Here is a 964,402-nt window from a genome sequence, read left to right on the forward strand (position 1 = left end):
ACTAGCTATGTACCCAAGAGGAAAGAGAAATGCTTTCAGGGAACAGTTCCTCAGTTTCTGCTGTCCTTTTTCATTTCACTCAAGCCCTCTATGGTCAGAAACAAACCAGTTCCCAACTAGATACTGCATCTGGCTCAAAATCAAGACGTGCACATTATTATCTACCAGAATCTAATGTGCCTCCTCATTAACTATAAACTAAAAGACAAGTTATCTGACATGAATACTCAATGAACAATGGAATATAAAGTAACAATTGAAAACTATCTTTTTAGAAATGGGAATAATGGGATATACTAAGGAGATACTGGTGCATAGCAGTCAAGAAAACTTTATTGTGGACCTTGTGAAATTCCTGATACTGGGTGAGGGGAAGTTCCTTAATGAGGCCCTGGTTCTACTTTCTGGGAGGAACTCTCTTGTGCATATTTCTCTATGGCCCTGCTTCCACCTGCAGGAAGTTCTTCCTTGTAAATTATTCTCTATGATCCCATTTGAAGCTGGTGATGCTGCATATGTCTGTCCTGTTTTTGCAGCCTGCTTCTTGCTGGTGCAGGTTTGGGAGCTTGATGGTTGTTTAAAAACTAAAGCCTCAAAGTTTTGTTGTTGTTGTAGTTGTTTCAGAAGTGTGAGCTTCTGATTTCTTTGACGATACCACTGATCAAAATTGTGATAGGCTTTTGTGCTGTTGTTTCCAGACAGTTGTGTGTGTTAGTATTCACACTTGAAGTTTTCTTCTTAGACATAATCCTCAAGCCTTATTTATGTGTTTTTATCCTTACCCTTCTGCCCTTAGCTTTTAACCCAATGGAAGGTTCCTTGAGGTCAACATAAATGGGTGGGGTAAACACATTTAAACTAATTTAGTGGACCAAGTTGCTCATTCTATTTTTAAATTGTAATCCCTGATATGTGAAGACTAGAACCAGTATGATTTTTTTTTAACACTTTTACCTCCCATTTTTTGGACTTTCACTATTCTCTTTCATTCCTGCTTGTAAACTGACCAATTCTTAGACCTCCTCTCTCTCTTTACAAATACCTTCCTAAATTTAGCTATTAATAAATAATGTACAGTATTATGATTGTGTTTTTCAACTTTTTCTCCTAATTCTAAGTGCTCAGTGGGCACCTAAATTTTATTGCAGACAGTTTTCCAATTATTTTGCCTGTGCGTGGTATTATTATTCTACATTTTTTCAGCTCATAAGATTAATTTGCTTGCAGCCTGCTGCCCATTTTCTAAGCAGTGCTACCTAGGTTTTTGTTTTGTAGCACCCCAATTCTGGTACCAATTTATGTGTTAGTCAAAAGAATACTAGCTGATTGTGACAGATAAACTTAGAAATAGCATTAATTCAGTATAATGGACTTTATTTTTAAAGTCCATTTCTTTATTTCTTGAACTCATAAAATCTAATTGAGAATAGGTAGTTGTTATCATACTCAATCATTCAAGGATACAGGCTGATAGAAGCACATCTATCAGCTCATATTATAAGATTATAAAGATTATACAGGTGATTCTTATGGGCCAGGCCTGGAAATGACATATAGTAATGACCAGAATAACTAGAAAGTATGCTGAAAAATGAACTCTGGCTGTCCAGAAGGAAAGGGAAGTTGACTTGTTGATCAGCTTACTAGTTCTGTCTCACCAATTTATTTCAGTTCTTACTGATCTCTCATTACACTCATTATCATACCATATGAGATTATTTTTCATCACATACCAGGCACTATATTTGTGTCTATTCTGCCTTATCTTCCACCCAAATGAGAAGTGTTTGTGTCAAATATATGACACACTTGGTTTGCATGATAATTATTTGTGTATGAGTAGCTGAGAAAGCTCCAGCTCTTGAATCAGTCAGTCCTTGGTTAAAAACCCAGCTCCATCACCTATTAGCTGTATGATGTTGGATTACTTAACTTGTCAGAGCATTAGTCTTCTCATTTGTAAAATTAGGTTAATAATAGTTCCTTTGAAGGGAAACTGAGAAGATTAAAGAGATAATAGCATAAGGCAAGGTATCTTTTTTGTTGGGTGCATATTACATACTAATTTACTTGATTAACATTACTGAAAATGAAGGACAGTTTGTATACAAATTCTAGAACAGAACACTAAATGCAACCTTTTTAATAGTAATAAGCCCCCATGTCTTGATTATTATCAATCAAGGGTATCCAAAGGACTAAAACAACCCAGAGTCTTGAACTTGCTTTTAAATTTTATCTTTAAATTCAGGGATTCTGTGATTCAAATTCACGTCCACACTGCGCATTTTCTATCTAGAGTCCATTCTTAGGTTTTAAAGCTTTTTATTTTATATTACAAAGAACTAGGCTATACTTTAAGTAGCATAACCAAAGACATGTTGACATTCTGATCAGTTTTCAACATTCACCTTGACGTTGCAATAGTGATAGCAGAACAGAAATTAAATTAAAAAGAGATAATCAAAAATATAGAGAGTATAATATAGGTTGAATTTTAAATAACACATTTATTCACTCATAAACTAAAAAATTGTTTTTGTACTTTCATGCTTAATAAACTTAGAAAACATTTCTTTCTCCCTTGTTTTTCTCTGTCTGAAAGTATTTTTTCTGCTTTTTGATACTATAAATGTATATTTACTAGCAAGAAATATGTTTAAAACCTTGTTAAGTGGAAACAGCAAGTTAAAAACAAACTTGTTCCATGGCAGTGAAAAATTGATAAGTTGAACTTTATTGAAATTAAAAACCCTGCTTTGTGAAACACCCAGTTAAAAAGAATTTAAAAACATGGCATAAACAGGGAGAAAATACATTCCAAACACATATCTAATAAAGGCGTTGTATCCCAACTATGCAGAACTCTTAAAACTCAACAATTAAAAACAATTTAAAATGAACAAAAGATCTGAAGAAACAAAAGATCTCACCAAAGAAGATATACAGGTAGCAAACAAGCAGGTGAAAATATGTTCAATGTCATACATCATTAGGGAATTCAAATTAACACAACAGCGAGATGCCATGACATACATATTAAATCCAAATTACTGACAATAGTTACTGCTGGTGAAGGTGCAGGGCAACAGGAACTCTCATTCATTACTGGTGGGAATCAGAACAGTACAGTCACATTGGAAGGCAGTTTGGCAGTTTCTTACAAAGTTAAACAGTCTCACCATGTGATTTAACAGTTATGCTCCTCAGTATCATCCGCCCAATTGATTTGAAAGGTTATGTTTGCCCAAAATGTTAGAAGACATGGCTTTGTTTTAGATCTGGTATTCACTAGCCTTGCAACTTTGGGTAAGTCACTAAATTCTTATAAACACATGTGTAAACATCTAGAAAATGGATATATCTTTTCTCTCTTTCACAGGGTTAAGACTCAAGTATGATTATGAGTATGAAAATCTTAGCATGAACCTCTTCTTATAAAGGATGGGTTTTAAATGTACAAGAGTCTCTCCAATGCTAAATGAATGAATTAATGAAATTTAGATATTTGTCTAATTTTTATTACCTTTTGACTCTCTGTGGGAGACAGAATCATGCCCTTCCCAAAGATATATATCACCTGCAGAATCTGTGAATATACAATTAATACTTGCATGGCTGAAGGAACTTTGCAGATGTGATTAAGATAAATATGGTGGGCCGGGCGCGGTGGCTCAAGCCTGTAATCCCAGCACTTTGGGAGGCCGAGACGGGTGGATCACGAGGTCAGGAGATCGAGACCATCCTTGCTAACACGGTGAAACCCCGTCTCCACTAAAAAATACAAAAAACTAGCCGGGCGAAGTGGCGGGCGCCTGTAGTCCCAGCTACTCGGGAGGGTGAGGCGGGAGAATGGCGTAAACCCGGGAGGCGGAGCTTGCAGTGAGCTGAGATCCGGCCACGGCACTCCAGCCTGGGCGACAGAGCAAGACTCCGTCTCAAAAAAAAAAAAAAAAAAAAAAAAAAAAAAAAAAAAAAAGATAAATATGGTGAAATAGTGTGACTATCTTGGATTGCTACTTTGCTAGCAAACATAAGCCGAGGATTGCAGGAGACATCAAGAAGCTGGAAAAGGCAAGGACACTGATTATCTCCCAGGGGCACCACAAGGAACACAGTCCTGTGGAGATCTGGATTTAAGGAGTTTTTCTCTCAGAAATGTAAGATTACAAATTTGTGTTGTTTTAAGCCACTAAGTTTGTGGTAAGTTGTTACAGCAGCAATAGGATACTGATACATCCTCATAACTCATTCAGAGTCTAAACATTAAAGATAAAAAGGAAGTATGCCACTGGCAATATCTTTTCTTTCTTATTCAGACATTTGTTTCTTCCAGTCTTAATCCCCATCCCACATGCCTCTGGCACATCTACTTGAGCACATTTATTCTTTATCTGATTATCCTACTTCAATTTCCATAAGCACAATCCTATTCTTGGCATTACACCTCCTCTCCAATATTTTACCCAGTTCTTTTTTGTTGTTGATATTTAAATAGTTCCTCAAATTCTGCTGCTTATTTTGTCAGTGTGAAACTAGAGTAGCAATCTCTGAAAGCCTCTTGGGCTGCTCTTACCTTTTTGACTTATGTTACTTATTGAGCAAGTATTTTCCTGCTTCTCTTTCGTTCGTTGTGTTGTTCATTAGTTTATCAGCATCCAATGTTTTCTGTCTTAAATCCAAACCTCATTGGTACCACATAAAAAGTTCAATATTCTGCAAACCTAACATATTATCATGCTCATGTACAATTCTGTTGCTTTCAATTCATCAGTCCATATATATTCTGTCTAGAAAACTTCATTCACATCCACATCCATTTGCATGACTGAATCCCAAGTCCACACCTCTAGCTTTCTATCCTTGTCTTTCTCTATTCCTGTAAATGAGGATATAGACATGATAACACATTTTGCAACCTCAACATGTTTTACAATTTGTTGGGAAGTGTAAAGGATAGGCACCTAAGTCAGTCTAGGGTGGTGAGAAAATATGCTTAAATTGATGTTGAGAGACACATATGAGATATGAGTTAATCTTGTCAAAGCAAAAGACAAAGCCTCTAGGGAGAAAGGACAGAGAGAGAGAAAGAGAGAGAGAGAGAGAATAACACACCATAACATGCAGATACACACACACACACACACACACACACAAGATGAATGTTTGTGGAGAACCCTTCAACATACTCTGAGGTTTTGTGTGTGTGTATGTCTGTGTTTGGAAGAGTTAAACAATTGGAAAACAGCCAGAGTTCAAGAGTCCAGCCCTGAGAGTCAGTTATATGATAATAGGATTTCTTTATACAAAGTGAGTATGCATGTAGATGAAATTGCCCAGGTAGAATGTGTAATGACTGAATGAGAGACGGTTGAAAAGAAACGTCTGGGGAATAGACATTTCAGGGAGGGACAGAGGAGAAGCAGCACATGGGAAAGGCAAAGAATGAGCAACTAGAAAATGGGAAGAGAACCAAGAGAGGCATGTATCATAGAAACCAAGGCAGAAGATGGTTTCACAGTGGTAGTATCAATGATGTCAGACATGGCACAAAATAGAATTGAAATGAACCAGTCCTCCCATTTCTGGGGCTACTTCCAGGTGACCAACTTTAAAAAGAGTCTCCACAGTTTGAGGGATTCCAGCATGCAGGAAGATGCCCAAGATCCCCTAGACAAAAGGGGAGGTACTGTTAAGGACCACAAAAAACACAGAAGTTCCAAATGCCAAGAGGAGAATGAGAAAGATCATCAAGTCTGGGGAGGTCAGTAGAGTATATGAAAATACAATTTAGAGTCACGAGAACAAGGGAAAATACTCATGGGACCTGGAAACAGAGTGGTATTGAAGGAAACTTAAAGGGCCAGAGACAAATAGATTGAAAAGTGATTGCTGGGTTCAGTAATTAGGATGCCACTGGTAAAGGTTGGGCTATTCCAGTTTGTAGTTGGTGGAGTTGTGTACGAAAAAATGAGGAGGAATCAGTTGCAACAAAAAATATGTTTTCAGGCTGCTTCCTTGGGAAGGAGAGCAGACACAGTGTAGCTAAAGGAGGATACTTTATCTGGAGATTATTGTTTTCCTTTAAAATAAAAGTGATGGAACCAGAAAGACAAAAGGAATGGGTGGAAGTTCCGGGAGACAAGAAGCGTAATTGATGAACAAGTTCCCTAAACAGGCAGGAGGATGGAAATCAGAAAAGATGAGGCAAATTTAACCACAACTTAGCTTCTGAGACCCCTGTATTTTGCCCAGAATAATGATAAAATGAAGTAAAATTTAAAAGCATAGTAGGAGACCCTTGTGATACTATTTAGAGGGGTTTATGCACAACACGTTTATACCTCTAGATATAGTCTAACAAAATGTTCAAAAGTATAAGCTCATTTTGTATAACAGACCAACAGTGTATTTTTAAAATTAATACTGAAAAAGTCAACTCTAATAAGGTGACACCAGAATCTATTAATTATGTTCCTGGTTAGTGTACAATAAATCATGTACTTGATAGGGAAAATAAACAAACCTCTAGTTTCTCTTCCACAGCCAGAAACAATTCCTCTGTTTTCCCTAATCATTCAACATACTATTCACTGTAGGTACTAGTAATGTTATATCTAATATAATTGAATTAACTTATTAGTTAATATGTTTGAAGTGTATTTCAACAATTAGAATTCAAACAGACTTTAGAAAACATCTGTGTCTGATTAGACATCAAAGCTAGGTATCTCTAAAAATTGCATTTCAAAACTTGAAAGAAAAAATATATACCCATTTGTATAGTAACAATATCTACATTCTACTCCATGCATCCAAGCCCTAAAGACCACTTTTCTGTTCTCTTAACAAGAACACAATATGCATCTTTTGATAATACAAAGACATGGATTGAAAGTAAAGACCACAACTGCCAAAGTATTCCCAAATTTTTGCATCTCTAAAGCTTAAATAGGCACTCAATTTGAATAATTGCCAGGAAGAACATAAGAGAATATGCAAAATACTGAGAAAACTGCAGGGCTAAATTGTCTTAGATGGCCACACACCAAGAGTTGTCCCTGCAGAGGGAGAAGAGGCAGCATAGTAGTAGCGGTGGTAGCAATGGCAGCTATAATGTTATGTAATCCATGGGTCTGTCGCATGCCATCGCCTGGCTCCAAAAACGTGAAATTTCCCATCTTCTGCTCCAGCAAAGAGACAGAGTTCACAGATAATGCAAAGCAGAAAATGCCAATGCTAAATCCATTTGTGTTTGAATTTAGAATGCTTTTCCCCCAGCACATTTATCTGAAAACACTAATTATCGACTTTGCAACTTATCCTTTCTCCCCTTAGAATTTGAGGCTGGAGCCATATTTTTGCCAACCCATTAATAATTTCTATTCTCATCATTTTTCTGCTTTCCTCATTCTTGTAGGTTTAGAAGGAATTCTCTAGTCTCTGGTAGGGTGTTTTGATAAACTCCTGAATATAAGGCTGAGAAGAGTAACTAAGTCAGTCATATCCTCGGGTCTCACACCTGGGATTCTCACTTGTTCCAAAGGAGCAATACTGTGCTTTGGATCTTTGCTCGCATAACTGTGTAACTGAGTCCTTATTGGAGCCTCTCTCTTGCCGTGTGTATCCTATTGAGCAGCTCCCAACCCTTCTACAGCTGGGGGCTGCTTTGAACTCCTAGGTCTTCTACAGATTTAGGTTTGATTGAAACTCCCCTGCCTGATCTCCTACTTTCAGTTCTGTAATATAAAGTACCTGCCTGCCTGGTTTTGACTCCACCTGTTGCTAACTCCTGAAACTCCTGAAGCTGCGTACGGCTGCTCTTCTAGAATATCCTTCTGGTGCATATTGCTCAACCTTGCAGTTGTTATCCGCATGTTTGCTTTCACTTAGATTCATTCATACATATAAAAGTATCTATGAAGGCTTACTAAAAGACTATAAGCCAGACAATTACAAATTTTAAAGAATAATAAATATTCAGTTAAAAGATACCAAACCTTGCCTTCCTTTTGTCTCTTTGTAGCAGAGGTTCACTTATATGGATGTTTTTGTTTTCTTCCTGGGCCTGAGATTGACTGCCTTGCCCAGGCTCCCTTACAGGTGGGTGTGGTCACATCACTGAGTTCTGGCCAATGAAATGCAGGCAAAAGTGATGTACGCTACTTCCAGGCCTGGCCCACAGAAGCTTCCCGCACGTGAGCCTCATTCATTTTACCCTCTGCCTATCAATTGAGAAGACTCCAGGGCCCCAGAGGATGACAGAATTTCCACTATTTGGAACAACTGGTTCCTGAAGGAGTTTATGAAGCAGAGCCTCTTCCTCACCAACCCTTGTTAAATTGGGATATGAACAAGAATTAAAATAGTCTCGTCTTAAGTTATTGAGCTTTCAGGGTTTATTTGTTACAACTGAGGCTACTGAATCTAACCTGTATGTTCTTTACCATCTTTGTTTCTGGGGTTTCAATCCCAGAATCTGAACCCATCTGTTTTTACCTGTTGTCAGTAACGGAGCCCCGTATTTATGTTGCTACTCAATTTACTTTTCCTCCATCTATTCATTACCACCTTCATTTAAATGAAAACAAAAAACAACCTACTTTTATGCTGGATAATTTTCTCTTTTACCATTTTCCACACATCTCTACTTCCCAGATCCCCCAGATTGGGTCAAGGTATACTAATTTTTAGCTAGTTTCCCAGTGGTCTTGTATCTTACTGTGCTCACCACTTCCTAGGTGGGTGACCTTGGTAAAGTAGTTTAACCTCTTCAAGACAAGTTTTTTTTTGCATTGAGATAAAAACACCTTATCTCAGAAGTATCTTGTCAAAAGTAAATGAACATCAGTTACCTCAATTACAAAATGATAATACTAAAATAGATCCCATATGTTTTAACGTAAGTACATATCAAGTGGTTATTAATACATCACTATTTTCAAAAACATGAACTTTGGCAAAATGTAGGCATTCCATAAATATTTCTTCCCTCTCCCTGTCTTCCTTATCCCATTACCTTCTATTAGTACCTTCTATTAGTAGCTATATTTGGGCACAAGGATTGAAGAATCTTCTGCATAGTGCTATTTGCTGCCCATGGAAACCTATGACATTCATTCATTCAGTACTCGTCACATGCTAGTGTTAAGGTGGACGAAGGCAAGATGATGTAACTAATGAAACAAGCTGGCATGGGAGTAGGTGGTTGCAGGCCCTGAGGGCAGGAGAAAGCTGAAAAGGAGGACTATAGAGGAAACCTTTAACTGGGTCTCAGTAAAAACTGCAATTGACTGCAGGAGCAGCAGAAACACACAGTGTGCCGGATATACTTGCTGGCACAAGCATACTCTTTTCCTTCTTCCTTGGAATAAAAATATCAGTGAAAATTATTCTATAAATGTGGCCATTATGTTTTACTTCCGCTGATACTGAAGTTCACTATTCCCTGAGGACACAGGTGAAGGTGGAAAGGAGGCAGTGGTCTGGGTAGGTTGGAGACGCCGGCCTGGAATTGAACATTTTCTGTAGGCAGTCTCTCTCTCGGTAATTGAAAATGGGTTCTTTGAAATGCTAGTGATTTAATAATTTTCTTATGAATTAAAAAATAGGCACTCACTCTTTTTTTCTTTATAAAGTAACCATTTAAACCTCATCCAGTGTTGGAAGTATTTCTAGTTTAAATATTTCAAGACTTTTAAAATGAAAAGGTTTAGTATTTAGGGCAAATAGTTCCTCCCTGTTTCACATAACCAGGGCTGAACCTTTGAAGTTCTGGCATTTCCTGGCACAGGGACAACCGCTGCCATGTTTTATAGCTTCATGGAGAGTGAGGTCATCACTAGCAGCAGAGACATTGATGTCTTTCTCTAAGTTATTCACACTCTTCTGTTCTCACATATGCTGATTCTTACCTGACATCTTCTCTTTGCCACGTTCAATTGCTTTTGTTAATTTCATCGATTTGAAAAGAGCAGTTCTACTTTCTGCTTGCCTTTAAGGTTAGGAGGATTGATGTATTTCTTTCATTCCATTCCAGGCAGTTGATGACATTTTCAATAAGTGATCTTACTTTTTTTGTCTCTACTTTTCGTTATAAATACATCTTTGGAATGTATAGGCATAGACACCTGGTTATACTCACGGTACAATATATATGTGTGTGTGTATATACAAAAACACTTATGTACACACATACCCTTTCACACACATGCAAACACACAAAATGCAATGTGTATATACAGCATATATATATATGGGTCTTTAGAATAATATATAAATATATATATTCATAGGTATGCTACTGCTGCAAACATATTTAATATATGTGAACATTTTTAATATATAATCCATTTTCACACATGGTAAAGTATTGAGAAGACAGATGTATATTGAAAATCCCATATATAATGGAATTTATTGGTCAGCTATGACTAATTTCAGTCTGTATCTCAGCACTTAGAAGGTAGGTAAACTTAGTCAAGTAACTCAATCTCTCTAATCCACAGACTCTTCACCAGAAATAATAAAACCTTATCTCATACCATACTTGTGCGATATTTGTGAGGATTAAGTGAGATCAAGGCCCATATTGTTTGTCCTTGCTGTGAGCTTGGAACACAGCAAAGATGAATACATACTACTAATTTATGGACATGTATCCAGGCCTGTTTTTTCCCCATTTTTAATTGTTGTTGAGAGTATTATCAAACTTATGGACTTCATGGGTTTTCTAAAATCATTAAAGTTATCAATATGCTACATTTCTAAATATATTGCTTTTACGTGTCCAAAAACATATAAATTATGACATTTTTCAGCCAAATTATGAATAAGACTTTGATTAAGCATTGGATGTTTCATACAGTTCTAGAACATTCATGTAAATACATTTACATGTCTACACACATATATATACACACATATATCCATAAGTGAAATATATGCATATGTATATAGCACAATTATATGCAATTATAAATGCAAGAGCATACAAATAAAGCCTGTGAATAAAAATTAAATGCATGACAGAAAATTACACTATTTTCCACAACGGTTGCTTAATTGGAGGAAAGACTATGGAACTTCACACGATAGCTGTTTTTCAGGTCTTGTTGTGTCTCAGTACTTACTATACATTTGATCTTAGACAACTCAATATCTCTGAATCTTGTTTTTCTTGAATATAAACTAGAGATAGTAACATCTCTTCTATGTATAATTTACTGGGTTATCTTGGGTTAAATACTTAAACTATCTGAGCCTCAGTCTTCTCATATTTTAACTGAGGTAAAGATTTACCTACAATGTAGGGTTGTTGTGAAGATTAAGGGACATAAGTCATGTTACCATGAGATATAAACTATAATTATTTAAACTTCTGTAGCCACTAAAAATACAGTTGTTACCATATAGGTTCTTATATTTTAAAAAATTCGAAGAAGTTCTTATACTTTAAAATTCTATCTATAATACCATTATATTTATATACAGGTATGTCTTTTGAAATGTGATGTCTAAATAAAAACTTACCATCATTACAACCTTCCACTATCCATCCTAAATGTGCTGTATATACAAGTTAATGTTCAGAAAGTCTTAACTTCCAATATGTGGGGAAATGTACACTTCAAAGGGTATTGTAATGAATATTAATACAAATTTCATAAATGTGTGTATATGTGTATATTATATATATATGAATTTGTCTATTCTTAGTTAATAATTTATTTTGGCAATTTTATGATAATAAACATTTTTTCTGTAAAATCTGCCTATCCTTATTTGTAATAATGAAATCTACCCATTCAGCTTTTCTTCTAGAAATCAGCCCAAGGATGCCATTGGCATCTAGATATGCAATCTGGGAGTAGAACTGCAGTTAGTTCTCTTGGAGTTATTGTTTAGACATATTGGCATGGTCTGTGTGCCACTTTGCATATACAGTAATCTAAAAAAAAATCCAGAAGATATTCTTACCCATTTCCATATGTTACTCTAAGACAGTGTGTATTGTGTTTCAAGTTTTAGATTTATATGTTGATTGACTCTTCCAACAAAATATATCAAATGCCTACCACCTGCCAAACTTTTTGCTAATAATTGGGGAAATTTGGAGAGTAAAATCAGACCCAGTCCATGTCTTTGTAAATCTTCAAGTTAGTATGGGGGTTTATTAATCTGTTTTCATGCTGCCGATAAAGACATACCCGAGACTGGGCAATGTACAAAAGAAAGGTTTATTGTACTTGCAGTTCCACATTGCTGGGAGGCTTCACAATCATGGCAAAAGGAGAAAGGCACATCTCACATGGTGGCAGACAAGAGAAGAGTGCATGGTCAGGGAAACTCCCCTTTTAAAAACCAACAGATATCGTGAGACTTATTCACAGTCACAAGAACAGCACATGAAATACCCACCCACATGATTCAGTCATCTCCCACCAGGTCCCATCCACAACAAGTGGGAATTATGGGAGCTACAAGATGAGATTTCAGTGAGGACACAGAACCAAACAGTATCATTCCACTCCTTGCCTCTCCCAAATCTCATGTCTTCACATTTCAAAACCTTCCCAACAGTCCCCCAAAGTCTTAACTCCAGCATTAACTCAAAAGTCCACAGTCCAATGTCTCATCTGAGACAAGGCAAATCCCTTCCACCTATAAGCCTGTAAAATCAAAAGCAAGTTAGTTACTTCCTCAATACAAAGGGGGAACAGACATTGGGTAAATACAGCCATTCTATGGGAGAAATTGGCCAAAATACAGGGGCTGCAAGCCCCATGCAAGTCCAAAATCCAGCAGAGCAGTCAAATCTTAAAGCTCCAGAATGATCTCCTTTGACTCTATGTCTTGCATCTGGGTCACGCTGATGCAAGAGGTGGGTTCCCTTGGTCTTGGGCAGCTCTGCCCTATGGCTCAGCAGAGAACAGCCTCCCTCCCGGCTGCATTCATGGGCTGATGTAGAGTGTCTGTGGCTTTTCCAAGAACACAGTGCAAGCTGTCAGTGGATCTACCCTTCTGCGGTCTGAAGAATGGTGGCCCTCTTCCCACAGCTTCACTAGGTGGTGCTCCAGTAGGGACTCTGTGAGGGGGCTTCCACCCACATTTCCCTTCCACATTGCTCTAGCAGAGGTTCTCCATGAGAGCCCTGCCCCTTCGACAAACTTCTGCCTGGACATCCAGGCATTTCCATACATCCTCTGAAATCTAGGTGGAGGTTCCCAAACCCAAATTCATGACTTCTGTGCACTCTCTGGCTCAACACCACGTGGAAGCTGCCAAGGCTTGGGGCTTGCACCCTCTGGAGCCACAGCCTGAGCTGTACTTTGTCCCCTTTCAGTCAGGGCTGGAGCAGTTGGGATGCAGGATACCAAGTCCCTTGGCTGCATTAAACAGGGGGACCCTGGCCCCTGCCCATGAAATGACTTTTTCCTCCTAGGCCTCTGGGCCTGTAATGGGAGGGGCTGCTGTAAAGCCCTCTGACATACCTAGAGACATTATGCCCATTGTCTTGGGGATTAACATTTGGCTCCTCATTACTTATGCAAATTTCTGCAGCCAGCTTGAATTTCTCCTCAGAAAATGGGATTTTCTTTTCTATTGCATTGTCAGGCTGCAAATTTTCTGAACTTTTATGCTCTGCTTCCCTTTTAAACATAAGTTTCAATTCTGAACCACATCTTTGTAAATGAATATAACTGAATGCTTTTAAGAGCACCCAAGTCAAATCTCAAACACTTTGCTGCTTAGAAATGTCTTCCACCAGATGCCCTAAATCATCTCTCCCAAGTTCAAAGTTCCACAAATCTCTCAGGTAGGGGTAAAATGCCATCAGTTTCTTTGCTAAAAAGGTGATGGTGACTGATAGCAAGAGTTACCTTTGCTCTAGTTCCCAACAAGTTCCTCATCTCCATCTGAGACTACCTCAGCCTAGATTTCATTGCCCATATCATTATCAGCATTTTGGTCAAAGTCATTCAACAAGTCTCTAGGAAGTTCCAAACTTTCCCACATTTTCCTGTCTTCTTCTGAGCCCTCCAAACTGTTCCAACCTCTTCCTGGTACCCAGTTCCAAAGTTGCTTCCACCTTTTCAGGTATCTTTTCAGCAGTGCCCCACTCTACTGGTACCAATTTACTGTATTAGTCCATTTGCACACTGCCAATAAAGACATACACGAGACTGGGCAATTTACAAAATAAAGAGGTTTATTGGACTTACATTTCCATGTGGCTGGGGAGGCCTCACATTCATGGCAAGAGGGGAAAGGCACCTCTCACATGGATGGCAGACAAGAGAAGAGTGCTTGTGCAGGGAAACTCCCCTTTTTAAAACCATCAGATTTCGTGAGACTTATTCACTATCATGAGAGTAGCACAGGAAAGACCCACCCCCATGATTCAATTATCTCCCACTGCATCCCTCCCACAACATGTGGGAATTATGGGAGCTACAAGATGAGATTTGGGTGGGGACACAGAGCCAAACCATATCAGGGGTAAGGGGATGTCACTGATATTAATCAAATAATTTGCAAGACCATATGTAATTACAAATGTACTATGTGCTAGGAAGGAAAAGTGAGAGTCAGAGATGTTTAAGTAGTAAAAATCAACTGGGTTTGCTACAAGATTTAAGTTGCAAATAAATGAAAGAAATTAGGGTATAAAATATGACTTTTGGTTTTCTGGTTTTAGCAACTAGATGGAGAATATTGTCTGAGAAAATCTCACAGAGAACCAAATTTGAGGTTAGAGGTGGGTGACACTCTGATCAGGACATGTTGGATTTAAGGTTCCTTGGAAATAGCCATAAGAAACTATCAAGTAGGCAGTTGTCTGAAAACCTTTCTCAGAACTGCTTAGTTGTGTGTTCATCAGTGTCCCTTTGGCATATTCCTCCTCTTCCCCAAATCCTGTATTTCAGACACAACAGGAAAAGGGTTTGGATCCATCTACTGCAGCAAGAAGTGGGTGCATGCAGCCAAAGGGCCACTGTCATCTTCAAAATGGACCTGCTGGCCTTAACATTGCAAGGGCTTGAATCTTGTGTACTTTCTCTTGCTGTAAGTAAATACTCTAGCACCCGAACTTGGAGTGCATGTTATCTGTTTTCAGGAACTTTGAATCATTTACTGATCTCTTCCTAGTTGGGCTTTATCTGCCTTTTAACATGGGCTGCACCTATGTGAAATTCTATCCTGCAGCACAACCTGGCCACCTTGTGAAACAGACAAAAAGTTAACTGCATATTGAACTAATATTTGTAATAAAACATGATTTTAAATAATTACGATGTATATTGCCCTGATGGCCTCAATTCTTTACCACTCCCTGCATTCACACACATTGGCAGTGCTGTCTTACTTTGCTTCTTTGAGTATAAGACTTGCTTTGGCCATTAGAATGAGGCAGCAGTAAACTGTGTGCCAGTTCTGAGCCTAGTGTGTCACCCCTCTTCTCCTTTACTTCTTCTATTGCCATGAAAAGAGCATGCTCAGAATAGCTCACAGGTCACAAGAGGATGATGAAATTACCTAGGGTAGAGCTGTCTCAGGTAAGGTCCCCCAACCAAGCAGAGCCTAGAACACAGTTCCCAGCAGACATGCTGATGCTTGTGTGAGGCCCACAAAGACCAGCAGAACTACCCAGTTGATTTGGGGAGATGCATCTTTAGCGTCTTTAAGTAAAAGTGTAGGTGATAATGCTGCAGTACAACACCACCAACAATAATAATAATAAAGAGAGGAATAGGCCACTTCTGTAGGTTCAGAGGAATCCGCTGTTTTAATATTTTTGGTTGTATCAGCCAACATATAACCATCCACATTCAAAATCCCATTTTTTCCCAAAAAAGTCCCTGACTGTTAGGGAGTTTAACTTTCCATGGAGCTCAGCCACTCTTACTTTTAATTGTTGATTTAATTACTCGTCTTTTTGTTAATTTTTTTCTCAGCATTTAGCAATGACTTCCGAGTTCCACTTTCTTCGTAATCACTATTTTCCCTACATGTCTCAGATATTTGATACATGGTACCAGCCAGGCATTTGCTTCACCCAGTAAAGTCATGCTAGTGTACCACTGCTGAGAATTTTAACAATTGCACTGCCACCTTGTGCCCATTGCCAGCCAGGCAGAAAAGAATTCAGCTCCAAGATACCATTCCTGTCTCTGCTTTTTGGGTCACTCCTAATACCAGTTGATCCAGGTTGGGTTATCCAAGAAGGAGATTCTGAGCCAGAGATTAATGTGTCGGAGGTTTATCAGAGCATGCTGTTGGTCCCAAGGGAAAGAAAGGGAAGGGAAAGAAGCATGACTGGACAGAAGCTGACCTGAGATGCACTCTCAAGGGAGGCCTCAGTCAATTCTACAGGGAGTTTTGAGCTGGAGCGAGAGTGAGCCTTAAGAGTTGTGCTGAGTTGTCCTTCCATTGATAAAAAACAAAAACAGTCCACTTTGGAAAGTCAGTGATTTTAGCTAAAGCAATCTTGGCAGAGAGCTGACAGTTAATGCCCTTCTGGGGCCAGCACTTCGATCATTTGTGGAAGTAAATCATTCCTGAAGAGGAATCTTGATTGTGTATCATAGAATCCGCAATCACTTAATTGCAACTAAGTAAATTATGATAAAGTGAAGACTGATTATTTAAACCTAAAACACTTTTCCACCTGTTTACTATTATTCTGCTGTCTTCCAATGTAACAAGACTCGGTGGCTATCCATTTTCTTGGGTTTCCTACATTCATAAGCATTAACCATACTGGGTTATTTCGTTTTATGTTTTGAATGCCTCTTTCTTGTCTGAGAGGTTTACACAAAAAATACCATAATTTATCTATTGTTTTCTTAATCACTCTTCCAATGCATTCAAATGGTCCCATAAATGTTTGTGGAATGGCTGTTGACTGGGTGATGCCATAGTATTTATTTGTCAGCCTTTCTATCCATTTTCCATCCATTTTATTTTCTATAAATTGGTACTATGTTGAGGAAAATGACCACTTTGTAGATATTCTAGGTTATCTTCCCTCTGCCACTTCATTTGCATACAAACATATAAAGTTTTAAAATTTCTCATAGTATCTTTTGGGAAAAACATCCACAGTAAATGTCAGATAGCTTAAATTAGACTTTTAAAGGACTCCATCATTGTTAAGGTTAAATTATTTTTAGACTATATTTACCAAAAAATATTTCATGTCTTCTATTAATTTCTAGAGGGTTGAAGCTTAGTACTCTTCAGCACTTCTCATATGTTCTCATGGCTCTTATTTTGAATATAAATATTGTATCTGTTGCCTGTTTCTGATCTCCATTACAATTGATGTTTTTAACCTAAGATTTCATATTATCGTTAATACCTTCAGAATTCAAAACTTTTACATTAGACTTAGAAATCACTCTCAGTTCTCAGTAACATTTCCAAGAAGAACAAAATGTATTGCACTTCTCTTTTACTTTAACATCTGTGATTATCTCTCTATAAGTTCATTTTCTTGGCAATGAAAAAATTTTCCATTTCCCAATTGGATAGTAACCAGTAGTCAGTAACTATCAAAACACAGCAGAGAAAGTATTGTTTTTCTATTTTTCAGTTTCTTGAAAAATTAATGTGTCTTTAGAAATTATTCTAGAGATGTTTATAGAAAATTGTTAGTTTGGGAGAAAATATTCCCAATGCATAAAATGGTTGTGCATTAGGGAATGTGTGGTAACTTTGCATTTGTTAGTTTTATTGTAATTTGAGAAAACCATTGTCCCAATCCAAAGAACACATTGCTGTGAGAAAACCATTGTCCCAATCCAAAGAATGTATTGCCCAGAGCCCCAAATCTGTTGGAAGGATTGATTGTGTGGAAGCTGCAAAAAGGACAATTCAGCACAATTTTCTGGGAAATAGAACATTTTTACAAGATTCATTGGAAGGTCCAGTTTTGATTAAATAATGCAAAACCCCTTACATGCTATGCTCTGACGGCACACAGCCTCCGGTGGAACAGCTTTTGGTCAATCACGGATCCATCTTCATTCCTTTATAACAGAATTTTGTTTATGGAAATATTAGTTTTTACAACATAAATTTATGTATTACATAGTTCTGTGATGTAAATCCCAAGTAAAGATTATGGGAAGTTGTTAAAAAACATTAATAGCCAAGTATTTTTTTAAAAACCCTAAAGATTAAACCTGGTTACTACCAGTTACGGGCTGAATTGCGTTCCCCACAAATTCATATGGTGAAATCCTAAGCCACTGCACTTCAGAATGCAGCTGTTTATGGAGATAGGGTCTTTCAAGAAGTAATTAAAGTAAAATGAGGTCATGAGGCTAGGCCCTACTCCAATATGAGTTGGAACGTTGTAAGAAGAAACTGGAACATAGACACATATAGAGGAAGACCATGTGAAGACACAGAAAGAAGATGACCATCTACAAGTCAAGTAGAGAGGCCTCAGAAGAAACCAAGCTGGCTGACACCTTGATATCAGACTTTTCTAACTTCCAGAATTGTGAGAAAATAAATTTCTGTTTAGTCACTCAGTCTGTGGTACTTAGTTATGGAAACTGTAGAAAAACAATACACTGATTGCAACAATAAGAAAACTTCACTGAATTTTTGATTTGTGTGTTTAGCTACATTTTAGTTCTTAAAGCTTGCTATTTAGCTGCAAGATTTTGTTATAATTAGAGCGAAATCATTACTAAATAAAATTGTGTTTGCATATTTGAATTTGTAAACACCTACATGTTATTCAAGAAAGGTGATGCAGCCAATAATTATAATACAATGCCCCTTTCTGATGAAAAATTTTTAAAAAAAGTTTTCTGGAAAGAAAATATGGTACATATACACAATGGAGTAATATTTAGCCATAAAAAAGCATGATATCCAGTCATTTGCAACAACATGGATGGAACTGGAGGTCATGATGTTAAGTGAAATAAGCCAGGCACAGAAAGACAAATATCACACGTTCTCACTTATTTGTGGGATCTAAAAATCAAACAATTGAACTTACTGATAAAGAGAGTAGAAGATAGTTACCAGAGGCTGGGAAGGGTAGTGGGGGGAAAGGAGGATGATTAATGGGTATGAAAAATTAGAAAAAATGAATAAGACCTATTATTTGATAGTACAATGGGGTGACTATAGTCAATAATAACTTAACTGTACATTTTAAAATAATTTAAGGAGTATAATTGGATTATTTGAAACTCTATGGATAAATACTTAAGGGGATGGATATGCCATTTTTCGTGATGTGTTTATTTCACGTTGCATGCCAATATCAAAACATCTCATGTACCGCATAAATATATACAGACCTACTATGTACCCACACAATTTTTTTTTAAAGATGAGGGCACAAAATTGCTTCTTGATTAAATGAAAAATCAGAACAATCGTTATTTTCATTGTTTTCCCTGGTGTGCACATCAGCTACTTTTAATCTTAAATTTTACCATAACTGAACAGAGAACTAGGCTACCAAGATTAAGAGGCAAGAATCCAACAAGAGGAATTTTGTAAAGCAAGAGTACATTCTTTATAAGGATCACTGACACTAAGAAACTATACTATACAGTAAGATACTATCTCATGAGTTTTCACGAATTATTTCTTTCTCCATGGAAACTATTGTGTTATCTCAGCATAAATGATTATAGAAATAATGCTGTGTCATGCAGAATATTTGAAGGGTAGTGTAAAGTGCAATAATTCATTTTAAACAAAAAATTTGCTGTTGTAGCTCTGGCCATTTCCTTGCCAGACTTTCATAGTATTTCATTTAATTGGGTAAAAGTATATGTTATGAACTGAATTGTGTTCCCACAAAGCTCATATGTTGAAGCCCTGAGCCCCAATGTGACTGTATTTGGAAACATATTCATTAAAAAGGCAAGTAAGGTTAAATGAAGTCCAATGAGTGGTTCCTAGTCCAAAAGGACTGGTACTCTTATAAGAAGAGAAAGAGACACCAGGAGCATGAGTGCACAGAGGAAAGACCATGTGTGGACCTCAACAAGGTGACCATTGGCAAACCAAGGAGAGAGGTCTCAGGAGAAACCAACCCTGCCTTCAACTTGACCCTGTACTTCCAGCTTTCTGAACTGTGAGAAAATATATTTTTGTTACTTAAGCTACCCAGTCTGTGATATTTAATTATGGAAGCCCTAGGGAACTAATGCAATGTAGGTCTTAGATATCTATTAAGAACATGCTAGCAAGAGGGAATTTGTAAGTCTTTCTAAAAAGAAATAGTTTTCAACACTGCATTTTGGTTTTATACTTATAGAATGTCAATGGTTTGTGTTTATGTAGGAGAATATGGGATAAGGCCCGTTTCATATATGTACACTCCAAATTTATGCAAAGCCACTTATTTATGCTCATTTTTTTTCAGAATCATAAAATTTATTTGAGGAAGAACAAAGGCAGTAGAAAATTTAGAAGCCAAATTTTAAAGGAATATGTTTTCATGACAGAAAAACTTAATATTCATCAAATATGATAAGAAGAAAACCTGACAAACTGTAGTGATACGATTGTTATACTTATCAATTACACAGAGTAAGCAATACAAATGTAATGTGCATAATTTAAGTAATGTCTATAACCTTTCTAGTTAATTTCTGAGTATGGACTTCACATTATTATGGAGGAAAATCAGCATTGTTCATTAAATGTTTATAGATACATTCTGTGATAATTTAATATAGGTAATTATTTCAAGAACAATAACCCTCATATCTTTAAAATGTAGATATGAGGGTTATGCTTTCTAATAATACTGTGCCTTCAGTTTACTATTTTATTTTTTCCAGCATTATTTTAGTGTGTGTGGTAAATACTTGCCTCAAGACAAATACTTCCCAAGTCATAAAGAATATATGTACTTAGAATGACAGTATATATCGAAAAAAGTTACAGAAGTATTTTGGTTTGCACCTCAGGTCATTCAATTTTATTTCAGAGGAAATTACAGAGAAGGTATAATAATTGTGACAAGTATCAGCAGTATAAAAATCACACCCATGATGTTTTATAGGAAAACAGAACAATATGCTAAAGTGCCATTTGAATGGAAAACATATCCATAGTGTTTCACCTCTTCATTCCATTTAAAACAAAAGTAGATGTAAATAAATTATGAAAAAAATGACAAGGTGTAATACAAGAAATATCCCATTGAGACAGACATGAGATTTCTGAACATGTTTACATCAAGTTCCTCAAAAGGGTATCCAAATTCATAAAATCTTATTTCAGAACATCAAAATCTCTCAGTGCCTAAGTGTGGACGGTCAGTGGCCGAGATATTTTACTCAGTGTCACTGTAGCACCTATTTCTTTTAATCTGCTCTTCCACCGTGAGTTGTTCTGACTGCACCTCCACTCTGGGAAACAAAGGCTTAGCTGGACATTCATGGCTCAGGGCATCAAAACCTGTGTTTCCATTATTGTGGGCAGCTTCTTTTGTTTCACCATGCCAATGTTTAACATCCTTTCCAAATTCCCTTAAATCCAAGCATGGCATATTTTTAATTTGATCTACAGAATCTATTAAATCACAATCGAAAATGTTCTCATTTTTCTTGGTAAATGCAGTGATTTTCACAGTGTTAGAAAAGATAAAGTGTAAATTTTTGTTCTTTGAACGGCTTCCTTTAATGTTTAAGAGATTTGTATCAGGAAAGATGATTGAATTTCCCCCCTTTACCATAAGGCCCCTGCTGAGGCTTGGTTTTGGAGCAGGCTGCACAGGACTGCCAGCAGCTGCTCTGTCAGTCTGTTTCTTCAGAGCCATTCCTAGTACATTCCTCGAGTAAGTCTTCTCAGATTCAAATATATCAAGTAACTCTGAGATTCTAGATGTATTTTCTAACTTCTTGATTTGATATTCATTTGCAGTGTCATTTGCTTCACTCGACAAGGGTAATAGATCAGGAAATTCTAAAATAGATGTCTTCTGCCTGCAATTATTCAGATATGAGACTGCTACATAATTGTTATTATTATTCTTATTCAAATTCTCTTTATGATTTTCTGGCATCACCTCATCATCAGTGTTAGTAACCTGTAAAACTTCTGCACCATTAGTTTGGTTAGTTTTTTCATTTTTCTCCTTTTCAGCACTCTGCACAACCACATTATTGTTGTCATTAAGATCCATTTCACTTTTCCTGTTACTCTTTGTATCTTCAGCTTCACTCAGCCTATCTTGCACATTCTTCCTTCCTTCCTTCTTTTCATCTTTTCTTACTTCATGCATTTTCATTTCTTTGATTCCTATAACATCTTCTTTCTGACAAACATGGGTGGACTGTAGATAAGGCTGCAAAAAAGGAAGGTGATCTTCTCCTTGTCCTTTATTTTCTGGAGTTCTAACATCTTCTAGCAGAGATTCACTTTTAAATTCAGGGGATAGAGGGGTTGTCATTTCAGGGGGCCATTTAGGTTTACTCATTCTGAGCTCTTCCTCAAAGGGAAAGGTTTTCTTAGGGATCTCCTTGGAAGGAGGCCAAATGACTTTTAATTTTCCCCTTTCCCCTAATTTTCTCAAATCATTCCTTTGCCCTTCACTGTCACCAGCATCTAAATGTTCATTACGATCTCCAGGTACAAGGGTGTTTTCTGCAGTATTTTTACACACATTTGGTTCTTCATTAGGAATAAAGTCCACTGATCTGCTTTGGTTTTTGCAGTTCCATCTATCTTTATGCTGCTTGTGTCCAAAACCTTCATCATAATTTCCTTTAGATTTGAAAAGTTGTTTAAAGTGAGGTTTGCAGTATATTTGTCCATGAAGTGATGCATAATTTCCCAAACTGCCAAAAAGAAAAGAACACTTAGCACTTTGTATTTATTGTAAATTCATAGGGAATTGGGGATTATTTCAATAAGTTACAGACTAGTACACTTAAGTTACTAGCAATGGGAATGATGCTATTAGTTGAACATTTCTGTTAGATAATATTACCACCAATACTTTGTATGGTGTATGTCTTGCAGTGTTTAAAATTTTACTTTGTGTGTCAGGTAATGGCATAATAGGTATTATAGGGTAATGCACATATAGTTATAGACGGTGCAGAATGATAGGACTGAACTCATGCTAATTCAATGATTTATGTGAGGGGTTGTAATTTCCAATAAATCCTGAGTAGCAAACACATACAAATCAACTATATGAGCTTCTTTGTTAACTGGATTTTGAATGAGCTGGAAGGCGTGCCTAACAATTGCTTATGTGGCTTCTTTAAGGCAATTAACAAATCGAGTGATTTACAATTAAAATGAACTCTAGTCAGAGGCAGGAGCATAGTTTTGAATATCTATGAATCTACACATAAAAACAGATACATCAACAAAATAGCAAAACTTAAAACCCATGAGTAACATTTACAACACAATGAAGTGACAAGGTAGCCCCCTCAGCTTCAATATACAAAGAACTAAGGAGAAAACACCAACAGACACAAGACTGGCATGATGGTCTCATCTGTATTGGTGATAGCAGAGGGAGCAAGGAAGATGTCTGATGGACCTGAAAATATGAGATCACAAAATAACCAACTAATATTTCCTGGAAAGTATCACATGCCAATCAGAGAACAGCAGCTGAAACTGCAAGGAGGTTTGTCCTCTCCAATAGACAATGAGGCTAGTGAGGTTGAACTCTCAAGGCTGGGCTCCCCTTTTAAACAGAATCCCAAAGTGAGAAAAAATAGGAGAGTGGAATCAAGATTGAGCAGGATAATGATTACAGAAATGAAAGAGAAGGTTCTGATAAATATGGAGAAGAGCAGCCAAGCCAGGGAATTCTAGAAATCAAGCTGCCTTATTTTCATGGTCAGTATATGAAAACTAAAAGAGGTAGCTCTGTGAAGTTAGAAAAACCATCCTGATTTTCATCCTTCTAAGGTTTTGGAAAACTAATTTTACATAAAAATGAGCAACAGAAATGTAACAAGGTAAATAATATACGAAGTTACTAAAAGAAAATAAAAGTGCAAAGGGCATTATAATATCCCTGTAGATAATGAAAACATGCCAGAAAAACATGCTCTAAAAATATATCAAGAATGTAACCTATGACTTCAAAATGAGTTAAAAGACATTAAGAACATGATAAAAGACCTGAAAGAACATCATGAATCAGAATTTAAAATCTCATAAGTCAGGTGCCAGAAATCAGGAAAAAATAGAAATGAAAGATAAAAATATCAGCAACAAAACTAAACTAAAAGAAATACAAGAGCAAATAAACACAATAAAAAGTGACTTAAGAGAAACAGAATGAAAACATAACCTTTTCAACAATCAGAAAGAAAGAAAGAAATATAAGAAGAATTTGAGAGAAAGAGACAGATATTAAAAATAGGCAAAAAACATTCAAGGTATAGATAATAGGAATTCCTGAAGAAAAAAATTATACAATGAAACAGATTAAATATTAAATAGTTATAATTAAAACAAACTCTTGCATACAAAAAGTATGCAACAACATATGGAAAGAGCACACTGGGTAACTGACACTAGTGAAGAATAACCAATGCCAAGAACTAGTCTAGTAAAATTGCTAGATTTTAAATAATAAAAAGAAAAAAGGCTGGGCACGGTGGCTCATGCCTGTAATCCTAGCACTTTGGGAGGCTGAGGCGGGTGGATCATGATGTTAGGAGATTGAGACCATCCTTGCCAACACGGTGAAACCGCGTCTCTACTAAAAATACAAAAAATTAGCTGGGTGTGGTGGCGGGCGCCTGTAGTCCCAGCTACTCGGGAGGCTGAGGCAGGAGAATGGCATGAACCCGGGAGGTGGAGCTTGCAGTAAGCCGAGATCGCACTACTGCACTCCAGCCTCGGCGACAGAGCGAGACTCCGTCTCAAAAAAAAAAAAGAAAAAAATCCATGGGTATCTTTAAGAAAAAATATAGGTCTTATAAGGAACAGAAAATTAGATTGTTATCAGGCTATTCCAATACTTTATTCCAGAAGAAAATAAAATAATGTATCAAATAATACAATGAAAAAAAGTGTAAGCCAAAGATTTTAATTTCAGCAAAACTGACTTTTTGTTATAAAGGTCACAGACAAATTGTTATCAGCATGTAAGAATTCAGTGAATACTGTTTCCATGAGAGCTTTTTTTGAAGAGTCCACTAGAAACCAAGCTTTAATATCAGAACAACTGCAGAAACATCAAGGTAAGCATTGGTTGGTGGGCATTAATATCTTGCAACCAGAAAACTCAGATGAAATTAGAGCAAAAAGGGACATAACATGGTATGTAGTGGCTATATGATCTGAAATTGAAGATGTGGTACAATAATTTATAAAATGAGGAGGGAAAATGTAATTTTTAAATGTTTTGATAATGAAATTAGTGGTGCTAACAGATGTATCATCGAGAAAAGTATATAGCTTAAGAGGTATTTATGGGGCAGAAATTGCAGGACTTGGTGATGGCTTGAATGTAGGGAATGAAGGAGAGGAAGGAGTCAAAGATAACTTCATGCTTTGGTCACTGAGTTAATGTTAATGTCATTCACTGATACAGTAGCATAAAGACTGTACAATTAAAGAAGGAATTTAGATAGAAGAAAATGGGGCATATTGAGTTTGCTGTACTTATGAGAAATCTCGTTGGAGAAGTGTATCAGTCATTGAGACATACGCATCTGATGCATGGAGAGATTTGGCCTAGCAGTACAGACTTCAGAGTCATTACCACATAGATTATTTAAATAATGGCAGTGGATGTGATTCACTAGAAAGAAGAGAAACATTGAGAAGAATAAATTCCCATAACATAATTGTGAGGACCTCTTACATCTCAGTAATGGACAGAGAGTCCCCCACACAGGTGCCTGAGAAGGAGCACCCAAAGAGTAGGGGGAAAGCCATTATACTCTGTTGTCATGGAAACCAAAGGAAAAGAATGTTGCCATGAGGGTGTTAGACATTGTCAATTAAAGTCAGAAAAAATATAGTCTGAGAGATGCATATTAGATTTAGCAAAAAAAAAAAAAAAATCAATTTTAGCATCTCAGACTAGAGTCACACCAAATGTCACATTCAGTTAAATGCATTTACTTCAAGAGTTTTGGAAAATGAATGCATTTTAACTGTGTGGATAGGGTGTTTCTGTTTGCTCCAGAGAAAAAACAGAGTTTTTCTCTTACCTGTCACTGATATTTTTTCTAAATTTCAATTTCATTTTTAAAAATTTAGTCTAGCTCAAAGACAGGTAAATTCAAACCTACCCACCACTTGTTTTGGTATATGAAGTTTTATTGAAACACAGCCAAGCCATTTATTTACAACCACACCCATTTGTTTAGTTATCTGTGGCTGCTCTTGCACGCTAATAGAAAGTGAGTAGTGACAGAAGCAGTATGGCCTACAAAGCCAAAATTACTTATGATCTAGCTCTTAACAGAAAATGTTTGCTACCTCCTGATCTAGAGTCTAGACTTTAGACTAACACACTAACTTAAAAATCTTGATTTGCAGAGTAACTCTTAATTTTATTCATCTGTGTGATTTTTGTGTTCGGACAAAAGGGATCCTTTAGATTTGATTAGAAAAGTAAAATTCCTAAGGAAAAAGGTCACAGAAATACCTAACAGAACATGAGCAAATCCCTCTGTGTGGTTGTGTTAACCGATGCAGCAGCAAGATCTGGAAAAATGTGCATCTTCCTAGAGATACGAGGTTATACGTATACTGCAGTCTCCTAGAATATCTGTGGCAAAGACAATTAAACATTTTACCTCAGTTTACTGTTGCAATGGTGGCATCGGAAGCAGGCCTTATGAAAATTCTGCTTGTCTGCCACTAGGCACTCCATTGGATAAACTGTCTTTTGACAAAGTATACATATTTCCTTGTCTTGGAGCAGCAGTTTCTAAAATTAAAATTTAAAAAGGCTTCTGTAGTGTTATCTTCAATCATATCGTAAAAACATAATAAAACAAAACAACATATTAACTGGCCATGCAGTTAAAGTGGAAAGCTCTAAGACTATTGTCCTTATGGTGCTTCTCTGCACAGAGACTAACCTATCATCAGGTTTAAGGGTCTGGTAGGATAGTCTACATTACTCCAGTGCCTCTACCATTTATAGATTGTATGAGTAGACATTTATAATTTAAAAAGCATACATGAGTAAAATATGTTCATTAGATACATAAGCACATTAAAAAGATATATATGTGCATATATGTGAGTATATAATGTAAGTCTATATATAATACTCAGCAATGGGTAACTCTGAGAGAACTTATCATTCTAGATAATTGAGTTTTCCCTATATATAAAGGCTTGTACCTAACCTGGTCAAAAGTTTTTACTTCTTAAAACATTTTAGATAGATCTTTCTAAAATATATACATACATTTTTTAAGCCAAGGACATTGTATTTGCTTCAATATTTTCTTGATGACTTACAGTTGACTGTAAGATACCAACTCTTAACTGTAATGCAATGAGACTCCTGAATACATTAAAATGCTCAGAGTCATTTGTCCTCAATCTAACTGGCTTTAGATTGTGGAGCTTTCTGGATTCTCGCATCTGCTTATATAGTTTTCCTACATCTTTTCTTGCTCCTCTAAAGCACCTATGCTCACTTCTTATGCCTTTCATGTAAATGTTAACCCCTATGAATAACAGTGGTTCTATTACTAACCAGTGTTTGTATAGTGGTTTAAAACTAACACAGAACTTTCACTTCACAATTGCTTTTTGTCCTCGCAGTGAACCTGTCAGAATGACTAAGCTTTGGTATTAGTTATTTATAAGAGCAAATATGCTCAGGGTCCATTATACAAATAATTATATCTACTTTAGTGCCTAGATGGTCAATCTGGGCCACTGAGAGAACTCCTTTGCTTATTTGGTTCTAGTAGAGGACACATTTTTATGTTTATCACAAGTTTCTTTGTATGTTCTATGTGTTTTTGAGCTATCTTAACAGAAGCTGAGCATTTGAAATTAATTAGACAGCTTTGCTTAATTATGCCAGAAGCAAGCACATTAAGAACGATATTAATGTGATAAACTAGACACATATGTTGCAAATATGATGGATGCATAATTATTAGTTTCAGTAGTTTTTATTTTTAAGCTTGCTATTTCTTTCAATCTGTCTAAAAGAATGGACTAAACTAATGATGCACATTAATTATATAAAATTCTTTTATCATGAAGCCTCATTAATTGCAAGAAGTAGGGAAATGAGCTGTTCTTTGATGTTCAAAATTATGTACTAAGTTCATGTGATTTAAACCTCCCTCTTTCCAAATAAAATCAAATTTTTAAAATGTATTGTTTATGCTCATTTGTGAATGAGGTTGATTGAGTGTGATTTAGAGTTTATTTTTTAGAAAAGTGAAAAAATCAGTTAAAAAATATGGTATCAGAGAAAACTAACTCTATTAAATTCAGTAACAATAGTTGGGTATATAAAAGGTCTAATTCCACACTTACACTTTTTTCAGAGATACAGACCAATAAAAATACTAAAGCACACATGAAGAATGTAAATTGTGTCTTGGACTTCTACCAGTCTGTACTGGACTCAATGCAAATATCATTTAAACCTGGCAGTTAAAAATAGGTCAATATTAGGTCAAGGGATATTATTTTTGTCTAGTATAATTGCATGAAATAAAATTATTGCTATACCTGTTGCTTTATCCAAAGCCTTATTTACCTTGACAAATATGTCTCAGTAATCTCTATAATAGTATTTGTTATTCTCACACAGTGCAAGTAAATCATAATATATGCTTTTGTGAAAATAAAGTTGTAAAAGCAAGCATGTAAAGAGTATACAAGCATACATGGGAAGCTGTTAGTTTCAGGTTATATTGTTTGGTTGTTTCCACACTTTAACTGCATATCATTTTGGCTATGGAACACATGGCTTTAAATGGTTAATCTTCTTTAACACGTTGCAAGCTCATTTACCACTTATAAATGCAGATTCCTCTTGGAAGGCAGTTCTCATCTCAGTTGCAGAAGAATCTGAAGTTGCATATCCCAGGCTTTTAAAAACTCTTCCACTCTCCTGCCACGTCTTTTGAAAATTTTTTCTGACTTCTTTGGGTGAATCAGAGATATCTAAAATATGTCCAGCAATGACATCCTCGTAGGTTGGTGGGGCATGCTTGAAGTCACAGCCAGATTTGCCAGCTTCTGAGCTATGTGATGAAGAGGTTTTCATTTTTGACTCAACAATTTGACTCTCAAATGCATCCATGCCTGAGAAATGTTCACTTAGGGACCTTGTTTCAGAGCAGATCCTGGGCTGTTTAACAGGAATCTTTTCTTGCAGCTCTCTAGGATGTGTGCAAGAAAAATTTGTAAAACTCGTGTTTCCTAAAGACGTTAATCCAAATTCCTCCTGACAAAACGTATGACTTTCTTGTTGTATATTATGGTTTGTTTCTCCATTTGCATAAACTCTTCTGTTTGACTTTGCTTCAGAAACTGGGCCATGCTCAAATTCCCTGAACCATCTGTTTATTTCATTTTCACGGTCATTCACGAAATTTTCAGCCATTTGAACAGTGCGGTTGGCTGCTTCATATCTCTGTGTGTGCTCTGAGAGGCGAGGAGGCACTTCAACCTTGCGGATGATTTCAACTGCATCATAGCTTTCAGTGTCGGGCACTATGGGATCAGTGGAATTGAGTCCAGCATTGTGAACGTAAGTAGCCCTTTTCTCCACTTTCCTGATTTTCTCTTGAGCTTCCGTAGATTCTCTGGAGGAACCACTAGGAGTATGATGTATATTTACTGGTATTGTGATTGTAGGTGGAGAGTCCCTACCACGAGTTTCTATCTTAATTTGACGACGAAGTGTTGCAGGAGACATGATGATTTCAGACCTCTTCTCTACAACTGGAACCGGGGTGACCGCTGGACATGGGATGGCCCCTTTGGATAACTTTGCAGTGGTGTCTTTGAGTCTGACGAGTTGTTCAGAGCGACTCCTAGGTGGAGAAGGGGAAGTGTTTGCTCTGTGAATTTCAGATGTTTGCGACATGGGTCTTCTTGGCGGGGGTTCAACATAACTGTCCTTTTTGGGGGACTGAGAAAGCTCGTCCTTAGTAGGCGTTTCCGTTCGTCGGACAGTAGACTCTATTGTGATAAAAGTTGGTGACGGTGGGCGTGTTTTTAAAGAGGGAGGAGGAATGTTGCTCTCATCGAGTTTAATTTCCTGATGGGTTTTCACGTGACTGTGAACAGCTGCTTCACGATGAGCTGCTACTTGGTGCTGTCCTGTTTTCTCTTTGGCAATTTTATTTTCTTTCTGTTCACTATTTTTATTATTGCTGACATGAACATTAGATACTTTGGATGATGTTTCATCAAGACTAGTGGGTTTATTGCCCGATTTTCCTGTTTTGGAGGACATCATGGCTGTCTGAATTATATTTTCATAGGACACAAGCATATCTTCCGCTTGAGTTTTAATATGTGTTATTTCTTCTTTTACTTTTTCTAAATTATTCTCCATGGCAATGTGAACTGCATATTCTCTCTTTTCTTCACTTATCAGCCATCCTGGGATAGTATTTAACAGTGTCTGAAATGTTTTAAGGCCACTTTTATTTGGCTCTGCTTCAAACTGTTTTACTCTAGACAAAATCTGTTGTAGTTCTTCACGTTTTCTCAAGAATTCCACTATATTTACGGCACATTTTCCATCATCCTGCTGGGATTCTTTCACAGCGGAAAAGAAAGATTTGTTCTGTGTAATCTCTTGCTTTGAATCTTTAGTATTAGAGAAGACTTGTTTCTGTTGTATGCCCTTGACTTGGAGACATTTTTCTTCCTGCAGACTATTATATGGCTGGGGCCATTTTTTATGTTCAGCTTTACTTTCAGAGGTCTGTATTTGTGTTTGCTGAAAATTTTGAGTCTGTGAATCAAGATGTGCATCAATAACCTTTTGCTTAACGACCTTTGGTGCTGATTTATTCTTCAAAACTTCTTGTTTTCTTTCAGTTATTAATCTCTCTTCTTTTCGACTAATCATTGATGGTCCCTTATTTTTTTCTTCACTTCCTGGAAGTTTCCCTCTGTCAGATCCCGCAAATTCTTCTTGCTTCCCAGGAACTATCTGGAGCTTATCTTCATGGTTCTTCTGTATGGATTCTGTAGGCAATTTTATTGTCACTCTTTTCTCCTTCTTAGGTAGCTGGTAATGTCTTTCAGCCAGAGATTGCTTATGACTACATTCAGTGCTTGCTTCAGTTTTCTTGGTTTCCAGATATTGTTGTTTGGCAAAGGTTTGAACATCAACCTCAGATTGCTGTTTATGACTTTCATAGCTGTGGTCTGTTTCATTTAATGTATGATCTAGAGTTGGAAGCTTGATGGTTTTAACTTTGAAATTTGGGGAAATTGGTTTGCTTTGGGGCAAGTGCAACTGCTCCAAATACTGATTCTGTTGTGTTTGTTGGGTACTACATTCTTGGTGACTTTGTTTAATTTCACAAGCTGATTTGGATTGCATAATGTCCCTTGCGCTTTGTAAAACTTCCTTTTTCATCTTATCTTTGTCTTCTGAGGCTGCTAAAACATGGTGGAGCCTCTTGGCAGTGACTGTCACTGGCGATGTTGTGGAGAGCTGGTTATCAGAACACACTCCTAGTACCCGAGCATTACTTTGAGAGCCTGGGTTGGGTTGAACCACGGTGCGCTCTGAATCGATTCCAGATACGGAAACCTCCTCATTGGTTTTTCGTAATGGCATTTCCTTTTCCACCTCTGATATGTGTTGATTTTGGCTTTCAGTTTTAACAATGTTGTAGTAAGAACTCTCCTGTTTCTGTTTTTCAAGTTCTTCTTTTTGTTGTCTATATTTTTCTTCAGCAATCATTAAAGGTGTCTTAAATTTTCTCATATAAGGTTTTGGACTTTGTTGTCCTGAACTCTCTGGAAATGAATGAGATTTTATAAGAGGTGCAATCTGTTTTTTCTTGGGTGCTGAAGTTCCTGGAACTGTGTGTGAGAGACAGTTTGCAGAGTCAACAAATAATTGTTTTCTTTCATCAAGACTCTTACTAATAACGTTCTGCTTTGTCTCTATGTGTTCACTGCTGGTCATCATCATTACTTTTTTTTGATCCTTTGAGGTAGTAATTTTACATTCCATATCTGACAGGGAGTTTGTCAATTCAACTTTGGGGGAGAAATGGTTCTTATTATCTTTTATATGCTTGGGAAGTTTGGGTTTGGGCAATGTGGGAGGTGGCAACACACCTGATTTTCCTGTTATGATTTTAGCCTGAGAATTCTGAGAGTTTGAGGCTTCTTTTTGGGAATATTGTTGCATGAAGGCTCCACTGTGCTTTTCTGGAGCAGAGGAGGAAAGGAGATATGCTGGGTTTTGAGATGGAGTTGGAGGAGGAGGAGGCGGCAGAAACATCGATGGACTTTCTCTTTCAGATTTCTCATCTACTGAAGGTGGAGGAAGAGGGAGGCCTGGAAAGCTTTCAAATTCAGCCTTTATCTTCTCTGTGGACAGTGAAGGAAGAAACCCATTTTTTTCAGGAAACATCATTAAAGGAGGTGGAGGAGGAAGAGGAAATTCAATTTCAGATGATGCATTAGAAGGTGGTGGAGGAGGTGGAGATGGAGGTGGAAGGGGGCACTCACTTTCTTTTACATTATTCTCAGGGTTAAAGTTGATTGGATTCAAGGACCTTTCCATTGCCGTTTTTAAGTCTGTGGAAGTATTTGTCTTCATTAGAAAGTCCTGGCTTTTCAAGTGAACATCAGTCTCCTGCTTTTTGTTGGTTGTCTTAAATGTATTGTGATTTTTTTCAGAGACTTTCACTTCTGTTACACTGGTTGTGTCTTGCTCTACAGGCAAAGGCTGCCACATTGGTTGAAAGTTTATATTCTTTTGTTTTATATTCTTATTAGAATATTTTGTTTCTTGCTTTAACAAAGTTTGCTTCTGAAAGTCCCCTGAAATCTTGTAAGTTCCTCCAACTGGCATGCTGACTGGATGCTGGGTGGGACTGGGCTTGGAGTTTTGTGTATCAGTTAATATTTTAATATTTTCGGTCTTTTTAGGACTCTTTATATGAAAAGCCTCCGTTTTCTGGTGGTCATTTCTCCGTTCATATGTCTGTTGCTTTCCAACGGTTTTATCAGCAGATTGGACGGAATTAAAGTCATCATCCTTCTTCAGCTCTCTCACTTCCCTGTCTGATTCTTTAGTTTTTAGATTATTCTTAACTGATACAGTTGAAGTTAATTGTCTGCTCATATATTCATCTCTAAGATGCTGTTCTCCTGTGATATCAGTCCAGACACCCATTTTGTCTCCTGATTCCAAAACATTTTTAATAGATTTATGATGTGAATTAGATAGTCTTCTAAGGCTTTTCTCCAGAGCATCATTGTTTTGTTCACGATCTATGACAATCTTTACACTGCCTTTGGGGGCTTTTGGAAGATTAACCTCAGTTCTTTCTTCTACTAAATTGCCATGACAAGATTTTCCCATAGTTTGACTGAGAGTATCTGCTCCCCCTTGCCACTCGGCTGCTGGCTTAAAGGGTCCTGACTTTGGCTGAAGAAGACTATTTTTGTTCCTCTGGACAGCAACCTGATGAATATCTGTTTTCTGCTCTCCTGAGGATCCTGCCATCACAACGTGAGCATCTTTTTTGATTACACCTTCTTTATCTACCTCTTTGAAACTTCTTTGTGCTTCTTTCAAAGACCTTAATGATGTTTCCAGGTCATCTTTCAGAAGCTCCTTTTTCAGAATTTCTGTCCTTGTATTTGTAGCTTTTTCAAGGCATTCAATAGCTTTCTCAATATCACCAGGGATGGCATCAGGCTGTTTAGATTCTTTCCATCGACGGGTTGATTCTTTAAGTGACTTGAGTGTGGCTAGCATGTCACCTTTTATAATTTCTTCTGTTTTTGTCACTGTTTTCTGATTTACAGCCTGGCTGAGGGAATTTAGGGTTGATGCCAAATCACCTTTTATAATCTCTTCTTTGGGTATCTTACCAAGTGTACTCTGAGGCTCAGTCATAAAAACCTTAACTGTATTATGCACATCTCCAGGGATGATGTCAGTTTCACTAACAGTACGTTCAACCAGAGACTGCCTTTTCTTCAGTAACAGTTTTGTGCCTTCAACATCACCACCAATGATTTCTTTCTCTCCTTCTTGTTTCTTAGCTGTCAATGTTTCATTTGACTCTGTATGGAGTTGTTTGAGATAATCCAAAGCTCCAGCTTCTATGCAGGTTGTGAAAAACTGAACATTTCCCCTCTCAGAGGCATCAATTTTAGCCCTTTCAGATATTTTATTGTTTGATGTGGAAGATAATAAATTATGAATGGTACGCCTGACATCACCCCCTATTACTTCTTCACGCTCAATTGTGTCACCATCATTTTCATGAAGAAGACAATAGATAGTCATGTTAATATCTCCTCTTTCATCTTCCTGAATTAAGATGCCTTTCTTTACAGATCTTTCCTCAGAGAACAGGTTTTTTATTGCATGTTGTACATCACCTTTCACTATCTCTTCTTTTTCAGCATGAAATTCAGTTGATTTGTTTAATAATTGAGTTTTAGTCAAATTAACATTTCCCTTCTCTTCTTCACTAACCAAAATCTCTCTCTTAGTATAGTCCCTTTTGGAAAGTAGGTTCACCATTATATTTCTGAGATCAGCCCTGATAATTTCTTCTTTCTGTATCTCAGGAGATGCTTGGTTCATTAGCTTGTATTTTGCCATTCGAACATCCCCAACTTCATCAGCTTCAATGATGATTCCAGGAGCCTGGATAACTTTTTGAGAGTAGAGATCTTCTAAAGTTTTTTTAATGCTCTTGCCAATAATTTCTATCTTTTCTATTCTATTTTCATTAAATTCATGAAGTGGTGTTGTTTCAAAGAGCCACGTAGTTGTTTTGACATCAGAAGGAGGGATTTCTTCCTTGGTCACTTTTGTGACACCTTTATGTGCTTCCATAATAGAATCAAAAGTTTGATTTTCAAAAAGCCACACAGCCTGCTTAACATCACCTTTCTGCACATCTTCCTGGGTGACTGTCTTGATATTTTCATATTCTAACCCTTCTCCTCTCAGTTCATCTATAGTGTGGGTTTCAAACAGCCAAGTAGATGTTTTGACATTGCCCTTTTGTATTTCATTGACACTTACTGTTCGTATATAGTTATTCTTATCAAAATTTTCAGACTCAAAGAATTGTTTACTTGTCTTTACATTGCCACCTTGTATATGGTCAACAGTGGGCACAATATTATGTGATTCTTCAGAAATCTGATCCAGTGGCTGAGTTTCAAACCTGTATCTAACAGAACTAACATCTCCCTTCTGAATGTCTTCTTGTGTGACAGCTTTAATAACATACACAGTTTCTGATTTATTAATAGAGTCTAATGGCTTTGTTTCAAAAAGCCACCTTGTTCCTCGTACATCTCCATGAATTACTTCTTCTTTTTTAACTGTGGTTACTTCGTGATAGGACCCTTCTCGGTCTTGAATTGCATAGAGTGGCTGGGTTTCAAAGAGCATTCTGTAGCTTTTTACATCACCCTGCATTACTTCTTCAGTAATTGTTTTCTTGGTGCTGATATAGTCAGATTCTTCTTTAATCTCATCCAAAGAAAAAGTCTCAAAAATAAAGCACCCCTTTCTTACATCGCCACCTTGTATGTCTGTCACCGTCTTAACACATTCATCACCTTCTTGGCTTTCTTTTATCTTATCAATTGGTTGGTTTTCAAAAAGCCACCTACAATTTAAAACATTGCCTTTCTGAATATCTTCAGTTTTTAAGGTTTTGATCTTTTTCAAAACTTCCTCTGAACTGGAACTTATGGAATCTAAGGACTGATTTTCAAATTTATACCTCATGCTAGAAACATCTCCAGCTTGTATATCCATTTCAACAGGCTTGATTTCCTTCACTTCTTCTCCTTGTATGCTGTCCAAATTTTCTGTCTCAAAAAGAAAACATGTTGTACGAACATCCCCACCTTGGATCTCCTCCTGTTTTACAGTTTGCAATTTGACTTTTGTTTCAGAGTCATCTTTTATGGCATCAAGTGGCTGAGTTTCAAAGAGCCAAGTACAGGTTTTGACATCTCCCTTATGAATTTCTTCACTGCTGGTCATTAATGAAACTTTTTCATAAAGAGACTCCATTGGCTGGGTCTCAAAAAGCCATTTACAGGTTTTGACATCCCCTTTAATAATATCTCTAGCTTGTTCAGTTTTACTTTCTGTTTCTTCCACATCACTAAAATATTTAATTGAATCAAGAGGTTGGGTTTCAAACAACCATTTGGCAGATTTCACATTTCCAGTCTGTATTTCTTGAGCAGATATTCCTCTAATTATTTGAAATTTATGAATGCTTTCATCAAACTGGTCAATGGGCCTTGTTTCAAAAAGCCACCTACAGCTCCTTACATCACCTCTTATGATTTCTTCTTGCTGGACTGTCTTTACTTGATGGTATTTTCCAAGGGGATCTTGAATGGCATACAGTGGTGTTGTCTCGAAGAGAGATTTATTTAACTCTACAGCACCTCTTGTGACTCCTTCCACCTCTATTTTATGTGATGCATCAAATTTAATTAAATTGTTTGATTCAAATATATGTGTGTAGTTCTTCACATCTCCTCTGTCAACTTCTTCAAGTTTCACTGTTCGTGTGTACTCTTTTTTATCTTTTCTAATGTCTTCCAGAGGTTGGGTTTCAAATATCCATTTTTGATGCCTAACATCCCCTTTTTCTTCTTCAGAGGCAGTGATTTTTTGAAGCTTTCCTATATCAGGACTGTCTTTTAATGCCTCAATTGGAAGTGTTTCAAATAGATGCTTAGTAGTTTGTACATCACCCCCTATTATCTCCTCATGTTGTAGAGGATCTGCATCAGGAACTTCTTTTAGAATGTCTAATGGCTGTGTTTCAAACATCCAACACTTTCTGGAGACATCTGTACCTATTATTGTTTCCTTTTCAATGATGACCTCTTCTGACTCTTTGATTTTCTCCAAAGGTTGGGTTTCAAATAACCACTTTGCCTTACTCACCCCACCTTTGACATTTTCTTCCATAGATATTCCTCGGACAATTTTAATTTCTGTAATATCTTTGTTAATTGTGTCCAACGGCTGTGTTTCAAACATCCACCGTGCTGTTCTTACATCTCCCTTTTCAACATCTTCCCTGTGAACAGTTTTAATTTCCAGCATTTGACCCGAACCATCTCTAATAACATATAATGGTTGAGTTTCAAAACATTTTATACTTCTCTTAACATTTCCCTTAATTTCTTTGAGCTCAGACCTAAGCTGCAGTAAGTGAACCTCATCCACTGAATGAAGCTGTCCAAGTTGATCTAGATGTTGAGTTTCAAACATGTATCTCACAGTCTTGACATTCCCCCCAGTTATGTCCTTACTGATAGTTACCGCTGATTCTTCTTGACTTTGATGCATTTTATTCATTGAGTCCAATGGCCTTGTTTCAAACATCCACCGAGCTGTGCAGACATCTCCTCTGGCTAGCTCAGGAATTTTCTCTGCATTTTCTACAGTGTCAGAAGAATGAGCCCCAAGTGTGTCAATGGGTTGGGTTTCAAACATCCATGTAGTATATTTCACATCGCCACCAGCAATGATTTCTTGATCAGCAACACCCCTGGAAATGTCACCTTCATCAGGAGAGCCATTGTTAATGGAATCCAATGGTTGATTCTCGAAGATCCATCTAATGGACTGCACCTCTCCCTTCAGAATTTCATCCCATTCCAAGTATTCTCTTTCTGAGTTCAGATCTTTTTGAGAAGTGTCATTTGTGTTTTCAAAAACATAACGGGCTTGTTGCACATCTGCTGAGACTGAACTCCCTGAGTTCATTTGACTAGAAACAATCTCAGAAACCTCACTGATATAATCTTTTTCTAAGTTTTTTCTTAACTCAGGATGGATGTGTTTATATAAACGGTTTAATTCATACAAATTTCTTTGCTTGGAATATACATCTTTGGGGACTGGTAGTCTTCTAGGAGGACTGGGTAGTTCAGGGGACTGGGAAAATGCTGTCGCATCTACTGAAGTTTGAAGTACATCAGGTGGGGGAGGAGGAAATTCTTCCGTCATTCCTGAAGAAGTAGCATTAATTTGTGCCAGAGTTGAGGAAGTGACACTGTGATCACTATATCTTGTGGTTGATGTTTCCTTCCTCTGGCTGGTTGAAATGCAAGAAGTGGAAGAGGTACTCACAACTGATGATGGCTTTAAAGTCTCTTCACATTCACTTTCAATCTTTAGGGGAGAGAAAATCAAATCTTATAAAGGTGAGTGTAGTGGCAGAGGCTTCCTAGGCACTGCCCTTCATTGGTCTGTAACCTGGACCCTCCTGTGATATCTCCATTGGGAACAATATGTGATGTACTCATTTAGAGACCTACTTAGGAATAATAGTCAATATTTGTCACTGTCTTTCCTATAATCTATTTTTTCTTGTAAAGTTATATTTCCATTTAATGCATCAAGGACTCAATATTTTAAAATTTACTCATAATTGTGATTTTTTTCCCTTTACTTAGTGTGGTATGCAGAGTAATCTAGAGGGAAACAGTAAAAGTCTTAAAGTACTTTTGAGGGTTGTTTTGTTTTCCTTGGAATTTAAAACAGAACAGAGTAAGCATCTGGCATTTAAAATTGATTTAATTACTTTAATCTTAATTATTAGACTTTAGAACATATATAATTTTTTCTTCCCTTATTTTCCTCTAGTGAGAAAAGTTTTTACTCTACCTCCTTTTGCATACAGGTCAATATTCTCCTTATAGAACTGAATAAATGCTAGTTCAGAATTTTTTTTTTGTTGAAAAGCCACTTCAAATTTCAGTAATTTGAAAATGTTATACATTTAAGTTTGGTCTTACACTTAATATGTTTCTGTGTAAAGAAATGACTTTACCTTAATCTGCTTTGCTGGGGTTGTCATCTCTTTGTCAGAGTAAAGGATCTTTTCCTGGGCAGACTTTTCAAACTGCTCTTTTAACAACTTAGTCGAAACCTTTGGAATTTCTTCATCCTCAGGTGTATCAATGACTATAAACAGAAAAACACACCAGGGATACTATGTAATTACTAAAAATTATGTTTAAAAAGAAATTATGGCTGGGCATGGTGGCTCATGCCTGTAATCCCAATACTTTGGGAGGCTGAGGTGCAAAGACTACTTGAGCCCAAGAGTGTGAGACCAGCCTGGACATCAGAGCCAGACCCTGTCTCTACAAAAATTAAAAAAGATAAAATTATAATGCTATGGAAAACTTCTCACAATGTACATTAAGTAAAAAGATTCAAAGTACAAGCATACATATGGCATTATTTCATCATGTAATTTAGGAATATAGGAAGAACTATAGTAAGACAATACAGGAAGAAAAATGTTGGTTATCTCTGGATTTTCCAAATTTTCTACAAGCATGTTCTACTTTTATGCTCAGGAAAAAATAATAAAATGTATCAAATAAGAAAAAGAATTGCAGAAGACCTACTTTCTTAAGCAATAAAACCAAAATAAAGATATAGTCATGTAATCAAGTAAAGTTTTGGTCACAGTTGGCTTAATTTTTTTTTTTTTTTTTTTTTTTTTTTTTTTTTTTTTTTTTTTTTTTTAGCTCTTCAGGGTAGCAAAGCTCATTCCATTTTTATAGACAAGACAAACTATGTCCAGTCTTGTGCAAACTTGCACAAATTTGGCTGTAGTCTAATCTCATATCTACAGATTGGAGAGCTGGACTTAATAGTGCTTAAATCTGTTATTAAAATTAATTCAGTCTAGATAACAACTCTATTCTCATGGAGCTTGATAAACATCAAGTTTTACTGTAGGTCCCTGAGGCAAAAAGGAATTCAGAGGTGGTTAGCTTTAAGGTTTAGAATGGATATATCATAGGATTGATGGCCAATAAACTAATTTAGAAACTTATTGCACCTATGCCCACAGGCAAAATCTAATTATTTGTAGAAATCCTATTCGGCATTCCCTGGAACCATGAGTCATAGTTACTAAAGTTACTCAGAGGGGAGGATTGTGCTTTGGAAGTCATCCGTTCAAACTCAAACACATCAATAGGAGAAAGGAGTATTGGAGCCAATAATGCCAGACTCTTACCTGTTTCCTGAACATATTGATGAAACTGAGATGCTTGGTTTATTTCCTTGGTGTGCTTTTCAAGATGAGAGACCTGTATTTAAAGATAATTGAAAATAAATTGTTTTTAAGAAGTCAATTATCTTAAGAAGTATTATCATTTACAAATAATACTCTTCATTTTACAGTGATTTTCACCCAATACTTTAGTGTACATTGAAAGATGCTAATTAAGCCTCTATCATTTATTTTAATACATAGAGTCACTTATAATAAAATATATTTGAATTGATGTCTAAAGTGCAATCATACTTTTATAGGGTGCCTATTTAACATTTACTTATTTATTTATTTTCTGAGATGGAGTCTCGCACTGTCTCGCACCTGGGCTGGAGTGCAATGGCATGAACTCGGCTCACTGCAACCTTCGCCTCCTGGGTTCATGTGATTCTCATGCCTCAGCCTCCTGAGTAGCTGGGATTACAGGCACATACCAGCACATCTGGCTAAGTTTTTTTGTATTTTTAGTAGAGACGGGGTTTCACTACGTTGGCCAGACTGTTCTCGAACACCTGACCTCATGATCTGCCTGCCTCGGCCTCCCAAAGTGTTGGGATTGCAGGTGTGAGCCACCGCACCCAGCCCTATTTTACCTTTAAAAGAATTCCAACTTGAAAGTGGAAAAAGAAACACTGATAGGTATTGATGCTAGATACATAAGTAACAATAAATACAAACACTTACAACAAAGTCATAATTTCCATACAGTACTGGAAAGTGTTTGAAAGTACTGCCTTTCTAAATAGTTACCATTTCTGTTCCATGAACATCAATTTTCTGTACTTTGGACCCTTCTTGTTCATTTCTTGCCAATTCCTGGCTGCTTTTTGAAGTGCCAACCTGGCTGCTATGAATTGCCTCCTGAAAGCAAACAGACAATGCCTTAAGAAAAGTAAAAATTTTAACTTTATTTGTGCAATTTCAGTGACAATTTCTGGAAAAAAATTGAGATTCTTTAGTATATTAGTTTTCTTGGCTGCTATAACAAATTACCACAAGTTTAGTGGCTTAAAACGGCATAATCTTAGGATCTTATACTTCTATAGGTCAGAAGCCCTGAATGAGTCTTCCTGGGTGTTGGTCGGTATCAGAAAGTATGCATTCTCTTCTGCAAGCTGGAGGGGACAATCCATTCCCTTGCCTTTTGCAGCTTCTAGAGGCTGCCCACTTTCCTGGGCTAACGGCCCTTGCCTCTATCAGACTGAGAACTTCTCATACTGCCATCTATCTGATACTGTCTTCCACTTTTAAGGACCCTTATGATTACATTGGACCAACCCAGATAAGTGAATATTATCTCATCGTCATAAAATCATCTAATTAGCAGCCTTAATTCCATCTGCATCTTAATTCTCCTTTGCCATGTAATTTAATGTATTCATGAATTCTGGGGATTGGGACATAGTTATATCTGGAGACCATTATTCTGCCTGCTACCCTTAGCAAGCAAAAATATTAATGATGCATTACCAAGTATGAGAAAGATGAGCCTGAACAAATATATATGTATTTTTGTTGTTGTTTACAAGTCACATTTTTATGTTAAAAAAAGACATACTAGTCTTCAAATTGGCCATCCAGTATGATGACATATCCAGGGTTCAGTTGAAGAATATAACCATTAAATGTATCCAATATAGATTATTATGCTAGTTTATGTCTCCCTATCTTCACATGTGGAACTACTCTTGATTTTGGTTAAGTTAGAATGGTTGACCCTGAATGAATTGCAAACTCGGAGCTCCTATTAATTTTGGTGATCCAGTCCTGCTTTTACTACAGAATGTGATTCTGACACAAGTATATGATTGATTGATTGATTGATTGATATGATGAAGCAGTTAGCATACTGCTAAAAATCTTAACATCCGAAAATAAGGATACAGACAGATGACTCTTTACAATAACATGTTTTTGAATGTGCCTGAAGGTGGGACTTCACTTTTATCTTGATATCCAAATGAATAATAAATACTATTTTTGAGATTTGACTTTTAAAAATTTGTCTTAGTACAGAATAGTCAAGTGAGCAAGGGTATATTATCATTATTAATTAAAATAGTATTACTAAAATGTTTTTTGCAGTAAGTTAAAAAACTTTATACTATCAAATCCCAATCTCTTAAACTAATAATAAGTATAAAATTAATGCCAGTAGATGTATGAGACTTTTCCCCTCAAGGGTATTTGTTATATAGGGTTTAAAGTCTCATCAACCAAGGAGCAGTTAGTCATGTAGTTAGAGATGTTATAGTATAATCTGATCTTATTATGCTTTTCTAGGAAGGAGAATTAAGAAAAAAAAGTTGAGGGCTTCCTAGAAGTCCTACATAAAACCAAAGACAAAATATGGACTTACACTTTTAAAGGTAGATTGTATCTCATTAAATTGAAGACCACTGTAATTTCTTTTCCAAGCAGAATGCTTCCTAGGCCTAGTTAATAATCCACATATTTCAAATGATATTTGGTAACATGTTTAACACACAGTTTGTGCTAAGGAAAAGTTCACATAATGAATAAGTGAGGAGAGTACACATGAATAAGATAGCAAACTTTCAGTAATACAGTAATTCTATTCAAACACCTACTTGCGAGGAATTTTCTCAAAATTGAGGATAGAACAATGAACAAAATGCTTTAGTTTCTTGAGAAGGAGCATAGAAAATGAATAATCCATATTCATTCCTTCAAGTTCAAAGAATCAGAATTCCATATAACAAGATGCCTTGCATAATCAAGTTTTATTTGAGGCTACCAATAGCATTGTGCTAGAGAGGGCAATAACAATCACTGACCACTGCAGATATAAAAAAAAATGCATGGGCACTAATGACAGCTCTTTACATCTGTGACAAGTCTTTCCATCTATTAGGCATATAATGGGAATATTCTATGGCTTTCTCATGCACACGCTGAGAAATAGGAAGTACTAATTAAACAGACAGTGAAGTAGCAAAGGAGAATGCGCACCTGATCAGAACCAAGGTCCCTCTGAGGGGCACCGTGATCATTTCTATAGAATCATGTCTCTGCCTAGAGGCCTACATGCCCGCTGTGGCCTAGAGACATGCTTTTTTTGGCCCACACAGTGATTTTAAAGTTTTGAATTAGGTAACATCTACAAAAACAAAAAATTCTTTCTGCTTTTAAAAACTCTGAAGACATGGTAACACTGTGTTCATATTCCAACATGGCAGAGTCTGGCTTTTAGTTGGGCATATACCTTTTAGTTGGCCACCATCACTATTATTTGCTAATATTTAAGAGCAAGTTGACATTTAAAAAAAAAAAGCAACAAAACTTGTCTGGTACCCATGGAAATTTGAGTTTCAGATACCTGTCACCAATCTGAAAGAGTAGAGTTAGTGACATAAATCTCTGTATTGAGAAAAATGCAAAATATTTGGAATAGAAAAACTATAAATACGTGTAATTTTGACACATATTTTGAAAGTTATTTTCTGGGACAAACACTTTACAGTTAAGGTGTATCTACTTGAGTAAAAACAATCTATGCCTATCATCTATAAATATATTTTCTTGTAGGAAATGACACAAAATAAACAGTACAAATGTAATAAATTTTGTTTAAAGTTGTAAGTTTCTACTTCAGCATTTATGTGCTATTTCCAAATAGAACTGTAATTGCCACACTAGTTTGGTATGTTAGCATCAATGCATCAATTTTACTGCCCCCTGGTTGCTGTAACTTACATAAAATACTCCTTAAAATATCCCAAGCTTTTGTTTCTACCATTTACTGTTTCAAATTTTGCAACTAGTTTAGTTTGGATTTAAAACCGACTTTCTTTCTAATTGTTGGTATCTATAGAGTATAGGGTTAGGTAAAAAGTTGGATCATCATAATGCTCAGGCAGAAATCAAATTAAATAAAATGTTATAAACAACTCTGGTCAGATCACCATGCATAAATTTACACCAATAATTCATAAAATTTGTTGCTGAAAATTAAATTTAAATATAGACCAGTCTGCAAGAGACAAATGCTATTTTCTTCACAGGTCAGTTAACCAGTAGTCAGGAATGGGAGATTAGTCCTAACCCTCTCCTTTACTAGGTATGTTGTATTCTTGGGAAAATCATGAAATCATACTTAAACTCAGGTCTTTCATCTCATGAGGCATTAAAGGAAAGGAAAAGAGATAATATATGTGCTCTAACTTTGAAATCTAAAAAAGAAAATGCAGTACAACAGCAAAACAATATTATGGTGTTTGCATAGCTCACATCAGACTGATTAACCAACTATGTCACAAAAATCTATTGTTGATATGCACATCTTCCAAGGAGATTTATCTTGCACAGGAAAGAGTTCTTATCCTGCCTATTCAACTTTTCATTTTTATATCACTATAGGGAAAGACATTGTAAATTTCCCAATAAAATTGCAAAGTCATTCTAGTGCAATGAGTAAGGAAAAAGGACAGGCTTTTTTAAATTTTTTTTTTTTTTTTTTATGGCGACTCACTATTATTGTGACTCTTGGAAGTATATCCAATAGAAAAACACATGGGGAAAGACTGGCAGAATAGTAGATGGTAACTGCTTCACTAGTGTGGAAAAAACAGAAGTTCATATTCAATGCCAGTAATATAGCATTTTCACTAATCTCATTTTTAATAAAACTAGAAAAAGTTATGATACATTCATGTTATTTACGTCTTTGTCAAACAGACATAAACAATACCAAAAACGGCTGTTCATCTGAGCAAAAATGTCAGTGGATTCAAGCTTTGAAAGAATAATCAGTTTATTTTTCTTTTAAGTGATGAGCATAACAATTTGTGGGTTACCATTGTATTTGTCGGGATTTAGATATATTAAAATTCAAACATTGAATTTTTTCCTTTTTCTCTGAGGTTTCTCTTTTTATTTTTATTAATTTTCCCTTAAAAATTACAATATACAACTTGACATCTCTAAGGTGTGAGCTTTATATAAAGGCTTTTCCACATTTATTATACCCTCTTAAAGACTAAGCTCAAAAATTACTTTCTTTTTGAAACCTTTCCTGACTTCTACACAGGATGCACTATTCTTGCTTTTTCTATTCCTGTGATATTAGCATACATCTGTATTATCTACCTATCACATTTCACAGTCATCTTTTGCTAATATGATCCTCTCCTTTAACTGAACTGTGTCTGTCACATACATCCTCAAATCCCAATGATTAGCTTCCAGGTACACAGTAGGTATCCAGTAAAACATCAAGGAGTAAACACATGGGCAAATACAGTAGTCACTTTTTTTAGTAGTGTGAAAATTTTATAATTTTTAATCTGCTTTGAAAATTGAGATTCCCAATTCTTCCACATAACCCTATGATTTCGTTTTGTTGTCGTTTGGTTGCTCATCCCTTTGACACTAGCAATAATATGTCAGTCACTTTACAAAGTGCACTCAGAAAGAGGAGTCTCTTCACAGATGTTCATAGATGTGATCAGAACATCTATGGAAAAATATGTGCAATGATGTGATACTGTAAAGGGTAGCTGACACCATCAGAGAGAGGAGAAGTCTGTACCAAGACAGCAATAAATACACTAGAAGCCCAGATCCCACCATTATGCAATATATTCATGTAACAAAACATGTACATGTACCCTCCTGAATCTAAAATAAAAAATATGTATACAAAGAGAGCAAACACACACAAAGAGGTAAGGATTCTTTCAACATAGGAAAATAAAAAGATATTCATAATGCTAAACAAACTAGTTTGTATGTTTTTTTGTGAATTGTTATTCACTGAGTTAATGGATCTGACATGTTGTCAAAGATCATGTAGAAACTGCAGTGGGATGCATTGGGCAGAATTACTATGACGTTGAATAACTATGCTGAGATATTTATGATGACACTGAAAGACAATGATTTATCCTCATTTTTTAATTTATAAAAATAAGAAAATAACATTAAGGGAAAAGAAGAGTTAATGCAATTCCAAGTCCTAATTCTTTATGTGACTCAATATACTCAGCAAAGAAGGCTCCAGTTTTACTTAATTCAACAGTAGCTCTGCTAAAGTTATAGGAGTATGCTAGTTGGATTATTAGCTCTAAACATTCAAAACATTTTAATGTAGTGATTTTTTTCTTTGAAAGCGCTAAATTTTTAAACACGAGTGACCTTGTAGAGCTTCACTCATGCATTTCTTTATTCAAACAACAGTTATTGAACATTGGCTATCTCAATGGCATTGGGCTAGGCATTGTCAGTATTGTTTAATACATTTCTGTGATCGTATCTCTTATCTATGCAATATATGTAAATATATATATATTTAATGATACAAAAAGGCTCAGTTAGCTTGAAATTCCCTTGAAACAAGAATGCTAAATATATACCAAAGCATGAATTATGCAGATTTATTGCATAAATTTCTGAGAGAAGTGTTGTTCCATTAATTTTAACTCTTCTTTGACTAAAAGCAATTATGCTTTGGTAATATTTAGCTAGAAAGAGCAAAGAATAATTTTTAATAAAGAAAATAATTGGTTTAAAAGTACAAAATTTTGCTGTCATGAAAGGGAGGATTCTGAATAAGCAATGCTAGTTTTAGCGGCTAGAACTCTGACTGTCTTCTCCTGCTCTAAAAGTATTATTTATAGGGCCGTATTCCAGAGGCCCAAAACGCTGAAGATTCATAAAAAGAACATATAAAAGATGCACTCTCAACTGAGTCGTCAAACATATTAGTCATATAAATAACAATATTTATTTGACAAACTAAAAATGCAGCTTACATAAAGACATTCAATTCACAATAAAGAATGCATTTCAGAAGTTTTATGAAGATGTATATTAAAGATATATATGTATATAATATTTCAATCCAACATAGACACAAAGAATCTTAAAACCAGAGACACTAGGATATAAATAAACATAAATGTCCAACAAGAGGCTGAAACTTAGAGTCTTACAGGGAAGTGAAATTACAGATAAAAAGTTTACAAAAAGAATAAAATATTCTAAAGAAAAAAAAATAGAGGTAACATGTGTCCTATGCTAACTAATACCAACCAAAATTGAGAAACAGAACTCTACCTCTTGATTACCATCCCTTCCTCACCAATATCCAACTGATTTCTATGCCCTACCAATGCTGTCTATTGCGATTTAAATGACCCTTGAGTCTGTGCCCTCTTTACCCTAGAATTTCTAACCCATTTAAGTCCTCACATATTTAATCTGGACTATTTCAGTAGTCTCCTAATTTATCTTCTTCCATCTCACCTAAACCTGTTTGTATCAATCTTATACAGCCAGAATAATCTTTGTTAAAGACATATCTAGTCATCTTACTCTCCTGTTTAAATTGCTTCAATGGCTCTTGATTGCCTTAGAAGAAAGTAAAAGTTCTTTAAGATAACATAAAATTTTGTTTATTATCTGGCCTTTGCCAAAATCTCCAGCTTTATGCCTCAGTTATTCCTCACTACACTCACAAATATATCATGCTGTTTTACCTTTTACACAAATTGTCCCTTTGCCTAGAATGCATTCTATATGCATGAAAAATTATTTCAAGTCTCAGCTGAAGGATTCTCCCTTCTCAGATGTCTTTCTTGACCCTCTTTCACCTGAACTAAAGTTTATTACAACTTTCTGGGGTTCCAATGAGCCTCATTTATATTTTCTGTCATAGAATTGGACACATTGCACTTGTAATTATTTGTTCTCGATCTGTCTCTCTAATAGAGTCAGTTCCTTGAGTGCAAAATAATGTCATAGACATAACTGAATCTTTTGTGCCTAACATATGGTAGGTGCCTAATGATTATCAGCTACTTAGAAAAGTACATAAATATAAGGCCCAGCCTTTAGAGTCAGCCTTCCTGGGTTAGTATCACATTTGCTCACTTTTCTTGGAAAAGTTACTTAGGCCTCCCATGCATCCATTTCTTGTTCAAATAACCAAATAATAATACTGCCTATCTCAGAAGGTTGTTGTGAAGAAGAAATAAGTTAATATATTTTTTAAAACCTGGCTCACAAGTGCTACAAATACCAAAGTGTTTGGTATCTTTACTTAACAAATATTTATTGCACACTTGTTTCAGACATTTTCCTAGTAATTCAGGATTTAGTAGTAAGCAAGGCCCTCCAAAAGACTGAGTAAAACTGGAGTTCAGCTACATTAATGAATTTTACCGGAGAATTTCACTGTAGAATTAAGTCCAGAAACTAAACAAGAAGCAAATCTTCCAATAGGTACATTTTTTGTCTCCACCAGAGAAGGAGTAGATTTAGGGGGGTTACTCAAAGGGAGAAGGAAAAAGGAGCCTGTATGTATTGTGACACTTCCAAACCATTCTGGCTCCTGACACATGGAAATATTCTGTAGAGACATAGCCAGAGGTTATTGTGTAGAGACATAGCCAGAGGTTTGTGATCCCCTATCCAATTTATTTACACTTCATCTTTCGTGAACTCATACCTAGTGAACAGTCAGTTCATAATGATTTAATCTATTATTACACAATTCTTTCCAGGATTCTTCTTTGCCTAAAAGGTAGTGTTATGTGATTCCCATTTTGACAGTAAAAAGCATTAAGATTTGTAGATAATGTATCTTTATATCAGTCACAGCTCCCAAATTCAAGCATTGGAGTCTGACTGATTTAAACAGAAAAGGGAATTTATTGAAGAGGCATTGGGTGGTAGGGGTGGAGAGTGTATCTCAAGAAATCTCCAGGAAACTGGAGAATAAGACTTGGAGGGTTTGTACCCAGTAACAGTACAGAATATAGTTGCAGAGACATCTGGTAAATGTACCCTGGTTGCTGCCACCGGCCTCAGACTCATTCACTGACAATGCCACCAAGAGTGTGTACTGGATGTTGTTTCTGAAATACTTACAAACTTATTGAAATTGCAGTAATCTCCTGCCAACAGCCATCACCAAAATTGATTATCTATGGTCCCTGCTTCTCATGTCACTAACTCTTACGCAAAACCTGAGATGGAGGTGATCAGTACAGTCTTGTTCGCACACCTGGGTCCTAGACATTAGCAAAGCTAGGAGAGTGAGTGTATGGTATTTGCAATTTCTCTTAGTGGTGGCTGGTTCTACCTCATTGGGTGGTAGAATAGAAAATAGTTTTGATGTAAAAAAAAGAAAACTGTCCATTAGCCTTCCTAAGAAATATTCTTTATGAACACTGAGATCTTCTTAACCAAATAGAAACCAGTTAAAAGCACAAGAAAAGGGGTGCCACTCATTTCTGACAATAGATAACATAGTAGAAAGCACTATCCAAATCTTACTAAAAAAACTGATTTGGGCTTATTTTTTGGTAACGTATGTTTCATGAGACGTTACAAGGACATGTAGGAAGACTTTGAGACAGTGTAGTTTTCCTGTTAAGGGTATCATAAAGAGTTGCTGTTATACTGAATTATACAGACCTCCCTCTCTCTTTCACTGTCCCTCTGAGTCTTTATGGCCACCAGTCCTTTTCACTGGGAGAGATGACATTTTAAATCCTTATATAAAATCCAAACAAGAAGGAAGAAAATTAATAAAACAGATCTGGCTTGGATCCAAGCATTGCAAGGTTATCTGCACAAACATGGTATCACAGGGCAATTATTAATTATGACAAAAATGATAACTTGTGTTTTCTTTAAAATAAAGACAATGAGGAAAACTGAAAAGGTAATAATTTGTAATTGCACTAATGATTGTATCTACGAGCAACTAGGGGAGTGAAAAGAGATTGGAGTGGTAGGACTGTTGGGTTATGGCCAAAATTCATCATCGGTTCAAGTAAGAAATCATGTAAATAAGTCATAACTAATTTCAGTCTCAGTATCTTCGCTAGTAAACTGCTGGGACAAAGGCTGGGGGAGCACTGAAGGAGACAAGAAGGGCTACCATTGATCAAGTGTTGTTTAGTCTCAGGAAAAGTAAAGTACAAGGCCCTTTACAGTTGAATAACGTCAAATTTCTTTAAGGCTCTTCCATGCTAGCATTCTACATGTTGATTTCAAATGAATTTAACCAGTAAAAGTGGTTTAGGGAAGAATGCTATGTAAGTTTTTAAAATATCAAAGATACATGGTGAATATGGTGTACTAGAATCCCATCAACAAGATATTTTGAATTAATATTCTTAACACCTAAAGTCAATAAGTGATGCATTCAACATGCATTTGTGAGGTACTTAGCATATAGACTTGATGGTACTATTTCTTATTATCATAACTCTTTATGTAGAAATGAAAGGCCTACGTTTTGAGGAAAGGAAGGAAAAGGAGTTCAGGGAAGAAATGAAAACTTCTTTCTTGTTCTCAAAAATGAAAAAAGAAAAAGAAACTATGATGGGGGGCGGTATTTGTTTACAGCGTTAGAATGCTGATACAAAGTGTTTATGGTAAAAAGATTCACAAAATGAACCCCAGCCTAAAGTACTGACTTCATTGAAGTCCCAACAATCTCTCTCAATGTTTTTAAGGACTGTTATATGTTGAATTGTTATTAGATTATTTTAATTTGTACTCTGAGGAAAAGGAATAAATTTCAAATGCTACAGAAGGGTGTACCAATATCTCTAGAGGGCACTGATATTCACCCAAGGGTAAGCAAGTTTGACTGAGCTCTTGGCTCCCCATCTGGTATCCATCTAGTGGTAGGTACATAATGTGTACTGTCCTTCTCAAAGAGTGAGAAACGAAGTGGCTTCCACTCATTCCTGAAGAGGTGAACAATTTCCTCCTTTCCATGCCTAAGTAGATACCCAGGAGCGAAGGATAAAGAACAAGTCCAAGAAAAAGCTCCTAGAAGAAGATGTAACCTCATTCCTTATTCTGTGTTGTTAAGATCTATGATGAAGCTAGGTAAAAATGAAGTTACCCAAACATATGTCTACAATAGCATGGCTCTAAGGACAGAACTTCTTAATGCCTCTTACTTTTCCCAAGTCTTGTGTTCTTCCAGTTTTTTTTAGCATGATAATTTGTTTGTAATTATGCAAATTAATAATTAAATGAACATCAGAAAGAATAGAGAAGCTTGATTCAAACCAATCGTTTTCAAAGACCCACGAAGATGGGTTTATTTTGAGAAATACAGACCCAGAAGAAGCAGAAAGAGCTAATAATATCTTCTATCAAGTACTAACAAAAAGCACCCATTTTCATAAAAGTAACTATGTGGCAAAAGCATTTTGCAGATTTCACTAAGTTCTACAAGCATAATGAGTCTATAACATTAATGATTTCTTTTGTTGTTATATCTTTCCTTGATACTGACAAACTAGCAAACTCTAAGAAGTTAAAATTTTGTGGCTTGCCATTTCATTATAGCAATTTGAAAATAGAGTAAATTTAATTAGTATATTAGAATATATTGTCTAAACACTTGAGAATTCTATTTAATATAGTTATACAAAAATATCTGCTTTTATATGGTTAAGCTAATATGAGCCTTCAGATAGAAGGGGCAATAGAAAAATGTCTCTTCTGTTTCAACTTTCCCTAGATGTACACTCCCTCTGATCAAAGAAAATATAAAATTCCATTATGTCAAAAGATCTCTATTTTACATCTTTATTAACATCAAATACTTCTTGAGATCACCTAATTAAGTTTGGAAGAAACTCTTGCTGTGACCTTTTGTCTTTGGGGAAAAGGGTCTAGGTGCCATTTCCTTAACAACTCAGGGCCTTATGATGAGAACAGCAGCACTCCTTTTTCCCCAAAGCAACCCCAATTTATTTTACTTTAAAGGAGTGAAGGATATATCTGTAAGTGTACATTTCTTTTCTAAATGAAATTGAAAATAGGTTCTATAGGAACAAACAGGATTATAGAAACAGAAGGCCCATGATACTATTACGAAGAAAAGCTGTGGTATTGGTACTTGAATAATTGGGGTAAATGCTGTTTCTACAAATCCTATTTTGGAAAATGAGTAAAATGAATCATAGAAAGAAAAGAAACCAATGATGATTTTTTAAAAGCAATTGGATCTGTGCTTGCAACTCAGTCTTACTAATGGATATCTGTGCTATCCACTGAGGCCCTGACTTCCTGAGAAAAAGGGCCAGGGCACCCTCTACATGTTAATGTTTCTAACCACCTGCCAAGTCACCAGGAAGATTAGTGCACTTGGCTTTTTTCAGCAAAGTAAAAGAACCCAGCTGAATGGACACACTATACAGACTGCAGCATTTCCCCAAGAAGATGTTCCGCAAAAGACACAGACAGACATTCTACCTGTGTCTTCACAGTGTGGACTGGGAATGAGTTTCCCTTTATGATGCTGTACTGGAATGGCTGCCATGCTCCCACAGGGGAGGGAGGAGTGAATCCCTCTACGTATTAGCAGTGTAACTCATATACCAATAGGTTCTGCAGAAGGAAGCTGAAATGGCTTCTTTCAACTTGCAAAGGGACTGTGACTGAAACTTTATGGTCATGCCTCAGCAGACAGTTAGCAATTACCATCGGCTTCATTTGGGACTAGCAGAGGTTGAGAGTTATAGTGTGTGGCTATAACGTAATGTGATTCATGTTAGTAGAACACAGAAGACAGTCTGATTATATTTTATGGGCACACCTTCAATCCTAGGAAAAGTCCACACAGCGGTTTAGTTATGTTAAGATCTAAAAAACTATAGGCAGTTTCACTACATAATTTAATAAGGTTTTTCACTTTATAATTAAGTAAAGCTCTGTCTTTCACAAAACAGTATTTATTGGTACAGAAATATCAAAGATACAAACCCAAGACACATTAGATGTATAGGTTGCATCATCCTTTGAAAATAAATTTTAATGAAAGATTGCAAAAAAAATTATAATGAAGTAAAGTTTCAGTCTTAATTAATTATTGGTGTATCAATCTAATAAATTTTAAAAATTCCTTAATTTATTTTTGTTCTGATTGTTTTGTTTACTTTTAATGTTTTAATATATTTTCCTTCAGTTAATTTATATCATTCTATCATTTATTATCTGTCTCCCAGGCTGGATTGCAGTGGTGTGATCATGGCTTACTGTGGCTTTGAACTCCTGGGCTCAAGCCATCCTTTCACCTCAGCCTCTTGAGTAGCTTGGACTACAAGCACATGCCACCATGCTTGGCTAATTAAAAAATATTTTTTCTTTTGTAGAGATGGGGTTTTGCTATGTTGCCCAGGCTGGTCTCTAACTCCTGACCTCAAACGATCCTCCCACCTTGGCCTCCCACTTTGGCCTCCCAAAGTGCTGGGATTACAGGGCTAGTTTATTTTTAATATTCTAATATATCATACATATGCAGAAATTACTATTTCAATATAGTCTACCACCAACAAAGGAATTACCTGGGATTAGGGTATCAGTAAATTGGTTATTTGGCTGGCTAATATTTATTATTTTCACCATGATTTCTTTAAGCCTTTGCTTTCTCTGGATTCTTCAGTCTCCTATTCTATTTTTTGACTGCAATAGTTATCTCAAGAGAAATGTCAACATAAGAAGAAGGCCCCTGCTACCAGAGTGTGAACAGAATGACATGGGCAGGCAATAAGCCTCAGATCAGAAATCAAGAAGGGAGAGGTCAACCCTGGGATAGCAAATCTTGCCTTACGTTTGCACTGTCATAGTCATCGCTGCACATTAGAATCACCTAGAGAGCTATCAAATCCCCCTGCTCCTTGAGCATTCTCCAGAACAATTAAATCAATTACCTGGGCTGCCCGGGGAATTCCAGTGTACAACCCAGCATAAAGAGGGCTTAAATGCTCAGAGTTCCCACTGGGATTCCACGCCCAAGCTGAACAAGGAGGATGGTTTGATTCCAGATCTTTGTAGAGTCATGGTAGGGGTAGGAGGTGATGTTTCAGAAGCTTGGAAAAGATGCCCTGGTTCAGGCCCAGAGAGATTTGGGAACCTACAGATGGAGGACTCATCGAAACTTGCTACCACTACATCCCTGCAGCATAACCCAAAGAAGCCTGGGTAGAGTGGGGAGTAGGGCTTTGTGAAGGAGTGTGGGGTGCATGTTCGAGAGATCAGTCTCATGCAGGCCTTTATGAGGGCAAGGGAAAAAGTAATTGTTTGTTGGGGCTTGAAGAAAAGGCTTTTCTATCTTTCATCTTGAGAAATGCAAGTCTTCATGTGGTTGCTTTGTGTTTTTGCTTTTGTTTTCCTCATAGTTGGTCTAGGCAGTTCTAAATGCAGTTAATTTACTTCACAACTTGAGCAAGAATCTTCTTCACAGAATATAATTCTGTTGATTCAGTTTCTATAAAAAAGAGCATGGGATCCTGACACAATTTACAGAGCTATAGGAAGGTGGATGCGGGTAGGAAGAGAAGAGACACAGATTGAGTAGTAGGAGAAAACCAGCGCAAAATGGCAAGGAAGCAGCACCATGGACACAGTTTTGAAAAGTGGTAATAAAATGGGCAATCATGAGCATGGCAAAGAAAATTTTCAATGCAAGAGTAGAGAAAAAAAGTCAATTCATGAAATATGCATCTCCAAACTCCTAACTGGATCTGCGTTTGCATTTCCACTTCTTACAGAATTGAAAGGAAAACCGAATTACTAGTATAGAGCAAAGTTGATTTGTTGTATGGCATAGTCAGGAACTGAGACGTCCCATTAATAGATAATTTCAGTCAACTGAATTCTGCATCAACCAGCTTGTGCAGATCTGGCCGCATGAATATTCCTGATGATAACTGGTTGAGGCTATTTTGTTCTATTTAGCAAACTCTTGGTCTTCCAATTCTGCTTCAGCATTAAAAAGTTAATCTTATTGTGTTATTTTCATCATCAAAGCCCACTCAGCCACAGGCATGAAGAAAGAGCTGTAGAGGATAAACAGATTAAAGGGCCTGGATTTGGAAGGAAAAATCAGTGAAAGATTTGTTATGAGAGTTTTAATTTTTAACAGAGTAAGACTGCTGAATCTAATCTGTCTATGAACCTTATTTATGTGACTCTTGAGAACAATGTTTGTGCTGTTTTTGTTCTTTGTTTTCTTGAGATCAAGTTGAGACCCTGCTATGATCACTCAGCCTGTGGAAGGTTCATGAGTATTCGCTGGCCTGTGTGCAGAAAGGTCTATGTGATTCCATCACCTGTGCCGAATAAAAAGCAACAGTTCTCTGGCAAATACGGGTCCTTATTTCTGAGCATGTTGATCAGACACTGGCTTCATTCTATTAACACTGTTATAGAAACATACTTACCTTCATTTTTCCAATTGCACAAACCAGAAAATGTTACAAGGTAGATTTTTCCTCTACCTTTTCTTTCCCTTCCATACATCAACTAAAATGTGCTGAGAAACCACATACACAACACTCACACTTGTAAACTTGAGGAAATCAACATCCCTTCAACTCTTCCTCTTTTTCTCTTCTATTAAAACAGCATAGCCTTTCCTCTCCTACCTAATTGAATTTGTATATTAATTATATTGTTTTCCTCTCAGTAGTACCTTGCCACTATACTACAAATAAAGCAGTCTTCAAAAGCAATGCTGTGCTATTTATTTGTTCCCACTTAAAAACCAAATTTTTATTTATTGTGAGGCTCCAACGTACCTATAGAGTGTGTTTGAAGCATATTTCTTTCTTGGTCCACCTTATCTTGTCATTTATTACAGTTGGGGTTAAATACTTTTTCTTCAAAAGAAGACTTGCTATTATAATTTTTAAAACATGCACTAGAGTTACTGATTACTCCAAAACGATGTATGCTCAAAACATGTACAGGTATGCTCATTTCAAGTTAATCTTTGGATAATGGAGCTCCTAAAAAACTATTATCTCCCAGGGCTAAAGAATTGGAAAGAAAGCCAAGGTGTGAAGCACAGAACATGATAGTCCTTCTTTGTCTTTTTACATATACATAAATTGTTTGTGAATCATATGCTATTTTGAGAATAATTGCCACTTGATTATGTCCCCTTTTGGCTTATGGGTCAATATTTCTAATGATAATAGCTGGGGTTTAGTAATCAACTAATATATGCTAGGCAATATACTAAAAGATTTACATGAACATTTTATTCTTAAAATGAGCTGTTATTATTTTAGAAGAAATTAAGTGGTGCTATGGTTTGAAGGTTTATCCCCTTCAAAATTCATGTTGAAATGTAATTGCCAGCTGGGCACAGTGCCTCATGACTGTAATTCCAGCACTTTGGGAGGCCAAGTGGGTGAATCACTTGAGCTTAGGAGTTTGAGACCAGTCTGAGAAAAATGGGGAAACCCCATCTCTTTAAAAAAACAAAAACAAAAACAAAAACAAAAATTAGCTGGGCGTGGTGGCATATGCCTGTGGTCCCAACTACTCAGGAGGCTGAAGTGGAGGTATTACTTGAGCCTGGGAGGTGGGGGTTGCATTAAGCTGAGATTGCACCACTGCACTACCACCTGGGTGACGGAGCAAGACCTTGTCTCAAAAAATGTATTTGCCTTTGTGATAGTATTAGGAGGTGAGAACTCTAAGAGGTAGTTAGTCATGAGGGCACCACCTGGTGAGTGAACTAGTGTCATTATCATAGGAGTGAGAGTGAGTTCCCCCTTCTTGTTCTTGCTCCTTCTTACCCTCTCACTTTCTGCCACATTATGACATAGCAAGAAGGTCCTTAACAAGATGCCAGCACCTTGACATTGGGCTGTTCATCCTCCAGGAATGAAAGCCAACAAATTTCTTTTCATAACAAATTAACCAGTCTGTGGTATTCTGTCATAGCAGCACAAAGTGGACTAAGATAGATGGGTAACTTGGGGGATTATAACCCAGTCTATCTGACTCTAGAGCCCGCAGCCCCAATTACTACTCCAGATTGCCTCATTTTGAGTGCTGGTACTTTAAGTTATAATAGTCACTTTAAAATAGTGCTCATAATTAAAAGACAATACAAGATACATTCTTGGTCACAACCTTGTATGTTGATAGAGATCTAGTTTAGATTGGGGCTGTTAATAGCAATCTATGACCTTGAAAAATTACGTATGTGGCAGGGAGCTAAAGGCAGGTTTAAAGCGCTTAGATGAGAAATGCTTTGCAATGTGGACATTTAGCTGATAAAAATATATTTAGTTTGCTGGAAAATAATTATAGGTCACCTTTAAAGAGTGTAAAACACACAGTAGTCAGATTATATCTGTCACAAGCTGTCAAAAATGTTTTTTATTGACCTAAAATTGTCTAGAGATTGTTCTAAATCCATATAATCTTACAGAATCCTAACGTTTACATTTTAATTTTTGCCATAGCAGATACATGAGGAAAGATATATACTGTCACTCAGCGCATCAGAGTTAGTGGCAAGGCAAAGGTCAGGAATGCTTTTTCATCTTGATATAGATTCAGTGCAGCAATTTCACATGAAAGCAAATACCTTAGCACTGGATTGCACTGATTACTTCCAAAATTTTTGGAGCTCCATCTGCTCTTTCCTACTTATGCTACTTAGGAAAAAGAAAAAGCAACTTGAGGAAAGCAGCAGCTTCTGGGGCTTCACAAAATAATACACAAAGAGCTCCTCAGTACTGCATAAATATGGAGGAAAGAAAATGAAAAAGAAATTCACTTAAGAAGATGAAAGTCAAACCCTAAGTGTGAGAATGTGGCACAAAGAAAGTCCTAGACTGCTAATAGGTACAAGGTTTCTTTCTGGAAGGATGGGAATGTTTTAAAATTAGGTTGTGGTGACACTGCACAACTCTGTAAATATTCTAAACAGTCATTGAGCTGTATTCATAAAATGGGTGAAAGTTATGGTATGCAAATTATATCTTAACAAAGCTGATAAATAAGGAAAAAGAAAAATAAAAGAAGAAGAAAGTCGTAAGAATAACCACACAGAAACCATAGAATGGGCAAGTGAAAATTAACTCAGGAGAGAGGCAATGGCAATTTTACATCAATAGCACATTTGTTCTAACATTTGTTCCAGCATATCTAGAGATACTCTTTTAAAGTTGAGTAGACGGATTATTTGGAATGTTCTTCCCAAATGGAGACCGTTGTAGTGAGTGGATAAAAAGACACCCCTCTCAACTTGTCCTTTTCATTCTAGCATTAAGGGCCTACTGATTTTCACTAGCATGAAAAGCAGGAGATATGCTGCGTGACTTATAATCCCTTAAAGAGGGTTGGGTTTAATTTATATCTACTGGAAGCATTAATGGTTGTTATGAAAAACAAAAGCCAAATGGGTAATGTTAAAAATGGTTAGTATTTACTGCAAAGGCAAGCTAATAAAGGTTCCCCAACCTATTCTTTGAAGAAGCTCAACCCTTCCCACCACTTAACTCTCTCCTTCAGAGACCCAGAGTGGCTCCTTTTCCTAATTTTCATAGGCATACTCTGCAGGCTAGCAGGAATATGGCTAACTGTTTAACAGGCAGAACTATAAAAGCATGGCAAGTCTAGAATACCTAAATGGGACATCATCCTAAGTTTAAAATGTCTGGCATAAATAAATGTTATTATATTGTGCAACCCTTTTTTTCTATTTCAGAATTGCCCTTCCATTAGATATAAAACATCCATCAGCAAAAGAAGGGATCTAGGGATCTTTAATCTCAGAGATAGATAAATTATCAAAATTTGTTTAGGCCAATTGCTGATCTCCCAGACAAACTGTTACCAAATAGTCAGCTAATTACCCTGAAACATCTGACTTCAATACATTAGGAAGCAAACAGGCAGATTGGACTTCATTATTATACCTTATTAAGTTATTACTAATTGTGGCATTAAATATTGTCAGAAATCCAGAACAAATGTTCTTACTTTTAACTCTAATTAAACTTGATTTCCAAATTAGTATTAATTACTATATGTCAAAAAAATAAATATTTTTTGGCCAGGGGAAAATAGCAGGGAAATAAATCTCAAGCACTTTCAACAGCAAAGAGATTGAAATCACTATCAGAGTTGACAACATCTTAGGTAAAGACAGAATTAACTACCTGCGTTTACCAGAAAACATCTTGTCCACAATCCCTGCTGATAAAAGAAGTGATATTTAGAATGCATTTAGATAGCATTAAAAGTTTGACTATCTAAGACACAGTTTTTCTACATTTTCCCTGCTATAGCCAAATTTAACATTTATCTCAATTTTCCAGTAAGGATTACAAATTAAGGCCATTTAAAATAAGACACAAATGACTTTTTCCTTTTTTTTTTTTTTTTTTTTTTTTTTTTTTTTTGAGACAGAGTTTCACTCTTGTTGCCCAGGCTGGAGTGCAATGGTGCCATCTTGACTCACCGCAACCTTCAACTCCTGGGCTCAAGCTATTCTCCTGCCTCAGCCTCCCAGTAGCTGGGATTACAGGCATGCACCACCACACCCGGCTAATTTTGTATTTTTAGTAGAGATGGGGTTTTTCAATGTTGGCCAGGCTGGTATCGAACTCCCGATCTCAGGTGATCCGCCCACCTCGGCCTCCCAAAGTGCTGGGATTACAGGCATGAGCCACCATGCCCCGCCACAAATGACTTTTTCTTTCACGTTCCTACAGACTTCTGCATACGGTCTTCATTCCACAAATGGTGTTTACTAGTTTATTCTTACCTGTGTTTCTTTTATATTGTATTTATATTGCCTTGAATTATGGCTTAGGCTTATTCATTCCTCATGGAATTATTGAATATTATTAACATTATCTAAAAGTAGATAATGAAACTGAAGTTTAGAGAAGTCACTATAGTTCCAGACTCATGCAAATATTCAGAATTCTAGTGCATGATTTTTATTACTTTCATACACATTCACAGAGCAGGGACTACATATATTATAATAATAAACTATATTTGCAAGGAGTGTATAGTAGATATATATTTTTGTTTGATTTTGTTTTTACCCACAATATATATTCTTCATTGAAAACCATATGCTGAGAACTTCCACTTAGGTAAACAAGGTACACAGGTCTAAGCCAATCAGCATCCTCTTGCTACAGCAATTAGATGTGTAAGGAGCATGTATATTCCATTCAGAACCAACAAGATGCTATAAGCCTTTTTCTTGGGACTTCTGGGAAAACGATTCTTACTTTCTCTGCACTCCTTTTGCTACAACCTGGGGAAAACGTGGATGAGAATGGGGCCAAACCAGTGGAAGTGATGCTGAGAGGTTAAGAAGAAGAAATCAGATAAAGGTGATACTTTGTTTATTGTTTGAACAAATGTTTGTATGGAGCTTACAATCGACCAGGCAATGTTTTAAGCACTTTACAAATACTAACTCATTTATTCTTCTAAACAAACCCATGGGTGGGTACTGGCATAATACTGACTTTATAATTAGGGAAACTGAGAGACAAAGATGTTAAGAAACTTGTCTAATGTAAAAGAGTTAATACACAAAGGAGCAGGAATTTGAACCCAAATGACCTGGCTCCAATATCTGTGCTCTTAGCCACTTTGCTAGGATCATACTTCAAGCCCCTACATCAATGGTAAGGTGATATATATTTGACAGTGTTATTGAAATCAGGAAAAAAAAGGAAGGAAGGAAGGATTTGTTGCATTTGCCAATTTCCCTGGTGTAAATATTCTCACTGTGGCTGATTTCAAGCTGTTGGCAAGATGGTGTCTGGTTTCCAAAACTCCCCCAAATTTAATAATTGGAGAGTTGATACAAGCCAGCTCTGGTACTCCACTGGGGCTTACATCAAATCTCCCTTCCACAAGACTATTTTTTGTAAACCTGTAATGTTTCTTTTGGTTTAAGTCACTTTTTTGGGGTTTTCTGTCTTTTGCAGTATTAAAGAGTCTTAACCAATATCAAGCTTCACAGATATGGAAATAGTTTCACATCAGTTGCTCCTTGTCACATTAAACCTCCATAGTAACCTAATGAGATAGGCAAATCACTCAACAGTTTTCCCATCTTACTCATCAGAAATTGAAGATTGAGGGGCTTACGAATTTGGTCTGTGCAGTACTGGTTACATAGTATGCCAGACCCAGTGCAAAATGAAAACGTAGGGTCCCTTGTTCAAAAGTTGCTGAGAATTTTAAAATGGAGACAGAAGAGTGTTAAATGAAGTGCATGGAGTACGGGACCCTGTGCAACTGCACAAGTCACACATCCATGAAGGTGGCCCTGGGTCTCTGTAACCCTGAAAAGTAGCAGAGGTGGCGTGTAAATCCAGATCCACAAGTTTCATAGCCCATAGTCTCCACTGCTTCCCTTCAAAGTGAAGGATCTGTAAATTAATTACTGATATTTCTATGTAGAATTTGTTATTTAAACCATTAATGATAGTAATATTTTGTATTGTTGACCAGTTTAAACACACACATCTACACTCAAAGACTCCTACATTGCAACAGTTATATATTAGATCACAAGTATGCTTAATCTTAATTTCTTATTTATATTAAATTTCCTTGACAACATTAAAAATAAATCTTGCCATAAATTTATTGAGCTACCTATATTGTACATTTTTAACTTTTCAACCAGAGCCAGAAAAACAAAACAAATAATATTTCACATATGAGATTTTTAATCATTCTACCTGATATGCCATCTTATTCCCTGCCACACATAGCACGCAATTGCTTCATTTAAAAAAATTTAGGTGGCCTTTTTTTTTTTTGCAGAGCAAGATGGCTGAATAGGAACAGCTCCAGTCTCCAGCTCCCAGGGCGAGTGACACAGAAGATGGGTGATTTCTGCATTTTCAACTGAGGTACCGGGTTCATCTCACTAGGGTGTGCTGGACAATCGGTGCTGGTCAGCTGCTGCAGCCCGACCAGAGAGAGCTGAAGCAGGGCGAGGCATCGCCTCACCTGGGAAGTGAAAGGGGGAAGGGAATCCCTTTTCCTAGCCAGGGGAACTGAGACACACAACACCTGGAAAATCGGGTAACTCCCACCCCAATACTGCGCTTTACCAAGGGTCTTAGCAAACGGCACAGCAGGAGATTATATCCCACACCTGGCCAGGAGGGTCTCACGCCTGGGGAGCCTCCCTCATTGCTAGCACAGCAGTCTGCAATCTAACGGCAAGGCAGCAGCGTGCCTGGGGGAGGGCTGCCTGCCATTGCTGAGGCTTAAGTAGGTAAACAAAACCTCTGGGAAGCTTGAACTGGGTGGAGCCCACAGCAGCTCAAGAAGGCCTGCCTGTCTCTGTAGACTCCACCTCTGGGGACAGGGCACAGCTAAACAAAACAAAAAAAAGCAGCAGAAACCTCTGCAGATGCAAATGACCCAGTCTGACAGCTTTGAAGAGAGCAGTGGATCTCCTAACATGGAGGTTGAGATCTGAGAATGACAGACTGCCTGCTCAAGTGGGTCCCTGACCCCTGAGTAGCCTAACTGGGAGACATCCCCCACTAGGGGCAGATCGACACCCCACACCTCACACGGCGGGTTACACCCCTGAGAGGAAGCTTCCAAAGCAAGAATCAGACAGGTACACTCGCTATTCAGCAATATTCTATCTTCTGCAGCCTCTGCTGCTGATACCCAGGCAAACAGGGTCTGGAGTGGACCTCAAGCAATCTTCAACAGCCCTACAGCTGAGGGTCCTGACTGTTAGAAGGAAAACTAACAAACAGGAAGGACACCCACACCAAAACCCCATCAGTACGTCACCATCATCAAAGACCAAAGGCAGATAAAACCACAAAGATGGGAAAAAGGCAGGGCAGAAAAGCTGGAAATTCAAAAAATAAGAGCGCATCTCCCCCTCCAAAGGAACGCAGCTCATCGCCAGCAACAGATCAAAGCTGGATGGAGAATGACTTTGACGAGGTGAGAGAAGAAGGTTTCAGTCCATCAAACTTCTCAGAGCTAAAGGAGGAATTACATACCCAGCACAAAGAAACTAAAAATCTTGAAAAAAGAATGGAAGAATGGATAACTAGAATAATCAATGCAGACAAGGCCATAAACGAACTGACAGAGATAAAAACCATGACACGAGAAATACATGACAAACGCAGAAGCTTCAGTAACTGACTCAATCAACTGGAAGAAAGAGTATCAGCGATTGAGGATCAAATGAATGAAATGAAGCGAGAAGAGAAGTCTAAAGAAAAAAGAGGAAAAAGAAATGAACAAAGCCTTCAAGAAGTATGGGATTATGTGAAAAGACCAAATCTACGTCTGATTGAGGTGCCTGAAAGTGAGGGGGAAAATGGAACCAAGTTGGAAAACACTCTTCAGGATATCATCCAGGAGAAGTTCCCCAACCTAGTAAGGCAGGCCAACATTCAAATTCAGAAAATACACAGAACGCCACAAAGATACTCCTCGAAATGAGCAACTCCAAAACACATAATTGTCAGATTCACCAAAGTTGAAATGAAGGAAAAACTGTTAAGGGCAGCCAGAGAGAAAGGTTGGGTTACACACAAAGGGAAGCCCATCAGACTAACAGCAGATCTCTTGGCAGAAACTCTCCAAGCCAGAAGAGAGTGGGGGCCAATATTCAACATTCTTAAAGAAAAGAATTTTAAACCCAGAATTTCATATCTAGCCAAACTATGTTTCATAAGTGAAGGAGAAATAAAATCCTTTATAGATAAGCAAATGCTTAGAGATTTTGTCACCACCAGGCCTGCTTTACAAGAGACCCTGAAGGAAGCACAAAACATGGAAAGGAACAACCAGTACCAACCATTGCAAAAACATGCCAAAATGTAAAGACCATCAAGGCTAGGAAGAAACTGCATCAACTAATGAGCAAAATAACCAGTTAATATCATAATGACAGGATCAAGTTCACACATAACAATATTAACCTTAAATGTAAATGGACTAAATGCTCCAATTAAAAGACACAGACTGGCAAACTGGATAAAGAGTCAAGACCCATCAGTTTGCTGTATTCGGGAGACCCATCTCACATGCAGAGACATACTTAGGCTCAAAATAAAGGGATGGAGGAAGATCTACCAAGCAAATGGAGAACAAAAAAAGCAGGGGTTGCAATAATAGTCTCTGATAAAACAGACTTTAAACCATCAAAGATCAAAAGAGACAAAGAAGGCCATTACATAATGGTAAAGAGATCAATTCAACGGGAAGAGCTAACTATCCTAAATATATATGCACCCAATACAGGAGCACCCAGATTCATAAAGCAAGTCCTTAGAGACTTACGAAGAGACTTAGACTCCCATACAATAATAATGGGAGACTTCAACACCCCACTGTCAACATTAGACAGATCAACGAGACAGAAAGTTAACAAGGATATCCAGGAATTGAACTCAACTTTGCACCAAGCAGACCTAATAGACATCTACAGAACTCTCCACCCCAAATTAACAGAATATACATTCTTCTCAGCACCACATCACACTTATTCCAAAATTGACCACATAATTGGAAGTAAAGCACTCCTCAGCAAATATAAAAGAACAGAAATTATAACAAACTGTCTCTCAGACCACAGTGCAATAAAACTAGAACTCAGGACTAAGAAACTCAATCAAAACTGCTCAACTACATGGAAACTGAACAACCTGCTCCTGAATGACTACTGGGTACATAACGAAATGAAGGCAGAAACAAAGATGTTCTTTGAAACCAATGAGAACAAAGATACAACATACCAGAATCTCTGGGATACATTTAAAGCAGTGTATAGAGGGAAATTTATAGCACTAAATGCCCACAAGAGAAAGCTGGAAAGATCTAAAATTGACACTCTAACATCACAATTAAAAGAACTAGAGAAGCAAGAGCAAACACATTCAAAAGCTAAGGCAAGGCAAGAAATAACTAAGATCAGAGCAGAACTGAAGGAGATAGAGACACAAAAAACCCTCCAAAAAATCAATGAATCCAGGAGTTGGTTTTTTGAAAAGACCAACAAAATTGATAGACCACTAGCAAGACTAATAAAGAAAAAAAGAAGAATCAAATAGACGCAATAAAAAATGATAGAGGGGATATCACCCCTGACCCCACAGAAATACAAACTACCATCAGAGAATACTATAAACACCTCTACGCAAATAAACTGGAAAATCTAGAAGAAATGGATAATTTCCTGGACACTTACACTCTCCCAAGACTAAACCAGGAAGAAGTTGAATCCCTGAATAGACCAATAGCAGGCTCTGAAATTGAGGCAATAATTAATAGCTTACCAACCAAAAAAACTCCAGGACCAGATGGATTCACAGCTGAATTATACCAGAGGTACAAGGAGAAGCTGGTACCATTCCTTCTGAAACTATTCCAATCAATAGAAAAAGAGGGAATCCTCCCTAACTCATTTTATGAGGCCAACATCATCCTGATACCAAAGCCTGGCAGAGACACAACAAAAAAAGAGAATTTTAGACCAATATCCCTGATGAACATCGATGCAAAAATCCTCAATAAAATACTGGCAAACCGATCCAGCAGCACATCAAAAAGCTTATCCACCATAATCAAGTGGGCTTCATCCCTGGGATGCAAGGCTGGTTCAACATATGCAAATCAATAAACGTAATCCAGCATATAAACAGAACCAAAGACAAAAACCACATGATTATCTCAATAGACGCAGAAAAGGTCTTTGACAAATTCAACAGCCCTTCATGCTAAAAACTCTCAATAAATTCGGTATTGACGGAACGTATCTCAAAATAATAAGAGCTATTTATGACAAACCCACAGCCAATATCATACTGAATGGGCAAAAACTGGAAGCATTCCCTTTGAAAACTGGCACAAGATAGTGATGCTCTCTCTCTCACTACTCCTATTCAACATAGTGTTGGAAGTTCTGGCTAGGGCAATCAGGCAAGAGAAAGAAATCAAGGGTATTCAGTTAGGAAAAGAAGAAGTCAAACTGTCCCTGTTTGCAGATGACATGATTGTCTATTTACAAAACCCCATCATCTCAGCCCAAAATCTCCTTAAGCTGATAAGCAACTTCAGCAAAGTCTAAGGAAACAAAATTAATGTGCAAAAATCACAAGCATTCTTATACACCAGTAACAGACAAACAGAGAGCCAAATCACGAATGAACTTCCATTCACAATTGCTTCAAAGAGAATAAAATACCTAGGAATCCAATTTACAAGGGATGTAAAGGACCTCTTCAAGGAGAACTACAAACCACTGCTCAGTGAAATAAAAGAGGACACAAACAAATGAAAGAACATACCATGCTCATGGATAGGAAGAATCAATATTGTGAAAATGGCCATAATGCCCAAGGTAATTTATAGGTTCAATGCCATCCCCATCAAGCTACCAATGACTTTCTTCACAGCATTGGAAAAAAACTGCTTTAAAGTTCATATGGAACCAAAAAAGAGCCCGCATCGCGAAGACAATCCTAAGTCAAAAGAACAAAGCTAGAGGCATCATGCTACCTGACTTCAAACTATACTACAAGGCTACAGTAACCAAAAAGCATGGTACTGGTACCAAAACAGACATATAGACCAATGGAACAGAACAGAGTCCTCAGAAATAATACCACACATCTACAGCCATCTGATCTTTGACAAACCTGAGAAAAACAAGAAATGGGGGAAGGATTCCCTATTTAATAAATGGTGCTGGGAAAATTGGCTAGCCATAAGTAGAAAGCTGAAACTGGATCCTTTCCTTACTTCTTATACGAAAATTAATTCAAGATGGATTAGAGACTTAAATGTTAGACCTAATACCATAAAAACCCTAGAAGAATACCTAGGTAGTACCATTCAGGACATAGGCATGGGCAAGTACTTCATGTCTAAAACACCAAAAGCAATGGCAACAAAAGCCAAGATTGACAAATGGGATCTAATTAAACGAAAGAGCTTCTGCACAGCAAAAGAAACTACCATCAGAGTGAACAGGCAACCTACAGAATAGGAGAAAATTTTTGCAATCTACTCATCTGACAAAGGGCTAATATCCAGAACCTACAAAGAACTCAATCAGATTTACAAGAAAAAAACAAACAAATCCATCAAAAAGTGGGCAAAGTATATGAACAGATATTTCTCAAAAGAAGACATGCATACAGCCTACAGACACATGAAAAAATGCTCGTCATCACTGGCCATCAGAGAAATGCAAATCAAAACACAATGAGATACCATCTCACACCAGTTAGAATGGCAATCATTAAAAAAATCAGGAAACAACAGGTGCTGGAGAGGATGTGGAGAAATAGGAACACTTTTACACTGTTGGTGGGATTGTAAACTAGTTCAACCATTATGGAAAACAGTATGGCGATTCCTCAAGGATCTAGAACTAGAAATACCATATGACCCAGCCATCCCATTACTGGGTATATACCCAAAGGATTATAAATCATGCTGCTATAAAGACACATGCACACATATGTTCATTGCAGCACTATTCACAATAGCAAAGACTTGGAATCAACCCAAATGTCCATCAGTGACAGACTGGATTAAGAAAATGTGGCACATATACACCATGGAATACTATGCAGCCATAAAAAATGATGAGTTTTTTTCCTTTGTAGGGACATGGATGCAGCTGGAAATCATCATTCTCAGCAAACTATCACAAGAACAGAAAACCAAACACCATATGTTCTCACTCATAGGTGGGAACTGAACAATGAGATCACTTGGACTCGGGAAGGGGAACATCACACACCGCGGCCTATTATGGGGAGGGGGTAGGGGGGGGGGATTGCACTGGGAGTTATACCTGATGTAAATGATGAGTTGATGGGTGCTGACGAGTTGATGGGTGCAGCACACCAACATGGCACAAGTATACATATGTAACAAACCTGCACGTTATGCACATGTACCCTACAACTTAAAGTATAAAAACAAACAAACAAACAAACAAACCAGTAGAATGACAAAAACAAACAAACAAAACAAAAGAAAACAAAAAATTTAGGCAACTCTATATGTCCTGCGGATTAAAAAAATATACATCCACTTCATTTCTCACTACAATATTTAAGAATTACCTCAGTTGTCTCCCTCCTCATGGAAAACATGGGCCTACGTACAGCTGTTTACAGTGTAATTACTATTAAAAATTTTCAAGTCTGATGAGGTTTATTACTAAGATTCTCACATTCAAAAATCATTAAATCTCATGACAGTATTTTGTAATATATAATAATGAAATAATGAAATCAATGAAATGGGAAAAAAAATTATATAAGATAACATTTAGAGGTCAGATTATGTGGTTTTATGTAACATCTGAGCTCTACTATTCAGTGTTTGAGGATTTTAAAGAAAACAGAAAACTCCCCACCACAATAAACAGCTGAATAATGCTTCCAACTTAATCTATGCAAGCAACCAGAAGCTAGTTTATTATGAATTATAACCTAGAAGCAGGGACTCAGTATAAACATTGCTCTTAACTGTTCGATTTACCTGTTGATTAACCTAGACTATTTAATTTTCATTAATGTCTGAAACATTAGAAGATGAGAGGTAGAATATTCCAGCATGATCTCTAGAAATTTGGCAAAAATGCTTCAAGTAAGTAAATAAATACATATGTATGTCTTAAAGATGATTTTCTAAAACATTTCAAAGTTACAGTGTTTGTTAATGAGCAATGAAAATAAATGTATCACTAAAGAAAGGAGATTTCTACATTGGCACCAAAATGAGAGCATTTCAACCATGGCTGATTTACCCATCACCTGTAGTAGTATTACCTGCTCAGATCTGTTCTGATGTTGATATTGGTATTGAGCAAAGGTATTACGGGAAGAAGTAATTTCATCCTCAAATTGTTTCTTCACCTTGGCCAAACCACCAGGCACTGTGCACATTTCTGATTCTTCCATCATCTAGGATGATTTAAGAAAAAGGAAAATTCAGCTTTACAGCTGTGCAGGATGGGATTCTCAAGCTATTTTTAAAATAGTTGACATTTATTGATAGGCAGTATCTTAAAAAGATATTCACATACACCATTATTTCAGTATGCCTTTAACAAAAGCTTAATAAAGATATTCTTTCTGGGTTGTTTTCTCATTTTTCAGTCTTTTGATATAAAGTCAGAAGAATCTTCAAAGTATTGAGTTAATTCTCCTAATCTCAGATAAATTTTGATGTCTGCAGATAAGACCTATTAGATTGCACAGTATTTCTCCTGTAATATACAGACTAGTGGATATTAGAATAATGGACTCAATTTGAACCCACAATAAAGTTGTCATTAAAATCCCAAACATCTATATAGGGAACACATTATTAAGAATAATTTTAAAATCATTTTTACTCCAAATTTTTTAAATTATTAACAAAATAGCCTCAGAATATTCCTTATGTAAAAATATTAATATGAGTAATGAGACTACTTAAGTGATTTTGTATGTATTAAATGACATATTTTGTCATTTAATGCTTCTCCATATTCTGTGAGATATGGACACCTATTACCCACATTTTAAAATAAGGAAATTGAGACTTAGAGAAGTAAGACAGCTTATTACGTTCTCACAGCTAGAACAGAAGTGCTGGCACTGGAATTTCAATCCGCATCTGTCTGTCTTCATCACTGGCCTCAAAGAATAGGCAGAAAACCAGCAGTTATACTACTCCAGGATTAGCACATCCCAGGCATCAGCTCTGAGCACTGGCATGTCAGAATCAGGGGACTTTCACATTAGAAGCGTTCTAGTCTATCACTGTCATTTCACAAATGAAAAAACTAATTTCGATAGGTATCATTGGAAGCAATTTGAAAAGCACCTTAGTAGTCCTGTAAGACCTATGCCTCTTCAGGAAGTGCAGAAGTAGCTCAGGCGCATTGGTTTTGATGATTCAGCAGACTCCAGAGCCCAGCAGGCAGTCAAGCCCAGATGGGATAACTCTCAAGCAAACAGGCCCCATGCCAGCCTTCCCTCCTCCAGGAATATTCTAGGTCTCCTTGCAACTGGAAGACTTGGCAACACTTCAAGTAAGAGCAGGTCTCCTTAGGTCTGACCCAGTCCTGACATAACCCTCAATGCCTTAAGATGTCGAAAGTAACTGAGGGCCCAGGAGCTGAGAGGTTTCTATACCGAGGACTGGGGACTTTGGGGTCCTGGATATTTACCCAAATAAGTAGGTTTTCAAATAGATATTAAAAATGTAGTGCCTATCTAGAGGTTTGGGTTTCCCATACTCCAGAATATTATAAACGAATATTCAGGATTATCTAAATTACTAGCAAATACTCAAGTGGTTGCTTTACTAAGTTAATAATGTCTCCTCATTTATGTGGACTATCAGATATTTCAGAATATGCCTGCTGGCCCTTTGAGAAGAGATGATTGTACTCTTCTATGAACTAGGTATATATTGTATCAAATTTTCCAACAAACTTCAAATGTAAATCCTAATCAATTACTTCTAGTTGATGTATGTTAAGGTCATAAAAATGTACAGCAGCCCTTTTGAAATTTAAGATAGAGAGAAAAACGGGAAGGGTGAATTAAGGCCACAATATTTATTTTACCCCTTCTGCCATTTAATTTATATAAGTGGCTTTCCTGGATAAATTATATATAGATAATATATAAGTATTAAATTATAGACATTAAGGTAATTATTAAGAAGAACCTTGCTGCTTCAAACAACTATTATGATGTCCCAATCATGTGCAAATTAATCTGGCAAGCCTTAGTATTATGCTTACAACTGGATGCTCTCCTGGTAAGTGCATTTTCACAAAAAGATCAATTATTATGCTGGACAGGTTGCCTCTCATCTATAAAATGGATTAAAAAACAGATATACCAGCCTGGTGCGGTGTCTCACACCTGTGATCCTAGTACTTTGGGAGGCCAAGGTGGGCGGATCACAAGGTCAGGAGTTTGAGACAAGCCTGGTCAACATGTGGGAAACTCCATCTCTACTAAAAAAGTACAAAAATTAGCCGGGCATGGTGGCACATGCCTGTAATTCCAGCTACTTGGGAGGCTGAGGCAGGAGAATTGCCTGAACCTAGGAGGCAGAGGTTGCAATGAGCCGAGATTGTGCCACTGCACTCCAGCCTGGGCAACAGAGCAAGACTCTGTCTCAAAAAAACAAAACAAAACAAATACACCCATTACTTTCCTTTAGCACTGCACTTTAGAAACAGACTATATTACACAAGGAAAAATTCATACAGTTGATTTTTCTTTCTTTTTTTTTTTTTTTGGAGATGGAGTCTTCTCACTCAGCAGTCCAGGCTGGAATCCAGTGGCACAATCTCAGCTAACTGCAACCACCCTCTCCTGGGTTCAAGCGATTCTCCCGTCTCAGCCTCCCTAGTAGCTGGGATTACTGGCACCCGCCACCATGCTTGGCTATTTTTTTTTTTTTTTTTGTATTTTAGTAGAGATGGGGTTTCTTCATGTTGGCCAGGCTGGTCTTGAACTGCTGATCTCAGGTGATCCACCCACCTTGGCCTCCCAAAATGCTAGGATTACAGGCGAGAGCCACTACAGATTATTTTTAATAGTAGTACTAATACCACCCCTACTACCCCTGGTACTATCATTACGCTACTGCAGCTGCTCATTCACCCAAGTGAGACAAATCTTCTGAAATACGGTTCAGTGGTGATGCTAAGCCTTCCTTGTTCCACTCAGCGTTTAGATGAAAGTTTACACACGACAGATGGCAGGACTTGCCCAAGAAGCAGTCTGTGGCCATAACCTGGAGTAATGCTTCCTTGCTCAGTTGGGGACCTTTCCTGTGAAATTTATTTCTTGCATTATTTCCTTGCATTATTTAGTGTCATGCTCTAAATGTCCCAACTAATGAATGTCATCATTGACCACATAACTGAAATTGCTTTGTGTTGAAACTTTTTATGTTTATTATTATTCTGTGTTTCTTATTATTTGGCTCAGCAATAAGGTTTGGAATCTAATGGGTATGCTGATAATAATATGTTAATTTGAACACTTAACAGTTAAATCTAGGTAAATACATTACACCGTCCTCAAGTTCTTTTTACAAAAACGGTTATTGGTTTATAGGGCATAAAAGAAATAATATAATTTTGGGAGTTGGACAGATAGTGCTTCTAATTCCAGCCCTGACAATTAAAATCTTGGGCTACAGCTCTTGAACTCGGGTTTCCTTCTTATAAACTGGGCCTAGAAATATTTTTCTCACAGATTTATTGTGAGTATTAAAAAAGGTAAAGGGAATAAAATTGCACAGACTTGAAAATGTATCTGGCATTTTAATTCATTGTACGACAAGTGTTACTTTTCCCTCTCTTTTAGGGGGCTTCTACAGACCACCACTGTTTCACAGGCATAACTTTCATTTAGATACAACCAAATGCCATCTGATTGAGTCTAAGACAAGGAAAAATAGATTGTCTTTACATGTGTAAATATGATTGAAATATAGTAGATTCAGTTTGGGTCTGATTCTGTGACTTCCAGATTTTGCACTTAAAATTTTGGGCTAATTGTGGAGATACAGATGTAGTCACAGGCAGTTTCCATGATATTTTTGGTGTGTTGGGGGTGGCTTGAACAAGCATTTCATGCACATGATTAAATAAATAATGATTTTGCTTTGCTTTAGATATTTACCAGGATTCCGCTGAGATAATGTATGTGCTCTTCTTTCTCACAGTATTCGCTTAGGGCCAAACCATATAGTATAATATTTATTTAGGGGGCCAAAAATACTTTCTCATTTAGGAAAGAGGAGGAAGTTGAATTCAGTTAGAAGTGTACAAGAGTCAAGAGACTAGGAATCTAGCTTGGCCTCCTCACTACCTAATTTTATAATCTCCTATAAGTAACTTTCTCTTGGTTTTCTTGTCTATAAAGTATGCAGGGAAGAGAGCATTACTAAATTCTTTATATGTAGACGTTTTCAGATTAGCCCTAAAGTTTTTGCTTTTGTATTAAATAATGGGATCATTTAGTTTCCTTATGCATCCAATATAAACAGTCCCTTTTTAAACACATTATAAATATATATCATGCCCTGATACCACTTTTTAAATGTATATTCTCATAGTAACTGGCAAGATCAATCTTCCTAAATCAAATATTGTTTACTAAATAACCAGTCTTTAACTAGGCATTTTCAAAATCAACTGTTTCCTCATGAATCATTTCTCTAATTTAGAACACGAATAAGTTCCTCAATGATCCAGCAGGGGGTGCCATCGAAGAAGACTGGCAGGAGGTACTGTAGTGCCACTGTTTATTTTGGAAGTGATCTAGATACTTCTGTCACTTCTGCACATTCATTCCAAATTTAAGCTGTGTCTAAAATGTATTTTAATGACTATGTGAAAACTTAAATGTCATCTAGAATTGCATTTTTTAAATGAATTTGGCACAATCAGCCTTGTCTCTAAATAATTTGTAAAGAAGCATGTTAAGTGTAGCTATTTTAATACACTACCTTTTTTTTGGCTTCTCTCTCTCTCTCTCTCTCTCTCTCTCTCTCTCTCATATACAACTAGGCTAATTTGGAGATTATAATTATAAAAGAACTTTCTTATATTCCATTAAGTTGAAAGCCACAGAATACAGAACCCAAAAATTCTTTTGAATATGACTTTATAATGCGTTGGCTCTAAATATTGGTGATCTTACTGAATCCTGCAGTTTCCTATAATCATAATTGGTTTAGCAGAGTGTCTACATTGCTAATCTCTCTCATTTTTATGTTGATTAAACCTTTCCTAATGGATTTAGTACATACAGAGACACGAGAAAAGCCAAAGAAATTATACTGCCAGTGAATTTCAATGAACCATATATGAGACCAAGGAAGGTGACATGCAAACCCACATTATTAAAATTTGAAATTAATTCCCAACCTTCCTGAGGAGAATATCTACAGGTTAAGTGATAATGATGATAATAATAACAGATGTATACAGTGCCTTATGGCTTTCACGTAAATTGTCTCTCTGATTCCTCACCAAGACTCTGTGTGGTAAATGATGATCCCCATTTTTCAGCCAAGGAAACTGAAGCTCAGAGAGAAGTTAAGACAGTAGTTCAAGGCCGGGTGCAGTGGCTCACGCCTGTAATCCCAGCACTTTGGGAGGCTGATGCGGGAGGATCATGAGGTCAAGAGATCAAGACCATCCTGGCTAACATCGTGAAACCCCGTCTCTACTAAAAATAGAAAGCTGAGTACGGTGGCATGCTCCTGCAATCCCAGTTACTCGGGAGGCTGAGGCAAGAGAACCACTTGAATCCAGAAGGTGGAGGGTGCAGTGAGCTGAGCCATTGCACTCCAGTCTGGATGACAGAGCAAGACTCCATCTCAAAAAAATTAAAAAAAGGTCAAATTCACGCAAGTAATAAGTAGCACAGTTGAAACTTAAATTCAGATAGTCTGGATTGATTTCACACACTATTTTTGTACTCTTTCTACTTTAGCTCCCTGTCCAGTAGTATTCTTACATTTCAAATATAAAGAGGGAATTGGGACAGACAGTAAGCACATTGCCTAATGCAAAACCATTAGAAGCAGCTTACATTAGCAGAGAAGCTGCGGCAGTCACCCCTGGAAACGGCTGCCTGGTACCTTGCCATCCGCTCCTTCAGGGAGACCACTTCGTGGAGGTCTGACACAACCTCGCCCAGAGCAGCACTGTCTTCTGCAAATCCACTCTCAGGCTTATTAGGGCCAGCAATCGCTGAAAGCAAATGGAGCGTGCTTAGATATGTGTGTTAAGCTTTAAGAAGAAAACAGCATCACCTTGTAAATGGTGAAACATTTAAAACATTTGAGCTCATAAAATGGACTGTAGCATTTCACAATATTTTCAATGTCTCATGGTCATCTCCTTCAAGCTTTCAAGCAAAGTTACGAAATGTGTGTATAACAGCATAAAGTTAGGTAAACAGCAAAAATTTATCCCCCCTCCTACTCTTGCAATTATTGTGATGAGAAATATTTAGTAACAGATATATAACAACAATTAACATTCCTCAAGAGCTATGTTTTGAATTTATGCTAAATTCTATGTGCATTTTCAAATTTACTTTGCTAACAATCTTGTGAGGTAGGTAATATTATTTTCTAAAAATTTTTATAAGAAAATGGAGAGTCACGGCTATTAAAAAACTTTCCAAGGATCACACCTTTAATAAGTGGCAGATTTGAATATGGTTTGACAAAATCTTTAACAAGTCTGACAGTTGCTCCTTTCTTCTCTCCTCACGCCTCAACCTTTAAGGAGATATGTCCAGCTAAAATATGCAAATACTGTTAATATTATAGGCTGTGGATTTTTTTTTTCTTTTCTTCATATGGGTAATGTATTACATAAGAAAGAAGAAATAGTATCATTAGAAACAGCTTTGTCAGGCACCCATTTCAGACAGCCTGATATTTACCCATGAAGCCATCTACTTGGCAAAAAGGCAGGGTAGGAGGAATTATTTATCTGGAAATGGTGTGAAAGACTGATTGCACAATCACAGAATAGCAGTTGTTAGAAACAGAATGATCTTAGAGATCATCCAACTTAACCCAATCTAATCAACTCCTTTTAGGCAGAAGAAAACATATGCCTGACTGTTTCCTTATGTGAAAGGAACATAAGGACCCTCCATTGTTCTGTGATTCTCCAAGGCTATTTAGCTTATGTATGCCAGAACTGATCTGAAAACTAGTTTTTCTTATTTAATCTAGTGATTTCTGTTGTCATACCTCTGCTTGATGGTTTACTATTCACTCTTAGATGGTTTGGATTCCAAAATCATTTCAAGGGTATGACATAGGTATGTATATATGTGCTTTTGTATATGAGTTTATGTATATGCATCACTCATTTATGCATCTCCTGCCTTCACTCTTAGGGCTGGTAGTTTCTGGGGCTTACGGAGTAGGGCTCTTTGTAGTACTTTTTATTTGGGTTGTTATAATTTAATCCCTATCAACTAAGGCCCAAATAACCTCTAGTAAAAGACAGCCAAGCTGTTCCCTCCCTGCCCCGTTCTTCCTCTCTCCTCCCTCAACTCTCAGTCCTCACGTTGAACCATCTTATTGAATTGCTTGCTTTTTCTATTAGCGTCTTTAAGATTTATGTACACAACAGCAGTTGAGAACAATTTCTGTGGCCTAGAAAAAATTAAAAATCATTTTCATTTTGACACCTTCCTAGAGTATTTGGTTTTCCATAGAGAATTCTTATTCAGTAAACACTTTCATATATTGTAATTAAAATAGTAAAAATACTTAACATGTATTTTTTTCATGCTACCAAAAAGATACAAAGCATAAAGGAATAAGACATTGTATTATATGAATGCTGATTGTACAACACTGATATATTTACAACAAATGCCAGTTATCTTTGAAATTCACCTGTCATCCAAAACCTCATAGCCATACAAAAGACTCCTCCACTTGATTCTGATGAAAAGAGATTCCAACAAATCACTGAAAGTCTTTCACATGCCGAGGAAAAGCTCTTTATTTTTTTCTGTGGATTATCTATCTGCACAGATGAATTCAGTTTACTTTCAACTGTGCTGTTCTTACTTTGATGTGAATGAATGTCATATAGATTTTATTGAACATAACACCCTAAAGTTCTTCCACATTAAAATATAAATTTTATTTTGTGTGTTATCCATAAAAGATGCCATTCTTTTGATAATCTTAATAGAAGTTCAGGCTTTTTTTTGGCTAAAATTTACAAATAGTATTTAGCTTTCAAATATTTGATTTTTATCATTTTTTTAATGACAAAATGCCCAACATTATTTGTCAAAAAGAAATCAGTGGGCTGAGTATTGAGATATTTGGATTCCATTGCTCATGGCCTTTTTGGATGATCATAGAAAAGACTTTCATTCTTTTTTTCTCTCTCTCTGTCACTACTCCCACCGCCGCCCTGCTTTTCCCTTATCAGCCTATCAGTGACTGCATACTCAAGTAGGGTCTCGGATTAGAAAAATTACCTTGAACCAATAGGCTGTATTCACATTATTTCCTAACCTTCTAAGTCAATATCTATCAATTTCTTCATATGAAAAATGAGGTGATACTTCCTGCCCAGTCTACTATAATGCAGTGCGCCTGCAGCTGATAACACCTGATGTAAATGTTTAGGGTACGTAAGTCAGCCCCTTCTTTAGGGATGTGGGGGATAGAAGAGAGGAACATGAGGTGCCTGGCCTCATAGTACTCAATTCCACATGTCTTAGAAGCAATTGAGTTTGGAGAGCAGTATAAATGAGCTGACGGTATTATTTAAAGAAAAAAGAAAGTTAGAGGAACAAATAAAGATGCTTATTGTCATACAACACTTGTGGAAAAATAGGGAATGATAAAACCATTAAGCATGCAAGTCGGACAAGAAAGGAACAAAATAAAAGGCTAAAGTACTCTGTGTAAAGGAGGAAGGGAAAAACTAAATTTTCAAATGACTATTTCTGTTAGAAAGCATTATAAATATTAATATCACAAAATCATTTTGTTGGAGTTTCTGTCTCTGGGGATTAGAGGTAATTTATTGTACAGATGAGTAATCCAAAATCCGAAGAAGTTCAGTGAATTCTCCCAGATCTCGAGTTAATGGTATAGTTGGGCTTAGAATTCATTGCACACTAAACATAGAAAGCATGCATTTATTCACATATAAGAAAATAATTTATAATCTATTCAAAACATTCATTCTTTGTGTAATAAAACACATCCCACAAAGCAGAAAAAACATATAGAGAAGCACTTTGAAAGAAAATAAAACAAAATAAATACAATCTATTATCATGGCAACTATTAGATAACAAGGATAATAATGTCTTTTATAAGGGTTTTGAGGTTCTTAGAAAAAAGATTTACATTTTAATTTTGATATAATATAAAAAGTCATATACTATAGATAGATCCAACTTATGCCCATTTCTACATTCTTAAATCATGAGAAATTGTGTGACTAGAGATATTTTTTCTCAACCACCAAACATATGCTTTTCTTCTGCAGTTTTTAAAAACAAACTAAATCTATTAATAAAATTTGACCAGGTTACAGAAATTCATTATGCCTTTCTGAATTTTACTTTCAATGGAGAGTCTATGTTTAAAACATTTTAAAAAACTCGCAATGGTACAATATTTATAAGGCAGAACACTCTTCCTTTCTTGAACGATTATTCACATGTCTGCAGTCCGTAACAGAAAGGATTGAATAGCGACCCCTCTGTGTTTCCTTGAAGTTGGTAAGATGTCAGAGACAGAAAACAGTGAGGAATAGTCAATGTAATATAAATTCTAGAATTTTCTCCTACTTTTATAATTTATATAGTCAGAGAAAGAATTCTTATGGATATGCACAGATTAATATGTAGAATTATTTCAAAAGGATCATTGATAGATTTGTTATGAACCATCCTAAACTAGCTGTACAGGAAATTTCAAATTTGGAATTCAGTGATTTATAAAAATGATATGTTCTTACAACATTAAGAAGTGAAAAATCTAACCTCATTTCCTATTAAGCAATCATCCAACAATCTGAAATAAGTTATAAATATGATCCTAAAATTTTCGTAGAGTTACAATTTGGAAATAAAGGTCAATGGTTTGATACATAGAGCTAGGGTCAATGTGTTGCTCAAAAATACTGTCAGATCCTGAAAAAAACTATGCAGAAGACACCTACTGTGTCCGGGTTCACAATCTTATTTTGTGATTGTCACAATCTTATTTGACACAATCTTCGTCACAATCTTATTTCTAAAGCCAGATAAATGTAAATATTTCCTATTACTTTCAAAATATGGGAGATACATTCTTAAATTGTAGTTGTGGATAGTCGTATGGAAAGGATGACTGTGTAACAATACAATTGACAATATGGATGAGAGATATATTAATATTAGGTGCTTTAAAAGTAGCTTACACATTGCTTAAATTTGTGCGAGTCATCTCATTTATTTTCCATTCTGCCTCCCCATTGCGGACAATGCAAAAGTCTGCAGAATAAAATGGAAAGCACTTTGAACTCCTTATTTCTTTCAGAGACTACTTGATAGTGTCTAGGTTGTGAGGCTGATGTGATATGAGCCATGTCTGATTTTTAGCAGAGACTTGGCCAACGTGAAATCAGAAGACAAGACATTTGCCAAAGATGAGAAAAGAACTAAAGATATTCAAGCATTTTGAAAAATTAAAATACACATTGAAGGCAGTAAATAGGATAATATATGCTACAGAAAAGAAAATCAATAGCATATTAGCAGCAATATGAAATATGGCAAAGATGGAAAACAGAGGAAAATCCATACTACAGGCATTTCAACGTGAGGATGGGGAAGTAGGTAGAAGAAATAAGATATACTAGAAGAAAAAAAATTGCCAAAAGTGAAATTTGGGCATAGATTGAAAATATTTACCACAAGCCAGGAATAAAGTTAATTTAAACATACCAACATATTGGCAAATCCTGGTAAACATTTTAAGTTCATGGAAAAAGAAAAATTCTATAGTTATCCAGATACGTGAAGAGTATCTGTAATAAAGAAACAAAATTCAGATATCCTTAGATATTTCCTTTACAATGCCGAACACTAAAGGGAATTACAGAACCAGTTACTGGTTACTGAAATTTTAGTTTTGTGAACCAGGGTCTACATGGGTCCAAGTTGATAACCATGTGAGAAGGCAACAAAAAGTCAAAAACAGACCATATAATAACAAAGGCAGCCCAAAGGAAAATGAAGGCCCTCAAAATATAATAAGGTAGACATAAAAATAGTTGTATTTATTTATTTATAACTAAAAGTATTAATCATAGAAATATTCAGAGGTCAAATTTCACATCGAAGGATGAAAACAAACAACCTAATGATGTACCATGTGCAATAAATAGATGCAAAACAAACCATACAATTTTAAAAATATATTGAACAATAAATTACCAGGCAAATATAAATGAAGAAAAGTCATCATTACTATGCTATCTTCATACAAAGTATCCTTAAAAACAAATTATTCATATATTAAATGAGATAAAGGACCATTCCACAGCTAAAAGATACCATCCCACTATGAAGCTGGAATAACTGTGGACCACTACGTGCTAATTAGCACAGTACAGCAACAGTAAAAGGCCATTAGTAACAAGGAAAAGGAAACCTTTATGGGAAAATAATAGCTGCGGGTGACTTTACCATATCTTTCTACATATTGCCAGATGAAAGCTCAGAAATAAATGATTTTGAATTATATAATTAGTTACATAATTATATAATTGACAAGGTTTATATAATTAATTATATAATTGATAAGGTTTATTTATATTCATTCTCACTAAACAAATATTGATACTCTACAAAAAGCATGAGATACTTTCACTATCTTTCAGGGCTTTCAGTATAGTTGGAGAGATAGGGTATTATAGCCAGTGTGTAATGGGTTTGTTCCAGCTGAGTTGGAAGCCTACAGCAGGGACATAATCCACCTGGGTATGTTAGTGAGGCAGGTGTCAGGGAAGGCATCTGAAAAGTAGAACATCTGTACTGAATCCTGAGGGAGTTGGCCATGTGAGTATGTGTTAGAGAGAAAGATGCAGAAAGGGGATGAAACTGCAGCACTCTCAACAAATTGTGCTGGGAAAAACTGGGTAATGATTTGAGGAAAATATTAAGAGATCCCCACCTCACAGCATATTGCAAGTGAAATACCAGATGGCTAAAGAGTTAAATATTTTTTAAAATTATGAATCTTTAGAGAAATACAAGTAGTTCATAAAATGGTTTCAACTGGACTTTATAAGCATAAAAATTCAAAGTAAAAAATATTTTCAGCAAAATTTATAAGAGAAAATAAAAATTAGAAAAGGATAATTTTAATAAATACACATTTATTTTCATTAAAGAACACTGATGGGCCAGAAAAAAATGCTAACATTGGATAATGGATAAAGAACTTCAAAGAATGATTTACAAGTGAAAACTTCATAGCAAATATTTATAAAGTGCTTTCTATGTGTCAGAATACGAATCCATTTAATACTCTCAATCATACTAGGAGATAGAGGCTATTTTATTTTTTATCTCTATTTTACAGATAAGGAAACAGTTTCTAAAACCTGCGCCAGTTCAGATAGCTGGTGAGTTTCGGAGCTGGGAAGGGAAGCTCAGCAATCCGGCCCCAGGCTCTGTGACAACTCCAATTCTGATGCTACCTATGCTACCTATTAAGAAGGACAGGTGTTCAACAACAAACAAAATCACCACGCTCAGTAAGCAAATGAAGGAAAAGACAAACAACAAAGAGATGCCTTTTTCTGTTAGGAACTGACTCATATCACACATACAATAAAAATATCCATAATATTGCCAGATGGCTAGTCCAGTGTATTATTGTGACACAAAAGAAATTCTAAGGTTAACAATAATCCAAACTGTTTAGCAGAAAAAAACAGAATTTATTATTTTTTCTTTGAAATATGCTAAAATCAATGTAATCCCACCTAAGAACCAGGCAAAGTTTGCTGGTGAGCCCCATGGAAGCCTGCAAAGCTGAAGTGATCATAGATACCAGCTTCAAGAAAGCAAGCACATTTCAGGTGACACATCAATAGCTTTGCTACTTTATTCTGGATGCTCATTATAAAGAAGTCAACTGTTTAGTTCTTGAAAACAAATTGATTTAGAACTACATTGGGAGAGTGATAAATTCTGTCAAACCTAAATACATGATCTATAACCCTGCTTGAATTTGTGTGCAGGGTATCATACCAATACACATATCATAGGCTCAGAGCCATTAGCATGAATAAATTTTTCTATAATTCTTAATATTTGCAAATCCCTCAGCTAATAATAAAATTCATCTCTTTTAAGCATTCAGAATGCTACTGCCAAGTAAAATTTGTAATCAATTTGAGTTTTATATATTCTTATCCTCATTTGAATATTATAAAACCAAGAAATAGATGGAGAATAAAATGAAAGCAAGTGTACAGCACAGTCCTGTATTAATTCAGAGTTCTTAAAAAAACATGGAGAAGAAGGGTGAGGGAATAAAAATGAGTGGAAGTAAGCACAAAAACCATCTTGTAGCATTTTTTTCCAGCAAATAAACACAGTGACTCAGATTCCATTTCTCAAACTAACCTCCCTGTGATCCTATTCCCCCAAAATGCATTGTGTTATTGTATGTGTACTTGTCACCTTCCCAAAAATCCATACATTTATGTGATTATTTGGGCTTTATACCTTAACAAAAGAAGATCTCTCATGGTAATAAAAAGGATTAGTTCTTGCTTTCTTACTAAGTCTGTCCTAGCTAGTATTCTCCTGGTTCACCAGATACTGGAAGTGATTCTTTAAATCCAGTTGCCTGTTAGAGGAAGAAGACAAAATTTAGCATTGTAGTAGACAGAACATTGGTCCCCCAAAGATGTTCACATCCTAATCTCCAGGATCTATGAATATGTAACCTTACATGGCAAAAGATATTTTGCAGATATAATGAAGTTAAGGATTTTGAGATGGGAAGATTATCCCAGGTTAACCAAGTGGGTTCAATGTAATCACAAGGGTCCTCATAAGTGAAAGAGGGAGTCAGGAGCATTAAGACAGGAGATGTGATGACAGAAATGGGAGAGAAAAGAGATTGAAGATTCTACACTGCTGCCTTTGAAGATGGGAATAAGGTCCACAAATCAAGGAATACAGGCAGCTTCTGGAAGTTGGGAAAGGCAAAGAAGCAGATTCTCCCCTACAGCTTCTGGAGGAAAGTTGGCACAGCCAACACTTTCCTTTTCTCCCAGTGAAACCCACTTTGGACTTCAGACCTCCAGAACTGTAAGAAAATAGATGAGTGCTATTGGAATCTGTTGCATTTTTTTTGGTAATTTCTTGCAGCAGCAACAGGAAACTGACACAAGCATTCACTGTACACATACATATGTCTGTCCAAGTCACAAATTGCTACATACTGGATACTTTTAAGTGCATATTTCAGTTCCTGCTCCCCAAATTGCACAGACACATAAATATACAAACCACTATGTGATGGAGCCATCTCTGAAGTTACTCTTCATGTTTCAAAAAATAAGTGTCCGCCTTCCTGATAAGACTCAGTTTAAGTGTCCATTTAGATTCTAATCTCTCTGAATAATAGGACTGTTATTTATAACTGCTGTCACTTCTTTTTCTATAGACATGTCCTGTGTCTTTTGCAGCTCATATCATCTCATGGGAAGTACTTCCGGTACTACAGCAGTTATGAACTAAGAAAATTTAATCAGAAGTTAGGTAATCATTAGTATAAAAATGTTGCTAGTTTGGGCATATATGAAAATCTAATCATACTGCTATTAAACATTTTTAAATTAATCGTTTAGCTTAGAGATTTGGCCAATTAAAAAAATCAATAATTGAATAAAATGACTTAAATTTCATTGAAATAGTCTAATAAAATAGAATCATTAAAAATGCCTGTAGAGGGTACATATTTTTACAGCATAAGTCTCTTGTTGGACATTTCTCTCAGACTTATATTACATTATAATAATGATAGCTATCAGTTAATGAATATAATGTGTTAATTATTTTACATGTATTATCCCATTAATTCTCATAAAAACCACATATGATGGGTGGTTTATTCCCATTTTAGTGATGAGGAAGTAACACTCAGAAGATATCGTATGGTAAGTAGCTGAGCCTGGAGTTGATTTCAAGTATTTCTTTAAACTTTAAACTCTACACAGTCTCTTATGTAAATATATTTTCATTAAAATATAACATTTTTATTTCAAGGTAAATTTTTAATTAAGGGAATGAAACTTGTTTTCTGCTTCTTAAATATATGCACATAAATCCTTTCTAGACATTGACTTCAGCATAATCTAAGGATAAATCAAAGGGAAGCAAATAAGCTGAATATCCACAGCTATCAGTGACTTTTTTTCATTCTTAGAAGCTTGAGTTTAGAATTAGAAATCAAAGCAAACCCCTCAGCTATATTGTTTTGGTCACTATAGACATCAAACTTGAGAAGGGGTTAGGGATAGGTCCAACTGAACAGAGAAGAGAATAAACTTGACTTAAGGAAGGGAAAATGCAAAGCAGGGGCCACTGGTCTCATTTTCGAGAGATCTACTATTCTCCAGAGGATGGGAGGTGGTGTCGCACTTTAATCCAAATGTCCCCTTGTCTCAATCTTCATCACAGCTGTATACTGAAGGTATATGGTACCATTCCTGCCCTTCCTTCCTTCCTTCCTTCCTTCCTTCCTTCCTTCCTTCCTTCCTTCCTTCCTTCCTTCCTTCCCTCCTTCCTTCCTTCCCTCCTTCCTTCCTTCCCCCCTTCCTTCCTCCTTGCTTCCTTCCCTCCCTGCCTCCCTCCCCCCTCCCTCCCTCTTTTTCTCTCTTTCTTTCTTGACAAAGCCTCACTCTGTCACCTAGGTTGGAGTGCAGTGGCATGATCTCAGCTCAATCCCATCCTGGATTCAAGCGATTCTCCTGCCTCAGCCTTCGGAGTAGCTGGGATTACAGGCACCTGCCACCACACCCGGCTAATTTTTGTAGTTTTAGTAGACACAGAGTTTCACCATGTTGGCCAGGCTGGTCTCAAACTCCTGGCCTCAAGTAATCTGGCTGTCTTGGCCTCCCCAAGTGCTGAGATTCCAGGCATGAGCCACCACACCTGGCAGGTATATGGTACATTTTCCTCTTAGGGCTTTAGTCATGCATTCTCTAAACATCTACTTCCCATCCACCGTCGGCTAGGCACGGTTGTCAGAGCTGGAGACAAATTAATCACCATTATAGTCAGTCATGCTCCACTTGAAGAGATAAAAAAAGAATGACACTAGAAAGATTCTCAAGAAATACAGTATTGATCTGACCTTATTTCTAAAGAGATAAATAGAATAGGTTTTATGAATGTATATGACATGTAAAGTGTTAGTTTATCTGTGGTTTTGGCACTAGGCCAAGAACCACCAATTTTTCACCAATAAGCAACGTGAAAGTCCACTGAAAATGTAAAGTTCATGAAAATCACCCTAGCACGTCACACTGTAGAGACAGATCTGCTCTTTCCACCCCGCCCCCTTAATGGTTCCTCATGTTTTTTTCCTGCTCTGTGTTTTTTAGGTAAAATCATGAAATCGTCATTCAAAGTTACTCACTTTTAAAATTTCCTACGGGGCCTTTGAGAAATGGGCTTGGCACGGTGAACACTGGCCATGACCCAGACCAGCCCAGGTGATTACTAGGCCAGTCTTTCAGTCCCTGCTGCTTGGTGGTTACCTACCAAAGGTAAAGAGAAGGAAACTGTATCCTTCATTGATGGTTCATTCTACTGTTACTGTGCTAAGTACCCATGTGTTGAAAAACTCAACATTGTGAGGAAAACCCCTAAAAATATTGTTGTTTGGTCAGTTTGAATATGCATCTCCTTTCTATTTAATTTCAGCATTCATTCTATTTAAACTAGTTACTATCCTATTATTTCTAAAGTCTCTGTTTTAGAAAATCCTAAAATTTCATACATAATTATCTTTCTTACAGAATTGCTACCTCTGTGACATAACTTTTTTTTCTGACCCTGATTTTCTAATGTATCCCCTTTTCATTGCTACTGCTTCATTTGTGCTTTTCCTTTTCCCAAACTTCCCTGTGATTCTCAGCTTTCCAGATCCTCCTCTATGTGTGGTTTAGTTACTAGGGGTCTGTGCCCTTGTGGGGAGAATTTCATCTTCTTTCTGGTTGTCTTAGCTAGAAAGAGAACTTGAGAAATAGCAAGCAAATGTGCTCACCCCTCAGCCATGTAGAGACAGTAGGCAGGCTCCGTCTATGATTAATAGCAAGCGTGCGTGTCTCTAAGGGACTGGTTAAAATATCCACTAATGCCCCTAAAACCATCATGGCCTCCAGAATACACAGAAAGTGATTTAATTCTGGGTCAAAGCAGTGCATTGGTAGATGGGGATGACACGTGCATACGAGCTTAAAATCTTTTTCCTAAAACAATCAACTTCTTTCTTTCACAGATTTTGTAAAATTCCATATGAAGCTAGGTCATGTGTAGTGAACTGTTTTGTTTAATTTCAAGTATGCTGTTGGCATTCAACAGAACAAAAGTATGCCAAGGTAATGTAATGGAGATGGAGCTTTAATAATTTGTGGCTTTGAAAATATCTTCCTGGCAGGCTTATCTTTAAGTTGTTTGAATGTATGCAGAGGTAGGAATGTTAATCATTTACCGATTATTGCCTTAAATCATTTTTGTGCTAAAAGCATTCTGTAGGATCTAGAGGTATCTGAATGTGTTTTAGGAATTTCCTCTCTTCACCTTCATCCAAACTTTCACCCCTCTCTTAAGGTTAGCATCTGAAATTTATTTTGACAAAGGATGTTAAAAGAAAGCCCAGATCATCACATCCAGCTCTCACCAACTTATACATGACACTCTGGTAGCTTTTCTCCTATTAATCACACTTTTTGTCTGAATAACAAAATGTATTTAATTCAATCCAATTTTTGTCTTAGAAAAATCAATCCCTGAATTTACACAAACTGTTTTCAATGATCTTAAGTCTTCGTTTAAAATGCTTTTTCTGCCTAAGTCCACGAACAACAGCATACTTTGATATTTTTTCTTTTGAACTTAATGACTGATAGAATTGATCAAAGAAAGGAAGCCACACTAATTCAACACACTTTCTTTACTGAACATTATTTGGGAAAATGAAGCAATCAAGGAGAAAAGTGAAAATGCTTAAATAATGCAGCATGGCTTGGTGAATAATCTACTCTTCTGGAAGTAAATTCACTCTTTCAGAGCAGTGATGCGCTTTGAAAAATAGTATCTCAAACCTTGAAAACTTTCAAAATAATGTGGCTTTTAATTACTTCATCTTGGATAGGAATATAAAATTTCTACTTAACTGGCGAATGTTAAGCAGAAATGTTAAGAATCCATGTAGGACACCATTATTCTTACCAAAGCTTTATGTTTTTCTAATGTGCTTTAAATGAAAAGGTAATGGGCATCTTGTTCATATATTTGTACTTTCACAACTGCATTTTGATTCCTCTCTTTCATAATTTTAAGGGACACTGAATAATGTTGTATACATTTTAAACAGGTTTTTAAAAACAGTTTAGAACAGGAATGTTTACATATTAAAATTATAATAATTTTAATGTATCAAAACTCTGATGCAATCAGATGCTGGGTTACTCTCCTCTGTAACCAGTAACATGACCCAAATACCCTTTGCCTATGAATGCAGCACGTAATTTCAAAAGAAAGAGATGATGTCAGATTCCTAATGATATGCTGGTACTAGGAACAGTCCAAAGGGTGGAAGTAATTCAATCGTCTTCCCTGCTTATGATACACATGGAGTGTATAATTAGTCAGTATCGTCATCCCTTAATTTATTTACAGTTATTTATCTTTAAAAATTTGACATAGGCATTTGTTTCTTTTCCCTCAGATTCAAAACCTAATCCTATAAATGCACCATACGTGGAAGAACTCATTTATGCTGTTTTACTCCTGTTTTTAAAGGGCAAAGTTATTTTTATTAAATGTTATTCGAATCGAAACCTGCTTTTTCCCGTGCATGTTAAGACAGATACATCAGTGATGAATTTAACAACAAAGAATTTAACACTTGCAAACAGAAGTCTTCCTACACCAATGGTATTTAAACTCAAGTAAAGTAGACAATAAGGGGGAGGAAAGTTGGGACGGGATGTAAAAAGCAATTGGGTTGCTTTGTAACATTCCATATGAAACTAAGTTTTCAAGGTGTTAAAGAAGTTGTGAATATGGAGGACTGGCCACCACACAGTGGCCAGAAATGCTCGTTTCATTCTCCTTACATGCAATGGTGGGAAAAATAGAAAATATTTTCAAAAATTAGTATGCTTGAATGTTCTCTAATAGTGAGTGGCAGAGCCTTCCCTAATATTTTTGCAGAACTGGTTATTAAATTTCTGTTTTTATCTAGAACTAAAATTTCTAGATCACCAAGAAGTAAACTGGTGGTTGAGATTAAAATAGTCAACTTCACAAGTATTTAATATTTAACATATTGACATATAAACAGTGGGTGCCCATTAAGCATTTGTTGAATGAATTTGTCTTGAAATAATATTACAAAAGTTAATGTCTGTTTTTTCATGGTTCTCATTGGCAGATTTTGTTACTTTCTCTCTCCTACTTTTTTTGAAGTGTAGAAAACAAGTTGTAAATTCTGCAATAGAAGTTATTAAGCAACATTGAGAAGTTATGTGAAACTTGGGATTACAGCTTCCAGGAAGGAGCAAAAATAAGCATCTTGCATGTAAACCTGTGAGTCTCCCACAATGAAATTCAGCTCTTCACCCAAAAGTCTCAGCAGGGCACCACATGAGCAGGTGAAAATTAGAACTGTGTAAAAATGTTTGCTTGGAAAGTGAAACCAGTCAATTTTGGGCTTTCTGCCAAATGTAATTTCTGCCAAAATCTCTTGTTATTATATAGCTGCACAAAGCATTTAGAAACGTTATGGCTAAAAAATTCCAAATACATTCATGTCTCCATCATATTTCAGTCCAGAAGAAAAGAACTAGCCTCCCCAGCCCAGTGAGCTAAGTACACACAGGACATGAAAACACCCACCCCACTCCACACACATACCTACACACAACCAACCCACCCCCAGCCACATTTTTCTTTGGAGGACCACTGAATCAGAAGCAGTATCCTCCTAGTAGTTTTGTGGGATCTAGGAAGAAGACTTCAGTAGACTTTCAAGATGTCCCAGGGTACTCTTGAGTTGGAAGCCTGCCAAGGAAAGCAGACGTGGCATGAAGCCCTCGGTCCCATTCACCAGCATTGCAGGGTCACAGGAAATGTCAGAAACCTCTCTAAGCCTGACACTATGTTGCCATTAAAGAAAGCCTCACAGGAGGAACACAAAATGCTGATGCTTTGCAAGCACTCTGTGCTGTTCTTTATAGTGTCAAACCTGAGCATCGACTTGGTAAGTGACTAGACACACAAATAGCACTCATCTATCGTGGTCAGTCTATACACACACACACACACACACACACGTACACACACACACGATTCCTGATACCCAACCATGTATAGTCTCCAGGGTTCCATCCCCAGTCTTCCTTTTTTTGTCTTACCACACACACTCCATCAGATCTCAGCTTCATCCGTATTACATCCAATGCACATCTCTAGTAACTATTTAATCTCTAATCTTATGTTGCCCAAACTTTTAAAATTTAACATGGCTTAAAAATATTACCCACAAACTTACTTCCAGTCTTAAATTTTCCAGTTGTATATTATCATAGAGAATATTTGGGATTGTCAGGAAAAATGACAAATGATGTTGAGTATTAGATTATGTGCAGAACTATGAATCTTTGTCCCTCTCTCTCTCACACACACACACAGATACACACACACACACACGGCAGCCTGGGAATGGGAGCAAAAGTAGCACATTATGGGAAAATGTTGAATTGGTTTTCAGTTTGATGGATTTAGCTGGAATTGGGGGCAGAGTGATATGAGGCGTCAATGGAAGCTCTGCTGCTAACGCAGGGCCCAGGCTGAGTGGGCGTTAGGTCTAGCCTCCCCACGTTAAGCTCTCAAACCTACTCCTGCAGCCTGGAGTCAGATGCTTTCAACATATCTGAATTGTTTCTGGCCTTTGTTTTGAAATGTGTGCCCTCATCCATTGCAGGCTCCAACTTTCCTTGTCCCTATACCCACTAATTTCTGATTTTGTGATTTTCCTGATGCATTGCACCATTTCACTGTCTTGTGATTTTTTTGCTTCCTCTTCAACTATTGAGTTCTCTTTGCCTTCTCTCCTTTAGATTCCCATGATAAACAGTCTGGTCTCCACAGACCCATCTTTCAGTGCCTCGCTCCTGAGTGAGAGTTCTTCCATCTTTTCACAGATGCTGTGAGTGGATTCAAGACATGGAGAGATGATGTAAATAAAGGTGGAAGGGGCTGCTGTGCAGGACATGCTAAGCATGTGGAGACTATGCTGAAGATCAAGCTCAGTTGCAGTTTAAAAGAGTGATAGACACATTAAAAAATGCTCATCATCACTCGCCATCAGAGAAATGCAAATCAAAGTCACAATGAGATACCATCTCACACCAGTTAGAATGGCAATCATTAAAAAAATCAGGAAACAACAGGTGCTGGAGAGGATGTGGAGAAATAGGAACACTTTTACACCGTTGGTGGGACTGTAAACTAGTTCAACCATTGTGGAAGACAGTGTGGCGATTCCTCAAGGATCTAGAACTAGAAATACTATTTGACCCAGCCATCCCATTACTGGGGATATACCCAAAGGATTATAAATCATGCTGCTATAAAGACACATGCCCACATACGTTTATTGCAGCACTATTCCCAATAGCAAAGACTTGGAATCAACCCAAATGTCCATCAGTGACAGACTGGATTAAGAAAATATGGCACATATACACCATGGAACACTATGCAGCCATAAAAAAGGATGAGTTTGTGTCCTTTGTAGGGACATGGATGCAGCTGGAAACTATCATTCTCAGCAAAGTATCGCAAGAACAGAAAATCAAACACCGCATGTTCTCACTCATAGGTGGGAATTGAACAATGAGATCACTTGGATACAGGAAGGGGAGCATCACACACCGGGTCCTATTGTGGGAAGGGGGTAGGGGTGAGGGACTAGCATTAGGAGATATACCTAATGTAAATGATGAGTTAATTGGTGCAGCACACCAACATGGCACATGTACACATAGGTAACAAACCTGCACGTTGTGCACATGTACCCTAGAACTTAAAGTATAATAAAAGAAAAGAAAAGAAAAGAAAGAGTGGAAGAAATGTAAGAAAGAAAACTGTGATCAGAGGGAGTATTTTGAGTCTACGAACTAGGTCAAATTACTGACAAGGTTTAAAAGGTGGCTGTGAGTAGCCTTGTCAGAAAAGAAACTGGAGTCATTAGGGTTGAGATGGTTGAAGAATTCAGTTTTTTGAAGTAATATGATGTTGACATCACCAAGGATAACAGAAAGTTTATTTGTTTCAAGTGTCGGAAGGATTATAATAAGAAGGGGCACTTAATAGCTTTCTACAACTCCAGAAAAGGACAGTAATCTAATTTGAGCTGAAGAGTGCATCTGTGAAAGATAAGGGTGTTTTTAACAACAGAAAAACCTATTAAATCAGGTAGACAAGTTTCTCTCTTAAATGGTTTTTAGTGTGTTGCAGTTTTCAGTGTTCAGCATATAGGGTCACACGGTATTTTATATTCTTATCTTGATCCCTGGAATATACTGATGATAGTTATTATGCTACATTATACTCATATAATAAATAATAATAGTAGTAATATTAATAACAAAAGCTTATACAGTACTTACTATGTGCCAGGGACTGATGCGTTAGAACTTTACACAGATAAATTCATTTAATTCTCGAAATAAGACTATGAGATAGATACTACTGGTATCTCTGATTTCAGATGAAGAAATGAGGCAGAGAGTTGTTAATTTGCCCAAGGTCAATCAGTAGGTAAGTGTAAGACATGGAATTCAAACCCAGGCAGTCTGGTGCCAAAGTCTGCGTTCAACCAGTTAGGGTTAACCTGACAGTATTTTCTGTTTTCCTGTAAAGTGTTATGTGGAGTTCATTTGGAAACTCTTCTGGCTCTGGGAGATGATGTTTCTGTGATTCTGGTAAACTGAGAACACTTCAAACATTTCAAGGCTGGTTATAATGCTGGGGTTACAGAAAATAATTCAGAGGTCTTTAATAGAAATGAAATAAAAAAGAAGGAAGGGGAAAGGGAGAAAGAGAAAAATAGCACATTATTTGTGAAATTTTTCTAATTTTAAGGATTGATCAAAATGTAAAGATGGGCCGGGTGTGGTGGCTCACGCCTGTAATCCCAGCACTTTGGGAGGCCGAGGCAGGTGGATCACCTGAGGTGAGGAGTTTGAGACTAGCCTGCCCAACATGGTGAAACCTCGTCTCTACTAAAAATACAAAAATTAGCTGGTGTGGTGGTTCATGCCTGTAATCCCAGCTACTAGGGAGGCTGAGGCAGGAGAATCATTTGAACCCAGGAGATGGAGGTTGCAGTGACCCAAGTTCGTGCCATTGCCTGGGCAACAGAATGAGACTCCATCTCAAAAAAAAAAAAAAGAAAGAAAATGGAAAGATGGTACCAACAATGAAAATTTATATATCAACCCCTGAAACTCCTTTTATATATCCACCCCTGGAAGAATAAAATTGTGCTATTACTATGATAATTTAGTTTGACACTTCCTCAATATGAATAGTTACAAGATAGTGTGTCAGTATCTCACTCAATTTTTTTTTTTTTTTTTTTTTTTTTTTTTTTTTTTTTTTTTTGAGACAGAGTCTCATACTCTGTCACCCAGGCTGGAGTGCAGTGGCATGATCTCGGCTCACTGCAACCTCCACCTCCCCGGCTCAAGCGATTCTCCTGCCTCAGCCTCCCAAGTAGCTGGGATTACAGGCACGCACCACCACGGCTGGCCAATTTTTGTATTTTTAGTAGAGATAGGGTTTCACCATGTTGGCCAGGCTGGTGTTGAACTCCTAGCCTCAAGGGATCCAACTGCCTCAGCCTCCCAAAGTGCTGGGATTTCAGGTGTGAGGCACCATGCCTAGCCTCTCTACTCAAGGTTAACAAAGAGTAAAAAGAGATGTTATTATGGATGATATTGTGGTTATTCGTTGTTATTTGAGGGTTATTCATCATTCTTTTAACATCTGAATGGACTTCAAGAATAAGAAAGAAATGGAGAACAATATAAAAGCACAAGCAGCACTATACTTTACAGAAACGAATATATATGTATACACATACACATTCACATACATACACATTGGTGTATACATGAGGATAATTGAAAGAAATGGCAATAACATAACATAAGGACAAAGTCAATAAGCTGTGACTGGTTGGATTGAAATTGTGAAGTAAATGAAAGAGGTGAAAATTGAAGTTTGAGGCAACTTATTGCTTCTATTTAAAGGGTGGAGTGTTAGGAACTATAAATAGTAATTTAGACTTGACAACTGCTATAGCTGAACTAGATCTTTTGTGAAACAAAAGGGTGTAACTTAAACGCAAACTCATGCCTTCCAAATTTCATTTCTCTGAAATTTTGCAGAGTAAAAGTTGTGGCTGTTGTCCAGATCTGGATGATGAAGGGATGATGAATCTTGAAATAATTTCCATTCCAGAATGAGTCAGTGACTGAAAGCGGGCATGCACTAGTACAGTTCCATTCCTAAAAATAAACGTTTTTGAGTCCTCCAGGACTCAGAGGACTAGCATATTTTCTACTAGCGACGTCAAGGCTCTAATGAAGTTCTGTGCCTGCTCTGAGCAAACTGAGATGCTACAGAGGAAAACTGGAAGGGATCAAGCTGTTGATCGCTGCCAGTTGCTTTTCCTCGGTGCCTCCCTTTTCCTATTCCCTGTGTTCCAGTTGGAAACTGCAGCTGGACCCCACACTGGTAGCTGACTTCTATCCTATGCAGTGCCCAGGAAAATAGCTCTAGATGCTGCGGAAGCAGAAGTGGTGGATTTTAAATCAAACTTGTCATTGGAATGGACAGAACTGTAACAACATGAACATGATTATTTACGTCCTTTTCGAAGAATATACCAATTTGATAATAGGACCCTTGAGTCCAGATTTAAAAACTCCAACTTACAAGACGCAAACCAAAGAGTAATCTTTAGCTTTACAAAAAGGTAGTTCACTGTTTCCCAGGAGCACTTAGTTCTATTGTTGTTTACAAACTGCTAATTATTTGTCACAATGGCTTACTGGTTAGATAATATAAAGATGACTTATTAGGGCAGTGCTGACTCAAAGCCAACAAACACAAAATCAACAACAGAGATATTGATAAATTACCCATGAAGTTACAATGCAATTAAATGGGGGGAAATGTGACTCTACTTATGAAAATTTAATGTTTATTGTTTTCAAAAACCCAGTAACTTTATAATGTGAGATATATTTACAATTTATTTCAATGCAATTAAGTTCCTATGAATTAAAAATAATATAACATAATATAGTATTGCTATTCAAAAATTATTTGATATTCAGTCCACATTAAACTTGAAATGGAAAACACCAAGAAAATGTTTTGAAACTATATTGACAGACTGTGCTTTAAAAATTAATGCTAATATGTGGTTTTTAAAAAAGCTTTTCTATGTTGATAACTACCAAATTAACTCATTTAGAAATATACATGCAGATATATTCAGATGTTAGGGGAAGATGCATTGGATCTTTGAATAACAGAGAAACTTCCCACAATAAACTCTTTCAGTATTACATTTATTTTAAGTCATATGTACGTCTGGAGCAATTTGGCAATTACTTACTTTTGAACAGTGAGACATATGTAAGGCATTAGGTTCACCAGGCAACAAGGATATAATCTGCATACAATTCAAAAAATGTAAAAGACAAAGATCTACTTGAAGGCCTGCCAAAAAGAGTAGTGAAAAGTGATGTGTCCAGTGATGAGAGTGGGAGTTTGGGGCAGAATCTCAGCTAACAAAGATGAACAAATTTACATGCTTTGTAAAATTTAAAAATAAACCAGTCATCATCTTTCAAGTTTTAACAGAATATGCAGACAGGTCTCCTTTTCCACTATTTGTCCTAATTGCAAGAGAAACATGAAATGCAAAATGAAAAGCAACAAAAAACTACTGTGAGAAAAATAAGGCCTTACAAGATATACTTGGAAATGTATCCGGAGTCATGGGGGTGGACTGGGGTTGGGTTGATGTCTTTTGGCACAAAGATTTGCAAAATGACATGAATGACATGAAGTACAGAAACAAATCAAGAGAGTTAGTTTCTAGTTCTCTGTGCTTAAACCTTGTACGAGTTACTAGTTAGTCTTCCTGTGCCTCAGTTTTCTTAATCTAGAATTTGAAGGCATTAAATGAACTAGTCACTGAGGTCTTTGTGTTATCAGTGTAATGAATTTCTTTTCATTGCCTTCTTTTTTATTTATTTATTTATTTATTTTAGACAGGGTCTCACTGTGTCACCCGGGCTGGAGTGTAGTGGCACAATCATGGTTTATCGCAGCCTCAACCTCCTGAATTCAGGTGATCCTTCTACCTCAGCCTCCCAAGTAGCTGAGACTGCAGGCATGCATGTCACCATGCTCAGCTAATGTTTTGTAGAGATGGGGTTGGTCTCGAACTCCTGGGCTCAAGAGATCTGCCTGCCTCAACCTTCTAAAGTGCTGGGGTTACAGGCGTGAGTCACCATGTCTGGCCAATACATTTCTTTTATCTTTGGAACATTTGAAGAAGTAAAACTATTCTACCAAGAATGTGGATTATCTACTGTGCTGCTCACTGGGAGGTTATTTTTATGCCATTATTTAGGCTTACAAAGCCCCAAGAGTCATTAAATATGGCCACATTATCATTGTTGTGAAAAACACATACAAGTAATTGATTGCACTTGCTGACTTTCAACTTTTTAAAGAAACCTAAACCTGCTCTTTTCATTGCCTAATTGTCATTGTTTTTTGTGCTCTTACTGATTATATTATACAAATGGAAAAATAATTTGGTTAAATTTGTAAGAGGTGGATTCCAGTGGCTAGGAAAATAAATAGTAAGAAATGTTTACTCTGGAGTTCATAGGTAGCATGTCAAAGGAGAAGACCATATTGTGGACATAATAATATATGTTATATAAGAAATACATATTTTGGTCTTAGTCCCCAGTCCCTGGCATAGAAACCCTGTAGTCTCCTGAGAATGACTTTTTTTATGCTAATGGGATGACTCTTGGCAGCTAGGAGTGGGGGGTAGGGGTGGGGAGTAGCTTCAGGATAGGGGCTTGTTGCCAGAAAAAGCAATAAGTGATTAGAGAGTTAGAACATTCAACCCCATCTTTGGCCTCTGAAAAGAAGAGAGAGGTGGAGATTGACTTCAATCAGCAATTGTCAATGATTTAATCACTCATGCCTTTTGTAATGAATCTGCCATAACAACTCCTAAAGGACAGGGTTTGGTGAGCTGCCAGATTGGCGAACACATCCAAGTGCTGGGGATGACTTGTTAGAAGAAAGCAAGGTAGCTGTGTGCTTCTGCCCTTCAATGCCATACCTTGCCCTATGCATCTGTTCCATTTGTCTGTTCCTGAAGTGTAGCCTCTGTAATATACCAGTAATAACAAATGGAACATTTTTCTGAGTTCTGTGGGCCATTCTAGCCAATCATCTGAGGAGGGGGTTGTGGGGATCCCTTAATCTCTAGTCAGGTGGGCAGAAAGATTGGTGGCCTGGGCACTCCATTAGTGGCTGTCTTCTGAAGTGGGCAGCCTCGTGGGATTGAGCCTTCAACCTGTGAGTCTTTGCCGAATCCTAGATCTAGTGTCAGAACTGAATTGAACTGTAGGACAGCCAGTTGGTGTCAGAGAATTGGAGAACTGGTTGGTGTTGGAAAAGACACAACACTTAATATCAGAATTAGTGTCAGAAAACAGATAATACAACATGCCACACACTCATATAAACAACATGCACCTATATGGAATAAATCAGTGTTCTAAAAAAGTCATTAATTAATTAGAAAAGGTGAAGTAACCGTTCTGTGAGGGATGAACCTGTGATGTGAATGAGCAAGTGTTTGTTTCAGAAACAGGAAGAAACACATTATAATTTAATTAAATTTCAAAGTGTAACTTCAATAAGAGGAGGTGGGAAGCAAATAAAAAAGACAATATAATGTCCGTTAAGTTCTGTCTTCACAGATTGTTCAATCAAAAATCTTGGAATTACACTGCTGGGCACTTATTATCCGCCCTGCTCTATAAATTAATACATCTAGACACGACTCCTAGCTATCAAATAAGTCTTACAAAAAATGGTCTCTTTTAATACCCAGAGTTTTGTTTATGTGTGTGAGAGAGTGAGAGACAGAGAGAGAGAGAGAGAGAGAGAGAGAGAGAGAGAGAGAGAGATATCAGTTCCCAGTATTGAAGTTACCAGGAGTGTCCAACTCCACATTGCCTCATCATAAGCAGTATTTTACCAAGTAAGTAAAAACAATACTAAGGTGGAGAAGTTTTTCAAACATGGTAAAGGTAAAGCGAGAGGCTGGAACTCATAGAATAGTGGGAAGCTATCAACTGTGAACAACAGTACATTATCCATGAACTTTGTGGGCTTTTAACCTCAAATTAAAGCTGAAGAAAGGCAACACTCTTCTCTTCCCCTGTAATCACAGAAGAAATGATGCCCGAACTGACATTTTTCCATGAACATTTTCCCCAGTAAAGCCCTCTGAGATCATTAAAGAATGTCTCATTTTATTTTTCAGTGGTTGAGGGAAGCTAAATCTTAAAGATGCCCAGCACTAGATGAAAGCAGAAACATTTAGTCCAAACTCCAGACTGCATTTTTCCCAAACAGCTGACACTTGGCCATAGTGCAGGTATCTGAAATGCGGACTGACTTTTAGAAATGGATCTAGTTGTTAGTTTACATGTTGCTAGCAAGAAGAAAAAATACTCAAAGATTAGGCAGAGGAGAAGAGAAATACTTAGGCATAGAATTCAGGGTTTTCTCATTTCGGATCCAATAGTTTTGCCACTCAATACTTTTATCTTCTAAAACTCAAAACAGGTGCTCTTTCATATTAACATTCATGGATCTGAATGTCACCAAGGTAAATATTTTGCCTGTCCTTTGGCACACTGCACATAAAATTTTAAATAATTCAAACAACCTACAGCTTGTCAGTGACCAAATAGAGCACTGGTAAAAATAAAATATCTTTTGGTTCAGCACCAGCTGGCTAAATTTAAACCCTGTATTATGTAATCTTAAAGTGTCCTTGCGTTTAGTTGGTGTCTTAAGAGATTCTGTTATCACATCTCTTCCAAATCACTTCAGTCTCTAACATCTAAACATTTAACGCACAACAGGACCAAATTAAAGTGTTCACAGGCAATTGAAGACAGAAGAAAAATCCATTTAAAACAGTATATAGGGCATGATATCTTTAAAGTAAAAATCTCAGTCTTCTCTGTTTAAGGTTGTAGTTACTATAATTAGGACTGGCAGATCCAACTGGCAGTGCTTTTCTTAATTCTGCAAAACATGTAAGAACCTGATTCTTTAATCTTACTCCAGTAATACTCCCAGAGGAGATGAGACTCTGGCTGGAGCAAGAACTACAAAAGCAAAGTAAGACTGAAAAAGAATAATTTTCATGCATTTCTTTGAACAAGCTGTAACAGTTGACAATGTTGTAAACTCTTCCTTTCAACAAATTCCAAGAAATATAATTTATATTTTTAATATATTAATTACATTTCTGCTCATAAATGACAAACTAATTTTTTCTCTGCTTTCCCTCTTATTTGTAAGTTGAAGTATAATTTTAACTCATGACTGTTTATCAGGTTTGACTCATTATTCTTCAATATTAAGTATGAAAATTGCTATTCTGCAAGCAGATTAACATATGAAGCTCTAAATTTTATCCTATTAAATCAATGCTAAATATTATCATAAAAGCAAAATTCAACTGGATATTTTCTTTTACAGTGATTACAATTTGACCTATGGTCTTCATTGACCTTAAGTAACCAGTGAGAGCATTTTAAAATTCAGGAAGCAGACATATAGTCAATGACTATTTTACACTTACCTTTTATGATATTTAGGTTTAACCCCAAGTTTGTGGAAATATCATATATCTTTATAGCTCTTCACAGACTAGCTTCCTCCTTTGTTTCATGCACAGCAAATTTCCCAGTCCCCTGAAAGCAATAGGTGCAGTGGAGGCCCGCTCCACTGAAGGGTCTATCAAGCAAATAGATGGGACGGCTGAATTTATTTTAGCAGAGCGTCTAAAGGATGCGACTTGGCACCTATTTTTAGGAACTGAGCTCTGTAAAGGTGGGGCCTGAGTCAACCACTCTTTTAAGAAGAGTGTCTCTGAGGCCACTCTGCTTCATAGTGTCCTCAGTAATGTATGCATGGCTCTAACACATGTGCAGTCAATCAAACTCCCTTCCACAGCCACGACCACCAGCCAGCTCTGAATTTCTGTATAAAGTCTACCAATGAACCAGTGTCGATGAGGAAAAGGAGGGACTAAAGTTCTGGAATTACTTGCATTTGTTTTAATACTTTCAATCTTTTAAGACTCAAGAATATGAAAATAAAGCAGGTGGGAAAAGTTTCCATTCATTCTAGTGGAATAATTAACATGGATTCTCGGGAAGAGGAGACATTGCCTTTCTTTGACAAAATGTTCTTAGATATGTAAAACATTTGTTTGTTTCTTGAGGGTTCACACATAAAGCAAAACACTACTCTAGTGTTGACTTAAGTAAAGGCTGTGCTGGTTTAGTTAAAAAAAAAAAAAAAGAGCAAAGGAAGAATGGTGGAAAGGAATTCTAGAGCGAATAGAGAGCACCCTTGCCATGTAAGTCCTGCTCATCAATATTAGCTTTGAATCATTCGGCATGAGGAAGAGCAGGCAGGGAAAAGGAGTCACCTCACGTGCTCCTGAAAGAATCATATTAAATGTCCTTTGCTGCCAGGACTTACCAAACACATGCCGCCAATCTGACCCAGAACCCAACGAGCACTGCTATTTAGCTCAAAAATGCCAACATCTCATACATTCTTAGTACATAGAAAATAACCAGCTTCCTTTATCTTTCCTCCCTTCTATGACTTTCCTAATGTGGTGTGGCCTAACAACAAACTCAAATAAAGAAAGCAAATTGCCCTTTGGCTTAAAGAAACAACTGACATATATACTCTATTTCATATATATGCCTATTCATAAGCTGTTTACTATAATATTAACTAATAAAATTAGAATATATATTACATTTTTCCATATACAATATTGGTTTCTGTAAAAAGTAGGTCAAGGAGTGATATTCCAGCATATTAACTCTAAGAACAACTTTCTGAAATAGTGCTCTATATACTCCGTAAGAGTGTTCAGGGCCAGGAGCCAGTATAGACTAATAACTTAGAGTTGTGCTTCCAAATATGATAGCTATTAGGCACATGTAGCCATTTAAGTTTTAATTGATCAAAATTAGGTAAAATTAAAAATTCAGTTCTTCAGCTACATTTGAAGTAAATCAGTCTCCACATGTGGACAGAAGCTATGTATTGGTGCAGATATAAAATGTTTCCAACATTGCAGAAAGGTCTATTGGACAATACTGATTTAAATCACAGGATTTCAACATAGCTTTGACAATAATATACTCTGTGATCTGGGCAAGTTTCGTAAGTTGTCTAAGCTTTACTTTATTCAACTGTGACTAAATGGGACTAAGTTGACCAACTTTCCATTGGTGTTGTGAAGATGAAATGAAATAATATATATAAATTAATAATTATACTTACATTATTACTCCAACATAATATTTACATAATAAATAATTATTACTTTGCTATATGCAAAAGAAAATGGTACTGGATCTGAAATCACAATAATTAAATTTAAATTATGAGGAGATGGATCCTATAATGTAAACATAGTCAATTTTATTCTTATATTTGCAGATAGTTGCTAATGATGCTTATGGTGATTTTACTCTTTTTAAAGGTTGTTAATTACTCAAAGATCTGACTTCTACCTTCCTCACCTTCTCTCCTTATTAAAAACTCACTGCTTTCTCTTTCCATTTTATTGATATGTTTCTTTAAGTTTCACTCATGATAACTTTTCTTCAAGCTTGCTGTTTTTGATTTTTCAGGACAAAAGTGTATTTGATAAAAATACATATACATTAAATAGTATTTTTTCACTTTTTTCTCATAATAAATTTTCTAATGTATATATTAGTACAAAAACCCAATGATTATACATTAAGATAAACAAACAATGGTCAGGAAAAGAAACCTTGGTGGAACACTGTAAAATAATTGGTAATAATTAAGGGCAATAAGCGTTAAATCTACGGGAGCACACATAAATTAAATGACCTAAGTTTAAGCAAAAATGTTCAGTCATAAAATTAATTAGTGATCACATAATTTGGTTCATTCATTTTAGTCATGAAGACAATGAAAACATCAGGACCTAGATTCTGACCATTCATTATTACAGTGGCCTTAGACACTGAATTTCATTCTTCATTTAATAACAGTTTAATCAATTACTATGAAACTACTATGAAAGCAAGATAGATGAATGATGGGTAGATGGATGGATGGGTGATAAATAGACAGGTATAAAGGCAGAAAGATTAATAAGGTGATCCCTTGTATCACAAAACTTATACATTCAAATGGAAAATTTTACTCCCTGTCTAATCTGATATTGATAGTGCCTAGATACCTCTACCTATTAAAACCTGTATTGTACTTGACTGAAGCTTACTTAAGTTCTTGTAGTGGGATGATGCTAATAATTAGCATCAGGCCAATGCTGTCATGGAAGACAATTAGAAAGTGGCATCAATTACAGAGATCATATATGTTAGGCATCAGAGACAGCCAAAACAATGAGACCCAGAAGCAGTACAGTTCAAGAAAGACAAGAACTTTACAAATATAAGTTGAGGATCTGAGGCTGTCCTGGGGGTCTTTGTCAATTTTGGATGCAGGTAGAGCCTGAGAATCTGGGCTTGGTCCAAGGAGAACACTGCTGCTGGAAACAGAAAAACAGCAGAACCTTGGGCAATTCCATGGGACTGCAGTGACAAAACTGGACAGGCGAAGGATCTCAAATTCTATTTTCTTTCTAAGATGTTTCCTAAATTCCAAAATTTCACAGGATAGCAGGATACAACTGTAAGCCCAAACACAGAAAAGTAAAGTGAGATAGCCTACATTTTCATGATACTTAAACAAGTATCTCTGAGGAGGGCTGGTAACAGTTGAAAGCCTTCAAATAACAGGGATACTGACTCTAAAATAATGTGCAACAACTGCCTGTCTTTAGAAATGACTTGATAATCTGGGTTTAGCTGGAGGCTGAGAATTCTGTCTTGGCCCTAGCAGATGGGAGACAGATGAACCAGCAAAGGTTTGGGCATTTGATCAGGCTTGGAGTGATAAAATTGGTGATTCGAGTATATTCAAACACAGCCAATCTCCTCAAGACATTTGCCAAATTTGGAAGCTTCACATGGTGTGAGGCTAAATAGCCAAGCTGAAAAACCTCAGAAAATAGAGCAGAGATTCCTGCAGACTACATGTTGAGGAGAAAAGGATCTCACAGATTCTCAAAAAAAGAAAAGAAAAAAACAAAATTAAGGTGGTCAGTGCCTCTCTGCTCTCCATTTAGCTGCTCAGCAGTGGAAAGATTTAATCTCTCTGATGAAGGTCACAATCTGCAGCTTTGTTTTTGAATACACACTGCTTACCTTTCAATTACAAAAGTACTAGGCATGCAAAGAGACAATATTGTCATTGATACTAAAAAAAAACTTTTCAAGGAAGCAGGTGTTGTAGATACTTAAATTGTCAGATAAGGACTTTAATCACAATTGATATATTTAAGAAAATATAAGAAATAACACACAAAATATAAGAAAAGATAGAGAATTTCATGAGAAAATTAAAACGACAAAATAACAACGAAATAGACATTCAAAAATTGAGAAATACAATACCAGAAATTAAGAAATCAATGGTAGATTTAACAGCAGATTGGAGATGGCAAAATATAAAATGTTTAATCTGGAAGACAAATGGATAAACAACAGAAAGGTTGGGTATGGATATTTTTTATTAAATATCAATGAGTACTCATTAGATTTTCAGCAGCAGTATGACATTATTGAATCATCTAACTACACTCCATTAAAACCTTTGTTGCATTTGTTCTTGACAAGCTACATCTACATTCTCTCATGTTTGTTCATTTTGTGCTAAGTGAATGAAAACAGTGCCACCCCATTACTACAGCTTGTTTTTGCCATCTAGTATAGTTGCTTTTTTCACAACTTGCAATCTATATCTTATCCTAGTCTACAATGGACAATATTTAACAGAACAGAGCCCCTAATATATACAAAGCCTTTCTACTGCTAAAGACTTCCATCTTAGGTTAAGTTGATATATGACGTTAGGTCCACTTAGGAATCCATATTTGTAGGTGTTCTTGATAACCTGAAATAAAATTGATCTGGTTAGGGTATTTCAGAATTCTATGTGCTTCTTTTCTAGGTTATGAGACATTTTGAATTCACTCCCTTTTCTATTTTTGCTGGTGCTACCATTTGTTAGGTGAAGACTATTCTCTTTGACATAAAAGACCGACATTGATTTGGCTCACATTTATTTTCTTGTTTCTTAATATAAAAACTTTCCAAAAAAGTAGTAAATGTTTTTTTTTTCTTTAATTTTCCTGTAAGAGAACCATCTACATTTTATAAAGAAATTCTGCCAGGAATTTAATTAGGTGATTTACCTTTATTATTTTCTTTTATTCTGTCAGCAACCCCTAGATATTAGTGTTTTCACCATTTTATAGAAAGAAAATAAGGATAAGTGAAGTTAAATAACTTCTCCATGGACAAAAGTTAACAATCAGCAAAAGTGGGAATTGGATTCATTTCTGCTGACTCTATATGTTTGGATTATTTGGGATATTATTTATCCTGACCTTAATCTAAAAGTTCTATCCAAGCACTATGTTGGGTGATATGTTTTGAGAGGGATCAACTCTTCCCCATAATAAATTCTTAGTGTAGGCCTGCAATAGGTAGGCTCTGGCAAGGCCCTGTCTACATGGTAGCAAAGTGAACTAGTATGGGAGGTATGGGAACTTTAAAGCAGGGACAACTGTAGTTCAGTCATCTGATATGTAATCCTGACCCAATGGGACCCATCTAAGGTTTGTAGAATTAAAGAGCAAACATATAAATATGAAAGTTTCATATTATTAGCTAGTATACACAAAATACTAGCCCACCAATGAGGATTTGGCAATCTGCTTAGACCCTTGCAGGTAGCATGACCCATTGACCCATTCAGGTGTCATGTAAGCATAATTAGAGTATTAGTAATTGAATTGCATCTAAATGTAATCAACTATACAAGTAATCAACTATACACTTGTCCAAGTTTAATTCCATTAAAATTACATCATGGTATTAATAACATATGAATAAGGTCTTTGGGCATATGACTCATATTTAAATCATATCTCATAGCGTTAAACAGAGTGACCATGATAAGTTTATCATGCAAGCCAGGGGGCTTTTGGGAGTGAAGAAAGCACCATTAATAACTATGCAAACGTAATGGCATAAGCTGGGATGGTCCAGGGGAAACAGGGATGCATAAACACCTAACCAATGAGCCAAATGTGGACCCTCTTGACTCACCATTGGAGCACACAATGAGTAGGATTTCTAATGATCTGGCTCCCAATATAAAAAATAAAAGTAAAAATGTTCTTTACTAGTTATGTCAGTGTTTAAAGGATCATCTCTGTCCTCTAAATATAATTTGGATTGACATATCCCTTATAATAAAGACATGAATGAATGAAAGAACTAGAGAGAATCAATGATATTTGTTCCAGAGGAAAAAAGGTAAGGTATAATTAGGAAGCTTCCTGGTTAAAAAATGGTGGAGGTCTAGATGTTCTTGATAGGTTTCTTGTCAACCTTCAATTAAAATAATTTAAAAAATAAAAAATAACATTAATTACTAATAATGAGAGAGTGAGAAGTTGAAGAGAAACAAGAATTTGAAGAAGACAAAGAGAAAGAGAAGTTGGAGGAGATATGCTGAAATTTGTACAGAATTTTCAATTGTGGTTATCTTTGTGAGCAACAAACATGAATCACAATTTTGGATGACATACTGCATAGTGCAAACTCTGAGTCAGAAGGGAACAAATAGTTTTCCCAAATAAAAGAGAGAGGCTTGGACTCACTCCACAGTCTCATTTTGCTTTGACCGAAACTAGGTGGGCTCAACAATTCCATGTAAACATCTTCGGGACCAGCCCAAGCCACAGCCCTGCCTCTGCTACACCCCTACCCCGTCATTATGTACTTTGCACACACCATGTCTTTCAGGAAAAAAGGAAAAGACAGTGATGGGTTGTTAAGTTTTTAAGGTAACAATGCTTTAGAGAAGGGATGGTGGAAATCTGTAATATTTCATGGTCTGTGCCATACAAAAGGAAGTTTACACATTCTATCTGAAAACACAAGTTAGGATTATAAGATATAGGATGGAAGTCATAATTCTATTCAGCAACTTTGCACAGTATCAGTAATTCAATATTTTAGATATAATTCAGAAGGAAAAGAAAAATTGATGGGAGAAATTAATGATAGGATCCAAGTATTTAGTGATGGCAGAATAAGAAAAATGTACTTTTTGAAAGGAAATAGCAGACCTCAGTCAATGAAGACCCAATACAACTGAAGTAAGTAGACAAGGTAGAATAAAGAGGCAATGCTAAACAATGGTAACGGACAGTGACTGGATGAGGCACAGAACTGATAAAGTTTGTTAGTTTATTCCAAAATATCTGAAAAAGTCACAAAACACAAGCTATGTTCTTGATGTGCTCAAAAAGATTCAGGGAGAGAAGCTTCTATGAAAGTAGATTAGCTGTTACTAAGGAGACAATAAAATGAAATAAAATAATGAAAACAGTGAAGAATAAAACAGACTGCAAAAAATGCAAAATTCAACACAAAAATTAAAATGGCACTTGATACAGAGAAGAGCACATATAAAAATGAAATTCAATCAATGTAATGGGGAAAATTTTGAGAAATTTTTCCATAACACAGGAGCAAAATCAAAGAGATGAAAATGAAGACCTAGATAAGGATTAATATGAAGGAAGAGGTATGATCAAAGAAACATAACTGTTTCAGAGGAGGAAAGAGCAAAATAGCACAGAAATAAATATTAAATTTAAAAGGAAAGAAAAAGTTTTTGAGGTGAAGTAAGATCTGAGATGACAAAACCAAAGGCTTAAGACATCTGGATATGCCCTTATAAATTTTTGAATTTTAAAGATTAAAAAATAATGAATAAAGAAAAAAGACAACTGATCTCAGAGTTCTTCAGTAACATATGCACTATGAAACAGTGGAATATTAAGTGAAAGGTGTTTCAAGTTTGTTTGTTTTTGTAATGGACATAGATTTGAATAGATAACTATTTATAGACCACTTTCTGTTATTTATGTACGAAGAATATAGAGGCATACTTTAGAATATATAAACAATTTCTGATCAGGTGCAATGGGCAATGCTTGTAGTCCAGTACTTCGGGTGTGTGGGGCGAAAGGATGACATAAGCCCAGGAGTTTGAGAAGGGCCTAGACAACATAGGGAGACCCTGTCTCCACAAAAACATTAAAAAAAAATCTAGCCCAGTGAAGTGGCATGTGCCTATAGTCCTAGCTACTCCAGAGGCTTAGGTTAGAGGATCCTTTGAGCTCTGAAGTCAAGGCTGTAGTGAGTAGTGATCATGCCACTGCACTCCAGCTTGGGCAACAGAGCAAGACCCTGTCTCAAAAAAAAAAAAAAAAAAAAAAAAAAAAAAAAAGAAAAGAAAAGAAAATTCTCAGATAAAGAAAATTATTAGGCCGGGCACGGTGGCTCACACTGGTAATCCCAGCACTTTGGGAGGCCAAGGCAGGCAGATCATGAGGTCAGGAGTTCGATAGCAGCCTGGCTAATACTGTGAAACCCTGTCACTACTAAAGATACAAAAAAATTAGCTGGGTGTGGTGGTGCTCCCATGTAATCCCAGCTACTCAGAGGCTGAGGCAGAAGAATTGCTTGAGCCCGGGAGGCAGAGGTTGCAGTGAGCCAAGATGGTGCCTTTGCACTCCAGACAGGGAGAGACTTTGTCTCAGAAAAACAAACAACAACAAAAATGAAAAGAAAAAGAAAATGATTAATGTGTCCTCACTGGGGAAGTGAGTAAAATATATCTGCAAGCTCACAAAAGAAGATTCCAAGTTAAGAGTAAAAGAATGGGAAGCTTATTGTATAAAAAGACATTTGCATTAAAACCAAACAAATATTGTAATTGCAGTTATAAAATTGGATGTAAAATTATAATATTCTTTGAAAATGTATATAAAAAGAACACAGCTTTAATATATATAACATTATATTATGTTAATAATGTAATGATTCAGGGATCTAGTCTTAGATTAAAATATATTCTGTTTCATTTAATATGAGAGTGGAGAAAAGCAGGAGAAATAAAATTTAGTTGAATTTTTTTGGAGCTTGATGAATTTACTCAATCATTCAGTCATACATTCTTTCACTGAGAAAGTTTTCAAATGTTTATTGAACACCTCTGTGTGAAGTGCTGTGCTAGATATGATGTTTACAGATAAATAAAACATCCATAGTCCCTAGTAACACACAAATACATATGTATAAAACAGGATAAGTTTATGAAGGAGAAGAAATTAGTGGTGTGAGGAAAAAAAAGCAAAAAGTTTAATTTGAGTGGTCCAAAAAAAGATCTGAAGGTGGTCATCAAATTTTAAATTTCATCAGGAGAATAAATACAAAAAGAAAAGAGTGAAGTAAAAAAACTTATGAACAAATACGGCTCACTAGCCCCCACAAAAATTACTATTTACAAAGCTGTATTAATTAAATGCTGTGGAACTAGCGGAAAAATGAGCATTATTTTTTAGTGGAATAAAAATAACCATCCTGAATCAAACAATACTGTTTAGTAAAGGTAACAAAATGGAAGAAATTTGTCAAACAGCCTTTGGAAACCCAACTAAGTAAATAGAAACAAATTATTTTAAAAGCTCACATTGTACTTTATTTCAAAATATATTCCAAACTAATTAAATACTTCAGTTTCAATGCAATTAGTAAGTATAAGAAATAGAAATGTGTTTTTCATAGCTATATGTTGAGTCAACATTTCATACAGTACAAGAAATTATGCATAAGACATCCTTTCTACAAAAGCACCCAATCCTTTTTAACGTAGGTAACTGATTGCTGTTAAGTTTTTCATGTCTCCTGAAATGTTCTCTGTATATAAGCACATATATGTGTTCATATTTGCATAAAATGCAAGTATAAATAATATGTACATAGATGAAACGATACTTTTCACTTTTCTACAAATGGGAGAATTATATACTCAATGCTCCACATTAGCTTTTTTTGTTGTTTTTACTGAATAACGTTGCAAATCAATTTCTGTTAGCATAAGAAAATCTTACTAATCTTCATGGCCATTGTATGGACATACCATATTCCATTTAGTTAGTCTCCTATTCGTGGTTGTTTAGGTTGCTTCCAGAATTCTTCTATTAGAAAAAATGATACAATCAATAATCTCAAACATGTGTGTGCTTGATATATTAAGGGCTACATGCTTTTAATAAATGTGAGAGATATTGACAAATGTCAAATGTCAAAGGGCTAAATTACAGTTATTGCCAATTTAATCTTCTACCACTGGTATGAGAGTACTGTCAAACACTTGGATATTTGCATATCTGATAGATAAGTGTAGTGTTTCATTATTTAAATTTATATGAATATATTAATTTGGAGTGAGGCAAAGCAGCACATGAATATTTAACTGATTTTTAAAATATAAACTCATCTTTCTCATAAGGGCAAAAACCTAAACAATCTAAATGCCTACAAATTGAGAATTTGTTAAGCAAATTAATATACATTATAGAATGATTATAAGCAGACTTTTTTTACAAAACGTTTTTGAAGAATATTTAATAACATGGAAAAATGTTCACATTAGATGTCAATGCGACTTCAGATTTCCCTTAGGATGCAGGAAATTGCAAGAGAACACATTCTTAAAATAACAATGAGCTGAATACTCTACATTCATAAATATAATATAAAATTATAGTATTGTTTTAAGCTCATTTGAAAACCAAGGTTATAGGAGAAACCTAATGAACTGAAATGAAAAAGAAATGATAAGCTCTATCTATGAGATTAGAGACAACTATCGTTTTCAACTTTAGCACATCACTGGGAGGAGGAAGCTACCATAGATGTAGATAAAACAAAAACAGCTGAGCTATTAATTATTCTTAAAAGTAGATGTGGGCTAGTGTGACATTTAAAAATTCTTTTAAGTCCCAGGCACAAAGAGGATCTATGCCTGCCCACCAACTGTCTCCCATAGAAGTTCGCTCAGCTGCAATGAGATCTACTGGGGGCAGGATTGAAGAGAGAAACCTCACAGTCAACCTGGTCCCTTATGCTGAGTGCAAGGCAGTGACCATCTACAAATGAATTATGGACAGAGGAGCAGACAGACACATCCCTCCCTCATACAGGTGACTGGGTTCTCCGGAAGTCTGAAAGGAGTGCAGGGCAGCTGAGACAAACCATTCAGAAACTCAACTACCAGGACTTGCTAAACAATGATTTCAATTCCACTCACTAATATAAATCCTCTGGTGAACTAATTATAACAAAGACAATCATAGAACTGATACATAGCTAATCTATAGACTAAATTGACTTACCCCACACTAACAACCTTACAAAATAAATGTGCCCTTTTCTGAGAGGGCATAATATTTATTTCAGCTTGTTCTGTTCTTTACACAAAATGTCCAAGTACTCAATTAAAAAATCATGAAGCCCCAAAGGAAGCAAGAACATGTGATCCACCACTAAAAGAAAACACAGTCAATAGCACTGGAGGCAAAGATGGCTTAGATGTTAAAATTATTCAATAGAAACTTTAGAGTAGAGAGGGGGCTGGCAAGATGGTTGAATAGGAACAGCTCCAGTCTGCAGCTCCCAGCGAGATCAATGCAGAAGGCAGGTGATTTCTGCATTTCCAACTGAGGTACCTGGCTCATCTCATTGGGACTGGTTAGACAGTGGGTGCAGCCCATGGAGGGCGAGCAGAAGCAGGGTGTGGCACAGCCTCACCTGGGAAGTGTAAGGGGTCAAGGAACTCCCTCCCCTACCCAAGGGAAGGCCCTGGGTTTCAAGCATAAAACTGGGCAGCTGTTTGGGCAGACACCAAGCTAGCTGCAGGAGTTTTATTTTCATACCCCAGTTGGCACTTGGAATGCCAACGAGACAGAACTGTTCACTCCCCTGGAAAGGGGGCTGAAGCCAGGGAGCCAAGTGGTCTAGCTCAGCGGAACCCCCTCCCACAGAGCCCAGCAAGCTAAGATCCACTGGCTTGAAATTCTCGCTGCCAGCACAGCAGTCTGAAGTCAACTTGGGATGCTCAAGCTTGGTAAGGGGAGGGACATCCACCATTACTGAGGCTTGAGTAGGTGGTTTTCCCCTCACAGGGTAAACAAAGCTGCTGGGTACCACAACTAGGCAAAGCTGCTGTAGCCAGACTGCCTCTCTAGATTCCTCCTCTCTGGGCAGGGCATTTCTGAAAGAAAGGCAGCAGCCCCAGTCAGGGGCTTACAGATAAAACCCCCAACTCCCTGGGACAGAACACCTGGGGGGGAAGGAGCGCAGCTTCAGCAGACTTAAACACTCCTGACTGCTGGCTCTGAAGAGAGTAGCAGATCTCCCAGGAGAGCGTTCGAGCTCTGCTAAGGGAAAGACTGCCTCTTCAAGTGGTTCCCTGAACCCCCTGCCTACTGACTGGGAGATACCTCCCAGCAGGGGTCGAGAGACGCCTCATACAGGATAGCTCCAGCTGGCATCTGGCAGGTGCACCTTTGGGATGAAGCAGCTTTGCTGTTCTGCACCCTCCACTGGTGATACCTAGGCAAACAGGGGCTGGAGTGGACCTCCAGCAAACTCCAGCACACCTGCAGCAGAAGGTCCTGACTGTTAGAAGGAAAACTAACAAACAGAAAGAAATAGCATCAACATCAACAAAAAGGACATCCACTACATAATGATAAAGGGATCAATTCAACAAGAAGAGCTAACTATCCTAAATAAGTATGAATGTAATACAGGAGCACCCAGATTCATAAAGCAAGTTCTTTTTTTTTTTTTTTTTGAGATGGAGTCTCGCTCTGTCACCCAGGCTGGTGTGCAGTGGCCGGATCTCAGCTCACTGCAAGCTCTGCCTCCTGGGTTTATGCCATTCTCCTGCCTCAGCCTCCTGAGTAGCTGGGACTACAGGCGCCCACCACCTCACCCGGCTAGTTTTTTGTATTTTTTAGTAGAGACGGGGTTTCACCGGGTTAGCCAGGATGGTCTCAATCTCCTGACCTTGTGATCCGCCCGTCTTGGCCTCCCAAAGTGCTGGGATTACAGGCTTCAGTCACCGTGCCTGGCCTCATAAAGCAAGTTCTAAAGAGTCTTAGACTCCCACACAATAATAGTGGGAGAATTTAGCACCCACTGTCAATAGTAGACAGATCAACGAGACAGAAAGTTAACAAGGATATTCAGGACTTGAACTCAGCTCTGGACAAAGCAGACCTAATAGTCATCTACAGAACTCTCCACCCCAAATCAACAGTATATACATTCTCAGCACCACATCACCCTTATTCTGTAATTGACCACATAATTGGAAGCAAAACACTCCTCAGCAAATGCAAAAGAATGGAAATCATAACAAACAGTCTCTCAGACCACAGTGCAATCAAATTAGAACTCAAGATTAAAAAACTTACTCAAAACCACACAACTACATGGAAACAGAGCAACCCGCTCCTGAATGACTACTGGGTATATAACAAAATTAAGGCAGAAATAAATAAGCTCTTTGAAACCAATGAGAACAATGACACAATGTACCAGAATCTCTGGGGCACAGATAAAGCAGTCTTTAGAGGGAAATTTATAGCACTAAAAGTCGACACCCTAACATCACAATTAAAAGAACTAGAGAAGCAAGAGCAAACAAATTCAAAAGCTAGCAGAAGACAAGAAATAACCAAGATCAGAGCAGAACTGAAGGAGATAGAGACACGAAAAACCCCTCAAAAAATCAATGAATCCAACAGCTTGTTTTTTGAAAAGATTAACAAAATAGATAGATTGCTAGCCAGCCTAATACAGAAGAAAAGAGAGAAGAATCAAATAGACACAATAAAAAATGATAAAGGGAATATCACCACTGATCCCACAGAAATACAAGCTACCATCAGAGAATGCTATAAACATCTCTCGGCAAATAAAATAAAAACATCTAGAAGAAATGGATAAATTGCTGGACACATACACCCTCCCAAGACTAAACCAGGAAGAAGTTGAATCCGTGAACAGACCAAAAGCAAATTCTGAAATCGAGGCAATAACTAATAGCCTATCAACCAAAGCAAGCCCAGGACCAGACAGATTCACAGCCGAATTCTACCAAAGGTACAAATAGGAGCTGGTACCATTCCTTCTGAAACTATTCCAAACAATATAAAAAAGGGACTCCTCCCTAACTCATTTTATGATGCCAGAATCATCCTGATACTGAAACCTGGCAGAGAAACAATCAAAAAAGAAAATTTCAGGCCCATATTCCTGATGAACATCGACATGAAAATCCTCAACAAAATACTGGCGAACAGAATCCAGCGGCACATCAAAAAGCTTATCCACTATGATCAAGTTGGCTTATCCCTGGGATGCAAGGCTGGTTCAACATATGGTTGACACAGCCAAACCGTATCAAATGGCAAACAGGCATATGAAAAAGTGCTCAACGTCACTGATCATCAGAGAAATGCAAATCAGAACCGCAATGAGATATCATGTCACCCAAGTTAATATGGCTTTTATCCAAAAGCCCGGCATTAATAAATGCTGGTGAGGTTGTGGAGAAAAGAGAACCCTAGTACACTGTAAGTAAATATGCAAATTAGTATATTTACTATGGAGAACAGTTTGGGGTTCCTTGAAAAACTAAAAATAGAGCTACCATACTATCCAACAATCCCACTGCTGGGTATATTTCCTCAAAAAAGGGAAATCAATGTATTGGAGACATATCTACACTCTCATGTTTATTGCAGCCCTCTTCACAATAGCCAAGATTTGGAAGCAACCTAAGTGTCCATCAACAGATAAATGGATAAAGAAAATGTGGTACTTATACACAATGGAGTAGTATTCAGCCATGAAAATGAATGAGATTCTGTCATTTGCAACAACATGGATGAAAATGGAGGTCACTACGTGAAGTGAAATAAGCCAGGTACAGAAAGACAAACTCATGTTCTCACTTGTTTGTGGGATCTAAACACCAAAGCATTGAATTCATGGACATAGACAGTAGAAGGATGGTTATCAGAGGCTAAGAGGCATAGTGTGGTGTTGTGGGAGAGGGAAGTGAAGATGGTTAATGGGTCCAGAAAAAGTTAGAAAGAATGAATAAGAACTATTTGATAGCACAATAGGGGGACTGTAGTCAATAATAATTTAATTGTACATTTGAAAATAAAAGAGCATAATTGGGTTGTTTGTAACACAAAGGATAAATGCTTGAGGGAATGGATACGCAATTTTCCATGATGTGATTACTACGCATTGCATGCCTGTACCAAAATATCTCATGTACCCCATAAATATATACACCTATTTTATGCCCACAACAATTAAAAATAAAAAGTACATTTAAAACGTGTGTCGTGAAGACACTAAGAATGGGAAAAGTAACGTGGCTATATTGATGTCAGAAAAAGTAGACTTTGAGGTTAAGAGTGTGTAGGATGTAAAATGGGGCATGCCACAATGATTAAAAAGAACCAATTTATAAAGAAGACATAGGATTCTTAAATCCATATATACCCAATAACAAAACCCCTAAACACTTGAATTAAAAAATTCAGAACTAAGGAAGAAATAAATTCACAATCATAGTTGGAAGCTTTAACATCTCTTTCCATACTTGACAGAATAAGTAGACTAATGTGAGTGAATATGTCGAAAACTCAAAAACACTATCATCTGTTTGACTAGGCTGACATGTATAAAACACCAACCTAATAACAGAATGCATATTCTTCTCAAGTGAACATAAAATAATTATTTAAAAAACCATCTCTCTATATAGCAAACTAGTAATTCCTACACAGTATGTTCCTTGAGCACAATTGCATTAAAGTAGAAATCAATAACAATAAGATACCTAAAAATGTTCCAAATATTTCTAAATAAAACAAACCATTTCATAGTACCCCATGAGTAGAAGAATAAATCAGAAAAACAATTAAAATAAAATTTTAAGTGAATGATAATGCTAACAACATGTTAAAATTATAGAATGCAGTTGTAGCAGTAACTAGTCAGACATTTATAGCGCTGAATGCATTTATTAAAATAAAGAGGGTGGGTGCAGTGACTCAGGCCTGTAATCCCAGCACTTTGGGAGGCTGAGGTGGACAGATCACCTGAGGTCAGGAGTTCGAGACCAGCCTGGTCAACATGGCAAAACTACCTCTCTACTAAAAATACAAAAATTAGCTGGGCGTGGTGGTGTGCACTTGTAATCTCAGCTACTTAGGAGGCTGAGGCAGGAGAATCACTTGAACCCTGGAGGCAGAGGGTGCAGTGAGCTGAGATTGTGCCACTGCACTCCAGCTTGGGCAACAGAACAAGACTCTTTTCAAAAAAAAAAAAAAGATGAAAGGCAAAAAGAGAAGTTTTACCTTAGCAGCTGGAAAAAGAAGAGTAAAATAAACTGAAAAGAAGTTGAAGAATGCAAATAGGAAAAATAAGATTAGACATCCATATAATAGAAACATACCATAAAGATAAAGCAAAACTAATTGCATTATTAATAAAATTGATAACATCTAGCAAGGTTGCTTAAAATAGAGGAGAAAATAGAAATTATCAGTCGTAGGATTGAAATATTGAATGTCACTACAGATATTGCAGATTTTAAAAGGAAAAATAAGAGAGTATTGATAAACAATTTTTGTCAGTAAATAGACAACTCAGATGATGTGAATAAATTCTTTGAAAAGATACCACTTATCAAAAGCAACACAAGAAATAAAATATACAAATAACTCTATATTCAGTAAATGAATTGTAATTTTGATTTAAATTATCTCTGCACTTAAAACATTTCAAGTATACATGACTTCATTGGTAAATTCTATCAAAGATGTAATAAAGAAATAATACCAATATTACCTAAAATTTTTCAAAAAAACAGAGGGAAGAAACACTTCCTGACATACTTTTTTAAAGCCTACCTAACCCTGATACTAACATCAGGCAAGGGAATTAAAAGAAAGAGAAGTTAAAGACTAATATTTTTCCTGAGCATAAACTAAAAAATCTCAACATATTAGAAACTTAAATATAAAATTTTTAAAAACAGTTCTTTATCATTGCAATATCTGAAGAAACATACTTGACAGCATTCAATAGTCACTTATGATTAAAACTCTCAACAAAGACTAATATGAAACTCTTTAAACTCAACAAAGAGCATGTACAAAATTCCTTAAAGCTAATGTCACACAATCAAATGAATGCTTTTTCTACATTAAGAATGAGAGGATGACGTCTACTCTCACCTCTTCCACTTGGTATATTAGAGTACCTTACAAGTATAATAGGGCAAGAAAAATAAATATAAGACAAAATGATCAGCAACGAAGAAGTACAGCTCTCATTATTCAGTCATAACCATATATTCAACAATGTCCAAAAATTACCACAACTAATAAAACCACAAACACAGCTATACACCCAGTAGATATGGCAAGCTCACAAGGTGTCCAACATACCCAAATTAATACTGTTTCTAAATACTAGCTGCAAAGAATCAGAAAATAAAATTAAAGAAACTTTACCACTTAAAAGCATTTAAAAGGAGACTACCAGTTTCTGGTCCAGCATGTAAGAAGCTTGGTGTTTACCACTCACTCAGTCTTAAGAAGTCAAAAGCTGCACTAATTGAAAAATCAACTCTTTTTAGATCCATCAGAAAAGTGAGGTCACAGGGCAAACTGCTGTCAAGACTGGAGATACTAATAGGTAAATACAGAGAATCAAAACTTACCAGAGCAGAAACTCTAAACAGTAACCTCTACGAGAACCAGTGCTAGGGAAGGAAAAAGTGAGCTGTACTTGAAGAGTTATTGGAGGCTCAGTGTGGACTACTCTGAGACTTAAAAACCCCAGGGCAACCCAGTCATAGGAGAGCACCTACATTTTTGTAAGTTTTGCCTTCAGGAGCACTACCTGGTCTTCACAACAAATATAATAAAAAGTCACCTCATGTTTTTGGTGTCAGAGAGGGAAAAAAGAATCATTTTGAAATAAACTAGAGAATTATGTTCTGAACAGTCTGCCGTCAAGGAGAAACTGTTTAACCAGAGCCTAATCATAGGACTATAAAAGGCTTCCTCTCCCCCGACACCTTGCCATTATACTACTAAAGGCTCATTTACAGCAGTTCCTTTTACCTAGTATATCATGTCTCACTATGAATAAAAGGCAAACAATATAGTTTGAATAGACAAACTCAAAGTCAGACTCAGATATGGCAGGGATGTTGGAATTATCGACCGGAAATTTAAAATAACTGTGATTAATAGGCTAAGGGTCCTAATGGATAAAAAAGAGAGCATACAAGATCAGATGGGTAATGCACTTTGGGAGGCCGAAGTGGGCAGATCACGAGGTCAGGAGTTCGAGATCATCCTGGCCAACACGGTGAAACCCCATCTCTATTAAAAACACAAAAAATTAGCCAGGAGTGGTGGCGGCGCGTGTAGTCCCAGCTACTCGGGAGGCTGAGGCAAGAGAACAGCGTGAACCCGGGAGGCGGAGCTTGCAGTGAGCGGAGATCGTACCACTGCACTCCAGCTTGGGCGACAGAGTGCGACTCCGTCTCAAAAAAACAAAAACAAAAACAAACAAACAAAAAATAAGAAAGAACCAAAAAGGAATGCTAGAGATTCAAAAACTATAACAGAATTGAAGAATGTATTTGATGGGCTTATTAAGAGACTGAATACAGCTGAGGAAAGAATATAGTTCTTTAAAGAATACAGAATACTGAATACAGTTGAGAATATCTCAATAGAAATGTCCCAAATTAAAAAACAAACAAACAAAAAACAAACAAAAACCAGGACAGAGTATCCCAGAACCGTAAGACAACTTACAAAAAAAAAAGAAAAAAAAAAAAAGTAATGGGACTCTCAGAAGGAGAAGACAGAGAAAGAAACAGAAAAAATAATTTGAAACAATAATGACCGAGAATTTCCCCCAAAGTAATGTTAGATACCAAATCACAAACCCAGAAAGCGCAGAGAACACCGAACAAGATAAATGTCAGAAAGTCTACATGTAGTCATATTATTTTTAAACTACAGAAAATCAAGATTAAAGAAAAAATCCTGAAAGAAGCTGCAATTAAAAACAGAAACAGACAAGCTCACCTAGTGAGTAGCATAGATAAGAATTATATTTGACTTGTCTTCAGAAACCCTGCAAGCAAGAAGAGAGTGAAGTGAAATATACAAATGTTGAGAGAAAAATACCACCAAATAGAATTATGTATCCTGTCCTTCAAAAGTCAGGAGGAAATACTTTCTCTGATTTTTTTTAAAAATGAGGAAATTTGTTGCCAGTAGAATTGTGTTGGAAGAAATGTTAAAATAAGTCCTTTAGAAAGAAGAAAAATGATGTAGGTCAAAAAGTTGGATCTACATAAGAAAGAATAAGCATCAAGGAAGGAATGAATGAAGATTAAATAAAAATCTTTATTTTTCTTATTCTTAATTGATCTAACATAATTATTCAAAATAATAATAGCAATAATGTATTTGATTATATATATGTTTATGTATGTACCTATATGTTTATGTATGTTTATATGCAAGTGAAATGACAGCAATGATACAAGGGACAGGAGGGAGGAATTAGGATTATAAGGCACTTGCACTACCTGCACTACCCATGCAGTGGTCCAGAGCTATTAGAAAATGGATTTGGATTAGTTGTAACTATATATTGCAAATTTGAGAACAACAAATAAAAAAAGTTTTAAAAAAGTACAATATGCTAAGACTGGAGAGAAAATAAAATCACACTAAATGCTCAATTGATATAACAAAAAGCATAAAAGGAATGGTGGAAGACAAAAACAAAGAACAGGAGCAACTGATATAAAAAGTAACAAATAAGAAAAATATTAATCTAACTATATTAGTAATCACTTTGAATGTCAGTGGTCTAAATATACCAATTAAATACAGAGATTGTCAGAGTAGATCAAAAAAATAAGACCTGCTATACATTATCTACAAGAAACCCACTTTAAATACAAAGAGATATATAGAATAAAAGTAAATGGGTAAAGAAAGGTATGCCATGTTAACACTAATTAAAAGAAAGCAGGAATAGCTATATTATTTTCAAATGGAGCAAACTTGAGAGCAAAGAGATTTATTAGGGATAAGAGGGGTACTGCATATTAACAAAGCATGCAATTATCCAATACAACAATATTTAATGTGTATATACTTAAAAATAGAGCATCAAACTATGAGAGCCACAAACTGATAAAAGTCTTAGGAGAAATAGATACATGTATTTTTATGGTTGGAAACTTCAACACTCCCGTAACAAATGGACAGACCCAGCAGGCAGAAAATCAGTAAGAACATAGTTGAATCCAACAACACCATTGATATAATTTGGATGTTTGTCCCTCCAAATCTCATGTTGAGACATAATCCTCAATGTTGGTGTTGAGGCCTTATGGGAGGTGTTTGGATTATTGGGGCAGATCCCTCATGAATGGCTTAGTGACATCCTGTTGGTGATGAGTGAGTTCTTGCTGTGAGTTCACATGAGATCTGATTGTTTAAAACAGTGCCGCACCTCCCTGCCTTGCTATCTCTTGCCATGTGACTTGCCTGATCCCTCTTTGCCTTCTGCCATGATTGTAAGTGTCCTGAGGCCTCATCAGAAGCAGGTGCAAGCCCAAATAACCACTTTTCTTTATAAATTATCCAGGGTCAGGAACTTCTTCATAGCAATGCAAAAACAGATGAACACAACCATCAATCAACTGTATATAATGGATATCTATAGACTACTCTATGCAAAAATAGCACAATACACATTCTTTTCAAGTTCACATGGAACACTCAGTAAGATAGAACACATTCTAGACCATGAAATAGACATTTCTAAATTTAAAAGAATAGAAATCATACAATGTCTATCCTTAGACTGCAATGGAATTAAGCTAGAAATTAATAACAGAACAAAATGAGAAAATTCTCAAATATATGGATATTAAGCAACATACTACTAGAAAGTGTGACAGGCATCAAAGAAAAAAACCTCAAAATATTTAAAATATTTTGAGCTAAATGAAAATAGAAACACAACTTATCAAAATTTGTAGCCAACTGATTTTAGACAAACAGGCATAGGCAATACAATGGAGAGTGACTTTTCAACAAATGGTACCAGAACAAGTGGACATCCATATACAAAAATTAAGTTAGACATAAACCTAACATGTTTTATAAAAAGATTCTAATGGATCACATACCTAAATGTAAAGTGCAAAACTACAAAACTCCTAGAAGATAAGATAAAACAAAATCTAGATGACCTAGGGTTTAGTGATGACTTTTTAGATACAACATCAATAACATAATCCATGAAAGAACAAATAAGCTGGAATTCATTAAAATTAGAAATTTGTGCTCCATGAAAGACAGCATCAAGATAATAAAAAGGCAAGCCATGGCCTGGGAGAAAATAATTTGCAAAAGACATATCTGATAAGGGACTGTTATCCAAAATATACAAAGAATGCCTACAATTCAACAATAAGAAAACAAATAACCCAACTAAATAATAGGCCAAACATTTTAACAGACACCTCACCAAAAAGGATATGCAGATAGCAAATAAGCACTTGAAAAGATGCTCCACATCATCGTCAAGTTAAAACAACAATGAGAGACCACTATACACCCAATAGAATGGTCAAACTCCAGCAACTCACAACATCAAATGCTGGTGGAGATGTGGATCAATAGGAACTGTCATTCATTGCTGGTGGAAATGCAAAATTGTACAGCCACTGTGGAAGGCTGCTTAGTGGTTTCTTATAAAACCAAACACACTTTTATCATATGATTGAGCAATCACTATCCTTGGTATTTACCCCAAAAAGTTAAAAACTAATGTCTACATAAATACCTACATACAGATGTTCATAGCAGGTTTACATATGATTGCCAAAACTTGAAAGCAACCAAAATGTTCTTCAGTAGGTGAATGGACAAAAAGCTGTGGAATATCCAGACAATGAAATTTATTCAATGTAAAAGAAAATGAGCTATCAATGCATGAAAATACATGGGGGAAACCTAAATGCATATTACTAAATGAAAGAAGCTAGTCTGAAAAGGCTACCTTTTGTATGATTCTAATTATATGACATTCTAGAAAAGGCAAAGTTATGGAGGCAATAAAAACATCAGTGGTTGATAGGAGTTATTGGGAGGAAGGAAGGAAGGAAGAATAAACAGGCAGGACACAAAGAATTTTTAGGGCAGTGTTGCTCCAATTGTGGATATTGTTTTATATTTGACCAAACACATAAAATGTGCAATACTCTCACTCTATTAGGGTTTACAAAGAGTATCTATGGACTTAGGTAACAAATGTACCACTATGGTGGGAAATATCGTTAATGGGGAAGCTATGAATTGGTAGGGCAAGGGGTGTGTATGGCAAATCTTCATAACTACTGCTTAATTTTTCTGTGAACCTAAAACTGATTAAAAATATTGTCTATTAAAAATCTAAACGCATAATATACTGGAGATGAATATACTAAAATGTGTGCATGAACTCTACACTGAAAACTATAAAATATTCATGGAGTAAATTTGAGGTATCTCCAATAAAAGAGAAGATATACCATGTTAAAATATTGGAGGACTTAATGTTGCTATGATGTCAATTCTCCTCAAATTGATCTATAGAATTTGTAATATTATAATAAAAACTCTAGTAAGATTTCTTGTTTTCCTAAAAAATTCACAAGTTAATTCTAAAGGAATATGGAAAACAATATATTCTTTTGGCACTGTAGCCAAGAGGACTTTGGTAAAGGAGATCGCACTTGGAAGACATACTCTAAATGACTTTAATGTTTACTATAAAGCTATAGTAACCAAGACAATGTGATACTGGTGAAAGAATAAAACATAGGTAATAAAACAGAATACAGGGTCCAGAAATATGCCCATATGTTTATGCTGAAATTATTTTGACAACAGCACCAAAGCAGTGCTTTAAGAAAAAGTCCTTTCAAAAAATGTTACTGGAACAACTGGTCATCCACATGGAAATAAAAAAAACCTTGACTTTTACATTACACTATACATACAAATGAATTCAACATAGATCATAGATTTACACGTAAAACCTAAAACTGTAACACTTCAAGAGGAAAGCATAGAAATATCTTTGCAATTCTAGAGTAGAAAGAGGTTCAGAGAACACAGAAAGCCTTAACCATAAAAAAAATGATAAATTAGATTTGATAAAAATTAACAACTTCTGCTCATTAAACAAGACTAATAAAAATAAATGGGCAAAACTTACACTGGGAAGAAATATTTGCAACACGTAAACTGACAAAGGATTTTTATGCCTTTGATATGTAAAGAACACCTACAACAAGATAATAAAAAGACAAGCATCTAATTAAAAAATGGGCAAGTAGTTGAATAGACACTTCATAAGATACATATGCCCCAAAACACATGAAAAATGCTCAATATCATCAATCATCAGGAAAATGCTAATTAAAACTACAAGCGAATACAACTCATATCCACTTGAATGGCTGAAATTAAAATAAGGATGATCATAAATTGTGGGGAAGACACAGAAAAGCTGAAATTCTCACACATTGCTGATTAGAGTGTAAAATGGTCAAAACGCTATGGAAAACAGTTTGATGGTTTCTTTAAAATTTAATTAATGACTTAACATATGTCCACTCCCAGGTATTCATCCAGTAAAGTGAAACTATATGTCCACAATTAGCCTGTGCAAGATGGTTTACAGCAATTTTAGTCTTAATAGCCCCAAGCTAGAAATAGCCTAGCTGTCTGTAAAGAAGATAATGAATATATCAATTGCAATGGTTCACATAATGGAATAGTAATCATCCATAAAAAAGGGGAGAAAAACCTGATATAAACAATATTTATCAACATGGAAGAATTGCAAAAAATATGCTGAGTAAAAGGAGAAGAAAGCAAAAGAGTACAGATTGTATGATTGAATTTTAGAAAGTTCTAGAATAAGCAAAACTAAGATATATGGTTACAATCAGATTGTGGTTACTTCTAGACTTCTGGGCTGGGAGTGACTAACTGGGATGGCAACAAGGGAGCACTCTGTGGTGATGAATATGGTTGGATGTTAACACAGATGGGAATGTATACTTAAGAGTTGTGTATTTTATTCTGTGTAAATTATACCTCAATAAAAATATATGAAAATATCAATACTTTCAAAAAGCAGAATATTAAACTGGTTGATATGGTTTGGCTGTGTCCCCACCCAAATCTCATCTTGAATTCTTATGTTCTGTGGGAGGGACCCAGTGGGAGATAATTGAATCATGTAGGTAGGCCTTTCCCATGCTGTTCTCATGATAGTGAATAGGTCTCATGAGATCTGATGTTTTTAAAAAGGGGAGTTTCCCTGCACAAGCTCTCTTCTCTTGCCTCTCACCGTGTGATATATGTTTTCTACCTTCTGCCATGATTGTGAGTCTTCCCCAACCATGTGGAACTATAAGTCCATTAAACAACTTTCTTTTGTAAATTGCCCAATCTCAGGTATGTCTTTATCAGCAGCATGAGAATAGACTAATACAGCAAATTGGTACCAGTAGAGTGGGGTACTGCTGTAGATACCTGAAAATGTGGAAGCGACTCTGGAACTGGGTAACAGGCAGAGGTTGGAACAGTTTGGAGGGTTCAGAAGAAGACAGGAAAATGTGGGAAAGTTTGGAACTCCCTAGAGACTTGTTGAATGGCTTTGACTGAAATGCTGATAATGATATAGACAATGAAATCCAGGCTGAGGTGGTCTCAGATGTAGATGAGAAACTTGTTGGGAACTGCAGCAAAGGTGACTCTTGTTATCATTTAACAGAGACACTGGAGCATTTTGCCCCCGCCCTAGAGATTTGTGAAACTTTGAACTTGAGAGAGATGATTTAGGGTATCTGGTGGAAGAAATTTCTAAGCAGCAAACCATTCAAGAGGTGACATGGGTGCTGTTAAAGGCATTCCATTTTATAAGGAAAGTAGAGCATAAGAGTTTGGAAAATTTGCATCCTGACAATGCAATAGAAAAGAAAATCCCATTTTCTCAGAAGAAGTTCAATCTGGCAGAAGAAATTTGCATAAGTAATGAGGAACTAAATGTTAATCCCCAAACAATGGGGCAAATGTCTCCAAGATATGTCAGAGGTCTTCCAGGCAGCTCTTCCCTTTACAGCCCCAGAGGTGCAGGAGGAAAAAGTGGTTTCCTGGGCCTGGGTCAGAGTTCCCCGGCTGTGTGCAGCCTAGGGGCTTAGTGCCCTGTGTCCCAGCTACTCCAGCTGTGGGGCTGGAAGGGGCCAACATGCCTGGGCCATGGCTTCAGAGAGTGCAAGTCCCAAGCCTTAGCAGCTTCCATGTGGTTTTGAGCCTGCCAGTGCACAGAAATCAAGAATTGGGTTTGGGAACCTTTGCCTAGATTTCAGAGGATGTATGAAAACACCTGGATGTCCAGGCAGAAGTCTGCTGCAGGGGCAGGGCTCTCATGCAGAACCTCTGCTAGGGCAGTGCAGAAGGGAAATGTGGGATCAGAGCACCCACATAGAGCCCCTACTGGAGCACCACCTAGTGGAGCTGTGAGAAGAAGGCCACCATCCTCCAGACTCGAGAATGGTATATCCACTGACAGCTTGCATTGTTCGCCTAGAAAACCCACACACACTTGATCCCAACCTGTGAAAGCAGGTGGGAGGGAGGCTGTACCCTGCAAAGCCACAGATGTGGAGCCGCCCAAGACCAAGGGAACCCACCTCCTGCACCAGCATGACCTGGATGTGAGACAGGGAGTCAAAGGAGATCATTTTGGAGCTTTAAGACTTGACGGCCCTGCTGGATTTTGGACTTGCCTGAGGCTGGTGGCCTCTTTGTTTTGGCCAATTTCTCCTATTTGGAATGGTGATATTTACCCAATACCTGTATACCCATTGTATCTAGGAAGTAACTCTCTTGCTTTCAATTTTACAGGCTCACAGGTAGAAGGAAGTGGCCTTGTCTCAGATGAGACTTTGTACTGTGGACTTTTGAGTTAATGCTGAAATAGTTAAGACTTTGGGGGAGTGTTGGGAAGGCATGATTGGTTTTGAAATGTGAGGACATGAGATTTGGGTGGGGCCAAGGAAGGAATGATATGGTTTCGCTGTGTCCCCACCCAAATCTCATCTTGAATTCTCATGTGTTTTGAGAGGAAACCGGTGGGAGGCAATTGAATCATGGGAGCAAATCTTTCCCATGCTGTTCTCATGATAGTGAGTCTCACGAGATCTGATGGTTTTAAAAAGGGGAGGAATTTCCCTGCACAAGCTCCATTCTCTTGTCTGTTGCCATGTAAGATGTGCCTTTCACCGTCTGCCATGATTTTGAGACCTCCCCCACCACGTGGAACTGTAAGTTTTACACCTGTTTCTTTTGTAAATTGGCCAGTCTCGGGTATGTCTTTATTAGCAGCATGAAAGCGGACTAATAAACTGGTTAATCAGTATAACGCCAGTTTTCAACAATGTATATTTCTATATGCTTACGTGCATGTACATCCATAGAACAAAAAACGAGGAGGGAACACCCATCTTTCTCTCTGGGTAGAATTATCAGTGCTTTTTAAACTTTTCTTTAAGCTTTTCTCTATTTTCCAATAGAAAATCACATATTAGATTTATAATGAGAACAACACAATAAAGCTCATTAAATATTTTTTTGTGAGGAGACACATAGTTATTTGTTATCAGACAGTATCCATTTAGTAGTAGATGAACTTTTCAGGGCCAGGCGTTTTCAATATTTTATTTTTCTTTGCCTATATATATGAATAAGAAGTACCTAGCTTGTTTGTACAATTACTTATTTTAATAATCTCCTACCAAACCTGCACATGTAATTCTATGTGTTTTCTAGCATTGCATATGTTGGAAAAGTACTCTGACTGCAGCTTGACTATTCTTGCTTTGTATATGACTGATTTTCTTCCCTGAATGCCCATAGCCTTTTTATACTTTGGATATTTAAGATTTCTTAATGAAAGATACAACTCAATAATATATGATAATAAAACAATAACCTAGAAATGAGTATTATGAGTGTCATATCTGTACCATTTACATTCCAAGCATATTGAAAAGCATCATCCAATATAATCTTCATAAGAAATAGATGGGGTTATATGAGTAAGTTCCTTTTATTGTTTGTTCATTTTAATGAAGAAATATAGATACAGGCATGTTAAATATTTTTCCCAACATATTTTGCCCAATGTCTCATGGTCAGAAAATGGACTCAAACAGTCTGGTGCCAAATTCAGTGTTTTCAATGACCAGATCGTAAGTTTTACGCTTCACAATAATGGGCAAATAATTTATTCTTAAATCATTAAAAAATTGCATAAAAATATTTTAAATGACTTTATCCATGATATAAGATTAAAAAATGTATCCTTGTAGTGTAGTTGTGACAAACAAAGGATATACTGCATCTAAATGTTATTGATATGCCAACGTACTAATTATCATTCTGTTCCTCTTAGCTTCAAAGCCACTCTCTGTGGCTGTATTTGTCGTAATAGAATATTTCTCCCTTGCTAACCAGCCAAATGATTAGCCTGATGGCAGAGGACTCCAGAGAGATCCTGGAGGAGAAACAGTTCTTGGTTTCTGTGTACCGTCTCTCCTGACAGGCTTCTGCAGTGCACTGCCGCCAGCGGCATGTGGTACCACTCCATGGTACCCCTCCTCCCCAGGTATCCCGAGGAAGAGATTCTCAGTTAGTTTTCCAGTGCAGCCCCTCGATGAACGTTTCCACCTTCCGGTGGGCCATCGTAATGCCCTCCCACTGAGGCCTGAATCCTAGCCTTGGAGGAAGGGGCCAATGTCCAGATTCATTTCTTTTTTGGGTACTCTTTCCCCTCCTATCCTCCAGAGGCAGTGTCTGCTTCTTATATCTGCTATTTCTGTATTCCTTAGAGTTTTCTTTACCCCTTTGTAGCCAATACTCTATTACTCCAATCTCCTATTATAGTTAGTAATTATTTTAAAAATACTTTCCCTGTTCAAATAACTGTGTGGTTCCTGTCTACAGATTGGAATCTTACTGATAAAACTATTAAGTGCAATGAAATCTAAATGGTTATTTTCATGGTTAAATATCATGTGTATGTATTTGAAATTGTTATTTAACATCTCAATCTTAAAATTTACAAGTTTCATTAATTTCATTTGCTAGGAGTAATAAGATGTATCTCAAACAATAAGCCAGAGGCAACACCATGTTTGTAAACATGCTTTCTATACCGTGAAAGCACAGCAGAAATGTAAGTTACATGGTAAACTCTGTGAAGATGGAGCAATTTCTATCCCAATATTCCCGGGAGGCCAGTGTCTCCCACAGGAGCTTGGTTTTTTGAGGGGCTTGATAAATGTTGGTTTGATTAACTGATGCATAAACATATCTACATTACCTCTTTTGTATTTAAGTCCATGTGAATTAAATTTTGAAATGTTGCATTAAAAATCTAGCGTTTTCAAATTTGCAAAATGTAAATATTATGTGATAAAAATACACTGAATATCTTTCAATTGCACCCCCAAATTTTCTAGAATCTTCCCTCAAACACATTTTTAGTTGTAAATGAGAAATAATAGAAAATATGTATAAAACCATATAGTCTCAGAAACTAAAACTTTGGTATGATATTCAAATTAGCTATTTTCAGTTGGATTTTGTAAGGATACGTACTCTTTGTAATCTGAGAAGACACATGTAATTTACTTCAATTCTTCTTTTGTTATCTTTAAGTGCAAAATGTAAGTTCTGATGGCAAGCTCTGTTAATGTTACGGCACAACTAGAACGCTGTTTTAAAGCATTTTTAAAGTGGATAAATAACTTCATATTTAATGCCTTTTATTTTCAGTGGAGAAGAGGAACAGCTGTCATAGACTTTTTTTTCACTCTTAATAGTCTCTCCTACAATATTTTCTCCAAAAATTCTAGATAGTTATCAAGCTAAAATGTGTTGCTATGGCCAAGATGAAGCTATAAAATCTTTTCTTCTTGTATCAGTGCATGGGCTTGTATCCTGATACACTGTTTTTTCCTCCTATTGCAACATTTTTCATAATGATCTCCAGCATCATTGTCAAGGAACTTCACTGTTTTCTTTGTAAGTGCATAAAATTGATAACACCTCACAAGCTGCTTTGATTGTAGGAGGAAGGAAGGCAAGCATTCTGGATTCCTCATACTTTTGCTAAAAGTAAGTGAAAAATCACTTATTTTTAGTGAATTTCATGTGTGTGTGCACGTGTGTGTGTGATGTGTATATCTATTTGGTGGTTCTAGAATAAATGGAGACAAAGGGTAGCCTCCAAGCTATTATACATGCATACTTATACAGTGTAAGTACACATGCTTCTCCCCTCTGGTTCATATAAATAAAGAACAACATCTGTATAAAGCAGATAATGACTTTGAGATCTAGGAACATCCCTAAAACATATTAGGATCAAATGTTATCCCAAGCAAGAATAGTGAATTTTGTCAAAAGCACTTTGTTTTATGAAACACTGCATAAACAGATAGATAGATCAATTAGTAAATAAATAAGTGAATGCTTGAATGAATGAATTCCTGAAAATTGAGAGGATGTGAGGGACAAATCAGCAGTGTACGACTAAAAACATTGAGCTCTCTCATGACAATCACTTCTTTCAAGAACATTATTTGAATGTCATAAACTGTGTTGAGTATCTATTGACGATGATTGTTTCCATGATTTTAGTGCACTCAATGCATTTTGTTGTTGTAAGTTTAAAAAGCATAGTACGTATTTCTAAGCAACATTTCATTAGTTTGTAGTGGGAACTGGAAAAGTGTATGAGGATGATTTAAGATGGGTATTTTGAAATTGATTTAAAAAAAAGAAATGAAAGAAATATATCAAAGTTCAATGGGGCTTGGAAGAGGGAAACCCAGAAGAGGCAACTGAACTATCCTTGCAGTTTGACTGGGAAGTGTCTACTGCCTCATCCATTTTTTTAACTGACTAAAAAGCCATTCATACTTTGCTTCAATTATCATTTCAGTTTGATAGGTCAACTTCTCATCCTCTTCAAGTCTCAATCATTTTAAAAAAGTATTCTGTCAACAAGTCATAAAAATAAGGATATAGCAAACTCTATTTGATACAATGTTTTGCAGAGCTTATCATTTAAATTTATGCCTGTGAAGCATAATCTATATCCAATTATATTGTTGTTAAAATGGGAAATCATATATTCACTCAAATGGTAATCATTGAATATCTACTAGGCACTGAGTGTGCAAGTACAATTTGCCTTGCATCTAATAATTTGAAAAACTTGGAAACATTATAAATACTTTAAAATAATTCACCTTAATTATAGATATATCTTACAGAAGTGTTCTAAGAATGCACTTTCCCTAGCTGGCAAATTAAACCTGTGTTTTAGATTGCTGTTAAAACTAGTGCCATTTTGAATGCTATGCAGTGTGGTAAGTTATTTTCATGCAGTATTCCAGGTAATGCCCACAACATGCCTAAGTGGTTGCTATCATTAACTTTACTATTTTAAAGAGTGAGACACTGAAGCTTAAAGTGTTTAAGTAACGTTTTCAGTGTTGCATAACTTGTACATGCTCAATACAGGATTTAATTTTGGGTTAGCCTATCACCACAATTCATGCTCAACTGTAGTATCATATTGAGTCTCTATATGAAAGTGCGTACTCTCCTATATTCACAAATTAAAACCATGCTTAATGATTCTTAGTATTTTTCTTGGTTGTGGTAAAATGAATCAATTAATTGAATCATTCAACAAATATTTTGAAGCACATTCCACAGAGGGCACATATGGCTATGTAATTATGAATAAGGCAAACAAATAAATCATAATACAGAGTGAAACATACCAAAATAATCACATAGATACACGCAGAAGTTGCCTGCGAAATAGGGGGAAAGTTTGCATTTGGGGGAGCAGCCAAAGAGGAAAATGTGGGGTCATTTTATCTGTGACTTTCATACCAGTGGTAGAGAATACCCACCTTTTAAAAAAGACACCTAAGAATTTTCTATTTTGTAGAATCCTGTGCTTCTCACACTGATTACTTGGAGTGGTGGAGTCGCGGGGTTAAAGTGGAGAACAATTCTCGATGGACTTCTGTTCTCTTATTGTAATGACTGCTCACCTGTCTAGCATTGAGGTTTTTGTTATACTGTTTTTCTGGTCCTGATTAATTATTATTTGGTCTATCTTCTTGTTCTTCAAGTCTGGGTTATATTGAGTATAAAAGCCATCAAATCTATTGTCTTGAGGAAATAAGAGATAGTAAATATTTTTTTTCTTTTTATCTATCCCAGGTTCATGCCTGGGACCTCTGTAACAAAAGACATATTAACATGAGCAAAGCATACAAATGGATTTAATATAAGTTTTATGTGACACAGGAGACTTTATAAGGAAACGAAGACTCAAAGAATTGGTTGAATGTGAGTGTTTTTATGTGTTTTTATGCTTGGTTTGAGGAGAATGAAAAATTGTAGAGAACTAACAGCACAAAGGTATGAGTTGAGTGCAGTAAACTGGGGGAGGGGTGGGGACAGCAAAATCTGTTCTAGATTCCTCTCTGTGTCCCTGTATCTTTGGAGACTCCAAAGGATGCTCTTCTCCTTTTGGTATGGGGAGCACACATCTCATGTGGAGTTTTCATGACCTATTTCAGAACAGAAGGTCAGACAATACTTGCTGCACATGCTGTTTCTCAAATTCCTTCAGCTTAAAATATTCAATATGCTGGGGTGTCATATGTTAGGGTAGCATGTCCTGAATCCATCTGAAACCCAAGCACACAGTTGGGACATTTCTCTCACAGAGAGAACTGCCAGTCACATGTAACTTACTTCAAGAATTATTGAAGTTGAGTTACAAATTTGACAACAGAAAAAGTGAATTGATATTACCTCTGCAATCACTTGACACCTTACTAACACACAAATAGCTTAGAAAATATCTTGCCAGGCTCAAGAGCTAATTCCTTTGAAATCTGATAAGAAATAGAATTTTTTTAAAAAAATAGTGAAATGGTTCCTTTGTCCCTAATAATCCCATAGCAACATCCATGCACCCAGTTTTTTTCCTTCAGTGCCACAATTTGCAATTGCCTATTTCATTAAGATTTATGTAATTATTGTCTGCATTCTTAGCCAGAACGTAAGCCCCATATGGGCAGAAACCACATTTTGAAGCAAGCTTCTTTTCGTTTTGAACTGCAGCTTGCACTAAGAAATCTGCATTTTAACATTTGTACTAAGAGGATGATTTGAGAAACTCTGGGCCAGACCATAAAAGTTGGGAATTTATCGAGGATGTTTATGCATGGTTGCATTGTCAGTGCCAATGCCATACATATAATTGGTGTTAACATCCTCCCTTAGAATTGAGATGACTATGCTCCTTAGAGAATGTTTTCCTATCATCTTTCTTTTTTTGTGTTTTTAAAAATAGATCTAGGGGTAAAAGTACAGTTTTGTTATACGGATATGTTGTGTAGTGGGATATCTGGGCTTTTAGTTAGCCTTTTTGTGCCCCAGAATTTATTTCCTGTTATTTCTTATTCTATTCTATGGCCTGGCCTCCATAGGAATTCAGCCCATTAATACTTAATAAAAGCCTTCTTTTTGCCATTAACAACTTCCAACATCACTTAAGATATCTGAATTGCATCCTATAAGCCTAATGGAATGCAAACAATTCAGGCAAAATCTATGGTAACTGGGACCCAATACAGATTGCTCAGTAGTACTATGAACATTGAATTCATTTCTTGGCAAACCTGTAGAAGAATCTAGACTTTGCTCTTCAGGTGGTGAAATATGCTAAATTGAGCTAAATCCCAAAACAGGATTTTTGAAGTTGTAGGATTTTATGTTAACCTTTCTGTAAATACTCTATTCACTAATATTTTTAAACTTGCAAGTCTCTTGCAAATTTCCACTAAATTAAAAGGAAATTGAGATAACAATAATTTCTAAAATATATGGAATTAAATATCCAACAAAAGGCTAGTTTCACTGCCCAAATCACTATATTTTAATATGATAGTTTATATTGCAATACTAAATTTAAACCTGACTTTTTATAGCTTAACAATTCTTAAGAATATAGGTGTGCCAATCATAATACTATAAATACTTTAATATATTTACTTAATCAAAAAGTTGCCCAATGTCTTAAGGATTTTTCTCTATTTTAAACAATAATACAAATAATACATCAACAATGCTTTCTTCCTTTAAATTTTAAATAAAACACAACAACATATCAATGCATCTCAGACACTTCCTATGTCATACCAACCTCACTATCTAATTCCTCTCAATTTTACCTTATATTTAGGTAATGGATAAATCATAATTTATTTAATCATTCACTTATATAATTGGCATTTAAATTGTATCCATTTTTTTCTAATAAAATCAATACTGCAATAAATATCCTCCATCATTGATAATTGTACCCATATATAGTATTTCTTTTGAATAAAGAGATGTAGAACTGGTTGACATTTTAAATTTTAATTAACCCTGTTAAAATGTCTCCTCATGTGATCATACTATTTTTATACTACCACCAACAACATATGAGAGGGTCTGTTTCTTTATACACTCCACAACTACAAATGGTTACACAAATTTTTTGGCCATTCTGATGGAAAAAATTACACTTAATTATCATGTTAATTTTTATTTCCTCAATTATTAGTAGTGCTACTGATTTTCTTTAAGGAAGAAACCATTTTCTCTTCTTATTTATTTCTTTATGTCATTATTTTAGATCCGGGGGTACTGGTGCAGATTTGTTACATAAGTATATTGTATAATGCTGAGATTTGAGCTTCTGTTGAACCCATCACTCAAATAGTGAATATAGTGCCCCATGTTTTCATATAATTCATGTCCACTTCTAGTTTTTTTGTTGTTTGTATACTTTGCCCAATTTTAAATTTGGTTGTCTCTTTCTTGGCAGATGCTTCCTATATATCCTGGATATTAATATGTTGTTGGTTATATGCACTGTAAATATTTTATTTCTGTTTTTCTAGTACTTGAACATTAGCTAATATATTATTGCAACAGAACAAAGTTTAAATATTTTGATGATATTGAATCTTATATTTTATTTCTGTTTTTCATTTCAAGTGTTTCTTATAAATTCCTTTCTTCCTCTGAAGTCATATATATTTCCCATATATTTTCTAATATTTCTTGTAGTTTTGAGTTTGGGATTTTTATACTTAGCTTTTAAACCATTTGGAATAAATTGTGTACATAATGAAAGACAAGATTGAATTTTTCTTCTAATGACAGACTATTGCCTAAGTACTAATTCAATGACTAGTCTATCCATTTCCAACTCACCTGAATTGCCACATATTTCATAAACTAAATACCCAGAGTATGCAGAGTTCACTTTCTAATTCATTCTTGATGTTTATGTGGACATAATTCTGCCTTCCTACACTTGTTGATTTTTATATAGCCTTTTTCTTATGTTTATTGTGATTTTTGATTGTGAGCACATGCTCACTGAAACTTTTTATCTATGGGACTTTTTTGAGACCCCAGCTGAAAGCATATGCTTCCAGAAAGCATTTGTATTTTGCTTTCGCTATCTGCATAGTGAATCCATTATAAATTAAGTTACAGGTTTGAAGCTTTCAGGATCTCACAAATATGTGAATTTGGGCCTCAATCTTGAATTAGGTTGGGGTGAGAGTCCCTAATTCTTGAGTTAGGAATTCCTGGGAGATAAAATTATTTTCCACCCATTCAGACCAAAGACTGAGGTAAGCATATTTTTAGTTTATCCTTTCACTGCTATATGTACAGTCCATTGTGTTATTCAGCTTCCTAAAGCATTAGTGATCCAACTTCCCATCCTAGATGAGCCCAGGGCCTAGTATCCTGAGTCAATTGCATGCTTTCATCTATTTGATTTATCAAAGTCCTTACCATCCCAGATTAATATGGAAACTAACAGTTTCTGGGTTGCTCACCTCCCTAAAATTGTACTTTCACTTTGTTCCCAGTCTCAGTGGATTTCCTTTACTTTCTTAAAAGATTATTCTTTATTTTTATTGTTACATGGTATTTTTTTCCATTTAAGTCTATTTCCTTTCTGAGAATAAAATAGCCATATTGACTTTCTTTTGGTTAATATTTCAATATTTTACAAGTCCATTTTGTGTTGTATATGCCTAACTTTTTCTAATATTCCAATCTCACAATCTTGTCTTTCCACTGAAGAGTTGGGGCATTTACATTTATGAAGACTACTAAAATATTTAGAATTATTTCAGCTATATAATTTTGCAGTTTTAGATACTCTAATTATTCTATGCCTTTCCTTTCCTCCCTCCCTTCCTCTCTCTCTCCCTCCCTCCCTCCCTCCGTTCCTTCTTTCCTTCCCTCCTTCTCTTCTTTTCTTTCTTTCTCTCTCTTTCTTTTCTTTCTTCTTTCTTTCCTTTCTTTCCTTTCCCTTCCCTTCCCTTTCCTTCCTTCCTTCCTTCCTTCCTTCCTTCCTTCCTTCCTTCCTTCCTTCCTTCCTTCCTTCCTTCCTTCCTTCCTTCCTCCCTCCCTCCCTCCCTCCCTTCCCTTCCTTCCTCTCTTTCTTTTTCTTTTCACTTTTGTCACCCACATTAGAGTGCAATTGTATGATCTCGACTCACTGCAACCTCCACCTCCCGGGTTCAAGCAGTTCTCCTGCCTCAGTCTCCCAAGTAGCTGGGATTACAGGTGCATGACACCACACCCAGCCAATATTTGTATTTTTAATAAAGATTGGGTTTCGCTATGTTGGCCAGGCTGGTCTTGAACTCCTGACTTCAGGTGATCGCCTGCCTCAACCTCCCAAAGTGCTGAGATTATAGTTGTGAGCCACCGTCCGTGCCCAGCCTCTTTTCCTTCTTTCTTTTGAAGTGTTCAGGGTTTCTATTTTTTCTCTAGTCATTAAAAAGTTAATCACTGTATTTGTATTTTTTAATTTTTTACTCCTAAAACTTTAAAGTAAATACTTAAACTGATGAAAGTGTAAAGTTGATCCTTTAATTTTTGCTCTTGAAGAATACTTGAGAATGGTTTGATTGATCATCTACTTTCTGCGTTATGTTATTATTATTTGATATTTTAGTTCCAATTTGTTTTAAATCCCTGTGTCCAGCCTTAGGTCACTTATTCACTAGACCTCACAGAACTCAGAAGAGCCATTATTCTCACCATTACAATTTATTACAGCCAATGCATACAGATTAATTAGCAAATGACAAATAAGGCATAGGGCAGAGTCTGCGAGAAACAAGACACAAACTTCTAATTGTTCTCTCCCAGGAAAGTTCTACAAATGGTCCTACTTTAATTCTTTCACCAACAACGTGAGACAAAATGCATGAAGTATTACCAACCAGGGAAGCTCATTCTAGCCTTGTTGTCCATAACTTTTGCTGGAGGTTGTTCACACAAATATGGAGCATCTATGTGGCTGACCTTAGTTACTCATTCTCCATTCGCTCTCCCAGAGACCAAACTGACACAGCATGGTTCAAGGCCCCCATCATAAATCACATGTTCCGCATAAACAATCTGACCTGGATAAGTGCCCCAGGTTCACAAAGACACCCTTATCAGGCCTGATATTCCAGAGCTTGGAGGTTGTTTCCCAGGAGCTGGTTCAGAGACCAGTCTTTTCTTTGGAGATACAGGGTTTGCACATCCCAAGCCTGCTAAGTTAACCCTTTCCTCCACGCTGCCTACATTATTACTATTTTATATAGGCAGTTGGTTTGTTCAGATTTACCCATATATTCAGCAATTTCACTGGCCAATATGTTTTCTTCTATCTCAAACTACTTTTCCTGTGATATTGTTTGTTTCTGCTTAAGCATATTTCTAACGATTTCCTTTAATGAGGGTTTATTGATAAAAACCTCTTTTTTTTTTTTTTTTTTGAGATGGAGTCTCACTTTGTCCCCCAGGCTGGAGTGCAGTGGCGCGATTTCGGCTCCCTGCAAGCTCCGCCTCCCGGGTTCACGCCATTCTCCTGCCTCAGCCTCACAGTAGCTGGGACTACAGGCGCCCGCCACCACGCCCGGCTAATTTTTTGTATTTTTAGTAGAGACGGGGTTTCACCGTGTTAGCCAGGATGGTCTCGATCTCCTGCCCTCGTGATCCGCCCGCCTCGGCCTCTCAAAGTGCTGGGATTACAGGCGTGAGCCACCGCGCCCGGCCTGGTTTGTTTTAACATGTGTGTATTTTGTCCTCATTCTTAAATTAAAATTTATTTGGATATAAAATTGGAAGTCAAAAATTATCTCACTATATTAAAAATATAGCTTCATACCCTTTCAGATTCGATTTTTACTATTGAGCAGTTAGTTACCAGTTTGTCAATTTTCAAACTTAAATTCTTTTCTCTCTTTTAATTCTGTTTCTCTTTTCCTATAATTCTGTCGTACTGTGTTCTTTCACTCTCTTTTGTCTAGAGGTATAGACTCTTCATTTACCATGACAGGTCTTCATTATGCATCCTGCATCTGAGAGTTAGGTCCTTTAAAATTCAATTCTATAAACTGTTTAGTCATGTCTCTTTGAATATTTCCTTTCTTCCATTCTTTAACTTTGGGTTTTCAAGTAAATATACATTAGAATCTTTATTGTGTCCTTCCTGCCTTTTAATCTTGCTTTCATATTTGCATAAATTTATTACTCTGCTTTATATTCTCTATAATTAATTTCTTTTTCTTTCTTTTTTTTTTTTTTTTTGAGACAGAGTCTTCCTTTGTTACTGAGGCTAGAGTACAGTGGCACAATCTCAGCTCACTGCAACCTCCTGGATTCAAGCAATTCTCCTGCCTCAGCATCCCAAGTAGCTGGGACTACAGGCATGCGCCACCATGCCCAGCTAATTTTTGTATTTTTTAGTAGAGACGGGGTTTCACCATGTTGGCCAGGCTGGTCTTGAACTCCTGACCTCAAGTGATCCACCTGCCTCGGCCTCCCAAAGTGCTGGGATTACAGGCGTGAGCCACTGTGCCTGGTTCTCTATAATTAATTTCTTTGAATTTATCTTCTAGGTCATTAATTCTCTCTTCAGCAATATACAATTAGTTATATAACACATCTGCTGTGTTAAAAAAAACTTAATATTTTTTAAATTGTCTTCGTTTCTTTCTCAAATCTGACTGGCTCTTGGTTTTTATAATATGTTGTTTCAATCTTTTCTTTTTCATGATATACTTTTAAAAAATATTTTAATCCAACTCAATATATTTTGAATTCATTTACAGTTTAATTCTGTGTTCGCATTTTCTATTGACTCTTGTTCATGGTGAATTATTTTCCTGTGTGTTTGTAAATTTTGGAATTTGTGTTAATGGTCCACCATTACAGATTGTGGTCCTTCACAGTGGCAATCGGAGAGGTGTGAAGGTGATTCCACTTTATTCCTGTCATATACTCTGCAGCATAAAGAATCTACAACAACCTTAAGTTAATTTCTCAGTTTGGGGCTCCCTGAATATTTCCGGCAGTACATTTTGTGTGTAATTCTGCATGCATGCAGCCTTATAGAAGACTTTTTGCTCTGCTTCCTTCTAACATCCTGAGTTGCCAGTAAAAAGGTTGACTCCAATTTGACATTTGACATTCATTTCTTTTTTTGGAAACATGCCCTTTTCCCATATCTGGACATTTCTGGGATTTCATATTAATAAAGGATCAATGAAAAATTTTATTCTATAATCTCAATGCATATGTTGCTACTTAATTCATTGGAACACTCTGGTCCATTTTATTTGATGGCTCCTACTATATATTTTTTCAGCTCTGAAAAGTAAAATTTTTCCCAATGACTTCTTTAATAATTCCCCTTCCTCTTTTCTTTCAATTCTGCTAATTGCACTCTTTCGTGAAATCAACAATTATTTCCCCTTCCATTTGGTGGGGAACATTTTTGAACTTCCATTTTAATTAGTGCTGTCTTTAATTAGCTTAAAAAAGATGAGAATTTACAGTAGGAGTGGGAATTGTAGATAACAAGAGTATGGAAATGAAGGGCTATAGTGGATTTAATGTTTAATACACGTATATAGAATATTATTGCATATAGTGTTATTCATTATTTTCCATTAGGAATTCTAATTGTTTTAAAAACTATAGATAGAATAAATTATTCTTTGGCATGGCATAAGCAAAAAACACCAGGAATGAGCAAAGATAAGGTTGTCTTTTGATGCAGTACAAGGATAGCAATTCAAATATCCACAGCAAACTGTCAAGAAAAACAGTTTCCAATTTCCAATGCAGCAGTTATTTAAACTCACCAGAATTCTTAATTCATTAAAAAGTATGGTCATCTGAACTTCCACTCATTGTCTAAGTTTTAATCTGAATTATTCTATGCAAAGTCTAGGGACATTAAAATTTCTTAATAGTTTCCCACATACAATGTAACTATGAAGCAATAGGCTTCATATTCTGATGCCATATCCCAAAAGGCAATATGTCATTATTAGGGATGAAGAGTGAAGATATTTAAGCAATGAGTCAGAAGTATTGTGAAGTGATGACCTAAAAAAGATTTGGAGGTGATATATCAAGTTCTTCCCTGATGTGTATGGAAAGCAATGGTCTTACCACGTCACTAGAGAATGATTACATATCTCATAATAAATCAGAAACTATCTAGAATGTTAAGTGCTGAAATATTAAACAAAACAAACTATTAACAGAGTGAGTTTCCTATTGCGTTTGGCAAAATCTGATTTTTTTTAAAAGATGATCTTCAAAAAATAGAACAACTGGCTGTTTGTTTTAGCCAATACAAAGTTATGTGGTATTCTTCAAGAATTCCTGAGACCCTCTGGCTAGGACTATGTGTACTCTTATGAGTCCTCATATACTATTTCATCAGTTAGGAAGTTGTAAATAAAGAATCATAACAGTGACATGCAGAATTTATTCATAGAACATTATTTTAGCCCTATCTCCATATTTATGGCTGTAGAAAAAGAGCCAAAAATAGAAACACATGGCTCTTTGTAAATGTAACTTCTCAAAGACAAAAGTTTATGTGTTATTATTATTTGTGTTTTCACATTTATTAGTAATAAGTTATTCTTATATTGCTTTATGGATATTATGTACTTTAAAGGGCATGTGAAACTACATTAAAAAGAAATGTTATGTTTAAAAGTTAAAAATTTATAGTTAAATTTTATTTCATATAATGAAGTATTTCTAATATTAAATGTCTATAATGAATAATGTAGAGAAAACAGACATTTTAAATAAAAGTATTTGGCTTAACTCTTGAAAATAAAAATACATTAAAAACTTTAAATATTTTGAAAATTGAATTTTATAAAGTAACATTGTTAATTAGCTAATTTATGTAGTGTCTTTTTTTTTTCTATTCCCCATGTCTGAAATATCTGGAAACATATAGGGTTTCTCTAGAATATTGTGTGCTTTTTTTTTTTTTTTTTTTTTTTTTTTTACCATGGTGAAAAATCACCAAATATTTCACTCCTTTAATTGGCAAAAATTGTTAAAATATGTCAACGAGCATATTTTTCAGAAGGAACAAGTTTTCCTTTTCATGCAAACCTGTCTTCCCAACCTGGCAGCTGAGTTTAATTAACCTCAGCTGGAATTATTTCACTCAAAGCTTAGAATCTAGCACCAATTCTGGCCCCAGCTCAAGGGGCTATGAAGACATTAATTGAAATGAGCTGTTAAGCACCAAACATATGGAAGTGCCCCTATTTTCTTCCAAATTGCTTACTTTCCATATCCCTTCATGGTTTTGCTGGATCTACTTGGAATTTCCACCCTTTCTCCTATCCCTCCTTCTCACACATGCCTTCTTTCTCTTCTTGGTCAACTCCCAGTCATGCTTCACAAACACTTTAAAAACTCAGCATTTCTATGAAGCATCTGTGGGCCCACGGACATATGTAGTTGCTTCCTGTATCTTTTACTGTAGCACTGTTCATCTCTTAGTGTTGACATTTGTTTATGAACCTGCCACCTTTCTTAAACTATAAGCCACTCAGGGTCAGGGTCTGTGTCTTCACATACCTATATCCCCAGTGCCAAGCACAGGGCCAGGTCCATAGTTCCTGTTCAGTAAATATTTGCTGAATTTATAGATTTTACTACTGCTCCCATTCTGTGTTTGTCTCTGGTACCAAAAAGAATTCATTAGTAACTGAATTCTAGCTACTTATCAAAAGCTTCATAAAACTGCTTTATTTTTCCCACTTCTCTTCCTGCCTTTGTTTCTCCATTCCTCCTCTCCATCTTTTTCTCTCTCCCTTCATCCTTCCCTCCCTCCCTTCCTCTCTCCTTTCCTTCTTTCCATTTTTTCAAAACCACTGCCCCAGAACACTGAGTTTTTTTAGCCATGCCCTCATCCTTAGTGACTGGGCTTTTTATTCTTAAACTCAGTCTTGCTAGGATTGTATCACCAATACCTGTCATCAAACTTCTCTGGCATAGCACCTTCTGCACTTGTGAACTTCTAACGTCTTTATTTTGGAACACTGACAGTCACATGAGCTATGCCAACCTGAATAGATGCATGGAGTCATGAACTCAGTTTAAGAAGTGGGATTCTTGTATTTCACCTTTGTACTGACATTCTAATTTCAAACCCATTAGGTAACACAAGTTCCATGTACCTTTCTTTCTTCCTTTTTTTTTTTGTGTGTGACGGAGCCTTGCTCTGTCGCCAGGCTGGAGTGCAGTGGCACAATCTCGGCTCACTGCAACCTCCACCTCCCGGGTTCAAACCATTCTCCTGCCTCAGCCTCCTGAGTAGCTGGGACAAGAGGTGCATGCCCAGCTAATTTTTGTAGTTTTAGTAGAGACGCGGTTTCACCATGTTGGCCAGGCTGGTCTCAAACTCCTGACCTCATGATCCGCCTACCTCAGCCTCCCAAAGTTTTGGGATTACAGGCGTGAGCCATCACGCCCGCCCTGTACCTTTCTTAGAATAACAAATTCCTGGTTTGGCTCTCATGTGTGGGTTCCAATCCTTCAGTCAGCCCTGTGGTTCTACCTGAACTTTTTGCCCTCTGCTCTTCTTTCTTGGCCTATTCCCTGTAGAACAGAATAGAACAGTACCAGAAATCCACAAGGTGCAGACTGATAAACCAGGGTAGCAGTGGTTCCACACACTTCCCATTGGTGAGAGTGGCAAGATATGAGGATTTTACTGCTATATGTTTCCTCTATCTTCAAGTGACTGCAAAAACCCAGCAGTATAGTTGCTCCAATTAGAGGGCCTGGGATCAGAGAACATTCTGCCTCAAATCTTAGGCGATACATTTGCCTTTAACAAAATATAACTATGTATATTTTCTTTTTTATATTTTATTTTTGAGACAGGGTCTCACTCTGTCACTTAGGCTGGAGTGCAGTGGCATGATCTTAGCTAACTGTAACCTTGAACTCCAGGGCTCCAAGGATCCTCCTGCCTTAGCCTCCCTGGTAGCTGGGTCTACAGATGTGTGCCGCAAGCCCAGCTAATTTTTTATTTTTTTGTAGAGATGGGAGAGTTGCTATGTTGCCCAAGCTGGTCTTGAACACTTGACCTCAAACACTCCTCCTTCCTCGGCCTCCCAAAGCACTGAGAATATTTACTTATTTAAGTCTTTGTTTAAATGTCACCTTCCCATGTGGTTGATTCTCACCATCCTAATTAAAATTACAAATTTCCGTCACGCACCATTCTCTCTATCCTGGCCTATGTTTTCTATAGCACTTGCTGTCTTCTGATATATCATTTACTTCTTCATTATTTTATCATCCAATGTATGTATCTCCTGTTACAAAATATGCTCCATGGGCAGAATTTTTTCTTTTTCTTTTTGTCTTTTATTCATTGATGTCTCCAAACACTTAGAGTAGTACCTGGCACAAATAGGCACTCAATACATATTTGCTTGATGAATGAACAGATGAATGGGCAAATGAAAACAGCACATCAAAAATATTTGGTAGAAATACGTACACATTTCTGACATTCTACAATCAGAATATTAAAAATAATATATTTAGTTTTTTCCAATTTCAGGGTGAATGAATGATTTTTTAAAGGTATACTTAAATTTCTTGCTATCTTTCTTTGATGGCCTCATGTTTTAAAATTAAATATGACCAAGTGCAAGCTCAAAATGAGTTCCTGGGATTTTGGAAATTTTCCAGCATTCCAAGGTGCTGATTTATAGTTACCACGTGAACGACCTCATGAATAGACCTTTCATTACATATTCCTCAGAATAGCAAACTCCCAGCTGCCCCTTCCTACTGGGCCATGACTTAACTCTGGAATGTGTTTTGACTCACTGACTATAATAGTGACTAAAAGGAACATGTGGGAGTCATCAAAAATCTGCAGGTGGACCTGACTTTAAGAAAAAGAAACACTTAATTGGGTAAGCAGATTAATTAGAGATGATTACTGATATAAAAATTAGATTATTTTACAAAGGCCATCACCACAGAATTGTTTTAGATGGTGATCCACTGACGATATTTTTCCTAATGAAATGTCTCCTATATGAACTAAAATAACATTATTTGGGGCATGAAATAAGGTAGAGTAGGTAGGGAAGCAAGTCTGCAAGCAGAAGCGAGTGCTGGTAATCCTGGGTCCACCATCGTGTGTCCGGAGACCAGGTGTCGATGGTGTTAGCTGGAACTACTCTGTGATTAAATATCTGATTTACTTATAAGTTTCCAAAGAAGCCCTCCCTGTTTCATTAAAGAAATGGTGCTGTTAATTTTAAAGTCGCCTGTTGCTCCATTTCATTTAACTTTGTTAATCTTAGGTATTCAGAAAAAGGTTTGCTTCTGACCTGAGGGGATTCATATTTCCAAGACAATGAAGCCCTAGAAAAGATGTTATGGGGGAAAAAAAAAAAAAAGTAAAGCCTCACAGTAGTATTTCTGTTTCTATGATAAAACTATTGCTTTATCAGCACATTGAAAAGGGAACACAGTTGAAATTATATTTTTCTTAATTTTATCACTAGAAAATACTAAAGAGAGGAGATCATCCCCAGCTCTCGAAGGCAACTTTTTAATATGTGAATTATTGCTATTTACCTTTTATCTGTTTTGCCAACATGAATTCTCTTTCTGCTTATACACATACATTTCAATAAAGGTAAATTAGCAGGTAGAGGATCACTTAAAATGAATAGTTAACATCTGGATCAACTCTCATGAAAGGTTGGACAGTTAGCTCATGGGACGAATGTCAGCTTCCAATATCATGACAATTTACATGTACATTACTTAAAATTCAATGAAATTAGCAATTATGTTGGTCAGCTGCACTAGCTACTTTTTAATTGCGTAATAGCCACACGTGGCTAGTCGTTACCATGTTGGATCGCACAGATATAGGACACTTCTATTATCATTATCACAGAAGTTTCTTTTGGACATCATTACTCTAAAATGTCTGATTTTAAACAAAAAAATAAGATATGTAAATGTCAGTCACACAAATACATATATTATACATACTTCAGTATTTTAGAAACATTAATGACTGGAAGGATCCCCTCATGTAAAGAGCAGTAGAAAACTGAAAGAACAGATGTTCAGTTTGTTTTGTGAAACCTGCCAGAGGAGATGAATGGCCATTATAAGAATAAAGAATGAATTTAGTTTTAATCGAGCAGAATAAAAAGAGAAAGACAGTAGGTAATTTCCAAGGTTTATTGCAAAAGCCTTGGAAAAGCGACTTTGAATATATATTTTATCTTTTGGCATTTTACATGTTGATGACTTAGAAGATTAAAATTAAAATTATGAGTTAGAGAATAAAAGTGAAGAGCAGACAATTGTCATATTAAAAAATCCCAAGTCATATAAATTTGATGCACATGACCCATTCAATTCTATACTATTTGAAGTATTCCTTGATCCAGAGTTTTTCAGCAGAAAGAGTAGATTTTTCAATTCTACATACATGTACGTCAAACGCCAGTACCTAAGACTTCCAGTATTCACTTTCCAACTTACTGGTCTTAAAATATCTAAAAGAAATTCAACAAATCATATATATATATATATATATATATATATATATATATTTTTTTTTTTTTGTTGTTGTTGTTGTTGTTGAGATGGAGTCTCGCTCTGTTGCCCAGGCTGGAGTGCAGTGGTGCCATCTCGGCTCACTGCAGCCTCCACCAGCCAGGTTCAAGCAATTCTCCTGCCTCAGTCTCCCGAGTAGCTGGGATTACAGGCATTCACTATCATGCCCAGCTAATTTTTGTAATTTTAGTAGAGATGGGGTGTCACCATGTTGGTCAGGGCTGGTCTCAAACTCCTGACCCTAGGTGATTTACCCACCTTGGCCTCCCAAAACGCTGGGATTACAGGCGTGAGTGACTACGCCCGACCCAACAAATCAGATTTTTATATTAGTATAATACAATTAATCAAATCATTTACACTGATTGATTTCTTTTCTTTCATATCCCATCATTATCAAATTACCCACATTTGTCAAATTATGGATTTACTATGCTCGACATTTAATGTCATATGATCTAAGTCTTCCTGGAATCATTTTAACAAATGTTAGAGTATATTTCCAAGAAAATGTGAATGGAATGCACCAACATGCACACGGGAGCACTATGGTTTACTTGACACCAATACATAAGTGAGGAAATGGAGTAAATGAAACAGAAGTGGTGAGAGTAATTGTCCACAAACTGGAAACCTGGGAGTGGCTCATCGGGCATAAAAAGAAAGGCTGGGGAAAATCATAGCACCTTTCTGTGCTGTTCTGGTCCTGCAGTTGAGGATATTGGAGTGGAAATAATCTGACAGGCATTGCTAGTTCTGTCCTGGAATGGAGTTATCAATTCACACTGTTTACTAAATTTTAAATATGCAGGATATTAGGTAGTTGCACTTAAATTATCTATTATAAGTGTAATTTTAAAAATCTACTGTTTTTCATATTACTACAAATAAATACTGCCTCAATATGAAACTCTTACGGCTAGTTAAGATGTTTAACTAATATATAAGGCTGTCGTAGTCACTCATATAATTGTATAAACTCTGAAATCTTTCAGTTATCACACTTTATTTAGAAACAAGTGTTTATCTTTTTGGAATAAAATAAATCTTTATAGCAAAACAGCAATATCAAAATGCTCTTGTTTTGTAGGTTTCGTCCAGTTTAATTTGCATGCTGTCCAAGTTAACTAAATTAAGTATTAAAATAGTTTATTATTGTTCCAACAGAGATAGAAATTTGGGGACCTGTGAAAGAATGAAAAGGATCCCATAATGAAATAATTTTGTTTCTTTTAAATGTATTGATACATAGGAATTAGAGTTATTGTGCAATATACAGATAAAATGAAATTAAAATTGCTGCTATGTTCATCCATCTTGCAGATGCAATTTTCCCACCTTGTGTTTGCAAGTTTACTTCTTGTTATTGTCAGTGTAACTGGAAATGTGTATTTGAGGTTACTTTTAAATTTAAGTCATATCTTGACAGTAAATAGTGGTTACACTCCAGAATACTTTTTCTAAGCTTTTAAAATAAAGAGGCCTTTGAAAACCTTTGCATGGAAATCAAAGAAAACACAGACGAGGAGAAGTAAGATGTGATGAGTGGAGTTAATTATCTCGTGTAAGTTCGATCAGTTTGCCAAACTCATTTTTGCCTCCCTATGCTAAGCTCTCCACAGGAAAGAATCATCAGAATATAAATCATTCCTTGAAGCTTCTCTTTTCTTGGCCTCTGCTAATCTAATTCTTTTGCATTCAGCCAAGTGCCCATAAAGTTTAATCACAGGCCAGAAATATGTGGAGTAAATTCCTCAAGACTGATACTAATCATATTAGGATATTAATTGGGCATACCAAAATGAATTGAAAGTGAAAAAGAGATTGAAATCTCAATTTACATGTATTTAGAAATCCATGCCCAGGCCATCATTAGCAAACTCCCCTTCACTGTTTCTACACCTGCCTCCCACTCCAAATTACATCCTTATACCAAACGGAATCGGAATGGGCTGAACCACATGTAAATTCCCCTGAAAATCAGTCTGTTCTGTCACAGTGTACAGCTTCTCAAACTTTAATGTGCACATGAATCATTTGAGGATCCTGTTACAAGCAGATTTTGATTTAGTAGAACTGATGTGAGGCTGAAGGGTCTGCATTTCTAATAAGCCTCCAGGTGATGCTGATGTGCTGATTCGCAAACAGCTTTTTTAAAGTTTTAAAGCAGAGTACTATTTGCTTTTCCACATTGTGAACTGTAATATTCCAAAGACTTTCCACATTGCTCACGTGGACTGGTGACTTAACAGTTTGCTACAAATATTCCAAATGATATCTTAAAATTTGTACTAATTATGATCTCTAACAAACACCACAAATACTACAATAGACATTAGTTGGTTAAAGAGGAAAAATCCAGAATGTGTCTAATCAGAAATGATAAATACGATCTGTATTTTCCAATAAATTATTTATATTTTTCATGTCTGTCATTGTTGAAAATGATATTACTAGTGTGATTTCTAACATATGAGCTATTAACTTTTTAATATGTTTTTTTGTTTTTTTTTTTAAATTTATTTATTATTATTATACTTTAAGTTGTAGGGTACATTTAATGATATTTGTAAAGCATTAATCAAATTTATAAGATTCTGTCTAAAATGTAACACTCTTATGTCGCTTTGTATTCCAAATTCATTATGCAAGTTTAGTTTAATTGTCTGAAAAGGAGATGCTTAAGGCATCTTATTATTTTTTTATTTTGCTACTGATAGTTACACCTAGCTCATTCTTTTGGTACCCACAGACAGAAAGACAAGTATGTTTTTCTTTTATTTTCACAAAAGGAAAAGTAAGATTATGGTCAGGTACATTGTTTCAAACTTCTAATACTGAAAATGCTTGTTGTACTGGTTTATAGTCAATTAAAATATATTCTATTTAGTTATAAAAAACTAATTAAAATATAATAAAGATAGAAGTATTTATAAATACCTCTATTTTTCCTAAATTATATTTCCTAAACTATATGCAGTCATTATTTTCCTTACTAATTTTTAAACAAACCCCTCATATATTTTATTTATTAACCACTCATGTTGTACGAGGTATGATCTCAAGAAAGTGTATCAAAATGCTACGCTAACCTTCAAAGATGTGGCTGTGACCACTTTCAGGTGACATCTTGTCACAAGATGTTTCCTCGCCTTTCTCGTCTGAGTCTTTCACAGAATCCTCCAGCTGGCTCCCAGGGTGACTCTTAAAAGCTGGCGAGCACAAACTTCGCTCAATTTCCACTTCCTGTTAGAAGACATTAAAGGGTTGTATGTTAAAAGCTATCAGTAGGAAACAGATGTGTTTTTTAGGGGGGATAGAAGGCAGGAGTGAGAGAGGGAGGGAGTTTCTATCGTGAGTGATGTTTTCCAATATGCTTCGGGTAAAATTTTGATAACTTCGCCAAGAACTGCAAACATATATCTGAACGCTTAGTTTACTTTTCTGCCACTGGTTCCACTTCTGAATTAGCCTTCCTTTCATGTGTGTGTGTTTTTTACTCTCATAAAAGAGAAAGAGTGGAAATAAGGGTCACAATACAACATAATATATGTTAATGGATGCAACTTTCTAGGCCTGAGAAATGTTGATGAGGGAATTTCAAAAAATAGCAATGTATCAACATTATATGCTGAAGACAGAAGGAAATGAGTTTTTTTAATGTCATGCTCACCCTATAATAATAACCTGAGCAATTATAGAGTTCCCCAATTACAAATCCATTCAGCCAGCATACAGTGAGTACAGTTTTTCAATTCATAAAGATTAGGAAATTACTTCTTGAGATAGTAATTTAAAGGTGAAGAGATAAAAGATTCCCAAAGAAAGGAAGTATAAAGGATATTTCCAACATAGAAAGTCTAGCATTCCTTATTGTATAGGCCAAGTAATGTAATCAAATAAAACAAACCAAGCCAAGTAGACTAAATATTTTGAATAAAAAGTTGCAAAAAGTAAATGACCCAAGACAGTTCAAGAAGCAAAAGTCTAATTTTTACTATGTCAAGTAATATGTTGAAAATGTTTTCAACAGCTACACCTAAGTTAAAGATTTTCATACAGGAGGTCACACAGTAGTCTCCCTGTAACTGCAGTTTTGGTTTCTGCAGTTTCATTTATCTGCGGTCCACAATATGAAATGAAAAATTCCAGAAATAAACCATTTATAAATTTTAAATTGCATGCTCTCTGAGGATCACTCCATCTGCCCAGGACATGAATCATCAGTTTGTTTGTCCATACTACCAACCATGATTCACTTAGAAGCTGTCTTGGTTATCAGATGGACTATCATAGTATTGCAGTGCTTGTGGTCAAATCACTCTTATTTAACCTTTATTACAGCATAGTGTTTTAGTTAGTCTATTTTATTATTAGTGATTGTTGTGAATCTCTTACTGTGCTAAATTTAAAAGTTAAACTTTATTATAGGTATATATGTGTGGGATAAGACATAGTATACACAGGGTTTGGTACTAGCTGTGGTTTTAGGCATCCACCAGGGGCCTTGTAACATGACCTCCGTGGATAAGGGGAGACTACCGTATTTTTCTAAACAGCGATTCAGATGATGATGTCAGTAATTGTTTTTCACTTTTGTTACCTCTTAAGTACACAGACATGAGTGAGTCAAGTTTGAGAGACAGCTAAAAGCTTTGAAACATTTCTTAGAGTAGACACATTTTCTATGTCTTTGCTATGGTTAGAAAAGTTTTTCAATTTATATATAATATATACACACCTGCAAATATATATATACATATATGACATGTACATAACAAGTATATATGAAGATATATATTCACACAAATATATAATATACACATACACATGAATATACATGAGTATGAATATATTCACTATGTATATGTGTGTACATACATTTATTACAAATGTTTGTATATACACATATACACACATACATATAAAATCACTAGAAATATTGGTAACTGGTAATCATATCATCTTTAGATACTCCCCAAAAATATTTGATGTATGCTGTCTTCATTAGAGTGAACTTTAACTGAAACTAAAAACAATTGCAGGAGAAAAATAGGGAAAAAGAACTTGTCGTTTTTTTCAGGGCATTGCCTTTAACATATGTGTTTCCAACTATTACAAAAAATCCATATGTTCATAATTTGTAGTGAGGTATAATGCTGTTGAGACACAGTGTCAGTCATGCCACGACATGTGGCACGAGTATAACATCCTTCTCTGAGTTCATTCTGGTGTCCTCTCCACTGTCCTGGAAGGTGACTGCTATGACATGAACACATTATGTTTGCTTGTTTTGTTTCAGCAATTTTATCCAACTGCTAGCATTGCAAAACAAGATGAGATAAATAGAAGGTGCAGATGCCTACAAAGTTGTGATTTTTGTTAGGAAAATTTATGTTTTGGTAAAAGGTGGAACACTGAACATGGTCCATGGACTGAGACTGATGATATTAAGGAATAATTTCTGTTTCATATACCTACATGGAAATGTGATTTGATTAAATTTTAGCTGGTGATGACATTAACTTATACTATATTGGTATTCTCATTCTGGAATTCACAAGTATCAAGAATGCATCTTGTATGGAGGCAGTAAGGAACAATCCACATGTGGTGGACCTATTTTCAAGCCCTAGTCATCACATCAAAGTCATTCTGAGGCAAGTTCTTCAGGGCCTGGGAAGGGGTAAGGAGGCAGCTGTGTAGAGATATAAAAGAGCTTCTTGGATGAGGTTGAATTGAGCTCTCTCCAATCAAAGCAGTGATCCGCTTTAATCTCTCGTAATCTGTTTTATACACTGTGCTTCCACAAAAGATTTACTTTGAGTAAAAATCTATAGGCTTAAACAAATGTGTAAAACACCAGTTTAGAAGGAACAAATGCAGCATTTCACAATGAGAAAGTTGGATTCAAGCCCTCCCTTGGCTACTAATTAGCTTTGTGGCCTTGATTAAGTCACTTGCCATTTCTAGGACTAAGTTTTCTCAAATGTTCTTGGAAGAGATTTGGTTATTGGATGCCTAATGTTCAACAACCAACTACTGGTGGTATAATTTTGTTTAAAATAAAATAAAGAAATATGTTTCACCTTTGGTGGCTTCCAGTCTAGTGAAGGAGGTAAATGGTAACGAAGCCCAGGAGTCAGTATTAAACATGCAACTCTAATGCTGAGTATCTCAATGGGGGAATTAACTCAGTGAGAAAGAGAGAGCCGCGCACAGGGCTCTCCTGGGGAAATGACTTTCAGCTGATATTTGAAGAATGAATGGGGCTTAACTATGTGAAGAGCTTTCCAGGTGAAGACAATATGTGCAAATGTCCTGGACTGGGAGGGAGGACAGAGCATAGAGTAGGTGGGAGCAGGGAGGCTGAAAGAAAACACATGGTGCTGGATGGCCTGCAAAGGCAGGCCGGGGCCAGATCACAAGGCCTGCAGCACTGTATTTACTTTTTTGGTCTTAGCTCAATGGGAAGTTACTGAATGTTTTTAAGTGTGTGTGTGTATGTGTGTGTGTGTACACATGTGCACGCATGACATAATTAGATCTGCCATGTGAAAAGTGCAGTCTAACTCCAGAACATGATTTCTCAATCTTGTCACTGTTATCTGAACCAGATAATTCTTTGTTGTTAGGGCCTTATTCTGTGCATGGTAGGCTGTTTGACAGCCTTCCTGGTCTCTACCCACTAGATGCCAGGAGCATTTGTCCCTAGCTCTGGAGTCATAACTATTAAAAGTGGGTTCACACATTGCAAAATCTCCTGTGGGGAGCAAAGTCACTGCTGGTGAAGAGCCACTACTCCAGACTGGGTTAGAGTAGAAGGTTACAATACATGTGGAAAGAGCAGTTACTATAGCAGTGCTGCAGGCAAGTGATGATGATCTTAAAGAAAGAATGGTGATGGAGATGGCCAGAAGTGAACCAAGTTGAAAGCTACTTAGGAGGTAAAACTTTCAAAGCTTGGTAATGGATTGAATCAGAAGTCTGAGAAAGATAGAGAGGGGAGGGGAGAGAGAGAATGAGAGAGAGAGAGAGAGAATGGGAGAGAATTTAATTTTTCTCTATGGCATGCACAACAAAATGGATTGTGATGCTATTAAATGATGTCAAAATATCAGATAAAGGCTGGTTTGAGGGAGATGATAGATCATGAGTTGGGTAGCAAGATGTCCAAAAGGCAGTTGGATGTGTAGCCCTGGAGCTTAGAGGAGAGGTCCAAACTGAACAACTAATTTAAGTCATCTGCCTTCCGTGGTAATTGAAACAACAGGCTTGAATGAACTTGCTTAGGGGCAAAGTATATAAAGTGTGATGGAGAGTGAGTCCAGAACCAAGCCTTGAAAAATGCCAAGATTAAATGTATGGCAGAGGAGAAAAATCAGAAGGAAAGAATATCTTTAACGATATTGAACTTGCACTGAAAGTATTAATTTGAAGAGGACTAAAATATATCTTGAGTTGAGCAACATGGATGTCAACAGTTGAGCAAAATTGCTTCATTGAAAGTACAAAGGTTCGAAGGCAATTTGAAGTGGTTGAGAGAGTGGCTGGGAGATGGTGAATGGAACTCACTTATTGAAAATTTCAATGTTAATGTGGATGGGAGCAATAAAGCAGTAACTTGAGAGAGATGTGTTTTGTTTGTTTTAAAGGAAGAGTTTTGCATACTTTGAAAAGCTAACTCAAATGATTTAATGAGATGGAGATGCTGACTGTATAGAAGACAGCAGGAACAATCAGTGAAGGAAAATTCCCGAGAAGGGCAAGAGGATGGAACCCAAAGCATGGATAGAAATATAGCCCGAAGGCAGCATAACAGAAAACATTCCTGTTCTCACTGAGGGGAAGGAGGGTCAAATTAATGCAGATATAGGTGATTTGCATGCTTGGTTGCTTGAAGATAAGAACCCAGGCAGAAAGTTATCTATTTTCTCTGTTACAATGCAAAGTCTAATGAACATAGGAGTATTTGAAGAGAATGAAGAAAGTTTAACTTAATTGCTGGGGAGAACAGGGGAAGAGACATGACTAGACAAAGATGACTGTGGCAGTGCAGCACTGGGGGCCCATTTGAGATTGGGAATATTAACTCTGCAGGGCTACCAATTGGGCCTGTTAAGTTACTTAGTTACTTACTAAGTCAGAAAATTCTCCATAGTTCTAGTTTGGGCAATGAGAAAGTATATAGGTGACTTCAGCCAGGGAGCGGTTTCCTGAGGAAAAGTATAAATAAAATGTGTATCACAGAGTGGGGTTAGGGCAGGCAGAGACCAAGTACAGGAAATTTAGGTTGCCACCAAGAGATCTAACAGAGCGATTGAAATGATACACTGTGCAATGTAAGTTGGATTAAAAGGAAAGAAAGGGTACATTGGAAGACAGACAAAGGGTCCGCAGACTGGAGATCTTGGTGAAACTAAAGAACCCTTTTAGTGTCAATATTTGGCAAAGCAAATCGGAGAGAGTCGTGACTGGGGCAACTGAGATGTTTGCTTTAGTTTGTAGAGAGAAGGGTAACTTGTTAGGATCCAGCTGTGACCAAAAAATGAAAGCTAGAGTAGAGGGAAAGTTATCACATAGGAGGAAACCTAGGAACTCAGGGGCCATGATGGTGTCCCAGGAAAATGGAAGGACTTGAAAGGCAGAGAAAAGTTGTGTAGCAATGTCCTTGTAAATGAGGGAAACCATTGAATGTAATAAATAACAGTCATGATGGTTGGTGGTTGGTGGGGAAGGTGCACCTGACTGAATGAGTTTCAGATGTGCAGGGATTTTTTTTGTTTGTTTGTTTTTGTTCTGTTTTTTTTTTTTTTTTTTTTTTTTTTTTTTTTTTTTTTTTTTAGACGGAGTCTCGCTCTGTCGCCCAGGCTGGAGTGCAGTGGCCGGATCTCACCTCACTGCAAGCTCCGCCTCCCAGGTTCACGCATTCTCCTGTCTCAGCCTCCCGAGTAGCTGGGACTACAGACGTCCGCCACCTCGCCCGGCTAGTTTTTTGTATTTTTTTTTTTTTTTTTTTTGAGACGGAGTCTCGCTTTGTCGCCCAGGCTGGAGTGCAGTGGCCGGATCTCAGCTCACTGCAAGCTCCGCCTCCCAGATTTACGCCATTCTCCTGCCTCAGCCTCCCGAGTAGCTGGGACTACAGGCGCCCACACCTCGCCCGGCTAGTTTTTTGTATTTTTAGTAGAGACTGGGTTTCACCATATTAGCCAGGATGGTCTCGATCTCCTGACCTCGTGATCCGCCCGTCTCGGCCTCCCAAAGTGCTGGGATTACAGGCTTGAGCAACCGCGCCCGGCCGTTTTTTGTATTTTTTAGTAGAGACGGGGTTTCACCGGGTTAGCCAGGATGGTCTTGATCTCCTGACCTCGTGATCCGCCCGTCTCAGCCTCCCAAAGTGCTGGGATTACAGGCTTGAGCCACCGCGCCCGGCCGGGGTTTTTTTTAAAAAAAAAAAAAAAAAAAAAAAAAAAAAAAAAAAAGCAGGAGAGGAGTGATTAGGAAGAATGGTCTCCAGGTACATGGAGACAATTCAGGGACACTGATGATTTCAGGGGAGAACCATGTTTCTGTTAAAGCGAGAAGGTGACAGAAGTATTTGGAGAAGAGGTTGAGGGTACAGAAGTCATTGCGGATTATGGAGAGACAGTTCCAGAGGCACTAGTGGAGGCTCTGGCTTAAATAATATGTAAATAAGTAAAAGCTCTCGATAAGGTCTATTATCTTTACTAGTTTTATGACTCTTCAAAACGAGGAAAGCAATTGAAAATAGGGGAAACAAACTTGAAAGAGATTAAGGTAATATTTCTTTTCTTTTCTTCTTTTTTTTTTGAGACCGAGTTTCACTCTTGTTGCTCAGGCTGGAGTGCAGTGGTGCATGGTGTGATCTCAGCTCCCCACAACCTCTGCCTCCCGGGTTCAAGTGATTCTCCTGCCTCAGCTTCCTGAGTAGCTGGGATTACAGGCATGCACCACCATGCCCGGCTAATTTTGTATTTTCAGTAGAGACAGGATTTCTCCATGTTGCTCAGGCTGTTCTCGAACTCCCAACCTCAGGTGATCCACTTGCCTCAGCCTCCCAAAGTGCTGAGATTACAAGATAATTTTTCTTGCATATTTATATACATGTATTACTTTAACATATGTATAATTATGATCTTAGAAGATAAAATATTTTTTAAGATATGAGAATGAAAAATGTCAAGTCTTTAATACAACCCAATGTCTATTTCACAAGAGACATAGAGCTGTAGAGTCCCCTAAAATAATCAGAACATCTTACCAGGCATTTGAAAACAAAGCGGGTGGCTGTACTGCTTTATATATTTTCTTCTCAGTGTGGATCCCTGAATGAAGAGGTCACCAGGAAAAAATAAGATGATAAAAAGAAAATATTTAGATTTGTCTACATTTAAACTGCTGCGCTAGCTCGTGTACACTCCCAAACTCAGTAAGTTCTTTAGAGAAATAAAAATATTAACAGAAGCATAAAGAAGTTTTACACAGACATGAAGAGAAGAACAAAAATAAAAGAAAATTACCAAAATATAAAAGACAAGAGAAGAAACTTTATATGAATTCTGCCATGTTACTGTCCCACCTGGTCTTTGAACTTTTATTTTATTTTTTCAGAAGTCCTTTCCTGGAAGACTGTACCTCCTCCCACTATGTATTAAAAATATTTCTTCCCTCATGACCTAGCTCAGTGCAGTCTCCTCCAGGAAGCCCCTTCAATCATTATATTCTATACTCATCTTTCATTCATTCAAAATATTTTTGATTAATCTATCTCAAGAATTGTTTTAGGCACCATAACTACAAAAATGATTAAGGTGCAAGTTGGGTCCTCAAGAAGCTCATAGTCTAATGGCAGGGCAAGAGACGTTAAGTGAGTATTGTAACAAAAAGGGGTGTGTGATAATAAAGAAATGTAGGTGTCCTGGACACACAGGTGGAAGATTCTGGGGAGATGTGGTCAGAGAAAGCTTCCTGAATTTGATCCTGTAGGTAACAAGAATTCTTGCAAGTGAATTAAGTGGGGGCGATGGGATTAGATTTTACTTTAGATAGATATATCTGTCAGCTGTGTGAAAAACGGATCATACAGTTGCCTCTCAATATCCAAGGGGGTATTGGCTCCAGGACCACCTTGGATACCAAAACCCATACACATTTAAGTCTCACAGAGAGCCCTGTGGAATGTGTAGATATGAAGTCAGATGAAGTCAACTTTCCATATTCATCGGTTTCCCAGCCAGCCAACACTGTATTTTCCATGCGTGTTTGGTTGCAGATGCGGAACCAGTGAATATGGAGGGTTGACTACTTATTGAAAACATCCTGCACGTAAGTGGACCCACACAATTCAGACCTGTGTTGCACAAGGGTCAACTGCAATGGAATAAGACGGTAACATCTTCTGTAGTAAGTGTATTAAGCAATTTATTAAAATTTCCAATTGAGAGATAGGAAAAGCCTACATTAGGAGAGTGAGAAGGGGACTAGAGGGAAGAGAACCCATTACAAATATTTAGGCATCAAAGTAGTAGTTTTTAGGATAAAGGTAGTGAGGGAGTGCAAGAAGTCTAGCATAATTTCTAGATATTCTAATTGAGATGGCTTTATGAAATTGATAAAACAGAGTGAATGTCTTCCCCAAATGCATGTGTGCCTCAGAGAAGTGAAGGCTGATCGTGGGCTTCCTTCTGGACTGACCACAAAGAATGAGTTGATCTAGAAGGAAAACTGGGGGAATCCAGCACATGCCACACCCTCAGTTTTGGGGCAGCACTCCTCTGGATGGACCCTCAGGGGGACCCCAAAAAGCATATACTTCTCTGTACCTCCCTATGTTAATTTCATACATAAAAGTAAAACTGAACTTTTCCATGAAAATACTGATGCAGAACAACAGGGTTATCTGGCTTTAAAAAGATGCTGGAGTTTCATTCTTGAGGGCCATCAAGTGAATTAAGTTTTTGACATGTTGAGTTTGAGCTTTCCCTAAAGACATCCAGGTGAATATGTCCAGCAGGCAGCGAGAAATCTGAAATTCAAAGAAGTCACAGCTGGAGTGAAAGATTTAGGGCTCAGCAGCAATAAGGTGGTAGTCTCAACAGTAAGACTCAATTATTATTGAATTAGAACATGCAGAATAAGTCTAGACAGCTGTGAAACAAACCTCTCAGGCATTTAGGGGACAAGCAAAGATTATCTGGTGAAGGCAGTAGAGGAGAAACAGTCAGAAGTTCAGTCACCACCAGTCCACATGGAGCATTTCTGTAAGCTGGAAAAAGGTGCCTCCTCAAAACACTTTTCTGTGTCTGTCAGAAGGCTGTCACAATATACTGATTTCATTAGACTAGATCATGTTATTGCCATCTGCTGGAAAGTTATCATGATAGATGCACAAGTCTACCTCATGTTTCATGTGAATCTCCTTCCCTCATATGTGTTTCTTTGAGATGCTTTAGACCTGTACAACTATTTGTGGCTGACACAGGAAATCAGGGAAGAGTGCAAAGTCTTGAATACCAAGGAAGTAGGGCATTTCAAATGCAGCAGGGAATTTAGGAAAAAAATGCAATAAAAATATCTCCAATATGCCCAAATTTGGGCAATTAGGAGGTAGCCCAGGTAAAAACCATTCCTGTAGAAGAGAGTTGGCTTAGGAAAGACTGATAATGAAGAGAAAGAGATGGCAATGTAAATTCCTATTCTAAAAAATTTGAATAGTAATAATAATAACAACAACAATAATAAGTAGGAAGTATTGAACACTCATTATATTTCAGGCATGGTGTTAAGCACTTTACATGTATTATACTCATAGAATTTTCATTTCAACCCTATGGGAAGGTGCTATTCTCATTTTATGATGCTGACAGGGAGGCTCACAGTAGGACATGCAATCAAGGGCACAGGCACAGGAGATGAGGGTGTAGGTGTGGATGTGTAGATGGATGGGGGTTGGGGGAAGATCACTGCTGTCAGCCCCCATGGTTTTTCCCATCCAGAAGAAAGCAAATGACAAGTTATTTGAGGAGATGTAGAGGGTAGTTTTCCCAGAAAATCTCATTCGGAGCCAGAGTTTAATGTGAAGCTCTTCCATTTAATAGAAGTTACTTTGGCTACCTCATAACATCCTTAGCCTTAGGCTTTTCATCAGAAAAACAAGGACAAATCATGTCTCCCCTACTAATTTTTACAATACTTTCATAGGACAGTTTCCTCATCTGTATGCTCACGTGCAATATACCTTCCACTCCCCCATCAAGAAGCAAAGCTATTTCTCCTCCATGAATCAACATTCATCTTGTAGGAACTTTTCTGAGAGAGCACAGCAGAAATGGCGCTTGACCAACCTTTCCAGTCTTGGCTTAGCCCTTCACTAGCATGGCAGGTTTTGTTTCCTGCCTCTTGGAAGCCAGCTGCCATGTTAGAAGTGTGATTATATCTGAGACTACCGTGGCCTCAAAAAACAAGGTGGCAGAGAAAGAGAGAGTGAGAGAGAGAGCACAAGGAGCACAAGCTACCCAGATATGCAAGTGAAGAAAGAAGCCTCACAGCTTCTGCCAGAGTGTCCTGTCTCTCAGGACGCTCATTTTTGGGAGACTCCATCTCAGAAGCCATCAGCATGCATTGAGAAGCTCACGCCACTTGGAGAGATCATTTGTAGGTGCTCCATTCTACAGCCCCAGCTGATGTCCCAGGCAACAGAAGCATCAACTGCCTGGAGGATATTGGATGTTCAGTCCTATAACTTCATATAACTCTAACCCTGGCCCACGTTAGATGAAAACATCATGAGCTATTCCACGTAAGGCTCCCCAGCTGAGTTAAGTCAATCCATAGAACCATGTGTGATTAAAACAAACTGCATTAAATAACCAAATTTTGGAGGTAGTTTGTTATGCAACAATAAGTAACCAGAAAATATTATGCTCACCACATCTCCTATTGTTCAGCTTCTGTGACTCTAACTTTTCTACTCACAAATACGAAAAATGAAGAAATGTAGTCCTTAAAGAAGTCATAAAGGCTGACATTCCTTGAATATTACTTTGTGCCAAGTACTCTGCTTTAAATACATCCTTTTTATTAAACAGATTTAACAATACTAATGAGGTAGCTACCTCTATTTTACATGAAGAAACTAATGTTAGAGAGCTTAAGTAACTTGCCCAAGGCCACACACTTAAGACAGTGGTGGACCTATTTCAGTCTGATGCTAAGCTGATATTTTTAACTTCTGCATCATCCGGTTTCCCTACTGTAATTTATTTGTCAGTTCCAGAAACTGAAATAATGTAGGCTAAAATGGCATGAGAGGTAAAATATCAACTCCTTTATAGCTACGTATCTTATTCTTCTCTAAAATCCTTGTAGCATTGTGCCTTTTACATGGTAGGCACTTGATAAATGATGAGCTGACTTTTAAAAGTCTCATGACATTTTATATTGAAATAGTATCAAGGAACAGCAGCAAGAAAAATAGACAAATACAATAACTAGATGGAGAAATAATAATGATCATCACAACATTATCACATTCTACTGCACACATCACTTTAGAAGGGTCAAGAGAAACAATGTGGCTTGCCCCCTCATTTAACAATGCTTGATGAAGTATTGAGAAATTAAAGTTAGCAGCTGAGTTAACTGGGCTTCCTGGTTTCCCAGTGACTTTTCAGTAACTTGGCACTTAGAACCTCTCAACATGGCTCCGCTGGGTTCCACCACCCTGATCTGGGCCATCCTTCTGGCTACTCCCAAAGGGACAGCAGCATTTAATGAATACACTTTCTGCTTCTCCACCAGTGTTTACACGTTTGTCTAAAGAAAGCTCCTCTGAATGCCCCACTTTGCCACTGTTTTCTATAGAAATTCCCAAACTGCTTTCACATGAGGTCCAAGTGACACTTGGTTTAGGAAGCTTTTCCCAAATGCCCCAGCTAAAAACAATCACTCCATGTCAGAGCTCCTCCAGTATTTACATCTTTTTCATTCCGCTTCGTACTCTAGTCACTTTTGACACATCTTGTTTCCCCTACTGCACTGTCAGCTCATTAAGAACATACTTTATCCATCTTTGTAGCCACACTGAGTCTCACATACTGCTTTCTTTGAACACTGCAGGTACTTACTAAATGTTTGTCGAATGGATTTGAATACTTTGTGAATTTTATATTCACACAAAGCATTCAGAAGAAAATGCAACTGAGAAATGTCCAAATATGGTGAAGACACATCTTCTAGAGTGAAAGACATAAAGAAAATAGGCTAATTCCCCGGGGAGAGGAGGAAAAACGTAATTTATATCTCTATGTATAATGAACTAAAACTTTATTGCCAAAACTTTAAAAATGTTTGTCTAGATGGAACTCAGCATCTAAAATTTTCTAAAAACAAGTGATACATGAGAGAAACAAAAGGAGTACTAAAATTATGGTCTGTAAACAAGGAGACTTTTTTTTCTAGAATACTATGAAACAATTTTTTTAATGGATCATCTGTTCTCATGATATTTCCATTACTCCCTGCAGAATGGGTTTACATATTAAATAACAAAACAGAAATTACCATTTCCAGGGAACAGAATGCATCAAATTATTTATAGATTTTATCAATCCTTATTAACTGCACAGCCACAAAATCAACACCATCCTTGTCACTCCTATAGGTGCTTGTTGCCTGAGTTCTACATTTCCTGTTTTACTCCTGTACACTCAGCACACCTATCCACTTTAGTTAATTGATTTCATTGAATACCGTTATAGGTTGAATTGTGTACCCCCAAAATTCTAATACCCAGTACCTCAGAATATTCTTGTATTTGGAGACAGGGCCCTTAAAGAGATAATTCAGTTAAAATGAGGCCATTAGGATGGCCAGTCTGACTAGCTTCCTCATAAAAAGAAAGCAGTCTGGGCCGGGCACGGTGGCTCAGGCCTATAATCCCAGCACTTTGGGAGGCCGAGGTGGGTGGATCACGAGGTCAGGAGATCGAGACCATCCTGGCTAACACGGTGAAACCCTGTCTCTACTAAAAATACAAAAAATTAGCCGAGCATGGTGGTGGGTGCCTGTAGTCCCAGCTACTCGGGAGGCTGAGGCAGGAGAATGGTGTGAAACTGGGAGGTGGAGCTTTCAGAGAGCTGAGATTGTGCCACTGCACTCCAGCCTGGGCGACAGAGCGAGACACCATCTCAAACAAAACAAAACAAAACAACAACAACAACAACAACAACAAAACAAGAAGAAAGCAGTCTGACTGGTCTCCTTATCAGAAGAAATTTGGACCCATAAAGAGACAGGAGGGGTGCATGCTCAAAGAGGAATGAGCATGTGAAGAGGCAGCAAGAGGAAGGCCATCTGCAAGCCACAGAGAGAGGCCTGGAATATATTCTTCCCTTATGGCCTTCAGAGAAAACAAACTCTGCAAGCAACTTGATCTTGACTTCTAACCTCTAAAACTGCAAAAATAAATAAATAAATAAATAAATAAATAAATAAATAATTTCTCTGGTTTAAGCTACTCAATCTCTGGCATTTTGTTAAGGCACCCCTAGCAAACCAGTACTCTACATTTATCCTTACAGGTGTAAGACTAAAATTGGGCATTAAATGTATATATTAAAGTAAGTTTCTTAGTAGTTTTAAAAATAATAGATTTATTTAGCTAATTGTGTGTCTACAGCCAGATAAAGAACTTCTTAATAATGGTGACTGACTCTGCACCACCCCCAATGGATGAATTAAACAGAACAACTGTCAAAATAGTTGTGTACTTATAGTTTTGAACGCATATTTGCCTCACTATGTTTACTGTCATTGGGTGTAAAGCTAACATGTGATACAAGGTGTGCAGACCTTTGATCCTGAGACAAGCCACAGGCAAACATTTTCACAGCTATTTTATAATCCCCGATCAAAATGAGATACATTCTTGAAATGCTGAATTTTTCAGATATGTTCCTACCACAACACTGCCTGCATTCCAGTCAATTTTATTAACATCTGACAGATTTTTAGGTTCACAGTTGAAATAAATGCAAGCCCTATCTGGCCCTTGAAAAGTGAGCACAAATTAAGGTACACAGTCCCACAGAAGTCCCTGGCACGAAGACCCAAAAAAAAAAAAAAAAAACTGTAAACGCAAATTGGTCATCAAGGTCCTTCCTTCCCTAATTTAATGCTACATTAAATTTTTAAAAATTAATTCTAGATATACATTTTAAGACTCTTCTTCACCTTGACTTTAGTTCCATGATGATATTAAGATACCTTGATATTATATCACTCTGGCATATTTCCCTAAACCTGAGATTTACAGTAAGATTTTGTCTTCGGAATTCCTGAAGTGGATGCTAAGGTCCTTAGGGGCAAGGCTAAGTCTCTCTGGCCTCCAATTTCTCCCTCTTAGTGCTCTGTGTAGGGCTAGGAGTGGAAAACACACGCAGTAAGACATGTTCTCAAAATGGAAGACAGTCACTTGAATTTCTGTAGATTGTTCAATGTGATGTACCTATTGATTCATACTGTATTATCAATTTGATAGATGTGTTATGAATTTGATAACAGAATATTTACTCAAAAAGGGGCCTTCTGCTCACAAGTACACTGAGTAGGCAGCCATGTACCTGCAGTCTTCAGAAATGCTCAGTTAAGGGACCTTGGGTCTTCCAGAAGGAAGAATCAGCTTCCCGTGATGATACCATCTACAGACAGTATCCTGCCAGAGAGGCCAGATTGCCTGGACATTCAAGTGAACACTACTACACATTTTTCATTCTGGTGCTGGAAATGACGTCACTATTCACCATGGGTAGGACTTCAACCTTTCTGATGACTGTTATTTCTCTGCAGAATAAGCCTTTTCATCTTTGCTTCTCCTAGGATGTGCAAATGAATAGAAAACAATTTGGCATATATGCACCTTTTGGGTGAAAAATCTTGTACTGTGCTCTCATTTTATAGCTGGAGGTAAATAAGCACAGAAAAGTTACAATTCTAGTCCTGGTTCTTACCCCATTTTTGGTTGGGTCCAATATTAAAACTCATATGTCCAACATTTTAAAGAAAGATTATTGCCTATGTGCAGGTGTACAATTATTTAATATTCTCTGAAGAAAGACTCTTCAGGGAGGGGAAGAGCTGATTCAGGGATTGTGGGCATGTTACCTAATTTCTTTAGATTAACTGATCTCATTTAGAAGCTAGGCATGTACATGATTATTTTGGTATTTACTACTGCCCTAACAGAAAGAATGCTGTGAAATTGAAAATGGTATGTTTCATAGTTCACTGAGGTTCTCCCATGTGCAAAAATACAACATGCTGCTATCTGAGCTTTGAGAGGCAGAGTATATCATTATGTCTCTTTGCTTCTCACCTCTTTAGAGGTCATGTTCATTTGACTTGCTGTGTGCCTAAGAAAACCTGTGGAAAATTACGCTGAAGGAGTACTAAACATAAATTCCCCATGAGATGCAGATTTTAATGCTATGTAACCTTATTTTCATTCTGGCTTCACATTTAGGCAGTTAATTTTCCATATAAAGCAGAAATACTGCCTTCTTTCCCTTCTCAGTCAAGAATAAAATTCTGCAACTTGCCGCAGTCACTCTCATTTTCTTAAATAGGGCCCTAAAGTATTTTATGATTATCTTTATTAGTTGGAGACCATATCCACTCTTAAAGGAATTCTAATGAAAAGAAAACTTCTATTAAAATATTTTAACTAGTTTCAAGTGACCATATTACTAGCAATGGAAAAATCTCTAATGGCTAAACCTTTTAAAGCTAATCTGCTTTAACACATTTTAAAACTCATGTGCCATTTAAGATTTAGGTGTTAGCATGCAAAGTGTTTTCTTTCTCTGTTTTTACATCCATTTTTTATTTCATTTTCTTTGACCTTTTGAAAATGAAATAACCCAATGATATCCCCTGTAGTTGCATGAATGAGCTATAAATGAATTACTGTATTCAAACTATCATACTAAAATATGCAAAATAATAAAGGGAAAAATACGTGCATTTGTGTGAACAGTGATTCAATAATGCTTAGATGGAATGGATTATGTCTATTTGAGGAGCATAAAGTTCTTGTTAGATCGAATATCCACATAGTTATATTGAGTTGCAATGACAAGGTGGAAAATGGTTGGAAGATGGCAGACCTATGTTTATATCCCAACTTCGAATACTTCCCAGCTTAGGGAACACAACATAGTTATTTCATCTCTGTAGGTTTCCATTTCTTCATCTGTAAAGTCACAATAATATATCTCACTTTTGAGTGAATACCAAATACCACATTTTGTAGGGTAGACATTCAATACATGGTAGCTACCCCAAGGATATTTCAACATACAATTGTAATAATCAATGAAATCATAAGACAGGAATGGTTTTCTACATTCAAAGAGAGACTTCAGAGATTTCTCAAGTAGTGTATTTGATTTATGGTTGGGAACCCTCTTTTATATGCTAAATTAAATATCTGGGCAAAATATTAACCTAATAGGGTCTGAATATTTATATTCATGAGCTAATTATGGTGTGCTGAGATTTTGTTAAGATAAAAGCGTGAGATACACGATCTCATGAAGCTTCTGACTGTCCACATTTATAGAAGACAGAGCCTTGTAATTATCCAAAAAAGATGAGTCTTTATCTTCTTTCGTCTCTCATGAGCTATGGGAACTTGGATATATCATATACTCCCTGTAACTCTTTTCCTTGACCACAAATAGAAGGTAATGGTAATTCACACATACTGTAGTGATAATTCAAATAATTATTTAAAACAATACCCTTACAATGCCTCAAATGCCTTAGAGACTGTGCTGTCAGTCAAAGTTAGGATTGTGAATCACAAGGTGGAAATACGGAGATTTGTGAAGACACTGCATGCTATAATACAGTTATTTGCTGTTTCTAGATGATGTAACACTCAGTGCCATGGAGGAACAGATGCCAAAGAAAGCTTACTCAAGTCCTTTCCTCCTTGGCGACGATGCTCTCTGCTAGAAATAGTACAGAGCTCTAGGAAGCTAGATACAGCCCCCAAAAGACAAAGTTCATGGAATGGCACTAAAGAAGTGCAGACAGGGCCTCACCTTTTCTAAAGCTTTTGCTGAGAGAATCCTCGTTTCTGTACTACTGGACTACAGCTGGTCAAAAAACATCGACGGAAACCAGCCCTATCCTGACTGAGGTAAAATCGTTTAAAGACTCGGCGCAAAGCGGAAGTACTAGCACCCTATGATTTCTTTTTTAGAAACTCATTGTATAAATCCCCATGAACAACACAACAGATATTTTTAATATAGTAGCACAGAAGGGAAGCCTCTAAGTGGATTATCCATATAACATCTTTATGATGCTGAAAGGGAGAAAGAGTGCTCTTATAGACCAATTAGATCAGCACTTTGCATGCGTGACAGACTGATGTTTAACATTTGCAGCAATGAGGGAGAAAAGCAGAAACAAAATCTTTCTATAAATAAACTGCTGAACTTTAGCATGTGCCATATTAAGAAATTTTCAATCTTCTTAACTGTGAAACTGTGTGCTTTGAATTGAAATGATCTCTGTAGTCTTTAGAGCAATTGTGGGCATCATGCATAATCTATTTGTTTATTTAACAAACATTGGGCACTTATAAAATGCCAGAAACTTTGTCAACTCCTGAAATTTGACAAAGCAGCACAATCAAGAGCTTGTCCTTCAAGCACTCAGAGTCTGGTATAATCACTTATAGGCTAGTTCTAGTGCAATGGTTCTCAGAGGCTGGTGAGTCATGAGGTTGTATTCAAATGTTGAACTTGCAAATGAATCACATATTTGCTCTGTTTCATGGTGATCCCTATAGTATTTTGCCTTTGCTCCCCTCATTAATTAATGAGTTAAATAAAATCTTTGACTTTACATTTGTATTTGTCTGAGAGATATTGTATCTTTTAAAAAATTATATTTCAAATACTTTGATAATTCTTCTAAGTTTCTGGAGTCTCCTCAAAATGCATTCCAAGATGCCAGTGTTTATCTAATGTGAAAAAGAAGGGGAAAAAATCTAGTTTCCTTTCAAGAGCTTCCTATTTTTCTTCTTTTCATAAACTATTGAAATAATCATCTACTACCACTGTCTCCATTTCATTACTTCTCACTTGCTCTTCAACCCATCCCAATCCAGTTTTTGCCTCCACTGAATCTCTGACATTGATCTTGCCACAGGGACAATCTCATCAATACCCTCCTTGCTGCTTAAATCAATGAATATATCTCAGTTTCCAACTCATTTAACACTCTAGGCTGTTCTTCCTCTTGAATTTATCTCCTTTCCTGGGCTTCTGTGACGCTGCTTTCTCCTGGTTTTCCTCCTATCTCTTTGGCAATTATTTGGCTTTCTTCTTATTTCTTGGTCTTAGTCCTTTTTTGGTATGGATATATAATTTGTATACATAATTACCTTCATGACATCCATCTACATATTGATAACCTCTTAGTTTGTCTGTGGTGCTGTAATAGGCTATCTGAAACTAGGTAATTCATAAAGATCAGAAATTTATTTACCACAGTTCTGAAGGCTGGAGAATCCAAGATCAAGGTGCTAGCAGGTGGACTATCTGATGATGGTCTGGTCTCTGTCCACTATGGTGTCTTGAATGCGGCATCCTCCAGAGGGAAGTAAGGAATGCTGTGTACTCAAACAGCAAAAGGAAGAAGGGCAAAAAGGAACTAACCTTCCTCCATCAATCCCTTTTATTTTAATTTATTTTATTTTTTTGAGACAAAGTCTCCCAGTGTCGCCCAGGCTGTAGTGCCCTGGCCCGATCTTGGCTCACTGCAACCTCCACCTCCCTGGTTTAAGCAATTCCCCTGCCTCAGCCTCCGGAGTAGCTGGGATTACAGGCGCATGCCACCACATCCTGCTAATATTTATGTATTTTTAGGAGAGATGGGGTTACACATGTTGGCCAGACTGGTCTCAAACTCCTGAGCTCAGGCAATCTGCCCATCACAGCCTTACAAAGTGCTGGGATTACAGGCATGAGTCACTGTGCCCAGCCCATCAAGCCGTTTTATAATTAATTTATTCATAAAGGTGGGGGCCTCATGACCTAAACACCTCTCAAAAGGCCACACCTCTCAAGATTATTGCATTGGGGGTTAAATTTCAACATTAATTTTTCATGGGAAAAAACATAGAAACTTATAAATATGAATGCCAAAGCCAGACATTGATTTCTAAACTTTATGTATACATGGAATAGAATGCCAAGTGGGGTTTTTCTGTTGTCTCAGCATTTTGGTCAGATCTCAAAGCTGAGAACAAAGGGTATGAGAGACAACTTACCACAAAGTAAAGTGCCAGATCATTCATTGCAAAACTTAATAAAGAGTAACACAAAAAATAATTTCTAAATGTTAGCTCATGACAAACCTAGAGTAAAATGGGAAAAAATTCAACATCTTAATAATAAAAATTTAAAATGCAGAAATTCTTTGGAGAGGTTTGCTTGCGTACTATATTGCAAACCCACATTCATGAGGATGAGCTAAGTGTTTCTCTCATCACCTCAAGCTGTATGAGAAAGTCTACAGTAGACTCAGCTCAGCTGGGTGTGGGTTAGACTGCAAAAGTCTCCAATCACATGTGATGTTAAGGCACCAGGACAAAGTTTAGTGAGATTTTCTGGAGAAGCTGACATTATCTCCTTGGATTTGCAAGACACAGGGAACTGGCGACTGAGGCTTGCTTGAAGAAATCTGAAAACAAGAGATTTTACAGTCACTCCCTGATGGGAAAATGTGAATGGATGATTTTTTTTTCTTGTAGACTAAACAAAGGTTGCATTTGAGTCATCTTTAAATGGATTTCTACAAAGAGTAAGTTGATTCAAGAAAAAAGAGGCTGATACATTGTGTGTATGTGCACCATATGTGTATGGCAGGGAGTGGGGAGGTGGAGCAGAGGAGTCAAAAGTATCCAGCTAGAGATTTTAATGCCAGTACTAGAGAATGAGGAAGTAGGACATGTCCAAGAAACAGGCAAAGTTACTCCATAAAACAAAGCATTTAGTTATCTGCCATTTCCAGAGATCACTGACATCAGATTATAATTCTATTAATCAAGTAATAAATTTTATGCCCCTTACTATTGTTCAGTTCTCCTCAGTTCCAACCCAAATCATATTAAGAGGCATTCTCTAACTCTAAATAAATCAGAGCCCAGGATGAGAAGAGATAGAACTATTATTATTTTGATAAGGTAATCATATGTTTTTGTTGTATATGAAACCATATTTCTCATAAGCAAAGGACATTTATCCATTTTCTCAGATTAATACTCATAAACTCTCTCATGCTTACTTATGGCTATGGCACAGTGAATCTTCACTGTTAGTTGGCTATTCTTTAGTACATCTAACTCTTCTGCTGACAGAAATCAAATTGTACTCCCTCTTGAAGGATAGTATTTTTTTCCAAACTATATATGTCACTTATCTTTTTAAATGTAATTACATAATTCAGTTAAACATTACATTAACTAATACAAGAGGAAAGACAGAACAAACATAAAAAATAACAAAAAGTCTAACATATCAATAATCACACAAAATATAAGTGATCTAATCACACCAATTAGAAGAGTATAGGAATGTGGAAAAGTTGACAACATAACTGTATGCTATTTTCTTTGACTGACTTCAAACATAATAACATAGGTAGGTTGAAAGCAGAAGTCAAAAAAAGACATAGACTATAAACTTTTATCAAAAGAAAGTAGAAGTATCTATATTAATATCAGATGAAATAGACTTTAGATCATATAAATTTACCAGAGACAGAAAGGAACATTACGAATTATAAAAATGGTTAAAAGACTAAAAGGCATTTCAATCCTAATTCTGTATGTATGAATCAACAGAGCTACAAAACATGTAAAGCAACAACTGATAGAACTGAATAGAGAAATAGACAAATTCACAATGATATTTCAATATTTTTAACACCTCTCTCTCAACATTTAATAGAATAACTTGATTGAAATCCATTAATGATATAGAAAAACTCATCGACACCATAAATTAACAGTACCTAATTAATATTTATGGAACATCTCACCCAAGAAAGGCAAAATAAACATTCTTTTCAAGTGTCCTTGGAATGTATACCAAGATAGACCATATTCCAGGCCATAAAACAAACCTCAACAAATTTAAAATAATTAAAATCATACACAGTGTGTTTTTCCAACCAAAGTGGAATCAATCTAGAGATCAGAAACAGAAAGATAACATGAAAATCATCAAACTGTTGGAAACTAAACAATACACTTCTAAACAATCCATGGATCAAAAAGGAAGTCTCAAAGAAAATTTTAAAAAGTATATTGAACATTTGCTAGAGCTTCCAAACTAGTAGTTCTGCTTCTGTCTGAACTCTACAGACAGGCACAACCCTGTATTTCCTCAGGAAGCACATGGAAATCAGATTAGGGCCAACCTGGCAAGGATACAGTTTGACTGCCAACTATGGCCCCTACCTGAGGAAGCCCCATGGACAAGAGCATCCAGCAAAAGCAATGTGAGAACAGAGACAACAATAAGAGGAGGCCCCTCCAAGACCCATGAGTAGACTAGAATTGAAGCCAGTCAACTGAAATCACTTTATGCTCTAATCAAACCCCCCAAGGGCATCAAAGAAGAAAAAAGCCAAACAATTCATCCAAAGGACAGCAACTTCAAAGATTGAAGGAATATCAGCCCACAAAAATGAGAAAGAACTAGCACAAGGACTCTGGCAGCTCAAAAAGCCAGAGTGCCTTCTTTCCTCTAAATGAATGCACTGGTTCCCCAGCAAAGGTACTTAGATGGGTTGAAATGACAAAAACATAATTCAGAATATGGATAGGAATAAAAATCATTGAGATTCAGAAGGAGATTCATCAAAACCTAATCCAAGGGAGCTAAGAATCACAGTAAAATGATATAGGAGCTGACAGGCAAAATAGCCATTATAAAAAAGAACCAAACAGATCTGACAGAGCTGAAAAATACACTATAAGAATTGTATAATGGAACCACAAGTATTAACATCAGGATAGACCAATCTAAGGAAGAATCTCAGAGCTTGAAAACTGACTTTCTGAAATAACTCAGTCAGGCAAAAACAAATAAAAAAGAATAAAGAAAACCTCAGAGAAATATGAGATTATGTAAAGAGACCACATCTATGAGTCATTGGCATCTCTGAAAGAGAAAGAAAGAAAACAAACAACTCAGAAAATGATTTCAGGATATCAACAATGAAAACTTCCCCAAGCTTACTAGAGAGGTCAACATTCAAATCAAGGAAATGAAGAAAACCCCTGCAAGATGTTGCACAAAAAGACCATCCCCCAGGCACTTAATCATGAAATTCTTCAAGATTGAAATGAAACATAAAATGTTAAAGGCAGTTAAAAAGAAGAGGCAAGTCACCTACAAGAGGAAACAAATCAGGCTAAAAGCAGAAACCCCACAAGCCAGAAAAATTTGGGGGCCTATGTTCGGCATTCTTAAAGAAAAATATTCCAATCAAGAATTTCATACCCAGCCAAACTAAGCTTCATAAATGAAGGAGAAATTAGCTTTCAGATAAGCAAATGCTGTTGGGAATTTCTTATCACCAGACCTGCCTAATAAGAGGTCCTGAAAGAATCACTAACTATGGAAAGGAAAGACACTACAAAAGCACTACAAAAACATGTCACACATGTCAATACTAACCTTAAATGTAAACAGGTTAAATGCCCCAATTAAAAGGCATGGAATAGAAAGATGGATAAAGAAGCAGGGCCAAATGGTATGCTATCTTCAAGAGACCATCTCACGTACAATGACATCCATAGGCTCAAAATAAAGGGATGGAGAAAAATCTACCAAGCAAACAGAAAACAAAAAAAGCAGTGGCTACAATCCTAATTTCAGGAAAAAACGGATTGAACCAATAGCGATCAAGCAAGATAAAGCAAGGCATTATATAACGGTAGATAGTTCAACTTACCAAGAAGACCTCACTATCTTAGATATATAGATACATAACACAGGAGCACCCAGATTCATAAAGCAAGTTCTTAGAGACCTATGAAGAGATCTAGATTCCCACACAATAAGAGGAAGAGACTTTAACACCCCACTGACAATATTGGACAAGTCAACAAGGCAGAAAATCAACAAAGATAGTCAGGACTTGAACTCAGCATTTGATCAAATGGATGTACTAGACATTTACAGATGTCTCCACATAAAAACAACAGAATATACATTCTTCTCATCGCCACATGGCACGTACTCCAAAATCAACCACACAATTGGACATAAAACAATGCTCAGCAAATTAAAAAAAGAACCAAAATCATACCAACCATACTCTTGGACCACAGCACAATAAAAATAGAAATCAAAGACCAGGCATGGTGGCTCGTGCCTGTAATCCCATCACTTTGAGAGGCTGAGGCAGGCAGATCACTTGAGGTCAGGAGTTTGAGATCAGCCTCGACAACATGATGGAACCCCATGTCTACTAAAACTATAAAAATTAGCTGGGTGTGGTGGCATGCACCTGTAATCCCAGCTACTTAGGAGACTGAGGTACAAGAATCACTTGAATCCAGGAGGTGGAGGTTGCAGTAAGCCAAGATTATGCCATTGCACTCCAGCCTGGGCTACAGAGTGAAAGTCTGTCTCTCTCTATACATATAATATAATATAATATAATATAATATAATATAACATTAAAAATAAAAATAAATAAAAAATAGAAATAAATATTAATAACTCAAAACAGTAATATTACATGGAAAGTAACCTGTTCCTGAATGACTTTTGGGTAAATAATAAAATTAAGGCAGAAATCAAGATATTCATTAGAAACTGATGAGAACAAATACATATCAGACTCCCTGGGACACAGCTAAGAAAGTGTTAAGAGGGAAGTTTATAACATTAATGCCCATATTAAAAAGTTAGAAAGATCTCAAATTAGCCTAATATTACAACAAGAAGAGCTAGAGAAGCAAGAGCAAACTAAACCCAAGACTAGCAGAAGAGAAGAAATAACCAAAATCAGAGCTGAAATGAATGAAACTGAGACACAAAAAACTATACAAAAGATAAATGAATCCAGGAGTTGGTTTTCTGAAAAAATTAATAAGATAGATAAAACAGTAGTCAGACTAGCAAAGCAAAAAAGAGAGAAGGTCCAAATAAACACAATTAGAAATAACAAAGGGGATGTTATCACTACCACACAGAAGTACAAACAACCATCAAAGACTACTGCTATGAACACCTCTGTGAACACAAGCTAGAAAATCCAGGACAAATGGATGAATTCCTGGATGCATACAATTGCCCAAGGCTGAACCAGGAAGAAAGTGCATAGACCAATAATGAGTTCCAACACCGAATTAGTAATAAAAAGCCTACCAACCAAAAAAGCCCAGGACCAGAAGGATTCATACCTGAATTCTACCAGATGTATAAAGAACAGCAGGTACCATTCCTGCTGAAATTATTCCAAAAAATTGAGAAGGAGATTCCTCCCAGACTCCTTCTATGAGGCCAGCATCATCATGATACCAAAAACTGGCAGAGAAATAAGGAAAAAAGAAAACATTCAGTCCGTATCCTTGAGGAACATGGTTGCAAAAGTCAACAAAATACTAGCAAACCAAATCCAGCAGCACATTAGAAAGCTAATCCAACATGATCAAGTACAGTTTATACCTGGTAGGTAAGGTTGGTTCCACATATGCAAATCAGTAAATGTGACTCATCACACCAACAAAACTAAAAGCAGAAACCACAGGATTATCTCAATAGGTGCAGAAAAGACTTTTGATAAAATTCAACACCGCTTCATGTTAAAGACCTCTACAAACTTGGCATGAAAGAATCATACTTCAAAATAATAAGAGCCATCTATGACAAACCTATGGCCCACATTACACTGAATGGGAGAAAGCTAGAAGCAGTCTCTGAAAACCAGCATAAGGTAAGGATGCACTCTCTTACCACTCCTATTCATAATAGTATTGGAAGGCCTGGCTAGAGCAATCAGGCAAGAGAAAGAAATAAAAGGCATCCAAATAGGAAGAGACAAAATCAAACTATCCCTCTTTGCAGTTGACATGATTCTGTATGTAGAAAACCCCATAGTCTGGGTACAAAAGCTCCTTGATCTGATAAACAAATTTAATAAAGTTTCAGGATACAAAATCAATGTATAAGAATCACTAGTATTCCTATACACCAACAACATCCAAGCCTAGAATCAAATCAGGAATGCAATCCTATTCACAGTTGCCACAAGAAGAAAATACTGAGGAACATAGCTAATGAGGGTAATGAAAGATCTTTACAAGGATAATTTTAAAATACTGCTCAAAGAAAACAGAAATGATATAAACAAATGGAAAAATATTTCATGCTCATGGATAGGAAGAATAATATCATTAAAATGGCTATACTGCCCAAAGCAATGTACAGATTCAATGCTATTCCTATCAAACTGCCAATGGCATTCTTCATAGAATCACGAAAAGCTCTTTTAAAATATATATGGAATAAAAAACGTCCATGTAGCCAAGGCAATCCCAAGCAAAAAGAACAAAGCTGGAGGCATCACATTACCAGACTTCAAACTAAACTAAAGGGCTACAGTAACAAAAACATGCTACTGGTACAAAAAGAGACAGACACATAGACCAATGGAACAGAATAGAGAGCATAGAAATAAGGTTGCACACCTACAACCATTTGATCTTTGACAAAGCTGACAAAACAAGCAATGAAGAAAGGATTCCCTATTCAATAAATTGTGTTGGGACAACTGGCTAGCCATACGCAGATGAATGAAACCGGACCCTACCTTATACTACATACAAAAATCAACTCAAGATAGATTAAAGACTTCAATGTAAAACTTAAAACTATGAAAACTTTGGGAGATAACCTTGGAAATACCATTGTGGGCACAGGATTTGGCAAGATTTCATGATGAAGAGTCCAAAAGCAATTGCAAGGAAAAAAAATAACAAATAGGATCTAATTAAATGAAAGAATTTCTGCACAACAAAAAAAACTATCAACAGAGTAAACAGAGAACCTATGGAATAGAAGAAAATATTTACAAACTACGCATCCAACAAAGGTCTAATATGCAGAATCTATAAGGAACTTAAACAAATTTACAAGTAAAAACCAAACAACCCCTGAAGAAGTGGGCAAAGGACATGAACAGACATGTCTTAAAAGAAGACATACATGTGGCCAACAAGCACATGAAAAAAAGCTCAACATCACTAACTATTAGAGTCATGCAAATTAAAACCACAAAGAGATACCATCTCACACTAGTCAGAATGGCTATTACTAAAAAGAAAAAAATAAGAGATGCTGACCAGTTTGTGAAGAAAAGGGAATGCTTACACACTGCTGGTGGGATGGTAAATTAGTTCAACCATTGTGGAAAGCAACGGCTTTCCCAGCAATCCCATTATAAGGTATATACCCAAAGGAATATACATTGTTCTACCATAAAGACACATGCACATACATGTTCATTGCAGCACTATTTACAATAGGAAAGACATGAAATCAACATAAATGCCCATCGACATTAGACTAGTTAAAGAAAATGTGGCTGGCCAGGGTGCAGTGGTTCATGCCTGTAATCCCAGCACATTGGTAGGCCAAAGTGGGCAGATCACCTGAGGTCAGGAGTTCCAGATCAGCTTGGCCAACATGGTGAAACCTGTCTCTACTAAAAATACAAAAATTAACTGGGCATGGTGGCATGTGCCTGTGGTCCCAGCTACTTGGGAGGCTGAGGCAGGAGGATCACTTGAACTCTGGAGGTGGAGGTTGCAGTTAGCTGAGATTCCATCACTACAGTCCAGCTTGGGTGACAAGAGTGAGACTCCGTGGAAGAAGAAGAGGGAGAAGGAGAAGAAAATGTGGTGCAAATACATCATGAATACTATGCAGCCACAAAAAATATTAAGATTATGTCCTTAATCTCAATATTTTTAAGATTAATCTTAAACATCATCTTAAGCAAACTAACACAGGAACAGAAAACCAAATACTACATGTTCTCACTTATAAATGAGTACTAAACAATGAGAACACATGGCTATTGGGAGGAGAACAACAGACACTGGGGCCTATTTGAGGGTAGAGGATGGGAGCAAGGACAGTATCAGAAAAAGTACCTATTGGGTACCAAGTTTGTTACTCATGTAATAAAGTTATCTGTACACCAAACCCCCGTCACACAGAGTTTACCTTTTTAACAAAGTTATGCATGTGCCTCTGAACCTAAAACAAAAGATAAAAAAGGAGCTAAGACTTATTCAAAGCAAAAAACAAACAAAAAAACAAATCAAAACAAAACAAAACAAAAAACCCTCTAAAGAAACATGTCATCACACTATAGACTTTGGATTTTTAAAGAGTATACATTTAAAGAGAGTACATTTTAAAGAGTGTACATTTACTCAAAGGTACGTGTAGTGTTGGATAAGCAGTGTTCTGTTGGCTAAGCAGAACATCTACTCTTAAGTTTTATCTTGTCCTCTGATCTTTATAAATGATTGACCTTTCTACTTGATTTGAAAAGGATTTATATTTAAAACTATTAATAAACATCAAAAAATCTTTAAAAAACACATTGAACTGAATGAACAAACTGAATAAAAATGGAAAAAATCAGAATTTCTGAAATAACAGCTAAAGCAGTCTCAAGATGGAAGTTTAAAACATTAAATACTTACTTAGAAAAGAGAAAAACTCTCAATAACTTAAGGTCCTATTTTAAGACCCTAGGAAAAACAAGAGCAAAATAAATCCAGTACAAACAGAACTGTAATAATAAATACAGGAGAAGACATCAAGGAAATTAAAACAGATTAACAATGAAACAAAAAAGCTAGTTCAATGTAAAGATCAGTAAAATTGACAGAACTTTAGCAGGGTAAAGAAAAAAGAGAGATGACACAAAATTACTAAGAACGGGAGTGAAACAGAGACTATTAATACATAACTTGTGGATATTGAAAGAATAAGAAAGGAATACGATGAACAATTCTCTACACACATTATTATAGCTTAGATAAAAGAAAATAATTCCTTGAAATGCACTAAATATCAAAACACATTCAATATGAAATAGTTTGTATAACTCCACAATTATTAAGAAAATCACATTTATAATTTTAAAATTCAAAAAAGAAATATACAAACTAATTCTTTGAAATGCACTAAATATCAAAACTCATTCAATAGGAAATAATTTATATAACTTCATAATTATTAAGGAAGTCACATTTATAACTTAAATATTCCAAAAAAGAAATACACAAACACAATTTTTTTTTTTCAAGAAAATTTTGTGACATTTTAATAGAATTTCTGGAAGCAAAATATTCAGAGAACACAAACATGATGAAAAATTAATGCTTGTTAACTTTAAATTTTAAAATTAATCAATACTTAGCAGTACAAGAATTCACTGAAATTGCTCATGATTTCTAAATATTCTACATTTTATGAGTAAATTTTCTTTTATCATTTAAATTATTATTATTATTTTTTTTAAATTTATTTATTATTATTATACTTTAAGTTGTAGGGTACATGTGCATAACGTGCAGGTTTGTTACATATGTATACTTGTGCCATGTTGGTGTGCTGCACCCATCAACTCGTCATTCACATCAGGTATAACTCCCAATGCAATCCCTCCCCCCTCCCCCCTCCCCATGATAGGCCCCTGTGTGTGATGTTCCCCTTCCTGAGTCCAAGTGATCTTATTGTTCAGTTCCCACCTATGAGTGAGAACATGCGGTGTTTGGTTTTCTGTTCTTGTGATAGTTTGCTAAGAATGATGGTTTCCAGCTGCATCCATGTCCCTACAAAGGACACAAACTCATCCTTTTTGATGGCTGCATAGTATTCCATGGTGTATATGTGCCACATTTTCTTAATCCAATCTGTCACTGATGGACATTTGGGTTGATTCCAAGTCTTTGCTATTGTGAATAGTGCTGCAATAAACATACGTGTGCATGTGTCTTTATAGCAGCATAATTTATAATCCTTTGGGTATATACCCAGTAATGGGATGGCTGGGTCATATGGTACATCTAGTTCTAGATCCTTGAGGAATCGCCATACTGTTTTCCATAATGGTTGAACTAGTTTACAATCCCACCAACAGTGTAAAAGTGTTCCTATTTCTCCACATCCTCTCCAGCACCTGTTGTTTCCTGACTTTTTAATGATTGCCATTCTAACTGATGTGAGATGGTATCTCATTGTGGTTTTGATTTGCATTTCTCTGATGGCCAGTGATGATGAGCATTTTTTCATGTGTCTGTTGGCTGTATGAATGTCTTCTTTTGAGAAATGTCTGTTCATATCCTTTGCCCACTTTTTGATGGGGTCGTTTGTTTTTTTCTTGTAAATTTGTTTGAGTTCTTTGTAGGTTCTGGATATTAGCCCTTTGTCAGATGAGTAGATTGCAAAAATTTTCTCCTATTCTGTAGGTTGCCTGTTCACTCTGATGGTAGTTTCTTTTGCTGTGCAGAAGCTCTTTAGTTTAATGAGATCCCATTTGTCAATTTTGGCTTTTGCTGCCGTTGCTTTTGGTGTTAAACACAATTTTTTTACTAGAGAATTCTACCAACTCTTTAAATAAAAATCAGCACTAAATTTACATAATAAATTTCAGAAAATAGGAGAGGAGGTAATACTTCTTAAATCATTTTATGAAGCTAGTATTCCATTGATACCAAAATCAGACAAAAACAGTAAAACAAAACAAAACAAAACAAACAAAAAATATCAAATCCAAAGACCAAATACTATACACCAATATACCTCATACAGATACAAAGATTCTTAACAAAATATAAAGAAATATAATTTTTAATATACAAAATAGGTGTATACTATAACTGATTAAGACTTATAGAGAAATAAGGCTGGTTCAATATTATAAAAATGATCAATGAAAGTCATCATATTAATAGATGAAAGAAGAAAAATTATAGGATTATATGATTTGGTACAGAAAATTGTCAAGAAAATTCAGCACTAATCCATGATTAAAATTATTTGAAGAGTAGAATTGAGGAAGACTTCCACAATTTGACAAAAGCATCTCTGAAAAACCTATGGGTAACATTATGCTTACTGGTGAAGACTGAATGCTTTTCCCCTTAGATTGTGAACAAAGCAAAGATGTTCATTCATATCTGTCTTAACCAATATTGGAATAACTTTCAGTATTGGAAGTTATGGCCAATGCAGTAAAGCAAGAAATGGAAATAAATTATAAATATTGGAAAAGGTAAAATAAATTGTGCCTATTTGCAGATGACATGGTTGCAAAAGAATAAAACTCTTCCAATTTGCAGCTGACATGGAAAATTTCAAATAATCTATAAAAAACATTCTAAAACTAAATAATGAGTTTGGCAAGATCACGCAATATAAACTATGCATACAAAATTATTGTATTTTTTACACTAACAATAAACATGTGAATACTGAAATTAATAGTACAATATCATTTATTATTATTTTAACAACGAAATAGTTACATGTAAATATAAAAATGTTTAGGACTTCTATGCTAAAACTACAGAACGCTGATTAATCCAAAGAAGATCTCAATAAATGGAGAGAAATACTGTGTTCAGGGATTAACTCAACAAAGTAAAAATGCCAATTCTACTCAAATTAATATACAGATGTGACAAATTCCTATAAAAGTAAGAGCAAGATTTTTTGTAGATATGGACAAGACTTTTATAGCATTCTTATGGAAAGCAAAGAAAGTACAATAGCTAAATTTTTTTGTAAAAAATAAATTGGGAGGAAGTCATTAACTTGATTTTAAGAATTATTATATAGCTACAGTAATCAAGACTGCAGGGGAATTGGCAGATAGACATATATTATAGATTAATGAAAGAGTATACAGAACCTGGAAAAAGATCACAAAAATATGCCCAACTGATTTTTGAAAAAGGTACAAAAAGCAGTTCAATGAAGGAGGGATTGTCTTTTAGCCTTTTCAGTAATTGCTGGAACAACTGGATATCAATAGGCAAAAACAATCAAACTCAAGGTAAAACTTCCCCCAAAATAAACTCAGAATTGATCACAGACTTAAATGTAACATGTAAAAATATAAAACTTTTAGGAATAAACATATAAGAATCCTTCAGAATCCAGGGTGAAGAGAAGAGTTCTTAGCCTTGACATCAAAATCATGACCCATAAAATGAACATTGATACATTTGACTCCATCAGTATTAAAAATTTTTAGTCTGGTAAATACCTTAATAAGATGACAAAAAGAGAAGCGGCAAAGTGGGAGAAAATATTTGCAAATCACATATATGTCAACTGACTAGTATCTGGAACATATAAATAACTCTCAAAACTCAATAGCAAAATCAAAACAAAAACAATCCAAGCAGAAAGTGGGCAAAAGTCCTAAGAGCCATTTAACCTCAGAGAATACACAGATGGTAATGATGACATGAAAAGATGTTCAACATCATTAGCTATGAGGGAAATACAAACTAAAACCTAATCAGATATTACAATATACTTATCTGAATGGCTAAAATACAAAGAATGTAACAATACCAAATGCTAGCAAGGATGTGGGGAAACTGGATCACTTATGTGTTGTTAGTAATGTAAAATGGTACATCTACTCTGGAAAACAGTTTGGGAGTGTTTTAAAAAGCTGAAGCTGAAACTACCATACGCTCCCCCTAATGGCACTTTTCAACATTTATTTCAGAAAAATTAAAATTCACATTCATACAAGAACCTGTATATGAATATTCATATTCATATAGTAGCTTTATTTGTAATAGGCAAAGATTACAACCAACACACATACTCTTCAATGAATAGTTAAACAATCTGGTATGTCTATATCATGGAATACTATACAACAATAAAAAAGAACAAATTATTTGTACATATACTCAGACACTTAGATGGATCACAAGCTGAATGAAGAAAGCCAATTCTAAAAGACTTATAATAATTATATTTATAATTCCATTTACAGAACATTCTTAAAATAATAAAATTATGCAAATGAAGAACAGATCAACATTAGTCAGGGTTAAGGAGGTGGTGGTGCTGGAACAGAAGTGGTTGTGACTAGGAAATGGAACAAGAAGGATCTATGTGGTGAGAGAAATATGCATCTTGACTGTATCGATGCAAATGCTCTGGTTGTAATATGTATTGTAGTTCTGCAGATGTTATCATTGAGGGAAATTGAGTAAAGGGTGCATGGGATCTCTTTTATTTCTTACAACTCTGTGCATCTACAATTATCTAAAAATAAAAAGTTTGATTAAAAAAACATACTAATCCATTTGATAATTATTAATCACCAGTAGGTTTTGCTATTCAATATATAAATTCAACTCTTAATTCACATATCAAATTAGCAGAAATGCAATTTTGTTTATGAACTTGCTTTTACTTTTAGTAAATGTTTATATTGGATGGTTTGATCATCTGCACTGGTGACTCAAGGTAAAAGATATGCACAGAATGAGGATAATTGAATGTTACTATAAACAGATACTGTGAATAATCAAGAAAGTAGATTGAAAGAAGCTCTGGTGATAAAAATCTCATCATGACTATGGTTATGGGTCAACTGATTTGGTTCATCCATGTCTAACACTCCTAATGATGGCAAAAGGAAAAGATCAAACACAACTATTTCACGTGAGGAGAAATAAAATAAGCAACAGTAAAATACAGCTATGAAACCACAATATTTAACTAGATTTTACTTATTTGGCAAGTACTGCTATTAAGAAACTATAATCTTGTAATAACAAGTTAATATTCTATTCCTAAGAAACAAAGAAATGCCACTAAGTTCATACCACAAAGTACAACCATTAAGTTCAGGCCATTATTTTATTTTAGATAAAAATTTAAATACCTCAGTTATCTGATGTGTTAGAAGTGGAAAATTAAAACATGTGGTGTATGTGATGTAAATTGAGAATATTATGCAACAATAATGTTTATTTTGAGGGATGGGATAAAATTGTTATGATGGGTTGGTGGAAGTACTAAGGCAGACTTATAATTTTTATTCTACATGCATCAGCATTTTTGAACTTTTTATCAGTATGCGCTTCTTTTATGCTTATTTTAAAAAGAACAAGATGGAAAAATAAAAAATGAAACACAAAAAGTACTCAGATAAACTTAATTGCAAAAAAATATGATCATTCCAACCAAGTAAAAATACTAAAATCCTTCATGAGAAAAACCAAGAGAGTAGAAGACAATAATTTCTTCTTAAGGAGAATTAATCATAGAAGAGCATTACCTCATATCGCACGGGTGTGCTGGAGCTTAGTTTTTGTTCTCATACAAAACCTGAGAGAATACTTCGTAAGAAAAATTCTAAAGAAGCCTTAGCAATAATTACAGTGTATGAGACCTCACTAGGAGTGATGCTGACTCCTATTTCCAACAGAGGAAGTACAGATTAGAGCAGAAAAACAAATCACTGGTGCTGGTAATAATGCAGTAACTTAATAGAGTCTAGTGATAAGAGTAGCTACATTTAAAATTAGCTGCAGTTTCACCTTGATATTTTACTTTTTTTTTTTCCTATAAAGAGAAGCCATAAGCATGAGTTTTTACAAATCTGGGCAAGGATATACCAGCTAGTGTTTGATTCCATTTAGCAAAAGTGTTTTCTGACAGTCAGATTTCTGTATTTCCTTAGGTATAACTACTTTATGAAAGGTTTCTGTAGAACCAAAATATAAAGACAAATCTGTTTTTCTACTCTGTAATAACATCTGGTCAAATAACCACTTTCCTGTAGACTAGAGCATTGCCGTATATTGGTTAAGTCTGTTTGCTGAGTTTGGGCAACATAAATTCCTGGAACAACGGTGACTCTCTTAACTTCAAGGTTTGTAGGGAAAGCGGTTTTGGGCAAGAAAGAAAGAAAGGTTACCGTGCACATTCAGAAAAAGCCAAACCCAAAGAGCAGCGATAAGAGCAACAACAATAAAACTAAAGCAAGCGTTTTTCTCTGATAGGCCTTTATGCACTTCAGATATCATAGCTAACTATTTTCACTTTGGAAAGAAGAAAGCCAATTCTCCAAGAACTGTGCCAAAATAGAGGAAACAATTTGTTCTTTATAAGTAATAATAATAATAAAAAATAACCTGGTAGATTACAGTAGGTAAAATCCCAGAGTTTCTATATTCTCCCCTCCCCACCTTCTCTCCTTCCTGTCTTTCTTCCTTCCTTTCTCTTTTTGAGACAAGATCTTGCTCTGTAGCCCAGGCTGGAGTACAGTGGCATGATCTGCGCTGACTGTAGTCTCAACTTCCCAGGCTCAAGTGATCCTCCCATCTCAGCTTCCCAAGTAGCTGGGACTACAGGCATGAGCCATCATGCTCAACTATTTTTTTTTCTTATTTGAAGTTTCTATTCTTTTTATTTACAACAATTAATCTTTTGTCTGACAGGTAAGTTATAGTAAAATTGTATTTTTATAAAACTGTGACAAAGACATAAATCTCTCTTTTTTTTTTAAATTTATTTATTATTATTATACTTTAAGTTGTAGGGTACATGTGCATAACGTGCAGGTTTGTTACATATGTATACTTGTGCCATGTTGGTGTGCTGCACCCATCAACTCATCATTTACATCAGGTATAACTCCCAATGCAATCCCTCCCCTCTCCCCCCTCCCCATGATAGGCCCCTGTGTGTGATGTTCCCCTTCCTGAGTCCAAGTGATCTTATTGTTCAGTTCCCACCTATGAGTGAGAACATGCGGTGTTTGGTTTTCTGTTCTTGTGATAGTTTGCTAAGAATGATGGTTTCCAGCTGCATCCATGTCCCTACAAAGGATGCAAACTCATCCTTTTTGATGGCTGCATAGTATTCCATGGTGTATATGTGCCACATTTTCTTAATCCAATCTGTCACTGATGGACATTTGGGTTGATTCCAAGTCTTTGCTATTGTGAATAGTGCTGCAATAAACATACGTGTGCATGTGTCTTTATAGCAGCATAATTTATAATCCTATGGGTATATACCCAGTAATGGGATGGCTGGGTCATATGGTACATCTAGTTCTAGATCCTTGAGGAGTCGCCATACTGTTTTCCATAATGGTTGAACTAGTTTACAATCCCACCAACAGTGTAAAAGTGTTCCTATTTCTCCACATCCTCTCCAGCACCTGTTGTTTCCTGACTTTTTAATGATCGCCATTCTAACTGGTGTGAGATGGTATCTCATTGTGGTTTTGATTTGCATTTCTCTGATGGCCAGTGATGATGAGCATTTTTTCATGTGGACAAAGACATAAATCTCAAAGGGAAAAAAAAATCATTCATTTAGAAACCAAAATGGCTGCTACCAACAAGAAGTCGCTATACCATGTAGGGAGACAGGAAGTTGGGGGAATAAATGTGACACTATAAACTGATAAATCCATGTGCAAACGTAGGGATGTGTGCAATGAAAATTAAGTTGATGGTCCCTACAGCTGTTTGATCTTTCTGAAGACAGATCTTTTATGAAGATTAAATGAGAGCATATGTTACATTTTTTATTCTATCTAAAAACAATGGTATAGTTACTAGTTTAAATGGTACATTTACAGTGAGACTTCATAGCACTATATATTACATCTAGGGTAAGATATAGTGTCTTTTTCTCCCAGACGGTTTTCTAACTGTAACTGTAATTCTTTGTCTTGAAGTGAATTGCCTGTCTATAAGGTTTACTTGTATGTCAAGTTGCTTATATGCATGCTGACATGCATATTTTTGCAGTTCTTTTGACAGAAAGTGGCTGGCACATGGCCATGTTAAGAGATATGAAGATGGCCAGTGAGAAAGGATGAGGTGTGAAAGCCACAATCCCAAAGTAGTTCTTGTGCAGGCTTTGCTTTAGGACTTTGATCATTTCATGCTTGCATCTACACTTTGAAATGTGCCTCCTGGTCTCTGATTCTAACAATGCTGTTTCTACAATCTCTAGTTTGTTCCCAGTGAATTCATGTTCCAGCTAATTCACATCAAGCAGCTATCACCAATGTTCAAACAAGCTGTCTAGGGCAACCACTTACCTTCTTACATTGGCAATTAAACCCTTCAGCTGAGACCACTAATTTGCACTTGAGAAACCTTGAATTTATCTTGCTCAAATGAGTTCTCATTTTTAGGTTTCAGGAATGTTGACACCACCTCCTCTATCACTTCTCTACTCCTCACCCCTTTCCTTGACAATAACTGAAGTTTAATAGGTGCCACATTATGGAAGCTTAATAAATCATTCTTGGATGAATGAATGAATGCAAACATCCTATATATTAATATTTTGAGAATTCTTGAATTGTATTGCTGCAACTTTTTTGATTGAAATTACCTTAAGAATATCATAAACATTTAAAATGTTGCAAAACATATATAAATTAAAAGTAAGTCTTCCAAGACAACTCAGAAACTATTCTCTTATATATTTTGCACTCATAGCCAAAACATATAAAAGTATATATGTACATATTCAGCCATAAAAAGACATGAAACAATGGCATTTGCAGCAATCTGGATGGAATAGGAGACCATTATTCAAAGTGAAGTAACTCAGGAATGGAAAACTAAACATCGTGTGTTCTCACTCATAACTGAGAGCTAAGCTATGAGGATGCAAAGACATAAGGATGATACAATGGACATGGGAGACTTGGGAGAAATGGTGGGAAGTGGGTGAGGGATGAAAGGCTACAAATTGGGTACAGTGTATACTGCTTGGGTGATGGGTGCATCAAAATCTTGCAAATCACCACTAAAGCACTGACTCATGCAACCAAATACCACCTGTTGCCCAAAACCTATGGAAGTAAAAAAAAATATGTACATATTCAAAGTCTTTTACCATTTTTTATCCAGGAGATTATATTCTACACATAGTTTTATACCTTAATTTTTATTTAAAAATAAATCTTATAAATTGTTTATATCATCACATATAATGAATGAGCACCTTACTCATTCTTTTATACAACTGGATAGTATTTTAATGATGAAATGTGTAATAGTACTTGAATTATACTTTTACAATTAGAATACAGGGAGAAAATGAGTAAGGTAAATCTCAGGCTTGCGAAATTACAAACTCCAAATGTTCAAAAGATTTTTTTTGTTGTTGTTGTCAAGTGACCTTGAGAATCTGGATAAAAGATACCAGAAAAAAAGAATAAAAAAGAACAACACTAAAAGCAAAAGAAAGTCAGACAAAAAGATTCTTTTTATATCTAAATCTCTAGAAAATAAACTTCTGCTTTATCTTTTCCATAACTTATTCTTCTGGCAATTAATGAGATGTGTTAAAATATGACTTCATCTAGAGATTGGGAGCAGGGAATTACTAATGATGGAAGAAGAAGGGAGAGGCAGAGGTTGAAGGTCACAGTGACACACACAGACCTAACAAGAGGGAGCAGTTTCATTTCATGTCAACCAGCATTTCGCAAGCAATTACTCAGGCAAGATGCTTATTGCTTTTAATCTAGAAAGACAAATGACAATTCTACACAACATATGCTTCATCCCAGGTGAGTAATTATAGACTGTAATTGTTAAAGGAGTGTGCTGAAAATATTAACACTTTAGGTAACTTCCTTCTTAGGCCAAAGGGAAGTACTAGATAGCTTTTAGTGGTCTGCTTCTATCAAGGAGGATTTGGTGGTGCCAGATAGGAGAATATCTCTTTAGGATAATAATCCTAGACAGACTAATATATCACATATGCCTCAGCAATCTCTAAGCAACAGTTACATTATTTATTATTCATATTAATCCTGAGCGTTAGTGATTTATGCACCTTGACAAAATGAGAGATTTTAAAGAATTCTAAAGAAGTAAACCTTTTTCAAAGAATGTTTTACTAATGAACCATTCTAGACACAACCAGACAGTACTTTATAAATTATATATGTTTCTAATTTCTAGCATCATGTGTGATTTTGTAAGTTTTTTTTTTTTTTTTTTTTTAAGACTATGGTATAGTGGGAGAGCATGGTTTGGGATGTAAGATAAACTTGCTCCATATCTCAATTTTACCAGTGGTTAAACCATTTCTGTGAAATTCCTTTTGTCTTCAGTTTTTCTCAGCATTGTTGTAATAAAAGAGGTAATTTGGATCAGAGGTTTTTTTAGATAAAAAAATAAATAAATAAAATAACTGTTTTCCAGGCTAGGTGGCTGAATAGGAGTGGCTCCAGTCTGCAGCTCCCAGAGAGATCAGTGCAGAAGGCAGGTGATCTCTGCATTTCCAACTGAGGTACCTGGTTCATTTCACTGGGACTGGTTAGACAGGGGGTGCAGCCCACAGAAGGTGAGCAGAAGCAGGGTGAGGCGTTGTCTCACCCAGGAATCACAAGGGTTCAGGGAACTCCCTCCCATAGCCAAGGGAAGCCGTGAGGGACCTGCCGTGAGGGATGGTGCTATCCAGCAGAGATACTATGCTTTTCCCATGGTCTTTGCAACCCACAGACCAGGAGATTCCCTCGGTGCCTACACCACAAGGGCCTTGGGTTTCAAGGACAAAATTGGGCAGCTGTTTGGGCAGACACTGAGCTAGCTGCAGGAGTTTTTTTTCGTACCCCAGTGGTGCCTTGAATGCCAGCGAGATAAAACTGTTCACTCCCCTGGAAAGGGAGCTGAAGTCAGGGATTCAAGTGGTTTTGCTCAGCATATCCCACCACGACAGAGCCCAACAAACTAAGATGCACTGTCTTGAAATTCTCACTGCCAGCACAGCAGTCTGAAGTTGACCTGGTATGCTCGAGCTTTGTGGGTGGAGGGGCATCTGCCATTACTGAGGCTTGAGTAGGCAGTTTTCCCCTCACAAGGTAAAAAAAGCCACTGGGAAGTTTGAACTGGGGGGGGGCCTACTGCAAGTAGGCAAAGCTGCTGTAGCCAGACTGTCTCTCTAGATTCTTCCTCTCTGGGCAGGGCATCTCTGAAAGAAAGGCAGCAGCCCCAGTCAGGAGCTTATAGATAAAAGTCCCATCTCCCTGGACAGAGCACCTGGGAGAAGGGGTGGCTGTAGACACAGCTTCAGCAAACTTAAACGTTCCTGCCTGCTGGCTCTGAAGAGAGTATCAGATCTCCCAGCACAGTGCTCGAGCTCTGCTAAGAAACAGACTGGGAGACAACTCCTAGCAGGGGTCGACAGACACCTCATACAGGAGAGCTCTGGCTGGTGTCTGGTGGGTGCCTCTCTGGGATGTAGCTTCCAGAAGGAACAGGCAGCATTCTTTGCTGTTCTGCATCCTCCATTGGTGATACCCAGCCACACAGGGTCTGGAGTGGACCCACAGCAAACTCCAGCAGACCTGCAGAAGGGGGACCTGACTGTTAGAAGGAAAACTAACAAACAGAGAGCAATAGCATCAACATCAACAAAAAGGATGACTACGCAAAACCTCTATCTGAAGGCCTCCAACAGCAAAGAGCAAAGGTACATAAATCCACGAAGATTAGAAAAAACCCATGCAAAAAGGGTGAAAATTCCAAAAACCAGAATGCTTATTCTCCTCCAAAGGATCACAACTCCTCACCAGCAGGGGAACAAAATTGGATGGAAAATGAGTTTCATGAATTGACAGAAGTAGGCTTCAGAAGGTGGGTAATAACAAACTCCTCCAAGGTAAAGGAGCATGTTCTAACCCAATGTAAGGAAGCTAACTCCTTGATAAAAGGTTAGAGGAAATGCTAACTAGAATAACCAGTTTAGAGAAGAACATAAATGACCTGATGGAGCTGAAAACCATGGCACGAGAACTACGTGATGAATGCACAAGAATCAATAGCTGAACTGATCAAGTGGAAGAAAGGATATCAGAGATTGAAGATCAACTTAATGAAATAAAGCATCAAGACAAGACAGAGAAAAAAGAATAAAAAGGAACAAAAAAAGCATCCAAGAAATATGGGAATATGTGAAAAGAGTGAACTACATTTGCTTGGTGTACATGAAAGTGATGGGGAGAATGGAACCAGCTGGAAAACACACTTCAGGATATTATCCAGGAGAACCTCCACAACCTAGCAAGATAGGCCAACATTCAAACTCAGAACATACAGAGAACACCATAAAGATACTCCTCGTGAAGAGCAACCCCAAGACACATAATCATCAGATTCATGAAGGTTGAAATGAAGGAAAAAATGTTAAGGGCAACCAAGAAAGAGGCCAGGTTACGAAGAAAGGGAGGCCCATCAGACTAACAGCAGATCTCTCAGCAGAAACCCTACAAGCCAGAAGAAAGTGGGGGCCAATATTCAGCATTATTAAAGAAAAGAATTTTCAACCCAGAATTTCATATCCAGCCAAACTAAGCTTCATAAATGAAGGAGAAATAAAATCCTTTACACTCAAGCAAATACTGAGGGATTTTGTCACAGCAGGCCTGCCTTATAAGAACTCCTGAAGGAAGCAGTAAATATGGAAAGGAAAAACTGGTACCAACCACAGCAAAAGCAAACCAAAATGTAAAGACCATCGACACTATGAAGAAGCTTCATCAACTAATGGGCAAAATAACCAGCTAGCATCATAATGACAGGATTAAATTCACACATAATAAAACTAACCTTAAATGTAAATGGGTTAAATGCCCCAGTTAAAAGCACAGACTAGCAAATTGGATAAAGAGTCAAGACCCATTGGTGTACTGTATGCAGGAGACCCATCTCATCTGCAAAGACACACACAGGCTCAAAAAAAGGGATGGAGGAAGATTAACCAAGCAAATGGAAAACAAAACAAAAAATGCAGGGGTTGCAATCCTAGTCTCTGATAAAACAGACTTTAAACCAACAAAAATCAAAAAAGACAAAGAAGGTCATTATACAATGATAAAGGGATCAATGCAACAAGAAAAGCTAACTATCCTAAATATATATGCACCTAATACAGGAGCACCCAGATTTGTAAAGCAAGTTCTTAGAGACCTACAAAGAGACTTAGTCTCCCACTCCATAACAGTGGGAGACTTTAACACCCCACTGTCAATATTAGACAGATCAAAGAGACAGAAAATTAACAAGGCTATTCAGGACTTGAACTCAGCCCTGGACCTAGTGAACCTACTAGACATATAAAGAACTCTCCACCCAAAATCAACAGAATATGCATTATTTTCAGCACCACATCACACTTATTCTATAATTGACCACATAATTGGAAGTAAAACTCTCCTCAGCAAATGCAAAAGAATGGAAATCATAACAAACAGTCTCTCAGACCACAGTACAATCAAATGAGAACTCAATATTAAGAAACTCACTCAAAACCACACAACTACATGGAAACTCAAAAATCTGCTCCTGAGTGACTACTGGGTAAATAAAAAAATTAAGGCAGAAATAAGTAAGTTCTTTGAAATTAATGAAAACAAAGACACAACATATCAGAATCTCTGGGACACAGCTAAAGCAGTGTTTACAGGGAAATTTATAGCACTAAATGCCCACAGGAGAAAGCGGGAGAGATCTAAAATCGACATTCTAACATCAAAATTAAAAGAACTAGAAATGCAAGAGCAACCAAATTCAAAAACTAGCAGAAAACAAGAAATAACTAAGATCAAAACAGAATTGAAGGAGATAGAGACATGAAAAACCCTTCAAAAATTCAATGAATTCAGGGGCTGGTTTTTTGAAAAGATTGGCAAAATAGGTAGACTGCTAGCCAGACTAATAAAGAATAAAGAGGGAGGAATCAAATAGATACCTTAAAAATGATAAAGGGGAGATCACCACTGATCCCACAGAAATACAAACTACCATCAGAGAATACTAGAAACACCTCTATGCAAATAAACTAGAAAATCTAGAAGAAATGGATAAATTCCTGGACACATACACTTTCCCAAGATTAAACCAAGAAGTAGTCAAATCCCTAAATAGACCAATAACAAGTTCTGAAATTGAGGCAGTAATTAGTAGCCTAGCAACCAATAAAAGCCCAGGAGTAGACAGATTCACAGCCAAATTATACCAGAGGTACAAAGAGGAGCTGGCACAATTCCTTCTGAAACTATTCCCAATAATAAAAAAAGAGGGACTCCTCCCTAACTCATTTTTATGTGGCGAGCATCATCCTGAAAGAAAAACCTGGCAGAAACACAACAAAAAAGGAAATTTCAGGTCAATATGCTGATGAACATCAATGCGAAAATCCTCAATAAAATACTAGCAAAACGAATCCAGTAGCACATTAAAAAGCTTATCCACCATGATCAAGTTGGCTTCATCTGTGGGATGCAAGGCTCGTTCAACATATGCAAATCAAAAACATAATCCATCACATAAACAGAAACAAAGACAAAAACCACATGATTATCTCAATAGATGCAGAAAATGCTTTCAATAAAATTCAACACCGCCTTCATGCTAAAAACTCTCAATAAACTAGGTATTGATGAAACGTATCTCAAAATAATAAGAGCTATTTATGACAAACCCACAGTCAATGTCATACTGAATGGGCAAAAACTGGAAGCATTCCCTTTGAAAACCATCACAAGAAAAGAATGCCCTCTCTCACTACTCCTATGCAACATAGTATTGGAAGTTATGGCCAGGGCAATCAGGTAAGAGAAATAAAAAAAGGTTATTCAAATAGGAAGAGAGGAAATCAAATTATCTCTGTTTGCAGATGACATGATTGTATATTTAGAAAACCCCATTGTCTCAGCCCAAAACTTCTTAAGCTGATAAACAACTTCAGCAAAGTCTCAGGATACAAAATCAATGTGCAAAAATCACAAGCATTCCTATATATCAATAATAGACAAACAAAGGCAAATCATGAGAAAGTTCCCATTCACAATTGCTACAAAGAGAATAAAATACCTAGGAATACAACTTACAAGGGATGTGAAGGACCTCTTCTAGGGGAATTACAAACCATCACTCAAGGAAATAAGAGAGGACATAAACAAATGGAAAAACATTCCATGGTCATGGATAGGAAGAATTAATATCGTGAAAATGGCCATACTGCCCAAAGTAATTTGCAGATTCAATGCTATATTCATCAAGCTACCATTGACTTCCTTCACAAAATTAGAAAAAACTACTTTAAAATTCATATGGAACCAAAAAAGAGCCCATATTCTCAAGACAATCCTAAGCAAAAAGAACAAAGCTGGAGGCATCGCGCTACCTGACTTCAAACTATACTACAAAGGCTGCAGTAGCCAAAACAGCATGGTACTGGTACCAAAACAGATATGTAGACCAATGGAACAGAACAGAGGCCTCAGAAATAACGCCACACATCTACCACAATCTGATCTTCAACAAACCTGACAAAAAACAAGCAATGGGGAAAGGATTCCCTAATTTAATAAATGGTGTTTGGAAAACTGGCTAGCCATATGCAGAAAACTGAAATAAGACCCCTTCCTTACACCTTATACAAAAATTAACTCAAGATGGATTAAATATTTAAAGGTAAGACCTAAATCTGTAAAAACCCTAGAGGAAAACATAGGCAATACCATTCAGGTCCTAGGAATGGGCAAAGACTTCATGACTGAAACACCAAAAGCAACTGCAACAAAAGCCAAAATTGACAAATGGGATGTAATTAAATTAGAGAGCTTCTGCACAGCAAAACAAACTATCATCAGTGAATAGGCAACCTACAGAATGGGAGAAAATTTTTGCAATCTATTCATCTGACAAACGGCAAATATCCGGAATCTACAAGGAACTTAAACAAATTTACAAGAAAAGAACAACTAATCCCATCAAGTAGTGAGCATAGCATATGAAGAGACACTTTTCAAAAGAAGACATTTATGTGGCCAACACACATATGAAAAACAGCTCATCATCACTGGTCATTAGAGAAATGCAAATTAAAATGAGATATCATCTCATGCCAGTTAGAATGGTGATCATTAAAATGTTAAGAAACAACGATGCTGGAGAGGATGTGGAGAAATAGGAACGCTTTTACACTGTTGGTGGGAATGTAAATTAGTTCAACCATTGTGGAAGACAGAGTGGTGATTCCTCAAGAATCTAGAACCAGAAATACCATTTGGCCCAGCAATCCCATTACTGGGTATATACCCAAAGGATTATAAATCATTCTGCTATGAAGACACTTGCATACATATGTTTATTGCAGCACTATTCACAATAACAAAGACTTGGAACCAACCCAAATGCCCATCAATGTTAGACAGGATAAAGAAAATGTGGCACATATACACCATGGAATACTATGCAGCCATAAAAAAGACTGAGTTCATTTATTTGCAGGAACATGGATCAAGTTGGAAAGCATCATTCTCAGCAAACCAACACAGGAACAGAAAACCAAACACCACATGTTCTCACTCCTAAGTGGGAGTTGAACAATGAGAACATGTGGGCACAGGGAGGGAAACATCACACATTGGGGTCTGTTGGGGAGTTGGGGGCAAAGGGAGGGAGAGCATTAGGAGAAATACCTAACGTTGATGATGGGTTGATGGGTGCAGCAAACCACCATGGCACATGTATACCTATGTAACAAACCTGCACATTCTGCACATGTATCCCAGAACTTAAAGTATAGTAAAAACAAAAACAAAACACAAACTTATGTACATCTTTAAAAATAAATATATAATCAAACATACACTTGATAATAATACTAACCAATTATTTAATATTAATATTATTAATATCTATTCAATATTATAGACCTCAATTATATTCTATCATTATATTAATTAATAGCATTGATTACTCTCATCTATTATGTGTAACATCAAAAATATATTTGACATTATTTCTAAAATTTTAAATTGAAACTTTGGGCACAAGTTAAAGATGGTATAGTAGATAGTAAGAAAACTAATTTCACTTTCACACTTATTTCCATGAATATGGTTGACTTCAACATCTGTACACTCATGATATTAGACAATATTAATAAATAATTTATTCCTGGTTACAATTTTAGGTACCATATATAAGCAGATGTTGTTTAAATAATTTGTTCCTGCAGTCTTTTAATATTTCAGTTAGAGTCACTATTCTTCAGCAGTGGGCTGTCTTTTTCTGGATCAGTATCTGGCATGTAATTTGCTTAAATCACTCTCTATAACTCACAAATATCCATCAGTTTTGACCACGATGTACCTTTTTTAGAGCCCATCTCTGAATAAAACACGATGAAGTCATGGCTTTGGTAGATTTGATTTACACATGTAATCCATAAATGATGCAGCTAAGAAGCCAAGAAAGTTTTTAAAAATGATTAGCAAGAATCATTATAGTGTTCAAGAAATGATGCCCGGTTGGAAATGGGTATGTGTTTTATTTTCCACATTGAAACTGAAGTCAGCATGCAGTCCAAAGACAGATCACAGTTAACTATTGTGCCACCCAGAAAAAAGAAAACAAAAAACTTTTACCCTGAAAAGTGTATTACTTGTTGGGATGACTTTTACAAACTGTTTTGTTTGCAGTGTTGCTGTTGTGTAGCTCTGTTTAATGAAGATCAGGGTGTGCCGGAGACATAGAAGTTCATTGGTAAAGACTTTCTTCCTCGAGCATGAAAATACCACTTGCAGATGGAAAAATTAAGAAGCCTTTGCAATTGTTAATGAAAGCCACAAATAAAAATTAATATGGCAAAATATAGGATACAAATTATGTGATACTCTAAGGCAAAATATTTATAAAGTGAGAAAAATAATTGTGATATACAGAATGGGCTATGACAAAGATGAACTGGTTCAGAATTTACTTCCAGGAATCTCAACTAGGTAACTTGGTGCAAAATCCCCCAACCAACATGATTTTAAAAACTTGACAAGAGTTTTAAAAGTTACTTAAAGCATTAGAAAGTTTTAAAAGTTATGCTGAACTCTTGGTTCCCTTCTTCACCTGGATCTTGGTCCAATAAGTCAACACAATCACATCTGGTGTTACTTTCATCCTCGAGTTAGCTGCTGATATCATCAAAAGTCGCAATATCCTAGACTTTGGGATTGGACCCGGAAGTGCTACAAACTAAAGGAAAGGTGACCTGATAATTGACCAGCCCTGAAAAGGAAGGAGAACCATTTTCAAATGATCTCAATCCTTGATTGGGTTGTGAAATTTTGAGATGTTTAGTACCTATAGCAGCCTTCCAGAAATAACGACCAATTCCATATTGAAGTAGAAAACATTATTATAGTTCTGTAATTATGTAATGTCCAATACTAGTCAGAAATCACCAGGAACATGAAGCTATAGGGCCGCAAGATAAAGAGAGCAACAGACAATAGAAGCCATAAAAAACTTAGAGTTATCAGATACAGAATTCAAACTATGATTCAATATGTTCAAGAAAATAAGAAGACAAGGCTAATAATTTTGGAAGGAACTTGAAATATTTATAAAAGAGCCAATGGAAATTATAGAGGGAGAAAAGGGCAGTCCCTATAATTAAGAATTTAATATGATGGTTTAAATGAGATTAGACATAGTTGAAGAGGAAATTAGTGATGATAAGTCAGAAATATATACAAATAAATACAGTAAAAACTAGGATGCAAAATACAAATAAGTACATAAGAGACGTAGAGGACACTGTGAACAGGGCTATTATAATTGGAGTCTCAGAAGTAGCAGGGGAGAAAGAATAAGACAAAAGCAAATTTCACAGAAGAATTAAGTTTCCCAAAACCGACATAGACATCAAGTCACAGGTACAAACATCCTATGAAGCCAAGAATGATAAACATAAGGAAGATGACACTTGGGAACAGAAACATGACTAAAAGTCAATGACAAAGAAGTAACATTCCAGCTCACATTCAAAGAAGTAACAATAAGAAGACTGACAGTTAACTTCTCATTAGAAACCATGTTAGAAAACCAGCAATAGAATGCCATCTAGGGAATTACATTTTATTTTCTTTCTGTATATTGAAGATATCATTCCTTAACTGGCAAGATATTGTTGTGCTTTGAATACGGTCTGTTTGTCCTCACCAAAGCTCATGTTAAAATTTCATCCCCAGTAGGGTGGTGTTGGCAGGTTTGGCCTAGTGGACGGTGTTTGGGTTATGGGGGCAGATGCCTCATGAATATCTTGCTGCTTGAGTCACTGAGTGAGTTCTTGTTCATGAGATACCACATTGGTTCTTGCAGGAATGGACTGGTCCCCTGAGTGTGGGTTGTTATAAAGCCAGGACACCCCTAAGGCTTCTTTCTCTTTGAATGTGTTCACTTTCCCTTTGACCTTCTCCACTATGTTGTGATGCAGTGCCAAAGCCCAGAGCCATGCTCCTAGGCTTCCCAGCCTGCAAAACGTGAGCTAAATAAATCTCTTTTAAACTGAAATCACCTAGCCTCAAGTATTCTTTCATAGAAACACAAAATGGACCAAGACAAATATCTTTCCGACTTGCAAGTGAAATAAAAATATTTTCAAACAAATAAAAAGAGAAAGCATATATCACCATCAGACACAGATAAAACAAAAGACCATAAAGTGTTTTTCAGGTGGATGGCAAAAGATCCCTGGCAGAAGTCTGGAGATGCAGAAAGCAATATTTGAAGAGACTGCTTAAAATAAAAATAATAATATCTTATAGGGCATAAATATAGAGAGAATCTACATTACTCAATCACATATCAGTTGTGAGCTGGGTATATGGAGTTAAAGTATCCTAATATCTTTGCGTTATCTGAATGAGGTAAAACTAATTTATATTATTAACACATTTTGGGAGAATGCATGTTGTAATCTGGCCAGTTGTTATTAAAGTGTGGTTCTCAAGTCTAAGGGGCCCCCAAGATGCCTTCAGTGAGTTCACAAAGACACAATTATTTTAATTATAGCAATAAGAGATTATTTTCCCTCTTCACTGAGTTGGCATTTGATCTGATTTATAGAATACATGATAAGTAAAACTTTTAGTCTCTTAGCCCAAATCAACTAAACTGTACTAGTTTTACCTCTACTTTTCTATGCCAGATGTCTGCAATTCTTTTTCTCATAAAGGTCCAGATAGGAAATGTTTTAGGCTTTGTAGGCCATAAAGCCTCTGTCTCTACTACTAAACTCTGCATTTGAAGAGCAAAAACGTTTTAGATAATACGTAAATAAATGGGCATAGCTGTGTTTCAATAGAACTTTATCTTTAAAAAATGTAGCTGTGGACTAACTCTGGTAAGTCAAAAGTTTGCTAAGTTCTTTTCTGTGTCACATAAATGCAGCAAAAACAAGTAAAAACACACACACACATACATGTTTACTTAAGTAATACACATGCACATGTACTTAAGTAATACACCCACACACCCACGTTTACTACACACACACACACACACACACACACACACACACAAACGCATTAAGAACACCCTTGCTGAAAGCAGTAGAAATTATGGATTTTATTAAATTTTGACCCTCACGCGCACAACATTTTGATATTCCTTGTGACATAATGGGAAGTAAGCATAAAGTATTTTGCCTGGCTGCTGAAGTGTGATGACTGTCTGGAGGCAATGCACTTATATGATTGTATCAGTTGAGAGCTGAGCTAATTGCTTTTTCATGGAACAACATTACTACTTGAAAGAACAATTAACTGATGAACTATGGTTATTCAGATTTGAAATTAGGTAGACTAGCCAATGAGACATAACAAAAAAACTCTAATAATGAGTTTTAGAAAAAGTTATCTTTGCTGTTGGAAAAATGATACCCTAATAGTTGCTTTTCTTCCTCTGGACATTGTCCCCTCTGCATGTGATGCTGGAACTGTGACAACCATCTCTTAAGGCAGAATGTAACTTACTTGAGGATGAAACTGACATCATCCTAAGTAGTACACTGCTGGTGTACTGAGTTGACAGGATTGTGGTAGCAGGGTAACTATTCCACTATTATCAGGTCATTAATTTATCCATTTATTTACCAAACATTTATTGAGTGCTAATTGCATGCCAGGTACAGGGGAAAATGGCAGAGTTCCTCACCTCCTGGAGAGTACATTCTAATAGGGAAGACAGAGAATGAAATTGTAGTTAGATTCATGAGAATTCCGAGTGCTATGAAAATGTGATCTATCTTGGGGCATCGTGAATGCTTTTCTGAGAAAATGCGAAGTATAAGCTAAACATGAAAGATGAGTAAGAGTTGCCTGGGATAAAGTATAGGGAAGGGTTTGCAGAAAGGAAAATGTGTTTGAAGTTGAGAAAGCAAGGAGCATGTGCTAGGGATTTGGAGGAATTGAGGAAGGCCAGTATGCCTAGGGGCATAATGGACAAGGAATGGCAGACGCAGAGGTTGGAAAAGCCATTGGCCCTGTGACTGTAGAGTGTTGTGGGCCAAATTAAGAATTTTGAACTTTATCCTAGAAGATATGCAAGTGTATTGAGGTTTTAAATCCGGGGCTTGACATGTTCAGATTAGCATTTTTGAAAGATCATCCTGGCTGTAATGCAGAGAATAGGTTGTATTAAGACTGAGTTAGAAGCCAGGACCTCAGTGAAGTGTCACACAGCTGTCCAGGAGAGAGATGAAGTGGCTTTAAGTGGGTCAGTGGCAGTGGTGTGGAAACATATGGAAATGTCACCTAGTCAGAAATGCAGGGAATGGAGAATGTGAGATTCGAGCGGAGTCCTGAAGAGCACCTAAGAGGTGGCTAGAATAAAAGATAATGAAAAATTGCTGACAAACTTCCTGCTTTGGGGGATGGTGCAGGGAAAGGAGCATATATAAGATGCTGCAGACCAAGTCCCAAATGAAAATTTCTGAACTTTTCATCATATTTTATAATTTTTGATACTTTTATACATCCGTGATTTTGTTCAACTGTATTTCCTGTTCTTTCCAAAGGAAATATTTTAAGACAGCTGTTGCCAGAAATTAATAGTGGCCACTGAAATATTTTCAGATGACAAATGGCTTACAAACTTATAATCCTTTATGTGATTAAATTTAATTCATGAAAATACATGGTTAAGTTGATATCACTGTATGCTTCCACTACTTCTAGCCTTCTATGCTTTCTCATGTAAGGTACCACAATTGATTAAACAAGAATCATTTAAGAGCTCTCTGACATGCTAAGATATCCCTTGAATATTCTTAAGAAATTCAAAGGAAATCATACATCAAAGCCAGTTACACAGTTTTGTGTGCTTATTTCTGTTAACTCCTGAATAGCTTCAGTTTAACTGTAAGTTACAGGATCTATATTTAAATACTTTCTGATTTCTGGACCAGTAATTAAAGATCTCTTATTTTATACATCTTAGATAAATAATAACAAATTGCACTTGAATTCTCAGAAACTAAAATCACTTTATCATGAGAATAGTATTTAATTAATCTGAATATTTTACTAATAGAAGACAATTACTTAATGAAAGTAATCATGTGATATGTATTCCTTTTTTATTTTTCATTTAAAAATTTTTTTTGGAGGCAGTTTTACTCTGTCACCCTGGCTGGAGTACAGTGGTGCAATCACTGCTCACCGTAGCCTTGAACTCCTGGATTCAGGTAATCTTCTCACCTCCACTTCCTGCGTAGCTCAGACTACAGGCCCAGCTAAGTTTTTTTATTTTTATTTTTTGCAGACGTGAGGGTCTTGCTATGTTGCTCAGGCTGGTCTCAAAATCCTGGTCTCAAGTGATTCTCCTGCCTTTCCCTCCCAATATGCTGGGATTACAGGCATGAGCCACTGTGCCTGCCCTTGTATTTCAATTCCTTTCCATTGGAAGGAATGAAGATCTCTGGTTTCTCTCTGAAGCTTTAATAGTATTAAGAGATCCAAGTTAGATATAGCTATTTTATTTAGAAATTTAAATATTACCCCTTGCATAAATTTTAAAAGTTGACTTTAAAGCAAATCTTACATTATTTCTTGAATAAATTACCACATTTAAAAATAATAATTATGTGGAACATTGTATACTCAGATCAGAAAGTTGTTACATATTGTTGTCTCAAAACTTGCAAAATTTTTACATCTAATATTTTAGAAATTATGAAACATTTTTTCAATGCAATCTTAAACATGATTTGTTAAAATTTTAAATAAGTCAAGGTTAAATAAAAATTGCACCCATTAGAATGGCTACATTTCTCACCATAAATGATTCTTTCTTATAGGGAAAGGTTCCATTGGAATTCTAACTTAGAGAAAGATATTTTATTCTAGAACTCCAAAGCATAAACTAATATTCATAGAGTAAACAGAATCATGAGTTAATCCATTTAATAAAAATATATTTTTGTTTTTCAAACTTTCAAATGAGATTGAGATGTTTCCACCTTCCTTCCTTCCATCTCTTTGCTTTGCTTAATCTCCTAGGGATGAGAGGAATTGAATATACTTCATGCCCATCTTTACAATAATAAGGCTCCTTTTCTTCTGAGTTCTACCTTATTATGTATGTTATCCTATTAGATTCCGGCCCTTTGGTGGCCCTGGCATTGGTGTTTGCTTTCTGTCCCTGAAGGTGCATCACAATATCAATTAGTCTAGCAGTATCCTCATGTTGTGCAATTTAAGCATCCTGTTTTTTTCTCTCTGGGATTTTTGTCTTCTCTGAGAATTTATTCTAAAATTTCTCACTATCTGATCAATTCTTAGAATGTTTTGTGCAATAACTTTTACTTTTTTACCCCACATCTTTCCTTCAGAAATTGGCCTAATTAACCAACATCACCATTATAGCAAACAACACAATAGCTAAATACCACCTTTTGCCATTTATTTTCAATGCTGCAACTTTTGCCCAAGCTTCCATCATATCTTGCCTGGATTATTGCAATAGTCTCCTAACCTCTTTTTTTTGGACACCAACAGTCTTATTTTATTTTATTTTATTTTATTTTATGTTTGGATAAATGCCCACCTTAACAAATCAGATCTCAAATTAAAAATCTAACATCACAACTAGTGGAACAACAATAATAACAACAAAAACAAAAAAAACAAAAAACAAAAAACAAAAACAAAAACAAAAAAGAGCAAACTAATCCCAAAGCTAGCGGAAGAAAAGATATAACCAAAATCAGAGCAGAATGGAATGAAATTGAGACTCAAAAATCCTATGAAGAATCAACAAAACCAAAAGCTGGTTTTTAGAAGGATAAGCAACATAGATAGACCACCAGCTAGATTAACAGAGAAAAAAAGAGAGAAAATCCAAAGACACACAATCAGAAACGACAAAGGTGACATTACAATTGATCCACTAGAAATAAAAAAGATCCTCAGAGAGTATTTTGAACGCTTCTATGCACATAAACTAGGAAGTTGAGAGGAAATGGATAAATCCCTGGAAACATACAGCCTCCATGATTGAGTCAGGAAGAAATCGAAACCCTGAATAGATCAATCTTAAGTTCTAAAATTGAATCAGTAATAATAAAACAAAACCCACCAAGCAATAAAAGGCCCCAATCAAAGGAATTCACAGCTGAATTCTTCTACTAGATATACAAAGAAGAGCTGGTACCAATTCTACTTGAACTATTCTAAAAACTGAGGGGAGGGATTCCTCCCTAACTCATTTTATGAAGTCAGTATCACTCTGATACCAAAATATGGAAAAAACACAATGAAAAAGAAAAACAAATGCCAACATTCCCCAACAAAATATTGTAAACCAAATTCAGCAGCACATCAAAAAGTTAATTCACTACAATCATGTAGGTTTCATTTATTGGATGCAAGGTTGGTTCAACATATGCAAATCAATAGGTGTGATTCATCACAAAAAAGAATTAGAAACAAAAACCTTACGTTTATCTCAATAGATATGTGAAAAGCCTTCAATAAAATCCAACATCTTTTCATGATAAAAACCCTCAAGAAACTCTGCGTTGAAAAAAAAGTTCAAAATAATCAGAACCATGTATGACAAACCCACAGCCAACATCGTACTGAACAGGCAAAAGCTGGAGGCAGTCCCCTTGAGAACTGGAACAAGACAAGGATTCCTACTCTTACCACTGCTATTCAATATATTGTTGGTGCAAAAGTCATTGTGATTTTTGCTATTACTTTTTTTTTTTTTGAGACAGAGTCTTGCTCTGTCGCCCAGGCTGGAGTGCAGTGGCGTGATCTCGGCTCACTGCAAGTTCCACCCCCGCGGGTTCACGGCATTCTCCTGCCTCAGCCTCCCAAATAGCTGGGACCACAGGCGCCCACCACCATTTTTGTATTTTTAGTAGAGATGGGGTTTCACCGTGTTAGCCAGGATGATCTCCATCTCCTGACCTCGTGATCCACCTGCCTCGACCTCCCAAAGTGCTGGGATTACAGGCGTGAGCCACCGTGCCTGGCCATTACTTTTAAAGGCAAAAACTGCAATTACTTTTGCACCAACCTAATAGTACTGGAAGTCCCATCCAAAGCAAGCAGGAAAGAGAAAGAAATAAAAGGCATACAAATAGGAAAAGGAAAAATCCAACGATCTCTTCTCATTGACAATATGACTCTAACTTAGAAAACCCTAAAGACTGTGAAAAGGGTCCTTGAGCTGATAAGCTTCAGATAAATTTCAGGATACAAAATCAATGTGCAAAAATCCGCAGCATTTATATACAGCAAAAAAATACAAGCTGAGAGCTAAATCAAGAATGCACTCCCATTTACAATAGCCACACACACACAAATAAAATACCTAGGAATACATCTAACTGCGGAGGTGAAAGAGCTCTAGAAGAACAACAAAATATTGCTGAAAGAAATTATAGATGACACAGACAAATGGAGAACATTCCATGCTCATGGATTGGAAGAATCAACATTATTGAAATGGCCACACTGCCCAAAGCAATCTATAGATTCAATGCTATTTCTAGAAAACTACTAATGTCATTTTTCAAAGAAACAGAAACAAACTATTCTAAAATTCATATGCAATCAAAAACAAAAGCCCAAATAGCCAAAGCAATCCTAAGCAAAAAGAAAAAAGCCAGAGGTATCATATTACCCAACTTTGAACCATACTGTACACCAATAGTCTATTTTCAACAGCACAGTCATGTATCCTATAAAACCCTAAAACTAGTTATGTTTCGTGTCTGCTCCAAATCTTTCACAGCTTCCCATGTCACTCTGGGCAAAAGCGAAACCTTTAACATGGCCCATAGGTCTATTTCTCTGACACCTGAGACATAATCCTGCCTTCAGGCCTTAGCACTTGCTATTCTGTGTGGCAGAACCACACTTTCCCCAGGTGTCCATATGTTGGGAGCAAGCCCCCCAAAATCTGGCCATAAACTGGTTCCAAAACTGGCCATAAACAAAATCTCTGCAGCACTGTGACATGTTCATAATGGCCCTAATGCCCAAGCTGGAAGGTTGTGGGTTTACAGGAATGAGAGCAAGGAACACCTGGCCCGCCCAGGACGGAAAACAGCTTAAAGGCATTCTTAAGCCAAAAACAATAGCACCAGCGATCTATGCCTTAAGGACATGCTCCTGCTGCAGTTAACTAGCCCAACCTATTCCTTTAATTCAGCCCATCCCTTCATTTCCCATAAGGGATACTTTTTGTTAATTTAGCATCTATAGAAACAATGCTAATGACTGGTTCACTGTTAATAAATACCTGGGTAAATCTCTGTTCGGGGCTCTCAGCTCTGAAGGCTGTGAGATCCCTGATTTCCCACTTCACACCTCTATATTTCTGTGGTGTGTCTTTAATTCCTCTAGCACCGCTGGTTTAGGGTCACCCCGACCCAGCTGGTCTCGCAAGTGGCCCCATTCGTGGGGGTTCGAATCCAGGTAGAAGTGTTGCCGGAGCAACAGCTGGAACGGAAAACTAGCTGGAGGACACCCGAGTACTCTTAAAGGAATCCCTGAGGTGAGTAAGAAGGGGAGCTCGGAAGCATCAGGGTAACAATGGGACAGGTGTGGGGTCTGGTTCATTCCACCTTGGAACTTTTTCACACTGATGAGGAGGAGGAACGAGGGTATAAGGAAGTAACAGAAGAGGTTACAGAGCATGTTTATTTACCAGCTAAAGCTAAAGCGGCAAAGGAAGGACAGGTTCATCCCTACCCTTCTGCACTCCCTCCTTATTCTTTTGAAGAAAATGACCCTCTGGATCTTTCTTTTCCAGAGGACACTGGGCAAAAAGTAGTTGCCCCAGTGACTGTTCGAGTAGTGCCTCAAGCGACCGCTCTTAGTTCTATTCAGGCAGGAATTCAGCAAGCTAGACAAGAGGGTGATCTATAGGCTTGACAGTTCCCTCTAAGAATACATCCACCAGATCAACAGGGAAATATTATAGCTATATTTGAGCCTTTTCCTTTTAAATTACTCAAATAAGTTAAACAAGCTATAAATGAGTATGGACCAGGTTCTCCTTTTGTAATGGGACTGTTAAAGAATGTTGCTGTTTCCAGTCGAATGATACCTACTGACTGGGACACTCTTATTCAGCTTGTCTAACTCCTGCTCAGTTCTTACAGTTTAAAAATTGGTGGGCAGATGAAGCTTCCATTCAGACTGCTCACAAGGCTCAGGCCCAACCTCAAATTAATAAAACTGCAGACCAACTTTTTGTGGGCTGGTGGCTGTGCTGGTTTAGATGCACAACTGGTCATGCAGGATGATGCCACTGAACAGCTTAGAGGAGTGTGCATTAGAGCTTGGGAAAAAATCACTTCAGATGGAGAACAATACCCTTCCTTTAGGGCCCATCTGTTCTAAACTGGGGCATTTCCAGCTCAGGCCATTCCCTCACCCCTGTACAATGTCTGTCCCCTGCCACGGCCGGTAGTGCCACAGTAGATTTATGCTGCACAAAAGCTGTGAGCCTTCCGCCTGGGGAACCCCTACAAAAGGTCCCAACAGGAGTGTGCGGACCCTTGCCAGCAGGGACTATAGGATTACTTTTAGGAAGGGCTAGTGTAAGTTTAAAAGGGGTACAAATACATATAGGAGTCACTGATTCAGATTACAATGGGGAAATTTAGATTGTTATATCTATTTCTGTCCCCTGGAAAGCAGAGCCAGGAGAGCACATAGCACAGTTCCTGATTGTGCCATATGTGGGAATGAGAAAAAGTGAAATTAAATGAACAGGAGGATTTGGAAGCACAAATAAACAAGGCAAAGCAGCTTATTGGGTAAATCAAATGACTGATAAACGTCCTATCTGTGAAATAACTATTAAGGGAAAGAAATTTAAAGGTTTGGTAGATACAGGAGCGGACATTTCAGTCATTTCTCTACAGCACTGGCCATCCGCATGGCCAATTCTACCCGCTCAATTTAACATAGTTGGAGTTGGTAAAGCCCCTGAAGTATATCAAACTAGTTATATTTTGCATTGTGAAGGGCCCGATGGACAACCTGGGATTATTCAACCAATTATAACTTCTGTACCTATAAATTTATGGGGAAGAGATTTATCACAACAGTGGGGAGCAAAAGTTCTAATTCCAGAACAATTATATAGCCCTCAAAGTCAACATATGATGCATGAAATGGGGTATGTCCCTGGTATGGGACTAGGAAAAAATTTGCAAGGTTTGAAAAAACCACTTCAAGCGGTAAAACATAGTTCCCGCCAAAGATTAGGAAATAATTTTTGATGGCGGCCATTGTTAAGCCTCCAGAACCTATACCTTTAAAATGGTTAACAGATAAGCCAATTTGGATAGAACAATGGCTGCTAAGTAAAGAGAAACTAGAGGCTTTAGAGAAATTAGTTACTGAACAATTAAAAAATGGGCACATAGCTCCAACATTTTCCCCTTGGAATTCTCCAGTTTTCGTAATTAAGAAAAAATCAGGTAAATGGAGAATGTTAACTGACTTAAGAGCCATCAATTCAGTGATACAACCTATGTGATCATTACAGCCAGGATTGCCTTCTCGTGCTTTAATTCCAAAAAACTGGCTTTTAATAGTCATAGATTTAAAAGACTTACTATCCCCTTAGCTGAGCAAGACTGTGAATGGTTTGTATTTACAATTCCTGCAGTAAACAACCTGCAGCCTGCTAAGCGTTTTCACTGTTTTACAGATGGGTCTAGTAATGATAAAGCTTCTTATTTTGGATCAAAAGGTAAAGTTTTCCAGATGCCCTATACTTCAGCTCAAAAAGTGGAGCTTGTAGCTGTAATTGAGGTATTGACTCCTTATGATATGCCTATTAATGTGATTTCTGATTCTTCATGCGTGGTTCATTCCACACAGTTAATTGAAAATGCTCAGTTACGATTTCATACAGATGAACAACTGATGACTTTATTTACCCAATTGCAAACAGCAGTTAGAAGTAGAATGCACCCTTTTTACATCACTCACATTAGGGCCCATTCACCTCTTCCAGACCTTTGACTGAAGGGAATCAACTGGCTGATCACCTAGTTGCTAATGCAATATCTAATACTAGACACTTTCACAATCTAACCCATGTTAATGCCTCTGGTCTCAAACGCAGATACAGCATTACCTGGCAAGAAGATAACACTATTATTCAGCGATGCCCAACTTGCCAAATGGTACATTCCTCATCTTTTACAGAAGGAGTTAATCCTCGAGGACTGGAACCTAACTCTCTTTGGCAAATGGATGTCACACATGTTCCCTTGTTTGGGAGACTAGCTTATGTACATGTATGTGTGGACACCTTTTCTCACTTTGTCTGGGCTACATGCCAAACAGGAGAGTCTTCTGCCTGTGTTAAACATCATCTTTTGCAGTGTTTTGTGGTGATGGGCATTCCAGCTTCTATGAAAACACATAATGCCCCAGGCTATACTAGCCAAGCTCTAGCTAAATTTTTCTCTATGTGGAATATTAAACACATTACTGGTATCCCATACAATTCTTAAGGACAAGCCATAGTGGAAAGAATGAATCTTTCCCTAAAACAGCAGTTGCAAAAGCAGAAAGGTGGGTACAGAGAATATCTAACACCAGAGATGCAACTGAATCTAGCATTATTAACTTTAAATTTCTTGAGCCTTCCCAAAGGCCAGATATTATCAGCAGCTGAACAGCATTTACAGGAACCAGCTGCAAAGACAGAAGTAGAACAACTGGTGTGGTGGAGAGATCCAATAACAAAAACTTGGGTAATAGGTAAAATAATAACTTGAGGTAGAGGTTATGCTTGTATTTCTCCAGGCAAAAATCAACAGCCGATTTGGATACCATCAAGACACCTGAAACCTTATCATGAGCCAGATGCCGAGGAAGAGACTCTGGGAGGATCCCGAGGACCCCCCGGTTGCAGCCATGTTGAGGCTGACGCTGAGGAGGACCCCAACTGTCACGAGCAACACCCGTCGAACACAGCCACCCACCTGGGGACGGATCAAGAAGCTGTCACAGATGGTGGAAGAAAACCTGAGGAAAGCGGGACAGCCAGTCACAGTGAATAATTTAATGGTAGCTATGATAGCGGTTATCACCACTGCCATGAGTATTCCTTCAACAAAGGCTGACACAGAGAACAATTATACTTACTAGGCATATTTATCAATCTGAGCTGGTAACAATGCCCGGATATAGTCACTCTATGACACAGTTACACATGCTTTCTGATCTCAGTATTTACCATAATAAATCTGCTCCTATTATTGAGGCATATCACCCTCAAAATCCTATTTGTAAACAGGATTGGACCTGACCAGAAATAATGAACGTACTTGTTTAGGAAGATTGCTTTGCAGAACAGGCAGAGATGCTGCACAACAATTCCTATGGAATCATTATTGATTGGTCCCCTAAGGGGATGTGTAGCTTGAATTGCACCTTTCAGTCTGTGAGCCATGGCCACACTATGTTCAGATGATCTGAACAAAATGGTCAGATGGTAGACATAAAAAGAAGTACGGCAAGAGTTCCTATTACCTGGAACCATGGTGGTATAGTGGCACCTCAACCTCATGATATGGCTCGCTCTAGGAGCTAAACACAAGGATTTGTGGAAACTATTAATAACTCTTAATAAGATCAAAATTTGGGAAAGAATAAAAAGGCATCTAGAAAGACACTCTATAGACTTGTCATTGCATATTGCAAAATTAGATAACAAATATTTAAAGCATCCCAGGCACATCTGACCTTAATGCCAGGAACTGGGGTGCTTAAAGGTGCTGCACACAAATTAGCAGCTAGTAACCCATTTAAATGGATAAAAACACTAGGAAGCTCTGTAATTTCAATGATGATCATGCTTTTAATCTGTGTTGTTTTTCTTTGTATAACCTGCAGATGTGGATCCTGACTCCTGCAAGAAGTAGCTCACCGTGACAAAGCTGCCTTTGCTTTTATCAATTTGCAAATCAGAAAAGGGGGACATGTTAGGGGGAAGCCCCCCAAAATTTGGCCATAAACTGGCCATAAACAAAATCTCTGCAGCACTGTAACATGTTCATAATGGCCCTAATGCCCAAGCTGGAAGGTTGTGGGTTTCCGGGAATGAGGGCAAGGAACACCTGGCCCGCCCAGGGTAGAAAACTGCTTAAAGGCATTCTTAAGCCACAAACAATAGCATAAGCGATCTGTGCCTTAAGGACATGCTCCCGCTGCAGCTAACTAGTCCAATCTATTCCTTTAATTCAGCCCATCTCTTCATTTCCAATAAGGGATACTTTTAGTTAATTTAACATCTATAGAAACAATGCTAATGACTGGTTTGCTGTTAATAAATACGTGGGTAAATCTCTGTTCGGGGCTCTCAGCTCTGAAGGCTGTGAGACCCCTGATTTCCCACTTCACACCTCTATACTTCTGTGGTGTGCCTTTAATTCCTCTAGCACTGCTGGGTTAGGGTCTTCCTGACTGAGCTGGTCTTGGCATCCGTATTTACTTCTTTAAGACTTTCAGGTCTTTACTCAGATGTTTCAGTGACCTTCCTGGGTTATGCACTTTAAAACTGCCATCTTCCACCCATCTCTGCAGTTGCTATGCCCTTCCATTCATTATTCTTTCTTCATAGAACTTACGAAATTCCATTCATTCATTCTTCCACTTGAAAATCAGCTGTAAAATGGAGGGAATTTTGCCTTTTTTTTTAACTGCTCCATCTTCAGTGCTTAAACTAACGGCTGCCACAAATAGGTTCTTAAAAATTATTTGTTGAATAAATGATACAATATAGACACCAAGAAAGACTTACAATTAGGGTAATATCTCAGATTACAGGTACATGCTCCCCCAGATAAGTACATACTTCCATTAAAATGATTGTAATACTAGCTTCAAAATGTAATCTGACAAAGCTCACCTGAATACCCATTCATGTCACCAAAATTTTCCTTCACTGAATAATAATCTTTTTCTCCCCCAAATAATTTATGAAGACAAAATAAAAATAAACACATTGCCAGGCATGGTGGCTCATGCCTGTAATCCCAGCACCTTGGGAGGCTGAGGTGGGTGGATTGCTTTGAGCTCAGGAGTTCAAGGGCAGCCTGGGCAACATGGCGAGACCCTGTCTCTACAAAAACAAACAAACAAACAAACAAAAAAGGAAAACCACAAAAATGAGCCAAGCTGGGGGGGGCATGTGCCTGTAATCTGAGGTATTCAGGTGGCTGAGGCAGAAGAATCACTTGAACCTGGAGGCAGAGGTTGCAGTGAGCCGAGATTGCACCGCTGCACTCCAACCTGAGAGACAGAGTGAGACCTTGTCTCAAAACCCGCCAAAACCAAATAAATAAATACATAAATAACTATCCATAGTAGCTGCTACCTTAACTAAAAATACATTTTCTTAGCATCCTTTTTCCCTGCAATAGTAGATATTCAATTCTTATGAACACAGGGATCTTCCACTTCAAAAATAATTTTCACAATTTGAAGATGCAATTAATTCACATAGAACAGTCAATCTGAAGTCTAACAAATGACTGCCAAAAAAATCTAAGAAAGAATGTCTCTAAAGCTTATAACTATAATTAAGGAAGAATATATGGACCTTCTTCATCTTTAATAAAATCTCTTCCCTCTCCACTTTGCGTTTATTTTTCTGTGTATCAGCTGTCTATTATTTCTTGAATCATTTTGCAAGTTCATTTTCTTATACTCTATGAGTTTTCTCTTACAAATAATGGACAATATTTTCTGAAAGTTCATTATGTGTTTTATGACAATTTATTCACCTCCCTCCGTGGTGTTATTTTACCTTCAACAGTAAGTGAAAGATTTTCAGCTTGACATATTAGCACTGAAATAAAAGACTGAGTATAGTGTAAAACAGAAATTGCCTGGATGCCATATAAATTGCTTATACATTTCTTTGGAAATGCTACCTTAACTTTTATTTATCATTTGAACACCTAACAATTTAAGATCATTTACATTTTAGAAAAAAAATAGAAGCTAGAGAAGGAAACACTGTCTTTTTTTTTTTTTTTATCATAATCAGTAAACATCTGTTGCCTACACTCATGATACCATCCTCTGCATATTATGAAGTTTGCACTCCAGGAACCCATTTCTCTTTGAAGAAAACTCCTGTAAAAAACTGCCTGTTCTGCAAACTGAGTGCTCATTAGGGCTTGTTGAAAGACAAGTCTTGGCTGGGAGAGGTGGCTCACGCTTGTAATCCCAGCACTTTGGGAGGCCAAGGCGAGTGGATCACTTGAGGCCAGAAGTTCGAGACCAGCCTGGTCAACATGGCGAAACCCCATCTTTACTAAAAATACAAACAAAAAATTAGCCAGGCATGGTGGCAGGTGCCTCTTATCCCAGCTATTCATGAGGCTGAGGCAGGAGAATCGCTTGAACCCGGGAGGCAGAGGTTGCAGTGAGCGGAGATCATGCCATTGCCCTCCAGCCTGGGTGACAAAAGTGAAACTAAAAAAGACAACTTGTACTGAAAGAGACAATAGAATTCTTAAATCTCTTAAAAATATTGGTCCTGGATGTAAATTATAATGCTTTAAAAAGAATGGACAGAAGAAATAAAATCCAAAGAGACAAAGAAGCAAAATCTTTAGCAATCTAATACAATTCGCTATTGCTGAGAAATGATGACAATACCTTGATCAAGCAGCTGTGAAACTCTTGGAAATGATGTGCCTTGATGTGAGTGAAGTGTTCCAGAAGTGAGGAAAGAGGCCGAATTGTAAAGAGCAAATGGTGACCCCGTTTTCCTTTGATATGGTTTTCCCAGGGTAAAACTTCTACTAAATAGGCAATAGCCTTTTATGCCACATTTCGAAATACCTCTTCCTCTCTCCCTCTCTTCTTTACCTCCCTCTGTCTCTGGCATGCTTTTTCCCTGCCTGTTTGCTTTTTCCTTCTTTTTGAAAAACAAAAACAAAACAAAACAAAACAAAAAACAAATATGTAATACCACTAGGGACCAGGCAGTGTTCTAGGTGCTAGGGATACAAAAATGATTAAGGAGATTTATGTTGAGTAAATCCATACATACACATATAAATAAACTATAGATGCTAAAGCTGGGAGCAAGCTTGAAGATAATTCTCATTGAATTTCAATATTATAGCTGATGATTTTGAGCCTCTTAAAATTAAATGTCTAAGATCACTTTTTGAATTAAACGGTGAAAATGTGGTACTGGAAACTAGGACTTCTGGCCGGACATGGTGGTTCACGCCTGTAATCCCAGCACTTTGAGAGGCCAGTGCAGGTGGATCATCTGAGCTCAGGAGTTTGAGACCAGCTTGGGCAACATAGTGAAACCCTGTCTCTGCGAAAAATACAAAAAATTGCCTGACTACAGGTCGTGCCTGTAGTCCCAGCTACTCGGGAGGCTGAGGTGGGAGGATCACTTGAGCCTGGGAGGTGGAAGTTGCAGTGAGCCGGGATTGTGTCACTGCACTCCAGTCTGGGAAACAGTGAGATTCTGCCTGGTCCAAAGCATTGTCTCCTAAACCATGCTGACTTTCAATAATATGTTCCATTGTTTTTAAAAATATGCATGAATGCAGCGAATAATTTGTGATTATTTTAAAAATATAATGCTTTTTCCATAAAACAGTGAGCTAATAATATTTTGTATTGAAAATTACTTTATTATTCATTCCTGAATATTACAGATAAGAGGATTCTGGTTTTCAAGTATTTTAAAAAGTCAGTGAAATGACTAGCCATGGAAAAGTAAAATGATTGAATCAATGTTTGAAGATAGACACAATAATAATTAGCACTAATTGAATATATGTGTGTGTGTGTATATATATATGTACTGAACATATTTATCCTTAAACCTTGAAACATTATAAGTATTGCTAAGTCAGATTTATGAATAAGGAAGCTGAAACTGAGAAATATCAATGACTTGCCACAAAGTTCATCTTTCTAGGGAATGATGAAACCAGTGTGGAAATTCAGATTTACACGATCTAAAGTTTTTTCTCCCATACTACATAACACTATCTCAAATTTATGCAGTGGGTATAATAGTGTCTCATGGAGTATCAAATAAATATTCCTGAGAAAAGAGAGTGATGTTGTTAACTAAATGGCTACATGCAAGCTTGAAGTGAAGAAAATATTTTAAAAATTCTAAGCTGAACTATGCAATTAAAAACTTAGACTTGCTTTGACAATCAAAGATGAGGTTCTAAATCTCAGATACTTACTGCTTAAGCTTTTATGTTTTTTTCGGCTTACCATGAAAGACATTATTTAGTTTTGGAAATATAAAAGAGAAAACTGGCCCCTCTAGTTAGGGCCCCATATACATCAGAGTATTTCATATTTATGAGAAATGGGATATTTCTACTGATACATACAAAGGAAATCCTTTCTAAATTTAATGTATCTATTTGTTCCTTATTGAAGCCTCTAATTACACCAGTAGGTTTAGACAGGTAGACATTTGCTAGAAAGGAAGGACTGAATCTTAATGAGGAATTAAATAATGAATATAATGACACCGATATCTAGTTGCCAGGACTTCAAAGCTCAAGACAAAGGCTGAAGTAAAGTTAAGTGACAGATCCACTAAAATAGATTGAATAGATGAGTACCAATAAGTGTACTGCAGGATTTTCTTACAAAACAGAAACAAGGATGATATAAGAATAAACTTTATTTGTTTAATAGTATTTTTACTATTTAAAAGAGTACAAAATAAGTCATTGTTATTTATATTACAAAGAAACTTTTCTTAAACTTAAAAAACTGATACCTTCTTTAGGACTTGTAAATATTGCTTTACCAAGTAATTACTTGCTAGAGAAATTATAGGATAGAAAAAACTTAAGGATTAAAAGTCGAGTATAAAAGATAATTAAAGATGATCCAGAGAAAAAGATAAACCATTTTTGAAATAGTAATTCAAATCTGTAAAGTTCACATTAATGATCTTTTGAAATGTGTTTAAAATAAAATGTTGTAACAGTCTTTAATTCATTTTCAATGAATATTTAATAATTAATGTATAATAATTATTTTAGCTCACTAAACCTATCATGGTTGTTTCAAAGTTTTACTTTTATTGTTTTCTTTTTGGTTAATCAGTAGGATAAACTGGAATATGCAGAATGTTTCAAAGAATTTGTGTTTAAAGTTATAGTGTGAAATGTTTTATACACTTTATGCAAAATATGCGGCCTTCTGTATGGTTTGATTTTGGAGGCTAGGGAATGGTCTCTTCAGTCCTGCAAATGTTTCCTATCAGCTCTGTATGATAGAAAAATTTAATGTAAACTTAAACATATTTATATAAACAGTAAAGTTCCCATAGTAAATACTGATTGGAAAGGTGACTCAGTAGCCAGGTTAGTGTACAAATCATTGTTGAATATTTCTCTAAGGGAAGCTTTCAATTTGGGAGAACATGGAGCTCAAATGAAGTATTTATTGAGTGCCTGATACACTGCTGGGGTTGAGGATATAGAGGTATATATAATTACTCTATATGTGTTGAATAATATGATACAGATCTTGCCATATAAGGGAAGTGTAATCATTGCTATGACAAAGAAAATCAGAACACCAGAGGATCAAGGGGTTTGACCTAGTAGATAGGGTGGAGAAGGCCACATTATCACATGAAAAAGTCCAGTCAATCAGGCAGAAGGTGGAGAAAGGACAATCCAGTCAAGAATTCCATAGTTATTATACTAACTTGATGTTGTTAAAATTTTTGCTTGGTATTAAACATATAGTGAATAAATGACTGTTTTCTATATATACCCTCCCATAAAATATTCCATATAGAAAACAATTTCCAGAGAGGCAAAATGTTACTTTATGCAGGACGACATGTATGTATGTTTGTATTCACACATACACAGACACAATCATACCACACACACTCTATTACATATACATACAAACAACTCCATATGGTATATGATCATATTATATATTTTAAAATATTTACTCCTTTGTGCTGCTGTATTAAGTGACCATTATTTTTAACACTGTGCTTTATGTGCGGCATACTGGAGTCTGCTGATAAGTTCCTGTTAGTTATTTCTGAGTACAGTGGCTCACAAGTATTTCTGAGCAAGGTATCTTCCCACCTGTATGGTGATGCTAGCTGCTGGGTGTTTCCCCTCTACGGTCTTGATTCCTCCATCTGTGGACCTTATGTTCTCTGAGAATGGCAAATGGTCATCTTCTCGTGAGAGCCACCACTGTTACCAGAGCCTGGCAACAGCCATGTGCTGCATTCTCAACAGCTGCCCTGGCACAGAAGGGGCACAGAAGGTCTGCTGGCTTCCAGAAGAAGTGGAGTCCATGATATTTTCCCTATTTTCATATTTCTCATGCTTTGGTTTGCTGCCATACATAGTTTAATAGCTATTAAAATTTTTACTAACAAACAGGAAGAGGTGAGGAACTGGCCAAGGAGTTAAATCTGTGTGACAGACCCCACCCTACATTCTGAATTGTCTTTACCTTCAGAAAATAAAGGCATTAACATGAGACCAACCTTCTCCTACGAGTTTGCTCCCATAAGGTAAGTTTAGTTTTCGAGGAAAATAGACATCTGACAACAGTCCTCCGCAGGTGTCTTGGCAGGCTTGTTCCAGTGTGTTGGAACCATAACAGTATATACATCTTAGGTTTTTTTATATTTGAAACTCATATTACTTTTTAATAATGCATTTTCTGTTGTAGATGTTTGCAGGAAAATGTTTTAACTTTGTTAATTCATTAACTTTTCTGTGTAAAATGCTGTCATTCACATCAGTTTTATAGTCAAGATTAATTTATATTCTGTTTACCCGATCCAGTTTAAAACTTTAAGTCACATACGTTCACACTATATTATTTCAGTTTGACTCTGACTCCTACCTAGGAAGTAATTTTGTTTACTTTCCAGGTCTTAGGAGAGTGCTAATAACACTGAACGTTATGTATACGGGCTTTGGGATTGAGATAAATTTTGGTAAAACTGTTGTCCTGACACTTGCTAGAGGTTTGCTGTTGGGAAAACTACCTAATCTTAGCCTGAGTTATAAAAGAACAATGATAATAGTATGTAAATGATATTGCTGTGAATTTTAAATGAAATATAATGTGGACAAATTCTTAGTATAAGGATGTCAACAGATAAACTCTCAAGAAGCAATAGTTGTTATTATTATATATTGTTTCCTTAAGATTTTTTTCCTTCTAAGTTAACAAAAAGGTGTCAAGATGAATTTCTTTCTTTAAAAAATGCCAAAGTCATGGTATGGATAAAACAACCTTCCTTGAGCCTGGTATGCTGCAACTCAAATCTTGAAAAAGTCTTATGGCCAACTTTCCTCCGACATATTGTCTGCCTCTATAATAAAAACGCATAAAGAAAAGAACAAATAAAAATGAAAAGAAAGTCTATTTTTATCACCTGATAAGAAACAGCCATTTGGGTTGCTATGGCCATTTTAGATAACAATGTATCTCAATGTTAAATTCCAAACTATTTTCAGATGTTAGATTTAGAATACGTGAAAGATAAAGATTTCAATTTCACTAGCCTGTTCAGCATATAGATACAGGATTTTCTGTTTATCTGGTTCCACGTGGCTGACCTGGAGTTCGGGGAGCTCAGAATTTGATGCTGTCACTAAGAAAAAACTTAACTAATGAAATACTTACCTGGAACTGGACATTGTTAGATTAGGAAGTCATAGAAAGAAAGGACAAAGATTGCCAAAATACGAAATATAGGCTATTGAATGAAGATCAAGTATTTATTGGTTTCTTGGTATGTGTTAAGCCCTCACCTAAGAGACATTGGAGGGATCCAAATATGAGCAAGACTTGGGCCCTAACTTCAAGGAGCACATGACTATGGATAAGAGTTAAGTAGATTTTACTTCTACAAGCAGAGGTTCAGATAGGTAGAATGAGGGAATTCTAGCAAGAACCTTGAGAGAGTATTTGTAGCATTCAGCAAGTTGGGACTGGGTCACTGAGGACAGTTCAGGCATGTAGATAGTTGAGACATGATTGGAATGTAGGCTGAGGTCAAACTGTGCAAGGTTAAGTGTATGATTTCTTAAAAAAAATTATACCATTTTTCAAAAGTCTGAGTTCAGTGGGATAGGGTAACTCATGGGAGCGCAGCACTCCTTCTCAGAAAAACTAACAAACCCAAGTAAAATATAGAAATTATCTGTTTGAAGGAAGTGGAGCATTAAACAGGTAATGAAAAATAAAAGTAGAAAGGCTAAAATGACAAAAATGAAATAAATCTAGAGAGGTTAGCTGGCTTTTGTCTGCTTATCCAACGGGTATATGCCAATTCTGTGCATGGGCAAGAAACAGAATCTAGGTTAAAGCTTGGTGAGAATCCGTGTGTGTGTGTGTGTGTGTGTGTGTGTGTGTGTGTGTGTGTGTGTGGTGTGAGAGGGTCAGGGTGGGGACAACACAGGCTTGGGAGACCTCATGCACACAGTCAGTTTTCTTCTCAATTTTTCCAGACACTGGAGCTGCATGGGGTGGAAGACTAAATAAGACTGGAGGGTCATGCTTAAAGCAGAGCCAGAGCCTTATAGGGGTTCAACTCAGCACAGTCCCTGCTCATATTAAGGTGACCAACCACCACTCTGCACATGGCCCTCTGTATCTGTGGATTCTGCATTAATGAATTAAACCATCTGCAGATCAAAAATATTCAGAAAAAGAAGTTCCACAGTGTTCCAAAAAGCAAAACTTAAAAGGTTGAAGCAAAACTTCAGTAGTACACTGAATCCATGCAAATGAAGTAATGTGTAGGCACTGTATTAGGTATTATAAGTAATCTAGAGGTGATTTAAAGTACACAAAAGGATGTACATAGGTTATACGCAAAGACTACACCATTTTATATAAAGGACTTGAGCACCCACAAACGTTGATATCCGTGGTATCCCTGGATATCGAGGGACAATTATATCTGCCAATTAGAAGGAAGGGCAAATCCTTTATAATAGAAGATAAGACTCTCTAGGCAGGGTTGTCCAATCTTTTGGCTTCCCTAGGCCACACTGGTAGAAGAATTGTCTTGGACCACACATAAAATACACTAATGCTAATGATAGCTGATGAGCTAAAAAAAATTGCAAAACACATCTTATAACATTTAAAGACAGTTTATGATTTGTGCTGAGCCACATTCAAAGCTGTCCTGGGCTGCATGTGACCCATGGGCCATGGGTTGGACAAGCTTGCCCCAGAGCAAGGCTTGAAAAACTATGGCCTCTGGGCCAAATGAGCCATGACCTGCTTTTATACACTATTCGAGCTAAAACATTTTTTACATGTTAAAAGGTGGTTTAAAAAAGGAAAAAAAAAGCAAAGAAAAATATGAGAAAGGGACTATGTGGCCTACAAAGCCTAAGGTATTTAATTAATTCACAAAATAAGGTTTTCTGACCCTGTTCTAGAGCTTTTATAATTATTTGTACACAGTATTTGTTATTCAATTAAAAAATGAAACAAAACTTATTCTTGTAAAAGAAAGGGCCACATGACTGAAAATCAAGAGAGAAAACAAACAATTGTAACAGATACACAGATGACTCAGATATTGGTGTTGGCTGAGGAAGATTTTAAAATCACTTCATTTAATATGTTCAAGAATTAGAGAAAAAGCTGGAAACACAGAAGGAAAAATAAATTTTTTTTTCTTTTTACCAGAGAAAATAATCAAATGGAAATTCTAGAGAAGAATATCTCTATTAAGAAATTTTTAAGTAATTTAATACATATTATGGCAACATTGGTGAAGTGTAATACAAGACATTAGAAAATATGCAAATTCAATTGCAAATAAAAGAGGTGGAAAATGTAGAAAAGTGTTTAAGACATATAGAGTAGAACTGAAAAGACTAATATAACTTAAATTGGAGTTCCAACGGAGTTCTTTGTGAAAGGAGCAAAGCTCTGGAAGGTAGACAAAAAGAGAATTTTGAAGATGTATAGAAAAACTTTCCGAGTATTTGGCTGAGTTATAATCTGCATGTGAATATGGAAAACGGAAAACTACATAAGGCCTGAGAAATTTCCTAAAAAGGAGTAGGAAAAGCAACTCCAAGATATTGAAAAAATTATTATAATGTCTTCATAGTTTCAAGACATTTACAGGTATACCTTGGTTTATTGTACCATGCTTTACGGCACATCACAGATAGTGCATTTTTCACAAATTGAAGGTTTGAGGCAACCCTGCATCGAGCTCTTATCAGCTCCATTTTCCCAAGAGCATGTGGTCACTTTGGATCTTTGTGTCAGCATTTTTTAGCAATAGATACTTTTAAATTAAGGTATGTTTGTTTCTAGCATAATTGCATAATAAATAGCTGACAGTATAGTATAAAGGTAACTTTTATATGAACTGGGAAACCATCAAATTATGTGACTTGCAACATTCACTTTATTGCAGTGGTCTTGAATTGAACCTGCAATATCTCAGAGGTATGCCTATATTATAAATATATCTTAATTTTTAAGGTGGCAGAGGAAAACCATAAGCACAAGAGAGAGAGTAATGGGAGAAAAAATGGAAAATTCTGGAGATAAAACTACAACAGACGACATGAAAAATACACTGGATGGGATTGACAGCAAATTAAATATTGCATATTAAAAATATTAGTGAACTTGAAGACATAGCAATGGAAAATATTGAAAATAAATTATGGAGAGGCTAAAACAATACAAAAATAAATAAACAGGCCATCAAGTAACTGGGTACTGTCAATTAGTCATAGATGTATGTAACTGAAGTCTCGGGAAAGGAATAGAAAAGAGGTAGGCAGAACACATTTGAAGAACGAATGGCTAAAAAGTACCTAAACTTTCAAAAACTATAAACTCACAGATTCAAGAAGCTCAATGACCTCTGACAAAAGAAAAATAATAAAACTACCCCAAAGTATATCTTAATCAAATGGTTGAAGACCAGCAATAAAGAAAAAATATGCCAAAGGAAAAAAGATGTGTTATCTACAGAGGGCAAATACAAGAATTATCACAGATTTCTTATCATAAACAATGCATATAACTAGCTTATTTTACTTGGCATAATGTCCTCCAGGTTCAGCCATGCTGTCAAATATAACAGGGTTACCTTTGCTTTTAATGCTAAATCATATTCCATAGTATATATGCCACATTTTCTTTATCCATTTATCCACTGATGGATATTTAGGTTGTTTCCGTATCTTGACTTTTGTGAATAATGATGCAATAAACATGGGAGTGCAGATACTCCTTTGACATCCTGATTTCAATAATTTTGGATATGCATGTAGGAGTGGGGTTGCTAGTTCATATGGTAACTCTACATTTACTTTTTTGAGTAACTGCTATTCTGTTTTTCATAACAGCTGTACCATTTTGCATTTCCACCAGCAGTGTATAGGGCTTTCAGTTTCTATACATCTTTGCAAACATTTATCTTTTGTTTTTTGATAATAGACATTCTAGCAGGTATGAGATAATATTTCATCATTGTTTTGATGTGCATTTTCCTGATAGTGATGCTGAGCACCCTTTTGTACACCCATTGGCTATTTGAAAGTCTTCTTTAGAGAAATGTCTATGATCCCACTTACAATACATGAGGTATATAAAATAGTCAAACATATAGAAGCAGCAACTAGAATGGTGGTTGAGAGCAACAAGGATGGAAAATTGAGGTGTTATTCAATGTGTATAAGGTTTCAGAAAATCCACATAAATAAATTATAGAGATCAGCTGTACAACATAGTGTCTATACTTTACAATACTGTCTTGTGCATTTACAGATTTGTTAAGAGGGTAAATCTCATGTTAAGAGTTCTACACACACACATACATACACACACACACACACACACACACACACATACCCTAACACTTCTGGAAGTGATGGATATGTTTATTAATTATGGTGATGGTTTTATGGTGTCCAAACTCATCAAATTGCATACATTAAGTGTGTGTGTACTGCTTTTAAATTTCCAATAAAGCTATTTTTTAAAAGAAACTATGCATATGAGAAGTAACAGAGAGGTATCAATAATGTACTGAAAGAAAACAATCAAACCTGTTGGCCCTAAATTCTTTAACCAGTGAAAATACCTTTCAAAATAAGAAGAAATAAAAGCTGATAAAATGTATCACCTGGAAACATGCATGACAAAAATTGCTACAGAAAGTTCTTTAGGCAGAAGAAAACAGCTGATGGAAATTTGGATGTCATAAAGAAATAAAATGAGCCAGAAATTATGACAGTGTAGAGGAACACAAAAACACTTTTTCAATGGAAAATCTTTTTAAAGGATATTTCACATGATAATGGATTTAGCAATAACTTGTTGGATATGACACCAAGAACACAAGCAACAATAGCAACAATGAAAATAGATAAGTTGGGCTATATTGGAATAAAAAAAAGTTTGTGTTTCAAAGGACACAGTCAACTGACTGAAAAGCCATCACCTAGAATGGGAGAAAATATTTACAATTCATGTTTCTGATAAAGGGTTAATATCTAGTATATATAAAGAACTCTTAAAACTCAAAACAACATCAACAAAACACTACACAACCCAATTAAAAAAATGGGCAAAGAAGTTGAATAGACATTTCTCTAAATGAGTATACAAATGGCCAATGAACCATGGAAAAATGCTTAATATCATGATTTATTAAGAAAATAAAAATTTTAAAACACAATTAGATAGTACCTCACACCCATTAGATTGGCTACTATCAAAATAAAAGAAAATAACAAGTATTGACAAGGATTTGGAGAAGTTGAAACTTCTGTGCAGTCTTGGTAGGAGTGTAAAATAGTGTAGCCTCTATGGAACACAGCATATCAGTTCCTCAAAACTGTAAATGTAGAATTACCACACGATTCAGCAATTCCACTTCTGGGTATATACTCCCCAAATTAAAAGTAGGGTCTTGAACATATTTTTGTACAGCCATGTTCACGGCAGCATTAGTCACGATAGCCAAAAGGTAGAAGCAATCCAAGCATCCACTGGTAAATGAATGGGTAAATAAAATGTGGTATATACCTGTGGTGGAAGATTACTCAGCCTTAAAAGAGGAAAAACTTCCGACATGCTACAACATGAATGAACCTGGGAGAAAACTGTACTAAGTGAATTAAGTCAGTAATAAAAAGACAAATGCTGTATGACCTCAATTCTATGAGGTACCTAGGACAATCAAATTTACAGGAAGTAGATTGGTGGTTGTCAAGAGGCACAAGGAGGAGGGAAAGGGGAGTTGCTGTTTAATGGACATAGAGATTTCATTTGAAAGATGAGAAAAGTTCTGGAGATTGGTTGCAAAGCAGTGTGAATACCCTTAACTGTATTTAACTGTACACTTAAAAGATAGCTAAGATGGCACATTTTATGTTATATGCATTTTACCACAGTGAAAAATAAAATTAAACGATAATTTATAGTTTAAAGCATGTATTTGGAATATGGATGACAGGCAGAAATCATTTGCATGACAGCAATCATATAAAGAAAAGAGTAAATAAACAGAAGTATGTGCTGTAAGATTCTTATGTGGCATATAATATGGATTACTATTTGAAAGCAAAGTGTAGGTTAAAGACGTATATTGTAAACCTCAGAGCAACCACTGTAAAATGAAACAAAGATGAATAGCCAATAAACCAACAGTAGAACTAAAATTGGATCATTAAAATTAATTATGAGGTGATGGGTATGTTTGACTGTGGTAATCATTTCACAATGTATGTGACTATTAAAATATTACATGGTAGATCATAAATATATAAAATTTTAATTTGTTAATTATATCTTAAAGCTGGGAGAAAAATACAACAGACTTTAGAAAACTGGTTGTAACATAAAGGTATCTTAAATGTTTGATTAACTTTAACAAAGAAACAGAGCAAGTATGAAAATTTGAAAGTAATTGTAATCATTGATAGTACACTAAATGTAGATATTACACTAATATAGATATTTAGATTGTGTGAATATTCTACTTAAAAGTAGAAAGTCAGATTGAATTTAAAAAGTAAAACCCAACTACACACTGTTTATAAGAAACTCACTTAAAATATAAAGGGACCAAGATTTACTGCATAATGATAGAAAAATATAAACCTAAAAAATACAAATAAAAAGAAATTAAAGTACCTATATTAATATGAGACAATGTCAATTTTAAAACAAAGTATTACTAAGGGTAAAGTGAAACATCATATAATGAAAAGGTGTCAATTTATCAGAAGACATAATAATCTTAAATGTGTATATACCTGATAACAGAGCTTCAAAATACATGAAGTGAAAACCTGTCACTGCAAGGAAAAATAAGCAAATTACATCCCATGCAAACAGAAATAATCCTACAATTATAGCTGGGAATTTCAACACTTCTCATTAATTGATAGAATAAGTACAAAGAAAACCAATAAGGATACAAAGGACTTGGATAATAATATTAATCCACTTACTAAATTGACATTTACAGTGCATTCCTTCCCAAACCAGAAGAATACACATTCTTTTCAAATGCACACAAAACTTTCTGCAAAATAGACCATATTCTGGGTCATAAAACAAGTCTCAATAACTATAAAATGATTGAATTTATACAAAGTATATTGTCTGAACACAAAAACGTTATTCTAGAAATCAGTTACAAAAAGATTTCTGGGAAATGCTCACATGAAAAAGCAACTTCTAGTTAAAGGAGAACACAAGAAAAATTAGAAAATACTTTAAAGACCAAAAATAAAAATAATAGTTTAAGAAGGCAGCTAAAGCAGTTCTTAGAGGGAAATTTAAAGCAATAAAGGCTTATGTTAGAGAATAAGAATAGTCTCAAATCAATGTTAGAAGTGTTTACCTACAAACTAGAAAAACAAAGACAAAATTAAGCTCAAAAAAAGAAAAATAAAAAAATGCAAGTAAGAACAGAAATTAATAAAATGAAAAAGAAAATATCAATTGGAAAAAAATCAATCAACCCAAAAGTTGGTTTTTTGAAAAGATCAGTGAAATTAATACTACACTTCTGGTCAGACTGATTAAGAGAAAAAAAAGAGAAGACCAATTTTGAATATCACAATGAAAGAGAAGTATTACTCCTTTAGGCACAAATTCAAGTTAGATGTAATGCAGAGGTTCCATGAATGCCACCAGATACCGAAACTCACTCAAGAGGAAAAAATAACTTTAATAACCTTACATCTATTAAAGGTATAGACATCATAGTAAAAACTTTTCCACAAAGAAAACTCAAGGCCCAGATGTCTTCCTTGGTGAATTCCATTAAACATTACAGGTAGAAATAATATCAACTTTATGTAATTTTACCCAGAAACAGAAGAGGGGAGAATAATTCCCAAATCATTTGATAATATCTGTATGACCTGTTGTCAAAACCAGACAACAAAATAACAGGGATACTGTAGCATAAAAGCCCTGGAGGACAGAGGAAACAAACAAAACTTTTAAACACAATTTTAGCACAACAATTGAGGAAGGTATAAAAACTATAATACATCATGACTGAAGTCAATCACAGATGCTAAGTGAATTTAATAGAGTGGTGTACCATTAAATGTTTAACAACGAGATCCAGTGCGGTATATCAGGAAGAAAACTAATTTGCAACATTTGCCAGTTTCCCTGGTGTAGGTATTCCCACCATGACAGAATTCTATCCAGCTATCGTTGTTCAGGTCACTGAACGCAGAGTTGGAAAAGATGCACACAATTGACATACCACAGGCTTAATGTTTAAAAGTCAATTCAAGTAATCCATCACATTGCCAGACTATAAAATAAAAATAAAAATAAATAATCCTCCCAATAGAGGCAAGACGGGTGCCAGGATGGCCAAGCGATCCAGGGTGCTGGACTCAGTAGATGCCAAAAAATCCTTTGAACATATTCAATACATGTTTATCAAAAAACTGAGTGCATTAGTTTTGTAGGACTTCCATAACAAATGATTACAGACTTGGATGCCTAAAAACAACAGACATTTATTTCTTCACAGTTTTGGACACTAGAAATACAAAATCAAGTTGTTATCAGGCTCATGCTTTCTCTGTAAGCTCAAAGGGAAACTCTTCCTTGCCTTTTCCTAGCTTTTGGTGGTTGCCGGCAATCCTTTGCATTACTTGCGTTATAGATGCATCACCACACTCTCTGCTTCCATCTCCAAATGGCTTTCTCTTTCTCTATGTTTGTCTATGTAACTCCTTTCTTCTTATAAAGATATCAGTAATTTTGTAATAAGGTCTACTCTAATCCAGTATGACTTCATCTTTGCTTGATTACAACTGTAAAGACCGTATTTTCAAATAAAGTCACATCCATGGATACTGGAGGTTAGAATTTAAACATATCTTTTTAGGGCACACAATTCAATCTAGAACATTAAGCAACCTAGGGTAAATGGCATCTACAAAAACTTACCACTAATGGTAAAAGACCAGATGCTTTCTCTCTAAGATGTGGGAAAAAGGCAAATATTTCTGGTCCCACCACTTTTATTCAATATTATACTGGAGATCTAAACATAAGCAATAAGGCAAAGCAAAGAAATAAAAGAAATATACGTAGAAAAACAAGAATAAAATTGTGTTGATCTATAGATAACATGTTTGTTCATGTAGAAATTCTTAAGTAATCTACAAAATAGCTACTAGAGCTAATTTATGAGTTTAGTATGATCACAGATAAAAAGATCGGTATCCAAAAGTCAATTGTATTTTTATATCCTTGCAACAAACAATTGGAAATTGAAATGAATAATTGCTTCTTCTATTACATAAAGTGAGAAATAATTGGGGATAAACGTAGCAATATACATTCAACACCATATGTTTTAATACTATAAAATATTGCTGTGATAAGTGAAAAACTCAACAAATGGAGAGATATATATAAGCATAAATAGGAAGGTACAGTAGAGTTCAGATGCAAATTCTCAAAGTGATCTGAAAATTCAATGCAACCTCATGAAAATCTTTTCAAGTTTTCTACAGGAATTCAAAAAGTAATTCTAACAAGTATATGAAAATGGGAATAATGTAGATAGCCAAGGCAAAATTGAAAAAGCAGAATAAATTTTGAAAATGAATGACTTACAGTATCTGAATTCAAGAATTATCATAAGTCTCTAGTAATTAAGACAGTATTATATTGGCATGGAGATAAATATAAATCAATGTACCAATACAAATTCCGGTAATGGATCCACACACAGATGATCAATAGATTTTTGAAAAGTTCCAAGAAAATTAGTTGGGAAATTTCAATAGATGTTAATGAGTCAATTGGATATTTACACTCAAAAGAATGAACCTCAGTTATTATTTCACGCTATATATACAAAAAAACTCAAAATTAATCATAAACATAGGAAATAAAAAGATAAAACTTCCAATAGAAAACAGGGGGAAAACACCTTCCCTTTTTTTAGGCTTGTCAGTTGGCAGGAGAGTTACAGAAAACATTCTCTTTGGTTGTGAAATGAAGAGGCATGTAAATACTCCTCCCACCAAATAACCAACCTAACAAGGGGGTAATAGAGATTTTAGTGTTTTTCCCTGATAGATGTAAGTTGCTTTTGCTTCTTTTTTCTTTATAGCCTATCTCATGTAACCCTATATCATACATATAGGTTTACATAAATTTCTGGTCCTTTTTTTTTTCTCCTGTTATCTTTTTTGAAAACTTATTATTTCATAACAAGTAATCTGATGTTTTAGTGATTTATGAAACAAGCATATATTTTCTGAAGTTCTGGAATTTGGGCAGAATTTGGTGGATGTTCTTGTTTCAACTTCCTGTGACATTAGCTAGGATCACTCATTCAGGTACATTCAGCTGGCAGCTCAGCCAGGATGGAAATATCTAAGATGTCTACCAGTTCTCCAAAGCTTCTCTCCATGTGTTCTCTTATCATTCAGTACTTACAACCAGAGCTTATAAGGCAGCCGGATCCTAAGAGAAGCATTCATGTGGATACACCTCACTGTGTAAGCTGTTGTAAATCCTCTGCTAGCATCATGCTTGCTGATGTCTTATTGACCAAGGCAAGGCACACAGCCAAGACCAGATTCAGTGCTGGGCAGGATGATACAAGGTATTCATTCCTGGAGATGTGTGACATTGGATGTCTCCAATGTAACAATCTGCGACACAGTAAGAGCCCCAAGTAGGTAGTTTTCTTTGACCAGAATGCCACTGCTGTTTATTGCTCATTATGTTTGGGTTCTCTCTGGAGGTGGGAGGAAAGACATTCTCTGACTATTTCCCCATAAGTTGATTTTGCCAATACTATTTGATTTCTCTTGGATTCTAGTTCTTATGGAATGATTGTTTCCTTTGCAGAGATATCTACCAAACTTCTTTTAAGAACAGGTTTTGTTTTATTTTATTTTATTTTATTTTTTTCCACGTTAATCTAACCCTATTTAAAGTTAAATCCAGCCGGGCACGGTGGTTCAGCCATGTAATCCCAGCACTTCAGCGAGATGGGTGGATCACCTAAGGTCAGGAGTTCGAGATCAGCCTGCCCAACGTGGCAAAACCTCGTCTCTACTAAAAATACACACACACACACACACACACACAAAATTAGCCGGGCATGGTGGTAGACGCCTATAATCCCAGCTACTCGGGAGGCTGAGGCAGGAGAATGGCTTGAATTTGGTAGTCGGAGGTTGCAGTGAGCCCAGATGACACCACAGCACTCCAGCCTGGGCAACAGAGCAGGACTCTTCTCAAAAAAAAAAAAAAAAAAAAAAAAAAAAGTGAATCCTCTAACCAATGCTTGGCAACTTTAAAAATCACAATTATTTTCTTTTCTGTGATGAATTTACTGCTACTATTTTTTTTCTAAATATTCTTTCCATCTTTTTCTGAGATTTGTGGTTGAAATAAGGTAAATATAAGTAAGTTCGGTCAAACATAAGTTGCTATAATGAGGAAATAAATTACTCTAGTTGGGTTCCATCTTTTAATTTTTCCTATTAGAACTAACAACTTCCCCTATTTTTAAAATTCCCACAAGTCACACCTGTTGAAATTTATGCCCTTCTGTATTTCTCACCTGGATTCCAGACTTGACTACTTGCTTGCCTTGGTTAATGGGGTATTAGCAACCATTATTCTAACAGAAGCATATTACGTGTTATCACACTGGGACTTGTGCTCTTGTAGTGCTTCTTCTTGAAATCAAGCAGCCATGCTATAAAGTGGCCCAGGCTATTCTGCTGGAGGCAGGTAACATGGAGAGGCACCAGTGATGACATACCAACTGAGAGGAAGGACGTGTCAAGGAAATCTGCCAGGATTTCAATGAAATTCAGACACAGGAGTGACCCTAGCCAAGAGCACGTGGATCAGAAGATCTCGCCAAACTACAAAATCATAAGAAACTACAAATTATGGTTTTAACCTGCTAAGTTTTGGAGGGTTTTGTTATGCAACAATAAATAACTAGAATATGCACAAAGAGGCCAGTCACCTTGGCTCATGCCTGTAAACCCAGCACTGTAGGAAGCTGAGGTAGGTGGATCACCTAGGAGTTCAAGACCAGCCTGGGGATCAGGGCAAAACCCCGTCTAAAACAACAACAAACAAACAAACAAACAGAATACACACACACACAAATTAGCCAAGCATGGTGGTGCCTCTCTGTAGTCCCAGCTACTCAGGAGGCAGAGGTGGGAGGATCACTTGAGCTGGGAGGTGGAGGTTGCAGTGAGCCACGATCATGCCACTACGCTCCAGCCTGGGCAACAGAGCAAGACTCTGTCTCAAAAAATAAAATAAAATAAAATATTATAAAATAAAATAAAATAAAACATGAATAACGGGAAGCCCTACCCCCAGACAAACTAGACTACTCAAAGTTCTTAGAAATTCTTTTTCATTTTTTTGTCTCTTCTGTGATTTACTCATGTTTTTACTTCCTTCTAAAGTGTAAAAGCCCTTCTGCCTATTGAAATCTTATACTTCCTTCAAGATATTGAGATATTAAATATTGAGCAAAGTGATAAAGGTATCCTGTATTTCTAGTATGTTTTTGGCTTATAGTTCTTTACTTCTGACCAAGCAGAAAATTCCTGCAGGATTTATGGTTGTCTCTATTTTCATTAACCAGTCAGAGCTACAACACTGTATTTATTATTTGAAGCCCAAGTGATTGTAAACTGTCGACATGCCAAGAAAATGGCTATTGTAGATAATTGAAACTGTTTCAGGAGTCCATTTTCTTCTTCAGCTGCCTAAGCCTTACAGTAAGTCAAAAATGGACCCAGTGATAATAATTTTAGCAACTGTTTATTGAATGCTTGCTATCCTGTGTTAAGGTGCATGTGTAACCTAAGTGTTTCCAGACCTCAGCATTCTATGTCTACCAAAGATGGTTATTATCTAGAAGTCACAATGTTATCCTTCTCCTATCCTGGTTCCACTTTTTTATACCTCTACTCACAAATTCACTTGGTGAAACAAATCACCTGGTGTGATTTCCGCCCATGAAAATGCCAATCTACACTAGGAATGTGGTTTCCTGGTGATCCGAAAGCTTGCAACTCCTTGGTTTGGAATATCAGAGCATTGCTGAGAAAAACAGCTTCTTGCCTAATTCATTCCCATGCTTTATTATCTGGGTCCTGAAACATACTGGCTTGTACAGAGATTTTCATAGATGATGATGATGATGATCACGTTGATAATGGTAATAAATAATAAATACTTAGTGATCCTTGGACCATGCACTTTACTTTTTATCCACAGTTTTCATTAAATATACCAAGCCGCCTCTGTGAGAGAAAACTATTATCATCACCAGTTCACGTATGGAAACAGAAAGAAAAGTTAAACTGCCCAAGATTAAGCAAGTTTTCAATGTCATCAATTTTTGTTTGTCACTCCCAAAGAAGCACAGGAGGCACTTTCAACGTATCCCCAATTCCACCTTCCTTATTATATAACCAAAACTCCCCCCTTTATAAGAGAATATGATATGGAGGGAAGATACGGATATGGAGGGAAGGAGGATACGGAGGAGACATCTGCATTAAGAACATATGCTTCTAAGCTCAGACAAAAAATGACTCATCGTACCTGTATTATCTTCCCATTCTAAACAAATAAAATATGTATGATTATATTGTTAGCATTGTTCTTATTTTATAACCAAGGAAACTAACACTCAGCAATGTTAAACAACCTGTCCAAGCTCACAAAAGTATCATGTGATTATGAGTGGAGTAATTAGGAATGGAGACTGAGCTCATAATCAGTCTGTCATAACTCCTGGAGGACCCAAAGAAGTGAAATACAGAGAACACAGAGTTTGCATAAACTGGAAACTTCGAATATTTATTTAGAAGGAAATTTTATATCTCGTGCAACCAATTTGAAAAGACAGACTTACAGTATCTAAAGGTGTATGTGGAGACTTTCAATATATAGAAAGATAACCTGCAGAAATGAATGATTAACCTCTAAAATCAACCAGCTGAAATGTATCTGTAAAAAAGTAATTTTGCATTTACGTTCCAGCGTTGATTTTATAACTTCAGTCTTTCAGCAGGAAATAAGACAAATGCCCTCTTTTATTTTCCACCCAGTTACTTTTAAGTCCCTGCCCAGAAATAAATGCTGTCCTCATTTTCTTCAGTAAATGCCATCTTAGCTGTCGCTTACTTTTCGCATTAAAATACTTCTAATCCAGGTAATATTTGTGCTGTAAGAGGAACTGGCCTGCTTTTTATTGTATGTATCTTTAACAAATCTTAACTTTTCAAAATAAAAATTAGTGAAGAAGGAAATAAGATGAAAAAGAAGGTATTTACTGAATTTGATGTATTTATGAAGAAAGGCAAATAGGCACATCTCATAATTATAAAATTAGGTTTTGTTTGAATTTGCAAATGTTTGCTATGTTAATGCGTTTTATATAACATTGAATCCTAGAGCATATAGTCTAAGGGAAAAGAGAAAATTTTATGCTATCCCTCTACAAAATGCATAATGGAGAGCAAAAAGATGAACACAGTTTAGTCTGAGATTAAGCTGTATTTTTATTATCAATTAACTACTCTTTTGGAGTTTGTTTTTACTTCAATTATACTTTCTTATTCTAATACATTTATTTCATATACTAGGCTCATACTGCAAATCTTTTTATTTAACTGAGTTTCTTAATATTAGGTAAACTATGCATATTCAGAAATGAGAATACACCACTGTTTCATGTTTTTAGCCAGGAGGATGTTGTGGTCATTGACAAGAATGGCCTACACATCTGATAATCTCCAGCAATAAGATGTAAATTTTCCCACATTTATACCTATAGCAGAGGATTGCAGCTTATAATTTTATTAAATGAAATGACCTATATGATATCCTTGATGAAAAGCATCTTCTTATAAGGAATTTTCTTCCTCATTAAAATAAACATGTAAAGGCTTCACTGTTTTACCCCTGGTAGGAAAATCACTAGGTAGAGAGAAGCAGTTAGGCTGAGTTACTCCATCTCAGTTACTCTTGATTTGTGATTCCTCTACCTTCACCTACTCTCCACTAACTTTTTTTTCCCCTACAGTTCTCATTTGAGCATGGACTCAACAGAGCCTTTTTTCTTTGTGGCCTTTAGCACCGTGAAGAGAAAGGAGTTTTCAAAGGTTTTACAAAATAGTAAGTTATGATAAAAAGGACATAAGCATACAAACTATCTGAGGCTTAAATAGGTTTCTGATTCTACCACAACTAGTTTACTTCAAGACCACAGATGCATGAGTGAGTCTAGCTGAGCTCAAACATCAGAAGAACCCTACAGCTAGCTTTGATCAAAACTCTAATCCATAGAATTGTGAGCTAAACAAATGGTTGTTATTTTAAGAACTAAGTTTTGGAGTGGTTTGTTATGCAACAAAAACTAGGTCATAGAACATGGTTCATAATAATCTACTGTAACTGGGAAAGATACTGTTACCCAGGGGTTCTTGCTCCCAGAGCTTCCAAAATGGTAGCTGGCGACTTCCAAGATGATGGCAAGTCTGGTGTTCTCTGACCTGGGGTTCTTGGCCTCACAGATTCCAAGGAATGGAATCTTGGGCCATGCGGTGAGTGTTATAGCTCTATTAGAAGCCGTGGGTCACAGAAGAGAACCGTGGCACCCAGTGACTAGTGTTCAGCTCTATTAGGACAAACCCAGGCACTTAGCCGTGCAGGAACAATGGCAAGGCTTTAGCCCAATTGGGAGTGGCAATGGGCACCTCACTGGATCGGGAGCACAGTGGCCACCCCGCCGGATCCAGAGGGATGGCAGTCAGCCGCGTGTCTGCCATGGTGGCAAACAGCAGTGGTGGACGACCAGTGAAAGCTCAGCTCCAGCCCTAACAAACACAGACCAGAGCGTGCAGTTGCAAGATTTAATAGAGTGAACTGGCGTGGAAACAGAGCTCCCATAGAAAGCGAGGGGACCCAAAGAGGGTAGCCTTGCCCGCTGGAATGCCTGGGTTTATATCCTGATCATTGTCCCTCCTGCTGTGCTCTCAGGCAACAGATGATTGGCTATTTCTTTACCTCTTGTGTTTGCCTAATTAGCATTTTAGTGAGCTCTCCTTACTATCTGAATGGTCGGGTATGGGCTAAGTTGTAAGCCCCGTGTTTAAAGGTGGAAGCGGTCACCTTCCCAGCTAGGCTTAGGGATTCTTAGTCAGCCTAGGAAACCAAGCTAATCCTGTCTCTCAATACATTCAAATATCAGTATTATCTTTGAGCTTCCGTGAGTACATGAATATGAGAGAGGAGAATTTTCAATTGGCTCTAGTATATCGTGTGCCTGTCTCCCCAGTGAAAGTTAACTTTAGTATTGCAAAGTAAATCAACACTTGACTAGAAACTGGCTCTGTTTCCTTTTCCTTTTTTATTTTTATTTTTTTGGAGACTGAGTCTCACTCTGTTGCCCAAGCTGGAGTGCAGTGGTGTGATCTCAGCTTACTGCAACCTCAGCCTCCCAGCCTCAGATGATTCTCTTGCCCCAGCCTGCAGAGCAGCTGGGATTACAAGCGAACACCACCAAGCCCAGCTAATTTTTGTATTTTTAGTAGAGATGGGGTTTCACCATGTTGGCCAGGCTGGTCTCGAACTCCTGACCTCAAGTGATCCACCGGCCTCGGTCTCCCAAAATGCTGGGATTACAGGTGTGAGCCACCTCGCTCAGCCTCTGTTTCCTTTTGACCTCAGAACACGTGAACCACTAGTGGGTCAATTTCATTATCTAATAGTTGTTTTGATAAAGTGTTCAGCAAAGATGCTTTCTATCAAGGAACAGAATGCCAATAATAAAAATCTTCACAGCATCTGTTATTGTTTGCATGAAAAAACAACTATGTTGAAAATAGAGATACAGTAAAGATAGTTCAATGTGCATTTTGCATTTTTAAGTCGAAATTGTGATTTAAAAATATGCTTGTGCATTTTGAAGGTTGTCAATACAAAACGTTTTGCTGGCTATCTAATCAAATATTAAAAGGTTTCACCGTGATAGAATTTCAGTCTCTCAACTTTAACTGTGTTAAAGTTCCCCAATATATTAAAGTTTCCTAATATGTTTAAGAACATTTCCAAATAAAAATGTAACACAGTTCTTGAACCATAATATAGATCATTTCACTGAAGTATGATTTCAGGGAACTATTCAAAATGTCACAATTTTTTTGCGTCTTCTTACTCAGCCTACTCCTTGCCAAGAACATTCGATTCTCTCAAATTTTTAATTATCACGAACATGTCTTGAGCAATGCAATTTTGCTGATTGATATTTTGAGAACTAAGAGAAAAGTAAGATGTCAAAGGGCAGTAATTGGAAGTTACAAATTAAATGTTTAATGATACTATTATCATACAGAATTACTTTGACTAAAACATGACAAATTATTAAAACTGGTATGAAGTACTACTACATAATGAAATAAGGAAGTAGATTGGGTACAAAACTTTTTTACTACATTGCATATAAAAATGAGATAATTATATCTATGGACAGAATGTACACTTAGTTTTCTGACACAGAGAAGTCATCATCCCATTTTCATTAGACATTTATGTCATAGTAAGCTCTGTGCAAGATGCTGACATACAGAGATTAATAAAAACAACCCATTGCATCCTGTCCTTATAAGGATGAGATTTTTTAAAAACATATTAAGAAGGGAAGAAACAATGTCAAATGACGGATTGAAAGACAAGATAACATTATATTTTTTCAAAGAAGAACTAAGTTATATATCAAATATACAACATATCTCTACAAATAAACACATATGTAAACATAGGCATAGAAGAAAATATTCAAGCAAGTTTTAAATATTTCAATATATCCATGTCCCATTTAAGATATGGATTTGTCTAAATTACAGCTGTAGAGTAGGAGACATAATGTAGAAAACATTTGGAAACTTCAAAAGATAATTATATGGGCATTAGCATGATAATATTAACAAAATAATAACTGATGGAGATGGGAGGTAGAGACATGAGGGAGGGAGAACGCCATCAGGGTAGAAACATCATGAGCAGCCTCTGTGTCTGAGCCATGCATTAACTACACTGCTTAAACTGGGTGTTCCACATAGAATCTCAGTGTTTAACTACATAGGCCAAGGCATTACCAACAGAAAGTGTGGTTTTATTTTTGGATATCTACATCTACATATAACTTAATAAGCTTGAATTTAACAGAGACATTTTATATCAGTTCTTTTAAGAAGACTAAGTCCTTCAAATACTTTTTTATCGCTGATAATCAGGTCATCTAGGTGTCAGACTAGAAACAATGATTTTGTCTTTTGGGCCTCACAAAACAATGATCTTAATGTTTCCACTATCAATTATTTTTAAATGGCTTTTGGATCAGGGTTTACTTTGTTTCATAGTTGTGTATGTGCCTTCTCTGCATCAGTATAAATTTATTACAGTCTATCTGGACCTGCTATCCATAAGCAAATAAATCATCATTTTACAAATTTAAAAGTATCGTTATGTAGATCAATGGAAGAAAATTTGGGCTGTTTTAGTATCAAAAGTTATCTTGTGGATTAACTGATTCAAGTTAATCCCTTTGGATATTTGAATAGGACCTGATGTTGAGTAAACCGCTTACATAACACAGTGTATTAATGGTACAATAGCTGTCTTCATTTTGCACCCATCATGTCTACTATGCTATCAGGGCAATGCATTAAGTAAATGAAACATGAAAAATGAAGAGATTGTAATTGGATTAGATAGAATTTAGTTACCATCTTTCCCCTATTTAAAAAATTGCCAAGATTAAATTTCTACATCATAACAAAAATTTAATATAAAATGACCTCTAAATATTAGTAATTTTATTGTAGAATGCCAATAACAATGACGTTGGGCTTGCATTTTCTTGGTTATGTAAAAAAGAGAATAAGAATATTTAGTCTCCAAGGCTGTTTTGGGGATGAACTGTGGTATCACATTGTACTGTAATTTATTTTTTCCCTACCAGAAACTAACGTCCTTTTGGATAGGGTCTTGCTTATCTTTTTGTCTGAAGTGACTTTATCTCCTTAGCTTGTATAGTCACTCTAGTTTTCATTTCTTAGCAATAAAATAATAACCCCAAAATGTGCTTAAACACTTGAAATGAAAAGAAATTTCATACCAAGTTCATATCAAATTGATGAGATTTCCTTATAGTAATAAGGTGCTATAGGAACTTTTCAAGAAATGGATTTTAACTTGAAAGTTTAGTTTCATATTTAATGTCACCATTTGCTTCTTAAAGGCAAATTTACAGTTACACAAATACTGTATAACTTACTGAATCATTCGGAGGGTTATCACTAAAAATTTCTTCAAATGTGCTTCACAAAATTTCCCCAAATAGCATATCTTTGTCTGCATATATTTAAAAAATATTTTATTATAACATGCTTAGACCGAAAAGGTAAATATAGATCATAATATGACATACGCATGTACTACACTAATTTATCTACATGGTAACATTTTGCATATTGTCTTAAGGTTTCCTTTCAAAATGAATGAATTTCAAAAACATTGAGTGAAAGAAGCAAGTTGTAGGAGAGAATGTAGAGTATAATGCGTTATCATAATTCTTATTACATTACCTTTGTCACAATCATTACACATACCATTATATCAAAATTATACATAAATATTTGAAACTACAATAAAATAATTTATCTTTCTGATTGCGTTAACTGTCCATTTATTTGTTGAACACTATTATTTAAGTTACTTTTATAAGTACCACGCACAATGCAAAATGCATAATATATGGTATCTATTATCGAAGACTTTACCATGAGTTAAAAGAGGTGACACACACTATAAATGGTAAGGCAGTTTAGAAGAATAGCTGCACAAAGACACAAACAAGTGTCTTACATGTTCTAAGACATGACGGATTGTTTCTGTCTAGTGTGAAGACACTACAGATGGCTTCATGAAATTCTCACAGTAGCGGGTAGAAGAAGCGATATTTGGATTGGGATTTAAAGGAGTGCTAGGGGAAGATGAAGGGGAATGAACAGTATGGAATACGGCTACAAAAGGGGTGAGCACTAGATATTTTCCATGAACAGACAGTAGTGCAGTTTTGTTCATGGATAGGGTGCATGAGAGGAATTTTGAGAATTTAGTGGGGATAAAAGCTTTGCGTATATATTGGGGAGGTTTGAATTCCAGGTAAATGATTTAAAGGCATTATGATAAACAATACAAAGTCACTTCAGTAGGCTCTGTGCATCTTCAATGAGCTTCTTCCTCTCTGCCCAACATGGCAGCAAGGGCAATTATTAAAAACAAAACAAAACAAAACAAAACAAAACAAAAAATGTGCTGGCAGTGCTCAATATTCATAGTGTTAGTCCTGTTCCACTTACCTCTGATTGTTGCTATTTTTCCCATTTTCTGTTTCCTCCTCTGCTTATCCCTTCTCATTCTATTAATAACTGGCTTTTACCTGATCCTTGTCTTTGGTTCAATTCTCCCAGCTTTCCCTCCTTTTTTTCCCTCCCTCTGGGGTGAAATTATCTATAGGGTGTGATCCTAGGACTTCTCTGCCCTTAGAATGCCATCCCTTGCCATGCCATCAGGTCTTGTGTATCTCCCATTCTAACAATTCTATGCCAAAACAGCCCTGATTTCCCATGAATGCAGTTTTCATACTCTGGACTTGTGTATCACTTGGCTTTCATTTGGATAATGCAATGGATAAGCAATAGTGCTAACTGTATTTATATCACTTAAAATCCTTAAGTGTATTAATTAGAACCTCTGCGTTCAAAGATTTCATATCATTTAAATCCGATACAACCAAAGTAGTCTGGGAGACACTAGTGAATTTAGATTAAATCACTGTTAAAATTTTACCTAAATCATTGGATTATTCAGAGCTATATGTAACAGCTGAAAGGTAACAGCTTCTTTAAAACAGTTGTCCAGGTTTGTGGCAATTACACTATCAGCAGACACCTTAAGAACTATAAGAAAGCAAAAGAATCAAGTAAATTGGCAACTGGCTTTCAAAGTGAATAGTATACTCTTCCACATGGGTAAGACAGATGCTGTTAAAATTTCAAGTGTTGAAGGGGAAGAAAAGTTCCATATAATCATAATGTATGGCAACTCAGTGAGCATTCAAAACTCATTGCTGAGATAGTTTTCCCCAAATCAAAGCCTGAGGGAATGAGAAATCTTAAATTCTTTATCTTGTAAATAGCAGCCGTAGCTAAAGCAAAACTAAACTAAAACAACGATATTTGTTAGGGGCCCCCAGAAGGGAACTTTCTACCATATAGTTTTTATTACTACTTTTACTTTATTTCATACTACCATTTTTCATTCGTTTTCTCATTGCAGTTCTCTCTTCCTTTAGAATGAATTGGTACTTTGAAAGAATTGGCATTGCCAAAAAAGATTTCCAGTAAAAATACTAGATAAAAAGACAAAAGTTAATTCAAACATTCTGCTTTTCTGGATTGTGGATGTGAAAAGGTAGTTTCTGTGCTGAGAATTTTCAATAGATGGACAAAAAGGTTATAAGCTCAGGATCCATGAAAATATTTCAATAGATTGTGAACTGAGGAAACAGTAAATTAATGTATGCTTTTCTTAATTATGTTTTGTTTTCTGGAGAATGTCTCCATTATTTGTAAGTATAGACCCGTGAAACAAACAGACAAATAAAGCCACCAAGAAATACAAACTATTGTATTCTGTTTTGTTAAGACCTTATTTTTATAACACATAAATGAAGGATAGCTAATATTTTTCATCAGTTATATATAGTACTGGCTTTCAATTATTAGCAAACTAAATATGGACAAAATTTTAAAATAAAAGCAAATTTAAAAATCAAAAGGCATGTCACTTGCTGGCCTTAATGGTAGGGCTTGCACCAGACGAAAGCAGACACTGAGAACAAGTAATGAACCCTGATTTAAAAAAAAAAAAAAAAAGGCTTTTTGAACACTTCCTAGAGCTTCCACAATCCAGAAGTAGAGAAGAAAAATGCCAGAGAGAAAAATATCTCATTGAAATAAGCTCCAAAGTTTGTATACCACTTTCCCCCTCCAGTTATTTGCCTACTCTTAGGTTGGGACGAGAAGCCAAGAAGCTGGAAAGTGGGAGGAGCTAAAAGGGTGAAAGACTAGCAGGGCTTTCATCAATTTTACAGTGCTGGGCAGGAAAGAAACGAAATCCAGAAACACCAAAACAGCCAGAATTTCACACCAAGATTCTGGGAAAAAGAACATAAACAGAAATGGGACTAGCACCCTTTTTCCGTTTTTGCATCATGGATTTTTCTTATTCTCAAGCTTTTGCTAGAAAGAAAAGTCTAAGAAGGTACTTAGAAAGGACTCAAAAGGAAGGCAAAGTTTGCTGAGGTCTTACAGTACTGAGGAGACAGCAATTAGATTTCAGGATCCACCAAGAAAGAGAAAACTGAAATCCCCCTTATGACAAGTTTATTCAATGATCTGACTGAGGCAATCTGCTGTCTTCTCCTGTGTCCTAAAGGATAAGGTGAATCTTCTTTGAATGAACATAGCATTATCCAGAAACTATGATTTCTTTAATAGAATGTCCAACATTCAATAAAATATAGAAGGCATACCAAGCAAAAGGACCAAAAGAAGGGGGAAAAAAAAGAGAAATTAAAAATAGAAACAAAAGTGACCTTGATATTGGATTATTAGAATCATCAGATTGAAATTTAAAATAACTATTTTAATTGAAAATTAAAAAGAGAGCTGTGATCTCTACAAAGTAATCAAAGGGAAATTCAAGAACAGAACCACACATCAACTGAATTTCAGAACCAGCTAAGAGATTGTATAGTACTGAAGTTTTGCAGAACAAGCTTTGCAGAACAACTAAAAAATAGATCAGTATAAAACAATCTAAATGAAGTAGAGAATAAAAATAATGGATATGCAGAAGAATGGAATATGCATAAGAGATATATTGACCACAGTAGATGCATCTATTGCTTGTATAACTGATGCCCACTGTTACAGACTGAATGTTTCTGTCTTTTCAAAATTTATATTTTAAAAACTAATTCCCAATGTGACGGTATTTGGAGGTAATTAGTTAATGTCTTTCAGAAATTTTGGCGTGGATAGTTGTAATATTAAGTAGTACTGTAGTTTTGACTCTATCATTGTGGTAAAACAATATTGAGGTGAGTTTGGTTTGGTTGTCTAGGATTAAGAAAGTTTAATTAATCTTCAAATATATTAAACAAAAGAGTACTTTTAATCATGATAAATTTTTAAGTTTATACCTATGCACCCCTCCAAATTCGCTTTCTTCAACTGCCTTTGTTAGTGTGCTTTGAGGGAGTAATTATATTCACAATAGTTCAAAGCCATCTTGGCATAGCCATAAACAAACCAAAATAAATGCCTGGCAAACAAGAACTGACAAGTTTTTTTTGTTTTTTTTTTTAAATATGAGATCTGTCTTGTAATAAATATTATTGTCTAATAGGACAGATCTCATCTTTAAAAAAAAAAAAGCTTCGTTACTTAGGAACTTTTTATCCTCCATATTTCTGAATAATTTTATTGGCCCTCAAAATTATATCTGAAAATTTTATTTAGGTTGCATTAAATTTATAAATTAATTGCAGATAATTCACATTCGTGCCATTCCAGAGCTGAAAATATGTCTCCATTTGTTCAGATTATCTTTCCACCCTTTATTAGGATTTTACAGTTTTTCCCATAGAAATCTTGTGTAATGTTATCTCAGTGAAGCTCATTATGCCTAACAGAGGCTTTATAGATTTCTCTTTATAATGTGAACATCTTTTTAATCACATATTTTGTTATTGTTTATAGCTATCATAAAGCAACGCTACTAATTTTTGTAAGTTGATACTGTATGTAAAAATTTTCTTGAACTTTTAAATTAGTTGTATTAGTTTATTTGTTGATTCTCTGAAATTATGAGATTTTTTTCATTTCCTTTCCAAATCTTACACTTCTGATTTACTTCCCTTTTCCCATAAGACCATTGACCTAAAACTCTAATACTATGTTAAACAGTAATTAAGGCAGCGGATGTCCTTATTTTGTTTATAATCTAAGATGAATTTCATTTAATATTCATCATTAAGTAGAGTATTTGCCTTAGTTTTTGGTGAGTAGTGTCTTTAAAATTTATGAAATTTCTTTTTTTTTTCCTTTCAACTTTTATTTCATGTTCGAGGGGTACATAGGCAAGTTTATTACATGAATAAATTCCATGTTGCTGGGGTTTGGTGTACAAATGATTTTGTCACCCAGGTAGTGAGCTCAGTGCTAATAGGTAGTTTCTGGATCATAACCTCCTCCTTTTGGATCATAACCTCCTGGAGCCTAACTCCAGCCTAACACTGGAGTTAGGCTCCAGTGTCTATTTAGTTTCCCTCTTTGTGTCCATGTGTACTCCATGTTCAGCTGCCACTTTGAAATGAGAACATGCAGTATTTGGTTTGCTGTTCCCATGTTAATTCATTTAGAATAATGGCCTTAAGTTGCACACATGGTTCTGTAAAGGACATTATTTCATTCCTTTTTTATGGCTGCACAGTATTCCAGGGTGTATATGAACTACATTTTATTTATCCAGTCCACCACTGATGGGCATCTAGGTTGATTCCATGTCTTTGCTATTGTGAATAGTGCTGTGATGAGCATACGCATACATATTCTCTATAGTAGAATAATTTATATTCCTTTGGGTATATATCCAACATCCCTTCATATTAAAAATTCTTCACACCTTAGGCATCAAAGTGATATATCTCAAAATAATAACAGCCATCTATGACAAACACACAGTCAACATCATAGTGAATGGGCAATACCTTGAGACCTGGGGCCTGTTGAAACACTAGAAAATCCCACATTCTCTGCCCAAAGGCTCCTAGAACTGATAAACAAGTTCAGCAAACTTTCAGGATACAAAACCAATGTACAAAAAATTAGTAGTATTTCTGTACACCAATAATGTCGAAACTGAGAGCTACATCATGAATGTAATTCCACGCATAATGGCCACCAAACGAATGAAATACCTAGGAATACAGGTAACCAGGGAGGTGAAATATCTCTACGACAAACACTGCTCAAAGAAATCAGAGATGACATATGCCTTTGGGTATATACCCAACACCCTTTCATGTTAAAAACTCTCCACAAACTATGCATCAAAGTAACATACTTCAAAACAATAACAGCTATCTATGACAAACCCACAGTCAACATCATACTGAATGTGCAATGGCCGGGATTTCTGTAATGGGATTGTTGGGTTGAATGATAATTCTGTTTAAAGTTCTTTGAGAAATGTCCAAACTGCTTTCCACCTTTCCACAGTGGTTGAACTAATTTACCTTCTACCAGCAGTGTATAAGTCTTGCATTGTCTCCACAACCTCGCCAACATGTATTTTGTGACTTTTTAATTACAGCCATTCTTACTGGTGTGGGATGGCATCTCATTGTGGTTTTGATTTGCATTTCTCTAATGATTAATGGTGTTGAGCAGTTTTTCATATGCTTGTTAGCCACATGTATGTTTTCTTTTGAAAATTGTTCACGTCCTTTGACCTTTTTTTTACTGTTCCTGTTTGGTTTTTGTTTGTTGCTTTAAGTTCCTTATAGATTCTGAATATTAGGCCTTTGTCAGATGCATAGGTTGCAGATATTCTCTCCCATTCGATAAGTTGTCTGTTTACTCTGTCATAATAGTTTCTTCTGCTGTGCAGAACTCTTTAGTTTAATTAGTCCTATTTGTCAGTTTTTTGTTTTCGTTGCAATTGATTTTGGAGTCTTTGTCATAAAATGTTTGCTTAGGCCAATATCCAGAATGATATTTTCCAGGGTTTCTTCTAAGACTTTATAGTTTTAGGTTTTATGTTTAAGTCTTTAAGTCATCTTGAGTTAATGTTTCTGTACGGTGAAAGGAGGAGATCAAGTTTCAATCTTGCATATGGCTAGCCAACTATCCCAGCACCATTGATTGTCCAGGAAATCCTTTTCCCATTGCTTATTTTTGTCAGCTTTGTCCACGATCACATGGTTGTAGGTGTGCAGCTATATTTCTAGCTTATCTAACATGTTCCATTGGTCCACCTGCCTGGTTTTGTGTGTGTGTGTGTGTGTGTTTTATTTTTATTTTATTTTATTTATTTATTTATTTACTTATTTATTTATTTATTTATTTATTTATTTTTACCAATACTATGCTGTTTTGGTTACTGTAGCCATTCAGTATAGTTTGAAATCAGGAATTGCGATGCCTCTGGCTTTTTTTTTTCTTAGAAATTTATTTGGGCATTTGGGTTCTTTTTGGATTTCATATGAATTTTGTAGTAGGCTTTTCTAATCCTGTGAAAAATGACATTGGTGATTTGATAGGAATAGCATTGAATCTGTATATCACTTTAGGCCATATGGCTATTTTGATGATATTGATTCTTCCCATCCATGAGCATGGAATATTTTTCCATTTGCTTGTGTAATCTCTGATTTTTTTGAGCAATGTTCATTGTAGAGATCTTTCACCTCCCTGATTAGCTATGTTCTAAGATATTTTATTCTTTTTGTGGTTATTTTATTTTATTTTTTTGAGACAGTCTCGCTCTGTTGCCCAGCCTGGAGTGCAGTGGCGCAATCTCGGCTCACTGCAAGCTCCGCCTCCCGGGTTCACGCCATTCTCCTGCCTCAGCCTCCCGAGCAGCTGGGACCACAGGCGCCCACCACCGCGCCCGGCTAATTTTTTGTATTTTTAGTAGAGACGGTGTTTCACCGTGGTCTCGATCTCCTGACCTTGTGATCCGCCCGCCTCGGCCTCCCAAAGTGCTGGGATTACAGGCGTGAGCCACCGTGCCCGGCCTCTTTTTGTGGTTATTATAAATAGAATTGCATTCTTGATATAGCTCTCAGCTTGGCGATTAGTGGTGTACAGAAATGCTACTAATTTTTGTACATTGATTTTGTATCCTGAAAGTTTACTGAAGTTTATCAGTTCTAAGAGCCTTTGGGCTGAGACTATGTGATTTTTCTGGACATAGAATCATATCATCTGTGATGAGAGATAGTTTGACTTCCTCTTTTCCTATTTAGATATCTTTAATCTATTTCTCTTGCCTGATTGCTCTAGGGAGGTCTGCCAATGATATGTTGAATAGTAGTGGTGAGGGTAGGTATCCTTGTTTTGCTCCACTTCTCAAGGGGAATGCTTCCAGCTATTACCCATTCAGTAGGATGTTGACTGTTGGTTTGTATAGATGGCTCTTATTATTTTGAGGTAAGTTACTTTGATGTCTAGTTTGTGGAGAGTTTTTAACATGAAGCGTTGTTGAATTTTATCAAAAGCGTTTCCTGCATCTATTGAGATGATCATGTGGTTTTGTTTTAATTCTGTTTGTGTGATGAATCACATTTATAGATTTGTGTATGTTGAATCAGCCTGGCATCCCAGGGATAAAGACTACTTGATAGTGGTGGATCAGCTTTTCGATGTGCTGCTGAATTTATTTTCATAGTACTTTGTTGAGGATTTTTGCATCTATGTTCATCAGGAATACTGGCCTGATGTTTTCTATTTTTTGTTATCTCTCTTCCTGTTTTTCATATCAGAATGATGATAGCATGATCAATGATGATAACGTTTGGAATAATATTCAGTATCATAATACTGAATATTAACAGTATAAACATAATCGAGGAGCCCTTCCTTCTTGATTATTTGAAATAATTTCAGTGAACTTGCTACCAGTTCTCCTTTATATATCTGGTAGAATTTCGCTGTGAATCCAGGGATATTTTTGGTAGGTTTCCTTTATTAAGGATTCAGTTTCAGAACACATTATTCATCTGTTCAGGCATTCGCTTTCTTCCTGGTTCAATCTTGGGAGGTTGTATGTTTCCAAGACTTTATCTATTTATTCTAGGTTTTCTAGTTTGTGTGCACAGAAGTGTTCATAATTGTCTGTGAGGGTTTTCTGTAGTTCTATGGGGTTGCTGGTAATGTCATCTTTGTTATTTATGATTGTGTTTATTTGAATCATCTATTTTTTCTTTATTAGTCTAGCTACTAGTCTATCAATCTTATTTACTCTTTCAAGGAACCAAATTTTGGTTGCACTGATCTTTTGTATGATCTTTTGTAAGATCTTTTCTTCGTGTTCTCAATTTCATTCACTTCGGCTCTGATTTTGGTTCTTTCCTCCTGTCACCTTTGAGGTTGGTTTGCTCTTGTTTTCCTAGTTCTTCTATGTGTGACTTCAGGTTTTTAATTTGAGATCTTTTTTACTTTTTGATGTAGGAATTTAGCACTATAAACTTTCCTCTTGACACTGCTTTAGGTGTATCTGAGAAATTCTGGTACATTATACCTTTGTTTTCATTAGTTTCAAGGAATTTCTTGATTTCTGCCTTCATTTCATACTTTACCTAAACATCATTCAGAAGCAGGTTGTTTAACTTCCATGTAATTGTACAATTTTGAGAAATTTTCTTGGTATTGATTTCTATGTTTATTGCACTGTGTTCAGAGAATGTGGGTCATATGATTTTGGTTGTTTTGAATTTGTTGAGAATTGCTTTATGGGCAAGCATGTGGTCAGTCTTAGAATATGTGCCACGTTTAGAGGAGAAGAATGTATGCTCTGTTGTCATTGGATGGAATATTCTGTAGATGTCTGATAGGTCTATTTGGTCAAGTGTCAGGCTTAGGTACTGGATGTGTTTGTTAGTTTTCTGCCCTAATAATCTGCCTAACACTGTCAGTGGGGTGTTGAAATATCCAATTATTATTGTATGTTTATCTAACTCTCTTCATAGGTCTCTACAAACTTGTTTTACAAATCTGGGTGCTCCAGTGTTGGGTGCACATATATTTAGGACAGTTAAGTCTTCTTGTTGAATTGAACTCTTCATTATTGTATAATGCCCTTCTTTGTCCTTTTTGACCATTGTTGGTTTGAAGTCTGTTTCTCTGAGATAAGAATGGCAACCCCTGTTCGTTTTTTGTTTATTTGTTTGTTTGTTTTGTTTTCTATTTTCTTGATAGATCTTTCTCCATCCCTTAACTTTGAGCCTACGGGTGTCATTGTATTTATATGGGTCTTTTTAAGGCAGCATACAGTTTAATCTTGCTTGTTTATTCATCTTGTCACTCTGTGCCTTTTAAGTTGGGCATTTAGTCCATTTATGTTCAAGGATAATATCAGTATATGAGGATTTGATCCTGTCATCATGTTTGTTAGCTGCTTGTTATGTAGACTTGATTATAAAGTTGCTTAATAGTATCAGTAGGCTATGTACTTAAGTGTGTTTTTGTGGTGACAGGTAATGGTCTTTGGTTTCCATGTTTAGCACTCCCTTAAGGAACTGTTGTGAGGCAGGTCTGGTGGTAATGAATTCCCTTATCACTTGTTTGTCTGTAAAGGATTTTATTTCTCCTTTGCTTATGAAGCTTAGTTTGGCTGGATATGAAATTCTTAGTTAGAATTTCTTTTCTATAAAGATGCTGAAGATAGACCCTCAATATTTTCCAGCTTGTTAAGTTTCTGCTGAAAGTTCCACTGTTAGCCTGATAGGGTTCCCTTTATATGTGACCTGCCCCTTCCCTCTCTAGTTTCTAGCTGTCTTTTATATTGCTGCTTTTGTATTGACTTTGGATAATCTGATGACCATGTGCCTTTGTGATGGTATCTCATAGGGTTCCTTTTAATTTCCTGAATTTGCGTGTCACCCCCTAATGTGGTTAGGGAAATTTTTGTGGACAATATTCTCACATATGTTTTCCAAGTTGCACATGTGCTGTCTCTCTCTCTCTGTTTCTCTCTCTCTCTGCCTCTGTCTTTCTGAGATTCCAAAGAATCATAGGTTTGGTCTCTTTATATCATTCCTCATTTCTTGGAGATTTTGTTCATTTTTTAAAAGTTATTTTTTCTTTATTTTTGTCTGACTGAGTAGAATTAAAGAACTGGTCTTTAAGCTCTGAGATTCTTACTTCAGCATGGTCTATTCTGCTGTTAATACTTCTGATTATATAATGAAATTCTTGTAATTGGTTTTTCAACTCTAGGTCAGTTCACTTCTTAAAATGGCTATTTTGTCTTTCAGCTCTTGTATCATTTCATTAGATTCCTTAGGTTTCATGGATTGGGTTTCAACTCTCTCCTGAATCTTGATGAGCTTCATTGTCATCCAGATTCTGGATTCTATGTCTGTCATTTCAGCCATTTCAATCTGGTTAAGAACCATTGCTGGGGAGTTAGTGTGGCCATTTGGAGGAAGAAGATACTCTAGCTTTTACTATTTCCAGAGTTCTTGAACTGGTTCTTTCTCATATGTGTGAGTTGATATTCCTTTAATGTTTGAAGTTGCTGTCTGGATGATTTCAGGGGGCCAACGCTTAGCTCAGTGCTCCTAGCCTGCATGCTCTAACCCTGGAGGTCTGGGCCCAGGTTTATGGGTTTTTTCCTCTGGTTCCTTGAGGTTAAGCTCTTACTGCAATGGAGGGGCTGAAATGTTCCTGATCTGCTGGCAACAACACTGTGATGGAGGATGCTGGCAAATGCACTTTGTTGGGGCAGCAGCAGGACAGTGGGCTGTCCCACACATGTGTGGGCATGGACTGCAGGGTGGCAATGGAGTCTGTGCATGCACCTCACAATTTGGCAGGGGGAGGCTGCAGGTGGGTGCATGTTAGTGGGGGATGGTTGTGGGCAGGCATGTGCTGGTGGGACCCACCCTGCAAAAGCTATCTGGCTATTTACCTAGGTCTGCAGGTAAAAGAGCTATGGTGGTGGCACTTGCTGGTGGCCACAGCCAGACAGGGACCCTGGTTGAGGGGTGCTCAGATCCGCCTGGCCTTGTTCCACTGGCAAGATAGCCCTGCCCTGACCAACAAAGGCTAAAACCACTTAGAGAAGCATGCAAGCCTTGGGGATGTGTTCCCGTGGCTGTGCTCCATTACAACCATTCCCTGGCCAACCCCCCTGGACTCTGTGCAGGCTGGATTTCTATCTCTGCCAACACTCTGGGCAATTTTTCCTGCCAGCTCAAATGTCCCTGGGCATTGTGGGGTCTCCTGCAGCTGGGGTTCCTAAGATTTGTGGTAAGAGTGGACCATTTCCTGCCTATTTCACTCACCCCTTCCCCAGGATCTACTTGGGGTAAGGAAAGAGTCCTTGTGCTCAGCAATTCCAGGCAGAGTGCCTAGTTTCAGAGTTCCTAGTTTCCTTCCCTTTCAGCCTGGGGTGTGCATTCTCCTGTTTATACTCAATGCCTTCTTTCTGAAGATCTGTTTGAAATGTGCTGGTCTTCCTGATGATCTGGTCTCATGGTGGGGGAAGCTCTTCCTGGCTGTATCTAGTTGGCCATCTTGGCTCCCTCAAGTATTCCTTTCTATTTTGCTAAACTTTTGAAATATTAAATGGTTGTTGAACATTACACAATGCTTCTAATATTATTGATAGAATCATGATAATCTCCTTTTAGTTTATTTTGTTGCAATACATAGCAATCCATATTATAGAGCAAACTGTACTTTGTATTTTTTGTTCACTTACTGATAGATAATTGTTTCTGACATGACTATTACAAAGAATGCTGCAGTTAGCATGTATGTATATTGATTTTTTTTGGCTCATTAGTGTCTAGTTCATATTTACTTATATGTGAAATTATTTGGTTAAAAGTTATAAATGTTCTCAATTAGAATACATGTTACTAAACTGCCCTTCAATATGTTGGTTACAATTTAAAATTAGCATATATGCAAACTTATAAATTCCAATATATTATAAATATTTATCCTTTTTTCACCAACAGAGAAAAGGGTACAAATAGGGTGACATTGTATAACACCTGCCAGAGTCTACTCTTGTCTATCAGCCTTGACTTTCACCACTTCAACTCCTATTTCCCACATTCTCTCCATACCACACTGTGTGTATGTGTGAGAGATTGTGTATGTGTTTGTGTGTGTGTACTCTTTCATACTGCTCTATCTTCTCCTTCAACCACTTAGCTACAAGAATGACAAGGTATCCTTGACTCCCTCTAGACAGAAATGATCGTTCCTTTCTCTGTAACTTACTCTTGACCTGCCTCAAAATTATTGTTTCCTTGATCTTCTTTTCTCTTAACTCTGCATTCTTAGGTTCTCCATCTTTTTAACGTTTATGTTCACAGCAATGCCTAGCAGAGGGTCTGGCATGTAACAACTACTGCTGAATAAATGAGTGAGTAATTGAATAAATGAATAGATTAATAAAGGAAAATTAGCAGGCTTTATAGAGAAGAAAAATTGAATTAGTGAGAAAAATATTTCTTTTTCACAATTTAACAGTAAGGTTGTTTCTTGCTACAGTTAAACTCATTGTGGTTCTTTAGAGTTGTCCCTATTTTACGACAAGTTCCTGTTCTACAGAGGGAAGGTGGCTATGTGTATGTATATATCTTCTAAATTGGAATTTTGTTAAGATCAAATCAAATAATACACCAAATTGTTCTTGGGAAAGTAGTAAATAGAACTGGTTCAAAGAATTAACATTCTTATGCTGAAAAAAATGTAGAAAAACAGTTTGTGGGTTCAGCTATTTTGCTTGTCAGTTATGAATAGGAATTTGATCACACAAATTAGTACATTTGATTTTTTTGTTTTTTAGTGATTTGACTAAAATAGTTTATTAAGTGGCCTCCCATGAACTCATTCTGTGTCTACAAACAACTGTAAACACAGTTCTCAAGCCCTAATCATTTCTTTACTCCTCTGAATTTCACAGAGTAGTCAAAGTTAAGACATTTATACTCATGAGGATCCTGACACTAACAGTTATCTTTAAGTCACTGAGATTACATTTCAGTATAAATATAGATAGGACTCTCTATTTAAAAATCAAATAATAAATATTTCTATTTATTATTTTAGGTTTACTATTTGTATAAGGGAAGATACAAGAAAAGCAACATGGGGAATTTTCTCATTATTATATGTTATATCACTACTGGAAAAAAAAAATCCCAGAACTAAGCTTTCTCTGGATAGAATTTCTACATGTCAATATGTAGGATAATGTTTGCATCCATACTTCACGGATTGTAATAGTTACTTAATATATTACAATCTTTATGTATATTAAAGAGAGCAAAATACAGAGAAAGCATATACTAAAAAATTTGTATTTAAATTTAAACAAAATGTATTTTACTGGTTTTCATGGCCTCTTTGAGCTTCATTTACAATTGGAGAAACTAATAGATTGGTGCGAAAGTAATATATAAATCAGAAAGTAACTTACATATAATCGCAAGTCAAGAAATTTGTTTTAAAAATAGCAACTTCAAGCTATGTGTATAGCAAAGCAGTAAATTAAAATTTTTTATTCAAAAATGCACATAACTCCAAAGAAAAATATTCAAACATTATGTAGCTGACATCAATTATTTTAGATTTATTAAATAAAGATATTACTATTGAAAATATTTCTATATGAAAATTGAAACAGTTTAGCAAACTGTTTTTTCCTAATGTTGCAACTTTAGCTTTCATTTAGTACTATTTGAATTTAAGTTTTCTTGCCTTTTTTCTGACATAAAAAAGATAAAGCTCACTGAAGGAAATTCTAAAATATAAAAAAATTATTAGAAAAAAGGAATTATCAATAATCCCAACATTTCAATATTAAAATGCTTAATATTTTAGTATAATTGCAAGTTTAGCCTATTGTAGTTGTTACTGATTTTCCTATATTTTCATAGAATTAAGATAATTCTTTACATACAATCTTATATTCTGATTACTTATTGATGTTTGTGATGTTTTCCTGTGTCCCTAATGTTTTATTTATATATTTATATATTTTAGTACAAAGCTTTGATTTTATCTGTTTGATTTATTAAAAATATACCCTAGCCTGAGGGTCTCAGGGTATACATACAAAATACTTCAATTAGATTCAAATCAGCAACAAAAATTTCCTGCTAAGAAGTTGAAATATCTTTTAAAACACACACACACACACACACACACACACACACCCCACACATGAAAAAACCTCAAGCCAAAAAACCCACTCGATTTGAAATGCAGCAAAACTACAAAGATAGGCCTAATGCCATTTCTTCAAGAATAGCAAGTTGACAGCTTGGTGACCCAGGAATGTGAGGGAGTTGCTAAACAGGACTGGCCTTATGTGAGTTGAATATTTGTTCTGTGAACTTGTAATTTAAATATTTTAAGACTTGTTCTGTGGCTTAAAACATGATCCATCATTGAGAATGATCCATGTGTTGAGGAGAAGAATGTGTCCTCTGCAGCCATTGTATGAAATTCTCTGTAAATATCTATAAGCTGCATTTGGTCTATAGTGCAGATTAAGTCCAATGTTTCTTTGTTGGTTTTCTGTCTGGGAGATCTGTCCAATGACAGATCTGAAAGTGGGCTGCTGAAGTCTCCAGCAATTATTGTATTGGGGTCTTGTATTAGTCTGTTTTCACATTTCTGATAAAGACATACCTGAGACTGGGAAGAAAAAAATAGGTTTAATTGGGCTTAAAGTTCCACTTAAAGCCTGGGGAGGCCTCAGAATCATGGCGGAGGGTGAAAGGCCCTTCTTACATGGTGGTGGCAAGAGAGAATGAGGAAGAAGCAAAAGCAGAAACCCCTGATAAACCCATCAGATCTCATAAGACTTATTCACTATCATGAGAATATCACTGGAAAGACCAGCCCCATGATTCAATTACCTCCCCCTGGGGCCCTTCCACAACATGTGGGAATTCTGGGAGATACAATTTAAATTGAGATTTGGATGGGGACACAGCCAAACCATATTATTCCATCCCTGGCCCCTCTAAATCTCATATCCTCACATTTCAAAACCAATCATGCCTTCCCAACACTCCCCTGAAGTCTTAACTCATTTCAGCATTAACCCGAAAGTACTCAGTCCAAAATCTTATCTGAGACAAGGCAAGTCCCTTCTGCCTATGAGTCTGTAAAATCAAAGCAAGCTAGTTACTCCCTAGATACAATGGGGGTACAAGTATTGGGTAAATACAGCCATTCCAAATGGGAGAAAGGGCCAAAAAAGGGGTTACAGGGCCCATGCAAGTCTGAAATCCAGTGGGGCAGTTAAATTTTAAAGCTCCAAAATGATCTCCTTTGATTCCAGGTCTCATATTCAGGTCATGCTGATACAAGAGGTGGATTCCCATGGTCTTGGGGAGCTCTATCCCTGTGCTTTTGCAGGGTACAGCCTTCCCCCTGGCTGCTTTCATGGGCTTGTGTTGAATGACTGCAGCTTTTCCAGGCAGACGGTGCAAGCTGTAAGTGGATCTAACATTCTGGGGTCTGCAGGACAGTGCCCCTCTTCTCACAGCTACACTAAGCAGTGCCTCAGTAGGGACTCTGTGAGGGGGCTCCAACCTCGTATTTCCCTTCCACACTGCCCTAGCAGAGGTTCTCCATGAAGGCATTGCCCCTGCAGCAAAGTTTTGCCTGGGCATCCAGGTGCTTCCATACATTTTCTGAAATCTAGGCAGAGGTTGCCAAAACTCAATTCTTGACTTCTGTGCACCCACAGGGTCAACACCATTTGGAAGCTGCCAAGCTTGGGGCTTCCACCCTCTGAAGCCACAGCCCAAGCTGTACGTTGGGCCCTTTCAGCCATGATTGGAGCAGCTGGGACACAGGGCATCAAGTCCATAGGCTGCACAAAGCACAGGGACCCTGGGTTAAACCCACAAAACCACTTTTTCTTCTTGGGCCTCCAGACCTGTGATGAGAGAGGCCACCATGAAGGTCCCTGACATGGCCTGGAGACATTTTCTCCATGGTCTTGGGGATTAACATTAGGCTCCTTGCTACTTATGCAAATTTCTGCAGCCAGCTTGAATTTCTCCACAGAAAATGGGTTTTTCTTTTCTATTACATTGTCAGGTTGCACATTTTCCTGTTTTTAAGGCTCTGCTTCCATTATAAAACTTAATGTCTTTACAGTACACAAGTCACCTCCTGAATGCTTTGCTGCTTAGAAATTTCTTCCACCAGATACCCTAAATCATCTCTCTCAAGTTCAAAGTTTCACAAATCCCTAGGGCAGGGGAAAATGCCACCAGTCTCTTTGCTAAAACGTAACAAGAGTCACCTTTGCTCCAGTTCCCAACAAGTTCCTTATCTCCATCTGAGACTGATTCAGCCTGGACCTTTTTGTCCAGATTGCTATCAGCATTTTTGACAAAGGCATTCAACAAGTCTCTAGGAAGTTCCAAAGTTTCCCACATTTTCCTGTCATCTTCTGAGCCCTCCAAACTGTTCCAACTTCTACCCGTTACCTAGGTCCAAAGTCACTTCCACATTTTGGGGTATCTACAGTAGCACCCCACTCCTGGTACCAATTTACTGTATTGATCCGTTTTCATGCCACTGATCAAGACATACTAGAGACTGGAAAGAAAAGATATGTTTAATTGGATTTACTGTTCCACATGGCTGGGAAAGCCTCAGAATCATGGCAGAGGGCAAAAGACACTTCTTGCATGGTGGTGGCAAGACAGAATGAGGAAGAAGTAAAAGCGGAAATCCTTGATAAACCCATCGGATCTCATAAGACTTATTCACTATCACGAGAATAGCACAACAAAGACTGGCTCCCATGATTTAATTTCCTCCCCATGGCACCCTCCCACAACATGGGGGAATTCTAGGAACTACAATTCAAGTTGAGATTTGGGTGGGGACACAGCCAAACCATATCAGGTCAAGCTCTCTCTTTATTTCAAATAATATTTGCTTTATTATCTGGGTGATCCAGCATTGGGTGCATATATGTTTAAAATTGTTACATCCTCTTGCTGAATTGACTCCTTTATCAGTATATAATGCCCTTATTTGTCTCTTAAACAGTTGTTGTATTGAAATTTATTTTGTATAAGTATAGCTGCTCCTGCTTTTATTGGTTTCCGTTGGCATGGGATATCATTTTCCATTCCTTTATTATCAGTCTATGTGTATTTTTACAGGTGAAGTGTGTCTCTTGAAGGCAACAAATCATTGGGTCTTTTTTTCCTTTTTTCTGTTCAGTCACTCTATATCTTTTGATTGGAGTGTTTACTCCATCTACATTCATGTTATTATTGATAAGTAAGGACTTACTACTGCCATTTTGTGATTTTTTTTGGGGGGGGGGGTTATTCCGTGCTGTTCCCTTCTTTCCTTCTTTCCTGTCTTCCTTTATGGCAAGGTAATTTTCTCTGGTGGTATGTTTTAATATCTTCTTTTTTATTTTTTTGTGTATCTGTTGTAAGTTTTTTTATTTAACGTTATCATGCAGCTTGCAAATAACATCTTATAACCCATTTTTTAGAAACTGATGACAACACTGATTGCAAAAACAAGCTAATGAACAAACAAGCCAAGAGAAAACTAATAATTCCCCTACATTTTAACATCACCATTCTTTTTAACTTTTTATGATTTCTATTTATATCTTATTATATTGTTTATGTCTTGCAACGTTGTTGTTGTTATTATTTCTGACAGTTTCTTCTTGTATTCTTTCAACTCAAGATATAAGTAGTTTATATTACACAATTACACTGTTATAATATTCTGTGTTTGTCTGTGTACTTGCTATTACCAGTGTGTTTTGAAACTTCAGATGATTTCTTTTTGCCCATTAACATCCTTTTCTTTCAGATTGAAGAATTTCTTTTAACATTTCCTGTAGGCAGGTCTAGTATTGATGAACTACCTCAGCTTTTGTTTGTCTGAGAAAATCTATTTCTTTTTCATGTTTGAATGATATTTTCCCAGGGTATAGTATTATAAGGTATTTTTTCCTTCATTACTTTATATGTGTCACGCCACTCTCTCTTGACCTGTAAGGTTTCCACTGAGAAGTCTGCTGTCAGATGTATTGGAGCTCCTTTGTATGTTATTTGTTTTGCTTTGTTTTTCTCTTACTGCACTTAAGATCCTGTTGCTACACTAGACTTTGGAAGTTTGATTTTTAAATGCTGTGGAGTAGTCTTATTTGGGTCAAATCTGCTTGGTGTTCTATAACCTTCTTGTACTTGAATATTGATATATTTGTCCATATTTGGAAAGTTCTGTTTTTATTCCATTGAATAAACTTTTTAAAAAAATTATTAAAGTTCTGGAATACAGGCACAGAATGTGCAGGTTTGTTTCACAGGTATACACGTGCCATGGTGGTTTGTTGCACCCATCAACCCATCATCTACATTAGGTATTTCTTCTAATGCTATCCTTTCTCTAGTCCCTGAACCCCTGACAGGCCCCAGTGTGTGATGTCCCCCTCCATGTGTTCTCATTGTTCAACTTGCACTTATGAGTGAGACTATGCAGTGTTTGGTTTTCTGTTCCTGTGTTAGTTTGCTGAGAATGATGCTTTCCAGCTTCATCCATGTCCCTGCAAAGAAAATGAACTCATCATTTTTTTATAGCTGCATAGTATTCCATGGTGTATACGTGTTACAATTCTTTATCCAGACTAATACTGATGGGCATTTGGGTTGGTTCCAAGTCTTTGCTACTGTGAATAGTGCTGCAATAAACACATGTGTGCATGTGTCTTTATGGTAGAATGATTTATAATCATCTGGGTATATACCCAGTAATGGGATTGCTGGGTCAAATAGTACTACTGGTTCTAGATCCTTGAGGAATTGCCACACTGTCTTCTACAATGTTTGAACTAATTTACACTCCAACCAACAGTGTAAAAGCATTCCTATTTCTCCACATCTTCTCAGCATCTGTTGCTTCCTGACTTTTTAATGATTGCCATTCTAACTGATGTGAGATGGTATCTCATTGTGATTTTGATTTGCATTTCTCTAATATCAGTGATGATGAGCTTTTTTTCATATGTTTTTTGGCTGCATAAATGTCTTAATTTAAGAAGTGTCTATTCATATCATTCACCCACAATTTGATGGGGTTGTTTTTTCTTATAAATTTGTTTAAGTTCCTTGTAGATTCTGGATATTAGCCCTTTGTCAGATGGATAGATTGCCAAAATGTTCTCCCATTCTGAAAGTTGACTGTTCACTCTGATGATAGTTTCCTTTGCTGTGCAGAAGCTCTTTAGTTTAATTAGATCCAATATGTCAATTTTGACGTTTGCTGCAGTTGTTTTTTGTGTTTTAGTCATGAAGTCTTTGTCCATGCTTATGTCCTGAATGTTATTGCCTAGGTTTCCTTCTAGAGTTTTTATGGTTTAAGGTCTTATGTTTAAGTAATTAATTCATCTTGAGTTAATTTTTGTGTAAGATGTAAGGAAGGGGTCCAGTTTCTGTTTTCTGCATATGGCTAGCCAGTTTTCCCAACACCATTTATTAAATAGGGAATCCCTTTCCCATTGCTTGTTTTTGTCAGGTTTGTCAAAGATCAGATGGTCGTAGATGTGTAGCATTATTTCTGAGGTCTTTGTTCTGTTTCATTTGTCTATATGTCTGTTTTGGTACCAGTACCATACTGTGTTGGTTACTATAGACTTGTAATATAGTTTGAAGTCAGGTAGCATAATGCTTCCAGGTTTGTTCTTATTGCTTAGCATTGTCTTTGCTATGTGGGCTCTTTTTTGTGTCCATATGAAATTTAAAGTAGTTTTTTTCCAATTTGGTGAAGAAAGTCAGTAGTAGCTTGATGGGGGTAGCACTGAATCTATAAATTACTTTGGAGAGTATGGCCATTTTCATGATATTGACTCTTCCTATCCATGAGCATGGAATGTTTTTCCATTTGTTTGTGTCCTCTCTTATTTCCTTGGGAAGTGGTATGTAGTTCTCCTTGAAGAGGTCCTTCACATCCCTTTTACGTTGTACTCCTAGGTATTTTATTATCTTTATAGCAATTGTGAATGGGAGTTCACTCATGATTTGGCTCTGTTTGTCTGTTATTGGTGTATAGGAATGCTTGTGATTTTTGCACATTGATTTCGTTTCCTGAAACTTTCTGAAGTTGCTTATCAGCGTAAGGAGTTTTTGTGTTGAGACCATGGAGTTTTCTAAATATGCAGTTGTCATCTGCAAACAGAGAAAATTCAACATTCTTAAAGAAAAGAATTTTCAACCCAGAATTTCATATCCAGAACAAAGCTTCATAAGTGAAGGAGAAATAAAATCCTTTACAGACAAGGAAATGCTGAAAGATTTTGTAACAACTAGCCCTGCCTTACAAGAGCTCCTGAAGGAAGCACTAAATATGGAAAGGAAAAACTGGTATCAGCCACTGCAAAAATATAACAAATTGTAAAGACTGTCGACACTATGAAGAAGCTGCATCAACTAATGGGAAAAATAACCAGCTAGCATCATAATGACAGAATCAAATTCCCACATAACAGTATTAACTTTAACTGTAAATGGGCTAAATGCCCCAATTAAAAGTCAAAAACTAGTGAATTGGATAAAGAGTCAAGACTCGTTGGTGTGCTGTATTCAGGAGACCCATCTCACTTGCAAAGACACACATTGGCTCAAAATAAAGGGATGGAGGAAGGTTTACCCAGCAAATAGAGAGAAAAAAAAAATTATTCTAAAATTGATCACATAATTGTAAGTAAAACACTCCTTAGCCAACAAAAGAATGGAAATCATAACAAACAACCTCTCAGACCACAGTGAAATCAAATGAGAACTCAGGATTAAGAAACTCACTTAAAACTGTACAACTACATGGAAACTGAATAACCTGCTCATGAATGACTACTGGGTACATAACAAAATGAAGACAGAAATAAATAAGTTCTTTGAACCCAATGAGAACAAAGACACAATATACCAGAATATCAGGGACCCAGATAAAGCAGTGTTAAGAGAGAAATTTATAGCACTAAATGCCCACAGGAAAAAGCAGGAAAGATCTAAAATCAACACCCTAACATCACAATTAAAAGAACTAGAGAAGCAAGAGCAAACACATTCAAAAGCTGGTGGAAGACAAGAAATAACTATGATCAGAGCAGAACTGAATGAGATAGAGACATGAAAAACCCTTCAAAAAGTCAATGAATCCAGGAGCTTGTTTTTTGAAAAGATTAACAAAATAGATAGACTGCTAGCCAGACTAATAAAGAATAAAAGAGGGAAGAATCAAATAGACGCAATAAAAAATGATGAAGGGGAGATCACAACTGATCCCACCAAAATACAAACTACCATTAAAGAATACTATAAACACCTCTAAGCTAATAAACTAGAAGATCTAGAAGAAATGGATAAATTCCTGGACACATACACCCTCCCAGGACTAAACCAGGAAGAAGTCCAATCCCTGAATAGACTAATAATAAGTCCTGAAATTGAGGCAGTAATTAATAGCCTACCAACCAAAAAATGCCCAGGATCAGACAGATTCACAGCTGAATTCTACCAGAGGTACAAAGAGGAGCTCGTACCATTCCCTCTGAAACTGTTCCAAACAATAGAAAAAGAGGAACTCATCCCTAACTCATTTTATGAGGCCAGCATCATCCTGACACCAAAACCTCGTAGAGACACAACAAAAGAAAATTTCAGGCCAATATACCTGATGAACATCGATGCAAAAATTCTCAATAAAACACTGGCAAACTGAATCCAGCAGCACATCAAAAAGCTTATCCACCACAATGAAGTCAGCTTCATCCCTGGGATGCAAGGCTGGTTCAACATATGCAAATCAATAAATGTAATCCATCACATAAACAGAACCAATGACAAAAACCACATGATCTATCTCAATAGATGCAGAAAGGCCTTTGATAAAATTTAACACTGCTTCATGCTAAAAACTCTCATTAAACTAGATATTGATGGAACGTATCTGAAAATAATAAGAGCTATTTATGACAAGCTCACAGCCAATATCATACTGAATGGGCAAAAGCTGAAAGCATTCCCTTTGAAAACTGGCACAAGACAAGGATGCCCTCTCTCACCACACCTATTCAACATAGATTTCTGGGATTTCTGGCCCAGGCAATCAGGCAGGAGAAAGAAATAAAGGGTATTCAAATAGGAAGAGAGGAAGTCAAATTGTTCTTGAATAAACTTTCTACTCCAGTATTTTTCTCTACTTCATCTTTAAGACCATTCACTCCTAGAATTGCCTTTTTGAGACTACTTTGTAGTTCTTGAGGGTGTGTTTCATCGTTTTTTATTTTTTTCTTTTGTCTCCTCTGACTGTGTATTTTCAAATAGTCTGTCTTTAAGTTCATTAATTCTTCTGCTTGATCAATTCTGCTGTTGAGAGACTCTGATGTATTTTTCAGCATGTCAATTAAATTTTTCAGCTTCAGAATGCCTGCTTGACTTGCAAAAATTATTTCACTTTTAAAAATTTATCTTATGGGATTCTGAATTCCTTCTTGGTGTTACCTTGAATTTCATTGCAGGGCCTCAAAACAGCTATTTTGAATTTTTTGTCTGAAAGGTCAAATATCTCTGTCATTCTTGGTTTGGTCACTGGTGCCTTATTTAGCTCATTTGGTGATGTCATGTTTTCCTGGATGTTCTTGATGCTTCTGTAGGCTCATCTGTGTCTAGGCATTGAAGAGTTAGGTATTTATTGTAGTCTTTGCAGTCTGGACTTGTTTGTACCTGTCCGTCTTGGAAAGGCTTCCCAAATATTTAAATGGAATTGAGTGTTTTGATCTAAGTTTTGGTCACTGCAGTTCTGCATTAAGGGGCACCCCAAGCCCAGTAACACTGTACTCTTACATAGAGGTATTGCCTTGGTGGTCTTGGGTAAGATCTCAGAGAATTCCTTGGATTGCCAGGCAGACACTTTTGCTCTCTTTTCTTAGTTTCTCCTCAACAAATGGAGTCTCTTGGTATGTCCTGAGCTACCTGAATCAGGGGTAGGTGTGCCATGTCACTAACATTTTAGTGGTTATAATCATACATATCACCTTGAGTTTTAATTTTTTCACACAAAATTTTGGTTAATAGTCATAGGATTATTGTGAGAAATAAAAGAAATATTTCAAATAAACTGCTTAATACAATGCCTGGCATAGAGTAAATATTTTCTTATGTTAGATATTTGCATTTTTTAAAGAAAAGTTTAATATTTTAAATAAGATTACTTGGAATAGTTTTTAATCATAATGTTAAATATGCTTATAGAAGTAGAGGTAATGTAAGGAAGAATAAAATTTTTTATAATATCAAATGGCCTTCCAGAGATGTTGTACTCGTTTATTTTCCTGCTTGCCATGTGTGATACCTCTTCTCACTGCACATTTATGGGCATTGACTATTTTCTTTAAAATATTTGCTCAGCAACTTTGTTATTTCGCAAAAGAGATCTTGAAGTTTTAACTTGCAATTATTTGACTACTAATGAAATTTGAATTTTTTCCCTATTTAGTAGTAATTGTTTCTTCTCTGTTTAAGATTTACCTGTTTATAACTTTTTCATATGTATGTCTTTGGATAATTAGCTGTGATCCTTGAGTGGTGGGAATGTGTTGTGATTAATAACCTATGACTCTGGCCAATACATGTTATTGTTTTAACATTTTCTTTTTTTTTTTTTTTTTTTTTTTGAGACGGGGAGTCTCGCTCTGTCACCCAGGCTGGAGTGCAGTGGCGCGATCTCGGCTCACTGCAAGCTCCGCCTCCCGGGTTCACGCCATTCTCCTGCCTCAGCCTCCCTAGTAGCTGGGACTACAGGCGCCCACAACCGCGCCCGGCTAGTTTTTTGTATTTTTAGTAGAGACGGGGTTTCACCGTGGTCTCGATCTCCTGACCTTGTGATCCGCCTGCCTCGGCCTCCCAAAGCGCTGGGATTACAGGCGTGAGCCACCGCGCCCGGCTGTTTTAACATTTTCAAGTCTCATTTTTTGTATTTATAAGAATGAATACATAACATTATGCATTTGATATGTTCTAAGAAAATTAAATGTGTTAATACTTAAAATAATATCCAACAACATTTAGAAAATCATTATGTCTTTAGCATGTATCACAAAAATGATTCTCAATTTACATGCTTTTTACTTTTTTATGATTTTGAATTACTCATTCCACATTAAAAAATTTGGTGTTTCACAGGTATTGATGTGGTCTTAGGAATCCAAAATATTGCTCCCCATATAATTTCATATGTTACTATTATATAGTCTATAAAGATATTCTACCTTAACATGTTTTAGGAGAAAAAAAGGAGATATATTAAAACTGTGACTGTGGGATTTTAGAGCTGCTTTGAACAGTTCTTCAAGCATTGCAAACTACTGTAGTCATCATTAATATATTACATGAAATTAAATTAACATTTTATGTTTACCTTATAATCTTTACTTTTGTAGGGTTAATAACTTTCAAAATTGAAAGGTATTAATATGGTGAAATACAGAAAATAAATCTGAATACAATGAAGATAGTTAACACTAATTTATACAGATTTATTCATATAAAAAGTATCAAATTATTTTTACAATGGCAATTTTTAAAAAAAATTTTTCTTTTTGAGACAGGGACTCTCTCTGTCACCCAGGCTGGAGTACAGTGGCACAATCACGGCTCACCATGGCCTCAATCTCTTGGGCTCATGAGATCCTCCCACCTCTGCCTCCTGAGTAGCTGGGACTACAGGTGTGCTCCATCACACTGGCCTAATTTTTCATTATTTGTAGAGACTAGGTCTTGAACTCCTGGGCTCAAACCATCCTCCTGACTCAGCCTCCCAAAGTTCTGGTATTCTAGGCATCAGTCACTGCACATAGCTGTAAATCTTTTAAAGAAAAATTTCCAACAAACTTTAAAAATCATCCATATGTTTAAAAAAGGTAATGGACCTTGAAAGTAGTATACCAAAAGTAAGAGCTTTAATGAAAGTTCAATATTACTAAAAATAGTTTTTGAAAGTGTAGTGCTATAATTAAAATAATACACTGCTTTGCGAGCTGACATATCAGGAAACAACTAGTAAATAGTTGTATCACCATACAATTTTTCTGCCAAATTATATTTGTTTGTAGAAGTTATTGACAAAGGAACTACATTTCAAATAGAGCAATAAAGAATAACTTTCAACTATCTTTGTAGTGGGACAATTTATTCAAACAAAATCTTATAAGTAATTACACTATAAAACACACCTGACGGTACAGCTTTTCTAGAAGGATAGGTGCCAAAATGATTATACATAAGAATCAGCTAAGAAGTTTTAGAAGCATACAAATTAGAGCTCATCACAATTAAAAATAATAATCCTCCCAGTTTATTCTAACATGCAGCCAGGGGTGAGAAGCAAGGCTCTAGAAGAATTAGATGTAGACCTAGACAGCCATTTATGTGGAACACCCTGGCCAACATGAAGATCCAAGAAATAAATTTTTAAGACCACTGGAATAGCAGATTATTTCTAATTAACAATTAATAAATTATATTTTGAAATAAGACTTTAATAACAGTAAATTAAGGTGTAGAAATAATAAAAAATGTTACTCCTTTGATCAGAGGAGGGAATGATCACATTAAGTATCAGATGGGGATATAACAAATAATTATAAGATAAGAAAGAAAGTCATCTGATATAGAAAAATTTCTTTCATTTAAGACATTTAGAAAGAGATAAAATAAATCATCAGCCAGCAAATTAGCCATTTGTATTTGTCCAGTATAGATATTTGAAACCATACATTTCAGAACATACTTGATCCCTATCCTCAAGAAATCACAGTCAAAAAAGAATCATAGTCAAAAACTCATAATCAAAAAAGAATTCAAAGATTAAGTAACGATCTGTGGTGTTTGTTGACAGTGGAAGAATATGGACTTAGAATAACAGAATTTTTAATCTACTAATTAGTCATTATTTGTTTCACTATTATTTGAATGTTTAATCATATATTAACATATTATTTGTTACTATTTAAGCAACTACAAAATTCATTCATAAACTTTGTCCTGAAAGATCCAGATAGATGAGATAAAAGTGAAGATCTTAGTATTATTTTTTAGGATCACTTACATGTTCTTTAATCCTGGTTTCTCTTTTCATTTTGAATTTTGGCTGTAAACAACCGTCATGAAACTATTTGGATTGAAACAAATGTTCTAATTTAGATTGAAACAAGTTGATTAGTGTACAGTTTTTGATTATGGTCTTGATTATGCTGGAAAGAATGAGTGACATTAACATCCATCTCCTAAAAGCTAATACTGCATTAGTGAACCATACTATAAGCTTGTTGGAAATCAGAAAATAAAAATAAAATCTTTTAAAGAATCATCTTGCTACAATTAGAAGCACTTAGAATGGCAGTACAAATGACTGCTATAAAAATGTATGTAAGTTTTAATGCAGTCATTAAAATGTGACAATTTTTCAGATGGGGTAAGTGTAATAACTTGAGGAATTTATAACCCCTGAAGAGTGTATCTCATTTACCAATATTTTTGCCAAATGTCTTATTTATAAAAATGCAGGATTATGAAAATATATTTTAAATTAACCTTGATTTAATCAATGAGAAAATCTTTTTACCACATCGCCACTTCTCAGTAAAACAATGAATGCAAACACTGCAAATCTGACTTGAATTTCAAGACTGAAGGTCTTAACCCTAGCTAGCTAATTGAGAGTGTTTGACATTTACTTTATTGCCTTGTTCTTTTTCACTTTGATTTTCTTCTTTAATAAAGACAAAATTCTTGACAACCACAGTGCCACAGAGATTAGATTTGTAGCAAAGAGGTCAAGTCCTTCTATATTCATATTTCTCCCGGATTTTCAACCTTTTAAATAACCTTATCTATCCCTTACTCTCCATGGTAACTTACCTGCTAACCTTTCTTATTCATGGTATTATTATTGGGGTCACTATTCTTTGTAATCAGAGTGTACGTCTTGTTTTTAGTTTAAAGTACAACTGTTTTTCTTTTTACAACTGACTCTTAGATTTTTATAACAGCAGGGACTGAATGAGACCTTGAGAGGTCATCTACCCCTTAAATCACTTTGAAGTCTTAAATCTCCTAACCATCCCAGAAAGCAGAAAATATCTCATATTCACAGAGAAATTTCAGAGTTTCTTTGGCACTTTATTTTCATCTCTGTGGTGTATAGATTTCTCAGCATCTAACCTAACTAGACCTCCTTTGGTCTCTTGTGCATGCAGTTATTCACTCAGCAAACTCTTGCTCAGCAATAACTACATTCTTATAACTGTGGCAGGCAGAAAGAACTCAAAGATTGAAAAAGGAAAAAAAAATCCCTGCCTTCCAGGTGCTCACATCAAAGATGAAAGGAAACAGACATTTGTTGTACACTGTGATCCTGGGGGACAGATTAAAGTTTTGCATGCTCTACGGATACTGAGAAAGGGAAGGTAAGAGGGAAGTGATGTGTATTCAGTGGAAATGAACACTAAGCTAAATTTTAAATTACGTAAATGTTAGTAAGTGGTAGGAAATGGTTCTTCAGGTTTCTGCTGTCTAAGAAAAGACATCACTTAGATTTGCAGCAAGGAGCAGAATGGACTGACAGCCCTGGTAACCATGGCCCCATGCCAAAAATGAGTAAAATGCCCTGGGGGTACTTATATGTGCCCATTCTTGTGGGATGTGGGACTCTTCTATGTTTGCAGATTATGCCTGATTTCTCATTAGCCTTACTGAATCATTCTTAGATTTTGCTGCTTTCTGAAAATCTTCCTTCCATGTGGTCTTCTTGTCTCCTTTCTTTTCTTAGATGTCAGATTTCTTATCACGGAAAAACAGTATGTCTCTCTGTTCTTTATCCCCCTTTATCCTTTATATTTGTTTTCCCCAGAATGCCTTTTTCATAACCAATCCTGTTTTGATGTCTGCTTCTGAAGAACCTGAACTAACACAAATAGTATTAAGAGTGGTGCAAGGCAAGGACAAAAAAAACAAACACACATGTTCTCACTCATAAGTGGGAGTTGAACATGGACACGGGGAGGGGAACATCACAATGGGGCCTGTTGAGGAATGGAGGCCTGTGGGAGGGATAGCGTTAGGAGAACTACCTAATGTAAATGATGAGTTCATGGGTGCAGCAAACCAACATGGCACATGTATACCTACGTAACAAACCTGCACATTGTGTACATGTACCCTAGAACTTAAAGTATAATAATAAAAAATTCAAATCTTAGAAAAAAGAGTGGTGCAAGGAAAATAGGGTCTGAAGACTATCTCACTTCCTGCCCCTGGCAAAGGTAGAGGACCAGTGCCAGAAATTTCACTAAGGTGATCTGGGAAAAGGCTATGTTACTGAGAAACTTCCATGTGGGTGTAAAGATTCAGAAATTTAAAAAATACAGGGGCAACAATGCCTAGAAGGCTGTGAGGTTGGCTGGTTATTGCTATGTTGAATCAACATATTGCAGAGAGATGATGAGAAATTGAAGAATGTTATTAAGCAGTAAAAGGCTAGTAAAAGGCTAGGTAAGCTGCCAGAGGTTCTCTTGGCAGCTTACAAAGAGGGTTTTGTCTCCTGCAGTGGAAGACTGCAAGAGTGGAAGAGTAGACCCAGATGTTTACATTCATTGAGCTCAAGAGATGTCCAAATGCACTGAAAAACGGTCTTTTCTGTTAAGGTCATAGCTCTGCTTGGGAAAACTAGAGACTCTAAAATATGGGCTGGGACATCTGGATTAATGTTCCTGAAGATGTTGGTACTGGGGAACCTCTTTAACTGTCAGAGCTTGTAGGGATGGCTCTCCTTTTCCTAGTAAGATGCATATCATCATTAGTATGTGGCACATGAATTTAATCAGAGGCTTCTATGTGCTTTTTATCCCCAATAAGACTTCTGCATGAGTCTAGGAACCAAGAGGTGGAAGCAGGAATGGTCTCACTTAACATTGACTTTCAATGATGGATGATGGAGTCCTTTGCGCCTTTCCTACTCATACTCCTAGCTCTTCTGCATTGGAGAACTTGGTTTCCAGCAAGTTTCCCATTGAACTACAAAAATATGGATGCTACAAAAGCACAATGGACTCTGAATCTAAAGACCATCAGGTGAGAAGAAAAACTGTCTTGGCAAGGGTGACTGACTGACGAGTGTGAGGAGAGAGGGCTTTTTTAATACAACATTGACAGAGAGGAATACATGGTGAATCCATGTGATCTACTCGGACCTTCTTGGTTCAGACTCTCAGAAATAAAAATTTTTAGCTATGCAACAACATAAATCACCAAGACTTGCTCAAGTGATAGGAATTGAAGGTTAGGGGAAATTAGAATAGATTACAGAGGAAGTGGGAGATTAGTACCAGTTGTAGTCATGAGAACAACTTCAGGAATGGGAGCTGTAGCTTATCTAACTCACCTCCTACTTCTAGGTTATTTTCATGAAGGTCCACAGAAATAATGGAGGAGGAACTAATCCCTTAATTATTTCGTGAAGGAGACCTGTGCAGTGTAAGACGTGAACTATGGCAGCTGTGAGAATGTATGCTCAGATCTCCCACTGTGAAGAGTCTAGTAAACTGACACCCAGACCAAGCTACTACCCTGCAGGATCCATCACCGTGTTTACGTTAAGGCCATACTTCACCTGCCTTACTTCAAGCCAGTGAAAAAGCATGATATAATAACTAAGTTCTTTTTTGCATTTTTTCCCTAAGTCACTGAACTACTTTAATGGTGACTTTGTCTTAATAACCCTCCATCAGCTTGGTAAAATTTTGCTTGAATTGTGATGCAGGGTGAGAATCTTCACACTCCATCCTCCTTCCTTACCTCTTTTCTTCCTCAGGGTTCAAATCTGAGTACTCTCCCTGCCTACAGTTCCTACTTCCTCCCTTTTATGTTTCATAGGCATTTCCTCCAATAAGTATCTTTTTGTTTGATTCTACCTTAGCAACTACTTCCCAGAGGACCTAAACTAAAAAAGGGACCAAGGAAGTAAAAGCACAGACTGTTTGAATAAGTAAATCTTTTGTGTTACATTGAGTACAACTGTCTGTGCAGGAGTTCATGAATTGTAAAGAGATGTAGCACATGTGGCTGAATTATGAAGTTTTGTTTTGCTTTGTTTTCCCCCCTGAGGAGTTAAGTCTTTGTTCAGGAGACTGAGGAGGCATCAAATGAGACTTCTGTGTAAGATTTGTATTTTAGAAGAACCACCCTTTCAACTTTGTCAAGAAAGAAACATCAGTGAATTAGCTTCAGGACAGAGAATAGTCTTTACCTAATGAAACTGACTTTTAGGATGAAGAGAAATGGGTAATTTAAGAGATATGCAATAATCAACAGAGATTGTTATTGTATCGATTGCAGAATATGAGGAGGAGGAAAGAGAAAAAGGAGGGGAAGATGAAGGAGGAAAAAAGAGGAGGAAAAGGAGATAGAGGAGAAGGAGAGGGAATTTACAAGGACAATTCTGAATTTATTTGAACAAAGGATATTGTTTTACATGAATACAGTGAACTTGGAGGCTTGGAAGGGGAGAAAAAAAGGACACCAGATATAACGAGTTTGTGAACATGGGGAAAATGCAAGTCATGTTATGGAAGAGAGAGTTGGATAGGGTTGAAAGTCAAGGTAGAGAGAGTTGGTAGAGACAAAGATACGGTAACTTAATTTATATATAATATAAATTGTATATAATATTATAAGTGATCCAGGAGTGGTCCTGAATACCTAGGGAGGACATACTGAGAGACAGAAGAAGACAGCTTAGGAAAGATACAAGTTATACCAACATCTGTACTTAAAAATTGTTACAAATGGGCATCTGTCTTCTCCAGGGTACTTAACCTTTCCTACAGCCTCTCTTCAAAGTTTCTCTTTCTGGCTTTCCATTTCATGTTGATATATTTACATAGCCCTCAATAAGAAACACAATCTTATTAGAGCAATATAAATTAGTGCTTAAAGAGTAGGATTTGGAGTAGTAATATTGCAATTCTAGTTTTGCAACTTGGGTGACTTTAAGAAATTTACTTAAGCTATCAAACTCAATTCCTTCATCTGTAAAATAGGCATGAAAGGAAATCTACATCCCATAGTATGATAATGAGTTTAATATGATAGATGATTGATAGATAGACAGATAGATAGGTAAAAGATAAATCAACATCGTGTTTGGGATAAGTACTCAGTAGATATTAACTATTACTTTTATGATACAAAGTAAAGGCTGACTTTAGAATATTGAAGACACCTCAAAGTAGAGAAGATGATATTTTTTACTGTTTATGTTGACTAGCAGTAATATGAACTTCTAAATTTTCTACAAATATTTTAACACTATGTTTAATAAATTGCCATGGTATCAATTATAAGAAAAAGAGAAAAATTATTCAAATTTAAATCTATGTTAAATTTAATTTATGTGGTGATGCCAGGTGGGCTGTTTATGACCAACTTGCCTGTGGTCCAAGGTGAGTCTTGGGAAAGAACTCATTTTCTCAGAAATAGGAGCCAGGCATATTGTTCTTGAACCACTACAAATGTTTTAGTTTGCAAAAGAGACTCGTGGATGTGTAAAATTATGGTTGATTGCATGACCTGCACAAGGAGGTGAGATTAGAGGCAATAAAATATAACCTATTACCGTAATGTTAAAGACCACGGGGTTTAGAGAGATGCAGGAATCTCAGCCCCATTACTTATTAGCCATGGAACCTTAAGCAAGTGATTTTACCTTTGTACCTCAGTTTTCTTAACTGTAAAATCGAACTTAATATTTTGCACAGGAAATGGCACACAATAAATAGCTAATGAATGTTAACTATCATTGCTACTGGTACATCATGCATTCTGCTCAACATTTCATGAGCCCTTTCATTTTGAAGACATTTCACAGCTTTAACTCTGAAGAAATAACTTTTATAATGTTCTTCCTTTATTTTCCACTGTCTGATGTCCTATTGGATTGCTGAGTTTCATCTTTCCTATTTTCCAGTTCTTTGCATTTTTGTTCTTTGCTCTGAAAAATTTCTTCAAATTTTAATCCCACAATCTTTTTACAGATTTTTTAAATACACAATAATTTCAAATTTCTAACAACTTTTACTTTCTATAATTTTTCCTGTTTATTGAATTGTATTCTTTGGTGGAAGCAATATATTATTGATTTTCTCTGTTGTTATACCTCAATCTTTTTATATCTATTGTTGAGCTTGCTAGTTATTGTCATATTTCCTGAAACATCTGCTTCTTCTCAGTTTAGGCTTTCTGTTTGTTTATTCTGGCCTTTTATTTTTGTTTATAGGTGTTCCCTGTGTATCTAATAATTTTTGACTGTACCTTTTAATTTGTTTTTCCTAATGTGCATTGGCCTGCTTTCTGTTTCCTTAAATGGGAAGTCTGACTGGACTAGCAGTGAACAAGAAATGGTAAACCAATAAAAAGAGGGTGAAAAGAGCATCATTATTTCTATGCAAATAGCAATAACATAAAATTACCAAAAATTGTTACTGCTAGATTAGTCATGAGCAAGATTAATTATAATAGTGATCAAATGCTGAATATCCAGAACAATTTGCATTCAGTTTGTTCCACAAGTCTCTTTAAGTCCTCACTCCCCTGTAAAGAAACAGATATTAGATGCTGAGCTGATATATCAGAGTGTGGTAGAACGAGAAAGAGGAAGAGGAATCTAATTACCTAATGCATTCTCAGAAGAAAAACCTTGGACCTACATGAAAAGATTGACTGCATGTATATTCATAAATTCAAAGCTAAAATAAAATATTTAAGATATCCTTATATCATTTCTAGGATTTCTGTCTATAAGTTACTTTTTGATCCATTGCCCAAATAAATACTAATGCTATCACATTAGAAATGTGTTTTTAAATGGTAACAAATATGTCCTTGACAAATAGAAAATCCAATGTTATAATTAGTACATTCATTTATATTTCAGATATATATAGTCTTTATATTATTTTAGCACTTCTAAATATATTCTCGATGCATTTAGCATACATTTTCTAATATGAGGAAGAACTTGCTAACCAGAAAGATCATTATCACTTGGGATCTTATTAAAAATGTAGTATCTCAGCTTCTCCCAGATCTAATGAGTCAGAATTTGCAGCTGATTCTTGTGTTTACTTTAGACAGCATCAGTATATAAGAAAGAGGATCAACTTTTGATTCTAGAATTGTTTTTTTCTTATTTGTTTTACATTAAAAATAACATGCCAAAATTTTAGAAGCATTGTTGTAATATATTCAGAAAGAAACAGCATAGGGAACAACATCAAGTAGCATTTGATATCATATATTTGCATGAAAGTCCTTGTACACGGGAACAGAAATATATTGATAAACTGATTAAAATAAGGGCAAAGAGAAAATAACTGGCATGAGTCATACTGGGAATGACCAAACTGTATCAGAGCTATGATATAGTTTGGGTAGACAATTTAACTGGTCAGTTAGTTACCACATGATTCAGTGCAAAAGGAGGATGGCTGGTGAATTTTCAATTTATGTCCTAATGTCAATTTTACCACCAAGAAGGAAGAACAAGTGACAAAAAATTTTACTATTACATCCTAATTTTTATCATCATGAAAGAATCAATTGATGAATTGGAAATAACGGAACGCTGGAGAATTGCAGCTAGCTATTTTGGAGTCTATGATATTGAAGGAAATCAAGGCATAGCCAGACTGACAGGCTAGATTACGGGAAGTTAGATTTCAAAACATAGGAAGAATGTTGTGTATCATCTTTTAGTCTGAGTCTCTAAAAGAAAAGCACTAAAAGGAGAAGCACATGATTTCAACGAAGAAAGAAGGAATCTGTGGCTAAAATAACCATTGATGCTGACCAGGACATTTTATAAGGACATGGAAAAGCAGAGACGAGAATACATAAAGAAAGGTGAATATATGGCCTACCTATGTCATAATGATGGGAAACTTTAAATCTAGAAATACAGACTCTTAAGTGTAGATGATTATATGGACCACATAGTGTAATGTTAACAGCTATCAGAAAGAAGCTGGATTATTCAAGTTTTACTTTGTTTCTTTCTTTTTAGGTGTATTATAGTCATTTGCTTACATCTGTTTCCTTTACAGAATTGAGGACAGAAATCTTATCTGATTCATTCTGATATTACTAGAGCATAGTAGAAAGTAGAATCTTATTAAACTTCTGTTGATTTGATTAAAAATAAATATTGGTAATAGGAAGTTGCAGCAGTTGCTATTATAAAAGAAATTAATCTCTTATAATATTAATATATATTGAAAAATGTTATTGTGATTATTAGATATTTGAAAAATTGAATAAAATTCTAAATTAGGTGAAAAGAATGTTGTGTTCAACTCAGAAAGGAGACATTATACAATACATTGATCTTCGTTGAATGTATCCAAAGTGACTAACAAAGTATAAAAAATAAAATTTTTAATTTCCATTTTTTCTTTGTATATTTGAATGGATATTACATTAACACAGCTAAAAAGTTAGGATGCACAAACGTCCATCATTATGTACTTATTTAGTTTCAGGTTTGTGATTTTTTTTAAACTAGTTTATGTTTTCACAACTGTATATGTCAACAATGTTGTCTATTTTTGCTTATTTCTGTGATGTAAGTAAAAATTCATATATTATTTTTAAAAAACAAAATCTTCAAACCACTGTTGCCTCCAATTTCAATCTCCCACTTTATTCACTTCCATAGCTACCCTCTGTTACTAAGTCCTTAAGTAACTTCCTGTAACATTAGTAAATAGTATATAAAATGGGGGAGCAGAAAGACTATTTTGTTATGACAGAATTTTATGGTTTTATTATAACTTCATCACATTATACCTTCTTTATTACAGTTCTAGTCAACACACTTTAGAGTAACGTGAAACATAATCTGAAAAGAGAGACTAGCTTAGTATTCTCATATAAAAACCAACTGAAGAAACTGGTAACACTTTCCAGTAAAAATAAGACAGAAGAATGAGAGATCTCTCTTAGCAGAAAAAAAAAATTGTTTGATCTCTGAAGATAGAGCTTGGGTCTATAAATAAAAGATATATGTTGACAAATTAGAGTTAATCATAAAGAAAAAAATTCTGACCACATGTCCTGTACTGAAATGAGATAAAAGTAAATTCAATCAAGGATGGCTCCTGGCTTCATGGAACCTGACGCTTTTACAATTTGGACATCCTCTTTAAGAAGACAAACAGAAATACATAACTGGAATACAAAAGAAGGCATAAAGTGAATATTTACTTACAATGAGAAAATATTCTACAAAGCATACATTTTTAAAAGATGCCAAATACCACAAATATTATAAAATCCAAATAATAACCTAATTATTCTAATTAAAGTGCCCAATAGACTTGTCAATACTTCCCCTTCCACATTTTAAAAATGTACACAGTTTGATCATGTGTTTTTTGGATAATAATTTTGTTGTATCTTCTTTTGGATTCTGAAAAGATAATTCAATATTTTCTCTGCCAAGCTTCATTAATGTGTGTGTGTGTGTTAGAGAGAGTGTACATGTGGGTAATATATATGTATATTAAAAATTTATAATAGATTTTAAGACATGTAGCACACATTACTGACCCATTCCCCCCAATACATACAACTTACCTAACTATCAACGTCCCACACCACAGGGATAGATTTGCTACAATCAATGAATCTTCATTGGTACATCAATATTACCCAAATTCCATAATCATAATTTGAAAAATTATAAATTATTACTTATTAACTTATTACTAGTAATGTTATTTTTTTTCTGAGATATCCTAAATTAATGACTACACTTCATAATCTAATTTCAGCTCTAACATTTTGTTATATACAAAGAACAATTTTTAGTGATTTAGAAAATGTATTGTGGAACCCTAACTTTTAAAATATTTTGTTCTTTTCCACTTCTGTAATTTATATGATGTCCCATCATTGGTGACTGTAACCCCAATTCAAACATTTTCATGTAGAAAAATATGACCCAGTCTCAAGTGTGGTTTTCAGATAGGTTTAATTTGTTTTAAAAATGAGCCTTTCTTATATGTAATTAGGTACTTCTTTTAGACACATAGACATTATTTCAATGTCTATAAAGAATCAAAAGATTTGTGAATAAGAGAAATAAGCTGTACTTTGTGTAGTGAAACATTGTTTCTATTATAACACCGTGCCAGGTGCTTTTCCTTTAGTATAGTATATCCGAGAGTTTTAATTCTGAATCCATTGAAGTCTTCTTCATTGTTCCTATAGATTTTCTTATTACTTTTCTAGATTAGTGAAAGGTGAATAGGTTTAAAGCTAGTATTAAAGAATAGGAAAGATGAGGTCCTGAGAAGGATAAGAAAGGTAAAACAGACTTAAATCTTCAGGAGTGTCAGAATATTATTCAAAGAAGAAAAAATATTATAAGCAGAAGAAAATTTATTGGTATGCTGGAATTTTAACAATGTTTTCAATTCACCCTAAGGATTTTTTATTCCGCTACTGACAAGAAAACGATGTGCCTGTTGCTGGGATGCTTGGTCTACTTAGCTCCGTAAGGATTTTATATATTCTTCTCTGGCTGTGAATAACCTGGTGCCATTTACTGCCTCAGAAGGAACTGTCTTGCCCATCAGGTAGCTGAACACCCCCATGGCAATATCACGCAGTGCAGCTTAGAAACAGAAATCACACAAACACATTCAATTTCCAGAGAAGAATATTTCTCATCATGAATAGGCAACAAGGATCTTAAAAAAAAAAAAAAAGATAATACCACAGTTCTATATATACAAGTTTTTACTTTTCCCACCCAGGTAGTACCAGACTTTTCTCCCCACCTTTTTGTCAAAGACTTTGGATCCTCTACACTTTACATTCCTCCTGCCCCCATGGAACTGTGGGCTCTTTTGCCATCTACACAGTCTTTTATAACTCCTAGGGAGGATACAAAATCCTTGGTAGCTTCAAACATCATTCATAGTTTGGGTAAAACGATCGTGATAAGCTATTCAACATTTCATATCCAAGTATCTTACCCAAAGCTCCTCAAAATGTCTTGTAACTCCCACTTCAGCCTCATTTCAATCCATGTATTCTCAAAAATAACACTGAAAACCTAAAACTTGCCAGGCACCATGGTAGGTTCTGGAATAAAGTAATCAGTAAAATCAACGTAGTACCTAGCCGCATGAATTTTACATTCTAAAAGTAAATGATCTTAAATGACTTATCACATAAATACTTCCAAAGTTATGATTATGACAAGAGTTATGATTCTGATGTGGACACGCATCAGAACAAACAGATTTGGAGCAGTGCTGCTGTCCTCATGTACACACTGATTCTGATCCAGAAGGATGTCAAGAGTTTTTAAGCCCTTTGCAGTCTTGGCTCAGCAAACAGCCAGTTGTGTAAATGTTTTTTTTTTTCTTTTTTTTCTTTTTTTGATTAATAAAGAGATTCTACATGCCATATATAAAACTTGGCCAGTACTTTCCAGATGTTCATTCTTTGTGTTTTGTTTCAAATAATTTAAGATCATCCTGCTCCATAATAACCCCTGGGTAAATTGATAACAGTTACATAACTTCTTCTAATGTGTAATCCCCATAACTAGAAGTTATTTATGAGGTAATTCATTCTAAAGCCTTCTCTATTTTTACATTGAATAATCTCCTAATCTTTATAATTGTTATAAAGTTTTTCAGTTATTCTAAATAATTCTCAGTTGTTTTAAATAATTCTCAACATTTTCAGCACCCACTGACTCACTGGGTGAGTTTAATTAATCCCTTTACATCTTAGTTTCTTCATCTGTACATGTTGGACTTGAACTACAGTGTTGTCTAGAAGGTTCCCTCTAGCTGGTACAGCCCATGATTCACCACCTGCAGTGACTTCATTGGCAAACAAAACAGATAAAAAATGCCCTAGGCTAATATAGCCTCTAAAGAATATGACAAAATATATTCTTGTTTCTTCTAAAGAGTAAGTGGGAAGAGTATGTGTACTTAGGACAGAAAGTGATTCACTTCTTTGTTATATGCAGTGAGACTCAGAAAAATTGGAAAAACTATGAAATTTGTTTTAACTTGTTATCTGCAAATGCATCATGCCACAGGTATGATAGCCCCCACCATGGAACTTTTTATTTTACATTACATTAGTTACTTTCTTTTTTGAATTTATTATTTCTTGCCAATAGTGGCCTGATCTGTCTGCTACATAAAAATCCCATCAATGGCAAGTAATAACAAAGGTCACTTCAATTCACCTGGGAAACGTATTGTTACACTGCACCATTTCAGTTAAAAATGGAAATTTTATAAGGAAACAGTATCAGGACCTTCAATAGAGGCCTCGTATCTATGAGAATCTATCTACACTGTTTTAGATAGGTGGATTGGCCTTAGTTTCTATATTTCATCATTTTGTTGCTCCTTTGTTGTCTTTGATTACTGATTTGACTGTGGACATTGAATCATTGAACTAGATTTCAAATTGGTGCCCTAGATTCTGCTAAACCACAATCTCACCTTGTCCATGACCTGAATTCTGTTTCTGCTATACATTGTACTTGAAATAGCTTCTGGTCCTCTAATGCCTTTGTCTTGTCCTCCTTTTTTTACTTGATTAACTGACAGTTCAGAGGCCTTACCTTGCTACACAGCCGAGATATGACATCTTCTTTCTTTTACAAATTGTCACGTGTTCCTACTCAATGTATGGTCTGGTACCTTCTGATTCTAAAGTTCTTAACTGCATTTTAGTGGCATTAAATGTTTTAGTCGCATTTACACATTAAACCAATTAAGAATGTCTGGCAAATAGTTTTTATTAAAAACTGCTTTATTAACTTGGTTTGAAGTCAAATGGTTCTGCCATTTAATATAGTGATGAACCTCGGGAAAGTACAAAATTCCTTTTGGTCTCAGATTTCATGTCTACGTATCTCCCAGGGTTACAAGAGAATTAATGAGATCATATGCATACATGCAGCTAAAATATGACTGGCACCTAATGGGCACTTAATAAATAATCATGGTCGTTGCCTTCTTATATTGCTGACAATATTCTCATAGAAAAAAAGGCATTTGGGCTTCTATTATAATACTCTAGAAATACAAATATTCCATGGACTTTCTTTCTCTTTCTTATATAATCTTTGAAATGGAGGAATTTAACATCTTTATTAAAATGAAATGACATTGAAATTATTTCCTGCCTTAACTAGATATATTTTAACTTGATAATTTAAAATCTTCCAATAATTTATGTTCTGTTATCCTAACAATTAAATGTTTTACAACTGTTTTGCAATATATTTGATAGCAGTATTCCAGATGGAAAAAGATGTTATCAAAAACACCGTTTATTAAGAAAAGCCAAAATATGTGATTAAGTAGATTCTTGTATTTTGATTTTCATTTGCAGCATCAGCTGGAGTTATTGGTATGAATACAAATTTCATTATGTCATTTACCACCTGAAATCCTCCAGCAGCTTTCCATTGCTTCAAGAATAAAGTATAACATTTAAAATCTCTTTAAAGTCTTCTTTCTACCATTCTATGTCACTTTCTTTAGAAGCAAATTCTCCAATTACTCAAAAATATTTTCACGCATAATAAATACCCCAACCATACTGAGTTACATGCTGTTCCCTAAATCATTCATGCTTCTTCAAACTTGCATAAATTTGTACTCTTATTTCTGTGTCTGGACTATCACTCAGCACCTCTCTCCACACACAGATACTTGATGATAAAATGTATTGGAACATTAATAATCAGCTCTAATGTTACCTCTTCTTTGAAGGTTTCTGACCCCACAACTGTTTTTAGTGTTCTCTATTCTTCTCAGTATTCCCTTTGCACTTTTCAGGCATCTCTTACAGAGTTTATTTAATCCATCCTATTATAATTAGGTTTTTATATTTCTATCTTCTAATGTGATAGTAAAAATTCTTCAAGGGAAGTTTTCCCATTTTTTATCTTTTTTTTTTTTTTTATCTTATCTATCCCAGTCCTACACAAGTGTTTGTGGACCAAATAAATAGGACTTTTTTTGTATATAAGGTTCACCTGCAATTAATGAGTATTACATATGTTTTTGATTGTCACATTATATCGCTATTTCCTTCTCTCTAATGTAGAAGTATTTTATTCTCTCTTGGTATTTCTACTTCAAAACTGTTTATTTTATAAATTATTCAATAAGAGAAACATAAGAAATGATGTTTTGGAGAAATATGCAAATATGCTAGTGACTTTTCTTTTTCAAATTTCGTAAACTATAGGGTTAATGAGCCATGAGCATCTGACAATCCAAGCATCAAATAGGGTGCATAATATGTCCTGAAATACATTAACACCATATTTACCCTATTTGAATATTTAAAGAACTATTTACCAAAGATAACATTATCATCTTTCTTTTTACTGACATAATGCCATTAATTTTTCTTTTATTCAACAAATACTCATTGAAAATTACTATGTTTAAGACATTAAACCGGATGTCCTGAAAAATATTTCTTCCTTTCAAAGAATTTATCTATAGGGTGAGATAAGACATGCTTATGAATAAGCCAGACATTGATAAATGAATAAAGTAATAACAAAATACAAGTTCAACATAAGGAAAGATAATTCTATTTTAGAAATAGAGAAGAAAACTTGAGTTGTATCTTAAGACATTAACAATGTCTGGCCATGTGATGATGGAAAATTACCAAGCTTTCAACTTTTCAGTATTTGTCCTCTTCATATTCTTGGTGAAACAAAGAGTATAGATATTAAATATCCACCATAATCACATTAGACACTTAAATTACAATAAAAACATTATGACTGACATCCTGATGACAATGACTATTTGAGTATGACATTGACCACAGGCAGACTGATTTGTCTACATGATGAATTTGTAAAACTAGATTTTTTAAACAGATTTATCTAGGGCATGACTGGCTCTGCTCTCTGGTTGGGGTTATTCATTATTTTAATCTGGATGTTTTAGGTAATAAATCTGATTTTTTAATTGCAGGAAAACAATATTATTGTATAGTTATACAATTATATTTTGGCCACATTTAACCTGAAACAGCCATGTAAACTTAGATACTTTCAGTTTAGAATTAGTCGTATAGCTGTCTAAGAAATCATGTAATTTTGCAAAGAATTAAAATACTGCTTTAGTGAACAGCATGGGAATATTTTTCCAAATAATTATTTCAAGTGAAAATGAAATATTTTAAATAAGTTTTCAGAATTAAAGAGTAATTTTTCCTATATTTGTTGAAATAAAAAGCTAAATGAGGAAAATAAGAATGTCAACGTGCTATACAACATTTTTGAAGCATCGGAAAGAATGGTTCACTTATCTCTTAATTGTTTATGATTCTTTAACTATAGTTACATTTAGAGAATTTTAAAGTCACAGGAAGAAGATATTATTGCAAATATAATAAATCAAATCAAGTAAGTAGAGAGATATTCGAAAAATCAAAAGATATGTTTCTGTACTAGGGGCACTTACAAAATCCTAAGTTTTACAGGATGTATTGCATTTTAATTTAACAGTTAACTAATAATGCAGATTATTTACAATAGGAAAACTTTATAAGAATTTCATTGATTGATAGTAATGATTAGGTGACCACTGAGTGATGGTGTGATTTCTGGTACCATATTTTTTCTGGTTTCACAGTTTATTTTACACAAATAACAATAGTTTTATGTTCAGAGCTTAAGATTTACTGTGTATAGAAAATAGTAAGAAAACATATTGAAACTGTTGTTTATTATAGATATCATTTGAAGTGAAACAAACTATCTGCTTATTCAGTATGATCCCTAGCATTTAGCCTAATTCAGAATCTGAATCAGTGAATTTCTTTTTATTGTGGCCTTTCAGAAATTACCCAGAAAGATGAGGTGCATGTGTATGTGTTCTTGGGGGAGGTAGGCTAATATATAGGCAGATGGGATGCAGACACAGCTATTTATGATACTTTTAGTGCTTAGTGTTAGAATTATTTATCCAACAGGCATAGTAAGCACCTGTTTAGGGTATCTGCAACACGAACTCATCCACCCTACTAATATATTTTCTAAAGAACTTACTATATAATTGTTAAGAAAATATTTAAGGAATCATTATAGAAAATGATCAAAATTTCTCCATACTTATTTTTTAAAAAATGGAGGTTGGAGTGAAGGGGCTATTCACAGGCACAATATTAATACACTATCGCCTCGAACTCCTGGTCTCAAGCTATCCTGCTGCCTCAGCCTCCCAAGTAGCTGGGACTACATGTCTGCACCACTGCACCTGGTCAGACTTTCTTATATCCATTGTATTCTTTGCTATGTCCATTATTTGAATAAGATATGGAAAGGAAATTTAATTTTTTGAGGACTGGACTATCAAACACCTTACAATTGTATCAGAAGTGCACAGGAATGTCCCAATGTCCAAATTTGAGACAATTGGAATATAGATCCTGAAAATAACTGTGAATGATTGAAACATAAAACGTTTACCTCTGGGTAAACAAGTAGTAGATGCAGGAATAGATCCTTTATAACCAACTTTTCAAACCCTAATGAATTCATGGATCTGAACATTCATGGCCACTAACATAACAAAAGAGACATGCGTTTCTTTTCTTGGAAGAATCCATACCACTTCTCAAGCCATCTTGATCATAAAACAAAACAAACAAACAAAAAAAAACCCCAAAAATGAAAACGATCAAACTTGACCAAACTAACCCTAGATCTAACTACTAATTTAAAAGACATTCAGAGATCAGAGAAATGTAGTGATGCAATTAGAAAAGGTAACAATTAAGGAAACTCTACAGGAAAATTGTCTAGGTTTCTTCAACAAATAAATCAAAATGAAATTAAAAGTATCTTATGAAACCCATGAAACAATCATTGTGTGGGCCTTTTTGTATCTTGAATCAAGAGGAAACTCATAATTTCATTTTTCTGAGAAAGACAACATAAAGTAGCTAAGGCACAAGAGCAATACTTTCAATTTCACCAGTGGTATGTTCTCTAATATTCCCTAGCAAATGTTATTTTTACATTTTCAAAACTGAAACACTTTCATATTTATGACAGAAAATTCAATAGGCAATTTGTTGTACACTATTATCAGGGTTGGGTTTTTTTGCAATCACACATTTCAAATGGAAATTTATTTTGCAACATATTTGCCTACTTTATGCCAAATATCTTTTGTAAATTAATGTAAAATCTTTTTTTACCTCTACTTGAGTTCTCTACAGGATAAATTTTTTTCTTATAATATTTTTCTTCTAGCTACAAGGAAAGAAATAATTTTGAAAATAGCCCTAAATTCTGAGAAAATATTCCCCTTTCTATAGAAAATTACACCAGAATGACTTGAAATGCTCTTGAATTTTTAGTTTTCTATGTCAGGAAGAAAAAATAGTGTTGACAAGTTAATTATCTCTTGCTTAAGTTTGTCAGATGCTCTATGTTTCCTTCTAAGACTGTAGATTTGAAATTACATCATTTATTTTAAGCGAGAATTAAAATGGGTGAATGACTGACATTCCAAGACATGGTGTAAAATAGAAACTGAACTGGCCCTTGAATGAATTGTAAAAGGGTATAAAAATGTATCCTGACTTGACCATTCAACACTAAATTTATCGGTCAAGTTTAGGAACTTGGATGTACGTTGCATGTACATTGCCAATGGTTTCTTTGTCATTTGGCACAAAGAAAAGAAACCAGCACCGAAACAGCAGTACCTGGGCTACTGCTCTTCTTTCAATTTCCTTTTAAAAATATTTTCCTTACTATTAAAATTACAATAGTAATACATATTCAAATAGAAATAAGACATAGGGAAAAATAAACAGAATAAAATAAAATCCACTAGTTGTTTTACTTAGACTGCCATGGTTTAGATATATTTTCAAGTTTTTCATATTTCACAAGATATGTGCATATACTAAATGGTATCAAAATAAAGCTATTTCTTAAACTGCTCTTTCTTGGCATATAAATATATTAAGCATCCTTCAACCTAAGCAAATATTTTTATGTATTTATTTTATTTATCTTCCACTTAAAAATAAATATATGATTTTAAATCTAGAATAGATGGATATTTTCTCAAAAATTCACTGAAAGGCAAAAGATAATTTTAAAATCAATTTTGAATTTAAGAAATTTGGATATTTTAAGTTCATTGTCTAGGATTTAATTACCTTCATATTTTAAGTTTTCAGTTGTTAAAATAAACATAGATACATCAAAATTGTAATGAGTTTCTATAAGCATTCAGCAATTCACCAATCAGGCAGCATCAGACCCCAGGTGGTTCAGGGATCCACCAAGGGGGCACCAGGAGAAAACTTTTATAAGGCATGTGAAGAAGCAAGACAAAGAAAATATTTGATTGGTTAAAGTGGAAAGTCACTAGTTAAAGGTTAGTTGGCAGTTTCTGACTGGTTAAGCTTAATCTTTCTTTTCATAGTTTATGACCATTCACTCTGAGTTGACTTTTGGTTTTCTTAATAGGAACTTAACATCCTGGAGTCATCTTAACCTAATGATTTGTCAATTAATGTTTTAAATTAATTTTGTTTTATTTTAAATTCCGGGATACATGTGCAGTACATGCAGGTTTGCTACATAGGTAAACATGTGCTATGGTGATTTACTGCACCTATCAACCCATCACCCAGGTATTAAGTCCCACATGCATTAGCTACGTATTTTGATGCTCTCCTTCCCCTGCCCCCTCCACAGGCCCTAGTGTGTATCTCTGCATCCATGTGCTTTCATTCTCCTGCATCCTCTCTGCATCCATGTGCTTTCACTCTCCACCTCCCACTTATAAGAGAGAACATGTGATTCCTCAGAGACCTAGAACCAGAAATACCATTTGACCCAGCAATCCCATTACTGGGTATTTACCCAAAGGAATATAAATCATTCTACCATTAAGATACATGCACGCATATGTTCATTGCAGCACTATTCACAATAGCAAAGACATGGAATCAACCCAAAATAATTTTTAAACATAATGAAATCTAGAGGATAGAGTTGAGAATCACATGCATTTTATGTGTATTCTGAAGAAATTATAAGGAGTGTAAATTTACTTAGAAATTTCATCTCTCTCCCTACTTCTTAAATTGTAACTCTGTGTGATGTGCAGAAATCAACATCTAAACCAAAATGGCTCTCAATAAGCATTAGCCAACTGAACTTCCTCCTTTTATTTTTTTTCTTGTTTTTGTTTTTTTTTTTTTTTTTTTTTTTTTTTTTTTTTTTTTGAGATGGAGACTTGCTCTGTTGCCAGACTGGAGTGGAGTGGTGCAATCTTGGCTCACTGCAGCTCCGCCTCCTGCGTTCAACTGATTCTCCTGCCTCAGCCTCCCAAGTAGCTGGGACTATGGGTACCTGCCACCATTCCCGGCTAATTTTTGTATTTTTAGTAGAGATGGGGTTTCACCATGTTGGCCAGGATTGTCTTCATCTCTTGGCCACATGATCCACCTGCCTCGGCCTCCCAAAGTGCTGGGATTACAGGCATGAGCCACTGCTCCAGGCCCCTAAGTCAACTGAACTTCTTAGCAAAATTCATTTTATGCAAAGTCAAAGCATGCATTTTCTGCAAAATTCATCTCAAATAATGTCATTTTTGTGTAATTTACATTTAGTGAGGAGATAAGGACTGGAAAAAAAAATTTAAATGGAACCTATTCTCTATGTGAATGATACACTGAATCAGATTTTGTTAGCAACTAATCTACTTCCTCATTTAAACATTTTTTTTGTGTGGCTGTTTTAGGTTATGCAAGTTATTAATTTGATCATAAAGTATAATTTGGGACTTGAAAAACACAGAATTATAAGATGAGGATTTTTGTGTAAACCAAAAATAAAAATGCCTATAAGGTTCATGACAGTCTCAAGAGTTACGAAACAAATAGGGTTAATAATGTGGTAAAGAATAAAAGGTAGTTTGGAGAAAGATTAATAAAAATCCTGTGAAAATGAGATTTCATATTTTTGAAATATATCAGTGCTAAATGTGTCCTGTACCAAAATGAAGGTATGATCATACCAAATGTAGGTATGACCTTACATTTAGGTCCAGTAGATGTCCTCCTTCATAATATAAGCAACACAAAGCAAACTTACTTTTATTCATTTTTCTGTCATATCTAGGACTGTTCATTTTAGGTATATTTTGATTTAACTTCTCTTTATTAAGGTGTAAATGTTATCTAGAAAAGACAAATATTATTCTTTCCTTTAAGTAACTTAATCAATCTTTTGGGAATGGAAACAGGTAAGGTTAATTTCGAAACAGAGATGGGATCTGGGCAGAAGTGAAGATTGAGTGAGTTCCTAAATTTGAGAGGTGAGTTTATGTGTGTATGTTGTGCACTGGGGTGGTGGTAAGAAGGGGTGCTCAACCCAGCACAGCAATGCATAATCTTGGTTCAGGCCAACTATAGTTTTATTGTATTGTAAAAGATACATAGAATTCTGAAACATACTGAAAAAATGCCAACTAGGTATTTTATTTATTTATTTTTATTTTTTGAGAAAGAGTCTTGCTCTGTTGCCCAGACTGGAGTGCAGTAGCATGATTTTGGCTCACTGAAACCTCTGCCTCCTGGGGTCAAGCAATTCTCCTGCTTCAACCTCCTGAGTAACTGAGATTACAGGCGTGCATCACCACGCCTAGCTAATTTTTGCACCTTTATTACAGATGGGGTTTCACCACATTGGCAAGCCTGGTCTCGAACTGCTGGCCTCAAGTGAGCTGCCTGCCTTGGCTTCCCAAAGTGCTGGGATTACAGGTGTGAGCCACTGTGCCCAGCCTAACTAGATATTTTAGAATTTTGCTTATGTTGGCAAATAACTTTGCCAACTTATAGATAAGTTTATAAATTTGTACTCTGGGCTTGTTTTACATTTCACCAAATTTGAATCATCTTTCTATTTACTACTTCACTCACTCACTTCTCTGTCAAATAATTACTGTGTATTTACTATGTACCAGGAACTCTCCTAACACTAAAAATAAGAAAGGAAAAAGATTCAACCCTTGCCTTCAAGGAGCCTATAACTTGGAGTGGGATCCTGAGACATTAAGTATTCATTTATAAAGCAGTGATTGGTCCCTCGGTCATGCTATTGAAGACTCATGTAAACGGAGGGGTGGAAGAAAAAGAGAGGAGAGGAGCTGTCAGGTAGAGTTAATTTAGGTGCTGAATCTTGAAAAGTAAAGGATGATTCAAATGAGGCTGGTAAAAGCTGAGGAAAATAGGCCTCAGGACAGTGTAAGCATAGGCTCTGTGATAAGAAGTGGCACTTGATGACTCGGAATGAGGGCTAACACAATTCTCTTCAAGGAAACAGCCAAGGGCAAGGAATTTTCCTATAATCTCCACCTACTACAAATTTCATAACAGCTTAAAAGGTCAGTAATGCTCTACACCTGCTAAGAAATTTGTGTTTGAAAATTACTTTCACAACAAAAGTGTTATATAGCAATTGTTTTTATTGCTTCTTTTATCTTCATATTGTAGGAGATGGAGACATTTAATAGTCTAATTTTATAGTAGATACAGAAGGGTCATTTTCTCAATCTCTTTAAAGTTAATTGCAATAGAACAAATATTATCAAGAACCTTGTAGATGATGTGACAAATTTTGCAGAAAAAGGTTCTTATGGCTTCTGCATCTTTAAAACTGCCTCATAACTGATTATCAGCCCTAATTGATCCTGGCCAAGAATTCTCCACAGAACCTTCAGTAATTTAGAGAGGCAGTACTTGTGGTAAAGTACCACTTAAAGCATCACTTAGAGAAAAGAGGTCACTAATGTTTTTGCCTTAAAGATGAAATTCAGTAGAGCTCAGCCAGGCAACAATCCATATATCCAAATGCCAGACGGCTATTTCTACATTGTACATACACTAGCAATTTCTTAGAACCCACCAATAAATGGTGCTTTTGCTAAAATGAAGAAGTTAGGCCAGGCGTGGCTGCTCACACCTGTAATCCGAGCACTTTGGGAGGCTGAGGCGGGGGGATCACAAGGTCAAGAAATTGGGACCACCCTGGCCAACATGGTAAAACCTGGTCTCTACTAAAAATACAAAAATTAGCTGGGCAAGGTGGTGCGCACCTGTAGTCCCAGCTACTTGAGAGGCTGAGGCAGGAGAATCACTTGAACCTGGAAGGCGGAGGTTGCAGTGAGCCGAGATCAAGACTCAGTCAAAAAAAAAAAAGAAGTCAAAACCCACATTTTTCTCATTTTTACTTTTTATTGTATAATATTTATAGGTTTAAAAAATGTGTAAATGTAGTACACAATTCCTGTAAATCCTTAAACTAGTTTCCCCTAATGACAGCATCATTTACATAACCATAGTACAGTTATTGAAATGAGGAAATTAACACTGACATAATACTATTAACTCGCCTTTAGATATTATTCAAATATTCAAAGTTTTCCCATGAATGTTTTCTTTTCTGGCCCAGGATCAAATTCAGAATTCCACATTGCACTCAGTTGTCATGCCTCCTGTGTCTCCACTAATCTGAAAGTTCCTCAGTCTTTTCTTGTGTTTCAGGCCTTGATACTTTTAAAGGATACTGACAGGCAGTTAGTAGAATGTCCCTTAGTTTGGCTTCATCTGCGGTTTTCTTCTTAATACATTGAGTTTACAGGTATTTGGCAATAATACAACAGTGGTAATGTTAGATGCTTTCAAATGCATTAGAGCAGGTGGTGCATGATATCCATATGTCTTACTACTGCTCTCGCAAAAGTTGGATTTCCTTCTTTGAAATTAAGGCATATCTGTGGGAAGATACTTTGAGACTATGCAAATGTCCTATTTGTCATATATGTTAAATGCATCAATGTCTCTTTCCTGCCACAATGGCTCTGAAGTTTGCTTCATGGTTATTTTATATTTCCATTGTGCATTCTATAGAAATTACTTGGAATTGTACTTTATGGAAGAACGCATGCTTCCTATTTGTTACGCATTCAATTTCTTATTCGTGTTAATATTGATCATGCGTGGATACTTACCTTATTCTATTGGCTACAATCTGTTACTATTGTTACTTAATTTGTTGTTTAAATTGACCCATACTAGAACATTGAGAACTCCTTCAAGTAGACCCCTGAGTCCTTTATATATCCATGATTTTTTGAGCACTTCCAAACCATCTGGCACATCCAAATCTTTTAAGCATGTTAAACTCTGATTCCTTTGACTGAAAAATGAGTTTTAGAAATCAAGATCTGGATGCTACTCAAATGCCAATTTTTAAAATCTTTTATAGAATAAAGATTTATTATTTCTAAGTTCATAATGTTATTCATCTAGTAAGGTTTTTATTTTCTAATGCTATGAATGGCCTGACAGTGAAAATATTATTATTCATAATATTTTCATAACATTTGGGGTAAATATAAATGAAAATATTTTCATTTATATTTACCCCAAATGTTATGAAATAATATGAAATAATATGAAAATATTATTATTCATAATATTTTCATTTATATTTACCCCAAATGTCTCCACTGTTTGCAATGGAGGTTGGCAATCCAAGACTTTCATGCAGACATGTCCAATAGCCTGGATGCTGTTGTCTTGTTCTCCCTATTACAGGATAGACAATTATCCTGTTACTGCCTTCTCCAAGTCTTTTCATTAAGATCAGTTTTTATTTCTTAGTTTACTCCATATCTAGTCCCATCCCTTATGTAGGCAATGTCTTCATGTTGCCTTCTGACTACTCAGAACTGACAAAGGTGATTCAGGTAGTCTTCCCTTCCCTTGCAGGACCCATGTTAAAATTTTTTCTTCTCCTCATCCCATCTAAAACTTCTGAATCCTCAGTATTGCTGACATGAGGTAGACGTGAGGAGGAAAGCAATGGATTTAAACATGTTTATACTAGATTAAATGTCAGTAACATCTACCCTCTATTTAGATTTCCAGGTTTTATTGAATGTCTAAATGAGACAGACTATTAATTCAGTGATTTCTATGCCTGAAAATAAAGTGAAATAAATAATATTGGGAAGCATAAGAAAGTATTTTGGATAATATATTTCTTGGAAAAAACCCAAACTGCATAAAACTAAGCCTAGATAATTCTACTTCTTCCTCAATATGTGCAAACAAAGAAGGTCAGAATCTTAGGACAACATATTTATGCTGTGCATCCTCTGGTATAACCTCATTTATCTAAACGTTTGCTTTATGACAGCATTTCACAGCACAAAAAAGTTAAATTAATTCAATACAAAGATCCCTGATAAACATTTAACAGGACCATTTCTCATGACCAGTGTTATACATTCACATTCAGTATTTCCTAAACTGCCCTTCTATTGATTAGTTGCAAAATAAGCAGGTCCCTGACATTTAAGAAATATTTGGCGACACAAACATCTTGAGAGAAAGCAGATGCTAAAGGTGGATAATAACTGGTTTGGTGCCCTTTATACTATGATGTGTTCTTCACTTTTGACATATACCTAACTATCATAGCTATGTGGCTATCAACACAGTGAATGTCACACAATGTGTAAATATTCCACATTGAAAGTTTCAGTTGAAATGACCATGATATTTTATGCAACGCTGAAGGAACTCAAAACACTTTGTAAAAATCCTCTCTCCAGTGGCTACATTACATCAGTTACATAGAGATTTTGAGATAATAGTTATGATGAGTCTCACTCTATATTGAAGAAGGTCTAAGGACACTGGGAAAATATTTTCAGAATCATAGGGTCTATTAGAATGTTCCACTACTCTGCTAGGGAAAGAATTCCAAAGCCATCTTCTAACCATTCCAGAATGTACCACAAAAGAACCTAGTCAGTTTAAATGTATGAAGTGGTGTCCTTATTTCCAAACCTCCTCTATCAGAGGTAGAGAATACCAATGCAGCTAGGTGGTCTTGCAAAGCAAGGTGCTTACTCTCTCTGGTACAACCTGGTGCAACCCTTTCCTTCTGCTGTTATAGGAAATATGGGTTATGGCTTCCTAGTTCCATCAGTATGCTTCTCTCAATTTAGACCACTGCTCTGCCAATTTAGAGGCCTGCTCTGTCAGCCTTGGACTTGTATATTTTCTTCTCAGATGACTAGATCACTTGATTTTAGGAATATGATACTTTCCTATTTGGGAGACTGACCCCTAAGAGTGTTATTATGGTTTTTTTTTTTTTGTGTGTGTGTGTGTGTGTGTGTGTGTGTTTCAGAGCTGGGTGATCAGAAATTCCTAACATCACTTCACACCCAGACCAACACTAAGAGTAATTGTTAGAAAAGATTTTTAGGCTGGGCGTGGTGGCTCATGCCTGTAATCCCAGCACTTTGGGAGGCCAAGGTGGGCGGATCACAAGTCCGGAGATCAAGACCATCCTGGCTAATACGGTGAAACCCCGTCTCTACTAAAAATACAAAAAATTAGCTGGGTGTGGTGGCATGTGCCTGCAGTCCCAGCTACTCAGGAGACTGAGGCAGGGGAATCCCTTGAACCCGGGAGGCGGAGGTAGCAGTGAGTGGAGATCGCGCCACACCACTTCAGCCTGCGTGACAGAAACTCCGTCTCAAAACAAAAACAAACAAACAAAAAAGCATTAATCCTAAATAAAACATTTTGACAATGTTAGTGAGTAAAAAATCAATGGCATGTTTGAGCAGATGCACATGATTGCAAGTTATTTTGACTGTATAGATTACTTTTTCTTTTCTTATCTCTCTCTCCAACCTGTCTGTTAGCTAGGGTCACTAAGCTGTGCTTGCAATGGCTTTAATTGCCATTCTAATTGATTTCCATTTTTAACGACGATAAAGGGGAAAAAAGGAATTGTAGTATGTGTTTAGCATTACCCTAACCACCATTTTTATTATGGACTAAGCTTTGTGCAGGATATTGTGAAAACAAAGAATGATGTGACACATCTGGCAATAAGAGTTCCAAAGAGTACATGACACATAAGCAAATAACTATACTCAATGAAATAAGCAGTGAATCAGAATAAGTAAGACTATATGTAAACACTTGGTTTGTGGGTAAAGGTAAGATCACAAAAGTTGGAACTGATTTGAAAAAAGTAAAATTCAAACTGACTCTTATAAAGCCAAAAGCTCACCAGCCTGTAAACACATGAATTCCCTGGTCTCTGCCTAATTCTCTAACCTCAATATCAGGACTCCACTTTGAGTGACAGAAGCCCAGCTCTGATATTTCATGAAACCATTTTATTCAAATACTTTACATTCACTTTTGATACCAGTGTTTTTATAATCATTGGAACCACATTTTGCTTCATTTAACAAGAGTTCCCTAATATATCATCCTTAGTACCTTCCAAATTCTTATAGATATAGCACTCCTAAAAAATGTTTCTGATGCTCAAGTGTTCATTCAAAAACCTTAAGATGGTATCTTAAATAAAAATTTACTTTTTTCCTGCAGATATGTATTTGTGACCTTCATATTTTGTCTTATAATATTATTTTATAGTAATCTTTAAAAGACTTATTTTTAAATATCCAAAAATTAAGAAAATATCTTCAGAAAACTTTAATTCATTTTTTAACTGATTTTATCACGTGACTTCTGTAAGCCTCCTAAGCCTCCAAAACTAGTATTGATTGAAGTTATTTTAGGCTACTGTGTCTTCTTCCAAGGAAACATTTTGTTTAAATAAATCAGAGAATCCCACAAAATATGACACCTTGTTAAAAAAAACTCAAATATGAGAGTAAAATCGCTCTTTTTTAAGACTTGGTAGAATAATTTCCCTGTCATTTAGTGACAAGAAACCAATTGATAAATTGTCCTCTCGCAGCCTTCTAGTGGAGTTGTAAGTCATATTACAGTATAATAATGAATGAATGGGAACTGAAATAGTTGAGATGGCCATTTTGAACAATACTTTAATAAGGTTAGCTATTAAGGAAAGTGGAGAAATTGGGTGGGAGATAGAGAGAAATAAGAGGTCTTAAAGGCTGTGTTTCTTTGCTTTTTTTGGTGAGAAACATGACAATATTTAAATACTGGTTGAAGGAACTAGTAAAGAAAGAGAGTTTCAAGATAACCAATAGGGACTTCCTCATTTGGTCATGTGGCATAATTAGCACCAGACTGTCATTGTGGCATATATGATTAAAAGCATGTACAAAATATATAATGATAAATCAGTCATTCTATATTTGGCAAAACACTGTACTATTTGTAAAAAGAGAACTCATGAGATGAGTCCCATGTCTCCCCTGGCTCTTTGTCTTGGGACAATTACCAAACTTCCCCATAGAAAAGAGAATTTAGAGTGTGATCCTTGTCAAATTTAGAAGGGTTAGTACATACTTTGGCCTTCCACAAAGCATGAAGTCAAGACTACAAAAACTCAAAGAGATCAGCCATCAACTGACTAACTGCTAGAATAAAAATGAACACTTTTCAGAAGAAGAAAACAGAATTAAGTGTCTATAGCATACCAACAAAAATGTCTAATTAGATAGTAAAAAGTTTCTAGAGATACCAAATAATAGTCAATAGAAACAGTCCTAGAGATAACATGGATGTTGGATTTAAAAGGCCAAAAATCTAAAGCAACTATTAAAACTCTAATTAAAATTTTAATGTGAAAGAAATCTTAATGAATGATAAGAAACAAAAACTTGGGAAAGAAATATAATCTATCAAAACAGTCACATGTAAATTTTTGAATGGAAAATTATAATAAATGATATAAAATTTCTCCAGGTAGAATTAAAAATTATATTGGAAATGTCAGAGAAAAGGTTAGTAAACTTAAAGATAGATCAATAGGATTATACAATACAAAAAATAGATGAAAAAACATTTTTAAATACCAACCCTGGAGTATAGCCAAGGAGCTCCTATTGAATCACACTTCCCACAGATCAAAAACATAGCTCTGGAAAAATACAATATAAAATGATAGCAACAACAAAAGCCACCTAACTGAAGGTACCAGAAAGTGAATCAAACAGCCAGCACTAGTATATTAGCACCTGGTAGAAGGGGATGGTTCTGGGTGTGTTTCACATTTTAACAGCATTTAGTAAGAGGGAGAGTCCTAATCTGTGTCATGCAGGGAGAGTAAAGCTCTAATAGAAAATTCTACCATCTTGTTGGCTTGAAGAGTTATAGGATAGCCAGTAGAAAGGGAAATGATACAGATGTTGGAATTCGCATGCGTGAATTTTAAAGTAATTTATGTTCAGGAACAAGAAGAAAATGTGCTTTTAAATAGCAAAGGATGAGGGAATGACAGAAAAGAAACAGTGGAAAAGAACAAAATAGAAATTATAGAACCAAAATATTTATTATCTAAATTAGAAGTAAACTCACGGAGGGGCTGTGAGCGAAATAGAGATAAGGGAGGAAGAACCCACTGAACTGGAAAATAGATGAATGAGAATTTTTAAATCTGAAAAACAGAATTAAAAATTTAATAAAAAGACCTAATAGAGGTCTAGTCTTCCCTGGAACTATATCAAAAGTGGTAAAATACATATGTCTTCTAGAAGTTGAAAAAAAGGGACAGAAAATAATATTTGAAGAAATTGGTACCATAAATTTAAAAATTGGAAGAAAAATAAAATTTTACAGATTCAAGAAGTTCAGCAAATATTAACTCAGACTATTAAAGAAAAAACTGTACCTAAACATATTACAATTTGCTGAAAACCAAAGATAAATTAAAAATTTGATGCACTTAGAAAAAATTGACAAATTGCATAAAGAACAATTGAAGTTATGAATATCTTTTTATCAGAAATAATGGAAATTTAAAGAATGAAAAAAAACCTTTAAAATATTTAAAGAAAAAGAAAAAGGTATCCAAAATTCTATGTTCAGTGAAAATATCCTTCAAGAAAAATGTTAAAGACATTTTCAAGTAAAAGAAAACTAGGACAATGTGATGCCCAGCAGATCTACATGAAAATGCTAAAGAAAGTTGTTAAGGCTGAGTTAAATGAAACTATGAGTTAAATGAGTTAATGAATACTTTGAACTTTAGGAAAGAAAGAAGAGCATGAGAAAATACATCTAAGTGTTTGTATTATGTTGAGTAGTATCCCTTCAAAATTGATGTCCACTCAGAATCTCAGAATGTGACTTTATTTGGAAATAGGGTCTTCGTACATGTCCTCACTTTAAGATGACTTCATACTGAATTGGGGTGAACCCTAATCCATCACGACTGATGTCCTTATAAGAAGAGGAGAGGGAAGTGGGTACGGTGGCTCATGCCTGTAAGCCCAGCACTTTGGGAGGCTAAGGCCAGCGGATTGCCTGAACTCAAGAGTTCACGATCAGCCTGGGCAACATGGTGAAAAAAAATTAGCCAGGCATGGCAGTGAGCACCTGTAGTCCTAGTTACTGAGGAGGCTGAGGCAGGAGAATTGCTTGAACCCGGGAGGTGGAGGTTGTAGCGAGCTGAGATCATGCCACTGCACTCCAGCCTGGGTGACAGAGAAAGACTCCATCTCAAAGAAAAAAAAAAAAAGAAGAAGAAGAGGAGAGGACACACAGATGCACAGAGACATAGAGGAGACAGGCACTCAGAGGAAATAAAACATGTGAAGACAGGTAGACTGAAATGATGTATCTGTAAAATAAGGATTACTAGCAACCACTAGAAGCTAGGAAGAGAAAAAGGATTCTTCTCCAAAGTCTTAGAAAGAGCATAGCCCTGAGAAAACCTTAATTCAGACTTGTAGCCTCCAGAACTGGGAAAAATGTCTGTTAAGACTTCCAGGTTATGATGCCTGTTATGGAATCCCCAATAAATTAATACACTAATTAAAGCAAATATTTCTATACTACATTATAATATTTAAAATATACATAAATATAACATATACTGCAAATATAGGGTAAGTGTTCAAGTTGGAGGGCAGTAAACATACTAATACTCTTGCTAAGAGTATATATTTTACATGAATTTGTATAATATTAACCATATGTGGGTTGTGAAGAAGTTAAGGATGTACTGTGAGATCACTAGAGAGAGTTCTAAACATTTGAAAAAAATGTATGACCAAAAAGCCAATAAGTAAATTAAAATTTTATTCTAAAAATTTTCAATTAATCCTAAAGATGGGAGAATAGAATAGGAAAAAGAAAAAACAATGAGACAAATAGAAAACCAATAATCAAATGATGGATGTTATTCCAGTCATACTAATAACTACATTAGTATTACTAATATCAATAGTATAGTTGTGACCAGGTGTGGTGGCTCACACCTGTAATCCCAGCATTTTGGGAGGCTAAGGTGGGTGGATAAACTGAGGTCGGGAGTTCAAGACCAGCCTGGCCAACATGGTGAAACCCCATCTCTACTAAAAGTACAAAAAATTAGCTGGACATGGTGGCGGGTGCCTGTAATCACAGTTACTTGGGAGGCTGAAGCAGGAGAATCGCTTGAACCCAGGAGGCGAAGGTTGCAGGGAGCTGAGATGGTGCCATTGCACTCCAGCCTGGGCAACAAAAATGAAACTCCATCTCCAAAACAAAACAAATACTATATTAGCAACTGCATTAAAATGTATAACTACAATAAATATTAATGGACTAGATTATCCAATTAAAAGATAGAGATGGTCAGAATGGATTTAAAAAGCATGACCCAACTCTACTCTGTCTGTAAGAAACAAGGTTTAAAATATCAACAAAACTTATTTACAAAAACACTTAGACTAATCAAGAAAAAAAGAATGTTACCAATACGAGGTTCAGAAGTGAGCTTCTTTATTGAAAAAGAAGCTATGTATATTAAAAATAAAATGTGGAAATTCAAGAAAAACTCTAAGGCATTTGTAGCAGATAAAATGACTAAATTTCTTGGAGGCGGTTCTAAGATGGCCGAATAGAAACAGCTCCAGTCTACAGCTCCCAGCATGAGCAATACAGAAGATGGGTGATTTCTGCATTTCCAACTGAGGCACTGGGTTCATCTCACTGGTGCTTGTCAGACAGTGGGTGCAGGACAGTGGATGCAGCCCACTGAGTGTGAGCCAAAGCAGGGTGAGGCATTGCCTCACCCAGGAAGCGCAAGGGGTCAGTAATTCCCTTTCCTAGCCAAGAGAAGCTGTGACAGACGACACCTGGAAAATTGGGTCACTCCCACCCTAATACTGCGCTTTTCCAATGGTCTTAGCAAATGGCACACCAGGAGATTATATCCTGCGCCTGCCTCAGAGGTTCCCATGCCCATGGAGTCTCACTCATTGCAAGCACAGCAGTCTGAGATCGAACTGCAACGCTGCAGCAAGGCTTGGGGAGGGGCGCCCACCACTGCTGAGACTTGAGTAGGTAAACGAAGCAGTTGGGAAGCTCGAACTGGGTGGAGCCCACTGCAGCTCAAGGAGGCCTGCCTGCCTCTGTAGACTTCATCTCTGGGGGCAGGGCATAGCTGAACAAAAGGCACCAGAAACCTCTGCAGACTTAAGTGTCCCTGCCTGACAGCTTTGAAGAGAGTAGCGGTTCTCCCAGCACAGAGTTTGAGATCGGAGAACGGACAGACTGCCTCTTCAAGTGGGTCCCTGGCCCCTGAGCAGCCTAACTGGGAGGCATCCCCTAGTAGGGGCAGACTGACACCTCACACAGCCAGGTACCCCTCTGAGACAAAGCGTCCAGAGGAACGATCAGGCAGCAACATTTGCTGTTCAGTAATATTCGCTGTTCTGCAGCCTCTGCTCCTGATACCAAGGCAAACAGGGTCTCAAGTGGACCTCCAGCAAGCTCAAACAGACTTGCAGCTGAGGGTCCTGACTGGTAGAAGCGAAACTAACAAACAGAAAGGACATCCATACCAAAACACCATCTGTACGTCACCATTATCAAAGACCAAAGGTAGATAAAACCACAAAGATGGGGAAAAAAAGAGCAGAAAAGCTGAAAATTCTAAATATCAGAGCAACTCTTCCCCTCCAAAGGAATGCAGCTCCTCGCCAGCAATGGAGCAAAGCTGGATGGAGAATGACTTTCATGAGTTGAGACAAGAAGGCTTCAGACGATCAAACTTCTCCGAGCTACAGAAGGAAGCTTGAACCCAACGCAAAGAAGCTAAAAACCTTGAAAAAAGATTGGACAAACGGCTAACTAGAATAATCAGTGTAGAGAAGTCCTTAAATGACCTGATGGAGCTGAAAACCATGGCATGAGAACTACGTGACAAATGCACAAGCTTCAGTACCCGATTTGCTCAAGTGGAAGAAAGGGTATCAGTGATTGAAGATCAAATGAATTAAATGAAGCAGGAAGAGAAGTTTAGAGAAAAAAAAGTAAAAAGAAAAGAACTAAGCCTCCAAGAAATATGAGACTCTGTGAAAAGACCAAATCTACATCTGATTGGTGTACCTGAAAGTGACAGGGAGTACGGAACCAAGTTGGAAAACACTCTGCAGGATATTATCCAGGAGAATTTCCCCAACCTAGCAAGACATGCCAACATTCAAATTCAGGAAATACCGAGAATGCCACAAAGATACTCCTCGAGAAGAGCAACTCCAAGACACATAATTGTCACATTCACAAATGCTGAAGTGAAGGAAAAAATGTTAAGGGCACCCAGAGAGAAAGGTCGGGTTACACACAGAGGGAAGCCCATCAGACTAACAGCAGATCTCTTGGCAGAAACTCTGCAAGCCAGAAGAAATAGGAGCCAATATTCAACATTCTTAAAGAAAAGAATTTTCAACCCAGAATTTCATATCCAGCCAAACTAAGCTTCATAAATGAAGGAGAAATAAAATCTTTTACAGACAAGCAAATGCTAAGAGATATTGTCACCACTGGGCCTGCCTTACAAGAGCTCCTGAAGGAAGCACTAAACATGGAAAGGAACAATCAGTACCAGCCACTGCAAAAACATGCCAAATTGTAAAGACCATCGATGCTAGGAAGAAACTGCATCAACTAATGAGCAAAATAACCAGCTAACATTATAATGACAGGATCAAATTCACACATAACAATAGTACCCTTAAATGTAAATGGGCTAAATGCTCCAATTGAAATACACAGACTGGGAAATTGGATAAACAGTCAAGACCCATTAGTGTGCTGTATTAAGGAGACCCATCTCATGTGCAGAGACACACATAGGCTCAAAATAAAGGGATAGAAGAAGATCTACCAAGCAAATGGAAAACAATATAAGTCAGGGGTTGCAATCCTAGTCTCTGATAAAACAGACTTTAAACCATCAAAGATCAAAAGACACAAAGAAGACCATTACATAATGGTAAAGGGATCAATTCAACAAGAAGAGCTAACTATCCTAAATATATATGCACCCAATATAGGAGCACCCAGATTCATAAAGCAAGTCCTTAGAGACTTACAAAGAGACTTAGACTCCAACACAATAATAATGGGAGACTTTAACACTCCACTGTCAACATTAGACAGATCAATAAGACAGAAAGTTAACAAGGATATCTAGGAATTGAACTCAGCTCTGCACCAAGCAGACCTAATAGACATCTACAGAACTCTCCACCCCAAATTAACAGAATATACATTCTTCTCAGCACCACATCACACTTATTCCAAAATTGACCACATAGTTGGAAGTAAAGCACTCCTCAGCAAATGTAAAAGAACAGAAATTATAACAAACTATCTCTCAGACCAGAGTGCAACCAAGCTAGAACTCAGGATTAAGAAACTCACTCAAAACCCCTCAACTACATGGAAACTGAACAACCTGCTCCTGAATGACTACTGGGTACATAACGAAATGAAGGCAGAAATAAAGACGTTCTTTGAAACCAGTGAGAACGAAGACACAACATACCAGAATCTCTGGGACACATTTAAAGCAATGTGTAAAGGGAAATTTATAGCACCAAATGCCCACAAAAGAAAGCAGGAAAGATCTAAATTTGATACCCTAACATCACAATTAAAAGAACTAGAGAAGCAAGAGCAAACACATTCAAAAGCTAGTAGAAGGCAAGAAATAACGAAGATCAGAGCAGAACTGAAGGAGATAGAGACACAAAATCCCTTCAAAAAATCAATGAATGCAAGAGCTGGTTTTTTGAAAAGATCAACAAAATCGATAGACTGCTAGCAAGACTAATAAAGAAGAAAAGACAGAAGAATCAAACAGACGCAATAAAAATTGATAAAGGGGATATCACCACCAATACCACAGAAATACAAACTACCATCAGAGAATACTATAAACACCTCTACACAAATAAACTACAAAATCTAGAAGAAATGGATAAATTCCTGGACACATACACCCTCCCAAGACTAAATCAGGAAGAAGTTGAATCCCTGAATAGACCAATAACAGGCTCTGAAATTGAGGCAATACTTAATAGCCTACCAACCAAAAAAAGTCCAGGACCAGACGGATTCACAGCCGAATTCTACCAGAGGTACAAGGAGGAGCTGGTACCGTTCCTTCTGAAACTATTCCAATCAACAGAAAAAGAGGGAAACCTCCCTAACTCATTTTATGAGGCAAGCATCATCCTGATACCAAAGCCTGGCAGAGACACAACCAAAAAAGAGAATTTTAGACCAATATCCCTGATGAACATTGATGCAAAAATCCTCAATAAAATACTGGCAAACCAAATTCAGCAGCACATTAAAAAGCTTATCCAACATGATTAAGTGGGCTTCATCCTGGGATGCAAGACTGGTTCAACATATGCAAATCAATAAACATAATCCAGCATATAAACAGAACCAAAGACAAAAACCACATGATTGTCTCAACAGATGCAGAAAAGCCCTTTGACAAAATTCAACAGCCCTTCATGCTAAAAACTCAATAAACTAGGTATTGATGGGATGTATCTCAAAATAATAAGAGCTATTTATGACAAACCCACAGCCAATATCATACTGAATGGGCAAAAACTGGAAGCACTCTGTTTGAAAACTGGCACAAGACTGGGATGCCCTCTCTCACCACTCCTATTCAACGTAGTGTTGGAAGTTCTGGCCAGGGCAATCAGGCAAGAGAAAGAAATAAAGAGTATTTAATTAGGAAAAGAAGAAGTCAAATTGTCCCTGTTTGCAGATGACATGATTGTATATTTAGAAAACCCCATTGTCTCAGCCCAAAATCTTCTTAAGCTGATAAGCAACTCAGCAAAGTCTCAGGATACAAAATCAAAGTGCAAAAATCACAAGCATTCTTATACACCCATAACAGACAGAGAGCCAAATCATGAGTGAACTCCCATTCACAACTGCTTCAAAGAGAATAAAATGCCTAGGAATCCGACTTACAAGGTATGTGAAGGACCTCTTCAAGGAGAACTACAAACCACTGCTCAACGAAATAAAAGAGGACACAAACAAATGGAAGAACATACCATGCTCATGGATAGGAAGAATCAATATCATGAAAATGACCATACTACCCAAAGTAATTTGTAGATTCAATGCCATCCCCATCAAGCTACCAATAATTTCTTCACAGAATTGGAAAAAAACTACTTTAAAGTTCATATGGAACCAAAAAAGAGCCTGCATTGCCAAGACAATCCTAAGCCAAAGGAACAAAGCAGGAGGCATCATGCTACCTGACTTCAAAGTATACTACAAGACTACAGTAACAAAAACAGCATGGTATTGTTACCAAAACAGAGAAATAGACCTATGGAAGAGAACAGAGCCCTCATAAATAGTATCACACATCTACAACCATCTGATCTTTGACAAACCTGACAAAAATAAGAAATGGGGAAAGGATTCCCTATGTAATAAATGGTGCTGGGAAAACTGGCTAGCCATATGTAGAAAGCTGAAACCTGATCCCTTCCTTACACTTTATACAAAAATTAATTCAAGATGGATTAAAAACTTAAATATTAGACCTAAAACCATAAAAACCCTAGAAGAAAATCTAGGCAATACCATTCATGACATAGGCATGGGCAGGGACTTCATGTCTAAACCACCAAAAGCAATGGCAACAAAAGCCAAAATTGACAAATTGCATCTAATTAAATGAAAGAGCTTCTGCACAACAAAAGAAACTACCATCAAAATGAACAGGCAACCTGCAGAGAAAAAAACAACCAACCCCATCAAGTAGTGAGCATAGCATATGGACACTTTTCAAAAGAAGACATTTATGTGGCCAACACACATATGAAAAAAAGCTCATCATCACTGGTCATTAGAGAAATGCAAATTAAAATGAGATACCATCTCATGCCAGTTAGAATGGTGATCATTAAAAAGTCAGGAAAAAACAGATGCTGGAGAGGATGTGGAGAAATAGGAACACTTTTACAGTGTTGGTGGGACTGTAAATTAGTTCAACCATTGTGGAAGACAGTGTGGTGATTCCTCAAGGATCTAGAACTAGAAATACCATTTCACCCTGCCATCACATTACTGGGTACATACCCAAAGGATTATAAATCATGCTGCTATAAAGACACATGCACATGTATGTTTATTGTGGCACTATTCACAATAGCAAAGACTTGGAACCAACCCAAATGTCCATCAATGATAAACTGGATTAAGAAAATGTGGCACATATACACCATGGAATATTATGCAGCCATAAAAAAAGGATATGTTCATGTCCTTTGTAGGGACATGGATGCAGCTGGAAACCATCATTCTCAGCAAACTATTGCTAGGGCAAAAAACGAAACACTGCATGTTCTCACTCATAGGTGGGAATTGAACAATGAGAACACTTGGACATAGGAAGGGGAACATCACATGGGGCCTGTCTTTGGGTTGGGGGGAGTAATGTAAATGATGAGTTAATGGGTGCAGCACACCAACAAAGCACATGTATACATATGTAACAAACCTGCACGTTGTGCACATGTACCCTAGAACTTAAAGTATAAAAAAAAATAAACAAACAAATAAATATATTTCTTGAAAGACACAAATTGCCAAGCTTATTGAAAAGAAATAGGTAACTTGAACAATATTATATTTCTTAAAAACATGAATTTGAAATTAACTACATTACTACAAGGAAAATTCCAGTCTTTCCTGAAAAAAATTTAGGATTACATAATCTCAATTTGAACCAACTCTTCAGGAGATAGAAGAGAAAGAAAAAATTTCTAATTCATTTTTTAGGCCAACATTATCCTAATAACAAAACAAATAAAGATTTTACAGGAAAACCATTTGCCAATATGCTTTGTAAACATAGTGTAAAAATGCTTTACAATATTGGCAATTTAAATCAATATATAAAATTAATCAATATATAAAAAGGCCAATGCATCATAACCAGGTAGAATTTATCTTTAAAATGCAAGGTTTGCTTAAGACTAAAAAAGCCATCAATACAATTCATCAGAATACAAAAATATAGAAGATAAACTACATTATCTCAATGAATGCAGAAAAATATTTGACTAAATTTTAATACTATTCATGGTAAAAACAATCATTACAGAAACACAGAATAAAAAAGAACTTTTTTAGTCTGATAAATAGTATGTCTAAAAAAAAAATCCCTACTCTTAGCATTTTACTTAATGGTGATATATGGAATGCTTTCTCCCAAGATTTGGGACCAGGCAAGAATGCTTACTTTTACCAGGTCCCATAACCATTATACTTGAGGCCTTAGCTATAAAGATTAACTGTGCAAAATAAAAACTGACAGTAGGTAAGAAAATTTGTCATGTAGAAATTTCTATGATATCAACAAAACAAGCCCTAGAGTAATACGCTAATTTAGCAAGGTCACGGGATAGAAGAATAATATGCAAAAGCTTTTATTCTTTTTTTTAAAGATGATAGGTCATTTATTTAGTTGCCCAGGCTGGAATGCAGTGGCATGATCTCAGATCACTGCAGTCTCAGGGATCCTCCTACCTTAGCCACCTGAGTAGCTGGGACTACAGGTGTTTGCCACTACACTTCGCTAATTTTTAATTTTTTGTGGAGACAGGGTCTCTCTCTGTTTCCCAGGCTGGTCTCAAACTTCTGGGCTCAAGTGATCCTTATCTTGGCCTCCCAAAGTGCTGGGATTAGCATGAGCCACTGTGTCTGGCCAGAAAAATTATTTTCTATATACAAACAGAAAATAAGTGAATAATAACATTACAAAGCAATTTCTTTCACAAAATATCATAAAAGAATAAAATATTCGTAAACATATTTAACAAATATGTGCAAGACTTCACACAAACTACTAAACATTGCTGAAAGTTAAAAATAAGTAAATAAATAAATAGAAAGATATGCTATGTTCATGGTTTGGAAGTCTCAATATTATTAAGTTTTCAATTCTCCCCAAACTAATCTATAAATTTTATGCAACCCTAGTCTCAGTCTCCCCAAGCTCTTCTAAAATTATAAGCTAATTCTAAAATTACATGGGAATTCTAAGGAATTATAATATTCAAACCAATTTTGAAAAAAAAGAATAAAAATGTCTGAGGCCTTATAATGCCTGATTGATTACTTATTTTGATCTATAATAAAAATAGACAGTGGTACTGACATAAATATTTAAAAAATAGATTAATGAAACAGAATAGAATGCAAATAAACAAATACACACTTTCACGTCATTTAATTTAATTTCAACAAAAGCACCAATGCAACATGATGAGATAAAGAATATTTTTGAACAATAATATTGGAAAAACTAAATATCTGTATAGAAAGAAAGAAATTTTGACTACTTTCATGAACATATAAACACAGTCACACACATGCAAACACACACATGTTAATTAGAGTTGAATTATAAATGTAAATGGAAAATTGATACTTGTAAATTTGTATTGAAAAGTGGAAATATCTTTATGACTTAGACATAGAGAAAGCTTTCTTTTATGGAATATGTAAGTTTGAAGCTAGTAATAGTTTGAGGCTAATTTTGCCCCATTCTTGAGGCAATGCATTTATGAGTATATTACTTGATACCCTGTGAATTATGAAAATTGCTATCCTCTGTATCAGGGCCTGGTAATTTTCTGCAGGCAGTAAGCTGGAAAAACTGCAAGGCTTAGCTCACTTATTCCCCTCTCCATCTTTGTGATTACTTCCCTTTGTTGCCTGAAATCTAATGCCTCAGAATCATTTTTTCATACCTTTTCCCAGTTTTTGTTGTTTGCAGTAGAAGGTTAAATCTCCTAATTGTTACTCTTTTTGGTTTAGATTCAATGGAAAAAAATACCAAAAAATAAAGTGTACTGAAGAGTGGATAGAGGGTTGGAGAGCTATATGGTAATACAAATATAGCAAAATGTTAATAGCACAATTGATATGGTAGATATTTAATGGTTCTCTATAAATATCTTCCAAATTTTTTACTGAAAATTTTCATTAAAAAGTGTCGGGGAAAATATAAGCCGTCTCCCTATAAGATAATGTCAAGTAGTCCAAAGTATTTGTAATTGGAATAAACTAGAAAATGCTGACTATGAGAATGGGTTAGAAAAAAAAATTGAAGAACTAATAATTGAAAATTTTCTAAATGTGAAAAACATTGACAAGAAATTTTATTTCAAGCTCAGCAAAGTTCAAGCAAGACAAATGCATGCACATATACACATTGACAGCTAAGTACATCATGGCCAAACTTTTTAAAAGAGGATTTTGCAAAAATCTTGAAAGTAGCAAGAGGAAAACAAAAACAAAAACAAAAAAGACAAAAACAAAACCAAAAAAAAAAAAAAAAAAACCACTAACAGAGCAAACACATATTGCATTCAGGAAAACAATCATATGAGCAATGGTTGATTACTGGGGCAAGAGGAAAATAAAAATACATCTTTAAAATGCTGAAAAATACGATCAATCAACAAGTTGTAGCTTTCTAGAATAGACCTGAAAAATGCAGCTGAAGACAAAATATTTTTAGGTAAATGAACACTGAGATAATTAATTGCCATAGACTTTCACTTCAAGAAATGCTAACAATGTTAAGTGAGGGAAATGACAGTACATGGAAACTTAAATCTTGGAGAAATTGGAGAGCCCCAAAAATGGTATATAGTGGGTACGTATAGATTATCCTTTTTAGTCCTTGAGTTTCTTACAACGGGAATGACTAGATTTTTGGTTTTGGATTTGTTTTTTTTTAAGAATAACACTGTAAGATAGGGGCTGTGACATATGCAGAAGCAAAAGGTAAGACAAAGATAGCACAAAGGATGGGTGTTCACATATGAAGTTATACTGTTGTAAGGTTCTTACGTTTGTGAAGTGGGAAATTGGGAGTGTCAGGTATTAAGGAGGAAATGATATAATATTAATTCTAAGTAGACCGAAATAATTTGAAGTTGTATTTTGTGACCACTCCAACAAACATTAAAAACATTAAAAAGAATTACAGCTAAAAAGCTATTAGAAGAAAAAGTGCAATAATAGAAAACATTTATTATACTCCCCCAAAGAAGTAAAAAGCAGCAAAGCAAGAAACAAAACAGACAGAACACATTTCAGCTGATAACACAGAATGGGAGAGTGGAAGAAATGCCACAGCTAGATAAGTTGGTTTTAGATAAAAGAATAGACTTGCCTTCACATATAACAGTAAGTGGGAGAGAGGAAACCAAATAACAAGGAGCTATGAACAATGATAGCATCAGGATATTGATTTGCCTTATGTAACAGAAAAGACCTCACCATTGCAGATCTGGGCCTAGTAGGACTGGGGGTACCTGGATATTTAGATAGAAAGCTTATCTTCCAGTTCTCATATTCCAAATTACTAGGAATAATGTCAAAGAATATCTATCTGGGACAGTCAAGGCTTTGTCTACAACAATAGTTAAAGGATAGTTTTTAGTATACACTAAAATGTATGGATATCAGTGTACAATGAACAGTTTTAAATATTTATACCCATGTAGCCACTAATTAGAATGTAGGACATTTATGTAACTCCAGAAAATCCACTGTTGACCCCTTATAATTTATCTTTGTCCCCCCAATACACCAAAAGTTCTAATTTCTTTTCTTTTCTTTTCTTTTTTTTTTTTTTTTTTGATGGAGTCTCGCTCTGTTGCCAGGCTGGAGTGCAGTGGCGTGATCTAGGCTCACTGCATCTTCTGCCTTCCGGGTTCAAGCGATTCTCATGCCTCAGCCTCGCAAGCAGCTGGGACTACAGGCCCGTGCCACTATGCCCGGCTAATTTTTGTACTTTTAATATAGACAGGGTTTCACCATGTTGTCCAGGATGGTCTCGATCTTTTGACCTTGTGATCAACCCGCCTGGGCCTCCCAAAGTGCTGGTATTACAGACATGAGCCACCATGCCCGGCTCTTTTTTATTGTTGACCAGCATTCAATACTATGAATATACCATAGTTTGTTCATCCATTTTCTTGTTGATAGATATTTGGGTTATTCTCAGTTTGGGACTCTTTTAACAAAAGCTGCCGTTAATATCCTTGTGGACATATGTTGTCATTTATCTCGGGTGAATAACTAGGAGTGGAATTCCTGCTTGATAGGGTAGACAGATGGTTAATTTTGTACATGTAACTGACTAAGTTGCTCTACATCGCCACTAAGTTTTAGTATTATCAATCTTAGTAATTTTAACCATTCTAGAAAGTATTTAGTGGTATTTCGAAATTGTGACATATTGTGGTTTTAATTTGAACTTTCCTGATTAACAATGTTGAGCATATTTTCACATTCTTATTGGCCATTAATATATCTTGTTTTGTAAATATGTGTTCAAATCTTTGAGCATTTTAAATTGGGTTATTTTTGAATTGAAAGTCTTTTTTACATTATTTATGTAAGTCTTATGTCATTTCATGTATTTACATGTATAGTTTGATTTTTCACCTACACCAAAGTAAGAGAAAAAATAATGGTCTTCATCAAAATTGAGAACTTTTACTTTTCAAATAACACAATTAGAGAATGAAAAGGCAAGTCACAGACTGAGAAAACAATTTGCAAATCACTTTGAGAAAAGGCTTATACCTAGAATGTGTAAGGAATTCTCAAAATTCAATAAGAAAACACTCAATTAGAAAATGAACAAAGTGCTTGCACAAACATTTCACTATAGAAGATATACATATAGCAAATAAGCATATGAAAAGATACTCAATATCATGAGTCCTCTGGAAAATGCAAATTAAACACATATGCAATATGCAATGTTGCAATATGTAAGCACAAATGCACCTACCTGAATGGTCTAAAATTTAACTGACTACCCAATCCAAGTGTTTTCAAAGCTGTGAAGGAGCTAGAATTCTCACACAATGCTGCTTGGAATGTAAAATCACTTTGGAAAACAGTTTGGAATTTCCTTAAAACTTAAATAAGGCCGGGTGCAGTGGCTCATGCCTGTAATCCCAGGACATTGGAAGGCCAAGACGGATGCATCACCTGAGGTCAGGAGCTCTAGACCAGCCTGGCCAACATGGTGAAACCCGGTCTCAACTACATATACAAAATAATCCCAGCTGCTTGAGAGGCAGTGTCAGGAGAATCACTTGAATCCAGGACGTGGAGGTTGTAGTGAGCCAAGATTGTGCCACTGCATTCTAGCCTGGGCAACACAGCGAGACTCCATCTCAAAAAACAAAAACAAAAACAAAACCCAAAACTTAAACACCTAATATATAATCTAGATGTTCCACTGCTATTTATTTGCCCAAAAGAAGTGAAAACATTTCCATACAATGACTTCTACATGAATGTTCACAGTAATTTTATTTTTAATAGTCAAAAACTGGAAACAACCCCAATTTCTATCAACAGAGGAAAGAATAAACAAATTGTGGTATATCCATATAATGGAATATTACTCAACAATAAAAAGGCACAAATTACTAAAATTTAAGAGCAACAGCATGAATACATCTCAATATAGTTATGCTGAGTGAAAGTAAAATACTACATTTTGTATCATTCCATTTATAAATAATGCTAGAAAATGAAAATGAACATATAGTGACTAAAAGTTCATAAGTAGTTGCATGGGAAGAGGAGTTTGGCATGGGCAGATAAAAAATAATCCAAAAGGATCAATCTATTTATATACATGGTATATATAAACACACATATATTTCAAAATATATCAAACAATACACTTTAAATATCTATGTTAACTGTATATTAGAAATATGGCAATACATCTCTTTGAAAATAAGAAAGATTATCCTGGCTTCACAAAATTATGTGTTCCCTCTTCTATTTTCTGAAATTGCTTGTGTAAGATTAGTATTATTTCCCCATTAAATGTTTGATGGAATTCACAACTGGGAACATCTCAGTTTGATGTTTCAGTTGTGGAAGGGCTTGTTAATGCAAACAAAATCAATGTGTACAATAGAAATATAGTCATTCATATTATTCGTTTTGAGTCAGTTTTGGTAAGGAATTTGTAATTTCATCAAAATTCTCAAAGCTATAATTATCAAACACATATGTAATGCTACTATGCACCTGTCTAAATGGTCTAAAATTTAACAAACTGGCCAATCCAAGTGTTGTCAAAGTTGTGGAGGAACTGGAAGTCTCACACAATGCTGCTTGAAATGTCAGAGAGTAAAATCACTTTGGAAAACAGTGTGAAATTTCTTTAAAACTTCAACACCTAACGTATGAGGTTTCAAAAGGTTTTTCATAATATACTGATTATTATTTTTAATATTTTAAGATCTGAAATGATATCTACTCTGTCTGTGTTTTGTTTCTTTTTTTCTTGGCTGTCTCCCTAGAGGTTCATTGTTCATCAGCTTTGTTAATTTTTTTTTAAATAAAAACTTTCCTTTCGAATCGTTTCTATTGTTTATATATTTTTGCTTTCTTATATCTATTCTTGCTTTAGAATTTCCTGCCCTCTATGTTCTTTTGTTTATTCTTTTTCTAGCTTTTTAGGGTAGAATATTAGATAATTTAATTAAAATTTTTTCTAGCATATGAATTTAAAGCTATCACATTTTCTAGTGTAACATTTCTACACTACATTATATATATCTCACAATTTTATGTGTATGTTTTCATTTTCATTCTGTTTAAAATAGTTTCTATTTTTCTTTGTGATTTCTTCTTTCATACATCTGTTATTCGGTGGTATGTGGTTTAATGTCTAAATATTTGGTGTTATTTTGGAATTCTAATTTGCATTGTTTCTGAGGTTAAATCTGCTGAGGTCACAGAACATAGTCCATTAGATTTCAATTTTGAGATTTATTTGGATTTACATTATGACCCACTATATGGTATATCTTAGAGAATATACCATATGCACTTGAAAAAATGATTATTCTGTACTTGTTTGAAGTATTATTCCACAAACGTCAATTAGGTTATGTTGTTCAGTGGTGTTGTTTAATCTTTTTGATTCCTGACTGATGTTTTTATCTAGTTTTTCTGTCAATTTTTGAAAGAAAGCTGTTAAAATCATCAACTGTTTTAGATCTATTTATCCATTTAATTCTGTCAGTCTCTACTTCATGTATTTTAAAGTTCTTTTATTGGGTAAATATGTATTTGTAATTTATGTGTCTTATTTGTGTATTGATATTTCGATCAATACAAAATTTTTGATCAGTATGAAATTATACTTCTGATGTCTGGAAACATTTCTTGTCTTGAAGTCTATTTTGTCTTGTATTAATATAGGTATACTAGCTTTCTTGTGTTCTAATATTTGCATAGTGAATCCTTTCAATGCTTTTATTTTCAATATATGTTGTTTATTTTAAAATGGGATTCATTCAGACAGCTCATAGTTGGGGCTTGCTTTTTGCATTTATCTATACTGACTCTCAGCCTTTAAATATTTAGTCCATTTACATATGACATTCTCATTGATATGCTTGGATTTAGGTATATTATACTTGCAATATATTTATATTTGTTCTATCTATTCTTCTCTTCCCTTTTTACTCCTATCCTTATTTATTTTCATACTACTTTAGGTAGTATGTTTTAACTCCTTTTAGCTTTACCTCCTTATCACTTTTTGTTTAGAAGCATTGAAATATTTTTTGTTTGCAACATTTATCATTATCATAGTGTATTTAGAGTGAATATTATATATCTTCATGGAAATTTTAAAAAACTTGGACAGTATAAATCCATATATCAGATATATATGTATATATGTGTGTATGTATAGATATATGCATATAATTTTTAAACTCCACAATACACACTTTTAGTTTTTGCTTAGTTTATCTTTTAAAGATATCTGAAGAAAAAATAGTAGTGTTCTATATTTATCCACATATTATCATTTCTAGTGCTCTTTATTCCTTTCTCTAGAGCATTGTTTCTACTTGGTTTCATCTTTCTTCATACTGAAGGATTTCTTTCATGATTTTTTGCAGTGTGGATCTGTCACAAACCCTTCCTCTGAAACTCCAAGCCAGTGATATTGAAGCTCTTTGCCTCTTTCCAATCAACTCGTGCTGCAGACAGGGGAGTGATCTCAGAACAGAAGTCACAGAAACACAAATCACAACAAGCACATGTTCTTTTTTAAGTTGAAACCTATCACCCAGTGTTTGCCTACAGTTGTTTGTTCAATGGTTCTTTATGTAATTGTCTTTTGTAACTTATCCCAAGTTCATAAATTTTATCTGTGATAGATTTGTCTACTAAGAGGCACTCTGCCGTTGCTGAGACTAGACCACTTAATGAAATTTAAAATTCATTTGATAACATTGTGTGACTTCTCTATGATAAACAAACATTAGCAATAAATATATCCACAACTTAATGGAAAATTAATGGAATCACCTATCTATATGTAGAAATACATTTTCAAGAATATTTATTAAGAAATGAATATATGTCTATATGCTTTGGGCAAAGGTTTTTCTTCAACGACATAAATGACTTAATGCAGTACTTCCCAAACTTTAATGAAATGTTACTAGAATGCAAATTCTAATTCAGTAGATTAAGGTGGGGGACTGAGATTCTGAAATACTTTAAAGCATCCATGTGATGCTGACATTACTGGTGATTGAAATACACTTTGGTGTATTTCACCAGTACGGAGAGGCATTGTTTGGATTTTGGATCTGATAGTCAGATTGACCTGAGTTTGATACCCTGGTCTGTGACTCTGTAACTGTGCAGCTTTGGGCCAATATATTAACTATGTTAGTTTCAGTACACTCATCTGTGAAAAAGGAATAGTTACACCTACACAGAAATAACTAGTGCTACACTTGTATCTAAAATGTTTATAGGGTACGTGGAACAAAAAGCAAAGTTAAAAGATAATGACAGAAGCTCATACTAATTGGACAAGAAATCCTATAATGTTTTCTAGGCAATGATGTAAATGACAAAATATATTTTTGAAACTTTCTGATAACAAAACATCAAATTTCCACATAAGCAGTTATTTCTGACTCAATATTTCTTTCTCAAAATACTATATTTTTTATTAAATTCATTATCATTCTCCCTATTTTGAAAAAAATTCACTTGCCAAACTATAGAAAAACTTATGAAAAGGAGTGAATGGCTGATTAAATGCAAGTGGTATGAAATGAAGCAACTATTCAAGCCAGATTTACTCAACTATTTAATGAATTTGCTAGAAAATGTAAGTTGAAACAAAAAAATGTGTAAAGTATTTTAGAGGCATGAAATGTGCTTTCACAGTTCATATCATGTCAGACAAGTGATGATAAATTTAGAAAGCATTCCTAAGATATCTGGAACACAAAATAATTGATTACAAAAATTGCCATTCTTCTTTTGCCAGACTACTTTTTGGATTTAGCCTTCCCATTTATCACTAGCTATACCTTGAATCTGAATGACAATAGAATGGAATAAATATTAAAACAGCCTCCTGGAGACAACTATTCCTATGCATTCTACTCCCAATAAGGGTGCCAGAATTGTGTGTGAAAACTTCTTCCGACTGTATACATTCCTTATGCTGTCTGTTATGAAATAACTGTTTTACTATTTAAATAAAGTTACTAGATGCCTCCATTTTACTACAATCTATGTAATTCTTAATACAATTTTATGGCTGGAGTTTGCAGAACATGGACTGTACTTTAGTAGATACTATTCAGTGCCTCCCCAGGGTCCATTGTTTTCTCTTCCTTCCTTACAGAATATTTTTTCTCATCAAAGCTGGGAACGTAATCCAGCAACAGAGAGGCATAGTTCCTGTTTAGCTCAAACTAATAAATAGCTAGTAGCTGTTTTCCTTTTGACATCACTGAGCTGCTAAATCTTCATACACTTATGAGGATATTCCTATCTGATATGCCATTACATACCAAAGTAAGTGTTGTGTTTGTCCGTTCTGGCTACGAAAAAACCCCATAGACTGGGTGTCTAAACAACAAACATTTCCCACAGTTCTGGATGGTAGAAATCCAAGATCAAGGTGCAGGAAGGTTCAGTGTCTGTGAGGGTCACTCTTCCTGGTTTGCAGAAGGCTGCCTCCTTGCTGTATGTATTCTCTCACATGACAGAGAGTGAGAGGGCTCTGTTCTCTTCTTCTTCCTTTAAAGGCACTAGCCCCATCATGGGGCAGGGGGTGGGGGCTCATCTAAATCTAATCACCTCCAAATGGTTCTACCTCTAAATATCCTCATTCTGGGGATTAGGACGTCAACATAGGAGTTTGGTGTGAACACAAACATTCAGTCCATAGCAAATGTCCTTTTTATTTACATTCATTCACATTATGTATTTTTCTGTTACTTGTATCTAAAAGTGGCATGAAAATGTTAAACTAATTATGGGCACTACTTTATACAAAATCAATGTCCTTCACCCAAGTTGGTAACTACTCTAGCAAACTGTGATTATCATGTTGTTCAAATATCCCCACCTCAGATAGGAATAATTAAAAATTATTTTCCTATGAAAACCTAAGATACCTACAAAATATTTTTCATTAAATATTCTGACATAGTCCTATCAGTCTTGTAGGTCAATGTCTGATTTTGTAGAATGACTTCGCAAAACCACTGTAAAATATCCACCTTGAAAAAAGTCATGATATCAGTAAAATGCCTGACATTCAAAAGAGAACTAATTATACCTAGCAAGTATTTTTTTCATTTATTAGCTCATAAATCACAAGCTTGTAGAAGAGAGTAGGTGAGTAGAGAGTCCAAAATATCAGAAGTAATTAATTCATGTTGTGCTCTAATGAACCAAAATACTTGAGTTTTAAAATTCTCCCCAAATTAATATCACATAGGCCCAATAAATTAAATTTTCATACTTTTTTCCTTTCTTCAAAGTATCTCCTGAAAAATGGGAACTTTTTAATTAATTTTCATTTATTCAACATTGAGTGAGCTACAATGAATCAGGCACTGTATTAGGTTGTGAAAACAATTAGCAAAATCATCCATAGTTCCTATCCTGATGTAGCATATGTTCTAGGGGAAGAAAGAGAATAATTAATTTTTTAATTAATTTAAACTTACTTAAAGTAAAAATTACAATTGTATTAAATGCTAAGAGATGAGTTTTACCCTTAAGAGAACATCTGATGTGGAAAAAAATAATCTCAATAGAGTTACTCTTCTTCCTAATATTTCCTTGTTCATTTATGCTATTGAATTTTTTAGATAGCCATCATGTTATACCAACATTTATATTAAATTATCGATCTTCATTCCAAAAATCAAGATAGTATCTAGCCATATATTGAGTTCTCATATGTATTGGCTTCTGTTTCTACCTTTGTACATTTCATTCATTTATTTATGTTGTTTTCATTATTAACACCTTTTAATATTTTAATATATGATAGTATATTTATTTGAAAATATCAACTTCAGAATTGGTTTTACAAGATATCAAAGGAAAATATTATTGATATTTTTATGAGAATCACTATAAATTTATATGTTAACTTAGCAAAATTGAAATTTTCCCTATGCTAAATATTTCTACCTAAGATCATGATATATCTTTTCAATTGTCTGTGTCTTCTATGAGTCCTCAAATTACCTATCAATTCACTAAGAATACAACCATTGTGTTCTTCTTGAAGTAAAAGAAAATCTGGAAATGAGAATAGTTCATGATACTATTTGTAAAGAAGCAGCAAGAGAATCAGATACTCTGTCCATTCTGCTGCATTATTTCTGTGTCAATTACTGGTTATGACACAAAGACAATTAAAAGGGAATAGCGCAACAACAAAACTCATTCAACTGGGAAAAACAAAATAAATTAAAAAATATATATAAGAAATCTTGCCAAAAACTCATGTCATTTAAGAAATACATCACAATCAGGTAAATTATAATGATTTTCAATGCTTAGGCAAGAAGGAAGAATAAAAGAAACACTGTATTAAAACCCATTCCTAAGGGGTAAGTCAAATCATTTTAGATTATTCATGCCTCCCTCATCAAGACCTTTTCATATCCTAAAGACGGTTATCAAAAAGTAAGGGTAAATATACTAAGCTGAAGGATATAGAGTAGGCAAAACATTTTAAGTAAAATGTAGATGCTCTTCAAAATAAAAGTTTCTAATAAATTATCTTTACAGGGCTCCAATAAGATTCCAGTTCATGTTGTCCATAAACATTTTACATTATGTGGGCAGATTGGTTCCCTTTCATTCACCCAGACCTGAAAGTGAAAAGCAAAAATGATCCAAATGTCCAAATGCTAATGGTTCATGAAACTGACATACAGAATTTTTTTTTTTTTTTTTTTTTTTTTTTTTTAGTTTGCTCTGCTCTTAAGTTGCTGTCCTAAATGTGTACAAATGTTTCTTAGAAAAGGTTTTAAGGATACAGGGGAGTTGCTGCTTATTCAAACAATTTTAATGAAGGACTAACCTTTTACATTTAACATTTGTTCCCTTCATTTGCTTTCTGGCAGCAGTTTATACATTTTTTTTCCTCCCAAAGGACAGGGCATAATGAACATACACGCGATTATTTAAATGAATGGTTTTAATGAGTTCTTTGAATAGATCCTCTAAAAAGCAAGCATGAAATTGCTTTCCCAGTTGGGATGCTTTAAAATATTTTTAGAAAATTCATATATGAAGCCTTAAAATTCTAACCACTGTTAAAGGAACAATGATTGAAAGGGAGTTTTTTTATTGTAATATGATTTATTCTCACTCATACTGCAGAAGACATTAAAAAACCCAGCAGGATTTTGGAATTATTTTACTAGATTATCATGTTTCATATTAATAAGTAGTTATTTATCAAATTTAAAGGTTTCAGCTCTTCACACTACTTTCACAAATGGAAATCTGGAACTTCATTAACTGGTGAATATTGATTACACATGAATAAATTCACTTTTTATAGTAAACATTGTTGCTGTCCCCCGATCCCTTTGAACATCTATTCAAAGTGTCATAGTCTTGAGGTTAGGTAGAATTGACCTCATCCTCTTGCCACTGTGACTGTTTCAGAAGTTGGCACAGACTTCATTAGTTCTCTTCAGAATGCTGCTCAAGACTTATATTCAATATCTTTTTCACTCCCTGGGGGTGAATGAGGAAACATGTAGACTCAGAAACTTCTGGAAAGCAGTATTTCCCATGAGGAGAAAGTGACTACACGGAGCAAGGTAGAGCTGTGGGATTCACAGGGAAGAGGGGCCAGACCTTGATAAAACTCGTCCTGACATTAACATTGGTCTCAGGCTTTTCTGTTATGTGAAGAAGTAAACTTATTTATTATTTAAGTTCCTTTGGAAATAACGACATGGTATACAAGAGAGATATAAACTGCCTTTGGTAGCTATCATTGTCCTATCATTTAGAACCATTTATCTAAAATCTTCAGAGAGTTCAGACTCTCAAAACTCACATTTGAAAAATTAAGCCACCTTACTAGATGTAACTAAAAGTTGGATGTTTATCAGTCTTGTGAATGTTATTGTTATAGCATCATTGTGTTTTGTTTCTGTCAGTCAAGACACATATTCGTACATGCTATTGTACTAGCTTCTGTTAAAAAATAGGAAAAAAATCAAATTTTTTACTTTTAAAGGTTAACTGTTTAGCATGATTTATACCTTTAAAACAGAGAAGATCTAATATAAAAGAACATTGTGACAAAATGGAGCAGGTTCTGGATATTTCCTCATATGTAAAAAGACTTTGCAACAAATAAGCAGGAAGTTTCCTTCCAGGTTTAATGGCCTATGATTCTATGGCAAATGAAGCATCAAGGATTTGGAGGCACAAAGTGGTTGAGAAACCTGACACATGGAAAGCATCAGGGAATGTCTAATTCTTTAGTTCTTCATAAATCCATTTGCTGTTTCTGTATTTAAAACTTTTAAAGGACAGATTCTGTTTCTGTTCTCCGTATGGGTTTTCAGAAAATACTCTGATGATATTTAAATTTTTCATGATCAGACATTATACAGTAAGTGCCTTTTTGTATAGATAAAAGAACATCAATTCTATGTAAGAAATGTTAGAAACTTGGAATCTAAAAGATTCAGAACTGGAAAGACTGCTTCATGATGTGGGCCCTTCTACCATGCCCTCCAAGTCATCATTGAACCTCTTTGGAATTCCTTTATTGTTGAAGAACTCAATAGCTTCTAGGAAGCTCATTCCATCTTCATACAATTCTAATGGCTGATACTTTCTTCTATATGTTTAGTTAACATATCCTTCTTGAAATTCTAGAAATTCATCTAACATATGCAACTGTAGCTAAATATGTTCTTTTAAAGAAATCTGCAGTGGCCCATCACCAGATTGCCCATATTTCTGTCAGATTTTCTTAAAACGTAAATTTATTTATATAGAAGTTTTATGGTTTATGATTGAACAAGGATTTCACCAGTATAGCCCTCTTAAGAGATTGGCTAAATGTAGAGTGGAACTATAAGATGGAGGAAAATCAAAAAAATTAAAACTAGCAAAAGTGAGGTAGGGAACTAGAATCATCACTGTCATTTTTAGAATAATGTAAATAAAATTTCTTTCAACTCCATGTTATATAGTTAGATGGGCCATGATTGAATAGTAAAACTGTTGACATTCCATGTATTACTGATTGTAGTCAATCTCCTGGTAAGTTTATGTAATGTGATTATAGGTAGAAAATCGCATGTTTATACAAGGTTATGTATGAGCATAATACCTCTGTCTTCTTTGCATAGAATAGATAGGTCTCGCTTTGCCATACATTTCCTTACATCAGCTTTCTGATCATGTAGTGCCCAACATCCTAGAGAAAACAGTAAAAGTATTGCTCCGGAACTTCTCCAGAGGAGCCAAGACAACTTTGTGTTGACAAACAGAATTTGCATATGGTTTAGCAATGTCATTTGTGCCTTGTGAGCTTCCCATGGAGTAAGTGGCTCAATAAGATTGCTTTAAACTGATTTAATATAATTTCAGAAAATTCAGCTTCCCAAGGAGCTTAAGAAGGAGGAGACTTCAAATCTCTTGAAAGCAGTGGGTTTTTCCTTCACCTAGAGAAAGTTTGACTTTTAACAGTGAGTCTATCTTCTGCTAAAACTTGCTCTAGGGTTTCAGCAAACGTTTTATTTATTTTTAGTGTTTTCTTTACTATGGTGGTAGAATGAGTTTTTTTTTTCTTCCCACTACTCTCATTATCAGGATTCTGATAACTATGAAGGGTAAGTCAATGGAGAGTGACATTTTGTCATAGAACTCAAAGCAGGAAGGAAGAGACATATGCACAGTAATACACAGACTAGATGCAGTGCTTCTCAAACATGGGGTGCCAACAAATGTCCTGAGGATATCGTTCAAAAAGCAAAATCAGGTTCAGTAGATCTTAAATGAGCCTGAAATTTCAAAGGGGTTCCAGGTGATGTTGATGTTGCTTGTCCAAGCACTACATTTTGAACAGCAAGGTGCTAGGATATATGCCACTTAGACTCTGTGCAAGCTGTAGTTTGACTTTTGTTTTGCCAGTGGTCTGATTATCTGTAATTTACCCTGCCATCAGAACATTACGAGAGCTTTTGTTTTCTTCTATTAGCCATGTCATGATTCAAAGGTCCACATTTGTCTCTTTATAGCAATACAATTAGATCGAGCAAATAAAAACCAATAGCCCTCTTAAGAGATTGGCTAAAAGGAAAGTGGAACTATAAGATGGAGGAAAATAAAAAATAGAGAAGTAGCAAAAGTGGGGCAGGAAAAGGAAAGAAAAGTAAAAAGGATATTTATGTATGTTTGGCAGAGGCCCCTGAGGAGCATCACAACTTTCGTTGTCTATATAAACATATAAAACAAAGATGTATACTAAAACATATAAAGCAAATATATATAAACATAAAAAATAAAAACATAAGACAAATATAGATATATATAAATAATTTTAGCTCATTTTAAAATTTAGATATATCTGGTTGGCTATTTGTATTTATAAGTTATATGAACAGAAATTAAGTATCATTAGTGATTTGGTTTTCAAACAAGTAATTTAAGAAATTTTTCCAGTTTTCTAGATCAAATTACAAAGTGAAAAATATATTGAGTATGCAAATTAAGTTTTTAAAAAAGTGTTAATATTGACAACTATTTAGCCTGGATCAATAATTCAGCCTAAATTTTTGTTTTTATTTTTCACTTAAAATGTAGCCATTTTGTGGAGGTTTATATAAAACTACAGCTGTAAGAAAATATGGGATTTTATTTAAAAGCCTCAAAGTGTCATTGACTCAAGTTATTGATAGATAAAATACAATTTATTTGTCCTTGAAAAACACGTGCTAATAAATTTTTATTTATCTATTTTATGTAACAGTTTACAACTTTTAATTTGATAAAAAGAGACTTCTGAGTAAAAAAAAAAAAAAAATTAAATTTAGAGGCCAGGCATGGTGTCTCACATCTGTAATCCCAGCACTTTGGGAGGTCAGCAAGGTGGGAGGACGACTTGAGCCCAGGAGTTTGAGACCAAGTTGAGCAAGATAGGGAGACTTTGTCTCTATAAATAATAAAAGACTAGCCTGGCATGGTGGTGCATGCTTGTGTTCCCAGCTACTTGGGAGGCTGAGGTGGAAGGATTGCTTGAGTCTAGATGGTCAAGGCTGCAATGAGCCATGACTAAGCCATTGAACTCCAGCCTGGGCAACAGAGAGAGAGAGAGACTCTGTCTCAAAACAAATAAACAAACGACAAACACAAAAGACAAACAATTTAGAAAACTACCTCTGTATAAGAAGACAATTGAGTATCCATTATAAGCCTCTAAAATGGTGACTCTGTCATATTCTCTGTCCTTCCAGGCTCATTCATGATCACCTATCAATATTTAGTACCTGTGGGACTGAATTCCACCATCATCAAGATATTTTTGTTCTTTAGGCATTTCCTTCTAAAATGTAAGTGCATATTTATATTATATTATCTTATATTATATTATATTACATTAAAACGTCACACTAGAAAGTAAGGATTGATTCAAAGGACTTGCTAAGAGTCAGGACAATAGAAATCCAGCCCTGAATAATGTTGGGAGCTGAGTTCTGGTACAGAATGGTGACCTTGGTAAGTCAGGTCAGAAGGTGTGTTAGTCATTCCTCAAATATTACTGACTCTTCATGTTCTAATCACGTATTAGAAATGCCCCTTATTATTGGGCACATGACTAATTTGTTCACTGAATTGCAAGTTAAGTGACATGCATCACTTTTGCATTGCAGTACTTAATTAATTGCTTATATAGTAGTCTCCCTCTTGCTTTCTCCCTCTGGTGGGCAACTGATGATGTTCAAAGTAGTTATTCCTCTGACACACCATGTCTCTTAAAGATGATGATGAGCAGAACCTCTAAGCTGACCTGTGGTGAATGCATAGTATGAGGACAAACAGAAAAACAAACCTTTGGGTTACAAGCACAAACTGAGACTATCTTAAATGATTTAGGTAGAAAAGCTGTAGATCAGAAAGGGCAACTAGAAGAAGAAAGGCATATTGAGTGGGACCATGAAGGCTGCCTAAGATAAACTTAAGTTACTTCAAAAGATTGTTCAGTTCCCAACATTTCTGAAATGTATATGGAGGCTAAATTTATATACAAATACAACTAAATTCGAGGTAACCAAAGATTCACATTGCCCAGTGGGTTTATGAAGATGAGCATATGTGTATTAGGCTGGGAGTTCCAGAGCCACATGTGGAAGGATGATAAAAGGAGAATCAAGACCAACTGATTCTCAACTGACTTGTCAATGCATTTCAGTAGATAAGCAAGTTTCGCTCCTTGTCAAAAGTCATTTAAAGTCCCCTATTTGTGGTAATGAAACTAAAAATATTTTAAGGTGATAGTATTAATATCAGATATTCATATTTAAGCTTACAGCACTGACATTTCTTAAAAAAATATACAGCTAGATGACCCTAATCTTATGTCAAACATATTTTCAACCTCTTACCTTTTACTGATTGTAACATCCTCCTACATTATGAGGAAACACAATTGCATATACATTAAAGCAATGACAATATGATTAATACAATTAAATATTTGAAAGTATTATCAATATAATTTTAAATGATGTCAATCTGAACCAGCTGCTGGAATGAAAATTCAAGCTCTAGTTAATTTTATCCATATACTCATAATGAGTGTATCTATAGAATCAAATTACAATGTCCAATTCAATGACTATTCCTACCCTAACCTACTTAGTGTCCTCAGAATCATTTTTTACTTTCCCTCTTTCAATTCCCACACTCACTTCATCCCCAAGTCCTTTAAGATCTACTCTAACAACATATCCTGTCTCCGACCACCTCTCTCTGCTCTTCCTCCTTTAACTTTAGAACACACCATGTCTTCACCTGGACAATTGTAATTATCTCCGAACGTTGTCTGATCCTTCTATTTTCCCAAGGTAGCCAGAATCATCACAAACTTCCTCTACTTAAAAGCCCTCAATGGCTTTCCATCGATTTAAAAATAGCATAACAAATTCTTACCATAAATTTCAAGATTTTACATGTTGTCACTCCTGCTTACCACTCTGACTTCATTCCCATGCTATGAATGCTCTTCTTTGCTCTGCTTCAGCTATGCTGGCCTTCTTCCTGTGAGGTTCCTGAATCCATCTCACATCTGCCTTTGTGTCTTTGCCGTAAGTTATCCCTCCAATCCCTGTATGTGGATTTCTCTTACCTAAAATCTGTACATTGATGACCTTGGAACCTCTGCTCAAATATCTTTTCTTAGATGTAACATGACTGACTAGTCCTTATGAAAGAGTCTCTCCTCCTCCACATTTTTACTCTTCATTTACTCTTTCATTTTATTGCCTTCATTAACACTTGTTGCTATCTGAAATTACCCTAGTTATTTACTTGTTTTAGTCCACCTTTCTCTGAACATGTAACTCTATGGGAATGGTCTACTTATCTCTGAATCTCCAGCAGCTAGAATGAATGATTGAATGAATGAATGAATGAATGAGAGGATGAATAAAAGGATTGCTAAATAAAATATAAATAGTCATATATGTATTCACTGCTATTTTGGAGCTATGTTGTTTATAAATTACTCAACAAATTTTATTGTTGATTTTTGTTTTTTACATTTTTATTTTTTAGAATGTATAAATTGTTTTAATGTAATAATTTTTAATTGACAAAGTTATACATATTCAGGAGATGCATTGCAATATTTCAATACATATAATGAATAGTGATCAGATCAAGGTAATTAGCGTATCTGTAATCTCAGACATTTATCTTTTTTTGTGTGTTGGGAACATTCAATCTCCTCCTCCTAGCTATTTGAAACTACATGTTATTGTTAACCATAGTCACCCTGCAGTGCTACAGAACACTAAAACTTATTCCTTCTATCTTACAATGGTTGGCATTTTATTAGGATACTAAAATGTAAGAAAAAAACTGGTTTAAATCTGTTCTGGTACAGAAATTTGGGGGCGGAGGCTATTGTAATTTACAACCTTTTCTAGAAAGTAACTAATATTGCTGATAAAATGTTTGAGCAATTTTTAATGGAATTTAATGAGATTAAGAGCCTCTATTTGGAAAACTAGAATTACCCTCCTGCCATTACTGCCACTGGAGTATCTCCATGATAAATTAATAAACTTCAACAAGGCATTATTTTGTTGTATCATTTATTTCTTTATCTCTTCCAAAAACTTTTTGAGTTGTTTTCTCCTACTTTTTCTTTTTTGCTTATGAAGCAAGTCTGAAATAACTGTGAACATACGCTTATAATAAATTGCTTTAATAATTTGCTGTTATAGATGTATGAGGCATTTTTTTCTGCCTCTCCAAATAATTTAGAGTCCCTATAAACAAATCAATCTTGATGTAAATTTGTCTTTAGTGTATCCTATGACAATACAATATTACCCTCCTGTAAGCTGCTGTATGGGCCATTCACTGTTTCATATGCACAGTTTTTGTGGTTCTGCTTATACAGTTTCTTAGACTTAGATAGAGTTTCTATCTCTTGCATACTCAGAACATTAGTCTTATAGGCATAGCTCAAGATCTGACTATTTCAATGAAATAGTTGATTATCAGCAAAGACTGTTTAGAAGACCTTTGGATATGTGTGGATATTTTTACTTTTTAAGCTGTTACAAGATTGTGGGTGGCCAGGTGCCCAGGATTCTAAACATAATATTATGTTGCTCATGATGCTATTAATAATACCATCTTCATTGAGAAATGGACCAACAAAATATCTCTTCCTCCCTTATATTTTTATGGCCACCCATTGTCTCTTTTTCACCTTCCGATCTTCATTCAGGTACATAATACAATTCTTCTCTTTTACTGAATTTTCCTTAATTCCCAGAAGTATGCTTAATTCATCCTTAGCTTTTTTACAAGACAAATATTCAATATTTTTAAAGTAGATTATTATGTGGATTTTAATGTGTTCCATAACCACATTTACATTTGTTAACAAATCCAAAAAAAGTAAAGTTGAAAGTATATTTTACACATTTCAGGTAAGTTAAATTAGAATTCCACTGCATGCGAGGAAAGTAAAAAATATATTTTTAAGGTGATAGGGATTAAAAATGATCATTTGGTCAATTTATAGATAGAGAAGTTTCTAGGTAGACACACTGTCCTTTTTCAGCCCTGTATTTTTTAGAAGTAAATTTCTCATATCTATCCCTGACAAAATAAGGAAAAGGGAAACGTATTTGATCAAGATTATTGTTATAACTATTGTCACATATAGCACTTTCCATTTCATTTCCTTATATTGCAAATAGAATACAAAGTAAACAAATATATTAGCTGTTTGAAGGCTAATTCAGCCGTCATATTTGAAGTTATTCTTTTTTTACTTTTTTAAAAGTAACTTATAATACAAATTCAGCATTAAGAACAATTTAAAGCAACCCCATGGCCCTGAAATTTACTGAACATCAATTCTGAAGTCTCCAAGAAATGTTCTGAGGCTTCAATTTGATGACATTCTGATGAATTTAGATAGGGCAGGCTTAAATATTCTCTGTCATAGCTCCTTTCGATGCTGGACAGGTCACTTTCTGTCCAAGGGAAGAAAAAACCTCTAAAGGACAATACAAAATGGTTCAATCATCCTTGTTAATGGCTCTGTTCTCTTCACCCAGAAGTGAGGGTTAACTCTGCTCTCTGCAAAAAAATCTCCTAGCCGCAAGTTTGCCAGCAAATCTGTGGTATACAGCCCAGAGCCCAGAGAGGGGGGCTGTGCTGTGGCAATTTACATTAACAATACTCTTCATATTCATGTTATGCTAATTAAGCAAGTACAGCAATCTGAAGCAATGATGATACTTAAACTGAGCTCTCTAATGGCAATAATGTGCCTCAAAGGGCACAAGCCAGTGCCCTGCCAATGAGTTTAATACACGCCTGGACAAGTAAAAGGTCAGGATGGTTACAATGTGCCAATAAGTGCTTCAAAGTAGGAGGCTTGGAATAAGCCCAATTCTACTCTCTTTAATAAAGTCCTTATAAAAAGCTCCTGAGCTGACTTGCATTATCAAGTATTTTGCAAATATTCAATATGCTTACGTTTACTTCCATTGATATAAATGGTATTGATCCACATTTTCTGGCTTATAGCTGTGAACAACCTACCAAGGTATGCTGCGATCCCATACTAAGTTTAGCCCTTATAACATGTATTGCTTTAATATCTGGGATAATTTGGATAATTGAAGTGAACTCCTGAAAAATTTGTCCTTTCAAGAGTAGTGTAGAGACGAAAAACTAAGGCAGCTCATTCCTTTCCAAGGGTCGTTGCATTTATGAAAACATTCAGTAATATGATCACCAAAGCAGAGGGTTGCAAAAAGGAGGTCAAACCTGATCTTGGCAGGAGACTCATTTCTTATTTTTGAAACATTCACATGCCATTTTTATAAGTACAACTGTTCTAACAAATATTTGACCTTTTCTCTCTTCTGTCTTTTTTAACTGTTCTGCTAATTACTCTTTGGGCTTTCAACAGGAAGGATATTGTTACTGGCATTTTCTTTTCCACTTATTTTTTATTTTCCTTCATCATTCAACTAACGTATCCCTTCTCCACCAAGTTTTCAATCCTCCAAGGTTGCGATATTCTTAGTTAAAAAGCAACCTCACTTTTAGCCCAGTATGTTCACAATGAATATATATTCTGCAGAACAAAATGGAGCTTATTGTTAATAACATCATTTTTTAAATAGTAAGTTTAGCTACAGTGAAATATTCTCAAATTACAGTCCATGAGACAAGGAACTGGCAGAGTAAAAATAGATGAAGTGCTACTATAATTGTGATTTAACATTATTTTTAATTTACTCAATTATACTTTCCTATTTTCCAAAACCTCAGCTACCATTCATCTCCATTTCCTTAAAGTGATTGTGTTGATCAGTTCCACTAGGTCAGCCCTGTGTTTAATAGACCTTGTTTGGAATCTCAAAGACAGTCACTGTGATTGTATCCTCTCAAATAGAAGATGTTTAACCTCCGAAACTCGTTCTCTTCAGTGCAATAATTTGTGGTCAAACTCTCAAAAGTACAAGGAGGATTTTAAAGTCTAACTCCAAAGAATGAACAAGAGGAAAAGAAGCCCTGCCATGCTGAGATTTCAGAGTGGTCAGGAGAATTTCCGTATTCAAAAGAATATGTAGTATCATCATAAATGTAGCCTTTAATAAAGTCTGCCAGAATTCCTTCATAATGGTTGCCTATATACTATTTTCTTTGCTTTTTGGTTTCCCATCCAAAATGAAGGAAACACTTCATAGCTTTTCCTTCCCCCTGCATTTCTAAAACCAGACACATACTGTAAGTACACGGCTTCTGAGAAGCAATTAGAGTTAATGGGATTAAAAATCTAATCACAGAACTGCTCTTGGCTTGTATCTGCAGAACTGCATGGTAAAGTCTCACATTCCAAATGCACAAAAATGAGTTATTGCACTCGTCCATGGAAGGTCTCTGTAGCCCTTATTTTATCTGGCTTTCTCCAGGGGCAGCTTTTCAGGGTTTGATCAGAGAAAATGACTGAGATTTATTTCTTACAACAGGGACATTTGCACTTTCTTGCTTTTAAATTGCTTTTGATATATGTTAAAGACGACAGCAAGAAAAGAAACAGGGCTACAACCAGGACAAGAATACATTAAAAAATACATTCTCCCGAGTACACAGTGATGGCAATCACCACAGAGATGCTCTGCTTTCTTCCAGGAATGTTTCTACTTTAAGAAGTTGAGAGAAAGAGAGATGCTTCAGGCAAAGCATTATGGGATGTGGAGCAGTCACTGGAAAAGGCAGAGGGGTCTGTGCTAGAGTTTTCCTGTCCTTCTGTGACAAAGAAGAGGTTGGAATAGATGTTCTCAAAAATCCCCTTTGCCATTGAAATTCCATGAATACATAATGCTGAATGAAAGGCTGATTATTTATTTACGATGTAGATTATTCAAATTGTAAGATACTAGCACAAGATTTTTATTGAAGGAAAAATACATGGAAGAAACAACTCACCACAGTAAGATGACTTACTCCTGATGTTCTTTAGTCCAGTAAAATAAAAATTTATAATAACAACAAGAACAACATTTACTGAGCTATTTCAACTCCCTGGCATCTTTTAAAGAATTTTCTGTGTATTTTCCTTACAACTCTATGAGGCAGGTATTTTATTTTATTTTATTTTATTTTATTTTATTTCATTTCACAGAGAGAAACAAAAGCATAAAATAATTTTGCAATTCATCCAACTTCACACACTGAAGTGCCAAGACCAAGACTGGAATGTGGGTACTAGGGCTCCAAACCCCAGCTATATTTATAAGCAAGAATATTTACTGAAGATCACCAGTCCATGTTGTTCATATGAGGAAAACTCTCAAATGCCCTAAATGCCCTGCACAAACACTTAAAAGTCTATAAGCAAAGAAAAAATAAAAGCTGCCCTCAGCTTGTCTATTAGATTTACTTGCTCTCCCTCTGCAATTGAGTTATCTGAAATATTGCTGCATAAATATCTAATTTCCACTATTTTCCAAGCATTTTAATTGACATCCCCCACAACTGCTGGGCATGCGCCTAGCCCCTCACCCACAGTCAATGGGTCTTGTTTGTCAGTGCATTCCTGGGAAATGTTCAGGCAGCAAGCTAAAATTCAGCATCATCTTAATTTAAGAAAATCATAGTTAGCAAAGTCTCTCACATTTCAAGGGCAAATATAAACCACTCTTAGATTCCAAGATCACCAATCACAGTGGATTCTCGAGCTTTTTCCTCTTCATTAGTTGGCAATTATACTCAACTATCATCAACACTCAGGAAGTAGCTAGCAATCACAGTGAGAGAAGGATGTAAGATACCACAGGAAGTTCCTAACAAAGTTTCAAAAGGAAATCGACTGTATACAATGAAGAATATTTTTACAGTGCAGTCATGTCTTATACAGAGTTAGGGTATAAAGTCAACGATTAATGTGAAAATCAATGACATAAAAAATACGCCTGAAGTGACCCTAAATCACTCATATGGGTCTATCTGCATGGTTTGTTTTAAGCAAATCTCTCCTGATAGGGTGTATATGCTTAATGCTTCCTCTTTGTGGGAATAGGCCACAATTTCTTCTGCTGTGCATACGATGCAACACTTTGCTTCCATTTAGGAAGTATAATTGCTTTAAAAAGTTCAATTGACCCATTCCTGGGCAACTGCATAGGACTAAATTTATGTGTAAAAAATGTTTATTTGAAGTAGCATCCAATACATTCATTAAAAAAATAGAGACAATTATTAGTATTAAGCCCTTATGTTAGTCCATATATTAAACCATAAATGTAAATAATTTTTATTTCCCTAGGAAAAAATAGTAGAAAATGAAACTATCCAAGTTCTCCTAAATAAAAAATAAATAAAACTGGAATAAAATAACGATTTTAAAGCTTAAATGCTAATGCCTGAAGAAAATTATTTTAATCAAAAAAGTAAGAAAAGTTAGATGTAAATCTTGGAGAGTGGCATTTCCTACATTTTTTTCCTTGTATAATTTAATTTTAATAAAGAATGATTCTTCCAAATTGACCTTTTTAAGATCATAAAATATTAATATCCTTTGACTAGTGACTAAGAAAAATCTCCAGATAAAGAGAAAAATCAACAATAAATGGGGCACAACATGGAAACAAAATGAAAATGAATTATATCAATAACAACTACCTTTGATGTAATATTATACAGTATTCCAGGACAAAGGTTTTAAAGAGGGTGTAACACGATATAAAATGCTTATGATATAATAAAGCAAAATTTCAAAGTAATTAATGTGGTATGTATGGTTAGTTATCCAATATCCATTCTAATCTTCCTTTCCTTAACATAACTTCAAACCGATTCAAAATTAAATAAACATTTGCTAGACTGCTGTGAAGCTAGGGTTGGTCTTGTGACACGTTTCCCTCATTGAGATATAAATGAAAGTCAATGGGAGGATCTTCCAGGGAAGCACTTTTTAAAGGGACAGAATCTTTGGGTGTTTATTCTGCCCTTTGCTTTTCCCCTTCTTCCTGCCTAATACTAGTCTCTCAAGGACTAGCCATCTTGAAACTATGAGAGGACGTATGAGAATCAAAGCCATGTGGTTAAGATGGTTAACTGAAATGAAGACTGTGGGACCTGACAACGAGCAACCCTGGACTTTCTTTATGTGAAGAAAAATAAATAAGTAATTATTTAAACCACTCTCTTTCTCAGGATCTGTTGGGTTTGAATGCAATCTACAACCAATATAAGAATTTACATGGAACAATGACCACAAAATACTCACATGCATATGCACTCACATGCACACACAGACAATACAGGTAGTCCCTGCTTTGAACAGTCTCATTATGAACAGATTTTAATGACCACAATTTAGTTAAATGACACCAGTTCCCCTAACATATAGTTCAAATTTTAGTTACCAAAGGATATTAGCAACAAGTTATTTCATTAAGTAACAACTTCACTGCTAGCTATTCAGTCCACAAATCACTACACACAAAAAAAAATGCTCATCATAATCAATGACCAATCACATCACTTATTTCAAAATCTGTCAGTGATTGATCGACACATGCTTGTTATTCCTTTCACACACAAACAGCATATAGTTGTGCCGCTTTCTGTCTCCCAGATATAAACCCCTATGACATTTTACAGAAGATTATGGAAAAAGAGAACTGACCAAGAGAGATGAAAGGAGGTAATGAAATAAATGAAAAGAGAATGCTGGAAGTAAAATTTCAGTCAAACCTAAGGAGATTACTGAAAAAATAGCTGAGCATGAGAATATTGACACTGCAGCCATTTGAGACACTCCAGATATGTGCCCAGTGAAACTTAGTGAAGATAAATTTATTGACATAAGTGAGGAAAGTGGTTGTGATGAAGAGGATGAAGATGTCCCAAAGAACTGATGCTAGCCAAAAAGAAAAAAAAAAAAGCAAGCTAAACAGAAAAACCCATTTCACATTAAACAAATGCTCAGAGGTATTTCAAAATATTCGAAGCACAAAGTATAAAATTCTGGAAGTTGATTCAAACTTAGAAAGGAGAATGACATTTTACAAGGGTACAGAAAAGATGATTACTCTATATCATAAGTTGTATGGATTTTTAAAAGGCAACTATTCAAACTATGCTTGATAATTTTTTAAATATATGTTTAGTGAGACATATTTTATATATCATATAATGCACTTATTTCAAGTGTATGGGTCAATGCTTTTTGTAGTAAATTTTCAAGTTGTACAATCATTGCCATTTGGAGTTTTAAGAATGTTTCCCTCACCCCCCTCAATCCTTCATGTTTATTTACTGTTAATCCTCTTGCCCCTCATACTCACAACCTTTACCCTAAACAACTGACAGTCTTCTTTCTGTCTCTATAGATCTGCCTTTTCTGGACATTTTATGTAAATGGAATTATACAATACGTGGTCTCTTGTGTTTGCCTTTTCTCACTTAGCATAATGGTTTTGAGGTTCATTCACATCATAGCAAGGGTCAGTAATTTATTCTTTCTTATGGCTGCATAGTTTTCCATTGAATAGACATACTGCATTTTTGCCTGTCCATTTTCTAATTGACATTTGTTTCCCACTTTTGACTCTTATGAAAAATGCTACAAATAATATTTCCACATTTTGACATGTTTTACAAAGAAACACTTTAATTATTATTTTTTTAAGTTCCGGGGTACATGTACAGGATGTGCAGGTTTGTTATATAGGTAAATGTGTGCCATGGTGGTTTGCCACACCTTTCAACCCATCACCTAGGTATTAAACCCAGCATGCATTAACTCTCTTTCCTAATGCTCTCCCCACCCTACCCTCCTGCAACAGGCCCCAGTGTGTGTTGTTCCCCTCCCCTGTGTCCATGTGTTCTCATTGTTCAGCTCCCACTTATAAGCGAGAACATGCAGTGTTTAGGTTTTCTGTTCCTCCATTAGTTTGCTGAAGATAATGGCTTCCAGTTTCATGTCCCTGCAAAGGACATGATTTTGTTCCTTTTCATGACTGCATAGTATTCTATGATGTATATGTATGACATTTTCTTTATCCAGTCTATCACTAATGGGCATTTGGGTTGATTCCATGTCTTTGCTATTGTGAACAGTGCTGCAATGAACATATGCATGCACGTGTCTTTATAACAGAATGATTTATGTTCCTTTGGGTATATACCCAGTAATGGGATTGCTGGGTCCAGTGGTATTTCTGGTTCTCAATCTTTGAGGAATCACCATGCTGTCTTCCTCAATGCTTGAACTAATTTACATTCCCACCAACAGTGTAAAAGCGTTCCTATTCCTCCACAACTTCACCAGCATCTGTTGTTTCTTGATGTTTTAATAATTGCCATTCTGACTGGAGTGAGATGGTATCTCACCGTGGTTTTGGTTTGCATTTCTCTAATGATTTAAATACTTTAATTCTTAATATTTCTAATGTTTTAAATTAGTTTACTAAATACATGTTTTATTATTTTAAAATTTCCACATACATTTATAATCGATAGTAGGAGTTTTTAATATTTTGACAAAAATTGTAAAAGTCATGGAACATTCATAAATTTTCCATTGATCAAGATTGCTTTGTATAGTTTAGCTTACATGGTCATTTTTGTGGTCCCTCACTACTTACTGCCCATTCACACACACTCCCAGTAGGGTTATAAAAAAATATATTCAGTTACCTAGAGTGATGGGTTTAATACTTTATTACTTTTAAAATTAAAAAATAAAATGTAACAATAAAATATGTGGGGAAAATTCCTATGATTTCTTTATATCTCAACTTAGAAAAATAATTCATAATACTTTTATACATAGCATGATTAAAATCATGTTTTTTCTTTTAAAAATGAAGACTGTATAAGGGAGGCAGACTAATTGGCTATGCAAGAATTAGAACAGAGGAAGGAAGGAAAGAGGGAAGACAGAGGTTAGAGAGACTATAATAATATCATAAGAATGTCTACAGTAGAATAAAGCTGTTGTGGAAAAAATGGTATTTTAAGGAAGTAGTGGTGCACCAGACGTAGTAGCTCATCCTCAGAGCCTATATTGGTTTCATAGCTGATGGAACATTCTACTTCTTATTCAAAGGCAAGTCCAGACTAACTAATCCAGAGCATGGCCATTTTGATCTGTTGTTTCTACTTCATTTAATCAAATCAAACAATTTAGACTTCTAGATTCATACTGAAATGGAATTGAAGGATTTCTCTTGAAGACACATGTATTAATCTGTTCTCATGCTGCTTATAAAGACATACCCAACCCTGGGTCATTTATAAAGAAAATTGTGTTTAATGGGCTCACAGTTCCCCATGGATGGGGAGGCCTCACAATCATGGCGGAAGGCTGAGGAGAAGCAAATGATGACTTACATGGTGGCAGGCAAGGGCATGTGCAGGGGAACTTCCCTTTATAAAACCATCAGATCTTGTGAGATTTACCATTATCAGGAGAACAGCATGAAAAAGACCCATCCCTGTGATTCAACTACCTTTCACTAGGTCCCTCCCACCACACAAGGGAATTATGGGAGCTACAATTCAAGAGGAGATTTGGGTGGGGACACAGCCAAACCATGTCAACACAATAGTGGTATCCTGGGCTCTACAAGGGGCGGTTACAACGTACACTGAACATTTGCAGTTTGGAAAGCGTGCAACATATGTTACATTTGCATGGTAGGGGAACATTACCAGGTATGCTAGGTACACCATAACTAGCCCCAGAACCAGTAGGATAATTTAAGAAATGAAAAGTTAGTTCCTTTAAAATCATGTTTAGCTTCTTGACATATCTCTGTCTGCAATAATAATTTTGCATATGAAATGCCTAAGCAATTTTTAAACTGAATTTGATGTTGTCCACATCTGTACCATATAACTGAGAGAATCATGACAAAACAGAAGCTTTCTTCATCATTTGTTTTACTACAATCTACACTGGCCAGGAAGATAGTTGAGAATATAAAATCACAGTCCTTCTTTATTTCATTTGTTGAAACACTGCTATTGTGTAAAATTCAAGCTTTATTTGAAATGAGCCTTTTAGAACAAATGTAGTCTGGAAAAAAAAAACCAGAATAAAGATAAGCATAAATTGTTCTTTTCCATTTTTAAATAAGTTGAACCAATGAAAGTTGTTATAGTAAAAAACTAAACCTTTGGAAGACTAATAATTTATTATTTCAGGATTCATGTGGGATTATTAATATTAATCACCACAGATAATTAGAATTCATGGTGATAAAAACCTACTCTCTGGATGCAGAGAGGTGTGAAATTTGTATAATTCTAGACATGTTTGTCTTAATTGCAAAATGCCCAGAAGAATGGATTTTCTCATGTCTCTGCAGGGCGTTTCTTAAATTTATTACCTTATGAAGTTAAATACTGGCATATAAAGACCTCAACAGTTCAGATATTACCTAAATTAAAATGTGTTATGATTTGAATTTTGTTCATTTTAAATTCAGTGAACATTTATGGTTTAAAAGACATTTGGTAAAGAATTTAATAATATAAAAAGATTAGGGATCGCAAGAAAGACTTTGTAAATGGTTTAGTGTTTTAGCCTTTTTGTATAACAGCGAGTTGCAAATTGCAAATGATACTTAGTTATTTTTTTTAATTAGGTTCCCTTAAAAATCAGGTCTCATACTTAAATCTTCTAACTCAGAAAACAAAAACAAAAACGAAAACCTACAAAGTTTAACTTCTAAAATCAGCCCATAAATCCTAAACGTATGTTTCAATTAAAATTTTAGAGAACATAATCACCATTTTTGTTTCTATGGGAAACATGGTCTCAAAAAACCACATTTCCAGGTACAAGTGCCCGTCTCTACCCCTTTCTCTACTAACTGTTAGAAAGATTCCAGACAATGCAGACAATATGTGGCCTGGAGCATTCTGAGGGCTCAGACAGGAAAGGAGTAGAGATGGTTTCTTGTGGCTGCAATGCCCAAAGCCTGGGGATCATCACAGTTGTTGCTGGAATGATTCTGCTGCAGTAGAATCACAGCTGCTACAGCTTCCAAAAGTACACGTTGGAGTGAGAATTTGTACAAGTAGCAATTATTAGTTATAATATTAGTGACAAGAAGTGTGGCGCTTATGTCTTTTTTTTTTTTTCATCAATCTTCACAATCTGAGAGGGTAAAAATATTAACTTCACTGTTAAATAAAAATGATAAATTTTATGACATGCTGTGTGATTTTGCCAGCGTAAGTGACTGCCAACAGTTCCTTCTGTCCTTGTGTGAGCATGACCTTCTCCTAGCAAGAGGTAGAATTGATTCTTCCTCCCCTCAGTGACTTGCATTGATCTGTTCAATGCATTATGGTGTCTGGATGCTTCTGCTTTTCCTCTTAGAATCCAGCTAACATGCTGTTGGGAAGCCTAGCCTATCCTGCTGGAGAGAGAAGTCCTCTGGAGAAGTCTTGAAGGATATGACATCCCATGAAGAGAGAGGCAACGTGGAGAAAAGTTAGGCAAGCCAACTGCCAGTCGGGACCAACACCACAAAACACGTGAGAAAGAAACTCAGGGGCCTTCCTGCTCAGCTCATCCACCAGATGAATGTAGCTGTGTGAGTGACCCTGGGTGACACACATGCCAGCAAACCTCAAAATCATGAAAAGTGACAAATCATTGTATGAAGCCATAAAATTTGGGGTGGGTTGTTACACAGTAGCAGAAAACTGATAAGTGTGCTTATACATTTGAAGCTTCCTTTATTGACTCATTTAATTCACACACTTCAATGGGGCAGGTAATGTTATTATCCTCTTATTATAGATGAAGCAACTGAAGCACACAGGGGCTAAATGGCATATGCAAAGCCACACTGCTGAGTGGTAGAGCATAAAAGTATGAAGCATGATTGCATCCTGCCTGCCTGTCATAGGAGATGCGAAGGCTCAGGGAAGTCAAGTAGCAAGCAATAGGATAGGATCTCAAGTCTGTGCTCTCCAAAGCATGTGCTCGTTAGGAGCATGAAAAGTGTTTCAGTGTAGTTGAAGCTTAGAATTCATGGGTAAAGACTGCAGAAGATGAGAGTAGAAAGGTAGGTTGGGGCTAGATTGTGAAATGCCCATATGACATACTTTGACCTCTGGTCCAGTGATTTCTGAACCTTGCTCAGTAATGAAATTTTGACCAATGTTGACCATGACAAAAGAAAATTTAAAAAAATATGTTCAGTGCATGACACATACAGATAGCCAACTTTTTTTTCTACCTTGGAAAGAATCTCTTTTCATGTTTTTTTCTAAATTTTTTTTTTCACTCTGTTGCCCAGCTTGCTGTGCAGTGGCGCAATCTTGGCTCACTGCAATCTCTGCCTTAAAAGTGCTTAAAGGTGTGTGGAACCTCCTCTCCCCTTCCCCAACTCTCTCTCTCTTTCTCTCTCTTTATCTCTCTGTTTCTCCTGCTCTTGCCATGTGACATGTTTGTTCCCTCTTTGCCTTCCACCATGGTTGGAAGCTTCCTAAGCCTCCCCAGAAGCTGATGCTGCCATGCTTCCTGCATAGCCTGCAGAACCATGAGCCAATTCAACTTCTTTTCTTATAAATTACCCAGTCAAGTTATTTATTTATAGCAGCGCGAGACTGGCCTAATACACAAGCTTAATTACTTATGACATTATGAATGCTTAAATGTTTGGATATTTATGTTTAAAACTGTGCAGTAATAATAACTCACAATTCTTGGTTACCTTCCATTCTCCACTCCTTCGTTTTTATATCCCTGTTTGTTTATGCCTCTCTGGAGACTGTTGGGACCAAAATGCTTAGATATTTTGTCTCCTTTATTTGGTCCCAAATCCGCTCCATGTTTGGCCTCTTCCTTAGCATCCCTCCTTATAGGAAGAGTGATACTGAGTGTCTATTCTGTGCTGTGAATGTATATAATAACTGCTTATTTAATGACCAAATGATTGAACAACTTCTTAATGAGGGAACTTTGTATTATCTATATATTTGAATAATCAGTGATATCCCTGGCCTTGAAAATGATTGGACTGGTTTCACCATAACAACAACAAGAAATCATATTATTGCCCAAAAAAATGCCTTAGAATATCATTCTAAACTGAAAAAACAAAAACAATGAGAGCAACAAGCTCTTATTTTAGCTCTCAGTTTTAATTTATGAAATTCAATGAAGGGCAGTAATTTAGAGAAATTGCTTGTAATGTAAAACATGCCTTTTCCATCTTCAAATCAGTTGAAAAAATATTTTAATACAATTTAGATTTTATTCTACAATAGCTCCATATAATTATGCTTCCACTAATTAAGGCTTTTATAGTGTGGGTTTAATTCTGCCTTCCAACCTATTTTCTATCAATTTTTTTTTTATCTGTGAGCTGTCAAAAGTAACAACTCTACTCTAATTTTTCCCTGTATAAAAGTCAGTAACTACTCCCAAGACCTCACCACAATTAAATACACGAATGGAAAGGCAGATATAATAATGGGAAGCAAATTAGTTTTTGCCTCAGTGACAACAAGTACTTGAGATTCTATGAAGATTCTTCGAATAGCAAAACAACCAGGGAGGGCACTTCAGTTGCTGCATAAACAAATACTACACACAGATATTCTAATCAAGAACATTGCCAAATGCTACCTTTAGCATTTGCTTTGCATTTCTAATTTAAATTCTTCAGTGTAGAGTAATATCTTAGAATTTTAAGGGACTGCTAACCATCACATTTATAAAACTATCTGTATGTAATTAACTACACTAGTACTATTTGTACTGATGACATATCCTTTTATATTCAAATGTTCAGTCTGTTGTCTGTTGTTCAGTTTCTGCTCATTAAAGGCAGCATTTTAGAAAAGGTGGGTAAAATTTTAAAAAGGGAAAAAAGAATATATTTGAGAATGAGTTATCTTGACTTTTAAATCACACATTTCAGGTGAAGTAATTTTACAGTTTTAAGGTCAATAAAATCTACAGAAATATCATAGATATAAACACAATGTATGTCATATTTTATATTAAGTTCAAGGAACTTTATGTTAATGCATTGGTCCTGGAAGTAATCTTATACAATCCTTGACTGATGATCTTGTCCTAGAATCATGAATATGCTCATCCAATTTGCAGTAATATTAAATTAATCACAGTTGCTGATAGATTGTCTGACATGAACACAACTGCATATAAATTTGACCAACTGGAAACATGGTTCATAAAAATAGCATTGGACAAAATGCTATTCACATGGAGAAATAAAAACAAGGCAATGAATGTACATCTAGAAACAAGTGAGGAAGAAAAGGCAAAACCCCTCAAGGAGAAATTTGCTGTAGTCCCACCTTCTAGCAGCAACAAAAAGGACCAAAATGAAGTCAACCTGGAATTATCAATCTTGACTGGTTATTTGCCATGCGCAAGGTTCCATTAACTACTATAACACTTCAAAAGGTAAACTCCACCATTGTTGTTGCATTTTAAGAATTAGGAAATTAAAGCACAGGAGCTAAGTAAGTTGTTTAAGGACACAGAACTAATGGGGGAAAGAGGTCTTATTTGAACCAAAGCAATTTGCTCCAGGGTCCGTACTCTTGAATCACTATACTCTGTAAAATAATAATTTATTTCAAAATTGGAAATATAACAAAATGGTAATTCTTGATTTATTAATATGATGCTGGACCAGTTGCTAATGAACCTATTTGACTCTCATTTGACTCTTTTGGAGTACATAATTCTGTTTTATTAACAAAGGCCCGGGTGTTTTACATGCCTGTACTGTTACAGGTTAATCTTTGGAGAAAAAAAAAAAAACCCTGATGAGATGTGATTTGTGGGGTGGAGTACTGGTAGGAAAAATAACTCAAAAAGCTATTATTTTATTCTCTAGTAGGAAAATAACTAGTTTTATATATAATTTGCCAATCTTATTTTGGTATTTCTTTTCTGACCAACTGAACCAAAACTGTGCTTTTCAAATATTCTTGGAACCAGCTCTCGTCTTTCTGTTGTTTCCCTAATTAATTAAATGAATCTTTGAAATGTGGCCACTAACCATTTTTATGATTTTAAAGCCTTTTTGCAACTTACTCTTGGAAGATTAGCATATGCAAGCTGGAAATACAGAGGCATCATGATGTAGTAGTAAAGTTTTACAGATATTAGAGTTAGATAAACCTGAGAGCAAATACAGACACAGGCAACTGCTTAACCCCTCTGAACCTTAGTACCATTATCTGAGAAATGAGGGTAATAATTCTTAGCCCACAAAGATTATTGAAATGATTATCAAATACAAAATTTATGAGGTACATAAAGTGAGTCTGACACATCTTCTCCAAGGGTCTTAGTTTGTTTCTTCTCATTTTCTTAACCTGAGATAGTCAGATAATTGTGTAACATCCTGTGACCACATAATAGACTTTTTAAAATAGATTTTTTTTAGAGAGAAGTTTTAGGTTCAAAGACAAATTGAAAGGGATTTCCCATAACGTCCTGCCTCCACACATGCACAGCCCTGCCCTTGACCAACATCCCACCCCAGAGGGGATACACTTGTTATAATTGATGAACCTACATTAACATATCATAATCACACAAAGTCCGTGGTTTATAATAGGGTTCATTCGATGTTGTACATTCTATTGGATCAGACATGTGTATAATGGCATGAATCCACCGTTATACCATCATACTAAGTATATTTTACTGCCCCTAAAAATTCCCTGTGCTACTTCTATTCATCCTCTTCTCACCCAGCTCCCAGAAGCTGCTGATCTTTTTACTATCTCCATAATTTTGCTCTTTCCAGAACGTCACACAACTGAAATCAGACTGGCTTCTTTCACTTAGTGATATACCTTTAGAGCTCCTCCATGTCTTTCATAGTTTGACAGCCCATTTCTTTTTTAGTGCTGAGTCATATTCCATCATCTAGATGTACCAGTTTATCCATTCACTTACTGAAGTTACACATGTACTGCCCCCAAGTTTTGGCAAATATGAATAAAGTTTTTATAAACATCTCTGTCCAGATTGTTGTGTGGACATAAGCTTTCAGCGTCTTTGGGTAAATACCAAGGAGCCCAAGTCGTGGATCATATGCTAAGATTATGTTTAGTTTTGTAAGAAACCACCAAACTGCTTTCCAAAGTGGTTGTTCCATTTTATGTTCCCACCAGCAACAAATGAAAGGTTCTATTTCTCACAGTAGAATTTTGAACACCGCACGAAAATGTGTGTGTGGCAAGGGGTGGATTTGCAAAAGCTCAAAATAACAAAATGAACACAAATGTCAAAACTAGATAATATGGGAAAATATTAAAAGAAAAATGCCTTTTTATTTCTTTCTGAAAATAAGATTCTGCTTTCAGGCACATGAAAAATACCAAGGAAGTAGAACTGCTGTACTCTGCATTTGAGGGAATACTTGAATGAGTTCATATCAAAGAATTTTCTTCCAAAGTGCTCCCTAAAGAATTGATTTCCACCCACTGTGTGTCAAACACTGTTTTAGACTTTCATGAAAATAAATGGCTTCTTCCCATGGAAGATTAAAAAATGCTACCCATGTATCCCAGGTTAAGAACTCCTGTTGTAAAGGTACTATAAAAAATCATGTAGTATTCATTGTTAAATGTCAAAAATGTTTTAAATGCCACCATATTTTTGAAAACATAATAATTCAGTATTACAGTTGATATTTTACTTTACAAATTTCAAACTTTTATTTATATCTATGTTTATTGGTAGATTCTATTTTCAGAAAAAAAGTGAAAATATAAAATAAAACAATGGAAACAAAGCATCTATCATACTTTTCACTGTTATCAGATACAATGCGGGTGCTATGCCTTTCATTGTTTTTGAAATATTTCACATCTCTGTAAGTATTAGATAATTGATAACAACGAAAATGATATTTGCCCATAGAGATCTAAATTGTATTCAGTGGAATCTGATTGTTAGCCCTTGGATATTAACCAGTTTTGCATCTATTTGTAAATTAATTTACACACTTTTTGACTATTAATATTAAATTATTTTTTGAACTGATTGTAACATGTTACTGAGCCTCTCAATTAATGAGTAGATAAAATATTTTATCTGTATTTCTTTAATGTTTATATGAGAATCACAATTTTTACCCTCCTGAGAAAATCCTTTCTATCTATGTATGTATCTATCTATCGTTCTTCATGAATATTTATGAGTTTCTATATTTGTTAAAACACCTCTTCAAATCTTTGAGTAAAATGATGTTCTATAAAAAAATAGGCCACATATACCGTGTCACTTTTCTAATTCCCAATATCACTGGTACATATCTGGTTGTTTCTATAGCTCTACTAAGAAGCAGTAATCTAAATTAGAATAAGAGACACCCAGGGCTATGCATAAGAACTCTAACAATCAGAGTAACAAATCATTGAAATAAAAGGAAAAGTAGATTCTCCTTGTCTGGGTGAAATATAAAAAAGGACAAGCAAATGAATAGTTTGTCCAGTTAGTGGCTACGGACACAGTGCTCTTATGACAGAACTTATATCCAACAACTGAAGAACAATTCATCATTTTCAGCATTCGGTTTTACTTAAACAGTGCAGACTATATATAATTCTAAATTTACTCATATAATCAGGATATTCTGCTTTTAGCTCATGACCTTTCATTTTAAAAAGATGGCTATTTTAATAACTCTAGAAATCATAATTGTCATTTTTATATTCTGCGAGCAAACACAGGACAAAGAGCTTCTCATTTGTGAGAGTTTTGACAGAAACCACAGAAAAGATAACCAAAGTTTAAATTGCTCCATTTGTTTTGCAATAATGTGGACCAAGGTGGCAAATGAACTCACTGGATGGTGGCATTATTCAGTTTTTGTCTGATTCTAATCCCTTTGGATACTCTGGTCCTCCAAGCGTTATCTTAGTAGACAGGAGTTCAAGACCAGCCTGATCAACACGGAGAAACCCCATCTCTACATAAAAATAATAATAATAATAATACAAAATTAGCTGGCCGTTGTGGCACATGCCTGTAATCCCAGCTACTTGGGAGGTTGAGGCAGGAGAATCGCTTGAACCCGGGAGTCTGAGGTTGCAGTGAGCTGAGATCGCACTATTGCACTCTAGCCTGGGTAACAAGAGTGAAACAGTCTCAAAAAAAAAAAAAAAAGAGTTATCTTAGTAGAGCAGTGCCATTTAAGGTCTTCCATAGGCTCTAGAGTCTCATACTTTTGAAGAACTTAGTTCTCTTAGACCAAATCTATTAAAAGTACCTATACATGAATTGAGTTACCATTGTCTTTCCGATAGGTTACTTTTATAAAAATTTAATTAGATATTTACTTACTTTGACTTTTTTGAGGTTTTTTTTTTTAATCAATTTACTTTTTACACCTCTCTCATAACTTTTATAGGCTATGAAAATCTTGTAGATCCTAACCACATTCCCAGAATAAGTAATTGTTAAAATGTCCTACAATGGATTTGGAAATTCCTGTAAGACATATAGTCCTATTTTTATGAACATTCACTATATAAAAACAGAGCAAAATCTATCCATTGCATGTATAGGAGACTACAGAGAAATGTGGAGCTATTTGGTTTTGTCTGCCCAGAAGGCTTTCTCATACTCCTTAGTTTGGTAACCTACTGTACTCCAAATCTTGGAAGTGGGCAGATGACCCTGGTCTAGACAATATTCTACCACTTGAGGTAGAGCCTAATGGAGGATGGGTTCTGAGCTAGACTGAAAGGCCTGGTAAGGAGGAGAGAATGTGATCAACAAACCAAGAGAAGCAAACACAAGCAGAGTTGACAAGATGAACCAAAAGAGTCCTGCTGTCAATATTTTGGTTGTACTTCCCACAGGGCTTTCTGGAAGATACCTCAGGAACCAGCCGCACTTGATCTTTAGCCTGAAGATTCAGTACATGATCTCTATAGCCAATCTGCAATCAAACCCCAGCTCTGTCAATAGATGTGGCCCCATTTATTTTGCTTAATGTCTTTATGGTTTGATTTCTTCAACACTAAAAATGGAATAATAATGATTTTAGTAATAACACCTAGATCATAGGGATTTTGTGAAGATAAAATGAGTTAAAACATAAAAAGCACTTAGAAACACGCCTAGCATATATTGAATTATATACCTAAATGTTAATATTATTATTGATCCCAGTTACATGAACACATATATTCTGTTTTTCTTAAGTTAGATTGAGTTTTGATCTTATAACTTGCAATTGATTATTAAAGGCACCTCTTGGGCTCTGATCTCCTATGACATGAATATTAACTTCCAGTATTTCTCCCAAGAGGGATCTATTTCTGAGAAGAAATGTAACATAGTAACTCTCCCAGATTTCACAATGGCTATGGTATTGGCAGCTGTTATCACCGGCTAAGACATGAAGTACATATTTTTAGATTCTCAGGTGTTCATCACAAATTGCTTTCTATGAGGCAACTTATGAACAGGAGGCAGAATGATTTGCTTTGGAGATATGACCAAATACATAACAAACCATAATTGTTTATTTTCTCTTAAGGAAAAACAAAAGGAGTAATGACAGTTTTTAAAAAATACATGTGTTGTAAATAATCATTAACAGTATACATTAATTTGAAGAAAAAATACAACCAGATTACATTCAATGAACTGGAAAAACCTTATAAAGAAAATCAAGGATAAACGTCTGGCTTAGAAAGTAAGTTTCAGGCTATCCTTCATTGTACCAATTATTCACTTTTCTGTTGGAAAACAATTCAGAGGGTCAAAGAGGAAAGGCTGCCACCATCCATATTTCACTTTTCATTATTTGCTATTTTGCTCAATTATATGCATCAGGATATGTATGTGTGAGGATGCCTGCTAAGGAGTATTTTTTAAGTAGAAATAATTGAAGCAGACATGAAATCAAACCCACTATGGAACAGCAGTCTGTACTCTAGAGGAAAATCATCTTGACAAAAAAGTCTAGGCTAAAAATTACATCTATGATCCAGCTCTTCTCTTGGGGGAACAATTGGTGAAAAAGTGAAAAGGAAGAGACTCAATGAAACATTTTCAAAAATTTTAATTTGAATTGATTCCATGCAGGGCATATATCATTCTTACTGGCCTGGCTAAGGCCAATCATATGCCCACCACTGGCCAGTCAGTGTGATGTGAGACAGTCATGCTCTTTTTGCCCAGACTTCAGTCCCATGTCCCTCTGCAGAGGTGGAGTGGCATTCCATGCACACTAACATGAAGTGAAGTAGAAAGGCACTGTTTGCCACATGAAGTCAAATGTATATGAAGACAAGTGGTGATATGATGAACAAAACCTCTAAATGCCAACTACTTTCATACCTTGCTGGATCTTATGAAGGCAATGATATTTTAAAGTGGAGACAAAAGATTCCTCTGCTCAGAACATGGAGAGAGCAAAGAGAGAGCACAGTCATTTCATGAATATCCCCCAAAAGTGTTTCACCTTTCAATGCTTTGGCTATTTTGTATACCTTTATGCTTAGAATTATATTTAAAATTAAAAATGGATTATATATTATCTTTTTTTGCTTTAAAATAAATGAAGAGAAATTAGTACAAGTATATCTATTACATTATTAGGCATATGATAACGATCTATTGTCAGTACCTTTTTCTTACTTTTCTTACGTGAATCCTAAAGAGAAAATGTTTTATTGTGAATAACAAAAGAAACAAAGTTTCTCATAGAAATATTTCAATGGAGGTATTAATTGTCCTACCTGATAGGCATTTGTTTGTATTTAATGGCATTAAATTCATATTTAATGAAAGCAGGATTTAATTTTATTCATCTTTCCTGGAATATAACTCCTGATAATTCATGTATATTTTGATGTTTTCATTACTAACAACAAGAGATGCTGTTTGAGAATTTCAGTTTATTTGATAATATTTTGATGTTGTAGAGTTTAAAATTCATTTTTAACACTTATCCCAGCACTTTGGGAGGCCGAGGCGGGCGGGCGGATCACAAGGTCAGGAGATCGAGACCACGGTGAAACCCCGTTTGCTGGGCGCGGTGTGTGTAGTCCCAGCTACTCGGGAGGCTGAGGCAGGAGAATGGCGTGAACCCGGGAGGCGGAGCTTGCAGAGTTTCCGTCTCAAAAATAAATAAATAAATAAAAAAATAAGTCTCTCTCTTCAAGGCTTTAATTTTTTTAAAAAACCTCACATTGATATTTCTTTTCTAATACAAATATGTGAAAAACAGAACTTTTTGATGAAAATATTGTATTTTAAAAACAACGATTTTAACATTTTCTGCCTAATCTTGGTAATTGTTTATCAGCACAAACTAATGAAATATAGATAATAACAATGGTCTTTAAATAATACATAAAATTCGATGCTGTGGTTTGACTGCACAATATTTTTATGGAAGGAGCATAATGTACAGTCTTGGACTTGGTGGCTAATTTGAGTTCTGTCACTGCCACTAACACTTGTGTGCATGGACTGCCCACAGTTGCAAATGACCTCATTCTGCTTATATATGACATGGAACAAATAACATTAGGCAATGTATTTTGGGGCCTATAGTAGTTTTTCATAAAAGTAAAGAGAAGTAATACCTATGAAAGCATAAGGGCTATACAAAATTAAGACAATATTATTATGATGTCTTTGCTTGACCACAAGGCTAAACTTGTTCTAAGATTTCAAAATGCCCACAGGGTCAATGCTTTTGAAGACTCAACTGAGTCACAGTAGTTACATGTAGAACAGAGGGACGTGGCGAGGTTTTGGGGCTCTCGTGTCTCCATGGGCCTATGGCAACATTAGAAACTTTGTCAGGGCATAGGTGCTTGTGACAGTTTTGTGGGCATATTGGTCATTTCATGTACTGACATAGATACAGAAAGTTGAGGACGGTAGTGCTTACTGACTTTTGAGTAGAATGAATAAATTAGTCTGGAAAGTGGCAGAATAACAGGAAGGAAATTGAGAGGTTAGAATTTTCACAGAGAAGATGGAGAGCAGAACCAGATAAATATGTTTTATTGCTGTTTCTTCATTGTAACTTTATCAATTGGCTTGTGCCATATAATAAGTATCTTCTATTAAAGATTTATATGAAACTGTGAAAATATTTGTTAGAATTCTCTGCTCATAGTAAGATACATAACTTGTCTTCAAGTAATTTAGCACATTTTCAATATTTCTTTTTATAGAACAGTTGTTCTGTTGATCATTTGATTTTCAAATATTTTATAGTTGGATAGAAGAAACACATGTAGAAAATTCTGAAAAAATCATCATTAAGGAATAATATATAGAAATAGTTAAAATATTCTAATATTCAACATTTAGAAATAAAAATTATTAACATTTAAGAATACTTTTTCAAGTCCATCTCTCTTTCTAGCTATCTCTACTTCTATCTCATATTTATCTACTGGCCTATTCGTCTCTTTTATATGGTCAAAAATATATTTTAGATATGGTTTTAAATATTGCATTTTATAACATTAAGTATTCATCATTTTCCCACATCACAGACTCGCTCCCTATATGGAATAGTTCCTGCTACCATCTATTAGACATTTCTTAACATACCATAATAAATTTCAAAAACTTCATTAGTACAATCACAGTTTCAGGATCACCAATGTACCCAATTATAATAGAACCCCTCTGAAAGTATTTAATAAATGCTGACCGTTGAAGCATCTACACACACATTGTACTTTTCTTTTTTTTTTTTTTTGAGACAGAGTCTCCTCCCTCTGTCACCCAGACTGGAATGCACTGGCACGATCTCAGCTCACTGCAAGCTCCACTTCCCAGGTTCAAGTGATTCTCCTCACATAGCCTCCCGACTAGCTGAGACTACAGGTGTGTGCCACCACACCTGGTTAATTTTTTGTTTTTTTGGTATTTTTTAGTAGAGACAGTATTTTACCATCCTGGCCAGGCTGGTCTCAAACTCCTGACCTCAAATGATTCACCCACATCAGCCTCCCAAGGAGTTGGGATTACAGGCGTGAGCCACCACACCTGGTCTCACTGTACATTTTTGAGAGGAAAGTGGCAGGGGTGTGTCCATAGGTGGCAAAGCTAGAGGATCTTATAGAGGACTAAATTAATGTTTATGTTTTATTTGTATGTTCCTTGTGCACATTTTATTTTCATAGGTAACAAATTGCCACAAAATTAGCAGCTTAAAGCAACACACATTTATTACCTCACAGTTTCTATAGGTCAGAAGTCTGGGCATAGCTTAACCAGGTTCTCTGCTCCAGGGTCTCAGGAGGCTGCACTTAGGGTGTCAGCTATGAGTACATTCTTATCAGAGGCTCAGCTGGGGAAAAGAGCCATGTCCAAAGTCCCCTTAGGTTGTTGGCGGGATTCCTTTTCTTGCAGCTGAAGGATTGAAGGTTTCAGTTTATTGTTGGAGATCATCCTCAGCATTTTGAAGCTGCTCCCTTCAGTTCCTTGCTACATTGGCTTCTCCAATGTGGCAACATAATTGTGGTAGCTTGCTTCTTCAAAGCAAGCAAGAGAGAGAGACCCTAGTTGTTTTTTTGTTTGTTTGTTTTTTGTTTGTTTTTTTTGCTGTTGATTTTTCCTAAACAAAATGGACTTTTATGCAATGTAACATGAGCAATGGAATGACGTCGTTCACTTTTACCATATTCTATTGGTTAGAAGCAGGCCCTTACTCAATGGCTTGAATACTAGAAGGTGGGAAATATTGGAAGTCACTTTAAGGTCTATCCTCACAATCCTGTAATTCTCAAATCTTCCACAATTAACCTGCATTTTGTTTGCGATTTTTTTTAATGTAAGTCCTTCCATTTTTAACAAATGGGCTTACATCTTCAAAACAACACCGGAATAGTCAACAACAAGAAACAGCAAAATCAGAGAATAAATTATATATTAGATTTCTACATTAAAAAATATAAAATAGTATTAGGAAAACCTTAAAAGACCTAAATAACTAGAGACATTTTATGTTAAAGAATTAAAAGATTTAATGTTTTGAGATGTAAATTACCCTTAAATTGACATATGTTTATTTCATTCCAATTAAAATTCTAGAAGGTACATGTTTGTGTGTGTGTGTGTGTGTGTGTGTGTGTGTAGATGAACAAAATAATTCTATAAAGTTAAATGCAAACAGGAAGGAATAAATATAACCAAGATAATCCTGAAGAAGAGCTAGGGTTGAGGAAGTTCACCAGATTTTAATATTTATTACAAAGCTACAATAATGAAGATAGTGTGATATTGGTGTACAAATGGACAAATAGACCAAATAAATAGAATAGTTGGTTCAAAAATAGATCCAGATACACAGATAAACTTACTTTTGTCAAACATGTCATGGCAATGCAGTGTATGTCAGGGGCTGTGGTTGGTCTTTTCAAGCAGTGATGTGCAGCAAATAGATACTATACATATGGAAACAAAGTCTGGATCCCTACTTCACACCAGACACACACAAAAGTTTAAATTGAACTACCAGAACTAAATGTGAAAAAGAGTAAAGATTCTAAATGAAAACAAAGAAATACTATTATAACACTGGACTAAGCAAATATTTCTTACACAGAACATTATAGTAACATTTATAAATTGGAATTATTAAAACAAAACACTTCTGATGAGCAAAAAATATATTAAGAGTCATATGGGCTGGATGCAATGGCTCATACCTGAATCCAAGCACTTTTGTTCAGCCGAGGTGGGAGGATTGCTTGAGCCCGGGATTTCACGACCAGCCTGAGCAATATAGTAGGATCTTATCTTTACAAAATAAATAAATAACTGGGTGTGGTGGCTTGCATCTGTAGCCCCAGCTACTTGGGGGACTTTAGGGGGATGACTGCTTGAGCCCTGGAGGTTGAGGCTGCAGTAGCTAGGATTGAGCCACTGCACTCCAGTTTGGGAGACAGAGCAAGACACTGTCTCAATTTAAAAAAAAAAAAAAGAGAGAGTGTGCATACGTATGAGTCACAAATAGGAAGATGATAATCTGGGAAGTGACTCATATCTAGCATCTATATACCCTACAAATGCAGAAAACTACAAAAACCAATTTAAAATGATGGACAAAAGATTTGAACAAGTGATACATAAAAGAAGATATCATATGTGTAGTAAACATTGACAAAGTGGTCAACATCATTAGTTACTAAGGAAATGAAATTAAAACCAAAATAAGAATATTACACATCCACTAGCATGGCTAAAATTAAAAATACAAATATAAATAATATCAGAGATATTTTAACTAGACTTTCACCCACTGATGATGGAAATGTACATTAGTTCAATCACTTTGGAGAGCTACTTGTATTAATCAGTTAAAGCTAAACATAAGCAAGGAATTGTGTCAGTAATTATACTTCTACCCAAGAGAAATAATGCATATGTCCACCAAAGTTCATGTGTAAAAATATTTATAGCAGTTTTATTCAAAAATTGAATAAAGTAGTAAAACAATGAAAACAACTCAAATATACACCCACAAAAGAATGGTTAAGCAAATTATTATATACTTATACAATGCCAAACTACTCAGCAATAAAAGCATACAAACTACTTTTATACACAGCAACACGGAAAAGCTCCCCCAAAATATGTTAAGTGAAAAAACAGACACAAAAGCATATATTTAATAAACTGTATGACTCAAATAAAGTTTAAAAGTGGTGCTGGAAATCTAATCTATTATGATAGAAGACTAGTTGTTACCTATGCGTGAGGTGCTATTGACTGAAAGGAGCTTGAGGGAAGGTTTGACACGAAATTTTCTCTAAGAGATGCTCGGATGGGTCAATTGACATATAAATATGTAAAATTCAGCTGAGCTGCACACATGAAATGTGTACACCTCACTGTATGCAAATTAACCACTGCAAAATAAAAGGCACATCTGGAGCAAAATCTTAAACATTCATGTCTGTTTCCAGGTCTCACTGCATTATAATTGCAAGTACGGGGGCCTTTGTTTAGTGTTCATATTATAATATAATCTTATTGACCTACACTAATCTTATTTCTCTCTTTGTTCCAAAATCTTCTTTTTCAGTCTCCAGCTAGTTTCTGAATTTCAGATCTCTTAATTGAGCTCATGACATGTCCTGCTATTTGCCTTTTTCTCCCTGACAAAAAATTATTGCATTGTATCTGATGCTGGCTATGTCCTACTGCCCAAAACCCACTTGGGATTCTGGAATTAGCAATCATATTTGTACATAAAAACTAAGGAAATTGAGGTCTAAGAGCATAGGCAACAGATAACAAAGTAACACAGCCAACTACTGTCAAAACACACAATTCATTCAAATTTACCTCTTTTTTTCAGTGGGAAAATGTTCTGAAATAATACAACTCTGTTTATAAAGTCTAGAGTGGAAGAAAAGAGAATAATAACAGTAGAGAAAAAGCACAATTTCAACTGCAATTATTTGGGCTCCTCATTTTAGAGATACGGAAACTGACATTTAGAAGTTAAAATGAATTACCAAAATAATCAGATAATTATATTAGCGTCCACCAGGAAATTTATTTTTATATTTCAAATTCAAAACTGATCAATCCAAACCATAGAACAATACACACAAAATTACTGTCATACAATCAAGTTTCTAGATCTCATATTTCAATAGAGGCATATTCAACAATTTATTGAGCACCTATTTTGAGTTTTCCATGAGTCTATTGACTTCCATTCTCACTACTAGATATAATAGGATACTATCAACAACAGTCAAGAAAAAAATACTCATTTGTCATCAACACACTGTTTCCGAAGGGTTGCCTATTAGCAGTCAGGGAGGAGGGGAATCTCGGCCAGCTAATCAGCTTCAAGTCTGGTGGTAAATCGTATGTTGGATGTTGCAGCCAGATGACGGTGACTTCTGACATTTATCCCATGAGAAAACATGGGGTATATTTTTAATGCATCACATTAAAAATAAATGGAGGTGCCTTATGTTAAACATAATCTAGATCTCACTCATACTGCCAATGTCTCACCCAGATATAGAACATTTTCATTGGCAACATATTAAAGAATGGGACAAGAGCTTCGAAACCATATTCTAAAGAATTTGGAGCTGACGGATGATCCAGGTCAGTAATTCTGAATCCTAGCTATACACTGTCATTTAGAAACTGTTAAATTACAATAACTCCGTGTATCCCAAACTCTATTCTGATTTAATCTGATCTTAGGTGAAGATGAAGTCATCTTACGAAGCCAAAAGTAAAAAGAGCAGAGGAAACAAACAGCACATCTCTAAGTATATCCAATTCATATCTTTTCCAGAAAGTAGCAAGAACACTGTAAGAAATTAAAGAACAAAACAGAGTTTTGAAGGTAAGTTTTGATAAAATATTATCAAATATGTAATAAATAAGGAAAAACAAAAAAAGTACTGGCCCTTTAAGAAATAAGTAGCCATAAATACTCCCCAATAATACTACAACAATATTATAATCACTATAATCCAATAAATACTATAATATACCACTGTAAAGATCCACTCACAATACTACAGCATTTGGTACAGACATCTGTCAACCTAAAAGGAGAAACAAGTAGAGGCTAATTAAGGTTTTCCACTAGAGTTCTTCAGAGGTATCTTGGAAGGACAAATTTAAATCCCTGAAATCTTTGCTTTTCAGAATTCTTATCAATGTGACTGAAGGTGGAGACTTTTAGGACAGTAGATAAATAGGGAAGGATCTCCAAGATACTATATTATTAAGGAAAATAGGTCTCATTTCTCAAGGAGATATGTTCAAGTGGAAAACATGTCTGGTCTAAGTTTAGGATTACTAAAGATCAATGGTGCTCAATTTTAGCATGCATTAGAATCATCTGGAGGGCTTGTTCAAACACAGATTGCTCACCTCTCCCCAGAGTTCCCAGTTCAGTGGGTCTTGATGGAAGCCCCAAATTTGTATTTATAAAAAATTCATAGGTGAGGCTGAGGCACTGGTTGGGGATCAGTCTTTGAGTATCAGCGATAGAAAGTATTTACAAAGATTTTATGGTGATCTCCAGGGTTTGAGAAGTGAGGCAACTTTATTCATTCTTTGTTACACCAAATGGTGGCAATTCTAAGGCATTGTAGTAAGATAATGAAGTATCCCAAGAATTATTCCCCCTGGAGTCCTCTGCTACATGCTGACAATCCAAAGCACAGTCTTCCTGTGCCTATCACCCTGATAGGCAATGGGAACACCAAGGTGAGTTTTCAGTCTTTCCTCATGAGAGTAGCGGAGGGGAATCAGACATACATACAAATATTTTCAGTATGAACACTGGAATATGCATTTATTTAAAGATAGCCAGTTGCAACAAGTGATTTGGGCTGATTATGCTGCTTGAAATATTGATTAAATCACAAAAGATAAGAAATTAAGAGATTAAGATAATACATTAAAATTATGCTATAAACTAAAAAGCAATATAAATCTGATGTCCTCTTCGGTCACAGTGCCCAGAATGCATCTAGCAACTGGAAATATAATCTCCTGGAATGCATCATCAGTCATCAGTAATTTAAGGAGGCATGAAGAATTTGTAAAGTGAAACAGTTAATGCAAACTTGGAAGCTGACTTAAACAGTTCAATGAAAACTTTATAAGCCTTTTATACTAAGTGTTAAAAGCCTAATATTGGGACCTCCTTACATAGTGCAACCCAAATTCTTGGCCCTCTCTAAGCTTTTTCAGAGCTCAGTGGTGCTCACTGGCTTACAACACATGACTGTGGCTCCCCATAAACCCACATGTCAGTTCCATGCCACCTTCTCTCCACAGCTTTGCATGCTGTCTTTTCCTCTCTTCTTCCCAACCTCACCTTGGTCTTGGGAATGGCCACATTACCCTTAACTACACTCATTTTACATAATCTGCCCTACAGCAACAAACCTCATGGCTTTTCTGCCATAGGCAAAAGGATTATCTTCTCTGTAAAATGACAGAACTCTTTGAGCTGGTTCTTCTAGCCTTGGACATTGATCTACTGAAGGCAGAGAGAAAAAAAAATTAAATAGTTTCAACAGTTCCATTTTTTGGATGTTAGAAGCTGGATATTGTTTAGCCTTTCTTTAATGTTCTTTAATATTTCTAATTTCCCCCCCAGCTAGATGAATGCTACAGGTCAACTAGAGAAAAGATAACATATGGGAAAAAATAAAAGCATATTCATGGCTTTGAAACATAATCTTTATTGCATTATTGTGGTAGGCAGAATGAGCCTCCATCCCCCAACACACATCCCCACCAAGGATGCCCATGTCCTATTCCTTGGAACTTATGAATATGTGGCCACACATGGCAAAGGGAAATCAAAGTTGCAGATGGAATTAAGGTTGCTAATCAGATGACTCTACAATAAAGAGTTTAGCTGAGATGATCTTGGTTGTCCCACTGCAATAAAAAAAGATATTAACAACGGAAGAGGGAAATAGAAGCGGGGGTCAGAGTAATGTTATGTGAGAACTCAACACATTATTGCTGGCTTTGAAGATGGAATAAGGGGGCTGTGGGCCAGAGAATTTAGGTGGCCTCTAAAGGTTGGTAAACATGAAGAAAACAAATCTCCCTTAGAGAATTTTAACAGTCTTAGAGCCTTAGGGTCTCCAGAAAAGAATGCAGACTTGCCAACACTTTGATTTTAATTCAGTGAGATTCATGTAGGACTTTAGACCTCTAGGAAGTGTAAGATAATCAATTTGTATTATTTAAGCTGCTAGGTTTGATTTATTTTGTTATAGCAGCAATAGGAAATGATTATCATCATTTAAGTTGGTCTAATATACCTAAGGTGGTGCTCATCTTACTCTTCCGTTCCCATTCTCTTTCCCTGGTGTTTTGAATTTGTCCATTTCTTTAATTGTTAATTGTAAGCCCTAGAATGAAAATCTATACCAGTAAATGGGAACACAGACAAAAACTAAAATACTGGCTAGTTTTCCTACTTGAAAATAGTCCCAGAAAAATAATACTATATAGGAAACCATTTCAAACTAATGTTGAGCGTGAGTGTTTTAAAAGTATATTCTCAGCTCAATAAGCCATGCTCATCTTTGTCTCCCATTCCCAGGAATAACTGAGAGTTGACTATTTAAAACAAACAAAGTTCTCAGGGTCTTGAGCTATTGCTGACTGTATCATGACTGATGCACTGTGCCTGCTGGGTCAGTGGACAGTTGCTGGTTTATTTATTTGTAGATTCTGGGGCTGCATTCTAAGGATGAAAAACATTTTTCGGGGCTGATGTTTCCTCTGCTCTCTAGTCTGTTCACTATGTAAGTTCTTAAACAATGAAATTGTATTTCTTTGTCAGGAAGTAATCATTCAAGAACACTCATGTCAGGGAACAATTCTGCACCAAGCATGAACAGAAAGTGATGCCACCTGAAACTGTGACTCAAATCTGTCAGACAGGACACTAGTGTTAATGTCAATCTGGGAGATAAAGAATAACCACTAAGCAGATTTGGTTATGTAAGGCAGATTGATCTGGATATTTGTTATAAAAGCAGAGATTATTGAGGATGACCTCTTGTTTCTTTTGAATGACACAATAAAATAAACATGAGTTACCAAGGATCCTTTTTAATGGCAACAGTGAAATGATAGTTGGCCAGAAATTGTAATGGTCACTATTTTAAATCAAGACCAGTAGCTCTCTATATTTTAGGTGGAAATGGAGGTATAGAATAGTGTTTTGGTCATATTTCAATAAGGATAGATTGTTTACAGTTGGTACAATAATGAAGGAGGGTAGGTAGGACAGGAAAACATTTTTAAAAGAAATGTGAGAGGAGTTGTTTCAACATGAAATGAGTAAATATATAACTCCAAACATAGTAGGATAAGAAAGAATAGTATAGAAAACCAAATAACCTCAAGCAAGACTCTTTTAAATCCTATATATGTGATTGTCAAAGGTACAGGGTTACTACACAACTGATTTTTTTCTTTTTTTCTTTTTGAGATAGGAACTCACTCAAAGGTACAGGGTTGCTACAAAACTGATTTTTTTTCTTTTTGAGATAGGGTCTTACTCACTGAGGCTGCAGTACAGTAGCACCACTGTAGCTTACTATAGCCTCAAACTCCTGGGCTCAAGCAATCTTCCAGCCTCAGCCTCTCAAGTAGATGGGAATACAAGCATACCCTACTATGACTGGCTAAGTTTTTAAATTTTTATTTTGTAGAGATGGGGTCTTCCTCTTTTGCCCAAGCTGGACTAGAACTCCTGGCCTCAAGTGATCTTCCTGCCTAGGCCTCCCGAAGTGCTTAGGTTGGGATTAGAGGGGTAAGCCACCACACTCTGCCAAAAACGGATTTATTTATTGAACAAACATTCATTGCACACTTGCCCCTGTGCTTATCACCCTGATTAGGAGTGGGAACACTAAGATAAATTGTGACATAGTCTTTCCCCATAAGAATAATTGGAGGAGAGAAATATATACACACACAAATATTTTCAGTATGAACATTGGAATATGCATTTATTTAAAGATAGCCATTTGAAGCAAGTGAGTTGAGCTGATTATGCTGTTTGAAGCAACTATTATATCACAGTAGATGGTAAATTAAAATTATGCTATAAACTAAAAAGCAATACAAACCTGGTGTCATTTTTTATCCCAATTCCTGGAACATACCTAGCAACTAGAAATATAATATCTCTGAATGCACCAGTCATCCAGTAATTACAGGGGCTTCAAGAATTTATGATCTGATAATATGAAATGCAAACTTAGAAAATGAATTAAATGGCTCAATGAAAACTTTATATGCCTTTTATACTAAGCGCTAAATGACTAATATTAGACCTCCCTAAGATGTTTCACTGAACAATACTGATTGTAGGCTGACAACTGCCTAACTGCATAGTTGACATGATTTTTGATAAATATAGCTACTACCTATAATTTGTGAATGCATAGCCTGAAATACTTTTAATACAGAGAAAAACACATGTTGGTAGGGCAGGGCTACCACAAGGTATTTGGGGGTAAGAAAGAGGAGAAAAAAGCTTACCCTCTGAAAACTGTACCAATTCTTAACAATAAAAAGGATTCATTTTCTGGTTAAGAGACAAAATACAAACTCTTTTCTTGCTTTTGCATTAAAGAAATTAACATTTAAATGGTAGTTCTATGGAAACCTTAATAATTTCTGAATTTAAATGGTTCATTTAAATTTAACAGCGTTCTTCTTCTCCCATTACTCTTAAACTTGGCATCATAAATCACGATTAAGATAAAGAGGGCTATGAGACTCAACATGTCATAGAGCTAAGTGCTGACAGACAGTTTGGAGGAAAAGGTATGTTCTGTTCTAAGGTATGTTCTGTTATTTGCCATCCTATAAAATATGGTTCTAGGATGCAGAAGAACTTAAGAAGCCTCTTCTCATTCTGTTACAGTCTTTAACGTGTTTGTAATGACAGAAGAGATCATTGTAATGGGAGGAAGACACTCTGCAAGTATAATTATCAGTTCAAAAAAATGAATATACATATATTTGTGATAAGTTATAATTAAAGAAAAAAGTTCAAAAAATTAGTAGTAAGAAAAGAAAAAAAAAATGATACACTTGTTATCAGTTTATACAAATAAAGCCAATCCTCGTCCTTGGTTTGAAGCCTAACCAGAAAAGGCAAAACCTCAAAAGGGATACATCTCAGTACCACAGAGTGCTAACAATTCTGAAAACTGCACTCAAGAAAGAGAGCAAAGCATGCCTGATGGAACTCACACTTGTTAAATCCTCAGACTTCCTAACCCAAGTATTTCTTTCAACACTTGGAAGAAAACCAATGTTTTCTGTCTCTGTGATAGTTGCAAGAACTCCCAAGTGGATCTACTAATGTATTCCTGATAAGCCCACACACAAACAAAGATTTCTGAAACATCTCCAAAGGAAGATACTCAACTATATCCGCCGACCTACCCAGTTCAGACTCCTTAATTAATGTCCAACATTTTTTTTTCAGGGCATATCTGTCTTTGCTTAGTCTGAACCTGCTGAGCCATATCCTGCCCTTGTCACACATAAGCTTGGCCCTGACTTTTCTTAAATCACTCAGGAGTATTCCAACCTCACCTCCCACTGCTAAGCTGTGTCTAAGTCCTCAAGGTTAGACATACCCTGTCATTATCCACAGTGACAAATGGAAGATATTCTGTGTTGCTTTAAAGGCCAAAACTTTAGTGGAAATGTAGATGTTCCCAGGAGACACATTTTACTCAACATGAAGATTAACCTTCAGTGAAAGAGAGCAATCTGACAGTAGAAAAAACTGCTTTGCCAAAGTGTGAACTCCTTGAAACTGCAAGTATTTAAGGCGAAGTTTGGCTACCATCTGTCTGGGATATAACATGGTTTCCACACTTTGGAGGGAGTTTGATTTTATCATATATGAAGGCAATTCTCTTCTTTAAGATTCTTATCTTTCTACTTCAGTCACTTTAATGGTCATACCTTTATGGAAACTGGATAGTCTCTTGTTTTTAATGACTACCTATTTTGGAAATAAATTTGCTTGTTAAAAGTATCATTTCATACTATTAGGACTTACTAGTAATGTCCATATTGAAATTGGAATAATTTTTGGAAGAATTTATAGTTTTGAATTTCTAAGTAGAGAATAATTAATGGAAAATAGCTTGATAGATATATTCTATTCAGGCTCTTTTGAGCAATATACCAGATAATTCCAGTGAGAACTCGAGGCAAAACACATTGCTACGGCGATCTTTATGGTAAACTCATTGTAACTTTGCACTTACTTTTACCGTGCAAACATGGAAAGCTATTTAGTACAGATTTATTTTTGCTTATATAGCATCTATACTCTAGCTACCGTTCCTAAGTTATTATTAATAGCATCACAAGAAAAGAGGATTTGTGCTTCTTAGCCGTTCATTCTTCCTTTATGTCTCAGTCTCTTTGAGATGATAGGAATATGCCACTTACACATTTATTTTATTTTAGTAGCAAAGGAACTCAGATGCTGAACACCCTTGAGACTCATACCTTCTTTTTATCCAGTGATGAAGAATAATAAAGAAGATAGGATAATTCAGCATAAGTATATCTATGAAAGTTTCACTCTGAGTACTAGAAATCATTACACTAAGTAAAATCTGCAATATGCTATACACCCCTGGTTACCTTTCTTTAAAACTAAAAGGAAGGAAAGAAAAGAAGAAAGAAAATAACTAGATTTCTAGCTTGCTTAATTTTAATGTTGTGTGTATATATGTATGCGTGTGCAGCGGTGTATATTACTTATTCTGAATTCTGCATCTGCTGAGTTTATGATCTCTTATTTTATGTGGGTCAAATATTATGCGAAAGAAGAATCTGGACATTAGCAAAAGCTATTTTGCCAGCCAAAAAACAATCTTTTAACTTCATAAGTGGCTCGTACATAAAGGACCTCAATACCAGAGAGTCACTATATGCTCATTGTTGCACCTTTGAGGCACTGCTGCAAAAAAAGATGCATGTTTTATATTTATGGCTGAAACACTTCATAATTTAAAAAGAAATGGGCTATCATTGATTATTATGTAACATTTTCTACAGTAGGACAAACAGATCAAACAACAACAAATCTCAGCACATTACAGAGGAGCTTCTTGAGAGGACAGTGGCCTGTGGCCTGAGTGTAGATGTGCAGTTCATGAGGTAGATTCTACTGGGAGGGTCTATGTAACATGGGAGGAAAGGTGCTTCTGGAGCTAGCTGCATATTCAAGCAACGGTCTAAGAATGCACTAAGGAAACTGGTATCAAGAAGACAGTTTGTCCTTTGGAAGGCTGACAGACATAGCTTGTTACCAAAATAGTATCCAGTCTCAGACTTTCAAAAAAGGTCAATGAAAGGAGCATTAATTCCTTCATATCTGTTTCTTGCACATTTTCACCCATGTCATCTGTAAGGCATACAGAATGGTAAGACAGGTGTGCAAGTCAGAGAAGCTGGCACATAGCCTCTGAAAAGATCACTCAGCCTGCACTGACCATATGCAAGGGACGATCAACATCAAGTTATCAAAGACCTGCTGTCAGATGAGCAGGAGTACAGCTCTCGGCAGAGTGGGCTAAAGAATTGCGTGACCTTGAAGCCCAGCACAAATGATGCAATGCTAATGCACCTAACCTAAGAGTAGACACTGAAAGGAGCCAGTTCATTTCAACAAGTGTTTTCTATTCATCCATTCCCAAAGTACTGAATGATTATATACCCTATGCTTAGCACTCTGTTAAAAACCAGAAGGGAAAGAAAAAAATGAAATGTGATTTCTCCTTTATAATTCAGGTGGATATTCAAGCAGGGTGATGAAATAATTTATCATCCAGAGACACTTTTGAGAATGAAAGGGGTATTTTTAATAATTATGATGGAGCGATGTATGCAAACTAGGGATGTTCCCAGCAGAGGAACAAATGGTTGCCATGTAGATGAGAGAGAAGTCATCCACGCTTAAATAATCATTTGAAATGGAATTTGAAATACTGAGAACACCAAATGATAGCAAAGATATGAAGCCATAGGAACTCTCATTTGTTACTGGGGGGAATGAATAAGAGTACAACGACTTTGGACAACAGTTTGGCAATTTCTTACAAACTAAACATACTCTTACCATACAATTCAGTAATCACTCCTTTTGGTATATACCCAAGTGAGTTAAAGGTGTCAACAGTGGTTGATTTGATATGGAGATTATCAAATCATTCAATTTTTTTGTTAATGCCATTTAATTTTTTTTCTTTCAGGGATTAGGGTGAAAGCAGGGATGCATTTGGTGCAACCTGAGCCCAAAGAAAGACATTCAGAGATATTTGAAAGAAAAGAAAGAGAAAAAGAGAGATTTTTAAAGAAAAAATAAACTTCTTGTTAGCATAAAAATTATTCTGCATAAAGTTACTTGTTTATTAGACTAGACCAATTTAGCTATTCTAAACTCTGTTAGCAAAACAGGCAAAATACAAAAACTAGCCTACTTCAAGAGTAAGGCCTCTGGACTCCACCTGGCTGGATTAGATTTCTTTTTCAACCACCAACTGACCGTGGGACCTAAGACAAAAACAGTTCGCTCAGCCTATATTTCCTCATTTGTATGTGGTGATGTTAACATAGTTTAACTCACAGGTTAGTTATGACAATTAAAAGAGAAAATGTTAGTAAAGTGTTTAGTACATTCCTGGAACACAGCGAATGTTCAATAATTTTTCTTATATGATTCAAAATACTTATTTCTCTTGCCATATTTTATCAAAAGTAAAACAATTATTTTATGAACCTGTAAGAAAAGGAGAAAATCCTGACAAACTATAAAATGGCACTGACTATAAGAAGCATATCAATTTCAAAGATGTTAACACATGAAAACATGTATATCTTAGAATAAGGGTATATGGTAGTTTGAGGGACACTCAATGTGTAAGAATTGCTTTGATTTCTGGCACTTCCAGGATCCATTCATATCAGAAACACAGCTGTGAGATTCTGTTTGAAACAGACATAATAAATTCAGAGATCATCTAGAGAGCAGTATTTTAATATTGTGGCTTCTGGACTGAGATAAACTTGAATTCCAATCCCTGCTCTATTACTTACCAATGGTGTACTCTTGGGCAAATTATTTAACTTCTCTACGTCGTAGCTGTAAAATGGGAATAATTATAGATCTTGCCTTCTATGATGACTGTGACTATTAAATGAGGGGCAATGCTTATGAGGCCTTCAGCTCAGTACCTGGTAGATACGCAGCGTTCCGTCATTACCACTTGCTAGCTATTAGTGGTAGCACAGTGCCTCTTCCTCTAGTCACCTGAGGGCAGACAAATGTTAGCACGAGGAGAGGCATTCAAGGATAAACTCAGAAATTTATGGGCACTATAAAAAAGGCTACAGCTATAAACTAAAGGGCAGACCTGAAACATATGTTGGTGAAAACAAAATTGCTGGTGCTGGATAAATAAATATTTTTTGAGAAATTGGTGCATATGAGCTGCAACCTCTTGATTTTATCTTTAAATGTGAAATTTTAAATGATTTATGTACAGTGTATATGTGTGTCTGTGTGTGCTTCCATGCACACATTGCATGTATATTAAAGAGAAAGAAAATTTCTCTGTGGAGTTCCTGGTTTCTGTTTTTATTTCTTGTTTTTATAACTTGAAATTTCTTTTCTATGAGAACTTCAAATGAACATATTTCAAGATAAAAGGAAAAAGTTGCTCCTAACATTCAAAATAAAGGTAAAATGGAAAAGGGATTAGACTTTAAGTCATAAAATCACTATGATCAGAAATGGTAATACTTTTATATTGTTATATCATTAATAACAAAGAAATCTGACATCTAATCAACAATGAAATCAGAACATGTTCATCAATTTAAATGTATGTTCCTGACAGGGTTCCACAAATCGGGGAAAAAGAGCACTGCATGCATTACATTGCATTACCATGCTTTAGAGTAATTTGTCTCATGGCATCCAATAAATGACTTACATTCCCATAAAACAAGTTAGTACACTATTAAGTACCATATATCATCATATTTGGTAGTTGGTGCAGATGAGAAACATTAATGGAGCTTGACTTTGTTTCAGGTGTTTGGAACTTATTACACTCACTCACCACTACACATTAAACATAAAGAAATCTCTTTCCAAGTAGGAAAATGTGTTAACCATTTGTTTCCCATACATAATACAGTGAGTATAATGTATCATGTATTATGAAATACATAATACACCGTATTATGTAACATAAACAAGGGCATAGTTAGGTGCCTGCAGGTTGCTTGATCTCCAGGAAGAGGGTGGCTGGATGGCTGTACCTGTTGTTTACAGTCACCTCCACTCCAAACTGTCCATACCTGCCCTGCACATTACATTAAGTATCTTGAATTTCAGTGTTGACAAAAGATTACATACTTCTAAGTTCAGAGAAAAGACTTAGTCTGAGGAATAAAAAGGGGGCAACTCCATTAAAGAAAGATTTGCTACATCAACCCTGAGACCTGTTTGGGTGAGGGAGACCAGACAGGGTAGCCCATGGAATTAAGGAAGTTTGTCCTCAGAGGATCATTTCCCCTGCAAAAGGAATAAATGTTCCCTAATCTTAATATCTTATTTAACCATAGTACAATTTTAAAAGTAGGAAATAATTAAACCTTATCTGACTTTCACCACCTTTTCCATTGATGTCCTCTTTTCTGGCCCAGGATTTGGTGGAAGAGTCCACATTCCATTTAGTTGTCATGCCACTTTAGTTTTTTCCAACCTATGGCAATTTCTCAGTCTTTCCAATGATAAATATGTTTTAAAAGATAAATAAGATAAATATGTTTATTCAATACTTCTATTCACTGGATTAATTTAACAAATACCACAAGTGACTATTTTTTCCCTTCCCTGTCATCCTATGACTGATTTTCATACTCTATCATTTTCTTTTCAAGAATCTTCTCACAAGCAGAATAAACTAAAGGGAGAAATAAAGAAAATATTACCTTTAGAAAGATGACTGAATAGGGAAAATTTGGGGGCCTTTGGATCCACCAAGAGTCATGGAGATGACACTTCAAAGACAGTCTCTAAGTCTAATCATGGAAAGTCCACCAGCAAACCAAAGCTCCTGCAAGAAGTTAAGACAGGACATCCAACATTCCTGGTGAATAAACTTCCATTTACTGTGGACAAACCTGGAAGAAATTACCTTATCTAAGTGATCACATAGTATTACCAGTAATCAGACTCATTGATTTACTGTATTTCCTGATACGATGTACTGTGAAGGGCAAAACATCATTACTCCTGTGGTATTCCTGCCAAAAATCTGTAACCATGAAAAAACATCAGATAAGCTCATGTAGGAAGGCATTTTCTACATTATTCTGCTTGTGAGAAGATTCTTGAAAAGAACCTGATAGAGTGTGAAAATCAGTCATAGGAGGACAGGGAAAGGAAAAAAATAGTCACTTATGGTATTTTTTAAATTAATTCAGCCAGTACCTAGAAATGTTGAATAAACATCTGAGAAAGATAGGCTGGGTAAAAGAATCAGGCTCCTAACAGGGGCAGTAGACCAAGTATCAATATTCTTACAAAACAAGGGCAAAAGCCCTCACTAGTCTACTGAGTAAAATGTCAAAGAATGCCAATCCATGAAGTGACAGCAGTTTTCCCAGTGGAAGGCAAGTCAATATTGCTTAACATCCTTGTATGGTTACTGGCCCCATGTTTTTTAACAGTGTCATATTGTGACTGCACATATCACTACCACAAACAAATGGGAAGAGATGGCAGTTCCCTCTGAAAGTCTTAAAGGCCATGCAAATATGTTTAGTTGGGAGTTTTGCCAGCTATTTCTTTTTCCAACTAAAATCAAACACTGGACAGGAAGCAGTAAAATAGCAAACATGTAAGTGGGTGAAAAGAACAGTAACATTATTTTTAAAAACAAATTATACCACAAAGAAAAAGCTGCATAAATTGAAACAAAACATTATGGCCCATCCTCACGGTATTCTTGAGGTCCTCTCTCTGTCTACGGTTTTAATAAAGCTTTGAAAACTATAACTGAACAAACTGCAGCTCTTTGTCTCATCATCTCAAAATGGGATTGTAACTCATGTTAAAAAGTTTCCTCAGCATTTGCTGAATTGATTATTCAGTGAGGGCTCTTCTCAGTGGGACCTTTGCAGGCTGCAAGACGAAGGTGTTGTCAGATGTATAAAATCTTCTTTGCCCAAAGCTTCTTTCCACTTTTAGAAACCATGGAGTGTTAGCCTCTTCTTTTATAGATGAGAAAACAGAAGTCCACTGAGATTAAATATTTTCTCTCAAGGACATATAGTGGGTTACAGAGATAAGAGAGGAACGAAAATAGAACGAATATTCATGTAGTGCTACCTTGGTGCTACTTTTTGTATTTCATTAGGTGCTGCCTCTTAAATGCCTCTTCTCCTTCAGGTGTTGTATCATTTGTCTTCACAAAAATTAGGTGGTGTATTAATTTCCTTATTTTACAGATATGAAAAGTAAGGATTAATGAGTTAAAATACGTTATTTGAGTTTATACAATGAGAAAGTTCCCGAGCCAAGGTTTCCAACTGACCTTTAGTCACCAAATTTTAAGTTCTCATATGCTATGCCGAAAAGAAAATCATTATTCTGTAGAATACATTTTCTAATTAAAATGATCACTTTTATTAAACTGGACATTTCAACTGTATAAAAAACTATTTGCCATTTTTTCAGGCAAAGGAGAAATATTTTATTTCTTCAAAGATCTCTGAAACTCTTCCTATGGGAATAATCCTTATTTTTTATCTTTTTCTATACTAATATTAATCTGCATTTTAATTTTTCTATATATTTTTGAGAGTTTTTTCTCAGTAATCATTTTCAAGATTCTAATAACTTCTGTCCTGTTAAATGTTTTTACAGAAATACATCATGCTTGACAGCAATTACCTCAGAAACACTGATGAGAGGGGAGGGTGGGGAATGCGGAGTCAGAATGCACTGACAGAGGTAACTGCCTGAGAAGAAGTATTGCTTGCTACTCTGAGATTAGAGATAAATTAATCCCCAAGTCCCCACATGCCAGGGTTTAAGCAGCAAAGATAAATTCTAGCATCTAATGAAGTGATTTTGTAGTGGAAGCCAAAATGTAAGCCATGCTTTTAAATGCCTGATATTATGCAGAACTAAAAAGTAGAGGACAGATTGGTCATTAAATGAATAACCAATGACTCTGGTTAGTGGAGTGAATGAAACTCACATATGCTGAAAACTATAGCATCTTTAATTATTTATGCCCTACCTAATCATTGATGCACATGTAGGTTCATGGTCCCTTAGCATTTTTCTTCATGGTTTTCTCCATGCCTCCGATTATGCAATAGATTAAATCAATGTATTCCAAGGAAGCACAACTTGTATATGGTGATGGTGGTTCCTATTTTCTATAAAGTTCAGCTCATGCTTGAATAGTCTTTGTCAAAAGTCTGAGGCCTAAATAAATGATAGAAACAGTATTTATTGAGAATTAGGTAAACTCAACCTGATTATATGAGTGAGTGTGGTTAGGGGAAAGATCAGAAGAGTGCATTGAAAACACAGGAAGTCATTAAGTAATCTACTGTAACAATCAGATGTTTTACCATTTGGAGTCTAAAAGACATGAATAGAATAATTAGATTAATAGATTAATTAATTAATTGAAAAGTGAACCTCCTTATTAATGGTGAGAATATACAGGAGACTGAAAGGATTCTTTAAAGAGGCTTTTTAGTGGCCTCATTCTCTAATCCCTATGGACAGCAACTGGGAGCTTCAAAGAAGAAGGATGAAATTTCACCTTCCTGTTCTGTTCCAAATTAACTTCAACACTGCATCTATTCTGACTTGGGCAACCAGAGTCAAGTTCATTTTATTTAAAAACTATATACATTCTTCACATAATCTATATCACCCAATAGCAGAAAATATGAAGTAAGTGTATTCCAAGTGCTTTTTGAGTTCATAGGTTCCTTTCTAATATTTCTTTTTTTTTTTTTTTTTTTTCGAGATGGAGTCTCACTCTGTCACCCAGGCTGGAGTGCGGTGGCGAGATCTCGGCTCACTGCAAGCTCTGCCTCCCGGGTTCACGCCATTCTTCCGCCTCAGTCTCCTGAGTAGCTGGGACCACAGGCGCCCGCCACCACGTCCGGCTAATTTTTTTGTATTTTTAGTAGACAGGGGGTTTCACCGTGTTAGCCAGGATGGTCTCGATCTCCTGACCTCATGATCCTCCCGCCTCAGCCTCCCAAAGTGCTGGGATTACAGGCATGAGCCACTGTGCCAAGACTAATATGTCTTTTTTTTTTTTTAAAAAAAAAAAAACCACACAAATGAACTTCTCCTGATTAATTCAATCTTTAGGTGACTATATGCTGAAGATCAATACAGATGAGCTAAAACTAAGACATTATGATTTACTGAAGTTTCTTGATTATGTGATATTATATGCATTCATACTACTAACTACAAATAGAAAAAAATCAAAGACCTGACTTTGAAATATGGGAATATGCTCATCAGGGAAGAACAGAGAAAAACTCCACAATCATGTATTACCCAACCATTTTTTAACAATGTTTAAAAGACCTATAATGTAACTGTATTAGTTTCCTGTTGCTTCCATAACAAATTGCCATTAACACTGTGGCTTAAAACAGCACACATTTAGGCCAGGCGTGGTGGCTCACGCCTGTAATCCCAGCACTTTGGGAGGCCGAGGCGGGTGGATCACTTGAGGTCAGGAGATCGAGACCATCCTGGCTAACACAGTGAAACCCCGTCTCTACTAAAAATACAAAAAATTAGCCGGGCTTGGTGTTTGTAGTCCCAGCTACTCGGGAGGCTGAGGCAGGAGAATGGCGTGAACCCAGGAGGCGGAGCTTGCAGTGAGCCGAAATCGAACCACTGCACTCCAGCCTGGGCGACAGAGCGAGATTCCGTCTCAAAAAATAAAATAAAATAAAAAAGCACGCATTTATTATCTTAGAGTTCCAGAAGTCAAATTCAGAAATAAATTTCACAGGTTAAACTCAAGGTGTCCAAAGCCCTTGGGGAACATCCATTTCCTTGCCTTTTCCAGTTCCTATGGGTTGCCTGAATTTTCTGGGTCATGGCCCTGCATCAAGCCAGCCTTTGCTTCTTTCATCATAACTCCTCTGACTCTCTCAATCTGACATACTGTAGTCCTCTGATAAAGACTCAGTTTTTATCTGGGATAATTCATGAAAATCTTTGCATTTCAAGATTATTAATCACATTTGTAATGTCCCTTTTGACATGTTGGATAACATACTTGTATATTCTGGGGATTAGAATGTAAATATCTTTGGGAGGTCTTTATTATTCTGCCTATCAAAATAACTATCACCAGAGTAGTCACTTACTTGAATCTAAGTGAAGAATAAGTCATGAGTTTCATCCATAAATACTTGTCAACACGGATCCTTCTAATGTTTATGGTTAATTCATGATACATTAACTGATCCTGATTTTTGCATGTATTTAGTTAAACCTGTCTGTGGGATAGTGTTTGCAAAATGGCTGCAATTATTTTTCTCCTAGTATCTATTTCCCTTTGCAAATACAAGTTTGCATTTCCTTCTGTCAAGAGGTGGAGTCTATGTCAGTACACTGTTAATCTGGCTTGCTTTGTGGCTACTTTGATCAATAGAACATGGAGAAGTAATGTGCAAATTCTGAATATAGCCTCCACAGGCCTCATGTGTTCCTACTTTCTCTCTTGAAACTTCTATGACCTGTGCATACATCTGTGCTACCTACCTGAGGAGGAGAGATGCAGAGCTGAGTTGTCCCGGCTCTGTCATCATCCTAGAACAGCCAGATTCCCGCTGACTTTGCAGCTGACCATAGACGCATGAGTGACATCAGACAAGATCAGATGCACAGCCAAGCTCATCAGAGACTTCTAAACAATCATGAAACCACTAATGGTCTAACCCCACTAATTCTGGGGTGGTTTGTTACACAGCAAATGCTATTGATAAATTACATAATAGTAATGTATTTCTCAGTGTTACAAATAGATGTGACATTCTCTCAAAGATTTGTAATTTTGCAACATATTTTTGCAAAATGATTCTTAAAAACTCTTAAAATTATGTTCTACATCATGTATTTGAGAGGATGCTGACATCTTTGGATTATAGTCTGCCTCATAAGCATGAAAATACATCATGTATTTGAGAGGATGCTTACATCTTTGGATTATAGTCTGCCTCATAAGCATGAAAATCTTCAGTTTCAATCCTCATTTTGTTGTTTTAACAGGGTGTTTTAGAAATGACAATAGGTTGTGTTCATTTTGGAAAATTATAAGATAAAAAATTATTTTAAGAATTTCTCACTGATTTTCTATTGTAATTATGTTAGAATAAATTGTTTTAACAAAGACTCTGAAATAGTGAATGTTTTAGATATTGATATCTCTTTTTAATGACCTTGCACACTTATAGAAAATAATGTTTGTTTGCTTATTGATGGAGTCTCACTCTGTCACCCAGGATGGAATGCAGTGGTGCAATCAGAGCAACCTCTTGCTCATGGGATCAAGGGATCCTCCTGACTCAGACTCCCAAGCCAGTTAGTTTTTAAATATTTGTAGAGACAGGGTTTTGCTATGTTGCTCGGGCTGTTCTTGAACCTCAGGCAATAAGTGATTCTCCTGCTTCAGTTTTCCAGCGTGCTGGGAATACGGGTGTGAGCCACTGTGCCTGGCCTTTTGAGAAAAATAGTAAGAGTCTTGTAGATCCCTTTTCCTAGTAATAAATGTTTGACGAAACTCACCTTAAACAGACACATTATAATGAATATGTACATTTCCCCTCTGTTTGCTGAAAAATACTTAGATTAAAAACTGTACACATGTATACACATACATCATAATGTCTAATGGTAATCTACATCTACTTACAAGTAAATATATATACACATACACATATATAAGCATACATTAAAATGTATAGTTACATATACATGTATGTGTGTATGTGTATGCATATGTATGTCAACTTACTTGTAAATAGATGTACATATACATGATATTCCATACCTTTAAAAATTCTACAAGCTCTCAATTTACTGCAATTATTTTATAAATTTTATAAACCAAGTGCCTATTACTGAAGGGTTTCCTTCCATAGCAACATTAAAATGTAGTTTATTGTTCCTTATGGTTGAGATGATTTGCTAGTTGCAAAATATTTTCCTTATTTGAAATTATTTTCTGTCCTTGCTTTAAGTTTTATAAATATTGAATACCTTTTTCCACATCCCCAATATCTCAATAGTCTCCAAAAACATAAATGTCAGAGTTATGAAGTAGCCAGAATTTTTTAGATGATTTATGAAAATAAATATATCATGACTTTATAATGAAGCACTGCATAATATAAAGTGGTGACATGAGAAAGAAAAAAGCATCTATAAAAACTAAGAATTAAGTTGTATATAATTAATATGCTATGGGGTGAAATATAGAATTTTAAATTTGATTGAACTAGAATTCTTCTTACATGCCCAACAATATAACAAAATACTTCACTTGGAGAAAACAAGTTAATTCATCATTGACTTCTCTTTGTTCTTTTTCTTCTCGTCCCCTTTGTTCTAGAATAAGTTTGCAAACATTCCTAAAACTTTTTATGTAAACTGATTCTAAAAATTATGTGTCTTCTATGGATAAGAAATTTTTAAATGCATCAACCTTGTTTCATACATTTATGGAAATACTATATTATGACACAGAACCTTAGAATATTTAAAACAGTATGTTACATAAACTAAATTTATCTCATTTTTACAAGGCAAATGGTGGTTTTAATATATCTGGTTCTTTTCATAATTATTTGTATAGTTACTAGATGGCAAACCACCTATCATGCTAAATATTACTAATCTCACATTTAAATCAGAAACGATTATTAATGTTTTATTATATTATTGTTGTATATAAGCAGTTGCATCTCATCCAGATGAGAGAGGTTATATTACATCACTTATATAGATGACTTTTTCTACCTTTGGTCATTTCTTTTGTCAGTTATCTTGGGCAAATGTTCAAAATTATTACAGTAAAGTCAACAGAGATTGAGTGGAAATTATTTTCTGTGGCTTTACTTTTCTTAATTTATAAAGATAAAAAATAAATGACACTGTAACTATCTTTGTTGTATACCCCAATCCCTAAACATTCATCTAAAAGATATAAAAGTATAAACAAAAAGGATTGCACCTGTGAAAAAGAAAAAGAAAATCTTCAAATCAGGGATCAGCAAATCGTTGCATGTTTTAAGAGATCCTCTAGTCTCAACATAACCTCATAAATATAACTTCATATCCCTTATTATCATTAAACAAATTAGAGTTACTTGATGTTCAAAGAAGGGTAGCTTACTACATATTTCCCAATAACACAACTGGAAGCAAAAGTTAGCAAAACAATTGATTTTCAAAAATTTTCTACTTCTGTGATGCCTTCTATGAAGGCTATTTATCCATTAACAAGAATAGGACTGTGTACCTTCCTGATAAAACTGTCATTAGGTGAAAACCAAATAAAACAAGAGACAATCAAGCAAGCAAAGAAACAAACAAACAAACAAAAAAAGCGTGGAGTTTGCTTTCTAAAGGAAAACCTGAAATCATTTATTAATTCTTTGTAAAATTCAGCTATACTCTCTATTATGTGCAGACCCTAATGAGTGTAATAAATTTAAGTAATTCTAGTTGAAATAGTAGTTGCTTTTAATTACCACAAAAGTATAAATGTGGTCTTAGTTAATAATGTTGCTAATCCTGTTTCCTGAATTTGGCTAAATGCCCTCTTTAGCTAATAGACATATTTTATATGTGACATTATAATATACCATAATCACTGAGGAATGATCATCATCTACCACAAAATATTCCAGACTCTACGCTTAGTGTTTAAAATATGTTACCTATAATCTTCCTAAGATCCATGTAAAGTAACAGATTAAGACATTTGTATTTCTAAGGTTAAGTGTCATTCAGCTAGAGAAGTTAATGGCAGGCTTTAGGATTAAAACCTAGATCACTGTGGTTCCAAAGCCTTCATTTATTCCATGTCAGCATCATTACTGATAAATCCTCATAGATCTTTGGCTAAAAGCAACACCATTTGTTAAATGTTTGAGGTACAAAGGGTGGTTAGAAATTGCTCCTGCCTCTAAGGAATTTACAACCTAGTTGAAGAAATTGGGCACATACATACAGAAACATCAACATAAGAGGGCATATCAATATTGTTTTTATGGAAGTAAAAGGAAGTCAAGTCCACATTGAAGCAGACTATAGAGAAAATTAATAGGAGAGGATGTCACATTTCACACTGCATTACATATTGGCTTCAGGACATCTGTCTAGAATCCTGGTGGGGGGAAAGATTACATGCTTAGTAATAAACGGTAGGCTAGGCAAGGAAGTCATATGTAAATATTGACTCTCAATAATGGCTCCTTACCTTTCCTCCATGTTCAGCTGGTTTGTTTCCACTCTTAGGAGCCTCAAACACACTTCTCAGCTCATCGAGGGCAATGGAAAAGCGCTCAATCCTGCGCCGACTGCTCAGGGAATCCTCCTTCAGCACTTCTGGCCGACCATATTCCCTGGTGGTGTTACTCTTGTCCACAGAATCCTTCCCTTCAGGCTTCGAGCTCAACGTCAATTCCCCTGAGCAGGGCAGACTTGTGGGATCCAAAGGTTCAGGTGCTGATACTACTTCTTCTTCAGGCTCAAGCAATTTGCTTTCCTGAGGTTGGAGAATTGTGCAACGGCTGTCCCTGGGATAACACTCACTTCTCTGATAATCACAAGATTCCCATTTCTGCCGCAGGAGGTTGAGGGAGCCCTTCTGCATTGGGAACATGGATGGGTCCAGGTTGTCCTGCAATATCAAAAATCCTTTTATCAAAGATACACTCAAGAGTCTCAGTTATTTTCAGACTCAAAATACTCTAGGAGCACCAGCTCTTGGGGTTTGAGTCTTAGTGAAGAAATCCAGCTTTCCTATACAATTCCATACAATTTCTGGCTCTTCACCCCACAAAGTTATGTAAGTTAAACTAGAATTACACAAATTATGGAGAGGTGTGGTTTGTATAGCAATGGCTATTTGAATATAAAGAAACAAAAGCAAAGAACACGTGACTTTCTTCCATTTTCCTTTTATCTAAAATCAGCCAACAATTATTTAAAATAAAAAATTTGGACAGTGTTACTTCATTGTTTAGTATATTCTAAGAAAAGGGCAATTTAAAAAGTCTAAAAACAAAGTAAAGTGGTTCATTTCCTGCCTGCAACAGTTCAAAATTCCTTTGGAATTACTGGTTTCTGTAAAAGTCTTACTTCAGAAGTAGTAGACTAAGAGCTAATAATTATTAAGTTTTTGTTCTCAGGCAAAACACTTTGATAATGACTTTACATGTATACCTCATTTTAATCCTAATATTATCACAAAGAGTTAATTGCTACTATTATTACTATTTTGCAGGTAAGAAAATTAAATAGTAATTTGCCCAGGATTCTGAGTGACAAAGCCTGGATTTGAAATACATCTGTGGAACTCCAGGATCTGCCCTCTTAACCAGTGGAGTTTATCTTTTGTACTTTGAGTTTTCAATTCTCATCTCAGTGAGACTGACTGGAATTTCACCTTGTTTTAGAGCGTTTTCTGGTACGATAAGGAAGAAAAAAAATGGCAAAGTGTACTCTTACCAGAAACACACACACACACACCCCCCCCCACATACACACACACACCCCCCACATACACACACACACATCATGAGCAGCAAGAATTATATGCTAGCATGAATTTTTGCCACAGAAATAGCTACTTCCTGTTCTAACCCAAAGATTCTGTACTGTACGTTTGGGGCTTTAAAACATAAATTTTGTTTTTGAAGGATCAGACATTTTCCTGGAAAAGTATCAGCACAGTGGGTCTGGTCAACAATATGTCAGATGAAGGCTTAGAAATGTCTCAGAAGGTCACCTAACACAATAGCTCCATATTTCTTTGACGACCAGCCACATTATGAAAAATATCTTATACACGAGGACTCAGTGCACAAATTAGATTAATAAAAGTGAATATAAAAGAAATAAACTTTGTGTTCATTAAACAATAGTTTCCCTAATTATGTGAACTGCCTGGTGATATTTTCTACTCTGAACTCCTTCACTTTTAAAGATAATGTGTGCTGCCCACTAAATTGACGTAACGATATGGTAAAGTTTCATGGACTGCTGGGTAGCTCCATGCTTACAGCAGAAGTTCAGTCCCAGGTTGGGTTTTACTAGCTGTGTGACCTTGAAAAATTTTCACTGGTAGAATATACATCATGGTTTTATTTTGAGAAATAAATTTGATAATGCATATAAAGCTTCTATTGTGTATTCAACACCCCAATAACTGTTAAATCCACACCCAGCTGTATCTCTGGCTAAAGAATCACTTTAATCACTCAAATATTGATGCTATACCTGAAACTCCTAGATAGGAGTGCTTGGAAGAAGAAGTGGGGGTATTTTAAGACACAAAGCCATAGACTGAACAGACTGGAAAATTTGGCCTTAATAATATTGCCAACTAGTAAGTTTGAATTAGTCACTTACTATAGAAAGTCTCAATAAAACAGTATATCAAAGAAGACCTGAATATCTGTTTGGAAAACTGATCAGCATATGTTGAGAATTTAAACAACATATGTTGTTAATGTCTATGTCTCATGTGTGGATGACAGAAAAGACCACATTAACATGGGAATGGTTGAGACACTGTCACAGCTGGTAGGAGTGACCTCACGAGGTTATTTAATGAAAGACTTGTTTTTGAGCCAACTGCACGTAGTTGGAAAGGGAAAGCTGAGAGACAGAAAAACTGGCAAGTTGGGGAGCAAAGTCATTTTCTCCTGTAGAAAAGGAAATCCTAATAATGGAAACTGATTTGGAACATCTGTTTCTGGATCAAGTTGGAATAGACATACTTCTTTCTCTCAATGTCTCCTACTAAATACAGCTAAAACCCCTAGAAATTGGACACATGAAATAAACATAAGAGGACTTTGAAAAGTAGAGAGAAGGCAAACTGCCTAGGAATGTTGGGACCTAAGGAACAATATGGCGGTGAATTCCCAGGGATTTCTTTTTGCTTCATATATACAGAACTGGTGGTGGGAAGAACCAGTAACTCAGAAAATCCTAGTGGGGAAGAAAATGAAATTGCCCTGGGAAAACCTGCTTTCTCTAGCCAAATAAGCTGAAAAGTGTCAGCCTAGAAAGACAGGACACTTCTAGGCCATAAGTACCATATTCCAGGGCAAACAACATGAAAAACCACAACTAAACCCTTACTCCCATCCACAAAGGCTGAGTGGTAAGTCTAAACTTCTGGCTTTTTGCCCCTTGCTGTCTCTCTCTCCAACTACCTTCATATTAGAGAAGACTGAGTCGGGGGCCAGGATTTTTGTTCCCACTTGATGGTAATGGGGCTCCTCTAGAAGATGTCAGTGGAAGCCATGTGAAGATCCTGTACTTCTACCCCACCTAGCAGTATCAAGATCTTCTCCTCTTCCCTTTGTGTGTCAGAGGACAGAGCTGGTAATTAGAACTTTCTCCATCATCCACTGGTATTGAGAGCTTCCTTCTGGCAATTATGTCAGTGGAGGCTACAAGGAGAGCAATAAAGAGGGGCTTCCCAATTTTCCAGCCAGCAGGGGTGATGGCCTTGGAGGAGTAATGGAGAGCCCAATATCCCACCTCCCCAAAACAGTCATTGAACACCCTTCTTCAGGGAGTCAAAGGTCAGAAATATATGAGTAAGATGCAGAGTTTCACAACATAATTGACAAAATATCCAAGATACACTTGAAAATCATTCATATCAAGAGCCACCAAAGACCTAAACCAAAGCAGAAAACAATCAACTGACACCAACACTGACATGATACAGGTGTTTCAATTATCTCGCAAGAATTTTGAAGTAGCCATTACAAGATTGCATTAGTGAATCAAAAACATGATAGAAAAAAAAGTGAAAAAGTGGAAAGCCTTAGCAAAGAAATAGAAGACATAAAGAAGAAACAAATGAACATTTTAGAAGTGAGATAGAAATAACCAATATTTAAAAACTCATTGGATGGACTCAGCAAAATAAAAAGGGCAAAAGGAAAGGATCAGTGAATTTGAAGATACAATGATAGTAAGTATCAAATCTGAACAAAACAGAGAATATAGAGTGAAAGAAGAATAGAAACTAAGAGATAAGTTGGACTATAAAAACAATCTAAAATTCATGTCATTGGATTTCCAGAAAAAGAGAAAGATGGTGGGACTTAAAAAATACTCCAAAAAATTCATGGATAATTTTTTCCAAATTTGGCAAAAGATACAAACCTGTAATTCAAGAAACTGAGGTAACCACCAAGACACATCATAATCTAATTTCAGGAAACAAAATTAAAAAAAAATCATGGTAGTCACTACTCCCAGTTTTATTCCCATTGTAGAAGATGGGAAACAAAGACAGTACCAGCATTCACATTGCACGGTGGCATAGGATGGTAACGCACTGTGCTGCAAAATTCACCATTACGAATAAGCAACATACCAGTGTCAGTTTTCAATCTATTCCCTCTCAGTTCCAAAAAGCAATAAGCAAGAAATGACACCTTGCTTATACAGAGAGAACAATCTGAATGACAGCAAATTTCTCATCAGAAACCACGAAGATCGGAAGGCAAGGGCACAATATTTTTCAAGTGTTAAAATAAAATAACTGCCAACTCCAAATTCTATGTCTAACAAAATGATGTTTCAATAATGGAGAAAAAATAAACACATTCTCAGACAAAGGAAAACTAAGAAGAATTTGTTGCTGGTAAACCTATCCTAAAAAATTGGCTAAGGGGTATTCTTGAATGACAAAGAAATGGAAGAAGGAATCTTGAAATACTTGAAATATCAGGAAGGAAGAAAGAACAGAAAGAGGAAAATCATGAAGAAATAGTATACAATCTTTCTCCTCTTGTATTTTCTAAATTATGATTGAAGGTTGAATCTACGAGTATAATAGTGTCTGATATTCTCAATATGTGTGGAGAAGTTAACCAACACAATTATATTATAAACTAGGGAGGGCAAAAGGATAAAGGAGGTAAAGTTTCTATACTTCATTCGAACTGCAAAATGTTAATACCAATAGACTGTGATAAGCTTTACATGTATAACACGCATTTAGGGGAACTACTAAAACTCCATCATACTTGAGGTGTGTTACAAAACACTGTAGCTAAATATTTAAGTACTCATAGAAAGACATGAAAAATGAAAGAGAGAAACATACAACAGAGGGAACAGAGAAGACAAACTGAAATCTCAGACTTAAGCCCAATAATTTCAAATATTACATAAAATGTAAATGGCCAAACCATAAAAATGAAAAGACCGAGATTGTGGGGTGGATTAAAAACATTATTCAGCTATCCATGTAAGGGTGCTATTCTAAGTGAAAAAAGCCAATCTCAAAAGGTCGTATACTATAAAATACCATTTCGATAACATTCTTGAAATGACAAAATTACAAATGTGCAGAACAGATTAGTGGTTCTCAGGGATTGTGAATGGATGGGACGTGTTGGGGTAGGCTTCACTACAAAGGGGTAACACAGGGAGATCTGTGTGGTAGTAGGAAATTTCTGTGTCTTGATTGCTGTGGTGGTTACAGGAATCTGCATAGGCGATAAGTGGCACAGTACTAGTAGTGTATATAGTGCCAATTTCAATTTCCTGATTTTTATAATGTACTCTAGTTATGTAAGATGGAATTATTGAAGGAAACTAGATAAATCATACAAAAGATCTCTCTCTACTATCTTGCAATGTCCAATGAATCTATAATTATTTCAAAATAAAATGTTAAAAACTAAACAGATAAAAAAGTGATTTGGTAGTCACTACTCCAAGTTTTACTCCAATTGCAGGAGAAGGTGGGAAACAGACAGTAGTACCAGCATTCACACTGTGCAGTGGCATAGGATGGCAATGCATTGTGCTGCAAGATCCACTATTATGAATAAGCAACATAACCTGTGTGAGTTTTCAATCTGTTACCTCTCAGTTCCAATGCACCCTTCAACATATGTTCCTTGATAAATAACTGAATACCTTTAAGCACTTCTCATTTAATGTGAGCACAATGTTTAGCTTTCTTAGCAAACACTGGAGGGACATTGCAAGAGGAAGAGGCTTCCTGCAATTTCCTACCTGGGGGTATCAGCAGTCATGAGCATGAGAACAATGTGGAACCTGCCCAACTGTAGCCATAGAATGATCTTATAGCTTGGGCCAGGAAATAACTTCTCTACAGCTTCCTTCTCATGGAAACAAACCATACAGCTGCCTGTGTCTGGAGGGTCACATAGGGAGCAGCTTTGGATTCTATAAGCCCCTGGGTATCCTGCATGCCCCCTGTATGTGTCCTAAGAGATAAACTCAGATCTGCTTCTCTCTCTGCAAGCCCCCACATAGCCCATGTGCTTTGAAAGCCTATTGCCTAGAGAGGTGCTCCAACCCCCACTGCATGGCCTTGCCACCAGCTGCTGTCTGCTTGGTCTGCCTCTGAAAGGTGGTCTATTGCTTGTCTGGAAACTCCAGGTCAGCTCTAGCCTGGCTAAACCAGCAAGCTTCCTGCTCTCCAGTGGGCTGAACCACACCTTCTCCATGAAAGTCTGGATCCTTTGCCAGTTTGTCTTTCCTTGGTTGCTCTCCCTCAGCCTGAGGCTAGTGAATTGCCTTTCTTTGTAGCTAATACCTATTCTTGTATCATAGTTGTTAATTCTTTCTATTAACTTATCTTGTTTAACATACATGTGGCTTCTTTTTCCTGATTGGACCCCAACTGCTACAATACTCTTGCATAATCCGCTCTCTAATTCTATCAGTAGGTCATGGTGATATGTTTTCAGTATTGTCAATGGTGATACATGCCACCATTCCCTCTATTACTAACAGTTTTGCCATGGGACATGAGATTGGAGAAACTCTTCTTCTCATATTCCCTGATCAGGGAATGACAGCAACAGGGCAGAAGGCACACTACCCAAGGGCCATTGAGTGCTATTCTTGCAGAATGTTTTCCGGAAACAGTGCAGAAAAAATTATTTGGAAAAATTAAGAAGCCGAATAGATATCCCATTCTGGGAGAATTACAACATGTACACCCTCGTTAAATGCTTTGAAAAGTCTTTCAGAAAGAAGTACAAGGACATTCGTGTGTTGCTTAATGTTCTGAGAAATGTATTGTTTGTCAATTTCATCCTTGTGAGAAGATCACAGAGTGTACTTACACAGGCCTAGAGGGTAAAGCTTACTACACATCTAGCCAATATGGCACAGCCTTTGCTCCTAGGCTGAAAGCTCTACAGCATGTTATTGTACTGAATGCTGTAGGCAGTATAACACAATAGTATTTGCATATCTAACCATAGAAAAGGTACAGTAAAAATACAGTATAAAAGATAAAATGTATTATACCTGTATGGGGCACTTATCATTAATGGAGCTTGCAGGACAAAAGTTGCTCTGGGTGAGTCAGTGAGTAAATGCGAAGGCCTAGGAGATTACTGTACACTCCTGCTGTAGACTTTATAAACATTATGTATACATAAGCTACATTAAATTTATGAGATTTTTCTTTCTTCAATAACAAATTAACTTTAACTTACTATAGCTTTGTTACTTTATAAACTTGTTAATTTTAAAAACTTTTTGACTCTTTTGTAGTAACAGCTTAAAATCCTAAACACATTGTACAACTGTAGAAAATTTTTTCTTTATATCTTTATTTTATAAACTTTTTCTAACTTTTTTTTCACTTTTTAAACATTTTTATTAAAAACTAAAACACATACATTATTAGCCTAGGACTACACAGGGTCAGGATCATCAATATCACCGTCTTTCACCTCCAATATCACTATCTTGTCCCACTGGAAGGTTTTCAGGGGCACGAACATGAAACGGAGCTGTCATCTCCAGTGATAATAATGCCTTCTTCTGGAACACCCACTGAAGGCCCTGCCTGAGGCTGTTTTGCAGTCAATCTTTTACATATATCTTTTAAATTTTTAGAAAAAGTATGGTCTAAAATAACAATTATAAAAACGTAGTATAGTAAATACTGGGCAACAGGGATTTTTTTCCTCCATTATAGTCTTGGGGGACCACCACCGTATATGCAGTCTCTCATTAACTGAAACATTATTATATGGCATAGAACTGTAGTTCAAAGTTGTCCTTAACTTATTTGTCAAGGGAGCCTTTTAGCATAAATTGCTCATAACATCCACAGGTGCAGTCTTCCATTAAAGACATTTTGATAAAGGTAGAAATAAAGCAAAATCCACTAATTATAAAAGGCAAGCCTCTGTTTTCTTCTTAGTATAACCATGTAGTAGTCATGACTTTGGCAAGTTTTTTTAAAGTATTTGTTAATCACTATTATATTTAACGAGCAATTTTTTGGTATTTGTATTCTATTAGAAATCAGCTGGCATCTGTTAAAGACCACATGATAAGCTGTAACATTTGTATATAAAATGAGAAGACTTTCCCAGCATTCAGAGAATTGCATGCTGTCAGAATCTGGGTATGAATGAACAGAGGGTGATGGCTGTGTATATTAAAATATAGTTCCAAAAGTCATTTAATTTTAAAAAGATTCAGCTGAAATGAATATCCAAAGGGACTACATAGGTGGCAGGTAGTGATCCTGCTGCAAAGGTTGCCAACAGGATATGGCATCCCTTTCTTTCCAATTGAGGAAAGCAAACTTTGATTTACGCGTAATTTACTTCTGTTCATGGATCCAGAGACCTGTTGCTGGCTATGGTGGGACCCATCTACCACCTTATTTATCCTCCTGGGGGAGCAATCCTCAAGAACAACTTGAGTGCAGGTGGTTGTCTTTGCTAAGTTAAGCATCAGTATGTGGAGTTATTGAGACTGAGATATACCAAGGCAGACCGAGGTAGGATGAAATAAAAAATTGCCGTGGAAGCTGCAATAACCTGAAGGATTAACCAATAACCTGAAATGAAGCATCGGGGCATAATACAACCAATGTGGACATTTTAATAAAAACGTTTTGCAGTATTGCATATGGCACATAACATGTTTTTGCTTCTAACTAAAGTAGTAAACTCTGTATTTTTCCTTGTTAGGAGTTGGCTTGGGTACTTTCAGAGATTTTCATCCATAATTCCCCTCCTTCATCCTCTCTCCAGGATTTAATCCCTGTGTCCTTTTAGTCTCTTGCATTTCTTATTTTCTCTCCTGCCACAGGACCTTTGCAAATACTGTCTTTCTGCATAAATACTCTTCTCTCTCCTGTTCTGTCAGTATCCAGTATTTATCCTTCTGTTCTCACCATAAGGCATGACTGCCTCGGGGAAGCATTCCTGACTTACCAAAGATGTTATAGCTCACTATTTTAGCACCCTCAAAATCTGTTCTTCGTGGTTCACATTGTCAAAACTACAATTTCACATTTGTTTATGTAGCTATTTTACTAATGTCTGTTTCCTAACTTGAAAATTCTATGTTGGCGAGGTGCATCCCAGTTTGTGTTCAGTAGTTTATCCTTCACTTCTAACACACTGCCTGGCGCAAAGCTGGGGCTCAATTAATATTATTAGAATGAAAGGTACAATGCCGAAAATAGTAGGTTTTCACTATAACCCATCTTATGTATAAACATATTTTTTCTTCTCATACTGGAATTAACTAGAATTCATATATGGAGCAATAGTTCCCCTGGGATTCACTCCGACTCAGTAAATATTAAAAGCAACTCAATTAGTGCATTTTTAGTAAGTACCTGAGGTGATTTTAAGGAAGGTGGCCTGAAATATATACTTTGAGAAACACTAATAAAGAGAGTAATAGTTTACATGGACTTAAGAAAGGAAATCTGCCAAGATTTAGTAAATACATGAGCTGACATTCACGTTAGGATTCCAAAGAGTTTATTTCACGTTGCTGCCAGGTGATCTGCTATCTTGTGTAAAAGAGTATCAGGTCTTCAGAGAGAGAATTTGTAAGTAAGGGAAGGAAAGAAACCCTTGGTCAAAGCTAAGTTGTCTATGTATTAAAGACTGCATGTTTACAAAAGTGTTCTAATATTTTGTGATCTTGGTTATTGTAAGAGTTATCTCCTGCCTCTATTATTGTAACATTGAGTTTATGTCTAATTATAATGATAACGTTAGGTTTGTGGCCCATTGTATTAAACAAAAAGAAAGACCACAGTGATTTTGCCTGTCAAGCATACCAATCTGCTCAGAGAAAAATTATCTTTGACTAAGTCTCGGGGAGAAGAAAAATTACCAAATGCTTCCCTGTTCCACTGAAAGTCCCTAAAGTTAAATTTTAAACAAGCTTTGTAAATAGTCTCATATGGTTGATTTACTAAGATTTCCTATAAGTCATAACTCTTGTTTCTTGTATTTGAGAACATGCTTTGGTATACTTCTCTACTAACAGCATTTCAAGTTTAAAGCATAGTTATATATCAATCTGAAACACATTTTCAAATCTAAGAAATCTATGATTATTACAGAATGATAGCAAATGAAGAGTTTTAAACAGTCTGACACATGGCAAGATTGACAATGGCACTGACACTTTTGATCTCTATTTTTAAAAGGGAAAATGTGCCCACAAATAATAATTTAATAGGAGAATATTCTTTAATATAAGCAAATGTGCCTTGCAGGGTTTTAATAGTCATTACAGATAGTAAAAACGGAAATGCTTCAAAGTGAGGGGGATGTTTTACTAAATGGTGGTCTGGCCACACAATGAAATGATGTAGCCATGTGAAATGGTGAATATAAAGACAATGCAGAACCGATGAAAGCAGTATATGATTTAAAATTGAGTAAAAAGATACGCAGAAAGGAATGTATTGCATGACTTCAAAATATATGCATATGTTCAAGAACTGAAAGTATTTTTTTTTAATGCAAATAATTTTTTTGGTATATTGGGATTGAGGCAGTTGGCTTTTCTACATTTTTGAAGAGAAAATAAATGTCATCTTTATCAGCATTGGTTTAAACTGTCTACTTCCTTTCACAGAAGGAAAATAATAGCCTTTTAAAACAATTATGGATTTTTCTGGAATATTTTTAAAGTTTCCATCAATTACTCTAATATTTATAGCATCAAATTCCAATATTCTCACTTTTCACTACCAGAGAATGACCACTGAAGGTAATTTAAACCCAAGAGTCAGTTTACTGCAGTCATCTCTGTTTTAAATTACAGCACACGCAAACCCTCTCTAGAATCAGCATGCGATCCCTCTCTTTTCCCTCTGGTGGTGTTATGTGTGTGTGTGTATGTATATAACTTATATATTATAACATATCATAGAAGTTTTATTTCTATATATGTATATATATGTGTATATGTGTGTGTGTGTGTGTGTGTATATATATCTCTTCTATGAAATGATCTCTGAGCCTGACTGCAAGTGATGTCATTTTTCATTGCTCCAAAATTGTGGCATATTCTATGTCAAGTAACCCATCAAAGGTTATTGCAGAAAAGAACACCAACTTCAGCTCTGGGAACCTGAGAAGCCTCAACATATTTGCTGTGGGGACCTGGATGGAAAGCCTTTCACTAAAATGTACAGGAAGCCTCTCCTCAGATGCAGGCAGCTGAAGTTCTGCAGGAGGGTGTTTAGCCTTGTTTTACTCTGTGCAATAATTTTTAAAGTTGGCTTTGAAATTCTGACAACACAGCAGGCTGCAAAGGGTCTGGGTTGCATGCCAGAGCTGTTTCATAGAATAATTTCGGTCATAAAGCAATTGACATTTTTCATGAAAGATCAACACATGTCTCTTTTCATTCTCATTGTTTCTGTGATTTCTACCTGCTCTCTTTCCCAACACCCATCATCTTCTGGCCCAGTGTGCTTTGGAGATCACAGCATTTTCTGAGGCCCTTTAAACATGACTTTAAATATTTTTTCAGGTATAATTCAACAAGTACAATACCAACTAGAATTCTAAAATATTTTTGTTAATCAGAATGAAGGGTCTGCCAATTTGAGAATAAAAAAACATCAGAATGGAATAAAAAGATATTGTTGGATAGAAATTTTTCTAGTGGGTTTTTCATCTTTGGAAACTACAACATGTGTCTGAAGGGGGAAAATATTTGCAATATAATTCTAGCATACTGCAAAATAGTAGCTAATGATCCCAATAAGATGACAGAGCAGACGAAGATTGTGAGGATTGTGAGGCATAGCAGCATCAGCAAGCTGAAGGTTCAAACTACAAAACAAAGGGTTTCCAAGAACCTGCCAAATTTATGTTGTCACTAAGCCAGATTCTCTGCCAAGGAAATCCTCAGTCTTGCAACTGCAGAAAGCAAGTTAAGGTTAGGTAAATATCTCAAACTAGCACCTTCTGACAAGGGTAAGAATCCCAAGGATTATGTTTATACTGCTAATATTAGTGTAATTTAACTTATTTTCATGCTTTGGTTACATTTTATGTTACCAAGCATTCAGAATTTTTGTTATGATTGGGAAAGATTATCAGACAATTTTTTTCCAAATAAAGCAAGTAATTGATCTTTTCTGGGAGGGAAATTTTAATTAGTTTTGGCGGATAGTTGCTCAATATCTATCTGATAAGAATGTGAAAGAAATGAGTTAAGAGATTTAAAGAAATGGCATTTTCAATATTAAAGAAAAAACTTAACTAAAGCTTTATTATTAGATACTGTCAATTACATTAACTTTTCTGGCTATACTAGGTTTATCAAAACAATTTTTCTGCCAAAAATGTAGCTAACATAGTACATTACTTAATTTCCCACTAATAAGATGCATGCATAATTCATATATGTAAAAAAGCGATAGGAATAATGCATTTGTTTTTCTTTCTTTTATCTCCTCATTCACATTTATTAAGTGAACCAGCTAAGGCACCTTGCTAAGACAAGTTATTAAAAGAATTTATGAAGTTGTATATTTGCAACAAGCTTATCTTACCGCCATGTCCTTTTCTGTCGAGTTTCTGTCCTGTGACTCAGCTACCACAGTCACGTATCCATTAAAGGAAAACACAAATTTAACAGTTCTTTAACTTACTGATCTCATCTAACTAATGAACATCAAGCATGATGGACATACGTCGCCAGATAGCAGTTACCAGACACCAAATCTCTCATAGCTAGCTCTGGCAGCTACATTATTTAGTAAGTCATGGAAGAGAGAAGCGCACCCTCAACCATAACCCCTGTTTGTGCTCGGTACTCAGCTTACAAGTTTACTAGTTAAAGGCTGATTGAAGCAGCTTTTGTTTCCAAATTCTATAGTACATTAAACTCATCCTTGGTAAAAGGACCCATCTCAGAGTCCCAGAAAACTGTCTGGAGGATATGGGTAATTAGTATTTGACAAAAGAAGAAATTTGTTAAATATTTCATGGATTATCCCAAGCAGGCTGAGTACCAGACAATACCTGTTTTTTAGGACAAACCTGATGTTCTGTCATATGAGCTTCTGCTATACTCACATACAGAATACATCTGGAAGAAAAGAAGCATGCAAAATTTGCTCTCGTGAAATTTTAAATATGAATCTCAATGTGAATAATAAAAACAAAAACAAAGTTTTAGAGTTTACTATTGAGAGCTGTCAAACAATTATAAAACATAAATCCAGACTTCAGGGTTTTATACTCTGTTCAGATGCTCTGGTTCTCACCTTTTCTGTGTACCAACATCCCCTGAGACGTCCTTAGCACTGCAGATTCTTCAGGGCCCACTAGGGGAGTTTCGGCTAGTTTCAACAGGTCTGGAATTTCAGCTCGGAACTGGCCTTCTTAGAAAGCATCAAGAGGTGATTCTGATGCCCAAAGCCTATGAACCTACCATTAAAAAATAAAACTTAGGGGCCGGGTGCAGTGGCTCATGCCTGTAATCCCAGCAGTTTGGGAGGCTGACGTGGGAGCATCACGAGGTCACAAGATCGAGACCATCCTGGCTAACAAGATGAAACCCTGTTTCTAATAAAAAACAAAAAATTAGCTGGGTGTGGTGGCACGTGCCTGTAATCCCAGTTACTCAGGAGGCTGAGGCAGGAGAATTGCTTGAACCTGGGAGGTGGAGGTTGCAGTGAGATGAGATTTCACCACTGCACTCCAGTCTGGGTGACAGAGCAAGACTCTGTCTCAAAATAAAATAAAATAAAGTAAAACAAAACTAAAAAGTAAATAAAACTTAGCTACATCAGCAGAAATATTAATAAACTGGAGAAGACACAACACCATTCATTAATTCAATACCTGCTTGAGAATTCCTTATTATGGAGAAGGTGCTGTGCTAAGTACTCATAAAGCCTTCATAAAACAACACATACAAACAGAAAATCACAAATGTTGACAAGGGTGTGTAGAAATTGGAACCCCTGTGCATTGATGTAGGCAATGTAAATGATGCAGCTTTTCTGAAGACACTATAGTGGTTTCTTAAAAAATGAAACATACAACTACCATATGACCCAGTAATTCTATATGTGGATATGTAGCTAAAAGCTTTGAAAGTAGAAACTCAAACAAATATTAGACAGCAATGTCCATGGCAGCATTATTCACAATAGCAAAAACTGGAAACAACCCAAATGCCCCTGTTACAGCAAATGGATAAACAAAATATGGTGTATACATACAATGGAATATTTAGCCTTAAAAAAGGAGGAAATTTTGGCATATAATGCAATGTGGATGAAACTTAAAGATGATATTAACTGAAGTCAGTTACAAATAATAAAATATGTGATTCCACTACTATGTGGTACATAGAAGAGTCAAATTCACAAAGACAGAATATCAAATAGTGGTTACTGGGGACTGAAAGGAGAGGGAAATGGGAAATTTTTCTTATTAATGAGTACATAGTTTCAGTTGGGGATGCCGAAAGAGTTCTGGAGATGGATTGTGGTGATGATTGTACATCAATGTGAAAGTACTTAATGTCTCTGAGTGGTACACAGATGTTCCTCAATTTATGATGAGACTCTGTGCTAATAAACCCATTGTAAATTGAAAATATCATAAATTAAAAATGCATCTAATACACCTTGCCCACAGATCATTACAATTTAGCCTAGCTTACCTTAAACATGTTCGGTATACTTACATTAGCCTGCAGAAGGCAAAATCAGCTAAGCCTATCTTAAAATACAGTGTAGAATACATCATGTCATTTATTGAATACTCTACTGAAAGTGCAATGCAAAATAGTTATATGGTACAAATTCAAAATTTGAAGTACAGTTTCTACTAAATGCATGCCACTTTTACACCACCATAAATTTGAAAAATCATTCAATCAAACCAGTAAGCTGGGGACAGTGTATACTTAAACATGTTTAAAATTGTAAATTCCATGTTATGCATATTTTACCACAAGAAAACAACTGACAAAAACATGTCGTTAAAAATCATGAAAACAGTGATCAGGAAGTGTAGAATGTATACTGATAAATGTCTGTTATGATAAAATAAATTAAAATAGGCTTCCTAATGAAGAGAATTTTTGTACATGTTGAATGCAAATGGATCCAACCTCTGGTGCCTCTCCTCTCCACCCTCCAACACACACAAATTAAAGGGAAATTGCAACTTGGTAATTGGTTATATAACACAAATATCAGCTCATCTGAGACATGACAGTAGATAGAATCAGATATTGCTAAAATTTTCTCAGTAAGGAGAAAACCATTTATAAGATTTTTTCCTTGAGCAATGAAAAACAATAACAGAAATAAAATTAAAATTACATCTTTATTCAATAAAGACATGACATTGAGACTGAGAGGGGTGCAGTTGGATGACATGAAAATATGGATGTCCTGCTTATAGTGTGGCAGCAAAAACTACAAAAGTGGGTCTTACCACGCCAAGACTGTTGTCTCTCATATGGTTTGGCTCTGTGTCCCCACCCAAATCTCATCGCACACTGTAATTCCCATGTATCAAGGAGGGACCTGGAGGGAGGTGATTGGATCACTGAGGTGGCTTCCTTCATGCTGTTCTCCTGACAGTGAGTGAGTTCTCATGAGATCTGGTGGTTTTAGAGTGGCAGTTCCCCCTGTGCTCCTGCTCTCACCTGCCACCGTGTAAGATGTGCCTTGCTTCCCCTTCTCCTTCTGCCATGATTCTAAGTTTCCTTAGGCCTCCCAGCCATGTGTAACTGTGCATCAATTACCTCTTTCTTTATAAATTTCCCAGTCTCAAGTATTGTTTATAGCAGTGTAAAAGTGGACTAATACAGTTTTTTTAAAAAAGAAAACATATATATATATCTCACAGTTTATTCTCTAAGTGTAATGGCCATAGTAGAAAGCGTGAAACAGTCTGACTTTTCCAAAACTTCCACTTCTTTACCCTTATGTGTTCTGGACCCCTGGTCTGAGGGGGTGACATCAAATGTTCTGGGTCCTATTTTGAGACACTGATAAGGATAATGAAGATTGACAATCTACAATCCCTGGTGGATGTCACGAAGATGCTCAGGATGAGACACCATTGTAGTCTCTTGGGGAAAATACACATTAGGTTAGATCCAGGTGGTGCTGCTGCAGTTGCCAGAGCTGCAATGCCTAAAGGAGGGAGGATGGGAGGCCACAAAAGCCAGGAAGTAAAGGAGCGCTTAGGAGGTCGACACACAGCTCCAGGCTGAGAAGCAGAAGGCCATGGAAGAAGAAGAACAAGGAGAAGAAGGTGGAGATGGGGCTTACCCCAAAAAGAAGAAATCCAGACTCAGATGAGAATTAAAATGAAGAAAATGACTACCAGCAAAAGTGCAAAGACATGGAAGGACTCATCAACATGAAGAACCCCAAGCAGGTAGGACAGACAACCAGAAAGGTCAAACGAGTGGATGTGGACAGGTTAAAGGAGCTTTTTAGGAGAAAATGCACTAGCAGGGAAGACAGAGCAAGCCAAGGCAGGCCTCGCCTGGCTACTGATCATCTGGAAACAGTGGGAGAAGGCTGCCAGAAAGAAGTGGAGAGGAAAGCAAAATACGGTGCCACATTGTTGGGAAAAAGAACAAGGTTGTTCTCCTTGTATAAGCAAATGCCACCTGCAGGAGGAGAGAGGCCAGGGACCTAGGCCAGGATCTCTGCTGTGTCTCACCTACCCTGTGCCCCGGTACCACTGCAGCAGCCCTTCAAGGCCAGAAGCCCCCATGGCCCGGGGCATCCTCTTCATCTTGGCACAGAAATTGTTTAGGGGGGTGTCTGGGGGTGAGTGAGGGGAGAGTGGAGGAGGGACAGCTGTTATCTCTGAGACAGAAAGATGCAGGAGAGCATTTCATATGTAACAATGTGAATGTTTTTTGCTGTTTTTAGAATTCAGAACCCTTGTTGGGGTGTCTGAGAAGTGGGGTAAGAAGAGCTTCCATTTGTCTGGTAGATTGCATGTTAGTGGGCAGTTGTGCCAGGAGGCAGCTGCTGAGGGGTTTGCAACAACCAGCCCTGGTCTATGTGCCTGAATGCTCATTCAGAGCGGGGCTGTTATCTGCAGGCTCATGCTCCTGTATCCCCGAGGGTCATGGCTTTGTCCCTGGCCAGTCCTCTCTGACTGGACTCAATGGAAGGAAGGAAGAAAGCAGAATTGCCCAAATGCTTTCTTTGGGTGATGCTGTTTTTGTTAAATTTCTTCCTCAGAAGTCCCCATCTTTCAGTGTCCAGAAATATACTATATAGCCAAACTTATGTGCTTTGAGTCTGAGAGATTAACTATTTTTTCCCCTGGGCACATTGCTGCCCCAGATAAAATTGTTTCTCTTAGTTAGAAAAACAAATGAATAACTAGAGTCTAGCAGCAGTGTCTGTCACTAAGTGCTAGCCCGAATTTGTTGATGATGCTGTGATTCTATGCTAATTTAATGTATATTATTTAAAGGAAATGGGGAGAGAGAAAGAAAAGAGCGTCCTGTCAGAAACTATCTAAAGAGAAGCACGTATGTGTAGAAAAAAATTATGAGAGAAGTGGTTTTTTCAAGGAAAATCTTACCTTTTTTTCTAGATGTCCCAGTCCCTACCAGATGTTCCCTTTTGTCTGCCTAGAGACCTGCCAGGTTTCTCCAAATAATCCTGACTTCCTGGATACACCCACATGGAAACAGGTTGGGTTCTAGAAGAATTTGTCTGCTCTGTTTCCCATCAGAATCAGATTATCTCATTATTTTGGAACAGGTTAATCTGTTGCAGATGAATTAACGAATGCTGCTGAGTTAGCTATTATCACTTTTTCCTACATATTCTTAAAGGTATGTTTTAACCCAAAGACCCATAGTGACCAAGAGGTCACTATATGGCTGAGCTACACTTTAATTATCACTGTGCCTCAGGTTCCACACATATAAACCTAATATTTAATTCAAAGTCATTTGTGAGGGTTTGGGACACTTGACATTTTTGGATAATGATCGTGAACATGGAGTCCAGATTCAAACACAACTGGCTTCAAATTCCTACTCAAACACTAGTATATGACATTAGATGCATTATTTAACATATCTAAACATTAGTTTCTTCACTTGAAAACTGGGATGATAACAGCATGTTCTAACTATACTGTTGTGAGATGAAAAAGTGAATGAAATCATGTACCTGAAGAATTTAGGATAGTGCTTGGTATGAAGCAAGTGATCAGTGGATGTTAGCTTTTATTAGCAGTATTTAAGTATAGTTATTTGCACCCAAAATGTGCTTAGAGATATCAGTTATCATCTTCTACAAATTGTAGGAGACCACAGTTTCTGAGATTATTTTATTTTATTTTACATATAGTAAACTATATACTATTTCAAATGAGTGAAGTCTTTCTCTTCATAGACTATAATTGCAGAGTCTAATTAACCTCTTGATTCTTATTTGGTCATCTAAGAGCTCTGTATTCCAATCTGGGGTTTTTATACATAAGGGGTTCAGTGATATACTACCAAAGAACAATTTTGATTTTTTTGCATAAAGGAATTCAATAGCAGAAATGCATTTTAATATAATAAATTAAATCTTACATCTGTAATCAATGAATTTTCATACATAAAAATGACCATAAATTATATAAATAACTGCAGTGCTTAGCCAGTATTCAAACTGCAGGTTTCAGAAATCTTGTTTGAAAGCTTAAAATATAGGGCAGTTATGATATGGTATTTGGAGAAGATACAGGGTGTGATATAAAGGTTCGCCTGCAAGGCTAATGTTATAAACTGGTCACATTTTGAACTGCAAATTCTGGTGACTTAATTATTTTTTCAAGACTGCCAAAGTCAATAAAGAACAATTAGCTCAACATCTATGAACTTAAAAAGGACTTAGGCATTCTGCTATATTAAAAAGACTAAATGCAGTACTTATCTTAGTGTGTTTCTTGTTTCTACTCTGGGAAGATTTAAAAAAAAGATAACTTTAGAAATTATAGACCTGTCATCACCACTACTTAGTTGAAAACTTACTGAAACATATCATCAAAAAATCAATTTTCAAGCACCTAGAAAATCATGGGTTACTGGGTAAAATCTCCTTGGCATTGTGAAAAATAAATCCTGTCAAATCAACTTAATTTCCTTCCATGACAGAGTGACAAAAACAGTAGACGCAGAAAACTTGATAGACAAAATATATCCTGACCAAAGTCAGGCAAATTCCACATAACACAGAGAGAAAATACAGTTTGGGTGACATTTTGTCTTTGTTCAGTACTCCTATTGAGTAACTATGCTGAATATATCTGGAAGTGATACTCAGCTGGAATATTGGATATGTAAGGTGACTGGTTAGATATAAAGATGATAGCATTCAAGACTAAGTTGTGGCAGGGCTGATTCTCATTATTTTAAACAAAATATTATCAGTAATTATGAAAAAACAAGAATCAGCATCATTTTGCTACTTCTGCTTAAAAAAAAAAGCAATATCCCCAACAGAAAAGGAAGTGTAGAACCATAATGCCCATGTAATGTTGCAATGGCACATATGGGGTTTGGAGGCCCAGGAGAGTGAAGATTAATGGCATGAAACCAGGCATGCCTTTGAGTCAATGCTTCTAACCAGTGAGGGATCCGTTTTTACTTTTGAGCCCAAATGTTTCTTCTCGTAAGAAAAGTTTAATGTATCCCTCCATCTCCACAGACTCATTTAACAAAATGACTCATTTAACAAAATGAAAACAGCATGGACAAATAAGAGAGTGACATTTTTAAGAAACATTGGTAGAGTTCCTAAGCAGAAAACCAGAAATCTGTGTGTGCATTAAAATAATAAATCACTTAGCAAAAACAATAATTGATTTTAAAGTGAATTTTGAGGAATCCCTTTAGCAGATATTCAAAGTATTTGGAAATAATGATAAAGAACCTGATTTCAGTACATTATCATCCCAGCATAGAAGCTTGTAACAGTGGGAGACAGATAAAGACAGCGAGATTTGAAAGAGTAGTAGACACTGTATCAGCAATAGAGTATTTCCTTAGATAAGAGCTTGAAAATAATTTTCATCTCATTGCCAACTCTAATTTTTAGTTGCCACCTGAATAGGCTTGAGAAGTTGCTCTAGGCCCACTCTAAAGAATAAAGAAGTACACCAACTATTCAATTTGATGGGGGTGAGATATTTTGCCCATTCCCATGAAGACACAGACAGCAAGTTTATACTGGAGCCTAACTATAGTATTTATATTTGACTACATAATAAATCCATAGCAAATAGTCATTATTGAATATTTGTTTATTTATTCTCAGCTAGGCTTTGGTATCTTTATTAGGACTTGAATTAAAGACTTTCTCCTGGTGTTGTTATACATATCTGATCTGGGTAAACTTACCTGGTTGCTGAAGTTCAGATTCTAATGCACTCAGTGTCAACCAGGACCTTTTAGGGCATTGCGTTTTAACAACACTTACTTCTGTTGGGCTGTGCTAAATCATCTAGTCTCAACAATTATTAGACGCTTAGACTTCTCCTACAATACATGTATGAATGGGCCCTCCAGACTGGGTTGGCACATTACTGTAAGAAACTCACTTTTATTTATTAATTCATCCACTTGACACACATAAGATCCAAGATCAGCTGGAAAAAAAGTCACTAGTTATTGAATTAAATCCCATGCAGTCTTTTATTCCCCAGGACCTTATATTTTGGTGTGAGATTCCAGTGAATTAATTTCTGACTATAATTCATTGTTGAAAGTGCTTGGCAGAGGAGTTGTGGAAGTCCAGAGCAAGGATTTTGAATAAGCTCTCATTTGAAAAATTATATTTCTTGCATTAAACCCAAAATATCTCGTAATTTTCCCATTAAGCCTGTTCTAAACCCTGGGGCCATACAAAACGAGTCTAATCCTTCTTCCACATGAAAAAACAATCTTTAAATATTTGAATAAAATTCTAACGGGTCTCTTAAATTTTCTTTTTCTATTCAAGCAAACCATCCACAAATGTACCTTAATAGAAACGCTTTTAATTCTTCCAGTCATCATAGGTCTAACCTGTCCACCAGCAACAATCAGAATTAGTCATGCATTCTCTCAGCACTTTATAGATAAATTGCTTATTTCCATTCTTTAATAGACTGAGAAATGTTAAAAGACAGTTAATATTTTGATTCATTTGTGATCTCCTGTATATTTTACATGGGGCCAAAATCAATTGACTTTAACTGAAAATAAGGGAAAAGGTTTTTTTTAAAAACAATTTGGAAAATAAACATTTGATACAAGATTGTTTGGAAGCATATAGCAATTACAGTGGTAAGTCTCGATTCTTAGGAAAATAAGATATATTGAAGTCCTATTGAAGTCTTTATTGTTAATGCCGTGTTTTTACTAGAATTAATTTCTAAATAACTGTGAAGTAGATTGCAATATCCCAGAGTGATATTCTGAATATTTAACAACTACTATCAGATGGACATAATCCTAGTATTAAAGCAGGGTCCTGGAAGCATTGACTATATCTTGGGAAGGTTTAGGAGTCACAAGAAGGACCAGAGGTCATTTACAAAGAATTTCAAAATGATTTTGATATTTTAAAAATCAGTAAGGCAATCATGGTGACTAGTGGCTGAGTAACAGCCTTTGAAACAGAATTTTAGCATTAGTGATTTTAATAGAAGCCCTGAATCAAAAGCTCACGTTGTCCAGGTCATAAAAGGAAAATGACCTGTTCAAGTTCACAGGATTAGTGACAGAGATAGTATTCAAAGTGGCTAAGAATGCCTTAATATTTTCTGCAGCTTGACTATACTTTACACAGACTTCTTACTATTGACCCCTGACTCCCTCAGAATATCTACTTTAGAAAACTCTCAATTGTAAATTATTTATTTGACTCTCTGAATCTTCTCCCAGCTTCTTGCCAGTTTTACAACCCCGAAAAGTTTTCTCAAGGACCTACCCTGATGCGGTCATTAGACACTGAGGCTTGTGTCAAAACATCACATGTAACCCATAAATAACGTACAACTAATATGTAGTCATATTAAAATGTTTTTTTAAAAACATCAAGAAAGATAGCATTCCTGTCTCCCAGTCTCTATGGGAAGGTAGCAGCCCAACTTCGGTAAGTGTCAATTAGTAAACACAAATGGCCTAGTCACACTGACCACCTCCCCACTAATGTCCTCCAGTACTTTTCCACCAGCTCTACCAACTTTTGTTTCAGCAGAGATGCTTTCAATCTGTCTTCCCTAAAGTGATAGTCTTACACAAATCCTTTCTTGCCTGTTCAACTTGTCGAGTGCAATTTTTCTCTGACAGAACCCCCTACATCTTCAAAATCATTTTTTTTGACAGAGTCTCATTCTGTCACTCAGGCTAGAGTGCAATGGTGTGATCTCAGCTCACTAAAACCTCTGCCTTCTGGGTCCAAGGGATTCTTATGCCTCAGCCTCTCCAGTAGCTGGGTTTACAGGTGCCCGCCACCATGCCCAGCTAATTTTTGTATTTTTAGTAGAGATGGGGCTTCACCTTGGTGGCTAGGCTGGTCTCGAACTCCTGATCTCAAGTGATCCTCCCACCTTGGTCTCCCAAAGTGCTGGAATTACAGGCATGAGCCACCATACCCGGTTGAAAATCTTGAACTTTATCTATTATACCATATTTCTTCCTATTGGTAACTGGAGCTATTCCATAAAGGGCAGGGGAAAGAAAGACAGTCATCATTTTCTTTGCCCATTAAAATGCAAATCATATGCCCCCAAAACCCATTTATAAATTGTAGAGTTTTGATTTCAAACTTCAGTGTGGCTAAGAATTTCTCAGGATGTTTTTGAAAATGTAGATTTCCAAGTTCCATTATCAGAGATTCTGATTCAGTAACTGTTATGGACCAAATTGTGTGCCCTAAAATCCACAGGTTGAAGCACTACCCCTCAATATGACTGTACTTGGAGAGACTGCCTTTAAGGAGATAACTGAGGATAAATGAGGTAATCAAAATGGGGCCCTAATTCAACAGGACCAGTGTCTTTGTAAGAACAGGAAGAGACACCGGAAGTGCAAGCACACAGAGGAAAGGCAATGTGAGGACACAGCAAGAAGGCAGTCACTGAAAGCCAGGAAGAGAGACCTTATTAAAAACTGATCCAAGCTGACACTTTGGTCTCAGACTTAAGCCTTCAGAACTGTGAGAAAATAAATTTCTGTTATTTAAGACACCCAGTTTATGGTATTTTCTTATAGCAGCCTGGGCAGGCTAAGACAGATTCTCACAACAATTTTTTCGAGGAAACATATTATCTTCCCATTTTTCAAATGAGAACATTGAGTTTCAGAGAAAATTACGGACTTCCAATTAGAACACAAATAACACATGACAGACAAGAATAGAACACAATTCTATTGGTCCTGATTGCAAAGTCATGAAGACAGTTTGGTAAGGAACTCTTAAATTATATTGTATTAATTTTAGACAGATCCATGAGTGTGAAAGATAAAAAACATATTTTAGATGGTTTATTTGTAGGGTCATGTTTTTATTTGAATCCTTTATTGAATAACATAAATTAAAATCTTCTCTTAAAAACAGCTTTGCCTAAATACAATAAATCTATTTAGTATATTTTCTAGGTATTCCAACATCCTTAGAGTTTTGAGCAATTCCTAGTTATTTAAACTTTATTGATATTTTCTTGTTGTCTTTTAAACCAGACATCAAAGAGAAAAATACTTTTAAAAATCTGTTTTCATTTCCCTGTGTATTGAAAAAGTTGTTATAAGGCTTAAAAAACACATACAGTTGAATCCAACTGATCCTGTAGGTTGAGCGAAGCAAGGATTCTACTTTTCTAATTTTAGAAGTTAAAAGATTTTTGGAAACTCTCAGGCTAAACTTAACTACTCGTTTTATTTCTGTAGGTTCATTAGAGATTTTAATTTTTTTCTAACCAATATAGTTAATTAGAAAGTCATTATCTGATAAGTATCCTGTTGTGTTGTACAAAGTTTTGGGGTTTGGGCATTTAAAGCCAAATTATAAATGCCTCCATATCTTAGTAGGGGGAAGAATATTGAGAGTATACATGACACTTTGATGTTTGTTTATTAAAAATTCTAGAGGATAGTCAAGTACATGTCTAAGATTCTGACAAGAACATTTTTTGGAGCTGGGATATCTTCAGTTTCACTTCGGAATGTAACCACAGTATTTATAAAACATAAAACCACAGTATTTATGAAAAGAATGTAACCACAGTATTTATAAAATGTAGCCACAGTATTTTATAAATTTATAAATAAATGCATTAACATATAGTCCTGATGTAAATTTTATAAATTTTATAAAATGCTGTGTCTACATTCAGAAGTGATACAGAGGAGTTACCAAAACTCACAATTGTTGCACCTAACACAGTTGGCATGTGTGTAAACACAGGCCTCAAGATAAAAATGAAAGTTGTATATGAAGAGGAAAAAATTCCTTCCCCAAGTTGCAACCAAGGAGGGTGTTCTCGGCATCTTAAGCATATCTAAAATAGAGTGACATCTTATTTTACTAATAATCTTCCCTCTTTTTAAAAAAATCTTCCCTCTTTTTTAAAAAAAGATAATCTTCCCTCTCTTAAAAAAAAGATAAGCTTATTGAAAGTGCAATGTAGCTGACTGTCCACAATTACTTGCTTGCATTTTCTCTTTACCCTTCCATAACTTGAATTCCAGCCTTGCTATGTTACTGAATTGACTCTCACAAATTCAAGCTAATCTCCGTATTCTATAAACAATTTGTAGTTCTTGTCTTATCGAAGCTCATAGTCCTTACATTTTTGTGCTGCTCTTAGAACCACAAGAACTATTTTGTGATGCAGCCTAATTGCTTTTGTTTTAAAAATAATTTTGAAGAATGATTTGTAAATTTCCAGGCATTTGAATCACTCATCCTAATTTCTAAGTAATGCAAAGTGTCTACGCTTAAAATAAATGCATTAACTTATAGTCCTAATGTAAAGAGCAGAATGTTCTCTACTGATTCACCTGTGAATTCTTTCCATTGGAAGGGTTAACATCTAGTTGGCATAGTCTCATGAATAGTTCAGTATTCCCCAACAGTTTTTGATAATTTTTTGTTAATATTCATACTGTATATTCTCAATTTGAAAAACCAGCTGTTGGTTGGTTGTGGAGGAAGGTACAACAACTTGCCAAAAATATTTTATAGAATAACTATTAGGCATTCTTCCAGTCTATGTATGTATTGGATGAATCCCGTCAATAAATACATTCTTAATGTGAGAAAATATAATTTTAAAAATATGGTAATAGGGATTAAGCTCCTGCTACCCACAAATCTCTCAAATTCACACAAAATGCTCTCTCATCTTTTCTATATAGCTCACATTTACTTTTAAAACTACTCCACTTTATAATTGTTCTAGCATATAGAGCAAACTTCAGTAGGAATACATGACTCACTCCTCTTTTTTTTTTTTTTTTTTTTTGAGACAAAGTCTGGCTCTGTCACCCAGGCTGGAGTGCAGTGGTGTGATCTCGGCTCACTGCAAGCTCTGCCTCCCGGGTTCACACCATTCTCCTGCCTCAGCCTCCGGAGTAGCTGGGACTACAGGCACCCGCCACCACGCCCGGCTAATTTTTTTGTATTTTTAGTAGAAACGGTGTTTCACCCTGTTTGCCAGGATGGTCTCGATCTCCTGACCTTGTGATCTGCCCGCCTGGGCCTCCCAAAGTGCTGGGATTACAGGCGTGAGCCACCGCGTCTGGCCCTCAATCCTATTTTCTGGGGAACATATTTTCTGCCTAGAGGCTCTCCTTGTCTGTGATAAGTTTATTATAAACCTTGAACTTTCCAAGGTTCTGGCTTCAAAGGACACAGGGTTGTGCCTCTTTAAGGTAAAATTGTAGAGCTGAGGGGCAGTATGCTTATTTGAAACTGATCTTAAACTAAACATATCAATGAAAGAATGATAAAAGAAAACAGATAATCTAAATTATAATATGTTCTGTTTTCCAAAAAAACATTTTTGAAGAATTTTTCTCCTTTGTTAGACATTTAAGTTACTCCATTCCAACTTACTTCATGTCATAACTTGCCAATTCATTAAGCTTCCCTAAATTTATGGCCATCTGTTGTTCTATTTTTGCTCAAGCAGAAGAATACAAGAAATGCACTCAACTTCATGGTGATTCATTTTGCACCTTACTCGACTGGCAGTTTCACAATTAAAATAAAACTTGTATTTTAGTAAATGGAATGATAGTCAATGGAGCATCACTCTGTCTTCTGTTGACTCCAGATCTGAACTCAACCTTTCTGCTGCCTGACTTGACCAATTACAGAGTCTTGACTGAGGAAGTTGGAGATGCCATTTTTTATTCCATTAAGTAGAAAGGAAAAGAGAAAAATGGAAAACAAATAAAGAAAATAGACAATAGAAAGAAGAAATGAAGAAACTGGATTTTTCCCCATAGTCTGCCTGAATTCTAAAATTAAGATCAACAGGTGACTTGCTCCAAACAAAATGCAAAGATATTGGGAGAAGCAACACAGCATTAACAGTAATCTCTGACTAAAAGTTTGCATAAAGGGATCTAAGCAACACGCATAAGCTTTGGGCTCCTAAGGCATAAATGGTAAGACTAAGATTACCAAAGACCAACATTTTAGCTCACAATTTTGACTGAGTCAAGCTAAAATTTATTAGCAGCACAGTAAATAATAGTTCATTGAAGACCCTGCCTGAAGAAGAAAATACTTCATACCAGCAGATGTGGAGTTCTTAAAACTAGGAAGTCTGAAAGTATTTGTGACCTAAATGGAGGGAATCATAAAAATAAAACGCATACGGTTTCTTACCATAAGAAATCTGATGTACATCTAGGCTGTCATACTGAAGTAGAAATCATACAGCAGAAAATCTCTCCACTATAAGATATATTCCCCAAGCTGTTCTTCATTTTTAGTTATTCCTCTCACCTTCTATATCAACTTTGAAACCTCTGTTTGTGCCTTTGGTCTCTCTAAGACAGCTTATCTGTTGTCTGGGCTTCAATCATGCAGACGGATCCATGTGTAGCCTTAATTTATCAGGCTTATTTCAGATATCTGTTTCTGCTGGACTTTTACATGTAGAATGTCAAATGAATTTGTGGTTCCTCTAGTCTTCCCAACAACTGTAGCTTAAAAAAATTTTTTTGATCTTTATGCTCAGTTATTTAATTCAAAAGTAGAAGTTGTCATCATGATAATTCCAACTGTAGAGAATTCCTTTCAGCAATTACTTTACCCCTTTATGTTACTTCTACTATTATCTAAGTCCCTATCGAGCCAAACATGGATTCGTCCTGTTGCTTATCAAGACTTCAATGTTCATTTTCTTTCTCTTTCTGCTACCAGAAAAATATGTACTAGAACATTCTTTGGCCAGTTAACTTCCCATGCAAAAACTACTAATTCTCCCCATGACTCACAGCATAAAACCCAGGCATTTTAAACTATGAAAAGTCTAGAGTACTGGTACTCAAACCTCTGCCACCCCACATAACCAATCAAATCTTGTTCTAAGTCTTCAGGGAGTGAATCCTCTATACCAGGAATGTGGGTGTTTTAGCATTGCTTCTAGAACAAACTTAGTGGCTTAAAACAAAAGAAATTTATTATTTTACAGTTTGGAGGCCAGATGTACAAATGAGTTTTAGGGAGCCAAGAGCAAGGGGTTAGCAGGGCCATTCCCCTTCTAGAGGCTGTTAGGAAGAATCTGTTTCCTCACCTTTCCCAGCTTCTAAAACTTCATTCCTTGTATTCCTTGGCTCAGGGCACCTTCCTTCAAGGCCAGAAGCACAACATTTTCAAATTGCTCTCTGCTCCATCCTCTCTCTGCCTTGTCCTCTCTGGTAAAGTTTCCTTCTGTCTCCCTCTTATAAGGCATTTGTGCTTGCATGTAGGGCTTCTGAGATAATCCAAGAATATCTCTCCATCTCAAAATTCTTAATCACATCAGCAAAGTCCTATATAACGTAACATTCACAGATTCTGGGAATTAGAACATGGATATTTTTAGGGACTATTATTCAGCTTAACACAGCAGGTAATCGTTTCTACAGTTTTCAAACAAACTTTTTTGTATGTTGTATAGGTTCCCCTTGTGCCACCCTTATTCAAACCTTAAAAAACCTTTCTTCTTACCAATTAATAATACTATTCATTTTTGGGTAAAAATCATACAATGATTTATTTACAAATACTAAATAGCACCTAGACTCTTCAAATCAATGTATTAGGAGCTGTGTGGCATTAGAGATGTGGCCTACACATCCTTCTTCCTTGGAGGTCTAGAAGTCTTGAACTGAGTAGACGAAGCTCACTCAAATTATGGAGAATAATCTGCTTTACTCAAAGTCTGCTGATTTAAATGTTAAACATACATAAAATACACCCTTATGGCAACTTCTAGACTGGCGTTTGACCAAAACCTGGGTATGAGGACCTAGTCAAGTCAACACAACAGTAACCTCATAGTCTTATTCTCTTGCTTTCTCAAACACCATACTTGTCTAATTTTCCTATTTTTTCAGTTCCCATTCAGATGCTTTCCGAAATCTTCCTGTATAGCTATTTCTGCTTTAAATTTTTGCAGGCTGTAGCTCAGGTATAGACCTGGTATTATTTTATTTATTTTTTATCAGTACTCTCATGCTGTGAAAGCAAAAAGACACACTGAAGATTTAAAATAAAACTCTGTTTTTACCAAAAACACTGTCTGGACAGCCCAGGGACTTCTGCTTTTGGGCAGGATATATTAACTCACAGAAGGCCAATTTCTGTAACAATTAGACCAGATATTTGATTTTAAAAAATCATAAATATATGTAAAAAATATATATATATAAAGACTGGATAGGCAACCATTCCAGGGAGAGAAGAGCCTTCCCCAGGTGAGCTGACAATCACAAGTTGTTTCTTGGTTGTTGTTTTTTTGTCTGCCAATTCTGGCTGAGGATATGAATTAACCCATGCTTCTGTGCCAGAGCAAAAGGGAGCAAGCAAAATTTTAACAATAATGTGGGGTTGGGGTTAAAAACTGGAAAGTTGAGGGGCCTCATACATGGCCACTCTTCTGCACGGGAATATGCTGGGTTCTGGGAGTAGGTGAGAAGCTAGAGATTTAGGTCAATAGTGTCTAAATCTCAGAGTGAAATCTAGTTTCCTGGTACTTAGGAAGTAAAGATCTCTCATAGGAAATGGAGTTCTTAAGCTCACAGTTGGCTTTCCTCTTTGGACATTTGCTGGATTTTGAAATTGCATGGAGCTAGTTTAGAGATCTGGGACAGAAACTCTTGAAGGCAGTACTTGATCTCTTAGTCTTTCAGAGTTGAGGAGGCAGTTGAGAGAGATTTAAAATGCACAACTCCACTCTAGCTTATATTTGGATTAGGATGGTTAGCCCATTATCTTAATATGATGAACAATGGAGAGGCAGATACATACTGTAAGTCATAAAACAAACAAACAAACAAAAAAGAAATGGAGATTCCACATGATATCTTTTACAGAGTTAATGGGATGGTTGTATTCCTTGGCTGTGCCCCTTTCTCCACACCCAAAGCCAACAGTAGCAACCTCAAATTAATCTCTCTCTCTCTCATTGTTACCTCCCTTTAATTGTCATATCTCCTTCTCTGACTCTGACCTTCCTGAGTCTGTTTTATTACAGTACTATGTTTACATTGAGTGGACTTGGATATTCCAAGATAATCTCCTCAATTCAATATCTTTAACCACCTGTTTCTTGTGTCACGTAAGTTAACATAGTGACAGGTTTGGGGATTAAAATATTAACACCTTTGGCTGACCATCATGGTGTTTACCACAACTATAAACAGCTGACTTAAAAAAAATCAATTTGGCAAACTTCATCTTTAACTCACCTTTTTGTTATTTGCGTTTAGTGCAATTATTGGGTCTTGCATCAATTACTTTATATTTAATCTATTATTGTTCTGCTTTTCCTATTTTTTCTCCCCTCTTGCTTTTCCTGTTTTTTGTTTGCTATTTTCTTATTTCATTTGCCATCTATCATAACAGAGCTTATACATTTTTAAATTTAAATTCCATTTAATTTATTCTTGGGATTTTACCATACATATTGAACTTTCTACTACTAAAATTATTTCTAGACACTTTATTTTAGAAAAATGTATCTGTTAAGCTTTGTGGCTTTGTGTGTTCTCAACTTTGCAATTACATCTATTATTTCTTCAAACATTCTTAGTATATAAAGGACTTTTGCTTACTTTTGCTTACTCTTGCACCTATTGTCTTCTTGTGTATTCAGTATTCTGTGTTTGTATGTCATTTCATCTTAATTGTAGTAGCCCAGTGGCCCTAACGTTTGGGAAACTTTCCTCCAGAAAAAGTACATGCTTCTCCTGCTGAAGCAGGTTTGGACCAGTTCAGCGATCTATGGGGTTTTTTAAATTTAGAATGAAAGGTAAGATAAAATACAATAAATGACTTGATAAAATCAACAGAACTAAATAAGACTCCACAGAAACTTCTTTTATTCAAATATATTTATATTTCTTTATGAACTCATTGACTTTAATATCTTCAATATGTTTCAAACAGTTACAGTTTTATTATGTTGGGTAATGTCCATATTTTCAAAATATTGGCCAACAGTAACCTCTTTATAGGATTCCTATGTCCCCTTGACATAATGCTCTCAATTGTTTAAAACATATTTTCTTTTGGCCACTTTATATTATCCTACCCAGACCTACCTTGCATCTTCATTTACCCAGTCATGATATTTCCATTGCTCACAGCAACTTGAGTTCTGAGAATGGTTCGTATTAGAAATCATAATTTAAGAGCTGAGGTTACATATTAGGTTTATGTTTGTTGGGGTCCTAGGTCACTTCAGTGTACAAAGTTTCAAAATAAACAGTTTTTTTTAAAAAAATGTATGCTTCCTATTAATAGTTCCACTTACTTCTAACACTATGGGGTTTCTGTTTAATTTTGATTCAGTAATTGTTCTACTGTTTACTTATAGTGAAAATATTTCTAACAAAATGAATACATATTCTTTGTATAATAATCCAAAAATAATAATAAAATGATGCTAATACTAAAAATAAAACTACTAAAAATTTAATTAATAAAAATAAAACTACTGAATTTAGTTCAGTGTTTCCTGTATAGATATTTCTGCTTCTAGTATGCATTACAATAGGTATATATACTCAATTTACTTTGGTTTTAGAGTCACTTATAACTCATTCTGTGTGGCTGCGGAAATATTTATTGGATGTATGATTTGTTGCAGTTTATTTCAAATTCAAGGTGTTATCATTCCAACAGACAGTTCTATACTCTTAGAAAGTGTCATTTTTAGGTGTTGCTATTTAGATTCTGATGGAGAATGGTAGAAATCACCTCTATTGGTCTACTTTATGAGATGTGGCAAGAAAAAAAAATCAGCAATTTAATCTCCAAAGCTCTGTATAAGTGTTTTATTTAGCCACTATCTGGTCTATCCGCCATGGTTACATGCTTGGTTATGTGCATAAGACTCATATGTATGAATTCAGGCTGGGCAAAACAACTGTCTTCTACATTCAGTTTCAAACAACATTAAAATCTACACGTTTTCACATATGCAATTACATTTTTACTTTGCAAAATCTGTTTTGATTATTTATTTTTCTTGCTTTAATAACCTGAAAGTTCGTTTTCTTTTTATAAGACATAACATTCCCTCACAGCCTTGATATATCTTGCTGTGCACTATTATGCCAAGGCTTGCAAATTTATCCATTTAATTCCCAGATAGTATTATCATTTAGTATCTTTCAATTCTTTATTTTATTCCAGGGTGGTTTTGAGGAAGATATCTAGTACCTTGAAATGCTATATTATTGCTAAGTCACTCTATACAAAAATGATTTTTGACAATTTGCCTGAAATCCTATTTTGCATTTCATGATTCTGCAAATACATAACTAGAACCCTTTTGAATTAGTCTAATGAAAAATTTCAATGTATCTATTACTAAAATGTTATACAAATTTAATCTTCTAAAAGTCAATTGAAATATTAGATAAACAGAATGTATCAAGAAGAAAGTAATTAAATTGCTAAAGCATTGTTACAAAAATGTATATGACTTATAACTTGAAATTGTCCTATTTGTAGAAAAAACTAGATTTTATAATTGTTAGATACTGATAGCCACATTTTCTCTTTTAATTTGTGTTTTATCCTATATTTATAAAAATGTTTAGCTATTGATTTTGGTACACAAATGAAAAATTAGAAAAAAGAATGAATGACACAAATTAATAATTCTGTGTGTAGTAACTACATTTATCATTATGCAAAAAAAATCATAAAATTATTTTTTAAATTAAACATTACATTCCTGTTTCATTATATATTTTACCTCTAAGACTTTATCCAAAGTTGCCTTTTTAAATCTCTAAAACAAACTTCACATGTTTTGGAAAAAAAATAGAAAAACATTAAAATTATCAAATACTTTTTTAAATACCTCTAGCCTTAGGCAATTATTTATTTCCTGCTTATGTTCTATCATGAAGACAAAGTTGAATTTCTTTATAAGCTTGACACTATTTAGAAAAATAATTATTATTGGCTTTAAAATAGATAATTTGTGGAATTTTTAGCTGCATATATATATATAAGTTCATGGAGTCATTCTGTCCTTCTAGTTAGAAATACACACTCTGGCAAATTATTTAACTACAAGTTTTTTACCTAATTCTTGATACCCTAAGATATCTTAACACATTTGAAGATTCATTAATGTGTATAATGTGTTTTATGAACCGCAGCACCCAAACTTCTTAAGGAAACAGATCCTTTTTCTTTAAAACAAAGATGATCTCATATATAAAAGCAGAGTTGCTTACATATATACAAATTGAAATCTCAGTGTCAACACAGTATCTCTTGCTAGACTAGGGTTCCTAGGTACATGTCCTCTGCCTCCTTGTCTTATGCAGCCTAGGCTTACTCTGAGTACAGAATTACTTCATTTTGATCAATTTTCAATTACTTTAATGTCTTGCCTTTAATAGCTAAATGCTCTCCTGGGTGTTCTGAGACAGCTTATCACAAAGCTCACGGCCTCTCATGATGATGCCTCAAAGCCTCAGCTTTATTTTAAGGCTGTCTGAGGGGTTCCTGGCAATCCCAGAGGCAAAAATTCCAGAAGAGTGTGGAGACTTCACGCATATGTGGGCTTAGGTAACTCCAGGAGCAGAGGAAGAGGAAGAACTCAGCTACCTGTAAGATTATTGTCTCCTGATGAGAAGGAGAGGCCAATGCATCGTTTCAGAAGCTCCTGCTCTGATATGACAGTGATGAATGAATAATCAAGAAAGTTTTTTACACATAAGACTGCTACTTCTCCAGTTTTATTTCATCATGCCTTACGGGGTTTTGTAATTTCTTCGGAGTATATGGGTGGTAAAATTCATTTCCCCACACACCCCATTACCACAGCTGGTTAGGGTGGGTTTCTTCCAGATTTCAGCATCTCTTAGATATTTCAGGATATCATGGTCCCTGAAACGTCAAGAGGAAACTATAATTTTGAATCATGTCTGTTACATCAATACAAAACTTTGCAAATTTGGAACTACACTATCTACTATTTTATAAGTGGGAATATAATGCTGCTTCTCTTCCTGGAACAAGGAAGTACCTGTGGTAGATGGATGTGGATTTGAAACAAAAACAGGGCACCTGATACTTTCAGGGCATCTTACAGAAAAGATTAAAAAGTGCAGAAGTGTGATGCAGAAGCTAAACAGTGATTCAGTAATGATTCCTATCTCAAACAACAAAGTTGTTTTTTGAACTGAAACAGTTCAAAACAGTTCAGTTTTTTGAACTGAAACAGTTTAGGGTTATAACCTACATCAGTCCTAGACAATGGTGGAGAGGCAAAAAAAAAAAAAAAAAAAAAAAAAGAATCGAAAGAAAAAATTTAAGGATTTACCCACAACTGTCCTCATCTTGTTGACTCATTCCACCGTTTTTGTGTTCTATGTGCAGTCAATACTACACTGTAGAAAATAAAACCATAGATTCAGAATTTAAAATGAGACTTTGTCATTAACTACTTTTAAAAATCCTATGCAGAAAGAAAAAAGTTGACTGTGTTAATTATCTATTGTTGCATAGCAATTATTACCACAAATTTAGAAGCTTGAAATAACACACATTTATTATCTCACAGTTTTGGGGATACAGTTTAGCAAAATTCCCTGCATTCAGGTCTCACAAAGCTGCAGTCGGTCAGGGCTAATGGTACTAAGCATTGTGCTAGATACCAGAGATGAAAAAGCCAAACATAAATCAGTTTCTCCATGGATTATATAACATGGCAGAAAAGTATCACTTATGGAAAGGTGATTTCAATATAATGTCATTTAGGGCATAGAAAAGCTGGGATTTGGTGACTGACTGGATGTGTAGAAAAATTTAGGGAACCTGTTAAGAAGGATACCTGGTGTGTTAGTCTAACTGTGTTGCTATAAAGGAATACCTGAGGCTGGGTAATTTATAAAGAAAAGAGGTTTATTTGGTTCACAGTTCTGCAGGCTGTACAAACATGGCACCAGCATCTTCTCAGCTTCTGGTGAGGCCTCAGGAAGCTGACAGTCATGGCAAAGGAGGAGTCAGCATATCATATGGCAAGTGAAGGAACAAAAGAAAGGGGAGATGGTGCCAGGCTCTTTTAAACAACTTGTGTGACATGATAGAGTGAGAACTCATTTATTACTGAAGAATAGCACCAAGTCATTCATGAGGGATCGACTCCCATGACCCAAACACATCCCACCAGGTCCTACCTCCAACAATGGGTATGACATTTCAACATGAAATTTGGAGGGGACAGATATTCAAACTGTATCACCAGGGTTTTGACTTAAGCAATTTTTTGGCTTGTATGCCATTCATTGATGTTGAATACACAGGAGTAAGAACAACAATGTGCTTATAAATATACTGTTTTAGGATAAGGTAATTATATTTTATTAATATCCATGTAGTCTGTTTTATATTATACATTTACATGTAAATAAATATGGACCAGCATCATAAATATCTCTACTAGAGGAATATCTTGTTTCCTGTTGTTTATCCTTAATTAGCAATGTCATTCCCCTGACATGGCTGATTGAGCCAAGAGAAGCTATCCAACCCCAGAGGAACTAATCCATAAACTAATCTGAATTAATCAGATTGCCTTTTGAGAATTTGAACTAAGATATGCAGAAACTTAATAAGTTGCTAGCTGAGGTAATAGCAGATCATTAGAGTAAAAGTCCATGAACTCCAGCAGCTGAACTCCCTAGAACTCTGTTGTTTTCCAGGCTTACTGATATTTAGTTGTTCTGTTTTTCTTTAAAATTTTAAAATACACATTTTTAAAATAATAAATCCTTTTATCTTTGGCTGAGTAGATTTTTATTGCCTGCAAACAATTTTTCCTGCCTAAACTATGTTGAAGACCATTAATGTCTTTTGAAAATCAAAGACCAAGTCTTAGATTCCACCCCAGTATCATGGGATGAGTTGTATCTACCAGAATTTAAAAGCAGAAAAGTGGTGTAGATTAAGAAGCTATCCTTGCTCTATCTGATTTCTTTTTTGTGGGTCTTTTGATTATGGCTTCATGTATATCCTAGTATTTTCATTAACAACACACACACACACACACACACACACACACACACACACACACACACACCCCTTGGTTTTCCCATCATATTACAAAATCCTGAAGGACTAGAAGTCCTTTTGTAGTCCTAGTGCACCAAGCATAAGCACTTAATTAATACTTGTTGGCTTTTTAACATTTTTATTTTTTCGTGTCACATTCCTAGAGAGGAATGTGGACTATTAAACCTAGAAGAAAACCAAATCTTACCTTAGAACATAAAGCAAGCACCATTATTATTATCAGATATCACTCAAGAAGGTGTGTGATTGAATTATGACCATGGTATTTGAAATTATTAAGGGGGTCATGGAAGAGGTCAAGAATATCTATTTTTTAGTCTGCTGTTTCCTCAGGGGTTATACAAAAATTAAGAGATTTTTTTCTCTCCCAAGTATGATGTTTCTGTCACTTGTACTGTACAGAAACTTAGTTTTAGGGAATGCCCTAGAAAAGCCAGTACATTACTGTGCACACTATGTCTTTATAACTTAGTATCGAATTAAGATAATAAAACCTAGAAATTCATGATTTAGAAAATCATACAAGTATTGATCCAAAATTCCTTTTCTCTACAAAGCATATTTATTACTTTATTTAGAAAATATTTATCAATACAGTCTAGCTACCAGGCACTGTGCTAGGAAGGGGTCCACTGTGGGAAATAAAATGCAAAACCTGACTTCAAAGAGTTTACAACCCACTGTAAATTTATGCATACATTTATAATAAATTTAAAATTAAAAAATACAAAAAAATCTATTGTGCAGAGTTTAGAAATATTTTTAATTACTTCACAGATTTCACAGATTTCATTTCTTCTGGAAATTTTATAATGAAGTATGGTGTCCCAGAACAAGCAAGTCCCCACTCGCCACTAAAATAAATGTGTTTTCTTGTTTTGTGTACGTACACTAACAATTAAGAAGCCATTTGACTTAAACATAATATTTGAAAATGTAAGTATTCTGTAGAAGGTTTAAATCCATGGATAACTAATTTTATGATTTAGCATTTGATTACTTTCTTAGTAGTGAAACTCACTTCACCAAGGGAAAAGTGCAGGAGAGAATGCATGAAAAGTGCTTTAGGAGTATGTGAGACTGGATAAGACAGTTTTCAATGTGCTACCTCACCAAGTAATTTTGTCCAGTGAAAGAGCAAGAAAGAGAGCTTGGCTGATTAAACAATTGACTCATTAGATGAACAGAAAAGAGTTACCCTAGCAAATCATATTTGGAATGCAAGTATTACCCGAAACAAAAGTAACCAGTAAATAAATGTTGCTAAGTTCTAACAGAGCGTCTAGTATCAAAGTTTCTCTAAACATATTTTTCCCAGTTTTGCATTCTTTGAGGTCACACTCATCACTATGTTTAAGTTAGTTTTCAGTTTATATTCAAATATTAAAATGTAGGTACTAAATCTATCACAACCACTGTCCTCCCCAATATTCATGGTATCAAGTGCTTTGAGAAGCTTTAAAAATCTCTGAATGTTAGGTCGGCTCTCTGGAAGTTTACTTCTGGGACAGTAAAGTTTACTTTACTTTAATGTGTAGCCTCTTTTTTCCATCTGAACCATCTTCCAAAACAGCAGTTCCCACCTTTTTGACACCAGGGACCGGTTTTGTGGAAGACAATTTTTCCACAAATGGGGTGGGGGTGGGAAGATGGTTTTGGTATGAAACTACTCCACCTCAGATGATCAGGTGTTAGTTACAGTCTCATAAGGAGCATACAATCTAGATCCCTCGCATGTGCAGTTCACAATAGGGCTCACACTCCTATAAGAATCTAATGCCTCGCTGATCTGACAGGAGGCAGAGCTCAGGCGGTAATGTGAGTGAGGGACAGTGGCTGTAAATAACGATGAAGCTTTGCTAGGTCTCCTGCCACTCTCCTGCCGTGCGGCCCAGTTCCTAACAAACCATTGACTGGTACCAGTCTGCGGACCACGGTTTGAGGGCCCCTGTTCCAGAGGATATATTGACACTATGACTTATGCTTTCAGCCCTGCCTAAGTCCTTCAATCTTACCTGTTTCTTTCATACAAAATATTCCTTCCGTATGAAGCACTTTTTCCATAATTAGTTGAATCATCTAAATTACACCTGTTAATCTGATCCACTTCCCCTAGCTTTATAAAGGAATAGCACCTCATTTACTTTAGTCAGTTTCACATAAAAAGAGTTCCCAATTTTAAATAGGTCTGGTTGTTCACAGACAACGAATCTATGCTCAGAAAGTTTCTTTTTACAATGCCAGATATGAAAGAGATTTTCCTGCCTGCTTTTTCATTCAATAAAACAATTTTATAGGACAACTAGAAACATATCGTTCAGAACATATCCTAGAGTTAAAAATGACAAATTTGAAAACCCTAGCTAAATGTCACCCATCCAAAGTGTTTTACATATTTTTTAGTTTACTTTAGTTACATATGTTTTAGTGCATTACGCTGGCCAAAATGGTAAATTATTTCTAAAGAAACAAAGATAATTGTGAATCTGTATTCAAAAAGTATCAATATTCTAAGAAGTTTCTTAGCTCTGAGTGAAACCCAAAACATGAAAACAACAATATATGAAATAGTTTATTTTATCACTATGTTTTGTCCTTTTTACTGAATACCAGGAATTGGAATAATTTCACACCAGAAGAACTAACATCATAAAATCATCCTGAAGGCAGAAACACATTGTATTCCCAGGATCATTGCTCTTTTTTCTAATCTTGCTCACATGAGCTAGCATGCTGGGGTTTGCCTTTTCTCCTTCACGAGAAACAGAAAATTGTTGTTTTTCCATGTCTCCAAATAATTTTCACTGTTTATAATAACTTATGGAAGTGCTGTATCATTCTTTTCCAAATTCTGAATTCATAAAGAAGGATCATACTCCAATTAATTACCAAAGCCACATACAGAATATAAATATACTCTCTGACTGCCAGTTTAGTTTGTAATTTGGTGGCTTAAAAATGCCTGCCATTTAGTCTTAGGCTTAAAACCAAGATAGAAAAAAACAAAGACTATAATTTTCAGTCTGTCTTATACTCCTACTGGCTTTTCTGTTCTCATTTTATAGTGGACACTTCTACGTTAATTAGTTGAATCATCTAAACTACAGTGGCTATCCTGACAACCCTTATGAATGATCAACTTTCAATTACTTATTTTGCTTATTTAATATGCTATGCACACTGATTCCTGCTGTTTGTCTCTTTATCCTAATCCAATGTCAGTTTTTATTTTCCTCTAACGTTTACATCATCTTCTTGTATCAGCTCACAACGATAAACGTGTGCAATTCATCCCAAGTACAGAGACCATGTTGGTATAGTTTTTCAAACACTATACTGGGGATCATAAATGAATTTGGTAATAATTAAATCACTTTTGCTCCTTGGTTATTTCCCAAGGTATAGCATAGGAAAGGTAGGTAAGACCAAATTACAAAACTTGTGAGCTTTAGGACAAATTTTATCCATAGAATTAAATGTGTGTTCTACATATTTTTTCTTGATGCTTATTTTCATTCCTTAAAATAGCAAACTTTTTCTTCAAGTCATCATAGAACCCAACCTGCTCTATTCTCTTATTTCAAGTTCAGTTCACATATTAATAGCCTTCCTGGCCCCTGTAGGCATCTGTTTGCAACTCTCTGAGCTAGAAGAGGTCTAAGGTTCCATAGAGCCACCGGAAGGTAATAAATTTAAGGATTTCTATTTTACAGTATGTTCAATTCCATCACTGATTTGTTATTAAACATTAAATTATGAAACTGAGATATTAGAACATTAAATGTGGACAAACAATAAAAGTCCCATTAGCCTACAGGGGAAGCAATGAATGATCTCATTTAATTTGTGGAAAGTTGAGTAGCAGAAACTCCGCAAATGAAATTAAGTGCTATGCCTCATTGAATGAGCTTAGAGCTCTCTAAGGGGAGAACTGAGTTCCAGTATACAGCAAATAACAGACAGTGCTTTTAATTTAGCTGTAATTTTGAAATGGTTAGCTAGCAAAAAATGTTGAGAAGAAGGATGTAAATGATCTAACCCTGCAGGAAGCCAAGAAGTGTCCATGTCAATGAAGCTCTCAAGGATCAAACTGAAATAAAAATATGCTACATTTTTATTTTTATTTTCCATTAACTGAGTAATTTCCCATTTCTGTCTACCCACCCATATCTCTTCCAAAGAAACTGGATTTATATTTTGTGCGATTCTTAATCAGACCTTTCCTCTCAACAGGTTCAAGGATCACTTTTAAAAACTATTTTCATTATTATTTGACATTTTCTGCTCTAACATCTCTTTGACACATTTCTGTGTTAAATTTCTGTGGATCAGAAAATTGGGGACAGACTGAATTGTAATCCACTTTCACTCAACTTGCTTTCAAAATCTGTCTGAAAATGTTTGCAAGTAAAGGGAAGGCTGTGATGCAAGGATTGCAAATGGGGCAAAGAAAATGTGGCTGATGGTTCTCCAGGTGAAATCAACACTAACCTGCATCCTTGCTTCAGCATAATCTCCCTCTGCCTGCAGCAACCATGATAGAGCTTTCATTTAACAATTCTATTTTATACAGGCCTTTTCTAGAAGAGTCATTTTCAATGTTTTTCAAATATTTTCTAAATCTCATAATTAAAGACATGGTAACTGTTTAACCCTACAGCCAGAGAAATTTTTTCTTATTTCTCTAAAAGTTGTGAGTGTACTTATAGACCAATAACCGACCCTGGGGGAAATATTTTCCCCCATTTTTTTCTACAAGTTGAGAATCCTAAAGGGATGTCATTATTAAAATAACAACAACAAAACTTTGGGGGCTCTCTTAAATCCACAGAGAGAGAATTGTTGGAAAAGGGATAAATGTATACCTTTCATGGATTTTTTTTTTTTTTTTTTTTTTTTTGAGATGGAGTCTCACTCTGTCGCCCAGGCTGGAGTGCAGTGGTATGATCTCGGCTCACTGCAACCTCTGCCTGCAGGGTTCAAGTGATTCTCCTGCCTCAGCCTCCTGAGGAGCTGGGACTACAGGTGCCCGCCACCACGCCTGGCTAATCTTTTTTATTTTTAGTACAGACGGAGTTTCACTGTGTTAGCCAGGAGGGTCTCGATCTCCTGACCTCATGATCCACCTGTCTTGGCCTCCCAAAATGCTCGGATTACAGGCATGAGCCACTGCGCCTGGCCTTCTTTAAATTAAGAGAGAGCCTCGCTGCCTTTGGATATACTCAGAACTGCTTTGGAATCATGCATCACCTCCCCACATTAGGATGCCAATGCTCCATATTTGTACATCAGTGTCTCAGGGAGCATGTGTGTCTCAGAATCAACCAGGTGTTCATGTTCAATAGTTTAGCCCAGTTTCACTTCATTGCTATTTAATAATTCATTTAAAATGGTCGAAGTTGCATAAGATTCAATAATTTTGGAATCTCCTTCTACCATAAGCAGAAGCCACCCCAAAATGTGGATGCACACACACATGCATACACACAAATGTTACACTCGTATGCAGCCTGAGAAAATATAAACTACAACTACCCAGAAGTTAAACATTTATAAAGTTTAGATTGATTACAGTAACATCCAATATTTTTACATCTAAATGTCTGATACTGAGAGTAGACAACAGCTATGTTTTTAACATGTGAGTAGATACTCAATAGTTAGTATTGGCCAGTAATTTCTTTCCTAGTTATCACAGTGTCCACTGAAATAAATATTATCTGTGTTTTATAAACAAGAGAATTGAAGCCAGAGGTATTTAAGTAACTTAGCCAAAAATCATAAAGATAGTAAGTGCCAAATTTGAAAATTATTATTTTAACAAGATTTAATGAAGTAATGAATTATAAAGTACATTTTGTGGGGCTAAGTTTTGTCTAACCACATTACCCTCTCAGAGAGGTTAGCACACCTTATTATTTACCCTATTCAAATTCTGTACTTTACTGGCTCATCACAATTGTAATTAAATAACTAATTTTTATTATCTCCCTTTCTTTCTGGATTATAAATTTCATGAGAGTAGAACTGTTTACATCTTGCTGCTGCTGCTGCCTGCTGCACTCCGGCTTTTAGAATGGTGATCGGCATACAGGAAGTACTGCATATATTTGTTAAAAGAAAGAAATAAATGATTACAAAACAAGTCTCTAATAGCTTGGTGGATTTCCCAGGATGTATCACTATTCTTACAGTTTACATTATGCTAGTTCACCACTGTGGAAATGCTTGATAAAATGAGGTACTGTGACCAGTTTATGATTACACTGTTCAGTTATCACTAACATTTCATATGTATTTCTTGGGAAATTATGACAGTTGTTATTTACTGCTTAGGGTTTGCAGAACACAGATGTATGTCTTTAATAAGCACATTGTCAAGGAAAGGAGTATCTTTGTATGTTTCGAGCATGAATAACCAAATGCTATGTGACATTATGATAATATAATAATTATATTAGATAAATATTTTATATTTATGTCTATGCTGTGCCTGAAACTGTGCTCAACATATCTCATTTAATTATCACAACAAATGCAGTATTATGACAGGCCGTATTGATTTCTCTGTTTTGTAAATAGAGTCATTAAGCATAGAGAGGATATAAACAGGATGTTTAAAGATAAGCTATTCTTTAAACAAGTTGTCTGTCACTAGAGAAAGGCTCCTAGCTGGTATATTGTGCCATTATTAGATAAAATGAATTTTTACCATGTGTTAGATTCCACAAATTATTTATCACTGATAATGTCTAAAGGAATGGAGTTCTTTCCACAAGATAAAATTAATACAAATAAATAAAGTTGCAAGGATAAAAGTTTTCCTCTTGCCTTACAGTAAGAGACTGGACATATCCTGATATATTCTGTATCTTTCCAAAAAGGTAATGTGAATTATTGCAATGAATAAGTTAGATATTTTATCTTGTTTGACCTCTAAAAACTCAGATTGTAATCTTGGCAACTTACTGATATTCAATAAGGAATTAAACTGAGAAATGATGCTTCAGAAAAAAACAAAGCAAACAAACAAACAAAAAAACCTTCTCAGGCACTACCTCAACTTCCCTTATTTTTAACATCTTGAATTTGTGTAGTATATTTGTTACAATAGAAGAATCAATATTGATGCATTATGATTAACTAAAGAGTGAACATTAGAGTTCACTCTTGGTGCTGTACATTCCCTTGGCAAGCGGTAATGACGTGTATCCACCATTATAGTATCATACAGAGTAAGTTTTATTGCCCTAAAATGTTTGGTGTTCCTCTTAGTCATCCTTTTTTAATGCTTTCTTAAAAGAAAAACTGACAGAGAAATATTACAGATGGAAAGATGATACCCTCTCTGTGGAGGAGAAACAAGAGTTGAGCAGGAAGATGGCAGAGGTCAGGGAGCAGTGGGAGTTCCAGGAGCTGCCCCTCACTGACAGTACATACAATTGTGAAGCAAGTGATGGCTCCTTCTGCCTTTTCAGAAGAGATTGGAAAATTGAGGGTTAAGTTACTAAGCATTATGTACACTGCATTGACTCAGCAAAACTCACACACAGAATTTGTTCCTTCTCCTAGGAAATACACTCTCAGGCAAACTGGAAACCAGGGATCATTTTGAAATGAACAATTAGCATTTTAAAAGCCTAGCTTCACCAGAGCGCACTGCTGCAATATAATAATATTTCACAAAGAAATAAATTATCTAAATGGTATTGTTCTAGAATGGAGAGCGCCAGAGTCTGCATTTCACAACCTGAAATTCTATCCTAGGACATTTCCATAGATCAGAATATGAGTAGATAGAATCAGATTTGAATGTATGAATTAGGAGTTCACAGGATGTTTTGAGAGGTGCTAGGAGAACTTCTGCCCCCTTAAATATCTCTCTCCCTGGCTTGTCACACTGCTCTGCTATGATCTCAAAGATTAATGGCTTTGAGTTAATTTGTAGATGTTTGGAATTAATATACGTGTCTTTTTATGTGCACTTTAGTATCATTGAATTTGTTCTGTTGTTTCTTGGTTGAGGCCCTGACAGAATAGGAGATTGAATAGAAGGCAGGAAGGCATGAAGCAATGTAATCTCAGAGCATTGGGAAGTCTGAGATGTTCAGGTCTGTGGAAAAAACTTAATGGCAACCAGAGGACAGTGTAACGGCACTTGGTACCCAGGGTACAGGTAGATAGGGTTTCCAGTGGTAGAAAAAGAAAGCCAAAGGGAAATTGAGAAGGCAATAAACCACACCCTGTGTTTGTCAGAGGATTGCACAGGACCAACACTAGTCATAAGACTCAACTAAATTCAGTTTTAATCTGCTGAGAAGAAAGGCACAAATTGGTAACATGGGTACGTTGGTCAAAAACATTCCAATGTGTACTCTCATTATCATCCATCTCTCTTCCACTCCAACACTGACTCTACCCAAATGTGTCACATGTTTCTAGGAAATTGGAAAGCAGCAGCAGGGACTGACAAAACAGAATATAACTAAGGGGTATTTGAGGTTGATGCTGACTATGTTCTGCCCACACCCCTCAAATCTTTCAAGCTGCTTGACAATCGTCAGTAGCATCATCTGTGCCTGAGGGCTCTTATCATTCTCTGCTGAAACTGAAAGTATCAAGAAATTAATCCTCCTCTCCCTCCTTCTTAGCATTCCCCAAACAATGACTCCTGGCTTCTTGAATTGTGTTAAATTTGACGCACATGTTTGGCACATTTCCAGAATTTTCTCCTGGGTTTTAGCTCCAGTTGCCCGCTGTGATATGTGGCTCCATAGTGACCCTTTATCTACTGCCTTCCCTTCCTAGGATCACCTCCACACTCCCAGCCAGAGTTGCTGCATTTCCCAAACAGGTCATGGTTTACCCCAATCCATGTCTCCAATTCTGTCCTTAGGACAGAAGTCAAATAGTGTACAAGAAAGAAATTACAATATTACTGATATCTGGGTATAATTATTGATAATGTTTTTGAGGGGGTTAAAATCCAGTAATTTGAAACAACTCTTTCAAGAAACATAGACGCTGAAGCTGTAGTTGGATTTAACAAAAATTTCAGAGGGAGATATTACATAGTAGACATTATACTAGGTTTAGTAACATGCTATTTTCTTACATTCTAATTTCATTAATGGCTAGCTATGATTTTCATCCATTCAATTTGTAACCTTTGTCTTGCTAGGTTTCAACAATCATGGGATAAATCACAACATCACATTAACAGCCAAAACATTTCTTTTGCTTATGCCTAGATTATTGGACAGACCTCCAACACTCCCTTTGAAAATCCCTACACCAAAACAAAAACATGAGGGAGGAGGTGTTTTGATTGTTTTAGCACACCCCTGATGGTCCCATAGTCTCCACAGAAATATCTGAATTGTAGTGAGTACAGCTTGTAGTCCATATTAGACTCTTGCTTGCTAAATCTACTATTTTTATTGTTATCTCTATTTTAGGACATAGAACCACTAGCCAACAAGTTTCTCAAGTCAATAATCTTAACTATGTTTGATTTATTCTTATGCTTAGTCTCCCAATTTTTACTATGGCATACAACAGGATGCTTGATATTTTTATATTTTGTGGCCAGATCAAGCTATTTAATGTATACATTACCTCAAGCACATTATTTTTTGTGGTGAGAACATTTAAAGTGTACTGTCTTAGGAATTTCCAAGTTTACAATATATTGTTATTAACTATAATCATCAAGATGTACAATCAATTGCTTGAAATTATTCCTCCTGTCTAACTGAAATTTTGTGTTCTTTGACCAACATCTCCCACCCTGCAACTTCTGGTAACTACCATTTTACTCTTTGTTTCCATTAGTTCTACTTTTTTTTTTGACTCTGCATATAAGTGGGATCAAATGGTATTTGTCTTTCTGTGTCTGGGTTAGTTCACTTAATGTTCTTTAGATTCATTCATGCTATTGAAACTAACAGGACTGTCTTATTTTTTAAGGCTAATTGTATTTCACTGTGTGTGTGTGTGTATAATATACATAATATATATATGTACTGCATTTTTACACCATGTTTTCTTTACACATTTATTCATTTATGAACACTTAGATTGACTCTATATCTTAGCTATTGTGAATAGTGCTGCAGCAAACACAGGAATGCAGACATCCTTTCAATATGCTGATTTTATATCCTTTGGATATATACTAAGTACCATGATTGCTAGATCATACGGTAGTTATATTTTTAATTGTTTGAGGAACCTTAAGTCCATTTTCCATAATGGCTGTATTAACTTGTATTCCCACCAGCAATATTCAAGGTTGCCATTTTCTCCCCATTCTCACCAACATGAATCTTCCATCTTTTGATAAAAGCCATTCTAACTGGTGTGAGCTGATATTTCATTGTGGTTTTAATTTGAATTCTCCTGATGATTAGTGATGTTGAACACTTTTCCATATAGCTGCTGGCCATTCATATTCCTTCTTTTAAGAAACATCTATTCAGTTCCTTTGTTCACTTTTAAATCAGGGTATTTGTCTTCTTACTATTAACTTGCTTGAGTTTCTTATATGCTTTGGACATTGACACCTATCTGCTGTATGGTTTACGAACATATTCTCCCACTCCACAGGTTGTCTCTTTACTGTGCTGATTGTTCCCTTTGCCGAAGCATTTTAATTTGATATAATCTCATTTGTCTATTTTTTTTGCTTTTGTTGACTGTGTGCTTTTGGGATGATATCCAAAAAATCACTTACACAGGCAAATGTAATAAAGTTTTCCCCATGTATTTATTCTAGTTTTTTTTTTTTTTTTTAACAGTTTCAGGTCTTACAATTAAATGTTTAATCCATTTTGAATTGATTCTTGTAGATGGTGAGAAATACGATTTTTTTTCATTCTTCTGTATATGGATATTTAGTTTTCCCCTCACCATTTATGAAGAAGCTGTTCTTTCCCCATTGTGTGTTTTTGGCTTTCTTTTTTATTAATCTTTACTTCTTATTGTCAATTGATAGGTTATAGTTGTACATATATATATATGTATTACAAAGTGATGTTATGATTTATAAGTACTATGTAGAATAATAAAATCAATTTAATTTGAAATTAGAACATTTGAAATTGACTTCCTTTGAAATTTTGAACTGTGCAATACATTATTACTATGATATTCACCATGCTGTGCAATATATAGCAAAGAAAAAATCATATTCCTCTTGAATTAAGGCTTTACACTCTTTAACCATCATCTCCAAACCCATCAGCCTCTGGGTAACCACCATTCTACTCTGCTGCTTTGAATATAATTGTTTTAGATTTCCATATATAAGTGAGAATATGCTCTATTTGTCTTCCTGTCTCTGGCTTATTGCACAGAGTAATGTTGTCCAGTCCCATCCATGTTGTTGCAAAGAACAAAATTGTTTTCTTTTTAAAATCTGAACAGTAGTCCATTGTGTACATACATGACATTTTTATTATCCATTCATCTGTTGATGAACATCTAGATTTTTCCACCTCCTGGCTGTTGTGAGTAGTGCTGCAAAAGACATGAGGGCACAGACATCTCTTTGACAAACTGATTTCAAATCATTTAAGTGAAGATGCAGAAGTGAGATTGGTGAATCATATAGTAATTCTATATTTAGTTTTTCAAGGAATCTTGAATTTTGAGGAATCTTCATACTGCATTCTATAAGGGCTATAATAATTTATATTCTTACCAATAGTGTATAAGGATTCCATTTTCTCCAAATTCTCACCAATACTTGTAATATTTTGTCTTTTTGATATTAGCCACTGTGTCACATGTGAGGCAATATCTCATTGTACTTTTAAGTAACATTTCTCTGATAATTAATGATATTGAACTTTTTTTTCATGTATCTGTTGGCCATCTGTATGTCTTCTTTTGAGACATGTCTATTAAAATCATTGAACCTTTTAAAATCAGATTATCTTTCTACAGAGGTGTTTGAGTTCCTCACACAGTCATGCATCACTTAACGACAAGATAGATTCTGAAAACTGCATTGCTAGGCAATTTTGTTGTTTTGTGAACATCATAGAAGGTACTTACTCAAACCTAGATATTTCAGCCTACTACACACCTAGGCTATATGATATAGACTATTGTTCCTAGACTACAAATACGTACAGCCCATTACTATACTGATTACTGCAGATGATATGGTTTGGCTGTGTCCCCACCCAAATCTCATCATTATAACTCCCACAATTCCCACGTGTCCTGAGAGGAACTAGTGGGAGATAAATGAATCATGTTGGTTGGTGATGGCGGGGGCATGGGTCTTTCCCATGCTGTTCTCCTGATAGTGAAGAAGTCTCATGAGATCTGATGGCTTTAAAAATGAGAATTTCCCTCCACAACCTCTCTCTTTGACTGCCAACATCCATGTAAGACATGACTTGCTCATCCTTGCCTTCTACCATGATTATGAGGCCTCCCCAGCCATGTGGAACTGTGAGTCCACTAAACCTCTTTCTCTTCCCAGTCTCAGGTATGTTCTTTGTCAGCAGCATGAAAACGGACTAATACAATAGACAACTGTAACACAACGTTAAGTATTTGTGTATCTAAACATATCTAAACATTTAAAAGATAGAGTAAAAATATGGTACACTCTTATGGCACCACTGTCCTATATGCAGTTTGTCATTAACTGAAATGTATTATGTGGCACATGATTGTATATGTTAGCTATTGATGCCATATTGGACATATGGTTTGCAAATATTTTCTCCTAATCCATAAGTAGTCTCTTCACTCTGTTACCTGATTTTTTTGTTGTGTAGAAGCATTGACATCTTTCTTAAAAAAAAAACAATGGATTGTAAATGTGTGGATTTGTTTCTGGCTCTCTATTCTGTTCAATTGGTTTATGTCTGTTTTAATGCCAGCTCCAAGTTATTTTGATTTCTATAGTTTTGTAGTATATTTTTCAGTCAGGTAGTATGATGCCTTTAGCTTTGTTCTTTTTGTTCAAGACTGCTTTAGTTACTTAGGATCTATTGTGGTTCCATACAAATTTTAGATTGTTTTTCTATTTCTATGAAAATTGTCAGTGGAATTTTGATAGGAATTGCATTGAATTTTTAGATCACTTTGGGTAGTATACACATTTTAATAATATTAATTCTTCCATTCCATAAACACAGGATATTTTTCTATTTATTTGTGTGTTCTTCAGTGCCTTTCATCAATGTTTTACAGTTTTCAGTGTACAGGTCTTTCATCTCTTTGATTAAATTTATTCCTAAGTATTTTAATATTTTTTATTTTTTGTAATGAATGAAAATGGGTTTTCTCATTTCTTTAGCGGATAGTTTGTTGTTAGTGTACAGAAATGCTACTCATTTTTGTATATTGATTTTGTTTTCTAAAACTTTACTGAATTTGTTTCTTAATTCTAAGAGTCTTTTGATAAATTCCTTAGCATTTTCTATATATAAGATAATGAGTTCTCTTTTTACTTACTGGTTTCAGTAAATGTTTGTTGATTTTGTTTATATTTAAAAAAAACCCAAACCTTAGTTTCACTTAATTTGAAATTAGAACATTTGAAATTGACTTCCTTTGAAATTTTCATTGATGTTTTCTGTAGTTTACAGTGTAGAGTTTTTTTTCCTTGATTAAATTTATTCCTAAATATTTTATTTAGAAAATACTACAAAAAAGGGAAATTTTAGGCCAATATCCCTGATGAACATTGATGTGAAAATTCTCAATAAAATACTGGCCAAGGGAATCCAGCAGCACATTAGAAAGCTTATCCACCACAATCATGTCAGTTTCATACCTGGGATGCGAGGCGGGTTCAGCATATGCAAATCAATAAATGTAATCCATCACATAAACAGAACCAAAGACAAAAACCACATAATTCTCTCAATAGATGCAGAAAAGGCCTTCGATAAAATTCAACACCGCTTCATGCTAAAAACACTCAATAAACTAGGTATTGATATAACATATTTTTTGATGCTATCACATTAATTCTGAAAGTCTTTTTCATTCTTTTTTCTCACTGGCTTTATATTATAAAATAACCTGTCTTTGAGCTCATAGATTGTTTCTTCTGTTTAATCAGCTCTGCTATTGGTGCTTTCTACTGGATTTTTCATTTCATCCTTTTATTATTCAGCTCTAGAATTTCCATTGGATTTTCTTTTATTGTAATTTGAATCTCTGTTACATTTCTCGTTGTAGTCATTTATCATTTTTTTCTGGTTTCATTGAATTGCTTCTTTGTATTTTCTTCAAGTTCTCTGAGCTTCCTTAAAACAATTATTTCAAATCCTTTGTCATGCAGTTCATATATCATTTCTTCAGAGTCACTTACTGAGAAATTATTGTGTTCTTTTGGTTTCATGTCTTCTTGGTTTTTTATGTTTCTTTTTGCCCTACATTGATATCTGTACATTTGATGGAGCTGCAAACATTTTCAGACTTTCTGAGCTACTTTTGTGGTGGAAAGCCCTTCCCCTATTGGAAGTGGGAGATGTGAGGATGGCTGCTTAGTGGGATAAAGTGGTCTAATATCAGTGAGGGTGCAGCTGTGTAGTCTTTGTGCAATTCTATCAGCTGAGGTCAGTGTTGACAAATATTTCCAGTATTCTTAGTGGTCAATGTTTTGGATGTCTTCAGTGGTAGCAAGGGTTGTTAGGGTTTTCAGAAGTGATGACTCCTAAAGTTCTCTCAATCTCTTTTTCTCCCACCAGAGATGTGACTGAGGAAATCCCTCCTGGCATTTGGTCTGGCTTGTGGACCCACTTACAGTGACTTACACTAGAATGTGAAATAGCTCACTATGGTGATGACTCCTGTGTCTGAGATGTGGGCCTGCCCAGGATAACCATGGAGCTTTGGTTTAAAGTATAAGCACTCACAGGGTATTATGGTTCCAGGGTCAGGGCATGCATTGGGTTGGAAAAGGTAGAAGTTCCTTTCCTGAAGCAGTTCAACACTAGCCACTTCCTGAGTGGGCGAGAAGTGTGCAGCCATTTATACCTCTCTGGGGTTCCTTGGTGGGCATGGTTTTTAGTTACCTCAGTGGCAAAACATGCTGGTGTCCTCTGTAGAGTAGGCTGCTGGAAGTCAAGGTGGTTCCCACTGCATAGCTGATACTGACATCCTCCACCTTGTTTCTTTGCCCCTAGTCATCTTCTGGTATCTCAGATATGACAGTCTCAGCAGTAATCTTTTCCAAGTAGATTTTCTTAATTTTTTCTTTTTTTTGCTCCACTGTACTGCTACAGATTTTAATGGGCCTTCAAATGCTCTCTGGGCCATTTTGGGTTGTGGGTAGCTATCTGTATGGCTTTTTGTGTGGGAATGGAAGGTACCCTCTCCTGTTCTATCATCTGTGTGACATCACCTTTTTTGGTCAACCAGGTTGACCAATCAACAACTCCTATCATACTAACTCCTAATTATTTGTTGGTTCTGTCCATTTATTTCCAAACCATAGCAGTATCCTAGTTGAAATCTCTATTTATTCACTTTGAAATTGTTATACTATCTTAAGAGTGATATGATGTTTCCCAATAAGATCTACTCTTATTTTCTTTGCTCCACAATGCAGTCTAAGAGAATTTTCTAAGGCATAATTCTGACTTGCTTGCTTAAAATGATCAATTATTCCCATTACTCAAATCACCAACTGTTGGTATGCTGAACAAGGTTTTTTTTATTACTTGGCCCCTGAATACTTCTTTAGTCTCATCTTACTTCAGAACCCATTCTGATTCCACATTCAAGAAAAACTCAAGATCTTATAAGTTGTTTATGGCTTTGCCTATTTTGCAGGTGTTCTTGCAGAAAGAACTTATAGAATTATAGGTATCAACAGAAATACATTCTGTAATTTCCTTTCCCTTTCCATCTTCCTCCCATTCCCATGTAATATCTACCACGGGTCTTTCATGAGATTTATTTTCTCTGATCTATTCAAGAAAACTTCATCTCTCCTCTTGACCATCACCATAATCAATACATCTCTCTGTTATAGACTTTAATAATATGAGTCTTCCTTTTAGACTACATATTCCTTGGGGGAAAGGACAAGGGAATACGTACCTTAAGATGTCCAGGGAACCGGACAACATTTAGCACAAATAGGACCTCAATAAAATAGTTGTCAAATTGATAAATAAGCATGGATTGTATCTTTTTTCTTTTCTTTTGTTTTTTGGTTTCTTTCCAAATCATTAATGATAAATTTCTATTCCATCTCTCCTGGTTTCACATGCTCAGATTCTCACACTTATTCCAAACAGATTTTGGAGAAAATTACTTTGAAAACAAATCTGTAATCTATTTGAAGAAAAAAAGAAGGACAGGAAGAAAAGAGAAAATGAGAAGCAAAATATTTTCTGGACTTATGTTCTTTATATTTCTACAGAGAAATTGAGCTCACAGAAAGAGCAGCAATATTGCACCCCTTCTTCCTCAGATGTATTATTTTGCTCTGTTTCTCCTCTTCTAGAGCCATATTCATTTTATGCATATGTGGTCTCTTGATCTTCTCCTTTCCCCTTTACTCACATTTCCAAGAGCTCCATCAGTCTCTAATATGTTTTATACCTTGGAGAATCCACACATATTGTGGGGACATTTTTTCTTACTCTTCGGTTTTCACTGATACGACTTTATGTTAAAATACATATACTTTCTAGGAAATGAAAGCTATAAATATGGGCTCATAAACTGGATTCTAAAATGATTATATTAGTAGTAGAAAAGACACCAGTAAACACTTTCATTCCCTGGATTTTATGTTCTACTTGAATAAATAATAAACTGAAAAGAAAGTAGCACTGAAGATTTCTTAATCGTGATTTTTGATACATAGTTCATGTTTCTGTTCCCTGTCTTCCAGATCATTATAGGCCTAATTAAGAGCATGTTGAATCTGTTGGATATAACTGATGCTGGAGCCAGGCAGACAAAGACAGAGTTGTTCCTAAAGAAAGCCAAGACTATCCAAATCCATCTAATATAGATGAAACCAACCAGTGTGTTACTGCATTAGGGCTTGGGAGAGAAATTACTTGTTGAGTTTTGAAGGTTCAAAATCAGAAGTGTATGCCGATGAATAACTCAATGATAAACACTTTTATTAATTAAGGGACAGAACTCAAAATCACTGCCAAAATTTAAGTTGATAAAAGCAATTACAGAGAAGCAGGATGCACAGCTGAGAAATTAAAATTAATATGGTTAAGGACAAAAACAACTGTTATCAAGTTATTTGCAATTTAGTACAATTGTCTGGAAAGGTGTTTGGTGTCTGCAGCTGCCTTGAGCATATCAATTGTGACATTATATGTGGATAAAATATTCATGATTGAAGGCAAGAGATAAGAGAAACAGAGATTTACATTCCATCATTCTTTATTACACTTTGGGCTTCAATCATTTGTTAGCAAACGGTACAAAAATACAGCCAGGTCTGGAAGAAAAGGTCTGTGACAGACAATAATAAAATATAGATGCCTTTACTTTTCAGTCTTCTTAGAGTAGATCTTTTAACAATCTGAGAAACAAAATGCCAAGGTCTTACTTGGTAGAACAATAGTATACCGAGCTCTTTCCTGGAGTCCATATTCTAAGTGACCTCAGCCCAATAATGTCACCTAGTTCCACAGTTGGAGAGGAAAGCTTTAATAATTTTAAATCCTCTCAGGATACTCTGGAACCTTTCATGAGGTCTTTAAAAGTTTTCTTTCTTGTGACCTCTACAATGAAAAACACCAAGCATTATCATTTAAGTGCTGAAGTCTGTTTAAATAGAGAATGCCACTTCATGTGGTGTCTGAAGCTAGAAACACATGGAGACATTAAGAAAATGGATATCAAGTAGAATTACATTTCCTAAAATGACATAGATTTGTTGCTTGGCAAATATTAGATAATAAAGATTTTTGAAGAAAGTTAAAGTCATTGAATTTGTGAAGAAATGAATTTCATAAAACCTGTGAGCTAATTTCATGTACCATTTGGACAACGGGGCAAAGGGGAGTTGGTGGAATTATAAAAATAAGAGACAAGTATAGGATTAGAGTGAACTAATACTAGTATGTCAACAAGGGAATTAGCAGAGTAGAAATGCAATTTCATAGGGTTTGTAGAAAAGATTTACCATTAACAATCGAAGATCTGTTGTAGGAAGAACTTGATCTTTTGCATGATGGCAAGAGCTGCTATGGAAGTAAAGTAAATTTACGGAGTCTTAATTTAGAAATAAAAGAGGAAGAAGCAGGTTCACACACACACACAAAATACAGAAAAAACTATAGCTGAAGATTGGTTTCAAAAGTTAACTCATCTCAGACAATAGCATGTAATTGGACATAACCTGGGCTGCGTGTGCTGACCCCAGACCAGTCACTAATGAACCTTGGACAAGTCTCTTTACTTCTCTGCATCTCAGCATTCATATTTGCAAAAGGAGGAGGTTGTATTACATGACTGACGACATTCTTTCTTGTTCTGTGATTCTGTAAAATGCTGCTACTAAAGGATCTAATAAGAAATTTCACTTTATATATCAAATTGTCCCTAATCTTATACAGATAAACAAAATAAGCCATGGCGTAGGTAATATGATAGAGACAACATTCTATCACTATACTTTTCAGTCTTACCCCTGAGGCTGCATAGAATCGAAGTTAGAATGTGGTTGAAAAGTAACAGTCTACACTTTATGGCAGCAGCCTACATAGGCTGTATATTGGTTGACAGCGAATCTTATTTCTATTTGGAATGAGAAAATTTGACAGTCATAAAATAAATCTATTAGAAGATCAAGGAGAGGCTGAGTAGATTATTACCCTAAATGTAGCTTAAAAGATGGCCATTATGGTACTATTTATAGCAGAATGTTGATGTATGCCTTAAAACATTTCTGAAAGGATATATTCCAAATATTTTTCTTTGGTGACAGAGGGCAGGAAAGAAAATATGGGTGATTTTCAGTATTTCAATGATGCTAACTATTTGAATTTTTAAAATTAGTGGAGATATTTCTATAGTCCCTCATAAATAACATAAATATCCATATTTAAGAGGTTAGTTGTGGCCCTAATGAGTAGCCATAACTTGTGAGTATTGTGAAGGTCATTTTCCATTGGACCAAGAGGTGCAAACACAAAAGGAAAAGGAACCCCTACCTCACTCTAAGTCTATGCTTTTGCTTACTTTTTGGAAAAATCTCTGACTATGGAGAGTTAGTTAAATCTAATCTTTACTGATCCAGTCCCTGACTCTTCAAGATGAAGAGGATAAGATTGGGGCAAGCCGTGACTTCCTGTAAAGCAACTAACTTTTAAGGTCAAGACTATGTTGATGGTACTCCCAGATGTTATGTATGCCACCTCTGCAGATTGATTTACTAATAGGACCTTGTAAAATGTCTCTGTCAAAACCTGGTAAATTGTGCAGTTTCAAGAAGTAACATTCCGGCCGGGCGCGGTGGCTCATGCCTGTAATCCCAGCACTTTGGGAGGCTGAGGTGGGCGGATCACAAGGTCAGGAGATCGAGACCACGGTGAAACCCCGTCTCTACTAAAAGTATAAAAAAAAAATTAGCCGGGCGAGGTTGTGGGCGCCTGTAGTCCCAGCTACTCGGGAGGCTGAGCCAGGAGAATGGCGGGAACCCGGGAGGCGGAGCTTGCAGTGAGCCGAGATTGCGCCACTGCACTCCAGCCTGGGCGACAGAGCAAAAAAAAAAAAAGAAGTAACATTCCTCATGGCCAAACAGCACTGATAGGATATAATTACTTATTATATGTTTTTTTCAAATCTTCCATTTCTTCCAGTAAGCCAGTGTAGGAGATCCACCCCAAAAACATGGAATCTAATATAAAAGGAACTAGTTCACATCTGTTTTGGCTGTCTAGGGAAAAACAAATTCGCTGGCTTCACTAACTCTCTGCAACAGTAAAATTAAGGATGAGAGGCACTATGGGATAAAGGAGAATTTGGGGGTAGTTTTACCTTTGATTATTCAATTTCTAAATATATGACGCCAAAAATGATGATGAGGGAAAGTAGGCTAACAAACTGTGTTCACAAGCATCGGGTGCTACAACAGAAAATAGAAACAATCGTGTAGTGAAATGAGGAATTATATACCTGTAAAAGTCCTCAAGCCTCATTAGCATCATTTATCAAAATAAAACATGATAGCTTCAGTTTGCTAAGAAAAATCGAGTGCTGCTTAGGTGCTTTGTTCTATTTCTTTCCCCTCTTGAAAAATATTAGACTATTTGCAAACAATGTTTCTTTCTGTGAATGCAAAACTGCACAAATCCGCATTCCTAGATAAAATGTTTCATGGTGAGTGGCAAACATTTTCTGATTTAGTATCATAAGGAACACAAACTAACAGCATGCTTTGCAGACAGCAGCAAAAATCTAGTCAACTATGGGAGGCAGCCAAGGGTATCTATTTCCTGTTTTTACTCCTTTTCCTTAAGTTGTCTGATGTAAAAGAGCCAATTACTCAGGTGCTTTATGCAAGCTATGTAAAGGCTCCAACTGTATGGTCCAGTTATCTGAGGGATTTCTGAATCCACAGCTGGCTAGATTTAGACAAAGAAACTGTGGAATCATCAGGTCTTACAGATTAAAACAAACAAACACCACAATTATATGCAGACAAATAATACCTTACCTCTAACTGACTAATTTCAAGTACCTCTGTTTAGTGGGTTACTGAGTCATAAAACAAAACATAGAATTTGCAAAAATTGTAACCATAATATAAATAATATGATCTTATAAGGGTTTCCTCACAGGGGATTCGGGTAGATTTTCCTTTCTAATTCAACATGTTTCAGATAACAGGACTTTGCATTGTATCCCTTAGGGCATGTATCCACTAAGGCAGAGATCTCATTACAGCATCACAAAATGTTTTCTGATATCCAATTCCTTCTCTATTTTTTTAAGCTCCCTGGACTACCTTAAATATACCTGCTCTATCACTTGGCTTCGGGTTTCGGTTTCACCGGGGCCAGGGTAATTCCAAGAGTCACCTGATGCGTTCTTCTGTGCCTTTTGCTCTGTCCTAACCTTAACCCTCCCTGTCCCCTGCTCAGGCTACAGGCAGCCATGTCAGACAGACTTTTGTTTTTCTGGTGTTCTTTCTTGTTTCACTGTCCTTAACTGTCCCCTCCTGCAAGTCTCTTCTCTCATTCCTTTTTGGCTGCCTCAATTTTAGAGCATCCTTTACCTCTCTTTCCCTATGTCTTTCGAGAAAAAATTCTGCTTTTTCATATCATTACTGATTGTATTCTTTCTTGACTATCTGTCAAAGATGAAAAATTAAATTTCCTCTGCAGTTCTGACCATATCAAAATGCAGTTTTAAATTTTAATCTGTTGATCTGTTTATCTTTTCATTTAAGAAAGGCCCTAAGAATTTCAAGTTCGATAATAACAATTCAGCTTCAAAACAGGGGTGGGGTTTGCATGACGGGAAGTTACCTGGTGGGTACAATGTATGCTGCTCCAGTGATGGATGCACTGAAGGCCCTAACATCACCACAACAAAATATATCAATGTAGCAAAATTGCACTTGGACCTCATGCATATATACAAATTTTAAAAATATGCATGGTTAGGCATGAAAGATTAAGAGAAAACAGAAAGACACTGAAGACTTAGGCAGCCACTGTGTTTTTGGTTTTAGGTGCAATTTGTAGGGCCAAATGATATTTGACATAAGTGATTAAAAAAAAAAAAAAAAAAAAAAAAAAAAAAACCTTTATTCTTTGTTTTGCAAGCTTGTTTCCGACCTATCTGCCAAACGATCAATCTAATAGCTACCTACTTCTATAAACACCATGTAAAAGATTTTGTCTGAACACGAAGGTCTAATTCATTCCCTTTCCCTCCAGAAATATACCTATTCACATTTTCTTCATTGGGTACACATTTTCTTCTGGGAATGTAAAATTGTGTTAAGTCCTCCATCATGCAATACCCTCGTGAATGAGCAAGGAAACTTCATGTATTGCATTTTCCTCCATCTTTAGTCTGAGAGTTGCTTGGTTAAAGTTTTCACGTGCTTGATCATGTTTAATCATCCCGTGCCCTATAAGAGAAATGCCATTATCCATATTTTTACAAAGTGAAGGAACTGAAATTGAGAGAGATAAAATTGTTTGCTGAAGATCACAGCAGTAGAATGTGATAGGAGGGTCCTATTATATTTATTAGTTTATTTATGACTAATAAATATTAACCTGAATTAAAGTTTTGTTTTCTACAGATCAAGATAAGTGTTAACAATATGTATTATTAGATTTGAGGAGTATGACCATTATTCAAAAACCTTGTCTAATTCTGCTCTCTTTTTTCCTCTACACCAACCAGGGAACAGTATATTTTTATTCTTCTCCTTTACCAGTCTCTTAATTTATATGGATTCAATAATTTATAAATGTGTCTAAAGATAGTTTGGGAGTCTTGTTGAAGAACCAATATTATGAAAAACACCTCTTATCTAATGATCAAAAAGACAGATTGGATTACATTTTATCTACTGACAATAGCTAAACAGTTTTTTAGAATTATTTCTTTATTTAAATAATACGGAATTCTGAATTGAAGTTTATGCCCCCATTTCATAGAAATGTGTAGTTTTTATTCTTTCACTGATTCTGAAGCTACAACAGTTGAACTAAGAGTTAGTGCAATGCAAGTTAGAAAAGAAATAAAAGGCAAAGTGAGAGGCAATGAAAATTACTATCATTGCATTATGTTCAGCTAAGTGAGGTAATTTAGTTGAAGGTATATATTATCTACCAATCAAAATCCTTTTGGTGACCATAGACTTGCAAATGTTTTGATAGTTCTAAAGCTTGCAGATATTTTTATATGATCACTATGACATAGACTCATTTATCTGAAGCAATTTCAGTCTTTTATCCATATACAAATTAAAAAATAATGTAACAAATTTTGGGCAAACGATATTATATTGTCTGTTGTAGAAATGGGAAGACCTATAGAGGCAGCAAACTATTTCTCCTTCTGTGTCTATATCATTTCACATTTTTCCATAGAATAGCTGAACATCTCCAGTAATTTTTAAAAATATTTAAAACGTTGTTTTGTAAAGACTATAAATATTATATCAATAATTAGAAAAATAGCTTTTTTCTTAGAAGTTTGAAAAAATGCAATTGGATCTGAATTCTTAAAGTAGATATGGTGGAAAATTCAAGAAGCAAAACTCACATTTCCCTTTTTACACAGGCAAGTGGTATTTTTTTACATTGTATTAGAAAATCTGAAATTTGTTTAAAATGTAATTAAAATGTATAACATTCTTTTATCAAAAATATAATGCCCTGAGAAGAACATTAAGTAGTAGTTTGATTTTTAAAGCATTTTTTTTATAAGTGGGACATATAGCTGTGGGAAAATAATGGATAATTTTATAAGACATAATAACTCCTCACACAACTCTTCATTACATTCATTATGGGGTCAACTAGACATTTGAGGACACATAAAACTTCTTTGAATTATGCTTGATTTGTTTTCAAAATATCATATTAAATATACTTGAGTTTTTAGGAAACGATATAATGTGGACATTTTATATGTGCAAATAAAAATACATCTTTAAGTTACTTTGACATTGTGGATGTCTGGCTCAATGAATAAATAATATATTTTATATTTGTCTTTGCTATATTTTTTAAAACTGTATTAATTTTTAACCAGCCACTTTACTGAATCCTTTTTTGTTTTCATAATCTTTTAGGCAATTCTTTTGAATTTTCCGACATAGAGATATATAATTAGGAAAAGTACCAACTTTTCTACTTTTGTATATTTATATCATTTTTTTATTATATTAAAGTAACTAATATTTATAGAGCAATGCTAATTTTCCTGAGATAGCTTGCATTCTTATGTTGTCTTGATTTTAACAAGAATAATCTAGATTTTCAACTGTTAACTATGGAATTGATATCTGTTCAAGGTGGTCTCCTGTCTTATCCCTAATTCTCACTCTAACCCTGTTTTAAATTCTTCCCTCAAACTTTAATTATATCAGATTTTTTCTATCTGATATTTGCAAGAGTTTCTTCTGTTTTAAAATTAGAAATACATCTTAAATGACATCGCCAAAAATGTTTTTAATTTAAAATGTTTTTGTAAAATGTTTAAGTCGCTTGTTTGCAATTCACATTCATCTGTGATAAACAGCTCCATTTGGATCTTCTATTTCTCTAACTGTACAGTGGATTCTTCTCGACACCTTTCTACCTTATATGGGCCCTGTTTCTTTCAATGTGCCATGCTCTTTCCTCCAAAGAAACAACTTTATAAATGTGGATAGGTTCCCAGACTGGCTGTCAGCATTCTAATTTACCAGTGATCAATGATTAAACTAGATTACTAATAGTATGATTTCAAGTATTTAGTTAGAATTCATAGAGTTAAGGCTAGACAGACCCCAGCTGTTCTTCTGGCATAGATAGGTGTTGGCAATGTAGACAGCCAGTATTTCCATTATTTCTTAGACCTCAACATGATGTAAAATTAACTATGTCTTCTGGCCAGTCACTATAGCTGTTGCTGCCCAACCTGCCAGGCAGGCCCATCTCATTCCTGGCCCCATGGGTCTGAAGGCTTTTCTAACGCTTTTAGCAGACTGACATGCCATGGAATCTGTCTATTTACCTCAGTTTCCCATTGACACTATCCTCATCCTTGCCAACATCACTCTAGACATCTGCTACTGCATTTCCCCTCTTGACCTCTAATATCCATCTATTCAGTTTAGAGCAGCCAGAGCAAATCAATAAAACATAAATCAGATCATGGCACTTTCATTTCTAAAACTACACATGATTTTTACTTGCATACAGGATAAAATGTACCATTTTTAAGATAATCTACAAGGTTCTTCCTGGTTGATCTACCTGACTGTTACTCACAATACAAATGCCTCACTGAACTTCTCTTGTTTCTGAAAAGCTTGCAAGCCTTTTCCTGACTCAGTGACTTTGGACCTGTAATTCTCTTTACCTGTAAAACTCTTCTCCCAAAACATTTCATGGACAATTACATCCCTAAATCTCAGTTTCAATGACCCTTCCTCCAAGAAGCCCTCCCTGATACCTTACTCTAAATTTCTATATCCTATTATAGCATCTCATAGCATACAATTATTTTCTTTTCTATTACATACAATAATTGGTAATTACATAGTGGCATATTTCTAATGGTTTTTGTCTGTAAGCTCATATGTGATTGGGTTTTTTCCTCTGTATTTTCAGGATTCATACATAGAAGTTATGGCATTAAACATATATTATTATCAAAATTAATTAAGAGATGAGTAAATTAATAGATGAAATAGACAACTATGGTTCACTAGCCCTTAAACAGATCATTCTATTGAATTTACAATACTAGATTTTATTTATTTGAGAGCTATTTTTCAAAATCCATACTTGACAGTTCTGTGTAGTCATCACCCAAAATGAGTGAGTTCTATCCTGATACACTTTACACTTACTAATTTCCCCATTCTCTCTGCTCATTGTCCTAAACCAAGTCCCAAGAGATACCCACTCTTAGTCTCCTTCTTTGTACTCAGTCATATTCCAGTCATGGTTGACACATCCACCAGCCTTTTAAGTTTATGTCCTATTTAATGTCTCAAACTTGCCTTTACCACTGTTCACCCAAGATCCAGATCCAGGGATTCATACTCAACACTGAGTCTTTTTACTCATGTATATTTTGTATACACTATATCATATCAATCATCTAGGTTTTTCTTTCTTCAGCAATTTTTCATGTCCTTTTCTAGATGCCTTATTGTACATAGAAGTTAAAGAAAGCATTTGATATTTTTTGTGTTGATAAGTTTTTGTGTATGTAATATGGAGTTTAGAAAAGGAAATATGCATTTTTGTCCAGGCTTTCCACCTATAAAAGGTGTGGGAGCTATGCCATTTTGGAGCAGTGACCAGTCTTTTATTTTCAAAATGTTGTACTTTAGTGATCCAATCAGAAGCTCCTAATGGCACCCTAGGACCCTTATATAGGAGACTAATATGCATAAGAGGAACAAAATATGAAAAATTACATTTCACCTGTTCTTCATAAAAATTAATAATAATTAAATCTAGCAAATAAGTAGATTTGGAATGAAGGCTATGCATTAATTGTTTTTATCCTCCAAATAGATTTTTTATCTTTGAAATTGACAACAGCCCCTGGGATGGGGCATATAATCTAGATTTGAGTTAGTCAGACACAAAGCCAGACAAAGTCATTCATCTAGCTTAAAAATCCCTGAGTCCTTTCTTTTGAATCTACTTCAAGGAAGGAAATGTTATATTTAAATTTAAATGAATGCTGCAAATCATCTTATTTGAGGATAAAGGTGGCTCGCTTGTCCAGACACTTGGCCCCAGAAGAGAAAGGAGAACACAGGTTCTTCTGAGATTGTAATAATTTCACCTATATTAAATACTTCCTTAAATAGATATGATGACATACTCTAAATTTATTTCAGTAAATTATTTCTTTCTTTAGAGGCTCACCCAAATGAACACTTACAACTTTCTTTAGTGCCTGTGTATTTTCTCAAAAAGCTATGATTTCAGCAGTTTATTCTTCCCATTTTCTCATAGGCTTTCAATAGTTTATATATATATACACACACACATACATGTTTATATATATATATATACACACACCTACATGCATCATACATATATAATATTACAATACATTATGTATAAAAACTTCTGGAAGAAGTTATTTTCTTTTATTCTTCCTTTTTTAGCTTTCTGTAATATTTGAAAAATTACATGAATATGTTTATGAATTTACATTCCTTTTAGAAAAATTAAAAATAAGATCTAGCTTAAAATCTAGGATTATGGTAGACTTACAGAAATGAATTGAACCTCTGTGTTCATGACAACGAAATGATAAGTCTGAAGGTAACATGTATGAATAGGTCATTTTCTTGAATTATGCATTTGAATTACGTACACTCTGAGGCCTGTAGCAGGACAGGTCTCTTAGCTGGTAACTGAAACTAGCAGGCCATGTAGCCTATCCATTTTAGGATGATTTTGTTGTTCTGTATTTGATGCTGGACATCCAATGAACTCTTTCAAAGTGATAAGTCTCTATCAGTAAGAAATAGTCCCTAAGAGAAACTGACCAATATGGAAAGCAAAAAGGTCTAAAGCAGTGACTGTTCTAAGCCAGAAAATGAAACTCTGTCAGAATGCTAAGAATGTAATATTAAAAGTTTGGCTTAAATATATTAACTAACAAATATAACCAATTAAGTGGCCGAGACAGGCTGTGAACCTTGATAGTCCGGCTTTAACTAAACATTTTTTCTTTCCTGTAGGAAATATGGCAAAAATTTAAGGATAAAATCTTTCACCAATGGCTCCAGGCAGGAAGAACAAAAGGTTTAGTCAAAATGGAAATGATAGCCGACTTTTAAAAATACAGTTGTGGCTGGGCACGGTGGCTCACGCCTGTAATCCCAGCAGTTTGGGAGGCCGAAGTGGGTGGATCACCTGAGGTCAGGAGTTCGAGACCAGCCTGGCCAACATGGCAAAACCCCGACCCTACTAAAAATATGAAAATTAGCTGGGCGTGGTGGCAAGCGCCATAATCCCAGCTACTCGGGAGGCTGAGGCAGGAGAATTGCTTGAACCTGGGAGACGAAGGTTGTGGTGAGCTGAGATCGTGCCACTGCCCTCCATCCTGGGTGACAGAGCAAGTATCTGTCTCAAAAATTAAATTAAATTAAATTGAATTAAATTAAATTAGAAAGTATAAAGATAAAAGGTGATTTAACTGATTATTGATTCACATAACTGTTTTTCAATAAGAAACAGGGAAAAGGGAAATTTTTTTTTTAATGATTGTAATTATTGTAAGGAAAGTTTTCTCTTTTCTTTCTTCCTTTCTCTCTCTCTCTCTCTCTTTTTTTTTTTTTTTTTTTTTTTTTTTTGGACAGTCTCACTTTGTCACCCAGGCTGGAGTGCCGTGACATGATCTTGGCTCACTGCAACCTCCGCCTCCTGAGCTCAAATGATCTGCCAACCTCCGCCTTCTGAGTAGCTGGGACCACAGGCATGCACCACAATGCCTGGCTAATGTCTGTATTTTTGGTAGATACAGGGTCTCACTATGTTGCCCAGGCTGGTTTTGAACTCCTTGGCTCCAGTGATCCACCCACCTAGGCCTTGCAAAGTGTTGGGATTACAGGCATGAACCACAGAACCCAGCCAAGAATGAGTTTTCTGAGTTTAAGTTACAGATTAGATCACTTATTATTGATCACTGATTATTGCAGAAATATTTCCTCTCAAGCTGAACAAGACTATGGAAGAGAAGATTTATGAGCTAGGTGATGTATACAGTACAGATAAAGGCGGCTTATAATGGAAGAGAATGCCTTTCTAAACATGGATTTCCAAAGAGTAATAAACTTCAAATATTAGTGAACAGGAACTGACTGACCTTTCGGCTTCATGGCAATGCTGCACAATCAATGAATAAGCCAGGATGGCTCCACTGGTTCAAAAACCTTAGAGAATGAAGAGGCAAGGATAAAACTTCTGACTTATATGTTAACTATCTCATAAGAAAGGTTGGGTCATGGGACCACTCTTTGTAGACTTGCAGAACTTTGCACAAATAATGAAGACATTATGAAGAATATCCTGAACCTTGAATAAAGTTTACTTTATGTGCAGATGAACATTAATTTTATGTCTTCCTTTAATATTATCATATCCCTTATCTTCTCAGTGAGGGTGTTGTAACCTATTTCACAGTGTATGAGATATATTGAATATCTACCTCCACCAGGAAAATCAGGATGAGGATCTCAACATTACTATCAGCTCATGCTGGAGACAGTAAGATTTTGGGGACTGTGTAATGAATACTAACATGAGAATAAAGGTTAAAAAGTCAGAAATGGTAAATATTCCCACAAAAGTGCTAAAGAGAAAGTGTATATCTTCAGGTGACTTCCACAGAAAAAGCAAAGCTTGTCATACTTCACAGAATATAGGTGACTAAATTTATGTAGAAAGGCTCATGGAAGAAATCTGAAGCAATAATATAGTTCACATGTATTGATTTATATTTGTGTATCAGTCGGATATCAGCTAGAATGATAGAAGTTATTCTGTCTTTTGAGCAGAAATTGTGTTAATAACTTTAATTGAAGTATAGTATATATCCATACAGTATACATATTGTAATTGTACAGCTCAATGGATTTTCTTAATGTGAACACACTTATCTTGCAGCATCAAGATTAAAAAATTGAACAGTATCAGGACCTCAAAAGCCCATATCACACCCCATTTCTGTCATCTCTCCATACAAAGACATGAATACAAGACTTAGAGAACAGTTGGAAAGGTTAAAAACAAAATTCATTGAGGCCACTGACAGCCTTTGGGGAATCAGTAAATACAGAAATCAGAAAGATGCCACCATAAGTGATCCCAGCTTCCTGCAGATGTTGGGCGTCTCAGAAAGAAAACTGGCTTACTAGTTGCCTTTGCCCACTCCCCTGACAACAACTGCAACAGGTAATGGCTTATTTTCTGCCTTTCAACTGTTGGGCCACTGACTCTCACGAGGGGACATTTCTTTAAGAGAATCTTAGAAATGTAATAAAAGACTCAGTTATGAGCTGTCCAGAAATGTAACATTTATAGAAATCCTGGGGGCAACAGAAAAGCTTAGAAAGGTAGGGACGATACCGAGCATCAATCTGGTCTAGTCTGGTCCATGCTTTAGCTTCTTGACTTCTTTATACACTCTTATGTGCATATCTAAATTGCCAAAACAACATGGTGCAACTATTCATCACGCAAATAGAGATCCACAAAAATGGAAATGAAAAAAATTCCCATAAATAACCCCACACATTTTTGAGTGATGCTTATTTCTTTACTTTTTCAGACACAATATGTAACTTAAAGATCAGTATAACACATTGTATAAACTATTAATGGAGGGGGAGAGGGAAAGCAAGAAGATTGTGTGTGTGTGTGTGTGTAGATAGAAGAATTGATAAGAGATGATAGATATATTCAGCTACTGCAGTTCTTGGGTAATGGAAAATACGCAGTGCCATTACCCAATGCCATAAATACCTTGTAAATGGCTTTTTTGTCTGCTATGACTCATTCTATTTTTTCCCCTCAGTACGAATGCTACTATTAATGGTTCTTCACTTGTTGGGTGAACAAGATTTTCATTCACAAAGGTCTGAGCAAGCAATTAGGGGTGCCTGAAAGCATTCTTTGGGTTCTAGATGTATACTTTTCCTTGTTCCTGCTGTGGAGCAGAAATCATAATTCCCCTTAATGGTTGGGATCCATCATCCGAAATAGTACAGTAGTCTCTTCTTTGTCTATTGGTTCAGGATCAGAAGGTACTTCACGTGGCCTGATGTAAGCTCAATTTCCAATTTGATTTGGTGATAGTTGTGTCCCTCAGTAAAAGCACAACTCCCTTGAAAACTACTATTCACAACCAACTGAGTTGAAAGATGCATAGATAAGAATCACAAGTTATACAAGTCACTTCCACTTCCACCCTTATTTCCAGGGCACATATCTTCTCCTGGCCATGGGACAAAGTGTTCAGATTTTTTTAAAGACACAAAGTAAAATTTGTATGTCACAATACAAGGTATGAAGGCTTTGTCATCACGCAGTTTTGTCACTATTCTATCAGTCCAGTTGCTTCTGCATGTTGGATCCATGGTAAGATCAAGGATCCCATAACAGTGAGTGTGTTATCTCACTTATTTTGCTTTCTAGTTGTTTCTAACAATGTTCCAATCAAAATCACAAAAGATTATTTTGAAAAAATTGAATACTTGATTCTAAAACATACATGGATGTGCAAAAAAAATCTAAAATATCGAAACCATTTTTAAAAAGAACAAATTTGTATTTCAAGGTTTGCTATAAAACTAAAGGAATAAAAATAGTGCGTCTTTGACAAAAAGACATATAGATAAATTTTAAAAGATAATTTAGAAATAGCTTCATGTTTATATGGTAAATTAATTTTTGACAGAGGTACCAAAGTAATTTGATGGGGAAAGGACAGCAATTTCAATAAAAAATTACTAGGACAACTAGATATTCACATAAAAATGAAATTCTATGCTTACCTGTTACTATAAACAAAAAGTAAATGAAGGTAGATGATAGATCTAAACATAAAAGCTTCTAAAGTTATATAAGAAAATGTAAAATGTCTTTGCATCTTTGGAGTAGGTAAAATTTGTCTGATAGACACAAAGCAAAATCCATACAAATTGATCAAATTAGGATCATAAAAATTAAAACTTTTGTTGTCCAAAAGACAACATTACTAAAATAAGGGGGAATCCCATAGATTGGAAAATAAATACTTGTAATGTATATACCTGTCAGAAACCTCTATCCAAAATATATACAGAACTCTTACAACTGAAAACTAACAATCCAGTTTCTTAAATAGGCAAAAGATTTAAATAGACACTTTCACAAAAGAATATGTATGCATGGCCAATAAGCACATGAAAATAAGCTTAACATCATTAGGAAAATGTGAATTAAAAATGAAATATGATTTAACACCTACTAGAACAGCTAATATGAAACATACTGAGGAAAACACCTGTTGGTGAGTATTCGGAACAACTAGCCCTCTCATATCCTGTATGTGGAAGTGTAAAAACGGTACCATTATTCACGAAAAAGTTTTGGCAGTTTCTTGCAAAATCAAACATGCTCTTACCTTTGACATAGCAATGCCAAATTTATGCATTGCTCAAGAGGAATAAAAACATACTATCTACAAAATGCACAAAAATGTTTATTGCAATTGTTTTTGTAAGACTCAGTAACTGGAAACAACTTATATTTCTGGCAATTAGAGAATGAATAAACAAATTGTGGAATGGAATAAAATGGAATGGAATCCTACTCAGCAATATAAAGTAATGAACTACTGGCACATTTAGCAATATGAATGTATCTCAAGAACTACATTATGAATAGATTAAAAAAAAGGAAGCCAAAGATTACATGCTGTATGCTTCCATGTATATGAAAATCCAGGAAAGGCAAATTTAATACATATTTGTAGAAAGTACAGCAGTGTTTTCCTGGAGCTAGACAGGTAGGGTAGGGATTAAGAAAGGACATTATCGACTCTTTTGGGAGTGATGGTACTTATCCATATGTTAACTGTAGTCATAGTTATAAGGGTGTATGCATTTGTCTAAACTCATTATATTGAACTTTTAAAATGTGTATATTTTATTGTAAACAAAGTAAAACAATATAGTTTTTTTCAGTTGCTTCTTGATCAAAAGCAATACTTGAGGATTCAACACGATAGTGGATAAATCATTCAGTAAGCCTATAAATATGGTATCTGCATAAGCATTGTGAGAAGGAAAGGTACATCTATATCCAGAATTAGTATCCAATAGGTTGAGGGGAAAGGGGGATAAGCAGGAAGATTCAGAACTACACATGGTCCTGTAAGAATTGAATTCATGGTGTTATTTAAGAAAGAACCTGTCATTTATCAATGTGCCCTATACATTTCATCTTACTCATTGTCTGAAGTTTACTGAGAGTCCACAAAAATATTAGAAAGAACTTTCTCAATTGTAAACTGATTTAATCCTACTTAGCAGAACACATATTCATCATCATCATATGTAAAGTAAATCTTCTTACACAGAGTGCAGCATCATTTGTTATCATCAGCACTTCAAATTGACAGAGTCAAGTAAACTCTAAGTGAATGTTAATAATGAAAAGAATGGATTGTCATATAGTGCATAATTTTAGTAAAAACTTAAGTTGATGTGTAATTGCATTTAATCTTATCCATAGAAATTACTGAAGGCAGAACATGTTACTTAAATTTTTCAATTATATTTTATTTAATATTACAAGGTAAGTATGCTAAAATTGCACTTACTGATTTGAGAATTCACAATCTCTTGGTATATATTTCTTTTGAATAAATGAGTAGCCTGTTGTACTTTGCCATGGAGACTTATTGCAGTGAAAAATTTTAACTAAATAATGTGACTTTTTGCACTCACAGCTTGAGGTGAATATGTGGAAACTGATTTTGTATTCAGCCACTTATAATTCTCACTGACATAGCACTAAAATGTGTTGTTTTCTTTATTTCTTCATTAAGCAAAACCTTTTCTGCTAAAGCATCACAGGAAGTTTAACTACTTTGTGAACGATATTTTGCACTGCAAATGCTATTTTAATGGAGAATATAATACCAAAGAAGCTTAAAACAGTTAAAAAGATGATATATAAAGTGCTCAAATTATATTACTAGATTCAGACCAGAAAATAATTTTTCAAACAAAGGATAATGTCCACCAAACAGTTTAGAATATAAAAATTAGAGTTTTAGAGAATGTCATAAGTGCACTCTTCCACCCTCTCAGAAAATTGAGGACCAGATGAGTTAAATAACATGTAAAAGTTTGTGTGGTCCCCACAATTGAAGCCTTGATTTAATCTAGTGCCAGTTTTCTTCTCACAATTTACATCTAAATATATTAGAAATGGGGACTAAATACAAACTAAATACATGAAATTCTGCCAACACTCATAATTCTAGGTATAAACATTTCTCTTCCATGTGTCTTCTGCAATACTAAGTGGCTTCTTCTGGACTTTTATTTGTTCTGCGGATCACATTTATTCATCTTTTTATTGTGTACTACTCCAGGAATCCTATCTTTTAATAAAAATTTTTTTTTTTTTTGAGACAGAGTCTCACTCTGTTGCAACAGCTAGAGCATCTGTCTCCCAGGCTGGAGTACAGTAGTGCGATCTTGGCTCACTGCAACCTCCCCCTCCCGGGTTCAAGTGATTTTGCTGCCTCAGCCTCCCAAGTAGCTGGGATTACAGGCATCTGCCACCATGACCAGCTAATTTTTGTATTTTTTAGTAGAGATGGGGTTTCACCATGTTGACCAGGCTGGTCTTGAACTCATGACCTCAGGCAATCCACCCATCTTGGCCTCCCAAAATGCTGGGATTACAAGCGTGAACCACTGCACCTGGCTGACTTTAATTTGTAGAACAGTTTTAGATTTACAGAATTTTTTTACAGAAAAAATTAAAATGATAGTACAGTTTAGATTTACAAAAAACAATTGTGAATATAGTTTCCATATACCCTCACACTTAGTTTCCCTTTTTATGAACATTTTTACATTAGTATGGCACATTTCTTATAATTAGTGAACCAATATTGATACATTTTTATTAAATAAGTGTATGGTTTATTCAAATTTCCTTAATTTTTACATAACGTCCTTTTTCTATCACAAGACATCATTCAGGATCCCTCATTACGTTTAGCCACCATGTTTCCTTGGGCTTTCTTAGCTTTGAAGTTTCTCAGACTTTTTTGTTTTTGATGATGTTGATGTCTGTTTTGAGGTATACTCATCGTGTGTTTTGTAGAATGTCTCCCAACTGGGTTTTGTCTGATGCTGTTCTTATGATTAGATTGGAGCTAATGGGTTTTTGCAAAGAAAATCACAGAGTTAGTAAAATGACACTTTCATCACATCTTATCAAGGGTACATGCTATCAATATGATTTATGACTGTGGGTCTTGACCTTGGTCACCTGGCTGAGGGAGTGCTTTCAGAATTCTCTGCTATAAAGTTACTTTCTTCATCCCCTTTATATATTATACTGGCTGGAAGGAAGTCCCTATGCACAGCCTTCACATAATGAGTAGGGTTATGTTCTCCCTCCTTTAAGGCAGAGTATCTACATAAATTATTTGGAATTCTTTGGCCCAGGATTTTTGTTTTTCTCCCGCTTTGTAATTTATTTGATAATTTATTTATGTAAGCATGGACTCATGGATATTTATTTTAAACCTTGGATTATAATTCATCATTTATCTGTTGTTCTAATGGGTCCAGCTCTGACTACTGGGAGTGATTTCTGTTGGCTCCTGTGCCTCTTTGCCACACTCTCATCAAGGAGGGTTTTTCAGGTTTTGGTTTTTTCTTTAGCACGACTTTACTTTCTGGCACTACAAGAGGCCCAGGCTTACCTTGTCATCTCTTGACTCCAGTCCTAGAATCAGTCAGTTCACCAAGGAGCCCTGGTTCCTTTTCTTGGAGAATGGTATTAGAAAGGAAGACCTAGGTGCCAATTGATCCTGGAAGCGTACTTTAATTCAGGGGTTCAGTGTACTTTCTCCTGCTCCAGTAAAATTTAGGAGGCAGCACAAATATATTATCAAAGATAGTCATTAGTGATTTCTTGGTAATGTGTTACTTGCTATCGTATTTCTTTTAGAAGCTGTGTATTATATGTATGAAAATAAATATTGTGAATCCTCAGTGATTTGTTCCACCTGTTTTGACTTTTTAATAATCCTTTGTTGAGTTGAGTTACCCAAAATCTCCCTTCACTTCCAGACCCCAGAGAGTTGATAAACAGAATGTGCAAAAATGTCAAATAGCCTCTTCCCCGAGTTTAGGCCCTTGTACACTTTCCTAGATTAAAGCTGCTCACTAGTTTTTTAGCTTCTGTTTTTTAAAGAAATATTCTAGAATATTTTCACTTGGAAAGTACATTTCCAGACTTTGTGAAATGGATGCTCATCAAAGAGATTTTAAGAAAGAACAAATGAGTTCCTAGGAGAAGAAACGGAGGTTGGGGAAATAGCACTATAGTTGTGCATTTTAGGAGAGGTTGGCATCATGACAAAATTGTAACAGTATAGCTTTTTCTTCCCAGCTCTCAGCTACAAAAATATCTCTCTATAGTGTTAGATTATGGATTTTCTCCAAAGATATTTCATACTCAGAGAATAAAAATAATAAAAACAATCTCTTACGAGGATTTACTATCGACTTTCACAATACTAGACCTAGAAATATTTTCATTTTTCCCCTAAAAAGGTATTCAATGTTAAAATATTTGTTCTTCCTTCATGTTTATTGAAATTATTTGTTGATAATCTATTCAGTGCTATCCTAGCCCTTTATGCCTTTTTTACGCGCTAATACTGTTCATTAAAGCTTAAATCAAAAGGGAAGATGGTTATACAAGAATAGTTTCAATGTGGATACATCAGTTTTGTTCTTTTAAGCTGAAGGCTTGTGAGGAGAACACAAAACTAAAAGTTTATTTTTAATTTAAGTAATTTATGATTGACAGTTTTATTTTCAGATGTTATTTTCTAAATGCCAATTTACATGCTATAGGTTATTTAAATATAGCAAAAGACTAATTTGATTTTCATAGACTTTAATTCCTAAAAAGGGATAATATTCATAGGGTTATTACTTACATAATTCTATGTAGGCATATATAAATATGCATATTTCTAATTAATTACTACATATATTAGTAGAAAATATATACATGCATTCCAAATTGAACTTTTTCTAAGCCATAGACCCAAAATACAGTTGATATTGTAATTCTTCTACATATTCTAGTGTTGCCCCAGGCTGTAGTTACTTAATAGAATAAATTAATTTTTTCACATATTTTTTCAAAATGAATTCTGAAATATAAATGTACCCCAGTTTGACCTAGTTAATATTTACTTGTTTGTTTTGGGGCAGTACCGGAACAATAATTTACCTTAGTATCCTTGTTCTGATAGCAGAGCATTGATCTATGTGATGTTTGCATCCCTTACATATAGCACTAACTAGTCATGTTGGATACTTTGATTCTATTCTTTCCCTGAACATAATCAATGAATTGGAAAAATGCTTCTGTAGTAAATAATTCTTCCATGTCTTTTCTCCTGTATGCATTGTTTTAACTGTGTTTTCTTCACAAATGGGCACAGTCATGCCCAAGAGTAAGAATTAACATAAAAAGTATGCTTTTAAATGAAAGCTGAAATGTTTCCCTCAGTGCATTGGAATAGCCTTTGAAACAACAGTCATTTTTGCCAGGAAAAATGATTGTATCCTTTGCCTAACTTGATTCCATTCATGTATTTTGGGAATAAGGTTCCTTAATATTTTAGAAGCAATCAATAGCAGATGATACCTCTTAGCTACTCTACTGAAGAGAGCCAACTTTATTTTCATTTTATTCAGAGTCAATGTTCTATGTAACTAAATAATTTATGAGGAGCTATTTGGGATGAGAGGAAGCCATGTTTTGAAAAATGAGGTCTACAGAAAATTAATTAGAAAATATTATTCGTGTATGTCTCTGGACATACATAAAGGCCCTAGATTTACTTAGAGGTACCACTGAGAAGAAAACAGGAACAAAGTGCTCCCTCTGTAGGAAAATTTCTAAGCAGATTTTTCAAACTAACGGTCCAAGTTGCAAGTACACTAGCCTCTGTGTTGCTTGTGGGTGCATTCTCCAATCTAAATGGTATATTTTAAAATCAGAATAGGAAAAGGCTAGTTAGTACATTCTGACTGTGATGACTAAAACCTACCATGGTGCTTGGAACACAATAAACACTCAAAAACATTTTTTGTTGAGTGAATGAATCAATACAAAATGGATGAATAATTGAATCACTCAGTTTTCCCTCCTTGTTTAGACACTGCTTTGTAATGTTACTAGTCTTTTAGATGGAAATGTCAGATTAATATCTATATGAAACCCACAATTCATTACTGGGATTACTATTTTATTTGGTAGTAATTGTGTTTTTAACTACATTGGCAAAATGCTTTTAACTTCCTCAAGGCAAGGTATTAGATAGTCATATACCTTAACTATGAAACAATCTTTCAGCAAAACAATTAATATTTATTCTTAGAATTTCCCTGTGCCCCTTTCTATAAAACTCCCTCTAGAATTTTCTTTCTACATTCTGTAAACCAAGTTATGGAAATGATGTATGCCAGAGAAAGTTAGAAGAAGTCTGCTTTTTCCAAGTAACCCATGGATTGTGTAGCCCACTGACCTAGTTGTCACAAGTATTTCTTTATTTTCATCTCAAACTAACCATGGCAAAAAAAAATATTCATCAAGCTTCCCATAATTTTATCATCTAACATAATCCTGTTACATTTGTGAAAACTCAGAAATCAACATTAGTACAATACTATTATCTAAACTAGGGACTTACTTGGATTTCACCGTTTCCATTAATGTTGTTTTTCTCTTCCAGGATGCAATTTCAGAATACCAGATTAAATTTAGTCATTTATGGCAGGCAGATAACATAGAGGAGACTGTGGTGTCATAATAGCCTTCGATCTGTTATGGTTTCTCAGTCTTGCCTGGTTTTTAAAACCTTGACAGTTCCAAAGAGCACTGGTCATTTTGTGGAATGCCCTTAAATTTAGATGTGTGTGGTATTTTCTTATGATTAGATTGGGTAATTACTTGGGGGAGGAATATTATCCAGGGAAAGGGCACTTCTCATTGCATGGGAGGGTATCTGATACCACTGTGTCTTTCCACTAGCGATGTTAACCTTCAGAACTTGGTTAAGTTGGTACCCGCCAGGTTTCCCCCACTATCCACTTGTTATTGTTTATTTTTCCCTTGTCATACTCTCTTCTTTGGAAATGAATCACTCCAAGAGAGGGAAATTAATTTTCTTTACTTGGATGGGGTAGATACTTATATTATTTGGAATGCTTCTGCAAGAACGGTTTTGTCTCTTCTCCCCATTTGTTTGTTTGTTTATTTATTTATTTATTTATTTACTTCTCTCAGTATGTACTTATCAATATTTATTTTATTCCTTAGGTAATTTTAATAGCATTATTATTTATTCTCTTAAGTACTTCCTTAACTTCTGCCAATACAATTATGCTCCAGACTCATCTGCTATTGTCCCTGCTCCAATCCTAGAATCAGCCACCCCTCCCAGGAGCTCTGTTTCCTTTTATTGAAAAATGGTATTTACAAACCAAGAACCAGGTGCTGGGTATGCTCATTGTTACCGGGTGTCACTGATTCCAGGCCAAGAGAATTGGAAAAAAATAGTGAGAAACTTTTAGGAAAACATACAAAATTCATGTTAGTAAAAATTACAAATTCATGAAAGTAATAATCACCATAGGTGCACAGCTTATATTTTTCAGGGTGTTAATTTTTGTGTCTCATTGCTTTATGGATTTACTTTTCACCTAATATACAAATTACATTCAAATCTCCAGACTTGACATCTATACTGAGATTCAGACTCAATTATGCAGCTATTTTCTAATAAAAATGTCTTTTTATGGTCCCTATCTACCTCAAAATTGACCTGATAAAAACAACTCATTTTGTAACAATATCCCTACTGTCTTCACTAAATATCATTCAAGAAAGAAATCTAAAGTTTATTTCTTTCCACCACTTCCCTTTTCAAACACACACACGCACACACATATATATAGTGTGTGTATATATATATACATACACACACTAAACTCTGCAGTTACCTCCTAAATATTTTTAATGTGTTTATATTTTTCCATTCTTGTACCTACTGCCCTAGTCCATATCTGTGCCATATTCTGGAGTGACTATTGCAATAATGCTTCTGGTTCACTTCCCAGCTACCAACTAGCCTCCCTTCATCTAGATTTGAAATCTTTAAATCCCCTCTTCACATAGTGGCTAGAGTGAACCACAGAAGCCAAAGGTTTAACTCTGATACTCCTCTGCTATAGTTCTTTCACAGACTCCCCCTCACAGTCAGTATTGAGCATAAAAGTTTGACAAAAAAGTAATTTTATTACTGAGCCCTGCCTATTTCTCCAGTCCCGTTCCTCCATACTCTGCCTTATTGCTTATATTTTAGCAGTACAACTTTTCTTTTTCCTAAATGCATCATGTGATTTATGCTTACATACATTGGTTAACGCAGGAACATCCTTCCCATCTGTCTTCACCTGGACAATGCTCACTCAGACTTGGGCTTAATTCCAGCCTATTTCCTCCCAGAAGCCTTCAAGTGCCTAGATTGTGCAAATATCCTTCCTGTTGGGCTAATGCTCAGTCTATGTTCCCATCTTAGTAAGTACCATATTTTAAATAATCTGTTTGGGGTCTGCTTCCTCCCCCAGACTGTGCACTCCCTTAGGGTAGAGAACCTGTTCTTATTCTTTATTCATAAAACCTTAGTGTGTGGCACAGGCCTTGCTCAATGTGGGCATTCAGCCAAGTGTTGACACCATTATGGAAAGGGAAAGTGAGACTTCAAATCCACTTTCTGAACGCGAAAGTATACTATTGCTATTATGTCATTTTATCTAATATCATTAAGGTTATCACTCAGTGATTTTTTTTATGTGATAGAAAATTATTATTGAAATAATTACTGGACTCATATGTTTTACTGCTTGAGATACTTCTTGTTTTCAATCTGTTTATAAGCAGCAGTCACCCATTGTGTCCAGTAGGATAATTATACCTGAGGCATTTATGAATATAAAAAGAGATGAAGGTTTGACTCATGCTATTTTCAAACTATATTACTTTGGCCAGATTTCTTATTCATTTTTATAGTTGAAGGAATTGAAGATCAGTCCTGAGTATCAAATGAAGTAAATAACATGAAAGTCTCATAAAAATGATAAATTTTTCATTAGTAAAATAAGTTATTACAATTCGTATTATTAGTACTCTATTACTCATTCAGTGATATTGAATAATGGTACATTTCAGTTCAGGTGTAAAGATGCCTGTCAAAGTAACTATTTTCTCAAGAAAATAAATACTATGCAAATGGCTCTTTCTGGAGAAAACTACCTACCTGCACTTTGAGGGAAGTGCTGTGAGAATCTCAAGTTTATTTTTTTATTTTTGTTTTTGGAGGTTTTTTTTTTATGACTTACAGATTCTTTGTGGAGATTCTGTACTGTTGACACCTTATATTTCCAATAAGTTATGTTTTACAACTTTTTAGGGATCCCAAATGTTTTAACTGCTCTTAATCAATTGAAATGATCAGAGGAATAATGATACAGTGCCTTCTATCATACTTGAATACATTAATCCAAATAAACGTGATTAATGTATTCAAGTATGATAGAAGGCACTGTATCATTGTGTATGTATTGAAATGTATTGAACACCTCAGGCATTATGAGGAAAACTTTAGGTTATCACTAATTTTAAGCTTAAATCAACCTTTAAGAAATTTATATTATTCCCCTTTTATAGATGTAAAAACTAAGGTTTGGAGAGGTTAGGTAATCTGACTAAAGTCATATAGATAGTACGTAGTGGTGAAGCCAGGATTTGAATCTGTCTTCAGAGTCCATGCTCTCAAATCACTGTGTTTATGTGCTCTGTTGGATATTAGGGATCTGCTGTGTTTGTTTACTGTGGCGAGGGGTGAAGGTGGGGACTACATTCCAGAATACCTATTAAAGTTTAAACTGCTACTTTATGGGTAGGTTCCTAATGTTTTGTTGACACCAAACTAAAACATGTGTTTGTTTTGCATGTGATTATTCTGATACCATGAAACTACTTGAATACCTTATTTTTCTTTATTTCTTCATAGCTGTAATGTCCATCTCCACTTCAAACCTAGGTGATCATAAATATCAAACTGCCCTAAGTTTCACCCAGCTGGAAAATATGTACTTATAAGAAAGATAGGCCGGGCGCGGTGGCTCAAGCCTGTAATCCCAGCACTTTGGGAGGCCGAGACGGGCGGATCACAAGGTCAGGAGATCGAGACCATCCTGGCTAACACGGCGAAACCCCGTCTCTACTAAAAACACAAAAAATTAGCCGGGCGAGGTGGCGGCGCCTGTGGTCCCAGCTACTCGGGAGGCTGAGGCAGGAGAATGGCGGGAACCCGGGAGGCGGAGCTTGCAGTGAGCTGAGATCTGGCCACTGCACTCCAGCCTGGGCGACAGAGCGAGACTCCGTCTCAAAAAAAAAAAAAAAAAAAAAGAAAGATAACATTATATAACATTATTGTATTCCCATAGTTATGTTTCCCATGTGACTATAAATTTAAGCCCTATACCAAATTAGAGTTATATTACCGGAAAAAAATGTCTCCCTTAGAAGTTTCTACACAGTGTCCTTGATTTATTGACAGCTTCATAAAAACAGAATTCATGTCCTGAACAATTCGGTGAATTAAACATTAATTCACAACTGAAACATGAAGAAAGTCTGTATTAAGAAATTGTGATCGCATAATTATCAATAGAGTCTAACTCAACCTAATACAGAAACTGGAATAATTTCTGGGCTTAGAAAATTTTCCAATGAACTATTTAGAAATTGGAACATACGGACATTGTAGATCCACAGGAGAAATTCATAGGGAGAGGGCAATAGAAAAATAAAAGGTGCAGTTAAAGAACATTCTTCATAGTTACTATTGCACAAATAAACGCATTTTAAAAACGGGATTAAATTATTGCATTAATCTAAATAAAGTACATGTAAATTCCATCTTTTATGATCATTCATTGGTTCATTTTTCCAAATGATAACTAATCATCTCTTAAAAAAACAATTGCTTATATATTACTAATATATAATAATGCTCTGTTACAAAGGAAGAAAAATAATAAAAACGTAAATATCTCCTATGATGTTAGGTGAGAATTGCAGGTTGGCAAGCTGGTATCTATTCTGACTTTTTAAAACCAAATTATCAAAATGGTAAAATTCATTAATTCTGTTTACAGAAAGTGGAATGGTGTTTATGTTTACTTAGCTCAGTGTAGCCTCACAGACTATTGTTAGCACATTCTCCCTGACAGTTAGCCTATTAATGGTTTCTGGATAACAGAAAAATTCTAAAATTACATTTCAAACATATCTGAACCCAGAACAAGCCAAAGCTGAATCTGGTCCCAGACTGGCAAGGGTGGCCAATTTTGTGGTGGCCCAGGGAGGGAAAACAACATAGTTCTCTCTATATAGCTCAGAACAACTTTGTCATTGGGTAGACAGCCAATCAAGCTAATTCCCTTAATTACACATTAATTCAAATTTCATGTTATCATTGGGCTAATTGTATCACTAATTTGCAAAAATGAAAGAAAACATAGACAAAAGGCACTAACGCAATTCTATAGACTGGCTTCATAATTTTATTAAGTTTCTTTTTTTCATGGCAGGGGATGTGGGGCGATGGAGTCTCACTCTGTGGCCCAGCCTCGAGTGCAGTAGCACGATCTTGGCTCACTGTAACCTCTATCTCCAAGGTTCAAGTGATTCTCCTGTCTCAGCCTCCTGAGTAGCTGGGATTATAGGTGCAGGCCACCACGCCTGGTTAATTTTTTGTATTTTTAGTAGAGATGGGGTTTCGTCATGTTTGCCAGACTGGTCGCGAACTCCAGACCTCAAGTGTTCCGCCTACCATGGCCTCCCTAGGTGCTGGGATTACAGGCATGAGCCACCGTGCCTGGCCAGTTTCTTCTCTCTTCTTAAGAAGTTCTTCTGTAGTATAAGCTTGAGTATATACAGTGCAGTGTCCTGGAAAGCATGATAGGAGTCAACAGGCCAGAATTCTACTCATTCTTAATTAGCTTTCTGGCCGTGGGCAAACCACTGCACCCCTTTGAGTCTTAGTTTATTTACTTATGAAAAAGGAGGCTTAGATGATATCTAGGGTCTCTTCTAACTCTAACGTTTTATAAGCCTGTACAGATGGTCTCTAACTTTCAGTGGTTTGACTTCTGATTTTCCCACTTTACAATGTTGCAAAAGCAATAGGTAGAATCCATATTTCAAATTTTTAATTTGTATCCATACAACCATTCTGGTTTTCACTTTTGGTACAGTATTCGGTAATTACATGACATACTCAACACTGTCTTATAAAATAGGTGGCTGGGTGCTGTGGCTCACACCTGTAATCCCAGCACTTTGGGAGGCCGAGGCAGGCGGATCACGATGTGAAGAGATCGAGACCATCCTACGCAACATGGTGAAACTCTGTCTCTACTAAAACTACAAAAATTAGCTGGGTGTAGTGGCGGGCACCTGTAGTCCCAGCTACTCAGGAGGCTGAGGCAGGAGAATCACTCGAACCCGGGAGGCGGAAGTTGCAGTGAGTGGAGATCGTGCCACTGCACTCCAGCCTGGCGACAGAGTGAAACTCCATCTCAAAAAACTAAATTTAAAATAAATGAATAAATAAATAAAATAGGCTTTGTGTTAGATCATTTTGTGCAACTATAGGCTTATGTAAGTATTCTGAGCACTTTTAAAGTAGGCTAGGCTAAGCTATGATGTTTTGTAAGTTAGGTGTATCAAATGTATTTTCAACAATATTTTCAATTTACCCTGGGTTTATGGGGATGTAATACCATCAAAAGCGGAGGGGCATCTGTATTACAATTTCTGTATTTGATGGTTGTTTTCAGGTGTTAGTCACTCATAGTTTAGAATTTATACCCAATATTATAGGAACATCTTCATTAAATGTCATATATATATATAGATATATAAGTAAATTAAGATTAAATCAGCGTAAACATTAAATGGCAGAGATAAAATACCAGAATTCATCCAAATTCCAAAGGACATATGGTATGAAGAGCATGGTACACAACTCTTCTCTCTTCCCGTGTGTGTAGAAAAGCCAAACCACTTTTCTCTCTACTGTCCCTCAATATAGACTACATCTATGACTAAATGTATGGCTTTTCCCCATACTGACCATACCTCCAACACCAGCTGCATGTCCTACAATTTAATTCAATTCTGACAAGATCCAGTGTAAGCACAAATACCATAGATTAGGGGTTCAGTCCCAAACGCTTCTCCCAACCCCCACGTCAGAAACCAGTACAAGTCCAGATTATCACCTGTGCTTATGACTGATGGGCTTGAAGACAGAGGTTCCCACCTCCCTCTGCTTGGATCCAGTTGTTTGCAAGACTATCTCAAAAACTCAGGAAAACAATTTACTTATTAGATTACCAGTTTATTATAAAATTAAACAATTTAGGAACTGCTAGAAGGAAGAAATGCCTAGGGCAAGGTAGGTGGGGAGAGTTGGAGATTCCATTCCCTCTCTGCACATGCCACCCTTTCAGCACCTCCACGTATTCAACTACCTGGAAGCTCTCTGAACCTCTATCCCTTTAAGTTTTGATGGGATAGAGGCTTAATCACATAGGCATAATTGATTAAATAATTGGTGGTTGGCGCTTAACTCAACCTTCAGTCCCTCTCTCCTCCCAAAAGGTTGGAGTGAGGGTGGGGCTGAAAAGTTTCAACCCCTGAATTACATGATTGGTCAAGTTAGCAAATAGCCCCCATTAGGAGGCTATTCAGGATCCCCCAGGTACCAGTCATCTCATTAGCATACAAAAATCCAGGTTATCACCTGGGAGTTCCTAAGGGTTTGAAAAGCTGTGTGCCAGGAAATAAAACAAGGACAAAATATACAGTTCTTGTTATGTCACATTATGTCTGACAGGTAAACAAATATGCCCAGTTTCTAGGAAAACACATACAGGTCCCCTATGAAGAAAAATGTACTGAATTCAAGGTCATATAAGTATAAGAAATATGATTCATTTTATCAGTGAAAGCTAAGGAGCTCCTTTTACTGAGAGTAAATAATTTGCAACCTATGAGTTACCCAGTATCAGAAGACACAGCTGAATAGGGCAGAAAACTCTCTCTCTCTAGAATGTCTTAGATACAGACTCTCCTAAAACCAGTGGGATGGGCTAGATAATGTCTTGACAAAATGGATGAGTTGACTCTCTTTGTTCTATAACTGTATGTAAGGTTGCTGAGAACTGATAAATATATAACTTCAATTTTCTTCTTTCTATTAGCTGTTGCTATGATGCCAGCTCTATCAAACTCATCATAAACATTTCTGTATCTTCTTGTGTTTGTATTTCTAGAATGTAGCTCTTGGAATACCAAATACTATAGATGACTGCTTCATGGATTTTTGTATGTATTTGAAGGCTTCTGAGATGAAAACTTCATGGGAAATTTTAAACAGAAATTAAGTGTAATGCTCAAAACCATTGCATAGCACTAGTAAGAAATAAATCATAGTCCAAGACAATAGAGAGGACATTTCCATTCAAACGAAGGCTCTGTTTGATAGGGGAAGAAAACAACCCCAAATCTGATTTTTTTTGGTTTGACTTGTTCGGTGGTTTTCACCTAGCAATGTATGTTAGGATCTAGTTTACCTTAGATTATGTTAACAAGAGACTATAAGATCCATGAAGGAAGAAAAAAGGAAGACTATTTTCAAAGGGAGAAACAATTCGCAGATTGGGTATAGCAGCTTCTAGGGAGAACCAAACGTGCATGCTCCAAAGAGAAGGGAGGGAGAAGATGGTTTATGTGTTTACATACATATTAAGCAGGGCTGGGGAAAAGCTATGCATATTTATGAGGGAAGCCGGAAACATGTGCAGTGGGTAAACATATATCTAACATACATTCTGTGTTTGCTTTTAGGGTTGGGTTTTGGCATTACAATGAGCTGGATTTGGGCTCTTTCTGTCAAGAGGTGAACTATAGGGCATGAAGACAGTTTGTGTGCAGTCTCTGTAAGCTGGCTGAAACTGGCTTGAGGTCTATGACTAGTTATCAATAAAGAATATTTAAAGACTGGTCCTCTGTCTAATCAGAGTTGTGGTAGGACTGCAAAGTGAGGGTGGTTTGGTAGGCTGGTGTTAGGTGGTCTATTGGGGTCAGTTGGAAAATTTTCTAGCTATAGTTGTTTTGGCAATATTTTTCAGGAGTTGGTTTCTGCTTAATTTCAGAAAAGAAACATTATCGCAATTAATAACAGTGATACGTGACTAATCTCTCATTCGGCAGGTTGTGAAATTCGGTTTTTGGTGTGTTTCATTTTAGTTACGGGGGTTAGGATATATTTCAATACATATTATCTTTTCTTTCATGGTTAATTTCTTATTATTCTTATCACTAGATTTCAGAAATATGAGAGTAAATCAGAATCAACTGAGAGGAAGGAGAGTTAGGAGAGAACGACAGGAGATAGACACAGTGACCCATGTGACTTGGAAGAATACAGATAAAATCAGGTGGCAGGAGTGTGGTGCTAGAGCCAAACCATCAGCTCCCCTGGTTCTCAGATTTGCAGACTTGCACCGCAACCACACCAGCTCTTCAGGGTCTCCAGCTTGCTGGCTGCAAATCTTGGGACTTCTCAGCCTCCATAATCACATGGGCCAATTCCTTGTAATTAATATCCCCTCCACTGCATCTATTTGTCTACATACACACACACACACACACACATACACACACACACGCACATTCTATTTTTATTTGTCTGGAGAACTCTTACCAATATACAGAGTGTTGACTTAACAAAAGTATATGGCCATCTTAGGTAATTATGTGCTAATTTTAAGAAAGATAATAGTTATAAATGACTTTTGGAAATATAGTAATCATAAAATATTTTATGATCGTTCCATTTCTTTAGTATTATCTAAATTGTTTAAATTTTCAAAGTACTACACTTTAATCACTTTTTGAGACATGTTGACTTTAGCTAATTGAATTATTAGCATTTCTGCCAAGTGAATATAAATATTTCATGTTCATTTTTACATAAAGCTTCCATGGATGCTTCGAATGTGAAAATTTGTGACAGTGGTTAAATAATTTTTGTTGTAAGTTTTGATAATCAGGCACAAATTTTGAATACTATTCAGAAAATGAACAGGAGGAACCAAGAACATTCTAAGACATAGAAGTATAGTATTTGCATACTCAGTCAGTCCTCAGAAAATCAGAAGTTGATGAAATGAAAATTGTATTTAGAAAGAATTATAAAATAGCTCCCAAAAACCTCCAGAAGTATAGCAAGTAGTATTAAATATAGCCATATAATCAGCCACCATATTTAACAAAAGAAAACATTTTGCTATGTTTGCTTCAGAAGTATTCTTAATAGATATTTAAAGAATAGTTTTAGATTTACAAAAAGTAAATTTGAGAAGATAGAACAGAGTCTCCATATACCCCACACCTAGTTTTCCCTATTGTGAACATTTTAGGTTAGCATGATACGATGGGTTACAGTTAATAAACTAATACTGATATATTATTATCTGAAGTCCATAGCTTAATAAAGTTGCTGTATTTTTTCTTAATGTACCTCTTCTGTTCCAGAATCCTATCCAGGAGACTGTATTGCGTATAGTTGTCATATCTCTTTAGGATCCTTTGACTGTAACCGTTTCTCTAATTTTTTCTTAATTTTGATGACCTTGACAGTTTTGAGGAGTACTAGTCAGGTATATGGTAGCATGTTACCCTATTGGAATTTGTCCTATATTTTTCACGATAAGACTGGGGTTATGGGTTTGGGGAACGAATATCTAGGAAACAAAATGCCATTCTCATCACATCATATCAAGAGTACATGGTATCAACAGGATTTCTGACTGATGATATTGAGCTTGATCATTTGGTCCAGGGAGTGTTTGTCAGAATTTTCCACTGTACAGTTACCCTCCTTGCCCCACTTTCTACATCATAGTCTTTGGAAGAAAGTCACTTTTTACAGCCCACACTTAAGGAGTAGGAAGTTATGTTGTCCCTTTTTGAGGGCTGAGTATACTCCCTGTTTACTTAGTCATTTTATGAGTTCATAGATATTTATTTTAAAAATCAAAACTGCTTTATTTTGTCACTTTGTGAGGTTTTGTTTTTATGTTTATTTTCTTAATTTCTGGCACCACAAGATACTCCTGGCTCATCTTATATGATTCCTGTTCCAGTACTAGAATCAGCCATTTGCCAAGGAGTTTCTAAACACTATTTTATCTGACATTAATAGTGCTATTCTCAGGGTTTTCTTTTTCTTTCTGCACAGGTATGAGGTTTTATTGATACCATAACAATTGTCTATCTTTAAAGTTTTACCTTTTCTGGTTTATTAGGTTTAGATGTATCTTATAAAAATAACACTTAGGTAGATTTGTATTATTTTATCTAATCCTAGAATGCCTCTAGTTTATTGGGTAAAAATAATCAACTCATATTACATCATTCATTTATATGCCTGCACTTACTTCTTTCTACATAAAGAACATCAACATAGTTTTAATATTTGAACTTTGATCACCTGCCCACCTTCTATATGGTATTGCCATATTTAGATTTTACTTTATAAATCATGTACATTTATAATTACTGTGTTACAGTAAAGCGTTATATGTATTTCCCCATGTTTACTGACTAATCTGCTCATTATTGATTTTTTTTGTTTTTTCCTGAGACTGAGTCTCACTCTGTTGCTCAGGTTGGAGTGCAGTGATATGATCTCAGTTCACTGAAACCTCCACCTCCCCAGTTCAAGCTATTCTCCTGCCTCAGCTTCCCAAGTGGCTATGACTACAGATGCCTGCCACCACACCAGGCTAATTTTTATATTTTTAGTAGAGACAGGGTTTCACCATGTTGGCCAGGCTGGTCTTGTTTTTTTTTTTTTTTTTTTTTTTTTGAGACGGAGTCTCGCTCTGTCGCCCAGGCTGGAGTGCAGTGGCGCGATCTCGGCTCACTGCAAGCTCCGCCTCCCAGGTTCACGCCATTCTCCTGCCTCAGCCTCCCGAGTAGCTGGGACTACAGGCGCCCACAACCGCGCCCGGCTAGTTTTTTGTATTTTTAGTAGAGACGGGGTTTCACCGTGGTCTCGATCTCCTGACCTTGTGATTCGCCCGCCTCGGCCTCCCAAAGTGCTGGGATTACAGGCGTGAGCCACCGCGCCCGGCCGGTCTTGAAGTTTTGACCTCAGGTGATCTGCCCCCCTCGGCCTCCCAAAGTGCTGGGATTACAGGCATGAGCCATCTTGCCCAGCCTCATTGACTTTTATACTTTTCCACTTCTGGGTTCAGTTTTCTTCTACTGAAGCATATCTTCAAATCATCTAATTTTTATGTCTCTGTGGTTGTATGTGTATATTTGGAGTAGGGGTTGGGTAGTAGCTATAGGTTGAAAATCTTATGATATAAAATTATTGTATAAGATTTATGATAGTGATCATACAATCTGCTTATTTAATTATACTCTCGAATGATAATTCAACTTGGTCTAAAATTTTAAATTGATAGCTTAATGCCTCAGCAAAGTGATGAGATAAAAATATGTTATTTGGTCATCTGACCTATGTTATTATTTTGGAAAAGCCTCATGTAAGGCCAATAATTAATTATTTGTAGGAAGTGTGTTTTAAAAATTGAGATGCTTCTTAATACTTTTTTTGGTGATCTGCAGTTTTCTAACATTGGATGTAGTTGCAAATTTATTTTTATTCATTCCAGTTGTCACTCAGTAATCTTCTTCAGTATAAAGATATGTGTCTTTCTCCAATTCTAGAATATTCTCAGTCATTATCTCTTTGTTTCTACTCTATTCTTTTTATTCTTACATCTGGAATGTCTATTTTTAAAAAATGAATCCCTTTCCAATTTATTTCATATCCTTTATCCTCGATAGTTGTTCCGTTGTTTTATCTCTTTAAATATATCTTCAATTTCATTGATTCTTCAGCTGCGTTCAATCCATTTATTGAGTCTGCATTTTAATATACATATTATTTTATTTAGAGGTCTACTTTTTTCAGTCTTCCTTTCCCATATTTGCTTTTGTTATTTTCTCCTATTTTTGTGTCTGTGATGAGTTTTAAAATAATTGTTAACTCTATTTTGCTTTTTTAATGTTGTTTCTAATTTGTGAGTTCTTAATTCTTTTCTTTTTTTCTAGTAACTCTCATGAATTTCAATTTCCTTATATGCTTAGTGATGTTTTTATTGTGTGTCATCACATTAAAAGTCCATTTATGGGTTTTGTGTGTGTGTACACAAGTAAGTGATGTCACATTTTGCTGCTACTACTTTCTCAGTAGTTTCAACATTACTTCACTTTGGGGATGCCTGCGCCACACAGTTCAAGTGAATTCAGATCTATATTTGCAAGTGGTGTAGGCCTGGCATTTTTATTCCTCAGAGGACACTTGGTAATACCCCTTGGAACATCAGTGAGAGAGACAAGCTTCCCTGCTCTTTCCCTGGGGCCAGTATGAAATGATGTTTTTCTTAGCTTTCCAGAGTGGATTGTCATCTCAGAGGTAGATGACAAAGGTATCAATTTCCACACCTCAACATGTGAGGATCCCAAAGCCCCATCTCTCCATAGAGTATATAAGGTACATGCGCATGTGTGTATGTCTTTTTCTGATCATTTGTTTCTGAGTTCTCTTTCCATTTCTGTTTATTGATACAGTTCCATTTTCTTTTTTAAATGCTCATAGTATTATTTGTCTTATTCTCTCTAGCATTTCTATATGATTATAGCATTGGGAAAGGCTGTATTAGGTGAGTCTACTGTGTTCCTGGAACCCAAGGATGCACCTTCATTATAAAATTAAGATACAGCAATAATAGATGTAGAATAAAGAGAAAACAGCAATGGTTAGGGTGTGTGTAAGTTAAAGGGAACAGCCAACAGTGATTGAGGTCAGAGAACACACTGAAGAACACAATAAGTTAACTGGTGAAACAAGATATTCAGTCAGGACTTAAATGATTCAATGAAACTTAAGCATCAGGAGAATTAGAGGAAAATAGAAGTGTAAGATTGCAACAATAAGGCTTGGGTGACTCAAATAATGATTGCTTCTTGCCTAAAGAATTTTCACCATTTTCTTGAGATTAATTACAAATCACCAAGCGTGGCTAGCCTGACAATTTCAAAGGTGGGAACAAGAATCCTTATTACCTGGCTGGAATCCCAGGGAGGATGAATGTAAATACTTGCAAAAAAAAAAAAAAAATTTGTAAGTTATTTTGAAAAATTACAAAAATGTTGATAAGATAATGAACTTTTATTTTTTTATTGGCACTTGCTAAAGCCAAGGAACTGACAAGTGGACCTGGCTCTCTTTTATTCCCATTTAATCTCTTAATAGGAAGAGCTCTATCCTCAAATATTTACCTGTCTCTAAAGTCTCAACAATGGAAACTATCTAGAGAGATGCTATACCTTATTATTCTCCTCCAGTGGATATATTCACAGCTTCCTAGTCTGTGTCTCTACATATCTGGTACTAGGTATACTTTCAACCTTGAATACCTTCTTTATTATGGTTGATAGCAGCAATATCATACTGCTATCATAGATATTGAATCATAGAGTCAGAAGGAAGTAATGAGAAAAAGGCTAGAAATATAATTAGGGTGAGATTGTACTATATGTTGTATGTCATACTATGAAGCTTACACTTTATATGTTAGGTGAAAGAGTTAAAGGAGATTGGGAGTTACATAGCAATTTTGTTAGTGCCTTACCTCTTGTTGCTAGGGAGAGTCAATCTGGGAAGAACAATACCGGGCAGAGAGAGAGAGAGAGAGATCAGTTAAAAAGTAATTGCAGTTTTATCCAGACACATGATGACCAAAGTCTGAAGTAGAACCATAATAATAGAGGTGAAAAAAAATGAATACATTGTAGATACTCAGGAGATAAGATTTGCAAGTCTTGATGATGGATTAGTTAAGAGTACATGTGGGAGAGGATAGAGAAATAGATGCCTCCAGGATTTGCTTCTTAATTGTCTAGCTGAGTAATGGTGCCATAAACCATAAAGCAAATAAAGAAGGAGGAATAGCTTTGGTGAAAAATTATAAGAAATGGAATTTGTACAGTTCAAGTTTGCTTTTCCTGTGAGAGATCCAGGTGAAAATGGAAGTAGCGCAAGTGTCTATTTACATCTGAATCCAAGGGCAGAGAACTGATGAAAGGTAAAATTTGGGAACATGAGCACTTAAATTATATTTAATGAAGGATGAGACCACCCACAGGAAACAAGCAATGTTTCCCACGAATATTGGGAATTGTATGACTACCATACAATTGATTTGCGTGGTATCAGCATCAAGAGTAAAAAGCACAGAGATGGACAGAACTCCTCACTATCAGGGAGTCCACACAAGATTCTGGCTCATCTGCATCTGACAAACATAATTTGCATTGAGTTGGCAATAATTTGTTGTCTTTTAAAAAATATTGTTACACTAGTAATTACTGCCTTGACAATAACAACCACAAATCCCATTCAAGCTGTTGTTTGTGAAACCAGTGTAAGCTGGGAAGGAAAGATAAAGCATACACACACACCCGCACATAAATAAGGCATGAATGTGAAATAGTGAGCTCATTGGAAAGACGCAAGAGGGCTGAATAAATATTCACCATGTTACCAGAGAGTGAATAAGAATTTTTTAAAATAATAATCAAAACCCTTTCAATATTTTTATTTATCTTAGTACATATCTAAAGAAATAACTAGACACGATTCATATTTTTCAAAGGGGTAGTATTGCTAATATGGACTTCATAGAGGACTTATACTATTTTTACATATATGGAAGATGTTTACTTGTACAACAGGTGGAAAAATGTGTAACTTTTCTAGAGGCAAATTTGAAATTCTTCCCTTTTGAAAGACACAGGTGCCTGACAGTGTATTGCCAATTCTTTAGAAACAATCAAAGGAGTGTGAGAAAAATAAAACTACTGAGATGAAAAAAAAAATGTATGAGAATTACATGGAGCTGCCAACGAGCTTTACATTTTCAGCTTAACAAACAACTTGATTATTGACTAAGGTTAGCAGAAATGAAAAACATATTTGAAGACTCACATCAGGAAGATAAATATGTTATATCCATCTGCCAGGCAAGCAGTGTTTTCTTGTGGAATACAGGAGCGTCTTGAGATAGAAAGTTGGGTTTATTCAAAAGCACATAATCCAACTGCAGCGGTTTAATGCGAAGGAAAAAGATTTGAGAAAACTGAGCGGCCAATCTCACTACAAATGTTTTATAGGCCACTATTTGACTCTCATATTGAAAAAGTTTAATATTTTAATTTTAAATAAATTAGAAAAAAAATACTAACTAGGCAAGATGCAGTGTCTTATGCCTGTAATCCCATCACTTTGGGAGGCCAAGGCAGTTGGATCACCTGAGGTCAGGAGTTCAAAACCAGCCTGGCCAACATGGCAAAACCCTATGTCTACTGAAAATACAAAAATTAGCTGGGTGTGATGGCACATGCCTGTAATCTCAGATACTGGGGAGCTGAAGGAGGAGAATTGCTGGAACTGGGGAGGCAGCAGTTGCAGTAAGCAGAGATCATGCCACTGCATTCCAGTCCGGGCAACAACAACAAACTTTAACAATACCTATTGTAGTGAACTGACTTTAAGGAGGCGTGCATTGTCCCACCTCCTTATAATCACACCTTGTGTCATTCCCTCCTTTTGTATCTGAGCAAGACCTGCGACTTGCTTCTAACCAAAAGAATGCAACAAAGATAATAAGATGTATATGGTTATGTGTGCACAGATGCTGCAGGATATTCATCCTGTCAGAGTCTCTCTCTCCATTACTGGATTTGAAAAAGCAAGCTGCCATGAATTATATAACTGCAAGGAAATAAATTCTGTCAGCAACTACTACAGAAAACTTAGAAGCAGATTCTTCCCTGGTTGAGTCTCCAGATGAGAACTCATCCCTGGCCAACACCTTGATTGCTACTTAGTAGAAGTTACTACTAAGCTATGCCTGGGCTCCTGAATATGTAAACTCTATGATAATAAGTATGTGTTATTTTAAGCTACTACGTTTGTGATCATTTCTTTTTGCAATAGATAACAAATAAAACCATTTATATTATATTATTTGTTTTCTCAATCAAGACGTACTCAGCCACTATGTTGGGTGCTGGATATAGTGCTAAACCAAGGTTTATAGCCTAATGACTCAGACATTCATTATATGTACAACAACATAGAAGAAATGCAGGGTACTGTTGGAACCTCAGAAGGCTTTATGAAAGAAATAATATCGAATATAAAATTTGAAATAAAAATATAAATTTTAAAAAAAATGATACTTCTATTTCTGCCTGAGATGGAGTAACAGGAACTGGATTTATCTCCTACCTGAAACACTTAAAAACAGGGAAAATGTGTTACGAAGGGTTTTCACACCATGGACATCAGGTAGTGCAAGAGGGGAATGGATGAAATAAACCCCATTATGGCCACAGCTCACTTTCTGGAGAGTTTCCAGGCTGTGATGCAGGGAACAGGAACCCAGCTGGAGGGTGGTGTCTCCCTGAGTCCAGGGGATGGAGCTGGGTGTCCAGGAGGCCATGGTGGCTAAATGAGAGCTGGACAATACTCGGTGTTTGACAAAATCAATTTATAAAAAGAGATTATTCGAAGCTGATTATATTTTACTGTACAAAGGTTTGTACTCACTTCATTGAAGAGTCATCACATAGTAAGGCCCTGGCTGAATAGCCTGAGGCTCTTCCTTCCAACCAGACATTTGGCAGCACTGGGAGAGCTGAATGAGGTATGCAGGTGCTATCATGGACTAAGGCCAAGCAAAGAATTGGTTTCCTACACACACTTATGTGTGTTTAAAAAATAGAGATATTAATGTGCTACAATAGGTAGAATATTTCTGTAGGAAATATGAGAAGGTGGTAAGTTAGTTGTCTCTGGAGAACAGGCCTGACAACCTGGGATAATGTGGAAGGGATATTATTTGTACTGTATGCTTTTTCTACTGTTAAAATATTATGTGATGTATATGCACCTCTTTTTAAATACAAATCTAGCTAAAATTTTTGAAAAACAATATAATTTGTTTAGATGAAAGGAGTATTTCAGAAAGAGAGATCTCATGCAATGATCAAGATGAAAATGAAGAGACCAGCCTAGCATTTATGTGTGTGTGTGTGTGTGTGTGTGTGTGCGTGTGTGTGTATTCAGTAGAGGTGGGAGGTGGCCAAAAATAAATATGAAAGGAGAAATAGGGGCCCGATTATGCAGGTTCATTCTTGTAGGTCATTTTAGAGAGCGTAGACTGAGTCCTAATAAACTGCTGTTTTCCTTTTGGTGTATGTATCATATGATATTTTGTCTTTATTAATTTTTTGGAGTCATTTTGTCTTTTTAATTACCTTTTTGGAACAGTTTTGTTTTTTTTTTTTTTAAATCATTGTGGCTTCAGTTCCCTCCTCCAACTTTCTAACATTAAGGACTGTCATAGTTGGTTGGTGTAAATGACAGAGGTAGCATCGCCAACCTTGCCTCTAATATCAGAGTTGTTGTGTAGAACCATGCAAGCTGCAAAATGCACAGCTCCAGATAATTTCCGTCACATAGAGCAACGCTTCTCAAGCACCAGTGTGCATAAGAAATACCTGGGAATCTTTCTAAAGAGCAGGTTCTGGTTTAGTAAGTCTGGGAAGGGCCTGAAATTCTTAATTTCTAACAAGCTCCCAAGCGATGCTGATGCTGCTTGTCAGAGGATTGCAATTGGAATAGCAGGGAAGTAAACAAAAATATGACTAGAGTTCCCTGGAGAAGGCCAGTAGATGACTCAGTGTGAGAGCAGCTAGGGCACTATGAAATTGAGAGATTTCAGGTATGGCCATAGCAATGTGATAAGATTCAGTCAATTATGGTTAAAGATTTTTAAAATGTGAAGGGATGCTTTTGTGCCCTTTGGTATAAAAATCATTTTAGTGCACCCAATTCTAGTCTCTTAGATTACATATTGTAATTAAAAACAGAAGGTAGTCCTTTGTATTACATATCAGTACTGGACCACTATGAGCTCTCAAATCCCAGGGAGAACACCACAATGGGAAAATGGAGTTGTGGATTAATTTGTAGATGTATAAAAAGAAAAAATTATCCCTGGCACTGAAGGAGGAAAATGTATCTGGAGTATTCCTTCTTATACAAATTAAGGTCCTGTGCTCTTCTGTCTGCCCGCCTCACTCCTGCCCCTGGCAGCCTGGGCTCTGGCTTCTAGCCTCCACAACTACCAGACAGCCCCATATATGCTGAAATCACTTTCCTTTCTCCAGGCTCAGTTTTCCATTATTTCATGGCTTTATTCTCTATTAAGGCAATCTTGATTAATGAAAGCAAAATAAAAACATCTATGAAAAAAATTATTGTGTTACTCTGGTCATAGCTTGGTTTCTTCAGGAAGCAGCTTCTGATGTGAAATTTGCAGGCAGGAAGTTTATTGGGAAGTACTATTAAGATCAACAGCTGTGGGAATGTGAAGGAAACAAAACTGGGCCCAGGCAAAGGTTAGGCTGGGATGCAGGCACAGCAATGCTTCAGCTGATACTACAAGGAGCTCTGGAGCTGGGATGGTCCTGAAGAGTTGTCTCAAACTGGGACAATGGGGCCAGACTGTTTTACTCCCACATAAAACAGCTATTAGAGGCATACTGCTCCTGAGATGGGGATATGTTATCAGGTGAGGCAGCTCTTTTCAGTTAAGGGCAAACATCAGGAGAGAATACTAGGCTGCCAGCTGTTAGCTGTCAACATTGCCTGCAGCTGGGGGAATAAATCCTTTAATCTTGAAGGACGGGCTATATAAACTGCACGATGGAATATCTATATGACCCTTCCATAAATAATTTATGTTTTTGGATCCTCAAATGCCTTAACATAAGAATGCAAAAAAGCAAATAATGGAACCATATCAGTCTGTGGTAAAGTGGCTTGGGGTAAAAAAGTCCCTCATATCATCTAGTTCAGTGCTTTTAAACCTACCTTAGTGAAGTACTAGGTCTGTTAGGTTTTTTTCTTTTTATTACTTCAAACCTGTCATCCTGTCATGAACAGATAAATGGTTTTATCACATATGACCAGTACACACAGCTTGCATCACAAATGTTGAAAAACACCTGAAATATACCCCATTCAGTAAGTCCATTGGTCAAGAGCTTACATAATATAGAAATGTCAAATCACTATAAGCATGTATAAAAAAAAGTTATTCTCGATTTCTGTGCTGGTATCAAGAGTGGTTACAGTTTGCTGATGGGCACTAGGTTTGTCTGCTATTCACACCAGTTTGTAAAGCCCTGATTCAACGGGTCACTTGATTCATGTCTTTACAGAAATTAAACAATCTTATAAACAACAACAGCAATAAAAACTACAGCAATAAAAACTACCATTGATTACCACTCTGCTTAGGAAAATAGAAAACCTAGGGTTTTTCCCTTCTCTTACCTTGTATTTAACACTCAAATGAGTGGAAGTACCCTGCTCTATGTCCAGACTATTCCTAGGTTATTTGGATTTCAATCTCTATAAGAAAAGGACATGTGTCAATTAATGCCCCTGTTTCACGTGGGTTATGTGCTGTTAGCTGCTTTTTAAATTTTGTATCTTTCTTCACACTTAAGAGCCAGTTTTAGACCCACACTGAACTGCTTCTGAATTGAACATCATCAGAAGAGAGCTGTTTTCAAAGACTACTCCTGCTGAATTTGAGTTAGCTGCCTGTCACTTTAAAGTTTAAGCTGCTACAGGTTCAAAGGGTGTGAAAAAATAACTAGACAGGACCTTTGTGTGTGTAGTCAAGCTCCTTTTAAGTCTTCGGAACACCACACCTGCTTTGACAATCCACTTGAACTTGAGCTGTGCTGCAATATTGTTCTTACTCGCATGGCAGCAGCTGCCCATTGAAGGTAGAATATATTATAGGCTGCAGCTTTTTAACATTAGATCACCAAAATAATAAGACTTTTTTTGAGGTTCTTCATTTGCCTCTTATCCGCAAACAGAAAGAACATAATAAGGAAATCACTGGAGAAAATTCTGTTTCTGCTTTCACTCGTTACCACTACTCCCAATCAGAGCCTCTGCAATTATTAAATGACATTAGAAACCATCTGAGTCGGGAAGCAAGATTTCTGGAAATGCAAGGCTCTATTCTAGACCATGGGAAATGGCTTCTGATGGAAAATTAGTAATATTTCCACCCTAATACCAAATAAGGAGCCTCTGCACTAGAGAGGAGAACTTCCTGGGCTGTGCTACTTGTATCGCATGGTTAAATATATTTCTAGATCACAAAGTAATAATTTCTATTGTGGTTTCTTAACACATTTCAATGGAGTATAATTTGATCCCAAAAAAGCAAGGGATACTACAACTAGTTAACTTCATCTCAAAGCATCATCATCATCATCATCATTTTAAGAACAGTTAGTTTCACAAGATTTTACCATGTGTCAGTTACTATAAATTAAACTCATCTAATCTTTATTAATAAACCTATGATGTAGGTAGAGATGGGTACGATTACCGTATATATCCTAAACATACGTATACCCAACCTATTAGAAAGAATAACATTGTTACTGAGAACTTCATTGATTTCCCATCAAAAACCCAATACCTAGACAATTAAGCTATTCAACATTAAAACAATAATTACCTTGCCTTGAGGGAACTTGAGAGAAAGAGGATTGCCTTTTTTTTTTTTTGAGACAGAGTTTCACTCTTGTTGCCCAGGCTGGAGTGCAATGGCGCGATCTCGGCTCACCGCAACCTCCGCCTTCCCGGTTGAAGCAATTCTCCTGTCTCAGCCTGCCAAATAGCTGGGATTACAGGCATGCGCCACCACCCCAGCTAATTTTGTATTTTTAGTAGAGATGAGGTTTCTCCATATTGGTCAGACTGGTCTTGAACTCCCAACCTCAGGTGATCCGCCAGCCTCGACCTACCAAAGTGCTGGGATTACAGGCGTGAGCCACTGCGCCCGGCCAGAGGAATGTCTTTTAAGCCCACACTTCAGTGTAATATCTACTGATGGCATTTCCTTTGAGCTGCGGGACCAGCTAGGACCATACAATAATGCATTTGTTTAAATCATGCATATACAGTCATATGCTTTCTAAGGCAAAATATCATTAAGCTGCTTGCCATCAGCTTTTCACTTTCAGGTATGCTTGTAAATATTTAGCAAACTATTGTTTTATACATATATTTTCTGAATTTTATTATAGAAAAATTTACACTTCTAGAACATATTACCATCCAATAGAAATCACTGCTAAAGGTTTGCTCATTCTCAGTCTAGATTAAGGTAAAGAATACCCTTTTTATTATTTGAAGCACAAAAAGATAATATATCTGAAGCACAAAAGAGGAATAAAATGGCTTTTTTTTTTAACCTCTGCATTCATGCTTTCATAACCTATAAATCTGTATTTAAATATAGAGATCTCTCTCTCTCCTCTCTTCTCTCTCTCTCTCTCTCTCTCTCTCTCTCTCTCTCGCCTTCTGAAGCTGGCCCAGAAGTGTGAAGGGGGCCCTGGTCCCTGTCCCCTAGGTGAAGCATGAAGTGAGGTCGAAAAAGCCAGAAAGCGGCTACGAGTTGTTTACAAGTAGAGGTGACGCAGGAGAATAGGTTCTGGAGGCAGGTAACCTAAGGACTAAAGAACTAAATCAAACGGAAAACCCCAACTTTCTAAGCCTAAGTAAATAACTTTGTAGCTTCAGCTACGGCAGGAAACATCCTCTTCGTTTGCATAGGGTGTATGCCGAGTAACCAATGGGAAACCTCTAGAGGATATTTAAACCCCAGAAAATTCTGTAACCAGCACTCTTGAGTCATTTGCTTGAGCATGTTCCCATTCTGTGGAGTGTACTTTTCTTTCAATAAATCTGTGCTTTTCTTTAATTACTTTGTTTTTACCTTTTGACCAATTCTTTGTGTTCAAAATGCTACGAAGCAGGACACCCTCCACCGGTAACAGAGGGTCTCAGGTGGCCTCTCAGTGTCCTCCACACCTCTGGCAGGAATGATTCTTGTGTAACCCACTCACATGTAATGAAAGAGAAGAGTGTTTCAGGACCTAAAGGGATCTTACGGATGTGCTTCCACTTGGAGCAATAGTGGTTCTGCAACTAAACTTATAAAAAGGCTTCAGGTTTAAGAGTGATTCAAACCAGAGCACCATCCACTAGCAAATAATTGAGGCTGTATCAGTGCACTGAATTTTTTAATAGAGAAATATGGTTATAGAGGGAAGAATAAAAATCAAATTAGTTCTATATTTACTTCAGAGATTGCACCTAACACTCCCACTCATATTTAGAATTGTGCACTAGAAATGCAGTAAAAGACAGCAGTGACTTTCAGACCAAAAACTATCTTTCGGAATGGATTTATTTGACTATGTTGGTAGATATGTCAACAGGTGTTATCACGGTTGAATCAATTCACTGATTTAATTATAATTAAGTCATTCAATGGTCATTCAGTCAGTAGATATTTTAATCTCTGGACTAGCCAACAATATTAAAAGTAGTCTAAAAAATATGAGAGGTAAGAAAATAGTTCTGTAGTACTGTTATTTATTTTTAGGTGCTAAATTATAGGATGTATCTTTAAGGCACACGAGGCGAACATGTAAAGAGGGATTGTGGACCTAATGACACATTGATTGAGGAATTAGTATTTGGATTTGTCCTTAGAAACAGGGTATTATTAAATAAGGATACAGAGACAGAAGGATGAGAATATTGAACAAGTTATATGACTTACCCAGTGTTAAACATATACTGTTGAGGCCAGAATCTAAACATGTCTTTTGATTTTAAAATCTATGATCCATCCAGTGTTTCATGAATTTTTAATTATAAAAGCAATACACAAGTTGTGTATCCTCCAGTTGAAAAATATGACAAACAAAGTTAACTCAAGTCTGAGCATCTTATGTTATCCATTTGTGAGTTTTTAGACAACCTTTATTAAACATTTACATAGTTATACGTATGTATTTGTATGTACACACAGAGAGAGACTCATTTGAAAATAACTGTGGGTACAAGTTATTCTTAGAGCATAACTAATAAAAGCAAGATTCATAGAAGTAAACAGTACATGGTTGTTTTAATCTAAAATTATTCATACAAATGCAACCCACATGTCTGTATTTACATAAACATATTTTGGTAAAGATACAAAACAAAAACAAAAAAGAGTCTTATGGCAGCCATTATCTTGGGGAAGAGAAACTGGTAATCATAGGGATAGAAAGACAGATTTTCAATGTTATATTCCTGCACTATTTGATTTTGTTGGCATGTTTATATATTGCTTTTATAATTAAAAATCTAGTTTAAAATTAAATACTAACATTTATACAAGAACAAAAATATACAAAAGTATGTAGATTGTAAAAGTCACATGATACATTTAAAAGTGTTGGTGAAAATTATTTTAAGTTACTTTGCTGCGGAACTTGCAAATGATCTAGTCAAGAGCCTGAAGCAATACACTTTCTCATCTTGTTTAATTCCTCCTTCTCTGGGAACATTTGCCACATGGCTGTGACTGATGGTAATGTGACTTCTGGACTCTTTAGGAAGGAATGATTTCCATTTGCTTTCTCTTATGGAGTCTGTGGAGAGCTACAGAATGCAGAATGAAGAGGAAATATTCTGTTTGATGGAGTTAGTAATAATAAATTGTCATCCCATAAAAGGAATCCAGCAAATATTTCTTTAAAGCAGCTTATCTAATAACTTATAAACTAGTAGGAAGCAACGTGATGCCTCATTTTATTGCTGCCCTTCAATCTGGTGACAATAGTTCTGACAGTTAAAGATAGGCTTTCCTCACCAGCCTAGAGAATTTAAAAAATTGTTCATTGATTTCTTCTATTCTTCTAGTACAGCTGTAGTCATTTTCTATCTACAGAGGGCTTTAACGCCCTGACTATCCTCTTCATATATTATCATCTACAGAAAATTGAATGCACAATGGCATTTGTATGAATTTCCAGTTTATAAATATTACTGTGCTTTCAAGTATTCTTTTCATCTTCTCCCTCCGCCATAATATTGGGCAAAGTGAATATTCTTTTGAGACTAGAGCAAGTGATAAATTCACAGGACCAAATTTTTCTCTGAAGTTGATATATGTTTTATTTAAATCAAACTCAAGGAGAGCGATTAAGAAGTCAAAATTGGGCTGGGCACAGTGGCTCAAGCCTCTAATTCCAGCACTGTGGGAGGCTGAGGGGGGGGCGGATCACCTGAGGTCAGGAGTTCGAGACCAGCCTGACCAACATGGAGAAACTCTGTCTCTACTAAAAAAAAAAAAAAAAAAGTCCAAAATTATCTGGGCATGGTGGCACATGCCTGTAATCCCAGCTACTTGGGAGGCTGAGGCAGGAGAATTGCTTGAAACTGGGAGGCGGAGGTTGTAGTGAGCCGAGATCATTGCAGTGAGCTGAGATCATGCCACTGCACTCCAGCCTGAGCAACAACAGCAAAATTCTGTCTCAAGAAGAAAAAAACAAAACAAAAAAAGTTAAAACTGCGAAATTTGACCTGAATGACACAAATTATTTTTAATAAATTTTATTTGGACTGATGTAAGAGAATAGCAGAAACTATTTGGAAGGATGACTCATTTTCCCAATTTTTATTTAAAAAAACCAATACTGACCAAAGATTTGTAGACGTTTACCTACTTTGTCTTAATTAGAAGGCATGGGAGAAAAAAAATGTATGTTATCTATTTTGTCATTTCTGATATGAGCAAATATAAGAAAGTTATTCCCCTGTTTCTATTGGTTGAAATAACACTGTACAGGGTTATTTCAGGGGGGAAATACAGGTGGACCAGAGTAACTTACTCTATTACATATACTAAGCATCATTCTATTCCTCAGATTTTAGTAGTTCTGCAAACTTTGTATTTGTCAGCTATACAAATGGAAGAGAGTTAAAAGCATTTCTGAATGCTATAAGATTGAATGACTTACACAGTGAAAAAATGACCAATTGTCCTTAGTGAGCTGTCCAAAGTTGCATGAGAAGAGAAAAATGTAGTAATTCTGAAAAATGAAAGTAATGGAAAAGTGTAGGCAGTAAAGTTCCTTTACCAGTAATGCTACCTCATTGAGCAGTCAACTAGGTGTGCTTTGAATAAAAGTCATCAGTTCCTCTTCTACTATTTGCAGTGTTTTGGTTTTTTTGCTTTTCAATCAACGACACATCACAATTTATAAAACATGTATATGTTAGCTTTTCTGTTTTATAGCAAGGATTATTTTGAAGAACATTTGAACACAAAATATTTACTATATTCTAAACAATGATGATTACTTAAGATTATCCATCAGATTAATGTTTTAAGCGGAAATTATATTGAGACTGTGTCAAGTGCCTAAGTCTCAAAAGTAACATAAACCCATTGAAAATCGTTCCACAGAACAGGAAGAAGTTGGATCAATCCAGTGCTATTAAACATGCATGTATTTTTGTACCCATGGCAGTTACTTATAATACATAGAGAAAATCCATATTTCGAAGAGTGGCATTATGTCTCTGTGATTCTTTTGTAAGATAAGCTAAAGAAGATTTGAGCAATTTTTATTATTTTGGGATCCTCACATAACTCAAAAGTGGTAAAATCATTTTCACTCAAACTTTTAAAAGAAAGAAAATGTCCTTTTCACAGAGGCCAAGCATACAAATATTTTGCTCAAAAGCACATTTTTCCTTATTGTAATAAACAGTGCAGGATGGAAGCAAAACCTTCAGACTGGTAACAACTTCTTGCTGCTATACTTTGGATAAATAAATACAACTTTCTTACTTGACAGCAAATGTATATATATGAATATGATGCAGACCTTAGTCATTTAGAAAAAGAGCCAGTGCAACTGAGTGAACTTGTATATCAGGCAGTTGTTTGAAATTCAAAATAATAGTAGCTGATATCCCTATAAGGTTATTAGGAAATTACTTTTTATTTTTTAAAAAATGTACATGTAGCTGCTGACTGATGACAAATAGTAAATACCCTCCTCTCCTTGCATTAGAATACGAAGATGGCTAGTTGCCACAATTTAATAAAATATCCCATCTACAATGTAGAAATGACAAGGACGGATCTAGATAACTGCTCTACTACCTTCGTTATATAATAATAAAATTCTCACCTAAGGGGTAATGTGTGTTGTTCATCACCACTCAGGCAGACAATGGTAAACCTAGGCTGAGAGTGCAGATTTTTCTGATCATTACACCATTACTCTTTCCACTTGAATCAGTTAGGGTAATGCTAGAAGTAGGATTAAAAAGACTTGAAAATGTAAAGGCACAAATACAATAGAAGGGCACTTGTGTTCTTGCAAAAGACTAGTTCATGTACCTTGCTAGTGAGAGGTACAAAATTATTCTGGTGGCTAGGCTGCCTGAAGCTCTGTGGCTTTTCAATACATGGCTTAAATGTTACCTTCGGGGTCATCTTCTTCCCAGCTGGTGGTTGTCCACAGAGGGGGCATAGCATGGAGAAATGTATAAGAGAACATTTTTGGGGGACACACCCAGAAATGACCATTGTTACTTTTTGTAACATTCCCTTGACTAGCACCTAGTTCCTTGAAAACAAGAGAGGCTCTGGAATGTAGTCTGTCTATTTGCCCAAGAGAAAGAGAAAACAAATTTTAGTACACATCTAGTAGTCTTTTCTTCGTGGTACTTATATCTGCATGGAAAATATAGTAAAAGGCACCCTACATCCCAGCCCTAGGTTCTGTTAAGTCAATGAGATACTTGGGTAAATAAATTTGCATTAATACCTAGTATCCCTAGATACTACTACTACTACTTTAGATACTACCAGATCTAGTATCCCTAGATACTTTTACTTGGGTAAATACATTTTCATTAATATCTAGTATCCCTAGATACTATATACTACTTTACTACCTTACGGTATGTAAAGGACCTAAGTAAAAGCCTTGCAGCATCCCAGCACAGAAATCTGTAAGTTAAGAGATACTTGGATAGCTCCTTCAGGGATAGCTCCTTCAGGGTTATCTTTTCCAACTACCAAGTCATTGCTGGTATCATGAAGAGTGGCTTCTCCATGCCCAGTCCTAATGTAGGAGCTCACATTTCAATTCTGTCCTGACTTCTATGTTCATCTCTGCTTTAAGATTAACACACAAGTACTAGGGGAAATAAGGTGATACAGCCACTTTTTAAAAAAATGAATCAACTATTTTATTTAGAGCAAAGTATCTATCATCTATCTATATGCTGTGCACACATTTTTACAAATGTGAAATCATACAGTGGATAGTTGTTTGACATAAGATTAGAGAGGCATTTAATTTAAAGTTCAAATATAAAATCTTGCCCATGTTTTTAAAATGTCTATTTACATAAATAAAATGAACTTTTTAAGTTATCTATTAGAATGTATACTTAGAAAATTTACATGTTTTCTTATATTTCATGTCTCTTCACTGCATTCAGAAACTAGACTACTTCTTTTGTTTAGTGAAAGGATATGACAGAAAAAAATAAAGGCCTTTAAAATTTTAAATTCTAGAACTTAAAAAAATGAAAAGCACTCAAGGAATAGGCAATAGATTTGGAAGAATAGTGCACAAGTGGAAAAGGATAATCACTTGGAGAGTATAAACAGAAGCCCTGTGGAAAGCAAGAGGGCAGTGAGGAAGAGGAAAAGCCATGAGTGTGTGATCATTAAGGAATCCCTGACTGGGGGGCCCTGGACACTGACTGCCCCCTAAGTGAAGCATGCAGTGAGGCTGAAAAAGCCAGAAAATAGCTACGAGTTGTTACACGTAGACTTGAGGCAGGAGAATAGGGTCTGGAGGCAGGGAACTTAAAAGAACTAAATCAAACGGAAAAAGTCTAACTTTCTACACCCAAGTACATAACTTTGTAACTTCATTTCAGCTATGTCAGGAAACATCCTCTTCATTTGCATAGGGTGTATGCCAAGTAACCAATGGGAAACCTCTAGAGGATATTTAAATCCCAGAAAATGCTGCAACCAGTGCTCTTGAGCCACTTGCTGCAGCCTGCTTCCATTCTGTGGAGTGTACTTTTGTTTTAATAAATCTGTGCTTTTCTTTCATTGCTTTGTCTGCACCAATTCTTTGTTCGAAATGTTAAGAACCTGGACATGCTCCACCAGTACCAGAGGGTCTAGGGTGGCCTCTCAGTGTCTTCCACACCTCTGGCAGGAATGATTCTCATGTAACCTACTCACATGTAATGAAATAGAAGAGTGTTTCAGGACCTAAACAGATCTTATGGATAATACTAAGGCTTCATGAATGTCCTGTATAAATAACCAAACACCAAGCAAGGCAATGGAGGGGATTTACTATGGGGTTGTAACTATGCATTAACCTGGGCACCCACTACCCAGATCACAACATGAATCATTTTCAATAGTGTATTGTGCTTTCTCATGCTTCATTGCAGGTGATATTCTACACTCTCTCCCTAAAAGGTACCCACATTCTGACCTCTGTTGCCATTGAACAGGTTTGTGTGTTTTTGAATTTCACCTAAATACAATCAGATGCTATGGTTGGCTGGAAGTGTCTGGTTTCTTTTATTTCATACTTATAATGTATAAGAAATTAATCTGTGGTGTTGTGTACAGCAGTTGGTGATGGCTATAACACGTTGCTCTCTGCTCCAAAAGATTATTCTTTTTGGTTGTTGTATACTCTGCCCTTGTACCACTAAACCACAATTTATTTTTACTTTCTGTTGACAATAGAGTTGTTTTCATTTTAGGGCTATTGTGTATAAAGCTGCAGTGAAAATTATTATAGATGTCTGCTAGTAGAAAAACACATTCATTTTCTTGAGTATATACACAGGAGTGAAATTTGGGGGTCTAAAATATATATACATTTATTTTTAATTCTGCCTAGTAGTTTTCCAAAGTGCTTACAAATTTACATCTTATTGGCAATGTATCCAGCTTTCCAGATACTCTAAATCCCTTGTTGACACTTGTTATTGTCTGTGTTTTTCATTTTAATCAGTGTGTTTGGGATGTTAATTGTATCTCATTGCCATTTTAATTTTCATTTCATTACAAACACCTCTATGCACACAAACTAGAAAACCTAGAAGAGATGGATAAATTCCTGGACACATGCATTCTCCCAAAACTAAGCCAGGAAGAAACTGATTCACTGGACAGACCACTATGAGCTCCAGAACTGAATTAGTAATAAATATCCTACCAACCAAAAAAAGCCCTGAATGAATAATGATGTTGAAAAATTTATACACTTGTAACAATTTAGATACCTTATTTGGGAAATGCCTATTAACCTTTTGCCCATTATTTAAAAAACTGGCCAATCTGTCATTGAGGGGGATTTAGGTTGATTCCATGCCTTTGCTATTGTGAAGAGTGCTGCAATGAACATTCATGTGCATGTGTCTTTATGGCAGAATGATTTATGTTCATCTGGATATATACCCAGTAATGAGATTGCTGGGTCAAATGGTACTTCTGCTTTTAGCTGTTTGAGGAATCGCCATACTGCTTGACACAACGGTTGAACTAATTTACACTCCCACTAACAGTGATTAAGTGTTCCCTTTTCTCTGCAACCTCATCAGCATCTGTTATCTTTTGACTTGTCAATACCAGCCATTCTGAGTGGTGAGAGATGATATTTCATTGTGGTTTTGATTTGCATTTCTCTAATGATCAGCGATGTTGAGCTTTTTTTCATATGCATGTTGGCTGCATGTTCATTTCTTTTGCCCACTTTGTAACAGGGTTTTTTTTCTCTTGTAAATTTGTTTAAGTTCCTTATAGACGCTGAATATTAGACCTTTGTCAGATGCATAGTTTGCAAATATTTTCTCCCATTCTGTAGGTTGTTTACTGTTGATAGTTTTTTGTTTGTTTTGTTTTTGTTTTGCTGTGCAGAAGCTCTTAAGTTTAATTAGATCCCACTTGTCAATTTTTGCTTTTGTTGTGATTGTTTTTGGTGCCTTTGTCATAAAATCTTTGCCGTTTCTATGTCCAGGATGGTATTGCCTGGGTTGTCTCCAGGGATTTTATAATTTTGGGTTTTACATTTAAGTCTTTAATTCACCTTGTCTTGATTTTTGTATATGGTGTGAGGAAGAGGTCCAGCTTCAGTCATCTGCATATGGCTAGCCAGTTATCCCAGCACCATTTATTGAATAAGGAGTCTTTTCCCCACTGTCGTCTTTGTCTGCTTTGTCAAAGATCAGATGGTCGTAGAAGTACAACCTTACTTCTGGGCTGTCCATTTTGTTCCATTGGTCTTTGTGCCTGTTTTTGTACCATTACCATGTGTTTTGGTTACTGTAGCCTTGTAGTGTAGTTTGAAGTTGAGTAACGTGATGCATCCAGCTTCATTCTTTGGTTTACAATTGCTTTGGCTTTTTGGGGCTTTTTTTGGTTCTGTATTATTTTTGGAATAGGTTTTTCTAGTTCTGTAAAGAATGTTATTAGCAGTTTGATAGGAATAGCATTGAATCTGTACATTGTTTTGGTCAATATAGCCATTTTAATGATACTGAGTCTTCCAATAGATGAGAATGGGACATTTTTCCGTTTGTTTGTGTCTTCTCTGATTTCTTTGAGGACCGTTTTGCAATTCTCAGTGTACAGAGTTTTTACCTCCCACGTTAGCTGTATTCCTAGATATTTTATTCTTTTTGTGGCAATTGTGAATGGGACTGCCTTTATGATTTGGCTGTCAATTTTGCTGTTGTTGGTGTATACAAATGCTGGTGATTTTCGTACATTGATTTTGTATCCTGCAACTTTGCTGAAGTTGTTTATAAGATGGAGGAGCTTTGGGGCCGAGACTATGGGGTTTTCTAGATATAGAATCATGTCATCTGCAAACAGAGATTGTTTGACATCCTCTCTTCCTATTCAGATGCCCTTTATTTCCTTCTCTTGCTGATTGTTCTGGCTAGGACTTCTAATACTCTCTCGAATATGAGTGGTGAGAGAGGGCATACTTGTCTTATGTCAGTTGTCAATGGGAATGCTTTTAGCTTTTGCCCATTCAGTATAATGTTGGCTGTGGGTTTGTCACAGATGGCTCTTACTATTCTGATGTATGTTCCTCAATACTTAGTTTATTGAGAGTTTTTAACATGAAGGGATGTTGAATTATATCTAAAGCTTTTTCTGCATCTATTATGATAATCGTAGTTTTTGTCTCTAGTTCTGTTTATGTGATGAATCACATTTATTGATTTGCATATGTTGAACCAAACTTTCATCCTGTGGATGAAGCCTACAGCCTACTTTATCATGGCAGATTAGCTTTTTGATGTGCTGTTGCATTCAATTTGCAAGTATTTTGTTGAGGATTTTTGCATCAATGTTCATCAAGGATATTGGCCTGAAGTTTTCTCTTTTTGTTGTGTTTCCGCCAGTTTTGGGTATTAAGATGATACTAGCTTCTTAGAATGAGTTGGGAAGTAGTCCATCTTCCTCAATATTTTGGAATAGTTTCTGTAGGAATGGTACCAACTCTTCTTTGTATATCCAGTAGCATTCAGCTGTGAACACATCAGGTTTGGGGCTTTTTTTGGTTGGTAGGATACTTATTACTAACTCAGTTCTGGAGCTCATATTGGTCTGTCCAGTGAATCAGTTTCTTCCTGGCTTAGTTTTGGGAGGGTGTATGGGTCCAGGAACTTATCCATCTCTTGTAGGTTTTCTAGTTTGTGTGCATAGAGGTGTTTGTAGTAGTTTCTGATGGTTGTTTTTATTTCTATGGAGTCAGTAGTAACATCTCTTCATCATTTCTAATTGTGTTTATCTGAATCTTTTTTCTTTTTTTTTTTAAGTCAAGTTAGTGGCCTATTTTATTAATTTTGTCAAGAATCTAATTCCTGGATTCATTGATCTTTTCATTTTATTTTATTTTTGGCCTTGATTTCCTTCAGTTCATCCCTGATTTTTGCTCTTTGTTTTCTGCTAGCTTTGGGGTTGATTTTTCCTTGCTTCTCTAATTCTTTCAGTTGTGAAGTTAGGTTGTTAATTTGCAATCATTCTACCCTTTTGATGTGGGCATTTAGTGCTATTAATTTCCCTCTTAACACTGCCTCAGCTACGTCCCAGAGATTCTGGCATGCTGCATCCTTGTTCCCATTATTTTCAAAGAAATTTTTGTTTTCTGCCTTACCATTGAATACTATGCATCCATAACAATGAAATCATGTCTTTTGTGGGAACATGGATGGACCTGGAGACTATTATCCTTAGCAAACTAACACAGAAAACCAAATGCTGCATGTTCTCACTTATAAGTAGGAGCTAAATCATAATAATTTATGAATGCAAAGAAGGAAACAACAGACACTGGGGTCTACTTGACGGGGGAGGGTGGGAGGAGAAAAGGAGCAGAAAAGATAACTATTGGGTACTGGGCTTAATACCTGGGTATGAAATATTATGTACAACAAACTCCCATGACAGGTTTACCCATGTGTGTTTGTTACATGTTTGTGTAGCATACCTTCACATGTACCCCCAAACCTAACATAGAAGTTTAAAAAAGAACAAAATATTTGTCCACATAAAAAGTTGTATACAAATATTTATGGAGGCATTGGTATTAATCACCAAAAAGTGAAAATAGCCCAAATATCTATCAATGAATACCAGATAAAGATAGTATGGTATATTCATAAAATGGAATATTATTCAGCCTTAAAAAGAAATAAAGTGCTGATAGGTGCTAAAACATGCATTAACAATAATAACATTCTCAATGAGAAAAACCAAACACAAAAAGACTCACATTGTATTATATTTGTATGAAATTAGCAGAATAGACAAATAGGAACAAAAAGTTAAATAGTAGTTGCCAATGGCTAAGGGATCAGAGAAAGAGACATGACTGCTGAATGGGTGTGCAGTTTCTTTCTAAAGTGAAAAAATTGTTCTGCTACTTGACAGTGGTAATGGTTGCCAAGTAGTGATGATTGCCATATCAAGATTGTGAATACACAAAGACACACTAAATTTAACAGTTTAAATGGTTAATATATTAATACTCAATTTTATGTTTTATTATTTTTATCTCAATAAAAACAATTTAAAAACAACAAAAACCAAAGAAAGTTGGATATCTTTTTCTTAATGGTATCTAAGTTTTTTATGTACTCCAGATGAGTTCTAAGTCAGATGTATATATTGTGACTATGATTTCCATGTATGTATTATAGCTTACCTTTTTACAAAAAAATGTTACCTTTTGATGAACAAATTTATCAATAATTTCTTTTATGATTAGCCCTCTTTTGCCCTGTTTAGATTTTTTTTTGTTCAAGTTAATAGCAATATTGTCTTATTATTTTTTTGTTCTGAGACAGAGTCTCACTCTGTCACCGAGGCTGGAGTGCAGTGGCATAATCTTGGCTCACTACAGCCTCCGCCTCCTGGGTTCAAGCAATTCTCCTGCCTCAGCCTCCTGATTAGCTGTGACTACAGCATGCCACCACACCCAGCTAATTTTTGTATTTTTAGTAGAAACAGGGTTCACCATGTTGGCCAGGATGGTCTTGATCTCCTGACCTCATGATCTGCCCGCCTCGGCTTCCCAAAGTACTGGGAATACAGGAGTGAGCCACCGCACCCGGCCTATTCTCATATTTTTATAGAATATTTATTGTTTTACTTTTCAAATGTAAGTATTTGATCTACTTCAAATAAAGTTTTTGTACAGTGTGAGGAAAGGGTCAGGTTTATTTTTTTCTACATATATATTCACTTGATCTTCCATATTGGAAAGATTATTTCTTCCACAATGAATTGAAATAATGAATTTATATGTGGCTGTGTATGTAGAAGTACTTTCTAAATTCTCTTTTGTTTTGTTCTGCTTGTATCAATACTATGCCTTTTTAATTACTGCAGTTTTATAGTTAGTTTCTTATCTAGTAGGAGTAAGTATTCTATCTTCTCCCTTTCCTTGGCCTCTTTCTCTTCCTTTTCCTTTCTCCTCCTTTTCTGTTTTCTCCTCTTCTTTTCTCTGGCTTAGCGATTCCATGTAAACTTTCATATAATAATATTACAGGACAATTTATATTTCTATTTATATTTCATGTAAAATTCCACATAAGTTTTAGAAGAAATTTGCCAATTTCAACAACAACAACGACACTGTGATTTTTATTGAAATTGCATTATCTCCTAAAACTTTAAAATCTGGTATGTTTTGTCTTAAGAGGGAGATCAGCTGTTTATTTTAGAAAGGACTTTCTGATGGAACTTTGTCTCTTAAGCACCATGAAATGAGAGACATGGATCTACCTTTTAGCAGCTATCAGCATAGCCCCCCTTGCTCCTGTATGCAGCCTCAGAACTCAGCAAATTACCCATGGGGAAACTGGGCTCTGACTCTTGAACATGTCAAGTTCCTTATCTGTTATGCCAGCCACACTTAACCTCAGAACCTCATGCATGGTTCTCTCTTTTCTTCCATAGAGTCTCTCTGAGTAAGTCAGGCACAAACTTTGGTCTACACTGAGAAGTGGCAAATATTCACAGAGAAGAAAACAACCAGCTCATTCAGAAGGCCTTCTTTCAGAATTAAAGTCCATTATTGCTTCTATGGCTCTTATATATTTAAAATATTATGTTTATAATATATCTAGCCCTTTCTACTTTTCAGCAAGAACATTGGTTTGATGAATTCTCCTTATTCTATTCAAAAAATGGAAGGCCATTTTTATATGGATTCTCATGGAAAAGATGCTATCTTAGAGAAGATCCCAACTTTATCCTCATTTCCCATCCCAACAGACATAGCATTATGTAAGCAAAAGACTGGGAAAGAAGGCACCTTAAATTGATTTATAATAAATTTATTCTAAGTAAGATAGGTATTTGAGATAGAAGTTAAGTCAAGTTATAGAAAAGAACAAAGTTAAATTTTATGTTAACCTAACATTTTTTGAACCAGTATATGTACTCAAGACTTTAAATTTGGGGATCAATTTGAGTCATATTTTAAAATAAAAACTTCACAAATCTTTCAAAGAAAACATTTCTGCCTTATAACAAAGTTGACTTCAGATAGTGTCCTCAGAGTTTAAGATGGATGGGTAAATTCATGGTATCAGCTACCAGATTTGTGTATATTTTTATACTTTATGGATCTGATGATGTTTTTATCACTCGAGAAAAAACATAGCAAAACTCAGTGAGCTACTAAGTATGTCCCAGGAACAACAAAATGAAATAATAAAACAAGGTGAAAATAAGTGAGGTAAAATACATTTGAAGTTCATCTCTGGGTAAGAAACAGACCAACACGTTTTGAACACTTAATTCTTCTTAAGTATAGCTTCAACATTTCTCATGCAGATTTATCTGGAGCTCAGAAGTCTGACTTATGAAAAGTCTACATTGGAAGACAACAAACCAAGGGGGATTTTATAGGCCTAACTCACAGAAAGATGTGTGATAAATATTGGAGGCCCTAGTAGACTTAAGGTGTTACTCTATGAACTTTAAAAAATGAGAAAAGGTATAACTGGCTTATAGTTTACGTCGGGAGACAAGAGGAACATCCATGAGAAGCAAATCTAAATATAACAACACAAAGGAGTACATGATATTGATAATTGTGGTGCTGTTTTTGGAACTATCCCATTATAAGCAGATGCCTCTTCTCCACATTAGCTTTCATCTAAAGGAAATCATAGCTATCATGCAGATTCATTGTTCTGGTTATTCCTTGACAGGTTATCAAGATAAATATCCACATAGGCTCAGAAAATGTGGACCTTTCTTACGTATTAGCTTTTTCAAGCATCATGGGCAAAACCAAAAACAAACAAAATACAAGCAAATAAAGAAAATGAACACATTCTGTGACCTGAGATACAAGAGAAAGGTCCCACTGAACTCTGGAGGTGACTTCCAGAGGCCAACTTAACAATGTCCCTTTATTCTTCTTATGCCATAGAAACAGCAGTACTGTAAAGTGATAAACTTTGTGGTAGACAAAGTCTACTATGGCTCCTAATGATCTCTGCCTCTGGGTATTCCTGCCTTTGTCTCTTCACTTTCAAATCAAGCCATCTAAGCCTGGGCTTTTCATTGTGGGAAGTTTGTTAAATTACTAATTTAATCTCTTTATTGTTATATCACAAGTCTATTCAGATTATTGATTTCTTGTCGAAGCAGCGGTTTGTGTTTTCCTAGAAATTTGCTCATTTCTTCTAATTTACTTAATGTTTTAGCACACAAATGTTCATAGTATTCCTTAATCATTCCTTTCTGTAAGGTCAGTAATCATGTTCCCCTTTTATTTCTGATCCTAGAAATTGAGTCTTCTTTTTTTCTTGATTAATCTTACTAGAGGTTTGTCAAATTTCTTAATCATTTCCAAGAACCAGAATCAGTTTCATTCATATTTCTTTTATGTTATTTCTACTCTGTATTTCATTAATTTCCTTTCTGATATTTATTATTTTTCTTTCTTTTATTTGATTTAGGTATAATCTGTTCTCTTTTTTTCCCATTTTCTCAAGGTGGAAGGATAGGCTGTTGACCTGGGAACCTTTTAATTTTTAATATGGGCATTTACAACTGTAAATTTCCCTCCAGGCTGTGTTTTACTGCATCCCATACGTTTTTGGTATGTTGTATCGTCTTCATTTCCAAGCATCTTAAGAATTTCCTCTTTTTCTTTTTGATCTCTACTTTGATGCATTGGTAATTTAGGAATGTGTTGTCTAATTATCACATTTTTTATAATTTTTCTGAAATTTCTATTACTGGTTTTTAATTTCATCCTATTGTGGCCAGAGAACAAAGCTTGTATTATTTCTACCCATTTAAATTTATTGAGATTTGATTTATGGCCTAGCAAACATTGTATGCTAGATAATATTCCAAATAGGAATTATGGTTCAAATATATTCTATTTAATCTCAGGCATTCAAGAATGTGCTTCAACCAAGAGTATTGCCTCTGCTACTTGAGGTCATGCAGTAATGGAAATGAGAGATAGCATAAACTCTTTGTTAATTAAACTGACTTGTGTTTTTCATATGAAACTCAAGACTACACACATAGTCGTAAAACTTACCCAAGATAGGTATTCCTGTTCTACTCAAATAATATATTCTCTTGTATGAGCTATTTTTTAAACTAGTACAGATTTGGGGTACACTTTTATAAATCAGAATTTGACATTGTGTAATTTTCTACCCTCTTGCCATAGAACATCCAGAAGTATTTATTTAATGTCAATTCTGTAGCTATCCAAAACGTTTTAAATCATTATCTTTAGGGGCTGGGAAATAATGAAACATTTAGAACAAGCCCTCTGGGTGATTTCAATGCACACTAACATTTTGAGAGCCCCTTTCTCTATACTTCGTTTATGAGAAGGGTTCATTGATATGCTCTGCTGAAGGAGATGTGATGGGAGGAATGCTGGGATGGACATCAGAAAGGGGTTGCACTGCCACTCAGGAGCTGATGATGACTGAGCCATTAGTTCTTTCTGAGCATTGGTATCTTCAATTATAAAATGTGAACAATATTCCAGTGTATCTCTGAGAGCTACTGTGAATATTTAAGGAGACAGATCAACTCAGCAAAACCACTTTGCAAAACGGGACACCCTTTACAAACATAGAGAACTTTAAATAAATATTTTATTTTGTTTATTTCAACAGGTGACTCAGGAGCTAGAAAATGCACATACATCAAAATACATCCAGAGCTTACATTCTGATGGGCACCTCATCCAAATTTAGTGAGTCAGAATAAATTATGGGTGACTTGCAATGACTAATAATAAGCATACTAATTATATTCCTGAATCACAGCACTTGCATTTAGTCCATCCCCAAAGAATAGAATGATTGTCACAGCCAGCAATATTTATCAAAGTGACACCAAAGTCGTAATATATGGATCTACTCTTCACCTCCTGAAATTCACAGACTTTGATTAAGTCATGTGATAATATATGCAGGACATTCTGGAATTACTGTATATCAAAAGGACAAGTCTGTTGATGGCCTCCCCTTGAAACATCTGCAAGTTGCCAAATTCAAGAAAGCATATATCTGGAAATGATATTAAGGACACAGTGTTAATGGGTGAATCACTTATCTGTGAAAAGTCCTCGACCTCTCTATTAAAATTCTGTTGCTTTTAAAGGCCACTGATTATTTTTACTCAAAAAGAAATGAACATTTCCATTAGCTAGAGTTTTTCTTGTACAGTGCCTGACTAAAGACTATGTTAAGGACTACCAATCTAGAAATGTACAGGGAAGGCTACCAACATGGCCACAACTGGGAGGGAGGGGAAAGGGCTGACATAAATGCTTAGTAATATATATAGGACAAGTGTCAAGTTTCAGGCAAACAGGATCTTGCTTTTTTGGCTGAGGTTTCTTAATGTGCCTCACATGATCACATGGATGTATGTACAACATTTAAAACTGCAAAATTCTAGCTTAAAAGAGGCTCTTGAGATAATTGTAATATCTTTGGGATTATCATCTAGGATAAATAAACAGAGAGTGATGTTTGCTGAACAGAAAGACATTTGGATTCACATTCTAAAAAATCATAGACTGTTCGTCTATGATCTCTGACTCACCCTGTCATTTTCTGAATGAAGAAAGAAACTGAGACCCAGAAAAATTATGCTTTTTAGTAACAGAGCCCAGATTACAATCCAGTTCTACTAATGTATTCAATTTTGGTTTGATTTATAATCAAAGCTAAGACTATTTTAAAATGCCTGAAATAACTTATAGATTTTTAAACCAAAAAATGCAAGGCAGAAGATTTATACATTTTATTTTAAAGCATCTCAATTTATGACTTCATTCTTAGCTATTTTGGCAGAATCCTAAAGTTTTTCAATGCTTGATTTACATTACTAATTTATCCTTTATTTCTTCTTAACTGTGCTTCTTATCAGGACATGCTATATTTTATATCTATTAGTACATTTCCTTTCAAAAAGAAGTATATATCTCTGTAACTATGAAGACACTCAAACTATTTTCTGATAAAACTAGGGCCTGGTGGCCAATAGCTAAAATTTATATATAGCCTGCTTCTCTCTAAAATGTTAACCAGTGAAATTATTTTTTCAATACCATGATGCTTAATGGATTATTAACCAACTAAATTGTAAGATTATATTAAAATGATGTCTTGAACACAACAAGGATTCCAGATGGCTGGTGTGTTTAATAGGCAATATGGGAAAATGCAGTAGGTGAGGATGGCTGCCTCAAAAAATATTAAACAACTTTTAAAGCTTTTGACATACTGGTAATACTTCCCAAACATTGCAAAATGGTTTTATATGTTAAATGCCACTGGCAAATGGGTAAAACTAGTAAGCATATGTTCTCCCCTCTAAGTAGGGGACACAATGCACATAAATGGAAGCCTCTAAATAAGTTACAAATTTATAACCAGATGTTGTAAGGATAGACAAAAATAAACTCTCAAAAAGTTAACAGCCAGTTCATTAAGGACACAGTCACCTTCTGCTATTCTAATAGTTTTATCAGACAAGTTAAGAACTAATTCTCAACGACTTCAGTCTACATATTGTCACGTGTGTCCATCCTTGTGAAGAGACCACCAAACAGGCTTTGTGTGAGCAATAAAGCTTTTTAATCACCTGGGTGCAGGTGGGCTGAGTCCGAAAAGAGAGTCAGCAAAGGGAGATACGGTGGGGCCTTTTTATAGGATTTGGGTAGGTAAAGGAAAATTACAGTCAAAGGGGGTTGTTCTCTGGCAGACAGGGGTGGGGAGTCACAAGGTGCTCAGTGGGGGAGCTTTTGAGCCAGGATGAGCCAGGAAAAGGAATTTCACAAGGTAATGTCATCAGTTAAGGCAGGAACAGACCATTTTCACTTCTTTTGTAGGGGAATGTTATTAGTTAAGGCGGGAACCGACCATCTGGATGTGTACATGCAGGTCACAGGGGATATGATGGCTTAGCTTTGGCTCAGAGGGCTTACACATATTAGATGTCAAAATATCTTCATTTCAAAAAACACTTAATCATAATGTTTACCCCTCACTAATAATATTTATATTTAGAATACATGTGCCTTTTATAATATAAAATTATATTTCATCATTTCATGGCTCTCTCTAGCACAGACAGTGCAAACTCAAAGGAGACTAGGCCCTAAAGGTAAGGACCCTTGTTGCCCTATGATTAAATGAGGTATGAATATTTCATTTTTTATGCTTAACTACAGGTTTACTTTCAGTAACTATAATAGTAAGTACACAATGAGTCATTGTTAACTAGCCTTTTAAAATAACTGTATTTAGTTTTCACTACTTAATTAATTGGTCTAACGTGCTACAGAACTGGTGATTATAAGCATGTCTGTTGTGGAAAAGGAAAATCAGTATTAATAATAATGACAAGAACTCAAGTCATAGTCTACCATCTTTAAAATTAATTAAATTATGTTGACCACCAGCATACCGTTTCAGCAAAACAAGCATACTTCAAATGAAGAATTGATAGGTCTAAATAGGTAATGAAAAGAAAAGAAGAAAGCGAAAGGAAGTGTTGACTGTGTTGAGTGTCAAGTGTCAGTCGAAATGTTGGGCCCTAGTTAGGCATTCAAGAATAAGTAACCTAGAGAAAAGCTATGTCTGGAAATTAATTTCGTAAAATATCTGCTCAGAATGATAGCTAAATCATGAGGACGAATAGACAACTAATGGTAAACATGTACAAATAAAAGACCAAAGCTCTAACCTTGTCTGAGCTTACAGAATTTGACCCAGAGTAGGAGGCCTCAAAGAAGATGAAAGAATGTGCCATTAACAGGCAAGAAAATTATAAGGAGAATGCTGTTTTATTAAAGCCATGAAATTGCTTAATTTTAGGAAGACCTAAGGATGCAAACAGGATCCACTATACAAGTTCCAGGAAGATGGCATAGAAATTCCCAAAGATTGTATCTAGTTCAAGTAAAATTCGATCAACTGACTCTTAGATGGTTTACATATTTAGAGCAATTTTAATGGAATCAGGGAAACAAAATTCAGATTTCAAGGTTTATTTAGACAGCAGGGAGCTGGATAATGGTTTATATCAGAGAGCATCATCTTTGTCAATGACTTTCAAAATATTCTCAACATATAAAAAGTCGTAAACATTTTTGACTGTAAAATTGGTTATTCCAGATACAATTATAGCTATCCTTATATTTTCATAAAGTTCTTATCCTTATAGAAAAGTGTAAAAAATGTTATTAATCACTAATACATTCCCAAAACTAGCTTTGATCTCAGTATTAACTTGGAACAGCCAGTGAAGACATTAAAAAGTGAGCTACAGCCATATCACCAAAGTTAACCATGATAATTAGAAAAAGGCAGAGAGGCATCTTTCCAGGCAAGAGGGCCCTGCCTCTTCTCTATATACATGGTGATTCGTATACAGTTTAAAAGAGAGATACTTTAGTAAGTACTAACTAAAAGAAAGTTTTGTGGTGTAATATGAATAAGACAACAATAGTATTTAGGCCAGAAAATTAACAAAGAGGGAACCAACCCAACAAGAACATAAAATATTTATGAAGTTGCATGCACTAACATATTTCTTGGAAAGAGATAGACCATATATTGACAGAATAACAAAGAGAAAACAAAATCACACTCATAGTCAATGAATGTACCAAGTTTCTATGAGAAACTGATAGCTGCAAATTAATAAATGTAAATAACAATCGATTGTATATGATATATATTTACATATCCATATTTATAGAGTGTTATACCCTAAAAAGTGAGTATTTATGTATTTTTAAAACATGTGATACTAAGGCTCAAAATAAATCTTAAAAGAACTAAGAATTTTGTCATGTTGAGCCCCATTCTGCCATTTTGTGGTCACAATGGAATATAATTCCCTTACAGCTATATGAATTTATGTGACTGAGTTCTCCCCACAAAATGGAATGGAAGTTATAAGTACAACTTTGACATACCTTACTACAAGCAAATTACTTGCCTTGGACTTGCTTTCCTATTTTCCATCAGCTGGAATTCAGAAAACAGCAACCAGCTTACAACTGCAAACAAAGAGAATAGAACAACTAAGATGCAAGGAGCCTGGTTACCAGACATCCTTGTAGAGCAGAGCTGTCCCACTGACCTACACCGGCCAGATTGTTATGTGAAAGAAATACACTTCTATCCTATTTAAGCCACTCTACTTTGTTACAGATCTTAGAATTGATGCTAAAAATATTTATCAAAGGATTTAAAACCCCTGGGAAGATGTAGATCTTTTCCTGTTAATGCAGACATGTCTACATAGGAATCCAATCACTTTGGTATTATAAAACACCCCACGCTCAATAATACAGATACTGTATTTTCCGCAAGTTGATGTCAGGACTATCTAAATCCTTTTATCTATACTACGTTGTTCTCTATTTTCAATGCTCCTACAACTGAAATGTTTAATGAGAAAACTGCTGTCTTAAACAAAGGCTAACATTTTGCATATCATAAAAATTATGTGTATATACAATAAAACTGCCAAAGGGATAAAAGATTCTAAAGAACATTTAGATTAATAGACATTTTGATGCATTTCTATCTTACATAGATTAAGTTTAAGAGTTTTCTTCTAAGTGGAAATATAATAGACTGCAACTTAGGTATATAAGAAGTATTTTTAAGTTGAACACACAAGTGAGCTGAAATATGTTGATTTTGAGTGGTAACTATGTGCTCGGCATTGTGTTGTAGGGAGGCACTTTGCATTAAGTGCCTGTATATGGAAAACGCCTGTCAAGTATTAGCTGAATTGAATTTCTGTAATTTCATTTTGTCTTTTAAAAATTTTGCAAAGAAATTATTGTTAAGTGTATTTTTCATATGAGGAAATTCTGACTGAGAAGGGTTAGAGATCAAAGAGTTGAAGTATGTGTTGGGAAACTTGAACAGTATCTCTCTAAGGACTGGGCAAGAAATTGAGTAACCTCAGTAACCTCTGAAGACAGAAAGAATTGTTGAATCAACAAAATTTTTTCCAGTGTCAAGATATGACAAACTTTTCATTTGTTCAGATATTGAGACATAGATATGCCATTTATGAGAAACTTTAAGAAAGTCTGAGTTTAATTTTTGACTTTGTTGGTGACTAGCTATGTGACCTGAGAACAATTCTATATGCTCCAGCTTTTTAAATATGTAAAAAAGTAATATTAATTGTTAGTGGCTTTAAATAGAGGGTCTGTTATGCCCAGACCCTCTATTCCCCAAAGAAGACCACCAGAGTCCAGAGTCAAAGCCAAGCGGCAAGGATCTTTATGACAAGTTCGAACTTGGTCCCTCCATTACACAGCATACAAGAGGGCCCCGAACAATGCGAGTGTTTGCTTTTTATAGCCCGAAAGTTACAGGGGAACAAAGGAATTCTTTTGGTTCCCACGCTTTCAGTAAAACTTTGAACGGCTGCCTCCTTATCGGAGACTTTTCCAGGTGGTGTTTGTACTGGGCTCAGGAAGTTTGAGAGATATATGGCGATATGTGGTGGGATGGGAGGATGGGATGTGTTTGTATTGGGCTTGTTTGTTTTGAGCCCGGGGCTGAGGAATGTGCCCGGCTCCTCTCAATATAGGCAACCATCAAGACCAAATAATAAAGAAACAGAAAATCTCAACAGACTAATAACGACTGAAGAGAATGAATGGAGCAATAAAAAAATTTTCACCAGATGGCTTCACAGGAGAATTCTATAAAATATTTAAAGAAGAATTAACAACAATCCTTCTCAAATTCTTCCAAAAAACTTAAGAGGAAATATTTTCAAACTGCATCTATTAGGCCAGCATTTGCCTAATGTCAAAGCCAGGCACAGACACTACAAGAAAAGAAAATTACAAGTCAATATCTTGATAAACATACATGCCAAGATCCATGAAAAATACTTTCAAACTTAATTCAATAGCACATTAGAAAGATAATCCATCATGGCCAAGTAGGACTTACCCATGGGATGCAAAAATGGTTCCACACACATAAATGAATAAATGTGATATATATAATTAAGAGAATGGGAGTCAAAAACCATATTATCTCAACAGATGAAGGGAAAGCATTTCACAAAGTAACATCTTTTCATCACAGAAACTCTCAACAAATTAGGTGTAGAAGGAATGTACCTCAACACAGTAAAGGCCATATATGACAGACCCACAGCTAAAATTATTCTCAATGATGTAAAGTTGAAAGTTGTTCCTTGAGGATTAGGTACAGGACAAGGATGTTCACTCTTGCCAATTCTAGTCAACATTGTACTGGAAGTATTAGCCAGAGTAATTAGAAAAGAAACAAAAGGCATCCAAATTTGAAAGAAAGAAGGAAAATTGTTCCTGTTTACAGATGACATGATCTTATAAATAGAAAACCCTAAAGATTTCACCAAAAAAGTGTTAAAATTAAAAATTCATGGAAGTTGCAGAATATAAATCAACGGAAAAAATCAATTGTATTTGTTTACACCAATAACAAATTATCTGAAAAAGAAATCAAGGAAACCAACTGATTTACATTAGCTATGAAAAAAGAAAATCCTGAAATTAGAAAAAAAATCCACTAAGTATAAGACCTATCTAACCATTGAAAACTATAAAATATTGATTAAAAACATTGAAGAAGACACCAGTAAATAGAAAAGTATCCCATGTGCATGTATTTAAAGAAGTTTGTGAAAATGCTCATATTATCCAAAGTCATCCAAAGGTTTAATGCAATCCTTATCAAAATTCCAATGACATTTTTCATAGAAATAGAAAAAAACCCTAAAATGTGTATGAAACCACGTAAGACCGCAGATAGCCAAAGCAATCCTGAGCAAAAAGGACAGATCTGGAGGCATCACACCACCGGACTTCAAAATATAACACAAACCTATAGTAACCAAAACTGGCATAAAACAAACACATAGACCAGTGGAAGAGAATAGCTAGAAATACACACACTTACAGCCAACTCCTTTTCAACAGAGGTGCTGTAGGGGCCAAGGGAAACCTTTCTATTTGGCCTGTGAAGGTTTGCTGCAAAGCCAACTCACATAAGATTAATTGAAGAAAAGGTAAACAAACTTATTAATGTGCATGTAAGAGAGAATCACAGAATGATTACCTGAAACACCAACAATGGGGTGCATAAGCTTATATAACAACTTAAGTTTACAGAAAAAATGAGGACTCAGAACATGGCCCAAAACAGGTTATGGTGGTAAATCAGGTTATAGCGGCACAAAAGTTACGGAGGGAGAGAATAGGCGGGCTGACTAGCAAAGGTAGTCTTGTTATGTAAATGAAACCTCACAGGTAGCAGCTCTCAAAGAGAATAGATGGCAAATATTTGTCTCAGACTTTTAAAGGTGTCGGAATCTCAATTAATCTTCCATAAATCCCTGTAAGAGAAGGCCTGGCTGCACCAACGCAGATTTTCTACAGATGCAAATCTCACCCACCAAAGATAGCTTAACAGGGCTACTTTTGTTTGTTGGATTTCTGAACAGCCATCTCAAAATGTCAAAGAAACATGTTTCAGGGTAAAATAATTTGATATCCTTCAGTCCCCACTTCGAACCTTTAAAAAGTTTCACTTACTAAAAGCCAAGTTGATAGCTTTGGAGAGATTTGGGTTAGAGGTTGTTCGATCGAGATAACCAAAGGAATGGAAAAACAAATTGAAATAAGCAGAAAAGATAAAATTTAAATACGTTGTCCCATATTTTCTTGAATTCCCATATTTTCTTGAATTCTCTTAGCCCTGAGAACAGCTTAGTCAGGCTAAACCAGAGTCCTGTTTCAGGAGGTGGCACTGCAGATGGGTGAGGCCTCTATATATGATGCAGGCAAACATATCTTACATAAGAGGCATTTTTATGGAAACAGAAGAAAAACAAAAGTTAATGTCTGGAATATTCTATATACAAGTTCTTTTAAAGAGTCTCTGAAACATCTTTAGATTTTAGTGACAATCAAATAGATTTTTTTCTGGAGTGTTATTCAAATCCAGAAAGGTCTTCAAATGAACTTTCTGTGTAGTCCATAAATCAGCAAGCATGAAGGCTGTTTATATGTGTTGCTCTGGTGATTTTCCTCAAAGTTTTTATCAAATTGTCCAGCTTTACTTTGCATGGCTCAAGACAAACTGAGTATTAATTTCTAGTGATTTTAAGTGAGAAAAATTTAAAAACATTAGTTTGGAGACTTGTAGCCAGAAAAGAATTGAGGATTTAGTCCAAATTGTAGACAAATAATAAAAACTTAAAAATAATGGACAATGCTAGAATTTGTAACATGTGTACTATAGTTTTCTTTTAAAACAATTTTTTCTCCACAGATTCCCATTTTTACCAAGGACAAATCATAGTGGAACCAATTGATTAACAAAATAAGTTTTAGTCTTATTATACTTGACCTTGTGAACACCAAATATCTGAGAAAGGTATTAATGTCAAAAGTTTATTTTGTCAAGGTTGAGGATGCACACCCATGACACGTCCTCAGGAGGTTCTGAGGACATGTGCCCAAGGTGGTCAGAGCACAGTTTGGCTTTACACATTTTAGGGAGACAGGAGACATCAATCAACATATGAAAGATGAACATTGATTCATCTGGAAAGGCGGGACAACTCAAAGCAAAGGTGGGAAACTCAAAGTGGGGAGGGGGCTTTCAGGTCATAGGTAGATAAGAGATAAACAACAGTTGCATTCTTTTGAGTTTCTGATTAGCCTCTCCAAAGGAGGCAATCAGATGTGCATTTATCTCAGTGAGCAGAGGGGTGACTTTGAATAGAATGGGAAGCAGGTTTGCTCTAAGCAGTTCCCAGCTTTACTTTTCCCTTTAGCTTAGTGATTTTGGGGCCCCAAGATTTATTTTCCTTATTCATTTTCATAATCTGATTATGGAGAGTGCATAAAAGGAAGACATAGAAGCTGGGCTGAAGGGGGAAGGAAGCTGGGAACCTGGCAAGGGCTACCTCACACTGGGACTTGTTCCTGGTCCCCAACTACTCCAGGTGAATGGGTGAGTTGACATGTAAGGAGAAAGGGCCTCTGGAATATGACCACTCTCACCACAGCCTTCTGGAGTCCTGGCAGGAGGAGACCCCTTGACCACCACAGACTCTCAATTTGGCAGGAAGGCCTGCTTAGAGAAGTGGTAGGGGCAGCAAGCCCACTGGTGTGGAGCCCAGAGGGTTGGTGCCAGAGTGTCTGTAACAAAGCACAGCCAGAGAAGGCCATACATACCTACAATAACAATATATTGTATTTTGAAATTGCTAAGACAGTAGATTGTAGGTGTTCTCATTACCAAAAAAAAAAAGTAAGTGAAATAATGCATATCTTAATTAGCTTGATTTAGCCATTTAGCAATATATACATATTTCAAAACAACATGTTGCACATGTACCTGATAAATACATGCAATTTTTGTCAATTATAATAAATAACTTTAAAAGTGATGCAATACATACAGTATAGACAAGTGAGCATTTATTTTATTTTAATTACAGTAAGCAAAACATATGAATTAGAAAAAAATATTCTTTCAGTTATTCATTACATATTTATAAATTTATCAATTTCTTCTAGATCTTCTAGTTTATGTGCATAGAGGTATTTATAATATTCTCTGACAGTTATTTATATTTCTGTGAGGTCAGTGGCAATAACCCCTTTGTTGTTTCTAATGGTGTTTATTTGGATCTTCTCACTTTTCTTCTTTATTATTCTACCTAGCAATCCACCTATTTTATTGACTTTTTCAAAAACCCAACTCCTGGATTCTTTGATCTTTTGAATGTTTTTCAGGTCTCAATCTCCTTCAGTTCAACTCTGATTTTGGTTATTTTTTGTCTTCTGCTAGGTTTGGGGTTGGTTTCCTTTTACTTCTCTATTTTAGTTGTGATGTTAGGTTGTTAAATTGGGATCTTTCTTTTTGATGTAGGCATTTAGTGCTCTAAGTTTCCCTCTAAGACTACCTTAGCTGTGTCCCATAGATACCGGTATGTTGTGCCTGTGAATATATACACTGGCAAAGTGATGGGAGTTGCCATGGGCTCGGGGGAAGCTGCAGTGTAGGGAAGGAGGAGGCAGGCTGCTGTGTGGCATGGGAGCCTCCCCAGTGGAACTCTCTGCCACTCAGGTATGATTCACCAGTGCAGGAGCTATGAGGAGGACCTCCAGGCCACCTGAAGCAGTATTATTTTTTTGTTTATAAACAAACAAAAAAATTGATCACATGGATTCACAGCTGAATTCTACCAGAAATACAACAAAGAGCTGGTACAATTCCTACTGAAACTATCCAAAAAATAAGAGCAAGGAGCTCCTTTGTAACTCACTCTATGAGGCCAGCATCCTACTGATACCAAAACCTGGAAGAAACACACCAAAAAAAAAAGAAAATTTCAGACAAAAAGCCTTGATGAACATCGGTTCAAAAATCCTCAACAAAATACTAGCATACTGAATCCAGCAGCACATCAAAAAGCTTATCAATCATGATCAAGTAGGTCTTATCCCTGGGATGCAAGATTAGTTCGACATACACAAATCAAGAAATAGATTCATTACATAAATAGAACTAAAGACAAAAAAGAAACACATGATTATGTCTATAGTTGCAGAAAAGACTTTCGATAAAATTCAACACCCTTTATCTGAGAAACTCTGAATAAACTAGGTATTAAAGGATCATACCTCAAAATAATGAGAGCCATCTATGACAAACCCACAGCCAACATTGTAGTGAATGGGCAAAAGCTGGAAGCATTCCCCTTGAAAACCAGAACATGACAAGGATGTCCTCTCTCACCATTCCTATTTAACATATTATTGAGTCCTGGCCAAAAGAATCAGGCAAGAGATAAAAATAAAAGGTATCCAAACAGAGAGAAAGTCAAACTATACTTGTTTATAAATGACATGATCCTATATCTAGAATATTCTATAGTCTTGGTCCAAAAGCTCCTTAAACTGATAAACAACTTCAGTGTATTCTTAGTATACAAAATCAATGTACAAAAATTAGCAGCATGCTTATACACCAACAACAGTCAAGCCAAGAGCCAAATCAGGAATGCAATCCAATTAACAATAGCCACAAAAATAATAAAGTATCTAGGAATACAGCTAACCAGGGAGGTGAGAAATCAATATCATTAAAATGGCCATACTGCCCAAAGCAATTTATAGATTCAATGCTATTCCTATTCAACTGCCAGTGACATTCTTCACAGAACTAGAAAAACTATTTTAAAATTCAGATGGAACCAAAAATGAGCCCAAATAGCCAAGGCAATCCTAAGCAAAAAGAGCAAAGCTAGAGGGATCATAATACCCAACTTCAAACTATGCTACAGAACTACAGTAACCAAAACAGCATGGTACTAGTACACAAACAGACATGTAGACCAATGGAACAGAACAGAGAGTCGAATAATAAGGCCACACACTTACCACTATCTGATCTTCGACAAATCTGACAAAAACAAGCAATGGGGCAAGGATTCTCTAATCAATAAATGGTGCTGGGATAACTGGCTAGCCATACAGAGAAGATTGAAACTGAACTCCTTCCTTACATCATATACAAACATTAACTCAAGATGGATTAAAGAGTTAAGTATAAAACCCAAAACTATAAAAACCCTAGAAGATAAGCTAGGCAATACCATTGTGGACAAAGGAACAGGCAAAAATTTCATGATGAAGATGCCGAAAGTAATTGCAACAAAAGCAAAAATTGACCAATGGGATGCATTAAACTAAAGAGCTTCTGCACAGCAAAAAGAAATTATCAACAGAGTAAACAGGCAACCCACAGAAAGGGAGAAAATTTTTGCAAAATATTCATCCAACAAAGGTCTATAAGGAACTTAAACAAATTTACAAGAAAAAACATACAACTCCATTAAAACAGTGAGCAAAGGACACGAACAGACACATTGCAAAAGAAGACATACATGAAACCAACAAGCATATGAAAAAGCTCAGCATCGCTGATCATTAGAGAAATACAAATTAAAGACCACAATGAGATACCATCTCACATCTGTCAGAATGGCTATTAATAAAAAGTCAAAAACTAACAGGTGGCTGCTAATGTTTTGGAGAAAAGGGAACACTTACACTGTTGATAGGAGTGTAAATTAGTTCAGCTACTATTGAAAACAGTGTAGCAATTCCTTAAAGACCTGAAAACAAATACCATTTGACCCAACAATCCATTACTTGGTATATATCCAAAGGAATATAAATCATTTTTTTTATTATTATACTTTAAGTTCTAGGGTACATGTGCATAATGTGCAGGTTTGTTAAAAGACACATGGATGTGTATGTTCATTGTTCCACTCTTCACAACAGCAGATGTAGAATCAACTTAAATGGCCATCAACAGTAGGCTGAATTTTTTTAAAATGGTACATATACACCATGGAATGCTATGAAGCCATAAAAATATAAGATCGTGTCCTTTACAGGAATATGATGGAGCTGGAGGCCATTATCCTTCACAAAGTAATGCAGGAACAGAAAACCAAATACTGAATACTCTCACTTATAAGTGGGAGCTAAATGATGAGAACACATGGACATAAAGAGGGGAACAATAAACACTGGGGCCTAACAGAGGGTGGAGTGTGGGAGGAGTGGCGGGGGGGAATCAGGAAAAGTAACTATTAACTAATGGATACCAGGCTTAATACACAGGTGATGAAATAATCTATGAAACAAATCCCCATGACACAAGTTTACCTCCAAAACAAACCTGCAAACATACCCCTGAACTTAAAATAAGTTAAAAGATAATAATTCATCAAATATTTACCAAGTGCTGAATTTGATAATTAGAAATTAATCAACACAGTTTTTATTAATAATACTAATTGAATACAAAGTTCTTATTAAATTACGTCAACACATTGTAATCTATTTATCAGTATTTATTAACTCTTTTCTCTTTTTATTCCTCCGCTCCTACCACATTCTTTTTTCCTAATGTCTTTACAAGAAATTATTTTATAAACAAAAGGTAGTACATTATAAAAAATTAACAAATTTTTGTCAAAGTTATAGTTCACAAATGTAGCTAGGTATTAAGAGAAATACAATAGAAAGTAAAGAATTCATTATCCATAAGAAGATTATAATCATATTTGGGAGAAAAAAATGATATAGCAGAAAGAATACAGTGTATAAGAACTGTCAAATTACAGAACACAGTAATTAAGGCAAATACAAATTCAGAGACAGGGGTGGGTTACTGGAGTTTAGAAATCTACCCTGAACCAGGAACAACCTGAGGAAATGGCTCATTGTCAACTTATATTAAGCCTATTTAAGGATTTCCTTTAGAAGAGGTTGTCATGATGGACATTTGTGTTCTAAGACCAATAATGAGTATTCAAAACACAATTCAAAACAATCAACATATAACACAAAGTTAATAAAACCTATTCTTTAGCCTTATGTTGTAGCAGGACAAGCTGCAGACAAAACCTCTCAGACACCGAGTTAAAGAAAGAAGGGCTTTATTCGGCCCAAGGCAAGACTCACGTCTCCAAAAACCAAGCTCCCTGAGTGAGCAATTCCTGTCCTTTTTAAGCCCTTAAACTCTAAGGGGGTCTGTGTGAGAGGGTCGTGATCAATTGAGCAAGCTGGGGTTATGTGACTGGGGGCTGCCTGCACCGGTAATCAGAACTGAACAGGACAGGGATTTTCACAATGCTTTTCCGTACAATGTCTGGAATCTATAGATAACATAACCGGTTAGGTCAGGGGTCGATCTTCAACCAGGCCCAGGGCACGGTGCCAGGCTGTCTGCCTGTGGATTTCATTTCTGCCTTTTAGCTTTTACTACTTCTTTCTTTAGAGGCAGAAATTGGGCATAAGACAATATGAGGGGTGGTCTCCTCCCTTAATGTTAGTATTGTACTACAGATTTGAAATCCTTCTATTATGAAGCTAGCCACACTACAGGTAAGGAAAATAGAAACCAAAGCAGTTATTTTTTAAAAAGAAAACTCTATATATAGTAAATTAGTTAAATTGATGTTAGAAAATCAAGGGAGGTAGAGAATGCTGAGTTAGATAATTGATTAATAATAATAATTGCAAGAAGTAGCCAACAGTCTTACCACTCAGTGACCAAAGGGAAGAGGTTTGGTTATCAGAAGCTTGCAGTTTGGAAGAAGCACTCTTAGGGTAGGTAATCAGGCTCCCCGCCCCATACCAGGAAGGTCAGGTGACTATCAAGTGGGTCAGGTGACCATCAAGTGCCAGTCAGGCAGTCGTTAAACTGTCTCCCTAAAATAACAATTGGTCACAGCCGGCGCCACGGAAAGGCAGTCTGCCAATAGATAGAAACACCTGAAACTGGTGACCAGCAGTTTCCCGGTAAGATCTCAGGAGTTGGGCCAGTGGACACACCCATATACTCTAAGAGGCAGAATGGGGAGTTTAACTGGTATATAACCTTCCTGTAGGAATGCTAGACTGGTAAGGGAAGAGCGCCTCAAGTGAGCATGCGTACAACTCCAGTAAACATTGCGCAAGGTCTAGCAGGCCACCATGCATGTGGAAAGCCCATCCTAAGGGAAGAATCAAGGGAGAAGAGGTGCAAGACCCCAGAAGTATGCCAACGTATAAAATCCCAAGTCAAAGTCAGACAGTAAACTTGATCGCTCAAGTATGAAGGGTGAGTTTGTTGCTTAAAAACAATAGCTTAATAACTAGCACGTTTATGTCCTAGGATGAGAACTAAACTTTAAATATTTCATAGTAATTTTTCCATTCTACTATGAAATTGAAATCCTTCCGACATAATTTTATTGCACTTCATTTAGCTGTTATTGCTAAATGTGCATCTCTCTGTGGGAAAAAGAAAGAAATTCTTGAAAGGTGAGTGAATGTATTATAATAATCACCAACTATTTAAAGACTATCACTGGATGGAAGAAAATATTTTACTTTCATTACAATTGTGTTTAGTGAAGGCAAAATTTTAACAGACAAATTAATGTAAATGAGATGGAATTAGAGGCTAAAGGATATTTGTCTGTGTGCTAATGAATAACCACTACATACCAAATGAGAAAGACAGAGTAAAAGAAGATGAAGTGGTGAACGATGACACTAATGAGTGGCAGCTGTGTCACATTTTTCATGGTTTTCCTACTTTTGTAGACGATACAGAAAATCCCTGGCTGCAATCAAGGTGTTGGCTAGATTGTAATCATCCTAAGGCTCTACTGGCGGAGGATCTGCTTTCAAGCTCAGACGTGTAAGTGTTGGAAGGCCTCAGGTCCTTGCAGGCTATTGGCCAGAAAAGCAAGTTTCTGGCTCCATGGGGAGCCCATAAGGTTGCTCACAGCATAGCACAAGGAGTGAGAGAGATCACCCAAGAGGGAAGCCACAGTCTTTTTGTAACCTGATCTCAGAAATGACAACCCATCACCTCTGCTGCATTTTATTCTCTACAAAGGGATTACACAAGGGCATACATAATCAGGAGGCAAGAATCATTGGGGGCCATGCTAGAGGCTGCTTAGCACAGATCTTAAATACTTTAAACAACAGGGAGATCTGTGCTCTGTGCTGACAGAATCTACAAGAGTTGGCATCAAATTTTTGAAGATTGTGGAAGGCATTGTTTGAGATATTTTCATAATAAACCCACTGGTATACACACTTAAGTAAGGTAATATATCAGGAACATGCACAGGTCAGGCATGTGGTGGCTCACACCTGCAATCCCAGTGCTTTGGGAGGCTTAGGTGGGAGGATCACTTGAGCCAGGAATTAGAGACCAGCCTGGGCAACATAGCAAGACCCTATCTCCCCATAAATTTAAAAAATTAGCCAAGTGTGGTGGTGTACACCTGTACTCCTAATTACTCAGGATGCTGAGACACAGGCATTACTTCAGCCCAGGCTTTGAGGTTACAGTGAACTATGATCATGTCACTGTACTACTTCAGGCTGGATGACAGAGCAAGACTTCATCTGTTAAAAAAAAAAAAAAAAAAAAAAAGGAAGCACACATGTGTTTCTCCAAAGCTATTGTTTATAGCGTATAGTGATTAATTCAGTAGGTCAATAATGTCTCTGAGACCACAATGACCATTTTGCAATCTTCAGGGACCTTCTCTCAGAGTGCAAGTCAGCTACCATAACTTCAGGCATTCCGACTTAATTCAAAACAGGAAGATTGAGAAAAGGTGGTGCCAGCAAGCATTCTCTTACTGGGAAAGGGAATGCCCTCTAGCTGACTCTCTTTACATCACAATGGTCATTCCTAGACCAGAAAAATAGACTGAGATAACAGTGACACATTTAGACTGAACAGGATTTGGCCTCTGGGGCTGGAAAAAGGAGTACATTCCCTCAGATCAAGGGATTTCCACATTTAAAAAATCAGGTCTTAGCAGATAAGATGGGAAGAAAAGATTTTCAGGTATATAATGAACAATCTGCCACAATTACAACCAAAGTGTCTCCCCTGCATTGGAGATTGAAAATTCAGTGAAACTTATTATGGTATTTTACTTCATATCTACCTTCTATTTGATCATATTAAATTATTCGCTGCAAGAAATAAATGAGGCCAGATGAAATTATATGACTTAGGAGGCTAAAGGCAATAAACTTCAGCTTTAATTTTTGAGTTGTTAACTTGTCTTACTTTTAGACATGCATATATAAGAAAATACATTATGCAATGGGAAAACTATGGTTTTATATAAGAGATGTTAATGATAAAACTTATTTGTAACATCATCTTTACCTTCTAGAAAGTCTACTCTCTGGCCTATTGCTTCGGTCCCTTTATTAAAAAGCCTATGCCTAATATGATAATGTCTCATTTAACTGCAAATGATGAGACGATGAGAAAGTTTGGAGGTTTTTTTTATTTGTTTTTTTTTTTAGAAAACATATGCTTTAAGCCCTGCAAGTTGATTCTTATGCTTATTTAACACATCTGTAATAATAAAAAATTTAAGCTTTTAAAAATTAAAAATGGCATTATATAGACAGACAATCAAAGTACACTGTTGAATCTAAAAACAAACAAAAACTACATGCAGAAACTTAAAATATGGTAAAGGATATATTTCAAACTTATGGAAGATATGAATTTTAATAAATGGTACTAGGATAGTTTGATAGCATACTTTATGCAAAAATAAATATTTCAAATATTTACATAAGAAATATGAACAAGAAAGTAATAGAACATGGAAACATTTTTAAGTCACAAAATAAGCAAATTTTTCAATGATATATAAAGAAAAGATCAATAAATTGAACCATGTATAAATCAAGCATTCAATATGGCAAAACACATGCATAAAGGAAAAATTGGTAATTACATAATAACCGGATAATATAGAAAACACTCAAAAATTTGTAAAAAGACCGGGAAAAAGTAGAAAATACACATAGAATATGACAATAATTCACAGAGAAGTAAATTAAAGTAGATCATAAATATCTGTAAAGATGGTTTATCTCACTCAAAGAAGATAAATGAAAAATAAAAATAGACTACTGGGTGGGCATGGTGGTTCATGCCTGTAATTTCATAGTTTTGAGAGGCCAAGGTGCTTGAGATTAGGAGTTTGACACCAGCCTAGGCAATATGGGAAGACCTGTCTCTACAAAAAATTTAAAAATTAGCTATGTGTGATGGCACGTGCCTATAGTCATAGCTACTGGGGAGGCCAGGCAGGAAAATCCCTTGAGCTCAGGAGTCTGAGGTTACACCAGCTAGGATTACAACACTGCACTCTTTTCTAGGTGAGAAAGCAAGTCTCTGTTTCTAAAAATAAAAGATAAATAAAAATATAGCAAGAAAACTATTTTTTCCTTTTAGCTTGGCAAAACTAAAATGATTGAAAATAGAATTATAAAATGCATATGAATGCATGTATGCCTGTAAACTCATTAACGACTCTCAGAAAATACTTAAGAAATTGATCACAGTGATTGTAGTTAGGTTAGCAGAATGCTGCTATGAAATATTTTCTTGCAAGCCCTTTTGTATTATTTGTAATTGGAACTAGGATAATCCTTAAGATTATCCATAATATCCAATATTACATAAGATATTAATTAACATGTCTGATTCTCAGTTACACCAACTTCTGACTGTGAGAAACAGTATTTCTTTGCTTGAGAGCTTTCTCTGAATATTGAAGCCTGCTTTGTTCGCTTGTGCAGCAGGCTACAAGTACATGGAAATTAACACCCCATAGGAAGAGCCCTCAACCAGTGTCTTACAGGAGCTGGTACGAAAATAACTCGGCTTGATCATCTCGCAAGTGAGCTATCTCTGAGACGTGTGTTCTATACTGGCTCACAGAGTTTCTCCAATAGGCTTATAAGATGAAAATTACACATTTGGGATGGGCCCAAGCAGGTCCAAGGTGCACAAATCAGTTTTAACAACAAACTGTTCAAGAAACCCAAACCACAGACCTCTGTTGCAGCATACATACACAGGTCTCCTTCAGGTCAAGTCCTATGACCTTTTGGGAAGTTCCCTGTGAACAGTTTGACCAAGGAATAAAAATACTCAGGTCTCGCTCAGGACAGGTTGCCTCCTTTCATTGTAAAGTAAAACATGGATTGCGGTTAAACTCCAGCTATACTCAGCCCTGTTACTAGCCCTGAAATAAAAGAGGAAAAATCTGCTCAGTAGTCAAATTGTTGACATAGAGTAGAAGTGGATGGAAATATGAATGACAATGAAATTCTGAGCAGTATTCAATGACTTGGCTAGTTGGTTAAAGGCCTGGAAGGAAGAAGGAAGAAGGTTGGAAAATTAGAGAAAAACTTTTGGGAATTAAGCATATGGGTGTATCTATGAGAATGGGCACAATGTATACAAATCTTCCTTTCATCCCTCAATACCCACCAGAGACATCCACCTCCACCACAGAGGAAACACACAATAAGCAGATGGAGAGAGTCCTGTGGGGCTCAGTTAGCCTCCTCCTCAGCATCCCCTGTCCTGATGATGCCTGACAGGTCTGTGATAGCTCTATGAATGGAGCAGTCATAAGGATGGGAATGAACACTATGCGTGGGCTTCTTCTCAGCATACTGCAGCGTATGAGGACTGATCCCAGGCGTGTGTGGTAAGATATGAAATAAGGAATCATAGTGGAATTCTACCTGTCAGTAAACTCACCCTTAGAAAGTCTTTATTCTGGCCAGGCACAGTGGGTCACTCCTGTAGTCCCAGAACTTTGGAAGGCTGAGGCAGGTGGCTCATAAGGTAAGGAGTTTGAGACCAGCCTGGCCAACATAGTGAAACCCCGTCTCTACTAAAAATACAAAAAATTAGCTGGGCGTAGTGGCGGGTGCCTGCAATCCTAGCTACTTGGGAGGCTGAGGCAGGAGAATCACTTGAAGCCGGGAGGCAGAGGTTGCACTGAGCCAAGATCGCACCACTGCACTCCAGCCCAGGTGACAGGGTGAGACTCTGTCTCAAAAAAAAAAAAAAAAAAAGCCTTTGTTCTGCACCCCTTAACATCTCACTCCAAGTTACCAAAACTGACTCAAAATGAAATAGTCAGAATAGCATTCTATCTATTAAACTAATTAAATGTATAATTAAAACCCCAAACTCAATGGAAGCTCCAGAGTCAGGTTCGCATGGTCAAATTTGTCAGCCATTCAAGGAAGAAATAATATCAATCTTACAAAACCCCATTTAGAAAATAGACAAAAGAAGGATGCTTCCCAACCTATTGTATGATGCTGAGACAATCCTGACAATAAAATTTGATCAAGATAATATATGTAATTAAAAACTAATAGCCTCATCAACACAGATGCAAAAATTCTTAAGAAAAAATTCGAATAGAAAACACACTGTGATCATGTGGTGATTATTCCAGGACTGCAAAATTTATTCAAAAAGTGAAAATAAATAATGTAATTCAGGTCAGGCACAGTGGCTCATACCTGTAATCCTAGCACTTTGGGAGGCCAAGGTGGGAGCTCAGGAGTTTGAAACCAGCCTGGACAACATAGGGGGATTCTGTATCTACAAAAAAATAAAAAATTAGTTGGGTGTGGTGGTGCACACCTGTGATCCCAGCTACTCGGGAGGCTGAACTGGGAGGATCACTTGAGCCTGGGAGGTCAAGGCTGCAATGAGACATAATTGCACTATGGCATTCCGGCCTGGACAACAGAGAGAGAAACTGTCTCAATAAATAAAAGTAAAAATAATATAATTCACTAAATTAATAGAGTGTAGGGAAAAAACTCATGACCAGCTCAATAGATATAGAAAAAATCTTTGACAAAATTCAACAACCTTATGTTTAAAAAAACATTCTCAGCCCGCTTGGAAACTAGGATAATTTCCTTAATTTGGTAATAGACATCTACAAAAACTCTACAGCTAATATTATACTTAGTGGTGAAATATTGAATGAACATTCTGTAAGATTGGGAACTATGAAAGTTTGTCTACTCCACCTTCTTATTGTCAATATTATATCGAGAGTTTTAGAAACTGAAATATGGCAATGTTACTGGGAAAAGAGGAGTACATCTGTTTTCATCCACAGACAGCATGGTTGTTTAAACAGAAATCCCTGAGGACTCTACAAAACACAATTATAGATTTAGTAAGTAAAGTTAGCACAGGCAGATGATATAAAGTAAATACACGGTCATTAATTATATTTCTTTATACTAGGATATTGAAAAATTTAAATGATACTATTTATAAAAACATGACATTTCTAGGAATATATTTTAAAAATGATGTTCAAGATCTTGAATCTAAAAATCACAAAATATTGCTGAGAGAAGTTAAAGAAAATTTAAATAAATTGATATATATGCCATATTCACGGATTGGAAGACTCAATATTAAGATGTCTACTCTCTCCAAATTATCTATAGATTCAATATAAAGCCAGCATTTTGGTAGAAATTGGCAAGCAGATTATGAAATTTATATAAAAATGCAAAGGACTTAGAGTAACTTAAACAATTGCCTAAAAACAATAAGGGAAATCAACATAGATGTAAAGGATGATGCACACTATCTTGCACGGCATCTGCCTCAGGTGACTCTTTATCGATTCCAGGTAAAGGAGAGCTGCTATATTTGCCATGCTATGAATTTAGACTCATCTATATCTCTGTCATTTGTTCAGTCAGATCCTGGGAATGACATTCATCTTTTGTCCTCTGCCTGTGAAAGTTGAGGATCTCTTTAAATGTCAACATGTTCTTCCTTTTTCTCTTTCGGATTAAGGTACTTTGGTTCATGATTTTTGACTCTTTCCTCTTTTTCACAATAGGTCATTAAATTTTGTTAATGCTTTCTTTAAACTGTTTCTGGAATCTGTTCTTACTTTAATCTTACTAACAGTAACTTAGTTCAAGTCTTAAAAATCTGTTGCCTGGAATTTGAGATAGTTTTCTACTTGCTCTCTTTCATGTCTCCCATCTTTTTAGGACAAGTAGTTACCTTCGTAGCCCACCAAATTTATTGCATGTTCCATCACACCCTGTCTCATTTGCCTGAAGCACTATTTACTAATGTACCCTACCTATAAACCTACAACTTGGCCCTCTCTCCCTCCCTCCCTTCCTTCCGCCCTTTTCTCCCGTTCTTCCTTTCCTCTTTCCTTCCATTCTTGCTTTTTTTTTTTTTTTTTTTTTTGAGACAAAGTCTTGCTCTGTTGCCCAGGCTGGGGTGCAGTGGCAGGATCACAGCTCACTGCAGGTTCAAACTCCTGGGCTCAAGCAATTCTCCTCCCACAGCCTCCCAAGTACTACAAGTGCATGCCACCATCCCCAGCTGATTTTTTTAAATGTTTTATAGAGATGAGGTCTCACTATGCTGTCCAGGCTGGTCTTAAACTCCTGACCTTGAGTGATCTTCCCAACTTGGCCTCTGCAAGTGCTGGGATTATAGGCATGAGCCACTGTGCCTGGCCAACATCCCCTTTCTTAAGCAAGTTTAGAGTGATTTAATTCCACCTTTACCTAACATTTATTAGCTATCAGATCTTTGGCAAAATGAGTCTCTGTTTCCTAATTTGTAAATTACAGAAACAATACCTACTTAACTGGAATATATATGTATATATACACACATACACACACATATACACACACAAAAACACATAAATGAACAGACATGCATATATTATACATATATTGGGGGGCAGAATATTACAATATAATTCTATTCTTCCTTCTTGGGAAATAAGAAGAGAAACAAAATCAAAAAATAGAAAATGTTTTTACTCTCTCCTTTGTCAGAGTGTTTATTGTCTCAGGACAGCCCTGGCAACACATTAACTGGAAAAGAACAAATAAAGCTACCTATACTGTGATTTTAAAGGGCTGAAAAAGGGTGTTCCTGCCCCTTCCCCGATCTGTTAACCTCAGTGAATGTACTCCTCTCTCTTCTTCCCCTCTGAGCCCATTATAGCTTGATTTCTTTGGAGAACAGAAGCTTTATGGTTTTCAGGAGGCCACTACCAAATTAGAAGTATTCCTCAGAGGAATATTTTCCAACCAATGTTAAATAAATGGTACTATCTTGGCTGAGATTTAGCAAATAGCAACTGGAAAGCAAGGTGCTGGCTGAAGAAGCATAAAAGATGCCCTCAAACATACAGGGGCACCACATACTAAAACAGACTATATGTCTCTCTGAACTCTTTTCTTTATATTCTCTACCTGAGTTAGAGAGTTGGTATGAGGATTAAATGAGACAATTTGTAAATATTTTGCCCAGTGGCCAACACTTATTCATAGATGACCAATAAATCATATGTTGTCATTACTACCTCTTCACAGATGTTCTTAAAGCCACCCCAGTGTCCTCAATAGCTTGTGAATAAGTCTGTCATCATTTTGTTTTTTGTTCATTTGTTTGTTTGTTTTTTTGAGACAAGGTATTGCTCGATTGCCCAGGCTGGAGTACAGTGCTATAATCTTGGCTCACTGCAACCTTGACCTCCCAGGCTCAAGCCATTCTTCCTCCTCAGTCTCTCAAGTGGCTGGGACCAAATGCATATGCACTATCATGTCTGGCTAGATTATTTTTGCATTTTTTGTAGAGGCAAGGTCTTGCTATGTTGTCCAGCCTGGTCTAGAACTCCTGAGGTCAAGTGATCCTCCCACCTCAGCCTCCCAAAGTGCTGAGATTGCAGATGTGAGTCACTGCACCTAGCTTCTCTTGTTATTATTATTATTATTTTTTTGAGACAGAGTTTCGCTCTTTTTGCCCAGGCTGGAGTGCAATGGCGCGATCTTGGCTCACTGCAACCTCTGCCTCCCAGGTTCAAGCAATTCTCCTGCCTCAGCCTCCTGAGTAGCTGGGACTACAGGCATGTGCCACCACTCCGGCTAATTTTGTATTTTTAGTAGAGACGGGGTTTCTCCATGTTGGTCAGGCTGGTCTTGAACTCCCGACCTCAGTGATCCACCTGCCTTGGCCTCCCACAGTGCTGGGATTACAGGCAGGAGCCACCGCGCCCGGCTCTCGTCATTCTTAACAGAAGAAGTAGGAGTAAAGCACAAGGATTCTGAGGACAGACTGCCTGGATTGGAAACTTGGTTCCATCACTTACTAGCTGTGTGAACTTTTGCAAGTCACTAAACATCTCCGTGCCTTAGTTACTCTATCACTACAATAGGAACAATTACAAAATCCATTTCAAAAGATAGTTTTGATGATTACATTAGTTTTAATACTCGTACATCTCTTAGTATCAGCATGGAGCATTATATCTACCACTTCAGTGTTAGTTGTTATTACCACACCTTCAGACTAAAAAGATGGAGCTAAATAGGCTTATTCTAAATGGTTCTTTTTCTGAATACCAGTAACTCCGGTGGTCTACTTTCTTTTTTTTTATTTAAAGATGTTTATACACATAGGAGTCAAATTGGTGAGATAAATCACCTGTGTATAAGTGGGGGCAAGACGAGTGTTTCCCAAATTGCATTTTGTGGAACACCAGTGTCTTCAAGATAACAACAGGGGTTTTATGATCTAATAAATTTGGTGAAATATTTCTTTTTTTCTTTTTTTTTTTTTGAGACAGAGTCTCGTTCTGTCGCCCAGGCTGGAGTGGAGTGGCTGGATCTCAGCTCACTGCAACCTCCGCCTCCCAGGTTCAAGCGATTCTCTTGCCTCAGCCTCCTGAGTAACTGGGATTATAGGCACACGCTACCACGCCTGGCTAATTTTTGTATATTTAGTAGAGATGGGCTTTCACCATGTTGGCCAGGCTGGTCTTGAACTCCTGACCTCAAGTGATCTGCCCACCTCAGCCTCCCAAAGTGCTGGGATTACAAGCATGAGCCACCGTGCCCCGGCTGGTGAAATATTTCAAACAAAATATTCATCTTGAAGGTTTTAATATTCAAGGCTGTGAAGGATTCTAAAGCAAATACAGCTATTTAATTGTGCTTTATTACTGCCCCAACTTTTTGGACCATGGGTAATTAGCTCTAAAAAGCTCCATCCTTCGATGTAATGCCTTTTAACATCTTTCCCTCTGTGTGGCACAGTATGGGGAACACACTCTGGCAGTTTGTCCTCAGCACCCCTTGAGATGGGGGAATAAGAGCAGATGCACTAAAATCACAAAAGGAGGAAGAAAAGTTATTTCATTACAGCAAATATAATAAGAAGGTAAAATTGTGCAGAATATGTTCTGTTTAGGAAGTATGTTCTCTTTTATGTATGGCTCTTATTAAAATGATTACATTAAACATAATCACCCTTTCAGTACTTCAGTTAGAAATTACTTTAGATTAGGTGGTATGTTATGTGTTATGTGTCACCACAAATGAAGATGTGCGGGTCTCCTGACCGCCAGTCTCAATTACCTGTGGTCTTTAAAACCTATCTTGATTTACAAGAAGATAATCTGTGCTAATATCCTGTTCTAAAAAAATGTGCTATATAGAAATTACTTTAGATAAAAGAGCTAATACCAATAAATCAGTGTAACAGAAATTTTTACCGAGTTTTTGTAATATCAGTGCATACTTGAATATATTGTTTTAGTTCATTTTGTGTTCATATTTATCATAGATTCCTTCTGAGCCTATAATATCTCTCTTATTTATTTTGTATTTTCCCACTAATTGTAATTAAGTGTTGCATATGTATTTACAGAGAGTTCAATAAGTGTTTTAAATCAATATTTCATGAAAGTTATTTGGATTCAATATCTCCAGATTACTCATGCTAAAACTAGGATTATATTGACTAATTTTCAACATGTTATTTAACATATTTAGTTTAAAATATACATATATCTGCATTTCAGTTAAAGTTTTTGAGACTTTTCTTAGCTAGTTGGCTAAATTGCTAGATGTCATATTGCTACTTAACAATTGTCCTGTTTTTTATTTGATTATATAAAATTTAACAGTTTGAGTATACTATTGTTTCTGTGTATCAACAAGAAATATTTATTTTATTCAGGTAAATGTCTTGAGTTAATACTGCCTAGTAAAATAGATTATACTGTTTGGTAGAAGATCATGCCCTATATTTCTACATTTAGAATAGTGTATACTCACTCTGCCACCTCAAACTCATTTAAATTTGCTCATTCAAGTGATCAAGATAGATGACCTTGGAAAGAAAACACAATATGCTACATTGGATCAATAAACTAGGCTTTGACTATAAATAACTGGAAGCATTCATGAAATAATGGAATATTCATATAAGAGAAAGGAAGGTATCATTGATCAAATTCAGAAATATTATGCAAAATTGTAGTGAGGTTCCTCACCAACGTATAGATCTAAAAGCATCCTAATTACACAAAATCACTACAGATGAAAATCTGTCAACATCTATTACTGTAAGAATACCAAATCTTCAATTATATAATTTATCTAATAGTAAACAAGAGTCTGGCTCAATAAAGGGTACTAGAACACATACATAAATATTTATGACAAGACTGCAAAGTTTACATATACTAATTTCAGGAAAGAGACAAATAGTAACACACTTTTAAAAAAAATAAAGAACAGCAATCAAATCAAATAATCTAGCTGTAGCTACATGTATAAACATAGATGCATTTGCGAAGTATAATTAGTGAAAAAAAAACATTGAAAAAGCATAGGTTTATTAACTTTTTGTGTAAAAAAAAACATACTTTTTTTCTGGTATGACAAACTTCAGGAGAGTGGGTAAGTATTTTTGATGGGAAATGTGCTTAGCTCTAACTATAATTTCTACTTTATTTGAAAGAGATAAAGCAGGGATGGGGGATGGGGGAAGGGAAAGAGGGAAGAAGAGGGTTAGAGACAGAGAGAGAGAGAGAGAGAGAGAAGCGAGAGAGACATCTAAAGCAAAAACACCTCTCAAATAAAAAAGAAAAAAAAAAAAACAGGATTTAAAAGTAATCCAGAATCCCAATGTATATTTTTAACTTTTCCCTTAAGTATCTGGGGGACAAGAGGAGGAACTGAGAAATGAGATTCTGGATTTTATAACCATCCATCCACCTGCTTATGTACCCTAGAGAAATGGCTTCAGAGAAACACGGTTATCCCCAGTGGTACTCTAATTGCCATCTCTCAGTGTTACCACTCATTAATGCTCAAAATAAGGTACTAAAATTCCCCTGGAAATGACACCTGAATAACAAATTTTAGAAATGTTAAACTTTCCCCCTTACCATATGCTGTAAGACCAGTTAGAATTAATTAAATCATATCTACTCTATGACTTAAATTTTAAGTATCCATTCTTCAGCCACAGTAACTATTCCCCCTGCTCATCAAATTCAAAAGGAATGTAAATCAAAGAAACACCTAGAAGACAGCCTTAATTGGAGGCATCTTTTGGAACTCAAGATATCTGTAGCATTTACTGTTGGTCACTGTCCACCACTCCTTGGCATTCAGTGGTCACAGACAGCTTCCTGCTGCAAGCCCCCGTGACTCTCTGAAAACTTTCTCTGGAATACAAAGTAGGTGGTCATATTATCTACATTTTGTAAGTGAAATGTTGTAAACAAGTTTGGACTGGTAATTCTTTTATAAAGAATACCAAATTTAGTATTTTTTGAAGTAGAAGGGAATATCTTAAATATAAAACATATAAAGAAATATAATCATCCATATTTCCCCACCCAAATTTAACTACTGTTCACTTTTGCATGTATATCCTTATCTACTATCTATCATCTGTCTATCATCTGTCCATCTATTGATTTCTATCTTTCTTCAACTAGGAATATAATTGCTTTCCTATGCCCATTCTCTCCCTCTGTCTTATCTGATCAGCTAGAATGTCACACATCTCCACAAGCCCTAGCATGGAGGAGACCAGATGATTAAATCTGGCTAAAGAGATGGAAATGAAAGTTTGTATATAGTCATAAAATGGATGGAGCTATATCTTTATGGTTTCTGTCTCTTATTCCTGGTTTAGAATGTAGAAATTACAACGAGACCTCCAACGACCATTTTGAATTATGAGTTAAAAAAGGATTCTGAGAATGGCAGAGAAGAAATTAAATGGCTGGGTCCCTGATGATACCATGTCACCATACCAACCCTGGTAACCTACCTCTTTTATGTGATAGAGAAATTAGCTTCTACTTTCTTTAAGACATGTAATGTCTGATTTTATATCTCAGGCAGTCAGACATAAATCTACATTATACCTATTAAAATTATACAAGAATTACATGAATATATTGCTTCTAGAAATTGTTAGGCAGCAGAAGTAAAAGTTACTTGACTACTTCCTTCAAATTCAACTTTGACTCTTGTTTAGAAGTTTTCATTATATGTTTATGATTTGTTTTTCCACTCCTTTTCTTAAAACTGTGTGTGTGTGTGTGTGTGTGTGTGTATCCACACAGAGTAATCTACACTTAAATGTATTTCTAAAATTTATATAAAGGGTAACCATTTTCTACAATTCACTGTTTTCACTCCATAACATGTTAAACATGTTTCCACACTGATCTATATAGTTGTTATGAGCTTATAGATTTCATTTTTATGTGTGTGTATATATATACACACGTATATATGTATACATATACGTGTATATATATGTGTGTGTGTATATATACACACATATATAAAACATTTTTATTGATTCCTTTTTTTTTTTTTTTGAGATGGAATCTTACTCTGTCACCCAGGCTGGAGTGCAGTGGCATGATATTGACTCACTGCAACCTCTGCCTCCCAAGTTCAAGTGATTCTCCTACCTCAGCCTCCAAAGTAGCTGGGATTACAGGCACCCACCCACACACCTGGCTAATTTTGCATTTTTAGTAGAGATGGAGTTTCGCCATGTTGGACAGGCTGGTCTTGAACAGCTGACCTTAGACCATCCACCCGCCTTGGCATCCCAAAGTGCTGAGATTACAGGCGTGAGCCACCATGCCTGGCCTGATTTCTTTCTTTATTGGTGCATAGTAGATCCTTTACAATATTTTACTATTGCTCGTCAGTCTGAAACAAAGATGTTGGAGTCTTCTCTATTTTTTGTAGGGTAGATTCCTAGAAGTAGAATCACGGGTCATAGGAATTGCATATTTTCAATTCCCACAGGTGTTTCAGGTGGTTTTTAAAGGAAGATAAAGTTAAGACCATTTTTACACAGCAAGACAGTGTCTTGATAGTCTTGACAGATTTGCTATTTTAAGGAATTCGCAGTTGGCTCTGGCTTTTTAACCACATGCATGCACATTTATTACTGTAAACAATATTATACAATTTTAAAATAATAAGTATAGTCCTCTGTGGCTTCTAACACCATATTGCTTGGTAAGAAACATAATGGAGAGAAATAAAAAAAATTAAGAGGACCAACAGCCAAGAGAAATTTAGCACCAACAAAATAACATCATCTGTATGCTGAAAACAACAACATTGCCCCTGCTTTCTTTTACTTATCAACTGAAGGGAAGAGAAAGATAAATGGCAATGTGAAAAAGATAAGATTTTCTCTGAATAATAATTCTTCTCTGTCCCATGGTACATTCTATTTGCCTTCTGCTCAAAGGTCTCAGACTTTTCTATCTATAGATAAACTCTAGTTTATAAATTCAGAAAATAAGGTTCAGTGAGACTTATTCAAAGACCATGAAGGCCAGGAAAGCCCATAACTATAAATCTTCTATTATGTCTATTCACCTTAAGAAACCTCTTCCATCTTAGAAATTATGGCCATGTGCCCTTAAACAGTCAGTCCTGTCTAAAATGCTTCCTTTCTTCAAAGTTACATTTTAAATGTTAATTTATGGGAAGCAGGGCTGTGCTGAATTATTATTTACAATATGTCAGTCTCATACTTTGAAGTCTGGGGAATGATGTTTGTAAACAGTGAAAACTCAGCTTTATTTTCCTACAATCATTTAGCTTTCAAAATACATCAAAATATACCTCAAAGACAAAAAAATAAAATTACAATCTTTGACATGTTTTTCAAACATGAGTGCTTTCCTATGTTTCTAAGACATTTTTGCATAACTCCTTGGATTTTGATGACATAATTTAAAATTATAATATATTTTCCCCAAAGAGAATAAGGTTCATATATAATATGAAATCAGCTTAAAAATACTTTCTCAAAATTTCTCTTGTTAAGTAGGGAATAAGCAATTATTCAGTAGTATAACCAACTATTTCATTTATATTCAAAAATAGATATGTGTCCCAAACTTAAGGCATTGTTTTATGACTATCTTTTTAATTTTCAAAATAAATGAATAACTAACTGACCTAAAGATGCAAGTAAATTCCATGAGACTAAAAGTCTAATGTAGAAAGAGCTAAAACTTTCTTTTGTAGTAACATTCTTTATTTTACTTTAACCTTCCTAGTTCAAAAATAAGTGGAATTATTGACAAATTTCAGAAAATACAGCTACACTCTTAACAAGGTCTCCTTAATAGTTAAATAAAAATAGACTGTTAATGTTTTACAATATATGTTCAATACTGGTCTTACGGAAATGGAAGGTGTCTTACTGGCAGCTGTATAGAAAATGCTTACTACAATAGCTCAGACTTTATACTAAAGATAAGTGTATGGCTGAGTTTTGAAGTAGGTTCTACATGTAATATTCACACTTGAAATTAATTGGCATCTCAAAACAAATAGCTATTTAGAAAAATATATTAATTAAGACTTTGATTACTACTATGGGTAAATAAAAGTCACTTGGTGCAGATAAAGCTAGTGTTTTATTTTTTCTTGCATTTGGATACAATATCATATGTCAAAAATAAAATATTAGTTTAAATTTCTGACAAGTGATAAAATGCTTAAGTGATTATGTACATTAATCCATTTATCTAACAGGTTTGCTACTATGTGTTTCATCCTCATCCATAACACATTTTGACAAGCAATCCTATCTTGACTTACTGAGAAAAAAAATTGAGAAGCTAAACTGCAGTTTTATACTAAGAGCACCAAAAATAAATGTGAAGGATGCCATGTACCTTCCAAGTGCTGTGAAGCCAGTAGGCCTGATGTACTAAATGTGGTGATTTGCCATCTTCAAATTATACATAATAAATTACATTTGAGGACAGTACTTCCCCATCATTCTTTATAGGCCCTCCTCAACTTCCTCTCTTAGGAATGTTTTCCATGAGTTTAAATAGTATCTTATAAGATATCCAAAAGTTACTTTTTAAGGAACAATACGTGGTACCTTTTAATAGTTTTTGCTTTCATAACCATAGATGTATAAACATTCAATGAAATGTATGTTCAAGTTTGTTATTTTCTCATTTTCAAAGAAAAAGAAAAGAAGTTTTAGGAAGAAAATGCAGCATTCTGAAGTCATCTCTATTTGCTATTCAGCATCCTATAGTTTTCCTTAAAGGATTACTCTGAAAATCGTGTGTAGATGGCATCAAAGTAACTTCAGGCAGAACTTTCCATTCAGTACATTGACAAGACTGATAAAAAAATAGATGTGAACATCTACCAATTGTCTACACTGTATTATCAGACACTCTGGAAAATACAGAGAAATAGAGGTAACTGCCCTAGCATGAAAATATTTCTTTTTATTGAAAATTACCTCTCCAAGCATGTTAAAAAGAAGACTGACAATTATTTTCTCTACTTGGATTATTTAAGTCTCCACAATTGAAACATTTGAAAAGTCAGTTACATTTCTTATAATACTAGAAGGAACTTAAATCAATTATCCTACTGGAATTCTGTTTAAAGTGTATTAAAATAAGTAGTTATTAATTCAATGATTAAATACAACTTTACGGTTTTTTACAATTTACATGATGGTGTTGTATGTGGCTACAAACTACCTTTGTTTCCTAATCACCACTTTTGCAAGGAAACATTGGTTAAAAATACCGACATCTACTTAAGATTATATTGGATATGATTACTTTCTCTGCATTATCAATAAAATTAAGGGATAGTTATACTTTCTTTTATCTCAAGGGTTGCTTGATAACTTAAAGTATCTTCCTTTTATTCATCTTTAAGTAATCTGCCTCTTCCTCTTTACTTAAAGATGAATTTACTTAATTCATCTTTAAGTAAAAGCATATAATGAGAAATATTCTGCACAGGACAAATTACTATGTTGACAGGGGCTTACAGCTTAGAATGGCTAGTACAATCAAAACTTGTATCAGTAAGATACATAATATTGGATGAACTATTTATCTCCATCTTCTAGGTAATGTCAAATTCCTAAGTGGAAGCACAGCTACAGTTCTACATTTTCTCTTATCCTACCTTTTCTCCCGCAGAAAGGTAAATTTCAAGTGGTAGAAAATAAGAGATGGAAAGTATAGCAAAGCTAAAGTAGAAATTAATTCTGAATTTCTATAACTTTATTCATGTTTTTGACTCAATGATTACCTAGAACTTGCTTATTTATGCACCTAAAACTTAGAGGAAACAAACTTGACATAGTGTGCCCAACTGATTAATGCTGTAAACAGTAGAAAAAGTATATATCTATAAGCTGGAGATAAACTAGATTTCTATTTAAAAGAAATATTGTATCAAGTGCCTTCTTTGGTGCCAAGCAACAATTTAGTAATTAACTGAAAATGAAATATATGGGGAAAACTTGAAATGGCTCACAGAATTGAGGATGAATCGCTGAGGAACCAGGGATTAAAAAACACAGGAAAAAAATTATTGAAGCCAGAGCTGAGGATTCAAGTAGCAGGAAATAAAGGTCAATCTCTTCAGGGCAATAGTTTGGAAACATAGAAAATCCAATTATTTTCAGGTTTGAGGGGGTCTTGTTTTGTTTTAAATCACTGTTCAATGCTAATGCTGAAGTTCCTGGTAGCCTGTCTCACTGGTCAATCTTAGATTATGTGTCTTAACACTAGCCAAGAGATGGTTCATCTTCATAAATGGTTTTATCACAACTATATTCAATGAGAAAGAGATAATTTTTCAAAATAAATTCATGGTCTCCTGCTAGAAGAAGGTTCAAATAGTTGTTCAGGAGGGAAAATAGGTTTCTACTATGATAATTATTAAGAGATTTATGAGTACAATTTATACTTACACACTCATTGTCAATAAAAAATATTTATTGACTTATGCTAGTTTATTATAGCAATGACTCATCATTAAATTAATTTAGCTCAACAAATAAAGGTGGCTGTATGTGTGTATGTGTATTCATACTGCAGCTCACTAAACCTAGTCATATATAAATTATCTTTATTTGCTCCATCCTGTATAGTAGATATAATTTTGCATATTTTGTAAAAGGAAAAAGCAGATTCAAAGGGAGTAAGAAACATGCATAGCCATTGTTAAATAGATAAGAAGAGGGAGAGATAGGAACTACACTCATTTTTTGTTTGTTTTCATTTTAAGTGCTTGAATGTTCCATGGGTTTATCAATCACATTTTGTATTATAAGGACTCAACTTCAATAAATTTTGTTATATAATAATTATTTCTATATGCTTTCTATAAAAGCAAGTTTTTTAAATAGAAACAATTTTGCTTTCATAAACAACCATAATTCTTATATGTTGCTAGCCTACATAGGAATACTTACTTAAGTGTGACCCATAACACATATAACCCTGTTGTAACATTCCAAACTTAGTATTATTTTCTAATAAAGGAAAAGGCTCTTTTCTATTCATTTGTATTATATTGTAAAACCTACATGTAACTTTATTTTATTTATAATTTACCTTTTCTCTTTTTATGCTATATCCCTGTATTTTTCAATCAAATTTATTATTATGGATTCAATTTAAATTCATTTAAATTTTTTATGGTTGACAATTTTTCCAGTGTCTAATTTTGTATTCTGAAGGGTTAGCAACCCCTTTAGAAAACAAAAAGGTTTTGTTTATTTGTTTTAGGTTGAGGAGTGTGGGAGTGCTTTCACAGATTTAACCTGACTAGTAGACAAGTATTTAACTGATATAAGAACATACTAAAATTAGGAGCTACATTCAGATATCTCATATGATGTGGCTGGGAAGAGCAGAGGCAGGAACTAACATGCTTCTGTAAACTGGCATATAAGGTGCAAATAACTGTTCCACTCCATTTCTGTTTATATACATATAAATATATTTCACATATATATTATACATCTATTATATTTTACATATATTGAACATAATATATGTGTGCATCCACGCATTCATATACACATTATGGGTGCATAATCTTTCATTTTAGGAATATAGTGTATTTGTGTGTATATATATTTGAGCCTTTTAGAAGCACTAATTAATGCAGTATAGAAACTTTCTTCTGTTCAATGGCAATATGGCAGTTAGATCATATTTCTCAAATGTCTTACTAATAAATCAGTACAGACAAAGTTCAAAGTTCAGATAGCCTGTATCTATAGCTCACTTTCTTCAGTCAGTAATTGGGCATGTTGTTACAGAATAAAATCAGATTACAATTCCTTTTATATAATGCAAGTTTCATGGAGAAAATATTTATTACACATCTTTGTAGACTTTTATGTCTGGCATGGTAGACTTGAACATTTTAATTAATGAAATAAGTAGTGATTATATGACAACTTGGTGAAATCGGTCCGTTCTGATTTTGTGTTCAAAGAGTTAAGCTTTTGCTATCTTGAAATTTTTATTCCTATTAGTTTAAATCTAGTAAGTAGAAACAGATTTTTCTTTATAAAATATTGCAACCAAGTCTTTCCTTCTCAGTCATTATGACTTCCATGAATGATTGCAACACATTCAATTCCTAAATACACTGGATGTTTTTAAATATATGTCATCAAATTCTGCTTAGAAAGTAGTGTTCAGTCATTTTTTGCCTGTTCAACTGAGACTTCCACCCTCTCATTAGAATTGTTATTCATTTCATAAATCTGATTAATATAAATTCACCATAAACCAAAGCAGAAAGATTAATATCATAAATGTAGGTTAACTTTCTCTGACTAAAGTTCAAAAGGAGAAAAAACCCTTTTCTTGGTATTTTTGTCTTCATAACATTGAGAACGTTTCCTTTTCATCTTTAATTTTGTATGAGAATTGCACTTTCAGCCACATTGCAGCTTAATTACTATTTTTCATTTTTGTTATTAACACTTCTGTGTTTCTTTTTAGCTATTAAGTAGTTAGTAATTCAACTTCAGAGTCCATGGCAATCTGATTCTAGAGGTATTTCCATCTTACCATTTTAATTTTCTTTCCATGTTCTCGATGCTGAGAATTAAAGTAAACATTGGAAAAAGTGACTAGGGTAATAAAGTGTGGGAGGGAGCAGGAAGAAAGCAGAGGTTATTTAGGCTGTGAATTTTGACATGGTATGCAGAGTTATTTGCTTGAGATTTAGAGATGTTTTTACCACTAAGTTATCTTACAACTAACGGTTTTCAAATTAATTTTTAAGCATGTAACCAAATTGATTTCATGCCCCTAATTTTATCATAGGATTCTTAATTGCACCATCCTAAAATTAGGTTGTATGAAGTTTGCAAAATATCTAAATGTTAAAAATTATTCTCCAGAGGTGACATCAGGAAGGTGGCAGAATAGACCCCCCAGCATTACTTTTCCCATAAAAATGCACTTAGAAACTATTCAGAGATTAAGAATATCACCCTGAGTTCACCAGAGCTCAGTGGAGCAGTAGGAAAACCCACTGGGCCCACAGAATCAAGGGAAGCCATAAGCAGTAAAAGAAATGATCATTTCAGCCTAGCTGCATCCTCCCTCAAGCTGGCCTAATGCCACTCACAGAGAAGTTCTCTAGACCCAGTTTGTGAGGAAGTATGAGAAGGGAGTTGCAGGTGGATGTTCGATTTCCACATTGGTCTGAAAGTCTTTGTGGGAAGCTAAAACTTTTCCCATCCCACAGATACCACTGTAAGTGTTAGGAGGGCTGAACCACCTGGAATGAATTGGGGATAATACATGCGGTGATGATCATAGTGACTGGCATGCCAATCTTGGAAGCTGCTCTGTGTTCTAATCAATGTCAATGCCATATTGAAGAGACTGGTAAGTGCCGTAAGTGCTGTTGGGGGTGTATTCCACAGGAAGACCTGAATCTGGGCCTGGATTTTCCACATAGCCCAGGTGCTCTTGTGAAGCCTTTCTCTGATACAGAACAAGTAAAAAGTCATATTAAGTTCTGGTACCTGCTAAATCTTCCCCAGACTAGGAAAAAAACACCAATCAGCACTCTGTAAAATGGACCAATCAGCACTCTGTAAAATGGACCAATCATCGCTCTATAAAATTGACCAATCAGCAGGACTTGGGCAGGGCCAGGGAGGGTAGCAATATAGTTCTGAGGCAATGTTTAATTTCTGGTGCTCACTAGAAGTCTTCTCCAGACCTGGAAACAATTATGAGCCAAGAATTTAGTTCCAGAGTAGCATTTAAGTGTTTGTGTTCACTATAAGGATTTCCCTATACAGGAATGATAAACAAGCCAGTGTTCAAGTGTTGATACTAAGTGGTAAATGCTAAATGCCACCACAGGCCAGGCACAGTGGCCTATGCCTGTAATCTCAGCACTGGGAGGCTGAGGTGGGTAGGTCACTTGAGGTCAGGAGTTCAAGACCAGACTAGCCAACATACTGAAACCCTGTCTCTACTAAAAACACAAAAATTAGCCAGACATCATGGCATAAGCCTGTAATCCCAATGACCTGGGAGGTGGAGTCAAAAGAATCACTTGAACCTGGGAGGTGGAGGTTGCAGTGAGCTGAGATAGTGCCACTGCACTCCAGCCTGGGTGTCGGAGTGAGAATCTGTCTGCAATAAATAAATACCACTAAAGAACACCCAAAAAAATTGGAAGAAGTGACTGTCTTCTCAGATTTGTAGACATCAACACAAAGATGCAAGAATTATGAAAACTCAGAAAAATATGACACCACCAAAAGAAACCAACAAAGCTCCTGTAATGAACCCAGACGATCTATGAAATGTCAGATGGAGAATTCAGAATAATCCTCTTGAAGAAATTCAGAGAATTGGCCGGGTGTGGTGGCTCATGCCTGTAATCCCAGCACTTTGGGAGGCCAAGGCTGGCAGATCACAAGGTCAGGAGATCAAGACAATCCTAGCCCCATCTCTACTAAAAATACACAAATTAGCTGGGCATGGTGGCATGCACCTGTAGTCCCAGCTACTCAGGAGGCTGAGGCAAGAGAATTGCTTGAACCTGGGAGGTGAAGGTTGCAGTGAGCTGAGATCCTGCTGAGAGGTGAAGCCAGCTGGGCTTCTGGGTTGGGTGGGGACTTGGAGAACTTTTGTGTCTAGCTAAAGGATTGTAAACGCACCAATCAGCATTCTGTAAAAACTCAACAATCAGCACTCTGTGTCGAGCTAAAGGATTGTAAATTCACCAATCAGCACTCTGTAAAAACGCACCAATCAGCACTCTGTTTCTAGCCAAAGGATTGTAAACACACCAATCAGCACTCTGTAAAATGGACCAATCAGCACTCTGTAAAATGGACCAATCATCGCTCTATAAAATGGACCAATCAGCAGGACTTGGGCAGGGCCAAATAAGGGAATAAAAGCTGGTCACCCGAGCCAGCAGCAGCAACCGGCTGGGGTCCCCTTCCACGCTGTGGAAGCTTTGCTCTTTTACTTTTCACAATAAATTGTGCTGCTGCTCACTCTTTGGGTCTGCACTACCTTTATGAGCTGTAACACTTACTGTGAGGGTCTGCAAATTCATTACTGAAGTCAGGAAGACCACGAACCCACTGAGAGGAACAAATAACTCCAGATGCGCCACCTTCAAGAGCTGTAACCCTCACTGTGAAGGTCTGCAGCTTTACTCCTGAAGTCAGCGACACCACGAACCCACTGGAAGGAAGAAACTCCAGACACATCTGAACACCTGAAGGAACAAACTGCGGACACACCATCTTTAAGAGCTGTAACACACATCACAAGGGTCTGCGGCTACATTGTTGAAGTCAGCGAGACCAAGAACCCACCGAAGTAATAAATTCTGGACACGTTTTGGCGCCTAATGTGGGGTACATTTTAATGACCCAGATGGGATAATCATCAAGCAGTGAGTACCATCAGACCCCTTTCACTTGCTATTCTATCCTATTTTTCCTTAGAATTTGGGGGTTAAATAACTGGCACCTGTCGGCCAGTTAAAAGTGACTAGTGCGGCCACTGGACTAAAGACACAGGTGTCAGGATTTCTGGGAAAGGGCCCTCTTAAAAACCCCTGACTCTTCAGAGTTGGGAGCATTAGGTTTGCCTGGAACCAGCTTCTGCTTTTCCTGTACTTCTAGTCTGAGCCAAGGGTCGACAGAGAGGAAAGCCGTTCAGCTCTGTGGTCCCGACAACAAGTTGGTTGACCCTGTGGCCATGAGCAGAACTCTCAAAATCATGTTGCCCAAGCAAGACTCGCCCATCTATCCTATCTATCCTGACCCTTGCTCCTGGGTCCTAATGCTTATCAGACAAACTTCCTCTTGCCCCTCTTCTCTGAGGCTATTCCTGCTTCTGAAAACCACTCTGTCTCTGGTGTTTTTCTAGTTTCTCCTATAAGAATGATTTATAGTATAAACTCCACGACTCTATTCCCTTCTTTAGGCACGCAGGCTCACCAATCAGAAAGACATAATTTTTGCCCAAAGCGCTGTCAGGTGGGGCGACCGACTATCCTTTTAGGATCCCTCCTCAGACAAGCAGGCCTAACAAAGGCTATTCCTGAAGCTAGGATATGGGGAGCCTCAGAAATGATATCCTTCCTATTCAAGTGAGGACAAAAGGCAGCACTCTTCCAACTCTGGAGATCTCTTCCATCCCTCCCGGTATGGCCCTCCACTTCATTTTTGGGGCATAACATCTTTATAGGGCAGTGGTAAGGTCCCAATACCTACAGGAGAATGCTTAGGACTCTAAGAGGTTTTTGAGAATGTATCAGTAAGGGCCACTAAATCTGACCTTCCTTGGTCCTCCTTGTGGTCTAGGAGGAAAACTAGTGTTTCTGAGGCGTTGGTGAGCACAACTATTCCGATCAGCAGGGTCCATGGAACATTATGGGTTATTGGACAGGGGGAGAAAGAAACAAACCAAAACCGTGGGCAGTTTTGACTTTCAGATGGGAAACACTCAGGCATCAACAGGTTCACCCTTGAAATGCATCCTAAGCCATTGGGACCAATATGACCCACAAACCCTGAAAAAGGGGCAGCTCATTTTTTCTGCACTGTAGCCTGGCCCCAATATTCTCTCTCTGGTGGGGAAAAATGGCCACCTGAGGGAAGTATAAATTACAATACTAACCTGAAGCTTGACCTTTTCTGTAACAGGGAAGGCAAATGGAGTGAAGGACCTTATGTCCAAGCTTTCTTTTCATTGAAGGTGAATCCACAACTACGCAAAGCTTGCAATTTACATCCCACAGGATGACCTTTCAGCTTACCCCCATATCCTAGCCTCCCTATAGCTCCCCTTCCTATTAATGATAAGCCTCCACTAATCTCCCCAACCCATAAGGAAACAAGCAAACAAATCTCCAAAGGACCACAAACCCCTCAAGGCTATCGGTTATGTCCCCTTCAAGCTGTAGGGGGAGGGGAATCTGGCCCAACCCGGGTACATGTGCCCTTCTCTCTCTCTCTGATTTAAAGCAGATCAAGGCAGACCTGGGGAAGCTTTCAGATGATCCTGATAGGTATATAATTGTCCTACTGGGTCTAGGGCAAAACTTCAATCTCACTTGGAGAGATGTCATGCTATTGTTAGATCAAACCCTGGCCTTTAATGAAAAGAATGCAGCTTTAGCTGCAGCCCAAGAGTTTGGAGATACCTGGTATCTTAGTCAAGTAAATGATAAAATGACAGCCGAAAAAATGGACAAATTCCCTACCAGTCAGCAAGCTGTCCCCAGGATGTATCCCCACTGGAATCTTGACTCAGATCATGGGGACTGGAGTGGCAAACATCTGTTGACCTGTGTTCTAGAAGGACTAAGGAGAATTAGGGAAAAGCCCATAAAGTGTTCAATGATGTGCACCATAACTCAGGGAAAGGAAGAAAATCCTTTTGCCTTCCTCGAGCTATGTGAGGCCTTAAGAAAATATATACTCCCCTGTCACCTGACTCACTCAAGGGTCAATTGATTCTAAAAGATAAGCTTATTACCCAATCAGCCACAGATATCAGGAGAAAGCCCCAAAAGGGAGCCCTGGGCCCTGAACAAAATCTGGAGGCATTATTAAACCTGGTAACCTCGGTGTTCTATAATACGGACCAAGAGGAACAGGCCGAAAAGGAAAAGTGAAATCAGAGAAAGGCCACAGCCTTAGTCATGGCCCTCAGACAAACAAACCTTGGTGGTTCAGAGGGGACAGAAAATGGAGCAGGCCAATCATCCAGTAGGGCTTGTTACCAGTGTGGTTTGCAAGGACACTTTAAAAAGGATTGTCCAATGAGAAATAAGCTGCCCCCTCACCCATGTCCACTATGCTGAGGCAATCACTGGAAGGCACATGGTCCCAGAGGACAAAGTTTCTGTGGACCAGAAGCCCCCAACAAGATGGCACAACAATAGGACTGAGGGTGCCCAGGGCAAGCACCAGCTCATGTCATCACTCTCACTGAGCCCTGGGTATGTATAACCATTCAGGGCCAGGAAATTGACTTCCTCCTGGACACTGGAGTGGCTTTCTCAGTGTTAATCTCCTGTCCTGGATGGCTGTCCTCAAGGTCCGTTACCATCCGAGGAATCTTAGGATAGCTTGTAACCAAGTATTTCTCCCACAGGTATTCTCAGTTGTAATTGGGAGACTGCTACAGATACTATGCTTATCTAATCCTACATGCTCATGCTGCAATGTGGAAAGAAAGGGCGTTCCTAATCTCTGGGGGAATCCCCATTAACTACCACAAGAAAATCATGGAGTTATTGCATGCAGTGTAAAAACCCGAGGTAGCAGTCTTACACTGCCGAAGCCATCAAAAAGGGGAAGGAGAGAGGAGAACAGCAGCATAAGCAGCTAGCAGAGGCAGGGAAAGACCAGCAGAAAGGAAAGAGAGAAAGAGAAAGTCACAGAGAAAGAGAGGAAGAGACAGACAAACAGGGAGTCAGAAAGAGACAAAAAAGAAGTCAAAGAGAAAGAGAGAGAGATGGAAGTAGTAAAGAAAAAACAGTGTACCCTATTCCTTTAAAAGCCAGGGTAAATTTAAAACCTATAATTGATCATTGAAGGTCTTCTCCATGACCCTATAACACTCCAATACCACCTTGTTGTCAGTGTAAACAAGGGCATAGCCCAAAAGCACTGAGGCCACTGACAACCCATAGCCTTCCTATCAAAAATCCTTAACCCAGCAGGTTTCCTAACAGGGAATTTAAATCTTAATTAATTACCATATAAAAGTCTGACCAGACCTAGGAGGAACTCCCTTCAGGACAGGACCATAGATGGTTTCTCCCAGGCGATCAAGGGAAAAAGACACAATGGGTATTTAGTAAATGATAAGGAAACTCTTGTAGAAGCAGTTAGGAAAATTGCCTAATAATTGGTCTGCTCAAATGTGCAAGTTTTTTGCACTCAGCCAACCCTTAAAGTACTTACAGAATCAGGAAGGAGCCATCTACACCAAAGGTAAGTTAATATGGACTGAACGAGGTTTCATTAAAAGCAAAGAAAAATTAAAATCCCAAACTTACAGGTTTTCTACAAAGGTAAATTTTCCTAAAAGCTAAGAGTGTAACATGTGTCATCCTAACTTCTAATCTTATGGAAATCAGACCCTATCAGTACCCGTCAAAGCTCAAGTCTGTCAGCGCAGAGCCATACAACTAATACCCCTACTTATATGATTAGGAATGGCCACTGCTACAGAAACCAGAATAGCTGGTTTATCCACTTCATTATCCTGCTACCACACACTTTTCAAAGGATTTCTCAGACAGTTTGCAAGAAATAATGAAATCTATCCTTACTCTACAATCCCAAACAGCCTCTTTGGCAGCAGTGACTCTCCAAAACCACCAAGACCTAGAGCTCCTCACTGCTAAGAAAGGAGGACTTTGCACCTTCTTAGGGGAAGAGTGTTGCTTTTACACTAACCAGTCAGGGATAGTATGAGATGCTGCCTAGCATTTACAGGAAAAGACTTCTGAAATCAGACAATGCCTTTCAAATTCTTATACCAACCTCTGAAGTTGGGCAACATGGCTTCTACCCTTTCTAGGTCCCATGACAGCCATCTTGCTATTACTCGTCTTTGGGCCCTGTATTTTTCACCTCCATGTCAACTTTGTTTCCTCTAGTATCAAGGTCATCAAGCTACAGATGGTCTTACAAATGGAACCCCAAATGAGCTCAACTAACAACTTCTACCAAGGACCACTGGACTCACCCACTGGCCCTTTCACTGGCCTAAAGAGCTCCCCACTGGAGGACGCTACAACTGCAGGGCCCCTTCTTTGCTCCAGCAGAAAATAGCTAGAGCAGTCATCGCCCAATTCCCAACAGCAGTTGGGGTGTCCTGTTTAGAGGGGGAATTGAGAGGTGAAGTCAACTGGGCTTCTGGGTTGGGTGGGGACCTGGAGAACTATTGTGTTGAGCTAAAGAATTGTAAATGCACCAATCAGCACTCTGTAAAAACTCACCAATCAGCACTCTGTATCTAGCTAAAGGATGGTAAATGCACCAATCAGTACTCTGTAAAATGGACCAATCAGCGCTCTGTAAAATGGACCAATCAGTGCTCTGTAAAATGGACCAATCAGCAGGATGTGGGTGGGGCCAAATAAAGGAATAAAAGCTGACCACCCAAGCCAGCAGCGGCAACCCACTTGGGTCCCCTTCCATGCTGTGGAAGCTTTATTCTTTTGCTCTTCACAATATATCTTGCTGCTGCTCACTCTATGTTTCCGCACTACCTTTATGAGCTGTAACACTCATCATGAGGGCCTGCACTTCATTCCTGAAGTCAGGAAGACCACAAACCCACCAGGAGGAACAAACAACTCCAGACATGCCACCTTTAAGAGCTGTAACACTCACTGTGAAGGTCTGCAGCTTCACTCCTGAAGTCAGCGAGACCACAAACCCATCAGAAGGAAGAAACTGCACACACATCTGAACATCTGAAGGAACAAACTGTGGACCCACCATCTTTAAGGGCTGCAACACTCACCACGAGGGTCTGCGGCTTCATTCTTGAAGTCAGTGAGACCAAGAACCCACCGGAAGGGATAACTTCCAGACACACTGCCACTGCACTCCAGCCTGGTGACAGAGCAAGACTTAATCTCAGAAAAATAAAAATAAAAAAAGAAATTCAGGAAATCACAAGATATTATGGATAGAAAACTAGAAGAAATTTCAAAAACAATCCAGGAACAAAATGAGAAATTGGACAAAGAAATAGTTATGATATCTTTAAAAAATAAAACAAAACAATTCTAGAAATAAATAATACAATTGAACTGAAACATTTATTTAAGTTTCAACAGTAGATTTGAAGAAACAGAGGTAAGGATTAGTGAGCTTGAAGATAACGTGAAATTATGCACTCAGAGGAACAAAAAGAGAAAAGAATAAAAAGAGTGAATAAGAGTTATGGGATGCCAGGCTGGGCATGGTGGTTCACATCTGTAATCCAAGCACTTTGAGAGGCTGAGATGGGTGAATCGCATGAGCCCAGGAGATCAAGACCAGCCTGGGTAACATGGAGAAACATCACCTCCACGAAAAATACAAAAATTAGCTGGCCATGGTGATGCAAAACTCTACTGCCAGCAACTCAGGAGGCTGAGGTGGGAGAATTGTTTGAGCATAGGAGACAGAGGTTGCAGTGAGCCCTGACTGCACCACTGCTCTCCAAACTGGATGAGAGAGTAAGATCCCAATTTCCCCCCAAACCAGGGGGGAATGCCATCAAGGAGGAAGCTAACCTTTGCATAATAAGAAGTCTTGAAGAAGGCAAGAGAAAAAAAGGCCTAGAAACCATATTTAAGGAAATAATAGCTGAAAATTTCCCAAATTTGGACAAAGACAACACCAACCAGGTAAGAATGCTGAAAAGTCACCAATCAGATTAAACCCAAAAAGGAAATAACCTAGGCACATAATAATCAAATTAGCAAAAATCAAAGACAAAGACTACACAAAGCAGAAAGAGAAAAGAAACATATCACATTCATTGAATTCCCAATACAGGTTTTCTTGGATTTACCAGAAGAAACGTTTCAGACCAGGAGAGCGTGGATGCTATATTCAAAGTGAGGAAGGAAGGTAGGTAGGAAGGAAGGTAGGTAGGAAGGAAGGAAGGAAGAGAGGAAGGGAGGGAGGGAGGGAGGGAGGGAGGCAAGAGAGAAAGAAACAAAAAAAGCAAAAAAGCAAGAAAGCAAGCAAGCAAGAAAGAAATCCCTGTCAACTAAGAATACTGTACTCAGCAAATCTATTCTTAAACCATGAAGGAGAACTAAAGATTTTCTCAGACAAACAAAGCTGAGGAAACTCAACAACACCAAATGTCTTACAAAATATTCTCATGGGAGTCCTTCAATTTGAAAGAAAAGGATGCTGATATGCAAAAAGAAAACATCTGAAAGTATTAAGCTCACTGGTGAAAGAAAGAGGCAAATTCAAAATATTCTAATATTATAACTGGGGTAAGCAAATCACTTATATCTTAAGTATGAAAACAAAGACAAAACTATTAAAATCAATAACTACAACAATTGGTTAAGAGATAGGCAATATAAAAAGATGGAAATTAAGACATTAATATTCAAAAGGTGGGGAGGGGTAGGAAATTAATATGTAGAGTTTGTTTTTGTTACTTTGTTAATGATCAAAGTTAAGTTGTTATTCTTTTTTTTATCATATGTTAAGTTCTAGGGTACATGTGCACAACGTGCAGGTTTGTTCCATAGGTATACATGTGCCATGTTGGTTTCCTGCACCCATTAACATGTCATTTACATTAGGTATTTCTCCTAATGTGATCCCTCCCGCTGCCCCCCACCCCATGACAGGCCCCAGGGTGTAATGTTCCCTGCACTGTGTCCAAGTGATCTCGTTGTTCAATTCCCACCTATGAGTGAGAACATGCAGTGTGTGGTTTTCTTTCCTTGTGATAGTAGGCCCAGAATGACGGTTTCCAGTTGCATCCATGTCCATACAAAGGACATGAACGCATCTTTTTAATGGCTGCATAGTATTCCATGGTGTATATGTGCCACATTTTCTTAATCCAGTCTATCATTGATGAACATTTGGGATGGGTCCAAGTCTTTGATATTGTGAATAGTGCCGCAATAAACAGAGGTGTGCATGTGTCTTTATACTAGCATGATTTATAATCCTTTGGGTATATATGCAGTAATGGGATGGCTAGGTGAAAAGGAATTTCCAGTTTTAGATCCCTGAGGAATCACCACACTGTCTTCCACAATGGTTGAACTATTTTACACTCCCAGCAACAGTGTAAAAGCCTACCTATTTCTCCACATCCTCTCCAGCATCTGTTGTTTCCCAACTTTTTAACGATCCCCATTCTAACTGGAGTGAGATGGCATCTCATTGTGGTTTTGATTTGCATTTCTCTGATGGCAAGTGATGATGAGCATTTTTTCATGTTGGCTGCATAAATGTCTTCTTTCAAGAAGTGTCTGTTCATATCCTTTGCACACTTTTTGATAGGGTTATTTGTTTTTTTTTTCTTGTAAATTTAAGTTCTTTGTAGATTCTGGATATTAGCCCTTTGTCAGATGGGTAGGTTGCAAAAATTTTCCCCCATTCTGAAGGTTTCCTGTTCACTCTGATGGTAGTTTCTTTTGTTGTGAAAAAGCTCTTTCGTTTAATTATATATCATTTGTCTATTTTGGCTTTTGTTGCCATTGCTTTTGGTGTTTTAGTCATGAAGTCCTTGCACATGCCTATGTCATGAATGGTATTGCCTCACTTTTCTTCTAGGGTTTTTATGGTTTTAGTTCTAACATTAAAGTCTTTAATCCATCTGGAATTAAATTTTGTATAAGTGTAAGGAAGGGATCCAGTTTCAGCTTTATACATATGGCTAACCAGCTTTCCCAGCACCATTTATTAAATAGGGAATCCTTTCCCCATTTCTTGTTTTTGTCAGGTTTGTCAAAGATCAGATGGTTGTAGATGTGTGGTATTATTTCTGAGGCCGCTGTTCTGTTCCATTGGTCTATATATCTGATTTGGTACCAGTGCCATGCTGTTTTGGTTACTGTAGCCTTGAAGTACTGTTTGAAGTCAGGTAACGTGATGCCTCCAGCTTTGCTTTTTTTTGCTTAGGATTCTCTTGGATATGTGGGCTCTTTTTTGGTTCCATATGAATTTTAAAGTAGTGTTTTTCAATTCTGTGAAGAAAGTCATTGGTAGCTTGATGGGGATGACATTGAATCTATAAATTACCTTGGGCAGTATGGCCATTTTCACGATATTGATTCTTCCTATCCATAAGTATGAAATGTTCTTCCATTTGTTTGTGTTCCCTTTTATTTCATTGAGCAGTGGTTTGTAGTTCTCCTTGAAGAGGTCCTTTACCTCACTTGTAAGTTGGATTCCTGGGTATCTTATTCTTCTTGCAGCAATTGTGAATGGGAGTTCACTCATGACTTGACTCTCTGTTTTTCTGTTTTTGGTGTATAGGGATGCTTGTGATTTTTGCACATTGATTTTGTATCCTGAGACTTTGCTGAAGTTGCTTATCAGCTTAAAGAGATTTTGGGCTCATATGATGGGGTTTTCTAAATATACAATCATGTCATCTGAAAACAGGGACAATTTGACTTCCTCTTTTCCTAATTGAATCCCCTTTATTTCTTTCTCTTGCCTGATTGCTCTGGCAAGAACTTCCAACATTATGTTGAATAGGAGTGGTGAGAGAGGGCATCACTGTCTTGTGCCAGTTTTCAAAGGTAATGCTTCCAGATTTTCCCCATTCAATATGATATTGGCTGTGGGTTTGTCATAAATAGCACTTATTATTTTGAGATATGTTCCATCAATACCTACTTTATTGAGAGTTTTTCACATGAAGGCTGTTGAATTTTGTCAAAGGCCTTTTCTGCGTCTATTGAGATAATCATGTAGTTTTTGTCCTTAGTTCTGTTTAGGCGATGGATTATGTTTATCGATTTTCATATATTGAACCAGCCTTGCATCCCAGGGATGAACCCGACTGGATCGTGGTGGATAAACTTTTTGATGTGCTGCTGGATTTGATTTGCCAGTATTTGATTAAGGAGTTTTGCTGTTGGTGTTCATCAGAGATATTAGTCTAAAATTTTCTTTTTTGTTGTTGTTGTGTTTCTGCCAGGCTTTGGTATCAGGATGATGCTGGCCTCATAAAATGAATTAGGGAGGATTCTTCTTCTCTATTGATTGAAATAGTTTCAGAAGGAATGGTACAAGGACCTTTTTGTACCTCTGGTAGAATTCGGGTGTGAATCTGTCTAGTCCTGGACTTTTTTTGGTTGGTAGGCTATTATTGCCTCAATTTCAGAGCCTTTTATTGGTCTATTCAGAGATTCGACTTCTTCCTGGTTTAGTCTTGGGATGGTGTACGTCTCCAGGAATTTATCCAGTTATTCTAGATTTTCTAGTTTATTTGCGTAGAGGTGTTTATAGTATTTTCTGATAGTAGTTTGCATTTCTGTGGGGTCAGTAGTGATAGTCCCTTAATCCTGGATAATATCCTGAAGAGTGTTTCCAAGTTGGTTCCATTCTCCCTGTCACTTTCAGGTACACCTATCAAACGTAGATTTGGTCTTTCCCATAGTCCCATATCTCTTGGAGGCTTTGTTCATTTCTTTTTACTCTTTTTTCCTCTAAACTTCTCTTCTGACTTTACTTCATTAATTTGATATTTAATCACTGATATCCTTTCTTCCACTTGATCAAATTGGCTACTGAAGCTTGTGCATGTGTCATGTAGTTCTTGTGCCATGGTTTTCAGTTCCATCAGGTCCTTTAAGGTCTTCTCTACACTGTTTAGTCTAGTTAGCCATTTGTCTAATCTTTTTTCAAGGTTTTTAGTTTCATTGCAATGGGTTCAAACATCCTCCTTTAGCTCAAAGAAGTTTGTTATTACTGACCTTCTGAAGCCTACTTCTGTCAGCTCATCAAAGTCATTCTCCATCCAGCTTTGTTTCATTGCTGGCGAGGAGCTGCATTCCTTTGGAGGAGAAGAGGTGCTCTGATTTTTAGAATTTTCAGCTTTTCTGCTCTGGTTTCTCCCCATCTTTGTGGTTTTATCTACCTTTGGTCTTTGATGTTGGTGACCTACAGATGGGGTTTTGGTGTGGATGTCCTTTTTGTTGATGTTGATGCTATTCCTTTCTGTTTATTACTTTTCCTTCTAACAGGTCCCTCAGCTGCCAGTCTGTTGGAGTTTGCTGGAGGTCCACTCCAGACCCTGTTTGCCTGGGTATCATTAGTGGAGGCTGCAGAACAACAAATACTGCAGAACACCAAATATTACTGCCTGATCCTTCCTCTGGATTATTTGTCCCAGAGGGGCACCTGCCTGTATGAGGTGTCAGTCGGCCCCTACTGGGAAGTATCTCCCAGTTAGGCTATAGAGGGATCCAGGACCCACTGAAGGAGGCAGTCTGTCCATTCTCTGAGCTCAAACACTGTGCTGGGAGAACCACTGCTCTCTTCAGAGTTGTCAGACACGGACGTTTAAGTCTGCAGAAGTTTCTGCGGCCTTTTGTTCAGCTATGACCTGCCACCAGAGGTAGAGTCTGCAGAGGCAGCTGGACTTGCTGAGCTGTGGTGGGCTCCACCCAGTTCGAGCTTCCCCGGCACTTTGTTTACCTACTCAAGCTTCAAAAATGGCAGATGCCCCGCCCCTTGCCAGGCTGCTACCCAGCAGGTCAATCTCACACTGCTGTGCTAGCAGTGAGCAAGGCTCCATGGGCATGGGACCCACCAAGCCAGGCAGGGGATATAATCTCCTGGTGTGCCATTTGCTTAGACCATTGGAAAAGCGAAGTATTTGGGTGGGAGTGTCCCATTTGTCCTGATACAATCAGTCATGGCTTCCCTTGGCTAGGTAAGTAAAGTTCCCCAACCCCTTGTGCTTCCCAGGTGAGGCGATGCCCTACCCTGCTTTGGCTTGCCCTCTGTGGGCTGCACCCACTGTCTAATCAGTACCAATGAGATGAACCGGGTACCTCAGTTAGAAATGCAGAAATCACCCATCTTCTCCATTGATCACACTGGGAGCTGCAGAGCTGTTCCTATTTGGCCATCTTGGAATGAAATTAAGTTGTTATTCTTTAAAAAAGTCTTTTATAACTATGAGATAATTTGTGTAAGCCTCACTGTAACCATAAAGCAAAAATTTATAGTAGATAAGCTAAAAATAGGCAGCATGGAATCAAAACTTACTACTAGAGAAATGCAAATTGAAATCACAGTGAGATACCATCTTACACCAATCAGAATGGTGATTAAAAAGTCAAGAAACAACAGAAGCTGGCAAGGTTGTGGAGAAAAAGGAACACTTCTATTTCACTTAAGGACACAGAAAGACAATAAAGGAGGAAAAAAGGAAGAAAGAATCTATAAAATAACCACAAAATAAGTAACAAAATGGCAGCGGTAAGCCTTTACCTATCAATAACTACCTTGATTATACATGCATTGAATTCCCAATTAAAAGACAAAGTGGCTGAACGTAGGTTTTTTGTTTTTTTTTTTTAAAACAACTATATGCTCTGTATAAGACACTTCATCTGAAAGACATGCACAGACTGAACATGAGAAGATAAAAAAAGGTATTCCATATAAATGGAAAACCAAAAAGAGTAGGAGTACCTAGATTTTATATCAAATATACTTTATGTCAAGAATGTCAAAAACAGACAAAGAAGGCCATTATATTATGATAAAAGGAATAATACAGAAAGAGGATATATTTAAGTATATATGCATATAACACTTGAGGATCTAAATATGTAAAGCAAATATTAATAGAGTGAAAGGAAAAGATTATCTGCAATACAATAATGGCCCACTTTCAGAAAAAGACAGATGATCCAGACAGAAAAAATCAACAAAGAAAATCAGTGTTAAACTGTATAATAGACCAAATGGGCCCAACAGACATTTATAGAACATTCTATCCAATAGCTGCTGATTATACATTTTTCTCAACAGCACATGGAAAATTCTCCAGAATATACCATTTAGGTCACAAAACAATTGTTAACACATTTTCAGAAATCAAAACCATATCAATAGCTCTTTTCTGACCACAATGAAATGTAGTAAGAACTAGAAATCTGTAACAGAAGGACCACTGGAAACTGCTGAGGTTTATGGAAACTAAATGACATGCTGCTGAACAACAAACAGGTCAATGAAGACATCTTTTAAAAATTTAAAAATTCCTTGAGAAAAATTAAAATCGAAAGACAATATCCTCAAATCTATGAAATACAGTAAAAGCAATTCTAAGATAGAAGTTTATAGTCATAAACACCTACATTAAAAAAGGAAGACATTACATATACAACTTAACAATGCATCTCAAGGAACTAAAAAAGAAGAAACCAAACTCAAAATTAGCAGAAGGAAAGAAAGGATAAAGATCAGAGCAAAACTAAATAAAACTTAGACTACCAAATGAAAAAGATCAACAAAATAAAAAATTGGTTTTGGAAAACATAAAAAATTGACATTTAGCTAGGCTAGTTATAATAGAAGAGGGAAGACCTAAATAAAATCAGAGATGAAAAAGTAGACATTACAATTGGTACCACAGAAATTCAAAGGATCATTAGAGAATATTATGGACAATTATATACCAACAAATTGGAAAACCTAAAGGAAACAGTTAAATTCCAGGATGCATACAATCAAGATTGACCCATAAAGAAATAGAAAACCTGAACAGACAAATAATGGGTACTGAGATTGAAAGTAAACCTGACAGCTTCACTGCCAAATTCTATCAAATATTTAAAGAAAAAATAATAGCAATTCTACTCAAACTATTCAAATATTTGGAGAGGAAGGAATACTTGCAAACTCATTCTATGACACCAACATTACCCTCATATCAAATTCAGACAAGGGCACAAAACAGTAACAAAAAACTACAGGCCACTGTCCCTGATGAATATAAATGCAAAAATCCTCAACAAATTACTAGCAAACTAAATTCAGCAACACAGTAAAAAAATCATTCATTATTATCAGGTGGGATTCATCCCAGGGATTTAATGAAGTTTCAACATATGCAAATTAATAACTGTGATACATCATTTAACATAATCAAGAACAAAAAACATGATCATGTCAATGCAGAAAATGCACTTGATAAATTTCAACATCTCTTTATGATAAAACCTCTCAACAAACTGGGTATAGAAGTAACCTACCTCAAAACAAATTTACAAAAAAAAAAAAAATTAAAAAGTGGGCAAAGGACATGAATAGACACTTCTCAGAAGAAGACATTCATACAGCCAACAAATAATATGAAGAAAAGCTCAACATCACTGATCATTAGAGAAATACAAATCAAAACCATGATGAGACACCATCTCATGCCAGTCAGAATGGCAATTATTAAAAAGTCAAGAAACAACAACAAGGTTGTGGAGAAAAAGGAAGACTTCTACGCTGTTGGTGGGAGTGTAAATTAGTTCAACCATTGTGAAAGACAGTGTGGTGATTCCTCAAAGATCTAGATGCAGAAACACCATTTCACCGAGCAATCTCATTACTGGGTACATATATATTCCCAAAGGAATATAAATCATTCTATTATAAAGATACATTCATGTGTATTTTCATTGCAGCACTATTCACAATAGCAAAGACATGGGATCAATCCAAATGCCCATCAATGACAGACTGGATAAAGAAAATGTGGTACATATACACCATGGACTACTATGCTGCCATAAAAGGAATGAGATCATGTTCTTTGCAGGGACATGGATGAAGCTGGAAGCTGTTATCCTCAGCAAACTAATGCAGGAACAGAAAACTAAATGCCACATGCTGTCACTTATAAGTGGGAGCTGAATGATGAAAACACATGCACACATTGTGAGGCCTGTTGATGTGCAGCAGGAGAGAGAAGATTAGGAAGAATAGCTAATGGGTGCTGGGCTTAGTACCTAGGTGGTAGATTGATCTGTGCGGCAAACTACAGTGGCAGACGTTCACCTATGTACCAAACCTGAACATTCTGCACATGTACCCTGGAACCTAAAAGTTGACGAAAATACACACACACACACACACACACACACAAAAAATATTCAAAGTTATACTGTAGATCCTCAAAGGTAGGATATAGAGAAATACACAAAGATGCATAAATCAGTTGTGTGTTAAAGGAAAAGCCTTGTGTACGGAAACAAATTTACTTCCATGATCCACCTCTTTTATTAGTTATGTGGCTTTGGATATAATTCTGAACTTTCTTGTGTCTCATTCTCTCTGTAACAATTTGGAGAACAGAAGCAGAATGCTCCTAATAATGTAATATATTTTATTATTCTCATTGCTATTAAGGAATTTATAGCATAGTAGTAGTATCTTAATAAAGGAAGAAATCTTAGAAAAATTCTAATCCAATTCCATTTAAAAAAGGAGAAAAACACTGGTGAATTTTATAAAAATGTATTAGATCTGTTACATATGTTATGCAATACTATATTATAGTTTTTTTAATGTGCATCGCTTGTGTATAAATTGTCAATGTCTAAGGAATGTGTTTTTCTTTTAAAGAAAATAATTTTACTCTGAGGATACTTTAGAATTTTTTACTTTTCTAATCACTATATTTACAAAATAAACTTGTGTTCGATTATACTAATATAATGCAGTATACATATTGTTTCTTAATAATAAGGCTAAATATACAAAGGTGCAAATATACCTACCTTTTGTGAATCTCTTTTAAGCCCATCTTCCTCATGTAATAATAATCACTAGCCTTAACATTGAGGTATTATTAATTTTTACGCATTATCTCACTCCTTGTAATGACCCTATGGGTAGGGTATTTTGTTATTGTTAATATTATTGTTATAATTCTTATTTTATAAAGATGAAGCTGAAGCTTAGGGAAGTTTGTTATCTTGTCCCAGGTGGCAAAGCTCCCACAAGAGGAGCCAGGTTTGAGACTCTGCTCCAAAGTCCTTCCTTCTTTTTAGCCACTGAACAATCCTGCTTGTCTCCTATTCTCTAGCAACACAAATCTGTTTTGCATTTAAGTATATAAAAGCACACAATTTTCTTTCTGACAAACTGGAAGAAATGTACAAGTATGTCTAAATGTGAATATATAGTCTAGGAGAGGACTAGAAACCTGATAACCCAGTACCAATGTTACCAAATTCTGAATGCTGCCGTTTCAGCCAGAACGTAGACATCCTACTTATTATAATAAGAGAAAACCAGTGAAATATTCAAATGAGATATTAACATACAGTTTGTCTCCATTATTGACACAAATCATAAACTGCTTTTACCTAAAACAGAAAATATAAGGAACAAGCAACCCATATTAAAATAACCCATATTATTTTAGTTGTACAGATTGTCTGTATCAGAACCTTGCTTCATTTAACTGTAATTTGTTATAAATTAAGGTAGTTAGGATTCAGTGTATGTCAGTTACCATACAATGGTATGGTATTTTTCCCCCATAAGAGATTGGAAGCATTATACAAAATAAAGTTATCTTCAGATTGTGCTAGGACATACATAGAATTGCAGGTGGCAAGCCAATATATTATTCATCAAGTTCTTAAATAATTACTTATTCATTGATCTTTACACAATGCTCTTCAATATTTGTTTGAATTTAAGGGGTATGGTTTGAAAATGTTTTCTGGAGAGCTATGATCAACAATTTCTAGTTAAAAAATAGATACACATATGCTGTTCTCTGGGAATAGGTTTTGTAATGCATTCAATTTTATGAATAATTTAAAACTTTCACTTTTTGTTTCTCTTTGCAGAGATTTTTTTCCCTTTGCATAGACACAAAGATGACCTTGATTTGCTTTCCATAAATCTTCAGCACATTTTTGACGACCGTCTTTGAAACATATGCCTCATCTTGCTTCTCTACATAATATTTTTACAAACTGAACAATGTGCCTCCTTGAAAACCCTGAACAAAGCACCTTGTATAATTTACTAGTGTTCATTCTTAGAGCTTTGCTACAACCAGCCAAAATCAAAGACCAGTGGGTTTGATTCTTACTCAGATAATGAACAAATGCCATCTAATAATTCATGTACTCTTTCTGTAGTGTCTATTACAGTTTATTGCAATAAATATATAAATATATATAAGATATAAATATATAAGATACTTTTAGAATTATATTCTTTTCTTGGGCTAGTATTTTACATTTTGATTCTGTAAGCCTAGTAAAATGTACCTGTTTTGTGAAAAGAAATTTTATCTAATTGTGTTGCTTTACTGTAGATATCATTTGATTCTAAATCACTGTGCTCCAAGATTACCTGTTTCCTCTTTGCTATAATTAATATTTTTATCGATATCCAAAGTATATTTGAGTCGCATCTTTCATAATCCACAATTCACAACTTTGCCCCGTATGACCATTTTCAAATGTTTTCGTAAGCCTGAACTTTGTGACATTTTGACATTTGCCCAAATATTTATTCTATCCCAATTATGACTTAGAGAATTGTACAGAGGTGTAGGGGATAATGAGTTTTGGAGTTTATCTATACATTGTAGCAATTATGTGTTTTGCTTTTTCAGAAGTTATGTTTACTGTGATCTTTTGGTAGCATTGTTTCACAATGGTGTTTCAACATGTTAACTATATTTTTCTATGATAGAAACTGCAAATATGATACTACTTTCTTGTTGAATTCACAAGAGAATGGAAGACAATTCTGGTATTTGAGAAGCCATCGAACCCACACTTCTCTCTAATGAGGTAAAACATGGTAACTTAAGTAGCAGGATTAATCTAAAAAGTTTTTTAAAGATGTGAAAATAATAGGTTCAAGATAAAATAAGTTGCAGATGAAGAATCCCAATATACTTTAAGGTGAGCTAAAAAATCTAAAACCGAGATGAAAACTAATGTGGTTGTTACAAGTCTTAAATACAGCTAAGTACAGTATGTTATATGTAGAGAATATTCAACATATTTGTTGAGTGGATTTCACTATAGCTAGAAAAATTTGCTTAGAAACCAATTATCTAATGAAGCTGTATGTTAATAATTTCTGAATATTTAGTTCATAACTCTAATCTACTGATACTATTTGACTGCACCATAGTCAACACTAAATAACTTCAATACTATGACTTCCTGAGCTCATAGTATGAATTTCTGCAAAGTAGTTTCCTTCATGTTTCAGATAGAGAAGCGTCTAGTTTGAAAAGAGTCAGCAGAATTTTTATGCCATTCAAATAGGATTCTGCAATTTTTCCTTAAAACCTTACTTCTCAAACTTTTTTCTTACTATAAAGTGGTTATTCTTTTAAATTAAAAAGAAATTAAAAGCCTTTCTAGCATACTCATTGTACCCATTGTAGGTCACAAATACCAATACATTATTTACAATTCCACTATCTTTCTACATATGTCCTCCGAATTCTTAAAGCATTAAAGCATGTGAGCATAATGGCAAGAACTGAAAAACATTCATTGTATTTTATTATTAAATAAATAACTGGACTTGGAACAGCCATCAAAAGAGCCAAAAAATTAGGTTTCCATTTTTAAATGAATATTTAATTTCATAATTGTTTGACATTTATGTAAAAGTTGCAGAGTTGGTACAGAGTACTATACCATATTGTTAACCCACTTTCCCACTTCGCATATTGTCAACATTTTTCATTACCATGGTGCATTTGTCACAACTAGGAAACCAATATTGGCCATTACTATTAACTATACTACAGACTTAATTTGGATTTCACTAGTTTTTCCACTACTATGTTTGTCCCCCTAGAATCCTATTTAAGGTCAAGAATCCCATCTAGAATAGTATAGATTATTTGGTCATTATGTCTTATTAGCCTTATCTGATCTAAGACAATTTTTTTGTCTGTCTGTATTTTTTTTTTTATAAGGTTGACAGATTTAAGGAGTAGTGGTCAATTATTGGTAGAATGTCCCTCAATTTGGGTTTCTGTAATATTTTCCTCAGGGTTAGATTAGTATTACAGGTCTTTTGGGGGGGAAGAATACTACAGAGATCAAGTATGCTTCTCATCACAGCCTATTAGTGGCACATGTTATCAACATGATTTATCACGTGATGTTATCCTTAATCATTTGATTAACATAGAGTTTGTCAGCTACTTTTTCCTCCTTTCTACACTCTATTGTTTGGAAAAGAGCTACCAAAGGCAGTCCATAGTCAAGCAGGCAGGGGATGGTCTAAATTCCATCTCCTATCAGGGGCAGTATCTAAATAAATTATTTGGAATTCTTCTCTAAGGATAATTTGACTCTTTTCTCCCATTTACTTAGATTTCTGGCTTTTAATGGAGCAAAATATTAATCTGGCAAAGTAAGAAGATGAAAGAGAACATTTTCAGATGACTTTTCTTTAGGGAGGTAAAGAACTTAGAAAATGTGCATTTTATTTCCTTTAAGATTCTCAATATGTGTGAAAAAGATCTGGAAACCGGATTCCAGTGTTTTGTAATAATGGCTTGTAGGAGAAGAAAGAAGAAGACAGGACATTAAGATCACATCACAGTTTTTAAATATTCATACATATACCAGCTATGGCCTTTAAGTATTTTTATTGAAGGGTAAAAACCTTGCATGTCACAATACTTCAAAAATATTGTATTTCAAGTCAATTTCTCTACGAAAAATGTCAACATTCACTCATCCATCAGCTTCCAGTAAGATCTTCTAGTGTGCACCCTAATGCACACTGATGATTACTTCATCTTCCCTCTACAAACCTTAGCCAACACAGACTCCTTTTCTATCCTTATCTATTCCAAACTCCACATCCTTTGAAGGATTTACAGTGTTCTGAGTCCTATTCCAAAGTCCAAAGTGTCATCTGACATTATCTGAAAATCAAAGGCCACGGACCTAAGATGGAGGATAACAAATACTTCATCTACATAATGTGCATTTTCATACTGTAAATCAGTTGTAGAAGCAAACAGGCCAAAGATTTTTGCCCTTTCTATCCTCTGATATTTTTAAGGAAAAATGATTAGAGGTAACAAGTGGTAGAAAACAAAGCATCAGTTCTGTCGCCAAAGTACTTGCTTTTACAGACTGAGAGCTGAGTTTCAGAGAAAGGTTGTGACAAGGAAAGACTCAGCAGATTTGAGGTTAGAAAACAGCTCCCATCTTTTATAGCCTACGATTCTTAAATAAATATATTAAAAGACAAGACTTTTATTATATCAAACAATTTGAACAATACAATAAGGCAGTATTTTATCAGCAAACATAAAAATTTGCCCAATTGGTGAAGCAGGAGAAAATAACTTATAACTTCCTTTGGTGATGTTTGTAAATGTTTTCCATTTTCTTTTATTTCAAAAGAACTAAGGGTTAAATAGAATAATAGTCAGCAGCCTGAAAGGGTTAATATCCTTTCTACAAAGTGTGAAACTCTGATAGATTGAAGGTATCTTCCTGGAGAGGAACAAATTCAGTGTAATAATGATTATTATATTCATATCTTTGCTTCAAATTGAGTTCAGCTGCTTTAGCTTTGTTTTTGCAGTACATTTTATTGTGTAATAAAATAAATTTTCATTTGCATATTTTCCTTAAATTTCCGTAGAGCAGTGAATATTCTTTTCTCTTTCTTTTATGAAGTATTCATATTCACTCAAAAGCAAAGGACATCAGAAAACTCAACTTCTCGCCCTCAAGGACCTTCAGTAAGAATTAAAGGTTATGCGTTAATTCCAGGAGAGGCAAATTGATTCTAAGGTCCTTATTAACCAGGTGAAACAGGAAATGCATTATTCTTCATGACAAATGTATAATGGTTTAAACTGTCATCCTATGCTATGCTTTGGGCATTCTTCCAGAGAATTACACAAAATGAAAAATTTACTCTTATTTATTCAACAGTCAAAAAATCATTACTCAACCAAATAAGGACTTTAAACTTGTAATGTAGGTTTAACCTTTAAGCTTCCTTCTGCCTTTTTCCTCTCAGTCATGTTTTTAAGTTATGTTTGCTTTTTAAAGCATATTACTTAGTTTAAAAGAGTCTACAGATCTTTATAAGGGTTGTGTAGATTTCAAAGTCAGGAATCCTGAGCAAGATCTGGTACTTGCAGAAAACAAAATGGCTCATCCCGAGGCAGCCGAATGATCCAAGGATACTCATCCCTCATGATACAGGGATACTGTATTATCCCTCATTCACAGTTTAAAGCCAGAGGACTGTGTCTCTTCAGTAGAGAAAAGTCGTTACACAAAAGAACAAAAACATGAGGACAAAATGCCAATTCTTGCAAAATTACTTCCTTTGCAAGGAAGCTCATTTAAAATTCCATACCTTTGTTAACTTTTCCACCCCTGACTAGAGTGAAAGAAAAAGGGATGGCAGAGGAGTTCAGAAAATGGGTTCCAATCAGAAAATGCCAGAGAAGTGATTTGGCATAAAGTATTCAATTCTTTCCTTGGCTGATCTAATCAAGTTGAATAGAAGAGTCAAGAAAGATGACATATATGTTACTGAGTACGGAGGGGTGTTAACAGATACACAATCACCAAAGACCTGGTCCATCAGCCCCAAAAGGCCAGCAGATCGCATCTATTATTTCCTTAGTCCTTTTCTGGGAGAAACCTCACCCTACCCTGAAGGGTGTGGGTGATGAGTGCAGTACTCTTTGGACAATTACTCATTTAACAAAGCATTTCCCAGTCCCTTTGCATTTCAGTAGGTGGAAATGAGGATATCATCATAAATGTCCACGCTTCACTCTGTTCAGTGGCTGAGTTTCATTTTGGAACCATTGAATGAACTGAAACAAAAAAACAGATCATCGTCTGACTGCATTTTAAACACACGGTGCTATTCTAAGTGGAAATTATTTAGTTTAAACTGCTCTACCAATGTTATCTTCAAGGAATGCATAAATCTATTTTCCTCCTATGCTTGAAATTGGTTAATGCTGAAATATAGTAATTCATCTTCCAGACGGAGAAGATTTAGAAACTGAAAGCTTTTTAAGCTAAGATTCAAAACTTAATGGGGGCTGTTTTCTGCTCTAAGGGTGTATCCGATTTTCCTGGATATAGTTTTATCATCATCAAAACTGTGTGTACTTGAGTGGATAATATAAAAGAAAGTTAGCCACTTAAATGATGTCTACCTTCAAAAGCTGGCAAGATGTAAATAATACAAATTATGCATATAAACAAAAAACTATGGTAATTCAAACAACACACTAACAGATTCAACTAATGGATATAGTCAGTTATTTTAAAATCAGCCTCAAAAATACACATTTGTATCACTCATATACTTTTCCCAAGCTTTTCATATTTTCTCCCATTTTAGTTATTGGCACGTTTTTCCACTGTGCCATTCATGCAAGAAGGCTGAGAATAATTATATGCTCTTTCATCTCACCACTTACATTCAATCTTTCACCATGTCCTATTAATTCTACTGCCTAGAAATCTTTCAGTCAGTCTTCTCACCTTCCACTTCTGATGCTTTATCCTCTGCCTTTACATCTTCTCTCCTAGAATTCTTCAATAGTTTTCTACTTTCTCTAGCTCCCTATATTTAATCCATCCACAACACAACCACAGCCAAATTTCTAAATAAAGATGTGATTGACTTAAAGAACTTCAATCATGCTATTACATTGACAGTCAAGCCCAATACCTTTGCATTGGGAGTAATTCCTATTTCTTTCCATCTTCCCTATCTAGCCGTCATCTTTCCATATGCATCAAGAACTCTAGGAACATTAAAATTTCTACAGTTTCTTAAATGTGCTACACATGGTTTGTCCCTGACATCTTTAATTATACCTTCTCTGAAGGTTAACTAAAGAATGTTGTCTTTCATTTCCCACCTCTCCAGTAAATGCATTTCTACCCATGCACATCTTCATATTCATGAAGACCTTTTATTCTTTGTTCAACCCTGAACTCAAATGTTTCCCCTGTCAAGGCATTCTATGCTATGTCCAGAAGACTTTCTGTGTTCCCTTAACAAAGGGTTTCTACCTCTTCTTCATCACATACTACTTTCTCCAGTCTATTATTGATGAACATTTAGGTTGATTCCATGCCTTTGCTGTTGTGAATACTGCTGCAGTGAACATTTACATGCATGTGTCTTTACAGTAGGATGATTTCCATTTTTCTGGGTATACACCCAGTAATGGAAGTGCTGGGTTGAATGGTAGTTCTGCTTTTAGCTCTTTGAGGAATCGCCGTACTGCTTTCCACAATGGTTATATTCCCACCAACAGTGTATAAGGGTTTCCTTTTCTCCACAATCTCACCATCATCTTTTATTTATTGACTTTTGAATAATAGCCATTCTGACTGGCGTGAGATGGTATCTCATTGTAGTTTTGATTTGCATCTGTCTAATGATTGCTGATGTTGAGCACTTTTTCATATGCTTGTTGGCTAAGTGTATGTTGTCTTTTGAAAAGTGTCCATTTACGTCCTTTGCCCACTTTTTAATGCGGTTGTTTGCTTTTTGTTTGTAAATCTGTTTAAGTTTCCTATAAATTCTGGATGTTAGACCTTTGTCAGTTGCATTGTTTGCAAATATTCTCCTAGACTGTAGATTGCTTGTTTACTCTGTTGATTTTTTTCTGTGTAGAAGTTGTTTAGTTTAATTAGGTCCCATTGGTCAACTTTTGCTTTTGTTGCAACTGTTTTTAGGGTTTCCATCATGAAATCTTCACCAGGCCCTGTGTCAAGAATGGTATTTCCTAGGTTATCTTCCAAGGTTTTTATAGTTTTAGGTTTTACACTTAAGACTTTAATGCATCTTAAGTTGATTTTTGTATATAGTATAAAGAAAGGGTCCAATTTTAATATACTGCATATGGCTAGCCAGCTATCCCAGCACAATTTATTGAATAGGGAATCCTTTCCTCATTGCTTCTGTCGACTTTGTCAAAGACAGGATACTTGTAGGTATGTGACATTTAGCTTTTTCAGTTGCCTTTTTCCAATTAATTGTTGCTCACTGACCTGTGGGGACAGTTATTTCAAATCCTACTCTTCAGCCTGTGAAAAACCCACATCACCATGTAGCACTTCATTTCACTTCCCTTTTCTTAAAGATGAAACCAAAGCTATCTCTCTTTTTTCAGTTAAACACCCAAACAACCACCAGCCTCATGATAATTTAAGCCTGAAGTAATGTACCAATTTAGAAATAACAACTTCTCTAAACTGTGCAATTCCATCTGATTTGCAATCCAAATTTTTCATAATGGTTAAGTTAGTCTTCTTAATGGTATGTATATGACACCCTAGAATAATGGCTATAATGTTTATATTTTGATACACACACACACACACAAAATCTCTCTCTTTTTAAAAGATGGCAACTACTAGCAACTTGTTAAATAGAAAACTGGCAACCAAGAAGATGTGAAAGACGACTGGACTGCAAAGCAGTAAGATGAGGCTCTTATTGGGGTCGTAGGAATTGCAATTTGGGAGACACAGATTTGGCTGGAAGTTCCAAAGAGAGGAAAAGAAGTATTTTTAAGGACTTTGCAGGGGATTACACAAGTGGTTTGAAAGAACGATCATTAGTGGAGGAAGCTGGTTTAGTGCATAAATTCATAGTTCATTGATTGTTGCTGTTCAGGTGTTATAGCACTGGCAAAATTCAGCTATTTTCCAGAATGTTGTGTTTGTGGAGGTTTGGCCAAGTTCAAAGGTTCTGTAAAGTGAAAAAAAAAAAAAAATAGAGGACTTAACAAAGATCACAATGACAACACCATGCACTCAACAGATATTTACTCTACCACCAATAGGTTTAACCTGTTAAATTTAACTTTGTTCTCCTCCTGCATTTACCCACCACCTTTCTAACACCACCATCCACACAACTGAATTATTCCATCTAGGTCTAAAGAAAACAAATAAAGAAGCACAAAGTTTGAAATCAGAAAGAGTGACTTTAAAACTTGGATGAGTCATTTAACATGGGTGAATTTCAGTTTGCTCAAACATAACTGAGAATATAATCTACATTTCTCTACATGTTTGCTTTGCACCTTGAAATAGATGTGTGTATTAGATATAGAATGTTTATTTCCATCTTACATTCAGCCTTGGGAATTTCAAATCCTTTTACGACATCTTGGATTCACTGGAAAGCAAATGCTTGAGGGCAAATGCCATTCAAAGCATCATTATTGTTTGAATATCATGCAGTATGAAAATTCAATATCAAGAACGATATTTGAGTCACTGAAATGAATGGATTACTTCTAAGTTGTGCCAAGCAGTGTTTCTGAGGAATAGAGTATAAACAGTCCCAGGAAAAGCATGTTGCTTGGTGAAGTAGCTACAGAAGAAGTGACATGAGCTTAGTGAATGTGCCTGTATGAAGTCAGGATACCTTAGCCTCAAAGGCTAACAAACCTGATTTTATCGATGGGTGGCCTGAATTCATCTTTGGGAACAGATTCACATTAACGTTGGCATTCTGCGTTCAAAACCAGGATACTAAAATTCTCTGTTTAGGAGGAGGATTATTCTTGCTGAAATGAAAGACACTAGGGTCCTCTTTCTAACTTGTACTGATTGCCCCTGTAGGCAACACTAAAGAAGGTCTAGTTGGAACCTTGGTGTCAGTTTTTAAATTTAACATGAAAGCTTTAATCTATAACTGTGAAAAACACTGGGCAGGTAACATTCTAAAGTCAGTATGTTACCTTTTGATAAGTAAGCTTTATGGAAAGCTAAATTATAATTGGAAGATTGCCTGGTAAGTATGAGATCAGAATAGGTAAAGTGTATTACCCCAAAGCAATTAAACCTTTGAACAATACAAGAAAAATGTATGTATATATTTCCTCCACCCTAGAGTCATTACTGCCACCTGAACCAGACAGAGGTTGTGTTCTTGACCAACATGTTTGTGCTCAAGGCAATGGTGGCTAGAGTTAGTGCTTGGTTCATCTCATGAATCCATGACTGATCAATCCCCTTGCCATCTATTACATCCCTTCAGTAGTATACATTAACACCTTTATTCAGAGTACAGGCAAATCTTACAGGCCTGGAACCTCTTGTCTCTATACTGTGACAATGCTTCTCATCTTTATATGTTGATTTCAAGGGTAATCTCTTAAAGGGCAATTATCTTTCATTCACTTCTCCTTCACTTTAAATTTTAAGGATGTTCTGGAACACCCATCTTCTAAAAAGAAGAGTTCCAGAAAACGTAATATGAGTGAGCATCATAAGCAAAGAAAATATCTCTAAATTTGGATAGGAAACCTCAACAGAAAAGAGAAGTGGGGGAAACGGGAGACAGAGGAGACCAGCAGAGAGTTCTAACCATGTGAGCTGTCAGAGTTGTTTTCAATTTTCCGTAGTATTGATTTACAGAAAATGTGCTCCCTAGCTCATAATAACAAACTTCCAATTAATTTGGATCTCAGTCCTTCTGCTATAAAGTTACAAAGACATGGACATTAAATATTCAAATGTTTTGACCTCAGTCAAACGTGTCATACTTCATAGTCAGCTTGTAGACTAAAATCCTGTTATGGCAATTCAGTAGGGTAAATTTGAGAAGGACTAGGCATAGTACTGTCCCTTCCTTCTGACTCTTTTCATAGGAAATGAAATGTGTGTAGGAGATCACACACGCCACAGGAAAAACCTCAATTACAGAATTTAATAAAAAGGATGTGCCTATAGGTTTTCCCATAAGGTCCAAGTAAATTATGTTGATGACTTGCTTGAATTCTTTTTCCATTTGTAACTCTTATGGCTCTTTAAACACCACATCTACTTCTGCAGTGGTGATATATTTGCAAGATGTCAGAGGAATAGACATATCAAGGTCTTGCCATTTATTTACTTAAAAGATGTGGGTTCTCAAATTGCCTAGAAAAAATGATTCCACCACTCCACTATTCATAGTAAAAATAATTCCATACAAAATACACTTCTGTAATGCAATATGATGCCTTCAGTGGACATATAATAAGGCTATCACCATTTCTCAACTTGGCCATCTTTCTGAGTCACCAGTATAATGACATCGTGTTGGGTATTTGGTAGCTTTATTTCAGCATCTCCATACTCCCTCTGAACTATCCCATAATTACTCTGAAAGTGAAGAAGGCCTATGCTCTTCAGTGGAAGGCAATATGTGTTTATCTATTAAGAGATACCAATCACCAAAGTGCTATTTTCATTATTTTACACAGCATTGTATCTGTGTAAGAAGCACCTCTTACCACTTAAATTCTGCCAAAAATATTTTCTGGAATTCATTATCTTCTTCTTAAATTTGCTTGAAGCCCTAATCTTCTCTTTCTATGGTTAATGCCCAAGCCTTTTGATATGGTCTGGCTGTTTCCCCGCCCAAATCTCAACTTGAATTGTATCTCCCAGATTTCCCATGTGTAGCGGGAGGGACCCAGAGGGAGGTAACTGAATAATGGGGGCCGGCATTTCCTATGCTATTCTCATGATAGTGAATAAGTCTCATGAGATCTGATGGGTTTATCAGGGTTTTCCGCTTTTGCTTGTTCCTCATTTTTCTCTTGCTACTGCCATGTAAGAAGTGCCTTCCACCTCCTGCCATGATTCTGAGGCCTCCCCAGCCATGTGGAACTGTAAATCCAATTAAACTTCTTTTTGTTCCCAGTTTCGGGTATGTCTCTATCAGCCATATGAAAATGAACTAATACAGGGAAGTGGTACAAGGAGAGTGGGGCATTGCTGAAAAGATACCCGAAAATGTGGAAGTGACTTTGGAACTGGATAACAGCAGAGGTTGGAACAGTTTGGAGGGCTCAGAAGAAGACAGGAAAATGTAGGAAAGTTTGGAACCTCTTAGCGACTTGATGAATGGCTTTGACAAAAATGCTGGTAATGATATGAACAATAAGGTCCAGGCTGAGGTGGTCTCGGAGATGAGGAACGTGTTGGGAACTGGAGTGAAGGTGACTCTTGATATGTTTTAGCAAGCAGACTAGTGGCATTTTGCCCCTGCCCCAGAGATTTGTGGAATATTGAACTTGAGAGACATAATTTAGGATATCTGGAGGAAGAAATTTCTAAGCAGCAGAGCATACAAAAGCTGACTTGGGTGCTGTTAAAAGCATTCCATTTTAAAACGGAAACAGTTCAGAAAATTTGCAGCCTGACAATGCAGTAGAAAAGAAAAACCCATTTTTTGAGGTGAAATTCAAGCCCACTGCAGAGATTTACATAAGTAGCCAGGAGCCTAATGTTAATTCCCAAGACCATGGGGAAAATATCTCCAGACCATGTCAGAGACCTTCACAGCACACCCTCCCATCACAGGCCCAGAGGCCCAGGAGGAAAAAGTGGTTTTGTAGGCTGGGCCCAGGGTCCCCATGGTATGTGTAGCCTAGGGACTTGGTGTCCTGTGTCTCAGCTGCTCCAACTGTGGCTGAAAGGGGCCAATGTAGAGCTCAGGCTGTGGCTTCAGAGGGTGGAAGCCCCAAGCCTTAGCAGTTTCTATATGGTGTTGAGTCTGTAGGTACACAGAAGTCAAGACTTGAGGTTTGGGAACCTCTGCCTAGATTGCAGATGTATGGAAATGCATAGATGCCCAGACAAAAGTTTGTTGCGGGGGTGGGGCCCTCATGGAGAACCTCTGCTCGGGCAGCACAGAAGGGCTGGATCCCCCACACAGATTTCCTATTCAGGTACGTCTAGTGGAGTTGTGAGAAGAGGGCCATCTTCCTCCAGGCGTCAGAATGGTAGATCTACTGACAACTTGCACCATGCACCTGGAAAAGCCACAGACACTCAATGCCAGCCCATGAAAGCAGCCAGCAGAGAGACTGTACCCTGCAAAGTCACAGGGGCAGAGCTGTCCAAGACCATGGGAACCCACCTTTTGCATCAGCGTGACATGGATATGAGACCTGGAGTCAAAGGAGACCATTTTGGAGCTTTAAAATTTAACTACCCCGCTGGTTTTCAGACTTGCATGGGTCCTATAATCCCTTTGTTTTGTCTAATTTCTCCCATTTGGAACAGCTGTACTTACCCAGTATCTGTACTGCCATTGTATCTAGGAAGTAACTAGCTTGCTTTTGATTTAACAGACTCACAGGTGGAAGGGACTTGCTTTGTCTTAGATGAGACTTTGGACTGTGGACTTTTGGGTTAATGCTGAAATGAGTGAAGACTTTGGCAACTGTTGGGAAGGTATGATTGGTTTTGAAACGTGAGGTCATGGGATTTGGAGAGGCCAGGGGTGAAATGATATGGTTTGGCTGTGTCCCTGCTGAAATCTCAATGAACTGTATTTCCCAGAATTCCCATGTGTTGTGGGAGGGACTTAGGGGAGGAAATTGAATCATGGGGTCTGGTCTTTCCCATGCTATTCTCGTGGTAGTGAATAAGTCTCTTCAGATCTTACAGGTTTGTCAGGAGTTTCCACTTTTGATTCTTCCTCACTTTTCTCTTGCCACTGCCATGTAAGAAGTGCCTTTTGCCTCCTGCCGTGAGTCTGAGGTCTCCCCAGCCGTGTGGAAAACTGTAAGTCCAATTAAACCTCTTTTTGTTCCCATTTTCGGGTATGTCTTTATCAGCAGCATGAAAATGAGCTAACACATGTTTCTTGTGCTACTTCATAGGTTGGTAAGTAGAATTAAACACACACACACACACACGTGCACGCACACACACACACACACACAGAAGCAGCTACTTGTCTCTACTATCTTCAAAGAGTCCCCAGAATATAAAAATAAGAAATAAGGAATATGTGCCTATATTGTCATTACAGCAAAGGGATGGATATCCAGGACAATGGTCTCACTGCCTTAATACATCCAATGGATTAAGGTCACATATGCAATACTCTGCTGGTTGCTGCATAGGCTTGGAGTTTAGCTCAATGCTCTTATCTAGTAATTCCAACCCTTTGTCCCTCACTCTGAAAAGCAAACACAAGTCAGTGAACATGACATTATTATGGGGATAACCTTGAATGTACTGTAATTTATAAGACAGCTAAACATTCAAACACTTGAACATCTGACACCTTAAAACTGATCTCCATGTGCCCCTATACCATAGTTAAACATTACAAGTTAAACCTATAAGAAGAATTATTGTTCACAAAGCATGTGATAGAGACTTTGTGACATAAATGGCCTGACTTGTAACTTAAAATACCTTCAGGATCTGTAGAGAGTTTTGTCTTTGTTTTGCTTGTTTAGATAGTAGGGTGGGAATTAGAGAAAAGTTGTGTAGGAAAAAAGGAGGAGGGAGAGAGAAAGGACTATCAATCTGTTTATACCATAGAGTGACGTATTTGTGCATTTGGGAAAGAGCACGAGGCAGAGGAGAAAAAATTTACTCAGCAATCAAGCATTTCCTTTTCAATTGTTTGATATATTTGCATTGGTTGTCTTTTTTTGCCCATGTTGGGATAATGCTTTGTGAATACTATCCTCTTGGGTTTTCTACAAAAGCAAGATGTATTTCTTATGAGATTATTCCCGAGAGTCTAATTCTGAAATAAACAGTTCATTGCTCACAGCGTTTTTAGAGAGCAAGTTCTCTTTCAATGGATATATAACTCAAAAAATGGAGCTGTATAAAATCTATTCATACACTCTCATCCCCTAAACCATGGGATTTCTAACTTTTTCTTGTTTGTCAGAGGAAACCTGAAACTCTCTTTCCCCCTTTTTCTTAGAAAGTAACATACCCTAGGTATATAAATAGTTGACCTCCCAAATGCAACTGGCTGCCAATTATAATATTTTATAGTCTTTTCTGAACAGTGCATAACAAAGGAACACAGCACATAAATCACATAGCAAAGGCCTATGTACCATAGGTAAGTTGTGATAATTTTTAATCGCCTAGAATATTGACTATCAATTCATGGTATCTCCTAATTTGGCCTTTGAATTCAGTTTTTAAATTCTCTGCTTTTGAAGATAAGAATGAAGAGTGAAATGGATGCCAGAGAGGTTGGTTACAGTGTACAAATATACAGTTGGATAGAAGGAATAAGTTCTGATATTTGATAGCAGAGCAGGGTGACCATACTTAACAACAATGTGTTGTATTTTTCAAAATAGCTAGAAAAGAAGACCTGACATACACCCAACACATAGAAATGATAAATAATTGTGTGATAAATATCCTAAATACACTGACTGGATCATTACATATTTTATGTGTGTTACAAAATATCACATGTACTCCATAAATATGTACAAATATAATGTATCAAAAAATTTAAAATAAAACATATTATAAAAACTTTTACTATAGTACTGATATAAACACAGACATATAGACCAATGGAACATAATACAAATCTCAGAAATATACACATCAACAGTCAACTGATCTTTGACAAGTGTGCCAAGAAAACACAAATGAAAGGATAGTTCTTTCAATAAATGGTGGTGGTAGAACTGGATATTCTCATGTAAAAGGATGAAGTGTGATCCTTATTTACACTGTGCCCAAAAATCAACTCAAAATGAATTGAAGACTCAAAAGTGAAACTGTAAAACTCCTAGAAGAAAACATAGGAGAAAAGCTTCCTGACATTGGTTTGGCAATGATTCTTAAATATGACACCAAAGCACAGGCAATAAAAGCAAAAATATATAAATGGGATTACAGCAAACTAAAGAATTTATGCACAGCAAAAGAATCAGGAGACTGAAATGGCAATCTATAGAATGAGAGAAAATATTGCAAACTATTTATCTGATAAGGAGTTAAAGCTAAAATATATGAGGAACTCCTACAATTCAATAGCAATAAACTAATAATCCTAAAAAAAGGGTTAAGGTCTCTAATAGACATTTCTCCGAAGAAGACATACAAATGGTCATCAGGTACATGACAAAATGCTCTATGTCACTAGTCACCAGAGAAACGCAAATCAAAACCATGAGATATCACCTTATATCTGTCAAAAAAAAAAAACAAAAAACAAAAGACAACCTGTGTTGCGATGCAGTGATTTTGGAACCACTGCACACTGTGGGAATGCAAAATGGTCAACTGCTACGGAAAACAGTCTGGAGATTTGGAGATTGCTCAAAAAATCAAAAACAGAACTATCATATGATCCAATAATTGTACTTCTATGTATTTACCCAAAAAAGAATTGAAATCCAAATCTCAAAGAGATATTAGTACTGTACTCCCATGTTCACCGCAGCAGTATTCACAATAGCCATTATGTAAAAACAAACTAAATATCCATTGCTGAATGAATAAAGAACGTTTGGTGGTGTATACATATGAAGGAATACTATTCAGCCTATAAAAGAGGGAAATTCTGCAATATGGGACAACATGGATGAACCTTCAGAACATTTTACTAAGTGAAATAAGGCGGCCACAGAACAGCAAATGCCACAATTCCACGTTTATGCAGTAACTGAAATTATCACATTCATAGAATCCAAGGCTAGAGGAGTGGTTACCATGGGCTGTGGGGGGAAAATGAGGAATTATTAATCCAAAGGCATAAAGGTTTAGTTAAGCAAGGTGAATAAGCTCTAGTTATCTGCTGTGCAACATTGTATAAATTGTCAACAATAATATATTATATACTTAAAAATTTAAGAGGATACACCTTACTTCAAGTGTTCTTAAAACAATAAAATAAAATGTGATCTAATAAAAGAATTTCCTGAGGAAATGATTCTGGATATCTCAATCGGAAAGGGCCAGCCCTTCCAGCTCATTCAGTGGTTGAACTGTTGTGTATGGACATCAGCGTTTGGACAAAGCTCTGTCTACTTTCTGGGAAACTGGGCGACTGTACAACCTGAGGGAATCTGTTGCCTAGTGACCCACTAAGGGGCCACTCCATCAGACTAACCACTTTGCTATCCTAAACTCATAGGGAGGTGATGGTCTTCATTTCCCTCTTCTGGGTGGACAGTGTCCTCCTCTAATATTCCCTCTATCTTATGTGCTGAAAAATTGTAATCAGCCTTCAGTGTTGTAAGGGTGGGAACTCCCATTCTCTCACACTGCAGGGTTTTTAAGGTGAATGATTAGAAAAATCAATGACCCCTCTCCTGCTTTGCTCAAGGAACATGCTACAATATCACTATGAAGTGACAGAATTTTGGCTCCAGTTCTGTCCTGCCAGCTCAGCTATTGGGTGATCAGGGTGAGGGGGGGTTGGGTCCTAATTTTGTGGTTGCAGTTTTATACTGTGGCAGGTAGAAGACAAATTAAGCACATTACCAATCATGGGTGGTGAAGTAACAGCCTTGTCCTTGACCTAGGTTAATTGCCTTAAGCACCAGCCATAGCCAGTTTCATGGAATTTTTGCAAGGAGGCCAGCTCCTTTTCTGGGAGGCCAGCCTGTAGGTGATCAATGCTAGACAAGTTAACCCTTTCCTATTAGCAGGTAATAACATTGCATAGGGTACTAAGGGTTTTATAAGGCATTATGTCTGTCCTGGAAAAGCTTTCAGATTCACAGGGGGAAAACTGGCAGCACTGATATAGTTTTAGCATTGGTGATTAATACTTACTGCAAAGATGCATTACTTGGAATCATTCAGTTTCAAATTTGATAGTTACTTCATGTTATTTCAGCATGGTTGTAGCTCATGGAGAACCTAGTCTGCTTTTGTTATTCTCTGGGTATTCTCTAACATTTCATCCTAAATATGAAAGATTTTTTAAATTAGCAGAAATAAGTTTTTATCTTAGTGGATATTTAATAAAACCACTACTATAGTAACTATTGAAGGGTTGTGAAGTGGTTCCTGTAACTTTGTGCTCAGGAAGACACAAAAAGTTCAAAGAGTATATATTCAAACACTGTTCCTAACTCTTAACATTTTGGACCTAGACTAATCACTTAATCTGACAACATTCTGATTGCCTTATTTACAAAATGAGAAAAGTAGAAGAGCCTACTCATCAGAATGCCAGAATGTGTATAAAGTGATGAGTATTTGTATTCAACCAGCTTAAGATACGTAAATTACAACAGGCAACAAGGTAGAATACTATCTTATGTGTATCTATGCCTGAGGAATTTTCTTTCCTCTTCTAGGCATCAAGCAGAATCATTTAATGTCTAATCATACTTCCTTTCTGACAGGAGTCACTTCAAGTTAGCATTTAAATTGTTTTTTGTCGGTGGAAACCTCTCCACAAGGCTTCTGAAGGGCAGGTGACTTGTCTAATGCCTGTATACCTGAAATCCCTAATGCATTACTAGGATGGACCATAGTACAAACTCACTAGGTATTGAGTTGAGTAACATCACAAATAGACAGCTAGGAGGATGGCACAATATCAACATACTTTCTCACAATTCTTGCACAGTTATATCATCAGGTACAAAAACCTCCCAGTCTTCAGCCTCTTGTTGCTTGAGCCAAAATATCTTTCCTTTATTTTCGATGGGTGGCTGATATCAGTGGGATCATAATTACAGCCCTCTGTGCCAAACATCAGGAGGTTAATACAAACTATTGTTGAAGAGAAAAACATCCTGTAGTTCTTTGTCTCCAAAATTCCCCAGCAGACATGAGGACCTCCCATGAGCTGAAGAGCTTAAAAGAAGGTCTCCATTTGCAAAATAATTTATAACCATACTTTTTGTTACCCTCAGTGGTTGGATGAGTGGATTTAAATAATCTACTCCTAGGTATATTTTCACTTTCTTCTCAGCTCTAAAAACTAGATGTCCCTGTTGATACCAGTAAGAGGAGAAAATAGTTTAATTTCCTACGGCCATTAGCTTTTTCAATAACTATTTCAAATAGTAAATAAAATTCCTTCAGATAATGAACATATTATCTCAGAGAGGTAGAAATACCTAGTAAATTGCTTATACAACAAAATAGTCAATGTGTTAATGAACTTCTTTTTCCATTAAAACAATATTACCAAGTTTGCTGATTATACTTAACTGATTGATTCTTTTGTTCTAAGGGAGCAAAGTCATACAACTTCACCTGAATTCTAGAATGTTTTGGGATTGTCCCAATTTAACTTTGCTAGAAAGGCAGAATGATGGATATTACATTGGTTAATGTCTGTGAGAAGCAGAAAGATGAAGGCATAGGACATTGACTAAGAGCAGAGAAGCCCTAAAAAAAAAAAAGGCAAGGCTGATATTGCTCTATTCACAACTCTCATGTCTGTCTGTCCCACCTTTCTTAACCTAGTCACTTAATTTAAATGATAGATTATTTACTCAATAGGCCATACATTCATTGAAAAACAATTTGAGTGACCTTTTCATTTACAAATGCAAGGAACATAAAATATGGTAGTGGTAGCTACTCCGTTTGTGTTGACAGAGTTATCTCGTCTTTTGAGATTCCGAGACCATTTCTATTTAATCATAAACATCCTGTAAAAAGAACTGTCATCTGCTACATACATCCCACTTAAGCTAAATCAGATTGTATGTCATTTTCCAACTTTGCTTTTGATGTAAAAGAAAATAGGTTTAAGGGTTAGCATTAATGTCTGTGTTCTGCTGTCCCCTGCTGGTGTCATAGGGAAATATTTAACAGTGAACTCACTAGTTGGGTCTTTAATTCCAGCTATAAGGATAAAATAAGTTTATACACTGATATTAAAAGTAAACATTAAAAACCTAAATTTTTAAAAAAGGAAATATAAAACAAAACATTTTATTCTTCCTTTAATGCAAGTTCACACCTGTACTAAATTCTATGTCTGTATTTAGTAATTCTGTATAAGTAAATACAGACATATAATAACTAAATAAATAACTATTTTACTGAAATACTGCTCAAGTTTGCAATAGTTTGCAACTGTGCATTGCAGTTCTGCCGCCTTTTGAATGCTGATTAATATTAAGGTGGCAATGAACATGTCTCTTACATATTAGAGCAAATATTTAAAAACTACCTCCCACTTTCTCTCCTCCAGCACATTTCCCCGTCTGTCCTAATACTATTGAATTCTAGAAACATGTTACAAAATAGGGCAGATATTATATACTTCTAACAGTTCCAAAGTGTACTCATGCATTTATTTTTAGGCACAACTTGCAGTAAAATTGTTGGAAACAAGTTGTTTATAATCTTTGTGACATCATATAAGGTTTCGTCACATAGCCAACAGTTTCTTATTTGATATCCCATGTATATACAGGGTAAAATACTTCCAGCTTTATGGTTTTGTTATAGTACAGAATATTTTTCATAGAGAATCATAATTATAAAACGTCATTAAGGCCGGGCGCAGTGGCTCACCCCTGTAATCCCAGCACTTTGGGAGGCCGAGGCAGGCGGATCATGAGGTCAGGAGATCGAGACCATCCTGGCTAACACAGTGAAACCCCGTCTGTACTAAAAATACAAAAAATTAGCCGGGCCTGGTGGCAGGCGCCTGTAATCCCAGCTGCTGGGGAGGCTGAGGCAGGAGAATGGTGTGAACCTGGGAGGCGGAGTTTGCATGAGCCGAGATCGCACCACTGCACTCCAGCCTGTGTGACAGAGCGAGACTCCATCTCAAAACAAAAAAAAGTTATTAGATGAACTTCCCTATACTCAGTGCTACTTGAATGATTCGAATAAAGCTTGTATTACCACTCATTTTTACACGAAGAATGGAATATTCAGTTATAGAAAGTTACAGTATCTCTAACAGAAGTGATTTTTAGTGACCTTAATATTCTAAATGGTATGATACAAAAAAGAAGCAAAGTCATAAGACCTCTAACACAGTTATCAAGCTAAGAGAATTTATATCTCTCATGTTTAGCTTATAAAAGCAATTTCGTTGAAAAGCCCAGTGGGTTGGAACTGATATTACATGCACGAAGCAGCTGTTTGTGTGCTGTCTGTGTAAACTTGAAAGTATGATTGTAACAGGAACAATGTTCAAGATTGCTTTCCCAAGGTTCAAGATTGCTTTCCCTAGGAGAGGCTAATAATAAAAGAAAACATCATTATTAAATCACCCCATCGATATAATTACCCTTTATTGAGCAGTTCCTATATATCAAATAGAGGACTCAATGCTTGACATTTGTGATTTTGCTTATTCCTCATGACTACACTAATAGGTCGTGATTATCACTTCCATTTTACAGACGAGAAATACATGCTCAGAAAATGAAGGCTCTTTGCCTTAAATCATACCAAAAATGTAAAAACAGAACAGAGTTTCCAAACCAAAGTGAGTTCAAGGTTCATTTTTTTTCAATTAAATGGCAATCCTATATAATTAATTTTATTTTCACCAATACAAAACATCCAATATTGAAAATAAGTTGAATTATTAATACTTAAAGACTTTTGTTCTTTTGTCGGGGTGTGTGTGTGTGTGTGTGTGTGTGTGTGTGTAAAATCAGAAAGTGAACATATACAAAGTCAGGTTTGGTAATTTTATTATTCTTTTCCATTTTACCAAATAACTCTAATAAATATGAAAGGCCTTTTGTTGCTTTGGAAACAAAAGTCTTTCTAAGCTATAATCCACAGCCATCTACAGTTCAACTGAGCCACTCAATTTAAAGTATCTTTGATCCTTAAGGCTCACATTTTGGAGGTCTTTCGTTTATGTAAAAATAAACTAGTCTTGAAGAGACTTCAAAACCCTGAAATATAGATCTTCTAGGTAAAAAGAACACTATTGAGGATTTGTTGAAAATCTACGCTATTGTGAAAAAATTCAAAACCAAATTAAACACATCATCTACACACATTCAAATTAAGTTCTTGTGTACTTTTCTGGATAAGCTAGCATATAAAAACGCCGTGTGTCGATCATGGATCATAATATCCAGGGAGGGAGCGGGGGGTGATATTACTCCCCATATCCCCTGTGGTATTGGGAGTAATATATCCTCTCGTTCCCTGAATATTAGGAACAATATCACAGGGGGGAGGGCTGTATACGACCTGCGATATTGGGAGTAATATCATCGCCTCGCTCCCTGGATATTAAAAACAGTATCACAAGGAGGGTGTTAACCACCTCTGATATTGGGAGTAATATCATTCTCTCCCAATCCAGATATTAGAAACAATATCACAGAGGGAGAGTACACCCCCTTCGATATTGGTAGCAATATCATCCTTTTCAACCATGGATATAAAAAACAATATTACAGGTGGGGATGTAATAGAATTAATTACATCCCAATTAATTACATCAAGAGGATGATATTGGAATTAATATCATCCTCTCCCCCACTGAATATTAAAAACAATATCAGAGGGGTGTTGTCCACCCCTGCGATAGGGAATAGTAGTAGTATTATCTTCCCACCTAAATATTAAGAACATTATCATAAGGGGGGTGTGCACCCCTTGAGATATTAGGAGTAATGTCACCCTCTCTACCTTTAGATATTAGAAACAATATCACACGGGGTACACTCTGCAATGTTGGGCAAAATGTTATCCTCTCTCCCACTGGATATTAGGAACAGTATAATATTGTGCACCCACTGGAATATTGGAAGTAATATCATTCTCTTCCCTGCTGGATATTAGCAACAATATCATAGGGGATGGCATATGCTTCCTATGATTATGCATATTAGTAACATCCACTTCCCTGCTGGACATTAGGAATAATGTCATGTGGAGTTGTATACTCCCTGTGATATTGAGAGTAATATCATACTTTTGCTCCCTGACAATTAGGAACAATATCACAGGTAGGGTGTACACCTTCTGTGCTATTGGGAGTAATATCACCCTCTCCCCCCATGGATATTAGGAACAATATCACAAAGGGGGTGTACACATCCTGCACTCTTGGGAGTAATATCATCCTCTCTTCCCCAGGATATTAGTAACAATATCACAGGCGGAGGTGTACACTCCCTGCAATTTTTTGAGTGATATCATCCTCTTTCAACCTGGATATTAGGAACAATATAACAAGAGGGTTGCACACCACCTGTGATGTTGGGAGTAATATCATGCTCTCCCCCAGTGGATATTGAGAACAATATCACAGGGACAGTTTACACCCCGTGAGACACTGGGAGTAATATCATCCTCTCCTGACTTAAATGTTAGAAACAATATCAAAGGGGAGTTGTACACCCGCTGCGACATTGGGAGTAATATTATCCTTTCCCACCATGGATATTAGGAACAATATCGCATGGGAAGTGTACACCTCCTACCATATTGAGAGTAGTAGTATTTTCTCCTTTGCTGGACATTAGAACCAATATCAGGGGGAGGTGCACACCACCTGCAATATTGCCAGTAATATCACAGTCTCCCCCACACCCGGGATATCAGGAACAATATCACAAATGGGGCATACATGCCCTGTGATATTGGAAGTAATATCCTCTTGCCCACTAGATATGAGAAACAATACCACAGTGGGGGTGTACACCCACTGCGCTATTTTGAGCAATATCATCCTCTAACCCCTGGATATTAGGAAAAATATTACAAGAGTGGTGTACACTCTCTGTTATATTGGGAGTAATACTATTTTCTCCAGCCCTGGATACAAGAAATAATAGTACAGCGGTGGTGTACACCCCCTGCGCTACTGAGAGTCACATCACCCTCTCCCCTCATGTATATTAGGAACAATATCACAAGCGGTGTGTACACAGCCTGCACTGTTGAGAGTAATATCATCATCTTTCCCTTGATATTTGGAACAATATCACAGGATGGCTCTACAATCTCTGCAATTTCGGGAGTAATATCATCCTCTCCCAACCTGGATATTAAAATTAAAATAACACGGGGGTGTACACCCCCTGCAATATTGGGAGTAATATCATCTTCTCCCCCACTTGATATTAGGAAAAATATCCCAGGAAGGGTGTACACCCTCTGTGATATTGGGAGTAATATTATCCTCTCCCCACCTAAATATTAGAAACAATATCACAGGGGAGCCTGTACACCCCCTACAATATTGGGAGTAATATCATCCTCTCCCTCCCTGTATATGTGTACACCCCCTGTGATACTGGTAGTAATATCATACTCTTCCCCGCTGGATATTAGGAACAATATCACAGAGGCGATGTACACCCCCTGCCATATTGTGAGTCATATCATTCTCTCTTCCCCTGGATATTAGGAACAATATCACAGGGGGTGTGTCACCCGTGATATTGGAATTAATATCATCCTTTCCCCCACTGAATATTAAAAACAGTATCAGAGGGGTGTTGTCCACCCCTGCGATAGGGAATAGTAGTATTATTGTCTTCCCACCTAAATATTAAGAACATTATCATAAGGGGGGTGTGCACCCCTTGAGATTTTAGGAGTAATGTCACCCTCTCTACCTTTAGATATTAGGAACAATATCACACGGGGTACACCCTGCAATGTTGGGCAAAATGTTATCCTCTCTCCCACTGGATATTAGGAACAGTATCACAGGGGGAGTGTACAACCTCTTCAATATCAGAAGCAATATACTCTCCCTTACTGGATATTAAGAACAATATCACTGGGTGGGTGTAGTCCCCTGTGATATTGGGAGTAGTATCATCCTCTCCCTCCCTAGATATTAGGAACAATATCACTGGGGAGTGTACACCTCCTGCGATATTGAGAGTAATATCATCCTCTCGCCCCTCGGATATGAAAAACAGTATCACAGGGGTGGTGTACACCCCCTGCAAAATTAGGAGAAATATCCTCTCCACCTTTGACTATTAGGGACTAAATCACAGGGAAGGTGTAAGCTTCCTGCGATATTGGGAGTAATATCATCCTCTCCCATCCTGGTTAATAGGAAAAAGATCACATAAGGGATGTACACTGACTGCGACATTTGGAGTAATGTCATCCTCCACCTCCTGTGTACTAGAAACAACATCAAATTGGGGTGTACGTCTTCTGCAATATTGGGAGTATTATCACCCTCTCCACCTCTGAATATAAAGAAGTAATAATTATGATTAATAATTATTAATACTAATAGTGATTATCGATATTGGTGATTAATATTAAGTATCAATATTAATGAAATAATGCTTGTTATTAATAATTAATGATAATATTAAAACTAAAATAGTATTAGCAATTAAAATTGATTAATATAAACACTAATGCTAACAATATTAATAAATATCAGGATTAATTTTTAATATTAATAGTATGACGATATCACAGTGAGAATGTACACCCCATGAGGTTCTTAGAGTAATATTAATGTTAATAATATTAATGAACACAAAAATATTAATGATTAATATAATTTATTAATATTAATGTTATCCTAATACCACAGGGGGTGTACACCCACTGGTGATATTTTTACAAACATCCAGGGAGGGAGAGAATGGTATTACTTTCAATATCACAGCAGTTGCACACTGTGATATTGCTCCCAATATCCAGAAAGTGGAGTATGACATTGCTCCCAATATAGCACTGGGTGTACATCTACCCAGTAATATTGCTCCTAATATTCACGGAAGAGAATGATATTACTCCCAATATCACTGGGAGTATACACACCTTCTGTGAGACTGTTCTAATATCCGGAGGAGCAGGGGGAGGTGATATGACTCCCAATATCGCAGACTGTGTACTCCCACCCTGTGATATCCTTCCTAATATCCAGGGAAAGGATGATATTACTCCCCATACAGCAGGAGGCATAACCCACGCTCGGCTATTGTTCCTAATATCCAGGGGTGGGAGAGCCTGATATGACTCCCCATATCGAAGAAAGTGTACACCCCTGTGTAATAATGTTCCTAATATCCAGAAGGGGAGAGATGATATGGCTCCCCATATTGCAGGTGTACACCCACTCTATGATATTTTTCTAATATGCAGGGGGGGGAAAGGATAATATTATTCCCAATATTGCAGAGGGTGTACACCTTCCCTGTGATATAGTCCTTAATATTCAAAGGCGGAGAGGGTGATATTCCTCCCAATATCGAAAAAAGAGTACACCTTCCAGTTATGTTGTTCCCATGATCCAGGAGGGAAGAGGATGATATTACTTTCAATATCGCAGGGGGTGTACAGGCCCCCAATGATATTGTTTCTACTTTCAGTGTGGGAGAGGATGATATTACTCCCAATATCACAGGCGGTGTACACCCTGCCCGTGATATTATTCCTAATATTCAGAGGAAGAGAGAATGATAGTCATCCCAATAGTATAGGGAGTATAAAACACCCACCGCCCGTGATACTATTGTTCCGAATAGCTAAAGGAAGAGAAGATAATTTGACTCCGCATACCACAAGGGGTGTACACCCACCTGTGATATTGTTCCTAATATCCAGAGAGGGAGAGCATAATATTACTCCCAATATCACCGTGGGTGTACACTCACCCTGTGATTTTGCTCCTAAGATCCAGGGGGTAGAGCACAATATTACTCCCAACAGAACAGTGGGTGTACATCCACCCGGTGATATTGCTCCTAATGTTCAAAGCGTATTCCTAATATGCTCCTAATATCAGAAAAAAAATGATATTACCCCCAATATCACAGGGAGTATACACACCTTCTGTGAGATTGTTCCTAATATCCAGAGGAAGACAGGATGAAATTACTCCCAATATCAAAAGCTGTCTATACCCACCCTGTGATATTGTTTCTAATATCCAGGAAGGGAGACGATGATATTACTCCCCATATAGCCGAAGGTGTACACCCACCCTGGAATATTGTTTCTAATATCAAGTGTGGGGGGCGGAGAGCCTGTTATTATTCCCAATATCACGAGGGTGTACATCCCCCCCTGCGATATTGTTCTTAATATTCAAAGGGGGAAAGGATGACATTACTCCAAATATCACAGAAAGTGTACACACCTGTGTGATATTCTAATATCCAGAAGATATGAGTCCCCATGTCGCAGGAGGAGTACACCCACTCCGTGATATTTTTCCTAAAATGCAGGGGAGAGAGGAAAATATTATTCCCAATATCAAAGGGGGTTTGAACCCCTGCAGTGATACTGTCCATAATATCCAAAGGTGGAGAGGATATTACTCCCAAAACTGCAGAAAGTGTACACCCCATAGTGATACTGTTCTTGTGACCCAGGAGAGAAGAGGATGATATTACTTTAAATATCACAGGGGTGTACAGGCCTGCAGTGATATAGTTACTAACTTCAATGTGGGAGAGGATGAGACTACACCCAGTATCGCAGGGAGAATAAACACTCCTGTGATATTGTTCTTCATATCCAGGAGAAAAGAGGATGACATTACTCCCGATACTGCAGAGGGTGGACACCTATCAGCGATATAGTTTGGAATTTCCAAAGGGGGAGATGATATGAATCACAATATCGTAAACACGATGTGTGTCCACCATGGATCGTAGTAACGGGGGAGAGGGGGTGATATTACTCCCCACCTTGCGGGGACTGCGTGTACCCCTCTGTGGTGTGGATCGTAATATCCAGGTGGGGAGAGGGGCGTGATATTACTCCCCATATCCTGTGGGGTGTCCAGAAGGAATTTTGATACCCCAGGGGGTCAGATTCGTTCTTCCTCAAATAAATGCAGGAAGCTTCTGAGAGGAGAAACACTAAAGACACAGATGGCTGCACTGTGATCCTTCTGTGTATTATGCTTTTTGTAACTAATGTAAGTACCTACAGAAAGCTGCAGCGTAGGAGGGAGGGAAAAAATCTAGTGTTACTACATTTTAACTTCTCTAGCCAGGTCATCCTTTGAGGATATTTCTTTTATCACTCATTTTTAGAACTTTCTTCCTAATCAATAATATTTAATCATAACCTGGAATTAATACCACCTGCCTGTCCTATCTTCAGACGTGGGCTAGCACAAGGTGTTCATCTGTTTCATTCTCCAGCTTCATGTACAGAAATAACCTCTATATTTTAGGGAACAAAAGAAATCTGTAGGGTTTAATAACTGATAGAGAAAGAAATGTAATTTCCAGAGGGCTTTGAAAAGCAATGGAGAGAAAAGAAAATAACATTAAAATAAAGATAACTTCAAAATAACATCATTTTAAGTAGCCCAGTTAGGGGAAACTGGGATGAAGTCTCGTTCATCATCCCCCTACTTATCAGCCTATGAAAAATTATTGTACTACAATGCCCACTGTGTCTTGTAGATATAAAGCCAGAAAATCAATTTGTGAATCATGGAAAGTAATGGTAAATAGTAGCAATGAAGCACTTGGTGAGCCTTTAAATTTCATTATTATTATTATTATTATTATACTTTAAGTTCTAGGGTTCATGTGCACAAAGTGCACCTGTACCCAAGTGTTCTCATTGTTCAATTCCCAGCTATGAGTGAGAACATGTGGTATTTGGTTTTCTGTCTTTGCGACAGTTTGCTCAGAGTGATGGTTTCAAGCTTCATCCATGTCCCTACAAAGGACATGAACTTATCCTTTTTTATGGCTGCCTAGAATTCCATGGAGTATATGTGCCACATTTTCTTAATCCAGTCGATCATTGATGGACATTTGGGTTGGTTCCAAGTCTTTGCTATTGTGAATAATGCCTCAATAAACATACTTGTGCATGTGTCTTTATAGCAGCATGATTTCTAATTCTTTGGGTATATACCCAGTAATGGGATGGCTGGGTCAAATGGTATTTCTAGTTCTAGATCCTTGATGAATCAGCACCCATCTTCCCAATGGTTGAACTAGTTTACTGTCCCACGAACAGTGTAAAAGTGTTCCTATTTCTCCACATCCTCTCCAGCATCTGTTGTTTCCTGACTTTTTAATGATCACTACTCTAACTGGTGTGAGATGGTATCTCATCATGGTTTTGATTTGCATTTCTCTGATGACCAGTGATGATGAACATTTTTTATTGTGTCTATTGGCTGCATAAATGTCTTCTTTTGAGAACTGTCTGTTCATATCCTTTGCCCACTTTTTGATGAGGTTGTTTGACGTTTTCTTGTAAATTTGTTTAAGTTCTTTGTAGATTCTGGATATTAGCCCTTTGTCAGAAGGGTAGATTGTAAAAATTTCCTCCCACTCTGTAGGTTGCCTGTTCACTCTGATGGTAGTTTCTTTTGCTGTGCAGAAGCTCTTTAGATTAATTAGTCTATTTTGGCTTTTGTTGCCATTGTGTTTGGTATTTTAGTCATTAAGTCCTTGCCCATGCCTATAGCCTGAATGGTATTGCCTAGGTTTTCTTCTAGGGTTTTTATGGCTTTAGGTCTAACATTTAAGTCTCTAATACATCTTGAATTAATTTTTCTATAAGGTGTAAGGAAGGGATCCAGTTTCAGCTTTCTACATATGGCTGGCCAGTTTTCCCAGCACCATTTATTAAATAGGGAATCCTTTCCTCATTTCCTGTTTTTGTCAGGTTTGTCAAAGATTGGATGGTTGTAGATATGTGGCATTATTTATGAGGCCTCTGTTCTGTCCCATTGGTCTATATCTCTGTTTTGGTACCAGTATCATGCTGTTTTGGTTACTGTAGCCTTGTAGTATAGTTTGAAGTCAGGTAGCGTGATCCCTCCAGCTTTGTTCTTTTGGCTTAGGATTGTCTTGGCAATGCGGGCTCTTTTTTTGCTTCCATATGAACTTTAAAATAGTTTTTTGCAATTCTGTGAAGAAAGCCATTGGTAGCTTGATGGGGATGGCACTGAATATATAAATTACCTTGGGCCGTATGGCCATTTTCACGATATTGAGTCTTCCTATCCATGAGCATGGAATGTTCTTCCATTTCTTTCTGTTCTCTTTTATTTCATTAAGCAGCGGTTTGTAGTTCTCCTTGAAGAGGTCCTTCACATCCCTTGTAAGTTGGATTCCTAAGTATTTTATTCTTTTTGAAGCAACTATGAATGGGAGTTCACTCATAGGTTGGCTCTGTTTGTCTGTTATTGGTGTATAGGAATGCTTGTGATTCTTCACATTGATTTTGTATCCTGAGACTTTGCTGAAGCTGCTGATCAGCTTAAGGAGATTTTGGGCTCAGTTGGGCTTTTCTAAATATACAATCATGTCATCTGCAAACAGGGACAATTTGACTTCCTCTTTTCCTAATTGAATACCCTTTATTTCTTTCTCCTGCCTGATTGCCATAGCCAGAACTTCCAACACTATGTTGAATAGGAGCGGTGAGAGACAGCATCCTGTCTTGTGCCAGTTTTCAAAGGGAATGCTTCCAGTTGTTGCCCATTCAGTATGATATTGGCTGTGGGTTTGGCATAAATAGCTGTTATTATTTTGAGACACGTCCCATCAAAACGTAGTTTATTGAGAGTTTTTCACATGAAGGGCTGTTGAATTTTGTCAAAAACCTTTTCTGCATCTATTGAGATAATCATGTGGTTTTTGTCTTTGGTTCTGTTTATATGATGGATTACGTTTATTGATTTGCATATGTTGAAGCAGCCTTGCATCCCAGGGATGAAGTCCACTTGATCATGGTGGAAAAGCTTTTTGATGTGCTGCTGGATTTGGTTTGCCAGTATTTTATTTAGGATTTTTGCATCGATGTTCTTTAGGGATATCAGTATAAAATTCTCTTTTGTGTGTGTGTGTCTCTGCCAGGCTTTGGTATCAGGATGATGCTGGCCTCACAAAATGAGTTAGGGAGGATTCCCTCTTTTTCTATTGATTGAAATAGTTTCAGAAGGAATGGTACCAGCTCCTCTTTGTATCTCTGGTAGAATTTGGCTGTGAATCCGTCTGCTCCTGGACGTTTTTTGGTTGGTAGGCTATTAATTATTGCCTCAATTTCAGAGCCTGTTATTGGTCTATTCAGGGATTCAACTTCTTCCTGGTTTAGTCTTGGGAGGGTGTGTGTGTCCAGGAAATTATCTATTTCTTCTAGATTTTCTGGTTTATTTGCGTAGAGGTGTTTTCTGATGGTAGTTTGTATTTCTGTGGGGTCGGTGGTGATATCCCCTTTATCAATTTTATTGCATCTATTTGATTCTTCTCTCTTTTCTTCTTTATTAGTCTTGCTAGCGGTCTATCAATTTTGTTTGTTGATCTTTTCAAAAGCCCCGCTCCTGGATTCACTGATTTTTTGAAGGGTTTTTTGTGTCTCTATCTCCTTCAGTTCTGCTCTGATCTTAGTTATTACTTGCCTTCTGCTAGCTTTTGAATGTGTTTGCTCTTGCTTCTCTAGTTCTTTTCATTGTGATGTTAGGGTGTCAATTTTAGATCTTCCCTGCTTTCTCTTTTGGGCATTTAGTGCTATAAATTTCCCTCTACACACTGCTTTAAATGTGTCCCAGAGATTCTGGTATGTTGTGTCTGTTCTCATTGGTTTCAAATAACATCTTTATTTCTGCCTTCATTTAGTTATGTACCCAGTAGTCATTCAGGAGCAGGTTGTTCAGTTTCCATGTAGTTGAGCAGTTTCGAGTTTCTTAATATTGAGTTCTAGTTTGATTGCACTGTGGTCTGAGAGACAGTTTGTTATAATTTCTTTTACATTTGCTGAGGAGTGCTTTACTTCCAATTATGTGGTCAATTTTGGAATAAGTGTGATGTGGTGCTGAGAAGAATGTATATTCCGTTGATTTGGGGTGGAGAGTTCTGTAGATGTCTATTAGATATGCTTGGTACAGAGCTGAGTTCAATTCCTGGATATCCTTGTTAACTTTCTGTCTCGTTGATCTGTCTAATGTTGACAGTGGAGTGTTGAAGTCTCCCATTATTATTCTGTGGGAGTCTAAGTCTCTTTGTAGGTCTCTAAGGACTTGCTTTATGAATCTGGGTGCTCCTGTATTGCGTACATATATATTTAGGATAGTTAGCTCTTCTTGTTGAATTGATCCCTTTATCATTATGTAATGGCCTTCTTTGTCTCTTTTGATCTTTGTTGGTTTAAAGTCTGTTTTATCAGAGACTAGGATTGCAACCCCTGCTTTTTTTTGTTTTCCATTTGCTTGGTAGATGTTCTTCTATCTCTTTATTTAGAGCCTATGTGTGTCTCTGCACATGAGATGGGTCTCCTGAATACAGCGCAGTGATGGGTCTTGACTCTTTATCCAATTTGCCAGTCTGTGTCTTTCAATTGGAATATTTTGCCCATTTACATTTAAGGTTAATATTGCTATGTGTTAATTTGATCCTGTCATTATGATGTTAACTGGTTATTTTTCTCATTAGTTGATGCAGTTTCTTCCTAGCATCGATGGTCTTTACAATTTCACATGTTTTTGTAATGGCTGGTACTGGTTGTTCCTTTCCATGTTTAGTGCTTCCTTCAGGGTCTCTTGTAAGGCAGGCCTGGTGGTGACAAAATCTCTCAGCATTTGTTTGTCTGTAAAGGATTTTATTTCTCCTTCACTTATGAAGCTTAGTTTGGCTGGATATGAAATTCTGAGTTGAAAATTCTTTTCTTTAAGAATGTTGAATATTGGCCCCAACTCTCTTCTGGCTTGTAGAGTTTCTGCTGAGAGATCCACTGTTAGTCTGATGTGCTTACCTTTATGGGTAACCCAACCTTTCTCTGTGGCTGCCCTTAACATTTTTTCCTTCAACTTTGGTGAATCTGACAATTATGTGTCTTGGAGTTGCTCCTCTTGAGGAGTATATTTGTGGCATTCTCTGTAGTTCCCTGTATTTGAATGTTGGCCTGCCTTGCTAGTTGGGGAAGTTCTCCTGGATAATATCCTGAAGAGTGTTTTCCAACTTGGTTCCATTCTCCCCTTCACTTTCAGGTACACCAATAAGACGTAGATTTGATCTTTACATATAGCCCCATATTTCTTGGAGGTTTTGTTCGTTTCTTTTTACTCTTTTTTCTCTAAACTTCTTGCTTCATTTTCTTCATTTGATCTTCAATCATTGATACCCTTTCTTCCACTTGATCGAATCAGCTACTGAAGCTTTTGTATGCATCATGTAGTTCTCATGCCATGGTTTTCAGCTCCATCGGGTAATTTAAGGTCTTCTCTACACTGTTTATTCAGTTAGCCATTCGTCTAATCTTTTTGCAAGGTTTTTAGCTTCTTTGCGATGGGCTCAAACATCTTCCTTTAGCTTGGAGAAGTTTGTTATTACCAATCTTCTGAAGCCTTCTTCTCTCAATTCGTCAAAGTCATTCTCTGTCCAGGTTTGTTCTGTTGCTGGTGAGGATCTGCATTCCTTTGGAGGAGAAAAGGCACTCTGATTTTTAGAATTTTCAGATTTTCTTTGCTTTCTTCCCATCTTTGTGGTTTTATCTATCTTTGGTTTTTGATGATGGTGACATACAGAGGGGGTTTTGGTATGGATGTCCTTTCTGTTTGTTAGTTTTCCTTCTAACAGTCAGGACCCTCAGCTGCAGGTCTGTTGGAGTTTGCTGGAGGTCCACTCCAGACCCTGTTTGCCTGGGTATCACCAGTGGAGGCTGCAGAACTGCAAATATTGCAGAATGGCAAATGTTGCTGCCTGATCATTCCTCTGGAAGCTTTGTCTCAGAGGGGCACCCAGCCGCATGAGGTGTCAGTCAGCCTCTACTGGGAGGTGCCTCCCAGTTAGGCTACTCGGGGGTCAGGGACCTACTTGAGGAGGCAGTCTGTCCATTCTCGTATCTCAAACTCCATGCTGGGAGAACCACTACTCTCTTCAAAGCTGTCAGATAGGGACATTTAAGTCTGCATAAGTTTCTGCTGCCTTTTGTTCAGCTATGCCCTGCCCCCAGAGGTGGAGTCTACAAGGCAGACAGGCCTCCTTCAGCTGTGGTGGGCTCTACCAGTTCGAGCTTCCTGGCAGCTTTGTTTACCTACTCAAGCCTCAGCAATGGCAGCACCCCTCCCCCAGCCTCACTGCCACCTTGCAGTTCAAACTCAGAATGCTGTGCTAGCAATGAGCAAGGCTCCATGTGTGTGGGACCCTCGAAGTCAGGTGTGGGATATAATCTCCTGGTGTCCTGTTTGCTAAGACCATTGGAAAAGTGCAGTATTACCGTAGGAGTGGCCCGATTTTCCAGGTGCCATCTGTCATGGCTTCCCTTGGCTAGGAAAGGGAATTCCCCGACCCCTTGCGCTTTCCAAGTGAGGCGATGCCTTGCCCTGCTTCAGTTCACAGTCTGTGGGCTGCACCCACTGTCCTGCACCCACGATCCGACAAGCCCCAGTGAGACGATCCCACTATACCTCAGTTGGAAATGCAGAAATCACCCACCTTCTGCATCACTCATGCTGTGAGCTGTTCCTATTTGGCCATCTTGGAACCACTCCCCTCTTGAATCTAACCCACTCTTAATGGCATGGGGGAAATGGGAAGCTTTGAATCAAAATAACACTTTCATTTAGAGTAGTTTAGAAAGAGTCTTCCAATGTACAAAATGCAAGATTTGTTTTAGTCCTTAGGTAGGGCAGAGTTTTCTCTTAAAAGAATGAGCTTACCTTACACAAAATTTTATAGCTAAAATTAGTCATTTTGCCTTGCTCCAAAGCACACCTTTTATATTACTTGCTTGTTAAGGGCTAAAGCATAAAATGTGGTAAACAATCTAATTGATACATTTTTTTTTCCCCAAGAGTAGCTGGGATTACAGGCGCCCACCTAATTTTTTTGTATTTTTAGTAGAGATGGGGTTTCACCATGTTGGACAGGCTTGTCTCAAACTCCTGACCTCAGGTGATCCACCCACCTTGGCCTCCCAAAATGCTGGGATTACAGGCTTGAGCCACTGCGCCCAGCCACAGGTTTTCTAAACACTTGGCATGCAGCATCTGTAAACCAGCCACAAGATTTATTGAAGGGTTCTGAAATAAAGATGATCAAAATGGAGCAATAGAGAGAAAGAAAAGACTTTGTGTGGTAGTTAATTGTATGTGTCAACTTGACTAGGCTAAGGGATGTACAGATAGCTCATAAAGCACTATTTCTGGATGTATCTATGAGAGTGTTTCTGAAAAACTAGTATTTAAATCTGTAGATTGAGTGAAAAACAATTGTCCTAACCAATGTGATGGGCATAATCCAATCTGTTAAGGGCCTAAATAAAACAAAAAGGTGGAGGAAGGGAGACTCTGCTCTCTGCTTGAGCTGGGACATACATCTTCTGCTCTCTGATACTGGTGCTGTCAGTTGTCCAGCCTTTAGACTGAGACTTATGCTGTTGGCTCCTCTGGTTATCAGATTTTCAGATTTGGAATGGAACTATATCTATCACAGGCTATCTTGGGTCTGCAGCTTGCAAGTTTTAGATCATGGGACTTCTTAACCTACAAAATAGCATGAGCCAACCCTTCACAGTATGTCTCTATATATCTCTACATATCTATGTCTATTTATCCGTGTGTGTGTTTATGCATGTGTATGTGTACAGCCATCCCTTCATCTCCGTGGGTTCTATATTCACAGATTCAACTGGCTGGTTAGAAAATATTTGAGAAAAAATGGGTAGTTGCCTATGTACTGAACATTTACAGATTTTTTCTTTAGTCATTATTTCCTAAACAATACAACAATTACTTTCACAGCATTTACATGATATTAGGTATTATGAGTAATCTAGAGATGACTTTAAGTATACAGGGGGATAAGCATAACTTGTATGCAAACACGATGCCATTTTATGTAAGTGACTTGAGCATCCACAGGTTTTGGTTACCTGCAAGGGGTCCTAAAACCAATCTATCACGGATACTGAAGAAGGACTACATGCACGCACACACACACACACACACACACACACACAGAGAGAGAGAGAGAGAGAGAGAGAGAGATGTATCACTTAACAATGAAGACACACTCTAAGAAATGTGTTGTTTGGCAATTTCATCATTGTATGAACATCATAGAGTGTACTTATATACCTAGATGGTATGGCCTATTACACACCTAGGCTATGTCTTAAACCCTATTGCTCCTAGGCTACAAACCTGTACAGCATGTTACTATATTGAATACTGCAGGCAACTGTAACACAGTGGTAAGTATTTATGTGCTTAAACATATCTAAACATAAAAAGGTACAGTAAAAATACAGTACAAGAGATAAAAAATGGTACATCTAAAAAGAGCACTTCCATTAAAATCTTATGGAACCACCATCATATATGGAGTCTATCATTGAGTGCAATGTCATGCAGTGTCTATAAATGGATATGTGTATGTATATAGGTATAGATACTGTTTTTTGTTTATCTAGAGAACCCAGAGTAATGTAGATTTTGGTAGCAAAAGTGGTTCTAGAAGAACAGAATTTTAAGAATAAGTTTTCTGAATTAGTTCTAGGGTTTTGGAATTGGCTTGCTAATCTGATTTGATTTAAAGATGCTGGTGACTATTTCTAGTAGTGAAGAGAGCATGAGTAGTACACAGTGTGAAGTGTTTATAGACATGCAAAATATCTGCATTGAATACTCCTAATTAACCACTTATAAGAAATAATTAGGTGATTCTGTATATGATGACTTATCGGCCTCCACAATTACATGAACCAACCCCTTACAATAAATCACAATAAATCTTCCTATATATCTACATATATCCTATTTGGTCTGTTTCTCTGGAGAACTGAATCATATACTTTATTTAAAATGTCTAGCAGAAATGTCATTCTGAATTGAGATTGCCCTGCCATCTGGAAGTCAGCACAAGTTTGATATTACAGGTATTCAAGCTGATCAAAATAAAAAGGAACAAGGAAACAAGATGTGCAGTCAAGAAAAAAAATTTCTTTCCCTGTTTTCTGAAGTAGACCGTCCAGACCAGGAATATACATTCTTCAGTTTCATGGGTAGCAAAGAAAATAGATTAGGCAAATCTGGGAGACTGTATCCCATAATTCAGAGTTTGGAAAATAATTAGGTTCTTTTAGATTAGGAGCTTACCATACTAACAGTAGTAATTGCAAGAGTAACTTTGAGCTTCTAGAACTGTTGCTGTACCCCTGTGCCTCATAGATTCTTTCTATATAATCTTCTCTCTGCCGAATGCAGCCTCAGAAAAAAATATGTCTCAGGAATATTGTAACTATAGAGTTCCATGTCAAATCATTGTGGAGTCTTTGAGTCCTATCTAACCTCTAGTCTACAACTTTTGGCTGTTAATTCAGAGGGCCTTGGTTGGCATGGGTGATGGAGCCAGCCACTATTCCAGGCAGAAAATTGACCCGGTAAGTTCAGTCTAGTCACCCTACTAGACTTCCTTTGTTCTTGTTCTCATGTTATATCAGTTGGCACAGATGGAATACAACATATAAGGTATCTGGAATCAATGTTGACACTCCCAGGTTTTAAGCCCTTCAGTGATTCATAACTTAGAGAACTTAAAATCACCAGGGAAACCTTTTTTCTAATGTTAAAAAAAAACCTATTTATCTACTTACACTTCCCTTCTGACACCAGATGTGTGGGGTTTCCACACCAAGCAATTCTCCACTTTTCTGCAGACACCAGTGGGGTGTCCTACAACTTAATTGTGATCCTAACTACTGAGAGTTAGTATAGACACACAGATTAGGGCCTCCATTTACAAGATTGCCTCCACTTCAGATACCAATTGCAAGACCCAGGTTGTCACCTGTATTTCTAACCAACTGGCTATAAGCTGGGGATTCCCATAACATCCAATCATGTTTGATAACTTGCTATAATGGTTCACAGAACTCAGAGAAGCATTTACTTATATCACGTTTATTGTGAAGTATATTACAAAGGACAAAGAAGAACAGCCAGATGAACAGGTACATAGAGTGCGGTATGTGGGAAGGGGTGTGGAATTCTATTCCCTGTCTTGCTGTGTGTCACCCTCCTGGCACCTCCCTGTGTTCACCACCCCAGAAGCGCTCCAAACCTTTTAGTTTAGGGATTTGCATAGAGCCTGAATCACATAGGCATCATCGGTTATTAACTCCGTCTCTAGCAACTCTCCACTCCCCACAGGATGGGGAACAGGGCTAAATAGTCTAAGATTTTACACGTTCTGGTGACCAGCTCTATCCTAAAATTATCCAGGGACCTCTAGCCACCAGTCATCTCATTAGCACACAAAAAGACATACTCCTAACACTCGGGAGATTCCAAAATCTTAGAAGATCTTGTGTCAGGAACCAGTGAATAAGACCAAATATTATAAAGAAAGACACTCCTAGCTGGGGAGTATGACTGAATATTATAACAAAATACGTTCCTCTCACCCCATCACTCAAAGTTATGTGAGTTTTAGAAACTCTTTGCTAGGAATTAGGGACAGAGATCAAATACATATTTCCTATTATATCATGAAGGCTGATTCCCAGAGTCCAGCCTTCTTATTCGTATTAATTCAACTGAGGAAGGGCACTGGTTCTAATGTTTTCTAAAGTGCCCTAGAAGTTTCTAATGTGTAACCATTGTCAAGCACCACTGTTTTAGAGCACAGATTTTAAAATGTTAGTATATAATAAAATCACCTAAGCATCTTAAGTAAGATGAAGATTCTGATTTGGTATGTTGGAGGCAGGGCTGGAGATTTTGCATTCCTAAATAGCTCCCAGGTCAGGTTGATGTTTTCCTTCTGTGGACCACACTCTGAGTTGTAAGGTTCTAGAGGGACTGTTTCTACGAAAGTGATATGAACAATGACAAGTTGTATTATTCTTCCAAGCCATATCTAGCAAAATATGTATATATTGCAGACTAATGGGAAGCAAGGTGTAGTGGTGTTTAAGCATGGTGAAGGTACAGCAATCAGGTAGACATACATGCCCATCCACCCATCAAGTCTAAGTTATTGTTGACTGCCACCTCTGCACTTTCACTACCATCACTTATACCCTGCAGGAAAAGTACAATACTTGGAACTGAGTCTCTCAAAAGAATGAAAGCAAGAGGTCAAGTAGGTAAAGCACTAAGATCCCTAGCCCCTGTTTAACCAAAGCAAATTTCTGTAATTCTAGTTTCTAAATTCAGCTCAGCTATGATCAATGACACTATCAGCTCTACTCTGCACTTGGGCCATTCTAAACTGTTGTGTATTTTTAAAAGAAAAGACTAACATACACATGGGAGTAAGACTTAAGGGAAAAAACTTGTCAAACTGACAAATTTGTATTATAAAAATGTGTATAACAGGTTATCGTCCTGTAAGGGCCCTGTCACGGTTTTTAGGGTGTGTACATGCATAAGTATGTGTGTATATGTGTGAGCATGTGTGTGCAATAAGATTTGATTCTAAATTCATTACTCACTGGACATGTATACCAAAAAAAATGAATTTGGCACTAAAACTTTTAAGGTATCGACATAATGCAACTATTCAAGATAAAATAATAATTACATTTTCTACTCATTTTGATGAAGGCAGAGGAGTTCTATTTTATTATTTTCTGACCTTACTCCTAAAATTAAATAATGTATATTTTGAAATTATTAAAATGGAGACAACATTACCATCCATTTTTTCCATTTTCTTAAATAAAAAAATCAACTGAAATTGTTAAACAATCTCTATACAGCTTGTCGTAAAGGACACATGATCAGATTTTTAAAACTTTAAAATTAGTCCATTCAGGCTGCTATAACAAAATACCATAGATTGAGTAGCTAAGAAACAGGAGTAACTTACTGTTCAGACTTCTGGAGGCTGGGAAAGGAAGTTCAAGATCAAGATGGCAGCGGATTTAGTGTCTGACGACCTGCTTCCTTATAGGCCCCTGTCTTCTCAATGTAACCTCACAAGGCAGATGGGGGAAGTGGTCTCTTTGAGGTCTCTTTTACGGGGGCACTAAACCCATTTTGAAGTGCTTCACGCTGGTAACCTAATCACCTCCAAAGGGTCCACCTCCTAAGATTATTGCCTTGGAGGTTAAGATTTCAGCATATGAATTTGGTGTGTGGACATACACATTCAGACTCTAGCAGTGTGTCAAATCCATCTATTTAAAGTTGCAAACTAACTAGCTATTGCTTACATATTTATATCCCAGATTCTAGATTTCCTGTAGTTTTCCTTCAGGGTTTATACCTTATTTAAACCAATAATAAAATTCAACCATTAAGTGCCTAGTCAGACATTTCAAAGGCCTGTGGAGAAATGCTTTGCTTAAAACAATTTCATGTTAGTATTTATACTAGCTTGTATAACTCCAAAATAAAGTTAATACCTGTAAAATGCTGTTTTCAATATAACTTTTTCCAGTGCAGTTTCCTTGTTCTTGTCCTCAGGGTATACCCAATGATATGGTTTAGCTGTGTCCCCACCCAAATCTCATCTTTAATTGTAATTCCCATAATCCCCACACGTGGTCGGAGGAGCCCTGTGTGAGGTAATTTAATCATGGGGCATGGCTACCCTCTTGTTGTTCCCATGAGAGTGAGTGAGTTCTCACAAGACCTGATGGTTTTATAAGGCGCTTCCCCCTTTGCTCTGCTCTCCTTCTTCTTGCTGCTGCCATTTGAGGAAGGATGTGTTTGCTGCTTCTTCTGCCGTGACTGTAGGTGTCCTGAGGCCTCCCCAGCCACGCTGAACTGTAAATCAATTAAACCACTTTCCTGTATAAATTACCCAGTCTCAGGCATGTCTTTAATAGTAGCATGAGAATAGACTAATACACTCAAGGCTTAGAGAAAAGCCATATCTTCTCAAAAGTGATAAATGAACAAAGAAGAAACATTCACTATCTACAAGTACCTATTTCTCTGGTAGTCCTCTCTGTGGAAGAAAATACATGGTAGTTTTAATTAGTCCAATTTATTGTCTTTCTTGATTCTTCATAGTGGCCTCCTAATTTCGCTCTTTGTTTCAGCTTCTACATAGCCACAACCTGCCCCTTTCTTCTCTAAGCTCCTCTTTATGTAGCATAAAGAGGTGCCCTTTATATATCATAGGTAATTGATTGACAAATAAAATATTTATCTGTGGCAGTAGATTCATGCCACCATTCCTTTTCTTCTGACAATCCCAAGCCAGTTTTAACTGAAAATGGAATATAAATGGCTCAGGTGTATTTAGATATTCTCTGTGTTAAGACAGGGACAACTGACGAAACAAGACAAATATAATGCATTAATCCTCACCCACCTGCAGGAGAAGATGATTAAAAGAATTTGGAAAAAAGGGGTTTTCTAGGAGAAATTAGTCTTTTTGGTGCATTAGAATTTTTTGCATTTTCTGTTGGGGGAGGTGTCTCAGTCCATTCAGATTGCCATAACAAAATACCCAGGACTGTGTAATTTATAAACAACAAATATTTATTTCTCAGTCTTGCCATTGGGAAGTCCAAGATCAAGGCACCAACAGATTAAATATCTGCTGAGTGCTAGCTCTCTGCTTCAAAGGTGGTGCCTTCTACCTTTTCGCACTCAGCGGAAGGGCACACAAGATCCCTTGAGCTTGTTTTTATAGGACTGTAACCCCATTCATAAAGACTGACCTCGTGACCCCACCTCCCAAAGGCCCCATCTCTTAATACTATTACACTGGGGATGAGGTATCAACATAGGAACTGAGTGGTGGGTGAGCACATTCAGACCACAGGAGGTAAGTCACGTTGTTGGCATTTTCATATTCATGGGGCTTCTTTTCATTGGGATGTCTGATTCATACATGAATCTTCCCTTGAAAATATTCTCAACCACCAGAAAATTTTTCTGAAATTGGGGTCAGGGAATAGTTCTAAACATAAGGACTGATGGTAGTTTGCCATTACAGTTCACTGAGCACAGAAGAGGCTGTTGAAGTATGGGACACATACACAGAAGGAAGACAGAGCATTACAGCTAACCTACGCAGGATGAAACTTGCCTCCAGTTTCTTGTAAAGCAGCTGTGGTTTTACAGGAAATCCTCAGTTTCCAGTGAGCTAGAATAGGCCATGGATACTAGCAAATTTGCAAGTCATCCCACCTTGCATCAAGAAACCACTCACTGGGGCCAAAGGATCTTACCAGCCGAGAATAAAGAGTAGACCTATTGCTGAAGGACGGACAGTTGAGGAAAGGACATGCCTCCTAGATTTTCTAACAGCAGGGAACTCTGGAGGGGGGTTCTTGTGCGGTACAGTGCTTTTCAGGTATACTACAAGATAGAGCTGCAGGGAGGACACCGGCAGAAAGGACTGGCAGTGAACTAGCTATACATCAGCTAGAAAGCCATCCCATGTCCTATTTCCTATGACCCATGTAAACGGATTCACACTCTTTAGGTGATGGATGAAAGACAAATACCTTGGAGCTTTTCAGGAGGAAGAGATATGAAGAAAAAGTATGAAATCATGAAAAGTAATGGAGAAAGTGGTAATACCTTAATTTGTCTGAATAGTTTATTTAGAGAAACTAAACTATAATCTGTCAGCAACTGGAAAATCATGATATCAACAGTATTTATCTGTAGAAGACAGAAAATATCCTCTGCTCCAGGCAGATGAGAGATTCTGGGCCAGAAGTTAGAATTGTAGTCATTAGACTGTCCCAAAGAGCTCCACTGCTCAATAATCACAGCAGGTCTCCGTCCTGCTTAAAACCCTCCAATGGCTTCACTTTGTATTTGGAATGAACTCCAAATGCTATCATGGCATGCAAGACCCCAAGTTCTGGTTCCTTCTCATCTCATTTTACTCATTTATTAAGTTTCAGCAGTATGACACACCTTCTTATATACTAGTGAAGTAGCATGTTTCCATCTCAAGCCTTCAGCACTTTTTACTTCTTCCACCTGGAATACTCTCATTTCAGATTTCTTTATGGCTGAGCTCAAAAGACAGCTTGATGGGGAAGCCTTTTCGAACCACCTCATGCAATCTTTCTATAATTCCAACTTATTCTCTTTGAATTTGCTCTGTCTTATGTTTCTCATACACTCCATCATGCTGTTCAAGTGAACTAAACGTGACCTGAGAACTCCGTACTTCTATATTTGAGTCTTTGTGGACAAACTGCAACCTAGCTTAATAGGTAGACAACACTGAAAACCTAACTTACGAGTATGTATCTGTAAAAATAGCAGAATCTTGGCCAATCCCAGCAGATATACTTCAACCAGTCATACACTGCTGAGTGTTCAAACTATGTTCAAACAAGGCAAAGGCATAGCTGTAACTAATCCAGCCATTCTGTACCTCACTTCCAATTTCTGTAGGTCATTTCTTTTTTGTTGTCTATAAATCTTCTTCCACCACGTGGTTGTGCTGGAGTCTCTGTGAATCTGCTGTGATTCTGAGGGCTTCCTGATTCACAAATTGTTCATTGCTCAATTAAACTTCTTTAAATTTAACTCAGTTGAAGTTTTTCTTCTATCAGATGGTATCAGAATTGGGATCTGAAGTAGAGCTTCTAGTGATCCCCAGGAGCACTGAGTGAACAAGCAAGGTACCTGCAGGACCCACTTGTGTCTATTGATCTCTAGGAGCAGCTGGGGAGCATGCCTAAGCTCTCTCTTGGATTTTGGAGCTCCACAGATTTGTGTTTTGAGCTTTCTAAGTTTCTTTGAGCAAATATCTGATCCAATCTGAGTTTGGAAATCATGATAGAAACTGGGCTGAGGCCAGGAATGGATTTGATCTGGGGAATTAACAGGCTATGATGCAGTTAGAGGCCTCTTAACATCTGACTGAGTCAGAAGCAAACTGGTAGTAAGGAGTAATATTGCAGGGGTTATAAAATTTGACCTTTGAAAATTCACAGGGATTTTTGTGTTCTACCCCTTTGTTTCATTTTTCTTGCATGCTTAAGTAGGAAAAAAATCATTGGCTAAGTTAATCAAGAAAACCCAAGATTAAAGTCAATATTTTAGGTAAAAATGTAAAAATGAAACCCTTAATTTCTGGAAAACTGAGTTCTTTCTGGGTTATACATCAGGCCTGGGGGCAGTAAAGTCTTACAGAAATGGCAAAATCTTACAAAAGATAATTTACAGTGGAACATTCAAAATAAACACATTGAAGTACCTTTAAAACTGAGGGCTCTCAGTAAAGTCCCTTTCACCTAAGAACAGGTTTGCCACTATGGGATGTTAACTGCTATTCTCTTTGGATTAATCTGTCTTACACTTTTTGCTGATGGCTATGGGTGACAGGATTAGGCATGTACAGGACAATGGGACATGGTGAGCTTTTTTTCCTCTTCAAAAGGGTAAACTTGAGAGTTGATGGGACTGCTAGAAAAAATCCCTTTGCTAAGAGGATGTCTGAACTTTGCAGTGTCACTGCAATAAATGGGTCTTGCTCTGGCCTCCCCGAGCTCTTCACCTTTCCCACCCTGCCACAGGCAATACTTTTCTTCCTCTGCTTTTCCTTTCCTATCTTTCCTGTTACTAGGGCAACAATCTTTCCCAGAGACCACATGTTGAAACTCCTAGTCAGAGGCTGGATTAAAGATGACAGGGCTCATCTGAGGGCAAATTTAAGCCTTGCCAGTTTGATACTGGGTGCTAAGCAGAGTGGCTAATGTCTATGTTTTATCACATGTATTTTGCTCTGGTCAGAACAGAGAAGGATAATTTTCCTTTAAGATGTGGCTTGGCCCCGAGAGCAATGGTGCAGCAAGCTTGGTCACCAGGGCCACTCAGGGAAAGAAAACCCAGAACCTAGCATGCTGGCGAAAGGGTAAAAATTTCTTCCCAGTCAGATTTCTGGCTTTTCTCCCTCTTTTCCCCTGTGCATACTGGTTAAATGAATGGTAAAAATCACTGTTATTAATAGGAAAAAGAATTCTGAGGCTGTTCTTAAGCTGTAGTGACTCTGGTGTGCTGTGTCTTTCCGTATTGCTCTGTCATAAAGAGGGGTACCTTAGGATAAAATGTGTGCCTAAAACCCCATAAGCCTGCTGTTCAAGATGGCCCCAGGAACTGGTCAGTTATGTCCTTAGGAACTTGATCTTATAACCCTGTGGCCTTGATTTCTCTTTTCACAATGGTGGCCTGGGTTGAGGGTTCAATTCCTAGCTTAGGGGATGAGCCTTTCTGATTGATATTTGGGTAAGCTTTGCCATTTTTTAGCTGTCTTCCCCTCCATGAACTGTCTTGAATTTTCCTTTCTCAGAGCACCTGTGAGACTACTTTTGATACAGTTTAAAAGCCAGAAATATTGGCCGTTTGGCCTGGCTAAAGTCAGGTAATAAGAAATTTTAAAAGGACTTTAAAGAGTGCTATGGTTAAAAGTCAGCTTAATTAGCTGGGCACAGTGGCTCACGCCAGTAATCCCAGCACTTTGGGAGACCGAGGAAGGCAGACCATAAGGTCAGGAGTTCAAGACCAGCCTGGCCAATATAGTGAAACCCTGTCTCTACCAAAAATACAAAAATTAGCCAGGCGTGGTAGAGGGCACCTGTAGACCCAGCTACTTGGGAGGCTGAGGCAGGAGAATCCCTTGAACCCGGGAAGTGGAAGTTGCAGTGAGCTGAGACTGTACCACTGCACTCCAGCCTGGGCGACAAGAGTAAAACTTTGTCTAAAAAAAAAAATTAGTGATAAGATAAAGACATTTAGTCTAAATTATGCAGGTCAGATATTAGGTTTGCTTAATGCTTTAAGGCCATAAACTGCTTTAACTTTTGAAAATTGTTCAATTTATTTTGGATATATTAAATTCTAAATAAGACCTGAGGATATGGGAAATTAGCCATGTCCCCTAGCTATGCAAAGGACGTTATAAAGAAAAGAGATTTTATGTAAGAAAGAATATTGAATGGTAAATTCTTGTCCTTGTCCTAAAGTAAAATGAGTGGTTGTTTAAAAAGAGGGATCTTTAGGACAAGTCAAAAAGTCCAAAGATGTCATCAGTGGTCTGTGCAAGTCATGAAAGGATTCAAATAAAACAAATACTGAGCTGTAATCAATCCAGCTGTTCTGTACCACACTTACAATTTCTGTAAGTCATTTCTCCTTTTTTGTTTATAAATCTTCTTCCAGCACGTGGCTGTGCTGGAGTCTCTATGAAGCTGCTGTGATTCTGGGGTTTCCCAATTTGCAAATTGTTCATTGTTCCATTAAACTTATTTAAATTTAATTCTGCTGATGTTTTTGTCAATACTTTTAAAATACGAATTTTTTTGTTACTTGTTCATTGCCTATTGCCCTACAAGAATGCAAATTTCTCAGGCAAACATGTTGCTCTTGCTCAGCATTATTCTTAGATCTTTTAGAAGATCACACGTTTTCAATAAATATTTATGGAACAAATGATTCCATGTTAGGCATAGTTTTTATCAAAACACTGTTTTGAGTGTTACCTTTCATAAAGTGGGTCTCCAAGTGGCTCTCGGTGGAAATCTGATTTAGGAATCTTCCACAGTAATACAGAAAAGGGCAACAACACACAATAATCAGGTTGAGATGGGGTAGGAGATACCATCTAATAGGAAGAGTCATGTTTATGAAAAACAAAAAATCTAATTTTATTTTATGGTCGGAATGTGATGTTTGTAGTTCTGGGTCAATAATTACAGGGGCAAAATGTGCACATAATGGTCTCACTTATGTCCCCTACCCCATATCTATATCCCTTTGCTAATTCTGTAATCTACTCCAGTATGACTGAACTCAAACTTGTGAATTCTTATGGCTAAAAGGATGTTAACAACCATTGTGCAAGCAGAGGCTTGATAAACATGTGCATTTCTTTTTATACACAATTAGGCTTATCTGCTTTTATACCTCTACCTTTCCATAAATAAGCACATACCGGAACAAACTGCAGGAATTTGAGACACATTTAAAAAAATAGTTGAGGCTTTTCTAAACCAGCCAATAGCCAGCCAACCTTCCAATATATGAGAGAGTCCAGCCCCAAGTCAGCAACCCACAACTGACTGAAAAAAACATAATTGAACCCAGTTAAGAAGAGATGTCCAGCTAATCCAAAGGCTGGTGAATCTGGGGGTTGTTATACAGCAATTACTGCGGTATAAATGAGAGAGTAAATAAGAAAAACTAACATGCTGATGACTCTCAAATCCATAGCTCTAAATCCAACTCTGTAGTCCACTTATTCTCTTGAGTATAAGATATAAATAACACTGATTATTTTATGCTAATAATGATAACAAGAGCAAAATCTGTTGAGCACTGGCATGCATTTTCAATGAAATATAAATTTAATATTTATAACAATTCTAGTGGTCAAATTGAGACTTATAAAGGGTAAATACTTTTCCAAGTATTCCCCTAGCTAATAAATAGCAAATCTAAATGTCAAACTCAGGAAATTTAAGTTCACAATCTGTGTTCTCACCTAGTGGGCTTTTCTCTTCTTTACATTCATAGCCATTGGCCAAAATGTCCTGAAGCTCAGTCAACATGTGCAATGTTGAACTCCAACTATCCTATCTGCAGTCTTCAACAAATCTGTTTTTCCTGATATAATTTTCTGGCCAGTAAAAGTTCAAAAGAAAAATAGGGCATATCCTAGAAAACCTTCTCTCCCTGCTTGCCTCCACATCAGTAACAAGGTACTGTTTAACTCGATATCTCAGGTAGTTCGTCCTCTGTTTCACATGTCCAGTGTTACTGCTCCAGAATAGAATCTCAAAATTTGTTACGAATTTCTGACTGAGAACTCCGTCTCCAATATGACCTTCTCTCCATTCTCCACTTTTATTCTAGAGTAAGCTTTCTAAAAACCAACTCCCACTTTCTCTGCTTAAGATCTTTCAATGGTTCCCTAAAGCCCTTTATATGATATCTAAAGTCTGTAGCAACATAGAGAAGCCCCTTCGTCACCCAGTCTGTGCTTTGTCTTCAGTGTTATATCTACCCATGTTCCTCTAAAGCACCCATCAGCCAACCTAAACTACTTCATGTCCCTGAATATACCATGCTTTTTCATGGCTCTGTTTCTATTTTTCTGATCTCCCTGTTTGGAACATTTTCCCTCCACCCTCCTGATCACCTTGGGCTTTTTCTTCAGGATTGCTCTTGCTTCACTTCCTCCTGGAGGCCTTCCTGGAAATACATTTACACCCACCTCACTCCACCCCCCCAACTCATCAGGCTATTAGTTAAGCCAAGATTGTGTATGTTTCTATTATGATTCTTATCATACTGCATTGTCATCTTTGGTTTTCTTGTCTGTTTCTTTGCAACAGACTGAGAACTCCTAAGTGCAAACACATGCCTTGTTAATCATGGTGTGCTCAGCATCTGGCACATGGCAGATATTCAATGAATGTGATCTGGATGAAAAAAATGAATAAATGCATGAAGCATTTTCTTTTTCTTTGCTACTCAGCCTAGGATAAAACTCATTTGGTTGATGAGATTTTAGGAAGGCATCATTGAAAGGAAGAAGGAAGCATTCAAATGAAAATGGTAACTAAATGTGAAGGTGTTGAAAATGGCAAGGAAGATTCTAATGATATCTCACCTTGCCCCTCCCTAAAGATGGTCCTTTCTTGAACACAAAATACCCTGCACAATTCTGATACTAGATCAAGAGTTTATGATAGCTGTATATACTGCTCTTTACAAGTCCAGAAAGGACTATAAAATTAAACATAGCCTTCTCTGACACATAAGTAATTACTGCATTTCCCTTTCTTTTTTAATCCATAAAACAATTTTGCAAGAATATAGCACAATAAACTCTTCCTTCCCCTCTTTATGAAACCATGTACAAACTTTGTGGTTTGTTTATTGAATATTGGGTCTTATTCAAAAATGCATGGAACATTTATATGTTGACATCACCATGTATTATTAGGAAACAAAAGCAGCTAAACTGTCATTTTAAAAGCCTGGGCAGGAAATAATAAGAGGATTATAGTCAATTCTTCCTTTAATTTGGCACAACAATATACTATAACACAAAATAAAACTATTCAGATCAGGTATTTACCATGAACATTCCTCAGGGACTGGGCTTTTCAGAAGCTTTGCCCATCACGGAGAACATAGTTCAGACATTTCTTTATAAGTAAAAACTAAGAATCATTTAACTGCCTTTAATCTAAATATTCACTTCACTATTATACTCTGCATAGTAGTTTATTGAAATCAAAGTAATATGGAAAGAAGAATGAAACAATTAAGATATTTTCTGGAGGATAAAGCAGGTTTTAGGAGAATGAAAATGCATATGTGTGTTTGTGTGTGTGTGTGTGTATATTACATCCTAAAGTTGGAAAGATAGTAAAATTTTATTTTTATTTTGTATTCCATTTATATCACCTATTGCAATTCCCTGAGCCCTGTAATTTAGGTCAATATAGGGCCTTACAATGTGACTCAAAAGTAATCAAACACAGTTGAATTCCAATGTGAAGACAGTGCTTGATGCTTCACAGGTAACATGAGTCTTTTGTCAGTCATGTTCAAGGCCTTGATTAAGAGTGAAATTTAATTGTATGTACTGAGGTAGGGTCAGCAGGAGAGCTATTTTAAAGGAAAAATCATAACACTGGGTATTCTTCAAATTACATTGTGCGAGCCTGCAGTAGTTAAGTCCAATCCTGCACATAAATATCCATAAAGTTTATGTGCTGTGTATCTTGAGTATTTTAAACATCCAATTTTGAGTAAAAGTATTCCGGCACGTCAAAAAAATGTCATACTTGTAGAAGTTACAATAGTATTGTAATGTGGCTTTGTATTTGAGTTCACATATTTACTTCACGTAAGTATTTCAAAACACATACTTACTTTCTAGACCTATAATTTGGACAACTAATATTTTAAATTCTTCCTAAGATACAAAGGAATGAATATAACTAACTGCAAATCAATGTCACCAGGGATTTCAGCAACCTGACTGGCATATACTTTATTTCCTATACTCAATAAATACAGTACAATAGACTTAAATACATAGACTAAAACACCCTTATATCTAGAGAAGTGAGATCCATCTATAAATGTGCTATACCATATTCTGAGTGCTGTAAATTTGATTAGGTATGAAAAATCTTCCACTGACCAAATGTAACAGATTTGGATGTTACCACCAAACATGAAAAAAGAACTCTAGTCACACTCTCCTCTTTGAAAAGTGGGTGCCCTGGACATAATTTTCATTTCTGAGATTGGATCAATATTTTAGAAAATTAAAATCTACTACTAAAGATTTACTAAACATGTTTAATGTTCAATGCATACATCACATACCAGTTTGGATGTATTTTTTAGAATCATGAGTAATTTATTGGCTGATTAATGCATCAGACTAAATATTAAATCAGTAAGATATGTACTTTGTCATGTTCTTTTCACTTGTTAAAGAAGCTTATTTTAAATGAATACTTTTGGCTGGGCGCAGTGGCTCATGCCTATAATCCTAGCACTTTGGGAGGCTGAGGCAGGCGGATCTCTTGAGGCCAGGAGTTCGAGACCAGCCTGGTGAACATGGTAAAACCCCATCTATACTAAATACAAAAATTAGCCAGCCGTGGTAGTGGGCATCTGTAATCCCAGCCATTCAGGAGGCTGAAGCAGGAGAATCATTTGAATCCGGGAGGTGGAGGTTGCAGTGAACCAAGATTGCCCCACTACACTCCGGCCTGGGTGACAGAGCGAACCTCCATCTCCAAAAATAAAAATAAAAAAATTGAACACTTTTAGGCCCTGCTCCTGGAATGTTTAATTTCTTAGATCTGGTGTATGTTCATTGAGGCCAGAGTATCAACAATCTGGATCAGCACTGGGGGAGCCACTGAGAGAAAAATTGTTTTCTAGAAGCTGGCAAGTCAATTGGTAACCAATATACAGAGGACCTGGTAGGCAGGTGATGATTAATTTAATGCACATTTGACGTGCTTAGCATAGCACTGGGCACACAATAAAAGCTCAATAAATGCTAATTCTTGTTGCTGTTTTCATTTAGGATCAAAAATTATATTTTAGTGAAATCATAATATAAAATTAGAATACATTGAATGTTATCAATAAACTACTCATACATTTCTTACAGAGGCAAACGAATCTTATTTTAATCTACTGTGTGTATTAAAATCATATGACAACCCTATATTTAATCAGATGCCTTTTTAGTTATGTACAATTTACCATAAATTATGAGTAAAAGGCTAAATTCTACCAATAGGGTCATATTCCTGCAGGGAAGCATACAGTAGTGGAAGAAAATGGAGGTTTTCAAATATTTTGCACTTGATTAAAGAAAAAACCCAGTTCTATGACTTGATAAATCTATGGCCTTAACCTTTCTGAACCTCAGTTTCCTCATTTAAATACACACCTCACACAATTTTTATGAGAATTTAAATAGATTATTCATATGAATCATGTGTCTGAAATACATAGTAGGCATACAAAGGTCAGTTCTCCTCCTTACTCCCTTTCCCAATACCCAATACAACAAATTAGAATGTGTCCACTGTTTTCAGGCAAGTTTTTTAAAAAAATATATTTGCACCACAGAAACTTCAAATGATTTAGGGTTTCTATTTTAAAATAACAGTATGTTGTAGCCTCAGTGAAAGTTTTCGAAGTTGATTATTAGCTTCCAGTTTCATGTTTATGTTCCTCAGGGAGGCTAGCAGCAAGCACTCAGAACGTATATTCTAGTACCCTGAAAGCCTGGAACTAAATTAAGAAGGAAAACCTATTTTATATTAAGAGTTAAAGAACCTTGGAATTTCAAGCATGGCTGATGTATCTGTAGTTAAGAATGAGGTCTCTGAATTCAAACTGCCTTGTTAAGTCCCAATTCATCCATTTGATATCTGTCGCTTCGGGCAAGTTACTCTTCCTCCCTAAACACCGGTCTGTGGATAATATAGCCATCTCATAGGATAAGAATTAATTTTGATAATGCAATAGAGTGCTTATAATGATGTTCAATAAATAGATATGAATTATAGTGATATACTCAGAGCATAACAGTACCTTTGTTTTAGTTACAAATAATAAATGCTAATGCCACTAAAATACAGTTTGAATTCTCTCAAAGCACTAGGCACTGCCCTTATAAGAGAAGCTTCTTAACACTTTTCCAGGGATACTGGTTATTATTGTCCATTCTCCTTTACAGTTTATCATCAAAATAATTTCATCCCCCCCACAATTTCATCTTTGTGTGTATGTATGTATGTATGTATGCATTTATTTATTTTTTAATAGCTTTGGGGGTGTAAGTGGTTTTTTTGTTACATGGATCAATTATATAGCCTTGAATTCTGAAATTCAAGTTTAGTGTACACATCACCCAAGTAGTGTACACTGTACCAAATGTATAGTTTTTTTTTTATTTCTAGCCCATCTCTTACCCTTCCCCCTCTGAGTCCCTAAAGTCTATTATATCACTCTGTATGCCTTTGTGTACCCATAGCTGAGATCCCACTTATAAGTGAGAACATATGGTTTTTGGTTTTCCACTCCTGTGTTACCTCACTTAGAATAATGGCCCCCAGCTCCATCCAAGTGGTTGCAAAAGACATTATTTCATTCCTCTTAATGGAATAGACACCCTATTTAATACATAGTACTGCGAAATCTGGTAAGCCACATCTAGAAGAATAAAACTGAATCCTTATCTCTCACCTTATACAAAAATCAACTCATGATGAATCAAAGACTTAAGTATAACACCGGCAACTATAAAAATTCTAGAAGACAACAGTGGAAAAACTCTTCTAGATATTGACCTAGGTGAAGAATTCATTACTAAGACCCCAAAAGCAAATGAAACAAAAACATAATTTCCGCTTATCCTCTCCTCAGCCTTTCTCTCAGTTCTTTTCCTTGCCCCATCTAAAGAAATTGTTCCATTGGAAATCTGTCTTACACTTCAATTGTTCACAGAATGCTACTTCTACTCCTTTGCCTTAAATAAAATTTGACTTTTTCCTGCTGTAACTTTTGAAGAAGAATTTGGTGTATCAGTCATACTCCTGTATTTCAGGCATTGTAGACAAAATTAATATGCACCAAACAGGCTTTTGTCACTTCAAGATCATTTCATGGAGAAATTTCATGTAGAAAACTGTTTTCTTTCAAGATTACATCATTCTAACTTCTACTCAACCTACCTTCTGGACATATGTTCTTGCTATTCAAGGTCTTTAACACTGGGCCCTCATCGTTCTGCCTGTTTTTATTCCCACATCACAGACTTATCTAAGGTTGGGTGTAAATTATTCTGCAATCTGATTATATTCTTCTACCTCTTATCACAAAAATATTACTTGTCCTTGGCCGGGCGTGGTGGCTCACCCCTGTAATCCCAGCACTTTGGGAGGCCGAGGTGGGTGGATCATGAGGTCAAGAGTTTAAGACCAGCCTGGCCAAGATGATAAAACTCCATCTCTACTAAACACTACAAAAATTAGCTGGGAGCAGTGGCAGATGCTTGTAATTCCAGCTACTCAGGAGGCTGAGGCAGGAGAATCGCTTGAACCTGGGTGGCAGAGGTAGCAGCAGTGATTTGAGATCACACCACTGGACTCCAGCCTGGGTGACAGAGTGAGACTCCATCTATATAAAAAATATATTTTTTATATATAATATATATTATATATTACATGTAATAGATAATATATATTATATATAATATATATTTTTATATATTTACATATTTTTTATATATATATATATATATATAACTTGTCTAACATCCAAGTTGTTGCAAAAGACGTTATTTCATTTCTCTTAATGGAATGGTCACCCTATTATATAATATATATTACATACAATTATATATACATATATATATATATATTACTTGTCCTCCTTCATATGAACCTACTCTAATGATCACAATTTGGACCCCACCATTCATCCCACAAGAATGCATTAAGCATCTACCCTGTGCCAAGTACCTCTGAGTACATCATACAGTAATGATCTAAACGGATCTAAGTTTTCTTAAAACTTGCTTTTACCAAGGCTACTGTAACCACAGTGTTCCCATGCCTTTTTCCAGGTATACTTGCTTGCTGCCTCTCTGATATCTCTCTGTGCTTAATAAAGCCTTAATTTTCTTCCAGGCTAATGTCTTACATTGGCATTACTTCCACCTGTAGACTCTGCAATGTATAAGAGCTTGAATCGTTAATATTCCATGGTTTTGGACCACTTCCAATCCACTAATCCACTACTTTGGTCCAATTTAAGCACTTTTTTATCACAGAATGAAGCTGGTCATTGCAAAATTAGTGTTCAGCTTCAGAAAGAGTTTCAATGGAGCAGAGCAGATGATTTTCTGTTCATGGTTTTAGTTCTTTTTAAGGTATTAGTAAGTTCAACATTCTACTCAAAGATCCTGGTAGTATTTCAGTTACTTATCTTTGAGTAGATTACCTTTCTTTGTATTTTGCAAGAATATGAAGTCGCTCAATAGTAAACGTATTTGCTACTGATAATTATTCATACCTATGTTTAGTTACATTTTCTTCATTCACTCGAGAAATCTTTATGTACCATCTGTCATGTTTCAAGGTCTGTTTCTAGGATCTTAGGATATATCAGAAGTTAAAACTAATGAAGATGTCTGCCCTCATGTAACTTACGTCCTAGCAAGGATAATGGACATTAAACAATGACTACAAGACATACATAAATTGTTATAATAATGGATAAATGTTATATATATATGATATTAGTGTCATGAGTCAGTATTAATGTAAAACTTAAGTAGAACAATAGAGCAAGGTTACAGGGATCAGGAATGCTAGGTGCTTTCAATAGCAAATTACCTGATCATAGGAGGCCTCATGGAAATTAGTTTTGAACAGCCTTGAGACATGAAATGTTCACTGAATCTCAGAAGAAGATAATACACTTATATAAGGTTAAATGTCCATCTCCAAAGTTCTCCTCTAGGTTTGGCACTGGTTCAATTCATTATTCCTCTTCTCTTCTACAATCTGTAACATTTTTCTTTCCATAAACATGACCTGATCTTTTAAAATTAAATAAACATTAAGAAATTTTGTCCTATGCTGGACCATATCTAGCTATTTCTTCTTCTCTTACCAGGTAATTGGAAAAAAAAAAAAAAAACCAGCAGATGTTCTAATTTGGAAGTCCATAAGTCCCACGGGGCTCATGAATGTATTTACTTTGCCACACTCTGGTTTTGAGAAATATAAATTTGAATTTGAATAATTTTAGGCATGGCATATGTTTTCTGCTTGGTGATGCTTCACATTACTATACACATATTAAATTCTGCTTGCTTCTTTTATTTATGTTACCTGTTTGGTCCCTAAATCACTTAAGTTTGTAAATTTGGGCCTAGACTTCTGGCTGTATCTGATAGCAGATTAAGAGGGACTTTTTAAATTAACCAGTGTACTCATTGCACTATCTATAAAAATTTCCAAAATAAGAAAATCTAGTAACAGAAGTGTAAGATAACAATATTGTTATCTGAAGAAATTGACTTATTATTGGAACTAGATTATTAGACTACATGTAGTCTACCCTTATAGACAGAAGAACATTGTTTTCTCCCCAATGAATAAAAGAAACATTGTAAATCATCCTTAATATCTTTCTCATCTTTGGGGTTTAAGAGCAACTAAGACCTAAAATTATACTGGCATACCTCAACTACATGGAAATCATCCTCTGAGTCAGTCATGCTCTTTACTTTATCTAATCCTAATAACATAATAATTTCTGTCTCTACTTAGAGAATATGTCTCCACTGTACAAAAAAAATCAGGAAGTAAATGAAGATGAACAATGTTATAGTTTTCTCACAGCAATCTAGCAATTCTTTGAGAAGTGACCGAAAGAAGTCTTTTGGGGGAACAGTGCATCCTTAGAGACAGAGAGAGAGAGAGAGAGAGAGAGAGAGAGAGAGAGAGTGTGTGTGTGTGTGTGTGTGTGTGTGATTATTCTGAAAATAAAACCCTTAAGTTCTTGCTATGTCAACAGCCTTCTTCTGAGCAAGAGCCCAGAAATCAGTTTGTACTCTTGGGTTGCAGTGCTTCATATATCATTTTACCCTGATTCTTTGGCATAACAGATTAGGTCAGTGAACAGTGTATGAACTAAATCAGTTATCTATAGGCTCACCAGTGTCCCAAGAGAGTCTGGTATTAAAAGCTCTGTCCATGACGAACTCAGAAAGATTGTCTCTTAGGGATTTAAAGTGCGAGAGGTAATGGTAGAAATAAGACAGAGATGAAAGAACAGAGATAAAGACGGGGTTTGGAGGAGAGAGAAAAGAAGAGAGACAAAGACAAGTAAAAAAGTAAAGTGCTACCTTTTCATGGCAGGAAAAGGCAAATGAGTGATAGGAAGTGTTTTTAGTTTTTTTATAGTAGATTAAGTAGATCTCACTCAACATGAAATCTACCCTCTTAAATTTTAAGTGTATAATTCAGTATTATTAATCTAGGAATAACATTTTACAGCAGATCTCTAGAACTTACCCGTCTTACATAATTGAAACTTAAAGCCAGTTGATTAGTAATTTCTCATTTCTCCTTTCTCCCAGCACCTGGTAACCACAATTTTACTTTTATTATGTACATTTGACTTTTTAATATAACTCATATAAAGTTGAATCATGCAGTATTTATTCTTGTGTTACTGGTTTATTTCACTTAGCCTAATATCCTCAAGTTTATCTATGCTGTGACAAATTGCAGAATTTCATTTTTATGGCTAAATAATATTCTGTTGCATGCATATACCACCTTTTCTTTATCCATTTATCCATTGACGGACACGTAGGTTGTTTTCATGCCTTGGCTATTACGAATAGTGCAGCAATGAACACTGAAGTGCTAATATAGCTTCAAGATCCTGATTTCAATTCTTCTAGATAAAGACCCAGAACGGACATTGCTGGATTGTATGGTAGTTTTACTTTTACTTTTTTGAGAAATCTTCATACTATTTTCCATAGTGACTGCACCATTGTGCATTTCTGCCAACAGTCAACAAGGGTTCCAATTTTCCTGCATCCTTGCCAATACATGTTGTCTTTTGTTTTTTTGATAATAGCTATTCTAATAGATGAGATATCTCATGAAGCACAAAGCTAGCAGCACCACAGTCCCTGATTTTACAATGTATTAAGAGCTAATTAAAACAGAATGACACTATTACAAAGGCAGACATATAGACCAAATGGAACAGACTAGAAAGCCCAAAAGTAAATCCACATAAATATATGATCAACTGATCTTTGGCAAGAATATAAAAAATACACAAAGGGGAAAAGACCGTCTCTTTAAAAGATGGTGTTGGGAAAACTGGATATACAAAAGAATGAAATTAGGCCGGGCGCAGTGGTTCACACTTGTAATCTCAGCACTTTCGGAGGTCAAGGTGGGAGGATCATGAGCTCAGGAGATCGAGACCATCCTGGCTAACACAGTGAAACCCTGTCTCTACTAAAGATACAAAAAAATTAGCCGGGTGTGGTGGTGGGCACCTGTAATCCCAGCTACTCGGGAGGCTGAGGTGGGAGAATCATTTGAACCCGGGAGGCGGAGGTTGCAGTGAACCGAGATTGCACCACTGCACTCCATCCTGGGTGACAGAGCGAGACTATCTCAAAAAAAAAAAAAAGAATGAAATTAGGTTCATCTTACACCATACACATAAATGAGAATGGACTAAACACTTAAATGTAAGACCTGAGATTGTATAACTCCTGGAAGAAAATATAGGGGAATCACTTTGTGACTTTGGTCTTAGCAATGATTTCATGCATATGACACAAAAGATACAGGCAATAAAATCAAAGATAGATAAATGGGACTACATCAAACTGAAAGGCTTCTGTACAGCAAAGAAAACAGTTAACAGAGTAAAATGTCAACGTATGAAATGAGAGATAACATTGGCAAACAATATATCAAATAATGATTTAATTTACAAAACGAATACGAAACCTACAACTCAATAGCAAACAAACAAAAAACCACAATATTCTGATACTACCATGGACTACAGACTTGAATAGACATTTCTCCAATGAAGACATATGAATGGTAACAGGTACTTGAAATGAAAGGAAGCATATTACTGGTACAGTGCTCAAGTGGGAAAAAAGAGACCCCTGATGCTAAAGGGTCAGTAAAACCACTGGATAATTTGAGTTGTGTGAAACCCATTTACACTCACTATGAGGAGTAGATAGTATCTGCTGGAGCTACATTCTCCAAAGAATTGCAGACCTCCATTGACAGAACCAATGGGGCCAAACAAAGCCCCAGCTCTGTCCAGCAGATATGCTTCTGATAAATATCTAATGGGAACCACATTGGGGCTTTCCAAATTTAGATCCAAAAGGAAAACAGTGAGGGGGGATAAGAACATTCCCTATAACATGAATATTAAGAAATATTTATCCTGAATACTTCAAAGGCATTCCAAGGAAAAAACAAGGAATCTATGAAAATATATTGCAATACAAAGGAAAGGGAGCACTGATTTGAAGATTCTGAAAAGCCCATTTCTAAAAACAAATTTTACCAAAACAAAATCTTCAAATTGTTGGTATTCTACCTATATCCCGGGTTGTGATAAACAAAGTTTACTGCAGTTGTGCCTCGCTAAGTAATCATGATGATGTGCCCTTAAAGGTAGAATTTTGCTGTTATTTTTGTGGTTGTCACAGGCTATTATTAGCAATATAAATAGCTTTTTAAAATTTGTCACTGTATCTTGAGTTGCAGAGAGCAAGTCCACTTGAAACAGACAACTATATCCAATTATTTGGGCTCTTCCTGGGCCCTCCCACCTTAGAACACAGCTCTCCCTCACTGAAGTTAATTTAATAACGCTCTGTCATCAGTGAAAAGTGGTTAAATTATTTAAAAAATCATTAATTTTCATGGAAATTATGATCTAATGTATTCCAAACAAAGAAACCCAAACAATTTTCAAAGTTAGAAAATACACTAATTGAATAATGAAAACAAACTAATATAAATAATGAATAACTACAAGTAAGTGAATACAATAGATAACATTTGATATAATTTTTTTAAAGGGTCAAAAGTCAAGGAGAAAGAGTTTTGATAGTGAATGGTGGGTGGTGGAGAGAAGAATGCAAGGGAGCCATCTCTTTTTGGTAAGTTTCTCTTTCTGTACCATATTCCTTACAACCTTTTCACCTTACACAAAGGTCACTGAAAAAATAAGATACAGCACAGAAAATAAATTTTGGGTGAAATTTAGGTGAATCAAAGGATGCCTTGAAACACATGTATAGACCACATGCATTCAACAGGTCAAATATTGTAGAAAATGCTATCCCTGCCCACCTCTTGCTTGGTATAGTTATACAAAGCCAAACATTATGGGTTTATCTGAATATGGTGCACAATTCATATTTGTTTTATATATTATTCTCTAAATAAAACACTTGTAACAAGTAAGTTGGTGAGTGTGCCTTTCTGAAACTATTATCAAAATGTTGCATTTTATGTCACATTTATTAAGTATAATGTTTGAGGAAAAAGTCATGTTAAATGAGTGGCAAAATGTATTAATCTAACAGTTTTATGTGTGCTAAGTTTGTAAAACACAATCTTACCTTGGGCTTAAATCCTCCACATTAACTGGCCCTGCTTCCTTCTCCATCTTCATTTGTATAACTGTTCCTCTTGCTCACTCTGCTGTGGTCACACTGACCTCCTTTTTGTTCTTCTATTATTCTCAACATGCTTTTTCTCAGGGGCTTTGCAATGGCTGTTCTCTATACTGCAAACACTCATTCTTCCACGTGTTAGCACGGCTCATTCTTTACTTCACTGCCTGTCTTCATTAATAAGATGCAGGCTCCATGAAGACAGACTTTGCCTACTTTTATTACTGCTTTATACCCACCACCCAGCACATAGTAGATGCTCAGCAAATATTTGATGCTGGACAAGTGAATAAACAAGCAATAGATCTCTGTTTATAAAGATATTAAGCAAAAGAACAGTCATTGCCCTAGAATAAGGGTTAAACATGACAAATTTTTTGCTTTTCTTTTTTTTCTTGTCTTGTTTTGCTTTGCTTGAAGGCAACCACATTGCCCATACCACCTTGAATACTGGTGCTTGACTGTAGCTGCTAAGATGTCAAACAAATCTGAATAAGTAATCAAGGAGCTTTAAAATGTACAAACCTCAGAAATAACATAAATCATTCATAAATATTTTTCCATATGCCTATGAGGATCATCTGGTTTTTAAAAAAATCTCTAAACTGAGAATTGCTTTTGCTGCTTACATCTTTGCAAACTTAATTTACTGAGAAACCAATGCTCATTTGTATTTCTATAAACAGGCAAATTTATTTTAAAGACACACATTTAAAGTTGTCTTTTAGAAATTGACTGCTTTTTAAAGTATTCATTTGAGCTTTTCATTAAGTATTAAAATAAAAATATTTTATTTGGATTATGTGGGTCTAAGTGATTAAAGATAAAGTAAACTATAATAGCATTTTTATAACTATTCTATTTCCTTTTATCTATGTTACCAACGTATTTTCTCATTTTATCCTGACACCCATACTGAATGAGAAATGACAGTCACTTCATCTCTATTTCACATATTGGGAAACTAAAACTAAAAGAGATTATATGATTTACTGAATTAGAGAATGAGCCAAAGAGTAGAAGATATATATACACGACTTGTGGGCTAGTGTTTGCTCTTCCATTTCAAATCCATAGCTTAAATAGCTTGTAGAAAATCAGTGGTATTTCCAGCAAAAATCATAAAGCTTGAAGCTAGTAATCATATTCTCATCAAAGAACCCATTTTTAGTTAATCAGTCTCTATGTCCATAGCCTTATCCCTTGCAGCTTTATAAAGCATTCCTTTTCAAATTGCATGTTTGCTCTGTATTTCATACAGTGTAAGAGAAAATATCAGAAGTCCATGCATGCATCAAACAATATTTAAAATTGCAGAGTTCAGTATGGGTTTCTAGGTACCTATAATATAAACAAGTCAAGAGAAAAATCCGTGAGTAGAAACAAAATGAAACACAATCTTTCCTCATTTTGTGAAATGGTTTTTGTATTTTTTCTTTTTACAAGTATAATGGTCTGTAATATGATATGTCCCATAAAGTGTGGGTTTTACAAATTACTCATCATTTATCAGGTCTGGCTTTCATAGCAATTCAGATTTAAACTTTACAGAATCATTATTCACTTTAGTCAGCCTGGTTCATGGATCTCATATTCTATTCTCTATTTATGCATGGAAATTACCAATACTGTCAACAAGAAAGACCATGACCCAGGTCCATCCACAGGAACTTTTTCTTATTGTGTAAACTATCATATTAAAACCTTAGTATTATTTCTGATGGTAAATGTTTGCTTATGTTTTCCGAAGTAAAACTAGATTGAATGCATTTTAATATATCAATTTAACTTCTGCAGAAATTTGTAGCCAAGGTACTACCTAAGCAATGCCTGTTTGATAAATTCATATGCAGGTCATTTTGATACAAGGTAATCATGTATCATCTGCTCTACATTAGTACACAGTTTCCTACAAATTACCAAGCTGAGACATAACTGTAATCCATGCAGCCAAGGATTTAGCTTTGAATAATTGGATAACCCAAACCTGGACAAGAGTTATTTTTTCAAAGGACAAGATTAAAAAACTTAAAGCCTGCTCAATATAAATGTTCTATGTCTTTTTTAATTACAAAAAATGTTTTGGGGCTTTGTTTTTAAGTCCTTCTGATACATAAGGAAAGTCAAACAGAAAAGCATTATGATGTAGGAGTGCATGTTAATTTTTTTTTAAATTGTGCAATAGTAACTGTCCAAAAGTCTGTTATTTATCCACCTTTCCTTCAAAAATAATAGATAATTATGTTCAATAAATATTAATGTAATATGGCTAACCATATTCATCCTGATACCTATATGGACAGCAGTTTTTCACTTCAACGCTGACCACTTTTCTAAGCTTCATATTTCTATACACAACTTCCAACTGATATCTCTACTTGGTGTCTACCAGTCATCTCAATCTTAACATGACTCAATCAGAATTCTTAATTTCTTTATACCCTCTACTCCTTTCCAAGATTCTCCATCTTGGAAAATGGCATTCATTAATCCAGTTACTCAAGCTGAAAACACAGAAATCATCTTTGGTCCCTCTTATTAATATACGGACCACATTTCATTCATCAGCAAGTATTATTGGCTCAGCCTCCAAAATATTCCAGATCTGACACTTCCAGTACCATCCACATGCTCCATTTAGTCCAAATCATCATCTCTACTTTCAATAACCAACAACCTCTATAACATTTTCCCTGATTCTTCTTTGACTACATGCTTCTGTTTTTTTCACAAAGGAGACATTGTTGTTTTATGTTAAGTGAAAAAGAGTTGCATAAAAATTCATATATACATTACAATACTTACATCACAATAAATGAACTCAGGTAAAATCACCCAATATGCGCACAAGTTATCTTTTCTACATTATCGTATTTTTCCTTTCTTTTTTAAAAGCTGTTTTCCTCAAACATCCTTTGTTGTATTATTCAAGGTTTTGAAAATTGTTTCATGGTACTTTTACAACTAGAAAAATATTGTATTAAAATAATTTTAATTAAAATCAAACGAATATATAGAGAGAATACAAAACAATAATGACAGGGGACTTCATTAACCCACTTTCAAAGTCAGATGATTCATCCAGACAAAAACAAATCAATAAAAATACAACAAACTTGAACTACCTGTTAGACCAAATGGACCTTAAAGACATGTATAGAACATTCCATTCAATAGCAGAAAATACACATTTTTCTTACGTGCACATGAAACATTCTCCAGATAGATCCTATGTTGGGTCACAAAACAAGTCTTAATAAATAAAAGAAGATTGAAGTCAAGTAAAGTGTCTTTTCTGACCACAATAGTATAAAACTAGGAATCAATAATAGAAAGAATTTTGGAGAATTTACAAATATGTGCAAATTACACAACATGCTTCTAAACAACCAATAAAGCAGAAAATAAAATGGTAAATTTAAAATATCGTGATATGAATAAAAATGTAAACACAACATAATTCTAAAAATGCAATGCTACAAAAGGAGCATAACAGCAGAAATAAATGAAATAGAAACTAGGAAAACCACACAAAAGAACAAGAAAACTAAGAGTTAGGTTTTTTAAAAGATAACTAAAATAGACAAACTTTTGGCTGTAATAATTAGTAAATAAAGAGAAGACAAAATTGGAAATGAGAGAAGACCTTATAACTGATGCCACAGAAATATAAAGGGTCATAAGTGATTACAATACTATGAACAACTATAATCCAACAAATTGGATAAGCTAGAAGAAATGAGTACATTACTATACACACACAGCCTACAAAGATTGAACCATGAAGAAATAGAAAATCTGAACACACCAATAATGAGTAAAGAGATTGAATCAGTAATAAGAAGTCTCCCAACAAAAGAGCTCAGAATCTGATGATTTCACTGCTGAATTCTACCAAACATTTAAAGATGAACTAATGCCGATTCTTAAACTCTTCCCAAAAAATGAAGGGGAATACACCAAAATTCATTTCATAAGGCCAGCATTACCCTGATACCAAAGCCAGACAATGACATTGCAATAAAAGTAAATTACAGGTCAACATTCCTGATGAACATAAACGTAAAAATTATCAACAAATTACAATAAACTAAATTTAATAGCACATTAAAAGGATCATTTTCCATGACCAGGTGGGATTTATCTCTGAAATGCAAGAATGGTTCAACATACACGAATATATAAATGTGATACACATATTAGCAGAAAAAAAGGACAAAAACAATATTACATCAATTGATGCAGAAAAGGCATCTCACAAACTTCAGTATCTTTTATGATAAAAACTCTCAAAAATTAGATATAGGATTGTGCCTCAATCCAATAAACAACAATCCTATAGTTGATGTCATACTCAATATTACAACCATCCCAATGCATATACAAGAATCCCATAGTTGATGTCATACTCAATATTACAAAGTTCAAGGCTCACCTCTAAGAACAGGAAAAAGACAAAAATACCCTTCTCACCACTTACATTCCACAAATTCTCGCTAGAGCAACTAGTCAAGAGAAATAAATAAAAGCATCCAATTTGGAAAGGAAGAAGTTAAATTGTCTATGTTTGCCAATCACATGACCTTATGTGTAACAACCGTAAAGATTCCATCAGAAAAATATTAGAACTGTAAATCAAAAACAAAATTCTAAACCCCCATACTGACTGATGGACCCCACCCTGCACTCTTGGCCAACGGCATTCCAAAGGATACCTGAAAATCTAGTTCAGAATATGATAGGGGTGGGTGGTTGGACATGCCTCATTACACTCTCTTTCTTTAGGATTCAGGCACAATTGACCAGCATCAACATTAAAACAGAGATTCTAAAACTGACAAAGGACTTTTTGTAACAATAAAACACCAAATTCCAGCCTGGCTCTAGTACAGCATCACATGACAGATAGCAGGACCTGAAAGAAATTCAAGTATTTTTTTCCTCAAAATCTATTTCTTGACATATTTTGAAATGGTCCTGCAAACCTGTCCTTTGTGAGGAAAATCTACGTTCTATAGAGAATCTGCTTTCTTTTCCAATTCTTTCCTCTGATCCAGGAGAGAATCAACTAAGAATCTGGCACCTTTTTAGGTCTGATAAGAACTCTGAAGCCTGCTACCTGCAGGCCTCATCTACATAATAAAATCTTGATCTCCACAACCCCTTAGCCTTAATCCAGACATTCCTTTCTGTTGATAATAACTCTTTCAACCAATTGCCAATTAGACAGGCTTTGAATCTTCCTATAACCTGGAAGTCCCCACTTCCAGTTGTTCCACCTTTCTGGACCAAACCAAGGTACATCTTGCGTGTGTTGATTGATGTCCTATGTCTCCCTAAAATGTAGAAAATCAAGCTGTAGCCCAACTACATTGGATACATGTTCTCAAGATCTCCTGGGGCTGTGCCATGGGTCATTGGTCACTCATATTTGGCTTAGAATAATCTCTTCAAATATTTTACAGAATGTGACTCTTTTTTGGGCAGTACTAACAAATCAATTCCGTAAAGTTACAGCAGACAAAATCAGCATAAAAATCAGTAGCATTTCTACAAACAATGAATTTTCCAAACAATAGAAAAATAAGAATAAACCCCTTTATTAGGTTGGTGCTATTATTTTAATGGCAAAAACCACAATTACTTTTGCAACTACTTAATACAATAGCTACTGAAAAACACCAACTAAAGAATAAATTAAGAAAGAACATGAAAAATCTGTACACTAACAAGTATAAAATGCTGATGAAATAAATTGAGGGCGCAAGTACATGGAAAGACATCCATGTTTCTGGATTCGAAGAATTAACATTGCTAAATGTCTATACTAAAAGCAATCTACAGCTTCAATACAGTTTACATCAAAACTCCAATGACATTTTTCACAGAAGTAGAATAAATCTTAAAATTCTCATGAAACCACAAAAGACCTGGTATAGCCAAAGCAGTCCTGAGCAAAAGGAACAAAATTGGAAGCATCACACTACCTGATCTAATATAGAGCTACAGTAATTAACATAGCATGGCACTGGATTGAAAAAAGGACCACAGTGCAATGGAACAACACAGAGAGCCCAGAAATAAACCCATGCATTTATGGTCAATTAATTTTTGGCAAAGATGCAAAGAACACAAAATAGGGAAACAACAATCTCTTTAATACATAGTGCTCGGAAAACTGGATATTCACATGCAGAATAATGAATTTAGATAATTATCTCACACCATACACAAAATCAACCCAAAACTGACTGAAGGCTTAAATGTAATACCTGAATCTGTAAAACTACCAAAATAAAACAAAAAGGAGACAGTCCATGACATTTGTCTACCAATGATTTTTCAGATAGGACCCCAAAGCATGGACAACTGAAGCAAAAATAGAAAAATAGAATTGCATTGAACCAAAATGTTTCTGCACAGCCGAAGAAAGATCAACAGAGTGAAGAGATGATCTACAGAATGCGAGAAAATATTTGCAGATCATACATGCTATAAGAGGTTAATATCCAAAACATAAGGACCTCAAACAACTTAATAGTAAGAAAACAAATAATCTGATTAAAAAATGGCAAGAGATCTAGATAAACATTTCTCAAAAGAATATATATTGGTTAACCGTTAAAAGAACACATGTAACTGGTTACAGTTATAAAACACACATATAACTGGTTAAGTTATAAGAAAATTGCATAGTATAACTAATGATCAGGGAAACCCAAAGTAAAACCACAATGAGATACCACATCACAATTGTTAGAATAACTATTATCAGAAAGACAAAAGGCAAATGTTGGTGAGGACGTAGAGAATAGAGAACCCTTGTACACTGCTAGTGGAAACGTAAATTAGTACAGCCATTATGAAAAACAGTACAGAGCTTCCCCCCCAAAATAAAGACAGAACTACTACATGATTCAGCAATCCCACTACTGGGCATGTATCCAAAGTAAATGAAATCAGTATGTTGGAGAGATAAGGGTACTCCCATGTTCATTGCTGCATTATTCACAATAGGTAAGATTTGTAATCAATTTAAATGTTCTTCAATGGATGAGTAGTTTTTTTAATGTGGTAGATATACACAATGTAATATTCTTCAGCTTTACCAAGAGAAAATCTTGTCATTTCCAACAACATGGATAAGCCTGGAGGACACTATGATAGGAGAAATAAGCCAGGCACAGAAAGACAAGTATTGCATGATCTCACTCATGTGGATTTAAAGTCACCCTAACATAAACTGAGAGTAATATGGTTGTCTCCAGGTGCTGGGGGGAGTGGGGAGAATGTAGAGATGTTGGTCAAAGACCAAACAATTTCAGTTAGTTATTCTAGATAAAGATTAATACTCTTCCAAACTGTCATATCTCATCCAACTTTTCTCCAAGCTCCTTTATAATTTTTATACCTGTTAGATCTTTCCCATTAACAAAAAACTGGAGGAAATATATTTACTTCTTTTCTGAACTCTGAAGGATTACATTTCTATAATTATCAGATTCTGATACATCCAATGTTGCAGAGTTTAATCTTATGTACACCTCAAGATTCCACATTTATAACCACGACTATTATAAAACGATGTTTAAAGAACAGCAGCATTTATATTAATGCTGCTTGATATTTATATTTAAAAGGTTATCTAAGGGAAATAGAAGTGTCATTCATATGCTGAGCCACAGGCTTGCTCTTCTAAAATAATTAATCTAGTGTTCTTTTGTGTTGCAAGTCATCTTGTAATTACAGCACCCTATGAACAAGAGCTTTTGCTCTTGCGTTGTGTGAAAATGCTTCTAACTGGTATCCTGGGAATGTCCTGATCTGAATGGCTATATCCTTGACATTTGTATTATACACTAAGTTTGTTTTAAGTAGGTTCATAAAATGGAGGTTTAAATATAAATTACTTGAAATTATGTTTCTTGGTAAGGTTTAAATTCTACATTTATAAATAAGACTAACGAATGAATAATGCAAATACAATCTACTTGTCATAGATATTTGAATATTCCCACTAGGAAAGTAAGATGCTGCTGTTTATGAAGACACCAGCAATGATTTTTCACACAATTTTATTTTTAAATTATTTGAATTTTTAGTTAAATCTGATATATGCTTATTATTAGAAAGTAATCCAGTAATGTAGAAGTCTATGTAAGATAATAAGTATTAGCCTCTCCTTATAGTTATTTCATAGTTCTATTTTTTATTGACTTCTTTAATCCATTTGTTTCTTTTTTTCACATGTTTTCATATAGTGTGAGGCATTTCATTTATACCATTCCAAATGGATCATCTATCTGGAAATCCTGTTGTTTTTGGATTATAGGTCTTAAATGTTTTCCCACTGCCTTTGGTGGTATTTACTTTCTTACGAACTAACAGCCAGTTTCTCCCATGTTAAATATAAGTTTCTATCCTCTATCATTCAAACAAGTCTCTGCCATGAGTAAGAATTATGTTACCAAATTAATCTTGAATTAGCTTTACTTTAATAAAACTAATTTATTGACAAATTCAGTTAACTAATTTCTAAAAAGTAGGACCTATAGCAAATAGCACACCAATTTGACTAGATGATCTCTAAGGTATCTTCTACATATGATATTAAAGATTCGATAAAATGTGTCAGTGTTAGTCATAATGTGAGACAAAATAGCTGTGTCTGATGATAATTTTGTCTTAACTGTTAAACCAGTTACCCTTATCAGCATAACTAGTACATGAAGTGAGAGTGGTGGTGTCCTAATCTGATATATTTACTTAGATCCTGGATGAATGATAATATTCCCCATAGCTAAGTGATAACTACCTTTGTTTGTTTGGGCTGCTACAACAACCACAACAACAACACTTTAAACTGGGCAATGTATAAATTACGGAAATTTATTACTAACAGTCCTGAGGCTGGGAAGTCTAGATCAAGACACAAATCTGGTGTTTGATGAGGACTCTGCCTCAAAGATGGTACCTTTTTGTGGCATCCTTATGTGGCAGAAGGGAGGAAGGGGCTGAGCAGCTCCCTTGAGCCTCTTTCATAAGGGCACTGTCTTGGTCCATAGTGTCCTGCTTTAACAAAGCAAACTTTCCCACTCCATCCCTTTTATAAGGCACTAATTCATTCATGAGAGCAAAGACCCCATGGCCCACCTACCTCCTAAAGGCCCCACTTCTTAATATCATTACAATGGGAATTAAGTTTCAACATGAATTTTGGAGGGGACACATTCAAACCACAGCATACATTAATCCATTCATGAGACTGGAGCTTTTACAATTTAATCACCTTCCTAAGGCCAAACCTCTTAATCATATCACACTGGGTATTAGTTTCCAACATCTTAATTTGGTGTGTGGTCGAGGGGGACACACACATTCATTCAGACCGTAGCAATAACTTTAGTCAGCTAGTAGGATTCCTTCAATAGTTTGGCCCATTGGTGTGTTTTCAGTAGACTGATACATTATGCACAACTACTCGTTAATGATGCTTCCTGTAAAAATGTTGATGGCAAAATAGCTGTTAGCAGTTACAAATTAAGGGTTTAACAACAAAACAAATAATCTACAAAGATAGCATTCAGTAGAAAACAGCTCCTTTTTAAAGCTTGTACTGAATGAGGCAACTTTCCTATCATTCAGTTGATACAAAAAGGCTGCTCATCTTTGAGAGATCTGCAGCTTAGTGCAAATTGAAAGAAATACGCCAAATTAAGTGAAAGCCTTCTTGGGTTTCTGCATGGAATTTAAACCATGGGGGTATTTTATTGACCTTTATCTTTATGCCAGACAGCCATGTTTACCCATTATTTTGACTATCTCTGACTTTATAACATAAATGATAGAATCATGCATAAGATAAGACAGATGTTACATAACTTTCCCTACTCCCCACAAATCATTTAAACCAAATATACTAAATATAGGAATTTTCTTTTCTTACACTCAGTATCCCCAGAAGAAAGCAAGCTTTGGAGTTGTAATAACTAAGCACATTTTGTCTTTCCCCTCAATATTCTTAATTGAAGTTATTATTTTGATAGATATTTTCAAGTTAAGAGGCAGCAAATCTGAAGAAAGGTGACATCCTACACATCTTACAAAAGTTCTAGACATCTAGCAAAACCATTAGCATTTCAGTCCTCAGGCTCTACTTGAAAATGTTTGACCCTTGTAATGAAAATCAAAACAATGATAACCCTTTACTATTTCAATCGCTCTTTTAGTTATGAAAATATCAACTGCAAGAACTAGGTAGGCACTAATATTGTTAATGAACAGCTTTTGTGTTTAATGTATTCAAGAGATTTCAATCAAGCTAAGACTTCTACAATAGTGGTCTTCTCTATGCTCTCTTATAAATTTATGTGACTATTGGGCTATTACTCTTTGTATCATCTTTCATCTTGAACAATTTGACCGTTTCACCTTTCCTTTTGGTCTCTTCATCTCATTTATAATTCTATCTCTAAATAGATTTATCCTCCTTTGGTACTATCTTATACTTTCTTTCACTTCATAGATCAGATCTTATTATTGATACTCTTGATTTATTCACTTAATCTTTTTATACTACTTGATCTAGATATGTGTGTTCTGTTTTTTAATTTATGAACACATTCGATTGCTATAAAGCTAGTCCCTAATAAGTAGGGCAGTACTTGAAAAGTTATCTGTTTCTTAGTACTGAACAAAAACTATTTAAAAGTTTATTTTTATAAAATTAACAAATATTTAGAATATATTGCTTTTAAGACTAACCGAGAAAATACAACTTGGTATTTCATATCTCAGGCAAAATTCCAATTTTTACAATTCAATAGTGCAAAAATTCACAGATTTCATATAAAAAGGATATGAAAATTGATAAAGATGCCTATATATCCAATAAATTACAAAAAACAGCTACTTAATAACTGTTCAACATTTGGGTTTCTGGTCATGACAAATCAGCACCCTCAATGTAATCAGTGTCTTGTAACTTGATCTCTTTTCTCTTATTTTCAAGGGAACTAGTCATATTCTGATAGCCCTTATAATATCTACATTTATTACCTCAGTAAATTTGTGATGACATCATAGTTCTTGGAATATATTCAGAACACATCGTGTTCAAAGCAAACAGCTGTAAGTTTAACTTTTCAGCTTTTTGTAAATTGCTTCTAAATTAACTTGTCTGCCAATAGTGCCCAACACAGTGAAAAAGTTTTCTTTAGAAAGATAAATGTTATGATTTGGAAGGTGAATAGATTTAGCTGTCATAGACCATTGCCTGATGAGTACATGTGCCCACATATGCAGATTAATGTTACAAACACTATTCTCTTTATGTAGAAAGATGAATCTATATCCACAATCATTATAGTGCTCATTTGGAAGTAATTTGAATGCAGATTGATGAAGAAAAATTTGCACTTAACAGAGGTTTAAACTAATTAGTTTTTGGCCTAAACTCTCCTGATAAATACTACATGACATTTGACAGGTTTCTTGATATATGTGTACTACTGTTTTTCAATATGCAAAATAAAATCATCCGGAGTAATTGTGCACATGCCTAAAGCTGCTGCCTCTGGGGAATGACATCAGAGACTTCACACTGTGTGAGAATATACTTCACCAAAAACTATAGTCGAGTATGGTAGGCAGAATAAGGGTCCCTCTAAAGATGTCCACATCCTAATTGCCAGAAATTTAATATGTTATGCTAAATTTCAAAAGCAGTTTATTTTTAAATATAGAGTTAATGTAGGGAGATCCCCTGATATTATTGCTACAGAATAAAAGATGAAATGCTTCTCATTATTGTAAATACAAAATTGCATGCAGGATTGTGTAAAGACAATGCCAGGTTGGACTGTCAGAATGAGCCAACAGTTGCTTTGCTGCAACTGTTACTGCTCTTCCTGTTTTAAGGCTCTGTTAGAAATTACTGATGCACACACTATATTGCCAATTATCTCTGTATACTGTATTCCTGCATACAGATGTCATGTTAAATAATTACTTTATCTCCATGTGACCATCTCACCTCATAATCAAATGACCCTAAATCGCTCACTAACCTACCCCCTCCCCCTCACTAAACTTAATAATAAATGCTGGCATATCCAATGCACTGCTGGCACCGCATGACCAGAAGGCGGTGATCCCCCGGACCCAGTTTTCACTATCTTGTGTGTGTCTATTATTTCTTGACCTGACGATCTGCCTGGGAGCAAAGAGAGCCCCGTTGCATTAAGGGTTGCTGACCAGTTCCTGCAATAAGTTAAAGTTGCTGATTAGTTAACTTTGAAATGGGAGAGTCTCCTGGATTATTTAGATAGGCCCAGTGTAATTACAACGATCCTTATAAAATCAAAGAGGGAGACAGTAAATTCAGTGTCAGCGTGATGCAACACAGGAAAGACTTGACTATCTATTAAATGAAAATGGAAGGGGGCCATAAGCCAAAAAAAAAAAAAAAAAGGTAAGCCAAATATAGAATCAGGAAAAGTCAAGGAAATTGATTCTTGAATCCTCCAGAAAGAAGGTAACCTACCTTGGGTGACATAAAATGTCTCCTTGATTGTATCCCACTGAAAACCATTTCGGACTACTGACCTCCAAATAGACCACAAGTTTGTTTTATTCAACATATTTGTAGTAATCCATTATAGAACAATAGGAAATGAATATACCAAATTTTAAAATAAAGAGGTAAATGACAACATAATGAATCCCAGAGATAAAAGAGGGACTCTCAGTAGCTCAAGGCGTTCAAATATATTAATACAATATCCAGTTTTCAGGAAAAAAACTAGGACATATGTAAAGAAACAGGAAGGTATTTCTTCATGCACAGTGAAAAAAGCTGGCAATAGAAACTGGGAGAGGGCCTAGATGTCATAGCTAACTGACAAAAACTCCAAAGTGGTCATCATAACTCTGTTCAAAGAAATAAAAGAAAATCTGACTTTAAAAAGTAAAGGGAGATATGAAGACAATGTTACACCAAATAGAGAATATCAGTAGATATATATATATGATAGAAAAATATAAAAGCTAAAATCGAAAAGTACAGCAACCCAAAGGGGAAGTTCACTAGAGAAACTCGGCAATATATTTGAACTGGCAGATGACGGAATCAGGGAAGTTAAATCAATAGATATTGTGCAATTTTAAGGACAGAGAGAAAAAGAATGAAGAAAAATATAAAAAGCTTCAGAAAAATGTGGGATACCATTAAGAACACCAACATATGCATAATGAGAGTACCAGAAGGAAAGTCGAGTTAGAAAGGGGAAATACTAGAAAAATGACTGAAAAAGGCCCAAATTTGATGAAAAACATTAATCTAAATATCTAAGAAATTCAACAAACTCCAAGTAGGATAAAATCATCAAATCATACCCAGCATTCCTAATAGACATAAAATTATACAGAATAATAATTATAACAACATATCATTACATTAGCAACATACATAGATGTATGTTACATGTTAATAGAAAAACAAGGGAGAAGATAAAATAGAGCTGTGTAGAAGGAACATTTCTGTTTCACTAAAACTGTTAGTATAAATGTGATATACATTCTTATAAGTTAAGATAAATAAGCTCTAGAGTAGCTACTAAAAAATTCAGAAAAGAGTAAAAAAGTCATTAGAAGCTATTTAAATGTTACACTAGAAAATATTCAATTAATTTAAAAAACAGTAAAAGAGGAATAGACACATGAAAATGACATGACACATAAAATGACAGTACAATGACAGATTTAATACCAACTTTATCAGTATTTATGGTACATGTGAAGGGAATGAACACTATAATCAAAATAAAAACATTACTCAACTACTGTTGTTTATAGGTGACACACTTTAGATTCAAAGATACGAATAGATTGAAAGTAAATGGCTGGAAAATGATACTCCATAACAACCATAAGAAATCTGGAGGGGCTAATATACCAAAAAGTCAGGCAAAAATAGATTTTAAACAAGAAAACCTTACTGAAGGTAAAGAGAATATTTTACAATTTTTAAAAGGACAATCCATTAGGAAAATATAACAATTTTTAAAACATATGCACCTAACAACAGAGCTCCCAAATACATGAAACAGAAACTTAAAACTAAAAGGAGAAACAAACAATTCAAAATAATGGAGAGACTTCAATAGTTCACTTTCCATAATGCCTTCAACAGCTAAGCAGAAGGTCAATAAGGAAAGAGAAAACCTGAACACTACCAATCCATTAGGCTGAAGAGATAGCAACAGATTATTCCAGATACCCATAACACAGTGCATATTTTTCTCAAGGGCACATGGGACATTCTCCAGCATAGATTTACATGTTAGGCCATAAGACAACCCTCACTAAATTTAAAAGGATTGAAATCAAACAAAGTAAGTGCCCTGACAAGAATGGAGTGAAACTAAAATTCAATAACAAAAAGCCTTGGGAAAATTCAATAATAAGCAAAAAAAAGAAAAAATACACCTAGTTATCCAATTATAAGGCAAATTAGAAAACATATGAGGTGAATTAAAATGAAGACACCATACACCATAGAATGCAGCTAAAACAGTGGTGAGAAATTTATAGCTATGAATTCCAACACTATAAACAAAGAAGAGCCCCAAAACAATATCCTAAGTTTCTACCTTATGACAATAAGAAAAGGTGAGCGAATTCAGACCAAAGCAAGGAAAGAAAGATTAGAGCAAAAACTGATGAAGAGGAGATTAGAAAAGCAATGAAGAAAATCAAGAAAACCAAAGTTTGCTCTTTGAAAAGAATTTTTTTTTTTTTTTTTTTTTTTTTAAAGAAATTTACAAATCTTAACTAAGTTGACCAAAGGGGGAAAAAAGGAAGATTCAGATTACTAAAGTGAGGAATGAAAGAGAAGGCATAATTACTGACCATACAAAAATACAAAAAAATTAAATGAAAAATGGTACACAATTCTTTGAAAATTTAGTTAACATAGATGAAATGAAGAAATTGAAAGCAAACTGAAGCAAGAAGGAATTTAAAAATCTGAATTGACCTATAATATCTAAAGAGTTTAAATCCATAATTTTGAAACTTCCCAAACACAAGCTCAGACCCAGATGGGTTCACTGGCAAATTATGTCAAACATTTAAAGAAAAATTTTTACCAAGTCTTCACAAATACTTTCAAAACATAGGTGAGGAGCAAACACTTCCCAGCTTATTCTGTGAGGCCAGTATAGCTCTCATATCAAAGTCAGATAAAACAATCACAAGAAAATTACAGATCAATATATTTTACAAATATACACTCAAAATTCTCAAGGAAATACTAGCAAATTAAAACTAACAACATAAAAAGGATTATACATTATGAAGAAATAGGATTTATCCCAGAAATACAATATTGAATATCTAAAATCGATTAACATACCTTATCAATAGAACAAAAGATTAAAAATGCATAATCATTTCAATACATGCAGAAAAAGCATTTAACAAAACACTTCAACCTTCATGATAAAACCTTCATAATAAAAACACTTAATCAACAGGAACACACTCTCATAACAGAAACTCTCAACCAGCTGGAAATAGACTGGAACTTATTCAACCTTATAGGGCAGCTATGGATTTTTAAAAAGCTAAACAGTTGAAAGCATAGTTAATGGCATAAGATTGAATGCTTACTCCCTAACATCAGGAAAAACAAGGATATCTGCTCTTGCCAATTTTATTCAACATATTACTGCAGGTTCTAGTCAGAGCAATTAGGCAATAAAATAAAATAAATCCATATTGAGAAGAAAGAAAACTAACTACAGATGATATGGTTTTGAATATAGAAAATCTCAAGTAATCCACTAAAAACACTATGAGAACTAACAGAGTTCAGAGAAGTAGCATAATGCAAGATGAATATAGAAAAATCATATTGCTCTACACTACCAATGAACAATCTGAAAATAAAACAATTATAGTTATAATAGCTAAAATAATTAGCCACACTTTAAAAAAAAAAAAAAAAACTATAAAATACGGCCAGGTGCGGTGACTCACACTTGTAATCCCAGCACTTTGGGAGGCCGAGGCTGGTGGATCACCAGGTCGGGAGATCGAGACCATCCTGGCTAACTTGGTGAAACACTGTCTCTACTAAAATACACAAAAAATTAGCGGGGTGTGGGGGCGGGCGCCTGTAATCCCAGCTACTCGGGGAGGCTGAGGCAGGAGAATGGCGTGAACCTGGGAGGCGGAGCTTGCAGTGAGCCGCGATGACGCCACTGCACTCCAGCCTGGGCGACAGAGCAAGACTCAGTCTCAAAAAATAAAAAATAAAATAAAATTTAAAAACCACTGTAAAATGTATAGTTATTTTGTATGTATAAAATGCATGTAAAAATAACTATAAAATGTGTAACTATAAAATGCACACTACTAGTATGGTTATAACAAAAAGACATAAAAACTAATGTTCATGAGGATATGGAGAAATTGGAATCTTCATACACTGCTCGTGGAAATGTGAAATAGTAAAATGCTTTGGAAAACTATCTGGCAGTGCCTGAATATGTTGAATATAGAGTTACTATATTACCCTGCTGTTCTAGTCCTAAGTATATACCCAAGAAAAATAAAACATATACCCACACAGAAACGAGTACCCTAAAGTTTATAGCAGTATTATTCATAATAGTCCAAAAGTGCAAACAACTGAAATGTTGATCAACTATAAAATATGTTATATCCATACAGTGGAATATTATTTGGCAATTAATAGAAATAAAGCACTGATACATACTACAACATAGCTAAATCGTGAAAACGTTACACTAAGGGAAAGAAACCAATCACAAAAGACCATATTGCACGAATCCATTCATATGAAATGTCCAGAATATACAAAATTACAGAGACAGAAAATAGATTAGCCATTGCCTCAGGGTGGGATTTGTAGTGAAATAAGAAATGACTGGTAATGGCTATGGACTTTCTTTTAGAAGTGATGAAAATGTATTTAAATTGATTGTGGTGATGGTTGCGCAACATTGTGAAGATATTAAAAATTTTTCATCTTTCAAAAAGTAAATAGAAACTTTTTAGTGAAAGGCTTATGGACAAAGTAGTATATGGTATAACATATTGAATGTGAGTGTGTGGTTTTACAATTGTATAGGAAGGTTTAATTTTTAGAAAAGTGCTACTACTTTCCAAATAAGAAAAAATATATATAATAATCATCATTGGCAAATGTTACCATTCGAGAATCATTATGTTGAATTGTTGAAATTCTTTAAAATCAGCCTTCTGAGTTGATTACTATCCTTATTTTTTTCTGTAGAGAATACATTTTTTCCTCATGTAATTGAGCTGTTCTTCAAAAGGTAAATGCCAGTTCATAAGGAGTAAATGATACTGATTTTCAGACAATCTCTTGTTTTTGGTACAAGGCTAAATAATTTTAAGAACAATTTCTTTGACTAGAGTTGTTAAAATGTTTTCTTTACTGATTTCCACCTTTCTTAAGTTACATACAAACTCTGACTGAACACTCTAAGGACAAGATAAGCCAGATTGCCAATGTGATGTACATGTAAATCTAGGTTTACATATCGAGTCTGAAATAACTATTTTAACAGCACTCCAAAACAAAAAATTTTACTATTAAATCCCTTTATAAAAAATGTTTATTCATAGAAACCACAGGTGACATAAAAACTTCCCAGACTGTGTGTCAAGAATCCTCAGGTAGAGGGCCCGTTGTGGCCATAATGTCTGTTCATATTTTCAGGCACCAGGGAGGCCTCAGCTTTCTCTTGGAATTTCATGAGCCCTTAAAATCTACTCATGGGTATCATTTAGACTATGGTGTGTTACAATAGCTGTACTCATATACAGCAGTTCTCATTACTGGCTTTCCTATACCTTGGGGAACCCTAGATATGCTGGATACATAATTAGGGCTTTCAGGGACATTTAAGTCAATTGTAGGGTCAGAGACTAAGATAAATCTCCTCTTTAGGAGGAGCTCTTAAAATTTAGTGAGACTTTGGAAATCAGACACCTTCCCATATATTCAATGAACATTTCAACACATACTTGCCCTCTTGGCCAAATGGCTCTTTGAGGTGCAAAACCTACACAGCACATGTAGTGGTACTGTCTTTGTGTTCACAAAAATGGAACATAGTCTGACACATATTCTTTTAATTAGTTGCAACTGTCAGGCCCCTGAGCCCAAGCCTGCATGTATATATACAGATGGCCTGAGGCAACTGAAGAACCACAAAAGAAATGAAAGTGGCCAGTTCCTGCCATAACTGATGACATTGCCTTGTGAAATTTCTTCTCCTGGACAATGAGTCTAGGAAGCTCCCCCACCGAGCAACTTGTGACCCCCGCCACTGCCTGCCAGAGAACAACCCCCTCTGACTAATTTTCCACTACCTACCCAAATCCTATAAAACTGCCCCACCCCTGTCTCCCTTTGCTGATTCTTTTTTCGGACTCAGTCAGCCTGCACCCAGGTGATGAAAAAGCTATTGCTCACACAAAGCCTGTTTGGTCATCTCTTCACCGGGACGTGTGGGGCAGCAACACAATTTTAACATGAAAATGCCAATCTTCTGAAAACCAGTACTCTTGTCTTTCGTATCTAAGTAGAAGTAACATTTAGAGGATATTTCACATACATTAGAGGCATGCTATGCTGTGTGCAGTTGGAACACATAAATTTCAGCCTCAATCCTCTTGTAGTCACTTCCACATAAGTGTTTTCACTTACAGAAATGAGACAACTAAAAATATTCATAAAGCCCATTGGAATTCTCAAATAAAAGGATCAAAAGACCCTCTACAATTTTTACCTTTAATATTAATGCTGGCCTTTATGTTTTTTTATATCTGAATATTATTTGGTTTATACTTTGAATATATTACTCTAGAACTGGGGTAGGACTTAAAATTATTTGTATTCTTAGTTTATGTATCTGTATAATTGAATAGCAAATAAAGGATGCAATAGATGAGGCACAAAAACCAAACAAAATTAGTCTCTAACATAAAATAGGAGTATGAGCTGTTTGTGCACTCACTCATTCAGTTATTCATTCACTCAACAAATATTCACTGAGTTTCTAAATCAAATATCTGTTTTTGAGGCACTTATATCCAATGAAGGAAGGATAACACAAGTAATCATATCATGAATGTAATATTCACAGCTGAAACAAGCTTCAGTTTCTTCCACAATACTCTAGACACCATAAAAACAGTCTTATTTTTGTGAATCTCCAGTGCTTATGATAGTATTTGTCACATAGCTAAAGTTCAATAAACATTGGGCAAATCACTGAGTACATAAATATGGAGCTCCATGGAGAGATATAGGCTGGAAAAATGAATTTTGAAGCAATTGCTATAGAAGAATTTCCTATTGAGAGAATACAACCTGGAAAGAGAAGAAAGCTGGGAGGTGAATCTTGAGGAATTCTGACATTTAATGACTGGTAGAGAAGAAATCTGGAAATGAAGAAGACGATTGCCTCCAGAGGATGAGGATGATAACTAGGCTAGTACCCTGGCAGTCAAATCTAGAGAATGTTTCAAGGGTGACTGTTAGTAGTGATTGCTGCTGGTAAAGACCAAAAAAGACACGACTGAACAATGTGCCCATGGTTTTTAGAGATAGGGAAGTCATTACTGATACGCACTTTAAAGTTTAATACAGTGATAGAGGATGGGAGCCAGTTTTTAATTGGTTGTAAAAATAGTGAAAGATAAAGACCTGACATCTGCATCTAGCTATAAATGGAGGAAAGAAATGGCATAACAGCTTGGGTCAAAGAAGAAGTATATCAATTTCAAATGCTAATGAAAGAGATCAATTCATGAGGATATGAAAGGAGAGGCAAAAAAGATTTATTCATTCAAAAATATTTAGTGAGATCCACTTCTGCCCCAATATTTGGGTTATTTAACTGAAACAAAGAAACGTAACAAAAAAGTAAAAAGAAAATCTCCTTTCTCTCATGGAACTTACAGTGTAAAAACTGACAGATTGCTCTTGGAGATAAGAAAGCCAGTGTCTTATAATTGCAGAAAAGAAAAAATTTGGAGGAAGAGAGTTAAGGACACCTGGAGCCATGTCAGGATAGACTGTTAATGTCGCATTAGCAAAAAAAGAAAGACACCTAAATCTCAGAGGTTGAACATTATGAAGGTTTATTTTTCAGGCATGCGAAAGTGAATAGATGGTTAACATTTTGTGAGTTAATTTGGAATTCTAGGCATTCTTATGGCACCTCTTTTTTCACACAATGCTTCAGGATTCACTCAAGCAGGGAAAAGGAATAAGGTAAAATCATGATCTTGAATGTCTCTATTCCTATTTTGTTGACTGAAGTGTCAATTAGCCTTGATTCAATTCAACACACAATCCTCCCATATGTCAAGGACTAGGAAAATATCTGAAAATAGTTACCAAGCAGTAAGTTCCAGCTCTCAGTCAATCCTTCTACATATCCTATCTAAAAAAATTCTAGACCAGTTTGACAACCATGACATCCCATTACGATCAACTTGGAAACATTTAAAAAAAAAAAAAAAAAAAATCTGTGTTGAGGTCCATGACCAGAGAGTCTGCTTTAAATTTTCTTGGATAGAGCACCTGTAACTGAGAATCAGTTTCTTGCAGACTACTCCAGAATTTATATTTTGGAGAATTATGTTTCTCCAGAATTATGTTTATGTCTTTTCTTCAATGTAGACATTAACCATGACAGCCTAATTTCAGTCACCTGGTTTGTAATGACAGTATTTTTATCTCCAGATTATTATGTGTAATAAATTGTAGGTTGTTAAACAAATCAATATATGAGACTATGCAATTAAAAATGTCAACTATAAAAACAAAAGAGAAAGAATTTTCATCCTTATTCCACAGGGCTACTTCCTTAAAATTAAAATACAGCCCTATTTCCTTCCAATCACATCTTATCTTTCTCAATTGATGGTAATGGAAATGGTGTTCTTTTGCTGTTCTACTTTTGACCTATTTGACAGATACAGCTACAAGTAAAAGATCTTATTATATATTTCAATATACTACAATATCAAATGCATATTTAAACAACTTTAACCTGCTGCTTGTTATCTTAAGACACTTTGCTTTTGATCATCATTTGCTTTGGAAACAATATTGTATATAAGATTGATTTGCCATTAATATTAAAAATAAACAATAGCTTTTGTAGTAAATTCTCATAATTGTATGTTGCCTTGACACCCATTTTCAATATAGGTTTACCTTTTCTATCCCAGAAGCAGTGATCAGTTGCTCTTGACAAGGTTTCCAGTTCTTTACCTCCTCCCAGATTTTCAATGTGGTTGGTACAGACATTTGTCTTATACAACCACCTCCTGGTGACCGCCTCCTTATGTCGTAACTAGATACGAGCTACTTGAATTTGTCACACTTATCCCCATCTCATACATGGACTGCCCAGATATGCTACAGTAACCATTTCTCAGTCACAGTGTGACTCCACAGAACTCATAGGAGCTTGCTCTAAACTCACGAATTAGAAACCCCCACAGGAAACTCACCTAGGCAATACTCTGGACCCCAGTAAAGATCCAGGCTCACAGAGTACCCCCACCACCTCTCTCTTACCCTACATCCATTGGTTAAGTGTGCATGTGCTGAAGAGCTCCCCCTTCCCATTGGCTCTGTGAAGGGTGCTGCCCTCTTCTCTATGGAATCTGTAAGAAATAAACTGCTTCTGTTATTTCATGTGTTTTGTTGAGTTGTCTCCTCTGTGTCTCACCTGACTGACACCTCACTTCCTTTCCAGTCAAGGGCTGTCCTAGAGAGGGGCTGTTACGGTAGGAATAAACTGAACACAGATCAAATAAGAATCACAAGGGCGTCTTCCAGTATAAACAAGTTTCCTGTGAGAGGGACACTTGGTTATAGGTCAGACATTTAGGAACTAAGAATAAGCCAGTGAAATGCATTATAAACATCTACAACCACATCCCTTGGATTCTCATTCAGAGTAGGGCTGGAATTTATAAACAGTCTTATGAAAATGATCTCAAGACCAGTTTAGGAACAAAACACCAAACAAACAAGTAAATACCTACAACAAAATCAGCTTTCCTTGCTAATGGACTGAGATCGGAGGTTTCTGATAAATATGTCCCCTCCTCGCAAATCTTTCCCTTAAATACTTGCAATGGTCTCATGGAGCCTGTCATCAAAAGATTACCCCATTTTTAAAATAACTCATTTCTCTGTTGAATAAATATACCTGTGGAAAGCTGTAACAGATATGAGCCTTTGTGTGAAGATTAATTTGTCAACTATCGCTTTGGAGAAACTGGAGTGCCATCCCCACAGTCTCTTGTCATAGAAAAGGTGAAATTAAAGAAGGAAGTCATTCTTTTGGAGCCATAAAAGGGAAGCCTTAAATGTTATTGCCAAGAGATTTCACCATGATGACACCATGAAGTCAAGGAGCCTGGGTCACCAGAGCCTCCATATGGGACCAGGATGACTACAGGAGAAAAAAATTGCAGAAAATATGGTTTGAAATGGCCATAGAAGGTAGAGATCAGAACTATAAAGTAAAAATTTGCCAACCTCACAGTTTCTCTTACTTTCAAATTCTTCTTTAGACAGCACATCTACGTAAACATGGAAAATGTCTGATCATCTTTCTGCTTTCTGTATAAAGACATCACCACGAGAAGAGCCAAGGTATGATGGAATAAACTGACATTTGTCACATGGGCCCAGGGTCAAAGAGTCCAGCCCAGACATGAAATGGTTGTATAAACATGTGCAGGTTACTGAATTTCCTTGTTCCTTCCAAATGACTCATCTGTAAAAAAGTCAGAAAGTATAAAGCAAACAAAACATAATACTCAATAAAAGGTGGCCTATTATAAATCTTATTATCATGAATGAGATATGTACCCAGGATTAAAACACAGTTTTGCCATCTCATATGTAAAATGAGGAGATGATATAAACTCTGAGGATATGTGCAATGCTCAATATTTTTGACTCTGATCACTAATTTTATAACATGATTGCATATAGGAAACAGAAATTCTATATTATCCTATTCCTCCATTCTCCCAAAATAACAGAAAGTATTACATTAAATGCCCTTAAATATATCTTAATATGTACATACAATTTTATAAAATGAGATCTAAAATCCGTTCTCTCATCTCAAAACACATGAGTACAACTAACTGCAGAAAATGTCATTCAAGATTTTGGCTATTTTTTACCTTCAGGAGATTTGACTAAATATAAACTGTGTGCCACATATTGTGTCAAATTTACCCAGAAATGTCATTTTTTTCTATTTTGATGCTGATGGTCACATAGATATATTTAATGTACCATGTTAATGCTTTTTTCTAATCCACGGATTTTCTGTTCTAAAGTACATTGAAGTTATTCTTTACAAAGTACACCTTCATTTTCTTATGATTGTTATTTTAGACGTAATTGATAGTATCAATGGTAAAATTCTTCCCTGAAACATTTTGTGGAAAGTGAATGTTACTGAACATGATCTTGTACAAGGTAAAAACTAAACGGATGACTATGCTTCTAACAGATAAGACAAATTCTATGGCACAGTTTAAGGGTGCACTCCACCTAAATTGTGGTTACAATTGTTAAAAAAAAGACACACAAGAGGTAGTTTACCCATTTGCTTCATTGTTTGATCACGATTCTGTATCTGGAAACCACTCTATATTTTTGTCTCTTTCTTTCATAATGATTCAAGGTAACTAAAACTAATCTCTTCATTGAGAGACCTTGAGAAATGGGCCAAGTCCTTCCACATCTGTTTTCATCAAAATAAGTCTGTGGTGTACTTTTTTTGTTTTGTTTTTTGAGACAGAGTCTTGCTCTGTCACCAGGTTAGAGTGCAGTGGCACGATCTCAGCTCACTGCAACCTCTGCCTTCCGGGTTCAAGCCATTCTCCTGCCTCAGCCTCCTGAATAGCGGGGATTACAGGCTCCCACAACCATACCCAGCTAATTTTTGTATTTTTAGTAGAGATGGAGTTTCACTATGTTGGCCAGGATGGTCTCAATCTCCTGACCTTGTGATCCGCCTGCCTCAGCCTCCCAAAGTGCTGGGATTACAGGCGTGAGCCACCGCGCCAGGCCATCTGTGGTGTACTATTATCCAGAATCCAGCAAATAAGGGAATGTGTTTGTTCACTGCTATGCTATCTGTTTCAAGAAGAAATGTGGTTGTTGTTTTCTCAGTGCCTTACAATTTCAGCTCATCAGCTACAGGCTTTTTATTGTTCTCATATATATTTTTAGTAAAATCATAATAGCTGAGAAAAGAGAAAATGCCAAGATAAAAATCAATATTTCACCACATAGTATAGTATATACATTCCAGAATAAATGTTGAAAAGATAGATTTCATTGACTTTCAAAAAGATTTTTTTTCATTTTCTTATTTAATTTCCCCAATAACACCTTTTTGATTTAGTTATTCTTGATCATGAAGTAGTCTTTTCAGCTATATTCTTGTACATTCATGACAATGATTACAGCAGCTGCTGTAAAAAGAAAAGGCAAAACTCTTTTTAAAGTAACTTGATGGCTTTTCACATTATTCAAGAACTAAAAATAGAAGATTGCATTATAAATCTGTAAGACAAGCAGCACATTCCCAGAAGTTAAGACATCTGATGTAGGTACAAAATCTTGACAAAACTCCATATTCAGCTCTTAGGTATATTCTATTATTTTTTTTACACTAGCAAGCTAATTATGAGTACATTACAATATGCCACACACTCAAGCTGTGATGTTTTGAAAAGGCCATCCTTCAATAAGACAATGCAGATTGTACTTGCACAAAATACTTTCAATCATTTTATTCACTTAGAATGTACAGAGAAGAGGTAAACAAAAATTATTTTAATGACAACTTTGGGCAACAGAATAAGTGGTATAAAGATACACACATTTGTATTTCAGGTTTTGCTATTGCAATGCTCTTTAAGATACATGCCTCTAAATATTTTATGTTTAGCTAGATCCTATGAGGACACTGAACCTTTTCATTCAATGTTTAGTTTTATATATAATTCTGTTTTATAAAATGAAAAATACAGTTCTATATTTTTAGTATCAATGATAAATTGCTATTTCAATCACACCAACTGCATTTTCACGATTATCTAAGATTTTATCACCACCTCATGGTGGGCATTTTATTTTGAATACAAGATATACAGATCAGACAAAAGTTCTATAAAACAATGTCAACAAGGTGCTATGAGAATATGTGGCATAAATGCCTAAATTCCATTCTGATCCATACTTGCTAGTGATAAATCATCTTAGCTAAAAATTCTTTTGGTGTTTCAGCTTTCATTCTTGCCCTTTTCATGTTCTATTACCTGGCAGACATGCTTTATCTACTCCCAAATTATTTGATTTTTTTTTTCTTTTCTCAAATCATTTACTCAAAGCCAGATTAAGATGTCAGAGGCGTTCAACACCTAAATTTATGATGCCCCCCCACTCCAAAAAATGTAAAAACAGTGGCACCATAAAATACAGAAGCATTAAAACTGAACCACAATAATTATTTAGTAGTCTCTTCCATTTCTCTTGTATATTTGAACTTCATTTTCTCCTGGACCTCTACCTAGGTTCTTCATTTTACATGATGATAGGCTAGAGAATAACAAAGGGAACTAAGAAAAATAAAAGGGAGAAAAAAGGGGGAATCCCAATAATCAATTAGGAATATATATCTACCATAGATGTTTTAAATTGTCTTTTTACTAACAACATAAATCAACTGAATCTAATTTTGTTGTTACTGCTTTTGTTTTCACCTTGTTCATGGATTTTATTGCTTTCACACTAGTTAATTGGTCTTGTTACTTTGACTGGTTTTTTTCCCTTGGTATACTTATCCTCTATATCCGTGATTTTTTAAAGCATGATCCTCAGACCAGCAGTATCAGTATCACTGGGGAACTTGTTAGAAATGCAAATTATCAGGCTCTGCCTCAGACTTAGAACCAGAAGCTTTGGGGGAGAGGGTGTCTTGCAACCTGGTTTCAAGAAGATCTACAGGAGATTCTAACACACAGTAAAATTAGAGAACCACTGCTCTATACATCTTTTTGAGTGACTTTTGTAAAAGCAAAATTTTCACCATGCTCCTGATCTTCTGCTTAAATTACTTAAATAGAGTATTTTTCTGGAGAGAGGTGGAGCTACTGAATGGAAGCTTCCACTGATTGTCTTCCTTAAACTTCAAACTTAACAGCTATCTGCACAGAAAAGCACCTTCATAAGAGCCAAAAATCAGGTGATTTACAATACCTGGTTTAACTTCCTATTACTAAAAGAGGCACTGAGGGGAACAGGAAAGACAGTTTTGACTTACTGACACAACTCTTCCCTCATCCCCCAATAATCAATTAGGAATATATATCTACCATAGATGTTTTAAATTGTCTTTTTACTAACAACATAAATCAACTGAATCTAATTTTGTTGTTACTGCTTTTGTTTTCACCTTGTTCATGGATTTTATTGCTTTCACACTAGTTAATTGGTCTTGTTACTTTGACTGGTTTTTTTCCCTTGGTATACTTATCCTCTATATCCGTGATTTTTTAAAGCATGATCCTCAGACCAGCAGTATCAGTATCACTGGGGAACTTGTTAGAAATGCAAATTATCAGGCTCTGCCTCAGACTTAGAACCAGAAGCTTTGGGGGAGAGGGTGTCTTGCAACCTGGTTTCAAGAAGATCTACAGGAGATTCTAACACACAGTAAAATTAGAGAACCACTGCTCTATACATCTTTTTGAGTGACTTTTGTAAAAGCAAAATTTTCACCATGCTCCTGATCTTCTGCTTAAATTACTTAAATAGAGTATTTTTCTGGAGAGAGGTGGAGCTACTGAATGGAAGCTTCCACTGATTGTCTTCCTTAAACTTCAAACTTAACAGCTATCTGCACAGAAAAGCACCTTCATAAGAGCCAAAAATCAGGTGATTTACAATACCTGGTTTAACTTCCTATTACTAAAAGAGGCACTGAGGGGAACAGGAAAGACAGTTTTGACTTACTGACACAACTCTTCCCTCATCCCCCAATAGTAGCTACATGTGGAGGCAGACTCTGTGTGCTTGGGGAAGGGAGAGCTCAGCAATTCTGGGACTTTGCATTCGAACTCAGTGTTGCCCTGTCACAGCAGAAAGCAACACTGGGAAGAACTCAGCCCATACCCTTCAAGGGAGAACTTACATGAGCCAGTGGGGAATTGCCCATCCCTGTGGTCAGAACTTGAGTCTTCTCATGCCTCACCAGCAAAGGCTAATGTGCTATGAGGTCCTAAATAAACTTAAAAGGCCATCTAGACCACAAGGACTGCAATTCCTTGGCAAGACCTATTGCTGTTCTGGGCTTGGAGCCAGTGGACTTGGGAGGCATGTGACCTAGTAAGAAACCAGCCAGCACAGCTAAGGGACTGCTTGCGACACACCTCCCCCAACCCCAGTCAGTGCAGCTTGCAGCTCCAAAAGAACTCTTCTTTTCACTTGAGGAGAAGAAAGAAGAATAAAGAGGACTTTGTCTTGCAGTCTGTATGCCAGCTTATCCACAGTAGGATAGGGTACTGGGCAGAGGTGTGAGGCCCTAGATCTGAGATTATATTTCTAGACCCTGGGCCAGAAGGGAACTCACTGAATTACAGGGAAAAATACAGTCTGGGCAGGATTCTTCATCTACTGAGTAAAGAGCCCTTGGACTCTGCAAAATCAGCAACAGAACCAAGCAGTATATGCTATGGGACTCTGGGTGAGACGCTGAGACATGCTGGCTTCAGGTGTGACACAGCACATTCAGAGCTAGGGTAGACATGAGGAGAGACTTCTGCTCGAGAAAAGCAGAGGAAAGAGTAAATAGGACTTTGTTTTGCTGATTAGGTACCAATGAGGCCACAGTGGAGCAGACCACCAAATGGACTCTTAGGGTCCCCAATTCCAGCCCTTGGTTCTTGGACAGCCAGAAGGAAGCACATTGCTCTGAAGGGTGAGTCCCAGGCTTGGCAGCGTTCATGACAAGCTGACTAAAAAGCCCTCAGGGCCTGAAGTAAATGTCAGTGATAGGCTGGCAGTACTCTATGGGCCTGTGGTGGTGATAAACACGGAGAGACACAAAGGGGAGGGAAGAGCGGGAAGGACTTTGTCTTGTGGTTTGGGTGCCATCTCAGCTGCAGTAGGATAGAGTACCAGGTAGACTTCCAAGATTTCTGACTCCAGACTCTGACTCTCAGACAATGTCTGTGGATCTACCTGGGGCCTAGGGAAACTTGCTGCCCTTAACGGAAGGATACATGCCTGGCTGGCTTTGTGACCTGCAATTGTACCATCCTAGGTCCTTGAGCAAACACAGGTAGTAGCCAGGTAATAGAAAGAACAGACCTTGGGTGAGACACAGTACTGTAATGGCTTCATGTCTGACCTGGCATAGTTCCAGTGATGGTGGCCACAGGGGTGCTTAGGTTACCTCTCCCTCAGCTCCAGGCATCTCAGCACAGAGAGAGAGAGATTTTGTTTGGAACAAAATAAGGAAAGAGAGGAGTCTCTTCCTGGTTCTCCAGAGAATTCTTGCAGGTTTTATCCAAGACCACCAAAAAGGTATTTTTATGAGTCCACAAGAACCACATTGTTAGTGGGCTTGGGGTGCCCCCTAATACAGATAAAGCTGCAGTGACATAAAGCTTCCATCGCAACACCCAAGTTCTTTTGAATAGCAGGAAAACCTTTCCAAGAAGGACAAGTACAAACAAGCTCAGACTGCAAAAACTACAATAAACACCTATATCTTCAATGCCCAGACACCAATAGACATCCTCAGCATCAAGACCATCCAAGAAAACATGAACTCATCAAACGAACTAAATAAGGCACCAGTTACTGGTCCCGGAGAGACAGAGCTATGTGACCTTTCAAACAGAATTTAAAATAGCTGAAACTCAAAGAAATTTAAGATAACAAAGACAAGGAATTCAGAATCTTATCAAATAAATTTTACAAAGAAATTGAAATAATTAAAAACAAGCAGAAATTCTCGAACTGAAAAATTAAATGGACATATTGAAGAATGCATCAGAGTCTTTTAAGAGCAGAATTGATTAAGCAGAAGAAAGAATTAGTGGGCTTGAAGACAGTCTATTTAAAAATACACAGAGGAGACAAAAGAAAAAATTAAAAAGAATGAAGCATGCTTACTAGATCTAGAAAATAGCCTCAAAAGGGCAAATCTAAAGAGTTATTGGCCTTAAAAAAAAAAAAAAAGATAAAGGAGTAGAAAGTTTACTCAAAGGGATAACAGCAGAGAATTTCCCAAACATAGAGAAAGATATCAACATGCAAGTACAAGAAGGTTATACAACACAAAGAAAACTTAACCCAAAGAATACTATCTCAAGACATTTAATAATCAAACTCCCAAAAGTCAAGGATAAAGAAAGGATCCTAAAAGTAAAAAAAGAAAATAAATAACGTGTAATGGAACTCCAGTACATCTTGCAGCAGACTTTTCAGTGGAAATGATACAGGCTATGAGAGAGTGGCATGACTTATTAAAAAGTCCTGAAGGAACAAACTTTTACCCTAGAATAGTATAGCCAGTGGGGCGGGAGGTGGGGGGCGGCGCGATGGGGAATCCCTCAAGCCTGAAGGAGTTATAAAGACTTTCCAAGACAAACAAAAGCTTAGGGATTTCATCAATACCAGGCCTATCCTATCAGAAATGCTAAAAGGAGTTCTTCAATCAGGAAGAAAAGGACTTTAATGAGGAATTAAGTAAGTACAATAACAAACACAGAACACTATTAAACTGTATTTATGATGTTTAAGCTACCCGTATCTTAAGTAGAAAGACAAAAAGATGAACTGATAAGAAATAATAACTACAACAACTTTTTAAGACATAGACAGTACATTAAGATATATATAGAAACAACAAAGTTAAAAAGTGGGGGAAATGAAGTTAAAGTGTAGAGTTTTTATTAGTTTCTTTTTCCATGTTTGTTAGTTTATGTAACCAGTGTTATCAGTTTAAAATAATGAATTATAAGATATTATTTGCAAGCCTTATGGTAACCTCAAATCTAAACACATATAACAGATAAATGAAAAATAAAAAGCACGAAATTAAACCATAACAGCAGAGAAAATTATGTTCACTAAAAATGACAGGAAAGAAAGAAGGAAAAGAAGACCAAAAACAACTAGGAAACAAATAACAAAATGGCAGGAGTAAGTCTCTATTTATTAATAATGTCATTGAATGTAAATGGACTAAGCTCTCCAATGTAGGGAAATAGTGGCTGAATGGATGAAAAAACAAGCCCCAACAATTTGTTGTCTACAAGAAACATACAACCTATGGAGGCACACATTAACTGAAAATAAAAGGATAGAAAATAATATTCTATGCCAATGGGTGCAGGAAAATAGTAGCAGCTATACCTTATGTTACACAAAATAGATTTCAAAACAAAACCTATAGGAGATGAAGGTCATTATATAATGATAAGTCAATTCAGCAAGGGATATAATAATTGTAAATATGTATGCATCCAACACTGAAGCACCCAGATATATAAAGCAGATATTATTAGAGCTAAAGAAAGAGATGGACTTCAATGTAATAATAGCTGGAGACTTCAACACCCCACTTTCAGCAATGAACAGATCATCCAGACAGAAAATAAACAAAGAAACATCAGACTTAATCTGCACGATAGACCAAGTGGACCTAATAGATGTTTACAGAACATTTCATCCAATGGCTGCAGAATACACATCTTCTCCTCAGCACAATAATCACTCATAACATTCACTAGTATTGCCTACAGGCTCTGGAGAGGTGACGAGGGACTGGCACAGACCTTTAGCACAGTGCAGTCACCCTATGGAAAAGTGCCCAAATTGTCTTCCATACAGTTTCCTGTCCTCACATCTCACTGGGCAGGGCCACCCAACCTGGGACTCCAGCACAACCACCCTTCCACTAACTGATCACTTCAATCAGAGGCAGCTCCGCATTTCTCTAAGGAGGAAATCCTAGAGTCAACCCACAACTCCTCTGCCATTGCAGCTGCAGTGGTACTGTCATAACTGCCCTCAGGCTGTGGAAGAAACAAAGGACCTAGTCACTAGCACTTCCAGCACACAGCAACCACCATACAGAGAGCAATACAGTCCCTCTACCCTGGGAATACCCATGCCCCACTCTTCATCAAGCAGGAACCCTGGCTCAGGACCCACAGAACAGCAACCCCATCCACAGCTGAGCATACCCAATGGTAGTGATTCTGAGTTTCCCTGGGGAGAGCTCCCAGAGGCAACCAGTAGCCCCTCTGCCGCTGCCACAGCAGCAGTTTTGCCCCTGCTGCCCTCAGTCTGGGGAAGAAATAAAGAGGCTGAGGGCTACACCAAGCATACAGCATGCCACAGTCACCATAAAGAGGGGAGACCAGTCTCCTTTCCTGGAAGCTGTCAAGTCCCACCCCTCTTATCAAGCAGACCTCCCAGCTCAGGCTAGCAATGCAGCTACCCTGCCATCTAGCTGAATACTTTCAGTTTCAATGACTCTGTGTTTCTTGGAGGTGGAGCTCCATGGGGCAACTGAAAGCCTCTTAGCCACTGCCTCTGCAGTGGTACTGCCCCTGCTGCTCTCCAACTGAGCAAGGAACCAAGGGTCTAAGTTCCTTATCTGCCCTTCCAGAAAGCTGCAGTTTCCCTGAGGAGAAGAGGCCTGTCTCCCACAGGTCCCACCCCCCTGCCCATTACCAGGCACCTGCCTCGACCCCCTGGCTGGGACCCACAGTGCAGCCCCACCATCCCAGGCCAATCATACTGATTGATTGCAGCTCTGCATCTTTCTGGGGCACAACCACTGCTAAGTCCCTTCCTCTGCTGCCTCCAAGTTGGGGAGGGAACATAAACCCTGACATCACCTTACAGCTGTGCTGTATAGCCCAGGAGTGCCAAGTAGTGATCTGCAGCCAGTACTCAAGGGGGAGAGTAGCCCACACATTCATAGCATTAAGAGGGAGCACAAGTGCAACTGTGAGGAAATACAGAAGAGCCACGTGACTGAGCAAGAGCCTATCTACTGACCAATATGCTTAAGTGCCACCTACTGGATCATACCCCACAACTTCAACACCAACAATACTTCACTAACTCATTTCTCAGTGAAACCAATGACAAGAAGTCAGCTACAAACACTCTGCACAAAGCCTCAGTCCTCTGAAAACATCCAGAAAAGCCTACTCACGTACATGATTTACACTGCAGTTAAAGAAACACCCAAACATGCAGATGAGAAAAAACCAATACAAAAACTCAAAAGGCCAGACTGTCTTCTGTCCTCCAAATGACTACATCAGTTATCCAGAAAGGGCTGCTAACCAGGCAGATATAGCTAAAATGACAGAAATAGAATTCAGAATACGGATAGAAATAAAGATCAGTGAGATTCAAGAGTACATCCAAAACCAATCCAAAGAATCTATGAATCACAATAAAATGATACAGTAGCTGACAAACAAAATAGCTACTATAAAAAATACCTAACAGACCCGATAGAGCTGAAAAACACACTACAAGAATTTCATAATGCAATCACAAGTATTAACAGCAGAATAGACTAGGCAGAGGAAAGTATCTCAGAGCCTGAGGACTGGATCTCTGAAATAATACAGTCAGACACAAAGTAAACAAAAAGAATGAATATAAATGAACAAAATCTCCAAGAAATATGGGATTCTGTAAAAAGGCCAAATCTACAAATTATTGGTGTTCTTGAAAGAGATGGGGAGAAAGCAAGCAATTTGAAAAACATATCTCAGGATATCGTTCATAAGAACATTGTCAAGAGTTTTCTAGTTCACTAGAAAGGCCAACATTCAAATTCAGATAATACAGAGAACCCCTGCAAGATACTATGCAAGAAGATCATCCTCAAGACACATAATCTTCAGATTCTCCAAGGTCAAAATAAAAGAAAAAGTGTTAAAGGCAGCTAGAGAGAAAGGGCAGGTCACCTACAAACAGAGCATCCATCAGGCTAACAGCAGAACTTTCAGCAGAAACTCTACGCCAGAAGCCACTGGGGGCTATATTCAACATCCTAAAAGAAAAAAATCTCCAAAAATAAAAGATAAATAAACAGACTTTGAACCAACAAAGATAAAAAAATAAATAAATACAAAGAAAGTCATTACATAATGGTAAAGGGTTCAATTAAACAAGAAGACCTAACTATCCTAAACATACATGTACCCAACACAGGAGCACCCAGATTCATAAAGAAAGTCCTTCATGATCCATGAAGAGATATAGATTCCCACACAACAATAGTGGGATACTTCAACACCACACTGATAGTATTAGATAGATAATGGCAACAAAGATACAACATGCAACAATCCCCAGGACACAGCTAAGACAGTGTAAAGAGGGAAATTTATAGCACTAAATGCCCATATTAAAAAATTAGAAAGATTTCAAATTAACAACCTAACATCACAAATAGAAGAACTAGAGAAACAGGAGCAAACCAAGCCAAAAGGTAGCAGAAGACAATAAATAACCAAAATCAGAGCTGAACTGAAGGAGATCAAACCATGAAAAATGCTAGAAAATATCAACAAATCTAAAAGTTTTTTTTTCAAAAAATTAATAAGATTGATAGGCTGCTAGCTAGATTAATAAAGAAAAAAAAAGAAGATCCAAACAAAGTTAGAAATGACAAACGGGAAATTACCACTGACCCTGAAGAAATACAAATATCCACCACAGACTACTATACACACCTCCATGCACACAAACTAGAAAATCTAGAAGAAATGAATAAATTCCTGGATGCATACACCCTCTGAAGACTGAACCAGGAAGAAATTGAATCCCTGAACAGACCAATAATAAGCTCTGAAATTGAATAAATAATAAACAGCCTACCAAACAACCAAAAAAGAAAAAGAAAAAAAGTCCAGGACCAGATAGATTCACAGCCGTATTCTATTAGAGGTACAAAGAAGAGCTGGTACCATTCCTATTGAAACGATTCCAAAAAATGAAAGAGGAAAGACTTCCCAACTCATTCTATCTGGCCAGCATCATCTTGATATCAAAACCTGGCAGAGACACAACAAAAAAAGAAAACTTCAGTCCAATAATCTTGATGAATACAGATTTTGCATCCTCACAGATGCAAAAATACTGAAGAAATACTGGCAAATCAAATCCAGCAGCACATCCAAAAGCTTATCTATCACAATCGAACAGGCTTTATTTCTGGGATGCAAGTTTGGTTCAACATGCACATATCCATAAATGTGATTCATTACATAAACAGAACTAAATACAAAAACCACGTGATTATATCAATAGATTCAAAAGAGGTGCTTACTAAAATTCACATTCCTTGCTATTAAAATCCCTCAAGAAACTAAGTATTGAAGGAACACACTTCAAAATAATAAGAGTGATCTATGAAAAACTCACAGCCAACATCATAATGGGATGAAATGAAATGAAATGAAAGCATTACCCCTTGAAAACCAGAACAAGATAAGGATGCCCTCTTTCACCACTCATATTCAACACAGTGTTGGAAGTCCTGGCTAGAGCAATTAGGCATGAGAAAGAAATTAACAACATCCATGAGAGGAAGTCAAACTATCCATGTTTGCACACAACATGATTCCATGTCTAGGAAACCCCATATTCTCTGCCCAAGAGATCCTTGAACTGATAAACAACTTCAGAAAGTTTCCAAATACAAAATACAAAATCAATGTGCAAAAACACCAGCATTTCTATACTCCAACAACATCCTGGCTGAGCGCTGTATCAGGAAAGCAATCCCATTCACAATTGCCACAAAAAGAACAAAATACCTAGGAATACAGCTAACCAGGGAAGTGAAAAATCTCTACACTGAGAATTACAAGACATTGATCAAAGAAATAAGAGATGACACAAACAAATGGAAAAACATTCTGTGTTCATGGATAGGAAGAGTAATATTGGTAAAGTGCCCATAGCGCCCAAAGCAACTTAGAGATTCAATGCTATTTCTATATAATTACCCAATTACATTCTCACAGAACCAGAAAAAAAAGCTACTTAAAAATTTATATGAAACCAGAAAAAGAACGTGAGTAGCCAAGGCAAGCCTAAGCAAAAAGAACCATGCTGGAGCAATTATGTTACCTGACTTCAAACTATACTACAGGGGTACAGGAATCAAGACAGCATGGTACTGGTACAAAAACAGACATAGAAAAATGGAGCAGAACAGAGATGCTAGTAATAAGGCAGCACACCTACAACCATTTTATCTTTGACAAAGTTGACAAAAACAAGCAAGGGGAAAATAATTCTCTAGTCAGTAAATGGTGTTAGGATAACAGGGTAGCCATATGCAGTAGATTGAAACTGGTCCCTTTCCTTATACCATATATAAAAATCAACTCAAGATGCAGTAAAAACTTTAGTGTAGAACCAAAAACTGTGAAAGCCCTGAAAGATAACCTTAGGAAATATTATACTGGACATAGGAACTCACAAATATTTAAGGACAAAGATGCTAAAAGCAATTGCAATAAAACCAAAAATTGACTATTGGGATCTAATAAAACTAAAGAGCTTCTGCCCAGGGAAAAAAAAAAAGCTATCGACAGGGCAAACATACAAATGGGAAAATGGGAGAAAAATTTTGCAAGCTATGTATCTGTCAGAGATATAATATCCAGCATCTATAAGGAACTTATACAAATTTACAAGAAATAAAACCAAACGACTCCTTTAAAAAGCAAATAGCATTAACAGACACTTTTCGAAAGAAGACATACATGCAGCCAACAAGCATATGAAAAAATGCTCAACATCACTAATCATGAGAAAAATTCAAATCTAAATTACAATGAGGTATCATCTCATACCAGTTAAAGTGGCTATTTATAAAAATTCAAAAAATAACAGATACTGTGAGATTTTGAAGAAAAAGGAAGGCTTATACACTGCTAATGGAAACATAAATTAGTTCAATCATTGTGGAGGGCTGTGTGGCAATTTCTCAAAGAGCTAAAAATAGGACTACCATTCAACACAGCAATACCATTCCTGGGTATATGCCCAAAGGAATATAGATTGCTCTACCATAAAGACACATGCACGCATAAGTACTTTGCAGCACTACTCACAATAGCAAAGACATGGAATCAAATTAAATGCCCATCAATAATAGACTGGGTAAAGAAAATGTGGTATATATACACAATGGAATAATATACATTTATAAAAAAGGAATGAGCTTATGTCATTTGCAAGAATGTGCATGGAGCTGGAGGCCATTATCTTCAGCAAACTAATGCAGGAATAGAAAACCAAATACCACATGTTCTCACTTATATGTGGGAGGTAAATAAAGAGAACATATGGCCACAAATAGGGGAACAACAGACACTGGGGTCTACTTGAGGCTGGAAATTGGGAGGAGGGAGTGAATTCGAAAAAATAAATTTTGGGTACTATGCTTAGTAACTGGGTGATGAAATAATCTATAAACCAAATCCCTATTACATGAGTTTGCCTGTATAACAAACTTGCACATGTACTCCTGAACCTAAAATCCAAAACAAAAAGAAAAAAAAAAGACCATCATAACCAAGTGGGCATCATCCCAGGGATGCAAGGGTAGTTCAACATATGCACATCGATTAATGTGATGCATTGCATCAACAGAATAAAGGATGAAAACCATATGATCATCTCATTTGGTGCTGAAAAAGCATTTGATAAAGTTTAACATCCCTTCATAATAAAAACCCTTAATAAACTAGGTATAGAAGGAACATACCTCAACACAATAAAAGCCATAAACAACAGACTCCCAGCTAGCATCATACTGAATGGGGAAAAACTGAAAGCATTTCCTCTAAGACCTGGAAAACAAGGATGCCCACTTTCTCTACTGTTATTGAACAGAGTACTAGAAGTCCTAGCTACAGCAGTCAGTCAAGAGTAAGAAATAAAGGTCATCCAAATGGGAAAGGGGGAAGTCAAATTATCATTGCTTGCAGATGAAATGATCTTATGTTTGGAAAAACCTAAAGACTCCATCAAAAAACTACTAGAGCTGATAAATTTAGTAAAGTTACAGTATACAAAATCAACATACAAAAATCAGTAGCGTTTTTTAAATGCCAATGGCAAACAATCTAAAACAGAAATCAAGAAAGTAATCCCATTTATAGTAGCCACAAATAAAATTAAAAACCTAGGAATAAACATAAACCAAAGAAGCGAAAGATCTCTTCAATGAAAAGCATAAAACATTGATGAAAGAAATTATGGAGGACACATAAAAACAGGGAAAAATACTTCATGTTCCTGGATTGGAAGAATATTGTTCCAATGTCCATACTAAAAGCAATCTACAAATTCAATGCGGTCTCTATCAAAATACCACGACATTCTTCACAGAAAGAGAAAAAGTCCTCAAATGTATATGGAACCACAAAAGATAAGGAATAACCAGAACCATCCTGAGCAAAAGAACAAAAGTGGAGGAATCACATTACCTGACTTCAAATTGTACTACAGAACTACAGTAACCAAAACAGTGTAGTATTGGCATACAAACAGACACATAGGTCAGTGGAACAGAATACAGAACCCAGAAACAAATCCATGCATCTACAGTGAACTCAATTTTCAACAAAGGTGCCAAGAACACACATCGGAGAAGTACTGTCTCTTCAATAAATGGTGCTGAAAAACCTGAATATCCATATGCAAAAAAAAAAAAAAAAAATGAAACTAGACTTCTATCTCTCACCATATCAAAAATCAAATCAAAATGGATTAAAAACTAAAATCTAAGACATAAAAGTATTAAAAGAAAACATGGTGGAAAATCTCTAGCACATTGGTACAGGCAAAGATTTCTTGAGTAATACCCCAAAAGCACATGAAATCAAAGCAAAAATGAACAGCTGAGATGACACCAAGTTAAAAAGCTTCTGCACAGCAAAGGAAACATCAACAAACTGAAGACACAATGCACAATATGGGAGAAAATACGTACAAACTATCCATCAGACAAGGGATTAATAATCAGAATATATAAGGAGCTCAAACAACTCAATAGGAAAAATCTAATAAACCTATTAAAAATGGACAAAAGATCTAAATAGACATTTCCCAAAAGAAGACATACAAATGACAAACAGGTATATGAAATGGTGCTCAACATCATTGATCACCAGAGAAATGCAAATCAAAACTACAATAAGATTCATCTCACCCCAGTTAAAATTGCTTTTATCCATTAGACAGGCATCAACAAATGCTGGCAAGGATGTGAAGAAAAGGAAACCCTTGTACTAGACCCCCGTTGGTGGTAAAGTAAATTACTATGATCGCTATGCAGAAGAGTTTGGAGGTTCCTCCAGAAACTAATATAAGAGCAGCAATCCCAGGTATATACCCATAAGAAAATAAATTAGTATAATGAAGAGACATCTGACTCTCATGTTTATTGCAGCACTATTCACAATAGTGAAGATTTGGAAACAAGCTATGTGTCCATAAACAGACAAATGGATAAAGAAAATGTTGTGGCTAGGCGTGACAGCAAATGCCTATAATCTTACTACTTTGGGAGGCTGAGGTGGGTGGATTGCCTGAGCTCAGGAGTTTGAGACCACTCTGAGCAACCCCGTCTCCACTAAAATAGAAAAAATTAGCTGGGTGTGATGGTGGGTGCCTGTAGTCCCAGCTACTCAGGAGGCTGAGGCATGAGAATTGCTTGAAACTGGGAGGCAGAGGTTGCAGTGAGCTGAGATTCTGCCACTGCACTCCAGCCTGGGTAAAAGAAAAGGAAAGAAAGGGGAAAAGGAAAAGAAAGAAAAATATAAAAGAAAGAATACACAATAAAAGAAATAAAATAAAAGAAATACACACAATATATACACAATGGAGTACTATGCAGCCAAAGAAAAAATGAATTTACCATTTGCAACAACATAGGTGAGACTGGAAATCATTATATTACATGAAATAAGCCAGGCACAGAAAGAAACTTCACAATTTCTCATTTATATGTGGGAGCTAAAAATTAAAATAATTTTATTCATGAAGATAGAAAGTAGAGTGATGGTTACCAGAGGCTAGAAGCATAGTGAGGGTGTGTTGAAGCAGGGGAGTGGGAATGGCTAATGGGTACAAAAAATAGTTAGAAATAATGAATAAGATGTAGTATGTAATCAGAGTGCCTAATCAATCATTGTACCTTTTAAAATAAATAAAAGTATAATTGGAATATTTGTAACAAAAAAATGAAAAATGCTTGACATGATGGATACCCCATTTACACTGATGATTATGCATTGTATGCCTGTATCACAATACTTCATATATCCTCTATTTATATAGATCTAATATGTACCCATAACAATTTTATAAATAAAATACTTCAATAATTCCTATTTTATCTTGAAAATGCAATCTTGACCCATCTTAGCACAAAAGCCACCATGTAGCCTGACTCACATATTTCTTGTTGACACTCATTACCCACCAACGTAGCATTCTAGCCACACTGAAATTCATTTACTTTCCCTAGTTGCCTATACATATGTTGGTTCTGATTATTGGAAAATTTTACCTAGCCTTTTAGATTTGGATCATTTCTAGTTACTCTTCATGTTTCTGCTCAATTGTCACCTTTTCCATTTGGTTTTCCTGCATGCATCCCCCAACAATGCTCACCATAACAAGGCTTATTTAAGCACTCTCTCTTCACTCTGCTCTTACCACACTAGCACTTTGTTTTTCTAGACATACTTTTAAATTTGTCTTTTTTAACATAGAAACATTTGAAAGAAAATAGAATTTATCTTATGAAATTTGACTCATTCTTGCATTCTCTGTTCCTGGCACACAGTAAATACTCCCATTTATGCACAATGATAGCTATACGTCTTTGACACAGGGACCGCTTATTTTATGGTCTGAACTTTTCGCAATACAGTTATGAACTAGAAAAGACCTTTTAGACTACATATCCAAAACAACAGATAAAAAGTGAAAACATGCTTGCAAATAAAAATACATGTTTTTAAATAAAAAATATAATAAGCTTTTAAATTCTCATTTGAACTTGAAACAATACAAGGGGCCAAGAGTGGAGTAGAATCAGAAAACCAGAGTGACCACTTGGTGCAACAACCAGATAACTGAGGGCTTTTGCTGTTCTTTGTTACTTCCAGAGGATAAAGATAGGCCCTGGGCTAGAACAACATAAGATATTGAAATTAAGAACTCTGAATAAAACAGGGATTGTAAAAAACAACACACTCAGAGAACAAAGATAGAGCATATGTTTCAGCCAAGAAAGGGAGACCAAAAAATCTTCTCTATCTCAGCTTAGATTAAGGTGGAAAAAGATCTCAAGAATTTGTAAGTAAAGGCCTCTTTCATGTACTTTACATTTCAAATGTAGAGTATTAGTGCTGTCAGGGAAGCTACAAAGCATTTTTCATTTACTAATAAAAAGTAGTCAGGATTTATGTTTTCAGCTTTGACACACAAAGACCTTGGGACTCATCACTCCTGCCCTCACAAGAAAAAGACTAAACAAACTGAACAGCAACAACTTCTCTTAGATCCATCAAAGAAATGAAATCACAGGGCACACCATGGCTCTGATACCTGGAGATACAGGTGAATACAGAGAATCACAGCTAAGGTGAGCTTACCAGAGGAAGCCAGACATTAGTAGGAACACTGACATGGTAATTGACTACAGGAGGTTGTGAACTCGCTTCAGAATTAAAAGGTCCTGGGGGCCTAGTCTTAGGGGACTATCTCAACACTGATGGTTTGGGTGTGAGTCTGTTATTTATGGCTTTTATGGTATTGAGGTATGTTCTTTACCTTCAGGAAATCCACTAGGCTCTCAGAAAGATTGGAGAAAACTTTTCTTATGCTTCAACAAAGAGTAAAAAAGCCATGTTAAAATAGCCCCATGCCAGGTGCAGTGGCTCATGCCAATAATCCTATCACTTTGGGAGGCAGGTAGACTGCTTGAGATCATTGTGAGTTCCAAAATGATTTACTTTGACTCCATGTCTCACATCCGGGTCACACTGATGCAAGAGGTGGGTTCTCATGGTTTTGCAGAGCTCCATCCATGTGGCTTTGCAGGGTACATCCTCCCTCCTGGCTGCTTTCATGGTCTGGCATTGATTTTCCGAGACTTTCACAGGTGTATGGTGCAAGCTTGTTGGTGGATCTACTATTCTGGGTTCTGGATGACAGTGGTCTTCTTCTCATAGCTCCACTAGACAGTGCCCCAGTGGGGGACTCTGTGTGGGGTCTTCAACCCCACATTTCCCTTCTGCACTGCCCTAGCAGAGGTTTTCCATGAGGGTCCTGTCCCTGCAGCAAACTTCTGCCTGGATATCCAGGCATTTCCACACATCCTCTGAAATCTGGGCAGAGGTTCTCAAAGCTCAATTCTTGATTTCTGTGTACCTGCAGGCTCAACATCACATGGAAGCTGCCAAGGCCTAGGGCTAGTACCATCTGATGTCATGCCTGAGCTGTACCATGGTTTTTAGTCATGACTGGAGTAGTTGAGACTCAGGGCAGCAAACCTCAAGGCTGCACACAGCAGAGGGGCCCTGTGCCCAGCCCACAAAACTATTTTTCCCCAGCTAGGCCTCTGGGTCTGTGATGGGAAGGGCTCCCACAAAGATCTCTGACATGCCCTGGAGACATTTTCCCCATTGTCTTGGTGTTAACATTTGCCTCCTCATTACTTATGCAAATTTTTGTAGCCAGCTTGAATTTCTCCTCAGAAAATGGGTTTTTCTTTTCTATCACATTGTCAGACTGCAAACTTTCCAAACTTTCTTGCTCTGTTTCCCTTTTAAAACTGAATGTTTTTAACAGCACCCAGTCACCTCTTCTTGAATGCTTTGCTGCTTAGAAATTTCTTCTCCTAGATGCCGCCTAAATCATCTCCCTTAAGTTCCAAGTTCCACAAATCTGTAGGGCAGGGGCAAAATGCCACCAGTCTCTTTGCTAAAACATAGCAAGCGTCACCTTTGCTCCAGTTCTCAACAAGTTCCTCATCTCCATCTGAGACCACTTCAGCCTGGACCTCATTTTTTATATTATCAGCATTTGCATCAAAGCCATTCAACAATTCTCTAGGAAGTTCCAAGCTTCCTCACATTCTCTTGTCTTCCGAGCCCTCCAAACTGTTCCAAGCTCTGCCTGTTATGCAGTTACAAAGTTGCTTCCACATTTTTAGATATCTTTATAGCAGTGGCCACTCCTGATACCAATTTATTGTATTAGTCTGTTCTCACACTGCTGCTGATAAAGACATACCTGAGACTGGGTAATTTAAAAAGAAAAGAAGTGTAATGGACTCACAGTTTCACGTGGCTGGAGAGGCCTCACAGTCATGGTAGAAGGTGAAAAGCACATCTTACATAATGGCAGGCAAAAGGGGAATGAGAACCAATTGAAAGGGGTTTCCTCTTATAAAACAATCAGGTCTCATGCGACTTATTCACTATGGTGAGAACAATATTAGACTGCCCTCATGATTCAGTTATCTCCCACTAGGTTCTTCCTACAACATGTGGGAATTATGGGAGTTACAATTCAAGATGAGATTTGTGTGAGGACATAGCCAAACTATATCAGGCAATATGTTTAACTTTCAACAAGAAATTACAAGAAAATAGGCAAGAAACATTTAAAAGGCAAGAAGAAACACAGATTGAAGAGGAAAACAAGCGTCAGGGTCTGTTATGCTACAGGTGTTGGAATTATCAAATAGATAATTCAAAATAACTATGATTATTAATATGTTAAAGCCTCTAAAGGAAAAAGCAGATAACATGCAAGCACAAATGGGTAATGTTATCAGAGGGGAAAAAACTAACAGAAAATAAAAAGAAAATGCTAGAAATAATAAACACTGTGACAGACTTAAAGACATTTGACAGGCTCACCAGTCTTCTAGACAAGGCTAAGGAAGAATCAGTGAGCTTGAAGGTATGTCAAAAGAAACTTTCAAAACTGATAGGCAAAGAGAAAAAGAATACCAATACGACCAGGCATAGAATATACAGGAACTGTGAAACAATTTCAAAAGGTCTAATATATGCCTAATGGAAATAATCAAAGGAGAAGATAGAAAGGAACAGAAGAAATTTTTGAAGCAGTATGTCTGGCAGTTGTCCAAAATTAATGACAGACACCAAACCACAGATGCAGGAACCATAGAAAATACAAAGCAGAATAAATGCAAAATTATACACTGAGAATATGTATTCAAACTACAGGAAAACAAAGACAAAGAGGAATTCTTCAAAAAAGCCTGAAGATTTAAAATAATCTTACTTGTAAAGGAGTAAGGATGAGAATTACAGGAGACTTGTCTTCAGAAAGTAAAAGCAAAGAAGAAAGTGGAGTAAAATATTTAAATTATTGAAAAAACAAAAAAAGAAAAAGTACCCCATCCTAGAATTCTTTATCCAGTGAATAAAAAGATATGTCAGAAACTCAGATCTACATTAAGAAGGATGAAGTGTCAGAAAAACAAATTAAGGTAAAATAAAATCTTTACTTTTTCTTATTCTTAATTGCTTTGATATATAACTGTTCAAATAAAAATGGCAACAATCTATTCTGATTATAGCCGAGAAAAACATGAATGACACCAATATTATAAAGAATGGCAGAAAATAACTTGAGAATACTTGGTTTTAAGGTACTTGCACTACTGTGAAGAAGTATAGCATTATTTGAAAGTGGATGTATTAAATAGATTAGTTTTAAATATATATTGCAAACTCTTGGGCAACCACTAAAATAATTTTTCAAAGACACTTATTTATATGCTAAGAGGAGAGAAGATAAATTCACATAAAAAGCCCAATTAAATACAGAGAATGCCAGGAAGGAAGCTTGAGTAGTTATATTTCATACAATGAAGTCTTTGGAGCAAGAAAAATTACCTGGGATAAAAGATACAGTATATAATGATGAAAGGATCAATATTTTGAGAATAGTAATCCATGTGTGTAACACACAACAGAACACTAAGATACACTACACAATATTGACATAATTTAAAGGAAACATGGACAAATCCACTCTTACAGTTGGAAATATACAATACTCTTGTATCAGTAATAGATACAGCAGGCAGAAAATCAGCAACTATAATAAAACTGAACATCACCGTCAATCTAATGGATCAGATTAACATATACATGTTAATGTATCAGAAAACACGATATGCTATGTTATTTATTTTGTCGCTTAAATTGACCATTGTGAGCTCTTTCAGCTTGGCTCCTGAGTCCCTTTTTTATGCCCTCACCTTTTTATTTTTTATTATTTTTTTGAGTACTCCCTTACTTTCTGGCCCTATAAGACACTCCAGTTTTATCTTGCATTTTCCCTATTCCATTTCTGAATTAATCATTTCTTCAAAAAGACTTTTTTGTTTTTTTAAAGAGAATGGTATTAGAAGCCAAGATCTGGGTACGGAGTATGCTCACTCCTACCGTGCTATGCTTGCTCCAAGACACCCTGGGCAAACAAAGAGGCGGTATAAACACACATACGTGTAATTAATTCTGTATATATTCATCTAGACTAAATTAAGCATCAGTATATACTGATGTCTTTGACCATAACCCAGTATCACAAGATTAACTTTAACCTGGAACTCTCCCTTTCCAAGAGTGACCAACCTGGCTATTATCATACATACATTTACTTATTTCTTGAATGCCAGTATACATGGTCTTTCTCTATTGAAATATAATTTAGCTGATTATTATAAAAGCCATTAGTAACCCAAGACAATGTTGTTTCTAAAGTTTTGGCATATTTGATAAATCAATTAAAAATTAGAACTTTTGGAGTTAAATTAAAAATTTTTAGTTATAATTTGATCCTAAAACTGTCTACAGATCAGATCTTCAAACAGCATTCTTTAAAAAACAAAACAAAACAAAAAAAAACTACATAATATGCAGCCATATAAAGAAATGAGGTCATGTTCTTTCCAGGGACATGGACGGAGTTGGAAGCCATTATTCTCAGCAAACTAACACAGGAACAGAAAACCAAACACCACATGTTCTCACTTAAAGTGGGAGCTGAACAATGAGAACACACGGACACAGGGAGGGGAACAACACCCACTGGGCCCTGTTGTGCGGGTGGGGAAAGGGAGAACATCAAAATAAATAGTTAATTCATGAAGAACTTAATATCTAGGTGATGGGTTGATAGGTTCAGCAAACCATGATGGTACACCTTTACCTATGTAAAAACCTGCAGAAACTGCATGTGTATCCTGAAACTTAAAATAAAACAATGTTTTATTAAGTGACTTAAATAGCTACATAGAAGAAAAGCAACTTGCATTGAAGACTGGACAATCTCCTATCCCAAGCTTTCCACACATCTTGGCTATAAAGAAAATAAAAAGAGGAAAGGTACATTTGGATAAAATTAGCTATAATGGTTTCTATTACCATCTCCTGTAAACCCTCCCAAGAAACTTAACAGCCACGCAGACGCAAAGATTTCTGTTTCACAGGTTTCTGAGGTATTGCTCCTCACAAGAGGGCATTAGCTGAGGGGGGTCTGTCCGCATACCCTGACCTAAATGACGGATGAATAAAACACACTGATGCACAGATAATCTGCTTTGCCAGTTCAGCTAAGTGTCCAACTGCCTGCACACACAGAGAGGTTTGTCACTGCAGCCGGCCCTGAGCAGCTTGCACGCCAGTCATTTATTTAGCATACAATTAACAACAGAAGCTCTGAGTCAACACGCTTGAGGATAATTAACATGGTTAGGAGAGTTCTAGTAATTATTAAAGTTCAGGTACCACAGTCTAAAGTAAATACCATTAGGGGTTAATATCCCTAGGTGACCTCCCCCCCATCCCCTAGAGGGCCATCTAGCTCAAAGGAGAGTTAATGGAGGTAGGGTCAACAGACTTAACTGGGGAACCCTTTATTGTCCCTAGTATTTACCCTATGACCTAATGCTCTAAAGGTAAGAACAGGTTGCCTTCAGTCTGTTCAATTATTACAAGCTATGTAACCTTTCCACCTTCCAAAAAGGTTTGTGACTATTCCCTGTAACTTTCCCTAATATTTCCCTTTAATATTTCTGCCATCATCCTGAATGAATCCCATGAACTCCCCCTTTTGTTTTCTGTATTAGGTTTTTTTTCTTATTGCAGAGCACAGATATGTGCAGTCACACGTTTGTCAGGCGAGGTGGTCACCGTGAGAGGTGACAACATGCTAGCAGCCCTCACTCTCCGCACCTCCTCGGTCTCAGCATCCACTCTGGCGGCACTTGAGGAGCCCGTCAGCCCGCCATGGCACTGTGGAAGCCCCTCTCCCAGCTGGCCGAGGCCGGAGCCAGCTCCCTCTGCTTGCGGGCAGGTGTGGAGGGAGAAGCACCGGGCGAGAACCAAGGCTGTGCGCTGCGCTCTCAGGCCAGCACGAGTTCCGGGTGGGCGTGGGCTCGGCGGCCCAGCACTCTGAGCGCAGGCGGGCACTGACGGCCAGGGCAGTGAGGGGCTTAGCACCTGGGCCAGCAGCTGCAGAGGGTGCGCCGCGTCCCCCAGCAGTGCCAGCCCGGCCCGCAGGGTGCTCGAATTCTCCCCAGGCCTCAGCTGCCTCCCCGTGGGGCAGGCCTCGGGACCTGCCCCCTCCCCACCTCCGTGGGCTCCTGCGGAGCCTGAGCCTCCCCGACGAGCACCGCCCCCTGCGCCACTGCCTGGTCCCATTGACCGCCCAAGGTCTGACGAGTACTGGCGCACAACGTGGGACTGGTGGGCAGCTCCGCCTGCAGTACCAGTGTGGGATCCACTACGTGAAGCCAGGTGGGCTCCTGGGTCTAGTGGGGACTTGGAGAACTTTTATGTCTAGCTGGAGGATTGTAGATGCACCAAACAGCACTCTGTGTCTAGCTCAGGATTTGTAAATGCACCAATTGGTGCTCTGTATCTAGCTAACCTAGTGGGCACTTGTAGAACTTCTCTGTCTAGCACTCTGTGTCTAACTAAAGAATTGTAAATGCACCAATCAGCACTCTGTGTCTAGTTCAGGGATTGTAAATGCACCAATCAACACTCTGTCAAAATGGACCAATCAGCAGGATGTGGGTGGGGCCAGATAGGGGAGTAAAAGCAGGCTGCCTGAGCCAGCCAGGGGCAACCTGCTTGAATCCCCTTCCATACTGTGGAAGCTCTGTTCTTTTTCTTTACGATAAATCTTGCTGCTGTTCTTTGGGTCTATGCTGCCTTTATGAGCTGTAACACTCACCGGGAAAGTCTGCAGCTTCACTCCTGAAGCCAGCGAGACCATGAACCCACCAGAAGGAAGAAACTCGGAACACGTCCGAATGTCAGAAGGAACAAACTCCAGAAACACCATCTGTAAGAACTGTAACACTCACCCCGAGGGTCCGCGGGGTCATTCTTGAAGTCAGTGAGACCAAGAACCTGCCAATTCCAGACACAAATGCTCTTATTGCAGCTTTCCATCCTAGAATTAGCAAATAACATAAGACAATTATGAGTACAATTAGCAGCATTGTTTTCTAGGTAAAAAGTGAGCTGTAGTGTTACTTGACACTTCAGTTTGATGAGTGCTGTTACAAAGAACACTACTGGGGGTATGTTAACTTCTTCCAGCCAAGCAGTTAACTTACTGGAAGCTGGAAAGTGTGTTTGCTTAAGTAACAGGGCTGAAAAAGACAGATTTAAGAGATGAGCTTAATAGAGTGTAGCAGGTATAGGTAGTAGACAAAATGAGAGAATTAAAAACGAATAATTTATTTGGCTTAGCCTTTGGCGTCGGCATGTCTGGGGTCTGTGTTGTTTGTGGAAGCCTCATTGTTGAGGCTGTGGGTCCTGTAGGGTTTTTCTTAGGCTGGCTTGAGTTTTTCCTTCTTTCCTTCCTTTGATGAGGACATGGTCTCCAGGCTGGTGCTAGAAATTCTAGGGCTGGTGCGTGTGCTAAGAGATTTTTACAATCTTTAAAGAGCAGGTTAGTGCTTTAAGAAAGACTTGTGCTTTATTTTAATGTTTACAGAAAAACTGGATGATACCTTTTTAACTTTTGCCAGTATGTTTACACATAAAATTTTCATAATTAACATTTTAAAACCAAAAAGTATACATTTCCTGCATAAATTTCTTCATGACTTTCACAGTCTTCAACATGCCTTAACTTTCTGGCTGTGTTTTATAAGCTTCATTACTAAAGGTACATTCCTATATTTATAACTTGCTTAATATTTCCTTTCCCTTATTCCTAGTTTCTTTCCTTAGTTTTTCTTTTTGCGTCTCTTTCTGATCTGTTTTCTAGTCTCTTACTCATTCTTTCCCTTTATTTCTTTCTAGGTATGGACACAAGCATACTTTCTTCCTCACGTTAATAATTCACTTGGACCATGCCATATATTGTTCACATCTTTCCATACAACTGCAGGTTTTATGCCTTGAGAGGTTTTAGTAAAGTGCTTTTCTAGAGCTGATTAAAATTTGTCATCTAAATTTAAAAAAACAAGGGTAAATAAGGCTTGTGCCAATAGTGTTGCAGGGTCTTTACCTATATTCCTTTTTCCTGTTTTTTTGAGCATATTTTTAAGGGTGAACTGTGCTCCTTCTGCTATTGCCTGTCCTTGGGGTTATATGGGATGCCTGTGGAATGTTTGATATTCCACGTGTGACAAAATTGTTGAAATTGTGAGCTGGTACAAGCTGGACTATTGTCAGTCTTTATTTTTGTGGTCTGTCCTATAAATACAAAACTTAAAAGATGTTTAATGACATATTGAGTAGACTTTCCAGGCAAAGCATGTGCATTAATTAAATGACTGTTGGTATCAATGCACATATCTTAGTTTTCCAAATTCAGGGGTGCAATATCTGTTTGCCATAACTGATTGGGTTCCAATCCTCCAGGGTATAATACTTGCTGAAGGAGGAGATGTGCCTGTGAGTTGGCAATCTGGGCATTGTAGATAATTTATTTAGCTAGCCTCTGGGTAAATTGAAATTGTTTAGACACATTTTTCCAATTTTGGTGGAAAAACAGATGTGATTGGGTGAGTTGGTCAAGTAGTGATACCATAACTTGAAGTTCTGCTTGATCATTGCTATAAGCCAATGTGCCAGGCAGTGAGCTGTGGGCTCAAATGTGTGTAATAAAAATAGGATGTGTACATTGGTCTAGCAATTACTGAAGCTGGGAAAAAAGAGCACACAGAGTGGGCTCCAGAGTGAACTTAACTGAGGCTGTAAAAGTTCTTTAATAAACAGTAACCTCAGCTGAGTGCTAGTAAATTTAGATTGAGTGACTGGATTATATGGTCTCTACCAGACCCATCAGTAAACAGTGTTAAAGCATTAGGTATGGGGGATTGCAATGCCACTTTGAATTGCCTCTTAAATGAATCCTGATGATATCAGGGTCATAACTTATCAATTGACTGCATTAAGATGTCAAGCTGAAATAAGTAACATGAAGTTTAAAAAGAAAATTTGAAATCATTTCTAGAAGCAGAGACTCAAATATACTTTAACCATGTGCTTAAAGCCACAGGCAGAATAGCTTAAATCTCGCAATCGAGTTTTCAGGCTGACTATATTTAGGGACTCCAATGTAGCAAACAGTCTTGAAAACAGTGACTCACTAGCTGGGGAACTCAATTCAGCACTCTTTTAGCAAGTACAAATCAAAGACTATCTGTAATCAGTGGGTTAAGACAGTCATTCATGCATATGTTTTCACTACACTTACATACAACTTTTCTTCACTTTCTGAGAAGGGCACATTTTTACCTTCTAATTTAACATACATCATTCAATTAGGTTTAAAGTTCTCCTTTAAAGGGCAATGTGTGGTTTTGCATGCTAGCTTTTAATTGCTTTTTAACTAATTCATGGGCCCTCTGTAATCTCTCCCTTCAGAGGTTACTGTTTTACTTAAATTGGATTTGGAGAGCTAAGTCAGGGGTAGGAGAGAGATAACAGAAGCCATTATTAGAAAAGAGGTTTTACAACTTCTTACGTTTTACTTAAATCTTAGAGAATTATAATCAAGGAGGTCGTTAGTAAACAAGGAGCACACGAGATTTTGCTGTGGGCCACTTGCAGAGCTAGAAAGCTGAGCAGATGGGTCCCGGGGCGGGGGCTGTTACACTTGTGCGACTTCTTTTGCTTGTGCCGCCACCTCCCGCTACCTAAGGGCAGCTGTTGCCGGCTGGGCGGACTCCGGCGCTGCGCGCCTCCCGGCCCTCTGCAGTAGGCTAACTTCATCGCGCTGGGCCTGGCTCCTCACTGCTACTGCCGCCGTGCAGGCGAGTTCCCCGGACCATTTGCCAGCTCAGTGTTTGCGAGCTTCCTTGCTGCTGAGCCTTTCCTTCTGTCTACTGCCTGCTTGGCCGCAGGGCTCCAGCCTCTAATGCTTTTTATTATATCTTTATGTACCTGATTTCTTTGCTGATCTTGCATTACTGGGCAGGTTAAGAGCTCTCCTTCTAGTGCTGCCTGCTGAAAACAGGAAGTGATTGCTGTAGCGTATCCTCTTTTTTCTTATCTATTGGAGGCCGCGGCTCAGGTAAAACCTCCGTTTCCTCTTTGTTATGTTGGGCCTGTGATATTAGGGCCCAGAGAAGAGGAGGTGATAAGACAGGCGACAGTTTTCTCCTACTTCCTCTTTTTAGGCTCTTCTGTGTGTAACTGAGCCACAGCCGCTCTAGTTAAAGCCCATAACGTTAAAGCTGTTCCTGGGACCTGTCGCCTTGGCGCCTAATGCTACAATTTCTCCCCACTTGATCCCAAAGTTCTACATCTAGCATTCCTTCTGGATACCATGGGCTTTGGGATTTAACAGTTTGCATTACGGCAGTTTGTTTAGCATGGATGATTAGGTCCTTTAATTGAGCCTGCAAAACTGAGGCTCCTCTAGCCTTAGACAACTGTTTTAATACTGTTATGTACTGTTTCTGCTGTGCTGATATCTGTTGTCCTATGATGAAAACTCAGCTTGACCTAACTTCCCCCAGAACTTGGTAACCTCGAGTGGGCACTAATGACTTTACTGATTACTCACTGACTTCACCGCGTTCCTTTCCTCACCTTCGTTTTCCGGGGGTCCGTCGCGTTTCCTGCACGCTTCCTTCGCAGCTTTCCTCACCAGGGTGGTCCTCACACTTCCTTTGCAGCCTGCCTCAAGAGGGGCTCCAACTGCGGGGAGTCTGTTTCTGCAGACCCCTGACTGGCCTCACAGAAGGCACCAGTTGAGGTATTGCTCCTCACGAGAGGGCATTAGCTGCAGGGTTCTGCCCTCAGACCCTGACCTAAACGACGGATAAATAAAACGTACACTGATACAGATATTCCGCTTTGTCAGTCCTGCCGAGTGCCCATCCACCTGTCCACCGAGAGAAGTTTGTCACTATAGCCGGCCCTGAGCAGCTCGCACTGCAGGCATTTATTTAGCATACAATTAACAACAGAAGCTCTGAGTCAAAACACTTGAGGGTAATTAACATGGTTAAGAGAGTAGTTTTACGAATGATTAAAGCTCAGGTACCGCGGTTTAAAGTAAATACCACTGGGGGCAATATCCGGGTCGGCCTCCCCTCAACTCTGAGAGGGCTATGCTGCTGAAAGGTCAGTTAATGGAGGTAGGGTAAACAGAACTGCGGAAGCCGCTATTGTCCCTAGTATTTACCCTATGACCTAATGCTCTAAGGGAAGAACTGGCTGCCTTCAGTCTGTTCAATTATTACAAGCTCTGTAACCTTTTGGCCTTTCAAAAAGTTTGTGACTATTCCCTATAAGTTTCCCTAATATTTTCCTTTAGTGTTTCTGCCACCATCCTGAGTGAATCTCAACCAGGTTTCTCTGTTGGACAGGCAAATTATCCCTGAATCTCTGCAATTTCAGTTTAATAGGAATCTCACCTGTTACAGAGAGAGGTAGGTAAGGACACTCACCTGTACTTTACTCCTACTTCCAGTCCTACCCTCAACACTAGCTGAACTCCAGCAACACTGCCCCATTGTGCTGGAGATGAAATAAGCGCTTTTAATGGATTTTACTAAAGGCAGTTGAATCTCATCAGACTGAACAACTAATCAAGTATCATCATAGCCTTATTAGTTAAAATACAAAGAATATACCATTTATTACAAACTTTCACAAGAAATCAAATTCTAAAATTTCGTTTTATTTTAGGCATCCTCTGTAAAAGCTAAGAAAAAAAAAACAGATGTAAATTAGGAACTTAACTCCCTTCCTCCGATGATTGCTTCTAAAATCTTTCCATTTTAACTAACAGTCTGTGACTTGACCTACATGCCTTCTTTTAAAACATCTCATAGCATTCTAACGTGTCAAAGATCCCCTGGAAACTTGCATTACAAGCTCCTCATCATCAGCTTCATATACATTATTCCAAACTTTGTCTCGTTTTCCTAAAGACAGAGTGTGTAAAAAACATTATAGGTTTTTGGGACAGAAGTAGGCAAACTTCAACTAGAAGGCATATGTTAACATCTCAAGTGCCCCCACATCTAAGAAAGAGGTTCCAGGGCTGAGGCCCAGGCCATGCTAGAGAGGACATGGCTATGGTGATTGGATGGCAGAATAGTCACTGTGATGCTATGTAGGTAGAACTTGCTGGACATCCATCCTCTAGAACACCAGAGAAAGTTGTTCAAGGGGAGATGTTTCACTGCAAGCACTCTACTACAAAACTGCGCAAGGGAAGTGCTCAGGTAAATGCTGGCTGCTGGGTGCTGTACACTGCAGGAGATAGATGCCAGAGAAGCCGTGCATGAATCATTTTCCAAGATGAGTTGTTGGCTCTTTATTTTTTACTGGAATGATTACTAAACCAATCTCCCAGGAGAGTGAGCTGCAGAAGCTAAGCTGCAAGAGCCTACCCAGAGAGCTTACCAGAACCAAGAAGCCCATCTCCTAACCTCTTACAATGTTTCTTCAACACCCTCTAATGATAGTTCTCACTGTCAGCCAACAACAGAAAAATATATTTATAGGGTCCATGTACATTTTTTGCAGAGCAGGCAATGAAGAATGAACTTGAAGCTAACAGGCAATAAATAGTGACTGTCACAACTCCAGTGCAAATGTAGTTTATAAGATCTAGAAGGTTGGTCCTTATGTGGCTCCATTGTTCCCACGATTTTCCACCTACATCTCCAGATTTAACTTTTGAATTTAATTTTTGAAGCTGTTAATATTGAACTTTGTCCAAAGTTACCTTGAACTGGTAAGGCTATACTTTCTGCTACTGGTGCTGAAAGGTGAGGACCATCCTCAGACCAAAAAAAACAAAAAGCCACATACCTATAATTCTTATTTATCATAGTCATCTTTCAAAGGCAACCTTTCCTATTGTTTCTGTCTCCTTCTTAAATGTCTTATTTCAAACAGTTGTGTTTGTTTAAAATATTTTTTCAATTTTTATAATCATTATTTTTAGAAGGGTTCACTGGACCACTTTTGGCCAGCATGGCAAGAAGTCTGAGGTTTTTGTTGTTGTTATTGTTTTTAAGTAGGTTCTCGGTAGAATAGATTTCACCAGAATCCTTTTTTTCTTTGGTTTGCAATAAAAATGGAAGTGTCCAAGTGCATGCAACATTATGAATCATTTTCCAAGATGAATTGTTGGCCCTTTATTGTTTTCTGGAATGATTACTAAACCAATCTCTCTAGTTAATAACACTGATTTTGCCCAAGATATTCTGTTCACCAAGAATTTGTGATCTCGTTTCATAGAATAGGCTGGTTGCTAGGAAGGGAATTCCTCACCAGGTACTAAATTTTTTAAGCTTCCATTTCTCATGGGACTATATTATTCTCAATCGAATGTAGGAAGATGCAATTTGTGTCACATTTAGTCCCCCAAAGTAAGTGACCAATTTTTGAATATTCAAAATGGCTACTGCCTTCACACATAGGTGGTTGTAGCAAATTGGCAAGAAACATGTAACAAATACTATTATGAGAGGTGAGTCCGGGACTGCCTTGTCAAAATTCTGGCAGTATTAGTACTACAGAATGTTTTCTTTTCTTTTTTTTTTTTGAGATGGAGTCTTGCACTGCTGCCCAGGCTGGAGTACATTCGCACGATCTCAGCTCACTGCAAGCTCCACCTCCTGGATTCACGCCATTCTCCTGCCTCAGCCTCCTGAGTAGCTGGGATTACAGGTGTCCGCCGCCACTTCCGGCTAATTTTTTGTATTTTTAGTAGAGACAGGGTTTCATCATGTTAGCCAGGATGGTCTCTATCTCCTGACCTCGTGATCTGCCCAGCTCGGCCTCCCAAAGTGCTGGGATTACAGGCTTGAGCCACCACACCCAGCCTGAGAAAGTTTTCAAATTAATTTAAGGAAGAGTTTTAAAAATAGAATTATAATTTCCTTTTTTGTTTGTTTGTTATAGATCATGAAACTGCCAACTAGGCAAAGAAGGCACCAGAGGGCAAAATTGCATCACATATCCTATTACAAATTACCAGCTTTTATGCTTAACTGGGAATTCATGGCTGAAATACCTGTGCTCTCTTCAGACCAGATGGAAACTATGTGGTGTGCTGAGTTGGATGTGAGGGGAGTTGGAGTTTATAAGCCCAAATATGTCTCTTTTTAACCAAATATGCCTTTAGCCACTATAACTTGGGTCTAAACACAACATATTCCTTATATGAAGCATTCATCTCATATTCTAACTCTAACTCGCTAAAATAGATGGTCTTTTGATATATTAATGGATTGGAGACAGAAAAGTCGAATCTGTAAGATGAAAGATTTTCGTCTTCACTGCAGAATGGAAGTGGGCTGAGAGTGGACATGGATGCATATACACTTATTCTTTGGAGAGCTAAGTGGAGCTTCATTATATATGAAGAACACATACAATAAGGAACCATATTTCAATTAATCACTTTATATACTAGCTTGATTAACTTTTCAGCTATCTTTCCATTTTCTTTGTAATAACAGAAAATTTTGTTACGCTTATAGTAATCTAATTCTGTAAAGGGAATAAAATTTTTGTCTACAGCAACCCAATATAAGATATAAGTTGAAACTTCATCAGCAAGGCTCAGTTCTCAACTAATTATATATTGATTTGTTTTCATCAAGAATATAAGGATATATTTTCTTTAGAGATTTGCATTAAAAATGTATATGCACATATGGTTACAGTGTTATTACTGATGTATCCATTCCTGCCTTTCATTTTATTTCTAGCAAAGTTTCTTCTCCTCCTCCTCTTCCTCCTTCTTCTTTTCTTCTTCTTCTTTTTTTTCTTATATAGATATCCACTCTTTCTATATTCCCTGTGGGTCAGGAAAAGCCGACCTCACCTCCAAATGCAAGGTTGGACCTGATTGAAATAATGATAACCCCACCCTCCCTTGTCAGTGACTGGTTTAAGAATCATGTGAACCACTTTGAAACAATGAGATATGAGGAGACGTTTTCTGGGAATTCATGCCACAATTAATCTGTTATCTTCTGAAAATAATTATTTAAGTGACAGTCTGTTCAAGGTGATTATCATGAATCGATGTGAATCCTGGGACTGGTTCTGCAAACATAATAACAATCTCAGGATTAAACGAACACATGAAAGAGCAAGAGCCAAAAAAGTTGCTAGGAAAAGAGTGAGAGATACTGGATTTACTGTGAGTTATTTTAGTCTACAGTAAATATCAAGTTTTTTGTTTAAGTTAGTTTTCTATTAATTGTTCCTGAAAGCATATAAATGGTAGGGTGGAAGTAATTTTTCTAAATATGACAAGTTTTCCCATACAAGTATTACTTTCTATTTTTTTCTCTCTCAAGTATCTGAAAGGTCAGAGAATGGGTCTTTTAAATTATTCTAGAGCTTGCCTTTGTCTTGTGGCTTTCCCTCTAATCACAGATAGATATCAAGACGAAGTATATTCTTGATGCCAGCATGTGAAAAATTAATTTCTGCTAGAAATTGAACTTTGCACTTTTATATCTCAAAACTTGAAAGGAGAAATGTTATAATTTCAACTTAAAGAAAATTTCTAATAGCTTTTTATTACTTATGTTGATGTTTCCTAAACAGGTCCTTTAGTCGCAAAAAAAAAAAGTAATATAATTTTGTTTTTCAATCCCAGGTGTTGCCATGGATTTTATGTATACAAGTCACTTGAATTTGAGAGCCCAAATGGTTCTAACCATTATCTACACTGCACAGTGAAATTCCTATTAATAAGATAAAGTACTATTGGAAAAGCAATATATCATGGTCTATTTTGGCATTAATTTGAATTACTGATCTAGATGTCACAGGCTATTGATATATTATTCATTATGAGATAGTCCTTTCTTGTCTTCATTATACATCAAATCTATGCGCCACAGAAACTTGACCATGAATTTAAAAGTAAAATATCTGCTTATTGAAATACTAAAATACAAAATGCTCTTTTCTGTACTGGTGAATAAGAAAGTTGTTACATAGGAAAGTATATGAAGAAATGAGAATAGGACAGTCCTTGACAACAAAAAAAGATTACTGAAGACTGAAGGGAAATATGGACCAAAAAAATTCAAAATAAGGGACAAAGTTGTGTTTGGTTTTCATTTGGTTTTTAAATTTTCATTTGTGTTTAGTTTTGTGTGTGTGTGTAAATTTCATCTCAATCTTTGTTGTAAGAAGAAATTAGGCTGGGCGTGGTGGCTCACACCTGTGATCCTAACATTTTGGGAGGCCGAGGTGGGCAGATCACCTGAGGTTAGGAGTTCAAGACCAGCCTGGCCAACATGGTGAAACACCATCTCTACTAAAAATACAAAAATTAACTGGGTGTGGTGGTGCACACTTGTAATTCTAGCTACTCAGAAGGCTGAGGCACGAGAATCGCTTGAACCTGGGAGGCAGAGGTTGCAGTGAGCTAAGCTCATACCACTGCACTCCAGCCTGGGTGACAAAGTGAGACTTTGTCTCAAAAAAAAAAAAAAATAAAAGACTTTATTATGATGTTTACTGTTAACTACCTCAATACGATTCTACTACTCAATGGATCAACATACCAATGTAGTTTAAGTAAATTGTATGCAAATCTGGATTGCATCACTTGGGTGAGTTATAAATAAGTAAACCCTTGAGCATTTAATTTCATTAATTATAACTTACTAGATCCATACTGAGACTTGAAAAAAATCTATTGTGATATCATCTTGACTGGACTAACAGATTCTCAGATCGTTGATAAAATATTATTTCTGGGTATTTCCAGAGGAGATCACCCTTTGAATCAGTAGACCGAGTAATGCCCAATATGCTTATGAGCAAAATGGAAATGGTGGCAGGCATGGAGGTTATATGTAGGCTCAACAACATGGACTTTCACTCACCAAGGAAATGACCTAGCTACCACCACCAAGGAGTGCCCAATCTGCCAGCAGCAGATACCAACACAGAGCCTCCAATATGGCACCATTCTATAGGGTGATCAGCTAGCTATCTCATGTCAGGTTAATTACACTGGACTACTTCCATCATGGAAGAGGCAACATTTTGTCTTTACTGCCATAGACACTCTGCATACAGATTTATCATTCCTCCACCCAATGCTTCTGCCAAAACTACCATTAGGGAACTTACAGAATACCTTATCCATCATCATGGTATTCTACATAAGATCGCATCTGACCAAGGAACTCACTTCACAGCCAAAGAAAAGCAGCAATGAGTCCACGCTCATGAAATTCCCTCGTTACTGTGTTTCCCATCATCCTGAAGCAGCTGTCCTGGTAGAATGATGAAATGGCCTTTTGGATATTCAATTCCAGTGTCAGCTAGGTCACAATACCTGCAGCCCTGCAGAAAGATTCTCTAGAAGGCTGTATATGTTTTTAATCAGCATCCAATATATCTGTTTCTCTGATAGGCAGGATTCATTGGTTCTGGAATCAAGAAGTGGACATGGAAGTGGTACCATGATCATTAGCCCTAGTAATTCACTAGCAAAAATTTTGCTTCCTTTTCCTATCACTTTATGCTCTACTGGCCTATAAGTTTTAGTTCTCTAGGGAGAAGTGCTTCTATCAGGAGAGACAAAAAATGATTCCATTGAACTAGAAGTTAAGACTGCCACATGGCCTCTTGGGGTCCTCATGCTCTGAGTCAACAGGCCAGTAAGGAAGTTACATTATTGACTGGATCGAGTGATCCAGACTACTAAGAGAAAACTGGACTGCCACTCCACAATGGAGGTAAGGATGAGTATGTCTGAAATATAGGCGATGGCTTAGTGCATCACTTAGTGTCACCATGCCCTGTAAATTAATGTCAACAGAATACTAGAACAACCCAATCCTGGCAGGACTCCAAATACCCAGATTCAGGAATGAAGATTTTAGTTACTCCACAAAGTCAAAAGACACAACCAGCAGAGGTTCTTGCTGAAGGCAAAGGGAATACAGAATGGGTAGTAGAAGAAGATAATCACAAATACAAGACCACAAAACTAGTTACAATAATGAAAATTGTAATTGTCATGAGTATTTCCTCCTTGTTACAAGTATGTGTGCATATATGTATATTGAGCAAATACTTTTCTCTCATTCCCTTATGTAACATAACATGTATTATCTTTAGATCAGTATTAACTATTGTCAATTTTACATTATTTGTTATGGCATATCATGGAAGGGATAAACATCACTCAAGAACTTCCTATTCTGGAAAAGGAATTAGTGCATTTCTGGTTGTAGGCAGGACAGTTGTATCATGTTAGGTGTAATCATTATTTCATTATTTTTTATTTGGGGATTAATTAAGGTTCAAGGAGATGCATAACATGTCAAATTGACAAGGGGTAGATTTATGATGGTTAATTTTATGTGTCAACTTCAATGGGTTAAGGGATGTCCTGATAGCTGGTAAAGAATCATCTGTGTGAGATCAGCATTTGAACCAAGAGACTGAGTAAAGAGGCTACCCACTCACCAATGTGGGTCAGCATTATACAATCTGTTGTGGGTCCAGATAGAACAAAAAGGCAGAGAAATGATGAATTAACTTTCTCTCTCTTTCTCCTTAAGCTGGGCATCTGTCTTTTTCTGCCCTCAACATTAGTGCTCCTGGTTTTCAGATTTGGACCTGGGACTTACATCAGCACCCCCCACTCCAACCCACAGACTGGGAGTTATACTTTTTAGTCGCCTGGTTCTCAGGCCTTTGGACTGGAACTGAATTATATCATTTGCTTTCCTGGTTCTCCAGCTTACAGACAACATGTCATGGGACCTCTCAGCTTCCATAATTGCGGGAGCTAATTCCATAACAAATCTCCCATTACCTACATATCTATCTATCTATTATACCCTCTGGGTTCTGATTTTGCAGATAACCTTGACTAATATATCTGTTAACGAGTCATCCATTTCCTTTTAATCCAGCAGAACTTGTCACTTAGAAACGGCTATTTAAAATAATATTAGGCTGATTATTTACTACTGCTATTGATATTCTGCTGGATATATAACAGAAAAATGTATAACATATATATATGCACACCCATTATTCTAAATTTTATTTTTCTAAGTATATGTTTATGATTTTCTGGGATTGTATTTTATTCACAATGTGAAGTCACTGACTTTTTTATTACATTTTTAAGTTTTATGAGTACATAGTAGGTATGTATATTTATGGGGTACATGAGATATTTTGATACAGACATGCAATACATAATAATCACATCAGGGTAAATGGGAGTATTCATTACTTCAAACATGTATCATTTCTTTATATTACAAACATTCCAGTTACAATCTTTTGGTTATTTTGAAGTGTACTATAAGTTACTGTTGACTGTAGTCATCCTGTTGTGCTATCAAATACTAGATCTTATTTATTCTACATAACCATATTTTTGTACCCATTAACCATCCCCACAACCCCCCACTCTCCCTATCCCAGCCTCTGGTATCCAGCATTCTATTCTCTATCTCCATGAGTTTAATTGTCTTAACTTTTAGCTCCCAAATATGAGTAAGAACATAAGAAGTTTATTTTCTGCCCCTGTGTTATTTCACTTAACATTATATCCTCCAGTTCCATCCACATTGTTGCAATGATGCAAATAACATGATATCATTCTTTTTTATGGGTGACTAGGACTCTGTTCTGTACATGTTCCACAGTTTCATATCCATTCATCTGATGATGGACAATTAGATTAATTCCACATTGTGGCCATTGTGAACAGTGCTACAATAAACATGGGAATGCAGAGATCTCTTCAGTATACATGTTTTCTTTCTTTTTGGTATATACCTAGGAGTGAGATTGTTGGATCACCTGGTGGTTCTATTTTTAGTTTTTTGAGTAACCCCATGGTGTTCTCCATAGTGGTTGTACTAATTTACATTCCCATTAACAGTGTTTGAGGGTTTCCTCTTCTTCACATCCTTGCCAGCATACGTTATTGCCTGTGTTTTTGATAAAAGACATTTTAACTGGGGTGAGATGATATCTCATTGTCATTTTAATTTCATTTCTCTGATGACCAGTGGTGTTGAGAAGGTTTTTATATGCCTGTTTGCCAATTATGTGTCCTTTTTTTTCAAAAAATATCTATTAAGATATTTGGCCCATTTTTAAATAAGTTTATTAGAATTTTTCCTGTTGAGTTGTTTGAGCTCCTTCTATATACCGGTCATTAATCCATTGTCTGATGGATAGGTTGGATATATTTTCTCTCATATTGTACATTGTCACTTCACTTTGTTGATGTTTCCTTTGCTGTGAAGAAGCATTTTAACTTGGTGTGATCCTGGTTGTTCATTTTTGCTTTGGTTGCATGTGCTTTTGGGGTATTACACAAGAAATCTTTGCCCAGACAATGTACTAGAGAATTTCCACCATGTTTACTTTTAGCAGTTTCATGTCTTAGATTTTAGTTTTTAGTCCATTTTGATTTTATTTTTGATATGGTGAGAGATAGAAGTGTAGTTTCATTTTCTGTATATAGATATCCAGGTTTTCCACCACCATTTATTGAAGAGACAGTACTTTCCCCAATGTATGTTCTTGGCACCCTTGATGAAAATGAGTTTACTGTAGATGTATGGATTTATTTTGGGGTTCTCTGTTCTGTTACATTGTTCAATGTGTCTGTTTGTATGCCAGTACTACACTGTTTTGGGTACTGTAGCTCTGTAGTGTAATTGGAAGTCAGATAATGTGATTCCTCCAGTTTTGCTCTATTGCTCATGATAGCATTGCCTATTCTGTGTCTTTAGTGCTTCCATATAAATATTATGATTATTTTTTCTATTTCAGTGAAGCAGATCATTGGTATTTTCATAGAGATTGCATTAAATTTGTAGATTTCTTTGGGTAGTATAGACATTGCCATGATATTGGTTCTTCCAATCCAGGAACATGAAATATCTGTCCATGTTTTTGTCCTCTACAATTTCTTGCATCAATGCTTTATAGTTTTTATTGTAGAGATCTTTCGTTCTTGCATAAGTTTATTCCCATGAATTTAGTTGTGGCTATTGTAAATAGGATTACTTCCTTGATTTCTTTTTCAGATTGTTTGCTGTTGGCATATAAATATGATTTTTGTATGTTGATTTTGTACACTGCAACTTTATTGAATTTGTTTAGCAGTTTTAATAGGTTTTTAATGGAATCTTTATGTTTTTCCAAATATAAGATTGTATCATCTGCAAACAAGGATAATTTGACTTCCTCCTTTCCAATTTGGATGTCCTTTATTTCTTTCTCTTGTCTGATTGCTCTAGCTAGGACTTACAGTAGTCTGTTGAATAGCATTTGTGAAAGTGGGCATCCTTGTTGTGTTCCAGATCTTAGAGGAAGGCTTTCAATTTTCCCCATTTAGTATGATACTAGCTATGGGTCTGTCATATATGGAATTTATTATGTTGAGGTATGCTCCTTCTAAACCTAATTTTTGAGGGCTTTTATCAGGAAGAAATGATGAATTTTATCAAATGCTTTTTCAGCATCAATGAAGATGATCATACGGTTTTTGTCCTTCATTCTCTTGGTGATATGGTTTAGCTCTGTGTCCCCACGTAAATCTCATGTTGAATTGTAATTCCCATGTGGTGGAGGAGGGGCCTGGTGGAAAGTAATTGAATCTTGGGGGTGGGTTTCTCACTTGCTGTTCTCATGAGAATGAATGAGTTCTCACAAGATCTGGTCATTTAAAGGTGTGCACTGCTTTCCCCTTCACTCTTTCTCCTGCCACCATGTGAAGATATGCTTGCTTTCTCTTTGCCTTTGTGCCATGATTGTAAATTTTCTGAGGCCTCCCCAGCCATGACTCCTGAATAGCCTGTGAAACTGAGTCAATTAAACTTCTTTTTTTCCATAAATTACCCAGTCCCAGGTAGTTCGTTATAGCAGTGTGAGAACAGACTAGTATAGAAAATTGGTAACAGGAGTTGGGTATTGCTATAAGGATACCGAAAAATATGAAAGTGACTTTGGAACTGGGTAACATGCAGAGGTTAAAACAGTTTGGAGGGTTCACAAGAAGACAGGACAATGAGGGGAATTTTGGAACTTCCTAGAGACTTGTTTAATAATTTTGACCAAAATGCTGATAGCAATATGGACAAAGAAGTCCAGGATGAGGTGATCTCAGACAGAGATGAGGAACTTATTGGGAACTGGAGCAAAGATCAGTGTTGTTATGCTTTAGAAAAGAAACTGGCAGCATTGTGCCCCTTCCCTAGGGATCTGTGGAACTTTGAAATTAAGAGAGATTATTTAGGTTACCTGGTGGAAGAAATTTCTAAGCAGCAAAGCATTCAGACCTGGCTGCTTCTCAAAGCCTACTATCATTTGCATAAGCAAAGATAACTTATATTTAAAAGGAAAGCAGAGCATAAAACTTTGGAAAATGTGTAGCCTGACCATGTGGCAGAAAAGAAAGCTCATTTTTCTAGGAAGGATTTCAAGGGTGCAGAAATTTGCATAAGTAAAGGAGAATTGAATGGTAATAGCCAAGACAATGTGAAAAATGTCCCCAAGGCATTTCTGAGACCTTCGTAGCAGCCCCTTCCATCACAGGCCTGGAGGCCTAGGAGAGAAAACCAGTTTAGTGGGCCAGGCCCAGGGCCCTGCTGCTCCATGCCAACTCAGGACATGGTGCTTTGCATCCCAGCTGCTCCAGCTCCAGCAATGCCTTAAAGAGGACAAATTACAGGTTGGGCCATTGCTTCAGAGAATGCAAGCCCCAAACCTTGGCAGCTTCCACATGCTGTTGGACCTGCAGGTGTGCAGAAGGCAAGTGTTAAAGTTTGGGAAGCCTCCACATAGATTTCAGAGGATGTCTGGAAATGCCTGGATGTCCAGTCAGAAGTCTGCAGCAGGGGTGGAGCCCTCATGAAGAAACTATGCTAGGACAGAGCAGAAGGAAGATGTGAGGTTGGAGCCCCCACACAGAGTCCCCACTGGGGCACTGCCTAGTGGAGCTGCGAGAAGAGGGCCACTGTCTTCCAGACCACAGAATGGTACATCCACTGACAGCTTGCATCATTCACCTGGAAAAGCCACAGGCACTCAACATCAGCCCATGAAAGCAGCCATGGGTGCTGTAACCTGCAAAGCCACAGCAGCAGAGCTGCTCAAGGCCTTGGGAGCCCACTGCTTGCTTCAGTGCATCCTGGATGCAGGACATGAAGCCAAAGGAAATTATTTTAGAGCTTTAAGATTTAATAACTGCCTGGCTGGGTTTTGGCCTGAAGCCAATTTGTTTTGGTCAATTTTTCCCTTTTGGAAAGGGAATATTTACCCACTGCCTATATGCGAATTGTGTCTTGGAAGTAACTAACTTGTTTTGATTTTACAGGCTCATAGGCCGAAGAGACTTGCCTTGTCTCAGATGAGACTTTCTACTTGGACATTTAAGGTAATGCCGAATGAGTTAAGACTTTGGGGGACAGTTGGTAAGGTATTATTGTGTTTTGAAATGTAAGAAGGACATGAGATTTGAGAGGGGCCAGGGGCAGCGTGCTATGGTTTGGCTTTGCTTCCCACCCAAATCTCATGTCGAATTGTAATCCCCACATGTTGGAGGAGTGGCCTGGTGTGAGGTGATTGACTCATGGGGCCTGACTTCCCCCTTCCTGTTCTTATTATAGTGAATGAGTTCTCAGGAGGTCTGGTTGTTTAAAAGTGTGTGCCACTTCCGCCTTCACTCTCTTTCTCTTGCCACCATGTGAAGACATGCTTGCTGTCCCTTCACCCTTCTACCATGATTATAAATTTGCTGAGGCCTCTCAGTCATTCTTTCTGTACAGCCTGTGGAACTGAGTCAATTAAACCTCTTTTCTTTCTAAGTTACCCAGTGTCTGGTGGTTCTTTATAGCAGTGTGAGAACAAACTAATACAGTTGGCATGATGTAGCACATTGATTGATTTGCATACATTGGACCATCCTTGCATCCCTGGATGAATCCCACTTGCTTATTGCTCAAGGCCATGGGAGCCCACCTCCTGCATCAGCATGCCCTGGATGTGAGACATGGAGTCAAAGGAGATCATTTTGGAACTTTAAGATTTAATGACTGCCCTGTTGGATTTTGGCCTTGCATGGGGCCTATAGTGTTTTTGTTTTGGCCAGTTTCTCCCACTTGTAACAGTTGTATTTACCCAATGCCTCTACCCCCATTGTATCTTGGAAGGAATTAACTTACGTTTCCTTTTATCAACTCATAGGCAAAAGGGACTGGCCTTGTCTCAGATGAGATTTTGGACTTGGACTTTTGAGTTAATGCTGGAATGAGCTAAGATTTTGGGGACTGTTTGGAAGGTATGACTGTGTTTTGAAATGTGAGGACATGAAATTTGGGATGGGCCATGCGTGGAATAATATGGTGTGCTTGGGTCCCCACCCAAATCTCATCTTGAATTGTAGTTCCCATTATCACCACATGTCATGGAAGGAATCTAGTAGAAAGTGATTGGATCATGGGAGCAGTTTACTCTATGCTGTGCTCATGATAGTGAATTCTTTTGAGAACTGGTGGTTTTATAAGTATCTGGCATTTCTCCTGCTTGCACTCATTTTCTCCCTGCTGCCTTGTGAAGTGGTGCCTTCTGCCATGATTGTAAGTTTCCTGAGGATTCCCCAGCCATAAGGAACTATGAGTCAATTAAAACTCTTTCCCTTATAAATTACCCAACCTTGGGTATTTTGTCATAGCAGCGTGAAAACGAACTAATACAGTTATGATGAATGATCTTTTGAATGTGTTGTTCCATTTAGTTTGCTTGTATTTTTTGAAGATATTTACATCAATGTGCATTGGAGATAGTGGCCTATAGTTTTCTTTCTTTTTTTTAATGTGTCTTTATCTGGTGTTGCTATAATAGAGATTTTATAGAATGAGTTTGGAAGTATTATCTCATTCTCTATTTTTCAAAATAGTTTGAGTATGATTGATATTAGTTCTTCTTTAAATGTTCAGTAAAATGCCCCAGTGAGACCATTGAGTCTCAGGTTTTCTTCAGTTGGAGACATTAGCATGTCTTCAATCTCATCACCTGTAGTGGTCTACTCAGGTTTTGAATTTCTTCATGGTTGTTTTGGTAGGTTGTATATTTCTAGGAATTTATCCATTTCTTCTAGGTTTTGCAATTTATTGGCATATAGTTACTCATAGCAGTCTCTAATAATCTTTTGAATTTCTATAGTAGAAGTTGTATTGTTGTCCTTTTCATCTCTGGTTTTATTTATACAGGTCTTGTTTTTCTTAATATGTCTAAAAGTTTGTTGATTTTGTGTATCTTTTTAAAACACCACGTTTTCATTTAATTGATGTTTTATATTTTTTAAAATGTCAATTTTATTTATTTCTGCTGTTATTTATTATGTCTTTTCTACTACTGATTTTGGATTTGGTTTGCTCTTGCTTTTCTAATTCTTTAAGATGCATTATTAGATTGTTTATTTGATTTTTATTAACTTTCTCGAAATAGGCACTATTACTATAAATTTTCCTCAGTATTGCTTTTGCCATATCCCATAGGTTTTGGTGTGGGTAATTTTTTTTTCCATTTTCATATGTTTCAAGAAATCTATCAGTGTTTTTCTTAATTTCTTTGTTGACCCATTGGTCATTCAGGAGCATATTATTTAATTTCCATGTGTTCATATTGTTTCCAAAGTTCCTCTTGTTAGTGATTTCTAGTTTTATTACATGTGGGAAGAAAAGATACTTAATATGATTTTAAATTTTGAATTTTTTAAGACTTATTTTGTAGTCTATCAATGATAGATCTAACATATGATCTATCATTGGTAATGATTCATGTGCTGAGCAGAAGAATGTGTTTTCTACAGATGTTGAGTGAAATGTTCTATAAACATTATTTGGTCTGTAATGGAGACTAAATCCAATGTTTCTTTGTGATTTTCTTTCTTTCTTTTTTTTTCTTTTTGAGATGGCATCTTGCCCTGTTGCCCAGGTTGGAGTGCAGTGGCACAATGTTGGTTCACTGCAACCTCTGCCTCCTGTGTTAAAGCAATTCTCCTGCCTCAGCCTTCCAAGAATCTGGGATTACAGTCATACACCATGATTCTTGACTTTTTTTTTTTTTTTTTTTTTTTTTTTTTTTAGTACAGACAGGGTTTTGCTATGTTGGCCAGTCTGGTCTCAAACTCCTGACCTCGGCTAATTTGTCCCCCTCGGCCTTCCAAAGTGCTGGGATTATAGGCTTAAGCCACTAAGCCCAGCCTCTTTGTTAATTTTCAGTCTGTGTAATCTGTCCAATGCTGAAAGTGGGGGGTTGAAGTCTCCAGCTCTTATTGTATTAGGGCCTATATCTCTCTTTAATAGTAACAATATTTGCTTTGCATTTCTGGGTGCTTCAGTATTGTATTGGGTGCATATGTATTTACAATTGTTATATCCTCTTGCTGAATTGACCACTGTATTCTTATATAGTGACATTCGTTGTCTTTTGTTTTAATAGATTTTGTCTTGAAATCTATTTTGTTTGTATAAGTGTAGCTACTTCTGTTCTCTTTTGGTGTCTATTTGCACAGAATATCTTTTTTCATTCTTTTATTTTCAACACATGATTATCTTTATAAACAGCGAAGTGTGGTTTTTGTAGGCAACAATGAACATAAAATTAAACAAATAATAACAAAGTTTAATGTACATGGCACTTAATGTCCTGTTGTCTCATGTCAACTTTTTAAATTAACATTTCAAATGGATATTTCATGCTTAATTGAGATAATAAGATATGTCAAGTAAATGAATCTTTTTGTAATGACACTAGTACAGAGGTGAAAAAAATCAGGATTATTACATCTTATTTCACATAAAAGTTAATTTGTTTTACCTATCTCTCTCTCACTCTGTGTCTTCCAGGAAGCTACCCATTAACTGTAAAATAAAATCAAATTATTAGTTATTCATTTATCTTCCTCCTCATACTTTTAAAAAGATTATTTCCATTGTTACAACTCTGTGTTCCTGCAGAAATATTTAGTCTTCATTTTCAATTAAAGCCTGCCGTTCCTTCATCCTTATACCCATTCACTCATTTAACAACATTGAGCTTTTCTATTGTTAGGCACTATACTTTTCAAGTACATAATATGAACAAGATAAGATTCCTCCCTTGAAAGTGTAGTAAGAGAGATAGCTCTTATCAGACTATTAAAGTATTTTTAAATAGTTTAAAAGTGATAGTTTGACAATGAGTTAATGTAAATGAATGTAACTGCATTCACATGGTGGTAGTCATAGTGTCACTATAAAAAAATGAATGCAGTCATAGAAATGGAGGTTACAGAAGGCTTTAAAAATGGAAATACTTGAGGTGAGTCATGAAGAATGATGAGGAGTTTTCCATTTTGCTAGAGAAGCATGGCTGATAAAACAGCAGAGATAAAGTCAGTGAAATACTGAATTGTATAAAAAGTTGTATTAGAAAAGGATTACATTTTTACTTCTGCTTCCTACAATGTAGATTAGAAGTACTTTACCTACTGCATCTTCTATGTGCAACTAAAACTCTGAAATTACATATAAAATAAACACAAGAAATATTAAATGGTGGGGAGAAGAAAGCAGATTAGTGAGGGAGCTTGGAACCTGAGGAATGACATAAGAATGAGTTCCTTGGTGTATTATTCTGTTCTCACACTGCTATAAAGATATACCCGAGACTGGTTAATTTATTAATGAAAAGAGGTTTAATCAGCTCATGGTTCTGCATGCTGCACAGTCTTCTTTTTTTTGAGGAGGCCTTAGGAAACACCATCATGGTGCAAGGTAAAGAAGAAGCCTGCATGTTTTCCCATGACCATCAGGAGAGAAAGGGAGCAGGAGTGTTAAACAGCAGATCTTGGGAGAAGTCTATCACGAGATAGCACTAAGGGGATGGTGCTAAATCATTGGAAACCACCCCCATGATCCAATCACCTCTCACCAGGCCTCTCCTCCAACATTGAGAATTACAATTCTACAGGAGATTTGGGTGAGGATACAGAGCCAAACATTATCGATTGGTTTTGTTTGTTTATCATATATTCTATAGCTGGAGAAGGCAGAATCCTGGAATATAAATGTGAGCAACTACAACAAAAAAGCATGCTCTTTTGAACAAACGAAAAAAGAGAAAGGAAGGAAGGAAGGAAGGAAGGAAGGAAGGAGAAAAGAAAGAAAAAAGAAAGAAAGAAAGAAAGAAAGAGAAAGAAAGTTTCTATAGCAAGACAGAAAGCTTTTAGACAATAATCTGTGTACTCAAGCCAAATACCACATGAAGGGCTGTGGTTATACCTCCAAATATACCAACAAAGAACAAGCAAAATGCTTAAACTTCCACCCCATAGACTATAACAATGCACCCCAAACCCACTATGGGGAGGTGGGATAGTGTCAATGAACATTGAGTTGGGAGCCAGGACTTAGATCCTCACTGGGCACTAATGAGCACCCCCAAATCCCTGAAATGTCAGTGGAGACCTTGTGAAGAACCTGAATTTACATTTCATGCCACATTAGAGAGGCAACTTCCCCTTTCTTTTGTAGTGATACAACAGGAGGCCTAAACATAAAACTTTCGTTATTCAGCAGTAATGAGTTTCCCTGTCCCCCAACTCCATGTCAATGGAAGCCATGTATGGGCCAAAAAAATGGATGTGTTTGCTCCTCCAAGCCAGGGTGTTATCAGTGGAGGCCCACTGGGGAGCTGGAGCTTCCACTTCCATCAAGCAGAAAAGTGGTGCCTCTCCCTTCAAGAGTTAACAGAGGCTGAATAAGGTACCTGGATTTTGACTCTCACCTGGCAGTAACTAGTGAGTACCACCATTTTCTTTTTGGAGAAGTGTCAGAAGAACAAATTTAAAACAAAATGTTTAAGAAAGATTCAGAGTGTCATAGCGTAATAACCAATATATCCAGTTTCCTATCAAAAATAATTTTTTATACCAAGGAGCAGGAAAATCTCAAATTGAATGAAAAATGAGAACCAACAGACACCAATGCTGAGATTACAGACATATTAGACATGTCTGACAAGGATTTTAGTGGAGCCATCACAAAAAACTTCAATGAGTTATTACATAAACACTTGAAATAAGGAGTCTCTGAAAAGGAGTAGAAAGTCTCAGTAGATAAATATCAGATGTAAAGAATAATCAAGTATAAATTTTAGAACTTAAAATTACAATAATCAATACAATAACCTTAGCTGATGGGCTCAACAGCAGAATGGACAGAGAAGAAGAAAAAGTCCACAAAAATGAAGAAAAACAATAATAAGTGAAAACTATGAGAAGAAAGAAAATGAATGAAGTCTCACTGGCCTGTCATACTATAAAAAGAGAGCTAACTTTTGTGCCAATATAATTCCGGAAGGTGAGAAGACAGAGAGGAGAACTGAAAAATTTCACAGACATAATAGCTGAAAACTTCTGAAATTAGGCAATAAGGTAAGCTTACAGATTAAAGAATCTGAGGGAAAGCAAAACAAGATAAACTTCAAAATATCCAGGCCAAGAAATGTCATAGACAAACTTCAGACAACTAAATCATACATAGTGTATCCTCCAATCATAATGAATAAAACAAAATCCTAAAATTAAAAAGTGAATTCAGGGACATCACAGAATATAAGATAAATATTTATTTAACAGAAAGACAAGGGAAAAATATCCAACAGTTGAAAAGAAAACAACATCACACTTGTAAATAATAAATGGATCAAAGAGGGAGTCTCAAGGGAAATAGAATTATCTTTAAATGAATAAAAACGAAAATCTAACGTATCAAATTTGAAAAGATGAAACTACCACATTGTTGAGAGGGAAAGTTATAACACTAAATGCTCACATTAGGAAAGTAGGGAAGTGTCAAGTCAGTAGTCTAAGCACTTACCTCAAGGAACTAGAAAAAGCAGAGCAAAATAAATTCAAACCAAATGGAAGGAAGTAAATAATCATGACGAGAAAATTAAACAATGTGATTGGAAACAGAAAAATGATAGAAAAAATGAACAGAAGAAACATCTGGAACTTGAAAAAGATCAATGAAATTGACAAACCTCTAGCAAGGCTGATGAAGAAAATAAAAAGAAGACACAAATTACCAGTTTTAGGAATGAAAGAGAAAATATTATTACAGACCTTGCCGACATCAAAAGCATACTAAGGGAATACTAGAAACAACTTTATGCACATAAATTTGAAAACTTAGAACAAGTGGACCAATTCCTCAAAAAATGGAATCTGCCATAACTCACCCAAGAGGAAATTGATCATATCAATAGGCTCAAAAACTATTAAGGTAATTCCATTTATTATTTTTAAACAATCAAACAATAAATGGCCAGGGCCAGATGAATTCACTGGAGAATGCTACCACGTTTTTAAAGAAGAATTAATGCGAATTCTATACAAGCTCTTCCAGAATATACAAGAAGGGAAAACTTCTCAATTCTATGAAGCCAATAATACCTTATTACCAAAACTAGACAGACACAGTACAAAAAGGAAAAAAAGAAAAAAATAAAGACCAGTATTCCTAATAAATATAAATGCAAAAATTCTTTAAAAAACTAGCAAATGAAATTCTGCATGTAGATAAACAATTATACATCATGACTAAGTGGAGTTTATGCTGAGGATCAAAAGCTAGTTCAGTATTCAAAAATCATTAAATATAATTCATTAACAACAGCCTACAGAAGAAAAATTACATGATCATAATAATTGGTGCAGAGAATGCATTTGATAAGGGAAAGCAAATGGACAGAGATTGATTCACTGTCAATTCATAATAAAACTTCTCAGAAAAATAGAAATCAAAGGGAACCTTTCCAAGAAAAAATATCCATTAGGTACTATTCTTTGTTGTTGTTTTGTTGTTGTTGTTGTTTTGAGACGGAGTCTCATTCTGTCCTCAAGCTGAGTGCAGTGGCATGATCTTGGCTCATTGCAACCTCTGACTCCCTGGATCAAGGGATTCTCCTGCCTCAGCTTCCCAAATGCCTCCGCCTGGTATTACAGCATGCGTCCCTATGCCCAACTAATTTTTGTATCTTTATTAGAGATGGGGTTTTGCCATGTTGGCCAGGCTGGTCTCGATCTCCTGACCTCGTGATCCACCCGCCTCGGCCTCGCAAAGTGCTGGGATAACAGGCATGAGCCCCTGCAAGCGGCCCATCGGGCACTATTCTTACTGCTCAGGTGACAAAACTATCCGAACACCAAACCCCAATGACATGCAGTTTATCTATACAACAAAACTGCACAAGTACCTCTGAAAATAAAACTTTGTTGTTGTTGTTCTTTCTTTTTTTTCTTTTTCTTTTTTTTTTAACATCTACAAAAAGCCTATAGCTAACATACTTAATGGTGGACTACAGAATATTTTCCCTCTAATATCAAGAACAGGGAAAGGATATCTGTTCTCAACACTCTTATTTGATGTGACACTAGAAACTCTACCAAGCATAACAAGAATTTTTTTTGGGTGTAATGGAGAAGGGAGCATATAGATTACAACAAAATAAAAATGTTCCTATTTGCAGATGACATAATTGACTATGTAGAAACTCCCAAGGAATGTACCCCCAAAAATCCTAAAATTAAAAAGTAAATTCAGGGACATCACAGAATACAAGATAAATATTTAAACTGTATTTCTATATTCTAACAATGAACACATACATATATCAAAATTAAACATAAAATAGTCTTTAGATCTGCTCAAGAAAAGAGAAATACTTTGGTATAAACCTAGCTAAACATTAGAGAACTTTTAGGCTGAAAACTACAAAAAAGTGATGAAAAGGGGGGGCGGAGCAAGATGGCCGAATAGGAACAGCTCCAGTCTCCAACTCCCAGTGCGAGCGACACAGAAGACCGGCGATTTCTGCATTTTCAACTGAGATACTGGGTTCATCTCACTGGGGAGTGCCGGACGATCGGTGCTGGTCAGCTGCTGCAGCCCGACCAGCGAGAGCTGAAGCAGGGCGAGGCATCGCCTCACCTGGGAAGTGCAAGGGGGAAGGGAATCCCTTTTCCTAGCCAGGGGAACTGAGACACACAACACCTGGAAAATCGGGTAACTCCCACCCCAATACTGCGCTTTAAGCAAACAGGCACACCAGGAGATCATATCCCACACCTGGCCCGGAGGGTCCCACACCCACGGAGCCTCCCTCATTGATAGCACAGCAGTCTGTGATCTACCGGCAAGGCAGCAGTGAGGCTGGGGGAGGGGCGCCCGCCATTGCTGAGGCTTAAGTAGGTAAACAAAGCTGCTGGGAAGCTCGAACTGGGTGGAGCTCACAGCAGCTCAAGGAAACCTGCCTGTCTCTGTAGACTCCACCTCTGGGGACAGGGCAATAACAAACGCTGCCAAAACCTCTGCAGACGCAAACGACTCTGTCTGACAGCTTTGAAGAGAGCAGTGGATCTCCCAACACGGAGGTTGAGATCTGAGAAGGGACAGACTCCCTGCTCAAGTGGGTCCCTGACCCCTGAGTAGCCTAACTGGGAGACATCCCCCACTAGGGGCAGTCTGACACCCCGCACCTCACAGGGTGGAGTACACCCCTGAGAGGAAGCTTCCAAAGCAAGAATCAGACAGGTAGACTCGCTGTTCAGAAATATTCTATCTTCTGCAGCCTCTGCTGCTGATACCCAGGCAAACAGGGTCTGGAGTGGACCTCAAGCAATCTCCAACAGACCTACAGCTGAGGGTCCTGACTGTTAGAAGGAAAACTATCAAACAGGAAGGACACCTACACCAAAACCCCATCAGTACATCACCATCATCAAAGACCAGAGGCAGATAAAACCACAAAGATGGGGAAAAAGCAGGGCAGAAAAGCTGGAAATTCAAAAAATAAGAGCGCATCTCCCCCGGCAAAGGAGCGCAGCTCATCGCCAGCAATGGATCAAAGCTGGATGGAGAATGACTTTGACGAGATGAGAGAAGAAGGCTTCAGTCCATCAAATTTCTCAGAGCTAAAGGAGGAATTACGTACCCAGTGCAAAGAAACTAAAAATCTTGAAAACAAAGTGGAAGAATTGATGGCTAGAGTAATTAATGCAGAGAAGGTCCTAAACGAAATGAAAGAGATGAAAACCATGACACGAGAAATACGTGACAAATGCACAAGCTTCAGTAACCGACTCGATCAACTGGAAGAAAGAGTATCAGCGATTGAGGATCAAATGAATGAAATGAAGCGAGAAGAGAAACCAAAAGAAAAAAGAAGAAAAAGAAATGAACAAAGCCTGCAAGAAGTATGGGATTATGTAAAAAGACCAAATCTACGTCTGATTGAGGTGCCTGAAAGTGAGGGGGAAAATGGAACCAAGTTGGAAAACACTCTTCAGGATATCATCCAGGAGAACTTCCCCAACCTAGTAGGGCAGGCCAACATTCAAATCCAGGAAATACAGAGAACGCCACAAAGATACTCCTCAAGAAGAGCAACTCCAAGACACATAATTGCCAGATTCACCAAAGTTGAAATGAAGGAAAAAATCTTAAGGGCAGCCAGAGAGAAAGGTCGGGTTACCCACAAAGGGAAGCCCATCAGACTAACAGCAGATCTCTCAGCAGAAACTCTCCAAGCCAGAAGAGAGTGGGGGCCAATATTCAACATTCTTAAAGAAAAGAATTTTCAACCCAGAATTTCATATCCAGCCAAACTAAGTTTCATAAGTGAAGGAGAAATAAAATCCTTTACAGATAAGCAAATGCTTAGAGATTTTGTCACCACTAGGCCTGCCTTGCAAGAGACCCTGAAGGAAGCACTAAACATGGAAAGGAACAACCGGTACCAGCCATTGCAAAAACATGCCAAAATGTAAAGACCATCGAGGCTAGGAAGAAACTGCATCAACTAACGAGCAAAATAACCAGTTAATATCATAATGGCAGGATCAAGTTCACACATAACAATATTAACCTTAAATGTAAATGGACTAAATGCTCCAATTAAAAGACACAGACTGGCAAACTGGATCAAGAGTCAAGACCCATCAGTCTGCTGTATTCAGGAGACCCATCTCACACGCAGAGACATACATAGGCTCAAAATAAAGGGATGGAGGAAGATTTACCAAGCAAATGGAGAACAAAAAAAAGCGGGGGTTGCAATACTAGTCTCTGATAAAACAGACTTTAAACCATCAAAGATCAAAAGAGACAAAGAAGGCCATTACATAATGGTAAAGGGATCAATTCAACAGGAAGAGCTAACTATCCTAAATATATATGCACCCAATACAGGAGCACCCAGATTCATCAAGCAAGTCCTTAGAGACTTACAAAGAGACTTAGACTCCCATACAATAATAATGGGAGACTTCAACACTCCACTGTCAACATTAGACAGATCAACGAGACGGAAAGTTAACAAGGATATCCAGGAATTGAACTCATCTCTGCAGCAAGCAGACCTAATACACATCTACAGAACTCTCCACCCCAAATCAACAGAATATACATTCTTCTCAGCACCACATCGTACTTACTCCAAAATCGACCACGTAATTGGAAGTAAAGCACTCCTCAGCAAATGTACAAGAACAGAAATTATAACAAACTGTCTCTCAGACCACAGTGCAATCAAACTAGAACTCAGGACTAAGAAACTCAATCAAAACCGCTCAACTACATGGAAACTGAACAACCTGCTCCTGAATGACTACTGGGTACATAACGAAATGAAGGCAGAAATAAAGATGTTCTTTGAAACCAATGAGAACAAAGATACAACATACCAGAATCTCTGGGACACATTTAAAGCAGTGTGTAGAGGGAAATTTATAGCACTAAATGCCCACAAGAGAAAGCAGGAAAGATCTAAAATTGACACTCTAACATCGCAATTAAAAGAACTAGAGAAGCAAGAGCAAACACATTCAAAAGCTAGCAGAAGGCTAGAAATAACTAAGATCAGAGCAGAACTGAAGGAGATAGAGACACAAAAAACTCTCCAAAAAATCAATGAATCCAGGAGTTGGTTTTTTGAAAAGATCAACAAAATTGACAGACCGCTAGCAAGACTAATAAAGAAGAAAAGAGAGAAGAATCAAATCGATGCAATTAAAAATGATAAAGGGGATATCACCACCGACCCCACAGAAATACAAACTACCATCAGAGAATACTATAAACACCTCTACGCAAATAAACTGGAAAATCTAGAAGAAATGGATAATGTCCTGGACACTTTCACTCTTCCAAGACTAAACCAGGAAGAAGTTGAATCCCTGAATAGACCAATAGCAGGCTCTGAAATGGAGGCAATAATTAATAGCCTACCAACCAAAAAAAGTCCAGGACCAGATGGATTCACAGCTGAATTCTACCAGAGGTACAAGGAGGAGTTGGTACCATTCCTTCTGAAACTATTCCAATCAATAGAAAAAGAGGGAATCCTCCCTAACTCATTTTATGAGGCCAACATCATCCTGATACCAAAGCCTGGCAGAGACACAACAAAAAAAGAGAATTTTAGACCAATATCCCTGTTGAACATCGATGCAAAAATCCTCAATAAAATACTGGCAAACCAGATTCAGCAACACATCAAAAAGCTTATCCACCATGATCAAGTGGGCTTCATCCCTGGGATGCAAGGCTGGTTCAACATTCGCAAATCAATAAACATAATCCAGCATATAAACAGAACCAAAGACAAGAACCACATGATTATCTCAATAGATGCAGAAAAGGCTTTTGACAAAATTCAACAGCCCTTCATGCTAAAAACGCTCAATAAATTCGGTATTGATGGAACGTACCTCAAAATAATAAGAGCTATTTATGACAAACCCACAGCCAATATCATACTGAATGGGCAAAAACTGAAAAATTCCCTTTGAAAACTGGCACAAGACAGGGATGCCCTCTCTCACCACTCCTATTCAACATAGTGTTGGAAGTTCTGGCTAGGGCAATTAGGCGAGAGAAAGAAATCAAGGGTATTCAGTTAGGAAAAGAAGAAGTCAAACTGTCCCTGTTTGCAGATGACATGACTGTATATTTAGAAAACCCCATTGTCTCAGCCCCAAATCTCCTTAAGCTGATAAGCAACTTCAGCAAAGTCTCAGGATACAAAATTAATGTGCAAAAATCACAAGCATTCTTATACACCAGTAACAGACAAACAGAGAGCCAAATCAGGAATGAACTTCCATTCACAATTGCTTCAAAGAGAATAAAATACCTAGGAATCCAACTTACAAGGGATGTAAAGGACCTCTTCAAGGAGAACTACAAACCACTGCTCAGTGAAATAAAAGAGGACACAAACAAATGGAAGAACATACCATGCTCATGGATAGGAAGAATCAATATTGTGAAAATGGTCATACTGCCCAAGGTAATTTATAGATTCAATGCCATCCCCATCAAGCTACCAATGAGTTTCTTCACAGAATTGGAAAAAAACTGCTTTAAAGTTCATATGGAACCAAAAAAGAGCCCGCATCTCCAAGACAATCCTAAGTCAAAAGAACAAAGCTGGAGGCATCACGCTACCTGACTTCAAACTATACTACAAGGCTACAGTAACCAAAACAGCATGGTACTGGTACCAAAACAGAGATATAGACCAATGGAACAGAACAGAGTCCTCAGAAATAATACCACACATCTACAGCCATCTGATCTTTGACAAACCTGAGAGAAACAAGAAATGGGGAAAGGATTCCCTATTTAATAAATGGTGCTGGGAAAATTGGCTAACCATAAGTAGAAAGCTGAAACTGGATCCTTTCCTTACTCCTTATACGAAAATTAATTCAAGATGGATTACAGACTTAAATGTTAGACCTAATACCATAAAAATCCTAGAGGAAAACCTAGGTAGTACCATTCAGGACATAGGCATGGGCAAAGACTTCATGTCTAAAACACCAAAAGCAACAGCAGCAAAAGCCAAAATTGACAAATGGGATCTCATTAAACTAAAGAGCTTCTGCACAGCAAAAGAAACTACCATCAGAGTGAACAGGCAACCTACAGAATGGGAGAAAAGTTTTGCAATCTACTCATCTGACAAAGGGCTAATATCCAGAACCTAGAAAGAACTCAAACAAATTTACAAGAAAAAAACAAACAACCCCATCAAAAAGTGGGCAAAGAATATGAACAGACATTTCTCCAAAGAAGACATTCATACAGCCAACAGACACATGAAAAAATGCTCATCATCACTGGCCATCAGAGAAATGCAAATCAAAACCACAATGAGATACCATCTCACACCAGTTAGAATGGCGATCATTAAAAAGTCAGGAAACAACAGGTGCTGGAGAGGATGTGGAGAAATAGGAACACTTTTACACTGTTGGTGGGATTGTAAACTAGTTCAGCCATTATGGAAAACAGTATGGTGATTCCTCAAGGATCTAGAACTAGATGTACCATATGACCCAGCCATCCCATTACTGGGTATATACCCAAAGGATTATAAATTATGCTGCTATAAAGACACATGCACACGTATGTTTATTGCAGCACTATTCACAATAGCAAAGACTTGGAATCAACCCAAATGTCCATCAGTGACAGATTGGATTAAGAAAATGTGGCACATATACACCATGGAATACTATGCAGCCATCAAAAAGGATGAGTTTGTGTCCTTTGTAGGGACATGGATGCAGCTGGAAACCATCATTCTTAGCAAACTATCACAAGAACAGAAAACCAAACACCGCATGTTCTCACTCATAGGTGGGAACTGAACAATGAGATCACTTGGACTCAGGAAGGGGAACATCACACACAGGGGCCTATCATGGGGAGGGGGGAGGAGGGAGGGATTGCATTGGGAGTTATACCTGATGTAAATGACGAGTTGATGGGTGCAGCACACCAACATGGCACAAGTATACATATGTAACAAACCTGCACGTTATGCACATGTACCCTACAACTTAAAGTATAATAATAATAAATAAATTTAAAAAAAAAAAGTGATGAAAAAATCTGAAGTTAAATAAATGGAACATATATTATGTTAATGAGTTGAAAAATTCCACATTGTAAATACAATTATCTCCAAAGTGATATACAGACTTAAAGCAATTTTTGTCAGCATTGTAGCACAATTTTTGGAAACACTGATGAGATTATTCTAAAATTTATATAGAATTTAGTTCTTAGTTTTACGTAGAAATACATGAGAACTCAAAACAATTTTAAAAAGAAAAATAAAGGGGAACAAATCAGTGTAATTAATTTAAAGATGTATAGCTACAGTGATCAAGCCTGCATGATATTGGTGAAGTAACGTATTTATGTAGGTCATCTTTTATGTCTTCAACAATGTTGTATAGTTTTCACTTTGAAAGTCTTTAACTTTCTTGGTTATTTATTTCAAGGAGTTTTATTCTTTTAGATGCTTCTATAAATGGAATTATGCCTTAATTACCTTTTTGGAATGTTCATTATAGGGGTATAAAGACGTAATCAATGTTTGTGTGTTTATCATGTACCCTGGAACTTTGCTGAATTACTTGTTAGCTTTAGTAATTTTCTTGTGGATTCTTTGGGATTTTCTATATATAGAATTTTGTCATCTGTGAATAGAGATACTTTTATTTCTTACTTTCCGATTTTGATGCTTTTTACTTTTTTATGTTACATGAGAGTTTTTTGTTTTTGTTTTGCTTTGTTTTTTGATAGATATCTTTTATCAGATTGAATAAGCTTTCTTGTATATTCCTACTTGCTTGACTATTTTTATTATGAAGGGGAATTTTATTTTGTCAAATGCTTTTTGTGTATGCATTGAGGTAATCTTGTAGTTTTTACTCTATATGCTGTATTACACTAATTGATTTTTGTATATTAAATCAATTGTTCATGAGGTAAATCTCACTTGTATGTGGTGGACAATCATATTTGTATGTTGCTGGATTTGGTTTCCTATTATTTTATCGTAAATTATTGTATCTATATTCCTAGAGATATTGCTATGCAGTTTTCTTTTTTGTGATGTCTTTATCTGGTTTTGGTATAATGTTATAACACTGGCTTCACAGAATGAGTGAAGAAGGGCTCACTCTTTTTTGGCAGAGTTAGTAAAGGATTGATGTTAATTTTATATTAAATGTTTGGCAGAATTGGCCTGTGAAACCACACAGGCCTAAGCTTTTCTCTGTAGAAAGTTATAAAATTATAAATTTAGACTTTTTACTTGTTTCAGATGTATTCATTTTTTTCTATGTCCATGTGGTTTAATTTCAGTACTTTGTGCCCGTTTTGGAATGTGTCAATTTTATATAGGCTATCTACTTTTTTGGCATGTTGTTAATAGCATTCTTTTAAAATCTTTTTCATTTCTGTGAGGTCTATGGTACTAATCTCTACAGTGCTAATAACCCCTATATTGTTCTTTATTTTAGCAACTTGAAGCTTCTCTCTTTTTTTCTTGGTTAGCCTATAAACAGGGTTGTTAATTTTTTTGGATCTGTTCAAGAAACCTAACTTCTGATTTTGTTAAATGTTTCTATGTCAGTTATTCTAACTCCAAACTCTATTATTTTCTTCCTCTTTTTGACTTTTGGTTTGGTTTGCTCTTCTAGTTCTTTAAAGAAGAAATTTAAGTCAGTGATTTAAGATTTTTTTCTTTTTAATACATGTGTTTATAGCAGTAAATTGATACATGTGTTTATAGCAGTAAATTGCTCTGCCTTAGCCACATCCTATAATTTTGGTATGTGGTTTTATTTTATCTATTTCCAGTTAGTTCCTTTTTTTTTCTTTTTGTTAAATTATACTTTAAGTTATAGGGTACGTGTGCACAACATGCAGGTTTGTTACATAGGTATACATGTGCCATGGTGGTTTGCTGCACATATTAACTCGTCATTTACATTAGGTATATCTCCTAATGCTATCCCTCCCCAAGGCCCCCACCCCACAACAGGCATTGGTGATGTTCCCTGCCCTGTGTCCAAGTGTTCTCATTGTTCAGTTCCCACCTATGAGTGAGAACATGTGGTTTTGGTTTTCTGTCCTTGTGATAGTTTGCTGAGAATGATGGTTTCCAGTTTCATCCATGTCCCTACAAAGGACATGAACTCATTCTTTTTATGGCTGCATAGTATTCCATGGTGTATATGTGCCACATTTTCTTAATCCAGGCTACCATTGATGGACATTTGGGTTCTTTCCAAGTCTTTGCTGTTGTGAATAGTGCCGCAATAAACATACGTATGTATGTGTCTTTATAGTAGCATGGTTTATAATTGTCTGGGTATATACCCAGTAATGGGATCGCTGGGTCAAATGGTATTTTGGTTCTAGATCCTTGAGGAATTGCCACATGGTCTTCCACAATGGTTGAACTAATTTACACTCCCACCAACAGTGTAAAAGCATTCCTATTTCTCCACATCCTCTCCAGCATCTGTTGTTTCCTGACCTTTTAATGATTGCCATTCTAACTGGTGTGAGATGGTATCTCCTTGTGGTTTTGATTTGCATTTCTCTGATGACCAGTGATGATTAGCATTTTTTCATGTGTCTGTTGGCTGCATAAATGTCTTCTTGTGAGAAGTGTCTGTTCATATCCTGTGCCCACTTTTTGATGGGGTTGTTTGATTTTTTCTTGTAAATTTGAGTTCTTTGTAGATTCTGGATATTAGCCCTTTGTCAGATGTGTAGATTGCAAAAATTTTCTCCCATTCTGTAGGTTGCCTGTACACTCTGATGGTAGTTTCTTTTGCTGTTCAGAAGCTCTTTAGTTTAATTAGATCCCATTTGTCTATTTTGGCTTTTGTTGCCATTGCTTTCAGTGTTTTAGACATGAAGTCCTTGCCCATGCCTATGTCATGAATGGTGTTGCCTAGGTTTTCTTCTAGGGTTTTTATGGTTTTAGGTCTAACATTTAAGTCTTTAATCCATCTTGAATTAATTTTTTTATAAGGTGTAAAGAAGGGATCCAGTTTCAGCTTTCTACTTATGGCTAGCCAGTTTTCCCAACATCATTTATTAAATAGGGAATCCTTTCCCCATTTCTTATTTTTGTCAGGTTTGTCAAAGATCAGATGGTTGTAGATGTGTGGTGTTATTTCTGAGGCCTCTGTTCTGATCCATTGGTCTATATCTCTGTTTTGGTACAAGTACCATACTGTTTTGGTTACTGTAGCCTTGTAGTATAGTTTGAAGTCAGGTAGCATGATGTCTCCAGCTTTGTTCCTTTTGCTTTGGATTGCTTTGGCAATGCAGGCTCTTTTTTGGTTCCATATGAACTTCAAAGTAGTTTTTTCCACTTCTGTGAAGAAAGACCTTGGTAGCTTGATGGAAATGGCATTGAATCTATAAATAACCTTGGGCAGTATGGCCATTTCCATGATATTGATGCTTCCTATCCATGACCATGGAATGTTCTTCCATTTCTTTCTGTTCTCTTTTATTTCCTTGAGCAGAGGTTTGTAGTTCTCCATAAAGAGGTCCTTCACATCCCTTGTAAGTTGGATTCCTAGGCATTTTATTCTCTTTGTAGTGACTGTGAATGAGAGTTCACTCATGATTTGGCTTTCTGCTTGTCTGCTTTTGGTGTATAGGAATGCTTGTGATTTTTGCATATTGACTTTGTATCCTGATACATTGCTGAAGTTGCTTATCAGCTTAAAGAGATTTTGGGTTGAGACGATGGGGTTTTCTAAATATACAATCACGTCATCTGCAAACAGAGACAATTTGACTCTCTCTTTTCCAAATTGAATACCTTTATTTCTTTCTCTTGCCTGATTGCCCTGGACAGCACTTCCAACACTATGTTGAATAGGAGTTGTGAGAGAGGGCATCCCTGTCTTGTGCCAGCTTTCAAAGGAAATGCTTCCAGTTTTTGCCCATTCAATATGATGTTGGCTGTGGGTTTGTCATAAATAGCTCTTATTATTTTGAGATACATTCCATCAATACCTAGTTTATTGAGAGTTTTTAGCATGAAGGGATATTTAATTTTGTTGAAGGACTTTTCTGCATCTATTGAGATAATCATGTGGTTTTTGTCTTTGGTTCTGTTTATGTGATGGATTACATTTATTGATTTGTGTATGTTGAAGCAGCCTTGCATCCCAGGGATGAAGCTGACTCTATCATGGTGGATAAGCTTTTTGATGTGTTGCTGGATTCTGTTTGCCAGTATTTTATTGAGGATTTTCGCACTGATGTTCATCAGGGGTAATGGCCTAAAATTCTCTTTTTTTTGTTGTGTCTCTGCCAGGTTTTGGTATCAGGATGATGCTGACCCCATAAAATGAGTTAGGGAGGAGTCCCTCTTTTTCTATTGATTGTAATAATTTCAGAAGGAATGGTACCAGCTCCTCTTTGTACCTTTGGTAGAATTCAGCTGTAAATCCATGTGGTCCTGGATGTTTTTTGGTCGGTAGGCTATTAATAATTGCCTCAATTTCAGAGCCTGTTTTTGGTCTATTCAGAGATTCAACTTCTTCATGGTTTAGTCGTAGATGGGTGTATGTGTCCAGTAATTTATCCATATTAAGTTGGGACACAGCCCTGATTCAGAGCCCATAGGTATTTTAGCTCTTCCCAACTAGGAATCTTATACTTTGAGCTTAGCTTCTTTTCACATAGTTCACTAAAAACAAATTCCTTTTTGATTAAGTTCAATTTTTTTTTTAATAGCAAGTTGTGTGTTTACTCTTTCTCAAATTCTTTCTGCAGCATTCCTTCTGGGATTTCCTCACAGTTCCCAGGAGATGAGGAGGAGAAGAGTGAACAATGGATATGTTGTTGACTGTCCTCCTTTTGGGTAGGATCTCCTGTACTGGATGCTATTTCCTGACTCACATCAGAGCAAAGGAAAGTAAACAAGTGAGAGGACAGAAAGCTGAGGGGGATGGGACAAAAGGCTTGCAGGGGAGTGTCAGTCAGCAACTGACTGTAAGAGAACAGTAATCCTCTGAGTAACAGACAAACAAAAACAGAGAAAGAGAAAGGGGATTTGTATTGAGGAAGCTTCTTCTGTACTTTGAGATTCAAAAGGGAAGAAAAATAAAGAATAATTCCCAATCATTTATTTCCTTAAATCGATTCAACATCCAAGAGTTTGCCTCCCAACTGATTATATGAATTTTGGAATTGCCTTTATTGCTATTTTTCTTTTATTTGGAAATATTTATTGAGTGTCTGTTATATGCCAGAAACTGCTCTGAGTGGAGAAATGAACAAAGCAGAGAAATTCTCCATATTCATGCAGCTGAAATTCTACGTGGAAAAGTATAGAATAAACAAACACATAGCTGAAAAAAAAAGAGAAAGTCAGATGGTGTAAGTACTATGAAGAGAAATAAAGCAGGTCAAGGGCATAGAGAGTGAGATGTTAGTGGGAAGTTAATTTCGTTGAGGTAGTCAGGGAAACTGACTTGTCTCAAGAAAAATGCATGCTAATTGTAGAAAATTTTAACGAATAAAGGTGAAAAAAAAACAACTGAAATACCATCTATTTCATGATCCAGAGATAAATAGCCTATGCCAACATTTTGTTCTAGTTCTTTTCAAAATATTTTTAAAACTGTGGTATGTTGTTTTATTGTTTGAAGTGTTTAATATATGCTTCCAATAAGATGATTCCATTTTTTTATTAATTGTCTTGTTACTTAAAGTTTCTAACTACAGGCAGAGAGCACTTTCTTGCTCCATTGTCAGGCTTGGCGACTGACTTGTTTTGACTAATAAAATGTGAGCAGAAAATATTTATGCTGGTTTTGAGCCGAAGCTTAAAGAGCCTTGCTTGTTTCTACCAGCAATTCTGCACTACTCATCTACCAAGAGAGGAACATATCCCAAATATGGACTCACTTTCATACTGGGTTCTGAAATTAAAACCACCTTGACGAGTCATCAAACACAATTATTGTTACTCATAGAGACTTTGTTAATGTGTCATAATCTAGTAAATGATGAGTAATATATATGCAAATGTAATTTTCAGAAATTAAGTCATACAATACATAATGTTTTTCTGGGCATGGTGGTGAGCGCCTATAGTCCCAGCTACTCAGAAGGCTAAGGCAGGACGATTACTTGAGTCCCAGGAGTTTGATACCAGCCTAGGAAACATAGGATTTCCCCCCACCAAAAAAAACAAACACAAAACCATGATGTTATATTTAGTGGATTTTCTATGTAAAAAATAGCATGACTAGTGCTATCTTCTTTATCAATTAATTTCCTTGTGTTTTAAATCACAAATAACGTATGTATTTTGTAAAAATTTTCAAACTTAACCTAAATGAGTGGAGTTTAAAGTGAAATTTCTTACACCTCTCTAACCTTTCCCAAACCTAGCCAGTCCCAGGGATCATATTAACAGTTTACAACATGTACTTCTGTGAGTATAGGAGCCTTCTCCTTTCTCTTTCCCTTACTTTGATACATATACACACATCTGTAAAATAGGATCATAGGATCATACATAATATTTTGGGAATTATGTGCTCACGTGTTTGTGTATTTACATCATGGGCATCTTTCCAAGTCAGTACAAATGTAAATGATAAACTGCTTGTCTTTTAGTTGTGACTTAGTATTCCATAGTCTGACTGTAATAATATTTCTTTTACTATTCATGTAAATGTGAGGTGTATCTAAATTTTGTAATTATAAACAAGTCTGAAAAAATACACTTTTATATGTGTACTTTTTACTAGTGTTAGGAAACATTCCCAGAAGTGGACAATGATTATATATTTTTCTAAAATACTATTTTTTCTGTCTGTATATTATTCCACTGTATATGTAATTTATTTAAAATGTCATATAAATGACCATTTATGTTATGGAATTTTCCCCCAGCATTTTACTAGTGTGTAGAAAATGATATGGACATTCTTGTATTTAATTACAATGAACATCCACAATTATTTCATAAGTTGACTGGGCACGGTGGCTCATCCCTGTAATCCCAGCATTTTGGGAGGCCAAGGTGAGTGGATTACCTGAGGTCAGAAATTCGAGACCAGTCTGGCCAACCTGGTGAAACCCTGTCTCTATTAAAAGTACAAAAAAATAGCCTAGCATGGTGGCGGGCGCCTGTAATCCCAGCTACTCTGGAGGTTGAGGCAGGAAAATCACTTGAACTCAGGAAGCAGAGGTTGCAGTGAGCCAAGATCGTGCCATTGCACTCCAGCCTGAGCATCAAGAGTGAGACTCTGTCTCCACACACACAAAAAAAAATTTAAAAAAATTATTTCATAAGTCTAACCTGAAATGTCAGTTAATAACAATGTAGAATTCTAGAACTGTGATCAGTGTTGTCTTTAGTTTTTCTACTAGGTTATTACCATCAGCATTGGATGAGAGTAACCATTTCTTCAAATACTCAACACTAGTTATTGCCACTGATTAATGTATAATATGATTAATTTTTGTGTTAGCATAATTATGTTATATTTTAAATATAGGTGGTGTACACATTATGATGGTACTTATGTTCACCCACGAAAAGAATTATAAAAGAAATACAAAGGGAATACATTTTCTCATTGGGGGCTAGAAGTGTAGTGTACTTTCTTATATATACAGTGCTCAAAATTTCAGTTACCTTTTGCTGAGGTTTGGCTCATTAAAAATACTTTTGCAGCCTTATGGAGATATAATTGATGTATAATAAACTGTACACATTTAACTGTAAAATTTGATAAAGTTGTGATATTTGTACAACTGCAAGTAACTATTATCATAGTCAAAATAATAAATTCTTCTAGCTCCAAAATTTCCTGGCGGCCGGGCGCGGTGGCTCAAGCCTGTAATCCCAGCAGTTTGGGAGGCGGAGATGGGTGGATCACAAGGTCAGGAAATCGAGACCATCCTGGCTAACATGGTGAAACCCCGTCTCTACTAAAAATACAAAAAAAATTAGCCGGGCATGGTGGCGGGCGCCTGTAATCCCAGCTACTCGGGAGGCTGAGGCAGGAGAATGGCGTGAACCTGGGAGGCGGAGCTTGCAGCTGACATCCGGCCACTGCACTCCAGCCTGGGCGACAAAGCGAGACTCCGTCTCAAAAAAAAAAAAAAAAAAAAAAAAAAAAATGTCCTTTTGCCCTTTGAGATCCATCCCTCATGACATCTCTCACCCATTTCCCAGGAAAGCATGTATTTTCCTTCTCTCACTATAGATTGTTTTTCAATTTCTAGAATTATATATAAATTTAATAATATATTATGCACTCTTTTTTAAAATCTGGTTTCTTACACTTTTCACTATTGTTTTAAGACCCATTTAAGTGCATGAATGTCCAATAATTTTTCTTGTTATTGTTAAGATTAATATTCCACAGTTTGTTTTACTATTCATTGATTAATAGACATTTGGGCTGTTTTCAACGTTAGCCATTACAAATAAAGTTGCTATTAATATTCATGTATATATCTTTCTGTTGATGTATGCTTTCATTTATTTGGAGCAGATAGCTAATGATTTGGATGATATGGTAGGCATGTGTTTAATTTATATTTTAAATGCCAAAGTATTTTTTGAATTTATTGGCTCATTTTACTTCCCCAACAGAAGCCACATCTTTTGCACCAGCCTTTGCTCTGGGGTCACATTGATTTGTCACGGCAGCCCCACTGCGTGTAAGTCAGAGCTCACACCACGTGGGAATGGAGAGCCAGGTAGGAAAGTAAAAACGTCAAGATCAGCTTCAGCCCAGCTGAGAAGGCCTACCACGTTGCTTTTGTTATTACCATGCTCCAAGCTAGTACTAGGCAACTCTTGAAAGAGTCTCACCTGAGACTTGATAAATCAACCTGGAGTAATAGGCTAGCCCCTGCTCTCAACTTACCTAATTTTGCTTGATGTTCCCCTGTCTCCCCTGACCTGCAAACAGTGGAAACCTGGAGATGAAAATCCAGGAGATGCGAGTCTAATGGCTTTTTGCTATCCTCCCTTTATCTCCTTCCTTTCCCCACCTCACCTACAGGGTAGAAGGAAGCGTTCATGGTATTTTACCCTATTCTAAAATAATGGGGTGACTGAAGGCTCTACTGTATAAGAGGAAGCATTCTCTTCAAGCCCCATCCCCAACCGCTTCTGACAGCACCCACTTCAGAGACAACCTACGGTGAGTTTGGCGTGTATGTTTCTAGATATTTTGTATTTTAACATAAACATATACATGAATAATACATATTTTATTGGAGAATATTCAAAAATTGACATATTTCTAATATATACAAAGATCTAGGTTAGAAATTTTCTGTTCTCTTAATAGTTACCAATAATAAACAGCCAAATTTAATTAATATACAGTAATAGTAATATATTCTAAAGCAAATCTGCATATACATTTCTTTTCTGAAGAAAGGGATCTTAACAAACCTTAATCTTTTCTGAACTCTCACCTTTTGTCCCAAATACATATTTGTCTCAAATACGTACACACATATTTTTTATTTTAGAGTCCTTTAATTAAGTTTATCATTATATTTTATGATCTTTTTCTCACCATTGTTTTGAGAATCTCACTTCTTCTGCCTGGAGTTATTTTTCTTTTTGATTTAATAAGTTGTCGATAACAGTTCATGGGTAGGTTAAAGAACAAACACTTAAGACACATGTTCATTTTATTTAAGCTTGTTTTTAGGCTTCTGCAAGAGAATAAAATATTCTTAGCTATTGTTACAAAGAACAGAAATCATATTGGAATCTTTATAATACAAAGGAAAAGAAAATGATAGCTCTTGTAAAAGAAATGCAGTACACATGTGTCTTAAACTCCAGTAATGTGGTTTTCATTTGAATTTCAGTGAAATCTGAAATATTTACAATAAATTTAATTAATGAACCAATGTTACATTGAAAATGAGCCATATATTCTGATTTATACTTTTCTAAATGTTTTATGATGTTAACAAACATAAATTTCATATTTATCTAAGTGATAAAAATAAAATGTAGAGAGTTCTTATGAACATTAAATGTCAAGAAAATGTAGCACTGCAGGAAGCTTGCTACTTTCAATCATGCAGAACACTTTCTGTGTTTTAAGACCTGTTTTAACTTGATTAGTGGGAAGACAAGAGTTTTGCTTAACAACCTACATTGTAAATATTCCAAATATCTACCTTCTGTTAGCAGTGAAAAGAAATAATTCACAGCATAGTTTCTAGATCAATAGAAATGCTGTAGATCTTAATGATTTACACTGTAGCTTTTCTTTTTATTTAAAAGAGATTCTTTGTTTAAAGAAGACTAACTTTGCTGTCACTTTTGTTTTCTTTCTAAAGAGAGGACTTATTTTATTCTGTCTTGATAGTAGTGAGCTGTTTTGATTATTGTATGTGTGTGAAATGCCTTAATAAAGACTTTGGACATAGAACTCAACATTCAAAGACATTTTCCCCTCAGCACTTTGAAGATATTATTTCATTGTCTTCGAAGATAAATTGTTGCTAAGATAAACCCTACTTTTAATATGCTTGTTATTTCTCCATAGAAAATCTGTATATTCACTTTTAAATATTTTCAATATTTTTCATTATTTTTGTATGCTGATTGTAGATTCGTTTTTATTAACGTTGCTTAGCACCTGATGGGTTTTGTCAAATTTTGGACACTTTCTCAATTTTGAAAAATTCTGAGCCATTATCTCTTTGATTATCATCTTCTCATCCTTTCTATTATCCTATTCCTTGAAGTTTATTATATACTGCCATTTCTTGATACAACTAATTTCTCTTTCACATGTCCTAATTTTGTTGCACTCTGGAAATGTACATGATTTTATGTGTTTATTTTAACTGATAATTTCAAATTGTATATATTTGTGGTATACAACGTGGTGTTTTAAAATATGTATACATTATAGAATGGCAAAAATCAAGCTCATTAACATATGCACCATCTTATACACTTTTTTTTGTGTGTGATAAAAGGAGTTAAAACCTATCTTAGCAATTTTCAAGTACACAATATATTATTAGCTATAGCGACCATGTTGCATAGTGGATCTCTTAAACTTATTCTTCCTGTCTAACTGAAATTTTGTATCTTTTAACCAAGACCTCCCTAATCTCCATCCCCTAACCCTCAAACTCTGGTAACCACCATTCTACTCTCTGCTTCTGTGAGTTTCACCTTTTTATATTTCACATATAAGTGCAAGGATGTGGTATTTGTTTCCGTGTCTGGCTTATTTCATTTAGCATAATTTCCTCTATGTTCATCTATGTTTTTGAAAATAACAGGATTTCCTTCTTTTTTTATGGTAGAATAGTATTTCATTGTGTGTACATACCACATTTTCTTTACCCATTCATTTGTTGAAGGACAACAATTAGATTGATCCCATGTCATGGCAATTGAGGATAAGGCTGCAATGAACATGGAAGTGCAGATATCTCTTTGACATACTGATTTCATTTCTTTTGGATAAATACCCACTAGTGGGTTTGCTGAATCATAGGGTAGTTCTGTTTTTAATTTTTTGAGAAATCTCCACAATGTTTTCCATAATGACTATGCTAATTTACATTTCTACCAACAATGTATAAGGATTCTCTTCTCTCTAAACCCTCACAGAACAGTTGTTATCTTTCCTCTACTTGAGAATAGCCATTCTAACAGGTGTGAGGTAATATCTTATTTTGATTTTAATTGCATTTCCTTGATGATTAGTGAGGTTGTACATCTTTCTATATATTTGTTGGCTATTTGCATGTCTTCTTTGAAGAAATGCCTACTCACAACCTTTGCACATTTTTAAGTGTTTTGTTTGTTTTTTTGCTATTGAGTTGTTTGAATTCCTTACACATTTTGGATATTAACCCCGTATTAGAAATATGGTTTATAAACACTGTCTTTTTTTTTTGAGATGGAGTCTCACTCTGTCGCCCAGGCTAGAGTGCAGTGGTATGATCTTGGCTCACTGCAAGCTCCGCCTCTCAGGTTCACACCATTCTCCTGCCTCAGCCTCCCCAGCAGCTGGGACTACAGGTGCCCGCCACCACGCCTGGCTAACTTTTTGTATTTTTAGTAGAGACGGGGTTTCATCATGTTAGCCAGGATGCTCTCAATCTGCTGACCTCATGATCCACCCACCTTGGCCTCCCAAAGTGCTGAGATTACAGGCGTGAGCCATCACACTCAGCCGTCCATTTTTTTAAGTTGTCTCTGCACTCTGTTGATTGTTTCCTTGACAGTGAAAAAAGTTTTTAGTTTGATGCAATTTCATTTTTCTAGTTTTGATTTTGTTGCCCGGGTTTTTATGGTCGTAGCCAAAATTCATTGCTTAGACCAAGGTCATGGAGCTTTTCTCATGTGCTTTCTTCCAGTTATTTTACAGTTTCAGACCTTAAATTGTAGTCCTTAATTCATTTTCCATTGATTTTTTAAATATGGTATAAGATAAAGGTCTAATTTTCTTTTTCTTCATATCCAGTTTTCCCAAAACCACAGTTAAAAATTTTGTCTTTTCTCCAGTGTCTATTTTTAATGTCTTTATCAAAAGAGAATTGACCATAATTGCACAGATATATTTTTGGAATCTCTATTCTGTTTCATTGGCTTATATGTCTGGTTTTGTGCCAGTATGTTGCTGTTTTGATTATTATAGCTCGTAAGTGATTTTGATCTTAGGTAGTGTGATGCCTCCAGCTTGTTCTTTTGCTCAAGATTTCTTCAGGTATTTCTAATCTTTCATGGCTTCGTACACATTATAGGATTGTTTTTTCCATTTCTGCAAAAATGTTATTGGAATTTTGCTTCGGATCTGTAGACTTCCTTGAGTAGTATGGACCTTCGTCCAATCCATGGAAACTGAGTATCTTTCCCTACATTTGTACCTAAATGTATTATCAAATGTACTAATTCTTTCTTCAGCTATGTTTAATTTAATACTCATTTATTGATTTTTTAAGTGTAAAGGATTCTAATTTTCTAGCACATTCTTAGCTCTTTATTCATGTTCATCCGTTAGTTTACAATCTCTTGGCCATTTTGTATATGCCATTTGAAAATTTAACATGAATTTACTTTAAAGTGACTTCAAATTACTCCAGTATTCTGAATGTATTTTTCCACGTACAATTTTTCTACTCCTGGGTATGTTGACCCTTTTTATGGCAGTAAACTTTTTTATTTGTTTTGTAATGTTTGTTTGATAGCTCATTTTGCATTGTTTCCTAGCATGTTCATTCATTCCTGCCAGAAGGTTACATGATGGATTCAGACAAGGATCTATGGAGACTATATCTCCAATTAGAGTGTACTCCTTCTACTTATTTTTTTTTAAGTTAAATATAAAACAGCCTTACGCAGGTTCTTTAGCAGGTATCCCAGAAGAAGGCATTATTATCATAGGAGATGACAGTTCCATGCATGTTTATTGCCCCTGAAGACATTAAGTGAAAGAAAATATGAAGGTAGAAAACTGTAATATTATCTTGACTCTGTTTAGGCCTAGGCCAATGTGTGTGTTTGTGTCTGCTTTTTTTTTTTTTAACAAAAAATGTTAAAAAAAGAAGAAAATATTTTTGTACTGCTGTACACCATGTTTATGTTTTAAACTATTTCAAAAGAGTCAAAATACTTAATTAAAATGTTTGTAGAATAAAAAAAAAACTTACACTAAGCTAACTTATTATTGAAGAAAAAAGTGTTTTAGTAAATGTAGTGGAGCCTAACTGTACAGTGTTAATAAAGTCTACAGTAGTGTACAGTAATGTCCTAGTCCTTTACATTCACTCACCACTCACTCCCTGACTCACCCAGAGCAACTTCCAGTCCTACAAGCCCCATTCTTGTTATGTGTCCTATACAGGTGTACCAATTTTTATCTTTTATACTGTATTTTTACCGTACCTTTTCTATGTTTAGATACACAAATACTTAGAGTTGTGTTAAAATTGGCTACTGTATTCAGTACAGTCACATGCTGGAGCGTAGGAGCAATAGGCTATATCATATAATCTAGGAGTGTATTGCGCTATGCCATCTGGGTTTGTGTAAGTACACTCTATGATGTTCGCATGACATAATTGCCTAATGACACGTTTCTCAGAATGCATCTCCATTGTTAAGCAACACATGACAGAATATGTAGGAAAGGATATGTATCTCTCACCCAGCTTACTGAAATGGTCTTCTAGTTGGCCTTCTTTCTTCTGTCCTTGCTTCATTCAGTTTATTCGCAACACAGCTTTCAGAATAATAATTTTAAAACATAAGCCAAATCATATACTTTTTCTGCTTAAAGCCTTTTTGTGGCTTCCAAGCTCACTGGATTATAAACAAATAAAGGCCAAGTACAATGACTTGCCCCTCTAATACCAATCCTTTGGGAGACTGAAACGGAAGGATTATTTGAGCCTGGGAGTTTGAGATCAGCCTGGGCAACATAGTGAGACCCTATTTCTACAAAAAATTAAAAACAAAAACAAGCAAACAAAAAGAATCTGAGTGCCTTGTGCCAACTCACTCTTAACCTAAACCATGACATTTTATTATTACAATCTAGCATCCCATTTCTATTCTGAAATTTCTCCCATTACTAGGGGAAATTTCCTCTTGCTAATTCCTCTCACACCAATCTATTTCTGTTCCTCAAATGTGCCGAAGAACTTCCCATCACTGGCCTCAACCCTTCATCTTTCCTTTGCCTAGGCTTCTTGCACTCCCAATATTCGTGTAGTTTATCACCTTACTTTTTAAAAAGCATTTCCTCAGTGAAACTTTTTGAAGTAGTTTATCTAAAGTTGCAATTTGTCTCACCCTGACACTTTTTATTTATTTTCCAGGTATTATTACTCACATTAGCATGTATCACTATCAAATTTTTACTTAATAGCTTAGTTTAATATATCTCTTCTCAGTTACAATGTAAACCACATGAGAAAGAGTATTTTTGTTTGTTTTATTTACTTTTGTTTCCATAGCACCTAGTAGAGTGCCAGGGAAAACAAAATCAAGCAAATAAACAGAAAACACCCAACAAAAATTTTAATAAATGTTCAAATTTCAATTACAATTTCAGTATTTGTTGTGTTAAAGTATTATTTTTCAAAATTTCGATCTAGAATGATGAAAAAGTTCCAGAAGTAGATATTGGTGATTGTTAATGAAAAGGTAAATTTTATCTTATGTGTATTTTGCTACAATAAACAAATTATGTGTTTTTAAAAAACCATGACTCATGCACATATAAAATAAGCGTATATCAAGCATATTATTTAGCTTATTAATTAATGAGAGACACTGTAAAAAATTTCAACTGATTCATTTGAGAAGCTATATATATACAATATATGCAATCAGTAAATGTTAGAATAAGATTTCTGGGTGAAATGCAAAATTAAATATTAATAAGATCCACATATAATAAGCTTTTAGGTTATCTTGGTCAGAATTGATATACACTTTCATAGGAAGAAAATTTAATTGAATGTGACAATAGTTTTGAGCTAATTAAGGAATATAGAGCATGTCATTCAGAACTAATTATTTCTAACATATCCCGATTTATCAGATGGAACAACAAATTCTATTGTTCTTCCAGGCGCTCTCTGAGAAATCTCAAAGATAGTTTTAGTTTTGAAAGATATTGTGAACATTTTATTTTAGCTTTCCTTAATTTAGGGTTCAAATTTGAGAGTCAAATATCAAGTTATCAGAGATTTCTAATGTGATTAACATTGGATCATGGTGAACCATATATCCTGCTGCCCTAGAGGCTATGGTCTTGACTTGCCCTGCCTGTTTCCCAAGAGGTAGCACCTGTTGGACAGAGAACCACCTGAGGCTCACGTGTGCATTTTGTAATAAGAGGGGAATGTGTTGATTTTTTTTTTTCCCTCAATGTTACTTTGACTGCACACACATCTTTAACTCAGGATCTCAGGGGTAAACAAATAAGGTATACTGAGGTAATCAATTTTGTACCTTAAAAAAATTTTTTTTTTTTTCTGTGGTGGTAACATCTTTCCCTTCTATCTTCCTTTACTTTTCCCAGTTCTCTGCTCTGATCTGTGTAACTCTTGAGTACTTGGGCAGATTGGAATATACCACTGTTGGGATATGGGAAGCAAGGGGAGAAATCCAAAATAGTGTTCTTGCTCAGAGAGACAGAGAGAAAAAAGGATCATTTAAACAGAGGGACAATAAAATATCTTAAGATAAACATGGAAGAGGGAAATGTGATTTAAAAGAAACTTAGCATATTCACAACAAAAGAAAATATTATTTTAATACTTGAGGATATGCCATATAGTCAACATAAAGAAGAAACAATTATACTGGAAAAATCTAGAAACTGCTAATGGACACATTATGTAGAAGGTAAAGAATAACCTTTTACTATCCTTTATTAGGCTCTAAGACCAATTTAACAAAGATAAAGCATTAATACAATGTTAACATTACAGTTGACAGTAAAAGTTCCAAACTCCTCTTTTTTAAAAAAAGGTACAGTTATAGTTCTCTGTCATTACTGCTCCTAGTATAATTTTACTGCTCCTAGAAATTAACAGTTAACATGAGTTAAGTAAACTTTCTTAAAATTTGTATTTACAGAGTAAACTAAGAGGCAGATAAGTAAAACCTCTTTGTCATATACAAACACGTTCGCAGGCTAATAAAGCTTATAAATATAGCCACTTTCTATAGCCACGTCTTCTTGCCCTTCTTAAAGTGGCAAAAATGAGGAACACATTCATTAGAATCACTCAACAGTATTTGCACGCTATAGCACATAAAACTAAGAAGCAAAAGTATATAATCTTAAACTTATGCTTAATGGTCCATGATTCCGTATTCTACATTAAGTAATAATTATCTAAGTATGGAAAGATTATCCATTAATTATCTTAATGTTAGACAAAGATTTTAAATTACCAAGTAACTTGATAATTCTGTTCAAGCTAAGAAATACAAAACATAATCACTTTTATATTAAAAATCTCAGTATTGATTCAATTTACTTGAACACAAATTTACGTCTTTCATAAGCTTATACCTTTTATAGATACATCAGTTCATTTGATCAGAAAGCCAGTAAAAGCAATGCAGATTCACTAATCACTTCAGGTTTAGGAAACAAACCTAAATATTTTAAAAAACAATATGTATCTTGTATTGTGCTTAACACTGATAAATCAGAGAAAAATACATATAATTATTTTCTTATTTAAAATGATTAATCAATGTGATTTGATAAGGCTTGACTTTTTCACTTAGATTTTTACAATGTGTTTGAACTAACAATATCTGTGAGAAAGATTATTATTTTTGTACGGGGGATTGGAACTTCTAAAGTATAAAAATAAGCTTATTTTAGTGAATTTTAAAAATACATTATTGATGTATCTTTAGCTTAACAGTATTATTTTTTCTTTATAAACCAATCAAAACAGAACTTTATTAATTTTTAGAGACATTTTACTGTAAACTAGTAACGCCTACCAGAGGTAGAAAAATACTTCACATTTGTCAAAGAGATGTAAATACTCTGCTGAATTATAGAAACACAAACAAAAACACAAATATAAAGAGAACTAACCCAGATTCAGTTCTACAGCTTCAACCACAGATCAAAAGTAAGAAGAGAATCACAAAATTCACCAGTTCAGAAACCCAGTTGTTCTCTTTCCAAATGGGCACAAAATGTTAGTTGTTTTGAGCTCACAAATAGAAAAACAGACAAATAAGATAAACTAATAAACCAAATTCTCGGCATATTTCACTCAACACATGGCCAATTATTATCCATAAACAGAAACTACTAAATGGTCAGACAACAAAGTCAAATTTCTATCCAATGCTACCATCAATGGGGAATACGTTATTAACAATATGTGAACCAGAAACAACAGAAACACCAGTGAGGAAAAACCAAAATTCTACAGTGTCAGAAAAGTTAAAGTTGATTGCCACTTGAGATTCACTCCAGAGGCAAGAAGGCATGTCTGAATTTAAACAGTTATGATAGGCAGGTCTCCTATAACACAGTTTACTTGGCTCTGTTGTGAGTCCACTTAGGCATCACAGTGAATGATCTCCAAAACAAATAATTTTCAAGAGTTGAAAAATATGATTCCCACTCAATGTAAAATGAAGACATATCAAATATTTTGTTTAACTCATTAAGTAATAAGAAAACCAGTAAGCATCATGACTAGTTCAAAGATCCCTTTTAAATAAGGCATTTAAGAAATGTTAGAATAATATTTCTGGATTGAATATGAAACTGGTTGATCTGGTTCGGCTGTGCCCTAACCCAAAATCTCATCTTGAATTAATCCCCATAATCCATACATGTCAAGATAGGTGGAGGAAATTGGATCGTGGGGGTGGTTCTCCCATGCTGTTCTCCTATTCATGAGTGAGTCTCAGAAGATCTGATGGATTTATATACGTCTGGCATTGCCCCTGCTTGCACTCACTCTGTCCTGCCACCCTGTGAAGAAGATGCCTTCCTCTCCTTTGCCTTCCACCATAATTGTATGTTTCCTGAGACCTCCCCAGCAATGCAGAACTCTGAGTCAATGAAATCTTTTTCCTTTATAAATTACCCAGTCTTGGGTATTTCTTCAGAGCAGTGTGAGAACGGACTAATATGCTGGTTTCTCCAACAGGTTTGCATAATCTTTAGTGGTATCTGTTTTACTGGACAAAAAATATTTGCTTCTCTTTCAGACAAAAAATCTATAAACTTCTTGTCCCTACAGAGTTGAACATTGCATAGTCAAAAGACAACCAAGACCAGCACTACACTGAAAGAATACTCATTTTTGGCTGTTTTAGGTGTGGAACTTTTTATCTGACGTTTGAATAAATGATATAATAAATTTCAGAATTTCAGTGGGTTTCTATTTACTTACATCGGCCTTAATTGTCTGCATATTTACCACTGGCTTCTCATTCACATAGCTTTAGATGCTAGTTATTATTGTGAATGCTAAGACCTTATATGAAAATAAAAAGAAATGAAAGAGTGTTAAAGTATATTTGAAACTCTATGGTAGTGTGCTAGACTAATTTTTTTATAATATAGTTACTTTACTAAACCATCCATGCATTTGTTTCTAAAGTCAATTAAACTTGTGTTTAGGAATTCCTTAATAATTTGTCTGGATTACCACATGGTCTTTTTGTTATTTGTATATAACAAAGCAAATGAATTTGATAAAAAATTGTTTCACAGGACATATAAAAATTGTAGTTATGAGTTCTGTTTTATTAAAATTGCGAGAGTTTTAATTCCAGAGTAGCTTTCTCCCATAGTAATTCATCCTCCGGGCTTCTGCTTAAATAGTCATAGCAGACATAAAATCTCAATGAAATTTTATGCAAGGATTAGATAAAATAAATTATTCCAGATGATTATAGTTTTCAAATGATCTATTCTTAGCATATGAATATTTATTCTTTATCACTATATCATCCGTATTGATATTATCATTATATTACATGTTAAGTAATAATTTAGTTCAATTTATTGAACACTACTATTAATGTTCTGTTATCTACATTTAATTCTAACATCAGCAAATATTGAATATTATGATGTTTAAAGATGTCCCTTTCTAGCCAATGCAATGAATTTCTTTATCCCATTTCCTCTTATCCTTGGTCTTAATGGAAGTCTCACAATAATCTTTTAGGTTTTGGCTCTACTCCTCAATACAATGATAAATTACATATGTTTCCAACACTCTGATTGCTATTTAATGTATAATTTTTTTCCCAGTTACTAGGCCCTCACTCTACCCTGCGAATAAATAGGGAAAACAGTGGTCAGACTACAGCTATATCACTTCTTTTAGGACAGATTTTCCATACTTTGTAATAATGCTTATCCTCATCAAAAGTTTATCTGATTTTGTTTTACTTCTTCTGAGAATCTATTTTCTGGATGATGTGTTAATGGATGCTAACATATTAACCTATTACCCAGTCAAATACACACACACACACACACACACACACACACACACACACACACGACTGATGTCTGCCTCTGTTGCCAGAGCTGTAGTGCCGTGGTACAATCACTGCAACCTTGAACTCCTAGGATCAAGTGATCTTCCTGCTTCAACCTCCCAAGTAGCTGAGGTTACAGGTGTGAGTCACCATGCCTGGCTCACATATTTTTAATGAAGTGTCCTTTGACTTAAAGGAAAGCCATGCCTGTCATAGAAATCTTGGTATATCATTTCCTAGGACTGTGGTAACAAATTACCACAAACTGGATGGCATAAAATAAAAGAAATGTATTTTCTCACAGTTCTGGAAGCTGGAAAGTATCAACAGGTCCATGCTCTCTTTGAGGTCTCTAGGGAAAAATCTGTTCCATGCCTTCTTTAGCTTCTGATGTTACCAGCAATTCTTGGTGCTCCTTGGCTTATAGATGAATCACTCCATATAGATGAATCACTCCATTCTCTCCTTGAATCATTACCTGGCTTTCTCTCTGTGTAACTTCTGTCTCTCTTTTCTTATAAGGATACCAGTCATGTAGGATTAGGACCCAAACTAATTCAGTGTGACCTCATCTTAACTTGATTACACCTGCCAAGACCCTATTTCTAAATTAGGTTACATTCAACAGCTATCAGGAGTTAGGACTTTGACATAGCTTTTGGGCGGACACAGTTCAACCCACACTACCAGGTGTTATGCCACAATCTTTCAATTCCTTCCTAATAGTTAGAAATGCTCTAGCCCCAAGTACTGGGAGGCATGCAGTTTACATTGTCCATCAACTAGACTTTCCACGCTGTGAGGTGATTATCCTTTTACATATTTTCTGTTTGAATGTAGACATACTTTGCCTTTGCTATCAACAGTACAGCCTGAATAGTGAAGGGAAATTAAAGGAGGTATACTAGACTGCTTTATGCATCATCTGAAAGTTGTCAGGTAAACTCTGACTCCAAAATTTTGCTTTAGAGTTAGTGACTAGAGGTAAAATAAACATGGTTTGATTTGCAGTTGGCCCATTACACTTATGATATTAGAAGAGTAGAAAAAATATCATTGGGAAGCATAAAGTAACAAAACTTAATATGGAACTCATTGATGCAGTCTTAGGAGAAATACTTTTTCAAATAATAAATGTATTTTATTGCTGCTTTTAACGCTCCCTACATTTTTAAGCAGCCTTTGCATATAAATATTTACTGTATCTTAGAGAGTAATTTATATGCAAATATATGGATATTAAATATCACATGATTATAAAACTATTAGATACTGTTTATAAGGCTAGAGGAAAAACTAATTTGGGCCCTCCTAATTCACATTTTTGATAATTCAGCAAGGGTTCAGCTTAATATTACCTTTGCTTTATGAGAAAATAATTTGCTAAGCATATTTATCTTGTGAAGAAATTGAACTGCTTATGTAACAAATTGTACACATATTCCATGTAGCCTAAAAACATTTGTATATGAATAATTGATATACTAATTGTAAATCATTCTTAGCTGTGAGTTAAATCAAGTTGTTAAAGATTCATTTCTCTTAGAGACTCTCTTCAGTTCAAGGCTGAAATAGCATGGTAGAGGATGCTATAAAAAGACATTTCTATTTAAGAAAAAGTTTTTTAATCTATAATTTTACTTATTCAAATAGATGTGTTTTTTTAAGATGAAGTAATTTAGAACATAATGTTTCCTTTATTAGATATTGTTCCTGTTTGTTAATCTGTTCACATTCTGAGATAGGAAATTTGAGTGGGTTGATATTAAGATTGTTTCTATAACTGAGTGAAAGATGACACCTAGAAAAACAAAGAGTTTTTCTTGTAGTGTGTGGCACTGAATGCAGTTTCATTTGTTATTGTGTAAATAATCAGATAACTTCACCAGATTGGATTCTTTTGGCACAATGTAGATATTGAAGATGTACATGTCATAGTGCACAACAGGATTTAGGAGATTGGGGTAATTTGTCAGAATCACTGAAATTCAGAGGAAAAATCTTAAGATATTTTAACTTTGAAATATGAATCCTCAAGGAGTCAAACACCTAGAGTCTCCATTATTGAGATTAATGGAGAGAATTCATACCCCAACATGCTGGAACAAAAATTGAGTGTGCCCTTCAGGTATTCAGAGAGAAGCAGAACAGCCCTCTGATTGACTTAAGAATCAGTCCTCCTGATTGAGTTAAGTTCTCATTTAGACTTAAGTTTAATTAGTGAGGACAATTTTAGCACAGGGTTAGCTCTAAGCAGAGAAATATCATTGCTGTATGAGCATACTTGATTTTGCTAGATTTCTGTGGCTCCAAATGATCCTTTGAATTTATAAAAACAGTTTTCCTGAAAGATTGAAATATATAAATTGAGAAAAATGCTATATATTTTTGCTATTTTGCCTTGATATTTGCATATCAATAGGTGGTTACATTAGTGATTATGTCACTGAAAGGATTACAAAGATCGTGGTGTGGGATAGCTGCTTCTGAAAACCTTAGATGGTACCCACGAAAATGAGAAGCGAAATTTTTTCAATGACCATCTCAGAATACGGGGAAAAAGGAAAAGAACTAGAAAACCTCTATGGAGCTCTAAAAGGCTTCTTATCTTCTATAGCCTGAAAATAGATGAAGCTAGTGTGATTTTAAAAGCTATAAAGTTATAGTGTCAATTCAAGGCAGAATTCCATCATGTCTCTCCTCATTTACACTAATGTATGATTTGAAGAAGTTGGAAACTGAGATACAGGGTCATTTGGGTAAAAACAGAACAGACCAAGGACTTCAAATCTCCAAATCACCCTAAACCTCTGTATTTACAGAATTGTCTCCTCCTTAATCAAGAGAACCAGCCTAATTCTCCTAAAAACCTTTGACTTTGGCAGTTGCTCCAATGGATGCCTGATTCTCATAAGACCCCAACATCAAAACTTCATGTGGCCAATAACAAGAGATTTTTATCTGAAAATAGCCCACACAGAGAAGTAAAAGATCCAGTGTGGGAAAAGATAACCATTGCCCAAAAGAGTTGCAGAAACTTGGAAATGTAAATGTAATGTTCACCTTACCTTGAAATGTAATGTTGGTAAGGTAAGGAGACCTTGCTAAGATTTCCTTATCTTGGTAAGGTAAGGTGAGCATGTCTGGGAACAGGGAAATACTCAGACCCTCCAGGAATTATTATAGTTTGCCTCTAAATTGAAGCTAATTCTTAGAGACCCCAAAGCCCACTAGAAGCTACTAGTCAGAATGAGTGGGATTGGAGGTCAGTAAAAAGATGGATATGTGATCTGATACATCTCACAGGTCATCCCCTGGAATCATAACCACATACTGTGGTTCTTTCCTTGGTCCTAGGATATATACTTAGTAAGTGGAAAAATCTGTAGGTTAATTTCAATGAAGTGAAGGTCATTATGGCATCATTGTGTTAAGTGGAAGCCATTATGACACACCTGCAAACATAATAAACAAAAAGATAATACTCTGTTCCAGGCAATTGGTAGAGATCAAAACCATTACCAAACACTTGGAAAATTCACCGGTGGTAATTCGTTCTGGAGCCCCCTATTCATTTACATTTTCAGCTGATACAACATCCAAGTAGGCCTTGCAAAATGAATAATTGTATATATTATTGCAAACCTGGTCGGGAGATTTTAACAATCACAGCTGAGATGGGGAAATCGAGTTTTTAGCGGGAAAAATATATTCTAACACACCTGTGTTGCTTTCTTTAGAATTCCTATCAACAGATATCCTCACACTCAGAAACAGCAGAATGCCTTGGCTGTCCTTCCTGAGGATATGTCAACTTCTATGGTCCTGGTCATCATGAAATCCAGAGGGACCTTGATTGTCTTGTATTCCTCTAAATATTAGGCTAATTCATTGTACTGATGACATTAGGCTAATTTCACCAGCATCATGATGTAGCAAACTCTCTAGCTGCCTTAGTAAGACAAAAGCATTCATGAAAATGTGAGGTAAATCTTGTAAAAGTGAAATAGACTGCCACATCTGTGCAGTTTAAAAAGTGGTATGTTGCAGTATCTCTTCGAATGTGAGAAGCAATTCATACCATACTCTATGCACAACGAAGCATAATGTTTGGGTTTTTAGGATAATTGGAGAAAACAAATACCGTATTTGGACTTGACCCATTTACCAGCCAGTTTAGCATGTGGTCTAGGTAAATAAAGGACTTTACAGCAGACAAAGGCTACAGTATAAGTTGCTGTGACATTCAGGCTTTTTTACTACACCCGATAGCAATGAAAGTGGCACACGTAATAGCAATGAAAGTGACAGAGGTAGAGATGTTATATGGAGCATCTGGCAAGTTATGATGGTATCAAAATGTAGGGACTTGAACTAAGGACATTCTCTTTTCTTCACAGCTCTTAGATTGCTATAGCACATTGGTAGAGACTAGCTATGGGCCCCAAGTGACTAATTAAAGTCATGTGTCCTTCACAACCTGGGCATTACCTAATCAATGAATGATAAAGCTGAACTGAGCAGCAGCCTTGCTTAAATAAAAATATTTGTTAAAAGACTAAATACATGTTATTTTTATCATTTAAACAATATTTTCATTTCCCTTTTATGACACCTTGTTCTGATTGATACATTTCTTTAATTGAAAGAAAATAAGGTAAAAGGAAACCATCGAGAAAATTCAACGTCTGAAGAGTGTGCAGATATTCTTAAATATTAATTCATGTGGTATCAAGATGAATCAATAGCCTAATGACCCCACCAAATACCAGATATTGATTCAGAAAAATAACTGTAGGTTACTTCAAGTGCCCTTTGCTATGCATTTTCTTCTCTTTGGTAATTGCATATACAGAACTACCTTATTGGACAGTTTTATCTATTCATTCTTTATTCATTTGTTGACGAATTGATAGATATAGATATAAAATCTGAATCATGCAAAGTGCAGATTTTAAATGATTCTTTATGATATTGAATGTATAGGCTAGTAGACAAAATTCAATTCAGATAAAGGCTTACAATTTCACTGATTCAGTGTCTTCACTTCAAAATAAGAAGTTAATATTAAAGGGAGATAAAAATTAATGTTAGTTACTCATAAGCTTAGTATATTTTATCCAAATAAAACAAATTTTCTTTCTGAAAGTTGAATAATATGTACTGTGTTTACTGTCATTATGGTGATTAATTGGATTAATAATGCTTAACACATTTTAACAATATTTAAAACTATTTAATGGAATCCATATTAATTTCGCAATGTAGGTGTTCTATCAAGCAGGAAGAAAAGATGTTAAATGATCCTGGGTTAATTAACTTTTGATGCTTAACCAGTCTTATGTAGTCTTTTGAGCATAGAAGCATTAAAAAGAATTTTTAAATGTTTAGTTATTCTCAACTTTGTTTAAGAAGACTAAAGACGATAACCCTCATTTAATGAAGCTTAACTAAGTTTAATGTAGCTTAACATTTAAGACACCCCTTAGATTTCAGATTATGAAGATTTCACTTAGTATTTGTAAAGTACCTTAATTCCTGAAGCAATTATGAATACAATGAAATATGATAATATGATAAGTAAAGATAACTTCTAAAAGATACAAGTGTGTTTTGAACTGAAGGGAAGGAGAAAATCAGGGAACTGAAATTGTGAATATTCCAATTAAAAAGCAGGTAATATAATAGGCTCTTAGAATTTGAAGGGGTCTTTTCTTTCATATGAACCGGATATCTACTTAAGGCAGGATCCCTCTCTATACTATTCCTAAAATACTGTCACTTTGCTTTGACCACAGGTTCTCTTGGACACCATCTATCTGAAAATGTCTTTATTTTACCTTCCCTTTTAAGAGACGTTTTTTGCTGGATATAGAATTCTAAGTTTATAGTTGCTTTGTTGCTGTTGGGGTTGGGGCGGTAGCAGTGGGTAGTGGTTTTTGCTTTTTAACCACTTTAAATTTGTCATAATTTCTGGCATGCCTTGTCCCTAAGGAGAAGTTATTTACTTTGTTTCCTTGTACATAAAGTAATGTTTTTCCTGTGGATGTTTTTAGGATTTATAGTGAATTTTCAGCAGGATGACTGTGATATACTTATGTGTGATTTTCTTACTTTATTCTTTTTGAGATTTGCTAAAAATCTTAATATTGTGGATATATGTCTTTCATGAAATTTGGAAAATGTCTAACTACTATTTATTTAAATATATTCTGTCATGTTTTGTTACTTCTCTCCTCAGGGACTCAAATAGTGGACTGATTGACATTAGACTGATTGTTTGATTTAATTTGTGTTGTTTCCTTGTCTGGCTTTGCAGCCCTACCTTTGTGGCACTATTCTCAGCAAAACAGGTGATGGTGGTGATACAGTAGACATTATTGTCAGGCCAAGCAAACTATTTTGTTATTTGAGTTCTTCAGGACTACAGTTATTCCTGCCTGCCCCAGTCTTGATTAGTAGCTTAGCTGGCCTTGCCTTAGCATGTCAATTTCTTATGTTTTTTGGCAGCCTTTCTCCTTTACCTAGACCCAACCTAGAAGTTGCCCCAGAACTACTCTGAGACTTGGTTGTTACATATGAGTCATTTCTCTCTTTGGGAATCAGCTCATGAAGACTTTCTTGCATCAGTTGGTCTTTAGTAATTTCATAGAATAGTACAGTTTTGTGTTTTATCTGGGTTTCTCTTTGTGTTACTACAGGAATGAAGGTTGTCCATACTTTTTTGCATCCTCACCAGAAATGAAATTCCCTTTCAACTGGTTCTAGTAAAGTCGTAGTCCATGAGTTTTTTATCTTGCTGTCTCTGTTCTTCTATTTGAACCTCTGCTGCTGCTACAAAGAAGTTACTGAAAATTCTTTATGTTAACTTTTTAAGTCACATTATCTTAGCTCATCTTTTTAAAATTATTTATTAATTAATTAATTTATTTAGAGTCAGAGTTTCTCTCTGTTGCCCAGACTGGAGTGCAGTGGTGTGATCTCAGCCCAACTACAACCTCCGCCTCTTGGGTGCAAGTTATTCTCATGCCTCAGCCTCCCAGGTAGCTGGGATTATAAGTGCATGCCACCATGTCCAGCTAATTTTTGTATTTTTAGTACAGATGGGGTTTTAACATGTTGGTCAGACTGGTCTTGAACTCCTGACCTCAAGTGATCTGCCCGCCTTGGCCTCCCAAAATGTTTTGGCTCATCTTAAACTTGTAGTTAACTACTTTTATTGAGGTAAATTTAATTTATTGTAACAGAAACCCAGTGATCATATTTTTACTTACTCTTATAGTGACTTATTAACCTATTAAAAGATGTCTATAGGCCAGGCACAGTGGCTCACTCCTGTAATCCCAGCACTTTGGGAGGCCGAGGCAGGTGGATCACAAGGTCAGGAGTTCAAGAACAGCATGGCTAATATGGTGAAACCTCGTCTCTATTAAAAATACAAAAATTAGCTGGGCATGGTGGCAGATACCTGTAGTCCCAGCTACTTGGGAGGCTGAGGCAGTAGAATCACTTTGAACCCAGAAGGCAGAGGTTGCAGGGAGCCGAGAGCCCGCCACTGTACTCCAACCTGGGCGACAGAGCGAGACCCCATCTTAAAAAAAAAAAGATTTTTATATAAGAAATACATTTTTCAGAGAAATTTTCTTAATAAATTCAGAGATTAATTTACTTCTAAAGGGCATAATAGTAATTAATTTTAAATAACTTATTCACACGTACTGCCAGCCTCATGATCTTAAACCTATCTTTTCCTTTTTTGTTGTTTAAATGTCTGCATTCAATGTCAATATTCAGTCTTCTATTACACTGCCCAATGGCTATTATATCTTAAAGATTACCACCAGTGATGATTACAGTCAAACTTTCAATGTCTACAATTTTTCAATGTTCTTTAATGCAATTATATTAATACTAGAAATTCATACAAATTTCCTTCTATGGAAGCAAAAACCAAAAAGTAATAGTGTTCTGTCTCTATCTCTGCCTGTCTATCTCTGTCTCTCTCTCACTTTATCTTATCTGATAATTTTACTACATTTGTTCCAAATAGTAATTCTTTATTGTTCTCTGTGTTCTGACTATAAGCTGAAAGCATTCATCATTTCCTAACATCTTTTTAAATTTATGGTCTGTAGATTTTCACTCTATTTTTGCAAGATATTTTAATTTTATAATAGTTGTTATAGTTATGTGATAATTCTTACATCATTTATAAATGGACATTTAAAATCTGAGCACATCAAAAGCCTTGTATGTAACTACATATACTTTTCTTAATTGAAATATTTCAGTCTTGAAACACTCATGCTTTTCTTTTTAAATTTGGTATTTATTTGAAACATGTTAACATTTGAAAATGACCATGTGACCTTCTGGGTCTTTTTCATTAAATTTAAAGCTTTTAAATATCAAGTCATTGGTTTTTCTGTCAAACATGTTCTTCTCTTTTCTAGGAGGAGGTAATTCTGTAATAGTAAATCCAGGGTTCTGAAAATCAAATCCTGTTCTTTGATTTTTATTTTATGTATTTATTTAATCTTCAACAATCCTACTTTTTAACAAAAGGGATGAAAATCTCATTATATTTTCTTAATCCTTGATTATTACCTATGAAAATGTGAATGATATGAATTAGCTCTAATTTTCTATAGTTATATTAAGCAGAATTTCCTTAGGCAAATTCTGGCCAACTATATGAAAAATATTTCACTCACCTCATCTATATATATTTTTTGGCTACATTCACATCCTAATTACAGCTACCAAAATTAAACATTGTTATTAAAACATAGATAATTTTTGCATTCTTCTGATGCTTTCAGAGAGTACCAAGAAGTGATAAATTTAGAACTGAGAAAGAGATAACTGAAAGACCTACCAAGGGACCATTTAGTTATTTAATTTAGGCTAAGCTCAGAGCCTCCAAACTAGCATTGAAAACCAAGCCTGGCATTTCATGTTAATCACTTGAGCAGAATTATATTCAAATAATTAATGTTTGTTTTCTCCATAATTCCATACTCTCATGTTCTTTATATAGTCTTACGAATTTTCTCAGCCATGGAAGGCTCACAGATAAATGAGGTACTTGCAGAATGACTTTTCCATTTCAAAATGTATAATAAAACTGGAGATGAAGAAATGTAGAGAGACCAGGATGGGAAAGCAATTTGTAGATCAGAGCTTTTGAAGTAAAAAGAGAAAGGAAGTCTTTCTATCATGAGGACTACAAAACAAATTGTAAAAGAGACACTATTTAACATGCCCTAAAATATAGAACCCCTACTGGCTCCTTACTCTTGAACTACCCATTATTCAGCAGTCTTTTTGGTTTTTTTGTTTTGTTTGTTTTGTTTTTTTTTGAGACAGAGTCTCGCTCTGTCACCCAAGCTGGAGTGTAGTGGCGTGATCTAGGCTCACTGCAACCTTCACCTCCCGGATTCAAGCAATTCTCCTGCCTTAGCCTCCTGAGTAGGTGGGATTACAGGTGTGTGCCACCACACCCGGCTAATTTTTGTATTGTTAGCAGAGAAGGGGGTTTCTCTATGTTGGCCAGGCTGGTCTTGAACTCCTGACCTCGTGATCTGCCCACTTTGGCCTCCCAAAGTGCTTGGATTTCATGCGTGAGCCACCACACCCTACCTATCCAACAGTCTTCTTAAAATCTCTCTGAAATAAATTTAGTGACTAGAATAGGAATTGTTATTTAAAACGTTTTCCCCTTGACCAAGATGTCAATGAACCATACCAGTAGAGGATTTCTTAATACTGTAGAGCAATATTGGACATATCATCATTACTAGCAAACATTATGATACTCATTCCATTAACCTGATAATGATCAAATTGATGTGTTAGTAAAAAACATATCAGCTATAATGCAGAAAACCCCAACTTTAATTTAATAAAAGAAAAAATTGCATTCCCTTAATATTTTTTCATAGTAACCCTGCTATTGACATATTCCTTCAGCTTTTGTATGTCTGAAAAAGTGTTTCTCCTTCATTTTTGAAAGATGCCTTCACTGGATATAGCATTCTAGGTTGATAACTTTTTATTCTTTCAGTATTTTGAAGACGTTGTTGTTTTCTGGATTGCCTTACTTCCAATGAGAAGTCAGGTATCATTTTTATTACTGTTCCCCTGTACATACTATGCAGCATTGGTTTTAGACAATTTTGTTATAAGGCACCCTGGGTAGTCATTTTAAACTTTCTCGTATTTGGATTAATGAGTTTCTTGGATTTGTTGGTTTAAAATGATCATCAAAATTTGGAAACAAATGTATTTTCTGACTGCTTTCCTCTCTTTTGAGATACAATTGCTCATATGTTACTCAACTTCAACTTGTCTTACAGCTCTTAGATACCTTTTTCATTGTTTAAGTCATTTTGTTTCTCTGATTTTTATTTTAGATAGGTTTTACTGCTGTATTTAAGTTCATTAATCTTTTCTTCTGCTGTGTTCAATTTGCTATCTTTTTTTAGTGTAATTATTGTCTAAAATATTTTTATATTTTATATCTACAAATTTAAGGAACTCTTAAAAGTAGATTCCTTGGCCGGGTGCAGTGACTCATGCCTGTAATCCCAGCACTTTGGGAGGCTGAGGTGGGTAGATCTCCTAAGGTCAGGAGTTCGAGACCAGCCTGACCAACATGGTGAAACCCTGTCTCTACTAAAAATACAAAAAATAGCCAGGCATGGTGGCACATGACTGTAGTCCCAGCTACTTGGGAGGCTATGACAGGAGAATTACTTGAATCCGGGAGGCAGAGGTTGCAGTGAGCCGGGATCGCACCACTGCACTCCAGCCTGGGCAACAGAGCAAGACTCCATCTCAAAAACAACAACAACAACAAAGTATATTCTTTCTCTCTACTAAACTTACTTAAATTTTTGTATAGTCTATTGAACATACGGAATATAGTTATAATTACCATTTTAATATCTTATCTCCATATTCTATTCATTGTTAATTCTGGGTATGTTTGAATTGTTTCATTGTGTTTTTTATTATCTTCATTATGAGTCATATTTTTCTGCTCTTGGGCATGCCTGGTGATTTTGACTAGATGCTGGACACTGTAAATTTTAATTTGGTGTAGTCTATGTGTTCATATTTGCCTATATACTCTTGAGTTTTTCTGTGGGAAACTTTGATACGTTCAAAGCTTGCCTTTAAACTTTATTTTCTGGATTTTTTTTGTTTTTGTTTTTGGTTTTTTTTGATACGGAGTTTCACTCTTGTTGCCCAGGTTGGAGTGCAATCGCACGATCTCAGCTCACCGCCACTTCCATCTCCTGGGTTCAAGTGATTCACCTGCCTCAGCCTCCCAAGTAGCTGAGATAACAGGCAGGCACCACCACACCCGGCTAATTTTGTATTTTTAGTAGAGAGGGGTTTCTCCATGTTGGTCAGGCTGGTCTCGAACTCCTGACCTCAGGTGATCCATCCTCCTCGGCCTCCCAAAGTGCTGGGATTACAGGCATGAGCCACCGCATGTGGCCTATTTTCTGGGATTTAAGCTGCATAATATAACACTAATTTTCTTTTTTTATTGAGGCAATACTTCCCTACTGAGGCTATACGCAGTGCACCATGAAATATGAGGTTTTCTGGATTGTAAAAACACAACCTTTTTAGACCCTGTGTGAGATCTCTGGATTGTTTACTCTGCTTTTTAAGTGGTTCCCTTCCTGGTCCTGGGTAGTCTCTATTCAGCTGAACACTTCCATGGGGCCCTCAGCGCATCTCCAGAGTACTCTCTCTGCACAGCTCTTGTCTCTCCAGAACTCTGCCTCACGACACACCAACACTTTGGCATCCCCAGGCTCTAAGCTCCATCTCCTCACTCACCAAGTTCACCAAAACACTATTGGGGTCCTCCCCCACTTACTGCATGCTACTCTTGTTGCTACTGTTGTTGTTATATGGATGTGTAAGTTATGTTACTCCACTCCACCTTGGCTGGAAGTTATAAATCCCTGCAAGTTTGTGTTTTATTTTAGTCTCATTTTGTATTTACAATGCATAATCACTTTTAATATACAAAAAAGAACTAGATGTTAAATAATGAACATTTAAAATCTCAGAAAAAAGCAACTGGTAAGACTTTTTACAAAGGAATCAGATTTTATGTTTTATAAAAGTAATGGTTTTCACACTCATGCTATGCAACCACTTCAAATTAATACCCCTTAATTGAGGTAGCAGTCAAGTAATAGACAAGTGTTCTTGATGGTCTTTGCTGTTTTCAATTATTTAAAATTTTAGCAAAACTCTTTACACTTTTCAAACAATAAATTTCAGTGAAGCTTTAAAATAGCAATATAGCACCAGTTAAGGTGTGGTCAAAGAACTTTGGCTTAAATCAAATAGAAAAATAGCTTAAAGCTCACTTGTATTGCTCTTTGTATATTTCATTTTAAGTTTTAATTATTGTAAATTATGCCTAAGTTTGTGAGTATGAGATATGGCAAATTTATGTATTTTTAATATATTATATAAACTCACATATAAACAAAAATAAAAAATAGTTAATTTCAGTCTTCTAGAAAGCTGAATCTGAATTTCATACCTTATATACAGTGATAAATAATTAGGGTTGTTAAAATTATAAATAGATGGAAAGATCAATCTGAGTCTGAGATGTTTAATTCATCGAGTTGCCAAAGCTTCTGTTCAGTCTTTATAAGTGAAGGATTTTTAAATATTAGAAACAAAATTTATTCATATTTATGAAAAGATGGAACACTGTTTTACTATATTTTAATTTGTAGGCACAGTTCTTAAGTAGAAATTATCTATTTTTAAGGGAGACAAACAGAGATATAATGTTTGTTTACTACAAGATTACATATTAATCAATTAATTTATATTCTAACAGCACAACTCTCAGTCTCATTCAATTTGTACTATAATGAAGTTCTTGAATTTCTCTCCTGTGCCTCTTTTTGCAAGGTAATAAATCTCAAAGGTAAGCCAAATTAAGTTCTCTATGCTCTTTAACACTGTGCTTCGCAAACTGTTATCTTGTTGTGTTACAAATAATACACAAGAAACAGAAAGGGAAACATTAATAGGGCACACCAGTAAACTTAATTCTTCCAAGCCATAAACACCAGTACCAATAAATCTACAAGAAAGGTATTAAAAATGGTCAAGAACCACTGCTGTGTTACTCTGTTATTCTTCATCACTTTCTGCCTCTGGATAGTGATTACAACATTTGAGCAAGACCAGTTTCTTAGGCCCAAATGCCTGCACCACCTTGAAAGTCATCAAGATGACATTGGTCAAGTAGTGCAACACTCTAGCTCAGCAGTGGAATATACTTTAGTTTTCTGTAATGTTTCTTCCCTCTCCTTTAGAATAATGTAAATAAAACAAATTCATTTCAGTCAAAAATGATTTGTCTAACATGTCTCAGGCATCAAGTACTACAGATGAAATGAGATTCAATTTACTTCATTTTTGTGAATTTTGTTTTATCTTTCTTAAAGATGTCTTTGCAGTCCTGATGTGAAAAATACAAAGTGTAGGAAAATTCTATGTAAATGCAACTCATATATACATTTCTCTGAAATATAAGACAGCAAATAACGAATTTAAGAATAGAATTGTCTACCCTTTTTGTGGAAATGTAACTTAGTGCAACCACTATGGAGAATAGTTTGATGATTTCTCAAAAAAAAACTAAAAATAGGGCTACTATGTGATCCAGCAATCTCACTGCTGGGTATATACTCAAAAGAAATGAAAACAGTATGTGGAGGGATACCTGCACTCCCATGTTTACTGTAGCATTGTTCACAATAGCCAAGATTTGGAAGCAACCTAAGTGTCCATCAGCAGATGAATGGATAAAGAAATGTGGTACATATGTACAATGGAGTCCTATTCAGCTATAAGAAAGAACAAGATCTTGTCATTTGCAACAACATGAGTGGAACTGGAGATTCTGTTAAGTGAAATAAGCCAGGCGCAGACAGACAAACATCACATGTTCTTACTTATTTGTGGGACCTAAAAATCAAAACAATTGAAATCATGGACATAGAGAGTAGAAGGATGGATACTAGAGGCTGGGAGGGAAGGGTAATGGGGAATTAAGGGGAAGAAGGGATGGTAAATAAATACAAAAAATTATTAGAAAAATAAATAAGACCTAGTATTTGATAGCACATCAGGGTGACTATAGTCAATAATAATTTAATTGTACATTCTCATATAACTAAAAGCATAATTGGATTGTTTATAACACAAATAATAAATGTTTGAGAGGATAGATACCCTGTTTTCCATGATGTGTATATTACACATTGCATGCCTGTATCAAAATATCTCATGTACCCCATAAAATATATTACACCTACTATTACCCACAAAAATACAAAAAAACAAACAAAAAAAAGAATAGCATTGTCCTGGCGTGAAGTATTTAATCATCTACTATACTTGATTTCAGATGCATTGAAATGGTCTTCTGTTTAAGAAAAACTCTTTTATCTATGGGCTGGTTCTTGGTATTTCACATTTAACACCTCCATAATTTAGCTCAAAGCTGTGACCCTGCTTAAAGGAAAATATTCCTGGTAGGAGTCAGAAATTCAGTTTCCATAATGTAGTGATGCCTTCATATAAATAATTTGTAAATCCTTGGATAGAAGGGAGGAAGTTCAGAATTTGTGAGTACTGAGTGAATAAAAAATTTCAAGAGAAGATATGTCTAAAAAATTGAGAGAATAAGAAATGCAAGAACTGAGGGTATTAACAAATGCCACTAATGTATACACTTGCCAGTTCTGGTTGCACTGTATGTTACTAATATCCAACATTTAAGGATATTTAAATACAAGTAATCCCCACATCCCAAACATGTTTATAATATTTTAGATGGTCTGTATCTTACTTTTTCTATTTTGTAATCCATAAATTTCCTGTATTATTTTAATGTAGTTTTTAAAGCGATAGAAATGTTTGCATTTTCAATAAAACATAATCTAAAACAAAGAATGAAGTTCCAATATTCATGACAAAATTTGCACATGCTGCGTGAAGGCACCTTCAAGTTTCTCTATTTCCAGAAGAAACTCTTGAAAATATGGTTGGCCAATTAGAGTAAGAGGAACAACCAATATTAGTAGTACAGAAATCTTGTAATTGTCAGTCTTGTACTTAGTGTATGTGGTATCATTAAAATCTTTCCACTCACTTCCTTCTGACATCACCTCCCCTTCTACTTGTCACTGTCCTATATTCTACATGTGTTCTCAATGGAGATATCAATACAGCATCACTAATGTATATACTTATAATTGAGGTTGTGTCAAAAAATTCTTAAGAAATTATTCTCCTAGATAATACCTGCATTTTTAGTGGAGCTTGTTAAAGTCAAATATCTAAGCACAGAAGATAACATTGCAGTGAGAGGATATAATGAACCCATGCTGTGGTTTCCATCATGTATCAAACAATTCAAGTACAATACTATTGGAAGTATTTTCTGAACATATTCCATGTCTATCTTCCAATCACAGATATAGTCAAAGTGCTTCACACTGGCACTGGGAAAATCAGGGGAGTGGATGTGATAGAATCTGCAGATACTGTGGAAATAAAAATAAATACAATACGATTGCAAATTCTTGATGGAAACAACCAAGTGTAAGTCAGATTTTGAGCAATACAAGAGAACTATTATTTTTACAGCATGCTGCAAGAATCAAAAGAGAGAAGCTGAGCCAGGTAACTAAGACATGAATTATGTGTCACTACATGTCGCAATGCAGAGATAATAATGCAGAGAGATGTGAGGTTAATGAAAAACTTTAAGGAAAGCTGGAGTCATCAGGACAAAATAACAGAAACAAAATGGATGCCAAGTCAGAGTAGACAATTGACGGACAGCTTTTAATATAACTAGGGCAGGAGGTCACAAGTACATGTGAAGTCACAGGCAAGAGTAAATTGGGGCTATGGAATAAAGAACAGAGACAAGAAGGTCAGAAACATTGTTTAAGAACTGTCACAAAAAGGGGTCCCAAATGGGGTCAAGTTGAAAGGGGACTCATTCCAGGTATTAGGCATGAAGTAGGTAGTTGTCTACCATGCTTGATTTCAGATGCATTGGAAGACCCTGCTGTATAAACAGAAAGGAAACTATTTTATCTATTCACTCATTGTTGATTTAATACTTGACATCTTAGTCATTTGACTTAAAGCTTTGACCCTCCATTGAGGAGAAATCTGTTGTCATTTCTATTCACCTCAGGAAGTTGATACTAAGGTTTATGGTGAATCTCCAGGCTTCATAAATCTGAACTCTATAACATCAGTGGAGTTCCTTGAATACACTGTGATTACTATACTGGCAGTGTAAACACTTTCTTCACATTTTTTGCCTTGTTACATGCTTCTATCATTTCTGAAAGTAATGCTGAATTAGTATTTCTGTGTATTCATGTCTTCTTATGTATTATGTGTTAAAATATTAAAAAATGGCATTGTAACTTTTGTTCATTCTTTGTCCTCAAAGCTTAGCATAGAATCTCAAATATGGCAGGCATTCAGTAAGTATTGGTTTACCTGAACTTAATTAAAGGTAATTTGGTTCAAGAAAAAGAGTAATTTTTAACCATGAAACTCATATATTATTAATTCTTCATATCAACACACAGCCTGAGAAATAATTTTTTAATTTAAATTTTTATTTAAATCTTTTAATTTAAATAACCTCTCTTCTGTCCATTGGTTGCCATATTTTAAATGTTATTGTCCCTTTACATAATTAGTTGGTTTCAACTAATTTTTAACCATGAAACTCATATGTTATTAATTCTTCATATCAACACACAGCCTGAGAAATGATTTTTTAATTTAAATAATCTCTCTTCTGTCCATTGGTTGCCATATTTTAAATGTTATTGTCCCTTTACATAATTAGTTGGTTTCAAGAATCTAAATCATCTTTCTACTTCTGTCTCACTCTTTGTCCTTGAATGTCACAATTGTTTTCCTAGATCTAAATTCCAGATAATACTATTGATATTTAGAGTGGTACCTTTTATCCACTTCCAGTAGGGTGTGCTCTATGAAAACTTTTCTAGTAGTTCAATATTATGTATTCACTATTAAACTAGCTACCATAAATCCTTTCTCCAATACTGCTACATAAACATACAGTAAAATACACACATACAGTCTGATCTGTCCATCCTTCAGACCAATAGAATCCATTCAGCTGGGGTTTGGGGAATAACTTTTATCACTGGAGTTGTGACACCAAATGTTGTTTTGTGTCCTTCTCCATGTAAGCCAGGTGATTGAAGCAGCAAATGAGGTAACAAATAAATGTAGTTTACAACATGTCAAAAGAAGGTCTTATACAATTATAACATTTTATCAAAATACCAAAAGTCTTTGCCATGGAATTCTTGGCTTCACAGAACAGTTTCTTCAATTCTCATAAATATTACCCTTTATGTCACTGCATTTTAATAAGAAGTTTGATGTGCAAAACATACACAAAGTTAGATATTACATGGTTGATTTTATTTCAATCAGCCTTTGCTAATCCTTAAGTTCCTTTTCTCTGAAAAATATATTTTCCCTTCTTAAGAATATTTATTAGTGGTGAGAAACCAATTCAGTCCCACCTGCACGGATAACATCCTTAGATCCTTAGACCCTCTTATCTTCTGAGTAAGCAGTCGGCCCCATGACCTTGCCACCTGCCACAGTTGATTGCATCAGGTGGACATTCAGCCAAAACTGGGCCAATTGGAATTTGTCTCCAGAGAATATGGAGTTTTTGACCAGAGATATGAGAAGATGCAGACTCTGACTCCAAAACAGTCTTAAGTGTCTGTCACTTGACTGCCATGAACAACTTAAAGACATTTGTTGTGCAGGAAAACATATGAAAAAAACTGAGCCACAAAAAGAAGCAGAGGTGAGAGAAATATGAACCCAAAGAGTCAGAAAGCAAGAAGCAGGGATAACTCTCTTCATGTCTGATTATGTTATGGTTCTTCATTTCTTCTTCTCATGGCCAGATTCCAGTCACCTCTTTATTTGAAATTAGAACATTTTTTCTAATTTTTATAAATGTTCTTCCTCACCAAAGGAGATTCAAGCCCATGTCTGCACTTGAAACCACAAGGGTTATATAGGTCTCATAGTATGTACTTAATAATGATTATTGATTAAAGTATATAGACATTAAAGACAATAGTTTCCTGTAGATGTTTTGGTTCCAAGGAATTAAATAAATCATTTGGGATCTCATATCTGATAGAATCATCAGTGAGAGAGTCTTTGATGAGGGAGAGGTGTTTGGGCTAATGTTTTTATATTATCTCATGTTAACCTCCAAAAAATCTGTGAGTTAGGTGCTATTTCCAGTATTTCACAGATGATGAAACTGAGGTTTAAATAGCTTCCTTCAGGTCATAGTGGCCTTAAGTGGTGAAGCCAGAATACAAATTTAGGTCTTTCCAACTCTAGAGGCCATGTTCTTTTCATATTTAATTCCTGTGAAGTTGGTGAGGCTTGTTTCTATGTATAGTTTATGATTAGGCTGTTCTTCTAGTTAATGGTAGATTTTAAAATAAAACTCTTGAAGAAGACTTTGAATATTTATAGTTATAAACTTGCTAAATTAATAGATTGAACAGATTTTGAGTTAAAAGATATATTAAGTTGGAAATAACTAATTTCTAAAACCTAAAACAGGACTAAAAGCACTCAAATGCAATTTAAATATTTATTTCAATTGTGCCTTGTAGAGAGGAAAATATCTTTTCAATATCTTTAATTTCAACATCATTAGTTTTTATGAAGATAAAATTGGCAATGTCTCTTGAAAAAAATATGTATTTAGTGTTCTCTAAACATGTCAGATATAAATTAATGTATAAATATCTTTATGAAAAATATCTGAAAATGATGATTCACAGAGACGACCATTTTTATAGTAGTTTTGCAAAACACATTGCAAGTAGTTACTGCACATTTAAGTAAGTGTATCTCATTAGTATTAACATAGATTTGTATCTCAGAGACCAAAATACTCCTGTGAAATTATAAGCACTATGTTATTTTTAATGCAATTTCAAAAATTTATATGTTACCAATAGTTGGTGTGAAATTTCACTTTCCAATAAAGAGAATGGTCTGAATTAATGACTCAGTTAGAGCACATTTATTCCTCAAGTTTTATTTTTACAAAATAGATCCACTAAAATAAGTTTGACTAAGCTACTAAAATAAGTCTGTCTATTAAGCAATATTATTTGCAATTATGCTTTGCTGGTGTGTCATCAAAAGAAAAAAAGTGGCTTAACTCTTTTAAAGCTATAATTATGTCATTTTAAGCTTTAAAAATCTTGACTAGCAACTAGCAGATTAAAAATAATTTGCATGAGTTTAGGAAAGTAATTTTTGAAACATCACTTGGAGACTTAAATATACTTACACATGCTAAGGCTTCATTTGAGAAAATAATTTATTTTAAATGCCTTTACATGAATCTCCCTATGTCTTACACTTATTTATTTTTTGTTTTTAATGATAAAGAAGATAAGGAAACCACTTAACTCTTTGAGATAGCTCTGTACGTCAGACAAATACTGATTATACAGACAATCTGGAAAGAAAAAATTTAAAAAAAAACATAGAAATACCCCAAAACAAGATAAACATCTAGGTTACCAGAAGTGAAATTTAGATTTATTAGGCCTTGTGTCCAGTGGCAGGCAGAGTAGATAGGGAGTAACCGAGACTAAAAATGGTTCATAGGGGTGGACACTGAATCCAGACTCGCCAAATAAAGGGGGGCAAACAAAGGCTGTAATTATTCCCAAGGAAATGACTTCCATAAAGAGGCACACCTAAAGATGTGGTAAAAAAAAATAAAAATCTTCCCACTCGAGACAAGTATGAACCTGCTTACTAAACCATGCTGTGACCTGAGATATCCCTAATATTCCCCGAACATTAAGGCACTAACACTATCACGTCTGGTTATATGTAAGGAACTATAATATCCAAATTGAGACACTCAAAACTACAGACAGAGAAACATGAGCACGAGAGAGAGAGAGAGAGAGAACAAATGCCACTACAGATGTGCCTGCAAACCCAAATTCCAAAACAAATGGGGAAATGATTACTAAGAATAATATATAACAAAATCAAAATTCAAGAAGCTGTCACTTCAGATATAATACAAAATGACAAATCTAAGGTTACCTAAAATGACTATGTTGTAGATTATCAAAGGCAAAAGAGAAAGAACACTATGAAACACCAAAGCAGGAAGACATTAAAGAGAGCTAGTTTCAAATGTTAGATATTAAAAATGTAATATTAAAATATAATCAATGAAATTTAAAAATTCAGAGGTTGTTTAGGTTGAAAAGAGACATAGCCAAAGAACAGATTCAAATATTTGCTTATCATCGTAATAAATGCACAACAAACATGTAAGAACTAGTAAACTTAAGAGCACAAACACAAAAAAGATGATCAGAGTCAGATGATAAATTTAGAGAGATCTTTTTTCCTCCCTCCCTTCCTTCCTTTTCCTTCCTTCCTTCCTTCCTTCCTTCCTTCCTTCCTTCCTTCCTTCCTTCCTTCCTTCCTTCCTTCTTCCTCCCTCCCTCCCTCCCTTCTTTCTTTCTTTCCTTCTTTCCTTCCTCCTTCCCTCCCTACCTCCCTCCCTTCCTTCCTTCTTTTTTTCCTTCTTTCCTTCTTTCTTCCCTCTTTCTTTTATTTTTTTATTTTGAGACAGGGTCTTTTTCTGTTGCCCAGGGTTGCAGATCACTGCAATCTCAACCGCCTAGGCTGAAGCCATCCTTTCACCTCAGCCTCCCAAGTAGTTGGGAATGCAGTCATGCGCCACCACACCCTGCTAATTTTTGTTTTGTTTTGTTTTGTTTGTAGAGATGGAGTTTCGCCATGTTGCCCAGACTAGATAGATCTAGTTCATCTCTAATAGAAATGCATGAGAAATGAAATTGAGAAAGAAGTAGGACAATTACCCAAAGAGATAAGACTGAGAATATTCTAGGATGAATAGAATGAATCTTCTGATGGAAAGCACACATAGAACAATAAGCAGGAGAGACGAGTATTAATCATTATATACATAACTTGTAGTGTGATATAATGGCCTTGGTGGAGTAACAAATAATTGCAACAGTAAATAATTGTTGCAAGAATAAGTAATGAAAAAAGAATTTTACATTTAGAAACATTAGAGGAGATTTCCTTCTCCTTACTGTGTACCCATTGGTTAAAATGCTCCATATGTCCATTTTAAAATAAAGTATTAAATAAAATATTCAGAACTTTAAGTAGCAGACAGATGTTAGGTGGTTTTTTTCTTCCTTCCTTTCTTTTTTTCTCTTTTAGTTATTTTTCTTTTGGAGCTCAGTTTCAAATCACTGAGTTAATCATATTTTAAAATTAAAAAAACTCATTGTCATCATTAATCTCTACCAATCATCCTTTTATTTTTGACTTTCTTTCATGAACACTATTCTTACTCCCCTCATCCCAAAGATAATTTGCTTGATCCATGCCCTTGAATATAGCTTTTTAAAATATGTAATATATTTTGTGGATATATGTATTTTCAATTTACCTGTGTGGTGAAAATATCATCCTGTTTTCTACTTTTGTTATCCAGACCCCTGATAAGAGATCTTTCAGTGTTGCTGAACACATGTTGTTTTATTCTAGTATTTCATGGTGAACCACAATAAACATCCACTACATTTAAACATCATTATATCACTCAGTGACAGATCTGAGATTGCCACCAAATGACTGTCACCACAAGTAATACCACAATCGATATCCTTATCCTCATCTACCTGTATATGATTCTCGGAATTTCTCTGTGATGTGTAAAATATTTCCAGACTACTTTTCACTGCAAGTGAATGAAAGTTAACACTATACACATTCTCTAATACTTGATATGTTTATCCTTTTAAATTAGAGTCTTTCTGATAAGAGTAATGACTCACTGCCTTATTTTGCATTTCTATAATTATAAATATGAAGTTTCTTTGTATGCTGTTTAGCTATGGGAATAAATCTGATCTATGGTAGTTTGTCTCTTTCATTGGTCCTTTTTTTCCCATTGAAATTTCTGTCTTTTTCTTGATTAACAGGAGTTATTTCTATATTTCAAATAACAATCCCTTATGCATTTTAAATTTAGCCAACAGTTTACCCATTTATCAATGATATCCCTCAGTGAACAGAAAACCTTACATTTGGGCACATCATAACAGTCAGCTTCTATGTGCTGTGGTCTTGTGTAAGAAGTCTTTCCTTGCCCATAGTTCACAAAGCTATTCTATTAATAATTTTCTTTTCTTTGTTTATGGTGTTAATTTCATATGCTTTTTCTATAATGTGGAATTTGCTTTTGTATTGGGTATAAGAAAGATCCAGGTTTTTGTTTCTCCTTTATAGAGTGTATTTTCCTAATATCTTCTAACCATTGATTTATAGTGTCATTTTCATAATACATCAAGTTCTCGTAAGTGCATACATCCATTTCTAAAGTTTCTATTCTGCTTCATTTGTCTACTTGTTTCTTCATGTATAAAGATGATATTAGTTTTACAACTATAGCTTTACAAAATGTCCTAATATCTGATCAGTGTTGTCATTTATCTTCTTAAAGTGAACCTAGCAATCTATTAGGGTTTAGTATTCAACATAAAGTTTGGAATGAAAAATTTGGTTCAGTTACATACACCACATAACCAACATAATTTTTTTGAGATTATGTTGACTTTGTAAGCTAATTGAGAGAAAATTCTCAATATTTTAAACATTTACTGTGTTATGTCATTCCCATCATGAATGTGATATACCTTGTTATTTATTCAAATCCTTTTAATCAATTCAATATAAGTCTTTTTCTTAATAAAGACTGTGCATATTTACTAAATTGGTTTCTGTTTTATAGCATTTCTTATGTTTTATAGCATTTCTTAATTTTTCGTTGATTCTGTTAGCATTGTTTGTTTAAAATCTGTACTATATACAGTATTAGACTATGTTGGCCAAGAAAAAAGGCAAAACACATACTATATACAATGTCTAATATATCATATATCTATATACATAATGCATATACATAAATACTATGTATATGCATCATATACAAATATGATATATAATATTTATATATGAATTATAAATTTAATTATATATGATTGTATATATGCTAAAATATTTAAATATGTATATAATTTTAGAATTCCAGTCTTTTAGTTAGTGAGCTGAATCCATTTAGAACATTTAAAAACTACATTACAATAGAAAAAAAAAATATAGTTACTTTGTACTATTTACAATGTAACTATGGACTAAATTGTGCCTCCCACCCAGAATTCATGTATTGAAGCCCTAGTCTCCGGTGTGATTATATTTGGAGATGAGGCCTTTGGAGGTATTAGGTTTAGATGAGGGCAGAAGAGTGGAGCCCTCATGATGGGGTCAGTGTCCTTGTAAGAAGAGTTACCAGAGCCTGCTTCCTTTCTCTGACCTGAGAGGACACAACGAGAAGGTAACATCTTCAACCAAGAAAGAGGGCCTTCATTGGGGAATTGAATTGATGGGCACCTTGATTTTGGACTTTCCAGCTGCCAGAACTGTGAGAAGTAAATTCCCTTTGTTTAAGCCATCCAGTCTACGGTATTTTGTTATGGCAACCCAATCTGGCTAAAACAAATAGTTTACCAAGTTACTTTTTATTTTTTACTTACAATATATTTTTTTCATTTTTTCCTTTCTTGCCCTGCACTTTCACAGATCAAATTTCATTTGATGGTTTTAAATTCATGCACTGTTTTCAAATGTGTTCTGGTTGCTGCCTCTCCCTCCAATTTTTGTTTTCAGTTTACTAATATCTATCTTCCTGTGAGACAAGATAGACACTTTAATACATTCTATGTCCCTGTGGTCCTCAACTCCTTTCACAGACTTTTTCCCTCAGCAAGTTCTTTTTTCTCACAAGACTTTAAAAATTGCATTGCAGATTAAAGGCCTACTATGAAAAAAAATGAACTTTAAAATGTTAAAGAAATGATAGAATATATTTATGATTTCATATAGGGAAAAATATTTGTAAACCAGATTCCCTCCAAAAAATGTGATGGTGAGTGTTTACATCGTGCTACATAAGCAATGAACCTGCACCAATTGCTTCTTCTGAAATTTAAATGACTAATTCCGAAAGGATCAAATTAAGTTTCACTGAAATAAATCATATTTTGGAAGCTTTCTAAACCATTCTGGCCATGAAGATTGGGAGACTAATAAACAAATTCCAAACTTCATCTGAAGTTCATTTATACTTTGTGGAGCTCAGATTCCTGGCTTCAGTTACACCTAAGCAGCATGGGCAAATAAGCTTGATATTTCTGCTTTTTCAGCTTTCTTCTGTTTCTCAGGCATAAATAAATTTTTGCAATATGAAACTTGTAGTTGATTACAAATGACTGTGAAGTGTGGTCTGCATATGAGGCTTAAGAAAATGGCACAGAAAAAAAAAAACCAGTCAGAATTTGAGGTCAATATGATTTAAAACACCATCACAGTTATCAGTGGTCCTTATGGGAACCATTCAGTGTGATTTTAGTGCCGCCTAGTGTTCTACAGTGGGATAAGGTCTTGGAAGTGAAAACTAATTCCGTCATGGGCAAGACTCTGAAATTAGGCAGCTGGCATAAGGCTGTGCACCGACTCAAAGCAGACAGTGTCAAGAAACCGCTGCTGTATTTCTTGTTTACCATCTGGAAAAACAGCGGTGCAAAGAAGCCTTTCTTAGATCTAAGCAATTAGCCAAATATGTACCGGGCCAGTCAACAGAAGTACTCATTCATGTATTAGTTTTAAACATGGAAACCCTGATTTGGTGAAAATAAGAATGTGATGGTGATATATAAGGGGGCATGGCAATAGCACTTGGGAATAAAAAAGGTCACACACATCTAAGGGTTATTTACATATGCATGAATGAGGTCATATTATGCTCTTCTTAATGCTCAAGTACACTTGAGATTTCAATACATCTATTTTGGAATTGCATGCAGATAGTAGACAAAAACAAGTCAGGACACAAAGATTATAAATAATGCAATCAATATATTTGATTACTATGGTGACATAGACCGATGGAACAGAGTAGAGAACCCAGAAATAAAGCCAAATACTTATAGCCAACTGATCTTCAACAAAGCCAACAAAAACATAAAGTGGGCAAAGGACACTCTGTTCAACAAATGGTGCTGAGATAACTGGCAAAGCCAGATGTAGAAGAATGAAACAGGATTCTCATCTATAACCTTATACAAAAATCAACTTAACATGGATCAAATTTAAGAGCTGAAACCATAAAAATTCTGGAAGATAACATTGGGAAAACCTTTCTAGACATTGGCCTAGGTGAAGATTTCATTACCAAGAACCCAAATGTAAATGCAACAAAAACAAAGATAAATAGATGGTACTTAAGTAAACTTAAAAGCTTCTGTACAGCAAAAGAAACAGTCCACAGAGTAAATAGACAACCCACAGTATGGAAGAAAATCTTCACAATCTATGCTTGTGACAAAGGACTAATATCCAGAATCTAAAAGGAACAAATCAAATCAGCAAGAAAAATCCAAACAATCCCATTAAAAAGTGGGCTAAGGAGATGAATAGACAATTCTCAAAAGAAGATACACAAATGGCCAACAAACATATGAAAAAAATGCTCAACATCACTAATGATCAGGGAAATGCTAATCAAAACCACCATACGATACCACGTTACTCCTGCAAGAACGACCGTAATCAAAAAATCAAAAAATAATAGAGGCTGGTGTGGATGTGGTAAAAAGGGAACGCTTTTACTCTGTTAGTGGGGATGTAAACTAGTACAAGCACTGTGGAAAACAATGTGGAGATTCCTTACAGAACTAAAAGTAGGTCTACTGTTTGATCCAGCAATCCCACTCCTGGGTATTTACCCAGAGGAAAAGTCATTATACAAAAAAGATACTCGCACACACATATTTATAGCAGTTGCAAATTATGGAAGCAGCCCAAATGCCCATCAATCAACAAGTGGATAAAGAAATGTGATATATATATTAAATTATATGTGATTATATATATAGCTATATATATCACATTTATATATATTTCTTCATATATAGCTATATATAATTATATATATTAATGTATATAGCTATATATATCACATTTCTATCAGGTGTCGACTTGATTGGATTGAAGGATGCTTAGATACCTGGTAAAGTATTGTTTCTTGGTGTGTTTGTGAGGGCATTGCCAGAGGAGATTAATATTTGAGTTATATATATTTCTATTATACATATAATTATATATATGTAGCTATATATATATGGAGAGAGAGAGAGCATGGAATTCTATTCACCCATAAAAAGTAATGAAATAACAACATTTGCAGCAACCTGGACGGAATTGGAGACATAACTCAGGAACAGAAAACCAAACCAAATCGTATGTTCTCACACATAAGTGGGAGCTAATCTATGAGGATGTGAAACCATAAGAATGATACAGTGGACTCTGGGGACTTGGGGAAAAGGGTGGGAGGGGGGTGAGGGATAAAGACTACACATTGGGTACAGTGTACACTGCTCAGGTGATGGGTGCACCAAAATCTCAGAAATCACCACTAAAAAACTTATCCATGTAAGCAAACATCACCTGTTCCCAGAAAACCTATTTGAATTAATAAAATAATAATATCCACATCAACCCTACCAGTATTATTTCCCTTTTCCAGGTGAAGAAACTGGGGTTTAGATACTTAAGATATGAGATGGTTAATATCAGGTGTCAACTTGATTGGATTGAAGGATGCTTAGATAGCTGGTAAAGTATTGTTTCTTGGTGTGTTTGTGAGTCAGTGGACTGGGAGAGGAAGATCCACCCTCAATGTGGATGGGCACCAGCCAATTGGCTGCCAGCATGACTAGAACAAAGCAGGCAGGAGAAGATGGGATAAGCTGGCTTGCTGAGTCTTCTGGCTTTCATCTTTTTCCCGTGCTGAATACTTCTCTGACGTTGGACATAAGACTCCAAGTGTTTTGGCCTTTGGACTCTTAGACTTACACTAGTGGTTTGCAAGGGGCTCTCAGGCCTTTGGCCACAGACTGAAGGCTGCACTGTCAGCTTCCCTGCTTTTGAGGCTTTTGGACTCAGGCTGAGCCACTACTGGCTTCCTACCTCCTCAAGTTGCAGATGGCCTATTGTGGGACTTCACTTTGTAATCATGTGAGTGAATTCTCCTTAAAAATCTCCCTTTCATATATACATATATCCTGTTCTGTCCCTCTGGAGAGCCCTAATAGAATATATTTATCCAAAGTTCTAGTTGAAAGGTGGCAGTATGACATCTCATAACTTCTAAACAGCTCTATGGAAATACTGTGAAGTCCAGAGTGTCATATGCCTGGCACATAAGGGCATTTTCCTGGGTGCAGGGGATTATTTCTCTTACCCATTTTTCTTTGGAGGCATCTCCACTCCACTTCCCAGTAAGGTATACTTCTTCCCATCCTCCATTCCTGCCTTGTCCCATGGTAGAAGCAGTGAGAACCCAATTGAGAATCTGCCATTCCATGAATCACATTGCCATGAGTGTAGGACCCCAGCATTATAATCCAGGCAGCATAGACCCAATTCTCTCTGTTTTGAAGAGAACTGTGTCCAGACACAGCAAATACTCATGTTTGTAATTTCCATGACGTAGGCTAAAGAAGCAGGGTCTCTTTTAGGTCTTGCATATCTACCTGCAATATGGTGGACAGGTCAGAGAGGGGCGGATGTCAAGTTCTAGGTTCGAAATAAAGGTAGAAAGACCCTCTCATAATCTTCAATCCCACTTTACTAGTAAGAATTCTGAGCCTATTTTAGTACTTCCTGGTTCTTTGTCAGGCTTCAATTGGTTAAATTCCCAAAGGCAGAAAGACTGATTAATTAAACTCACTCGAACCCCCTGATTATAGAAACCATAGAAACCATAGTAAGTGCCCAAGGCTACTTGAACACAAGTCCAGATTGTTTCTGGAATGTTATTATCTGCCTAGAGTATACGCAAAAGCTGAGTAACTCTAAAACATGCTGGTTTCCCCTCTATTTGACAACTCTTTAAGAGGACTTTTTAAATGATGTCCTATAATGAAGTTCACAGAAGACTAACAAATTACAGTCTTACCATGAAATGGACTGGAACTGAACCTAATGAGACAATGTGAAATTTCAAAAGACTGTGGAATGAATTACAAGTAGGTCAATGGTAGTCACCCCTTAAATGAATGGTTTGACATGATGAAGTCTAACTATAAAGTGATGATTGATGTAAGAACAAATGCAAAAAAGGAAGAACAGCTACTAATTCTTCTGTTTTCATCCAGGGCGAATGTTCAACCTTACATCAGAAGAATAACACAAGCACAAAGACACATTCTTAACTGAAAAAAATGGTGGCTGGAGGTAACTGAGATAAAGTAAAAAGACTCATTTGTCTGGGACATTTTAAATGGATACCTGCTCCTTCTTTTAGATTCTAGATTCTAGAGGTCTTGCTTAAATCGATGATGTGAGATAGTCATAAGGCCTATGCTTTCATACTATCAGGCGGGAATAATAGATTCTCTTGGGATCATCTAGTGAGATCACAGCCCATCAGTTTGTTCTCTGCAGCTTCTGGGAAAGCAAAACTTTATTTGGGTTGTGAGAATTCTCCCTGAGTAAGTGTAATGGAGGTGAAAGGGATGTCTGGCAGGTAGGTTTGTTTCTTAAATTACTTTGAGGATTAAAACTTGCTAATCACACCTCATTGAACAAGTACAGTCAGAAGATACTTTGAAATTATTCCCAATTTATCTGCATAGCATTAGTAATATTATGTAAAGAATATAGGATACTTTTCCTATCTGTTGTATTTTGATATTAAATTATACCAAGACATAAATCCTTTCCAATATTATGTAAATATGTATTCAATCAACCTTGGAAAGGTTTTGAGTAGTAGGGAGAAAGAGGTTAACTGTACAATAAATGGGAAAAGATAAATATCTATCAATTCAACACAACCAAGAAATTAAATATTCAGATTACAAGTAGGGATATTGGTGGAAAACAATTTGAAGTGTAAATCCTAGTTTAGAATATGCATTAAAGGGAGTAATTAACACAGAGAAAAATGTAAACGTTGCTTCTAATTTACTAGCAAAGTTTGAATGATACGATTTCAGAATGTCTTTTATGTAGTAAGATTTACTATCAAACAGATATGTACTTTTGTGTGTATGTGTGAGACGGTGTCTCGCTCTGTTACTCAGACTGTCACACACAGCTCACTGCCGCCTTCACCTCCCTGGTCAAGTGATCCTCCCACCTCGGCCTCCTGAATAGCTGGGACTACAGGCACGCACCACCATGCCCAACTAATTTGTGTGTTTTTTGTTTGTTTGTTTTGTTTTTGTTTGTTTTGTGTGTGTATAGACAGGATTTCGCTATGTTCCCCAGGCCAGTCTCAAACTCCTAAGCTCAAAGGACCCGCCCACCTCGACCTCCCAAAGTGCTAAGATTGAAGGCATTCACCACCTCACCCAGCTTACTTTTACGTATTGTAAACTCGCTGGGGCTATTGTCATTTCTTCTGACAATCTTAGACAATGGAATAGGAAAATTGGTAATTTACAAACTGGTATTTTGTAAATTAAGCATATATCTAAATCGAGTCTGCATGTATTCACATCTACATTTGCCTCCTCCTCCTCCTCTCACTGTCAATTTCTTACTCCTCCAGGACTAATCCAGTTTGAAAAACTAAAATATATTGAAACCACTTAAAGTGTCTCTGAAAGAAAAAAAAAAAAACTGAATATTTTTAACCTTAAAATGTCTCAAGAGTGCCTTCGATTGTCTTTTGCCTCAACAAAAGCAAAATAATTGACACTTTGAGGTGAATCAACACTAGTTCTTTTTTCCTTTGCCCATCTTAAAACACACACAAAGTTGTTATAGACATACCATAGAGATATTAGATTCCTATTGCTTTTGTAGCAAATTTCTAGAAATTTAGTCACTTAGAGCAACACAAATTTATTATTTTACAATTCTGGAGGTCAGAAGTCCTGCAAATCAAGGAGTGCACAGGGCTGCAACCTTTTGGAGACTATAGAGAATCATCTGCTTTCTTGAGCTATCTAGCTACTAGGGGCCTTCTGCATTCATTGGCTCATGGCCCCTTACTACATTTTCAAAGACAACAGTATCATCTCCAAAACTCTTTCTCTGGCTCTGACATCCCTTTTATAAGAACCCTTGTGATTATATTGGGCCAACCCAGCTAATCCAAAACACTTTCCCCATTTCAAGATCCTTAATGTAATTACATCTGCAAAGACCATTTTTTTCTAGACAAATAACATATTGACAGGTTCTGAGGATTGCAAGGTGGACATCTCCAGGGGGAGCATTATTCTGACTACCACAGTAGAATTTAGAAACTTGAGAATAAATGTAACGTGGTTTGGAGAAGAGAAAGAAAGATGAATGTAAAGAGAGAAAGACCCTTTTGGAAACAATTCAATTCCTTTCTTATCACTGAAATTACAGTGAGAGAGGTTACTCTAATTCCTGTGAGATGTTAAGTGGGAAACAAGTTCAGTTAAGGCAGAAGCCAGACTTTTTCTAGACAGTAATTTTCTGATATGGACCATGAGATATTTAAACAACTTATAGATGTAAATTGTCTTCCCCTTTTTTAATAACTGCCTTACCTGTCCTTCTACAGCTTTGTAAATGGAAGTCAGAAAAAGAATGGTTAAAAACTTCATATTTCATACATTCTGTAAAGGGTATCTCTTTATCCAGTTTCATGATAATCTATTCTAAACACCTTTACTCCATATCATGTGTCTAGACACTAGTGTTTTTCAAGGCTGCGTCTACAATCTATCCTACGGGTTATTCTTCCTAATACATGTTGTTTATTGGGTCACTTTTTTTCTTCAACTCCTTAAATTGTACCACTTAACTTACTCATTGGTTAATCAATTATTTCATTTAATAGTTCATTCTACTGATATTTTATTGGCCTGGGAAGGGTTTGTGCTAAATACTGAGCAGAAGGAGGGAGGCAGTATAGTACACACACACAAAAACTATAGATGCATGCATTTCCATAGCCTATTCCACAATCACTCCCAATGAGAAGTGTTTTGTTGCTTTAGGGAGGTGACAATGTGTTACTAAGTGATGAAGATCATTGACAGTGAACCCCGACTTTGCAGGCTCAGACAGAGTCTCAAACATTTATCATCCTTAAGATCTTGACAAGTTACCAACTCTTTTGGCCTTCACATTTTTTCCTCAATAAAATCAGAATTGTCTTAGCACTAACCTAATGGGTTGTTTTGAAGTTTAAATAAGCCAACCCATATAAAGTGTTTAAATCAGTGCCTGACACATAAGCAGCCCTCAGTAGATGTTAACCATTATTACTTCCCAGCTCTCACTTATTTCTATAAAGATTATCTTCTAACCAGAAAGCGTCATACTTATTCTAATAAGTAAGTCAATGGAAGAAAAAGCTGGGGAAGAAGAAAAGCTAGTGGGATTTGTTTTGGCTGGAGCACAGATTTTCTTGGGAGAGAAGAAAAGGGAGAGAAGAAATGGAGAGGTATAAGAAATATTGAAAGAAATAATTTTAAAGAAAATGTCATACTAATATTTCAAGCCTTTAGAATTTTTAAGGGAATGTAGTCAAGATTAAAGTTGTTTTATTTATTTACACTTGGTAGATGACTATTTTTTCATTCATTCATTCACCAAATTCTTAATGAGCTAAAAGCCATGAGTCACATTCAGTGCTAGGTACTTGAGATAATCATGAATGAAAAAAGAACAAAGTCCATGTCAGTCTTTAGTTTCTGTTCAGAAAGAGTGACAGAAATTCTTTAAATAACTCATCATATTAAATTACTAAACACATTAAACTACTAATGTGGCAACTGCTATAATTGAAAAAGTAGAGGAGTTTAATCTACTCAGGGTGGTCAACAAAGCTGTCTCTGGGCTCTGAAGGATGAATGAGAGAGGCAGCACAGCTTGTTCTAGGAGCTGCAGGAAGGCGTATGTGACTGGGATGCATTCAGTGAGGTGGGTTCTGGAGTGACCAGACTAGAAGGGTAGAAAGATGTCAGACCAGGTAGAGCCATGCAAGTTGCATTAAGGATTTTGATATTTATTTTTAGGACAAATGGGTTGAGGTAATCTGTCTTTTAGGTACTGTGAAAACATTTTTTCTCAAACAGAGACTGCTTGAAATAGAACAGAATATGTGAATGGACCAAGGTGTGCACAGAGCTGCTCCCTTTTGGAGACTTGGGAAAATCTGTTTCCTTTCTCCTTCTAGCTAGTAGGGACCCTTGTATTAGGAAGCCGTTGCATTAGTCCAAGTGAAGTATGCTAGTAGTATGGAGTAGGATAGCAATATTGCAAATGTAGGTGAGTATACGGACTTGAAAGCTATTTAAGCATGAAATCAATAGGTTCCATTAGTCATAATGGAATAGTTGTGAGGATCAAGGAGAGGAAAGAACCATAACAACTCCAAAGTTTCTGGCTTAAGTAACTAGTTGGTTATATAACAGTTGTATTCCTGGATAGACTGGAGGGAACTAGAAACTAGTTTGGGATTTATTTTTGCCTCTCTAACAAATTTGTCTTCAAAGTGAAAGCAGAGTTTATCTAGGGTTAAAATATCAACCTAAAGAGAAGAGAAGAGTGTTGATTAGCTATGAATATATAACACTGAAATTTACTGTTGACAGGCATGCAAGTTGGCCAGACTTGAGTTGTGATTCGGGGGAAAATGTTGTTTATCAAGGTAAAAGACATAAAGTGTTCTGTACATTTTTTTCTCCTTTGTTCTTTATTCTTATTACCTAGAGAAAGAGAAACTTTTCTGTAAATTTGCAAACTAAACAATAACAATATTTTCATCCTGCTTGGAAACCCAATTTCTAAAGCAGTAGGAGCTTTTCTTGGCTGGGATGAGAAGGTCAATACTAAACATGGCTGGATTACTCTGAAACCATCTTGCTGCTTTGCTGTTTAAAGCCGGGTCTCTGGAGATGTAGCTGATGGTGTGGAATTGAATATAGTTAGGGCTGTTTTGTACTAGAGACTGAAGAAATTTGTAGTTAGTTCTGTGCAAAGAGAAGGAGAAACAGAATTTGGGTGAAGAGAACAACAAGCCCTTTTAATAGAAGACAGATGGAAAGTATTTAAAAAGCACAAAGATGCTGCCATTTGTGTAAAGGCCTGCAGGATCAGACACTGGTAAACAGTATTTCAGCAGAGGATACCCTGAATACACTAGAGGTAGCACAGTAACTTGGATTCATACGCAAAACTTATGACTCCTTAAACAGTAAGAGTAGACATAGTCTACCTTATGAGTTCAGAGAGAAGAAACTTCTACTCTAAGTCACAACTCAAGAAGACAGTACTTTGGAAGATCAATACCAGCTAAATTAAAACATGGAAGAATATATCTTCATGAAGAAATCTGTCTTGATCACACATTGCTGAAATACTGTTTACCAATGTCTAACATACACTTTCATCACGTGGTAAAAATTAGTGAGGAATGAAGAAGAAAAATGGAGGGGAATTTTGGCAGGATTCTGGACTAAGAAAAAAGAAGCAGATCTGAGGGACTAGATCCCATGTAGGAAAGTGTCATCTTCTTGGAGAAAGGTCCCTGGTAGGCTGTTTTGTCAAGCCCTGTCATCTCGAGGATCGCCACAGCAAGCCCAGGGCTGAGCTGAAGACAGCATTACCCATATATGTTTTCCCAATATCACCATGGATTACAAAATGGTTACTGGGATTCCTTAGGGATTCTTGCCCTTGCATTTCACAGAACTCTCCTTGAAGAATGAACAAGTTAATTATGAATCCGTTGAGTAAACTGATACATTTTCAGTTTACCTTTATGAGTGCTCAAAAAGACACATAAGCAATGCATTGTGAACACAGAAGGATTGATTCACCCTGCCTGGAAAACTATAGAAGTTAGCCTGGATAAGGTGTTACTAAAACTGGGTTTTAATTTAATATTTATTAAAGACTAATATATATTAATATAACATTAATATATTTATAGAAGCGTATATATGTAAGTGAACACTTCAGTGAATTTTCACAGCAAGAATATGGTAAAATCCTACAACCAACATGCAGATCAAAATATAGAAACCAGCCAGCACTTAAGCAATCTCCCCTGTGCCCCATCTTTAACACCATCCCCTGTAGAAACCTTTAGTCTGACTTATGTCACCATAGATTAGTTTTGGCTGTTGCTATGCATTATAGAGGTAAGATCCTAAAGTATGTATTCTTCTGTACTTACCTTCTTTAGCTCTATATGTTGATTTTAGATTCATTCAAATGTTGTATGTAGCAGTAATTTGAATATACCATAATTTATGTATCAATTCTTCCCTTGGTGAACATTTAAATATTTTCTATTTTTGGCTACTAGAAATACTATTTCCATAACATTCTTGTGTGTATCTTCTGGAGTATTTATATATCTGTTAGGTATATATCAAAGAGCTGAATTACTTAGTCATAGGTATGTGAATTTTAACCTTTAATGGACACTGCCAAACAGTTTTTCAAAGTGGGTTTACAAATTTCATCCTCAATAACACAATGTGAAGTGTGGTGTTGTCATAATTGGTATCATCAGACTTGTAAATTTTTCCCATTTTGGTAAATTTGTTCTGGTATTTTATTGTGGTTTTGATTTGAATATTCGTAATGACAAGTGAAACTGAGAAACATTTCATATGTTTACTGATAATTTAGATAGCCTCTTTTTTTATATTCTTGCTATAATTATTTGTCCTTTTAAATAAAAGTTGGTTGTCTACACTTCTGCTAGTGATTTACATGATCTTTAATATATTCCAGATATTAGTCCTTTCTTGGGTATATGTGTTGCAAATACCTGCTCTCTGTGTGTGGCTTGCAGTTTTACTCTCTTAGTGGTGTCTTTTGATTAAGAGTGTTTTAAATTTTAATGGAGTTCAATTTGCAGATCTGCCTGTTTAGGATTAGTACTGTTCTGTCCTCTTTAAAAAATCCTTTTCTATAGCAAGATCATGAAAAATAGCTTCTTATAATATCCTCTAGACATTTTATGATGTAAGTTTTACATTTCGGTCTGCCATATTCATAGAATTGATTTTTATGGATGGTATAGACTCAAGATTAATATATTTTTCTATATATTTTTAGAAAATCTATATAAGGATAAGCTATAAATTTCTGTATGGATATTCAATTAACCCTGCACTATTTACATAATAGATCATTTTTTATCCAAAGCATTTTTGTATCAACTTAATTATGAATTATTATGAATCAACATGTGTCTATATGCCTTGCGGCTTTCCATTCTAATATACTGTTTGATTTGTCTATATGGCAATACTACGCTGCCTTAATTGTTGTAATTTTAAAATAAGTCTTCACTTCTGATAGCATAAATCCTCTAACCATATTCTTTCTTCTCAAGACTATTATGTCCACTAATTTTGGCTATTTATAGTGCCACATCGGCTTCAAAATTGGCTTTTCAATTTAAACAGACTTGTAGAGACTTCAGTTGGAATTGCATTACCTGTATAGATCAGTTTGGAGAAAAATCATATGTTTAAAATGCAGAGGCTTTACACTTACTTTATAGATCACAAATCAACAACATGATTTTATAACTTAAGAAACTACAAAAGAAAAATAAAACAAAGCTAGCAGAAGGAAGGAAATGATAAAGATTAGAGCACAGGTGACTAAAAATACAGAATAGAAAAACAATAGAGAGAATCAATGAAATCAAAAGTTGATTCTTGGAAAAAATTGAAAAAATCGTCAAACATTTAGCAAGATAGACTAAGAAAAACAGAGGGAAGACTCAAATTACTAAAATCAGAAATAAAAGCTGAGGCATTACTAATAATTCTACAGAAATAAAAAGGATTGTAAGAGAGTTCTAGGAAAAATTGTACAGCAACAAATTGGATAACCTAGATGAAATGGACAAATTCCTAGAAATGCAAAACCTACCAAGACTAAACCACACTGAAAGAGAAAATATGAATAGCGCTGTAACTAGTAAAGAGATTGAATCAGTAATTTACAATCTCCAAACAACAAAAATCACTGGGCTTGATGGCTTCTCTGGTGAATTCCACTGACCGACCATTTAAAGAACTAAACCGGTCTTTTTCAAACTTTTCCAAGAATTTGAAGAGGAGAGAACACTCACTAAATCATTCTGGGAGGCCAGTATTATCCTGATACCAAACCTAGACAAAGACATTACAAGACAAGACAACTACAGACCAATATTCCTTATGAATATTGATGCAAAATCCTCAACAATACTAGCAAACCAAATTCAGTAGCATGTTAAAAGGATTATAAACCATGACCAGGTGGGATTTATTCCTGGAATGGAAGAATCATTCAACATATAAAGATTGCTCATTGAAATACCCCACGTTAACAAAATGAAAGAAAATAACTATGTGATTGTCTCAATGTGGAAAAGAATTTCATAAAATTAAACACTTGGAGGATTTAAACACTCAAAAAACTGCAAATAGAAGCAAACCACCTCAATATAATAAAATCCATATATGGAAAACCCGCAGTGATAATCATACTAATGGTGAAAGATTAATATCTTTTCCTCTAGAATTAGGAACAAAGCAAGCATGCCTGCTTTAGTTACTTCTGTTCAAAATAGTGCTGGAGTTCTAGTGAGAGCACTGGGGCAAGAAAAAGAAATGAAAAAAAGCATACAAATAGAATATAAGAAATAAAACTATCTCTGTTCGCAGATAATGTGATCTTATATGTGGAAAACCCAAAAGATTCCACACAAGAAAACTGTTGGAATAAATGAATTCAGCAAAGTAGCAGGATAAAAAGTCAACACACTAGAATCAGTTGCATTTCCATATACTAACAATGAACCATCTGAAAAGGAAATTAATAAAACAATCCCATTTATAATACTATCAAAAAGAATAAAATATTTAAGATTCTATTAATGAAATTAATTTAATCAAGGAGGTGAAGACCTTGTACAATGAAAACTACAAAATATTGCTGAAGGAAATAAAAGAAGCCCTAAATACATGGAAACACATCCCATGTTTAGGAATTAGAAGAAAATATTATTAAGATGTCAATTCAGATTTAATGTAATCCCTGTGAAAATTACAATAATGCATTTACAGAATTAGAAAAATCTATCCTAAAATTTATATAGTTTCTCAAGGGCCAAAATATCCAAACCAATCTTTAAAAAGAACAAACACAGCTGAAAGATTCACACTTCCAATTTTCCAAGCTTGCTACAAAGCTACAACTATCAGAATAGTGTGGTACTTGTATAAAGACAGACATCTGTACCAATGGAATGGAATAGAGAGCCCAGACACAAACCCTCACACATACAGTCAAGTGATTTCTGACAATAGTGCCAAGACCATTCAATAGGGAAAAAAAATCATTTTTACAAATCATGTTAGAAAAATTACAAGAATAATATTGCATTTATAAATTTATTTTTGAAGGTCTGGATCTATTAATAATATTTTTATGATACTGAGTCTTTATATGAAATGATTAATAAAATCGATTAATATATTATTGATATATTATTTTTATTTATATGTTCCACATTTTTATATGTTCCACATTTTTATTGGGGTGTTTCTTAGATTTTTTGTTGCTATTACAATGGGTTGTTCCTTTCGTTGTATTTTTCTAATTGATTGTTTCTTAAGTATGGAAAAGTTACTAATGTTTGTAAATTAATACTCAACCCAATCATTTCACCATATCATCTTATTCTTTGTAACAATGATTTAATTTACTCTGTTAAGTATTTCTGATATAAAATCACATAAAAGAAAATAATATTAATTTTACCTGCTTCTTTTCAAATTTTCCCTGTTTTCTTTAGTTGCAATTGGCTAGTAAATTTTAAAACACTACTGAATGATAGTGGGAAGATGATGTATCTTTGACTTGTATTAAGTTTAAAATATATTCCCAGCATAGGACCATTAAAATGTCCACTTACTAAATAAAATGAAGTCAGCCTCTTGTAACATTTAAAGTTTTAAACAGAAATGAATTATGAGTTATATAAATGACATGTAACAATCATATTTTTTCCTGGAATTATTATAGAGGGTTTTATTCATATTTTTCTTAATGTTACCTCATGCTGCATTCCCGGTATGAACATTATGTAGACATTTTACGTTGTTCTTTTAACATGATTCACTATAGAATGAATTGAGAATATATCCCTGTTTATCTTTTTTTGTCATTTATTATTTTTATTTTCTAATTTTCAACTTTTATTTTATAATCAGGGTATGCATCTGCAGGTTGTTTACAAAGGTATGTTGCATGATGCCATGACTTGGTATAATTAAACCTGTCACTCAGGTAGTGAGTATAGTCCCAAGTATGTAGTTTTTCAGCCCTTCCCTCCTCCCACTCTCCTGTTCTAGTAGTTCTGTTTACTATTCCCATCTTTATGTCCATGTGTACCCCCTGTTTAGCTCCCACTTATAAGTAAGAAAATAGAGTATTTGGTTTTCTGTTTCTGCATTAGTTTCCTTAGGATAATGGTCTCCAGTTTCATCCATGTTGCTGCAAAGGACATGATTTTATTCTTTTTATTTTTTTTTATGGCTGGATAGTATTCCATGCTGTATATGTACCACATTTTCTTTATCTAATCTACTGCTGATGGGCACTCAGGTTGATTCTAGGATTTTGCTGCTGTGAATAGCCCTGTGATGAACATGTGGGTACATGTGTCCTTTTGTAGAATGATTTATTTTCTTTGTGTATATACTCAGTAATGAGATTTTTGGGCCAAATGGTGGTAGCTAGTCTTTTATTGAGGATCTTTGTATCTATGTTCATTGGGGATATTGGTCTGAAGTTTTCTTTTTTCTTTTTGTCTTTGCCAGAGTTTGGTGTCAGGGTGATGCTGGCTTCATAGAATGGGTTAAGTGGGAATCTTTCCCCCTCAATTTTTTGGAATAGTTTCAGTAGGATTGGTACCAGCTCTTCTCTGTATGTCTGGTAGAATTCAGCTGTGAATTCATCTGGTACAGGACTTTTTTGGGGATTGGTAAATTCTTTTTTATTGCTGATTCAATTTTGGAACTTGTTATTGGTTTGTTCAGGTTTTCACTTCCTGGTTAAATCTTGGAAGATTTTATGTTTCTAGAAATTTTTCCATTTCCTCTAGATTTTTAAATTTGTGCACCTAGGGATATTCATAATAGTCTCTAAGGATCTTTTGTATTTTTGTAGGATAAGTTGTAATGTCACTTTTGTCATTTCTGATTGTGCTTATTTGAATCTTCTCTCTTTTTCTTCTTTGTTAATCCACATAGTGGTCTATCAATCTGGTTTATTCTTTTGAAGAACCAACTTTTGATTTCTGATCTTTTGTTTGAATTCTATTTCATTCATTTCTTCTCTGAGTTTAGTTATTTCTTTTCTTCTGCTAGCTTTAAGGTTGGATCTTTTTCCTAGTTCTCCTAGGTGAAATGTTAGATTTGTCTACTTTTTAAAAAAATGTACATAACATAAGAATTACTGTTTTCTAAAAATATATTTGGAATCTCCAATAAAATTTCCTGGGCTGGTATCAGTATTAGTGGTAAATCTTTATATCTTTTCAAATTATTCTCTAATTATTGATCTCTTTGGATTTTTTCTCTTTTGTTAGCTTAATTCATTTACAGTTTCAAATGTAATGTACTTCTAATGACACTAGTTACTTCATACTTTTTAGCATTCTCTGCAACTGAAAATATAGCTAATCTTTATTCTAGTTTTATTGTACCTTTTTTTCCTTTTATAGGCTTGCAGATAGTTTATTTATTTTATTTGGATTTTCATTTAATTTTATTCATCAAGTCTATAGTGCCTTTTAATTTTTCTTTAAATTTTATTACTAGTTTATACTTTTACTAATATTAATCCCTTCATACTACATGATTGAGGTTGTTATGATCTTCTGTTACTTTCTTGAGTTTAATTTTCTTCTAATCAACAAAAACTATTAAAGTTATAATTTTCTCCTGGTTCTCATGTATTTACTGAATTGCTGTAATTTTTAGAAGGTATAGTTATATTGGTTAATCTAAATACGCTATATAAATATGTTAGCAAATGTAAATAAACACTGGTTATTTAAAACAATAATACTAATCTGTGCATTTAAAACACATGGTGAAGAGAACTCAGAAGTTGGGAATGCAGTAAACCGATTAAAGTGTTAGGAGAAATTTGTACTCCTTAGAAGAAGTAAAATGCTAATTTAAAATATATTTAATAAATCATGGGTTCATTTTGTAATCTTCCGAAAACTCATTCTCCCCTCCCCAGAAGTAACACAATCTATAGTCAACAAGTTCATGTAAAAGAAACATAGAAATATTTTTAAATGAGCTTTTAATTTACAATAAGTCAAGAAAGACAAAGAAAACAGGAACAAAAAGGAAAGATGGATAAAAGAGTAAGCAAATAGTGCTAGATCCAAATATGCCAATGATAACATTAAGAGATGAGGATTTTCCAGTCTGAATGAAAACCAAACCTAACTATTTGTTGATTACAATCTTGATTGCTGATTTAGAGGATGTTAGCCATTCCTTAAATATAAGAAAGGATGAAAATAAAAGGATATAAAATGATATGCCATGCAATATTAACCAAAGAAAGACTAAACAGCCTAATTAAAATCGTACAAAAAGACTTAGAGCTAGAAGCATCACAGGAAACAACGATGGCATTTCATAATGATAAAAGGTTAAACACAGTGATAAAATGACACAGTATTATATGTTTGTGTACTCCAAATGTAGCTTCAAATAGAAGAGCCAATATGGAGTAAATTAAATGAAAGATACACAAATCCAAAAGTCATACTAACCTATGTTACCATGCCTCTTTCAGTAACTCATAAAAAAGTGGCAAAAAATCATGAAGCATATAAAATATTTGAACAGCACCATTAACAAAAATGAGCTCACTGATATAAGATCCTTCTACCCAATAATAGAATACACCTTTTTGCCCAAGGGCTATGAAATATTTAACAAAATAGACCATGTCTTGGGCCATAACCTAAGGTTTGAAAAGCACACTGAATATTTCTCTGACCACAGTGGAATTAAGCTAGTAGTAAACAACAACAAGGAATAAAAATATCTTCAACTGTTTAATAATTATATAAAGTACTCTGACAAGCTGATTGGATAAACAAGTTGTCAAGGAAATTAGATAATATTTTGAGCTAAATGAACATGAAAATAAAACAGAGACTTGAGAAATGCAGCTAAAGCAGAGCTAAGTAAAATTGATAGGCATAAATGTATATTGTGGAAAAGAAGAAAGTCTGAACATTAATAATTGAAGAATCCATCTCAAGAAGATAAAAAATATCAGCAAATCCATTCCAAGTAAAAGAGAATAAAATAAATAATAAAGATAAAATAAGTGCACAATGAAATAGAAAATAAATGAATAATAGATTCAATAAAACCATATTTAGTTCTCAAAGAAAATTGAAAGGAAAAGAAAACTGATCAAGAAAAAAGAGAAATTACCAAATTGAGAATTTAAACATGGGTCATTACTACATATTCTATAGGTTTAAGATAATAAGGCAAGGGTATAATGGACAACTTTGTACTAAAATGGACAAAATTTTTTATTTTTATTTTTTTATTTTTTATTTTTTTATTTTTTTATTTTATTTTTATTTTTTTTTGAGACGGAGTCTTGCTCTGTCCCCCAGGCTGGAGTGCAGTGGCCGGATCTCAGCTCACTGCAAGCTCCGCCTCCCGGGTTCAGGCCATTCTCCTGCCTCAGCCTCCCGAGTAGCTGGGACTACAGGTGCCCGCCACCTCACCCGGCTAGTTTTTTGTATTTTTTAGTAGAGACGGGGTTTCACCGTTTTAGCCAGGATGGTCTCGATCTCCTGACCTCGTGATCCGCCCGTCTCGGCCTCCCAAAGTGCTAGGATTACAGGCTTGAGCCACCACGCCCGGCCGACAAAATTTTTTAAAATGTAATTTTCAAAATAAAACATGAGAACAAATGGGCAATATAGTTCTATTTCTTTTTAAAAATTAAATAAAACATTAAACCATTACCCTCCAAAAAATACCAGGTCCAAATGATTTCACAAGTGAATTTCTCTAAACATATACATAAACTCTTTCAGGAAATAGTAGAACTTCTCAAATTCTTTTATGTGATCAGCATAATGACAAATCCAATATCTGACAAGCATATTATAAAAAGACAAATTATATGTCAATGTCTCTTATCATCATAGATCCCAAAACTCTGGGCAAAATGTTAGTAAATCAAAGTCAATGTATTGGATAATAAACCATAATCAAATTTATGTTATTTGCAGGAATGCAAAGATAGTATGACAGTCTATAGCAGAGTTCCATCTCCAGGCCAGAGTCCTTCTTTCAACTGAATTTTGAACCATTTGCCTCTTTTACTTCTTGATTTTCTCAAATCTATTTATTTATTTATTTATTTTTGAGATGGAGTCACTCTGTCACCCAGGCTGGAATGCAGTAGCGTGATCTTGGCTCATTGCAACCTCTGCCTCCTGGGTTCCAGCGATTCTCCTTCCTCAGCCTCCCAAGTGGCTGGGACTACAGGCACGGGCCACCATGCTCGGCTAATTTTTGTATTTTTTAGCAGGGTTGGGGTTTCACCACATTGGCCAGGCTGGTCTCGAGCTCCTGACCTCGTGATCCGCCTGCCTCAGCCTCCCAAAGTGCTGGAATTACAGGCGTGAGTCACTGCGCCCGGCCTCAACTTTATTTTTATATCTTTTTCTTCTTATTATTATTTTGAGACGGAGTCTCACTCTGTTGCCCAAGCTGGAGTACAGTGGCACAATCATGGCTTATTGCAGCCTCAGTGCCTGAGCTCAAACAATCCTCTAACCTCAGCTTCCCAAAGTGCTGGGATAGAAAGTGTGCAGCCTCAATGTCATTTTTCATATTATTGTATTTTCCTTTCTATTGCCTTTTGAAAGTGTTTCTAGTCCCAAATTGGGGTATCCTTCAATCACAATTCCAAATCTCACTCTAACAATACTCAGGCAGTCTTTAAACAGTGTCGGGCATATAACTCTCCCTATTGGATCAGTTTCTGAGTTCTCTGACTCTTTTCTCTGGTGAAGCATATTTCAGTATAGCTTTCTATGCTCCCTCCAGTGGAAGCTGAACAAATTGTTGCACCCTTTGACACTTGCATTAGGACTGAAATTATGTAATTAAGCATTACCCAGCCAGCCACATTGTAGCAGGTGGAATTACACAGAAAACAGAATATGAGGTAGAAGGTTATGTGCCTATTAATGATTGCAACTCCATAGGAGCAGGTCTGAAGGATGGCAATCACCAGAAAACACATGCAGATAAGCTTATGCTTCCTTCAGGTTCTGATTTCTTTTTCTTTTTCTTTTAAAGGGGGTGAGGGAAAACAGATTGTTTTTATTTTTTATTTTGAGATGGAGTTTCAGTCTTGTCACCCAGGCTGGAGTGTAATGACACAATCTCAGCTCACTGCAACCTCTGCCTCCTGGATTCAAGCAATTCTCCTGCCTCGGCCTCCCAAGTAGCTGGGATTACAGGTGTGCTCCACCATGCCCAGCTAATTTTTGTATTATTATTGGAGACGGAGTTTCACCATGTTGGCCAGTCTGGTCTTGAACTCCTGACCTCAAGTGATCCACCCACCTCGGCCTCCCAAAGTGCTGGGATTATAGGTGTGAGCCACCACGCCCAGCCGAGGCAGAACAGATTTACCGGAGTTCATTAATAAGTGGCCACAGCTTTGTAGCAAGGATGAGTTTTTGCTTTTCAAATAGTACAAAACAGGAGGATATATATTGAGAGATAATTTATTCTGGTTACTTCTGGTCTCATACTTCTCATTGATCAAAACTTTCTCTATGAAAGAGCAACTTTCTTTTACTTCCAGGTGTCTCCCCTGACCATTTTATCTTTGGTAAGTGAAGCCAAATCCTTCCAACTGCTAAGTGGAACTTTCTCTGGATAGGTAGTGATGGGAAGACCAAGGGTTACAAAATTTGGCATTAGGTAATGTTGCCACAGTTAGGACAAAGTTTACATAAAGTTGGTAGAGTGACAGCAGCTAGGACCTTAGAACTGGTCTCTCTCATGGCCATAAGTGGTGACAGATGCACTCATATAGCCCAAGTTTGCCTGTTATACTCTAGAAAGATATTCTGTATTTCTACAGTGTTGCCTTTTTTTTTTTTTTTTTTTTTTTTTTTTTGGAGGCAGAGTCTCACTTGCCACCCAGGCTGGAGTGCAGTGGTGTGATCTCGGCTCACTGCAACCTCCGCCTCCTGAGTTCAAAGGATTCTCCTGCCTCAGCCTCCGGGTAGCTGGGATTACAGGCATGAGATGCCATGCCTGCTAATTTTTGTATCTAGTGTTGCCTTTCCAATGAACAAAATTATTTGCTGGTTTTGAACTTGATACTTAAGAATACTGTTAGATTGACTTTCTGACTTTTTAAAAAAATTCCACACCATTTTATTTTTCATATCTGGGGCATACTTTCACCCATCCTAGCAGCACATACCAGGTTAGTATCCTCAAATAATGGATCTTTCAGATAATAAATCATAAGCTGAAATTCTGAATATATTAATAAGACCAGTGCTAATGCCAAGCTTTTTCAAAACCAACAACTTCACCTAAACACATATTTTTCATATTTTATAGCACTTACAGTACAGTCATTATTTCTGTTAACATTTCTTAAGTGCGCTATGCATTTCTCAGACATTACAAAACTTGGTGTGATGACTAAACCTGGATTCCTTTTAGATGGTTATAAACAATATTCACTGCAAAATAAATTTACATTTAGATATCAGTGAAAGTGGAAAGAGAGTGGTTACCAATAAGGAATAAAAATGACTGATATGCTAATTGATTTTACAAGTTATTTAACACTTCTTTTATATTCAAGTTACAATAATACTGGAAATTGTGTTATTGCCATAAATGATGACTACTTCCTTTTATCATCTCCATTTAATTGCGTTTAGAAAATGGATTCAACTTTAACTTGCCACTCATGGCTCTTAGTAAAACTTGGAATGAGTTATTTTTCAACTCACCACTCAGCAGGTCCCAGAGGGCATGAGAGGAGTATTACGTTCTTCTGACTCTTGGCATAGCGTCCTAAGAATATATTAATGCTTAAAAGCAGTTACATTAGGAAAAGTGGATATTTGGATGAAGCGGGGCCACTTTTCTAGAGAAAATAGAGCAGCCCCTAAGAAGGTGCTTGGCTGGTGCTCAGTAGTAATGCGGGGAGGCAGCTCATGCAGGAGGGGGAGGGGCGTAAAGAGGTAGCTCCTTCTACTTGCAAACAAATACCTTAAGCTCACCGTACAAAATTACTCCATTATTATATTCATGATCCTTGCCAAATCGGTAAAGGACAGACTCTGGTGTGTCTAAACTTGTGACCTGGTCTAAACTTAAAATGGAGATCCCTGAACCCCATTCTCCCACTCAATATTTGCTAGGTTTTCAATTAGTTCTTCAAGCCATTTTAATGAAAACTGAAGTTTGAGTACTATGGTTGGCTCAGAATCTAAAGGTTAAGAGGTTATCCTCTAGGGATTAAAAGCATGGACTCAGTACTTACATTGAGATGATAATTCTATTTCTCTTATGTGTCTTTAACACAGCATAGGATGTATGCTCGATGAAGGCTGGCTATAGTGACAATCGTCAGGCCAAAGCTCCATAGTTCCAGTGTCTTTGTTTCTTGTGTGCTGACTTTTAATAAACTCATTTCCCCTTTAAGAATGTTCCAAATGATCATTTTCACTGGATTTCAAACCTACAGAATTAGGTATATATTTTTAATGGAAAAAATAAGCATCCTGCATTTTTTTCAGAGGCCAGGGGTTTCTTTCTTATGATCTAGTTATGTCACCACACTTGAGAGAGCCCAGACTTCTTTAAGTAGAAGCATCTTTGTCCAGTTGTGTTCAATGTCAGAGAAGCACAGGCTGAGTTGCCCCCAAGTGACTGACACACAAGTAAGCAATTCAGAATTATTTACAGTCTGAAAACAAGTGAAGAATAGATCTCAGAGGGACAAGGAATGAAGGAACTAGCTGAGGAGAGAGGATCCCCACTGAAAAGTGAATCTAGGCTATTTTCATAGAAACAAATTATTTGAGCACAATGTATTGCATTATTTACACACGTCATTCTGACTCTGACTTCAAAAATAACTAACTCTCTATGAAATGAATGCCATATATATCTAATGTCATTAATACAAATTTAAAAAATAAATACTATTTTTAAGCAATTGATTTTAGGTAAAATGAAGTGATTGTGCTCCACATACGATTGTGAGTTTTCAGCTAGCAATTACAGTCTTCTTGGTCTCAAGTCCCCAATACTTGGAGAAACTGCTGGGGCAGTAATCTATTTCTTACATTATCCTCAGCATCTAAATGCATTTTCAGTTCTTCTTCCTCACTCTTGGACTATTGAAAATCATTACCATTGCAGCAAGACTAATTTTTGTACCCTTACAAACACTGACATTTATTCTTAATGACTCTGTCTGTGGAAGCCAAAAAGCTATTGCAATCGATTGTATGCAGAAAGTTCTTTTAGTCACAATTACAGCATTTGTAGAAATTTTAAAATCTGAAATTGTAGATGTCTTGGATGATAATTTCTCAATTATCAGTAAAATACAAAAGATGATTTTCTAAAGCATTTTTTAAAAAAGATCTGGAACTTGACATCTAATTTCGACTCCCAGTATGATGGGTTTTTTTTCTCGATTCCAATATAAAATGGTATTTTTATAAGATCACACTCACCTCCCCCAAAGTGTAGCAAAGATTTCCTGGGAGTCTGAGTTCTCTAAACAAGTTTTCTTAAAGTCTGAGCGTTGATTTTATATAAATTCCCTATAGTCTGCTAGAATTTCACATGTGATCCTTTCCCTAAAGCACTTTAGTGCATTATTTTTTACTGAAATGATTTAAAAGCCTTCTATTATCCTTCCTGCCAACTTGGTTCTTTATCGCTTTCCTTATTTTCCCCTAAGCCTAGTTTAGGGGAGACTCAACTATTTAGTGAGGAAGATAATGATTTTCAGGTTTTATTTTTTTTTCTTTACAAACACATCCCTATTTCCAAACAAATATGGTCTCTGGAAATATAAGCCCCTTACTCTTATACCTCTTGGTCAAATTTATTGCAGATACAACCAAGCCAACTGTTAATGGATTTGTGATTGAAATTGCTATATTAGCCAAAACTTAGCCATAATTTCTTATGAGAAGTTTTAAAATTTCTGTCATCTATATTGAGAACAATTCTTCTTGATCCTCCATAACACTTTATATTTATTTTTAATGCACTTATCACATTACACTGTAAGTCCTACTTATTTATCTATATCCTTTATTAGACTACAGAAATTGTCGGCCTTGTGCCTAGCATAATATGTGTCTGAGTGCCAATATCAGGACCTCTCAACCTCCATAATTTCATTAAATATATATGTATTGTAATTTTGTTATATATATGCTATGTATTATAAGATTATATATTATTATGAGAGAAAATATTAACAAAATATCAATAAATATAGGAGAACAGAGACTAATATGCCAAGTAATTAATGAGAGGGAGAGAAAAGGAAAGGAGCAAGGGAGGGAAAGGAGGTGAGAAAAAGAGAGAGCCGATACAAACTCTAAATTTTGTATTACAGGCTGGAATTATTTCAGATATACTAATTGCATCAACTTAAACATGTCAAATACATTTACTGATATCACCAAAGTTATAGCTAGAATAAGAATAGATCTGCTTGCTGAACCAAAATTATGCACAACACCCTATCTGCAATAGGAAAAAGCTTAATGAAATGTTGGGAGTAAGGGAAGGGGATACTGACTGTATGGCATACAAGGCTAAATTTGAACACCAGAGGGCGGTAGGGCATTTTCTCATTTGAAATACAGTCTAAATTCTTGCTGTAAAAAAGCATTTGAAATCAACCACCTTTACTGAATGGCCACTGTGGGCAGAACCTTGAATAATACGTTGAGGAAATTTCTTAAGAAATAATATATACAGCTCATAAGATTTAAAATGCAATAACTTTTATATCCACCACAGAATGTATGTTTTCTTAAGTCAATGTTTCCTAAATCAGTTAAAACCAAAGTTACTAATGCTCATGCCTCTTCTAGAATCAGACTATAATTTACTGAGTGGCATTCTACTTTCTTTGTCCAAATTCTTTCTGAATAAATGACAGTGACTAAATTAGTGCTAATTCTCTTCTCCCGTATTCAACCTGCTTCACATCATAGTTTTCAGAAAATCACTTTTTTTTTTCTTCATGTGAAGAAATACAAGCAAAATTTTAGAGCTAGAAAGTAGAAAAGATCATGTAAACTAACTTTTTGTACCTCTTTATTTTGTGGATGAAGCAGCTGAGAAGAGAAGTATCTTCCTAATATCACACTATTTTCAAGTGCTACATTGATCAATATAGTAGCGATTAGCCACATGTTGCTATTTAAGTATAAATTACAATAAAATAAAATTTTAAAATGCAGTTTCTCAATTTCACTGCAAATGCTCAATATAGCTACATATGACTAGTGACTACTGTATTATTCAGACAGATACCAAACATTTTCCTCTTTGCATAAAGTTGTTTTCATTTAAAAAAAATATACATTTATCTTAACCACATTGTAATTTATGTTTACTTACATTGCCTAATTCCAATGTAAAAAAATTATGTCTTATCCATAGACTTCTTCCAAGTATTTTCCCAAGTCTACTCCCCCATCTTCATTTCTATAGCCACTATTGCAATAGGCTTTTATCATTTCAGATTCTTTGGTATGATCACTGTAAGAGCAGTCAATGCTGGAGAAATTTTTGCTCCTGTAATTCAATAATAATAATAACTAACATACATTAATTACTACCAACTACCAGGCCCTTTATATACACCTTACATGCAAAATTGCATATAATTTTTTTAACTTTTATTTTAGGTTTAACAGTACATGTGCAGGTTTGTTATACAGGTAAACACTTGTCACTGGTGTTTGTCATGCAGATTATTTTATAAGGTTCTTTAAAACAGTGCTAAACCAGAGAAAGAGCTGGAGTAAAACCAGATCTCTTGAGAAGATGTGCCAAAGAATTTGAGCCAGAAAAGTGAGGTGTCAAGCAAACACAAAGAAAAAGAAAGTTTCAAGAAGGAAATAATACATCAGGAGTGTTAAGCAGATGGAAAATGAAAAGTGTTCATTGATTCTGGTGTTTCAGGAATCTCGTTAAATAACTATATACAGTGCTTCTCAAATCCCAGGATCCTGACATAATATTCTGATTTTCCAGAAAGATAAAATAATAGTAACAAAATGAGGTGTACTAAATTGTAAGACAAAATTGTACATAATATCAATTAATTAGCATTGACACATGTCCAATTTTAATTTTTTGTCATGTAAACTTTACAAAACGCTTGTGAAATTAAAAACTGGAGGAAAGCTAAACTAATATGGCACCTTATAAGGACATTGGCCACTACCTCAGTGGTACACAAGCACTGTGTACCCTCTGCAAGGTATTTTATTCACATTAAATTCTCATATTGGTGACCCAGGCAACAGCATTAAACTGGAAAGAGCCTAAGGCCAAATACCAGAGTAGAATGAAAGAACAAATAGGATGAATGTAGAAACATCAACTATTAAAGACCAGGAGTTTGTTTCACTGTACTGACGACTTTAAGATTAACAGACAAGCTTCAGACAAGTTCACAGATCTTATGAAACTACGTACAAAGCTTTCTAGGTTTGGGCATTTGTTTCTTTTTCTGTAGATAGAGTGCATAGTGTATCTGTAGTTTTGTTGAATGGGAAGATTTGAAAATAAAGAAAAAAAGGTAAAAACTAATTGAGCAAGGTCCATGAGGAAGCAGGTAAGAAAAGGAATAGGGAAGAGAAGGAGAAGTAAATCTTCCCTCTCAGAGTTACAAAAGCCTCAGTTTTGGTCATTAAAGTGAAGAAAGGCAGATAGGCAGAGAAACGGTCTTGAATAATCAGATCATGGAGGCCTGAAAAATTGTTTAGAGACCTTCACATGTCTTCTTGATTTCTCTCAAGCTTTCTCCAAATATTTTTTCCTATATATAGTCGCTACATAGAAAACTGTATCTCTAAAACCATATAATACATTGTATAGAATATATCTATAAACATTGATTATAAACTAATTTATCAATAAATACTAAGTAAGCACTTAAGCTGACTGTGATCAGTGCTATGTTTTAATATTCTGGTCTTGTACCAAGACCAGAACCCTCCAAAAAGAGATCTAGATGCAGTATAACTGTAATGTTTTGAAAACATTTAGTATGTTTGAGAATCTCCTTTCCTTTGTTGCTCATGTTACATCATTTATTTTCCACCCGTCTCCAGCCTGTCCAAAGTCCTCATTGTACTTTACAATAAGCAGTCACAGTTCCTAGGTAGCCTGTCTAATTATGATGCAGTGCTATTTTCCTCTAGCTTGTCCAGATTAATTTTACTCTAAAGTATATATTTGGAAACCATTGTTATTCTGTTATTGTTTTGATTGTCCCGAAGGACTCTATTATCAAAAATCCAAAAATAAGTAAAATGTGACATTTTTAAAGTAATTACCATCTTGAAGAGCCCTATTGCATCATGTAGTCAGTCTTTCTAATTACTTTAGACATATGTACTGTACATTATTATCTTTTTTTACAGATGACTTAATATATGCAACAATTCTTGAGTCTCCAAAGCTCATAATTTTAGCTGTTCGCTCCTACAGCCTATCAGTCAAAAACAAATAAACATATATCTGAGTGTCTAAAACACTGAGACCTCCTGGTAAGAAAGAGATACATTCTCTGTCTCCTCCAGTGTCACACTCTGGGAAGAAAGTGCAATTAAACAAATAGTGACAAAATGAATAACTTAGTTATAAATGTAATATGAAAGCCCATAACTTGGCCAGCTAACTCAGTCTGGTAGGATGCAGCAAAGGATAACTTAAGGACTTTAAAAATGGACAAACAATTGAAAAGAAAATACAGCAAGAGGCAAAATAGCTTGAGATACTTTTGGAGAAGTCCCTGACTCATGATTAAGTAATAATTAATTCTTCCATGCTTTTGTATAAACAGAAGAAACATATTAGTATGTTGAAGAAAAATCCTAATTTCTTTGTTTGTAAACATTCTGGAATAATGGATTTAGATGATCAGTTTTTTTTTATCCCAGCTGGTATTTGTTGTGCAGACAGATGCTGTTGCTCCTCCTGGAGCATTTCATTCCAAGTTGACTGATGATTCCTTCAAGATTTGTTCCTCCCTAAGCTATGATATTGAGGGAGGAGTCCTGAAGGACAATTCTATTCTGTTTCCTTGAAGAAGGCAATTCGTTTTGGGAGAGGGGAGAGAGTTGCCAATGCAGGGGAGGTGATAAGGTAAGGTCTGTAACTCATCCTGAGGGCTCAGCTGAATGGAGGGGTGGGCTTTGGAAGGAGGATGGAAGGAAATTTCTTGGGTTATAGCTATAAATGCAATATTGATTTAACAAAAGAAAAGCCTATTCATGATCTGGTTATTTTTCTGGAAATTCACCTCATACCTGCTGAGGTGAAAAGATGGGGATACCCTCTATTTGGAGAGCCACCTCTTGAATTGCTGTTTTGTGAAATATATTACTCCACGTTTATTTTTTTTTCAGGTGGATTAAGAGATAAAGCATCAATCAGGACAAAAGCTGGGACATTGTTTATTATTTTCATGTTGGTGTGATTGTGGCCTAAAAATTATATATTTATTTTCAATTTATTTTTATGTTTGATTCAGGTAAAACATGAACATAGTTTAAAAAGTTAAATAGTCCTAAAAGACATAAAACTCTCTCATTGTCCTGAATTCTCTTCCTGATAACCACTCATTTCAATCGTTTTAGTGATTTCACCTGTAATGTTCTACCACATTTACAAAAAATACATAAAAACTGCTGTCTTCTAATTCATCCATATGAGATATTATCTATCACATTTCTATTATATAAAATGAACATTTTACCTCTCATTCATTCACTTTCCATGCAGTCATTCTGCCATGTGGCTATATGACACTGATTAAGTCCACACTGGTTATGTTCATAATTATGATTCTGTTGAGTCAGAGAGTACTGTAATCATATTTCTTCAAATATATAGGTATATATATAGATGTATTTGTTTTTCTTAGAGTTAATATTTGGATAACTTTTTAAATGTATTTTTTTTTAACCATTGGCCAAGTATCCTCACACCTTTCATTTCTGTAATACACCATGTTCCTCCACCTCCAATCTGCAGCGAGTGCCCTTGGAGCCTCCTGTGCATCTCCCTGTTGGCACATCCATTCACATCATGAGGAAATGCCTCTTTGCATTTCTCATATATTGAAATCCTGTTTATTTGATACCAGGAACTGTTTCATTTTGCTTCCTCTTTGGATATATTACACTTTCCAATAACTTATTTAGCAAGAATACATAAAGGTGAAAAAGTGAATATAAAATACATTTTGGGGAACTTCCATGTTTAAAAATTATTTTTAATCTCTCATATTGATTTGTGGCCTGAATGTGTATAGAATTCTAGATTAGAGATAAATTTTGTATAGAAATTTAAATATGCCACTCCATTGTCTTCTGGATTCCAATGCTGCTATTGATACATTTGATACCATTTATAGCCCAGTCCCTTGTTCTTGTTTTTAATCTACAGACTTCATTGGAATCTTGCTAGTGCCCATCAGTGCCATTTTTCTGGTTCAAGATCCATTTCAGGCAATCTGGCAAGATGGCCGAATAGGAACAGCTCCAGTCTGCAGCTCCCAGCGAGACCAACACAGAAGGCGGGTGATTTCTGCATTTCCAACTGAGGTACCCAGTTCATCTCATTGGGATTGCTTAGACAGTGGGTGCAGCCCATGGAGGGCGAGCAGAAGTAGGGTGGGGCATTGCCTCTCCTGGGAAGTGCCAGGAGCCAGGGGACCTTCCTCCCCTAGCCAAGGGAAGCCGTGAGGGACTGTGCTGCCCTGCCCAGATACTGTACTTTTCCTGTGGTTTTTGCAATCTGCAGATCAAGAGAGTCCCTCATGTGCCTCCCTGGGTATTGAGCACAAAACTGGGCTGCTGTTTGGGCAGACACTGAGCCAGCTGTAGGAGTTTTTTGTGTGTATTCCCCAGTGGCACTTGGAACCCCAGCAAGACGGAACCATTCACTCCCCTGAAAAGGGGACTGAAGCCCGGGAGACAAGTGGTCTCATCAGCAGGTCCCACTCCCATGGAGCCCACAAAGCTAAGAACCACAGGCTTGCAATTCTCACTGCCAGCACAGCAGTCTGAAGTTGACCTGGGATGATGGAGCTTGGTAGGGGGAGGGGCATCCACCATTACTGAGGCTTTAGTAGGCACTTTCCCCCTGAGAGTGCTAAGGAGGCTGGGAGGTCTGGACTGGGTGGAATTCACCACAATGTGGCAAAGCAGCTGTCGCCAGACTCCTTCTTTAGATTCCTGCTCACTGGGCAGGGCAATTCTGAAGAAAAGGCAGCAGCATCAGTCAGGGGTTTACAGATAAAAGTCCTATCTACCTGGGACAGAGCACCTGGGAGAAGGGATGGCTGTGGGTGCAGCTTCAGTGGACTTAACCTTTCCTGCCAGCCAGCTCTGAAGAGAGCAGCTGATCCTGACAAGGAGGATTCTCCCAGGACAGCATTCAAACTCTGCTAAGGGATAGATTGCCTCCTCAAGTGGGTCCCTAACCCCCATGCCTCCTGACTTGGAGAGACCTCCCAAAGGGAGTCAACAGATACCTCATACAGGAGAGCTCCAGTGGTATTAGGCGGGTGCCCCTCTGGGACGAAGCTTCCAGAGGAAAGAGCAGGCAGCAATCTTTGATGTTCTGCAGCCTCCACTGGTGATACCCGGCTAAACCGTCTGGAGTAGACCTCTAGCAATTTTCAGCCAACCTGCAGAAGAGGAACCTGACTATTAGAAGAAAAACTAACAGGCAGCAACAACATCAACATCAACAAAAAGGACCCCCACAAAAAACCTCATCCAAAGAGCATCAGCCTCAAAGATCAAAGGTAGATAAATCCACAAAGATGAGGAAAAACCAGCACAAAAATGCTGAAAATTCCAAAAAGCATAATGCCTCTTCTCCTCCATATGATCACAAGTTCTCTCTGGTAAGGGCACAAAACTGGATGGAGAATGGAACTGATGAATTGAGAGAAGTACGCTTCCAAAGGTGGGTAATAACAAACTCCTCTGAGCTAATGGAGCATGTTCTAACCCAATGCAAGGAAGCTAAGAACCTTCATAAAAGGTTACAGGAACTGCTAAGTAGAATAACCAGTTTAGAGAGGAACATAAATGACCTGATGGAGATGAAAAACACAGCACAAGAACTTTGTGAAGCAGAAGCATACCCAAGTATCATTAGCTGAATCAATCAAGCAGAAGAACAGATATCAGAGATTGAGGGTCAACTTGTTGAAATAAGGTGTGAAGACAAGAGTAGAGAAAAAAAAGAATGAAAAGGAATGAAAAAAGCCTCCAAGAAATGTGGGACTATGTGAAAAGACCAAACTTACGATTGATTGGTGTACCTAAAAGTGACAGGAAGAATGGAACCAAGTTGGAAAACACACTTCACAATATTATCCAGGAGAACTTCCCCAACATAGCAAGACAGGCCAACATTCAAATTCAGAAAATACAGAGAACACCACTAAGATACTCCTTGAGAAGAACAACCCCAAGACACATAATCATCAGATTCTCCAAGGTTGAAATGAAGGAAAAAATGTTAAGGACAGTCAGAGAGAAAGGTCAGTTTACCTACAAAGGGAAGCCCATCAGACTAACAGCAGATCAGGCTGCAGAAACCCTAAAAGTCAAAGGAGAGTAGGGGCAAGTATTCAACATTCTTAAAGAAAATAATTTTCAACCCAGAATTTCCTATCTAGCCAAACTAAGCCTCATAAGTGAAGGAAAAATAAAATCCTTTACACACAAACAAATGCTGAGAGATTTTGTCACCACCAGGCCTGCATTACAATAGCTCCTGAAAGAAGCACTAAGTATGGAAAGGAAAAACCAGTACCAGCCACTGCAAAAACACACCAAAATATAAATACCAATGACATGACACTATGAAGAAACTGCATCAACTAATGTGCAACATAACCAGCTAGCATCATGATGACAGGATCAAATTCACTCATAACAATATTAAACTTAAATGTAAAAGGGCTAATATCCCAATTTAAAGACATAGACTGGCAAATTGGATAAAGAGTCAAGAACCGTCAGTATGCTGTATTCAGGAGACTCATCTAATGTGCAAAGACACACATAGGCTCAAAATAAAGGGATGGAGGAATATTTACCAAGCAAATGGAAGCCTCCCCCAACCCTGAAAAAAAAAGCAGGAGTTGCAGTCCTAGTCTCTGATAAAACAGACTTTAAACCAACAAAGATCAAAAAAGACAAAGAAAGGTATTACATAATGGTAAAGGGATCAATGCCATGAGAAGAGCTAACTATCCGAAATATATTTGCATCCAACACAGAAGCATCCAGATTCATAAAACAGGTTCTTAGAGACCTACAAAGAGATTTAGACTCCCACACAATAATAGTGCGAGACTTTTACATCCCACTGTCAATATTAGACACATCAAAGAGACAGAAAATTAACAAGGGTATTCAGTACATGAACTCAGCTCTGGACCAAGCAGAACTAATAGACATCTACAGAACTCTCCACCCCAAATCAACAGAATATACATTCTTCTCAGCACCATATGGCACTTATTCTAAAATCGACCACATAACTGGAATAAAACACTCCACAGTGAACGCAAAAGAACGGAAATTATAACAAACAATCTCTCAGACCACACTGCAATCAAATTAAAACTTAGGACTAAGAAACTCTCTCAAAACTGCACAACTACATGGAAATAGAACAACATGCTTCTGAATGACTACTGGGTGAATAACGAAATTAAGACAGAAATAAAGAAATTATTTGAAACCAATGAGAACAAAGATACAATGTACCAGAATCTCTGGGATGCAGCAAAAGCAGTGTTAAGAGGGAAATAGCACTAAATGCCTACTTCAGAAAGCTGGAAAGATCTGAAATTGACACCAGAACATCACAATTAAAAGAACTAGAAAAGCAAGAGCAAACAAATGCAAAAGCCAGCAGATGATGAGAAATAACTAAGATCAGAGGAGAAATGAAGGAGATAGAGACATAAAATCCCTTCAAAAATCAATGAATCCAGGAGCTGGGTTTTGGAAAAGATTAACAAAATAGACCACTAGCTAGACTAATAAAAAAGAAGAGAGAAGAATCAAATAGACACAATAAAAAATGATAAAGGAGATATCACCATTGATCCCACAGAAATTCAAACTACCATCAGAGAATACTAAAATCATCTATATGCAAATAAACTAGAAAATCTCGAAGAAATGGATAAATTCCTGGACACATACATCTTTGCAAGACTAAACCAGGAAGAAGTCGAATCCCAGAACAATAACAAGTTCTGAAATTGATGCAGTAATTAATAGCTTACCAACCAAAAAAAGTCCAGGACCAGATGGATTCAGAGCCAAATTCTACCAGAGGTACAAAGAGGAGCTGGTACCATTTCTTCTGAAACTATTCCAAACAATAGAAAAAGACTCCTTCCTAACTCATTTTATGAGGCCAGCATCATCCTGATGCCAAAACCTGGGAGAGACACAACAAAAAAAAGAAAATTTCAGGCCAATATCCTTGATGAACACCAATGCAAAAATCCTCAATAAAATACTGGCAAACCAAATCCAGCAGCATATCAAAAAGCTTATCCACCACTATCAAGTCGGCTTCATCCCTGGGATGCAAGGCTGGTTCAACATATGCAAATCAATAAACGTAATCCATCACATAAACAGAACCAAGGACAAAAACCACATGATAATCTCAACAGATGCAGAAAAAGCCTTTGATAAAATTCAACATCTGTTCATGCTGAAAACTTAATAAACTAGGTATTGATGGAACATATCTTAAAATAAGAGCTATTTGTGACAAACCCATAGCCAATATCATATTGAATGGAGAAAAACTGGAAACATTCCCTTTGAAAACTGGCATAAGACAAGGATGCTCTCACTTACCACTCCTATTCAACATGGTATTGGAAGTTCTGGCCAGGGCAGAACTTCAGGCAAGAGAAAGAAATAAAGGGTATTCAAATAGAAAGAGAGGAAGTCAAATTGTCCCTGTTTTCAGATGGCATGATTATATATTTAGAAAACCTCATTGTCTTAGCCCCAAAACTCTTTAAGTTGATAAGCAACTTCAGAAAAATCTCAGGATACAAAATCAATGTGCAAAAATCACAAGCATTTCTATACACCAATAATAGACAAGTAAAGAGCCAAATCATGAGTAAACTCCCATTCACAATCGCTACAAAGAGGATAAAATACTTAGGAATACAACTTACAAGCACTTTCCCTGAGTGAAGGACCTCTTCAAGCAGAACTACAAACCACTGCACAAGGAAATAAAAGAGAACACAAAGAAATGAAAAAAAAAAAAATCCATGCTCACGGATAGGAAGAATCAATATCATGAAAATTGCCATACTGCCCAAAGTAATTTGTAGATTCAATGCTATTCCCATCAAGCTACCATTGACTTTTTTTGCAGAATTAGAAAAAAACTACTTTAAATTTCATATGGAACCATAAAAGAGCCCGTATAACCAACACAATCCTAAGCAAAAAAAACAAAGGTGGAGGCATCACGCTACCTGACTTCAAACTATGCTACAAGGCTACAGTAAACAAAACAGCATGTTACTACTACCAAAACAGATATATAAACCAATGGAACAGAACAGAGACCTCAGAAATAACACTACACATCTACAACCATCTGATCTTCAACAAACATGACAAAAACAAGCAGTGGGAAAAGGATTCCCTATTTAATAAATGATGTTGGGAAAACTGGGTAGCCATATGCAGAAAAGAGAAACTGGACCCCTTTCCTTACACCATATACAAAAATTAACTCAAGATGGATTAAAGACTTAAATGTGAAACCTAAAACCATAAAAACCCTAGAAGAAAACCTAGGCAATACCATTCAGGACATAGGCGTGGGCAAAGACTTCATGATTGAAACACCAAAAGCAACTGCAACAAAAGACAACATTGGCAAATGAGATCTAGTTAAACTAAAGAGCTTCTGCATAGCAAAAGAAACTATCATCAGAGTGAACAGGCAGCCTACAGAATGGGAGAAGTTTTACAACCTATCCATCTGACAAAGGTCTAATGTCCAGAATCTACAAGGAACTTAAACAAATTTACAAGAAAAAAACAACCCCATCAAAAAGTGAGCAATGGATATGAACAGACACTTCTCAAAAGAAGACATTTATGTGGCCAAAAACATATAAAAAAATCATCATCACTAGTTATTAGAGAAATGCAAATCAAAATCACGATGAGATATCATCTCATGTCAGTTAGAAAGATGATCATTAAAAAGCCAGGAAACAACAGATGCTGGCAGCACTGTGGAGAATTAGGAACTCTATTACACTGTTAGTGAGAATGCAAAGTAGTTCAACCATCATGCAAGACAGTGTGGTGGTTCCTCAAGGATCTAGAACCAGAAGTACCACTTAACTCAGCAATCTAATTACTGGGTATATACCCAAAAGCATTGTAAATCATTCTACTATAAAGACACATGCATGCATATGTTTATTGCAGCACTATTTACAATAACAAAGATTGGGACCAACCCCAATGCCCATTAATGATAGACTGGATAAAGAAAATGGGGCACATATACACTATGGAATACTATGCAGCCATAAAAAAAGAATGAACTCATGTCCTTTGCAGGGTAGTGGATGAAGCTGGAAGCCATCATTCTCATGAAACTAACACAGAAACAGAAAACCAAGCACCACATCTTCTCACTCATAAGTGGGAGCTGAACAATGAGAACATATGGACACAGGGAGGGGAATGTCACACTCTGGGCCTATCAGAGGGTGGGGAGCAAGGGGAGGGAGAGCATTAGGACAAATACCTAATGCATGTGGGGCTTAAAACCTAGATGACAGGTTGATAGCTGTACCCAACCACCATGACACGTGGATATCTATGTAACAAACCTGCACATACTGCACATGTATCCCAGAACTTAAAATAAAACGTAAAATAAAATAAATGTTTGATACAAAAGAGCAATGGAAAAAAAGATAGTTTCAGAGTTCCATGCTATATTTAATTGTTATATTGCCTTAGTCTCCTATAATCCATGACTGTTCCTTGGTCTTTCTTTGCCTTTCAAAACCTTGACACTTTGAAGAGGACGGATTGACTATTTTGTGAAATATTCCTTAATTTGAGCTGCTCTGATGTATTCTCTGGCTTATATTGAATTTATGCATATTTGGGAAAATACCACAGAAATTATATTGATGCCTTTACAGTGAATTATATCAGAGAAACATGGTACCCGAAGTCTTATTATTGGTGATATTAACTTTGGTCATTTGATTATGTTGGCCTTCGTCAGGATAATCCACTATAAAGTTACTATTTTCCCCTTTGTAATGAATACCTATCCTATAGATTCTTTGAGACTGTGCAAATACTTTCTTTCACTAATCTTGGCATCCATCAATGAGTCTTGCCTACACAAACAGGACTTTTTTTTAAAAAATTAAATAATAGACTTTACTTTTTAGAAAAGTTTTAAATTTAGCAAAAAATTGAGAAAATATTACAAAGAATACTCATATACCCCCAAGATACACACACAATTTACTCTATTATTAACATTTTACATTAATAGAGTACATTTGTTGCAATCAATAAAACAATGTTGAGACATAATTATTAACTAAAGTACATGGTTAATTCAGATCTCTTTGGTTTTTACCTGATGTCCTTTCTCTGTTCTTGGATCCCATTCAACTTGCCATATTACATTTAGTTGTCATATTCTTAGGCTCCTTTTGGACATGGATGTTTCCTAAACTTTCCTTGTTTTATTTCTTTAACAGTTTTGAAGAGTGCTGGGTATATTGTAGGTTGTTCTTCTATTGGAATTCGTCTGATGTTTCCCTCATTATTAGTCTGATGATAAGGGATTTTGGAGGAATATCACAGAGGTAAAGTGCGATTTTCATGATATCACATATCGAAGGTACATACAATCAATATGATTTATGACTGTTGATGCTGACCTTGATCACCTGGCAGAAATAGGGTTTGTCACATTTCTTCACTTTGAAGTTAAATGTTCTCTTTGTCCTTTTTTCCCATACATTCTTGATAATTTCCATAATTTTATTACCAAACCATTTAATAATAATAATAATAATAAACTCTCATAGATTAAATTTCCAAGAGCTCTTTCATATACTGCTCCTTTATGTTTTAGCTTTATTGAGGTTTAATTGAGAAATAAAAGTTACATATATTCAAGGTGTACAATGAGATCATTTAACATATGTATATATTCTATAATAATTACCATGGTCAAATTAATCAACACATTCATTATTACACATAATTACTATTTGTGTGGGTGTGTGTTTGTGGTGAGGACGCTTAAGATATACTCTCTTAGCAAATTCTGACAAAAAAATAAAGTATTACTGACTGTAGTCATCATGCTGTACACAAGATCCCTAAAATTTATTCATCTTGTAACTGAAAGTTTGTGCCCTTTTCCCAACATCTCCTCTCCTTATTTCTCCTATGTCCCAGCCACTGGAAACCACATTTTTACACTCTGCTTCAATGAGGTGGAGTTTTTCAGATTCCACATGTAAATGAGATCATAACAGTATTTGTCTATTCTGTTCCTTTAAAATACGGCATCCTCTTCTTGCTTCATAAATATACCTCTCTTATTTCTCATATTGGTCGTACTATGTTTGAATTTTCTTCTGTGCCTTACGATCTCTACCTCCACTAAATCACTTCTTTCAATAAGTTTGTTTCAATTTTTCTCTGCCATGCTGAAGGCATTCCTCAAATATCCAGTGATTCTTGGTTAGTGATCACTAAGAAACCAACAGGATACTCTATGTATTTATGCATATGTTTGGGAGTTTAGGAAGTCAGTCTTGAGGATCAGAAGGCTTTATTCTAGGATGAGCCTGTAATCAGTTAACTTTTTTGTTGAGGACACTAAAATGCCAATATCAGTGGGTCTACCCCTATGGGTCAGGTCAGGTTTTTCAGAGGAAGACTTTAGAACATTCCTTCTGAAATATAAAATGTGGGGACTGGATTTCTGGGTTCTGAGTAAGGGAAAGAACCTGGAGTGAGGGGAAGAATCTCATGATTTAGAATAAAAACTTTTTAATGTTCTTGCTTCCAGGGCAGCACTTCTCTTCATCTTCTGTGTTTAATACCTCAGATTTCAAGACTCTATAATGCAGATTTTCTAGAGAACATACTTCTCACCTTAAGTAGAGGAGGAGAGCAGTAGTCAGGGTAAGTTGGAGCTGGCCTTCTGGTGGCCTAAAGATGTTCAAACAACTTTGTTTTCAGCATCCAACCTTGTCCAGTTGCAAAATAACAGGGTCTTTTCAAGGACTGAGATGCCATAGTTGTCTGTAGATAGAATTGGCTTGATTCTTACCAGTTTCACTTTTTACAGACAATTAAGTTAGACTTTCTTTGTTTTACTTTACTAAATCATTTTTAACTTTTCCATCTACATTCTATTTAATATTGTATATTTTGATGTTACAGATGTTTCATAGTTTCACTGAAAATGTAGTTAGGAATTTCTGGGGTTTGTTTTCCTTGTCTTAAATAATTGGGGAAGGAAAAAATACGTGAGAAAAATTTTGAGCTGGTGTCTTATCAAACCAAACACAAAGTGGTAGAAATAAATGAAATAATGTAACTGTGAAACCTAGTGAATTTGAGGAAATAAACTAGAATCTATTATTATAGTATTCAATTCTTCAATATGAATTCCTTGCTTCATAATTCTAATTTAGGTTAGAGGAAAGGTTTGTTGGTAAATTTGATTATGCTTTTGCAAGTTCTAAAATCTTTGAAAGTCACACATTTTTCCTAATTCAGCAGGGACATCCAGTCCAAACAGAATGTCAACTGTAGACACAGACATGGCATGACAGAAGTGTTGGTCATCCCCCCAAACTTACTGTTACCTTTATCTACCTTATTAGAAATCTCAATTTTTAGCTCTTGAAATAGGCACCAAAATAAATATGACATTACTCACCTTTCCTTGCAACCAGTTGTGTCTATGGGGTTAAGTTCTGACTAAAAAGATATGAACTCAAGAAGGTATTAATTAATACTTCTAGTTTCCTCTATTCTATTTTTCCATTGCCTGGAATGTAAAAGTGTTGTTAATCCATCCTCATTCATGCAAGTGGGGGTTGTCCTCTAGAGGTAGAAAAACCAACAAGATTGAAAATGTCCTGATTCCTTTGTATTTTGTAGCCCTGGACTGCTTATACCTGGAATCATAGGTTTGAGAGAAATAAGTTTCTGTTTTATTCAAGCCACTATTATTTTAGTTTTTTTTTTTTATTACAGCAGTCAATTCTGACTTTTGCACATGGCATGCACATATTCAACTATTTCATGTATATACACACAAGTAACAATGGGACTTCTAGATAAATGACAGATTACAACTTTGTAATTATCTGTGTAATTGTATTTTATTTTTTCACTTGAAAATATACTATCCTGGGCTTCTGCCAAGCCTGACTGGGAATTACTTGAGAGAGAATTTTTGGACATGAAATTGGTAATGGAATGTATTATGGTCAGGAACATTTTGAACACAAACTCCAGATGTTCCTATGATTTTTGGAATCTGTTTTAGGGAATACAAAGTATTAAATAATACAGGTATAAAATGTCCAACTTATATTATGAGTCTGTTTTCTCAAAGAGATGTTTGACATATTTTCTCTGCTGATTTCTAATGTTAAGTCGACTTTGTTTTCTAAGATTTGTATTGACTATGCCTGACTTTGGAACATATTTGAAAAGTAGGACTGGGACAATGTGTTTACGTATATATCTTAGGAAAATCGAAACCAGTTTAGAAATGTATCAATGAATTATCAATAGTCTAGAGGGAATTTTGTCTACGTTTTTGGAGAGAGGTCCAAGTGACTCTTATCATCTATGACCTGTTCTTTCATTTCTGAGAATCCCTGAGAAACAAGTTGTTTATTTTTCTCCTCTGTGATTCGCAAACAGCTCTTCACAGTTTTTTTCACTGATCAGGTACAGATTCTTATAGTTCTGGAACTTAGGACAGGGTTGAAGATTGCAGCAAGGTTTTCTAGAGCAATTCCAAGGAACTCAAACACATGAGTATTAATAGTTAGAATCATAAGTTGAATGTTGTACACATAAGAACAATGACAAGAAACTGATTCTGGGCAGTACTGTGTTTGTGCAGGCATGTAAGGATGATAAAAAACTGAAAGGAACAAATAAGATGTATTTCTACACGTTCTCATGAGTGGGAGCTAAACAATGGGTACATATAGACACAGAGTGGAATAAAACACATTGGAGCCTACAAAAGGTGGGAACATGGGAAGGAGTAAGGGTTGAAAATTGCCTCAGGTGAGGGGTACACTGAAATCCCAGACTTCAACACAATCCATATAAGACATCTGCACTTGCAGCCCCTAAATGTATTATTTAAAAAAAAAAAAAAAGACAATAGGTATTTGCCAGCGATACTGCCCATAGCACTTGAAAAGATAACCTGCATTTGCAAAAGAATATATGAAGTATTAAGAATATAAAAGGCCAGGCATGGTGGCTCACGCCTGTAATCCCAGCAGTTTGGGAGGCTGAGGAGGGCAGATCACTTGAGGTGAGGAGTTGAAGACCAGCCTGGTCAACATGGTGAAACCCCGCCTCTACTAAAAATACAAAAATTAGCCAGGCATGGTGGGACACGCCTGTAATCCCAGCTACTTGAGAGGCTGAGGCAGGAGAATTGCTTGAACCTGGGTGGCGGAGATTGCAGTGAGCTGAGATCATACTACTGCAGTCCAGCCTGGGCAACAGAGCCAGACTCTGTCTCAAAAAATAAAATAAAATAAAATAAAAAATCATAAAATTCAAATGATTCAGAAAGACATGATTCTACAATATGGTTCACATTATATTCATTTTTCTAGGCTTGCATTGTGACAGCGATCCAAAATCAGCCTCTATTTTATATTATCCTATAATAAAGCTATGGGAAGTATCCACTCATACTCTTGACATTGATGTGTTTGAGGTAAGAATAACCAACCCTTATTTAAATGGGCTAAAGGGAAAGTGGATCTCCCAGGGCCTATCTGGTTCAAGTGCAGTGTGAAAGAGGAGGTCTCTTTCTTGACAAGACAGAACATTTGGGTCTAGATCTTCTGCCTTCTGAATGCATTCTAAGAAGCACAGCTCCCTTTTTTGAATTTTATTTTATTTTATTTTACTTTATGTTAAATTAATAAATAATTGTATATTTATGGGGTACACTGTGATGCTTTGATTTGTATATACATTGTAAAACATTGAATCAAGATAATTAACATATCCATTGTCTCACCAGCTTATCCTTTTTTCTGTAGTGAGAATGTTAAAAAATCTATTCTTTAAGCAATTTTCAAATATGCAATACGTTATTTTTAGCTGTAGTCACCATGCAATGCAATAGATCACTAAAATGTATTCATCCATTCTAACTGAGACTTTGTACCCTTTGATCAACATTTTGTATTTCCTTCTCCCTCCCCTTCCCAACCAAGCCTCTGGAGACCACCTTTCTAGTCTCTGTTATATGAGATTGACTTTTTTAGCTCCACATATAAGTGAGATCATGTGGCATTTTTCATCCTCTGCCTGGATTATTTAATTTAATGTAATGTACACTAGTATCACCTTGTCTTGAATGACATAATTTCCTTCTTTGTAAAGGCTGTATGGTACTTAATTTTGTGTATATACCACATTTCTTTACCTAGTTATCCATCAATAAACATATAGGTTGCTTCCATATCTTGGCTACTGTGAATAACGCTGAATTAAAATGGGACTGCAACTATCCTTTTGACATAGCAATTTAAATTCCTTTGGATATATACCCAGGAGTGAGACTGCTAGATCATGTGGTAATTCTATTTTTAGTTTTTTGAGTTTGCCCTTTTCCAAAATGGCTGTACTAATTTACATTCCCACCAACACTGGACAGGGTTCTCTTTTCTCTACATCCTCACCCACACTTGTTATCATTCATCTTTTTGATAATGTCAGAATGAGATATCACCTCACATGTTAGAATGGCTATTATCAAAAACAGCTTAGGTTTGAGGCTTAGTGCTTTATTTCTCTGCATCCCTTGGTATTCCCCATAGACAGGACTGAACTTTCTTATTTTTACCATTTCTTTTCAGGCAGACCCATGCTGTATGTCAAGATTCTGAAGCCAAAGGAAATTCTCACACCTATATGTTATAGAAGATTTAAAGCATCCAAGCACCAGGGTTTAAGAATGAAACAGACCAACAAACAATTCTCATGTTCTTTATATTACATGTGATCTATGGTCTATTCCTATAGTGAATCTCCACATTTGCACACAAAGCATAGAGTAGATTAGGTCATGCATGATGCTCAATACTTTAGCAAATATACTGGTACCTACTCTACTACATCCTCTCTTCTAAGCCCTATTGTAGAACAGGGAATAAACAAGTATCAGCTGTCATGCAGAATGCATTCTAGTGGAACAAGACAGAAAATAAACAAATAAGCAACAGATATTTAGCATGCCAGATAAGCGCTAAGAAGAAATACAAAGCAGTTGCTAACTATGATAGGATTCAAACGGTGAAAGTGGGAATTGATAGCAGAGATGATGTGGAGAAAATGATAATCCATTAGGGATGAAATCAGAAGTTAGGCTGTTGGACGCTTCATCCAAATAGTTATTGGTATTCAAATGGATGAGAAAGTTTTTAAGAAGGAAAGCAAGGGTGTGAATGGAGGGAAAGACTATCAACCACAAAATAAATTGTTAACAAATAAGAGTGTCCATAAAGGCAGAATGTGATGGCTACCATGTAGCCAGGTAGAAAAAGATGGTGCAACTGGAGAACATAGCTCCAAAGAAAGAGTTTTGGGTTTGTTTGAGTGTGTTTTGGGAGAGCTGTTTGCTTGTCTTTTTTTATACAGGGTTTCATCAACTCTGGATGTAGAGAAGTTTTTTGAGAATTGAAACCTCGGGTCCATCCACACTTCTGACACTGACATCTCTAACAACAGCTCCCATTTAAACAGACTGAAAGGAAGCCAATGCCCACAGGGGCATATCTGGTTCAAGTGTAGAGTGATAGAGCCAGCTTCTCTCCTGACATGGGAGAGTATGCAGGGTCTAGAGCTTCCACCTGCTGAATACATTCCTAGAAAGCACAGTTTAGAAATATGCTTATAAAGTTCTTAAGGCAGAAATGTTGAAAACAGACTCTCCACTGCATAGTTCCTCCTGCTGAGAAACTCAATAGGGGAGGAAGGATCCTCAGCTCATTATTAGGGGCACAGTAATTGCCAAAACTTTTCAGATCCCACCTGGTAATATTATATAACCATTATATAACTGTAGTGCCAAATATTTGTTCCAAAACAAATATTTGTTCCAAAACAAGAAAATGGCTGGCCAACTCAGAATATAAAACCAACACCATTGGTTTCCCATCTATTTGCCTCTCATTTATATGATTGGTTTGTACAATATCTTGGGATCAACTGCCTGTTCATTACACATTATAAAAAGCAGTACTTCTTTTTATTTTAAATATCATATTTGAACTTTGAAATATTTGATATTATTAAGTTCTTTAAATTTATATTGTGTTTGAATGTACGGAAAGGTGTGTAGAATTTTACTGGGTGAAAAGGGATATATGTGTCAGACTGCTCTAAGGGAAAGTTTTATGCTCTAGAAAATTCATTTGCATCATCACCAGAGTGTGGAGAAGAGAGGCCTGCAATCAGTCAGTTGTCCATTAAAAAGAAATCAAGTGAATGTTTGATGCTACAAAATAATTATTGTTAATTTTTAGATGTGACCAGGGTATTGATCTTAAGAAGTTCTTATCATTCAGAGACATATGCTGATATATTTTTGAAGTAAGTGATGTGATGTGTGCACAAAATAGGGTGACAAAATGAAGGTTCTGTGGTGTGGCCTTTGGGAAGAAGGTCCAACCCCTCTTGCCTTCACTCCCAAACTAAACTGTATTGCCGCAGTTCTCTAAAGTAAACATAATTTTTCCTCTGTCCCTCGTGTTTCAAATCACTAGAGTGGGAAAGCGATCCAGAGTACAAAGCAGCTCCAGCCGACTCTTGACTCTTTCCTAAAAACAGCTACACACAGACTCACACGACAACAACAAGATTACAAACTCTTAGCTACAGCAATGCTCAGATTTGAATGCTGCAGGCTGACAATTGCCCCTCTAAGTTCTGCTGGACCACCTAGGCAAGGGGAGAGAGAATACAACTGGAGGTTAAAGAACCAGAGTACCAGAGTTTGCTGTCTTCCTCTCCTGTCCCTCATTTTCACTCTCCCTTCCCCCCCAACTTAGCTGCACCGCGCTCTTCCTTTTCCTCTCCCCCTTGGCTGTTCCCTAGCCCCTTCTTTCCCTCAGGCTCTGAAGACCCTCTCCCCTCTTCCCCTCCTCATCAACCCCCACTCCTCTTCCTCCCTCCCTTCCCGGCAGCGGCTGGAGGAGACGCCACAGCTGCTGCTGTTACTGCCGCTGCAGCAGGTCTCTGTCAATATCACCCGGCCACGCGCGATCTGGATGCTGAAGTCGCGCACTGGCCTGGAGATGAGGGCGGGGGAGAGAGTGGAGTGGCCGGGAGAGGGGAGGGAGGAGTGGAAAGGAGACGAAAACAGCTTCCAAGCAGCGGGCGCGGCTCAACTGGACATCTGGGCAGGAGAGGTCTCCGGGTGAGCGGCTGGAGAGCCGCCCCAGGGAGTCGGTGTCTAACTGGAAATTTAGTGGGCCCATTTACTGCAGAGCCGCAGCTGGTGAGGGCAGACGCCAGCCTAACAGCAGCTTCTCCACAACTAGAGCTCAGAAAACCCGAGAGATCCGTGGAGAAAGAGAAGCCCAGGAGGAGGAAAGGGCTCCAAGGAGCCCTGCTCCTGAAGATTCCCTCAGGCACTGGTGGAGACCTGTGGCTTCGTAGCAAGTAAGTGCGTTTTTCTTGCTGCTGTGTCCTTAATGGTGATAGCCGCTATCTGCTGCCAGCCTTTCCCAGCCACTCCCACCTGCCCCATCCCATACACACCCTTAGGGTTCCCAGCAGGAGGATAGAGATTTTAAATTTTGAACGTGCATTGAGAGAGTTACTTCAAGAGTACACTTCAAGAGCAGCCGTAGTCTGTGGGCGTTTGCATGGCATGTGCAGTCAGTTTTCTAATTCCATCAGGTAAGCTTTTGAAACCAACATTCTCTGTTAGTGTAAAATTCTAGACACCCTATATGACGATGACTTACATTACATGATACAATGATAGTATAAAATGGAGGAAAGGTTATGCAGATTGGTGTACACTTCTAGGAATCCTATCTCTTATTCTAAATAACAGAGATTTCAAGACTGATTTTCCCAAAAGAATAGTCAGTATAAAAGTAGAGGCATTGATGTGATTGGAAGCAGCGTGGTCGATTTAGTCAGTTGGGCATTTTGGTATTGACTAGATCAACAGAGATATGGTGGTGGTGGTTGTTTTTGCATTGTTTTGCTCTATAAAATGTGTATCTTCTGGAGGTTTTCTTTTACAAGTGATAGTGTGACTGATTGTATTAGCTTCAAAACTTATGACTTTGGTCAAAACAAGACAAATGATGAGCGCATGTGGAATGACACACCGATGGGCCCCTTTCATTAATGAAAATGATGGGTTCCTGTTTGGATATTGGACTGAAAAATATCTTGAAATGGGAAAGAGTTTGGGTGGGTGATGCTTCTTGTGGATACTTTCCCCCACTGCTGTTCATTCAGGAAAGCAGTTTATGACAAAGTAGAAGGAAACTGGGCCCTGTAATAAACAGAATCCTGGGAACCATACCTGCTATGACTAGCCTTAATTAAAGATTCTATAATCCAACTGCTGTTTTTACAAGACAGACCTGTAAGGAGTGATTTGCTGAGGCTACCTGGCAATCAGTAATTGAGCGGGAAGTCCAATGAAGAAGTCTTTGGGATTTAGAACTATAAAACTTGATTTCAATTTGGGTACACATTAACCCAATTATTTAACTTGAATAAGCTTTATTTTCTTTATTTATAAATGACACTCAAAAAGTCTTGATAAAAACTAATTGACAGAGATGATATAAAGGGTTTATGAAAGTAATATGTATAACTGTTGATTGCATAAGGGATTATTCTGTGTATTTATCTGCTTCACTATGCTGGTTTTCCTTCTAAGTCTGATTCAATATAAGCATACAGAGGACTTTGACATGCAGCTCTAGAATGCACTAGAGGAAGTGAAATTCTAATCCATTTCTTGCCACCTGTACAGTTTAAAGCATATTCTAATCTGAAAGCCTTTATCCTCAAAAAAGTGAAAAGTGTGTGCTTTGGATAGCTTTGCATATTTAAATACCTTGTAATATTCTCCAAATATGCTTTACTCTCTCTCTTTCTGTTTTTTGTTTTAAATTTGATTTTAGATGTGTAGTTCTGTTTTCTGGGGATGAAGCCATCACGTATATTGGATATTGCTGAATGTATTTGGTACATTACTTAACATAGGAGAAATCAAAGTTTAGGCATAAATACTCTACTCTTGACTGCAGAGATTAATTAAAGTCTTGCACCTGGGGGATAGGTACTGTGAGTCCCTTCTTTCCCATGGATATGTTTAAAGTAATAGAAGAAAGACCTCAATTTGAACATGGGCTCAGGAAAAGGGGTCAACAGATCCCAGATGGCACACAACCCTTAGACCTGCTGCTGCATATCAGTCTCCACTGGAGAACTGGAGGCAGAGCCAAGCACTTCAACACTGGACATTCTGTCTCCATAGCCTTGTGTGGTAGGTGGTTTGGTAGGGGATATATACTCTCACTGATTTTCCCAAAGTAGGATAAATACCTGTCTAAAGCATACTAGAAATAAAAATAACAGTATTTTCCCCAATCCCTTACTCAGGGATTGGGAAATCGACACTCCAGCCCTAGATCTCATTGGGTTGAGATATGCATCACAACGGGGGTATTCAGAGATTGACTCACCATCTATCTACCACCTTAGGCTCCCTCCTGAAAGCTTATGGTAGAGGCATTGGAGTAAAAGGGACATTCTTGATTTCTGGGAGTCTGATCCCATTATTTCCACTAACCATTTTCAGTATTTGTCAGTGTGAGAAGAGCATCTATAACCTCTGCCCACCCCTACCCCCACCCCAGATATCAGCAATGCAGTCACCCATTGTCACATGAGAAAATCTTGTACAAACAGATATCACTTTTCTTTTCCCGCGTTGGTTCCTTCTCTTCTATTAGTGAGGACTAACCAATCAGACAAGTGAGGTCTCATTGCAGCAACATGGAAAGAGGGAGCCTTTGAGGTTAAAGATAAGATTTCATCTGAGGGCTTCAGAGGTTATTTTTCAGTTGGTGAGTATTTCCTGACCCAGCTGAGATTATCATTTACATACATTTGTTCAATTATTGTTTATTACAAATGAGGCTCCATCTTCTTATATTCCAACCTGGAATCCCTAGCAAACAGGTATCCCTGTTGTCTCTGCAGTATTTGTAATTGGCTTGACTCAGCCTGGTGCTGGATAAGGATAACCAGCTCAATGGACGGCTCTGATGGTGGTGTGAGTCAGGTGCCACACTGACTGCCTAGACATCAAAGAGCTTGATAGAAATGCAGAATCTGGGGCCCCACTCATGGAAATTCTGCCTAGAAAGGTCTGATAGTATGATAGGGCATTTGGTTTTAAACTACAACAGGAGGTGATACTGATTTGGGGGCCCTAGACCCTGGGTGAATATATTGTGTTGAGTAGAATAGTCTGTCTTTTCTATTTTAAATGCTAAGGTGAGGCTTCCAGTCCACCAGCTGCTCACCCTCTGAGTTCTCCCAGAGGCGACATGGTCTAAGCACTTGATTACAGGTTCTTGCCCATATCTACTCTCTTTCTCTGGCCCTGGGCTCTATGTTGGACATTTTTGCCCAACTCAGAGTGAGATAAAAACTAAATTATGCTCACCCTAATATGTTTCAAGGCACCTCTCTAGTTTCTCTCCAATTCGAGAAGGGGATGGACATCTGTATTTTTGGTTTCACATTAAGCTTTTGGGAGTGTTGCGGGGAGGGTGGGTTGGAATCCTGGAAAAACATACAGACATTTTTGGAGTTGTTGGAAGCAGAGGTAAATAGCCAGTTCTAAGAAGCCTCCAGGGTTTCAGTAAATGTGCCAGTTCTAGATTTTTTTATTTCAGAAAATGCCTGGATCAAAAACTTTTAAGAATTATAATCCAAACAAATGGCAGTGCAAATGACAGAGTCTCCTTTTTTAAAAGTCTGAATAATGTTCCCTTGTGTATATAAACTACATTTTCTTTATCTATTCATATGTTGATGGATACTCAGGTTTCTTCCATATCTTGGCTATTGTAAATAATACTGCAGCAAACATGGGAGAGCAGATATCTCTTCGACAAACTAATTTCAGTTCTTTTGAATACACATCATTTGTGACAACATGAATGAACCTGGAAGACATTATGCCAAGTGAAATATTCCAGGCATTGAAAGACAAGTACCGCATGATCTCATAGATATGTGAAATCTAAGAAAGACAAATTCTTAGAGGTAGAGAGTAGAATGGTGCTTTCCAGAGACTGGGGGTGAGGGGGTGAATGGGGAAAGGAAAGATGTTGGTCAAAGTGTGCAAAATTTCAGTTAGAGAGGAGGCATAAGTATAAGTGCTCTATTGAACAGCATGGTGGTGATAGTTAAATAATAATGTGTTGTATATTTCAAAATCCTAAAAGAATAGATTTTAAATGTTTCCACTACAAAGATAAGTTTGTGAGATAGTGGGTATATTAATTAGCTTGATATAATCATTTCACAATGTGTGTGTATACGTACATATATATATACACTATATATATATATATAAAATAGCATCATCTTGTATCCCCTAAGTATATATAATTACTATTTATCAATTAGAGATAAAATAATTTTTAAATGGCAGTGCATATTTATGCTTTTGAGAAAGTTGCTTACTTACCACTTTCTTTTGCAAGATAACATATTCTAGGAATTTGTTGGCTGAAATTGTCAGAGTGAGAAAGTTGAGTCTAGAATTAAGTGGACATATTGAAGAATAGAACCTGAAGCCAAAATGGACTGACTTGGAAGCAGAACATAGCTGCAGTCAGAATCCAAGGAGAAAGTAGCAAAAGTCAATTAAGTCAGCCTTAATAAACTGTTTGCCACAGACAAGTAAAAAAGTAGGCATCAGATAATCAACTCCAAATGGGAGGTAACCAACCCAAGTGAAAAAAATAATCCAAAAGCAAAATCCAAGTGGGTTAAAGTCAAGAGGTATTTAAAGAACGTTTATTCACACAGATGGCTGCAAAATTTCAAGTGGATTGATGTCATTTTAGTCAAGCTGTCCTTTATTCCTCAAACTTCAGTGTGCAAATTTTCCATTTCTGGGCTTTGATAATACATATACATGGTGAGTTATGTTCAAGTAGTATAGAAATATTAACTGGAAAGCAACAGAATCCTCTGACACCTTTTTGGACTCTTTCTGTAGATGTAACCACTTTACTCATGTCCAGAGGGGAAAACATTATGCACATGCTAACATATACAACTTTGTGTATATAATCATTATACAACATTTTATTCAAAGGTGAATGGTGCAAGTTGTTCTCAACTTTACATTTTCACTTAGTAATTGATTTGGTGAAACTTTCCATATGAGCACAGGCATATCCATCTCATTCCTTTTTGTAACTAACTAGTATTCCATGATAGCAATGTACTAGAATTTTTGTTATTAGATCCTTAGGGTAGATATTTTATTTCTACTCTTTGGAGTTAAAAGTATTATGTTATTATAAACATCCTTGCAAATATGACTTCTCAAACTTCAGCAAGGATTTCTACATGGCAGCTTAATTGCTGAGCCAAAGAGTACACGAAACTTTATTTAAGAAACTGTTGGTCGGGCGCAGTGGCTCACACTTGTAATCTCAGCACTTTGGGAGGCCTAGGTGGGCAGATCACCTAAGGTCAGGAGTTTGAAACCAGCCTGGCCAACATGGTGAAACCCCATCTCTACTAAAAATACAAAAATTAGCTAGGTGTAGTAGCACGAGCCTGTAATCCCAGCTACTCAGGAGGCTGAGACAGGAGAATCCCTTGAATCAGGGAGGCATAGGTTGCAGTGAGCCGAGGTTGTGCCACTGCTCTCCAGCCTGGGCGACAGAATGAGACTCCGTCTCAAAAAAAAAAAAAAAAAAAAAAAAAAAAAAAAAAAAAAAAAAAAAGGAAACTGTTGACAAGTAGCCTTTTAAAAAACTGCGCCAAGTAATATTCTCACCTGCACTGTATGAGGGTAGCCTTTGCCTCCGTATCCCAGCCTGTAAATGGTCATATTCATTGAGATGAATCTCAATTATGTCTCTACAGAGTTAGACTATTAAAATTACTGATTGAGTAATTTTATGTATATCCTTTAGAATTTTGTTAGCTTCAGTCATCTTTCCTCATAGGTTTCTGCTTCCTAGAAGTCAATGATAAAATTTTCATAGCCTTCCATAAAAATTTTAAAAAGAAATGCATTTAATATCATTTGGTATGTAAACCCTGAGGGGAAAAGCATTCTAGTCAGAAACCTCTATGGGAAAAGGCCCTGCATTAGAGAATTTAGCTGTAATCATTATGGAATGTGAGAAAGATGAAATATAAGCCATAATGTATCTATTAAGTGCAGTCAAGTTGCCCAAACCAACAAAAATGTCAATATAAGTTGGTCACTAAATTGCTAAATTGGTCAGCAGGTATGAGTCTTAAATTCTCAACAATACAGATTATATACAATGGTTGCATTAACTCTGTGTCTTTACTTATGCAAATGGTACCTTCTAATCCCGAGTTAACTTAGCCTTATTGTCATCACTGCTTTGGTTTTATACCTATCTAAATGTCATTGGTGCAATAGGCATGATACATTGTCCATATCTGATATACAGCATAATTGTTTCAAAGTAGCTTGAAAACAACTAAGTGAGAAGTCATTTTATCCTTATCTCCTGCTGCACACAGAATGAAATTGGCATTTGCAATATTATCCTCAGTCTATTGATCCACTGTCCTTACTTTTTTGTTTCATTTTTCTTAATTGATATTATCTTGCTCTATGGTCTACATTCTTAAATGTGAACCTCAATCCTTTTGGAATGCATTAAGAATATATATATTTGATATAGAATAGAACATTCCACAATTCTATCTGGCAAAGCTAATCTAACATTTGTTTTATCTCCCCTAGGATCAACTCCATTTTCTCAAAAAGCAGAGAGATTGATTCTTTAGGTGCTGCATTTTCAATTCCCTAAGATGGGAATAAATGGAAGTGAGGAGGCTGTGCCTGACCTGGGCAGTCATCTCCTACAGATGGAGAATCTGTCTCCACAGCTTGAGTGCATTCCTGGCAGGCTGTGCTCTAGAAATAAAACTGATGGACAGGGTAAACAATTGGGAATTGTGAGTAAGGAAGAAGAAAAACACTGACTTCTGGCATTCCTTTTCTTCCCCGTCCTTCATTGTCTAAGAAGATGCAGCTGCAGTTGCTGTTACGAAATGCTGTTGATGCAGCCTCTTGCATGGGAACGGGGCTCTCTAGAGAGAGCATTCGCTCACTGATTGAGTGGCCATGTAATTTATCATCCAACTCAGGATGTTTTTGAAAAGGAAAGGATGTAATTAATAGTTAATCCTCAACAACAGGCATAAACCCAAACTGCCCCCAAGTAACCTAGAACTTCAGGCCACATTACTTAAACATGAGATTGGATGGGTTGGAAAGGAGAGGACAGAGTGGAAGGGAAAAGAGAGTTGTTATCCTGGAGGTGGGTGGGAGCCACGGGCAAAGGTGAATGTCCCAGTTGTGTTTTTTGATTTCAAACTTTAGAGCTGTTTTGCAACAGGTCCTCCACCATGTGAATGCCAACATTGCAAGGTCATTAGAGCTGAGGGAAAACCAGTGCCCAAAGATACGAAAAGAGTGTGGATCTTCTGGAGAAGGGCTGTTGCTGAACAGGTATATTTGTCTCAGCAACTCCTGTATATGCTTTATCTCTCATGCTCAGGCTATCAGATGAGAAAAAACAAACAAGAAAATGTAATGATGTGTCTGCTTGCTTTATAAAGGTGGTTGGGTGAAGCTTAGCTATCAACCAAGGCATCTTTCTGCCTAGCAGTCTGCATCAGATTCATCTCAATGGGCTGCAGCACAAGCTATTCTGAAATAGTCTGTCTGGATTGGGCCACTGGCTCCTAGATTTTCAATATTATCCGCAGGAGATTTCTGATATGCAGTTCAGAGCTTGCATTATTGAAATCACTTGTACTGAGATTGTCTTTATCTATAGCTCTCAGGACCAGCGTGTTAACCAGAAGTCACCATCCTCTCATCTTCTCTGTCCTCTTAGAAGCTCCAGGACTTGTGAACTGCAGATTTGACATGGTCACATCTAGTCAACCTTCCAGGGTCTGGTACATTGTTGAAGGTTTTGTGTCTATCTGAATCTAACACTGAGCCAGACTTGGCGCTAGAGGTTTATGAGTGACCTTATATGACACCGTTTAGAACTCTTCTGTCTATTCACTGATTTAGGGTACCATTTGTGGATCTATGAGCTTAGTTCCACTGCTGAGGAGAAGCTGGCAACAGTGAAGGGTCAAGGAAATCTACAGATTAAGGCTAACCACAGATTAAGAGGATACTCAAGGAGGTCAGGTAGTTCTGAGAGGTCCTCAAGAGTCCCAGGGATGTCCTAGTTCTGGAATTTTTTAAACAGAAGTTGAGAGATCAGGTCTTGAATCTCAGGGGACCATTTTGTATCAAAGACCTCAGGATGAAGGGCAAGTTATAGTCTGGTTGCATCATACAGCCTCCTTTGTATTCCTCTGAGAAGCAGCACAGCCTACTTTTCTTCACTTGTTGAATCCTAATGTGGCCACTAGCCAGGAATTTTTGGTCAAGGATTTAACAGACTGGATCCACTAGAAATAGAATTCCAGGACAGTCCTGGCTCCTTTACAACTTGCTCTTTTTGATGAGATAACAAAGGATAATTTAGAATTATAGAGGCTTATTTTGCAAAGCAGTGGAAGTTTTGAGAACATCTGGAGAAATTGGGAACACTGAGTTCTTTAGAATGTGGGGGTCAACCACTTTCCCAGGGCTACTGGTAGGGAATCAAAGATCTTTACTGTTTTGAAGCTTCAAGCAGCAACATTTTAGGCAGAACCAGCTTTACTTTTTATTCCTAGAAACCTCCCTTTCTATTGCCTTTATCACTGTCATACTCACATTTCTCAGTGAGGCAGGAGACCCTCAAAAAGATCTTATTCCCAGTGATTCGTGTCCTTTTCTAGTGTTTCAGCTGCCACTAAGCCTTTCTTATGCTCATTGATCTTAGCATATTTGCAATCAAATGATTTGCTTTGGTTATCCGGCACTGTTTGTGGACTTCTAATCCTATTGTGGCTGTTGACTCTCATTCTGAAGCTTAATGTCCTAAACTGTTCCTTCCCTCAAGAAGAGAGTTATTAATTGTCCCATATTATTGGGAGATTTAACACATAATCTGTAGAACCAGACCCACCAGTGTTTGAGATGATTTTAATTCCAGTCTCTGTTCCTCTTGAAACTAATCATTTTGAGAGATTAACAAGGTAAGACTTGGTTCTTATTTGTTTACAAGTCTGTATCCATTGTCCATAAATTTAGTGACTATACTTTATTATTTCTAGTGTGTTGCTGCCTGGTAACATACTTGGCACTTAATAAGTACATGTTCCACAAATGATTGCTCAACAAATGAATGTCAAACGTAACAACTGTCGATAAGCTTATTGCCAAATATAACCCGCAAGAATAATCTCTTAAAGAAAAATTATAGCTTTTTAATATATCTGAAGTAAAAATGTTAAAATATATAATTATAAAAATTAGTGAATATGATTTTATTATGGAGAGACATACTTCTTCACAACTTCTTTCTACAAGATAGCATATTCTAATAATATGTTTCAAGGGGCCTGAGACAGGTTAGGGCAAGAGCTATAAGAATGGATAGAGTTACGTATACAGTCTAGAAATCAAAAGCCAGCCAAAATCCTAGAACTGGGATCCAGAATAGATGAATCCTAGGCAGAGAGATTGAGGAGCCTTAGGCAAAACTGGCTGAACTGTGGGCAGAACACAATTGTAAGGAATCTAAAGATAAGAGCCATACATCGAAGTTATTAAGTTGTAAAAGAGTTGAACAATCTCTGTGGCAAGAAAAGGAGTTGGAGTAAAGAAAGCGATAGCCACACTAGAGTAAAGAAATGCAAATACAAAAAGTATCTGCCTGGGCACAGTGGCTCACGCCGGTAATCCTAGCACTTTAGGAGGCCGAGATGGGTGGATCACCTGAGGTCAGGAGTTCGAGATCAGCCTGGCCAATATGGCGAAACCCTGTCTCTACTAAAAATGCAAAAATTAGCCAGGCATGGTGGTGGATGCCTGTAATCCCAGCTACTCGGGAGACTGAGGCAGGAGAATTGATTGAGCCCAGGGGGCGGAGGTTGCAGTGAGCGGAGGTCGCACTATTGCACTCCAGCCTGGGCAAAAAGAGCGAGACTCTGTCTCAAAAAAAAAAAAAAAAAAAAAAAAAAAAAAGGAATCCAAGACTATAAATGAGTTATGCAACAAATAGGGTCAAACCTGAGCCAGTATTGAAGACTAGAGCTTGAGTACTCACAGCAGTACATGACTGTTTTTTATTGGATGTTGCATCCGTCCATCTGACTGCCTCTCAATCTTCCCACAGATAAACAGTTCTGCTCTTGGGACTTTAAGTCGTTGAGTAATAATTATGACATGTTTCGGATTACACTTAGAATGAAAAGAGATATCATCAATTTCTTCTAAACCTGAGTGGAGTCTGGGAATCTAGAGAGAAGCATGCTATGCCTTATTTATCCAGCAGTCATCATCCATCAATCTCTACCCTTCAAGCTACAGCTCAGGACAAGAAAATACTGGGGCATCAGGTTGGCGGGGGTAGGGCATGCAGAAGGAAGAGAGTTTCTTAACAGCGAAACGTTTGACAGCGTGGTTGATTTTTTGTTGTTGTTTTTGGGCATCATGGATGTCACTTGCAGTCTACTATTATGGTCTTTATGGGTTGCAGGTTACAGACATTTGTTAGAAGATGAAGCAAATATGAACAAGCAACTCAAAATTAGCAAGATTAAAATCTTAAAATGATGAGAAAGGACATACAAATATATAAAGCAAGAAAGAATGTAAAAAGCAGAGCCCTTTGAGTTTAAAAATAATTTAAGAATGTTAAAATGTGACAGATTATCATTGTAATTTATTACTATTATTATTATCATTTTGAATTATCAGTAAAAGAAAATTAAGTTCTGCATATCCTCTATTAAGATGATATTTCCATTAAAAAGATGGATAAAAATAAAATACAGTGCTTTAAAGGATTAGAACTAGTAGTAGCTAATGTTTCTTGAGTGCATAGTACCTGGCAGGCATTGTGCTAAGTGCTTTATATGTCTTAACTCATTCAATATTCATATTAATCTATGAGGTAGGTACCCTTATTATTTCCATTTTATAGAGGAGGAAGCTAAGGCATGGAGAGGTTAAACACCTTGCCTAAGGTTACAGTTAGAAAATGATAAAGCCCAGATTTGAATCCAGACAATTTTGCTCCATAATTGAATCTTTTCCCCAAATATTTATGATAAAATATTTCAAACACCTAGAAAAGTTGGCAGAACAGCAAAGAATAACTATATTCTCAATAACTAGTGTCTTCAATTATTATTTTGTATTTACTTGATCATATATCTTTCCCTGTGTCCATCCCTCAAACCATGCATCAATTCTTATTTTTTGATACTTTTCAAAATACATTGCAAACCACAGTAAATCTTATACGTAAACACTGTGTGATTCATATAAGTAACTAGAATTCAGTATTCGTTTGTTTTTTGGAAGGTAAAGTAAAAGCACAAATCTGAAGTGTACTATTTTATCGTTTTGACGAATGTGTGCACCGGTGTGCTGCAAGTCACTAACAGGATATTGAACATTATCATTACCACAGAGATCATCACACCTTCGCAGTCAATTCCTACCCTACTCCCAAGATTAGCTTGCTCTCTTCTAGCACTTCATATAAATTGGATCATATAGTTTGTAGTCTTTGATATAAGACTTCTTTCACTCAGCACAATGTTTTTGTCACTCATTGTCATGTGTATTAGTAGTTCATTGATTATTTTGCTAATTTTATTCTATTGGATAAATAGACTTCCATTTTTATTTTTATAAATCTATTCTCGTCTTGATAGACTATTTCCGGTTTTGGGTACTTATGCTTTAAAAAAATATATTCCCATATATTTATTATTTTTCATTCTCTTCATTCCTTCTTAAACATAGAAATTTCCATCTGAAATATGTGAAAATATATTTATTTTGTCTTCATTCTTGGAGTATTTTTTCTGTATGTAGAATTCTAGTTTTAAATTTCTTTTTCCTTTGACACCTTAAAGATATTGTTATACTGTCTTCTGGTTTCCTTTTTATTTTCTGCTAAGAAGGCAGTGATCATGCTTAATCAATATTTCCTAATTTATAATGTGTCATTTTTTCCAAATTTTTTCAAGATTTGACTGTGATATACCTTACTACTATATGAGCCATGTGACTTAAAACATGTATTAGTGATGATATATAAAATCTTTAGCCTTCTAGATTAGATTTTTAAATCATAAATTATAATAGGTAGGTGCTTTTCAATATGCTACCCTTGTAATCACTCCATAAAGAATTTCACACATTTTGCAGATGCACATAATCTTTTTATTTCTGTTTCAGCTATTTATATATTTATATAACCATACAACCATATACTATATATACATTAATATACACACTCATATGTACATAAATATACCTATTTATATTTGCATGTAAAACATGTACACGTACATACAGTTTAATTACATATATTAACCTCCAGATTTATATTTCCAATATCTGAATTGTTCTTTTAGTTGTTTCACATGTACCTCAAACTCACCAAAAAATAAAAGACATTATCTTTCCCTAATTTCTAAGCCGATGCTTTCCCCATAGTCCATATTCTTTATATGAATGACTGTCAGTCATACAAGCCAGATTATATAGCCTTCACTATGAGAACCCATTATCTATGTAGAAACTTAGAAACAAGCTATTAGTCTTTTAAAAAAATTTATTAAGATATCAAGAGACACATTATTTCCCAGTTAACACTTGTTTCTATTTTTAAGTCATTCTATATGTATTTAACTTTAAAATTCAATATAGTTACAGAATAACAAAAAATAATAGTAGTTCCTTTTAAGGATGAACTATAATCTTTTTTAGTGGCTGCACCTGAGATACCTGTTGACTGTTTCTCATGTATAAAAATTACACTACTGTGAACATATTTGAGTGCATAAATTGGTTTGACATTTGTACCCAAGGGTCAAGTCTCTGTTGCTTGAATCGCTAGGATAAAGTGTAAACACTTTTATTTATAAACAGTACCAGATTTCCTCTTAGAATAATTATACTATTTTATATGATCAAAAAAAGTTTGAGTGTTTTTTTCATACCCTAATCAGCACTTTACTTCATTAAACTAAGATTTCCATTTTAAATTATTAAAAATAAATTTATATATGATTGATCTTATAAGTTTTGTTATTTTAAATTTAAATTTTATTTTACATTTACATAGTCGAGCCATCTGGAATTTATTTTAATGCAAGTAGTACATGGAGCCAGGGATAATGAAAACTGCCCACTTCCGAACCTTCCTGTAGGTGTTCCACAAACAATGCAGTACAACAAGAAAAACAAATACAATATAATATGTACACAAAACTATGCAACTAAATATAACAAACCTACACAAATCCCACACTATCCGCATAACTAAAAGACAGCGAATACTCAATCTTTAAAATGCCTGTAAAAGAAAAGTAAACCCAAATTCATTTGAACTATATCTTATGCTCCAAAGCCTTTATGAAAATCGGGACATAGAAGAGAGAAAAAGTGATTGGTGGGAACTAACACTGATTCAGTGACTGATAGAATGTCCACCTAAGTGTGAATATACCAATGAAAAAGATTTTTTACAAGCTTCCCTCTATCAGTTATTGAATATCTTCGATTTCTCCACTTTCTTCTGAAATAAACTAGTCAATTGTTATGTAGATTCCATATTATACTAATACTTCAAATTATGCTTAATCACAGTAACAAAATTGGCATGGGGAAATGAAATTATGTGATAAACTAAAACTACTACCTGTGCTCAGACAGGTACTAAGATGTAGCCAAGACCACAGCCAATGTCAAATGACAAAACCAGTCCAGTGGACATAAATAATACTTCATCTTAAAACCACCAAAAATGTCACACTGGAGACAGCTGTAGGCTCCATTGATATTACTGCTTCCCAAATTGCTACTGAAGCTTCTGTTTCTCTTGCAAAAATGGATTACCCACTCCCCTCTTATTTTGTGTTTTTAGATCTAAATTCAAAATTTTGAGTTGGTTCATTGATTGGATTGGCCAGTCATGTGTTCACCTCTTATATCCATAAGAAGCTGGTCAAGTTATTATCTGATGCTTTCTTTCACTTCTATTGCAGTAGGTCTCCAACTGCAATTCCTACAATAATGAGTTCCCTAAATCCAGACAGTGGATTACCATGCTAGGCAGTACTATGTCCCCTTTAAATTAATGTCCTCTATTCTTGCTCACCTTCGGTTTTACAAAACAGAAAATGTTTTACTTTGACAACATTTACCTAAAGAAAATTTCTAGACACTCCCAACTTACATCAACCTGTCAGCTACTCAGTTGTGCATGTTGGTGGCTAAACTATCCCAGTGAGCTCGCTGGTTTTTGGACGTTTCTAAAGTAGCCATACAGAAGTATCAATTGTTTACACTTGCCCCCCAAAAGTATATATCATATGTATTTTTGCAGGGTAGTTTAAGTGTACCAACATTTAGATTTAAATACCTAGATTAGCATTTATTTCTACCACCTTTATAAAGAGCTATACAATGATGGAAAAGTCATTATACTGATCAAACACTGTTTCCCCATCCTTAAAATGGTAATCATAAGGAAGATATGTGAGAAAATAAGATAATTTAATTAGAAACATCTAGTTCAGTGCTTTAAAAATGGTACTTGGTAAGCATGGCCATAATCATAATTTCCATAAAGATTAAAATAAATTTTCACTCATACTTAAATTTGAAATTCATTTCAAGGAGAATTTTTTTTTCTATAAGAATTCACCCCATTTCCATGTACTTCTGCTGCTCCTGCAAATGTCAACTGATATTCAACAGAAATGGATTCCACTTCAGTCAACAATATAAAATATTGGTACAATGAATTTGTTAGTGTCCAAATCTGGACTTGATACAATTGACTTTTATACAATTATTGCCAAAAGCTTACTTTAGCTATTCAATTTTTCAGAAAGAAGTCTAATGGATGGATTAACTATTAATCTTTCTATATTTTTTCAGACTTTAGTGCTGTATTAAGATGGCTCACCAGAAAGCATAGTGCCTGGACCATATTACATAAATTCCCCACAGAAATGATTTTACTGAATTATGATTTAATGATTAATAATTTAACAGTCTGCACTCAACCATCTAGAAGTCGGATGCATGCCAGTTCCATTTGATAAGTGCTTGCATTTTTTTTTTTGCAGTATCACAGAAGGCAATGCCTGCTGTCTATTCATTCATTCATTCATCTAGTCAACAACCCAGGGTAGTTTCATTCAGCATCACAATTATCACTAAAACAGTCTTCTAGGATAAGTGACTGAGTTGAATGACAGAATCAGTACTGATGAAACCACTACTGTGGTCCAGGATTTCTTTGTGGTTTGATTGAATCTTTAAAACCTTGTGAGATATATGAGGAATTCCAAATTTTACATATGAGGAAAGGTCAGGTGATGTTACTAAGGTCTTATAGCTGGGGGGTGGCAAAATGAAGAGTCCAAGATTATTTTTTATGGAGTAGTAAAAGAAAAAAAAAAAGGGATATTATACTAGGATTATGCAATAGGAAGACAGGCTGGCAAATTGGGTCTTGCGGTTTCGATAGAAGGTGTTTAAACCATTTTCATTAATGACAGCATCCATGCAAGAAGTTTGTAACCTCTTTTTGTGTCTTCTTTTAAGGCCAATGTTCTTAACTTACGTTAGTTTAGTAATATTTGTTAGCAATCAGAACGGATCCCTAAAAATATCAAAAATGTATTGATTTTGTTAATTCAGTGTTGCATAGTTTTAGTTAGCTAATATTTCAGTCAGACTTTTATATCATGTGCAACTGTGCAACAAATTCAATCCAATGATCTTAACCTTAGAATGTTCCAAAATTATAAGATGTGGAAATTAACAACCAATATTCAGATCTATTTAAATCATCCCACTGCCTGTCAAGAAGTATGTGTTTCCATGTTGGTAGTAGGGGAAGGTCTGATGTCCAAATCAACCCATTTCATTTTTGACAGCTATTAGAAAAATCTTTATTTTCTCGAGCCAAATCTCTTCTGGCTTCACCTCATTGATTCTAGTTCATATTTTTTGAACAACATGAAAGTCTAATTTCTCTTCGACGTTAGAACCATTCGGATACTTGGAAATAGTAAGATTGTACTTGAGTTTTTTCCACCTCAACTATACATTCTCCATTCTTTTAGCTTGTCTGTAAATTGTTCTATTTTACTTAATCAACCTTCTGGTTCCATTTGAAGACCCTTCAGTTTATGTACATGCCTTTTAGTTGTAGTGTTCTTGGATTACAGCACAGTAGAGAAGGACTGCCTCCTGCATCTTCCATCAACACAGATAGAGGTTATATTAGTGTTCTTGGCAGACACAAATTAGTATTGATTTGTATTGCAGTTACTATTAAGTAAAATCCCTTGACAATTTTCTCTGTTACAAAAGCATAGCTCTACTGTACTTGTGCTGATGGGTATTTTAGTCCAAATTTTGAAGTTTTACAAGTATTTCTATTGCATTTTTTCTAGTAAATTTGACTCACCATTCTAATATAGCAAATTTTATCACAGTTAAAAATTTATATTTATTTTCCATGTATTATGTGCCAGACACTGTACTAGGTATTTTTACTTATATTATTTTGATTTATCCTTATTTAACCTGAGGAGGAATCCCAATTTTATGACTGAGAAAATATGTTCAGGGATATTAAATAATTTTTTTTTTTATTAAATAATTTGACTGAGGTTTCTTAGAACATTAGTAACAGAGTTCAGGATTTGACTGTAGGTCTGAGTTCAAAGATCATGATTTTATTTGTTTCTACTAGGTTGTTTCTCTATCACAACCTAAATTGTTGATATGTTGAATAAGTCATATAGAATATAGATAACTTGGGTATGTTGTATCCATTGGCCACCAGCCTTTAGACAAAAACCCTGAGTCCTTATAGGCCTATCTTATTTTAATGCTGTCTAGCATGTCTTTTTTCATCTTGTGAGACATTTTACAGTTTGACTTACTAAAATTCAAATACATATATTTTACTTCATTTTCCTTATTAAATAATCAAGTCTTATGGTGAGAAAATAGAGCATGAATAGGGTTGGTCATGTAAATAAAAGTACCTGAGCAGCCAGTAACTGTCACAAAGCCCATGAATTTTTTCTTTGAAGAGGTTCAACAATCTTTAGTTCTTCACCCAGAAAATTTAGATATTCTCTTTTCACATAGAAGGAGGAGATTAGAAATACCAAGAAAATGTCAAGTCACAGTTAATTGCTAAGGCAGGAAACAAAACTCTAAAAGTATAACAGGATCATTCAGCAGTTGCCTTTGGGAGCATCACTATATTTTATCATAATATAGTAAAGAATGTTTATAAAGATAACCAATAAGTTATTTATAAATTATTTAATATATATCCAAGGATCTCTGTGTAAAAATATTTTGAAAGGCTATTTTTTTTTTTTTTTTTTTTGAGACGGAGTCTCGCTCTGTCGCCCAGGCTGGAGTGCAGTGGGAAGATCACAGCTCACTGCAAGCTCCGCCTCCCGGGTTCACGCCCTTCTCCTGCCTCAGCCTCCCGAGTAGCTGGGACTACAGGCGCCCGCTGCCACGCCCGGCTAATTTTTTTGTATTTTTAGTAGAGACGGGGTTTCACTGTGTTAGCTAGGATGGTCTGGATCTCCTGACCTCGTGATCTGCCCGCCTCGACCTCCCAAAGTGCTGGGATTACAAGTGTGAGCCACCGCGCCCGGCCTGAAAGGCTATTTTAAAGGAAAAAAGATTTCATATGTAAGAGAAAACTTAGTTATCTGTAGCTTATACTCATAAATTGTACTTATTCAGAGCATCTTCTCTCCCCTTAATGAAGTTTAATATGTGAAATGTGACCATATGCATGTTTGTAAATGTGTGTATCTATATGGTATCTATAGATAATCTTAGCAAATTTTTAACGTCTCAGATATTTAGAAATAAGTAAATTTTTAGGTGAGTTTTTATACCATTAGTCTAGGAAGACAACTCTAAGTAGATATATGTTGATTTTCCTAGTACATATTCTTCCCTTGAAAATTTCCTCGTGCGGTATCTCTGAAACATCTCTTGGGCTTAAGAAACAACTGCTATTGCAAAAATATCCCTGTCTTTGATTACAAATGACTGAACCAGTCATTTGTGACTGGTTCTTGTAAATGAATCCAGAGGCTGGGCTCAGTCAAAGTATATTTCTGTTTATCTTTTTTTTTTTTTTTTTGAGACATATGTTATAGGTATGTGGTCAGAACTGAAAACCAAATAAAGTTAACAGACTGTCAATATTTTTAGTCTATGTGCATTCTTAGAAGTAAGAAAAGGAAGCCATTCTTTAAGTAGAATGCAGCAGATACGAAAAGCAAAGCAAAACCCAGAAAACTTGATTCCACAAAAGGCATAAGTAGTCATCCCAAAATGTTATTTTCATCTTTACTTCTCATTTTTATTTTCCACAGAACATTTATGACACAGAAATGTACCATGTATCCTCCCCTTGAATGTCTACAAGATTGCATTTTGTATATTTAAAATATATCCTGCTCGTCATTTACTTATGCTAGCAGTGAAGTCTGATTCTTGCAGTGAATGGTGTCCCAATAATATTAAATAACTTATCTTTTGCTTACTTTTAATTAATAGACAAGTAATGTGTTAAAGTATTTTTTGCACAACAGTGAAAATTGCACAACAGTGAAAAATTCTGAAGTAGAACATATATGTGAGTATATATATGTGTGAGTGATTTCTGTCTTGGGAAAATCTTATGGAAGTAACTCAGCTAGTGCCAGCACCGTGAAAGAAAATACACAGATGCAAAATGTCACAATATCAAAACCAAAATTTATTATCTTTAATTGCAATAATAAAATTACAAAGAGTGTTTAGACAAACAAATGAATAAAAATCAATCAATTGACATTGAATAGAATCATTGGAAGGGTAAATTTTGACAGGAATTGGACTGGAACAAATTAGTAAAATAAAATGTTTGTATGTGTGAAAAAAGAACCAGGTTCATGAATGGGGAATTGATGCATGAAATTGTATTTAGTGAACACTACTTTGAGTTGCCTATAGGATATCTTGAAATAGGTAAAGGCTAGAGTTGACATATGTGAAGACTACTGGAGTACCCCAAAGATAGAATTATAAAGATGATTACATTCAAGGACATATATAAATAAATAGTATTCAAGAATCATAATAGAAAATTGTTGAAAGAAAAATATTTTGTGTGTAAGGATTGATGACAGAGAAAAATACCATGAGTAATTTTCAAGGTGATTAGTTTGAGTTTTTATTTTTACAGTGGCTCACAGGTTAAAGAGTAATTCTAGTAACACAGAAAGATAAATAATTTTGTTTTTACCTGTTAAGTTGCTGCCTTTGGTGAAGTTACTATATAGACAGCTGGGGGAAGAAAGCATCTGGGAAATATTCTCATGTACTTGATAAATATTTGTATGCAAAGAGTAATTAAAACTGTTTGCCCATGCATTCATCAGAATGATAGATATAGCAGAGGAAGAAGGCAAACCCTTAAGAGATATCAGAGTTAAAATTTGGGTTAATATTTGACCGATACTGTAATTGATTTTTAAAAAGTAATCAGAGATACAAAAAGAGACATGGAAGAGCAGGGTGCAGAGCCAATGCAGAGTAAGTTTAAAGAAGAAAAGTGTAGTCAATTGTTAAATGTGTCTCCCAGGGAAATAGTTGGATTTGACCAGAAAAAGTATCTCTAGCAAAAAAGATCTTTCTAAAAAAGATCTCTTTCATTATAATGGAGAAGTTGAAAGGTAGATTTCAGTAAAAGAAAGAGTTTAAAACAATGAATAAGTGAAGTATATTGAGTTACTCGTGAAATTACAAATTAAGTTCGATATTAAGTACAGTAAAACTCAGGACAACTTAGATTTCTACAAAACTAAGGAATATGTTGTTTAAATGCATGCATTCAGGTTACTGGTCTCTATTTTTCATGTCCCAACCTTTTGTACTTTTATGGTTTTATTAGTATACCCAACTTTAATATAGAATTTTTTGCAGGTACAAAATTGGAAATGTTGGCTTCACCAGAACCTAAGGGTCTTGTTCCCTTCACTAAAGAGTCTTTTGAACTTATAAAACAGCATATTGCTAAAACACATAATGAGGAACATGAAGAAGATTTAAAGCCAAATCCTGACTTGGAAGTTGGCAAAGAGCTTCCATTTATTTATGGAAACCTTTCTCAAGGAATGGTGTCAGAGCCCTTGGAAGATGTGGACCCATACTACTACAAGAAAAAAAATGTGAGATTTAATTGAGATTATTTTGATGACATTTTTATTATTTTATTTCCAGACATAAAAAAATGTAATTGAGATAGGATACAAAAAGATAATGAAAAACAGGGCAAGATCTGATTTTAAATTATACAGAACTACATAAGATGTCTCATTTTGGGAGCACACATATTGGAGATTTTTATCAAAACTGATATCTTACCTGATTAGGTAGTATATTTTGGATTACTTTACTTCATAATATATGTATTAGTATGCCTTAATGTAAGTGAAATATTTTAAGGGAACATGATGATTGTCCATTTGTGGTTTTCAATTTTAAAATGCCTGTAAAATGCCTAGAATGTGCTCAACAATTTAAAATGTTCAATATGATGAGCTTACTCAGAAGTTAGAAAAGTAAATACAACCCGTATGTTATTTATCATTTTTATTCATTCATACATGCATGCACTTACTCCTTATCTCCAGAATGACTTTAGGCACCTGCTACTATATGTCCAACCCCAGAACAAGCACAAAATGTTAAATATGAAAATAATCACATTTAGAAATCAGAGATTGGTGTGAACCAATGAAGCTGAAAGAATCATTAAGGATCCTGCAGAATTTGAGTTATAGCTTAAAGAATACTTCAAAGTTTTAATAAGGGAAAGGGAAGACCTATGTGTAGGTAAGAGCAGAGAATGATTCTGGAAGGAGGAAAAGAAAAAGTGATGCTATAACTGGAAACTTAGCTGTTGCAAGTTGTGAGATATGAGGTGAGATAATGGAGATGTCAACGTGGATTTAATATGGTGATCAAAGGCTTGATGCAATGAATATAATGTTTAAGTAGCATTAACCCAACAGATTTCTAAATGACTATTGCATGGAAGAGACAGGATTAGAAAGATGAAATAACAGAGAGAGTAATCCAGGACTGAAGTCAAGAGGAGACAGAGAGAACAAAGCTGAGAGGAAACAGCACGATTTGACTGGCTAAAAATGCCAAGGTTTTCAGCGTAGAGGAATGGGGATGCCACTGACAAAATGAAATAACTAGAAAGAATATCAAATTTGGGGAAGGTGACAATTAGCTTCATAGTGAAAAAAATTAATTTGTAGAGCATTCAATGATATTATCAAATGGGTGACAAGGAATTGCACCACATTCTCTGGATGGAAGACAAAGTGATTTTTTTTTTTAAATAAATTACAATTCTTTGGAATACTTGTCATGGTGGAAGAGTATTGACATTTTATGGTAGAAATGTATATATTAACTTAAAAGACTCCAGTATCTCTGGTAGCCTCCATGGGCATTATGCAGCATTGTTATAATATACATGCTTAATCTTGAGAGCATTTTAATGAAAGTATAAGTTAAGCCCTCATCTCAATTACCTCTACATTCAGTTTTTGCTATGTTTATGTCATAATAATTGATATGGCACAGTAACCGTAGGGATAGGTGTAATATTGCAAAGTTCTGAGTACCCTGCGGTGTGTACAGACACGGTTGGTAAAGTGCTAGTTGTGTTATTGAAGACAAAACCAAATATTTTGAAAAATAAACCAAGGCCCAGATTTACTCTTGGTCTAGTTCCCATGAAACATCTGGAGCAAGAACTGCACAGATAGCTTGGTATAAAAGTGCTGTTATAAATGACAATTTATTTGAGTTATATTAGGTTTATTCTGTTAAAGGTGGCATAAAATAAATACTTTTATAATTAATAAAACAATTTCAGCTCTTAAATTGGGAGATTATTATATCTGAAATTACTCATCACAATCACATATATTACATCTTGTATGAAGTTTGAGATTGTTCTGGAAAATAGCATGAAAAGCACATTTTAAAAAATCAGATTTACTTCGGCTCTTTTAAGTTTTTATTTTCTGTTTGCATTTAAAATAGAGGGAAGATAGCTACAGTATAGGTCAAAGTGTTCACAGATTGTGTGTTAGAAAATATTTTATTAAGAAGAATTATATCACAATTTGGTTTCCATTTAGAACATTTATTCATGAAATATTGTTGAATATATATTTATACTAAGTAGTCTATTTTTCTGTATATATACAAAATAGAAATAATCACCTCTGCATAACATATAATACTGTAGCATCTAATAGATTATATTTAATATATAATTTTAGTATACTATAATTTATTGTGCTTCAGTATGTTATATATTATAAATTATAAAATATACTCTTTTTAGACTGTAAGCTATAAAATATTTGCTAATTGTATTTATTTATACCCCACAATAAAATTTTTCCAAATGGATATATAGTGGATATATATATACACACTTTCAATGAGTGCACATATATATATCTCTCTACACACAAATATAAAAATATACAAACTTGCTCATATGCAGGTATATATATATACACATGAATATATATTATATATACACACATTATATATATACACTTGAATATGTATGTACATGTTCATGTACATACACAAGCATGTACACATATTTAGATATATGACTCAATTTTAATTTCGGAATATTTCTGATATTTCATTATTTTTTGTTAGAATTTTAATGCTTTAATATCTCAACGTATTAGGTTTACATGTTATAAATTTCTGGTTTAGATATATGTATGTTAATGATATCATGCAAGTTTGGTTTTATTTCATAGACAATTGTTAAGAATTAAAGTACTATTTCAATTCATTGACTCTTCTTTGCTACCATAATCCCACATTTGATTTGCTCTAAAATAAAATCTAACTTTTAGCATTCATTACGTTCTCAGATACACCGGCTCCGGCACTTTTAAATGGATGTTCGTGAGCCATTGGGATATTGTGTTCTTCCTATTCTGTTAGTTCTCTAAGGAGACCAGAGGTTGGCTTGAGACAAACAACTTTCTTGGGTGTAACAGTAGCAAAAAACCCAAAAAAGCAAAAATGGTAGAGAAACAGACAAGCCTCAATGCGAATAAAAACATCTGAAATCCTTCCATTTGACTTAGTCTATAAAAATATATATAAAAAAGAAAAGTATAGCTGTTAGAGTCGAAGACTATAATGATGATTGATTGACAATTTGTTGCATAATTGATGAGATTGTGGTTCTGAGTTCTAATTTCACTTGATCGCTTTTCTTCTTACAGACTTTCATAGTATTAAATAAAAACAGAACAATCTTCAGATTCAATGCAGCTTCCATCTTGTGTACACTGTCTCCTTTCAATTGTATCAGAGGAACAACTATCAAGGTTTTGGCACATCCATATCCTTTTCTGTTGACTTGTTGACTTTAAACTGTGCTGACATTAACTGCAACTATACTGTTATTCAACTATTTCTGCAGTATTTTTCTCTTTTCAATTTATGTCTCATGTTAGGTCATATTGAAATCTAGATTATACTTCATTAAGTGTTCCACATTTGAAAATACATATAAAGTATATTTTCTAATATACACACCAATAGTAAATATTAACAAATATTAATGCCCATTGTTCAATAAGATTAATATTTTTCAACATTTAAGAAAATATTTTAGCTCAATGTATATAAATATATATAATAGAAATATATCTTTTCCAATATTATTTATTAACTATTATTCCTTGACTATAAGCTACCTTTTTCCGACTGTTTATTCTAATTAGTGTCCTGCTTGATTGCATATTCATGTCCCTGACTAATTTGCCAAAATGGAGACCAGTATTAGAGTATGTTATATGATTATTTTATACATATCATATATAATTATATATTTTTAATATTTTACATTTTATTTTAATAATATTGAATTATATAATACATTATATTTTATATTATAATAAATTTAATATTTGTTAATGATAAAGATAATATTTCAGTGCTTCACATCTATTTTTTTTGCTGTTGCAATCTCATTTCTGATTTGCTTCTAACTCAGGTAACTTTCATTCCTTTTCATTCATTAAGAAAATCCCTTTCTCCCTTTCTGTTCTATTCCTCTCTTTCTGAAGACATACCCGTCGTCTGGCTTGCATTAGACTGTAAGGATGGAAAGACCCATTAAATTATCTGGGGGAAAAGGCTTTCTTGAAGTTACCTTTTGAGCTTTTATTAAAAATTTATTTATTTATTTGTTTATTTATTATTATTATTATACTTTAAGTTCTAGGGTACATGTGCATAATGTGCAGGTTTGTTACATATGTATACTTGTGCCATGTTGGTGTGCTGCACCCATCAACTCGTCAGCACCCATCAACTCGTCATTTACATCAGGTATAACTCCCAATGCAATCCCTCCCCCCTCCCCCCTCCCCATGATAGGCCCCAGTGTGTGATGTTCCCCTTCCCGAGTCCAAGTGATCTCATTGTTCAGTTCCCACCTATGAGTGAGAACATGCGGTGTTTGGCTTTCTGTTCTTGTGATAGTTTGCTGAGAATGATGGTTTCCAGCTGCATCCATGTCCCTACAAAGGACACAAACTCATCCTTTTTGATGGCTGCATAGTATTCCATGGTGTATATGTGCCACATTTTCTTAATCCAGTCTGTCACTGATGGACATTTGGGTTGATTCCAAGTCTTTGCTATTGTGAATAGTGCCGCAATAAACATACGTGTGCATGTGTCTTTATAGCAGCATGATTTATAATCCTTTGGGTATATCCCCAGTAATGGGATGGCTGGGTCATATGGTACATCTAGTTCTAGATCCTTGAGGAATCGCCATACTGTTTTCCATAATGGTTGAACTAGTTTACAATCCCACCAACAGTGTAAAAGTGTTCCTATTTCTCCACATCCTCTCCAGCACCTGTTGTTTCCTGACTTTTGAATGATCGCCATTCTAACTGGTGTGAGATGGTATCTCATTGTGGTTTTGATTTGCATTTCTCTGATGGCCAGTGATGATGAGCATTTTTTCATGTGTCTGTTGGCTGTATGAATGTCTTCTTTTGAGAAATGTCTGTTCATATCCTTTGCCCACTTTTTGATGGGGTTGTTTGTTTTTTTCTTGTAAATTTGTTTGAGTTCTTTGTAGGTTCTGGATATTAGCCCTTTGTCAGATGAGTAGATTGCAAAACTTTTCTCCCATTCTGTAGGTTGCCTGTTCACTCTGATGGCAGTTTCTTTTGCTGTGCAGAAGCTCTTTAGTTTAATGAGATCCCATTTGTCAATTTTGGCTTTTGCTGCCGCTGCTTTTGGTGTTTTAGACATAAAGTCTTTGCCCATGCCTATGTCCTGAATGGTACTACCTAGGTTTTCTTCTAGGATTTTTATGGTATTAGGTCTAACATTTAAGTCTGTAATCCATCTTGAATTAATTTTCATATAAGGAGTAAGGAAAGGATCCAGTTTCAGCTTTCTACATATGGCTAGCCAATTTTCCCAGCACCATTTATTAAATAGGGAATCCTTTCCCCATTTCTTGTTTCTCTCAGGTTTGTCAAAGAGCAGATGGCTGTAGATGTGTGGTATTATTTCTGAGGACTCTGTTCTGTTCCATTGGTCTATATCTCTGTTTTGGTACCAGTACCATGCTGTTTTGGTTACTGTAGCCTTGTAGTATAGTTTGAAGTCAGGTAGCGTGATGCCTCCAGCTTTGTTCTTTTGACTTAGGATTGTCTTGGAGATGCGGGCTCTTTTTTGGTTCCATATGAACTTTAAAGCAGTTTTTTCCAATTCTGTGAAGAAACTCATTGGTAGCTTGATGGGGATGGCATTGAATCTATAAATTACCTTGGGCAGTATTTTCACGATATTGATTCTTCCTATCCATGAGCATGGTATGTTCTTCCATTTGTTTGTGTCCTCTTTGATTTCACTGAGCAGTGGTTTGTAGTTCTCCTTGAAGAGGTCCTTTACATCCCTTGTAAGTTGGATTCCTAGGTATTTTATTCTCTTTGAAGCAATTGTGAATGGAAGTTCATTCGTGATTTGGCTCTCTGTTTGTCTGTTACTGGTGTATAAGAATGCTTGTGATTTTTGCACATTAATTTTGTATCCTGAGACTTTGCTGAAGTTGCTTATCAGCTTAAGGAGATTTTGGGCTGAGACAATGGGGTTTTGTAAATATACAATCATGTCATCTGCAAACAGGGACAGTTTGACTTCTTCTTTTCCTAACTGAATACCCTTGATTTCTTTCTCTTGCCTGATTGCCCTAGCAGAACTTCCAATACTATGTTGGATAGGAGTGGTGAGAGAGGGCATCCCTGTCTTGTGCCAGTTTTCAAAGGGAATTTTTCCAGGTTTTGCCCATTTGGTATGATATTGGCTGTGGGTTTGTCATAAATAGCTGTTATTATTTTGAGGTACGTACCATCAATACCGAATTTATTGAGCGTTTTTAGCATGAAGGGCTGTTGAATTTTGTCAAAAGCCTTTTCTGCATCTATTGAGATAATCATGTGGTTCTTGCCTTTGGTTGTGTTTATATGCTGGATTATGTTTATTGATTTGCGAATGTTGAACCAGCCTTGCATCCCAGGGATGAAGCCCACTTGATCATGGTGGATAAGCTTTTTGATGTGCTGCTGGATTTGGTTTGCCAGTATTTTATTGAGGATTTTTGCATTGATGTTCATCAGGGATATTGGTCTAAAATTCTCTTTTTTTGTTGTGTCTCTGCCAGGCTTTGGTATCAGGATGATGTTGGCCTCATAAAATGAGTTAGGGAGGATTCCCTCTTTTTCTATTGATTGGAATAGTTTCAGAAGGAATGGTACCAGCTCCTCCTTGTACCTCTGGTAGAATTCAGCTGTGAATCCATCTGGTCCTGGACTTTTTTTCGTTGGTAGGCTATCAATTATTGCCTCAATTTCAGAGCCTGCTATTGGTCTATTCAGGGATTCAACTTCTTCCCGGTTTAGTCTTGGAAGAGTGTAAGTGTCCAGGAAATTATCCATTTCTTCTAGATTTTCTAGTTTATTTGCGTAGAGGTGTTTATAGTATTCTCTGATGGTAGTTTGTATGTCTGTGGGGTCGGTGGTGATATCCCCTTTATCATTTTTTATTGCATGTATTTGATTCTTCTCTCTTTTCTTCTTTATTAGTCTTGCTAGTGGTCTGTCAATTTTGTTGATCTTTTCAAAACACCAACTCCTGGATTCATTGATTTTTTGGAGGGTTTTTTGTGTTTCTATCTCCTTCAGTTCTGCTCTGATCTTAGTTATTTCTAGCCTTCTGCTAGCTTTTGAATGTGTTTGCTCTTGCTTCTCTAGTTCTTTTAATTGTGATGTTAGAGTGTCAATTTTAGATCTTTCCCGCTTTCTCTTGTGGGCGTTTAGTGCTATAAATTTCCCTCTGCACACTGCTTTAAATGTGTCCCAGAGATTCTGGTATGTTGTATCTTTGTTCTCATTGGTTTCAAAGAACATCTTTATTTCTGCCTTCATTTCGAATGACCCAGTAGTCATTCAGGAGCAGGTTGTTCAGTTTCCATGTAGTTGAGCGGTTTTGATTGAGTTTCTTAGTCCTGAATTCTAGTTTGATTGCATTGTGGTCTGAGAGACAGTTTGTTATAATTTCTGTTCTTGTACATTTGCTGAGGAGTGCTTTACTTCCAATTATGTGGTCAATTTTGGAATAAGTGCGATGTGGTGCTGAGAAGAATGTATATTCTGTTGATTTGGGGTGGAGAGTTCTATAGATGTCTATTAGGTCTGCTTGCTGCAGAGATGAGTTCAATTCCTGGATATCCTTGTTAACTTTCTGTCTCGTTGATCTGTCTAATGTTGACAGTGGATTGTTGAAGTCTCCCATTATTATTGTATGGGAGTCTAAGTCTCTTTGTAAGTCTCTAAGGACTTGCTTGATGAATCTGGGTGCTCCTGTATTGGGTGCATATATATTTAGGATAGTTAGCTCTTCCTGTTGAATTGATCCTTTTACCATTATGTAATGGCCTTCTTTGTCTCTTTTGATCTTTGATGGTTTAAAGTCTATTTTATCAGAGACTAGTATTGCAACCCCTGCTTTCTTTTGTTCTCCATTTGCTTGGTAAATCTTCCTCCATCCCTTTATTTTGAGCCTATGTATGTCTCTGCATGTGATATGGGTCTCCTAAATACAGCAGACTGATGGGTCTTGACTCTTTATCCAGTTTGCCAGTCTGTGTCTTTTAATTGGAGCATTTAGTCCATTTACATTTAAGGTTAATATTGTTATATGTGAACTTGATCCTGCCATTATGATATTAACTGGTTATTTTGCTTGTTAGTTGATGCAGTTTCTTCCTAGCCTTGATGGTCTTTACATTTTGGCTTGTTTTTGCAATGGCTGGTACCCGTTGTTCCTTTCCATGTTTAGTGCTTCCTTCAGGGTCTCTTGTAAGGCAGGCCTGGTGGTGACAAAATCTCTAAGCATTTGCTTATCTGTAAAGGATTTTATTTCTCCTTCACTTATGAAACTTAGTTTGGCTGGATATGAAATTCTGGGTTTAAAATTCTTTTCTTTAAGAATGTTGAATATTGGCCCCCACTCTCTTCTGGCTTGGAGAGTTTCTGCCGAGAGATCTGCTGTTAGTCTGATGGGCTTCCCTTTGTGGGTAACCCGACCTTTCTCTCTGGCTGCCCTTAAGATTTTTTCCTTCATTTCAACTTTGGTAAATCTGGCAATTATGTGTCTTGGAGTTGCTCTTCTCGAGGAGTATCTTTGTGGCGTTCTCTGTATTTCCTGGATTTGAATGTTGGCCTGCCCTACTAGGTTGGGGAAGTTCTCCTGGATGATATCCTGAAGAGTGTTTTCCAACTTGGTTCCATTTTCCCCCTCACTTTCAGGCACCCCAATCAGACGTAGATTTGGTCTTTTTACATAATCCCATACTTCTTGCAGGCTTTGTTCATTTCTTTTTCTTCTTTTTTCTTTTGGTTTCTCTTCTCGTTTAATTTCATTCATTTGATCTTCAATCGCTGATACTCTTCCAGTTGATCGAGTCAGTTACTGAAGCTTGTGCATTTGTCGCATATTTCTTGTGTCATGGTTTTCATCTTATTCATTTCATTTATGACCTTCTCTGCATTAATTACTCTAGCTATCCATTCTTCCACTTTTTTTTCAAGATTTTTAGTTTCTTTGCGCTGGGTACGTAATTCCTCCTTTAGCTCTGAGAAGTTTGATGGACTGAAGCCTTCTTCTCTCATCTCGTCAAAGTCATTCTCCATCCAGCTTTGATCCGTTGCTGGCTATGAGCTGTGCTCCTTTGCCGGGGGAGATGCGCTCTTATTTTTTGAATTTCCAGCTTTTCTGCCCTGCTTTTTCCCCATCTTTGTGGTTTTATCTGCCTCTGGTCTTTGATGATGGTGATGTACTGATGGGGTTTTGGTGTAGGTGTCCTTCCTGTTTGATAGTTTTCCTTCTAACAGTCAGGACCCTCAGCTGTAGGTCTGTTGGAGATTGCTTGAGGTCCACTCCAAACCCTGTTTGCCTGGGTATCAGCAGCAGAGGCTGCAGAAGATAGAATATTTCTGAACAGTGAGTGTACCTGTCTGATTCTTGCTTTGGAAGCTTCCTCTCAGGGGTGTACTCCACTCTGTGAGGTGTGGGGTGTCAGACTGCCCCTAGTGGGGGATGTCTCCCAGTTAGGCTACTCAGGGGTCAGGGACCCACTTGAACAGGCAGTCTGTCCCTTCTCAGATCTCAACCTCCGTGTTGGGAGATCCACTGCTCTCTTCAAAGCTGTCAGACAGAGTCGTTTGCGTCTGCAGAGGTTTCTGCTGCTTTTGTTGTTGTATAGTTGTGCCCTGTCCCCAGAGGTGGAGTCTACAGAGACAGGCAGGTTTCCTTGAGCTGCTGTGAGCTCCACCCAGTTCGAGCTTCCCAGCCGCTTTGTTTACCTACTTAAGCCTCAGCAATGGCGGGCGCCCCTCCCCTAGCCTCGCTGCTGCCTTGTGGTTAGATCGCAGACTGCTGTGCTAGCAATGAGGGAGGCTCCATGGGCGTGGGACCCTCCCGGCCAGGTGCGGGATACAATCTCTTTGTGTGCCCGTTTGCTTAAAGCCCAGTATTGGGGTGGGAGTTACCCGATTTTCCAGGTGTTGTGTGTCTCAGTTCCCCTGGCTAGGAAAAGGGATTCCCTTCCCCCTTGCGCTTCCCAGGTGAGGCGATACCTCGCCCTGCTTCAGCTCTCATTGGTCGGGCTGCAGCAGCTGACCAGCACTGATTGTCCCACACTCCCTAGTGAGATGAACCCAGTACCTCAGTTGAAAATGTAGAAATCACCGGTCTTCTGTGTCGCTCGCGCTGGGAGTTGGAGACTGGAGCTGTTCCTATTCGGCCATCTTGCTCCGCCCCCACCTTTTGAGCTTTAATTTTGGAAGTTGACTATAACAATATCACCATTAAAAACATGCTTCAATATATATATTATATATATATAATAAAATTAGATCTTACACATGCCCTTAATGATGATTATTAATTATTGTGTAATCCCTATAGGGATCAAATTTGATATGTGATGTTTTTATCATTTACCTACATAATATGTAAAGGCTATTACCTCTCAGCTAGGATTTATTGATTTTTTAATTTTTTTTAACTTTTATTTTAAATTCAGAGGCACAAGTGCAGGTTTGTTACATAGGTAAACTTTTGTCATGGGGTTTTGTTATGCAGATTATTCATCACCCAGGTATTAAGCCTAATACTCATTAGTTATTTTTTTCGTAATCCTCTCTCTCCTCTCATCCTCTGCCCTCCCAAAGGCCCCAGTGTGTTGTTCCCCTCTATGTGTCCATGTGTTCTCACCATTTTGCTCCGACTTTTAAGTGAGAACATGCAGCATTTAGTTTTCCGTTTCTGTGTTTGCTAAGGATAATGACCTCCAGCTCCATCCATGTTCCTGTAAAAGAAAATTCATATGGAACCAAAAAGGAGCCCAAATAGCCAAGGCAATTCTAAGCAAAAAGAACAAAGCTGGAGGCATCATGCTACCTGACTTCAAATTATACTACATGACTACAGTAATAAACAAATTAAAAAGTCAAATGTCATGACAAATGCTGTAAGACACAGCCTACCCTATTTAAAACATTGAATTAAGGCTCAAGGAGCACTTGCTTTCTTGAATGTTGTCTAATTTATTGGTGGTTGGTTTGTTTTGGCCTACCAAGTAGACCTGGTCTCACCTTCCTGATGACTTATTCTTAAATGCCAGCTAGTTATCATAAACATAGTATTTCAGAGTTGACAATGTATTATTCTCACCAATAATATTTATATGAAAAAATTTCTGCAGGAATACTTTGCTTGGAATTTACACATTTGAAATACTTGTAAAACTCTTTGCAAGAGGTGTCTGGGCAGGATCTTTTTCCTTCCTTGGTGATCCGTGGAACTGGCTCGATTTCAGCGTAACTATGTTTGAGTGAGTATTTCTTTAAATTGAGTCTATTTTAATGTTTTGCTCAGCAAATGTTTTTCATAAAAAATAATTGACATCTGCAAAGATTTCTGCCTGAAGATAGTCTGCAACTGGAGAATACTTCAAAGTTATAGTCATAGTGAGCTCTCTCAGCTGCCTCTGACCTAGTCCTCAGAAGATGCAATAAAAATGAAAGGCGTGGGCTATTTTCTGCTTTCTATTTGGAGCAAGAATGATAAATATTGAATTTGTGCATTTTAAGTGTGCCTTTTAGTGATCAGTGAGCAAATCCCCTGAATACTTAGAAGGTCCTAGCAGATTTGATTCTCAATTCCCAATCTACGTTGCATGTAGCTACATTGCTTAAGACCAGTAAATATGCTAGAGATCAGAATAATGTATCTTAAACACCCACCCCCTCACACACATTTTCTGGAATGCTTCAGACAATTCTAACAATTTCATGTCTCTTTTTAAAATACTTCTATTTAGTGTATTCTAGCTACGGAAATCATTACTGGCATCAAACTCTTGTTAGAAATAATTTAAAGTGATTTTCTATTTGTAGATTTTGGGTCAATTTTTAATAACATTTATAAAGGTCATAAAGAGTGTCTGCTATATTTTAAGCAATCTAAAATAGTGTATCATATCACTGTAATCATTACCATCACTACTTTTACTGTTATTACCATTTTCTTTGCTGTTTTGCTCTTTCTGTTAGTTAACACTTGCAGAGCCCTTACTATGTGCCAGGTGGTCTTCTACATACTTCGCATAAGTTAACTTGTTAAATCTCTCAAAAAACCCTCTGAATCAGGAAGTATTATTAACCCCACTTTACAGTTGAGGCAACTGAGGCAAGAAAGATTTAAATAATTTGCTCATCTTGCACAGTTAGTTCATGGTAGAGCCTGGATTTCTACACAAGCAGTCTGGCTTCAGAGTCTGTGCCCTTAATCAACACACAGTCTGCCTTACACCTTCATCATCATCACCATCACCATTGTCATTATTATCACCATCATCATGAATGTCATCACCATCATCCTCATTCTCATCCTCTCTTCATCTTTATTCTCATGTCACCATCATAATTACCATCATCGTAAGTTTAAATACTTAAAATGAATCTTATTCCTTAAAAAACTAGATATTCATTTTGCATTGTAACTATCTTTTCAGTAATTAGACAACAAAAGATTTATGAACATAGTGTAGAATATTTGATGAGAAATTAAGAGTATTCACAGTGTCAAACTTTTGTAAACTCTCATAAGTTTACAGATTAATATTTACCTGGCCACTTTCCACTGCAGTAATCTTTGTCTTCTAATAAATAATAAAACTGTTTGCAATATGGAATCATGTGATCAAGGGAAATGTTTGCATATATGGTTTTAAAAATAAGTTTCAAAAACCATAAAAAGCCAAGAATAAGTCGCAAAGACTTAATGTGACTTTTAGGTAACTCTAATTTAATTCCACAGGGTTATTATAAGATACTCACCTCTAAACTTCATTCCAATGCTTCAAACTGCAAGAACTTTGAGAATTTTAAAAATTATTCCTTTAAATCAAGGTAAGAAATTGCATTGAATATCTTTTTTTCATTTTGTTTTATATACTGCCATGTATTCACTTGAACTTCCCTGTTGTTGTTCAGAGGAAATATTGAATAATGTTTCCACTCTGAAACCAGTGAGTTATCTGAAATTTACATTTATGTCACTCTAGGAAAGAGGAGAAAAATACATTGACTGTTATTTATTTGGTGTAGGCTCAATTTTTACAAAACCAAAATATAGACATCAGTAAAATATATTTTAATTTGTAATTCTTACAAATTATATTTGAACTTAAAAACTTCTTCTTAGACTTCTGAGAGAAATAGTGGTCTAGACATATCTAATCTGCCTCTTTCTTTTCCTCATTTTATCAAGAAACCAGTTGATATGAACAAAGTAATATAAAATAAGATGAATTCCCCTTTGCTTTGAGTGTTTGGATAGGGTGCAATTCACATACCACAAAATTCATCTTCTATCAGTGTGGTTGCAACTTTACCACATTGATGGAAGATGCTGAAGACTAAGTTACAGCTCCCATTTCTGAAGACATTCTAACAGAAACACACCAACACCTTCTAGTTTGTTATTGTGAATGAATAAGAACAGTTAGATAAGAACAACGCTACCCAGAATGTTTTAGCTGCAATTCGGAAGTGTTATGAAATAGCTGTATCAAGAAAGCAAATAAGGAATGTAATAAAAGCAAAAACAAAGCCTACAGACAACTTTCATAGACCAGAAAGAAGGCTAAATATATATAGGCTATGTATTTGTAGTTCAGGCAGAACAAATGAGAAAAACAGATTGGAAAGTATGGTGATAATTCATAACTTGTAATATACTCAAACATTGATTTGTACACATTAAGCTGTTGAATTGTGGAGCTCGTGAATTATATCTCAGTAAAGCTGTTTAATAAAAACTGTCTGTGGCATGGCAGCTTTATCAAATCTAGTGAAGGAATCAATTAGTGAGAGTTAACCTGATGGGAATTTCACAGCTCTAGCTCCCTTACTACTCCCCACATATTTCACATGCATCTTCATCTTAAGACTAGAGGTAAGAATTATTAAATACATCAGATGAATTCAAGTTGTAATAATACAAGAAGAATTCATTCACTGGAGTTGGAAGCCTACAGGCTAGTAGAGACCTCTCACTCTTTTTTTCAAGGGAGAATGTACTAGGCACATACCAGCAATATGGAGTGAATGAAAATATTTTGCAATATAGAAAGAGAAACATATATTTAATAGAAAGCAAGTATCCTCTTTTAAAATAAATGTGCTTAAAATATAAGCATACATAATAAATTATCTTTTTGCAGTCTCTCAACAAATGATGAAGTGAGAGAGTAATCTGGGCAAATATAACTAACTTTAAGACAGAAAAGTGATAAAAATTATACTACCCTAGATGAATATTCAGTGGTAATACAAGCCACAAAATAGTATTACCAGTGCATCAAACAAGCACGCTTGTATAAAGAAAGACTAGAGGAATTCTGTATTAATACAATAGAACTGAAAAATGGAACGGATTAATGAAGGAGAAAAGACTAAAGTCCATCTTATGCATAAACTGTGATCCTGAAAACAGACAAGATTGAATATAAAAGACAAATTATTGAAATATATACAATAGAAAAAACTTTAAAAATTTTTAACTGGAAAAAGACCCTACAAATGAAAGAGATCAGCTTATACTAGATAAATAATAACTACAATATACACTTAGACATATTGTAAAATGTTTTAAATGTAAAGTATTAAAGAATAAAAGTATTATAAAATTCTTCAAGCAAAAAGGTGAGAAACATACATCATGGACAGGTCACCCTTAGACCTCATGTTAATAGTAAACTTAAGTAGGCAGTGGAGTTTCAGAGCTTGGGGGAAAGTGTAGGCAGGGAAGTTGAGACACTGGAATTCTATACTTGGCTGTCATTTGTATGTATAGTCAACAAATGTATGTTCTCAGCTGTGCAAGAGTTCTCAAACAGTACTTGTGTATCTTTTCAGAATATCTGCTGAAAAAATAAGTATGAAAATAAAATATTTAGAAATGAGAGTATTTAGTTCTAAAAGTAATTGCAATGAGCTCTGAAACCATTTCGACACAGAATGGATTGCAAATTACTGTTGTTAGTGAGTTGCAAAACAGAATGCAAATATAAATCAGAAGTTAGCACACGGACTTCTGTAGTTCATTCTTGAACTAGAGACATATTTTATTTACGTTTTAGAAAACTTTGAAATAGATGTTAATATTATAAAAATTTAATGATTTTATGTTGAAATCCAATTTAACTTGGATGAATTGTCAGGATAGGTCCACCTACATTTATGAATGACAACAACCTGCCGTGGATGAAGAACAGCTGCCACTTCAAGTCAGGCAGATTCATCCAAGTCCTCTCAACTCCCTGTTTGTGTGAATTTATGCTTCCTGGGAAGCCCTTGTAAGGATTTGAATTTTATCCTTTCTATAAATCATGATAGATAATATGTGATACAAAATACACAATTCAACAATTATAACTAGGTCAAAGGTCATTACTTATATTAGCAAAAACTGAGAAGTAAGAATAGAGAAATGTGAGAAAATAAATACAGTTATTTTCTCGTCTTATGTGGTGGGACTGAGTAGACACAGTCTTATTGATGTAGAGATATGCATGTTATTTCAAAATAGGAACTTAAATTGGATATAAGTTCTCGAAACATGTATTTTATCTAAAATACTAAAGGAAAAAATAGACACAGTAAATTTATTGACAAAGGAAAATAAACACAGTGAATAATAAGGAGAATATAGAAATCAAAAAAGTAAGGTATATTCTAGTGTAAACCTAATTTACGAAAATAAATGCAATTGGTTTAAATTTTTTTTATCAAGGCAGAGACTTTAATATGAAGTCAGAAATACAATTAAACTCTATAATAGACTTACACTAAGCAAAACGAAGGTTAAAATTTAAAAGAAGGAGGAAGTTATACCAGAAAATTAAGATCAAGATTGGCATATGGCCCAGAACTTTCTAACAAAATCTAATTAGTATATACTAATGAAAATGATTAGCAGATTTAATTTTATAAAAATGTGATGGTGTCATTTCTTTTCCATCAAACAAAATGTCAGTGCTAAAATTAAAGCTCCACCAAAAATTGGGAATACAATGGAAATTATCTATCTGTATGTATTTTATATATATAATCTATATATATATACACAGACATATATTTTTCTTTAAGAATTGCTCTTCTTAAAAACATTTCTGACAAAACAATATGAAAAAAAATTTAGTATAAAGATACACTAAGGACTCATGACCGTTGCCAAATAAGCACACCGTGCAAATACACCTATTTTAAAAGTTTGGAATAGTAACTACAGAAATTACATTGAAGTGATTTAATTTTTTTCTAATGAACTGCCAAATATATTTTGAAATGTTCCAGTTTTAGTGAAGGCTTATAATCTGGTTTATACTTTGGTTCAACATCTCTCAAAAACAATGTGAACATGTGTGTCAATGCTAAACCACTGTTGTATGTTTGACACCGAAGTTCTATTATATATCTAGTATAATACTTTGAAAAGATTTGCTTGTAATAAAAAGAATGATACAATTCTAAGTGGCAAAAGGAGGCTATAAACATATATTTAATTATTAAGTCAAATTAAAATTGTATATTTAATCTAGATTATCACATTTCTGTAGTCACAAGAATGACTTTATTTCAACCCTGTCATATTTTACTAAAGAAACCTAATCATCTGAGGTCATTCAACAGAATAGTTTTCAATTCTCACAATAAGATAGAAAGCAGGTATCATTTCCATTTTAAAAAATTATGAAACTAAAGCATACAAATGTTGACTACTTGCATAGTTAACATCACAGAGTTAGTATATTCTTATTCATCATTGTGCTGAGCAGTTATTAGGAAACTAATGCACACAGACTAGCAAATAAGAGAGCAAGTGAAAAAGAAAAGGGAGGAGGGAGGGAAGGATGGAAGAAAGAAAGCAAGTTTATACACAAAAAAGTTAATAGTAATTTATTCTATGAGCTATGATTATGTTGTTTTTGTTTTTTCTACTTTTCTACTTTCAGAAGTCAGCATGTATTACTTAGAAAAATGAATATCCTTAAATAAAGCCAGTTTTAAGTTTGAATTCTCTATTAGTATTCTGTTATAAATACAGTTTACATAGATCACAGTTGTGTTATTCTCATTCTTGTTTATTGAAATTCTTCATAATTTTATTTAATTAGCTCACAAAATTGAATTATTATGAAGTCAATTAAAGAATAATATAGAATACTACTGTTTCAAGCTGTTTAGTTTTTCAAGAACATTTGAATTTTGATTTATAACCTTATACCTTTATTTATGCTTACAAACACTGGAGGTTGGTGTGACAAGCAGTAACCAAGAGAGGGGGATTGTTTTTCTTTGTAAAGAGAAACAAGCAAATAATTAATTTTAAATAGTGTGTCTGAATTATTTTGTTAGGTGTTAAAAATTAGCAGTAATACATAAACCTCAACTTTTGATTTACTATTCACTTTATGTATGAGACCCAAATAATTAGAATTACATTATAAGATAAAACTATTGATTTCAATGGAATATGCAGTTGCTATGGGAGAAGTTTGCCAATAGTGCTTTTCCAAGATATTACATTATTTCAAAAGCAAATGTTTCTCTTTCCAGGTCTGAAGTCCCTTGCAGGGGTCCTGACCCACTGCTTGAAGAAGCTTATTGGTGTCATTATCCTCACTCTGTTTTTTCTGAGCATATTTTCTCTAATTGGGATGGGGCTCTTCATGGGCAACCTGAAACACAAATGTTTTCGATGGCCCCAAGAGAATGAAAATGAAACCTTGCACAACAAAACTGGAAACCCATACTATATTCGAGGTAAGAATCACCTTGCCATGTATATAAAAAATTGAAACTTTTGTTAAAGGCAAAGCAGTCTTCCCAGAAATGTTGAACACTCAACATTTTGCTAGATTCCCAAAGGCGCTGGCTTGTGTATCGGATGTTAGGTTAAAAAGGCAAGGATATTTACACCTTTCTTCACAATTGCAGAAAGTGATTTTAGCTTCTGCAGAGATCCAAACTGATTTCCAATGTGGCGCTAACTCATAATTACACATAGAATATAATTTCTTGCCTATTTTTCAGAAACAGAAAACTTTTATTATTTGGAAGGAGAAAGATATGCTCTCCTTTGTGGCAACAGGACAGATGCTGGGTAAGTGGTATTAGTTTTATTCTATTAAATCATTATCACCTGTTGATAGTACTTAATGAAGGACTGTTGTTTTTACTGTTGCTTCCCATTTGATTGTATTATCTCATTTCATCATCAAAACCATACTGAGAAGTTGTCTTAGTCTACTCAGGCTGCATTAATGAAATATTATAGACTGGTTAGTTTAAAAACAAGAGAAATTTATTACTCACAGTTAGGGAAACTAAGAAGTCCACATCAAGGTGCTGGGCCAATTTGGTGTCTGGTGAAGGCATGTCCTCTGGCCCATACATGGTGCCTTTTTGCTGTGTCCTCACATGGCAGAAGAGGCCAGAGGTTTCTCTCAGGCCTTTTCTCTTGGTATATCGATCACATTCAAGAGGACTTCACCCTCATGACCTAATCACCTATCAAAGGCCCCATCTCCTAATCACCTTGGGAGTTAGAATTTCAATATGAATGTGGAGGGGACACAAACATTCAGACCATAACAGAAGTATGCAATGTGGAATACTATTCATCCAATTTTATAAAAAAAGCAATAGTCAGACTAATTCAATGATTTCTTCAAGGTCAAGAAGCTAGTAAATGGCAGAGCTGGGACTTACACAAGAATCTTTTATTTTTTATTTTTTACTATGCTTTAAGTTCTAGGGTACATATGCACAACATGCAGGTTTTTTACATATGTATACATGTGCCATGTTGGTGTGCTGCTCTTATCTTCTGTTTCCAAGAGTGCTCCAGAGCTAGTGAGAATGACCAAGAGAGACAATATAAATCTATCATTGGAAAGAAGTTTTGGGAGAAAAGAAATATGAAAGATATGCTGATGGAAGCCGCGATAGCTCGGGCCGGTTGTCCTGGCGCACAAAGAGGCGAGGCTGCATGTTCAAGGCCAACGTGGGCAATACTGAAAGCCTCACATCCATTAAAAAAAAATTGAAAAGATATGCCGATATTTCACTTATTTAATCTCTTATATGTTTTTATGGCTATAATTTACATTAATAAAAACCTCGTTCTTAAAATCAGCATTTCAAAATAATTCTTAAGTGAGATGACAAAACTGTCATGTCTCATTGTCCTATAATTTCAGATGAAAATTACAATTCATAAAGGGGAAACAGGGCACTTCGCAGCAGTGTGTGACTCACATAATTCCCTCCTGTTGCTTTGCTCAGCTGGGATGACTTGGCAGCCATCTGTAAACTCAGCTCTTTCTTATACTCTGGTGCCCAGATTAACAAAAGGCTCATGGGGGAGGAGAGCATGAGTTATATGGTTTAGTTAAATTCAGGGGATTTTGACATTTTCTCACTTGCTCAACACACAGACACACACACACACACACAATCACACACACATATATATAGTTTGTTTGAGACCGAGTCTTGTTCTGTTGCCCAGGCTGCAGTGCTGTGGCTCAATCTCTGCTCATTGTAACCTCTGCCTCCTGGGTTCAAGTGATTCTTGTGCCTCTGCCTCACAAGTGGCTGGGATTACAGGCATGTGCCACCACGACTGGCTAATTTTTGTGTTTGTAGTAGAGGTGGGTTTTCGCTGTGTTGCCCAGGCTAGTCTTGACCTCCTGGACTCAAGCGATTCACCCACCTTGGCCTCCCAAAGTGCTGAGATTACAGGTATGAGCCAATGCACCCTGTGCCCAGCCTCAGCACATATTTTTTTGCCCCGCTCCTGCTGGGCTCCCATTCTATTCTCATATCCAAATGGTGAGCCCATCTCTATGTATCTGTCCCATCCCATTTCAGCTAATTCCTTTTATGTACATTGCAAACTCAAATATGACCTGAAATACATTTTGGATATACGTACGTGGTCATGGATATTCAGGATACAATGGTATATTTCAAGGCAAGAAAAGAAAGTCATGCAGTGTTTCAACTGCAGCAGTCATACTTGGCTGCATGGTAAATTATCCCAAAACAACAAGACAACAGAACTTCATTTGCTCAGATACTATGGGTCAGCAATTTAGCAAGTCCCAGTGCACAAATGATTTTTAAACCTCTCTTTGTTCCATTAAAACTAAAACAAGTAACATGACTAAACCCAAAATAGTATGAGAGAAAACTACACAAGGGCGTGGAGAGAGGAAGCATGATTTACTGGGCTACCACTGTAATCATGGAACACAACACTGAAGCTCCTAAATGGATAGAAATATGAGGACTCCCTGAAAGGAAATAAAATAAATATTTAATTGGATCTGCCTCCCCATGTGCAAATACTGCTTATAAATTATCGATGCAATAAGTGTTTTCTCACCCTTCAATAGTGGGTTCTAAAGGCTTTACATGAAGTCATTTGAAAATTATACCCTCAACCATTGCAGTTGTATTTTTATCAGTACTATTTTCCATCAGTTCACTCTGATGTTCAGATATTTCCCTTTTGATACTGGAGTAGTAAAGATATAGTTAATACAATGCATTTTATTCTTGAAAAATGGTAAGATAATAGATTTCAGTATTCTCACCACAAAAAAAGTATGTGAGGTATGCATGTGTTAATCAGCTCCATTTTGCCACTGCACAATATATACATATTTCAAAACAGCATGTTGTACTTCACAAATATGTACAGTTTCTCTTTGTCAATGAAAAAATAAAGAAATAGAAAAAAATGGTTTGGCAAAAACCACTTTTGAGGCCCCTTTTTATTTTTGCTTAATTAACACCGTTCACTGTATCAACTTAAAATCTAACTCATGTGTGACTTTTTAGCAGGCAATTGTTTGGGAGAAGACATTATTCTCCTTGTGGAAAAGTGAGTTCTTTATTACTCAGGACAGATGTTCTGTAGTTATGATTTGGCCATAATGTCACCTAACAGTAAGCAGGTTTTTTTCTTTGTCTTCTTTAGTCAGTGTCCTGAAGGATATGTGTGTGTAAAAGCTGGCATAAATCCTGATCAAGGCTTCACAAATTTTGACAGTTTTGGCTGGGCCTTATTTGCCCTCTTTCGGTTAATGGCTCAGGATTACCCTGAAGTACTTTATCACCAGGTAAGAACAGAAAGAATCTGTACTGTAGTTAGGAATGGCACCATGCCCTCGCTTCTAACATAATGGTCAAATGTAATATAGTTTTTTAAATTTTTACGTACAGAAGAATTGGAAGACAAAAGAAAAGAGAACTAGAATTACTGAATGTCAAATTATAAGCTGGCCACAATGCCATGTGTATTATATCTTACTTAATCTTTGAAACAATTCTACAAGGTCAGAGAGAGAGAGAGAAGAGAGAAGAGAGAGACTGTATGTGTTTGTTTGTGTGTGTGCTTTTTATATGAAGACACTAAGATTTGGAGAGGTCGAGTAGCCTCCCAAAATTTACAGCAGTTGAACCTCCCAGATCTCAGATCATAGTCTTATTTCAAAGCCTGTGATATTATGCATTTGATAATCACTAAATAAAGTACATTTCTAGGTATTAATTCTTTAGTTAAAACATTTTGAATTTATGACATTACCATGTTTTAAGCAATTATTTATTGAATATATACAGTGTCCTATTTCTTTTTGTTCTTCTATTTCCTCTTATCCAGTTCAATATTCAATCATGTTCTAGTTACCATAACAGAAGGCTTACTGTAATGAGAATTGAAATTAAAATTCTGAGAATCTGTGTTCATAACTAATTATGTATGTGTCATAGTTTCTCAGGTATGATGCTCATTAAAATGGGGATGCAGTTTTTCTTTGAAGAGAAGTTCTATCATAGTAGAAAATAGTGTTATTTTCAAAGCAGCATTACTCTAACTTCTGAAGTTATTTATAGTTGAAGGAGAACATTCTTTATTTTTAAACAAACATTCATACACATCCAATCCATGCTTATTTTGGTTGACTTGATAAATTTTGGGCAATATATGTGTATAAATGGGTCATCAATGATGATAGGCTAAAGTAATATATTTGGGGCACAGAGTTTCATAATATATTGTTAAATGGAAATCAAGTAGACCAAACATACATGCAGCATCATTGTATTTTTGGTAAAAATAAAGAAAATATTACAAGTGACATTTTTATACAAACTATATTTTTCTAATTTTGTTAGACTGGTACCTCCATTGGTATTTCGAGTCTCTTTGATAAGATTCAGTGTTTTCTCCAAAACACTAGGAGGTTCTTATTTCTCAAATAATTTTATCATGTTATTCTTCTTCTAAATATCCGTCAGTGTTTTTCAAATTCCCATAGGCCAAAGTTCCAACTCTATATGCATGATATATAGTGCCCTTCAAGGTCTCATCTGCCTACATCTCCTGATTTATTTCTTAACATACTCTAATATATGCTCTCTGTATAATTATTTAAAAGGTTTGCTGCTTCCTAAATGAGCTTTTCTCGTAATGTCATATTTCCATGTATGTTATACCCTCTCCCTAAATTTAAGTTTCCTCCTATCTGCCTTCAGTTTCATGCTTCAAATTTATGCTGTGAAACCATGATTTCTTCTTTGAGCTTTTCCCCAAGCCCAGTGTAGGAGTAAGGCACATCCTACATGGAATGCCACGGGCCACTATACTTTCCTCAGATTGTGATGTTTTAGTTGCCTGTCCAGCTATTTTCCCACTTAGAGACGAACTGCCTGAGAAACTACCTGCTAACTTTTTATCTATCTAAGAAAAAAAAAATAAGAATTTTTGTCTTATTTTAATTTTTGTTGCTTTCTCAGCATCTATACATAGAATGCTTAATGGAACTTTAATAAAAATATAAGTGAATTTGTATGGGCTATATCACAGTATATGCTATGATAATACAGGTTTTGCCCTTCACTTATTACCCCCAAAATGTATGAATTAATTTTCTCATTAGCAATTGTTTTAAGATAGTTCTTTCCCTCTACCAAAGAAATAGGGAAACAGTCTGGAAGTGTCCTGCTGTTAGGGCCTTCAGGATCTTCATTGTTGTACTCCAAGTTTTTGTTTGTTTTTTATACTTTAAGTTCTGGAATACATGTGCAGAATGTGCAGATTCGTTACATAGATAAACATGTGCCATAGTGATTTGCTGCACCCCATCAACCCGTCATCTATATTAGGTATTTCTCCTAATGCTATACCTCCCCTTCCCCTCACCCTCCAAACAGGTGTCCCGGTGTGTGATGTTTCTCTCCCTGTGTCCATATGTTCTCATTGTTCAACTCCCACTTACGAGTGAGAATATGTGGTGTTTGGTTTTCTGTTCCTGTGTTAGTTTGCTGAGAATGATGGTTTCCAGCTTCATCCATGTGCCTGCAAAGGACATGAACTCATTCTTTTTTATGGCTGCATAGTATTCCATGATGTATATGTGCCACATTTTCTTTATCCAGTTTAACATTGATGGACTTTGGGTTGGTTCTAAGTCTTTGCTATTGTGAATAGTGTACTCCAACTTTTTACTGACTAATGTAGATAGAGTTTGTTTTGATTTTGTCTAGATTTGTACGCTGAACATTGCCTTAAACTGAACTAATTATGAATAGGGAAATTTAACAATTCTTCCCAAAGAGTATAGTGTATGTTTTGGAGATTATTGTTTTCTATTAATTCAAAATATATTTATTTTATCCAAGTATTCTGGTATGCTGTGGGTACAGAAAGGGACAAAACAGTATCAACCCTCAGGGAACAAAGTTATATTTACAGTATAGCTAATATTTATTGGGAACTCGGGATGTGCTAAGATCTTCGTGTATAATGTTTCATTTTATATTCATAAAAAGCATTGAAATAGAGGTCACAGTTAGCCTCTATTTCAAATTAAATGTAATAAAACTAGAAATTGTATACTGTTTTATGCTAACAAGAGGATGTGCTTTTATGCTCCACTAGAATTATATAGTGGAGAGAGCAAAAGTTCTGAATTCAGGCATTCCCTCATAGACTGTGAGATCTTGGTAGCTTTTTTCCTATCTAATTTTCATTTGTCTTCTGTATATTGAAAGCAATATTGAATAAGATAATAAACATAAAGTATAGTTGTCCTTCAGTATCTATGGGGGATCAGTTACAGGACCTCTGGTGGATACTAAAATCCATGAATTCTCAAGTTCCTTAATGTAAAATGGCATAGAATTTGCATATAACCTACATACTTCCTGTATAAATTATCTCCTGTATAAGTTAAATGAGATTACTCATAATACCTAGTACAATGTAAACGCTATGTAAATACAGTCATGTGTTACTTAATGACAGGGATACATTCTGAAAAATGTGTCATTAGGTGATTTCATCATTGTGTGAACATCATAGAGTGTACTTCCACAAACTTGGTTGATGTAGCCTACTATACTCCTAGGCTATATAGCGTATGTAGCCTATTGATCCTAGGCGACAAACTTGCACACCATGTAACTATACTGAATACTGTAGGCAATTGGAACACTATGCTAAGTATTTGTATAGGTAGGCATATAAAAGATACAGTAAAAACATAGTATAAAAAAACAAAAAAATTGATATACCTATATAGAACAGCTCCATTAGAATCTTTTGAGATGACTGTTGTATATGCTGCTGGTCATTGACCTAAATGTTTTTACATGGTATGAAACTGTATAGTTGTTACACTGTATTGTTTATAATGACAAGATAAAAAGTCTATATGTTCAATATAGATAAAATTTTAATATGTATAGTTTGGACCCATGGTTGGTTGAATCCACAGAAATGGAACCCATGAATACTTGGAACCAACTCTATTTACTGATGTGCATGGCCTGAAGGGTACTTTTTTTTTTGAGAGATGGTGTCACTCTTTCACCCAGGCTGGAGTTCAGTGGTGTGATCATGGCTCACAGCAGCCTGAACCACCCTGGGCTCAGGCAATCCTCCCACCTCAGCCTCTTGAGTAACTGGGACTACAGGCAAATACCATCACATCCAACTAATTTTTTTTGTATTTTTAGTAGAGATGGGGTTTGCAGTGTATTTTATAATACCTGTTCCTGACTGCTGAATGCGCTACGGTAAATAACAGGTACTTCAGTGAGAAAATATTTAACCAGTCCTAAATAGTTTACTCACTGTGATGATAGGTCTTATTAAAAATACTTTTAAAGACAAATATACTCTAGGTCAAGAAATTATTTCTCATTGAATGTTTGAACTTTCTATTAATCTGTAAACATTCTTTACATCCGCACAATATTTTCTGTAGATAATACTTTTCTGTTAATTTAATTTCTCATTTGTTTTCTTAAATTTTGTTTATGTACTTTTGATCAATGAGGTCAAATCAATGGATAATATTTTATATTTGTAATGCTCTACTTATAATTTTTAAAATCTTTTAATTTTCTGATCTGTCTTAGGCAGTTATTATGAAATAAAAAGCTAGTCAGTGCTGTGTTTGGCAATCTAAAATGTTGTAATTTGCTATCTATAAATGTCACCCACTGCACTGCCTTCATGTAAATGGGTAATTTGACTTCCCCATGTAGCTTGTCTAAAGGTTGTTCACCAAAGCAGATACTCTGACAGGTAAAGAAATAATTCTGCTCTCCATTCCTTGTAAAGACTAAATTTTTAGTTTGCTGTGATTTTTCCATAAAGTAATAATCAGAAAAAACAATCTCCAAACATTCTCTGACTTCATTAAACTTCATATATTTAAAGATTCTTCTGCAAAGAAAATAACTTTCCATGTTGAGGCTGTCCAGTTTCTATATCGAGAGATGACAATTATTTCAAATGTATTTTCTCTATCAATGAAGACTAAAAATCAAATACCCTAAGTTAATTAAATTACTAATTTTCCCTTGGTTTTACAGCATATATTTTATATTTCACATGCATGTCTCAAGTTCAAAAGGTTTTCATTTATTTCTTCAGGTGGAGCCAGTGCTTAAACAGTCTTATGATTACATTCCATTTATGGCTACATTATTTTCCTAACAAAATTTTGCCTTTTACTTTAAAATAGGAGAATCACGGAAGATAAATAACATTTTACTCTTTTGCCTTACTTTCTACCTTTCCTTAGATACTTTATGCCTCTGGGAAAGTCTACATGATATTTTTTGTCATGGTAAGTTTTTGGTTTTCCTTTTATATGGCAAGTTTGTTCTTAGGCATACTTGCCATGGCCTATGAAGAAGAAAAGCAGAGAGTTGGTCAAACATCTAAGAAGATTGAACCAAAATTTCAACAGACTGGGAAAGAACTTCAGGAAGGAAATGAAACAGATGAGGTATATATATATATATATATTTTATTTTTATCTTGACACAACAACCATTTATTTGCTCATGATTCTATGGCTTAGGCTCAGTTGAGACAGTTCATCGCTGGTCTCGTGGTCACAGATTGCAAAAAACAGCAGGGGAGCAAGCACCAATGCCAAGTGCTTTAAGGCTCTGCTTGTGTCACCTTTGTTATTGTCCAGTGGGTAAAGCAAGTAACATGGCCAAGGTTAGAGTTAAGGTGGAAAGGGATTTCCTAAGGGTATAAATAAAAAGAAGGAAATCTGTGGCTATTATGGCAAATAATCTACCACACTTATGATTTTTTAAAAATTGTTATTTATTTATTTATTTATTTATTTGTTTATTTATTTATTTTGAGACAGAGTCTCACTCTGTTGCCCAGGCTGGAGTGCAGTGGTACGATCTCGGCTCACTGCAAGCTCTGCCTCCTGGGTTCATACTATGATATTTTTTTGTTTGGGTTTTAGTTCTTTTTCTTAGTGATGGTAGTGTTCTTTATTTTTCTATGCAGTTTTAAATTTTTAAATTTTTTATAATTTCAACAGTTTTTGGAATTTTAAATAATTGCTTTATTAGAGCATCTTTTTATTATTATTATACTTTAAGTTCTGGGATATATGTCTAGAACATGCAGGTTTGTTACATAGGTATACATGTGCCATGGTGGTTTACTGCACCCATCAACCTGTCATCTGTGTTAGATATTTCTCCTAATGCTATCGCTCCCCTTGCCCCCACTCCCCGACAGTTCCTGATGTGTGATTTTTCACCTCCCTGTGCCCATGTGCTCTCATTGTTCAACTTCCACTTATGAGTGAGAACATGCAGTGCTTGGTCTTCTGTTCCTGTGTTAGTTTGTTGAGAATGATGGTTTCCAGCTTCATCCATGTCCCTGCAAAGGACATGAACTCATTCTTTTTTATGGTTGCATAGTATTTCATGGTATATATGTGCCACATTTTCTTTATCCAGTCTAACAATACTGGCAAACCAAATCCAGCAGCACATTAAAAAGCTTATCCACCACAATCAAGTCGGCTTCATTTCTGGGATGCAAGGCTGGTTCAAAATAAGTAAATCAATAAATGTAATCCATCACATAAATAGAACCAATGACAAAAACCACATGATTATCTCAATAGATGCAGAAAAGGCCTTCGATAAAATTCAACACCCCTTCATGCTAAAAACACTCAATAAACTAGGTATTTATGGAACATATCTCAAAATTTCAACTTTTAGATTCAGGGGCTACATGTGGAGGTTTGTTATGTGGGTATATTGCGTGACAGTGAGACTTAGGGTACGAATGATTCTGTCACCCAGGTAGTGTTTGGTACCCAACAAGCAGTTTTTCAGGCCTTCCTTGCCCTCCCTCTTCTCTTCCCCATCTAATAGTCCCTTCTCCCTCTAATAGTCCCCAGGGTCTGTTGTTCCCATTATTAGGTCCATGTGTGCCCAGTGCTGAGCCCCCCATTTAGTAAGTGAGAACATGCAGTATTTAGTTTTCTGTTCATGTGTTAATTCACTTAGGATAATGGCCTCCAGCTGCATCCGTGTTGCTGCAAATGACATGGTTTCTTTTTTTTTATGCTTCTTAAAAATCACAGTGCTAGAGGTGTCTTTTTAAGGTCTTGGAGTACATTGCCTTCTAATAGATGTTTATATCTGTGTGTAATCAGAAGATCAAAAAATATTTCAATAAGAGAGCTTGCTTTTGCTACAACTTTGAAAAATGTCTGGTGTTAATGCAAAAGTGACAGAATCTTCCATAATTTAGAAATTAGAAAGTACTAAAAGGATGGATAAAATTACAGTACTGAAGTTGTAGACAGAAATAAAATTAATTTTTTGGCTTTCTAGTTCTTCCCAGAGGTAATGCACTATGTATCATAGTACAGGGAATTATTTTATTCCTGAAATAATTAAATCCAGATGAATAAAACCTAACAATGTTTTACTGTAATTTTCAACTAGCTTAGTGTTGTGCTTTAATTTTTTTTTCCAGATTATTTAGCCTCATAGCAAAAACTTTGGTGTATTAATTTCAAAGTATTGACCGAAGTAGCATTAAGGAATTTTTGTAAAATTGTCTTTAAAAATCTAAACTGTGCATGAGTGTGCTTAAAGAAGGGACCAGATGGAAGAAAGCAACCAGAAGTAGCTTTCTAATATTCTGCAGGACCTGGCAATCTCACGTCTCTTCCTTGAACTACCTTTTTGGTAAATGGGAAAAAGGTCTACATTGAGCCAGAGAACAAAAAATAGAGAGGAGCCATACCCAGAACCCTCTCATAAAGGCATAAAAAGACAAGGGGGAAATGTAAAGGGCCGAGATACACTTTGCCACGAAGTGGAATATGTAGTAAGGTACATTAATACCAAACATCCCTACTAAGTCAAAGAGGGAAATGTTAACTCCCCTGTATATAACCCTTTTATTAAGTCATCACCAGTCAAGAAACTTTAGAAAGCTACTGTACCAAAAAGTGGGATCTGAACAACATGATGTAAGATCATACTGAATGACTCGATAGCTGCTTGTGTCCATAACATGCATACCATTGAACAAGAAGCAATTGTGGACTGTGTGAAGAAAACATGTATAAAAACGGCTATTGAGTATTCCCATTATATATGAGTAAGCCACAGAAAAACAAATTTCAAAAGCTTTCTGTTTCTAAGAAATGAGTCCAGGGTCCTTCAGATTGAGTGATTAGGGTTTGAATGATATGTTGAACATGTAATTTGTTCTGAAGAGGTATTTCACAATCTTAAGGGCTTATGGCTGCACTCAATTGTATCCAAGAATGTAACAATGCTTCTCTGATCCTAGATGAAATGTTTTATTAACTCTGCTTATGAAGAACTTGGATATTTCCCAGTTTTACAATATTTCCACTCACTTTTCTACTCTGGATCACATTTTCTGATTTTTATTAAAATTTTTAATCATAACCCATTTCTTTTCCTGGAAGTTTCCGAGGACATTTTATCAAGCAGAATTTTCTGGGAAGTAAAAGTATATACTATTTGTGCAATAATTTTCCCATTTTATTTATAAAGACAAAAACTGGAAAAAATAATGTAAAATGGAACAAATTGAGGGCTCTACAGGTCACTGATCTGCTTGCAAACCAGTGAGATGTCAATTCCAATGCTGGAATTGCCAGGATATTGCTCAGGTGCTTCATATTCTCACATTATAGGAAAGCTATTGGTCATATTGGCCAAAAGCACAGCTCTGCAGTCAGATAAATGTGGATTTGAGCCCAATTTAGCTACTTATAGATGAATGATGTTTGCCAAGTTTGTTAGCTTTTCTTAACTTCAGCTTTTTTTATCTGCAAAATGTATATAAAGTACCTGTCTTATGGGTTGTAGTGAGGTCCAAATGAAATAAATGCATGTAAAGCACTAAGCATTGCTTACACTATACTGAGCAACTGAAAAACGTTATGAAGAATATTAATAAAATTATTATGAAATGTTAATATGATGCATCATGTTGAAGAGAGCTTTTACACAAACTATTGTGCTCAGCAATCTATATTAAGAACACGATTTTTGTGGAAAAAATCGGATTGAATAAACTCACATTTGAATAAATTCACATAGGAGTGAATTATCGGATTGAATAAACTCACATTTGAATAAATTCAAAAAATTTATTCAAATGTGAGTTTCAAAATTCAAAAAATCGGATTGAATAAACTCACATTTGAATAAATTCACATAGGAGTGAATTATCTCATAACAATATAATAACATTAATATCATGCAACATTTATTGCTTATTTACTATGTTTCAGACTCAATGCTAAATTTGTACATACATTGTTGCCTTTCTACTGTGACAACCCTTTGAGGTATTAGAATTATCTCAATATTTCACATTAGAAAATTGAGGTTCAGTCTCCAAAGTGGGAAATGTAGAACTAGCCATAATATTATACAAGATATTAAAATGTTTATATTATTACACTATAAAATTTAATTCATGGTAATAAAGTTCATAAATAATCAGTCACTAATTATAGAGAACACAAGAAGGCAAACACAAGAAGGCATGGCTGTTCCAATAGAGAAACACCCAGCAACATAAAATTCTTGTCTTTGATTCTATTTAGGTATAATTAAAAGAATAATAAAAGTGACGGTAGCAGTCACATAAAATGTTTATTGAGGGTCAAATATGCACCAGACATATGATAAGTACCATCATGAATTCTTGAGTTTAATCCTCACTGAGGAGTTCCAGCCACAGAGATTGATCTATACTCACTGATATTTGATTTCACAACACTGAGGAATAGAATCCATCATTTACCACTTCACTTCCTCATTGCGGAGGCTCAGTGCTGAAACAGTAGCACTCCTTGCAGGTGAAACTTTCTTATGAATTGTCAACTACTGGCAAAATCTCAGAAAGATAATCATGTATATAAAATTGTAGAAATACAAATATTTTAAAAAAATATTTGCCACATTTAAAATGATAGTCATAATTCATCTAACTAAACCATGATTGACAATTGTACAAAGCACTGGATATAAAAAGTTTTAATAAACACAAATAGAGTGTCTATCTTCATGAAGCTAATGGTCTAATGGATAGATAGACTATCAAATTATCATAAACACTAAATTGTATCTCAAGGACAATAAATTATGTGTTTCCTGCTGTTATGGAATAGAAAACACAAAATACCAGATACAATATATTCTTTGCAAAATTTGAGTTAAGTCTAATAAGCGTCTTGATCCAATTGCTTTTTTTTCCCCCAGAGACTATAAGAGAGAGAGGAGTACATTAAATTACACTGAAATGATACAATCTACCTAATACAGAGTGTGAAAAAGTCTAAAGTATAAGCAACCCAGAATCTTTACAAAATAAATCATGTTGGAAAAAATAAATTAAATTACAAGATAATTGATAAAACTGCCAAGTATATAAAATATTTGGACCTTGTTTGTATTTTGATTAGAACAAATCGACTGTAGTGATGTTTTTGAGTAATGAATTGGGTATAATATGAATACTGGTTAATATTAAGGAATTACTAATTTTGCTAATTGTGATAATGGTGTTGTTATTTATATTTTTAATATTTTATCTGAAAAGTGTATTATCTCTGAAATTTCATTTAAAATAAATATTTCAGAAAATAAGTAGAGTGAAGAATAAATGAAAAAGGAAGAATAGAACATTAGTAATTGTTGAGGCTGGATATTGGTTACTTGGTGGTTCACCCTATTATTCTCTGCTTTAATAAATTAAAGGAAACTGGGGCAAGTGGAATAAAACAGAGAGACATGGTCCTTTGAAGGCCTTTTATAACGGATTCTCTGAGTCAGAGAAGGTTTCTATGAGAAACTGACACTTGAGCTGAAATGTGAAGAATGTGTCCAGGCTAAATAGATGGAGTGGGCAGGGTGAGTCAGAGAATTAAAAAGGCCAGCATGGCTGCAGGAGAGAGTAACCCTGAGTTCATGACAAACTTGTCAGATATTCAGGTAAATGCAAGACATGTGACCAAGTTCTTCCTTATTACTACTTCCGCTCCAAAAAATACTTAAACTAGTTTTGAGAAAAAGAATCCTAGTCACCTTTTACAGTTTAATTTTAATATTGGATTGTCAAAAGTTCAGGCATATGCCCTTATTAGCTCTTAAATATCCCATAAAGGAAGGGTGTTGAGTAACAGTCCTCTCAATTTTCATTGTAAAATAGCTATGTCCTTAGTATTTGGCCCATGTGTGGGCATTTATTCAATATTTGTAAGAAGCTCAATCAAGGTAAATATTTTACTAAGCAGACATGTGGTTTATTCATTTCATATTCTGAAATCTATTCATAGTTGAAGCCAAAGTAGTAGATAATTGAGCACTAACTATATCAGCAACAGTATTATTACCACGTACTTTATTCCCCATTCCCCACCCTGGACAATTATCTTTACTGAATTGCTTCTTACTGCGATTCCAACAAACATTGTCCCTATCTGAAACAGCTCTATGAAGAGTAATTAATTCCTCTCCATTAAGGATATAATCAAGGATATTATTCACTATGTCTCACAATATCGTCTTTAGGAGATACACATATAAGAAATCCCTGCCAGATCTTAATAACAAAAAATTACTTCTATTGGTTTTTAATGTCATGAAAATTTGAAATTGCATAAATTATAACTTACATTTTATGTAAACTTATAGTTCAGCTAAAAATAGTTTCTAGAATAAGCATAGTTTAAACAACAACAACAAAAATCTAACCCTTACATCCTGAACTTTTTTGAGAAGGAGTCTCACTCTGTCGCCAGGCTGGAGTACAGTGGTGCGATCTGGTCTCACTGCAACCTCCACCTCCCAGGTTCAAGCGACTCTCCTGCCTCAACCTCCCAAGTAGCTGGGACTATAGGCATGCCCTATCACGCCCAGCTAATTTTTGTATTTTTGGTAGAGACAGGGTTTCACCATGTTGGCCAGAATGGCCTCAATCTCCTGACCTCGTGATCCGCCCGCCTTGGCCTCCCAAAGTGCTGGGATTACAGGCATAAGCCACCACACCTATCCACATCTTGAACTTTTAGATTACTTTTTAAAAAGTTTCTCTTTTTTTCTCAACTTTTATTTTAGATTCGGGGGTACATGTGCACATGTTACATGGGCAAATTTCATGTCACCGAGGTTTGGTGTAGGAATGATCCCATCACCCAGGTAGTGAGCATAGTGCCTGGTAGGTAGTCCTTCAACTCTTGCCCACCCGTGAGCCTTCCCCCTCTAGTAGTCCCCAGTACCTAATGTCTATTGTTCCCATCTTAATGTCCATGTGCACACAAAGTTTAGCTGTCACTTACAAGTGAGAACATATGGTATTTGGTTTTCTGTTCCTGCCTTAACTGGCTTAGGATAATGGCCTCCAGCTGCATCCATGTTCATCAAGCTGCAAAGGACATGATTTTGTTCTTCTTTTAGAGTGGTATAGTATTCCAGGCTACTACATTTTCTTTATTTAGTCTACTGTTGATGGGCATCTAGATTGATCCCATGTCCTTGCTGTTGTGAATAGTGCTGTGATGAACATAAACGTGAATGTGTCTTTTTGATGGAATGATTTGTATTCCTTTGGGTATATACTCAGTATTGGGACTGCTGGCTTTAATGTTAACTCTGTTTTAAGTTATTTAAGAAATCTCCAAACGGCTTTCCACAGTGACTGAACTTACATTCCCACCAGCAGTGTACAAGCATTCCAATTTCTCCACAACCTCACCAACATCTGTTTTGTTTGTTTGTTTGTTTATTTTGGTCTTTTTAGCAATAGCCCTTCTGACTGGTGGGAAACAATTTCTCATTGTGGTTTTGACTTTTGTTTCTCTAATGATCACTGAGGTTGAGCATTTTATCATATATTTGTTTACCACAGTTTACCTTCTTTTGGGAAGTGTCTGTTCATGTACTTTACCTACTGGGGAAAAAGAAAAGAGGAACTGGAATTTAGACCTACAGAGTCTGTCATCGGTCTGAGGAAACCCAGTATGCAGTATGATTGGCTTTATCCTCCGCTAGCTGTTGTATTTGTGAAATTGCAGGAGGCTTGACTGATAGTGAAATAATGTAACAATTTTCATGGTATCTATTATACCATTGAAGATATACCACAGCAGAATTTGCCAGCCGGAATGTTGGGTTGGGTATTGGCAAGCCTCAACCATTAACTCCCTCAGTGCTGGGGCAGTGGCAGCCCCTGTGTCAGTTAACTCTATTCAAGAGCAGTCTTTACCTATTTTCCCCAAGTTAACAAATACACAGATAGTGTCATCCTTTGCATGTGTCAAATGTAAAAACAGTTGGGGATCACTATAGTGTAATATCATCCATCCATTGTCTAGTTCTTAACATTTAAATTCAAATACCGTTTTACATCTGATCACTGGAAACACCTTTGGTCACACTCCTCAGAGTTATGAATGCATAGAACTTGTAATATCTACAACAAAGCCTGGGAGTTTTAACTATCTTACCAATGCAAGATCAGTAAAGCAGAAGATCTCTTAAAACCATTATTCAAGAGACATGAGAAACAGAAATAAGTAATTCTCTTGCAGAATTATGCCTGTCCTACTCATTTCATATCATACACGGTCTATCTAAGACAACCCTTACAAATCCATTCCAGTGCTCGTTATTCTTCAAGACTTATTATCACAATGCCAAACAATTTTTTATTTTATCAAGATCATTTGCAAAGTTATAAAGCTAACATTATCCTAACAAAATTTAAGATGTTAGAAAAACACTCTGTTATTACTTAGTAGTATGTTTCCTGATTGGATATTTTGCAATAATCCTAAACTGTATCTATATATTGGATTATTTGTAAATATGGATCATACCACAACCATTTCATGGTCTTTGCTCCTTTAATATTTGATCTCAGAGCTCACAGTATAAAATTTTATTTAATTTTAAGAACTCCTAAATCAGTTTAATAACTGCCTAAAGATTGGCAGGTGATAGAACCCAAAAATTCTGGAACACTCTTAGTGGGAATGTAAATTAGTACAGCCACTATGGGAACAGTATGGAGGTTCCTCAAAAGATTAAAAATAGAGCTACCATATCATTCAGGGATCCCACTGCAGGGTATGTACTCAAAAGAAAGAAAGTCAGCATATTGAAGAAATATCTGTACTTCCATGTTTGTCGCAGTATTATTCACAATAGCCAAGATATGAATAAACTTAAGTGTCTGTCAATGGATACCTGAATAAAGAAAATGTAGTATATACACAATGGAATATTATTCAGCCATTAAAAAGAATAAAGTCTTGTCATTTGCAGCAACATGATTGGAACTTGAGGTTATGTTAAGTGAAATAAGCCAGGCACAGAAAGACCAACTTCACATGTTTTCAGTCGTATGTGGGAGCTAAAAATGTGGATCTCATAAAAGGAGATAGTTTATTGGTGGTTACCAGAGGCTGCAAAGTGTATGTATGAGAGGATATGAAGAGAGGTTAGCTAATGGGTGCAAAAAATATGGTTAAATAGAAGGAATAAGATCTAGTGTTCAGTAGTACAGTGACTCTAGTTAATAATTTATTATATAGTTCAAAATAGCTATAGGAGAGGAATTGAAATGTTATCAATACAAAGAAAAGATAAATGTTTCAGATGATGTGCATTCCAATTAACCCGACTTGATCATTACAGATTGTATGCATGTATGAAAATACCACATATACCCCTCAAATATGTACAATGATTATGTATCAATTTAATAAAAAGAAAAGGCTCCAGGAGAATAACTGGAGCTTTTAGCAAGGCTGTGCACCGTCTTATAGTCTTGGACCTGCAAAGAGAGGATGCCAGTATTAAACCATCAAATTCCTTTTCAGGCCAAGACCATACAAATAGAAATGAAGAAAAGGTCACCAACTTCCACAGACACATCACTGGATGTGTTGGAAGATGCTACTCTCAGACATAAGGAAGGTAAAGCACTAAATAATTAGATACTCACTATTGAAGGTACTACTCATAAAATTCACTTTTAAAGAAATTCAGCAATTTCTTTAGAATCTTAGATGGTAACACAACAAAAATTTAAGAAATATTTGAGAATATTAGGATAAGCCATGCATAAAAAGTTCAGAATCATGGTGTTTTAAACATTGGAAAGAGTGACCAAAGAGTACCAAATAATTTTCTTTGTTTAACATTAAAAACATACTGACATATTAAATTGTGACTAAGAATAGAGATTGTGGTATATAGCATTAATATCTCAAGGTCCTTTCTAGACTTATCTCTATATTTTTATGTGTAACCAATAATTATTTATCATGGACAATATCAAAAGGCATTAATTTGTAAAGCATGTAAATCTAGACATTATAAGTCACAATGTTCTCAACTATGTTCCATATTTGTTTTTTTGAGAGATGTCCCTACATTTTTCTTCTAATACACAGTTTGCTTCATTTTCTTTTGTCTATCTCAGCCAAGCATGAACACAATAGAGGAAATTTAATTCATTCAGCTTTTTTTTTCACACACAGATTTTTTTTTTAATTAAAATTTAAGTTCTGGGATACATGTGCAGGACGTGCAGGTTTGCTACATAGGTGTACATGTGCCATGGTGATCTGCTGCACCCATCAACCCAGCATCCAGGTCTTGAGCTCTGCATGCATTAGGCACTTTTCCCAATGTTCGCCCTCCCTTTGCCACCTACCCACTGACAGGCCCCTGTGTGTGATGCCCCCCTCTCTGTGTCCATGTGTTCTCATTGTTCAACTCCCACCCATGAGTGAGGACATGCAGTGTTTGGTTCCTGTTCCTGTGTTAGTTTGCTGAGAATGATGGTTTCCAGCTTCATCCATGTCCTTGCAGAGGACATAAACTCATTCTTTTTTATGGCTGCATAGTGCTCCATAGTGTATATGTGCCACATTTTCTTTATCCAGTCTATCATTGATGGGCATTTGGGTTGGTTCCAAGTCTTTGCTATTGTGAATAGCGCTGCAATGAACATATGTGTGCATGTGTCTTTATGGTAGAACGATTCATAATCCCTTCAGTATATACCCAGTAATGAGATTGCTGGGTCAAATGGTATTTCTGGTTCTAGATCCTTGAGAAATCGCCACACTGTCTTCTACAATGGTTGAGCTAATTTACATTCCCACCAACAGTGTAAAAGTGTTCTTATTTCTCCACATCCTCGCCAGCATCTGTTGTTTCTTGACTTTTTAATGAGGCCAATTCTAACTGGCGTGAAATGGTTTCTCATTGTGGTTTTGATTTACATTTCTGTAATGACTAGTGATGATGAGCTTTTTTTCATATGTTTTGTTGGCCACATAAATGTCTTCTTTTAAGAAGTATCTGTTCATGTCCTTCACCCACTTTTTGATGGGGTTGTTTTTTCTTGTAAATTTGTTTAAGTTCCTTGAAGATTCTGAATATTAGACCTTTGCCAGATGGATAGATTGCAAACATTTTCTCCCATTCTGTAAGTTGTCTGTTCACTCTGATGATAGTTTCCTTTGCTGTGCAGAAGCTCTTTAATTTAATGTGATCCCATTTGTTAATTTTGGCTTTTGTTGCCATTGCTTTTGGTGTTTAGTCATGAAGGCTTTGCCCATGCCTATGTCCTGAATCATATTGCCTAGGTTTTCTTGTATGGTTTTTATGGTTTTAGGTTTCACATTTAAGTCTTTAATCCATCTTGATTTAATTTTTGTATATGGTGGAAGGATGGGGTCCAGTTTCTGTTTTCTGAACATGGCTAGCCAGTTTTCCCAGCACCATTTATTAAATACGGAATCCTTTTCCCATTGCTTGTTTTTATCGAATCCAGCAGCACATCAAAATGCTTATCCACCATGATCAAGTCGGCTTCATCCTGCAAATGCAAGGCTGGGGTTAGTTGTCTCACGCCGAGATGATTAACGACATGGACACATGTGAAGTGGGTTAAGGAGCAGAAAGTTTAACAGACAAAAAAGAAAGGAGAGAGAGAGAAAGCTTCCTCATGCTGAGAAAGTGGGTTGCCCAAGAGAGGGTTTCCCTTCTCTCTCTCTCTCTCTCTCTCTCTCTCTCTCTCTCTCTCCTTCTTTTGGCAGAGTCTCACTCTGTTGCCCAGACTGGAGTTCAGTGGCACAATCTCGGCTCACTGCAACCTCTGCCTCCCGGGTTCAAGCAATTCTCCTACCTCGGCCTCCTGAGTGGCTGGGATTACAGGCACCACCACACCCGGCTATTTTTTGTATTGACAAGGTTTTGCTATATTGGCCAGGCTGATCTCGAACTCCTAACCTTAGGTGATTCGCCCACCTGGGCTTCGCAAAGTGCTGGGATAACAGGCATGAGCCACTGCACCTGGCCAGAATGTTTAACTTTTGTATTCTTTCATTTCAGAACTTGAAAAATCCAAAAAGATATGCCCATTATATTGGTATAAATTTGCGACAACTTTCTTGATATGGAATTGTTCTCCCTGTTGGTCAAAATTGAAAGAATTTGTCCATAGGATTGTAATGGCACCATTTACTGATCTTTTCCTTATCATATGCATAATTTTAAACATATGTTTTCTGGCCTTGGAGCATTATCCAATGAGTAAATCAACTAACAATCTTCTCAACATTGGAAACCTGGTAAGACTCTCATTGTACGTTATTTTCACTTGTAGTTTCTTATCATTGAACTTTTCTTTGTTCATCATTATTCCCATTATTTTATTCTGTAACTCCAATGTGTGGCAATATGCATAATTATTGAATGAAGCCTCGTGTTTGTGCTTTATCTCTCCAACCCCTGCTTTGTAAAGGTTCTTATCATTGAATAGTTTTACAGCTGGAATTTAAAATTCCCCAGTTTAAATTTGGGATTCATAGCCAGCTGCTTGGCAGTTACATTACATGGAAATTCTTTATTGCCCCTCCCTTCCCAAATATACAGTCTCTTGGTACCATTAGCTCATAGACCAGAGTAGGGCAGAGGTGAAATAATAAGCACCTGACTCCTGAATTCTTAATTCTGATTAAAGCAGCAGTTGGCCCTGTCTGTTCTAACCATGTATCTTTGCCCAGGATTGGAACTTATCATTTTAGCCTGGTATTTTTGAGATTCACCTGTCCTTTTTAACATACAATTCAAAAGACAAAGCAAATTCCTGTGAGTTTAAAAATAGTTCACATTCAAGCAAATGTATATTGTTTAAATGTATTTTCTTTCCCTGTTGTTGTTGTTTAGTTGCTTGGTACTAATAAAAGCAGCCAAACTGCAACAAGTTTCAAATTATACATTTATTTGGTACCAAAACAGCAATTTAGTGATTTCTGCCAGTACAGTTTTTAAAGGACAGCTTCCATAGGTTCGTGCTGTTTTTTCAGAGGTTGAAAAATTAACCTCCGTACCTTTTGAGGTACGGTATGTGCTCCGTACCTCAAAAATAATCATTCAAACTTGAAAGGTCTTCACCCTGAAATATTCGTTTGTTTTCTTCTAGGATGAATTTTATTAAAATAATAAAAGATTCTGTATATAATGTTTGACATTAGATTGTTGAATAAAATGTATGAGTCTGTCCTTATAATGCAGACTCCACAACTAACCAGATCTTGACAGAGAAGCTGTGAAGAATGTGACAGTGACAAGTAAACAGTGTGTGTTACAGAGTTTTTGTGTGAAGATTCTGATACAGCTCTTGGAATCATATTCTCACCTGTGTGTTTGGTTTTCATTTAGGTTTTCATTGGAATTTTCACAGCAGAAATGATTTTTAAAATAATTGCAATGCATCCATATGGGTATTTCCAAGTAGGTTGGAACATTTTTGATAGTGTAATAGTGTTCCATGGTTTAACAGAACTTTGTCTAGCAAATGTTGAAGGAATGGCTCTTCTTCGATTATTCAGGATGGTAAGTAGAATCCAATACCTAACTTTTATTTGATCGAAGTTTATCTCAGTTTCTGCAGACATAAAATGGGGCTACAGTAATACCTATCCCATTGGGACATTGGAAGTGTTAAATGAATTGATTAATATATAAAGAGTTTATTGCCAAGGAAAGAGTAAGCAGTCTCCAATGCTGTTATTTGACCACAACGTTAAAGGAAATAATGCCATATATGCAGGAAATTTGAGATACAGTTTTAGAAAGCAGGGTCAGGGTAACTGAGTACATTTTGGAAAGCAAGAAAATTAGGAGTCTCCAAAGTAGAATTCTAATATGACACCAAGAAGCCGAAATAAGGTGAGTATTTCTAAATGTCAGGTACAAAGGAAGACCAGTCAGGCCAGCAGAATGTTACTATAATAATTATTAGGTAAAAATTAGTGTATGTCTATGAGGTAGGGTAATGGTGAGACTCAGAAAATTAAACAAAGGAGTAATGTTATTAGAATAATGTTTATTGAAATAATAAGCTTTCGATAAGTTATACATGGTTGCATTCTGGTGACAGGTTGAAGGAATGTAGCAGGAATTAAGAACAATTAAGTCCGTTTGATCTTATTCTAATGGTTACTTCCTAGAGAGCAGCTCATTCAGAATCCTATCTTAAATCCTCATCCATAATATTTGCTAATGAATAAGAGAAATATATACAGGGTGTTGTCACCAAATTTATGGAAACAGCACTGGCAATTGCAGAAAATGTGCTAAAAGATAGTATCAAAATATTTTAAAGGCTGGTAATGGACTGAATTTAAGATGATTAATTTTTTTCATAGATAAATGTAAGATCTCACTCTTGAGTCCAGAAAGACAACTGAACACTAGAAAAAGTCAAGAAATGAGGCAAGGAATTTGGAATCAGCCTGGGCAACATAGTGAGACTCCACTTCTAAAAAAAAAAAAAAAAAGTCACAGTGGTGGTTCATGCCTGTAGTCTCAGCTACTCAGGAGGCTAAGGTGGGAGGATCACTTGGGCCCAGGAGTTGGAGGCTGCAGTGAGCCATGATTGTGCTTCTGCACTCCAGTCTGGGTGACAGAGAGAGACTCTGTCAAACAAACAAACAAAAATTGAGAAGAAAGTGTCAGGAAGGTATAGCCTGTATAAAAATGATGTATGAGATCTAGTTGACTGTAAGTTTACTGCGATATAGTGACCAAAAATATTAAGGTAATCTTGTTCTGTATAAACAGAAATTTTTAAAAATCTAGTGAAAGGAAGGGGACTATCCAAACTAAACCTAGAATGTTGTGTTTGGTCTTTGACATGTTATTTTAAAAGGGAAATACATGATAGTACCTTCATCAGAATCCAGTGGATCCTGGAAGACTTTCAATATCATTTTCATGTCAACATATGGGAAAAATGTGGAAAAATATTCAATATGTTGTGAAAAGCAAAAACAAAGAATGAATACTTCCCCTAATAGTTATGAAAATATAAAGCTAGAGGAATTGTAACAGTATAATGCTTAATGGGAATTGACAAATACATCAGTAGAAGAGGATATATTTAGACTGAGTATACAAAATTATCAAATATTTAAGATGTATTAAGAATTTTACATAAAATGAATGTTCAGTAGTTAATATTAATAATGCTTAAAACTCTAAACGCTATATATGTATATGTGTATAACGCTGATACACTGACCAGGTTTTTCATCCTTTGTTTCTTGTTCTTGATTTTACATTGCTCTATTAGTTGAGAATTTTCAAGTTGGGGAAGTATTGGCCAACATTCCAGATTTTGATGCGGTCTCTTAGTAATGCATGGGTGACCCTGAGAGACTTGGTCCTGTTGTTGTTCATATTCATGTTCTTTTCTGCTGCATTCGGCATGAGGCTGTTTGGTCAGAATTATGAAGAATTTGTTTGCCACATAGACCAAAACTGTCAACTCCCACGCTGGCACATGCATGACTTTTTCCACTCCTACCTGAACGTGTTCCGAATTCTCTGTGGAGAGTGGGTAGAGACCTTGTGGGACTGTATGGAGGTTGCAGGCCAATCCTGGTGTATTCCTTTTTACCTGATGGTCATTTTAATTGGAAATTTACTGGTGAGTAGTCAGTTCTTTTACATTTTCCTTGAAAACTGGCATAATGTAGTTTGGTATTTTCATGATGTACATTGATGGGATCTAATGGTTTGTAACTGTGGTAGTCCAATAGAGTAACCCACTAGCCAGATGTGGCCATTATCAACTGATATATGATTAGTCTCATTTGAAATGTGTTGTAAATGTAAAATATGCACCAGATTTGAAGTCTTACACAAAAAGTGATGTGAACTATTTCATTAATGATTTTTATGTTGAATGCATTTCTAAATGATAATACAGTAGGTCGTCCTTATGCTCAGTTGCACTGTATGTGGTTTTAGTTGCCTGTGGTCAACCATTGTCTGAAAACATCCAGTGGAAAATTCCAGAAATATAAAACTCATAAGTTTTAAATTGCATGCCATTCTGGGTAGTGTAATGGAATCTCCTGCCATACCACTCTGTCCTGCTCTGGGCATGAAACATTCCTTTGTCTAGCATATTCATGCTGTATACGCTACCTATCGGTCCTTTAGTAGCTGTCTGGGCTGTCAGATCATGTAGTATGCATGAGGTTTGGTACCATCCTCTGCGTCTGGCATCCACTGGGGGTCTTGGGATTTATCTGCCCTGGATAAAGGGGGACTACTGTATTTGTATTTAACTAAATACAAATACTGTTAGTTAAATACAAATGCAATAGTCTCCCTTTATTTATTGGTATTTAGTTAAATATATATTTAGTTAAATACAAATATGTTTGTATTTATTGTATACAAATTGTATATTGTATTTAACTAAATATATTTGTTAAATAAAATGTATTAGTAAAATTAATTTGCCTGTTTTTCTGTGTTTTCTATGTGGCCACTGCAAATTTAAAATTGCATATGTGATTGCATCATATTTCCATTGGATAGCACTAGCTTCTAACCTTGTTACTCAATGTAATATTGGCATCACCTGGAAGGTGGTTAGACATGCAGACTCCCAGACCCCAGACCTATGCAATCATAATCTACAGTGTAACACTGTTCCCAGGTGATTTGTGTGCCCATTAAATTTTAAGAAGCACTTAAATGTAACACTGTTGTCAGTCTTTTCCTGGCATTGGAATTACCTGGGGAATTAATAAAACTATGCTGATGCCTAGAATACATTCTTAGAGATTCTGATTTTATTGGTATGTGGATATGACCTAGTCATCAGGATTTTTTGAAAATCTTCAGTTGATTAAATTGTGTAGTCAAGATTGAAAACCACTGGTCTATAAAAATGTTACATATTAACTAAGAAAGCTTTCACTTATAAGTTTCCTAATAACTGAAGTGGTTTTAGTGAATTAAGTGAATAAGTAACTTTCACTGCATCTATGGAAAAGATATGGCTTACTAAAAAATGATTCTTACGGGAATACAAGACTTGGTATTTTCTTTTTACTCATGTCATAAAGATCAAGTACATTTCCCAAAAGGCTGAAAAAAAATCTCAGGTTAGACTCAATTTTACATTGCCTGTCCACATGGCTTGTGTTTCACCTCGAGAAGACCCTTGTCATACAATTGTCACATTAGCATTGTATTTAATTGTTAATGTACTTCTCTATGTTCTTTATGAAACTGTAAGCACCATGAGGGAAAGGACCATAACTCTCCTCTTTATTATAAAACCTAGAACAGTGCCCAACATGTAAAAGATACTTCAGTATCTTCTGCCCTTTGTAGTTATAGTAGTACACTTCTCATTCCCAGTGATATAAAACACCACTATAACTGGTTGAAACAAGAAATGATCATATATATCAGCATACATAACTCATAACTCAAAATATCAGGTATAGATCTTGCTTCAGTTTGGGTGTGACACAAATGATTAAATGGGATCATTATAGAGAGGTCTTTGTAGATCTCAATTCTGTTTTTCTCTGTGCTCGTTGCTAGCTAGTATCCTCTGTTTTATCAAGATGGCTGCTGCAGTCTAAAACTTCATATCTTTGTGTTATATCAAGTCTAATAGAGGAAAGAATTTCTTTTCTAGAAGCCACAGCCAATTTTTCCTATTATCTCATTAGCTGAATCATATGCCCATTCTTAACTAGTCTCCATTGCCCAGGGTGTTGAATGCATTTATTATGTTAAACTGTTCATAACTCTCCCTTACAGCTGGATGGGATAAGATCAAACCCAAATCCTATGACTAATAAGGGGATAAGTGTAATTTCCCAAATAAATTATATATTTATGTTTCCAAAAGGAAGAGTTATGGCTGTTGAGGAAAGCAACAACAACAACACATACATACACATAATTCAAAGGGAAAGAAGCAGAAATACTAAGGCATTATCTATATACACACACACATATATGTGCATGTATGTATATATACATATATGTATGATATAACATATAAATGTATAATATATATATATTTGCCTAAACATTCCTGCTTCTTTGATTTTGAACTCCAATCTATTTCTATTTTTTGTTGTTTCTACTAACCAGAAACTTCATCAGTGTGCAGAGGGATTCCAGGATAAATGGAGTTACATGAACCTCCATTTCCAATTGATTGGCCATCATATTTCTTGGCTCACTAAATCCTTCCAGCTTAATTTTTCTTAGTAGTCATCCAACTCTGAAACATCATGATAATGGCAGTAGAATAAGTAGAAGGGGGGAAAATATAAGGAGATAATCTTTGAAGCTGTTGATCTTTTTAACCTCCATGGTTCTAATGTGGTTTAGTGTAAAAGGAAGATATTTCACATTTTTAAAAATTAGTTTTGTATTTTCTAAGAAAACTCAGCAGTAATTTTAAGCCTTATGCAGAAACCTTACAAAAAATTATTATACGCCAAAGGAAATGAATTGGTTTTTAAATAGTTCTATGTCTTGTTGAGTTGTAGAAAAAGCAGAGTTCAGAATCAAAGAAACGTGGGTTCAAATTTCAGTTCTGTCACTGTACTAGTCCATTCTCATGCTGCTAATAAAGACATACCTGACACTGGGTAATTTATAAAGTCAAGAGGTTTAATTGACTCACATTTACATAGGGTGGAAGAGACCTCAGGAAAGTTACAGTCATGGCAGAAGGGGAAGCAGGCATGCCCTTCTTCACATGGTGGCAGCAAGAAGAAGTGCGTAGTGAAGCAGGGGAAAGCCCCTTATAAAACCATCAGATCTTCTGAGAACTCACTATCATGAGAATAGCATGGAGGTAACCACCATCATGATTCAGTTACTTCCCACCAAGTCCCTCCCATAACACATGAGGATTATGGAAACTACAGTTCAAGATGAGATTTGGTTGGAGACACAGCCAAGCAATATCATTCCACCCCTGGCCCTTCCCAAATATCATATCCTCACATTTCAAAACACTATCATGTCTTTCCAAAAGTTCCCCAAAGTCTTAATTCATCCCAGCATTAACTCAAAAGTCCAAGTCCAAAGTCTCATCTAAGATAAGACAAGTCCCTTCCACCTATGAGCCTGTACAATCAAAAGCAAGTTAGTTACTTACTAGATACAATGTGGGTAAGGCATTGGATAAATACATCCATTCCAAATGGGATTCACTGGCTAAAACAAAGCGGGTACAGCTGCCATGCAAGTCTGAAATCCAATAGGGCAGTCATTAAACCTCAAAGTTCCAAAATGATCTCCTTTGGCTCTATGTCTCACATTCAGGGCATACTGATGCAAGAGGTGGGTTCCCATGGCCTTGAATAGCTCCATCCCTGTGTCTTTGTAGGGTACAGCACTGATCCCAGCTGCCTTCACAGGCCAGTGTTAAGTGCCTGTGGCTTTTCCAGGTGCAGTCCAAGTTGTCAGTGGATCTACCATTCTGGTGTCTGGAGAACAGTGGCCCTCTTCTCACAGCTCCACTAGGCAGTGCCCCAGTGGGGACTCTGTGTTGGGGCTCCAACCCTACATTTCTTTTCCACACTGCCATAGCAGAGGTTCTCTATGAGAGCTCTGCCCCTGGAGCAAACTTCTGCCTGGACATCCAGGCATTTCCATACATCCTCTGTAATCTTGGTGGAGATTCCAAAACCTCAATTCTTGACTTCTTTGCACCCGCAGGCTCAACACCACATGGAAGTTGCCCAGGCTTGGGGCTTGCACACTCCAAAGTGATGGTCTAAGCTATACTTCGGCCCCTTTTGGCCACAGCTGGAACAGCTGGGACACTGGGCACTAGGTCCCTAGGCTGCACACGGCAGGGGGACCCTGGGCCCAGACTACACAACCATTTTTTCCTCCTAGGCCTATGCCCTGTTATGGGAGGGGCTGCTGTGAAGGTCTCTGATGTGCCCTGGAGACATTTTCCCCATTGCTTTGGTGATTAACATTCGGTTCCTCATTACTTATGCAAATTTATGCAGCCAGCTTGAATTTCTCTCCAGAAAATTGGTTTTACTTTTCTACTGCATCATCAGGCTGCAAATTTTACAAACTTTTATGCTCTGCTTCTTGAATGCTTTGCCACTTAGAAATTTCTTCTGCCAGATACCTGAAATCATCTCTCTCAAGTTCACAGTTCCACAGATCTCTAGGGAAGGGGCAAAAAGCCGTCAGTCTCTTTGCTAAAGCATGGCTAAAGGAGTCATCTTTGCTCCAGTTCTCAACAAGTTCCTCATCTCAATCTGAGACCACCTCAGCCTGGACTTTATTGTCCATATCACTATCAGCATTTTGTTAAGACCATTCAACAAGTCTCTAGGAAGTTCCAAACATCCCACATCTTGCTGTCTTCTTTGAGCCCTCCAAACTGTTCCAACATCTGCCTGTTACCCAGTTCCAAAGTCACTTCCACATTTTTGGGTATCTTTACAACAGTGCCCCATTCTCTGCAGTATCAATTTACTGTATTAGTCCATTCTCATGATGCTAATAAGGGCGTAACCGAGGCTGGATAATTTACAAAAGAAAGAGGTTTAACTGACTCACAGTTCCACAGGGCTTGGGAGGCCTCAGGAAACTTACAATCATGGTGGAAGAGGAAGCAGGCATGTCCTTGTTCACATTGCAGCAGCAAGGAGAAGTGCAGAGTGAATGTGGGGTAAACCCCTTATAAAACCATCAGATCTTGTGAGAATTCACCCACCATGAGAACAGCGTGGAGGTAACTGCCCCCATGATTCAGTTACCTCCCACCGATTCCCTCCCACAACATGTGGGGATTATGAGAACTACAATTCAAGATGAGATTTGGATGGGAAGAAAGACAAACCATTTCAATCACTTAATAAATGATGTTGTGCATATTACACAGCCTCTTTAAACCTGGCCATACTTAACAGAGGAATGAACATAACAGTACCTGCCTTGTAGGGTTGTTATAACTTAAATGTAATCATTTGGCACCCTATAAGTAATTCATAAATTACACAAATCATTTCTTTGCACTCTAGAAAAATTTAACCCCTATATCTTCACCAGATTTTTGTTAGTTATTTAATATTATTGACAAGTTTTAGTTAGGTAGATTTTAATTTCATTCTGGGTGTTTTACTTGTGATTTAGGTGATTGCCACAAAGTGAAATATAGTACCTGACTCTGGTTACATAAACCAAACACTGAGGGATAGAAACATGAAAATAAAAGAAAGAGAAAACTTAATACAAACTTCAGTTGCTTTTTAAAAATAAAAAATTTGGTTGTAGAGACATATGTTATTCCATATATATTTGTATAATTCCAAATTAAATATATATTAAGATATAATTCAAGAAATTTAAAATTAAGTAGCCTCAATACATGTTAAATTCCTTCATACATGTTTATTTGTTGATTACAAATCAGAAAGTAATTACTTAAATCTTGAACTTTCTTTCTCTTTTATGCTGTTTGATTTTGCTATGAGTTGCTCAATTCTCACCCAATATGTGGATATCTTTGAGATGCAAGAAAACAAAATTCAGGGGAATTTAAAAAAAGTTTTGTTTTATATACATTATTTCACCTTTTCTCTCCTAACACAAAAATAATAAATATATGTTTTTAATCTAGTTACAGATTCTGTGACTAAAGTTACTCTGAGTTTATACAATACAAATCTCTGCATTTTCTGCTCTCTTTTTTGTTAATGCTCAAATTAGAAGTAGTAATCAGTTCTCTGTAACTTGCGCCACTTACACAGCCTGTCTTTTCCTTTAAATCCTTAAAAGAGAGTAGGCTATTTTAAATTCAGACCACATCTGAACAAAGCAGTAGCATTTCTGAGGGTTATAAAATTCTTATCTTACACTACAGTTTCAGAGCACTTAGCACTTTTAAGATTACGTTCATTTTTAGGCTTTGAACATTTTCACTATATATACATATATATATGAATGTATGTGTGTATATTTGTGTACATGTGTGTCTAAGATATAAGAAATCTTTGATGTAATTTCCTAAAAATATGATTAATATAGCATAAACTTTTTCTGGTTCAAATCCTAGCACAAAATCTATTTTTTATTCATTCTATAATCACTTATTTTTAAAAATAAATATTTATTACCTATTTTGTGTCTAGCAGTGTGCTGGTTGTCTAATTAAGAGAAAACATGGTTTTTGTTCATATGAAGCTTACAGTCATGAAACACACTAACACCCTTCCCTTATTTCACACTGTGCCTAATACTTAGCCAAACAGTGGAAGAAAAGGAAACAATTGAGTATCTTAAATTATATCTGGTCTCACCCTTTTATATCACGAAGCTGTTGTCCTTTGAGAATAATAGAGTTGTTAATAGTGTGGCTCCTACGGGGGCCATGCAGCTCCTGCCTAGATTATCTATAAGTAAACCTCATTGCCAAAGGAGACACTAATGGGAGAACAGAAAGGATCAAAGGTTACATAGATTAGACCTAAGTCTGCTTTCTTTATTTCAGAGGCTATTAGAATTTGATCATTGTCCTTTCTGTTTTATTTTTCTCTTCTGAGAATCTTTCATTGGGATTATAAAAGATATCTGCCAGTTTTTCAGATGCTCTCACCCACAAAACATTTCCCATATTGATATATCTTATAACCAAAATTTTATTGCTATGCTAAAACTATGGATAAGATTAAGTTTATGTATTTGATGACTTTATTCACTGCAAAATACTTTGATTTTTCTATACAAGTCTTATTTGAAACTTCTCTATTCCTAAGAAATAGGAAGATCTATATAGAGAGAAGTAAATGTAACCCATTAGGATTAAATACTATTAGGTCGGAAGTTCTAATTTTCCCAGATGTGCATGTCCATGAGAAAAAGAGTAATTATTGGAGTGTTTGAGAAACTCAACTGTTCACATAGATCTAAAATTTTGAAAGAAGTTTCAAAATATGAGTCTTTGGAGATGCTCACATACTTATTTCATGTACATATAAATAGCATAATTATCCAAAATTATAATGTATGCCTTACAATTATAAACAAGTTTAAAATCTGATTCTCTGGAAAGTGATCAGTACTTAATCATATTTCTAAGTGACAGTGAAAGTCAAAATATACACTATCTTTGAGTTCAAAATAAGTTACAAGTATTAGGAATGATTCTTCCATCACTTATCTGTTTCTTGTTTGACCAAATTTACTACAACAGAGAATCAACTAACCTTCCTAGCATCTGTGTTTTCATCTCACAAAAGCCATTAGATATGATATTCAGGACCATGGATAGCTCTATCCCTGTATAGTTCTTCCTGGGTTTGCAGAATTATTACATGTTTTCCTAGAACAGGGCTGAAGTGAAGTGAGCTGCCTGGAAAAAACAACTTATTTGCTCACCTTGAGTGAGACAGCCTGACTCAGTGAGAAAATAAGCTTTGGAATAAAGCAGACTTGGGTCTAATCTATGTAACCTTTGATCCTTTGATATTTGACATATGTAAACCTTGTCTTTTCCATCTGTAAAAGAGAAACAAATCATATTGCATAGGACGTCATGAGCTTAAAATAAATTCTTGCTATACAAATCCATAGCGCAGCACCTAACACACTGTGGTAGATGGATAAGAACTGAATAGTATTGTAGTTCATCTGCTTCATTTTCAAATCTCAGATCAGCCTTTTTTGGTCAAATTCATTTTTTAAGTTAACATATAAAATTGTATGTATTTATGGTGTACAAGGTAATGTTTTGAAGTAGACATACATTGTGGAATGGCTAAATAGAGCTAATTAACAAATTCATTACTTCACATGGTTATCGTTTTAATGGTGAGAACACTTAACCCATTTATGTCAGAAGTTGCAATTTTTGTGTGAAAATTCAGACCTTGGCAATGACCTTGAGCAGTGGGACATAAATAACTCCCACAAGCTTAGCCTTCCAATAATGGAACACTAGGCACAAATGGGTTAATATTCACACTCTAGAAGTAGAGAGCAGAATGGTGGTTACCAGAAGTTGGGTGGTTAGGGGAAAGTAGAGATTGAGGAGCCATTGGCCAAAGTATATATAATTACAGTTACATAGGAAGAATAAGTTCAAAAGATGCATTGTACAGCATGGTGACTACCGTTATTAATTACAATATATTGTATTATTGAAATATGCTAACAGAGTAGATATTAAATGTTCTCAAGTCAGTTTTGTAAACAAACTTTTCATTACTTAAAATGAAACAAAATGGGATACATTTAGCCTCATTTTACTTCCTTATTTAGGTAGTTTACCTGTTTCTGGCATTGGTGAGCTCATTTAGTTCATGCAAAGATGTAACAGCTGAAGAGAGTAATGAAGCAAAAAATCTCCAGCTTGCAGTGGCAAGGATTAAAAAAGGAATAAACTATGTGCTGCTTAAAATACTATGCAAAAAACAAAATGTCCCAAAGGACACAATGGACCATGTAAATGAGGTATATGTTAAAGAAGATATTTCTGACCATACCCTTTCTGAATTGAGCAACGCCCAAGATTTTCTCAAGGATAAGGAAAAAAGCAGTGGCACAGAGAAAAATACTACTGAAAATGAGAGCCAATCGCTTATCCCCAGTCCTAGTGTCTCAGAAACTGTACCAGTTGCTTCAGGAGAATCTGATATAGAAAATCCGGATAATAAGGAGATTCAGAGTAAGTCTGGTGATGGAGACAGCAAGGAGGTAAGATGTTTAAATATCCTGATTGCTTAGTGGTGATTTATAGTATTGTTGATAAGGAAGTAAATAAGCACTGAAGTTCCACAGCCAGATTGTCCACTCAATTCTAACTCCATCACTTCGAGCTCCATCACTCTTAGCCTCTGAATTTATGCTTTTGATCAAATTAGTTAAACTTTCCAAGCTTCAGTTTTCTCATATTTAAATGGGGCTAAAATAATATTTACTCCATAGGGGGATAATAGTACATAGAACAATGCCTAGTAAAGAGTAAGCACTTAGGAAACATTAGATAATATAATTGTGACATTTTATAAATTAATAACCAGTCTGAGGGTGCTGAAAAGTATACTGAGGAAACCAAAGTTTTCAAAATCAAGGTATATGATTTAAGAAATCACTAAATTTCCATGGACTTTATCATCTTAAAATGGGAGATTGAATTAGAACAGTGTTACACTTCCTTCTTGCTTGCTAAAATTCTAAGATTTAAGTCAGATCATTTCTGCCCATATTTGGACATTGTAGTTAAGTTGGACTAAAGGAATTTTTAAAACCTCCCAGTTTGAATTGTGCACAGTTGGTAGCTTTATAACGCACTGGCTTAAAAAATCAGGGTCGCATTCAAAGAAGGGTAGATACTGTTGTTCACTTAGCTTCTAAAATATACACCCTACTGGAAACAGTCTTATTGTCTCCATTTGCAAACAGCATTGTGTTTTAGAAGGAGGTACAATTTCATAGAAAGCTACACCTACAGAGATCACACCTGTACAAGGGCTTTTAACTTTGGGTCCCACTGGGGAATCATTTCAGATCACTCAGGGGCACTGGAGGGTCAGGGAATGTCTCTTAACAGGTCCCCATCATCTCTGGCACCATCTTGTTTCCCAGACCTCTTCTGTTTTGGGAGATGCGCTCTACAATAACTTCACAAATTGTCTTCTAACAGGAGTTCAGTTTCAATTATCCAAGGTCCTTCCATCATTTACTAAAGCCATCATTATTTTAGTTAGAGAAACATTTTTAATCCACATGCCCAATAGTCTAAGGTTCATTTACCTTTTAAATTAATACCATTACTATAAAACAGGCATAAATTCTTACTCAGCACACTTCTCAATCATCATTAAAGATTTTGATTACCATCCATTTCTGGGTGAAATTGCTATTTGCCACAGCACATCATGTTGGAGTCTCCCTGAAAACTTCATGCTAATCTCCTTAGAAATTCTGGAGTATGAAAATACATAGGAAAGCTGTAACTTAAAACAACTGTAAATATCAAAATTGCATTATTTATGCTGTATAGTTATTAGGTCTTGCTGGTTGATTAACTACTCACAAAAGATGTATTCGTTTATTTATATATTTAGTTAGGTGCTTTCTAGATTATGTAGCCCATGACTCCTTAGGATGTTGGTATACCCACAGCCAAAAATAAAACACAAAAATATATAAATGATCTGATAATTCAGAGATACACTCCCTTGTTTCTTTGGTATTTGTACTTCCAGCCTATTTTTATTAAAATAAGCATATATATTGACATATATATGCATATATATAGTGTGTGTTTATCATAAAAATAACATCAAAACTCACATCGTATTTTATAACTTATATTTTTTATAATGCAGAAGTATATTATGGTCACTTTATTATGCCATTAAATAATCTTCTATCAAAATAAATGATTTATAATTTGAGTCTTAATTGATTTATTTGTAAAATTAGAATAATACCTACTCACAGGTATTTTGGAAAAATCACATCAAATAGGATATGTGCAAGGCTTTTTGCAACTCTTTAGAAAAAATGTATGATGTATAATTTTAATTACTGAGTGCCAAATATTATATTTAAATTACTTAATGCCTAGTCTCACATAAATATATTGCTACAGATTTTATTTCATTAGAAATAAATAAGAATATATAAAAGTAATAGAAATAATAAAAATATCTGTTTAAGAATAATATTCTGCTGGATACTTTACTTTTTTAAATTGAGCACTATAATGATTTACTAACAACTGACCACGTAAGGACTAAAGCAAAAATAGCTTTCTAATTACATTTCCTTGACACTTACTGTGTATAAGTCTAAGAGGCAGGACAAAATATTGACAATTTCTTTTTTTTTTTTTTGGCACTCTACTTTACCTAGATTTTTTTCTTAATTTTTACGAAGTAAGATTGGTTTCATTCCAAATGTTAAAATACACTTGCCTTAATTTTTGTTTTAATTAGAAAATATTACCTATATGCTATTAACCTTAGAATCTCGGTGATTTTAAAGAATGATTTATAGTATAGTTATTTCAAAATAAGGTAAAATAAAGCATTGTGAGAAAATAATTTTAAATAAAGGCAAAGAGTATCATTTGCACTATTACCTATATAAAGCGATGACCACCTTATTCTACCCAGCCTTGAACTTCAGTCAAAAGCAGAGAAAGAAGGTCAATCTCTGCATCTGGGTGCTTTTCATAAGGCTGGGCCCCTTTCCCAGGCCTGTCCTTATCCCTATTTCTTGTGCCTTTCCCTCATTTTACTTCATGATAAATCCCATCCTATGATGACATACATAAGACCATCTGGACTGATTTTTACAATGAAACCTAAGATCTACCCATCTTTAGCATCAAAGGATGATTTGTTTTGATTCTACTCATCTAATTGAAATAGCATATATGGGAACCTTGTGACTTACTTCAAGAAAACTTTGGAACCCAAATCCTTTTGTGAATTGGAGACAACCCATACATCTTAAAGAAGTAAAGTGTTATTAACTAAACATTAATTTTAATCTAAGTGTTATTTTAGGTTAAAGTAAGTATCATACAATAGTGTTTTAAACTTCAATTCTTATCAATATATATGATTTTAATATCAGCCATGAAATCGGCCTAAGGTCTTTTAAACCTAACAATATTATTTCTGTACAAAATTTTTCTCACTTCTGAAAATGAAATAAACTTTGACCACTGTGGGTAAATGAAACTAATCACAACTTTTTTGGTGGGACTTCACCTTTTAGAAAATAAAGCAGTCTAGCTCATCTGAATGCAGTACCGTTGATATTGCTATCTCTGAAGAAGAAGAAATGTTCTATGGAAGTGAAAGATCAAAGCATCCTAAAAATGGTAAGAAAATTGTGTTAATCTTGCTAGGAAACTAATTTTAATTACAAGTTGTCAAAATGTATATGTTCCTTTAGTAAACATATTCTACCTGGAAGCTAATTCAAATAACTCTCTTAAATAGGTGGCATTGCACATTTCAGACTCAACTACCAGCTAAGTCACTTATTTTAACAATTAACAATTGTTGATTGAACAGTAAGAATTTGGAATCTCCAGCTCATTTCAGGACTTAGTTCATTTCTGTAACTTCTACAGTACTACTTATGTCCTACTTTGAAACAATAGATTATGAATAAACAATGACAGTATAGTGACTAATGATAGAAAAACAGAATTGACTTACTTCAATTCCATCTCTGTTGCCACTGGAGTTTTTATGTGTGTTTAAAGCTAAATTAGTAAAACAATTTGTGAGGTGTAATTTTTTGTATTTGGTAAGTACACATTTTAGTGTATATGTAAAATGAATATGAATATTTTCATTGAATATTTTATTGAAAAATATCTTTAAAGTTGAAGTTTAATTGTTCTTTGAATATTTATTAAACTAGAATATCATTATGCATTGTTAAAACAGACCAACATGTAGGTACAAATTTAATAAAATTTTCAAATATCAAAAATATATGTATATGTTCCATATCCAGTGTGTCAGTCAGTTGACTGAATCTTTATACATTTCTTAATATTCATGTTAAATATATAAATGTCACCATTACCATTTGTCTTCCTCTGACAGTTATAGGCCGTTTTTATATGAGTAACTTAAATATTGGCTCTATTTCATGAGATCTAAGCACACTTCATTTGACTTCAACATATATAGGTATATGTGTGCATGTGTATGTGTATACACACACATTTCAGTGCTGCTTTAACTATACCAATTTTCTGTTTTACTCCTAAATTGTGCTGTGTTCTAAAGCACACAGTGATATAACTACCAGTAAAAAATCAAATATGAACATTATTTATTTTTATGCAATATTACTTACAGCATGAAAAATGTGTTTTGGAATCACCATTATCAATAATATTCCACTGCCACAATGCTACTCATAGTATTATTTAACAGAAGACAAAATTCTAAAATAAAATGTTTTGGCTTTAAACTCCACCTACCTCCATTTCTTCGTTTTGTCACCTGTATATCAACCTCTTCTCCAGCCTCAGGTTTCCATTTTGCCAACCCTTTTGGCCAAAGCATAAAGTGCAGTCCCGTACACATGTACTATGCCCAGAAAGTACTCCACAGTCCATGTTACTTCCATAATAGTCTCAATAAAAATTCCCATTTCCAGCCACATAAGAACTGGAATCAAAGCAATTAATTTGATTTAACTAATTTTATGCCTCTTAACATCTCATAAGTATTTATATTTTTAAACAGGAATGCATGTTATGCCATGTGAATCTTCAAAGAGTAAATTTTCAGGCATTATATCAAAATGTAACTTTCAGAAGTGAAATATCTGTGTGTATTTTCTTTTGCAGTATTAGTGAATACCTACCCTCAGACTGTTTTGCAGAGTGACAAGATGTTCTAGGTCATTTCTGCCTTTCACAATGCCTTTCCTCTCATTACTACCAAACTCCTAAGTCCAGTTTTCAATTTTCTGGTCAGTGATTACAGTGGTCACTACACCATGGGTATAAATTAAATGTTTGTAAATCAGAGACAACCTGGACTAGAATTTGTAAATAAATAATTGCTGTGGCACATAGTAGAAAGTTTCAGGTGTTTACTTTTTCATGAGTTTTCTAGATTGTTGTTCTTACCAGTTCCAATCTTAACAGGTTGTGGACGCGGATCATCACTTGGTCAAACCAGTGGAGCATCCAAGAAAGGAAAAATCTGGCAGAACATCAGGAAAACCTGCTGCAAGATTGTAGAGAACAATTGGTTTAAGTGTTTTATTGGCCTTGTTACTCTGCTCAGCACCGGCACTCTGGTAAGTGAGCAGCCAGGCTGTTTGATACTTTGCTGGGAACAAATGTATCATGATTCTGTTAATTTAGAAAGTCAAAACCAGGATTACATTTCCAAGGATATTTAGTATAGCACCAAATAGCACCAAATTTCATATTCTGTGATTTTAGTTTTAAAATCTAAATATTATACTTTCTTAGAAAGTTTATATATGCATCACTCAATATTAAATTTAATATTGATTTTTAATATATTATTTTGCAATATTGAATTTCAAAATATATGAATGACAGTGGGAAAATGGAATGTGAATAGATACCGGATTCTTCTGATTTTAATGAATTTTCACGTGTGAAACATTTTAATGATTTGCACATCCAAAACTGCTATAATATGCTTGTACTTTGGTACCTATCAAAGGAAAGGGAACTATTGCATATGCTTTAAAGGATCTGTGAACTACAAATGTATTTGACCCTACAATCTTAATTCTGCAGCCAGAATATAAATTCTAAAAAACATTCTACAAATATCTGCACATTAAATGGTTCTACAAGGTAATTCACTGAAGAATGTTTTGTAATAATAGCAAAGGGTTAGAAAAGAAGGTCTGTAATAGCTGACTTGATACTACAAAAAACCATCCAATGGAACTCTGTGCAGCTATTTTAAAAATTCAGAAGGTATCTACATATTTACACTACAATTCATCAAGAGAGAGTAATAAGTGAAAAGAATGGTCTAGAATAGTGCTGCAATAAACATACGTGTACATGTATCTTTATAGCAGCATGATTTATAGTCCTTTGGGTACATACCCAGTAATGGGATAGCTGGGTCAAATGGTATTTCTAGTTCTAGATCCTTGAGGAATCGCCACACTGTCTTCCACAATGGTTGAACTAGTTTACAGTCCCGCCAATAGTGTAAAAGTGTTCCTATTTCTCCACATCCTCTCCAGACTTAGATTGAGAAACAGAACATTACCAGGATGCCAGAACAACACTCTTACCCCTCAGTTACTTCCCTATTCCACAAGGGTAGCCAGCGTGTGGAGTTCAACTGCCATAGATTAGTTTTATCCATTTCAGACTTATTAAAAATAGATTCAAACTGTGTGTTACTTTTGTATTTCTTCTTCCTCTTACTTTGTTACAGCATCTCACTTGCTCATAATGATCAGGGTCAATTATCCTTGCTGGTATGGTAACTTCTTTCTTTCTTACTAGTTGACTGGTACAATAAATCAAAAATTGAGCAAATGACATCTAAGCTTGAGTTTTAGTAGGAGACATAGCATGTACCCTAATGACCTTTCTGGGAGCAAAGACCCCAGAATCCACCTATCCTAAGGTTGAGAGAATGGGAAACACAAGTACCCCCTAGTGGACTTGTCAGATACTCCATACTATGCCTTTCTCCATCACAGATTCTGCTAGCATCATGGATCTTCATATGGCTCAAATGGAAAGGCTGCTTAGAATATAGTCAACCTATTTTAGTATCTTTTGTTGCATCAGATTCTACTGAAAAATAGCAATCTTCTGCATCACCTGATAATGCATCTTTGGATCAATATTCGCAAGTGTGAAATTTTGCTTTCAAATCCTAAAGAGACCTATCAGGCATTGTATCTCTTTCTTAGAGTAGGAGGCACATATGTCTCTCTAAAGCATCTAGAGAACTTACCATTTCTTGTTCATCAGGTCTAATTAACATGATATCATCAATATAATGAATCAATATGATGTTAATTCCTGTGGTGCTGGAGTTAACTGTGACCCCCATACCAACACATTCTTCCCTTTATCCAGCTTCATATTCTATCCCCTTTGATCCAGCCTGTGGTAGGCTGATTAATGGTCCTCAAATATGTCCATGACATAATCCCCAGAACCTTTGAATGTTAACTTATATGGCAAAAGGGTCTTCGCAGATCTGATCAAGTTAAAGATCTTGAGACAAGGAGATTATCCTGAATTATCTAGATGAGCCTAATATAATCACAATGGTTCCTGCAAAAGAGTTTCTATAGGAGTTGAGTCAGAAAAGAAGGTGATGTGAGGATAGAAGCAGAGATTAGGGTGTCATCCTTTGAAGACACAAGAATGCACTACAGGCCAAAATGTATAAGCAGTCACTAGAAGCTGAAAAAGGAAGGAACTGAGACTCCTCAGCCACCAAAAGGAACTAGCCTTCTCATCACCTCGATTTTAGCCCAGTGATTTCTGACATCAAGAATGAGAGTATATAGAGTTGTGTTGTTTTTAAGCCACTAAATTTGTGGTAATCTGTTACAGTCACAACAGGAAACTGATACGCAGCCCTCTCTGGATCCCCTCCCAGGAAAGCTCCTCCATTTCCTGCTAATACATGTTTCTAGGTCCTGCATAGGTACCAGGTTTTCTGGTACATAATCCTTCTCCTTCCTTAGCAATCTTGGTACTTCCCAGGCCACTGAATGAAGAGAGTTGACTCTATTTATACATCAGGTGACCAGGAGAGGAGGTAGAGGTAGACCTTAAGGAGAGTTTTTAAAAGACACCTACCCTATTGTAGGCCTCTTCATAATCCTCAAGAAAGACTCATTTCAGCTTGATCTTGTAGGGAGGCTCTGGAGCCCAAACTGCACCACACAATTTCACCTTGAGTGACTCAAGGGAGCTGGCATTTATATCTCTATTCCACTCAGCCGTTGGTTGTGCTGGGTCCATCTAGGAGTGGAAAGATTGCCTCTCAGGCGGGGTGGCTCTCCTATAGCAGAGGTAATTCTCCAGAGAGGGCTTTAGTTGTGTGTTATCAAGCAACACTCGGTTGCTGTGAAATAGTTAGATATGATAGTAAAGGAGTTCTTTGTAGGCAACTCCACCATCTACGACAGTGTTCAACATGTACTTGAAAAGCATGTGTCATATGGTGTAGCTAGGTGCAATTGTAGTTTGTTATTACCATTGTTCTCATCTATAATGGGAGCCTTAGTGATATAGCAAAGATGTTTTCTTTGGTTAGCTATAGATATAATGTGTTAAATTATCCCACTATGATTGCTTTTTTTTCTAAACCTTCTTTTAGTGTCATCAGTTTTGCTTTATATAGTTTGATGACCCATTGTTTTGGACATACAGATGTATGTACTTGTAGTATGTATGTACTTGTAGTATTGATCCCTCTATTATTATGAACTATCCTAAGTTATGTATCTTGCCTAATTTGATACTAGCCTTCTTTTTATTAGAATTCACATGTTAAATATTTTTGTTCTGAACATATTCTTGACCTTCTCCTTTCTACAATTAGGGATCATCTGCTCTTTATTGATACAGCAGCTCTGTGATGCCTTTAAAAACAAATGCTTTTAAAACTTTGTACTGTTTTTCTGGTTCTTTGCAGTAGGATCATTGGTCTGGTGAAATCTACTCTGCCCATGCTAATTGAAGTGGAGGCTTTTGTACATCTTTTTATTATATTTCGCATTATGTACCTGAATAATTGAATAATAAATAAATACATGTAACGAAATAAAAAATTTTTAAGAACTTTATGTTTATAATCTTTATGGACTCATTTATACCACAATTGGTTCAATTAAAAGTCATAAAATCTATTGTTATTTTGTATTTACTTCCATTTAACAGTACATTTCAAGAATCACATCATTCCTAATGCTATCCCTGTGTATGATGCTCCCCTTCATGTGTCCAAGTGATCTAATTGTTCAGTTCCCACCTATGAGTGAGAACATGCGGTATTTGGTTTTCTGTTCTTGCAATAGTTTGCTGAGAATGATGGTTTCCAGCTGCATCCATGTCCCTACAAAGGACACAAACTCATCCTTTTTTATGGCTGTATAGTATTCCATGGTGTATATGTGCGACATTTTCTTAATCCAGTCTGTCAGTGATGGACATTTGGGTTGATTCCAAGTCTTTGCTATTGTGAATAGTGCCACAGTAAACATGTGTGCATGTGTCTTTATAGCAGCATGACTTATAATCCTTTGGGTATATCCCCAGTAATGGTATGGCTGGGTCAAATAGTATTTCTAGTTCTAGATCCTTGAGGAATTGCCACACTGTTTTCCACAATGGTTGAACTAGTTTACAGTCCCACCAACAGCGTAAAAGTGTTCCTATTTCTCCACATCCTCTCCAGCACCTGTTGTTTCCTGATTTTTTAATGATTGCCATTCTAACTGGTGTGAGATGGTATCTCATTGTGGTTTTGATTTGCATTTCCTCTGATGGCGAGTGATGATGAGCATTTCTTCAGGTGTCTGTTGGCTGTATGAATGTCTTCTTTGGAGAAGTGTCTGTTCATATCCTTTGCCCACTTTTTGATGGGGTTGTTTGTTTTTTTCTTGTAAATTTGATTGGGTTCTTTATAGGTTGTGGATATTAGCCCTTTGTCAGATGAGTAGATTCCAAAGATTTTCTCCCATTCTGTAGGTTGCCTGTTCACTCTGATGGTAGTTTCTTTTGCTGTGCAGAAGCTCTTTAGTTTAATTAGGTCCCATTTGTCAATTTTGGCTTTTGTTGTCGTTGCTTTTGATGTTTTAGACATGAAGTCCTTGCCCATGCCTATGTCCTGAATGGTATTACCTAGGTTTTCTTCTAGGGTTTTTATGGTTTTAGGTCTAACATTTAAGTCTCTAATCCATCTTGAATTAATTTTCGTATAGGGAGTAAGGAAAGGATCCAGTTTCAGCTTTCTACTTAGGCTAGCCAATTTTCTCAGTACCATTTATTAAATAGGGAATCCTTTCCCCCTTTCTTGTTTTTGTCAGGTTTGTCAAAGACCAGATGGCTGTAGATGTGTGGTATTATTTCTGAGGGCTCTGTTCTATTCCATTGGTCTATATCTCTGTTTTGGTACCAGCACCATGCTGTTTTGGTTACTGTAGCCTTGTAGTATAGTTTGAAGTCAGGTAGCATGATGCCTCCAGCTTTGTTCTTTTGGCTTAGGATTGTCTTGGCAATGCAAGCTCTTTTTTTGGTTCCATATGAACTTTAAAGCAGTTTTTTCCAATTCTGTGAAGAAAGTCATTGGTAGCTTGATGGGAATGGCATTGAATCTATAAATAACCTTGGGCAGTATGGCCATTTTCACAATATTGATTCTTCCTATCCATAAGCATGGTATGTTCTTTCATTTGTTTGTGTCCTCTTTTATTTCACTGAGCCATGGTTTGTAGTTCTCCTTGAAGAGGTCCTTTACATCCCTTGTAAGTTGGATTCCTAGGTATTTTATTCTCTTTGAAGCTATTGTGAATGGAAGTTCATTCATGATTTGGCTCTCTGTTTGTCTGTTACTGGTGTATAAGAATGCTTGTGATTTTTGCACATTGATTTTGTATCCTGAGACTGCTGAAGTTGCTTATCAGCTTAAGGAGATTCTGGGCTGAGGCAATGGGGTTTTCTAAATATACAATCATGTCATCTGCAAAGAGGGACAATTTGACTTCTTCTTTTCCTAACTGAATACCCTTTATTTCTTTCTCTTGCCTGATTGCCCTAGCCAGAACTTCCAACACTAGGTTGAACAGGAGTGGTGAGAGAGGGCATCCCTGTCGTGTGCCAGTTTTCAAAGGGAATTTTTCCAGTTTTTGCCCATTCAGTATGATATTGGCTGTGGGTTTGTCATAAATAGCTCTTATTATTTTGAGATACGTTCCATCAATACCAAATTTATTGAGAGTTTTTAGCATGAAGAGCTGTCAAATTTTGTCAAGGCCTTTTCTGCATCTATTGAGATAATCATGTGGTTTTTGTCTTTGGTTCTGTTTATATGCAGGATTACGTTTATTGGTTTGCGTATGTTGAACCATCCTTGCTCCCAGGGATGAAGCCCACTTGATTAGGAGATATACCTAATGTAAATGATGAGTTAATGGGTGCAGCACACCAACATGGCACATGTATACATATGTAACAAACCTGCACGTTGTGCATATGTACCCTAGAACTTAAAGTTTAATTTAAAAAAAAAAGGAATCACATCATTCTTTATACGAGACTATTTTAATCCTTGCTTACTTTTTGTCCTTTTATGTATATTGATATTGAAAGTCTGCCTGCCTGTTTTCAGTGCTAAAATATTTATGAAATTGCTTTCAATGACATGATCAGACTTTACATATTCCATAGTCAAATTAAGGTTGACATTAAAACTGAGAAGCTTTGGAGAAACAATTATAGTTTTAATTAATCTTCAGTATTTCAACTGGTTTACCTGATAGCCTTATGGATTTCTAAAGACATTTTAAAAACATATCTGTTTCTCTATGAATAAGTGGTATATATCTGTGAATTGCTACCTGGAATTACAGATAAGATTCATGTCAGATGTTACTAAAGGTTTCATCTCTTAAGTTTGATTAACTGATTTTGGAGGGGATTTTTGGATTGCTATTTAAAACAGTTATGAAGCCAGGTTCAGCCTATATAAGAACTAGTTCTGGGATCAATTAATGATGTCTGTCATAGGCATGGGGTCAAATAATAATACTTATGGATTATGTCAATAAATACAAGCATAGTGAACCAGCCCTGGAGCCTACAACCTCTGACAGTGCTCACCATATGGCTATTAGATATGAAATTTTGTTCCCTTCTATGTCAAAAGAGTTTTTAGAAATTACCTCTACACCTAATCATCATATGTTTTTTTTAACCCACAGGCTTTTGAAGATATATATATTGATCAGAGAAAGACAATTAAAATTTTATTAGAATATGCTGACATGATCTTCACTTACATCTTCATTCTGGAAATGCTTCTAAAATGGATGGCATATGGTTTTAAAGCCTATTTCTCTAATGGCTGGTACAGGCTGGACTTCGTGGTTGTTATTGTACGTATTTTAAAGAAAATTTAAAAGGCTATTTGATTTACTTTTTCTTCCTCAGTCTTACTCTTTCACTTCCTGTCAGTTTATTATATCTTTCCTTTCCCTCTCCATCTACATTATTGGTATATAACACCTTTCTTAGTTCATAATATTTAACATCTATCATTTTCTTCTCTTTCCAAAATTTTAAAAGTTCCGCACTTTATTCCTGGATTATTACAATAATCACCTTGAATTTACTGCTAATCATGTAAGTTTGTTGCATAATATCTTGATGATATCAGCACCCTAAAGTCTTTTTTTTGTTGGCTTAACTCTTAAATCATATATCACAATTAGACTACTTATGATGTTCACAAGTGTTGGGCTGATCCAAGCTCCCCAAATTTCTCACTTAGATCTCTACAATAGATTCCAAAGTGGTGTCCTTGCTTCTGCCCTGCACACCTTCATTCTGTTTTCCACATAGCAACCAGAGTAACTGTTGTGAAATGGAAGTCAGCTCATGTCACTTCTCTTGAAACCTTATGATAAACACCCATCTCATTCAGGGTAAAATCAACAATCTTTGCAATCAATGCTCTGCGAGTATCTGTGTAATCCAAACATATTCCCTGTTATGCTCCCTTTCCCCTGTCCAAGTCTATTTACTGATCCATCAGCACCAGCTTTCATGGAGCACTTCAAATATGTCAAGATTATTTTCTTCTTAGTGCCTGTGTACTTATTTTTCCTTCCAACTGGAACATTGGCGGCATTGATGCCTTAGCCAAAATGAAACCTTTGAAGGTCTTTCCTTACAACACTATTTAAACTGCAGCCACTCCAATACTCCCTTTCTCTTTGTCTGCTTCCTTCATCTCCATACCCCTTATTAATATTGTACCATTTGTTCATTTATTTTGTTTATTGTCTGTTTTCTCTCACTAACATATAAGTTCCATTAGGGTAGAATTTTTTCTTAGTTTTCTTCCCTCCTTTAAGTCCTGTGCCTAGAACAATTTCTGTCATATTAGAAGGTTCTCAGTATTTTTGTTGAATGAATGAATGGCTCTCTATTCTGTAAATAATGATAGAATCTCCTCAACCTACAATTAATGATTTAAAATAGCTGACCTCTCTTTCCTAAGTTTACTCTTTCAAATTAGCCTTTTGCTCTAGCCAAACCATACTATGCCTGCGACTCGCCTTCTTGTTTCCCAGTCATTGTTCTGTGTCCAGATTCCTTCATGCTTATGAAAATAATACCCAAAGTTCAAAGCCTACTTCAAGGCTATCTCTTTAGTAAAGGGTAAAAAGAAGAAAATTTTCATAATGTTGACTTGAAAATGTAGAAAAATCTGAAGATATAATAAAAGTTAATCTTAGCTTTACCACCTTAGTCAGTATTTATGAACATTTATTAACCTTGAATATATTTACTTTTAAAATTTACCTTTGTATCTGGTTATACTTTTTGTAATGTGTGTACTTTTGACTTAACAATATTCATATCTTCTTTGATGCTTATCCTCTGAAAGCCTATCTTGTATATTGTCTTAACCATATTTGTATATGAATGCATTTGTAAATATGTTTCTTATTTTGTTTTAATGAATATCTGCATACGATCACTGTATTACAAGTAATTATGAAACTGATTCTTAATCTAATTTCAAACTGAAAACAGATGTCTCTATAAATAGTTGATCATAAAGAGTATAAAATATATAACTTTTATTTATCTCACTAAAATACATTCCTTATTACCAGAAAATAATTTAGTTTTATCTTTTTAAAGTGATTTTAACACTAAACGATTTTCTTATAACTTTCTGTAAGTGATTATTAATGTATTTTGAAATATATGTAAAAGTAATTCACAAATTTACTGGTAAGTTTTTGTTGTATATATCTGTTGTAATAAATGCAAAGTTTATTTTATTTTACATGTTATATTAATACGGAATCCTATTCACTTTTTTAAAAAAATATATATATAGGTGTTTTGTCTTAGCTTAATAGGCAAAACTCGGGAAGAACTAAAACCACTTATTTCCATGAAATTCCTTCGGCCCCTCAGAGTTCTATCTCAATTTGAAAGAATGAAGGTAAGAGATAAGTTTCTAAGCTATATCTACAGATTTTTATTTGGAATTACTAAATTTGCACAAATTGGGAAGCTTTGTTTTCTTCTCATTTGTACCTTTAACAGTATTAATACAATAAAAACCTTACATTTCATTGCTTAGAAACAGAGAGGAATAGGTACGTTTATTAAGATTCTACGTTCTTATTCCTCATAAAGTATAAAAACCAACACAGACAAGTAAAAGAAACTAGTATTTGAGAGAGAAAATATAGTTTTAAAAGTATATTTCTACCCCATATACATATGCATATTAATGAAATTGTCTCCATTTTAAAAATACAATTGTTAGAAAATGAAACTTGGATTAGTTAACAAACTTTAAAATTATACAAACATTGTATGTCCTAAGTGATTACTCACTGAATGAAAGAAAAGTTTGAATTTTAAGATAAATTTAATTTTTTAAATGTCACAATCACAAGCGATGTCCTGTCTTCATCACTCACATGTTTAAACCTCTTCTGAACAATGTAAAGAAAATAGATTGAATATTATAAAATGGCCAGTGTCTGAACAATGTAAAGAAAATAGATTGAATATTATAAAATGGCCGGTGTTCAATCTTTTGTACCTGAAATGGAAATCGCATAATGCTCGACCTAATAGAAAAAAAATGGAGTCGCTGACCACCACAAGTAGTATAAGTATGTAGCTATACAGTGACCCATTGTATACAGAAATGACAGAACACATTCAAATGTACCTTTTATTTTATTTTATAATACCTTTATGTATTTTTGCATTTTTATTTACATAGATTTTTTTATACCAGTCTACCACTTTACTACCTCATATCACATATTCATTGCTATGGTAGAACCTAGTGAGAAAATTATTAACGTTTAACCTTTATCTCTGTATTTTAAACATTATATATTACATTTAAACTGTTATTGATTAAGAAACCATAACACTTAAACTCTTTCCACTTGGTAAAAAGCGAATGTTTATTTTTCTCTCAAAATTTGAGTGGTTATTATACATACAAACAGAAATATAAGTAATTAAAAATATGTATTTTATTTAAAAAATAATTTCAGAAATTTTAATAATTTCACTTTTATATGATTGTATAAAGTACTTAAGTACATTAATTATATTTGTGTATATATACTTAGTCCATAATTCCTGATAATATTCTTGTAATTCATACAAATGTGTCATTGACTCATAATAATAGTGCTTAGGCCTGATGTGTTTGTTAAATACATTTGATTTATTTGTGTTGGGACATTAATATTTTGATTATGTGGTAAATACATAAAAATTCCAAATGTGGCAAAATCCTAATTATACACTTCAGAAACAAAAAATCTAAAATAGTAATTGTAACATATAATAACTTAAGAAACAGACTTCATTAACCATATCATGAAGATCCACAAGGTGGTGATATTCCCCAGTGCTTTTAAACCAAAATAAGGTGGAAAATAAGCTGAAAATAAGGTGGTTGAATGGTTCGATAAGGTTGAAGTTAAAATGGCAAAGCAGCCTGGGCACAGTGGCTTACACCTGTAATCCTAGCAGTTTGGGAGACCAAGACGAACAGATCGCTTGAGCTCAGGAGTTTGAGACCAGCCTGGGTAACACAGTAAGACCCTGTCTCTACAAAAAATACAAAATAGCCAGGTGTGGTGTATGCACCTGTAGTCCCAGCTACTTGAGATGCTGAGGTGAGGTGAAGTGAGAGGGTCACCTGAGCCTGGGAGGTCAAGGCTGCAGTGAGCCGACATGGCTCCACTGCACTCCAGACTGAGTGACGAGTGAGACTGTCTCAAAAAAAAAAAAAAAAAAAAAAAAAAAAGACAGCCACCTTTCCAGTATAAATACTGTTCAGTGATAGGAAAACATTATAGAATATTCTAACATGTAAACTACAGAGGGCCAATTACTCAAAATACACACACACACACATACCCCTAAGTAAGTATGTAGCTAAAATAAACAAACTCTTTTTTATTTTCAAAAAACGAGATAATACCAATTCTTTTTCCTAATAAGTTTAGACATATAGGGAGGAAAAAAAAGTAACACAATCAGCAAGTTGTCTGCCCCAATTTAGAGAAAAGCAGGAAGAGATTTGCCAGGGAGACTGACTCTGTCAGAAATTAGGCCCTGTACTATTTAATGCTGTACATTCATTAGAATGGCAATGAGACAAGGCTGTGGACAATTCAAGGTCAGGAAAACAGTAGCCAGGCTTAGAGCAAAGTCGGGTTCAGACCTGAAGCCTCATCTCAACCTCTGGAAGTTCTGTAAATTATCGCTGAAGGTATATCATTGAGTATATTAGGAAGGTATATCATTGAGTATATTAGGAAGCTACATGCTTATAAAATTAATGATTTATGTTTTTAATAAGTTTAAGATCTTAGGTGCTGTCTACTTTTCAAATATATGTGTCAACTATATCCACTCTTTTTATTCACTATATGTAGATTTTCTAAGACATAGCATTTTTCTTTAGCAGAACCATTAATGGACCTTTCAAAATATTTAAAAGTATTAACAAAAGATCTAGTTTTAGAAATAAAAGTGTTACTGAAATCATAGTTAAAAGCCAAAATATTAATTCAAAGACAGACAACTATGGAATATCAGCAAGAATATGCAGGCCAAAGTATTAGTATCTAGTAATGACTGAAGGAAGGAAAGGTTAGAATGGTAGAAAATGAATCAATGGTGCCTCAGGAAGAAAGTGAAAGAAGGTCAGGAAAGGGAAAGCAAAAGTATAAAATAAAGAGAGGCCGGGCACAGTGGTTCACGCCTGTAATCCCATCACTTTGGGAGGCCAAAGTGGGTGGATCACCTGAGGTCAGGAGTTCAAGACCAGCCTGACCAACATGGTGAAACCCTATATCTACTAAAAAAACAAAAAACAAAACACACACACACACACACACACACACACACACACACACAAACAAAAAGAAGCTAAGAGAAAAATAAGTAGCAGAAATAGTAAAACATATTGTTATATTAGATATAGCAACTGATTTGCATTTGCCTTAGCAGCTTCAGTGGAGTAATAAGAATACAATTCTGAATTGAATTTTAAAGAGTGAGGTCAGTTGAGGAAATAATGACAGTGATTATAGATTATTGCTGGTATTCAAGTTTAGGTGGTGGATTCATCTCCCAAGCTTCCTACTCTGGAGTGATTCACCAGTGACACCAAATGGTTCAGTGATGATTGAATCTTTGTGAAGTACAGCAACCCGTTTAGTTTCCTGAAGCAATCTCTTCCCTTGGCTTCATTGACAGTACAATCTATTGGTCTTCCGATTCCCCTGACTACTCTTTCACATATTCTATTTCACTTAAAATGTATAATATATATATTTTAAGATAACCTCATACATACACATGGGTTCAATTATCTTGAATGATCATTTCTGGCACAATACAGGAAATCAATAAGCATATATATACACACACACACACATATTGAGTCAGCAAAATAATTATTTTTCTAGTATTTGTACTAATAAGCTCTATTGTCATTTAATGATTTTTTTAGCACAAACATTTTAAGAATATCTGGATTTGAATGTATTTTCTTTTTTTTTTTTGGATGGAGTCTGGCTCTGTCGCCCAGGCTGGAGTTCAGTGGCACTATCTCTGCTCACTGCAAGCTCCGCCTCCTGGGTTCAAATGATTCTCCTGCCTCAGCCTTCCAAGTAACTGGGACTATAGGCACCCGCCACCACGCCCGGCTAATTTTTTGTAGTTTAAGTAGAGAAGGGGTTTCACCATGTTAGCCAGGATGATCTCGATCTCCTGACATGGTGATCCACCCGCTTCGGCCTCCCAAAGTGCTGGGATTACAGGCATGAGCCACCATGCCTGGCCTGATTTGATTGTATTTTCTAAATAAAAATTGAATTGCTATTTAGGTTATTCCAGTACCAGCAAGTGGGCTGTTAAATCTTTAGATACAGCCTTTTAAGGTTTTTAAAAAATATGTCATTATATCAATTAGTATTTTTCAAACTGATCAAAAACTAAACAGTTTCAGATTTCCTATCTAAAGTTTACATTTTTTATATATGCCAGGTGGTTGTGAGAGCTTTGATCAAAACAACCTTACCTACTTTGAATGTGTTTCTTGTCTGCCTGATGATCTGGCTGATTTTTAGTATCATGGGAGTAGACTTATTTGCTGGCAGATTCTATGAATGCATTGACCCAACAAGTGGAGAAAGGTTTCCTTCATCTGAAGTCATGAATAAGAGTCAGTGTGAAAGCCTTCTGTTTAATGAATCCATGCCATGGGAAAATGCAAAAATGAACTTTGATAATGTTGGAAATGGTTTCCTTTCTCTGCTTCAAGTAGTAAGTACACTTTTGACTTTTCCTTATTAATTATATATTCATCCATATTGTAGGTTGAATGCAAAGGACAAAATGTGGGTGATTAATACATTTGGTTATAAAATATTTTAGCAATTAGTAGATAAATGTAATGGGACATACAACTATCAGGGGAACCCGCCCCCAATATTTCAGTGTAGGTTCTTTCTATTTTCCATGTCAGCTGGCTGAGAAATAAAGAAAAAGAGTACAAAGAGAGGAATTTTACAGCTGGGCCGACGGGGGTGACATCACATATTGGTAGGACCATGGTGTCCACCTGAGCCTTAAAACCAGCATGTTTTTATTAAGGATTTCAAAAGGGGAGGGGGTGTACAAACAGGGAGTAGGTCACATGCTTCAAGGGGCAAAAAGCAGAACACAGATCACATGCTTCTGTGGAAACAGGACAAGGACAAAATCAGAACTCCTGATGAGGGTCTATATGTTCAGCGGTGCACATATTGTCTTGATAAACATCTTAACAGAAAACAGGGTTCAAGAGCAGAGAACCTGTCTGACCAAAAATTTGCCAGGATGGAGTTTCCCAATCCTAGTAAGCCTGAGGGTACTGCAGGAGACCAGGGCTTATCTCAGTCCTTATCTCAACTGCATAGGACAGACATTCCCAGAGTGGCTGTTTATAGACCTCCCCGCAGGAATGAATTCCTTTCCCAGAGTATTAATATCAATATTCCTTGCTAGGACAAGAATTTAGTGATATCTTCCCTACTTGTACATCCGTTTATAGGCTCTCTGCAAGAAGAAAAATATGGCTCTTTTTGCCCAACCCTGCAGGCAGTGAGACCTTATGGTTGTCTTCCCTTGTTCCCTAAAACTCGCTGTTATTCTGTTCTTTTTCAAAGTGCACTGATTTCATATTGTTCAAACACACATGTTTTACAATCAATTTGTACAGTTAACACAATTATCACAGTGGTCCTGAGGTACCAGTGAGATGTACATCCTCAGCTTACGAAGATAACAGGATTAAGAGATTAAAGTAAGACAGGCGTAAGAAATTATAAAAGTATTAATTTGGGAACTGATAAATGTCCATATTAAAGCGAAATCTTCACAATTTATGTTCCTCTACCATGACTCTAGCCGGTCCCTACATTCGAGGTCCCTGACTTCCTGCAACATACAACACTAGGCTAATTTAAAGAGACAGCCCAGGCGCGGTGGCTCATGCCTGTAATCCCAGCACTTTGGGAGGCCGCCGAGGTGGGCAGATCATGAGGTCAAGAGATCAAGACTATCCTAGCCAACATGGTGAAACCCCATCTCTGCTAAAAATACAAAAATTAGCTGGGTGTGGTGGCGCACGCCTGTGGTCCCAGCTACTTGGGAGGCTGAGGCAGGAGAATTGCTTGAACCTGGCAGGTGGAGGTTGCAGTGAGCTGAGATCATGCCACTGAACTCCAACCTGGTGACAAAGTGAGACACTCTCTCAAAAAAAAAAAAAAAAAAAAAAAAAAAGAGATGAAAGTTAAATACTGTCCCTGCCCCATTGGATGAAGGAAGTGGAGATGCAAGTAAATTTAACAGAGGAAATACAGATACTGGCCCACACTATTTTTACCACCATCGATCAGATTATAGGGTAATGTATTAGTCAGGGTTTCCCTAGAGGGACAGAACTAATAGGATATATATATCTTCTTATATATATATAATATATATCCTATTATATATTATCCTATATAATAATATATATTATATATCCCATTATATATTATTTATCCCATTATATATTATATATTATCCCATATAATAATATATATTCTATATATATATATATTTTTTTTGTGTGTGTGTGTATATATATATATCTCTCTCCCATAAGTTCTGTCCCTCTAGGGAACCCTGACTAATACATTATCCCATAACTTGATCAGTGGTGGTAAAAATAGTTTGGGCCAGTATCTGTATTTCCTCTGTTAAATTTACTTGCTTCTCCACTTCCTTCATATATATATATAGGATATATATGTATATATAGGATATATATGTGAATATATACACACACACACATATATATATAAAAGGGGAATATATTAAGTATTAACTTACATGATCAATGATCACAGGGTCCCACAATAGGCTGTCTGCAAGCTTGAGGAGCAAGGAGAGCCAGTCCCAGCCTCAAAACTGGAGAATTTGGAGTCCAATGTTTGAGGGCAGGAAGCATCCAGCATGGGAGAAAAATATAGGCTGGGAGGCTAGGCCAGTCTCGTCTTTTCACATTTTCCTGCCTGCTTTATATTTGCTGACAGCTGATTAGATTGTGTCCACCAGATTAAGGGTGGGTCTGCCTTTCCCAGCCCATTGACTCAAATGTTAATCTCCTTTGGCAACACCCTCACAGACATGCCCAGGATCAATACTTTGCATCCTTCAATCCAATCAAGTTGACAGTCAGTATTAACCATCACAGGTAATAATTATTTGGTCCAATCCAAGTTGCTACTTTTTAGTAGCATTTTGAGGAACTGCTACTCAGTGACTCAGTATCTAGCAGATGTGAAGAGTTGAACAATTCCTCTTATGTCTCTCACAGAAAAGAAAATGTATAGCAACTACAAGTCACCATGACACATGGCCGCATGTATTTATTTACCATTTATATATTTGTTTCTCTATTTATCTTTTTCTAGTCATACTATCTTAAAATATTTTGTTACTAACTACAAATAAACTAAGTACTTGAAATAGTTGTTAACAGACAATATAATAATGAAAATGTTGAGAATCCCAATTACACAGTATATGGAAGTGTGGCAAACCTATGCCAAATGTTTCAGTGCACTAATAACAGATTGAGATTTTACTTTTTATTTGCCAGGAAGCATAAATTTTAAATGCATGTCATTTTTACAGGCAACATTTAATGGATGGATCACTATTATGAATTCAGCAATTGATTCTGTTGCTGTAAGTATAATGTCATTTTAAAGTCATTGTTAGGATACAAGCAAACTCATTTTTGCAATTTGAGCACAGGACACCAGTAATAATGAATAGAAATTAAACGCTTTTCAGATTGGATATTTCATTGGCAGTGAAATTCTTCTAGAGTTATTATATACAATGATTGAGGTCCCATAGGCTCATTTGAAAGGTTACCAGATTTTGCAACAATGGTTAAATGAATGAAATGAACTTTAACATTCATACAAAGCAATGATATCCTTTTGCCAAAGAGCAAAAAGAAAACAGTTTCATTGTTGGGTTTTCTTGTCATAAATTGTTTTATAAAACTTGTTTTAAAAAGCCGATATCAATAATTTGCTTATTTTAAACTTCTAGGTAAATATACAGCCTCATTTTGAAGTCAACATCTACATGTATTGTTACTTTATCAACTTTATTATATTTGGAGTATTTCTCCCTCTGAGTATGCTGATTAGTGTTATTATTGATAATTTCAACAGGCATAAAATAAAGATAAGTATAAATATTATTTGTTTATCCAATGTCTGAGGAAATCAGGCATATACATAAATATATAAATGCCCTGCTTCAAATAATTGGCTTTGGATTCAGCTTAATGTCATTTTTATTTGACATGTATCTTAAAAAATCATGATTAATGTTCCTGCACTTTGATGAACATTGCCAAAATGTTCATCTTTACATTGACTTTTAAATCCAAAATATGTACTACACAGTCAAGTTTAAAAGTTAAAAATTATAAGTGTCTGTGTAAAAATTACAAGTGTTTTGAAAATTGTGATGTACTGAAAAATAAATACTGTAAGTAAAATTTTCTATCTTAACAAATATGTGAAGAGTTCCAGAAAAAAAAGCACTCTTTTACTCACTGTTATATTTAAAGCCTTCGGAGTCAGCCAGCATGGACATCTTTCTAAGTTAGAGTAGTTCTTTCTGCTAGAAGTAGAGAGAGTCATAAATCCTAATTGGGTGGCCTAAATAGGAGTGCTTGAACCCGATAAGACAGAGTTCAGAGACAGAATTGAGTAACTACTGTTTCATACCATTTCTAAAAAGCGACTTCCTTCAGGGCCTCCACAAATGCAAACGACTAAAAAGACATGTAAGTCGAGTTGTTTTACACAGGCACCTAATCTCTTTTGGGAAGCCTTTCAAAAAAGTCAAAGGAAAGAATAGTTTAATTTTGAAATTTTATCTTCAGCCATGTAATCAAACTTTAGCCATGTGTAAAATCTGGTACAGTAGACCCTCCTTATCCATGGGGACTTTGTTCCAACACCTCCAGTGGATGTCTGAAACTGCAGGGTAGTACCTAACCTGTTGCTGTAAATCAAAACATGTTTCTGTTCACGTTAAGATGGCTTTTCCATGACTAAGGCTTATCATGCACTGTGGCCATTTGCAGTTTGAAGTATAACAGCAAATCAAGCATACATTTATTTTTCATTCTTCACAATTTCCTGGACAGAAGATTCATTCATACCATAGATTTGGCAGCCTCAGCATATATGTATATTTTTTCTTTCCTTAAGTCAAGCACTTTCACCTTTTCTCTTAAAGGAAGCACTTTGCAGCTTCCTTTTGGCATATTCGAATGCCAGCATCACTTCTCTTACATTTTAGGGGTTATTATTAATTAAAATAAGGATTATTTGAACACAATCGCTGCGATAACAGAGATACCTGCAAAGTGACTAATGTGTGGGTGGCATAGACTGAGTGGATATGCTGGACAAAGGGATGATTCACATTCCAATCTCCACAGAGCAGGATGGCACAAGATTTCATCACACAACTCAGACCCACATGAAATTTAAAATGTATTAACTATTTATTTTTAGTATTTTTTCATGCAATAATTTCCAACTGTGGTTGACCATGGCTAACTGACTCTGTGGAAAGTGAGACTTCAGATAAGGGGGGACTACTGTATATCACTCTTGAGTCTCCACCAGTGAAATAGGAGTAGACAGCCGAGTGATCAAATGTGATTTTGATTGGATGCTTCAGCTTTCTACGAATATCAACCCTGCAGGATAACATACTAAGATTTGCTTCTAGGCTTCGAATTGGTGTTTACCATCAATTTAAGCGAGCAGGTCCTGATTTAGAGCAGTAACAATTCCTAATTCCTAGGACATGATATTATTCACTTCACATGTATTACATAAGATACTGAAATTAGCATTATAAACACAAAAATTAGTAAGTCCTCAAACGTGCTATGAAGAAGCAAGCACAAGGTACTTTTGGAATAATAGTAAAAAAAATCTTCTGATAGTATTTGAAAAATAAAGCAATATACAGTCATATAAAAATGATCACATATGATCATTTCTGTTTATTTCTGCTTATTAAAAGATACAAATCAACTTTTCCTTTAGCTGTTGAACTCAACCTTTCTTAGTAAATATTTCCAGATATCCCCTGCTGTTTCTCCTTTGCCCTCTTCTACAACCCTATGTGAAAATAGAGTTGACGCTTCCCTAAGAGAGTGCCCGTAGAGATTACTGAATTTCTGTCACTATCGGCGTGTATTCTGTATGTGCTTTGTATGGATTTTTGGGCAGAAAGTCAGACATGTTCAAACATGATTTCGTTCACTGCAGTTAAGCCTTTCTTTAGAAGAGTAAATCAATAATTGCCAAGTCTTTAAAATGCATACTAATATAAGGGAAAATTTGGATTAAGTGTGATTTTAATATATTTTTCTTTCCTTTCTTTACCTGGGAGGCTCAAATATCTTTATCACAGTTAAACAGAGAAAACAGTACTGCAGGCTGAAGAAGTTAATGTATGAGGACTCTCAAAGACCAGTACCTCGCCCACGAGTAAGAAAATGTCTAGATTTTTTGAAACTTCAATGGAGGTGTTTTTTATACATTATTTTAAAAGCCTTAACAAATGCTTTTGACAAAATTTTTGTGTCCCTTAACAAAGCTTTTCATGGTCATTTTGTTTGTTTGTTTGTTTTTACTATATGTTATAGTTTGACAAAAATTTAGGTTCACACTCTCGTTTATTTTGGGAAGAAAGTTGTAGAGTATAAAGACCATATATATGTATATGTATCCTATTAATGGGACTATTACACCTGTTTTTTTACCCACAGAACAAACTCCAAGGATTCGTTTTTGACTTGGTAACAAGCCAAGTTTTTAATGTCATTGTTATGGTTCTTATATGTTTCCAAGCAATAGCCATGATGATAGACACTGATGGTCAGAGTCTAGAAATGTACATTGCTCTCTACTGGATTAACTCAATTTTTATTATGCTATATACTATGGAATGTATACTGAAGCTCATCGCTCTCCGTTGTTTTTATTTCACCATTGTGTGGAACATTTTTGATTTTATGGTGGTTATTTTCTCCATCACAGGTGAGATTTTCTTTAGTCAAATTTTTATTCATAATAATATTAATTCAAGCAAGCTCTTACACTAAATATCTCATGAAATATAGTCTCCTAATAAGCAAAACAGATAGGGATCTTCTTTTATTTTCAACAGGAATGCTTCACATTTGTATTCATACATGTACCACCCATGCCTGATAGAGATAAGATGTTCAAAAATATTTCTTGGACTAATAACATAGACTTTGCATCACAAGCCTCCAGGTGAATGTTTAGTCACCCCTTCATTCTGTAATATACATTAATTTTCTGGATGACGCTAGAAAGATCTTTATGCCTTAGAATGATGTAACCTTTCAAGTCTGCTATTATTTCCTTCTCTCTAATCTCTAAAACTATTTATAACTTATACAATACTAGAGTTTCAGGCTTTAATAAATTTGTTGCTTGTTTTCTCTTACTTTGGAGATCTCTCTCTTATTTAATAAATATACTTGATAATTCTCTTTGTGAATAAAGGCTGTATTATATGCAAAAAATTCAGTAGTAAACAAGATAGGTATAATTTCTGTGTATACATAGTTTACAGTCTATTAAAGGATATAGATAATTAAACAGTACATTTTAATATGTGCTATTAAGGTTATGGTAGGGAAGGCACAGGGTGCTGCAGCAGCATAGCAGAAGGAGGTCACCTAATCAGTGAGTAGAGGTCGGAGAAAACTTTATGGAAGACGTGAAATCTAATTAGAGACTTTTCAGATAAGGAGATAGCCAAGCAAAGAATTTAGTGTCAAAGAGTTTTGGGCAGAGAGAAGTTTGTCTGCTTCCCCGTAACACACATATTATGATGTAAGTTCCATGAGAGTAGGAACAATATTTAGGTTTACTGCATCAAGCACTATTCTATGTATTGAGTAGTAGAAAATGTAGATAAACTGTTTGCCCAGATGTGCTTCCAAATATTCACTCATTCAGTTGATAGTGGAAACAATGCAACTAAAACTACTGAAAAAAACCATAAGTTTCAGAAAAGAAGAAACTATCAGAAAAACTGATAGAAAAGTATGTGAAGACAGGAGGGAGCTGATAGGAGGAAGGCAGAGGAAGGATGGAATTAGAGTCCTGTAAGACTGAAGGGGACTTCATCAGAGAACTGGAACAAAAAGCAATTGCAGTCAGAGAGAAAGCAGTTTGAATTTGAAATTTCAGAAGGCAAGGTATCCTGGGTCCAAAATGTGATTGTAAGTGTGGTTTTGTAAAATCATGGAGAAGAATATAATAACTTGAGAAGACCAAAGACAGAAAGTAGCTTTTAAATGGATTGTTGATGGTAGATGCTAAGGTGAAATGAGAGAGATTGAGTCAATTATTGAAGTATTCAATGAATATGAATGAAGAATGAGTAGACTATAGAGCCAATGAATGGTAGAAAATGATATAGCTGAATGGCATGACCCACAGTGTCAAAAATCTCTTTCTTTATAAAGATAATAGGAAGGAAAAGTGACCAGAAATCATATTGAAAAGAAAGAAAGATATATATTTTTTCTTTCTAATCTGAGGAAAGTGGAGTGGGGAAGAATGAGCTCCCTGTATTTGAGAGGGTTGCAAGGGAAATAGAGGCTTCAAGATAGAGCCAGATTTAGCCATCATCCTCTGCAAACTGAAACAGGAACAGAAATCCAAACACTACATATTCTTACTTATAAGTGGGAGTTGGACAATGAGAACACATGGACACTGAGAGGGGAACAACACACACCAGGGCCTGTTGGAGGGTGGGGCATGAGGGGAAGGAACTTAGAGGACTGGTCCATAGGTGCAGCAAACCACCATGGCACATGTATCACTGTGTAACAAACCTGTATGTTCTGCACATGTATCCTGGTGGTTTTTTTAAGAAGAAATAAAGAAAAACAAAATTTAAAAAAAGAACCTCCCCCCCCTAAAAAAAAAGAGATTGGGTTAAAAAATTAGTGATGAGAATGCAGAGGAATTAATTCACAATTTAGTGATACTTCCATCATAATGAAAGAATTTGGAAGGTTGAAGGGAAATGAGAATTTAGGTCAGAGTAGAAGATTCACTAAAGCACTATAGAGATAGGGTATTGATAGGATAGAACATCAGCGAGAAATGTTATCTTAGACAGAGACCAAGTTTAACAGAAATGTGAGACATGATTCCTCCAGATTCAACAAACCTCCCGTATCACTTAGAAGTCTCTTGGGATTCTTCCTTCCACTACCTTCTCAACTCAAAATAAACTACATTCTCTCTAATACTTCCAGAGAACATGTCTTTAATGTAATTATAATTTTAACTTGTTTGATAGTTCTTGTGTTAATCACTGCCATACTTCCCTCATCTAACTACCTCAGTTACAAAAAAGTTCTAAAAAAGAAAGACTTATTTATTCAACTCATATTTAAAGTTCCTGGAGCCCCAGTACTATTTATGAAATAAAGAAATTAAATTATAATCTATGAATCATGAAATGCCAGACATTTCTGTAATTATATTTACCAATTAGGTCTTTCTGCCTTATAATTATTTTAAATGTCTATCACTAGTTTCTAACTTATAAGGTTCCCGAAGACAGAAATCATGTCATTCATCTTTGCATATTGATGTGATATATTTATTGGGCATTCAATAAAAGTTGCATATTTTTGATCCAATAGCAATAAAAATTTATGATCCAATTTCTTGATCCAATAGCAATAAAAAATTTCTTGATCCAATAGCAATAAAAAATTATGACTATTGTCCTACATTACAGAATCAGGTCATCTGTAATTCCACAACTGCTTGATCTGTGCTACTCTTAGATTATGTTACAGAAAAATAATCTTCCAAATTTAGCTAGATACCATAAGCATTGATACAGTTGGTGTTTGGCCGACCCAAACTTTCAACATACTAACTGTTAAATGAGAATGATTAGTAAAATGGAAGGGATCAATAAAGGATTAATAAAATATAGGGAAAAACGATTAAGTGTAAAATAATTTATAGTCCTCAAAATACAATTGTGTTTGAATAATTGTATAGCCTGCTTTATCTTTTCCCACCCCCAGGACTATGTCTGCCTATGACAGTAGGATCCTACCTTGTGTCTCCTTCATTTGTGCAACTGATACTTCTCTCACGGATCATTCACATGCTGCGTCTTGGAAAAGGACCAAAGGTGTTTCATAATCTGATGCTTCCTTTGATGTTGTCCCTCCCGGCATTATTGAACATCATTCTTCTCATCTTCCTGGTCATGTTCATCTATGCCATATTTGGAATGTACAATTTTGCCTATGTTAAAAAAGAAGCTGGAATTAATGATGTGTCTAATTTTGAAACCTTTGGCAGCAGTATGCTCTGTCTTTTTCAAGTTGCAATATTTGCTGGTTGGGATGGGATGCTTGATGCAATTTTCAACAGTAAATGGTCTGACTGTGATCCTGATAAAATTAACCCTGGGACTCAAGTTAGAGGAGATTGTGGGAACCCCTCTGTTGGGATTTTTTATTTTGTCAGTTATATCCTCATATCATGGCTGATCATTGTAAATATGTATATTGTTGTTGTCATGGAGTTTTTAAATATTGCTTCTAAGAAGAAAAACAAGACCTTGAGTGAAGATGATTTTAGGAAATTCTTTCAGGTATGGAAAAGGTTTGATCCTGATAGGACCCAGTACATAGACTCTAGCAAGCTTTCAGATTTTGCAGCTGCTCTTGATCCTCCTCTTTTCATGGCAAAACCAAACAAGGGCCAGCTCATTGCTTTGGACCTCCCCATGGCTGTTGGGGACAGAATTCATTGCCTCGATATCCTACTTGCTTTTACAAAGAGAGTTATGGGTCAAGATGTGAGGATGGAGAAACTTCTTTCAGAAATAGAATCAGGGTTTTTGTTAGCCAACCCTTTTAAGATCACATGTGAGCCAATTACGACTACTTTGAAACGAAAACAAGAGGCAGTTTCAGCAACCATCATTCAACGTGCTTATAAAAATTACCGCTTGAGGCGAAATGACAAAAATACATCACACATTCATATGATAGATGATGATAGAGATGTTCACGCTACTAAAGAAGGTGCCTATTTTGACAAAGCTAAGGAAAAGTCACCTATTCAAAGCCAGATCTAATCCCACTTACCACCTCTTTGCATATTTCTTCACATATCTGAAAATGTTGAAAGCCTAAGCCAGGAATAAAAGATCAGAAAAAGTAGAGATAATAATCAATTCTTTACAACCCGTGGTAATTAAGCTTATATTCACAAGACTTCATGCCAATTCACTTTTTAGCATTATATCTAACAAGTCCAGAGAACCCTTAATATTGCTGCAGTGAGTTTAAAGTGGGTTAAAGTGGCCATTTGACAATCTCATGTTTGTTTTCTCTACATGGCTTATATGATGTGTGCCTTCTAGGGAATGAAGGGAAGTGGTGATAGAGATCAGCAGCAGCAGGGGCTTTCTTGTATATTTTATGTATAATTTAATGGGCTTCAAGTCACCACTATTAAGACTCACAGGTAAGCAAATACTTTCCTGATGTGGGATGGTGAAATGCTACTGGCTATTAAATCATCAACTTGCCTAGACAAATGTCAATTGGAAGAAAGGAGAGAGCAGTTCTTTAGAAAGTGCCTTTGAGATCAGCCTCAGAGATTCTTGGGCTGATTAAAACTGCATTTGAAAAAGATTGGTTGGAGCTCTATGTTTATTTTTGTATGTTCTTGTTTTCTTTTCATTTTGGAACGGGGAATGAATAGGATTTCATTGTGCTCGAGCTCCTGGTTTCTCATCTCTGGCTAGTTCCACCTAAGCTCTGGCTCTCGAACAGGGCAGATTCATGAAACAGGAAGCATAAAGGAGAGTTAAGGCCTACATTTTTTTGCATTTTCTTCTCATTTCCACCTATTTTTTAAAAAAGTATACATTTACTAAAATGATGTAATAGATAATATGTTAATAGACTCAAGCTTTACCTTATTATGAAATTGATGTATTTTTACCAGTTATTTCTAATGTAACATTAAATATATAAGATCTGACAAATGTATGTTTAAACATGAATTAGAAGAGTTGAGAGCTACCATTATGTACAGGGATTCTCACAGTGTCTTGACCCTTAACTGGGAAGTTGTGGCAACTTTAAGGTACTTTTTACCGTACGTTATAATTCTTTATAACTTAGAGAAAGACAATGGTCACTCAAACTATGGGAACTATGAATTAGGAGATAAAAGTTTAAATTTGTTGTTGTTTTATAACATTAGTATGTACAAGTGAGTTTTCCCTTATATATTTACATTTTCAATGTTTTTAATCTTATCATATACATCAATACTCTATAAAATGTTTTATATTCAAAGAACTGTAAAATCCTAAACATTAGTTCTCACTATTGAAATTATTTTTTAAATATAGACATAAATAGTTGTCCTTTGACTTATTCATATAAATATAGTCATTTACTTCCATGTAGTTTGAGATTCTGCAAGTTATTCCGACTGTATGAAGATTGATTTCAGTGAGCCTGCTAAGTCCTAAAAGATTCAGAAAGAAAATTTATGTTATTGATTTAAATATCATCCTTTAAGTATGTTATGTAACATTCCATATAATTTATGGATCAGTAATTGTATTTTATTCTGAATGCATGATCTCAAGCCTTAATTATTATAATCTTTTTTTGCCCCTCAGAAATTGAATAACCTAACCAAGATGCCTTTAGGGGATGCCCTAAATGAATGTAATTTCAGGGTGTTTTTTTCCTCTCTAAGTGTTCCTTCCCTTTCTCCCTCTGCTCTCTGTCATGTTATGGGGACCAGTGAGGAACCAGTGTTGACTTGGTGAAAATGTGACAGTTGGTGCTTCATCTAAGCTTCTCTGTTTTCTATTTCTTGGGAATCCTTTACTGTGGAAACTGCTTCAGATACTTAAACTGAATCATAACTTGCTTCTGTAGATTGCATAAAGACAACAAACTGATTTTGGTTTGAAAAGTATGTCTTTTACTTGTAAACCTTGTTTGCCAGTTAGCTTCCAAAAGCTGTGTAAAGAGTTATTTTTAACAAAGTCTTAACAATATGTTACTTTTTAGATACTATAGAAAATAATAAATGTAACTTGTAAACCACATTAAGCTATGTTTGTTCTTAATTTGATAAATCATGTTGGCAACTTTGTGTAGTATACTTTTTAAAAATAAGCTTTACATTAAAGTTTGTTAATTCAGGCTTAAAACTGGAAACAGTTGTGCTCTCTTTAGATCACATAATTTTGTAAAACAAATTTTAGTAAGCTTACCAGAGGCCCCTACACATTAACAAGATATAAAAAGATAACTCTTCTATCAAAATTATAATGATAATTTTACTAGATGTATTTTCGTATTATTAGAATTTGCTTTCTGGAAGAAAATACTGAAATTAAATTTATTGGTACACTACTATTTATCAATTTCTGCATCTTCAAAAATTTTATTGTGCTTCATTAATAGATATAATACACTTGAAATTGTTTTAAAGATAATGGTAACAGCTACCATTTATTGAGCACACTCCTATGCCCAGCCTTATCCTATGTATTTATCATGCATGAAGAAGTGATCACTCTTAGTTCATGAGTGAAAAAAGTTAGGTTTAGAAAGGTCATGAAGTTTTTATATGGCAGAGACCTTATAAGTAAAACGGCCAGGACTCTAAACCAGGTCCAGTTACAGAACCTTGATATGTTTTCTCTCACACTCACTCTCGCTCTCTCTCTCTCTCTCCATCTCCCTCTGTCCCACTTTCCCCATTTAGTGGAGGGAATTTTAAAAGTAGAGACATTCCCTGAAAAAAGGGACGTCACGAGCGAGAAAATTACAGAAGTTGAAAAATTCAACATTTTGTGAATGCTGAATACTAAAGGTAAACTCAGATCCTATTCAGATAAAGATATATCTGAGACTGAAGAGCTTACTGACTACTGAGGGGAAACATAACTATGCAGCTGGTTATCCTAATATGTGATAATTTTTATACTATGAGTGTACATTGTAATACACATATAGGAAGGAATAATGGGTTCTGTGTTGGATATCAGAGGTGAAGTGAGTAAAGTGGGCCCCTGCAGAAAAGGAGGACTTTGTCAATTAAAGAAGCGATTTTATTAAACACACAGGCACGTGTAAGGAGAAGAGTCCACCACAGAGATGAGACATGGGCATCCAGCTTATAGTTCTTCATGCTGGAGGATAAAGAGATATGAGCCAAGGAGACGATGAAATCCCTATTGCAGAGATTAGCTAGAAAATCTGAGCAGAATTACTCTGGACACCTCAAATCCCTTCTCAGACATGTTTTATTTTCTTCTTTGGTTTTTGAACTTTCTCTTCTGTTATCTGTTCCTTTCCATAAATTCTGGGTCTGCATTCTTAGCTATAATGGTCAATAAAGAACTCCAGTGAATGACTGAGTCTTCACAAGTGGAAATTTTCATCTTTATGTTTGGTAAACTAAAACTTTCAGGGTTAGACACTTAATCATCTCCTCATCCGTATAGAAACCTCTGTCTTCAATTACTTATAATCACACACTGGCTCAAAGAATTCTATCTCAACTCCAGCCCCAGGTTCTACTCACTGTCCAGGTGGCATAACCCTATACTCCTGGATTCTAGCCTAGGCTGTTTGAAAGTCTACACCTTCAAATGATCCATAAGTTTGCAGTCCACATTTATACACAATTTTATCACCATTTTTTCCCTATTTTCTCCCTCTATTTTGTCATTTTATAAAAATCTGTTGAGCACCTCCTAGGTATTAGGCACAACAATTTAGAGATAAATAGGATTGCTCTTATCCTTAAAGCCATTTCTTAGTGTGACAAAACACCATGTTGGAACTATTTGTTAACTCCCTTCCAATAACGGAGATCCTCACCAAGAGCTAGTGGAAAGTCTTACTGAACTTAGCAGAAAAGCTGGATCTTGAGCTAAGTGTTCAAGTAAATGGGATTTTGTGGGAGGTGATGATGAAAATGAGGAATGACATCCTAAGCTGAAGTAACAGCAAATATAGAAGTGTGAAAAATAGAGTCCATAAACCCGAAGTCTCTCTACTTATGCAAAAAGCATTCAAAAAATGGCATGAGATGGTACAGTTGGAATCTAGGATGTGTTCATGTGAGGGAAAGAAAAATGACAACTCAAGAGTGTTAAGGTTGAGATGACTTCAAAGGAACACTTAGACTGGGTGCAGCAGCTCATTTCTGGAATCCCAGCACTTTGGGTGGCCAAATTGGGAGGCTTGCTTGAGCCCAGGAGTTCAAGACCAGCCTGGACAACATAGTGAGACCTTGTCTCTAAATTAAAAAAAAAAAAGAGAACACTTAAAGTGGGCTTTCTCAATTACCAAGCAATGGCTATCTTATACATTAAATTGCTCGTATTGTCTATCAATCATTCTTTTAAAAATACATTAATTGAGACATGATTAATATATCCTTGTAAAGTATATAATTAGATGGTTTTAGTATATTAACAGAGCTGTACAAGCATCACAGCAATTCAAGTTTGTAACAGTTTTATCTCTGAGAGTCACTCCATATTCCACCACCACCTAACCCTAGAAAACCATGAATTTACTTTCTGTCTCTATAGATTTATCTGTTCTAGACAGTTCATATTAATGAAATAATATAATATGTGATTGTTTTTCTTTTTTGTTTAACTTTTATTTTCAGGGGTACAAGTGCAGGTTTGTTACATAGGTAAACTTGTGTCATGGGGGTTTGCGGTACAAATTAGTTCATCACCCAGGTATTAAGCCTAGTACCCATTAGTTATTTTTCCTGATTCTCTCCCTCCTACCACCTTTCACCCTCCAATAGACCCCAGGGTGTGTTGTTCCCCTCTATGTGTTCATCTGTTCTCATCATTTAGCTCCTACTTATAAGTGAGAACATGCAGTATTTAGTTTTCTACTCCTGTGTTAGTTTGCTAAGGATAATGGCCTCCATCTCCATCCATGTCCCAGCAAAGGACATATCTCATTCTTTTTTATGGCTGCATAGTATTACATGGCATATATGTACCACATTTTCTTCTTATACACTGTTGGTGGGAGTGTAAATATGTGATTTTTTTGACTGGCTTCTTTCATTTAGCACAATATTTCAAATGTTGTAGCAGATATCAGTACTTCATTCCTCTTTATTGCTGAATAATGTTTAACTATGTGGATATATTATATTTTATTTATCCATTCATCATTTGGATTGTTTCCACATTTTGAGTATTATGAATAATGCTGCTATGAACATTAGTGTACAATTTTTGGGTAGATCCATTATTTCAATTCTCTTCACTCTATACTTAGAGGTGAAATTGGTACCACTATGTTTAATTTACTGACAAACTGCTCTACTGGTTTTCAAAATTGTTGCAACCATTTTATATTCCCACCAGCAATGTATGTAGGTGTCATTTTTTCACATTCTTGCTAACATTTGCTATCTGTATTTTTGTTTATAGCAATCCTGAGTATGAAGTAGATTCTCACTGTAGTCTTGCTTTGCACTTTGCTAATGGCTAATTATGTTGAGAACATTTTCATGAGTTTACTGGATATCTGTATGTCTTTGGAGGGATGCCTATTCAAATCCATTGCCCATTTTTAGTTGGATTATTTATCTTTTATTGCGGTTCTTCCTATATTTTACATAGCAGTTCTTTATTAGACATATGGTTGGCAAATATTTTTCTCACGTTATGTGAGTTGTCTTTTTACTTTCTTGATTATGTCCTTTGATACACAAAAGTTTTAATTTTGTTGAAGTCCAATTTATCAAGCTTTTACTTGTACTTTTAGGATATTTGAGAAACTATTGCCTAATCCAAGCTTACAACGATTTACTCCCACGTTTTCTTCTAAGAGTGTTGTGTTTTTAGCTCTTATATTTAAGTTTATGCTTCTGAGTTAATTTTTGTGTGTGTATTGTTTGAGAAAGGGGTCTAAGATCATGCTTTTGCATATTGCTATCCAGCTGTCCCAGCACCATTTGTTGAATATTGTTCTTTCCCCATTCAATTGTCTTGACACTCTTGTTGAAATCAATTGACCATAAATGTAACAGTTTATTTCTGGATTCTGTATTCCTTTGACCTATATATCTATTCTTTTTCCATCACCAAACTGTTTAGATTGCGGTAGCTGTGTAGTAAGCCTGGAAATAAGAAGATATGACTCCTTCAACTTTGTTCTAATTTTTTTTTTCAAGATAGGTTATTCTAGGGCTGTTTCTACATAAATTTTATGATAAGCTTGTTAACTTCTACAAAAAAGCCAAGCTGGGATTTTGATAGAGTTGCCATCAAAACCCAATCAAATGGTTTTGAGAATCGTTTGGGTATTTTTGCCTTGTTTTTCCTTACTCATTAATATGGTATGTATTTTACTTTTATTTACAGGTTTATCAATTGTATTGACTTTTTAAAAAACAGACTTTCGTTTCATTGATTTTTCCTGTTGTTTTCCATTTTTCTATTTTATAGGATTATCCTATTTGTTATTTCATTCTTTCTTGCTTATATAAGAAATACACAGGCTTTCTCTTAGGCCCATGGATTTAGAAGTGTGCTGTTTAATTTCTACAGATTTGGAGATATTCCTTTGTTTTATGTATTCAATTTATAATTTTAATCCTTTGTGGTCAGAGAATACACTATATATGACTTTAATTCTTTTAAATTTATTGAGGTTTGTTTTATGACCCTGGATATGGTCTATCTTAGTAATTGCTTCATGGTCTATCTTAGTAATTGCTTCATGGACACTTGGAGAAAATGTGTATTCTGCAATTGTTGGATGAAGTGTTGCGTATATGTTTGTTAGATCCTGTTCGCTGATTGTGTTGTTCAGATAATCAGGATATAGAATCTTTTTTGATTTTCTGTCTGGTGTTTTTATCAGTTCCTGAGAAGGAGCTGTTGAAATCCCCAACTACAATTATGAATTTTTCTGTTTCTCCTATCAGCACTCTCAGATTTTCTTACATGTATTTTGAAACTCTGTTGTTTGATGCATATAGATATGACTGTTATTTCTTCCTAATAGCTTGCTTTTTGTCATTATGTATGTCCGTTTTTGTATTTAATAATTTTCTTTCTCTGAGGTCAACTTTATCAGATAACAATGTAGCCCATTTTGGTTTTTTTTTAATTAAAGTTTGCATGGCAATTTTTTTTCACCATTTTACTTTCAACCTATATATGTCATTGAATTTGAAGGGAGTTTCTTGTAAGCAGCCTTTAGCTGAGGTATATTTTTTATCTATTTTTTTGTTGATGTATTTAAAATTCTTACACTTGAGGCAATTGTTGATATGCCAGTACTTAAGATTGCCATTTATTAGTTCTTTCCTGTTTGTTTTCTCTGGACTCAGACCTCTGTTTCTCTTTTCTCTTCTTCCTGCATGTTCCTGGAACATATTTTAGAATTTCATCTGATTTAATTATAGTGATTTTGAGTGTATCATTTTTGGTAGTGGTTGTTCTGAGTATTCCTGTATCTACTTGTCTCTCTCACTATCTATCTATCTCTTTATGAGTCTACTTGTATTACTATTTTAACCTTCTCTTTTCTTCCCCATTTTTATAATATCATCATGAGAATGAGATTATGCTATAATTTTGTTCCAATCATCAAACATCACGTACAAAGCTCATTGTATGACCTATATTTCTGCTTTTTGCATTATTACTTCTTCCTTCCTGATGCTCCATGATCTCTTATTTTATTCATCTTTTCTGTTAGAAGAATTCTATTCAGCCAGTCTTTAAGGATTATGTCTGCTAGAGAATGTAAAATATCTTATGTTCTCACTTATAAGTGGGATAATGGACTCTAGGGACTCCAAAGCGAAGAAGGTGGGAGGGAGCTGAGGGCTGACAAATTACCAATTGGGTACAATGTTCAATATTTGAGTGAGGTGATGGGTACTTTATAAGCCTAAACCTCACCACTACTCATGTAATATCCATGTAACAAAGAAGCACATGTACATCTTGAATCTTAAAAAAAACAAACAAACAAAACTACTCTCCGTGGGTGCACATTCACAATTGAAAATTGTAGTTATCTAAGAGGATTCTTTTTAAATAGTACATCTATGTTGTATACAGAATTTGGGGGGCTATTGTTTCTCATTCGTGTTTTACAATTTCACATTACTGTGTTTCTTACTTAGAACCATTTCTTGACATCAGTGTATTGTGGTTTAGTTTTACCTATGTGTTACGATTGAATTTCAGTGTCAATTTGCAACTCTGTGTGTACACTTTAAGTCAATATGGGGTTTAATGAAAATATAAGTCAGCTATTTCTATCACCATCATCTCTCTCTGGCTGCATCATCTCTCTCTGGCTGCATTCCAGATTTTTCTGCCTTTAATTTTCAACATTTTAATATGATGTGTCTGGAAACTTTTCAGAAATGCATATTCAGTGACCCTACCACAGAATCAGAAATTATGGGAGTGGGGCTTGTGTTAGCAAGCCCTTCAACTGATTGTAATGCACAGTTAAATTTATGATACAGTTACTTAGGTCTGTACTGGTAGCTACTAGTCACATGTGACTATTCAAATTTAAATTAATTAGCAAATAAAATTAAGACTTCAGTTTCTAAATCCCACTAGCCACATTTCAAGTATTCAATAAAAGCCTGTATCTAGGGTCCACCGTATTTGACAGCACAAATTTATTACATTTTCATCATCTTAGGAAGCACTGCTAAACAACATTGATTGAAGAATAAATGAAATTTGTCAGAGTAGTGTATTTGTAACAGTTTATCATCTGTACTGGATATCTTCCTTTTGCCCTGCCAGAACTACTCTTTACCCTTCTTCTCCTTGCCCTCAGCTCTTAGAGACTCACTCACAAGAGCTGTTTCAATGGGTTCTCTTGACCTGTGGCTTCTGGTTGAGTTTGACCAATGGGAAGCACCAGACCAAGTGTTTGCTCCCTCCCCAGTCACTGGGTGTAGCTTCCGTTCTTTACCTATGGCCACAATTTCTGTAAATGTTTCTTACATCTACATCTAATCTCTAGGGCAATTTTTGGCAACTATTCCCTTGTCCCTTCAGTCTTAGAAGCATAATCCTTTGGTTTCCTCTTAAACCTTGCCTACAGTATTTATAGGCCCCTTTGCTTACTTTTCTTCAGATGGTCTCCTTGGAGTGTGACTTCTTCTTTCTACAATAATTGCATATCCCTGTTTCATGCATCAGCTGAACTTTGGGCCTTTAGTAGGTTTAGAAACTGAAATAACTCAAATTTTATCTCCTATAGTAGTGTTCCCCAGGGTAAGCTTAAATCTTATTTCTCTTCATTAAAATCAAGATAAAGAGAGAAAAAAAGAAAGATGAAGGAAAGAGAAAGGAAGGAAGGAAGGAAGGAAAGAAGGAAGAAAGGAAGGAAAAGAAAGAAGGAAACTATTATAGGGTGCATACTATGATTCTTGTATTTTATTGAGTATGTTGCACAAGCTTGGAACCACAGTAGAATTGCTCATAAAAATGAGTGCCATGCTCTGTCACTCTGAGGAGCAAAATTGCAAACAATTCAGGACACACACAGTGATTAAAAGTCTTCAATATTTTTCTTAATAAATCGGAGCTTTAGCCAGGCACGTTGGCTCATGCCTGTAATCTCAGAACTTTGGGAGGCCAAAGTGAGCAGATCACGAGGTCAGGAGTTCGAGAATAGACTAACCAACATGGTGAAACCCCATCTATACTAAAAATATAAAAAATAGCTGAGTGTGGTGGCGCACAACTGGAATCCCAGATACTCAGGAGGCTGAAGCAGGAGAATTGCTTGAATATGGGAGGTGGAGATTGCGGTGAGCCGAGATCGTGCCACTGTACTCCAGCCTGGGTGACAGAGCGAGACTCTGTCTCAATAAATAAATAAATAAATAAATAAATAAATAAATAAATAAATAAGTAAATAGGAGCTTTAGATGGAATAAAACTTTATTTTCTAACTAGATATCATCATTAAGATGATTACATTATCTGAAACCTAAACCTGAATGTAATTTCACAGTGTTAACAGGTAGTATAGCTGTCTAACATAATATCCCATTATAATTGACTCTTAATTAACAGTATAGGTATTATAAGCAGTAGTTGCTAATCCTATACTGACTTTTACTTCTTTTGCTTAGTAGAAATCTCTCCAAGATTCTTAAACAAAAACTAACAGGAAGGAATTTATCATGAACCCATGAAACAGTGCAATGTAAAGCAGGAATATTTGATCATTATTTCACCTTGTTTCATATGTGAAAGAGCCCCCTTGGTTTACTGAACAAATATTTCTTTTTAATTGTTCTAACAATCATGGTTGATAGTTCTGGTCAGGAAAACGATTTGTTTTCTCAACTGAGTGAACCTTTTTAGACCAAGTTGGAGCACTGACATATTTAGGACAAGCAAGGTTCTATGATAGTAATATCAGTTTGATTAAGGGAGATGAGTTGTTTTTATTTTTATTTTTACATCACAGAAGTGATGAATATTTATCTCTAAGATGTTTACTTTTCTCTTGACCTTTAAATTACTAAATAATTTAAAGTATTTAAATTATTTCTGTGTCCTCACATTGCTTTCTGCAGAAATACAACAACAACAACACTGGATCCTTCCAGTGTACACAAAGGTTCTACTGCAGTCAAGGTCTGCTAGGGATCTCTGCTGCTGCAGCGTTTTATGCACACAGGAAAGGTCTTGTGAATAATGTAGTTATAAACAGGTGACCATATCAAGCTTCCTTCACTTAATGCTATTCCCAAGTACACTCTGAGGGAAGTAATTGGATACCTTTATTAGCAATCAATCTATACAGGAAGAAAGTGTGATGAAAAGCCTTGCAAGGCATTGATTGCATGTGCATTAGCTTACACTGATCTGCAGTACTTTTACCGAAAACTCACATAAATTAGAACAACAACCAGAATTTTATCACTAAACAGAAATATAGAATATTTAAAAGCCTCAAGTGTGAAAATCCAGAGAAATTCTTTCACTCTAGAGTATTTAAGAAGCACAAACAGCTATCATGAGGCCATCTTACAATTGGACAAGGGCTTGTGATGTAATATTCAGCGCTGATGTGCCACTGATGGAATAGATTGTAGGACATGAATCCACTCTGTTCTATTTTCTTAACACCGATGACAAGAAGTGTCAGAAGATGCCAGGCACCTTCCTGGAATAGCTATCATTGTTCTCCAGTATGATCACATTACCTTTTTATTATTTTAGATGAAGAAAATAGAGGGTATTTTTCCCTCAATAACAGACTATGTATTAAATGTACAATATAACAGTCTTTGTGCTTTTACTTCAATTAGCCAAAATTATTAACACAATTGCCTAAGTGTAATTGCCGCTATTGATGGGGGTAGAGTGGATGACACCCATGGCCTGATCGTATACTACAGATATCAGCCTCTTGACTTTTTACACAAATCAACAAGAAAATGGAAATGTGGTATACTATCATAAGTATACCATGAAGTATTATGTAGTAAACACTCATAGGCATGTCTAAGACATTATAATGTTGTCTGTATGTTTTATATTGATTGTTTTCCCTTGGTGAATATTGTTGTTAATAGATCTTGTATTATATTAATTGTATGGGATATTTTTGTTTCTGAGATTATAAGATAGAGTTATTCATGTCAGTGCTCTGCAGATTCTATGTTGTTGATTATAGAAAGTTTTATTTAATCACTACTCTGCTATGGTTATGTTTTCCATATCTTAGCTATCCCAGCTCATCTTCATTGGTTTAATGCACAAAAATTAAATATTCTAATGCTGAAGAGAAAAAATGAAATTTCAGGTTGTCATTATTGTGGGGGTGCAATCACTGAGAAAATTAGATTTATTTAAGATTCTTTAAAAGTAAAGTTAGGGTCTTCTGTTTCCATTTAGGATGGATTAACTATTGTGGGAACTGCTGTGTCATTGTAAACAACTAGAAAATGAGATAAAAGGCATGAAACAAATATTTTTAGACATTGAAAAGTAGGTAACACAGGACTGTGAAACATGACAGAAGGGATCCTGAACAAACAAAAATGTGAGGATCCCTGTTTGCTATGAAATGCTGCTCTGGACCTGACTTAAATATACTTCAATCCAAGCCTCAAAGAGGTTAAACTACTCTGAACAGAGTTTAAGTGCCTGACATATTTTAGAAATATAGTAAAATATAGCACATTATAAAATTCACAATGTCCAGTGTTCAGTGAAAATATTTAGGTAGGGAAGAAGCAGATAATATGACTTTTAACTAGAAGGAAAAAGAAACAAAATTGGTTACAATACAAACTATGAAATCCGCAGACTAGAATCTTAAACTAGCTATTATATACAGTATAACTATGAACAAAAACATAAAGGAACACTTAAATATAATAATAAGAGAAATTGGAGATGTTTTTTAAATACCCAAATGGAAGTGTTAGGGATTTAAAAAAAATCATCCAAAATGAAAAATAAACTGAATGGGTTTAAATGCAGATTAGACACTGCAGAAGAGATCAATGAACTTGAAGCTGTAGGAATAAAAACTAAATTTAACAAGGAGAGGAAAAAACAAAGTGCTTCTGTGACCCATGAGCCAATATATGGCAATGTAAAATATGGGTAATATTTCCAAAATGAAGATAAATAGATGTTTTTTAAGACAAACACAAAATAATTGAATTTACCACCAGTAGTGCTATACTACAGTAAAGGCCAAAGGAATTTCTTCAAGAAGAAAGCAAATGATATCAGATTGAAATATGTATGTAAACAATAGAATGAAGAGCACTAGAAACATAAACGTGGATTAACATAAAAATCATTTTATCATTTTGAATATCTTTTAAAAGATTGTGTAATGCAAAGATAACAATCTCTGTTGTTGATAATGTATTTGTAATACATATTATATATGTATAAGAAAAATGTTTAACAATAGTACAAAGGGCAAAGGACAAGACTGATGAAATAGATTTATACTGGATTAAGATTTGTATACTACACTTGAGGTGCTATAATAGTATTTCAAGTTAGGCTGTGATAAGTTGAAACAATGTATTGTAAATTATAGAACAATAATTAAAAATATAAAACAAAGAGAAAGGCTAATAAGCCAATAGAGAGAATATATTAAAATCCTTAAAATAGCAAATTATTTTTTAAAAAAATGTAAAGCAAAAAGGAACAGATTGGAAGAATAGAAAACAAATTGCAAGATGATTGATTTAAACGACACTATATATTGATAAAAATGTTAATTACATCATTAAAATACTTCTAAACATGACTTAAAATACAATGATGTCAAATAGAAATTCTAAATTACAAAACCCACATTACATATGAAGATACAAACAGATTAACAATACAAAATTGTGATAAATATATATGCAAACACTAATTCAAAGAAATTTGGACTATTAAAATTGAAAGTAGATTTACAAGAAAGTGATATTATCAGAGGTAAAGATGTATATTTTATAGTAATAAAGGAGGAAAATTAACAAGAATAAATAGAAATCTTAAGTGTGTATGAACATAATAGCATAGCTTCAAAATACATAAAGCAAAACTGATGGAGATTAAAGGAAAAATACACAATTCCCAAATATAATCAGAGTTTTCAACACTCCTCTTTCAGTAATTAGTAGAACAAGTACACAGTCAGGAATAACGTAGATGTGAACAACCAACTTGACTTTATTGACATTTATAACACTCTCCTAACAGTAGCAGAAGACATATTCTTTTCAAGCACAAGCAAAGTATTAACTGATACATAATAAGCTGGAACATAAAACAAGTGTGAACAAACTTGAAAGCATTGAAACTATTCAAATATATTCTCCGACTCCATCAAAATTAAACTATAAAGCAACAAATAAGAGCTATATGGAAAATCCCCTATTTTAAAACAAAAGAAAAAATCATGTCTAAATGATCCATAGATCAAATAAGATATCAAAAGAGATGTAGTAATCTGTCTTTATTTGCAGACAAAAATATAACCTACACCTAAAATCCCACTAAGTTTTTAGAAGGAAAAACTATTACACCTAATAGAATTTAGCAAGGTACAAGATTAGTAAACATAAAGTGTTTCCCTATAATAAGATTTAATTACTGAAAAATTAACTTAATTAAAATGTCAGATTCAACATGCAAGAACATTTTTAAAATTAAGTACTTAGAGAGAAATTTGACAAACTGTGTGTGCAGCCTGTACTCTAAAGACTATAAAACATTTTTTAGAAGACTTAAAGAACACCTAAATAAATGGAAAAAAAATACATTGCTCATGGTTTGAAAAATCCAATATTGCTAGGATATAACTTTTTTTCCAAATTAATCTGCAGGTTCAACATGATCCCAATCAATATCACAGTAGATATCATCAAACAAATTATAAAATTTATATGGAAATGCAAAGATCTTAGAATAGCCTAAATAAGTTTGAAAAAGAGTAACAAAGTTGGAGAACTTTTATTACCTGGTCTGAAAAACAACTAGAAAGCTGCAATAATCAAGGTAGTATAGTATGAGGGTAAGGATTATGTGCCAAGCTCAATGTAAAGATCTTTATATAAATACAGTCTTATTTAATAATCACAGACTCATACAAGGCAGGTGTTGTTATTCCTGTGATGAGAGAGCTAGGGCCCAGAGTGTTTAACTAACTCTCATGATAACACAATTAACAAGCTTCACCTGCCTCTGAAGCCTAGCCTTTTAAAACACTATAGTATGTTTTATCCCTTCATAGAGTTGTTTCATATTCTTTCTAAAAATGGATGTTCTTTAATACTGACTCTAAACATACTTGTTCAGCTTTAGAAATTCTAAATTTAAATGTAGGACAGAGAAGATGATATCTCATTATTTAACAGCTCATTACCTGTCATATTTCAAAGTAAAATCACTGAAAAATAGGATAGAAAGTCAAGTGATTGCGGGAATAATGTTAAAGAAAATAAATTAGTCAAAGGGAGTAATTATGTTTTCAATTTCTGAGAACTACAATGTCCTTGCCAACCCAACTTGATGACACAGATCATTTTCCAAATATATATGATAAAGGTGACTTCCAAAAACCTGTAGAGTAGATCATTTAAAGCTACAATGGGCTAGTGGCCATCATTTCGGCTTTCTATCGCCCTCCTCTTCCTTCTCTAGATCCCATGAGGCTGATGCTTGTGATGACATCCCTTAATGCCAATGGCCTAGAAATTTAGCAAAGGTAATTGTGTCAACTGGGTCTCAGTTTGCACATCTCTGGGGTTCTGGTTCAGACACATATTTTTTTTTTTTTTTTTTTTTTTTTTTTTTTTGAGACGGAGTCTAGCTCTGTCGCCCAGGCTGGAGTGCAGTGGCGCGATCTCGGCTCACTGCAAGCTCCGCCTCCCGGGTTCCCGCCATTCTCCTGCCTCAGCCTCCCGAGTAGCTGGGACTACAGGCGCCCACAACCGCGCCCAGCTAATTTTTTGTATTTTTAGTAGAGACGGGGTTTCACCGTGGTCTCGATCTCCTGACCTTGTGATCCGCCCACCTCGGCCTCCCAAAGTGCTGGGATTACAGGCGTGAGCCATCGCGCCCGGCCTTTTCAGACACATATTTTTGAGGGTGTCCAAAAGTTACAAGAATATGTGGATGGCTGAACCTTCAGACAAGTCCCTTTTGTTCCAACATTATTGAAGCATGGAATTTAATATGGTTTAGCTGTGTCTGCACCCAAATCTCATCTTGAATTGTAGCTCCCACAATTCCCACATGTCGTAGGAGGGAACCAGTGAGAGGTGATTGAATCATGGGGGTGGGTCTTTTCCATGCTGTTCTCCTGATAGTGAGTAAGTCTCACGAGATCTGATGGTTTTATAAGGGGGAGTTTCCCTTCCCAAATTCTTTCTTGTTGTCACCATGTCAAAAGCGTCTTCCGCCATGACTCCCCAGCCATGTGGAACTGTGTGTCCATTAAACCTCTTTTTCTTTATAAATTATCCAGTTTTGGTTATGTCTTTATCAGCAGGATGAAAACGGACTAATACAGAATATGATGATGAATACTCTGAAAAGAACAGGGAGTGCAAGTTATCTGTGTTTATTAAGTTCAGAATTTTTGCGCATTGTTTAAGTTGGGGTACTCTCCATGGTTTAATCACACTGCAAAATCTGTGATAAAAAATAATATAATAATAGGATCTCCAGACAAGAGGTTGTCAATACTAGCCCATGACTGGTACTAGTCAATGAGGAGTTTTTACCTCTCCTCAACTTCTGACTTTTCCATGGTGGAGATTGGTACCTTCAGTCTACAATATAAATATAAACAGCCATAGTTCTGGGGATGGGGAAATTTCCAGTTTCTTTCCTACAGCTCTTACAGTTCTAACCATTAGCCAATTCATGCCCTGGCCTCCAACCCTTTCATTCTCATTCTTTCATAGAATGAGAAAAAGTCATAAATAGTGCCAGATGCTGGAAGATGAGGCTATTTTCCTCAAAACTCCTGTAGTTTTTCTATAATGATATTATATGTAGCAACTGACTTTATTTTCCTCAATATTACTATGCAATATAAACTTATTTCTGATACAGAAGAGTCAGCAAAAGATTTGTACGGAAGTTCATTGGGAAGTACTCTTTGTAATTATAGCTGAGAGGAAGCAGGAAACAAGATTGCAGAGAAGCAGCAGAACTGCAGTGCAGCTGCAACAGCAGCCTCAGTGAAATCATGGGAAGCTCTAACTTGTACCCAAGCAAACGAACAGGACCTTCATACTCATATTAAACAGTCATTAGATGTGGGCTGCCTCTGAGAAAGGGTCAAATCTTTGCATGGGGCTTTTTCCTTTAGTTAAGGACAATTCCCAGAGAGAATCACAGCTATGAGCCATCCGCATCCCATACTCTCTCCAACTCAAGAAATGAATCCGTTGTTCATTGTTCCTGAAGGAGGATGGGAAACATAACACAGTTCTCTATATATCCTACTACCTGACATACCCTGGATCCTAGGATATACTTAATATTTGTTATCTTCTCTGTGTATTGCTATCAAATATGGATCCCTAATGTGACAAGTGTGAGTCCAGAAAATAATTACATGCCATATGATATTGCAAAATGAAATTGTAACTTTTAAATTTTGTAAATAAACATATTTCTCTACGCATTAAGAAATAGAGAGATTGACAAAAGTTTTTTTCTGTGAAATACATTACTTTATTCAGAGATTATGTTCTATATGTACTCCTTTGGTGTTAAAATTATATTTTAAAAATATGTAATATAGGTATTAAATAACATATTTGGCCATTTTTCTTAAATGACAACATCATGTTAATCTCTACACATTCAACTTCTTCCTAAATACTTCCACTTGGCTGTCTCACAGCATCTCAAAATCAATATGTATAAAACTTTACTCATCATCTTCCACCATTAAATCTATTTCTTTTATAATACTAACTCTATTGTGGGATGGGGGGAGTGTTAATGAAATCATCATTGCCATCTATTGTCACTAATTTCAAACTCTTTTCTGTTTATTTTATATGCCTCTATCTACTCTCCTACCCAAATTCAATAAGCACTTACTTCCTCTCAATTCTACTTAGAAAAACAAACCAAAAAACCTACCACTTCTGACCATACTACTCCATTTTCACTTCCCTAGTTTCTTTAGGTCTTTATTTTTTATCTTGTATATTATTGTTCAAACCCTCCTTCCCAGCATTGTCAGAGTAATATGTATTTTTTTCTTTTAAAATAGGAATAATGCTTCTAGAATCAAATATGATGGTGACAATTTATATTTCCACATTTAAAATGTCTCCTTTCCTCTTTAAGCTCAGGCAACTCAGCAGGGCATATTCAAGACCTTTATCACCCATGCCTCCTTTCCTCTGGGCTTACCTTCCCTCATTCTCCCAAGTCCTCCCTCAACTTCATCAGTACAGAAACAAAAGATTTGCAAAGGGCCTTGTTCTTGCATACCATATTCCCTCTGCCTGCAATTCCCCCTCAAGCCCCATCCATCTAATTCTTGAACAACCTTCCAAGGCCAGCTCAAGCATCACTTGTTCTGGGAAGTCTTTGCTGGAGCCCAAATAAAGAATGAGAATAAAATGTGACACATACTTTGACACATACTTTGAGAGCATAATAGAAGCATGGAGGAGGGGAATCTAGTCCATACTTGGCAGGTCAAGCAGGGTTTAGAGGGTGTGATGCCCAGGATCTGAAGGACAAAAGAGGTGGCTCAGGAATAAGTGCTGGAGCAGAGTGGTCCACCAAAAGAAAGTGCAAAAGCAAAGACCTTGATGCTAGAGATCAGAATGGATGTTAAAGAATTTGACCTTGATCCTGAGAACCACTCACTAAATAAGAGAATGTAGAGAGTTGGTTAGAGTTAGGAATGCTGGCAGTTGACAGAGCAGTATGAAGTCTGTTTCTATAGTCCTGATTAAAGATCATAGCACTCAAGCTAAAATAGTGCAAGTAGTGATAGAAATAAACAGAGACTTTGGCATAAATTTTTCAAGAAAAAAGAAAGAAGAAATCTCTGGTAAAATTAAGTTTTCTCTATGCTTCTTTGTTCTTTGCTTAAATAAAATCACCTTTTCTTTCCTAGGGACCACTGAATCTCCAACACTTGCCCCCAACCTCTTTGGCTTTTGTTAACATGTGGTAGAATTCCTTTAATTACATATTCGTAAAGACAGGAAATACAAAGTTGACCCAAAAGCAAAGATGTAAAGTTCTGGCATATAACTCTTATCATTGACATCAATATTTCATCAAACTAGGCAGAAACCATTGCCATATACCTCTCCCCACATCTGCCTTTACTTGCGATTGTTCTGCTTTTCTTTTTCTCCTTTCTTTCAAGAGAATAAACTGGTGAAGGTAGGAAAAAAGTAAGAGGGGATATTAAAGGTATCATTCAAATTTCGTATCTGTTTGGAAGACTACGAGTGTCATTCAAAGCCGTGCCACACTCAGGAGTAATCTCCATTTAACAGTGTGTCAGGTCTTGGAAGACGACCAAGGGCCTGTAACCAAACAGAGCATACCTCTTCTGAAGAGTGCGACTCCACCACTGGTGCTCTCGCCTACCTTCCCTCAACTCTTCTCAAACAGTGCTTTGACTCTTTGGGCCTCGACCCTGTTGTACTCTATTCATTGGGTACCCGTCTAGCCAGGGCTTCTACCTGTTACCTCTAACCAATCCCATCTTGAATTTCCTCCAATCTATTTTATTGTAATGGAAGGAGTAAAAATATTTTCACAAATTTAAAGAAAGTTTGAGATACTATATTTAAAAATTAATACTTCAAAAAAATTAATTGTATTTAAAATTTTCAAATAAAGCTTTTTAAAAAAAATTCCAGTATTTACATCCATTTCTACTGTCCCTCTGCCTTATCTTGCTTTAATTTCATATATATTTCTGAAATACCATATGTTCTTTCTTTTTCTGTTACTTTTTGTTTGTTTAAAATCAAAAGAGAATATAATACAAGGTTATATGGTTAAAGGAAGACCTTTCTGTATCAGGTGTGCCCTTTACATAAGCTAAATAAATATTTGTGGAGAAAAATCACAAGTAAGCAAAAAAAAAAAGTTTCCATAAAACAATTATAAATTGTTGAAATAATGTCTCAGCAAAAACAAAAAAAAATTTTTTTTAATCTAAATCAGATCTGTGAGGTTTACTAACTGAAGTTATCTCCTTGGAAATTACTTTTATATATAAAACAGTCAGAAGTGGTTGTTTCAGCTCATCTAAAGATGGACCTTAAGTCTGAACACCAGCAAAATGTACTTTCCGGGCCAGGCACAGTGGCTCACCCTGTAATCCCAGCATTTTGGGAGGTCAAGGCAGGTGGATCCCTTGAGGTCAGGAGTTCGAGGCCAGTCTGGGCAACCTTGGCGAAACCCTGTTCCTACAAAAACACAAAAATTAGCTGGGTGTGGTGGCGAGCGCCTCTAATCCCAGATACTGTGGAGGCTGAGGAAGGAGAATCGCTTGAACCTGACAGGTGGAGGTTGCAGTGAGCCGAGATTGCGCCATTGCATTCCAGCCTGGACGACAGAGCAAGATCCTGTCTAAAAACACACACACACACACACACACACACACACACACACGACTTTCCCCCTTACTTCGAATGTAAAGAAACTATTAATATCAAAAGGTTTTTTACATCACTTCGTATAACAAAACAGTCTACTTATTTTGAACACCAGGTGGCAGTAAATGTGGCATTTAGTCGAAAATGACGGTGGAAGGATGAAACTGATTTTGAACTTTATGTATGCAAAGGAATAAAAAATAATTTAGTACAAACTTTCTGGTTTACAGAGGAGAAAACTGAAATACACAGAAATGAGGAGACATGCCCAGAGATATAGTAGTAACTGGCAGATCAATAAATAGCTTTTGTACTCTATCGAATATACTACGATGCAATTTAACTTTTCTGACATGTTTGATTTCAACTCTACAGGTTTATTTGCAAATAAATGGATTACTGAGAGATTTATTTGTTTAATATTTATTTTGTTATTCTATATGTAACAATTTTCAATTCATAGCTATAATGTAGGTGGCTGCTATTTTCAAAATGTATGTATTGCCTTTAGGAGACATAGAAAAGCCACTTCTTTATGGAGATAGTGTAGCATGGTGCTTAAGCATATAGGCTCTGGAGCCAACTTATTTAGGTTGTCACCTTGGCTTGTCCATATATTAGCTATGTGGCCTTGGGCCAGTTGTTCAGCCTGAAAAAAGACTGGAATTATAATAAAAATACCTACCTCTAAGAGTTGTTGGCTGGGCACTGTGGCTCATACCTATAATCTCAGCACTTGGAAGACCAAGGTGTGAGGATCACTTGAGTCCAGGAGTTCAAGACTAGCGTAGGCAACATAGGGAGACCCTGTATCTACAAAAAATAAATCAACTTCACCGGGTGTATTAGTCTGTTTTCACACTACTATAAATAACTGCCTGACACTGGGTAATTTATTTAAAAAGGGGGATTTAATGGACTCACAGTTCTGTATGGCTGGGGAGGCCTCAGGAAACTTACTATCATGGCAGAAGGTGAAAGAGAAGCAGGGACCTTCTTCACATGGCGGCAGGAGAGAGAAGAGACAAAGGGGAAAAAGTCCCTTATAAAGCCATTGGATCTCCTGAGAACTCATTTGCTATTGGGAGAACAGCATGCGGGAAGTTGCCCCCATGATCTAATTACCTCCCTCTCTCAACGGTGGGAATTACAATTTGAAAAGGGATTTGGGTAGGAACACAGAGCCAAACCATATCACCAGGTGTGGCAGTGCACGCCTGTGGTCCCAGTTACTCAGGAGGTGAGGTGGGAGAATCACTTGAACCCAGGAGGTTGAGGCTGCAGTGAGATGTGATCATGCCACTGCACTCCAGCCTGGACAACAGAGTAAAACCCTCTCTCAAAAAACAAACAAACAAAAAAACAAACAAAATTTTGTTATATGGATTAAATGGGTCAAAAAAATAACGTTTATTAATATAATGCCTGGTATATGTTACAACTTCAATAACTGTTGTTAATCTCACTGGCAAGAAACAAAATTTCAAGAGTTAAATCTATGACTTTTCTGAATATATTATAAAATCATGCCGATCATTTTTATACAGTATTATTTTTATATGCTATTACCATTCAACTTGTCTTCACCACATTTCACATGATGATACATTTTCAGAATATCAACAGGTTTTTCTGAGTGTAAATAAATTCAGACTTTGCTAAAACAGGCCTCTGGTTTAAAATTTAACATATCTTATTAGACACTATACAAATATATTCTGCTTTTTAAAATTTTTTATTTTTTATTTTTTTATTCTTCTTCACTATCATGAAAATTTCAGTCTACTGAATTGCTGAAAATACAGCAACGTAAAAATAGCAAATGCAATTAGGCTGAAAGCAAAAGAAATGTTAGAAAAAAATCCTACAACAATGGTAATCAATAATTTCAAAATTTTTATTTAAAAGATTAACTCAGCAGTCCCCCATCTTTTTGGCACAGGGACCAGTTTCCTGGAAGACCATTTTTTTCACAGACAGGGGTGGGAGATGGTTTTGGGATGATTCAAGTGCATTACATTTATTGTGCACTTTATTTCTATTATTATTATGTTGTAATATATAATGAAATAAATACACAACTCAGCATAATGTAGAATCAGTGGGAGCCCTGAGCTTGTTTTCCTCCAACTAGAAGGTCCCATCTGGCGGTGATGGGAGACAGTGAGAGATCATCAAGCATCAGATATTCACAAGGAGCTCACAACCTAGATCCCTTACATGCACAGTTCACAATAGGGTTCGCGCTCCTATGAGAATCTAATGCTGCCACTGATCTGACAGGAGGCAGAGCTCAGGTGGTAATACAAGTTATGGGGAGTAGCTGTAAATACAGATGAAGCTTTGCTCACTGACCTGCAGCTCACCTCTTGCTATGTGGCCTGGTTCCTGCTGTGGACTCCTGCTTTGACTAGTTATTACTTTTATGATAAAAACTTGCAGTGTGAGAATCTTTAAATAAGAAACTTTGTATTTAGAATGTAGATTTCTATAAACAGCGAACTAGTCTTTTACAGCTGCACTGAAGACTCTTGGACCACTAGGTCTCTGTAGACCTCTCTGGCCTCACCTCTCTCTAAAGTCCCTCTAAAATCTTCAGAACTCTTGGTCCACAAACTGGTTCTATCCCCATCATTGCCTTAAAACCTATTAACCTGGCAAGAATCAGTTATCACCACATCTTAGACTACACATTCAAATTTGCCAATACTCCTTCTTAAGGTAATCAGAACAACAAGAAAAATACCGATATTTTCAAACTCCATTTCATAGTACATAATTAAACTTTCAATGTGGTAAATATAATGGAATAATTAAATTTCAATAGCTGTTAGCTGTTATCTCCTTTAGAGTAGCAGCTTGGGAAGTTACATCTTGTATCATCTTGATAGGTTTGCTGAAATATTTTAAAATTTTTCTTTTGGAACTATCTTCAGGACCTATTTATATGTCTTTTTAAAATTGCTATTATTATTATTTTCTTTTTTAGAAACAGCATGTCAATCTGTCGCCCAAGCTGGAGTACAGTCACAAGATCAGAGCTCACTGCAGCCTTGACCTCCCAGGCTCAACTGATCTTCCCTCCTCAGCCTCCCAAGTAGCTGGGACCACAGATGCACACCACCGTCTCTGGCTAATTTTTTATTTATTTATTTTAGAGATGGAGTTTCCCTATGTTGCCCCAGGATGGTCTTGAACTCCTGGACTCAAGCAATCTTCCTGCCTCACCATCCGAAAGTACTGGGATTACAGGCATGAGCCACTGCACCTGGCCATATATATCTCTGAGGGAAGAAAAATTTCTGATCCTTGAGAATTAACTTAATAAAGGTAATACAAATATGTTAAATGAATATATTAAAATACTTATTCAATATTTAAAAAGATCATAGTTACCTATAAATTATTATAACTGTATAACAAATGTTGCATTAATATTTTATTGTTTCAAATACTATTAATGATATATGTATTCATATAGGAAAATAAAAGTCTGAAACAATAGCAGTCAAGCTGCTAAAACAGGTTGTGAATGAACTTTGTTGTTGCAGGGATCATTTGTTTCTATTTTGAATGTGTATATATATTCCTTAACTACTTTTCCGAGTGCTGCCTTTACAATACTTTGAATTTTCATTTCTGATATTGTATTTTTCATATGTAGAAGTTCCATTTTTGTGTATTATATCTTATATTTCTCTCCTCATGATATTCAGATTTTTCTTTGCTGTCTTAAGTATACATAGCCAACTTAATATTACAAAATTTAATGTCCTAACTTGTTAATTCCATTATCTTTATCATTTCTGGGTCTGTTTCTGTTGATTGACTTTTCTGCAGGCTCTAGCTCATATTTTCCTTCTTCTTTGCACGCCTAGTCATTTTTTTAATTGGATGCCAGTCAATGTGAATTTTATGTTATTAGATCCTTTGAGACGTGTTGGATTTTACTCTGGCTAACATATAAGTAAATTGAAACCAGTTGGGTCCTTTTAAGCCTCACTTTTAAGCTTTGTTAGGATAAATCCAGAGCAAGGTTAGTTAAAGTTAATTCAGCACCACTATTAAGACAAGACCCTTCTAAAGAGTCTACCCAGTATCTCCTGTGCTATGAGGTGTTTTCACTTTGACTGAGAAGGATAAATTATTACTATCTCTGTGTGAGGTCCAAGAATTTTTAACCTGCTACTTAACATTACAGTCATGTCAGTCATGTGCCAGATAACACTTCAGTCAACGACAGACTGCACATAAGATGGTGGTCCCACAGATTATAATATTGTATTTTTACTGTAGCTTTTCTATGTGTAGATATGATTAGATACACAAATACCACTGTGTTACAATTGCCTCAGTACAGTAACATGCTGTACAGGTTTGTAGCCTAGAAGCAATAGGCTATATCATAAAGCCTAAGTATGTAGTAGACTATACCATCTAGGTTTGTGTAAGTACTCTCTCTATGATGTTAAAATTGCCTAGTGACACATTTCTCGGTACATATCTCCACTGTTAGGCAATGCATGACTGTAGTTCTTTCTCTGGCTTAGGGTATTTTTGTTCTCAGACAATTGCAGAATGCTGTCAAGCAAAAATTTGAGATCTCTTTCTACAGATCTCTGGTATCCTCTCTGTTCATCTCCCTTGTCTTAGGTATCCTGTACCAAATAAACAAATTCTAGCTCCCTCAGCCTATCAAACTCTTATTTTGTGGCTCTTTATGTTTCCATCTTCCTGAGCTGTGGTTCAGAAACTTAATGTAGTATGCAGAGACAATCACAGGCTCACTTTCTTTCTCTTCTCTAGGGATCACAGTCTTATAGATAATGTTGCCCAACAACTGAAAACTAGTGTTTCATATATTTTGTCCCCTTGTCTAGTGGAAGACTTCTACAAGGGAATGTCGATAACAGTAGTTTTGATCAAAAATAACTCCACAGAAAGCACATTACCAGCAAAACCATTGTTAGGGTAAAGGACCCATTAGTAGACTATGACACCGTGGGGAAAATTCTTTGGGAATAAGTAATCAATTAATTTACTTACTAAGCATCTACTACATGCAAGACAAAACATTCATTTTTCTGTTTTTTCAGTTTTTCTGGCCAAAAAAATCCAGACCACGTCAAATTAGACGAGCAAACACTCAGATGCCAATACGTTTAGGAAACCTCTTTTCTTCAGCTGTTTCATTAAGCAAAATTTGTCCATCTCATCACTCCAATCTATGTCTGATAATATTCATTGTATATTCTATTCATTTTCAGTTATAATTTGAAGTTCTACCTTTGAATCCTACTTTTTAGCTTGTATATGCAAAACTTGTAACTTTATTCTTCTATTTTCACAACAGAATAATTGTTTTTCCTTACAATTAATATTGCCATGCAGCCAATATTAGAAGGTAAAAGTATTTTTCTAATCCTATTTAGAGAAAAACAAACTCTTTCAGTATTGTATTGTTTAATTTTATTGCCTTAATATTACTGTCTATCTTTTGTTCTTCCAGAAACTTCTACAGTTTTGAAAACTGCAGTGGTAATTGTGGAAAAGACAGAAGTGTGGATATCCATTTATTTCTCACTAAGGGAAATAAAATTCTTATTCCTATTCTGGTATTGATTGTATGATATTAGTTAATTTCCATGACCCAACATATCCACATTTTTCTATCCAAGTTACGGAAGGTCAGTTGTAAATATTGTTAGGAACTTATTGGTTATTGACTTGTTCAACCAGACAGGCTTTGTGCTTCCCTTAATTCAAGCCTACCCTTTAAATTTTAAAGGCACCATCTACTTATGTCTACGTCGGATGCTGTCATTTAGTGTTTAATGAACTCTCAACTGTGAGAGTTGAACTGTGCAGTGTAGTATTCAATAAGAAATTTAGAAAGAGACTTTTTCTGGGTTTAAACAGAGATAAAATTTCTAGGGCTGCCAAAAGAGCAAGAAATACATAAACAGCTAATGTTTTACTAAAAGTAACACATTACAAAATGTTCTATAGACCAGGAATGGCACATAAAACAAATGGAAAGGAAATAAATAGTTGGAACATGAAAGAAAATTGGGAAAATAATGAATAATATACCTAATGCTTTGCCTATGAGCTCACAGGTAAAATCCTGCAAGGATCCCACAGTCGGACCAAGAGAATTTTATTTTTGGTTTTATTATTTTCCAGGATTTTATGTTTGAAGATTTCTAACAAGAACCTAGATATATTGAGAATAGTAAGTTCTTGTTAATGGTTGCTTACAGTGAAATATATAATATGTTATATATTATATACAACCTATGTATTATATATAACATAATAATATAGTAATATAACATATAACATGTTATAATATGTATGTTATATATAACATATAATACATAGGTTGTATATAATATATAATACATTATATATTCCACTCAAAGAATGTATCTAACATATGTGTTATTCTAGATATAACACCAAAGGCATAATCCATAAGAGACATAATTGATAAGGTGAACTGCCTTAAAATTAAAAACTTCTGCTCTGCAAAAACAGATAAGCCAGTGTTAGATAAATATTTGCAAAAGACACATTTGACAAATGACTGTTAACCAAAATATACAAATAAAGCTTAAAACTCAATAATAAGAAAAGAAATAACCCAATGAAAAAATGGGCCAAATATCTTAACAGACCAAAGAAGATACACATTTTGCAAATAAGCATATAAAAAGATGATCTGCGTCATATGTCACAGGGGAAATGCAAACCAGATAACACTTATGGTGTCAACAATGGGCATGAGACATCACCACATATGTATTAGAATAACCAAAGTCCAGAACACTGATGATATCAAGTTCTAGCCAAGGATGTGAGGCAACAGGAACTCTCATGTGTTGCTGGTGGAAATGCAAAATGCTCCAGCCACTTTGAGGACAGTGTAGCAGTTTCTTTAAAAACTAAACATACTCTCACCATACAATCCAGCAGTTGTGCTCCTTGATGTTCACCCAAAGGACTTGAAAACTTATGTCCACACAGTAATCTTCACAAAGATGTTTATAGAGGCTTTATGTATAATTGCTAAAACTTGGAAGCAAACAAGACGTCCTTCAGTAGGTAAGTGAATAAACTGTGGTACCTCCAGTCGATGGAGTATTATTCAGCACTGTAAAGAAATGAACTATCAAGCTATGAAAAGCCATGGAAGAAAACTAAAAGCATATTGCTAAGTGAAAGAAGTTAATCTGAAAGGGCTATAGTCTGTATTATTGCAACTATATAGGACATCCTGGATAAGGCAAAACTATAAAGACAGTAAAATGATCAGTAGTTGCCAGGGGTTGAAATGGGAGATGAATAAGTGGAACACAGAGAATTTGGGGGGCACTGAAATTACTCTATATGATACTGTGTGGATACATGTCATCATACATTTGCCTAACCCCACAGAATGGACAACACCTGAGCTAACCCTAAATGTGAACTGCAGACCTTGGGAGATAATGATATCTCAAAGAAAGTTCATTAATTTTAATAAATGTTTCATTCTGGTGTGGGATGTTGATAATGGGGGAGGCTATTCTTGTGTGGGGTAAGGGGAATGTGGGAAGTCTCTGTACCCTCCCCTCAATTTTGCTGTGAACCTAAAACTGCTCTAAAAAATAAAGTCTTAAAAATAAAAGAATGTGGCATTGCTTGCATCTAATAAAAAAGACCATCATTCCTATTGCAGTTGAACTCTTCTTCCTACATCTACCACCAATCAGGGAGGAGAAGGTGATTTGTCCAGGATATAGCACTGAGAATTATCACAAGTGAGCTAGTTCACCTTCAGTGTACAGCCTCAGTCACTGAAGTTTCCTTCCTTCAATAGCACATCTTACGAGTCAAGAATGTGAGGTCCAAAACCCCAGGACCAATCTCAGAAGTAAAGAAAGCAGCAGGGAAAAGTAGACCCTGGGATTTGATTTCCTTCCTGTTTACCTCTAAGCATAATTTCCATGATAGAAGGTGTGGAAGCAAATAATAAAAGTGCAAGTGCCCATCACTAGTGTTTATCCTGCAAAGTGGTCTGCCCTTTGGAGAGGCACCCTGCCCCATGGCCATCCTTTGATTTCTTCCCTTGGTGAAAATTTCCTGTTTCTCTTTGAGAAAGATTTTTCAACCCTGTTGCCATTGTTCTTCCTCCCAGGCTGCTGTAGGAAACACCAGCGCACGCACACACTCCACACAAAATGATTTTTTAAAAATTTATTTTCACAGTCGCTCCTACCAGCTCTGAAATTCAGAACCCATATGACTGATGGCATATTCAGATGATCGCGTCCCAGGTCTGGAAAAGCAGCCTTTTCCCCATGTTTCCTTCCCAACCTAGGACATCCTCTGATTCTTCACTGCATCTTCGAAAGAAAATGTATTATTTGCTTGCCTGGAAGACTCTGCAATTCAACTGATTTGCATATATATATAAAGAAAACAGAAAACATATCCTAGATACCGGTTTTGAGCGTCACCGCCCCACTCGCGGTTGTGAGCAAAGCCCTAGGGAAGAAACCAATTCCCAGCCTAGACTCTTCAGAGCCCAGGACCCGGGAGGCGCTGGCCAGACGGTGTTGTCTGGCTCCCCATCCAATGCCCCAGACTCAGGGCTTTGCCATTGGTCCCCACCTCCTCTGTTCCGGAGTTTTTCTCCATCAAGCCACACAAAGTGGCTTCTCGGAAGCGTTAGCCGATTCTGCTGATCAGGAAGGGAGGAAAGGGATGAGGGGGGCGGGGGTGAGATAAGGGAAGGGCTCTTCTGGCTGCTGGACACACACACACACACACACACACACACACACACACACACACACACACACACACCCCACCCAATGAGTGGCCGTGGATGGCAGGTCGTGCAACCCCCTCCTCCGCCTTCTATTAGTGCATGGTGCAGAGGCTACAGCGTCGCCACCACCGCGCCCCTAGCTAGGTCTCCGCCCTGCGCCGCCTGCTGGAGTGGAGGGAGGGAGGGAGCAAGGGGTGGGGACCTGGGCGCGCGGGGAGGAGTGGAGGAGGCAAAGCCGCGTAGCTGCCCTCGGGGAGGCGGGGCTGCTACCTCCCCGGGCGCGCCCTGGCAGGAGGGGCGCAGTCTGCGTGCAGGCAGGCGGTCGCCAGCGCTCCAGCTGCGGCTGTGGGCTTTCCAATTCTGCCGGCTCGGCTGGGGCTGGGCTAGCTTGGGTGCCAGTGACTGCTAGCGGCAGGCGTCCCCTGAGCAACAGGAGCCCAAAGAAAAAGAAGCAGCCCTGAGAGAGCGCCGGGGAAAGAGAGGCCCGCGCCCTCCCCTGGGGCCAGATTCTGCGGGTGCACTGGGTGGGGATGGTCAGCCGGCTAGGTCGCAAGTAAGTGCCTTTTCTTTTGCTTCTTCGGTGGGGAGGGGAGGAGAAGCCCCCGGTCTTTCGCCCGTGCTCGCCTCAACTGCCACACCCACCTGTGTCTGTTTTCACATCTCGGTTCTGGCACTCTGTATACGCCACCTGGAAGGAAGAGAGGGGAGAAGCTTGACCGGGTGGTTTCAGCAATGGGAGGAAGAAGAGCTGTGGGTTTGCTGCCAGGTTCTGAAACTGTGGAAAGGAAGGGTAGCAATGCCGGGTGGTTTACTGTCTTTTATTTATGTTTACGCTAGCAGAGTTGTGAGATGGGCTTCAGTTCAAGGGGCAGCTCATATTTTTTACGAGCAAAAAAGCATGTGCTGTATTTTCCATCTGCAAAGCTGAGCGTGCAGAACCAGCGTAGCAGTTACTACCTGTGGGGACAGAAAATAACCCCCGCACCCCTTAAGAGCACACAAACACAAATAATTGACAGGACAGCTCTGCCCCTATTTCTCAGCGCAGTTTATTTATTTACTTATTTTTTCGAATAAGCACTTTACAGTGAAATTCAGAAAAGATGCAGAATCCTTTTAACTTTTTATCGAATTCAACTTCGGAAACTCATTTACTTTTGGGGAAAAAAATGGATATTTTCGTCCCTTATATTCAAGACAAAAATCAGAACAAGAAACTGGAAACATTAATGCCAGTTTTTGTGATTATAGTAAACATTTCACGCATTATTTTAGGGTTTTTTTTTGTTTTTTGTTTTTTTTAACTTGGAGCGTTCGTAGATTATATCTACTCTGATGTTAAGAGCAATTTACATGAGAAACTTAGGGGAGTTTTTAAGAAGCTAGTGTCAGTAAGATAAAAGCCAAATGAAAGTAAGCTTTTAAGGAAGTGATAGCTTATCAGTACTGACAAGTTAGTGTTGGAAGGTTTAGTTCTTTTCAGAAACATATTTGTTATTCTTTTCTATTTCTTCTTCCCTGTAGACAAGATAAAGATTTTCTTTCTCTTTCTCTCCTTGTAATTTAAATATATTTTTATGATTTTTGCTTTAACATCAATATAAACCTATTTTATATAAACTGCAAACCAAATCCAATTACTCAACTGTTCATTTTATTGAAAATTATTCAGATTTTTTCCACTATTTAAAAAAGTTTGAACTAGAATTTTTTTCTTGTAATTTATGGTGAGATTTAAAAAAAATTATTGATTATTTGAAAGCTAGCTGATCCCTATGTAACAAATTTTCATGATTGTTAGACTAGCTTATCAACAACCAGATTTTAGACAGAATATGGTATCTGATGTAAAGAAGGATGTGCCCTCTATTTAGGCAACTGATAGTTTGGCTTAAGACAATTTTTAAAAAATTTTGTAGATGTTTAAAAGGAGGTTTCCTTAAGTAAACCCCTGTGCAGTTGTGGGACACAGTGATGTATTTTTACAGTGACTGGATATATGATATGCCTTGATTCCTATGGTGCAGGGCTGGGCTCACAGAGTACCTGATGCTTCCACAGAAAAAAGATGAGTCAAGTCTGGCTCTCTGCCAAAAGCATCTTGGGCCTCCTGTCCCCTAGGGCCTGCACATAATAATGGGAGCCCTTCTGTGGTAATGCTTCTATGTTTTTGCTACCTGTTGCTGTGCTGAGTTTCAGCAGCAAAATAGATAAATAAACAAATAAATAAATAAATAAATTCAGAAGAGCAATCAGTAGGGTTCTATTTACTTTATTTATATAATCAACCCACTTTCTCTGTGGCAAGGAAAAAAAGAGAATTTTTCATTTTACATGAATAATAATTATTTTTTATATAATTTCTATTCCTATTAGTTATGCAAAAGAGTGTGAAGTGCTAGAAGAATTTATGTGGTACTTTTCTAAGACAAGTCATGATCTTGTAAAACAGCTTGAAGTTTATTAATGTAAATGGAACATTCTAGATATCATAATGATAATAATTTATGACTTTCCCTAAAACTCTGTCTCAGATTCTTTCCTCCCATCTTCATTATCTGAATAAATGGCTTCACCATCCAAGTATTGAAATCACCTTTGATTGCTCTCTTCCTCATTACTCCATTTCAGCCCTTTCCAGCCTATAAGTAGATCTATTAATCTTATCTCCCAAACTTATTTCTATTTCATCATACGTCTCAGATGCATCTCGTTCACTCTCTTTTCTGTATCTATGCTGCCATCAAATTAGTTCAGGTCATCATCATAATTTACTTGGAACCCTGCCACAGCCTCCACATCAATCTCTCTACTTCTGTAGTTTTCTTCCCTGCAATTCATTCTCCATACAAAACAATACCATCCTGTCTCCCCTAACAAACATTGGCTCACAACTGCATTTTTAAAAAGAAGAAGAAGAAGAGGAGGAGAAGAAGAAATAAACACGACAACACAGAGACCAGTTAGCAACAACAATAAATGCCTTTCCTCAGCATCTGGTTTACTGTCTGTTCTGACCCTTCTCTCCAACCTCACCAGAACCTATTCTCTTCTCATTAAGGTGCACCTGCCCAGGTGGTGGCTAAAACACATGAAACAATAGCACTCTTTAAGGCCTTTTCAAATGCCGTTCCCAATGCCTGGACTCTCCGCATGCTTACTCCTTCTTAAACTTTAAATCTCAACTCGCGATTTTTTTGTTTTGGAAAGATCATTTTTGATCATCTTGTCAAAAGTAGGTTGTCGCCTGTTGGTCTTGATGTTGGTACCTTATTTGTTTCTTTCATAATGCTTGTTACGGCATGCAGGTATTTTGTGAATTTGCATGCTGAATACTCCAAGGCAACCCAGACTATGTCTTCATTGTTGACTTTGCTTCCAGAATAGTGCCTGGCATCAAGGAGTAGGGGGTTCGTAGATATTTATATAAATAATAAAGTACGAAAATATGGATTCTTCCAGAATAAAGCTTGTTAACCCTGGAAACATGAATTTTGTGATTCTATTTATTTTTTATTTGTCGAGCATTTAGTATGTTTACAGTATCGTGGTATGATTTTGAGGAGGTAAAATATCCTGAGATGTATTCTCTCTTTTAGCAGTATAGGTGATAATGTACGCAAAGATAAGTAATTTGTAATTAATTCGTAGAAAGGCAGTGACCACAAATGTATTAAAATATATTTTAAGAAAAACTTGGATTGCAGAAACTAATATGATTTTAGTATGAGTGACTCCAAATCTAAAACGATAACCTTGTTAGGTTTAAATCTGTATCATCTAACAGAAATTTGAGGGCCAGTCAATAGTCACTGACTATGAATTTAAAATATTCTTTTAAAATAAATATAGATGCTTATGTGAGCTCAGGTGATAGAAATATAGTCAGATGCGGCTGAGGTCATAGGTTAGGTTTCCATATGGTCTAAATTGATGTTTGCCCCAGGTACAAAGGGCACATTTTCCAAAAATTTGAAACATTTTCTAAGGAAGGTTCAGAGAGGCAATGTGGGCTTATCCATGAAGACCCATCACTATTATTAGAGTGGGAGTAAGGACTGCAAACTTGATGCTCATAAATGATTGTGTCATATTTATACTAGAAGTTTACCACACACACACACACACACACTTTGTATGGTGATTTGCCTCACCCCTTTATTTTTCAAGACTATACCTAAAGATATTAAACAAACAGCGAGTTTTGCTACTAACATTTGGTTGAAAATTTAGCTTTCAGTTAGGTGACAGACTCTGATTAATGATTTTTTAATGTAACAAATGGCCAGTCACAGATTTTTGGGAAATAATTTGGTTACCACATTACATCTTGAAGGACTAAATTATTTCACTAACTGCTAGCAGGGATTTTTAAAAATTTGCTCTGAAGAGGACATATTGTGGATGTTGTATTGGAGGGCATCTGTGTGCTCATTGAAGATGGTCCTTCATATTACACATCACAAATTACCTAATTTATTCTTTGCAGAAGTATTATGACATCTTCCTTTACAACTATGTAGAGTTAGATTACCACTTGACAGGCAAGTTCATATTAAAATAGATATTATAAAATTGTATAAAAATATTTTATATGAGGATTTATGAGACCATCCAGAGAATGTGGGTAGAATACTTTTGTGGAATATGAGATAACAATTTTGGTGTCCTGCCATTCTAAAAAATGAAATTTCTTCATTGAAGGTTTCACTTACTCTTTCCTCTCTGCATTGCTGGAAGGAAATGACTTTAGGCAAAAGAGAAAGCCATCAGCTCTTGGCAGCTAAAGGTGGAAAGAAGTTTGGAGGAATGAAACCCTTCTGAGTGGTGAGGAAAAATGCCAGACCATGATAAAGTGGGGAAGGAAGAGGGGAATGCCTTGAACAGTGCCAGTATGCATAATCTGCCACAGACAAATTTGAATTGACATATGTAGAATTGAATTATTCTATATCTTTTTAGTCCTATAGAGAAAACCATTCTTTCCACATCTCTTTTTAAAATAACAACTTACTGTAAGCAAAAAATACGTTGTTATTGTTTCTTTAATACAGGAGATGAAATATCTTTAGATTTTTTAAAGTGATAGGCCATGGAGCCAAAAATGCCATATGTTGTTGTCAAAACCTACCATTACTTTAATTGTAATTTCCTTGCTATTCATTTTATGATTTCCTTTTCTTGTGTCAAGTGTTGGAGAGACTGCTATTACTGATCATAAATTTCTTTAAAATGTCTCCTTGGATTTTTTGCAAAGCTTTCTGAATCATTTATCAAAATACAATAAAACTCTAATTGCACCTAGGATTGTCACTTGGAAATTTAGAGTGAGTACATTCACAATGTCATTAAGTTAGCATCCTGCCCTGCAATGAATGCCCTTTTTCTTCTTTTTGTCCTTCTCTCTTACATCTCATCTTCCATATGTTTGATATGTATGCCAGTAACGCAAATGTTACTCCACTTTTAGGTCAAACTATCAGTACAAATAATTGGAAAATTAGGCCTCTAAAGAAAGATAAATAAGATTAGATACATGCATTAAAATATAAGTATTAAAAACATTCCCATTAGATTTTTAATAAAAATGTTATGTGCTATGTGCACACCTAGACTCCCTGTATTATCTGATTTTAAATATTTTTATTTTTATTTTTTATTTCTTTGAGACAGACTCTCACTCTGTCGCCCAGGCTGGAGTGCAGTGGCGCTATCTTGGCTCACTGCAAGCTCTGCCTCCCAGGTTCATGCCATTCTTCTGCATCAGCCTCCCGAGTAGCTGAGACTACAGGCACCCGCCACCATGCCCGACTAACGCTTCTGTATTTTTAATAGAGATGGGGTTTCATCGTGTTAGACAGGATGGTCTCAATCTCCTGACCTTGTGATCCACCCATCTCAGCCTCCCAAAGTGCTGGGATTACAGGCGTGAGTGAGCCACCGTGCTCAGCCCATTATCTGCTTTTTTTTTTTTTTTTTTTAAATGGGGTAATTTCACTGAATGTAGTATCTGTCAACTTTTACTAGTTGCTCCTACACTATATGTTTTTAAATCCAATGTAATTATTTTAAAAATATGTCATCTTCTTGAGAGTCTATACTTTAGAATTTGAAAAAAGTGAATGTAGATATTCAAATACATGCAGATGAGTAAAACAGGGAAAAATGAGAAAAATGTTACATGATAATAAAATATCATGCCAGGCACAGCTGGTCACCCCTGCAATCCCATCACTTTGGAAGGCCAAGGCTGGAGGATTGCTTGAGCCAGGAGTTCTAGATCAGCCTGGGCAATAAAAGGAAACCCTGTTTCTACAAAAACATTTAAAATTTTATTTCATATATTGATTTAAACTCTACTAAATGACTATTCTTTCAAGTCAATAGACAGTGTATCTTTTAGGGCTCAGAGTAAAGACAATTTATTAAGTAAATTTTGAATAGGATGAATTGAATGCTTTATTGGTAAGTGATGCCTTTATCCTTCTAGGTAAATATTATGGGACCAACCTTTATAAATGATCTTTTGATGGAACAAAATATTATAAAGTTGAAGTGATGAAATTATTTCCCTCTTAACAAAATATGTATTCTTGTTACCCCATGCACAAACTTGGCTCATGGTAATTCAGGTAGGAAAAAGGGAAGTGGCCTACTCATGGATCAATTGGGAATAAGTTTCTTAAAATCCCGTGAGATCAGCTGACAGACTTTTAGGAATGAACACTTGTAGAACAGCTAGGCAGAGATGTGCCTTTCAAAATTTATATTATATCTCTACTATATTTCAGACTGTAAAATATTTTTATAAAGTGTTAAAAGCACAGAGAAATAAATTTGAGTTCAAATTAGTATAGTGAAAGTTAGTTTTTTTTTCTCCCAAATATTTCCTTTACTCAATATGTGGTCTTAGTCAAATATTAATTTCTTAAATATTGCTTTCCTGTAACTTAGTAGTATTTACTTCTAAGGGCTATTATATATATTATACATATAGTATATTATATATTAGGAGATATATATGTTTATATATCCTAATTTCTTTTTTCCAAAACAATCACTTTAGTGTCTTACACATGATAAGTAGATATGAGTAGATGTCCAATAATGTTATCTAGACATTTAATAACTTAGAATATTATAATCAAAATGCATTTTTTTTTTTTTGAGACTAAGTTTCGCTCTTGTTGCCCAGGCTGGAGTGCAATGGTATGATCTTGGCTCACTGCAACCTCCTCCTCCCAGGTTCTAGCAATTCTCCTGCCTCAGCCTCCCAAGTAGCTGGCATTACAGGCATGCGCCACCACGCCCAGCTAATTTTGTATTTTTAGTAGAGATAGGATTTCACCATGTTGGCCAGGCTGGTCTTGAACTCCTGACCTCAGGTGATCTGCCCACCTAGGCCTCCCAAAGTGCTGAGAGATTACAGGTGTGAGCCACCATGCCCAGACTCTTTTTTTTTTTTTTAAATTAAGTTTCAAAGTACATGTACAGGATGTGCAGGTTTTTTTACATAGGTAAAGGTGTGCCGGTTTCACTCTGTTGCCCAGGCTGCAGTGCAGTGGTGCAATCTTGGCTCACTGCAACCTCTGCCTCCCAGATTCAAGTGATTCTCCTGCCTTAGCCTCCCGAGTAGCTGGGATTACAGGCATGCACCACCATGCCCGGCTAATTTTGTAGTTTTAGTGGAAATGGGGTTTTACCATGTTGGCCAGGCTAGTCTCGAATTCTTGACTTCAGGTGATCCGCCCACCTCGGCCTCCCAAAGTGTTGGGATTACAGGTGTGAGCCACTGTGCAAGGCCAGCAATTATGCTGTTATAAGGAAAAATACATATGGAAAAGTTTACATCTGGCTAATATTACTGATAACATTAATGTAACAGTCTTATGTATGGACATCTCCTTGATGCTAAACTGAGTAGTTTGTTAAGGGATTTTCATATGCTCCATTTAAATCCTCATGACCACCATTTGAGGTGAGAACACTAAGGCTCAGAAATTACCTACCCTTTCCAAAGACTCACGGTGGTTACTAAACTTGAATAACATACACATTTCTTTTATAGGAAAGAAATCTTATATATTCCAAGAATATGTTTGCACATACCCCACACAGATACACCTGGTGGTTACGTTACCAAGCATTCTATAAAATATGTTTAACCCTTAATGGAGCTAAAATAAAATTACATTTGCAATCAAACATACCAAATCATGTAATTACAGTTAATAGAAAACAACAAAAAAAGAAAGATGGAAGATTGTTTCAATTTTCATCTTGAATACCAATTCCTGAGGGGTACATTGTGTTAAGTCAAAATTGAGATTTTGGTGGAAGTGTGTAGACATTACGAAAAGAGTACCTATGCATTTAAAGTGTTTTTGAAGTTGTTTTTTAGGTTGAATGACTTCACTTTCCTGGTCTAGAAGCAGCATTGCACTACTCTGACTTGACTTTGCTATGATTCACATATTTTGTTTTAACATTTAAAAAAATTGAAATGGGAAAAAGGCGTTCCCCAAGGTAGAAAAGATTTGAAAAAAGAGGAATGGTGTAATTAAAAGGGAAATATGTATAAAATGTCTAGGGTGGGCCAGGCGCAGTGGCTCACGCCCGTAATCCAACACTCTGGAAGGCTGAGGCAGGCGAATCACTTGATGTGAGGAGTTCGCGACCAGCCTGGCCAACATAGTGAAACCCCATCTCTACTAAAAAAAATATAAAAATTAGCCGGGCATGGTGGCTGGCACCTGTAATCCCAGCTGCTCGGGAGGCTGAGGCAGGAGAATTGCCTGAGTCTGGGAGGTGGAGGTTGCAGTGAGCTGAGATCGAGCCACTGCACTCCTGCCTGGGCAACAGAGCAAGACTCAGTCTCAAAAAAAAAAAAATGCCTAGGGTGAAGTTTATTCGGAAATGGAGAAGTAACAGGGAATGAAGCTACACATATGAGATCCTGGAGCTAGGGGATGGAGAAGTATGAAAAGCAAAGTGATCTTGTGCAGGATAAGACAATGGTGTTCATTGGAAGTATTTATATATCCTGGAAAATAAAAATTTAGACATTCTATATTGGAGGAGTACAAATATTTAGAGAATTACAAATTGATACACACAAATGAAACCTAAATCACAGTACTTGTCACAAAGACTCAATTATCTATGTCAGTTAAATTGTCTAACCTCGATAATTCAAAAAGTTGTCTTTTAAAGGTTTTAAAACATTTTTGGAAAACTTATTATACATTGTATTTATAATAATTTTTGCATGCAATTTTTAAAAATATCTATTATCCACTTAGATACTGTACTTTGGGATATAAAAACCATGGGAAATTTGGTCTTTGAGTTCTATGATATATCTCAATCTATTTTAGTTATTTGTGGATTGGTATCTTATCCTCTAGACTAAGTGGTTAAGGTTTCATCAACACTACAATGAGATAATTATCTCACACCTGTTAAGATGGCTATTATAAAAAATGAAAAGTGTTGTTGAGAATGTGAAGAAAATGAAACCCTTGTCCACTGTTGGTGGGAATGTATAATAGTGTAGCTGCTATGGAAAATAATATGGAAGTTCCTCAAAAAATTAAAAATAGAACTACCATATGATCCAGCAATTGAAATCAGGATCTCAAAGAGATATACGCACTTCTGTGTTCATTGCAGCATTATTCACAATAGCAAAAATATGAAAACAACCCAAATGATCATCAACAGATGAAAGGGTAGAGAAAATGTGGTCTGTATATAAAATAGAATATTATCTAGCCTTAAAAAAAGAAAGAAATCTTACTATTTGTGACAGCATGCATGGACCTAGAAGAGACATGCTAAATGAAATAAGGGACACAAAAACTTTTGGCAGTGACAGATATGCTTAAGAGGTAGAGTGACAGATAAGAAAAAACAAAGTTAAAGCTGAAATTTCCAATTGATTTATCTTAGCCTAGTGATTAATCATTAGGTCTGGTCCAGTTGGCCTCCAAAATGTGTAGGTCAGGAGTTGGCATCCAAGTTGGTATTGGTGCCATTGAGGTTTGTAGGGAGGGAAGACCTGGCAGAGATCCCAAGGGCAGTGGTAAGTGGCTGCTGAGTCCCTCCAGGCCAGCTCCAAGAACTCACAACCTCTCTCTTCTCAGCATTCATACTTTTCCTGGAATTTAAAAGCAATTCCTTCTTTCCTTCCCTCTTTCTTTTTTCCCTCTCTTCCTTCTTCATAAAGTTTTTATTGTAGACACCAGATACAATGAACAGCACATGGATATTTGATGCCAATTTTAAGATATAATGAATAGATAAATATTAGCCACTATCCATCATTGTACCATATGATATGCTGTGAAAAACAATAAAACAGGACAGAGAATTGAGAGAAGGAGGTATTTTTTATGTATATATATATATAATATTTTATATATATATAAAAAAATATATATATATTTTATACAGGGGTATTTGAGTAGAGACATGAAGTAAATGAGAAAGTAAGGGAGCTAGCTAAACAACTGAAGGATCATTCTAGTCACAAAAAAAACAACAATTGCAAAAGCCCCAAGGCATATTTGATGTATTTTAGGAGAAGCAAGAAAGCCGGTGTGGTTGAAATACAGAGAGCTGGCCGGGCGCGGTGGCTCACGCCTGTAATCCCAGCACTTTGGGAGGCCGAGGCGGGCGGATCACAAGGTCAGGAGATCGAGACCACGGTGAAACCCCGTCTCTACTAAAAATACAAAAAATTAGCCGGGCGCGGTTGTGGGCGCCTGTAGTCCCAGCTACTCGGGAGGCTGAGGCAGGAGAATGGCGTGAACCCGGGAGGCGGAGCTTGCAGTGAGCCGAGATCGCGCCACTGCACTCCAGCCTGGGCGACAGAGCGAGACTCCGTCTCAAAAAAAAAAAAAAAAAAAAAAAAAAAAAGAAATACAGAGAGCAAGGTTGAAAGCAGAAGATGAGGGTTTTTCTTGATTTTGTAGGGATTGCTAACCTGTGTCGAGGGCTGCGTGATAAACCAATGCTAAAATTACCAGCAGGGGTACAGCTTTGGAAGGGGATGAGTGTGCTCTTTTTTTAACTGGATCTCTTTCTGGACATGGGTAACATATAATCATAAAAAATGTTTGAGACGTCTCTAATTTCTATACAAAAGTAATGTTTTTATCATTTTTTGTGATTTAGATGTAAACATATGTACATGCATTTATATGCATTTATGTATTGATTTACTATTTATGCATATGTATGTGTATTTATATGTAAATATTCTATATTCTCTTCCTGTCTGTAATGAATTGGATTCTTGGAACCTCTTATTATTATTTGGGGCAGGGGGAAGGGCTAATAAGACAAAGATTACAATTGAGAGTAACTTTAAATGTTTACATTTTGGAAACTCAAACAATGGTGGGAGTACAGTAATATTTTGTATATTTTGATCAATTTTTAGGTTTATTATATGATTATTTCTCATGAAATAGTGGTACTGCATAGATATAAATGACTACTGCCTAGCAAAACAGATACCAAGGAGACACCGCATGTTGTCAGGGTTGACCCATTGCTAACTGCTGTGATTTTGTTCTCCTGCTGACTCTTTCTGCCTTACAGATCTCAAAACATGCTAGTGAATTTAAAAATATATCTTTTGGTAAAAAGTATACAACAAAATTTACCATTTTAACCATTTCAAATGTACAATTCAGAGGCATTAAGCACATTCATGTTGTACACGATCACCACCATCCATCTTCAGAACATTTTCATCATTCCAAACAAAAACTCGGTAACTGTTAAACAATGACTCCCCACTCCTCTCTTCCCCTGTTACCCGGTAACCACTATTCTACTTTCTCTTTGAATGTGACTATTCTAGGTACCTCATGTAAGTGGAACCCTACATCATTTGTCTTTTCATGTCTGGTTTATTTCACTTAGCAAAACATTTTCAAGGTTCATCCAGATCATAGCATATATCAGAATTTTATTCATTTTTAAGGCTGTATAGTATTTTATTGTGCATATGTACCACATTTTGTTTATCTGTTCATCTCTTGATAGGCATTTGGGTTGTTTTCACTTTTTGGCTACTGTGATTAATGCTGCTATGAACACTGGTGTACAGATAACTATGTGAGTCCCTTCTATTAATTATTTAGGATGCATACCCTAAAGTAGAATTGCTGGATCATGTGATAATTCTGTTTAATTTTTTGAGGAACCACCATAGTGTTTTCTGCAGCAGCTGCACTATTTTATATTCCCATCAGCAATGCAGAAGGGTTACAATTTCTCCACACCCTTGTCAATGTTTCTTTTCCTTTTTTTTTTTTTAAACAATAGCCATCCGACCAAGTGTTAAGTGATATTTTATTGTGGTTTTGATTGGCATTTCCCAAATGATCGGTGATGTTGAGCATCCCTTATCAGATATATGATTTGCAATTATTTTCTCGCATTATATGGATTGCCTTTTCATTTTCTGGTAGTGTTCTTTGATGCACAACAGTTTTAATTTTCAAAAAATCCAGTTCAGCTCTTTTTTTTCTTTTGTTGACCGTGCTTTTGGTTCCACGTCCATGTGCCAAACCTAATGTCTCGAAGATTTTTCCTTATGATATCTTCTTAGAATTTTACACTTCTAACTCTGATGTTTAGGTCTGTGATTCATTGGTGATTTTTAAGAAATTACTATATAATTCATAGATTCTAAGAGAGTTTCCAGCTTTCCCATGCCCATTGTCCCCAAAGATCTGGTTTTTAGTCTAAATGTGCCTTACTCTGAACGTGTGCCTTCCTTTTCAAGAACTCCTATTTCATTTTGTTTTGTTCTGTTTTTTCTTTTATACTAGGATTAAAATTTTTGAGTTGTTGTATAAATATACTAGCAATTTAGGAGAATTCCTGATGGGAAAGAATATCCTTGCCTAGCTAGTTAATGAATTTGGGGACCCTTCATTTTCTAATCCTAGATATGATTACGTCAAACAAGGATTCATTGTGATGTAGTTGGAATCCACACAGACCCTTTTACAGTGCTTTGCACAGAGAAGGTGCTTAATACTTGAGTAAACAAATTGAGTAAATGAGTAAAAAAGAAAAGCTATCTTGTTTTCTCAATGGTCAAGTAGATCAATGATTCCTACCATTTAGAATCTTAGATTTATTTTAATAAAGCTAGTTCAAAAATCTCCTCTCTTCTTTCCATTAATTTTTAGTAAAGTCACTTATTTTTCACTCAGTTTTGTTCAAGTGTTTTCAGAAGAGTTTGTTGCTGAAACCTGAAGTTTTAAGTTTAGTGTTTATACCACAGATATTTCTTGTGTTTAGACAATCCTTGTGGAGGTTAAGTCCCCTAGGCAATACCTTTTCCCATTGGGGAGTTACATGCAAATGAAAAATGGTGACTATTTATAGAAACACAAGGTCGCTAAGTAAATTTTGCATTTTTATGAAAATATGACATCTGGACATTTTAAAAAATGAACAGGTCAATTCATTAATTGGAATAATAAAAAGAAGTCTATAAATAAAAGTTAAGCACCTTTCTCATTGAATTGTTGTGAACCGTGTTTGCCTAACCACTTGCTTTATCTCAGAATCCAAAACTCCTAGTCAAAGTTATATTCCTAGTAAATTTAATAATTTTTAAATAATAATTTAATAATTTTAATTCCTTCTGGAATATAAATTTGATCAGGAGTCTTGGATTCTCAGATAAAGCAAATGTTTAGGCAAAGCACTTCCTTCTGGAATATAAATTTCAGGAAGGATAGGAATTATTTTCTTCCTATTCACTTGTTATTCTGTGATCGCTATCCAATTTGGAATACTCTTCATGACTCCAATTCTGTTTATATCTGTGAGGTTCTGAAAATTCTGCCCCCAAATGGCAGAAAGTAAGAAATACTATACATTTAATTCACCCTTAAAAAACTAGCCATAGCCTTTGTATTTGAATATACTTTAAATAACAACAACAGAAAAAGAATGCATTTTAAACAATATCACATGAGTTTCATCACATTCCCAGATTATGGTGAGGGTTACTAGATACCTTGCCATAATCATAGCCTTTAGTTCCAAGAGAGAGCAGAGAAATAAGAAACACAGGAAGTCGTATCTATGAACATGTTAGTTTGCAAAAGGTTTGTTTGTAAACTCATGTTATTTATAACATAGTACTTTACCATCTCCAGATGAATTTCCACTAAATAAACTGTTCCTTTAGACTCCTAAAACCAGATTTCCCCTTCCTTTGCTATATAGATCATTAAAGAATGTCTTCATCAAAAATCTTATGAGTAGATGTCACTGGTTTTGACAATGTCCACAAATGTTCCAAAGAATACTTTGGCATGCATGCTTCTTAGCTCACTTATTTTGATGTTGAGGTAAAGGGCTTTTAACAATTCCTGCCCCATCAGGAATATTTCATTAGCAGTTGTTACTGTGCTTGAATTTTGCCTTCTTGAATGATTACCTAGTCTTTTCTCACTTTGGCATTAAGTTCTGGAGCATCTGTTGCTAATGAAAAATCCTCTGACCCATGCTAGAGCATTTTCTTTAAAAAAAAAAAAAAGAAGTTTCTTGTATCTTGCTGGCTAGTGCCTAAGCTCATTATTTTAAACTTTTGCATAATTCTGCTCAGTCCTAGAGGGTCATCATTACTGTCAATGGTTAATCTTTTATGCACTTGCCACATTTATTATTTTCTTACTTTTGATTATTTTATTATTTTTCTTTGGTTCCCGTCATATTCCAGTGTTTTTATTATTAAATCTTTCAACATCCTCGGTGTGTTCAGTATATTCACATTTATCAAACCTGATGGATTTAAAAATTTACATCACGTTAAAAGCAAAGCCCACATCCTGTAGGCACTGAACAGATTAATGAACTTTGTATTGGCAGGACTAAGATGGCTGTATGGGACATATATTGCCACCTGTTGGTAGAAACCAGCGTAGTCTTGGTTTTGCTGTAAGCATACATTTTAGTCTTTAAAATATTCTGAGTTGAAAGCTTCTTAAGAAGAAAAGGTTTTGTATATGCAATACAAAAGCTTTTCTATTACAAAGTAAGCAAATATTTTCTCGTTCCTAAGAACATTAGCTTTAGGTATACAAAATCAACTTATAAGAAAATTGCTAAAATCACTAGTAATAACAGTTACAATGTATTATGCACTTAAAGTGTACCAGGAAATATGCTAAGTGATTAAAATTTAGTGTGTAACTTTTTCCACTAAAATGACCTTATAGAATTATCATTTTCAGCTCTGTTTTGCTATGTAAGATCTGAGTTTTAGTGAAGTTAATTAAATTCCCCAAGGACATAAGCTAGTAAGCAGTTGAGATGGGATGTGAACCCATGTCTCTCTCACTCTGGATTCATGAATTTAACAACTGTGTTATGCTGTCTTACTATTTTAACTGCAGATCTGTATTTTAAATTAAAGCCATAAACATGTTTGACAAGATAAAACATAGGTAGCAAATATACTCCACATAAGATTTTCATAAGGTTTTGTGCTTATTGGCCAACTCATGGCCTATTATTTAAAAATTGCAGCCTTATAGGGAAGAAGAAGAATAATCTTGCTGTTATTTATTTAGCCTAGGCACTGTGGTAGGCACTTTATGAAAACTATTTCTATTCTACATGATAAACTTATAAGACAGATATACTCCTCCCTTTCATTTGTGGGGAATTTGCATAATGCTGCAGAGTTAATTTATGGAATAAACAGGAAATTCAAACCTAAGGCTGCCTGACACCGAAGTTATTACTATGCACTCTCTCCTAAATCATGTTGATGTTTTGAGGGAAGTGGATACATGTATAATAATATTGGAAATACATTTTCTCTCTAATTATTTAAATAAGGGTGTAGAACCTGTTCTGCAGCCATACTTTAGTGACTCCAAAGGTCATCTAAGTCTATGATAATTTTGTGCTCACAGTAAAGGCTTAACTAACAGAGAGATGGGATTTAATGTGAACTAAGAAGTATTTTCTGTCTTCCTTTATATATGCTGTATATATAAGACTTCATGAATTTTTTATTAAAACATTCAGATATGCCAACATATATTGACAATAATCTTAATTTTTCTCAGGGTAATACACTTCTTAAGATTATAAACTTTCATTTCTTATAAACTTGACGAATACTATATTTTAAAAGGCTGTACATAAGACTAAATTTCTATCTTAATAATAAAATAATAAATAATGTATAATATAAATGATTATTACAGGGTATTATGAAATACGCAAATCACAATATTTTAGTAGTCATAGAATCTAGAAATAAGTCCCTATCAGTTGTCTGAATATAAAATTATCACATATACAGCTTAATTTGTTTTGCATACCAATTGTTCATATACTATAAAATACCATAAAATTGAATTATTTTAGGACATGAAATATTGAACTACTCTTGTTAAAGTTATTGAACTGGTTTGCCATCTACCAAATTAAGCATTTCTAAAAAGTAATCATTATTTTAAGAATTTATTTATATGATTAACATAATATTACTTATGAAGGATGCAATGGTAAGATTTCAGCAATCAGGCAAGTATTTAATGAAAAGTATTTGATTTCATACATATTGATACGCTTAACATTAGGGACACTAAAATGAGTGGCCAGCCTGCCTGTTTTTCTTGTGATATTATACTTGGCATACTTTGTTTTTATAATCTAAAGAAGAGGTATTAACAAAGGAGTCAGAGTGCTTACAGTTGGCCGTTCCTTTTCAGTTAATTTATAAAGATATTGAAATCCCAATGAAAATAAAAATAGAAATTTTTCCTATTTGGAATTAGATAATCTGAGTCTAGTTGGGAAATTGTACACACATAAAAGAGTAATATCTAATAGCACCAACCCTAATATGTAACGTTATTTATGCAAATACAGTAATTAAAATAGTATGGTGACCTAAATAGACAATTCACTGGAAGAAAATATGATATCCAGAAATACACATAATTACATATGTAATTACAATTACAAAGGTAGCATCTTAAATAGGTTGAAAGAAATATTACTTAATAGGTATCATTGGGACACCTGGGTAGTCATGTGGATAAAGATAAATTCAGATTACTACTTTGCCACCTAACCCAAGATACATTTTAGTGGAATCAAATATTTAAAGTAACATACAAACCACAAAACTGCTAGAAGAAAACGTGAGGGTTTTGTTTTCATTTTTCTTTTCACCTGAGATGGATAATATATCGACATCATTACAAGGTTTGAGGGAGGAATATCTCACACTTGCATGTGAAAACCCAGTCATCACACTTATGAACTACAAAGGATCCAATAATTCTTTCAAAATCTTGAAGTAGAAATTCTTTTCTAAGATAATATAAAACACAAGAGCCACTGTAAAAGGATGGGTGAATTGAATTTAATTAAAATGTAGATGCTTTTAAAAGGCAAAAACTACCATAAACCAAAAGAAACAAAACAGCAAACTTATAAAAATATTTGTATTATATACCACAGAAAAAAAAGCTAATTTTATTATTTTGTTAAGAGATCCTAAATTAATAAAACACTGATAGTCTATTAAAAAAGTGGACAAGACTACATACAGAAAGAGCACAGAAAAAAAAGCACAAATGGCATCTGAGAATATGAAAAGATCCCTGACCTCACTCACAAAAGAAGATGCAAACTAAAATGATAAGAATTAAGTTTTCGGCCGGGTGTGGTGGCTCATGTTTGTGATCCCAGCACTTTGGGAAGCTGAGGCATGCGGATCACCTGAGGTCAGGAGTTTCAGACTAGCCTGGCCAACGTAGTGAAAACCTGTCTCTACTAAAGGTACAAAAATTAGCCGAGTGTGGTGTCAGGCACCTGTAATTCCAGCTACTCAGGAGACTGAGGCAGGAGAATTGCTTGAACTCGGGAGGCAGATGTTGCAGTGACCTGAGATCATGCCAAGGCATTCCAGCCTGGGCAATGAGAGAGTGACTCCGTCTACAAAAAAAAAAAAAAAAAAAAAAAAAAAAAGGTTTCATTCCCCACTTATTAGGATCACAAAGATGAAAAAGAAGATTATGAAATACTTTATTGAAGGTATGTGCAAACAATCCCTAACACACTGTTTGGGGAGAGCATGGATTGGTAGGTCTTTATGAAGGTGTTACCGATATACCAATAACCTCCTTGGTAGCTTCAAAAGATGGCCTCTTTCCCTGTTTGGTATTGGAGACCCAATACAAGAAACGGGAAAAGTGAGCGTCAAGCAATGCCAGCTTTATTTGATGGCCAAAGAATGGAGAAGTGCAAGTGTGGCTCACAAGTCAACTTCTTCACTAGTGAGGAGTGAGGAAATTGAAATAGAAAGTATCTCTAATGAAGAAGTTGGTCATTAAAAGTGAAGGGAGGAATGTTCCTGTCTTTTCCAGAAATAGGTGGTGAACTTCTTGGAACCAGAGTGCCGCCTTCCTTTTTGTCCTTTTATGGCTTCTTCTGGTCATTGTCATGGTGATTATCAACTGTCATGGCACTGATGAGGGTGTCATTTAGCATGAAAATGAGATTATAATGATGCCTGAGGTCTTCTTGAAGTCCTTTAGTCAGCTATCTTGGTTCTAACCAATTTCAGCTGGTCTGTTTACAAATGGAACATTTTACCTGTTTCTCAAAGATAAGCAGAGTTAGGGCAGGGTAGAAATTCAGCTATGGCCTTGTAGGCATTACACTAGCTAACAAAAGAGAATTTGGCAATATTTTATTATGGCAAATTAAAAATGCATATACAATTATGACTCAGCAATTTCACTCTGAAGCATTTATCTTACAAATAAAATACCTTACTGTGAAACTATTCATGAGAATGTCCTCACTTACAAGTGAGAGCTAAATGATGGGAACATGTGGACACATAGATGGGAACAACTCACACTGGGGCCCATTGGAGGGTGGAGGGTGGCAGGAAGGAGGGGATCAGGAAAAATAACTAATGGGTACTTGGCTTAATACCTGGGTGATGAAGTAACCTGTATAACAAAACCCTGTAACACAAGTTTACCTATGTAACAAACCTGTGCATGTACCCCTGAACTTAAAAGTTACAAAAAGAAAAGAACCCACAAAAGAGTAGTTTAAAAAAAAAAAACTAATCATGAGAAGATAATTATTGTAGCTTTGGGGAACAACCTAAGTGTTCTACAGTGTGGGAATGACTAAATAATTTGGGTATAGCTGTAAAATAGGACTTTATGAAGCTGCTATAAAAAGAAGTGGCTTTATACATACTGATACGGAAAGATTTCCAAGTCTGATTTTTAAGTGACGAAGGAAGGTATGAAACAATGTTTATATAGGGTATTATTTGCATGAAAAGAAAAATGAGTAGATGTATACATGCTGATAAAACCACATGAATGGATACACAAGGGATTGGTACCGTGGTCCACAGGGCAGGAATTTGGATGGCTGGGAAACATTGGAGAGTGAGAGAAGTACTTTTCATTATACATACTTTTGAGTTTTGTGGCTAAATTTATTCTTCAAAAATAAATATAAGAATGCTATTTAGGGGAAAAAATGGGAGTCATAAACCTGCAATTTAGACCTAACTTTTCAACTTAAAAATGTTCTGTTTCTGGAGTTACTAACTGCTCTGATGCTTGGGATGATAATCAAATAATAGTTCCTCTAAAGTATGTCTGGAATGAACTTGGATAAATGAATGAATGTTTTTTGCAAACCATTATGTGTGTAAAAATGTACAGTATTAATAAAAGGTTTATTTAGAATAGAGTCATCTGCATTAAAGAAATTTTGTTATACAAAAATCTAAATATAAAAAAATGTTGTACAGTAGCTCTGAGGAGGTGGGTGACCCAAACACTGAGAAAAGAGAAGAGGCAGAGGCTAAGCGGGATAGTTCAATTTGAGGTAAAGAAGCAGACTCACCCAGCCTCAGACAAGACTCCAGGGACTTTGTGAAAAACCTCATTTTGGCCGGGCGCAGTGGCTCACGCCTGTAATCCCAGCACTTTTGGAGGCCAAGGCAGGCAGATCACAAGGTCAAGAGATTAAGACCATCCTGGCCAACATGGTGAAACCTTGTCTCTACTAAAAATACAAAAATTAGCTGGGCGTGGTGGCGCACACCTATAGTCCCAGCTACTTGGGAGGCTGAGGCAAGAGAATCGCTTGAACCCAGGAGGCAGAAGTTACAGTGAGTCGAGATCATGCCACTGCACTCCAGCCTGGTGATAGAGTGAGACTCTGTCAAAAAAAAAAAAAAAAAAAAAAAAAATCTCGTTTCAAGGCCTATGTTTCTCAAAAATATGTTATGGAAATAAAACTCTGCCCTCCCAAGAGGAAAACATATATATGCACAAAAAGGTAAATATTTTTAATGTTAAAGTAAATGCATAATTCCTTTAGAGAGTAATTTTATATTTCTATTCATTTTTGAAAACCAGTTTCAGTAAAGACAAAATTAAAAGATGACAAACTGGCAGAAGAAAAAAAAGAAATTTTTGTGAAAAGGCATCAATATCCTTAACACACACACACACACACACACACACAAACCCTTAGCAAAGAAGGAAATGATGAATATTTCAATAGAAAAAAAGATCAAGAGGCTAAAGAGACTGACCAAAGAAGAACTAGAAATGTTTCATGAAATTCACATTTTAGATAAAAACGTTTTAAATATCAATTTATGAAGTATTTGTTTTAAATGACTGTACTTAACATTGTAGAAAAATATATGCTTACATGTTGCTAAAGAGGATATACATTTTTATAGCCTTTCTGGAAAACATTTTGTCAGTGTGTGTGTGTGTGTATATATATATATATATATATATATGAAGACAGGTTGGGTGTGGTGGCTTATGCCTGTTATCCCAGTGCTTTGGGAGGTGGGGGCTGGAGGATAGCTTGAGGCCAGGAGGTTTTCGAGGCCAGTCCAACATAGCAAGATCCCTGTCTCTGCTAAAAAAAAAAAAAAAAAAAAAAAAAAAAAATTAGGGCCAATACCATGGTTCATGCCTGTAATCCCAGCACTTTGAGAGGTCAAGGTGGGCAGATCACTTGAGGTCAGGAGTTTGAGGCCATCCTGGCCCACATGGTGAAACCTTGTCTCTACTAAAAATACAAAAATTACCTGGGTGTGGTGGTATGCACCTGTAGTCCCAGCTACTCAGGAGGCTGAAGCAGGAGAATCCCTTGAACCCAAGAGGCAGAGGTTGCAGTGATGGAGTGAGCCAAGATCATACCACTGCACTCCAGCCTGGGTGACAGAGAGAGACTCCATTTAAAAAAAAAAAAAAAAAGCCAGACATAGTGGTGCACACCTGTAGTCCTAGCTACTTGGGAGGCTGAGATGGGAAGAACACTTGAGCCCACGTGTTTGGAAGTTGCAGTGAGCTATGACTGCACCACAGCCTGGGTGACAGTAGGAGACCTCGTCTCTTTAAAAAAAAAAAAAAAAAAAAAAAAAAATCAGTAATTTTCTTGGAATAGGTTAATTTTATTTATTTTTTACTATGTTTTTCAGTGTTTTCCAAATTTTCTCCCAATGAAAATTTGCTATATTTATATTCAACCGTATTAATAACCCCGAATTAGTCATATGTGCAACTTCTGCAAATAAATGTGTCTTGGATTTAATGGAAATGAAATCTTTTCAGTATAGCTTCTCCCTGTTATTTGCATACAAGCTCCAAACTGCATAAACTATTTTCATAGCAAAAATTAAGTTAGGATTAATCAACCATCTAGGATTGTATCTGTGCCTAGGTTTCTAAAACAATTAAATAATTGATCACTTTGTTGGATGTTCAAAGATTTGGCAATTTGTCCTTAATCAAATATATGTTTCAAATAAAATACAATTTTAAGGTGCTTGAGTACTGGTGAACATGTCAAAATGTGCCTAATGTATTTTTAAGTTCTGCTATGAACTTAAAAACTTTGGGATTTGTGTAATCTCAAATTAGAGAACTTTAAAGTTTAGTTGGTGTCCACCGTATTGTCCCCCTTTTCATCCATCTGACCAAACTTTTAACCTTCCTGTTTATGGCTGGGGCAGGGGGCGGGGGAAGCTACTTTAATTAAACCTAAGCAGTTAGTGTTGTTTTTAAATTCTATTTCGATGCCACTAAAATGGGGAAACAGGTTGTAATAGCAGAATCTTTATATTTTTTGCACATATCAGCCTCCATAAAAGGATGGAAATTGCTTTGTTTTTCAATGTTTCAGTTTTTTAAATGAGGAGAAAAAGAGCAATTGATAGTGCCATAAATTTAAGATAGCATTTCTGATGTAAAATCAATGATAGTTAGGGATTATTGTAAATATTTGAAGAATGCTCTTGGAACACTGAAAAATCTTAGATAACTTTGTTAAATAGTAATTAAAATTGTCTTATAAATCAGTGTGACATCTATGTTATTTTAAAGGCAAGATAATTAGATAGCATGCTTCTTCAAGTGCTTGGGTTAGGAGAAGTATTTCACCATCTTCATTCATCAAGCATTTAACGATTTTATATGATGTGTCAGATATCATGCTATACCTTGGTGATAATAGATGCCTAAACAAATTTCCTGTCTATGAAGCTTGGAATCTAGTTGAAGGAGACAGGGGTGATGAAAGAAATGAAGCACTGTAGAAGTAGGATAAAAATCTGCATTAGAGGACTGCTGGCAACTCAAAGCAGACTGGAGATATGGGAGAAAGAGAAACTGATGAAGAGCTGAATTTATATTTGAGGGAAGGAAGGAGGTGAAGTCAGATCTTTTCATACAAGAGGTATTGAGCCAAATATGACAAAGCAAGTAATCAGGTGATCAGGATAGTTGAAACTGTTCAGACAGAGGGAACACTATGAGGATGCAGAAATCATCTAGCTGACCTTTGGGGAAATTAAATGTAGAATAACATAGCTGGAATGTAGACTGCAAATAGGGGAACAGAAGAGACTGTCAGCAGCAGGTTAGGAAAACCTTCTATGCCAGACCAACGACATGGCAGGTTATTCGGTACATAGTGGTGAGCTGTAGATGATTTTTTTTTTTTTTTTTTTTTTTTTTTTTTTTTTTTTTTTTTTTAGTCACGAGATTATCAAATTTCCTGTTGCAGAGAAAGGGTCTCTTGTTCATTGAATGACTATTACATAATTTATTCAAACTTCCTTGGTGTTATGTAACTAAATGTTTTGAGGCATTTTTTATAGCACAGCTCTTTTTATTTTCTCTTTTCTTTTCTTTTTTGTTTTTATTTTTTTGAGACAGGGACTCACTATTTTTGTATTTTTGTAGGGAAGGGGTTTCATCATGTGGGTCAGGCTGGACTTGAACTCTTGACCTCAAGTGATCTGCCCACTTCGGCCTCCCAAATTACTGAGATTACAGACATGAGCCACAACGCACAGCCAGCACACCTCTTTTTTCAAAAGAAATTTGTGATGCTTTAAGAAGAAAGAAAGAAAAAACAGACACAATGGAAAGATACCAATCTTGGAAATTTTAAATCTTGGTTTAGAGAAAACAGTTTATTATTTGAACAACTTTGAACACTCCTAAGTTAAAAAGCACTAACATGGCACATCTCACTTGCACAAAAATGATACCAATTATCAATTGTTGGTGGCAAGAGAAGGGAACAGCACAGAAATCTGGAGACCCATTTTCAGTTGAATGCTCATAGTTTTAAAACAGGCTCTGATTTGGAATTCCTTTTCTTACTTTTCAGTTTGATTAATGGGGAAGTCTCAAAATCTTCTTATGCTGTGTGTGGGAAAAGTATCTTGATAAGTATATAGAAGAATATCCTACAATGTTACTGTAACTAAGAAAAAATTAAACCATTGGAGAAAACATTTTTAAAAATTTTTTTATTTTTTTATTTTTATTTTTTATTATTATACTTTAAGTTCTAGGGTACATGTGCACAACGTGCAGGTTTGTTACATATGTATACTTGTGCCATGTTGGTGCGCTGTACCCATTAACTCGTCATTTACATTAGGTATATCTCCTAATGCTATCCCTCTCCCCTGCCCCCTCCCCACAATAGGCCCCAGTATGTGATGTTCCCCTTCCTGTGTCCAAGTGATCTCATTGTTCAATTCCCAGCTATGAGTGAGAACATGCGGTGTTTGGTTTTCTGTTCTTATGATAGTTTGCTGAGAATGATGGTTTCCAGCTGCATCCGTGTCCCTACAAAAGACACAAATTCATCCTTTTTTATGGCTGCATAGTATTCCATGGTGTATATGTGCCACGTTTTCTTAATCCAGTCTGTCACTGATGGACATTTGGGTTGGTTTCAAGTCTTTGCTATTGTGAATAGTGCTGCAATAAACATATGTGTGCATGTGTCTTTATAGCAGCGTGATTCATAATCCTCTGGGTATATACCCAGTAATGGGATGGCTGGGTCAAATGGTATTTCTAGTTCTAGATCCTTGAGGAATCGCCACACTGTCTTCCACAATGGTTGAACTAGTTTACAGTCCCACCAACAGTGTAAAAGTGTTCCTATTTCTCCACATTCACTCCAGCACCTGTTGTTTCCTGATTTTTTAATGATTGCCATTCTAACTGGTGTGAGATGGTATCTCATTATGGTTTTGATTTGCATTTCTCTGATGGCGAGTGATGATGAGCATTTTTTCATATGTCTGTTGGCCATATGAATGTCTTCTTTTCAGAAGTGTCTGTTCATATCCTTTGCCCACTTTTTGATGGGGTTGTAAATTTGATTGAGTTCTTTGTAGGTTCTGGATATTAGCCCTTTGTCAGATGAGTAGATTGCAAAAATTTTCTCCCATTCTGTAGGTTGCCTGTTCACTCTGATGGTAGTTTCTTTTGCTGTGCAGAAGCTCTTTAGTTTAATTAGATCCCATTTGTCAATTTTGGCTTTTGTTGCCATTGCTTTTGGTGTTTTAGACATGAAGTCCTTGCCCATGCCTATGTCCTGAATGGTATTACCTAGGTTTTCTTCTAGGATTTTTATGGTTTTAGGTCTAACATTTAAGTCTCTAATCCATCTTGAATTAATTTTTGTAAAAGGAGTAAGGAAAGGATCCAGTTCAGCTTTCTACTTATGGCTAGCCAATTTTCCCAGCACCATTTATTAAACAGGGAATCCTTTCCCCATTTCTTGTTTTTGTCAGGTTTGCCAAAGATCAGATGACTGAAGATGTGTGGTATTATTTCTGAGGGCTCTGTTCTGTTCCATTGGTCTATATCTCTGTTTTGGTACCAGTACCATGCTGTTTTGGTTACTGTAGCCTTGTAGTATAGTTTGAAGTCAGGTAGTGTGATGCCTCCAGCTTTGTTCTTTTGGCTTAGGATTGTCTTGGCAATGCGGGCTCTTTTTTGGTTCCATATGAACTTTAAAGCAGTTTTTTCCAATTCTGTGAAGAAAGTCATTGGTAGCTTGATGGGAATGGCATTGAATCTTTAAATTACTTTGGGCAGTATGGCCATTTTCACAACATTTATTCTTCCTATCCATGAGCATGGTATGTTCTTTCATTTGTTTGTGTCCTCTTTTATTTCACTGAGCAGTGGTTTGTAGTTCTCCTTGAAGAGCTCCTTTACATCCCTTGTAAGTTGGATTCCTAGGTATTTTATTCTCTTTGAAGCAATTGTGAATGGAAGTTCATTCATGATTTGGCTCTCTGTTACTGGTATATAAGAATGCTTGTGATTTTTGCCCATTGATTTTGTATCCTGAGACTTTGCTGAAGTTGCTTATCAGCTTAAGGAGATTTTGGGCAGAGGCAATGGGGTTTTCTAAATATGCAATCATGTCATCTGCAAACAGGGACAATTTGACTTCTTCCTTTCCTAACCGAGTACCCTTGATTTCTTTCTCTTGCCTGATTGCTCTAGCCAGAACTTCCAACACTATGTTGAATAGGAGTGGTGAGAGAGGGCATCCCTGTCTTGTGCCTGTTTTCAAAGGGAATGCTTCCAGTTTTTGCCCATTCAGTATGATATTGGCTGTGGGTTTGTCATAAATAGCTCTTAATATTTTGAGATATGTTCCATCAATACCAAATTTATTGAGAGTTTTTAGCATGAAGGGCTGTTGAATTTTGTCAAAGGCCTTTTCTGTATCTATTGAGATAATCATGTGATTTTTGTCTTTGGTTCTGTTTATATGCTGGATTACGTTTATTGATTTGCATATGTTGAACCAACCTTGCATCCCAGGGATGAAGCCCACTTGATCATGGTGGATAAGCTTTTTGATGTGCTGCTGGATTTGGTTTGCCAGTATTTTATTGAGGATTTTTACAATGATGTTCATCAGGGATATTGGTCTAAAATTCTCTTTTTTCATTGTATCTGTGCCAGGCTTTGGTATCAGGATGATGCTGGCCTCATAAAATGAGTTAGGGAGGATTCCCTCTTTTTCTGTTGATTGGAATAGTTTCAGAAGGAATGGTACCAGCTCCTCCTTGTACCTCTAGTAGAATTCAGCTGTGAATCCGTCTGGTCCTGGACTTTTTTTGGTTGGTAGACTATTAATTATTGCCTCAATTTCAGAACCTGCTATTGTTCTATTCAGGGATTCAACTTCTTCCTGGTTTAGTCTTGGGAGAATGTAAGTGTCCAGGAAATTATCCATTTCTTCTAGGTTTTCTAGTTTATTTGCGTAGAGGTGTTTATAGTTTTCTCTGATGGTAGTTTTTATTTCTGTGGGGTCGGTGGTAATATCCCCTTTATCATTTTTTATTGCGTCTATTTGATTCTTCTATTTTTCTTCTTTATTAGTCTTGCTAGCGGTCTGTCAATTTTGTTGATCTTTTAAAAAAACCAGCTCCTGGATTCATTGATTTTTTTGGAGGGATTTTTGTGTTTCTATCTCCTTCAGTTCTGTTCTGAACTTAGTTATTTCTTGCCTTCTTTTAGCTTTTGAATATGTTTGCTCTTGCTTTTCGAGTTCTTTTAATTGTGATGTTAGGGTGTCAATTTTAGATCTTTCCAGCTTTCTCTTGTGGGCATTTAGTGCTATAAATTTCCCTCTACACACTGCTTTAAATGTGTCCCAGAGATTCTGGTATGTTGTATCTTTGTTCTCATTGGTTTCAAAGAACATCTTTATTTCTGCCTTCATTTCGTTATGTACCCAGTAGTCATTCAGGGGCAGGTTGTTCAGTTTCCATGTATTTGAGCGGTTTTGATTGAGTTTCTTAGTCCTGAATTCTAGTTTGATTGCACTATGGTCTGAGTGACAATTTGTTATAATTTCTGTTCTTTTACATTTGCTGAGGAGTGCTTTACTTCCAACTATGTGGTCAATTTTGGAATAAGTGCAATGTGGTGCTGAGAAGAATGTATATTCTGTTAATTTGGGGTGGAGAGTTCTGTAGATGTCTATTAGGTCCACTTGGTGCTGAGTTGAGTTCAGTTCGTGGATATCCTTGTTAACTTTCTGTTTCATTGATCTGTCTAATGTTGACAGTGGCATGTTGAAGTCTCCAGTTATTATTGTATGGGAGTCTGAGTCTCTTTGTAAGTCTCTAAGGACTTGCTTTATGAATCTGGGTGCTCCTGTAATGGGTGCATATATATTTAGGATAGTTAACTCTTCCTGATGAATTGATCCCTTTACCATTATGTAATGGCCTTCTTTGTCTCTTTTAATCTTTGTTGGTTTAAAGTCTGTTTTATCAGAGACTAGGATTGCAACCCCTCCTTTTTTTTTTTGTTTTCCATTTGCTTGGTAGATCTTTCTCTTTCCCTTTATTTTGAGCCTGTTTGTCTCTGCGTGTGAGATGGGTCTCCTGAATACAGCAAACTGATGGGTCTTGCCTCTTTATCCAATTTGCCAGTCTGTGTCTTTTAATTGGACCATTTAGTCCATTTACATTTAAGGTTAATATTGTTATGTGTGAACTTGATCCTGTCATTATATTAGCTGGTTATTTTGCTCATTAGTTGATGCAGTTTCTTCCTAGAATCGATGGACTTTACATTTTGGCATGTTTTTGCAATGGCTCGTACCAGTTGTTCCTTTCCATGTTTAGTGCTTCCTTCAGGATCTCTTGTAAAGCAGGCCTGGTGGTGACAAAATCTCTAAGCATTTGCTTGTCTGTAAAGGATTTTATTTCTCCTTCACTTAATGAAACTTAGTTTGACTGGATATGAAATTCTTGTTTGAAAATTCTTATCTTTAAGAATGTTGAATATTGGCCCCCACTCTCTTCTGACTTGTAGAGTTTCTGCCGAGAGATCTGCTGTTAGTCTGATGGGCTTCCCTTTGTGGATAACCCGATCTTTCTCTCTGGCTGCCCTTAACATTTTTTCCTTCATTTCAACTTTGGTGAATCTGACAATTATGTGTCTTGGAGTTGCTCATCTTGAGGAGTATCTTTGTGGCGTTCTCTGTATTTTTTGAATTTGAATGTTGGCCTGCCTTACTAGGTTGGGGAAGTTCTCCTGGATGATATTCGGAAGAGTGTTTTCCAACTTGGTTCCATTTTCCCCATCACTTTCAGGAACACCAATCAGACGTAGATTTGGTCTTTTCACATAATCCCATATTTCTTGGAGGCTTTGTTCATTTCGTTTTACTCTTTTTTCTCTACATTTCTCTCCTTGCTTCATTTCATTCATTTGATCTTCAATCACTGATAATCTTTCTTCCAGTTGATTGAGTCGGTTACTGAAGCTTGTGCATTTGTCACGTAGTTCTTGTGTCATGGTTTTCATCTCTATCAGTTCTTTTAAGGTCTTCTCTGCATTGATTATTTTAGTTATCCATTCATCCATTCTTTTTTCAAGGTTTTTTGTTTCTTTGCGCTGATTATGTAGTTCCTCCTTTAGCTCTGAGAAGTTTGATCGACTGAAGCCTTCTCTCAACTCATCAAAGTCATTCTCCATCCAGCTTTGTTCTGTTGCTGGTGATGAACTGAGTTCCTTTGGAGGGGGAGATGCGCTCTGATTTTTTGAATTTCCAGCTTTTCTGCACTGCTTTTTCCCCATCTTTGTGGTTTTATTTGCCTTTGTCTTTGATGATGGTGATGTACTGATGGGGTTTTGGTGTGGGTGTCCTTTCTGTTTGTTAGTTTTCCTTCCAACAGTCAGGACCCTCAGCTGCAGGTCTGTTGGAGTTTGTTTGAGGTCCACTCCAGACCCTGTTTGCCTGGGTATCAGCAGTGGGGGCTGCAGAAGATAGAATATTGCTGAACAGCAAGTGTTGCTGTCTGATTCTTGCCCTGGAAGCTTCATCTCAGGGTGTACCCAGCTGTGTGAGGTGTGAGGTGTCAGTCTGCACCTAGTGGGAGATGTCTCCCAGTTAGGCTACTCAGGGGTCAGGGACCCACTTGAGCAGCCAGTCTGTCCATTCTCAGATCTCAGCCTCCATGCTGGGAGATCCAGTGCTCTCTTCAAAGCTGTCAGACAGGGACTTTTACTTCTGCAGAGGTTTCTGCTGCTTTTTGTTTAGCTATGCCCTGTCCCCAGAGGTGTAGTCTACAGATGCAGGCAGGCCTCCTTGAATTGGGTGGGCTTCACCCAATTTGAGCTTCCTGGCGGCTCTGTTTATCTACTTAAGCCTCAGCAATGGTGGGTGCCCCTCCCCCAGCCTTGCTGCTGCCTTGCAGTTAGATCTTAGTCTGCTGTGCTAGCAATGAGGGAGGCTTTGTGGGTGTGGGACCCTCTGGGGCAGGTGTGGGATATAATCTCCTGGTGTGCCGTTTGCTAAGATCCTTGGTAAAGCACAGTATTAGGGTGGGAGTTACCCAATTTTCCAAGTGTTGTGTTTCTCAATTTCCTTTGGCTTGGAAAAGGAATTCCCTTCCCCCTTGCACTTCCCAGGTAAGGTGATGCCTCGCCCTACTTCATCTCTCGCTGGTTGCTGATTGGGCTGCACCTGTGGATAAGCATCAACTGTCCGACACGCCCCAGTGAGATGAACCCGGTACCTCAGCTGAAAATGCAGAAATCACCTGTCTTCTGTGTTGCTCACACTCGGAGCTGGAGGCTGGAGCTGTTCCTATTTGGCCATCTTGGGCGCCACTCTGAGAAAACATTTTTAATCAATTCATTAAAAGTCTAATGAACATGCACATCCTAAAAACAAGATGTACTTTAATTAATGATTGATGTTTTGTGATTGAAGCTTGCTTTCCTAAATAATATTTCTATACTTCAGTACAAAATGTAAGGTCCTTGCCTTATTTGGTTTCTTAGTTTCAGTCTTACTGCAGTCTGCTTTTATTGTAGGCTTATTAAATTTATCACCATCATTAATTTACCATGGTGTTTTATTTTTTAACTTGTTATTTAGATCACATTGTATATGCTTTATTTCTGGTCTTGTAGCAAAGGAATGCATACAACAATCATGTAAAACTTTATTGAATAGAACAATCTTTAAAGGGGAATCATCCATAAGTCAGATAAATCCATAAGTAGTATAGATTTATCTATTGTAAATTTTCTGTCAGGCTGTTAAAAGTAGGGCCATGTAAATCTTACTGTCATTCACATTATAATAGGCACACTTACCAATATACAAACTTTATAGTTTTTTCTCCCCATTTTACAGGTTTAGGGCTTATTTTCTTGATTATTTCAAGTATTATTTCAAGTATTATTTTAACATTGTACATGTTTCTTAAGAAACACCATAGAATGAAGACAATAGGGAAGACTATTTGTGATATAGTCTAGCTCTCTTACATTTTTTAGTGTTTTTTTCTTTTTTACTGTATCTTACAACAGTAAACATATCATACTAGAATTTAATTTTTTTCAAGTATCATTGCATTATTTTGCATATACACCTATTCTTAGATGGTACCAGGTTGATGATGGTGAGCTTCATGGTAATTACTTAAAACTCCAGAATGAGATTTGTTTCCAATCTAATCAAGAAGGATAAGGAATTTGGGGAAAAAAAATCTGTTCTATAGTAATTAAAGTTAGTCGTATGGGCACTTGGCTCTAAAGATTTGGATGTAGTGAATCTACCCAACCCCCAAGGCTAATGACTTGGATGGTCTTATTGTATTCTCTTGTCCATAGCAAAGACTGATGAATCTAGCCAGGGAATTCTCCACCAGCTCTGCTTCTCTGAAACCACAAAGTCAGGAAATGTAATCAGAGTGCTCAGCTGAACCAGAGCAAGAGCTTTCCTAATGGCTGTGACTTTAGAAATCATATCCATTAGATAAAGTGATTAAATATGCATCAGTCTTTTGGCAAGAGAGCCATGAAGATATTGCAATAGAACATTATCACATGACCCACCTATTTTGCTTGTAAAAGAAACATGTTTTCACCTTTGACGCATATCATCCCTAAATTCCTCAGCTCAGTTCAGGAAGGAATTTTTTCATGATAAGTTGTAAGCGGTTCCTAATTTTACATGAACTATAAAGTAATTGTGTGGCTGATAAACTTTATAAGGAAAATGTTTCTGACTTGCTCATTTCACCACACTGATGTGTGGGTTTTTGTTTTGTATTATTCTTTTTAGGCTTTTCATGCTTCAAGGCTTCAAGATATTTTGTTAAATTCTTCCCCTGGAAGCCTTTGTGTCCCCAGATCAGATTTTTTAAAGCTTAGATATGAATGTCTTAAGTGTCTACTTAGAAAATGTGTGTGTGTGTGTGTGTGTGTGTGTTTATACATATATGGCAGGCAAATTACTCTTAGTACTCTGAATAAGCTTTTTTTGTTAAAATAATGTTTTAAAAATATTATAAAGAAATGTCACCATCAAAATAGCATTCATTTCATATTTGTAATTGAAATAATTCCTGTTTCTTACCCTTAGTTATAACCATCTTTTAATTAATAATAAACTGCCCTTCACATTTTAATACACATGCAACTAAGCCACTGACATAATAGATATACTTAAAATGTTCTTTTTGAGCTTTGAATAACCTTTTGCCTCTTCCCTGGTGACCATCAGCGGGCAAGATGATTGACAGAGAATCTGTTTACAAACATGGAATCATTGATGTCTAAGTTAAAAGTGACCTCATAAAATATTGTTCTAATTCTCATTTACAGACAAAATTCTGAGAGGTGAATTCAATGTGTCTAGGATAATAGTGGGCACAGTTAAATAATAGGAAGTAATTATCATTTTAAAACTTTCATTAGTGAATTACTAAAGAATTACTATGCATACTACTTCCTCTTCCCAAAATCAAAACTTCTCATATTCTTAAATTTCTGAATTCCTAAAATCAGCAGAGATGAAGGGAAGGACCAGCAACTATACTTTTGTTGTGTTTTGTGTTGCTGAGGCACATACAGGGATGCCTAGTTTCATGAAACCGAGTGGTGGGGACATTACACACAATGAGAAAGCTGTTAAAGGCGGAATGCCCAGACAAGAATGAAAATGAAATTCCTGGAGGGGCATCCCCATAGTTTTTCTGATAATCTCTCTCCTTACGTAAAAGCTTTAATTACCGGTAAATTGTCCATGCAGGAATAATAGAATCATAGAATTTTTGTAGTATAAGGAATTTTATTGATGTCATAGTAGAAAGCAGTCATTTTGTAAATGTTTTTGGTGCCCAGAGATACTTTATTTATGGCACAGGAAGTTATAGACAAGTTCACAAACCAGGAGCAGAAAAGTTTTCAAATGAGAAATATTGCAGACCGAGCATGTTAATTTGATTTGTTTGCTTGTTTGTTTGAGACGGAGTTTCACTCTTCTTGCCCAGGCTGGAGTGCAATGGCACAATCTTGGCTCACCGCAACCTCCGCCTCCCAGGTTCAAGCAATTCTCCTGCCTCAGCCTCCTGAGTAGTTGGGATTACAGGCATGCACCACCACGCCCGGCTAATTTTGTATTTTTAGTAGAGACAGGGTTTCTCCATGTTGGTCAGACTGATCTTGAACTCCTGACTTCGGATGATCTGCCCGCCTCGGCCTCCCAAAGTGCTGGGATTACAGGCATGAGGCACCATGCCTAGCCTGAGGTATTTTTATATACACAGCAACTCTAGATCTTATAATGCATTGTTCCTATTATCTACTTAGGGTTTTTAGGAATATTATGACCTAATTTAAAACTTTGTAGAGATATTCTAATTTTCAGAATTAACAATACTTTCATTTTCTCTGACCTTTGAAATACTCCTAAATTGCAAAATGAAGTGGAAGTACACAGTAGATTAATAAAACATTTGATTCAATGCATAAATTGAAATAAATAAAATGAGATTATTTAGAAAATGATAATAAATACAATGGTAAAAGGAAGAACTCATTACATAACTTTGTGACTTTTTTCTTTTTCTTTCATTGGTTCCTTACATTTTGAACTCTTTCTCACTTTTTCTGTTCCCTTCTTTTTAAAGTAAGGAATAGAGAAAGAGTGTATACAACTGAATAAGTATTGACTACCTTCTAAGTACCCCGTTCGGCTAAATATGGGAGTGGAAAGATGAATAAGATGGTCACAGGCTGGGGGAGGGTGATCATGATGAGAGGGTTTTTTTTTTTTTTTTTTTTGGACGGAGTTTTGCTCTTGTTGCCCAGGCTGGAGTGCAGTGGCGCGATCTCGGCTCACCGCAACCTCCGCCTCCCGGTTTCAAGCTATTCTCCTGCCTCAGCCTCCCGAGTAGCTGGGATTATAAGCATGCGCCACCACACCTGGCTAATTTTGTATTTCTCTTAGTAGAGACGGAGTTTCTCCATGTTGATCAGGCTGGTCTTGAACTCCTGACCTCAGGTGATCCGCCCATCTCGATCTCCCAAAGTGTTGGGATTACAGGTGTGAGCCACCGCACCCAGCCACTACTTTGGAGGTTTAAGAAAAGTGGTTGTAGGTTAAAAACTCTTGGACTGGCTTCTGAGGGAAGAATTAAAATGCCCTATTGGAGCATAGCCACCAATCTAGGATCCTGAGTCTTGGGTCGTAGATAGGTGGGTGGGAATGAGTATCAGGGAATGGGGCTTGGACCTCTTAGGACAGGCCCTTGTGGGTTAATCCCATAAGCTATTGAGGAGCCACTGATGATTTTTTAACAGAAGAGAGATGTGATCAATTTTTAATTACCACTCTGACAGTAATATGTATTCTGTGGATAAGCCAAAAAGAGAGTGGAAACCTAGAGACCTGAAGACCATTGTGATAGTACATATAAAAGATAGAGAGAAAAACCACAGGGAAAGGGTTTAGGGTTGATTTAGAAAGTGTAATCAATAGCCCTTGTTGATTAGATGTTACTCTATTCTGAGTTCCCAGGGAGTAAATGGTACTTTTTATTTCTAGCACTGGCTACTGACTAGCAATCATTTAAATGAGCAGTTTAAAATAAGAGTATATGAAAAATTAGAGTTTGTGAACTTGAGGGGCATATCTAGGCTGGGAAATAGCTACTTGTCATTTTTTTTTTTTTAACTGTTGGAAGACTTTCTATTCTTAGTTTGTAGGAAAAATGTATATGATAATCAACAAACAGTTACACATGTGCAAAGGTGGTATATTAACTAATTTTCATTGGCTCATGAGTTACATGCTACCTGCCATCCTCTTGCCTCTTCCTCTGTGGAACCACAGATTGTCAGCAGAGAAGCTGGAAGAACCCACCATCTTGCCATAGGAAAAAGGTTTGGTCCTTCTGGAACATGCCTATGAAAAGTTGCCAATTTCCTATGTAGGTCCTGGGTTTATCTGGAATTCAAATATGACTAGACACCATGTATTTTATCTGGCACTCCGATCCTATGTTTTTTTAAAAATATCCCCTTTGTCTTTTCATGACCTCATTATACAAGTTCTAGATCAGAGTGTAACAGACTTCTTAAATTCTGTGGCATGAGCTTTAAATGCCTGTTAAGAATGGGTCTGGGGTAGGATTGGCTACCAGTGAATTCCAGGTAATTTAGACACTATTCCTGGATTTGTTTTCAGTGTCGTCGTTTAATGATTGCTTCACATAAAGTCTTAATGTGTTTATTTCTCAGGAAAAATGATGGAATAGTAGCAACAATGCCACAGGTGTGTTGTGAACATTAATTAGTTAATTACAAAGCATTTAGTTGAGAGACATTCTAAATAGCACAGAACTCAAGGCTTTCCACTCCAACCAAGGGTCCACTTAAATAGCTCTTTACTAAGCCAGGAGAAACAAACACATCTTGTACACGAGGCACATCACACACTAGGCCTGTTGATCTCCCAGGGTGATTTTCTGCATGAAAATGTATCCCCTGGATGTCAAGGGCTTTCTAAGAGCAATGATTCATGATCCCTCTGGATTTAGGACAATGTTATGAAATTATTTTCATCTGTACTCTGAAATAATTGCTTGACATGATTAAAGTATTTTATATTTTGAGCCAGAAGTTGTAGGTGTAATTGGAAACAACAGAATACTCAAAAAAAATAAAATAAAAGATCCCAAAGGAGAATAAGAAGAGCGAGAGAGAGAGAGGAATGGGCCATAAAGATGGCAAGAGTGATGGACCAGTGCCTAAAGATTTTAGACAGACTCTCAGATTTACTCTTCTTATGTTCTCTCTAAACACCATTCTTATTAGTTCAGCATCACCATAATAACTGAAAACATTTAAAAAAGTGGACCAGGCAGATGTCAGCAAATTGATGTGGAGAAATGGGACAGTCACATGGATGACTCACTCCCAGTCCCAATTCACCATTTTATTTTTTCATTTGAAATATCCATCTCTTCAGAGTTCTGTCTAGTGTGAGGTTCAAACAATTTAGATGATTGTCTCAAAACTATTGTGCAAATGTCTGTTTTTCTGTATTGTTGTGTCTTTCTGACTGTTCCTCTCCTGGCTTTTCACCTACTCTCACAAATTACATACTTTATTATGTACTTGTATTTAACATATACTTTTCAATGAGCTGGATTTCCACCTGAACCCACGCTTTAAAGAGAACAATGATAGGTTTCTCTGCACCTGCTCCGTATTTAGCAAGTTTCCAATTCCTTTTGGTGTCAAACAATAGCAGGTATCTCTGCAGTCCCTTAGGTCACTAATGTGCTTGGTTTTGTTGTCAGGGTAGCAGCTGAACCATATCTTTCACAAACAGGAGATACATTTTTTTTCCCCCAGCTTGAGCAGAGCATCTCACATTTATTAGGAGAAGTGCTCCTAGAGGCCCATCTCTGTGTCTTTGACGTGGTTCAAGCATTATGTACTTTAAGAAGTTTAATACATTTTCTACTGGAAAGTGTTGAGTTGTTTTAAAATATTAAAATCTTACTTTGCTGAGATAAATAAAATGTATTCAGGGTTTTCCAAGACAAGTATGAGAAACACCAAGTTACAACAGGTTCATTATCAGGGAGAAGAAAAGTTTCATGATAATACTATGATCTTTGCTATTGCATTTGGAATTTAGTTAGACCTAAATAATGAGAAGACTTTTGTGATGATCTATTCAATTTTTATGGCCTATGGCCTTTTTGAGAAATTGATTAAGGCAGGGGAAAGGGGGTAGTGGTAGGGCCTCACTGACTCTTGTTTTCTTGTTTGTTTACTCTTTTCACAAAGTGGTAATACAAATTATCTCCCACAGCAGCACAGGTTGCTCAAAAGCCCAGAGGAACAGGAGAATGAGACATTCCTTATTCATATTTCAGTAAGGTATTCTTCTCCATCTTGGTTGTTTCAAGGCAGATGACAAAATTTAGTGGCCATTTCAGTGCAGAATACTCCCAAATTCAGGGAGGAAGCTAGATTCAGTTGTTTTTCAGTAATATTGGAAAGTGTAATGTATAACGCCCTTGTTTAAACAGTTGCTTTCTTCCTAACATGATAAAACTTCTATCACTAGAAGATACTCTCTTGGGATGAAAATAGAAAGATACAGCATAGGCCCCTTTTATTTTATTTGGGGAAGAGGTACTGGTAGGGGAAAATACAACCAACAATACCATCTTCATTACTAATTATGACAACTTACAACATCAGGAGCTCAGGAAGAAGGAAAGCAACAAATACCTTCATCTTCAACAGGATTTTCTGGCAATTATATCTGTTTTTGTTTGTATGTTTGTTTGTTTGTTTGTTCCTCTATTTGAAGTGCCTATTTAGATTGTTTTTCTGGAACTTAGTTTTGTATCAATCAATAAACCCCTTTTTGCTAGGTTTGTTACTTTTCTTCCAAGAGCATACTGACCTCAATGTAGTGAAAGTTTTCAAATGAGGCAAATGTAAGCTTAAAACCTGCCTCTCCCCACTCCCGATCCATCTCAAATGAGCATCTGTAACTCTCCATGAATTAAAATGAGGATGATAACATGTTCTAAGTGTTATAGAAAAAAATTACATTTGTAACACAGGGTAGCTGCTTTATGAATATTTTTTCTAAGTTATACACACCACAATTCATTACTGATTTTGTCATGATGTCCTGAAGAAATCCTAAAAATAGAAATTCTGTGAAAGAACACTGAGTACCACAAAATCAATATATATATATATGTCTTGATTCATTGATTCATTCATTCATTCAGGGCCTTACATAGCAGTCATTTGTTTGCTATTCTTCCACATGGATGATTAGTTAAAGACTACTGAAGTCACTAGATACCCATCTTATACGGCTATAATATTTTAACTCCTGGAGTAATTGGGGTATATTGACAACAAAATCAGCTCAAATCTAATTTATTTATTTCGTGAGGTCTAAAATGTAGTCAAAGCTTCCATTTAGTTCCTCTAGAAAAGCTTCTGGCAAAGATAACAGAGGACATGATTCAAATGCTTTCCGTCTTACACTGCTGCTTCACATCAGGGGCAGAGTATTTTATGTTTCATGGCCTTCTCTTCCCACGTATTTTGGGTTTTCTCATCTAAACGTACAGCTATGATGTCAGTGATGGAAATTTCCACCTCTTAGTTTGGTATCTTGGTTGTTTTTTCTTTCCCCTGTTTGCACAAAAGATTTTAGGTGGCTTTCCAGAAAAGAGACATGAAAAGGATCACTAAAAGGAGCTTCAAAACAAATTAGATTATTTGTTCTGGGGAGAAAAATCATAGCTGCAGGAAATTTCATTGTGCCTTTTACGCAAGATCTAACATGCTGATGAATTGCTAGTATAATGATTATTTGTAGAGCTGGGTTTCTTTTGACCAAGCCCAGTACTCTTGCAAGGTTAAACAATTCTAATGGCAGAATACTTGAAGGACCATTTTCTAAGCCAATGTACAAATTACAAGTCCTTAGTTTCGTAAGATGCTGTTTCATCAAAGGCTTTACTTTGTGGTTTCTCATATTTCACATTCATGTTGACTCCCGGGTGATAGTTAATGGTATCTTTTTCAGTAGTGCTATATTATCAGCTTCAAATGAAATAATAGATACTAAAAAGCCTTATTATTAATGTCATATTTTGATACATTTTTAACTTTATAAGGCTTTTTAGTATTATTAATGTCATATTTTGATAATATTTTTAACCTTATACTTCATTTGTTCTAAGCAATGTGATGTGATCAATAATTTTTCAATTAAGTACTTTTCTATTTGTCTGTGCTAGTTTAGATTAGTTGATTGGAATATGATGTTACTGTAACTAAAGCAAAGTTTGGATTCCTGTAAGAAGACTTAGCATTTCTCCATAGAAAGACATACATACTTTTAGATAATTCTCCATGATCCTAATCCGTTGTCTCACAAGTAAAGAACTGACCCTTAGCATTTTGAGATTTAATACGTATTGAGTGGTTCTTGTGCTTTGCCCCTCTACTCACTTTACGTTATAAAGCATCTACACAAAATAGACGATTTGTACATTATCTATTGTAATGCACACAATAATATAATGAAGATGGGGACAATTGCTATCTCCACTTTTTCTTTTCTTTTCTTTTTTTGAAACACAATCTCACTCTGTCTCCCAGGCTAAGTGCAGTGGCACAATCACAGCTCACTGCAACCTCTATCCCCAGAGGCTCAAGCAAACATCCTGTCAGCCTGTTGAGTAGCTGAGATCCACTCCCCTCGGCCTCCCAAAGTGCTGGGATTATAGGCATGAGCCACCACACCTGGCCTTCCGCTTTTTAAATGAGGAAACCGTGGTTTAGAGAAGTAACAACATGTCATCACACGCAACGAGAAAATGACAGAATTGCAATTCAAATCAGGTTCTTTCTGATAGTTCTTAATACCATCCTATATTCCTCAAACCAAAGGTTCCTTCTTGCTTGACTTTGAGATGATGTAGAGACTCATTCTTGAAATAAAAGAAATATTTTATTTAATTTTTTTCTTTTTCCCAGAAAAGTATTTTGTATCAATCAAAAACTTTTGAAAATACAAGCATTCCTAGTTCTATAAAAAGTATTTTGAAAATACAAGCATTCCTAGTTCTATAAAATATCGATATATGTAGTCTCCTAAAAGCTTTGGGTTTTTATATGTGAAGCCTTTACTTCTGTTTTCTTTTTGAAATAAAACATTGATTAGAATTCTAAATAGGTTATCATAAATCTGTAATTCTTTTTCCTATAAAACAAGCAAAGTATATGACAAAAAATCTGTGTTCCTTTTTCACCTCACCAAGGAAATTAGTGTAATTATTTCATATGAATAAGACTTTTTACCTGCACTACATTATTTAGTTAATTTTATAGGCTCTAGAAAGATGTTATGCAAGAGAAGACATTTCAATTAATCTGATGTTAAAAGAATGCTAGTTTTTTTTTTTTTTTTTTTTTTTTTTTTTTTTTATTTTATTTTTTTTATTATTTTTTTAATTTATTTATTATTATTATACTTTAAGTTGTAGGGTACATGTGCATAACGTGCAGGTTTGCTACATATGTATACTTGTGCCTTGTTGCTGTGCTGCACCCATCAACTCGTCATTTACATCAGGTATAACTCCCAATGCAATCCCTCCCCCCTCCCCCCTCCCCCTTCCCCCCCCCCCCCATGATAGGCCCCGGTGTGTGATGTTTCCTGAGTCCGAGTGATCTCATTGTTCAGTTCCCAATGAGTGAGAACATGCGGTGTTTGGTTTTCTGTTCTTGTGATAGTTTGCTAGATGGTTTCCAGCTGCATCCATGTCCCTACAAAGGACACAAACTCATCCTTTTTGATGGCTGCATAGTATTCCATGGTGTATATGTGCCACATTTTCTTAATCCAATCTGTCACTGATGGACATTTGGGTTGATTCCAAGTCTTTGCTATTGTGAATAGTGCCGCAATAAACATACGGGTGCATGTGTCTTTATAGCAGCATAATTTATAATCCTTTGGGTATATACCCAGTAATGGGATGGCTGGGTCATATGGTACATCTAGTGCTAGTTTTAAAACTCAATGCACTCTATGTGCTAAAAACATTTTTGCAGCATGAAAGTAGGGATGGACAGGGACATGTTTGCCTGAGTTCTCCAAGGAAGCTTTGGTGGTGGATATATGCAAAGGACATAATCTGTGGTTTCCAAAGTTGAATATGCACACCTAAGAACAATGCTGGAAGAGCTTTGTCTGCATTCTTATCTTTAAAAGTTTCAATTTTATTCAAGATCAAGGTAATGATAGATTTAAAAAATAGTAATAAAATAAAAAATAAAGTTTCAATTTTAAAATGTATATAATGTTTTACACTGCATCTGTAGATTGTTTATAATTTAGCAAGCATATAAATTCATTTATTGGGAGATCTTTTATTATTACTGGTATTGCTATTATTTAGCTGGTAAGGGTGATGATCAAAAATAATCAGACTGTATTCTAAGCGTGAGGTAGAAAATTTTCTCTGACTCTAATGGTCTAATCTTTAAAAAACAATTTAAGCCACACTATAATTAAAACCATAATGTTTGTAACACTTAATTACAAGGATGGAAAACTTGGTCCTATAGTTATTATCACCTTAAGGAAAGGCAGGAAAGCTAACTGCAGTAATTGACCATTGGCATGTTGAAGGGGTCATGGTTGGCCTGCAGTGTCAGAAAATGAGTGGACAGGGACATCTCCATACGGCATTCGTTGACTAGATTGGTTCTATTACTGATTGAAGTCATTTGTGGTTTTTGTACAAACTTTAAATAACCCAAACATTCTAAATGATTTTAAAGTAAATGCGATGTATTATTAGTGTTATATAGTCTATGCATATGTGCTCATGTGTTTGTACACTTTTCTCTATTTATAGGGCATCAAAATTTCTCAAATATGAGGTATAATATAATCAAGACAAGACTTGGGAACAACATAGTATACACAATAATCACAGTTATTATTTTGACAAACATTTATGCCACACATGCAGACGCACAAGTTTACAACCCTTCCTATGTATTGACATTATTCTGCAAGTATGCTTACAAAACAATATAAGAGAGATCAGAATATCCTAGTATTCTTATGGTTAAAACCAAAACCTTTCTTGTATTTCCTGAATGAAATGACAGATTAATGTTATTGATGAAATGGATATGTCCTGGCTTCCTTGAGACACAGGCTGTTAGTAAAAAAGCAATTAAGAAAATAATAAAGAAATGAAACAGCAATTCCTCTTCCTTTTTCCTTTCTTCTGTACTGTGTCATAGCAAAAGTAATATAATAGCAACTAATAATAGGAAACCTCCCAGACTTTGTAACTGGATCTTTCATTTTTCCCACAGCAACTGTGAACTAAGAATTTATTCACAGAGCAGCTGTAGTTTGTTTCCAGTAACCCTTATCAGTGTCTCTTTGTGGAGTCTTAAAGAGAGCCGTGTACATATTTAGGCATATTGGCTAAACTAGTGCCTTTTAAAACATCTGCAGGTCTGTTGTTGCCAATTCTTTTATCATCTACTATCAAAATAACTTTTCTTAGATGGTATAAAGTGGTAGAAGCCACTGAACTCAAAGCTCAAAACCTGACTTCTGGTTATAGCTTCAATTTTTCCTTAAACATGACTTGCTAACACACACCAGACTTTGTAAATCTCAATGTCACCATAGGTAAGAAAAATGAAAGGGATCTTTGCATTTTATATTTTAGAGCATTGGTATATGTGAAAGAGCTTTGAAAATTATAAACCAGTGTAACTCACCATGTCATTATATAGATATGACTAAGTTATTCTTGAATGTGGAATTTCCATTTGCTTGACAAATGTCATTCTATTATATACATGATAGTTAAAAGCATCTTATTTTCCATTTATTTCCCAGCCCAGTTTTCAACTTTTCTTTTAAAAAGGTAATGTCAATTAAGATATATTCCCAAAGGAAATAGTTCTTTAGAAAATACTTTAGTATATCAATGTACATAATAATATGAAGAAATGCAGTTATAAAAATAAAATATACAATAAATACACAGCTACCATATTCTTGGCATATATTTGTACATGAAGAAATAAACTTCAAAGTCAGGCAGGATGGCTCACGCCTGCAATCCCAGCACTTTGGGAGGCTGAAGTGGGTGGATCACTTGAGCCCAGGAGTTCAACACCAGCCAGGGCAACATAGTAAAACCCCATTTCTATAAAAAAATAGACAAAACTTAGCTGGGCATTGTGGTGCCTGCCCGCAGTCCTCGCTACTTGGGAGGCTGAGGTGAGAGGATCACTTGAATCCCAGAGGTGGAGGCTGCAGTGAGCTGTCAATGCACTACTGCACTATAGTCTGGGTGACAGAGCAATACACTGTCAAAAAAGAAGAGAAAAGAAAAAAGGAAAGAGAAAAAAAAAGGAAAGGAAAGAAAAGAGAAGGAAGGAAAGAAGGAAGGAAGGAAAAAGAAAGAAAGAAAGAGAGAAAAAAAGAAAGAAAGAAAGAAAGAAAAGAAAGAACTTTGTGATATGATTAGAGGACTAAGTCTCGAAGATTAGAAGCCTGGGTTTTAAAAAATTCAAAAACCAAGAATCAGTAGCAGTAGTTGAGAAAGTAACACTTAGTGACAAGTAGTTTTGCAATCAGTATGGAAACACTATTTGGTAAAAATGCAGATGTATTTGACCTTCAAATAATAGATATGTCAATGTTAAAATTGCATGTTTTGAAAGAAAACCCAAGTCAAATAGTCAATATAAATTATAGATTATATTTCTCAGATAATTATAAATTATAAAATTTCTGAGTACATTCTTCCCAAGGTGTGTGATTTGGGGATTTTGTCTTCACTCATTTTCATTAAGGAGACTGGTTTCCCATTTGTTTTCTCTTTTCTTTGTTTTCAAGCTGTAATACTGTAGAGTAAACCCTAGCCAGGTGCTTGTCCTGCCTTACCTCATCCCCTCTTTCTAACAGACAACCCGTGTAACTTCCTCACCAGGGAAATAGGAGATACAGTTCCTGAGGTTAAATCATTTACTCAAGTTCACACAAGAGTGGTAAAGCCAATGTGTGGACCTATAATTTCCTACAATATGCTACCTCTCTAGGTAGTATAATTAAATTTCAAAGAGAAACGTCAGAAGAAATTCCATATTCAACACTAAGGTTCTCATCTCTTTTATTTTCTACCATATTATTACATAGAAGTTATTTAATTTAAAAGTCTGATTTTAAGGTAACATTTATACTATTAACCCTCTTCCTTGAAGTGGTACATTTGCAAGTAATTAACAAATACTTTTTGAGCAAGCACTTGTTTAGGTGCCAGGAACTCAATTTTTTGTTAATTTAAATATAGAGACTTGATATCATTTATTGGGGTGAAAGGTAGATTAAAACACCTTCTCATCCACTTTCATAAATTCATTACAGTTAACAGAGGGAGCCTATAAAAATACTAGGACATAGGGACTCGTTACATTTTAACAAAATTCTAAGAACATGCATGTCTTTCCCCAGGCATTTAACTTCCCCTCCCTCCTCCTATTTTTTCGTATCTTAAAGTAAGATCTAAATTAAACATTTAGAAATTCCCAAATTATGTTGCTGTTGATAAAAGGCCACTGCATGTGAAATCAACCTTTTCTGTGATACATTATATATCAGAGAGTCAGCTATTACTTGTTTGTGCCTTTAAGGAAGTTAAGACCAACTTGCCTGTCATTTTAAATTTGATTTCCAAAGAGCAGTGTGCCAGAAATTTGGCTTAAACAGACCAACAAAGCGTGGCTTCTAGGTGTTCCTGATGGGCAGGCATTTTTCAATTAACTTTCTGGGGATTGTTTTATTTAATTACAAGGACAGTTTACCATATGAACTACTCACTGATTGAATTTCTAAACTCAAGTCTGCTGAATAAAGCCGAATGAGTCATCAATACAAATTCAGATGCCAAGACCTTTGTGACAGGTACATACCCTAAGCCATATATTTCTGCATTTTGAAGTTTTAAAACACAGACATCCTTCCTCTAATGTTATCTTTTTTCCTATACTGGCCTGGAGAGTAAGAGATCTCAGCTGTGTCATCTTGAGCAAAGTATCTGACTCTCTAGATACCACTTTAGTTTCCTTATTTGTGAATTGAAAAATTCAATGAACGCAAGTTGAGACACATTCTACAAAATAACTGATTTGTATTCTGCCAAATTGTCAGGTCATGAAAGAAAAGAAAAAGTGAAGATCTTTGCAGATAAAAAGAGACTAATGAGGTATAACAACTAAATGCAATAAAAAATGGTGAAATTTAAGTAAGATGTGCAATTCAGATAGTAATATCATACTGGTGTTAATTTTCTGTTCTTGATAACTATACTATGGTTATATAATTGTTAACATTATGGGAAGGGGGCAGGGAGTATAAGGGAATATTTAGTACTATTTTTACTCCTTTCCTATAATTAGCTCACAATAAAAGTTTAATAAACAAATAAAAGTTAGAAGAGAGGAGGAGCCAACAAATAGCATAAGTATAGAACTGTTTTTGTACACATGGGCATCAGACAGATAGTAATAGTAATATCTTGTATAATTTTAATATAAGGAGCACTGAAAGAGGAAAAAAAATAAGCCCTAAATAAATGCTGATGTTGTCATCTTACTTTGGAACCCCCTTAATGCGGTGACTCCTTTAAGTGGGCATGTCCGTTTCATACAGAGTTGGAGTTGTTACAATTGATATGGGTTCATGTGACACAAGCGTTTTTTTAAGCAGGGCAACTCCCACAACTGCTCAATGTGGACCTCATCTCCTTGTATTTGGATAGATATGCTTTGCTGCATGGATTGCTGCAAAACTGCTGAAAAGACTCCCATACAAGGAGAATGCCTGGCACTACTCCTCCTCCGTTGGAAAGCTCTGGTTTCTCTCTTGTATCCTGGGAAGAGTGCTGCCAAGTACTCCATAGACCTCTTCTTATTTCCTTAACTTGCTGTGTATACTTTGAAGCATTTGTGTGTCAGTTTATTTTATTCCCCCCTGCCTAATAATCATAATAACAATAATAGAGGTACGTATTGAGTTCTTATTGGTCCAAGTATGATTCTAGAGTGTTTATATGCATTAACACATTTAAATATTCAATATCATTTTCATTCATTTTACCAATGAGTAAACTGAAATATACAGTTAAGTAACTTAACCAAGGTGACCTACCTTTTCAGTGTTGGAGTCTGGATTAAAAAGAAGGTAGCCTGGCTTGTACTGTCCAGCCTTTAGAAATACTACCATATTCATCTGCTGAATTCCAGCTCAACTTTCCTTCTTTCCTATACCAGCTCAAACCAACTTCTAACCCCTTGTGTTTCCAAGATACTTTTAAAATACTTCCATTTCAGCTATTCTGCCATGTTTTGTACTATGATCATTTATCTACAGGTCTTTCTAAAAACCATTAGCCTCTTGGGACTAGGAATTTTTCTGGTCAATGTCAAATTACTCTTTGTTTGCTGTTGTCTCCAAAGTTACTATTTCCAACCCAGCCTCCCATTTTGAGTTCCAGACTAACATGGTTAGCTACTTATTGGACCTGTCTACTTTGTGTCTCCCAGGCATCTCAAACACAGGATGTCCAAAATTGGATTTATCATTTTTCTTCCCTGTTCTTTAAGCCTCATCCTCCTAGTTTCCTCTCATAAGAAATCACAGCAGTATTAACTTGGCTGGCCAAGTCAGATACCTGAAAGTAATCTTGGATGCTCATCTCACTTCTGGAATCCCAAGTTCAACTACCACTTCCAGCCTTTCATTCTCTCTCAAACTTAACCACATACCTATACCTCAATATGTTTCCATACCGCACCCCCCCCCACCACCAATCATGTCAGTTTTATTCATTTGGTAACCGCTCCTTTTGAAGCTCTTTGTGCAGAATACAATTGTTTAGTTAATATTGAAAATGGTGCAAACTTGGATGTAAGCCAGCAAATACTAATAGCTAAGCAAATAGATATATGATTTCCTCAACTTGTACCAAAGAAAGTAATAAAATAACATTTTATTGAAAGAAATTCAGATGAAGAAGATAAAATAATTACAGCAGAAGTTGTCTTCCACTTTGTATATCATACAAGGTTTTAAGCTCACATGACTGAATTTGAATTGTGCTACAAGTATCTTTTAATGCAAAACTGTAAGTCAATTTTCTAGTGCTATAGGACAAAATCTACTGCCATAATAAAAATTAGAATAACTCTTTTTACTGTTACAGAGACTACCACAGCTCAAATGTTTTAATTTTTTTTTATGGCATAGCCACGAATGCAAGTAATCACAGTTTAGGGGAAAAATTCCTTTACTCGTATTATAATTTTCTCATAAAAGACTTGCTTACAAGGCTGTTGTAACATGCCTTCCAGATGAGTCTTCAGAAATAACTGGAAATTGTTGCAGAGACTCTCAGATTGAGTTAGTAGTCATAAAAATTATACTTATTTTGTGGAGGTAATACAAATATAAATTTGGTGGATATTTGCATAAAGGTGTGATATTTATTCAAAGTTAAACCAAAGTATAAATGGGACTATGAACAGTGTTGGCTCTTCTGCCATATTCTACATGATGCTGCTCAAACAGCATCTGATATCAGCAAAGTAAAGTAATTGTCAGTAAAGAAATTGTCAAGAAATTATTCTATTTCAGCATTTATTCTGTTCAGACTCAACTAATAAAGAATTTTTGTAATTTTGTTGGCATTTATTATTTTTCAGTTCTCTCACATTTTAAAATTCATTGACTTATGCAGTTGAGAGAATTCTTAGTTGATTTAAAGCACTGAAATCATACTTTAATTCTAAAGAAAAGGTCTCACAAATTCTTGCTGACTTTTAAAATAACCCATTGAGGAAAGACTACTTATTTCTTGCTCATAGCATTCCATATCTTTTGGCAATAGGATTATGCAATTTGAAAGAAGAGTAAACAATGTTAATTGAAGCCCTCCATTGCTTACAAAGAGTTGTTGAATGTATTAAAGATAAAATGAATGAAAAGTTTATCCCTTATATGCCAAGGCTGTTTTAAGAGAAACAACACAACTTAGGTACAGGGAAAAAATCAATATTGAAGTGGATAATTATTTTTACATTTGTCATGAGTATATTTTGTTTTTGTTTTTTTTTTGTTATTATACTTTAAGTTCTAGGGTACATGTGCATAATGTGCACGTTTGTTACATATGTATACTTGTGCCATGTTGGTGTGCTGCACCCTTCAACTCGTCAGCACCCATCAACTCGTCCTTTACATCGGGTATAACTCCCAGTGCAATTCCTCCCCCCTCCCCCCTCCCCATGACAGGCCCCGGTGTGTGATGTTCCCCTTCCCGAGTCCAAGTGATCTCATTGTTCAGTTCCTACCTATGAGTGAGAACGTGCGGTGTTTGGTTTTCTGTTCTTGCGATAGTTTGCTGAGAATGATGGTTTCCAGCTGCATCCATGTCCCTACAAAGGACACAAACAGGAACACTTTTACATTATTGGTGGGATTGTAAACCAGTTCAACCATTATGGAAAACAGTATGGCGATTCCTCAAGGATCTAGAACTAGAAGTACCATATGACCCAGCCATCCCATTACTGGGTATATACCCAAAGGATTAGAAATCATGCTGCTATAAAGACACATGCACACGTATGTTCATTGTGGCACTATTCACAATAGCAAAGACTTGGAATCAACCCAAAGGTCCATCAGTGACAGACTGGATTAAGAAAATGTGGCACATATACACCATGGAACACTATGCAGCCATAAAAAAGGATGAGTTTGTCATGAGTATATTTTGAAACGGATTTTACCCTTGAAGAATTTGATCCTTTAATGGAACAGGAGAAATTATATGTACTCAAAGAAGGGAATAAAAATTCATCGCAACGTTCTTTTTTGTCAGTGGAAAACATTTTTAAAAGTTGTAGATCAAAATATGCAATCTAATCCTGAAAAATAAAAAAGAAAAACAAGTTATGTCATGAAATATGGTATTGTGTTCTTTAGCAAAAGAGCAAGTCCCAGAGTTAACTCTAAGTCAATACATGTTCAGAAGTCCAGCTTTTAAGGCTAATATTGAACATGTTCAGTAAGCTGGACTTATAAGTTGGACTTCACAACGTTCTCATTAATGAATGTTCAAAGGAGTAAAGAGAAAAGTTGAGTGTGACCACTATGGAAGAGATGGTACATTGTAGGTGGAACATAGACTCTAACTACAAGGAATTTTATAAGCCAACTCTGCAAAACAAGGAGCTGTTAATGAAAGCCAATCATTGAGGAAATTTTCAGAAAAGAAATCTGTAATTTACGTACTGATCATTTATTTTAGATAAACAATGAGTAAATTTTAAGATTAAGACTGTTCTGTAAATATGTTTCCATTTATCTCAGAATGCATATAGACAATTATAAATAATGCAAATTTAACTGTGTATTCTTTTTGCTAACTCTGGTAACTCCACCTGGAGGTAAGGAAGAATTATCTTGTTGAGGACCACTGGTTTAGACCAAGATAAAATATTATAGCCTTCTTACAATTATTATTTAATCACTTTATTATACTATTTATATTTCTTAAAATAAATATATTATTGCATTTGCCATATTTTCTTGAGGACAAAAATATTTTGAAATGTAATAAAAAAAGAAAATTTAATTTTAAAATATTTTAGAGTATTGAAAGTTTGTTTTATTGTAGCAAGTTAGCATCATCAAGTTGCTTATTGAAGGCTTATGGTCCTGCAAGATTAAATAATGGGCTTGGTTTTGTTATATTTACATCTGTGATTTCATTTTTAAAAACTGAGAATAATAGTGTAGAAGATATAAAAGCAGTATGTATATTTAAAGTGAATTTTAAGGATGGACTCAGTCCATAACAAAAGTTTTTGACTGTGGATATTGCAGAAATATTATTAATAAAGATAATGAGCAAAATCATATCTATTTTATAATATAAGAAGTAATATGATAGGAACAATATTGAAATGAATTCTGCATTTACAGACTGCATTATGTTTCTTTTAAATTACTACTTCTGAGGTCAAGTGATTAATTTTCAGGTAATTCGGAAGAAATGCTTTAATCACTTAGCAAAACTGCCACAGCCAAAAGGAGCTTGTTTTGAGCATAACCTAGTTCCCACAAAGTGAGTCAAAAGTAATTTCTCATATTAAGCAAGGATATTGATTACAAACAAGAGAAACAAACACTGGCTGTCCCAACCAAATGGAGATTTATTAGAAGTTGTTGGGTGCTCATGCATTCATTGGAAGGCTTTGGGAAGCTAGAGCAGCTGTATAGGAAAATGAGCTGACAAAAGGGAAATCTGGAGGCTATTTGGCAGACCCAGCTGGCTAGAACTACTGGTCACTGCTGCCACACAGGACTCTACCATAGCTGTACATAGACCCAGCACAAGGGAATTTCAATAAAACCTTCCTTTATTTGGCATCTTTCACCAAGTTCAAAGTAAAGGGCAAGAGAATCCATTTGAATAAGCTTAGGAGATGGTGGCCTCACCACAATAACAGGAGTGGAATGGAAATACAGTCACTTTAGTCACTTTAGCTTTCCATGGCAAGTGTCAGGGCTCTGACTTCCATCACCACTACACACAATGGGAAATACCTGTTCATCCTAGATAAGAAGAAAGATTGGATGTTGGATAGAAAAAAAAGTAGACATATAATTTAGATTATATCATATGACATTCTTTGTCATTTTTGACTTTTTGTATTAAAGTAGTGATGGAAAATTAGTGGAATATGAAACAAAAGTCACAAGGATGAGCAATAAAATCAACAGAAATTATATTAACATCGAACAAGGAACTATAACAAAGTTTTGTCATACCAGAAACAAAAGTAGAAAGTATTATTTCTCAAAGAAGAAGACATGCATCTCTTGTAGCACTATTAAATAAATTATTGGATAGTGTAATCGTCCAGTGTATAAAGAAGAGTGAATCATATGAATACATTGAGGAAAAATGTTAGGATGTCTTGCTTATTTGCCATAAAATGGCCAAATACGTTGAGATAACGAACTCTTCATACGTCACTACATTGAGGATGTTGATAACACAGTGGTTGGGTGTTATCGATTTAGAGTATGTAAGATTAGCTTCTGAATAAGGACGCTGTACAGGCTCTGATATCTTACAACTCATATATGAAAGATATTTGATGGAGGTGTTCCCAAATTTGACAGTAATACTGAAAATTTACATGCCATTACCAAAAACAAGTTGTAAAACTCAGAGAAATTTGCTCAACTATCAGTAATGAACATACACACACTACAATAAGTTGTGGAAAAGAAAGACTAAATTTTTCTATTTTCTCCATTACAAAATTGATACAATGTAAAGGGAAGATCAAAGAGAATGAAGCCAAAAATGAAGGGAAAGTCCTAAAGAAATGTGCTAAGGAGTAAATTAATAAAATTTTGGAATTTATGGTATTGGTTAGTTATTTTTAATACAGAGGCAACTTATTTAATTTTTGTCCTCACTTTTAATAAACATTCACTTTTCTATTAATTTGTCTTTTGTACCTAATTTGTACTTGTATTTTGCATTTTTTCTCAACCTCCTCCCCCAGTTGTATAAGCCACAAGTCCATAAAACCTGGATCTGTTTTTAGGCTACAGTAGGTTAGATCAGGGGTTCCCAACCCCTGGGCCACTGACAGATACTGGTCTATGGCCTGTTAGGAACCAGGCCGCACAGCAGGAGGTGAGCAGCAGCCCAGTGAACATTACCACCTGAGCTCTGCCTCCTGTCAGATCAGCCTTGGCATTAGATTCTCAGAGAAGTGCAAGCTCTATTGTGAACTGCACATGTGAGGGATCTAAGTTGCACACTCCTTATGAGAATCTAACTAATGGCTGATCATCTGAAGTGGAATAGTTTTGTCCCAAAACCTACCTACTGCCCTGGAAAAATTGTCTTCCATGAAACCAGTCCTTGGTGCCAAGAAGGTTGGGGACTGCTGGATTGCCAGGTGTTATCACTAAGAGAGCAAATAGGTAAAATGTCTGGTAATATACATTTGAATATTATGCAGTAGTTAGAAGTACAGATTAGATGTACTTACAACAACATGAATGCTATAAGTACTTTAAATCATAGTGCTTAGTAAATAAAAACAAACAATGAGAAAATTTATGTAAATTAGAGATTCATGTGTACAATATTCAATTTTCAAGAAAACAAAGATATTCATAAACACATTATAATGGTTGCTAAGCATGGGAATGAGAAACAGGTAGAGTGGCAGAGAATGGGATATGGGGGCAATGGAGAAAAAATATTAATAAAAGGAGGCTTTGCATGGCCAGTGACAACAAAGGGCCATGAACTGGGAATTTAACCCTGAACTTGAGGTTAAAAAAATCTAGAATGCAGGAACTTTCGTTGCTATAATCCACAATACAAGTAAGTTATGATTTAACATTGAGAAGGAAAATAAGCTTTGTGCATACTTTTAAATTTTAAATTAGAATAGTTTGAAGATTATACAAATACAGGAATAGAAAATTTAGAGAGTTTATGAAGCTATATATTTCAAATTCCATGGAAGGACAAAGCCAAATATGATTTGTTGTTGTTGTTGTTGTTTGGAAAAGTTGAGAGGAAGTGAGGACAATCAGACTTGATGACAAAGTCAAAAATGAAGGAGACAGCTCCTGGATCAAAGCAAACTATTAACATGAGAGGGAGGAATTGTAGGAGATATCTGTCATAGTACAGACCAGCAAATTTCTACTCATCTTCCCTCCATGACCAAAATCTTTCTTCTTAAGTCCTAGTTAGGTGCCTTTTCTGTGTGTTCTCATTGCTCTCACATAGTTGGTGCATTGTAATTGTTTACCTGCTGGTTTTCCCCAACAGACTGTAAGCCCTAGAGGACAAGGATCAAGGCCGTCTAGTTTGTATTGTGTCCCCAGCACCTGGCACCTTAAAAATATTTGTTGCTCTTACCTCCAAACAACAACAACCCCCCCCACAACAACAAACAACAAAAATGGATAACAATGTGAGATGGTAGATATGTTAATTTTCTTTACTGTGGTAACCTTTTTTACTATCTATATGTATCCAATAACATCATGTTGTATACCTTAAATATACACAATAAAATGTATTTTAAAATATCTGTTGAAGAGCAAGTAAAATGAAATGAACATATTAAAGAGATATCAGTATAATATTTCACACATGTGACCATTATTTGTATAACTTGCTGCAGGGGTAAACCTTAAAATCAAGATTACCTTTATTTTGTTTTGGTAATTTGAACAGTAAGGAACTTATTATATTTAGGCATTTTTTGCTTTAATCTTTTGTAGTTTAATAAAGAAAAATTTCCAAAATGTATTCTGTTAATTCTGATAGCATGCTATTATGATGGCATTTTAAACAACTAATACAAATAATAATGATGCAGATAATCAATTTAACTGATGGCTGGTCACTTAAGATCACTTTCTAATTTTCAGTTATTATAGGGTCTTTCAAAATAAGGCTACTTTTGTAAAAAATAATTTTATACTATATTGTACATTAAAGGAATTCATAGACAGTGTTTTCTACACAACAGAGAAAAAAATTTATCTAAACCTGAGAGCAATTACTTTAGCAATTAAAACCACTCAAATGTTGTAGACTAAAATAATTGAAAGTCAAAATAAGATTAATGGAAATATAGTTTTCATATACAAATAATGGTAAGGGATTCAAGAAAATAAAAATTGGACTTAATGCATTTTATCCTATATAGTTTTAAAAACCATAAAACATAATCCTTATTGCATTGTGTAGTCCTTTTTCACCTTTGTAGGGTTCATTTTTCCTTATATGCAAACAGACGCCTATTCTGATATTCTTCATTTCTTGCTGCATCTCTATTCTATTTGTTTAGGATCTTTTCCTTCTGCCTAAATACTTCGTTTAGTGTATATTTTAGTACAATGATTAATTCTCTTAACTTGAGTTTTCGGAAAAAGAAGTTTTTAAAGACATTTTACATTCATCTTTTTAACTTTACATTAAGGATAACATACTTAAATAAAAATGCATATATCATGTTCTCACTTGTAAGTGAGACACATAGAGGGGAACAACACACACTGGAGCCTTTCAAAGAGGGTAGAGGGTGGGAGGAGGCAGAAGATAAGGCAAAATAACCAATGAGTACTAGGCCTAATACCTGGGTGATGAAATAAACTGTGAAACAAACCCTCATGACAAAAGTTTACCTATGTAACAAAACTGCACTTGTACCCCTGAACTTAAAATAAAAGTTAAAAAAATGCATATATACTAAAAATATAGTTTGATAAATTCTTCACAAATGAAACAAACCATGTAACCAATACTGGGATGAAAACACAGAATTCCTTCACTCTAGAATAATATTTTCACTCTCTCTGATGTTCTAGGGTGTCAGGGACTACAAAGGCTACAAAACCAAATGACAGGTCTGCTTTGTTCCAAGCAATGTTACAGGCTAAAGATACACTGCCTGTAGGATTTCATACTCTTAAAAGTTCCCAGATACATAAAATTATACTAATTAGTTAAATGAAGCTGTGTATTTATGGACAATAGTTAAATTGTGACCCAGATGAGTGTACCTAGCCCCTTGTTAGAGAAAGCACCTTAGTATCCATGAGGTATGAAGGATATCTAAGAGTTATCAGGGCTAGAGGTCTGGGGACAGTTATCCTGGCTCATGCAAGTCTTTTAGTGAAATGGCCTGGACAAATTCATAGTGAAGATAGGCAGTCAATTGATAAGATTATATTATATTTGACTTTATTTCTAATAAGATTGTAAAAAAAAAAACTATATTATAAAGTTAAAAGCAAATTGAGGTGTAGTGAGGAAAGAGGATTGTACAGATTCATAATTGCTGGCTCAATTCCAGTGTTTTTACTCTACTTAAGTGTATAGATTTGGTTAAATTTTTAAATTTCAGGTAACAAAACAAATAATATGGTAATTACTGAAATCCCTAAAAACCATTGTTTTTACTGAATCTAGACTAGGGGAAGAGTAAGATAAAGCAACATAAGTAGAATGTTGGCAATTTTAAAAACTGTGCCAGGTACAGTGGTTGACGCCTGTCACCCCAGCACTTTGGGAGGCCAAGGAGGGCAGATCACTTGAGCCCAGGAGTTCAAGACCAGCCTGGGCAACATAGTGAGACCTTGTCTCTACAAAAAATGTTTTAAAAAATTAACCCAGCATGGTGGCACGCACTTGTAGTCCCAGCTACTCGGGAATGTGGGAGGTCGCTTGAGTGCACGAGGACGATGTTGCAGTGAGCCGTGATCGCAGTACTGCACTGCAGCCTGGGTGACAGAGTGAGACCTTATGTTTATAAGAAAATTTGTACCTTTCAAAAATTATAAACTCAAACTTTCTGCCCATGTCACAGCTGCCTCCCTCTGTGGTATAAACAGAATATTAAATATTGTGTTTATTTTTATCAAAATAAGGCAGAAATTCTCAAGACAGAAAATGAAAATTTTGTAAAGGGGTTTCACAGACCTTTCATTGAATATTAAATGCAATGCTAAACAATATTTGAAGATAACCCATAGTGGTCCCAGTCTTCAGCCTGAAGTCAAAAATCTTTAGTTATCTGAATTTTCTCAAGCTCCAAGACTTATTAGGATGCTATTTAAGCAAGGTGCAGGATTTCCAAACACTAGTGATTAATGTATGAATTCTGCTTACTATAGCACTGCTGTGCAGCCGCAAAATCTTTCAGAAATGCTCACAATAACTATGGCTTACTTTGATAAAGAATATTCACTAGGATGGTTAGTCTAATATACTCTCATAAAAAAGGAAAAGTACTATGAGGTGGTGCCGGGACCTTGGGTCCTATTTGGCAATTTCTCCAAGGATCTCTCAAAGGTAAGATCATCATATATCTAAGCTTGCCTAGAACAGTCCGAGGTCATTCCTGCTGTCTTGGTATTTTCTGTATTGTGTGGCATTTATTCTTGACAAAAAATCCTGGCTTCGAACATAAATGCTATAGACATCCTGCCAAGCATTGAATCAAATTTATAAGTGTAACCCTGACAGCTAGGGTAGAGCTGTCTATTTCCTTCCTCCAAAGATGTTATCAGGTTTTTAGATTAGTAAAATGAGAAACTACTGAGATGCCCTTATATTATAATTCAAGGAGCAGATAGGAATGGATATAGACTTGGTTTAAGTATTATTTTTCCCCCATATTCTCCAGATTCAATCGTTTCACACCTTTGACTTTCTTATCTAAACTGTAGAGCTATTCAGTGACTAAATTGCACTTCTTATTGTCTTTGAATGTTTCAGCTTTATCTTGTTACTGACATATATATTTTTCATTATCTTGATATTTCACTTATTAAATCTGAGGCTAGGTGTAGGAAGGACACCAATATTTTCTTGGTGCCAAGACATAGAACAGAGTTTCCAGATCCATCTGGAAATTTTTCTGTTTTCATGGGAGAGGGCCTATAAGAGTTCATACAGGAAGGGAACATTGCCTCTCTCATCTCTCCTGATGACATATTTCTCTTTTATCATGGATTTCTTATGTTATGAATAGATAAGTTATGAAGGTGATATTACTGAACATAGGAGAGTAATTTAAAATATTATTGACAAAAGGGGTTTTTGTAGTTATAAGCCAGGGTTAAGTGTATCCTTGTCAGCCAGAGTGGAGCTGTATTTTTGTCTTGCTCTGATGTTATCAGGTGTTCAGAGCTCAGTAAAATGAGAACTTCAGAGTAAAATACATTTCTTTTATCTCTATGTTACCTGACAGTTCCTAAAGTAACACAGAAATCAAAAGGCAGCCTTTTGTACCTTAACAGCATCATGAAGATGGATATGTAATCAAGCTTCAATTTAACAACTTAAGAGATATTTAGTATGCTTACCACGGTCGAGGGAGTTAAATTGTACTTATTCTAAAAGAAAATACACACAGAATCCCTCATAAGTGTATTTTTTTTAGCCTATTATAAGAAGACATAATGACTCTCAAGTATAATTAGGACTCAGACATTGTGACTCCAGGTTAGTTCTATGTTTATAAGTTGTAAGCTCACTCCTGACCCAGGAGAGTGCATTTATAGAAAATTATCCTCCCAAACATGATTACTTTAAGAAAACTGATCGGCATTTCTAATGGATCTCCTATTGATCAAAGCAATGTTATTTTGTACTGTGTAAACTATATTTTTTATGTATTAATTGTAATTCGTTTTAATTAAAAGTGTTTCAAATTTATAAGTCTATTATCACTTAGGTATATTATAGATAATACAGATAATGGCAATGCATTTACTTGATAAATTCAAATTCGCTGAGATATTATTACCTTTATTTAGTATTAGAATAATTCTACACCTATGATTTCCTTTTGTTTAAATAAACTTTTGTCTTGGAATAGATTTATGGAAAAATGGTGCAGATAGTAAGGAGAGTTTCAATATACCCTGCATCCAGTTTCCCCTATTATTAACAACTTATGTTAGTATAGTGCATTTGTCACAATTAATAAAACCATATGATACATCATTTTCATTAACAAATGCCCTTACCCTATTCAGAGTTCCTTAGTTTTTCACTAATTTCCTTTTTCTCTTTCAAGATCTCACCCAGGCTACCACATTACATTTAACCGTCATACTATCACATCACCTTAGGCACCTCTAGGCTGTGGCAATTTCTCAGGCTTTCCTTGTTTTTGATGATGTCGATAATTTGAATGAGTATAGGTTAGGTATTTTGTAGAATGTTCTTGAATTGGGATTTGTCTGATATTTTTCTCATGATTAGATTAAGGCTATAAGTTTTGGGAAGTAAGATCACATATGTAAAATGCCATTCTCATCACATAGTATCAGTGGAACACATTAACAATGTGAGTTATCGTTGTTGATGTTAACTATGATTTAAAGATACTTTTGGGGTTCTCATGTTCTGATTCTATGGTGCCTTGAGAATGCTTTAAAAATGAATGGTACTTCAGTCAAAATTTTACCTGCAGGAAAAAATCACTATGTATTTCTAGAGAAGTGACATTTTCAAAGCAGTGTTTCATTTGGCAACAGTTAGCATCAATAAAAATGTATTTTTTATTTATCTTTACATTTGTCCACTGTCTTAAATAATTTATACTGACTCAATCTCATTCAGATTTTGGCAGATCTTCAAAATGATTAATTGGACCAATCTAAAATAAATAAATAAGTTTATTTATTTATTTTGAGATTGAGTCCCGCTCTGTGGCTCAGCCTGGAGTACAGTGGCACGATCTTGGCTCACTGCAAACTTCGCCTCCTGGGTTCAAGTAATTCTTCTGTCTCGGCCTCCTGAGTAGCTGAGATTGCAAGCACCCGCCAGCATACCTGGCTAATTTTTGTAATTTTATCGATATAGGATACAAGTTATTTACAGGTAAGAGGTGCAGTGATGGAATGCAAAACACAGCCTGAAATTATTAGAGTTGTGAACGTGTGGCATGTAGTATTTTCCTGCTCCTTGAAATAAGAAAATATCATATCATAGTCCCTCTAATCAAGATTAAAGAAACAAAAAATTAAACACTACTTGCTTTCTACAAGAAATGTCAAAAGTTATCAAAGGAAACCTACTCTTTAAAGGAATTATCTGGCAGATATTTTTAAGAGAATAACTTATTCTCTTAAATAAACATAGCTTTCATATATAAGATAAACATTAATTATTACAAAAGCACAACACATTACAAAATTATATGGACATAATATGCACATACTCTACCCGAGTCACAATAGAGCTGGCACTCTGAAACTAATAAATCATTCGGGAACTGCAGTTTAGAGTATTTAGAACCTGTTATGTGGCCAAGAAGGTAATAGAGGCCACTGAGACCTTTTCCAGTCTAATATAATGGGCATAACTCACATTTTTCCCTTTTAGTTATTAGGTAAAAATTAGTGTTGGTGTTTCCTTCAGTGATTTTTAGGGGTTTTACAATTTTTACTGTGAACACCTAGGGAAACCCACTTCCCACCTCATCCTATAGATTTTCCCTATGTGAAGGGTTTTCATAGAAACTTGGGGATGAAAGGAAGTCCCCCAAATAATTTTCCTGATGTCTGCTTCCAGTATTTGACTTCAAGAATACTGTTTTCCAAGTAGTATGTTCAGAGCCATACCAGGCACATAGAGTCTCTAAAACTCTAGAGAGATTGTAATATTTCTTTGTTTGAAGGAAAGAATCATTCTTGTATTCTGTTCAGGGACTATATTAATGATATTTAAATGTTTCTCAGAAGATAAACCAAGTGTTGGAATTTATTTGCTTTTGACCCTGTTCAGCAATATTCAATGAATAAAAAAGAAAAAAGTCTTAATGATAGTTCCTGAGCCACATAACTTTGTCTAATTAAAAAATATAAAGTTCTTCATATAAAGTTCAAAACAACAAAGGTGATATGGTGGGAATTTTCTTAAGAAAGGAATTTCTGCAGCACCCAATCCTTTGAGCAATCAACATTCATTCTAGGGATACTTTTGTATTGTTTAAAATTACATTTTACAAAATAACTAATGTCCTAATGCCTCAACATTTTTAGAATCAGAAAAGTTGCTTAACTGGGATGTCCAAGATCACTTAGCTAGTAATTGGTGAATCCAACATTCAAAACCTAGGCTTTCTAGCTCCCGGACTTGTCCTTGACTCACTACTCTAAACTAAATCTCTGTTTAATATTACATGCACATATGGAATGTTTTATGTTTAAAAGGCTAATACATTCCTATAAATGGAAATATCCTCATTTAATATAATTAATATATTTTTAATTATGGAAACATGATGAAATTATCCAAAGCAATGAATTAAAATAAAAGGATGAGACAAGTTAATAATCTTACAAGCTCCATGTATACATGTTCATTATGTGGAAAACTCTTTCTGTTAAGCACTTTATATACAGTTAAGCATCACAATCAACCACTCTTCGGAGCATGATTATTAACTCAATTTTTCAAACTAGGAATCTTAGGCTCAGAGAGGTTATGTCATCTCCACAGGGTCAACAGCTCTAAAATGTGGAGCACAAATTGTAATGGGAAAGGCCGGGATGATTATTGAGCTGTGAGCCACTGAAACCAGTGTGAATTGTTCTGTAGTGAATAGAAGTGCACTTCATGATATATACTATAACTGTTGCTGAAGGATTTTATTCATTTTACATTGGATCAAATGGAAATTGAGCTGTATATTAAAGATTTTACAAAAGCTCCAAATTAAGAAGAAACTATACAAACTCATATAAAATGAAAATTTATTTTTTAAAACATGTTTTCTAAGTAGTGTTTCATAAAGTAATACAAATTTTTAGTTATTAGGCTGATAAAATAAATCTATTTCTTTTAGTATCTTTGTCCTTTCTTTTTGAATGTTGTTATACATTCCTGAAAGGTAGAAGATCAGCATTTTAAAATAAATGCTGGGAAAGACCTAATGTAACTCTGGATTATTTTACAGCATCAATAGTTCTTCCTTCTTGCTTATTGCTTAACAACAGGTTGTCTGAGGACGCTTTAGAGCTGACAGGTTTGGAGGATGAGGGATGAGTATGAGCAAAACTCTGAGGAGGAGCACTGCATGCCTCAAAAGAACTTGGAGAGAATAAGAGATACCAAAAAATAAAAATAAAGATTTTGCCAGGCTATCATTGGAATGAAGTAATATAAGTGACATGAATGATGCTTAAAATGTTGAGAATTAAAAGTAAATATTAAAACATTGAAGAACTTTTTTTTTCACTTATAGCTGGGAGTATGCTAAAGGATCGAGGGTATTTTTATTATACTCTTATCCCCCTTTTTCTTACCCTTTTTGGTTTATCATCTTCCTTCTCTCTTTCAACCTCTGTTTTTTTCATTCAGTTTTTCCCCTCATTCTAACTCTTCTTTTTTTAATTGAACATAATAGAGATTCGGAGTTCAAAATGTGTGTTGTTTCTATTGAATTGATTATTTTTTTATTATTTATTTATTTTGAGACAGGGTCTCACTCTGTCATCCAAGCTGCAGTGCAGCGGTGCGATCATGGCTCACTGTAGACTCAACCTCCCCAGGCTCAGGTGATCCTCCCACCTTAGCTACTCTCGAGCAGCTGGGACTACAGGCACAAAGCTCCATGCCCGGCTAATTTTTGTACTTTTTGTAGAGACAGGGTTTCACTGTGTTGCCCATGCTGTTCTTGAACTCCTGCCCTCAAGTGATTCACCCTCCTTGGCCTCTGAAAATGTTGGAATTACAGGCACGAGCCACTGTGCCTGGCCTATAGAATGGAATTTATTTTTATCCTTTCCAATTTTAAAATGGATAACTTCAAAGTTGTGTATTTTACGTTCATTGTCTTCAAACCAAACAAAATCCAAAAACTTTTCTACTTTTTAAATTGAATTTTCTGTTTTTGAATAATAAAACCTGATCATTAATTTATGTGTACTCATCTGATGTTTTTTATTTAACATAATCAAGTGGAGGGTTCGCATTAATATTTTATGCTTTTTAAAAGTAGACATATTTATGCTCTTCCCTAAAACTTTTATTTCAGCATTACTTAGATAAGCCCTGGCAGCTGTATTTTTTTAAGTTACACAGATGATTTTTTTTTTATATATACCCTGGTCAATAGCCACAGTGGAATATACTTTCATTCTGATATATACACTCTTGACAACCATAGGGACAAATGATACTTAACTGCATTTTTTGTATTACCTAATATAAGTGAAAGAGATTTTAAAACAGTAGTATTTAGGAAAACAGCAGATAATAAGACATTAATTTTGTGTTATGGGTTACTGGTATTAAGTATCATGTAATGCCCATATCTCAAAACTCATTATGGAAGAATTGGTGTCAGAGAACAGGAAGATTGATATTGTTGAAAACCATGCATTCAGCAAGGCAGCCATAAGTAGCACCCAATGAAGTGTTCAGTATTCATCCAAGCAGAGAAAGTAGAAGACACAATCTTTACCATAACTTTGAGTGTTTGCAGTGTGTCAGATGGTCCCTTGAAGAAGAAATATTAATCAAATGAATTGCAAATTGTCTCCAATTTACCCGAAAGAGATCAAAATAATGTGTCTAAATATACGGTGTTCGAGAGGTGTAGAGTCAGTCCATATTTTGCAAGTCCAATGAGGTAACAGAACAGTTTCTACTTAAGCAGCTGTTTGTTGGTTTCTTTGGCTCAAGAGAGAGGTATAATATCTTCTTCTATTTCACAGCTTTTTAATCATAATAATAACTTATAAAATTAACAAATGCACATGGTAACTAATTCAAACAATTTTTGCTTTATCCCTGTAAAGCCATTCTCTGGGGAATAATCACTTCCTGCTTTTTTTAAAAAACGTTTTTCTGATATTTTCCTTTTTATCTCTAAATAATATGATTATGTCTCATTTTTTATTTCATCAACTTATGTAATGTTGTCTAACTTTCTAATTTGCAAATGAGGAATTTATTTTATTTATGTAAACTTTTCTCTTTCTTCTCCATTCTCAAATTCCAAGCAGTTATGTTTTTATTTCTAAGAAATTCTATTGGTTGGATTTATACCTTTAAATAGAATATACCTGAAACTCCATTTCTTGTTACTTGAATGTTAGCTGGGATGCACTGACTGCCTTCAATGTAAGATAACGGGTCAGCTCTCCAACTTTTCCCTCATCTCTAATCCCCCTTTACCTCTCAATTTTTGTAAGCTATTCCATTACTTTTACATTGAAAATATTTAACACATATATGTGTAGATCTTGTCTTTGTGCAAATAAAGTTCTATAATTGTACTTACATTTTATATATGCTTTGGTAATTGACCCATTTGTGAGATGATTAACTGATACAGTTTAACAGATTATAATTATGTAAGTATTTTTCATTTTAAAACAAGTAATATGGCTTGATCTAGAGAAGAATTTAAACCTCTCATTCAACCTCTGCTACTTGAAGAACACATCAAACTCAAGTAGATTCTCTCTGCTTCAATTCTACCAGTTGTTCAAGTTCATGCCATATTTTGTATTGATTCCTATTTGGATAATACAGCTGTTGATGCTTTCTGAAGAAACAAATTCGCTTTGCTTTTATTCATACTATTTGCAAAACAGTCTTGTATTCTGTGTGCTTTAGAAGTACTTTTTTTTTTTTGCTCTACCTTAATGCAAAGTAACTTAAAAGAAAGATAAAAAGTAGTTAAATTTTGAATTTTCTTACATCTAGAAATACATTTTGTTTGCCATCACACTAGATAACAGGTTGTCTGATAATAGAATTTGATTCAAAATATTTTCTCTCATCACACTGAAAGCATTGATTGTGTTCTAGTGTCAATTATGGCTAAGGAAATTTTAATGGCAATCTAATTTTCATTCTTTTTAGTTAGTTATCTTATTTTTGGAAGCTTACAAAATCTTGTTTCTATTATTAATGCTCTAAACTTTCACAAGAATGGAACTTTTTTTTTTTTTTTTTTTAATTTATTTATTATTATTATACTTTAAGTTGTAGGGTACATGTGCATAACGTGCAGGTTTGTTACATATGTATACTTGTGCCATGTTGGTGTGCTGCACCCATCAACTCGTCGTCTACATCAGGTATAACTCCCAATGCAATCCCTCCCCCCTCCCCCCTCCCCATGATAGGCCCCGGTGTGTGATGTTCCCCTTCCTGAGTCCGAGTGATCTCATTGTTCAGTTCCCACCTATGAGTGAGAACATGCGGTGTTTGGTTTTCTGTTCTTGTGATAGTTTGCTAAGAATGATGGATTCCAGCTGCATCCAAGTCCCTACAAAGGACTCAAACTCATCCTTTTTTATGGCTGCATAGTATTCCATGGTGTATATGTGCCACATTTTCTTAATCCAATCTGTCACTGATGGACATTTGGGTTGATTCCAAGTCTTTGCTATTGTGAATAGTGCTGCAATAAACATACGTGTGCATGTGTCTTTATAGCAGCATAATTTATAATCCTTTGGGTATATACCCAGTAATGGGATGGCTGGGTCATATGGTACATCTAGTTCTAGATCCTTGAGGAATCGCCATACTGTTTTCCATAATGGTTGAACTAGTTTACAATCCCACCAACAGTGTAAAAGTGTTCCTATTTCTCCACATCTTCTCCAGCACCTGTTGTTTCCTGACTTTTTAATGATTGCCATTCTAACTGGTGTGAGATGGTATCTCATTGTGGTTTTGATTTGCATTTCTCTGATGGCCAGTGATGATGAGCATTTTTTCATGTGTCTGTTGGCCGTATGAATGTCTTCTTTTGAGAAATGTCTGTTCATGTCCTTTGCCCACTTTTTGATGGGGTTGTTTGTTTTTTTTTTCTTGTAAATTTGTTTGAGTTCTTTGTAGGTTCTGGATATTAGCCCTTTGTCAGATGAGTAGACTGCAAAAATTTTCTCCCATTCTGTAGGTTGCCTGTTCACTCTGATGGTAGTGTCTTTTGCTGTGCAGAAGCTCTTTAGTTTAATGAGATCCCATTTGTCAATTTTGGCTTTTGCTGCCGTTGCTTTTGGTGTTTTAGACATGAAATCTTTGCCCATGCCTATGTCCTGAATGGTACTACCTAGGTTTTCCTCTAGGATTTTTATGGTATTAGGTCTAACATTTAAGTCTCTAATCCATCTTGAATTAATTTTCGTATAAGGAGTAAGGAAAGGATCCAGTTTCAGCTTTCTACTTATGGCTAGCCAATTTTCCCAGCACCATTTATTAAATAGGGAATCCTTTCCCCATTTCTTGTTTCTCTCAGGTTTGTCAAAGATCAAATGGCTGTAGATGTGTGGTATTATTTCTGAGGACTCTGTTCTGTTCCATTGGTCTATATCTCTGTTTTGGTACCAGTACCATGCTGTTTTGGTTACTGTAGCCTTGTAGTATAGTTTGAAGTCAGGTAGCGTGATGCCTCCAGCTTTGTTCTTTTGACTTAGGATTGTCTTGGAGATGCGGGCTCTTTTTTGGTTCCATATGAACTTTAAAGCAGTTTTTTCCAATTCTGTGAAGAAACTCATTGGTAGCTTGATGGGGATGGCATTGAATCTATAAATTACCTTGGGCAGTATGGCCATTTTCACGATATTGATTCTTCCTATCCATGAGCATGGTATGTTCTTCCATTTGTTTGTGTCCTCTTTTATTTCACTGAGCAGTGGTTTGTAGTTCTCCTTGAAGAGGTCCTTTACATCCCTTGTAAGTTGGATTCCTAGGTATTTGATTCTCTTTGAAGCAATTGTGAATGGAAGTTCATTCGTGATTTGGCTCTCTGTTTGTCTGTTACTGGTGTATAAGAATGCTTGTGATTTTTGCACATTAATTTTGTATCCTGAGACTTTGCTGAAGTTGCTTATCAGCTTAAGGAGATTTTGGGCTGAGACAATGGGGTTTTCTAAATATACAATCATGTCATCTGCAAACAGGGACAATTTGACTTCTTCTTTTCCTAACTGAATACCCTTGATTTCTTTCTCTTGCCTGATTGCCCTAGCCAGAACTTCCAACACTATGTTGAATAGGAGTGGTGAGAGAGGGCATCCCTGTCTTGTGCCAGTTTTCAAAGGGAATTTTTCCAGTTTTTGCCCATTCAGTATGATATTGGCTGTGGGTTTGTCATAAATAGCTCTTATTATTTTGAGGTACGTTCCATCAATACCAAATTTATTGAGCGTTTTTAGCATGAAGGGCTGTTGAATTTTGTCAAAAGCCTTTTCTGCATCAATTGAGATAATCATGTGGTTCTTGCCTTTGGTTGTGTTTATATGCTGGATTATGTTTATTGATTTGCGAATGTTGAACCAGCCTTGCATCCCAGGGATGAAGCCCACTTGATCATGGTGGATAAGCTTTTTGATGTGTTGCTGAATCTGGTTTGCCAGTATTTTATTGAGGATTTTTGCATCGATGTTCATCAGGGATATTGGTCTAAAATTCTCTTTTTTTGTTGTGTCTCTGCCAGGCTTTGGTATCAGGATGATGTTGGCCTCATAAAATGAGTTAGGGAGGATTCCCTCTTTTTCTATTGATTGGAATAGTTTCAGAAGGAATGGTACCAACTCCTCTTTGTACCTCTGGTAGAATTCAGCTGTGAATCCATCTGGTCCTGGACTTTTTTTGGTTGGTAGGCTATTAATTGTTGCCTCAATTTCAGAGCCTGCTATTGGTCTATTCAGGGATTCAACTTCTTCCTGGTTTAGTCTTGGAAGAGTGTAAGTGTCCAGGAAATTATCCATTTCTTCTAGATTTTCCAGTTTCTTTGCGTAGAGGTGTTTATAGTATTCTCTGATGGTAGTTTGTATTTCTGTGGGGTCGGTGGTGATATCCCCTTGATCATTTTTAATTGCGTCGATTTGATTCTTCTCTCTTTTCTTCTTTATTAGTCTGGCTAGTGGTCTGTCAATTTTGTTGATCTTTTCAAAAAACCAACTCCTGGATTCATTGATTTTTTGGAGGGTTTTTTTGTGTCTCTATCTCCTTCAGTTCTGCTCTGATCTTAGTTATTTCTTGCCTTCTGCTAGCTTTCGAATGTGTTTGCTCTTGCTTCTCTAGTTCTTTTAATTGCGATGTTAGAGTGTCAATTTTACATCTTTCCTGTTTTCTCTTGTGGGCATTTAGTGCTATAAATTTCCCTCTACACACTGCTTTAAATGTGTCCCAGAGATTCTGGTATGTTGTATCTTTGTTCTCATTGGTTTCAAAGAACATCTTTATTTCTGCCTTCATTTCGTTATGTACCCAGTAGTCATTCAGGAGCAGGTTGTTCAGTTTCCATGTAGTTGAGCAGTTTTGAGTGAGTTTCTTAGTCCTGAGTTCTAGTTTGATTGCACTGTGGTCTGAGGGACAGTTTGTTATAATTTCTGTTCTTGTACATTTGCTGAGGAGTGCTTTACTTCCAATTACGTGGTCAATTTTGGAGTAAGTATGATGTGGTGCTGAGAAGAATGTATATGCTGTTGATTTGGGGTGGAGAGTTCTATAGATGTCTATTAGGTCTGCTTGCTGCAGAGATGAGTTCAATTCCTGGATATCCTTGTTAACTTTCTGTCTCGTTGATCTGTCTAATGTTGACAGTGGAGTGTTGAAGTCTCCCATTATTATTGTATGGGAGTCTAAGTCTCTTTGTAAGTCTCTAAGGACTTGCTTTATGAATCTGGGTGCTCCTGTATTGGGTGCATATATATTTAGGATAGTTAGCTCTTCCTGTTGAATTGATCCCTTTACCATTATGTAATGGCCTTCTTTGTCTCTTTTGATCTTTGATGGTTTAAAGTCTGTTTTATCAGAGACTAGTATTGCAACCCCTGCTTTTTTTTGTTCTCCATTTGCTTGGTAAATCTTCCTCCATCCCTTTATTTTGAGCCTATGTATGTCTCTGCGTGTGAGATGGGTCTCCTGAATACAGCAGACTGATGGGTCTTGACTCTTTATCCAGTTTGCCAGTCTGTGTCTTTTAATTGGAGCATTTAGTCCATTTACATTTAAGGTTAATATTGTTATGTGTGAACTTGATCCTGCCATTATGATATTAACTGGTTATTTTGCTCATTAGTTGATGCAGTTTCTTCCTAGCCTCAATGGTCTTTACATTTTGGCATGTTTTTGCAATGGCTGGTACTGGTTGTTCCTTTCCATGTTTAGTGCTTCCTTCAGGATCTCTTGTAAGGCAGGCCTAGTGGTGACAAAATCTCTAAGCATTTGCTTATCTGTAAAGGATTTTATTTCTCCTTCACTTATGAAACTTAGTTTGGCTGGATATGAAATTCTGGGTTTAAAATTCTTTTCTTTAAGAATGTTGAATATTGGCCCCCACTCTCTTCTGGCTTGTAGAGTTTCTGCTGAGAGATCTGCTGTTAGTCTGATGGGCTTCCCTTTGTGGGTAACCCGACCTTTCTCTCTGGCTGCCCTTAAGATTTTTTCCTTCATTTCAACTTTGGTGAATCTGGCAATTATGTGTCTTGGAGTTGCTCTTCTCGAGGAGTATCTTTGTGGCGTTCTCTGTATTTCCTGGATTTGAATGTTGGCCTGCCCTACTAGGTTGGGGAAGTTCTCCTGGATGATATCCTGAAGAGTGTTTTCCAACTTGGTTCCATTTTCCCCCTCACTTTCAGGCACCCCAATCAGACGTAGATTTGGTCTTTTTACATAATCCCATACTTCTTGCAGGCTTTGTTCGTTTCTTTTTCTTCTTTTTTCTTTTGGTTTCTCTTCTCGCTTCATTTCATTCATTTGATCCTCAATCGCTGATACTCTTTCTTCCAGTTGATCGAGTCGGTTACTGAAGCTTGTGCATTTGTCACGTATTTCTCGTGTCATGGTTTTCATCTCTTTCATTTCGTTTAGGACCTTCTCTGCATTAATTACTCTAGCCATCAATTCTTCCACTTTTTTTCAAGATTTTTAGTTTCTTTGCGCTGGGTACGTAATTCCTCCTTTAGCTCTGAGAAATTTGATGGACTGAAGCCTTCTTCTCTCATCTCGTCAAAGTCATTCTCCGTCCAGCTTTGATCCGTTGCTGGCGATGAGCTGCGCTCCTTTGCCGGGGGAGATGCGCTCTTATTTTTTGAATTTCCAGCTTTTCTGCCCTGCTTTTTCCCCATCTTTGTGGTTTTATCTGCCTCTGGTCTTTGATGATGGTGGTGTACTGATGGGGTTTTGGTGTAGGTGTCCTTCCTGTTTGATAGTTTTCCTTCTAACAGTCAGGACCCTCAGCTGTAGGTCTGTTGGAGATTGCTTGAGGTCCACTCCAGACCCTGTTTGCCTGGGTATCAGCAGCAGAGGCTGCAGAAGATAGAATATTTCTGAACAGCGAGTGTACCTGTCTGATTCTTGCTTTGGAAGCTTCCTCTCAGCGGTGTACTCCTCCCTGTGAGGTGTGGGGTGTCAGACTGCCCCTAGTGGGGGATGTCTCCCAGTTAGGCTACTCAGGGGTCAGGGACCCGCTTGAGCAGGGAGTCTGTCCCTTCTCAGATCTCAACCTCCGTGTTGGGAGATCCACTGCTCTCTTCAAAACTGTCAGACAGAGTCGTTTGCGTCTGTGCAGAGGTGTCTGTGTGTCTTAGTTTACTGTGCCCTGTCCCCAGAGGTGGAGTCTACAGAGACAGGCAGGTTTCCTTGAGCTGCTGTGAGCTCCACCCAGTTCGAGCTTCCCAGCAGCTTTGTTTACCTACTTAAGCCTCAGCAATGGCGGGCGCCCCTCCCCCAGCCTCGCTGCTGCCTTGCCGGTAGATCACAGACTGCTGCGCTAGCAACGAGGGAGGCTCCGTGGGTGTGGGACCCTCCCGGCCAGGTGTGGGATATGATCTCCTGGTGTGCCTGTTTCCTAAAGCGCAGTATTGGGGTGGGAGTTACCCGATTTTCCAGGTGTTGTGTGTCTCAGTTCCCCTGGCTAGGAAAAGGGACTCCCTTCCCCCTTGCGCTTCCCAGGTGAGGCAATGCCTCGCCCTGCTTCAGCTCTCGCTGGTCGGGCTGCAGCAGCTGACCAGCTCCGATCGTCCGGCACTCCCCAGTGAGATGAACCCAGTACCTCAGTTGAAAATGCAGAAATCACCGGTCTTCTGTGTCGCTCGCGCTGGGAGTTGGAGACTGGAGCTGCTCCTATTCGGCCATCTTGCTCCGGTAATCAAGAATGGAACTTTTAAATTGATCTGCTTTTGTACTTTTAGCCTGATGACTCTCCATGAATTTTCTGCTATTACTTTGTTTATTATTTCCTATCTACTATTTGCTGCTCTCTTGAGACTGATGTTGAACAACATGGATTGTTCTATATCTTCTAAGTTTTATTTTGAGTTTTATTTTGTACTTTTTTAATTTTAAAAATTATTCTAAAAGATGTAGAAAAATCTAAGATATAGAACTCCATGAATTTTTACACATACATATATTCCCATGTAACCATCACATAGATCAAGGTATAGAACATTTCTAGCACTTGAGAATGTTCACTTATGCCCCATTCTGGTAAAGTGTACCTTTTGGGTAAAGTGAAAGTTAACTACAATTATGAATCCTCCTTTTCAGCAAGCATTCTACTGAAATTTTTGTTTTCACAAAGCATGACCTTTACCCAGAATTGATGTTGTTTTTGGTAGCCTATACATATATATATTTTTTTAACAAAGGATACTTCGTCTCCTCAAATTTCTCTAGGAATACTAACTTTAACTTCTCAATATCCCCCTATGTTTGTTTTTTTTTTTTTTCTAAAGTTATAAGTTTGATCTGTTCATCTTAGTCTTTCAATTTTATGTTTGGTAGATCTTCATTACCAATTTATTATTGATTGTCTATTAATATTTATGGAAGAAAGGCCAGGTTGCTGTTGGCCAGGTTTGCATTAGTCTTTATATAGGTCTGTTTCCCAGATAAATCCTCTCTTGAAAGAGAGGGATGACTGAAAGGTCTGCATATGTACATGCATGGTATATTGATAAGCAGGCTACATTTTAGGATGTATGGATGAGGAGTAGGCAAGGGAGTCACTTTTCCCTTGACTCCACCCTGATTCTAGCTAAAATGGACATGGATACCCTGGGAGTCCTACCTGAATTAATGCATATATTATCCTTTTGGTGATAGCTTGGAGATAAACCACTCTGCTACATATTTAATATAGAGAAGGAAGTGGGAAAGTGTTTTCTGCAACATTATTGAATAATCCATGGATTAATCAACTTGTTTTCTGATCTATATCACATATTTATCATAGAAATCTGTGACTTCTTTGCTAGAAAGAAATTCTAACGTTCTCAGATGAGTATTCCAGACTGTAGCTTCTGCTTTGATCTCCTCACTAGGGTAATCTTATGATTTATGAAAACTTATTTTGTCTTCCTCTGGTTTTTAGTGATATTATTAAATGCTTCCCTACTGTACATCTTTGTTTTTACTGCAATGGAAATTTGAAGACCAGAGAGTGTGATTAACACATGGGATAAGACCATTGTCATGAACTGGGAGCTGACATTGCTTTGACTGGAAAGATGTGTGAAGAAAAATAGACAGATGCTAGATAGACAAATACATGATATGATATTTGGACAGACATAGATCCATAGATTGATAAACATAGATAAGACATATCTATATATGTGTGTCTGCATACATAGAAAATAAGAAAGAGTTCAGAATAAATATTTCCATATTGGTTTTAACTATGGGAAATCTTAGATACAAGAATAACACATCCATTTTTTGATTTTAGTACTTGCCTAAGTATTCTCTAATATGAGATTAATGGTGAGTGTGTAAGACAGTAATGAGAAAACAAAAGTATTACCTTTATATGCAACATTGGGATTTCATTCTAAAGAAGGTACAATCATAATAATGTTAATAAAAAGTGGAAATGTGGCAATATATTTTTCAAAATTGTAAATTAAACATGACAAGAATAAATATTGATTGATTTCATTAACTGTATAAAATTAGGCCAAATAATTTTAAATGATTTTTTTTAAAGTATATTTTCTTCTGGATAGAAAAACATGACATTTTCATTGTACAAATTTGAAAAGTAAAGTATAAAGAAATTCATAAATATAATCCATAATCTTAACTAGGGCTAACCTTTGTTAAATGCATTGTGTATATAATTTCAATTTAATATCATTTAAAAATTGTTATTAATTTACATCTATCTGTGTGTATAACCTACATTCCACTTATTATGCTTATAATATTTTTATAATTCATTTAATTCATTAAATAGTCTCTGAAAGCTCTCTTTCAAAGCTGCTCAGTATTTCATTATACACTCATTTCTTCATTTAGTGTAACCCTTACTGTTAGGGTAAGGGTTTGGATTGATTATAATTTTTCAATGTTATAAAAACTTTGTAGTAAATATCTTTATACATGTTAGAGGACACCTGAGATTATTGTCTTTGAATAAATTCCTAGAAGGAAAATTATTTGCCAATAAAAATGAATTCACATATTTAAGGTTTTTTTTTTTTTTTACACTACAATAGTTAATTTTATCTGTTCAAGAGCTCATATTGCAAGCATTAAACCAAGCATAGGCTTTGATTCTATGAGCCGAAATTGACATACTGAAGAAGATCAAAGCAAACTGCGATCCATGTACACAGATGAAAACTAAAGGCTCAGAGTTAATAACATTGTAGTTTTTAAATTTCTATAGCCTAGAGCCCAGTAGTTACAGGTCTTTTAGGTCCTTCTGGATGTCCCACAGGGTATCCGCACTTTTCTTGAGCTGAGCAACTTCATCATCCTTTAGCTTCTGGTTGATAACGCTGGTTAATCCTCAAGCATTGAGGATACACGGAAGGCTCAGGAAGACTTCATTCTCGATGCCATACATCCCCTTTACCATTGTTGACACGGGATGAATCCTGGATAGATTTTTCAACATGGATTCAATAAGATCAGCCACACTTAATCCAATAGCCCAGTTGGTATATCCTTTTAGCTTGATGACTTCATAGGCACTTTCAACCACCATCTTATGCACTTCCTTCCAATTTTCACTATCATTGTCCGTTCCCATTTCTGGATTCAATTCCTGGAGAGAAACACCTGCCACATTCACGCCACTCCATACAGCCACACTTGAGTCGCCATGTTCCCCCAAAATCCATCCATGGCAGCTGCTGGGATGAATGCCAAGTTTTTCAGCCATAAGGTAGCGAAATCTAGCAGAATCCAGATTACATCCACTTCCAATCACGCGGTGTTTGGGTAATCCACTTAGTTTCCAGGTAACATATGTAAGAATGTCCACTGGGTTGGAAACCACAATTATGATGCAATCAGGACTGTACTTGACGATCTGAGGAATAATGAATTTGAAGACATTAACATTTCTCTGCACCAGATTGAGCCGACTCTCCCCTTCTTGCTGACGGACTCCTGCAGTTACCACTACAATCTTGGAATTGGCAGTCACAGAATAATCTTTATCTGCCACAATTTTAGGCTTCTGAAGAAATAAGCTCCCATGCTGTAGATCCATCATTTCTCCTTTAAGCTTATCTTCCAAAACATCCACAAGAGCAAGTTCATCAGCCAGAGACTTTCCCAGAATGCTGATCGCACACGCCATACCAACTTGTCCAACACCCACTACAGTGATCTTATTGTTTGGGACTGTTGCCTCTTCTTCCGCAACTGGTGCAATGAGTTTTTCCTTAAGAGTTGCCATTTTGCACAGGAGGGAGAAGGCGCTGGAGACCTCAGTAACAGTAGTGCGGAGAAGACAATGTCCATATTTAAGGTTTTTGATAGATATTACAAAATTACCCTCAAAATGTCTGTACACATTATTTATTACTGTCATCCAGACAGGCGACAGTGATTTCTCCTATATCCTCTCTAATATCACTATTACTTTTGTTAAAATCTTTGCTAATGTAATAGGCCAAATTTGATTCCCCATGTTTATTTTAGTATTTGTTTCTTTGATTACTAGAGAGGTTTGATATAGTTACAAGTGTTTATTAATCATTTGTATTTTTAGGTAATTATGTTATTTACTAAATTTTGTATTATGAGATCTATTATTTTAATATCTTTATTCATTAAAGAAAAAGCACTTCATCTGCCATTTGTATTATACTTTTCTTTTTATTTTGTGGATGCTTTCCGCTTTTAAAAACCTTCATTCTTATGAGATTAAATCTAGCATTCTTTTTCTTTTTAGATTGTGCCTTTGGTGTAATGCTTTACAAGTCCTCTCTACTCTCACATTATATAAGTATTCATTGTCACCTTTTTTTAGAATTTTTGAGCTTTATTTTTCCATTTAAATAGTTACTCCACCAGAAATCGCAAATCTTAAACTAAATACCGGACTGATGAAAACTCCTGTGGCCTGTTTATCCAGAAGACTAAGGGAAGAGGAAAGAAGTTGTAGTCACACGTAGGTCCTCCCTCATCATTGCATATTCTTTGTGTGTGTTGGTGAAGTGTGAGGCTCCATTTTTACTTATGTTGCCCTCTGTCACCCTGTCAGCCCATCATCTTGCCACCCCACTGGCCCTGTACAATAACTTCCAAGCAAACTCAGATGCCAACTAAAGCTGCTCTTCTTCAAAGCTATAAAACTAGTAAAAGGAAAGGAAGTTTCACCTCTCCAAACTAGAGGATGAGGATGAAATCTGATCAAGGTCTCTTCAACTTATATTTCACAGACCATGCTGTTAAGCAGGTTCTTAGTGTCTTCCTTTAATTTAGCTTGATCAGGGAAATATTGCCCATGCATGGTACCACTAGCATTGACCACCCTTTGCCTCTGCTTTTTGTATAAACTTTAGTCATTCTGGAGCTGTGTTGAGCATGTGCATGGGGGTCAGTAGAGACAGAGACAGAGGAGAATAGGAATATTGGAAGAGTCAAACTGGTAATGGGCATCGGAGTTCACAACATCTGTGTACCTAGATTTTTCTCAAATAATTATTGAAAGAGGTGGTACCCTCCAGTTGAATGCAGAATCTACCAAAACACCAGTTATTCAAGCCAATTTTTCTTCAAGAGCCACGTTATGTCTACACTGAAAGTGTAGTGAGGCAAGTTATCCCAACCTCTCACCTTTATGATTTTCAAAAGTGTTGAGGAATCCCCAAAGCACAAGTGGCAACTGCTTTGATTTGATTCATTGATTTGTTTCCATTTTACTAAATCTCTTCCTATTCTGAGGACAATTTTCACATATTTTATGATCCAAAATTATTAATGCATATTCATAGTAGTTTTATTGAGGTATAATTTACACACCATAAAAATCACCATTTTAAAGTGTACCACTCAGTGGTTTTTCGTATGTTCAGGAAGGTATGCAACCATCATAATTACGTAATTTTAGAATATTTTTATCACCCCCAAAGAAGTCCCATACTCTTTAACCGTTAACCACATAACCATCAATAGTCACTTCCTATTACACCTAGCCTCTGAAAAAAAAAAATACTCTACATTTTGTTTCTGGGGATTTGCCTACTCTGGACATTTCATAAGATGGAATCATATAATATGTGACCTTTTGGCTCTGTGTTCCTTCACAGGGTTTTCATCACATCCATGTTGTAACATGTACCTATACTTCATTTGTTTTTATTGCTAAATATTAATTCAGTGTGTGAATATCCCACGTTTTTATCCATTTATTCATTGGTGAGTAATTAGGTTGTGTTTACTTTCTGGCTACTATGAATAATGCTGCTGAACATTCGTGTAAACCTTCTTGTGTGGACATATGTTTTAAATTCCCTTGAGTCTGTACCTAGTAGTGGAATTGCCAAGTCATAACTTACTCTTTACCTTTCAGAATCATCCTACTTTTGAATGTGTACATGCAGTGTCCCTTATTTTTCACTACATTCTTTAAAAAACTTTATGTTAACTTTGGTTTCCAACAAAATACAGGCATAGTTCATTTTATGGGGCTTTGCTTTATTGCACTTCAAGATACCGCATTTCTTACAAGTTGAAGTTTTGTGGCAACCCTGCATTGAGCAAGTCTGTCAGCATAATTTTTTCAACAGCATGTGCTCACTTCATGCATCTGTGTCACACTGTGGCAATTCTCACAATATTTCAAACTTTGTAATTGCTATTATTTATTATTACTATGTATGTTATGGTGATCTATGATCAGTGATCTTTGTTGTTACTATGGTAATTGTTTTGGGGTGCTATGAACCACATCCACATAAGACAGCAAACAATCATTAAATGTCATGTGTTCTGTTTCAGCATTCCTATCTCTCTCCCTTTCCTCCGGCTTCCCTGTTCCCTGACACATAGCAATATTAAAATTAGTTCAATTAGTAACCCATTCCCATCCCTAATGTTCCAGTAAAGGAAGAGTTGTGCATTTCTCACTTTAAATCAGAAGCTGAAATGATTAAGCTTAGTGAGGAGGGCATGTTGAAAGCCAAGACAGGCCAAAAGCTAAGCCTCTTGCACTAAATACTTAGCCAAGTTGTGAATGCAAAGTAAACATTCTTGAAGGAAATCAAATGTACTACTCCAGCGAACACACGAATGATAAGAAAACAAAACAGCCTTATTGCAAATATAGAAAAAGTTTTAGTGATTGAGATAGAAGATCAAACCAGCCACAACATTTCCTTAAGCCAAAGCCTAATCTAGAGCAAGGCCATAACTCTCCAATTATATGAAGGCTGAGAGGTGAAGAAGCTGAAAAAAAAGTTCAAAGCTGGCAGACGGTACTCCTTGAGGTTGAAGTAAATAAGCCATTGCCATAAGATAAAAGTGCAAGGTGAAACAGCAAGTGCCGATGCTGAAGATGCAGCAAGTTATTCAGAAGATCTAGCTAAGATCATTGATAAGAGTGGTTACATTAAAAAACAGATTTTCAATGTAGGTCTAACAGCCTTCTACTAGAAGAATATATTATAGCTAGAAAGGAGAAAACAATGCCTAGGTTCAAAGCTTCAAAGAATAGGCTGACTCTCTTGTTAGGGGAGAATGCAGTTGGTGACTTTAAATTGAAGCAAATGCTTATTTATCATTCAGAAAATCTTAGAATTATATTATTATTCAGAAAATTAAACAAAAATTATATTATTTAATTATTCAGAAAATCTCTTACGGATTATACTAAATCTACTCTGCCTGTGCTCTATAAATAGAACAAAGCCTGGATGACAGCATATCTGTTTACAGCATGGTTTATTAAATATTTTAGGCCCATTCTTGATACCTACAGCTCAGAAAAAAAAAAAAAGATTTCTTTCAAAATATCACTGCCTATTGACAATGTGCCTGGTCACTCAAGAGTTCTAACAGAGATGTACAAGGGCGTTCATGTTATTTTCATGTCTGCTAACCCTATCCATTCTGTAGCCTATGGACCAAAGAGTAATTTCAACTTTTAAGTCTTATTATTTAATAAATACATTTTATAAGACTATAGCTGCCATAGATACTGAGTCCTCTGATGGGTCTGGGCAAAGTAAATTGAAAACTTCTGGAAAGGATTCACCATTCTATATGTTATTAGACCATTAATGATTTGTGGGAGGAGGGCAATATACAAACATTAATAGGAAATTGGAATGAGTTGATTCCAACTCTCGTGGATGACCATGAGGGGTTTAAGACCTCAGTGAGGAAAAGAACTGCAGATGTGGGGGAAATAGCAAGAGAATTAGAATTAGAGGTGGAGCCTAAAATTGTGACTGATTTGCTGTAATCTTGTGGTAACTTGAATGTATGAGGAGTTGCTTCTGATTGATAAGCAGAGAAAGTGGGTTCTTGAGATGGAATCTTCTCCTGGTCAAGATGTTATGAACATTATTGAAATGACAGCAAAGGATTTAGAATATTACATAAGTTTAGTTGATAAAGCAGAGTCATGCTGGAGAGTGGTGCTACCAAAGGCATTATCATAAAGACTTTGAAAAGAGGAAAGTTGAGTTGAATTGCCCCAAAGGTAAATATAGATGAAAAGAAGGGGAATTTAGGAAAATTTATTCAGGAAATTGTCATTTTTTCCTTTAAAGCTGTGAAGTGTAAACTTCAAATTTCTGAGTATAAACCTGGTTAGAAGGCATAAAAAATAAGTCCGGCCTATTGCCTGACACATAGTAGTCCCTTAACAAGCTGATAAGTCTATGAACATGTTACCTTTTGTGGTCAAAACTAAAAATCTGTTTATGTTGTTATTATTATTTTTTAATGTGCCTTTCTTGGCAGGCAAATAGTTAAGTCTTAATTTCTTTGTTTCCATCCAGGCCTCTTATGTGAGGAGCTGAAGAGGAATTAAAATATACAGGATGAAAAGATGGCAATGTTGCCTCCCCCAGGACCTCAGAGCTTTGTCCACTTCACAAAACAGTCTCTTGCCCTCATTGAACAACGCATTGCTGAAAGAAAATCAAAGGAACCCAAAGAAGAAAAGAAAGACGACGATGAAGAAGCCCCAAAGCCAAGCAGCGACTTGGAAGCTGGCAAACAGCTGCCCTTCATCTATGGGGACATTCCTCCCGGCATGGTGTCAGAGCCCCTGGAGGACCTGGACCCCTACTATGCAGACAAAAAAGTGAGTTTATTTTGACTTCAGTGGTCGGTTTCTGTTGACTTCCTTCTGTATAAAAATTATTTTAAATTGAGATTAGTGAAATTTAGTGAATAACTATATCATGATGAGAATGTTAAATTAAATATATATAGAGGATATTCAGAATATGTACTTTTTCAAATTTTACATTGAAACTGGTTCTGGCATTGGCATACTACTTTTAATTTTTTTTTACATCTTTCAAAATTGTTTAGTATAATGTTTAGTATAACATAGTATACATTGTTTAGTATAATTGTTTGGCATAACTTTTTTGGACATGACACAGTAATCTGCCAAATTTTATAGTCATACCTATTTTTTCCTGCTAATAATTAACTCTCGTGTGTATGCAGACCCAAAAATCACTTAAACGTTTTTAATGCAAATGAAAATTGCTAATTTCAATTTTAAAACACCAACCTAATTCTTTTTATTAAAATTTCAAGTACAAGGTAACTTGATCTTGCCAAAACAATGTAGTAGGTTGTGATTTTTCATGTTAGCTCAGATGACCTCTGGTTTATAAAGTCTCCCTGGTAATTTTGACAGTCATGTGACCCTGTTCCCTCTTCACTCTCATTCTTCCCCGTTTATATATTTCTGTATGATATCTGTCACATCTTGCCTTAAGTAGAGTTACTTTGTTCTTTTCATTTTTCTAGGAAGTACCTTGAATAAAAAACTCATGCCATATTTTTGTTCAAACTCCTTTTCATTACCTGTTATGATATAGTTTCTCACTAAATATGTATTAGTTCCTTTTTTTTTTTTTTTTTTTGGAGACAGAGTCTCGCTCTGTCGCCCAGGCTGGAGTGCAGTGGCGATCTTGGCTCACTTTAAGCTCCGCCTCCCGGGTTCACGCCATTCTCCGGCCTCAGCCTCCCAAGTAGCTGGGACGACAGGCGCCCACCACCACGCCCGGTTAATTTTGTTTTTGTATGTTCAGTAGAGACGGGGTTTCACCATGTCATCCAGGATGGTCTGGATCTCCTGACCTTGGGATCTGCCCGCCTCGGCCTCCCAAAGTGCTAGGATTACAGGCGTGAGCCACCGCGCCCGGCCGTATTCGTCCATTTTTACACTGCTATAAAGAACTACCTGAGACTGTGTAATTTACAAAGAAAAGAGATTTAATTTGCTCACAGTTCTGAATGGCAGAGGAGGCCTCAGGAAACCTACAATCATGTTTTAAGGCAAAGGGGAAGCAAGGCACATCTTATATGGTTCAGGAGAGAAAGAGGAAGGAAGTGCCACACTTTTAAACCCATCAGGTCTGGTGAGAACTCACTCACTATCCTGAGAACAGCACTGGGGAAACCGCCCCCATGATCCAATCTCTTCCCCCCAGGCCCCTCCCCTGACACGTGGGGATTACAATTCAAAATGAGATTTGGGCGGGGACACAGAGCCAAATCATGTAAATACAATTGCAGAAAGAATGGATGAATAATTTTTTAAAAATACAGTGTACTGAGATTTAAGACAAAAAGGGTTGTACTTGAGGACTAGGTATTAATTTTAAAATAATTTTCGATGTAAAAGTGAATTTTACATTAAATTGTATTTAGATATAACTGATATAGTGAAAGGGAACAGGGAAATAAAAAGATACCTGAAAATAATAGACTCTGGTTTGTTTTCTTGAGAGAATACTGCCACATTCAAATAAAAAGCCTGACTCACAAACTTACCTCCCGAATACAGTGAGAAATGCTTATTGCCTGAAACCTACTGATAACCCTATATAAAACTTAGAAAATCAGTGTTTCTCAGATAACACAAGTCATCTCCCTGCCAGTGGGAGAAAAATGAGGCAGGGATTTGAACTTTGTCTTTCTGATTTCTAAGCCAATGCTTTAGGTTGTTTTAATATTTTGTGGTTACTGCTATTTGTTTTTATTTCTTAACTGAATACTAAAGCTATGGAAAAGGACACTTGTTATGGAATGGCTACAATAACATTTCAAGAATATTTGCTTCTATTCATGTCATTTTTTAAATTACCATGGTTAGTAAGTGAGGAATCCCCTTAATTTAAGTCCCTTTTAAGAGCTAATATTAGTATTATAACTAAAATAAAGAAATTGAAC

At 36.0% G+C, this 964,402-nt stretch overlaps 4 protein-coding genes, 1 long non-coding RNA gene and 1 other non-coding gene across 10 annotated transcripts in view; 2 read left to right on the forward strand and 4 right to left on the reverse strand.

Annotated features, from left to right (window-relative positions):
- Positions 1–20,942: 20,942 nt before the first annotated feature.
- On the reverse strand, positions 20,943–615,945 carry XIRP2 (xin actin binding repeat containing 2). Of its 4 annotated transcripts, XM_050752814.1 has the most exons (10): positions 615,931–615,945; positions 363,928–364,350; positions 146,765–146,918; positions 74,699–74,859; positions 68,906–69,040; positions 41,028–41,138; positions 40,239–40,311; positions 39,033–39,166; positions 28,987–38,371; positions 26,787–26,920 (listed from the first exon to the last, which is right to left on the reverse strand). In XM_050752814.1, the coding sequence occupies exons 2-10, from the start codon at positions 364,330–364,332 to the stop codon at positions 26,826–26,828; spliced, it is 10,653 nt and encodes a 3,550-aa protein (XP_050608771.1). In that variant the 5' UTR covers positions 364,333–364,350; positions 615,931–615,945; the 3' UTR covers positions 26,787–26,825. The 4 variants fall into 4 exon arrangements, with proteins under 4 accessions (XP_050608776.1, XP_050608771.1, XP_050608773.1 ...); XM_050752819.1 differs by lacking the exons at positions 28,987–38,371; positions 615,931–615,945 and adding an exon at positions 20,943–22,835; XM_050752816.1 differs by lacking the exons at positions 146,765–146,918; positions 363,928–364,350; positions 615,931–615,945 and adding an exon at positions 98,922–99,112 and having other exon boundaries at positions 26,793–26,920; positions 74,748–74,859.
- Positions 615,946–756,049: 140,104 nt separating this feature from the next.
- On the forward strand, positions 756,050–857,952 carry SCN7A (sodium voltage-gated channel alpha subunit 7). The gene is made up of 25 exons (XM_050752824.1): positions 756,050–756,272; positions 775,825–776,069; positions 779,190–779,307; positions 779,666–779,756; positions 787,268–787,396; positions 788,884–788,975; positions 793,689–793,895; positions 794,166–794,235; positions 797,122–797,263; positions 802,241–802,447; positions 811,874–811,970; positions 814,401–814,639; positions 815,733–815,906; positions 817,648–818,004; positions 826,641–827,075; positions 830,115–830,220; positions 832,018–832,172; positions 838,827–839,000; positions 840,980–841,087; positions 845,185–845,463; positions 848,365–848,418; positions 848,794–848,931; positions 851,166–851,270; positions 851,552–851,822; positions 854,882–857,952. The coding sequence occupies exons 1-25, from the start codon at positions 756,239–756,241 to the stop codon at positions 855,946–855,948; spliced, it is 5,094 nt and encodes a 1,697-aa protein (XP_050608781.1). The 5' UTR covers positions 756,050–756,238; the 3' UTR covers positions 855,949–857,952.
- A 27,210-nt stretch (positions 857,953–885,162) lies between these two features.
- Positions 885,163–964,402, forward strand: part of SCN9A (sodium voltage-gated channel alpha subunit 9) — a 187,827-nt gene continuing 108,587 nt past the window's right edge. The window contains exons 1-2 of the mRNA XM_050752508.1: positions 885,163–885,409; positions 961,984–962,291. Of these exons, the coding sequence (XP_050608465.1) occupies positions 962,034–962,291 (258 nt within the window). The 5' untranslated portion in view covers positions 885,163–885,409; positions 961,984–962,033. The remainder of the gene's footprint in view (positions 885,410–961,983; positions 962,292–964,402) is intronic.
- Positions 902,091–902,193, reverse strand: LOC126933314 (small nucleolar RNA U13). Its single transcript, XR_007718549.1, has one exon. It is a non-coding gene; the product is annotated as a small nucleolar RNA U13 (small nucleolar RNA).
- On the reverse strand, positions 932,534–946,448 carry LOC126933046 (uncharacterized). Of its 2 annotated transcripts, XR_007718399.1 has the most exons (6): positions 946,218–946,448; positions 945,067–945,139; positions 936,095–936,179; positions 934,687–934,803; positions 932,973–933,110; positions 932,534–932,615 (listed from the first exon to the last, which is right to left on the reverse strand). It is a non-coding gene; the product is annotated as an uncharacterized LOC126933046 (long non-coding RNA). The 2 variants fall into 2 exon arrangements; XR_007718400.1 differs by lacking the exon at positions 945,067–945,139 and having other exon boundaries at positions 946,227–946,448.
- Positions 956,215–957,487, reverse strand: LOC126933044 (L-lactate dehydrogenase B chain-like). Its single transcript, XM_050752507.1, has one exon. The coding sequence runs from the start codon at positions 957,426–957,428 to the stop codon at positions 956,532–956,534; it is 897 nt and encodes a 298-aa protein (XP_050608464.1). The 5' UTR covers positions 957,429–957,487; the 3' UTR covers positions 956,215–956,531.

Source organism: Macaca thibetana, chromosome 12, assembly GCF_024542745.1.
Source record: "Macaca thibetana thibetana isolate TM-01 chromosome 12, ASM2454274v1, whole genome shotgun sequence".
NCBI lineage: Eukaryota > Metazoa > Chordata > Mammalia > Primates > Cercopithecidae > Macaca > Macaca thibetana.

Bases quoted from the DNA above. Each gene is read 5' to 3' on its own strand.
- XIRP2 (XM_050752814.1), bottom strand. From the start codon at position 364,332: ATGTTCCCAATGCAGAAGGGCTCCCTCAACCTCCTGCGGCAGAAATGG. The intron at 38,372-39,032 runs GTAAAGTCATTT...TCTCCCCTAAAG, and splicing joins CCCCAGCAAAGCAGATTAAG to ATTGAAAGTGAATGTGAAGA. The intron at 26,921-28,986 runs GTAAATGAGCTT...TTTTAATTTTAG, and splicing joins GGAATCTGCATTTATAAGTG to AAACTGCTGCTCCAAGACAA.
- SCN7A (XM_050752824.1), top strand. From the start codon at position 756,239: ATGGCATGTGCAGTCAGTTTTCTAATTCCATCAG. The intron at 787,397-788,883 runs GTGAGTATTTCT...TTAATTCCACAG, and splicing joins TTCAGCGTAACTATGTTTGA to GGTTATTATAAGATACTCAC. The intron at 814,640-815,732 runs GTAAGACTCTCA...GTTTTCATTTAG, and splicing joins TTCTCAACATTGGAAACCTG to GTTTTCATTGGAATTTTCAC.
- LOC126933044 (XM_050752507.1), bottom strand. From the start codon at position 957,428: ATGGCAACTCTTAAGGAAAAACTCATTGCACCAGTTGCGGAAGAAGAG.